The sequence below is a fragment of the Girardinichthys multiradiatus genome, chromosome 11 (genome assembly GCF_021462225.1).
Source record: "Girardinichthys multiradiatus isolate DD_20200921_A chromosome 11, DD_fGirMul_XY1, whole genome shotgun sequence".
Taxonomy (NCBI): domain Eukaryota; kingdom Metazoa; phylum Chordata; class Actinopteri; order Cyprinodontiformes; family Goodeidae; genus Girardinichthys; species Girardinichthys multiradiatus.
Window position 1 is genome coordinate 10,740,745 of NC_061804.1, and position 1,132,223 is coordinate 11,872,967.

The window sequence follows — 1,132,223 nt, forward strand, 5'->3', positions numbered from 1 at the left end:
AAACTGCCTTAAAATGCAATGCTTGGCTCAAAGGGTTTGAGTATCTTTCTACAAGCTTCTCACAATAGTTTGCTGGAATTCTGACTCATTCCTCAAGACAGAAGTGGTGCACCTAGGCTAGGTGTGTAGGCCACCCTGCTCACACACCCTTTTTCATCTCTGCTCACAAAGTTTCTATAGGCATGATATCAGTCACATAGTGTTCTCTCCACACCTGCTTGAGAAGTGCACCAGTCCCCCCTGCAGCCAAACCCTCCTAGGGCGATGTCATCCCGATTCTTCACAGATTGAACGATGTTTTTTGTCCTTTCAAGGCCTCCTTTTTATTCCAAATGTAATGATTGTTTGGTATAACCAAACACTTCAATTTTAGTTCCATCAGACTACAGAACATGTTTCCCAAGATAAAGATATTTGTTCCAGAGTGCATTCGCAAACTTCAATCGTTGCTTGTTATGTGGTTTTGAGTGGTCTTTCAGCCCAGTGGTATACACAACCTGTCTCCATATATATATATATATATATATATATAAATATATATATATATATATATATATATATATATATATATATATAAATATATATATATATATATAAATATATATATATATATATATATATATATATATATATATATATATATATATATGTATATGTCATAGTTTTTAAGGCCGACTTGACCCACATGCAGAGGACACTCAGACAGAGAAGAGTAAATTTGAAGTTTTTATTTCTGTTCAGTTTCAGGAACGAGGTGAGCAGAGTGATCAGGAGTCAGGCTGTAAAAGAAGAACAGAGGTGAGCGGAGGAACAGATTGGATAATTCAAGCAAAGATCTATGCTCACTTTTCGGGAGGCGATCAATCCGCCAGGGGGAAAGAGCCGGTTCAAGTCTGGGGTGTGAGCCTGCGCGGAAAACGGTTGGAGCGCTCTGATGTTCCAGGTAGCAAGGTGGGTGGACAGGTTGCGCTTTCAGCTGGAGGACTCGCAAGGGCAGCTACCAGATGCAGCAGATTCCAATCTTGACGGGAGGTGAGTTCAGGAGGGGGAAACCTAGCTTGGCGTGAACAGCCACGGTAGGCAAAACACTCAGGCGTAGAAAAGCCAGCGAACCACTCTCATATAGTCCTCCAGCTGATGAGACACACTTTGGGCCCCTTAGTACCAATTGAGCATCGTGTCAACGCCACAGCCTACCTGAGTATTGTTGCTGACCATATCCATCCCTTTATGACCACACTGTACCCATCTTCTAATGGTTACTTCCAGCAGGATAACGCACCATGTCATAAAGCATCTCAGACTGGTTTCTTGAACATGACAATGATTTCACTGGACTCAAATGGCCTCCACAGTCACCAGATCTCCATCTAATAGAGCACCTTTGGGATGTGGTGGAACGGGAGATTCGCATCATGGAAGCAGCCGACAAATCTGCAGCATCTGTGTGATGCTATCATTTCAATATGGACCAAACTCTCTGAGGAATGTTTCAGAATCAGAATCAGAATCAGAAAAGCTTTATTGCCAAGTACGTTTTTGGACATACAAGGAATTTGTTTTGGCGTAGTCAGTGCAATACAATACAAATTAAACAGTATAAACATATCTACAATATAATATAAATATATGTGCACAGTTTTAAGTGAGTGAGAGTAAATATAGAGCAGTATAAGATGCAAGAGCAATACAACAGTGCAGGTGATCATTGTGCAAGTATGGCAGGAGTCCATGCTGGGCGTTAATGTAACGCATAGAGTTACAGGTTACAGGTGTCCTGTCAGCAAAAAGGGGGGGGGGGAGGGAGAATGTCAAGATGGTTTCCGGGCTTTGTTAACCAGGCTGGTGGCAGATGGGAAAAAACTGTTCTTGTGGCGTGAGGTTTTGGTCCGGATGGACCGCAGCCTCCTGCCAGAGGGGAGAGTCTCAAAGAGTCTGTGACCGGGGTGGGAGGGATCAGCCAGAATCTTCCCTGCTCGCTTCAGGGTCCTGGAGGTGTACAGTTCCTGGAGCGACAGTAGACTGCAGCCAATCACCTTCTCAGCAGACCGAATGACACGCTGCAGCCTGCCCTTATCCTTGGCTGTAGCAGCGGCGTACCAGATGGTGATGGAGGAGGTGAGGATGGACTCAATGATGGCTGTGTAGAAGTGAACCATCATAGTCTTTGGCAGGTTGAATTTCTTCAGCTGCCACAGGAAGAACATCCTCTGCTGGGCTTTCTTGATGAGGGAGCTGATGTTTGGCTCCCCCTTGAGATCCTGGGAAATGATGGTTCCCAGGAAGCGGAAAGATTCCACAGTGTCAAATGTGGAGTCACAGAGGGTGATGGGGGCAGGTGGGGCTGGGTTCTGCCTGAAGTCCACAACCATCTCCACTGTCTTTAGAGCGTTGAGCTCAAGGTTGTTCTGGCTGCACCAGTCCAACAGATGGTCCACCTCCCATCTGTACGCAGACTCGTCACCATCAGAGATGAGTCCGATCAGGGTGGTGTCGTCCGCAAACTTCAGAAGCTTGACAGACTGGTGACTGGAGGTGCAGCTGTTGGTGTACAGGGAGAAGAGCAGAGGAGAGAGAACACAGCCTCGGGGGGAACTGGTGCTGATGGTCAGGGAGTCAGAGACGTGCTTCCCCAGCCTCACGCGCTGCTTCCTGTCAGACAGGAAGTCAGTGATCCACCTGCAGGTGGAGTCGGGCACACTCAGCTTGGAGAGCTTCTCCTGTAGCAGAACTGGGACGATGTTGTTGAAGGCAGAGCTGAAATCCACAAACAGGATCCTGGCGTAGGTTCCTGTGGAGTCCAGGTGCCGGAGGATGAAGTGAAGGGCTAGGTTGACTGCATCATCTACAGACCTGTTGGCTCTGTAGGCAAACTGCAGGGGGTCCAGGAGGGGGTCGGTGATGTCTTTTAGGTGTGAGAGCACAAGGCGCTCAAAGGACTTCATCACCACAGAGGTCAGGGCGACGGGTCTGGTGTCATTAAGCCCTGTGGTCTTTGGCTTCTTGGGAACAGGGACGATGGTGGAGGACTTGAAGCAGGCTGGCACATGACATGTCTCCAGTACCTTGTTGAATCTATGCCACCAAGGATTACGGCAGTTCTGAAGGCAAAAGGGGGTCCAACCAAGGTGTACCTCATAAAGTGGCTGGTGAGTGTATATATATATATATATATATATATATATATATATATATATATATATATATATATATATATATATATATATATATATATATATATATATATATATATATATATATATATGTATATACAGGGGTTGGACAATGAAACTGAAACACCTGTCATTTTAGTGTGGGAAGTTTCATGGAAAAATTGGAACAGCCTGGTGGCCAGTCTTCATTGATTGCACATTGCACCAGTAAGAGCAGAGTGTGAAGGTTCAATTAGCAGGGTAAGAGCACAGTTTTGCTCAAAATATTGAAATGCACACAACATTATGAGTGACACACCAGAGTTCAAAAGAGGACAAATTGTTGGTGCACATCTTGCTGGCGCATTTGTGACCAAGACAGCAAGTCTTTGTGATGTATCAAGAGCCACGGTATCCAGGGTAATGTCAGCATACCACCAAGAAGAACGAACCACATCCAACAGGATTAACTGTGGACGCAAGAGGAAGCTGCCTGAAAGGGATGTTAGTGTGCTAACCCGGATTGTATCCAAAAAACATAAAACCACGGCTGCCCAAATCACAGCAGAATTAAATGTGCCCCTCAACTCTCCTGTTTCCACCAGAACTGTCCGTCGGGAGCTCCACAGGGTCAACATACACGGCCGGGCTGCTATAGCCAAATGTTTGGTCACTCATGCCAATGCCAAACGTCGGTTTCAATGGTGCAAGGAGCGCAAATCTTGGGCTGTGGACAATGTGAAACATGTATTGTTCTCTGATGAGTCCACCTTTTCTGTTTTTCCCACATCCGGGAGAGTTACGGTGTGGAGAAGCCCCAAAAAAGCGTACCACCCAGACTGTTGCATGCCCAGAGTGAAGCATGGGGGTGGATCAGTGATAGTTTGGGCTGCCATATCATGGCATTCCCTTGGCCCAATACTTGTGCTAGATGGGCTCATCAATGCCAAGGACTACCGAACCATTGTTGAGGACCATGTGCATCCAACGGTTCAAACATTGTATCCTGAAGGCGGTGCCGTGTATCAGGATGACAATGCACCAATACACACAGCAAGACTGGTGAAAGATTGGTTTGATGAACATGAAGGTGAAGTTGAACATCTCCCATGGCCTGCACAGTCACCAGATCTAAATATTATTGAGCCACTTTGGGGTATTTTGGGGGAGCGAGTCAGGAAACGTTTTCCTCCACCAGTATCACGTAGTGGCCTGGCCACTATCCTGCAAGAAGAATGGCTTAAAAGCCCTCTGACCACTGTGCAGGACTTTCCCAAGATGAATTGACGCTGTATTGGCCGCAAAAGGAGGCCCTACACCATACTAATAAATTATTGTGGTCTAAAACCAGGTGTTTCAGTTTCATTGTCCAACCCCTGTATATATATATATATATATATAAATATATATACATAAATTGGACCACCCTGGTAGCCAGTCTTCATTGATTGCACATTGCACCAGTCAGAGCAGAGTGTGAAGGTTCAATTAGCAGGGTAAGAGCACAGTTTTGCTCAAAATATTGAAATGCACACAACATTATGGGTGACATACCAGAGTTCAAAAGAGGACAAATTGTTGGTGCACGTCTTGCTGGCGCATCTGTGACCAAGACAGCAAGTCTTTGTGATGTATCAAGAGCCACGGTATCCAGGGTAATGTCAGCATACCACCAAGAAGGACGTACCACATCCAACAGGATTAACTGTGGACGCAAGAGGAAGCTGTCTGAAAGGGATGTTCGGGTGCTAACCCGGATTGTATCCAAAAAACATAAAACCACGGCTGCCCAAATCACGGCAGAATTAAATGTGCACCTCAACTCTCCTTTTTCCACCAGTGAAGCATGGGGGTGGATCAGTGATGGTTTGGGCGGCCATATCATGGCATTCCCTTGGCCCAATACTTGTGCTAGATGGGCGCGTCACTGCCAAGGACTACCGAACCATTGTTGAGGACCATGTGCATCCAATGGTTCAAACATTGTATCCTGAAGGCGGTGTCGTGTATCAGGATGATAATGCACCAATACACACAGCAAGACTGGTGAAAGATTGGTTTGATGAACATGAAAGTGAAGTTGAACATCTCCCATGGCCTGCACAGTCACCAGATCTAAATATTATTGAGCCACTTTGGGGTGTTTTGGAGGAGCGAGTCAGGAAATGTTTTCCTCCACCAGTATCACGTAGTGACCTGACCACTATCCTGCAAGAAGAATGGCTTAAAATCCCTCTGACCACTGTACAGGACTTGTATATGTCATTCCCAAGACGAATTGATACTGTATTGGCCGCAAAAGGAGGCCCTACACCATACTAATAAATTATTGTGGTTTCAGTTTCATTGTCCAACCCCTGTATATAACTGTAACACATTACCCACTCCTGTAGTTATTATGCCTTCAGCTTGATCCTTTTCCACACACTGTCGGAAGTTTATCAGTTTATTTTTCTCTTAGTGAAGACATTTTAGGAAATCCTCTTCAGTTATGAGTGCATCCACTGATGCATTCTTCCTTAATAAATGCATTTCCTCTAAGCCTTTCTCTTCTTACCTGCTCTTCTTCTGGAGGTCTTCAATGGACAGACAGTAATATAAACCAGTTGTGACAACAATGAATACTTCCAGGGTGAGGTCCAAAACTATCTCCTGATTCATGGAGACAAGGAGGCCTGCAGGTCATGTGATGCTGCAGGTCAAAGTTTAATCGGATTGAGTGAGGAAAGAGGTAGAGAGATGAAGGAGATAAGAACTGGCTGCATCTGTTCCTAACCTAAAGTACGAACAATGTAGAGCCACCACACAAGAACATCAAGCCCAAGTTTATGTGGACTAGTTCAAACATACAAGCAGAAACCCTGAGATATGATTAGATCTTTATCTTTAGCAGTGTCATGATGTAGGGTTGTTTGGTGTTTGGTTTCGGGTTTCTTATGTTTTTCACAGTTGAGGTTTTGACTCATGCTTTTGTTTTGTCATCTTGTTCATATTTTGTCACGTTTGGTTTTCGGATCTGGTTATGCTTTTGCTTCATGTTTTTCTAGTTTGTGTTCAAGAGTCTCTGTTTTGCTTCAGTCACGTTTTGTTCTGTCAATTAAGTTTATTCGGTTCACCTGCACCATGTTAATCAGTTTTGTTGCTCCACCTGTACCATGCTCCATTTATACACACCTGTTCTGTTTAGTCTTCGCAGAAAAATTTTTCACTTTCATGCTCATGTCAAGTTTTGATGCTCAAGTCTTATTTTCGGATCATGCCATGCCGGTCTCGCCTGCCCGTCCGTTGTTTTGTTCCTGCCTCCTGTAGTGAGTGAGTTTTTTGTTATTAAATCTTTTACACTTACCGTCATGCTGCCTTCTGGTCTGTATTCTGGGGTCCTGTATCTGGCAAACCATAACAGAATGTTTCCGCCAACCACGGACCCCGCGGACGCGCAGAAGGCAGACACCTCGGATTGCTGGGTTCAGCGTCAAAAGGAGGAGGCTATGAGCAATCTGCCGACCAACCAGGAGGTTGTGCCCTCTCCACTTCTGCTGGAGGAGATGGACCTCGCACCTGCTGGTCCTGGGTCTGGCCGCGATGCGGTGGACCTCTTTACGTTCTGTGGGGCTGTCAGTGCCGCAGTCGGCTTATGATGTATCCAGGTTGGCGATTCCAGTTCCGGGGACAGGTCGCCTTTCTCCGCTTGCTCCCCTGGCTGCGCACTCTGGTCTGGCAGTGAAGCCCTCGTCCTCCTCTCGCCGCAAGAAACGCCGGCGTGGAGCACCTTCCTGTGGTTCGGCTAAGGAGGAAGTGGTTTCCCAGCCAGCCTACGTGAGCGCTGCGGCAAGTAAGCCCGCATCTTCGCCTGCCACAGCACTGTCTCCCAGGCTCGTTGCACCTCCACCCATGCCGTCTGCGCTCGCTCCAGCCCGGTGTTCTGAGGCAACACCTGACGAGCTGGAGCAGCGTTTGAGGTTCTACGCACGACAGATAAAGAGCTTCAGGAAGACCAGCCTCATGTATTCCTTTCCTGAGCTAATGGACAGAATCAGGAAGATGGAGAGGGATTATGAGGCTGCAGTCAGGCAGTTTTACTGCTGTCCACCTCCTTCCATGCCAGGACTCCAGGGAGCTGCTGCTGCTGCAGAGCAGCCCACTTCAGGTCTCCAGGAAGCTGCTGCAGAGCAGCCCACTTCAGGTCTCCAGGAAGCTGCTGCAGAGCAGCCCACTTCAGGTCTCCAGGAAGCTGCTGCAGAGCAGCCCACTTCAGGTCTCCAGGAAGCTGCTGCAGAGCAGCCCACTTCAGGTCTCCAGGAAGCTGCTGCAGAGCAGCCCACTTCAGGTCTCCAGGAAGCTGCTGCAGAGCAGCGCACTTCAGGTCTCCAGGAAGCTGCTGCAGAGCAGCCCACTTCAGGTCTCCAGGAAGCTGCTGCAGAGCAGCCCTCTTCAGGTCTCCAGGAAGCTGCTGCAGAGCAGCTCACGTCAGGTCTCCAGGGAGCTGTTGTTGCTGCTGCTGCTGCAGAGCAGCCCACGCCAAGACTCCAGGGAGCTGTTGCTGCGGATGCTGCTGCAGAGCAGCCCACGCCAGATCCACAGCCTGACACACCACAGCCTCAGCCTGACACACCACAGCCTGACTCCAGGCCAGACACACCACAGCCTGACTCCAGGCCAGACACACCACAGCCTGACTCCAGGCCAGACACACCACAGCCTGACTCCAGGCCAGACACACCACAGCCTGACTCCAGGCCAGACACACCACAGCCTGACTCCAGGCCAGACACACGTCGCAGAGGAAGTCGTAAAAGGGACACCCCGGCTCAAGTCATCGGGGGCCCCGGCGACGCCTCAGCTCACGTCACTGAGGGTGTCTGCGACGCCTCAGCTCCTGTTCCTAGCCTGCAGGGGTTCAGTGAGGTCCTTGTTCTGGCTTCAGAACCCTGCGACCAGGGGTTCGAGGAGGAAGCGCCGCTGGACCCTGTTCCGGAAGGGTTCAAGGAGCAACTAGTCATCATTCTGGCTTCTGAACCCTGCGACGAGGAGTTTGAGGAGGAAGCGCCGCTGGACCCTGTTCCTGAGGGACTTAAGGAACGTTTTGTCCTCGTTCTGGCCTTTGAACCCAGAGATGAGGGTTCGCCAGGCTCTGCTTCAGCCTCTGCTCACGTCACTGAGGGTCCGGGCGACGCCTCAGCTCCTGCTCACGGCACTGAGGGTCAGGCCGACGCCTCAGCTCCTGCTCACGGCACTGAGGGTCAGGCCGACGCCTCAGCACCTGCTCACGGCACTGAGGGTCAGGCCGACGCCTCAGCTCCTGCTCACGGCACAGCTCCTGCTCACGGCACTGAGGGTCAGGCCGACGCCTCAGCTCCTGCTCACGGCACTGAGGGTCAGGCCGACGCCTCAGCTCCTGCTCACGGCACTGAGGCTCAGGCCGACGCCTCAGCTCCTGCTCACGGCACTGAGGGTCAGGCCGACGCCTCAGCTCCTGCTCACGGCACTGAGGGTCAGGCCGACGCCTCAGCTCCTGCTCACGGCACTGAGGGTCAGGCCGACGCCTCAGCTCCTGCTCACGGCACTGAGGGTCAGGCCGACGCCTCAGCTCCTGCTCACGGCACTGAGGGTCCGGCCGACGCCTCAGCTCACGGCACTGAGGGTCCGGCCGGCGCCTCAGCTCACGCCACTGAGGGTCTCGGCGACGCCTCAGCCTCTGCTCACGCCACTGAGGGTTCGCCAGGCTCTGCTCACGCCTCTGAGTGTTCGCCAGGGTCCGGCTGACGCCTCAGCTTCTGCCTCTGAGGGTTCGCCAGGCTCTGCTCACGCCTCTGAGGGTTCGCCAGGCTCTGCTCACGCCTCTGAGGGTTCGCCAGGGTCCGGCTGACGCCTCAGCTTCTGCCTCTGAGGGTGCGCCAGGCTCCACGCCTCTGGAGTTCCACAGAGCGTCTGGGAGGTCCTCTACTCTGCTCAGTCGCCCGCCTGAACTCTGTGCCTGCTCGGGACGACCTCCTGGTCGCCCGCCTGAACTCTGTTTTTGTTTTTGCTTACTGTCATGCTGCCTTCTGGTTTGCATTCTGGGGTCCTGTATCTGGCAAACCATAACAAGCAGTTCTTATTTTCACAGTCAAACAGCCAATGTCAATCCAGCAATGTTTGGTGAAAACATTTGAACAACTTCTATTTACCTGTTGGAGAGGAGCAGGTCAGCTCTGAAATTACCAGTCTCTCAACGTTCCGACCCTCACCTATGGTCATGTATCATGGCTAAAATGACAAGATCCTGGATGTAAGTGGCTGAAATCAGATTCCTTAGCAGGGTTCATGTAGGGTGCATGTAAGCAATGTTGAGTGAATTGTGCAGCCACTGAATCACGAGGAAGGTTCCACCACTGGAATACAATCTTCTCAGCAACAGAGCTGCTGGCCATGCTTTACATCTTTAGTAAGAGTTAGACTGGTGTCAATGTTAGGAAGATGGACCATAGGGTCCTCTGATGGTTAAACTTTCATGAGTTCCTGAAGGGTCTTGATAATCTTCATTCAAAAGTCATGAATCCTGGACATTCCCTTGCAATATGCAGAAACAAGTATTTGATGTTTTGGGGGCAGATAAACCACAGCCAGAATCTATGTTCAACAGGAGGTAGTTGTCAGTGTTCATAGGAATGACCGTGGCTATGCTTTTGATGCCCGCCTTGTTATTTCTTCACTTCGAGTTGCGGGTTACCCTGATACAATTCTCAAACAGCCTGAGGCTCACAAGGTCGACACTTTTCAAACACAGGTCCCAAATGAATTGAATAATAAATTGGTTCTTCACATTTTATCTTTGATTCATGCATCAAATTTTTCATGCAGTTTATTTGGTACAGGCAGACAGTGTGTGCAAAGTATATCAGCCCCATTTAACAGTGTAGCATTTTTACCATGTCTCCAGATGTATTTATACTACATCCTCATCAATATTTTTGTTGTTGAACACAGTGGATACATCTGTTAGTGTGGGCTTTAGACTTTATGAGCAATAAATAAGAGAAACCCTGCTGTTATTCTCATATAGATGTAGATTTTCTTTTTTTTATATTCTTTGTTTCATTTTGTAATTGAATGTGAATACTTTGAATAACATCTGTGTCATATTTTGATGTGATTTGTTCAAAAATCACAATCATATCATCTTTAAGGTAGAATTTGAAAATTGTCCATCTGATTAAAGCGTTATAGAAATAAGTCCTTACTGGAAACTTTTCTTTGCTTCTATGAAACAAAGTTTTATGAACTGTGGGACGCACTGTCACAGAGAGGACCACTCTCATCAGGATATAAACACATCTCTGTACGAAGAGAGTGTCACTCAGAACAATAGTGTGGATTTGCTGTGACCCCTCACTGTCATTTAGATAAAAAGAAAAACAGGACAAGAGGTTAGCTATTTCCTCTCTTATTAATCAGCTCAGCTCTAAGGTGACGATGTCTGTCTGTCTGTCTGTCTGTCTGTCTGTCTGATTTAAACATGGACAATGGTTTTCCATCCCTCACAGTAATTTCACAATGTTCAGCATCCTTACTGGACCTTCTAATGCCCAAATTCCTTTTCTATGTGTAGTGTTAAATACACACTAATAAATAATGATTATATATTTGTTCAATGAAGATAAAACCTTAACAGTTCTCTGTACAATCTGCATCTTGGCATCATGTGACATGCTGAAGTTTCAGTCATTTTATATAAATTATTTGTTTAATATTTAATCTGTATTTATGGTTTATTTAATTAACTTCATACAACTTCAAATGTGACACCACTTGTTGTAATGATGAAGATGTAACACTAGGTGGTGCAGCAGTATAATATTTATGTTTTGTTGTTGCAGTTGGAGTAGATCAATCTCTCTGAAAGGATTAAACCATGTACAGGATGATTCATATTTTGATCTTAAAGGTTTTCCTGCTAATGAGCCACCCTTATGCAACAAAAATATATTCCCACATATATTTTGTGTCAATATATGAAACTGATATTGCTATTCTTAACTTAAAATAAAAAAAAACACAGAGTACAAATACACATTACCAATACAACATGAAGGCTACGAATCCAACTGGCATTCAGCTGAATAAATAAACTGCATTTGAGATGAACAAAAATAAGCCAAAGTAAACATATATCTTGCTGGCTGATTGTTGTGACAAGAGGTTTTTAAGATCACTCTGGTTCACAGTTCTTTAGCTTTACCTACTGTTCAATTTCACTTTTATAGCAACAAAGGAGAGCTGCATTTCTCTATGTTTACAGTTTGGACGATTTCTGCCACTTTTGCGGGATCTTGTGAGATTTATAATTCACGCGGGATTTCAGCACTAACTTCACATGATATTTTTGTAATAAGCAATTTAAGGTTTTTAAATAGTAGAACTTTAATAATTTCGTACCAAAATGAAATCTAAATACATGTTACTTTACGAAGTATGACATACCATCAATCCATTTTCTAAACGTAAAGGGTCTCAGGGGAAGCTGGTACCTATCTCCACCGGTCTGCGGGCGAAAGGCCAAGTACAACCTGGACAGGCCAGTCCATCGCAGGGCAACACATAGGACAAACAATGATGTACAAACCCATTCAAACCTAAGGGCAGTTTAGAGAGACCAATAAACCTAACACTCATGTTTTTGGACTGTTGGAAGAAGACTGAGTACCCGGAGAGAACCCACGCAGGAACAGGGAGAACTTTATGCAAAGTTTATGCAGAAAGACCCCCGGCTGGGTGAACAGTGCTACAAACCATGCCGTAGTATGACATACCAATATTTTTTGAACTTATTAAATTATAACACAATTAATTTACAGATATAATGAAGTGTACTGAATATAAAACTACAGGATATAACCAAACATATTGCCATATATTTTTTTTAAATATATGAGAAGTGGCTTTCCTTATATCTTGTTCAATATATTGTAATATATCAAAAATATTCATTATTCAAAACATATTTTTGAAGACAAGAATATCTGTTTCATATATTGACACAAAATATATATGGAAATACATTTTTGTTGCATAAGGAATTGCATAAATGTATATATTTTCCTCCTAGCATGTGGCTAAAATGGTTTTAACAAAGCAACTTCCTTTTTTGATAGATATTTTTATTTATGAGATGTGTAACTGCAAGAAATATAGTGAGATGACTGCTCATGTTAACTCGTGTAAGAACAGAGTGAATTATCATTTCAGTAAAACTACTGCATGTATAAATGTAGCACTGACACTGTCTCCATTACAATATATATTTTATTAATATATAGCCAAACCAGGTTCATGCATGTGCTGCATTATATAGAAAAACGTGAGCACTACTTTCCCTTATATGGAAATGTCTTACATAATATATTGCTTAATATTATAGAATATATTGCAATATATTTTAGTTTTGTAAAGGGCAGTGGATCAGTTTTGCATCATCAGCATTGTCTCTGGACAATGCAGAATGTGCAGCTGCATTTAGAAACAAGTGCTGAAGAGTTGAAATGTGATTGGGTGTCCCTCGATGTCTAATTAGCACAACCGTTTGGTCAGAAAGAACTCCAACTGTCCTTTTCCAGAGGTCAAAGGCACTAACGTGAGACTTAAGATGATGTTGCCAGGATCAAAGATCACTTTCATCAAAGCTACAGCACCATCCCTGTCGACATGGCAAAAATGGACGCCTGAGACACAGTCCAGCAGGCAAAATTTACACTCTACTATAGTGACATCATGTGCAAAGTCTAGTATAAAAGAAGTGGCTTGGAGCTCAGTCAAAAAATACCCTGGTGGAGTACCATTCTGGTACAGAGGAAAATGGTTGTTGCAGAAGTCTTTCAACAGGAGGAGGAGAGGAGGTGTGCTAAGTTTGTGAAGCATGCTAAATGTGGTCAAAGACAAAATGGATGAATGTGTAGAAGTGAAAGATTCGATGAAGGGTTATGTAGATGATGGAGAACAGTGGGAAACATTTTATCAATCAGCTCACCTACAATATTCTTCCTCTCCCCAACCAACCAATCACTTCCATTCTACCCCAGTGTTCCATTCCAGATACAATCATTCTCACTGGGAGGTTCAGCTCCTCTGCCAGTAAGGCATCACTATCAGCAGCAGTGAGGTTGTTCTTGCACTTGGTGAGCTGCTGGGTCCCTTGCAACACTTGCCTGCTGTTGTTGCTGTCCAGGTGGTCCTTGATCCTCCTGCTATAGTCTGACTTGGCCTCTCTTCGGTCTTGCTAGGGCTGTGCAGTAGAAACACTTACTGCCTGACCTGAAGGCGTTGTTTCCCTAGTTAAACATCTCCTGGACCTCCCTGGTCATCCAGGACTTCTTACTGAAGTGGAACCTGGTGCACTTTTCTGGTCTCATGCCGATAACCATACTTTCTGACCAGGCTGATACTCGGGTGCAGGTTGGCGTCTTCGGTCAGCGAAACGCTTGTTCTGGTCAGCAGTTCGATGAAGAGCTTTGGCAGCAGCGAATATGCTGATGAACTGATGAAACTGTGATCTCCTTCTCGTCGGCCGAAAACAGAGGTGGCTGATACCCAAGAGATCCTTCAAAAGGTGAGCATCATGTGAGAATTCAGAGCATACTCAACCCAAGGTAGGTATGAGCACCAATCTGCAGGGTTTGTGGATGTGAGGCAACATAGGGTGGATTCCAATTGTTAGTTCAATCTTTCCGTTTGACCGTTGGAGTGAGGATGACAACCTGAAGTCAGTGAAACCTTTGCTCCCAAACCTGTCCACCCTCAAGGATGTAGCCCAAAAATGTGACAGACGGCTGGTGAAATTCACACTTTTCGGCCTTAACAAACATTCATCTCCAATAGACGCTGGAGTACCTGGTGAACATGTTTGCGATGCTCCTCAATGTCCTTGGAGTAAATCAGAATGTCATCAAGATACACAAAAACAAACATATTCAAAAAATCTCTGCGAACGTCATTGGCTAAAGCCTGGAAAACTGCAGGAGCATTGCATAGTCCAAAAGGCATGACCAGGTACTCGAAATGGCCCAACGGTGTCTTGAAGGCCGTCTTCCACTTGTCCCCCTGGTGGATCCTGACAAGATGATAAGCATTTCTGAGGTCTAATTTGGAAAATATGGTTGCACCATGAAACGGTTCAAAGGAGGAGGTAATGAGAGGAAGTAGGCATTTATTTTTAACCGTGATTAAAAGCCTTATCTTTACTAAAAACCCTCTTTAAATCATGGTATTCAGTGGGTACATGAGACAAATCTATAACCTCATCCTGTCCATTAACCTGTTTGGGGAAACTCGGGGTGAATGCTGACCAAAGACAAAATAAATGACAACTAGTGGACCAGGACTCGATGCGACACTCAGACCAATCTAAGTGAGGCTTATGTTTCTGTAACCAAGGGAAGTCTAGAACTATAGAACCTTGAGATACCGGAAACATGAAAAAAGATATATCTTCCCTATGGATACCTGACAGTAGTAGTTCAAGCGGTTTTGTTCGCTGAGTTATCTGCTGCAATTCTATCTGCGTTATCTGCCTCTAGGGCTAGGACGGAACGAGGTGAAGTAAGTAGTTCCACCTCAATGCCAGCTCTGATGACTAACTCAGTATCTATTAAGTTTTGTTCACAGCCTGAATCCAACATGGCGGACAGAATCAAAGTGTGTTGATTGAATATAATTGTAGCTAGTAAGCTGAACCTGGGAGCTTTGTATTTCTGTGAATGGTCCACCAACCCCTTCATAGTTGGTGAACCCTGCCTTTTGGCTGCCCAGGACAAATAGGGCAAGATGCTACGAAATGGTCAGGTGAACCGCAGTAAAAACATTGCTTAGTTAATCTGCGTCTCTGTCTTTCTTCAAAAGTTAAATGTGTGCGACCCACCAGCATGGGCTCAGGGTTGGATACTGATCATTGAAGCGGAGTCTAATCTGTGTGGAGAGCTGGTTGTAAATTGTGGTTTATAATTAAACCTCTCAGCTCTGGACCTCTTTCTTTACCTTATCCTATTGTCCATTCTAATAGCTAGAGAAATAGCTTCGTCTAGTGTAGGGGGGGTCATCAATCAGGACCAACTCATCCTTTAAGGAGTCGTCTAAAGCATGAAAAACGGTTGACTTCAAAGCGTCATTATTCCAACCGGAAGCAGGGCCAAAGTACGAAACTCGATGGAAAACTCAGTAAGGGGTCTATTATGCTGCTTTAAAGCCCTCAACTGTCAACCAGTACTAGTTTTGTCAATAACAGGTGAGAATGTCTGCTTAAACTCTTTAACAAACTCTTCAAAAGTACAGCCAAAGTCTCTACAATCTGAGAACCAGGACTCTGCCCACTGTAAGGCCTTGCCTGTCAATAAACCTATCACATACGAGATTTTCACATCATCATGGGGAAAGGAATGTGGGGAACGGTTGAATACTAAAGCACATTGAAGCAAAAATCCCCTACAATTACCAACCTCTCCAGAAAATCTTTCCGGGTTAGGTGAGGTGACGTCACGGATATGAGGAAGCTGTTGAGAGGGTGGTGGTGCTGCAGCGCCATCTACATGTGCGGCGGACTGAGTATTCAAGGTTTGCTAAAGCATGGAGGTTATCTGTTCTAACTGTAGATTTGTTTGGCGCTGTTGCTCTGTAAGGGAACAAAGAGAGGAGTCATGAAAATGGATCTGGTTCAGATAGCGTTCTTTGGAGTGTTTCATCTAGGTCTTGTTGGCCAGAGTGTTCTGTCATTTTGTTCAAAATAGATTTGACCAACATACAGAGAACACTCAGAGGAAATAACTGAATAGTGAACGGTGACATGAACAGGAAAATTCGCCAACTGTATGAAGAGAGGGGAAGAAAACTGGTGAAACGGGGAACTGATATGTTGTGAAAAATAACAGGAAAATGGCTTACTAAACAGGGTCCGCTTCTGCCTTGGTTCTGGAGTCGGAGAATAACAGGAAGCTGCCAGCTTAATCCTTGGAAACAAAATCCAAACGAAATCCACCAAACATAGGTAAACCTGATCGTCCAGAAACCTCTGGAGCTGAAAACAGTGTTCAACGAAGATAATCAAAGGTTCAGGTTTCTGCCTGTGAAAGATCACACACACAAAGTCAGCATAGAGACAAGGAACGAAGCATAGCTTAGTAGTGGCTGAGTTTGTTACCACTGAAGGCAAACACTCTGGCATTGAAGTGCTGGCAGCCTCCTGCTTAAATACTCCTCAAAGCAATCATCAAATCAGTCGCACCTGTCACCCAGCACACCTGAGAAACTCTGGAACCATCTGGAAACTGCAAACAAAGTCACAAACAAAGCACAACACACACACACACTAAACCCAGAACCCTGACAAAGAGCAGTTTTCCTGAGGGAGGCATAAGCATGAATTAAAAACAGGGACAGGTAGTGTATTCAAAAATAAAGGATAAAGAGAATGGATGAGTGTAAACAGGTGTCTGTGACTAACAGAATGCAACTGCCTCTCATGATGTTGTTTGTGCCAACCTTTTGCCTCAGCTCATTCATCTTGTTGGCAAGAGATTTGCCGTTGGTGAGAAAATGGCTTGGAAGCGGTGCTTTGTGTAGCTTTTTCCTTAGCCTGGATAGCGCACTGGCTGCAGGGCACGCTGGCCCTGCTTCCGTTTCTCCTTGGTTTCCACGGGAGACCAAGGAGAAACAAGACAAGACAAGCAATGCATCCCCGAGGATCCAGGACTCCAAGCTATGTCTGCCGGGATTATGTGTGTGTGTTAAACTCAGCTCTAACATATTCTGTAGATGTTTATTGTTCCACAGAATCAAATAAGAACCAGAGCGCATATAAACAAACCAAAGCAATGAACGAAAAAGCCTACAGCCCGGCAACAGTGTGCGCCGCCATACTCCACCAACTACATTGAGGTTCTTTGTGTAAGTTTAATATTCTTGTGAGTCAACTGTTTTGACAGATCATGCAAACATAGATTTATGAAATAGGTCCATACTTTAAGTCTGTTTTTATGTTGCCAGTCTATCCTGCAAACATTTGCAAAGTAAGATTGTTTATCAAAGTATATGCTTTCAGACAGTATCTTTATTACAGTGTATAAAAATGAAAGTCCGGTCAGAGTTGACATACATTTACATCTATAAAGCTTTCAGTTTTTGTAAACCCTTTTGTCTCTTTCTAACTTTTTTGTTAAGTTGAATGGAATTCTTGTTAAATCTAATTAAAAGTGTTAATTAGACATGTCTTTATTTAGGTTGTTCACAAAAGAAATTGTGAAAAGTTTCTTGTGTCAATAAAACCAAAAGCCTCATGTTTTTCTGTATTCTAGCTCCCCTGTCACAGCGAGCTTTTTAAACCTGATTTTAGATGACACGAGACTGAACTGGCAGATTTTGCCCCTTTAAAGTGTTCTTCTGTTTTTACTTGTTTGTCAGAATTAAATATGTTTGATTATTAAGAAAATTTCAATATCAATGATAGAGAAAATACAGAGAAAAAGTAGTTTTCATATGATGATTTGATTTAATAATGTTGAAGTTATTGGGCAAATTGGCCCTGTGTGCTGCACAGAAATCCCTTTACCTCCTCTCTGAAGATTAAAGTATCGTTGATGTCAACAAAAGGCTAAAACTGACTGTAAATGTGCAGAAACCTCCAGCAGAACCCAATAGGTCATGGTGGCACACTGGTGCAACAAAATTGACATGGAAAAACTAATTTAAAAAAGTGATAGAATGGAGGTAAAACCAATAGAACAATTTGTACAGATGTGGTAAAAATGATTTTAAAAGGTTGTGAAATCTTATACAAATTGTGGAAAAATACAGAATAACACACTGAAATGAAACACAAAATCCTCTTGGGTTTGTCCACACTTTGAAAGTTTTCAAGACACAATGTTGTTGTTGTAGTATCCACCCCTCACCCTACCCCATTTAGATTCTAAAATGATTATGTTACATGCATACCAAAATAATTTTCAACTAACACACCAGCAGTGCAAATTTATATATTTTGCAATATTACAAGCCGAAAGAAGTATAGCTCTTAGCTGGAAAAAGAATGATCCACCTACTGTTGGAGCTTGGATTAAATCAATGGCACAATGGAATAAAAAAGCACATGTCATTAAAAACAAACTAGATTTATACAAGGAAATGTATAAGCCATTTATTAATTATATTAAAATGACTTACATTGGTACATTGGTTACTTATGTGGGAATGTAACTGGTTTGTGTATAACACATATTTGGTTTAAGGGATCTTGCAATGCTGTGGCAGTTTTTGAAATTTACTCTTGTAGAATTTCTGTGTGAATAAGAGAGCAACATTTTTGTTTTATTTTGTTTCATGTTGGGGTGGGAGATATTTTAATTTTATAACAACACCATTTATAAATTCTCTTGCAAAGCATGAAAATCAAATAAATACAATAAGGAAAAAAAAACAATTTATAATTGTTTCAATGCCCAAGCATAAGTTGAAGTCCGGTTTCAGCACTTTGTGAAACATCAGTAAAGATTTCAGTGGTTTGTTAAAAGTGATTTGATTATTAGACTTTGTAAGTACAGAAAATTGACGTCCTCATGTTACCTTTTAACATTTATTTTGCAAAACCAAATCCTTTTTTGGTAAACACATGAATTAGTTTGGCATCACACATCTCATTTCTTAGCCCATACATGTCTTTCACATTTAAACCAAACCACTGAATTTTCACCTTCCAGGCTGTCTGATCTGCGTTTAGGGGCTGAGGTTTTTGCCTGCTGCCCAGCCCCCTTGAGGTTAATTATGCTCACTTTACCAGCTGCGACTGACCTTCCCTGTGTCTGAAAAGCAAAGACAACTACATGATCTGGCATGGCGGCTGTTATCGCCAACAGCTTTTCCATCCAAGCAGCTAGTGTTGACACTTGATTTATTGCTGCCATGTGAGGGATTGCTAATTAAAGTGACTGACGGTGCACAACCTAGATGTTCAGCTGGAAATGGACCTTCTTTCAGTGTCCAGTTAGTTTGTAGGAAAGTTTCCACAGTCCACCAATCTCTTGCCCTTATCTGTCAAAGAGTGGGCAACTAGTTCATCCGTGTATTCTTTCCACTCTGTTTTTTTCCCCCTCATTCTGGTCAAATTAAACAGACCAAACACAGACAAGTGAAATTTAGCTTTCCTTTCCTTAGCTCTTTAACCTTCTATCAACAGTTGTGTTGTAGCCACAGCTCCAGCCATATGTTTGAATACTCATCACTAACTGGCATGGATGTCATAATAATTTTGTGCTTATAATGGCTTGTTTGAGCAGTTATTTTTTGCATATGCTTTTTCTAAAAACAAAAAAGAAAAACAAGAATTGGGTGCAAACCTTTAAATTCATTGTAAATTTGACCTGTTTCACAAAGGGTCCAAATAAAATACTTACATACAGTATACAAGAAACCACATGCAATATAAAAAAGTCACTTAATCTTTTTTTTCCCCTGTCTGTTATTATATTAAATTAAACTAAATGTTTCTAGTTTTAAGTCGGTAAGGATTGCAAAAATCATTGCTAAATGCTAGAATAATAAAAGCAAGTTTTTGGTAGAGCATTTTATGTTCCTTTCTTCAAACTCAGAAGTTTACATACAATAATTAATGATTGTTTTGCCTTTAAAATAAAATGAAATTCATCAAGATATAAGCAAGAGAATTTTAGACCTCCACAAGTCTGGTTATATTTCCAGATGACTGAAGCTTCAATGTCATTAGTAGCAGAAATGGGGTGTGTGTTTGCACCTCAACCATAACTGAGCCGGTTTAGGCTAAACCTGACTCCCCCTTACTCCATCCAACAGGGAGGGAGGAAGGCTCCCTCCCTGATAACCTAAGCCACTCTAACTATAAGCTTTATCAAAAAGGAAAGTTTTAAGCCTAGCCTTAAAAGTAGACAGGGTGTCTGCCTCACGGACTAAAACTGGGAGCTGGTTCCACAGGACAGGAGCCTGATAACTAAAGGATCTGCCTCCCATTCTACCTCTAGAGACTCTAGGAACCACCAGTAAACCTGCAGTCTGAGAACGAAGTGCCCTGTTAGGAACATATGGAACCATCAGATCTCTGATGTATGATGGAGCTAGATCATTAAGGGCTTTATATGTGAGGAGGAGAATTTTGAATTCTATTCTGGATTTAACAGGGACCCAATGAAGGGAAGCTAAAATAGGAGAAATATAATCTCTCTTTTTAATTTTCATCAGCTTATTATGACAATTTATGTATTGCTTTACATTTGAATAAATGTTTGCTTATCCAGTTTAAGAATTAGCTGTAATAGTTTTAATATAATTAAACTGGAGGCCAAGGCACCCTTAGCCAGCTCTGTTGTAACTAACACCATCAGTATGTTTTGCAACAATAAGGTTGTGAAGATCTTGATAGAGCTGTTTGCTTTTCCCAATAATGAGTTCATTGTTGTGTCATACCTTGATAATAAGAAACCTTTTCAAAAGGCATCAATTAATCCAGAAACAGCTGATAATTTTCACTAATAGGATTCACGATTGTTTTCTAGCTATTGACAGATTTCAGTTGGATTCTTGAAATAATGAAATATTTTACAGTATAATAATTTTCAACTTCAGTTGTTTGAATCAGTTGAAGGAATAAATCATTACCTTTTAAACTCTGCAGGGGAGCATAAAAATATCTACATAAACGTTATTCCTGCCTGACTAAAGTAGATGATGTTTCTTGAGTCTAGGAAGCGCCTCAATCTTATCAGGACCAGAAATATTTTCCTCTGTCTCTTTGATCCTTACTGCACATCCTGTGTTTGTGGATGAAGCAAGGAAAATCATTACATCAGAGGTGGTTCTCCCCGATGGTGCCCTGGGCAAGCCCCACGTTCTGCTGCTTCCAACCAATTAAATTGCAACAAATCATCTAAATTCTTCAGCGGAATAAATGCAGTGCAGTCCTGCACCATGCACATAAAATCATCTCCCTACTCTAAGCAGCAAGCAGGGGACGCCAACTCTTCACTGAGTGCACATGCATAAATAACATTTATACAACTTCGGTTTTTATCTGATGATTTAGCTCTCTTCTATCTAATGCTGCCCTGGGCAGCTGCCCAAATGGCCCACATAAAACATCATCACTGCTGAACTATTTGTGTCTTCTTATATTTAATCCAATCTGGATTTTGATTCTGGTGCAAAAATAAAGCAAATAGTGTTTGAAAAAGTGCAAGAAATGAATGAGATTGCTAAAGAGATTGATTCTACTTAGTGTACCTAAATATAAAGAGCAGAGACTTAAAAAAAGGTGGTTTAATTTTTTTTTTTTTTTTTTGAAACAGTGACCTCAGAATACCTAGGAGAACAAAATCAGTGGATCTCAGTCGTCAATATGGTACATTTTGGGTCAATAGGTCGCAAAAGTACTTGGAGACAAAATAATTTAAGGCTTTGAAGGTGGACAGTTTTATTTAAAAATCAATCTGAAATCTAACAATAGATATGTTAAAGAGGCAAGCATGTGGTAGATACGCTTGGGACTTTCTGTCCCAGTAATGAATCTTGCTGCCTGGCAAAGATCTATGTAGATTGTCCCATAATGGAAAAGTCTTTGCCTATGTGCACCAAAACCGAGGTGAAAACCAAATGTTATTTCTAGATTGTGGAGGTATTACTTCATAGGCTGCTAGACCTGGAACCCAGAAGAATAAAGTAATTTGAGTTATCAAAGAAAACTTGAATATGAATTTATTGTTAAACCTTATGGTTATTAACAATGGGAAAATGGCAAATAATTTTGTGGATGTGCATAAGAAAGTCTGGAAGTGGCATGTAAATGGTGAGAAACAGACCTAGGATTGTCTGTTGTGTTACAAGGTTCTTTACAAGATGTGCGTGGCAAAATTCACTTGATCAAAGTTGGTAAAAAGTTATCAGTCTAGGTTGAGGTGCACGGTATGGTAGTAGAGTGCTAGACCCATATACGGAGGCATTAGTTCTCAATGAAGCTGTCCTGGGTTTAAGTCCTAACTCCAGAGATCTGCATGCTGCATGTCTTTTCCCTCTCTCCACCCCACTTCCTTTCTGCCTATAAACAAATAACAAAAATAAAGGCCACTGGTGCTGCAAAAAAAGAATAACAAAAAAGTTATCAGTCTAAGAAAGCTCAACTGACTGCATGGAGCTATTGACTTTTCAGCAAGTCCTCAACGTGAGCAGCTTCTGGTCATGGTTGAGAGAAACCAGTAACTTTTCACAGAGAGACCGGCTTAAGGTACAGAGGACAGGAAGGGGACACACAAAAGAGAAAGACAGAAGCACTGTGCCAGGATTACTTTCCATAGGAATGGGAAACAAAGTACAAACAGTAAAAGGCAGCAATAGTTCTGTCAATTGCTTAATGCAGTAAAGAGCCACAGGTAAAAACAAAGTCAGGAGCCAGGAGTATTTTCTATTGAAAGAAACAAAAGATACTCAAGATTAAGGGCAGCAGTAACTGCCAATCGTCTCATTCAGGAAGGAGACACATCTAGAATCATCAATATTGTGGTACTTTCTGTAGAAAAAAATCCAAATAATTCAGGAATCTTTACAATGTAAGTGCTGTCTGTGCAATATTAGAGCTGGAAAGCTCAAAATTCCATTACTTTTTCTTGGTACCCCACTTTTCTTTAGTCTAGAGTATTAAAAAGGTTCACAAAATAGAGATAACAGTTATTGGTAGTAATATCAGTCAATGGCTAAGCTCAGAATCACCAAGCCAGGAGTATCTTCTCTGAAAAGAAAGAGCAATGAGAGGATAGCTCCGTCAACGTTATAGGCTATTAGGAGTCAAAGGAATTTTAGACTAACAGGAAACTATTTCTTAAATTGATAAAAGCATTGATCCATTATCTGTCGATCTGCTTATCCTTGCAGGGTCTTCTGAGGGTTGGTGCATTTCTCTAGCAGTCAGTTGGTGGGACATGGGTGCACCCTGGCCAGTTTGCCAGTCTGTAACAGGGCTGATACAAGTATGATGAACTAATAACGTAAGAGTCAGTTCTAACTTACAATGCCATCGACAACCAAGTTAAAAGCGTTAGGCTATAAGCTTAATCAATGTTCTCACTGCACAATGAAGAGCTCTTAAACAAGACTGGACGCTGTTACAACTTGACTGAACTTTCATCCATAGATGATGTCTTTCAGAGGTTTTATTTTTATTTAAAATACTATAAAGATAAGTCAGACATCTTCACCAGTGCGTGGATGAAATGTTTAAAGCAGAACCCAGTGAATGTGTTACATTTGAAAAGCTTCAATACCACGGAGCTTTTAAACTTCTAGCACAAGTAGTCTGCAGGGAAGAATAGCAAGAAGGAGGTGGTCATTGGGGAGACTCTTTGCTCTGCCTGTAAAAGGGATAATGTTAAAATTAGAAAAAAGATAGAATTAAGGGCTGGATTTGAGCATATTCAATTTACCCAATCTTGTAGAATTGTTTCTGTTTCTTAACATTAGATGTAAAAACCTATCTCAACCTACTTGCCTGCATGTTACATGGTACTGCAGGCATAGTGAAATGCATGTGGAAAATAATCTAAGGCTTTCAGGGGATATTCCTGTCATTTAAGGTGTTATCTTAAAAAGAAGGGCTTGAAAAAACATTTAGTTCTTTAGAGGCCTTTTTGGTAAATAATTCAAGAGAGAATAAAGTTTCTCAACATGAAAGTGGAAAGTTTAATTTCAGAACTACAATAAACAATACACGTTTATAGTCTGAACCAAGATCTGCTCATGGGAAACAGGCAGGCGAAATCAATCTACAAAACCTACTAGCTAGAATTAATAAATAACTGAAGGTAGTTAAGATGTTCAAGAAAAACTAAAATAACTGTCCATTAAATAAACTTTTTTAAGGAATGAGAATACAGGCAAATGGTAGCAAGGGAAAAAATTAAGGTAAGTTGAATTAAGTTTCCAAACGGAAGCAAAACTACAATTAAGATCAAAAGAAGGCCTAAATATAGAAACACAAGGACTCACACAACAAAGAGGAACACAGTTAATCATAAATGTAGTAAAATTAGTGAATGAAAGATAAGTAATCTCTGATAAAAAAAAAAAATACTAAAAACAAAGTTTCTAATGTTTGGTATTTCAGAAGCAAACCACAAGACAATGAAAATTGCTGTTAGCCCAAGGGTTAGGCTTAATATAGTTAAAGTAAAAAGAACACATGAGACATTTGACACTGGGCACCTTCTCTTAAAAATGTATTATTTCCTGCTGTAAAAACTATTGTAAGAGGTCTGAATTTTATTCATCTCAGTTCTCTTGATTCTATGGACCATTATGGGCCCTCAGATGTTGTATGCGTGGTATGCGGTTAACTTTTTAGGCTGAAGAAATATGCAGAGCACAGTTCAACAAAATGTGAGCAAACCAGGTGTAATATCAGAAAGAAAGTAGATTTGGGCTTCTGGAATGTTTGGAATTATCTAAGAAATATTTCCATAAAAGGAAATCCTGATTTGATGCTTCTGTATATACACTTTTCTTTTTCCAAGACAAACCCATTAATGGATATATTTCTGCTATTAACCCTGTGTAATCTTTGTTTCTCTTTACTATTAAAAAGGTACCCCTGGCTCAGTATGTCTGTGTTTAACTGTATCTATTTCCTACATAGTGCCACTGACTTAGGTCTTGCTGCCTTTAATTTTGTGTACTCGGTCAGTTTGTCTTTCCCATAGAAATCATCCCTGGCTCAGTGCTTCTGTTTCCCTGAACCAGGCATTCATTTGCTTTAAAGAGGTTGTTCAGTGCACAACGCAAACTAAACAATATGGAGTGGTAGTCTCAGTCAGGATGATTAGCACAGCTCATCAGGATCTGCAAAGCACCTGAAAAACAGCAATCAAACACAGGACATCACAGGGGAAAATAAATGCTGTTGCAACAATCCACACAATCAGTCCTTTGTGATTTGCTAAAGATTGTCCAATTTTGTAAATGACTCATTGTCAGTTATCACAACTGCTTGTGGACAGCAGAATTAAAGTTGTTAACTTTAGGTTGCAGTTTCTTTTTAACAAAGGGTCAGGTTGCTGTTATGTGTTGAGGTAGAACCCAAATGTAGACCATCGGGGAAAATGAAAAAAGATTTAAAAACAAACCGATTTAGAGCACGACCGGGTACAGGAACACAGCCAGGTGTCGGACATGGGCAGGAACATAGCAGGAGCATGCGGCCAAATGACATGGAGCCAGGCAGCAAACAGGGTAGTAACCAGGAGAAATCAGTGGAAAATAATGAAACCAGTGAGTATAAATACTGAGGCAGGGTGGAGATTGGACCAATGAACTTAAGGAATTAATCAGAAGGGAATGAGAAACAGCTGGTGAAAGAGGGATTGTAGGGAACTGAGGGAGAATGACTAATTAACGCAGATGAGCATAGAGTGTAGGGAGTTAATTGAAAACATCTACTGTAAGTGAACAGAAAAAAGTAAACAATGAAACCACCAAAAGAACATAAACAGGGAGAAAACAGATCTACAAGAAAACATAAACTAAAACATCTAGCATAGGAATCCTGGGAAGTAACATCCTATTAAGACACTGTCTTGCCCAAGTCTAAAATGGAATAGATTTTAAAAATTATCTAAAAGGAGGAAACCAAATGCAGACCATCTCATAAAAAAATCTCGTAAAAATAATGAAAACTCAGACTGAAAAGAAAAATAAAACAATTAAATGTGGCTTATTGAACATAAGATATCTCTCTTTGAAGACTTTGTTAGTTAATGACTTGATTTGTGACAATCAGATTTATTTTGCCTCAGAAACCTGGCTGCAGCAAGAGGACTATGTTACTATTAATGAGTCAGCTCCTTCTAATTATGTAAATTTCCACATACCTCAAAATACTGGGCGAGGAGGAGGAGTAGCAACCATCTTTCAGTCTGATTTATTGGTTGGTCCCAGACCAATCAATAGCTACAACTCTTTTGAATATTTAATCCTTAGTTTTCCTCATCCAAATTGCTAAGCACTAAAACCACTTCTGTTTGTTGTTTTGTACCATCCACCAGGCCCTTACTCTCAATTTTTAGATCAGTTCTCTTCTTATCTGATTTAGTTTTAAATACAGATAAAGTTATTATAGTGGGGGATTTTAACATTCATGTTGACACTGAAAGTGATAGCCTAAATATAGCCTTAATGCTATCTTAGACTCAATTGGTTTTGCTCAAAACATTAACAAACCTACCCACCTTTGTCTTCATTCACTGGACCTTGTGCTGACATATGGCATTGAGTGTAAAGAAAAAACAATATTTCCTCATAACCCTGTCCTGTCTGACCATTTCTTAATAACCTCTGAGTTTAATTTAACCGAGTACTCCACACCTGAAAGAAAATTTCATTAGAGTAGATAATTTTCAGACAATGCTGTAACAACCTTTAAATAATGTGTTCCATTTTTAATTTTGCCATTTTCAGAGAAAAACACAGATGAGGGCAATCATTTTGTTTCTTCACCTTCACAAATTGATTCTCTTTTTCATAGTGTTACTTCATCATTGCGTGGTGCATTAGACAATGTAGTACCCCTGAAAAAGAAGGTAAGTATTTGTAGGAGACTGGCTCCATGGTTTAATTCAGAACTACATACTTTAAAGCACAATGTTAGAAAATTGGAGAGAAAATGGCGCTCTACACACCTAGAGGATTCCTACTTAATCTGGAAAAATTGCCAACTGTAGTATAAAAAGACACTTCGTCAAACTAGAACAGCTTATTTCTCATCATTAATAGAAGAGAATAAAAATAATCCTAGGTTTCTCTTTAGTACAGTTACTAAACTTACACAGAGTCATAGCTCTGTTGAGCCATCCATTCCCTTAGCTCTTAGCAGCCATGACTTTATGGGATTCTTCTTAAATAAAATTGATTCTATTAAAAATAAAATCTTTGACATACTCCCGAAGATGATTACTTCATCCTCAGCAAGTGAGACAACATTGGAAATAACTGTAGAACCTGATTTGTGTTTGGACTGTTTTGATCCTGTGAAGCTTCCTGTGTTATCAGAAATATTAGCTTCATCTAAACCTTCAACTTGTATGTTTGACCCAATCCCAACCAAATTATTTAAAGAAGTGTTCCCTCTGATTACCAGCTCCATTTAGGTATGATTAATCTATCCTTAGTAAATGGATATGTACCACAGGCTTTTAAGGTAGCTGTAATTAAACATTTACTTAAGAAACCTTCGCTTGATCGAGATGACTTCATAAATTACAGACCTATATCCAATCTTCCATTCTTATCTAAAATTCTTGAGAAAATAGTTACTAATCAAATGTGTGAACATTTACACAGCAATGACCTGTTTGAAGAGTTTCAGTCAGGTTTCAGAGCTCATCATAGCACTGAAACAGCTCTGCTGAAAGTCACTAATGATATTCTTATGGCCTCAGATAATGGACTTGTGTCTGTACTGGTTCTGTTAGATCTCAGTGCTACATTTGATCCTGTGGAGCTTCTTGAGTTATCAGAAATATTAGCTTCATTTAAACCTTCAACTTGTATGTTAGACCCAATCCCAACTAAATTATTTGAGGAAGTGTTCCCTTTGATAATCAGCTCTATTTTAGATATGATTAATCTATCCTTAGTAAATTGGTTTGATCAAGATGATTTAATAAATTACAGACCTATATCCAATCTTCCTTTTGTATCTAAAATTCTTGAGAAAATAGTTGCTAATCAAATGTGTGAGCATTTACACAGCAATGACTTGTTTGAAGAGTTTCAGTCAGGCTTCAGAGCTCATTAGCACTGAAACAGCTCTTTAAATTACTTTAAATTTTCTGCTTTTGTCCAAAGACAGAAGTTGTTGTCTTTGGACCAGAATCTTTGAAAAAGAAACTGCTTAGTCAATCAAAAGATTTGGACAGCATTAAATTGACCTCTGGTAATAATGTTAAAAACTCCTTGGTGATACCTTTGACCAGGACATGTCATTTAAATCCCATATTAAACAGGTTTCTAAGATTTCCTTCTTTCACCTCCGGAATATTGCCAGAATTAGAAATATCCTATCCAGGAGTGACGCTGAAAAACTAGTCCATGCATTTGTTACTTCAAGGTTGGACTATTGTAATTCTTTACTATCAGGATGTCCACAAAATGCATCTAAAAGCCTTCAGCTGATTCAAAATGCTGCAGCAAGAGTTCTGATGAAAATTAAAAAGAGATAATATTTCTCCCATTTTAGCTTCCCTTCATCGGCTCCCTGTTAAATCCAGAATAGAATTTAAAATGCTCCTCCTCACATATAAAGCCCTTAATGATCTAGCTCCTTCATACATCATAGATCTGATTGTTCCATATGTTCCTAACAGGGCACTTCATTCTCAGACTGCAGATTTACTGGTGGTTCTTAGAGTCTCTAGAAGTATAATGGGAAGCAGATCCTTTAGTTATCAGGCTCCTCTCCTGTGAAACCAGCTACCAGTTTTAGTCTGTGAGGCAGACACCCTGTCTACTTTTAAGGCTAGGCTTAAAACTTTCCTATTTGATAAAGCTTATAGTTAGAGTGGCTTAGGTTATCCTGAGCTATCTCTGTAGTTATGCTGCCATAGGCTTAGGCTGCTAGAGGACATAATGTCTACTTTCACTCTCTGCTACATTCTCATTCTACTCTCCAACTTTATGTTTTCTCTCTTTTTTGTCTTCCTAGAAGCTACACCTTACTGGAGGGGGGGCATTGGCCAAGCTGCTGCTGCCAACAACTTAATGCTCACCTTATATAGATGATACACTTGGCCCTGTCTTTCAGTGTTTAACCCTGTCTCTCCTAGACATAGCTACTGACTGAGCTTCTGTGCCCTCTTTCATACTCTAAACTTGAAAATTAGCTCATCTTCTTAGCTGTCTTTCTCTCCTAGATGAAAGGAGCTACTATCATTAATGCGTCACTTTTATTTCCTATAGAAAGTACTACTAGATTATTGCTTTTGTGTTCCGTTTGTGTCTCTCCTCTCTTCTCTCAAATCCCCAGTCAGTCGTGGCAGATGGATGCTCACACACATAAATATAGTGCCAATTACACAGTTGGTAGCACTGTTGCCTTGCAGCAAGAAGGTCCTGGGTTTGACACCCGGCCGGGGGGTCTTTCTGCATGGGGTTTGCATGTTGAACCTGTACATGCATGGGTTCCCACTGGGTATTCCCGGTGAGAACCCACCGGGATCACTTCAGATCAAGGCCCAGGCAAAACAGGGGATCTGGCACTTTGGGAGTGAACTCTGTATTCAGTGGCTGATGAGCTGCAACTCATCTCAGCTGTGGTAAGGAACCTGAAACAGAGAAGGAGAGCTCTCTAATGAAGAGAGCCCTGAGAGGTCAATGACTGTAACACCCTGTCTCTCTCTCTTTCTCCACCCCATTTCCTGCTGGTTAACTAGCTTTTCATGTTCAAAGCCATCCACCACCTCACTCCCTCATTTCTCACTGACCTCCTTCCCATTCACTGACCAAGCCGGACTATCAGATCCTCACCATTTTCTTTGACTCTTACTTCTGTAATTTAAGTCTTGCTTTTGTGCTGTGACCTTGAGTTTCCTGAAAGGCACATTTGAATAAATTGTATTATTATTATTAGTATTATTAAATTAAATAATCATCTAAAAACTGATTTTTCTGTTTACTCAGGTTATATTTGTCTATTTAAGTTTATGTTTGATTTAAGTGTGACAAAAAAAAAACATAAATCTGTAATGAGGCAACAACTCTTTCTGAAGGACTGTAGCTGTGATCAGAGCAATAAATAAAGTTTTAAAGAACTGGAAATGTGACCAACAAGGTTGGACAAGGACAGAAGCTTATTTTGCCATGACACACAGTGGTGAGAATGGTGAAGGAGGATAAACAAATCTTCATAGCTCAGTGTTTGAGGACTGCAGCTATGAGTTGCTGTTCCATTCCAACCGTTTATTTGAACTTTAGCTCACATCTTTAGTAAAGTGGCCACTAATTGTGGAGCACACTGTATGTGTCATGGTCTTTGAGAGTTTTCTATAAAGACACCTTCAACACATGCAATTTTTATTACATTTATAAAATAAGTTTCTTTACCCTATGAAGGGTTTATGTTTTTTTTTTCCATTCAGGTTTCAAACATGAGTTGCAAGCAGGTTTTTCTTGTCTTTTACACAGCATCACCACTTTATTAGGAGCAAGGTTGTAACAAAGTCACATCTCTCATTCACCAAGTGTTTTTGAAGAAAATCTTTCATTTTATTCATATTTATATGTGATTTCTTTCCCCCTTTAAAGCTAAACACCATCCCGGTAAACAAACTGCATTCCCAGGTGTCTTGTAAGTACCATTATTATGACTTGTATTTATTTACTGAAAAAATTCATTAAGGTTTTGATTTTTGCCATACTCTACTGGGTGTCCTTGTGTCTCTGTATGCTAAGGCACAAATCATATCTAATTTATTGCATCAGTGCAGCTCATAACATTCACTGCATGTTACACCAACAAGTACCCATATTTCTCCCTCAATTCCACTGTGAGCAGGGAGAGTTTTATTGATCTTTATACTGTGAAAAAAGAGGGAAAATAAAACAAATACAGCTGCAGAAACATCTAACACCGTGCTACAGAGTTCATTCTTCCATCCTTCATTCTTCAAGGACAAAAGTAAAGTCTGAATATGAATTTGTTATGTAAACAAAACAAAACTTGTGAAATACTTGTACTTGTTTAATTGAACCTGGAAAGACTCACAAAGAGAAGAAGGGCTGCAATTCGAAAAGTTTATTAGTGAATGTTTATTTCTTTGGCGCTCGGACCCCAGTGGAAGATGTAAATGCTGAGAATGACATGTGCTTGAATGAACATCTTAGGGTTAGATTTAGAGATGTCTTCCCCCCTGGGATCCGATTCTGGTGGTGGAGTGGAGGCCTGAGGAGATTTGGAAGGAGTTTGAAAGCCAAATGGTGGAGATGGGGAGAAAGTTCAGCTGCAGAACAGAGGGTTCCATGGATGAAGATCTTTTAAAGCAGAGCCTTGAAGGATGATTGGCCGGGGAGAAATGCAGACTTGACGCTTATTAGTGGAGCAGCGCCGCATGGAGGAGTAATTAGATGAAGCTGGAGGTGATGGTAACTCTTCCATGTTGAATTTTTGTTTAAACTCCATTTGTTAATGTGTCTGTAATCGCAAGATTGTTCATTCATTCATTCATCTTGTATACAGCTTCTTCCATAGTGGGTCACGGGGCAGCTGGTGCCTATCTACAGCAGTCTACGGGTGAGAGGCAGGATGCACCCTGGACAGATCGCCAATCCATCATAGGACGATTATTATTTTGAGAAATTATAGCACCCTCCCTACTTATTGGCACCCCTGAAAAAAGCCTTTGATTAAATTAATCTTTTATTACAGTAGCATAATTTCAAACTCGAAAAAAAGAAAAATGCAACCTTTCATTTGAAAATAAAAAATCTAATGTAAACAAAATCAGAAGCGGCACATTTCTTGATCCCTCTGCTGTTAATGGTTTCTATGATCCCCTTTGTCTAGACTTTGCAGTCCATCTTTTAACTTTTCCTTTTTGCACAATCTCACTACATCATTCTTGGTTTTCTTCCTCACCCGGGTCCATGTCTGTGTTGATTTGGCCATGTGTTTTGGATCTTTTTCTGCGATCCATGATGACTCATTTAGAATTTCTTGCAAAGGCCATCAGAGTTTTATTTAAAATGTCCAGGTATTTCAAGCAGTGCATGCCATAAACTCTGACGAGGCTTCCAGGGTGTTTGGAAGAGAAACAGACCCACAGCAATATAGCTTCACCATTGCACTTAACAGTTGTCAATGCATAAGGTGCTCACCTCAAACCCACCTGGAGTGTTTAGATGTGTTTCCACTATGAAACAAGCTGTTTTCCCAGATTCCTCTCCACTGTGGATATAGTAGGTTAGGTGAGTAGTTATTTTCTGGTTTTAGAAAAATTCACACACACCTGCCTTACTCAGTTATGCTGCTGCACTGTTTGTTTTAGTGCCTTTTAAACATCTTTACCAGGGGTGCCAGTTAGTGTTAAGGTGCAGTAAATTTGAAGATGATTTGCTTAAACTTTTAGCCCACATTTACCTGTGCTGTCTTATGCAGCATCCCACAGTGATAAAAGAGGGTTAATTTTCCACAGATATTGATTTTATTTCACTCATCTTGTCTAACCTGTCATGAAGGAGAAGGCTCATGACGCTGTGCATTGTCTTAATTTTTCACAGTAGCATAGATTGAAAAGCCAAAAAATATCTGCAAAAGTTTAAAATGTTTCTGAAAAAGGCAAGCCAAGGCAAGGCAAGTTTATTTATATAGCACATTTCAGTAGGAAGACAATTCAAAGTCTTTTACATGAAAAACGAAAAAGAAACATAATAGGAAAAGTATATTACAGTGGCATAAAGGTAATAAAATAATTAAAGAGAATAAAAAATTACTAAAACAAAACAAAAAAATAATGATAAAATGATCGATAAGAAAATTAAAAGAAAATTGGACTGAAAACGTAACTAATAATGTTTAGATGGCAGTCAAAGGCCACTCTAAACAAAAAGGTTTTTAATCTTGATTTAAAGCAACTTAGGGTTTCAGCGCTTTTACAGTTTTCTGGGAGTTTACTCCAGATTAGTGGAGGATAAGAACTAAAAGCTGCTTCTCCATGTTTGGTTCTGGTTCTAGTTATGCAGAGTAGATTTGAGCCAGAAGACCTGAGAGGTCTGGGTGGTTGATATACTGACAACAAGTCTGTAATGTATTTTGGTGCTAATAAGTAAGCACTTATATTGAGTCCACAAAATGTGTATTTTATACAGTGGAATACTGCATGCAACATGGCCAAAATGAACTAAAAGGTGCCTATTTGAGTGCAATAACAATTTTTATCCAACTGTTTCTCAGAAGAAGTCAAAGAGGTCTAACATCCAACCCAGATTTTAGTGACTATTTTCCATTTTAAAACGGACCAATATTCAGGTCAAGAGATGATTTTGACTTCATTCATCAGGGGTCAAGGGGCTGCCAAAGAAGTTGGAACAATTTTCTGGAGACTGTGGAGGAAGACATATTAGTTAGGCTACTTTGAATGTGTGTGGGAGGCTAAATCATTATTTTTAACCCTGTAGAATTTTAAACTACTCAAACTAAAAGTTTTATCTGAGAGTGAAGCAAAAACAGCTGGACTGAATAAAGCATCAACTGCATACCCAAATAACAATAATAATTTTGTAGCGCTCATAAGAACGGAAAGGAATACAACTTTTGCAAAAACAATAAAAAACAACTCTTTGTTCAGGAGCATAAAAATGAGCCAGAAATAAAACTGCAGGTTCTTCCTGTGCTCAGGAGCACAGCAAGACAAGATAGGTAAAGTGTCTTGACAAGGACATGTCTGAGACAGATGGAGCAGGGGATTGTACCGGCAACCCACTGGTTACAAGACAAACCCCTACAATTGTCACCACCGTTGCCTAAATCCCAAGAACTTGAAGTTCTCCACCCCCTCCTAGCAGCACTAATCACAGACAATGCATACATGGAGCAGAAAATAGCAGTGAGAAATAGTGGTCAGTATGTCCTGCAGCAGTGTAAACCTGTATCAGCATACAGAGATAGCTCAGGATAACTAAGACAATATTACTATAAGCTTTATCAAATAAAAAAGTTTTAAGCCTAATCTTCAAAGTAACACTTGGAAATCATAAAAGGATTCATATTTTAAATACAGATGGACACCATGTTCTTACAGTATGAGGTTGTTCTGACTCTACCTTTGATCCATCAATCCATCCATTGTCTATACCTGGTTGTCCTTTCTGGGTCGGAGGGGTGGGGTTAGTAGTACCTGGTGTCTGATTTTATTGCATGTATAGTTGAAGAATCTCATGTTATTTGAATATGCAGCACTGCTTTGGGGCATGCATGGTTAAATGAAAACAGATGGGTTTTTTGCTTTACTCTTTATGTCAACGCAACCTTACACCTCTCTATACTAAATCTACTGTAGAGTTCAGTCAATAGCCAACTGGGATTATTTATTTGTTTAAGTCAATATCTAAAATGAGGAAATTCTGAACACACATTTATTATGATCTAATAAAACTAACACTGTTCATGAGACTGGAGAAAATATGAGCTAAGCCAGGTACATTTTAAATGCTTCCTTGATTGTAGGAATCTAATATAATTTCATGCCTTCAGCCATGAAGACTAAGCCTAGTGGGACTATAAATTACCAGCCCAAGTCTACTTGTATTTGCTACCGCCTTGCATCCAATAACAGCTCTTTCTGCCCGCTCACTAATAAATCCTTTTGGCTTGTTAACTGTTGCACAGGGAGCTGGTTTCGTGTACAAAGCACTTAACTGCTGCTGAGGGCGTTCTACTTGAGAGAGACTACCTGTTGAGTTTATCTGTGTGAGTGGTGCTTTTTCTACAAACTGATACACAAACCTCCGCTCGGATTTTGGTGCTACTCAGGATGAGCAGCTGATTTAAAACATACACTTTCTGCAAAAGGTCTTTATGTTGGCCAGAGTTCATGTGTTTATTTATGTACATACATATATAAATGTATATATACATTTATATTTATATACATCCCAGGACAGAGCAGACTGCTTTTGTCAAGGTGTTCAGTAACAGCAGAGTGCTGGTATTATTGTACCTCAGAGCAGCGGCTCAGTGGGAAGAGTAGTCATCTTGCACTCAGAAGGTTGTGGGTTCAATTTCAGGTCTTTCTGTTACAGCAATTGGTTGGTGTGAGTTTTATTTGAAGGACAGGGACTTTTTCGTGTTAATAGGAAACTTTATCAGAGTTGACAAAAATCACATGTTAGGTAAACTAACACAGAATCATAGCTCTGTTGAGCCATCCATTCCCTTAGCTCTCAGCAGTCATTACTTTATGGGATTCTTCCAAAATAAAATTGATTCTATTAAAAATAAAATCTTTGACATACTCCCGAAGATGATTACTTCATCCTCAGCAACTGAGACAACACTTGAAGTAACTGTAGAACCTGATCTGTGTTTGGACTGTTTTGATCCTGTGGATCTTCGTGAGTTATCAGAAATATTAGCTTCATCTAAACCTTCAACTTGTATGTTAGACCCAATCCCAACCAAATTATTTAAGGAAGTGTTCCCTCTGATTACCATCCCCATTTTAGATTTGATTCATTTATCCTTAGTAAATGGATATGTACCACAAGCTTTTAAGGTAGCTGTAAGTAAACCTTTGCTTAAGAAACCTTCGCTTGATCGAGATGACTTATTAAATTGCAGACCTATTTCCAATCTTCCATTCTTATCTAAAATTCTTGAGAAAATAGTTGCTAATCAAATGTGTGAGCATTTACACAGCAATTACCTGTTCGAAGAGTTTCAGTCAGGCTTCTATTCACAACACATGTTGTCTCAAGGCACTTCACAACATTCAGGTACATACATTCCAATTAATCCTAACCATTGAACAGTGCAGTCAGATTCAGTTATTTATTCAAATTGGATAAAAAGTTTTTCTATCTAAGGAAACCCAGCAGATTGCATCCAGTGAGTGACTTGCAGCATTCCCTCCTCCCGGATGAGCATGTAGAGACAGTGGACAATCACTGGCGTTGACTTTGCAGCAATTCCTCATACTGAGCATGCATGTAGCGACAGCGGAGTGGAAAAACTCCCTTTTAACAGGAAGAAACCTCCAGCAAAACCAGAACCAGGCTCAGTGGGAGCGGCCATCTGCCACGACCGACTGGGGGTTTGAGAGAACAGAGCAGAGACACAAAAAGAACACAGAAGCACTGATCCAGGAGTACTTTCTATGGGAAGGAAAAGTAAATGTTAATGGATGTAGCTCCTTTAGTCGTTTCACCTAGAAAGAAAGAACAGATAAACTCTGAGCCAGTTTTCAAGGTTAGAGTCTGAAAGAGAGCACATAGAGTTAGTCACAGTAAAAGCTCAGTCAATCGCTATGTCTAGGAGAGAGAAAGGGTTAAACACTAAAAGACAGGGCTCTGTGGATCATTGGTAGAGGGTGCGCATTAAGTTGTTGCCAGCAGAAGCTTGGACGATGCCCCTCTCCAGAAATGTGTCACAGGCAGACACAGAGTCAGGCCAGGTGTAGCTACTAGGAAGAGAATAGAGAGAACATAAAGTTAAAAACTGAAATAACAGCAAATAATGCAAAATTGGAGAGTAGTGTGAGAATGTAGCGAAGAGGGTGAAAGTGGTCGTTATGTCCTCCAGCAGACTCAGCCTATAGCAGCATAAGTACACAGATAGATTCAGTTCAGATTATGTAGTTAAACGGCGCTTATTTACAACAATGTCGTCTCAAGGAACCCCACAAAGGGTCCCACTGATGGTCATTGTTGTACTAAAAATCACAAGGACTGGGATACCTCTCTGTCAGACTGATTATAACCATTGGAAAAGAGAAGGGGTCACACAGGTAGCAGAAATGGAGGGTGTGTTTGCACCTCAACCATAACTGAGCCGGTTTAGGCTAAACCTGACTCCCCCTTATTCCAACCAACAGGGAGGGAGGAAGGCTCCCTGATAACCTAAGCCACTAACTATAAGCTTTATCAAAAGGAAAGTTTTAAGCCTAGCCTTAAAAGTAGACAGGGTGTCTGCCTCACAGACTAAAACTGGGAGCTGGTTCCACAGGAGAGGAGCCTGATTACTAAAAGATCTGCCTCCCATTCTACTTCTAGAGACTCTAGGAACCACCAGTAAACCTGCAGTCTGAGAACGAAGTGCCCTGTTAGGAACATATGGAACAATCAGATCCCTGATGTATGATGGAGCTAGATCATTAAGGGCTTTATATGTGAGGAGGAGAATTTTAAATTCTATTCTAAATTTAACAGGGAGCCAATGAAGGGAAGATAAAATAGGATAAATATGATCTCTCTTTTTAATTTTCATCAGAACTCTTGCTGCAGCATTCTGAATCAGCTGAAGGCTTTTAACTGCATTCTGTGGACACCCTGATAGTAAAGAATTACAATAGTCCAGCCTTGAAGTAACAAATGCATGGACTAGTTTGTCAGCATCACTCCTGGACAGGATATTTCTAATTTTGGCAATGTTCCAGAGGTGAAAGAAGGAAATCCTAGAAACCTGTTTAATATGGGATTTAAATGACATGTCCTGGTCAAAAATAACACCAAGGTTTTTTACTTTATTACCAGAGGTCAATTTAATCCCATCCAGGTTCAGTGCTTGACTAAGCAGTTTCTTTTTTAAAGACTCCGGTCCAAAGACGACAACTTCTGTCTTGTCTGAATTTAGAAGCAGAAAATTTAAAGTCATCCAAGTTTTTATATCTTCAAGACATGCTTGTAATCTATCTAACTGGTTGGGCTCATCAGGATTTATGGATAAGTAAAGCTGAGTATCATCAGCGTAACAGTGAAAATGTATCCTATGCTGCCTGATAATTTGACCTATTGGAAGCATATATATAGTAAAGAGAATTGGCCCAAGTACTGAACCCTGTGATACTCCACAATTAACCCTGGAGTTTAAAGATGATTTATCATTTACATGAACAAACTGAAATCTGTCAGCCAGATAAGATTTAAACCAGCCTAGCGCTGTTCCCCTGATCCCTACAACATATTCCAGCCTTTTTAAGATAATATTATGGTCGACTGTATCAAATGCAGCCCTGAGATCTAACAGAACCAGAACAGACACAAGTCCATTATCTGAGGCCATAAGAATATCATTAGTGACTTTCAGCAGAGCTGCTTCAGTGCTATGATGAGCTCTGAAACCTGACTGAAACTCTTCAAACAGGTCATTGCTGTGTAAATGCTCAGACATTTGATTAGCAACTATTTTCTCAAAAAGTTTAGATAAGAATGGAAGATTGGATATAGGTCTGTAATTTTTCAAGTTATCTCAATCTGAGCTCATCATAGCACTGAAACAGCTCTGCTGAAAGTCACTAATGATATTCCTATGGCCTCAGATAATGGACTTGGGTGTATACTTGTCCTGTTAGATCTCAGTGCTACATTTGATCCAGTCGATCATACTATTCTCTTAGAATATGCTGTAGGGATCCGGGGAACAGCGCTAGGCTGTTCCCCTGATCCCTTAGGTTATCTTGAGCTATCTTCCTTATTTTTTACCTCCGTCCTCTTCCCTCCTTGTTGGATGGAGTAAGGGGGAGTCAGGTTTAGCCTAAACCGGCTCAGTTATGGTTGAGGTGCAAACACACCTTCCATTTCTGCTACCTGTATGACCCCCTCTCTTTTCCAATGGTTATGGTCAATCTGACAGAGAGAGGTATCCCAATCGTTGTAGTTTTTAGTATAACAATAGCCATCAGTGGGGTCTAGATGGACAAACTGTCTACTTCTAAGGCTAGGCTTAAAACTTTCCTTTTTGATAAAGCTTATTGTTAGAGTGGCTTAGGTTATCCTGAGCTATCTCTGTAGTTATGCTGCTATAGGCTTAGGCTGCTGGAGGACATAATGACCACTTTCATCCTCTTCGTTACATTCTCACACTACTCTCCAAATTTGCATTATTCGCAGTTATTTCAGCTACTAACTTTGTTCTCTCTCTTTTCTCTTCCTAGAATCTACACCTGGCCTGGCTCTGTGTCTACCTGTGACACATTTCTGGAGAGGGGCATCGTCCAAGCTTCTGCTGGCAACAACTTAATGCTCACCCTCTACCAATGATCCACATGGCCCTGTCTTTCAGTGTTTAACCCTTTCTCTCTCCTAGACATGGCAATTGACTGAGCTTTTACTGTGACTAACTCTATGTGCTCTCTTTCAGACTCTATCCTTAAAAACTGGCTCAGAGTTTATCTGTTATTTCTTTCTAGGTGAAACGACTAAAGGAGCTACATCCATTAACATTTACTTTTCCTTCCCATAGAAAGGACTCTTGGATCAGTGGTTCTTTGGTCTCTTTGTGTTTCTGCTCTGTTCTCTCAAACCCCCAGTCGGTCGTGGCAGATGGCTGCTCACACTGAGCCTGGTTGTGCTGGAGGTTTCTTCCTGTTAAAAGGAGTTTTTCCTCTCCACTGTTGCTACATGCATGCTCAGTATGAGGGATTGCTGCAAAGTCAACGCCAGTGACTGTCCACTGTCTCTACATGCTCATCCAGGAGGAGGGAATGCTGCAAGTCACTGACTGGATGCAATCTGCTGGGTTTCCTTAGACAGAAAAACTTTATCCAATTTGAATAAATAACTGAATCTGACTGCATTGTTCAGTGATTAGGATTAATTGGAATGTATGTACCTGACTTTTGTGAAGTGCCTTGAGACGACATGTGTTGTAAATTGGCGCTATATAAATAAACTCAATTGAATTGAAACTGAATTGAGGTTACCAAAGGTTCCATCCTGGGACCCCTCCTATTCAATATCTACATGTTGACAAGAAAAGGTACCATAGATTAAACACAACTATACATGACAATGTCACCAGGTGACTATGAACCTATTCAAGCATTGGGTAGATGCATAGAACAAATCAATGCGTGGATGTGCCATAATTTTCTACAGTTGAATAAAAATAAATCTAAAGTAGTAATTTTCAAACCAAAGGAGGGGCAATCAAATGTCGGAACACAGCCTCAGTTACTACAACTGGAAACCACTGATCAGGCCTGAATGCTGTGATGGACTCAGACCTGAACCACCAGAACTACATAAAGAGAATCACAAAGTCGACTTTCTAGGTTTCCAGACTACTCAGGACTTCGGGTTCAAGTGTACTCTGTATGTTCAGAACCAGAACCAAACACAGAGAAGCAGCATTCAGTTCTTATTGTCCACTGATCTGTCATACCGAGCCAGTGACTGAGTTTGGGGTTTGTGTTTTAGTTTTGAGTCTTGTCTTGTTAATTGGTTTCACTACCTGTCTCCCAGTAGTGACACCCACACCTGTTCTGTGTATCCTTTGATTACCTGGTCTTGTTGTATATTGGTTCTCACTGCATTTCCTGTTTGTATTTAAGTTCCTTAGTTGCCTTAGTTCCCCGCTGGTTCTTTGTTGTGTCTTGTGTGTTGATACGCTGTCTAGCACACCATCATATCTAGTTTGGTTACCCGGTGTCCTGGTCTGGTTCTGGTCCTGCATACTCTTGATGTCCTGCCTGGTATTGTAAGTGAGGTTAATTAAATTCAACTTACCTTCATTTCGCTGGCCCCTGGCATCCTTCTCTGCACGTTGGTCCGACCTCCAAAACTGAAATATGACATAATCTGGAACAAACTCCCAGAAAACTGCAAGAATACTGAACCCCTGAGTACCTTAAAATCAAGGTTAAAAACCCATTTTTTTAGAGTTGCTTTTGACTGTTGTTGTAATTATATATTGTGTAATGAATATATTATTTAATATTTAATATTAATACATTAAAATATTTTATTAAATAATATTTCGGTCTGTTAAGGGTTGTCCTGTGAATACCTGCCCAGTAAGGTGATGGTATTAGGACAAAATAGAAAGGTGTGAGCCAAGCTCTGACATTATTGAACAGCAAAACTCTGCACACACATGGAATGAATTCACACAATTTCTTAAAATACAATAATTTATTAACAAAAATAAGTCAACTCAATGTCAAACATATTTCAATCAACAAACTCTTTACTATGCTAAAACAATCCAACTAAACTACCAAGCAGAATTAAAGAATAACAAAGACTAATGGACTATGTACAATATAAACAAGTTGATTAAAGATGGTTGAAAATCATGACCAAAAGAGTGATGCAACATTACCATGCAATGTTTATGTTTGAGAACCAAGGATTATCTTGAAAAATCTGCACTGAAGTTAAGTTATTCTTGGAACCAACTTAGGAAATAATCAGCAAACGTTTAGACAACCATTCACAATGCAAGATCAGGTAAAATATTATTTTAATAAAATTGTATTTTAAAGAATGATTTGCTGAATAAAACCAACCGTCTGGATGACCAATTCTCAATGGTGTCTCATTAGCTGCCTTTATTTATTAAAATAATATTTAAAGAAATATTATTAAGGGAATAGTAACATAATATTTAAGGAAATATTATTTTGAATAAGAACCAAATCTTTCTGGAGAAACTGGGCTTAATGGTGTTTACTTAGTTTTCAAGTTTAGTAAAACATTTAGGGAAATATTATCTAGATTGAAAACTAAACCTTTTTGGGTAAGTGATCTTTAGCAGGCAAGCACGTGTTCTTAGCTGTTAGCAGTTAAAGCTAACAAAAGAAACTTATAGCTTATCATTCCTTAATAAAAGGGTTAAAATGCATAAGCGTGGACGTGTTATGGCTGATCTTCTGTGTTTAAAACCACCCTTTAAATAAAGTTTGTCTTAACTAAAAAACACAAACACAGAACACACAAACTGAGCACATGTGCTGAGCAGATAATCTGCTAGTACTAAGATGGCTGAGTTTTCAACACAAACAAAACCAAATGTCATACAACGAAAACCTTTTTAAATGATTTCATTCTAAACTACTTCTCTCTCTGCCCAAACACAACCTCTTACGTGAACCGTTCTGAGGAAAAGTTGTCCGGGGCGACGAAGTTGAGGAAAGCTTCCACAGTGAACAAAAGGTTGACTGCAGCTAACCTCCGTAGCTGTGGGATGGGGCGGCTCGTTCTGTTGGCCGGTAAAGCTGCACATTACTGCTGTAACCACGGTGATGCGGTCCCGTTGTCCTTCCTTCAGACCGGGAAAACTGCTCCACTCGGCATCGTAGAGACAGGATCTCTGCTGGGAACTCTCTGGAGCACAGTTTGCTTCTGTAGACCTGAGAGAGAAAAGTCAAGCAACGCTTGTACCTTAATTACCCGTTCATGAATGAATACCAGATACACATACAGCAGTTCATTCCTACTTAACTTAGTGCATATGATCACATGATCGTATGACACTCTTGGATCCAGTTTAAAGAGTTATGTCTGTTTGCCTGCAAAGAGACATTAGCAACTGTGTCCATCCGTCCAGTTCCGCTGGGGACCTGCGAGGAAGAGGTCAGTTTGTTGCAAAAGTGGGGTTTTTATTCAGACAATGACATCATGGGAAGTCCGCTATTACCCCTTTTCCTGGCTGTGCTGGAAGTAGGTTAATGCGATTTATTTTGAAAGTTCCAGAAAAGTTTTTACTGGCCTTCATGTTGTAACCCATGGCTGGGGTCCCAACACTGTTAAACATCATTAATTTGAATCTGTAGTAAAACTTTTCCTTACTTTCATTAACTATGCCAATAATATACCTACCTACCTACCTACCTACATACATATATACATACATACATACATACATACATACATACATATAGTACATTTATTTTTTTTATTGTTAATATATTTTTTGTTTTATTTGCTGAAACTTACCATAACCTAACCATAAAATGAACAGTCCACAGCAAACGGACGGTCTCAAATATATCAACTACTGTTGATATATAGATCACAGGACAGCCTTTAAAAGACCGAATGATGAAAGATCAGAGACTAAGTTACAGATGGAGAGAAGGGGCACTGGGGAAATTAACTCCCAGCTTCCCAGCGGAGGTTGTTCTACTGGACTGACTTCTTGGATTAAATTTACATCATATTTTGGTCAATTCAGCAAGCAGAAATCTTAAACAGCTTTTTGTTCACTATCCTGCTGGAAGTAGAGTTTCTTCAAAGATATATCACGGTCTACTTAGTGTATTGGGGTCAACAGGCAAACTAAAGCAAACTGTCTAATCATTTGTATGACAGTTTAACATTCTAAAGGGGCATCTCTTTAAATTATATCATCATCAACAAAATATATTTCAAGTTAATTTAAAAAGCTAAACTCATATTCATTGCAGACAGAATGATGTATTTAAACCATTTATTTACTTTGATTTAAAAAAATTTAATATTACAGAAGCCCGATAAAATAATACAGAAATGATATGTTATGGTCATATTATGGCCTTCACAAATCATGGGGAAGACTGTTGTCAGGAAGACAATCACTGACATCCTCCACAAGGAAGGTGTATTTACAAAAGGCCAGCTTGCTGTTAAACTACAGGATCCCACAGTATACATTTGGAAAATTAAGTGAAAGGAAAAGGGTATGCTGTAAAGCAAAGTCCATTAAAGAGTTTGGGGGATGCTTTATAAGTGGCGGACTGCAGCGTCAGTGCTTTAAGAGCCAACACACGCAGATTTGTTTATGACTTGGACTACAGCTGCGATGTTCATTGTGCTGAACCAGCGACATCAGAAGCATCTTACCTGGGCAAAACAACCCAAACTGTTGCTCAGTGGTCCAAAGCCTTTTTTTCAGATGAAAGGAAGTTCTGCATTTCTTTTGAAATCATGGTTCCATTGTCTGAAGGAAGAATGGAGAGACACCAAATCCAAGCTGCTTGAGGACCAATGTGCAGTTTCCATTGTCAAGGATGACTTGGAAAGCTGTATCATCTGCTGGTGGGGGTCCACTGAGTTTAGTCAAGTCTGGTATCAGCACAGCCATCTAAGAGGACATTTTAGAGCCCTTCCTGTCTGCTGGCGAGCTTTATGGAGTCCTTATGGAGTTGGTACCTGCCCACAGAGAATCTATGGGTTGTTATCAAGAGGAAGATGAGAAACACCAGACCCAACAATGCAGACAAGTTGAAGGCTTCTATTAAAGCATTGTGGGATTCCTAAACACCTCAGGGGAGCAACAGACTGATTACTCACCTGCCATTCATTAGTAGACCTATATTTTTGCAACCATAAATCAGATAGTATAAATATATACGCACCCTCTTCTGTAGGTTTTGATAAAGTTAACAAGGTAAAGATGGAAAATGCTTCTTTAAATGTACCGTAGTAAGAAATTAACAAATTAGATAATTCTGTGAGTGAGAGTAAAATAAATGTTTAAGGGCAAAAACCAAAAATCCAAATTGAACATGAAAAAACAGGAAGCATCAAGGAAGCATAAACTGCAGGCTAGGCTGAAGATACCTTCAGGTAGACAAGAGTAGAATCTGACAAAGACTGAATGAACTGAAAGATAAATATATACAGGGAGGATGATTGATAAACAACAAACAGGTGAGTCTGATTAACTGAATGTGGAACAGCTGAGAAGCAGCATGAACAGAGAGAGTTGAGGCAGAGAAAAATACATAACTAAAGACAGTGTAACTATAAATTTAAAGCAAAAATAAATCCAAAACTAAGAAGAAATTACAAAGATGCAAAATGAAACAAACTCAAAACCAAAGTCCAAAAGATGGTGACAAACTCAGTCTTTTTCCCAACTAATCGACAAAGGTGAAAGTTGAGAAATGAAATAAGATGATCAAATAAACAAAATACAGAAACTGTTCAGAAGATATTTATGAACTGAACAAAAATGCAATTCTGATCATTGAATCTGTGCTTACACATCTGTTCTTGCAATGCTTGATTTCATATAACTTCAAATAAAACTAAACTGTATTTTGTGGTGCACAGAGCATCTCAACAAAAATATGGATTTTATTCTTTAAGTAGGTCAACACACACCTCAGTAGCAAAGTGGCTCAGAAACTTGGCTTGTTTTAAAATTAGACCTGTGTGAACTTTTTAAAGAGCTTGACTGAAATGCATGAGGCTAATTACTAGATATGGAGAAAGATAATGTCTATAATCAATAAAATGTTTGCCTATGCTTGTTCACTCTCTGAACCTTTGCGACAAACACTTCCTTTGAGTCTGAAAAGCACATTCTCAGGTCCTTTTGGATTGTCTATGTTCTGTGAAGAGATGCAGGTGCACAAATTGAGTTGTAGCAAACCATTTAAAAAGGGAAGTGTATGTCAAGGAGTAAAAAAGTCTTTGTTGCTTAACAGCTAGCACCAATTAAATCTTAAGGTGGAGGAGAAGCTGATGTTAAAGCCATTCATTGTTTCCTGTAATGCTAGTTGTTGTTCCTTCCTCTTCTAGGTACTGAAGGAATAAAGACCAGAACAGCTTCATACAGAAGGACTGAATAGGACCTTATAGAACCACTTACAGTTGCACTAGAGCTACATATACTAATCAGCAACTTTCCACAAAAATGAAAGAGACATCCAGGTTCTGGCTTCAAAACACACCAGGCAAATATCAATATCACTGGCAGAGAAAAAGCCTTTCGTTGAGTCAGATCTAACCATCTTTTTTCTGATTTATTTTGGTATAATTACCAAATAAACACATTGAGCACATACTTTGCTTACTACATGTGGAGTGAAAGGCTTAATTTGTGATAGATACATCTTCACACAGAAGTTTGCCCATGTGTTGAACTGAACTGAACAGGTATGTTCATTAAAATGATGATTTGCATGTAACTGAACCTTCTTTGGTTAAAAACGCAAATACTTATAACACTTATATTGCTCAGTGGGATATTATGCCTGATGTGTATTTGTCATTTGCAATAGCTCTAGTCTTGTTCTACAAACAACGACAACATTTAGCTGATTGCTCACAAAAATTTAATGTTTATGAGCAATCAGCTAAATGTTACTAAAATAAAATATAATAAAAACAATTATTATAAATATATAAATATTGTAAATTATTATAATAACATTTTTATTATAGCAGCACTGGCTACCAATTACTGATAATTGTTAGGATTTGAGGTTGTCTGGTTTTTGGTTGCGGGTTTTTCCTCTTATGTTTCTCACAGTCGAGGTTTTGAATCATGCTTCCGTTTATTATTTTCCTGGTCATGCTTTAGTTTTTGTCTTCTAGTTCATGTTTTGTAAAGTTAGGTTTTTGGATCATGTTTCTGGTGATGCTTTAATTTCATGGTTTACTAGTTGTGTTTCTGTTAGTTTGTATCCGAGAATCTTTGTTGTGCTCCAGCCACGTTTTGTTCTCTCTTGTCTGTTTTCATTCAACTTCATTCGGTTCACCTGCACTAAGCATTCAGCCTCCTCGTTTCACCTGGTTCTTGCTCCATATATACACATCTGTTCTGTTAATTCCCCGTGGAAACATTTCAGATCATGTCACCCTGTTTTCTGCCAGTTCTTGTTATTCATGCCAAGCCTGTCCATGCCTGTTTTTGCCATCACCTTCTGTAGTTAGTTTGTTTATTAAATCATATTTCTCACCAACGATGCTTCCTGTCCGTCTGCATTCCGGGGTCCTCCGCCAAACCAGCCTTGACAATAATATATTAAAACGGATCCAAGTCACCATTTCTCTTCAAAGTCTTTGAAAATATGCTTCAACTCAATTCTTTAAACAGGAAAAACAAGGTAATGCTTCATCTCTGCCGTGTTCTTATTTCTTTCCTCTCTGATTTCATAATAAATATGTTCTTTGTTGTTTCCTGCATAAACCTTTTGCAGTGGAGAACAACTGCACTGATGCGAAAAACGTTTTTGCCCTGTTATATATTTTTTCTGTTTGTGCTTTTTTGTTAACCTTACATATTTCCGATTAGTAAGTCTTTAAATGGTGATGTCATTTATTTCAGAAAATCTATCCAAACCTATCAAGCCTTATGTAAAGGATTTTACTCCCCCTTGTTAAATCATGAATTAGCAATAGCCACACTCAGGGCTGATTACTGCCAGATGGATAGACGCAAGAAATTACTTAAATACAACCTAGGACCAGAACCAATGCTGACCAAACAGAACACAAAGGCCCGTCTCACAATTAACAAAAAATATCTTGATGATCACCAAGACTTCTAGCAATGTATTTATTGGACTGTTGAGGCAAAGGTGGACCTCTATGGAAGGTGTACTTCCCGTTACATCTGGTTTTTAAACTAAGAATATCAGACTTAGAGTCAAACATGGTGTTGGTAGTGTGATGGATGGCGACTGTTTTGCTACTTCAGGACCTGGAGAACTTGTCAAAAGTTATACAATCATGAAGGAAAATGTCCAGCTGTAAATTTGTGACCTACCTCCAAACACACCAGCAAGTCCACTTCTGAATAATGCAAACAAAAAAATTAAGGTTTTGGAATGGCCTAGCCAAAGTTCAGACTTAAACCAACTTGAATGGCGTGGCATGACATTAAACAGTTTGTTCTTGTTGAAAACCCTCCAGTGTGACAAATTAAAACAGTTCGGCAAAGAACAGAGGGATTGAATTCCTCCACAGTGGTGTAAAAAAAATCACTGGCAGTTATCATGAATAAATTGCTGCCAAGGGTGGACAACCAGTAATTAGGTTAACGGAGCAATTATATTTTTATGCAGGTTGGGGTTGGTTTTACATCTTAACAAATGAAACCAACATTTTGCAACTACATTTTCTATTTACTTAGAATATCTTCGTCTGATATTGGAATCTGTTTGATGATCTGAAACATTTAAGTGTGATAAAAAAAGCAAAAAATAGGTGAAGTCTGTGTTCAGGCATATTCCAGAGCAATGTATATACATTAACTTTAAATAATCAGTGCTGTTTTTATGTGTCAGTGCGTGAGGTTGAGTGAGAAAGGAGATAAAAACCGAATGAAAGCAAAGTATTAGCAAACAGTAACCATTAGGAGCTCCATCAGGAAGGACAGAGCGGTGTACAGCTTTCTGAAATAAAAATGTCTAAGACACTTTGAGTGAAAGACTTTCTCATCATGTCACAACTTTAATCGTCCAGCAGCACACAGGGAAACGGTTTGAGTGGACACCAACATTTCAGCTTCCTTCATTGAAACTTGCGAGCATCAGTGGATTGTGGTGGGCATAATCAGCTTGGACTAATCCCAATAACCGGGGACAGCAAAAAATAATTAATTGTGCCTAATTTGCTGCTGTCTAAATAAATATTGGATTTTGTTTAATGCTAAACTGTTAAGCCAAGAAAATAAAACATTCCTGAGTTTTAACACTCCCTCTCTTTCCTTCTTGCTTTCCTTGAGTAAAATATGCCAATGGAAGCATTTTAGGTTTCATTCCCAGCACTGGGAGCAAATGGGAGATCTCCAAGATTGTTTGAAGTCATAAATGAGACTTCTTGATTCTTTCTTTAAAGCTCCATGCCCATTTCCGCATCCTTTGCCTTTGTGTTGGACGTCCAGGGCAGAGATGGGTAAGCTCGACTGGGACCAGAACCTTGCCCATTTTCCTTATTTCGTTTCACCCACAGTCATGCAAGACATCTGTGTAAAAAGCTATTTGTGTGTAGAGGAACTCTGATAGAAGTTGCGTCAATATATTCACGACCTTATCCTGAAACGTTGTGATGAATGTGTGGCAAATACAATCGATTGACTAAAACAGAATGATAGAGTAAGAAAGCTGATAAACACAGACAAGTGTAAAATAAGACACAAGTGAACCAAGTAGGTTTGACTCCTCCGTCAAAACAGCGACTTCCTTCTCACAAAGGAGAGAAAACCCTTGCACCACCCTTTTATTTACAACTCACATTCCTACAGGCAAAAAGCTGGAATTGGTTCAGCCAATTCTTACAGAGATTTCAACCTAAAAGAGTAGTCATTCCGATATATGGTATAAACTTGTCATGTCCAGGGAGTGATCCACTCCAGACCGAATTCCTTAACCTTCCACAAACCCTTTTTCACACCAAAAAACAATCAGAAGAATCATCTTAGCTAGAGTAGAACTTCAAACATAAACAGGATTTAAACTAAACAGTGATAACTTATATACATTTTTCCAACACAGAACATGGACTAAACTTGCTTGTGAAGTCTTTTGTACATTCACGACAGTAATTGTAACTATATTTCCTCTTTAGACATCATTTTGAAAGGGTAGTTGAACATATTTACAAAAACAGTTTGGTTTACTCACTACAAGCTGTGCATTAGTATTTTTCTCTCCAGAAAGAAAGAGAAGCGTGTGTGCTCTGCTCTATTTATTTTCCACAACTGTTCATTGTGGTTCAGTAAATGGCTTTATATCAGCTGGTTTCCCAGATGGCAGATCTCCTCAGCATCTCAAAGGCTCCAGTCCTTAAAAATGACTAAGTGCTACTTTTATCCCTCTGAATGATGTGTCTTTTCATAACAGTTACGTGGACTGGTTTGTATGAAAAAGAAGAGCCAAGAGACACACAAGGTACATAATTACACACTCTTGATAACTCATATAATTGCAGACAAAGCATAAGGAAGTAGCTGTATTTTACCTACTGAGATCTGCCTTTATTTACATCTACAGGTACATCTCATTGAACAAGGTTTGAAAGGTTTCAGTTCAAAAAATGTAACTTAATATTGTATAGATTGATTGTTTATAATACACAATGTAATGTCAAATGAGAGACAAAATATGAGCAAAAATTATCCTGTTTGACCTACAAATTGACTTCCTTCTGAGGATTCATTTTTTAATGTCACAAATTCATACCATCTGTATCATCCAGGCTTACTGTGACTGGCAAAAATAACAAAAAAGACACACTCTGGTGCAGTCTATTAGTTTTGTTGTGTAAAATCAATATTTATAATATAAATGAGCATAAAAGGATAATACCAAAACAACTGGGTAAACATCTGCTTTAACTGCAACTGAAGGGGGACTACGGCGTGAAGACCGGGCTGCAGGGCTGCAGGGCTGCGTGAGGTCTTTGCGATGCGGGAAGATCCAACGGAAATATCTGCTTTTGTCTGAGAGGAATCACCAAAATTATCCAGTAACACCAAAAAACTTGGCTACTAACTTTTTGGAGAGTCACAAGAGGGGTCTGAGTGCTTGCAAAATGTAACAATGAAGTTACTGATAGTAAGACAAATGTTCTATGATCAGAAATACCTTGTATCAGCAGTTCTCAACATCTGGGGCCCCTTGTACAAAAGAGTTTGCGACTTTAATTCTAAAGTTTGGTGGTAGGGAGAAATTCTGAAACTTGTAGTTTCGTTCAGATGAACAAAACCAGGCATAGTCATGTCACCACACACCTTTCCTTCATACATCCCACTTTGCGTGGAATAGGGCGCAGCTGCACATGCATCTTAGACCGCCTGGTCCCTGCCCCTAAATACACTGCTCAAAAAAATAAAGGGAACACTCAAATAACACATCCTAGATCTGAATGAATGAAATATTCTCATTGAATACTTTGTTCTGTACAAAGCTGAATGTGCTGACAACAAACTCACACAAAAATCATAAATGGAAATCAAATTTATTAACCAATGGAGGCCTGGAGTCACACACAAAATTAAAGTGGAAAAACACACTACAGGCTGATCCAACTTTGATGTAATGTCCTTAAAACAAGTCAAAATGAGGCTCAGTATTGTGTGTGGCCTCCACGTGCCTGTATGACCTCCCTACAACACCTGGGCATGCTCCTGATGAGACAGATGGTCTCCTGAGGGATCTCCTCCCAGACCTGGACTAAAGCATCTGCCAACTCCTGGACAGTCTGTGGTGCAACGTGACGTTGGTGGATGGAGCGAGACATGATGTCCCAGATGTGCTCATACGGATTCAGCTCTGGGGAACAGGCGGGCCAGTCCATAGTTTCATCTTGCAGGAACTGCTGACACACTCCAGCCACATGAGGTCTAGCATTGTCCTGCATTAGGAGGAACCCAGGGCCAACCGCACCAGCATATGGTCTCACAAGGGGTCTGAGGATCTCATCTCGGTACTTAATGGCTACCATGCCATGCGGCCCTCCAAAGAAATGCCATTACTGACCCACTGCCAAACCGATCATGCAGGTTGCTCTCCACGGCGTCTCCAGACTGTGTCAAGTTTGTCACATGTGCTCAGTATGAACTTGCTTTCATCTGGGAAGAGCACAGGGCACCAGTGGCAAATTTGCCAATCCTGGTGTTCTCTGGCAAATGCCAAGCGTCCTGCATAGTGTTGGGCTGTGAGCACAACCCCCATTTGTGGACGTCGGGCCCTCAAACCATCCTCATGGAGTCGGTTTCTAACCGTTTGTGCAGACACATGCACATTTGTCGCCTGCTGGAGATCGTTTTGCTGGGCTCTGGCAGTGCTCCTCCTGTTCCTCCTTGCACAAAGGTGGAGGTAGCGCTCCTGCTGCTGGGTTGTTGCCCTCCTACAGCCTCCTCCACGTTTCCTGGTGTACTGGCCTGTCTCCTGGTAGCGCCTCCAGGCTCTGCACACTACGCTGACAGACACAGCAAACCTTCTTGCCACAGCTCGCATTGATGTGCCATCCTGGATGAGCTGCACTACCTGAGCCACTTGTGTGGGTTGTAGAGTCCATCTCATGCTACCATGAGTGTGAAAGCACCACCAACATTCAAAAGTGACCAAAACATCAGCCAGAAAGCATCGGTACTGAGAAGTAGTCTTTGGTCCCCACCTGCAGAACCACTCCTTTATTGAGTGTGTCTTGCTAATCGCCAAAGATTTCCCCCTGTTGTCTATTCCATTTGCACAACAGCATGTGAAATTGATTCTCAATCAGTGTTGCTTCCTAAGTGGACAGTTTGATTTCACAGAAACTTGATTTACTTGGAGTTGTGTTGTTTAAGCGTTCCTTTTAGTTTTTTGAGCAGTGTACAGATGCAAATTAAAACCCCAGGGTAACGGTGCTGTGGTGGTCACAGACACTTTGTCTACACATTATGAGGGATATTTGTAGTGAATTACAGCAAACCAACAACTTCATGAATGACATCAGCATCTCAAACCTGAAAAAATGTTTGTCAGCTCATACCTGCTTTGTTCTACAATGTGTGCATCAAATCCAACGCTCACACCAACTTCTTCTATTGACAATGTCCTCCTGCTGTGCCAAAGCAGCCATTGTTTCTTTTTCTGTCCTGTCTGGCAGAGTAGCACTCAGAATTGTTGTCTGAGTGCCAAGAAGGAGCCCAACAGATTAACTTTCACAAGTGGATTATTACGGCTAATGCTATAATGCTCTGCTCAAAATGTATATATTTTTAAAAACTTTATTAGAAACAGCTTTGGGATCATTTCAATTAAAATGGAAATGGAAACGAAAAGGAAAAAAAAAAAGACGCAAGAGAGAGAGGTCAGGCAAAAGGGAGAGAAGGGGAAAATAATGGAGGAGAGAAAGAAGGATGAAAAGAATACAAGATACTAGAAGACTACTTCTACACCTGCAGAAACATATATAACAACAGCAATGTTACCAAAAAGTGCACGGTACTAATGAATGCAAGTTGTATTTGGTGGTGACTGCGGCTCAATATAGAACATCTGTGTATCTGTTAACACCTGAATCCAAACACCTGTGGCTGTAAGTGTGAGTGTGCTTGTGTATACAAGGTTCCTCCATAAAAATATGCAATAGCAAGTGTGAGGAGCCACAGACCTGCCCCCCTGGACCCCATACAGACATGGAGGAGATCTGAGTCACAGACATACAAGGGCCTCCAGAGCATGGAAACACCAGGTGGACCACCGCCGGGACTACCGCAGCCCTGAGAGAGCCAGGAGGCCCAGGTCCCAGCAAGCAGGCACCGGGAGTGAGCCAGCACACACCAAAGCACCAGGCCCCGGACACCAAGAACCACCAATACACCGGCGGGTGGAGAAACGAGTCACCGACCGAGAGTGTGGCAGGTAGGAAATAGGCCCCCAATTTGATGGGGGACCTAAGCTGATCCAGGAGAGGGAGAAGCCCAAGACCTAACCTGACACAAAAAGAGGCACACACAGTCACAATGATACATTCCCACCCTCATGCGTACACATAAAAACACACCCACACACCCAACGTAAAGACACACAACAATGGACGTTGTGCACTCACTCACACTCCTCATACATTCTTTATACTCCCCAGTCCAGGTACCGATATCCCAGAGGAGCAACCAGCACTCAGACCCAGGAGTTGGTCCCCTTCATTCCCGGGATGGAGACAGGCAGATCGCCCCAGCACCAGCCCAAACTAGTGCTGGCACCGCCCGAACCCAAACAACCCCGTCCCAGACCTCGACCCCGACCCCCTGCTCCGAACCCAGCCCCCAATTACCCCTGTCCCCATCCAGAGCATCGGCCACAAACAAAAGAGGGGTCTACCTGGTCCAAATGAGCCCGCCATCCAGAGCTGTCCCAGGACGAAACAGTCCCAACCCCCCATGAATAAAATCTGGGCTTTAAGCCTCAGAGTGTCATAATGTTGATGGCCGACTTGACCCACATGCAGAAAAACCCGATTAAACAGAGAAGCGTTTCAGAAGCTTTATTTGCGGGACCAGGTACTGGAAACAGAGGCTGCTGAGCGAGTCAGGTTGAGTTAGGTCCGACAGGGAGAGAGGTTGTGATCCTGGAGGGGCAGCGAGCAACACTGCACCGTCGGAGCAAGGTAGTCCTGAGAGGTACGGAGGAGGGTGGACAGGGTTCGCCTGAAGCTGTGAAGCAAACGTCTGATCCGGCTGCCAGCGGGGGAAAAAGCGAGAATCCATAGTCCTTAAACTGTTACAAAGTTCTCCTGAGATCTCTTAACGAACGAGGCTTGGGTAACCTGAGACAAAAAAAACAGACTATTAGTCAAGGGAAAAAACAGTCTTCTCAGAGAAGCAAACTTTTCAAAACCATAAAATTGGCCAGGTTGAATACCACGAAGAGACAAAACACTCAGGCATCGAAGTACTGGCTCGCCTCCTTCTTATAGTCCTCCATCTGATGACAACATGCGAAACACCTGACCACCCTGATCCTTCAGCTCCTAACGCCCCTACTGGTGAAAAATGGTTAGTAGCAGGCAAAATGACCAGGATCTGACACCACCTCCCCCTCAACGACCGCCACTGGGCGGTCCAGATGAACCGGCCTGGGACGACCAGAAGTCCCGAACCAGTCTAGAGTCCAGGATGAAGGACCGTAGAACCCAGAGGCGGTCCTCGGGACCGTAACCCTCCCAATCCACTAGGAACTGCCACACCCTACCCCGCCGGCGGGAGGCCACGATCCGATGGACCGAGTAGGCAGGGTGGCCTTGGAACTCCCGGGCGGGCGGAGGGGGCACAGCAGGAGGGCAGAGCATGCTGGACTGGACAGGCTTAATCTGAGATACGTGGAACACTGGATGGACCTGGAAACTAGGGGGCAAACGTAGACGTACAGACGAAGGATTAACCACAGAATCAATAACATATGGACCGATGAACCTGGGAGATAGCTTCCGAGAAAGAGACTTGAGCGGAACAGTCCGTGCTGACAGCCACACCTGCTGACCCGGGCGATAGGCAGGAGCGGGGATCCGTCGCCTGTCGGCGTAGCGCTTGTTGGCTGCAGCGGACCGCTGAAGGGCCTTTGTGGTAGACGCCAAGATCCGTCTGCAACACTCAGGCGTCGAAGTACTGGCTCGCCTCCCTCTTATTGTCCTCCAGCTGATGACAACATGCGAAACACCTGACCACCCTGATCCTTCAGCTCCTAACGCCCCTACTGGTGAAAAAGGGTCCGTAGCAGGCAAAATGACCAGGATCTGACACAGAGATAACAACTCTGTCTGAAAATCCCACAGACATGAGAGTTTATGTTAAATATTACTCAGCTAATAAAAATAATTAATGCTAGAAGAACATTTATACAGATTAGTTCCACAATGAAATGGCACAAATAAACACTGAAGAGCAAATCTGTTATTTTAGTAAAATAAATCATAAACAGGAAAACAAAAGCAACTAAGAATGCTTCAAAACTTTACTTTTAGTTCTTAAATTTTGTTCCATTTATTTATACATCATGCACATTAATGAGTGCTAAAAAGCATGAACTCAACAAGTGTTTCAAAATTCACTATATTTTAAGAAATGCTCATCGTGATACCACCAGTTGACAAGATTTAGAGTAGTTTTTTATCTAAAAAGAAAAAATGGCAATGAAAGTATTGAAGGATGAACAAAGAGAAAGAAAAACAATGATTTTATGAGGTCAAATGATTGGTAAAGATGGGAAAGGATTTTTAGGAACGTTTGATGATTTGGAGGATAAAACATGAAACAGTCTGTGTGAAGAAGTCAAAGGTGGCTCAGAAAACACCGCTGTGAGAAAATGAAGCTATGTTCCTTTGGGATTAGGCTGACAGATAGCAAAAGTAAAGACTACCTTCTTTTCCAATCCGTCTGTGATATCAGGTTTGATCAGCAGAATCCAAGTCAAAGAAAAAAACACACCAGAGTCAAATATCAACATGCCACTCAAGATTAAAAAAGATGTCTTACATAAAGTCTGTGAATAAAAAAATATTAAAAAAACGTCTAAACAGGAAAATCAGTCTATCTTAAATGGTATTAATGCAGCACCATCCACATTTATTGGCACCCTTGTAAAGACACACCTTAAAGTAATCTTTTGTTGAAGTAGCTTAACCTCACATTATTACATTTTATACTCTAATTACACATTTGTGTATCTGCAGATTGATACATCCCATAGGAGAATAACATTCCAGCATCATCTTACTACACATTAACTCTGTAGCATTCACAGACTAAGTTAAGCCAGGGTGATTGATTGGACATGCTAAAACATTCTACAGCATAGGTGCTGCAGACCTGACACATCATGGATCCACACAACCTACAGAACCAACTTAGGTCTGACTCCAATATTTCATAAATGATTCAATATTGGGATTACTTCATCTCACACTGTTACAATTTCTGCACTGAGGCAGATTCACTCACCTCGGCATGGAAGATGCTGGAAACTGACTTTAAATTGACAGCTTGTCCTGCTTTATGATTAATTGGACCACTTGGGAACAAAATGAAATTTCATTACCAGTCACAGTAATTTTGTGTCACACTCACTGTGGCTGTGTACAGGGTTTTGTGTGTGTGTTGTGTTTCTCTCCTCCTACAGGGTGTGACGGACAGGTGCAGCTGCACAGGGGCTTCTCACTTATCTGCTTGTTCCTTAGACCTGCTCCAACCGAGTTTCTTATCCTGCCTTGCAGATCTGATCATTGGTGATTGTGTTCTGGATTCCATAACCCTGCTCTCTGTGTCATGCTCAAGCGAGTTATTGGAACCACTCCCTGCCTCTCCAGCCGTCACTCTTTCTTCCACTCCTATCTCCAGCCCTGCATCTCACCTTGTGGAAACGCTATACCTAAGCCCACCTAGCTGTCCACCTTCCAACGCCGTGTGCTCGGCTGAAACACAACAACTCAGGGATCAGAAAGAGAGAGAACCATCCCCATTAACCACAGAGCCACTTCTCCTGCCAAACCCAGCCTCTGTGGGAAAGACTTACCTCCTCCAACGAACAATCATCCACCACCAACAGTAAGCTGACCACGTTCTTATCCTACATACTCCCCATAACCTCCACCCAACAAACAATAACATCTCTCCTCTCCTTTCCTCCTCAGTGCCAGTCCAGATCCATCCGGCCGATCCAGTCTGTATTCAACCTTGCTTTGTACATATTACAAAGAAACTGCTGTTCAGCTTCAGTAATTGTGTTCACACTCAGAGACGATAAAAAAGCCAACATTATGACATTTCATCCGTGGGTTTGAAAAAATAAAGAAATAAAATCAGACTGTGGCATTAAGAAAAAAAAGTAACATACCCAATCCTGATTCAGCAGAACACTGAATTCCACACCCTTGATCCCAATACTCTGTTGGACACAAAGTTTTATTTCCTCACATTTAGACTTGCCTAACGTGCATTTTTCAATACACCAGCATGTGAAATTATTTTATCTAAATTTCCTTTCCCAGTATTACCAATACACCTGTTGTTAATACTTTCCCATTTCTCAACACTGAAGGCAACAGAAGAAGGTTGAGTTTATATCGTTTGAACCATTTCTGTCTTGATTTATCTGCATCTTTTCAATCAGTCCTCATCTTGTTGAGAAACCTAATGATGACCCATTTTCAGAGTCTATGAGAATTTGATTTCCTGCTCTTTCAAATATTTATTGATGCCTTAGAAAATGAAATTGCCCAATGGCATCACAGATCCTCCCCTATACTCCACGAGCATGAAATGATTTTCCACAAACCCTTCCTCTGCAGACCCATCTGGAGTCTTCAAACCTCGATCTTCCTGGTTTCAGGTAAAGTCCCAGTAGGATTTAGCAAACTTTGCATGCTTAGATTTGTGTTAGTAGGACAAAAGAAAAACCAAGAAGTCACGCTTTGCTGTAGCTCTCTAACAGTGATTTTTTTAAATCCCTTACAATCCTCTTCACTGTTTGTGGAAGAAAAATAAACTTTGGTCCTTGTAGTTTCTATCACCATTTTAGTTGTTTTAAATGGTGCAATTATTGCTCTTATGGTTAAGATGGGTAAGTTCCATTTTTTCCTAACTTATGAGGATCAACACACATCTGGATTACATAAATGGCATCTTCTCTAGTAATTCCCATTTTGAAGAGTGGCTGAATTATGGATAATTAAATGGCCATTTCTCAACTAAAGTACACATTCAAAAACTAACCACACTTTTCATAGTTGACAATAACTGTCACTTGTGATTTTCTCTCCATGTGATAAACATAATAAAATAGAAATTTAGATTTCACTGCAATAAAATATGAATTTTTACACTTCTTTTACTAGAAGTGCCAATAGGTGAAACAGATGTTGATGAAGACAAGTTTTCAAAGGGTGAAGCCATATAGACTAAACACATTTTAACATAATGTTTTTTATCCAGCAGAGCAGGAGGGAGCTCCGGGAAAAGTGGAAATAGGAGTAATTAGAAGAGTTAGTCATGCAATTATTTTTAAAACTGAAAAAAGAATTAATATGTTATGGAGATCATGTGGATAAAGCCTGAACTATCTGATTTTTTTTTACTAAGTTTTGTATCATTTTGGATTTTAATTTAAGACAGGAAGGGGGAAATGTGACAGAATTTTGAGTTACAGTCAGAGTCCAGTTCATGCGTTTAAGCACTGGAGGCTTGGAAGTAAGTTGGATTCAAATAATTTAATGTAGCGTCCAAACGGTGGCAGTATTGTCACACTCAGGAGGCACCTTAACAAGCTTAGTGACCTGTGCTGATGAAGAGCAGAGCCTAATTTAGCAGCATCTGCACACTAAATACTCATACTCACAGTATGTCTTATCACCACGTAATACATAAAATGAACCCATATGGCCACTAAGCACCATGATATTGCTGAATGAGGCATGTGCAGATTGTACACATTGTGCTGTTGTCTAACTGATACCAAAGGATGAAGAAAGGAAACATGAGTTATTTTTTTATTCTTTGCTTCATAGTAAGTGCACATATGGTGCAAGCTGGTTGGAGAGGTGGTCTTAAATTTGGGAGTGACTGCTATGAGACTGTTGTGGAAGTTCTATGGAGAGAATATGACTTTCCCTGATCACCAGTGTCCATCCATGTCAGGGCTTTATCATTCACTGGTTTGGACTGTGTGACGGTCTAACTGTTTGAGGATAGCATGAATGTAGATATGTAAGGGGTTACTATGTTTCTGGTGTGTGTTCACTATTTTCATGATATGCATTCTCTAAGAGGAAGACCTTTCAGCTCGTCAAAAAGCAGAGCAAAAACAGCTACTTTACTGAAAAGAAGATGTGATGTTATGTGATCTAGAACAATAAAAACTCAAAGCTTTTAATCTAGAAACTGTTCAGTGACTGAGAGCAGTGATGCATATTCACATAAATACACAGCTGAATGAAAATGCTGCAAGTGTGTTACTGACAACTCATCACATTATAAACACTCATCGCTGTCTTTATACATTCAGAAAAGAACCTAGAAGACTGTTTTTTCCAAAGTGCTCTATACAACACAAGGGTGCTAGACTGGCATGCTTGAAATGTCAATGTAAAGATACAGTTGGAACAGTCCAGTTTTAGTTCAAACGGAGTAAACCTACAAAATACTAACAGCAGCCATGGTATTCTCACCTGGGCCTGAGAAATCTGGGCGCATATAATTCAGAAAAAGCAACAATCAATATAAATATCCACAGGTCACTTTGTTGCGTATAACTTGTTAGTAGGTTCTGAAATACTTAGTAACTTAAATCCCCTTTTATCCTTTTCTGATGCTTCAGCAACTTCAGCAAGTCGTCTTCACCAAATCTGTTTTTCTGATGTGATTTGTGATTAGTTTTTTGAGTTAATAAGCAGTAGAACAGGTGTGTATATAAGTAATACTACCGAGGAAGAAGAGATTAACTTTGAGATATTGTAGCTTCACACTGAAGGCATCAAAACTGTGAATTAACACATGTGGAATTATATACTGAACAAAAAAGTGTGAAACAACTGAAAATATGTCTTATATTCTAGGTTCTTCGAAGTATCCACCTTTTGCTTTGATTACTGCTCCGCACACTCTTGGCATTCTGTTGATGAGCTTCAAGAGGTAGTCACCTGAAATGGTTTTCCAACAGTCTTGAAGGAGTTCCCAGAGATGCTTAGCACTTGTTGGCCCTTTTGCCTTCACTCTGCGGTCCAGCTCACCCCAAACCATCTCGATTGGGTTCATGTCCGGTAACTGTGGAGGCCAGGTCATCTGGCGAAGCACCCCATCACTTTCCTTCTTGGTCAAATAGCCCTTACACAGCCTGGAGGTGTGTTTGGGGTCATTGTACTGTTGAAAAATAAATGATGGTCCAACTAAACGCAAACCGGATGGAATAGCATGCCGCTGCAAGATGCTGTGGTAGCCATGCTGGTTCAGTATGCCTTCAATTTTGAATACATCCCCAACAGTGTCACCAGCAAAGCACCCCCACACCATCACACCTCCTCCTCCATGCTTCATGGTGGGAACCAGGCATGTAGAGTCCATCCGTTCACCTCTTCTGTGCCGCACAAAGACACGGTGGTTGGAACCAAAGATATCAAACTTGGACTCTTTAGGAGCGGGCGGTCTTATTACTGAGCTAAGATAATGAAAACAGAACTCACAGACATCTCTCATCAAACATTTCTCATGGGAGGGAACTTTTATTCTTCAAAAAGTGCACAGAATCATCTTCATCAAAAATTCCAGAAGTCTCCCTGCCCTCAGTTCCTACAGGGTGGTTTTTATACAGATACTCAACATTGTTGTGTGCATCCTGACCAACTGGGGCGACTGTGGCTCAGTAGGAAGAGTAGTTGTCATGCAATCAGAAGGTTGTGGGTTTGATTCCAGCTTCCTCCTGCCATATGTTGATGTGCACCTGGGCAAGGCACTTAACCTCAAGTTGCCTACTGATCTGCGTATTGGCATATGAATGTGTGAGCGTTAGTGAGTGTGATTGGGTGAATGTGGCACTAGTGTGACTGGAAAAGCACTATATAAGTTCAGTCCATTTACATACTCATTTACGTAAACCTTCTTGGCACCTTCAACATTGCTTTTCTCTACTTTTTCTGGGAATACACATTTAGCCAAACATCTGGAAAACATCGAATTGGTGTACGTGACAGTTTTACAATAATGATTTCATCACTTATCTGGATGCAAACTCTCAGGTCAAACTGACCTGGCAGGGGCCAGCATATCACAAGATTTTCTGCAATAACAAGCCCATTAATCATTTCTCATGCCAAGAACTTTTCCCCAATTTAATTCTATTATCAGAAGGCTTGCATGTTGATAGGTATTATTTAATCAACTCAGAGGTAAGGAAAGACACCGAGTCAGTTTTACTTGCAAGGGTAGCTGTACACTACAGACTACGAAGTATTAGCCCCCTCTCTCTTTATTTATACATGCTTGGTCACACACAGTTCAAACATCATACAGACAGAGTGGGGTGTTTGTGTGTGTGTGTGGGTGTGTGTGTGTGTGGGGTCAGAAAGGTTAGGGTTCATGTGTCTTGATTTTAGAGAAAGGAGTGAGGATTGGTGCCAGTCCCTAGATGTTGCTGATAATAGCATAACTCACCCTTCTCTCTTATCTCTTTGTCTATGACATGTGGGGGAAGAAAGTATTTAGAGCAGACACAAGTGATAAACAATATAAAAAGTCATAAAAACACATGTTCTAACACATGTTTACTCAGAGTGAACAATTCTTAATAGAATTCATCTTATAATGGTAAAAACAATAATGACTTACTTTTTAGTCTAATCAAACAAAACTTTAAGCTTCCACAACTCATCAGACCAAAGCACAGATTTCCAGTGGTCTAATGTCCATTCCTTGTGTTCTTTAGCCCAAACAAGTCTCTTCTGCTTGTTGCCTGTCCTCCGCAGTGGTTTCCTAGCAGCTATTTTACCATGAAGGCCTGATTCACACAGTCTTCTCTTAACAGTTGTTCTAGAGATGTGTCTGCTGCTAGAACTCTGTGTGGCATTGACCTGTTCTCTAATCTGAGCTGCTGTTAACCTGCGATTTCTGAGGCTGGTGACTCGGATTAACTTATCATCCGCAGCAGAGGTGACTCTTGGTCTTCCTTTCCTGGGGCGGTCCTCATGTGAGCCAGTTTGTAGCGCTTGATGGTTTTTGTGACTGCACTTGCGGACATTTTCAAAGTTTTCCCGATTGTTCGGACTGACTGACCGTCATTTCTTAAAGTAATGATGGCCACTCATTTTTCTTTACTTACCTGGTTTTTTTCTTTCCATAATACAAATTCTAACAGTTTATTCAGTAGGACTATCAGCTGTGTACTGTATCCACCTCCTGCACAACACAACTGATGGTCACAACCCCATTTATAAAGGTGCATTCACACCGAACGTGGATTCTGCAAATATTTCGCCTCATTTGTGTGCTTTTGCCCACTTGACATTCCACGTGAACTCCGCGATGGCATTTGGCAACAAGCGGCAATGCTTCGCCGCGTCATCAAATAGGAGGAGCTTTCATCTGCTGCTTGCTGGTTTCAACTGAACATGGCGGACATGGATTACACGGTTTTTTACCTGTGGAGAGCCAAAAAACACCGCCGACGTCAACATCCCTGGGTTCACCAAATTCTTCAGGGACGGGAACAGTTCGGAGATTACCACCACCTACTCCAGGAGCTGCGTCTGGATGAGCGGTACTTCCATCTATCCAGGACCCAGTTTGAAGATCTGCTGTCCTGCGTTGGGAGACAAATCGGCCTCCGGGACACCAACTACCGGCACTATATACCCGCTGCTGAACGCCTGTCCATCTATCTTCGGTGAGTAAATAAATCTCAGCTCAGTAAAAAAAACAGCCGATTTTTAATGTCCACATCTCCAAAATATAAGATATTTTTGCCTAAACATAACCAGGCCAGGTCCTTTCTGTACTTGTCTTGGTAAAAGTAATTAGTTGAATCATACAACTCTGGCTTGCCGCACACCGCCACTATGATTTTGTCCTCCATCTTCACTGACAACCGCTTCTTCTCCGCTGCGGTCTTTCACCCTACGTCACAGCCACATCCAGTCCCTGATTGGTTGACACGATGTGAATTTAGGAAAAAGTTCAGATTTTTCAACTCATCCATCGCTCTCGCTCCGCTACCGCTTCACTCCCGCTTCGCTTGGCACGCCTTCCGCGCCGCCGTGTCCTTCGCACCGCGCCGCGCCGCTTCGCTCCTGAACACGCCTCTACATAGGGATAACATGTAAATCGGCCGCTCCTTTCGCAGAAACCGCATTCGGTGTGAACGCACCATAAGGCTTGAAATCCCACTTATTAAACCTGACAAGGCACACCTGTGAAGTGAAAACCATTTCAGGTGACTACCTCTTGAATCTCATCAACAGAATGCCAAGAGTGTATGTAGCAGTAATTAAAGCAAAAGGTGGCTACTTTGAAGAACCTAGAATATAAGACATATTTTCAGTTGTTTCACACTTTTTTGTTCAGTATATAATTCCACATGTGTTAATTTTGATGCCTTCAGTGTGAAGCTACAATATTCATAGTCATGAAAATAAAGAAAACTCTTTGAATGAAAACGTGTGTCCAAACGTTTGGTCTGTACTGTGTATATATATATATGTCATGCATTCATTATGCTGGAATTTATGCAAATGGTAGTTCAACAAAGCATTAGTTCATTAATGGTGGAGATATGTATGCAATCAGATTATTGTTGTTTTTTAATGTTTCTCCCTCAAACAGATTTGTTTGTTTTTAGTTGGACAGCACAGTACAGGATGGATGGATGGATGGATGGATGCATGGATGGATGCATGCATGCATGGATGGATGAATAGATGCAAGGATGGATGCATGAATGGATGGATGGATGCATAGATGGATGCACAGATGGATGGATGGATGGATGGATGGATGGATGGATGGATGGATGGATGGATGGATGGATGGAAAATGGACAGTTGTGTGGTGTTCCAAGTTTAATATCTGTCTTGTTTAAGTTCACCACAACCTTCTAAACACAGATTTTAGAAGGCTTAGACATTAAGTCCACATGTTGCCTTTGAATTTGCTGCAGCTGTTGCTGTTTTGTGAAATTGGATGGTGTTGAGTGTCCTACAGAGATTTTTAAATTACTCAAAATCAGCAAATTCTGCAATCAGATGATCCCAAGTTTCAGAATTAGTGGATGTTGTTTATGCTGCTACCCATCTCAGAAGAGTATTTAAAGACCCTGTTGAAGATGCAAGACTGTCTGTTTGACTCACTGTAGAGTTGGTAATGGTATGAGCTGTTGAAGATCACAATATGAAGGCAGTGTCTTGCAAAAATGTTAACCCTTAAATTTCATTTTGAACAACCACCAACTGTATATATTTTTTGACAAACACAAAATGGTGATTGATTTAAATGGTAAATGTACTGAACTTATATAGCGCTTTTTCCAGTGATACAGACCACTCAAAGCACTTTACACTAGAGCCACATTCACCCAATCACACTCACTAACGCTCACACATTCATACACCGATACACAGATTGGTAGGCAACTTGAGGTTAAGTGCCTTGCCCAGGGGCACATATGGCAGGAGGAAGCTGGAATCAAAACCACAACCTTCTGATTGCAAGACGACTACCCTTCCTACTGAGCCACAGTCGCCTATTTAACATAAAATGAAATCTAATAATTATAATAATAAATAAATTTAAAATATAAAAATATTTAATTTATTTATAAATATAAATAAATATAATAAATACTTAAAGCAGCATTTTTTTTTGCACGTTCAGATGTTGCATACTGTAAGGCCAAAGGAAAATCAGCTCTGGATATGAAGTCCTAACCTACAGCTGTGAGATGGCCTGGTAAAATGTTTGCTTTGATCAATGGAGACTAGGAATTTGACTCAAAAATGCATGGTGAAGAGCCTTGCTCTTAGGTCATCACATCCATTGCTGTGCATATAAATCATATTCCCTTTAATAGACTAAAGTTAGAACCTGTTCTTTAATTGTTTTGTGCTGCATTGATTCCAAAGAACAGAAATGAAGTGTTACAGTTACATGGTTGAGTGAGAGCATCAGATAGAAACTCTTGTTTGTAGAACCAAAGCGACGAAGATAATCTTTGATCGACTAGTGCAGTTCAATAGCAAAGCAAGTGAAGCTGCTCTTCAAACATGCTCTGCCTGACTGGAGGTTTTAAAATGTCTGTGTAGCAGTGATGTGGTCTGACAGATTACTGTGCAATTGATTTTCCTAAGTCTCTATATGGTCTTCATTTGCACTCCACTAGTGCTGAAAGCAGAACTACACAGTATTTCCAAGTTTAGAAACTGTGTTAATGATTGCTTCTATAAATATTTCAAACTTTCACTGTTCGGAGTACAGCAGCACGTCATATTGGAAAAAAAATTATAAGATGCAGATCGTCTGAAAAGGAATGTTAGTTTTGTCCTTTGGGCATTTATACAAACAGCTTATACGCACAACTTTACAGCGAGAGTGAGGTTGTGAATCCTTTGACAAAGCCCTTTCTTCACAAACAGACAACAGAGAATGAGACAGTGACATTGACAGGATGTTAAATTTAGAATCCCACTCACAGATGTAGCTGCAGCTTCATTTTATTTCTGGTGCGCGTCGCCCGCAGAGTCTCCGCACAGGTTCAGCGAATAACAGTGTAAACATCAGGCAGGTAGGAATCCACACGTCATAAGCGCAGTGGAATGTTCAATGATATTTTTGCAGATTTTGGTGTTTTGAGGGAGAATTGTGAGAAGACATGTGTAAAAAGATGGAAATAGCAACAAACTTAAATTAAACATAAAGTGCAAAAGACAGTGACAGCAATTATGAATGAATTTGACTTTAGATAAAAGGAAATCCAAGTATTTTTATGACGATTTACACAGAGTCTCCAGTCATGCCAGGAGACATTGGCACAAAGAGATTTACATGAATAGACTTCACATTTTGTACATCAGCAGTCCCACCTCCTTTCATTCTAAAGCACATCGTCAGAACCCCCCAGGTTTGTGTGATCATCCTCCTGCGGCTATGTGGTGCACAGAAGAACCAAAAAGCTGATAAATAAAGTCAGTTGTCGTGGAACATCACACTTTCTGTCACGATTTGTGGGGCAGACAGGAATTCTGGAGCAGTATTATGAAAATAAGGATTTAATACTGACAAGAACAAAAACGTACATCACAAAACAGGAGTATGAGAAGAAGACATGAAAACGGAATTGTGGGAGGATCCTGCAGATGACAATAAGAAGAAGAGAGCTTTTATGCTGAGGGTGATGTGGAAATGACATGAGACGCCGCTGCGCTAATCAGGACCTGTGGCTGAAGGTATACGGGAAGAGAGACTAATGGTAAATGGCCTGCACTTGTATAGCGCTTTATCAAGTCCCCAGAGACCCCAAAGCGCTTCACACTACAATCAGTCATCCATCCATTCATACACACATTCACACACTGCTAGTGGTGACCTACATTGTAGCCACAGCTGCACTGGGGCAGACTGACAGAAGTGAGGCTGCCATACAATCAGCGCCACCGAGCGAGTCAATGGAAAGTTGAACCAAAGTGATCAGATCAACGCTCTGAGGCAGCACGGTGAGTTGAAGAGCTTCCGTCCATCAGCCTCCAGGCTCTGCTAGCAGGCTCCAGCCATCAGCCTTCAGGCTCTGCTACCAGGCTCCAGCAATCAGCCTCCAGGCTCTCCTACCAGGCTCCATCCATCAGCCTCCAGGCTCTGCTACCAGGCTCCAGCCATCAGCCTCCAAGCCCTGCTACCAGGCTCCAACCATCAGCCTCCAGGCTCTGCTAACATGCTCCAGCCATCAGCCTTCAGGCTCTGTTACCAGGCTCCATCCATCAGCCTCCAGGCTCTGCTTCCAGGCTTCAGCCATCAGCCTTCAGGCTCTGCTACCAGGCTCAAACTGTAAGCCTTCAGGCCTAGCCATCAGGACTAGCTAACAGGCTTCACTGTTAGCCACCAGGTCAATCAATAAACTACCAGACCTGCAGTCAGGCTCGGACCATCATTATACACAATGTCACCAAAAAGAAATGTTGGTAATGAGGATGTACTGGAAGACATAAAGAAGTCGCTTAACTTCTTGTCTGAAGAAGTGACCAACATCTCAAAACAACAAAAAATGATTTTGGACTTAATAGGAGAGATAAAAGACCTAAAAAGGCAAAATGAGAAAATGGATAAAAGGATTACGGTTTTGGAAAGCCGAGTTTGTGATTGGGGATAGCGGATTGGACAGCAGATTGGAAACTAATCATTGATCTATTGCAAATGTTGCTGCTGCATATAACCGGGAACCTCTGGAACAAGTTCTGTCATTAGAACAACAGGTTATGGCCTTTTTTTTTTTAAACAAGGGTATTCATTTTGAGAGCAAAGGGATTGAGGCTTGTCACTTTCTCCCAAGAAAAAAAAAGAAAAACCTTTATCGCTTTATTAACAGAAAACAAAAGAAACAACTACTCAAACGGGACCGAAAGTTGAAAGGAACCAACATTTATGTAAATGAACATCTAATAAAGAAAAATTTAGATATTGTGAGACATGGAAGATTATGGAGAAAGCAGAAAAACTACAGTCAACATGGACATCTGACTGCAAAGTATATGTAAAACTCAGTGGAACTCCAGAGCAGGCCAGGTCTTGGTCATCTAATATATGAATGAACTGGAGAAGTACCAGTGAATTCTACTTTTTTAAAACTAGTACACGACTAATAACATGGTAAATATCAAAAGTATCACTGCAGTGAGGATTATTTTCTATTTCTTCTTTTTTTTTTGCGTGTTTGACAGTTTTGCATTATGTCTAACAAAACACACGTTAGATAATGATAATGATTTACATCCTGATCATAATTTTCTAAATAATATGGAGACAAACTGTTTCTATTATAATGAGTAACAGTTAAATGACACAATTAAAAATGACCATTTGGTGCAGTTTAGAAAACCATTTAATATTATTGCAATCTCTGAAACATTGGCTTACAGCTGATAAGGTGATGAATATTGAGTTGGACGGATACGAAGTAAAGTGTATGAATAGAAAGTCCAAAAAAGGGGGTGGTGTGGCTCTGTATGTTGAAAAGAGCCTCAAGTATAGGGTTGTGGATAGTATGACATTATCCATAGATGACATATTGGAGTACCTCACTATTGAAATATACATGGAAAGAATGAAAAATATAGCTGTTAGTTGTGTGTACAGACCAGGCTCAAACATTTAATCGTTTTGTATTAAAATGGAGGATCTGTTCTCAAAAACAACACAAAAGACCAATTTAATTTGTAGGGATTTTAATATAGACCTGCTGAATCCCAACAAACACAAAAGGAAGGATGACTTTATCGAGTGTATGTACAGTATGAGTCTTTTTCCAACAATCACAAACCCAAGTAGAATAACATCTTATAGTGCTACTCTAATTGATAATATATTTATAAATAATATAGACAGTAATGCGATCAGTGGATTGCTGATGAATGAGAATAGTGATCACCTACCTGTCTTTATAGTACTCGAATATACAGGGGTTGGACAATGAAACTGAAACACCTGTCATTTTAGTGTGGGACGTTTCATGGCTAAATTGGACCAGCCTGGTAGCCAGTCTTCGTTGATTGCACATTGCACCAGTAAGAGCAGAGTGTGAAGGTTCAATTAGCAGGGTAAGAGCCCAGTTTTGCTCAAAATATTGAAATGCACACAACATTATGGGTGACATACCAGAGTTCAAAAGAGGACAAATTGTTGGTGCACGTCTTGCTGGCGCATCTGTGACCAAGACAGCAAGTCTTTGTGATGTATCAAGAGCCACGGTATCCAGGGTAATGTCAGCATACCACCAAGAAGGACGCACCACATCCAACAGGATTAACTGTGGACGCAAGAGGAAGTTGTCTGAAAGGGATGTTTGGGTGCTAACCCGGATTGTATTCAAAAAACATAAAACCACGGCTGCCCAAATCACGGCAGAATTAAATGTGCACCTCAACTCCGGTTTCCACCAGAACTGTCCATCGGGAGCTCCACAGGGTCAATATACACGGCCAGGCTGCTATAGCCAAACCTTTGGTCACTCATGCCAATGCCAAACGTCGGTTTCAATGGTGCAAGGAGCGCAAATCTTGGACTGTGGACAATGTGAAACATGTATTGTTCTTTGATGAGTCCACCTTTACTGTTTTCCCCACATCCGGGAGAGTTACGGTGTGGAGAAGCCCCAAAGAAGTGTACCACCCAGACTGTTGCATGCCCAGAGTGAAGCATGGGGGTGGATCAGTGATAGTTTGGGCTGCCATATCATGGCATTCCCTTGGCCCAATACTTGTGCTAGATGAGCGCGTCACTGCCAAGGACTACTGAACCATTCTTGAGCACCATGTGTATCCAATGGTTCAAACATTGTATCCTGAAAGCGGTGCCGTGTATCAGGATGACAATGCACCAATACACACAGCAAGACTGGTGAAAGATTGCTTTGATGAACATGAAAGTGAAGTTGACGCTGTATTGGCTGCAAAAGGAGGCCCTACACCATACTAATAAATTATTTTGGTCTAAAACCAGGTGTTTCAGTTTCATTGTCCAACCCCTGTAACTATAGGAGAGAAACTGTGCAACAGGAGGTGCTGTATAGGAGGGTAAGAACAGAGGAGTCCATATCTTCTTTCAGAATGGATTTTACTAAATTATAATTGGAAGAGTGTATATGACAAAGGTGATGTAAACAAAGCATATTGTTGGGACCCGCAGCCATGGATTGAATTGAATTGAATTGAAAATTGAATTTTTAAACAGAACATTAATCATAACGCGCCGTCTGCGCTTATGCATTTTAAACCTTATATTAACCGAGGTATTTTTAAAGGTACGTGTTTTGTTTCTGGTGCTAAGCTATCCGCTTCTTTGTTAGCTCAACTGCTAACCGGTAAGAACACGTGCTTGCTACTAAAGAGTATTTATCAGAAAGGTTGTTAGTTTTCAAGCTAGTGAATAATAGTCCCTGAACATCATTTACTAGATTCGATAACTAAGTAAACACCATTAAGCCCATTTCTCCAGAAAGATTTGGCTCGTTTCCAAAATATCCCCTTAATAATATTTCTTCAAATATTATTTGAATAAATGAAGGCAGCTAAATGGACACCATTGAGAATTAGGTCTCCAGAAGGTTGGTTTTATTCACTGAATATAGTCCAATGTATTCTAAATTGTATGTGCATGCCTTACGTTATTAAAACTTGATTGCTGTTGATTTCTGAGGCCACCGAGTCTCGCAAGTTGTGTTTTTACTGTGTGAACACCTGAGCGCAGGTGTGCCGTAAAACTGAACTGCTATAATAATCTCATGGTTAAACTCGCCATTTTCTTTGTCTTCAACTTCGTGTTTTACTGGTTGCCGCCAAATGTTTTATCATCCTTTGTTCGCTAAGCTTCCAACCTTGTGGGAAGTTTTATGACTGCCTGTGTCCCACTGAGCTACACTTTTGGGGGGGGGGGGCACCCCCAAAGCTTCGTTCAACACCATATTCCTCTTGCATTTTTGCCATAACTGCTGGTTTGATTTCATACACACTCAATGCTGTTTTATTTTGTTTAGTTAGATATTTTACCATTTTGTGTGGAACTTTGCATGTTTGATTAGGTGAAGATTATTGAATCACAAGAGCGAGTTGTATCAGGGCTGTTGATTTAATAAATGTTCACGTAGATAAAGAGAAGGTGTTTGTGTTTATTTTGTGCAAGAGTGATTTGTCAATCAAAATAAGGTTAAAGTACCGCACGTTTTGGCTGAAACGGTTTATTAAACAGTGACATCTAAGAATAGTTATCAACTATTACTGAGAATTCAATAATTGTAATTATCAAGGTCTTTGAGCCACAATTACAACACCAGAGGACATCTCTGATTTTGATTCATAAATAAGAATTTTTGGTTAAGAAATGAATTTTCTCAAATTATGATTTTCAATTATAATTATTGATAAATATTAATTAATCAATAATCATAATCCTAACAACTGTCCACAATAAATCTTGGATTTTATATGCTTTCTTTAATTAGTAATGCTTTTGCAGGGGTCAGTAACAGCTTAAAAATCAGCAAAACCTAATAATTTGAATAATAGAAATAAATCAATCAACTTAACCTATCTTTCCGTAATGCTGAAACTGGTAAGGCTGAAGAGGCTTTGAAGACAGAGGCTCACCATGGATCCGAATGGAATGATTTCTTCAGTAGGCAACAAGTGATTTTTTTCTTGGCTGAAAGGCAAATCTTCAGTTTTCTTCCTCTAAGTGGACAGGTGCTGATGCTCGGGGTTTCGATGGTCAAGTTGGGAAAAAATAAAATAAATTTTTTTTTAATTTAAAAAACAGAAACTTTGTTGGCATATGTTTCAAAAGTCGGTAGCTTCCAGAGGCTGAATAGTTGAAGGAATACTTTGAGGTGTAATTGAGGTTGGTTCAGGACTTCCAGTAGCTGAAACTTAGAGCAATCAGTTGTTCACTGACCAGAACAACAGTTTACTCCAGGTCGACCTGCCTCCTTCATTACCTGAAACGTTACACTGAGCGTCTCAAACAGGGCTTGTTTCAGAGCAACCGTGGAGCCAACCAGAGAGTGGGAGCCTGGTGCATGTGTGTTCAGGAACAGGCAGAAGCAGAGCAGTAAAACCAAGGAGAAGATAGCGGTAAAACCTGAATTCTGACTCAGGATGGGCTAATTGTAAGTTACAGCTAATCACTGATTCACCCAGCAAGACATGAGGTGGAGGTTCACTCTAATGAGCATCTTCAGGGTCATGATGAGGGACTTTCACCTGAGCTACAGGTGAAGTTAAATGATCTGTCTGTGATAGAAAACAGTAGCAACCTTCTCTGTGAGCTTCTAGTCGGATTTGCATCATAATGTGAAAATATCTGGTCCTTTACTTCAGTTAGAATAAAAGCATTTAATCCTAACGTAGCTGAACACATTAAAAGGTCCTTCAGATCAACACATTGCATCTCATTGCTGCAGCCAGTCTTATAGTCTAGTTCTACATGTAGAAAGAAAAAAGTGTTGCTCAATAAACCAGGAAAATATCTCCTAGTGCCAGAAAGACATAGTAGAAAGAGCAAAAGTAAGTGTTCCTCTTCTCTTTCATATCTTCTGTGCTGATTCTAAACATACAGCTCAGGCTTTAAAGATGCAGTATAATTAAGAAATAAATCATAGCAATTAATCACAGGTGGACCATTGATTATTTAACTATTTTATTTTTCTGAATTATACATGTAATATTATATAAACTAAACTAATTAAACAAGGATACAGTTTTACTGAAGGTGAGACATACATAACATATGTATACAGTTATTAATAACTGTAATATTAGTACTGATAAGGTCCAGGATGAGGCTCTATGCTATATTTTAAATGACCCAACTTAACACCCTTTCCTCTCAAAGTGTTTAAAAGTAAGAACTGCACTAATGTCTCACAAGCCCAGTGCAGAACAAAAGACTGTAAAATGTTTCATTTATTATTTTTGGCAGGCCACATTTCTTCAGAAGTGGAATGAAGGGCTGAAAAGATGGAGATAAAAGAGAACAGGTTCATAAAAGAAGGAACAATTTTAATAAAATGTTTCGAAAGCTCCTGGCATAATAAAATAAATGTGTTTTAGGATTTTACCATTTGACTAAGATTTAGGAAAATCAACCTTATTCCACTTTCCTTTTTTGAAATAAAACAATAAAGACAATGGAGCCTTAGGAGTGGAACACTTTGATAAAAATGTAATGTTTAAAAAAGGTAATTTATGTAGATGACAAAAGAAGCACATTTATATAGCCCAAAGTAAACATCTCTAAGTTTAAGAAAATCTTTTGTCAGCAAAAATTCAGATTAAGTTCTTTTCGAAATACCTCAAAATGTGTCATTATTTGCTTCAGGAAAATGGTTTTTCATCAGGCCTAAACTCTGTTTCTCCTTGTCCTTCATTCAGCTTATAACAAAAATTAAAAGTAAAATTATTGCAAACCTTTTTTGTTTGATTCACAATAATTTACATTCAGTCTAAAACCAGCCATAGAACTGGTACAATATGTCCTATATTATTTTAATTACCTATAAACTGTCTTACTGAAATCTAAATATTTTGGATTTGGGCCCAAGCCCCCAATGTTTTGAGACCCTAAAAACGCCCCTGCTTGTAGTTTTCTACTTCTGGAAAAGATAAGACAGTCACAGTTAATGAGTGACTCCATACAGGCCTCTTCAGTCCTCAGTTCCAGAGTGCGAAGATATACTCATTTTACTGTTTCATGACATCTTATCCATGTAATATGATCATTACTTATTTGATACTCTAAAGATTAGGCTCTCATTTCATCATATGTGATTGTTGTTAAGCTCAATGATACACTTCTGCAAAAGAAAGAAGAATTAAAACATACATCAAATGGGCCCCCCAGACTTCATAGCTTTAAAATGTGAACATTTACTGCTGTATATCTCATTGATCTAATTATGAGTGTTTAATTAATTTCTGCATGGATACATGGAAGGATCTCACCTCATTTTGACTAAATAAATCAACCAAAACTAATTATCCAGATAATTTAACAGAAAATAATTTGCTTATTATAAATAGGAATGGGGTGGTTATAGATTTAATGGTTTCTTTGTCAACTTGGGTCCAAGACAGGCCAAGGAAATAAAAAATACACCATCTGAGCAGAATAGAGTAAGTGAGTTTTGTGGACTTAAAAATCCAAGTTCAATATTTCTGAAACCGGTAGAAGAAAGAGAGATTATTGAAACGGATAAAAATGTAAAAATAAACTTTCAACAGATTGCAATGATATTGATATGACTGTAGTAAAGAAGGTAATTGATGGAATTATGTTTCCTTTAACGTATCTATGTGATCTATCATTCCGAACAAGTACATTCCCTGTGAAAATGAAAATAGTTATTCCTTGATACAAAGCAAGTGATATCCATGATTTTACTAATTATAGGCCAGTTTCCTTACTTTCACAAATTCTCCAAGATAATGGAAAAACTGTTTGTGGCAAGTCTTGACAATTTCAATGAAAAAAGCAAAATTTTGGTGAAAAGTCCGTATGTTATGATTTGGGGTTGTTTGGTTTTTGGTTTCTGTTTTTTTCTTACGTTTTTCACAGTTAAGGTTTTGACTCGTTCTTTTGTTTATTATTATTCTTCTTCTTCTTAGATTTTGAATCATGCTTCTGTTTTTCCTGGTCATGCTTTAGCTTTGTCGTATTGTTCATGTTTTGTCAAATTTGGTTTTCGGATCTGGTTATGCTTTTGCTTCATGTTTTTTTTCTAGTTTCTGTTAGTTTGTGTTCAAAAGTCTCTGTTTTTGCCGCAGCCACGTTTTGTTCTGTCTGTCAATTAAGTTTATTAGGTTCACCTGTCCAAGTGAATCTGTCTCCTTGCTCCACCTGGTTTTCACTCCATATATACACACCTGTTCAGTTAGTCATCGCGGAAACATTTTACATGCTCATGTCAAGTTTTCACGCTCAAGTCTTGTTTTTTGATCACGCCATGCCTGTCTTGCCTGCCCGTTTGTTTTGTTTCTGTCTCCTGTAGTGAGTGAGTTTTTTGTTATTAAATCTTTTACACTTACCGTCATGCTGCCTTCTGGTCTGCATTCTGGGGTCCTGTATCTGGCAAACCATAACAGAATGTTTCCGCCAACCACGGACCCCGCGGACGCGCAGAAGGCAGACACCTCGGATTGCTGGGTTCAGCGTCAGAAGGAGGAGGCTATGAGCAATCTGCCGACCAACCTGGAGGTTGTGCCCTCTCCACTTCTGCTGGAGAAGATGGAACACGCATCTGCTGGTCCTGGGTCTGGCCGCAATGCGGTGGACCTCTTTACCTTCCTGTCTCGGGAGGCGGAGAAGTAACTGCGCCGGTCTGCAGGGCTGTCAGTGCCGCAGTCGGCTTATGGTGGATCCGGGTTGGCGATTCCATGTCCAGGGACAGGTCCTCGTCGTCGCCGTTCTCCGCCTGCTCCCCTGGCTGCACACTCTGGTATGGCAGTGAAGCCCTCGCATCCTCTCGCCGCAAGAGACGTCGGCGCAGAGCTCCTTCCTGTGGTTTGGCTGCCGAGGAGGTGGTTTCCCAGCCAGCCGACATGAAGTCTGCGGCAAGTAAGCCCGCATCTTTGTCTGCCACAGCACTGTCTCCCAGGCTTGCTGCACCTCCGCCCATGCCGTCTGCGCTCGCTCCAGCCTGGTGTTCTGAGGCAACACCTGACGAGCTGGAGCAGCGCTTGAGGTTCTACGCACGCCAGATAAAGAGCTTCAGGAAGACCAGCCTCATGTATTCCTCTCCTGAGTTGATGGACAGAATCAGGCAGATGGAGAGGGATTATGAGGCTGCAGTCAGGCAGTTTTACTGCCGTCCACCTCCTCCCACGCCAGGTCTCCAGGGAGCTGCTGCTGCTGCAGAGCAGCCCACTTCAGGTCTCCAGGAAGCTGCTGCAGAGCAGCCCACTTCAGGTCTCCAGGGAGCTGCTGCAGAGCAGCCCACGCCAGGACTCCAGGGAGCTGTTGCTGCTGCTACTGCTGCAGAGCAGCCCACGCCAGGACTCCAGAGAGCTGTTGCTGCTGATGCTGCTGCAGAGCAGCCTATGCCAGGTCCACAGCCTGACACACCACAGCCTCAGCCCGACACACCACAGCCTGACTCCAGGCCAGACACACCACAGCCTGACTCCAGGCCAGACACACGCCGCAGAGGAAGTCGGAAAAGGGACGCCCCGGCTCAAGTCATCAGGGGCCCCGGCGACGCCTCAGCTCACGTCACTGAGGGTGTCTGCAACGCCTCAGCTCCTGTTCCTAGCCTGCAGGGGTTCAGTGAGGAACTGGTCCTTGTTCTGGCTTCTGAAACCTGCGACGAGGGGTTTGAGGAGGAAGCGCCACTGGACCCTATTCCTGAGGGATTTGAGGAATGTTTTGTCCTCGTTCTGGCCTTTGAACCCAAGATGAGGGTTCGCCAGGCTCTGCTTCAGCCTCTGCTCATGTCACTGAAGGTCCGGGCGACGCCTCAGCTCCTGCTCACGTCACTGAGGGTCCGGGCGACGCCTCAGCTCCTGCTCACGTCACTGAGGGTCAGGCCGACGCCTCAGCTCCTGCTCACGTCACTAAGGGTCAGGCCGACGCCTCAGCTCCTGCTCACGTCACTGAGGGTCCGGGCGACGCCTCAGCTCCTGCTCACGTCACTGAGGGTCAGGCCGACGCCTCAGCTCCTGCTCACGTCACTAAGGGTCAGGCTGACGCCTCAGCTCCTGCTCACGTCACTGAGGGTCAGGCCGACGCCTCAGGTCTTGCTCATGTTACTGAGGGTCAGGCCGACGCCTCAGCTCCTGCTCACGTCACTGAGGGTCAGCCAGACGCCTCAGCTCCTGCTCACGCCACTGAGGGTCCGGCCGACGCCTCTGCTCATGCCACTGAGAGTCCGGCCGACGCCTCTGCTTCTGCTCATGCCACTGAGGGTCCGGCCGACGCCTCAGCTCACGCCACTGAGGGTCCGGCCGACGCCTCAGCCTCTGCTCACGCCACTGAGGGTCTCGGCAACGCCTCAGCCTCTGCTCACACCACTGAGGGTCTCGGCGATGCCTCAGCTCCTGCTCACGTCACTGAGGGTCAGGCCGACGCCTCAGCTCCTGCTCACGTCACTAAGGGTCAGGCTGACACCTCAGCTCCTGCTCACGTCACTGAGGGTCAGGCCGACGCCTCAGGTCTTGCTCATGTTACTGAGGGTCAGGCCGACGCCTCAGCTCCTGCTCACGTCACTGAGGGTCAGCCAGACGCCTCAGCTCCTGCTCACGCCACTGAGGGTCCGGCCGACGCCTCTGCTCATGCCACTGAGAGTCCGGCCTCAGCCTCTGCTTCTGCTCATGCCACTGAGGGTCCGGCCGACGCCTCAGCTCACGCCACTGAGGGTCCGGCCGACGCCTCAGCCTCTGCTCACGCCACTGAGGGTCTCGGCAACGCCTCAGCCTCTGCTCACACCACTGAGGGTCTCGGCGATGCCTCAGCCTCTGCTCACGCCACTGAGGGTCTCGGCGACGCCTCAGCCTCTGCTCACGCCACTGAGGGTCCCGGCGACGCCTCAGCCTCTGCTCACACCACTGAGGGTTCGCCAGGCTCTGCTCACGCCTCTGAGGGTTCACCAGGCTCTGCTCACGCCTCTGAGGGTTCGCCAGGCTCTGCCTCAGCCTCTGCTTACGCCACTGAGGGTCCGGCTGACGCCTCCGCTTCTGCCTCTGAGGGTGCGCCAGGCTCCACGCCTCTGGAGTTCCACAGAGCGTATGGGAGGTCCTCTACTCTGCTCAGTCGGCCTCCACGTCTTTGGTGCAGGCCTGGTCGCCCGCCTGAACTCTGTGCCTGCTCGGAACGACCTCCTGGTCGCCCGCCTGAACTCTGTGCCTGCTCGGGACAACCTCCTGGTCACCCGCCTGAACTCTGTGCCTGCTCGGGATGACCTCCTGGTCGCCCGCCTGAACTCTGCCTGCTCGGGACGACCTCCTGGTCGCCCGCCTGAACTCTGTGCCTGCTCGGGATGACCTCCTGGTCGCCCGCCTGAACTCTGCCTGCTCGGGACGACCTCCAGCATTCCCTCCTCCCGGATGAGCATGTAGAGACAGTGGACAGTCACTGGCGTTGACTTTGCAGCAATCCCTCATACTGAGCATGCATGTAGCGACAGTGGAGAGGAAAAACTCCCTTTTAACAGGAAGAAACCTCCAGCAGAACCAGAACCAGGCTCAGTGTGAGCGGCCATCTGCCACGACCGACTGGGGGTTTGAGAGAACAGAGCAGAGACACAAAAGAATACAGAAGCACTGATCCAGGAGTACTTTCTATGGGAAGGAAAAGTAAATGTTAATGGATGGATGTAGCTCCTTTAGTCGTTTCACCTAGAAAGAAAGAACAGATAAACTCTGAGTCAGTTTTCAAGGTTAGTCTGAAAGAGAGCACAACGTGTTTGTTACAGTTAAGCTCAGTCAATCGCCATGTCTAGGAGAGAGAAAGGGTTAAACACTAAAAGACAGGGCCATGTGGATCATCGGTAGAGGGTGAGCATTAAGTTGTTGCAACCAGAAGCTCGGACAATTCTCCTCTCAAGAAAGGTGTCACAGGTAGACACAGAGTCAGGCCAGGTGTAGCTTCTAGGAAGAGAATAGAGAGAACAAGGTTAAAAGCTGAAATAACAGCAAATAATGCAAAATTGGAGACTAGTGTGAGAATATAGCGAAGAGGGTGAAAGTGGTCATTATGTCCTCCAGCAGCCTAAGCCTATAGCAGCATAAGTACACAGATAGTTTCAGTTCAGATTATTTAGTTAAACGGCGCTTATTTACAACGTCGTCTCAAGGCACCCCACAAAGGGTCCAACTGATGCTCATTGTTATACTAAAAACCACAAGGATTGGAATACCTCTCTCTGTCTAGATTATAACCATTGGAAAAGAGAAGGGCCCCTCCTTGAACCGCCACCTTAACGTGGTGGAGGGGTTTGAGTGCTCGAATGATCCCAGAGGCTATGTTGTCTGGGGCTTAAATGCCCCTGGTAGGGTCTCCCATGGCAAACAGGCTCTAGGTGACGGGTCAGACAAAGAGCGGTTCGAGAATCCCTCATGATGAATACAGAATCGAGGCACGTGACGTCGCCCGGTACGGCGGAGCCGGGGTCCCACCCTGGAGCCAGGCCTGTGGTCGGGACTCGTCGGAGAGAGCCTGGTGGCCGGGTTGCTCCTCGCGGGACCCGGCCGGGCCAAGCCCGAACGAGAGACGCGAGACCATCCCCTAGTGGGCCCACCGTCTGCAGGGGGAACTGTGAGGGACTGGTGCAAAGAGGATTGGGCAGCGGACAAAGGTGGAGACCTCGACGGCCTGATCCCCGGATGCTTAGGCTGGCTCTAGGGATGTGGAATGTCACCTCGCTGGGGGGGAAGGAGCCTGAGGTGGTGCGGGAGGTCGAGAGATATCGACTAGAAATAGTCGGGCTCATCTCCTTGAGGGGGGCTGGACTCTCTTCTACTCTGGAGTGGCCCGCGGGTAGTGGCGGCGGGCTGGTGTGGGTCTCGTGTTGAGGTTTACCCCAGTGGATGAGAGGGTCGCATCTCTGCGCCTTCGGGTTGTGGAGAGGTCTCTGACTATCATTTTGGCCTACGGGCCGAGTGGTAGTGCAGAGTACCCGGCCTTCTTGGCGTCTCTGTCGGGGGTGCTGGATAGTGCCTCTCCTGGGTACTCCATTATTCTGCTGGAGGACTTCAACACCCATGTGGGAAACGACAGTGACACCTGGAGAGGCGTGATTGGGAGGAATGGCCTCCCCGATCTGAATCCAAGCGGTGTTTTGTTATTGGACTTCTGTGCTATTCATGGATTGTCCATAATGAACACCATGTTCAAACATAAGGTGTCCATCAGTGCACTTGGCACCAGGATACCCTAGGCAGGAGGTCAATGATCGACTTTGTTGTCGTATCATCAGACCTTCGGCCGCATGTTTTGGACACTCGGGTGAAGAGAGGAGCTGAGCTGTCCACTGATCACCACCTGGTGGTGAGTTGGATCCGCTGGAGGAGAAGAAAGCCGGACAGACTTGGCAGGCCCAAGCGCATAGTGAGGGTCTGCTGGGAACGTCTGGCAGAGCCCTCGGCCAGGGATGTATTCAACTCTCACCTCCGGGAGAGCTTTGACCAGATTCCGAGGGATGTTCTTCACATCTATTGTCGATGCTGCTGCCCATAGCTGCGGCCGTAAGGTCTGCGGTTCCTGTGGTGGACACCGGCAGTAAGGGACGCTGTCAAGCTGAAGAAGGAGTCCTATCGGCTGTGGTTGGCTTGTGGGACTCCTGAGGCGGCTGACGGGTACCGTGGGGCCAAGCGTGCCGCGGCCCGGGCAGTGGCAGAGGCAAAAACTCGGACCTGGGAGGAGTTCGGTGAGGCCATGGAGAAGGGCTATCGGTTGGCCTGAGTACCTCAAGTCTTTGGATGTTGTGGGGCTGTCATGGTTGACACGCCTCTTCAATATTGCGTGGCGGACGGGGACAGTGCCTTTGGATTGGCAGACTGGGGTGGCGGTCCCCCTTCATAAGAAGGTTGACCGGAGGGTGTGCTCCAACTACAGGGGGATCACACTCCTCAGCCTCCCTGGTAAGGCCTACACCAGGGTATTGGAGAGGAGAGTCCGGCTTCAAGGAGAGTCGAACCCTGGCTTCAAGAGGAGCAGTGTGGTTTTCGTCCCGGCGGTGGGACACTGGACCAGCTCTATACCCATGCACAGGGGCAGTTTGCAGCCGAGTGTGAAGCGGCTGGGATGAAGATCAGCTCCTCCAAGTCCGAGACCATGGTTCTCGACCGGAAAAGGATGGCTTGTCCTCTTCAGGTTGGAGGGGAGTTCCTGCCTCAAGTGGAGGAGTTTAAGTATCTCGGGGTCTTGTTCACGAGTGAGGGAAGAATGGAGCGGGAGATCGACAGACAGATCGGTGCGGCTGCCACAATAATGGGGGCGCTGTGCCGGTCCGTTGTGGTGAAGAGAGAGCTGAGCTGAAAAGCGAAGCTCTCGATTTACCGGTCGGTCTATGTTCCTACCCTCACCTATGGCCATGAACTTTGGGTCATGACCGAAAGAACGAGATCCCGGATACAAGCAGCTGAAATGAGCTTCCTCTGTAGGGTGGCCAGGCACTCCATTAGAGATAGGGTGAGGAGCTCGGCCATCCGGGAGGGTCTCGGAGTAGAGCCGCTGCTTCTCCACATCGAGAGGAGCCAGTTGAGGTGGCTCGGGCATCTATACCGGATGCCTCCTGGACGCCTTCCTCGGGAGGTGTTCCAGGCACGTCCCACCGGGAGGAGGCCCAGGGGACGGCCCAGGACACGCTGGAGGGACTATGTCTCTCCGCTGACCTGGGAACGCCTTGGGCTCCCCCCGGAGGAGCTGGAAGAGGTGTCTGGGGAGAGGGACGTCTGAGCGTCTCTGCTGAGTCTGCTATCCCCGCAACCCGGTCCCGGATAAAGCGGAAGACGACGAGTACGAGAAAAGAGAAGGGGTCATACAGGTAGCAGAAATGGAGGATGTGTTTGCACCTCAACCATAACTGAGCCGGTTTAGGCTAAACCTGACTCCCCCTTACTCCAACCAACAGGGAGGGAGGAAGGCTCCCTCCCTGATAACCTAAGACACTCTAAGTACAAGCTTTATCAAAAAGGAAAGTTTTAAGCCTAGCCTTAAAAGTAGACAGGGTGTCTGCCTCACGGACTAAAGCTGGGAGCTGGTTCCACAGGAGAGGAGCCTGATAACTAAAGGATGTGCCTCCCATTATAGTTCTAGAGACTCTAGGAACCACCAGTAAACCTGCAGTCTGAGAACGAAGTGCTCTGTTAGGAACATATGGAACAATCAGATCTCTGATGTATGATGGAGCTAGATCATTAAGGGCTTTATATGTGAGGAGGAGAATTTTAAATTATATTCTGGATTTAACAGGGAGCCAATGAAGGGAAGCTAAAATAGGAGAAATATGATCTCTCTTTTTAATTTTCATCAGAACTCTTGCTGCAGCATTTTGAATCAGCTGAAGGCTTTTAACTGCATTTTGTTGACATCCTGATAGTAAAGAATTACAATAGTCCAGCCTTGAAGTAACAAATGCATGGACTAGTTTTTCAGTGTCACTCCTGGATAGGATATTTCTAATTTTGGCAATGTTCCGGAGATGAAAGAAGGAAACCCTAGAAACCTGTTTAATATGGGATTTAAATGACATGTCCTGGTCAAAAATAACACCAAGGTTTTTTACTTTATTACCGGAGGTCAATTTAATGCCATCGAGGTTAAGTGATTGACTAAGCAGTTTCTTTTTTAAAGACTCCGGTCCAAAGACGACAACTTCTGTCTTGTCTGAATTTAGAAGCAAAAAATTTAAAGTCATCCAAGTTTTTATATCTTCAAGACATGCTTGTAGTCTATCTAACTGGTTGGGTTCATCAGGATTTATGGATAAGTAAAGCTGAGTATCATCAGCGTAACAGTGAAAATTTATCCCATGCTGCCTGATAATTTGATCTATTGGAAGCATATATATAGTAAAGAGAATTGGCCCAAGTACTGAACCCTGTGATACTCCACAATTAACCCTGGAGTTTAAAGATGATTTATCATTTACATGAACAAACTGGAATCTGTCAGCTAGATAAGATTTAAACCAGCCTAGCGCTGTTCCCCTGATCCCTACAGCATATTCCAGCCTTTTTAAGAGAATATTATGGTCGACTGTATCAAATGCAGCACTGAGATCTAACAGAACCAGAACAGACACAAGTCCATTATCTGAGGCCATAAGAATATCATTAGTGACTTTCAGCAGAGCTGCTTCAGTGCTATGATGAGCTCTGAAACCTGACTGAAACTCTTCAAACAGGTCATTGCTGTGTAAATGCTCACACATTTGATTAGGCGAGACACTGTCTTATTAGGGTCATGGCTGGGTAGCAGTACAGAAGCTGCAGAGAGGAGTGTTAAACTACAACCCGGCTTCCTGGTCTGAACCCGGGTTGTCAGAGTTTTGGAGAACTAATAAATTCGGCCAGATTCCTAGAAAGAAGAGCTGCTCCATCCAAAGTGGAATGGATGCCGTCTCCCCAGATCAGACCAGGTTCAGATCTGACCCAAAATCCTTATCCGACATTAAGAACCAGCCCTGAGGACCAAGCGGACAAAGTCACAGAGCTGAAGCTATGGGTAAAGCAGCAAGTGGAGACACTGAGGACTATGTACGGTGAGGAGGTGGAACTTTCCCCCTCATCTCTATTGCTGGAGGAGATGGAAGCGTGCTTCGGTGAGGCCGACTGGGCTGATGTGGATTTTGAGCCAGGTCGGAACCGCTGCTCACCAGCACGATCCTCCTCCAAGCGACGTCGTTCTCGCCGCAAGAGTTCCACGCCCGCAGCAGCGCCTGAGCTCATCACATCCGCAGCAGCAGCAGTAGCAGCGCCTGAGCTCGTCATGCCCTCTGCTGTTCTCCAGCCGCCGGTGCAGCCTCCAGCCCTGAGTTGGACTGAAGCCGGGCTGGAGGGTTTGAAGAGGAAACTTATGAAGAATCGTTGTTGTAAATTCGTGCTCCATCTAATGGATCACCTAGAGGATCTGGATCTAGTGCACTCTTTACTTCAGGCTAAGTTTCTTGCTGTGGGATGGCTAGACGCTCCAGCTCCACTCTCCGCTGGAGGTCCCTTCGACCCTCTTCTCGTGGCCGTTAAGGCAGCTGTTGAAGCACCCCCCCCCCCCCCCCCCCCCCCCCCCCCCCCGAGGGGTCTTCTTGCGTGTTTGTTTATTCACCATAAGCTGAAAGAATTCACACTTATTGAAATAACACACTCAGACACCGTTATATTGAATGTAAGTACCTGGCCCAGGGGAAGCTCTCTCATGTGGTAACACAACACACACCGAGACAACTTCAGAGCTTCTCCCTGGGGCCATTGCTTTTATTGAAACACAGTTTTTTTCACACATATGATTTCATACAGACTCTTCCGGCTTACCATATTTGGACAGCTATTGTCCTGCACCTGGATTCTGCTTTTCTGCTGATATGAGAAGGGAGTACTTGGCCAGTTAATCTTCTCGCATTCTTTTCCCACCATTACAGTTCTACAGTCTTTCTCTACTTCACCACACTCAAGGCCAAGTCGGTGCAACAAAATTTCTGCAGGCCACAATGTCTTACACAGGTTATACATTTTATTTCCCACACTGGTTATGAACATAATAATTAATGCACACACATAATATATCTCCACACAGCCAAGCCTCTGGACTCACAGTACTTAGCCAAGCCACTGGACTCACAGCATGCAGCCAAGCCGCCAGAGCCTCAGCCGGCCGCCGCCGGGTTTACAGAGCCTCAGCCGGCCGCCGCTGGTTCTACAGAACCTCGTCACGACAGGGAGGAGCCCGTGGGCGGGCTGCCTCCCCTTCCACACCATGCTTCGGAGGAGCCCGTGGTCAGGTTACCTTCATGACCTGGTCCAGAGCACCTGCTCAGTTTCCTCTGGGGGGTGTTACTGGAGATACGGACTGACTTTTTGTCTTTGCTTGACACACAGCCTGACTCTTTGCCTGACACACTGCAGCCTGACTCTTTGCCTAACACACTGCAGCCTGACACACTGCAGCCTGACGCACACCTTGACACACCAGAGCCTGACTATGTGATGACTGACTTTTTGACTGACCATGCACCTGACGACTCTAAGCCTGGGTCCACGCCGGACGCCAGGGCCAAGTCTTCTAGGTTCCAGCCTGGGTACATACTGGACGCCAGGGCCAAGTCTTCAGGGTTTCTGCCTGGGTCCAAGCCGGACGCCAGGTCCAAGTCTCTAAGGATCTCGCCACGTCGTAGATTGCCTGATGCCTCGCTTCATGGGTTTGCCTGGCATCTCCACTGCCAGACTGCAGGCAGCCTGCTTCCTCGCCGCAGGTCTCCGAGGCACCTGCTTCCTTGCCGCAGGTCTCCGAGGCGCCTGCTTCCTCGCCGCTGGCCTCCGAGGCGCCTGCCTCTTTGTTGGCTCCTCCGCTGCGGGCCTCCGGATCATCGGCCTCATCGCTGGCTATGTCGCTGCAGGCCTCCAGAACACCGGCTTCTTCGCCACTGGCTTCGACGCTGCTGGCCTCCTGACCGTCGGCCTTTTCATTGGCTACTTCACTGCCGGCCTCCAGACCATCGACCACTTTGCTGGCTACTTCGTCGTCGCAGGCCTCCGGATCATCGGCCTCTTTGATTTTGTTTTCGTCCGTGAGATTATGGACTTTGGTTTTGTTGTTTTTGTTTATTGGAAGTTACTTTTGCTTTGGACTTTGTCCCACCTCCCAAGGCCTCCCTCCGCCCACCCTGGGTGGGTTGTTTTGTGTTTCGGACTCTTGCCCTCCTTCCAAGGCCTCCCTGCCTTTAACTTTTGTTAGTTCCCAGAGGTTGCCTGGAATCCGACCTTGAGGGGGGGGGGGGGGGTGTTATGTCATGGAGTGACATTTTGGACTTTGTGATGGTGTATTTTGTAATTTGGATTTCTCCTTATGGACTCTTTGTTTATTTCTTAGGTTATTGTTTCTATGTTCCCCTCTAGTTTCTCTGTTTACTTTAGTTTATAGTTATTCTAGTTCTTTATTTCCTCCTCTGATTTATTCTCTTGCTTAGTTTGTGTTTTCTGTTGTTTGTTTAGTCCTTTCACCCATCCTCAGCCTTTGTATTTGTTTCACCTGTTCCTTGTCACACCTGTTCCCTGTTTCTTTGATTACCTGCCTTTTGTTCCCCTCTCTGTGCTCTGTGTATATTAGTTGTTCTGTTTGCTTAGTTCCTCGCTGGTTCCTTCTGTTATTCTGTTATTTGTGTTTGTCACTACCCCTTTCTGTACTATGACTATGCTTTGTTTCTGCTTCGCTTGGAGACTTATGCTACGTTTTTGCCATTAGTACCTGCAGTGTTTTGTTAAGTTTTTGCCTTTGGTGAATAAACTATGATGCGGCTACCGAGCTCTTGTCTGCACTTTTTGTCGACCCAAAATCCTTATCCGACAGAGTTAGCTTCTCAGTGGGTGTGTTGCTGAGCAGGGAAAATCTGTTAGAAACGCAGACGGGTTGGTGGTGACCTGTGGGCTGGAATCTAGGACTATGCTTTCTAAGTACCGTCACCCAGCCGGCCCGAGGCCCCGCCTGCGCGGGCTCTGCTGGAGGACTGCTACGGGGAGCTAACCTTGGTGGCTCCGCGCTGGCTAAGGGGCCTTGGCTGTCTGCTGGTTTTTCAACAGCGCGGAGCCGGGCCTCCAATTCCGACACCCTTGCCTCCAAAGCTACAAAAATGTTACATTTATTACACATACCATTATCTCTAAAGGAGGCAGAGGAGTAACTGAACATCTGACACAGAGAGCAGGAGAGAGGAGAGGACTCAGAGAGAGAAACAGCAGAACGGGTAGCCATGGTGGAGCTAAAGCTAAGCTAGCGATCCCTTAACACTACTAGAAAAACCGTGTAAAACACAGAGAGTCCCCACACGTTAAAAGTAGCAACAAAAAGTAAGTGTTTTAACGTGCTTATGTATTAGAACAAGTAAGAGATATCACAGTAGAGAGAAATCAGATCAAACGAGAGAGCCTTCGCACACCAAACAATTCACCAACAGCGAAAACAGGAAGTGACGTTACCCAGAGCAACAGAGCCTCCACGTCTCCACAAAGCCACATATTCTTTACTGTTTTATTTTGCTCAGGGTGTGAGGAACGTTTAATCAGTAATTGATGATTTGGCTCAAATATAATGTAAAAATATTCAAAAGGGGAAAGAAAATGGAACATGCCATCCAAGTGAACAATATGTGTTCAAATGTATGTCAGGAAATTGCTAAAAGAAATCAGTTTGTAGCCTAAACCTGCAAAGATCAACAGTTAGAGCTATAACTGAAAAGTTTGAAACATCAAATTGTGACAAACAAAGCTAGACTAAAACCAAAGTTTATCTTCTGCCCTGTTGTGTTAGCTTTTTCACGTGGTCAGTTTCTGTTTAATTATTATTTCCCTTTCGTATTTATCCATTCACACACCATAGCAACGTTCTTCCAGTTGCTTCCTGCCTCCAGCTGCTTCCACCCAGTAAATCACGCTCACCTATTGTTTGTTCCACTAATCAGCCTTCTCTGTGTTCATATTCCTGAGTTCAGTCAATCATTCTTTGATCCTTTGTCATTCAGATATTCGCTTGTTCTTGGGTCCTGTTCGGGTGTTTTCACTCCTGACGTGTTTAGTTTATTTAAAACCCACTCTGGTTTGTTTTACCTTTTGATGCTGTTCGTTTTTGAACACAGCAATCGTACTAACGTGCAGAGCAAAACAGATAACCATACCGAGACCGTTTGGATAAGGTGGTCTCAGTCCAAAAGAGCTCTAGAGCGGTTCGTTTATGTTGTGAATGTGATCGGACATCGATCTAACGCAGCTAACCAGGTGTTTCCTACAAGCTTGAGCAAAATGCCTGCCTGTAGCCAGGGATGCATTGCATTGTGGGTTGCGGTAGAGTAAACAAACTAATAATTAATGGCTGCACATCTTTTTATAAAGCATAAAGCCCTGTGCAACTTTCAAGTCTTCTTAAAATCATTTGGAGGCGGCAGGTGGTGTAGATGTAGACGGGCCACCCACATACGGAGGCTATTAGTCCTTGATGCTGCCCTCTGGGGTTTGATTCCCGACCTTGGGGGCTTTGCTGCATGTCTTCCCCCCCTTGTGTCTCTGCCCATTCCCTATCTGAAAACTGCGAATCAATAATAAAACGTTTCTCCACTACAGGACCTGGAAACCTTGTTGGAGAGCCCGTCATCATAAACTCTTTGAGACACTTGCCATGATCCTGAGATGTTTGAGTTTTGATTTTCTTTTGTGTGTGTATGATACCTTTTCCTTGCAGCTAAATATGTTATTTAGGTCCTGCTTTCTTCAGTTCATTTTTCTATGCATTTTGTTGTCAGGTGTTTTCCTTATTAGTTCATTTGGCTTCCTAGTTTGTTCTCGTGGTCTTTGTATATTTAGATTTAGCAGGATGATGACCTGAAACACTGGCAAAGAAGTAGCTCCGCAGATATAAAATTAACCTTCTTCCACCTCGTGAGGTGAGGAAAGAAGAGAGCATAAGAGAGGACCCAGGAGTCTGCATGATCTAGAGAAATTGTGGAAAAACAAATGGTCAAAGACTTCTCACGTTCAATGCTCCAAGCTTGTGAAATGTGCTAATGATTTCATTAATTTCTTTACATTTATACAATGAAAAGATGTAATTCAACATATGGTTGGATTTTGCTGCATTTTTAGTGTGAAATTATGCTGCTGCAGGGGTGCCAATAAGTGTGTAGGGTGCTGTATTTGAAAGGTAAACGATCATCGTTCTCCCCACATGGTGCAAGATAAAATCAGAGGCATATCTTGGAGATATATTAAGTTCTATCATGTGGTGCTCTTGCAGCGTTCTCATATCGAAGCAGAAGCTCACATATAGATTCCTGCAAAGCTACTCTGTTCAGTCTAAAAGCATTCACATCAAGAGATCTCATGAAGTCGTGAGGGCACAAAACCTGTGTGAAATCTCAGATAAAATTGAGATGTAAAACTTTTAAATTCATTCCACCATGAATCGTGCTTAAGTTTTCAGTCTAAAGCAGAAGAATTTACACAACACACCTACAGTGCCCTGCATAAGTATTCAAACCCGCTGAACTTTTTCAGATGGTTTCTCGTTCACAAACTTCAACATAACCTAATGGGATTTTGTGGTATAGACCAACACAAAATAGTTCATCCTTTTGAGCTTGAAGGAAAATTATGCATTGTTGACATTTTCATTAATAAATCTCAAGTTTTTTACATGCATTTGCTATAGCACCTTTCGCTCCTGTTACAGCATGCAGATAATTTGGGGTATGTCTCGAACAGCTGTGCACATCTAAAGACTGTCTTTTTTCTATTCTTCTTTACAAAATAGCTCAACCTCAGACTGGATCGAAAGCATCTGTGAACATCAGTTTTCAAGTATCCACAATCCACTGGTGTTTTGGTTTTGGGTTTCTCTTGTTTTTATGTTTTGATCCTTTCCTTGTTGTTATGTTCTTAAGGTCTTGCATTATTCAGTTAATTGCTGCATGCAAGATCTCACCTCATGGGGCATCAATGAACATGAGGAAGGTGAGGGATAAGCCCAGGACTACATGGCAGGACCTAGTCAATGATCTGAAGAGAGCTGGGACCACAGTTGCATAGAAGACCATCAGTAACTCACTACACTGCCATGGAATAAAATCCTGCAGTGCACGCAAGGTCCCCCTGCTGTTATGATTCTGGCACGTCTGCTCTACCCTGTCTCCCTGGCTGCAATCAGCAGATGAAATGCACCTGGTGGCTGCTGCTGTGCAGTGCAATCTGTGGCATGCCATACACCTGTGTCTTCCCTGATATATACTGACTCTGACAAGCAGACGGTGTCAGATTTTTGAAAGCCATTGTGTGAGTAGATATGCAGTGTTCCTTCCTGTCTGATCATTGTTCTTGACCTTGCCTTGCCTTTTGGATTTATGCCTCTGCCTGCTCCCTGTCGGACTATTTGGATTTTGGTTGTCGACCTTGTTTCCTGCATCTGGTTTATGCCTCTGCCTGCCCCTTGCCTGACGCCTCTTGTTCCGATCGTTGACCCTGTTTCTGTCCTTGGATTATTGAGCCAGCATAGCCCTCGGATTATTCAGCCTGGAGTCACTTCTTACCTGTGCTGTGGAGATCACTGCCTGCCGCCCACTGAGGTTTCCCCTCTGGGTTTCAAGTTCCACTCAAGACAAAAGCAGGTTAGTTGCTTTTCTGATCCCTGCAAAATCGGGAGAGACTACAAGTCACTAATCCCTCTTTCTGCCTCAGTGATTCCTGGAAGCTGTGAGGAGTGTTACCTGTGTGACATTTTCCTGTGGCTGAATAAACCTTTTAAACTTTCAGTACTGTGTCTGGCTGAATCTTGGGTCTGTCGTTTTCGGATTCATAGCACCTGCTCAAGCCAGCGCATGTCCAGGCCCTTCTGAAGTTTGTCAATGACCTGGACCAATGATCTGGATGATCCAGATGATCCAAAATAGAACTTCTTGTTCTAAACTCCACTCGCCGTGTTTGAAGGATGAGTACAACCCCAAGAACATCATCCCTACTGTGAAACATGGAAGTGGAAACATCATTCTTTGGGGATGCTTTTCTGCAAAGGGGACAGGACGACTGCACCGTACTGAGGGGAGGATGGATGGGGCCATGTATCGGGAGATCTTAGCCAACAACCTCCTTTCCTCCACCTCCACCCCAGCCTCAAGTCTTCTGTAGTCTCTAACATGTTTTCTTCTAAGATTGTCTTGGATTTAGCTCCATCCATCTTTCCATCAACTATGACCAGCTTCCCTGTACCCGTATTTGGAAAAACCTCTTATAGCATGATGCTCCCACTACTATTTTTCACTATGGGAATGGTGTAATAAAGATGATGTGCAGTGTTTTCTACCACATGGTGTTTTGCATGAAGGCAATGTGCTTTTTCTTGCCACGTAGGCAAGCCAAGGCAAGGCAATTTATTTATAGCACATTTCAGTACCAGCACAATTCAAAATTGCTGTACAAGGAAAAAAAAGACAAAGAGACATATTAGGAAAATAATATTGCAGTGGCATAGAGGTAATTAAATAATTAAAGAGAATAAAACATGAATAATTGCTAAGATGATAATATAAAAATAAATAAAATAAAAGATTTATGATAAAATGATTGATAAGAAAATGAAAGGACTGTTGGACAGAAAAATAATGTTTAGATGTGTTGGACCATTTTGTTTGCTGAATGTTGGACCATTTGCACGTTTCTGGCATCATTGGCCATTTTGTATCCCAGGACAGTCCGCTACTACAAATCCCAGCGGGCACCGCGGCTGATAGGACGGGGGTGTTGCAGCTCTGATGCCACAGTCAACTATATAACAGAGTATGAGTATTGCCTTTTCACCTTGGAACCGAGACGCGGTTACCACGCAACTGGAGCATCACTCTGGAGAAGAAAATCCCACGTGGACTTTCATTCATTCTCCCAGTTGGCCAACGAGAAGAAATTCATGAAAGAAGTTTCTGGGATAAGAAGACCAGAAATTACACTTTGGGAGTGGCCTCCCAGAGCTTCGTTCAACCATTTTCCTTTTGTATCTTGCCATAACTGCCATAACTGCTGGTTTGATCTCATACACACTTAATGCTGTTTTTTTGTTTTGTTTAGTTAGATATTTTACCCTTTTTAGTAGGACTTTGCATGCTTGATTAGGTGAAGATTATTGAATCGGAAGAGCAAGTTGTATCAGGGCTGTTGATTTAATAAATATTCACGTAGATAAAGAGAAAGCGTTTGTGTTTATTTTGTGCAGGAGTGATTTGTCAATCAAAATAAGGTTAAAGTTCCCCACGTTTTGGCAGAAACAGATGATTATACAGTGACATCTAAGAATAGTTATCAACTATAACTGAGAATTTAATAATTGTAATAATCAAGGGCTTTGGGCCACAATTACAACACCAGAGGACATATTTGGTTTCGATTAATAAATAAGGATTTTGGTTAAGAAATTAATTTTATCAAATTATGATTTTTAATTATAATTCTTGATAAATATTAATTAATCAATACTCATAATCCCAACAGATGGCACAGTCAAAGGCCACTCTAAACAAATAATATATTTATGTAATTAATCTTGATTTAAAGCAACTTAGGGTTTCAGCGCTTTTACATTTTTCTTTGAGTTTACTACAGATTAGTGGAGCATAGGAACGAAAAGCTGCTTCTCCATGTTTGGTTCTGGTTCTGGGTCGGCAGAGTAGATTTGAGCCAGAAGACCTGAGAGGTCTGGGTGGTTGATACACTGACAACAAGTCTGTAATGTATTTTGGTGCTAAGCCATTCAGTGATTTATAGACTAACATAAGTATTTTAAACTCTATTCTCTGAGCTACAGGGAGCCAGTGTAGGGACTTTAGAACCGGGCTGATGTGCTCCATTTTCTTAGTTCTAGTGAGGACGCAGGCAGCAGCGTTCTGGATCAACTGCAGCTGTCTGATCCACTTTTTAGGCAGACCTGTGAAGACACCGTTGCAGTAATCAATTCTACTAAAGATGAATAGTTATGCATAATTATGATAACTTATGTTGTTTATTAAAATCTGAGTTAGGGGGAGCATGTAGATATTGAATAGGAAGGGCCCTAAGATGGACTCCTTGGGGAACGCCACATGTGATTTTTGTGGACTCTGATGTAAAGTTACCTACTGACACAAAAAAGTACCTGTCCTTTGTGTAGGATTTAAACCAATCGAGTGCTGTACCAGAAAGGTTGACTCAGTTTTCCAGGCTGTTAGGTATTATTTAGTCAACTCAGAGGTAAGAATGATACAGTCAGAGTTACTTGCAGCAAGGGTAGCCCACTTTGCAGTGAAAGTTTTTGACACCCTATCTCTTTATTTATATGCACAGTTCAACAGACAGTTCAGACAGGGTGTGTGTGTGTGAGACAGAAAGGAGGCTGGTTCACACAGAGATAACAATGATCTCACACACACAGGGAGGAAGGCATAGTGCAGGTACCTTGCAACACAAAGTTTTTACATGAGTGATAACAAGTTTTTGCACCCATCCAACACAGGCGCTCTTATAAAATGGAGTGATCAACATAAAGATCAGCTTTGTGATTGGCTAATAGTTGTCCTGTGGACAGATTGTCCCACCTAAGCTGTTGATTTCACCAGCCCCTTTAAATTTACCCTGAGTTTCCTGGCTATTTCTGGCTTTGACTCTCTGCAGACAAAGATCAGGTTATGCATTTTTATGTAACTATTGTGTGTAAAAAGAGAACATATAACAATGCAATAATTTTGTTTTTAATGTACTGTTTATGATGTTACAAGATAATAAAAATCCATTCTCTTTGTTAGAATAGTCTAGTTCCCTTTCTAGGGGAAACATTTTGAATAACCAGCTCTAGTGTAAAAATATTGTTACTTTGTACTTGTGCTAAAGGTCTTTAATGACAGTAACATTGGCTGCTTCAGAGTTAAATATCTCTGAGTTTCAGTTGAATAATGAGGGGACCTTACAGGGCCTGTTTTTTTGTTTGAATGTAACATATTAGCAGGTGTCTGAGGAGGAAAAGGATTGATTGATTGAATCAGAGATAGTTGTGGCTTTTATGTTCCCCCGGAAACATGACTTGCACAATAAATCGTTTTTGATGCCACAAACGGATAATTATTTCTCTCACATTTGCAAATTTTACAAAAGGGGCTAAAACAGATCAAGTCGTTGATGTCTGATACTGTTTTTTCTTTCTTCCATACAAATCATCCAAAATATATTTAATATGTCCATTTTTCTATGAATTATGATCCTCTCGATAGGAGCAAATATTTTTCATAATGAATTAACTATTTTTTTTCTAAAACCACTCTAGATGTTTGCTTCTAATATTTTCCAGAAACGTTTGACATAATCTAACATTGCTGAAGATCAGTGGGGCCTCATTTACTTTGGGGCCGCAAACAAGGAACATAAACTAAAACAAAAGCTCTACACTTAAAATAATCAACCAATCCACGATGTATAGTTAGTTGGCGGAAAACCAAGTGTCATGGTTTTATAGATAGATTTAACCCACATGCAGAAAGCAATCAGGAGACCAAATGATGTTTACAAAGGTTTACTTTACAGGGAACAGGTATTGGGAGTGGAGCTGGAACCGGAAGACAACTGCAAAGGTAAGTAGACACGGTAAGGATATATAAAGTCAGGAAATGATGAATATAACAAAATAACACAATCTGTCTTACTAAGGGGTTGAGTTTGATCCGCCAGGAGGGGCGAGACAGCAATAGAAACTGCACACTGAGATGAATGAAGCTGGTAGGTACTTAGACTCACTTAAGGTAACTCAGAGGTTCGGCTGATGGTGTTATAATGTGGGAGGGTGGACGGGGTTCACTTGTGGTGGTTCGTAGTTGATCCAGTAAAAGCTCCGTCGGATTGGCCGCCAGCAGTCCCTTAGGAAGCAAAGTGTTGGTAAGCCGAATACAATCCTCGTGGCTAGGAAACCCTTTCTCCAGTAGCAAAACATCCAGGTAGATTAGGATTCTTCAAAGGTTAGGTCTGGTATAGTAATCCAGTCTGCCAGAGGCAAATACAAAATTACCAAAAGGTACAAAGACAAGCGTAGACAAACTATGGCTGGAGTCAATACCACTGAGGGCAACACTCTGGTGCTGAACTGCTGGCGTCAACCATCTTAAATACCCTCCAGGGATGATTAATGGCACATGGAACACCTGCCACCACTCCTGACGACCCCAGAGCCACCTAGAGGCCAAGCACAGAGCAACAACAACAACAAAAGCACACAGATCCTGACACCAACAAACAGGTTTTTTTAACCTTTGCCAAGGACGTTTCAGTGGAGGCCCCTTCAACCCAGTACAGGTGGTGGGAGACAGAAGGACTGTAGCAAGGATAACATCACTGTCGAACAATGTTTCCCAAGCAGTTGCAGAACTGGAGAGCTCCTTCAGTGACAGTTTTTTCCACTCCTATCGTGCTATTTCAAGCATACTATGGTGAGTTGTCACCTGGAGTTGCAACCGGCTCCAGACGGCCACTGGAGCCCCAGGCAGACTCCGCAGGGCAGAGGAAGGTCATCAGTGAAGTACAGGAGCAGCAGCCCCCAGGCCAAGGAGGCACAGGTTGAGAGGTAGGTCACCAAGCCCCCCTCAACCCAGCCACATCGCCATCTCCCTTGTTTTAAAGTGCATTTTAATTCATCTAACTAATTTCTTAAATTATCAGTTCTAGGTTATAATATCACATTTATTTATTTATTTATTATGAATGTTTTACTATTCAAAATGATGCCTCTTCAGGTAATTTGACACTTTTGTCCACATTATTAAAAGAGCTGCAAGAAATTTACTGTGTTTTTTGCATTCTTATGCCCCAAAACACCCCACCCAACCCTCCGTCCCAAGGCAGTGCCACCCTGGACAGAAAACCACATCGCCCATGTCAGAAACCACCACTGTACAGCAGCATTATGGTGCTAGTATATTTGTATGGTTAAAGAGACTCAGAAAAAACTGTTTTTTGAGTATAAAGAGGGTAAACCATTAGCAAATATCTGCTGGATTTCACTGAACTGAACTGGTTTGACTAGAATGTATTTAAGCATATCACAATTGACTATTAAACTGAATTGAAACTTAGCCTGTGTCACTTCCCAAACATTTAACAAATATAAAACAATCAAAAGCTAGAGTTGCATTTATTATCTTATGCTTTAGTTTGTGTTGTGTTACATAGTGCAAAACAACATGAAAGAATGAAACACGGCAATGCTCCTTTCATCCAGGGTGTTCCCTGAGGCTTTGGAGACCTTTCTACTGCTCTGCTTCAACTTCTTGAGGCCTTCAGGACATGCCACTGGGCCTCCATCACTCTGCTCTTCTCCTGTGGCTCGGCTCAACTCACACTGCTCTCAGAAAATCTGCAGTTAATACACATACAGAACAGACCAAACGTTTGGACACACCTTCTCATTCAAAGAGTTGTCTTCATTTTCATGACTATGAATATTGTAGCTTCACACTGAAGGCATCAAAACTACGAATGAATACATGTGGAATTATATACTGAACAAAAAAGTGTGAAACAACTGAAAATATGTCTTATATTCTAGGTTCTTCAAAGTAGCCACCTTTTGCTTTGATTATTGCTCCGCACACTCTTGGCATTCTGTTGATGAGCTTCAAGAGGTAGTCACCTGAAATGGTTTTCCAACAGTCTTGAAGGAGTTCCCAGAGATGCTTAGCACTTGTTGGCCCTTTTGCCTTCACTCTGCGGTCCAGCTCACCCCAAACCATCTCGATTGGGTTCAGGTCCGGTGACTGTGGAGGCCAGGTCATCTGGCGCAGCACCCCATCACTCTCCTTCTTGGTCAAATAGCCCTTACACAGCCTGGAGGTGTGTTTGTGGTCATTGTCCTGTTGAAAAATAAATGAAGGTCCAACTAAACGCAAACCGAATGGAATAACATGCCGCTGCACGATGCTGTGGTAGCCATGCTGGTTCAGTATGCCTTCAATTTTGAATAAATCCCCAACAGTGTCACCAGCAAAGCACCCCCACACCATCACACCTCCTCCTCCATGTTTCACGGTGGGAACCAGGCATGTAGAGTCCATCCGTTCACCTCTTCTGCGCCGCACAAAGACACGGTGGTTGGAACCAAAGATCTCAAACGTGGACTCATCAGACCAAAGCACAGATTTCCACTGGTCTAATGTCCATTCCTTGTGTTCTTTAGCCCAAACAAGTCTCTTCTGCTTGTTGCCTGTCCTCAGCAGTGGTTTCCTAGCAGCTATTTTACCATGAAGGCCTGATTCACACAGTCTCCTCTTAACAGTTGTTCTAGAGATGTGTCTGATGCTAGAACTCTGTGTGACATTGACCTGTTCTCTAATCTGAGCTGCTGTTAAGCTGTAATTTCTGAGGCTGGTGACTCGGATGAACTTATCATCCGCAGCAGAGGTGACTCTTGGTCTTCCTTTTCTGGGGCGGTCCTCATGTTTCTTTGTACCGCTTGATGGTTTTTGCAACTGCGCTTCAAAGTTTTCCCAATTGCTCGGACTGACTTACCTTCATTTCTTAAAGTAATGATGGCCACTCGTTTTTCTTTACTTAGCTGCTTTTTTCTTGCCATAATACAAATTCTAACAGTCTATTCAGTAGGACTATCAGCTGTGTACTGTATCCACCTCCTGCACAACACAACTGATGGTCCCAACCCCATTTATAAGGCTTGAAATCCCACTTATTAAACCTGATGGGCACACCTGTGAAGTGAAAACCATTTCAGGTCACTACCTCTTGAAGTTCATTAACAGAATGCCAAGAGCGTGCGGAGCAGTAATCAAAGCAAAAGGTGGCTACTTCGAAGAATATAATATATAAAATATAAGACATATTTTCAGTTGTTTCACACTTTTTAGTTCAGTATATAATTCCACATGTGTTAATTCATAGTTTTGATGCCTTCAGTGTGAAGCTACAATGAGAAGGTGTGTCCAAACTTTTGGTCTGTACTGTATAAGGTGTTTTCTGAAATATTTTTATTTTGCATACAAAGCAAAATGACCCATTATTGTCTAACTCTGTGCATGTTCCATTATCTCTGATTATCTATTTTCTAAACCAACATCACATCTGCCTGCTAAATCCAACTACAAGATTAACTGGAATTAGTTAAGAAATGACTCAAAGACACTGCACCAAATAAATGTAAATGCTCACTATGCTTGTCAAACAGTATGGGATATAATTGTAGAAGCCTGCTTTAATTAGGTGCATGAATTGCTCTCAGTGTGTGGGTGAGTGGTTGTCACTGCCCTGCTCTTGCAATCTGTCCTGCTGACATTATGCTACATCTGTTCATACTGGTTTGCTTCACGATGATAAGATGATTTCATAGACAGAAGTTACACAACAAAGAGTAACTGGTTTCACACACGGTGAAATGAAACGTGCAGCTAACAAAGAAGGTGGACTGAAACATGGTTGACTTCCTTGTTAAATTAACACCAGTAGCATGCTAAACTGTCTAAACATGATTTTAAAACAAATTGTATAATAAACCTGAAAAAAGCATAAAACGATACCAGAAGCCCTGTTCCATTACTGCACTTGTTCAGCCATTTGTTTAACTTTTTTCCATTTAAATGCATTTTTACTGGTCTGTTGTAAATTTGATGATCTGATGTTCAAACGTTCTGAGAAACTGAATTGTATTTTTTCATTAATTGTAACCTATGTTTATCAAAAAAGTAGCTAAAGGCTTGAAATATATCACTGTATGCAATAAATCTATACACAAGTTTAACTTTTTCAACTGATTTACGGAAATAAGTTGAATTTTAAAATGATGCTCTAATTTTATTAAGATGCACCTGTAGCTCAAATGGTACTTATGGATAAATATAGTTGAGCGTTTTCTTGAACAGACTCATTCAAAGATAAAAACCAAGCTCTGTTTTGGCAATTTATTTGAAGATTACTGTTGTTTTTTACAAGAATGTTATGCACGAATTTGAAGAATATATAAATGATGTCTTGTTTAAAATTGCCTGCCCTCTCTTTCTAAACATAACAGTTCACAAGTTGCTTGTATTTCTCTTTCTTACCCTGCATTACAATCACTCTAAGCTTTCAGCAAATGGCAAATATTTACTGCTAGTTGCTTGACTTTTTTTTCCCAGACTGCTTGACTATCATACTTCATGTAAATATGTGCAGCATGCGGCAGAGAGAAGGCACAAATCTCCCATTGCAATGGTTTTGTGAAGCACAAACTACGCTTTGCTCCCATTTTGTAGATGCCGATGGCATGGAATTCTTTAGTGAATCAGGCCCTGAATGGGTAAAATATTACCTCCAGGTGGAAATCGGTCATTGCCAAAGCACAACTCTGCACTGTGAGCAATCAGAATTATTTTCCAAATCAGAGAAGTATGTAACTGAGGGAGTACGTGCGGACTTTGCACACAAGCTAAATGAGTAAGCCAGATACGACTGTTGTTCATTACAACATTTCTTTGAATAAAGGAATATGCCTTGTATGTATATCAGAGTTATTGTAATCTTTGTTGTATAGAAACAGACACAGGTTCCTACATGCACATAAGTTTCTAATATTAAACTCATCCATCGTAGACCACACATATTTCTACCAAAGGATGATTCTTAAGAAAATTAGGAACTAATTATGCATGGCTGCAAAGTTACAAAGCAGCTTTCAGAAAACTGGAGATCTCTGATCTGTGTCATCTCTGCTGGTTCTGGTGGAACACTGGTTTCGTTTCTGTTAGTTTAACATCTAGGAATAAAACATGAAGGATTTAGAACCTGATTTCAGGCTATCTCATTTCTGTCATCTTTGCAACAAGAGCTAAATACAACCAGCTTCTACTGCTGTCTAGCTTACTTAGACGGATCTCATCTCAAATCATGTTAACTCATCATCTAATCTGTTCCTAACAGATCAAACCTTTAGACAAGGAAATACATTGAAATAATAAAGTGTCACTCTTGGTGCTTCAGTGTTGTAGCTTTATAAAATGCACCACCTTCTCCTGACAGAAGGACATTCACTGTGACTGCTGGCTGTTTGGAGGGAGTAAAGCTGCTACAAGAGGAATGAGAAATTTCTGACATTTTTGCATGCATCTATTATCTTCCTTGTGGGAAAGCAGCATGAGTCCTTTTGGGGAAATTGTTCCCTCAGTTCTAATCCTTGCAGAGACATCAGCAGAAGACTGATGTAGATCCCTGTGAAGTGGCAAATGGAGCTGTGCTGTCACCTCTGTGACAATACAGTACAACACAGAGAGCTGTAAGACAGTGAGGAGAGACTTCAGAGCCGCACTGAGAAATCACTTTGGCAGATGGCTAACGCTGTCAGGGAAACAGGTCTTTAAAGTGTCTTACCTGTAATTTTCTACCTACAAAGCAATCACTAAGTCTGCTATCTTCCTATATTTATTTTTAGATGCTGAAAACTATATTGGAGTAAAACTGCCATGGTTGAAGGGTTGGTATGTGACTTTCATCATTTAATTTAGATACTTTAAATTGTGTAGATTTTGTACAATAGGAACTTTGTATTGCTTTATCGTTCCTTCTTCTTGTTTTCATTGTTTATTAGATTTTTTTCTGACAAATAGTTTTTATAGGGACCATCTTTAGTTTTTCATATTCATCTTTTTCATCATTTTTTTGTATCTACTGAACATATAGTGGTGGGTTCTCAGATTCCATTTATCAGGTCTTCATCTTAGTGCATTTAAAAAGCCTGTGCATGTTTTGGTAATTGGAGATTGTCATGATAAACCAGCAGAGGTGAGCCTTCAGGGCCTTCATGTCATGATCCACAGGTGTTAGTTTTTTTGATGCTGGGTTGTTTATTATTGCCATTAACGTCTTTCCGTATCAGAGTTTCTTGGTCCTTTCTTGTATTCTTATTATTTATTATTGTGTGTTTTCTTTGTGTATTATTTTAGTCTTTTTTCTTTGGGTTAGGAGAACCTATTGTGTTGTTGTTCAGCTCCCTCTGTGTTCATTCTGTGTTTATTAGTCTCCTTTCCTTAGTTTCCCATATAAGCTTCTGCCCCAGCTGCACTACATCGCCCTGATTAGTCCCACCTGGTCCTCATCAACTCTCCCAGTAGTTTAAAGCCTCTTTGTTTCCTCCCCTCCCTGCCAGATTCTTCTGTTCACCAATGTTTGTTCACAGTGGCAGCTTCCTCCATCTTGGATTCCCTGCACTCCAGTTCCTTCGCTCTTCTCAGAAGTTATCTTCTTGTGTTTTCCAAGTCAGTTTCCTTCAATAAACGTAACCTTCACCAACATGAGGCTACTGCTGTGTTATCTGCACTAGGGTCCAATTTCACTAGATATGACACTTCAAGGTATTCAGAGAAGTCGCTAACAGGACCAAGAATTTAAAAGGTTTATAATAAAAAACTAAACAATACTTTTAAAAATCTGTCACTATTTATTTAAAAGAAAATGAACAGAGGAACGCACTATAGAAGGGGTCTCCAGCTTTTTTACTCAACAGGTGCTGTCCTCCAACTTCAAGAGGCATCCCTGTTGTGACACACCTGAATCCAATGAATGGCTCAATCATTGGATTCAGGTGCGTTAGAGCAGGGATTTATCCAACCGTTGCAGGGCTGCAGCTCTGAGACGATTGGAGTTGGAAACCTTTGCTCTGCAGTCTAAAATGAGCTTGATGGGAATTTTTCAGTCGATGTGCTGAACATACATTCTAGTAATTTTTGTATCAGGGAAACAAATAGAGTTTGTCTACTTGGTGGGCAGTCCTGTGCCAATATGGGTTGAAAGGCCATTCAGTGAGCATGAAGCCAAAACTTCAAAAGCAACAGAAAACAAGCTACTATAGTTTACAAATGCACTCAGTGATAAAGACCTTAATTTATGTTGGCATTTCCTGTGGTATGATGAAACCAAAACTGAAGATTTTTGTCATAATGGCCATCATTATGGGCGTGGCAACATCATTTTGTGGGGGTGTTATACTGCAGGAAGTATTGATGAACTGCTCGAAATAGATGGCATGAGGAAAGAACTTTGTGGAAATATGGAAGCAACATCTCACAACATCAGGCATGAGGCTAAAGCTTGGACACAAATAGGTCTTAAAAATGGACAACGACCCTATGGCAAATTAGTTACGAAGGGGATTTCGGACAACACACCAAATGTTTTGGAGCTGAAAAGGTGTGTGTGATCGAGTTGGCCTACAAACCTGACCCAGTTACACCAGTTCTGTCAGGAGAAATTAGCCAAAATCCCAGCAACCTTTTGTAAGAAAGCTTTTGGAAAAATACCTAGAACATTTGACCCAAGTCATACAGTTTTAAGGCCGTTTTAGTAATTATGAGGCAAACGTGTGGAAATGTCTCAGTTTGGCATTTAGCAAATAAAAAACATAGTTTTTAATCCTTACTGACCTAAAACATTTTGTCAGATTTGATGTGAGACATGAAAAAGATTTTGTGGCTTTTTTATACAGTGTATGTAAATATCTGATTCCAGCAGAAATAAATAAACAAAATAAATGTGACGAAAAGGGGCTTTATAAAATTCACACCCCGTTTTATATGTTTGTTGGGCTAAATATGACAAAATAGTGCTGTTAACTGTGTTTAACTTTACAAACAGTGCCCCATTCAATGCCAGCTATTAATCTTGTCTGGAAAACCTGTGAAATAAATTTCCAGTTGATCCTTTTGCTAACAAGAACAAAGTTGATAATCAGGTGAAATCTTAATTCAGGTTTTTTTTTTCCTAAAATGGAATATTTAACCTATTAACAGTGGCAATATTCTGTTTTTCATCTACTTGAGGATTAGTGTGCATCCTAAATTGTGCAATTATGTCTCACCTAACCAAATCGGTTAAAGCAACCCTGAAAACTTTTCTTTTATACTATTTTTCTCATTACGTTGATAAACTGGATGACAGAGCATATCCATAAAATCCAACCTTCACAGAGGTATTTGGTGGTGGTTTTTACTGCTGCTGGGAGTGCTTTGTAAAGAGACACATGGACATCTGCTGTGAAGATACTGTATTTTTAATTTCAGCCGTTCGACTGAGTGTCTATAAAATGAAATGAACAAGTCAGCGCTCTTTGTTATGAGCACGGCAGACTATAACATTGGTTTGAAATGCATTAGTTTGATAAAAAATAAGCATTTATATTTATGAATGCATCTTATTCAGCGGGCCCAGTGCCGTATATGAGGAAATGACTTCAAAGTGCCTCAGAACGTACAGCTCATGTCCATTTGATATGTTGGGAAGGAGCTTCTGATATAGTGGCGATGAAAAATGTTCATTTCAGCAATGCTATTTTCTGTCTGTGTTCATATTTTACAGCGTACGAGTAATAAATCACAAGGTCATCACGCTGTGTAGAGCAACAATGCTGTTGCTGGAAATAAGATTTCTTTAAAAAGATGGAAGCATCCTTCACACACTCTGGCCCCACCAGTGCGTCTGAAAGGCTTTAGCATAAATACATCTGTTACTGCAGCACCATCATCTCACACTGACTAAATTTATAAAAATTCAGCCTTTAATTTGAATATATTAATTTTGTGAATTAAAGATCACAAGTTCACAAAATGTGTTTTCACTAAAGCCCTGCTACACAAGTATTGGCATCCCTAACAATTTCTATGAAAATAATCTGACTGAAGATTAGATTTTTCCCTGATTAATATTTATTTAGTGTCAGGAATTTTAAGTCATAACTTCCTCTTCCCCTTTCCAAAACCGTTTCATTTGGCCATTCTTTAAAATGGGAAAGACAAGAGAATATGCCATTGGAGCACAGCAGGTTTTTCCTGATAAGTCTGGCAATGGCTACAAGGAAATAGCTGCATGCCAAAACTTGTCAATCAGGCTGGTTGAGCAGTCCTGTTAATCTTGTCACCACACAGCGAGCAGTATGGTCAGGGAGGTCAGGAAGTCCCCAAAGCTTACTGATAAAGAACTGGTGCAACGAGTGGCTTCATGGGGTCATATGAAACCATAAAAACTATTAGATGCTAGCTACATGCTAACTATTTGTTATTCGAAAGCAGCCTTTTTTCATCCTACTGTCACAAATGTAAATGTAAATGTGGAATTGACTTTAGGACTTGACCTGGATCCACGTGATTTGATCAAATAAGGCTAAAATTACAGTTTTCCAAGCAACAAACGCTCCAGGGCAGTAATTCATGTTTGTTAGTAACTGTACAGAATGATCTGTGTTGCTGTGGGCTTGTTTCCTTCCAAATGTTATTGAAACATTTAAAATTCCAGGACATTTTCAATAAAAAACTACTAGCCTCAGCCAGAAAACTAAAAGTCTTTTCATCGAATAATGACCCAAAACATAAGGCCGAATCAACACAGCAATGGTTCACTAGACTTAAAATCAAGCTTCCTCCATGGTCATCTCAGTCCGCAGACCTAAATCCTTTAGAAAACCTGTGGAGTCAGCTGAGGAGAACATCAGAGAGGACCCAGGACTCTGGATCATCTCGAGAGATTCTGCTGCTTGATCAAAGATCCCTCTTTCCATCTGTTTTAATCATGGGAAATGTTATAGTACACAAAGTGATCCAACTGTTGGCAAAAGGAGGCTGGACAAACTTTAACAACTGGAGTAAAGGTTCAGTTAAAAACAAGGATTTTGCAACAAGGATTTTTACCCGCACTAAATAAATGCATTTAAATTAAAGGTTGGATTTTTCTAAAATTGTTCAGTGTGCAGCTCTGCTGCTGCAACAAAACATGAATTTATGAGGTTGCACATCTTTACCTGGGGTGAACCTAGAAAGTTCCTGTAATTTGAATTTGTCAAAATCTTTTCTTTGAATATTAAAGATCAAAAATACAGAGGTACATTTTTGTTTAAAAAACATTTTATAGCACGGAGAAAATACAGAATTCCTTTATGGTATGTGCTGATCAAGCTGAAAACAAAGCAGCTGAGAGTTATGATCTAAGAAAGTTGTAATAACAGTTTCCTCCGCACACATCAACTTTGCATGGAGAGACAAACTCAGCAGGGGACCTCAAGCGTAAATGAGATTATTCACCCCCCCGCTGTGCCAAAATTAAGTCTGTGCTCCTCCCACTTTCAGTCAAAGATGATGATTCAATGTGATAATGTATAGCGCCAGATTTGCTGTGTAGTTTAATTAAACACAAAAATTAATTGAGAGCTGAATTAATAGATGGATGTGGCCTGTTTGATAATGCTGCTTTGTTTAGCTTATTAGACAGAGACTCATTATGACTTAGTTAGGTATCTGATAAATGCTTTAAGAGACATTTATTGTTTTTGAAGATCTGCTTAAGGGGTTGTGACTAATAAGTGAAATCTCTGAATCTGAAACTGTTCATGTCTCTCAGCTGTTTGCTGCTGGACAAAAAGGAGGATCTGGGTTCATCAAAGTCTTCAGTTTCTAACAGCTGTATCTTTAAATTGTGCTCATGAAAATGGTGCTAAGTGGTGTCTCCATGCTCTACCTTTTTCACATATGAGTGAGACAAGAACAATAAAAATGTTCTTTACTTATGATTTGTTTGAAAAACCCAACTGGACTTAAATTGCCAAACAAGAACAAAAAAGGAGTAAAACTACTTTAGTTTACTTCTTCCCCCTTTGATGCACATTTTTCTGAAATACAATCCACCATTTTCTTCAACAAGTTTTGATCACCAGCCCAAGGTTAGAAGTCGTGCACTTTTATGTGTTTTTTTTTTCTTTAAGAAAAGACTGTTAACATTCAGAATAATCTTTAAATGTTTGCAGCTTCATATAAAGCGATGTTGTTTGCAGAGATGTGTGAGAACAGCTTCAACACTTTCATGCAAAGTGTCACTGTCTAGTGCTGTCCAAAAGCTGTTTTCCTGTATGTAGGTAGGTGTTGACGGTATACTTCCACATAAGCTACTTCACTGGACTCCAGCAGGTTATCCCATACACCGCTACCTACTGGGTGACCACCCTTAGTACACAGAAAATGCTTTTCAAAGCCACATGGTCAGGCAGAAATGCTGAACACCTCAGAAATATGTTGCCAGTCCTTCTCGCCATTACAAAGAAAAAGATATTGGAAGCATCAACTAACAACTGAGGTCAAATGTGATTGTTAAAACTAATATTTGGTTCACTACTTTGAATTACTTTTGTGGACAGATTGTAGTTTCAGTGGAAATTGTAATTAGTCAATAAAGTGGACATCATGCGTTACTGGTTACAGTTTAGAGACATTTTCACTTACTGCCACTATACTGTTCAGCAGCAGTAACTGTAAAACATATTGATGTCTTTAGAGTCTGATGTATAGTTATTTGCTACCAAATACAATGTTTTTACAGAATAATCTATTTTTTTGAGTTTGAGTTAATATCTTTTTACCTAAAGTGCTGTAAAAATGTGTTTTTCCTCCTTACAGAAACCTTTTCTTAGCTTTGTTGTCACGCTTGGATGTTTCAGATCATTAAACAATTTGTATGACTAAAACATAACCTGAGTAAATACTAAATGCAGTTGTGAAATTATGATGATATGGAGCTGGTGACAAACACAGCATTCAACAGGCCCTGCTTGCAAAGAAATCTGTTTTAGTAAGTGCAAACTGAATAAAAAATATTGGTGCCGTTGGGAACAGGGATCATTTGCTTTGCTTTTCATTTTGGAACTTGCTTAGTTAAACGTTTTGTTGCAAAGTGTTTGTTTTAGACTGGTGCTCACTAAGCCAATAAAGTACCAATAGTCTTACTATAATTAATCTGGGAATAAATGTACCACTATGAATCTTTAATGTTAAAATTGCTTTTGCATAAAAACGTCTTTATTTGTACTAATGTATGTGTGTGTGTGTGTGTGTGTGTGTGTGTGTGTGTGTGTTCCTGTCTTGGCATCACAGTGAGAACCATTTTCCCGATTTCACCATCAAATTGAGGACCGTTTGTACCAAAGTGAGGACCTACCGGATTTTGCTGGTCCTCACGACCTATTTTGCTAACGGTTAGGTTTAGGACTAAGGTGTGAATTGACTTTAGGTTGAGGTTAGGGTTAGGTAAGCACTGGTAATAGTTAGGTTTAGGGTTATTGTCAGGGTTAGGGCATAGAAAGGGTTGAAAATGACTGAAAATCAATGGGAGTCAACACATGGTCCTCACTACATATAGCAAAACAAGAGTGTGTGTGTGTGTGTGTGTGTGTGTGTGTGTGTGTGTGTGTGTGTGTGTGTGTGTGTGTGTGTGTGAACAGTGTAAAGTTCTGTATTAATGTGCTAAAGTTGTGTTTCCTAAGAAACCAGAACTGAATTGTTGCCTGAGCATCAGCAAAAAATATTGTCGCCGTCGATCACAGAACACGCTGGAAGCCAGACAAAGGTGACCACATCATAAACTGCTGCTTCAGTTCTGATGCTAATTACACCCAAAATGGGAATGCAAATTCAATTAGCAGCACAGTGCAAGTCTGCCCAGTGCATTCACCTTTAAAGAAAGATAGAGGAAGAGATAGTGTCAACTCTGGGGTTTGACTTCCCCTCAGTCAGCTGAGGTGCAGAAACAAGAATTAAGTATGTCAAACTAAAAAGAAAGAAGCATATGGGCTTCATCCTTTAAACAGGTTGCCCTTTTGGCTACATCCCAATCCCAGCAGGTGTTTAATGATTGACAGCATGGAGCATGCATCCTTTGAACTTGCTTGCATTCATTAGTAGCTCAGTGTGTTTCCTCAAGACTTCCTCATAACACATTAATTCTTGATTTTGAGACTGAAAACTGTATTTTAAGCTTGAAAACATATTCGATCTTTTAAAATGTGTGGCTTAGACTTACACTTTTTATGATCCCTGGATTTATTTTTTCCTTAGGGCTGATGACAGTAGATGTTATCTTGGCTGCAGTTAAGGAATATGACCTTGCACAGCATGTCAAGCCCTCTTTATCACTGAAAATGTCATACCCAAGTTCAAACATGTCAGCTGTTAAGACTCATGTCCGGAGCAAAGACACCTGGGTATTCTGCGTACACTCGGCTAAAAAAGGACCTAGAATTGGAGCAGTGCATGGTCTGTGACAGATGATATTTCCCAAGTCCCCCTAGAATAAATACAGTCAGAACAACCAGCTGAAGGGTTGTCATCTCCTGCAACAATCGCAATAAATTTACTTGATCTTCATCTGCTGCTACTATATGTACTTTTGTATGAAACCAGTGATTTATCAGACAGGCTCGCTCAATTTTGTTAGAAAGTATAGGCAAAGGATGCAACAGTCAAATTCATTTTTTATAAGGAATACTGTTGAATATACGTGGAATAAGTCCTCAAGCCTAAAAAGACGTGAATCATATCCCCTTTCACATATAAGCTTTTATAAAAGTGTATCTAATAAACATTTTCACCTCTCAATGCAGAAAATGGGAGACTAACATGGCTGGCATGGCTGCAGCTCTCCTCTCTTGTGGCTGAAGGGCATAAAAGCATCACTCAACTGGGACTTAGACAGTGGTCATAATAAAACTGTTGCTAGTTAGGCGCTAAGGAGGTACTAAGGAGGACAGAAATACAAATAAGCAAGTTGAAAATAAATCTTCATCTATTGTTGTATGTTTACCCACAAGCTAGATTTAGCACTGCAGCACAACCAGCTGCTACAGGAAGTTAGAAAGATTGAAAGCCTTTGCTTTAAAAGTTGTGCTGTATTGTAACATCAGAAAGAAGGTGAGAAAAAAAAAAGCTGAAGATGAACAGACACTCTCAGTCCAATCTTATTGGAGCTTGATCTAATCTGCACTGAAGAACAGGCAAGTGTTGCAGTTAAGTCTGAATAAATAAAACATGTCCATTATTTTGCCTGAATGTTACTTCCTTAAAAGTGCAGCTAGTCATGTAGTCTGCAGCATCCATTCACTGACCACTTTACTAGGTTCACCAGTCTGACTATTCATCACACAAAAGTGAGTCAGTCAATCACATGGCAGCAACTCAAAGCATTTATTTGAAAATGACCAGCCGGATCATCCCAGTAGGAAATATGGAGGACTTTCACACAACCATCACTCAGATTTACATAGAATGGTCTTTAAAAGAGACCAAAAGTTGACAAAAATAAAAATATGGACCACAATCCATGAGGAATGCTTCTGACACCTTGTTGTATTTATGCCACAAATAATTAAGGTAGTTCGCAGAGCAAAAGCGGTTCCGACCTGGTACCACCAGGGTGTATCTGATGATGTGACCAATGAGAGGAAAATGTATTTTTACGCTTTTTGTAAATGACCAACCATGAGCCCAGTTGTGACTCACTGCAATAAAGCAAACTAGATATTATCATTCTGATTATTTCCAACAGAAGAAAAAAATGTACTTGTTAATTTCTTTGCTGTAAAATCTTTTAAGCAATTGTTTCAAAATACAATCTCAGTCTGGAAAAGTTCGCACTTTGTTAAATGATCCTTCTGTCAAGGATATTTTAAGGCAGAAATCCTGCACAGGCCACGAAATGTTGAATATTTGAATGTCAATCTGCTCTCCAGGTTTGAATGTTAACTTGGAAACTCCAAGCAGAAAAATCTAATGAGGTTTGACATCTAATGAACATTGACAACCCTTAAGCTGATATTTCATAATGATGAGATTCCCTGTGTGATCCAATGTGATTTACACTTATATGCTGCTGCATTGTCATTTTCTACACTTCCCACTTTAGCCACAGATTCTCACTTTAAATCTTACTGTTCTGAGTGGAGTAAAAAACCTTGTAGAACTGTGATTCCTTATCATTAATATTCATACATGTCTATTGATATTCAAAAACTGTACGCCGTCTCTACGAAGAGCCACAGAAATGAGGGACTCTGATATGACCGTGCAACAACACCTCCATTAACACACACAAATGACTCCAGTCATTTCAGTTCTGACTGCTTGTAACACGAATAGGTCATGTTTCTTTGTTGGGCGACTTTTAAATCAAAACTGCATTGACTGTACTTAATAAAGTCATCTTTAGATCATTTTGTAGAAATTAGAGGACCAGCAGTCACAGTTGGCCATTAGAAAGTGAGCAGATATGCTTAGTGGTTGTAAATTGACAGATATTATGTTATTATGTCAGTTCAGCAATTCAATAGATCTAATATCAAAACACTATTATTCTAATTTAATACCTTATTTGAATAGGACCTGAGGGATATCCCATGATTTTTAATAACTTTACAGATGGATGAGAGTGATGCAAATTCTCTTCAAATAAGCCAAATAAATGGAAATCCTTTTGTTCTAATGGGATAATCATAAAACTCAAATGTTAATAATCTCTAATTTTCAAGGTTTGATTTTGAGTCGGACCAAAATGCAGACCAGAGTTTGGGAAGCGCATGTTGTAAGAACTCTTCAGAATTTATTTTCAGAGGTATTTTACAAACACGTAGCAAATCACTGCAGGTACTTCAAGAGTCCAAAACAAAACTTACATAGGAGTTCTCTGCAGGAAAACGTAGCAAAAAAGAATCAGGGGTAGTAACGGAGAGGAACCAGCAACACACAATGACACAAAACCAACTAATATACTGAGGGATAACAAAGGGCAGGTAATCAAAGAAACTGGGAACAGGTGTGACAAGGAGGCAGGGAGGCAGAAGGAACAAGTGGAACTAATAAACAATAAAGAGAAACATAGACCTAAGCAAAACCATAGAGAGATATCCAAAAGCATGAGAAATCCAGAATAACCAAGAACTAAAGGAAACAGAAACTGGAGGGAACAGAAGAACAGCAACCTAAGGCCTAAACAAAATAGAAACCATAAGGGAACCCAGACTATAAAAGTAAACAAACCTACCTAAGTAACACTAAGGGAGCAAACTGAGAATAAAAAGGAGGAAACGAGGACTGGAATAAACGTAAACAATATCTAGAGCTTACCTAAAAAGGAAGGCTGAAATTATAGAAACAAAGCTGAGGACTAAACAGAGAGAGAGAGAGAGAGAGAATACCTAACAGAAATATTAAATGAGAACTAAACTAAAATAATCCAGGGAGAATAAAGAACCATAATAATAATAATAATGAAACCATACAAAGTAATAAGGAAACCATAAAGAAACTTAAGGGAGGAAAACAACAAAACACCAGGAGGCGGTGGAGGGAGCAAAACAAACTAATAAACATGATACAAAAACCAAAATAGAAACCTCAAGACAAAATAAACCATCACAAGAGACAATAAAACAAAGTCCAAAATGTCACACCGTGACACTAATATAACAGGGCAGAAGAAGAAACATGAAGAAACGATGTCAGTCCTCCCTGTACATAACATGAGATTCACACATATATGTAATTAAATTTTTACTGAGAAAAATTATACAAAATAAACTTCTTAGTTTTATTTATTTATTTATTTTTTTGCTAACAGTAAGGAAAGAAACAGCCAATCTCTCAGTTCCCCCAGTTTAAAGTCACCACAGATTCCCATGGAAACCACACAACCACAACGTCTGCCTCTGGACTAAACAAATCAAAGACCATTATTAATCTGAAGATATTTCTGATCCTCTCAGGTGGATCGCATCATTTGTCAAATCAAAGCGGTGGAGAAACAAAGCAGAAACGGACTTGTCCAAAGTTCTGTAGAAACTGACTTTCAGCAAGGATCTGTTGCCCCAGAGGTTACACAGAGAAACAATAGAGGTAAAAGATTAAAGCAATGGATAAACTAGAATGTGAGAAGACTTATTCAGAAACCTCCTGTTTCACATAATGGATTACCAGTTATAGCACAATAATATGTTTGTGTTTGGTTCCTTTTTGCCTAAATATTGAAGTGATAATAGGTAAAAATATCAGTGTTGTTCCAAAAGCTGACATCTGGAACTTTAAATTCTTATAAAATATTCGTGTTCATCTGTATTCATCTGGTCAGTATTCTTTTGTTTCACTTCATATAAATCCAACCTGATATATCTCTTACATGAGGACATTGATGTTGGGATTATGATCATTGATAAATTAATATTTATCAAGAATTATAATTAAAAATCATAATTTGAGAAAATTAATTTCTTAACCAAAATCCTCATTTATGAATTGAAACCAGAGATGTCCTCTGGTGTTGTAATTGTGGCCCAAAGCCCTTGATAATTACAATTATTGAATTCTCAGTAATAGTTGATAACTATTATTAGATGTCACTGTTTAATCAACTGTTTCTGCCGAAACATGGGGAACTTTAACCTTATTTTGACTGACAAATCACTCCTGCACAAAATAAACGCAAATGCCTTCTCTTTATCTATGTGAAATTTATTAAATCAACAGCCCTGATTCAACTTGCTCTTCGATTCAATAATCTTCACCTAATCAAACATGCAAAGTTCTACACGAAAGTGTAAAATATCTAACTAAATAAAATAAACAACAGCATTGAAATCAAACCAGCAGTTATGGCAAAAATACAAGAGGAATATGGTGTTGAAAAAAGCTTTGAAAGCGCCACTCCCAAAGTGGGGCTTGGTTACACTGTAAGTGATAAAAACATCCCCCACCGCTGTGGATGTCCGAGCACACAAAGGGTTGTAAAACCTTTGGCGGCAACTAATAAAACATGAAGTTGAAGACAAAGAAAATGGTTGATTTTCACCATAAGGTTATTATAGCAGTTCAGTTCCGCAGCGCACCTGCGCTCAGGTGTTTGCACAGTAAAAACACAACTTGCGAGACTCGGCGGCCTCAGAAATCAACAGCAATCAAGTTTCAATAAAATGTTGCATGCACATATAATTCAGAACACATTAGACTATAAGTGGCGATTCTAAATCGCACTAAAACCTACTCTATCCTGCCCAAGCTATTTCTAATAAAGAAATCAAAATAAAAGAACAGACTTTACTTGTTGAAGTCTTCTTTGGGCCAGAGAGGCAGAGAAAGGAGGGGGAAAGAGTTTCCAGGCATCCGTGGATAACTCAGAGTAGAATGGGCCGTTTCTCCTGGCTTCCTTGGCAGAAAAGCAGTATCACGGACAGTCAACTGGAACAAAAAACAAGGGTGGCGATTCCGTCTCCTTGAAACCTCTGCGTTTTTTTTGGTTACGTGTTAAATCCACGTCGTCGATCGGTAAAGTTGAAAACTTACAAGCCTTCTTATTCCTGTAAGCTTAATTTGCTTAGTTTTCTCGTTGGCCAACGTGGAGAATGAATGAAAGTCCACATGGGATTTCCTTCTCCAGAATGATGCGCTTCAGATACCGGTAACCACGTCTCGGTTCCAAGCTGAAAAGCAATGGTGGGCCGTCTCATACTCTGTTGTTGGGACCTACAGCCATGGATTTCAACATTAAACTCTGGTACATACTTTTCTGGAACTTTCAAAGCAGAGGACTTCCCATGATTCCACTGCCCCCCACCATAAGACCCCCACCTTTCCACAAGTCTTTCTCTTCCACACCGATGACCATCGGGATAGGAGGGAAACAAAGCGCGCTGATGTCTTTTGCTGGCAAAAAGACATAAATTCAACTGGATCCAAGGAAGCCATATGATCATCGATCATATGCAAAGTTAAGTAGAATGAAATACTGTCTGTGTATCCGGTATTTTCATTCATGAAAGGGGAAATTAAGGTGTAAGAGTTGCTTACCTTTTCTCTTCGAAGCCCCTGCAGAAGCTAAACTGTGTCGCAGAGAAATCCCAGTAGAGAAGCTGTTTCTACAAGCCGAGTCTGAAGGAAGGACAACGGCATGCATCACCATGTCTACGGTAATGGAACAGCTGGTTGATGGACAGAACGATCAGTCTTTCAAGCTACAGCTCTGGATGTCAGGTTAGCTGAAAGCTAACCCTTTTGTTCAGAGCAAACACACCTCCAACACCCCGCGGAGCTACCGAGCTAACCGCTTGTTGACTGTGGATACCTTCTTCAAACTTCGCCCTTGGACAACATTTCCTCATCATGGTCAGAGGTTAGGTTTGGGTAGATTAACAGATAGGTTTAGGATGAAATGATCTAAACGTTTTCATGTTATGAAGTTTGGTTTTGTGAAACTCGGCTATCTTGGTGCTGGCATGCTATCTGTAGCATGCTATCTGTAGCACAAGTGCCGGTCTGTGGTCTTTGTATGTTTTAAGGTTGGGATAAACTTTATTTAAAGGGTGGTTTTAAACAGAACATTGCTCATAGCGCGCCGTCCGCGCTTATGCATTTTAACCCTTTTATTAACCCTGGTATTTTAAAGGTATGTGTTGATTCTGGTGCTAAGCTATCACCTTCTTTGTTAGCTAAACGGCTAACCGGTAGAGAACATGTGCTACTAAAGAGTATTCAACAGAAAGGTTGTTGGTTTTCAAGCTAGTGAATAATAGTCCCTGAACATAATTTACTAGATTTGATAACTAGGTAGACACCATTAAGCCCATTTCTCCAGAAATATTTGGCACTTTTCCTAAATACTCCCTTAATAATATTTCTTCGAATTTCAATAACTAAAGGCAGCTACTTAGACACCGTTGAGAAATGGTCATCCAGAATGTTAGTTTTATTCAGCAGATCATTATTTAAAACATTATTTTATTAAAATAATATTTTATCTGATCTAGCATGGTGAAGGGTTGTCTAAACGTTTGCTGATTATTGTCTAAGTTGGTTCCAAGACTTTAACTTCATTTCCAGATTCTTCAAGATAATCCTTGGTTCTCAAACATAAATAACATTGCATGGTAATATTGCATCACTCTTTTTGGTCATGATTTCCAATCATCTTTAATCAACTTGTTTATATTATACATGGTCCATTAGTCTTCGTTATTCTTCAATTCTGCTTGGTAGTTTAGTTGGATTGTTTTAGCATAGTAAAGAGTTTGTTGATTGAAATATGTTTGACTTTGAGTTGACTTATTTTTGTTAATAAATTCTTGTATTTTAAGAAATTGTGTGAATTCATTCCATATATGTGCAGAGTTTATGCTGTTCAATAATGTCAGAGCTCGTCTCACACCTTTCTATTTTGTCCTAATACCATCGCCTTACCGGGCTGGTATTCACAGGACAACCCTTAACAGACCGAAATATTATTTGATAAAATATTAAAATATTAATATTAATTATTAAATAATATTCTCATGCCGCATTCTCATATTCATAATTACAACATAGTGGCGTCCCTGGGTGGGCATTATCATGAACAGCTTATACTGTACATAAATGTGAATGAATAAACCACAACTGCACATTCTTGATGTACCAAGTGATTAGCTTAAAACTAGCTGTCACTGGTCACAATAGGACTCAAAACATCAGAGTTCTAACATCAGATGTCACTGATTATATTTAAGAGAACAGTATAACTCGTGACATTCCAGGAGTTCACAAATTTAGACTTTCGTCAAAATTAATAACTCCAATATCTCCGTGCTAGTAACAATCAACTCTGCTAAATAAGCAAAATTTTAGATTTTCTGACTCAGTCTGGTTTCTTCTGTGTAAGCAATAACTTGAGACTTGGTTTAACTTCAGTTAACCTCACTGTCCAGACAGTTGCTGCACATCTGTATCCAGAGGCTGTGTTTTGTGTAAGACCACAATTTGAAACTAAATTAACTTTGCAGTTAGTTTAGTATCTGACCTAATTTTGATGCATGTATCCATTCAGGAACTTTATAGTTTGTTTTATGGTTTGAAAGAACAGGATTTTTGCCAGATTAAATCCCAAATTTAATCTAATCACCCTGCCTGCCATAAAGGGGGGTGAATCAAAAGTCAAATTGCATTTATTACACTTAGGAGGTGTAGCAATTTTCTTTTTCCTTTGCATTGTAAACAAAATTCCCTTAAAGGTTAAGAGTAGTGTCTAATCACTAGCTCCTCCCAAGAAGGGTGAAAAATTTACTCTAAAATCACAAATATCCTTAGAGAAAGGAGTAGCATTGTAACACTTGGAGCATAGTGTTGTCATAAGTCACAGGTTGAATGATCAACTGGTGCACCCATTTTACAATCAAATGTTTCCAATATATGTATAGTCAGATATACATATATAGCTGGTCATACATTTGTTAGATGTTGTTGCTTTTAGCAACATTCTCATAACTTTGTTGTTGTTTTGTTGTGTCTGCCAGAATAATGGAATCAAACTCCATTATGAATTCAGCAGATGTGGAGATGCAGAAAGTGGTGGTTGCTGATCTCATCCATTTGTCTCCAGATGAGCGGGATGCTTTAAATCAGTTTGACCTTGCTGCATGTGATGAGAGGATTCAGGAGTTGGTAAACTTCATTAAGTATCCAACTAGAGATGCTCTGATTTCAGATGTTCTTTGTCAGCTTACCTTGTTGTATCAGCAGAAATCACAACTGGAAGCTAAAAGATATTCTCAGTTACAGACTTACCATCAGATGTCTCTTCAAAGAGAGAATGCTGCAAAGCTTGAGCTCTCAAAAGCTGAGGAGAGGACCAAGAAAGCTGAAGCAAAATTAGTGGACCTGAAGGCAGATGAGCTCAAGAAAGCTTCATCCCAAAAGCAGGAACAGACCCCCACCGTTCAGGTCCCCAATTTGCATTTTCACTCACAGCAGCTGCAGCAGCCACAGCAGGGGGCAGACTGTTATATAGTTGACTGTGGCATCAGAGCTGCGATGCCCCCATCCTATAAGCCGCGGTGCCCGCTGGGATTTGTAGTAGCAGACCTTCCTGGGATATAAAATGGCCGATGATGCCAGAAGGCCTGGTGGCGTCCAGCAACGTGCAAATAGTCCAACATTCAGCAATTTTTTGCTTCTAAATTTAGACAAGACAGAAGTTGTCGTCTTTGGACCGGAGTCTTTAAAAAAGAAACTGCTTAGTCAATCACTTAACCTGGATGGCATTAAATTGACCTCTGATAATAAAGTAAAAAACCTTGGTGTTATTTTTGACCAGGACATGTAATTTAAATCCCGTAATAAACAGGTTTCTAGAATTTCCTTCTTTCATCTCCGGAACATTGCCAAAATTAGAAATATCCTATCTAGGAGTGACGCTAAAAAACTAGTCCATGCATTTGTTACTTCAAGGCTGGGCTATTGTAATTCGTTACTATCAGGATGTCCACAAAATGCAGTTAAAAGCCTTCAGCTGATTCAAAATGCTGCAGCAAGAGTTCTGATGAAAATTAAAAAGAGAGATCATATTTCTCCTATTTTAGCTTCCCTTCATTGGCTCCCTGTTAAGTTCAGAATATAATTTAAAATTATCCTCCTCACATATAAAGCCCTTAATGATCTAGCTCCATCATACATCAGAGATCTGATTGTTCCATATGTTCCTAACAGAGCACTTCGTTCTCAGACTGCAGGTTTACTGGTGGTTCCTAGAGTCTCTAGAAGTAGAATGGGAGGCAGATCCTTTAGTTATCAGGCTCCTCTCCTGTGGAACCAGCTCCCAGCTTTAGTCCGTGAGGAAGACACCCTGTCTACTTTTAAGGCTAGGCTTAAAACTTTCCTTTTTGATAAAGCTTATAGTTAGAGTGGCTTAGTTTATCCTGAGCTATCTTCCTTATTTTTACCTCTGTCTTCTTCCCTCCCTGCTGGTTGGAGTAAGGGGAGTCAGGTTTAGCCTAAACCGGCTTAGTTATGGTTGAGGTGCAAACACACCCTCCATTTCTGCTACGTATATGACCCCTTCTCTTTTCCAATGGTTATAATCAATATGACAGAGGGAGGTATCCCAATCATTGTGGTTTTTAGTATAACAATGACCACCAGTGGGACCCTTTGTGAGGTGCCTTGAGACGACATTGTTGTAAATAAGCGCCGTTTAACTAAATAATCTGAACTGAAACTATCTGTGTAGTTATGCTGCTATAGGCTTAGGTTGCTGGAGGACATAACGACCACTTTCACCCTCTTCGCTACATTCTCACACTACTCTCCAATTTTGCATTGTTTGCTGTTATTTCAGCTTTCAACCTTGTTCTCTCTATTCTCTTCCTAGAAGCTACACCTGGACTGGCTCTATGTCTGCCTGTGACACCTTTCTGGAGAGGGGAATCGTCCGAGCTTCTGCTGGCAACAACTAAATGCTCACCCTCTACCGATGATCCACATAGCCCTGTCTTTTAGTGTTTAACCCTTTCTCTCTCCTAGACATGGAAATTGACTGAGCTTTTACTGTAACTAATTATATGTGCTCTCTTTCAGACTCTAATCTTGAAAACTGGCTCAGAGTTTATCTGTTCTTTCTTTCTAGGTGAAACAACTAAAGGAGCTACATCCATTAACATTTACTTTTCCTTCCCACAGAAAGTACTTCTGGATCAGTGCTTCTGTGTTCTTTTTGTGTCTCTGCTCTGTTCTCTCAAACCCCCAGTCGGTCGTGGCAGATGGCCGCTCACACTGAGCCTGGTTCTGCTGGAGGTTTCTTCCTGTTAAAAGGGAGTTTTTCCTCTCCGCTGTCGCTACATGCATGCTCAGTATGAGGGATTGCTGCAAAGTCAACGCCAGTGACTGTCCACTGTCTCTACATGCTCATCCGGGAGGAGGGAATGCTGCAAGGCACTGACTGGATGCAATCTGCTGGGTTTCCTTAGATAGAAAAGCTTTTTATCCAATTTGAATAAAAAGCTAACTCCGACTGCACTGTTCAATTGTTAGGATTAATTGGAATGTATGTACCTGACTGTTGTGAAGTGCCTTGAGACAACATGTGTAGTGAATTGGCGCTATATAAATAAAACTGAATTGAATTGAATATGAATTTCAATAAGTTGCTTTGGAGTGAATAGTTTTCCTTTGTACTGTTCATCAGAAAAAGAATCCATAACCAGGAAACAATAATTATAAAGCACTTCAGAATTACTGGGAACTTGTTCGTTTCCAAGAGGAAATTATTCCTTAACCTTAAACTGCGAGGAAAAACCTGGAAAAGAAGATGTAGTCAAATCAGTAGTAGACAGTCACTGCAGTAGAACATATTTGAGCTCCCTACTTGAGGTCCAACTTGTTTCTTTTTCAGAACCAGCCTTGGTCTTTGTGGGCATGTCATTTCAGCATCAATCTCTCAGCTTTGCGGACAGTGAACCCTCTGCACAAAGATGGATGTCAGGACTTGAGCAACGTTGGCCGAACTCAGAAAGCAGATTAGCAGGCAGCATGACGGTACGTGAAAAAAGATTGAATAACAAAAAACTCACTCAAAGGTGGAGGCAGGAACCAAAACAATAAACAGACAGGCAAGACAGGCAAAAACAGACATGGGCAGGCTGACAAGACAGGCTTGGCGTGAACAACAGGACAAGAGCATGATCTGAAAAATGTTTCCGTGATGAATAACTGAACAGGTGTGTATTTATGGAGTGTAAACCAGGTGGAGCAAGGAGACAGATTAGCTTGGAGCAGGTGAACCAGATAAAGTTAATTGGCAGGACAAAACATGGCTTGAGCAGAACGAAAATCCAAGGATGCAAACTAATAGAAACATAACTAGAAAAACATGAAACTAAAGCATAACCAGATCCAAAAGACTAAAACATGACCAGAAAAATAAACAGAAACATGATTCAAAACTTCAACTATGAAATAAGACCAACAAAACCCCAAAACACCCACAAATCATAACAATGGAAGGTGGTGCTGTTTCCTTTTGGCCCAGTCGTTGAAGGTCTGGACATGTGCGCCCTTCTAAAACCTCAAAATATTGTTCCCCCTGTAAATAGTGTTAATTACTAAATGTCTTACCTTACAGCATATCTTGCTCTGTGTTTTTATAATGAATGAATGAAGGCTGCCCCATACTCCTGGTGCTAGCTCAGAGATTAGTCTACTAAGGGTGTTACATGAGACCTTGTTATACGTGTCCTGCTGTGTCCAACAATGTACATTTTAAACTTTGTAGGATGTAACTGTAAAAAACAGATTTCCCCTCTTCTATTTCCAACTATTTGGACTGGGAAACTTCAGTTGAAAAAGGAAGAAAAAATCCTGAAGGTCACACCAGAGGACAGAAGGTATTTACCTTTGCCCTAACTTGTGTTTCACCCCACTGTACCGAGCTTGTGGACCCAGAAATAAGTGACAACAAAAAGCATGTAGTGGTAGATTTTATACGAAGCGAGGAAAACTGACTGCTTTTTATTTTGTTGGCATCTCATGAGAAAACTGTGAGACACCACACAGGATAAAACAATCCATTGTCATGCCCTCCATTCACCTCTGGCTCCAGTTGCAGCGTTTCTCAGCTTGAGCTACTTTCTGGTTCTTTCAGTTACTGAGACAAAAAGATTAGTAAGTCCTATAACCGTGAAAAAATTAGGACAAGCTTTTAGGTGTTCAGTCCTTCCAAAAGAAAGGGTCACATATCGATGTCTTAACATGTTTTTATGTATCTTTAGAAAAAAGTGAATAAACTGATTAGCAGCAAAAATTAACCACTTTTTACTTTGCTAAAAAATGTCTTACTCTGAAAAAAAGTTAGTAACCCTACCCCCTAAGATCTAGCGTTACCTTTGGCCATCTACCATCTCTGACATCAGTCTGAGGAACATTTGCTCCGCTCCTCACTTTAGCTGTGAAATGTTTGAGCGGTTTCTTGCATGTTCAGCCCATTTCAAGTCACCTACCACCATCTCAATGGCCACGTTCACACTGCAGGTAAATGCTGCCCATGTCCGACTTTTCATAGCAGTCAGAACATGACCCATTGAATTTAACAGTCAGGAGCGTCAAACTACATGTCTGAGGTTTAAACAGGACAAACCTCCATAATGCTGAGTGATGATGTTCCCCTAATGGTCCTGAGGATATATTTGTGTGTAATTTCAGCCATTTAAGTAGGAATAAATGTCAGGGTGTTTTATTCCCCATCAGAAATCCATTTTGTTACATTTTACAAAAGATTTTAAAAGGTCTTTTCTTAGCTTCAGTTCTAGTATTGCTAAAATTAAAATTAAATATTCCTGTCCCCAAAATATGTTAGGAGAACTCACAACCTATAATGAAGTGTTCTGTTTTATATATTTTAGAGCATATTATGAGATGATGTGTTATTTAATGTACATTATTTCCATTTGAATTGAATTAATATATTAATGTAAATGCCTTAAACATATAAACAATGAGTCTCTCTTGGAACAGCTGCTCAGAAAGTTGGAACAAGGAAGAAAATCAGGAGATAACTTTTTGTTTTTTTAAAAGCAAAAATAAGTCTTCCTGAGTTGTGGCCTTAAAAAGTCCCGGTCCAGGCTTTACGGCATAATGACCTTACATTGGTTAGCCAGTGCAGTAAGCATGATGAAACCAGAGCAATGCCCTGCTTCCAGTCTATGATCAATGAGGAGAAAGTATCACTGTGTCAGCGAAGAACTGCACAGTATGCCAAAGGAGGACACGCACTCCCAGAGGACCTTGCACACAGGCCCGCGCAATTCAGTCGAGGCAGAGGAGGTTAACACGCTCCGTTCCACATAAGGAGACAACTTGTGGTGTCATTTGTCAAACCCATGTTCTCCTTCGTTCCTTGTGTTTTTAGACTCTTTAGTAATTTAACTTTCTAGATGTTGCTCTGTTGCTTTTCCAAAGTGGATAGGAGGGTGACTCGTGAATCACAGTTACTTAGCATCAAATAAAAACTATTCATTCCCTATTTAAACTTGTCTTTGCAATTAAACAGATTACATTCCACCTTTTCAAATTTTCAAAAGATGTTTTATATGGGTTGTACCAATGAAGCTAATTTGCTTATGGCTGGGCTTTCAAACTGATTACACAAATGAACAGAAATATAAAATTGTGATACAAAACAATCTAATAGTGAACCACTGTAATGCCAGGTCAAATTGTTTGTGTTCCTAATAGTCAGAAAGTATTCTTTGCTTTCCTTGAGAAAGGCATATTCTCTGATATTATTAATCCCTAGAACATCGGTTGCATAACACTGTTTCACTCACAGCTCTCTGAAGGAGAGGTGTGCTTTCTTTTAGTTGTCTTCTCAATGTTTCACCACATTTAGCATTCAGGCTACACTATCACCAAGATACTGGCTGGCTTTGCGCATACATCCTTAAAATTAATTAGAATGAGGTCATACCAAATAGGGAAGCAACTAACCCTTTTGCCAGTAATAAATCTGGAAGTTATTCTAGGGTAAACAGATTAGCTAATGAGCCATAATTCCAAGGACCTCTTTTCTAATAGCATCGCCAGCAGAGGCCGGAGCATTCCCAGCTAATTGTGTTCAAAGCTGCCCAATAAAGGCACTGCACGGTAACATATGCGTCTGTTAATAAGGTTTAGCATGTGAAATAATGGCAGTGGTGAACTCATGAGGGGGGCAATTATGACAAAGCTGTGCACATCCTAGATAACCGTTTGCCTGACTCAATCTGGCTAAAAAAACCCCCGGGGGAGGCAGCTTGCAGCAGCTGCAGGGGATGGAGAAGCTAACTCAAGGAGGAGGGTAGAGAGCCAAAAGATAGGACGAAATCCTCACAAACAAGCGTCTAACAAGCTCTGTGCACACTTACATTGAGCCTGTTTTATGGAAAGGTATCTGGATTACAGTGGAGATGCAAAATATAACAATGAGGAACTGCTGGTGCTCAGTGTCAGAACGTGCACTAGACAGGAATGGTTTGCAGAAATTTTAGAAATGGAAATTATTATGCACAGATCTGGCAAATAAATGGAAGTGGGTAATGCTTGTTGTAAATCCCTCATAAAACCCCCGAGGCCAAGATAGGATTATGTGATGACATCATTGTGGATGTTTTTAAATTTACAGCTACACTGGATATTAGCTTTACACAAGATAAGTAAGAAATATAACAGGAAGATGACATCTTTTCCTTTGTTTGCTTCAGTATCACTTGTTGGTTGCCTGGCCATCCAGAAACTAGTAAGATGGGTGTTGTTTCTTAAGATTGTGGTACATAATTCAGATAAATAGTTTCCTTAAACAGGGAAGAAAAAGAAACAAATACAAAATCAAACAAAGGATTTCTCTTGTCTAATATAAGATAGCTTCTTGCATATGCTAAATCAATTTACAGCCTATACAGACTATCTGCCTAACCCTAACCAAACTATGCCTGTTTTTCTGCTCTTTCTTTAAAGCATCATGCCTCGCACCAAAAACTGGTTTCTTCTCAGCACCAACTCCTTGTCATAAGTTGGAGATGTGTTCATAGAAGCCACCAACCAATCAGAATGTTGAGAGCTGCATGAGAACCATAATGCATCAGCAGTTTCTGAAATATTCAGGCCAGCACCAACAACCATGGCTCTTTAAAAGCTACTTCAATCCCCCTTCTTTCCCATTCTGATGCTCAGATTGAACTTCAACAAATCTTTTTCACCACATCAAGTTGCCTAATTAAAATGAGTTGCTTCCATTGGCTGATTTGCTATTTGTGTTAGTAAGCAGTTGAAAAGGTGTACCTTATAAACTGGCTAATGAGCATAAACATTTAAATTGTCCAATCTTTTCTTGCTCATGCTGTTATTTTACAGGTTTTCAACACGTCTTCTATTAAATCTACCTGTTTACATGCATCAGCTGTTAGTGTGTTTGATCCTCATTATTTAGAGTTCTGCCTTAGATTGAAGTTAGTTATATGTTTAAGCTTTTGGCCTCAGGTCTTTGAAAATTTCCTGGGATATCTGTGTACAAAGTGGCAGCTGTGTGACACATCATCACCCCCAGATATAAATGAAAAACACAGAAATGAGGTAATGTTCCAAACTGCCTCCATTTTATGCAGTCAACATTCAAAGACAAAATTCTGTCTTAATTTAGTACTGCTGCAGGCTTGCTGGCACCTTTATCTGTCCAACACAGCCAGAGACAAATGAAGACTTCTGACCACAGCCAGAGTTTTTCTTTGGGAGATTAGAAAAGATGTGGGCCCCTACTAAAATCTGGCACAGAGAAAATAAATTACCTACCTGGAGGTTTTAGTCAGTTTCAGTTTACACAGCACCTTCTGTTGAGCCACGTTAGAAGATTAATTACTGATTATTCTTATTTCTAACACTTAAACAAATTAGAAAATGCAGTCTTTTGACTTTGTCGGACCCAGAACAATTGCCCACTTTACATTAATGCTTTTCAAAGACAATGGAGGGTTATTGCCATTTTAATGAGGCTGGCCTTCCTTGGTTGACAACTTTAAACTACTTTAACTGTTTTACTGCAGGTCACTTTAAAATACCCTTTTAGAGCCTTAGTTTAGCTAAAACAGCTTTTCTATTTTACATGAGGTGGTTCACGGTCTCCAAATTATCAGAAGTAGAGATGGGTCCATCATTCTTGTCTCAGATGTTGGGCTGATGCATCCAGCTTATCTACCCATAAGATAGTTCCTTGACAGTGGACTCTGCTAGACAGAGTCTCCTTCTTCTAAAATATTTCAACATTTAAAATGAGAAAAAACAAGATAGATATTTATGCTTTTGTGCAAAGAGAGTACTGGAAGTCATCTCAAATTGTTCAGGTAATAACAACTGAGAAGAAAACTCTGGAGCTCAATAAAGAAGCAACCAGAGGCTTAAAAAGTGACAGGAAAGCTAACTACAAACAGAAAGTTGCTTGATTTTATTTTAACATTTAAATAGGTTTGCCCAGCGATAGATTGGCGAACTGTCCAGGGTGTACCCGCCTCTCGCTGCAGGAGGTAGGCACCAGCTCCCTCGTGGCCCACTATGGAATAAGCGGTATAGAAGATGAATGAATGAATTTAAGCAGGTATTAAGCATATTTTCCATTAAGCTCACTTTCTCTTTGTTTTATTGGTTTGATGCAATATTCTAATCTTGAATATCATGTTTCATTAGCTGTAAGCAGAAAAGCATAAGTACCAGAAATATAGGCTTGAAAACAGTCTGTGTGTAAGTAGTCTATATAATGTGTTTTACTTCAGGGTCTTTTTACTTCTAAAGCATCTTAAACTAGGTGAGCACTATATGAGTTTTCATGTAATCCACTGAATAAAACATTGAAATACTTATAGCAAATTGAATACCATTTGAAAATGTCCTTTTTGAAGGTATTTTACACTCCTTTGTTCATTTTATGAGCAGAGGTAAGAATATTTTGTATGAAAGAAGGAAAGCTGTCAGCATACCAAAGGAATCAAAGTCCTGCCAGCTTTACATCTTAATCTCCATCATTTCCTGTGCTGACTTTGAAGTACTACAAGTAATTTATGGACTGAACTATGGCCTTCATTTCTACTGGCACAATTAATTCATTTATTAATTTATCATTTCTATATTAAAGTCAGACAGTATGTGTGAAAACGTTTACCACAGCCTGCTCTGAAGATCCACCTTTTCTAAAAAGCTGGTACCCTCCACTGACATTAGACATGGCCAACAACAGGATGCTTTAGTAACTGTTGCTCCTAATAAACATTAATTCTACACATTAGGCTTCAACATTAAGGCAGAGCTTCTATTTATATTTGACAAATCTGTAATGTCAGTCGGTCATTTTCTATTGTTTCTTCCACAGTGGGTTGCGGAAAAGCTGGTGCCTATCTCCAGTGGTCTATGCTGGGAGGCAGGGTACACCCTGGACAGGTCGCCATTCCATCGCAGGGCAACACAGACACACAAAGGACAAACAACCATGCACACGTTCATTCACACCTAAGCACAATGTAGAAAGACCAATTAACCAGTCATGTTTTTGGACTGTGGGAGGAGCTCAGCTGACAAGCGAGAATGAACACAGCTGAAGGTCCTTTAAAAGCAAGGCGTCGGTAGGTGATTGGATGGAGAATCAGACGGACAGTGATGCTGTTTGGAAGGCCAGGAGATGCACAGAAGAGTCATTGGAAGGTGAAGACGGTGAAGGTGAGTCTTTCATTCTGAATTTTCATCTAAACTCCATTTGTGCCACAGTGCAGCCCCATCTGTAATGTTTTAATGTGTTTTTAGAGACAGACAGAAAAACATGACTGTTTGTTAAAGCTCTGCTGATTGGCTGTCTCTGTCTGGCTCGTTTCCACCCACCTGAAAACACCTGCAGGTCAGGCACCCAGCTGTTCCCCAAAACTGAACACATTTCCTTAAATGTTGAACCATTTTATAAATACCAATTAATTTTCGAGCAAAATTTATGTGATTTCCTAAAGTTGTAAATCATGCACTTTTCCAGGTGTGTATTTTTGTTCTAGGCATAAATCTGCATAATCTATTATTCAGAGAATGCACTTCTGCTCTCTAAACTGCCCCTCAGTTGCAGTTGTGGGTAAATAAGGATTGTTATTGTCAGTGTCTACCTTTCAGAGTGTTAGTAATGGGCTTTAAATTTTTAACCTTACATATTACAGCTCATAAGACAAACTGTAATATCAGAGAAAGTTGACCTGAGAAAATACAAAAAGCTGTTTTTTTAAATGATGATTTCATTAATTCGGGGAAAAAAAACTTCAATCCGCCCTGCTCTAGTGTTAAAACTGTGATTGGCCCCAATACCTTATAACTGGTTAAACCACCTGGCAGCAAATGCAATCAAACGTCTTACATTGCTGTGGAGGACTTCTGGCTCACTGTTCAATTCAGCACCTCTTTGATTCTGCTATACCAACACTGGTTCTCCACTGGTCAAGAGGCAAATGCGAGGAACACCTTGGACAGGTCACCACTTCATCACAGGGTAACGCAGAAACAAATCGGAAAAACAATCAAATATACACGCATTCAATCCCAGGACCCTTCTGCTGCAAGGTAACAGTGCTAACACCTGTTCCATTCCTAAACAAGCACTGGTTGATAGGACAGGAGAGAACACAGAAGCACAGGGTGTACTTTCTGTGTACTTGTGGTACACTCTGTGCGGTGTACTTGCGATGTACTTTCTATGGGAAATAAAACCAAGGAGAGAACACAACAGTAATGACAGCAAAAAAAGCAAAAAGCAGAGTGGGAATATTGTAAACGGTTAGTATAACAGCATAAGCATAAACATAAACACCACTCAGGATAAACTAAGCTTGAGTAAAATTTAAACTGTAGTCTTGAGAGTAGAGAGAAAAGTGGCCTGCTGGGAAATATGGAACAGGAGGCTCGACGACGCCGCTCCAAATTTTATAATGGAAATTTATTGCTCGCTTAGAAAAATATTACAATCCAAGCAAGAAAGAGATTATCATAAAAGTCTCTGATAATAACACCAATATCAAACAGGGTATTGCAATACAAAGAACATAACCTGAGCAAGAGGCTTTTTTTTTTTTGACTGATTCCTTTTTTTTATCTGAAGCATGATTTTAGAACAAAAGTTGCTTCTGGTCAAATAAAAAAAAAACTGCTGTCAGTTTTAGCTCATGTTCTATTATTAATATTATGCAGCTCTGTGCATCTTGTACAAAACGTGGAAATATAGAAGAAAAATCAATCAATACAAGGCAAAGCAAATTTAAGTTCTTGGCAAAGCAGGAAATAAGAAGCAAAGTTATCCGAGAAATGAAATCTATTTCACAGTGTTCTGCTTACAAGGACATGCTATATTCTGAAAATGCACTGTGATTGATTCTCCCACAGATACATGTATGCAAGCCCTCAGAGAGGGAGACGTAAAGATCACTTATCTGTGAACACTTTCACATAAAGGATCTTCAATAATATCACACAACAAATCTGAAATATATAAATACCTGCATACACACTGTGAAAACATGAATTAATCACAATAATCATACACATTTTATTTAGAATGAGTTCAGTCCTCCCGCAGTACACTGTTCTTCAGATAACAGTGGGCTGTTCTTTACAAAGCCAGTTTCAGATAACTCTATTTCTGTATTTGGTCCGCATATCATTTTCATTCTCAGTAAAATAAGAACTGAACATTGTAGAACATGTAGAGGAAAGAATACCAGTTCTCATATTCACTGAAGAAGATATATGTTGCTGTAGAGTTCGCTCCCGATCAAATAAGGCCTGTTTTGCGCTCATATCCAGAAACACCTGAGGCAAATCAATAAGAAGGCTGCAAGACTTCAGTCAGGAGCCCCGATGATGACTTTCCTGGATAGTGTGGTCGATCTAACAACCTGTAGGGGCCTTGCAGTTGATTACAGTTGGGATTTCAGAAAATTATATAGGTTTTAGGGTCAGATTATAAACTGCTTATTCTACCTGTTGGGGCTTGTTTTAATCTAGACAGAGCCAAGATTAAAGGTTCTGTCTTTAATCTAGGCTCATCTAGATTTGAGTCTCATTTATTTTGTGTCCATAGAGAATCAGAGGATCATGAGCCATGTAGGACACCATGGGATGTTTCTGAACATCCACAGATGTTTATCCTACAGGTTTACTGGGCTTTTGCTCAACTTGACTGATTCGATCCTTCAGTGAATCATTTAAATAATCTATAATGGGTGCTTATGCATATTTGATTTCCCTCTCATGAGTTTTGGACATTTTCAACAATAGCTAGATTTTACAACAAATGTTAATTACTATATAATAACTAACAGTTTACCTGTCTTAGGTTGAAGCACATGGTGGAACAACTTTTCCAAAGTCTGTGTTAGCAACTTACCACTGTGTTAGCTTTACAAAAAATAACCAACCCTGTTTTTATTATGATGACAATAATTCACCAATCCTAAAAACTACTCAACTCCACCACATGGTACCAAAGATATTTAATAAATCACTGAAAAATTAAAAAGGTTAAACTGCTGCTTTTCTAATTTCATGTAACAACTAATTGTGCTGCAATTCTAATGCTGGTGTGCAATTAAACAAAAGGAAACAGTTGATTATTTCAGCTGTATCATGTTTTTATTTTTCAGTGTTAGTACAACTCGAAAGCAATCACAAGGGTTTTAAGATGCTTTTTGAAAACTTTAAAACTTCAGCAAGCTGAGCAACAGTCCTACAAACCTGTACATAAACATAAATAGCAGGTTATTTCAGTTTTTCTTTTTTTCCTGGCAGTTTTTGTGGCTAAAAATAACAATTGGATGACTAGCAAAGCAAAAACACATGATGCTTTAAAGCCCCGCTGTGAAAACGTCTTGAAGGATTTAGCTGTGCTGCAGTCCTCTATATAAATAGATTGAGATTTGTTATTTTGTAATATAGCAGAAATCAATAAACAGAACAATCCCACAGTTTGTAAAGCAATGGTCATGGGAGTTCTCAGATGAATGCTTTTAAAATGCAAATTGCAGCAGCTAGCTGAGCTGCAATGCCAGAGCTAGCTTGTACATGACTTGGAGCAACAAGAGATATTTGGTTGCAACTGTGTTAAATTTGGATTTGTGTCCAGTGTAAAAAGCTAACAATATGTTGTTAAATTCTATCTAATCAATATAATGTTCATGTGTCCAAGGAGCAGAGAACATGTAAGACAAACAATATTCAAACTGAAACCCACATAATTGAATAACCCTGTAAAATGTGGTTTATACACATATAGAGGTTTAAATATACAAATAATTATTGGTTTGGAAATTCATATTCAATTCAATTCAGTTTTATTTATATAGCGCCCATTCACAACACATGTTGTCTCAAGGCACTTCACAACAGTCAGGTACAAACATTCCAATTAATCCTAACCATTGAACAGTGCAGTCAAAGTTAGTTATGTCATGGTGTTTCGAACAGATTTGACCCACATGCAGAAATTCAGGAGACAGAGTTTAACGGTAAGGAGTTTATTAACAGTATGTTGAAATGTGCAGGAGACTGGAACCGGAATACCAACTGTAAAATAAACAGAACCGTAAGTAAGGAGAAACTCTGGACCTATATCCTCAAATGATAATTCTGCCTTACTGATTTGAAGGAGAGATCTGCCAGAGGGGGGTGGAGAGACCAGGAGGTTGTTTACCAAGGAGATAGAGAAAAACCTGTCAGAAGTAGAGGGACAAGAAGAAACGAAGTCTGACATCAATGACGAGTCACAAATGAATGACCGGGGCACCCAAGAACGATCCTCCGGACCATACCCCACCCAGTCAATGAGATACTGCCATCCGCGACCACGTCGACGGGAGTCAATGATCCGTCGGACCGTCCAGACAGGGTGCCCCGACTGGTCCAGGGTGGGTGGTGTGGGTTCGACCGGAGGGCAAGAAGTACTGGAAACAAAAGGTTTGACCTGGGACACATGAAACACAGGATGGATGCGAAGGCTGGAAGGCAGGCGTAGACGAAGAGCAGATGACTGAGTCGATAGTGTAGGGACCATTGAAGCAAGGAGACAGTTTCTTGGACATAGCCTTCAATGGGATGTCCCGAGAGGACAACCAAACCTTTTGGCCAGGACTGTAGAGCGGAGCAAGCCGCCGTCTGCAGTCGGCGTACTTCTTATTTTGGTCTGCTGTGCGAAGGAGGGCTCTGGTAGCGTTACCCCAAATTCGTTTACATCTTTGTATATGGTGACGAACGGATGCTACGGCTATGTCCCTTTCATCAGCGGGAAACAGAGGAGGTTGGTAACCCATGGATACCTCAAAAGGTGAGAGACCAGTAGCAGATGAGACTTGAGAATTGATAGCGTATTCAATCCAGGGGAGATAAATACACCAGTCCAGAGGTTCAGTAGCGGTCATGCATCTGAGTATGGACTCCATCAGTTGGTTAATGCATTCGGTCTGACCATTAGATTGGGGTTGTAACCAGACGTCACAGAGACTTTGGCTCCAAGGGCCAAACAAAACTGTTTCCAAACGCGAGATATGAATTGGGGACTATGATCTGACAAAATGTCCTGAGGTATGCAGGTATGAGGAAAGCAACTGTACCGTTTGGAACCAAATGGAAGTTTCTTTAATGGGACGAGGTGGCAGGACTTAGAAAAACAATCAACTATCGTGAGAATGGTCGTATTTCCCTTTGATATGGGTAACCCGGTTACAAAATCTAAAGCAATGTGAGACCACGGGCGTTTGGAAGTGCTGAGAGGCTGGAGTAACCCATAAGAAGGCTGATTGCTCGATTTTTGCCTGGCACAGATTGAGCAAGCCTGCACATACTCCTTAACATTACTGTGAAGGGATGGCCACCAAAATTGCCTGGACATGAGTGAGATGGTTCTGCTAACCCCTGGGTGACCTGAGAATTTTGCTGTATGAAACCAACGGATTAACTTAAACCTAACAGATGTGGGAACATAAATCCTGTTGGTAGGGCCAGTGCCTGGGTCTGGTTCGTTACGTTGGTCTTGGTTTACCAGTTCCTCCACCTCCCAAACTATGGCTCCAAAAGTCCAGTGGGATGGTACGATGGGTTCTGCCTCTTTCTAGGTGGTGTCTGATGAGTAAAGCCGGGAAAGAGCGTCTGGTTTGAGGTTCTTTGAGCCAGGCCTGTAAGAGATGGTGAGATCAAAACGAGAGAAAAACAGTGACCAACGTGATTGGCGTGAGTTAAATCTTTTGGCTGATTGCAAGTAAGCCAGATTCTTATGATCGATCCATACTAAGATGGGGTGTTTAGCACCCTCTAGCCAATGTCTTCATTCTTTGAGAGCTAACTTGATTGCAAGTAGCTCTCTATCTCCCACATTGTAATTCTGTTCAGTGTTTGTTAGGCGACGAGAAAAGAAGGCACATGGGTGGAGTTTTTCATCAGAGGAAGAGTGCTGAGAAAGTACGGCTCCAACCCCTGTATCTGAGGCGTCAACCTCCAAAATAAACTGTCTGGAGGAGTCGGGGTGAACCAGTATGGGAGCCTGAGAAAACCTCTCTTTTAAGGTCCGAAAAGCCTTATCTGCCTCTTATTAAAAGGAATACTGTATAAGTTAATTTATTTCTCATTGCGTAATTGCACAGCAAAATGAAAATGAAAAATCAACTGTATCAATTAAGACCAACAAAACTATATAAACAGTAAAAATATATTTTTCTTCATCAAAGACAGTACAAAAATAAATGTCAAAAAAAATATTCAGATCATATAAATGTTTTTTTTTTTAAGGGCTGCATGGTGACAGTTGGTAGCACTGTTGCCTTGCAGCAAGAAGGTTCTGGGTTCAACTCCCAGCTGAGGCTTTTTCTGCATGCAGTTTGCATGTTCTCGCTGTACATGCGTGGGTTCTCACTGGGTACTCCAACTTCCTCCCACAGTCCAAAAACATGACTGTTAGGTTAATTAGTCTCTCTAAATTGACCTTAGATGTGAATGAGTGTGTTTGTCCTGTATGTCTCTGTTTTGCCCTGTGATGGACTGGTGACCTGTCCAGAGTGTACCCCACCTCTTGCCCGTAGACTGCTGGAGATAGACATCAGCTTCCCTGTGACCCACTATGGAAGAAGTGGTATAGAAGATGACTGTCTGAATGTTTTATCTCCCAACCTGTTGTTTTTATTTTCAGAGGGTACAACACTTTTTTTCAAGGTTGTAATTTAAACCATGTAATGGAAGGAACCAAGTATCTGTCATATTTAAACTGGAGTCTCAATATTGATACTGTCAGTGTGGGCAAAATATTTCAGCACTGAGGTAAACAATAATATTTCACAAGAATAAGGTCATGTACAGTGCTGTGAAAAGAATCTGCCCTTTTATAGATGTCATTTTTTTTCTTATTGTCTGTCAAAGAAAAACTGAGTAAATAAAAATGGCTTTTCAAGTTTTAAACAATTTGATTTTATTAAAAGGAACAAGGTAACCCAAACTAACCTAGGCTTGTGTGAAAATACAACTGTTAAATACAAATACAACTTGTTAAATCATGAATTACCTGTGATTAACTAAGTTAGTGGTTTGATTTCACCAGCCATGCTTAGAACTGACTGCTGCCAGACCTTTACATTCAAATATTCTATGAAATAGGATGTCTGGCACGTTACCATTGGCTAAACATTTCAAAAAGAAACACATCATGCCCCGATCCAAAGAAATTTAAGAACAGCTGAGAAACAGTCATTATCATTGTACGTCTTGAAAGGGTTATAAAGGTATTTCTAAGGATTTGAGACTCCAGATAACCACAGTGAGAACCTTAATCCACAAATGGAAAAAGCATGGAGCAGTGGTGAACCTCCTTGGTACTGGCTGGGCTACCAAACTGGGGAGTGGTGGCCTAGTGGTTAGAACAGGAGGTTTGTGTTCCAGAGAGGACACAAGGGGCCAGGATAGTATCTCACAGATTACCACTCTGGTAACTCCCTGGTAACTACCTGAGCAAGACACTTACCCACAGAATGCTCCCTGGGTGACGCACAATGGTAACCCACTGTAAGGGATGGGTTAAATGCAGAGGACAAATTTTGTTGAAATGTACATGTGCAACGACCAATAAAGATGATTATAAAAAAAAAAAAACCTACTCCAAGAGTGGAATGGTGGCTTATCCAGGAGGTCACAAAAGAGTCTCGAACACTTAAAGCTCTGCAAGTCTCACTTGCCTCAGTTACAGCCTTTCTTTACAAGAAGCCCTTTTTTAACAGGAATCTGTCAAATGGATGTGTGGGCATCTATTGATGACAGAAAAAGGATGAAGTGAGCCACCAAGATCATCTATGCAGGAAATGTGGTTTTCGCTTCGTGGAAGTAAACCAACCAAAAACATCTCACCATCTGAGGAATCTGAGATTAGCCTCGTCATATAGGGTTTTTAAATAGCTGGGTGGAGTGCTGGTTTCCTCAGTCTTCAAGCTACTGCCTTTTCTCCTCCTCACTGGATAACCAAATAATATAATCACTGTATCATCTCAAATTCATACTTGAGAATTTGATGTCACTACCTTTGTCTTGGGTTAGGCATTGTGTTATGTATTAATTCAGCCATCCAAAGATAATGCTACTTTCTGCTGCATTCTTAGCAGCCCTTTCTTTCAAGCTTTTGCATATTGTTAAATTTCAAGTCAATATAACTATATATAAAAATTGTATATAAGCATACAAGGTTAAAATGAACAACTGTAAATATGTTGATACTTATATGCCCTTTCATTTCTTATGCCTGCTTTTGTTTGTGCACACTTTGGGAAAATGAGGCAAAAACAAAAGATGAAGACCCACAGAAAAGGCTTTGAATAAATTAAAATTGTATTCATCTTATTAAGTATGTTTTGGTGAATTTTGTGACACTGGGGTGACAAACTAAAGAGGTTTTGTTTTTCCTTCTCAAACACCACCTCTGTGAATAAAATCAGCAGTGAAGCTAAAGACGAAACTTTTTGTGACACTACCAAGAAATTCAGCTCTGCCGAGGCAAACTTCAAACGTAGAGGTCATGTTGGAGATTTCGGTCCTCAAAATCAAAGAGCTCCAAAGTCTTTTGAGATTTAATATTGTGCACTAAGATATTATGGAAGTGGATTTTCCTTTTAAGTTGTTGCAGGTAGGTGTGTCAGCTCTGGAGGGTTACCATCCACTTTACTTCGAAAAGGCAAATATAATGGCAGATATTGGTTTCAGAACAGTTAAGCATCAATACCCTGCCACTAAGGTTTGTATAGAGTTACTGATTTCAGCAATATTTTAAGAAACTTCTTTGTCTCTTTAAATAGAAAAGAAAGACAGATGTATCCATGTACATTTAAAATATATTTACATACATTGTATAAAAGACATATTTTTTTCCTGACTGTCTGAGATTAAAACTGACTGTTTTAGATCATTTAGGATTACTAAAATATTGCTATTTGCTAAATGCCAGAATAGTCAGAGTATTGTTTAGAGAAGTTCCTGTCACTTCAAACTCAAAAGTCCATAGAAGCTTTTACAAATTTTGAGAAAAACCTGATGATGATGTCATGGCTTCATAAGCTCCTGGTTAATTCACAACTGTGTTATTTGGTGGCACAATTGTGGATGTATTTTAAGGCAGCACTTCAAACACACTGCTTGTTGTGTGGCATCATAGGAAATTCAAAAGAACTCATCCAGGATGCACGATGGCGCAGTTATGCAGCAAGAAGGTCCTGGGTTCGATTCCCGGCTGGGGGTCTTTCTGCAAGCGTGGGTTCTCACTGGGTACTCCAGCTTCCTCCCACAGTCCAAAGACCTGTTAGGTTAATTGGTCACTCTAAATTGCTCTTAGGTGTATGAATGAGTGTGTGCATGGTTGTTTGTGTGTTGCCCTGCGATGGACTGGCAACCTGTCCAGGGTGTACCCCGCCTCCTGCCCAAAGACTGCTGGATGTAGGCACCAGCTCCCACTATGGAATAAGTGGTAGAAAATGACTGACTGATGACTCATCCAGGATATCAGGAAAAGGATTATTGACCTCCAGAAGTCTAGTTTGTCCTTGGGTCAGAACTCCTGTCACCTTATGGTGCCTCATCCATCAGTTCAAACAATTATAGGCAAGTATAAACACAATGCAAATGTCTAGGCAGCATACTGTTCAGGAAGGATACGGGTTCTGTTCTCCTGAGATGAAAGTGTTACATATTAAGACTTCAGCCAGCAAGTTAAAGCTTGGACACGACTTGTTCTTTCAAGTGGACAATAAACCAAATTAGAAAATGGCTTAAGCACAACAAAGTCAGTGTTTTGCAGTGGCCATTATAAAGCCCTGATCTCAGCCCACTAGAAAATTTGTGGGTGGAGCTGAAAATAGCAAGTTGGCCTACAAACCTGACACCGTTCCACCAGTTGTCAGGAGGAATGGGCCAAAATTCCAGCAAACTATTATAGGAAGCTTGTAGAAAGAAATCCAAAACATTTCATCCAAAAAAAAAAGGAATGTGAACTTGTGTTAATGTCAGACAGCCCACTTGGTCATAATGTGGAAATGGAGCTAAAAGCAGACAGGAAACACCAAAATCTGAAGGGGAGGTGAGGAAACAGAGAGGCTTTGAACTACTGGGAGAGTTGATGAGCAGCATAAGAAACAGGTTGGACTAATCAGGGCGACGCGGTGCAGCTGTGCAAGAAGCAGGTCAGGGAAATTGAGGGAAGGAAACTAATAAACATAGCATGAACACAGACGGGAGGAAAACAACAACACAACAGGATCTACTAACCAAAAGGAAAAGTACTAACATTAGAGAGTCTTTAAAGAACCAAATATACAAAGAGCAGATAAATACAAAACTTAACACAAGCAATGAACATATATGGAAAGACCTTAATGGTAATAATAAAGAACCCAAAATAATGCAAATACAAAAAATAGTGAGAACCAAAAATCAGAAACACCTGCGGATCAAGGCACAGCAGTCTTCTGTTACAAGCTCTGCCCATACGTTCAAATGTTTGGAAATTCAACAAATCTAAAACAAAATACACATTGATATATTGCAACCATTTGTTTATGAACGATTTATAAGAAAACTATGTATATTTTTGTTAGGTCCAGCCATGGATTACAACATTTAGAGGCCAGTTTGATCTTTTTTGGAATTTTCAAAATAAATCACAGTAACCTACTTCCATCTCAGCCAGGAACATAAACGGGTTACAGAAGGTCTACAGAAGCAAACTGTGTTCCAGAGAGTTCCCAGCAGAGACCCTGTCTCTACAACGCCGAGTGGAGCAGTTTTCCCGGCCTGAAGGAAGGACAATGGGACCGCATCACCGTAGCTACAGCTGTAACGGGTAGTTTGGCCAGGCTGGCAGAACGAGTCGCTTTAAATATTCCTTAAATGTTATTTTACTAAATAAAGTCAGCTAACTAAACACCTTTAAGAATTAGTCATCCAGAAGGTTGGTTTTATTCAGAAAATTATTCTTTAAAATATTATTTTATTAAAATAATGTTTTATCTGATCTTGCATTGTGAATGGTTGTTTGAAGGTATACCGATTATTGCCTAAGTTGGTTCAAAGACTAACTTAACTTCATTTCCAGATTCTTCCTTCAAGATGATTCTTGGTCCTCAAACATAAATAACATGGAATGGTAATGTTGCATCACTCTTTCGGTCATGGTTTTTAACCCTCTGTGTTTCACTTGTTTATATTGTAATGATCTTCTTTATTCTTTCATTCTGCTTGGTAGTTTAGTTGGGTTGTTCTAGTATAGTAAATAGTTTGTTGATTGAAATATGTTTGACTTTGAGTTGACTTATATTTGTTAATAAAATTCTTGTATTTTAAGAAATTGTGTGAATTGATTATGCTGATCAAGATGGCGCAGACGATGTCAGCCTCAGAGCTTCGCTCTCTTTTTCTTTGCATATTCTGTACTGTGGTCTCGGGCCACAATTCTGTGGTCTCATTCAGCAGAGAGGAACTTCTCAACATCAGAGAGTCCTCTCTTGGGATTTTTTCACCATCTTTCATTGATCCGAGCTTCACTGAGCTTCTGCCGAGCGGAGCCGCGGCACTCTATGGGATACTGCGCCAAAAGCGTCGGAGGGGAAACTGTGCTGGCACACTGGTAAAGCTCCACCAAAGAGGACTTCGCACACCACTGCCTTCAATCCACCTGGCAAATGTCGGCTCTCTAAGCAACAAGATGGACAAGGTGCTTCTTCTCACCAGTAAAAACATGGACCTCCGCGGATCAGCGGTTCTCTGCTTCACCGAGACATGGCTGAGTGAAAACATCCCGGACGCGCGGAGCTATCGGGGAAGAGGCAAGGAGGTGGAATCTGCTTTTATATAAATGAAGGTTGGTGCAGAGACATAAAAGTCCTGGGGAAAACATGTAGTCCTGATCTGGAGTCATTTTCCATGAACTGTAAACCGTTTCATTCATCAGAGTTTTCCTCGCTTATAAGGATTTGGCTCATATTTTCCACCGCATGGCTGCACTTCTGCTGCAGAAAAACATCTTGCTGAGCTGATTACAGACCTGGAGAAAAAATACACGGGCTCTTTCATCATAATACTGGGAGATTTTAACAGAGCAAACCTCTCCAATGAACTCCCCAAATACAGACAGCATATTAAGTGTCCCACCAGAGACCAAAACACACTGGATCATTGTTACACAGCTTTAAAGGACTCATATCATGCTGTTACCAGGGCTGCTCTGGGTTTTTCTGATCATTTTCTAATCCACCTCATCCCAACCTACAGACAGAAACTAAGAGCTTCCAAACCCAAGGTTCACACTGTTAAGAAGTGGACTGAGGAATCAAAGCAGATGCTACAGGCCTGCTTTCAATGCACAGACTGGACTGTTTTTGAAACTTCAGCCACTGACTTAAACCAACTAACTGATGTGGTGACATCATACATCAGTTTCTGTGAGGACATGCGTGTGCAGACCAAGACCTTCTGCACCTTTGGGAATGAAAAAACATTGTTTACTCCACATCTCAGGAACCTGCGCAGGGATAAGGAAGAAGCTCACAGCAGTGGAGATTGGGCGCGGTACAGGCAGGCCAGGAACAGACTAACAAAAGAGATCAAAGCAGCCAAGAGAAGCTACAGTGAGAAGCTGAAGAACAGCCTTTCTACTGGTGATACTTCGGCTGTATGGACTGGTCTGAGAAACCTGACTGCCTATAGAAGCCCCCCTACCCATCCTGAACAAAGTCGTCTCCTGGCCAACCGTCTGAATGGCTTCTACTGCAGACATGACAGGAAGCCGTTCATACCCCAAACCAACTTCTCCACATCCCATTCAGGAACAAATTCGACCCATAAAACAACCAACCCCCTACCTTCAGATCCTCTGCCTGCACTAAAGATCTCCGAGGAAGACGTACATAGGCTCTTTCATCGCATGAAAACAAAGAAAGCTGGAGGACCTGATAACGTCTCCTCATCATGGCTGAAGTGCCTGTGCAAATCAACTCGCCCCGATCTTCACCCGGATCTTCAACAAGTCACAGGAGACGTGTGAGGTCCCCTCCTGCTTGAAACAATCCACCATCATCCCAGTGGCCAAGAAGCCCACCATCCTACAATTAAATGACTACAGGCCTGTGGTCCGGACGTCTGTGGTCATGAAATACTTTGAGCGGCTGGTGTTGAAGCACCTGAAAGACTTCACAGACCCCCTGCTGGACCCCCTGCAGTTTGCTTACCGAGCAAACAGGTCAGCAGATGATGCTGTTAACTTATGTCTACACTTCATCCTGCAACACCTCGACCATCCAGGGACGTACGCCAGGATCCTGTTTGTAGACTTCAGCTCGGCCTTCGACACCATCATACTAGACATCCTCCACCAGAAGCTTTTTTTTTTTCCTCTTGCTCTCGGTGGAAGACGCACGCATTTTCTCTCCCTCCCTCCCTGCTGATCCCTGCTTCTGCTTTTGTCTGTATTTTTCTCAGAGCCCCGCATTGCATATCCTCCAAACCTGTAAATTATGGATTTGGTCAGCTGGACTCCCAACGTAATTGGTCAATTTTTTTTTATTTTTTCCTACAGGAAGACAGGGTAAAGGAGACCCTCTTGTCCAGGTGGGACGTTCTTCTCTGGATACACAATGGATTCTTGGCAGCAGTGGAAGATTGTGTGCCTGACTACGAAGTCGGTCGCGGACATAGAAAATGTGTACATATTTGGACTTTGATAACAGGATTTCAGTTTTTTGGAGTTGGTGGTTACCTGGCTTATCGAGTGATTCGCAAAACGTGGGTGGCTGTTCAAAGCATTCCAAAGCAATGTTAGATGGAGTCTGTAGAGCGATCAACACTCTGACTGGAATGTTAAGAGAGCAGAATCGCAAGCTGGACACGATTCTTGAACAGAATCGCAGCCTGGCAGCGGTTGGACTCAGAGGTTAAAGGATATAATCTTGGAGAAGTTGTACCCTCGACATCTGCGGAAAGTACCAGAAATTTGGCTATTTGGATTGGCAATTGAGACATACCAGTAAAACTCTTAAGGTGGTTGGAAATTCACAACTGCCTGAACCACAACATTTATTGTTTCTCTAAATCTGGTGCCCCAATATGGCCTTGGCAACTTGTGCTAACTGGCTATCGACAAAATATCTCCTGGATGTTATATAAACACGACGCTCTTCCCCAGCACTCCCCTACCAGCTGTGTGCTGATAGGACTATGCGGCCGATTGATAAAACTTCCACCTCTCTTCTCAAGGACAATGGCGCTTCTATCAGTGTTGACAGTCTAATTCTTGCAAACACACTCAGACTTACATTCGCACCCTCAAGATTTCACCGTACCCTTGCTGAATCTTTACTTATGTGTGTGTTGCTTACCCCTGCTGAGGTTTTTTTTGTACTGTTTCAGACTGCATTCAGCTAAGAATAGAGTCTGAGATTTGATTTTTTTTCCCTCCTATCTTACTTTACCTAAATGTGTGATTTCATTACTTTTCATAGATTTTACCAGCGAAAACCAAACATTATTAGTAACTAGGACTTTAGCTGCTCTTACACCAATGACCCAGCTTTCTTAATTAGATAACTTAGTTCAACTCCAGCACCAGTAAAAGTAATATATATGAAAATGTGGATTAAAGCTGTTTTGTACCAGTGACTCAGTTTCACTACTTAGAATTCAGTGGAATGATGAGACTTCTTAGCACAAGATGCTTTCCCCTACATAGAGGACTTAATAATATAATTACTGTCAGGTTTAAACAACCTAAAATACTTATAGCATCACAAAAAGAAGAGAAAGACAAAGAATTAGTTATTTCACTCGCAGCGAGGAGAACGGACAGAGATGTGCTTCCAGTTACAAATATCCTACCGCTCTGAAAACCATCTGTCCGCAGCTCTCTTTTTATTATCTTTCAGGGGTCCCTAGTTACAAAGAACGTTGCTCTCTAAGGATGGGAAAACAGCTGCATCGTAAACAGGACATAAACACCATTATCTTTTAACAACACACTTCCACAGGCTCCCCCATCCTAAGATCAGTGTGTCTTCTGTTCAGCGCAATCAGCCTTCATCTTTATGACCTCCTCATCTGTGACTGCTTCCTTCTCAGCTCCACTTTTGATGGTTGCCTGCAGACAAACTCATCACATCCTTTACTCACACAAACATCATGAAAGGTTATAAAAATCAAATAGTCAAGTTAAAGAATAGGAGAATATATAAGATAAATCTATGTTCAATTATTCCAACATTTCCTCCCTGTTTATCGAAATATTTGCTCATATTCTCATATCACTTAACAGCCACTTCTTTTGGATTTTTTAACTGTAAGATTGTTTTCATGAGTACAAAGACAATTATACTCAGAGGTACTTACTGACATTTAAATCACAGATTCATATAGAGATGAATCTGGGTACAGGTCAGAAAAGTGGTTAGTCGCATCCTCATCATCTTCATCATCCTGATGCATAGGAGAAATAGCTGTGGTGATGAGACGGTTAAGAAGAAAACGAAGGCAGGAAATACAACAACATCCACACAAAATTGCAGCTAACACTGCAAAGGAAATTATTACTGATGATACTAAAATGTTATACTTCCCAAACACATCCAGCCAGGAGTCCCACATCAAGGTGTCTACTCCAGAATGCTCCTTCATTTTGCCATTTAGAGATCTCTTTAGAGACTTGGCAGGCCCAAGCGCATAGTGAGGGTTTGCTGGGAACGCCTGGCGGAGCCCTCGGCCAGGGATGTATTCAACTCCCACCTCCGGGAGAGCTTCGACCAGATCCCGGGGGATGTTGGAGACATAGAGTCCGAGTGGACCATGTTCTCCGCATCTATTGTCGATGCTGCTGCCCGTAGCTGCGGCCGTAAGGTCTGCGGTGCCTGTCGCGGTGGCAATCCCAGAACCCGGTGGTGGACACCGGCAGTAAGGGATGCTGTTAAGCTGAAGAAGGAGTCCTATCGGCTGTGGTTGGCTTGTGGGACTCCTGAGGTGGCTGACGGGTACCGTGAGGCCAAGCGTGCTGCGGCCCGGGCTGTGGCAGAGGCAAAAACCCGGGCCTTGGGAGGAGTTCGGTGAGGCCGTGGAGAAGGACTACCGGTTGGCCTCGAAGCGATTCTGGCAAACCGTCCGGCGCCTCAGGAGGGGGAAGTTTATAGTGGGGGTGGGAGACTGCTGACCTCGACTGAGGACATTATCGGGCGGTGGAAGGAGTACTTCGAGGATCTCCTCAATCCTGCCATCATGCATTCCGTGGTGGAAACAGAAGCTGGGGACTCGGGGTTGAACTCTTTCATCACCCAGGCTGAAGTCACCGAGGTGGTTAAAAAGCTCCACGGTGGCAAGGCTTCAGGGGTTGATGAGATCCGCCCTGAGTACCTCAAGTCTCTGGATGTTGTAGGGCTGTCATGGTTGACACGCCTCTTCAACATTGCGTGGCGGTCGGGGACAGTGCCTCTGGACTGGCAGACTGGGGTGGTGGTCCCCCTTCATAAGAAGAGTGACCAGAGGGTGTGTTCCAACTACAGGGGGATCACACTCCTCAGCCTCCCTGGTAAGGCCTACGCCAGGGTATTGGAGAGGAGAGTCCGGCCGATAGTCGAACCTCGGCTTCAGGAGGAGCAGTGTGGTTTTCGTCCCGGCCATGGAACACTGGACCAGCTCTATACCCTCTACAGGGTGCTTGAGGGTTCATGGGAGTTTGCCAAACCGGTTCACATGTGTTTTGTGGACCTGGAGAAGGCATTCGACTGTGTCCCTCATGATGCCCTGTGTGGGGTGTTCCAGGAGTATGGAATCGGGGGCCCTTTATTAGGGGCCATCCGGTCCCTGTACGAGCGGACCAGGAGTTTGGTTCGCATTGCCAGCACTAAGTCGGACCTGTTCCCAATGCATGTTGGACTCCGGCAGGGCTGCGTTTTGTCACCGGTCCTGTTCATAACTTTTATGGTCAGGATTTCTAGATGCAGCCAAGGGCCGAAGGGGGTCTGGTTTGGGGACCAGAGGATTTTGTCTCTTCTATTTGCAGATGACGTGGTCCTGCTGGCCCCCTCTAGCCAAGACCTACAGCATGCGCTGTGGTGGTTCGCAGCTGAGTGTGAAGCGGCTGGGATGAGAATCAGCTCCTCCAAGCCCGAGGCCATGGTACTCGACCGGAAAAGGGTGGCTTGTCCTCTTCAGGTTGGAGGGGAGTTTCTGCCTCAAGTGGAGGAGTTTAAGTATCTCGGGGTATGTTCACGAGTGAGGGAAGAATGGAGCGGGAGATCGACAAACGTATCGGTGCGGCTGCCACAGTAATGGGGGCACTGTGCCGGTCCATTGTGGTGAAGAGAGAGCTGAGCCGAAAAGCAAAGCTCTCAATTTACCGGTCGGTCTACGTTCCTACCCTCACCTATGGCCATGAACTTTGGGCCATATAGTTAAGTGTGGTTGTCACAGTAAGGTTGACATGCAGGTCAAGGTCAAAGGTCATATTTGTTTGCAGTAATAATGCTGAAACTGCATGGGGAACTCTTAAGGTTAAAGGGTGAAATAACACTATTGTAGCACTGACTTCAACTGCCATAGAGGCTGCAATTACAGCTCTCACACAATATGGTTGCGCACACGCAACACTGTCTAGTTTTGAAGAGAAATAGGCTATTGGTTTCATTTTATCTCCATGTTGTTGAACCAGAACTGAAGTCATAAAATGTCCCTTGCAATATACCATCTGAACAAACGGTTTACTATAATCTGGTAATGCTAAAACAGTACTGGCTACACTTCATTTCAGTTCAGACGTCATTTTCAGCTCTTCCTCATACATTAATTTGTTTAATGGAGCTACTATTTCTGCATAATTTGGCACCCAGTTTCTACAGAGGCAAAAACTCGGGCCTTGGGAGGAGTTCGGTGAGGCCATGGAGAAGGACTACCGGTTGGCCTCGAAGCGATTCTGGCAAACCGTCCGGCACCCAGTTTCTACAATAATTAGTTAGTCCAAGGAAGGACATCATTTGCTTTTTTGTTACTGGTTTTTGAGCTTGTAATATTGCAGTCTTTCTTTCTTCTACAATTGTGCGTCCCCCTGCGCTAAGATTGTGGCCTAGGTATTTAACCTCATTTTTACACAACTGAAGTCTCTTTTTACTGACTTTGTGTCCCTCTTCTGCTAAATGTTTTAATAATGTTATTGTGTCATTTTTACAGGTCTCCTCATCAGGAGAGGCTAATAGCACATCATCAACATATAGTAAAACCTGACTACCTCCTGGAGGGTCAAACGTGGCCATACTTGCACTCATTACCTGAGAGTATATAGTTGGACTTTCACAGTAGCCTTGAGGTAGTCTGGTATAAGTATATCTTTGTCCCTCAAAGGTGAATGCAAACCAGAACTGACTATTTTTATCTATAGGTACAGAGAAAAATGCATTGCTTACATCAACTACAGTAAATATTCTAGCATCTGGTCTTAGGGAATTTAATAATGTATAAGGATCAGGAACACACGGTGCTCTCTGAACAACTGCATTATTAACTGCCTGTAAGTCTTGTACCATGCGCCATCCTGTTGATGGAGCTTGTTTTTTAACTGGAAAAATGGGGGTGTTACATGGTGAGTCCTCACATTTTATTATCACCCCTGCAGTTATTAAATCCTTTATTGCTGGTTTTATTCCTTCACGTGCATCATGTTTCAAAGGGTATTGTTTTACACTGGGCCTGTATTCTGTTTTTGCCCTGATTTGGACAGGTACTGCTCCTTTTACTAAGCCCACATCAGTAGGGTCTTTTGACCATAACTTATCAGGGACTTCATTCAAGAACTGTTCCTCCTGTTCAGTAAGGAATATTTCTCATTGTTGCTTTGTATGCAAATGTATCCCTTACTGTACTGTCACTATCCAGAATAATAATGGCTTCCTAGTTAATCCTGTGGATGCACTAGTTTCTGTATTCATTGTTGTTGCAAACCAGTCTGTGGCATCTTTTCCCCTCTGCACTATTCTTCCCATGTCCTGCCACTTGAGTTCTTTATCCTTGAATAAAGATATGTGTGGAGGTGTCCACATTTTGCAGAGCTTCTTAGTGTCTTCCGCTAACACTACTTCAGCAACTGACGTACTGTTCCCATCTGTATAAACATAAGTTACCATGACTTTGGTAGGGGTTACTTTAGTTAATGCTTCTTCATAAGTTTTATCTGGTCAAGGAGTATTTTTATACCACATGGTAATATGTAGATCATCTGGTGTCTGTCATGGTATGACATCCTTGGACTTGGTTTGTGTTTTTGTATTAACTGTTCTTAGGTCTATGGTTTCCTTTATTGTTAATTAGTTCCACTTGTCCCTTATGTCTCCATGTCTCCTTGCCACACCTGTTCTTAGTTCCTGTGATCACCTGCCTTTGTTTTCTCCCTGTAAATTGGTTGGTCTGTGTTCTTTGTTCCCCGCTGGTTCCTCCGTCACTATTCCTCGTTCACTACCCTTGTTTATGCTCAGTTTTGCTACGTTACAGATGTAACACATGTAAGTTTTTGGCTCGACTCATGTTTGTACTTGTTGGATTATGTTACATTTTGGAGACCTTTAATTAAAGAAAAGACTTCCTCTCATCATACGGCTGCCAAGCTCTTATTTGCACTTTGATCCGATCCAAACCAAGAACGTGATATTAGGAACCAGCCATAAACAGGACCAAGCAAACAGAGCTAAAGAACTTAAGATGTGGATAAAGCAGCAAGAGGAGACGCTACAAGCTATGTATGGAGAGGGGGTTGAGATTTTACCCTCACCTTTGTTGCTGGAGGAGATGGAGTGTTTCGGTGTATCTGACCAGGTCCCCATGGATGTATTACTGGATCGGAATCATACCTCTCGAGCTTGTTCCTCCTCCAGGCGACGTCGCCATCGCCACAAGCGCTCCACCCCAGCTACAGCAGCTCCGGCCGAGTTCAACCTGCCCACAGCTGCTTTGCTGGAGCCATCCACGTCAGCAGCGGCTCCTGCGGAGCCATACTCGTCTGCAGCGGCACTTGCTGCGGCCGAATTCCCCGCTGGGTTTGGCTCCCGCCCTGGACAACATCGTCGCCGCGGAACAGTCGCCATTGGGGAGGTTCGGATGGGCACCTCCAACCCTTCTGCGGAGGATCCATCCACCATGGCCTCCTCACAGCTGCTTTCCCCGGAGTGGTCACCCACCGCCCTCTGCAGGTCACCAGTCGCCGGTGCAGCCCTCAGCCCTGAATTGGGTTCAAGCCAGGCTGGAGAAAATGAAAGAGGATTTCATGAAGGGACGTTGCTGTGATTTTGTGCTTCATCTAATGGATCATCCAGAGGATCTGAATCTGGTGCACTCTGTTCTACAGGCCGAATTCATTGCGGAGGGATGGCTTGACGCTCCAACTCCTCTTTCTGCTGGAGGTCCTTTCGACCCTCTTCTTGTGGCCATTAGAGCAGCACAGAGCTCCAAGGATTATGAGCCACAGCCTGCTGCCAGGCCTCCGGACTAACAGCCTGCTGCCAGGCCTCTGGACTCACAGCCTGCTGCCAAGCTACAGGACCCAGAGTCCAGAGAGGGGTTCAATGGAGAGCCGCCTCTCATCCTAGTTCCTGAGTTTCCTGAGGGGTCTGAGGACGGACCGCCACAGATCTTGGCTCCAGGACCCATTGACTGTGCTCCCGAGCTGACCTACTGTGCTCCTGGCCAGACTGACGCCAGGCCCAGGCCTCTGCAGGCCCTGCCTGGACCCAAGTCTTCACTGCGGTTCTGGCTTTGCTGCAGACCTCCGAGGCACCTGCTTCCACGTCGCAGACCGCCTGACTCCTCGCTTTGCGGGCCTCCTAGACGCCTGCATCTCTGTCACCGGATCGTCGGCCTCTTCGCTGGCTACATCGCCACAGACCTCCGTATCGTCGGCCTCTTCACTGGCTACATCGCCGCAGACCTGCGGATCGCTGGCCTCTTCGCTGGCTACATCGCCGCAGACTTCCGGATCGTCGGCCTCTTCGCTGGCTACATTGCCGCAGACCTCCGGATTGTCGGCCTCTTCGCTGGTTACTTCACCGCAGGTCTCCACGGCTACACCGCCGACCGCTCAGGACTCTGTGGTGCAGGTCCGGTCGCCCGCCTGAACTCTGTGCCTGCTGGGGACGACCTCCTGGTCACCCTCCTGAACTCTGTGCCTGCTGGGGACGACCTCCTGGTCGCCCGCCTGAACTCTGTGCCTGCTGGGGACGACCTCCTGGTCGCCCGTTTGAACTCTGTGCCTGCTGGGGACGACCTCCTGGTCGCCCGCTTGAATTCTGTGCCTGTTCATCATACATCGGAGATCTGATTGTTCCATATGTTCCTAACAGAGCACTTCGTTCTCAGACTGCAGGTTTACTGGTGGTTCCTAGAGTCTCTAAAAGTAGAATGGGAGGCAGATCCTTTAGTTATCAGGCTCCCCTCCTGTGGAACCAGCTCCCAGCTTTAGTCCGTGAGGCAGACACCCTGTCTACTTTTAAGGCTAAGCTTAAAACTTTCCTTTTTGATAAAGCTTATAGTTAGAGTGGCTTAGTTTATCCTGAGCTATCTTCCTTCTTTTTACCTCCGTCTTCTTCCCTCCCTGTTGGTTGGAGTAAGGGGGAGTCAGGTTTAGCCTAAACCGGCTCAGTTATGGTTGAGGTGCAAACACACCCTCCATTTCTGCTACATGTATGACCCCTTCTCTTTTCCAATGGTCATAATCAGTCTGACAGAGGGAGGTATCCCAATCATTGTGGTTTTTAGTATAACAATGACCATCAGTGGGACCCTTTGTGAGGTGCCATTGTTGTAAATAAGCGCCGTTCAACTAAATAATCTGAACTGAAACTATCTGTGTAGTTATGCTGCTATAGGCTTAGGCTGCTGGAGGACATAACGACCACTTTCACCCTCTTCGCTACATTCTCACACTACTCTCCAATTTTGCATTGTTTGCTGTTATTTCAGCTTTTAACCTTGTTCTCTCTTTTCTCATCCTAGAAGCTACACCTGGCCTGGCTCTGTGTCTGTCTGCCTGTGACACCTTTCTGGACAGGGGAATCGTCCGAGCTTCAGCTGGCAACAACTTAATGCTCACCATCTACCGATAATCCACATAGCCCTGTCTTTTAGTGTTTAACCCTTTCTCTCTCCTAGACATGGAAATTGACTGAGCTTTTACTGTAACTAATTATATGTGCTCTCTTTCAGACTCTAACCTTGAAAACTGGCTCAGAGTTTACCTGTTCTTTCTTTCTAGGTGAAACGACTAAAGGAGCTACATCCATTAACATTTACTTTTCCTTCCCATAGAAAGTACTTCTGGATCAGTGCTTCTGTGTTCTTTTTGTGTCTCTACTCTGTTCTCTCAAACCCCCAGTCAGTCGTGGCAGATGGCCGCTCACACTGAGCCTGGTTCTGCTGGAGGTTTCTTCCTGTTAAAAGGGAGTTTTTCCTCTCCGCTGTCGCTACATGCATGCTCAGTATGAGGGATTGCTGCAATGTCAACGCCAGTGACTGTCCACTGTCTCTACATGCTCATCTGGGAGGAGGGAATGCTGCAAGTCACTGACTGGATGCAATCTGCTGGGTTTCTTCAGATAGAAAAACTTTTTATCCAATTTGAATAAAAAGCTAACTCCGACTGCACTGTTCAATTGTTAGGATTAATTGGAATGTATGTACCTGACTGTTGTGAAGTGCCTTGAGACAACATGTGTTGTGAATTGGCGCTTGTTGTGGAATTTTCTTATCAAAGTGGGTAGAAGTTGACTCATAACAAGAGAAAATCCGGTCTTTGTCTTAATAAGTTTTATTCAAAGGCATTCAGCGTTTGAATGACTCTGTCACCAAGCAAGTCAGTTGAACAGAGCCCCGAACGCTATTTACACACAGTATTTATACCAGAACAAGACAGTGTTATCTCAACTGCAAAGAGTCTGTGTTTTACGACCCTAGACCCTTCTCGGGTTCAAAGGTGACAAGGTTACCTAGGAACAACCATCTACTCTTCCAAAGGCATCACCCTGAAAAATGGCCTTAACCATTAAACTTCTGATAATGACTTTTACAGCTTTCTCCAATAACACAGATGTTCACAGGAGTGAGGTAACCCAAAGGTCATACACTGTGGAATGCTTACTGCAAGAATTTCCATCACACGCTATATAAATAAAACTGAATTGAATTGAATTGAATTGTTGGGGACGACCTCCTGGTCGCCCAACTGAACTCGGGGTCGTCTGGGATCCGACCTTGAGGGGGGGGGGTTATGTCATAGTATGACATCCTTGGACTTGGTTTTTGTTTTTGTATTAACTGTTCTTAGGTCTATGGTTTCCTTTATTGTTAATTAGTTCCACCTGTCCCTTATGTCTCCATGTCTCCTTGCCACACCTCTTCTTAGTTCCTGTGATCACCTGCCTTTGTTTTCTCCCTGTATATTGGTTGGTCTGTGTTCTTTGTTCCCCGCTGGTTCCTCCATCACTATTCCTCGTTCACTACCCTTGTTTATGCTCAGTTTTGCTACGTTACAGAACTATGTACACATGTAAGTTTTTGGCTCGACTTCTGTTTGTACTTGTTGAGGCGACTGTGGCTCAGTAGGAAGAGTAGTTGTCTTGCAATCAGAAGGTTGTGGGTTCAATTCCAGCTTCCTCCTGCCATAGGTCAATGTGCCCCTGGGCAAGGCACTTAACCTCAAGTTGCCTACTGATCTGTGTATCAGTGTATGAATGTGTTAGTGAGTGCGATTGGGTGAATGTGGTTCTAGTATAAAGCGTTTTGAGTGGTCTGTATGACTGAAAAAGCGTTATATAAGTTCAGTCCATTTTACCATTTGTTGGATTATGTTACGTTTTGGAGATCTTTAATTAAAGAAAAGTCTTCCTCTCATCATATGGCTGCCAAGCTCTTATCTGCACTTTGGTCCGATCCAAACCAAGAACGTGATAGTGTCATCTGATCTTGTAGTCGAGTAATGACATTTCTTCCTTCTGTTAATAAAGCTGTCCCTATGTCTAGGGGTGGCTTTTTGGAGCATTCAGTGAATAGTGGTAATAAGGTGGTCCCACTCCTTTTAACACGAAATAATCTCCTTGGCTGAGTTCTGCTTTTCTCTTTACTACAATATGTCCTTCTGAGGTCGGAATTAATGCTAACCCCAGATGTAGTAATCCATATCGTCCCAATAGATTCACCGGACACTCAGGGAACATTAGAATAGATAGCTGGCATGACTGTCCATTGGGATCTCTTATCCAAACTGGTTCAGACTCACAGACTTGTGTCAATTTCCCACTAGCTGACCTTACTGTTATTTGCTGATCACTAAGTCTGGAATTTGGGATTGTTTCTCTACAGGTGGTCCTGCATGCTCTGGTATCACAAAGAAAAGTAATTGATTTTCCATTCAACAGTAAGGTAACTTCAGGTTTTATACTATCTAGGGAGAGAAGGTCCTAGAAATTTAGGAGGACATCCTGCCCCTGTGTTTCTGTTTTTTTGTTTTTATCAGTGTCTGTGGTACTAGGAACAATTTCACTTGTTTTCTGTCCTAGTCATGCTGAATCATTATTTCTCCTCTCAGGACAGTCTCTGGCCAGATGTCCTTCTCTCCCACAACACCAACACCCTGAGGTGTATTGTCTGTAATTTCTTCTGCTCACTCCTCCTCTCAGACACCTGCGGTTTTGTCCTCTGTCTCTAAACCCTCCTCTTCCTCTGTTGTTTTGATAATAAATCTGTTCTTCTTCTTCTTCTTGCTGAAAAAAGGTGTTGACTATCTTTTTTTGTTTTTTATCCTTCATTACTTTTTCTGCATGGAGGGCATGATTAACATAGTCTTCTAGATTTGCTGTGGGGAACCCTATAAAATGTCTCCTTACCCAGGTATTAATTGCATCCCTGGAACCAGCATGTAGTGCATTTTTTAACTGCTGTCGATAAGCTCCTTGCTCGTCTTCATCATCTTGTAGACCACTATGTATTTTAAATACTTTTGTCAGTCTAATCCTATATTCTTCAAAAGGTTCTTCCTCTTTTTGTTTCACTCTGGCTATTTCTGCATAGTCAGCTCTGCGTCTGTATCTAACTGTAAGCCTATTGATTAATCCCCTCACTCTGTTTGTTCTGCTGTTAAAAAGAGTAAAATCTTTTCTAAGGTTACACAGAAAAAAAAAACATGTCATGCCATGAACCTCTGTGACAAACTGTATCAACAGCCTTCAGCGTCTCAAAACAATAATAAAAAATAAACATAAATAAAACATACATGAGGTACAGCCATGGTGGGGATGGATTTATTCACCAAAGGGACTCATTTTGCCCATCCAATCCTGTCAAACCTCATCAGATCTTTGGTACAAAACAAAACTTTCCACCTACTCTTTTTACTCCCTTTCTTTTGTCCTTCTGTTCTACTTTGCAAGTCCATCAAAAATTATTTCTTAGCCCTCTGACCTTTTCTGCTTTCCACAAATATGTCCATTCTTATCTCCTGCATCACATGTCTCTCTTTTTAGTTACTTTTAACCAATAATCTACATCCTCATAACCTTCTTTTTCCATTTTTTTTGGGTCACGTTTTGTTCTTTTAATTATTGCATCCTGTAGATTGACAAATTTTTGAGAGTTTAATCGACCATCATAATTATATGTGGTTATCCATTTTTCTAAATATTTTTAATTTACTCGGATCTTGTGCTTCTATGAACTTCCAATCTTTGCATTGTAATTCGTTTTTTAGTTTAATTTTATTCGCCCCTTTTCCCATTTTTTTTTATTTAAATTTGGTCCAGCATATAAATACCTAGGGTATTCTAAATGCTGGATTATTCTGCTCAGTAGGGTGACAGGAAAATCTCCTTATCTAGTAATTCTCACTTCAACTCTTTCGAGTGGAGAATTCTTGCCTTTGCATCCACAAAAGTTAGTCACTTTCCATCCTACTGCTTTGGTATGAGGCAAAACCTAGTGGTTTAAATCCTCCATTCATTTCTCACAGGCACACATTTTAAATGCGGAATTTTCTTAGTATTTTTGTTTAAATACTTAAACGCGGACTCCGCCGTCCTGTAAACATGGAATTTTCAGTATTACTTCTTAATACTTAAACAGGACTCCGCCGTCCTACTTTTACCTGTTAGGGCCTAGGATTCACAGGGTTTTATTTCACGCAATGACCCCCAGTCATTCGTCACACTTTTTTAATCCAAATTCAACTCACCACTTTGTCCTCTCCTCTCTCTCTGTCACAGTTTACTTGATATTGGACCCCAGTATGCAGACAAGCAGGCAGCGTGATGGTAAGTGAAAAAAGGTTTAATTACAAAAACTTACACTCAGCAGGAGGCAGGAACAAAACAAACGGGCAGGCAAGACAGGCATGGCATGATCAAAAAACAAGACTTGAGCATGAAAACTAGACATGAGCATGAGAGAAATGTTTCCGCGACGACTAACTGAACAGGTGTGTATATATGGAGTGAAAACCAGGTGGAGCAAGGAGACAGATTAACTTGGACAGGTGAACCGAATAAACTTAATTGACAGACAGAACAAAACGTGGCTGCGGCAAAAACAGAGACTCTAATATACAAACAAAACCAAACTTGAACAAAACATGAACAAGACGACAAAACTAAAGCATGACCAGGAAAATAACAGAAGCATGATTCAAAATCTAAGAAGAATAATAACAAAAGAACGAGTCAAAACCTTAACTGTGAAAAACATAAGAAAAACCAGAAACCAAAAACCAAACAACCCCAAATCATAACACTCTCAGAGGTCCGTCAGCCGTCAGACCCCAGCGGGCGGGCCGAGATCCAGTCCCGGAAAGGGTCTGTGAGTCTGATGAAACCTGCCGTGCGCACGGTCTTACTGGAATCTACCAACCTGCTGGAAACCTCAGGTGTAATTGGAATCCGGCTCCAAAGGACCAAATTAATGTCAGGTTTAAACAACCTAAAATACTTATAACATCACAAAAAGAAGAGAAAGACAAATAATTAGTTATTTCACTCACAGCGAGGAGAACGGACAGAGATGTGCTTCAGTTACAAATCTCCTACCGCTCTGAAAACCATCTGTCCGTTCCTCTCTTTTTATTATCTTTCAGGGGTCCCTACTTATAAAGAACGTTACTCTCTAAGGATGGGAAAAACAGCTGCATCGTAAACAGGTCATAAACACCATTATCTTTTAAAAACACACTTCCACAGTCTCCCCCAATCCTAAGATCTGTGTGTCTTCTGTTCAGTGCAATCAGCCTTCATCTTTATGACCTCCTCATCTGTGACTGCTTCCTTCTCAGCTCCACTTTTGATGTTTGCCTGCAGACAAACTTATCACATCCTTTACTCACACAAACATCATGAAAGGTTATAAAATCAAATAGTCAAGTTAAAGAATAGGAGAATATATAAGATAAATCTATATTCAATTATTCCAACAATTACCTCTTTAGAAAGATTGGTTTAGAACCAGCTCTTACCAGTAAAACCCAAAGGATTATTAATGTTATCTGTATCATTGTAATATTGACCAGATATTTTTAGATTTCTCAGAAGGATTCATAGATTTTTAGATTTCTTAGCATTTGATTTGTTTTTCTGTGTTCTTTGTGATTGTATTGTAATTGTATATGCAGCGCTTTTAGTGTCTCGTTACTGAAAATCGCTATATAAATAAACTTTCCTTTCCTTTCCTTTCCTTTCCTTTCCTTTCCTTTCCTTTCCTTTCCTTTCCTTTCCTTTCCTTTCCTTTCCTTTCCTTTCCTTTCCTTTCCTTTCCTTTCCTTTCCTTTCCTTTCCTTTCCTTTCCTTTCCTTACCTTACCTTACCTTACCTTACCTTACCTTACCTTACCTTACCTTACCTTACCTTACCTTACCTTACCTTACCCAGCTCAACGTCCCAGCCTCCGCCTGTTAGTGGATCAACAGCTTCCTGACGGACCGACAGCAGCAGGTGAGACTGGGGAGCATCTTCTCCCACAGCAGATCAATACGTACTGGTGCCCCCCAGGGGTGTGTTCTATCCCCACTCCTCTTTTCCCTGTACACAAATGACTGCACCTCAGCGGACTCGTCCGTTATACTCCTTAAGTTTGCAGATGACACCACTGTCATTGGACTGATCTTGGACGGTGATGAGTCTGCATACAGACAGGAGGTGGATCGGCTGATACACTGTCAGAACTACCTGGAACTCAACCCACTCAATACTGTGGAAATGTTGCTGGACTTTCAGAGAACACCACCCCCATACAGCCCCCTTACCATCTTCAACAACACCGTAACAGCTGTGGACCACTTCAGGTTCCTAGGAACCACCATCTCTGAGGACCTGAGATGGTCTTCACACATAGACACTGTTCGAAAGAAGGCCCAGCAGAGACTGTACTTCATGAGGCAACTCAAGAAGTTCAACCTTCCACAGGAGCTGCTGGTCATCTTCTACACTGCCATCATTCAATCTGTCTGTCTTCATCCATCTCAGTGTGGTTTGGTTCATCCACAAAACAGGACAGGTGCAGACTGCAACGAATAACCAGGACTGCAGAGAGAATAATCAGGGCTGATCTTCCCTCCATCCAGGATTTATACAGGTCAAGGGTCAGGAAAAGAGCTGCTAAAATAACTGCAGACCCCACACACCCTGCACATAAACTGTTCAGAATTTTATCCTCAGGTCGTCGCTACAGAGCACTGTTCACTAAAACCAGCCGCCACAGAGACAGTTTCTTCCCCCAGGCTGTTTCTCTGTTGAACATTTAATAGAGTACAAAACAACTGCATACTGAAGTCGCATTTCCACCTTGTATATGTGTGTATTGTATATATGTACACTGCTCAAAAAAATACAGGGATCACTCAAATAACACATCCTAGATCTGAATGAATGAAATATTCTCATTGAATACTTTGTTCTGTACAAAGTTGAATGTGCTGACAAAAAAATCACACAACAATCATCAATGGAAATCAAATTTATTAACCAATGGAGGCCTGGATTTGAAGTCACACACAAAATTAAAGTGGAAAAAAACACTACAGGCTGATCCAACTTTGATGTAATGTCCTTAAAACAAGTCAAATTGAGGCTCAGTATTGTGAGTGTGGCCTCCACGTGCCTGTATGACCTCCCTACAACACCTGGGCATGCTCCTGATTAGACAGATGGTGTCCTGAGTGTTGGACCACTTGTTTCCTGAATATTGGTCCATTTGCACGTTGCTGGACGCCACTATGCCTTTCCAACGTCATCGGCCATTTTGTACCGCAGGATAGTCTGTCCTACAAAACCCAGCGGCCACTGCGGCTGATATGACGGGGCCGTCCCAGGTCTGACGTCACAGGAGGCAATATAGGAAGGCGAACATTTGAAAGAAGCTGCTTTTCATGCTGGAAACAGTAGCAGCAACTGAAGCGCATCAATTTCTGGAGAAGAGTCCCAAGTGGATTTCATTTATTCTCCTTCGTTTTCCAACGGAAAATTCATGAGAGAGGTTTCTGGAAAAGAAGGTCAGAAATTTCACTTTGCCGATTGAAGATGTGAGTTGACACGTAACCAAAAAACCACGGAGTTTCAAGGAGACACAATTTTCCCTTCTTGTTTTTGTACCGGTTGACTAGTGACGGTCCGTCATTATTTTTCTGCCTTCCCGCCACGGAGGCCACCAAGGAAGAAAACAGACTGTTTTGCTGATTTACCCATAGACGTGTGGATCTCTTCAAACCCCCCCCCCCCCCTCCCTTTTTTTTTTCTCTCTCACTCGCCGCCCTCCAAAGAAATGCCACCCCACACCATTACTGACCCACTGCCAAACCGGTCATGCTGAAGGATGTTGCAGGCAGCAGATCGCTCTCCACGGTGTCTCCAGACTCTGTCACGTTTGTCACATGTACTCAGTGTGAACCTGCTTTCATCTGTGAAGAACACAGGGCGCCAGTGGCGAATTTACCAATCCTGGTGTTCTCTGGCAAATGCCGAGCGTCCTGCACGGTGTTGGGCTGTGAGCACAACCCCCATTTGTGGACGTTGGGCCCTCATACCATCCTCGTGGAGTCGGTTTCTAACCGTTTGTGCAGACACATGCACATTTGTGGCCTGCTGGAGGTCATTTTGCAGGGCTCTGGCAGTGCTCCTCCTGTTCCTCCTTGCACAAAGGCGGAGGTAGCGGTCCTGCTGCTGGGTTGTTGCTCTCTGTCGAAGCCGTCTCTGCTTCCCCGGGTCCGTTGATTTGGGCACAGGTTTCAAAAGAGTGAAATGAACACAAAATACAATCAACTTAAGTTTGCCTCTGCGCACCCATCTGTGTACAGGTTTCGGGCGTCTGTTAGGGATGTACTTTGTGGATCTGGTCTGATATTTTCATTGAACTCCACTTTTTCTGCGCAGTCATGTGGTGTACCGGTAATTATTCTATCTGCCATGTTTATTCCTTCATGTGTGTATGTGATATTTGGGGCCTCCAGCACCTTACTCAGCCTCTATTGTCTCAATGGTGAGAGTGTGAAAGCCTGAGAGTTCACAAAGGCCATCACACCATGTGATGTCAATATATTAAGAGGATGTCCCATCACTACGTGAGCTGTTTTTTGGATTATTTTAGCCATCCCTGCTGCGTGTCGGGTGCACTCATGATGTCTTTGTTCCATGTTGTCCAGCATTACACTTATGTACATGAGGACTGTCCTAACCCCCCCTTTTTTCTGGAACAGCACACCATTTGCTATGTGTGCTGTTACAGAAACATCCAGCTGAAATGGCAACATGTAATCTGGGTGTGCCAAATGTGCAGCTTGTGAGAGGCTGGTTTTTAAGTTAATGAACGCTTCTTCAGCTTCTCTGGTCCATTCAAGCAGGGCAGTGAGGTTTCTCATGCCCTGTTTTTTGACAAGATCTCTAAGGGGTGCAGTGAGGTTGGTGTAGCCGGTCACAAAAGATCTGCTATACCCTGTGAGTCCTAGGAAAGACAACATGTCCTTAACCAGGAGTGGTTTTGGGTGGGACAAAACTACAGATTGGTGAGCTGGGGACATCCCCGTGCCAGGTTGGGAAACAGCTCTGCCCAGAAAGTCAACCTGGCATCTGCAGATTTGAAGTTTGGCTTTGCTAACCTTGTAGCCTTTTTTAGCCAAATGCGACAGGACAATTGCTGTTACCTCAAGGCATTCAGCCACAGTGGGTGTTGCGAGGAGAATGTCATCCACGTACTGAATCAGAGTAGTGTTTGGTGGTAATAGGCAAACTTGGAGAGAGTCTTTCAGAACCTGATTGAAGATTCCTGGAGAAAGTACGAATCCCTGCAGCAAACGAGTGTATCTATACCTATGGAATTTATAGGTAAATGCGAAAATGTCCCTGCATTCCTCAGCTATAGGAAGGCAAAATAATGCGTTGGCCAGGTCAATGCAGGTAAACCAGCAATGGTCAGGGTTAAGATTTGTCAGAGCAACATAGGGATTGGGCACAGGAACGGTAGGGGTGGCCAAAGCTGCATTTATGGCCCGTAAATCATGTGCCATGCGCCATTTACCCGTCCCTTTTTTCTCCACTGGCAGAATGGGTGTGTTCCATGAAGAGGAATGTGCATCCAGAGGCCTTCCACTGTATCTTTAATGCCTAGTTCTGCTGCTGGTTTGTGAGGGTATTGGGGCTTCCATATTGGTTGGTCGGTGGTCAACTGAAAGGTAATGGGGGAACATTGAATCAGGCTTACATCTGTGGGCCCCTCTGCCCAGAGGGTGGAAGGCATTTTTTCCACAATAGCAGCTGCCAGCGGATGGTCTGTTTTTTCCCTACCATGGTGTCTGTCTAACTGAATATGCTCCAGTGTGCCCACATCTGTGGAGTGGTTGAATATGCGATAAGTGTTCCCTGAAGGCGAGTAAAAAAGGTCGGGGGTTGCCAAAGGCTGCCAATCCTGTAGGTTCAGGGAGCGTTTTAACACACCTCCAAGTTCACGTGCTTCATGACCTGGGTGCAGAGCCAAAGAGACATGAGGCACGCCATCAGACCACATCCTAAACCACACTTCCTGTTCTTCAGCCAAGTGAACCTTGGCCACCACTCCTTCTGGTGCTACATAAATGTCTGTGGTGACAATGTCCCAGTGTGTACCCTCTAACTCGTCAGCAAAGCTTTCCTGGTAACATTCACAATTATTTCTATCATAAAACAAGGTAACATGCGGGGGGTCAGGAGGAGGTACATAGGGCGCCAGAGTAGAGACCCAGGATTTCCAACGATGGAAAGCTGAGAGAAATCCTCTGTGCGCGGTGGTTTCAGGTTGCAGCAAAACCCAGTATATGTCAGCCATTGAGTCCTGCAGTGGCTGGAGGAGGTATTGTCCATGTGAAAAAGAAGTGTTATACCACAAAATAACTGGGTGCCATTGGGCAGGTGAACTTGCAGTCCATCACTCCCGCATAAAATGGTTGCTCCCATCTTTATCAACATGTCTCTACCCAGTAAATTTACTGGTGTGTCAGTGGAAACTAGCTAATTGGGATTCAGTGTCTGTCCACCAATTTCAGTCACACAACACCACCACTATGTCTTGTAATTCTCTTAAAACAACATCCTATTCAGCAGTTTAAATCCTAGTCAACCTTTATGACATTCTTTTTCTTACGTTTTAGCAGACTCAGACTTACTAAGACATCGGACACAATGTTAATTTAGCCTATCGCAAATCCAAAAGCAGAGTTTGATAAAACAGGTTCTGCTTACCTTCTGTAGTTTTGGCTAGCCTGTGTCCGGTGTCTGTTGGTCCTTGTCAGTGATCCCAATTTTCACCTGTTCTCCCAAATCCCGGACGAGCCTCCAAGTTGTCGAAGCCGTCACTGCTTCCCCGGGTCCGTTGATTTGGGCACAGGTTTCAAAAGAGTGAAATAAACACAAAATACAATCAACTTAAGTTCGCCTCTGCGCAGAGAGAGAGATATGCCACAGCCAAACACCTGCGAGCCCAACTCTGGTTTCTCTCCGCTTCCAGCTCGTTTTTATTAAGTCTCCAGGGTGTGTTCACATTACATATATCATGTCACTCATGTATAGCATAACAGTTCCTTATGTCCAAATAAGGAGTGTTTCTTGTTATTTCTTCCAGCAAGCTCATCTTGTCTTGTCTCCGGCCCTCCCTGTCCTTCACTAATTTATGACCTTGCACTCTCTATCCTCTACTCCATGTCCTCTATCTGCACATTCCAGTTACACACATAGATAGTTTATATTCTACACCTCCTACGGCTCCCTCCACGTCTCCTGGTGTACTGGCCTGTCTCCTGGTAGTGCCTCCAGGCTCTGGAAACTACGCTGACAGACACAGCAAACCTTCTTGCCACAGCTCGCATTGATGTGCCATCCTGGATGAGCTGCACTACCTGAGCCACTTGTGTGGGTTATAGAGTCCGAGACATGAGACATGCTACCATGAGTGTGAAAGCACCACCAACATTCAAAAGTGACCAAAACATCACCCAGAAAGCATAGGTACTGAGAAGTGGTCTGTGGTCCCCACCTGCAGAACCACTCCTTTATTGAGTGTCTTGCTAATCGCCAAAGATTTCCCCCTGTTGTCTATTCCATTTGCACAACCGCTGTGAAATTGATTGTCAATCAGTGTTGCTTCCTAAGTGGACAGTTTGATTTCACAAAAGTTTGATTTACTTGGAGTTATATTGTGTTGTTTAAGTGTTCCCTTCAATTTTTGAGCAGTGTATTTAAGGACATAAAGATATATGCAGAATATATCTTATAACGCAAAACAAAACAAAAAAAAACAACCAAAAAAACCCAGAGATCAAAGTGTACCGGCGTCAAATTCCTTGATTGTTGTATGTGACACACTTGCTTGACGTGGACAGATATAGCGGGTTAAAATATTATTTTAGGGTTAAGCAATAAAGCTGATTCTGATTCTGAGTCATTTGTGTGTGTGCAGAGTTTTGCTATTCAGTAATGGCAGAGCTTGGCTAATTCCTTTCTGTTTTGTCCTAATACCACTGCCTTATTGGGCTGGTATTCACAGGACATCCCTTAACAGACTGAATTATTTATTAATAAAATATTAAAGTATTAAATTATATATTAATATTAATCATCACATTTTATTTAGGTGTCAATTTTTTGACTGACTGCTTCAATGTCAATTAGTAAAATCAGTCGAAATATGGTCTCCAGCAACACATGACCCTGTCATCTAGATCTGTGGTCTTAGAAAACCTTCCTGGATCTGACACCAATTCTTGATCAGTCCCAAGTCTTCATCTCTTGTGGGCATACATTTGTGTGGACATAGGAAGCGTTTTGATGGTGCAAGAGACCATCTCTAGAACATGAAAATATTGGTGAAAAGAAAAACAGCAACTGGATCATATTTGCCTTCACACTGAAAGAGTTGGTTTGCCTCCATCCAGCCATGTTCTAATAAGTTGTTTGGGTCATGAAAAGCAGCCAGGTCATCACCTGGCTGTCCTTATTTTGGATGCAAGCAGATTACTTTATTTTCGAGATTATAGCTGATGGCTATTTTTAACAGGACTGAGTAGAAATCTGTTACCCTAAAACATTATTATCCTAAAAACGGACAACAATTGTTTCGATAGTTATTCACATAGAAGATTGTCATTATTTACACTGAAGCCAACATATTTAAAAAATATATTTTTTTTAGCTATGTTGCAACTGAAATATTACAGATCATACTTGACAGTATTTTCCCCAGGCCCTGCAAACTGCAGTGATCAAACCCTTAACTTGATGTTTCAGTAACAAATTCGGGGCAGAAAACTTAACCAGCAGCTTAGCAATATATTTGTAGCATTTTATTAAAAAATCATTCTCTTTAGTGTAGTCCAGGCAGGTTTTTAACTACAACACAGCCTTAAGCCTGTACTGGTGAACGCTCTGAATGACATACATCTTAACAGTGATGCATCTGAAACTTCTCTTTTAGTATATCACAGTTGATCATTACATACTGATTGACAGACTGGAAAAAGGATTGGGAATGTCTTGTACTGTACCAGATTGGTTCAGACCTTATTAGCAGATTCAGTCTACTTTGTGTCATTTGGCAATTATACATTTGAGAGAACAGAGATCACATGTGGGGTTCAGCAGGACTCTGTTCTCGGAACACTTTTTCAGTATCTATAAACAGTATTTCCTCCAGCTCAGATTATGGAATACTACAACATCTCTTACAACTTTATATTTCTGAGCCACCACAAGACAAAAGTCCCTTACAATCTCGATAATAATAATAATAAATGGATGGGTCAGAATGTTCCCAACCTAATGAAGATGAGACAGAAGTCTTGGTTTGTGTCCATAAATAATTTAAGGTTAGAGGTTAGTATTAAAATAGAGTCAATGAGACAAAAACTAAGGAGCCAGTCAGAAACCTAGCTGTAAAATCCACCTAAAATCTTTTTCAAACTCAGCCTACCTTCACCTTTAGAACATTGCCAAAAAAAGGTTTTCTGTAAGAACAGGAAATAGTAAAATTCTGCATACATTAATTATTAGTAAGTTATATTATTATTATAATGGTGTCTTCACTAGTTTCTGTAAAAAAAAAAAAGTCTTGATCAACACCAGGAAAAAGGATCGTTTTACTCTAGTCATTAAATTGCTGCACTGGCTTCTTGCTTGTTTGGCTCCTGTTTTGAACATTTCTTGCTTATTCATGTGTTTGAAATGTCTATTTTAATATTTATTATTATTCGGTTACATTATTTTTTATTTATTTAATGTAATTCTTTTTCCCATTGAATCCACCAATCCATCCTTACCTGATTCTGCTTGCAGGGTCACTGGGGGGTCTGGTGCCTAACTCCAGCTGTCATCGGGTGGGGGCAAGGCACATCCTGGAAAAGTCTCCAGTCCATCATAGGTCACAGAGGTCACGAAGGGACAACTGTGGCTCACGTGGTAGGGGTTCATCCTGTAACTGGTGGGTTGTCAGTTCAAACCCCCCACTCTGTCTGTCTCAATCATTGTGTCCTTGGGCAAGATACACAGTCACAGTGTGTGACTGTGTGGATGACAGATTCTAGTGAAAATTCGCATGGTGGTCGTCAGACTAAATAAAATGCTATGCCAGTGCAAGACATTTACCATTGTACTTGAATGGTCCTATGCAAGTAAATCCGCCTGTCTTTAAAGGGGACATATCATGGTTTTAACTCCTTCCTTTTCCTATTTAAATCATTCAGATGTTCTGTGTATAAAGTGGAACTCGAATGCTTTGGTTTGAATTTGTTGGTATTGTAGCTCCTCAGGTGTTTTTTTAAGCTTCCTTTTTGACCGTCTCGTTTTGCTGTGGTCTCTTTAAATGCAAATGAGGCAGTTTACACCCCGCCCCCCTCCAGGCTGTGGAAACCCGGCACTCCACCCCGTAATTTGTAATCCCATTACTAACTGACAATATTTTTATACAAACTACATGTAAGATACCTTTTAAAATTTTAATGCTACCACAAATTGAATGAACACAACTTTTAAACAGACCCCAACATAGTTAAGGAGTCAGCTAACGCTAATATCAAGAACATCACTGAATGCATTTGGATCATGTGTTTCCCAAGGCAAAAAGGGCAACCAAAAGGATTGTAAAACAGTTTGCTTTATGTTTTTATTCAAAACACACAATAAGGTGATGTCCTTAACGAGCTAAAAGCGAGCGCACAGCGCTAACATTAGCAGGCGGCACGGGACCTATCAAAACAACACCCAGTAATTTATATCAACACCTCAACAATCGAGCTTGCTGTGATTTTACTGTTATCTGCAGCTAACCTCTTTGCTCTGTCCATCGCTTCCCCTCAGACAGACGGAGTCTTTCGGCTAATCCTCCTTCATATTGGCCGAGGTTGCTGAAACACTCCTCCCTGAAGTGCTTTGTGCAAACGAAGAGGACTTTCCCCACTGATGTCGGCACGTTTTCATGAAAAATAAAATTTAACCAGGCACTCCGAAGAGGCTCTGATCCTAGGGGACAGTGTAATAACTGGTGTGGGTTAATACACCCGACAACAGAACATTTAGATTTTTCCGCTTGCTGCTTCGGCATCCTTCAGTTTGAACTACAAGAATACTGCGAGAAACAAAATGGCGTATTTGCTGGATTGGTTAGCCGGAACTCCATGACCATCTTTAGAAGGAAACGTAATAGAGAATGGAAAAATCTGAACAGACTGACTAAATATGACCCAAAAAACATCTAAATACATCATTGCAGGATCTGGAGTGACTAAATTCAAATTTTCTAGATTTTCAGAGACTCCCAATACACAAAATTGTGTTTAAGAGCTACAAATGTTTTGCATGATATGTCCCTTTTAAGATCTCATAAATATTATTGTACTATAATACATTAGATTTTTACTCTGCTTTACTTTATCATCAGATAGTTACTCTATACAGATATATTTTATATGCTCTGTTTTGCAACACATTAAAGATGGAAGCTCATTGTTATGGACTGCAGACCAGGGACCTTCAGGGGCCATAAACCTCTAGTCATATGTCAATAACATCTCATGAAAAAGTATCTCATGTGTGAATGCATTTATAATAACAAACATAAAACTAAATAAAATTCCCAAATAATTGGTGTATTTTCTGTGTTCTTTATTTTTGCCAGAAATCATTAATACAAAATATCAAAAAGCTTTCAACTCTGTGTCATCCAGTAAATTCCAAGAGACACCATTGTTGGCTGTGACAACTAAGACAGGCTGAATTCCCAATTTTCCGATTTACCTTCTCCTCCGCAGCGCTTATTTTCTGCTGTTGGACTTCATGGTGAGGTTACATGTAGAAGTGCTTTTTCCTACAGCAGGAATCAATAACCCTCCACAGCTAAACCCATGCAGACAGAAAGGGCTGGGGTCAACAAAGTTTAATTAAAATCAATAAAGCAATAAAATAACTAAACTGACTTGCTTCTAACCAATAAAAAAGGATGAAAATACAACAGAAATTGTCAGAGACTCATTCTTGCCTTTTCAGCGTAGGTGGTGATGAATGCCATTAGTTTCATAGTATATTTTTTCCAGTGGCAGATCCAAAAATCCATACAGGAATGAGATGGATGTGATGAAGTGGGATATTCTATTTTATATTGGCTTGTGATATTATGCACTGTGTAGCTGATGATAAAGCAATCTATTTTTTGGATAACCATATTTATCCAAATAAACAGAAAGTTTAGATAACAAATATTTAGTCATGAGTTAAGGACTGAGTTGTTTTTTGTTGTTGCTGTCTGGTGTTTAGTTTTTTTTCTCTTTCATTTATGTGTTTCTATAGATCGAGCGTCTTGACCCCTTGATGAGGTCAAGGTACTGGTGAAGGCAGCTCAACCCTGACCCCTCAATGGCCATCAAACTGCCTTCACAAGTTCTGGTGTTCCCTCTCAGAGTCAAGAACAACCTGCCTCCAGTTGTTCATTTGCTCTTTAAAAGCGGTCCTAGATTACCCATATCTGTTTATGTGCTTCTTGAAGGGGTCAAGGATGAATTAGTTCCACATGTTCCTCACCTGTCTGACGGGGTTGATGACGCACTCTCTAAATGAAGTTTAAGACAATCTATCTGTAAAAGTTCCTGTGCTCTACCAAGGGAGTCGACAACAAACCTTCTCCACAAGTTCCTGTGTTTTTCAGCACTTACAAGACAACCCGCCTTGACAGTTTTCTGTGCTCTTTGAAGGGCGTTAATGAAGATTTCTGTGCTTTGTGATTGCAAGAATGACCTAGTTCCTCTGCCCTCTAAGAAGGTTAATGATGACCCATCTCAAGTTCTGGTGCTCTCAAAAGGGTTCACGGAGGACTCTCTCCAGTCCTTAAGAGGTTCTAGCCATGTGCTTGTCCACCAGCACCAGTTCTTAGGCCAACCCTGCGGAACTTTGTTGACTCTTGGAAGCCCTGTTGATCTTGTTCCCATGGTTTCTGGCCTCCTCTCTAGGGCCCTTTTCCTGGTCACTACAGCCTCCCAGCCACCAACCAGAACTTTCTACCTAGTTGGACCAGACTCTGCCCTGCCTCCTTTTATTATCATACCTGTTTGGTCCTTTATTCTGGCCCCCTCATCAGCATTGTTTTTGTTTTCATTTAGATTTTCTTGTGGTGTGTCTGGAAGCCCTTCCTTGGTGGTACTGTCAGGAATTGAGGACTTTGTCTTGATTTCATATTTTAGTTTTGTACTATAAATGTTTTATGGTTGTTTAGGTTTGGTGGTGTTTGTGTTTAAGTTGTAAAGGTTGGTTTGTTCAGCCATTCTCTCCATTTGGTTTTCCTGAGTTTCGTTGATCAAGCAACTCATTTGCTCTCATTCAGTAATTAGTTTCCTGAGTCAACAGACTCCTTGGTTTCATCCACTCTGTTAGATCCTTCTGTAAACATTTCTGTTTGCTGCCTCCATCATTGCCTGCATTGCTGTTAATTATTAAAAGTAAAATTTTCTACATTAAAATTCCCTGCCCAATCTTCTGCCTGCATTTTGGTTGTAAAACCACAACTAATGAAATTTTTGAAAGTTGTTTTCATGATATCTATAAGCCATTAAGATGTCTTAGTTAAGTTGAACTTGACTGACTAAAAAATGTATCTTTCTTATCCACATCTCATTCAAAATACTTGACTAAAAGACATGTCTTCTGATGCTTCTGGACATTTTAGGAGAGTTACCTCCTTTTCATCTTGGGTCCTTTATGTTGGGTAAATGCAGGAGCATCCAACAATGAGAAATCTAAATGAAAACGTGCATGTGAGGTTTAAATAAAGACATAATTGTCTTCCATATTTTGCTGATTTTTCTTAAAACTGTTAGAATATGTGTAACTGTAAATAAGAGAAGTATAAGAAAGCTATCTAGATAAATATTAAATATGATGAATCAGGTGGTTTAAAGAATGCAATCATGAGGAATTCTGGTAGGTATGTACATATCTTAATCTTCATCAAAATGAATAGTTTCACTGGCATTACACCACATAATGATGAAGGAGGAGAGTAGTCCTTTGAACACCATGAACCTCACACCACCCCTGGCTCTTTGCAAGGGGAGGTGACTATTGCTTGGCTTGTCAGCCTCCAATCCTGCCAGGCACTCGACAGACCAAAGGTATGGACGGTTCACAAACAGAATTTTTAAATCTGGCCAGCATCAAAGGGCTGAATAGGAAATTGCAATCAAACTGTGAGAGTGTCAATGAACTGCATAATCTGCAGCTACATGAAAAGGACAACAGTAGAAGGATGAAGAAAAAAGGCACGACAGATTCTGTTAGATTTATTTTCTCGCCAGAAAGGGGGACGTTTGTCATAACTGATTGTTTTAAAGATGTTCGATCATAATCATAATACTAATTTACAAAGCATCTTATGGCAACATCCACGTGTTTTAGGAAATTAGACAAGAAAAATATCTTTACTTTTATTAAATAAACATAACTGATTTACAAGTACTTCTTTTATTGTTCTGACCTGTTAAACTTACCCTTCTTTTAGAGCCCTAAAGGTATTGTTGAGATAAAGAAGCTCTGTAAATTCACATTATTCTGTCTAAAAATCAAATATTTAGTTTGTTAATGAATTAAAAATACAGATAATTAAAAACAAATACATAAAAAATTTAAACGATCTTAAGGGTGAGCACGTTTGAATAGGAACGTCTTGAGACTCTAAAGACAACGTAGAAACTGACGGAGCTCGTTCCACAGCCAAGGTGCAACAGTCTTGAAGGAGCTATTCTTTACACCTGCCACCTGATCTGAAGAGTAGAATTTGGCTTGAGGACCTGAGGGCTAGAGATGGAGTATGCACCTTTAACAATTCATTAATGTAGTGAATCAAATATGGACTATGTGTCAAAGTTAAAATGAAACAAACCCCGAACACTGCCTGCTGACAACATATCGAAGAATAACACTTTTAAGTTTAGTGAACGCTTGAATGTGGGATGACATAACTGCCTGAGAAAATACAGCCATAAAAATACATTTTAAATAGCAGAGGAGTAGAAGTACACCACCTCACTAAAGTATTAATACTACTTGATTTTTTCACATTTGTCAAACTACAACATTTTAATACATTTTATTTGAATTTGATGTGATATACTAAAACAATGTACTGAGAAGTGTGTTAATATTTTGCCCCCTTTCTCTGATACCCCTTATCAAAATCTAGTGCCACCAATTACCCTCACTACTCACCTAATTAATAAACAGAGATGTGTGCACCTGTGTGCAATTTTGTGAAGGTCTCAGAAGTTTGTTAGAGAAGATTGGAGAACAAACAGCATCAAGGAACACAGCAGATAGGTCAGGGAGAATGTTGTGGAGAACCTTAAAGCAGGGTTAGCTTCTACAACAACATCCCAAGCTTAGAACATCACTTTAGCTTGGGACAGGGAAGTTGGTCAGAGTTGATGGGGAAACTGATGGAGCTAAATCCAGGAAAATCCTGGAAGACATTCTTTTAGAGGTTGCAAGATACTGGGGCGGCTGTTGCTCAGATGTTAGAGGTTTGTCCCGTAACCACTGGGTTGCTGCTCTGTTGGTGGTCAGAGGGCTTGGTGGCGCCTGTGTATGGCAGCCTTACTTCTGTCAGTCTACCCCAGGGCAGCTGTGGCTACATTGTAGCTCACAACTGTCAGTGTGTGAATGTGTGTATGAATGGGTGGATGACTGAATGTAGTGTAAAGCGCTTTCGGGTCTCTGGGGACTTGATAAAGCGCTTTACAAGTTCAGACCATTTACTTCAGGCTGGGGTCAAGGTTTACCTTACAATAAAGTGATGCTGTCTCCACCATGTTTCACAGTGGAGAGTGAAAGTGGACTGTTTAAGGTGTTGGTTTTCTGATACACAAAGCGTTTCGAATGTAGGCCAAATAGGTTTGGGCTCATCCGACCAGAACACCTTTTCCACATGTTTGAGAAGAAATTTTTTGGCTTTCAGTTTGGAGTGCTCCCCCTTACATGCAGCCTTTAATGCTGTTGATAAGCTGATGAAAATACTGATGTGTCTCCTCCTCCAGTATGGCTAAATGTGATGGATGAATGTGATGGTGAAGGTGCAGAAACCTCTCATATATAGTGAGAAATACCTCAGATTGTGAGAAATCATCCTACTGCAGATATCTATGTCTTGATATTGTGGAATGATGGCCAAAAAGTAAGCAGGGAAAAATCTACGCAGAGTGCAAGCTTGCCTGGTGGCCTTGTTGCGGCGGGGTGTACTTGCGGTGGGAGTGTGGGTGGCGGGCTAGCTGGGGCACCCCCGGGGTTTGGGTGTGGGGTAGGCGGGTGCCTGGTCCTTGGCGTGCTGTGGTTGCCTTCCTCCACCGCTTCCTTCTGTGGCTCTGGCCCACGGCAGAGCGCCAGGCTGCAGTTGGCGGTCGGGTGGGTGAGGCGGTGGAGCATGTCTTGTGCCTGCACTGGGGTGGCTGACGGGTTATGCTTAACCTGGAGTGGTTGGCCTACCCGGCCCGGTTACCCGGCTGGTGCATGTTTCCCTCTCATGAACTGACGGGCTGGGGCTGCTGGCGCTGGCCAGATGGTTGGGTGGGCTTGACAGCATGCTGCTCTGCCGGCTGTCGTATCCGGGAGGAAGATTGGGGCGGCGGGCTAGATGGTGACATGGAGGGGCTGCAATGTGTGGGGTGGGGGGGTTGTGTCCTCTTCTTGGATGTGGGGTCACCGGCATTTGGATCGGCTGAGCGGTGATGGAAGAGCTGAGCTGGATAATGTTTCTCCCTGGGCTATTGTTGCAGTGGTGGTGATGTGGTGTGTTTGTGTGATTGGGGGGGGGGCGTGGTGGGGGATGCCGGCCCCAGGGGCTTGCTGCTGCCAGGGACCTCTTGCCGGGTGAATTTGTCCCGTCTTGGTGTGGGGTCGGGGGTGTCCGTTGTGGGTGCAGTGCTGGGTGGTGTCTGCCCTGTTGCGCCTGTAGACGGGGGCTGGGGTAGCGTTGCTGGGGGACCTTGCCTTGCCATTACGCCACGCTGTGTGGTGGGGGACAGGATGTGTATGTATGGGGAGTGTGAGTGAGAGAACGACGTCCATTGTTGTTTGTCTTGACATTGGGTGTGTGGATGTGAGTGTTTTTATGTGTATGCATGAGGGTGGGAATGTATGATTTAGACTGTGTGCCTGTATTTTTGTGTCAGGCTGGGTCTTGGGCTGCTCCCTATCCTGGATCAATTTAGGCCCCCCATCAAATGTGGGGCCTATTTTCTCCCCGCCACACTACCTGCCAGTAGTGGTTCATGGTGTCTGGGGCTGGTTGCTTTGGTGTGTGCCGGCTCACTCCCGGTGGCAGCTTGGCGGGGCCTGGTCCCCTGGACTCTGTTGGGCCTCCTCTTGGGGAGTCATACGTCCTGGGATCTCGGGTCTCTGGGTCCATGGCTGGATCTGCTCGGGCGTAGACGGCTGCCGGCAGGGCCTGTGGGTTCGTCGCTGCAGCTCCCTGGGGCTTCTGCACTGTGGATTCTGGGTGGTTCCCTTGGGACTCTCCCCTGCTCTTTTCTGGGGGGGTTGCGGTAGTCCCGGCGGTGGTTCTTCTGGCCTCTCGGGGTGCCTTTGGATATCTATGGCTCCGTATCTGTCCCAGGTCCAGGGGGGCACCTCACACTTGCAATTGCATATTTTTATGGAGAAAACTTGTATACACAAGCGCGCTCACACTCAAACCCACAGGTGTTTAGATTTAGGTGTTAACAGATACACAAATGTTCTATATTGAATTTGCCACTAAATACATCTTGCATTCATAAGTACCGCGCACCTTTTGGTAACATTGATGTTGTTATATATGTTTCTGCAGGTGTAGAAGCAAGCAGGGTGTTATCTTGTATTCTGTTTATCCTTCTTTCTTTCCTCCATACTTTTCTCCTTCTCTCCCCTTTTCCTTTCTGCCCCACCTCTCTCTCTTTCATGCTTCTTATTTTTTTCCTTTTTGTTTCTGTCTCCGTGTCTGTAACAATTGAAATAATCCCAAAGCAGTTTCTAATAAAGTTTCTTTTATCAAGCAGAGCTTTAAAGCGTTAGCTGTAATACTCCACTTGTGAAAGAAAATCTGTTGGGATTTTTCTTGGCACTCAGACAACAATTCTGAGCGCTGCTCTGCCGGACAGGACACGAACGCAAGCTTGCCTTTACTCTGACATGAAATTCTCCAGATTTGCCTCGATCCAGTCATGTTTGAACAGTCTTGGAGGTCCTGGACACTGTGTGATGAGCTCTAAAAAGGGTAACGATGAACATAAATCTGTGTTTTTTGTTACCATCCTGAGCATTCATGGTAATTTCCTCTGGACGGAGGGGCTTTGGAAGCTGAGCTCAAGCACAGCAGAGAGGGAGGTGGACAGACCTGTAGGTAGGTAGGTTCAATCTTTCAAACAATTTTTTTTGTTCTTCATAATTTGAAGAAAGCTGTCCTTTGATAGCAAACACTATGCATAATTCACACCAGTGTTAATTACTGTGTTTATGCTGTTACGGCTGTTGACCTGCATTACCATGATGCAGCTCAGTATGCAGTTTTGACTGTGGCAGCACACCGAGGAGATTGGCTGATTTGGACTCTGGGCCCGTCTCCTTACTGCAGATCTCCCCTTGAAACACTGTACCAAGCATGTCTGCCAATCCACCAACTGGACCATTATGAAGGTCTGAGAGAGACTCATTCAGTGGAGCAGCTGTGAACATTGGTTAGGTACTGTGTCAGGATCTGGATTTTTTGTCTGTTTGGTGCTGTTACTTTGCTTAGCCTCTAGATGGCGCGGAACCTGGAGGAGAGGCGACAGGTGTTCACCATTTCCTTGATCATGTGCTGAGGAGTATTTAAGGAGGAGGCTGTCAACAACTCGTTGTCAGAGTGTTGTCCATTAGTGGTACAGCTCAAGCCACATTACCTTGTCTTGTCCTTGCCTGGAATTTTTAGTAACCTGATCTTGTTACCTTGCAGGAATACCTGAACCTGAACCTGACCTTGCCTTGTGGTGAACACAGCTTGGATTTACCTTTTCCTGTGGAAGAGCCATACTACTTCATGTACCAAGAACCACACCTCTCGGACCTCGCTGGTTGGCAGCCTCCTGGATCCTCACTCCTCGCCAAGCCTACAAGAACCTCGTCCACCCTCCTCCTTTTTCCACCGCGCTGACTTCTGTATTCCTGGACCCATTAATCATCCTGGCACTCATTACCTTCAACCTAATCAGTCTCACGGGTAAACAACATCTTGGTCTCTCCACTTTCCTCCCTCTGGCGGATCACTCCATTAACCAAGTAAGATTAAAAATTTTAGTTATAGTTCAAGACCCTGAGTTATCCTGCTCATCAACCTGTTTGTTTTTACAGTTGGTTTCCCAGTTCCTGTTTCCCTGCCCAAGTCACTTCTCTGTAAATAAAACACATTACCATAAATCTTTGTCTCCTGAGTTGCTTTCCTGCATGTGGGTCAGATCCGTAAGAAGCAATATGACAGAACACTCTGGCCAAACAGACCCAGCAGAAGCACTCAGGAGAACTCTGTCTGAAAAACACCACCAAATCATAACCCATGACTCAAAAGCAGGCCAATCAACAGATTGAACAACTAGCCTCCTTGTTACAGCACACCCTGAGTAGTTTCTCCTCCCCGGCAGTAGAGGGTGCCTCAGCTACTCAGGTTTCCCAGCAACTTCCGCATTCACGTATCGTCACTTCCCCGAATCCTGAGAAGTTATCTGGGGAGAGAGGATTGTCGGGGTTTTCTTTTGCAATGCACCTTAGTCTTTAATCGTTCCCCACAGTCTTTCCCTCATGATTCAGTAAAGATCTCATTTATTCTTGGCCTACTTTCTGGAAAGGCTTTGAGATGGGCAGAGGCTCGCTTTTCTGTTCTGACTTCGGAAGCACTTTTTCTGAGTTTGAAGAGGAATTTCGACAGGCATTTTCTTGTGAGGAGGATTTAACTGCAAATGCTCGTAGCCTTTGGTCAATTAAACAGAGAGACCGGTCTGTGGCTGAGTTTTCTATTGATTTCCGCATCTTGGCGGCTGCTTCTGGATGGAATGATTGTGCTCTTAGAGCTGCCTTTTTTCAGGCTTTAAATGAATCATTGAAAGATGAGTTAGCGTTAGTCGACGAGCCATCGACACTAGATTGGCTAATCAAGTTAGCTGTCAGACTTGATAACAGAATGAGAGAAAGAAAGAGATCTCGACTTGAGCAAAGAGCAAGTAGGATTCATTTACCTAGTCCCTCACTTGAACCTATTTGCCCCATCTCAGCCCCGCAGAATTCTGGAATCGAACATATGCAGATTGGGCGTACTCAGCTTTCTGCAGAAGAAAGACTAAGACGTCGCAGATCCAATCAGTGTTTTTAGTGCGGCTCTGCTGACCATTTTCTTGCATGCTGTCCGATTCATCCTTTGGGACCAAAAGACCAGGTCTGTCAGTAAGTGAGGGGTTTCTGACGGACCGGCCTCTAACCCCCAGACTTGCCTGCCACATTAATCTCTTACCGACCTTTTCAGAAACTATCCGCTCTCATTGACTCCGGTAGCGATCAGAATCTCATTGACCAAAGACTTGTTAAAGAAGCTAAGATTGAAACAGAACCACTTCCCTTGCCACAGTCTGTCTCATCCTTAGATGGGAAGAGATTACACCAAATAACTCATAAAACCAAACCAGTGACTTTGATCCTCTCGGGAAATCATAGGGAGGAGATTTCTTTTTTTGTGTTTCCCATAGCTTTAAATTCCATAGTTTTGGGTGACCCTTGGTTAAAGAAACATAATCCTCACATCCACTGGACTGAAAACCGTATTGAGTCTTGGTCCACAAATTGTCTCTCTTCCTCTTTACAGTCAGCAGTAGCTTCACTCCCTGTTAAGTCAGATCCAGCAGAGCATAAGGAGATCGATCTCACAAACGTCCCACCAAAGTATCATGATCTTAAATTAGTTTTCAGCAAATCTAAGGCGCTGTCTTTACCCCCACATAGACCATATGACTGTGCAATAGACTTGCTTCCTGGTGCCCCCCTGCCTTCCAGTAGGCTTTATAACATCTCAGGACCAGAAAGAAAAGCAATGGAGGACTATATTAACGAGTCCCTGATCACAGGATTAATTCGCCCTTCTTCATCTCCACTCGGAGCTGGTTTTTTTCTTTGTTGGAAAGAAAGATGGCAAGCTACGCCCATGTATAGATTATAGAGGGTTAAACCAGATAACCGGAAAGAACAAATATCCCCTACCACTTATGTCCTCGGCCTTTGAACCTGTTCACAGTTCCACTATATTTTCCAAGTTAGATCTCCGTAACGCCTACCATCTAGTTAGGATCCGCCAGGGGGATGAGCGGAAGACCGTCTTCAAGATCCCGTTGGGCAATTTTGAGTATCTTGTCATGCCGTTTGGATTAAGCAATGCACCTGCAGTTTTCCAGTCCTTCATTAACGATGTACTGAGGGATATTTGAATGTTTTTGTTTTTGTATACCTGGATGACATCTTGATCTATTCAAAAGACATTAATGAACATACCCGTCATGTCCGTCTAGTTTTACAAAGACTTTTGGACAATAGACTGTTTGTGAAGGCCGAAAAATGTGAATTTCATCAAACCTCAGTTACTTTTTTGGGCTACATTCTGGAGGGTGGACAGGTTCGTTTGGATCCTGAGAAGGTTAAGGCAGCGCTGGAGTGGCCTGTTCCTGACTCTCGCAAGCAGTTACAACGGTTTCTGGGATTTGCAAACTTTTACCGACGATTTATAAAGAACTTTAGTTTGATCGCCGCACCACTCACTGCCCTGACTTCTACAAAGATTGTGTTTACCTGGACACCCGAAGCAGACAAAGCTTTTCAGACCTTGGAAGAAAGTTTTCTCAAGCACCATTCATTGTGGCTGAGTTTAACTCCACCCCCTGATAAACGATCATCCAGGATGGGAAAACAGAACTTTTTTGCCATTTTATGGAAAACCCCAGGACTGTCAGATGTGCGGCCAGCGCCTTTGTCTGCACCGCCGCTTCCTCTCTGGACCGAGCCAGCAAAAGCAGGTCGTCCAGATAAAAGAGGATTCTCATACCTGCCGAGCGCAGCAGCTGCAACGCCGTCTCCACACATTTGAAGAACGTGCGTGGAGCGAGAGAGTAACCGAACAGCTGGCGGTTGTACTGATATGAGATCCCCTGATAAGCGAAATGCAGATATTTGCGGTGTTTCGGGATGAAGGGATGTGAAAATAAGCGTCCTTTAGATCTATGGAAGTCAACCAGTCTTTCTGGCGAACGTTCTCCATCACCTGTCGAACTGTCAGCATGTGGAAACGTCTCTCCATGATCGTTTTGTTGAACAGGGACAGATCAAGAATTGGTCTCATTCCTCCTGTTTTCTTGGGGACGAGAAAATACCTGGAATAAAACCCAGTGTTTTCCTCTTCATGAGGAACCCTGGAAATTAAATTTTTTATCAGGAGTTCCTGCAGTGCTGACATTAGGGCAGAGCTCTGCTCTGGGGAGGACATCCCTCTGAACGGTGGGGGGTGTGACAGGAACTGCAACGTGTAACCTCTGCTGATCAGTCTGTCCATCCACCTGTTCACTCTGAGAGCAGGCGCACTTTTATCTGTCGTGCCGTGGTGCTCATGGATACGAGCCAGGCTAGAGCCCCCACCGCTGTTACACAATTCAGATTCTGATCAGAGGTAACCAATGGGGGGCTCTGATCGAAAGGGCTGTAAACCAGTCTCACCAGGGGGATATTCACCCAGGCTCGCAGCTTGGTGTTGAGCGGGGGCATCACTGATGCACCGCTTCGTAGTGAGCTGTTGTTGCCCATCCTCTGCGATCTCTCCCGCTGACAGCTGGGGAGGACAGGAGGGAGAAGGGAGCAAGTTGCCTAAAATTCCGTGTTTTATTTCAAAACAATCAGCATTTTTACACCCCCCACCAGTCTTAAACCTCCTCCTTGACTCCTACGGAGGGTTAGACCAGGTGCACGCCATCTGCCAACCTCTGCGATGCTGCTGCGGTTGAGTAGAAGGTGCGGTAAGCAGGGGGACTTTGGGAGCCGCGACAGCGGCTGTGGAATGCCTCTGCTGATGCCGCTGATCGCGGCGATCCCGCCAGAACTGTGCACACTCCTTTCTCCCTTGTGCCTTTGGTTTTTTCTTTGTAAAATTAGAGTTTTGCACTCTAGCTGTGTACCAGTTTGTACCTTGTGGTGAAATTGTTTTATGAAGTTTTATTTGTCCTTTGAAAACTTAGTATTCGCTTTTCCTTACATGGTGTTTACCTTGTTATTTTAGTTTGGGGTTGATGGTTTAATTTAGAGATTTTATTTTGGTTTTTGTCTAGTGCCATCTGGGGGCGTAACATAATTGGGGGCTCATCCGGGATAGATAACAGTAGGAAAATCCTGGTGTCTAAGAGTGGAGGGGTTTTTCTTGGTTTTAGTGTAAGGACGTCCACGTTTGATTCGGAGAGCTTTTGGCTGCTCCATCTGTTGAGCTTGTTAATAGTTACTGCAAGTGTGATTTGCTGCAAATTGTGGATCACTTTGGGTGGCAAGTCCCGAAACAGGTTCTTAAATGTGAGTTGAAGGTTCTGGTGGTGGACAAGTTGGTGAAGGCTGGGTTGGTGCAGGTGCGTGAGGGTCCTGCTGTACCATGCAAAACTTCCTCATTACAGGCTGACCTCTCTGAGGGTCCTGATGTACCGGCTGTGGTGGGTATTGAGGGAGATGGGCAGGGGAAGACCCTGTTCACTCTTCATCGTAATGACCTGCTCTCTTCTGCAAGCTTGGGGAGGCTGAGATGAAGCTCAGTTAAAGGTGAGCTTGGCATGTCTCCAAATGGAGGCTGAGGAGAAGGCCCAAGCCTGAAAAGTTCAGCTGGAGCTGGAAATCAGGAAACTGGAGATAGAGGCAGAGATGGCTGTAAAGTTGTGCTTTGTTGAGCTGGAGGCCCACAAACAAACACTGCCTGCTTCTGTTGATCCTGCAAGTTCCTCCCCCATGTCTACAACACCATTTGATATTAGCAACTGTATTCCTCTGGTGCCTGCATTTAGAGAAGCCAAGGTTGATTCATACTTTGCAGCATTTGAACGCATTGCAGGTGCTTTGTTGTGGCCTAGTGATATATGGCCTCATTTGTTGCAATCTAAATTAAGTGGTAAAGCTCAAGAGGTGGTGGCAGCGATCCCCTTAAAGGACAACCTAAATTATGACACTGTTAAAGCTGCAGTTTGGCAAGCTTACGAGTTGGTCCCTGAAGCTTACAGACAGATTTTTGGTAACAGAGAAAACCTGCTTGGCAAACTTATGTGGAATTTGCCAGAGAGAAAGGGATCATATTTCATAAATGGTGCTTTGCTTCAAAAGCAAATTGTCATAGTTTTGTAAACCGACTTGACCCACATGCAGGAAATGCTCAGGAGAAAACAGGAAAGTTTGTAATGAGTTTTGTTGAATACAGGAATACTGGGTGCTCTGGTACAAGGCGGGGGCTGTAAAGAAGAAGCGTACAGTGAGTAGGTGTAGTAACTAGGAACGAAATAATGAATAAGTAATTCTTTCTAGGCTGGGTGAGTTCTCCGCCAGGAGGAGAGGGATTCAGACTGACTGGAATGAGAGCACAGTGCGGTGAGTACGAAGGCACCAAACAAGGAGTGGGCAACAGCGTGTGGTAGTACGGTGCCAGAGCTGGGTTGCTTGAGAGCGATGGAGGGTGGACAGGTTCTGTGGGATCGGTGTGAGGCAGGAAGCACTTGACGGCAGACAGCAAGGTTAGTCCAGTAGAACAATAACAACGTGGCGTCTGAGAAGCTCAGGTACTTTAAAAGTCCGAGACAAAATGAGCTTAACGAAGCAGTACGACGGTCCAGCCTGGGTAACATCCACGTAGCCTGTTATGATTTGTGGGTGTTTTTGGGTTTTGTTGGTCTTATTTCACAGTTGAAGTTTTGAATCATGTTTCAGTTTATTTTTCTGGTCATGTTTTAGTCTTGTTCATGTTTTGTCAAGTTTGGTTTTTGGATCTGGTTATGCTTTAGTTTCATGTTTTTCTAGTTATGTTTCTATTAGTTTGCATCCTTGGATTTTCGTTCTGCTCAAGCCATGTTTTGTCCTGCCAATTAACTTTATCTGGTTCACCTGCTCAAAGCTAATCTGTGGAAACTTTTCTCAGATCATGCTCATGTTTTGTTGTTCGGATCATGCCGTGCCTGTCTCGCCAGCCCATTTATTGTTTTGTTCCTGGCTCTTCCTTTGAGTGAGTTTTTTGTTATTAAATATTTTTTCACCTACCGTCATGCTGCCTGCTAGTCTGCATTCTGGGTTCGTCCGTTGCCCAAATCCTGACATAGTCTCAATCTAGTGTACAAGAAGACAAAGGCAGGTTAGCAAAAGTCAAAACGAGGAATACTTAACAATACGTGAAATGGCTGGAGCTCTACCACTGAAGGCTAACACTCGAGCGGTGAGATGCTGGCTGCCTCCTGCTTAAATACAACAAAGCTCATCAGCAAAGATGGGGAACACCTGTCACCTCCACCAGAACTCCTGCACCTACTAAAAACAAAGCACATATACACACACACCAAGCCGTGTGCCCACCACGACACAAATGATTATAACACTTTACATGAATTACCATTGCCACAGTCAAAACTGCATACTGAAGCTGCATCATGGTAATGCAGGTCAAAGCCGTAATACTGCTTAGTTCTGTTTTCAATGCCTTTTCATATCCATCCATGTCAGCCATCTGAACACATCACTCAGACAGTCCAGTACCTTGACTTTGTGGCATAAATGGTATCTTCCATCCTCCATGATTTACATCAAGCTGTCATTAAATCGTCACATTAATCATAAATGTAATTCAGCTTTAATAATTTTTTTTTATATCTTTCCTTACTCAGTTTGCACACATCTTCCTATGCTTTTCATCCCATATCGTTCAACAACCACCTCTTCCATTCCGCTATTCACCTCCTTTGCCATGTCTCCTTAATATTGCAGAAACCAATAAAGCTCTAAAATCTTATTGAGAAGTGGACCCCACCCTGAGTTTCACTTTGCTATTTTTTTTCCTTCTCCAATCTCTTAGCCATGCCCATCATCAATCTCCATACAAATATCTGATCAACCCGTCATGCTTGACCTACATTTCCATCTCAGTCTGGCCAACCCTTATCCAGGTTTTCATTCCATTATTCACTATCCCCCACTTTAACTATCCTCACCTCACCCAATGATTGGCCAAGGTGCCCAAGCTTGAGAGGTGGAACTAGGCGATAATAAACATATTGCTTTTTATCTGACTGATGCTAGAAAAAGTATTGGTTGTCTCTCAAGCCTTCGATCTTAAGTTGGATGTTCAGGTTGATCTTCCGCTGTGGACTTTATTAAAGTGACATTAAAATGTCTATAAATTAGTCAGTCTTATAACTCCTTTCAAATTTAAATGATAAAGTGAATAATTCATTTTCAGAAAATGATTTCTATGTACTACTTAAAAAAACTGAAATAGCATATTTCTCAGGATATACAATGGATTTACAATCAGTCCAAACATTATAAACAGTAAAATTATAACACCAAAATTAAGAGTCAAATGTATTTTTTAGGAAACAATGTATTTTCACAACTGATTCACTGAACAAGCATAAAATGATTAACAATGAATTTAGGATAAATAAATGAATCATCAAAATAATATTATCTAACTTTATAAGAAACTAAGAGTCATCAGGAGCTTATACTGTTCTCAAACACCTAAAGGACAGGTTATATGGCCTAATTCTCATTCTAATCTCTAACTTTAAAATGGAAGGGGGACTTGAGAAAGAGGTTGTTTTCAGTGTTAAGGACTACCTCTAAGGATCATCTCAATGAGCAACAGACCTGATTTCAAAGTTCAACTCACTGAGACATGAGTCAATGACACATCTATTCATAGCTGTGGTTTAGACCTGTGTACCTTGTCTTGGTTTAAAGCAAGCTTAGACCTGACATCAAAAATTGGTAAGATCCACAAAAAATCTGCAATCAAAGAAAAAGTGCCAGAAAGCACAAACCAATACTCAAAGTCAGCTTCATTTGATTTCCTATTATAAACTAATTTCAGCCATTTTCAGTTGTGATATTGCTGTAATTATATCAATGTGTGGAAAATATTCTCAATGCGGTACCCTAAGCCAGCTAGGTCCACCATTCAACACATCAAGACTCAAACTTCTTCTCGGTTTAATGCAGCCAGGGTAGTGTATGCATCCCACAGATTCCTGTTGATGCACATTCCACAAATACCAAGGATTGAACTGGAAGCACTTTGCTGCCATCTAGCAGCCAGTGTTATGCCCAATTATGTCTAATTTAGATCATTTGCATATTATATATCTAAATGTATATTTACTGCCTGCGCTTAATTCAAATTAATAATCTCTACAACTGTCTTTAGTTTGACTGACAGTAAAGACAAATGTTTTATTTTTTATATAACTGTAACCTAAATGCAGGCTACAAGTAGTATAATGCTGGTTCGGACGGTCATCTTAATGGATTGCATAAGAAAATCGTTCTTACAAGTGATAATGGAGCACAATTCTTTCTCTAGTCTACGTTAACCCAATCAAGTTGTAGAGACTGACCAATCACATGCAAACTTGGGGCACATATGATCTCTAAAGTTCACAACATTAAATAACACAATTCTTTACATAAGCCATAATATAGTCATAGTTGATGTTGTCTTCATAGTAAGTATTGGACTGTTCTAATTAAGCTTTCTGAAAGGATACCTAAACTTGTGTAAACAATATTTAAGACCAGCACATTTCAATATATATTGTTAAGGTTATCATTTTTGTTGTGACGACATAATTGCAGTAATCAGTATATGAAATCCCGAGTTATTTCAAAGCTTTCCAGATTCCTAAATGAGCAAAATAAGGTATTTCACATAAGAAGAAATTTTACATGTAGTGACAGGTACTCTGGTGAAATATTTTGTGCACAATAACCAATAAGGTCATATCCACCTCATGTTTTTAAGAGTTCAGGACACCACCTGCATTGTCAGGAATACGCTTTGACTAGACCAGCAGCCCTTCGAGGCCGTATTGGATTGTCCTGTAGAAACAAGACTTAAAGTGGATTAAACTTCACATCTGAGGAAGGAGGCTGTATTCCATCACTGCACTTGGAGTGACTTTATCAGCACTTGATACAACACGTTTTAGCTACTTTCAATTAAAAAATAATTAATTAATAAATGATGGAGCTAGATAATTAAAAGTTCTCTTTTAAAGGTAGCATATTTGTTTTTGTGAGGTTTTAAAAGTGTTTCTGTTTATCAACTCTAATCGTTCATCATGGATTCTCTTTAAATCAGAGTACAGTGGCTGGTCAGGGAATCAGAAAAAAACTAAAATCAAGTCGCAGAAAAATTTCTCTCTCTGGAGTCACCCACCAAAGCTACCATTGTGATAAAGGAACCACTGACTGTGCAAAGCTTAAATTGAAACTCATAGCCTATCTATTCTCATTGTCATGTGACTGATATTAGCAGCATGCAGCTCTGCGCCCGGCTGCAGTCTTTGTTCCTTTCCCACCTGAGACAGCTGTGATACAGAAACAGGTCACTACTGTTGTGTTTGCAGCACTGCCGCACGCAGCTGACCTGCTATCTGGTTAAAAAGCATGCTTTTGGCTCACTGGGTTTCACTCTTTCAGCAGTTTGTGTGTGTGTGTGTGTGTGTGTGTGTGTGTGTGTGTGTAGTGTATGATGGTGGGGGGGTATGAAAATGTCTTTCTACTTTAGAGTGAATTAAGATAATATGCATATATTGTCTGGGATTTCTCATCCTGGTTAGCTATGTCAAGCATAATAAGGTTTTATTTTCTCCACTTCATTGCAGTCTAAGCTCCTCACTTCCTGCTCTGATTCTCCTTTGTTGAGGGGCACCAATAGGTGGCAATGTTGATCAGTCATATGGTCAAGTATTGACGTTGGTCTGTTTAGCCAGGGCTTTCCTTTACAGCACAAACCAGACAGCTAATTTTTTGCTTTCCATAATTTTCAGTAAATATTTTTCTATTTGTGTGAAGCTTTAAAATTAAAAATATGCCCACTTCTGAACAGAAGAATAACATACAGCTGTGTTCAGAATAACAGCAATCCAATTTCACCAACCGGATCAATCACTGCTGTTTGGTTGCATTTATATTTCTACTAGTAGGTGCAGCAGAGTAACAGAAAACCAGCAGAGCCAACCGTTATGACATGCATGCTGCTGATTCTGTGTAACTGTATCACAATAATACCATAGTGAACTTCAATTAGTGAGGTTGTTCATTCTGTCAAACAAGTGGCCCTTATTTAAGGACAAAGGCAGCAGATGTTGGACATGTTGGTTACAGTGGATTCCTCTCTGGAAAGCTGAGTAAAATGGGTCGGTTTATACATTGATCAGAGGAATAGCAAAACCTGACAGATGTGGAAGTAAACAGAAAATTATCATTGAATTTGATCCAAGAACAGCCACAACAGCAGACAAGGTCTACAGTTCCCTATGAGCAGTGTAAGTAGTAAAATGTGCCCCTACAACAGCCCATTACTGAACACCAATTTGCTGAAGAAGTTACAGTCCCCAAAAACACATTCACTGACCTAAATTGAGATTATGCAATATTTTAAGGACTGATAAAAGCAAGACTGATCTTTAGGCATCCAGGAGCTGCAGACAGTTTGCAGATAATCTTCAAACACTGAACTCGTGAAGAATGGTGGCCCAGGGATGCTTGTCATACCATGATGTTGGGTCTATTCGACACATTATAGGCATCATGGATCAGGCTGAATAGACCACTTGAAGAAGTTATGTTCCTTTATGCTGAAGAGGAAATCCTGTTGAACTTCGAGTTTCAACATGACAGTGAACCCAGACACACCAGTAAGGAGAAATCTCTTGGTTCCAGACCAACAACATGAACATGACAGAATGGTTTATACAGTAAATGGTTGAGTTTAGGAAGTACAAAGCTGATCCTGCTGTTCAAAGAACCATATTCCCTTTTTCTTCCTTTCTGTTTGATTTGGTAAATTTTTCTTAATGCTTTGATTTGAAATAGAAAGTCAATGTTCCCAGAACATTTTGGTATATGTTTAAAAAAGCAATTACCAGGATTTTGAGCTTCATTTTTTTAACACACTGCTGTTATTTTGAACACAAATGTGTGTTTCTGACACAAATATACCAGCAATAGGCTGATGGAACTAAACAGCAGTCAGTTCAGAGGAACATCTACCTATTTGCCCAAAAGCTCAGCACGTGCAGACAGCCAATTTCTTATCTGAGCACTATTGTTCTCAGTCCATCCATTTTGTGAATACTAGTCACTGAGAAATTAATATTGCAGATTTCCAGGATCCCCCTTGGTTATTCATTGCTGGCACAGACTACGGTTCCTTTTGTTATTCTGGTTGTAAATGTTTTTAAAAAAGCCAAGATTCACATCACCATCATCTGTGAAATCCCTATGCAAGGACAAATAAGGTGTCCATCTGTTAGCTGTGCCTGCTGTGTCTTAGTGAATGTCAGAAGGAAGCTTAAGTAAGTCCAATGTGCTTCATAAGAATAAAATAACAAGATTACCTTAATAAAAAGTCAATAATCCTCAGTATTAATAAATACAATTAATAAATGCATTAAATGTCAGTAGACTATGTAGTTTTGATCTCCTGAGAAAGGTATAAATGCAGAAATAAAATAAATAAAAACACGAAAAGAATGTAATAAGACTCAGTACGCCTCCACATGGGCAAGTATGTCTGTTGTTCTAACCCAAGTAAAGGTGGGGTATGACCTCTGCTAGGCTTCAATTAATTCAACACATTAATAACCTGCATCTTGTTGACATGCTGCTGCTGTGTTTCCTTAAAATGTACCTTTCTCTGCTTCTCCTCCACAGGGACTGCAGTGTTGGTCTGGTATCTCACCTTGTGGTGTAACATAATGTTTGCTCCCAGTTTGTAGTTCTGAATTTTATACCTCTCACTTATGCGTTCTGCACAGGGCCAGTGCATCTTGATCCGCGGGTTGAAAAGCGCTTTGATACTCTGTTGGAACTTTGTAAATATACAGGTCCTTCTCAAAATATTAGCATATTGTGATAAAGTTCATTATTTTCCATATTGTCATGATGAAAATTTAACATTCATATATTTTAGATTCATTGCACACTAACTGAAATATTTCAGGTCTTTTATTGTCTTAATACGGATGATTTTGGCATACAGGTCATGAAAACCCAAAATTCCTATCTCACAAAATTAGCATATCATTAAAAGGGTCTCTAAACGAGCTATGAACCTAATCATCTGAATCAACGAGTTAACTCTAATCACCTGCAAAAGATTCCTGAGGCCTTTAAAACTCCCAGCCTGGTTCATCACTCAAAACCCCAATCATGGGTAAGACTGCCGACCTGACTGCTGTCCAGAAGGCCACTATTGACACCCTCAAGCAAGAGGGTAAGACAGAGAAAAAAATGTCTGAACAAATAGGCTGTTCCCAGAGTGCTGTATCAAGGCACCTCAGTGGGAAGTCTGTGGGAAGGAAAAAGTGTGGCAGAAAACGCTGCACAACGAGAAGAGGTGACCGGACCCTGAGGAAGATTGTGGAGAAGGGCCGATTCCAGACCTTGGGGGACCTGCGGAAGCAGTGGACTGAGTCTGGAGTAAAAACATGCAGAGCCACCGTACACAGGCGTGTGCAGGAAATGGGCTACAGGTGCCGCATTCCCCAGGTCAAGCCACTTTTGAACCAGAAACAGCGGCAGAAGCGCCTGACCTGGGCTACAGAGAAGCAGCACTGGACTGTTGCTCAGTGGTCCAAAGTACTTTTTTTGGATGACAGCAAATTCTGCATGTCATTCGGAAATCAAGGTGCCAAAGTCTGGAGGAAGACTGGGGAGAAGGAAATGCCAAAATGCCAGAAGTCCAGTGTCAAGTACCCACAGTCAGTGATGGTCTGGGGTGCCGTGTCAGCCGCTGGTGTTGGTCCACTGTGTTTTATCAAGGGCAGGGTCAATGCAGCTAGCTATCAGGAGATTTTGGAGCACTTCATGCTTCCATCTGCTGAAAAGCTTTATGGAGATGAAGATTTCATTTTTCAGCACGACCTGGCACCTGCTCACAGTGCCAAAACCACTGGTAAATGGTTTACTGACCATGGTATCACTGTGCTCAATTGGCCTGCCAACTCTCCTGACCTGAACCCCATAGAGAATCTGTGGGATATTGTGAAGAGAACGTTGAGAGACTCAAGACCCAACACTCTGGATGAGCTAAAGGCCGCTATCAAAGCATCCTGGGCCTCCATAAGACCTCAGCAGTGCCACAGGCTGATTGCCTCCATGCCACGCCGCATTGAAGCAGTCATTTCTGCAAAAGGATTCCCGACCAAGTATTGAGTGCATAACTGTATATGATTATTTGAAGGTTGATGTTTTTTGTATTAAAAACAATTTTCTTTTATTGGTCGGATGAAATATGCTAATTTTGTGAAATAGGAATTTTGGGTTTTCATGAGCTGTATGCCAAAATCATCCGTATTAAGACAATAAAAGACCTGAAATATTTCAGTTAGTGTGCAATGAATCTAAAATATATGAATGTTAAATTTTCATCATGACATTATGGAAAATAATTAACTTTAGAAGGACCTGTATTTGATAATTGGTGTTTTGTTCAAAGTAATGGTAAGATGGAACAGCAGATGAATAGATGGATTCTGGTCTCATCTGCAGACACTGCTCCAGTCTGTTATGGTGAAGACAGATTGGAACAAAGAAGCAGAGCTCTTTATTTACCACCCTGTCTACCTTACAACCCTCAGCAACGGTCAAGAGATATGGAAAGGAGTAAAAGAAGAAGATCCCATATACAAGTGGCTGAAATGTGCTTCTTTCATACTGTTCAAACTGTTCTCAACCTTAGAAAAAGACCAAATATGTGTTTAAGACTAGAAATACTTAAAATCCTCATCTTTAAAAACTGTTGCATCCTTAAAAAAGTTATATTTCTTAAAGTTGACCTTCGAGGTGAGTCTCAAAATCCATCTTGTTTATCTCTACATTAAACACAATCTACCTAACAATTGCTGCTAAACTGTTTTTGTACAGTTTCTAGCAGTATGTGACAAATCTTAGGGAGACAGAGCAGATAATTTGCATTATTAGCAAACTAAACGGCTAATACTCTGTTAGAGTAGAGGTCCTTCTCAAAATATTAGCATATTGTAATAAAGTTAATTATTTTCCATATTGTCATGATGAAAATTTAACATTCATATATTTTAGATTCATTGCACAAATATTTCAGGTCTTTTATTGTCTTAATACGGATGATTTTGGAATACAACTCATGAAAACCCAAAATTCCTATCTCACAAAATTAGCATATTTCATCCGACCAATAAAAGAAAAGTGTTTTTAATACAAAAAACATCAACCTTCAAATAATCATGTACAGTTATGCACTCAATACTTGGTCGGGAATCCTTTTGCAGAAATGACTGCTTCAATGCGGCGTGGCATGGAGGCAATCCGCCTGTGGCACTGCTGAGGTCTTATGGAGGCCCAGGATGCTTCAATAGCGGCCTTTAGCTCATCCAGAGTGTTGGGTCTTGAGTCTCTCAACGTTCTCTTCACAATATCCCACAGATTCTCTATGGGGTTCAGGTCAGGAGAGTTGGCAGGCCAATTGAGCACAGTGATACCATGGTCAGTAAACCATTTACCAGTGGTTTTGGCACTGTGAGCAGGTGCCAGGTCGTGCTGAAAAATGAAATCTTCATCTCCATAAAGCTTTTCAGCAGATGGAAGCATGAAGTGCTCCAAAATCTCCTGATAGCTAGCTGCATTGACCCTGCCCTTGATAAAACACAGTGGACCAACACCAGCAGCTGACACGGCACCCCAGACCATCACTGACTGTGGGTACTTGACACTGGACTTCTGGCATTTTGGCATTTCCTTCTCCCCAGTCTTGATTTCCGAATGACATGCAGAATTTGCTGTCATCCAAAAAAAGTACTTTGGACCACTGAGCAACAGTCCAGTGCTGCTTCTCTGTAGCCCAGGTCAGGCGCTTCTGCCGCTGTTTCTGGTTCAAAAGTGGCTTGACCTGGGGAATGCGGCACCTGTAGCCCATTTCCTGCACACGCCTGTGTACGGTGGCTCTGCATGTTTTTACTCCAGACTCAGTCCACTGCTTCCGCAGGTCCCCCAAGGTCTGGAATCGGCCCTTCTCCACAATCTTCCTCAGGGTCCGGTCACCTCTTCTCGTTGTGCAGCGTTTTCTGCCACACTTTTTCCTTCCCACAGACTTCCCACTGAGGTGCCTTGATACAGCACTCTGGGAACAGCCTATTCGTTCAGAAATTTCTTTCTGTGTCTTACCCTCTTGCTTGAGGGTGTCAATAGTGGCCTTCTGGACAGCATTCAGGTCGGCAGTCTTACCCATGATTGGGGTTTTGAGTGATGAACCAGGCTGGGAGTTTTAAAGGCCTCAGGAATCTTTAGCAGGTGTTTAGAGTTAACTCGTTGATTCAGATGATTAGGTTCATAGCTTGTATAGAGACCCTTTTAATGATATGCTAATTTTGTGAGATAGGAATTTTGGGTTTTCATGAGCTGTATGCCACAATCATCCATATTAAGACAATAAAAGACCTGAAATATTTCAGTTAGTGTGCAATGAATCTAAAATATATGAATGTTAAATTTTCATCATGACATTATGGAAAATAATTAACTTTATCTCAACATGCTAATATTTTGAGAAGGACCTGTATGTCACAGATCCTAAGAGTGAAAAGGTTGCAGTTTCTCTTTTCTAAGTAAATGTATGAAGAAAACTGTAATGGAAAATCATAAAGTAATTACTGAAAATGTTCTAAACCAAAACACATCAACAGAGAAGCCCTCTCCAAAGATTATAAATGCATAATATGTTCTCTTTAAGGCAGAGCAACATCGTTTGCTAGACTTTAAAAAATACAGTGCTTGTCTAGCATGCACATATAAAGCTGGACTTTTAATAATTTTGCTGTGGATTCTTATAGGCTTAGTTTTCAAAGGGAACTCCTGAGGCAGCAGACACAGGAACATCCGAGATTTTGTAAGTACAACCAATTGTTTTCCACACTGATCAGGTTGAATGAAGAAACATGTCGCTAGATGCTGGCAAAGAGAAAGTGAACATCAGCTCATTACTCTGTCAGGGACACTTTATATGTACAGGGGGGAAAATATGCTGTGTTCAGTTGACTTGGAGAAGGCTAATGACCATGCCCTGGAGGTGTCTGCTTCACATAGTATGAGGTTTTAGGGTTGTGCTCTGCCAGGCAAATGCCTCATCAACTACTCTTTTTGTGATTTTCATGGAGTGAAGCTTTAGGATCAGAAGAGTCTCAAGTGTGGTGGCTTTTGAATTGCGCATGGCGTTTTTGCAGATGATGTGGCTTTGTTTTTCTAGGGGGGCAGTGGGCACTGAGCTGTAGAGTGAGTCACAGGTGTAGGTGCTGAAGGATCTCATGGCCTTGCTTTTAAAAGGGAGTGTGAGAATCAATAGAGCAGTGCTGCATTGCCCTTAAAGTGCACAATGGGCTATACTGTTTTGTGTTGAAACCTGGACTGAATCATGTCATTTACAATAGAAATACTGCTAAATCTCTACTATAAAAATAAGCAGGGAAAGAAAAACAGAGTGAATAATACATTTAATTACATAACAACTTTTGTTACAAAATAAATAATAAATCTGGTAGTGATTGAGAGTTTATATATACAATTATTTAAAAAAAATATGCATATGTATTCAGTACATGCAGGAGACAAATGCAAGACTGCGCATTATGATGTGTGCAAGATGAGTATCGGTTCCTTTTGTGTGTCAAATGATTGAACAAAGTTGGCAATGAAGCTAAAATAGGACAGCATGGAGTTCTGGGAGGAGGTAAGCAGAGCATTTATAAATACATACAACTGTGTAAACAATAACACAATCAAAATATAAAAAAACATAGTGTAAAGATAAAAAATCTACGTAATCATGAAATCGGCCAGCAATTTGCATTTTTAAAACAAATACCTGCAGAGGTCTAATGATGGGCACATCATTGCATAGCAGCTAATCTACAGAGATAGCCCAGGAAAACCTAGGTCCCTCCAACTAAAATGTGTATTGGCTATTTCTTCAAGTATGCAGGGTGTGTGCTTTATGGACATGAACTGGGAACTGGTTCTTCAGGAGAAGAGCCTGAAAACTTAAAAATCTGCCTCCCATTCAGCTTTAGGGATCTGCAGTCTCCATGGACAGCAGCCAATTGGGAAAATATAGAGCAATCAGATTTCCAATATAAGATGGAGGATGAACTGGAGTTGAGAGCAGATTGTAAGTATTTTATCTAGTTTCAGTTTGCTAGCTTGTGGTTTTTACATTGTCAAAATAAGGTGAGATCTTTCCATGTAATCCATGCAACATTTCGTAACTGCTCACAGTTAACTCCATAAAAGTTACAATAAATATCCTTATATCCTTTTGTGTAATCCATGCAATAATTATTAAAACACTCAGTTGAAGCAGTGAGGAGTGAAACAAGCATATTCTCATATTTTGGAGCTGAGAGACTGGAAAGGCCTGTGCGGATCCACATATTATCTGCCACATATTATCTGTCTTATCTTTTGCAGAAGTATAAACAACAAGTATCCAATGATGTATGATGATTTTACATTCTTTCACATGTATTAAATGAAATTAGTAACCTTTGATTAACAAGTTAAAAGATGTATGATTGAAATGTGGGTAAGAACTGAGAATAAGAGTAAAAAACATTAAGGTTTGAAATTCTCAGTCAGCTATATATGAAAGAGATATAACGTTAACCATTTGTGAAGCATGAATAAAAAGAATGAAGTGATGGTTTTGCAACTGTGTTTTAAAGTAAATGCTGAAAGCTGAAGAATGAAATGTGTAATACTGTGTAAAGTTTAAAACTGAGCAGATTAGGGAAAGAACTGTAGGATGACTAGGAGTGACGAGAGCCAGCTGCATGCTGACAGCAAACCTCTTGAAGGCTAACGGGAGGAAGGGAGGATGCAACTACAGACCAGCTGCATGGCTATTATCGGCATCTCCAAGACCGAGAAACAGAATCAGTAGGTCACAGTGACCATGACTAAAGTACTGAGCAATAACCAAGAGGCTGAGCTGAATAGGTTGCACAATAACTAAGAAGCCTAATAAGGGCCTGACCAGTGAAAGCATCAAGCGCTATAAAAACAATGATGAGAGCAGAAACGTTGTTGTTTCCTCGCAGAAGACCAGCGAACAAGATCGGACGGAGAAAATAAGCTTGGATGGAAAAGGAACAGAGACACAGCCCAGCTGATCGACTGCATTAAAAAGAGGATCAACCCGTGGGCCCAGTAAGGACCGTGCCTCAAAATTAAGAATCTGATTTCATCTAAAGCCTTTTTATCCAGACAACAGAAGTGAACTTGATCGGTGAACAGCTGATTGCTCTGAGTTTCAGGCTTCTGGAAGTCCTGAATCAACCTCATTTATGTCTCCGGGTTTCAACTCTTCAGCCTCTGGAAACTACTGTCTTCTGAGACATATAACAACAAAGATCCTGTTTAACCATCAAAGCCTGGAGCATCAGTTCCTGCCACTTAAAGGAAGAAAACTGAAGATTAAGTCGTATTCCCTTCAAGAAACCACTCGTTACCAGAAGAAACATCTCCATCAGGTGCATGGATGAGCCTCCGTCTTCAAAGCCTCTCCAAACTCACTAGTTTCAGCATCAGGGAAAGACAGGTTGAGTTGATTGATTCATTTATATTATTGAAATTATTTTGTGTTGCCGAATTTAAGCTGTTACTGACCCCTGCAAAAGCGTTACTAACTAAAGAAAGCATATAAAATTCTAGTTAAATCGTGGACCTTCAATTATTTGAGTCACTGTATTTTTTGGTTTTTCATTGGTGGTAAAAAGTCTTGTTGCCTGGTTCTAAGATATTTTAGGAGGTTTTTATAGGTTGCCTTAGCCAAGTTTGTTAAAACAGCTCCTTGGGGCTCATGCCGAGCCACTAAAATTAACCTAGCCCATATACCAAGAGCCAGTTGTAAATTAGGGAATGAGCAGCTGTGAACAAAAGTGACTGTTGAAAGTGTGGATGACTGCAATAGGCTACTCAGTCGTCCAGACCTCCAGTTGAAGAAGGGCGAGACTTTTGTATGAAGGCTGTCAGAGACTAGGCGAGTCATTTCCCGACACCAGTTTAAACAGAACTCTCAGTAAACCTGCTTAGTTAGATCTTTCAGGTTTAGGGAAGTCCGGACCCGTTGAATGGAGAGCTGGATTGAGCAATCCCTTTAGACATAGGGAAGTAGGAGGGAGGGGTTAGCTCATCGGACAACGAAAATATATATTTCTACATAACCTTCTAGTTTATTTGTTAGCCTGTAATTTCATTGTTGGCTAAAGGTTTCTAAGTTAGCTTGTTTCTTTTGTGACTTGACCTTTCTACATTGGCCTGTAGGTTCTCCGTTAGGTGTTAACTTCTACATTTGCCTGTAGTTTCTAGGTTAGCTTGTAATCAATATGATAAGCTTGCATTTTCAACATTATCTTTCTATTTCTATGTTGGATTGTAGCATCTCAGTTAGGTTTTACTTTACATGTCTTGAGGCTAATCTGTAATTTTCATGTTGAATACTTATTAGCTTGTAGTTTCTGAGTTAGGCCTGTAGGTTGTCCACTAGCATCAGCCTGGAGTTTCTACATTAGCCAGTGGTTTACATTAGCCTCTAGTTTCTACTTTAGCCTCTTATTTCTACATTTGCCTCTAATATCTAGTGATGTGTCCAGTGTGCCGATGCTTTGGAGCAGATGTCCAGTAATCCAGGCAAACTTTTTGTGAAACGCGTATCGAGGCTTGTATCGACAACATATGTAGTGACATTCGATGCCTCGAGAGTCGGCCGTACCACGTGTTTGATACAGGAACTGGTTCGCCGGTTTGCACATGGGACAGCACAATGCTGCTAATTTCCGGTAACATTTAGTTGTATTGGGATTGTCTTGTATTAGCAATCTGTTTGAGTGTCTTTTTTTCCGTTTGAATCAGTGAGAAAGATAAAAATTTTGGAACAAATTGAAATATATTTGTCACAACTTGTATAAAATTGCAGTTGGTTAAATCGCTCACCAGGATCATTCGTAATTGTTGGTTGGCTCTTGCACCTATGTTATCTGAGTTTGATCCCCAGTTAGGGAACATATTTTTATAAGTCTACTTTGGAAAAAAAATTTTATCTCAAGGAGACTTCACCTGGTTAAATAAAGACTGTTATTATAAGCATTATATGTATATGTAACATATGCTAATTCCCATCACAACCCTCTCCCATATTTGTTTCCACTTTTTCTTTTGATCTAGCCATTGTATCATGAAGACAGATTAAGATCATATTGACAACATATTCAGAATTTATTGGCATCACAAACACCATTCATTAATTTAGTCAATTTAAAGCTTTACACAAGAAATTTACGACATTATGATTCTGCCTATTTTACATTTTACTGTCCATTTGTAAATCACTAGTGTTGATTTACCTTCTTTCAAGAAAGTAAATCAACACTGTGTGTGGGTGTGTGGCAAAAAATGTTGGTTGTTCCCAGTTAGCTGGGTCCTAATTTTGGCTCGATTCTAGACAAAATGGAAAGGTTGTAAAATGGGAAGCTCCACTTTGACCAAGGAGGGCATGAGAACATCAAGACAGAAAACCCATAGCAATCTTCCTTGGCAAAAAACATAACAAAAGTAATGAAACACAGAAAGGAAACTGCATTCAGTGTTTTTGACTTCAAACAGACAAGTCTCTGACTCCATGCAATCTGCTGGGTTTCCTTAGATAGAAAAACTTCACCAATTTCAATAATGAACTGAATTTGACTGCACTGTTTGATAGTTAGGATTAATTATAATGTATGTACTTGACTTGAAATTTGTATATTTCTATTGAATTGACAGAGTTTAACACATGACATTTGTGTGAATTGGCACTGTATAAATAAAACTGAATTGAATTGAATAAAACAAATGACTGAAGAAAAGTTGATTTACACACAGAAAAGCCAAGCACCATTAAAACCTTAAAAGAAAGGCAAAAAGAACAACTGACTGTGAAGGACTTCACTAGCTCTGCAGAAAATTTACTTTCTGTCTCATTCTATCAATCCACAGTAGCTTTACAGATAATAAGGTAATTTTTCCAGATCAGTGTGAATCTGTCAATAGAACAACGACCTCTCAAGCTTTTCTTCAGGAAAGGCAGGTCAATTTAATAACATAACCACCAAACTATGTCCATCTAGGTTTAAATTTATGTTGGACCTCTAAAAATGTGCATGACAAGGTTCCATCCTGCAGAGCAGATCAATTAAATTCAATTCAGTTTTATTTATATAGCGGCAATTCACAACACGTCGTCTCAAGGCACTTCACAAAAGTCAGGTACATACATTCCAATTAATCCTAACCATTGAACAGTGCAGTCAGATTCAGTTATTTATTCAAATTGATTAAACGTTTTTCTGTCTAAGGAAACCCACCAGATTGCATCCAGTCAGTGACTTGCAGCATTCATTCCTCCTGGATGAGCATGTAGAGACAGTGGACAGTCACTGGCGTTGACTTTGCAGCAATCCCTCATACTGAGCATGCATGTAGCGACAGTGGAGAGGAAAAACTCCCTTTTAACAGGAAGAAACCTCCAGCAGTACCAGGCTCAGTGTGAGCGGCCATCTGCCACGACCGACTGGGGGTTTGAGAGAACAGAGCAGAGACACAAAGAGAACAAAGAAGCACTGATTCAGGAGTCCTTTCTATGGGAAGGAAATGTTAATGGATAGAGCTCCTTTAGTCGTTTCATCTAGAAAGAAAGAACAGATAAACTCTGAGCCAGTTTTCAAGATTAGAGTCTGAAAGAGAGCACATATAATTAGTTACAGTAAAGCTCAGTCAATCGCCATGTCGGACGATTCCCCTCTCCAGAAAGGTGTCACAGGTAGACACAGGGCCAGGTGTAGCTTCTAGGAAGAGAAAAGAGAGAACAAGGTTAAAAGCTGAAATAACAGCAAATAATGCAAAATTGGAGAGTAGTGTGAGAATGTAGCGAAGAGGGTGAAAGTGGTCATTATGTCCTCCAGGAGCCTAAGTCTATAGCAGCATAACTACAGAGATAGTTTCAGTTCAAATTATTTAGTTAAATGGCGCTTATTTACAACAATGTCGTCTCAAGGAACCCCACAAAGGGTCCCACTGATGGTCATTGTTATACTAAAAACCACAAGGATTGGGATACCTCTCTCTGTCAGACTGATTATAACCATTGGAAAAGAGAAGGGGTCATACAGGTAGCAGAAATGGAGGGTGTGTTTGCACCTCAACCATAACTGAGCCGGTTTAGGCTAAACCTGACTCCCCCTTACTCCAACCAACAGGGAGGGAGGAAGGCTCCCTCCCTGATAACCTAAGCCACTCTAACTATAAGCTTTATCAAAAAGGAAAGTTTTAAGCCTAGCCTTAAAAGTAGACAGGGTGTCTTCCTCACGGACCAAAACCGGGAGCTGGTTCCACAGGAGCCTCCCATTCTACTTCTAGAGACTCTAGGAACCACCATTAGAGAACGAAGTGCTCTGTTAGGAACATATAGAACAATCAGATCTCTGATGTATGATGGAGCTAGATCATTAAGGGCTTTATATGTGAGGAGGAGAATTTTAAATTCTATTCTGGATTTAACAGGGAGCCAATGAAGAGATGCTAAAATAGGAGAAATATGACCTCTCTTTTTAATTTTCATCAGAACTCTTGCTGCAGCATTTTGAATCAGCTGAAGGCTTTTAACTGCATTTTGTGGACATCCTGATAGTAACGAATTACAATAGTCCAGCCTTGAAGTAACAAATGCATGGACTAGTTTTTCAGCGTCACTCCTGGACAGAATATTTCTAATTTTGGCAATGTTCCGGAGGTGAAAGAAGGAAATCCTAGAAACCTGTTTAATATGGGATTTAAATGACATGTCCTGGTCAAAAATAACACCAAGGTTTTTTACTTTATTACCGGAGGTCAATTTCATGCCATCCAGGTTAAGTGATTGACTAAGCAGTTTCTTTTTTAAAGACTCCGGTCCAAAGACGACAACTTCTGTCTTGTCTGAATTTAGAAGCAGAAAATTTAAAGTCATCCAAGTTTTTATATCTTCAAGACATGCTTGTAGATTAGTTATCTGCTTTACGAGAAGGCTGGAAACTGACTGGTTTCATTGGTGAAACGTTTAAATAATTCATGCTGCCAAACCAGAGCAGGGACAGTAAAATACTAAATGTGATCTTTTTCAGTTTCTGACTACTGATTTCTTTTTTCTCCACATGATCTGACGAGCAGATGTTGCCATTAATTACAAAAATGGTATTTAATATTTTTGAAGTATGATTACAAAGCCAGGATGTTCATTTGATAAATACATTTGTTTTATGTAGTTAAATATTTAAATGGACAGACCAAACTTCCATAAAGAGAAGTGATTCCACATTTGTCTTTCATTAACATTTGACAGTTTTTACTCTTGTAACATAAAAATAAACTACATAGAGAAAAATACTGAAGCTGGAAAATCACCCTTTCCACACTTTGCAGTTTGGCCTTCAATTACATGTCACTTTACAATGGTTTAAAATGTTTCCTGACCTAATGGAAAACTGTACCTTCAGTCCTGCCCTGCTGCATTACGGACCAAGAACATCTGATAACTTTTTTCTAATCTGATTAGTGCAAACCAGACCAATCACAGAAGCACTTCATTTCTCACAGCACACTAACAGGAATCTCAAATGTTACACTTCTTTGCATCTGTCTTCAAAGTCAAAATTTAGGTATGGGAATGACATCTTGCCTAATTTAAAGTCATTTCCAAATCTAGTTTTTCTCCAAGTTCTTCTCTTTTTACAGGAAGAAGAAAGGACAAAATTATCTCATTTAGCTCCAGCATTAAACTGCTCCCAGCTTTTTAATTAGTCGCTGCCCACTTCCATCCCGGGATGAAAATCAGCTCTTTTCCATGCCCGGTGAATTATTCCTGCCAACATGCAGGTGCATCTCAATAAATAGGAATATCATCAAATACATCATTTATTTTAGAAATTTATTTCAATTAGCGAAACTTATATTTTATATAAAGTAGTCTTGTGAAAAGGTGTTGGGTCCCATTCTTCTGTTTTTACTTTTATGTTACATTTAAAGTTTCAGATCATCAAACAAATGTTAATATCTAACAAAGATAACCTGAGAAACTACAAAAAAATGTAAATCATTATTTCATTTATAGAATAAATAAACATATCCAAGCCAACCTGGCCCTGTGTTGAAAAGTAATCACCCCTAAACCTAACAGCTGCTTGTACCACCCCTCGTGACAACAGCTGCCAAGTGTTTCATGATCATTGGCAGTATGTGTTTTAGGTCTCTGTGGAGAAATTTTGACCCACTTTCCTTTGCAGAATTGATTTAATTCAGCCACACTGGAGGGTTTTCCAGCATGAATGACATTTTTACAGTCATACCAGAGAAACTCCTTTAATTCCATCAATTACAGCAGGTCGGCCAGGTCCTGAAGCAGAAAAGCAGCCCCAGGCATCACACTACAACCACCATGTTTGACTATCAGTGATGTGCTTTTTCTGAAATGCTGTGCTAGTTTTACCCCAGATGTAACACGTCACACATTTTCAAAAATATCCACCTTTTTTTTGTCAGTGCAAAGAATATTTCCCTAAACATTTTGGGATCATCAAGGTGGTTTTGTTGTTAAATGTGAGGAGGGCCTAGGTGTTCTTTTGGGTCAGCAGTGGTTCTTAAATGAAGCAAGTGAGTCCTGCAAAGCATTAAATGTTGCTCTGGGTTCTTCTGTGACCTCCTGGAGGAGCTGTTAATGCTTTCTTTGAGTAATTATGGTAGACCGGACACTTCTGGAAGGGTTCTCCACTGTTCCATGTTTGGATAATGGTTCTAACTGCTGTTCTCTGGAATCCCAAAGCTTTGGAAATGATTTTGTAACTATTTCCAGTCTGATAGATGGCAATGACTTTGTTTAACATCTGATCCTGAACTTCTTTAGATCCGGGCATGATGAGCTTCTTTTTAAGATATTTAGGCTATTTCAGCCTATTTCAAGTGATTTTTTTATTCTACAGGTGTGACAGTAAAAGCCTGGTTCTTCCTAGTAAAACTGAATTGAAAAATAACCACAGTTATCTCAGGATTTAACTGGCTCTATGTTATATTTAACATAGAGCCAGGTTGGCTTGAATAGCTTTTTCCTTTAATAAATGAAATCATTATTTGAAAGGTGCCTTTTGTGTCTGCTCGGGTTAGATTTGTCTGATATCAACTGTTTGGTGATCTGAGACATGTAAGTGTGCAAATGAGTTTCACATTTTGGATGAACGTTTCTATAATATCCTAATTTACTGAGGTGAACCTGCATGACAAAACGCCATGGTTTTCCATAATGATGGAATGCTAAGACTTACTCGACCTGCCGCAAAGCCTCAAATAAAAACATTTTTCCTCAGATTGGTTGCAAAACGTTATATAAGCGCGTCCGTGACAAGTAGCTCTGTGTATCCCTGCTGGGAATAAGTGGATGCGTGGAAGCTAGAACCTCCCTCCTTGTCTGCATCTCATTAAGCGAGTCCCGCTGTAGGTGAAGCTGCGTCTCTCTGCCATTCTGAAGCAGGTGTCCAACATGGCGAACGCTCGCAGCGGCTCTCTGGCGACTATTCTCTTTCTCTTCGTGTTTCCAGCGGCTCTTCACGAAGGTAGGACTTTTTCCGCTTATGTGTGAACGGAGGACGCCCTTTGTTCTCGCATTTCCGCGGATGTAGATGCGGAGGAGTGTCATTGAGCAGTTTATTTGTGAGCCGTTTCGCGGCGGAGCTGTTTGGATGCGGCTGAGATGTTGTTCACCAAGTAGGAAAACATCTCCGTAAAGTTAAAGCGCTGCGCAGAACAGTGCAGGTTTTGGTGTTTTTGGCGTTGTAGAGGCGCTGCCCGGCCGGTACATCACTTTGGACCGCTCAGCATTTGGCTGGAGGCTAAACCGCTTTTTTTTCTCCCACCGCCGTTGGCAGCTGCTTGAAGAAAATAGTGTTGGGAAACTAAAACACATTGTCTGTGTGAAATCGCGTTGAGAAGAAAAGGAGTCGCTTGTACGTCCTCCATGGTCGCATTGCTGCTGTTTGTGTCCCGGAGGCTACTTTGTTGCATGTTCAGGACGGACAGTCCTGTAAATCAGAGAGCAGCAGTGCGCGGAAAGTCCTCTCTATGCTGCAGCTTCGGCGGCTCAGATCAAACTCCATACATAACTTTGTTCATTTAACTTGTATTAACAGAGTCAGGAATTCTGGCAGGTCTTATGTTTGCACAGTCTGTCATAATCACAGTGCACATGTCTTGATTAATTCGGCGCAAAGACGTCGCACTAATCTGCGTGTGTTTAGTGATTAATCTAATCGTTTTTAGATGTAATATTCAGTTGGCGCCAGGTCAATTCCGCTATTCATTAAGTACCTGTGTATTTTAGATTTTATAAAGATATTTATAGTTTATAAAAATACAGGAATCACTCGCGTAGTTTAATTTAATTACATCTTTTCTAAAAAAGTTATACTCTATTGCTCCCTGGTTTTATGTATCTCTGGTTGATTCCAGTTTGGGTTAGTTGACCTCAAGAATGCAAAAAAAAAAAAACAACAATGAAAGACCACCTTCATGTAGATATTTACCGGAGTCCTACAACCAGATTTATTTGCAGAAACTATGAATAGATGATATAATCGGTGCTTTACAAAGCCAGTACGAAACACCCCCTGGCATTTCGTAAAAGAGAGAGATATGCACGAATACAAAGGTACGAAAACAAGACGGGGCGAATTTGGGTTTATTGTACTGACTGTGACTCGTCTATTGACTGTATTCTAAAAGGCATTTTCACAGACCCATTCCATATGTTGGACAGGCTTTCTAGGAGTTAATAAAATGAGTCCTTGCCGGGTTTGTTTTAGTTGTTTTCATTCTACCGGAGCTGGATTAGAGAAAACATCCAAGCTTCTCTCGGCTGTTGTAATCTGAGTTAGACGGTTTCAAGGAGCGGATTGGCTCCAGATAAAGATGCTCAGGGTGAAGGCATCATTTCATCCGCTTTTATTTGGCTGCTGGTGTTGTGAGCAGCGTGCGTGAGTGTGAGCTCTGCACGCCACCTTAGTTTAATTACTGAGGTGGTGTTACGCGCTGTAGTTTGACTAAGTGCTGAGTTTTCTTCCAGTTGATGATGTTCTGGATTTCAACAGTCAGTCAATGCAGGCAGTAAATCATCAGCAGCTGAATGTGCTCAGTGCTGGGGCTGTTCTTCATGAGAACACAGCTGCGATTCTTTGCTTGGGTTCCAGCCTCTCGTTGTGAGAATGACAGGGGAGGCAGATGTCGACGTTTGTCACATTGTGGATTATCCGCCAGACTTAATCCAGTTTTATCCACTGAAATGGGAAATGGACGCATGTTTCCCTTGTTCTCTTCTCCTTGCAGCACAGAGTAACCGAGCATCTGATCTTTGGACAACACGCACTGCTGCTTTACCTTCATGGTAATGGCTCCACTGATTTTACACAGAACTAAAGGCACACTGGCACAGAGCATATCAATTATTCACCTCCAGCTGCATACTCTAAGATCACACTGTGCAGATGCATTTATCGGCTGATTTTCTTTTTCCTTCACTACTACTAAGATGTTGAAGCTGGGTTAATAATTCCCACTTCCCACCAACATACAGGTCCTTCTCAAAAAATTAGCATACTGTGATAAAGTTCATTATTTTCTATAATGTCATGATGAAAATTTAATATTCATATATTTTAGATTCATTGCACATTAACTGAAATATTTCAGATCTTTTATTGTCGTAATACGGATGATTTTGGCATACAGCTCATGAAAACCCAAAATTCCTATCTCACAAAATTAGCATATTTCATCCGACCAATAAAAGAAAAGTGTTTTTAATACAAAAAACGTCAACCTTCAAATAATCATGTACAGTTATGCACTCAATACTTGGTCGGGAATCCTTTTGCAGAAATGACTGCTTCAATGCTGCGTGGCATGGAGGCAATCAGCCTGTGGCACTGCTGAGGTCTTATGGAGGCCCAGGATGCTTCGATAGCGGCCTTTAGCTCATCCAGAGTGTTGGGTCTTGAGTCTCTCAACGTTCTCTTCACAATATCCCACAGATTCTCTATGGGGTTCAGGTCAGGAGAGTTGGCAGGCCAATTGAGCACAGTGATACCATGGTCAGTAAACCATTTACCAGTGGTTTTGGCACTGTGAGCAGGTGCCAGGTCGTGCTGAAAAATGAAATCTTCATCTCCATAAAGCTTTTCAGCAGATGGAAGCATGAAGTGCTCCAAAATCTCCTGATAGCTAGCTGCATTGACCCTGCCCTTGATAAAACACAGTGGACCAACACCAGCAGCTGACACGGCACCCCAGACCATCACTGACTGTGGGTACTTGACACTGGACTTCTGGCATTTTGGCATTTCCTTCTCCCCAGTCTTCCTCCAGACTCTGGCACCTTGATTTCCGAATGACATGCAGAATTTGCTTTCATCCGAAAAAAGTACTTTGGACCACTGAGCAACAGTCCAGTGCTGCTTCTCTGTAGCCCAGGTCAGGCGCTTCTGCTGCTGTTTCTGGTTCAAAAGTGGCTTGACCTGGGGAATGCGGCACCTGTAGCCCATTTCCTGCACACGCCTGTGCACGGTGGCTCTGGATGTTTCTACTCCAGACTCAGTCCACTGCTTCCGCAGGTACCCCAAGGTCTGGAATCGGCCCTTCTCCACAATCTTCCTCAGGGTCCGGTCACCTCTTCTCGTTGTGCAGCGTTTTCTGCCACACTTTTTCCTTCCCACAGACTTCCCACTGAGGTGCCTTGATACAGCACTCTGGAAACAGCCTATTTGTTCAGAAATTTCTTTCTGTGTCTTACCCTCTTGCTTGAGGGTGTCAATAGTGGCCTTCTGGACAGCAGTCAGGTCGGCAGTCTTACCCATGATTGGGGTTTTGAGTGATGAACCAGGCTGGGAGTTTTAAAGGCCTCAGGAATCTTTTGCAGGTGTTTAGAGTTAACTCGTTGATTCAGATGATTAGGTTCATAGCTCGTTTAGAGACCCTTTTAATGATATGCTAATTTTGTGAGATAGGAATTTTGGGTTTTCATGACCTGTATGCCAAAATCATCCGTATTAAGACAATAAAAGACCTGAAATATTTCAGTTAGTGTGCAATGAATCTAAAATATATGAATGTAAAATTTTCATCATGACATTATGGAAAATAATGAACTTCATCACAATATGCTAATTTTTTGAGAAGGACCTGTATATCGGAATGTCATTCCTGTCCGTGCACCTAATTTGGAACTAGGTTGTGCACCCCTCCCACCATGCCACCCCAAAAAATACAATTTTAGTTGCAAACTAGAGGTCAGTGGGTGCGGCATAATGAGCCAGAAGATTTTTCATAAAAAGAGATGACTACAGTGGCTCTCAGAAGTGTGGACATCCCTGTTAAAATTTACTCCAAAACCTTTTTCCATTTTTAACGTGACACATCCTGAACACAGTGAAAAAGAAATGGTTATTAAAAGAATATATAAAAAAATACAAAGATGCAATAACCTGGTTGCATAACTGCACAGCCCTGAACTAAAGTTTTGATGAACCAAGTTTTGATTCAGTTTCATCTTTCAGTCATTTTAAGTTAACAACTGCCATCAGTTGTAGATGATTTGATTGCCTGTCGAAAATTCAGTCGGATATTTGCCTATTCGCTTCCTCTAGGTACAGCCATAGTTAACAGACCAGGGAGAAAAAAAAATCTCATTGTACAAATGTATCAGTCAGAAAAGGGTGCATGAAATTCCACCTTTAATGTAAATGAGACGTTTGGCACCAATAAAGCGCAACACATAACCAAAGGAACACCATTCTGATGGAGGTTCTTGTCAAGATGAATGAATTTCTTAATACCGGTCCGTTTCACCCAAACGCTATAGGGATTTATTTATTCAGTATGACTGTGAGCCCAAGCATGCATCCAAATCAATAAAATAATGACTTGATGAGGGGAAAATTGATGTACAGAACTAAATCGGACCGAAGATCTTTGGGTTCACCTGAAAATTGCTGTGGAGAAGAGATGTCCTCACAATCTAATAGATGTGGAGAACTTGAGTAGGGCAGGGTAGGCTAATATTGCACAGTTAAGATGTTGGATGCTGAGTCCAAAACGGGTGCACATTATTGCAGCCTTTTTTTTATGGACCTTTTGTTGTTTCATTCTTTATCCCACAAGCAGATTACTTTTCCTATTTAAATATGAAAGGTTAAATGTCACATTTTATGCAAAAATCTATTTTGAACTCATTTATTGCTTTTTTCCTGACAAAATCTTAAATTTTACACAGTCATTTGTTTGTGGTTGTTTTTATAGTGATTCTAGTTAAATTTTTATTAAATGGGGGTTAAAAATAAACATCAGATCAGGATTGTAGCATCTTAGGTGAGAAGACATGTTTTAGCTTTGTAGCCTCTTAACATTTTGTGAATTACTACACCTAATTTTAGCAAAATTGATTTAGCTAAAATAATGTATTTAATAAAGCCCTCATGAAGCGTTTCGGCAAAATCAAAGAGTACTTAATACACTTTTTATTGAAGAGTTTTGAACCTCTGTGTTTTTGGTGATGCAGATATACTTCACTACTGTATACTTTCTATGGGACAGGAAAGGCTTTGTCCTGAAGAGACTCAGTAGGCAACAGTAGGTCCATTTGTAACTCTGTCCAAAAAAGAGACATCAAGACAGAAACCTTGTCAGGATTTCTTTCAATGTAAAATAAGCTAATGACAACAATAGCTGTGTCAATGACCATGTAAGGAACGAGACTGCCAATCACAGCAGCACTGAGTCAGGAATACTCTGTGAGAAAGAAAAACCAAGAGGTTAAATGGCAGCAATAGCTTTTTCAATAATTCTGTCCAGGGAAGAGGAATGGATAAACAGTGGAGCACTCCACCAGGACTACTGCAGTGATTACACAAAGGTTCATCTCATATTCATCAAATTACACAATACAAATGAAAGGTATTGAGATAAAATGCTCACTCTTGAGCCTTACTTTGGGCACAGCCAATAAAAAGAACACACATACGGATTTTTCTGTTCTTGCATGTCTTGGGTTAAAAATACCCAAATTGCATTCACATTTAGCTTCCACATTGCATTAAACTTTAACTAGGCTTTCACTTTCTTCTCTAATTTCCCTATTCTCATGAATTATGAATTCATATATTCCTTTCAAGTGTTATCTGACTCTAAAACAAACCATGGAACAAATATAGATTCTAATCCAGCACCTTTTTTCGTTTTAAATGTGTATATATTGCTGGAAGTGAAAGGTAGGCAATTTAATCTTTCTGCAAAGCCATATATGAGTATTAAGTTCAGTTGTGCTGCAGATTATCGGCTTAGATGGTGCTTTACAGGTGCTGAGTAATGCTAACACAGCATACTCTGACCATTAGCTTATTCAGACTTGAAACACGAGTGGCAATCTACCAATTATCAGAACAAGCATAAACCGTGTCATGTTTTGTAGACTTTCAGGCATGTTATAGGTGTCTGTGGAGGAATATTATCTGCTGACCCGATGATGACCCTAATATCAGGTTTTACACACTGCTTTCTGTTTGATCTCAGATAGTTGTTAGGTTTGGATAAGAGCATTAGTTCTGCCTTGTGTGTAGATGCAATCTTTGTCAGATAATCCAACATGTCTTGTGTTAATGGATGCTGAGAGAATGCTTGTTTACAACTTGCATGTTGTCTGATGGTCCTCAGAACAACGGCTAACGATGGAAAACAGATCCCTCTGGAGCATTTCACGTTTGGTCTTAATCCGACTGTTTTAAGTCGGCATTGTTGTCACACCTTTTCTCTGACATACAACCCACTGTACATCTAAACAAATTGATTAATTTGGAGCGTAAAGCCTTGATTAATGCGTGGCTGACAGCTTGATTTATACTGAGTATGTTTCTGCTTTCTGGCCTGCTTTCTTATTTTTTATTTACCGCTACATTACCGCTGACATATAAACTGAGGCTGAATGATCTGTCAGCTTCACATTCCTTAATGTGGTGATTGATTGATTATCCTTAACTGGAAACACACGTCAGGAATGATATAATGGTCCTCTCAGTCAGAGAAAAGCTCGTGATCAAGTGTGCACTGTTGGGATCCTGGGAAGTTCAGCAGATGTTTGAGAGAAAGCTCCATTCATTGGTTTTCTTTGTGCTACCTGCCTCTCCAACCCTTTCTGGCTTTGTGCTTTTCCAGTTTAGGTCTTTCTTTACCTGACTTTTACAGGTATGAATGGGATCGTCCTATCACAGGATGTTTTGCATCAGGTGACATTTCATGCCTTCATTTACCAATTATTGAAATCCATTGTCTATACTCAACTCTTAGTCTACTGTAAGGGATGTAGTTATAAGACTCCAATAAATGAGATGTAGCAGCTGGAGGTGGCTGGTTGTTATTTTGGTTTGGTCAGTGGTCAGGTCCTCTTAGAAGTTATTGGACTGCACTACCGGACCTTTAGGGCTGTGCTACGTCAGGAAAACTTGGAATTGGGAAACTGTTGCTGGATATTGCAAATAAATGGACTGGTAAATGGACTGAACTTATATAGCGCTTTTCCAGTCATACAGACCGCTCAAAGCGCTTTACACTAGAGCCACATTCACCCAATTGCACTCACTAATGCTCACACATTCATACACCGATACGCAGATCGGTAGGCAACTTGAGGTTAAGTGCCTTGCCCAGGGGCACATTGACCTATGGCAGGAGGAAGCTGGAATCAAACCCACAACCTTCTGATTGCAAGACGACTACTCTTCCTACTGAGCCACAGTCGCCCACAGACTAGCCCAGCAGTCCTTTGTGATTGCCGCATTGCAAACATTAATATTGTAATGATGGTTGTAATTTGATACGCCTTTACATTTCTGAGTTGTCATTGATTGGCCAGACTAGTTTCGTTCAGCGGGTCATTTGTTGATACTCAGCAATATTCATAGTCTGTGTTCCTACATAGTCTGGAAAGCCAGTAATTTGCTTTCGTTTTCTTAGGTATTGAAATACGGAAATTAGGCACAGAAAATGTTAATTTGTCCAGTTTCTGAGTTTTATTCCTTTTGCTATTATCTAAAAAGAGTAACATTTATTATTTAAATAAAATCTTAAATTTTAAATTTCCTGCATCACATTTTAACTTGATTTTTGAGTTACTGGCTAAGAATTTTTATAGATAAATACAAACCATTCAAAAATTATTAAAAGACCAGGCCCAATTTAAACTGGGCCAGGTTTAGATGCTAATCCCAGTATTTCAGCTCCACTGATTTAAAGAATCTGTTTTTATTCTTGGATAATTAAATCCAGATTTCACTGACTGAGTTGTATAAATTAAACAGATTTAAGTGCTGAAAAAATGCCAGAAGAACCTCCCCTTTACAACAGTGTCCAATCAGAAGCGATTTTAGCGTTCTGTTGTCCCTGATTTACAAGTAAAAGAAAACGAATTAAAGCAGGCATGTTTTTTTACTTAATGTCTGGAATGTTAAACTGCTGAGGGATTTTGTTTTTTGTTTGTATCTGGGTCGGGACTAAGTATAGAAGTTAAAATAAATTGTATGAAACTTTGCAAAGAGAGAGAAAATTAAGAAAATAAAATTAGAAACATAAAGTTATATCATACTCCGAAGTTTATGATATGTTATGTCACTCGAAGCCAAGGTGATTTTACACACTACAAATATAAGGAGTTTAGGTATGTTTCCAGACCTTGGTAACTATGGAAAAAAAATTTAGTATTTCATCACTTGATTCTGTCAGTGGTTCCTTCATTCTCTCCAGTCTATGGCTTTTGCAGGTTCCATATTTAAAGTCTGACATTTGTGGAAAAATTTTGCCATAACTTCACAGCAAACTTCAGCATTCATGCTTTAGGAATTGGCTAAAAAGGATGGAGTACTCAGACGGATATTTAAATCTGGAAAAGACATAAAATGAAACCTGTTCAAACTACTTATTGGATTTGTCCTTTATGCTTCTCAAGCCTCTTTAAAGCGGTAATAAATGTATAATGTCTCTTTGGGTGAGCTGCTTTACTGCTACATTACCAAGTTCTGAGGAACTGAGGCTTGAGCCAATGTAGTGAGGTTCAGATCACAATCGGCACTCTCCTTATCTCCCTAACTGTTAGTAAAGATTGGTTTTTACTGTGGTGTTGGGCTCCACTGTGCAGATCAGGCTGCAGAGCTTTATTGGAGTTTTGTTGGAATCCAAAAACAGTTTCCCAGATTTTACTGCTTGGACAGAAACAATCAGCCCAATAGTTTTCTGTCTTTTCAATTACAAAAAAACCTTGACTTTGAAATTGTTTTTTGTATTATCACCACAATCTGGCAGAAAACAGTAAGCGCTTCTGAAAGAAGGTATCAGCATTGGATGAATCATCCAGCCTGGTTTTGGCTCAGAGACGAGCTGCCAGGACCCCCCACAATGATGGAAACAGGTGTGGAAATGGACGTGCTCTCCCTCTGAACCCCTGCAGCAGTGTCTCCTGCTGTAATGAAGAACAATGGCTCTATTCCTGAAGGGGTGACAGGTGGGGGTTGGACCCAAGTGACCCACGTCGTCCTCCTCCCGCTCTTGCCCCTGTCAGTCTGCGAGCGACTGTGCTGGCAGGCCAACAAATGACGGCTGGGTTGCATCTGGTCTCTCTGCACTTAGTGTAATCAAAGGGAGAAAAAAAGGTTTATGGCCGACTTGTTAGTGAGCCGCCAACTGATGGGATGTCAAGTAAGCACCCTTCAATTCTAAATCTCTTGAGGGATTGGAGGAGGAAGCAGGGCGTGGGCAGCAATCTGCCACACTGACAGCAACGTACAGGTCAAGGTGCTGCGTTGTACAATGAAACAACCTGACCATGAAGCCAGGAACATGACTCGAATTGGACTGATTATTCACTATTTATGCATGTATGCCCAAAAGGTGAACACAAATTCTATTCACTTCTAAAGAGTTGTTTTGTTGAGGCCTCCAGCGAGCATATAACAAGTGCAGATAAGTAATAAAGAAAACTGCAGGGCTGTGGTTTGTTCAGTCATAGATAAAAGGTAACACATAGAATATACACTGCATTTTTCCTTGTTATGTAATAACCATCTTTACTTGGTGCATATACATGAATTTCCTGACTGAGCTTCTGGGGCTGTTTATTTTCTGCTAAGAAGCTGCATTACAACTTGTAGATGTGGAATTAAAAACAGGCAGGTCTTTGGAGCTTAACCTACGTTGGAGACTAAACGTAAAGACAGGCCAGGCGCTAATTATGTGGGTTTTTTTAAATTGTTTTTTTCTGTCAACGTCTTTTAAATTCTAGCTTAGCTTTTTAGATTCAGTTTTTTCTTCTGGCTGAGGCTTCTCTTTGAAGAATTGGATGCCGTATTCAGTATATTGTGAGAGGTGATGGTTCCCCCTCCTGTAATGAGATTTGTATTAAAGAAGTCGACCTTCGTTGGTGTAATTAGAGAAATGTATTAATGTTTGACTTATTCGAAATACAGTGCTATGAAAAAAGGTTTTTCCCTCCAGAGGTTTCATCTGGCAATTAAACCTTTTAGCTCATTAACCAAAACTTAATATCCAACAAAGATGACCTGAGTAAAAACAAGAAGCGGTGTTAGATGGACTGGCGACCTGTCCATGGTGTACCCTGCCTCTCGCCCAGTGACCTCTGGAGAAGGGCACCATCTCATTGATGGACGGAATCCAACCCAGCCCTGTGTGAAAAAGCCCCCTAAACCTAATGGCAGGTTCCACCCACCTACACATCCTCTATAAGCTTAAGCATCTGGGCTGAAAATGTACATCATGGAGTCCTATGGCAGACTTGTGGGCGCGCACTTTGGAATTGAACTCACAACCTTTGGATTACGAGACATCAACTTCTCACACTTATCCACGGTCACTCAAATTTCTTCAGATCAGGACGTGATTTGTAGGGATGCATGATAGGTCGGCATTACCATCGGTATCGGTCCGATAAGTAGAAAATGGCCGATATTGATAACCAATGATTATTTCCATCTTGTTGCTGTTTGTGTTCCTGGAGGGGGAGGGGATGCGGTTGGCCATGTGGTGTTTGTTTGGTCATGTGACAGTGATGGTGATGCAGCACAGGACTGTGTAGTGCTTAAATGAAGCAGAGAAGCAATGTCATCCTTTGGTCTACTTCATGTTGTCAGTCAGGTTCTATTTTAATGATTTCTTGGTTCTACAGGTCTGGTAGTGATCGGCTCTGGGTGTGCATGGTCAAATTGAACTCAGCCGATTGTTGACAATTCCTGATTCAGTAAAAGGAGGAGTGACGTCTTCACGTTGGGCCAGGTTATTTTGGACAGCCTTTTACCCTTTAATAAATTAAATCAACAGAAGAAATCTGTAAGGGGGCAAATACTTTTCACTATCACTTTTCATGCTAATAACGTTTCTAGTTTTCCTGTAAACTCAAATCTAAACAAACTGTATAATTTCCTGGAAGGACGTCTCCTCCTATTAATAATTTCCTCTCCTTATCTCCGTTCTATCTGTTAGGGGGGAAAAAACGAGCCTTGCAATAATTTTGAAGCTATTTTGAAGATAAATAAATAAAATCAAAGCAGCTGTCATATTTGATCTGGTTGTCAGACATGCGGTGTCTCTGCACGTCATGCATGTAAATAAATGCATATTCTTTACATGGGAAAGACAGCAGAGTTCAGGTTGACACGCTCCAGCCATGTTGACGGGGAAATGTCTGTGGATTAAAAGCTCTGTTCCTCTGAACCTTTCCTGGTGTTGTCTGCTGGGGTGTGACTTTGTTGTCATGAAGGGCTTTTCTCCACCTCAGACACATGGCTATCTGGATTACATCATGCAGGTATATGACGCTGGTTACATTTGTGATTTAAAAAAAAAAAAAACCCTGAAGTGGCTAATTGTGGAAAATCATTACCTTAAAGTGGTCGAAGAATTTATTGCAAATATAATATTGTAAATATGAAAAAAATATGAAGAAAATATGAAAAAAGTCCAAATATCATTTAAAGACTGCTTTATGTGTGTGTCTCATGATATTTGTCCTAGATTACACACCCCAGATAGTCTTTGTTTCCCCCGTTTAACAGCAAATAAAAAAAAACTTTTCTGGCCAGTAGGGGGCAATGATGTCAAGATCTATTCAAGAATAAATTAAAAGAACAAAATTCCTAGCATGGTAACTTTTCACCATCAAACAGTTTTAGTTTGAATTTCAATTAAAATTTTTTTGCATAAATGCAATAGTTACAGGATCTGATAAAAGCTTTCCAGATTTACAAAAACAAGAGAAAGACAAAACCATGAGTTTATTCAAGAAGATGCTCACTGCTGTTATGTCCTAAAATACTACGGCTGAATAACAGAAGTTAAGTAGTTGAACATACAATTTGTTTACTTATTGTGATAAATTTGGTTAAACAAGCACATCATTGAATAAATCGACCCTGTTTTGCATCGTTAATCAGGTCTTTACTGTAAACATCAAGTTTTTATTTCTGTGCTTAATTAAAGACCTGCTAATGTTGGGCTCCTGTTGCATAAAGGCTGAGCACCAAGTCTTTTATTGGTTCTCTTTACAGTACCTAGAATCCAGTTCATTTCCTTCTTTCCAGTTTGAAAACAACACAAGTTATACTTTAGGAAAGTCTAAAACCTTTAATATAAACTCATTAAATGAGATCGATGTTATAATATTGGGAAGGTCTGGGTCATTTCAACTCAACTGTCACCCAGATCTTATCAGTGAGCTGTCAGCTGGAAGTGCACATCCAGGCATCTGAGATCCTCCTTAAAAGGAGCTTGATTTTTGTTTTTTGTTTCCCTAAAGAAGAAATGGTAAAATGCAGAAAAATGGAAACCAAAAAGGGGCCTTTCACTCTGATGTAGACACACAGGAGCCCTCTCAACATCAGACAGCCAGTGCAGGCAGGTGGTTTGGTCTTGTGCATCTGGCACGAGGAAGCGGTCCTTCTACGTGTCCCTCCACCTTCAGATCATAACATTTTATCTGAGTACAATATGTAATTTTAATAGTAAATAAGAGTTTATATGTACATGCCAATGTAATTGTGAGGATAGAAGATGGTTCTGAATAAATATAAATGTGTTGGAATCTGTATGCAGATTTCCTAGAAAGTCTCAAACAGTATGGAATTTGATTTAAGGATTTTCCTGGTCTGGGTAACTATTGGAAAATTACTCAGAATGGGAAAATATTCGTATTTCCAGAATTCATTTTGGTGGTTTAGATATTTTAAGCAGGTTCTTTGTTGAGGTTTACCATCTATCTCCAACTAGGAGGAGACCACAGGCTAGACCCAGAACTCAATGGAGGAACCATATTTCCCCTATATAAACTGTAGGATTAGTGTTTGTGAACGTAGAAAGAGCCACTTGCAAAACATCTTGAAGTTAAACAGCTGAAACCTGTTTTTTGTGATTTACATTTGTTATGAGCCTTTTTGAACATTTTATGCATAACATGTCGGGTTATATGAGCTGTTAAGATGTTCTAATTGCAAGTTTACATGGTTGAGAAAACTAATTCGACAGCCCAAGTCAACCATTGTCAGGTCACAGCATGGAATATTTTCCATGGCAGTTTTCAAAGGCCATAAGTGAGCTTTGATTGGCCTTTTCCTTCTAGTTTGAGGCCTTTATCATCTTGCTCGGCATCGCTTGCTGTAATTAAGTCCAATTTCCTTGCGTCCATTGATGCAATGCAGGATTCAACAGTAAATGAATAAAGGAATCAATGTGGATGATTTGAGCTTCCAACCAAATGAACAATACAGCTCCTGTTCGGCTGTAATCATTGGATGGGAAATGAATGCCCTTCTGAAAACAATGCAGGTATGCAGCAGCCTCTGCAGCTCTGTATGATCCCATCTTTTATTTTACATAACACTCCAACTTGTGTTACATTTGGGTGAATTTGCATCTGATGAGCCCTTTCAGGTTGTTTCACTGTCTCCTGTGGAACTGGATCATGTCTTCCCACTGTGCTCAGCCCCGTCCTTTGTCTCATCTATTGTAACCCTGTCCTGACTGATATATTCTGCCCTAACACCAGACAACCACGGCACAATAACAAACCATCTCATTTTCTTTGTGTCGCAGTTGGAGGATGCAGAGAAAAATCGTACTGACTGGAGAACAATGGGGTTCCTGCTTTGATCAGCAGCTGTAGATTGGAAGGATGTAAAGCACAGATTAATTTCATTTAGTGCCGTAATTTCATTTCCTTTTCTAAGAAAGGATCAGAGCTCCCCTGGGTTATTTTCTTTTAACTATGAGCCATTCAAACTAGACAGTGGTTTTTCATCAGAGGAAGCAATGACATCTTCTGACTCTGTGGAGCTGGGCAGTGTACATTCCAGAGTAATACTTGTTAGAGTAAAATTGGATAATTGTGTTAACCTTATGACTAACGGCGCTGTTTTAATATTAACAGTAAAGCCTTCCATTCAACCCTCATCTGTTCATGTGCTTTTTCCCATTTTACAGGACCTAAGAATACATTTTTTTCATGTGAGCCGTTTTGCATACATTAAACCTCTCTTGACTTGCACCCATGTTGTTCTTCAAGGCTGTGAAACAGTTAAAGCACGCCTGTACAGCTGAGAGGAACTGCAGTTATTTAAATGACATTAGTGTGTATTAAGTGAGGGGAATTTTTCAGCATAACCTAGACTAATTTGACTTCCCTTAGAGCTGGAACTTCGGCCGGTCGTGTTGCCAACTAATATAAAGAAACAGCTGAAAAAAATGGCAGGTTGGCACCAGGAACGGTGCCTGTTGCCCAGTTAGTGTGTTTGTCATTTAGAACTGTAAGAACTGGCAGTAGCTATTTCATCGATAATGAATAAAGAGAGGAATCCTTTATAACTCCTCCTAATTTTCCTGACTCATACCTGAAGGAATGCCCAGCATGATGGCAGTGCTTCTCTCTGCTAGCTATTTTTTGTCTGAGCATCCACTTCTTCTTGAATCTGGCCTTATGTGCTGGTCCATTTTAGGGCTGCAACTAATGATTATTTTGCTAATCGATGAATCTGTTGACAATTTTTTTGATTAATCGATTAATAATCAGATTGTAAAAGATGCTTAAAAGGAGATGTGTTGCAGAATTTGAACCAGGTGAAGCTAAAGCTATGCTACTTGAGGAGTTCTTGATAGAACATTTTTACAGACAGAAGGTTTTTCATCTTAAATGCAACATGTGTATATATTGTTTGTACAGTTTTGGCCTAATTATTGCTCTGAGTGGGTTGTTTCCTTCAGCAAATTGCATGTTTCAGAGTCTGTATACTGCAGTTAACGATTATTCGATTACTAAATGAGTTGACGATTATTTCAATAATCGATTAATCACAATTAATTGTTTCAGCCCTAGTCTGTTTATCTGCAAATTAGTAAATTCTACTTAATGCTGGTTATTTCACTCATTCAGTTCTGGCCTTTTTGTACCCAACTGTTTGAAACGGTTCTACCACAGAACAGACGGATCCATGCACCAGTTTTAGAACCAAAGCTTTAAAGTTATTTTGGTTTGATGAGGAATCATAATCTGTCTGAAGCTTTTTATGAGATTCTTCTGGCCCATATGGTGTTCAGAACCTAAAGAAATGGGAATAGACTGTAATACAATCATATTTGAAATATGAGTAAATCTGAGCATTTTGTGCCGATTTACGGCCATAATAAACCAACATGCTCTGGTACAATGAAAGAAACTGTCATACCATGGTTTAATACGTGGGTTTGACATGGTTGGTTTACAGGTACCAAATGGAAGTAGGACAGGACAGTAGTGTCACTGCATAGGTTGAATTTCACCCAGAGCTTATTTACTATGGTTTATATTTTAACCGTCCTTGAACCGCCACCTTAACGTGGTGGAGGGGTTTGAGTGCTCGAATAATCCTAGAGGCTATGTTGTCTGGGGCTTAAATGCCCCTGGTAGTGTCTCCCATGGCAAACAGGCTCTAGGTGACAGGTCAGACAAAGAGCGGTTCAACAACCCTTCATGACGACTACAAAATCGAGGCACGTGACGTCGCCCGGTACGGCGGAGCCGGGGTTTACCTGGAGCCAGGCCTGGGGTCGGGACTTGTCGGAGAGCGCCTGGTGGCTGGGTTGCTCCTCGCGGGACCGGCCGGGCCAAGCCCGAACGAGAGACGCAAGACCATCCCCCAGTGGGCCCACCACCTGCAGGGGGAACCGTGAGGGACCGGTGCAAAGAGGATTGGGCGGCAGACGAAGGTGGAGACTTCGGCGCCCCGAACCCTGGATGCTTAGGCTGGCTCTAGGGATGTGGAATGTCACCTCGCTGGGGGGCAAGGAGCCTGAGCTGGTGCGGGAGGTCGAGAGATATCGGCTAGAAATAGTCGGTCTCGCCTCCACGCACAGCGTGGGCTCTGGAACCCATCTCCTCGAGAGGGATTGGACTGGTGTGGGTTTTGCTTGTTGCCCCCCCCAGCTCAGCTGTCTCGTGTTGGTGTTTACCCCAGTGGATGAGAGGGTCGTATCCCTGCGCCTTCAGGTTGGGGAGAGGTCTCTGACTATCATTTCAGCCTACGGGCCAAGTGGTAGTGCGGAGTACCTGGCCTTCTTGGCGTCCCTGTCGGGGGTGCTGGATAGCGCCCCTCCTGGGGACGCCATTATTCTGCTGGGGGACTTCAACGCCCACGTGGGAAATGGCACTGACACCTGGAGAGGCGTGATCGGGAGGAATGGCCTCCCCGATCTGAATCCGAGCGGTGTTTTGTTATTGGACTTCTGTGCTAGTCACGGATTGTCCATAATGAACACCATGTTCAAACATAAGGGTGTCCATCAGTGCACTTGGCACCAGGATACCCTAGGCCGGAGGTCAATGATCGACTTTGTTGTCGCATCATCAGACCTTCGGCCGCATGTTTTGGACACTCGGGTGAAGAGGGGCTGAGCTGTCCACTGATCACCACCTGGTGGTGAGTTGGATCCGCTGTGGGAGGAGAAAGCCGGACAGACTTGGCAGGCCTAAGCGCATAGTGAGGGTATGCTGGGAACGTCTGGCGGACCCCTTGGCCAGGGATGTATTCAACTCTCACCTCCGGGAGAGCTTTGACCAGATGCCGAGGGATGTTGGAGACATAGAGTCCGAGTGGACCATGTTCGCATCTATTGTCGATGCTGCTGCCCATAGCTGCAGCCGTAAGGTCTGCGGTGCCTGTCGCGGCGGCAGTCCCCGAACCCGTTGGTGCACACAGGCAGTAAGGGACGCTGTCAAGCTGAAGAAGGAGTCCTTTTTGGCTGTGGTTGGCTTGTGGGACTCCTGAGGTGGCTGACAGATACCGTGAGGCCAAGCGTGCTGCGGCCCGGACGGTGGCAGAGGCAAAAACTCTGACCTGGGAGGAGTTCAGTGAGGCCATGGAGAAGGACTACCGCTTGGCCCTGAAGCGATTCTGGCAAACCGTCCTGCACCTCGGGAGGGGGAAGCAGTGCTTCGCCAACACTGTTTACAGTGGGGGTGGGGAGCTGCTGACCTCGACTGGGGACATTATCGGCCGGTGGAAGGAGTACTTCGAGGATCTCCTCAATCCTGCCATCACGCATTCCGTGGTGGAAACAGAGGCTGGGGACTCGGGGTTGGACTCTTTCATCACCCAGGCTGAAGTCACCAAGGTGGTTAAAAAGCTCCGCGGTGGCAGGGCTTCGGGGTTGGATGAGATCCGCCTGTCATGGTTGACACGCCTCTTCAACATTGTGTGGCGGATGGGGACGGTGCCTTTGGATTGGCAGACTGGGGTGGTGGTCCCCCTACATAAGAAGAGTGACCGGAGGGTGTGTTCCAACTACAGGGGGATCACACTCCTCAGCCTCCCTGGTAAGGCCTACGCCAGGGTATTGGAGAGGAGAGTCCGGCCGATAGTCGAACTCCGGCTTCAGGAGGAGCAGTGTGGTTTTTGTCCTGGCCATGGAACACTGGACCAGCTCTATACCCTCTACAGGGTACTCGAGGGTTCATGGGAGTTTGCCCAACCGGTCCTGGAGAAGGCATTCGACTGTGTCCCTCGTGATGCCCTGTGGGGGGTGCTCCAGGAGTATGGAATCGGGGGCCCTTTACTAGAGACCATCCGATCTCTGTACAAGCGGAGCAGGAGTTTGGTTCGCATTGCCGGCACTAAGTCGGACCTGTTCCCGGTGCATGTTGGACTCTGGCAGGGCTGCCCTTTGTCACCGGTCCTGTTCATAACTTTTATGGACAGGATTTCTAGGCACAGCCAAGGGTCGGAGGGGGTCTGGTTTGGGGACCAGAGGATTTCGTCTCTTCTTTTTGCAGATGACGTGGTCCTGCTGGCCCCCTCTAGCCAAGACCAACAGCATGCACTGGGGCGGTTCGCAGCGGAGTGTGAAGCGGCTGGGATGAAGATCAGCTCCTCCAAGTCCGAGGCCATGGTTCTCGACCGGAAAAGGGTGGTTTGTCCTCTTCAGGTTGGAGGGGAATTCCTGCCTCAAGGGGAGGAGTTTAAGTATCTCGGGGGTCTTGTTCACGAGTGAGGGAAGAATGGAACGGGAGATCGACAGACAGATCGGTGCGGCTGCCACAGTAATGGGGGCGCTGTGCCGGTCCGTTGTGGTGAAGAGAGAGCTGAGCCGAAAAGCAAAGCTCTCGATTTACCGGTCGGTCTACGTTCCTATCCTCACCTATGGCCATGAACTTTGGGTCATGACCGAAAGAACAAGATCCCGGATACAACCGGCGGAAATGAGCTTCTTCCGTAAGGTGGCCGGGCACTCCCTTAGAGATAGGGTGAGGAGCTCGGCCATCCGGGAGGGGCTCGGAGTAGAGCCGCTACTCCTCCACATCAAGAGGAGCCAGTTGAGGTGGCTCGGGCATCTATACCGGATGCCTCCCTGACGCCTTCCTCGGGAGATGTCCCACCGGGAGGAGGCCCAGGGGACGGCCCAGGACACGCTGGAGGGACTATGTCTCTCAGCTGGCCTGGGAACGCCTTGGACTCCCCCCGGAGGAGCTGGAGGAGGTGTCTGGGGAGAAGGACGTCTGGGCGTCTCTGCTGAGTCTGCTGCCCCCACGACCCGGTCCCGGATAAAGCGGAAGACGACGAGTACGAGTATATTTTAAATCACAACATTACCTTCTGTAAAGAAATCACTTGTGCTTTTTAGAATAGGATTTATTTAGTTGCTATATAAAATGTTTAACTACTTGGTTTCATTTGGATCACAGATCTAGTATGAGATGCTGATGGTATATATAAAATAAATTTTAAAAAATCCAGAAATTACACATAATTTTATAAAATAATCAGTTATTCCTAGTGCCGCTTAAATAATGTATTATTGCTCACATATTAATGTAATGTATATAGTTTACTAATATGTGAACTTTGGGGTAAAATGTAAATTTGGTCATTTTAACCTATACATGCCTAATATGCAGATTATTGTACATGTTTGCTATTCTGTTCTCTGTAGAGTAACACAAGTCTTAATTGTTGTCGGGTCACCTGGGTGTGGCCCCCTGCTTCCCAGACCTGCTCCTCATAGCTTGCCAAGTGTTGCTCTTAATAAGACGTTGCTTTATTAAGAGGGATGGGTGGTGCACCTTTAGTTCCTGCACTTTCACCACCTCTAGAAATCATTTCAGCCAGTTAAATTTGTTTTAACTTTTTTTCCAAGGGAAGGTGTGCTGTCCCTTTCTTTCAGCCATCTGACTGGCAGTGCACAGGCACAGGTGGGGGAGAGTGAGCCTGCAGCTGTCTCTCTTTGGCATCCTATTAAATTAGAAAAATATTACTTTTTAAAACCATGGTGTACTTTACAGTGGAAGCCAGCCCATGCCTGACTGGGACCAGTTAACCAGGCTGACAGATCTAACGTAAAAGACAGTAGATAGAAAAAGGCAAGAAGACAAACAGTTCATTCAGAGACTATAGATCTGTTGAATGAATGACACTATAAACAGAGTGAATTACAGCGTGACACTGCAGCGTAGTGATGCATTTTCCTTTAAGCTCTGTGTTCAAATAAAGTCATTTATGATTCTAGCAGCTCCATTTGGGCCTCCTCTATAGTGTTTGATTGAAGATGCTCGATTCAGCTGCTTTGGTTTAATTTGTTTAACAACTGAAATAAAAAGTAAACTTTATATACAAGATGGCCACCAAGTACAGACAAAGAAATAACTTCCTGTAGATCCTACAGGAATTAGTTTATCCGTCAGGAGGAGGGAGGTTCCATCAGACGCAGCTCTCAGGGACTCAGGGTTTCTCTTTGGGTCCGGACCACAAGACACACCTCTGACACGGTAAACTGGTCACTGTACAGTATTTTTTTTTTTTCTGGTGTAGGGATGGACTGTTAGGGAATCCCTGAACAAAAAACCCAGTTTCATGGTTCTGCTTCATTAAAACAAGCCTGTATTTCTAAAACATGGGTGGGTGGCGCCGTCCTGAAAGAGAACCTGGGAATATGTAGGGTTTTGCTACTGGATAATGTTGTTGCTGTTGTTTTAACACTTTTTGGTAATTGCTATTTATTTTTATGTCATTTACAGCTGACTGACAGCACAGAGCAACAACAACCAAAGAATGACCAATAAATGACCGATCCTATCATTTCATTTGAGTCACAGGAATTATTTTGGTGCTAGTTTTAATAGTTTTGAAACTGGTAACTTATTTTTTTTTATTTTTATTTTTTTTATTGGGGTATACGTTAAAATGGTGCTTTGTTCACGTGTTTTATTATGATTGTTTTGGTTGTAAACAGATGTTTTATTACTGCCACACATTGTTCTGTGTTATCAGGTTTAAAAATGACAATAAAATGTAGGATACCGATAAATGAACCTGAAATAAAAACAACGTTCAGATTGATGATATCTGCCAAAGAAAAATACAGCCATGTTGCACAGTTTAATTTATATTTACGGATGCTTGTGGGTCCAGAAATAATTAACCACGGTGAGTAAAGTATAGTTTTCTCCATAAATTAAATAAATTTAAAATGTGAAATATTTTTAGCTTCTCGTGGCTCTCAGATTCTCTACTCAGGAGAAAAGGAAAATAGGTGAAGGAGAAGGTAATCAGCAAAAGCACACATACTTTTTTTTTTCTTCTGCTTTGTAGGATGAGAGCTGTGAGTTGAGCAATCTATCTGCGTATTGATCGGTTGTCAACCACTGTGGAGTTAACCTGACAGACTGGCATCTATTCATTCTCTCTACATCGTTGATCAGTCAACAAAAACCTGTTTTGTGTTTCTGATGGTTCCAAGAGTTATTGCCATACAACCTCTGCTACATAGAAGTGAACATGGCAGAGGTTTGTTCTTTCTGCTTTACAGTGAAAACTACTAAAGACAATCAAAAATTTGCAAAGTGACATTACATGAATTAGTATTACAGTTGGGATTGTATATATGTATATTTAAGGACTTAAAGATACATGCATAAATATATCTTATAACGCATTACACAAAAAAAACCCCCAAAAAAACCCAGAGAGCAATTCCTTGTTTGTTTGTACGAACTTGGCAATAAAGCTGATTCTGATTGAAGTTGGAGCGGAATCTGATTGGATTGGAATTTTTCTGGGTTCTGGTATACCCTCCGTTATCTATACTAAACTCTTTAGTAATTTCCTCATGCATGCTGCACAGATAGCGATCCCTGGGAAAAGGAATTTCTTAGCAGATCCACAAGCTTTTATTTGTCTTTAATTGCCTTTTTAGTTTGTCTTGTTCTTTTGAATGTCCATGTTCACCACAGATCATACGCCTAAATTAACTGGCGGAGCTGGGGAAATGTTATTCTCCACTTGGCATTGTGTTAATCCTGTGTGAACGGGCCTTAAGGCTCCTTCAGCCTGAAGGGAAAAGGTGATAAATCTCTGGAGGCCCATCACTAAATCCAGGCTTCCCAGCTCTCTCACATTGTTTCCATATATAAAATTATGAGATGTGTTCTGTGTTTTAGAAGGACAAATGGGCTTAGAAAGGTTTTGTTTGGGATCTTTATGTAAATTCTGTTTGATTAGTGACATGGTGCCTTGAGATGAGAAAATAAATCCTCCAGGAATTTTAGAAGAACAGAGGAAGATTCATGCTGAACAGATGAGGTGGAATTAAGAGTTAGAAATATTCATGTAATACCTCTCAATGCATTTTTTTTAAATTTAGCAACCAAGACTGACCTCATGCAGATTGGATCCTGTCAGTTCATATAAAAACAGCTCTGTGGTTTATTGTCTACCGCTGCGTTTCGTGGCTAAACACGTGACTGTCGCCGTCTACATACCCACTTAGCGTCTCGGTCACTGTGGACACCCCTCTGGCTGCTCTGACCTGTCAAACACTGCGATGGAAGTTGGTGCCTTTCTCCATGTATTATTTTTCCTCCCACACCATAATTATTTAAATAATAATTATATTTTACAGTGCTGTCAGAATAGCATTGTACCTTTTTATGAAAAAAGTCAGCAATCAGTTTATTCAGGCTCATTAGATTTTTGCTTATTTATGTTCCCCAAAATACAGAGTTTCACATACTTTATAGATAAACCACAAGCTTTCTGAGTAAGGCTTTATTTTATCTGGTAACTCTAAGTAGAGTTGCTCAGGTTCTTGACGTTGCCAAGGTTCTGGTTTCTGTAAAGGTCGGAATTACCAGTTTTGGATGATAATAAACGGCACCAGAATACAGAACTCTTACTTTCTGTGTCTGCAGAAATCTACAAATAATATCCTCCAGTTATTTGTGTAGATGGTGGTTTTTGTACAAATAACCCATCTGAAAAAGGGGAATTAAGTACATTTAGTTTTTTGCACAAATCTAAAAATATGGCTATTAGTTCACTTGATATTTATTTATTTACAATATGTTGGTTAAAATGTCCAACACAGTTTTGTAGCAGAAAAAAATGTTAATATAGAGTTTAATCATTTTAGAACTTCATGCACTCTGGATTTTAGCTTTATGGCTCTTCCTGAATAAAGGAGCTGTTTAAGTGACAGCAGAGCAGCAGACCTACAGTAGCAGGAAATCCAGTTTTCGTAGATTTTTATTCCTGTTCTGCTTCCTCGGTCCTGACAGATTTAATACATTTATTGCTAACTTTAAGTATTATAATATCCCTCTCTAAGAAAAAACCTCCACACCATAGATGTGCTTAACATGTTAAAGGAATTCATACTTAATGTTATGTTGATGAATAGAAGTTTTTATTTTGAATGCCTAAGTTTAGGAAAATGCACATTTTAAATCTACAGAAATGTATCTGAGAAGCTGGAAACAGAAACTATCTAACCTTACTGGCTGCCAAATTTTATTAGATCGTTTTCCTTTGATACAAATGAATATTTCTGAAATCCATTCATTTCTTTTCAATTGTGTCTAGGAAATTCTGATGGTTTAACATTAAGCAAAAATACCAATATATAATTAATATGGTAATATCATCGGTCATAACTGTAATAACAATAGTTTTGACACAGAGAAAATCAGGTGTACTCTTTTCTGTGCTCCTGACTCTGGTTTTATATGAATTTTGACTACAAATATTCTGAAGATCAAGGTTGAAATTCTGACCCAGCCTTAAATAATGAAATCAAACTCCAGATTGGTGTCGGCTAAAAGTCCAAAGAACCAGCAGGCCGTATTAAAATATATGTTTAATCTTCCTATAAGGATGTACCTGAACAGAAATCTACGTTTAACACAAGTTAAATTTCTGCTGTAGTTATAAGGTCCGCCTGTTTTTTGAGCAGAACAGTATCTATTTTCTGCATTTCTGTTCTTTGTATGTTAACCGTGGAAGTCTGACCGGCTGCTGTTAGTTGGTTAATTAGCTGTGTTAGCTTTAACCTGTAGCTAGCTGACAGTTGGCTGTTTTATTTTACCTGGAGGCCAGTAAGGTTTGGAGCTAGCTGCTAACATAACTTTTAAAACAGCATAACCTTTAAAAGGAGATGACTATAATTTTTCAGGATTCCTATGAAGTCTTAATAGAAATAAAAATGACTGAATTTGGTCATTTTTCAAGTCTGGAAAAGTATTGAAGAAGAATAGTGAGCATGGAAAACTGCTTTAGTTTTAAGACTATCTATTTTTCCATTGTTTAAAGATAATATTGAAAGAAACAGGTTTTAAATGAGGATCTTTCCTGCTTATCTGTGCAGGGGTGGTATTGCAATTTTGTGGAATAATTACAATCAAAATAAAGACAATTAAAGAATCTGTATTTGTTTGATGTCCAACTCTGAGTGATTTTGAAATGCAGCTGATCTCTTATCGCCATCAGATTCCAAATGTCCATGATATAGCCCTTTTAACACACTGCCACTATAAAGGCTAATTTTTACATTGTGGTGTTTCACACTGATCAAAAAACTCAACTTCGTTAATGTTTGCGCTCAAATGCCCAGGATGTTAAAGAAATGCAAAAACATTTGTAGAATAAACATTTTATTTTGTAGTGCACTGGATTTTGAAATGGGAGATTTTTATAGGAATTCTGTGCTCGTTGATATAGGAAGCTAGCTTGGCTAGTAGCTGGTACTGTTGTCTTCTCCCCGCTAGCCCCATTTGTACCCCTGCATTACCATTTTGTTCCATCATAGTTCCATTTTATAAACAGAAACACTGTTTTTGTACCCATAATTATTGAGCGTAATTTTTTTTTTCTTTTTCGCTTATGGTCGTATCTGGGTAAATTGTAGCAATAAAAAAAAATACAGAAATTTCAAGTATAGTCGAATTATATTTCCTTTCCTGAAAAGATTGCCTACTCTCTATTTCTATTGACTATGGTTCTGATGCCTGATTGGGCCAGTCAACAAATGTGAAATATGCTACATCCTGCTGGTAGGTATTGGAGTAAGATGTCCTATTTCTCTTACAGTAGATGTTGCGTAAATTTTAGAAAACTTAAATCCTCTGTTTTCAAAGCCAATGCATGGTCGGGTGTAGTTGTCCTGCTACAAATGGCTACAGTTTGTTCCTGAAAACACTGATAACGTTACAAAAAGACCAAAACTGCAAAAATCTGAAATGTTGAAAGGCTGGCCAGCATTGTCTTTTACCACTGTTTACTCGGAATAGAACCCACCGTTGCCGGTCTATCACGGGAAATATTACATGAAGACCGTATATTTTAGTTTTTTTAGCTATACTGTCATTAGTTAGTAATGTTTACTGAAAATAAAGCAGTTGGATCAGCCAGTAAAAATCGATTAATAGCCTCCCTCTTCATGCTTAGATGTTGTCACTTCAGTCTCTTCTTTTTTTGATCAGGCTAATGTGCTGAAAGATGACAAGGGAGCGCCATTCGAGAACAAAAATAGCAAAGCCTTAGTGTAACGGCCATGTCAGTCTGCCTTGCACATTGTCACATTAATGTTGGGGGGGGGGGGGGGGGGGTGAAATGGCAACAGTGGGTCATTTCAGAGGAATAATAGCAAAGCTACCAGACTGTGACAGCAGGTCTGACAACACTGCTAAACTTTGCACATCTGATTTCCTATTATTCACTTCAGCACAAAGCAGAACGCCGAGCTTTGCATGTAGCGCTGTATTTCTCAGTCCTCATTTGAGGTCGCATGAATAATTAAAAAACTGTGAGCCCTCTCCCTCAGTCTGAAAACGTCACATATTATTTGGGCATTCATGCAACAAAAAGTGGATGAACATTCTGTAACGGGAACATGTAGTTCCCAAAAGGAGTGAAGGCAGGGTGTGTTGGGCTCTGAGAATTCACAAATACAGATATTTTAAGAGCCTCACAGCAAACCTATATGTTTCTGATTTAATTTGACTTTAAATAGCCAGAGGTAATCAGGAGAGAACAGGCACCTACGTCACCCCTCAGAATGTTAACAGACCAGAATATTAAAGAAGAAATTTGGGCAACCTGGCAGGGATGTTTCCTTGCCTCTAACCAGCTCCTGCTATAAGAACTTACCTCAGATTCACCTCAGTGTAGCTGGACCTGGTTTTACATGTCTCTCCTGAAATAACCACACCAGGGTTTTTACTATTTTGCTCCAAACAACAGTGTTTCTTCCTGCAGTATGTTGTATGATTTCATGTTGCTGTTGATCGCTTTAAATTCATTCACAGGAGAGCATGGACTTCAGTTACAGCAGGTGGACCAGGGTTCCCAGACTTGCATATCTAGAGTACTCAGTGCTTTTTATTTTAAATATTTTTTTTTTCTTTTGTTGCACCAGTGGCCTTTTGTTTTTGTTATTTTTTTCAAAGTAGACAGACAGTAAGTGGAGTAGAGCGAGAGGGAAGAACTGTAGCTTAGGTCTCTTGGGTCGGGACCCAAACAGCATCCTCCAATTTTCTTTCTGAAGTGACAGGTTCAAGGTTCCTGTGCTGTATTGAGCACTATGGAGCCTTTTAGTAGTTGGTACTGATTTCTGATTATAATTTCTGCCCTGCTGATTCAGTTTAGTTTAACAACTATTAGACAGAAGAGGAAAAAAATCTGCTACAGGTTCCTTGATAGAGATGTTTTATAGAAAGTTGAGGAATTAGGAAATAATCCCAGTTGATGCAGATGTTTTGACTTTATTAAAAAATCGATGCAGATTAATGAAGTGTGCTTTACTGCATAATTATACTTCTCCATATGAAGTTTGCTTTGTTTTTGCTTTCCTGCTAGAAATGGCCCCAAAACAAGCAAGCAAGGTTAACTGATATTAATTTTGAAGTGGTGGGGATCATAGCATGGACAGGTTTTTATCTGTCTGATAATCTAAACATTTAAATTTTCTCCTGTTTGTTTTTCCCAGTAAATTGTGTTGGTGCTGAAACCGATGCGATCCCTTTCCCAGTTTAACAGGACAACCAGCTCCTCATGGCATTTAGTTGTCAAACGCATCAGTCTTTACTGTCTGGATGCTGCTGCTCCCTTTTTCCAACATCTTAACTTAATTCCACACATTCTTCTTTCTCAGCAAGATCATTCAAATCAAATTCTTCTCTGGGCACCAGGGCTAAATTCTTCCTTTGGCCCATTTTTGTACACACTGCTTGGCCTCATATTTCTCCTTTAAATATAGGATGTGAGCAGCATAACACATTGATGAATGCTGATAAATTTACTTTGTCAACCCTCATAAAACTGCTGCCTCAAATACATTCTAGGAGTTGTTCAGAAAGCTGAATTATTCTGTCTGCTTCTGGCAGTTCTGTCGTTTAATTAAAGTGGGTCATCCTGACATGACTTTAAGAATCTGGGAGCTGATCGTAGAAAACATCTTCGCTGTTTCACTTTTGTTTTACGCAGATGAGCTGCTCAGACAAGAAGCTGTGCTTTTATTTTTACCAGTTAAATGTACGTTACGTCTCCCATTACAAATAGGAAATACACAGTTGGACTTTGTATAAGGCATGTTTGAGTCTAGCAGAAATTAGAATACCTTCTTTATTTCCCATAGTAGCTGGAGATGCACCAGTCAGTTGGTCAAAACTTGGAATCAGGTGTTGGGACCCACAGCCATGGTTTACAACATATGATACAGACTTTTCTGGAACTTTCAAAATAAATTGCATTACTTCCAGCAACTTAGGAAGGGGGGGGGGGGTGTAACTGCAGACTTCCCATGATGCCACTGCCCATATACAGGTCCTTCTCAAAATATTAGCATGTTGTGATAAAGTTCATTATTTTCCATAATGTCATGATGAAAATTTAACATTCATATATTTTAGATTCATTGCACACTAACTGAAATATTTCAGGTCTTTTATTGTTTTAATACGGATGATTTTGGCATACAGCTCATGAAAACCCAAAATTCCTATCTCACAAAATTAGCATATCATTAAAAGGGTCTCTAAACGAGCTATGAACCTAATCATCTGAATCAACGAGTTAACTCTAAACACCTGCAAAAGATTCCTGAGGCCTTTAAAACTCCCAGCCTGGTTCATCACTCAAAACCCCAATCATGGGTAAGACTGCCGACCTGACTGCTGTCCAGAAGGCCACTATTGACACCCTCAAGCAAGAGGGTAAGACACAGAAATAAATTTCTGAACGAATAGGCTGTTCCCAGAGTGCTGTATCAAGGCACCTCAGTGGGAAGTCTGTGGGAAGGGAAAAAAAGTGTGGCAGAAAACGCTGCACAACGAGAAGAGGTGACCGGACCCTGAGGAAGATTGTAGAGAAGGGCCGATTCCAGACCTTAGGGGACCTGCGGAAGCAGTGGACTGAGTCTGGAGTAGAAACATCCAGAGCCACCGTGCACAGGCGTGTGCAGGAAATGGGCTACAGGTGCCGCATTCCCCAGGTCAAGCCACTTTTGAACCAGAAGCAGTTGCAGAAGCGCCTGACCTGGGCTACAGAGAAGCAGCACTGGACTGTTGCTCAGTGGTCCAAAGTACTTTTTTCGGATGAAAGGAAATTCTGCATGTCATTCGGAAATCAAGGTGCCAGAGTCTGGAGGAAGACTGGGGAGAAGGAAATGCCAAAATGCCAGAAGTCCAGTGTCAAGTACCCACAGTCAGTGATGGTCTGGGGTGCCGTGTCAGCTGCTGGTGTTGGTCCACTGTGTTTTATCAAGGGCAGGGTCAATGCAGCTAGCTATCAGGAGATTTTGGAGCACTTCATGCTTCCATCTGCTGAAAAGCTTTATGGAGATGAAGATTTCATTTTTCAGCACAACCTGGTACCTGCTCACAGTGCCAAAACCACTGGTAAATGGTTTACTGACCATGGTATCACTGTGCTCAATTGGCCTGCCAACTCTCCTGACCTGAACCCCATAGAGAATCTGTGGGATATTGTGAAGAGAACGTTGAGAGACTCAAGACCCAACACTCTGGATGTGCTAAAGGCCGCTATCGAAGCATCCTGGGCCTCCATAAGACCTCAGCAGTGCCACAGGCTGATTGCCTCCATGCCACGCCGCATTGAAGCAGTCATTTCTACAAAAGGATTCCTGACCAAGTATTGAGTGCATAACTGTACATGATTATTTGAAGGTTGACGTTTTTTGTATTAAAAACACTTTTCTTTTATTGGTCGGATGAAATATGCTAATTTTTTGAGATAGGAATTTTGGGTTTTCATGAGCTGTATGCCAAAATCATCCGTATTAAGACAATAAAAGACCTGAAATATTTCAGTTAGTGTGCAATGAATCTAAAATATATGAATGTTAAATTTTCATCATGACATTATGGAAAATAATGAACTTTATCACAATATGCTAATATTTTGAGAAGGACCTGTAAAACCCCCACCTTCCCAAGAAACCGATCTCTTCCACCCGGACCCCGCTGCGGAGCTGGCAAGAGAGACAGCGTGCTAATGTGTCTTTGCTGGCAAACAGACATAAACTCTTCAACTGGATCCAAGAGTGTCATACGATCACCGATCATATGCACAAAGTTTAGTACGAATTAATCACTGTTTGTGTACCCGGTATTCATTCATAAAAAGGGGTAAATTAAGGTACAAGCATTGCTTGACTTTCTCTCTGAGATCTGCAGAAGCAAACTGTTTCCAGAGTTCCCAGCAAGCAGAGTGAAGCAATTTCTGAAAGGAGGACAACAGGGACCGCATCACCGTGGTTACGGAAGCTGTTAGCTTTAACTGCTAACAGCTGAGAACACGAGCTTGCTCCTAAAGAATATTTACCCAGAAAGGTTGTTAGTTTTCAATCCAGTAAATAATGTGTCCCTAAACATCATTTTTCTAAACTTTAAAACTAAGTAAACACCATTAAGCCCCATTTCTCCAGAAAGATTTGGCTCTTTTCTAAAATATTTCCTTAAATATTTTACCATTTCCTTTAATAATATTTCTTTAAATATTTTAATAAATGAAGGCAGCTAATGAGGCACTGTTGAGAAATAGTCACCAGAAGGTTGGTTTTATTCAGCAGATCATTCTTTAAAATATTTCATTGTGAATGGTTGTCTAAACGTTTGCTGATTATTGTCCAAGTTGGTTCCAAGTCTAACTTAACTTCATTTCCAGATTCCTTCAAGATAATCCTTGGTTCTCAAACATAAACATTGCATGGTAATGTTGCATCACTCTTCTGGTCATGGTTTTCAATCATCTTTAACCAACTTGTTTATATTGTACATAGCCCATTAATCTTCATTATTCTTTAATTCTGCTTGGTAGTTTAGTTGGATTGTTTTAATATAGTAAAGAGTTTGTTGATTGAAATATGTTTGACTTTGAGTTGACTTATTTTAGTTGATAAATTCTTGTATTTTAAGAAATTGTGTAAATTCATTCAATGTGTGCAGAGTTTTGCTGTTCAATACTGTCAGAGCTTGGCTCACTCTTTTCGATTTTTTCCTAATACCAGCGCCTTACTGGGCTGGTATTCACAGGACAACCCTTAACAGACCGAAATATAATTTAAGAAAATATTAAGGTATTAATATTAAATATTAAATAATATATTCAGATTGTCACAACACAGGGATGGGCTTAAAATTTTATCATGATAATTTGGGGCATTTATTGTGTTAACAATAAAAGTGAGAAAACGTTTTTTTATAATTCATTACAATACAATCTCACATCTCTGATCAGAACCCAAAAAATCATTGTCCCAATAAATCTGAATTCTTCTAAGGTTTTTTCCTGAGAACAAACTTTATGATGATTGCCCATCCCTATTGGGAATCTGTGTTTTAACTTTAACGGCTCTGACTGTTGGTAACATACAGAGATATGTGAAATATATAAAAATTCATAAATTCAAAACTAAAAACGTCAACCACTTTCAGGTTGTACACACATCAACCAATAGGATTCACTTTGATGCAATTTAATAAGTGGAAATCAGAAGCTAAAGTGGGTTTGTTTAATCATTTATAGATGTGCTTTTCAGGAGTAGGCATGAGGGGGATTACTGTGTCAAAGTTTAGAAAGCTTTGAAACATTACAGTTTTAAACCTGCTAAATGTTTCTCTGTTACTGTTCCTACAATTCAGTCATAATGCGAGGCAGGAGAAAGAACTGGACTGACCAAAGGTTCTTTTTCTTTATTTGTATGGAGCTTGAAGCACCACAATGATTCCCCCCTGCCCCCCACCACCACCACCACCACGTATTGCTGCAAATTGCTGGTCAGGTTGCTGAAAGGAGCCCTAAAGACCTGTGATCATTGTGTGTGGGTGAGAACACAGCTCTGTAGTTAAACTGGATTTCACTGTTATTTCAACAAAACAAAAACCAAACGATAACGGAGTTGAATGTTTAGTCTTTATGGGAGCTGCTCAGTATATCGGTGCAGTGTTCATGCTCAAAGTTAGGATTGCAAATGTCTGCTTGGAGGCAATATTTGGGAGGCTGGAATATTTCCAGTGCCGTGGACATCCAACATGATTCTGTTTCCTAAGAATGTTCAGCTTCCCCTGACTTTGACTTTAAACACCTCACTGATACTGAAATCTGCTAACTTTGAGTCTTCTTCAATCAGTAACCACTTCCACAATGAAGAGTTGTCGTTACCGCGACCTTGAGAGCTCTCTATGATATCTTGACTAATCAGGAAAAGGGATTTCTTGTTTCCAAGCAGCTGATTACCATTCGACATTCAGATGTAAATACTGCCAGTTCCGGCTACCAACCGATTCCTAGCTGCATCTTTATTAGCCTGCTAAGATCAGGTTGGTGGACTTGGTGGTGTCTCTATAGAGCAGACCGGCAAAAAGCAATAGCATTCTGGGCGATAACCGCTTGAAATCTACTGATTTCTAATCAGTCAATATTGCTTACATTCAGGTTGTAGGTAACATTCTTATAATTGTACTATGAAATATTTTTTTTGTTATTATGTTAACTAAAACCAATTAGATCATGTTTGTGTGCGAGAATGAGGAAAATGTGTCTTTTTGGCTTGTTCATAATGGTGCCCAGTGCTGTGTCCGCAAATATAATGAAATACCATCCTCTATTGTCAACACTAAATATTATAAAACTTTTTTACTACTCTATGTACGGCATTGATGTGATCTGATGCAACACAGCGTAGATCCTGCATGAAATCCAGTGGGGAGAACCTGAACGTGAGGAGACTTTTTCCTCTTCTTATATTTAGTTCAAATGTTTGGGATCCTGCACTCCAGCGTGCACAGTCTTCAAATGATAGATGTGGGAACTGCAGAGAGAAGGCAAATAAATTGCTCTGGGCCAATATCTAATTTGATTTCATGAAAGGAAAGAAAAAGAAGGTAATTATTCATCTCAGGTCACCTTAAAAATCTCTTTTCATCTCACACTTTAAATGGACAGCACAGATAATTTTATTATATAAAAGAGAACAATTTTGCTTCACTTTCATTCTGTGTCTTGCTGTATTTTATTGTAAGTTGCTCAAAGTTGGAGGTTCTAGTCCTTGGATGTGTCCTAATATACTCATCTGTATCCTAGCTTTAATAGAGCAGGGAGCACTGCCTGGTTTCCGCCCAACCTAGCAAAGTCCCCCATTGCAGGCTTCCTCTGAAGTTTTGTTTTATTAAACTTCCTCCATGTATGGCAGCACAATGAGAGCCCCTCAGAGATGAGGGGATTATCGTACACCCATGTGGGCTAGTCTTTGAGCGAAATCAGTCAGGCCTGTGGAGAGGCAGCCTGGTAATTTTCCTCTGCTCACACTGCCATCACTGAGGAATGATGGTGTTCTTGCATGGAATAAATAGTACAGTTAGATACAGCTCTTAATGCCGCTTTTATCACATTTCTGTGTGTGCATAAATTGTTGCTTTTAGCAAGAGTAGTCATGGTGACTCAGAAGTGTAAGTGTTGCCAGTTTTTATGATGGAGAAAAATTACCTGAGTGGTATGTTCACGTAACAGTCATCAAGACATTCTGCAAATAAGGAGTAAAGTGTAAAACACGCAGCACATCCGGCTTTATTAGGTATGGCTGGCATGAAAGGATGACGATTTCCTTAGGTTGAGGTAAATTATTACAGCTTTGTGGAATTAAAAAAATTAAATGCTCTTATGAAAATAGAAATGCATTTTCTATTAGCACTGCTGCTACAATGAGATCACCTGTGGCTACAGCACCCTCCACAACTGGCTCTGATAAAGATGTTCAAAAGCCATTAAAATCATCTTTTACTGCAGCAGCACACCGAACATTTCAGAAACAGGTCGTTCTTATTACGCTATTTTAAACACAAGGTTCTAATGACCCTTGGAAGAAAAACAGCCCCACATATCCTCCTTCATACTTAACAGTGGACATGAAGTCCATTTCCTTTTTTATATTATTTTTTTATTATAAACCTTTTTTTCGCGGCACTAGTGACTTTTATCTTTACGACAGAAAGCCGACAGGAAAAGGGGTGGAGAGAGGTGAGAGACATGCAGCATTGATCGCCTGGGCCCGGAGTTGAACCCACAGCGGCTGCGTCGAGGGCTGAAGCGTCTGAATATAGGTCACGTGTTTTTTACCCCTGTACCACCACCCCCATTTGTAAATATTAATCTTTATGTCAAACCCTCTTGAGGTATTTGGTGCTGAATGTGACCAAAGCACACAGCTTCACGTACGGTCCCAGTAGAGTTTAAAAAGCTGCACGTTAATGTTTGGAATGCTAGGACAGAGAGGCTTATTCTCTGGTGTGCCACCCAAGCAACCAGTTGGCATGTAGATATCCTTTACTGGTTGTTATGGAGACTTATGGACCCCAACATGGCACTTTTGGTCCCACTGGCATCAGTTCTTTTCTCAGATAAAAATAAAATGCAGCAGACTCAAATGAAGGCAATATGTACAAGGGTTGGACAATGAAACTGAAACACCTGGTTTTAGACCACAATAATGTATTAGTATGGTGTAGGGGCTCCTTTTGCGGCCAATACAGCATCAATTCGTCTTGGGAATGACATATACAAGTCCTGCACAGTGGTCAGAGGGATTTTAAGCCATTCTTCTTGCAGGATAGTGGCCAGGTCGCTACGTGATACTGGTGGAGGAAAACGTTTCCTGACTCGCTCCTCCAAAACACCCCAAAGTGGCTCAATAATATTTAAATCTGGTGACTGTGCAGGCCATGGGAGATGTTCAACTTCACTTTCATGTTCATCAAACCAATCTTTCACCAGTCTTGCTGTGTGTATTGGTGCATTGTCATCCTGATACACGGCACCGCCTTCAGGATACAATGTTTGAACCATTGGATGCACATGGTCCTCAAGAATGGTTCGGTAGTCCTTGGCAGTGACGCGCCCATCTAGCACAAGTATTGGGCCAAGGGAATGCCATGATATGGCAGCCCAAACCATCACTGATCCACCCCCATGCTTCACTCTGGGCATGCAACAGTCTGGGTGGTACACTTCTTTGGGGCTTCTCCACACCGTAACTCTCCCGGATGTGGGGAAAACAGTAAAGGTGGACTCATCAGAGAACAATAGATTTGCGCTCCTTGCACCATTGAAACCGACGTTGGGCATTGGCATGAGTGACCAAAGGTTTGGCTATAGCAGCCCGGCCATGTATATTGACCCTGTGGAGCTCCCGACAGACAGTTCTGGTGGAAACGGGAGAGTTGAGGTGAAAATTTAATTCTGCCGTGATTTGGGCAGCCGTGGTTTTATGTTTTTTGGATACAATCCGGGTTAGCACCTGAACATCCCTTTCAGACAGCTTCCTCTTGCGTCCACAGTTAATCCTGTAGGATGTGGTTCGTCCTTCTTGGTGGTATGCTGACATTACCCTGGATACCGTGGCTCTTGATACATCACAAAGACTTGCTGTCTTGGTCACAGATGCGCCAGCAAGACGTGCACTAACAATTTGTCGTCTTTTGAACTCTGGTATGTCACCCATAATGTTGTGTGCATTTCAATATTTCGAGCAAAACTGTGCTCTTACCCTGCTAATTGAACCTTCACGCTCTGCTCTTAATGGTGCAATGTGCAATTAATGAAGACTGGCTACCAGGCTGGTCCAATTTACCCATGAAACCTCCCACACTAAAATGACAGGTGTTTCAGTTTTATTGTCCAACCCCTGTATATGAGGTTAAGGTTGTCTATAACAGTTGGTAACCTTATTTCTGAATTCTGAATCACATATTTTAGCAAATTTTATTGAGAAATTATTTTAGACACATGCTGCCTATTGAACACGGTGTGCATTGAAGGAAAGTCTGATGTTGACTTGTTGCTTGTGTGGCCTATGTGGAACTGGTGCCTTCTCTTGGTGTTGCAATGAATGACAAGGAGCTCAAGTTGGCATCAGATATTTTTCTTTAATTCTCCATCTGCATTTCACACAATGGGCATCGAGATAAGGTCAGTCTCTGGCATAAACAAGCTCCTCGTCAATGATCCTCATGACTCTGAGGATTACCCATAATACCGTAACCACAATAAAGTCATTGAAAATTACAGTGATCGTATAGTGGATTTTGTTTACAGTAAAGGAACAACCAATGAGTGTCTTTTTCAAAGAAAGTAAGGTGATTAAAATGCTAACATTTTATTTACTGGATGCCATTTTTATATTTTAGTTTATATAAACTTGCATCTTGGAACAATGCAAAAACATAAAAAAAAACATATCTTTATATAAGACTGTTAATATAAAACTCAGCCTTATGTTAACCATCCGCTACAAGAGATTTTGTAAAACATACCTGCATTTCACACAATGGGCATCGAGATAAGGTCAGTCTCTGGCATAAACAAGCTCCTGCAAGGAGGAGCCATAGTGTTATCGCGTGGGAAATTCCCATCACACTTTCTCACAAACTAAACGATTCTAAAACACGACAAAACAATATAATAGCAGAACTGACGTGACCTGGATTAAACATATTTCAATAATATGCAAGAAAACGGAAACCATAAACATATTTTATAAAATGCATAAATAATATTTCTTTATCACAGCAGAGACACGTTACCTCGTCAATGATCCTCATGACTCTGAGGATTACCCATAATACCCCGCTCTTTCTAAGGTGAATACAATGCGACTTTTTACCAGCAGATGGTGCATTTTAGCAGGCTTTAACCTGAACCATTTTAACAATGTTACACTTGCAGTAACACATATAACTCCATATAGGCTGACTCTCCTGCACCCGTTGTTCAAATGAATCTATTATTCATATTTTCTCTACTGTTGCCTTCTGTCTCCATGTTGGGTTGTGACACAAATGCAATGCAGCAAAAATGACTGAATGTAAGTCCTAATATTTTATAGAAGACAAAGTGATGCTAGCTTTAGTTTTGCAGCTTTTCTTAATGTCTAACAATGTTAAAAGTTGCTTTATATTTAGCCAGGCTATATTACATGGGAAATGTGTAGCAAAGTGAAGATTACTTTTAATGGGATTGTTGAACGTGACGTTTTGGTACCGCAGGCACTACTGTGCTGCTTCAGCAACCCCCACTCTGCTGCAAAGACTGTCTTCAATATTTTGACTTGGCTGCAGGGAACTGCTCCCATTCAGTCACAGGAGCATTAAAAACGGCATGACTGATGTTGGATGATAAGGTCTGGTTTTCAGCATTGAACTTCAGACTGATGTAGGTGTATGTTCCTTCATTTTATCTGAAGATTTAAGGCATGCTTTAGTACAAGACGCAGACATACGTTTCAGGTCATATTAGAGGCACAGCTGAAAAAATAGAATATAATTAATTATTCAGTTTACAAGATGAAACTTAGAGATTTATTACAGAGTAATATATGTGTTTATTTCTGTTACTTAAGCAAATAATGTATTTAGATAATCTGGGCAAAGGTCAGTTTTTAGCAAATATGATATAAAACAAATAAAGGTTTTACACAGGAATGTGGGCCTGCTGAACAGTAGGTCAATGTACTGTACAATATCTACACTCAGTACTTGGTCAGGGCTCCTTTTGCATGAGTCACTGCATCAATGCAGCATGGCAGGAAATTAGCCTGGGGTTCTGCTGAGGTGTTCAGGAAGCGCAGGTTGCTGTAATAGAAGTGATGGGAAAAACTGCATTAAAATAAACGGCGTTACTTTTGTCAGTAACGAGTAATCAAACGAATTACTTTTTCCGTCATTACAACGCCATTACTGACAATGACATAGGGCGCATTATAAACTAAAGCTACTCATTAAAACTCTTGTAATCAGAATCAGAAAAGCTTTATTGCCAAGTACGTTTTTTTGACATACAAGGAATTTGTTTTGGCGTAGTCGGTGCAATACAGTACAAATTAAATCTGTCGTGACTCACAGCCACGGGAGCCAAGGGAGGAGCGAGAGGCAATTCAATCGCATAAGTGACGATGATTGGCTAAGGTAGAGTAAGCTTTCATTGTACGCCAATCGGAGACTGTGTTTAGTTTACAGACAAACCACAAATACACACAGCAGCCCTGCTCAGGCAAACTAGCAGATGTAGGCTGCAACAACAGCAGGTCTGGAGGGAAAGATTGCGTTTTACCTCAAGGACTTTATTGTCCTTGAGGTAAAAGGCAAGAATGTATATCTGAAGTAAACATTATACGTTTGGGGTAGGTAGGCTACTTGTCTATGCAATTCCACTTTATGCAACTCGCTGGTGAAACCTTAGAAAACAATCTTAATTTGTAGACATATTTAAACTTAAAAAAAGTTACTTTCCCTGTTAACTAGTTAGTTTTATATTGGAGTAAGTTAATTACTAACTCAGTTACTTTTTGGGAGAAGTAACTAGTAACTATAAATAATTACGTTTTTAAAGTAACATGTTCAACATTGTTTAATAGTAGACCTTGAACTCATCAGCACTTTTGGTTCTGGTGTCTCTCATCTTTCGATTGACATTACCCCCATAGATCCTCTTTAGCAGGATCTGAAACAGTTTTTCGGTGTGGCAGGGGTGTCCAAAGTGCGGTCCAGGGGCCATTTGCGGCCCTCTGAATAATGCAGACAGACACTTCTTTTATTTTCAGTGTGTATTCCCCTTTAATCAACCATTTTGTTTTGCTTTCATTGTAATTTTGTAGCAAATAATGTACCAGTCATCCCCCCATTGATCAAACGTGACTAAGAACAGCAAGCACTGACCCTCTGACCAATGTCCGTTCTTGTTGCTAAGCACAGATAAAAAAGCCAAATACGACCCTAAAGTTTTATTCCTGTCTTTTAACCAGGCAATTACAAAAAATACACTATTAAAACTAAACACAGATGTGGCCGGCGAGTTCTGTCAGCTGGAAGGTTTTGGCCCTCATGGCAACATGTTTGGACACCACTGCTCTATGGGATTTAGGACAGGTCATCTCTATCATGGTCAAAGCAGCTTTTAGTAATTTTGGGAGTGTGGGTAGGTGCCATTTCCTGCTAAAAAAAAAAAATGAAATCACAAGGATGGTAAAATAACCCAAATCATCAGTGACTGTGGAAATGTCACACTGGGAGCAGCGTGGATTCTGTGCATCTCCACTAGAGTTCCACAATTTAGCTAATTACAATCTTAATGGTAAATATATATGCAATATTGCAGTCCCAATTGGCTGCCTAAATGCAATTTTAGAGGGACAGTTATGACATGCATCAAAACTCTGCATGCAGACTATATATTTGAGGAGTTGGGGTTTTAGTGTCCTTGATGCCCAAACTGGATATAGAGCATTGTGCTTTGAATCCTAACTTAATCCTAACTTAAAGAAAGATGTGGAAATTATAATGTGGTGCCATTGTCATTGCAATGGTAAGTAAGAATATTGCAATTACATGTCATCCTTATGGCATGCAGCCCTTACTCTCCACGCTTCCTCCAGACCTCCAGATTTCCAAAATGAAATACAAAATTGACTTTCATCTAAAAAGAGGACTTTGAATCACTGACCAACACTTCAGTCATTTTTCTCCTCAGCCCAGGTAAGATGGTCCTGATGTTGTCTCTGGTTCAGGAGCTGGTTTTAACACAGTCAATGTGACGACTATAGTCCTTGTCCTGGAAACCTTTGTGTGTGGCTCATAAAACTCTGACATCAGCTGCAGTCCAGGCCTTGAAAATTTACCCCGAATTCTTAAATGGGCTTGACTTTACAATCCTCTCAAGCCTGTGAATGTCCCTGTAGCTTGTGCACCATTTTTCCTTTCACTAAACTTTCATTTAAAAGGTTTAAAAGGTTTAGATACAGGACTTGCTTTGTGTGGCTCACTATTGTCAGTGTGTGCTAGACAACTGTCAGCGGTTTATCCTGTTTATTAGTCTGACGTCATATTCAACTTTTGTGAAACTGACTTTTGGGTCTTCTTTAAAATTTAGAATTTCTGAAATAAATGTGTTTTTTAGTAATAATGAGATGCATGTGCAGACATATTTTTGTATTTATGGGCCATATTGCACAGCATTTGCACATGTCCTTATAAAACCTTGTGAGAAATTAGCCAAAGCCCGTTGTGCAGGCTTCAAGGAAAACATTTTAACAGAGATGTTTGAAGCGTGCATAAATAAATGAGGCGGGGGAAGAAAACCTCTGTGGTGACCTACACTGATGACAAACAAAGCTGACCTTTTCTCTCTGTCGCATACAATTGCTCACACTTTGCCAAGCAGCGAAGGCAAACCTTATGGCTCCCTCCCTGCTCTTAGCCTTCATCAAATATTAATCACTTCCAAGACAGTGTGGCTTTGTTCACACTTTGGTACACTGATGTCTGCTGACAGAAAGATGGGCTGAGCTGTGATGCTTAGCAACACATTAATTCAGTCATCTTGTTTAATTGAATTAAGGTCTCTATAGGATCAGTAGACAGGTGAACATGTGTGACTGATGATCAAATAGGTGAATAAATGGATGGAAAGTAGTGGCAACAATATGATATTCATCTTAACACATTGTTTTTTGGCATTTTATAATTCTTCATCATTTGGGTCAATCTAGTAAGAAAAAAATTTACAAAAAAAAAAGACTGCAAGAGAATCTCTGCATGTACAAAATGATTTCACAGGAGCTTCAAGCAGACTCCTAAATCCCTTCTGCAGGATGGGGTGTACTTGATATCGAACGCATTTCACATTACAGACTGTCAAAGTGACAGCGAATGGATCTCTCTGACACAGATGTATTTTTTTGTTCTGTGCGCCGAGCCACAGCTCAGGCAGGAGACCGGCTCCCAAGGAATGGTCGGAGTACCACACTGTTTCAAGAGATTAGAGGCTGGTCAGCATGGGGAACCGGATCGATAAGTCCTCTCAGGGAAAGGATTGACCATGCATTGATCTAGACCTAACGAGAGCTGAGAAGAGACGAGGGGTCTGATGATAAGAGCCTCGCCAGCTCAAAGTCAGATTTCTGAATAACAGAGAGAAAGGGCGGCTTTTATTTCGGTCATCATCGTTTGTTGAGGTGCTTTAAAAACGCTGCGTTGTGTAGAACAAAAAATAGTTTTCTGTAGTTTCATGTCTTCTCACTTTAGTTTAGCAAACATTTAAGCACTTTGAAAATAACTCGAAATAAAATACTAGTTACCAAAATACACTCTTCTTACTGAAACAGTGAGCAAGAAAATAAATAGCAGCTTGTGCAGGGAACATGAGGTGTCTTTTGTAGATCTTGGAAATGGTAGGACTGGTAGACGACGACATTAGAATCACATGGGCAGGAAAACATTGAACCCAAGGTCGCCTTCTGTAGGAAACCTGCAAGGTTCTCTCATGTTTGGCTGAGAAAACCTTGTAACGCTCCAACAGACTCATCTTATAGTGGATGTTTCCCAAATATCCATTTAGTTAAAGTGTCAGGTTTTTGTGATGTAAAAAATGAGACCACAACAAATCTTTTCAGAATAGTTTCCATTACAATCCACTATTTACAATAACCTACAATAAATAATAGAGAACCTGAAGAACCTGACCTGCAGTTCAGCTTTCTTGCAAGGATTGTTTGGGGAAATTTAGTATCCTTTAGCTAAAGCCTTAGTTTGCAGAAAGGTTAGAAAATATGAAAATGATCTGCTTGTACAAAGGTATCAGTCAGGAGAAGTGTCTAAAAAAATATCCAGAGCATCATACACATACCAAGGCACTATACCAGAAAAACAGACATTATAACACTGAAGGAGCTGCAGGAATTCCAGTTTAGTACTTGTGCTCTACGTGTAACAATCAGCTGTATTCTCCATGTGGAGGAAGTTGGGGCTTGTTGTAAAAGACGGAAGCCATTCCTAACCCCTGAAAAAGGGTAGAATCCCACATAACCCAGTGGAAGAAGGTGTATGGTATCGTGGTACCAAACCTTAAAATTTCAACCCACTTTCTAAATGTAGTGTTTGGTTTTAGAACTGTTCATGTTTTAGGGCCAGTTTGTTCTGGCTCAAAACCTCCAGGTGTCTTTTAGAGAGCTGAAGATAAAGAGGGGGTTTATTTTTAGCATCATATTGAGTCGAAGCATCAAAAGAATAACTACATGAGAAGAAGGTAAAAGTTATTGAATGGCTGAGCCAGAGACCAGAACTGAATCTGACCTCAGACTGTGAGGACATCTCCTGTCCACTGCCTGCTTTAGGTAACCCCACAGATCTAAAGAACCTTAGCAGGGTATTGTGGACAAATATAATCAAATTGAGATGGACTCCTACCAGAGAAGAGTGAATCTTAAGACTGAATCAAATGGTGCTTTAACAGTAACAAGTATTAGTTTAGGTTGTGCATACTTGCACCAGGTTGTTACAGCTTTTAATGTTTTAAATTTCATCCTCGAACAGATTTATTTGTTTTTGAGTGAAACCTACACCACTTTGTGTTCAGTGCATGCCTTGTTTCTGCAGCAGGTGTCTATCTTTTTTTATTGAAGACCTTTTTAAAATTTGACATGGTAGGGGGAAGGATAATGAAGAGGTTGTCCCTCATCAGACCCTGCAAACCACATCTGCAGGTGTCTCCAAGGAAACTACAACTGTTGTGTAACCGTTGCAACTACAGCAAGGTGCAATATAAGTAGTATTCTTAGTTTATAGTCTTTTTAAACTAGAACTATATGGTTGTATTCAGAATAAAAAAGCGAAACGCTTGATGTATAACTTTTATGGATAGAACTTAGATATATTAAGGTATATAAAAATAACTGTTTCAGGTGCTGACACAAAATGTAGACCAATATTCAATAACAGTATTTAACTGCTTTCATGTAAAATGGGAAAGCAACAGATATTCTGGATTCTGTTATATTTTGACACAATTATTAATGATCTCAGTCATACTGCTTGTTTTGGACTTGGCAAACATGATCAGTAAGTTAATATTTCAGATAATTCCTGTTCTCTTGTTTTAATCATGATAAATAATACTGTTATTGCCCTTCTCTGGTTCCTACTGCTGTTAAAATATCCCAACCTATTGATTACTACACGTCAAATAATAGTATCTTTCACATTTCATAAATATTTGTATATAATACACTGACTTCAGCCAGACTGTAGGAGGAAGTGGTGCTAAATTAAGTAGTAGTTCTTAAGTACTTATTCTGCAGGATATTATGGCTCTATCACAATGCAGACAAGCTGACCATAGTTAGTTGAGCTATCTGCTCTGGTAGAGCCGCAGTCAGCTGTCAAGCAGCCATGTCGTTAGCAGCTTGTAATTTGTGGTTGAAAACAGTCACTTTACTAAAAGTGATGCTTGACTCTTCCATGACTGTTTGCAGCCAGAAATTATTTCAATTAGCTGATTTTGTCTTTTATAAGTGAGCGAGAAATTATGTACGGTATTTCAGCCAGCTGACAGGTTTTCTGTGGCAGCATGTGGTTGAGGGGCATCTCTGTGTTACTCCATGCTCCCAACATCTTGAGAAAGCTCTAATCACTCAGACATGGTTTTTGGCATCTCATTGAAATGATTAAGAACTGTGGGAACAGTGTGAAAGAAAATATTAGTGATGTTGAAACACAACTTTTTAAAACCTCTTTAGACCCTGAGACCAGAACTCATCCCATTCCTGGTAGGTAGAAACTTATACTGCATACTGCATTCATGGCAGGGGTCTGATTTATTAAATAAATAATTCAATATATTACATTAAAAGCTACTGGTAGGCCATGGCCACTGTCTGTCTTTTGAGCAACTGAAAATTTTTATGACACAAATCTAAGTGTATTAAGGAAATAATGCAAAGAAAGTGGACAGTTGAATTTTGAAATGTTTACTAGGAGTTTATGGGAATTAACAGGAATTTGTGTGAACAAACCACAACTCTAAATAAGTCCTTTTTAATACAGAAAAGAAAGTGAGAAGGGTACCAAGCCCAGCCATGCGTTCCTGTACTTTAGGCATATTTTATTTAAATGTTGAAACATTTGAATCGTTTCAGTCATTATGGTAAAACTTTAGTAATGCTCTAAATCAAGTGTAGCCTTCATCCACACAGCACTGCCGGCATAATTTTAATCTCCTGTTGTACCTGTGGCAGGTACCGTAGTAAAGAATCAACTAGTATATCTGAGTAACTGGAACAGGAACAGCCATATTTAGTAAACGGAATCATAAGCAGAACACATATAAATTTCCAAGGAAACAAAAGAACCCAGCATTATAAAGAACTGTGCTTGTGTGCTTGAGATATTTATGAAATATTAAAATCTGACATACTGTATTTGCCGTTGAATTGAGACTATGGCAGCAAATTATGAACCAGCAGCTTGGATCATGGAGGTGAATCCGAAGGTTTGAGTTTTATCTAAACGGATAGAAGCTGCCTGATTTTGTTAATCTTGACGTGTTAGTCCTCTGTACAAAATAAATCATTTAATATACCCCAGTGTTGATTTTTATGTGAGGATTTATTTCATGACTATCAAGTAGTTGGTTGGACTGCGAGCATCTGGTGGTGTTGCAAAGGCCCAAATTAATCCTGCACAAGTGCTCTTAGGAGTTACTGTATGTCTCTGACATCGATTGGACGATTCAGCAGCTACATTCATGCTTTAGTATTGATCTGTGCATCATCCTATCTCAATGTTATTGTTTAGCCACTGGGATGGATTCCTGCTGCAGCTGTTGTGGCTGCTGCACTTAGAGCAGCTATAGCTTTAAGCGTATTAGATTGGTTCTTATCTTTTGTTTGCCTTCTGTGTTGTCAGCAGAGTCACCACATACTAATTAAAACGATATACTTTTACAGTAATCGATACTGTAGTTTAGTTGATTGATCTCCATGGTGTGCAGAGGTATGCAGATCAAATTGTTGTTGGCTACATAAAAAGCACTGCTTCAGGTCCTATCTGTGTATAAAGATGTGCTTTTTCATTCAAATGTATTCAACCACATATTTAGATGAACAACTCACCTGAAACCTTGAGTTGGAACACTTGGAAAAAATAAAGTGCACCCTGATTAAATTCAGTAGTTTTACACATTACTCATTTGTTTCTGCACAGCTCTCTGAAGGTCCCATTAAGGGCCGTTGCATCTTGATCCTTTTCGGCAGTTCTGTAGATGTGCTGCTTTGTTTGGCATCATTGTCCTCTTAATGACCCTGTTTGGACCAAGCTTCAGCTGTCAGACATATGGCCAAACATTTGACTCTAGAATATTTTGGAATTTTTGCCAACTGCAAGGTAACAAGTACCCTTTGGCTGCAAAACAAGCCTAAATTATCACCCTTCCACCACCGTGCTTGACAAGTGGTGCAAGGAGAATATGCTTATTTTTGTGTTTTTGTTTTCAAACAACAGGTCTACCTAGGTCTTCTCTGTTTAAAGGACATTGTCTCAGGAGTGTTGTGGTTCATTCAGATGCAGCTTTGCGAACCGAAATCATGTTGCCCTATTCTTCTTGGAGAGAAGAAGCTTCTTCCTGGCAACCCTTGCACACAAGCCATGCTAGTTCAGTTTCTACCTGATTGTCTTGTCATAAACTTTGTCATGCTGAGGCCTGCTGAGTCTTAGATGGAGCTCCTACATTTTTAGCAATTTCTCTGAGGATTTCACGCAGTGACCTTGGGGTGAATCCGACATCTACTGTTTGGAGGATTGGCAGCTGTCTGAATGTTTTCCAACTGGGAATTATTTTCTCTCTGTAGAATGATGGACTTCAGATAGTTTGGCAATGGTCTTATTAGCCATATTACCCCGTTTGTGTAGCCCCTTCATACATATGTAATAAAACAATGTTACCTTCGACCCACATCTCCATCTTTAGGGTCCATCTTTATGATGTCATCATTGTTTTGTCATCACTATGAAGAGTGATTTGTTTTTGCTTTACTTATGGCTGAAAGGCTCATCCGTCTTTAGAGGAAATCAGATAAACCGTCTTCCTTTAACAACTGGATTAAATGAATCCTTTCTATCTTAGTTGGGAAACCTGAGATACAGCAGAGCCAGCCTGCATGAATATGTCAAAGTTAAATGTGACATAGAAGTGTGTCTTCTAACTTTTCAGTCTGTTCATGTTTCTCTGCATTTATGTTTTACTGTGCTAATTACATGTCTGTTGCCACGGTATTATTATTTCTTTTACTGTCTCTGAACATTATCAGTCTTGGTAATAACAATAACATGATTTTATGTGTCCTGGTGAGTGTTATCTGTGTTCATGTGTACATCTGGCCAAAAGAAACTGGTACTTAATTTAAGAAAGTGTGAAACTTTGAATTTTTGGTATATTTTCTGTGAAGCTTTAACTTGTTGAGCCTGTTGAAATTACCTACCTTAAATAAATCAAGTATAACTCCACAGTTATAAGGCCAACTTTTGGTACCTGTGTAAAGGTAAGACATAAAAGAAAATTGATCCAGTGGAACCACTATTGTAACTGTTACTATGTCTGATTTATTTGTGATTAAAGAAAGAACAAATTTTACATTTTGAGCCTTGCCAAATGTTTTTTTCTAAATGAACATTGCAAAACACTATGGAAATCCATTGGAATTACTAGGAGAAACCCCTAGGTTGCCTTCACAATATAATCTTCACAAGAACTGCAGCAAATCTGGACTGAATAAGTTGAAGCATATATGTTCCACAAAAGTTTTTGAGGGCAATGTGCCCTGTGGAAATGGCAGTTAGGCAAAGGATGCCAAAACTTTCCCAAATGTGTTTTTCACCTCATAAAAAGGAAATAAAAGGGAATCTGGTCAAATAAAACTGCTGATTTTCATTGTAGGAGTCATTCTGCTTATGACATAGCCTTAGTTTTTGAAATTTATCCTGTGTATTATCAAAATATACAGTTGCAAACATAGCGGAAAGCTAACGAATTGGCGCGCAAGCTAGCAGCCGGTGGACAGCAACCAGCAGACTGTAATGTACAAGCAAATTACATCACCAGAGAAGGTGCTAGAAAGACAAGTTATGCCTTGATAGAAAGGTGAGTGTCTCTAGTTTTTTATGATATGAGACATGGGGGGGGGTGCTGCAAAGAGAAAGGTGCTTTTTGTACCATTTTGTTTAGAGTCACAATGTCTGAGGGACCTTAATGTGTTTAAGTTGCTGTAAAACTAAAAGGTATTTGTGCAAAACTCATTTGGGGAATTGTGTGAAGATTAAAACCTCCTCTTGCGATATATTTAAGAAAAAGAAAAATTGGTAGAATTTTACCTAGTTTTATAGACCGCCAAAGCGGGCCTGTGGGGCTTAAGGTGGGAGAGAAGCTTTCCTTTATGTCCATACTTCTATTCAGTTAATTAAATAAATTGTGTAAATTTTGGTCTTGTGGGTTTTGGAAAAGACCTGTTTTGGCTATAGCTTGTGCAGCATTTTTTCTTTATTTTCCACCATATTGTGTTTTTGTTCTCTGAGGCAATGAACCTGTTCTTATTTGGCTGTCTTTCTCAGGAGTGTATTCTCACCAAGGTTGAGTTGCATTTAATTGCTCTTCGCGTGCTCCTGTTATCTTCCATTGGAAGAAAGAATTAAAATGCCCGACAGACAAAATTAGGGTTCTGTAATGCGGAAATGTATCCTGTAGCGTAGCTGCTGGCCCAGTAATTAGCTCTGCCACTGACAGCTGTGAGCTTATTGCAGGAGAAGCCCAGAGGCCGGATCCTGGTGTTGGGTGGATTGGATTGTTTTCGCCTGACATTTCTCCTCCTTTCTGCCTGCATTGTTACTGCGACCCTGAACTCGGCCACTAGTTTAAAGACTGGAGATGGTAGTCCGCTGAACTCAGTAGCTCTTATATTGCCAGCCTCAGTGTGTTTAACAGAAGCAATTAAACTGGTAATTCTTAGTGCTGTTGTGATCTACTGATAATGACTGGAGAAGAATAGAAGGCATGTGTCTCATTTTTCAAACTGAATCGAGGAGTTGAAGGATTTTAGTTTTTTCCTGCTTTGAGGTGTTTCTCATTCAGCGAGGCAAATCGGGCTTGAGAGCATTGATTGGACCCTTTCTCATTCCCCTCAGCTTTGTCAGGACTAGTTCATTTCAGTCTATTCAGGTGGACCACATTGTGCACCGCCTCTCTGCTCATGCATGTCATTTGCCAGGCCTTTGTTTTGACTCCTGCTGGAGATGAACTGGAGGTACAGACTCGGATCCAGGGTGGGGATTAGCGCCACACTTTTCATGCTTTCCTGGAGGCGGGATAGCTTGCAAAATGTCAAGGAGTGTGAGGTAAAACAACTCTATTGTTGACCCCTACCGTGAAACTTGAGCAGAGGCATTTACCGCTGTATTTATAGAGGTAAACTACATTATTAACTTTCTCTTGAGTGTCTGAAAATCTTAAATATATATACTGCTTGGCCACAGCTTTAAGGTTGCTTTAACAATGCCACCTATATGTAACTATGTGACATCATACAGGTGCCTTTAAAGCAGGAAACAAAGACTCACAAAGCGCAGACCACTATGTTTATACAATTAAAAACTAATCGGTCTCATTAAATAAAATATGTAATTTTTGATATAAATTTGAATTCTTCCTCCTCATCGTTGATCCTTAATTCCATACGTTATAAAAATAAATTAGAAAAATATCCTCTATGTGAAGCTCAGATTCCAGTCAGGATACAGTTGTTTCTTCACATATCTGGTGCTGATGGCCACAAAGTTGGGCTTACTTCATTCACACTACATATCCCATAATGCACCGCGGCAGTTATTTGTGGCTATAGACGAGGGTGCTCAGCCAGCTCCCCTGTGTTCACAGGGGCACATTTTGCTGACAAACTGAGCATGCTGCACTATGACTGCACTTTTCTGACGTTGAGGCTGAAAAACAATATGGACCTGTTTTGAATCCTCCCTCGTTTGTTGTGGACAGCGCTCCTCTGCACATCATGATGGAGTTGAACTGTCCTCCCCAAGGATCCCGTTCAGTTTTCCCCCTTTGTTCCCAAACATTGCTTTGTCTCCAACTCCGCCTTCATCTCCACCTCCAAGCTGCTCCAGTGCACTGCATGTTTTTCTTGCTGGTGTACACCTCCCAAATATTCAGAGCTTCATATCTCAGAGCTTTAACATTAATGAACTTGTTGCCAAGAAATGATGCCAAGCATCCTCATCAGATGACATGGCAAACATTATGTTATTGTTTGAGGTTTTTTTTTTTTTTTGCATTTTTCCTGCCAGAACAAGAGTTTTAAAAGACTTTTTAAAAACCAATTTACATCTGTTACATGCACTATCAAAGGTTTGGACATTCCTTCTCATTCCGGGGTTTGTCTTTACTTTTATTCCTAGCAGGGATAGGCTCCCTGTTTGTAATATATTTGGTGATGTTTGTTGCAGCATAGAACGTTTCAATGCTAAAATAAGAGATTTAGCCAGAAGCAACTTTTTCAATGTATTAATTCTGAGAATCACAATATTGGTGCTTTATTTGAAGATTAAATAATTCTGTTTTGTCTTTCTTTCACTAACAGAAATGAGAAGTAACCTATAGGTAATCACACTCATGTATTCAATGATTAGTTCAAAAACACTAATTAAACTTCAACATAAACTAGCAACTACATAAATGGAAATACTGAAAAGGAGTATTCGTAACTTATTAAGACCTAACTTTATTAAAAGTACTATTATGTTTCTCTTTCTCTGATACTTAAAGGTTTTTGAGTATACTTGACTTGCCTTTAGAAGAAAGAGAGAACTCCTTACATCAGTCCGGAGTCAGACTGTGGTGTCATCTCTCTGGGTTAGCAATAAATTTGTGTCTCTACAGATTCTGTTCTCAAACTCCTGCGTCTGAGGATGCCGACAGGGAAACATCTCAACATATTCAGGCTGGCAGTCTGTCCTGTGGGACTAACCTCTGAAAATCTCTCTGGGTTCCTCACTTGGACTTTAAATCCGAATTGTACGGAGCTATTAAACAATACTTAGCTTGCAGAACTGCAGAACAATAGATTTCATCTCAATCCTATGTCACAATAAAGGCCAACACAACCAGTTTGTATTAAAGATTCCTTCCTATTGGTCAGCTGCTATATTGTAATTTTCTCAGAAACGGAAATTGGGCTTGTCAGTAACTGTAAGCCAGAAAATAAACACTTCTAATATATCACTATATATTACTAGGGGCCATCCGGTCCCTGTACGAGCGGAGCAGGAGTTTAGTCCGCATTGCCGGCACTAAGTCGGACCTGTTCCCAGTGCATGTTGGACTCCGGCAGGGCTGCCCTTTGTCGCCGGTCCTGTTCATAACTTTTATGGACAGGATTTCTAGATGCAGCCAAGGGCCGGAGGGGGTCTGGTTTGGGGACCAGTGGATTTCGTCTCTTCTTTTTGCGGATGACGTGGTCCTGCTGGCCCCCTCTAGCCAAGACCTACAGCATGCGCTGTGGCGGTTCGCAGCCGAGTGTGAAGCGGCTGGGATGAGGATCAGCTCCTCCAAGTCCGAGGCCATGGTACTCGACCGGAAAAGGGTGGCTTGTCCTCTTCAGGTTGGAGGGGAGTTTCTGCCTCAAGTGGAGGAGTTTAAGTATCTCGGGGTCTTGTTCACGAGTGAGGGAAGAATGGAGCGGGAGATCGACAGACGGATCGGTGCGGCTGCCACAGTAATGGGGGCGCTGTGCCGGTCCGTTGTGGTGAAGAGAGAGCTGAGCCGAAAAGCAAAGCTCTCAATTTACTGGTCGGTCTACGTTCCTACCCTCACCTATGGCCATGAACTTTGGGTCATGACCGAAAGAACGAGATCTCGGATACAAGCGGCTGAAATGAGCTTCCTCCGTAGGGTGGCCGGGCACTCCCTTAGAGATAGGGTGAGGAGCTCGGCCATCCGGGAGGGGCTCGGAGTAGAGCCGCGGCTCCTCCACATCGAGAGGAGCCAGTTGAGGTGGCTCGGGCATCTATACTGGACGCCTTCCTCGGGAGGTGTTCCAGGCACGTCCCACCGGGAGGAGGCCCAGGGGACAGCCCAGGACACGCTGGAGGGACTATGTCTCTCGGCTGGCCTGGGAACGCCTTGGGCTCCCCCTGGAGGAACTGGAGGAGGTGTCTGGAGAGAGGAACGTCTGGGCGTCTCTGTTGAGTCTGCTGCCCCCGCAACCCGGTCCCGGATAAGCGAAAGACGACGAGTACGAGTAATATATCACTGTGTGTAATGAGTCTGTATTCCTTTTTATTGACTTACTAAAAGACATGAACTTCAGTTACATTTTCATTTATGAAGGTCTAAATGTGTACTGCCTGGCCACAGGTTAAAGGTCACTTGGACATGTACACATCTATTTACCAGTACTCTTGACATGGATATGCTCGGATATCAACCTTCACACACCTCTGGGAGTCTTGAACCTGGCTGTGGACTTTCTCCCGTCCAGCCATATTAAGGTGTGTCACTGATGCAGTGAGATAAGATCAAGCTGGCAGCTTGTATTCTCCATCATCCCAAAAGGGTTTAAGTCCGTACACTGTGCCAAGCCAGATTACTTATGGACCTGACTTTGTGCATGGGGGAGCAGTCAGCTTGAAGGTTTGTAGTTTGAAATATCTATTGTATGTCAGATTTCAAAAAAGCTGAAGTGCTGCTTTTCTCTGTCCATTTATGGTCATATTCATCAAGCATGTTGCATCTGCATTAGCCTTTGTTTCCTTTTAATCTCATTCTCTCCACCAGGACAAAAATAAACCCAAACATAAGAAATAAAAGCGGAAAACTCTGATTTGCTAATCAAACTTGAGACAAGAGGTAATTAATTCTTTGGAATCAGCCAATTAATTTGCATAATAACAGGCACCATAATTATGACTTCTGCAACTCCAGCCCAAATTTGTAATTAGAGATTTACTCTGCATTACAGGAGAAAAGCCTGTGTTTTTGGAAGCTGGTTCAGGAAGGAGATTGAGCATCCGTAGCTTTGGGATGGAAACACTGGCAGAGCTGCATCGGAATAAAATCCTTTCCTACATGGTTCTCTCTTCAGCTCAGCCCCGAGGGGAAGTGCTGGTAGGACTGATCTGGAAAACTAATCTGTAAAAAACCGAGTCTTTAGCTTTCAGGGTCCGCCAGCCAGGCTCCTCATTTCTCATCTTTTCACATAAACGTGTACCTACAATTTCAAAGAAATCTCTTATTCCATTAGTTCTGAACAATATGGCTTGTTGGCAATGGGTTTTTGACTAGAATGTAAAAGTGAAAAATCAAACTCTCCCACAGCTGTTGTGCTTAAAACATGTTAACATTTGGGGAATATATGACACTAATTCTTACAAATCTTTGGTATCATGTTTTTATCAATTCAAATTAATCTGCTCTTTGCAGTTAATCAGTAGTAATTTCAGAAGTTTCTGGTATAAACATGGAGCTTTATTCTTTTAGAAGGAATAAAGATTGTAAAGCAGGAAATTAGACAAAGAAAACCTGAGATACCAAATGCATTTTGAAATGACTTTACTCATTGAGGGGAATGGTCATCCATGTGAAAGTCCAGTTGGGTCTAAACCTAAAAACGGTGGTTCCACCCTTGTTAGCTTCTGGATTCTGGTGGGCGGTAGAAGTCAGGGTTACATCAACTTCGGCAGTCGAGCAGTAAATCAGGCCCAGACCATCACACTACCACCACCCTGTTTGATGGTTGGTATGGTTTTTCTGGAATTCTGTGTTGGTTTTACTCCAGACTTAATGGGATGCACACCTTCCAAAAGGCTCCACATTTATCTCATCGGTCCACAGGATATGTCAGACGAACCTTTGTTTTTATAACCTTTCCAGACTGATGGATGTCAATGTTTTTGTTTCTCAGCTGTTTATGAATTTCTTTAGATGTGCTACTTTTGAAGATCTTTTAGCCTACTTCATGTTGTCAGACGGGTGCTATTTAGGTGATTTCTTGATTCTGTGGGTCAGTCGGTAATCACGTTTGGGTGTAGCTAGTGCAGTGTAGTTGTAGTAGATGTTTCAAGGGGCTAAAAACATGGAGAAACAGAACATAGCCTTGTTAAATACAAACAGGTGACAATATCGTGTTTTTTCAGCTACTGGTCATGTGCAATAAACAGATGTGTAGTTTTCAATTTATTTAATAGTGCAATACTTTTCTTTCAATATCTAACACTAGTATTGATGTGCAGTGTTTATATTCATCCTTTTTTTAATATCCCAATATGTCTCTGTTTATACTCTTGTCTGTCGGTACTTAATTTGTACATAGTGTTTTTTATCTTTTTTATTATCCTTGCACTGAGCGGAGTACTGTGCCCCAATTTGGTTGTGCTTGTGTACTCTGTTCGCCTGTTCATTGGCAATAAAGATTCATCTTCGAAAGAATCTTTTTCTGCCAGGTAAACAACAATAAAATGATGGCCTAATCGCAGTAAAGGTATGATTTAGTTGGTGTCTTTAGCTTTTCTCTATTCTCAAATCAAATCATCCATTTAAAAGAGCTTTTTGTATTTTCTCTGGTTATCTTTGATCAGAGTTGTTTAAGGATTTACAGCCACCAACATGCTACATTGGGAATGTGTTCAATGTTGGTGGATTTTTTTCCATCTTAGTTTCTAGGAAAACTTGTTGCTCACAGTCTGAAGGTCTCAACGAAACATCATGGTCACCACTCTGATCCTAACAGATACTTTGCATGTTTGGGTTGGCTGTATTAATAAAAATTAAGCTGTATTTTGTGTTGGTTTTATCTAGGCTCTCTCCCACGTTGTTAGGTTAATTGGATGCTGTCAATTGCCCTTGGGTAGGTTTGTCCTGTTTAGGTCGATTAGAATCCTGTGATGGACTGGTGACCCCTCCAGGGGGGACTGACTACCCCTGACTACCACATCATGTCTAAATAAGTGAAAATAAGGATTCCTTTTCTCCTGGTGTCACTGTATTGTTCAGTCATCTTCATTATTAGCTCTTCATTAAATCATAGATTCAGATGACCTTAACTAGATGCCTCCAGCTGAAGCTAAAATACTGGATTCTTTGGTTTTCCACTAAAAGGGAAGTGAACCAACATGGGCACACCATAAATGGGTCAAAGACCTTTCTTCCCATATAAGAATATCCACCAAACTGACATGGTGGTAAACTGACTGAAGGAGTTTGTAAGATGTGTTGACAGTAGCTGCAGGCCCCACCCCTCCCTGCTGAGCATGGCGCAGACTTCCTCTGATAGGACATGAACTGAACCGTAGAAACAGCTGGAGTTAAAGAACGGTTCCTCTGCATTTAGTCTGCTCAGAGGGAGAAAAGCTATGGGTGAGAGGTAATGCAGAGGTTCCATCATTTAAGGTCTGCGCTGAGCTATAGGACTAAATTTGTCCATAAAAAAATAGCAGCGTGCAGTTAGGAAATGCTCTGATACTGTGCCAATTTTTCTGTGTCAGTGGCCTCATTGAGTGTGTGTGGGTGTGTGCTTTGTTGTTCTGGTTGTGATTGCATGCGATGTTTTTCACTCCTGTTTTCCAGAGCAGATAAAACATGAAATCTCTCTAAAAATACCCCTTCAACCTCAGTTTGTATCTTTTTCCAATGTGGTAACTTCTCCAGACTCGGCATACAAACCAAACTCAGGTTAGGTTTCTAATAAATACTACGTCATTTCCATATTTATAGCTGCACCTTGTTTTTTGGCACTCCTTGTTAAAGGCTAAAAATAAATTCATCTTTTATTTTACAAGCTAGTATCAAGGTATACCAGGTTTTATACTTCAAACATCACCAAAAGTCTTTAGCATTTCTACGGTTTGACTAGTGTAGCACTGCCCCTCCCCTAGCTGTTGCTGTCAGTTGGCTGAAAGAATGTTGTGACAATTGTTTCTTCAACCTTAACCCACAAATATTTTTAGGAAAATAGGAAAAAATCTTTACTTTTTCTTGATCCGGTTGGAGAGTTTTGTAACTAGAGTAGAGATGCACCTAACAGGAAGAGCCTGATCTGTTCATCTCTAAACCAGATAAACTGAGCTTTACAGCTACCTTGTCTTTCTTTCAGCAGCTGTTTGAGTTTCTGTGAGGTTCAGATTAGTAGAAATTAGGCAGAAAGATTGAACCAGTTTCTACTGGTTTCAAGTCCAGCTCCACCATCTATGAGTAAATGTGAAATAAAGCATATTCCAGATTATTTAGGGGTTTTGAAAACTCAAGTCTATCCAGCAGCACAGCTGACAGTTACTTATACATTTAAATATCCATTTCATTGCCCCTGTCCATCAGCTTTGTTTGCTAGGATGAAACACATCCCACTGACTCTAAGGGTCAGAGTCTGTGGGCTGCTCAGGGCCTTGGTCGTCAAACAGCAGCTATGAATGCAGCTTAATGTGTTGGCAGAGCTCAGCAGCTGGATGGTAGCATGGAGAGAGTGGCATCAGCCACAAGGCTTATTGTACCCGCTACCTCACCAACATCAGCCGTTTCCCTGCAGTTTGATTCAGACTCCTATCAAAACAGCATTTAGTGGGGACAACAGGTCAACATGGAGCAAGGTGCAAAACCCAGCTGACAGAGCGCAGACAATGGCCTGTTACCCCTGGCAACCACCCATTTTCACTGCACCAACATTGTATTGTAATGAAATGGTTTTGCTATTGTGCAGACTATCTCCTGCTGCATTTAGACTCATATGGATGGGTTAAATGTCACCATCTTCTGTAAACTAAACAAAAAAGCTTTACTTAGATGTTATAGCTTTAAGGTCATTAAAGGAAAAAACATTTTGCTTTCCAGCACTGACCTGGAAGGAGAAGGGGAAAATTTGAACTGTAGGACAAATTTAAAATAAAATATGAAGACAGGTTATATGTGCAGAACAGCAGGTGTTCTGTAAACGAGCCAGCACCGGAGAGAAATGCACAGTTCAGGAAGGGAATAAAGCAAGCCGGATAACATCATGGTGGCTGTTAGCGTAGTTATGAAACTCGAGAACAACAGCATGACTCTGGATTAATGTCTCTGATGGCCGCCTCAAAAACAGGAACACATTAATTTGTCTGGTTGGAGTCTTATGCAACTCTCTCCAGTTTGGGCCCAGTGAGGTGGAATGAGAGGACGCCCCAGGGGGCTGTTGGTTTTTGAGGACTTTATATGCAACCAGATAGGAATGTTGAAAGGCTTTCTGCAGTTATCTAAGGTTGGAAACTTTGCTGCATTTAAATTTTCCACAAACAAATTTATACAACCAGAAATCCTTAACTGATGAGTGTGTCATTTTCTTTCAGGGGTCACTTTGGCTCATGGAAGAAAATCTGTCCGAGCCATTAAAAAAAAACAAGCCACTATTTTAATTTTTTCAAACAAAAATATTTTATTTGTCTTAGCTGTAAAAAAGTATCCGTTCTCATTGATAACATGTTCACAAACATAGTGGCTTTGAAAAGAATATTATTTTCATGAATGTTTATCTCCATAACTCACTGAAGTGGCCATCAAAGAGAAATGGATGTTCATGCTATGGTGAGTCCATGTAAAGTGTGGCAAACGTGTCGGGATGAAACGATCTGCACATGGGTATGAAATAGTTTGTTTACATTTACAAGACTGAAGAAGGAAGGGACAAAATGGCAAAATGTGGGAAATGGGGTAACTGATCCAGATCCTGAAGAAATCCTGGTTATTTAGTGGTTACTCTGTTAAAAGGAAAGGTTCTGTAAAAGAACTGTAATCATGTACCATGCAGGTGTACTGCATGAGCGTTCTGCCGATGGCTTCAGGTCCATTTAGCTCTTAGCTTATTCTGATTCTGTACCACCATGTTTTGTTTCATTCCAGTCCACCTTCATTTGGTACCTGTAAACAAACCAGTTTATACCCTTGTAACTAACAAATAAGGTTTGTTTCTCTTGGTAGTCAAGTGCTTTTGATGAATTATGGAGATACACACTCATCTCAGTTATGATTTGATGTGATTGTGTATTTTATGAGGACTTTAACTAACATTAGATTTCCATTTATTCTAGTTGTGCTGCTTTTTTCTGGCTGGTGAGTCTTATGACATAGGATTAAGACCACTGATCAAACCAAAACAACTCAAAGTAACTTTGTGCTTCGTACATATTATTTACTGGAATCACATTTACTTTCAGTTAACACGAGTAGGTTAGAGAAAATTACGTTAAATCATCGGTTTGCACAGAAAGAATTAGATGTACACACAAGTCTGGTACAAAAAGGCCAAGAATGCAAAAGTTCAGAAATCAATTTTTGCAAAACCATTGCCCTATTTTTCTCAGTAGCATGAAGCAGCCAATAGGATGCAAATGTTAAAGAAGGATGTGGTTTTAGAGGCGGGGCATTTCATTTCCTAATGTAAAAGACCCCTAAAGCAGCTCTGTATAACATTTTCCCAGCAAACCGTATGAATATCCTCCATTTTCTAACCGTATTGCAGAGCATATTTTCCTCATCGTCTTTCTACTATACAAGACACATCATTGTTTTCAGATCAGGTTTGGTCACATGCTGAAGAAAACTAAAGCCTGATCTAATAAAATCCTTTCATTTCCGTTATACATCATGATGAAATAAAATGTGAAAATATTTTCCACGTGTTAATGATTTCTAATTCGTGACCAGCTGCTGCAATTGTTGCAAAGGGCTTTAAAGTGGTCTGTCACTATGATGTAAATAGTTGTCACTTTGACTAATTTATGGGCTTTTGGAACTCAAGTGGTACTGAATCATAACTTCGTAAAAGTGGAACGGATCTCCTTGTGATATGATTTGTGTCAGAAAATATTTTTATGTAGAATAAAACTGAACTTGTTTGCATGCCTATAATTACAGCCTGGTGAGAAATGCTATGTGATGACAGCTGAAGCCTGAATCCATGGAAATGACTACTGCAGAGTGGTTTTCTGATACTAGATTAAACTCAGTAAAACATCTGAGAAGCTTGACTGTAAATACACCAAATAACCTGTTTGATTTTGGTTGACTGTTGTTTAATAGTAACAGAGCACTTACAAATGAGGTTTTAGCATATCTTGATGAGGTTGTGCTAGGCCTGTATTTTCTCTGTGACATAAAGAGTTGAGCTGATTTGGACCTAAATTGGTTCACATCCAGACCAGTGATGGATATAAGTTAATGTGGTAGAAGTTGGCATTCATGAGGGGACTTATTGACACATTAATCAGCATCCCCGGCATTTGGAGCTTATAGGTTTCTTTTTAAGTTTGCTTGAATCTGGTGGTCGTATGGCGCCAGTCCCTGGTATAAAAGGTATACAGAGGTCCAGCCAGAGTTTCCAAGAAGACACTAAGATGCTGTCATTTTGCACCATGTTTTACTTGAATATAAATATTTTAAAATGCATATTACAAACACGACATTCAATCCTTATTGCATTCTCAAAATTAATCAAGCACCTGAACTTAATTCTTTATTGACACATATTCAAAAGGGGTGTGGCTTACCTGATGCAATCAATAGAGAATTTTATTGGTTGCACCAGGTATGCTTGAGACAAATGTCTCCTAAAATAATTGGCCAGTTGACAGTAACTTTTAATTGGCTGTTGGAAATATGACTGGGATGCAATAATTGTCCAGCAAGTTCTCAGAAGAGAGAATTATCTTGCACAAACGAGGTGAAGAACACAAAAATATACCAAAGGCCCTGAATGCTCCCACAGATACAGCTGAAAGCTACCCCACCTAGTGGTAGACAGAGGAAGCTCCTAATGGCTTCCAGCAGATTGCAGGTGGAGTCTTTTTGCAGGTGTTTGTGGCAGCAGGCACTACTGATCCAGAAGTCTGCACAATGTCCACCAGAGCTTGGTTCCAGAAGACGTCCTAAAAGGTCCTAGAGGAGCCATCATAGTGATCCGACTTGAACTGTGTTGAATGTCCCTGTCTGGATTTGAAGAAGCTAGCTGCAGCACACAAACCCAGCAGCATTAATGAAGCAGAGGTCTTTGGCCATGAGGAGTGGGTGAAGATTCCAGAAGGAACTTCCAGAAGCTGGTGTTTGCAGCAGGTCATGACAGGTAGGATGTTCTTAAAAAAGGATTGCAATGAAGTAGTCAAATCATGTTTAGACTATAGTAGTCATAAAAACAAGCATTTCGTGTTTAACTTTGAGAAACTGAAATGTAATGAGTTGTTTTGATCGATTTATACTGTTTTTTGTTTTTTGTTTGCTTATTGCAAAAAGCTACAAATGTCTACATTTTACCAATAAATCTCATTTGCATTGGAGTTGAAAGACTTCAGGGGAACTATGTTTAAGAAAACTGGGTCAGCCACAAACTTGAAGCATGAAACAGACTGAAAAGACAGCAACATCTCAGTAATTATAGATTTACAGATGCAGCACTGGAGTTTTTGCTTAAAATTTTCTAGCAAACTGGCTGAAATTGTTGCAAAATTTAGTATTTTTCGCAGCAATAATGAAGCAAGAGTGTTCCGTTAAAATGATAATCTTTCAATGGTCTAAAGCTGTGTTCAGAGATATTTCAAAGATTTCCCATTTCATTTTAATTTTCAGAATCCTGTTAAAATTGTGTCTGTTTTGGAAACGCATTCAGTGACTCGCTGGAACTTCAGCAGCTTTTCTTCTACTTCACTGCTTCAGGTTTGTCAAACATTTGCCAGCTTTGGGTGGATCACTTGAAAAGAAAATGATCCTTTAATTATTCAGTCCTGTACTTTTGGTGCGTTGTGATTTCTTGCTGCTGCTTGGTTGTCAGCGAAGAGCCAATCTTACGCTTTGCCAGGGAGCATCTTGGCTGAAGAGCACCTTCTCTGGACCATGATTAGGCCAGAAAGTGAAGTTTTAATTCTTTGGTTTAAAAGGATCAGACTGAACTACTTACCAGATCTACCAACTTGAAATATTCTTCTAATTGCCAGAAGATTTTTTAAATATAAATTTACTTCAGAAAAGGGAAATTAGAATCTGGATATTTTGTCTTGACTATGATCACTTCTGTTTATTTTATTCTTTTGAAATCCCATTATGTGTAACCACATAATCTCTTCATCTATGCAAAGGTTCAGTGCACCTGTAAACACAATTAAGATGTATTTAGGGGAAACTGGATTATTCGTTTTGTTGTGATTAGAAGTCATAAATCATCCTGTATTATCCCTGTCAACATAAACTCATGGTCTGTAATTGGTGCTATTATGGCCCAGTGTAATGCTGCTGAAAGTGCAGAAGCAGATTAAATGTTAAAGTATGATTAGGCAACAGTAAGTTGTAATTAGGAGAATGTCATTATGCATTAGCATAAATTCCTGGAGTAAAAGCTAGTCAGACATAAAGTCTATATGGGTAAGGGAAGGAAAATGAGGCTGAGAAGGATGCTTGAGGAGTGGAAGTGGGCGGAGGAGCAGGGAAAGGTCGTCAGGGTCGGTTCTCGTACATTGTTTCTCAGCATGCTCCAGTTCCCACAGTCATCCCAGCTCTTTGTTAAAGTCTTAGCACAGAGCATGTCCAACTCTCAAGCATTATCTCCCAGAGGCTGGACACCCCAGGGTCAGCACATTTTCCAAACCATTGCTTTTTATTTGGATTGTAATCAGGAAAAAAATGCTCTACTGTACTCGCTCAACAGGTGCCGAGCTGGGTTTGGGCTGTCACGCTCAGGCATTGTTGATGGCCAACATGATGGATGGCTGAGCCATCAGGTTTCTACAGAGGAGCATTTCTCTGATGGATCATTGAAATATGTGCAGCTTTATTACAACTTAAATCTTCTGATGTCTTCTGTTCGTTTAGCATCCATTAATGTTTGATGATACCTTTTCTCACCAAATGTTTGACCAGCAGCTACTTTGCTGATATCTCACATCTTCAAATGGCAGCATGAAAGAAACATGCTGGAGGGGTGATTGGGTCAAATACTCTTAAAATATACGATGCTAACTGAATGAAGCACTAGCTTTTTAATGGGATGTTGTGAATAAGTCACCAAAGGAAGCTGTGGGTGTGGCGTACATGTCTGGCAGGTGCATAGGAGAACCTGAGGATGGTGTTTGGCTCCAAAACTATCTGTGGACGTTTACCAAATGCAAAAACATTGTTTGCTTTCCTGTGAAATAAAGATTATGTAACAAAATGCAATACCAGAAGGAAATAGCCTGAGTAAATAAAATAATCTGTGGTTAAATTATGGCTTCATCGAGAGACACGCTATCCAAACATACCTCAAGCTGTGTGCTTGTGTCACACTTGGTGTGAAATGTTTGTGATGAGTCTTACATCAGAATAGTTCAAATTCAGCCATGGTGGAAGATTTTCAGGAAGAATGGCCTATTTAAGATCCGACAGCAACATCTTGATCAGATGTAGGTATGGACTATAACCAGACCACTCAAGATCTTTTATTTTTGGAGTTTGGACATTCATCTTTATCTTACCAATCTCTTTTGCAAGGATGTCCTGGTCTTGACCAACAGCAACACAGAGTTACAGTAAAACATGTAAAAACAATAATTGTTTATAGTAGTTCAATAAAGTCATTGTTAAAAATAAAACACATCTATGATTGATCAACAGTGAATTAATCACAGAAAACACCTTCACTTGATAGTCAGAGCCCCAAAATTCTTTAAAATGCCCCTAAATACATTCAGTGAGACCAGCTCAGACCAGTTTGTGGTTGATTTCACAAAGAAGAAGCAGCAAAATATTCTGTCTGGACTTTTGGTACCAAATCATTTCTTGAGAGCAAAATGAGTTGCGAGAGTAGATATTTTCTGCTGGGGAACAAATTGGTTCCAACAGTTACAACAAAGCAGCGAAGCAGCCCCAGCCATCACACTACCACCACTGTGTTTGAATGTTGGTACCATTTTCTGAAAGGCTGTTAATTTAATACCAGATGTAACGGCTGTAACACACACTTTCTTAAAAGGTCACTCAACAGAATATTTTCCAAGATGTTTCTTGGTAAATGTGAGACGAACTTTTGTGTTCTTGTGTCGAACTGCTGAATTCTTTTTGTCTTGTAAAATGGTTTGCTTTTGTTAAATACTGAACCACTATAGCAACCATTACCTGGTAGAAACTGGACCACATTGGAATACTTCCATCTGAGCCTACATGTGATCCTTTTCTGTTACCATTTATGTTTTGCTACAGCTTCATATTTCATCTATATACCACGAGTCGTCCTGTAAGTTTCCCCCACATCATCAAATACTGATGTTAGCAACTTTGAAATGACTTGCCCAAGGCTGATCTGAGCATATGCTGTAAAGCAGAGCAGTCTTGCTGTGTAGCTTTCATTTAGCAGCGCACAAACAGGCATTTTTACGCACATATAAATATATTTCAGTGTTACATTAGGTAAATGAAAATATGTGAGTAAACTAACAGTTCATGTGGTTTTTCAGAAAAATGTATAGGGTTCCTGGAAAATGGGAAAAGTGTGGAACTGATTCAACTATTTTCCAGATGTCGCTAAATATGGAAAGAGAAAAGAGTTTCCATCCATCGATTCTGCTATACATGCATATGGCTGCATCTGTTCACGCAACACTTACTTACCATCCACCCATCCATCCAATCTTGTTTTTGTTTTTTTGCGGATCTCATGTTTTAAACCTGACCACTGTAAAATGTAGGAACCTTCGACATTGTAGGTCATTAATGGTTTTGGTTTAAGGTTATTCAGTAATGTTAATGGCTCAGTATTTTCAGTTTATTGATTGCCGTGCAGACATTATTATAGCTTGGAGAAAGTAAATTTGGGTCTTATTCAGAGAACAGATATTACCAGGTGTTTTTACAGTGACTGTAAGACAAGAATGGCTTTATGGGTTTGGCCCTCTGCTGTGAAAGCAGAGGTTATGTGAAGGCCGGACATGTCGGCTCTCGTCATCGTACTCTTGAACCACTCCACTGTGTGCCAGAAACATCCCCCAAGCTCCACGCAGACACTCAACCCCGTCTCAGTGCCTGCAGCAGCGCTTCACTCCACTATTAACATTCTAATCGCTGTCTTGTTTCATTTGCTTGGCCAAACACTTTATTTCCAAAAAGGACCCAGGCTCGGTGGCTGACCTTTCCATTTGCAGAAACAGAGCAATCATTCATAAATCACACTTCTGGGTGTGAGATATATCCAAACTGTTTGATATTGCAGGCCTAATGAAAGGGCTCACACTTCTTTACTGCAATTATAGGAAAAGGTCAGTGTCATAACCGATGTTAAGCTTTAGCGAGATTGTCCTACTTCACATTATCTAGTGCCGGGGCCATAAATTATCACTGCAGCCATAAGGTATGACATTTTATTTTTCTGAATAACAAAAGATTAATTTAATGTTGGCACTCAGTTTGGTTTAGAATTACATCTGCTAGATGTAAGTCATGTTAGAAAAACCTGATCCAACAGCAGTAAAACTATTCTCATCTGGATTTCTCTCTAAGTGCAGCCAAATGGAACCAAACAGGAGTTATATTGTGATAATAAATACAATTTTGCAACAGTGAGATTTCAGTGAGTTTTGTGCATGATGCTTGCTCATTACCCAGAATAATTCATGTTTGTACATTATTGGATTTTAATCAAATTTAATGCTTGTAACATTTTACATGCACATATCAAAAATGTTATTCATTTAAAATAGAACTCCTTAGTTTTATGTTTGCACTCAGACTTTGAGGTTTATAATATGGTCTGCATCTATTGAATATTTTAATAATTGAGTAGTCTGTCTGAATTATCGAAATAATCAAGTAACTTGTTGTAAAAGCTACGCCAGTCGTTCAGAAGCTTTATGCTCTAGTTAAATATGGTGCAACAGTGATGTTTATGAAAAGACAGAAAAATTGGATGGGAGAGGGGTTGCATGAGGCCTACCGCCACACTGAAGCAGCTGCAGGAGCATCTGCTGAGTACTGGCTGTGTAGTACACGAGATAGCGGTCTTCCATATTCTTCTAAATGTAGCAAAAAACATATTTCTAGTCTCCCAATGCTATTTAGAAAAATGCATTCTGGTCTGATGAAAACAAGGTTGAATTTTTGGTCATAATTCCAAATAATATCTAAATAACTCCATATCTGCAGTTATGCATGGTGGCGGGAGCATCATGGTCTGGAGCTGGTTTTCTTCAGCTGAAGCTCCAGGTGGACATTATAAATCAGTCCAAATACCAGTCACTGTTGGCGCAAACCTTCAGGCCTCTGCTAGAAAGAAGATTTAGAGCCCAGACTTGAAACGAAAAAAAATCTATGGGATGATCTGAAGATGGCTGTGTACAGAAGATGTACAAAATTTTTTCAGTTGAGTTGTAGAGGTCAGAGTCCACATTAAAGTTGAAAAAAAATTGTTTACATCACAAAGAGCTGGCGTTTTATCAGAGGCGTAGACACTTTAACATCCACTTTTAGAGGTCAGTAGGTTATCGTGTTTATTTCCCCTTCGGCTTCTAAACTTTGTTAGGCAGTTAAAGTTATAACGCAATGCTGTTTTATTTAAGCTGCAGCTCCTCCTAAAACAAAACTTTAAGTTCTTCAAACACAAGTGCAATCATGCTGGCCAGCAAATCATAAAGGCTAAAGGTTTTAGTTGTATCCTTCAGCTGTTTTCTTACAGCACAGGTGTTTGTCATATCTGATGCACTCAATAATATACAATACTTGGTCGTATACTTTATTTGTAAAGATACCTTTAACATAAGAAATAAATTGTTTTTTACAGAAAGATCATGGAGAGTAAAGAGCAAAAGTGCCAGCTTACTTCCTTCCTAACAGCCCAATGTTCTCTTTTATTGGGTGGTGTTAATTAACTAGAGCCTGTGTCCATTGTGATTAAAGTTTTGGTAAGGAGCGCTAATGTTGTGGAAGTCTGAACAGCTTCTAAGTAGGTTCTCAGTTGTTTAAACATTTAGCAGGCCGCAACTCCCGTGCCTGTAGCCCGGTTTAAGGAAAATTAAACCAACCGACCAACCAAGCATTGCCGTTGAGTGGCTGCTCATTCACTCGTAAGGTTCAGAGTTAAGGCTTTGGATTTTTATTTATGCAAAATCAAATCTCTGATGTTTTCACTTGTAAAATTGAATATTTAGTTCCAGTAATTAATACAACTGTTGTCATTAATGGCTGCGGCACTCACAGCTACAATTTTACATTATTTAGGAGGATATTTAGGAGAAAAACAGAGCAGACCTCAACTTTGTTATTTTGGTTTGTCTGACATTAAATTTTGAATAGATCACATATTGAGCTTTTAAATAAATCTCATTTGGTGCTTCTTGCTTAAAGTACAAGCATGTTTGGCGGATTATATTTAATTCACAAATAAACATGGTTGCTATACAATCTGTGACTCTGCAGCATCAAAAAAGCTGTTTTCCTAAAAAAACTAAAGTTATTTATTGAAGTTTACAGGAAGACGAGCTTTTATGAGGCCTCCAGAACTGCAGCTTTACATTAGTTTTGGTAGCCGACTCATTTGTCTTTATTTTAGTCATCAAATATTTAAATCCATCTCTGCTGTCTTCTGTTCATAGTTATCAGTTCATGCTTTAGTGCACCTTCTCAACTCTGGATATCTGTGAGTTTCACTCCGACGTCTCTAGATTATCAGTGAAATTCTCACAGCAGATTCATACAACTTGTGAAGCTTGAATTTGATTATCCTTTTCTTCTTCTTTGATCTGCTCTCACAAATTTACCTTAAATCTGAACGGAATCATTTCTGACTCATTAAACTGTGTTTAAAACATAGTTTTTATTTTATGGAGACTTGATCAATAAATAAATAAGAAAGAAAAAAATGTTTTAAATAATGGATTAAAATAGACACAAGTTAGTTGTCATAATCCAAATAGACTCTTATCGGTGACCAAGTCAGATATTGAAAAATCAGTTTGCATTTTTTATCTGGTATAACATGCATTAAACGAAGAACTTAGGATTCAACACCATTCAGTGCAAAAATACTTTAATCTTAAAGGCAAATGAAATGTTCTTGGAGCTCATATCATCCAAGTTTCTTCAAAGAGCCGTTGTAGATGCTGATGACTGTGGGCAGAAAGGTTCTCCTGTAGCTGTCTGTCTTACAGCAGATCTGAAGATGCCTCTGACTGAAGACACTCTGAAGAGACTTGTTTTATGTACGTTTTATACTATAGTTTTAAAGTTTAGTAAAAGTCAGACTAAGGGCAGTTACATTCTCTCAAGAACAAATCTTGTACCTTCATTTTCATTTGCATGATGCAAAAGTTTTACGTCTGTTAAGAAACCTTCATCACATTTTTGTTCCTTTTGTGTTATTGTCGTTAGGAGGAAAACGCTGATAAATGCATCTCTAACCTACCATGTTTCAGAAACCCCAAGCTGTGTTTTAATGAAATATCTGTGTAGTGTAGAATAATTCAGCCCAGAGATTTTGGTTTGTGAACTGTAACAGAACAATAGTAGTCCAGCCCTTTATTCCAAGGGCTGAATTGGATTCCAACTTCATCGCATACATTCTACAAAATGATAAATCCAGCAGTAAATAGTATAAATAATTCAAAGTTGTCCATTTAAAGAGTTGGTGAAGTCCCAAAGCACAGATCCTTTGATTTTCTTCTTAGGTATGTACAGAAATGACCACTTTGCAGCAGTGTTGTTACCACTGTTGCCCAGCAGACAGGTTCATCATCCTGGTGACAGCATATATCTGCATAATAGCCATACAGGGCATTCCCACAGCCAGCAGCTCTCTGTGATCTATCTGCTGCAGTTGGTGCGATCAACCAAAGCAGATTCCCAGCTTTTTCGATCCGCTGCCTGCAGTCACATGCGGCTGGTATCTAACTGGAAAGGTTTCTCCACAGTGCGAAGGGGTAATTATGATGAGATGATTGACGTTCACCTATGCAGAATTCAGGCTGATGGTGTATTCCGTTAACCCGTGTTCCTGTTCAATTGTCAGCTGGATAGAGGAACGCTGACATTTTGACAGTAATGGATGCTGTAAAGGCAGAGGGAGAGTGACGAATGTGGATGTATTATGAAGTAGTGGCTTATCATCTACCACCTGTAGGCTTTCTGAGAAGGTGTGTGTGTGTTGTTCATTCTACTACCTCTGAATGATAATCCTGTAGAAAACGGATGAAAATGTAACATTTGGAACGTGCATTTTACAAATGTAATTTTAAGCATTGCTCTGAAGATGAAAAAATAATTGCCTGCTTTTAATTTTGTTAAAACTACAAAGTAATGTAATTGAACCTCTTTGCCAGGGCTTTGATTATGACCTTTAAAACCCATCACGCCACATTAACATTACATCTAAAGTAGCTTTTCCCTAAGAAGACCATTTAAAAGGTTTAGATCCAACTATTTAATTGTGGCTCATTATGAACTGGAGCATCTGTGAATATGGAAATTAACGTAGCCTGTCTATTCAGTACTTGGACCCCTCCCCTCTTCAGCTATGGGAAAACCTGCTCTTTCTGCTGCTCAGACGAAGCGGATCGAACTCTTCTTAAAATTCAAGATGAGCTGAATTGAAACAGATGCCCAGAGATGGATCAGAACCCTTTTTGAGACCATAATGCATACACTTGATTTTCTCTAATCCACAGGTTCAAATATATACATATACCCCCACAAATACCTGGAGAAATGTCTCTGCAGGTTTCACCTTAACCACATTGTTTAGTGGCCATCTTCAAGCTTCTGGTGTCATCTTGTCTGGATGTTTGACCAATCATCTTGGTATAGTTAGTAGAGTTCTTATAAATCCATCTATCTACCAGTTTGGATGTTTGTTTGGTATCATTTTCCAGTTGGAAACCCAATTGAGTGCAATTATATAACTCCCTTAGCTGTTTTATTTGAGGTGAAGTTAAAGAATTTGGTAGTACTTTTCAGCATTCTATACATCTAGTACAGTGTACCAGTGCCACTGCCCCTCAACATAATGACCCCACCACCTTGCTTGACATTTGGTGCATTGTTTGAAACCAGTATACACTATACTAACTGTTTGGCTTCATTGTGGCCAGAAAGCTCCATCTTTGTCTCGTTTGACCATAAAACCTTCCTCCAGTCCTCTGGTTCATGTGGCCAGTTGCAATTTGAGTCATGCTTATAGAGGACTTCGTTGAAGTAGGTGCCTCTTTATTGGTCGACACCCTCTCAGTCCATGTTGATGTTAAACTGGCTTTACTGTTAAAGGTGTTACTGGCCTTTTAAGCAGTTCCCAAGTTCATTGCAAACTTGAGTCTTGGTGGTCCTAGGTTCTTCATCAACATCCTATATATATGGGTCTATGGAGAAAATGCTCAGCCTTAGACTGGCTTATCAAGGGTATTGTAGCATATAAAAGATCCCCTGTGGTTATGTTAACAAGGTTAAACATTAAATTTTCTCTGTAGGCTCTTTGTAAAAGAAAATAGATACTACTTTGACCCTTTTAATTAGCCTTTACTATGCCTACTTTAGGGATATCAAGACATCAGTTATAGTACCATAAGGCACATTAAATCCTATTAGATCCATTCTTTTTACTATTTTAAAAGCAAACGTACTGCTTTTGTTCTCTTAAACCAGGATACTTCCTCTTTAGGTGTCTCACAATGGAAATTTGTTGTGTATGCAGGCAAAACGTTAGTTATAAATGTAGATATTAAACTGAAGGAACAAAAAGACTTGATTCCTAGTGGTTGGAGCAGCTTGGGAATGGATTTCTGAAATAACTCCAAGGCAAAAAACACAGTTTATATTAATGATCTGTAAGCATGACCTTTTCCAAGACCAAGGTTGCTTTAGAGAGAAGTTCTCAGGCAGTGGGAGCTGTTCTTTGGGTCTTCACTCCCTGGGGAACCACGTTCCACTGTTGGTTCCTGTAGATGGTTGTGTTAATGGAGCATCATGCGGAGCAACTCCAACAAAAAGCTTCACATTTAAGGGAAACTGCCTCAAGCTTTTTACAGGGTTAATACCCGCTGAGGATTCAACACTCATCTGTGCGCTTAACCCAAAATATTTTCTCTAAAAGAACAAGAACGCCCCCTTTTGATATGGAAATGCTGACATGACTGAAGTGTTTTTCATCCATTAAATGAATGTCGGTTAGTCCATTTTTATTCAGCGGTTCATTTTAGTTATACAATTATTTGGGAGCAGGGCATTTGTGTCCCGGAGATGCCACAGGTACACTGGTTCGAATCCCACATCCTGCCACTCTGGGTCCCTGAGCAAGACCCTTAGCCCCTGAATGCTCCCCGGGCGCCGCACAATGGCAGCCCACTGCTCCCTAAGGGATGGGTTAAATGCAGAGGATAATTTATCCATTGTGAGATCAATAAGGTCTAAATTTGTATTATTATTATCAGACTTCTGTTGTTTTACATGAAAAACTGATTTCAAACAATACCGGATTTCTCTTCAATAACTGTTACAATAGGAACAGCACTGAAAATGTTGTTTATAGCTTTCCTGCCATGAGTGGCGATCAATTATTTATATTAAGGACACATGTAAGGACACTCTGAGTGTGCGAAAAATAGTTTTACTATTATTTTTAAACAAGATTTTTATGGATAGATTATAGCATCCTAAATTTGCTGTTATTATGATTAGCATGATTAGCACAGCTAGCATTACAAAAATATATTCTACAGCTGTGGTTTTCAACTCTGGTTCTCAGATCCCACTCTGCTTCACGTCTTAGATGTTTATCTGCTCCAGCACACCTTAATCAAAGGATTACATTACCTCCTCAGCAGGCCATGAAGTGCTGCATAAACCTGTTTTTCACCCATTTATTTTGGTCAGATGTGGGGAGTCAGAGAAGCACCTTAAACAGTCTCTAAGACCAGGATTGAAAACCACTGCCCTGCAGAATATAGATCATTACCTTCAACCTGAGTTTTCCTAAAGTTTTCCCAAGATTTCCAAATCCAGCATGTTCCATAACTGACTGAGACTAGAAGCTCAAAACGGTGAGAAACAGCACTTTTACTGTACTCCACTTAGCCTTTCTGTTATCTGCAGAAAGTCTTGCTCTCGCCATCTCCCAAAGCCTAAATTAACCATGTACAGTACAGATCAAGTTTGGACACACCTTCTCATTCAAAGAGTTGTCTTTATTTTCATGACTATGAATATTGTAGCTTCACACTGAAGGCATCAAAACTATGAATTAATACATGTGGAAATATATACTGAACAAAAAAGTGTGAAAAAACTGAAAATATGGGACCATCAGTTGTGTTGTGCAGGAGGTGGATACAGTACACAGCTGATAGTCCTACTGAATAGACTGTTATAATTTGTATTATGGAAAGAAAAAAGCAGCTAAGTAAAGAAAAACGAGTGGCCATCATTACTTTAAGAAATGAAGGTCAGTCAGTCCGAACAATTGGGAAAACTTTGAAAGTGTCCCCAAGTGCAGTCGCAAAAACCATCAAGCTCTACAAAGAAACTGGCTCTATGAGGACCGCCCCAGGAAAGGAAGACCAAGAGTCACCTCTGCTGCGGACGATAAGTTAATCCGAGTCACCAGCCTCAGAAATCGCAGGTTAACAGCAGCTCAGATTAGAGAACAGGTCAATGCCACACAGAGTTCTAGCAGCAGACACATCTCTAGAACAACTGTTAAGAGGAGACTGTGTGAATCAGGCCATCATGGTAAAATAGCTGCTAGGAAACCACTGCTGAGGACAGGCAACAAGCAGAAGAGACTTGTTTGGGCTAAAGAACACAAGGAATGGACATTAGACCAGTGGAAATCTGTGCTTTGGTCTGATGAGTCCAAGTTTGAGATCTTTGGTTCCAACCACCGTGTCTTTGTGCGGCGCAGGAGAGGTGAACGGATGGACTCTACATGCCTGATTCCCACCGTGAAGCATGGAGGAGGAGGTGGGATGGTGTGGGGGTACTTTGCTGGTGACACTGTTGGGGATTTATTCAAAATTGAAGGCATACTGAACCAGCATGGCTACCACAGCATCTTGCAGCAGCATGCTATTCCATCCAGTTTGCGTTTAGTTGGACCATCATTTATTTTTCAACAGGACAATGACCCCAAACACACCTCCAGGCTGTGTTAGGGCTATTTGATCAAGAAGGAGAGTGATGGGGTGCCACGCCAGATGACCTGGCCTCCACAGTCACCGGACCTGAACGCAATCGAGATGGTTTGGGGAAAGCTGGACCACAGAGTGAAGGCAAAAGGTCCAACAAGTGCTGAGCATCTCTGGAAACTCCTTCAAGACTGTTGGAAAACCATTTCAGGTGACTACCTCTTGAAGCTCATCAACAGAATGCCAAGAGTGTGTGGAGCAGTAATCAAAGCAAAAGGTGGCTACTTTGAAGAACCTAGAATATAAGACATATTTTCAGTTGTTTCACACTTTTTTGTTCAGTATATAATTCCGCATGTATTAATTCATAGTTTTGATGCCTTCAGTGTGAAGCTACAATATTCATAGTCATGAAAGTAAAGACAACTCTTTGAATGAGAAGGTGTGTCCAAACGTTTGGTCTGTACTGTACATGTCATAGAAACTATTTTCTATTTTATGTAAGGTGCATTTCCCAATTGAAAAAATGTCTACCTGACAGAGCCTATCTCTGGTTTGTTTCATTTTATTTTGAGAGGAAATTAGCTTTATTATCAAGATCTTTCTGTATTTAATTTATATATTAATTTCCAGATTAATGTATAAAATCTCCCATGTAAATGTGAACAGATGGCTACTAAAGTGTATTTGTTGTTGTAATTGAGATGTGTTTTTAGGATTTTAATGGATAACTACAAATTCCAGGAATTATACCACTAACAAATGATTGTTTGTAGTAAAACACTTGAGATTTAAAGATTATTGGTTTTCACATTGAGTTGTGTGTGCAACCTAAACGGTGTCCGTAGCTCCAAAAGGCTTAATTTCCTAAACTGTTGTGGCATTTTTGACAGCAATTATTTTCAAGCAGTGCAGCATAAAATTACAAATAAAATTCCCTCAAACAACATGAAAATTTTTCTGTTTGGTTATTTTTTTCCCTCTGAATGTCCTGGATTCCTGGGGTTTTACTTCATTTGCATAAATGCTGAAAGTCTTTCTCCCATTTCACAGAGAAGACAGCAGATGAACCTCACCACATCTTGACAAGCGAGAGCAGAACAGGCCAAACATCAAAAAACATAATTTTTTTACTTCACTTTAATAGTTTTTACCCACTTATTGTTGTTCTCACCGGTTAGAATAGCAGTTCCTGTCCAATTTCATGTGTTTTTGCGTTTTGTCTCAGGTAAATGTTTCAGTGTTTTATAAATGTTTTGGCACATTGTTGGAAATCTCAGTTCCGTTTCAGAATACCCACCCAGGCCCGATTCCTGTCAGACTGGTGGAATCAATAAGTTATTAAAATAAGACAAAAAGCAAAGACAAAACAAATCTGTAAGGGAGCAAAAGCTTTTCACATCGCTGTATCACATCAACAGAGCTGCTTTTTATGGGCTGAATTACCATTTTGTCAAAGGCACATTTTACTCCAAGTATGTATGGATTAGTGGAAACTTAGCAGACAAATATTATGCCACAGGGAGAAGGCAATTTATTGCATTGGGGATTAGTCCGCTGCCTGCTTCGGTTGCTCAGGATAAATATTACTCGTGTCTGGAGGACAGGCAGGCGGCTGGCAGCGGTGCTTCACTCTTTGCCATGCTCGAGGAGCCGCTCACTCTTTCACCAAGTCATTACCGTAACCCTACAAGAGGAGAAGTGACACACAGAGACGACTTCCTGAGCGGCCTCCCTTATTGGGGCTGGACAAAGCCACCAGTGTGAGGGTTATTTCAGGTTGCTGGCTTTGCCTGTTTAGCATGGAAATCGTTACTTGAGCTCACTTTAACAGACTTAATTGCCCTGACACCATCCAGTCCCCCTGAATTTATCATCTTCATCCAAGTCCAGGGAGTGCAACTAAAGCAATAACCTCACCCGGGCCCAACCAATAGCTTATTGATTGGCACCCTATATAGTAAGAGACACATCTCCCCTGTAATCAAATGGGACAGTAGAGTTTGTCAGAATGGGGGGAAAGCTACCCAATGCTTTCCTCTTCCTACCTTATAAATTTCTCAGCCTAAGTTAATGAGAGCCAAAGGTTCTCCTCCACACATTTCTAATTGTCCTCATGTCGGCATGTGAAATGGCCGAGAGCAGCAATTTATTGGGTAAATCAGTTTAAGAGGAATACTGGTCAAGGACTGCCAAGCCACCAAGGCCCACCACCTGCCAGCTTCATCATTAGCCCGTGACTTTTCCTGACCCGGTATCTAGAAGATTACAATGGGACTGTGGGGAAAAAACTGTGACGTGACCTGCTGTGATAGCAGAGTCCCCACGCAATCATTTTCTGCTGGGACAGCAGTTTCTTTATGTGTAAGGGACAGGTGTTTATGCGTGAATTTAGTTGTCAGAAGTTTGGTGTTTGTCTCAAACCAGTGGATGGTCGAAGTTTCTTATGGCTGCAGGGGTAATGCAGCGAAGTGTATTTAATATCAATATCCACAATTATTGAAAAAGGCCAGTTATTTGTTGAGGAATAATATTTAAAACAAGAAATTCACAAAAGTAAAAACAAACACAATTTAGATGTATTGTTGCTATGTTAATGTGGATATGCTCATTTGTGAAGGGAATACATTGTCAGACTTTTTATGTGACTTTGGCTAAACTGAATTATTTTCTAATTGAAATAGTGACAATTTACAACAAATGTTTTAATCTTATTTATTCCAATCCTGTCCAGCAGTCTTGTCAGATTAACATCCTATCACACCCGGTTCAGTTTGGTCCAAATTATAAAACCATACAGTCAGATTGAGGTAATGCCAATTATTCAAAAGGTTTCAAAGAAGTCCAGCTGAGTTTTTGTCACATCACAATCACAAACCTCAGTGGATTTTATGTGACCAACCCACATAAGGTACTACATGATTGTGAAGTGGAAGGCAAAGTATACATTGTGTTTAATTATTTTTACAAATAAAAATCTGAAGTGTGCATAAATATATTCACCCCCCTTTTAATCTGATGCCACTAAACATAATCCCAAACAACCAACTGCCTTCTGTGTGTAATTTAATCTGAGGAAAAATGCATCTGTTGTGTTTCTGGCCTCAAAGGTTTGTTAGAGAACATCAGAGAACAAAAAGCATCACGAAGACCAAAGAGCACATCAGACAGATCAGGGAGGAGGTTGGGGAGAAGTTTAAAGCAGGGTTAGGTTCTAAAACAATATCTCAAACTCTGAACATCTTCCATCCGTCTGTTCAACCCTTCATCTGAACATGGAGAGAGGTTGGACCAATTGCAGACCTATGAAGACATGGATGTCCACCTAAACTGACAGGGTGGGCAAGAATAGCATTGATCGGAGAAGCAGCAGAAGGTGCTGTATAATGATATCAGAATATCTGGGCCTAGTTGAAGGGAACACATTCAGTGTTCCTGATTTAAAAAAAAAAAAAATGTTGGTCCTGAAACAGGCTCCCTGTTTGGGACAAACCTGTCGGGCTCCAGATCATGATGAGAGCTAGCTCCTCAGTCCGGCCTCTCTTGTTCTCCCCTCTCCTCTGGTGCACCAGCTCAGCCCACAGCTGGAGTCAAGTTTCAGCAATACGCTGAACAGAACCGAATTAAAGATCGATTCTGAAAACAGGCTGGAGTATTTGCCACCGCTTATGTTAGTGTAGGCTAGTTACTGCCGAGTTTCCATAGTGCAGCTAAAAACCAATATAAAGCATGAATGTTTCAGTGATCCTGCTGATGTGGGGTCAGTTTTATTGACTGAAGTTATGACTTTGTTTTTGCTGCACAATTTGTTGAATTACTGGCTTCACACAAGATGGTCACATAATCTGAGGTCAGCCACATGGATGTCATATTTTATCTTCAATCGCTAAAATGTTTCTTCTGAATTAAACGGAATAAATCTTAAAGGTTTGCATATTCCTAGTTAATATTTTGATATTAAACATCTAGAAAAATGTCTTCGTGTTAAAATAAGTTTAACTGTCAACTCATGGTAAAAGGTGGTATGCCTACCTGGATTGTGGGATTTTACTGGTCAGCTACGTGGCCTCATAGAAAAAACTCTAACCTTCAAAGAACTCTATTATTTTTTTTACGTTTTTGTTTTTAAATGAGCTTCTTTTCTTCTGCTCATTTTTAAAAAAAGAACAATTTGTACCAGTACAGTAAAACCAGAAAAATACTAGCTTGTGCTGTTTTTGGTTGGGGGGTCAGTTTCTGATGTATTTCTATCTAGATAATAATTTACTCACAGGTGGAAGTTGAGTGAAGGTCATTATTGCCAGGAAATCACAAGAATCACATTAATCTTACTTTTATGATCAAAAGACCAGTTTTCTGTAGATGTGAGACAAATTACATTTTCAATGAAATTGGTGTTATCTGCGATTATAAAGAAGGTGGTCAGTAGTTACTGTCCAGTGTTTTACTTTAGTGCCTAACGTGTGTGTGTGTGTGTGTCTGTGTGTGTGTGTGTGTGTGTGTGTGTGTGTGACCTGCAGCCTCGCCCTCTTTAACCCAGCAGCTGATTAACAGACTGTTTAAATGAAATATTTTCCTTTTGTGTTGCTTACAGTAAGACCATGTTGACGATCCGAGGTTGGTTTAGTCTTTTATTTTTTGCTGACACTTTCATAATAATAGAAAAAAATACTATGAACATATTCCTGCCATGAATGTTTTTACTGCTGAAGACAGTGACAATGAACTAGTAGAATTTGTAGAGGGGCAAGTGAAAAAAGAGGGTTCAACATGGTGGCAGTAAAGCATGGTGGAAATAATAAAAGCTGTTTGACTTTTCCTGCTTTAAAGTAGAATCATGCATAGCAGAAAAAATGTCTGTTTTTGGTTTTATTTTGCTTAAATCAGTCTTCTGGTCATTATGCCATGCAGTTGGTGTGTTTGCCTAAATTCAATTATTGCAAACACATTTAGCACCTATGTACTTTAACCACTGCATGTTCATTTCTCAATACATTTTTCAATGTATTTAAGTATTTTGATGAATTATGAAGATTTAAGAGCATACAGATGCTGCCATCTTGTGTTTTATTTATCTTCATGTTATAATATTTGTATTAATACTAATTTGTTTTGGTCTGATCTCATCTGGGTTTAACTTTTAGAATCCTGGCAGATTTGACCCCTGATGTATATATTGGAGTCTATATTGCCTTACATTAGACTATGGGAATTTACTTCAAACTGTTGGTTATCAAAGCAGGTATGAAATGGACATGAAAACAATCTGGTAGGAAATAGCCAAAACTACAAAATGGAGGTGGGGCAAAATGACCAGCACCCCTCTGCACATTGATTTTGTTCTACAAACCAACAAAGACTTTATTAGATATATGTATTAAACGGATATCTCCATATTTATTTACCACCATGTTGAAGACTGAGAAGTAAGGAGTTATTTGAGATAGGATGGAGCATTGTTGTGTATGCATTGATAAGTAAGCAGAAACATCTTGCATTCAATCCAGAGCCAATGGAGTGAGTGAAGGATTTGGGTGATGTATTCATGTTTCCTTTGTTTCATCAGGATCTGGGCTGCACTGTTTTGTATGTACGGATGTTTTTGAATATATTTGATTGTTCCATTGAGAATACATTGCAGTAATGTAGTCTTGAAGAGATGAAAGCGTGGACCAGTTGTTCTGCGTTGTGTAAAGAAAGCTCTACCTTAACTACTTTATCTCTGAAATTTCCCAGAATGTTTCCAAATCCAGCATGTGCAATGTAAGAGGCTGAAAGTATGAAACCAAGCAACTATGTTCTAATACACTCAGCTTTACTTATATCGGTCTGTAACAGCTAGCATATCTCTGCAGGAAATGCAGTTTGCTCCTTAACAACCTCTGATAGGATTGTACCATATTAGGAAAACATGCAGTTGCAATTTTCCTGACACTCCTCTTGGTCACTGATTTTTTTCCACCATTTCCTGTGAGCTTTAGCATTTCAGCCTCTTGAAACGATATCAGGTGTGGTTATCAACAGCAGTGTAAGTCCATCCAACAGGCCCAATATAATGGCATGGAGAGTGTTAATGCATATCACTTTAAATGTAAGAGCCTGCCAAATATTGCGTACAAGCCCTGCTTTACAAGTGCAGTATTGCATTCATTGATATTGCAATGATTATTGTGATATGTCGTGCAGCTCTTACATCTCTGACTGCATGTTTAAAACTTACTGATACTGAAAAATCTGAGTCCTCTTCACTTAGTATCAACCTCCACACCGAAGATGGGTGTTGTTGTTACTTCAACCTGTTAGCACGTAGGTATGCTGCATCTGCTGACTGGAGGAAAATCAGAGAGCTTCTACCAATCTAGCTGAAACAATTTGCCAATTGCAACCAGTCGATTTGTCTGTATCTCAGACACAGTCAACATATTAACAGTTCTTGCTCGATGACGGTCCTACTTGGTAATCTTTTCTTCTTTTCCAAACAGGAGAGCTATTCTTGTTTCTCGAGGTATTTTGTAGTTATGACACTTTTAAATTACCTTGGCAAGCAGTTATCACAACCGTAGTATTTGTCCTTGCTGCTTTGTTGTGTTGGACTGCTGTGTTTTGTCTGCAGCCTTAGGTAAGAAAAAGACAGAATCTGTTGCAGAGTTGTGATGTTTTTGTGTTTAAAGCAACTTCTCATCAACGTTTGGTGATGAAGGCTTGGCGAGTTGGTTGCCTTCTGTGACTTCTCCAGCAGATGTTACTTAATGTCACATACTGTATATGATGCATCTTCCACTCATACCAACGATCGTATTGTAATTATGCACAGTTATACTTAATTTAGCTAATTTGCATATTATCTACCAGTTGCACAACAGCATGAACAAAAGCAGTTTTTGAATGGAATTGTAAATAAAGTCTGCCAGTAAGGGATAAAACAATGAAATGTCAGGCTGTACCTGATAGAGCAGTCACACTGGCTTTTGTCTCACTTTACATTCAACTTTTTTTCATCAACAATGAATGTGACCTAATAACTAATAAGACCAATAAAACAGCTTTTAAACTTCCAAAGCGATGGTTATAAAAATAATGGAGGAACCTGCTTTAAATATCTTCCTCAGTTTGGCCGGGACTTGGTGGGAAAGTTGCCCAGTTTGTGTCGAACAGAACTGAAGGATGAAAAAGATGAGTTTTAGCAGCACCTTGGCAAGTAGTCATGTAAATTTGTTTTGAGCATGAAAGAAAGGAGATTTGGACCACCTCCTGCATTTGTAGAGATGGTAGGAAGGCTGATCGAAACAGCCACTGATCTGTGACAGGCTGCGACAATGAGACGTATCCCTGTATCACAAGCCTGCCTGTAAATGGCAAGAGCTGTTATCCTTAAATTGCGAGGACCAAATATGCATAATGCGACGCATTGTCTGCCGGGCAGATTCATTTAGCGACACAGCACAGCAACAATAGATGAGCAAGTCAAATTCAGACATTAGCACATTGGCAAACAATGGGCTTGTCGAGAAAATGTAATGGAGCCAGCAGAATTGCACAAAGGATTGAGATAAAGGGACATTGCTGTAAAAATGTAGAAGCAGGAGAGCCTCCAGTCATGGAAAGGACACCCAGAAGCAAAAATTAGAAGGGAGATAGTGCAGATAGAAATGGTGTCCTGATTAATGTCTTGATCTGTGACATAAAACAAAGGCAATCTGTTCTGGTGGGAAAATAAAGAAAAATAATCCAGATATTATTTTACAGCAGTAGTGCAATCAATACAAGCAGTTATCATAGAATTTGGTCCAGCAATCTGTACTCCTTACTCTCGATATTCACCATAAAAGAGATGTCAAACAAAAGCTGGTCTCTGTTTGGTGTGGTCTGGCCGAGGCTGTCGTCTGGTGAAGACCCGGGATTTGCTGCTTTAAGGCTGGTCATTTAGAACAAAACAGGAGAACTCCTTCTGTAAATCTTGCCTACACAAACCTAGCTGGAACCCCGAAAAAGAACATGTTATGAGCTGAATCATCAACAAGCCATATCAAAACACAGAGATATCAAGCTAGTGTTAGCTCATCTAGGCTAACACTGGGGCCTTTGCTATGCTTTGCAACTGAAGTCTGGTAACTTAATTGCAAAAGCAATTGATTTGCATATTAGAACCAAACAAACAACATTGCCTGCGATTTTTTTACCTATTTATTTTACTTTATAACTTTTATCACTCATTGTCAGAAACCTTGATAGACCACACATAATAATCCTAGAATCTTATACATTCATAACTTTGCATCATTCCAGTCTTTTACCATCGGCATTATCGCTTATTATTGGAAACACAATTTGGGTGCGACTCTTCCACCTGTGAGCAGTGCCTCATCAGGACAGAGCCTGGAATTATTTATAAAATCAATAATAGAAAACAAAACATGGCTGCATGGTGGCGAAGTTGGTAGTACCTGTTGCCTTGCCGCAAGAAGGTCCTGGGTTGGACTCTTGGCCAGGGGTCTTTCTGCATGGAGTTTGCATGTTCTCTCCGCGCATGCGTGGGTTCTCTCCGGGTACTCTGGCTTCCTCCCACAGTCCAAAGACATGCCTGTTAGGTTAATTGGTCTCTCTAAATTGCCCTTAGGTGTGAATGAGTGTGTGTGTGGTTGTTTGTCCTGTGTGTGTGTCTGTGTTGTGCTGTGATGGGTTGGCGACCTGTCAGGGGTGTACCCCGCCTCTCGCCCGTAGACTGCTGGAGATACTCACCAGCTCTGCTGTGACCCACTATAAAATAAGAGGTATAGAAGATGAATGAATAAAAACATATTTCATTACTTCCGTCTGTGCTGTTTGAAATTAAAGAGAGAACTCCAATCTGACTCCAAATCAAGGGGGAAATTACATAGATCTGCAGCACTGATGGGCAGGATTGCTCCGGCATGCATTTAATGCAATCTGCTTTGTGAATTTAGTGCAGAAAATTAAGCAGATGATGACAGGAAAACAGATGCAAGAATGAAGCTCCAAGAATTCTCCCCAGATTTTGATCAGTGCACAGATGGTTGTGCAGAAAAACATTTCAGTGATGTAATACAAGCCAGATGAGGCACGGTTACTCTGTGGGTTAATCACTTTGACCTGTTTATGTTGAACATTATTTATCTATTTTGCACATATCGGTAAAGTTGCTGCCTACATCGCATGAAGAACTCCAACATACAAAGCCTGCTGTTGCAGATAACAGCAAAGCAAATTAAAGTGTTTGAACATAAACAAACTACTCAACCAGAGGTAAAGCACACTCATAGTCTGTGTGGTGTTATTTGTTGAGTGCTGTTATTCCTGAGGAAATTTCTCCTCCATCTCATCCCAAGTTTCACTGTTTCCTTAAAGGTAAAGCTCCTAACCGTCTCACAGGTGAATGCTTTGTTGGAAATAGATGTAATAAACGTGATGCAGATCAGGCATGCTATATTCCATTCAGTCCCCATAAAAAGGACCTTATTTTATTCATGGACATGAATGCAGTGAGAACTGGCTGGTCCGCCCGGTTTTTCACCTTACTTCCATTCTGTGGATTTTTTTTTACTCTGTTGAATTTGAGAAGGTTTTCTTTGCATTTAGCCCAATTTAGTCTACTCGTATTTACCCCGCTGACAACTGTAGCTTCCTGCAGCAGGCCTGAAGTGGGTTCTGCAAATGTGACAGAGCCTGACATGTTCACCCTGACTTCAAACTGCTTCATCTGAATAAGGGGAAAAATGTTCTGCTTATTGTCCAGTTCCAACAAGCAGACAGCTTTTGTTTATATGTTTAGGTGACAGGCAAAGATAAAGAAGTGAGTTCGGGCAACAGAAAACCTTGCATTTAATTTTTTAATAACAAAAATAAATGATGGATTAACACATTGGAACATGCTGAGTTAGATTATTTGTCAGTCTACTTCTGAGGGAACGCAGTGAAGAACGACCCTTGTGACAATAAAAAGTGAGTCTTGAAGCGAAATGGATTTGAGCCCTCGCTGCACGCTGATGCCAGGTGTTACTGACTCACTCTGCTGCGTTGACTTTCACCTTGGACCGTACTTGCTGCTGTCACTATAAGAAAATGTTGATGTGTGAGTCGAATGTGTCACAGAAACTGCTCATTAGTCACTTACTGGCAGGAGGAGTTGCCAGCTGGATCGTACAGCATGATTTAAAAAAGTTAACAATTAAAAGCTGGAAAAAAAGCAACATCTTGATCCAACACATGTTGCTCCTACCTGGCCCATGCAAGACGATGATGCCTGTGCCTGGTCGTGTGATCAGGTTCCCTTGCAGGTTGTCTAGCATGCTGACCATGCTGATGTAAACGGTTTCTAATGGTCTGAAGTGACTCTCACCTCTCTGAATTGTGCCTGGAGGTGAGTGGCATTCACCATCCAGTTCTGCAGGGCCCTGTTCACAATGAAACGGCCATCGTTGTGGGATGCGGCCAAAGGATGTCCACTTCTATGCCTTTTCAGTGACTCTTTCAGTCTCTCTGTATCTCTGGTAGAACCTAGAGATGACCCTCTCTGACCTTCTAGCCTCAGTGGCCACTTCCGTCTGAGAACATCCTGTTTGAAGCCCCTCAATGACAACGCAGTTGTTAACATCAGTTGTTAGGTGTCGCCCTGGTCTCAGGATGTCAAAATGTGGACAGCATTATTAGGACAAGACTGATGACTGAAGTTTGAGATGGCGAATTTGGGCGTAGGTGCACAACGAGTTCCTAAAGTGAAGATTTGCTTTGTGATTTACACAGTGAGGGGGTGAGCCTGTAGAAATGTTGTCTGATAGCAGTAGCTTGTAGACCTAAATAACCGGTACCCTATTCATGGATTTAAAATCACTCTTTGGCAAGCCCAGTCTAACTGCTTGTTATAAAAACTAATTTGAAAACTAATTCTGGAAGCATCCAGGCTATCTGTTGCAGCATTTATGAGATGTGAATGGGCACCAGCACCTGTGTCAGCAGAATATTTAATATTAGGAGACCAGCAGTGATTGTGCAAGGCTCACTTTTCTCCACATAACCGTCTGTGTAGTCGTGAGAACTGAACTACAATACATTAATGTTTCTGTTAAAACGTCATTGATGAGACGCCATCTGTCACAACACTCCATCTCTCTAAGTCTGTCAGCGGTTTACCCATAGCATGTTGTTCGGCCTGAAAAGCCAGTTGTAGGTAGGTAGTTATAGGTTCCAACTGAGTAAACTGGATGTTGGCTATAGTTGAAAGAATTAAGTTTATCTGCTTGTTTTGCTCTTTGTTTTCAGAAGATAAATGGTGAAAAACCCTTCATTTAGTGTGAGTTTAAATTGTTCAGTTGGGCTCTTTTAATCCAGATGTTTTCAGTCAGGCTGAAGAAATATTTATCTATGTACTCCTAGGAAGTTCCAATAAAAAACAGAAGCGGAATGAAAATATTGGAAATCAGAGGATTATTTGCAACTACTTGAAATGATTCTGAATCAGTTTGAGTTTTTTTTTAATGATTTTAGATGAAAGGATTCTGATATTGCATGTTTATACCTCTAAATGAATATTTAACTGTTTGTGCTAGCTCAGATCTACAGGTATTATCAGCACAGTGAACTGGGAATATTTTGGCTTCTCCTAATTAAACTGTTTCTGGTGGCTACTGTTCAGCAGCTATGAAATGAAACGTGTCGAGATGTTTTCTTTATGTGAAAGAAACACAGACACTTACTCCCGGAAGATGAGCTGGTTTGAAGGGCGGGGTGTTTTCATGCTTCATCTGATTTAACCCCAGCTCTCCCATTAGGCTTGTCAGGCCTCACGGGATGTGTTGCCTGCTCCACAATAACAACGGTGGTGCCTTTGATAAAATAATGAGGTGTTAAGGTTTTATTAGCAAACCCAACCGTGGATAGGAGATAGATTTGTGGAGAGACTGGTGTGAAAATTGTTTTAGAAGAATATCTTTATTAGAAAAAGTGTGGGAGGGGAAGTTTTATTAAGTCTATGGTTAGAATGACTATAAAAGATGTATTTTTAAAACATCTCCTTGCTCAGTGACAGACATCCTACTTTCTAGGCTGACCTTATTTTTTTTCAAAAAAGCTGATAAATTGAATAAACTAGAAAAGACACATGCAACTGTCTTTTATCAGGTTTTGCCAAATGTAATGTTTGGCATGGTTGTGGCAGCATCATGCTGTGGGGATTGTTTTCTAGGAGGGACAGGGAAGCTGGTCAGAGTTGTTGGAAAATGGATGGAGCAAAATTCAGGACAGTCCAGAAAAAACCTGCAAGGAACTGAGACTGGGGCGGGGGTTCAGCTTCCAGCAGGAAAAGGATAGCATACAGCCAGATATGCAATGGGAGGATCCAAGAGCAAACTATATTTGTGATAGAATGGTCTAGTTAAAGGCCAGCCCTATATCCAATTGAGAATCTGTGGCAGGATTTAAAACCTGGTGTTATGTCACCAGTAATGAGCAGACATTTCAGTGTGAAGATGTCAGAAATACCTGCCGCTGGGCCTGCAGTGGTTCTGTACTGACCCAGGGTGGCTGTATACCACAACATGCCCCAGTTTTTCTGATTTATTTATTTTTTTAAGATTTTGGAAACCATTATTGTTTTCCCTCCACTTTCCAATGATGCACTTGATTTTGTAAGATAGAATCCCAGTAACACACTGCTGCTGGAGGTTATGTGAAAAAGTTCAACAGGTATGAATACTTTTGAAAGGTTCTGTAAATAAGATCGACTGAGGACAAAATCATATTGATGAGCATTGATGAATGTTCAGGAACAGGAGACGTTTTCTCTGGAGCCTGACTGTTTTAAAAACGGATAGGAGATTTCTTCTACACATCAAAACCTGCCTTATTTTGTCGGTTTTTATTCCACTGTGTATGAAAAGCACTTTTGCTTCAAGAAAAGCATGTATTTTATTCCTTGAAAAATAAGTGATACTTCTGGTTCACAGCCTGAAGCATTGTCACTGTTCATGGATTACACCATTTCACAGCATATCTTCTCTTTTTGTATAGAGAGAGGAGAGAACGGGAGCTGGGGTATAAATACAAAGATGTTGGCTGCATTGCAAGGAATCTTGCTGATGCTGCCTTTTGTATGTTGCTCAGCAGCTTCTACATTTGCGGCGCGGGACTATTGGGAGTAACGAGGAGTGCGGACTCCCTCATGATCAATTACTTCACTTGTCAAACTTGCAGTATACCACCACACTTTTTGCCAAGTGACCTTTCAACCTGGAACATCAGTTCTCATCCACATTTTGCTTTGCCAGCACTGCTCTCCTGCAAGCTGCCATAGCAAACCCATTTTGACTCTTCAGTTTTCATGTGTCTTGGAAAAACATGTTTTAAATGTTCTAAATATAGGTCTGGTCAGAGGTTTACATACTCTTATCATGTGATTTTATTGATGCAGTTGAACTGAACAGTAATTATACACCAAGCAACTTCAATAATTTGTAATAAAAATAACTTTGATGGCAGGTTTAAATTCATTATGGATTTTTGTCTAAAGTTTCAGCCATTGGACCGAAACTGTCACCTTCAGATGAACACCAGTGTCACAGTGAAGCTAGTTTAAGTTCACCATACCCTGAAAGGGTGAAGTTCAAGCCAAATTCCTTCTGGAAAACAGAATTTCACCGTGGCAACCATCAAGCATGGTGGTGTTGGTATCATACTGTTGGTCTGTTTAGTTGCCAATGTTACTTATGCATTCCCCTAAGTGAATGGAATAACTACCGAAAAACTTTCATTTCACCAATATCAACTGTGGCAGGGCCAAAACTTGGGCAAAATAGGATGCTCGAACAGGAAATGATCCCAAACAAACATCCAGACTGGTTTTGGCATGGATAAAGAAGGCTAATGTTAAGCTTTTGGAATGATGCCAATCTTAACCCTGTTAAAAATGTATGGACTTTGCTCAAATATGGGTCCTGTCCTAGAAAAACAATCAGTTTAAATAAAATGTACCTATTTTGAAAAGAACACTGGTCAAATATTGACTACTACAAAACTCCTGATTATGGTGGAACGTTTAACATTTAACCAAATATTAGCAGAGGTGTATGTAAATATTTGAGAGCATATGTATAATTGTGAGCCTGTGTAGATTAGAGAAATTAAATCATAAATTTAAATTAATTTCATTCTAGTTGCATGTAGCATAAGCAGCGCACAGTGCAGCGACAGAACGGTTCAAACAAGTCATTAAAAACCTATGGATGGATGTTAAGTTTTCACATTAACTGTTTATTTTTCGTTGATGGTGAATAAATTGCTGTAAAGTCATATTCACAGCAATCAAAGTCTCACTAACCACAGTAGGTCACATGTACATATTAGCAGCTTTAATCAGATTAAAGTTTTACGTATGAAGAATAAGAACACCCAACCGTCCTGTTCTGTTTTAAAATAAGCACCAAGCCCAGTTTTTAAAGCCTGTTGTGATAATTGCAGCACCGGACTGTGTGGGACGAACCACATGTGGCGAGACTCAACAGAGATAGATGAGTCATCCATCAGGTTTTATGTTTCTGCGAACATTGTGTGGCCAAATGCCCAGCAGACCTCAGTCTCCAGGTCGGTTTAACCTTGAGCACAGAGGAGGGTGTAACTGTACGGTAAGCAGCTGTAACCCTGCCAAGAGGCGCAGGGACTCTCACTTTACTGCATCACAATGAGCCATCATTCTTCCTTATGTAATTGTTTTTAAATGGAAGTGCCCTTGGCTACAAAGCAATGGTGAAGCATTCAGTCTGTGAACCACTCTGCTTCACTGTGCATATTTTTTCTGTTAGACTGTTATGTACAGTTATGGCCAGAATCTATACCACAGTATTCCTCCTGTAAATATGGGACAAATGGTGTTATGTGAACCGGATCCTTCTGATGAGTGTTTGGATCAGCCACAGGGACACTCCACTTTGCTTTTGCTTCTTAGGTGCATCTTAGGTTCTGGGTACTTAAAGATGTGTGGCTCAGTTGAGGGTTTTGCCAAGTTGCTCTTTTTTCAAACAGCGTTGCTGTTGACAAGTAGCCTAAACAGGTTTCAGTAAGTTAGGAGTTAGAACCTTACAGCCCTGATAAGCATCAAAGTGGTTTCAGGAGGCCTTTGTCACTGATTTTAAATGTATATGGTTTGTTAAGTGGCTAAAATAGAGTTAGACATCTGAATTAGAGGGATCCATATTTATGTTTTCTGCATATTAGTTAATGCCTTCCATAGATATTTTATGATTTTTATGAACTGAGAGTGTAAATATTTTGATCTCTTAGCAAAAACACCTCAGCGCTGATCCTTTACACACATTTGGAGTTTAATCAGTTTTGCCAGGGGTCAAAGCCCCCTTCAGCTAGTCCACCCCAGCAAACACAGTCTCTCCCATCAGTTGACTTACTGGGTGGTTGCTTAGAAAAACCTTCCTGCTGCTGAAATCAGAAATGCACTGTAAAAAAAGTTAGCCTCTACTAGGGCCGCAGCTAACAATCAAGTATTCTATCAAATAAAAAGATTGGCACATTTTGCAGATGTTCCATTTAACTACTTTATATGTAATAAAAATTAATGAAAGAGAAAATGCAAGTAAACAAGGAATTAAATTCCTTTTTTTTTTTTTATAAATCAGCATTATGTTGTTTAAATGATATAACACAGCATGTCTTTAGTGTAGAAATAAACATCTGCAGCCATAAAAGAAGTTCTAACATCAACAGGTCAGAAGCACTGCCCTTTCCTGTTGACCTGACATCAATGCAGTGCTAGCTGCAGTGCTAGATAAAAGAGCACAATGTATCAGTTGCATGTTGCAATCTGGATTTATGAAGACATTTTTACTCAAAACAATTGTTAAAATTTCTAGCTGAAAGGACCCCCCAAGGACTTTGCAGAAGTGAGTTTCTACTCAAAAATGAACATACCAACTATGTCTGGTTGAAACAGAATTGTTTTATGCACCATCAAGAAAGACTTTCTGAAAAAGATGGTGCTAAGAACTAACGTAGATAATAAATATATATAATGCAACATGATGATATTCCAATGGATATAGGGCTCCACAATACATCACAAATGCATAATCATCACTATAGTATGTGCAGAATAAATATCACCATGACTTTTTGGAATATAATCAGTACTGATATAGTCCAAGTGTCAAGGTTTAAGCATTTATGTGACAAGTATATATGGAGCCTGTTGGATGGAGATTCCACACAGTTCAAATGGCAAAGGGGTGAAAAGACCAACATACAACACAAACTGGTGGAAAGTAAATAAGTAAAGACGTGCTTTAAAGTTTTGATGCTTTTTGTTTATGAGCGACGCGGTTTCTGAGGCCCAGTCTGTAGATGGTCAAATCATCCAACAATCTCCATAACAACCAGTTGCAGTGGAAAGGCCCTCCGGCTGATGCAGGATTGCAGCGATGTTTCATTTTCTCCTTGTTAGTTCCACACTTTACTCACTCCAGCGCCATTCAAAAATGCATAACTTTCTCCAAACATGTAGTGCAAAGGGAAAAACTGTGCATTTTAGTTGCAGTCAGCACTCCTGTGGGTCCACACGGATTTAATGAAGTGAGCACGGAAAGTTGTTGAACTCTCATCTTAACTGGAGATGCAGAGTTTTACACAAAGTGTCATTAAAAACAATACATTTTAAGTTCCAGCAAGTTTTTGGATGTTCATTATAATGAAATAAAAATATTTCTTTAACCTGTTATACAGTAACGGTCCATTTGAAAGGTTCTGCTGAGACAGAGAAATATACCTTTAGCAAGCTATTAATCATGATGCCAACGAAAGTACAGCGAGAAGAATAAATCAAGGCTGCTTTGGTTCCTGCCCCCAAAGTTTGGCACTAAAACAAGAACTAGTCATCACACAGTGCTGCAACTTATAGCCTGCAGGCACAGTCGTGACATTTCTCGGTTTTAAGATCCAGAGAGAAACATGCTAATGAAGGAGCTGGATGGAAAATGTCAGGTTTTTGTGGAGCCGCTGCAGCTACATGTGTTGTGGTTTGTGCTTATGTGTACTCACTTGTCATATTGTCGAGGCGGTAAAGTGACTACAGGCTGACTTTTGACTTTTCTTTCACTTTGAGCCTCCAGGGGCCGCAGCTGAATTGCAGAGCCACAACAATGGCTGAGCCTTATTTTGTGCCTAGAAAGAGGAGGAGGAGGTGGGATGGTGGTGAGGGGGGCAGGGGGTGCTAGAGGGGTTTATCTTAGTCATGGTAATTGCTTTGCTGGTGTGGAAGTGGGATCATTCGAGAAAACCTCAACCGGTCTGACTCCCTCTCATTTATCTGTCTGGAAGTGTGCAGGAAGAGAAGGTTGGAGAGGAGTGCTGCTGCTGCCGAGGCATTTTCATACAAAGGAGAGAGAAAGTGAGTGTGTCTGAAGGCTCAATCTGATGCCGACTTGAAATGAAGAATACCTTTTTTTTGCATCCTGCCAAATAGCTTTTACTCTTCATCCGCTGACATCCTCCCTGTGAAGCGTAATGTGCCTGCCTGCAAGCATGTGTAAGGGGTAAAGGTAAAGCATTAATGCAACAGGGCAGAAGTGCTGCCATCAAATCATTTCTGGGTTTCAGATTAGATTAATGAGGGCGGAAATTGTGCTGCCCTTTCTGGCCTGGTATTGTCTTAAAGCAAAACGACTTGCTCCCACAGGCTCTGTAATGCATATTCTCCTCTTATCAGGACAGGTTTTTATTAACAAGAGATCAGAGAGAGGGAGGGACTCCTGTGAGAACTCTGGGCCTTGTGTGGTGTTTAACATGCCTGTCCTATAGCGCTGTTGCTGAGGCAGCAGGGTCCAGCTGCACAGATATCTCACAGTACTCACCATCAGTGAGCTTTCAATAAATTGCTGTCTTTACAGTTTTGGGAAAGATTAGGGCCACTCTCTGATTCTATGGCTTGCAGAAGCACCTTTAGCAGCAGTAAGTTGGAAAAGTTGTTTTCTGCCTGACTTTATCAGACTTCACATCGCTCTGGAGGAATACTGGCCCACTCTTCTTTGCTGCATCACTGTGGTTTTTACACATTTATGTCTGCCGAGCTCTCTGAATGTCCTGCCGCTGACTTTCAGTAAATGGTAAATGGACTGAACTTATATAGCGCTTTTCCAGTCATACAGAATGCTCAAAGCGCTTTACACTAGAGCCACATTCACCCAATTGCACTCACTAACGCTCACACATTCATACACCGATACGCAGATCGGTAGGCAACTTGAGGTTAAGTGCCTTGCCCAGGGGCACATCAACCTATGGCAGGAAGAAGCTGGAATCAAACCCACAACCTTCTGATTGCAAGACAACTACTCTTCCTACTGAGCCACAGTCGCCTGTCAGGATGAGCTCTGGGGTTTGAGGCTTTGCATCATCTTCATTCTTTTCTGTCTCAGCCATTCTGTTGTAGATCTGCTGCTGGGTTTGGGATTATTGTTCTGCTTCAGCTTTCAGACAGGTGTCCTCACATTGGACTCTAGGTATACAAAGGAGTTGCATACTTGACGTTTCCCTGCTTTCACACCTCATACCCGTGTCCTTCACAGATGGTATGAGGTGTTTGTGCATGTATGTTGTGTTTTGTCCAAACATGGAGCCGTGCATTAGGACCAAACATCTCTTCTTTGGTCTTTTCTGTCAAACGTCTCTGTTCCAGCTGTCTTGTTTCAATTTTGCAAAGCAGCATCTGACTGGAGCACATGGCTCTCTGATTAAGCCTTCATGTTCTTCTACATTGAACATGCCAACTAAAGTCTGTAGGGCCTGAGATGGTCCACTTGGATTCCTTTTTTAGGAGATTAATATTGCTCACCGAGCCACAAAGCTGGCCAACTTGTTACTAAAAGGCAAATTTAAACTCGGTCCAGAATGATTATGGGCTTGTTTCTCTGATTGATTCAGTAGAATGGTTGGCAGAGGTCAGGTCTTGCTAATTTAAAATTTTATTTTAATATTTCTGACATGTTACTTAATTGAAAAATACCTTTATAAATAGACTAATTCCAGTTACTATTTTGCATTTTTTTTTAAACAGAAAGCCATTTTTGTTTTAAAAGGATATAGATTTTAACCCTCCTCCTGCTTTGGTTTGATCTTTGTTAATCATGCTTGGTGCCTTTAGAAGATCTTTCATACTATGATTGATATCTGGAAATAATCCTAACACCTGGACCTTGTACGTAGGTAATCGGGTATATTTATATGACCATCTCTTGTGTATATTTTGAACCGGCTGATATCACGACCTTTGAACTCAAGCGTACTGTGTTCTTTAGGCCTCGGCCTTTCCTCCTTAACTGGTTAGTTTCTTCTTTTCATTCTCTTTTTGTGTGTCTTGATTTTTCTGCTTTAAAACAGAGCAGGGAGATTCCACCCAGCTCTGCTGTGATTCCTGTTCGGATCACTGCACATAGATGAGTGATACTGAAGGGAAGGGGGATAGTCATTGCTGACTATTTGTCAGGGTAACAACTAGACTTATACAGCAATACCTACAATGTGGAACAGGACTGATGCCAGTACAGGTTCTGAAGCTGTAGCTTTGTGCTACTTCATGGCAACAGCTGCAGTGTTACCATTTTGGAAAGGAATTTAAGAAAACCTCCGATAAACCAAAAATTTGGAAAGGACAGACTCAGAGCAGAGTTAAAAAAGTTAAGAAGTACTGCTGCCTAAAGTCTGATATTTAAGATGGAATTTGAAAATGAAAAATTAATTTGAGTACTTACAAAGCGCCAAGCTGCATAACTTTGTAAAATACATCTGAAAAAAAAAAATGGTTAAGTGCTTATAAATAAAAGGCCTTTTTCATAACATACAGATTGTTAGAGAGGGAAAATGGGTTGGGTAGTCTTAGCAGACTGGGACGCTTTGTCTCATTTGGGAAATGGAAAACTAAGTAAATTAAGCGGCAATCCTCAAGTCTACATTCTTTGGTCCTTTTTAATTCAACATCTACACAATCCCCCGTAACTATGATTATGGAGTAGTATAAAATCTCTTATCTAATTACATACAGTGTTATATGTCTCCTGACATGACCACGTTCCATTATAGTCACTGGGTCATTCCGTTCATAAAATCAGTTTCCTCCAACTAGTTGCAGAAATAACAGAAGTCATTAGTTTTGGTCCCATAAATGCAAGGTTGGAAATCAATACTCATCTAAGACCTAAATTTTAACAAACATAAAGTCTATTACTAAATCAACATCACACCATTTTAAAAATGTTGGCATGGCAAGGGTTTCCTATCTAAACAGGATGCAAAACACATGAATGATTTTATTTTCAGCAGATTATTTTATTTTAATGTTGCCTTCACAGGTCTCTGTAAGAATCGGCACATTGAGTTGCCTCGGCTATGAATGGACCTGTACAAATAAACTTATCTTGCCTTCTAGATGGTTTAAATAGTTATGATCTAGCAATTGGGGACTTCCTTCAGATGTCATGTGTGCTGCGCTTCTTAACAATGGTAAAAATCTGAAGGATATGAACACTAGTTAACCATACTCACTTAAATCTTAACCTTTTTGTGCTTTAATAAGGTCAAAAATAACACGTGTTCATATTTCATTTTGGATTAGCATAAACTTGAACTTTTAATGTTAAAACGAGTTGATCAGTCATCCTAAAGAGATTTTTCTCTGCTCATGAATCTGCTTTAAACTCATGATCCAGCAGCACATCTGTTCACCAAAGCTCTACATTATGCATCACTGTGACGTATGCACGGCTGCTCGGCCCTATGGTTGCACAGATTCTGATGCATCAGCACCCCCGCCTTCTGCGTTTTCTCGCGTCCATCACACCTGCTATTCATAGAGCCCGTTAATGATTTATACAAAAACAAACTATCCTTTCTGTTGTAATGTCCGTGGTTGACATTATGCTAGTTGTTTTCATTTCCAACATCCGAGCCTTGGACTTTAGTTTGTTTTTAAGAATGAAACTTTGTTCATGGGAGTGGGAGGCGAGCTGACCTTCATCAACGTACTCGCTACCTTTGTACAGTGATACATACGAGCCACTTACCTACACTGGCATGCTATTAAGACTAGCTCTATGACTCTTACATGAATTGCCAAGATGCAGTTTGGAGCTCTGGACTTGTTTTCAGAAGAGAGACATGATATTTGAGAGAAAAGGAGGAATGAAGACTACTACGATAATGATAGCTGGCAGATTAAACCTTTTAATTTCTTGCATTCTTAGATTAATCCATAAAACCAGATGGCCTGTGAAACGGCCTTGTGTGTGCAGTGGGGTAAAGGAATGTCATTCATATTTTGTTTAATTGGTTTCCCAAGGGCACTGCATGATGTATGAAATACAAAGTCTAGTATATTACTCAGAGTAATGAACAGCTAATCAGAAGAGTTTGTTTTTCCTCTTTTTCCAGAAAAACATTCGGTTTCCAGTATATGTTGGGGCAAAGTTAAACTACCTCCATCCTAATAAGTGATTATTACCTTCTATTGGAGTCATCTTGTTAACCTAGAGATCTCCGTCTGAGATATTATTTTAGTGTAAATATGGGCTTTGAGCTTTTCTAGCTGTATCGTTCAGAATATTTAGCTCTTGTCTCCAAGTCCAAAAGGCTGGCTGCCTGTAGGTTTCAAAAGAGCTCAGATGCTTTTGGACTCTTGCTTTGTGAACTCCCCAGGTAATGGAACATGGTTTTGTGATTAATTAAAAAGCTCCACCAGACTGAAGGTAAGCTGTGCTTTGGAGCCTGACAAAGACCCCCAACTCCCACCTCGCTCAGCAGGCCTGTTCCTGGGAGTCTGGAAAGTGAACAGAAGGACCAAAAGCTTACATAAAAACCATCAAACTGTGTCACCAGGAATGAATAAGGAACTCTTATTAGTGCAATGTGATCTGAATCAATGCATCAGTTGTGGCAGGAACGTAGCTTTGAATATGTGCTCTACATAGAAACTTTGTTGCTACTGAGCAGTCGATACGTTTTAGGTAAAATGGCAGCTTCCCACTCCACTTGAGACAGACGTTTTCAGCATTTAATGTGTGGTGATATAATCAAATCTGGACCACTTCCATTCAACAGGGTTCAAACAGAGTCTGAAAATTAATTGTATTTCCAGACTTTAAACAGTCCATCTGTCCCTCAGTCCAGTTGACCAGTTTAAAGCCTGGCTTTGACAGGAGGGTCTCCTGTAAATTCTTAGTGAATTTAGGTATTTATATTGAACTGTGAACTCTGTTAATGTGAAAAGATGGAATTTAGACATGGAAGAAGGTTTAGGAAAACCGATTCAGGGACGTTTTTCTTACCTTTTGGTCTTTGTGTGCAGAACAAGAGTCCTATCACTGATGGTGGTAGACAAATTGCAGTCCCTGAGGTCTGCCCATTCTTAATTTCATCATCTAGAAACATTTTTATTTGCATTTCAGTTATTCACACGGATTCCCCTTATATGCATAAAGACATGCATTAAAACACTATCTTGCTGTGAGCTTTAAATAAACTTAAGTTGTTGCTTGTTTGCTTCAGAGAAAATCTTGAATTTACTTGCCAGTTTTGAACAATGCAGTCCTAAAATCCCATTCAAATCTCCTTAAATGCAGTAAAAACACCCAGAAACATGATTTTCTGGAATTGTTCCCCTCCATTCTCTTTTTGCATACTTACATTTAGAAGAGTGAGACTCTTTAAACACAACCTTCAAGACGATCAGAAATCATGATCTGAGTGTATTTTTCTGCCCAAACCTCCCTCTCGTTCCTGGAGTTTCCTGCTGGAATTACCTCCTTCTACCCTCCTAATTCATTCACACTGCTGACACACTTTATGCAGCAATCTGCACTAATGTCAGGCCAGATTAATTTGACAGTTGAATGCAAGTGGAGACATTAACATCTCTGATATAAAGCAGTTGTCTGAGGAAATTCAATTCTAAGCACTTTTGGCAGATTTGCAAAGCTTTTGTTTAAAGACAAACACCTGCTGCGTGTTGATTCTCCTTTTAACAAATACCTGAAAACTCCCTGCCGGGGTGGCTGAGATTTGGTGCATGTCTGTCTCTCTGGGAGGAAACTCAGGAGTCTAAGTGTTGTTAAACTTGGTAGAGAGTTGGAGGGAGCAAGTACCTATGCATTTTATTACTGTTATTAAACATGTTATTGATTTTTTTTTAAAGTTAACTATGCTTCAGTTATATTTAACAATAAAGCATGTAATATTGTCTTCCTTGGTTTCCCTAGTTTTATCTGCTTGTCTGATAGATTTGTTTTATTTCACTGTATTTTGCATCTAATTGGTAAAATCCACTCATTTTAGCTCTCTGGTCATTGTACACTATTACTTGGCAGCTGGATTGTTCAGCCATGGGCCTTTTAAGTTGAACTGTTTTCTAAATGGACACTTAAAGGTGGTTGGAGAAGATTAGCTACAGAGTTGCCTCCTGGCTGAACTCCATCAGCACCAAGATTGTCTGGCAAAGGTTCTGTTGACCTAATAATGATGTATCCTTCTAATCTCAGTACTCCTAGCTGGACACATTCATTGGTGATGAGAAAAAAAAAAATTCTGCAGCTCAGTATGCATTAAACTGTGATGTGTGGTTGTCATTGGGACTGGGACCTGAAGTCTTTACTGTAAAACATCTTCAACATCTTTTGTCTGTCGTTTGTTTGCCTGAATGCATTAAGGTACTCTAAATCTAATTAAAACCCCCAAAGGGTTGGTTGGCTCAGTAGTTGGATGGGTTAAAAGTTGGCTTGTTGGGAGCATGGTTGGTTGACCTGATGTTTGGTTTGCCTAAAAGCTAATGTTTGGCCCACACTAGGTCATTAACAGGATAATAAACCCAAATACAACAGCAAATCTAACATAAAATGGCTGGAAAAAAGAATCCAGTTATTGCAATGGATGAGTCAAAGTCTGGACCTCAACCTGATCCGCATGATGCAGTGAGACCTTCAAAGATCTGTGCAGAAGTGAATGTCTGCAAACTTAAATGAACTGAAGCGATGTTTAAAGAAGAGTTGGCCAAAATTTCTCCAGTCAATGTAGGAGACTAATAAAATCATAAAGAAAAGAACTACTTTAAAATATTGCTGCTAAATGGCTTCTGCAAACCGTTAACTAATTGGATCTACTAGAGATTAGATACCTAGATTATGTCCTAGAACCCAAAACCCTAGATTTAAAGGAGGCTGTATTGTCTGCACCATGACTGTGTATGGTCAACTTGTCTAAGCATCCTTTTTCAAAATATTTTGAGGTGAAGTTCTGAAAATCAGGTCATAGTTTTGTGTCTTTGAGAGATTCAGTTTCCATCATTGAGCCATGTGCAGGTTAAATAATTAGAGCAGTTAATTACATGATTAGGGGTTTCTAAACTATATCTTTAATGTCAGGTTCCCATATTTTGCTTATTTTATGAATGTGAGCAGAACAACTTAAACTGATTTAAACAAAAATGTTGACTTCACTGAGATGTCAAAGCAGATGCTCTTAACCAAAATCGCTCTGTGCAGATAATGATAACGTTAACATATACTGAACTGGAGCGTCATAATAAAATGATTCGAGAGTGTTTGCAGCGTGCTGTGTTTGTTTGCCAGTAAGTGTTTTGTTTCTGATTATGCTAATACCAGGCATATGGGAGCATTCAGGATATTTTTCCCCTTTTAGTTTGGCTGATGTTGGGAAGCAGGAGCAACATCGCTTCCATTCATGGCGGTAATGAAAGGGGTCCTTGCTTGACTAAGGCTGCAGAAAAGCATGGCATTTGAATTGCTTTGGTTACTTGAACTTTGAGAAGGATTTGGCATGCATGCTCATTCAATGAATAAAAATGATGTGAAGTGAGTGAGCGAGCCGAGCAGAAAGCACCACGTGTAGCTGTGTTGAGATGATCGGTGTCATTTGATCCTTGGCTTTGTGTCAAAGCGAATTTCCCCACAGCCTCTCTTATTCTGATGACGTGAGGTCATAATAAGGACGGATTTGGATATTGTCAGGTGTAATATTTGTATTAATTTTTTTCATAAGGTTTGGAGTAAAACCTTGAAGGAACTGGCTGCTGGTTAAAGCTTGAAAATCTCACCTCTCTTCTGTTGTCAAAATCCATTTCAGCCTTGCTCGTCATGACCTTTCAGAGCACAAACACAGGGATGGGAGATGCTTTTATTACTGGACTGATCGGAGGCTTTATGCAGCAAATCGCCTTCCATGATTGCTGGTTTTCAGTGCAACTGCCTGTGATTACTTGTGTATTCAGGAAGGATTGACCAGAATTACAAACCTTTGGCATGATAGGTTGCATTAGCTTCGTTTTCTTTTAAAATCCTTTTTCTTGTCTGATTGCAAGATAGCAGGACCCCGGTGGCTTCTTTGGATTGTTTTCTTGCAAATTGATGTCCAACAGGGTGTCGCTACTCTTACCCCCTCCTAATTCTGCGAAACCCCGCATACACACAGAGTCACATACAAAAAAAGAAAGAGTCCTCGGAGTAAGATCGAACCTCAGTGAGGCTGGTGCACATAGATCATCCCTCAGAGCTGCAAAAACACTGAGGCTTTCACTCTGAGCAAGCCGAGTGAATTCACACAGGACCTTAAAAGCCATGTAGCCTGTCAGGGTGTATTTATAGAAAGTCCTTCAGGCAGCCATGTCCTGATTGTTGGAAAACAAAATACAATATTTATACTGTGCCAACAGAACAATGTGGGATTGGGGTTTCCATGTGGACAGAGGTTCAGTAGGCGACTTGTTTGTAATTCAGCTGTTGATTTCTAAAGCTGGGACAAATCAATTAATTATTCTGTCTCAGTTTGATCTTAGAGTATAGATTTATCTCCTTGTCTCACAGGAAGACGCCATCCTAAAGTACAATTATCACTTTTGATAGTGTGCATCAAACCGCAAGCTGCTGCAGGGACAAAATAGTGGAAATAATAAGTGTCAAAATTGTAGCCCATAATATCCTGACTTTAATTACACCAATCTGTCTGATTTACCGGGTTCCTACGCAGTGTGCACCCAGACCTGGAGTTTAGGCTTTTCCAGGTCCAAATAAGTGTGAAAATAGAAAATAAAAGAATGGGAAAACATTGCTAGTTCCAATCTTTATTCCCATTGGCTAAATACTGTCCTTCCTTCTTTCCCTCCTTCCTTACATCTGTCTTTCGCTTGTTTCTTATGAGGGTGCTTTCTTCTTTCCTTCCCTCCTTTATCCTTCCTTCCTTGGGCCCTTACTCCCTTCTATCCTGTCTTTTGTTTCCTTCCTTGTTTCCTTCCTTTCATTCTTACCTCATATCCTTCATTCCTTTCTTTCCTCTTTTGTGCCTATTCTTGTTCCATCTATATTTTTCTTGTCCTTGCTTCTTTTTTTGATTACTTCTTTTTTGTCTTGTCTCCATTCCTTCCTTCCATTGTTGGCATAGGTCCTTCTTTGTGTCCTAGCTTTTCCTGGTTCTGTATTCTAAGCCTGCCCACTGTAGAAATATCCGCTATAGTGAAATTTAATATTTTATATTTTAAAATGAGCAAATAAAAGACTGGAAGCCTGGAGTAAATCGGAAGTGATTCTGGCATTGCAAAGCCTGAAATTCTGGTCTCTTATTTTTATGCGGAGGTCGTCAGGAATGTGTTTTTGTAATTTACCTCCACCAGCTGCTGTTACCAAACAGTCTGAAGCCCTGCAGGCTCTCCTTCAATGCAGCCTGTGTTTAGCATAATAGGCACTGTAGTGCACTGCCCTGGCGTTTTGCCTCCGTCAGCCTATTAATCAGAAGTCAAATCACTTCCATTAGATTTCTATGGTAAAAAGCATTCGGCTGGTGGGATTTGCTGAAGCAGGACAGGGAGGGAGGAAGAAGAAGAAGAAGAGGAAGAGGAGGGGGAAGATATAAAGAAGAGCGTGCGGTGGAGAGAGAGTGGCTGGTGCTGATAAGCTGCAGGCAAGGAATACGCAAACCACCGCAGTATATGAGAATGATGAATCAGGGATAATGGTCACCCTGCGGTGAATCTCGTCATCGTGGGACATTTTCTTCAGAGTCAACATTTACCTGTCACTGCATCTGCATTTAGAGCTGCTATTATGGGCTTTGTTCAGAGGCTTAAGTGTGCAGCTGTGGTAGTGTGGGGTTGGGGGGTGGAGATGTTTGAGCTGTTACTGAAAGAGTAGCTTTTTGAGGTGGTGGGGGGCCTGCAGATGAATTCACTCACACCGATTTGTGCAGATTGGGTTAAATGGGCCAGGTAATAAATGCTGGCTGAGCTAACAAAGTCACTCCCCTTCTGCATTCATTCCATGTTGTTTTGATTCCACTGGAGTTGTCATCCAATAAGACGAGCCTAAAACCACAGAAAGGCCACAGATTCAGTTAAAGGGCTTCCCTCCCTTGATCAACAGATTTGTCTTAAAGCTACAACATGGCCTTTTCTTTAAAGTTTAAAATAAGCAACCATAAAACATTCCATGCTCAGTTTTCTTTTGTTTAGCTTTATGGTTTAAATCGTCATCAATCAAGAAAAAACAATCCCTCCTGAAAGAAAAAGCTTAAAAACTTAATTCTAAATCAAAGTCCTCATTCACTGTTTCCTCATGTTTTGTACATCTGAACTGTATGTAAGCTGACTATAGAAACTTCTTCCATGTGTTTTTATTGTTAATAGAGTTTCCAGGAGGTCCAGAACAGACTAGAATGACCCGATTTCATTGTCAAAGCTCTTCAGCACCTGCAGTAGACCCTGTAGCAGCGGTACCAAGCTGTGTACTTCACTGCTGGACCTTAGCTACCTTAAACCCAACACAATGTGAATTGGAACAACCCTGTTAAGCAAAACAGAACACAGCTCCGTTGCATAAAGTGACTGAAACAAAAAATAATGTTTTACTCATATCATTTTTCAGTAGAAACCTAATCCATCTGTCCAACTTGAAAAAGGGAAATATAACAACCCATGGTGATTTTGCATCCTAATAGTCTCCTTTTCAGAGTCAGAACTGACCCAAATCGTAAAGAGGGTGAAGATATTTAGAGAAGGATGCTGTCCAAAAGATTCACTGCTTTGTTATTTTAGTTTATTTAAAAGATATTAATGCCTTTATTATATCATTCATTTTCTATGTTTGTATTTATTTCTGGATCCTTTTGGGGCATGCTCTGAATACCTCGAAGGCCCCGATGGCACACCACTGTCCAATACCATCATCATCATCATTTCAGCCAACACCAGAAGATAGAAGGGAGACTACAATCCCATAACCTTATGGTCAGAAAGAGACATTCGGCTAAGAAAAGGTGGCATGAGTTCAATAATGCAAAATTCCAGGAATATATAAGGTGATTTAGTTAGTGTATGAGTGGAAATATATCTGGATGTTCTTTAACAGCTTTTGATGCAAAAACCAGATGCATGTTTTTAGTAGCTGAGATGCTGAAGCTCAGAAATGATCAGTCATGATCAAAAAGAAAGAAGTGTCAGCAAAATGTGAGTTAATCATAATCTATATCGTCAATGTAATATTCACCGATAGTAACGTAATTCTGTTTTCCTAATATTATGCAGCCTTGACAGAACAGACCCTGAATAAAAAATTCAAAAAACTAAAAAACTGATTTATAATAATTCTGAAGCAGTTTCATCATGGTTTGGATCAGCTTCACCAGCAGTGGCAGAATCCATCTTTCATAATGTGTGGTTGTTGGATTACCAAACTGCAGATTAGATGGTGGTGGAGTGGAGCATAGTGGAATAAAAATAATACAAGGAAAACTGATATGGAACCAGGGTGAGGCAACGGAAGAAACCAGCGATGATCAATAGAAACCAAGGAGCTTCAGTACTGAGGAGATGTGATTAGTGACATGGAAACCTGGTGAGCATCATCAGGGAAATGCAGAGCAACTGGGAGAGAGTACAGGACATGAAAACTGAGGGAAAGAGACTAATAAACAGAGAGACTACAGAATGAGCTTAACTAAAACACAAAAGGTTAAACAAATCAAAAGATAAAAAGACTAACATTAGAAAATAAACCAAAATATGCAGAGAACAGAACACAAGAAATAATTAAGAAATTAAACACAATGGAATAAACTGATATGGCAAGACCTAAATAGTTACAAAAAGCGGGCGATACTTGTGGGTTAGGACCTAAATGCAGGCAAGAGGGAGACAGAGATGGAAGAAAAATAAAGATGTTTAGTAATATAAAAATCAACTTGGAAAGGAAAGTCCAAGGTCCAAAATCCAAAAACTTTAAACCAAATAAATCAATAAATCAAACCAGGAACATGGAGGGAAGACGACAGAGGGCTGAGTTACACAGGACAGACTGAAGCAGCATGGAGCAATGTCCTTCAGAGAACTTTGACAACTAGGGAGCTTATATACTGAGGGAAGAGTGGAGAATGACGTTGATGAATCAAGTTAATCAGACCCAAACACCCATAGATCATAAAATAAATAACCTGCCCAAACATGATCAGAACATAAACCCAAATGAAACCAAAACACAAACAGGTGGATCATGACTTCATCGTGGCTTTGTGGTTTTTGGGATCAAACCCTTGAGTCCATCATGTTAAGGCTGAGCCCTTTGTGTTGCAACTCCTATCAGAGAACTGGAGTCTGTGGCAAGTCGCTTGTCCATCAAAATGTTTGCTAACACCAGCTGATCAGTTCCATTTTTGTGCCTCTTGTGATGTCATGAGCCCGAATCCACACAGAACAGAATTTGCAGGGTTTATTTTGTAAAAACATCGTATTTTGTTAAAATCATGCAGTGTAAATGCATATCTCATTACCAAGCTGGATATTTCTTATAATTTTACGTCTGTTAGCAGAAGAGACAAATACACCAGTGGATAGTATCTTTATGGCTGTTTAGTACCACATCTCTATAAATGCTACATATTGTGGCAAATCTCTAAAAACTCAAGTATACTAGATCACTTTGAAGCACTTCCTTGGTATCTGTTGCCTGAGCCTGTCTGGACCTGAGCTTATGACTGGACTCTGAAACCCCTCGTGACTAATGGACAAATTAGACAGGAGCCAGCAACCCCTGTTGAGAGATTATTGGCCATACACAATGCCCGGACCCCTGCCTGCCTGCCTGCCCACGCGATCTTGTCTGCTCCGCCGCTGTAGCCCAGGCAGGCTTGGCCGGGCAGCGTGATTGACGTCGGAGCAATTGGTCATAGTGGTCCATCTGGGAGCGAGAGCTGGGAGCCAGAGCTATCTGACCTCCGACTGAGAGATTCCAAAGCCCCTGAGCTGGCATCGAATGTGAAGGGAGTTTAAGAACTTATTAGAGGGGGTATTACATCTAACACAGACAGGACGCTTATTAAGACAACACTATGTTGGGAACAAAGCAGGAGATTAAAGACACATCCCATTATACCGGGGTCACAAAGGGCCTCTTTTCACCCCTGTTATCTGGAAACAATCTCCCGCTGTTACTTCACAGCGAGTTGGAAAGCATCTTTTGGGATGTTGTCCTTGCTGTGGTTCTACTGATGGTTGAGGAACAAAAATGTAATGTAACAGTCAATTTTTCCCCCCTTTATGTTCCCATAAGAGTGCAGTGGAGCAGACCGTTCAGCCCAGGTTCAAATAGTGTAGAAACAAAGTTGTTCCACCTTGCTTTATAAGTCATTACCAAAGAGCGAGCCTAACAGATTTCCTTGGCAATACAATTTTGTATTGCATACCAGCCAACATATCACTTGCTGTTTTGATTTCTTGCCTTTCTGCCTCCCGACACAGCTGAAGGCCTGTCTTCCAGCGTGGGTAATAAGAGCTGAATGCATTAACCTTGTTTTCATTTACTCCCCGTGGATACGGCAAAGGGCCCGGCGACTGAGAAATTTCTCTTCCTTTTTGGCAGCGTAGTTTATCACTGCTGGCACTTCCTGTTAAATCCAGGGACCCTTTCATGACCTACCTTCTCTTGTGCTGGGAGAGTTCTGGCTGAGGTGACTCCAGCCTCTGCTTGTGGATTGAGAGCTTCTCAGCCCTCGATCCATGCCTGAGGCTGCCATGTTCACTGCTTGCAGGCCTTTCTGTCTGCAGCTGCCAATGAAAATCCAGAAGGTTTTAAAATTGGAATGGCATCACCTCAGATGCACTGGTTTATTGATGCCCGAGAGTTCATTTCCTCCGTTAAGGTAGGTTTTCAGTGATGAAAGACAGGTTGCCCTATTTAAATCCTCTTCAGCTCTTCTTCCCTAATGGTTTGAAATTAAACAGATAGCAGCCTGGATGAAGGCATGTCAGAAACTGAAACACAGATACAGCGCTTCACAAATTGAAGTATTTTAACAACAGTGCATCAGCCGTTAGATTCATTCTCTCCTGGTGTTGGGAATTTAGCCACAACTCCTTATACTCATTTTCGCAGATAACATTTTCTGCGTTATCATTGAGAAATAATGCTAAACTATGAAGAAATGTACACATTCTGGTGTCAATGTAATTCAAGATTTACATATAGAGCTCAGAGCCAGAATGTTGGCTTTTTCAATAATTAACTAAACAAGATTTATTGAAGGTCATTGCTTTCATTGCATAAATAACCTAACTTTCTTGCTGTAAGTGCTCCTTAGGTTTCATATCATTGGTTTCATAGATGAACAGATTTTTTTTTTCTGGAGTTCATTTGCCACTTTTTCATCATTCCTCTTAATACTGCATCCCTTGAGTCCTCTGTTCCATACTGCTACCACACCAAAATCACAGCTGGAACCGTTTAAACCTGATCAGGCCTGTACTGCAGGAAAGCTGTTGTCTAGCATGTTTACTCTAGGCTGTTGAGTTTGATGCTCTGGATAATTGTCTCCAATCAGATTTCATCACCCGTTCCATCCCATTGGCGAATCAGCAAGAATCAAATGTATGTGCGCTGGATGTATTCCATTTAAATATGCACTTATTCGACAGCAATGTTATTTCACAGCAAATAACGTTATTTCGGCTGGCTAATCGTCTGAATGGCTTCTACTGCAGACATGACAGGAAGCCGTTCACACCACAAACTATCTCCTCCACATCCCGTTCAGGAACAAATTCCTCTCATAAAGTAACGAACCCCCAACCTTCAGATCCTCTGCCTGCACTAAAGATCTCCGAGGAAGACGTAACTAGGGTCTTTCAGTGCATGAAAACAAAGAAAGCTGGAGGACCTGATAACGTCTCCCCATCATGTCTGAAAGCCTGTGCAAATCAACTCGTCCCAATCTTCACCCGGATCTTCAACAAGTCACTGTCTCCAGTGATTTCAACAAGTCACTGGACACGTGTGAGGTCCCTTCCTGCTTCAAACGATCCACCATCATCCCGGTGCCCAAGAAACCCACCATCCTAGGATTAAATGACTACAGGCCTGTAACACTGACGTTTGTGGTCATGAAATCCTTTGAGCGGCTGGTGTTGAAGCACCTGAAAGGCATCACATGCTCCCTGCTGGAACCCCTGCAGTTTGCTTACCGACCAAACAGGTCGGCAGACGATGCTGTCAACTTAGGCCTACACTTCATCCTGCAACACCTCGACCGTCCAGGGACGTACGCCAGAATCCTGTTTGTAGACTTCAGCTTGGCCTTCAACACCATCATACCAGACATCCTCCACCAGAAGCTCACCCAGCTCAACGTCCCAGCCTCCACCTGTCAGTGGATCAACAGCTTCCTGTCGGACCGACAGCAGCAGGTGAGACTGGGGAGCATCTTCTCCCGATCCAGTACTGGTGCCCCCCAGGGATGTGTTCTATCCCCAATCCTCTTCTCTCTGTACACAAATGACTGCACCTCAGCGGACTCATCCGTGAAACTCCTGAAGTTTGCAGATGACACCACAGTCATTGGACTGATCCAGGACGGTGATGAGTCTGCATACAGACAGCAGGTGGATCGGCTGGTACACTGGTGTTGTCAGAACTACCTGGAACTCAACCCACTCAAGACTGTGGAAATGGTGGTGGACTTTCCGAAAACACCACCCCCATACACCCCCCTCACCATCTTCAACAACACCGTAACAGCTGTGGACCACTTCAAGTTCTTAGGAACCACCATCTCTGAGGACCTGAGATGGTCTTCACACATAGACACTGTTCGAAAGAAGTCCCAGCAGAGACTGTACTTCCTGAGGCAACTCAAGAAGTTCAACCTTCCACAGGAGCTGCTGGTCATCTTCTACAGGTCCTTCTCAAAGAATTAGCATATTGTGATAAAGTTCATTATTTTCCATAATGTCATGATGAAAACGTAACATTCATATATTTTAGATTCATTGCACACTAACTGAAATATTTCAGGTCTTTTATTGTCTTAATACGGATGATTTTGGCGTACAGCTCATGAAAACCCAAAATTCTTATCTCACAAAATTAGCATATCATTAAAAGGGTCTCTAAACGAGCTATGAACCTAATAATCTGAATCAACGAGTTAACTCTAAACACCTGCAAAAGATTCCTGAGGCCTTTAAAACTCCCAGTCTGGTTCATCACTCAAAACCCAAATCATGGGTAAGACTGCCGACCTGACTGCTGTCCAGAAGGCCACTATTGACACCCTCAAGCAAGAGGGTAAGACACAGAAAGAAATTTCTGAACGAATAGGCTGTTCCCAGAGTGCTGTATCAAGGCACCTCAGTGGGAAGTCTGTGCGAAGGAAAAAGTGTGGCAGAAAACGCTGCACAACGAGAAGAGGTGACCGGACCCTGAGGAAGATTGTGGAGAAGGGCCGATTCCAGACCTTGGGGGACCTGCGGAAGCAGTGGACTGAGTCTGGAGTAGAAACATCCAGAGCCACCGTGCACAGGCGTGTGCAGGAAATGGGCTACAGGTGCCGCATTCCCCAGACCTGGGCTACAGAGAAGCAGCACTGGACTGTTGCTCAGTGGTCCAAAGTACTTTTTTCGGATGAAAGCAAATTCTGCATGTCATTCAGAAATCAAGGTGCCAGAGTCTGGAGGAAGACTGGGGAGAAGGAAATGCCAAAATGCCAGAAGTCCAGTGTCAAGTACCCACAGTCAATGATGGTCTGGGGTGCCGTGTCAGCTGCTGGTGTTGGTCCACTGTGTTTTATCAAGGGCAGGGTCAATGCAGCTAGCTATCAGGAGATTTTGGAGCACTTCATGCTTCCATCTGCTGAAAAGCTTTATGGAGATGAAGATTTCATTTTTCAGCACGACCTGGTACCTGCTCACAGTGCCAAAACCACTGGTAAATGGTTTACTGACCATGGTATCACTGTGCTCAATTGGCCTGCCAACTCTCCTGACCTGAACCCCATAGAGAATCTGTGGGATATTGTGAAGAGAACGTTGAGAGACTCAAGACCCAACACTCTGGATGAGCTAAAGGCCGCTATCGAAGCATCCTGGGCCTCCATAAGACCTCAGCAGTGCCACAGGCTGATTGCCTCCATGCCACGCCGCATTGAAGCAGTAATTTCTGCAAAAGGATTCCCGACCAAGTATTGAGTGCATAACTGTACATGATTATTTGAAGGTTGACGTTTTTTGTATTAAAAACACTTTTCTTTTATTGGTCGGATGAAATATGCTAATTTTGTGAGATAGGAATTTTGGGTTTTCATGAGCTGTATGCCAAAATCATCCGTATTAAGACAATAAAAGACCTGAAATATTTCAGTTAGTGTGCAATGAATCTAAAATATATGAATATTAAATTTTCATCATTACATTATAGAAAATAATAAACTTTATCACAATATGCTAATTTTTTGAGAAGAACCTGTACACTGCCATCATTCAGTCTGTCCTGTCTTCATCCATCTCAGTGTGGTTTGGCTCATCCACCAAACAGGACAGGTCCAGACTGCAACAAATAATCAGGACTGCAGAGAGAATAATTAGTGCTGACCTTCCCTCCATCCAGGAGTTATACAGGTCTAGGGTCAGGAAAAGAGGTGCTAAAATCTCTGCAGACCCCACACACCCTGCACATAAACTGTTCACAGCTTTACCTTCAGGCCGCCGCTACAGAGCACTGTTTACTAAAACCAGCCGCCGCAAAGACAGTTTCTTCCCCCAGGCTGTTTCTCTGTTGAATATTTAATAGCGTACCAAACAACCTCATACTGAAGTTGCAAATCCACCTTTGTATATGTGTATATTGTATATATGTATTTATGGACATAAAGATATATGCAGAATATATCTTACGACACAAAAAAACCAAAAAAGAAACCCTTTAGAACAAAGTGTACCTGAGTCAAATTCCTTGTTTGTTGTATGTTCGAACTTGGCAATAAAGCTGATTCTGATTCTGAAATAGAAGACTACCTGCATGCTCAGAAAGTGCACTGTGAAAAATATTAGATGGAGAACTCGGGCTTGTTTGGAATCCAACCTTTAAATTCTTCTGTAAGCTATTTCTGAGGCTACAAATCATCCTGATTACAAAAAACAATTGGTGTTCTTCTCTTTTCATTCTGTTGGGAATCTGGCCTGTTTTTAAACACTGTGTGTATATTAAAATAAGTGAGTTAATGTTTAAAGTAGCTAACCTAATTAGTAATGACTGAAGTGCTTAGCATTTCATGTTTTGCTTTCTTCCTAATAACTTAAAAGCTTTGTCTCTGCGTTGGAGGTATTAGACTTTTTACGGCTCTGTTTTTGACTAATGAACTTGAACCAAAATGCAAAATGAGAAAGGCGGTGAAACGTTGTTTGCATACCATGAAACAAGCTTTTCTGAAGCAATTGTTTCACAGATTAAACTGGATGTATGTGTGCAGATAACTGGAGAATAGTTGGTTAAAGTTGGTGGTGAACTTTTATATACAGGTTCTTCTCAAAAAATTAGCATATTGTGATAAAGTTTATTATTTTCTATAATGTAATGATGAAAATTTAATATTCATATATTTTAGATTCATTGCACACTAACTGAAATATTTCAGGTCTTTTATTGTCTTAATACGGATGATTTTGGCATACAGCTCATGAAAACCCAAAATTCCTATCTCACAAAATTAGCATATTTCATCCGACCAATAAAAGAAAAGTGTTTTTAATACAAAAAACATCAACCTTCAAATAATCATGTACAGTTATGCACTCAATACTTGGTCGGGAATCCTTTTGCAGAAATTACTGCTTCAATGCGGCGTGGCATGGAGGCAATCAGCCTGTGGCACTGCTGAGGTCTTATGGAGGCCCAGGATGCTTCGATAGCGGCCTTTAGCTCATCCAGAGTGTTGGGTCTTGAGTCTCTCAACGTTCTCTTCACAATATCCCACAGATTCTCTATGGGGTTCAGGTCAGGAGAGTTGGCAGGCCAATTGAGCACAGTGATACCATGGTCAGTAAACCATTTACCAGTGGTTTTGGCACTGTGAGCAGGTACCAGGTCGTGCTGAAAAATGAAATCTTCATCTCCATAAAGCTTTTCAGCAGATGGAAGCATGAAGTGCTCCAAAATCTCCTGATAGCTAGCTGCATTGACCCTGCCCTTGATAAAACACAGTGGACCAACACCAGCAGCTGACACGGCACCCCAGACCATCACTGACTGTGGGTACTTGACACTGGACTTCTGGCATTTTGGCATTTCCTTCTCCCCAGTCTTCCTCCAGACTCTGGCACCTTGATTTCTGAATGACATGCAGAATTTGCTTTCATCCGAAAAAAGTACTTTGGACCACTGAGCAACAGTCCAGTGCTGCTTCTCTGTAGCCCAGGTCTGGGGAATGCGGCACCTGTAGCCCATTTCCTGCACACGCCTGTGCACGGTGGCTCTGGATGTTTCTACTCCAGACTCAGTCCACTGCTTCCGCAGGTCCCCCAAGGTCTGGAATCGGCCCTTCTCCACAATCTTCCTCAGGGTCCGGTCACCTCTTCTCGTTGTGCAGCGTTTTCTGCCACACTTTTTCCTTCGCACAGACTTCCCACTGAGGTGCCTTGATACAGCACTCTGGGAACAGCCTATTCGTTCAGAAATTTCTTTCTGTGTCTTACCCTCTTGCTTGAGGGTGTCAATAGTGGCCTTCTGGACAGCAGTCAGGTCGGCAGTCTTACCCATGATTTGGGTTTTGAGTGATGAACCAGACTGGGAGTTTTAAAGGCCTCAGGAATCTTTTGCAGGTGTTTAGAGTTAACTCGTTGATTCAGATGATTAGGTTCATAGCTCGTTTAGAGACCCTTTTAATGATATGCTAATTTTGTGAGATAGGAATTTTGGGTTTTCATGAGCTGTACGCCAAAATCATCCGTATTAAGACAATAAAAGACCTGAAATATTTCAGTTAGTGTGCAATGAATCTAAAATATATGAATGTTACATTTTCATCATGACATTATGGAAAATAATGAACTTTATCACAATATGCTAATTCTTTGAGAAGGACCTGTATTATTTTACAATTCAGGAAAAATACTTTTTTTCAGGACTATGCTGTTGTAAATGATTATCCTTTAATAATAATAAAAAATGATTAATACATTCCTGGGCCATTTTTGTCAATGTCCTTGAGCCAGACCCTCCATATCTACGTTAGAGGTTGATCGCTGAGAACAGATAGAGCTGGCTCTAATCAGTTACACCTGATGGCGATTATTTAATGCTGAAGTGTAACATTAATCAGCTCAGGAACTGTCTTCCAACAAGTATAAGATCAAAAATCCCCTAACTTTGCTTGTAATGTTATTAAATTACATTAAATAGTTAAAATATACATGACTCTTGCTTCTATATCTTGATGTTCAACAGACATTTATATGAAGATAAAAATGTGTGTACAGTAATAAAGAATTATGTAGATCCTTGTTTAATCCTCTAAAACAAAACAACCAAAGCAGTCCTGGAAAAGCCAAACGGCTGAGCTCTGAATGTTTATATCTGAAGCTCTCCATCTTCCTATAACACTAAAAGAGTCAAATATTACTTTGTTCAGAAAAACCATCACCGCCCACATTAACATTATGTTGTGCCTGTTTAGCTGATCTGAATGAGCTTACACAGCATAGCAATCTGGAGACTGAATAATCCGTTCTACATGAGCAGTCCGGACTTCAGTATTCCATCCTGTGTCCATGCAGTCTAACCCTGTGTGACCCTTGTAGAGGACCACAGCGGGAGTCGGCAGACGGGCTCCCACATAGGGAGCTTCAGGAGGCTATAGGGCCATGGCTAAAATATTTGGCAAGATATCATCCCATCTGCTGAGAAATAAGCCAAGTCCAATGATTGGCCATCCAACTGACGGGGACAACATGGCCATGGGTAGGTGAAGATGGACCGAGAGCCCTCTGCCAACAGCTGCATCGCTTCAGGAGGCCTGTTCGGTCCGTCCGTCGCTTTATACGGTTTATTTAAGCCTCAGCACAGCAGACTATTTATTACATATTTGCATATATATGAGGGTTTCTATTTTGACAGCTTTTCAAGCAACGCACACTCTGTAGAGATTACATGAGACAGAAGACAAAGTGACGGGAGTTGTTCCGTCTCGAAATTGCAGGATGATGGTGGGGAATGCTGTAGATATTTCCAATTCAATACTCGCACGAGAAATGTAGAGTTCTGGAATTACAAAAATAAATACACGGTATTTGCACCTTTTTCAACACATTCAGTTGAGATTAAATTTATTTGGTTACCTTGGAAGATTTTTCAGAAATGTTTAATTAAATTTGTTATATATTTTTAGGAATAGGTAGTCTTAAAAATTATTAGCTTTGTATTACATGTTTTATTAAATAAAAAACATAAATTTCTGTCCATTTATTGGCTTATCTAATGCAAAGAAAAGATTCAATTTAAAATTCTACATTTTTGTTTTTGCAAATAGAAGAATACAAGAAGGTTCCACACATCTCAAGCTGTGTTTCAAAGCCCATTTCTCCATTGTTAAACTATGTAGTTCATGTTTAAGTCTCAGTGTTTCATATTGTGAAAAACAAAACATCAAATGGAAAAATGTGAAAACTTCGAAGGAGCTGTATAATTTAGGGCTGGTCAACAGAAACTGAGCCAACCGTAGCATCATTGCTACAAATATACAGTTTTCAGCAGCTGAACGGACTATGACAAAGGTGTTCTGTCGTTGAATATGATTGAAGATGTTGGCAGTTTTTTGGGAATCTCTCCGATCTGTGTACTCTGCTGGTGACTACTGTTTCTAGCGGGACATCATGATATCACCTCTGGTCCTAAAACAAGTAATTGTGCTCATGGTAAGATGGCTAGAAAAAAATCCTCCTCTTTATCTGTTTATGTTATAATCCTTGAAGCAAGAAATCGGCTAAAATCTGTATCGGCAGGTTAAAATGTTCTTATTCAGCTATTTCTGAACCGCTTATCTTTAGTAATAACAGCTTGCACTTACTTCTCCCTACTATGTGCAACTAGAGAATGATTCATAAGACGGACTTTACTTTGACAAGAATTTTAATGTCCCAAGATTATGTTAAACCTCCAGTTATTTCTGATCAAGTCAACAGTTGCTTCACTCAATAATCCAAAGGAAGAAAATCAAATATTGCTGTAATTTCCAGTTCTGAACAAATATCTGCACACAAACTATCCTGCACCATTTCAGAGTTTCTTGCAAATTTCACCTTATTGACAGGAAACCTGGGCTGAAAAAGCCTTATGTCTGTCAGATCAGCACAGAGACTGACAGATTTCCTTCCAAAAGGTTGTTCAACATGAAATGTGGCAACAGATTTCTATCAGGTAGCTGTCTGTAAATTTATAGCGTGCACAAGCAAAACATTATGGTTGTTGATAGAGGAAGATGTCAAAGTGTCAGAAATCATAACCAGGATGGTCTACCAAAGAGAAGGTGCCATTAACCTCCAAGGATTGGATGAAGCTTAAATTCAGTGATTTCCCTCGGATCTCCAGTGAACTAGACACGATGTTGGGATTATAACTTTGGTGCAGTTCCAGTGAAATACCCCAGTGTGACTGCCTGATGCATGTTTCCACAGTCATTAATTGTGATCTTCAACGTCAGGTAGAAAACCAGAGGAGATAATAAAATGCTACATTTTCCCATTACATCAGTTTGATGACGATGAAGTCATTTGTCCAAATGCTAATGCATCCAATGCCTGCACGGCAGAGGGTCGGAACAATAAAACTATCCCCCATGAAAAAAAAGATACCAACTCAATGAGGTGTCCCACAATCCGGAAGGATGAATGAATTTTATGGTGGAAAGAAAATGGTCCACGACAACCATTTTCTTTCATCTTCTAGACCCTGAAAAACAGACACCAAAAGTTTTTGTATCTTCTGCAGGATTTCTAGCTCAGCTTTAATGCTGATCAAGGTTTAACTTGTGTTGATATTGTCATATTTGAGCTAAATTTAAAATAAGAAAGAGGACATTGTGAAAAGAATGTAGTTGCTGGCATAGATGGACTCTGATGGTGGCAGATTGAATCTTGTCCACCTGTTGGGTGGCATTTTTGGATTTCTCCAGTGACAGAAAAAATACCATAATTTTCTGAAAGAAAGATGGAAAGGTAGATTATTGTGGCTTGCTACAACAATGCTGGTCTGGCTTTTACTGTAATACTGTAGTGAAGAGGGACATGAGCCCGGGAACCATCCCTGCCAATTTACCCATCAGCCTGTGCTCCAGCTCCATGCTTGTTTCAGAGCATGTTGGGAGGACTGAAAGAAGGAGACACAGCTTTCCAAGATAGTCTGGTTTTCAGTGAGACACAAGAAGCTGAGAGCTGGGTAGGTATTTGCGTGTTTAAAGCAGCTGATAAGGGTTTTTCTCAGAGAAGGTCCTTGGCTTTTTACTATTGTAGCTGAATTGTTTTATATTTTACCTTTTTAGGATATTTAGATTCTTGGATTGCATCTTTGTTTTTGTGTACGGTGTATTAAATGCCTAATATTTGTACTGTTTTTCCACAGTTAAATGATTGTATAACATACAGCTGGTATTTTATAAAAAAGAATTTACTACACATGGGGTCAAAGGTTAGGTTACATATGTTTAAGTAAAAATTTTAATAAGATAATATTGTAGAATGTTTGTCCTGTTGGAACACTGCATTTTGTCCAAGTTTTAATGATCTAAAGCAAACTCTTACCTACATATTTGAAGAAATGTATTTGGTTGAAAACACCACAGGAACTGCTGGAGCGCTGGTGTCACTGTTCATGATAAAAGTTCAACATCCTCACATACCTGGAGATGTTGTCCCAGAAAGATCTGGATCCAATATTGACATCTGCAAGCTTGTTTGAAATTTGGAGCTGCCCAGATGGACAAGCCAAAAGCCTTCTGGAGTAAAGTTTTATGGCCAGATGAAAATAAGATTGAGCTGTTGAGCTTCTTCAGTTTGAAAGCTTCACTTTGACTCCTCCGAACATAACTGTCAAGCATGGTGGTGGCAGTGTCATGTTGAAAACTTGTTTCACTGCCTGATGTACTGGTGCATTACACATAGTAGACAACATAATGGATGACAACATCAAAATTCCTCAACCTTAGCTACGATCAGCAGCTAAATGGTTGAAAATGGTTAGATGTTCCTATAGGATGATCTCAAACAAACATCCAAGCTGGTTTTGGGACAGAGAAAAAATCTGCTAAAATCTGGGTCCATCCCAAACCAACCAATTGAAAAGAACGTTTTGAAAAAGGAAGTGAAGCTTGTTGACAACTACAGAAATCGTAATTTCACATCAAGGTGCAGCTTGATGTGAGACATATAGTGAATACTTTATGGGGATGTTGCGGAAGAAAATCCAAAATGAATTGAAACTTTTACGTCCCATTGTTTTTTTCTTTTTTTTAAAGTTAGTTTTGTGGCCTTTAATCATTGTACCCTGATAAAAGAAACAATATGACAATTATTACCATGAAGAGGAAGTTTAAATTTCTGTTCACGTTTGGTACCAGCATTTACCAGTTTAACCCTCTAAGGCAGAAGAACCTGCCCATGGTATTTCCCCCCTAAATAACTTTGTAAAGATATCAGGATAAAAAAATATTTAGTAGTGTCCTTCGACTGGTCCTGGCAAATCCCAGCCTTCTCTCAGATTAAGTCTCTCTGCTGTCCCAAATCCAAGTCATGTGGCTGGCAGCACGATAGATGGTCACACAACCGATTAAGCATGTTTAACGCTTGCTTGAATTAGATGGATTGCATTTCTGTCAAAGCAAGCTGAAACATGAGGCTTAGGTTGTGGTTTTTCTTCACTGAAGGGTTATCTCTGTCATTTGTTTCTTAGTTCCAGTTCAGGACAAACACAGACTATTTAAATCAAGTTTCAAATCTTTACAACATAGAAACACTCAAATTCACAGTGAAGCTCCAGATTGGTGCATCTTTTTTCTAAGCTTTTAATATTTGGTTCCAATTGAAAGTACAATTGGTGCCTCCCCGACTAAATGGAATATCTTGTTTTTATTCCCTCCTGCTTTTAAGGGGAGTTTTGGGAGTTTTAAATATACAGTAACTAAAAGTAACTAAGTTAGCTGCTGGTGATGACAAAACATCTTTTCCCTTTAGATTTTATCTGTTTGCTCAAATGTTTTTGAATTATACTTCCGTGGTTTTGGTATTAAAACATGCCAACCAAAAAAGCAGCTCATTATTCCTGGAATGTTCTCTTCCAGTTTGATGTTATCAATGGACGTCTCATAATTTTTACAACCTTTTCAGCTGTTTGCTCAGGATTTTAGTTCCATGACAATAATCAAAAAATATATTGGTTACTCAAGACCAAATTAAGTAGTGAAAACAAAGTCTCCAAATTCTATTTGATTTCATATTGTGTGAAGTTGGATTGATTTATCTTACAAGGAGAAATGAGAGATGAAATGTCTGAGAGCAGTAGCTTGGAGATCCAATAAACTGGCACTTCGTGGCAGGATGTAAAAGTGCTCTGTGATGAGCCCAGTCTGTTTATGACCACAGTGGTGAATGACTGATAAATACCGTAATTAAAATGCTGGCGGCTTTCAGGTAAACAGCATCTCTGCTCCTGTTCTAACCAGCATTGTTACTCTGTTCTTCACCAGCATGCGTCTGCGTGTTCGACTGCCTACAACTATTCCAGCTGTTTACAGCCTGCTTTATAGCAGCTATTTTACCATGAAAACCTGATTCACACAGTCTCCTCTTAACAGTTGTTCTAGAGATGTGTCTGCTGCCAGAACTCTGTGTGGCATTGACCTGTTCTCTAATCTGATCTGTTTTTAACCTGCGATTTCTGAGGTTGGTGACTCGGATGAACTTATCGTCCGCAGCAGAGGTGACTCTTTGTCTTACTTTCCTGGGGCAGTCCTCATGTGAGCCAGTTTCTTTGTAGCGCTTGATGGTTTTTGTGACTGCACTTGGGGATACTTTCAAAGTTTTCCCAATTGTTCGGACTGACTGACCTTCATTTCTTAAAGTAATGATGGCCACTCATTTTTCTTTACTTAGCTACTTTTTTCTTGCCATAATACAAATTCTAACAGTCTATTCAGTAGGACTATCAGCTGTGTACTGTATCCACCACCTGTACAACACAACTGATGGTCCCAACTCAATTTTTAAGGCTTGAAATCCCACTTATTAAACCTGACAGGGCACACCTGTGAAGTGAAAACCATTTCAGGTGACTACCGCTTGAAGCTCATCAACAGAATGCCAAGAGTGTGTGTAGCAGTAATCAAAGCAAAAGGTGGCTACTTTGAAGAACCTACAATATAAGACATATTTTCAGTTGTTTCACACTTTTTTGTTCAGTATATAATTCCACATGTGTTAATTCATATTCTTGATGCCTTCAGTGTGAAGCTACAATATTCATAGTCATGAAAATAAAGGCAACTCTTTGAATGAGATGGTGTGTCCAAACGTTTGGTCTGTAATGTATATACATTATTTTAATTTTTATTTACGCACTTACACTAACCATGTTTAGAGAGTCAGAAATTTAAATATCATGAAACCTTAATTACTTTATTTTGAAAAACCAACATCGCTGGCTCCTTCCTGCCTGTGAAGCTACTACAGTTGTTCGTAGAGGGAGTAAAAGAATTCCACATCCTCCGTTCCTGCCCTGTTCCGTTCCGGCCGACGGAGCAACTCCATTGTGATGTTAATTAATGAGAAAGGTTCCACATTCTCCGTGAATACTTCGAACGTCACAGTCGATGGACCTGCTCTCTGTCATTCTCCATCAAATATAACTTTTACCTTAATGTGTAATGTTTCAGCACGATGTAACCCCCCCTCCTCCCTGGCAGGCCACCTCCACAATTTAAATCCCATCATGCCACTTAAATCCTGTTGGGTATGACCACTGTGACGCAGGTAGCTACCATCATGGCTGTTAGTGGCATAAAGCTTTCATGCCTCTGACACAAAGATTAACAAAATAGCTGTCACCAAAATTATTACCTCTTATACGGCTCTGTTTTAACCATTAGAGGACCGTGGGCCTTCATTTTGAAGGCAAGTTTTTCTGTTATACTTATTCCCATAAGACATGGCAAGGGAGAAGTTCAGTAGTAGATTTACACAACATGGCACATTGCCCATTCCCACTAAGTACATCTGCAGTTAGTTTAGCTCCATCAACATGTTGCATGGTGAATAGAAAATAAGTTAAATACAGCTGAAATCAGACTGGAGCTGCAGTCATTGTATCCTTCATTTTGCCCAGACACTGATGGAAAAACCAACTCTCTGCTGAAACTAATTGTTGGGGCTAAACATAGAGGAGGATCATTTGGAACCAGCTCAGCTGATTTTATGTTCTGAAGGATGAGACATAGAAAATAAAAACAGCTGGAAGAGAAAACATTTTCTCAGCTGCTAACTTTATGCTCACAAACAGCTGCATTCACTTCAGTGCTCTGGCTGCTTGCCTGTTTAGTTGCTATTTGTAGCAAAAGCAATCCTGTTTCTGTGACAGCAGTAAGTGTGTACCCATTAATTCTGGATGTTTCCGTTAAAAAGGTAACAGGCCACCAGTCACTGTAGGTCCAAATAACACTTCATCATCCATATATGGTAATAAATTCCTGTTTTCAAGTTAGGTCGGGCTATACAGGCTTTTGTCTTGTCAAAGTGTTTTAAAAATGCAGCTTCAATGTTACAGAATGACGGAAAGGCAAATTTTTAATTTGTTTAGTAATTCCAATATTTTTCAAGTTTTATGTATCTAAAATATGATGGTGTTTGCCTTTTAATATCACAGACAGTTTTCTGCACCTCCTGGCCTGAAATGGTTAAAACTGTTTTTTTTTTTTTTTTTATTTATCAGAATTCCCTAATTCTTGCTTTAAGATGGAACTAAAAAATATTAGGTTGAAGCATAAGTCTTGGTTATTGCTTGGTTATCCACCGGTAAGACAGATCACGTATTTCTCGTTCTGCGTTGATTCGCTGTGGCCTCCGAGTTTTTCCGAGCCCGGTAATCGTAGTTATGAATATAAGAACCTTCTGTGGTGTGGGCAGCCTTGTCAATGTGGCTGCTATGGAACAATTACCTGAGCACATTATTTAGTTGGCATTTTTATGTAAAACAGGTTCCCAGCTGACAGCGTTTAAACAACGGCAGTGCAGACGGAGTTCAGTAAATCCTGCCGTGACTGTCAGTGTTACACCTGAATCCCATCAGTGTTTTGGGTCAATGCGAAGCATATAAATCCATCAGCATTACCTCACACCATAAAACAGCTTTATTATAAACACCATGTTGACCTGTGAGTCCCGGTGCAGTTTGATGGTGGAGCAGAATGTGCTCATTCCTGCAGGTCTGTGTTTTCCACAGCATCACGTAAGAGTGATGATATAATCACAGCTCGGGCGCAGAATTGCAACGATGTGGATGAAAGGGTGCATATAGCTTTTGTTTGCTGTTGCTTTTCATCAGAGTTAAAGGTTAATGGCTTTCAGTTTAGATTGCTTTTTTGGCGCTGTGCTTTATATCCCACCAGAACACAGTAGCTTTATATAATTTGCTGCTACACATAGATACATTTCACATTAAACAGCTTTGTCTACCTTATTACTTTGATCACCATGAACACTGTTATGTTGTTTGGCTAACCATCAGCCACTTGTTTACCTAAAGAAGCTAAAGTACCTCTGCTTTATTGTAAGTAATCTTTAGTACCTCCATTTTCTCATTAACGGAAGCCTTCCAATCTCATTTATAGATGTATGTATGTAAATATGGTTATTGATGTGTTAATGGGGTTGACCAGATTGCCAAACTGTTTGTTTAGGCTACAAATTAGAACTTCTTACCTGTTTATTAAATGCATTAAAAATGATAACTCCCACTGTTGGCGGTCTGTAAACACATAAGCCAACAGGAAGTCTACAATACTTCCTTCGGCATGCTTCTGTAGTTTGTTCTTTTACCATAGTTTGATAATACTACTCAGCTTAACTGGTAGTTTAATTTCAACGCTGTGATACTAACAGGTCTTTACCATTGAAAACATCAACATCTGTAAGCATTTTATCTTTTTATATTCAGGTGTTGTGCTTCAAGCTTAAAATATCAGATCATGTTACAAAATCTTGTCATGAATTTTGCAGCAAAAATCAGAGCAATGCTGTGGCAACATTGTGATTGTGTACCAAATCAAGACGTTCCACCCAGTGACTTGGAATTATTGAGTGATTTGAAGCTAAAACCCATATAACCATCAGCAGATCCAACAACAAACAAATTAATCTGACTTGGAATGAAAGCTGCAGCCTAATCCTGGCAACTGGCAGCACACGTTGCCAGCTGTATATTTCATAACCTGTGTTTCTTCTTTATTTATCTCCTACATTTTCTGTACAGTTAGTAGTGCTGTTATTAATGACACTTAATCAGGACTGTATTCATGCTGGTAGACACATTGCTTTTCTTTGCATCTAGAAACAAAGGTCTAGCATGAGATCAACATCTGCTCCATACAGTTATTTTAATTAAGCAGCAACTTTGATTTCATGTTACTAACAGTGGGTTAGGTTTTTCTAAGCATGGAATTGAAATCCTTCTTTCTCATGTTGCAGTATTATATCCTAATTTATCAGTTAAGTGCCTGTTTTATTTAAGTTTTATACTTCCGAGTCTGTTTTAAGAGCAGATCTGCTCTTAAAACAGACTCATGGAGCAAATGGCTCATAGTGTTGCTGTTAAAACCCAGTCCTTCTTTATTTTCAGTGTACAAGATAAGTGATGGTTTAACTTGATGTGTATGCCTTTAATTTCACCTAACTTGGAATAGTGCACACATCTTGGTAGACATTTCTGAGCTGAAGTTGCTTTTATCTCTGTTTTCTCTCTCTAGGTAAGTGAGATTTCTTGTGCCTCCATCCTGAAACATGCACCTCTCACCCCGCCCGTCAGGGAATGCCCCCTGGAGATGCAGGGTTCCACAGTGATTCATCAGTAGACGAGCTGGTTAAAAATATTCCTCCTACTACTTCTCCTGCCTGTGCGCCATTTCCCTCTGATTGTCAAAAGCTGCTGCTCGCCCCTGAACAAGACCAGCAGAGCCTGTGAGCTTGTTTCATTTCAGCATCTTTCCACCTTTTATTCCAAGGTTGGATGGAGCTCTGTTATTGGTTTGACATACAGCAAAGAGGGCTAAATGTTAAGGTGACAGTGTGATTCTTTTGGCTTTATCACTAGCTTGTTGGTTTGTCCTTGCCTTGCATTGATGCACGAAACCCAATTAATCATTGTTCTTTATCGGTGCCTTTATTCATTTGGGTCGTTGACGAGTTTTTATCTTCGACCTTGCTGCTTTCCTGGTTGTTTTTGTCTCTCTTCGTCAATTTAAATGCAACCTTTTTTGTTCAGACACTCATTAAGCTCTGAGGACGATGTTCTGTTTGGGGCTCAGTGAAAGTTTCCGCAACTTTCACAGAACTCTGACCTTGACAGGGGACACTAAATAATTATCATCACATTGTCTCTGATACAGTTCTCGCTCCATGTGATCACCCCCACCCCACCCCCTGCCTCTTGTTCTTTCCTGCTGATGCTGGCCTGAAGTAGGTTTTATCACCTCCTTCCAGGCGGACCAGATTAATCCAGTGAAATGTGTTTTAGCTAACTCACTGCTCTGAATATGGAAGGAAAGGAAAAAGGAGAAGCGGCCTGTTTTGTGTTTCTTGAATGACAATTAGCTCTGCTTCTTTTTCAGAAACGGTGTTTGCGCCACAAAGATCAATCGCTTCATGGAGCATTGTTTGGGCTTTAACTTTTGAGGTCCTTTTTTCTGGCTTTGGGGATGACGAATTCTCCAGCAATGCTCTCACAGACCCAGCATCAAACTGATGCAATGAGGCTGCAATTGTCTTTACTTCAGAACAGAGGTTTCTCAGATCACCCCAGTTGCCTTGCTGCGTTCTTCTCAGCTCCAGAATGCAGCTTCATTGGGAGATTGTGTGTTGCCCGAGGCGTGCAAAGGGTAAACGCTGCTACCAGGGACTTTGTGTGTGAGTCAGGCCCCACCACAGCATTGGCTGTTTTCCTTGATTTCTCTTTTGTCCTGCCAGTAATGGCTATCCACATAACAGTCATTCTGTGAAACGTCCGATCTAACAGCATCACATTAAGCAAGAAGCACAGATTTTTCTCAGAAGTCTGTGATTCATCTTGAGATTTTGTAGTTTGAGGTGAATGACTCTTTGTCCTCCTATAAAAAAAAAAAAAAAAAAAAAGAATCAACCTCTTGGCTCAGTCTTCCCATTTGTCTTCTGTACACTGGTTCAATGGGTCGCTGTGTTCACTCTGACACAGTGACAGCACAGCTCCTGAAGGCCCAGAGAGACCTCCCAGATGATGGAGTGGATGAGACATCTGCCGTGGAAGTACAGGCGGTAGCCTTGGGACCACAGCACCCTGTTGAAGCTGAAAAATATGATTTCAACCTAAGTGAGCTATATTGACTAAAGATTCTCCAGCTGCAGACCCCAGGTTGTTGTTGCATGTAGTCAGCGCTGGATTGATTGCTGCACAGCGCTCACTATGAGCGTATAGTGATCTATATTTGTTCTATAAAGCAACAACATGCTACTTTAATGGAGATGCTGCAGCCAGATCAAGTCTGAACATGTACACCACAGCTGTTACCAACCTAACAGTGAGAGTAAAAAGTAACTGGTTCATCTTTAAACAGGTCAATATAGATAAGAACTAGATCATGTTTATACAATTTTTCCAGTCATTGTAATTATTTACATAAATGTAAAATGTAACTGTCAACTACCAATGAATGTTTGCAATAACTGTTTAAGGTCAGATTTAAGTTTGGACTTGGACTAGGCCACCATTTAGTCATTTTGTTTTTTTATTTGTTTTGAGCCATTCAGAGGTGGAGTTGCTGGTGAGCTTTGGATCACTGTCCTGGACCAAGGTGATCTTGAGCTTAAGGTCACAAACTGATGGCTGGATATTCTTCTTCACTATTTCCTGCTAGAGAGCAGAATTAATGGTTACGACAAGTCATCCAGCTGTCAGTGTAAAGTCCTTTTTCTAAAACGCTGTCTTAGTTTAATGCCAGATGTAATGGCATAAACATCTTTTAAAAAATACCCCTTCTGTGCATTGGTTTCTCCTGTGACCTCATGGATTAGTCACCAGTGAGCTCGTGGAGTCTGACTTTATTTAAAGAATCAGAAATATTTTGGTGTGGCAAAAAAGCAAGAGACACAAGAAATCTGGAAGATGGCAAATACTTCACACGTAATGATGCCTGTAGTAACATTTTGTTCAGAGCATCTTAATCTAGACTGGTGGGGGTGTGGCCACTAAACTCCAAAACGGATCATTAGTTTGGAAAACCCAGCTACTGCCAACTACGCTGTTACATCCAGCAGCTAGATCCCTCTGAAATAAGCTTTCCCATCTGAATAGTCAGTAATTATTCGTGAGCGGAGCGAAAACTGTGTGTAGTAACAGGAGCGAGTGATAGAGGTCGTCCAAAAACAGCTCAGTAAAACAGGAGTATCATAGTTTAGTCAAACGAAACAATGGGCCCAGTGATTAGCCCAGTTAGCACCGTCGGCATCGCTACACAGCTGCCTCTTGGTCATTTCTGGAATTTAGAGATTCCCACGCTGTGTTTTAGTCTTCCCAAAGGCTGCAGATACTTTTAAATCTTTAACTTTCGATAAAAGATGGTAAACAAAAATAAAGCTTCTTTCTGTGTTCCACTTAGATTTCCTATTACTGCTAAAGCTCCTTGTTTCTGTTACTGTAGAACACTTCCTGGCTCTGAATGTTTGCACAAAACACACAAACATCTTGTATTTTCTGGTTTTCAACACTAAATCATTTCTGCAGAACGTGATGCTGAGCAGCAGACGGGCCACTGACAGTGGGCTGCTGTAACAAGCTCCGCCCATCTGCTGAAACTAGAATTAATCTGTAAAATCTACAAAATACATCTATTCATATATTTGAAACATTTGTTTGAATAAAATGCCCTCTGTATAGTTTTTATTTAGGCGTTCATGAATGTTTTGGCTGACAGCCCTAACATCCAGTCAAACAAACCTGCAGTAACACACGACCATGTTGTTCAGATCAGTGGGTTCAGCCCGACACCTGGTCCAGAAATGATGGCAGTATAGGATTCAATACAGATATTAGACTAACTCAGCCCTATTGCTAATAAATATTAATCACTTAAATTTGCTGATTACATTTCAGACCTGCTTGAGGAATAGATACACACAGTGCTCCACTATAAACCTCTGATTTCAGAGAGCTTCCTTCAGCTCGTCAGGCTGTCCTCTGTTCTGCTCGTGCCTCATGTAGAAGGTGAGCATGTGCCAGGCCTTCAAACAGTCCTCGTCCATCCTTCCTTTGTGTCACGTCTGGCCCGTGTCCTCCCTCTACTGCTGCTTTGGGTTTGGAAGGGGCCAGCAGGGCCAGCATGGAGAAGGGAAGGAGGGCCGTCTGTGCCCAGCCTGGCCACCTGGCTGCCCAGAGGGGAAGGGGGCGTGGAGGGCGGTGGATGAGAAGAGGGTCAGAGCAAAAAAGAGATATTTCCTCTCCTCTTTTTCTTCATAGCTTTCTCTCATGCTTTCTGCTCTTTCATCCACTTCTTGGCTTTTACACTTTGTTCCTCCCACCTCCTTTTTCTATCTGAGTTTTTTTTTTATCTTTAAGAGTCTAGTTCATGTCATATCTATTAGAAACAGACTTCAAAGACCAAGATAACTTAATTACCATAAAGATTTTCTATAGAGCCAACTACGTTCCTCAGCGCACAGTTTCATCTGGAAATAAAGAGAAAGAGGCTCTGCACCACTAATTCTCTGATGGGCTCTATGAATGTGATGGCATGCAGTGCCCCCCACCTTTATTGGCACAAATGTGTGTAAAAACATTAAAATAAATGAATCTTTTATTAGAGCAGCATAATGTCATGCTGAAAATGTTATGAGTCAAACATTTAGCTTATTTATTTAATAAAGAAATTAATCTTATAAAACAGTTTTGTACTAAATCAATGTTGCCACTCTTATTGGTTCAATCTCTCTAGATGGTTTAGAGTCCTGGGTCCACCCTGATGATCTCCTCTCTGCAGGGTTTCTATAGGTAGCAGGTCTGGAGACTGAGATGGCCATGAAAGAAGGTTCATTTTGAGCCCCGTACACCATTTTTGTGTGGATGTGGCCTTATGTGTATGATTATTTTCCTGCTGAAATATGGAGTGATGGCCCATTTTCAGATTTTTGTCAGGGGCCACTGGATTTTAATTTGAAATTTTCTGGTGTTTTAAAGAGTCCATGAAGCTATGGTCCTGTTACAAGGTTGCCATTGCATCTGGAAGAGAAGCAGGCCCACAGCATCACAGATCCTCCACCATACTTATACAGGGCATAATGTGCTTTTCAGAGTTTGTTGCTTAAAATTTTATTCTAAATTTCATCTGACGAAGTTAAAGTTCCTGTAGAGTTTAGCAAAACCCACATGTTTACTTTTGTGATGGTAGGACAGACAATGCTTTTATAAAAGTACCTCCCCCACCATTCTCCCTACTCTACATGGTTACAACAAAAACCCGGTCCTCATCCATACATGATTGCCACACTTCCAGTGGTTTTGAAGTACTGCAGCACAACCAAGATGCATCTATAAAAGACACTATAGGACACCCAAACTGAGTCTTAAATGTATTGTCTGTTGATATATTCCCCATAATAAGAAAAGAAATATGGCCTTCTTTCTCAATAATTCATCCCCAGCTTGATGCTTTGGTGGTAGAATCCTGTAGTTGGAAGCTTGGGGAGGAGATAATAATTTTTTATACATTTCATGTTATACTGTAGCAAAAGCTGAAAACTTCAAGGAAAATGAAGATATGAGGAATGGCACCGGAGAATAGAAAGTTAAATCTATGCACACTATTAGGACTCTAACGTGGGTTCCAAGGTTTTTCCAAGGGAAACTCCCTCATGAACCATTAGAGGAGGAAAGCACATAAAATGTTCCCACTGTTCCAGTAGTGACTTGAAACTACAGTAAGATGCACACAGAATGTACAAAAGCAGAAATCACGAGACCAAAGAAAAGCAGGAAGGTTCATCTCGTGACCTTTGAACTGTTTAGTGCAATATGGTTGATGTAGGTTATATTAAACCTTTTCTTCTCTCATTTGGAAATTCCACTTGGCATGAATGTGTCCTTCTCAGGTTCTTTGTGGCTTCCTTTCCCTTCCACTTACCATGTGTGCTGTTACGTGAAACTGCTTCACATTTGCAATACTTTTTGCTCCTTAATTATTTTCAAGCTCTTCTGGAGGATCTGACACATAGTCCAGAGGTCAAACTGTGAGGCCAGGTGAAACTAAACTCACCATATTGCAGTCTCCTCTGCCTCTTCCTTCCACTGCCTTTTGCCTCAGCCTGATAATAGAGATTTGGGGCTCCCCTGCTGCTCGAGCCACCTGTGATATTATCTCTGAGTTCTAACAGGCAATGTGGGACTCTTAGCCCTCGCCACAGGGATGAAAAATTAGAATTAGCTTTACAGCTAAGTGGCTCTGGTTTTCAGATCTAAGGAATGGACAGAGTGTTTTAAATTTAAATTATTTGCTTCTTATGCGTGTTGAGATATTGCTAGTTCTTAATACCATCCAAACATGTCAAATCCTTACAGGCTGTAGGCAGGATAAACTAGAAGTAGAGATGCACCAATCAGGGTTTTTCTGGACGATACTGATTTCCAATGTTCTTTGAGCGGCCAGTTCCATTTTTGGCCGTTACATTTTTGTTTTTTTCTAAGGAATATAACAAATAAATAGGAAAATAAATGCTGCAGAATCTTAATCGTAGTCTTGGATCTAACACAAAATGAAGGAAGTTTAAAATGATTCCCTTTTTTACATCAAATCATGTTCCTAAACATTATATTTTTTTAATAAGCTTCAAAAATGGCATCAAAGTACAGGGTGTTGGTTAATGCCTTTGCAGACTGAAAATAGTGTATTCTTATTTAGCAATGCATTTTTCTTATTGTGTGTGTATTTGTTGGACTTGCCAATCACAGATTAGAGCACATCATGGAAAAAGCAGCCAATTCACAATTCTTGGCAAATAATTATAAATCTTTCTTTCACCTAATTAACTTAAAAAAAAAACAACCTTCATTACTGGAGATACTGCTTGGGACATATAAAGTGTTTAAATATGAATATAACAACCTGTTTTATCATTTGCAAGTCTTTTACCAATATATACTTTGCTTTGTTTAATAGTTGTTGGAAATGAACAACAGTGTTGTAATTATTAATATATTATTTAATATTTAATATTAATACTTTAATGAATTAATTCACACAATTCTTTAAAATACAAGAATTTATTAATTTAAAAAAAAGTCAACTCAAAGTCAAACATATTTCAATCAATAAACTCTTTACTATGCTAAAACAGTCAGTCAGCCATTTTCTACCGCTTATTCCATAGTGGGTCGAAGGTGGGCTGGTGCCTATCTCCAGCAGTCTATGGGCGAGAGGCGGGGTACATCGTGGACAGGCCGCCAATCCATCACAGGGCAACACACAAACAACCACACACACACTCATTCATACACCTAAGGGCAATTTAGAGAGACCATTTAACCTAACAGGCATGTCTTTGGACTGTGGGAGGAAGCCGGAGTACCCGGTGAGAACCCACGCATACACGGGAAGAACATGCAAACTCCATGCAGAAAGACCCCCGGCTGGGAATCGAACCCGGGACCTTCTTACTGCAAGGCAACAGGTATTACCAACTGCGCCACCTTGCAGCCACTAAATATTAAAGTATTAAATATTGCATGATATATTCATAATCACAGCAACGTTAAAATACAATTTGGCAAATTTTACATGCATAAGAAACCATGACTGAAGGAGTGATGCAACATTACCATGCAATATTTATGTTTGAGAACCAAGGATTATCTTGAGGAACCTGGAAATGAACTTAAGTTAGTCTTGGAACCAATTTAGGCAATAATTGGCATACCTTTAGACCACCATTCACAATGCAAGATCAGATAAAATAATATTTTAAAGAATGATTTGATTCAAGGGTGTCCTCTAAGGATGCTTATTTTTCTTTTTCTATGTGTTTTCTAAGTGTTTTAAATTTCTGACTGTATCCTATGTTGCATACTGAGCCGGATGTCTCAACAAATTTTAATTATGGTCTCATAATGAGGCGACGCCTCCGAACTACAATTTTATTTGTGAGAGCAGACAGCAAAGAAAAGGTGGAGGGGTGGCCACTTTGTTTAAAGATTTATTAGAGTGTAAAAAAGTTTTCCTGGGCATATTTGACTCTTTTGAATATTTGGCTCTCCAGGTAAAGAGCCCGGTCCGAACCATGTTCTTGAATATTTACAGGCCTCCTAAATCCAAAACAAACTTTTTCAGTGATTTTGATGAGCTTTTATCTGTGATATGTGTTGATTATGACTGTTTAATTATTGTGGGAGACTTCAACATTCACATGGACAATACTGAAGACAGAAGTGCAATAGATCTACACTCACCGGCCACTTTATGAGGTACACCTTGCTAGTACCGGGTTGGACCCCCTTTTGCCTTCAGAACTGCCTTAATCAGCAACAATACTCACGTAGGCTGTGGCATTTACACGATGCTCAGTTGGTACCAAGGGGCCCAAAGTGTGCCCACAACATATCCCCCACACCATTACACCACCACCACCAGCCTGAACCATTGATACAAGGCAGGATGGGTCCATGTTTCATGTTGTTGACGCCAAATTCTGACCCTATCATCCGGATGTCGCAGCACAAATCAGGCCAGGCGACATTTTTCCAATCTTCTATTGTCCAATTTTGGTGAGCCTGTGCGAATTGTAGCCTCAGTTTCCTGTTCTTAGCTGACAGCTGGCACCACTTTTTTGGACCATTCTCTGTAAACCCTGGAGATGGTAGTGCATGAAAATCCCAGTAGATCAGTAGTTTCTAAAATACTTATACCAGCCTGTCTGGCACCAACAACCATGCCACGTTCAAAGTCACTTAAATCATCTTTCTTCCCCATTCTGATGCTTGGTTTGAACTGCAGCAGATCGTCTTGACCATGTCTACACGCCTAAATGCATTGAGTTGCTGCCATGCGATTGGCTGATTAGACATTTGCGTTAACAAGCAGTTAGACAGTTGTACCTAATAAAGTGGCCAGTGAGTATATGTGACACTCTTAGACATGTTGCTTTGACTCAACATGTTAAACAGCAAACGCACAAACAGGGACATATTTTGGACTTGATCATTACTAAGGGTCTAAACATTTCCAAGGTGTCTGTAACTGATGTTGCCCTATCTGACTACTTTTCTGTTATTTTTGAAAGCATCATCTGCAATGACTCAGTTTGCCAAAGAGACATGATAAGAAAACACATCTTTAAGGACGGTGCTGCTGAAACCTTTAACCAGATTTACTCTTCTATCTCCACTTTGCCCTGTAACACTGTAGATGAGCTGGTAGATAACTTTCATTCTAAAATCTCGGACATCATTGATTCAACTACTCCAATTAAAGTGAAAGTCGTTTTTGGGAAGAAAATGTCTCCATGGAGAAGTTCTCCACCAGTCAGAAGTGAAAAAAAGGAGTGTCGAAAAGCTGAACACAGACTGGACTGGACTCCAGGTTCACTATATTATCTATAAAGAGAGACTATACAGATATAACCTACAACTGAAAAATGCAAGGGAATCTTTCTTTTCTGAGATCATCAGCAAAAACATTAACAATGCTCGTGCATTATTTGCCACGGTCGACAGGTTAACAAACCTTCCTGTAACTGTAGCATCTGAACTCAACTCTACCAGGGCCTGCAATGAATTTGCTAACTTCTTCTCTGAAAAAACCCAAAAGATCAGAGGGGCAGTCAGCACATCCACATCAACTCCAGTACCAATGTTGTCTCCAACTAGAACTGATTACGACAAAATTTCCCAATTTCACCAAATAAACTACAAAAACCTAGAAGAAATCGTACAGCAACTAAGCTCTTCTTCCTGCTGTCTCGACCTTTTACCCACAGCTTTCCTTGAGAAAGCTTCGCCTGTAATAACATCTGATTTAACACAAATAATAAACACGTCCCTTTTGTCAGGTGTTTTCCCCCAGGCCCTGAAAACAGCAATTATCAAACCTCTTTTGAAAAAGAGCAACTTGGACAAGCTGCTCCTACAGAACTACAGGCCTATATCAAACCTCCCCTTCATCAGTAAGATTATTGAAAAAGCTGTGTTTCAGCAGTTAAACAACTTCCTAACAATGACCAACCGCTTCGATGTCTTCCAGTCAGGCTTCCTGCTCACCACAATACAGAGACTGCTCTTGTCAAGAGCTGCTCTTGGAAGAACCACAGTGCTGGTATTATTGGACCTTAGTGCAGCATTCGACACTGTTGATCACTCCATTTTATTAGAGCGCCTGGAAAACTGTGTCGGCCTTTCTGGTACAGCACTCAATTGGTTTAAATCCTACTTGAAGGACAGGGACTTTTTTGTGTCAGTAGATAACTTTACCTCAGAGACCACAAAAATCACACGTGGTGTTCCCCAAGGGTCCATCTTAGGGCCCCTCCTATACAATATCTACATGCTCACCCTAACTCAAGTTTTAATAAACAACAACGTAAGTTATCATAACCATGCAGACGACACACAGCTATACGTTACGATGTCACCAGGTGACCATGAACCCATTCAAGTGCTGTGTAAATGCTTAAAAGAAATCAATGCATGGATGGGCCAAAATGTTCTTCAGCTGAATCAAAACAAAACTGAACTAATAATCTTTGGACCAGAGGAAGAGCGTTTGAAAGTTAGCACACAGTCGATCAGACAGCTGCAGTTGATCCAGAACGCTGCTGCCCGCGTCCTCACTATAGCTAAGAAAGTGGAACACATCAGCCCGGTTCTAAAGTCCCTACACTGGCCACTGGCTCCCTGTAGCTCAGAGAATAGAGTTTAAAATACTTCTGTTCGTCTATAAATCACTGAATGGCTTAGCACCAAAATACATTACAGACTTGTTGTCAGTGTATCAACCACCCAGACCTCTCAGGTCTTCTGGCTCAAATCTACTCTGCAGAAACAGAACCAAACATGGAGAAGCAGATTTTAGTTCTTATGCTCCACTAATCTGGAGTAAACTCCCAGAAAACTGTAAAAGCACTGAAACCCTAAGTTGCTTTAAATCAAGATTAAAAACCTATTTGTTTAGAGTGGCCTTTGACTGTAGTTACGTTTTTTGTCCAATTTTCCTTTCATTTTTTTTATCCATAATTCTATTCTCTTTATTTTATTTTTTCTATTTTTTTAAATTACCTCTGTTTGATTTTCTGGATCATTGTAATGTTTTTCCTTATGTACAGTGCCTTGTTGGTGAAAAGTGCTATATAAATAAACTTGACTTGACTTATTAGCAATCAGTTAGCTGTGGATATGTTAAATTAATTAGCCTGGGACAATTTCTAATTGTAGATGTCAAAATCTCAACACTAACAGTATGTCTCTGGGAGGAGGTTTTCTCTAAACTCTGGATGGTGATTATAATAACCGTTTTATTGACATTGTTGTTTGATACAGTTGAGGACAGCATTGAAGAGTTCATTTTGTGAGATGTCAGAGGAAGTGTGTCTCATACCACTCTTAACATCTGTAAGAATCTTGATTTCTTTTTGGATAAATATCACTGGTCAAAAAGTGTTCCAATCAACAACCAACTTTTCCTTTCCTTACCTTCTTATTTATTCCTTGTTTTCTTCAACGCTTTGAATCCACGTCACGTTCCCTGCTCTTCTTCTTCGCCTATAAGGCAGTGTCCTGTGCCGGCTGCGACCGGATATGAGGTGAAAATCTGGCCAATCAGATCAATCAGAAGAGTTTCTGCACCCAACTGACAAATACGCCCACTAAACAGAGCGAGAGAGCATCATTTTTCTGCAAGACTGAACAAATAGGTGCAGGGGGCATATTTTACTGCTTACCGTGCTGCGTTCAAAGGCTCTCGAATAAAGGTGTACGCCCGCGATGAGAGCTATGCACGCTCTCGATTAAAAGATGCGCTGCTGTGATTGCTTAAAACGTTCCTCTGATTTTTGGCAGGAATGTGACGCCATACTCAGGCTACAATTCGCACAGGCTCACCAAAATTGGACAATAGAAGATTGGAAAAACGTTGCCTGGTCTGATGAGTCTCGATTTCTGCTGCGACGTTCGGATGGTAGGGTCAGAATTTGGCATCAACAACATGAAACATGGACCCATCCTGCCTTGTATCAATGGTTCAGGCTGGTGGTGGTGGTGTAATGGTGTGGGGGATATTTTGTGGGCACACTTTGTGCCCCCTCCTTGAACCGTCACCTTAATGTGGTGGAGGGGTTTGAGTGCTCAAATGATCCTAGAGGCTATGTTGTCTGGGGCCTAAATGCCCCTGGTAGGGTCTCCCATGGCAAACAGGCTCTAGGTGATGGGTCAGACAAAGAATGGTTCAAGAACCCCTCATGAAGAACAAAATATCGAGGCACGTGACGTCGCCCGGTACGGCAGAGCCGGGGTCCCACCCTGGAGCCAGGCCTGGGGTCGGGACTCGTCGGAGAGCGCCTGGTGGCCGGGTTGCTCCTCGCGGGACCCGGCCGGGCCAAGCCCGAACGAGAGACGCGAGGCCATCCCCCAGTGGGCCCACCACCTGCAGGGGGAACCGTGAGGGACCGGTGCAAAGAGGATTGGGTGGCGGACGAAGGTGGAGACCTCAGCGGCCCGATCCCCGGATGCTTAGGCTGGCTCTAGGGACGTGGAATGTCACCTCGCTGGGGGGGAAGGAACTTGAGCTTGTGCGGGAGGTCGAGAGATATCGACTAGAAATAATCGGGCTCGCCTCCACGCACAGCGTGGCCTCTGGAACCCATCTCCTTGAGAGGGGTTGGACTCTCTTCTACTCTGGAGTGGCCCACGGGGAGAGGCGGCGGGCTGGTGTGGGTTTGCTTGTTGCCCCCCAGCTCAGCCGTCTCGTGTTGGGGTTTACCCCAGTGGATGAGAGGGTTGTATCCCTGCGCCTACGGGTTGGGGAGAGGTCTCTGACTATCATTTCAGCCTACGGGCCGAGTGGTAGTGCTGAGTACCCTGCCTTCTTGGCGTCCCTGTTGGGGGTGCTGGATAGTGCCCCTCCCGGGGACTCCATTATTCTGCTGGGGGACCTCAACGCCCACGTGGGGAACGACAGTGACACCTGGAGAGGCGTGATCGGGAGGAATGGCCTCCCCGATCTGAATCCGAGTGGTGTTTTGTTATTTGACTTCTGTGCTAGTCACGGATTGTCCATAACGAACACCATGTTCAAACATAAGGGTGTCCATCAGTGCACTTGGCACCAGGACACCCTAGGCAGGAGGTCGATGATCGACTTTGTTTTCGTATCATCAGACCTTCGGCCGCATGTTTTGGACACTCGGGTGAAGAGAGGGGCTGAGCTGTCCACTGATCATCACCTGGTGGTGAGTTGGATCCGCTGGAGGAGGAGAAAGCCAGACAGACTTGGCAGGCCCAAGCCCATAGTGAGGGTCTGCTGGGAACGCCTGGCGGAGCCCTCGGCCAGGGATGTATTCAACTCCCACCTCCGGGAGAGCTTCGACCAGATCCCGGGGGATGTTGGAGACATAGAGTCCGAGTGGACCATGTTCTCTCCATCTATTGTCGATGCTGCTGCCCATAGCTGCGGCCGTAAGGTCTGCGGTGCCCGTCGTGGCGGCAATCCCAGAACCCGGTGGTGGACACCGGCAGTAAGGGATGCTGTTAAGCTGAAGAAGGAGTCCTATCGGCTGTGGTTGGCTTGTGGGACTCCTGAGGTGGCTGACGGGTACCGTGAGGCCAAGCGTGCTGCGGCCCGGGCTGTGGTAGAGGCAAAAACTTGGGCCTGGGAAGAGTTTGGTGAGGCCATGGAGAAGGACTACCGGTTGGCCTCGAAGCGATTCTGGCAAACCGTCCGGCGCCTCAGGAGGGGGAAGCAGTGCTTTGCCAACACTGTTTATAGTGGGGGCAGGAGACTGCTGACCTCGACTGAGGACATTATCGGGCGGTGGAAGGAGTACTTCGAGGATCTCCTCAATCCTGCCATCACACATTCCGTGGTGGAAATAGAGGCTGGGGACTCGGGGTTGGACTCTTTCATCACCCAGGCTGAAGTCACCGAGGTGGTTAAAAAGCTCCGCGGTGGCAAGGCTTCGGGGGTGGATGAGATCTGCCCTGAGTACCTCAAGTGTCTGGATGTTGTAGGGCTGTCATGGTTGACACACCTCTTCAACATTGCGTGGCGGTCGGGGACAGTGCCTCTGGACTGGCAGACTGAGGTGGTGGTCCCCCTTTATAAGAAGGGGGACCGGAAGGTGTGTTCCAACTACAGGGGGATCACACTCCTCAGCCTCCCTGGTAAGGCCTACGCCAGGGTATTGGAGAGGAGAGTCCGACCGATAGTCGAACCTCGGCTTCAGGAGGAACAGTGTGGTTTTCGTCCCAGCCGTGGAACACTGGACCAGCTCTATACCCTCTACAGGGTGCTCGAGGGTTCATGGGAGTTTGCCCAACCGGTTCACATGTGTTTTGTGGACCTGGAGAAGGCATTCGACTGTGTCCCTCGTGATGCCCTGTGGGGGGTGCTCCAGGAGTATGGAATCGGGGGCCCTTTATTAGGGGCCATCCGGTCCCTGTACGAGCGGAGCAGGAGTTTGGTCCGCATTGCCGGCACTAAGTCGGACCTGTTCCCAGTGCATGTTGGACTCCGGCAGGGCTGCCCTTTGTCGCCGGTCCTGTTCATAACTTTTATGGACAGGATTTCTAGACGCAGCCAAGGGCCGGAGGGGGTCTGGTTTGGGGACCAGTGGATTTCGTCTCTTCTTTTTGCGGATGACGTGGTCCTGCTGGCCCCCTCTAGCCAAGACCTACAGCATGCACTGTGGCGGTTCGCAGCCGAGTGTGAAGCGGCTGGGATGAGGATCAGCTCCTCCAAGTCCGAGGCCATGGTACTCGACCGGAAAAGGGTGGCTTGTCCTCTTCAGGTTGGAGGGGAGTTCCTTCCTCAAGTGGAGGAGTTTAAGTATCTCGGGGTCTTGTTCACGAGTGAGGGAAGAATGGAGCGGGAGATCGACAGACGGATCAGTGCGGCTGCCACAGTAATGGGGGCGCTGTGCCGGTCCATTGTGGTGAAGAGAGAGCTGAGCCGAAAAGCAAAGCTCTCAATTTACTGGTCGGTCTACATTCCTACCCTCACCTATGGCCATGAACTTTGGGTCATGACCGAAAGAACGAGATCACGGATACAAGCGGCTGAAATGAGCTTCCTCCGTAGGGTGGCCGGGCACTCCCTTAGAGATAGGGTGAGGAGCTCGGCCATCCGGGAGGAGCTCGGAGTAGAGCCGCTGCTCCTCCACATCGAGAGGAGCCAGTTGAGGTGGCTCGGGCATCTATACCGGATGCCTCCTGGACGCCTTCCTCGGGAGGTGTTCCAGGCACGTCCCACCGGGAGGAGGCCCAGGGGACGGCCCAGGACACGCTGGAGGGACTATGTCTCTCGGCTGGCCTGGGAACGCCTTGGGCTCCCCCTGGAGGAGCTGGAGGAGGTGTCTGGAGAGAGGGACGTATGGGCGTCTCTGCTGAGTCTGCTGCCCCCGCGACCCGGTCCTGGATAAGCGGAAGACGACAAACGAACGAACTTTGTGCCCCTTGGTACCAACTGAGCATCGTGTAAACGCCACAGCCTACCTGAGTATTTTTGCTGACCATGTCCATCCCTTTATGACCACAGTGTACCCATCTTCTGATGGTTACTTCCAGCAGGATAACGCACCATGTCATAAAGCCCGAATCATCTCAGACTGGTTTCTTGAACATGACAATGAGTTCACTGTGTTCATATGGCCTCCACAGTCACCAGATCTCAATCCAATAGAGCACCTTTGGGATGTGGTGGAACGGGAGATTCTCATCATGGATGTTTTGCTGACAAATCTGCAGCATCTATGTGATGCTATCATGTCAATATGGACCAAACTCTGAGGAATGTTTCCAGTACCATGTTGAATCTATGCCACGAAGAATTAATGCAGTTCTGAAGGCAAAAGGGGGTCTAACCCGGTACTAGCAAGGTGTACCTAATAAAGTGTAGTCTCCCAGTTTTTGAAATTCTAATTTCTTGGTCAAAATTAATTTATAAAAATTAATAGATTCAGAAGCTAAATGTTTCGTGGATTTCTAACTCAAATGACCATTTTTCCAATGCTGTTTAAAGATTGGCTGGGACTGTAAAATTACATTTTATGAATTTCGGTGCATAAAAATATAAATAGCCACCTATATTCCTTAGCTCATGTTTCATTAGTAGTATGTCTTATAGGAGCTGGTAAGGTACAACATATGGCCAAAATATAACATATTTGCAAATGTTCTTCTGCTGAGATGAAGCTGGAAAGCCAAATTCACATCTGCAACATGAATGTTTTTTAAAACTGATGAAAAATGATTTATTTCAGTAATTATCTCTTATATAGACTTATTGAACAATAAATATTTTGTTTCTCAGAGACCTTAATTATTACATTAGACCAATAAGGAGGGTTTATAATCCAGAACTGTTTCCTACTGATTGTTAAGTCAATGTTCTGTACAGTCTCTGCACTCAGTACTTGGTCTGTTCTCCTTTTGCATGAATGACTACATCAGTGGAGCGTGGCATGGAGCAGATCAGCCTGTGGTTCTGCTGAGGTGTAATGGAAATCCAGGTTGCTTTCAGTTAGGTTATCTGCATTGTTGGGTCTGGTGTCTCTAACCTTCCTCTCACCCCATAGACACTCATTCTGCAGGTGCTGCTCTTCCTTCTCCTCGTTTGTGAGTTTACAGACACTCCAGTCAATAAAGCCCTGCCGTTTTTACTTCAGTATTTCCTCTCCTCACTGTTGCTGCACCACAATGTGCTGCTCCAAAGCAATTGGAAATCTATATGTTTTACGTGAGCATACAGCTTCGGTCTCAGCGGGATCCCTGTTACCTCTGGGTGGGATTGATTCAGGTAATTGATTGTGTCACTACGTAATATGTGGCTGGACGTTGTTAGAGCTTAAAGGATACCTCTGTCTTTTTTCATTACATTTTTACTCTGTCATTATTAACACTGTGGTCACCAACTTAAAAGCTATTATGTTTCACATGACAGAAACTCCAATAATCAAACTACAGGCTGGAGTCAAGCCATCATTATTTAATAAGAGAAACTGAGAACATCTTTCGTTTGAAGTCTTGCCAAAGTATTCCTACCTCTCATTTTGTTAAATTACCACCACACACTATAGTGCATATTTTCAAGGATTTATGTGACAGACCAGCACAAAGAGGTGCAAAACTGAATCGGAAAGAAAATGAGCCATGATTTTTAGCATGTTTTGCATTTATGTGTAGACTTGTGAATTCAGTAGAACCACCTTTCTCTGCAGATGTCATCTGCAGGTCTTTTTCGGATCGTCTCCATTGGCTTCGAAACAGAGATTTTTGTCTACTCCTCTTTGTAAAACAGCTTGAGCACAGTCAGATTAGATGGAAAGCATCAGTTTTCAAATCTTGCCACAGTTTCTCCGTTGGCCTTACATTTGGACTTTGACTAGGTCATTCTAACACATGAATGTGCTTTGATCCCATTGTAACTCTGGCTGCATGTTTAATTTCACTCCACCCATCTTCCTATCAACTCTGACTGAAGAGAAGCATCACCACAGCATGATGCTTCCACCACCATGCTGTTGCAAAGAATTCCACTGCTCTCAGCGGACCACAACACCTTCGTTGCTGTGTCCTGACGCGTCTTGTGGCAAACTTGCAACATGACTTCTTATGACTTTCTTTGTATATCATGACAGATTATGTATTAAATGCATACAGAGGACCAGGGGGCTCGGGAGAGCTGAAAAATTTGGTTAATCTCTTTTACACCTCATTCAAACATTTCTCTGTCTGGATGCTTCACAATGTTGCTAAATGATTTCTTTAGAAGTTCCCCTAAAGGATCAGGTAGCTTCATACTGATGTTTGTCTTAGAAGACCACCATGCCATATATATACACCTCAATCTTTTGCTTTCCAACATGAAGACCATTCTTAAGCACTTTGTTGCATGGGCCGCGAACAATGCTGTGAAAAAGGTATTTGCCACTTCCTGTTTTTGCTATTGTGGCACACTAAAATTTTTCAAATCAAACTTATTTAATAAAATCAGACAAAGGTAATCAGCGTAAATACAAACCGTTCTTGTATAACATTTAGTTGATTAGGGAAAAAAGGTTTCCAAACCAACCTGGTGCTAGTTAAAAATATAATTGTGCCCCATTTAAATCACGAATAAACTATTATTTCCCACTTTTCATTTAAAGCGTTTAGAGTTTTTACACTGGCCTGATTAATGTCTAATCTGAAGAATCAAGAAACAACTTAACAAAACCTGACAACACGGAGTACCCTACAATATTTCCAAAAGCAACAGATGGTGTGAGAAACACAGTTTTTGACATTACAAGGCCATTTCTAAGGCTTTAGGACTCCAGGGAACCACAGCGAGAACTATTATCCACAAATGGAGAAAATCGAGAACCCTCCCAGGAGTGGCTGGCCTACCAAAATTACTCCAATAGGTCATCAATAAGTCATCCAGGAGGAAAAATACAGAATAACATCTAAAGATCTGACTCCGTTAGGTTCAGAGATCATGATTTAACAATAAGAAAGAAATGAGGCAAAAGTGACCTCCATGGGAGAGTTTAACTTTTTGAAACGTCTGCTTTCCCTACACATCCCATGAAACTTACGTAGCTTTTTAAAGAAAGAACGTCATCCTGACAGACATGTGAGATGTGTGTGATGTTCTTGGGGTTCTTTGCTGCCCTAGAACATGGATAACTTGCCGTAATTGATGAAACCAGGAATTCTGCTCTTGGGATCGAGCCACCACATTGCGACTTTAAGCTTACATGGGCTTTGCAGCAGGACAATGATCCAAAGCACACCTTCAAGTCCACCTCTGAATGCCTCAAATAAATTAAAACAGGTTTTGTTTTGAGTAGCCTAATCAAAGTCCTGACTAAAACCTCATTGAGATGCTATGACATGACCCTAAAGAGGATGTTATTTTTTGAAAACCCTAACTTCCAATAAGAGTGGGTCAAAGTTCCTCCACGGTGATGTTAAAGACTCATTTGCAGTTATCACAAATACTTGATGGCAGCTGCTGGTAAGAAATCCATTTATTGCAAAAAAAAAAAAAAAAAAAAAGTTACGCCCCGTGAGCATCCTGTATTGGTGGCTGTAGGTCAGATTGGTGTGATGAGATGTCCTTTTCCATTTTTCATAGCTGTTTGTAGAAAAGGCAGAATGCACCTGATATCTTAAAGTCCTGACATGCAGTTAAAAACTGGCTTCTCTGCATTCTTCATACTGTCAACTTGCAGGTGACTAACATAACCAAATTTAAACTGCCACTTTTTATTGCTGCCAGACGGGATAATTTTTTATACACAAATTAAATTAAATGTAAACATATTGGAAAAGCCTTGTCTATTTCTACCTAACAGGTTTTAAGCTCTCTGTTATACCCAAGTCCACTTTCTAGGGGTCTAATTTCTTCTGAAAGGGCTTTATTGTTCTCGCAGATAAATAATTGCTGAACTTTTTTATTTTGCTCCTCTGACCTCATTTCTACCTTCCACATGGTGTTTCATCTAAAGCCTTTGGAGAATGCTATGTGGGAGTCTTCCTCCCACACTAAAAGATAGCTGGATAATTCACTGCCATCAGATTGTCCGTTTGTCTCGACATACTCTCATTTATAGAACACTTGTGGTAAATGTAGCAATCTGCACTGTGCATTGATAACTCCCCCTTGGCAGCATTATTCACACCAGGGGTCAGGGACAAACAGGGAAACAACTCAAACTTCCCCAAGATGGCGACTGACCATCCAACAAGTTGTTCTGTACAACATTTATGGGCGGGGCTTTTGTTTTTTTAATTATTACAGAGATCCTGTGTCACGTTCAGAGTTGTTCATTGGCTTTAATCTTTATACTGGGAATGTAGATTAAACACTGCAGTGTGTATTTACACACAAAGAGCCTGTTTGGGGAACCTGGACACCTGGGGAAGCTGGAAGTACACTGCTAATAAATACCATTCCACCATGCCTTCTGGTTGTTTGTCTTTAATCATCAGAAATTTTATTAAAAATGCTTATGAAAATCTCTGTGAGGTCTGGCCCCTCTTTGACCTCTCCTGTGGGACCTCAGATGAGGAGGGGCATTTCATTTTCCACCTTCTCACAAGCTCGGTTTCCTAACATCGGCTGCTGCTTGTTATTAACAACCCTAACGACTACTAAATTTGATATGAGCCCTCTTGCCAGGTCTGTCTGGTCAGTGGCTGTGTGGCTCTCTCCTGAGACTTTATGAATGCCTCCTGTTTCTTTGATTAAACTTTCATATGGCGGGGAACTGCAACATCCAGCTCGGAGTGAGTCACCATCTCCATGTCCTTGCTGTTGTTTACCCAAGTGGAGGAGTAGGGGATATCTGATGTGCACCAAATGAAAGTGCTGAAGGAAAAGCTGGAGTCTTTGCATTGCACACAGCTGTATAATGGTTTGTCTTGGATAAGCAGCTAAGTGTTTGCTCTCGTTTATAAAGTGGGTTTTGGGAGAAGATATAAGTGTGACATGGTGACAAGCTTTCTGTCCTACTAACAGCTGTTGGCCGTTGAGGTTAAGCTTTAACCGGACATCTCTTTATTTTACTGACATACAGTTGAAACAAGTAGACATGCAGGGTTTTAGGGTCAAATGTTTCACAAGCTTCTCACAGTAGTTTGCTGGAATTTTGGCCCATTCCTCCAGACAGAATTAGTAGAACTGGGTTAGGTTTGTGGGCCTCTTTGCTCACACACACATTCTCATCTCTGCTCACAAATCTTCTATGGGATTGAACTTTATAAGGTTATAATTCCAAAATCCTTCAACATGCAGTCATACATCAACAGTCCAACAGTGCTAAAGGAAGGTCTCCACCCCCCATGCACAAATAAACAAAAATCTCCCTATCGTGCCCTAAAAGACATATTTGGTTATTATAAATGGTATTTCCCATCTAAGCAAAATATAAACAAACCATAGCTGTAAATAAAGTTTCCACTTACTGGTCAAGGATAAAATCCTCTCTTTCTACGTCTTCCTTCATGAGTGGCCAAACAATGAGAGCCCAGTTTGGTTTGGTCCGGTCCCCCTCTAAAAGGTTTCTCTCCCTTCTGCAGACCAGCTCTACCCGCACAACAGGGGTTTACCTACTCTTAACAAAAACATTTTGCTGTGATTTGTTTGGAGCTCAGCTCAACATGGTAATGCCTATAGCATCAGAATCAGCGGCGGAGCTGATAGGCCAGCTCTAAATGCATCAGAGTAAGTGGGACTTGTATGAAATGATACGACACACGGTGGATGTGATTGGGTCTGGAAACACGATATGTCACACGAGTAATCATTTTGCTGATACTAACTGACCTAAAACAGGAAAGGTTTCATCTGTCAGAAAAAGAGAAGAAAAGGTTATGTGTCTTTTTATACAGTGTATGTAAACATCTGGTTTTAGATGCATGTTCATCATCTATAACATAGATATCCAAGTAGTGATCAGCCAACATTTAGAAAGCTCCAGTTTTCCCTTAATTAATCAGATAGATATTGGGCTGGTATGAGATTCTCACCAGCATAATTTTCTTGCAGTCTTAGACAAAAATAAACTGGTTTTAACAACTGGACACAAATCATCAGCAGCTCTAATGTATTACATATTTTTGTGGTTATAGTAAAACTATGAGCATCTGAATTCTGCTGGTTAATTAGTCAGGCTATCTGCTCGGGTAGAGACAGCAGTCTGCTGGTTAACAGACATAAGATATACGTTATAAAACATAATATTTCTGATACCTTAACTGTAGTTTTAACGCAGCGTTACCTTAATAAGAGTAATATAAGAGTAATATGTGATGTGTTCATGTCTGAAAAAACTTCTAAATGTGAGAAAAGCCATTTGTGGATTTTAAAACCTATTTATTCTACTCAATATTTCCCCATTTATTGTAAAATCTCTTCTCATGAGATGAATGTGACGTTTGATTGTTCATGAATTGCTGATATTTGCTGGTATTGGCCAAAAAATGCATGATCGGTGCAACTCCAGTCAAAAGCATGATTCAAGCCTAATTGATCTTTTGCCTCAGCAGTTTTAGAAAGTGTTGAACATGAATTGATTTGCTAGAAAAAGCAAAGCTTTCATCTCTGGAGTTTGTAGCTTTCTAAAAAGTCTGCAGCTTTTTAAAAAATATGTCTTGTTGCACTGATTGGCTGTCATGCCATTAGCAGAACATGGAACATGCAATGTGCTATTAATGGCTGAGGTGAAGTCTGTCTGTGCTGTAAATTTGTTCCCACTTAGTGCCCCTTCACCCGCTGCTGGGTTGGAGGCTCTAACAGTGGGAGATGATGTTTTTTCCTCAACCCCAGGATCTCAAGCAGCCTCTGAACCCAGCAGGTGAAAATTATTAGTTGAAGATCAACTCTGGGTTCAGGTTGATTCTTGTGCTGCAGTAAAATTAGAGCACCTAGGAGTTAAGGTCTGTCTTTCACCACCTCATCTAAGATTTGCAAGAAAAAGGTCAAGGTTGGCACCAATAATTTTGCTTGCATTGACGTGGGAAAATAATCTGGATGTGAAAAATTACACCACATATTTATTGTCATGTACAGAAATTTAAAACACATGGTTTTTACCATGAAGAGGAAGAACAGGGTGCCCTGAGAGAAGAGGCTTTGAGAACCTCTCTTTTCTAACTTTAGCCACTCTGACCTTTCTGATGCAGCCAGTTTAAACCTCCTACCCAGCCAAGTGCCAACAAAGAGAGCTCAGATTAAATCCCAGATGGTGAGCCATCACAGGGTTTATATACTGCCTTAAAAAGTATAGAATTAGCATTTTATGTTTGCCAAGTCTGGCTGAGAAAGCCTGATAAAATATGAATTATGATAAAGGGTTGGGAATCGTGCCTGCGACAGCTGCATCAAAGACTATATCCTCCATCTATGATGCACCTACTTCACCACTGAGCCACAGGGTGCCCCAGGGTGAATATTTTGATATTGATTTCTGGTTTAGTGACTGCAAACGTACCGTATTTTCCGCACTATAAGGCGCACTGGATTATAAGGCGCACCTTCAATAAATGGCCTATTTTAGAACTTTTTTCATATATAGGGCGCACCGGATTATAAGGCGCATAGAATAGAAGCTACTGCAGTCAAACGTTTGACTGGGGTTGCGTTATGCATCCACTAGATGGAGCTGTGCTAAAGAGAATGTCAACAAAACAGTCAGATAAGTCAGTCAGTCAAACTTTATTAATACACTACAAACCAGCATTCTGATAACTCCATTCACTCTCATGGTAAGGTCTCATCTACATAGAATTCTATTGAATAGAGCCAACCGCACGTTAGGAATGCATTGTAGTCTATGAAGTTGAAGTTGAAATCAAACGTTAGTTAAAACGTGAAAGGGAACTTTTCCCTGATTCAGTAAACACGTAAAAGAAACAGTTTGATGCACTAAATCAAACGTTAGTACTGTTAACCTTTCCTGTTTCTGTCCCCTGACCGTAGTCTGATGACACAGGGGAGACGCTTTCTCCAGGGCCGAAGTTACTAGTTTCCTCGGGGTTAACTTCCTCACTCATACGTTGCTGAGTTGAGCATGAAGAAACAGCATCAAAACACTGAGTTGTTGATGAGATTTGGGGTTCTTTTTAATGACTTTGCAGCACGTAAAAACACAGGGCTTACAGACTCATACACCGCTGCTCCGGTCGCCGTCTCTACCCACCCCACACACACAATAATACCGACGTCACTCCTTCACTCTTGATTCTCAGCTACGGCAGCACACAGCGCCACCTCTGTCCGGAGGAGTAATGTCAACATCTTCCATACATACACACGAAACATACACCCCACACACTGAGCTTCTAATCACATATAGTTCAGGCAATTCCTGCAACAGTACATTCAAACGTTATACACACACAAGTGGTGTTGGACTAGGAGTAAGCACAGTACAGGTGTTTACCGCTATTACTTCGGCGACACCCCTGACTACGGTAGCCGTAATGCTGCAAGCGGTGCGGCTTTGTAGTTTACCAGTCGTACTGAAACATTTTGACAGAGCGCCGTGTACAACCAGTATGGATCAACCAATTAACCAATTGATCCATATATAAGGCGCTCCGGATTACAAGGCGCACTGTCATTTTTTGAAAAAATTAAAGGTTCTTAAGTGCGCCTTATAGTGCGGAAAATACGGTACATAGAATCCCTGTTCTGCCAAACATTATACAAAATGTTAAATCTGGTCACTGCAAAACTGCCCTTGATAATCAGCTGAAAAATGTGGAAATTTGCATCTGGAAAAGTCTTTAATCTTAAATGAAAAATTCTTGGTCACCTTGCAATCTCAAGCAGCCATGCAAAAATATAAAACACACATAATTCACTCTTCTGAAGAGTTATATTCACAAATATATTTCCTAGTTCTAACCCTTTGGTAAAAGGAAATAAAATGCTGTAGATTGTTTTATTCCTGAAATGTTCCCTGGTCACATTTACACACTCTGGAATCTTTTTCCAAGTTTGAGATCTGCTGACTATAAGAGCACTATTTACTTATAGTGGACTGCTTCCTTATAGTGGCCGGACATCAAAACCCTGGAATGAAATACTCTAAGGAGGGGCTTCTCTCTAAATCCGCCAATCACAGATTGTTGTGTGAGGTTGCTGGGCAGAGTTTTTCTACCCCGTAGGTATTCTACATCACTGTTAGAAAACAAGTGAACTGAGATCAGGTCACCCCATCTTATTGTGCAGTCAGAGGCCATTTTCCTTACAGCTGCAGGGTTTTCCAGCTGATCAGGTCACCAGAAGTGACCCGGTCAAGCAGAACTTTGGGTAAAGCAGCTGCAGTAGGAACATTTTGCATCATAAGAAAACAAACCAAATGGTTTCCATGACAGATTGCATTATCCTGTTGAAAGGTGCCACTGCCATCATGCCTTCCTTTGCTGTGAAGGTGTCTACAGAGCTGGAAACAATGTTTTGGTGATATGTGTAAGAGTTTTCACGGCCCACTCAGTGTCCCAGCAAAACATCACCCTGAGCATCACATTGTCTCTGTCAGCTAAAACTCTTCTCACCTGTCACACCGCCATCTCTTCTTCTTGTGCATGATATCCACATCCCCATCCATTTGCATAATGTAAACAGACGTGAAACTCATTAGCCCAGGTCCATTTCACTGAATGTAGAAGTTGTCAGCGGTGGACAGAGGTCAACATGGCCGATGTGGCCCATATGGACCAAGGAGCTCTGAATTGCAGATGGCTGCAGTGTGGTGCTCTGACTCCTTGCTATTATTGTGATGCTGATGGATGGTAGCTCCAGGCCTCAGTGGGGCTTTACTTTCTGTGACCCTGTTGACAGCGGAGTTGGGATCATTCCTTGGAACGTGTTTGGGCCGAATCTTATTTGACCCCAGATTCTCAGCTGAGGGGTAGGTTATCCTAGCTCTTTCTGTGGATATAGGTGAGGGTATATTGGCTTAGTTGTTCATCTTAATAACTGTTCAAATATTTAATCACTGCAGCGATTAATGGGTGTACTGACCAATAACTATTTTTGTTTGATTTTTGGTTCTCAAATGTGAACAAAAAATTTAACATATAGCTGTTCATTTCACACTTACAGAAATATTAAGTCATAAATGTTGACATACAATGAATAAGCAAGAAGTTATGGTGGATCACCCTTATGGAGGATGGTCTCGTTTCTTGGTGGAATATTTTACCCACCTGGAATAATGTGCCAAAGGATGGAGATACAGGCAGGTGTAGGTGTAACCTGACCCCTGGGGGACTGGATTTGCAGATGTTTTAAACTACAATTGGGTATTTAGTTTCTGTAGATCCTCTTTCATCATGCCAGCTTTAAAAACTACCTTAATTTTCTGGCTCATAATCCCATCCCTTAATCAAAAACATTTATTTGCTATTTCTGTTTGTTAGTCTTACTGTTTTCACTCACTGGGGTCAGACAGAAATGGAAACTGCATCTGGCTCATTTTGGCTACTTGTTGTAAGCATGAAAATAAGACAGATGGAAGTTTTGGTCTCATCTTTACTGAAAAGTAAGAAAGATCTGAAAGATTTGGTTTTACTTGCAGGTTGTAAGATGAATGAAGAATTCTGCTTCTAATCCAATTAACAAAGTTCATTCTTTAGTTTTAATATCTAATAATCTTTTGTTAGAGTTTCATAAAAGCCCTTTCACAAATGCAGTATACAGGTCCTTCTCAAAATATTAGCATATTGTGATAAAGTTCATTATTTTCCATAATGTCATGATGAAAATTTAACATTCATATATTTTAGATTCATTGCACACTAACTGAAATATTTCAGGTCTTTTATTGTCTTAATACGGATGATTTTGGCATACAGCTCATGAAAACCCAAAATTCCTATCTCACAAAATTAGCATATCATTAAAAGGGTCTCTAAACGAGCTATGAACCTAATAATCTGAATCAACAAGTTAACTCTAAACACCTGCAAAAGATTCCTAGGGCCTATAAAACTCCCAGCCTGGTTCATCACTCAAAACCCCAATCATGGGTAAGACTGCCGACCTGACTGCTGTCCAGAAGGCTACTATTGACACCCTCAAGCAAGAGGGTAAGACACAGAAAGAAATTTCTGAACGAATAGGCTGTTCCCAGAGTGCTGTATCAAGGCACCTCAGTGGAAAGTCTGTGGGAAGGAAAAAGTGTGGCAGAAAACGCTGCACAACGAGAAGAGGTGGCCGGACCCTGAGGAAGATTGTGGAGAAGGGCCGATTCCAGACCTTGGGGGACCTGCGGAAGCAGTGGACTGAGTCTGGAGTAGAAACATCCAGAGCCACCGTGCACAGGTGTGTGCAGGAAATGGGCTACAGGTGCCGCATTCCCCAGACCTGGGCTACAGAGAAGCAGCACTGGACTGTTGCTCAGTGGTCCAAAGTACTTTTTTCGGATGAAAGCAAATTCTGCATGTCATTCGGAAATCAAGGTGCCACAGTCTGGAGGAAGACTGGGGAGAAGGAAATGCCAAAATGCCAGAAGTCCAGTGTCAAGTACCCACAGTCAGTGATGGTCTGGGGTGCCCTGTCAGCTGCTGGTGTTGGTCCACTGTGTTTTATCAAGGGCAGGGTCAATGCAGCTAGCTATCAGGAGATTTTGGAGCACTTCATGCTTTCATCTGCTGAAAAGCTTTATGGAGATGAAGATTTCATTTTTCAGCACGACCTGGCACCTGCTCACAGTGCCAAAACCACTGGTAAATGGTTTACTGACCATGGTATCACTGTGCTCAATTGGCCTGCCAACTCTCCTGACCTGAACCCCATAGAGAATCTGTGGGATATTGTGAAGAGAGCATTGAGAGACTCAAGACCCAACACTCTGGATGAGCTAAAGGCCGCTATCGAAGCATCCTGGGCCTCCATAAGACCTCAGCAGTGCCACAGGCTGATTGCCTCCATGCCACGCAGCATTGAAGCAGTCATTTCTGCAAAAGGATTCCCGACCAGATATTGAGTGCATAAGTGTGCATGATTATTTGAAGGTTGACGTTTTTTGTATTAAAAACACTTTTCTTTTATTGGTCGGATGAAATATGCTAATTTTGTGAGATAGGAATTTTGGGTTTTCATGAGCTGTATGCCAAAATCATCTGTATTAAGACAATAAAAGACCTGAAATATTTCAGTTAGTGTGCAATGAATCTAAAATATATGAATGTTAAATTTTCATCATGACATTATGGAATATAATGAACTTTATCACAATATGCTAATATTTTGAGAAGGACCTGTACATACCTTCCCACACTGGCTGTATCAGAATGGGTTCTAGATATTTTGAGTCACACAAACCAGATTCAAAGAACCTCTGATTTGTTTTGATTGGACAGATGTCCTAAAGACATATTTCTAGTTCTTAGCAAATAAAGTAACATAAAACTATATGGATAGACAGAAATATGAGACTGACCTGAAAGTTTGGATTATCTTGTATAATAAAAGCATTTTTAGATTTGAATATTTAGTGAAAAGTCTGCAAGATTGTGTCTTGAGTGAATTAACTTAGATTTATTTTTAATCTGGGTTAAATGGTTAATAAAACAGATGGGGATTTAAAAAGCAATGGACTTTTCTCCAGTGCCATCTGCATTCACAATGTAGATAGCACTGAATGCATGCACACAAACATGCCCAGCAGATGTGAACAAGTTGTACTTGTTGTTTCAGGTGGGAAAGTGATGAATGAAAACATAACTTTACTTTTTTACTTATCGCTTTTATTAACAGAGAACTCCAGGTCCTCCAAAAAGAATCCATTCCTTGAAACTTTAAGAACACCTGACTGTCAGGGAGGAATGTAATCAGGATGAAAATGTTAAACCAATGGGTGATGTGGATGGTCTTATTACATTGCTGCAGATTGATTCATCTCTTTACCCGCTTGACTCGAAAATCAAAGCATAGATTGAAGAATGTGTCCAATGTAAAATATTGCAATCTGCACTGTATGAATTTGTATTGTGATGTCAGATTATAAAATAAACCTTTGTACCTTCTAGACCATAACTACATTGGTTTAGGAAATGTCTGCTGGAATGTTCTACAGTTTTTGTTTGTGTTCTAAATGAAATGACAAACTACAATTTAAACAATTATGTTTGATTTATGAAATAATTAGCAAAAATATTTGGTCCGACCTCACTGAAAGTGAAGATCTTTGTTTATCCAACATCACCTTTTTCTTTTTTCCTTTTCCGGTAATAAAGTTTCCACCATCTTCCTGCAGCAACCTGCGTGATGGAAACAGCGCTGGTCTTTAAGAATCCAGTGCTATTTTCTCTGCTTGTAATTTGCGTTTAAATGTGAGAAAACTGCTAAGTCGGGGCATTTTAGATGCAGTTCTTTAGGACTAACAAACTTTGTTGCATGTCAGGAAGGTGGTAGAGACCAGTCAGAGTTTGTCATCTTTACCGAGTAATGATACATTTTGCCACTCTCTCACTAGAAAATGAGTTCATCCATCAGTCAGTCTATTAGGGCATCTCAGAGCTTCATAATGACTCATTGTTCAGAGACTGAAGGTCACTTATAGCCAGGGCTGATAGTTTCTGAACCCCATCTCGTCAGGGTGAACTGAAAATCTTTTGATTTACATCAAACCCATCACCGCCTCCACCTACATCCTGACACCAGTGACAAAAGAGCGATGCAGAGTCCGATTCCTCGCCAAAAGAGCCATTGATTTCATTCAACCTACATACCAGCAGCGGAGACATGACTGGTGCTGTTCAGGTCCACAGAGGTGCATTACAAAGAGACACTGCATAGAGTGAACCTGGTTACCAGGAGAGTACCTGTGTGCTTTTTCATGGATCCTTTTGATGACGGTTACCACACAGTGGCAGATCAGAAAGTAAAGGTGAACAATGTAGACATAAGACCTGAACAAAACGCATACAAATATCAGGCTGCTGTGGCATAAATGTTAATCCTCACACATGCAGAAATAAAGGACACAAGTTAGGTCCTTAGTCTCCACCAGTCACCACCATTTGCTCAATGTTTGTGTCCAGAATGGCTGGGTTTATCTAACTGGTTACCAGCTTGTCAGATTTATGGGACCACTTCCATTTAGTCTGCTTCTGCTTGGCAGAACTGCCAAATTGTTTAGAATGATCTATGGCTTGAAACTTTCCGATGATTGTTTGGTTTGATTGTATTTTATGGAAACCATCATTACAGCAGATCAACTGTGACACAGACCTTTCTTAAAAATTTCAAAATAAGAGCCTGAAACATGCATCTAGAAATTTTTTATTTTATATTTTAAATTCAGTTCAAATAGGTTTCAGGATCGTCTCTGCTTCTAGAAACACAACAGTTTCAGTGCAGGCTGGATCTAGTGTTCATGCTGCAGACTGTCATCGATCTCGAATTTGTTGAAGCTAGAAATGGCGGGCCATCATCTTTCATGGTGAAGTTCTGCTACGATCTTGAATCTATGCAAATTGTTCAAATCTGGAATTAATAAATTTTTGTATTATTCATTTGTTAATTTGACCTTTTCTATACAGACCATCTCATTAAGACACGCGGTGTCTTTCTCTACAGACCTATTTTAGATATAGAGCAGATAGAATGTGATAGAAAGGACACTCTGTGTTGGTCAGAGTTAATTTATCATCTTATGTTCTCTCCCCACTCCTCTTCTCTCTGTACATAATGCCTGCACCTCAGCAGACTTGTCTATGAAACTCCTGATCCAGCACAGTGACGAGTCTTCATACAGACAAGCGATAGATCGGCTGGTACACTGGTGTGGTCAGAGCCACTTTGAGTTTAACCCGCTTAAGACAGTGGGGATGATGGTGGACTTCTGGAGCACACCCTCCACACTGCCTCCCCTTACCATCTTCAACAACTGTCTGCTGTGGATCACTTCTGGTTTCTAGGAACCACCCTTTCTAGGGACCTGAGATGGTCCTCACACATAGACATGGGTCAGAAGAAGGCCTAGGAGAGACTTTACTTACTGTAGCAACTCAACAAGTCCAACCTTCCACAGGAGCTGCAGGTCATCTTCTGCACTGCCATCATCCAGTCTGTCCTGTCTTTGTCCATCTCAGTGTGGTTTGGCTCATCCACAAACCAGACGGTTCCAGACCGCAACGACCAATCGGGTCTGCAGAAAGAATCATCAGGGCTGACCCTCCCTCCATCCAGGACTTATACTGGTTTTTAGCCAGGTAAAGGGCAGCTAACATCTCTGCAGACCCCACACACCCTGCACACAAACTGTTTAGACTTTTACCTCCAGATCAGCGCTACAAAGCGCTAACCAGCCACCACTGAGATAGTTACTGCTCCCAGGCTGTCTCTCTGATGGACACTGAACAGTCAGAGAACCCTGATCGATGCTGTGCATATTTGCACTAATTCAACCTTGTCTCTCATAAAAACACTGTATACATACAAATTTACAAAAATAATTTTCCCTTTTTTCTCCAAAAAGATTTCCACATTGAGAGCAAAGTGGAACCGAAGCCAAGTGTTTTTTGTGCACAAACCTGGCAAAAAAAACCAGATTCTGAATCTGATGTTAAAGCCACATTCTTCAGTTTAATTGTTGGGATTTTATGTCATAGACCAACACAAAATAGTGCATGAATATGACTTGGAAGGATATGCATGTTGAGCCTACTTCATTATTGATGGGATGATGGTCCGAGCCCTGCTTCTCCTGCACTTACTTCAGGAGATGGTTCCCTTTTTTTGGGAAATGATTAAACGTAGCCATGGGTAGGTAGTGGAAAATGCCTCAGCCAGTCAATCTGTTCTTTTAGCATCACAAGTAAAGTGAAGAAGGTTGACTGGAGTCATGTTTCTGTCATGTCACGAGAACGAGCTGAGTTTTCTTCCCAATGTCAACTTGAAGTTGTTAAAATTAGCATCTGTGTTTTCACTTTCGGAAGTAAACGGTGCAATATGCAAACACTCTGCCTGCATTTCCCTTTGAAAACAAGAGGACAGGAAGCCGCAGTCAGCAAATGAGATATGCCCTGAGAGACTCAGCTGCAGCCCCATATGCTCAGCAGGAATCCTGAAAGGTCAAAGAGAGGGTAGAGGTCCGTTATCAAAGAACAAGTCCTGCAGCAAAAGTTGGAGTGAAACGTTTCATCAGCCAGCGCTTAAAGAACATTTGTACCGTTTTCAAGCTAAGAAAAATAAGATTTAAGCTGTTTAGAGCTGTTGAAATGATAAGGACTGAATAAATGAGTGCTTTGACATGTTTATGCTTATTCATCCTTTTTTCAGAGATGTTGGATTTACAGAGAGAACTGATGCTGTTTCCAGTCAGAAAATGTGTTCTTCTGGACTTAATTACTGGAAGGAACATGATTTCTTTCCCTTGAAAGGAAAGAACAGATGGCACACTGAGTCTTTTTTGTGTGTGAATAATCTTAGGAGGGTTGTGGGGAGTTGGAGGAGTTTGGCAGTGGTGTTGTTGATTGCCAGAATGTGAGCAGGTTGCATAATCGGGGAGATTTTTCTACTCCACACATCGGGCTTGCAAATTGTTATTTACATCCAAAAATATATTCTTGTTGTTTTACTATGGAAAATGAACAGTATAAAGAGGAGAAGAATAACTTGTCAAGGATTTAACTTGCATTGTACACCAATGTGAAAAACTAAGTACACCTTTTAGCAGCTCTTTGTTTAAGGTATGACATTCAGCCTCCTAGGGCTTGATCTGGTAAAGGGTTGCATGTATAAAAACAAGTGAAAACTTAGCGCATATAAAGCTAATCTACCAACCAGGTGCATCGAGGTTTGCGTCTGTCAAATGAGCAGATGAGCAGGCAATCCATTTAGCATGTTGGCCTATATGAATATTCAGAATATATGCTGATTATCAGAACTTGCAAAAATATTGAGAGGAGGATATGCAAATTTAACATGCGTAATGTGATGTTTATCAAACAGGAAAGGGATTGAGGTTGCTGTTTTTGTTTCTGTTTTTTGCACGTTTGGAAGACAGGTGCAAACTGACACAGCATTACGAGCAAATTTCACATGTGGCAAAAAGGAGGCTTAGGTACAATGACAGAGAACCTTCAGTGCGCATGTCAACATATTGGGACTGTCAGAAGTAAAAATAGTAGAGACATATCTATCCAGCAATGCAATTTTTGAGGGCTGATTTGAAACAAGTCGCAAATAGAAGTAATGTCATATCCCCTACGGAAAAACTCATTTAAATGCTTCATGTTCTTGGTCTGGATAATTCTAGTGCCACTCTCTGGATAGCAATGGAGGAGCACTTCTATATAGCCTAGAAAAGGTGACACAGCTTATAGTTTTCTGCTGCAACTATAAAGAACAAGATGTCTGAGTGGGACAGATTAATATCTTTAGATGCAGCATTGCATACCTAAGTCATGCTGCCATATTAATTTTAAGAAGAGGGTGAGTGGTTTTCTAAATGTCCTGTCATGACCTGCTAACTGAGGCCTGTAGAGCCTGAGATGGATCTCTTGGGTTTTTAGTCATTGCTCTGAGCTTAACGCTCCGACATTGAATCTGCTGGGTCGTCCACTCCTGGGAAGACTGGCAGCTGTCTGAGATGTTTTCCACTTGGGAATGTTCTTTCTCTCTGTAGAATGATGGACTTGAAATACTTTGTAATTGACCTTATAAACCTTCTCAGTGATGGGCAGCAACAGTTACTGCTCTGAGATCATTGCTGTTGTCTTCCCTATCTGGGATTGACTTAACACATGGTTCTGCAGTGGTTCACTGGTTCTACAGGGGGTTAGGGTTAGGGTTAGGGTTAGTTTTGTTTTCAGTTTGGTTTTCCTCTTTAGTATCAAGATGGGTATACTGTTGTTTAGCAATTCTTCATGTCCAGAGAAGAACAAGACCTCCTTGACTTAACGTCAACACGTTGACTGCAGCATTAGTTTGTAGAAATTAACCATTGATCCTTGAACAGAAATATACTCCACAGAATCTGTGTGGCCTCCTTCAGGCTATAATAAATTAATATTCCTCCTTTAGTCAGTCCATTGATGGTAGAACATGAGCTAGAAATGGGACTTTGGCAGAGTTGGCTGAATAGATGGAAGTGTGGGTGAGATCTAAGACCCGATGAGAGCGTATTGTTGGTTTCACTGTTCAAACGTACCACGCAGAGACTTTGAGTTATACTGCAGGGATTTTCATGCTTTCTGATAAATCACAGCCACTTTTATTTTTGTCAGCGCTTTTTCGCATTGAAAACCGTCCCACCCACACAACGTGATATGAATCATTCCAAATGTCTAAATGATAGGAAGCCATGAGGTGCTGTTGCAGTTTTTTATTTTCATTCAGGAAATCTGTGCATCTCCATACAGGCATGTTTTCTTATTTTCTCTGTTTGTGGCTTTTTTTTTTATCCCCACAGCTGCTTGCGCTCGGTTCAGACCCGGCCGTGAAATTCTGATGGGTCTAAAGCATGTAGAGCAGAAAAGGAAATCTGTTTCTGAAGGGGTGAAACAGCATATCAGCCAACTTCCCCCTTTTCCTTGTTAAAGCATAATACATTTCACTGTCATCTCTAAAGGCAGCTGCATGCTTATCTCTCACACTGTGAGAGGATTTAAAAGGAGAGCTTTGTTGGACATATTGAGCTTTCCATGTTTCAGAATGAAATATTGTCAGATTTTTTTTTCTCATTATGTTGCCTGGAGCACAGCACCTTCTCTTTTACTATAAAACCTGGCTGCCAGAGAGCTCTCTTAAGGCCGATGCATGTGTTCCTCCTCCTCATTTTATGAGGTGCACCCTTTAAATTCACCATATTCCTCCCTGTGTACAGTATTACCTATCTAGACATGTTCCATGTGCAGAAGTGTGAAGCAGTCAGCTGTCAGTCGATGAGACAGAATAGTGCGTTTCAGTCAGTTAATACAAACTTTATTTTATTTTTGTGACCATATTGGCCACAGAAATCTGCTTCATGTTTAACGTCTCTGGTCATATTTTGCTATTTATTAATTTTGTCTGATTCTCTGCAATGGATTAAAAACAAGTCATCATTCCAACAACTTATTCAACCAAGTTATTTAAAAAATAAATGTTTAGTATGAAAAATATGCATTTTCTCCCCAGTGGAGCTCAGCTAGCTGTAACACCAGTACCTGTGTAATTATAGAGCCTGTTTTAGTGAAGTTAAATAAACTTTTTACACCGCTGTGTTGGATGTTTGTGTGGAAGGTGGTACCACCAGTTGGAAGTAGTGTAGCTCACAGTTGGTAATTGTTCTTTGGAAAATCCAAATGGAGCCAACTTGGAGATAAATACCAGATATACTCAGAATCTACAATGATATCCAATAAATTAGATTATGGCATCTGATGAGGCTCACTTGTCAGATTAAAATAGCCTTTAAGCACATATTAAAACGTACATTTAATTAGAACCACATTTCTGTATTACAATGTTTTTTATTGGTCTGTTGCAATATTCTAATCCAAAATGTTGTTTTCAGTGGCTGGAAGCAGCAAATCTGAATTATCAGAAATAAAGGCTTGAAAACATCAGTCTCTGTGGAAATAATATATATAATGTGTTTCACTTAGTGATGGAGTTACTGAAGTAAATGAAATAAATGAACTGTTCAATAATATTCTCATATTTTGAATACGACCGTAGGTGGCAACATTAGAAGATTATACCTGGAAAAAAGTTTAGTTTTTGATGGGACAGACCCATTCATTAAGCCATCAAAGTGACCCAAACGAAAGCCCCCGGTTCTTACAGATGGAGGATGTGCAGGAGAAGGAACTTTGCACAAACATTAAACCAGCATAGCAAAGATTACGGGTCAAATAAGGACATGTTGCAAAACTTAGAAAGAAACTTTAAGTTTGACCTTATTGCTCTCTTTACAGGTGAACGGTTTACTGATTTAAGTGGTTTCTTTAGACCTCTGACCTTATGTAAAATCATATGAGGATAATTAATAAAAAATTTGCATGAGGCATTGATGCTTCTTGAAGGAACTCAACAGAAACGGCACAGGTTCTGCTCAGATATCCCTAAACAAGTCTCCTGCTAAGGAAATAAATGGTTTAAACTTATCAATCTTCTAACTTCATAACATTGTGGAATAAATTAACATTTTCTTCATTATAATCATTTTCAAGTGAATATATAAACAGAAACATTTGATCTTGAGCACAAAACACTCTTTGAAAGCTCATGTTGGGCTGCATAATTCTTCCTCTATCCAAACCGTTACATAAGCATAGTCGCAATGTGCAAATTGAATCTCCAACATGAATTTCAAAGCATTTCCATGCTGGGAGTTATTTGAGATCTAAGTGAAGCTCAACTTGTTGTAAATACTGATTTACCGCAGATCTCTGTGGAATGTGATTTAACTTCACTTTGGGTTTTTCATTTCATGTTTTGTTTGAAATGAGCTAATTAAAGCAAAGGGGGGGGAATCAAACTGTGAAAGATGGCAAGGGGTCTCTGATGGTGTGTTGGTGGTGCCAGTGCTTACTTTAGATTCACCAGTAACCAGTTTTTATAGCCGGATCTGTTGCTGCTCAACGCAACGCCGTGACATTTATACACAAGGCTGTGGCCATGCAGTCAGATGTTTTTTCTTCCTCTGAGTAACTTTGGATAAATTGGCCCAGCAGGTCAAGCAGATGGTGTTCACTTTGTTTGCAGCTCGGTTTCAATTAGCAGAACTTTTCACCACCGCCTACACACAAACAGAGCATGTAAAACTGCTGTGGGTGCAATTAATCTAGAACTGAAGTGAGAGAGTAGTAAACGTTTTACATTAAAGGTGCCCTCTCATTTTTTTTTAAAGGTGTCATGACCTTTGGATAAACCTTTTTTCTTATATTTCACAACTTATCAGTTGTAGTTTAGAAGTTCTCAAACTTTGTTAAAAGGTTTATAGAATATCAAAGGTCGAGAACACTTTTTTTTTTTTTTTTAAATCTGTTGCAATTGATAAGCAGAGGAAATGGTCCCATTTCCCAGCAGGTGGTGGGATTAACAGCACTCTATTAACACATAGGGTGTTTCTTTAAGTTGGATTGGCCCAATCTTTTGTCCTAGACACGTCTTTGTTGTGGTTCTGACTCGGTCTGCTGTGAATTTCCCCCAAACTTTTAGACTTTTCTTTATGATACTCTGAAACTGTAGTTATTTCTGTTGCTTGTGCACTTTTTTCTACTACACTTCCATTCAACGTTCTGGAACGACATGCTTCTAACCAGCACTCTATAAACCTAATCTAGCAACATCCTCTGGTGGATTACCCTCCATATTGGCACAGTGTTATATTCACTGACTGACTGAATTAACTGAGTTTTAGAAGCTGTAAACTGAAATTATTAAATTGACAGAAACACCACCAAGTGCAGTTTGTTAGGTCTAAGTCATCACTTCTTAATAGTCCAATAACAATTATAGCCGACTTGCACCTATTGCTTGAAGTGGTCCTTGAACTATACATTAACCATCCATCTTCAGTGTCATTTTCTCCGTAATAGATCTGACCCACATGCAGAAGAACACTCAGAGGAAACGACTGAATAAGTGAAAGGTGTTTATTTACAATCAGTGAGTCTGGGACATGAACGGGTAAATTTGCCAACTGTATGAAGAGAGGGGAAGGGAACTGGTGAAACAGGGAACTGATATGTTGCGAAAAATAACGTAAGGTAATTTCTGTAATCAGGAAAATGGCTTACTAAGCAAATGCCGTCAGGTCGCCAGGGGTAGAGGGAGTCGGGACCCAGGTGTGCGAAGCGGGGTAATCCAGATGGTTTTGCTTGAGCTGAAGAGTGAGTACTGGTGAGTTCAGGAATAGTTCTTTGTTCAGGTACTTGCATTGGAGGGTGGACAGGGTATGCTTCTGCCTTGGTTCTGGAGTCGGAGAATAACAGGAAGCTGCCAGCTTAATCCTTGGAAACGAAATCCAAACGAAATCCACCAAACGTAGGTAAACCTGATCGTCCAGAAACCTCTGGAGCTGTGTTCAACGAAGATAATCAAAGGTTCAGGTTTCTGCCTGCGAAAGATCACACACACAAAGTCAGCATAGAGACAAGGAACGAAGCATAGCTTAGTAGTGGCTGAGTTTGTTACCACTGAAGGCAAACACTCTGGCATCGAAGTGCTGGCAGCCTCCTGCTTAAATACTCCTCAAAGCAATCAGCAGATCAGTTGCACCTGTCACCCAGCACACCTGAGAAACTCTGTTTTCAGTTTCCAGATGGTTCCAAAGTCACAAACAAAGCACAACACACACACACACACACTGAACCCAGAACCCTGACAAATGGCTTCTTTGAACAACTGTGTTTTTAAATGTAATTTAGTAACTGTGTATTTCTAACTGTATGAACTTTCACTAAAGCACTTCCTCTTTGCAGATTGTTCACATCCTGGTGTCAATGAGGGTTAATACAATGAATCCATGGAGAACCTGCAGTTTCCCAGCAGGCTTTCTTCATAGCTCGAATGTTGGCATTACTCTTTGATGCCTGCATAGACTAACAGTGGACCAGCTAATTTAGAGATGCTGCCTAAAGACCAAGCAAAAGGGCAAGAATGCATGAAAGAAAGCTCTTTTCCATAAAGAAACAACTTTATTTTACATCTGTCCATCTAAAGAGGTTTGTTTACATTCTGGTTCTTTCCCTTAGTTTGAAGGATGTAAGAGAAGATTTGGTAGAATCCACTTTTATCATAAACGTTGTAGCACCTCTGATTGGCTTATCAGGCTCTTGTCACAACTTCTCCGTCCAGAAGCTGTCAGGTCCAAAGACGGCTAATTTCTGAGACTCCCAGAGAGAGAGAAACAGAACCAGGAAAGGGCTTGCCTATCCGGTCAGAACCAGGCCTGATCACCTTGAGTCATTCCAAAGTTCAACTAATTTGTTATAGAGTCCCTGCAATATTTCTGTTTTACTTTTTCTATATTTCACTCGATTTCGTATCTAAAATGAGGAACCACCCTGGAGATCCAACGAACTGCACTAGAACCAACAGCTTTCCAGTCTGTTCCAGCCATTCAAGCAGAACAACAACAGCCTAGTTTTCCCCACCAGCCAAACTGAAAACCAGGGTTGTGGGAACCACACAGACCAAAGTTAAAGTCTGTTCTGGAGGTAAGCCAACAGCCTGCTTCCAGACCACAATTTAGGCACTCTCTTCTCTGTTCTGTCATGGCAGTTCTTGTGTGGGAAGCTCACAGACCCAATGGTGGTTCCAAAACATTTAATTCCATCTTTATTTCACTTGCCAACACTGTCAAATTAAGGTTAGTTAATGAAACTCTGAATTCTGGGACGGAGGGCTTTCTTTAACTCTTAGGGGTCCATGGACGCGTGTCCGCATCTTTTTTACATATCTAATTTGGGATGACTTAGCAGCAAGACTCTGCTTCCGTGTTTCTCAGTTTCAATTCAGGTTTAAAAGCCTTTGCTCCGCTACAAGGTTTTTTAGCGATGCATGATTACAGAATAATTCAGCCAGCTGGAAATGATCCACAGATTTTTTTTTTTTTTTTTTCTTCATGCACTCAAACGTTTTAATTTGATCAGAGGGTTTCCGGATTAACAGCATGACACATTTAACCAGCCAGTTCAGATGGACTGGCTTGGCCACCTGTAGACAGTCTGCTAATCCAATCAGTAACCAGTCAGTGGGTACATGCAGCTATGACATTTTAATGGGCTGAGCTCAGCAATGACACATTTTTTCAGAGTCTCGACTTGATCCCAACCTCCAAATGTTAGTGAAACTAAAGTTTTCTTAGATGAAGTAAGTTTAAATTCAGGTTTTTATGTGTCTAGAAATCATGTAAAACTGGATTATTAAAGTACCTTCCAGTTGTTGTTACATCCAGCTGTCTTTTCTACGAGGAACACCTGGCCATATAAAATTTAGAAAAGCAAAAAATGAAAATGTGGGATGCTTTATAGAGTCAGCAGGACAGTATTCCATTGATGTTGCGTTTAAAAAATATGTCTTCTTTGTTTCTTTGATCAAGCATTCAAAAAAGCCAATCAGCTGCCAGGGACGTCACTTTCAGTATAACTAAACACTATTTTGTTTGATTTTGAAACCCGAGATTAAAGGAAACCTTTCCAGGGATGCAGTGATCATGAGCTTACAACACTAGAGGAGTGAAAATTAAAAATTATTGGAGGTCAGAACTGTAAAAATACTGCTCTCAGACTTCTGGTAACCATTTTTAGTAAAACATCTACAAATACCTCTACATAAAAAAAAATGTATAAAGAAAGCAAATTTGCGGTAGGCTCCATGTAGCACCTTCCAGACTTTTCGTCCCCTTCCTGGCAAAGATATTTTGAATGCTTCCAGTTTGATGCAGCAGCAGAATCTCAGACTGAAAACTATAAGAAACCAACCTGTAGTTACACTACATTTATTCAGTGGATTAAAATCCCACCATAAGAAGCATATACAGTATTTATATTACTGAATCACCAGTGCCAGAGCTTAGTGCACCCCTAAGTGTTTCTATGAAATGAGGTGACAGCAACACTTGATACATGTTTACTTTAAGTTGATCAGTGAAATTAAGCTTTTTGGCAACACACACTCAAAGTGGATGTCTTGTGAACAAAATGAAGTATGTGGGAAAAATGCCCTCTGTAAAGCGTGGTGGAGGTTTTGTGATGCTGTGGGTGTTTCTCTCTTTCAAAATCCAGAGGAACTTTTTCAGAGTGTGTAACTCTACACGATGAAACATCTTCAAAAATACAGTTAGAACCTTGCTGCTTATTTGTTGCTTGTTAAATATATTTCAGAAGGTTTGTTTAGCATCTTGAAAATAAAACGACTGGTCTTCGATTGTTAGTCTAACATTACTATGCTTGAGTTCTCTGCATTGCTTTAGAAGCATCGATCAAGCTGTCCTGTTGAACTGCTGGCATGCATGAAAGAGTCCTTCAACGTAACTTTGAGTAACACCAGGAAAAAAAATACTCACAGTCCCTGGTTTAAGGAAACTCAAAGTGCTTTATATTCCTCAGAGGACAAATTTAAAGATTTTTTTTTTTTCATGCTGAATGTTATATTCACAAAAATGAGGGACTAATACCATACTCTCTGGTTGGATTCATTAGCACAGTGATCATAACGGAAAAAGATAAGAAGGGAGAGATGAAAGGGACTAGACTTTACTTCCTGGCTCTATTTCCCACAAATGAGGCATCCTGAAGAACAATACATAATGTATATGTGCAATGTGTGTGTAACACAGATAATGACAAAGAAATGGGGCTGTTTCTCATTTCTGCTCGGAAAGAAGTAGAAATAAGTTAGAAAGCTGAGCTTTGGTTCAAGCGCTTGCTGTCTCCTTACATGTACATGGAGTTTGGATTTGGCATGACTCGGATGCCTTCTGTTACCCTGCTGAGAGCAAATAAAGCTTCTTTAAGACTCTCGCTGTGTTCCTTCCACTCACTAGAACATTCTGAAGAGTTGGAACTGGCTGTAGTCCATTCATCCTAACTGCACGTTGGAATAGGACTGCTCAAGACATCCAAGTCCATTTGGTTCGGCTCAGATTCTGCCTAAATGAGCAGAACTGTGAATGTGAAACAAGGAGTATTATTTGGTTTAAGAAGTGACTTTACCAATGTTCACAGTGCGTCGGCGTGACAATCTGTATTACATTGCAACATTTGATTTTCACATCCTTGATATAATTGATTATTCATGGCTTTTCTGTGGCTTATTGAGCTGTATGGCTTTGAGAAAGTACCGTCACTGCATCGTATGTGATAATCCTGCATGCTTACTGTAATCTCCAACACCACCATCAGGGTGCTGTGGATTTATGGATTATTACGGTGTATTGTTGCATTAATGCTAAATAATGTTACATTGCAGTGACCCAGCAGTAATCTTATGTCTGTGGTGGTTTGGTGTTATTCCATCTGAAAGCTCGAACTGGCTGACAGCAAGGAACTTGGCCCGTCTTCTGCTGCTTCTACTACCACCAGTGTTTCATGGCACTGGTTCTGGCTGTGTTTATTAGAACGATGGTGGGTTACATGCTGGGTCTGCTGGTGTAATGAACTTGGCTCTGCAGTAGCTCCTTTTGGATTTGGATTTTGTGTTTGGATGTCATGTTGTTGGTGCTTTTTTTTTGGTTCTACATCTGTAATAAATCACAGCAAAGAGTGGACCTCCCCTATATATCGACCTTTAGGTAATTGGAACCAATGTCACAGGTGAGAAGGATGAAATGTGCTGAAACTCCACAGTAACACAGCTTCTCCCATTTACCACATACATAATATACAGAGCTGAAAAGCATTTAAGGTAACGATGGAGAACCAGTCCTCGTTGCTGAATTTACTGACTAGAAATATACCAGTCAATTTTTTTTTTTACATCTGCAAAAGAAAAATGAATTGGAGTTAAAAACTATTGCAATGTCAAATCGGTATATTTGCACTACATGTCTACTTGAAAACATTAACTGATTTAATGTTGATTTAAAAAGTTGCTCATTTTCCCCAAAGATGATTCTGACCAAACCTAATTAAGGCTTGTCATGTCATTACCATAATAAAAACAATGAACCAATGATATTCTTGGTCTGTTAGCCATCATAGTAATGGTAATTCTCGAAACTGCAACACGGTGATGTAAAAAGATGCTTTTGAGAGGACGGCAATCATGCTTTGGAGCTCAGATGGCAGTAGCAGGCTTAATGATGGTAATAGCCATGTTCCTAAGTATCTATCTCACAAGGAGAAAGTCTATTGAACAACTGAGATTATTCTGGGGCACCCCAGGGCATTTCCAAGCCAGAAGCGACGTGGCATGTTCTGGGCCTACCCGGCAGTTTCAACCCAGTGCAGTGACATGCGGTGAGGTTCATGACTGGTGAGGCACAGACTCCTCTGGAGTCGGATGAACCAAAATACAGGCTTTTATTTCAAATTTGACCTTAATTGAAACATTAATTATTTTTAAAAGCTTTTAATTATGTTTTAATCAATTCCATCCTTTTCAACAATACAATAGCAAGAAAAACAAAATAATATTTTAGACAAGGTCAAATTTGATTATTTTCTTTCTCCTCTTTCTCCCACTTGTTTGAAGCAGATCTTTCAGCTCCGGAGTTGGTCTTCCTCTCTAAAACCTCCTGTTTGGAGTGAAAATCCAGTTTAGAAAAATCGTTTTCCAGTGTTGAGAAGTAACCTTCCGTTTAGTCGGACCAAACGAATACGGTTACAGGACTTGTCGGTAAAATCACCCCTCACGTCTGCATAGCTGAAGACTACGTAGCGACGTGCTGGTAGCTGTCTGTGCCAATATGGCTCAGCACTGCCCTCTATCAGTGCGGTGCGGTACGTTTTGCCTCACCCTGTCCATTTTCACTGCATATGGCCATACTTATGGCCGATTAGAAAGATTAAATTTGTTACACACATTTATCAGATATATTATACAGACTGTGGAACGTCAGCACGTTTAGTACATGTGTAATCCAGCATGTATATTGTCGACATATAAAGAGAGGCCGCAGTGGGCATGCAACAACTGCCTGCATCGGTTAGTGTGTTTAACACAGCGCCATTAGAGGTGAGACACAGGTATTCGCTGCCTTACCTTGCCATTATCCCATGTATTTGAATCAACAATGCACAATTCAGCAATTTTGACCATAACAATGTTGAAATCATACAGAAAAATATATACAACGGTCAAGTGGACAAATTGATTTTCTCTTTATATTGTTGGTATTTTACTTGTCATAATGACAGGATAGGCACTGCCTCATCTGCTTCCCCTGGCAGCACATCACTGACCCAGTGGGGCATGCCTGAAAGACCCCCTAATGGAGGCATGCAAGAAGTATCCTGAGCAGATGGCTGGAACACCTCAACTGTCTCCTTTTGGTCTGGGGGAGCAGATGTTCTGCTGCAAGCTCCCACCTGATGGAGTGGAGAAAAGTCATTTCAGCCACTTGTTCTTCTAGTCATGATCTCTAGGTGAGGGTTAACAAGTAGACATACAGGTAAATTAAGATCTTTGTTTTTGGCTCAGCTCTTTCTTCACCACAACAGACTAAATCGATGGCCACAATATTGCCCACAAGGCCTCAGTTCATCTTTCCATCTTCTTCTCCATCCTACTATCACTCAACAAGAAGACACCAAGATGCTCAGATGGACTCCTAAACTGGAGGAGGCAATCTTCTTTTCTCCACTTGAAAACCACATTTATAAGACGAAAACAATCCTGTACTGTTTTAGCATTTGCCTGACAGTAATGGCAAAATTATTAACAGTTGATTCATTTGATTTGGATTCAGATTTCAGTTTGTTTTATCCTAAAAGAATTATCATTTCTTGTCCCATCCGTCAGCCTCACTAAGAAACGAATTTAAGAATCTAAAGTTTTTCTAATGTTGGCAGGTTGTTGATGAAACATTTCCATCCTCTCGTGTCGTTAGAGCTGCTTGTGTGCTTCTCCAGAGCTTTTCTGTCACAAGCTGACATTGTTGCTCTGCTAAAAAACGAATGAGTTCACTCTCTGGTTTTAAAAGGTTAAAGTTGATTGGCTCACTATTCATGTTTTCTGGATTAGTGAACCGCACTTGACAGCTCGGACTGTTGGCGTGCCTTCTGGCCTTAGAGATGATGACTGAGCGTGTTGCCTTGGCCCTCACCAGCGGCGCTTCCTGTCAACACATGTCCATCACTCGCAGCCCTGTTGTCCTGTTTTCCAGCTTTTATTTTGGACGTGTTGCTGATTCGCTGGCGTTCTGACAGCTGGGACTTCTATAATCTCTGTGTCGACTTTTTCAAAAAACTCGCGACCTGTTTTCTGCCCTCACTGGCATGCCCGTTTAATGGTCGTACCAACAGAGCATTTGATTGGCTAATACATTGAGTGATACATTGTTTGGCTGTTCTGTACTCCATTTTCCCGTTAAGCTAAACACTTTTGAGGAATCATCAAATTAGCAGAAAACTGCCAAGCTCGTTAACTATGTCTTTAGATTGGTCTTTAAATTGTGATCATTATCAAAAACATCATGGTTTTAATTAAGACGCCTAACAGGGCTGTAGCAGCTGTATTAAATGGGGTATTTACTTGTATTCAGACCTGCTCCTGGTTACTGGATTGTGAACAGATAAAATGAGAACTGATGAATATTGCTCCGGTCAGGAAAACTACTTGTAGGTCTTTTACCAGCTGCTGTGATTCAGTAGAGCTTTGAATTTAGCAGCAAAATGCATCCTTCACAGCAAAACACAGTAAGCAGAAAGGAAGAACGGGTCATTTCAGTGGTTGAGATTCACACAGACATTGACTGAAGTGGAGTAGCAAATAATTAGAAATTGTCCTTTTGGAGCACAACTTAGAGATCTACTGTAGATGTCAGAAGAAGAAAAAGTCAAGGTTTTTATCTCAGATGCCGTCTTTTATTGAGTAGATAGTTTTGATTGGGACCGTTGAAGTCTTCTATTGGAAAACATAGTTTATTGCCAAGTCTAATCATCATCCGTCTATTCTAATTACATTTGCTATCCCACTGTGGTTTTAAACACTGTACAATGATAGTTTGTTGTGGATTTAGAGCCTCTGCTTTAATCCAGCTTTCAGCTTCTATGTAAACTACAGCCATGAACTAACAGTTGCTGAGCCACAGGTCATATCTGCAGAAATGTCTGGATGTGTTTGCACCGAGGAGAAAATAATGTTTAGATCAGTTGAGAGAATGCCTTAAAGGCAGTCTGCTGTCAGTTTCACTGATGTGGATCTATTCAAGCTAATCTGTCAATTAGGAAGAGGAAACACCAAAGCTAGCTATGATTACAGTAAGAAGAAAGGGATGTGAAGAAGATAAACTCATATTTGAAGAGCAAACGTCAAGTATTGTTAGCAGAGGCTGTAAGCAGGTGGAAGGTTGGTTGAAGTAGACATGAAAGCTGTTGAGGTCTCATGTGAAGTGGAGGAGATAGTTAAAGTTGGAGCTATCCAAGTGGTTTTATGTGTCTCCAAGCACAGACAGAAAGCTGTGACTTTCACATCACATGTCTGGGAACACGACAGCTATGCTCCAATCTGTTAATTTAACAGTTTACATGTGAACAGTGAGAGCATAGGAAAAGCAAGCGTTCATGCATTCTCTTGTTTTGTGGTTAAGGAGGTAAATAAGTACCTAGAAAAGGGAGGAGGACAACCCAATCAGCTTAGAAAAGGCATGTTGTTGGGTTTTTTGTGAAAGACATAAAATAATAATTGATTTGTAATTAACTAGATGGAGAATACTTAAGTATTAACTTATTGCTCTGTTTCATATCTTTGTCTAAATGACCATTTATCTGTAAGATTTTTGGAACAACAACAAGTCCTGGATCTGCTAGATGTTCTCCCCCCCCAGTCAAATTCTAAACAGATCTCCACATTTATGCAATGACATCACGCTTGACTGTCCCTTTAAGGACTGAATGATGAAATCTACTGGACTCGTATTAGACTTTAAGAAATGGTTTAGTGATATTTACCTTGAGTCAAACTCCGTCAGAAGTCTTTTTGATTACTTCAAACAACTCGTCTGAAACAGAAATTTCATTTGAGAAATATTTCTTAACTCAAAACGTTTTTGTCAGAACATAAATTGAAAATGATCATCCATGCTCTTATTTTTTCTTTTAAAGTACTGTAATGGGACTTTTTACCTATCTGAACAAAAGGGTATTGATGGTTTTCAGGTGGTGGAAAGCTCTGGAGTGAGATTCCAAACTGGAACCAAAGAAACACACATGATTCATGTATTGACACATGTAATAATGCCTCTATACAGTTTAGCAGTTATTTTTAGCTAGTTTTATTATTACGTTTTATACTATATTATTATATGATAGTTAAGTTTAACTTTGTGACAATTGAGCGAATGTTGGAGTAGATTTTGATTTGAATGACTTAAAAGTGAACGTCAACCTGCCTTAGCTTTGTCTTTGACAGATGCCTGAATGGTGAATACTTGGAACGCAGCTGAGCAGAACAAAATATTTCAAATCAAACTGTCCCTCAGAGAAGCCATCAGTGAGAGTTAGTGAAGCATGTACAGTACCTTAGCTTATGTTTATGCTGCCAGTACAGCATCTCAGCTCTGCATCTCTACTTCTATCACTCACTTTTAAATGTCGACACCACTGCTTTCTGCTCTTATCTGCTTATCAGGTGGCTCTTTTTTCTCTCAGTCACTCTGCCTCTTCTTATCTTTGCTGTGTGTCCCTTGAGTGTTCTCTATTTGCAGACTTTCTTCCTCCTACCTCTCTTTTGTTTGCAGTTTTCAAACTGACTTAACTGCACTTAACTTGATGATGTTTCAGGAGTTTTTTGGTTGGGTTGTGTATTTTCTAGGTCTTAGTAAATATGGAAAAAGAAAATAAAGTAGGAAAAACATGTATATTTTTGGACTAGACTGTAAGCTTTTTCTGTTTATATCTAAGACAATGAACAGGAAACCCGTGTGGGAATCTGATATTTTGAGCAGTATTCATGTGTTTCTGCTCCCATGTTGGACCCCAAACGTCACTTGACCTGTTAGCATGTGTTGGTGTTCTGTTACAAAGTGGTAGTCCTGCTTCGGGAAGAAAGAGCTTTAAGATGCTTCTCTTTTATTGACGGATTCTGAGAACGCTTCCCACCCTAAACTGAGGCCTTCCTAAAACTCCATTTCTCTTTTTATTAGAGGCCTCAATAAATAAAAGTAAACAACCATTTCTGTGAAATAATAAGCTCTAATGCGAAACCCTCTTTCTGCCTTAAACTGTCATTAAGGGACGCAAAAACATGAAATCACCTACTAAGATTTTGAAGTACATGTATTGATGAGAAGCGTTTCCTTCAAAGCAAGACTTTGAGCCTTGTTTTTATTGCAATTGGATTTCATCACTAGTGTGATGAAAGCTCAATTTAAATTGTCCTCCAGTGATGTTTCAGTGATCGTGCACCTGACGAGCTGTGGCTGAAGGGGCAAAGGAAAACACAAACTTTTTTTATCATCCTGCCTTTGATTTATTTCTGTGCTCCAAGGCTAGGCTGGGATGGAAGGGTCTCTATGCAGTCATGGTACAGGAACAACTCGGTGTGAAGCAGTAAGTTGCTTTTTCCTGAAAGACGTGGAAGCCGAACTGATGCAAGAAGCTCAGTTTGTCCCAAAAACAAGAAGTAAAGTGCAGTTCTGTTTCAAGACGTTACTTTTTTGGTAAATTGCTTAAAAATGGGAAAAAGATGCAGAGAGGAATTTAGTTTCCTTTTAGATGGAGGATGTAAACATTTCTTCCAAGAAAAAGCAGATGGCTAGTACATCATCTAAAACTGCCACATTAAATATAGCGTCTTAAACCATCTTTACGTCCATAGTTAATGTCTCAGTTTTAGCAACTGAATCAGATTTCTCTTGGTTGTCAGAGAATGCTAAATATTAGTTTCTTCCACCTCCATCTTGAAAAGAAAATAGGATTTGAAGTGGGAGTTATGTCCTTGCTTGAAGGTCTAAGTGAGAACATTGAAAACACTTCCCTTCATGCTAGAAAAATCAGTAATATTCCGTTTGTGTGTCCTGACCTCCTCTGACAACAAAGAGCCAAAGGTGGATTCAGCGGACATGGTTCAGCCTGGAATTGTTTCAAGACTTTCTCAAGTGGACAATTCCCTCATGTGACAATGGGGTCATCGCTGTCATTTGGATTAGAAAACCATTTTTCTCTATGTGCTTCCAGCTCCCTCTGTCCTTTATCTCGAAACCATTACCATCAACCTTAAAACCCCACTCGGGGAAATGGTACCATTTTTATCTTTCTTTCTTTATCTCTTCACCCATTTATTATGTCAAATACCACCGTAAGCTGATGGGGGTCCGGGCCTCGAGCCACCTGAGGGTGCCATTAGCTTAACTTTTGTCACTCTTGACCATCAAGTGCATAGTCAGGTAGCAGCAGTAGACACAAAGTTGAACTGTGGGGAAATAAGACAGAAAGGACAAAGACAAATATTGTACTATGGCAAAGATGTTCTGGTTTCCCTGAAGAGACAGAAATACAACCTGTGTAATCAAAGCCTTGTTGAAACGAAGAGAACCAAGAATCAGAGCAATCTGTGAAAGAAAAGAAGAGGCAGCAGCTTTTGGACATGCTTATGGTGTTACTCACATTTCTTCATTCTGCTGCAGGCGTATTAATGCCACTTCTTTCAAAATAAAACTAAGTATTTATGCATTTGTTTTGAGTAATAGATAACAAGCAGCTGATGTCCCAAACACACCTAGATTTGCATTAGTCAAGAAAATTGTGGTTCCCTCCCCTAAAATATGCTAGACTATAAGAAAGATAACAAGCAAATTACGAGACATTTAGCATTCTGATAAGTTCCTATTATCGGTGTCACTTTGACACATGGTGGTAATGAAAGTGTGGGCTTGATGGTGGCACAGAGACGTGTAATGAGAGGATTTTGGTGGTTTGTGTGGATATGTTTCCGGATAGCTTGCTAATTCTAATGTAAAGCTCAGTCCGATGTTAGAGTGCCTGGCTGCAGGGTGACTCCTGGTACAGGAGAACCCCTGCCCTGTCATGGATGTTTTCCTCATGTCTGCCTTCAGCTAGGGTCGTTAGGTTCAAGTGTGGCCGTTTTCATTGAAAATAGACGCTGTAATAAAAATAAATATGGACATGCATTTTGAATTGCAATAAATTATTTTTATACTTTTAATAATTTCACCACACAGAATTTGTGCATGCATGGTGCAAAATAAAGTAATGTCTCTTAGTTCCCTTTCCTCATACAAACATATTTATTATTAGATCAAAACCTAATCCATCAATTAAGGTTTGAGCATTTTGATGATTGACAAACAGCTTGGTGCTTTACTGCCACCTTGTGGTGTTTCCCGCACATTAATGCAAGATGGTGGTGGAAAGAAGACTGATTATGAAAACAAGAGCTTCAGACACTCTGAATCTTAAACCTTAAAATTATTGGCCATGCGTTGAAGGAAGCATTTTTGTAAGGCTGCAGAAAGTTAAGGTGCAAACTTATATTTTGCATGTTGTTAAATGTTATTAAATATTTGTCACGTTTTGCTTTAAAGTTTCTCGGTCTCTGGGTTTTTCTTGTCCAAATGAGGTGCTCAGTCATAACACATGCATGTAGTTTATAAATAAAAAATGACTTATTGATGTGTTTACATGTAGGTAAATGTCGTATGCTGTAAAATAAGTGCTTAAATTGTGCTATGCTATTGTGTTTACGCCATCTCTTAGAGGCCAGGGTTTAGGTGTTGTATTTTTCTGGGTTCCTGTAAATTTCTATTGAATTAGATGAACATTAATTTTCTTTAGTGGTAATGTCAATATGTTGTTTTTTTTTCTTTTTTCTATTTGTGTTAATGTGACATTCACTCATTGGCTTTGTGTGAAGTTGGCTCAAGGAACTTGACGTTGTGATATTTCAGACTGTCCCAAATACCAGAGAGAGTCTGTGGCTGATGTGAGTCCGTCACACAGCAAACTAAGCATCACATTATTATTTACTCTGCATACAAATAAAAATGCCTCTTTGCTTACTGATATTATCTCTGTATGTTTACTGTGTGTGATAGGGAAGACTAGGAGAATGTCATTGTCAGCAAATCAACTGCAACAGATATTTTAGTTATCAGTAGATTTAACTTGCCTTCTAAACAGCCACATTATCATAATCTCTGCATGACCTTACCAGTTTACATTTTATATTGGTTTAGATATTTTAAATTGTTTCAGTTCACTAAGTGGATATTGCCCTCAGCAAATATACACACAAGGTACAATGTCCCCATAGCGAAGCTCGACCCTGTAGCGTTAGTAATTTCTCCCTTCCGATATGCTCCATGCTGCCCTCCATGGATTCAAGCAAGTATTGCTGGCAAACGGAGAAAGCTGGTAAATTCACCTCTACATCGAAGTGGATACTGATTTAGTTTCTTTAACAATCTGATGGGGCATAATTTGTTCAACGTAAAAAGTCAGATTTGTCTTCTGTTCTTTTTGAGATCTCCAAATCCATATTTGTAATTGTTACATGCTTCAGGCTGTAAGTGATTGAAGTGATATTTTTACACTGCACTTGCCAATTACCCTAATTTTTCAAGTAGCATAAAACAAAATGAACAAAGTACTAAAGCATGAGTAGGTGGATGATTTGAGAATACCAAGCATGTTATATGTATTTATTGATGGACATATTATGAACCTGTTATTCTTAAATAATGCGAGATTTTATGTTAAATATTGTTTTTATTAGCAAAGCGTAGTTATCCTGTATATGTTGTGTTTGAAGCAAGGCTCCAGTTTTTTTGTGATTAGTTCTCTATTGTAGTTTTTGCTCACCTTAAATATGTCTATTTTTTAATGTAAAGTAATCAAACTTGAAGATTTTTTTAAACAGAAACGACATTGATTCCTCTGACAGCTCTAAGCTAGTTTGACAGTTTCAACCTTTATTTGTTTTGCACCATTCAATTGTCATTGCATTGTCTAATTTTCCTTTGATCAGCTTTCATTGGTGACTGGCAGAACACATAAGCAAAAGAAAATTAATTTCATTATTTTCTGCATCCGTCTGATCTAAGATCTCCCACTCATTTCAGTCCCTAAATGCATGAAAAAGCTATTTCTATTATTTACTGAATGGTTTTAAATTTAAAAAATGAGACAAGGCTTAAGGATGTATAAAAATGTGAGTTCTGTAATGCTTTGATTGTCTGTTGGATTTTAAAACTACCACATCCATCAAGGAACCTGCAGATCTTCGTTTGACATTTGAAATGGTTGCATTTAATTGGTGAGGTAAAACACGGCAAATTGCATCTTATAGAAAATTTGTATTGTAAGTTGGAATCAGCATTTTAGTCTTCAAAAAAAAACCTAATGTGTTAAACTGTCATTGGGTACATTACAGGACATATTTATCAGTTATTCTCAGTTGGAATCACATGAGAGGCACTGTACAATATGAGTTATAAGAAAAACTGTTTTCACAATGCTTACACTAATCTAGAGCTTAAAATAAATAAAATTTGTAAGTATGTTACTTGTTAAAAATATTAGGGTAGTATTTACATCAAATATGTTAGTCTATTTGGTACAGATTAGATTTTGTGTTATGATGTTTTAGCATCATAATTTAGTTTCCACAGATCATATAGAACAGCAGGAGAGTGAAAATTGATCATGAAGCTAAATATGTAATGCATCTCTGTTCTTTCTCTTTGGGACAAATTAATGTTAAATGTAACCACAGTAAACAGTTGTTTCAAACTTTAGCAGATGCTATTTTCTTAGTAATTCAGTCAAGGTTACTTAATTAAAATACTTTTTTTTTTCTTTCAATGTGTTTATACAATAAAGATAAAAACAAATATATTCTCTTCAGTTAAGTTGTCTTCATTCTAATAAGAGCACTCTCTACAGCTCCAAGTGGGCCACATTATAGGCAAAGAGTTTGCTTCATCCTTCAGGAGAACGCGTCTCCTTGTTTCTGTCCATTGCGAATAATTTTCTTGAGCCAATTCATGTTTTTCTTTGAAGGGGGAAGTCTAGGTGGTTGGTGGAAAGCTTTCAAGCCCCTTTGCTTTGAACATCAAACCGCTTGTCTTAAGATTTGCTCACAGTGAGAGAAGAGAGGAGTACAGAATGAACGAAGAGGGAGAGAAAGAGAGATAGTGACATGAGGAGTACCAGGCAAGGTGTCAGGTGAGTGATTTTAAAGTTCTCCTGAAGGGTTGCTCTGCAGGCGCAGATAAGGGCAAATTCAAAATGTCATGATGGCTTCCAAAGGAAATTAAATTTGACTCAGAAAAGGACATTTCTGACACACTGAATAAATGATTCATATTCTGCTTTAATGAGCCTTTCAGTTAACAACTCGTCCCTTAGAAATACAGTTTTTGGTGTTATCATTTAGTCGTGTTCCCTCTGTGCCTGCCCTTTGGCCGTCACCACTAGCAGGACTTGTCCTCAACTGAGTTGAAGGACGTAATTAACTTTGTACCCAAAAACACTGTTAGAAAAGGTATTTTTCTCCCTGCCGTGTTAGTGTTGTAATGTAATGTAATGCAGTGGAACATACTAGGAATTAACTAAAAGATCAAGATGAAAGGTTCAGCATATAGAGCTGATTAACAAATCTGGAGTCATGGATCAACAGACAAAAATAATCAGCCTTAGAAGATTGAGGTGTTCCATCTGATCCAAAAACTGCTTGTAGCCTGTTTATTGTGTTACGGTGAAACTGGGTTAAATAATTCATTATGTTGTATTTACATAGCAAAGCACAAGCACTGTATGCCCATTAGACAAAATTACACGTTCCTGTGTCTGTTTTTAAAATTCACTTAATTCCTTAAATGCATCAAAGACAAGAATCTCACCAACAATTTTGGTCTCTAAACACATCAGCCTACAGCTGTTTCTTTGATGCACTTCCTTAGTTTAGTAAAAATCTGATAAAGGTTAGGCATATGTGATTTGATGGATTGCATTGATGTTGGAAGAAATTCCTTAGCTGTTTTCAAAAGCACTTCCTTTCTGAACGGTCCTGCAGATCGTTCCTTTTTCTTATGTGTAAAACTGCTTAGAAAAAAAGCTGTTGTCTATTTGACGTTAAACGGTGAGACCCAAAAGAAAAGTTGGAATTAAAAAAGCAAAAGGTTCAAAAACTCAAAAATGCGCTGTGATGATTTAACAGAATGGCAAGAGTTAATTGTTCTTAAGGTCACTCTCAGAGTAGGCACTGGTGGGTTTCTGGTTTCACCATTCATGGTTTTAAACAGGTTTTGTTTTCAGTGAGAATCAGAATGATGAACGGAGCCGTGTTCCCCTTCTGTCACCTGTTGCTGTGAGCTGTCAGTCAGCTGTGTATTATCAGTGAGGGAATTTCTCCTCAACTCTTCACTTTGCTTATTAAAAGGCAACTTTGGAAACTTTTCCAGCAGCGATAAAACACAGACAGTCTTGGCATTAATAGCAGAGGAGCATTGCTGATCATAAGCTTTGTGAATTAAAGAGCTGATGTCAGCGCAAGGAGGCCTGCCGGTTTTGTTGGCAAAAACTGGTTGCTTTTTAGCCACAAAGCTAAAGTTTTGGGAGTTAATCTGGTGAACAGTCGCATCTATGCCTTCGCGTTGTATTGCAGGTTTTTGTTCAAACACATAAAAAGATGGTGTTTGTTTATTTAAGTTTCCTAAGGATCCTGAGCTACGTTCAAAGTGGGTTAAGCAGGTCAGACGTACTCGCGAGAAGTGGGAGCCCACCCGCCATCTGATCTGTGCTCTGAACATTTTGAGTTGGACTGTTTTGATATTGTTCTAGCTTTAAAAATGTCACTCGGTTGTTCAGTACAACACAAACGTGTGCTCCTGCCCTCGGCTGTACCTACAGTGTTCCCCAGGAGCGTGAGAGAGTGCATCAGTGGAAGTGCTGGACCCAGACCGAGCAGTAGTCAGGAGAGCAAGGGAGTGAGTGTTGAGGCCAGTCCTGCCAGCACTTCCACTTCTAGCTGCACATCCCAACCCGCCCCTACATCTTGTGTGGTCAAGCGAAAAAGGATACAGGTAAGGTCCAAAAAAGTAATCTCAACAACCTAAATATTATTAAAATGAGCCCTTGTTTGGGTGGTAAAGGAGGGGTGGGGACAGTATTCCTATCACAATTTCTAATGGATATTTCAGTTGTACTGTAAATACACTGCTATGAATTTATCTGAAAATCGGGTTTAGATAAATTTACATGAATTAAATTTATGAACAAATGATTTATTCTAGTATCTGAGAAGAAAGCATACCAATCTGTTCCCCTGCCGTGTGTTTTCCACTGCTGCTGCGGTGGCAGTCATGTGTGCCTCTCCCCCGTCACTCTCCACCTCCGTGTCTGATGCGCAGGCACTAAGTCCGCTCTGTATGGTTCAAACCTGTGAGGTGTGATGCCCCCACATTCGTCAGCATCGCTACACTATTCTAAACTGTAATTTCTTGATGGTTCCTCCACACAAACCAATTCCAGACTAGATGTGCTGGAACAATCATCAATGTTTTCAACTGCTAACCGAAAAGTGTCCTTTCGCTGACGTCACAGCGGGGGGTCATTGTAGCTACTGACTGCGGAGCAATTTAAAATGTCGGATATTCGCCTGAAAACAAGGCTGTTTGACTTATTACCGCACACAACAAGCTTGCTTGGTCGTGCCGTATTATTGTTTTGCAAAATTACATGAAATCCAATCGTGTCATCAGCTCTTTAAAGTTCCGGCACAAAATAATAATCTTCACAATGAGAGTCATGCATGCAGAGACTGAAACCCAAACAGATGCTGTACTCTGTTCATTTTCTGATGACATCAGGTTTAGACTACGTTGATAATTTAGGTTTTCTCCAGCCATCAATTCTTGATTAGATTTGCAATATCAGTGATTATTGAATATAAGTATGAATATTTGTCTGTTTCTTTAACTGTCAACTAACCTTTTGGCAGAAACAGTTTCAGTCAAGGTGGTTGTTTATATAATTGGTTCTGGTTTTGTTGTAATTGATGACAGACTAATTAGAAGAATGATTTAGGTTTCATTTTTATACATTGCATCATTCTGATTTTAGTTTTCAGTCAATTGTTCAAGGTGTTTTAGATGTAGTATTTCAGTGAAAGGCTTGTGAAATTATTTAAATTTGATTAAACACCTACATAAATTTAAACAGCTTTGAAAAAAAAATATTCTGAGAACTGTGTTAAATTCACTACTGTTGTTGCAAATTCACTTCAAAGCCAGCCACGGTTACGTGTGTACCACTAATGCCCACTGATCCGTAGTTTGCCAATATCCATCGGCCAGAATAATGCCCTAATATTGCTAAATTTGATCATTTGCATAATACATTTGTTTCTTTCTGTGCTAAATTTAAATTACCAATCCCAGAATCTAATTAAAAGCAAAAACGCAATTTATTTAGTTATTTATTTTCAAACAAATTCAGGCAGTAAGGAGTTGAGACAGCCCTTTAATCCTCAAAAAATCTGCATCATAAGTACCATAAATGGCTGACAGTGGTATGCAATAGCAGAACCTGACACTGGATAAGATCCTTTACCTTACCATCACTCTGTGTGGTGGAAAAATAAAGCCGTAGCCCTCACCTGATCATATATTTAAACAAATTTAGGCAAGTAGTTGTTTCCTTACGCAGGATTAAATGTCAAGTTAAAGGTTGGATTTTAATTTCTGTTTTCATAGTGTTAGTTTGCCAACATGATCTCATAGTAGCCCATACTTACTCACACCTGTAAAAACTAATGAATGACAGAAATGTGTAATTATTTGAGTGCCTTTCTTGTCCAGAACCCTCCAGCCATATTTCCATCATATTCATTTGTTTTTGGCATTGGTATGCATCTTTCCACACAAAGCTGTTACTGAGGTTTTATAGCTAGAACAATCATCTATTGCATTCACAGGGAAATGACCATGCCCTCTTGTGTGTCATATTGTCAGATTAAATATTAATTTGTGTTCTGGCTCCTGTTAGATGTTATTGCGAATGTTTACGCGGGTGTCGTTTCCAAGACCTCTCATTCCTCCTCACGATCCAAAGCGGAATTTTACTCTTCCGATGGTGGCCATCTGGTCGGACTCAGTATCGGGAATGTGCTTGGTGCAACAAATCTATGTTACAGTGCTAGACTCTCTGGAGGCACTGCTGTCACAACTTTGTGCTCCTCGTTGACTTCTTTTTTTCACACTGTTTTGTTGTCTGTGTTCTCCATTTAAGAGGAAAACATGAGTCATATGGCAGTTGCCTAGTTGCCTTTTGGCAGTGACAGTAATCCAAGGGGGCCTCAGTCTGTTTGGTAAAGAGGTGGAGCTGTTTCTATGGATGAATTCTCGAAAGTGGGTCACACAGTAGCACAAAAATGTATATTACATATTTCGTGTGTGACTAACAGGCTTGACCCCCATAGTTTGTTACAGGCAATGTCAGTTTTAAGCAATGTTTTTATTATACACTTTGTTGTCGGAGTGCCAAGAAAAAGCCCAACAGATTTACTTTCACAAGTGGAGCATTATGGCTAAAGCTATAATGCTCAAATTGATATGTATTAAATAAACTTTATTAGAAACTGATATTTTAATTGCAGTGGAAACAAAAAGGAAAAAAAGGAGCAAGTAAGAGAGGTGGGGCAAAAAAGAAAGAGGGAGAGAACGAGAAAAGAATAGAAAAGAGAAAGAAGGGTGAACAGAATACAAGATAATCCCCTAGAACACTGTTTCTACACCTACAGAAACATATATACAACAACAGCATTGTTACCGAAAAGTGCACAGTACTAATGAATGCAAGATGTATTTCGTGGTAACTGCGGCTCAATATATAACATCTGTGTATCTGTAAATAGCTGAATCAGGGGCTTGTTTGGGGCCGCCTACCCTGGGTGCATGTCGTCGGCCCCCACCATGCCCCCGCAACCAGACAAACACACCGCATCACTGCAACAACATCCCAGGGAGAAACACCAACCAGCTCAGCCCAACTATTACCACTCAGCCAATTCAATTGCCGGTGACCCCACATCCAAAAAGAGGACCCCCCTCCAACCCCACATGCTGCAACCCCTCCACGCCACCACCACCCCGACCCTGCCCTCCCCGGAGACGTCAGCCAGCGGAGCAGCACACCGGCAAGCCCGCCCAACCATTCCGCCAACGCCAGCAGCCCCAGCCCACAAGTCCATAAGAAAGAAACATCCGCCAGCCGGGTAATCAGGCCTGGCCGACCAACCGCCTGAGGCCAAGCAAAACCCACCAGCCACCCTAGTGCAGATACAATATGTACTCCACCCACCGGACTGCAACTGTTGGGGTCCACAGCCACAGAAGGAAGCATCGGAGGAAGACCACCACAGCACACTAAAGACCGAACACCCCACCAACCCCACACCTTAACCCTGGAGACACCCTAGTATGCCAGTTACACACACTACTGCACGGCATACCCCCCGCAACAAGCAGGCCGGCCTGCCCCTCCACTAGAGCAAGCCACATCCCAATCACCGCCGGACACTGCCCAGCCAAGACCCCCACTGGCTGAAGCTCGGTGGTCTGCCGTTAAAGCCCCCCAGTGAAAGTGCACCTCTGTGAAAAGAAGACCCATAGCATCCAAACCCAAGAACACATGCCCAACACCCATACACTAGGCAGAAGCTGCCCCGTGGGAAAAACCCACACCGAAGCCCAGAAGAGGCAGAGAATACCAAAACCCACTGAGAAGCTGAGAGCACTCTACGCCGAGAACAACTCCTGACAGCCCGCACCACCCAAACCATGCAGACCCCTCCTACAGAGAGAATCGGAACCGAGAACCATCAGGAACCGGAACCAAGACAAGGAACCAGAATCCAAACCGCAACCACCCAGATCCAAACAATGCTGATCCTCACCCAAGGCCAATCACCCACCCCCTCCCCAGAAGAAAACCTACACCACCCCAACATTCGAGCAACTCCAGGAACACAAGACATTAGACACCCAGGTTGACTTCGCCCCACCCCCTCCCACAGACCCTCTGCCCTGCCAGCCAAATGCACTCCTTGAAGGATAGAGCACCTGCAATGACATGCTACTTCCCCACCAGTTTAGAAGGCCCCTAAGCCCACCAATGAACCGGAGACATACCAGTCAGGACCCATTTATTATACACTTTAAAGGACATGCGATGTATGCATCTTAATGTGTTCTTACACAATTAAACTCACTAGTGCAGTTTTCTTGCATTTTTTTTTTTTTTTGTCACTAACATTTTAAAGATTAGCGTTTTGTAACACCTGCGTGTACTTGTCTTTGTTAACCAACATGAAGGCTTTTGTTGCCAGTATCAAAAATGCAAGCAGGCTCGTATCTTGTCAGAACATTTCACGCCAGTGTCACTTGTGTTGTAAAGCGTTATGGCACAGTTGGTGTGGATTCACTGGCTCTCGATGTGTGAAAGTGGCACCACTTTATGAGCTTGGTCCATGAAAGTGGCATTGCCTCACCAGTCAATGGCATGAATTATGTATGGCAGTAGAAGGTGAAAGCTGTGTTCTGCATCATCTGCAGGCTGTTGAGCAAATTAACATTTGGACAGCCATTTGCTGGATTTAGGAGGGGTTCGGGCCTTATTTACTGGCCTGCTTAAAGCTCAGAAATAAATCTCCTAGTCATTTTTCCTAACAGGTTTCTCCTCCTCGAAATCATCTTTGACTGACTGAAGCAGCCCCCACTCTCCAGGAGCAGACTGTAAGGCGTGGGCAGTAGAAAGGGCAGATAGATGTGATCTCTAATTGGCTAGCTTCCTGTCAGCTCTAATCAGAACCTGTGTTCTGTCATCTGCACCCTTTGCAGGTTGCTTCTCTGAAAGACAAGCCTTCAATCCGACATGCTCAATTTTCCCCAGACAGCTTTCCTTAAAGCCTGATTTTTTTTCTTTTACCCGTAGTCTCTGAGCTCAGCCTATCATATGGCTCACTTTGCAGGGTTATCTGCATTATTATTACTGTGGAAATGGATCATGTTGATCTTTTTAAATAAACAAATATGTCAACAGAGTTCTATTAATTTTAGTGGTACCTTGCCTATGAAACCTTTCCATGTGCTCTTCTTGGGAATGGATGTCCTGTTAATTTTGGGCTTTAAGTGGTTCTAGAATCCTTTACAAACAAGAATTGGAATACATGTTTTACTTTGCTCCCACTTTTCTCCCATCCATGCAAAGTCAAAATTAGAAAAATGTTTGTAGCCTTGTCATTTTGGAAGGATGTTTGACCGCTCTCACCAGACATAGTGGAGTTCATTTGAATTGGTTGGGTTTCTGGTACAAGCCTGACCCCTAAGAATAATTTAAAAGATATATAAATAGGGGTGAGATTTCAGGAGCTTAATATTAGCCGGCTTTATTGTCCTGTTGGAACGACCAACAAGGTACCTGCAATGATGTCACAGAGAGTACCCACCTGCCATCCTGGTAGAAATAATGACCGTAACCATGTTGGAAATATGTGGAAATATCAAAAAGTATTAACAACTGTTCAAAATATTTTTAAATTTAAGTGAACTAAAACCCATAGCAAATGTAGTCCTAATTATGAGTCCTAAGCTGCTAAATATTTCAAACATCAATATGGAGACCTACCTGGTGTTATCAGTGAATCACACTACCTGTTTACAGCAAGGTGGGTAAGAAATGCCTGTGGCTTGCAGCTACACTGCAGTATATATAAACTCTGCATGTTGTCATTTTAAGTTACACAAGGTTACACATCTGTAAAGGTATTATAAAAAGTCTCAGACCTGGATCTAGTTAAAACACCACTTTGGTGGTGTGTAACAAAACCAGAGACAACTTCATGAAATATAACAGTAACAGAGACTAAGCTGATATGAAATTATATGAGAAGAGAATTGAAGCAGGTAAATCCTCTTGTGCTATTTTATGAAAGTTTGTCTTGATAATTTCTCTAGTTATTCATACTAATTTGTGATGGTGACCGATAAATAAAATTTTTAATCTTAGCTAATTGTCTCTGGTTGCCACAGTTTACAACAGCTCACAAACTTTATTTTTGTGTCAAAATAATCTCAGTAGCATTGCTCCAGATGCAGTGTCTGGCTGTTGCTTTGTAGTTTCTGGTGTGGTGTGGCCCTGACCTCAACTCTGTTTAACACTGGTGGACTGGGCTTAAAATCAGGGTCTTTGCAAACCAGTTTGAATAAACTTTAGTAGTTCTATCAAAATGAGCAGTCCAGCTAGAACTATGCCAGCTGCTATTTGATGACTACAAAAAGCATGTTGTTCAGGTGAACTTGCTAAGATGCATTTAATCAATTCCTAGTGGCAGTGTGTGTGTATATAGCTTTGGACATACATGTATAAATTTGACTTTATGTGGGTAATTGGATGAATCATTTTAATGTATGCACCTGATTCTTGTGAAATCCATTGCAGTTGCTTGTTGGGGAAAAAATTCCCTTTAGAAAAACAAATGTATCCATAAAGGCCCAGAAATAATGTAAGGTTCATGCTTACAGTGAGGGTAAAGAAACTTTTCACTGGTACTGGAGGCAGGAAAAATAATCTGCCTGCATTGAGTTAAAATCACACAAAGTGAAAGATTTTAAGTGAAAAAGCAAACAATACAGCTGGATGTAAAGCCTTGGACTCAATGTGATTTTCACTCTGTATTTCTACTCATACTTTTTGGACTGTTGCTCACGGGCTCTCCTGTCTTACCACAGCCCATTGGTCCGATTTTCAATCAGAGAAACATTGTAAAAATTGTTAGTGTTCCTTTGTGGAGCTTGGAGTCTGTCCATGAAATTAGGTCATTTATTCAGATTTTCTTCCTTGTTTCTCATTGATTTTTGGAGAAAGATTTTACAATGAAATATAGATGAGAATGAAGCCTCTCTGCAGCTGTGACCCATGACTCATATTTAATGCTAGCTTGAGCTACATATTTGACCTTTTACATGGAGGGAAATAAAAATGCATTTGCGAACCGTTGGGTCAACGCAGTTACCCTCATGAATTCCTCCCTCAGAGTGGTCTTTAGTCTTGCTAGATTTTTCTTGCTGCCATCCCAAATGTTACATGATTTCCCCTCCATCTTCATTCAGGAGAAATGTCTGGAGCCTTTAGAATAAATGAAGCCTTGTAATAAAGGCACGCATCCACTGATTGACTAAAATATCTTAACTCCTAAAATATCTTAACTCCATTCCCATCGCTTTCTACATTAGTGACCCACTTTGGCAATTTGAGCTGCCTCTCTTTATTACTCCCATGTTAGTTGGAGTAACGTAATTTTCCAACAATACCTTTTGGAGCATACTTTCATAGTTTTTAACCACTAAACTGATTAAAACTGACTTAACCAATGTCTTTTTTTACTGTTTAGTAAATGGAAAGTGGAAAGTTCTGGGAGGTAGGTTTTCTTTTCTTTGCACAACTGTGCATAAAGATGCCATCCGAAAGGCTGAAATACAGTATGAAGAATGTTGGACCAATTTCAAAACAAATGCTTAGATGTGTAATTTTGAACTAACATTCTGAGCTATATTTAGAGCACATTAAAGATGGTTGCGTGAAATACCAGGAAAGACTTGCACCTGTGTCATCTTGCTGTTAATGGTGTAGAGTCACGGTAAAAAGAATGTGCACCCCATATCAAACCAGGGTTTTTTGTATCAGACCACAACAGAAAGCAGTATCTGGTCGTTAAGAAGTTTCTGAAGTTTTGGTCTGGAGCACTGACCTTAGAAGGCAATAGTTCCTGCTTATCAATAGAGGAAAAGGTCATTTCCAAATTATTTGAAGTTCATCATCCTGCAGAGAGTCAGATTGTTCACAAGTGGTAAAGATTTAAGATGGCTGCCAGTCTGCCCAGAAGTGAATGTCCCCTCAAACTCACCTCATAGTCAGACTGTGCAGTGCTCAGAGAAGTCACAATAAACTCAAGAGACTCTACAGACTTCAGTTGACTGGGCAATAAAAAAAAAAAGAGTGAACACTTCGTCTCGTTTGAAAGGGTAAAAGGACAAAGACTCCTTATGGCATAATGTCTGGTTTGCAAAACTAAATGACCCAAAAGATTTCTGGAACCATGCTTTTTGCATAGTACAAAGTAGATGTGTTTGGAGAAAACTAAACGGAGCATATCAGTACAAACATCATACCAACCAGGGCTGGACTGTCCTGCGGGCATAGCGGGCAATGCCCGGTGGGTCGGCGCACATTGTGGGCCGGCCAGACCTGGTATGTGTAAAAAAAAAGTTATAATAATAAAAACTGATGATGTTTCAGTGAACAGTTTAAATAGAACACTTGAAGGCAACTTTATTGGGTTTTTAACCTTGATTTAAAGAACTCTGAGATTCAGCACTTTTAGTCTTCTGGGAATTTCAATTCAGTTTATTTTTTATAGCGCCAAATCACAACATGTTGTTTCAAGGCACTTAACAAAGTCAATTCAATAGAATCAAGACAGACAGATATCAAGTCAAGTACATTCAATCCACTTCTTCTCCATTTTTGGTTCTGGTTCTGGGGATGCAGAGAAGACCTGAGCCAAGAGACCTGAGTAGTCTGGGAGGTTGATACACTGACAGCAAATCTGCAATTCAGTCATTTATAAACTATCAGGAGTCTATTCTCTGAGATGCAGAGTGCCAGTTTAAGGACCACTGATGTGCTCTACATTTCCATTTCTCTCGCAGATTTTCGGTTTGTTTTTTTCCTACTTTAATGTACCACCATGTTATTGAACATTGATCTTTTTAACATGGTTACTCTCCTCCATGTAGGCTACTGTGCTTTATTTTTTAACACTACACAGTGTGTGCATATATCCTGTGGTATGTCATGTGTCTCCACATATATTACTAATCATGACCTCTTCTCTTTCAGAGGTCTTATTTAAGTCTGGGAAACAGGGTTCCTAAGCAGTGTTAGTCTGGAAAAATCTCGAATTTGCTTTTATGATTTTCAGGTCTGGATGTGCATAGAGAGAGGAAAAATAAGTATGGAACAAGGTTTGATTTTCCGGCCTTTTTTGCTGAGGTTTTAGACTGATTTGTTAAAATATTGATGTGCTTTCTGATTTTGGTCCCTATTGAACTTTAAATTCAGGTTGAACTGATCTGGATGGTTCTTAACTGAGTGTAGATGTCAAACAAAGCAAAAAAAACGCAATTCTTAGGAATCATTAAAAATATCTTTTTCAGAGATCCCTGAAATGTCTCAAGTGTGTGTGTGTGTGTGTAAGTTCACTAATAATTAAAATATTAAATTGTAGCATTATGATTTGCATGTTCTTTTTGTTTTACAAAGTTATAGCCATAAAGGAAAAAATAATGAAAAGAAAATCTAAAATCTACTTTGTCATGATGCAGATCAAGATCAAGATGGATTCAGTTCATTGTGCTTTACAACAAGCACTAAAAAAGAAGTAGACTGCAACATTTAACTGTTTTATTGACAGAACAGCAGCTAATTTCTCTGTTGATAAAGATAATTTTATCACACTACTAAACACGAAGGTTCACTGTAGATTTTGGGCAAAAATATCTTCCTCCATTAGTGAGCTGCTGTTTAAACTTTGTCACAAAGGTGTTGCTTACATGGGGTGTAATATTTTACATCCCGTGTCTACAATGAGGCAGTTTAATAATTATTTTAATCTTTCTATAATTTTTTTTTCTTTTTGACTTTTTGCTTTCAGCTGTCAGACAGAAAAGACGAATGTTTGTGTTTTTCTCACCCTTCACTGTATCTTCAACCGCTAGCCGTGTCACTTCTTCTCGGTTCCGCGTTATCTGTTCTGGTCTCTCTGGGGCTTCACAAAATTTTTATGCAACCAGACACAGTGTTGCACAGAGCGCTGTTGCATACATTATAATTACTCAGAGGTGCTGCACCAGGATGCAGGCAACAGTTTTCTGTCGAGTAAATCATCACACGTCAGTGGAGTTATAGAACATAGAGGACAGACTTGTCTTGCTGCACAATGTCCTGTCAGCATCGAAAGAAAAGCAGACAGACCCTTATTTGAATTCTGTTTTCCTACTGGGACTTTATGCGTGTGTTCATGCATTTATAAAGTCATAAATGGTTTTAAGCTCATTAAATTAACTCGTGTTTGAAATATTTCAATTATATTTTTGTTTTGAGGCCCAGACTTATTTTTCTTCCATAATCAGGCATGTAGGTTTGTTGAGATGAGTGAGTTCTGAGGAGTAGTTTTCATTACAGAGAACGTGATGTGTTTGTTAGCTGGCTTAATGTGAAGGATGGGTTTATCTTACACAACATATACTTGAACTGTTGCACTTAAAAGCAAACACCAGCATCTGCAGAGTGGAACACACAGTAATGCTATTTGACTAACCCTGATTACCTCTGTCCTTCTCTCTTTCTGTTTTCTTCCAGGTAAGCACTTTCTCTGATCTCCACTGGGAATGATAATGGAGGTGGGGGGGAGGTTTCGGCCAAGCTTGCATCCTGTTGCCGTCGGCCTAAGGACGGTTTCTGCCACTGAAATGTGAGGCAGGAGCGATTACGGTGATGCATCGAGCCGATGTGTCCATAACAGGGATGCTCCCAGGTTTGGTTTTGGCAAAGTCAGCAGTACGAGCACAATGGAGTGAATTCCTCCCCATCACATTCTGGAAACACTATCCAGGGAGGTCATCAGCAGACAAAGAGGAGAGGTTTGAATGTGCTCACCCTGAGAAGTCTGTTGAGCTGTTTAGTTGGATCGCTGGAGCGATGTTTGCTTTGGAGTGTATAAAAGAGAGTGAATGAGTTCTGTTTTACAGATTGGTGGATAAGGAGTACTTTAAACAATTTTACTGAAGCTCTAGGAGCTACTCTGATAGATGTGTAGTCAAGAGAAACGAAAACATCAGCTGTTATAGAGTGCTTATAAGGCTCAACAGCAGGTTTTTCTCCAAATTTATAAAGATAGTTCAGCTTTTTGGTAGGAGGGTTTTGTGAAGTAGTTGGTGTTTTACTTGTGGTAGTTAACATTCTATTGTAGGTGGAAGGCTAATGTCCGATCAGACTGGACCAAGTCCATTTTAAATAAAAAAAAACTGAAAATCTGATGTTTGTTAATAGTTGGCCGCAGCCCTTTGTTGACTGACTGTAAGCCTCTGGTTTTCAGCGTTTTATCAGTTTAACATCATCTGTGTTGTTACACATGAGCCGAGGCCATTAGCTGTGAGTCCACCTGATCAGATGAACCTCTTCATTCGTCTCGTTTTATTTTAATATAACAATAAGAACAACTAAAACTAAAAGAGTAAACACCAGTAAGGTTTAGTTGTAGATTCAGGAAAACATGCTTATTGCACAGAATTGTATTTCTCTTGCCATTCTGGTGATCATGAGACTGAGAGAATGACCAGTAGCAGGTAAGCTACTGATTACTGAACTACTTCATCAAAGCCCAGTTAAAAAAACAAATTGTATACATAGCAAGCTTGTTATTTTTATTACATAACCTCCCTAGCTGTTATTGAATATGCAGAAAAGATTTCTATCCTAGTGTTTTACACAAATTCAGTATTTCCAGCGTGTGTTTCTGGGTTAAAGTTTGTTTTTCTTCTGCCAAGCAAAATATATAAAGTTTTAAAGTCATCGACCCAATGTAGGTTAGCCTTCCTGGTAGAAATGAGGGACTCAGGATGAGCATTGGAGTTCAAAATAGGTTAGGCTTATTTTCTTAGCATTTACTTTTCTGACTTCACCCTGGCACAGTCAAATCCTCTGCATGCATCTGAAATACCTAAACAGCACATGCTGAGCCAAAGGGGAAAAGGGAGCAAATAAATAAACTAGAAAAACAGTTGACTGACACAAACCTGCTACAATTTGCTCTGCTCCATGACAGATTCGGAGCATATTTCCGGTTCCATTATTACCTCAGTTTTTGCTGGCTGGACAGACAAATGCAGGAGCATTTTCAGGGCAAATAATAACCACACGGAACAGCTGCAAACACACGTCATTATGGGTTTAAGTGAAACCTCAGCAGCACTCTCTCCGAATGTCCATTACCAGCCGTTAACTCGTCTTTGTGAGAGCTGGACCCGGAGCCATCCGGACTGATGCCTCTCGATGTTTTAAAAAAAAAAGGTAAATTATGGCAAACAGCTCTGACAGATTCATTATGTTTAACCCAAGGTACACAGTGGAGAATTTGATGTGTTTTGACATTCTGCTCTGCCAAAATCTCTAATCTGCCGAGCTGACAAGTTGCCAAGATGCAAAGTAATGAGCCACTTGGAGAGTAATTCGCTCCGATTCCAGAGTCGACTGTAAATTGGGTAGTGTGTGTAAATATTTACCGTGAAGTTTAGTAAAGTACACAGACGAGTCCTGTGATATTCTCCAGTTTGAGCTTTTCTTCAACAGTTCCCACCAAAGTATTCGAACGATGGTTGTCATGGTTTCCCACTAAATCTTGGGTCTCTGTTTCATTTTCAATTAATTTGGTCATTTGAAAAACAGCTGGACACATTCCTGCAAACAGAATGGTGTGTGTGTGTGCATGTTTGTCTAAGTGTGTGTGAGGGTGGGTGTGTGTGTGTTAGATTCAGACTAAACTGGAGGGTTTGTGCTCATTTTGAACATGCAATAGTCCAGTTGCTCTCTGATGTGTTATTAATGGGTTTTTGGCAGCAATGCAGCTTATTTGTTGTCCAGGAGTTAATGATGCTAATGTCTCCCTGGAACCAAATGTTGAAAACACCAAACTATTGTTGACTGCATCCATGGAGTTGTTTTTTTTTATCCTTTAAAGCTTTAGATATACTTTATCATGGTCTGTTTTATCTCTGTTTTGTGGTATTTTGTTGTTCATTATTATTTTTCACACATTCATGCCCCTGATGACATTCCATAAGCTGTAACACAATGGATTAGACTTGTTTTGACAATGTCCAACAACACAGAGGCATTTTGTAAAGAGGAACAGGACAGCGTGGAATAATCGGAATAAAAATTATCTTCGTTATTCGTTTTAAGCTAACTTGTGATAAAAACCAGATGATCTGGTCAGTTTGTTCAAGATGATTTTTATGTCCCAGCGATGTTTTCTGCAGAACTTCTGTATCACCCACCATTTCTGCTGTAGATGAACACCACACAGACCGAACTAAAATTAGCGAAAGAATGCCAGTTAGCCCCACCATGCATGCACTTACAGTACAGCCTATACGCAGGGGTCTTCAATCAAATTTCTCTGCAGTGAGACTAAAAGCTCATGGCTCCTGGTATAGTATTGAAATTACTTTAGATTCTAGAAAAGCTGCTCACAGTAAAATGTACTGTAATAAATACAATAAAGCCCAGCATTGGAACCATTATTGGAACATGTCTCACTGCAAAATCATGACGGTAAATGTTGCCACTCCTTAAGAAAGAAGATGCTCAACTGCACATCCTATTGCTACAGAAGGATCATTTCGGACAGAGCCAACAGACATAGCAGTCCGACAATAAAAGGATAGCAAGTTACAGGTATTAATGTGCTCATTATTAGAGTCAGAGAGAGAGGAGGAGGAGGAAGGAAAGGACAGACAAACATTTTGTGGGAAAGAGAGAACAGGGATCAGACATCAGTCACAACAGGAATATTTCTGACTCTGCTTGATATTTGTCTGAGGTCATTTTTCATCCAATCGGAGCTAAATCAGCAGTCGGTGCATCTGTCACATGAAACAACCACAGACCACCGATTTAAGCTCACAACTGGAGATTTTCTTTCACTACAAACGATTTGGTCAAAGAAGGCCGACAATCTTACAGTGTGTGAACCTGGTCTAAAAACAGATGGTTAAAAATGTTTTTGGATCACAATTGGTCTAGTTCGAGATCTGAAAAGTGGTCCACCGTTTGGAGACCTCCAGTCTGTACATTCACCATCACTCCAGTCAAAACCAGAGGGAAGAAGCAAGCCTCCATTACTTGGTGTTCAGAAGGAGAGAAGTGGTTCATGCAGTCTGAGTTGGGACTACATACAGCCACAGTGTTGACAAATCATTGTGCAGAATATGAACAGAAACCAAACCAATTCATTGCAGTTAAGGTTCTAAACACTGATAGTCATCGTCACTGTTTTCCTCAGCTTTGCCATCCACACAGTGTCCATCATAGAATTGAGTTCCAAGCTCGAATCTCCTAAAGCTCAAATACACCTTGAATCTCACAGAATCTGTCAAAACTTCAAAATTGTAGAACTTGGTGTTGAGTGAAATTATGCAGTGGACATACATACTTATTTACCCAGCTTTGTTTTTATTATCTAAAATATCCCACGCTGGATCTGATCTTTAAGACCTTTCATGAAATGAGCAAAACAAACTGTTCTATACCTGCTGCTTTAATTATACATCAGAAGGTTTTTACTTGCATATTATGTTTGATTCGAAGTGCTTCATGTACTGTTATGATTTTTGTATTCATGGACTAGACTTTGAAAAGATCAGGAGATAAATGCACAGCATCTTTGTGCAGCAGACAGAACGTCTTTTCATTACAACCCTCATGCTTTCCACTCTTTTGTAACAGCTGGCAGCATTGTGTCAGTATATATAGCTCAAACTACAGTCTCAACATTTATGCTGCAGTAGAGCGCACTTCTTCAACCAGAAGGGAGTTCAGGCATTTTACAGGCATTGCTATTCTGAGCTGTAAGACATTAATGTGATTTCTGAACAATTCTTCAAATCAAAGTGCTGCTGTTCATTTAAAAGATGATAAACAATTTAGATCGTTAGGGAAATATGGGTAAGTCAAAAAAAGTAGCTTTTAGTAGTAACAGATCCACTCAGAGCTGGTTTAGAAGGTAGCAGGAACAAAAGGCAAACAGTGACATATCTGCTTCTTCCACATAAAATCCACTTCAACCTTTTGTTTCATCTTTCATCCTGTGCTAACCGGTTTGTTTTTTTCCCTTCCTTGACATCTTAAAAAAGTGACACAACATCTTCAGTTCAGATCAGCTTCTCTGTTTATTTTTCCACTTTGCTCACTGAAGTGTCCCAGATGACGAGTTCCCTTTTCTTCTAGGTCTGACTATCTGAACGGTTTAACAAACCATCAGTGTCAAATATTGAAGAATAATGTATCTTAAAATTTAGACAAAGATAAAACATTACACTCCAAATAGTATTAAAAGCAAACAAGACCAATTTTAATATTGCAATATATATATATATATATATATATATATATATATATATATATATATATATATATATATATATATAATCAAATTAGTCCTTCTGAGCAAGCATGTGGGGGTAGCAAGAAGAAACTTCCAGCAGAACCAGGCTAATGGCCATCTGGGCAGAAGGACTGAACCAGGTATACTTTCTGTGGGAAAGAAGAACTAAGAGCACACAGAGTTATTGGTCCATACAGCTCTATGAAAGACTCTGTCAAGTAAAGAGACACAATTAAATGCAAAGCAGTGAGCTAGGAGTACTTTGTGGAAAGAAAAGGAGTGCACAAAGTTAATGACAGCAATAGTTTAGTCTCCATCTGGGAAAGATGAACAGCTGGTGTTCAGAAGGACTGCACGAGGAGTACTTTCTGTGGGAAAGAAAAACAAGTCTTTTTTTTGTAAAAACACTGTACATATACATATATACAAAAATCTTTCTATTTTTTCCCCTTTTTATATATTTAAAATGTTTTCGTTGAGAGCAAAGTGGAACCAAACCAAATCCTTGTTTGTGTGCACAATCCTTTGAATAAAGCTGATTCAAAAGATTCAGCTTTTGAATCCGCTTTATTCAAAAGCTGCCCATAATTCTGGATGGTTCTGAAACCATCCAGAATTATGGGCAGCAATAGTTTAGTTTGTCGCTATATCTGGGAAAGAAATACAGCTGAACACAGGAGCAGTGAGCTGCAGTACCTTCTAGGTAAAGACCAACAGAGAGAATACACAAAGTTAATGACAGAAATCTGTCCAGGAAAGAGACCCAGCTGCACTTTTCACTAAATGTAACCAAAACCTTGCATAGAACACAAAAATGCTTTGTTTTCTTTTAAAACATGATGGAGAATGTTAAAAGGCCAGATAGCCAAACTGCTTGTGTCAAGAATCCCGAAGCCATATAAGCTCAGTTAAATACAGTTTCATTATTCTTTTATTTATTACAAAGAGATGAATGCTGTTAGGCTGTAAAATCTGTGCAAGTGTAGCACAGGGCATCATTTAATATTAATATCCTGCTCTTTATTTTATGCCAGTTGTAAACATGGTTAATGCTGCTTGTCAAAGTAGATTGACCTCTCTGGTGTTTTTAATGACAGCCACTGGGCACCGAGTAATTATCACATAGTTTAAAACTGAAGCAGCATATTTTATAAAAGACAGAAAATTACAAATCCCAACAAGGGTTATAATTTTGGTTTATTTTAAAGCTAAAAGCCTGGACATCATAAGACAGTTTTTTCTAATGGTGGTACAGCTACTGGTGTTTTACATTAAACATCTCTGGTTAAAGATGCCACCACCAATGTCATTCCACCATCTACAAGAATTTAGCTGATTATTGTCATCGTGTATTGGCATCTGCCTCATTTAATTAGCTCCAGTGTCCTTTGATGGTGTTAAAAGAAAGCTTAAGCAAAAAGACCAAATGTAGGGGAAAAGCTCTAAACATTTCCCTTCTGAGGAAGTTTAACAGCTTTTAAATAAAACCATTGCATTAAAGTTATTGTTACTAAAATAAGACATCCGTTTTATGGAAGCGTGAAAGTGTAAAGTTTAGTACATTTTTATCTATATAATGTCTTTTGAGAGTTTAAAAAGATGAATCTTCAGCTGTTTACCAAACAAGTCAGTTGAGTCCACAGACTCTAGAATAATTCTGACTCAACCATCTCAATGTTGAACCTGAAATTGAGACTCATCAGACCAGGCTACGTTTTTCAATCTTTTATTGTCCGGTTCTGGTGAGTGTGTGATTTGTAGCCTCAGTTTCCTGTTCTTAGCTGACAGGGTTGATGTCTGGTGTGGTCTTCTGCTTCTGTGGCCTATCTGCTTCAGGTTTCAACCTGTTGTGTGTTGGGAGATGGTATTCTGCCCCTCACTGGATATTTGTTTCCTTTTTGAACCATTCTCTGTAAACCTGGCAGATGGTTGTACGTTGAAATCCATATAGATCAGCATTTTCAAAAATTTCCAAAACAGCTTGTCTAACACCAATAGCCAGGCTGGTGAGTGTAGTATGTGCTCAAGAGTTAACACCAGAACACACAAAACTAAAGGTAAAAAACTGGGACTTTCCTTCTCAAGTACTTCTCTTTCCACTGACAGTTTTCCTTTGGCATCGGTAGCTGGAACTGATGTTTCCGACACAATGTCGTTGTATGTGGTCCAGTGTCTGGTCACACTTGCCTTACTGTGTTGCATATTGCCTCATATTCATGACCTTCCCTGAATTGCAACCATTTTTCCTGTCTAAGTTGGACCATGGCAGTTTGTGCCGCTCATGGCGGCAGATCTGATCCGAATGTTGATCATACAGTCAGATTATTGACTGCAAATGCATCTTCTTATCCGTACTTCCCCACAGTAGTCTCACCTCTGCATTTATAGACCCTGGCCTTATCATTGGACTAAGTCAACTCAATGTTAAAATTTTAGTGTTGATCCAAATTTGTCACTGAGGACAGTTGGACTCCTTGTCTTGTAATGTCTTGTAAATAAACCCAGTCCATTCCAATCATTGGAGCAGATGGTACAGTCAGGGGGAGTAGAAGATCACATCTCTGCATGCCTCTATCTATGTTTAACTAATTAGAAGCTGTCTGCTGATAAATAGACAGTTGGTTTTTACTGCTTCAGAATACATATAACCGATTTCACCCTATATGGTCAGGTTTTCTAGGAAAGAGTGTTGTCTCTCGGAGATAAAAATAAATCCTGACAAATGTCTGTGCTCCTCAAGAGTAAAACCAGAAACAAATTTCATCAAATCCTTAAAGAAAATTTATTTCTGCCATTTTAAGGAAGGACAGATCAGCTGCAACTCAAGTCAAAGGTTGTTAGTATAAATATGTCAGTAAAACTTGACAAGAATTAAGTCAGTTCAACATTCTAGTTTCAAACATCTTCAAAGTTGCTCTCTGAAGCTGCATTTGATGAAAGCATCGAGGTGCTTTTAGCTGCAGTCATGAGTTACACAAAGATTCCTGCGGAAAACATGAATGGTCCAGGTTTTAACAAACAAGGAGTTGGTTCTTGTCAGGATATTTCTATTGCTATGGCGGTAAATCATGAAGCACAGCAGGTCTGCTGTAAGTAGTAATGTAGATGAACATTGGATTCTTTCACTGTTTGATTTCATTTTTGTTTAGGCACCATTTCACAACGGACGTCATTCCAGCACAATTTAAAGGGCAGACAAAAGCTTTTAATCCAGCTTCTGATAATCTCTGACACAAAAAGATACTCTTGCTTTTCTCAATCAAGCATCTGGAGTCAAATTAATGTTATTCACAAACGTCCATTGCCTGTTTTGGGGTTTGAGTTATACAATAAGACAGTTAAACATATTCTCCAGCAGTATTGCTTCAAACATCATGAAAACTTTTGTCTGTCAGCTATATTTGTGAATAATCTGCTTCCTGTGACTCTTTTTCTGCTGCCATTCTTGCTGTGTTGCAGTGGTCTTTTTCCCCTAGTGACACCTACTGTTTAGGGGAGGGACTGCGGTGACCCTAGCTCTTTATTGAGCAACCTATGCCAACTTTGGAAAGTAAAAAAAAAACAAGAATATCAGTACATAAATGTAAAGATTTTAACTTGACAGATATATGTATTTATTAGATCATGCTTTCAAAATGCAATCTTGGGCAATGCCAAATGTTTACATCTGCTTTTTCATACTGATTTGATCCAGTTCTACACAAAGAAGTGCTACAAAAATTCAGATTCGTTTTTTTTCCTTTCAGTGGTCTAACCCACCTGGATCCCTGGTGGGTATGGGTACCTTTCACATTTGAACCAATACTGTACCGATGCCCAGTACCTGGGCAACGGTACCAGTTTTCAGTACTTTTGTGTGTTTATGTGGTAAGAAATGTTAATTCATCTTTAATTAAACAAAAGAAGATAAAAGGTAAATTAGAAATCATTAAAATGTCAAAAATGTATTTAGAAAATATCAAAAAGCCTCTCTAAGCAGAGGGTGAAATGTATCCCAAAATGGGAACAGCCCATAAAAAAAAGCTTCTATTCATCACCATCTTTGAACATTGCTGACAGTCATGTATAATATATATGAAATATAACAGAAACTATTTCAAACATTGTTTGAAAGCACCTGAACATTGGCTCCACCTGGTTTGTTGGCAAACACCTTGCAGAGCAAATGGATAATTAACATCTTATTACATGTTCATCACAGCTGTTTCTCCTCACAATCTGTTTGCTAAAGAGGAATTCAGTTTAACTGTGCTAACTGCACATGATGAAGGTAATCTTTTTGTCTTTAGTAAGACATCACATTATCGTCCTCCTGTATCTGTGTCTGAGCTCAGGACTCTAACCTCCACTTTTTGAAAAGCTTAACTGCAGCTCTGTAGACGACTTACCACATGACAGTTTCATGGACCCAAAACCTTCCTCTCTAATTTGCACATGAAGTTTGCCAGGCAGAGTCTGGGGGATGGTGTTGGTTGCCCACCATAATAAGTCTGTCAACCAACAGCTGGCCTCATCCATCTGTCCTACCCTGAACCGCAACAAGAGATACATGGGTCATTTGGATGACTGCACCAGTCAAGCTAACAGAAGAGCCATTAAGAGCTTCTGAGACCACAGCTCTTAGAAGCCCCTCTGGAAGGAACCATCTGGGAGTCCCCAGCCTCAGAGATGGAGCTTCTTCCCTGCCCCTGCTCGTCTGTCCATTCACCTATCCATCCAGGCATCTGTCTGCCCATCCATTTCTCTGTCTAACTTTCCTTTCCTAGAGTCTGTTTTTCCTAAAAAAGTCCTAAAAATATCTACAGCCTGATCACAGTGAAAGTATTTACAATTTATTTTGATCATTTTTATTCATACTGCTGCGATACAATATAAAAAAATATTTGGAAGCTTTAGATAATTGCTATTATTCACATTTTCATCAACAATAATTGACACAACAAAGAAACGTTTTTTAATTTCAATAAATTTTGCTTAATGACTGAATTAGTAAATAGACATATATAATCTGTATATTCTAGTTTAGTGGAAACTAGAATGTTGTGGCTTTCATGCAGGAGTTCATCTAAATTTAAAGATCCAGATTAGGGCTGAAACAATTGTCAGGATTAATGGTTGTTAGGTATTAATTAGTCAACTCAGAGGCAAGAACGATACTGAGTCAGATTTACTTGCAGCAAGGGTAGCTCACACTTTGCAGTGCAAATCTACAAAGTATTAGCACCCCTCTCTCTTTATTTATACATGCTGGTTCACACACAGTTCAACAAACATTCAGGGTGTGTGTGTGTGCGTGTGTGTTTGTGTGTGTGTGTGGTCAGAAAGGTTAGGGTTCATGTGTTGATTTTAAACAAAGAGGGAGTGAGGACTCGGTACCAGTCCCTAAATGTTGCTGATAAAAGCATAATTCACTCGTCTGACCTATATCACTTTCTGTGGCATGTAGGAGGGAAAAGCACTTAGAGCAGACATGAGTGATAAACAATACAAAAGTTTTCAAACCCTAACAGTCCCCCGTTTTTTATCACGTATAAAGTCATCAAGAAAACACTCTGTGTGAGCGATAAACCCATGGACGATAAGCAGATTATATTGTGGGAAAAATACTCTAATTTATTATATTATTATTGTACTCTAAGAAAACAAAATGTAGGAAAAGTAAAAGAATTAAAACAAGCCTTGTTCATGTCATCATTGTACTTTTTCTAATTCCACTTAAATAGCAACTTCTTTCGATTTTCTGCTATAAAGTCATTTTATGAAGTACAATTATGAATACACTCAGGCGTCAAAGATATTTTCATTTACAACATGTCATAATAGGAGTAGTGGTCTTTATTTTGTAGCTCGGTAAAATAAACCTTTTCTGTGTCATCATAGTCATCTGTCTTTGGGTTCAGTGTGGTGTCAACATTTACACACAGTATTTAAAGAGTACGTGGGTGTTATCTCAACTTAAAAGAGTTTGTGCTTTACAGCCCTAAACCATCCTCGGGTCAGAGGTAACAACCATCTGCTTTTCCTGAGACATCACCCAAAAGGAATGGGTTTTAACCATTAAACGTCTGATCCTGGTTTTTACAGCTTCCTCCTCTAACACAGATGTTCTGAAGAAAGAGAGGTAACCTAAAGGTCATACACTTTGGAACACCTTAGAGCACTTAATACAAGGATTTCCATTACAACTCCTTTCTTCTGATTACAAGGTAATCACAATTAAAAGAAAAAAGAAATTCTTCAAAACCATCACCCCTCTCAGCTAACAGATAATCCAAAACCATTCTACTTTGCAAACTCATCGTTCTAAGAGCTTGCTGCTCCTCGGTCAGAACAGTGAAACCTTCCTCTCTGATAATGGGCTGATTGAATTATAAGTTGTGACTGTAGGTAGTAAGTGAGCTAGATAACATATTCCAGACCAATTAGCAGGCAGATACAGATATGATCTATTTCCACACATCCAAACCATGTTCTTAGGACATGAGTACCCATCTCTACTAGGAAAAGTAACAAGAACCCTGGTTCATTTACATGCCTGGTCATACAACTTTACTTCCATGCGGTACGGCTGTAAGATTAAGAGTTAACACAAAGGGATCTGGGACCAAAGATCCTGAAATAGTATAAGCAGCAGTTCTGATAGGACATGACTCAAATTCATGTCTGTTGACAAACATTCAGGGGGTGTGTGTGTGTGTGGGGTCAGAAAGGTTAGGGTTCATGTGTCTTGATTTTAAACAAAGAGGGAGTGAGGACTCGGTACCAGTCCCTAGATGTTGCTGATAAAAGCATAACTCACTCGTCTGACCTATATCACTTTCTGTGGCATGTAGGAGGGAAAAGCACTTAGAGCAGACATGAGTGATAAACAATACAAAAGTTTTCAAACCCTAACAATGGTTATTGATTAATGAATATAACAAATATTATAATTAAAAATCATAATTCAGGAAAATAGTTTTCTTAACCACAAATCACTGCTTACAAATAGAAATCAGAGATGCCCTCTGGTGTTGTGAATATTGGCTCAAAGCTCTTAATAATTACAAGTGGTTCGGGGGTGATTGGGCATGTTGGTCATGTGCCCTCCTCTGCGTGGTGTATTCTCGTTGCGCTGGGCTGGCTGGTCTGCTCTTTTTTCTGTGGTGGGGCCGCACTCTTTGGTCGGCTATGGTTACGGGTGGGGCTGGGGGTGTTGGTCCTGGTTTTCGGTCACGTCTCGGGGCCTGGTACCTGTCCCTAGCCTTTTGCCCGATGGATGTGCCTATGCCTCCGTCATTTGTTGGAACTTGGCGAACGGGGGTGCCTATTGGGGTCAGCCGGGGAGCTGGCTCCCTGGGAGTGCATTTTGCCACCCAGTTCTTCCCTCCCCATGCCCCGACACCTCCCTCCGCCCAATCCATCACACCACCACTCATGTAGGGCCTTGGGGTGCAGGTGCGTCATTGGGGTGCCGCAAGGGATTTCCATCTTTGTGGTTCCATGGCAACCTCTGGTGCCTGCACTCACCTCTATGGGTTAAGTTGCACGTAGACATTTAGGGTTCTGGGTGGGGTGGGGTGGGGGGGGCATGGCAGACCCTCTTCCCCACCCATTTTTCTTGCACACTACAACAACACGCATCAACAACACATTTGAGCGGGTGGAAGTAGGCTTGGGGTCTTTTCCCACCCTCGTTTGCTATTTGCCGTGGGGGGTCGGAGGCCGGGAGAGGGAGCGGGGCTTCTGGTTGGGATCTGGGCTGGGGTTGAGGTTCGGGTCTTGGGGGTTGTCTGGTGCTGGCTCTTCAGCCCTCTCGGGATCGTTTGGATTGCCTTGGATCTCAGTCCCTGGCTTTGGTGCCTGGTCCGTCGGTTGGGGAGGCGTTGGGCTCTGGCGAGGGGGTCTTGGCCGGGCGGTGTGCAGTGTTGATTAAGATGTGGCTTCACTTTGATGGAGGGGCTGGCCGGCTTGCTTGGTGCCTTGGGGTGTTCCGTGCGGGAGGGTGGGTGTCTGGCTTCCTGGGGCTCCTCCGGGGTTTGGGTGTGTGGTTGGCGGGGTGCCCGGTCCTTGGCGTGCTATGGCGGCCTTCCTCCAATGCTTCCTTCTGTGGCTCTTGCCCCTGGCCGGGCACAGGGCTACAGTTGGCGGTCAGGTGGGTGGGGCGGCGGAGCATGTCTTGTACCCACACTGGGGAATTGATGAGATGTGCTTGATTTGGAGCGGTTTCCCTGCCCGGCCCGGGTACCCGGCTGGTGCATGTTTCCCTCTCACGGACTGATGGGCTGGGGCTGCTGACGGTGGCCGAATGGTTGGGTGGGCTTGGCGATGTGCTGCTCTGCTGACTGTTGTGTCTGGGGGGGAATCAGGGTGGCAGGCTAGGGGGTGGCATGGGGGACTGCAGCGTGTTGGGTGAGGGGATTGTGTCCTCTTCTTGGATGTGAGGTCACCGGCATCTGAATCGGCTGAGCGGCGATGGTAGAGCTGAGCTGGATAATGTTTCTACCTGGGCTAACGTTTCAGTGGCAGTGATGTGGTGTGTCCGTGTGGTTGCGAGGGCAAGTGGAGGACGCCGGCCTCGAGTGCTTGCTGCTGGCCGGGGACCTCTTGCCGGATGAGTTTGTCCCGTCTTGGTGTGGGGTCGGGGGCTCCGTTGTGAGCTCGGTGCTCGACGGCGTCTGCCCTGTTGCGCCTGTTGGCAGGGGCTGGGACAGCATTACGTGGGGCCCTTGCCCTGCTGTCGCGGCGCGCTGTGTGGTGGAGGTGGGACGCGGTGGGGATGCTTGCAGCGGGGTTGTGTGTGGAGGTTGCGCTGTGTAGGTGTTGCTTCGTTGGCCTTTCAGGGATGAAGCTCTCCTGTGGGAGTGTGCACATGTGCTGTGGGGGGTGATTCATGGCGTTTTGGTTCGGGGGCATGTGTTCGATATCTGTTGTGTTTGGGGTAACCCAGTGGGGAGATTCATGTCAAGTTCATTGGGGGTGGAGTGCTCATGGGGTTGGAATCGGAACTCATTGGGTGTTGGGACTATTTTATTCTGTGGCGGCGCTGGTTGGCGGGCTTGTTTGGACCATGTAGACTCTTCTTTTGTACATGGCCCCCTCCCCGGATGAGGATGGGGTTGGTTGGGGACTGGGGTTTAGGGCGGGGGGCCGGGGTCCGGGGCGAGCTCACTCAGGTTAAGGCACGAGCCCGGGGTAGCCCAGACCAGGTTCAGGTGCTGGGGTGGTCTGCCTTTCTCCACCCCCAGAGGGAAGGGGTTCACCTCCTGGTTCCGGAGGCTGGTTGTCCCTATGGGGTATCTGCACCTGGACCTGGGAGTATAGAGTATGTATGGGGAGTGTGTGAGGGTACGACGTCCATTTTTGTTTATCTTTACATTGGGTGCGTGTGTTTTTATGTGTACGCATGAGGGTGGGATTGTGTGTCCCTGCTTTTTGTGTCAGGCTGGGCCTGGGCAGCTCCCTCTCCTGGATCAGTTTAGGCTCCCATCGAATGTGGGGCCTATTCCCTCCCCGACACACTACCTGCCGGTGGTTGGTATCTCTGCCCGCCGCTGTACTTGTGGTTCTCGATATCCGGGACTGGGTGCTTTGGTGTGTGCTGGCTCAATCCTGGTGGCTGCTTGCTGGGGCCTGGACCCCTGGGCTCCGTCGGTTGACACCATATAACCCTGATATAATTATCATTCTGGTCCAAAAATCTTCACCTAACTAAATATGCACTATTCTACAGAAGGGAGTAAAACGACTATCTAAGAGTAATTTTACTAAGAAAATATATGCGCATTGAGTGTCTATGAAGATCAAACCAGCAGTTTTATGAACAAAATGTGCAGTTTGGGTTAACTTGGAAAGTGAAGCACAACCACTGTACAGGGCAGGCTTCTTGGTGCGCTGAATTGTCTTAATGGTGGCTACCAGCTGGTAGAATGGTGGGGCCGCGCCCCTTTAGCCACTAACAGCTGATTGCCCCAAATCTCGAACAAAGGATCATAAAACTCTGAGGCGGGAACTCGGTGGAAAAACTCCAGTAATAAAACTGGGACAAAGGAGTGGTCAGGCTACGAGGCTCAGACCGCAGCTGCTTTGAATCAAAAACTTTTAGAAGTCCAACTTCTAACTCCTGGCTAATGTGGTATCAACCAGACAAAAACATGAACACGCGCCTTGCTGATCGCAACCGCTCCGCGATTCAGCCGCACAGCAAATCAAACAGCTCAGCATAAACACTTCAATCATTATTGCATGCAACAGGTTAATACCTTGGATTAACTACTGGTGATTCTAAATCACCTTAACTATGCCTCATCCTACCCAAACCTCTAAATACACCTATCCAATTTAATATAAAAATAACTAAATATGAAGATGAGTAGGTCTGAAGAAAACAGGGGGACCAGAGTGTCATACGTCCGTGATCAACTCAAGAACGTTAAACTTCGCATCCGTCCAAAACGGGGAAAATATGAGGAACCGTTGCAGTCGACTGAAAAACAAGGAGGAAAACTCGTCTCCTTGGAAACAGCTCTGTTGGTTTTCATTTGGTGAAAGAACAATCCTCTCAGAGCAGTAATTAGGCAAAAATTGTACAAATAATATATACATTTTGCTTTTAAGATGAAAAACCTTCTTTGTCTATACACGTGCTCTATCCAGAACTCCTCAAGTAGCTTCACCTGGTCATTTAGCACATTTTGCTATTATATTATTAATTAATTAATCAGAAAAAATTACGACAGATTAATCGATTACCAAACTGCTCATTAGTTGCAGCCCTAATCCAGATACAATTAAATTCTTACTGTCTTGGGGCAAGCAAGACTCCTCCTCTGTGTCACTCTTTACAGTCACTGCGTTTTAGTGGTAGTGTGATTTTAAAATTCTCTACTTGTATTTTTCTTTGAGCTTCATCCACAGTCTTAATGCTGCCTAATTAACCAAAAGGCAATAAAGTAAAAACAGACCAACATGCTAGCATAGCAACATTAACTTACATTTTCTGTGTTTTTCCTCTCACCTCGTTAAATTTACCCTAATTTATAGATGAACAATAACAAAAAAATAACTAAAATCTGGAAATGTAAGTTTGGAAAAACTATAGAAATTTGACCCATGTAGTGAATAATGTAAATTATTTAGCAAAATAAAAATGAGTCCATTTTATCTCAAGTACAGTACAGGACGTGTTGCGTAAACTTCTGTGGTTCTGTATCACTGGTGTGTTTTCAGCTTTAGGTTCTCTCACCCACATGAATGTAATCCCTCGAGATACATGCTTTTTTATTCACTCGACTTGATTATGATTCAGCAGCTCTGCCTGCCTTATTTGCATATTTATAATTTGATGACTCCACTTTCATGAGCTGGCAGAGGCAGAAAATGTCTCTCAAAACAGACGTCTGAGTTCCATCTAGGAGGAGTTAAGTTTACAAATACTCTTTTAAAAGATTAAAACACATAACAGGCTATTAAGTACCTAACATATATCCTTCAACAACACTTATTTTAAATTCTGGTGGATTTGAATAAATTACACAATTTTTGAAAAGCTTAATAAATTCAGATATATGAGTTTCATATACTATATGCATTAATTTTTGACAGAGTAATGTATATTTTAGAGGGTGATGACTTAAATGATACTGGCTTTCTGTTTTTCAGAAAATTAGAATGTCAGGGTAACAAAATCCTGAACCAGAGAGATAATGTTATCAGCATTTTACCAGGGCTAAGCAGAAAAAAAAAAAGACTGGACTGTTGCATGATGGTCTAAATTGACGCTTTGGAAATAGAGGTCCCAGAGTCTGGAGAAGGATTGCAGATGCTCAGAATCCAAGCAGTCCAATGTGAGGTTCCCACTTCCTGATTAATCGATTACCAAACTGCTCATTAGTTGCAGCCCTAATCCAGATACAATTAAATTCTTACTGTCTTGGGGCAAGCAAGACTCCTCCTCTGTGTCACTCTTTACAGTCACTGCGTTTTAGTGGTAGTGTGATTTTAAAATTCTCTACTTGTATTTTTCTTTGAGCTTCATCCACAGTCTTAATGCTGCCTAATTAACCAAAAGGCAATAAAGTAAAAACAGACCAACATGCTAGCATAGCAACATTAACTTACATTTTCTGTGTTTTTCCTCTCACCTCGTTAAATTTACCCTAATTTATAGATGAACAATAACAAAAAAATAACTAAAATCTGGAAATGTAAGTTTGGAAAAACTATAGAAATTTGACCCATGTAGTGAATAATGTAAATTATTTAGCAAAATAAAAATGAGTCCATTTTATCTCAAGTACAGTACAGGACGTGTTGCGTAAACTTCTGTGGTTCTGTATCACTGGTGTGTTTTCAGCTTTAGGTTCTCTCACCCACATGAATGTAATCCCTCGAGATACATGCTTTTTTATTCACTCGACTTGATTATGATTCAGCAGCTCTGCCTGCCTTATTTGCATATTTATAATTTGATGACTCCACTTTCATGAGCTGGCAGAGGCAGAAAATGTCTCTCAAAACAGACGTCTGAGTTCCATCTAGGAGGAGTTAAGTTTACAAATACTCTTTTAAAAGATTAAAACACATAACAGGCTATTAAGTACCTAACATATATCCTTCAACAACACTTATTTTAAATTCTGGTGGATTTGAATAAATTACACAATTTTTGAAAAGCTTAATAAATTCAGATATATGAGTTTCATATACTATATGCATTAATTTTTGACAGAGTAATGTATATTTTAGAGGGTGATGACTTAAATGATACTGGCTTTCTGTTTTTCAGAAAATTAGAATGTCAGGGTAACAAAATCCTGAACCAGAGAGATAATGTTATCAGCATTTTACCAGGGCTAAGCAGAAAAAAAAAAAGACTGGACTGTTGCATGATGGTCTAAATTGACGCTTTGGAAATAGAGGTCCCAGAGTCTGGAGAAGGATTGCAGATGCTCAGAATCCAAGCAGTCCAATGTGAGGTTCCCACTTCCTTTGTCATCTGGTGGCATTGGTCCACTGTGTTTTACCAAGTCCAAAATCAATGCAGCCATCTACCAGGACATTTTCGAGTACTTCAAGTTTCCTCCTGATGGTCATTTTTCAGTAGGACCTGGTACAGACCCACACCAAAAGGTACCAGTACCTGCTTTCATCACCATAGTAACACCAGCAAACTGGCTTGACCTAAACCCTACAGAGAATCTGTGGACTGTTGTCAAGAGGAAGATGGGAGACACCAGAACCTGTCAAAGCAATATTGGCTTCCGGAACACCTCAGCAGAACCGCAGGCTGATCACCTTCATGCCACTGAGTGCAGCTACTGTACAGTACAGTGACATACCAAATATTACTAACACATACTTCTGTAGGAAAAATCCTTTTTTCTTGTTCTGATGTAATCTTTCATTTCAGGAGGAACTGACTTTTGAGTTTTCATCACCTGTAAGCCACAATTTAAAACATTAAAAGAAATAAATACTTTTAAAAATGTCAGTCTGGAATGAAATGATGAACAGGGTTCACTTTTTAAATTCAGTTACTGAAATAAAATAACATCTCGATGAAAATCTAATTTAAAGACATGTTTAATTACACGAAGACTCAGAGCTCTCCTAAATCAACCAAATTAGTGTTAATCCACAGTAATTAATTGAACTTATCTAACTACTAATGAATGAATGAATTCTAAAAAGATTTGGGTTCCTGTAGAATAAAAGTTTTTTTCCTTCATGTAGCAATTCTTTGAATTTAACTTTGGGAGCTTTTGCTGTTATTTGCAGATAGAAACTGGCTGTTCCAGAAATCAAGAATCAAAATGAGGAAAGCAACAGTAAGCCAGAGTTTCTGTCATCCAATCAGACCCCAAGCAGGGAAATTTGTTTGAGGATCTCAATTAGCATTCGGGCCTTAGCGTGTCTCCGCAGCTTTCAGGTTCCCCCTCTCTGTGGCGCCGCAGCCTGCGGTTGGATCCTCATTTAAAAGTCTGAGCAGGCATTTCTGGATCAGTCACATGGGGAGTCATGATTTTTCTTATTATTTTAAAAGTGTCAAAGAGTAAAAATTAGGAGCATTTAGCATTTTTTTGGAGGAAACTGAGCTACGCCGCTGTTGCTCCTGACTCCATTGAGGAAAGGGAAGTTGTTGCAGAATCCCTGATGAGTGCAGATGCTTTGCTGGTCTTAGAGGAAAATAAAACTCCATCAGAGATCCGTTATGTAGGAGTCTTAATTAAGTCAGTCTTCTCTGATTGGGAACTTTTAAAATCGGCTGCTTGTTGGGCGTGTGTCTCTTCAGTGCCTGCTGCCTTCTTTGCATGTGGGCGAGCCTCTTTGAAAAGCATGCACGACCACATCGCAGCCATTATATGTGTAAACAGGAGCTCAGTGGGGAAAAACTATTGGCATGTTTGTTCAGTCCCCTTTTCTCAGCTCTGGCTCATCTTCCTCATTCTTATTATATGAGCACTGCTTCACAACTTCACTGACTCGGATGACTCAGCTGTGTAGGTGGCGGCTCACTTCACCAACTTCACACACACCCAGTCCTTGTTAGGCAGATCAGCTGTGATGTGCTCCACTTTTTAATCGGCGAGTGTCTGAACGCAGTAAAGCACCAGTTTAAAGGTGCACCACAGCACTCCAGCCTTCACGCTCCTGCCGCTTCATCTCATCAAGGTGCAAAAAAAAAATTCAAGCACCTGCCTCAGCTGTGATGGGCCACCTAAACCTTAATCATCACCGCTGACCTCACTCATCAGCACCAGATTAAAAAACAATTGCTCCTTTGCCTCGATTCCCATTACGGGCCCTTGCTGGGTGTATGTATTGGCTCCCGTCTGTCTGGGTAAATTATTTTAATCAATCAAACAAGCTCATTTAGAAAATGACTGAGATTTAGATAAAGCCCAACCCTCCCACTGTTTAAGATGATACTAAACCAATAAGGAGGGTCATGCAGGCAGATGGAGAGCAACAGTGCAACTCCCCACGGAGTCTGTGTGCAGCTGATATTTTTATAAAGCCATCGCTTTTAAAAACTGAGTTCAGAACAAGTTGGTCCCAGGGTAAATTCATTAGATCGGCTCCAGTTTGTCTAATGAGAAAACCTACTGTACGATCGAAAATGCACAAAAAACAATAAATAGCTCTTTCATTTCGATGGCACACTGCATTATTTTTATTTGGCTCATATCTAACTAAGAATAGACAACAGAGCCTTCTAGTGCAGCTGAAAGTTTGTGGAAGAAAACTGTAAAAACAAAACAAAAAATGTTGCAGGATTTCCAGAGAAGCAGTTGCACAAGATGAATAATTAATGTTTGGCTTTGTTTCTGCTTTGGATCAGAAGTAAAGTTGTTTTCTCACTGATCTGTGCTAAAACTCAAAAGGATAGACATTCATAACCCAACTTAGCCAAACAACATTTATTCTTTTTTTGCATTAGTTAGTTTTTCCTCTGGTGTGTTAAAAGATGTCTAAAGTTTAAGTTCATCTCATGTTTGCTCACTTTGAGACTCCTTTCTGAGTTAAATATACAGCAGGTCTAAAAAGAATGCACACCCCTGTTAAACTTCCATAGAGAACTATGTTTTCCTATGTTTCCTATGTCCACCTTTTAATGTGAAATTTATCGTGGAAAACAAACAAATTGGTTGGAGGGGCAAACATAAAAAACTGAAAAAGCAGCAGAACTACCCACAACCTTGAACTGGTCTTCTTTGGTAGGAGCCTATGTTGCCCATAGACTGCCGGAGATAGGCACCAGCTTCCCCGCGACCCACTATGGAAGAAGTGGTAGAAAATGACTGACTGACTGGTTGGAGCCTATATGCATGCAAAACCTTAACTTGGTAATATTTCTCCCTTAAGAAGAGAATCTCTTGTCCCCAGCCATCTTCAGATGCTACCACAAATTTTCAATCAGACTCTGCTTACAAATTCATTCAACTTAACAAAACTCCAACCCGTCTGAAGACAAGTGACCACATATGATGCTGCCACCACCATTTTGTGGTGTTTTGTTTTTGAAATCATCATTGTAATCATGGTTTATCTGCTGCCTCAGCCCCAACTGAGATGAATGGGTTATTAACAGACCTCTGCAGCACTTAATTGCATGTTGAGGAATTCATGCAAACATTTGAATCAGCTGGCTGCAGCAGAGACACATCGAAAACATATCATGCTGAAGGACATGAAGCACAGTGAACCCAGAGGACCAGGGTTGAGAACCACTGGTGGATACTATGTCGTAGAATGTTTGTTTGCTCTTTTCCTGACTGACACTGATCATTTTGACCCTTTGTAACCACTGATCTATATTTCACTTTAATCCAATTTATTATAACTGATGGTAAATGTGAACTCAAGAATACTGATCGTGGAAATTAAACTAAAAGATGCTTCAGCAAAGTATTAGTTTAATGGTGTTCAAACTTATGCAACCAGGTTATTGCAGTTGTTTTTTTTATTTATTTCCATATAGTTTTAGCAACTTGGGTCTTTTTCAGTTAAATTGTACAGGATGTATGCCCCAGTAATGGTCATTTTAACATGAGTATTTATAGTTTTGACATCGTATTTGACAAGTGACTGACCTGTTTGAAGCAGAGCATCCAGTATGAAGGTATTTTAGCACCGAGACAACCACAGCTCTTATGAGTGCCCTGAAAGAGACAAAAAAGCCTGCAGTGTGGCCCCATCCTCATACATCCTGCTGCCTCTTTGATCTCTGCATGTATCATGTTTTGCATGCAAGTATAATCTCAGCCTGAATTACATAAGGGTGGCAGAAAAGAAAATGCTCTACTGAAAGCATTCAGGTGCTGCATTTCTCCATGCTGCGTTTTATAAAGTTTGTAATCTATAAAACTATCATACATGTTCATTTGCGATGTGTTTCACACTATTTCCCCACAGATTTGCAAACTGTTTGCAGGTCTATACAGTGTTTACATAATCTGACATAGTTATATAATCTCTTAGTGTCTCATTCTATGCTTAGTTCTGTATTAGGATGATTTAGTATGAAGATTTTAGAGAAAAAGTGCCCCAAAGCTGAAGTTCATCTCACTCCCTGACGTTAGTGTTGGTAAAGTGGGTGGGTATGTTATTGATCATGTGAAAAGGTTCTCTTTCTTGTGATGAAATAAATTAGGAGGCAGCAGGAAATAAGTCTATCTGCAGATTGTTATATTGCTCTGAGAAAAGTAATTGAAGTGTAAACCTGTCAAAGAAGCTGTGAAAGAAAATGGGTACAGGGAGCGGTAAAGGTTGGTAGAAGTTGGCAGTAGGAATTCAAGTATTTATGGATATATAAAGATGTGATGGACAATAAAGTGTTGACCTGTCGCATAGAGGTGAGCTGTGAAACGGTAAGAGGTCGGAGTGATTTCCTGAAGCCCAATGAGTCTGTTGGAGGAAGAGTTTCTCTGTAGTACATCATGGAGGGTACGTGATGGGATGTTCATGATGGGGAGCCATTAGTTCGATGACATCTGATCCTGCACTGACTTTTTTTCTCCTTGTGGATGGATTATTGCTCCTTCTGGCATCTCTGGCACTAATGTTGGTCTGTTTCCAAGATTTAGGCTTTCATTTCAGGTGAGCATGAGGAATTTGAAGAATTTAAAACCCAATTGTTGTACTGAAACATCTTTAAAAAATTGTTTTGGCCGTGATGGGTGTACCCGTACATCTCACCTGAAGTGTGTACAGTAGGGCCTGCTTGGTTAAGGTTTTGTTTGAGAGAATAAATTCAGATTCATTCCTTAGTTTCTAATTGAGGTACTGGTGAGATATGGTCTCCAGTTCTCCAGCTGCAGCCTGTTGAACCAGCTCAAGATTTTCCAGGTAATTCAAGGACAATAAGGAGTCAAGCCCAAAAGCAGCATATTCACGAACTAATTTTTCAGCCTTTTCCTGAGACTTGATGCCTTATACAGGTCCTTCTCAAAATATTAGCATATTGTGATAAAGTTCATTATTTTCCATAATGTCATGATGAAAATTTAACATTCATATATTTTAGATTCATTGCACACTAACGGAAATATTTCAGGTCTTTTATTGTCTTAATACGGATGATTTTGGCATGAAAACCCAAAATTCCTATCTCACAAAATTAGCATATTATTAAAAGGGTCTCTAAACGAGCTATGAACCTAATCATCTGAATCAACGAGTTAACTCTAAACACCTGCAAAAGATTCCTGAGGCCTTTAAAACTCCCAGCCTGGTTCATCACTCAAAACCCCAATCATGGGTAAGACTGCCGACCTGACTGCTGTCCAGAAGGCCACTATGACACCCTCAAGCAAGAGGGTAAGACACAGAAAGAAATTTCTGAACAAATAGGCTGTTCCCAGAGTGCTGTATCAAGGCACCTCAGTGGGAAGACTGTGGGAAGGAAAAAGTGTGGCAGAAAACGCTGCACAACGAGAAGAGGTGACCGGACCCTGAGGAAGATTGTGGAGAAGGGCCGATTCCAGACCTTGGGGGACCTGCGGAAGCAGTGGACTGAGTCTGGAGTAGAAACATCCAGAGCCACCGTGCACAGGCGTGTGCAGGAAATGGGCTACAGGTGCCGCATTCCCCAGGTCAGGCCACTTTTGAACGAGAAACAACGGCAGAAGCGCCTGACCTGGGCTACAGAGAAGCAGCACTGGACTGTTGCTCAGTGGTCCAAAGTACTTTTTTCGGATGAAAGCAAATTCTGCATGTCATTCGGAAATCAAGGTGCCAGAGTCTGGAGGAAGACTGGGGAGAAGGAAATGCCAAAATGCCAGAAGTCCAGTGTCAAGTACCCAGAAGCAGTCATTTCTGCAAAAGGATTCCCGACCAAGTATTGAGTGTATAACTGTACATGATTATTTGAAGGTTGACGTTTTTTGTATTAAAAACACTTTTCTTTTATTGGTCGGATGAAATATGCTAATTTTGTGAGATAGGAATTTTGGGTTTTCATGAGCTGTATGCCAAAATCATCCGTATTAAGACAATAAAAGACCTGAACTATTTCAGTTAGTGTGCAATGAATCTAAAATATATGAATGTTAAATTTTCATCATGACATTATGGAAAATAATGAACTTCATCACAATATGCTAATATTTTGAGAAGGACCTGTATGTGATACACCTTTGTGTGCACTGTGTCAACCAATGAGGGCTGATGTTGCAGGGAAATGGCAGATTAATTGGTTATAGAGAACAGTGAAACAGCAGGAGTAGGTCAGAAGGACCACAGTTTGTTGACAGTTACATATTTATTTCCAGCTTTGTAAGTTGACCAGAAGTAGAATTCATCTCCTAAAGAGTGTGTAAGGTAGCAAGAAGTGTTGCCGTTAAGCAACAAGCAGTGCTTTAACTTAACCACTGGAGACAATATGTCAGCCAAAACGCCTCGGGTTTCCGCCACAGGCTCTGACTCCACATTGGACTTGAAGTAGCTGCAGGCTAGAGGTTTTTGAATTACTGTTGCACGGTTTGAGAAAGGGAGATGAAGGTGAGAAAGACGCCTTTGTAAAGCCAATAGGATTTATCAGGTGTTCTTTGCTCATAACAGAGTGGATTTGGGAAATCCCTAGACAAATCTTTTTTCTTCTCTGTACCCACAGCTGTCATGCAGAATATCTTATCACATCGGTGGAGATGTGCGTGGGCTGGTCTGTCGCCGCGCTGCCTGAATTCTCGCCTGTAGGTGTGTGTGTTAACATGAGAAATGTGGCTTGTGGTTAAAAGGGCGGTGGGATAATCACTCTGGCACCTGCTCAGACTCCTGCGTGCCGTTTAACGTCCCGCTTCTCCCAAAGTCAAATATGAGACGAGCCTAATGGCTCCCGCAGCTCGTCTTTATAAATGGTGATGTTAACTACAACTCTCTTAACACTTAAGCACTTTGTAGATCAAATATAATGTGTATTCATGTGGTTTGTGGCTCCAATTAAATGTGTCAGGTTGAATCCAGCAGTGTTTAAGTAAGAAGGTCCCTGTTGACTTTCCATCTCTACTTGTCTCAAAAATAGATTTTTCACCTATTTTCCAGAACTTGGAAAGGTCCACTCCTTTATCAATGGCAGTGTGGGTTTTCCAGTTAAGCAAGTTGTACAAATTGACTATACCCTTTGTGTGGTGCTGTGAGAAAGTGTTTGTTCCCTTTTTTTGTTTTTGCTTTTTTGTCATTTAACACTAACCCCTCAATATCAGACAAAGAGAACATGAGTAAATACAGAGTGCAGTTTAAACCTTCACCTAATATCTAGTTGTCCCTTTCCTGGCTACAACGACTCCTATCAGGTGTTTATGATAACTGGTTATGAGTCTTTTTTTTAATCAGGTTGTAGATATTGTGACCCACTCTGCTTTGTAGAATTGTTTAATTCAGACACATTGGAGGAGTTTCAACCATGAACAGCCTGTTTAAGATCATGCCACAGCATCCCAATTAGATCTTTGCGTGGATTTTAACTAGGTCAGTCCAAAGGTTTTAATACCCATTTAGATGTGGTCTTGTTGGTGTGCCTTGGATCATAATCCTGCATTTAACCCAAGTTATCTTTAGACTAAGGTCATAAGCTGATGGACAGACATTCTTCCTCAGGATTTATGGCCAGAGAGCAGAATTAATTAACTGTGGATACTGGTCCTGAAGCAGCAAAGCAGGCCCAGACCATCACGCTACCACCACCATGTTTGACAGTAGGTTTGATGTTTTCTTCTTGAAATGCTGTTAGTTTTGCACCAAATGTAACAAGATGCACACTTATCTCTCCTAAGGTCCACAGAAGATTTTTCCAGAAGTCTAGGTCATCATCAACATGTTGCTTTGGTAAATGTGAAATGGGCCTATGTGTTCTTTTGGGTCAGCAGTGGTTTTGGCCATGGTACTCTCCCATGCAGACAATTTTCGTCTTTCTTATTGTTGAGGCATGAACTCTGACCTTAACTGAGGTAGTGAGACCCGTAGAGCTTTAGATGTTCTGGGTTCTTTTGTTACCTCCTGGCTCAGTTGTTGATGCTTTCTTGGAGTGATTTTGGTAGACTGGCCAATTGTCAAAAATCATGCTCAGTTCTTCAATTTATTTAGAACTGCGTATGACGTAATGTTTTCTAAGATTTTTTTGCCTACTTTGTCTTTTCACACACATTCTATTATAGTGATGTCTTGATTCTTCATATCTGAAAATCAACCTATGATTTAACAAAGGGTGCATTTCAAGTAGGACTGGTTTTATTTGGATAGCTGCAGTATCTTCCATTAATACATAAAATCTTCATTCCAGCCTGCGTTTAGCATTTACTCAGGTTATCTTTGATAGAAGACTTTGATCTGAAATATCTAGCAGAAAAGAAAAAGCAGAAGAAATACTTTTGTGAGAAAAATACGCTCTTACAGCACTGTATAAATCAGTGGGCAAGTGCTTAATTTACCAGTGATGTTTTATCCACTTTTAATCACCCTCTATTGTTATCTGACTATTTATTTTTTTCAAAGAAAAAAAAAACAATATCTAGGATGTTTAAAACTATTTTCTGAAGGATTGTGTTTAATTATTGAGAGCCTGGGGATTGTGTTGGGGTTTCTGCTCCCATTAGCTACGCTGCAATAGAATATGTTCATACCATGCTGCCACAGTTTCCCCTCAGGGCACTGTTAGCAAATTCATAGTGACACAAATGTCAATTTTCAATATATGAATAGAAAACAAGGAAGGCAGCCTCTTTTTTGTTGGGATTTTATACATGTAAGTTTATTTCAACCGCATCCTGGCCAAATATGAGCTCAGTCACTGTTCTGCTTCTGATGAATATTGAAGATAAAATATCAGATATATTGTTTCACTTATAGAATATCATTTATTATGAATACATTACTGACAAAACAACAGCTGAGTAACAGTGGAAAGCTTGTTGAGGTGCTTTGAAGTTTACTTTGGTCAATGGCTGTGTTTACACTACTCAGGCTCTACGAATTGCTCAAGGTGTTAATTAAAAGTACATTAGCTCATATATAATGTAATCTGCATATAATGATGTAGTTTGACGATTTGAAATTCTTTGGCTGTTTTTCACTCGGAGAAAATACATTTGGGTTGGTTTAAAATTTTTACACAGTACTAATTATTTAGTAGCGTTCATTAGACGCCTAGGTGACGTTAAAAGCCTGTGAATAATGTCCAAAATGGGTTTCCATACTTTGTTAATGTTGGGTTGAATGTAAACCGGAAAAACAAGTTGAGATTTAAACGCATTGTTATCCCACACGTTTGGAAGCGTTTTAATCAAAAATGTTTTTAAATCTTTTTTAGCAGCTAGCTTTGCTGCGTTGCTGACACTAGCTTAACTTATGTAGACATTCACTTCAACTAATGGTACTGAGTTTCTTTACTGCATGATTTAATATAATTTATTTTGAGTGCAAACAGGTAAATGCAATACTTTCCTGACATGCTGGTGACATTTCATCTTGAGCATACCTTGTAAACCATAATGGCTATGTAATATAATTTGACTACATTTCGATGTAAATGAACTGAGCTTATAGCTCTTTTCCAGTCATACCGACCCCTCAATACCATGCACACAAAGTCCACATTCACCCAATCGTGCTCACAAAAACATTCATACGCCTTTATGCAGATTGGTAGGCAATTTGAGGTGGTGTACCTTGCCCAGGGGCACAGCGACATGTGGCAGGATAAAGCTGGAATTGAACCCACAGCTTTTTTTCCATCGCATTCAGACAGGTCATTGTTTATTTCTCCTACTGTTCATCAGGTGGTCTGTTTCTCACACACTTTACTTTCTACAATCATGGTCTTAAAGCAAAGCGTTGCCTTGGATGATGACATTGAAGAATAGGCTGGACTGTGACTTTGTATCAGTTGCCACTGGCGATGTTTATTATAATAAGTAACAAACTGGTACTGTGCAAAAGTTTCAGGGAGGTGTGAAAAAATGCTGTAAACAAAGAATGCCTTCAGAAATTTAAATGATTGTTTGTTTTTATCATAATCGTCAAAATTAAAAGAAATATTTCAAATATATCAGTCTTTGTGTAATGAATTAATATAATACAACTTTTTTTTTTTATTACTTTTTGAATGGAATTACTGAAATAAATCAAATTTTTCATAATATTCTAATTTTATGACCAGCACCTGTATTTGTGGACATTAATTTGATTTGTTTTTCTTGTAAAGCCCTTGGAGATGATATTTAGCTGGTGCTGTTAAAAGAACTGGTGTGAAAATTTTAAGGTATGATAACTGATTAAAAATTCTACAATTTTATTGTATCATTCTAAGCAACGCCTGCTCCGCTCGTACATATGGCCCCTAATAAAGGGCCCCGACTCCATACTCCTGGAGCACCCCCCACAGGGCACCACGAGGGACACAGTCGAATGCCTTCTCCAGGTCCACAAAACACATGTGGACCAGTTGGGCAAACCCCCATGAACCCTCGAGTACCCCATAGAAGGTATAGAGCTGGTCCAGTGTTCCACGGCCGGGACGACAACCACACTGTTCCTCCAGAAGCCGAGGTTCGCCTATGGGGCGGACTCTCATCTCCAATACCCTGGCGTAGGCCTTACCAGGGAGGCTGAGGAGTGTGATCCCCCTGGAGTTGGAACACAGCCTCTGGTCACCCTTTTTATGAAGGGGGACCACCACCCCAGTCTGCCAGTCCAGAGGCGCTGTCTCTGACCACCACGCAATGTTGAAGAGGCGGAGCAGGAGTTTGGTCCGTATTGCCGGCACTAAGTCGGATCTGTTCCCGGTGCATGTTGGACTCCGGCAGCGCTGCCCTTTGTCACCGGTCCTGTTCATAACTTTTATGGACAGGATATCTAGGCACAGCCAAGGGCCAGAGGGGGTCTGGTTTGGGGACCAGTGGATTTCATCTCTTCGTTTTGCAGATGACGTGGTCCTGTTAGCCGCCTCTAGCCAAGACCTACAGCTGGTGCTGGGGCGGTTCGCAGCCGAGTGTGAAGCGGCTGGGATGAAGATCAGCTCCTCCAAGTCCGAGGCCATGGTACTCAACCGGAAAAGGGTGGCTTGTCCTCTTCAGGTTGGAGGGGAATTCCTGCCTCAAGTGGAGGAGTTTAAGTATCTCGGGGTCTTGTTCACAAGTGGGGGAAGAATGGAGCGGTAGATCGACAGGCGGATCGGTGCAGCTGCCGCGGTAAAAAAGCGAAGCTCTCCATTTACCGGTCGATCTACGTTCCTACCCTCACCTATGACCATGAACTTTGGGTCATGACCGAAAGAGATCCCGGATACAAGCGGCTAAAATAAGCTTCCTCCGTAGGGTGGCCGGGCACTCCCTTAGAGATAGGGTGAGGAGCTCGGCCATCCGGGAGGGGCTCGGAGTAGAGCCGCTGCTCCTCCATTTGGAGAGGAGCCAGTTGAGGTGGCTCGGGCATCTATACCAGATGCTTCCTGGACGCCTTCCTCGGGAGGTGTTCTACGCACGTCCCACCGGGAGGACACGCTGGAGGGACTATGTTTCTCGACTGGCCTGGGAACGCCTTGGGCTCCCCCCGGATGATCTGCTGGAGGTGTCTGGGGAGAGGGACGTCTGGGTGTCTCTGCTGAGTCTGCTGCCCCCGCGACCCGGTCCCGGATAAAGCGGAAGACGACGACAACATTTTAAACAACACTGGAAAGCATGGTCTGATTGATACTGCCTTTGTTCAGCCAACTGATGAGGAGTGCACAGGAACATGTGGGGGAGGGGTGTAGCCTCCATGCTCCTTATAGTTTGAAAAAAAACATCTTAGTTGTTTCCTGTTAGGTGCGTTTGTGGCATCTGGGAATTAATCTGAGTCGGCTCAGGATGTCAGAATCTGTCTGTTCAGATCAGATCTCATTTGCCAAATTTGCTGCTTTACTTTTAATAGTGAAGCTCGGAGCTGTACAGGGATTTCATTTATTAGGATTCAGCCCACTTCCTGACATGGTGTGTAGGCATAGATAAGAGTGCTGGGAATGTGGTCTGAATTAAATATATAAACAGATCATGCACCAAATAATTAACCTCTCAGGGTCTTTGACATGCTCTAAAAACATGAGCAGAGAACCTGCACGCTCACTGAGTCCCTTTCTTCAAAAGCTGCTCTGTATGTATCTCTGAGGTGGAATAGCTGTTAGAAAGTTTCTTTATGCTCTCTCTTTTCCACATGAATTCAGAGATGGGTTTCCTCAGTGTAATTGCTGAAATTATGTAAAAGCAACAAACATCCACAACGAAGCACGAACATGAAAATCAGCAGAATATTTTTTTTCTTATAGTTACAGTATCTCACAAAAGTGAGTACACCCATCAGATTTTTGTAAATATTTTATTTTATCTTTTTTATGGGACAACACTAAAGATATGACACTTTGATACAATGTAAAGTGTTCAGTGTTCAGCTTGTATAACCATGAAAATATTACGTCACCTTAAAATAACTTAACACACAGCCATTACTGTCTAAACCGCTGGCAACAAAAATGATTACACTGCTAAGTAAAAATGTCCAAATTATGTCAATATTTTGAGTGGCCACCATTATTTTCCAGCACTTCCCTAATCTTGGGCCTGGAGTTCACTAGAGCTTCACACTGGAATCCTCTTCTTCTCCTCCTTGTTAACATCACAGAGCTGTTGGATGTTTGAGACCTTGCCCTCCTCCACCTTCAGGATATCCCACAGATGCTCAGTATGCTCTAGGTCTGGAGACATGCTTGGCCAGTATACCACCTTTACACTAAGTTTCTTTAGCAAGGCACTGGTCATCTTGGAGGTGTGTCTGGAGTCGTCATCATGTTGGAATACTGCCCTGCAGCCCAGTTTCCTAAAGGAGGAGATCATGATCTGCTTGAGTATGTCACAGTACATGTTAGCATTCATAGTTCCATCAATGAACTGTAGCTCCCCACAATCAGCAGCACTTATGCAGCCCCAAACCATGACTGTCCCACCACCAAGCTTGACTGTAGGCAAGACACACTTGTCTGCATTCTCCTCACCTGGTTGCTACCACACACCATCAGAACCAAATACGTTTATCTTGCTCTCATCGAGCCACAGGACATGGTTCCAGTAATCCAGGCCTTTAGTCTGCTTGTCCTCCGCAAACTGTTTGTGGGATTTCTTGTGTATCACCTTTAGAATATGCTTTCTACTGGGATGACAGCTGTTGTGACCCACAGCCATGGATTTCAACATTAAACTTTGGTACGGACCTTTCTGGAACTTTCAACAATAAAGTGCATTAACCTTCTTCCGCCACAGCCAGGAAACTGGATAACTGCGGACTTCCTGTGACGCCACTACCCAAATAAAAGCACAACTATTGCTACGTCCGCTCTCTTTCCACACAGCCTTCGAGAGGGACCAGTCAGGGGAGGCCTAGCGCGTGCTAATGTCTCTTTTGCTGGTAAAAAGACATACACTCTTCTTTTCAACTAGATCCAAGGAAGCCATACGATCATCGATAATATGCAAAAATAAGTACAGATGAAATACTGTCTGTGTATCCGGTATTTTCATTCATGAACGGGGGTAATTAAGGTACAAGCATTGCTTGACTGTCTATCTGAGCCCCCGCAGACGCAAACGGTGTTCGAGAGAAGCCCCTGCAAAGACGTGGTCTCCCAGCGTGGAAGGAAGACAGCAGAGACAGCAGCGGACAGGACGGGCCGCCCAGCTACAGCTCCGGAGCTAACCCTTTTGTTCAGAAAGCGAACGCATCTTCCACCCCCGAGGTTAGCTGAAAGCTGAAAGCTAACCGCTTGTTGACTGTGGACGTTTCTTCAAGCTTTGCCCCTTGGACAACGTTTCCTCACCATGGTTCATGAGGTTAGGTGTTTTGGGCAGAGACAGATTTAGGATGAAATTATCTAAACGTTTTTCATTTTATGAAGTTTGTGTGAAACTCGGCTATCTTAGTGCTAGCAGGCTATCTGTAGCACACGTGCCGGTTTGTGTTCTTTGTATGTTTTAAGGTTAAGATAAACTTTATTTAAAGGGTGATTTTAAACAGAACATTGCTCATAACGCGCCGTCCGCGCTTATGCATTTTAACCCTTTTATTAACCCTGGTATTTTAAAGGTATGTGTTGATTCTGATGCTAAGCTATCCGCTTCTTTGTTAGCTTAACTGCTAACCAGTAAGAACACGTGCTTGTTGCTAAATATTTACCCAGAAAGGTTGTTAGTTTTCAATCCAGTAAATAATAGTCCCTAAACATTATTTTATTAAATTTGATAACTAAGTAAACACCATTAAGCCCCATTTCTCCAGAAAGATTTGGCTCTTTTCCAAAATATTCCCTTAATAATATTTCTTTAAATATAATTTTAATGAATAAAGGTAGCTAATGAGACACCGTTGAGAAATGGTCATCCAGAAGGTTGGTTTTATTCAGCAGATCATTCTTTAAAACATTATTTTATTAAAATAATATTTTATCTGATCTTGCATTGTGAATGGTTGTCTAAACGTTTGCTGATTATTGCCTAAGTTGGTTCCAAGACTAACTTAACTTCATTTCCATATTCTTCAAGATAATCCTTGGTTCTCAAACATAAACATTGCATGGTAATGTTGCATCACTCTTTTTGGTCATAATTTCCAATCATCTTTAATCAACTTGTTTATATTGTACATAGCCCATTAGTCTTCATTATTCTTTAATTCTGCTTGGTAGTTTAGTTGGATTGTTTTAACATAGTAAAGAGTTTGTTGATTGAAATATGTTTGACTTTGAGTTGACTTATTTTTGTTAATAAATTCTTGTATTTTAAGAGATTGTGTGAATTCATTCCATGTGTGCAGAGTTTATGCTGTTAAATAATGTCAGAGCTCGTCTCACACCTTTCTATTTTGTCCTAATACCATCACCTTACTGGGCTGGTATTCACAGGACAACCCTTAACAGACCCAAATATTATTTGATAAAATATTAATATTAAATGAAATTCTCAGATTCATAATTACAACACAGCCATGCAGGTCAGTTTGATGGAGTGTGCAGCGGATGGTCTGAGCACTGACAGGCTGACCCCCCACCCCCATACCCTTCAACTTCTGCAGCAATGCTGGCAGCACTCATATGTCTGCTTTCAAAAGACAACCTCAGGATATGACGCTGAGCATGTGTACTCAGTTTCTCCGGTCGACCATGGCGAGGCCTGTTCTGAGTGGAACCTGTCCTGTTACACCTCTGTATGGTCTTGGCCACCGTGCTGCTGCTCAGTTTTTGAGTGATGGCAACCTTCTTGTAGCCTCGGCCATCTTCATGTAGAGCAACAATTCTTCTTTTCAGATCCTCAGAGAGTTGAGGTGCTATGTTGAACTTCCAGTGACCAGGATGAGAGTGTGTGAGAACCCTAACAACAAATCTAGCACACCTGCTCTGCTCCCCATTAACACATCAAACGTTGTAACACCAGGGAGGGAAAATGACTAATTGGGCTCAGTTTGGATGTTATCACTTCAGGGTGTACTCACTTTTGTTGCCAGCAGTTTGGAAATTAATGGTTGTGTGTTGAGTTTTTTTGAGGGGACAGCAAATTTACACTGTTGTATAAGCTGAACAATGACTACTAAACATTGTATCAAAGTGTCATGAAATACATAAACTATTCACAAAAATGTGAGGGGTGAACTCACTGTTGTGAGGTACTGTAATTTACCCATTTGTGTGAATGTAACATTTAATTACACAATAAATAATAATACAGAAGGACACTGTGATCTAATTATATTAAATTTGAAACACTAAAACCTCCTGAGCTGTCTCTTGTTCTCAACTGAAAGCTAATCCATTAAAAGCATTTATTGTACTCATTTTCTTTCTGCTATGGTTGTATAGTCGTTAGTCCCCTGCATCCCTGCAAGGTTTAGACAATGGATGGGCAGATGAGTTTTTTTACCCTTCACTGAAGACAGAAGTTGGTTAAAATCACTTTAAGTAGATTGTTATTATTGATCAGTGAAAACAGGCAACCAACAGTTTCTCCAAAGAGAAAATCATTTTCTTAATCTACACTGAATTTTCCTCAGGAGGCCTCCTGGATACCTCCATTTGATTTTATCTAGGCACGTCCAACTGGGAGAAAACCTCAAGTCAGATTCACAACTGTCTGGAGGGACTGTTTATCCCTTTAAGCGTGGGGATGGATGGATGGATGGATGGATGGATGGATGGATCAGCATTTTTGTAAAACACATTAAAATCATCAAAGCTTGTCCCATCTCCCTTCATTCGTGGCTCTTATTCATATTTTACACTCCCATCATTTATTTAGGTAATTCAAAGCTGTCTAACTGAATGCTTTTTAAAACTCTAATAGGAATGAACGTTTAGTTACCCATCCAGTCCAAAACGAAAACCCATTTATCTTCTCTTAGTTGTTTCCAAAAGGAGAATAAACAGTGTAGAAACAGCAGTCTTTTTATTCTCCTCTGTGATAGCTATAATTCAGACTGAAAGAGCAGGATTACATGTAAAACATTTGTAAGGTAAATTAAGATAGAGTTTTCCAATTTGTTGGCTCTGGGGATAAAAAAAAACTAAAAGGTAAAACCTTTAATGCTTCCTGTGATGTCAGATGTCAGGATTGATTCATTTCATGGCTTTTACATACGGTAGTTACAGTTCTCACCGTTCTATCTTAAATAAATAAGAACATTTTGTTTTCTGCACCAAGTTAGTCACCACTGTAAGAAAAACGAAACTAGACATTCTAGAAGTACTACTGTAAATGCTACAACAGGAGATAAATATGAGTGATTAGAGGAAACATTGCTCTGTTTGAGTTTGGGCCTTCCTGCTGACGCTGTCCATGGTGCTGCATTTTAGCGCTCATAGCAACATGGGTTGCAGGAATGCAAAAGTGCATTTATTTTAAGGCATCATGCTCTATAATTAATTAACCGCCATCTGTGATAGAAATGACTACACAACTTCTATTTATGTCCCCACGGTTTCAGCAACATTACTGTACAGAAAATGTTTTATGCATCAGTTAAGCAGCTATTTTTTACAAGAGGTCACTTAACTGAGCAGTACCTTGTGTCATATTAATATATATCAAGAAATCATCACTTGAATATGAATGAACTTAAACTCAGAAGCTGGGACCCGATCCTGAAATGTTTACACTCCTTGAAGCTTAATCAATTGTTTGTGCTCCAGTTTCTGAACCCACTAGCTTTATAGCCCTCTTCAGACTTATAGATATCAACAAATTTTTGAACAGCTTTAAATCATAATGGAATGTTTAGCTTACTTCATGTTGTTAGGTAGGTTCTATGTAAGTGATTTCTTAAATCTTGTTACCTTCAGTTTTCTGGCAACTGATCCGGCTGTGCCCATATATACAATTTGGAGGAGTGAACGCCACTCGACAGGGACAGTAGGGCACATTCATTTTAATGTGCAGGGGTTGAGCGATAATTATTGGTGTACATGTTGAAGCACTGACAGAAATGTTATGTATACGTGTTGGAAGTATGATTATCGATTGATTAATCTTTATCAATAATTATAATTAAAAATCATAATTTGACAAAATTAATTTCTTAACCAAAATCCTCATTTATGAATCGAGACCAGAGATGTTTTCTGGTGTTGTAATTGTGGCTCAACGCCTTTGATAATTACAACCGTTAAATACTCAGTAATAATTAAAAACTATTACCAGAGATGTCACTGTTTAATCGACCGTTTCTGCCGAAACGTGGGAAACTTTTAACCTTATCTTGACTGACGAATCACTCTTACAAAAAATAACCCAGAAACGCCTTCTCTTTATCTATGTGAATATTTATTAAATTACAGCCTGATACAATCCGTTCTTCTGATTTAATAATCTTCACCTACTCAAACATGCAAAGTTCTACACAAAAGGGGTAAAATATCTAACTAAACAAAAATAAATCAAACCAGCAGTTATGGCAAAAATGATATGACAAAAAGGATATGGTTGTGAGTGGAAGGTGGGGCGCATCTCCAACTGTAACTCAGTGATACTCAGTCATAAAACCTCCCCCAACTCTTGAGCAGACAAAGGGTTATAAAACTTTTGGCGGCAAGCTAGCAAGCAGTAAGGTTGAAGACAAAGAAAACCATGAGGTTATTTTAACAGTCCAGTCTCACAGCGCACCTGCGCTTGCTCTCAGGTGTTCAACAACCCCGCAAAACACACACAAAGCTGGGTAGCGCAGCAGCCTCCAGACGTAAAACACAGCACATGAGTTTCAATAAAAAGGTTACATGCACATATCATTCAGAACACATTAGAATAAATAGCGAATCTCATCGCATTAAAACCTCCTGTACCCTGCCCAGGCTTCTAAGAAATAAATAAAAATAAAGGATGGGTTTTACTTGTTGAAGCCTTCTTTCTCAGCAGAGTTGAGAGCGAATGGAGGGGGGAGTTGGAAGTTACTGTGCGTCCACAGTTAACTTCAGGAAAAGAGGTCAATCTTCGTCCTCTGGCCTCCTTGGCGAAAGGGAAAATATGATCTGACCATCAAAGTTGACTAGAACAAAACAAGGTGGCTCCTTGAAACTCCGTGGTTTTTTAGTTACGTGTTAAACTCATGTCTTCGATCGGCAAAGTGAAATTTCTGGCCTTAGTCCAGAAACCTCTTTTATGAATTCTTTGTTGGCCAACGAGACAGAATAAATGAGATCCACTCGGGACTCTTCTCCAGGTGATGCTTCAGATGTTGGTAACCGGACACGGTCTCCAGCTGAAAAGCGTATGTTCAAACTGGGTGCCTTCATATATAACTGAGTTTTCTGTTTATAGAATATTAGAGTTTCCATATTGTAAAACTCAGACTATAAAGCAGCGCTGCCTCAGGTTACTCATCTTACTGAGTTAAGTCTGGAAATAAAGGACTCCAGGTTACTGCTCTGAGCTTTTCTTGTACAAATAAAATCCAATTTAAAATGAGCTCTAGGACATCCCACTTAATCTAACATGAGAGATTGTACAGGTTGGATCTACTGTAAAATTTACACGGTGAGGACGGTCTTTTCTTGCTCATCTCACAGCTGGCTAAATGTGCAGAGCTGCATTTGTTTGGTGTGCAGAATATAGCATGAAGTTGACCTTCCGGAAGCTGGGAAAATGTTTGTTTCAACAGCAGCACAGTTAGGAGTTAATTATCCTGGAATGTTGAATCTAAAGATTTCCTCTCAAGTAGATAATTATAATGATGATGGTCTGATAGCTGCGTCTTTTGGCTTTGTTTCACATACTTCTAAAACAAATAATTCTCTATTGAAAATACTATAAAACTAGCTTTAAATATTAAAAAAGTTTTTGACTCACAAATGAACTTGCATATATGACATGTATCTGACATGTGAAATCTTTTTAAATTTTTACAGCAGGTTAATCATATGCACGTTTCTGCTTCCAAAATCCCAATAGATAAAATAGTGATTAGTTCCCATAGTGACCCGCCTGCTTGTGGATGAAGTTTCCCTCATTTAAAAGGCTAACAGTAAATATAAAGAAGAGGCAAATACAAAAATATGGTTTGTTTTAGATGGATTTTGAGGATAAAAACTGGAAGGCAATAATAAATATGATTCAAAAATGATATTGGGTTGAAAGCAATCCATTTTTGCTCTCTACAGAAAGAGGAGAGAAATGCTGAGTTGTTCCAAAAACAGCAGTGTCAGCATTTTTCTTTCATAATCACAATCAGCTTTATTGCCAAGTTCGTACATACAAACAAGGTATTTGACTCCGGTACACTTTGCTCTTTGGTTTTGTTTTTGTATTACAGAATATACAAATTTACAATGTACAATATACACATATATACAATCCATTTACTGTATAAACTGAAAAATGCTTGATAATTGAGCTTCCTGTTAATCACTGAGCTAATATTTAGCTGTATAGCCACTGTTTCTGAGAGCTACGTCACATCTGTGTTAGATGGAGTTGACCATCAGGTATTCCAGCCCAGGATGGTTGGACTTTATTCCACAGTTCTTCTGCATTTCTTGGTTTACCTCAGAACAAGCAGATCACCAGACACATTTTCTACTGGACTGAAGTTCTTTCACTGGGCTAGATGCTCCATAACATTGACGTTGTTGATCTGTTTGGGGTTATCTGATATTATTTTGGATCCACCCCTTTTTATTCCCGATTCATATAAATGAAATCAGCAGCATGTATGCTATGACTGTTGACTCTGATACACCTCCTAGCAAGTTTTTGACCACACAGGAAACCTCTGATCGATTTAATTAGTGATGTTGGACTGCTGTTATTTTGAACACAACTGTATGCAAAACGTAGGATTATGTATCATTTTGACAATCAGGTAAGTACGACATCACGCTTCCACCAACACCTCCAGCTTCCACTGCTCACAGAGCAGAGGTTCATTGCGAAGAATCACAGACATAATTAAATCCCTGACCTAGATTCTCCGCTCCGATCGCACCTAATATTTGAATCTGCGCATGTGTGGACATTCAAATATTAATGAGTTCAATCAGTCAACATGAGCTGCTGTTTTAAAACGCCACCTTGGCATTAAGCCTTTCACTTGCATAAGGTAAACAAGTTAATAGAAAGCCTTCTGGATTTTACAGAGCTGTGCTGAGTCTTAATAATGTTTGTTTACCGCCGACTTGCTGCTTAGATTTGTTATTCTAACAATCCTGTGAATGCAGAAGTGATTAAACTTTAATGCGTGAATCTCTGTGTGTTTTCCTGCTTCATCTCTTAGGAACCTCTCAGCACATTGTCCTATATTGTCAGAATTAACACCATTTTCCTGCACCAATGTATTCTGTCAACATTTGCATCACCAACCTTGCTTTAATGTCTTGATTCGAGCAAAAACACACTAGGTTTACTGTATAAGCTCCTCAGTCAGGGTAGTTGTGAAATTCCTGGTATTTATCTGAGTCTTGTGTTTTGCTCCATGATTGGCTTCCACAGTGCAGCCCAGGGGAACAGCGCTGACGGCTCCATTTTCTCTCGGTTCCTCTGCCTGCTCATTCTTAAGCACTTTGATTAGCAAAGACAACGTCTGTGTGCTCTTGGGACCTTGAACCTTTGGAACAAGGGCATGATGGTTCCTCTGCATGCTTCCTTTGGTTCATTTGTGGATCAAAAAGCACCTCAAGGAGCTTGCATCGGAACACTAAACATTATCTTTATTTTTGATTTCAGAAAGTCAAAAAGGTGAAAGAAAATGGAATAAAATGTTGTCAGTGCTGAAGGGAAACCATTTAAAGTTCAACATCAGCAAACCTTATCTCCTCTTTCAAGTTGCCAATACTGATCTCTATCAAAAGCTTATCAACTTCATGCAGATCCATTTTGGCTGTGTTTGCTACAGGGCAGTAAGGACCTTGGTCAATTCCCCTTAAGGCTAAAGGTTTGGTCAGAGCCAGATGCTCAATGTGGTGAGAGATATGCAAATTACAGCCTGGCTGGGTAGTGCTCAGAATGAGTAGAGGTCAAATGGAGGCACAGAAACAGACACAGATGCTTCATGTTTAATTTTTCTTCTTCTGGTGCAATCACAACGAAATCATGACACAGCGTGAAGAAAACTAAGTCCACCTTTGCTGCTTTCATGGGTGTCAGGAGGAACGGTATCCACCAGATGCTGCTAAACAAATGTGCTTAATAAACAGATGATCATTGTGAACACCTCTATAAAAGCAGGAGTTTGGTCCGTTTGCTGGTCTGGAACAATGTCAGGGCAGGAAGATATCAGCATTGACCTTAGAGAAGCAAGTGCTGCTGCCTGTCAGACCGTCAGACTGCTTGTAAACAAGGAAATGACATCTGCTGTTGGAGCTATATATATATAGCTGTTGTGGTTCTGTTTTCTGAGTAGTGCCACCTGCTGTGTGAGAGGAGAACCGCTGTGGCATCATGTCAGGATATGGTTTATATTAGCTGGAGACCAGAATGCACAACCTCAATGGGAAATTCAGCACAAGACTTTCCAGATGTGTTTTTGGACTTTTGCCTTGGACCATTTTAAAAGCATGTGTTGCATCGTTTTCTCCCTGAAAAGGTTTTTGTTTGGAACTTTGGTTCATTGCATCCACACAAAGAAGCAAATTAAATAGGTTTTTCTTAATTTTGCTGACTGCTTGTTCAGTACTCTATTATTGATGCAGCAATTTAGAAATCTAAAGTTCACCTCAGGTTTTTCACTGCATCCCAGGTGACACCAGCTTGATCATCTATCAAAATTACTTTTTCGAACTCCCAGGCCCCACACATGATTTCCCACTGTCATGCCATATCCTGTACCTCCACCCTGACAAAGTGCAAATGGGAATGTACTGTAAGAGCTCGAGGCTCAACAGCTTTGTTACCAAGGAAACTTAACTGGAAGGTTTGCTCCCAGCTGTCCGCAGGGATGGGGAGCCTTACTGCATAATCCCAGCATTGACAGAGGGACAGGGAAATATATGGAAGCCAGCAGCAACGTTGTGTTAATGCTTGTATCCACTGGAAAACGCTTTTGATGGAGAGCGCGACAGCACCCGAGCAGCAGGGACGTAAACCGTTTACCCTTCTGACTCAGTTTTATCCAGCTATGTGTAATTTAATCATATGAGAATAAAGCAGTAATGTTCTAACTGTTCTGCACCAGCTCACCTCAGACTTCTGCAAAGAAATTTCCTGTTTAATAAGTCCCCAGTTTAACATTTATTTTGACAGTTATTAAATGAATCCTATCTCAACATCATGAATTAATTTTCTTGTTATTGGAGATATATGGAGATGCTATCTTATAAATCCTTAACGTCATCATCAAGGTTTTTTCTCATCCTGAGATAAGCATTTAATTATCGCGCTATCAGGAAGTATCAAGCCTTGTTTTGTGATCTTCGTGGCATTAATGCTCTGTTACCTTTGGGCATCTTTACTTGACTTTGAAGAGGAGATCACATGATATGAGTGTGACCACTGTCTTGCTATCTGTAATAATTGTGACCATGACATGACGTTTGAAAATAGATAACAGGCCTTTAGATTAAGAGCATTTTTACCAAGTTATTTTTTTAGGGTTTTATTGTTGGTGGGAGAGGAGAAATATGTTCAGAAATATGGAGCTGAATGTTCTGGATTGGACTTGTTCTGAACAAATACTTTTGTGCTGTTCAGTTTTAGATTTCCTGGGGGATCTGAGGCCTGTAGCCTACTGCTGTTTTAGGAGAAATGTGAAAGGATTTTATGTTTTCTGGTAAATATTTTTAATATAAGGGCAGCTTAGAAAAATAGAAGCAGCAAAATTGCCTCAAAGCAAATAAAGTCTTGGTTGAAATTCCAGACAAGAGATGAGGATGTTCCACAATATTCTCCAGGAGGAAAATATTATAAGTTAGGCAGACTTGTAGGATCAAATCCAAGATGGCAGGAATAGTGGACAGCAAACAGTAAAAGAAAAGAATTTGCTGAATGGATATTATGGAGATTATGTGATTCATGATGATTATGGAAACATAACAGCTTTTTCCTGCACTGGAAGCACATCTTTAGATTTGGTCTTCGACTGGGAAGCTTGCATGTTGCTACATCTCCTTTTCAGACCTGATGCAGGGAGACTAATATCTCCCAAAGACAACCTGTAAAGTGATGTGTTGGTTCTGTAACTTTAATGTAGTATTCTGAACTTTGTTTTCAAATGTTCATCTGTTCAGCTGTGGCTTCACTGTTACAGGAAAAATAACTCCTAATTGTTGCATCTTTAACAAGAAAGTAGTATTAAAAGTCAATTATTAAGCCATGAAGTGCTTGACATTACATCCAGATATTAGACATCAACACTATCTCAGGAGACTGTTATACCGCGTCCTCCTGTATTTTTACCTTAAACTCCACGTGTCCTCTGAAGGTGCAATGAAGTATCTAGAACCAGGACGTTAGCAGCAAACCTGTAGGAATTTATATGGGTCCTCCATGGATTGGACTTATTTGTCCTGCACATTTCAAAAATGCTTGGTTGGATTGGTAGCAGGGGAGCTTGGAGGCCTCCCGAAGAGACACTCGTTTATGTCCTCCTCAAACCATTTATGAACCATTCTTGCTTTCTAGGAGGGTTCATTATCCTCCTATGGTCACTTCACCTGGTCATAATGTTATGTCTGTTCTGTATGTTACGCTTTAGTTACCTCTACTGTAAGAATAGAACATTATATTAAAGAGACCTTGATGATGTTCACCAACCCCGATTCCAAAATCCAAGATGGCTGCCATGCATTTAACTTATAGAGATCACTGCAGTGTTGGGACCACAGCCATGGGTACAACGTGATGGGCCAGTAAGACCTTTTCTGGAACTTTCAAAATAAATCGCATTAACCTACTTCCAGCACAGCCAGGAAAAGGGGTAACAGCGGACTTCCCGTGACGTCACTGTCCGAATAAAAACACCGCTTTTGCAACAAGCTGACCTCTTCCATGCAGGTCCCCAGCGGACCTGGATGGAGAGACAGCGCGCTAATGTCTCTTTGCAGGCAAACAGACATAACTCTTCAAACTGGATCCAAGACTGTCATACGATCACCGATCATATGCACTAAGTTAAGTAGGAATGAACTGCTGTTTGTGTATCTGGTATTCATTCATGAATGGGTAATTAAGGTACAAGCGTGGCTTGACTTTCTACAGAAGCAAACTATGTTCCAGAGAGTTCCCAGCAGAGATCGTGTCTCTACAACGCCGAGTGGAGCAGCTTTCCCGGTCTGAAGGAAGGACAATGGGACCGCATCACCGTGGTTACAGCAGTAATGTGCAGCTTTACCGGCCGACAGAACGAGCCGCCCCACCCCACAGCTACGGAGGTTAGCTGCAGTTAACCCTTTGTTCACTGTGGAAGCTTTCCTCAACTTCGTCGCCCCAGACAACTTTTCCTCAGCACGGTTCACGTAAGAGGTTGTGTTTTGGGCACATAATCACAACAGCAGTTAAATCCGTTAAAACCTTTCCTGTTTTAGCTCAGTTAGGATTAACAACGTCATTCCCATTTCCAAACACCAAAACAGTGACAGAGACATGACTTTCCTCCGTATTTGGTAGAATTGCTTTTAAAAATATATGATATGACTCAAACATTTTGGGTTTCCTTCTACAAACGTCTCGTAATAGTTTGCTGAGATTTTGGCCCATTCCTCCTGACAGGACTTGTGCAACTATCTCAAAAACATGGACTTTGTTGCCCTCAAGCATATATGTAACTGATTAATGCTTAGTCCATTTGGAAGACACATTTTTGCTCAAACTGTACTCCTGGTTGATGTCTTGAGATGTTGCTTCACTTTCTCCATATGATGTTCTTTCCTCATGATACCATCTATTCTTTGAAGTGCACAAGTCCCCCCTGCTGAAAACCACCACAACATGACACAACCACCCCTGTACTTCAGAGTTGGGATGATGTTCTCAAGCTTACAAAGCTGGCCAAACACTTCAGGTTTTTTTTCATCAGACCACAGGACATGTCTTCAAAAATTAAGGTTTTTGTCACTGAGTGTATGTGTAAACTGTGAAATACGTTTTTTTGCTGCATTCAGAGTAGTGGCTTCTTCCTCCTTGAGCGGCCTCTCAGCCATGTTGGTACAGGACTTGTGTCATTGTGGATTATGTTTCTCTCTTAACAGCTTCAGCAGTTTATTCACAAAATCTTCTGCTTTTGTTCTGGAGTTTGTTAACACATTTTTCTCCAGAAATTCTCTCACTGACTTTTTTGGCATCTAAAAATCAATTGGTAATCCTAACTGAGCTAAAGCAGGAAAGGTTTATTCTGATTTAATGTCAGACAGTGAGATTAAATGGTTATGTGTTGTTTTATAGTATATATCTGGTTTTAGCTGTAGGTTGTAAAGTGAACAGTCTTTTTATATTTTTTCTTACTACCTCACTAACCATGTCTCCACCTGTGGCTCTGTGTCTGCCTGTGACACCTTTCTGGAGAGGGGCATCGTCCGAGCTTCTGCTGGCAACAACTTAATGCTCACCCTCTACCGATGATCCACATGGCCCTGTCTTTTAGTGTTTAACCCTTTCTCTCTCCTAGACATGGAAATTGACTGAGCTTTTACTGTAACTAATTATATGTGCTCTCTTTCAGACTCTAACCTTGAAAACTGGCTCAGAGTTTATCTGTTCTTTCTTTCTAGGTGAAACGACTAAAGGAGCTACATCCATTAACATTTACTTTTCCTTCCCATAGAAAGTACTCCTGGATCAGTGCTTCTTTGTTCTCTTTGTGTCTCTGCTCTGTTCTCTCAAACCTCCAGTCGGTCGTGGCAGATGGCCGCTCGCACTGAGCCTGGTTCTGCTGGAGGTTTCTTCCTGTTAAAAAGGAGTTTTTCCTCTCCGCTGTCGCTACATGCATGCTCAGTATGAGGGATTGCTGCAAAGTCAACGCCAGTGACTGTCCACTGTCTCTACATGCTCATCCAGGAGGAGGGAATGCTGCAAATCAATAACTGGATGCAATCTGCTGGGTTTCCTTAGATAGAAAAACTTTTTATCCAATTTGAATAAATAACTAACTCCGACTGCACTGTTCAATTGTTAGGATTAATTGGAATGTATGTACCTGACTGTTGTGAAGTGCCTTGAGACATGTGTTGTGAATTGGCGCTATATAAATAAAACTGAATTGAATTGAATTGAACCTCTAACCAGCCCACTAACTGCTGTCTTGCACCTCTGATTCTGACATGGTTTTTAATATCATTATGTGTGATGAAGCTGCCAGCCTGGCATGCAGTGGCAGCAACTCCTCTGCCTACATTCATTAGGAGTCCCAGGGGGAACACTCACATTAAGGTAGCCTTAAGAGGAGCTCGTTTTACCCACCCACATTATGTCGAGCTCTAACCTTTTCAGATGAAACAAAACAAAACATTGAGCTTAAGTACTACTGGGGGACATGCAGCTGCTGCTGTGTTCACAAGTGTTGCTTAGTGAGGAGCGTTAGGTTATGATCACTGGGAATGGACAACGGGGATGAAGTGGACATGACTGACGACAAGCACTTACTGCTAACTTTGTTATCTCCAGTGAGAGATGTTTCAGGCTGTCTCTACTGGCCAGAGATGGAGTGCTGGGTGGGGGGGAAGAACAGGAAGGATTTCTATTTCAGAATCAAGGTAAAAAGATAATTTTGCTCCTTTTATATACCAGGATTTTTCCAGCTTTTGTTGTTTGAGTCAGCCGAAGAAGTGAATCACCTGTTTTCAGGTGGCGGTGGATGAAGATGTGACAAAAGTTGCTTTTCTGTTGAAAATAACCAGTTACATGGTACACATCTTTTTAGGTAGTGTCCATGGTCCTCCAGACATTTGCAGATACCTGCAGGCGATCCAAAGTAAACGGGCCACCTATTGGTATAAGGTTCATCAAACATCGAAAACAAAATGTAGGTTCAAAGCTTAATCTAATATCTTCAGAAAATCTCAGAAAGTATGTGGAACTGATTTTTTGTGGCTTTACTTTCTGAAGATTTTCATGAGTGATGGCTGAAGTTTATAATGGTGCTTTTCTTGGAAAGGCCTGTTTTTACCCCATGCCTATAAAACTTTTTTCTTCATTTCTTTTTTCACACTGCTGTCAGTTGAGACTTCATGTAGACGCAGAAGTTTAACTGTAACTGGAGAGTTCAGGAGTCTGATGGTTAAGACATTTTCGGGTCAGCTGGACATATGTTATTTATTAAAAGGACATTTGATGCGTGAAACTACTGGTTTCCATCGTCTCTAAAAGACTTCTCTACTCAGTTTAGTTTATTCTATTGAGTCAGGCAGAACAAAGATGCATTAAATATATTAGATTTTTTTATACATACACATAAATCACACTTCTGTCTGAAGAAAATTCCACCAAACTCTTGATTGGTTTTAGAACGACAGAACGAAGCTGAAACAATTGGAGGGAAACCAGCTGGGGAATTCTTGCCCTGCCAGGTTAGAGGTGGTAAAAAACAGCAAAATATGCCTCTCTTCAGTGTTGAGTAATATTTTAAAGACGGTCTCCATTCCTTCCTTCGAGAATCTGATTGTGTCCATAAAAGATCTCTTTCTTTCAAATGTTCTCCTGGTACAGGGGCGGCAACCTGCAGCTCCAGAGCAACATGTTGGTTAAAGATGAAGAAGAACCAACTGATGTTTTTAAACATAGATATATTGTAATAGCAAATGGAGGTTACAGCAGTTTGTTCATGAAACAATTGTTTTTCTTATCAGGTTGGAAACTGCTTTTTTATTGTATCATTTTCCACGAATATCAACATCCCATTAAAGATAATGTATTTGTCCTTTCTTTTTGCAAAACAACAGTTTTTCTTTATTTTAAAACCTAACAATAGATATAAAATGGTGTTTCTTAATGACAGTAAATTTCATGTAGTAGATATTTATCAAATATTATAGGTTGTCTTTTTTATAAAGGTCAGGTAAGATTAGCAGCTCTAAGTTTGTTCCTGAGTTTTTTTCTTTAGCTAGACTGACGGCATATGTGTCTCTGTATTGTAAAGTTTGCAGAGTCCTAGCTTAGTACCCCATGGTGTCTGATGAAGCAGCTCCTCATCCTCACTTTTCTAGCCCGGTTTCAGTTTCACTCTGTAGACCACCCTTCTTCCACTTATGATCTCTATTTACAATTTAATGACAGTGATATTTTCCCACAATAATGGCACAAAGTAGACAATGAGCCGCAGATGTAAAGCCATAAAGAGGATCACTTTAAATCTAATCGTGTTCTAAGCTGCGCAGGCTTTTAAAAAAAAAAGAAAAAAACATTTAAAAAGCTAATCAAATCAAGGATTTGCACAGAAAAAAAGGCATCTGGAAAGGCAGCTTTGTTGCAGAGGTCTTTGCACAGCTGGTCTCTAATCTAAAAATGAAACTTTACGTTTGAGCAGTCTGTTATCGTCTCTTGCTGTTGTGCCCCAACGTTCTTATCTTTGTTGCAGATGAAACCGTTTTCTTCTGCCTTTAATATCAGTTATCTTGTGCATTCAGTCGCAAAGGAAATCAAAAACAAAAAGGGGAGACAAAAAGAGGCCGGGTTTGCTGAAAGCACATCCCCAGCAGATGCTCCAGTGAATAGACAAGGATGCTGTTTGACTGTTTGCAGGTCGTTGTTGCTGCGTTTTAAAAGAAGAGAGAACTGAGGTGAACTAAAACAACATTTACACACATGTTGGATCCCTAAATAAGTTCATCAGTTTCAAACTCAGTGAAAACAAACGAAAGTGAACAGAGGAAGCAAGTGGAGCGTTCCTAATGTTGGAAATTTGTTTTCTCTTACGTCTTTGACTTTATTCTTTGTTAAAGGTACAAGCTGTGTATTTAAAGTTTCTGTATACTGCATATTAAATTCTGTAATAAACAAAGTACAAAGAGTGTAAACCTTGGAAGTAACTGAAGTCATAAATTAATACAGTTTCCTTTCTATCTGTGTTTCATTGCCCTTCTGTGGAACTGTGGAAGTACCCTTTAAACAACTGAAAGCAAGAGTTTATCCTGATAAGATTACCTGCTGATGATTGCATGTCAGAAACATCCCAAACAAATCTTTCTTTGCATACCTAATAATACGTAACAATAGCATCTGATTGCAGCTGCTCCCATCAGCTCTAATACATCTGTTTTTGTCTCTTTCATCTGAACATTTTCTAACATGATCTCTTCTATAACTAGCAGCTGACGTCCTTAGCACTAATCTGACTGCTTATGACCGCATAAATAAACTTTGTTGTAATATTCATTATAGCTGGGCATGCTGTACATGTACAGTGATTTATAAAAAGTATTTACACATTACAGAAATTACACATTTCTTCTATTTCAGATCATCAAACAAATTGGAATATTAAAGTCAGCCTTCCTGAGCACAAGGTGCAGTTTTAAAATTCTGATTTCATTTGAGGGAAAACAATCAATTTAAACCAACCTGACCCTCTCTGGTTTAATCATGAATCATCTTTGACTTTTGGACCAGTTTCACTAGGCCCAGGCCTGGTTACTGCAAGACCTGTAGAATTAAAAACTCACTTAAAGCAGAACTTGTCTGACAACCCGAAGTAGGCCAAAAGCAACACATCATAGCACGAGCTAAAGAAATCTAAGAACAGATGAGAAATAAAGTATCTGACATCGATCAGTCTGACAGTGTTACAGAGCCATTTCTAATGATTTGGAGACCAGATTCTCAACTGGAGAAAACTCCTGAAGGAGATTAAAAGTCCAGAATCTGATTGCGATGTGGTTTCATCACCTTAAATGGGCCGTTCATGCTGGAAAACTCGAAATAAAACAATTCTACAAAGCAGAGTGGGTCAGAATTCTTCCACAGTGAAGTAAAAGACTCATTATCAGTCAACGTTCGATGACCGCTGCTACTGCCAGGGATAGCCCAACCAGTTGTCAGGTTTCCATGGAACCAGGTTGGCTTTTATCTCTGAATAAGTGAAATCATGATTTAAAAACATTTTTTTTACTTACTCAGGTTATCTTTGATAGTAAAATTTATTTTGATGAAACATGTACAGACAAAGTAGCAAAAACAGGAGACATCTATAGGGAGGGAAATACTTTTTCACAGCAGGGTAGTCTGTATGGAGGTATGAAAAATAAATACCTTTGGATCTTCATTGCTCTGACAGTGAGGACTTAGTTTTTAATGTATTCTATGCTATCGTCTTGTTACTGGTGTCTTTTTATCTGCAGCTGTTAATACAAACTGAAAGCTATGGCCTTGAGTTCATACTTCCAGCTGCAAACTGACAGTCCAGCGAAGCAAACAAGCTGACAGAGGAAATTAGTGATTGTTCCTCTTAGTTAACATATCAGTTAGCATATGTGCTTGTTTACTCATCTTTATTTATGAAAAACATTTCCCTGGGATGACTGATTATCAAACTATCCTCTCTGCAATGCCCCTAAACATAGCTGCTACAAAAGGTTTCTCAACCTCAGTCCAGTAGAGTTAATTCGACCTGCGGGGTCTGGAATGTGTTATGGTCCATAAGGTAGCTCAAAGGACATATATGGGAGTCCGAGTTGCGGAACAAATCAACAAAAGGGTGAAGAAACCTTGGACCATCCAGGCAGTTGACTGTCGGATCCGACCTTTTCAATCTGTGAGTGCTTGTAAGTTGTTCCTTCAGGCTTTTATTTCCTACTCAGCCAATCAGCTGTGAAAGGACAAATATAATTAAGGAGAGCAGATTTATAAGCAGAAACGTGGGGTGCATAACAGAGAACAATGCTGGTTATCTTTCCTACTGATGTGTCTTATCTATTTTTGGACATTTCAGTGTAAAAGACATGAAAAACTGACTTTTGATATTTCATGTAGGACTCAGTCAAACTCCTAACTTTGTCAGTCTGGAGATCTGTTAGGGAAACTCTTCCCTGGACTTTTTTTTTTTTTTGCTTAGTTATTTTTCTGATGTGTCTAAAAAATGTCTCCATAAGATTCTTGTCTGCAAGACTTTTCCATGTCTGTGTCGAACCTGACGGCGGCCTCAGGTTACAATACTTTTCATCCCGTTTCTCTTTCCACCGAAGTAATCCACTTCAGAAAGGTTTCAATCGTTGAATTTTCTTTCTTTTTTGCAGCCATTTAATACTAAAAACCTATTGAACAAACATTGGGTTGCAGCTGTACCCTTATAATAAAGCACTTTAAATTCCAACTAAGGTAGAACAGCTAAATACGTCCAATTCAAGTATTCTACTAAAATATATCAAATCCACAGATGGTCCTTTAGCAAAGCGTAGAACAACAGCCTTGCATTTCACACGGAATTACGAGGTTAATGAAAAGAAACAGTATCTGTTTGCATTAACCACTATGAGGCAGGATTGGTCATGCTGCCATCAGGCATGGGGGAAACACATACAGCTGCAAATTGCACATAGGCTTGTTAGATGATTGAAGGAAGTTAACAGAATTTTAGGCATCAGCTTAAATTGAATATGTAGGTGTACCTCTTTCAAGAGACATCCTCTCATCATATTTAGCAATGATGAGGAAAATATCTGAGCAGTGGCTAATAAGCTGTGTTTGAACATTTACCAAGATTTGTGCACAGAATGCTGCACCAGATTAAAATTATTGTCTAGGACGGGACACTCAGTGGTGCACAGCGGTCAGCACAAAAACCCACCTCACCTGCATCCCGTCCTGCTGTTGAAAATACCAGTGGTGTGTTCTCCTTCACAGGCAGCTTGAAGCTGCCGGTGGTGCTGAAACGTCCCATAGATACAGGGAACTTCCATGGGTTGCTCTGAAGGCAGGATGGGCTCCAGAGCAGCGGGGCGAAACCCATTTGGTGAACAGCAGTGTCACACTTGCTTTCACACTAAAATGTTTTTTTCACAAATTTGCTGTGATCCAGTGACAGTCCTGGGGCATGATGTTAATCAGTGTGAAGGATGACTCATTTAAACCAAATAGTTGGTGGTAACAATGTTTTTCTGCAGCTTCTTGGCCTGTATTTCTATCTTGACCTTGGGCTTCCATCGGTAGTTACATTGAGATGGACTGGATAAACCAGATGACTGAGAACAGATGTGGTTTTTATTAGCATGATGAAAGTGTTCCTTCTGATTAAACAAAGGATGAGCACTTTTCCACTGTAGTCGTTTGTTTGTTTGTTTCAAGCTCCGTAATCCTGCATCTGTTCTCTGCATTAATCCAATTTAAGACTGAAAATCCCTTTATGTCACTTGTTCTGTATCCTAGCATCCTCACCACTTTGCTACTGCTTTTTATAGCAGTTCAGGAAATAATTAATCAGAGTCTACAAAAGTGTGGTTTAGATGTTCAAAACTGAAGATGTTGAAGATTTGTATCGATAAAGAAGACTCTGCAGACCAACTTTACACTAATCAATATTTGTACTTGGTTGTTTTGAGCACTTAATATTTTACCTGAGGAGATAACTTCATGGATCTCAGACTGAAGAAGCTGATAGACACTCTGACTGCATAGACAAGTTTGCCTAAAAGAAAACCAATATATGTGACATTTTCTGTCTGCAGTGGTTGAGATTCCTCTTTTTCGTTAGTTTTTGGCACTCTGCATGAAGTCTGAAAATGGCTCTGATGGGAGATGGAGAAGGAAGGAACTAAGCTCATAATGCTCAACGTTCTTCAGCTGAGGCTTATTGGTGCTCCCGCCTGCCGCCAAATGATAATATTAGCACTGACCTTTTGGTTTAGTACATACATATTTAGCTGCTGGGCTCATGGAAAGTTTATTCACCCCAAATAACATTCACCCTTTGTTTTCAGAGGCTGATCTTAGAAAATAGCTGCAAAGTTGTCACTGGAAGGCTCATCTTTTAAAGGACATCTAATTTGATCTGTGATTGTCTTTGCTTTTTCCAACAAATAAACAAACGAATAAAAAAGACCATGATTTGGGTACTCGATGAGTGAATGAATTGCACCACTGGTATAGAATTTCCCTTCAGTACCTTCTAAGCTCTCGCTCACTCTCCACTCAGCAGAAATCAGGACTCCAAAGTAAAACTTTGGCTTATTGAGTTAAAGCACCATTGAGCTATTGGCCCATCTTTGTAATGAAGTAAACAAGGTGCTCCTGATTGAAATAGGTAGCCAGGTAGTGACAGCTTTAGCCAATCACGCAGTATCAACAATTTCCCCTTAGAGGAAAAGTGACAGTTGCCAAAGTGGCCATTATTCTTGAGAAATCAAGATGACTTGTAGGAGTGCTGATTCCAAGTAAAACTGGCCTCCTATTAGAGCCGTGTCTCTGCAGCTATATGGGACATGGACACAGTCATGCAGAGAAGACTTCATCTATCTTAACAGTGTGATTAAAGCACAGATGTGGGCCTGAGTTAATGTAGCATTTTATCAAATTTAATGGTGGCATGGTCTCAAAATACATCAAGAAAATGGCAGCCAACTAAAGTTATTTCTCTCTGCTTGTGGGTTGTTAGCGTAGGACTCTTATGGCTTAAAAGAAACATTGGATGGACTGACTAGGTGCTGCAGTATTAGCCCTGAGGCTATGCATTTTTTCCGCTGGCATTCTGGGTGTGCATCCTCAAACTGTCAAGCTGTCATGTTAAATGGGATGTATGCCAAGGGTCTATATTAGGCTTTTTAAATGAGGCTGTGGGTGATCTGGTGAATCCGCTGACTAAAATCAGACGAACATGACATTTACAAAACAGTTCATATCTTTTTTTTTTTTTTTTACCAAAGGCTGAAATAAAAACCAAAATAACATCTCATTAACGAACCAGAATAACCAGGATTTTTTACACAGATTGTTTAAATGCATGTTATTCTCACAGCTACAGTATGTCCACAGAAGATCCACCAGAACTTGCGCTTGGAGTTAGTGGACATTTTTAAGAGTTTAACATCTTTATGTTTTACTGGTGATGTACTGGGGTACTGGATCCATGCTGCTTTTGGCAGTTTGCTCACTTATAAAGAAATTAACTCTAAGTTTTGTGCTAGATTTTATTTTATGTAGGGAGGCAGAATTTCATCAGAAAAATCTAAAAAACATAAAATGTAAAAAACAATAGTTTTGCATGTCACTGAGTTTTTGTATCTCCTCATCAGGTTTGCAAACATCTCTTGGGGGATTTTGGTCCACTCTTCTTCACAGAAACTCTCTAAATCCTTTAGGTCTCATTGATCCGGTTTGGCACCTAAAAGCTTCAGCTACTCCACAGATGGCTAGGCCACTCACTGGCCTTAATGTGTTTCTTCTTTAATTACTGCTTTGGTGCCTTAGTGGTTTGGTTTGGGTCATTGTCCTTCTGGCAGATCCAGCTTCAGCGTTCTGACTCAGGGAAGAAGGTACTACTGTATGTCTTCATATGGTCTTCAATGCGATGAAGTTGTTGTGCACCTTTAGCTAAAGACAGCCCAAGGCATAATGTTTCCACCCCCTTGCTTGACTGTAGAGATGGAGTTCTTCATGTCATACTGAGCATTTATGTTCCTTCATGCCTAACACGTCTAAAATAATTCAGCTTCAGAACCATCTGTCCACACAACATTATTCCAGAAGTTCTGGTCTTTGTCTATGTTCTTTATGGCAAATGTCAGTCTGACCTTCATGTTCTTAGACAGTAAAGGTTTCCTCTTTGCACACCTACTATGAAAGTTAAACTTGTTCAGTCTCTTTCTGGTTGGACAGCCATGAACTTTCATAGCATGACAATGATGTACAGGGGTTGGACAATGAAACTGAAACACCTGGTTTTAGACCACAATCATTTATTAGTAAGGTGTAGGGCCTCCTTTTGCGGCCAATACAGTGTCAATTCGTCTTGGGAATGACATATGCAAGTCCTGCACAGTGGTCAGAGGGGTTTCAAACCATTCTTCTTGCAGGATAGTGGCCAGGTCACTACGTGATACTGGTGGAGGAAAATGTTTCCTGACTCGCTCCTCCAAAACACCCCAAAGTGGCTCAATAATATTTAGATCTGGTGACTGTGCAGGCCATGGGAGTTGTTCAACTTCACTTTCATGTTCATCAAACCAATATTTCACCAGTCTTGCTGTGTGTATTGGTGCATTGTCATCCTGATACACAGCACCGCCTTCAGGATACAATGTTTGATCCATTGGATGCACATGGTCCTCAAGAATGGTTCGGTAGTCCTTGGCAGTGATGCTCCCATCTAGCACAAGTATTGGGCCAAGGGAATGCCATGATATGGCGGCCCAAACCATCATTGATCCACCCCCATGCTACACTCTGGGCATGCAACAGTCTGGGTGGTACGCTTCTTTGGGGCTTCTTCACACCATAACTCTCCCGGATGTGGGGAAAACAGTAAAGGTGGACTCATCAGAGAACAATACATGTTTCACATTGTCCACAGCCCAAGATTTGCGCTCCTTGCACCATTGAAACCGATGTTTGGCATTGGCATGAGTGACCAAAGTTTGGCTATAGCAGCCCGGCTGTGTATATTGACCCTGTGGAGCTCCTGACGTACAGTTCTGGTGGAAACAGGAGAGTTGAGGTGCACATTTAATTCTGCTGTGATTTGGGCAGCCATGGTTTTATGTTTTTTGGATACAATCTGTGTTAGCACTCGAACATCCCTTTCAGACAGTACCTGTAAGTACTGTCAGGTGGAGTACCTGTAAGTAGTAGGCAGGGCAAGGGCTTGCAACCTGGGGCTCTGGGGCTCCTTGGACTCTCCACAATGGCTTTTAATAACTTGGACTAAAGAACTAACTAATGTTTTTACATACAGAGATAAAAACAAATGCAGGTTTTAAGTTTTTCAAGTTTTTCATTGAATTTCCAACACAGAATGACAAGAAGTACCAGTAATATATTTTAGAACTTTTTTTTGTCATAAGGTTGGAAACAGTGTTTTTTAACATCATTTTCCACAAATCAGTGTCTCACCGGAGAAAATGTATCCATCTTCTTTTTGCAAAAATTTTTTTCTCTTTATTTTAAAACCTTAAAATATAAATAAAATATATATTTTTTTAGTGACAGCAAATTTCCGTTAGTAGATATTTATCAAACAATAATTTTTTTTTTTTTTTTTTTTCAGAAAGCTTTATTTGGCTGGACTGAGGGTAAAAATGGCTCTTTGGATTGTATAGGTGGCAGACCCCTGCACACAGGGGACCCAGGTTAACAACAAGTTAGGGATTGTGAGTCAACTTTTCTGGAATTTCATTACATGTTGTTGTACCAAGAGATTCAACTTTGGAATGTTGGGATACGTCAGATTTTGGGAACATAAAGTTGTTTTTCAAACTAGACCTTAACTCTCATTGAGAATTTTTTTTGGTTTCTTGGAGTCCCTGTAAGAAGTCAGCGTCTTACCTGCATTAGACATTGGAGAACCAGGCTGCCAGCACCTACTTTTTGGAATAATCTTTGCCAAAATGAAGACTCCAAACAAATTACGTATAACTTTCAAGAAATGTATTGGAAATGTTCTTTACTGGAAAAATAATTTTAATTTTAAGTGTAAACTAAGATTTTATTTTTCACATTTGGCATTTTAAAGCTTTGCCCCCTGGATTTAAGAGATTTGATCACAGTTTAGACAAGGTGAAATATTTAGTACCAGGGTGTGGGATGTTAAAACTGCATTTCACATTTTAAAATGTATTCATTTATACCAGCAGAACTAAAAACCCATGGGATCCCCCCTATATTCATTATCTTCCTGACCCTGTTCTCCATACTATCAACAGCAACCTCCTTGCGCACTGACAGTGCTGGGTATTTTTGGTGGCCTTGACTGAATCGTAGATGCTCTCCATCTCCTGACGTGTCCCCAGGGAGGCAGTTACTCCGGTTTTCTCCGGCAGCTGCCATGCACCCTCCCACCAAGGAGGAAAACTAGCTGTGTGCGTAGGCAGCAGCAGGATGACAGCACTCCGGGGATGGACAGTGGGACCATGTGGCCCAGTGGCTCTGCTAGCCAATTAGCACAGAGTGATTGACCTATGAAACATGTTTGGAAGAGGGAGGATAAAAGTCCAGACTGGTCAATAAAGGACAGACGGTAACCTTCAGCAGCTGTTTGTCTTTTAGCAGTAAACATCTGGGTGGTTGTGTTTTTCTGTATGTTTTTTTAAGTTTTTTTTTCTGTGGCATTGTTTCTCTCTGGTAGTTCCTGCCTCATTTATCCTGGAATTGATTCTCATACTTCCTTTTCACCCCGATTTCTTCGCCTCTTGTTGCCACTTTGCCCATTTCATCTGTTGCCATTTACTGTAGTTATATAGCTCTGACACATCTCCTCCTACTTATAGATTTAATGTCTCCTGTGCACTCGCTCTTTTTCAGTCCAATATGCTTCCTTTAGTTCTTTCTCCCTTGGCTCGGCATAAGGGGGTCAGCATCAACCATGTGGGGCATCATTAGGTCTGCCTGGACAACTTTCGCTTTTGTAATGAGATTTGATTATTGGACAGAAGTGAGAGATCCCAGCAGCAACCATCTCCATTCTTTCTTCTGTGTTATTGAAACTGTGCTTCCCTCACTATCCACATTCCAGGTGTATATTCTGCAACTGCATTTTTACAGTGTTTGCCTTTCTACTGCATTCAGACTTGTAGCTCATGTTAGTAATTTTAACGTACTGATTGAAAATCAAGAAACCTGTGAAAAAGCAAAAGTGTCACCAGAACACTTGTATTATTTTTATGTATTTCTTGTTTTTATGTAATTTGTGTTACCTCTCCATTTATTTTTCTGTAAAACACATCAAATTATCATGTTTCTAAATGATTCTATTCCAAACATTCTTTCTTCATTTGGTTCAGAAACAAAGAAAACTATTTTGCCCAAACTAATTAGCTATAAAGGAAAGCATTTTCTTATCTGATAAACTTTATGGTCACAAACAACAGTCTCAGTCACCCTTTTGGTCTGGCTGTTGGCTCCCTGTTCAAGCTATCTGTAGGCATCTCTAGGCTGTTGCTTCTCTTAATGTCCAACTTTTGTCATAAAAGTCATCCTGGAGCAATATTTCTCTCAAATGCAGACTGTTTGGTGATCAACAACTAGTCCACCTTATCCGTGTTTACCTCTATGGAGCTCAACCATGTTTTCTGCACAGACGATGTACAGAGCAAAAGCGTTTTACATGTTTTTCTCTTTTGACAATAAGCAGCTACACATGAGCTACACTCCGCATATTCCCAGTAAAATATATATTCTATAGCAAGAAAACAATCTGCTTTGTGATTACTGTGGGGACATTTCCAGATGATGTCGTTTGGCTTCAGCCAAACACCTCTTGAATTTTAAAACTACTTATTTGCTTTGAACAACAGAAAGGCCAATTGTCATTTATTTATGCTTGTTTTCAAGTTGTTTTTAGGTTTTCTGGCTCTAATAAATGCTAATTCATGCTCTTTAAAGATTCCTTTAACATTTTCTTAAACTCAGATTTGTCTAACCTAAGCATTTCCACTCCCTTTCCTCAGTTGTTTTTGCAGAAATTTGTTCATTCATCATTCATCTCTTCCAATTACCATTGCATGTAGATGTGCATAAGCCAGCACGTCACCCTGAGGCATTTAGCTCGAGCAGTGCATTTGCTGAGGCTTGTCTTTTTCTTTGTGATGTTTAATGACGGTTAATCAATTAAACCATATTACTCTCTTAGCTTTTTTAAGACCTAGAGCACTGTGAGTGCAGAAAGTGGTTTTAAAGTTTTATTTTTTCCCACCACTCGTTCAATCGTACAGTCACTCAGATGGGGTGGAAAGCTCACTGGGTAGGACCACATATCATGAATCCGAAAACAACCTTTGGGTTGAGACATTGGAGATGCCGAACACTTGGACATTTCTCCTAACTCGTATTACTGGGACAGACATGGTGCATTGTAACCAGCTAATTAATACCTAATAAATTTATACTTTGGCTTAAGGAGACCTGCAGTTTTATAAAATCCCCTAACTGATGTTTCTGTTACAGTTCATCCACAAAACGCAAACCACCTGCACACACTCACTGGCCACTTTAAGTACTCCTTGGATGGTTTGTTTCCTGAATAATTCAGCTAAATGGTCAGTTGATCCTTCAAGACAGGAGACTGTGGCGTTACAGCAACAGTGATATATGAGATCCTGACGCAGCAGAATATTGTGAATTCCACAAACCTGATCCCTATAAGCATGCTGTATTCAGAACATGACATTATAAAAGGAAATGCAGATACTTCAAAGACAGGACAGATGTTCCAAAGGTGTTCCACAAAAACCCTTCAATACCTGATGTAGCACATGTGTTTTAATCCACCAGCGTCCATGGTAACAAAGGAAATGGCGTAACAACGAATTTAGTTTGGTTCTAAATATTTTTTTATATGCAGCCATCAAACTGGTCTGTACACATGCTACATGATCTCAGTATACATCTTTGGTAAGTTTGGTAAGTAATCATTTACAAGGTGAACTATCATCCCGAGGGACAATTATCTGGACCAGGCAGGTCAAATTGGATATTTGGATGACCGAACAAATAAATGTGTTTTCATTGGTAAAGACTGTTGGGTTTAGTCAGTTGCTCCTTCAGTCTCTGGATGCTCATGCCATTACTTTGGAGTCAGAGAGTTCTCTTGATTAATCGCTTTAGAAAACCTCCATCTTGCTGATAAACTAATTACATTGTGCATACTGACCATCCAGCCTTATACTGGCTCAAGGTATAAGTCAAATCAATGCACCCACTGTTAATTTATCTCCCTCTTGACAACTCAATAGGTTCTTCAGAGTGAGCCTGTTAATGAGGACTTCCTAAAGGTTAAATAAACATGCCTGATTTTTAATGTGGGGGGGTGTCACGATGGTGACTAATTTGTCTTCTTCAGCTGGCTGAGGGACCAATGAGATATCTGCGTGTGTGTGTGTGTGTTCTTGTACTGCAGAATGAGAACCATTTTTCGTATTTTTAACGCAAAGTGAGGACATTTTCATGGTCCTCACTTTTCCAAATTCCGTTCTTGGTACAGCGGTTAGGTTTAGGGTCAGGGTTAGGCCCTAGAAAGTAAGCAAAATGAATGGAAGTCAACGGAAGTAACTGAAAAGTCCTCGTAAAGATAGTAAAACGTGTGTGTGTGTAGAGTTTAGTAAACTACACACTTTGTCAACAGAACAGGGTGATTTTCCTGGTATCACTTTCAAAAACAGGTTGGGATGTTGATGGTCTGGTGGTTGCTATGGAGACTTGGTGACCCCAGGATGCCACTCTGAGCTGCATTCTCTAACAGTGGGTTTAGGAGATATTTAATCCCATTTATTATCCTTCTCATTGTTTATTTTGGAGCGATAAACTCAGAATCTGGTCCAGCATCTTTTGTCATAGTTTCCCTTATTGTTAAACTTGTAGGTTGTCACTCTGATGGTATATATGGGCAGTTTTAGGTGAGTAGCTGATTTCTTGTAGCCTTTTCTTGACTTATGAAGATCAACTCGCATATCTCTTATTTAAATGGAATGTTTTCTTGACTTTCCCATTTTGAAGTGTGGCTAAAAAAAGTGGACCTTTGTCTTACAATCCTGTTCTCTTAGGGAGTCATTTAACCCTAAAAAGAAAAGTAAAATACATTTAGTTTAGAGGAATTGTTTCAGTGGTGTTGGATATATTTTTTGGAAAGAAAATAGAAAACGTTGAGAAAATAAAAATGAAACTGAATTTATTCTAAACTGTATGAGGAGTAAATCATCTTGGCCAAGGGGATTCCTCCCACTCTGTCTCCATCTTTACTGTCGGCCCGACCGCCTGGAAAACCTGCATGTTTATGATGAACAATAGTATTTAGAGAGAACAATGTTACCACATTTCTGATTGGATCTTTCTCATTTCGTCTTCTGGGATTACTCCATCCTGATTGGTCCTCTTCAGCCTCATGACCACATGCTGACAGTGCAAGTTCGTTTCCTTGGTAACACTCCCCTGCTGTCTGCATGTTTTTCTCAACTTGAGGGGGCAGATCCTTCCTGTTCTGACCATTCTGAAAGGAAACAATGTTTGTTATTTAATGCTACATTCTCATTACTCTCCATTTTATTATTCCTCTTATCCTTCAGTGGCATCAGGGATTTTGTTAAACATTTTTTAAATGTGGGTTTTGTTTTTTTTTCCTAACAAATAGAAAGTACTTAAATGAATTGCTGGATGCCTGAGTTTCTGCGGCTTCAATAGGTGATTAATTTATTCCAGGGCATTTTTACACATCTTCATCAGCAGTCTCAATAAATGCAGAGGGTGATAACTGGATATACCTCTGGTTTCTTTTCAACTGTTAATAATAATTTGCTCAAACTATTGTTTAGTTGCAAGGCCAATATCTTTATTCTGTAGAGGAGAACATATGTTGGGTTGCCTTTCTGTAACTTTAACTTTAATTCATAATTGCTGCAGTGCACAGAAATAATCTGACTGCTCCTCATCCTGGAGGTAAATGGATACTTGAGTGTGTGATTAAAGAGAAAGGACCTAAAAAGAAAAAGCATGGCTGTATTCATCCTCTGCATTGAACACGTGCTCACCTCGGATTTATGTTGGATGGAGTTGTTCCTTACTTGACCTTGTCATGTGATTCTCAACCAATCGAAAGTATCTTCTCTGCTACCCTTGACATCCAAGTTTGAATGAAGTTGTTTAGAGGAATAAGAGAAAGATGTTTCAATCTGAATAGTAGCTTGGCGTGGATGAATGATATAAACAGCATTAGGTGGGGCACCCCGCTTGCTTTTTCATGAATAAATAACAAATAAGCGTGAATGGGCGTATGGAGACATCAGCTCTATTACCATTCGTTTGGCCGCCTCCAATATGTGGTGGCAGAAATGAGGAGCGAATAGCTGCATTATGCACCCAATTCTCTATAAAGCTCCTGGCCTTTTTCTAGAAGCTCAGTGACTGGATTTGATGGAAATTAAAAGTTTTCTCCCATCATAACGTAGAAGTCACAGTCATAGAAAAATAGTTTCTGGAGTTTATCAAAGCTTGTTTCAAGTCAGGTAAACATCCACACAGTCTGTATTTATTTAAGACATTGAAACATTCCTCTCAGCTCTTTGTGCTGTCACCTTTTGTTTGCTCAGGAAACCCCTGTAGAGTAAAAAAAACAATGTCACGGCCATGCTGACTTTTGTTTCCCCTCTTGCTGTTTCTTTCATTGTTTATTTAGTCATTCTCGGACAGTTTCCCTGCTAATCCCCCATCATGCCCAGCAGGGAATCCACCAGGGCAGCCTGTGGCTCCTCACACTCACTATTGCATATTTGTATGGAGAAACCTTGTATACACAAGCGCGCTCACACTCAGACCCACAGGTGTTTAGATTCAGGTGTTAACAGATACACAAAGGTTTTGTATTGAGCCGCAGTTACCACTAATTACATCTTGCATTCATAAGTACCGTGCACTTTTCGGTAAAAAAGCTGTTATTATGAATGTTTCTGTAGGTGTAGAAGCAAGCAGGGTGTTATCTTGTAAACCCTTCATCCTTCTTTCTCTCCATTATTTTCTCGTGCTCTCCCTTTTTCCTTTTTGCCCCACCTGTCTCTCTTTCGTGCTTCTTATTTTTTCCTTTTCGTTTCTGTCTCTGTGTCTATAACAACTGTAATAATCCCAAAGCAGTTGTAATGACCATCGTTGCATTAAGAGGAAAAAGAGAGATGTCTCAAGGCTTGAAGACTCCATCCTAATTGTAAAGTACGGGGTTGGCAGCATCATGTTGTGGGGGAGTTTTTCAGCAGTAGGGCCTGGTGCACTTCAAAAAACAGATCAATAGGAAAAGAATATAATAAGGAGATAGTGAAGATATCTTAAAAAATTAGACCAGAAATTAAAAGCTAAGCAAGTGGGTCTCCCAAATGGACAATGAGCCTAGATTCAAGATTTTTTATTGTCATTATGTCACCATAATGAAATTTAACTGAGACCCGGCTCAAAAGATACACATGTAGGTTATAGACACTTAAAAAATTTAAAAACGAGCCTAAGCATATGGCCAAATTAGTTACAAAGTGACTTAAAGAAAGTACAGACTATGTTTTGTAGTGGCTATCACAAATCCCCGATCTCAGTCCTTACACAATGGGACACCTCAGAAGGTGTGCATTTTCAAAGTGGCCTTCAAACCTTACCCAGTTACTCCGGTTCTGTCTGAAGGAATGGGCCTAGATTCCAGCAAACTACTGTGCTTAACTCCTGTAGAGAAACCCAAGATTTTTAACCCAAGTTGTACAGTTTAAAATGCAATGCTACCAAATACTGAGAAAACTGACGTAAACTTCTGAATTTGAAGAAAGTAATAGAAACTTCTCTCAGTATTCTGACACTTAATTTAATGTCAGATAGTGAGGAAAATATGTTGGTGTCTTTTTATAAAGTGTATGTAAACATCTGGTTCCAGCTGTAAATATGAAGGATTGCTGATTGGCAGCTGGATTTATTCATGCCAACATCTCACAGTAAGGGGCATGGCCTGGCCAGCGACCTAACTTCAGTTCTGGGTGAACTTGAAGTGACATTGTGTAACCAATGAAATCACAGTTGGCTGTGAAATGACCATAAAGAGGCCAGTTACAGGTTTTATTTTAACACATCAGTGTTTAAGGTGTGGTTAAGATGGGATAAAAAGTTTAATTTAAGTTATAAAACAATTCCCAGTAAGGCTGAAGCACGTCCTTCAACAGATATTTCATTACAGCCGGTTCTTCATCGTCCATTTTGGTTTCTGACCACGCCTTTCTCCTTTCATTTCTTGTTCAGTCTCAAATTAAGCTCTTAAATCCTTGAATATCAGAAACCCTATGCCAGAGGTGTCCAAAGCGTGGCCCTGGGGCCATTTGTGGCCCTTGGAATGAGTGGCCCCCAACCTTAATTCAAGCTTGATGCAAATTTGGCCCGCCAGCGCTGGCATTTTATGCGAATGAACACAATTTGTCATTTTTTAGGGGCAGATTTTTAGTGAATGGTTTAAACCTTTTTTAAACAGAAAATGCTAGGTACAACACAGAGATTTTCTCTTATCAGTCTTATTTTTTTCTCAGTAAGCCCACCATACACTGACTCTGTGTGCTCTGTGTGTGTGTGTGTGTGTGTGAGTGTGTGTGTTTGTGTAATGACATGATGGATGAAGGTATGCCTCATTCTGCTCCCACTGATTCCGTCCCATCTGCTCCTCCTTTCTTCTATCCACACCCTGCTTTTAGCCTTCGTGCCCCCGCCTAGCTCGACAAATAGTCGCTGTCACTTCCATCAGCTGTAACAAATACATGATAGTCAAACACAGACATTAATTAGGAGGCACTGCTTCCCCTGCAAGTATCTGAGTTGTTTCTTGCAGTCTGTCTCCAGCACATGGAACTTATGAGGAACATTCCTGACCGTTTTCTGACCCTGCTGCCAGCGGTCATAAAGTTCTGAAGCAGGTCTGGAACCACTTTCCCTATGGGGTCCAGACAATATCTGAAAAATATGTAATACTTGCGATACGTTTGCTGAAAAGTGTGATGATAATTTTGATTATGATTCACCATTACACAACTTCCTCACCACCTTCTGTGGACTTTAGGATCTCATCCACTAAAGGTAGACATCTGGTGTCGGCTGTCTGGGTAGTTAAGTCCATCCAACTGGTCAACAGTATGGTTGATAGGCAGAGCGTGAATACGTGACATTATACCAAATATTGTGTCAAATTCTACCAAATTGTCTTTTGCTATTGCACTATTGCACACACTGATACTGTTATAATAAATTCATCACAGTGAATTCATTTTTTCATCATCAGTGTAAAATGTATACCTATATGTTAAAATATAATGTTTTCATGCATGTCCAGATGTTGGTCTGTATGTGTCAGTCTGGACGGACAGATTTATGAAACTTTGAATTTAAGCTTTGTCACCAAGCATTTTACACAACAGATAGAAATAACACCAAAACAACAACGTTTATTATCTTGAAGCAACAGTTTTCTTTACTAAGCACCACTGTCCCCAATGGGTGGAACGGTACCGCCCTGGCAGTTTGGTACCACATGTCCAAAGCGAATACAGCCTTGTTTTATACATGAACACATAAATAATGTTTATGAACAGAGCAAAGTGAGCAATGCAACGTTCTGTAGAGCAACTTTACAATGTGACACCAGTGACGCTTATACTGTTTGTATAATTCATCTCCAGTCAGTTCTATACTTTTCACTTTTTCTAAGTTTTAGAACATAAAAAAACGTATTTCAGAAATTTAAAAGAAATATTCTTTGTTTACTGCTGGCTGACTGAAGTGTACCGAAAATGTACAGAAGTGTGACTTTAAAGGGGACCTATTATTCAAAACACACTTGTTGATCATTTTTATACTTCATTTGGGTCTCTAATGCTTTTAACAGTCCAAACACAAAAACAAAAAAGACATTCATCCGTTTTTTGGCTATAAGTGAATGTTTGATTTTTTCTAGAACATGCACATTTCAAAAGCTGTGAAATTGTGACGTCACAATTATGCTGGCACGTAGCAACGTTACCGGAGTCCCGCCCCTGTCTAGCAACTGAAGCGGAGCTCCACCTACTTGATTTTAAGTAGTGGATAACGTCTTGCCGGCTGGTTTTACCTTACAGATGCTTTACAATGGCTGCCCTCAAAGGCAGATGTTCTATTGTTGGCTGCAAACACCCATGTGTCAATGCACATTCTCTTGCTGTCAGATAACAGAGATTCATGGCTTCATTGCAATTTTCAGGGTAATGTTCCTGTCACATTGCCAAAGACAGTACTAGTTTGAGCGAATCACTTCACCATGGACTGCTTTGAGAACTCACATCAGAACATGTCAGCATTTGCAGAAAGATTTGAACTGAAGAAAAATTCAGTCCCTACCGTTCGTGGCAAATCTGCAGATGACAGAAGTACTTAATGTTGTCTCATAAATTTCGGTTTCATTTTCATATGTGCGAAGTGCTGGTTGGGGGCGTGGTCAGATACAGCTAAATTGCATAAAAGTGACAGAGCCTTAAAATAGCTCATTCTGAAAGAAAACTGAGTAGGTGAAATCTCATCATCTGAATGATTTTGTGCGAAAAATGTAATTAAGACGTTTTGTATAGCCCATAGACCTATCCCAAATGTTTAAAGGGAAGTATAGGTCACCCTTACAACCCAAACGGAACTGTAATTTTTGAGTCAATTCAATTCAGTTTATTTATATAGCGCCAATTCACAACACGTCGTCTCAAGGCACTTCACAAAAGTCAGGTACATACATTCCAATTAATTGTAACCATTGAACAGTGCAGTCAGATTCAGTTATTTATTCAAATTGGATAAAACGTTTTTCTGTCTAAGGAAACCCATCAGATTGCATCCAGTCAGTGACTTGCAGCATTCACTCCTCCTGGATGAGCAGGTAGAGACAGTGGACAGTCATTGGCGTTGACTTTGCAGCAATCCCTCATACTGAGCATGCATGTAGCGACAGTGGAGAGGAAAAACTCCCTTTTAACAGGAAGAAACCTCCAGCAGAACCAGAACCAGGCTCAGTGTGAGCAGCCATCTGCCACGACCGACTGGGGGTTTGAGAGAACAGAGCAGAGACACAAAGAGAACAAAGAAGCACTGATCCAGGAGTCCTTTCTATGGGAAAGAAAAGTAAATGTTAATGGATGTAGCTCCTTTAGTCGTTTCATCTAGAAAGAAAGAACAGATAAACATTGAGCCAGTGTTCAAGGTTAGAGTCTGAAAGAGAGCACATAGAGTTTGTTACAGTAAAAGCTCAGTCAATTGCTATATCTAGGAGAGAGAAAGGGTTAAATACTGAAAGACAGGGCCAAGTGGATCATCTGTAGAAGGTGAGCATTAACTTGTTGCCAGCAGAAGCTTGGACAATGCCCCTCTCCAGAAAGGTGTCAGGTAGACACAGTCAGGCCGGGTGTAGCTTCTAGGAAGAGAAAAGAGAAAGAACATAGAGTTAAAACTGAAATAACAGCAAATAATGCAGAATTGGAGAGTAGTGTGAGAATGTAGCGAAGAGGGTGAAAGTGGTCATTATGTCCTCCAGCAGCCTAAGCCTATAGCAGCATAACTACAGAGATAGTTTCAGTATATTTATTTATATAGCGCTTATTTACAACAATGTTGTCTCAAGGCACCCCACAAAGGGTCCGGAACGGCGCGGGGCCACCGGGGAGGCCAGATCAAACCACCAAGTGCCAGAGCCCGATCTCCTCAGAACGGCCCACGTGTAGGGGCACTAAGTAAAATAATAAACTGATAAAGTTTGTCCATCTAGAGCCAACTGATGGTCATTGTTATACTAAAAACCACAAGGATCAGGATACCTTTCTCTGTCAGACTGATTATAACCATTGGAAAAGAGAAGGGGTCATACAGGTAGCAGAAATGCAGGGTGTGTCACACCTCTACTGACTACAACTGCAGTCCTACTCAGAAGATACACAACAGTGATTGTCTCAACATAAAAAAGTCAGTGTGAGTGAGCATTGTAGGCTACAACAACAATCAACAGTCTGCTCTTGGAAGAAGATGACTGCCATGACAAAAAAGTGAATAAGTTGGAAGATGGCAGATGTGGGACATTTCACACTTAAAAAATTTACCTTAAATATAAATCATTGAAAAATCCAATTAGTAATATGAGAACCTGTTGAGTCGCAGTTTAGGATGTTTATCAGTCTTCTGATTTGTTGTTAACTTTGCACTAATGCTCTGCTAGGCCCAGTTGGTCTGAACCATGGTCCTTTATGTGCTCTTTAAAGAAGGAACCTGGTTGCTTCTTGTTCTTGAAGAGATGACCTCCCAGCTAACAAGTTTACTCGTAGCTGTAGTCATCTGGCTACCGAGAGAACCTGGCTTACGCTGTAGCTGCTCTGCTGTAGGTGGACCTTGGTCAGTGGGCAGGAGTTGGAGCATGCCCTTGGAGTTATTGGAACTGCTGAGAAGACATGGAGATGTGACCTGAAATGTAGACATGTTAAAGGTCCTCCGTATCCAGAGTCTGGTCTTGGTTGCTCCTCATGTGTTGCATCAGGGTTTTACCAATCAATAAAATGTGAAACATGAATAATTTTAAGGTTTTAAGGAAAACATCTTGGATGGAGACGAATAAAGTTTCATGTTTTTGGCTTCTGATTCTTTTTCTGCTGGAACACTGGTTGCTTTGAACAGTTCATCTCAGATCCCAGTTTGAATGCGTCTAACTTTAAACTTTCTTTTATTGTTTGTTGAATTGCGACTAGGCCAACGTGACTTTAAAGCCTTTAGGATTTTCTTTCTGAAAGCAGATCAAAAACAGAGCCGACTCGCCAACTTAATGATGACTTCTTCCCGCCTGCCTCCCACACAAAGACCCTCTGAGTACCCTTGGTGCTGTATATTTTATCATCTCCTGGAGATACAATGCAGCACCAGACTGACTTAACAGACTGTGAAGAAGATGGCTTTTCCTGCTGCTTTCAGACATCTGCCAAAACTAATCTAGTAAAGCATCTTGTTCTCTATATTTACAATATGCAACATTTTTATAAAGCAGATTCAGCAGCATGTGGCAACGATCAGGGATCCGGCAGATTGGGCAGATTTGTTGTTTAGGCATTTGTTGAGTAACTGAAGAACGTTGTAGATTCAGCAGACTGGTGTCATCCATCAGGGAATTTGAACCTGGAGTATTTTAGTCTCCAGAGAACATAATTTATTCACTGCACCTCCATCAGCTCAGGCAGCTTGTGGGAAAACTTGTCTATCAATGTCGCATTTAAGATAATATCATTTTCATATTTCTTTGTGTTGTAAAATATTTTCTTAGACAAATATTTTGAAACAATTAAATAAAACATGTTGCGATATATTAATTCTCTGTCAACATTTTTGACAGAATTTGTTGATTGTTAAAATGTAACAAAATAATAATAAATTTTTATTATAAATATGAGTCAGGTTTAGCTTGGTTTTAAGCTAGAAAAAGCAGTTATACTTGGTCTTTTCTATTTTTTTACAATTTAGATGAAAAGGGAAAAACATTTTAAAGTAAAGGTTTCTAAACTTTCTGTCATGCAGGACAAAATCTCCAAGTTGAAAGTACTACAAAGGTTTGAGTTTTTTTATTTAAAATATATCTACTCAGCAGTAAAATTAAACATGCAATATTTATTGAACTGACCAAAGTAACGTGAGGTTTAAAAAATCTGTAAATCTGTAAAGGGAGGGTGAACACAAATACAACCTCTACTTTAGATATGTTTGTAAAAAATGTTAAACACTGTGCATTATCTTTTCCTATTATGCTCTACTTTGTGTTGGTCTGTCACATAAAATCCCAATATTTGCGTTTGGGGTTGGTACATAATGTGGTAAAATTCCAGGAGTGTAAATAATTTTGCAAGGCTCTGTGTTCCAATCCATTAATTTAGTTTGGACTTAGAATCACAATTCTTCTGAAATGCTTGAAGAACCTGATGAGCAGCGCTACAGCAGTGAGAGTGGCTGTAACTGGTAAGAAGACCCAGCTGAGGCGGATAGGTTACAGCCACATGCCCTCATCAGCAGCTGCATGTTCCTCTATGCTTGGCTGAATCAGCCAAGAAAACCCGATTGCGATGGAAATCTCTGTCGCTGCAGAATGTCCATTTGCACCTCACCAAACTGGCTGTGCTTCCAATTCCCAGCTGGTCCCAAACCGACCGTCTATCCTTCCTGCTCCTGCTTTTTCTCTTTTCTTCTTCTAACAGGTCAGAAGCTTTTTTCCCCCCACATCACTGTTGACTGAACTACCCTTATTTACTGCCAGGTGGTGGGAGGAAAGGAGGTTGCCCACTCACCCATGTCAGGTTGTACTCCAACATATCTGAAACAACAGAAGCTCAGTGCAACTTGAGCAAAAGGCAGAGAGCAGTCAAAGTATGAGGTTTGCCAAGAAAATCTTTCAGAATCTCTGCAATCTTCCAGCTTGTTCTGGATGATCTAACACCAATGTTTTGTCAAGAAAAAAAAGTTGTTTTAATGGTAAAATTTTAGTTAATATTTTTTGTTATCTAAAGTTACAATTATTTGGGGCTTTTTTCTTTATTTTACCTGACTGTTTAAATGTGAGTCGCTGAGGCTAAAAAGATCATCGGTATGCTTTTACTGATGCAAAGCAACAAGATTTTTACTTAACAATCAGCAGCAGTCGTGTCTTTCTGTGGAGGTATTTAGAGTCCCAAAGCAGCACTAGATTCTTCCCATTTTTAAATCCACAAGTACATTTTATTAGCTGTTTTTTGTGTTTAAGGGTGTGCATAAATGTGTCTCGGTGGGCGTATAAAAGGCACCCGCAGACAAATGAGTTACACTGGCAGGAAAAAAAGAGAAGGAAGTAGTGCATTTGGGTGAAAAACAATTCTCCTCTCGCTGCTGAAGATGGGAATAATTCTTGGATGCCAGGCAGCGAAAACATATTCAACAAATGATTTTATAAAAGCAAGGCAAAAAACGGATGACGCAGATGTTCTACCCTGATTTTTCATCTGAGTGTGAGCATCTCGGGGACTCTATGCGCCCATTAGTTATTTAGCTCTGCTGCACGCCGGCAGACGGAATATGGGAAGAGGGGATCTGCTGCCAGCACTGTGGTTGTTCAACCCTGAGTCATTTTTGCTAAAAAGTTAAAGGATAACTGAATTCTGAATGAAAGTCCTGTGGGCACATGGAGAAATTATTTTTACAGAGACTGGAGAAGCGTATCAAAGACTAAAGACTTCAGAGAAATTCCTTTCTTCTGACCTGGAGGATCTCTGTGCTATTCTTCATACCTTTTCCAACTAATTCTGGCTCAGGTTACCAAATGTAGGATGATTGCTTTTGACTGAAATACTTAGCTGACATTATTTTCCTTGACCTTCTATGTAGCGACTAGAAAACTTAGATTTTTCAGTTCAGTCAATAGTAACCTTAGAAAAGCAGCTGTTGCTTCTCATCAGTCTGGAAATGGTAATAAATCCATCAGTCGACAGGGAAAGAGATTATTTTTAAGTAGAGAATATTTAACACAGCTGCAAATCCTCTGAGGACAACAGCTCAACACGTTTAACACCAAAGTCAGAGCATGCAATGCTCAGAGAAACTGTAGGAAAAAAAACAAGATTAGGTTAAAGGTTAAAATTCCTGACGGGAAAATATCACTAAACAAGTAGGGTGTACTTCTCAGAAGATCCCAGGAGAACAGCTCCCTTGCAAAGTTACATCTAAATGAAGTGCCAGACTTTTAGAAATAATGTTCTTCTTAGACTGAAGCTGAGATGTTTGGCCATAATGCACAATGCTCCATGTTTGGAGAACACAGAGAAACACCGCAAATGAACAAAAACACAAGATTTTAACTGTCAAACCTGATAGTGGATGGGTAATGGTCTGGGAACCTTGCTGGCATTGATTCAACCATGAACAACTCTGTCAACCAAAGTATTCTAGAGTCAAACTAGAGGTAATCTGTCTGACAGCTGAAGCTTGGTCCAAACAGGCTCTTCAACAGAACAATGAGCCTAAGAACAGCTGCAAATTTACAACCGAATGGCTGAAACATAATCAAGGTATTACAGTGGTCCAGTCAATGTCCAGAGTTCAACCACATTGAAATACTTTGATGGGGCGTTAGAAGACCAGTTTACAAGTAGCTGTCTCCAAGCCGGAATAAACTGAAGCAATGTTCTATAGAAAAGTGGGTCAATATGCTACACCTACGCTGATAGACACTAATAGACAGACAGAATACACCTACTTCATGGTGTTGCTAAGGGTGGTTCTACCCCAGTTTGTTTATGTGCTTGAGAGATGTTTCTGTTGTCTCTAAAGCCTGACCAACAAGTTCTCCTCTCGGTAATAATGTAAATTATCAAAAAGGTTAGTTTCTGGTGCAGTAGTTCCGTATTTGGCCTTCAGTGCCTTTCTGCAGCAAACTGTGGCAGAGTAATGAGGAGCACCCCGAGAAGCAGCTCTCTGGCGCTTCCACGTAAAAGACTTCTGCAGCTGTTCCACCATGTTACAGCTTACCACCACGCACTGTCCCCCATCACCCTCCACCTCTCCCCCGCTTGCTCATCCCTCTCTGTTTCGTGCAACATCACCTGGGGGTGTGATTAGCGGAGTCAATTAGCGCGCACTAATCAGGCTAGAACACAGACTGACAGATGTAGAATGACAAAAATCACTTTTTCATTGGCTACTAACTTTTTTCTTTCCCCAAGTGATTTCACTAAATTAGTCTTGCCACAATTTATCATCAGGGTAATTGTTAGTGTGTAAATGTATGTGTTTCGTGGTGTTATTATTAGTACATCCTTCACGTTTGTTTTTAAGGCAGAGGCAGATGGTCCATGAAAAATGATCTTTTAAAAATACTTCATTATAAAAATCTCAGCTTTTTCTGTAGATACTTGCTGTAATTCAAAGAAACAATATGGCAGCAGTCAACTTGCCCAACAAAGCGTTTGCTTAGAAGTATCCAGAAATCGACCAGCCGTCCTGGTTTTAGAGGACAAAACACTTTCCAAACCAACCTGGTTGTATGTGAAAAAGTAATTACCCCTTAACCCTAATAACTGATTGTTCCATCCTTGCCATCAAGTGTGTGTGATAACTGGTAATGAGTCTTCAACATCACTGCAGAGGAATATGGACCCACTCTGCTTTGCTGAATTGTTTTAAGTCAACCACATTAGAGGTCACAACACAGGATCTCAATAAGATTTAACGTTGGACTATGACTATGCCACTCCCAATCCTTCATTTTGCTTTTTTTGACCCACTCCAATGTGTCCATTCAGAGATTCTGGTCTGAGACAAGATTAATAAAGTTCTGGACATGTGAACATGGAGACTATTTATCCAGCTTGATGTTGAGAAAGTCTGAGTACTGACAAAATACAAAAATTTACCACAATGGAACTTTTTGAAAAGCTGGAAGTTTAATTTATTTTACATCTTATCCAAAACTAGTAAAAACCATGCGTTATATGGATCCCTCCTAACTCAAACCACTCTGATTCAAATGCAATGGGGCAAACAAAACTAGCGACAGTTAGCTGGAGACAGCAACATTGCTAAATAGTGCCCCAATAGTTGCCATTTATTTGTTTATTGCAGTGGGTGGATCAGTGTGTAGCAAAAGCTGCCGTACACATGGGCATGTTGGCATTTTTCCTCAGCTACCATCGAAGCCAAAACTGAAGATTTCTTTGCCTTGTAGCTGCAGTCCAAGCTGAGATCTTCACAGGGAAAGAAGGGTGCTCCTACCATGTGTTAAACACTCCCAGTTAACTTACATTTTGGCAGACAGACTGACTGGTTGGCAATTTGTTCTGACACTCTGTAACATTGAGGATTTTCTTTGGCCATAAGTGAAGTTGGCTGTGAGATGTTTTCCAGGCCAAAGGGAAGGCATTCTGGAAGAAGATCAAAACAAAAAATAAATACATCGAGGATAAAACAAGTAGCAATATGAAGTTTCTTTCTCACAGTAATTATCAAGGTCATTTTTTAAAATGCCATTATTTGCAAGAGTGAAACATTTTGGTTCATTTTATTTACAGTGTGCAAACGTATTTCAGTTCCTCCTTACAGATTTCCTCTGTTCTATTTACTAAATGTTTCAGATCATCAAACGATGATGTCATCTAATAATAGATTATAGCTTTCCAAAACCAACTGGTTCTATGTGAAAACAAACCTGATCCCTAAACCTAATAAGTGTTTGTGATAACTGGTAATGAATCTATTTCTTTACTGTGGACGACCTTTGACCCACTCTGCTTTCCAGAATTGTTTCATTCAGCCACAGTGGACAGTTTTTCAGCATAAACAGCCTGCTTAAGGTCACAACAAAGCATCTTAATCAGATTTGAGTCCAAACTTTGACTATATCACTCTAAAACCTTCTTTTTGTATTTCTTCTAGACATTGTGAGGTGGACTTGTCTTTAGATCATTGTTCTACTCCATAACCCAAGTGTGCTTGAGCCTAAGGTCATTCACGGATGACCAGACATTCTCCTTCAGGACTTTCTGGTAGAGAGCAGAGTTCATTATTCTATCAGTTAGCAGCTCATCCAGGTCCTGAAGAAGCAAAGCAGTTCAGTGGGATGAGTAGTCTGGCAATTATGAAGGTTATGGGTTTGATTCCAGCTTCCTCCTGCCACCTGTCGATGTGCCCCTGAGCAAGGCACTTAACCCCAAGTTATTGTCTGCATATTGGTGTATGAACATGTGCATGTTCATGAGTGCAACTTGGCAAATGTCGCTCTATTGTGAAGCGCTTTGAGTAGTCGGCATGACTAGAACAACATTAAGTAATTTAACTCTGTTTACAAACAGCAAAAACCGAGGAAATATCCAAGGAGATAAATATGGAGTACTGTATGTGCAAAGTCAAGATGTGCACAGAAGTCTCTGTGCAGATGCCAGTTTAATGTGAACAGTGTTCATGGCAGTGCATTAGTGCCTGGCGAGATTTGGTCATAAAGCTTAATGTACAGTTGGACCTTCTCACCCGCACCCGTACATGAAACATTTTCTTGATGGTGCATGTAGGAAATGCAAATATCCACATTAAAGGCACTGGACTGTTTGAGTTCACCCTGCCACATCCTCAGTATTAAGACAGGCTGAGCTGATCCATACACAGAAAAGGCTGAAAATGTGCTAAAGTTTTCACGCACATGTATTGCTTCCCTTTAATCTTCAGCACTGCAGATGCATCTCAAAATACACAGATACCAACATAAAAGGGGCGCTGTTATAGATTTGAATAAAGAATCTGGTATCATAAATCAGACGTAAACAAAGCACTGCGGTTTCCACAGCATCATGTTTAAGATTTATAGTTGTGTCTCCCAAGCTGTGAAACGTGAGTGAATAATAGCTCCAGTTGAAGTTCATGTGATGTTTTAGTCATATTCCATGTGATTTCTTCAACATTTGAAAAGGAAAATACACATTAAAACAATGTTAGATGTCACATATAAGAGGTTGTTTCCATTATGTAGCCAAATATTAGAAGATTTGACTCAAGATGACTTAAACACAGAAACGTCTCCCTAAATTATAACAGATTTACTTTTAAACACAGTAGCTTAGAACTTTGTTACTTCAAAGTTAAGGAGGCATGTGTTTAATTTGCTTGTGAGAGTTTAGTGCTTTGTGCAAAGCTAATGCTTAAATGTGTTCCTGCAAAGCCATGTAATCCTTTATGTGATCACGAGAGCATGAGGTTTTGAGGGTTGGAAATGATGTGGATTGGGTAATCCCCCAAGGTCTTCCTGCACTCACAAAATGAGAGGCATCCCCCGTGGTCTTCATGCATGTGGTTAGATAATGATGTCTCCCCTCCACACTGCGCTGCTGTTCTCATGAATTAATAAGTAGATGAAAAGTAGTTTTGATGTTGGGAAAAAAAAGCCAGCATCACCCAGAAATTTGAGACACAATTTAAGGAAGTGAAGGAGTTGGTTTGGGTAGAAGTTTGGATGATGGAGTGAGCTGCAGATGTTCTAACAGCAGAGAACTCCACATTGAGTGGGTGTTCAGTGTTTTACATTATGCATAACTTTGAGTTAACCATTAGAATGTTATTTTTTTCTTGTACAATGTAATGACCTATGTTAGGAGTATGTGTGCTGACAAGTTACAGTGCAGGAAATATATAAATTATGAGAATATTGTTACAGCTGTGGCCAAAGGATGTACATTTTGTGCTCAGGTTTACTGTGCCATGGAAAATATCCATGCCCCCTAAAACATCTTCACATTTTGTAACACTAAAACAACAAACCTTAACATATTTTTGGGGTCTTCATGAAACAGAAGGATCTGTGGCTGCAGGTCTAGCTCCAGGTTTCTACCAGCTCTGAACTACAGAATGAAGCTTTTCCATGTTCCTCTTGGTTAATTACCTCAGTCAGGTTAGATGGAGAGCATCTGTGAACATCAATTTTCAGAGCAGCTTCTTCTGCATGATTGCTACATGGTTTGTATGAATAGGCTTTCTTCATAATCCACTACTCTTCTGCAGTTTTTCCTTCCACTCAACGTTCCATTAATATGCATTCTGTTAACAGCCAGCTTCTTCAGCAATCACCCTCCATGTGAAGGGCGTCATTGTCTATATGCCGAACAACAGCTAAGTCAGCAGTCTTGCCCATGATTGTGTAGGCTGTAAAATAACCTTTCTGTATTAATCCGCGTTTTATTGTGCTGATGTGATATTCTAATGTTTGGAGAAACTGAATTTTGGGTTTCCATTAGCTGTGCGCCAGAATCATTCAAATTAACAGATCAAAACATTTAAAACTGTAACTCTGGCTGTAATAAAGCTAATAGTTTTATCTTTTGACATTTAGTTTTTGTGAGGCAGCTGTAATGTTGGGTGGATAGATTTGTGTCAGATTGTTTTTGTGGTAAAAACACATGCAACATTAAAGGAGGTTGAAGTGAATTTCGGAGTGGTGACCTGCATCAACGAGTCTGACTTGACTTGTTGCGGTGACTGTGTGGAACTTGTCATGATGGGCTTGCCAGTCAAATTGCACATCTCTCTGTTCTAATGGATAAAACAAGTCGTGTCTTGTCACCGTGTTGCACTCCACCAAAGCAATTTACCTTGGCTTCTGCTCCGTAGCCTTTGTCATTTTTTTTGAACACATGGGTGGGGAAGAACGGAGTCGCTGGCTGACAGCTGTGGACTTTCTAACAGTAGAGCTTCCCTTCAACGAGTTTCTTTTAAAGATGAAAGCCCTGCTGCCTTTATCCCACTTCCATATTTGATATCCAGGCAGGGGTTGCTGCTCTGTTCTTGTTTTAAAGTGATGTTGGTGTCATTTGATCTTGGCAGATGCAGAGACATCTGAGGCCTGATTGGGTTAGAAAAAATAAAAAGCTGTGACAAGCGCAGTTTGACACTGTGCTAAAATATGTGCCACTCTGCTTTGAAGAGACAATTAACATGGGAGCCAATTGCTGTTGCCTTTTTGTCTCCATCCTGTCACAACAGTGGCCCTGCATCTTTTTGTAGTGTAGGGCTCAATTAACTTTACTCCAACTTCAGAAATTGTTTAAAAGATCCACAATCAGCATTAGTCTGTCAGTGTTTGAGGGCTAAATCACTCTGTATGATGGAAATTCAAGGCAATATCTAACATTTTCCTCATTGAATTAACCTCATGACTCTGTTAACTTGTTCCTAATTTGGTCTAAAGCAGAACTCATTTGACTGAAAGTAGCCAGAGGTAGCTTCTGTGACATGAAGGGAAAGAAGTAGGGTAAAGTTTAGAACAATCAAACTGAAAAAAACCAGGACATCTCCTACTCTCCCAGCTAATTAGTTCATGCCCACATATCCACCTTCTCCTAAAAGTTTCTAAATCTGCGGATTGGCCTCATTAGGGGAGCAGGGCTCTGCAGTCGGGAATGTGTGATCAATAGCCCAAAGTGAGAGCAACCTCCATGCTGATCACATGCTAAATCCTGCTTCTGATAGCGGCTGTTGTTCAGCACCAGCAGAGCCAACTCAGTTGATTAAATATCCACCTCCTGATACCCTCCTTTTTCCTCCCATCTCTGCAGGCCTGAGCGATTGCCTGAGATGGGAAAGAGGAGGGGGAGGAGAAACGTTGTGGTGGGAGAAGAAAGAGACTGATGGAGGAATAAAGGCAGGGTAGAAAAGGGGAAAGATCAATTGTGGATTTAGCTGAGAGCAGAACTTGGCGAGTGCATGCAGCCCACAGCAGATAATATGATTATCCTGAGAGAAGAAACAAAACAAAGTGCCCCACCTCACTGCATTATGCAAAGCAAGATGTAAGAGGAGACTTGTCTTCCATTCAGGCCTTAATTCAACTATATTTACTGGATGCCATGGTCTTCCCTTTCATCTCTGCCACCAGCTTAAGAAATATTAATAAATAAATCAGAAAACTAATACCATGGTCTGGGGTGTATTATATGTAGGGATGACAGGAATGCAGTGGAACTGTGCATTATTTGTCAGTGGGAGTGAAAAATACGAGGAGCTGGCGCATCAATCAAAGATGCCGCTTTAACATGACAGCATTGAACACTGTGGATTAGCCACCCACTGTGGGGAATCAGCGAGGAACAAATACATGCAAGAGGCTTTCTTGTTTTCATCTCCTCTCCGTCTTTTGTCCATCCTGTCACTGCGAGCCTGGAAGTATTTATCAGCTGATGAATGGTGGATTGTATTTCCACTTCTCGACTTGTATTATCTCTGTTGTTCTAATGTTCTTTTGCTGACAAGGGAAATAATTGGAGGAAGATCTTGTTAGGAGCTCACAGACGAAGAGGCTGCATGTCAGTGTTGATTTGCAGAAAAATTCTGTGGGAGCAGAAAAAACAGCATTTAAATATTGATTAGGTGAATGAATTTACTTGAAACTTTTGTCACATGTTACTAATAAGCTATTCTTCTATCAGAGGCTTGGGCTGCAGTAAACCAACATGGCTATGACTCCTCAACCAGAACACTAATCAGGTTATTTTTATCTGTTATGTTTAGATTTTACAGTTTTATATCCTCACTTACATAGAATCCAATTTGGTCCAAATTCAATTCACATCAATCCAATTAATTCCAATCCAATCATATAGCGAGTCAGATCTAATTACCAGGGTTCCTTTTCAGCCTGGAAAAGTCTGGAATTGGATTTCTGTCTTTTCCAGGTTTGGATAAGCAGGGTTTCCTTTAGGATTTCTTTTTGGCGGTGGCCTGCCGGGGTGGAGGGGGGACGTCATGCCGTTCAAAACATATCTGAAACATTACGCATTAAGGTAAGTTATATTAATTAACTACATTACTGTCATTCAAATGCAACATATGTCCAAGTTCCTTGGAGCCTGAGGAAAGCATACGCAAGAGGTACACTGGTTTACCTGGCCGGAGCAAGACGGACCGCAATGGAAAAGAAAATTGGAGTTGTTCCGTAATTTAACAGAGAACGACGGAGAGCGGGTCTGTCGACGGTGACCTTCGGAGTAATCGCGGAGAATGTGGAACCATTCTCATTGATTAATATAACCACGGAGTTGCTACGTCGGTCAGAACGGAGTAGAGCAGGATATATCTTTAGAGATATATATATAGATATATCTCTATAAATATAGGTCTTTCTATATATATATACCCATTCATATATGTAGGTTTAGAAAAAAAAAACTTTATTCTGAAGGTATGGCGGCTTTTATTTTGCCGTGGTGGTGAGCCACGATTAATTACATGTAGCGGAAACCCTGGATAAGTATGGAAATAGACTATTGAAGAATATTTTTATTTCCAGACTTTATTGCCTATCCCATTATATAAATGAATTGACCATCCATTCTTCATTTTTTGTATCCTCCCTCCATCCCACCCTTATGTAGTTATGTAGATGGTCTCTTTATCCCTTGTTGCCTTCCTTACTTTCTTCCTTGTGTTTTCCTTTCTCTCTCATGCCCCCCCATCTTTCCTCCTTTCTTTTTTGTGCCCTTTTGTGTCTTCCCTTTCTTTCTGTCTGTCGGTCTATTCAATTCAATTCAATTCAAAAATACTTCATTGATCCCAAAGGGAAATTAAATGTTGTTATAGCTCATATTATGAAGGTTTCTTCAAAGAGTCGTTGTAGATGCTGATGGCTGTGCGCAGGAAGGATCTCCTGTAGCGCTCTGTCTTACAGCAGATCTGAAGAAGCCTCTGACTGAAGACACTGTTATTGTAGGACAGTCTGATGAAGACGATGATCAGGGTTCTCCATAATGTCCTTCATTTTATGAAGAATCCGTCTTTCCACAATGATCTCCAGAGGTTCCAGAGGAGTCTCCAGAACAGAGCCAGCCTTTTTTATCAGCTTGTTGAGCTTTTTTAAGTCCCTGGCTCTGATGCTGCTTCCCCAGCAGATGATGGCAGAAGAGATCACACTTTCCACAACAGACTTATAGAAGATATGCAGCATCTTGCTGCAAACACCAAAGGACCTAAGCTTCCTCAAGAAGTACAGTCTGCTCTGTCCCTTCTTGTAGATGGTTTCACAGTTGCATCTCCACTCTAGTCTGTTGTCCAGGTGAACACCGAGGTATTTATACTCCTCCACCACCTCCACTTCTTCTCCCATGATAGAAATAGTTTTTGACTTATTCCTGTTTCTCTTAAAATCTACAATCGTCTCCTTTGTTTTAGTCACGTTCAAAATGAGATGATTGTTTCCACACCATGCCACAAAGCGGTCCACCACCTTCCTGTACTCAGCTTCTTGTCCATCTCTGATCCACCCCACAACTGCAGAATCATCCGAGTATTTCTGCAGATGACAGGAGTCTGTCTGGTCCTAAATGTCTGAGGGGTACAGAGTGAAGAGGAATGGTGAGAGTACAGTCCCCTGTGGTACTCCTGTGCTGCTGACTACCTGGTTAGACTCATAACCCTTCAGTCTCACAAACTGTGGTCTGTTTGTCAGGTAGTCTTTGATCCAGGAGATTGTTGAGGCCTCCACTTGAGTCTTCTGGAGTTTCTGACAAAGCAAATCAGGTTGGATTGTATTAAAAGCACTGGAGAAATCAATGAACATGATCCTCACAGTGCTGCTGGCTTTGTCCAGATGACAGTGGGTTTGTTGAAGCAGGTGTATGATGGCATCTTCAACTCCAACTCCACAGCGATAAGCAAACTGAAGGGGGTCCTGATGGTTTACTGTTTGCTTACTCAGGTGGGCAAACAGGAGTCTTTCTAGGACCTTCATGATGTGAGATGTCAGGTCAACAGGTCTATAGTCACTGAGGACTGATGGGTGAGTTTTCTTTGGTACCGGAACAAGACAGGAGGTCTTCCACAACACCGGAACCTTCTTCTGGGACAGGCTAAGGTTGAAGAGGTGCTGCAGAATCCCACAGAGCTGCTCTGCACAGGCCTTCAGGACTCTAGGGCTGACATGATCTGGACCTGCAGCCTTATTCCGATTCAATCTCTCCAGTTGTCTCTTCACTTGACTTCTTGAGACACACAGGTGGAAGGGGGAAGCAAAGGAAGTATCAGCATCTTCTGATATGGTTGAAGGCAAACATGTAGAAGCAGAAGGGTCTAGGGCTGAGGTGGAAGATACAACATTTGAGGTGTTACTGGACAGCTGTGGGTCCTGTGGGTCAAAGGAAGATGGAATGTCTGTTTGGCTGTGAGCAGGAGAGGAGGATGCTGAGCTTGTTTCTGAACTGAACCTATTGAAGAATGTGTTCAGTTCATTGGCTCTGTCTGATCATCCTTCTGCTTGAAGCCTGTGATCTTCTTCATCCCTGTCCACACATCTCTGATATTGTTTTGCTGGAGCTTGCTCTCCAGCTTCTTCTTGTACACCTCCTTGCTTTCTCTTATCTTGACTTTAAATTGCTTCTGTATACTCCTCAATAATTCTCTGTCTCCCTCTCTGAAGGCTCTTTTTTTCTTGTTAAGCAGGTCCTTCAGGTCACTGGTGATCCAAGGTTTGTTATTGGGGAAGCATCTCAGTGTTCTGGTGGGGATGATGTTATCCACACAGAAGTTTATATAGTCGGTTACACACTCAGTCATGGCATTGATGTCCTCTCCATGTGGCTGGCACAGTGCGTCCCAGTCTGTAGCCTCAAGGCAACCTTACAGAGCTTCTTCAACTTCCTGTGACCATTTTCTCACAGTCCTCTTTATTACAAGTTGCCTCTGAACAAGGGGCTTATATTTCGAGCAGAGAAAAACAAGATTGTGATCTGATTTGCCTAGAGGAGGTCTTGCTGTAGAGATGTATGAGTCCTTGACATTTGCATAAAACAAATTCAATGTTTTGTTTTCTCTGGTAGAGCAGCTGACAAACTGTTGAAACGTTGGAAGTGTAGCAGAGAGTGAAGCATGGTTAAAATCACCAGAAATTGCCACAAAAGCATTGGGGTTTTGTGTCTGTAGCTTAGGAACAACTGAGCTGATGGCATCGCATGCAGTGTCGGCAACACCGGAAGGTGGAACGTAAACTGTTGCCAAAATAACACTGGTGAACTCTCTGGGTAAATAATATGGACGGAAACTTACTGCCAACAGTTCAATATCTGGACTGCAGAGATGACACTTCACAGTTACATGTCCTGGAGTACACCATCTGTTGTTCACAAGTACTGCCAGTCCACCTCCTTTACATTTGCCGCTACTCTTTAAATCTCTGTCTGCTCGTATGGTTAAAAAGCCTGGCAAAGAGACGCTGGAGTCTGGGATATGATCCTGCAGCTATGTATCAGTGAAACACATAATACTGCATGCCCGGTACTCTGGCTGGGTCCTTTGTAGGGCTTGGAGTTCATCCAACTTGTTTCCCAACGATCTCACATTGCCCATCAAAAACGACAGAAGAGACGGTTTGAACTTCCTCCTTCTCTCTCTTCTCTTAGCTCCTGCTCTACATCCACGGCATCTCCTTTTCAACTCATCAGGGATTTGGGGTTGTAGTTGAAGTATTATTTGAGCTTTTGAGATATTAATCAGCTGCTCCCGGTTGTAAAAAACAACCCCGTTGCCATGGCAATGCATCATAACAAATGTCGAAAAATAGAAAGTATTAGGAAAAATCCTCCAAGCTGAACAGCATCTGACACCGGAGAGGACAGTTGTCCAAAAAAAAAAAAAAATCAACTGTATCCACCACAAGCGGATGAGTTCCCAAAAAAGAATAAATCAGAATCAAAAGTAACAGAGCTACTCCAACCTGCTGCCACCTTGAGCGGCGCCATTCTAGAAGTGTCAATGCTTGTCTATGCTTGTGTCCTATCTTCTTTTTTTGTGTTCTTTCGTGTTCTTTCTTCCTTCCTTTCTTCCTACTTGCTTTTCTTTGGTCCTTTTCCCTTTTTTCCTTCCATTTGACTTTCCTTTCTTCTTTCTTTCCTTGTGTCCTTGTTATGATTTGGGGTTGTTTGGTATTTGGTTCTGGGTTTGTCTTATGTTTCTCATGTTTGAGGTTTTGAATCATGTTTCTGTTTATTATTTTCCTGGTCATGCTTTAGTTTTTATCTTCTAGTTCCTGTTTTGTTAAGTTAAGTTTTTGGATCTGGTTATGTTTTAGTTTTATGTTTTCCAGTTATGAGTCTTTTAGTTTGTATTCAAGAGTTTCTCTTCTGCTGTAGCCACATTTTGTTCTCTCCTGTCTGTTTTCAATCATCTTCATTCGGTTCACCTGCATCTAGCATTCAGTCTCCCCGTTTCACCTGGTTCTACATGTTTTGCCTAAGTTTGTTGCTTCCTGCTTGTCAGCATTCTGGGGTCCTCGGCCATACCAACCGTGACAGTCCTACATACACTCCTTCCTTGCTTCTTCTCATCTTGTTTCTGTTTTTGCAGCTTCCATATTTAAAGCCTGCCTACTGTAGAAATATCTGCAGTCGGAAATTTTTCCTTTAAAAATATGCCTGAATCATGAATTACAATCAGTCTAAGGAAATCCAGGTAGTATAAAATAGTAAACATTTGACTGCATTATCTAATATATAATGCAGTCAGAGACAATTGATCATATATTCAATTCAGCTTTATTTATATAGCAACATATCACAACACATGTCGTCTCAAGGCACTTTGCAAAATCAATTTAGGGGAATCAGACAGATTCCCAGTCAGGTTCATAGAACAGTGCAGTCAGATTCAGTTATTTATTCAAATTGGTTAAAAGTTTTTCTGTCTATGGAAACCCAGCAGATTGCATCCAGTCAGTGACTTGCAGCATTCACTCCTCCTGGATGAGCATGTAGAGACAGTGGACAGTCACTGGCGTTGACTTTGCAGCAATCCCTCATACTGAGCATGCATGTAGCGACAGTGGAGAGGAAAAACTCAATTTTAACAGGAAGTTGTTGGCAGCAGCAACTTGGCCGATGTCCCCCTCCAGGAAGGTGCCACAGCTAAACACAGAGCCAGGCCAGATGTACCTTCTAAAAAACATAGAGAAACATAAAATCATATAATGCCAATTGATAGAAAGTTATATGTCTGAAGCTGATTGCTTTGAGTCTTTGACTTTGCTCCAATTCTACATCCTGAGCAAGTATTGTGGTGACAGTAGAAGGAAAAAACTTCCTTTCAACAGAAAGATGACGTGGAGTCAGTATTAGTGGCCATCTGATGGAATCAGCTGAGGATTGACAGGACAGGAAGGAAACAGAAGTAAAGACAGAAGGGTTGAACTAGGAATAGTTTCTATGAGAAAGAGCAACAAGGAATACAAGGACTTGTTATCAGCAAAGCTTTGTCAGTGGTTTAGTACTTTCTAATGAAAAGATAAACAAAGAAAGAACACAAATTTAAAGGTATAATACATATCCCTTTATGAGTAAACGCAAAAACTCTGTGGTAGCAGTACTTTCTATGGGACAAAAACAAAGAGAGAATAGTTTATGGTATCCATAGCTCCATCTGTGACTTCTTCAGGAAAAAGAATCCAGCTAAATAGGTCAACACTGAGTCAGGAGTGCTTTCTATAGGAACAGACACAAAGTTAATGGTAGCAGTATACCCATTAACTAAACAAGGGAAGTGAGCTAGAGTACTCTCTACAGAAAGAAAAACAAAAGAGAGTTCACAAAGTTGATATTTCCTGGACAGAGTCACCAATAATTTAAATATCATTGCCCGAATTTGCATCCAGTGTCTTTTTACATAAGAAACAATGTTTGAATTCTTTGGAGATAATTTTCTGACATTTTTTAATTTATTAATTTCCTCCACATTTTCCAGAAATTTCAGATTTCTTGTGATCTAGACTTGTTTTACCCTTATAATGTGGAATCAATCTTTGATCAAAACAATGGATTGCAGATGGATCCACATCAGTAAAGTGAAAGTGGTTGTAAAAAGGATAACCTTCACTTGTACTGTAAGGCTATTTTATATAAAAGAGTTGTTTAGAGATTCTCTGGGCTGTGAGTTTAAAGGGCAACAAATCTGAAATCCAAGCAAATGGAGGGGGAGAAGTGTTTTTGTTGAGTTTGTATTAAACAAAAAAACACCTCTTTTCAAAACTGTCAATTGGTATCAAATGAGAAGAATTTCAGTTTTGAGGTAAATCATCCCGAAGAAAAATTTTTCAACACAAGAAATGGCTGCTGGAAACTGTTTGTTGATAATATTTTGAAGGTTCAGCCTTTATGTCCTTTCTTCAGTTTGCAGTCTCTATTCTTCTTCAGGCTTGAGTACAAAGACACAGGCATCTATTCCCAAGGTCCTCTATTGTGAAAATAATTTAGTTCAGTATTCCTAAATCTAAAAAATGAAAGAAAAAAATAACCTTTATGATTGAGGTTAACACTGAAAGGATGGTCGGATCCAACAGGAACCAAATCTTCTTTTCAGGTGAACATAACTGATAACAGAAAGCAGGAGTGGTTCATGCCGGACAACTGTCAGTGAAACTTTGACTTTATAAATGCTCTCACACTTTTACCTATTTTGTTTTGTGGGTCAGAATGGTTCCTGCCTTTCTGTTGCAAAGTCTGGAAAAGTACAGAGTTTTCCTTGACTGTTTTCCAGGTCTGGATAAAAATGACAAAAAAAAGAAATTAATGGTAAATTGGTAAAAATAATTGGTGAGTGTTGTTTGCTGTTGCATTGTGTGAAAGGTGGGTAACTTTAAAATGTGCTAAGTCAATTCAATCGAATCATATAGATTTCAAGTCAGGTTCATACATTCCAATTAATCGTAACCATTGAACAGTGCAGCCAGATTAAGTTATTTATTCAAATTGGATAAAAAGCTTTTCTATCTAAGGGACCCCAGCAGATTACATCCAGTCAGTGACTTGTAACATTCACTCCTCCTGGATGAGCATGTAGAGACAGTGGATAGTCACTGGTGTTGACTTTGCAGCAATCCCTCATACTGAGCATGCATGTAGCGACAGTGGAGAAGAAAAACTCCCTTTTAACAGGACGAAACCTCCAGCAGAACCAGAACCAGTGTGAGTGACCATCTGCCACGACTGACTGGGGGTTTGAGAGAACAGAGCAGAGACAGAAAAAGAACACAGAAGCAGGACACTGAAGCACTGATCCAGGAGTACTTTCTATGGGAAGGAAAAGTTGTTGATCTCAACTTGGGACGTGTGGGACGGTGGTCTTGAGCCGGAAAAAAGTAGAGTGCCTTCTCCGGGTCAGGGGGAAGGTCCTGCCTCAAGTGGAGTTCAAGTATCTTGGGGTCTTGTTCATGGATGAGGGAAAAATGGAGCGGGAGATCGATAGACGAATTGGTGCTGCGTCAGCAGTATGCAGGCAATGTGCCGGTATGTTGTTGTGAAGAGAGAGCTGAGTCAAAAAGCGAAGTTCTCAATTTACGTTCCTACCCTCATCTATGGACCGAAAGAACGAGATCACGGGTACAAGCAGTCGAAATGAGTTTCCTCCGCAGGGTGTCTGGGCTGTCCCTTAGAGATAGGGTGAGAAGCTCAGTCATCCGAGAGGGACTCAGAGTAGAGCCGCTGCTTCTCCACGTTGAGAGGAGTCAGTTGAGGTGGCTCGGGCATCTAGTTGGGATGCCTCCTGGACGCCTCCCTGGTGAGGTGTTCCGGGCACGTCCCACCGGGAGGAAGACCCAGGACACGCTGGAGGGACTATGTTTCTCGGCTGGCCTGGGAACGCCTTCGGAATCCCCCGGAGGAGCTGGCCCAAGTGGCTGAGAAGAGGGAAGCCTAGGTCTTTCTGCTTAGGCTGCTGCCCCCACGACCCGACCCCGGATAAGTGGAAGACAATGGATAGATTGATGGACCTTCAAGTTCTGGTTGAAATGGACCTGTGGTCCTAGGTTTGGTGTGAACAAAGCACTAAAACTGCTATGTTTTGGTTCCCAAGCTTCCCAAACTGTGCATTTTAGAATCTAAAATTATTGTAGGATTCTCCAGTCTTTATTTAAAAATTCCAAAGGTTACAGATTTTAAAATAAAGTTGGGATAGGTTGTAGTACTATGCAGCCTGGTGTAGCTGGAGATCAAACTGTTTAAAATGTGTAGGAAGGTGTAATTTTCCTATGGTGTTGATTCTTCCCACACCACTGAAACTAAACACTGATATGGAATGGTGTGCTGGAGGCTTGACCTTTTTATGACGAGCCTCAGTCTTTATGGATTTCTATCCAAACATGGACAAGGGAATACGGTTGTGTACGGCATGGGGCACTATGAGATTCTGATGGTGTGATAACTAAATAGCATTTACTCTACAATTTAAAATAAGATCATCTGTTAAATTGTATTTATTTATTTACACAGAAGCAATAATTATTCCTACTTCTAAACAATATATTTTATTACAGTTATATCTATATATAATGTATTCGTAGCTTTTTATGTTGATACATAAATTTAAGCAAAAATACAGAATATAATAATATATAACTAAATTGAACAGACATGTTTAAAAGCAGCGTTGTATTAGGGTGATGGCTACTGCTCCATTAGTTTCCAGCTCATAACTGTCCTTGTTTTCCCAAATATTTCCAGAAACTCAAATTTGTCTTTCTTGTAAGTGAGGCAAGTGTGCAGTAGCGCTCTTTCACCCTGGTGACTGGCAGTGTGCAGCAACACGCGGGGGAGGAGCAGCTCTAAACTACTCCATGCACCAATGGGCTGGGGAAAACTTTGGTCAATAAAGGATTTTCCCTGGAATCTCATCAAAAGGATATTGAACCTTAGGAGCAGCGGGAGTGAAAGTTTTTGATGTTTCTAAAACTTTGTACTCCTTGGTACCAGAATCCGGCCAATATGTTCTGAACATTTTGTTTATGTATCCCTGAAAAAAATAGGTAGATTAGGAGATGAAGCTAGAATAAAATACTATTCAATTCAATTCAGTTTATTTGTATAGTGCCAATTCACAACACATGTTGTCTCAAGGCACTTCACAACAGTCAGGTACAAACATTCCAATTAATCCTAACAATTGAACAGTGCAGTCGGAGTTGGCTTTTTATTCAAATTGGATGAAAAGTTTTTCTATCTAAGGATAGAGGCGACTGTGGCTCAGTAGGAAGAGTAGTCGTCTTGCAATCAGAAGGTTGAACGTTAGTGAGTGCAATTGGGTGAATGTGGCTCTAGTGTAAAGCGCTTTGAGCGGTCTGTATGACTGGAAAAGCGCTATATAAGTTCAGTCCATTTACCATTTAAAGAAATTCAAGAGGAGGAACATAGTAATTGACGACTATCAGTCTAGAAAGTGTTAAAAAGCTAGTGAACTACAGTGAGAACTACTATCCAGTGTGGCCAAACTAACAGCATTTTCAGAAAATTAAGATCATACCTAAACATGGTGGTGTTGGATTGATGGTCTGGGGTTCCTCCACAGTGACGTGAACGACTCATTACCAGTTATCAGAAACATGCAAGGGGGGTGTACCAGTTATTAGGTTTAGTGGGTGTTAACTCTCACATAGGGTCAGGTTGCTTTACATGTAGTATTATTAGTATTGGTGAGCCTGTGGCTGCACAAGAACTGTTCCCTCAATAACACTTTTTTATTTCATGTTGTGGGTTTCAATAATTCTGGCTCATAACATAAACAAACTTGTTTTTATTTAACCTTAAAAACAGAAAGTAGCAACAGTAAAACATTTTCTGCTGGTTTAAACTAGAGCCTTTAATATAAAGTTATTGTTCTGTTCCTCTGAGCGCGTTCTAAAAAGGTGAATGAATTTGTAAGGTTAAGTGTGTTTTTCTGGCACATTTTTATTCCATCATCGACTAATACCTTCTGAATCTCATCATGTTGTTTTCAGCTCAACTTATCTGTTTGTTTTCTTCTCACAATCACTGTTTTCATTTTATCATAAGTCCAGGTGCGTTTAGTCAACATTTGCCAGTAGCTGTTGAATAATCACACACACACACACACACACACACACACACACACACACACACACACACACACACACACACACACACACACACACACACACACACACAAACACACACACACACAGGAGCTAACATAATCTCCAACATTTGAACCCAAAACTTGATTAAAAAAAACATGATTTCAAAAGAAACATCCACGCTGTGTTGGAAGCTGCCTCCATCCAATTTCCCTTCTTTTGTTTGGTTGTTGGTTTTGCAAGCTTCATATCCACCTGGAGGCATGAATTGCTAATGTGTGTTAACCTGAGCCAGCAAGCACAGCAGAAGTATATTTCAATAAAAACAGACCAGGGTGATTAAAAAGTGACAATATAAGCCATAACAATAATCAATCTAAAGGATTTATTAAAAGCATCTGTAATATTAGCTCCAAATAAACCAAATAAAGACTCGTTTTAAGTCACCTCCTTCACACACAACTGGCATCCTATAACCCCCACCCTAGCTAAGAAAAGGAAATGCTTTTCAAATTTACATTACAGATATTCAATGAGTATTGATAGGAATGAAGGAGGACAATTTAAGGAATTAGCTTGCTGTTAAATAAACTTGAATGTCAGAAAATACACGGAGTTCTGGGATAGTGATGAAGGGGGGCCTATAGAGTGATGTGTGGGATAAAAAGCAGTCCTAAAGTGGAGTAATAAATTAAAAGTGGTACAGGAAGAAAACAGGAAGAGGAGGATGAGTGGGATGAAAGCGAGGTCATAGGGACAAAGTAGAAGAATTGATGAGATGAAAAGGGTTTGAAAAAGAGATGAGGAGGAAAAGTGGGCTGAAAACAGGCTACAGAAATTGGGTGAGAAGAAAAAGAGGATTAAAGGATAGGCAGGATGAACTGGATGAAGAATGGTTGTAAAGAGGGTTTTAAAATGTGTCTTAACGCCACAATAAAGTCACATAACACTGACCATAAAAGAGAACATGTGCTGCAGGTTCCCTTGGTAGAGATATTAGTTTTGAATCCCATAGAGAATGAAGAGAATACAAGATTATGCCAGTTTATGCATCAAAGGATAGGCCTCTAACCATTATCTGATTCTTATTAACTTAAAACAAAGTACATGAAAGACCATGTTGTTAAATAATGTGGTACCAAACAGAAAAATTTTGGGATTTTTTATTGCTAATCGCCAGTTAGAGCTGGTTGAGGGATGAGTGGAAGGTGAAAATCGCTGGATGATTGATTGTTGCATCACTAATATTCACGTCTGCTAAAGAAGCAAAAACTACTGCAACATCAAAGTCAATGGTCCCTTATTACAGATACAGCTTCTATTATTAGAGGGACTTTTGGTAAAAAGCACAAATTAGTTTCCATCTGTCCAAGACGCGTTTGCTTTTAACCCGAATGAACAACGTTAGCATGCTTTGAGGCTGCTTGTGGTGAGTCAGTCACTGTGTCAAAGTATTCCTGAATTATCCATGGCTAGATTTGTAGCCTTATATGTACACACCTAGAAGGCAACAGTCTGCCAGAGCAGTTTTCCATCATCTCACTGCAGGCCAACTTAAACTGGACCCGATCAAACACAATAACAACTGTCCTTGCACGTGAAACAACCAAACATGGCACACTGTGTGCATGATGCACCTGTCGCTTTGACTTAAGCCAGAGAACACATGGATGATGGCGTACTTCTCTGCAGGTGATCGGTCACATACACACACCGTTCCACGTTTTCCACGTCAACAGTTGTTTCCTTCCTCCCGCCTCAGGCAGCGGGTCTCCTTGGCTGACCCAAGTTGGACCGCCACAGCTAGTTTGCGTCAGCTGCTTAATGAAGCGGACCAGTTCCTGGCTCCAGTACAGCACAGGTAGTGGAGGGGAGATCCACTACAAACAACAGTAAAGGGCTGTGATACTTCTATACAGCAACGAAGCTACTACAAGGAGATGACCATGATGCGACATTTCGCTTCATGTTCAAGAATTTACAACTCGATGTAGAAATAGAAGTCAAAATCTAAAAGATGGAAAGCAGAGGAACTCTCAGGTCTGTGGGACAGGACCCATTTTCAGCTTCTGACTCCAGCTATTTATGTTAAGATGATCTCACCAGAACCGCTACTTGTCCCTTATTGTTGCAGACCCTTGGTAATTCTAGGTGCAGCAGTTCTCTATCAGTAAACACTGGAGATCATTTTAGATGGTTGATCATGTTGCTCACTGCCTGCGCAGGTATGAGAAACATTTCACCACAGTTCCAGCAACTCTGGGCCAGAACCTGCTCCTTGTAGCCATTTCCTAACTTCCTTGAATGGAATGTTCTCTTGTCTTTCCCATTTTGAATAATGGACAAGAGATATTAACCTCATTGTCACATGATATTTATTCCCCAGGGAAACAGAAGTTTATGGCATACTTATTAATAGTCCTGGAGACAAGTATGCATGATAAATTGTTAGAGGTGCTAATAATTGTGGCAAAGGTAACTTTATTTCTGACAGAATAACGTATTCAAATGAATGTTTTTCAGAGTGAAATCAGGCTTTTTCAGGAGTTCCAATATTTTTTCAGGAGTTCCAATATTTTTAGCTGGTGCTAAAGAACAAATGGTCATTATGATTTATCTTCAGAGACACACCCACCAGCATGCAGTCTGCAGGTAAACTAATGACTACACCAGTGCACCCTGAATGACAGTTTATATAAATGACTTAAACGTTTTATATTTTTTGTTCAAGTTTCTGATTGCTAGTATTTATGCAATGTTATAAGGGGGACAGTCAGTGCATTGTGCTGGCTCCTGAATAGTACTTCACTACTCAGTCATGGTTAGAAGAGAGCACACCCTCTGTCAATCCGAGGGTTTTAATGTTTAATCTGGTTTTTATCAGATTGTAAAATTGTTTAAATCTAACCTCGAATTATATCAATTAAACAAATACCACAGATTCTACAGCCTGAGCTGTATATAAATATATATATAAATATATATATATATACATAAATATATATATATATATATATATATATATATATATATATATATATATATATGTATTGTTTTAAAATATTTATCAGAATCCTTTTTAACTTTTTGATATATCAAATATTTCTTTCCCAAATATTTTGCTAAATAATGGGATCTAATTTTTAAGCCATTATGCTGAATGCAGATATGCAGTTTGGAGATCAATATTACACGTTGAATTTAACATTACACTGAACAGAAATCCCCACGGCTGCAGAAGATCACAGAATCAGGGTAAATTCCTGAAAACCAAGTTGTGCATAAAGTTTCTTCCTGTCGTAAGGGAGATGTTTCTTTCCACAGTCGCCACATGCTTGCTTAGGAGGAGAACTACTGCAAATTTGACATATCGATGCAGTTCAGCTAGGTTCCCTTAGGTAAAAAGAACGTTTTACCAATTGTATATATTACCTGTGTGTAATATATGTTCAGCACTGTGGTCAGTTCTGTTGTTTTAAGTGCTTTATAAATAAAGTTGGCTTGGCCGGCTGGATGTTGACACTATAAACAGAATGGGCCTACATTGTATTTTGACTGGTATTGAATGCTATGGAACCAAATTGGAATCTGATCACCCATATTTCAATATAAGAACTGGACCTCTTAGATATAGAAGAAAACTGGAGTAGCCTGAGAAAGCCCATGCATGCATAAATAGAACATCAAGAATGAGCTGTGCAGACACTAAATGAACCGGAAACTGTCCTGTTTTTAAGGGGACAGTGCAGACCTTCAGAGCTGTAGCTGGGTATGAGCAGTAAAACTGCTTTACTCTGATATTCTGACTCAAAGTTCGAGGTCATCTTTTCAGAATGATATCTCAGCATTTTACAGCCATAATATTTGCAGGACAGCTATCTGTGCATTTATTTTCTCTGGGCTCAGCCCGCATCCCATTGGAGTACAGAGTCTGCCACCTTCGCTTTGAGAGTTCTAGAATGTCTCTTCGCAACACAGACACAGTCTTTATGGATGTCTCCTGTCCTCACAAAACCCAGCACATCAGACCAGTTGAACCATAAGACTGTGTTTCATAACATCAGACCAAAAGCATCTGACCGACTAACAGCTTTTGTGTTTAGAATCAAGTATGAGACTGACGAGCATGTCTGCAGGGCTAACTACAAGATAGAGCTGTGCTGTCGAAACACACCGAGGACTAACGTCCAGCATCTCACGATGACCCAGGAAGGTGATTGGCTGCTGCATAGTAGATGTGCTGGTTAAATAAAATGGGCCTCATTTGTCAACCTGCACACAGTGGGGTTAATGGGCTACAAAGTCGATTGTGCAATAAATTCATTAGCACTTTGGAATACATCTACTATGCATGATGTATTCATCTTTTATTATCTAATTACATACTTGAATATGTGTTGGCCTTTATTAAATTTTTAGCTACCTAAATATGATTAATTTTTCATGTCCGGAGCATGATTTATTAAAAATTTTAAAGATTTACTTCAGTTCAGATTTCTAATATCATCCATAATTACAACTGTTCTCCAAAACTGAAAGCTGTTAGTATATATATATATATATATATATATATATATATATATATATATATATATATATATATATATATACACACACACACACACACACACACACACACACACAGAGAGAGAGTACTGTGCAAATGTTTTAGGCAGGTGTGACAAAATGCTGTAAACAAAGAATGCTTTCAGAATATAAATGATGATTGTTTATTTTTATCAATTTACAAAATGCTAAGTGAGCGAACCCAAACATACAGCCAAAGTCATTAAGTAGTAAGACTTACTGGAAGTGATGGTATGATCTGAGCCCTGATCTTAACATCATGGAGTGTGTCTGGGATTACATGAAGAGACAGAAGGATGTGAGGAAGCCTACATCCACAGAAGATCTGTGGTTAGTTCTCCAAGATGTTTGGAACAACCCACCAGCCAAGTTCCTTCAAAAACTGTGTGCAAGTCTACCTACAGGGGTTGGACAATGAAACTGAAACACCTGGTTTTAGACCACAATAATTTATTAGTATGGTGTAGGGCCTCCTTTTTTGGTCAATACAGCATCAATTCGTCTTGGGAATGACATATACAAGTCCTGTACAGTGGTCAGAGGGATTTTAAGCCATTCTTCTTGCAGGATAGTGGCCAGGTCACTACGTGATACTGGTGGAGGAAAACGTTTCCCGACACGCTCCTCCAAAACACCCCAAAGTGGCTCAATAATATTTAGATATGGTGACCGTGCATGCCATGGGAGATGTTCAACTTCACTTTCATGTTCATCAAAGCAATCTTTCACCAGTCTTGCTGTGTGTATTGGTGCATTGTCATCCTGATACACGGCACTGCCTTCAGGATACAATGTTTGAACCATTGGATGCATATGGTCCTCAAGAATGGTTCGGTAGTCCTTGGCAGTGATGCTCCCATCTAGCACAAGTATTGGGCCAAGGGAATGCCATGATATGGCAGCCCAAACCATTACTGATCCACCCCCATGCTTCACTCTGGGCATGCAACAGTCTGGGTGGTACGCTTCTTTGGGGCTTCTCCACACCGTAACTCTCCCGGATGTGGGGAAAACAGTAAAGGTGGACTCATCAGAGAACAATACATGTTTCACATTGTCCACAGCCCAAGATTTGCGCTCCTTGCACCATTGAAACCGACGTTTGGCATTGGCATGAGTGACCAAAGTTTTGGCTATAGCAGCCCGGCTGTGTATATTGACCGTGTGGAGCTCCCGACGGACAGTTCTGGTGGAAACAGGAGGGTTGAGGTGAACATTTAATTCTGCCATGATTTGGGCAGCCGTGGTTTTATGTTTTTTGGATACAATCCGGGTTAGCACCCGAACATCCCTTTCAGACAGCTTCCTCTTGCGTCCACAGTTAATCCTGTTGGATGTGGTTCGTCCTTCTTGGTGGTATGCTGACATTACCCTGGATACCGTGGCTCTTGATACATCACAAAGACCTGCTGTCTTGGTCACAGATGCGCCAGCAAGACGTGCACCAACAATTTGTCCTCTTTTGAACTCTGGTATGTCACCCATAATGTGTGCATTTCAATATTTTGAGCAAAACTGTGCTCTTACCCTGCTAATTGAACCTTCACACTCTGCTCTTACTGGTGCAATGTGCAATCAATGAAGACTGGCTACCGGGCTGGTCCAATTTAGCCATGAAACCTCCCACACTAAAATGAAAGGTGTTTCAGTTTCATTGTCCAACCCCTGTAGAAAAATATATGCTGTTTTAAAGGCAAATGTTGGTCAAACCAAATATTGATTTGATTTAGATTTCTCTTTAGTTCATTCACTGCAATTTGTTGATTGATGAAAATAAATGATTAACACTTTGACATTAACTTTTGCACGGTTCTTGATTTCCTTTAATTTTGATTATAGCTTAAAGTTAATGTAAGTCTATTTTTTTTTTCCTCAGCAAACAAGAATGTTACAGTATTACATTTGCCAGAGCCATTCAAAAATGGTTTAATGCAGAAATCTAACATTTCCATTTAACACCCTCCATGATAATGTTAAACCACTAAATACATTATGAGAAAGTTAAGTGGAAGGAAAGACAACCACATATACCTCCAGTGCTTTCCTTCTGCTGACAAGCTTTATGAAGATGCTGATTTCATTTTCCAGTACGAGTTGGTACCTGGTACCACTGTGCCACTGGCCAGCTAACCAACCTCAACTAAAGATGCAGGAAATAATGCAAGACGAGCCCTAAACATGGACTGATTACATTTACAATTTTCAATTTTTCAATGCACACAGAGCTGTGTGCGAATGCCAGTGGCCGGCAGGCTGACAACGGCTCTCCAGTCATCAGGTGCCCAAACCGGTGACCCGTTCCAGCTCGCACGTCTTCCATCCAATCTACCTGTCACTCCTGCCAATGACAAGACACGGAGAAATGGATACCGAAACACTGCTGCATATTGACAGTGACAGTTGCAATTCACAGGCAAGCAGCGGCTTATCTCTAGCGAGCAGCTTCCATTTCCTTTACGCGAGGGAAGGAGAGACAGCCCGAGATGGGGCTTGAGGCACATTTCAGACAGAAGTCTATATTCCATCCTCTCCTGCTCGCCCTCGGTGAGAGTGTAATATTTGGTCTAAATGTCTCCTGCAGTAGCAAGGGGTAAGAGCTCTTAAAGAAAAATGGGTGAGGGCAGACAAAGATTGCATCTAGCTTTGATTTTGGGTCAGTTTACAAGTGGACTCTCCAATGTTTTACTGAGCAGAGATGCTGGGAAAATGTGAGGATGCAGCAGGTTGTGAGTCTAACAGCGAAAGAAAAACCACTTGAGTCTGGAAGGCTTTCGTTTAGGTAAGGAAGAAAGCTTGACTATGTGAAGGGGTTGTATCAGGTTTTAAAGGCTACAAAATGTTCTTTAAACCACTTACTGTAAGTTAAGAGCAGGTCTTCTAACCCAGTGTTTCTTAACCTTGGTTCTCAGTGCCCACTGTCCCTCATGTTTCATATACTGCATCTCTCCCTGCTCCAGCATACTTGATTCAGATGATTGCATTACCTCCTCAGCACACCACCAGGTGCTATAGAAGCCTGTTAAGCACTGATTTATTTACATCAAGTGTGAGGCAGCAGGGAAACACCTAAAGCATGCAGGTCCTGAGGTGCCTTTAAAAACACCCATGAAGATGTTTCCTTCTCTGGACAACTACAACATCCTCTTTAGATCAGCATGTGTTGCCTATATGTTTTTGGTCCACTTCATGCGGTTAGAGAGGTTCTACTTCGATCATTTCTTGATTCTACAGGTCTCGCAGGTATCAGGGCTGGGTGTGGTCAGTCAAATTCAACAGTTTTACATGTGGCCAGGTGGTTTCGAAAGCTTTTTTTATAGCTCCAAGTATGATTAAAAAGCAAAATCAGACGAAGTCCACAAAAAACAAAGACCTTTTCCTGTCCAATATACGTAGCTGCCATGCATGACTTTTTGGAATACATAGAAATCTTTGATGTTGCTCCGGGGCTTAAATACATGGTTTTGAGGTGTTTCTGTGAGGAAATTCAGCTTAATATTCTCCCAATGTTGCAGATCTTAACTCAGAAATTTGTGTGCATGGAGCTCTCTTCAAGCACAGCCCACACCTGCTTCAGTACATCGGTAGTTAAGAGAGCTATTGATGTTCTTCTTCTGACATGTAGATCTTAAAATTCTGATGGGGAAGCACTGAGGCCAACTGTGATCTAAGCCACAGTGACATCAGGGATAAAATGAAAGAAATAATAGATGAGACCCCAGGCTATACTATATAGAGGAGAGATGCACTTTAATCCTAACTGGACTTGGAAAAATAACTCACACTCTTCATTTGCACTCAAGCATCTGGCATGCTGCGCGGCTGCACAGAGGTGTATGCATATAGGCTACTTTCTAATGCCTCTGGCAGACACATACATATGTGTGATCTCAAGATGTCTCATCAATATCTTCATCAGTATGCATACATGACAAGTTGCAGAAAATCATACAGGAATAGATGTTTCATTTGGCTTGTCCAGTCTTGTGGTTAAGGCTGTTGGTGCTGAAAGGATTTATGTTAGACTGGGTTGAGTTTGTATCATCTTCCTGTTCAATGTATGAAGATCTCATCTAACAGCAAAAGGAAGAGTAGGAGCAAAAATCCAACATCACAAAGGGATGGATCCTGGGATCATGGTGACTAGAGAACCAGATATGCTGTAATTGAGTGGGAGATAATATAATATTTTCCCCAATAAAGTTATTTGTATCTCTAAGATACTTAGTGGTGTTAGAACTATAAGACATCATTTGATTTCATGGTTTGGGTGACTCCCAGTTAAGAAACTCTTGACTCTTTCTGTAGACATCTGAGTACCAATACAGTGGAGAAATATTGTCCAGAAAAATATTTCTAATGATGACATGTAATTCAGACCAGATGTCGGTAACAACCTAAGTAATCCACACAAATGAAGAAATTAGGACAAATTAGTCCATAAATTACATACAATACAGGGAAATGACACAGAGAATAAGTACAGAACATCATGTCTTAAATGTCTTCCATATTAGGTGGACCAGCCTTTGTTGATAATGTAATCTTTAGGAAACCTCTTGTTTGCAGAAAGTAACACATGCATGACTCAGGATTGATTTTTTCCCCCATTCTTCCACACTATATTCAACTGTTCAACATCCTGCTTTTCACTTTGATTTTGAGTTTCTTCCATAGATTTTAACTGGACTTAAGTTGGATGATTGACTGGACCATTCTAAAAGCTTAATTTGCTCTCCTTGAAACCAACTAAGATTTATTTTTTTTGGCTGTGTTTGGGTTTATTGTCTCGCTGAATAATTAGTCCTCATTTCATAAAACAATAAACATAAATAAAAGTAGTAATAAAATAATAAAACTCGGTAAGACAAAGTCAACACCTCAGCTTTTGATGTTGACTTTGTCTTATTGTGTTTTATATTATTATTTTATTACTACTTTGATATACCACTTTGTTTATCATTTATGATTGATAATTTGTATTTTATGATTGTGTATAGCACTTTGGTCCTGTGGGTGTTTAAAAGGCTTTCTAAATAAAATTGGCATTTCATCTTTAGATTCTTATCAAGAAAGCCCTGTACATTTGCTCGTTCAGCTTTTCTTCAGTTATATGAAATCTGCCAGTACCGTATGCTAAAAAAAACCCACACCATGATGCACACACCTCCAGTCTTCAGTGGATTTTTAGTAGTTCTTATGTGCAGAGCCCCTTCAAACATGTGACGTTCAAAGGATGAACTCTGGATGAACTCTGCTCTAATCTAACAAGAATATCTCGTACTCGTACTCGTCGTCTTCCGCTTATCCGGGACCGGGTCGCAGGGGCAGCAGACTCAGCAGAGACGCCCAGACGTCCCTCTCTCCAGACACCTCCTCCAGTTCCTCCAGGGGGAGCCCAAGGCGTTCCCAGGCCAGCCGAGAGACATAGTCCCTCCAGCATGTCCTGGGCCGTCCCCTGGGCCTCCTCCCGGTGGGACGTACCTGGAACACCTCCCGAGGAAGGCGTCCAGGAGGCCTCCGGTATAGATGCCCGAACCACCTCAACTGGCTCCTCTCGATGTGGAGGAGCAGCGGCTCTACTCCGAGCCCCTCCCGGATGGCCGAGCTCCTCACCCTATCTCTAAGGGAGTGCCCGGCCACCCTACGGAGGAAGCTCATTTCAGCCGCTTGTATCCGGGATCTCCTTCTTTCGGTCATGACCCAAAGTTCATGGCCATAGGTGAGGGTAGGAACGTAGACCGACTGGTAAATTGAGAGCTTTGCTTTTCGGCTCAGCTCTCTCTTCACCACAACAGACCGGCACAGCGCCCCCATTACTGTGGCAGCCGCACCGATCCATCTGTCGATCTCCCGCTCCATTCTTCCCTCACTCGTGAACAAGACCCCAAGATACTTAAACTCCTCCACTTGAGGCAGGAACTCCCCTCCAACCTGAAGAGGACAAGCCACCCTTTTCCGGTCGAGGCCCATGGCCTCGGACTTGGAGGAGCTGATCCTCATCCCAGCCGCTTCACACTCGGCTGCGAACCGCCACAGCGCATGCTGTAGGTCTTGGCTAGAGGGGGCCAGCAGGACCACGTCATCCGCAAAAAGAAGAGACGAAATCCACTGGTCCCCAAACCAGACCCCCTCCGGCCCTTGGCTGCGTCTAGAAATCCTGTCCATAAAAGTTATGAACAGGACCGGTGACAAAGGGCAGCCCTGCCGAAGTCCAACATGCACCGGGAACAGGTCTGTCTTAGTGCCGGCAATGCGGACCAAACTCCTGCTCTGCTCGTACAGGGACCGGATGGCCCCTAATAAAGGGCCCACCGGTGTCCACCACCGGGTTCTGGGATTGCCGCCGCAACAGGCACCGCAGACCTTACGGCCGCAGCTACGGGCAGCAGCATCGACAATAGATGCGGAGAACATGGTCCACTCGGACTCTATGTCTCCAACATCCCCCGGGATCTGGTCGAAGCTCTCCCGGAGGTGGGAGTTGAATACATCCCTGGCCGATGGCTCCGCCAGGCGTTCCCAGCAGACCCTCACTATGCGCTTGGGCCTGCCAAGTCTGTCCGGCTTTCTCCTCCTCCAGCGGATCCAACTCACCACCAGGTGGTGATCAGTGGACAGTTCAGCCCCTCTCTTCACCCGAGTGTCCAAAACATGCGGCCGAAGGTCTGATGATACGACAACAAAGTCGATCATCGACCTCCTGCCTAGGGTGCCCTTGTGCCAAGTGCACTGATGGACACGCTTATGTTTGAACATGGTGTTCATTATGGACAATCCGGGACTAGCACAGAAGTCCAATAACTAAACACCACTCGGATTCAGATCGGGGAGGCCATTCCTCCCGATCACGCCTCTCCAGGTGTCACTGTCGTTCCCCACGTGGGCGTTGAAGTCCCCCAGCAGAATAATGGAGTCCCCGGGAGGGGCACTATCCAGCACCCCCGACAGGGACGCCAAGAAGGCCGGGTACTCTGCACTACCACTCGGCCCGTAGGCTGAAATGATAGTCAGAGACCTCTCCCCAACCCGAAGGCGCAGGGATACGAACCTTTCATCCACTGGGGTAAACCCCAACACGAGAGGGCTGAGCTGGGGGGCAACAAGCAAACCCACACCAGCCCGCCGCCTCTCCCCGTGGGCCACTCCCGTGTAGAAGAGAGTCCAACCCCTCTCAAGGAGACGGGTTCCAGAGCCCTCGCTGTGCGTGGAGGCGAGCCCGACTATTTCTAGTCGATATCTCTTGACCTCCCGCACAAGCTCAGGCTCCTTCCCCCCCCACGAGGTGACATTCCACGTCCCTAGAGCCAGCCTAAGCATCCGGGGATCGGGCAGCAGAAGTCTCCACCTTCGTCTGCCACCCAATCCTCTTTGTACCAGTCCCTCACGGTTCCCCCTGCAGGTGGTGGGCCCCCTGGGGGATGGCCTCGCGTCTCTCGTTCGGGCTTGGCCCGGCCGGGTCCCGCGAGGAGCAACCCGGCCACCAGGCGCTCTCCGACGAGTCCCGACCCCAGGCCTGGCTCCAGGGTGGGACCCCCGCTCCGCCATACCGAGCGACGTCACGTGCCTCGATATTTTGTTCTTCAACAAGAATATCATCTTCCATTATTTCATTGATTTATCCAGATGTTCTGCAGCAAACTTCAAAGAAGCTTCAGATTAATTGTTCTTCAGCAATAGAGTCATGCACAGGGACAGTTATTTCATAATCAGATAATGGACCAAATTGTCCTCCTTGAAACATTCACAAGTTTAGAAATACGTCTATAAGGAATGCTTTTTTAAAGGCCATCAATTAGGACTGTACCATCTGATATCAATTAACATCGTTAGGGGCAGATTTCACTGGGGCTTTTAGTCCCTTTTAAGCTTTTTTTCTTCAAGAGTTGAATAACTGGAGCACCTTTTTGCTTTTTTTTTAATAATTATTCACCAGTATAACAGATGAGAGAGAATTCTGTGGCCTTTTTGGATAATGGTTTGGGCACTCTGTTGAGGTTAGTTTTAGCTGAGACAAAATTCCGGCCAGCTACAGAGAACTTAATACAGGCCATAGCCTCATTGAATCCAGATTTACTTTAGATGCCAATTTGTGTCTCACTTGCCAGCTCAGTGGGTTTGCTCTTTGCTGGATGGGTCACCAGCATGCCTAGACTGTCAACCAATTGGATGGAACTGAAAAGTCAATAGATGTTTGCATGTTTGTCGCCAGACATTCTGCCTCTAAAGATGGAGTTATTGAAGCCTAAAAATGAAGCCTAAAAATCTTTATTGTAACAGACTGAAGAGCACAAACATGTAAGGATTATTTTATGTGTTGACAGGCCCTCTGGAAAATGGGATTTATAGACTCATCAAGGGTAAAAAAAAAAAAGGTGAAGTGAAACAAACTTATGCTTTCAAGTTTAATTTAATACCTTGTGTGTTTATATATATATATATATATATATATATATATATATATATATATATATATATGAGGACTGCAAAAACATGGTTTGTATCTCCTGCAAATATTGGTGAACAATTTTATGTTTGAATGTTATAAATACATATTTGCTAGCTTGCGTTTTGCAATCTAGATATTATCAGCAAACATAAATGTGTGGAGTTTGCTTGACCTCTAACTGGAACTTTGTCAAACTGAGGATGATCTCCTGGTGGGTTTGGCAAGAGGATGAATATGTGCAAAGCATTTTCACTGTTCAGCATGGGAAAGGATCTATGATGCTGTGTGCTTTCTTCTCTTCTCTGAAAGAAAGTCTCTGCCATTTGAATTAGTCCATTTTTACTGAGGGATAACAATACAGCGATAAAAGATCAGGGCTTTTAATAAATGCAAGGGGAATTGTATGTGCAAGGTACTGCAAGTTTCTTTATCAAATCTGATGCAAGTCAATTTAATACAGCTTTTTGCAGAGGTTTTAACCTGTTGTCTAAATCTAACAATACAAACCTGATCGGTTGACCTTAGAAACCTCAACAATGTTCATTTTAATAAGCTGTAGTAAAAGACCAACCTGTGACCACATTTTATTTAGATACCAGATGTTGCAGTTATCATACATGAGATGTAAGGAATTCACCAGTTAATTGTCAGATTTGAGCACCTTATAAAGCCTTAAAACCTTATAACCTTAAAGAATTGACTCAAAAAGTGTCATTACTGAACAAAATGAACCAGACAGAAGTGTAATTGTGTACCTTAAGAAAGAAGTCCATGGGAGTTGCTGAAAATGATCATAAATAATAAGAGACAACAGAAAAACGTCCTGTTGATTGGCACAATCTCTGGAGCTCCCGAGTGTAACAGGTTCTTATTTACAAAGAACCGTAGTTTTATTAGAACCTAATTTAATTCAATGCTTCCACAGCTTCAATAATCAGTCAGAATGTTTTTTTTCATTGTAGCTATTAGAAGGTTAAAAAAATATAATAACAATTAAAGTGAATCTGCTGCTTCACTAATCTTTGGATAGTAATTAAATCATACCTTTTCACATCAACTAGATTGTCTCTGCTCAGTTATACAAATTTTTTACAAACACAAATGTTAAAAAAGCTTCACTGAGTAGACATTTTCTGCAGCAATAAATGAGACTCCCTCCTCCTCCTTCTGCATAGTCTTTGCCGAAAGTTGTGCCAAGACACGGAGTAATCCTATTTTTGGCTTGTGCCTCTCTTTGAAAGCTCACATTCAGGAAGCGATCGCATACAGACACACGTGCGCTGTCAGCCGGAAGGTGTTCGTCAGGTTTTGCATCTTTCCCCTATCCTGTCACATAAGTCTCACAAGACAGAAATGTTCCTTCTGTCACGTCCCCACCCCCCCACCCCCACCCCCTTCTTACAATGAAGACACAACAGCAGCCTGGCAACTTGTAATGGTAATTCAACAGCCTGGCAGAGGAGATGAATCACCAGGGCTTTTCCAAGAATGCCTTGAGCTGTCACACAGTGGATGGAGTCAGGCTGCTGAGATCCCGTCTCTCATTGGGTTAAAGCAACTGGAACATATTAAAGTGTACAGTAACAAGCTGGATGGCATTTCTCACTTATGTGATCCTGCTTTTTGAGTGTGTTTCTCCTCAAGTTTTATTTGGCTCATATTAACTGTGTGTGTCTGGCACGTCTCATCTCACCTTCTGCTTGTACTTGGATGTTGGTAAATAAATGTCATAAAAATTTCAGTGGCTTTCTAACTTGGTAACTTACTTTCTCTCACAATACAGCACATTAACCCTTGGACTGCGGTACCCACATGATGTTTTCATTTCAAGCACTACTTGAAATCAGCAGAGCGTCATAATTATGTGCCAAGTATTCCCAGGTGAAGGATGGTATTCTTTATGAAGTCTTTATAACACTGACTGCTTTAACCATTTAATTATATTATATTATATCCACACTCACAAGCATGAACTGCAGCTGTAACTTCATCACAACCTTCAATAGAAATATATAAAACATTATATTACTATAAAAAGCTATTTAATAATTTATACCCAACAGCTACTTTTAGAGGTGTAGCAATAATTCAGAGGAAAGCACTTGATAAAAACATGGTTTGCTTTTACTGCTGTTACTTAAATTAGATCTTTGACATGTCTTAGCTTTGGGTTTAAATACAGTTCAGTTTAAATACAGTTTTAGTACCCAGTTTCACTAGTTAATACCATCACCTGAAATCACAGTAATAAAAGCCAATTCCATGCTTTGCAGGAACAGTGATAGTTTTTATTTTACTTGAAGCGGAGCAAAGCCCTTTCTGGTCAGGACATTTCATACTTAACAACAACTCAAGTACAGGATTCCAAGGAAAGTCCCTCCCACTGCACCACATCCACTTCATATTTCCATAAAAGAGACTCTAAGAACAGAATAATGTCGTTTTCATCTTGCATTTGTGGGAAACAGAACATTTCTGTTGGACTTTGTATTGGACTTTAGCTGAGGACCTTTGTGTTATTACCCTCAATTTAAATTCTAGGAGGTTTTCTTGGATCTTAAATGAAGAACCAAGAACCAAATTTTTTTTTTTTTTATCAGATGAGAATTGCTACATGCACAGCTGGCCAAGGTTTTTGGATGAATGGTCAGACATCAAAGAAACAGAAATGACCAAGCACTTTATTAGAATGCTAACTCTAATATTGGGTATGAGGCTAGCAATAGCTTATGAAATTATTTTCTGTTCAGTGACTTAGATTAGCTTCCTAAGGCTTTTGTTAATATCCTCAGCTAATTGCTCCTTTGTTCAAGCACTAATGATCACCATAAATGCTAATAGTAGTATGCTAATGGTATGTCAGAATCAGAATCAGAATCAGAAAAGCTTTATTGCCAAGTACGTTTTTGGACATACAAGGAATTTGTTTTGGCGTAGTCGGTGCAATACAGTACAAATTAAACAGTATAAACATATCTACAATATAATATAAATATATGTGCACAGTTTTAAGTGAGTGAGAGTAAAATGTTAAGTACTATATAACCTGTGATAAGTGATAAATTAGTATTAAATGCACAGTTGGCTAAATAAGGAACAGCAGAAAAACCTTTTTGGACATGATATGAAACATTTCAGAAAATAAAAAACATATTTTGCTGTTTAAGGACTCAGTTCGACTCCCAGCTGGTCTTTCTGTATGGAGTTAGCATGTTTTCCCCTTGCATACGTGGGTTCTCACCGGGTACTCCGGCTTCCCCCCACAGTCCAAAAACATGACTGTTAGGTTAATGGTTTCTCTTAATTGCCCTTAGGTAATGAATGATAGAAAAGCTTTTTATCCAATTTGAATAAAAAGCTAACTCCGACTGCACTGTTCAATTGTTAGGGTAATTTGGAATGTATGTACCTGACTGTTGTGAAGTGCCTTGAGACAACATGTGTTGTGAATTGGCGCTATATAAATAAAACTGAATTGAATTGAATTGAATTGAATGGATGTGTGTATGGTTGTTTGTTCAGTGTGTCTCTGTGTTGCCCTGCGATGGACTGGGGACTTGTCCAGGATGGACCCTGCCTCTCGCCTGTAGACTGCTGGAGATGGGCACCAGCTCGCCCACAACCCTGTAAGAAGCAAGTTTAGAAAATGGATGGATGGATGTTCAAGGACTCAGATTAGCTAATGATAGCATGCTAACTTAAGTGCTGGATAACCTTCGTGCTAAATCTAATGTTAGCGCTAACATGCGTTCGCACTGTGCTTTATGTACTTTACCTGTTTAACTTGAGGAAGGGATTGAGTGGAGTAAGTGGTGGATGAACATAAGAAATACACCTTTTAACACCTGAACAACATGAGTGACTCACAGTGTAGGTAGAGATCTATGCGAACAGATTCAGACTGTGGGCAGCTCTGGAGTTGCATGGAGTTTGGTTCACCATCAGCATAGCGTGTCGGATGAGAAAATAAATGGAGGCAGCTTGAAGCTTGACACACACCTGTTCCCAGCTGTAACCAGTCTTTAGCGTTTTTCGCCTGTCATCTGCAATGAATCACTGATCCCCCTCCACAGCAGTGTCGCTGTCCTGGAATTATGTGACTCCTCTTCCCAACCTTTGTATATTTTTCCTGAAAAAGATGTAAAAGGACACGTCTAATAGCCAAACTGAAAATGTTATTGCAAATGGCCTCTCCTCCTCCTGTTTAGCCTTGATATTGTCACTATTCTTTTTTCATTGTGTCTGCTCTGTTTTCGCCTCTCAGTGGGTTGCATCACATGGGGAAATTGACACATATGAAAGCACAGGGAGGAACCGGTCCTATCAAACAAACTGATGGGCTGAGAAGATTGTTCCTTTGTTTAAAAAGCCCTCCTCCACACTATTCACGTGTTCTTTTCTCCTCCATTTTTTTCAACCTCTAATAACAGTTAACCACCTGAATGAACACACTGCTGCAGCATGTGGTGCACTTCAGCTGTCTGCTCTATTCTGATCAACAGACTTACATTTCATGTACTTTGTCGATTTTATTTATTATTACCAGACTTAAGCTTGGCTGTGAAATAAATGTTTGGTTAAAGTTAATGTTTATTATCTGAATGGTTTTTTTTAGTTTAGTTTTAGACATTTGTTTTTAGCAAACAATATAATCTACTTTTTTTCAATATATTTTGTTTTAATAAGTTTAGCAAGTATCTTGCTATCTTATATTTAGTGAACATTTGTAGTTTATTTATGAATTAGGCGTTAACAATTTTAGAAAGCACTATGTTATCTATTTGATTGTAAAGTTATTTATCCTTTCGATTCAGTTTATTTATATAGCACCAATCCACATAAGTATTGTATCAAGGCAATTTACAAGAATAACTAAATAAAATTGAATCGCAGCTTGATCTTTGTATGTCTGATATTTATTTAATTTTAGAGGTTTTACAAATGTTTAAATTTTTTTTTGTCAATGTTTCCTCACTGCAGGGTGATGTTTCCTCCAAAATGTAATTTACTTAATTAACCTATTTATCTATAGCTTGTTTGTTTAATTAGTTTAATCATTTTTGGTCTTTTTTTTAAGTCTGTCTGTTTTTACGAAAAGGGTCTGACTGATTGATAAATCATAATGATCTTAACCTCAGTACAACACTTGAAGCAGCTACAGTGGCAAGCTTTACTTTGGCCTTATGGACTGGATACTAAATTTCATAAAGACCAGCATGTTTCAACAAGCTGATGAACCACAAGTCAAACAGAGTATTGACTCTTAGTGTGATAAATGTGCTTGTCCTGCATGATTTAAACATGCTATAAATATCTTCTTTCAAAGATGAGCAGCTCGTCTGATGTAGGTAATCCATCACACTCAGTATCTTGTTTTTCTTTTAGATGTTTAAGGCGGACATTGGAACATATCTCAGTGTTTTAAGCACTGCAGAAAACATTAAGAAAAAGTATAATGCCAACGATTTCCAACATCTAGAACACGATGTCTTTAAATAATGGTCTTTAAATACTACTACGAGTTAATTGTTATGGATACTTTTTATATACACTAAAGAAAACATTTAACCAGTATGTAAATGTTATTATCTTGGCAGGAGCAGTGAACAAAAAGCAGAACTGCAAGTATTAAAATAAAAGTAAATCTCCAGTTAATTAGTCACTTGATTATTGCGTAATAACTTAATTTCCTTAGGTAGTGACCTGGGCCATACATAGAGGTAACAGCTCATTATTTGACTCAGGTATCTGTAATAATATAATCTGTAATAACAAAGCCTGCTTCCATTAGGCCTGTTAAAGTCACTCATTACGCTCCATTATGCTGTTAATACCCCTTTAACAGTCACTGTAGCAGTCTAAACTGTGAAGCCATCAGGTGCCCTCTGCTCTTCTTCTCAGGTCTTTTATTTTGAAACATTAAAATATAGAGTATGTAGTCTCTTTTTATTGCTTGACTTTTTTTGTTTGAGTCAGCCATCTACTGTCTTTACTTGAAAAAATCCACTGTCAGAAAAGCAAAAAAAGTTTATGAATTAATTTGGTGGTTTTGGGAGTATAACTGACGGATGCTCCTCAGGCTCCAGATTTATGCATGTTAAGGTGCTGGTACAGCATACAGGACAACATACCTGTAGTCTGTCAGAATCTGGGTTCTGCATAGTAAGGTTGGCCAAAAAGCGGCGCACCTTCTCTGTGTGCTGCAGAAAGTCTTGACTCAAAAGGATTAGCTTGATTAGCATAGTCAGAAATATGTATTTTAATGGTGAATTAGTTAATTAGGAAGCCATTGCTAAAGCATTAGTAGTATTCTACATATTTGTTTTTTCCTACTCTTTCCTTTCTGACACAGTTTTTAGATTCACCATATCTCCAACAAGTGTTGGAAAAACACCTACAATTATCAGTGTGCTTTAATGTCTTGTAGTTATACATTGCAGTGTTTACAACATTTGCAAAACACGATTTCCCATATAAGAATTGCAGTGAAAGCAGTTAGAAAAATGGTGGAAACACCAGTCATTCAAAGTTAGATTCCTGGAAAACTGAACATTACCGGACTGAATTGGCCTTTTGGTACCCCTTACATTAGTCACTCAACATGTTAAACAGCAAACGCACAAACAGGAACATATTTTGGACTTGATCATCACTAAGGGTCTAAACATTTCCAAGGTGTCTGTAACTGATGTTGCCCTATCTGACCACTTTTCTGTTATTTTTGAAGCATCATCTGCAATGACTCAGTTTGCCAAAGAGACATGATAAGAAAACGCATCTTTAAGGACGGTGCTGCTGAAACCTTTAACCAGATTTACTCTTCTACCTCCACTTTGCCCTGTAACACTGTAGATGAGCTGGTAGATAACTTTCATTCTAAAATCTCGGACATCATTGATTCAATTGCTCCACTTAAAGTGAAAGTCGTTTCTGGGAAGAAAATGTCTCCGTGGAGAAGTGCTCCACCAGTCAGAAGTGAATAAAAGGAGTGTCGAAAAACTGAACACAGGTGGAGAAAGACTGGACTCCAGGTTCACTATATTATCTATAAAGAGAGACTATACAGATATAACCTACAACTGAAAAATGCAAGGGAATCTTTCTTCTCTGGGATCATCAGCAAAGACATAAACAATGCTGGTGCATTATTTGCCACGGTCGACAGGTTAACAAACCCTCCTGTAACTGTAGCATCTGAACTCCACTCTACCAGGGCCTGCAATGAATTTGCTAAATTCTTTACTGAAAAAACCCAAAAGATCAGAGGGGCAGTCAGCACATCCACATCAACTCCAGTACCAAAGTTGTCTCCAACTAGAACTGATTTTGACAAAATTTCCCAATATCACCAAATAAACTACAAAAACTTAGAAGAAATCATACAGCAACTAAGCTCTTCTTCCTGCTGTCTCGATCTTTTATCCACAGCTTTCCTTAAGAAAGCTTTGCCTGTAATAACATCTGATTTAACTCAAATAATAAACATGTCCCTTTTGTCAGGTGTTTTCCTCCAGGCCCTGAAAACAGCAATTATCGAACATCTATTGAAAAAGAGAAACTTGGACAAGCTGCTACTACAGAACTATAGGCCTATATCAAACCTCCCCTTCATCAGTAAGATTATTGAAAAAGCTGTGTTTCAGCAGTTAAACAACTTCCTAACAATAACCAACCGCTTCGATGTCTTCCAGTCAGGCTTCCTGCTCACCATAGTACAGAGACTGCTCTTGTCAAGGTGTTCAATGACATCTGTATAAATGCAGACCGTGGAAGAACCACAGTGCTGGTATTATTGGACCTTAGTGCAAAATTCGACACTGTTGATCATTTTATTAGGGCACCTGGAAAACTGGGTTGGCCTTTCTGGTACAGCACTCAACTGGTTTAAATCCTACTTGAAGGACAGGGACATTTTTGTGTCAGTAGATAACTTTACATCAGAGACCACAAAAATCACATGTGGCGTTCCCCAAGGGTCCATCTTAGGGCCCATCCTATTCAATATGTACATGCACCCCCTAACTCAGATTTTAATAAACAACAACGTAAGTTATAACTATGCAGACAACACACAATTATACGTTACGATGTCACCAGGTAAATATTGTTGGAATTATGATTATTGATTAATTCATATTTATCAATAATTATAATTAAAAATCATAATTTGACAAAATTTATTTCTTAACCAAAATCCTCATTTATGAATCGAGACCAGAGATGTCTTCTGGGGTTGTAATTGTGGCTCAACGCCTATGATAATTACAACTTCAGGAAAAGCGGTCAATCTTTGTCCTCTGGCCTCCTTGGCGAAAGGGAAAATATGATCTGACCATCACAGTCGACTAGGACAAAACAAGGTGGCTCCTTGAAATTCCGTGGTTTTTTAGTTACGTGTTAAACTCACGTCTTCAATCGGCAAAGTGAAATTTTTGGCCTTCTTATTCCATAAACCTCAGTTATGAATTCTTCGTTGGCCAACGAGAGAGAATAAATGAAATTCACTCGGGACTCTTCTCCGGGTGATGCTTCAGATGTTGTTAACCGTGTCACGGTCTCCAGCTGAAGGCAAAATGGTGGGTTGTCTCATCCTCTGTTATATAGTTGACGGTGGCCTCAGGGCTGCGACGCCCCTGTCTTATCAGCCACGGGGGCCGACGGGATCTGTAGGCCCGGACTGTCCTGGAAACAAAATGGCAGAAAACGCCAGGAGGCCTGGTGGCGTCCAGCAACGTGCAAATGGTCCAATATTCAGCAAACAAGTGGTCCAACAATATGAATCCATTCAAGCGCTGTGTAAATGCTTAGAAGAAATCAATGCATGTATGGGCCAAAATATTCTTTAGCTGAATCAAAACAAAACTGAAGTAATAATCTTTGGACCAGATGAAGAGCATTTAAAAGTTAGCACACAGCTTCAGTTAATATAGCTAGAAACCACCAGTTAGATACCTGGATGTAGTGATGGACTCAGACCTGAACCTTCAGGGTCACATAAAGACAGTAACAAGGTCGGCCTTCTATCACCTAAAGAACATCTCCGGGATTAAAGGACTAATGTCTCAGCAGGACCTTGACAAACTTATTCATGTGTTCATCTTTAGTAGAATTGATTACTGCAACGGTGTCTTCACAGGTCTGCCTAAAAAGTGGATCAGACAGCTGCAGTTGATCCAGAACGCTGCTGCCTGCGTCCTCACTAGAACTAAGAAAGTGGAGCACATTGGCCCGGTTCTAAAGTCCCTACACTGGCTCCCTGTAGCTCAGAGAATAGACTTTAAAATACTTCTGTTAGTCTATAAATCACTGAATGGCTTAGCACCAAAATACATTACAGACTTGTTGTCAGTGTATCAACCACCCAGACCTCTCAGGTCTTCTGGCTCAAATCTACTCTGCAGAACCAGAACCAAACATGGAGAAGCAGCTTTTAGTTCTTAAGCTCCACTAATCTGGAGTAAACTCACAGAAAACTGTAAAAGCGCCGAAACCCTAAGTTGCTTTAAATCAAGATTAAAAACTTATTTGTTTAGAGTGGCCTTTGACTGGGCCATCTAAACATTATTGATTACATTTTCAGCCCAATTTTCCTTTCTTTTTCTTATCCATCATTCTATTCTCTTTATTTTATTTAATTTTTTTATTACCTCTCTTGTTTGATTTTCTGTATCAGTGTAATGATTTTCCTTATGTACAGCGCCTTGAGTGCCTTGTTGCTGAAAAGCGCCAAATAAATAAACTTGACTTGACTCGACACAATCACTGTGTCCATGTTATGATTTAAAATTTTACTACAGAATGTTCTGCTAAGAGTGAAAATGTCACAAATTCTGTTTTCACCTTGTGAAATATTCAGAAACATTTAGATTTTAATGCATATAATTCTCTATCCACCTTAAAAAATCTAAATAAATCATTATTGTCAGCGTCATAGCTCAACTCTGAAGGCTTTTTTAGCAAAACGCGGACTAAGGCGTTTCTTTATTTAGCCATATCTCACACAAAACGCTGTAGACATAAAATGTGCCTGTGTTGCCTCCAGATGGTTTCTACCAATATGTTTCAAGAATAGTTTGAGTACTTCTAGTTTTTGCAGGATGCTGCTATGTTTAAGGTTTGTGTTTTTGTTTGCCTGTTTGATTAAAATAGTGGTGGGCTCCACCTCTGTGCACTTCCTGGAAAAAGGCAGGAATTGCAACAAATGACAAATTACAGTTTCCTAACGTGGACAACAGGAGAAACATCTCATGTAGTTTTAGGCAGTAGCTAAATTTTAATGACCAGAATTTCATTTTTTGTTTTTTATTGGTGCTCTCCCTAATGGTAATTAACTTCAATTATGTTTCTGCTTTGATTTTTTTTTTTCTTTTTAAAACTGGGACAGAAGTGTCTCTATAATCTGTTGCATTCCAACAGAAAACACTGTAGACACATAAAAATAGCATATGTGTTTAGGGCTTCACAATATATCACAAATATAACGTCATTGTAATGTCAGTGTTTACAAATTCATATTACAGAGGTCTGTTTAGAGTGCAATAATTGTTGGCCCAAAATGTTAAAAGTCTCAGTGTAAGAAGCAAAGATGAGAAAGAGAAAAAAGACGTATACCGTACATAATATCATCAAGGCCAACATTTTCTAATAACGTTCAGCCCTATTTCAAAGGTCCTGCTATTTACAGTTCAGGATTTTTCTACATGACTAATAGATTTTGGACATGTTTATTAGTGGTTTAAACTCTTGTTTCTGTCTTTTTGCCTGTTTGTTGAATAATTCAACGTCCCGCCTGCCTGCTTCCCAAAAAGGTGGGAATTATCATTGCAACAATGACAGCATTTTCTGTCAGGTTCCTCCCTTACTCAGCTGTGCTGTTCTTTCTTCAACTAATTCATCATTAAGTGTGTTACATAATTATAATTAGGGCTAACAGAAGGAGGGTGATGGATTTTCAGGCAGCTTCAAAATTAGTTCAAAACTTTTCTAGGTAACATTAAGGTCCTTTTGCTTTCAATGTCTTCGTTATTTAAAACTGTCTCTTTTAACTTGGGTTTCCAGAGATTTAATAAGAGAATAGAGCTACTGACTGCTTTGAATTGATATGATCACATTAAATTGTTAATATTCAGTTTAGTAGTTTCAAGGACATCTTTGAACGTCAGTTGTAGCTCAGTCGGCCCACTTTATACTTATTATTGCTGATCTCTTTCCTTTCTTGGTTTATGTAGCCACCACCGTTATTGATTACACTGTAAAAGTGTTCTTGCTAAGCTAAGTTCATTTAATGACGCTAAGGGGAGACAGTGACTGAGAGCCGGCTTTTAAAGCACGTTTAAATATAGTTTTCTAAACCAGAGGCAACTTTTTATAGTGCTATGCTTGAATACTAACTCAGCTTCATATCTTTAATTACACCCTCACCTGTCAGAACGTTGCCTTCTTTCCGTTCAATACGAGTCGAGCTGGCCGGCAGAGGGAATAAAGGAAGTCTGCCTTTTGTCACACATGAAGCGGCTCATCTGAGCTGTTTGGTGCAAACCTCTCAAGCATTCCCAGTAATTGCCTTCCCATGATTCTTGCTTTGTGATTCTTGTCCTGTCAATACTGCAGCTGAAATCCATAATTTAATATTTTCTCCTGCTCTTCTCTCCCTCTCTTTTTCTCTTTCAGGTGAGTGTCAGTCAACAATGTGGGGATGATTTCATTCAGCTGTGAGCTCCTGCTGTGTTCTTCTGCTCTGGCTTTTTTCTTGCTCGTCGTCCTATGATTCTGCTATCAGGTTGGAAAAGATTACCCCCTTTCCACTGTGATTGGCTGTGATTCGGATCAAACAGGAAAAAGGCAGCGTGTCCTAACAGTGGTGCCTCATGCAGTGGAGTTGCACGGTGGGCTCCTCCTTGGCTGGATTGGGCTTTCTGAAGATAAAAGTCCGCTAGATAAATGTCAGTGGCGCCTGATGGCTTTGGTCTTTGTTAGACATTCATGGTGTATCGGCTGGACTTGAGCTCTGTTGGCCTGCAAGAAGCCAAATGGCGACTAAATTCAGGAAAGCTTTATTTGGGGTACTTGTTATTCAGGGCTGTGCTCTCCAGCTTTTAGTGTTTTCTGCACGCTGGCTGATTACTGATTGCTGTTGACTAGAAATGGAAAGCAATCACTTGCTGAGTATTTTAAAGTCATGTGATTTTCATTTCATATTATAGTGTTCATGTTTTGGTGGTTTTACAGTTGTCCAAAATGTGTTTGCAGAAGAGTCTGTGGCCTTCATCAAACTATTTTAAGAACTGGCAGCTGACAATGCTTTTTCATGTTTTGATGTATTTCAGGTAAATTATTATTATTATGAATTAATCTGATGCTTTAGTTATTTTAATAAATTAAACCTCTTGTCTTCCTCACTCCCTACAGAAAGCAGTCATTTGTGTTGTTCTGTTACTGTCTCTGATTGATCCTTTTAGAGCAATTAGTTGATTGGAAATCGTTGCATATGTTAATTTCTGGCTCTCTGGACAGCTTTTGAAGCCTTGATCTAAAGGCTGGGTATTACCATTGATTTGTTTTGGGAATCAGCTCATTTCTGAAAGTCTCACTTCTGTCAGATTTCCAGATCTTTTTAACGATAATCAATGTTTGTAAAGAAAAGGATATGTCAGTTAGTTTAATGATTTTGCTTTGAAAAGAAACCAAGCATTAACCAGACTTTGGATTGGCCTTTGAGACAAATGGAGCGTTTGAGGAAAATTAAACTGCTCATCTCATCCCAAGATCTTTGGAACTGGAATTATTTTGGTAAATATCTTGTAAAGACGCCATCTTCACTTTTGGGTTACAAATCCTTTCATAAGTTCACACTAAATCTAACTGCATTTGGAGTTTGGTGATGATTTAATTTGAACATGGCTTTGACTTAAGATATAGGTGTAAATAAGGTTGGACAGCACCAATTGCATGACAGCTGGGCCTTGGTAAAATATTACTGTGGTACAGGGTGTTGATGTATTATTCAGTCTTTTTTATTTACACCTTGCTTGAAAAGCTTAATAATGTGCTACATAACTGTTCTTTTTTTCAAAAAGCTTAAACAAAAGGCTACAGCCATCACATAAAGGTTATGCCATCAACCCATCACCTCTATTTCTTATTTTTTGGTAGAGATCAGCCTGACAGCATATTAGTTTGGAGCAAACAGTGAACCTGCCAGCTGAAGACTCTCTAAAGTTGTGCTTATAGTGCAGTTAAATCATGTGTAAAATTTCTGTGATCTCTGTGAATCAAAGTATCTTCATATTATTCAGTGATGCGCATTCAGAGAAAAGCAGGCATGGTTACATATTATCTCCACAGACGCAGGCTCTCCCAATAATCTGGTTAGATTTCCGGTGAGCTTTGGTTCTGCTTCTTCTTTCCTCTTGTGTAACCTATTGCAGTAGCAAGAATCTTTATTTACACAAGAGGGCTACCTGTTCATTAAGCTTTGTTCCTTAAGCTTGTTTCAGTGGTTCTTTGCCACTTTGATCTTTAACCTTTGGATGTTAATGTTAATAGTAGCATGTTTGGTTGGCTGCACTTCATTATGGTCTGTTTTTGCCAGGTTGTGGGTGTTTGTAGCAGTACGTGAGCTAACTTCCTGTCCACTCTGGAGGACTTGGAAAACAGAGCAATAACCAGAGTTAGTTTTTTTAAGCAACATTAAGTTGCTTAGCTGTTGAAAATGGGGACAGTCAGAGAAAAACAGATGAAATGAAACATTTAATCATTTAACAGTCGCCTTAAAAAATCACGATTAGTAAACGGAGGAATTATTAAGACGAAGACTGTATGCTTATCATAAAATAGCACACAAGGATTAACGTGATTCAGCACTGCTCCATGTCTTCTGCTCATTTTTCATATGAATGAATGAAATCTTTATTTGCAACATGTAAACAACAAATGTTTACATTTTTCTTATTCAGTTTGAAAAGGAGCAGAAAGGAGCCAATGCTAAATCCATAAATCTTACCTCCATTTGACTCATCCTGTATTTATACATCATGTATTTCAGACTATAATATCAATAAAAGTACCTATACAATGAATGCATCGTTATACAGAATATGCAGAATCTATATCTATAACTTTAGAACAGAGGTCTGCAACATGCAAGGGGCTCTTTGGTCCTTCCACAATGGTTTTTAATAACTAGCTAAAAATAATAAAGAACCAATGTGTTCATGTTTTTTGAGAATGAACAGACTGGTGCTTGGGCTATATCTAAGCCTGAGACTTGCGATAATTATTTTACAGATGTGGGCTGGGCGTTTGTTTTCCCAACCTAAGCTGCTTGAGAATGATGTCTCAGCCAATGTACATTCATTTGTCAAGAAATCTAAAAAGTAGCTGTCAGTTTTATCGTTTTAGGCAGCCTGGGTAGATGCAGAGTTTAGGCTTAGGCATAATGGTTAAATACTTCATAAATTTAGGCTGCAGTGTAGCTTACAGATGAGTTGTAGGTTTTCAGTTTGAAAGCTCATAGCCGGTGGCACTTGCCAGTGGTTAAATTAAAAAAGGCAAAATCTTTACGTTGTCAGTAATATCAACTCTGTGTCCTTTGTGTAGGCCACTGACACATTTCTTACCTATCTAGCTTCAAACTGGCTGTCTGCTTAACTGACAAGACATACCTTCACCACTATTCTTCTTTTAATTTTGAATTTAATTGAATTTAAATCTGTCGCTATGGTTCCCTTATTTGTCGGCCAGTTGGTACTGTTTGTGATGTCATTCTTACCTTGCTACTGGTCCAACTCATCATTTAGCCAGGGTTGATTTGGATCATTTTTCAGATGCTCTGCAACCATGAATGTTGGGTTTAGTTTGCCAATTTTAGCCTGTTCACATGTTAACAATTGTAATGTTAAAATGTTTGATTGGCTCATGTTTGATTACATTTTTAGCTGGCCTTGTCACATAGATGACTTGTTTATGTTGGGTTTAGGATGCTAACTTACCAACTGCATGTTTTGTCAGTTCAGTTCATGATACATCATAGTGTGTTGGGTCTGGTGTAATGAAATGATTAAGGATGCTACTTTCATTGCACCACATAGTTGATCTATTTATTAGAACTTGGTTGTTTGTGGATAATCTTGCTACATGGATACCATGCTAATATGGACATTGAACTTAGCCAGTTAATACTAGCTTTAACATGCTCTGTGTGCTCAGGCTATTCTTTATCGTCTGTTTTGTCTGGTGTAGTACACTGTTTAAGAATGTTACCTTCATTGTATCTTGTGTTTTTCCTATTTATTTGGCCATGGTGGATTTTTTTTAATCACCTTGCTACAAGGATACTATGCTTACTCTGGATGTGGGCTTTAGGATGCTAACTTAGTATTAGTATGTTTAAACAGCTCAGCACACAGCGCACTACAGTCTATTTCATCTGGCGTACTGAATAGATTTAGTGCTCTACTTTTTTGCAAATTTCTTGTGTACTTTGAAGTTGGTGAAAAATAACAGTTCAAGTTGAACTAGAACTACAAAAGAACTGATGTTTATACGATGCACTATACAGTAGAACTGGATATTTTGAACACAGCTCCCTATTTTTAACAGAGTTCTCCAACTGTTTTTTTGTGTTCATATTCACTATGCATTGATTGGCCATTCAAGTCAACATAAACATTGTTGATCCTAATGACCCTTTGGTTTGATACTCTCCAATAGAAAATTGTAGCCCACATACCTTTTTTTAATTGCAGACTTGAAAATAACACAGCCAGTTAGAGAGAAAGTGTAACTGCTTAGACATGCCAGATATTTTGCCAGAAAATGTCATTCAGACACAGAGGCTTTCATTAAACCCTCTGGGAAATATTGATTGCAGGATATTTGGAGGCTGTTATTAAAGAATATAATGGGATGTATTGGCATTGTCTGTCTTTTTTAAACTGTCCAATTGGTTTCGCTCAGGCTTCCCATTGAAATGACACAACACACACGCATACACACTCCAGTGGTCATTAAAGGCTCATGTCACCAGGAGCGCATCCCTGCCAGAACCTGCCAGAGCCATTATCTACCACCCAGCCCTAGACGAAGGCTTTGGCATACATCTGAGCAATTAGGCCAGATTATTGGCAACCTTCCTTGGCCTTGCCCCATTATCAAGACCACTAATTACTAGCCGTGTTTAGCACTTCCTCTCCCTCTGTGTGGTGCAGGCGCTGCAGAGGAAAAATAAGGCAGAAAACACAGATGAATGAGAGAAGGGCTGAACTGAATGGAGGTAGGAACTGTTAAAGGTGGGGGGCTTTCAATAGAGACAGAGGAGAAATGGCAGCTCAGCAACACATTCGATATGAGACACCCACGTGTTAAGTGCATGAATGTGTGTGAGGTCCCCCCGTGGGAAATACTTGGTCAGAAGCAGCACTTTGAACATGTCATCGGCAGAGTGATTGAAGTCTCTTTGAGGCGTAATGGTGGATGATCGCCCGTGTTTGTGAGCTGCTGGCATCTGTGTTGCTTTCGATAGAACTCAAAACCATGCCTGCTGGGCAGTTGCAGCTTTAATCGAGAATGGCACATATGGGCATTTACGAGCACACTCTGACAAGCTCTTACACTGCCTTGAGCATACACAGAGACAAACATGCTTATGATATAAAATTATTCCTTCAGTCATTTTACTACGTAATTTGGTTAAATTCAAAATGTTTTGTAGAGTTTTCATTCCATCCCCTTTACTCTAAATCGTAGATCATACTTTGTAATGTCATAAAAATGGTATTTCATAAGCTCTAAGACATTACATTCTGATATATGGGGCCATACTGTGAACAAGACTGAGCAATACAGAGGATTGGTACTGAAATGTGTTCGATGTGTCATTGTAAATCTAGAGTAATTGGCAAACCAAAGCTGCTACTAGTTAGTGGCATCAGCAATGAATGACGGTGCCAGAAAAGCGTCTTCAAAGCTGGAATGCAGTTATATTTCACTGCATCTTGGCAAAAAAGATCTGTATGTTCACATCAGTCTACCAGTTACTATTAGCATGCTAACATTACTTTACAGTGTACCTGTCTGTCCAGGTCCAGATTAGACATTGGTTTTCCTTTGGTTTCTCCTTCTCATTGGGACATTCCTTGAAAACTCCAAAGAACCTTTTGGTTTGGACCAAAAAGCTCTAAACTGCCACCTTACTGTGGACCTGCCTCCTTAAAACTGATTCTTGGAATGTGATATAAAGGTTATTTATATCTGTAATATTGATGTGGAAAAATTTTACAACAATAAACAGGCCCCTTGTTTCAGTTCCCGTGTTTCTATGCCAGCTTTTGAGAAAGTTCAGCTTGCTTTTGTCAGCTCTTTACATCTCTTTGTTTTGTGACATCTCGCTTTTCTCTGAAAATGTAAGCTTATTCCCACCCATGTTAACCTAATGACTTTAAATGTTTATTTAATTTGCTGCTCTTCTCTGATTTTCTGTTTTGGGAATCAAAACATTGCCTTTCCAAAAATCACCATCTGTACGTGGTACGCTTAACAGCTGTGCTGGAAATGCAGATCATTTGGAGGGAAAGCAACAGGATGTCTCTCAGATCTGCATGCCCTCATTGGTCCATCTTATCCGTCAGTCACGGAAGGGGCATAATTCAGAACCATAAAATTAACAGGGTTCCTATGCAGTCTAGAAGGGGTATATATAAGGAATATATACCAATAATACGTGTTTAAAGATAGTAAGTAACAAAATTATTCATACAATTAACAATTTCTTTCAGAAACTAATATCTAACAATGATAGTATAAGTCTTAAATTTCTATTGGCCTCGAAGTCAATCTGTACTGATATACCTACAGTATAGATAAATGTACAACAGAATTGATTAAAGTAAGAAGAGTGGTTAAAATATTTTTTTACTGAACTTAATAAAAACTATTAACTAAAAACTGTTGAGTGTCTTAACGTGTGTGTTGTAGCGTGTGTGGGGCAGGTGTGAAACAACAAATAAATCCAAGGATTTTCCAAATGGCTACAGAACAAAGGAATGGTCCAAGATGGCGGATTTGCTGGACCACATGTTGAATGTAAGGCCATGTGCTTGGTACCCGAACAATGGATCCTGAGAAGAGTGGGATATCTGAATCTGCGTTGAAATCTAATCCCGGTTCATGAGAATGGAAATGTTTGTTTGTCTGATGTGCCAGATTAAACGAAGGAGGATTAGCTGGAATGAACGAACACACTTTAAAAATATTTAGAACAATAACCATCAAGATAAAACACACGATATTAAAATAAATCAAAACAAAGACAAGGTCATTCAGGTTCATGATATGTCTCAGTCTTATACCCATCTGCTCCTTACTACTACAGTACTATACTATAAGGACTGTTTCTCCTTTTGTGGTGGTAGCTTCACTTGGTCTTCACTTGGCTGGGGTGTATCAACACTCTCTTTGAAAGAGGAATCTGATCACTTCTTATCTTTTAAAAGTGAATCTCTATGGTAACTTGGTTCTGGTCAGTGTTGGTTTCCCAAGTCCACTTGTAGCTGGAGTCATCTTGTTACTGAAGGAATATTCTTCAGGGTTTGTATAAAACTGAAACAACGAGGTGATTCTGTTCTGAAGGTAAACCTCAATTAGCCGGAGCTTTTTAGGGAACCGAGGCTTGCAATGGTTTCTTGGAAAGCAGGCGTCCTCCTCACCCACATAAGTAGCTGGAGCAAGCCTTTGTCCCAAGCAGAGAAGTGGCGAAAGGGCTGACGCCAGTATTTGGAGCTGAGGAGCAGGGGAGAGGAGATGTTGTGTCCTTCACTCAGTGGAGCAAAAATGAAGAGTATGAAACAGCAGAGTCTAATTGTCTCCAGGAGGTGGGACTATGATGGAAGGAAGGGGTTTCATAATAAAGTAAAAGTTCTGTTTACCTTGCACAATGATAATAATACAATACACTCTTTGAATGGAAAATATTACAAACTGGACTGACAGAACCATATTTTTTTATGTAGTGGTCAGTACAGACATTTGTAAAACATATTGACCAGAAACTTCATATTTTTATTTCCTAGTTTTTGTTGCTGGATTATGGAATTTAACCATCTGGATAACATCATGAAGGCTTCTTCATCTCTTAAGTATTTATTCTTTCTTTTTGCCTTAAAACATCCTTCAAACAGCTCCACACACACACACACACACACACACACACACACACACACACACACACACTTATGGCTTACATTTACCACCTTCATGCACCTGAGGCTAGCTGATGAAAAGCTAAAGGTTAGTAAAGGTTTGGCAGATATTCCAAAGAGAAGATACCTGCACACTGAGTGTGGCTGGTGAGGTTTCTGCCTTAGACCTCATGTCTGGCTGACATTACCATCACCAAAGGTCAGTGGATGTCAGAAATAACTTTTCTCTGAGGCGCTGAGGGGCTAAACTGCAGCACAGCACATTCACCATGACACACATAGAAGCTGCATATTGAGTAGATTTGTGACAGCCTTTGCTGTTTTTTCCAGCAAACATCAGAAACTTTGGATGGGCGCTTTCCTTCCTGCTATCTCTTTGTCTCTTCTGCCATCAGCTCCTATCTCCTGACTCCTCCCATCCTTTCTCTGTGGAGTCTAGCTCTCCTTGCCAGCAGACCAACACAGCGTGAAGTCTGAAAAGTATGGGAATCCAGGCCTAATTTAATTCCCCCTGTGGCTGGATCGGTTCTGGTCATGTCGGAGGACTTTGGAGAGCTCAATGGATGAAAGTGAATGCCTGTCTATGGATTATTTCAGTGCAACATAGTTGAAGAGGTTTGCTTTCGTGAGCTCTGGAGGTTAAATAAAGGTTTAAGGCCAAAGTTTCAAAGACTTTGGGCCAATTTAAATCAAGGAAAACACATAATGTGACCATGGAGTAGTAAATTCTGCCAAATTTCTGTATTCATTTCACATATTCAGAAGAAAATAAATATAATTTCTCATGATTAAAGGCTTAAATTTACAATATTAAAACTAGATATCTGATATTGTAAAGTCTGGAATTTTAATGAAAAAAAGGAGACGAGTTTTTTGACAGAAATGTACTCCTTAGTGGTATAATGTTTTTCTTTGAGCTACAGTGGCTGTGATACTTTGTCATAGTTTGGACAAAAGAACGAAAGGAATCTGTTCAGTAGCTGGAAACAACTTCAACAAGAGAAAGGAATCCACAATGAAAACATGGGGCTTAAAACCCATTAAGATCAGACCTAATGCATTTTTTGTGTTGCACTGATGAGGATTGGGCAAGTAGTCTGCTTGTTCTATAGATAATCTCAGGAATATATGAGTAAAATATTACATAAATAGTTTTTTTTTTAGATGTGTTGTGTTACACCTTGTGATCAGAGCTGTGAGAAGGCAATATTATTTAGAGGGCTAACTGGAGTGTTTTGGATTGTCTTGTCTGATTTCATGCTCTACTCATGTGTTCCCTGTGCAGCTTGTCTCTTAAAAATAGACCAGGCAGATATTTTCCATACATCAGAAAAACGGTGTAGGAAATGTTTCTGAGATGCACTGCAGCCCATCGGGTTCCTGTCACAGCTCGGTCCTGATGAGTGGAGTCAAAATGAAGTGCAGTCCATTTGCATTGTTTGGTTTACAATGCTTATATATATATATATATATTTTTTATATATAAATAAATTGTATTGCCTTTGTTTATAATTGGATTGAGCAGCATTGCAAGTAACTGGAGTGGAACTGGACTTGTCTGCTTTTGTTGTAAAGAGCCATGAGAGGACTGTATGCTAAATAAACCGAATCAAACTAAATTTAATTCAAATGAATTGAAAATTAATTTGGTGGTACGAAGGGATGAGTGATTAATATATACTCAATGTTTTGACATGTTGTTCCATATATGATGTCCGAGGTGATGATGACACATCAAATGTAAAAATAAATGCTGAACAATTTGAGATTTACTAGTCTAGCTTTTCCCTCTGGGTTTTCCAACCAAACTGGTTCCAGTGCTCGACCAGAAGTAGAGCTGTTTTACAGCAATATTAATATTGGATATCAATATGGACCCAAATTTTCACACCAGTGCCTCCCTAATGGGAGGTAAACAATTCTTGAGTGCACACTGCAGCATAGATTAGCATCATTAAGTCTCTGTAGGAACTATTTAATGCTAAGTACTGTACATGGCAACTAGTTCATCAGGAGGTACCCCAGGAAAAGATCTTTTCTGTCCTATCATCAAACTATAATAGAGTTCCTTGGCGCGGCGCTGGCACAGCGGTAGAGCACATGACCCATGTATAGAGAGGCTTCGGCCCTCGATGCAGGTCGAGTCCCGGTTACGGCGAGCTGTGCTTGCCGTCTTCCCCCTCTCTTCAACTCATTTTCTGTCAGTCTACTTTCAAAGAAAAATTTGTGCCGCGAAACAAATCTTAAAACAATGGAGCTACTGGAGTTTTAATTGCAACTCTGTGCTTTGGTCAGGTGAGACCAAGAATGAGCCTTTCAGAGATAAATACTCCAGATTGGTAGGTTGAAAAAAAAGGATAATAATATGGAAAAATACCTCAAGCCGAGTGATACGTGTGTTGGAAGATCTGGGAAAGACCCAGTTCTCGAAAAGGAGCCGGAGTTCCCATCACTGTTGTGCTAAGAAGATGGTCAAAGAATCTAGACTCTGTATTCTCCAACCTTGTGAAACATTATAGAAGTCTAAGAACTGTCTTGTTGGTCATCTTCAGTGAAAAGCATTTGCCCCCCTACAGTGTTATTGAAAACTTTGTTCGTGGAAACCAATTTAAAAATGCCCATAGAAACCACTTGGTTTTCCACCACCACTGCTTTAAAAATGTCCCCATAGTGCAGCAACATACAGACATTTTAATGGACCTCAGATGAATTATCTATAACTATGACTGAATAAATCTTTAATCGCTGTAATGAACTTTAGAGTATGGATTCAAAAAGCCATTTAGCTGATAAATGACCCATGGAGGGGGCTGTTACTGGGATAAATCAAAAGGGGCCGGGGTCTTCACTTTCATTCCCACCAAAGACAAGCTCATTTAAATAACTTACTTCAGAGCAGAGCCGCTCAGAACATCTCTGATAATATGGAGGAACAGAAAGGCGTCTTGTTTCAACGAAATGCAAATATACTGTCTTGTTTCAGAGTAAGTGGCTCCAGCATCTCAGACATGGCATACATCTCTGCTTCCTGTTCCTGAAGGGGCCACTTTGTTTGGGTCCTTTGACATTTCCGTTTGCATGAACAGGAACAAAGAATGTGAGTTGGCAACGACTGTTGTCCTCTTGCAGTCTCACGTGCTGCTCATTCTGCTTAGCTTTCCAAAGTGACAGCAGGTCAAGCTTGTCATCCGTTTATTTTGTGGAGGATGTTGACCAAACTCTTGCCAGCGTGTGTCATGTTTAACAGCTCCAGCTATTAATTGCTCATATTAGTCACAATGCCCTTAGCATTAAAAAGGCATCCACAGTTCTTTTTATGTCATCTTTAAAAGCAGCTTTTACATTTCTCTTTAGTGGATGTCTTTTTTTTTTTTTTTTTACCTGTAAATCGTCTACAGATGCAGCACAATAAATTAGAAAATCATTAAAATCTTAAATTATTTCAGAAATTCAATTCAAAAAGTGAAACTTGTCAAATAAATAGCTTCATTACACACAGAGTGATGGATTTCAAGCAATCATTCTCTTTAATTTAGGGTGTATTCACGCTTGCCACTTTTGGTCCTTTAAATGGACCAGAGTTCGTTTCCCCCTTGGTCCGGACCTTTTGTGCAGGTGTGAATACACTCAAGCGAACCCTGATCCAGACCAAACAACCGGACCGAGACCCACTCTTTGAGGTGGTCTCGGTCCGCTTCCAAATGGACTCTGGTGCAGTTCGCACGAACCGGTCTGAATACGAACCGGCCCCGATCCGAACCAACTGCAGAAAACGTACGTCTCTTTGGACATAACAAGCCACCGTAGCCGATAGCTAAGGTGAACGTTATACTCAAATCATACCTGGCCAGCTGATTGTTGCAACACCAGGCATGTGGGACCGGGCAAGCAGAGCACACCGTCTTCTTCGGCGTTCAGCACCCATTCTCCAACGCTGTTCCAAACTTATAAATAGAACGTCGGGAGCAATGATCGTCACGATCATTGCGCATGGCTTTTTACAAGTAATAGTTCACTTGCAAAAAGTACAATGTGAAAGCAAACTGCACCAAACAAAAAAAAATAATGTCCGCTTTTGCTCCGGACCAAACAAGCGGACCAAAGGACTTTCCTGGTGTGAATACACCCTAAATGATTCTGCCTTGCAGCCATAAAAACCCCAAATTAGGTTTGATATAGAATATTACTTCAAAAACATTTTTTTAACCTGAAATGTGGTCCTACTGAGCAGTATCTCCATGTTCTGTACAGTATCTGCACTGAGTACATTGTCTGGGCTCATAATGCATTAATTTCTCCATCAGTGCAGCATGGCATGGAGGAGACCAGCCTGTGATTCTACTGAGGTAAAGTATTGATCTGAGAGCTGAAGTTGGAGTGAAGATCCACTTTTACATTTTCCACTTTTGACATTTTTGGTCCAGCACCCGGTTTATTCGTTTTTTGGATATTGCGTATATCCTTTCCTGTATCAGACATGTGCACCTTTTTTTCCACCAGACTTTTTTCCTTCCACTAAACTTTCCTTTGGCATGCTTGGATACTGCTCTCTGTGACAACTGTCAAATCAGTAGTCTTGTCCATGATTATGTAGACATAACGTCACATTTCTGTAATAAACTTCCCTTTTTATTGGTCTGACTTATTCAAATTTTCTATATTAACAGAAATAATAGCTTAAAATATTTATATCTTTGAATAAATGATTACAATTTATTTATTAATTAAATTACTAAAATAAACTTTTTAATGATCATCTTTATGACCAAACATCTTTTTTTTCCTACCTGTAAAACCTTTAATGGCATTTTAGATTTAGAGACCTTGAGTTGATAAAAACTTGTATCCTGCTGAAAAACTGGCTGCTCCCACTGCTTTTCCAGCTCAATCATTTGGTGATCTCAATTTTTGCAGTGCTGCAATATGCCAGCAAATGAGCCAAAAAATAAGAACACAGCTTCACAAGCCTCATCACCAATGGGGCCAATAGTGGCCGCCACACACCATTGGCTGCACTTGCCTTTGTTGTACATGTGTATTTCCAGAAGTGCAGAGCAGCACCAGATGTGTAATCCCATCCAGCGTCAGAGTGTCAGTCTCAGATCTATTTGTGTTGCCCTATTTACCTTAAATAGCCCTATTGTTCATTTAATAGATTCTGAATGTCTGTGAACATCTTTGGAGCTGTAAACAAACAACAAAGTATGAAATATGGAGGGGCCTTTAAGTGAGCCAACGCTGCTCAGAAACACTATACATCACTATCAATTACTCTTTTTATGAAGATGAATTGCTTTCATAGTTTCTCTGCACCAGCTCGTCTCTTATGTGGAGCTCTGATGCACAGGCGGTGCTCCCGACCTCATTTGAGCTCTGCTTCAACGAGCATTAGTTGAAGATGGGATCACAAGGCCCTGGAATAAAATGCTTTAACAGTTTTTGTTGGCTAACAAGAAATCCACTCAATGTTGTTGTCGTCTTTGTGTTTGCCTTTTTTAGAGCATGTGATAGATGGTGACGCTTGGATCACAATCTAAAATCATGACACAGATGGGTTTCAACTGTTCTCGCTCTTTTCAGATTTTCTCTCCACATTCGGACTCATCTAGACTTAATTCACTCAGCTATCAGCTGTGTTTCTGTCACATTGAGGAGGAGGGAATTAGGTATTCAAAGAACACCGCTGTTTACTGACGGGTGGCGCGACCCCTCTCTGCAGGTCCTGAAAGGTGCTCTGCTTTGACAATTACTCAGCTCAAAGTGACTGAAAACAACAACTGGAGAGATGAAGGAGAGGCAGCGCTATTCAGTGGGGACTCCTCTAAAACAGCAGCACCATTTCCCTTTACTAAGGAGCTGTCATTTTTGCCCAGTGATGCACGTCACTGGGTTTGGCTTTTCTTTCTCTGCCCTGCTGCTGCTTTACAGTTTATTCTGCTGTTAAAATCATGCTTATTACAGTCTTGGAGCTCTGGCAGGAATCGTTTTTTCCTGTTTTGTTGACATGGTTTTGACAGCGTGCAACACATTTGGGGAATTTTGTATGTTGTGTCAGAGTCATGAGAAGTTTATCTTAGCATAAATCTGTAGAAATCTGTTGTGCCAAAGGGTTCATTTGTGAAAATCCCGAAATGTATGAATTGAATTTGACTGAAGTTCAGGTCTTATTCAACAAACAATAAGTTGAGTTGGCTGTAGATTCAGGAATTACAAACATCAATTCTTCAGTTTGTGTAATAAAAATACACTTCAAGCTTTTCCGATATAGTGATTATAATATTATTGCAATAGAACAATAAGGTTTTCATTTTATAAAGTTTTTTTTTTGTTGGTTTTTTTGCCTGGGTGACAGCCCTACCTACTCATTCAAACTGTGAACTTATTATTTTGCCCTGAAATAGGTTTATAACCAAAACTAACTTAGAATTTCCTGTAAAATAAATTTTTTATGTAAAAACCAAACATGATAAATGTTTGGATTTTATATGACTTATTTTACTAGACATGAACAACAGTTGTGCTAAAAATAAACATGTATGAATCACCTCTGCAGCAACGGACTCTTTTTTCGCTACACTTTCTACAATGTTATTACTCTCCAGTATCTTTAGTAAATCTGGCTTTCGGCTGTGGAAAGAGTATAAAATTAATGTACTCAAGTAAAACTACAGTTACCAGTGTAAAATATTATTCAAGTAAAAGTAAAAAGTACCTCATTATAATTTTAACTTTAAGAAAAGTTACTTAGTTACATTTTTATGAGCAGAAGAAAGTCCCTCTCGTGCATTTCATAACGATAAAGAAGGGATATTGGTTTTGTTTCTAATTACAGTAGCACCTTTATAAATGAAAATGCAACAGAAAAATAAAACATGTCAACATATGACATTATGAATATTTGTGAGGTATGTGTAAACATAAATTTCTGAATTTCTTCTGTCAGCTGCTGTCTTTAGGGTTCTCTGCAGCTGATCATCTCCTCTATCTCAGCATCCTTCTCTGTCTCACCAAATCACCCGCATCCTTCACTACATCTATGAAGCTTCTCTGTGGTTCTCCTCTTCCTCAGACCCAGGTAGTTCTGATCTTCATCCCCTCCTTTGTCCAATATATCCACTAACCCTCACATCTTACCAAGTTTTAAATAACTGACCGCAAAATAAGCTTGCTGACTTATTAAATGTTGCTTATAGCGTGTGACTGACAGATAATGTTCCGCCATGACGAGCTAGAGCCACAGGACTCTCTCTGCGCATCTCTCTGTTGGATGCGAGAGACAAACATGAAGATTTCTGATTCCTGACTGTTCAGTTACAAGCGCCCCAGAGGCTTTCGTAGGCCGGGCTTTATGGGACACGTTTTTCTGATCTCTGCTGCTCACTGTCAGCCAGTCGGCCCAGTAGCGCTTGTTCATGTATTTATAGATCCACACCGCGGCCACGCCCTGAGCAGATCTTCCTGACTGCAGCAGAGAGAGTGAGACGCCGCTGAGGCACCATGGTACCACAAAAAAAGAGCGTGCTGTGCGACTACGGGCCGAGCATGATAGCACCTCCACGGGCTGAATCACCGACCCACTAACCCACTGGGGAAATCCCTGGTAGTCCCGTACGCCAGTCCGCCCCTGGTAGTATGTTTCCCCTGGTTAGATTGTGAAAACAGTCCGTCATTGAGTCGTGCTTTTATTTTGAAAGCAGGTCCGTAAACGTGAATGCTTCTTCCTACTTCGGCAAACTCTCAGAGTCAACAGGATACAGTAAACTATCCTGACTAACAGCACTTTCTACCGCCAAATCCACAATGCTGCTGACTTCTTTAGTAACAATATGACAGAAGTTAGCCGCTGCTAGCTACTTTTCAGAACCAGGCAGAGGCTCAGCAGCTACTTCCTAGAGGCTAGACCTCAACCAATAGGAGAGAAGCTGAGGCGGTGACGCTGGTCCAAAGACTGCCCCCTCTGTCTCAGACCTGCCCCTTTCGTATTTACATTTCCAGCTGCAAGACAATAGAGAGACAGAGTAATGTAGAAAAGAAAGAGGGAGATAAATGGGTTCAGGGAAATCTGTTGGGTAAAAAAATACAACAGGGATATATTAGATGGGAAAATACATCAGAAATAAAAAGACAGCAAAATAATTTGAAAAGTAATCTTTTTGAGGAAAAAAATGTTTTAAATATATTTGAGTGGTAATAAATATGAAAGAAATAAAAGGAGGGGAAAAAACAGCAAGAAATCCACTTGTATTAAATAAAGAAAAAATATCAAGTTCAAGAAAAAATATGATTTTAAAATTGGTGATTTAAACAAAAATAGTGGATTAAAATAGAACTATATATTTATATTTGATAAATTGATCAATTATTGAATAAATCACTTCTTTTTATTATTTTGTTGCATTTAATGGTGCACTCATTTATATTTTTAGCTACTTTTTGGCCCAGTAATTATTTTATTGAATCATTTATGTATTTATCTTGGCAGGATTGGTCCTCCATAAAATGTTTCTGTGCAGGTTAGCTGTAGAGCTACTGAATAGGTTTTAAGTTTGCACCCTCTACTCTCTGCCTTTGTTTCATTCTTGTAATTAAAATGCATTTAACTGTATTTCCCGCAGTTACTCAAATTCTGACCTTTCCAGTGCGTTGTTGCCGTAGCAGCGATGACCTCTGTCACTTGCGCTGTTTCTGTAGCCACTGGCCCGCCCTCTGCAGCTCAGTGCGGACACACAGATGCAACCAATCATGTTTCACTTAAAAAGGAAAAAATGGCTGCTCCAGCTCCCAGGCGGGAGCACTCCAAAGTGCTGGTTCTCAGAAAAAAATCTTCCCAATAACAGGAAAAGTGAATTTTCCTTGTGCCCAGATTAGCTTTCAGTTTCATATAAAAGACAGAAGAGGTTTTAAAAACAACTTCATTAATTGAAGGAGGAAATCAAATTTAGAGATCACTTGTAGATCAAATGAACATTTTCTCAATACTTAGAAAAGTTTTGGGTACCCCAAATGGTACTTGTGGTTGTTTGACCGATTTACTCATAAAGTCACAACTTATTATATTCTTCATAATGTAGCAGCATCAGCACAGTTTGCAGTCATGAGTCCCCTGAGCGGAGAGGTTTGCTGGTTTGAAGGCTGAGTGGAGGTGTGTTAACAAGGCCACTCTATTTTCCCATCCTCTTCCCGGTGCAGTGTCTCCTCTGCATGGATGCTCATTTATTATTTATAGGCCTGCTTTGGAGGTGTGACACGCAAGGCTGCCACACATTTATCCCATCAGTTTGTGAGGCAACAGGCCACATATATATGCACAAACACATACATGCACATGGAAATGGTGTGTAGGTGCACACTTTCACCACAGTGTTCATGTACTCCATATCCACTACTAAATTACTCCTCCTGTACAACACACACACAAACACACACATACCGATCTCATCATGTTCTACATGCTGCTGACACAGCTTTAGCCCAGATTAGCCGGGATCAGATTAGATCAGCTGCAGATGAATAAATAATTGAAAATAGATTCTGCTCAGAGCAATTATGAGCTTTACGACCGCTTAGTCATGATTTTAAAAACAGCAAGCAGCACCTCCAGTACCTAAACACTTAAAAAGCATTGACAGAGCCTGACAGGAGAATATTATATTGAAGACATAGATAAGATTTGTGGAATCACTTGTATTGTAAAGCAGCCTATCACTGAGGAAGAGAAAACATGACCTATAAAACTGTTCAAAATGTTGCCTTTTTGACTGATTAGAATTGATCACAATATCCACTTCTGCTCCACTCAGCCCCATGTGAAAACCAATCAGTCCAACTTTTTGCATGGAAGCTTTGGCTTCAGATTTGTAGACATAAACCTATTTGCAAACCAAGCACCAACACACTGATGCTGACAATGAATGCCGTCCTCATCAGAACAGTAGAAAGTCCCAAAAAGTGTTCCTAAACAAGCTTGAGCAGAGATGCACCACTTCCAGTGAACATATTATTTTTATATTTTAATTACTGTTATGGCTCCTTCGAAAAAAACTTCCTTCCACAGTGTTCCGAGCTGGATGGATTAAACATTATTTTCTCACAGTGACAGCTGTTAAATTAGCAAGGAGCTGAACAGTTTAAAATGGTCAACTTAGCCGGAGCATCCGACAGTAAGATAAGCCCCGGGGGCACAGGGAAGGCCATGTGGATGCATTAAACAGCAGGTGTGTAACCTGATCTTGCAGTATTAACATATGATGATAGTTCTCGTTTTGGAGAAGTCTGGCTTTGTCCCATAATGCTACTGCCAGTATTGAAGAAGTCCTCAGCAGCATTTTGTGTACCTGGCAGAAAAGCAACAAAAACAGAAAAATAAAGGCAACTAGTGCTGGAAAAAAAAAAAAAAATCCCCAAAAAATGTAAGACTAGTTAAACCTGAAATGAATAACTTTGTGTTGAACAGATGACATTTAAAATGTTTTAGAAGGTTTTCATGAAACCTGTAATCTAATTGTGAAAACACAGGAAAAAAAGTATTTTCAATGCTCTGTATGGGCAGCAATAGATGCATCCGACAATGGGTTTAAAGAAAAGGAAGAGGCATTAGAAGCACTGGGCCAGGGGTACTTTCAATGGAAAACGGTCTGTACTTGTGTAGCGCTTTGTCTAGTCCAAGGACCCTAAAGCGTTTTATGCTACAATCAGTCATGCACACATTCACCCTCTGACAGTGGTGAGGTGAGCTACATTGTAGCCACAGCTGCCCGGGGACAGACTGACAGAAGTGAGGCTGCAATACAATCGGCTCCACCGGGCTCTCTGAGCACCATCAGTAGGCAAGGTGGGTGAAGTGTCTTGCCCAATGACACAACTGAGACGGGCAGAGCGGGGGTTAGCTTTGTAGCTTTGAGAACCTTCTATAGTAAAGAAAAAGTACATTGGAGTGCCCAACCCTGCAGGTTTTAGATATCTTTGCTCCAACACAGTTGATTGAAATAGCTGAATTACCTCCTCAGCATGTCATCTGGTTCTGCAGAGGCCTGATAATGACGACAACCATTCCTTGAGGACGGACATTGGACACCACTGGAGTGGACAAAGTTAATGGCATTGATTAAGTAATCATAAAAAGGTAATGTTGAGATATGTTCCTTGGATTCAATTAATCCAACAAAATCACAATCAATGAATGACATGTAAGGAAATCAAAGGACTGTAGTTACACTCTTCCAGGATTAATTGCATCAACACTTTTGGTACAATCACACCGAACTGATCGAGTGTGGGTTTTCTGCAGGCAGCACACACGAACCGCACCTTGCATGCATTGTGTAAATTTACGGAGATCGAGGATGTTTGTTGGGTCGAGATGGAGAAGCTGTCATCGTTGGGGAGTCGCTGACAGCTGCTGTCTGTCACAGTTAACTCTCCCTGCACCCTTTACCACATGTTGTTTCCTAGCTCATGCACAACAACTGTACACCAGGACAACACACACACACACACACACACACACACAGACAAACACACATATAAACACACATCCACAAGCAATAAATAATCACAGTGTGGCGAAAGATTCTTCCATATGGAATAGACAGATAAATACAAACTTCTCACTCTGGACCTTCCATCCTCCTCGTTGTTCATACACATCACTACCTGCCTACAGATGTGTACACACACACACATGCACGCACGCACGCACGCATACACTCTCTCTCTCTTAGAGAGCCCAATTCCCCAGACTTGCTCAGTGGCCTGTGGTTGATGTGACACATCCCCAGCCCCTGCAGTGATGCTGAAAGATGAGGCACAATGGTGGAGGAGAGTCACAATGGTGGGAGTGACACACACGTACACACACACTTCACTTTCACATTAAACATGGATCTGGTGACCTATGCCTTGCAGACTTCAGCCATGCTCGCTAGCCCTTGGATGATGAGTGGCAGGGTGCTCCTCTGTTGTCCTTCCCATCCTCCTCTCTCTTTCTGCTTACAGACTTGCAGGAGTTTCAGTCTGTTTCCACCCAGCAGAACAGGGAAGGTGTAAAGATTCCTCTTAGTTTTCACCTTAAATGTAGCAGCTTTAATAGCCTTATATAAACTCCAGGCAAAATAATACCCACCTCTCTGCAGAAGCCTTAAAGGCCCTTAAACCTAATGTCTTGTTGCAATAAAACAACAAACTTTAATGTAATTTATTTAGGATTGTGAGTGATAAACTGGCAAATATTACTGTGAAGCATATTTATATGTGTAGAAAAATGATTAATGGCGTTCAGCGTTGTTCACAAATTCAAACCAGAAAAGTGTGACCTGCATTTGTATGCGAGCCTCAGTCAGAACTTTGTAGAACCACCTTTCTTTGCAGGTCCATCTTCAGGTCTTTTGGAGTTTGTCTTAACCAGCTTTGAACATCTACAGACTGAACATTTTTACCCATTTTTCTAAGCAAAGTAGTTAAAGCTCATTCTAACTGGATGGACAGCATCTTGCCATATATTCTTAGGTGACCTTTGGTCTGGACTTTGACTAGGCCATTCTAACACCTGAATATGCTTTAATCTAAACCATTTAGGGCTGCAGCAGATGATTCTTTTAGCAATCAAGTATTCTATTATTCTGATGATTATTTAATTAATTGGATAAAAAGTTGACACATTCTTTAGATTTTTTATTTAACATATTTAATTACTTACTAAGCTTATTTTATGAGTAACAGAGTAACATGAAAGGGAAATTTCAAGGAAACGAGTAATTCAGTATGTCTCTCGGCTGGCCTGGAAACGCCTTTGCCCGGTCCCGGATAGAGCAAAAGATGAAGGCGACAAATAATTCAATTCCCTTTTTAAAGAAAAATCAACATTTTATTGCTTGTCTTTATAGCATGTCTTTAGTGTACACTTGAACATTTGTAGGAAAGGATGCATCTTCAGCTAAAAAACATAAACATGTCAGAAGCTCAGCCCTTTCTGGTTGACTTATCAGTACAGTTCTAGCTGCCTCTGTAGTGGAAGTGCATAAAGTGTTGCCTGCATAATACTTTCTGGATTTTTAAAGATATCTTTTAACATGTGGATACCATTATGCTTTTTGATAAATTAGATGTCTTCTTGTTTTTTTGTTTGCAAAAGAAATAAAAAATAATTACATATTAGCTATCAATAAGGTGAACAGCAAATTTAAATTGACAGATACGAACCTCTGCCTTTGTTATGTCAAACCTCACCTTCAGTTTCCTCGATCATGCGTGTGGTCTCCTTCTGCAGACATCTGCTGTTTACGACATTCAATTCAGTCAGTCATTTTCTACCGCTTATTCCATAGTGGGTCGCGGGGGAGCTGGTGCCTATCTCCAGCAGTCTATGGACGAGAGGCAGGATACACCCTGGACAGGTCGCCTGTCTATCGCAGGGCAACACACATACAACCATGCACACATTCATTCATACACCTAAGGGCAATTAAGAGAAACCATTAACCCAACAGTCATGTCTTTGGACTGTGGGAGGAAGCCGGAGTACCCGGTGAGAACCCACGCATGCACGGGGAGAACATGCAAACTCCATGCAGCAAGACCCCAGGCCGGGAATCGAACCCAGGACCTTCTTGCTGCAAGGCAACAGTACCTTGCAGCCCGGTCAGATACAGTTAATTTGCATAAAAGGGACAGAGCCTTAAAATAGCTCATTCTGAAAGAAAACTGAGTAGGTGAAATCTCATCATCTGAACGATTTTGTGCGAAAAACGTAATTAAGACATTTTGTATAGCCCATAGACCTATCCCAAATGTTTAAAAGGAAGTATAGGTCACCCTTACAACCCAAACCAAACTGTAATTTTTGAGTCAATTCAATTCAGTTTATTTATATAGCGCCAATTCACAACACATGTTGTCTCAAGGCTCTTCACAAAAGTCAGGTACATACATTCCAATTAATCCTAATCATTGAACAGTGCAGTCAGATTCAGTTATTTATTCAAATTGGATAAAAAGTTTTTCTGTCTAAGGAAACCCAGCAGATTGCATTCAGTCAGTGACTTGTAGCATTCACTCCTCCTGGATGAGCATGTAGAGACAGTGGACAGTCACTGGTGTTGACTTTGCAGCAATCCCTCAGGCTGAGCATGCATGTAGCGACAGTGGAGAGGAAAAACTCCCTTTTAACAGGAAGAAACCTCCAGCAGAACCAGAACCAGGCTCAGTGTGAGCAGCCATCTGCCACGACCGACTGGGGGTTTGAGAGAACAGAGCAGAGACACAAAGAGAACAAAGCAGCACTGATCCAGGAGTCCTTTCTATGGGAAGGAAAAGGAAATGTTAATAGATGTAGCTCCTTTAGTCGTTTCACCTAGAAAGAAAGAACCGATAAACCCTGAGTCAGTTTTCAAGGTTAGAGTCTGAAAGAGAGCACATAGAGTTAGTCACATTAAAAGCTCAGTCAATTGCCATGTCTAGGAGAGAGAAAGGGTTAAACACTGAAAGACAGGGCCATGTGGATCATCTGTAGAAGGTGAGCATTAAATTGTTGCCAGCAGAAGCTCGGACGATGCCCCTCTCCAGAAAGGTGTCACAGGTAGACACAGAGTCAGGCCAGGTGTAGCTTCTAGGAAGAGAAAAGAGAGAGAACAAAGTTAAAAGCTGAAATAACAGCAAATAATGCAAAATTGGAGAGTAGTATTAGAATGTAGCGAAGAAGGTGAAAGTGGTCATTATGTCCTCCAGCAGCCTAAGCCTATAGCAGCATAACTACACAGATAATTTCAGTTCAGATTATTTAGTTAAACGGCGCTTATTTACAACAATGTTGTCTCAAGGCACCCCACAAAGGGTCCGGAATGTTGCGGGGCCGCCAGGGAGGCCAGACCAAACCACCGAGTGCCAGAGCCCTGCCAACCCAGAACGGGCCACGTGTAGGAGTACTAAGTAAAATAGTAAACTGATAAAGTTTGTTCATCTAGAGCCCACTGATGGCCATTGTTATACTAAAAACCACAAGGATCGGGATACCTCTTTCTGTCAGACTGATTATAACCATTGGAAACTTTTCTGTCAGCAAGATATGTCCGGTGTGTTTTGAAAGCGCGGCTTCATAATTAACCTGTGACTTGGTCGCAGGAGTCAGCGTATGTGGGTGTGGCGGGAAGGGGATCATTCGCCTCGATGATGTTAGTAATCGAGGTATTTGACTCATTTGAGGAATCATTTCAGTCCTAAAACCATCCCATTGTAAATCTGGCTGTATATTCATGGTGGTTGTCCATGCTTTCCTCTCCCAGCCGGACAGTTTAGGTAGACATCCATATCTAACCTCTGAGGTCTTCACAGAACAGCTGCAGTTATACTGAGGTTGAATTACTGGACTGTTTCTTGATGTGGCTGCACTGAATCTTATTTAAGGGTGTCAAAGTAGAGGGGGGTACACATCTTTCAGGGTTTTTTTTTTACAGTCATGCACCACTTTGTATTGGTCTCTCACATATAACCTGAAAGAAATACACAGGAGTTTCTGGTCATAAATTGACAAAACATTTAGATGGGACAACGCTGCTTATTTATAGTTTCTTATAGGTTATATCTACTGCTTTCCAATAAAAGTATTTTTTACTTTCTAAACTTTTCAAAGGCCAAGTTAGTTTCTAGGATGCAGCATACATTAGACTGTGTATTTCTGAATTTATTGATGCTCATCTCTATATAAATGGCTCTAAACAATTGCTCGACTGCTTCAGCTCTTGTGTTTTCTTATGGTGTTCAGTATCTCACAAATCTAATATCTCCCATTGAATCATTTTCTGATTGTTTTACAGCAGCTGGGTGAGTTCAGTTGATCTAGACCTGATGCAAATCTCCTGTGCTCCAAGTTCATCTTCTCATAGCGCCACTGTTGGCCAGTTCCCTCCCTTACTCCAAACACTTGCTCGTTAGGTTAATTGGTGTTTGTTTCTCTGTCCCAGTGATGGACTGGCGAGCTGCTCAGAGTGCATCCAGCTTCCGCCCAGTGGCTGCTGTGTTTGGCCCTAAGGACACATCAAGGCGGAGAGGTGTTTATTCAGGGCGAGGAAATGTCACGTGTCCTTGCAGGTTTAATTAGGGCTGATTAGTGCTGTTTGTGGGGGCTCGTCTTTGGAGTTAATTAGATTAAGTGGGTCAGTAAAAGAAGTCAGACTGTAGTGTTGGGGAGAGTCTTCAACAAAGATCTTCTAACATCTGGATCATCTGTCTGAACCAAATTCAGAACATGTGTTTCATGAAATTACCTGCATTAAACAGATGTTGAGTTTAGTTTTGTCTGAATTCTGTTCCTCTGTATTGCCTTCTTCTGTTTAGTTGCAGTTCCATTGATCCCTGTGTCGGTTATGATCAGTTATTTTCCCCTGTGATGATCTTGCTGTGTATTTTAGTCACACTCACTTATTATCCCAGTTAATTCTCACCCACAGCTGCATCACATTTCGTTAATACGTCTCACCTATTCCTTGTACCAGTTATCGCTCCCTACCTGTGTATAAAGCTCCCAGGGGTTTTAAATCGTTGTCAGGTCCTCCCAAACCTGTTGCAGTGATCCATAATCTATATCTCACCGGGTTGCTCCCTGTCATTTTCCATCATGCCTCATGCTGTACCTCCTTTTTCTCGAATAAATATCCTGCATTATGAGTGTGCCTGCCTCCTGTCTGCTTTTGGGTTCAGCTAAACAATACAGCATGACGGAAGCTTTCATTTGTTTAATAGTCTTATTATTATTCATTTCAATCATTGCTTTTGTTACTGTAGGGAGTAACATATCAAGAAAAACCTGGGCAGGTGAGCTTGTTCTGAGTTATTAGATGCATCAGTGCTCTAAAAAAATCTTATTACCTTAAAGATTAATTTAATCATTAAATTATTCTGTAGCTAGATCCTTCCTCCCTGAAGGCTTTACTATATGACTGATTTTACATCAGGGGAAATGTAAAGTAACAACAGGATGATCTCCAGGTGTGGGGCAGCTCAGAATAATTCTACTTTATTTGGTTTCAAGTAAAGACTTGCTTTAAGTAGTGAATTGTGTAATCTTTATGGCTCACTCTGCTGCACTGTAAACCATGCAGGCTTGTGGTTTGATTGCACAAAGCTTTGAATGTACTATAATCTCTGGAGCAGTTATTTCACCAGCACAACCTGCTGTTCTGATTCATCTCTTACAGAATAATGGAAAAAGTTTTTTCAAACCCACTTTAAACTCCACACAGAAGGTCAGGTTAGCTTTGTGCTGCAGGATGACAACCTCTTGTTTGAACGCCATCCTTGAATTTATTTTTTAAGAACAGTTTTCACTTCCTATAAAAGCTGCTTCCCCTTTTGGAAAACATGAACAGAAACATGTTATGAGAAGAAAAATCAAAAGAGGACTATTTAGAAGAGAAGTACGGTGCCACTGACTGAGAGGGTCCAGCTATCACCTTTATACAGCTAAATAGAGCTCTCCTTCTTCCAATTGCCTATTGAAAAGTGAGTTTATTATGAAGTCAGAGAACCAGAGCAGCTTCTGAAAAAAACTGACCTCTAGTTAATCAATATGTAGTTGTAAGATTCAGAAGGTTGAGAACTCTTCATAAACCGAAGCATCAGCCACTAAAATCTCTAAGTCATTAAAGAGCTAATGGGCTACAGTAGGACTAGCTGTTAGAGGGTAGGGTGTCCTAACTTTCTCCCCAGCTAGAAAATGCATTTTTGGTTTTACCTTTTGTTTAATAAATTTTGTTTAGCTGTAATTACATCATTTTCTTCTCCAGAGATGAATAGAATAAATAATATAAAATGTCAACATGTTTTATGAAAGAACTAAATACTTAATAGGGTGTCCGCACTTTTAAAATGACTATAAAAATCTAAACCATATATGGATGTGGACTCTAGTTTGTATTTACATGCTGCCATTATATCAACCAGTGATATTAACTATTAACTAACTAGCGCTTACATTTCAAATCACTTTCATCTGACCTCCCTGTGCTGTCTATGTCCCTCTGTCCCATATCTGTCTCTTTGTCCTCACTGTGTTCCCATTAAAGTTCCAATTTAGTGGATCTAAATTGGGCCTTAAGGGTGCTATCTTTATTTCAGGGTGCAATATTTTAAATTTTCATGTAAACTTGTTTAATTCTGTAATATTTGTCCCAAAACCCTCTTAGTGCTGCCATCTTTGGGTTGAACGGTGGTTACTGCAGTTGAATCTTCCTATTGGTTCAAACAGAACAGCCTGGTCCATGTCTATGTCACAGCCCTGCGTCGCTCATAAAACCATCTCACTCAGACACATGCTCCCGTAGCAAGTCAGGAGTTGGAAATGCGAGCATCGATCATAGTGTTTTATGCCTTATACCTTCAATCATATGCTTTACTTGAGATAATATAAATCTACATATAAATGTTAACTTTCTGAAAGTTTGTAGCCCATGTTATGTGAAATTAAGCTAGCTGTCGCTTTCCCTCGTCCTACTGACCACACCCTGGCTTAACCCCCTCCGCTCATTCCCACACATGGCCACACCCCTCAGTGTCTTTTGGCGCCACCCATTTTGGTGGCATTGTTCAAAATTTGTCTGGTTATGCTTTTCCATTGGGTTTAAGGTCCAAATTTAAGCTAAATTTAATGACTGGGGCGCCATGCTAAACTGAGTTAAAGAAAATACCTCCTGTAATAATCATTAGTCTACCATGCCCAGGATCTTCTTTTAAACATTGACATTGTTAATGATGTTATTGCCCCCCTACTGGCATTGTGTAGCTATTGCAGCTTTTTTTCCAGTTGTAATTTTAGAGAATAACATAATAAAATAAAATAAATATTTTGTAGCAGGATGTTACCCTGACGCAAACATAAATCCTTTTCCTTTAAACAGAACAAGAGTATTTTACATCCTCAGAAATAAGGAATTTTGGAGATATTTTTTATTTCTATGCTGTTGTTTATTCCCTGTGTCTGTTTGTGTACTCAACCCAAATCTGTCCCTGCTTGTTGAATTACCACAATGTGTACACTTTACACAAAACATCTGTAAATATGTGTTGAGAGAAAAGGTTTTGGCTGCAAACTATCGGCCACAAAGCTAAGCTGAAATGTAAACATGCCTGGCAAATAGGGGCAAAGAAAGTGATGGCAACAGAATCCTAAACGGAGGCCCCTGAAATATTATGGCGACATTACGTCACTATTTAGGACATTATGTTTACGCTTTCAAGAGCAACTATTTTTTAATGTATAAGAAGCTGTCAGAGCCTCCCTCCATCCCTCTGTGGCATTAATGTGTGCCTATTTGTATGTGTGATGGATTTTAGTTTTTATTTCTAACATAGATGTGAATGAGTAAGTGAACATACACATCTGCACACACAGGTCCAACTCTCCTGTGGCTCTCAGCTGCTGAAGCATCGAAGGTTTGTTGCTTCCTTCATTTGTCTCTATTTCTGCTCCATCTTTACAAACACAGAAAAACATCCCTGCTTCTAATTTCCTTAGCACCGGTTTAAAAACACGTCTTTTCAGGCATTTCTGATTTGTCTTTTTAAGCGCCTTGGTGCCAGCGTGAGGACAGGAGTGGGATGTTTCTGGGTCGTCAATCCCGACCCTTTCTCTCGGATGTGATATCTCAGAGAAAACCTGGGAGGAATTTTTTCAATTTTGGAAAAAACGTCCACTCGGACATGTTGGTGTACTCATTACAATTTGGTTCTGAAGGGTCAGGGCCGAGATGGAGGTGGTGAGGGTGCAGCCGTCCCAAAGGGCCTCTCGGATAAAGTCACTCCAAAATTTAGATTTATGAAGATGATGATTTATACCATCCGGTCAGGGAGGAAAAAATCAGGTTTCATTGGTTGCTGCAGACATGTCAGGTGTCTCAGCAGCTAATGTTGAGTGTTCATTTCCATTTTCCTTATGCCACATGTGGAGGTGCCCCTGGGCAAGGCATGTATTCCCTAGTGTATGGCTGTGTGTGCGTTTGTGAGTACGATTAGGCAAATGTGGCTCTAGTAAAGAGCTTTTAATGGTTGGTTCTACATGAATTCATCCATTTACCATCTAACATACGGTATATCAGTGGTTCTCAGCTGGACCGGGTTCAGGACACACTGTCACCCTTCGTAGCACTGACAAAACTGTCATCTGTAACACCCACTTTTACCAGATTCTGTTGCTGCGTTCATGCAAAATCCATGAAATACTAAAACCATTACTACAACTACTGAGAAGGGTAGCTTTAACTCTAACCAACACTGCACTATTGGGAAAAACCAAGATCTGTTGTTCCAGTTGAAGCTTTTATCCATAAACTGAAAGAAAGGAATAAGAAAGACTTAAAACATTTAGCATATCAACCTGACAACAAATGTTTAAAATGTAGATTTAGATCCTAAATGTTTCCCAGTATAATCAGTATAACGTGAAGGAGTGGACCATATGGATTAAAAAGAGAAAATAAAAATCACTTTGATTCATTCATGTCAACATTAAACAGATTTTAATAAAACACTATGGCCTATAACAGTTTATTTATGCTACATTCAATGTTGAAAGCTTTGTTAAATGAGTTACTGAAAGAAAATGAACTTTTTAACAATCTAATTTATTGAACAAGTCTGTATGTGTTGCAGCATTTGGCCAACATTTCATTAATCCCCTGAAATTAAACAGCTGTTGATCTGAGTGGAAGTGGAAGAGTTGATAGTCGTTCTCCTTCCTTATTCCTATCAATTTGTGCAGTTCACTAGTACCACTAGTAGTGGAGTAGCCCCGCAGCATGATACCTCCACCACCGTGCATGTGTTCAGTTTAAAAGCCTCACGTTGACTCATGTTTCTCTTCATTGTGGCCAAACAGTTCAATCTTTCTAGTTCATATCAGGCTTGAAGCTTGGTGGCTCCTAGGTTCTTCATGATTTGAAGGAGACAGTTTGGATCTTTATGCAAATTCTGGTAAGGTAGTGAATAACCTGGACTTCTGTAGTTTGGAATGATCATCTTGGACTCTGTAGTTTTTTACAGTTGGCTTCAAAACACTTTCCCAACTTTTAGCTTTGTAAATTCACAATCCTCCTTAGATCTTCACTGACCTCTTGGACTTTCTCATTGTGTTGGTCAGGCCAGTGAATGCTGTCGTACAGGTTCACTTATGCTGCCAGGAGAAACTACCACCAGTAATCACAGGTGAACATATAAATGTAATTCAATTCAATTCAGTTTATTTATATAGCGCCAGTTCACAACACATGTTGTCTCAAGGCACTTCACAACAGTCAGGTACATACATTCCAATTAATCCTAACCATTGAACAGTTCAGTCAGATTCAGTTATTTATTCAAATTGGATAAAAAGTTTTTCTATCTATTCAAACCCACCAGATTGCATCCAGTCAGTGACTTGCAGCATTCACTCCTCCTGGATGAGCATGTAGAGACAGTGGACAGTCACTGGCGTTGACTTTGCAGCAATCCCTCATAATGAGCATGCATGTAGCGACAGTGGAGAGGAAAAACTCCCTTTTAACAGGAAGAAGCCTCCAGCAGAACCAGAACCAGGCTCAGTGTGAGCGGCCATCTGCCACAACCGTCTGGAGGTTTGAGAGAACAGAGCAGAGACACAAAGAGAACAAAGAAGCACTGATCCAGGAGTCCTTTCTATGGGAAGGAAAAGTAAATGTTAATGGATGTAGCTCCTTTAGTCGTTTCATCTAGAAAGAAAGAACAGATCAACTCTGAGCCAGTTTTCAAGGTTAGAGTTTGAAAGAGAGCACATAGAGTTAGTCACAGTAAAAGCTCAGTCAATTTCCATGTCTAGGAGAGAGAAAGGGTTAAACACTAAAAGACAGGGCCATGTGGATCATTGGTAGAGGGTGCGCATTAAGTTGTTGCCAGCAGAAGCTCGGACGATGCCCCTCTCCAGAAAGGTGTCACAGGTAGACACAGAGTCAGGCCAGGTGTAGCTTCTAGGAAGAGAATAGAGAGAACCAGGTTAAAAGCTGAAATAACAGCAAATAATGCAAAATTGGAGAGTAGTGTGAGAATGTAGCGAAGAGGGTGAAAGTGGTCGTTATGTCCTCCAGCAGCCTAAGTCTATAGCAGCATAACTAGAGAGAAAGTTTCAGTTTATGTATTCATATAGCGCTTATTATCAACAATGTCGTCTCAAGGCACCCCACAAAGGGTCCAGAACGGAGCGGGGCCGCCGCGGAGGCCAGACCAAACCACAGAGTGCCAGAACGGGCCACGTGCAGGGGCACTAAGTAAAATAATAAACTGATAAAGTTTGTCCATCTAGAGCCCACTGATGGCCATTGTTATACTAAAAACCACAAGGATCGGCATACCTCTTTCTGTCAGACTGATTATAACCATTGGAAAAGAGAGGGGGTCATACAGGTAGCAGATATGGAGGGTGTGTTTGCACCTCAACCATAACTGAGCTGGAATTTGTCTATTAATGACTCAGTTTAGCAGATCATTTAAACGTTTACTAGTTAACCGTCTAAATCATGATTGGATGGGAAATCTGGATCAGCTGTTACCAGAAGTCCAGGAAGATAAAAATGACATATTTATTTGTTTTTATTCGGTAAAAGCTGGGATGCCAGCAGCCGGTCCATTCCCAGCGACAGCAGCACTCTTCATAGTCTGGATTATTTGAGACCCTTAGGACCAGATACCACTGGACCCAGTGACAGCAGATGTTCTGCACAACTGTTATGATCCTAAACCCACTTGGTTCTTTCCAAAGTGCAGCAAGGACAGAGAAAAGGAAAAACTGTCCAACTAGTCTTCACAGTGTCTATAAATAAATCATCTATTTATTCCTAAGTTTTCTTGGAAAGTTGATTGTTTTTTATAAGAACCTCCAGTGAGGCAAAGTAAACTTCAGTCACAATGATGTCAATTTTATTGTGCAACAAAAGCATCCCAATCTTGATCAAGCAGCTAATTTTATTTTTTTTATCATGCGGTTTGTTAGGAGCATAAAACAATTACTGCATATAAAATAAGGCAGGACTAGCTGCCATTTTATCCTGCCCCCAGGTACAGCGAGGTAGAAGATGAGCGAGGTAAAATATGCTCAGATGTTTACTGTTAAAGACCCGAAACCAGTTTATTCAGAATGAGATTATGTTGCTGCAATATAAAATGAATTTTACACATTTTCTCAGCTCAGTCCTGGTTAATATTCTAATAAAAGTTTAAGGCGGAGCTCAAATCGAACAAGCAGCAACAATACAACTACAGCTTCTAACAAACTACCAGCAGGCATGCAGCAAACCTCCTGTACACCCAGAGTAATAATAATTGTGGGTTTTACTGTAAATAGTTTTTTTTTTCTTTAGCTACATTAAATAAATAAAAAATCATATTTTTATTCTTAAATCTTTATGATCCTATTTGTCAGTTAAAGATGGACGAGCTTTGGAAAAACAACCAAGTGGATCTAGAGTCTGTCCGTTAATCTCTAGAAATTTTTATAAATTTATCAAATTAAAAAGTAAATACAATTATAAGAAAAAAGAAATATTTTGTGGATATTTTATAAATTTCTTAATTATTTACGAGCTCCGTCTCTGTTTAACCATGAAAAACTGTTTAATGTAACATCATATTTACATTTATCAGAATTGGAATCAGCTTTAGTTTTTGCACACCATCAATTAAATACTGTTACTTGCTCTCAGTGGAGACATTTTAATTATAAATATATGAGGAAAAAGGGTGAGAAATTGTGTATATATTTATGTGTAAATATGTGTGTGAATTAGTGCAGACATGCATGGTATTGATCTGAGTGACAACCTGGGGAAGAAACCAAAGAACCAAAGGGAAGTTCTAATATGAGGCTGCCAGAATGCAATCCTTCACCTTGATGCACAAGCAGCTCGTCTCACCAGGCCCAAATACTTCCCATTCTCCGACCACATGCCGGAAATGAGGGATGAGCCTCCAGTTTGGATCAGCGGGAGGCCCGGGATTGAACAGGGCTGCGTTTTGTCATGCTAACACCGGAGAGGACGTTGGAAACCGGATGACACCTCATGAATATCAAATGGCACCCCGCTCTCCTTCACACTCAACTCCGGATTTAATTATTGGTGGATAATGTGGCGGTGGTGTGTTGCCGACCAGCAGTCAGAGTTTTCAAGGTGCTCTGCAGAACTTTCTAATGCCAGTGAGGTTGAATGCGACAGTTGCTCATAATCAGCAGGAACGGACCTCTTAAAGGTACTTATTCATACTAAATATTCTTCTTATATGCATGCATTTGCTAACACAAAAACAAACTAATTAAGAGAAACACTTCATTAGCTGAAAAACAACCAAAATGTTGATATTCATCAGTCATTGCATGTCTATTAGACAGCTTCATTAATAAAGGTGTTGGAACAGCCTGGAGCATGGCTCGTTTATCACTGCACTGAGGAAGAGTGCGAGGGTGAAAGCCTGTAAAACCCGGTGAGTGAGTGTGTCTCTGCCTGCTTCAAAGGACACCTCTTGGACAAGATCAGTGTTGTGACCCTTTTCCAAGCCTATCAGCAGCCTGTAGGCTGGCAGGTTTCTGGAGGGGAGATGAGCCTTTAATCTTGGACAGGAGAGAGACGCAGTAAAAATCACACACGCAAACAGAGACATCAGGGAAACGGAAAAGGAGAATGACTGGGGTTGTGTGGAGAAAGGAGTGGAGTGAGTTAGATATCATGAGAAACCTCAGTCTGAGAAACCATCATCATCTCTACAGCCATGATCATTAACACAAAGACTATTCACACCAACATTATTTAATGGTAATTATTATTTACCTTTTGTAAGCAAACCATGTGATACCAGGATACATTCAGCCCAGACAAGACGATGCAAGAGCAGGTTCCCAAGAACGAGATGAGACCTGCAGGATTTCTGGAAAACCTAAGAATCCACATTTTCTTCATTCTCACAAATAAACTAAATGTGTCACAAATAACTAAGTTAAGTATAGAACAAGGGACTGAAAATCAACCACAGAAGGGTCCAAAGTTAGCAACATGGAGGACTTTCCAACCTCAAACAGGATTAATGTTGATTTATAACAGTTAAATAAACCCATTTACCTCAGGAATTAGAGCAGCAACAACAAATGCATTGTCTTGGATGGACGGACGGAAGGACTGACAGACGGAAGAAGCAAAACAAGCATTGAACAAAACTTGAACACAGACTGACTGAAGTCAAATTTTTATTTTATTTTAAAAAATATCATAAATGGAATTAAACAAAATAAAAACTATGTGTATATAATAGTTGTAAGTTAAACCTTAACCGGAATGACCACACTAACAACTAAAAATAAGCTGCTTCATTATAGAAGAATAAATACCAATACTGCAGTCAGTTGTTCAACATAATTACTCATTAAGTTTTGTTTAATGCTGTTTAATCTGCCTCACTTGACTGGCATGTTCTCTTCTTTCCCGTTTTTTGTAATGAATTAAAGAGAACAAGTGCAATGAAAAAAACACACATGCATAAAGAGAAATACAAAAACATTAAATAAAATACATATTAGCAACATATGCATAATAATTATAATTGATGATAGTAATAATAATAGGCTGCTACAGTAACACAATGATTTAAGGCTTGTTATACACACTTGCATCATAATATCTGCTTTTAACCCCTAATATTTATTTTTGTTTATTTGATGAAAGTAAAAAGTTTATTAAGTCACTTTTTCGGTGCTTTTCTCCTGTTTAGAATAAATTTGTATTTTTATTTCACCATGTAAAGATTTCTAATTTTATTTTGCTTTAATGTTTCTGTGTATTTTTAGTCATATTTGTAAAATTTTAACTAAGACATGAATAATCAGATTTTCTTTAGTTGAATGCTGTGCTAGTAGATTGAAAGTGGTCAGAGTTCTTGGTGCAGGTCCAATATTGAATTGAACCAATGGATTGGGGTCGATGGACTGGTGCATCTCTAATTAATATTATAAAAGATCTTAAGATAAGATAGACTTTATTGATCTTACAATGGAGAAATTAACTTGTTGCAGCAGCTCTTAGTAACACATATAGGATGCTCATAGTTATGAAAAAATGTGCAAACAACAAAGTAAATGTGCAAAAACAAGTACCAATAATAGAATAAAATAAAAATAAAATTACTTATGTATAGTAAAAAGTTATGTATGTATAGGGGTTGGACAATGAAACTGAAACACCTGTCATTTTAGTGTGGGAGGTTTCATGGCTAAAATTATTGGTGCACGTCTTGCTGACGCATCTGTGACCAAGACAGCAAGTCTTTTTGACAAATCAAGAGCCATGGTATCCAGGGTAATGTCAGCATACCACCAAGAAGGACGAACCACATCCAACAGGATTAACTGTGGACGCAAGAGGAAGCTGTCTGAAAGGGATGTTCGGATGCTAACCCGGATTGTATCCAAAAAACATAAAACCACGGCTGCCCAAATCACGGCAGAATTAAATGTGCACCTCAACTCTCCTGTTTCCACCAGAACTGTCCGTCGGGAGCTCCACAGGGTCAATAAAACACGGCTGGGCTGCTATAGCCAAACCTTTGGTCACTCATGCCAATGCCAAACGTCGGTTTCAATGGTGCAAGGAGCGCAAATCTTGGGCTGTGGACAATGTGAAACATGTATTGTTCTCTGATGAGTCCACCTTTACTGTTTTCCCCACATCTGGGAGAGTTACGGTGTGGAGAAGCCCCAAGTACCACCCAGACTATTGCATGCCCAGAGTGAAGCATGGGGGTGGATCAGTGATGGTTTGGGCTGCCATATCATGGCATTCCCTTGGCCCAATACTTGTGCTAGATGGGCGCGTCACTGCCAAGGACTACCGAACCATTCTTGAGGACCATGTGCATCCAATGGTTCAAACATTGTATCCTGAAGGCGGTGCCGTGTATCAGGATGACAATGCACCAATATACACAGCAAGACTGGTGAAAGATTGGTTTGATGAACATGAAAGTGAAGTTGAACATCTCCGATGGCCTGAACAGTCACCAGATCTACAGGGGTTGGACAATGAAACTGAAACACCTGTAATTTTAGTGTGGGAGGTTTCATGGCTAAATTGGACCAGCCTGGTAGCCAGTCTTCATTGATTGCACATTGCAATCCTACACCATACTAATAAATTATTGTGGTCTAAAACCAGGTGTTTCAGTTTCATTGTCCAACCCCTGTATTTGTGTACTTACAAAACTTTGAGCACAAATTTCATCATTTTGGAGAACTTCAAACATGGTGACGCTACGATGTATTTGTTAAACAATGTTTACTCTGATTAAAGATATTTAAAGGTAAAAAAAAAAAAAAAACAAAATTGGGAGGTAAAATGATGCATGAAATCTGTGAGCAGAACTTAAATCTGTGAAATAATGTTTTTTGATAAAAGAAGAAAAACAGAATAAATACCACTTCAGTTATATCCAAACATATTAATCAAAACCCGGATTTATTTCACACACTCCCATCTGAGCTGAAAATCTATAAAAGTCTAGTAATGAGAGCAGCACTTAATTTGCATAGAAATATGAAAAGTGATGATTCACATGAGCACAAAGCAATTTCTCACAGAGGGTTTGGTTTGCTAGATTTTCTTTGACATAAAGACACAGCTGCCATTTCTGTAAAGAACAAACTAAAGATAATTCACCATGTTGTACCATGATCAGACTGATTATATCTAGTTTTTGGATGGAAATGGCTGACTCAGCATGGAAACCCAGAGTCAGACTAAGCTCATTTTATCAGCCTTTACTCTGAAGGTTCTACGTTCTAACGGAACTCCCACATGTTTTCATGTAGCTTAAAATAAATCCATTTCAGCCGTGTTATTAAGACCTGGATTTTACTGTTAAATCATGACTAAAAAAACTATGTGCAGGAAGTGTGTAAGGATAGAAAATAACTCTCACGTATCATTAAATAAATAAATTCTTTCAGATCCAAAGTAAAAAATTAAGTTGTAAAAATAATCTAAAAACACATATTCATCTTTTTTTTTTGAAGACATGTCCTGTGGTCTGAAACTAAAGCTTATGTGTTTGGAGGAAAAAGGTGGGGAAGCTTAAAGGCCTGAGAACACCATCCCCACTGTGAAGTACGGTGGTGGCAGCATCATGTTGTGGGGGTGTTTTGCTGCAGGAAGGACTGGTGTACTTCCCAAAAGGTCCTCTCTAGAAAAGCTATCATAACCTTACAAAGCCATGGTATCACTAATCTGATTTCATGTCAGACGGTGAGAAAACACGGTTATGTGTCGTTTTTATGGAAATATCCGGTTTCAACAGGATGCAGAAATATCAAGGCGATCTGCACTATTAGATCCGAACTATTAGAACTTAACATATTTATTATTCCCACTGAATAAATCAGCTTCTTCCAAACTCTTCAGTCTGAGGTGATGCTGCTGGGCTTTTCGTCCATGTTCTCCATGCCTCCGTCCTCTCCATGCTGCTCCCAGGATTGAACAAAACCATAGACGTTTAAGTGTTTTGGAGAACCTGGGGAAAACCTTGTAATTAAAACAGTTTGAATCCCAGAACAAGAAGCAAAGCAACATGTCTGTTTGCTCATGCGCTCAGTTATAAATTTAGCCTCGACTGATTTTAAATGATGTCCAGCAGGAGTATTCCATTTTGTCTATTGCTGCACCTTAAATCAAACCTTTTACTTCACCGTTTCCTCTCCTCCTCCTCAGAAATCTGCAGAAGCTCCCTAGGAACTCTGTTCAGGAGTAAGACTAAAATCCCTCAAATTTACCAACGATAATGTTCTAAAATAGTTTGTTTGGTGTCTGATGTGAAGGCAGCAGAGGCAACAAATGAAGTATTGATGTACTGCTTTCCCTTGATCATTTGTGACAAATGAGAATGTAGAAAGGAAGATATTTGTTGAGTTTTTGGTAACATTTAGCTTTGTAATCGGGTCCCTTATTTTAAAAGCCCTACAGCCAAAAATAATTCAAAAAGATTGTTTTGTTTCATGTTTTTTGACTACAAGATATTTTTTTAGGAGGAAGAGACAAAAACAAAATGACCTCAAGACCAAACAAATACATCGCTGGCAGGAGATTTAATATTTCATGTTCATACCAGAAAAGAAAATTGTATTTCTGCAAGCAGTTGACTTAGTTCACATCTGTGTATTTACCTTTAATTAGGTGCAGACGTCCTGAAGAACAAAGACAAGCCATGTTTAACAGCTAAAAGACATTCCCTCCAATACTTTTTATTAACAATAATAAAGCTCAGAAATGGCCCAAACTGCACCAGAACAGCTCTCTGAATCACAGAACTTCAGAGTTCAGTGAACTTAGTAACAGAAAATAAAACAAATATATATATTTATTTTAACTAATGTGTATTTAGTTTGTTTGATGGAAAGTCTAAGTATTGTAGAAAACTAGAAAATACGAATATAAACCAGAAAACAGCCTTTCTTCTCAGAAAGTCCATGTCTGAACTTCTCTCTGTGTTTCTGTGAGTGAATGGAAGAAAGTATAAAGTACTTTATTCTGTATTCATATCTGTAACAGGTCCCTTGTATTAAATACCAGTTATACTAAACTCAGGTTGACAGCTTATTCCATTAAGTAACTCTGAGTTGCATTGACAATGAAAACCTGACTTGATGCTGCTTGACCTGTCCTTGCTTTGTATGTCAGTATTTGTGTGCCTAACAGGTAAAATGTAAATCGTGTTCGATGGGGTTTGTTTGTCCGCTGCTCCCCCCGCTGCAGCGAACAGGATCCTTCAGCCCTGAACCTGTAGATCTGTAGAGAAACTGCCTCAGCGGTCATCAAACGCACTGACAGTTCTCCCCGCACAGCTGACAATGTCACAGCTTTCTGAGCCTGCTGCTAAGGCCAAGCCACTGTAGTTGGCGGCACCATAAATGTCACAGTATCTTTGATGCTCCCTCCTGTGGATCGATGCCAATATCTAGCAGACCCCCCTCCAGCTACCGAACTTCCATCTATCCATCCTTCCTGTTAACCAGTCTTTCATTCAGCCATCTATCCATCCAGCTTCTCTGCCTCTTAACCACCCCCTGCTTTCCTTTTATCTTTGTCCATTTACATCCATCCAATTTCTTTTTCTACCAGGCAGCTGGTCGGTACCAGACAATCACCAGATATGAAGCCTGCTCCACATGTTGGGACAGACTAACAAAAAGTTTTACTTCAAACATCAGATCATTGTGGGGAAACAACAAAAATAATTTTATTAATAAAGCACCGTATAACAAAAATGGGTCCAATTACCGTCCAGTTAGATAAAACCTAATCACTTCAAATGCAATTTAAATTAATCCAGTTCATCCCAATAAACTTCAGGCTTGGAGTCCAGTTCAAGCTAAACGAAACCACAATAAAGTCTAATTCAGCTTATTATATAACACCAGATGGTAAAGTGTGATTTTTACTAAGATGCAGATTATATCAAATCATTGATTTTGCAGCAATCCCTCCTGAGCAAATATGAAGCGACAGTGGAGAGCAAGCTGTCCCTTTTAATAAGCAGAAACCTCCAACAGAACCAGGGTCAGTATGATAAGCTGGCTGGAGACTAAGATCACAGAAGGCACCAAGCCAGGGGGACTTTCTATGGGAAACAGAACCAGAACACTGAGTCTATGGCAGCAGTACAGTTGTCAGGCCGATACCGGTAAAAGGCACAGTGAAAAGCGTGGGCATTGAGCCAGGTGTACTTTCTACCTGAAATTGAAACCGAGAATACACAGCGTTGCTCCCATCAACGCTGTGTACTCCTGTCAGTACAGGAAAGAAACAGCTAATGTCATGCCTAGCCTGTGTCTGTGTTGTGTTTTTGTTATTTACGTGGTCTGGTCTTTTGTTTACCTCTGTGTACCACAGCCTAGCCCCACCTGTTCCTTGTTTCCCCTAATTCCGTATGGGCAAGAATTAAAACTATTTTACCTTCATTCACCGTGTCCTGGAGTTTTCCTCTGCACTTTGGTCCTACCTCAAACGCTCATCCTGACAGCTAAATAGAAGAGCACTGAGCCAGGAATACTTTCTTCGGGAAATTAAAACTGAGAGTACACAGCATTGATGGGAGCAATAGCTTTGTCAGTGGTTCCCTACAAGAAAGAAACAGCTAAATAGAGAAGCACTGAGCCAGTACTACCTTCAACTATGAAACACTGTCTAAAAATACTGAAAGACATTTTTTAAGTATCTCTTTGATTTAATTAGCCACTATTGGTTACCAGTTTTAAAATATTATATTTTTCATTTATTTTAGAATTATGAATCCAGATGATCATACTTGAAGTAATTATAGTACATTATATTAGCTGGAAATTTTTTAAAACCTTTTTTTCTAAAGCTGCAGTTCACCGTAAACAGTTTATTGTGCTTTTTTTCAAACCATATTCAGACCTGGTTCATTTATTCACATTATCAACCCAGACCAAGCCAGTTCCTTCCAGTTTAAATAAAGTCCAATTCAAGCCAAACACCACTCACTCTGGTTCTGTGGAATTCATTCCATTAAAGAGAATCTGCAGTTGTTAAGTCTAGTTTAAGTTTAGGTCTTCTAGAGCCGTTTTTTTATCTCTATTGTTACAATAAATTAGGGCTCATTAACAGTAAAACGAGAGCTGGATGTTCTTCCGTCGCCAGCATCAGCTCTGTCCTCACCACTGAGACGGAGTCTTGTAAAATCCAGGTTGACCAGCAGTGACCTCCCAACATGAATGCTGAGCGGCTGCGGTGCATATTTGGTTTTGTGCTGTCCAAAGCAGAAAAAAGGCTCCCGGAGAGGAGGTGGTGAGAGCGTACCAGAATAGGCCGAGCACTGGCACAAAATCAATGCAGGGCAACACTTTATTACAGGAGCTACTCCAACGCAGGTGCTAAGTAAGCACTCTGAATCTATGAGGCCTGCTTAATATGTGAGAAGTTGTTCCTGGTGTCTGAAAGGGACTCCAAATGACTGACAATTACAGCAGAACTTCTTGTAAAGAACTGTTTGTTAAGAAAAGACATTGCTAATGAAATAAAGCCCGGAATGAAGAAAATGAGGGGATTCACCTGCTTAGTTGGAGCTTCGGTCTCTGCATCATAGCTTTACTGAGTGCTAGGTTCGTTGTTTGCTCCCTTCCATGTAAAATCCTGCATGATTGAAGAGATTGTTCCTGTAAATCATGTAAGAATGCTAACCTAAAGGAAAATATTTTTACTTATTGCATCCTGTGACTTTAAGCGTTCTCCCTGCGAGCTCCAGTCCAGAGCTGGATGACCCGTTACAGCGCTGGGAGGCAGCTGTTTGTACTTCTCCCACTGAGGCTTTGCTTTTAAAGCTTTGGCTCTCAGGGTTGTTAGATGTGAAAATGCTTCTCTGCTCTTTCAGCGTTAGAAGCAACGGAGCTTGCAGCCAAATCCTCTACAGTTACAGCACTCTAAAAACTCTCCAGTTATTTGCTGTTAAATACTTGGATTAGGAAGTAATAGACTTTTGTTGCTTGGTTGGCTGTGATAAGACATGAAGCAGCTTCAGGTGAATCAATACCCTCAAAGACATCCTTAATCTTTCTGTTAGAATTTTGATCAATCGTAAAAAAAATCTTTATTTTTATTGCTTGGCCCAAATATTTTTTCTGCAATAATTCAGCTTTTCCTCGAATGTTTCTGCTTAGACTGTTTCATCTTTAGTTCAGCTCAGCGCAGGTATGTGGCAGAACGTCTCATATAGGAGAGAATAAAGTCAACACAGTCACTATAATTTATGGCATCATTCCCACAATACAAACATAAAGAGAATATTTGAGTATGAAAAGAAGTGTGGCCGTGTTGCCTCTGGTTACTGTAGAATGAGATATTTATCAGAAATCAAATCTGAGTCATAGATCCCCGGGTTCTAAGCCTTGTCTGAATTTTGTTTAACAAATAACTCTGGAGGGTTTTGCTGCACCAGTAATTAACAGAGCAGATGAGCCAAGTAGAACTCAGAACACGGCTCTGGTAAGGAGATGGACACCAAACAGATGCTAAAAGTTTATAATGGGAGGCACTAAACATTTCTTACTGGTTGAATATTCTCAGCCAGTTTGAACTTACACTCACCAGTCACTTCATTTGGTACACCTGTCCAACTGCTTGTTAACGTAAATTTCTAATCAGCCAATCACAGATCAGCAACTCAATGCATTTAGGCATGTCAAGACGATCTGCTGCGGTTTGAACCGAGCATCAGAATGGGGAAGACAGGTGATTTCAGTGACTTTGAACGTGGCATGGTTGTTGGTGCAAGACAGGCTGGTCTGAGTATTTCAGAAACTGCTGATCTACTGGGATTTTCATGCACTACCATCTCTAGGGTTTACAGAGAATGGTCCGAAAAAGATAAAATATCCAGTGAGCGGCAGTTCTGTGGGCGCAAATGCCTTGTTGATGCCAGAGGTGAGAGGAGAATGGCCAGACTGGTTTGAGCTGATAGAAAGGCAACAGTAACTCAAATAACCACTTGTTACAACAAAGGCATGCAGAAGAGCATCTCTGAACGCACAACATGTCGAACATTGAGGCGGATGGGCTACAACAGCAGAAGACCACACCGGTCTTAGCTAACTGAGGCTACAATTCGCACAGGCTTACCAAAATTGGACAATAGAAGATTGGAAAAACGTTGCCTGGTCTGATGAGTCTCGATTTCTGCTGCAACATTCGGATGGTAGGGTCAGAACTTGTCATCAGCAACATGAAAGCATGGATCCATCCAGCCTTGTATCAACGGTTCAGGCTGGTGGTGGTGGTGTAATGGTGTGGGGGATATTTTCTTGGCACACTTTGGGCCCCTTAGTACCAATTGAGCATCGTGTCAACGCCACAGCCTACCTGAGTATTGTTGCTGACCATGTCCATCCCTTTATGACTACAGTGTACCCATCTTATGATGGTTACTTCCAGCAGGATAACGCACCATGTCATAAAGCCCGAATCATCTCATACTGGTTTCTTGAACATGACAATGAGTTCACTGGACTCAAATGGTCTCCACAGTCACCAGATCTCAATCTAATAGAGCCCCTTTGGGATGTGGTGGAACGGGAGATTCACATCATGGATGCAGCCGACAAATCTGCAGCATCTGTGTGATGCTATCATGTCAATATGGACCAAACTCTCTGAGGAATGTTTCCAGTACCTTGTTGAATCTATGCCACCAAGGATTAAGGCAGTTCTGAAGGCAAAAGGGGCTCCAACCCGGTACTAGCAAGGTGTACCTAAGTGGCCGGTGATTGTATATACAATAGGGTCTAAACTACTACAGCACAATATATTGGAAATATATCGCAGTATCGCTATATGCAATATGCATCACAAGGCAGTGCGATAAATGTTAGCTAATATTTTAGGTTGTACCACATGGTCAAGTTGTTTAATGCAGGCTAAACTAAGAAAGTAAAGAGGTCATCAGAGCTTCCATCACTCTGTGACCTTCAGCAGTTTGACTTAAGATCTATGGACTTTGAGAGAGTTCAGTTAGACATGGTTTACATACAGTTTTAGAATGTCAACGCTGTAAAATGACCAGAACTTCCTGCTTCAGAGCGACAGCTTGTAATCCCAACTTCAGCTCTCCTTCCATTTTACATCAATTGTGGGGAAATTAAGGATTATTAGATTATGGATAAATTATACAACAATATAACACTGTAAAATAGTCAAGATTTGTTTTTTTTACAAATGTTTAATAAGATTGAGCTGATATTGGAGGATAAAAGATGTTTAAATTACTTTTGAGTAGTTTTTATATATAGACGATCCAGGGTTCGAGTTGTCCCTCAATGCACCTTAAAGGTCCAGCTGTTGGGATGTCTCCTCTCCTCAGAGGGAGTCCTACTGGTTCGTGCTACTACAGGCAGCAAGAGCTTTGGATCGGTCCTGCTCTCTTTCTCAATCATCACTGTGGCTGCATGAGAAACCTGAACTTTCCCTACACAGACTTCGGTGATATTTGGGAATCCATCCCATTCGTTTTGGTGTCGCTCTGTAAAGCAGGTCTGTGCATTAAGTTCAGCACATAAACAGTCTGCAAACATTCAGCTTTAGAACAACACTATCGGTTCAGTACACTGTGAGCCGAGCTGAAAGGGCTCCACTGAACATTTCTGGTACACATTCATGTACCGTTACACCTCTAATTAGTTTGTCATCTGCATGCTGAAATAAATCCCAATGCTCCTCATTTAAAAAAATTAAAAACTGCTTGGTTTAGTTTTACAGTTAGCAACAAAGCTGGTTTGACCTTCCAAAAACTGTAAATTTATGAGGTCTTGCTTGAAAAAAATCCTCTCAGTAAAACCATATCCTAAGGCGCAAATAAATAAATGTTAGAGAAAATAAATCCCCGCCTCCTCTTGTGTACTGCATCAAACAAGCAGAGGGAACTCATGAGATGAGCCGCCACTGTTGGATGATGACCAAAGGGGGAAACAATGCTATCTATCCTTTCTGAAGCAAAGGGTAGATATTCCTTATCTCAGAGCCATCGGATGATTTGTTGTCTCGCATATCTCTCAAAGCTCACAAAGGAAATGCCGATGACCTCTGGACCGCAGAGCGTACCACGGTGGTGGTGAAAGATAACTTCCAGGTTTCAGTGAACCTTTACAAAGAATTGACCCGTTTTAAAGGCCTGATTTCTGAGAGCTCACGCCCTCTCTGAGCTACGGTTTGTCCTGGGGAATTTTCTAGATAACATGCTCATTTCCTTGCACCTGTAGCCTCCATGGTAGCAGATGAATCCAGCAGATTTCTATCAGACCTTAATGATGGACGTCAGCATTGTTCTGTGCTACTACTGGAAACCTCAGGTCGTCACGGCTGTCAAAATCCGTTGTGCCTTCTGTTAAAAAAAAATGTCATAACGGCTCTGATGTTTAGCTGCTTTCCCATTCTGGAGCCAGCTTTCTGGGATTTAGAAAACATAACAGTCTGATAAATCAAATTAAAACTTTTCCTACTTTTAAGGAAAATGTAACAAATAAAACAGCTAAAATAACCTGATTGCGTAAGTTTTGAAACATGTTTTGATTTAATTTTAGTTTAATTTTAATTTTAGCTTTTAGTTTTGAGTTCGCGCCTAAAGCCATTTTTTGTGAATTCCAAAAGTCCTGGTGGGACTTTGCAGAGATTTAACCATTGGTTGCGTATTTCACAGCAGTATGTATGAAGCATGGAGCAATGAAATGAAAGTAGCAGAATATAAGGAACTACAGAGACATTAGAGACACTGGATGTTTCTCCATAACTGATAAAAAAAACAAAAAAACAAACAAGATACAGTAGAAACTGGGCAGGGAGGTTCCCAATAGGCCGACAGGATCTCTGAACGAACTGCAAGCATTTACAACAAGTACTGGTACAATACCAATGACACTGGTCTTTCAAAGGCAAAACATCCAACCTGGCTAAAATCTCCTTTGTTGGAGAATGTGAGATGATCTGAACCAAACTGAAAGAACATCATACCTACAGTAAAACATGGTGGTGGCAACATCATGATCTGGAGAAACTTTTCAACCAACTGAAACTGCATTTTGTCTTCAGGTGGATGAAACTAAGAAGAGTTTTAAAAACCAGTTTGGGGGCCCAAAACCTTCAGGGGTCTGCAAGGCTGAAGATAAGAGATTTTATTGTCAGAATCACTGTGAGTTCAAGCATTTCCCCAGAATCAACTAAAGAAAGACTTCAATTGAAGCAAATTAAAGTTGTACAGGTTCTGGACTCTAAATGGCCTGGCCAGGGTGCAGAATCTGCTGGAAAATCTGTGGGGTCACCCGAAGAAGGTTGTGGACAATAGATGTACTCAAAATGTAAGAAATTCAAAGAACTTCTGCAAGGTAAAGCGGGCAAATTTGCCAAGACAAGAAGTTCACTCTGAGAAGCTCCTACGAGAAAACACTAAACCCTGAAATTTAATCAAAAAGTGCTTCAACCATTGTCCATATAGTCTGGGCAGAAGGGTTCACATTAAACCCACTAAGAGTGGTTCTTTTCTCTGGTCCTAAAGCAGCCAGAGCTGGGTTAGCATCAGTTTTTAAGAGCCAGGGTTTGTAACAGTAGAAACACAAAGAACCGGTGTTAAGCAAGCATTAGAACCAGTGAAGCAGAGGGGCTATAGTGGATGTGATAAACCTGTAATAAAGCTCAGCTGTTTCCTTTAAATCAGGATAATCGCCTCAGAGTACTGTAATGTAAAAATGACCAAGCCTATCCATCAGCATTAACAGTTTTAGCTGTTATAAAAAGAGCAATTTATCTTTGCCAAGTCTTGTTTAAAGAGGAATCAGGGATACCCAAGTGGGAATGTGGGTGAGAACTAGTGGATCCAGCAGGATGACACAGAATAGGTCACCAAACATTATTGGTTTAAAATAAAGTGGCTGAGATGAAGCATGAGTGTTTCTTGGCTAGGCTCCCTCTGTATATTTTTCTTTTCTATTTCCATAGGTAGCTGGAATTGTACGTCAGCTCTTGACAAATCCGGTGAAAATAGATTGAAATAATGTTCTGTGCTGACCCCTCTGCTCAACCTGACTCGTGCGCTGATCTGGCGACAGAGTGCTTGATCTTTTTAAACCACAGTTATTCACCTAATTCAGTCTCTACCCCAAACCCCCTGCTTTCCAAACCGTTTTTCCTTCGTGCCGCTGAGAGGTTTTTGTTGTCCTCAAACTCCGAATACAGCTGCCTTGCCCGTCCCTTTGTCCAACAGTGTGGCATTCCACTTGCAGAACTGGCCATGCAAACCTCCGCTTTCAAACTGTTTCATTATCATTTCAGAAATGTTCCCACTTGTTCACAGCAGCCACCTGCAGGGCCAAGTATTCATGTGCACCCCCAGCTGCCTTTCTTCATTATCCTCCCGCTGCAATGAGTCACAAATGTCCTTCAGAAAAATGCCTTTAGTGTGTCTGGCCTTTGGCAGGTCCTGCAGGGCATTAAAGGATTACACACGACATTCAGGTCTGCTTTGATTTTTATTGATGCCTGTCTTATTTATGTTGATGGATTAGCATCAGCTTGCCTGCCGTTTTATTAGAAGACGTGTTTATTGAATGTCCCATGCTGGAAACGTCAAACTGAGCTGTCTGAACACAGACTGAAAGGAGAGTGGGTGAGTGGGTTGGCAGGGCTGCTTCCTGAGTGGATGGTCAGGTGTGTAGGTGTTGGAGTTCCATGCTGACTGCTGATTACGCAGATGGCATGCCGGTCATAGGTGGCTGTGTGTGTGTGATTGATGAATGCTGCTGACATCCCTTCAGATCTTCCATAACAATATGTCACTCCTCTGGATGCTGTGGAAGTTTCCTGTTTTTGTTAATGCACCCTGGAAGTTGCTCTGCTTGTTTCATGCACTTACAAAAACAAATGTTTTCCATGCAGCTGTTATACTGCCGACTCATCCCGCCTGCTGTCATCATTCAGGACTATCCTGGAAAATCATGAGTGATGATTCCTTTCATATTTCTGCAAAACACTGAACCTTGGAAAATATCTTCAGTCAAGACATCTCTTGATCATCTCTGTGTGCTTATTGGTAGATGAGATATTGAAAAGTTAGCTTTTTCCCCTCCTGTTTGATAAATGTTGTAACTTCTTTAGGATACAGCCAGAATATCTTGAAAAATACAGACAATCAAAGTCTAATTATTGAGGGTCTAGGATATGGCTGTCTGAAAAATTAAACCTCCAGCAGTGATACTCCTGATTAAATGCACTACAAGCTGCTGTGTGAATCCACTATTCTATAATATATAATTGATATGTATTCAGATAAAGCACATGTGACATTTTACAGTATCTAACATTCGTAATGCTCTGCTGTTCAGCATATACAGCTGTTTATGGTGTAATTTAGGGAAGACGCTGCCTCCACCAGGCTGTGAGTCTGGAATGTTCCAGATTAACAAGGAACGCCGGGCCTAATCAGGTGGCTGCTCCCTCACTCCCACTTACAACCAGTTACTCAGTCCTGAGGAGTGGGAGAGCTGACGAGTTAAACCACTTCTCTTCACATTACAGCTGGGAGGATGTGTTCGTATTTACACGCTGCATTAAAGCCTTCAGAGGGAAATCCCTCAGTGAGCAACGCATCATATATTAGCTCGTTATCGTGTTGTAAAAACATGCTGCGTTGAAGTTGCTGTCAGCGTCACAAGTCGTTGTAACATGCCTCATTTTTTCCTCACGGTTGGCTGCGTCGTCATATGAGGAGTGTTTATGTTAGCTGCATGCTGTGTGTCTGTGTGGTGTATGGATGCAGGTTTTATATTTTATCATCCGCCAATGCTGGGAGAAGAGGATTCACTCAGGCTGTAAACCAAGTGGTTATTGCAGAACACCACAACGATAAGACACTGTCTGAGAATCCTGAAGGTTAGTTAGTGACTGATAATAACCTGTTGCTCCATTTGAATTTTGATTTCATCAAGTTTCTTATTGACACTTGATGTCTTATCAAGAAATTATCTTCTGTCAAATTCAGGACAAATGTTTTAAATTCAGTTGTTGGCCTGAACCTTAAACCCATCTGGTACAGTTCACCTCAAACCCTTGGAAGGATCTGCATTAGATGCTGGTTCACAGTTTCTCTAGCTCTGGTCCTCGGGGTGGGGGGGGGGAGTGTCCCAAATGTTCCAAATGTTTCCGAAATGTTTCAGATGTTTCTGTTTCACTAGAGCTGAGTTAGAAGATGATTGGATATGAAGATTGATGCCAAACTGAGGATATCATTAACAGGATTACCAATGCAGTCTGGAAAAGGTTGGAATTGAACTTTTCCAGATCTGAAAAGGAAGGAAAAAAAAGAGAAATTATGGAAATATTTGTATTTCCAGACTTTATTTCATTGTATAAAAACCTCCATCCATCAGTCAATCCCTTTGACTGCCTGTTTGCCTGTGCTTCTTTCAATCCATTCATCCAATCCCATCGTCTGTCAACCTCCTTTAACTGTTTAATCCTTGGAGGGTTGCAAGGTGGTCGTTGTTGCCTGTTGCAGGCACTGATCTGGAGAAGGGGCTCCTGGCCCCTGTTTTCATAAATGTTTTAGAAGTTTTCCTGCTGCAGCTTTCCCTGTTTAAATGATTAGGCCATTAAAACCTTCTATAGAGCTTTGGTACATGCTGAGGAGGCACTTCAACCATTTGTACCAGGTGTGTTGGAAGAGGGACACGAGGACAGATGCTTCCTGTAGGCCATAAATTTGCTTCTGAAGGTTCTACATCTTCCTATCTGTTGGCTACTTTCCCCCAGGTGACACTTTCTATGTCAGTTCAACCTCTGAAGAGCTGTGTTGTTTCTAAAGTTGTTGGCAAAGCAGGGAATAAAAACCCAAATGAAGCGTTTCTCTTGGTTATAATGCAGAAAATAAACAATACATCTCTGTCTGAAATCTGCCACTTAGCGCTGTTTGTACACTTGATTTGCTTCAAGTTTAAGGATATACACTTTATACCTGATGCTGGTTAGCATCTTCCATTTCTCTGGCTTTAAAACTTAATAAACAGCAGGTTTGTGAGTTTCTCTTGAAAGCTAAAGGCAGTTTGATTACCATCATTGCTTTTGTTCATATTTATGCTTCTTTTTGGCTTTTTAGTCAGCTGAAACCATTTATTAGTATTCAGGTGCTGCTTTTTGCTGGTATGTCAGGACTGATATGAGCTAAGAGTCCGGCTTCAAAGCTTGCAGCCTGCATTTGCATTTTGATATCAATCTCAGGCATGGTTATGTTCGTTATTAGACAGTAAATCCTCTGATATTTTACTGGCCTTTTCTGTAATCTCCAGACTCACACGGTGTCACTGGGAGCTTTGGGAATGACAGGACAGAGACTCTCACATTCAGCCTTCCCTCTCCTTATATGTGACTACCTGAAAACCCCAAAGGAGGCACTTTACTCAAGAAGCATAACACTGAAACAAAATATCCACCTTCCATTTAATCAGTTATGGAAAACAAGAAAATCGCTGATGGCACATTCATCAACACTCTTGTTAATACAATCCTTGAGACAGCACTAAATCTTCTCCTATAACATATCTCCCAAGCTTGGAGCGTAGAGAGGGAAGGCTCTTCGGGTCCTCTTCTACCAAAATGGTTCCAGTTCTTAACTAGTGCCTACTTAGAACCAGTTGTTTGTGTCTCTACCAAGACATCCCCGGGCTGTGATCCTGAAAAAACTGGTGCTACTTCCCCAGGAGCAAGAGGTGGGATCACAGGGAACAGCAGCACAAGCTGGCTGTCTCTTATCTTCACCCGGTTGATTTGGAAATCACTCGTTACAAGTTTAAACGCCATTTCTGATCCAGTTTCCTTTTTTTGGACCACCGTCTGTTTTCTAATAGGTGGTTTTCCTAAATCCTAAATTATATAAATTAATTAAACAGAAAGCAAATAAAACGGGGTATCTTAAGCTCTTAATATATTCTGTGCCACTATATGTGTTAGAAGTTAGATAAAGTGTGTATGCCATGACAACTAGGAAGTGAGGAGGAGCACCACTCATGGGGTCACATCAAGTGTCAAGGATATAGCATGATCCAAGAGCAGTGACCAGATTCTTGAAAATGTGATTTGAGAGCCTTTGAGAGAATACCTAATTTTTTCCAATTTCATGAAAGAAAGGGCAACTTTTATCCAGTTAGAATGCATCAGTATAATACATCTAGCCAGTAGTGTGAGGAAGGCCACAAAGTCAGCATGATGGGGTGAAAGTAATTTGTTTCTGGGGAGGACCCCAAATAAAGCAGTGAGTGGAGAAGGCTGTATTGTGGTCGAGGTGATTACAGAAAATGAGTCAAAAACAGATTTCCAAAATTGGGATAGGAAGGGACAGGTCCACAACAATTGATTGAGAGTGGCTGGCCCCAAACCACACGTCACACAGCTTGAATCCATGTCCGGAAAGATTCGAGCCAGTTTACCTTTGGACCAGTGTACTCTATGGACTACTTTACACTGAATAATTCTGTGCCAGGCACAGATTGGTGAAGAGTGAATGCGTTTTAGAATAGTTTGCCACATTTCATCATCAATCTCCATGTTAAGATTGTCAGACCAGGTAGCGCGAAGATGACTAGACCCAGGAATCAAACATTAAAAGGTTATATATTTTTGATATCGTACCCTTTGGAGTGGGATTAATTTCTAGCAGTCTATCAGCCATAGTGGAAGCAGGAATTATTGGAAAACCAGGGACACGGTGATGAGTAAAGTCCATAACTTAGAGAAATCTAAAATAGTGGACACCCGGCAGGTTAATATCTGAGGATAATTGAGCAAATGAGGCAAAATTTCCATCTAAGTATAGGTCTTTCACAGAAAAAAGGCCATGGCTTTTCCACACTGAGAAAGTATTATCAATGAGTGAAGGTGGAAATAGAGGATTAGAGTTTAGTGGTGATAAAAGAGGTATTCTTTGGATCAATATGTTGCATAATCTGAGCCCATATTCTAAGGCATTTCTTAACAATTATATTGCTAGTGTAAGATACAGGAGATATATAGGAGATGTTGCTGGGGGAAGGCATAAAAGAGAGTACAAAGAAGCAGAGCCACATGAGGCACTGCATCAAAATAACATAATGTAAATATTAACAGACCAATAATAACATAAGAAAGTTGATGCACCAAACCGTCCCATTTCTTTACTTTTCTGTAGGATACTCTTTTGTATTCTAGGAGGTTTCTTGTTCCATTGGAACTGAGAATCTAAAGCATCAAGTGTCCTAAAAATGTTTTTGGATAAATACTGGTTTGCACAATTTTGGCAACACATACATCTTGATAAAGCTGATCCTGCCTCAAGTGGAGGAGTTTAAGCCTGCCTTAGTCATGTGGATTCCCAGGTACTTACATTCTTGCAGTGAGATCTTGAATGGTAAACTAGTAAGAGGGTAGGCTATAGCTGCACTATTAATTGGAAATATTTCACTTTTATTAAAGTTCAGTTTATAACCAGATATTTCTCCAAACTTTTCAAGCATGTCTAATACCGGAGGCATGGACGTCTCTGGGTATGAAAGAAAAAGCAACAGGTCGTCGGCATATAAGGAGACTCTATGGTCTAGACCACCTCTTGTGATGCTATGCGTGGGACTGGATCTAAGGGCTGCAGCTAAAGGCTCTATAGCAATAGCAAACAAAAGAGAGGAGAGTGGACAGCCCTGACGGGTTCCACAGCCTAGCTGAAAGTACTCTGAATGATCATTGTTTGTACGAACACTGGCTAATGGAGAAGTATAACAATTTGATCCAACAAATAAAGGATCAGCCAAAACCAAAACTTCTCAAAGTGTGAAACAAATATTTTCAGCATCCATCCAGATAAACACTTCCGGGGTGTCAACTGATGTAGGTGAATATATTATATTTAGCAACTGCCTAATATTATGAAAAGAGTGTCTGTTTTTAATAAAACCTGTTTGGTCTGGGTTGATGATTTTTGTTATGATTACCTCCAGGCGTTTTGTCAAAATCTTAACATCTGTACAAAGCAATGAAATCAGACAGCAATTATTGCAGACTTGTGGATCCTTATCCTTCTTTAAGATAAGGGAGATAGCAGCCTGTTTCATTGTGAGCGGGAGAACACCAAATTCATATGCCTCTTTAAACATGTTAAGCAGAAGGCAAGATTTCTGAAAAGACCTTATAAAATTCTGATGGAAAGCCATCCGGTCCAGGGCACTTTCCTCTCTGCATTGATAATATAGCACTCTTGACCTAAGGGAGCGTAAAGGGTTTAAGGCAGTTACTTTTTAAATCATTTGAAAATATGTTTTTGTATTTTCTCAGGTTGTCTAATTTGATGTATACCACAAGGTAAACAGTAAGATTTCTAATTAAAAACTTACCGACTGATCAACTAAAGCTAAAGTATACATTTAATAGATGATTTATTAACTTTAAATATCTAGCAATTATTTGGTGTATTAATAAGAATGAAAACTTGGATTTTAATGAAAATAATTATCAATTATTAATTAAACAAATGTAGTCAAAGGTTTTCTGAAATTTTCAGTGTGAGATTGTATTACTGCAAAGAAAGGTATTTTTTAACACATCCTTACCAGGGTTTGGGTGTTAATAAATGGAGCCAGCACTGTATTCCTGATGTTCCCAAACTGCTACATGTGCTACAGATCCTTCAAAAGTTATTATTCCATGAAAACCGTGTCTGTGTTGAAATTAAAGGCTTCTGTGAGATAATATCTGCAGCATCTGCAGGACAGGATGGGTTTGATCGTTTGGTTCTCAGACGATACAGTTTATTGCTTTCATATAGATCACTGTAGAATAACACCGGGAACTGGAGAAACAGCTGCAGGCAAATTTCAAATGCGAAACACATAAATGTTTTTTTGTTGTTTGTTACATAACCAAAGCATGATATGAAAATGGTGCTGGATGAGATTATCAATCTTGGATGGGGTAATTTTGTCCCGTTTGTGTGTGTGTGTGTGTGTGTGTGTGTGTATGGAGGAACGCCGGGATGTGGGCTAGAGAGAGATGTGGCACCACGTTGCCCTCCATCACCTGCGGGACGCGGCTGTTAGATTGGCGTGCCACCCAGGCTCTGCCGAGTGCTCCGTCATCAGCCATCTGCAAACAGCGCGGCAGCACCGCCTCTCTCGAACACTCAGCTTTTGATGGATAAACACAATGTCATCATGTAAACACATCCTTCTCCTCCTTTGCATTTCAAAGCCGGCAGCAATACATCTCCTCGGCGGTGCTGAAGTAAGAGGCGCCTCTCAGCTCACCTTTGATTTGTGACCGTGTTGTTGTCTTTGGCCCGACACCGGGAAGTTGCTGAAATGACTGATTGAACTTTGAAAGACTAATACTCCCGTCAGGCCGACCTGATCGGGGGGGCAGCAAAGAAAGCATTAAGGCTAACAGGGAAGTGAGCTTTGTGCTCACTGAGTTCTGATTGTGGAGAAAAATTTAAGGCAGGATGCCAATTTTCCTTCACACTGAGGAATGGTTTCCTTTCATGGAGACCAAGAATAAGCAGTGGAATAAATAGCACGCTTTGCTCACACTCATCTGCAACCTTTTCTGTGATTTAGACTCAAATTACCTGAAGCAGCTACTCTGAAATCCACCATTTCAGTTTTTTTCTCTTTAAGGAACATATCTGACTGAGCACCATGTCTGGCTATTGGAACAATCCAGTATTATCCAAGAGAACTTTATTATTTACCCATTTTTTCTGTCATTCATCAAGAAGCTCCATAGGTCTGTTTGGCTTCATGAGTCTGTTTATCTTTGCACTCGTGTGGTTTGTTCCCCCTCAGCAGTACTCCACAGCAGACGTGGAGAAGAATACCTTGGGGGTAGGAGCTTTAATTAGACCCCACTGCAGCAGACCTGTGGGAGATTGCCAGGCTGGAGTTCACCATTTTGATTGCATTTGATTGCACGTTATAAGCTCCCCCTGCCAGCTCTGAAAATCTGCAGACAAGAAGTATGAAATCTGAACCTCATCAAAATTGTATGGGGTTTACCATCAGATTTCATCATGAAGTGGGTTGTGTCACCTGCAAGAAGCTGGCTCAGACTAGAGACCCTCAACTGACCATTATTCAGAGAATCATTAGTTTAGTTCGGTGCAGTACACATTTGGTTTAATCATGCAGAGTTTTATTCATATTACAGTGGCCAGGCTGGCAACGTATCATCCAAAAGAGACCGGATTTATTCATCAAATAAATAAAACACAGTGGTGTAAACTACCCTTTACTTTGATCGCAACAAAACCAGTCAGTTCAGCTCATATGATGTTATATTCATTTCACCTTGGCACCGCTGCTAAGAAATGCACATGAATGCAACTCAAAGGTTGCCATGATTGTATTGCTGTTCATTTAGCAGCCAACTCGAGATCATCCATTGATCTCCACATTACTATCATTTATTATTTGGGAAGTATTTGATACACTGCCGATTTTGCAGGTTTTCCCACTATCAAAGCATGTAGAAGTGTTTAATTTTTATCATAGGAACTGTTCAACTGTGAGTGACGGAATGTAAAACAAAAATACCAAAAAACTGTGTGATTTTTAAATAAACAATCAGTATTTTATTGCATAACATCAGTATTTGATCACCTAACAACCAGTAAGAATCCCAGCTCACAGGCCTGTTGGTTCTTCTTTAAGAAGCTCTCCTGTTCTCCACTCATTACCTGTGTCAACTGCACCTGTTTGAACTTGTTATCTGTATAAAAGACACCTGTCCTCACAATCAAACAAACTCCAACCTCTCCACCATGACCAAGACCAGAGGGCTGTGTGAGGACATCAGGGATAAAATAGTAGATCTGCACTTGGCTGTGATGGACTACAGGAAAATAGCCAAGCAGCTTGGTGAGAAGACAACTGTTGGAGCAATTATAAGAAAATGGAAGAAGTTCAAGATGACGGTCAATCTCCCTCTGAGGCTCCATGCAAGATTTCACCTCGTGGGGTATCAATGATCATGAGGAAGGTGAGGGGTCAGCCCAGAACTACATGGCAGGACCTAGTCAATGACCTGAAGAGAGCTGGGACCACAGTCTCAAAGAAGACCATTAAGACCACACTATGCTGCCATAGATGACAACGATCCAAAGCACAGAGCCTGGACAACTAAAGAGTGGCTCCTTAAGCATCTCAAGGTCCTGGAGTGCCCTAGCCAGTCTCCAGACCTGAACCCAATTGAAAATCTTTGCAGGGAGCTGAAAGTCCATATTGCCCAGCGACAGCCCTGAAACCTGAATGATCAAGTTGTCTAATCAATGATGTCACACCAGAAGGGGTCAGCTGCACTGATAACAGATTTATTTTTACACCAGCAGAAATGGCTCCTAAAGTATAAATGATGCAGAGTGGAAGCTGTAAACATGTATCTCTTTTTCATTCTGATAAAACACTTGAGGAGCTGAATATCACACCTTCAAAGTGTTCCCCATCACTCCTGTCAGTGTTACAAAGCTGGTTAGAAGAGCATCTTCTGACACTTAGGGGTCACAGAGGGTCACTAAAATTGAAAACTTCAGCTATAATCGAACCGAATACTCGGAAGAAGGTAGGTGTTTCTTCGCTAAGTATGTGGAGAACGACTAATGCATGGAAACTGGTCTGAAAGTCTAATTGTCCTTGCATACTTCACCTACAGGGGTTGGACGATGAAACTGAAACTCCTGTCATTTTAGTGTGGGAGGTTTCATGGCTAAATTGGACCAGCCTGGTAGCCAGTCTTCATTGATTGCACATTGCACCAGTAAGAGCAGAGTGTGAAGGTTCAATTAGCAGGGTAAGAGCACAGTTTTGCTCAAAAGATTAAAATGCACACAACATTATGGGTGACATACCAGAGTTCAAAAGAGGACAAATTGTTGGTGCACATCTTGCTGGCGCATCTGTGACCAAGACAGCAAGTCTTTGTGATGTATCAAGAGCCACGGTATCCAGGGTAATGTCAGCATACCACCAAGAAGGACGAACCGCATCCAACAGGATTCACTGTGGACGCAAGAGGAAGCTGTCTGAAAGGGATGTTCGGGTGCTAACCCGGATTGTATCCAAAAAACATAAAACCACGGCTGCCCAAATCACGGCAGAATTAAATGTGCACCTCAACTCTCCTGTTTCCACCAGAACTGTCCGTCGGGAGCTCCATAGGGTCAATATACACGGCCGGGCTGCTATAGCCAAACCTTTGGTCCCTCATGCCAATGCCAAATGTCGGTTTCAGTGGTGCAAGGAGCGCAAATCTTGGGCTGTGGACAATGTGAAACACGTATTGTTCCCTGATGAGTCCACCTTTACCGTTTTCCCCACATCCGGGAGAGTTACGGTGTGGAGAAGCCCCAAAGAAACGTACCACCCAGACTATTGCATGCCCAGAGTGAAGCATGGGGGTGGATCAGTGATGGTTTGGGCTGCCATATCATGGCATTCCCTTGGCCCAATACTTGTGCTAGATGGGCGCATCACTGCCAAGGACTACCGAACCATTCTTGAGGACCATGTGCATCCAATGGTTCAAACATTGTATCCTGAAGGCGGTGCCGTGTATCAGGATGACAATGCACCAATACACACAGCAAGACTGGTGAAAGATTGGTTTGATGAACATGAAAGTGAAGTTGAACATCTCCCATGGCCTGCACAGTCACCAGATCTAAATATTATTGAGCCAGTTTGGGGTGTTTTGGAGGAGCGAGTCAGGAAATGTTTTCTGCCACCAGTATCACGTAGTGACCTGGCCACTATCCTGAAAGAAGAATGGCTTAAAATCCCTCTGACCACTGTGCAGGACTTGTATATGTCATTCCCAAGACGAATTGACGCTGTATTGGCCGCAAAAAGAGGCCCTACACCATAATAATAAATTATTGTGGTCTAAAATCAGGTGTTTCAGTTTTATTGTCCAACCCCTGTATTTACCTTAACTAGTCAGTTTGGGTTAGTGTAAAGAACGTTGTCTCACCATATAAATAACAGAGGTACATTCAAGTACAGGGTCCATTATTGCCATGTGTTTACTTTGTGTTACCAGTAAATTTGCTTCTCAGAACAGTTTCCTCCTCTCAGACATTTCTGTTTACCTTCAAACTACTGTAAAATTGCAGCTTTCTTTCTTTTTTTTTTTTTTTTAGTTCTTCCTTACGTCATGTTAAATTATGTGCAACTTGAAGAAAGGTCTAAAGCAGAAAGCTGTCCTACAAGCAACAAATTCCTCTCCCATCCTGCCACATTTTCCATTTCTGCCTTTTGCTGTAAAGGTCTTGAGGTCTAGTTGGAGGCACAGTTGCTTATTGTTTCTAACAATGAGAATGAACCAGCAGAAAACTGTTGGATAGCGAGGAGTCTGTTTATTATTGACTGAATCCTCGTTGGTTCAATGTAACAAACTCAACAGATCATCCAGAACGTAAAGGCGAGAGGTTCTGTTACAGTGGGAAAAAGATTCAGGAGTGCAGTATACTGTCATTTTGCCACCAGTGCAGAGCTTGCTCAATATTGGAAGCAGATGGGCATAAATTAATCAATTTGCATTCAGTGAGGTGGAGACTTCTGGACTGTTGATGGTACTCTCACTAGCCATAGCATAAAGTGTGTTATTTCAACATTTCTGGCATAGATTATCTATCACACTATATTTGTGGCCAATAAGTTGCCACACATCCAGTCAACATATCCCTGTTAGAAAGGTCTACTTTTGTCAAGAAAACAATAATTTCTTGTTTATAACAAACACAACTTCTTCATCTTTATGGTAACTTCCTGTTTTAAGTGCCTGACTCAAAAAGCTATTCTTGGTTAGAAAATGGAAATGCTAACTGTCATTTAACACAAGTATTTTAAATCTTCTGACTCTATACTGGTTATAAGATGATATATGCACCTTAAAGCAAAGCCTCCAGCCAAACATGCATTGCAATAAGTTTTTCTTTTCATTGTTAATGAGGAAAAACTGAAAAGTTCCATGTTTCTGTTCTGCTGTTTTTAAAATATCTATCGGTATGGTGGTACTTGGACAGGTTGTCTTTCCTAAGGTGGGACTCATCATAAAATCTTTGAGAACCAGCGTTACATAATGAAGTCATTGCTGCTGCAGCAACATTAATAATACATCCATGTTATGTCACTGTTCCCAGATTGCTGAGGGGCTGAGCATCAGCCTTGTAGTTTTGTTAGAAGGGGAAGAAAGTGACTTTTGATCTATAATCTAAAGGTAAATACATGTCCCAATTATTGCTGCTGAATTGATTTCCAGCAAAGATCCTGGGGAATCTTTTTGTTCTGGTGAGGACAGATTGGACAGTTTGTCCCCTTAACTCTGGGTCCTTAAAAAAAGCAAATGGGTCATCAGAATTAGCCACTTTGCTGCTATCTAGAACAATTATTTCTCCTTTGTGTTGTCTGAAGCACAAACAAGGTCATCATGGTTGAAGTAGATTACAGGTTCTAGGGAGAAAATAAATAAAACTGCTGCCACAATTCCCATTGCTCCAATCTAAGTGTCTCTGCTGCTGGCTTGCGTCGGCCTGTGAGACAGGGCATCGTTACTCCGCTTCAAGGACAGAGCTCCGTCTGGAGACATCTGACGATCGGAGGATGTTAGATCATTGGCAGGTAACTCTCCAAAGGGGAAGTGAGGGACGTGAGTCTCACCAGTAAGCCTCTTCAGTTTGTTGGAGTCAAGGACAAAGGGGCTGCTTAGAGCTCATGTTTGCATTTGTGCAAGTTGTCGACAAAGGCTGGTGGGTAAACAGATGGTGGAATAGAGGGACCCCGAGGAGGACAGTAGGACCCAGATATTTACATACACCAGGTTTAAATACACCTTTTCACTGTCTGACAATAAATTAGACTAAACCGACCTGTTTTAGGTCAGTTAGGATTAGCAAAGGTATTTCTGTTCACCAAAATCCACAATACTGAAAGATTTTTATAAAATTTCTGTTAAATTAGTACATACATTTTAAACTTGCATGACATGGTTAAGGCATTTTGGATCTTTTTCATAAGCTTCTCATTGAAATTTGCTGAAATTTTTGCCCTTTCCCTAAGAGCTTTGTGATGGCAGTCCTTAAGCCACATTGTAACTAATTTGACTTCATGGTTAGGGTCATCATCCTGTTGGAAAAGCCATTTCTGCCCAATGTCTTAAGACTTTTGCTTCAATATTAAGTGTACCAGTCTCTCCTACAGCAAATCACATCCACAACATGATGCTGCCACCCCCATTTTTGCTTATCTTGGGGACACAGAACCCGCCTCTTTCCTGAACAGTATAATGCCTTGACATCCCCATGTTGTTTATACTTGCATGATTGTTTGAACAGAAGAATGTGGCATATTCAGGCATCTGGACATTGTACCCAACGATAAACCAGACATGTGAAAGTCCACAATTATCTTCCTGATATCTTGGCCAATGTTTCTATTTTCCCATGATGTCACAAAAGGAAGCGGTGTGCTTAAGCTGTTGCATTAAAATAAACCCACAGGTAGGCCTCCATTTAATTCAAATGTTGAAAATGATCAGAAGCTTACAAAGTCATGACATCATCATTTGGGCTTTCCCAGTTTATTTCCAAACATGGTAATCCTAGTCTATGTAAACTTCTGAATTTAATAATTCAGGACTTTGCATATGGAAATATGTAAAATCTTGACTGATCAAAAATAGGAAAAGTGATTGGCCAATTCATCATTTCTTAAACAAAAACTGAACAGGTATACCTAATATAGTGGCATGTAAATGTGTATTTTTACCAAATAAGAATTTTAAACAGAAATACGTTTTACTGATATCTAAATCTGCAGTATTTGCTGTTGCATTCATGATTTTATTTCTTAAAATATCTGCTTCTAAAGATTCTCAGAAGGACCAAGGCATTTATTCCCTCCTTTACCAGCTGAATGTAGGAAAGTGTTCTGTGTGTTTGCACACCAAGCTCTCTGCATTTTAAAAATCAGCTAAAACAAATTGAAGTGAGGAAGTAGTAAATGTATCTATCAGGACATGCTGCAATTTTAGCCTCAAAACATGGCTGATTGATAGCTCTGATAGCTGCAGAAGAAGGATTGTGTTTTCTCCTTTACACAAACACTTTTCCTTCCCACCAAATGGAAGGACTGTGGAAAATAAAAGTGATTGAGGCAGGAATACTGTATATACATAGTGGGGAAAATGTGAAGTGACGATTGTTATACTAGCTTCATATCATCACACAACAGAGAGCAGGAGAAAAATGTGACGGTGCCAGACTGAGACTTGCAGAACCCCTTGAAACAGAAACAGTTTTGTTGGATTGTGTGCACAAACAGGGAATTTGGCTTGGGTTTCAAACGCACACAGCGTATAGACATTAAGTAGCAGCTAGGCCAACTGAGTAGATCACCCAAACTTCAGGATGATTCAAAACAAGGGACACAATCATGGAACGAGCTAGTCAGGGTACGGAGAGCCAGAGGATAAAAATGGCTGATTGCCAAGCCAAAGCAACTGCAGTTTACTTGTTTCAGAGCAACTCAGATTTTATATTGATAAATAAATAAACTTTATTGTGAGGGATTGGATGTGTAAAACAGTAATGGTTCTAGATTACTGCTGTCTATATATAATGACCAGGTTTAGATTGATGCAAATAGTTTATCAGTACAGAGAAATTCAGAATGCGATTGTGGTCATTTTCTTAGAGTATGGGCTCTACAACGCTGCATGTTGGACAGCGATCAATCAGAGGCATCGATTCTGGAGAGGGTCCAGTAGTAATGGTGGATTAATATGGATTAGTCACGCTGTGCATCTAAACACTGGAGTTATTGAAGTGGCTGCTTCAGAATGCTGACTTGGGAAGAAAAAGAAGCTTTAATGTACATCCTGGGCCTCCTACTCCAAAGTCCTCAAACAAATTTAATTTATTCATCCAGCGTTTCTGCTGGATATGTTTGTGCTCTCATATTGATCGAGTCCAAGTTCTCTTTGAATACAGTTTACTCTTAGATATAAATGACTAAGCAAGGGATTCATATTAAGAGGTGTTGCAAGGTTTTAATGAATACATTTTAATTTCATATGAATAATTTCATTTCAAATTCCTCAGTATTCATGGCTCTCATAGCCAGAAACAAATGGACGATATTTTCATGTTCTCATTGGAGTCTTACTTTCTGCTTAAATGAAAACAAGTGATGGTAGTCATGTTCCCCCTTCTCATTTCTTACCTCTGTAGTCCTGGGCAGGTAGCAAGTTGTTAATATTTAAACAGATAACATTAACTTGAACCGTCCGGCATGGTTAATTCACACTTGCCACTTTTGGTCCACTTAAAATGGACCAGGGTTCGTTTTCCCCCTTGGTCCGGAACTTTTGTGCAGGTGTGAATACTCTCAAGCGAACCCTGGTCCCAACCAAATAACCGGACGAAGACCCACTTTTTAAGGTGGCCTTGGTCCGCTTCCAAACAGATTGTGATGCGGTTTGCTTATGGTCTGAGTACGATCCGACCCAACTACATAAAACATACGCCTCTATGGACTTAACAAGCCACCACAGCCGGTAGCAAAGGTGAACGTTCTACTGAAATCATACCTGATCAGCTGTATGTTGCTTAGCAACACTGCTACCGCCATGTTGTGGGACAGGGCACGCAGAACACGTCGTCACCTATTGCAGCTGTTATACAGGTCCTTCTCAAAATATTAGCATATTGTGATAAAGTTCATTATTTTCCATAATGTAATGATGAAAATGTAACATTCATATATTTTAGATTCATTGCACACTAACTGAAATATTTCAGGTCTTTTATTGTCTTAATACGGATGATTTTGGCATACAGCTCATGAAAACCCAAAATTCCTATCTCACAAAATTAGCATATTTCATCCGACCAATAAAAGAAAAGTGTTTTTAATACAAAAAACGTCAACCTTCAAATAATCATGTACAGTTATGCACTCAATACTTGGTCGGGAATCCTTTTGCAGAAATGACTGCTTCAATGCGGCGTGGCATGGAGGCAATCAGCCTGTGGCACTGCTGAGGTCTTATGGAGGTCCAGGATGCTTCGATAGCGGCCTTTAGCTCATCCAGAGTGTTGGGTCTTGAGTCTCTCAACGTTCTCTTCACAATATCCCACAGATTCTCTATGGGGTTCAGGTCAGGAGAGTTGGCAGGCCAATTGAGCACAGTGATACCATGGTCAGTAAACCATTTACCAGTGGTTTTGGCACTGTGAACAGGTGCCAGGTCGTGCTGAAAAATGAAATCTTCATCTCCATAAAGCTTTTCAGCAGATGGAAGCATGAAGTGCTCCAAAATCTCCTGATAGCTAGCTGCATTGACCCTGCCCTTGATAAAACACGGTGGACCAACACCAGCAGCTGACACGGCACCTCAGACCATCACTGACTGTGGGTACTTGACACTGGACTTCTGGCATTTTGGCATTTCCTTCTCCCCAGTCTTCCTCCAGACTCTGGCACCTTGATTTCCGAATGACATGCAGAATTTGCTTTTATCCGAAAAAAGTACTTTGGACCACTGAGCAACAGTCCAGTGCTGCTTCTCTGTAGCCCAGGTCAGGCGCTTCTGCCGCTGTTTCTGGTTCAAAAGTAGCTTGACCTGGGGAATGCGGCACCTGTAGCCCATTTCCTGCACACGCCTGTGCACGGTGGCTCTGGATGTTTCTACTCCAGACCCCGTCCACTGCTTCCGCAGGTCCCCCAAGGTCTGGAATCGGCCCTTCTCCACAATCTTCCTCAGGGTCCGGTCACCTCTTCTCGTTGTGCAGCGTTTTCTGCCACACTTTTTCCTTCCCACAGACTTCCCACTGAGGTGCCTTGATACAGCACTCTGGGAACAGCCTATTCGTTCAGAAATTTCTTTCTGTGTCTTACTCTCTTGCTTGAGGGTGTCAATAGTGACCTTCTGGACAGCAGTCAGGTCGGCAGTCTTACCCATGATTGGGGTTTTGAGTGATGAACCAGGCTGGGAGTTTTAAAGGCCTCAGGAATCTTTTGCAGGTGTTTAGAGTTAACTCGTTGATTCAGATGATTAGGTTCATAGCTCGTTTAGAGACCCTTTTAATGATATGCTAATTTTGTGAGATAGGAATTTTGGGTTTTCATGAGCTGTATGCCAAAATCATCCGTATTAAGACAATAAAAGACCTGAAATATTTCAGTTAGTGTGCAATGAATCCAAAATATATGAATGTTAAATTTTCATCATGACATTATGGAAAATAATGAACTTTAACACAATATGCTAATATTTTGAGAAGGACCTGTAAATATGCAAAACAGAAGGGCTGCACGCAACAGTTGTTTCCCTCAATATTAGGGTCTGTGCTCTGTCCCGCCCCCGTCATTTCTGTCCAAAGGGAGCAATGATCGTCACCTGCGTGGCTTTGTACTTTTTGCAAGTGAAGTAGAACTAGAACAATGTGAAAGCAAACCACACCAAACGAAAAAAATTAAGTCTGCTTTTGTTCCGGACCAAACAAGCGGACTAAAGGACTTTCCTGGTCTGAATGCACCCTTATTTCCTCTCCAACATCAGTGTTTGTAGTCGTACTTGAGATTGAGCGCCTAGTAGCACAGCTTGTATAAGGTCTCATCCACCTACCTCTAAATAACGCTATTTCCTTCTCAATTTAAGAGGGTCACAAAGGCTCATCTCCGGTTAGTTACCATGTTAGGAGAGTTTTTAAATTCCAGCACTTGCTCACAGTTTTGATCATCAGCTATCATCATTGAGGTAAGCAGCTGCAAGGGAGGGAAGACACCAAGTGGTCTGTTTAATACAATAAAATTGACAACACCACTGTTTTGGAATGAGTAACAGTCACCTCTGTTCTGCTGGGATATTTAAATTGCTTTGTGCTTTGGGTTCAGTATAATTCCTTAGTTTTTAGTTTCTTGAAGATTTGTTTCAGTGTATCCCACTTTTACTCAGAAACTCCTGGAAACAGTAACCAACAGTGACTGGTTACAGAACTCTTCCTTGTGCTCGCCAGCAGATATAAATATTCAAAGACAATTCAGCCTTAGTGCAAAGGGTTTTAAACCAGTCAACTGCTAAAGTGTTGTTAGTAAACCTTTATTATTCGACCAGTGTGAGCATAAAACAGGCAATTCTCTTGTCTCCACCAGGGTTCTTATCACCCTGAGGCGTACTGTCACTTTCATATAATGTCAGATCTGCTGGTCATTTGAGTTTGATCTTGATGTTGAGCTATTATCAGATTCAGCTTGTCTGCCTTTCACATTGTTCTAATTTTATTTATTTTTTTACCGTGTCCTGTCTGGCAGAGAAGCACTCAGAATTGTTGTCTGAGTGCCAGGAAAAAGCTCAACAGATTTACTTTCACAAGTGGAGCATTAAAGCTGACACTTTAAACCTCTGCTAGATATTCATAAAAAGAAACTTTATTAGAAACTGCTTTGGGATTATTTCAATTTACGGACACGGAGACAGAAATAGAAAGGAAAATAAAGAAGCACGACAGAGAGAAAGGGGGGCAAAAAGGAAAAGGGGAGAGAAGGAGAATAGAATGTAGGAAAGAAAGAAGGATGAAGAGAATACAAGATAACACCCTGCTAGCTTCTACACCTGCAGAAATGTTCGTATTACCAGCCTTTTTACCGAAAGGTGCATGGTACTTATGAATGCTTGATGTATTTAGTGGGTTAATATAGAACATTTGTGTATCTGTTAACACCTGAATCTAAACACCTGTGGGTCTAACTGTGAACGTGCTTGTGCATACAAGGTTTCTCCATAAAAATGAGTGAGTGTGAGGAGCCACAGACCTGCCGCCTGGACCTGGGACAGATACAGGCCCCCCAAAGGCCCCCCAGAGCACAGGAACCCCAGGAGAACCACCGCCGGGACTACCGCTACCTTCCCAGAGAGGAGCAGGGGAGAATCCCAGGGGAACCACCCAGCAGCCAATACCCCATAGGGACAACCAGCCCCCGGACCCAGAAGGTGGTCCCCTTCCCTCCGGGGGTGGAGACAGGCAGACCACCCCCAGCACCTGAACCTGAGCGACCCCGGTCCGGACCCCAACCCCCCGCCCCGACCCCAGTCCCCAACCTCCCCCATCCTTATGGGGGCCATGTACAAAAGAGGGGCCTACATGGTCCAAACAAGCTCGCCAACCAGAGAACCACAGAATAAAGTAGTCCCAATCCCCAATGAGTTCCGATTCCAACCCCATGAGCCCTCCACCCCAATGAACCCGACATGAACCCCCAACCAGGACACAGATATTGAACACATGCCCCCAAACCCAAAGGCAATGAATCACCCCCCCACACACATGGGCACACTCCCACAGGAGAGCTTAATCCCCGAAAGGCCGACGAAGCAACACCCACACAGTGCAAGCGCAGCATTGTTCTGATTTTTAACTGCTGCACAGATGGGTAAGATCTAAACCTTCAGGACATTCCTGAGGCAAGAGTCCTGGACGTATTTGGATTAACTGACTGCAGTATTCCTAACAGAAGGCTCTATTCTCTCATCTTCATAAAAAATTACAGATGTTTCTCTGTAACCTTTAAGCTTAACATCTGATCCTCTCCTAGAACATGTTAATCCTATTTGAAAGGACCAAAAATGATCAAAACTTGGAAAAACACACACATTACATGTTAACATAGCAACTGAACTAAAATCTTAACTGCAGTATACAGTTAGAGAGGACTGTGTTAAACACAAACAGCTTCACCTGTGAGGTGGCATTAGTAATGCAGCACAGCTAGCAGCCACAGAAAGTTAGAAAAGTATCAGTTCATGAAATGTGTGAACCATTGCCTGCTTGCAAACAGGAACATAGGTGTAGCGCAATTACATAATCCTTTATGACTGTAATACACAGTAGTTAGTTCTCATATTATAGGATTATCATGCAGCCAAACTAAAGAGTTATGTTTTTATCCCCTGAAATAAAAACTGTAGAATATCTTGAATGTAGTTTTTTTTTCCAGGTTAAAAAGCCCCTCTGACTCCTCTCCTCCCCAACCACGATGCCAGTTTCCACCTCTGGATCCAGCGGACCTCTTCTTTTGAGTCTTTACTTTACAATGTGTCTTTTGCCTTTAGCAGTAAAGGACCCACTAAACTAATAAGGGCAATAACGAAAGTACATTGAAATAAATTAACTTCCTTCAAATCAACTGTTAGCTAATTCTGGTGACCTCAGAGACCCCACAATTGTTATGATTTGGGGTTGTTTGGTTTTTGGTTTCTGGTTTTTTCTTATGTTTTTCACAGTTAAGGTTTTGACTCGTTCTTTTGTTATTATTATTCTTAGATTTTGAATCATGCTTCTGTTATTTTCCTGGTCATGCTTTAGTTTTGTTGTCTTGTTCGTATTTTGTCAAGTTTGGTTTTGTTTGTATGTCAGAGTCTGTTTTTGCCGCAGCCACGTTTTCTTCTGTCTGTCAATTAAGTTTATTCTGTTCACCTGCTTCAAGTTAATTTGTCTCCTTGCTCCACCTGGTTTTCACTCCATATATACACACCTGTTCAGTTAGTCATTGCAGAAACATCTCTCATGTTCATGTCTAGTTTCTCATGCTCATGTCTTGTTCTCAGATCATGGCTTGTTTTTTGCTCATGCTTGCCCGTTTGTTGTTTTGTTCCTGCCTCCTGCTGTGAGTGAGTTTTTTTGTGTTATTAAATCTTTTGCACTTACCGTCACGCTGCCTGCTCGTCTGCATTCTGGGGTCCTGTATCTCACAAACCGTAACAACAATAGTTCTAATTACTTTAATGCATTCCTTCTTTCTTTTTTCCTCAAATAAAAGAGCACAAGAATCATATGGCTTTTATCGCTCCCTGCAATCTTAATGCCTTTATGAGAAGGGCTGTAAATGCAAATCTATTGGAAATTGACTCCCCGTCTTAAACTGCTTTCTAATTTAAACTTTTCCCACAATTTACCTGGAGTATACATGTTATCTTTTTCATTTTCTCTCAGCAACATTTACACAATCCTCACAACTTACAGTATTTACTAACACCCAATAGGATTTTATGGCGAAACTGCCTCTCAGCCGATAAAGGCGTGTGACAGGCTCTGAAATGGCTTTGAGTAGTAAATTGAATTACAGTAGGATGCAGAATACGCCAGAATGGCAGATGTACAGCGGTCTCAGTCAGTGTGAACAGACTCAACTGGCAGCATCTGTGATGACTTGTGTTGCTCATTTTGGCTGCCTCCCCACACCATAAACATCTCTGTGACTGAGCCTACGTGGTCAGCATGAATTACTGGGAAAAATCTGGAACAGAGGGGCCAGAAAACAGACTAAACCCATTCTCAGACATTAGACCTCTGGGTTTTACTTTAAAAAGTGTTTCATAAATTATCTTCATTTAGGTTTTTTTTTTTTCAGTTCATTTGTTGATACTGCAAAACCAATCCAGTTGTCAGTTTCTTGTTTCAAGGTCTAGCAGAGTTGGTAAAATTCCCATTTCTAAATCCATTAAAAAGTTGCATCACATCGCTCTTGGCATTTCAGCTTCTTTTTTCCGGTCAAATGGATATTAGAGATGGGGTTCCCTCCACCTACTGTAGCTACAAGCTGTCAGTCTCTCGTGAGTAAATTAGCATCTTAACATTAGCTACATGCATTCTGCCTAAAACCACAATTGTTGTATTTACCAAGTTTTTCATAAGTACAACCTACTCAACTCTCCTGCTCAACTCACAAATACATTTTCCTTACAAATGTTGCATCATTTAAAATAAAAAGGCTCTCCAGCATGAGAATAGTTGCCAAGAAGCATTGTTACAACAAAGAATTAATCAGGCTAATGCATATTTCTTGTCTTTTTGCAATAAATGTATTTTTATTAATCTTTTTCAGATGGTCAACATGTATAAAACTGACAGCTATGAGTTGTTTTTCGTTCGTTCGTCGTCTTCCGCTTATCCAGGACCGGGTCGCGGGGGCAGCAGACTCAGCAGAGACGCCCAGACGTCCCTCTCTCCAGACACCTCCTCCAGCTCCTCCAGGGGGAGCCCAAGGCGTTCCCAGGCCAGCCGAGAGACATAGTCCCTCCAGCGTGTCCTGGGCTGTCCCCTGGGCCTCCTCCCGGTGGGACGTGCCTGGAACACCTCCCGAGGAAGGCGTCCAGGAGGCATCCGGTATAGATGCCCGAGCCACCTCAACTGGCTCCTCTCAATGTGGAGGAGCAGCGGCTCTACTCCGAGCTCCTCCCGGATGGCCGAGCTCCTCACCCTATCTCTAAGGGAGTGCCCGGCCACCCTACGGAGGAAGCTCATTTCAGCCGCTTGTATCCGTGATCTTGTTCTTTCGGTCATGACCCAAAGTTCATGGCCATAGGTGAGGGTAGGAACGTAGACCGACCAGTAAATTGAGAGCTTTGCTTTTCGGCTCAGCTCTCTCTTCACCACAATGGACCGGCACAGCGCCCCCATTACTGTGGCAGCTGCACCGATGCGTCTGTCGATCTCCCGCTCCATTCTTCCCTCACTCGTGAACAAGACCCCGAGATACTTAAACTCCTCCACTTGAGGCAGGAACTCCCCTCCAACCTGAAGAGGACAAGCCACCATTTTCCGGTCGAGTACCATGGCCTCGGACTTGGAGGAGCTGATCCTCATCCCAGCCGCTTCACACTCAGCTGCGAACCGCCACAGCGCATGCTGTAGGTCTTGGCTAGAGGGGGCCAGCAGGACCACGTCATCCGCAAAAAGAAGAGACGAAATCCACTGGTCCCCAAACCAGACCCCCTCCGGCCCTTGGCTGCGTCTAGAAATCCTGTCCATAAAAGTTATGAACAGGACCGGCGACAAAGGGCAGCCCTGCCGGAGTCCAACATGCACTGGGAACAGGTCCGACTTAGTGCCGGCAATGCGGACCAAACTCCTGCTCCGCTCGTACAGGGACCGGATGGCCCCTAATAAAGGGCCCCCGATTCCATACTCCTGGAGCACCCCCCACAGGGCATCACGAGGGACACAGTCGAATGCCTTCTCCAGGTCCACAAAACACATGTGAACCGGTTGGGCAAACTCCCATGAACCCTCGAGCACCCTGTAGAGGGTATAGAGCTGGTCCAGTGTTCCACGGCTGGGACGAAAACCACACTGTTCCTCCTGAAGCCGAGGTTCGACTATCGGTCGGACTCTCCTCTCCAATACCCTGGCGTAGGCCTTACCAGGGAGGCTGAGTTGTTTTTAAAATCAATAAATTGTGAAATTTAATCCACACAAATTATAAATATGCAATGATGTCCAAAGCAAACTTGGTTAACACCAGTTATTGTTGCATTTCTCAATGAATCAAACAAGAAGTATTTCTATTTTGAAGAGGAAGAGAAAAAAATGTTGGAGACAAGCTAACAGTTTAGTTTGAGAAACATTCTTGTGGTAATTATTATGAATCTCTAATAAACATACAAAGATTGTTATGTACCCTTAAAGAGCCAACGGTCGTCAAATATCGGTTTAGAAACATTACAGCAAACCTATAAATTATGTTGCCATAACAAATCATCTGTAAACACTATAGTAACTCAATGGACAATATTGCACATTTACTCAAAGACACTTTGCTTACTTGATGATTTTCACTCCTCATCACATGAGACACAAAGTTCTTCAGGAGTCTTAAATCCCAGATGTTGAGTCTGAGTCAGGTCTAGTCTTCAGAGCACAAGGCTAGGTCAAGTCTGAAGACTGTTTTTAGGGCACAGTTCCCACCTCTGATGTCAACCGTAAAAAAAACAAAAAACGTAAAGAAAATATAGAACAGAAGAAGAAAAAAAATTGCCTCATTGCAAAACTTTCTAGAAGCAAAAACACAGATAGTCATTGTTTTGGCGTTTTTAACTGCCACTACCACAAAACAAATTATGAACACGCAAAAAGTTAGCATGACTGTCTTTAAAAATAAACATAATCAACAGACTTGCTGTCAGAGACTAGCTGGCTAAGTTCCATTATTTAGTTTTCACCAGAGTACAGCTGGAGCAACAGCTAGTAGGAAAGGTGAAACCCATTTGAAGCTGTCAAGGTCTTGCAGCCAGAATGGGGTGGTTGAGGATCAGCAGAGCAGAGTATAGGTAGGCTTAGCACTGCCTGGACACAAGCTTGGCCTGATCAACCCTGGCTGGCTCGCCTGGGTGATGGTGTCTTCTAAAGGACCAAAACACCCAAGAAGACATCACTGAAGATGTTTCCAGGTATATCTATGTACATTACAAGCAAGAGCATCAGATTTATTCGTACAATGACAAATTTGCGGACCTTTGTTGTCCAGGACCTTCAGACTATTACAGTTTTGGAGCATTTATGCTAAAAAAAATCACCAAAGTGTATATCAGTAAACATTGAATATTTAAGTTTCTATCATTTGAAAATTTGTGAGAGCATTGTGATGGAATACAAATCTCCTGTCAAAGGCTAAATCAACAGCAAAACTGTTGAGGAAAAGAATTAGTCCTTAAAAGAGTTCTTCCCCATTTTGACTAATTTAGGTCAAAAATCATGCACACTGGCTAAATAGAAATTTTAAAGAATCTTATTTATATAGTCACTTGTAATTTTCAGATACATTTCTGCTAGTGGACGACATAAGTTGGGTGAAAGTATACTGATCCTGCAAATGGCAACAAAAAAAAGTCAGAAATAGACTTGTTAACGGAAAGATTGCTGAACCCAAAAATGTGACAGTTAAGTATTTTCCTCTTTCCAGAAATTGTTTTCAGGATGGATCAAGAATACTGTCTAGTTCTGACTTCAGTTGAGCTAGGTTAAAATACAAGAATTAATGTTCATAGTTCATCCCCTAAACATGAACTGAGCTCACAGCTCCAACATGAACAAGCTCATGTTCATATATCAGCGACACTTACTTTTCAAACCGCTGACTATCTTTCTTTTAAAGCAGCAACATGCAGGGGAAGGGGCACACTTCTCAGTTCAGGAGAAATTTATGGTCTCTCTGACACCATCTTGGACATTACATGTAAAGGAATGTAAACTGTAGGAATAATATGACAGTTAGTGGTTTTTGAAACCAAGATATATCGACCTATCTTCGCAATAGTTATCATCTGGTTTACATTCGGAGGCAAAGCTTTCCTATTTTCTGAGTATTCTAAAACAGAGAAGCTGAGCAGCCAGTATGTCCACCAACTAGTTAGATGTTTAATGACTGCCAATCCTAATGTAACAGTGTTCATTCTGCGTTGTGTCTTTTGTTGAAATAAGCCAGACCGCAGCTGATGTGAAAACACCTTTATTGATTTCGCCACCTGCGCCAATACGACAAATAGAAAGCAGTCAGACAGGCTCCTCAGTGTTCTCCACAGCGCCTGTTCAGACACCAAGACTGCTTTCAAAACATGGCCGCAACACTTTGTAATACTAACCGACTAGCAAAATTTCCTGCAGCGCTAGAGCTGCTAAATATTAACAACCCCCAAACTACCACTCTTATATCGAACTTAATTCCCCCTATAACTGTTTATTTTACAACAAAAAAATCAGTAATTCAACTTTCACATACACACAGAAAATACAATTATTAACTGCACAAGCAAAACTTCATACCTTCTCCCACAAGCTCCACAAGAAAAGAGGCCGTCTAATCTCATGGGAGAGCGTTTACCCCGCTGCAATGGTATGGCCCGTTAGACTACCTGTTGAGCACTGAACTGAGACCCCACAAAGACAGTCTGTGAAATCAATGTGCTCAACAGTACTAACAATAATTCACCATTACTATTATAAAACATATTGAATACAAATAAAATTAACATTTCTACACCAGAAGTTATCCACAATTTTTCCGCAGTGGAGCTTTTGTCTTTTCAAAATAAAAGTTACCGCTGCCTGTATAACTTCCTACAAACTAACTAACTGTTCTACAATCTGGTGTAACAACATTACACTGCTACACTAAAAGCTCAAAATGTACTGCATTTTTTTACCACGGGAGTCTGGATGAGGGATGAAGCATATCAACTATCATACTCTCTCCTCGCTCCCTTGATCTGCTACAGCGCATTGGACCATTGTTCCCCAGCTAATTTATCACAGAGCATCTGATGACTGGTGTTGGTGTATCAATTTGGTCCAAGAATACCCTCAACATATGTTTGAAGTAGGCCGTATATATTTGATGAATTCTCTCAATCGGCTTACCACAGGCTTGTACCAGTTAAGTAACTCTGAGTAGAACAGACGCCGACATTATTTTATGCTACCCACTGTGTGGAAAACCACATCTGGCACTGCAATCATCTCAGCAGCAGTTGGCTTTGCAATATGGTGTTCAAAGAATAGTTTGGATTGTTATTTTCATCTAAATTATCTGGTTTCATTTTCTATAATTTTAGGCAGTGGTGTAGTGCCAGTCATGTTGCCAGAATAAAATATTGTTTTTATATCCATCTGAAAGTCCAAGTAGAAAGTGATCTGACTTCAAATACTGTTTTTGAGAGATCTATTCTTGGTGTTCTGAATACCCAGAGGTGCCACAGGGTTGAATGTCAAAGAGTCAATTAGTCTTACAGAAAGTTGTGATACATATATCATTCCGTTTCTAACAGCTCTGAGGGAACAACTTCACTGTTTAAGTAGTATTTATAGGTCTCTGTGATTATCAATATAGCATGCTCTAAGAACCGGAAATCAATTAAAAAATCTGCATGGATTGTCCGCTGATGTATGATATGATGTCTCCAAGGGGTTAAAGTTGAATCAGTCATGCCTAAACTTTGTATGGAGGGTAGAAGTGGTTTCCGGGTCATCCTTTACAATAAAAACCAAATACTTCTCCATTCTCAACAATAACTTCTTAGCTAAACATGTAGTTCTTGTGCACAACATCAAGCAACCTTTTATTTTCATGACTGCTGCTTTTCAGCTAAACATCAGGAATTTATAGTAGTATTTATATTATTTGGCATATATCACTTAGAGGAAAACATGGGAATTTATAATATCTAGGGTCAGTTTAAAGTTTCTTGGTTCAAAGTTCATTACTCCTGGAGCAGTTTAGTCCTTGGCTGCTTTTTATTAGGTAAACATTCAGTTGTGATATTGTATAATATTGCAATATTGGGCATAGTAAACCAACATCTTCTTTCCTCATTTTCTTTCTTTCATCACAATTTCCACACAACTCTTCATTAGCTTTAGCATCTGTGCTACTAACATCTGTTATGTCTGGTCAAATTTATAACTGTATTTAAAATATAACAACTTTCCCAATTTTAGATCCAAGCTGTCCTTTGCAATAGTGATATGGCATACATTTTGCAATGATCACTGTATTTAAACATTCTGCGCAGCTGCAGTTCTCATGAGTGCTAATTGGTCAAATCTACATAAAATTTAGAACTACGTGTATAACAATAGATCTAGCTCACAAGTTGAGACAATGCATTAGCTTTTAACATAGTAAAGGTTTCCCTTATTACAAACTATAGTTCAAAGAATCTGTAATTGGTGTAGTATATCCCAGTCCAGATTGGACTAATCCATATATTGCAATGGTTATGTTTGCCTAATTTTAAAGATAAGATATACTTTATTGATCTCACAATGGAGAAAAGGCACCAAAAAAATTCCCTTTGTATTTTTACAATCTTGAACCGAAGATTCTCTGTTTTGTGCAGAATTAACCAGCTTAGTTTTTGATTCAAGTAATTAGAAGTAATCATATGTAGTCCAGAATATGATGATTATTGTCTGCAGATTCATCACAGTTATCAGTATTATCACAATTAAGATTTTTTAACAATATGCAAAAACCATCATGGGTTGAATAACCCATCCAGTCCACACAAACAAAGAAATCACATTACCAAAAATGATGTGTAATAAAATGGAATAACACAGCCTAAATGTATTAAACACGCTAATTAAATGTATTCAATATTTTTTTCAAAAGCCTTTGTTGGTGATGACATCTTCAAGCTGCTACTGTGTTTAGAAACTAGTCAGATGCTTTGGTCTGGTGTAGTTTTGATCCATTCTTCCACACAAACTTTCTTCAAATCCTGAAGGTTCTATGGGTCCTTTCTATGAACTCTGGGCTTTTGTTTTGTCCATAGATCTTCTGTAGGATTCAGGTGAGGTGATTTGCTGGGCCACTCTAGTAGCTTTATTTTCTTTCACTGAAACCAACTGAGAGTTTTTCTTAGTGTGTGTTTGGGATCTTCCTGAAATTTCCACCCTTGTTTCATCCTTAACATCCAGGTAGAAGACAGCAGATTTCTTTCAAGTGTTTTGGAACATTCGTCCACTTACTATTTGTTCAGTTGGATGAAGTCTGCCATGGCTTTATGCTGAACATGAGCTACATACCATGATGTTCCTACCTCCAAACCTTTGGTATAGTGTTTTGGGGGTAATATGCAGTGGCTTTTGATCTCCAGACATGGTGTTTTTTCAGACATTCAAAGAGTTTAGCTTTGCTCTCATCTGACCGAACTACGGGGGTTGGACAATGAAACTGAAACACCTGGTTTTAGACCACAATAATTTATTAGTATGGTGTAGAGCCTCCTTTTGCGGCCAATACAGCGTCAGTTCGTCTTGGGAATGACATATACAAGTCCTGCACAGTGGTCAGAGGGATTTTAAGCCATTCTTCTTGCAGGATAGTGGCCAGGTCACTACATGATACTGGTGGAGGAAAACGTTTCCTGACTCGCTCCTCCAAAACACCCCAAAGTGGCTCAATAATATTTAGATCTGGTAACTGTGCAGGCCATGGGAGATGTTCAACTTCACTTTCATGTTCATCAAACCAATCTTTCACCAGTCTTGCTGTGTGTATTGTGGCATTGTCATCCTGATACACGGCACCGCCTTCAGGATACAATGTTTGAACCATTCGGTGCACATGGTTCTCAAGAATGGTTCGGTAGTCCGTGGCACATAGCAAGTATTGGGCCAAGGGAATGCCATGATATGGCAGCCCAAACCATCAGTGATCCACCCCCATGCTTCACTCTGGGCATGCAACAGTCTGGGTGCTATGCTTCTTTGGGGCTTCTCCACACCGTAACTCTCCCGGATGTGGGGAAAACAGTAAAGGTGGACTCATCAGAGAACAATACATGTTTCACATTGTCCACAGCCCAAGATTTGCACTCCTTGCACCATTGAAACCGATGTTTGGCATTGGCATGAGTGACCAAAGTTTTGGCTATAGCAGCGCGGCCATGTATATTGACCCTGTGGAGCTCCTGACGGACAGTTCTGGTGGAAACAGGAGAGTTGAGGTGCACATTTAATTCTGCCGTGATTTGAGCAGCTGTGGTTTTATGTTTTTTGGATACAATCCGGGTTAGCACCCGAACATCCCTTTCAGACAGCTTCCTCTTGCGTCCACAGTTAATCCTGTTGGATGTGGTTCGTCCTTCTTGGTGTTATGCTGACACGTGGCTCTTGATACATCACAAAGACTTGCTGTCTTGGTCACAGATGCGCCAGCAAGATGTGCACCAACAATTTGTCCTCCTCCACCGAGAGCAGAAAGAAAAAGCTCTCGGTGGAGGAGGACGCTTTTTCTCTGTCTCCCGCACCCCTCCCATATCTGCCCTGCTTCAGCTCTGTGTCTTGTCTTCTTTTTGGAGCCTCTTTTTGCATATCTTCCAAATTCTGAGTTATGGATTTGGTCAGCTGGTCTCTCAATGCAATTGATCAAATGTTCTCGACGAGAAGACAGGGTGAAGGAGAGCTCAACTTGTCCGGACGGGACGTTTTTCTCTGGATACACAATAGACTCCTAGCAGAAGTGGAGGATTGTGTGTCGATAATGTCAGTCGAGGATGTGGAAGATGTGTATATAATTGGATGTTTGATATCAGGATTTCTGCTTTTTGGAGTCAGCGGTTACCTGGCATATCGAGAAATTCAGAGAATGTCAGCAGCTGTTCTGGCCATTGTAAGGCTGCCTGGCATTCAGACTGAGATGTTACGTGAGCTGAATCGCAGACTGGATGTGATCCTTACACAGGATCGCAGGCAGGTTGCGGTTCCTGGACTTGGGTGAAATGGGATAAATCTTGGAGAAAGTTGTTCGCTCAGATCTGGCGAAAGACCAGGAATTTGGCTGTTTGGATTCGCCTTTGAGAAGCACCACCGAGAATCTCAAGGGTGACGGAAAATTAAGAGTCAGCCTAACCCAAATAATTATTGTTTTTCTGAATCTGGCTCCCCTGCACGGCCTTGATGGCTGGCTATCTTCAACTTCTCCTAGAAGTTATGTAAACATGACGCTCTGCTCCCACATCTGTGGACCTGCTCAGAACATTGTGGCTGGTTGATGAACTTTCCAACGTACCATCAAGGACAATGGCCTCTGTGACAGAGCTTCATGGACTTACTTTGCACACACTCACTTGCACACACACACATGCTCAAGATAAACATATGCACCCCCTCACACCACCTTCACCGTTCCCGGCATGATGTCGTTTTGTAAACTTGCTGCTTCTTTGTGCTGAGCTTTTTTGCAATCTCAAACTGTATCCTGCTACGGATAAAGTGTGAAATATGATTTTTTTTCCCCTCTACTTACCTAATGTGGCCTCTTTTCTCATCTAGCAAGGGCAGCGCCTGTGAGTGGGCAGCAAAGCCTTGGTGACCCGTCCCCCCCTTGTCTTGTGTCATGATGTATGTTTGGATGGGTTGTACTGGAATTCTAATTTCCCCTCGGGGATCAATAAAGTATCTTTGAATTTAATTGAATTTAATTCTGCCATTATTTGGGCAGACGTGGTTTTATGTTTTTTGGATACAATCCGGGTTAGCACCCGAACATCCCTTTTAGACAGTTTCCTCTTGCGTCCACAGTTAATCCTGTTGGATGTGATTTGTCCTTCTTGGTGGTATGCTGACATTACCCTGGATACCGTGGCTCTTGATACATCACAAAGACTTGCTGTCTTGGTCACAGATGCGCCAGCAAGATGTGCACCAACAATTTGTCCTCTTTTGAACTCTGGTATGTCACCCATTATGTTGTGTGCATTTCAATATTTTGAGCAAAACTGTGCTCTTAGCCTGCTAATTGAACCTTCACACTCTGCTCTTACTGGTGCAATGTGCAATCAATGAAGACTGGCTACCAGACTGGTCCAATTTAGCCATGAAACCTCCCACACTAAAATGACAGGTGTTTCAGTTTCATTGTCCAACCCCTGTATATTCCCCTAGTATTTCACAGGCTTGTCTAACACACTTTAAAAGCAGTTCAACATGCTTTTTTCTTCAGCAGTGGAGTCTTGCGTAGTGAGCATGCTTACTTGAGTGTATTACTTTCTTTCTTTGAAACAAATATACCTGTGAATTCCGGGTCTTTCTGAAGCTATTCTGAAGCTCTTCACGTCTTCTGATAACGCGTCGCTCCTCTGTCTGAAATCTTGCGGGAATCACTAGGTCATGGTCATTTTATGGTGCAATGATGTTCTTCCACTTCCAGATTGTGTCACCAACAGCGCTCACTGGAACTTTCCGTAGTTTGGAAAATCCTGCTGTAACCAAAGCCATCAGCATGTTTTGCAGCTATAAGGTTGATAAGGTCTTATGAGCTCATTGGTTTTGCCCATCATGAGAGGTTTTCTGTGTGAGATCTTGGTAATGAGACAACTTTCTGTAGGCCAACACTTGAAACTGAACCAGCTAATTTACAGTAAGTAGGACTGCTTTGTAATTACTGTGATTTCATCCGGTGTCATAACTTTCCAAGCCTTAATGAATGAATTGGTACAGACATCTAGTGAGAGGTCTGTGTCAGTTCCATCTTTTATCAGACATAAATTTACTAAGATAATTTTTCATGTGTTAAATAATTCTTTACCAGTTCTATTTGCACAAATTCATCCAGATTTCTACTGGGAAACTTTAAAATGAATCAGTTTATTCATGAGGCATTGGACATATAAAAATCTGTTAACATCTTGACACTTAAATAAACCACATGGGTGTGACTTAACCTTAAAATCATTTGCAATTCCTCTAATCTATATGATCTAAACACCACCAAAGTACACAAGTCATGGTTGTCCACTAATCACTACTGCTTGGTAATTTTACCTAAACTTCATCCACCAAAAAGAGGAAGTAAGATGATTTATAGTAGATGTCCTTTTAATTATAAAAGCCTGAAACTGTATTTGATGACAAACAACAAATTGAAAACACATTATCTGAATTTTATGGGAAGTCGACCATTTTGGATTGCAGTTCTCAACAAACCAGTGAATAAGAAGTTGGTGCAACTCCCAGAGGGAAAGTCAATTTGCATCCCACATTTGCCATTTCATAAGACAGCACCACTAAATACAATTGTCATTTTCATGATAACATATGACGCCACCTTCTGGTCATATGCATGAATGGTAAACCTGGGTGTGACTGTATTGAGGTAGTGGTACTCAAAGCCTTCTGTTTGGATAAAAAAAAAAACAGAGTTGCTCACAGACTTAATTGTAAATTGGATGTTTTAAACAGTTACATCAGGAGCCTTTGGTTTGACTACATAAAGAAAAAAGGGCCACATGAATTATTTAAACTAAAAACAGAACCAATTTCTCAAATCGTCGCTCAGTGAGCTGGTTTGTCCCTTGTGTGTTGCCAGCGTTGCCGTTTTCTGTTGGTAATGCAGCACAGACATTTCCTTATTCAGCAGTTTTTCTTCTCTTCATTGGCAAACTGTCCAGCTTAAGACAAATAGCAGAAATGTATTTAAATAAACCTTGCTTTTGTACTGGGAATGTTTGGATTTATTACTTTCATATGAAAAAAGGGAATATGATTTTGAAAAAGATTGCAGATTTAAAATTAAATTTGCTTTGGTCAAACGTAAGAAGTCCGAATATTGCTTCAGCCAAACCTCTTTAAGTGGGCCTGTGGTCCCGCTGCCTGCAGTCTGGGGAATCACTGCCACCTTCAAGTGCAACAAATCCTCGGACCTGAGAGCACTAAGCCCCGCGAGCCTCGCTGAGGCTGGAAATGAAGACAGGCTGACCCCATGAAGGATGATGCTTTTTTCAAGCGGCAGCTGTCCCATTTTTAAGCAGCAGACTCACACAGTGATGAGCTGTCTGTCTCTGCTTTCTCCCTACATCTTCACTGTCTTCTCCATCTGTGGAATGACTACGAAGGGCCTTCCAGATTGGGCCTAATAAGAGTCACAGAAACTGAGCAGAACCTTAAAGTCTGTGAAAAGATTATATGGAGACCTCCTCAAACATTTTCAAAGGCAAAAATTTTATTGATGCATGTTAAGTCCTCGGGGGTGGGGGGTTTCATTTAAAGGACATTCAGGCTCTTTCATCCCTGACATGAAGGTGGAGGGAACATTATTGAGACTTCACGACAGGGCAGAGGTTTCTCCTTTCAAAGGGTGGCTTGAAAGGGACGAGTCGTCTTTTTCCGCCCTTTGAGAGGGAAGTCTGATAATTGGCTCCATTGGCTGCTCCCTTTCTCTTGCCTGCTTTTAAAGTAATTGATATTTATAACATATTTATAGTCCATCTTTGCTGGTGTCAGCGCCGCATAAAGGAAAACATACATTTTTATGACAGAAGATTCGCTTTTTTTTTCCTTATTTTTCCTTTCCATGGAAGGGACCTTCTATTTTTTGCCCATTTTAACATATTCATAGATTCAGCACTCATGAACCATTGCACTACTATAACTGACCGAGTAACATAAGGGGCTGTTATTTTGAGCCACACTGCTTTGCAATCTATGAGAGTAATTTCAGGGATACGCAAAGTGTTTCTAGACAAATTAAACCAAATACAGTCTTGAAATGTATTTATACCAACTTTTTCCATATTCTGTGAAGTTGCAGACATAGACATAGAATAGTGCATAATTGTGAAGTGGAAGGAAAATTATGGTTTTCTTTTCTTTTTTTTTTAACAAAAGGAAACTTGGAAAGTGTAGTGTTGGTGGTCACACCTGCCATTTTGGTCAGGTAAACGACTCTACTCCTTAAGCCGGTGAAGAGAAGAAATCGACGTCAAAGTAATTTCGTTCTTTTTATATTAAATCATATAGGTTTATTTAGAGGTCTGGGCAGGGTGAGGCATAGTTAAGGTGAAAAAGGATCACCATTAGTTAATCCAAGGTATTAACTTGTTGCATGCAATATTGATTGAAGCGTTTTATGCTGAATGGTTTTGATTTACTGTTTGAATACTGTGGAAGCGCGACGAGTGGTTGCTCTCAAGTTGGATGAGTTCGTCCTGCTGATCGCCAATTAGCCAGTAGTTAAAGCTGATCTTTGGAAGTTTTTTTCATTTGAAACCCAACTGCAGTCTGGACCTCGTGGCCTGGCCATTCCATTGTTCATTCCCTCATTTTTTTAGTTGGGGTTTTTCCACTGAGCTCCCGCCTTAGAGTTTTATGAGCCTTTGTTCCAGATTTGGGGCCATTAGCTGCTAGTGGCTAAGGGACGCGGTCTTACCGTTCTACCAGCTGATAGCTGCTGTCGAGACACACTGAGAATGTTTTCACAGCGTACTGGTTTTTGATCATCTTTCCAAGTTAATCCAAATTCTGTTATTCTCATTTGTCCATAAATTGCTGGTTTGATCTCCATCTACCCTCCAACACACATCCTTATTTTTGATTATTAATGTACGCCTTTTTGTAGAATAGAACATGCTTAGGTAAGTGAACATTGTTGAACCGGAATAGTTTGATTGTAAGAGGGACTATTGGTTTAATACATTTTCACATAGATAAAGAGTTTGTGTTTATTTTGTGTAAGAGTGATTATCTGTCAAGAGAAGGTTAGAATCCCATCAACGGTTGATTACACATTGACATTTGGTGTGGTTCTGGTTAATAATTATTTTAAATTATTGATAATTACCTAATGGTAATTATTAAGTGCTGTGAGCCTAATAATCACACCACTAGAGTGGTGATCTTTTTTCGTAAGAAACTTATTTCTTCTAATTATGATTTTTAAGTATAATTTAGGATAAATATTTATAATCAATCATAAACCTTATAGTAACATTGGTTTTATTTCAACCCCATTTACTGATACCCCTTAAGAAAATCCAGAGCCAAATTGTATTTTATTGACTACATGCAATATTCTGTGTAGTGAAAAAGTACAGCTGCACAACACCCTGAACACATTATCCCTACAGTGAAATGTGGTGGTGGCAGCATGGTAGGGGGGGTCCATCCTGTAACCATTGGGTTGCCGGTTCGAACCCCACGCTCCGTCCGTCTCAGTCATTGTGTCCTTGGACAACACACTTCACCCTCCTAGCCTGCTGATGGTGGTCAGAGGGCTCGGTGGCTCTCATTGTATGGCAGAATCACTTATGTCAGTCTGCCCCCGGGCAGCTGTGGCTGCATTGTAGCTCACCACTGTCAGTGTGTGAATGGATGGATGACTGATAGTAGTGTAAAGCACTTTGGAGTCCTCAAACTGGATAAAGAGCTACCCCAGGTCAGGCTATTTACCATGAAGTTCTTAATAGTGGAAATTAGGTGTTTTTCCACATGTCCGTTGTCTAACACCTGTTGGACCACTTGTTTGCTGAGTATTGAATTATCTGCACGTTGTTGGACGTCACTGTGCCCCTCCAATGGCATCGGCCATTTTGTACCCAGGACAGTCCGCTCCTACATATCCCATCGAGCATTGCGACTGATATGACTGGGCGTCCCCAGTCTGACGTCACAGGATGCTATATAGGAGGCGCTCATGTTTGAAAAGAGGCCTTCCGCTGGAAACGATCTGGTGATTGAAGCGCACCACTTTAAGAGAAGAACTCTGTGAAGAGTTTCATTCATTCTCTCTCGTTGGACAACGAACCATTCATAACTGAAGTTTTTGGACTAAGAAGGCCAGAGGTTTCACTTTGCCGATCGAAGACGTGAGTTAACACGTAACTGAGAACACGGAGCTTCGGAGAGACGAACCGCTACCGTGTTTCATTTTCAAGTTGACTTTGATGGTCAGATAATATTTTTCCTTTTTGTCAAGAAGACCGAAGGACAAAGACTGACCGTTCCCCTGAAGTTAATTGTGGACGCACAATTAACTCAACCCCACGTTTCCTCGCTCGAATTCCCTCGCTCAGGAAGAAGACGACACACGTAAAACCCATTTCTTTTTTTTTTTTTCTTTATTAGAAGGCCTGGGCAGGGTCAGAGGTTGTAGAAGCGATCAGAATCGCTGGTTAGGATCTCATGTGTTCTGAATAATATGTGCATGTAACCTTGCTTGTTGAAACTTTGATGTGTTATGTGATATCGGGACCCGCCGTGTCCCCCAGAGCTGTTTGTGTTTACTATCTGAACGCGGGTGCGTTGCAAAACTGGACTGTTAAAACGACCTCATGGTAAACTTCTCCATTTTACCTTTGTCTTCAATCTTACTGTGCTAGCTTGCCGCCAAAAGTTATCAATCCTTTGTGTTCAGGAGTAAAGGGGGAAGTTTTATGATCAGAAGATCATAAAAGACACTCTAAGCTGCACTCCAACCCCCCACCAGTCATCACCACACCCCCCTTTCATATCCTCTCCCTTCATCTGTTGTGCCATAAACTGCTGGTTGACTCAATACATACCCACTACCGTTTGTTGATTTTGCTTATTTAGATGTGTTTACCCCTGTGTGTGTAGAATTTTGCATGTTGAGTAGGTGAAAATTAATAAATATTCACATAGATAAAGAGAGAACGTTTGGTGTTTCATTGTGTGCAAAAAGTGATGTGTCAGTCAAAATAAGGTTCAAGTTCCACACGTTTCGGCAGAAACGGTCGATTAAACAGTGACATCTCCGGCAATAGTTATTAACTATTACGGAGTATTCAACGGTTGTAATTGTCAGAGGCGTTGAGCCACAATTACAACACCAGAAATATCTCTGGTCTCGATTCGTAAATGAGGATTTATGGTTAAGAAATTGATTTTGTCAGATTATGATTTGTAATTATAATTATTGATCAAGATTATTCAATCAATAATCATACTCCCAACACACCAAACCATCCAGGAAGCTTAATTTTAGTCTGATCTGACCAAGACACACGTAATTTAACAAACTCCACATTTACATTTGATGACAGTTCAAGGAAGAGGCTTTCAACCTCGCATCACTCCAAACAACCATTTGGCATGTAGCTGGCGTCTAATTGTTGTTACTGAAACATTTGACCTCAGAGGCGTCCTTGATGCGATTCTCTAACGGTGAGCTCTGGCGATGTTTTAAATCTCTTACCATCGCGCCGAGTAGTTGCTAGATAGACATGGGTGATCATCCAGCCTGGTTTATCACAGTTCCTGTTGTGTTAAGCATTTTAATTATTGCTCTGACTGCAGATTTAGGCAAGTTTTGGCTTTTAGCCATTTTCCTGTTGCCATTTTCTTGTTGCACCTAACATGTTCCCCTGTCTTTGCCATTTTTAAAGAGTGATGAAATATACACAAAAGGTGGAATTTTTCAGTCTTAAATTAAAATAGTGTAATTTTAAAAGCTTTTTATGCATTTTTGCCAGGATGTTGTAACATCTTCTGTCTTTGCTTTATTTTTCTATTACTCAGTTTATCCTTCTGTGCAGCTTTATCCACTTTCTGAACCACCAGGCTAATTGTTACTGATCATGCGCTCTTTGCAGATTCAATTATACGCCACTCTGGACATTCAGGAAAACAAAGGGTCAGAAAGAGAGGAATGTTAGATGAAAAGTGCAGGAGAGTGAATAATGAAAGGGAAAAAAGCCCAAAACTGAGCTGCAGAAGGTCGTAGATAAGAGAGAGGAAACCTGAAAGCAAATGTGAGTGGATGGAAACGAAGGAGTTGAAACAAGAGGCGTGAGGAGGAGGGAGGGAATGGGAGCAGTCCCTGGAGTCGTATATTTATGTAAGGAGAAAATCAGCTCACTGAAGTGTACACTGTAATGGCACCCCTCTATTTAATGATTGGCGCTGACCTCCCAAATAAGAGGATTAGTTTGTGCCTGAGCTAGCCAGAAATAATGGACCTCACCTCAGCTTAGCTGTGGTTTGACACAGCAGAAAATAGGGAAATAAGAACACCTCAACAGCAGGAGGCTTCCCTGAGCCTCATTCATATGCTTCGCCATTGTGTCAAATTGGACATGCATTCCTGCCTATCTGCCAGCTTCACGCTGATGGCATCAACTCAAATAACTCAAATAACTCAAATAATGTAAAAAAGGCATCATGGAAATAGGGTAGCCCAGACTGCTATATGTTGCAGTAATTTATTTCCCCATTTAACAAGCAGTGCAATAACTTATTGTTTCTGTTATTTACAGGAAAATGAGCTCTTGTTATTGTGGCTTTCGGTCAGGCAGGGACAGGACAGGTCCTCTGCAAGGAGGAAGATTGTGGCGTGGCAGCATTGTGGCTAATGTCTGGCTGGGGGGCGTGCACTCTCAAGCAGCAGGATTAAAGCATCCATCTTGCTCTCCCTTGTCCCCTAATAGTATTAGGAAAAGGGTGGATGGGCTTCAGCATTTCGTTTAGGAATATCTGATACGAAGGACTAGCTGATTCAATTAGGTAAAAACCAAGGTAGGAGGGATGGAGTGGCGCTGGAGCACAGTGGACACAGAGCTGCATGTTTTAAAGCCAAGCATTTTAATTTGGAAATCTTCCCCCTGCACAGGAAACCTCATATATGGTCATAACCACGGGATCATAACAGGTCAGTGTGCAGTTTCTGCCTGAGTGAACATTTTGGGCCATCCAGTAAAACATGCAAATAGACAGAAAAAGCTGCAGCCTTTTTGATTTGGAACAAATACCAGACCTAAAAATATATTTAGTGGGATTTGATGTGATGCACTAACACAAAGTAATTTAAATATGAAATAAATGAAAAATATTTTAATGATTCAAAATTTAAAAGTTTGTGTCTATTCAACTCAAACTATAGTTCATCAGTGCAATAATTCAGTAATTAGAATCTGTGGCAAGATATAAACAGATGCTCTTCATTTCATCTCAAGACATCCCCTAAAAATCCTACAGCAGTAAGAGAAGCTGGTTCTACAAACTACTGACTGAATACAAATGCACAACACACTTTTAAAACGGAATGTTTTATTATATTGTGAACTGATGACATTTAACCTAATGGTCACTTTTCTTCCTAAACCCAGACATGTAACCACTTTCTGAGGGACTGGATGTTTTCCAACATCCAACTCTGGGCCATGAAATCTGATAAATCCGATAACTAAAGTTAACCCTTAAGGCTTTCCTAATGCTTCAGAAAAGAGTCCAGATCATTTTTGAGGTTTCATTTCTCTTCATACAGCTCAGAGGTCAGGTTATCACTGCCATTTGGTGTCTTCACACCACCAGGTCCCAAAGCTGTCTGGAGCCTTTGGTTTCCCATTACCACAAAACCATTGCACTCATTTAAAATTAATGGCCGCAGAACTTCAGTGACCCCTTGAGATACGCTTATACTATGCCCTCCCACCGACCAATTTAGCCAGAGTATGATAATACTTGGCTGTTCAACAAAAAAATTTTTCCTCCTCACAACTGGGATATTTTTCAGCAATTATAACATCCTGCTTCATAGCTAAATGTAAACCTTTTAAAATATAACCGCAACAAAAGACACACATCATATTGCAGTAGCGTAATCTCGTACTGAAAGACGTTTTCTCCTTGCTTACCCTCATCACTGCCTGAGGACAAGAGAAACTCCATCCTTATCCAGACTTGCTCATCTCACTTCAAGCCAGTTTCAGCTTGTTAATTATTCTCTTGTTGTTGATATAGACATGTCCAGGCAGGTAGCGAATTAGTTGCCACTGTATCCTGCCTTAGAAATAATAAATCCCTGCCTTGCCGGAATTTTTTTGTCTTTGCCATTTTTAAGAGGGTGGCTAAAAAATGGGCCAGTCACATACTTGTATACCAAAGAATCAGGGAGTAGATGAATAAGGGACATTAATATTATTTTGTTCTCTCTGGTAAAAATGCTGCCACATTTCTGCCATTTACATGCAAGCAACTGAGAATTAAGATGCTACATACATGTACTAGTTGCCATGATCTGGGACGCACGCGGACAATGTTTGGGCCTTCACCTGTTCTATAGCTGTTCCATGTGAACAGCTATAGACAGTGGATAAAGAGAAATCAACCCAGAGTTCTTGCGTTACTTTAAGACTTAAGGCGCCCTCTGAGGCCTTTGAGTTAGGACATGTTAGCATTCTTGCATGCGCTGTCTCTACACTGCTGGTTGGAGTCTTGTGAGCAGATGCACCGGTAATGAGCTGCTAATTCTGCTAAAGTCTATAAGAAGCATAAATAATAGGGTTCAAAACATTTCCTACCACCCCATAATTATTTATAGTAGGAGCTGAGGCAAAGTCACACTGTGTAAGAGGAAATGTCTTTAAATAGAGTTTCACTAATTTAAAGTAAGGAGTGGACAAACTATCTTTGGCATCTTAAATGAGTGATTAGCATGATTAGCATGTTAACACTGCAAACTGTAAACATTCTCTGCCTACCTCCTACAGAAGGTAGACCCTTACCTTAACTCTTAAATTTCCAGAAGGTGGCCAGGAGTTTCAAGAGCAAATCCAGCGTGTTCATGGCAGACAGAAAAGCGGCTTTACTGTAATATGTTACACCTCCCTGTTCTCTGGTGAAGTTGGCTCTGGTTCCTCTCGCCCCTTCATCAGTTTATATTTGTCTACCTTGTCCTGAAGCGTTTCTGAGAGCAACTCGTTTTGGTGCCGTCTCTTTAAATGCGATTGAGGTACTTCACACCCTGGCCCCCTGGAGGTCAAGGAGCGCTGCACTTTAACCTGTTCGGCCATTTTTGTAGTTTGATAACAATTATCTAGTGCCGCGGAAACAAGACAAAAATGGCAAAACAATGAAAAATGTCTATGTAATAATTTTAAACCGGCAGTATGGTTCTGTCCTCTGGGAGCTAAAAGCAGCACACAGCTCTAACATCAGCAGAAGGCACGATGGTACTGCTATCATACCAATGGCTAGGACATCAGATCAACACACATATTCATGTCTAAAATAAAATTTGATGTCATTTTAGCGTTATTTGCAGCTTACCGCTTTGATGTGTTTGTCATTTCCATAGACAGAAGGAACTGACCCCTGAATCAGATGAAGTTTTTCAGCAAATCTTTCATGATAGTGGAGGAGATTGCTGAAGAACTCGTCTTTGAAGTGGGAGAAATAGGAATTTCCCCACTGATGTGGGAACATTTCCATGACAAATAAAATCTAACCAGGTACTATGAAGAGGTTCTGATGCTGGGGGATGGTGTAATGAGTTGTGTGGGTTAATACAACCAACAACTGAACATTTAGACTTATCCTCTTGCAGCGTAGGCATGCTGGAGCTTAGACTACTAAATCACCGCGAGAAATAAAAATGTCAGATACACAAAATTGATCAGCCGTGAGTCCATGACATTGTTTAGCTGTTCCGCCGCAAATACTGTGTCGTAACAGTTGGAAAAACGTAACAGATGATAGAGAAAACTGAACGGATTGAAAAATATTACCCAAACAGAATAAAAAGATATCTGCGCAACACCTGGAGAGACTAAATTCAACATTTTTGCTCTCCTACAGACTCCAAGTGCACAACAAAATGTATTTAAAGGCTAAAAAAGTGGATTTTGCATGATATGTCCCCTTTAAATGCTTCAATGAAACTAAATTTAATACCTGAAAAATATAACCTGTAAAAAATGAAAATATTTGTGCCCGTCACATTGAATTTTCATGATAAATCCACTTACATTTATGGAAATTAAACATTGATTAAATACTTTAAAAAGTAAATTCATGTCACTGAAATGAATAAATTTCACTAAAAAGGCATTTCCAGATTAGTCCTTTGCGCTCTTTTATGATGTAGAAGGGGAACCCCGGCATGTAAACTGAATGCTGCTACAAAGGCAGCAACACAGACAGCAGCAAAGAATCTAATATTTCTTTAGATATATTTCAGTCACTATCAGAGAGACGCAGCAGAGTCAAAGAACAGAGTCAGCTTTCATCAGATGGCAGAGCACCAGTGCTGCAACGTGCAGACGGCCATCTAATTCACCAGAGTCTACTGCTGGATGCCGGAGCACAGCCAGAGTCAATCTGCATGAATCATACCGGACCACCAGGAAACAGAACCAGCACAACATCCGAATTTTCAAAATAATTCACTAAAGACGGACTAGATCTCGCTATATGAATAAATACACACATACATATACATTAGAGATGCAAATTATCGAGTAATGAATTAATCTAAAGTTGATTGATCTTATCGATCGTCTAACGATTGGCTGATAAGTGGCCATTTTCTTAAAACCCAGTTTTCTCTTGTATCAAGAGTATTTCCTTTCCACAAAAGGCATTTTATGATGCTGAATTTAAACAAAGAAGCACATCATATTTTAACAATTTATTGTGCCAGCTTTATTAAATACTGACCGAATACACAAAATTATGTTTTTCCCTCATATTATAAGCCAAAACAGGAAACTATTAGGTTACTGAATAAAAAAAAAAAGATAAATACAACAAAATGTAAAACACTTAATCCCATATGAACAGAGATGTAAAACTAACGTTTAAATTAAAGATTAGCTCAAAAACAAACCATAAAAATAACTTCAAATATCCCTGAGAGACGTGAGAATATAATTAAGAGAACTGGCAACTGAACACTATGCAAGAGCACTTCCAGGCTTCCTGAGCTGAAAACAAACATCCCTCCGTGTGCTTTGAATGAGGTCTTTGTAGAAATAAACCTAGACCCAAGGATTTCTGTTTAAAAAAAGCAGCATGTTAACATGTTCTGGTGTGAGTCGTGTGCGCAGCCTGTTTACAGTGAGACCAGCTGCAGAGAATACACGTTCAGATGAGAGTGATGTTCCTGGTATGCACAAGTATCGTTGTGCCCAGGCTGCCAGCCTTGGAGACCTTCTCTCATTGACCTTCCACCACTCTGTGGGACTGGAATCAAGAGGTGGCTGAGGATCTTTCAGACAGGAGTCTCCTTCTTTCTCTGCGTCATCATTGTGGGAAGTGGAATACTTTTCACCCAAGAGTAATACCATTGCAGAAGTGCATCCCTGAACTGCAGCCTCCTGAACAGTCATACCTCTGGCCTCCTCCTGTGGGGTTGTGATATCTTCTGACTTGGAGCTCACATGTTCTGCTAGATCCAGTTCAAGCAGGTTAGAATTAGCCAAAATCTTCCATGGAGGGGAAAGGAAGGCCAGGTGCTTGTGCCAAGGGTCTAGCATTGTTGCAGCATTGGTGGTGTTGATATGATTTCGACAGAAGCAATATGTTTAAACAAACAAAACAAATATGTATTATGATGACAATAAAGCTAGCATAAACATTTTATGTATTTAAGTTTCACACTGGAACTACACTCTAGTACATTTTTACTCTGACTGTAGAAATGTGTCTAAACATTGATTTTAATTGCAACTAACTCAACAATAATTATAAATAGCATTATGGGTAACAGATCAGCTAGCTTTTTTTAACTCAAATTTATGACATAAATTATTATAAAGCCTATCTTCAACCTTCCACCAAGTGAGGACTTCACTTTTAGATTTGAACTCTACCGCTTTGCTGCTGTCTCTGTCCACCTTGAGATGCGTGTTGATGAGGCTGAAGGTGATGGGAAATATGTTGGATGCAGATGGCTCACTCTCAGTAGACATGATGGTAGTTGCACACTTGAGTGCCTCCAGCACAGGTGTCACATCCTCCATCAGTGGCCAGTACTCGTCTCTCAACTCCAGCATCCTTGCATCTGAACGTTTTATCACAGAGGGTCCGATAGCACAGCAGACACGTCCCATCTCTGTTCCAGAAGTCTTTGAAACATGTCACAAACCAAGTTCCACCTGGTTTTACAGGACTGAAGTACACGATGACCTGGTAACTGCATTTGTTTTTGCTTCGCTTCCAGTGCTTTGGTAGCGGGAGTGCTGTGGTTGAAATGTTTTACCAGTCTGCCGGCAGCCACAATGACCCGGTTTACACCAGTAGCAGTGAATCCATGATTGACAGCCAAATGCAAAGTATGTGCAAAGCATGTAACTGAACTCCAACCTACTCTGGTGGGGTTGTTTGTGGAGACAATGTTTCGTGCATTGTCGTGGACGCAGGCTACAATGTGACCTCTGAGGCCCACGGCTCCACTGCTTGATTTAGCCTGTTTGCTTAATTATCAGCTGGATGTCGCTCCGACATACCGTCTGTGAGGAGGACCGCACACTTTACTTTCCAATCTGTGTCAATGAAGTGAACAGAGACTGTAATGTAGCTCTCTGTTGTCAGTGCAGTCCAACAGTCGGTGGTGAGACACTTTATGCTCTTAGCTGTACCTTCAATTCAGCTGGCTTCTTGTTGTAGCGCGCCTCTAAATGGGTGGTTATGGTTGCTCTCGAAGGAATGTTAAAGCTCGGCTCCATTATGTGCATTAAGTCACGAAAGCCCTTACCATCAACCAAGCTTAGTGGCATCAGGTCTTTCTCTATCATGTTACTGATTTTTTGCGTGATGTCCTCCGCTTTTCTGTCGTCGCATACTCGCCTTTGGAGCGCATCTGTAATTTGTCGTTGAGAAGTTGAAGCCCCTCCGCCATTTAGCATGGTTGAATGAGTGCTTTTAAGGTGGTAATTTAAGGAGCTTGTCGAGTGTTTATATTTCAAAACCGAACCGCACAAAATGCATTTTGCATCGTTGTCATTATTAACCAGAGTAAAATAATCCCACACTTGACTCCGTTTGGACCATTTCATTGCTGCTGTTCTATGATGCCTCCGCCATTAGAGAGCCTGCTATACAAATGTCAACTGGCTCAGCTTAAGGGGGACCGCCGCCCTCTTCTGGATGGCGACCACACTACAACACTGAGAGAATGTCTGTCCAAGCGGATGTTATCAGTTAATCGGATGGAACAAATTTAAATCTAATAAACCATTAATCGACAATTAATCGTAAAACAATTATTTGTTTGCATCCCTAAATATTAGCAGTTGATTACATTAGATCAATTAGATCCGTTACTGGGGTAACGAAGGTATTATAAACCGAGCAATTAAACATTAAATGCTCCAAATTAAGCAACAAATATAGCTTTTGAGAAGAGAACAAAACACATGAAAATATGTGTATTTCTCTTGCGACTTTGGAGGTTTCTTGTTCGAATCAGTTTTCCGAGAAGTCCTCCGATCACACCTGGCTGTTCTTGGTGGGACCAGCATCAGTTTTCCAGCTCTGATCCAGGCAGCTCTGATCCAGGCAGCTCTGATCCTCTTCACTCCAGGAAAGTAGTGCAATCTGCTGGGTTTCCTTAGACAGAAAAACGTTTTATCCAATTTGAATAAATAACTAACTCTGACTGCACTGTTCAATTGTTAGGATTAATTGGAATGTATGAACCTGACTGTTGTGAAGTGCCATGAGACGACGTGTGGTGAATTGGCGCTATATAAATAAAACTGAATTCAATTGAATTGAATGGAAAATAGTGCAGACTAACTACTGCTGTCATAGTGTTGCTGCACCAGCAATGCACCGTTCCACCATATTAACGCTGTTTTTAGCTTGGCTTCTACCTGAGCAGTTTATCATTGAAACTCACACAATGACTGACTTGAGACTTCTCCTTTGACATCATTTCCGGACGAATTTGGACTGCAAAATTTAACATCAAATTATTTTATGTCACAATTTTGTTTGATCATGTCTTTAATCTTAATATCATGTCAATTACTACCCAATTCCTTCAATATTAAAGATGTTTTCTTTCAATTTCTGCATTTATGGTAAAAGCGTGTCACAGACACAGACACAAATATTTATTGAGCAGAAAAAGCTCAAACTAAATCAACTAATTCTCAGGTTCTCTAAATATTAAAACTTGTTTAATAATCTGAAGCAAAACAATAGAGAGATCTATAAAGCAGTATACATTTTATTTGACTTTTCAAAAGGAATGTAGAGTTTTAGTAGATAATATATTTGTTACCCAGTTGGACTTCCTGCTGCTACCAGTAGCACCCTACAGAATAAAAACCTTATAATTCAGATTTGACAGAACCAAGTTCTATTTATGGGTCGGACCCTCCCGGTTTTAGCAGAAATTATATTTTTGTATCGTTTTAGTTTTTCCAAAGCAATTATCTGTGGAAGCAGGCTGTTCACGGCCAAGGTTAGGGTGTTTTTTCTTTTTAGCAGGAGATTCTATAAAATCAACTCAACTAACAGCATCTGTCCTTCACAGAATGATCTCCATCCTCCTTGTGTTTGCAGCTCTGAGCTTCATTGACTTCAGCTGAAACTATTTCAGAATGAAAACCAGATTTGGAGCATGCTTTGAGACTTGGTTTTATATAACTCACACAAGAACAATGGTTCAGAAACAATGGAGGGCTGCGCTTCTTCAGCTCTGCTCATGTTCCAAATCACTCTTTTTATGACTAACCTGGTGCTTTATCATTTTCCTTTTTATGGCAGCTAGATGGAAACCTAGACAATAGCAGCACTCATAAACTGAGGATTATCCTCATTTAGGCACTGCTTTTGTCCTACATTTTCAATACTAGTGCACAATCTGCCAGATGGTACTGTAAACACTCACTCCAGAATGTTAAATTTCTCTTCTAAAAAGAGCTCTCCATACATAAAGCTGCGCTTTTAAAACCCAGGCTTTTCCTCCTCTCTCTCCTCTTTTGTCCATCATGAAAATGCGGGTCTATTTGTTCAAATGAGGTGACACACAGAGGGTTTGCGATTTGGGGTGTTGGTGGACATTACCTTGGGCGTCTTTTTTCCCTGCTCCCTGTGGACAAGGCCTTTGGTGGTGGAGGAAGGGAAGCTTCTCAGTCTTATCAGCAGGACAGCACCCAGTGCTCTAATCACCAGGTCCCAGAGACAGCTGGAGGTAAAGGGACAGGGGATGGATGTGCAACACCCAAAGAGGGGCAGAATCAGAAAGGAAGCAAGAAAAGGAGAAGGGAAAAAGCTGAGTTTATACTTCTATGGTTGCATCAAATGACAGCTACTTTCCAGTCCATTGCATAGCCGAGTAGAAATCATTTCAGTGAAGAGACAAGTGCAGATCTTTGGTGATGTAATGGGGAGACTTGGCAGAGGCATCACAAGTCTTTCCTTACCAGGAGCAGTTGTTAAAGGGAATGCACTCATCATATGTAGCAGAGATGGATCTGCTGTGATTTTTCAATTCAATGTAATGATTCCAAAGGGAAACTAAATGTTGTTCCAACTCAAATTATTCAAGGTTCTTCAAGGAGTCTTGATAGATGTCATGTAATGGTCTGTTTTACAGCAGAGGCCTCTGACTCTGACATTCTGTTGTTCTGTTACAGTCTTGAGTGAGTCTTTGCCACACAAAAATTAATTTCAGTTTTAATTCTTGATCAAGATTAGCAGGCCATGATTCCTTTGCAGGTTTAGAAGCCACCTCAGAAGTCTAAACCACGCTGCTGTCTGGTTTAGACCAGTCCAAGCATCGTTTGCTTTCCTTCACGACTAGAACGAAGGAGTAAAAAGGCAGATGAGGATCTGACATAGGGAGATAAAAAGCGCCCAGCTCACAATCAGAACGACTGTCAATTTACCTGCTGATTGATATTTTGATACCACCATGTCAGCTATACCTTGCTAGTGCTGTGTTGGAATCCATTTTCCCTTCAGAATCCTCTTAATTCTTTGGTTCATTTATTCATCTGGGTGTCAGAAACATTCCTCAGAGTTTTTGGTCCAAATTGACATGATGGCATCACACTGTTGCTGCAGATCCGTTGACTGAACATCCATGAAGGAGTCTGGCACCAACAACCATGCCGCTCAAACTCACTTAAATCCCCGACTTCCCCACTGTGATGCTTAGTTTAAACTACAGCAAGACGTCTAGATGCATTGAGTTGCGGCCATGTGATTAGTGTTAAACAACTGTTGAACAGGTGGACCTAATGAAGCATACAGTGAATGTTCCAACCTTCGCCAATATCTACAACCTGTTGCTAGCAACCAGAACATTGACATTTAAAGAGTGCAGTGCCACAGTTGGACAATTTACTGATAAAATGGCTTTAGATGTCATTTGTTTACACTTGGTTTTATATATTTGGATCAGATTACAGATGCACGCAGCATTTTGCAGGTTTGTCTCTGTAAACAGCGCTAAACAGTATTTGGTCCACTTTATAAATACATACTACTTCTTCACAGAAAACTGCTCTCGAGAGGGGAGAGAAGTCATATTTTGACCTTATTTCTGTTCTATTTTAAACAAAACCTACTACAGAGATGACGTTAGGCCATCCCATATTAGTTTTCATCTTGTCCTAAATGACTGCATGTTTCTTTAATGATAAAGCTCCAGCCCCCACCCGCATGAATTGAGGGTACCATTTGATGCTGCACAGTTGCTGTAAAAGAAGTTTACTTATCTCTACAGCTCAGGAATGTAAGTTTCACTCATCACTTGTCAGGAGACAAAATAATAAGAGACATGTGCAGAAGAGACAACCCTTAATTACTTAAATCCCTGCTGGCAGCATTCCTGTCTCCTGATCCTGTGTTAGCTACATAATAGGAAAACGCTGTAGGCCATAAATAACAGATTAATATTTTATCTCAATGCTTTGAAGCCAAAGGAGATCCAGGTATGGTTGCAACCTTAGAGCTCACTGCAATACAGCCAACAGTGCTCCGGTTTCCACACTTGATGTGGCGCTGCTTAAAAAGAAAGGCAATAGGGTTGCTGCGATTGATAATTAGTTTTTAATGTGTCAAAGTCATCATGTCCAATTTCATGCCCTTTGGGCAGCTGATCACAGATTTAATCAACACATTACTGCTTGCTGTACTTAAACCGATTGCAGGGAGTCAGATGGGACGGTGTGTTTGTGAGATGGAGGAGCAGGAAAGAAAGGTTGTCAGCATGTGCATCCATCCCGACAACATCCCTCTTTGATGGACACTGACTGTGCGTTCCAACCCATTAACCAAGAGCAATGATTGAAGATGACGTGTTTGGAAGTGTTTGGAAGTGCGCCTTGTTGAAGGAAGTGTTTGTTATAGTGTTTCTATTGAAGGGAAGAGAGTCAATGCCTCACATAATGAATGCAAATGGCAGCAGGCCTGGTTTGTTTAGTAAGGCTGCTCTCTTCGTTCTGTGGACCATTTGGAGGCTCCCATTTAATAATCAGCAAATATATCGGTTTAGATTAATCTGTTAATTTTCCTTCTTTGCTTTTTGCACCATAATTACATTTAAAGCTGGAAAATAGCAACATTCTTAGTGTTTTTTTAATGAATGTTTGACTTTCTGTCCTGCAAGCAGTGAGATGAAATTTAAAAAAGATGTCCACATATAACATCAGTTTTAAAATGGTGGAAGAACTCAAACATTAATTAACTACATAAGCACTGCTCCGTATTGTGTAGAGTATTTGTAGTTTTTTTAATTAGCTATAGAAGCTGTAGTTGTAGTTAGCATTTAGCAGGCTAGTTTGTGTTGACTGGCTCCATCACTGAGCTTAAAGGCCTTCTGGACAAGCCTCAGGTTAGTTTGTTACTTAGCCAGGTTAGCTGCCATTGTACCGAGCCTTTATTGCTGTTTTCCAGACGAACTGATGCTAAATCTTGTAGCTTGTTGTGACAGTTTTTGTAAATTTCAATGAACTTTAAAATCACAGTCTGCAAAAAGTAGCATTAGGTGTTTGATAAGCTGATGTCAGCCTGTTAATTAGCCAAGTTTGTATTGTACCATCAGACATGCCAGGTTTGGTTGCTTGTTGTAAATGTTTTTTATCCAAACAGTGTTTTACAGTCATGGGTGGGACTCTTTTGGCATACCAGGCTTCACTTCCAAAACTGTCAATTTTACCTTTTTACTGTTATGTCATCCTACATTGCTGACTGACAGCTCACAGGAACACTTGTGGGAGGGTTATCATTACCATGTGTCTCATGGTATGCCATTAAGAACATCTGAATTGCAGCTAAGTTTACTTGTTATCAATCCATGACTGTTTAAAACTGCCCCAGGCCTAATAGAAACATGACTTTTCTCTATAACAATCCCACTTACAGGGTACAAACATCTTTTCTGGTCACAGTTTCTCCAATCACTTTTGATCTTTTCAGACCCTTGTTTTTGTCCTGATTACTTTTCCAAGTTGTTCTTTATAACTGCCCACAACATTTAGACTAAGTTGTGAGTCTGCAGAGTTGCGGGAGAGACAGACAATCAGCCAACTGGAGCCAGAAAGAAGTGGAAGTGTTTATCTTGAACTACTTACCTTCATGGCTGTGAGTCAAATGTGGAGAGAGACATTTGGAGGTAGTGGAGGCCTTTATTAAATGCAGCTCAGGCCCTGGTGAAGCCCTGGCTAATGTCCCTATCATCTCTGGAGTGGGCCAGCGCCTGGCTTTGTGTCCAAATGATTCATGTTTAATGCATCTCTGCAGTCCTTGTCATTTAACCTCACCTCTGGAGGTTGCAGTCGGGGTGGGTTAGCAGAAAGCTCACACAAGGCCCACGAGGGGCAGAGCGGCCATGCACTTATTCTTCACCTGCTCTCTATTTGCTTAACATGGGGAGAGCTCCTCCATGTTTTTCCTGTTGCCGTTCAATCTCCCCACAGCAAACCCTGCGCATCACACACCGTGAACTTGAACTCCAGGGTGGTCCGGGGTTGAATATGTGGCAGTCTCTGAAGCACTTTGTTACTCCACACTGTGTACTATGCTTGAATGCATAAGCAGGGGACCACTGCTGCGATGCAGAGAGACTTAGCAGTTTGCTCTTCTGGTGAGTGCTGGAGCTTTGGTAAAAGCTTTTATGGTGAAACCCAAGGCTGTCAAACACGATCAAGATTTTGTCAAACAGAATAAGCACTGCGTTGGAGCAAAATAGCTGCATCTTTATCACATTCAGCGCTCTGAAAAAGTATTCATCCCCATGAAGATTTCTGCTGTTGTGTCAAATTTTACCATCAGACGAAGCACCAAGAGTAAATACAGAACACAGTGAATCCAAATGATCATTTCCTCTGTTAAAGGAAGAATCCTATTTAAACCAACCTGGCTTTGTGTGAAAATATAATTCTGCTTGCAATAATTGGGAGTGAGTGTTTTATATCACTGTGGAGGTATTCTGGCCCACTCTTCTTCCCAGACACATTGCAGAATGTTTCAGCATGGACGTCCTGTTTATGATCATCTGTATCAGATTTGGACGAGGCCAATCCAAAAACCGCTGTTTTGTTTTTGTTTTCAGTCAGTCAGGGGTGGACATCCTGGTATGCTAATGCATAACTCAAGTGTGTTTGAGCTTTAGGTCACAAACTGACTGAAAGACATTCTCCTTCAGGAGTTCCTGGCAGAGAGATTACTCTAACTTCCGCTAATGCTAGCCTACGCTGCTGATACATCGAGGCCAAGTGGTGTTGTCAGCTATGGAGGTAAAATAACAGGAAGTGTCAAAAGTGTGGGACCTATTTAAATTTAAAAGAAAAGAAAGTACAGCGCAGTGCATGTATATAATAGCACATGATGCAACATCTGATCAGGAAACATCTGCTCCAGTGGCAGAGCTTCTGACATGTTGATGTTAGAACTTTGTTTTAGCTTCAGATGCATCATTTGCTACAAATGTTTGTGTACACTAAAGACATACTATATTGTTGCATTTAAGCATTAAAAAGTTGATTTTTGCTTAAAAAAAGAAATTTAATTATTTGTTTACCTGCATTTTCTCTTCCAAATATTTATATCACTCCTAAAATAGGCTCAAGTAGTTCAATGAAGAATCTGCAGAATGTGCCAATTTTTTATCCAATTACTTGATTAATTGTGAGGCCTAGGAGAGTTCCAAGACTTTAGATCTTATTCTTCTGTGACCTCCTGGAGGAGTCCTTGATGAGCTCTTGGAATAATTTTGGTAGGCCAGACACTCCTGGGAAGGTTCTCCACTGTTCCATGTTCTCACTATGGTACTCTGGAGTCCAAAAGCCTTAGAAATTGCTTTGTAACACTTTCTAGACTGATGGATGTCAGTGAATGTTCTAGAATTTCTATAGATTGGGGTACGATGTGTTGCTTTTTGGATAAATTGTAACATACTTTGTGCTCAGACATGTGTATTTATTTGCTTTCTAAATTCAGCAGATCATGCATTAATCAGACTTGCCTGTGGGTACTGAAACTGAATTCAGATTTTTTTTAAATAAGGTTCATCAGTTCATTTATGATTTGACAACGGTTCCACATATGCCCAGAATGGTCTGGATAACCATAATAATTTGAAAATTTTGTATTTTTGTTATTAAAATGTATGTACAGTACAGACCAAAAGTTTGGACACACCTTCGCATTCAAAGAGTTGTCTTTATTTTCATGACTATGAATATTGTAGCTTCACACTGAAGGCATCAAAACTATGAATGAACACTTGTGGAATTATATACTGAACAAAAAAGTGTGAAACAACTAAAAATATGTCTTATATTCTAGGTTCTTCAAAGTAGCCACCTTTTGCTTTGATTATTGCTCCGCACACTCTTGGCATTCTGTTGATGAGCTTCAAGAAGTCGTCACCTGAAATGGTTTTCCAACAGTCTTGAAGGAGTTCCCAGAGATGCTTAGCACTTGTTGGCCCTTTTGCCTTCACTCTGCGGTCCAGCTCACCCCTCCAGCAGAGGTGACTCTTGGTCTTCCTTTCCTGGGGCGGTCCTCATGTGAGCCAGTTTCTTTGTAGCGCTTGATGGTTTTTGCGACTGCACTTGGGGACACTTTCAAAGTTTTCCCAATTGTTCGGACTGACTGACCTTCATTTCTTAAAGTAAAGATGGCCACTCGATTTTCTTTACTTAGCTGCTTTTTTCTTGCCATAATACAAATTCTAACAGTCTATTCAGTAGGACTATCAGCTGTGTACTGTATCCACCTCCTGCACAACACAACTGATGGTCCCAACCCCATTTATAAGGCTTGAAATCCCACTTATTAAACCTGACAGGGCACACCTGTGAAGTGAAAACCATTTCAGGTGACTACCTCTTGAAGGTCATCAACAGAATGCCAAGAGTTTGCGGAGCAGTAATCAAAGCAAAATTCAATTCAATTCAATTCAAAGATACTTTATTGATCCCCGAGGGGAAATTAGAATTCCAGTACAACCCATCCGGGGACGGGTCACCGAGGCTTTGCTGCCCACTCACAGGCGCTGCCCTTAAAGGTGGCTACTTTGAAGAACCTAGAATATAAGACATATTTTCAGTTGTTTCACACTTTTTTGTTCAGTATATAATTCCACATGTGTTAATTCATAGTTTTGATGCCTTCAATGTGAAGCTACAATATTCATAGTCATGAAAAGAAAGACAACTCTTTGAATGAGGAGGTGTGTCCAAACTTTTGGTCTGTACTGTATATATCTGATACATTTGAATGTGACTGAGGAAATTGAGGATAAATTGTTACACATTGCTGTGAAAAAGTGTCTGCCCCCTTAGAAAATTCTTCAGATTTTTTTTTTACTTCTTTCTCATCCTGTTTTTTTTCTGCAAAGGCAGCCTTCCTCTCACTCCTCCTCTCCCTCACTCCCACTCAATCTCTGAATCTCGTTCTTGCTCTGGATAATGGTAATTAGAATATCACCATGATTGAAATTTGGCAAAACTTGAAGAGAAAATAGGTTTTCTAATCAAAAGCTGCCTCTTAGCTGGAATCCTGATGCTTCCTTGGCTGGAAAATGTTCTTCCATGATGAGGGCATAAATGACTGCCAGACTGTACTGAAGGCCAGCTCTCCTCTGTTTGCAGCTCAGGCTGATTTCACTGATGCTTCCTGTTTCTGTCATTTATTTATTCTCAGGTTTTTAGATGACCTGCTGTAAAGAATGTTATTTTCTTGCTTTTGAATGAAGATTTTAATTTCAATAATGGGTGAATGGGTGGTTGCTTTGCATGAAGTGGGAAATCTTTGCAGAAAACTGTAAACCAATTTAAAATCAATGCATTAAACTTGTTGCCAAACTGACTAAATTTGGTGGGCATTACCTTTAATAAGGCATCAGTAAATATTAAATGAGGACAAATTTAAATGTAAGAAATTTTACATTTGTTTCAAAAATAAACTATTTAGTTGTTTTTGTTTTTTATTGAATTTATTGTAATTATATATATATATATATATATATATATATATATATATATATAATCATGATTTTTGTCATAATAAAACCTCCATAGTGAAACACTGATAAATACTAGATGTTTGCCTGTTTTCAAATCACTAAATCAAAACATCCAAAAGCTGAGAAATGATCATGTTTGTCCAGGAAGTTGGCTTGGAGCGACAGCTTCCTGGAGAGTCGTAGTTCCCTTGCAGTTGAACGCTTAAACTCATAGTGGGACTTTGTGAAAATATGGCATTTCATTTTAATGTAGTAACATTCATGTTGAAGTAACAACTTAAATTAACCTCATCTCTCTGTAAAACCCTTGTTTCTTGGACGATGTTAAAATGTTGCAATAATTGTAGCTGGGGTTGGTCTTTTTGATATTTCTTTTTAACTTGCCATAAATGATGTCTCAGAATGATGCTGAAAGTTGATTTGTTGTCCTTTAAATCAGAAATCCAATAGTTGTTTTTCAAAAAACAACTATTGAATTTAATGTTTTCTCCAAGAGGAAAACGGCATGTTCTCTGCATTATTTTCATGTTTCCAGCATGCCACACTATGTTTGTGGAAATCAACCTAAAGCTGGTGTTTTAAGGCTAATCTCCCTTTGTTTTTTTGTTTTTTTTGCCCCACCCCACGCCTTTCCTGTTTTCACCTACCCAACCCGATCAACCCAGGAGTTGCACAGGAACCAGGTAGGCTCTTTCTACTTGTTTTCCTTTCCTCCTCACCACATCTTCCCACAACTTCCAGCTTTTATGCTTCATTCATTCATGTAGCCTTTTAGTATAGGAGACCAACATTTCCACAATCCAACAAATAGGTTTTCAGTTCAATGTTTAGATCTGTGATCACAGGCGTCTCAAGAGTGAAGCAAGTGGAGCAGCGGCTTACCCATGTGAAGACCCAGATATGTCTGATCGCTTCCTGCAGTCAAATAAATAATAAAATAAAAATTATTTTCATTTTAACCAGCAAGCAAAAAATAAATAGTAGAAATAGTTGCTAAATTTTATGCCAACCCTCCTTCCCCTCAGAGTTGGTTCGATCCAACTCGCCGCCAAAACGTGACCTCTTCAGTCCGGGAAGGTACAGGAAAGGTAAAATGAACTGGATCTCCTATCAGCTTATTTAGTGTTATAACAGTAATTCTCTAACTATGAATGAGATAATATGCGATCTCTGGAACAATAGGAGGGCTACACCACTGTCTCCATGCTCCCTGTGAGATGCCGGAGCGATCCTGGAAGTTCAGTTTTTCCCCTGACAATGATTCATTAGTGGTTTATATATGTTGTGATTTGACTGGGTCTTTTCCCCCCTGGGGGGCCACCATGTGGTGGCTGGCTGACATAACTGCTTCGACATTTCACAATATAATCAGGTACCCATATCTGTTATGGTTTAAACTGTAATAAATACATAATTAAGAGTCTGAATTAAAAATAAACCTTGTTTATTTTGTTTAATCATGAAACCATGAAGTATTTTGATATTTAACCCGTTATTTTATATTTCCTGCATCTTCCAATAGGACGAACATCTGATTGGTTAACCTGCACAGCAGTTTTAGAGCAAACCAATCACAGTCTACAGCAGTGTTTACACCATCCACTGTCTGTGATGGCTTAGGCTGACGGACAAAATGAATTCACTATGTGCTGCAACACAGAAAAAAATAAATAAATGCTAAAATAAATAAGTCAGATTTTTAATATTGTTTTTTCTTCTTGATTATTTATATTTTTTTCCAAATTCCTAAAAAATTATATAACTCAATGAATTTATTTAAATGTGGCACTGCTGGACCTACATAAACTGCTGCTTTTACGTTGTGGTTGACCTTTCTTCAGTCTCACTCTTCTTCTCTCACATGCTCATATTTAGGATCCTCTCTGACTTCTCCACAGAACATTTCCCATGAATCTAATGTTGAATTTATTGTTGCCGATGGTTTTCTGTCGATGCTTATGAATGCTGCCATTCATGTCAGACATACTGTGATGGTATACTCTGCACATACAGGTCCTTCTCAAAATATTAGCATATTGTGATAAAGTTCATTATTTTCCATAATGTCATGATGAAAATTTAACATTCATATATTTTAGATTCATTGCACACTTACTGAAATATTTCAGGTCTTTTATTGTGTTAATACGGATGATTTTGGCATACAGCTCATGAAAACCCAAAATTCCTATCTCACAAAATTAGCATATTTCATCCGACCAATAAAAGAAAAGTGTTTTTAATACAAAAAACATCAACCTTCAAATAATCATGTACAGTTATGCACTCAATACTTGGTCGGGAATCCTTTTGCAGAAATGACTGCTTCAATGCGGCGTGGCATGGAGGCATTCAGCCTGTGGCACTGCTGAGGTCTTATGGAGGCCCAGGATGCTTCGATAGCGGCCTTTAGCTCATCCAGAGTGTTGGGTCTTGAGTCTCTCAACGTTCTCTTCACAATATCCCACAGATTCTCTATGGGGTTCAGGTCAGGAGAGTTGGCAGGCCAATTGAGCACAGTGATACCATGGTCAGTAAACCATTTACCAGTGGTTTTGGCACTGTGAGCAGGTGCCAGGTCATGCTGAAAAATGAAATCTTCATTTCCATAAAGCTTTTCAGCAGATGGAAGCATGAAGTGCTCCAAAATCTCCTGATAGCTAGCTGCATTGACCCTGCCCTTGCTTTCATCCGAAAAAAGTACTTTGGACCACTGAGCAACAGTCCAGTGCTGCTTCTCTGTAGCCCAGGTCAGGCGCTTCTGCCGCTGTTTCTGTTTCAAAAGTGGCTTGACCTGGGGAATGCGGCACCTGTAGCCCATTTCCTGCACACGCCTGTGCATGGTGGCTCTCGATGTTTCTACTCCAAACTCAGTCCACTGCTTCCGCAGGTCCCCCAAGGTCTGGAATCGGCCCTTCTCCACAATCTTCCTCAGGGTCCGGTCACCTCTTCTCGTTGTGCAGCGTTTTCTGCCACACTTTTTCCTTCGTACAGACTTCCCACTGAGGTGCCTTGATACAGCACTCTGGGAACAACCTAGTCGTTCAGAAATGTCTTTCTGTGTCTTACCCTCTTGCTTGAGGGTGTCAATAGTGACCTTCTGGACAGCAGTCAGGTCGGCAGTCTTACCCATGATTGGGGTTTTGAGTGATGAACCAGGCTGGGAGTTTTAAAGGCCTTGGGAATCTTTTGCAGGTGTTTACAGTTAACTCGTTGATTCAGATGATTAGGTTCATAGCTCGTTTAGAGACCCTTTTAATGATATGCTAATTTTGTGAGATAGGAATTTTGGGTTTTCATGAGCTGTATGCCAAAATCATCCGTATTAAGACAATAAAAGACCTGAAATATTTCAGTTAGTGTGCAATGAATCTAAAATATATGAATGTTACATTTTCATCATGACATTATGGAAAATAATGAACTTTATCACAATATGCTAATATTTTGAGAAGGATCTGTATATAAAAACGGTTTCATCTCAGACTAACTGGATATATATTTCTTGTTCTTACATAGTGCCGATGCATCCATGTGTATCTGTTATCTTATTGTGGTGCAGACTGCGGTCTCCTGCAGGGAGGGACTCCATTTTCATTTCTAACAGCTATTTACTAAATCTCTTCCATTTAAAATCTAATGATTAGCCCAACATTACAAACGAGGGAAAAAAGTTCCCATTACTGGTAAAAACTAAGTACATCCTCACTGCCTCCATTGGGTGTAAGAGGGAAAATAGCAGCCAGGTGATACTGATCAAATGCATTGATCATTATCAGAGGAAGCACATCTATCAAAGAAGGCATTTTGGCAGTCTATAGCATACACGTGTGTGTTAAAACAATGCCAGGATGAAAGGATATCAGCAAGATTTCCCAACAATTGATTATGACCAGCCAGGAAACATTTCAGACAGTTGCCAATTTTCTCAGTTGTGGACGTTTCATGATATCCAGGCCAAGGTCTGAGCATGCAGCTCAGAGAAATGACCAAACAAAAATAACCTTACAGGCCTCAGTTATCAGGTCAAAGTTCATGACAGGAGAAAGACTAAACAAGCACAACTTGTATTATGAAATGGTTTTAAGAGAAAGCCTCCTCAATAAACAACTAAACTGACAGCACGGTTTGCAAAGCTGTCTCTAAACAAAACAAAGCCTCTGAAACAGGGTTGTTTGAATAACTTAAGCACGGTAGTGGAGGGGTCATAATTTGACACTTTTTAAAGTAATAATTTGTCATATCATTTAATTAATATGCACATTCCCTCTTATAAATAAAATTATTTGAAATCTGAAATGTAGAAGCAGTTGCAATAGCCCAGTCAAAGTCCAGACGTATTGACCCAATTGAAATGCTGTGGTGGGATTTTCACAGAGCTGTGCAGAAGCAAATATCTGAAAACCTCAATAAATTGAAACAAAGTTGGAAAGAAGAGTGGCCCAAAGTTCCTCAACAGTGATGTGGGAGACAGATCAAGTCAGATGGAGAATGACTACTGGATAGTAGCTAATGAAGCAGCTTTTCTAAGCACCTGAATCATAAAGTTCACTAAGTTTCTCCCACGACTGAACTGACAGTCAGAACTTTTCTTTAAATCTCTGTATGCATTTTACCTCTTAAAAACCCACCTTTCCAAGAAAGGTATGTGGATTCACCTCAAATCTTTTAATGCTGTCTTTGTTAATGCCTTCACCCCACCCCGTCTTTCTTTTTAATCCAATTAGCAGTGCTGGTGACAGTTATTTATAAGTGCATGAATTAGAAGTGAAAAGAACTCGTCCCTTGGGGCTGACTGGATGGAGCGCAGCCTTTGAAAAGCTTTTTTCTTGATCACAAACCTGCACTGCAGCTGATCTCCATCATGAGGCAACAACAGAAACCTCCAGGCCAAGGATGATTGCTGACCTTCTGTCCTCAACCTGAAAACCAAATCAGTGCCTGGTTTCTGTCCTCAGAATCGATGAACTCCTTTCATGTTTCAGAGATGGGTTTTAAAAGGACATTTTTGACACATTCTAATTTAATGACTTTAATAAGTGCTCAGGTTGATCACAGATTTTTGCTTTCTGTCGTGTGGATTGAACCATCGGTGGTGCCAAATGAGCATGGACACAGCCAAATCTGACTTGCTTACCCTTTTGAACTCTTTGCCAATGATTGCAGTATTTCAGAGAGAGTAGAGAAAGTAATGATGGTACTGCCAGCAATCTGCTTTGAAGGTTTTAGCAACCCGTTTTAAATATGTGATAAATTTTGGAAACTATGTTTATTAGCAATGCCATTTTAGTCGACTCAGAAAGTCATAAATGTTTATGGTTAGATATTTAGTCCACAAAATAACTTTAACATGTTGTGTGTAGTTAATTATGAGACAATTAGAGAAGACAATTGATGCTCCAGATGGCTTAGAATGATTTAGTGACTTAAAGAAAGGCTAACCCCAACTTTTAGTTGGTGTTGGTTAATACATGAAAAGTTTGTATTACTTAAATTAAATATGTGAAAAATGGGAAAGTCTATGAAATTTAATGTTTAAAAAAGTCCTAAGGGATTATATGGTGTAAAGGGACCCAACTTCCTAAATCTTAAAAATAGGCTTTAACACCAGAACAAAGAAGATTCTAAAACCTCCTAGAACTGCCACGGTGAATCATTGTGTTGCTTCTCTGCTTCAGTTACATGACCAAACAAATACCACATGACAAACAGTCTACAGAAACACTAACGGCAACTAGATGGAAATAAACATTGGTTATTAATATCAGTCCAGTTTTACTTATGGCACCGATATTAAAAATGACTAACATCAGCTGATACCGCTATTAATATCAATATATCATGCATCCCCACTACTTTTACTTGTTTTCAGCAGTTTTATCAATTCTATGTGAAACAATAATTGACCAGCGTAAGACAATTAAAATAAATGAAGCTTAGGGTGGCGTGTGGTGTTGCAGTGGAGCACGCCCCATGTACCCGACCTCCGGACCTTTGCAGTATGTCCATCTGCCGCTTTTCTACTATGAATAAAGGCCACTAGTGCAGCAAGAAATATCTAAAAAAAAAAAGAAAGAAAGGATTTCACTATAAAATTAGCTACTCCAGGATAATTGCATTTGAAGCTATATGCAAAAACATGGAGTTGCTAACAACATTCACAAAAATGAAAACATCTTTCCTTCTTTAAAAAATTTTTGGAGCATTTACATTAAATAAGCGATAATGTGATGCCTGAAGCCTGTGTAAACATTTGATTGAGCTGACTGAAAAACACCAGGTAAAACAGATAATTAGATCTGCCGTAATACAGAATGCTACAGGAGATTTGTCCTGCCCACATCCATCATTATCTGTTGAAGTTGCTGTCTTATTCCATGTTCCAAACTCTTGCTTATCGCATTGTGGAGCTGATTTTTGTTGCACTGGGGACAGTGTGTACTGTATTTTCCCGACTATAGAGTGCACCTCAATATAAGCTGCACCCACAAAGTAAAAAAAAAAAAAATTGAAATGTACATATTTAAGCCGCACCGGGCTAAAAGCCGCTGATATCGACTGAACTGATTACATAGTTTAACTGAACATAACTGAACTGATTAGTTTCAGAATGGTGCCTGTAGCATAAAAGTGAAAGTGCTGATCAAACAAATCAGAAAAGTTATTGATTGGTTTATTCATCGTCCTCCTGCACACTGAAACCACTGAAGTCATCTTCTTCATTGTCGGAGTTGAACAGCCTCAGAAGAGCTTCGTCACGTACCTTTTCTGTGTCGATGTCAGTGTTGCTCCCGTGTCGCTGTCATCCTGGGCTAAAGCTGGCTCTGAAGCTGTGGTGCCCTCTTCATGCAGCAGTCCAGCCTTTCGGAACCCATTGGTGATGGTAGATTCCTTCACACTGCCCCACGCTGTTAGGATCCACTGACGGACAATTATGCTCTTCGCATGCGGCCAGATTTTGTGAAGGATTTATCACTGCTAGTCATCCAAGCCTCCCATTCACCCGGAGTGCTGCTTTAAACGCTCAATTCACACTGATGTTCTGGGGTTGCAAAAACTTTGTTGTACCTCCAGGAATCACAGCATGAATTGAGTTGGTTCTCTTGATGACTGCTTTCACTGAATTGGTGATGGGCCCTCAAACTATCCAAAACAAGCAGCGCTTTTTTATGGTGAAAAAATCCTCTTGGGCGCTTTCTGTAGCACTCTGTTAACCAGTCCTTCATTAGACTTTCTAGCATCCATCCTTTCTTGTTGACTTTAACCATGATGTCCTTCAGGAGTTGGTCTTTTGGCATAGTTTTGCGCTTAAAGATTACTATTGGGGGAAGCTTCTTTCCAGAGGCGGTGCAGCCCAGGACACAGGTGAAATGTGTCCTCTTGTGTCTGGTGGTTTTCACCATAATGATGATGCACCTGTCTTGTTTACAGTCCCGGTCAGAGGCAGATCAAATGTCAATGGCACTTCATCCATATTTATAATGTTGTCTGGTCCTATGGCGTTCTCCGTGATCTTTGTTTCAACAAATTGTTGAAAATTTACCACTTTTTCCTGGTAATCCATGGGGAGTTGCTGACAGAGAGTTGTCCGCAAATGATTTGGCTTTCGACCAGATTTACACAGTGGATACACCTCGGCCACCTGCTTTCTGAGTGTTAACCCAGCCCTCAAGAACATTTTCAAGTTCAGGCCACCTGCTTTTATTTCCTCTGGAAGCCTTTCTAGTCTTTTTTTGGCATTGAATGAATTCTTCCTGCTGCCGTCTCCAGCGCCGAACCATGGATTCATTCATGCCTAGCTTTGGTGCGGCAGCTCTATTTCCTTCCTGTACTGCCAGATCGATTGCCTTCAACTTAAATGCAGCATCATATGAACTTCTTCGTGTGGTTTCCATGATGAGTGGGTACGGGTTTGAAAAAAAATCTCTGTCGTGCCTGCTGCTTGCAAGTGCTAAATGAAAATTAGTGCTGTCTTCTTCTTTTTTTCACTTTCTGCTAAAGCGCCCCCTGGTGGGTGAGGAAAAATCCACAGAAAAGCCGCACCTCATTATAAGCCGCATGGTTCAAAGCATGGGAAAAAAGTAGCGGCTTATAGTCTGGAAAATACGGTAATTATCCACAAAGCTCATGCCTAAAGTTATGTTGAGTTAAAAAAAGACATCAAGCTGCAGAGGACCCATGCATTTACTGCAACAACATTCAATACTGATTGGACCTTATCCAAAATGGGTTGTACTCTGTACAAGCTCATTGGCATAGCAATGTCCAAATGGTAACAGTATAGCAGAGCGAGTAGCATTTTATATCGATGGGTCAAACATGCAGATCTGAAAACAGTCAGGGGTCACATATTTATTTCTTTTCAGTTCTAGCAGTAAAAGATGGTTCACAATTTAGAAACCAAATTCAAGCAACTTGAGCCAGATTCAGGTTTCAAAACGAAGACTTGAAATGTAAACATAGTGTGAGTGTAACATAGTGTAACAACTGAAAACTGTAACCTAGAAATATGAATTAAGCAGATACGGAAGGATGGAGCTACGTGACTGAAGCAGGTTGACATCAGCAGGATCTGACATTGAGCTTAAGAAAGATGTCAGTATACATTTGGGGAGGATCATTTATGAATGAGGAGTGTTGTAATGGGGAGGAATGGGAAACTAAAAACTTTGAGGAAAATACGATACAGGGTAATGTTATGGAACGTTACGAAGGCGCAATAAAGAAAGCATACAGTGTTTACAGAGATTATTGACTCTCGAAAAATATCTTAATGCGCCTTTAAAAGATTTCCTGCTGTTCTCAATTAGAAAAATATCAGCAAACAAAACATACATGGCACTTATATAACCACTTCCTATATATTGCTATCCAAGCAGTTCCTTGTGATTTTGAGCATGCCAACAGCAACACGGTTTTGCATATTTTTGATCATTTGTGGAGTTCTAAATTAAACTAAAGAATACAAAAACAGAATAATTTTCAAAATGTAAAAACTAGCTTGTTAATGTCATGAAAAGTAAACTTTTCTTTTTTTCTTTGTTTTGTTTCCAGTACTGATCCTGTTAGTTAAGATTAGGCAATATTGATACAGAGTACAATAACATGTTGTATTTAATCAGGATTACACGTGCTACATTTGTACTGTAAATTAGTTCCACTTAACTCACCTATCCATGACTTTCAGGACAGCATAGTCTATCCTACCAGTGTTTATCGATAGTGCAAGTCTCTGCATGTTACTGTTAATTTGCTGCGCCAACATGGGTTAACCCGTTCAAGAAGTTACTGTTTAAAATGTGCATAGCTTTATCGTTCTCATTTTATTATGACTCGACATACAGCAACATCCGTTAGTAAACACCCATCTGGTTCCTATTACTGTTGTTTTCATACAGAACAGTTTTGCTAAAGTGCTAAGCTAACGCTAGCATGTTTCCTTTCCGCTGCCATGAGACTCAATCCAACTTGCTAAATATTACATGAAAAATGCAAGTTCATAACACTTGAAATATATTAGTGCTGGGTCCAGCTATTGGAGGAGACAAGGACTGAGCAACACAGAGAAAAAAGGAGACTGTTAAAAACTCTGAATCCCTGACTGCAGTTGCTGTTGAACAGCCCACGCCAGCTCTCCAGAGCTCTGCTGTTGCTGAGCAGCCCACATCAGGTCTTCAGAGCACTGCAGCAGCTCAGTCCATGTAATTTCTCCTGAGTGCTGCCATTATACAGCCCAAGTCTGTCTCAACCTCCTCCACACGCCGCAAAGGACGTCGTAAGAGGTGCCCCTCGGCTTAATTCATCGAGGGTCTCTGCGACGCCTCAGCTTCTGCTCACGACGCCACTGAGGGTCTCGGCGACGCCTCAGCTCCTGCTCAAGTCACTGAGGGTCCGGGCAATGCTTCATATCCAGAGCACGTCACTGAGGGTCCGGGCGATGCCTCAGCTCCAGCGCACGTCATTGAGGGTCTCGGCGACGCCTCAGCTGCTGCTCCTAGTCTGCAGGCCTTCCAGGGGTTCAGTGAGGAACTGGTCCTCGTTCTGGCTTCTGAACCCAGAGACGAGGGGTTCGAGGAGGAAGCGCCACCGGATCCTGTCTCTGATATGTCTGCTGTTATGAATTGGGGTTGTTGGGTTTCTGTTTTTTTCTTATATGTTTCTCACAGTTTTTGAATCATGTTTCTGTTTATTATTTTCCTGGTCATACTTTAGCTTTTTCTTGTTCATGTTTTATCAAGTAAAATTTTTGGATCTGGTTATGCTTTAGTTTCATGTTTTTCTAGTTATATTTCTATTAGTTTGTATCCTTGATGTTCGGTTTTGCTCCTGTCACGTTGTGTTCTGTCTGTCAATTTTATTTGGTTCACCTGCTCCAAGCTAATCTGTCTCCTTGCTCCACCTGGTTCACGCTTCATAAATGCACACCTGTTGTGCACACATGTCACTTGTGTCCTGTTGTTCACGCCAAGCCTGTCTTGCCAGCCTGCCCATGTCTGTTTTTGCCTGTCTTGCCTGCCCGTTTATTGTTTTGGTTCCTGCCTCCTCCTGTGAGTGAGTTTTTTGTTATTAAATCTTATTCACTTACCGTCATGCTGCCTGCTCATCTGTATTCCGGGTTGCTCAATTTTGCAAGTACTAACACAAACTAATAAGAACATGTATACAGGTTACTTTACCTCTTGGTAGATTTTTTTGGTCTTCTGTATTTGGGGAAATTAACTGGAAGCAAATTTGGTTAAATGGGGAGAAATTTTGCATAACTAATAAAGTTAAGGAGGTTACATATAAAATTATTAATATATATCTTGTTAAAAGAAACACTGGAAAGATTTAAACTTAATATTGACTACTCTTGTACATTCTGTGAACAATAAATGGAGACAATTTGTCATTTATTTTATCAATGTACTAATGCAATGACGTTCTGGGTAGAGGTACAACTTATAAGACTGAAAACTGGACAAACACTTCAACTTATACTATGTTTTGATGATAAGGACATAAATAAAGATTTGATCTACTTCACCCAACTTCTACTCCTCCTTGGAAAATTCCACATTCACAAGAAGAAATGGACACACTCCAAACCAAACATAGGCCATTTAAACAAGGAGCTCCATTCATACTACACCACAATTGAAGGACTTGACAACAATAAGGCAATGAAAACCATCTCGATTGTAGATAAACTTAATGTGAATTTCTGATCAGTTTGCTTTCTTTTCTGTGCATTATCATTTAATTCAGTACTCAGTTGTCATACCCCTGGTAGACAAATGTTTTGTATGTTATGGTTATGGAATTCAATAAAAAAAAAAAAAAACTTTCTTCCTCTTTGCTCGTAGCTCTCCAGGCTTCACTGGGGAGGACTGGTGTATGAACATCTTGATCTCACTGGCTGAGCAAATACAGTTACTGCATCTTTGAGGAGACCCTTGATCCAATGTAAAGAACGGTCTGATGTTTGCGTATCCTGTGACTTGTATCCCAGCCACAAGGCTAGCAAGGAATACACCTGACTTTCTATCACAGACAGTAGACCATCCAAAGGTATCAGTAGTAGAGTTTAGTCAGGGGCTCAAAAACCAATCATTTGAGATCAGGAGGCCGATCAGATCATTCAGATTGGCTAAACATCCAACATTGCAATTAAAGATGAGTAAACAGACAAGCTAGGTGACTGCAGCTGTTTGTGAACATAAGGTTTATCAGGTAAGAAGATTATTTTGCGGTTTTCACTTTTTATGTTTCCTCCGTAAAAGTATAACAAAGGCTATACTGTATATGTGACAGTTGTTGGGAGAAAAAAGGCTGACGCATGCCTGTGCACAGAGTGAAAATATTATTCAGAACAGGAGCAGAAATTACATCTATCTGAAATCTACATGGAATTTTGTGTTTAAAACAACAGGCGGACTGGGTTTGACCCCGAACCTTTAAATCTTTCTGTAGGGAGCAGATTTGTTAGGTCTCCAAGCTGTGGCTCTGACAACAATTTCCCAACATTCTTTCTTCTCACTGGGCTAGGGTTCTGAGTTCAGTCTTCTAATCATAACATCACTCTTTGGCAACTTTCAGAGGCGTTCTCAGCTGCCACGTGCTCTGACTTTTTATGGCAACCTAACCTAAAACTATCATAAGGAGCAATCCTAAACTGAAATGGCAAGGATAAATTTTAAACGTGATAATGTATGCCCTTTAAGTAACTACCAAGGGATAGTGATAGGAGTGGTGGGGAACAATAGAAAACTGGATTTGGCCCTATTACCCTGCAGCTATTAAAAGCTTGCTACAGTTAAATTCATTATCAAAAAAAGAAGTGATAGGAGTTGGAAACTATATTTTACTTCTGGAGAGCTAAATGGTCACATTTTTGGAAATACCTCAAGGCCAAATAAATATTTTGTGTTGTCAAAGGTCCCGTTGTCTTCTTTCTTCAACCCACTGCTACAGAAAAGGCTTCTTTGTTTCTGCACGGGCACCTCACGTGTTTGTTCAGTGTGCCAATCAATGAAAAAGAGGACGTGATGGGATGGAGGTGGGCTAAGCATTGCTGCGGTTAAACACAAGGAGCCTTATCCATGTGTGGACAGACGGGCTCTTTAAACACACACCAGCAATGCATGCATTCATGTGCATTCGGTCTCACACAAGCACATGCAGAGTGGAGCTCAGATAAGTGACTGAATCAATCACGTGCATACAGTGTTTGCTTGTCAGCCGGTATGCTTTTCTTTTATACCACTGGTTCAATTTCCCAAGCAACTGGAGCCCTATCAGCGTTTTTCCAGAATATATATTCAACAAGGTCATCTCTCACTACAACAAGAAATATCTCAGCAACATGGATGTGTCTCTGCTATTGAAATGTCAATATTCCCTATAGCCCATTGTATTATAATCTACATTTGTCAATTCACGGGCTGCTTAAAGCCGCTGAGAACATTGCTTCTTCTTTAAGAGGCTCGTATTGACTCCTGTTCACTGATTTATTCAGATAATACCAGCATGAGAGCTGAATCTTATTAAACTTCAGAGTAGCAGTAGACAGGATTCCATTATAATTTCAGATTTTATTTTAAATTTTGAGCATTCCTCATGAATCTAGTAAAAATTTTATATTTTAGCAAAGCCAGAGTTTTACGGCGATATGGCAGCTGGAAGTTGAAGAGCATAATTAATAAAGTGTAAGTCAAGTGTGTGCTATAAAAAAGTTATGATTGAAATTAAATTTAACAGGGAGCAGAGGGGTTTTACTCCTTGCTCATGTTCATTCAGAGGGTGCACACAGAACTCAGTACTGCTGCCTTCATCTCCCATACTCGGAATAAACTAATAACAAGGATTTTTAAGTTTTGCTCTGAAGAAGCATTTGACTCCATACAGATTTCTGCTGTTTTTGGTTTTGTATCACACTTAATATAGTTTCAATCACTAAACTTTAATTTATGACACCAAAATAACTTTAATAGATACAAAAAAAACATATTTTCAAATGATTATATTAAATAAAATAAAACTACCAAACAATCCTGGCCCTATTTGAAAAAGTAATGACACCACTAAACCTCATAACTGGTTGTTCCAATTCAATTCAGTGTATTTATATAGCGCCAATTCACAACACATGTCGTCTCAAGGCTCTTCACAAAGTCAGGTACATACATTCCAATTAATCCTAATCATTGAACAGTGCAGTCAGATTCAGTTATTTATTCAAATTGGTTAAAAGGTTTTCTGTCTAAGGAAACCCAGCAGATTGCATCCAGTCAGTGACTTGCAGCATTCACTCCTCCTGGATGAGCATGTAGAGACAGTGGACAGTCAATGGCGTTTACTTTGCAGCAATCCCTCATACTGAGCATGCATGTAGCAACTGTGGAGAGGAAAAACTCCCTTTTAACAGGAAGAAACCTCCAGCAGAACCAGAACCAGGCTCAGTGTGAGCGACCATCTGCCACGACCGACTGGAAGTTTGAGATAAAGAACAGAGCAGAAACACAAAGAGAACAAAGAAGCACTGATCCAGGAGTACTTTCTATGGGAAGGAAAAGTAAATGTTAATTGATGTAGATCCTTTAGTTGTTTCATCTAAAAAGAATGATCAGATAAACTCTGAGCCAGTTTTCAAGGTTAGAGTCTGAAAGAGAGCACATATAATTAGGCTGCGTTCACACTGCAGCTTGAGTGACCAAAATCAGATTTTTTTGCCCGTATGTGACCTGTATCCAAACTTTTCATGACAGTCTGAACAACACAGATTCAATTTTTTCAAATGCGACCCAGGCCACTTGGATATGTGGTCCCAAATCTGATACGTATCTGATCTTTTCAAATGCGACCTGTGCCTGTATGGTCAGGTCGTATTCGTCCGATACTTGACAAACGTCACTATTCTGCTACGCGGAAGCAGGAAGAAAAACAACCATGGCGGACATGGTTGTTAATGTGCTGGCTCCGGTTGGAAAACAACTTAAAACTCACAAGATACAGTCCAACATTTTTTTACTTCTGCAAACACTAAGCACGCTTGCTACATGTGACATCATTGCGTCGTCTGCTGTGCATGCAGGGAACTTGAGTTGTATGAATGCATTCACACAGGAGATCACTACAAGTCACATTTATTTGGAAATGTGAACGACCACGCAATAAAATCGGATTTCAACAAAAAATTGGAAATGAGCATTAAGACCTGCAGTGTGAACGTAGCCATAGTTACTGTAAAAGCTCAGTCAGTAGCCATGTCTAGCAGAGAGAAAGGGTTAAACATTAAAAGACAGGGCCATGTGGATCATCGGTAGAGGGTGAGCATTAAGTTGTTGCCAGCAGAAGCTTGAACGATGCCCCACTCCAGAAAGGTGTCACAGGTAGACACAGAGTCAGGCCAGGTGTAGCTTCTAGGAAGAGTAAAGAGAGAACAAAGTTAAAAGCTGAAATGACAGCAAATAATGCAAAATTGGAGAGTAGTGTGAGAATGTAGCGAAGACAGTGAAAGTGGTCATTATGTCCTCCAGCAGCCTAAGCCTATAGCAGCATAACTACCGAGATAGCTCAGGATGACCTAAGCCACTCTAACTATAAGCTTTATCAAAAAGGAAAGTTTTAAGCCTAGCCTTAAAAGTAGACAGGGTGTCTGCCTCACGGACCAAAACCGGGAGCTGGTTCCACAGTAGAGGAGCCTGATAACTAAAGGATCTGCCTCCCATTCTACGTCTAGAGACTCTAGGAACCACCAGTAAACCTGCAGTCTGAGAACGAAGTGCTCTGTTAGGAACATATGGAACAATCAGATCTCTGATGTATGATGGAGCTAGATCATTAAGGGCTTTATATAAGAATTTTAAATTCCATTCTGGACTTAACAGGGAACCAATGAAGGGAAGCTAAAATAGGAGAAATATGATCTCTCTTTTTAATTTTCATCAGGACTCTTGCTGCACCATTTTGAACACTTCAGTGTTTGTGATAACTGGTTATGAGTCTTTACCATCACAGTGGAGGAATTTTGGCCCACTCTGCTTTACAGAATAATTTTAATTCAAAACAAAACACATTGAATGACACCAAACTCTTATTCACAAGCAGAATATTTACGTTTAGCAAACAATACAATAAAAACCTCTATATTTAGTTGAACATAATTTATTTTTTACTTTTTATGAACTTATGGTATCACTCTAAAATTTGCATTTCTAAAACAAATACCTGCACAGGTTAAATTCTGCGGCTGCGAGAGCCACTGCAGACCTGTCAGCTGAAACAATGAAACCAATTCTGAAACTCCTTCGAGAAGATAAATCAATACAATAAGGTGGAAAAAGGTGTTGGGTTCTTTCCCAGTTAGCTGGGTGTAAAACGTATTGCATCTCAAAGAAACCAACTAAAAGAAGCCAAACTAGAACCTTTATTAGACCCAAACACAGAAGAAAATGTTCCATTAGGCTGAAGAGAAGCATTCAAGGGCTGCTGTGACTGAAATTATAAGTTGCACTTTGGCACCCAACTTCTATAACCAAGAATGAAAGAATATGACATACAGGGATTGGACAATGAAACTGAAACACCTGGTTTTAGACCACAATAATTTATTAGTATGGTGTAGGGCCTCCTTTTGCGGCCAATACAGTGTCAATTTGTCTTGGGAATGACATATACAAGTCCTGCACAGTGGTTAGAGGGATTTTAAGCCATTCTTCTTGCAGGATAGTGGCCAGGTCACTACGTGATACTAGTGGAGGAAAACGTTTTGTGACTCGCTCTTCCGAAACACCCCAAAGTGGCTCAATAATATTTAGATCTGGTGACTGTGCAGGCCATGGGAGATGTTCAACTTCACTTTCATGTTCATCAAACCAATATTTCACCAGTCTTGCTGTGTGTATTGGTGCATTGTCATCCAGTTCAAGGTAGTTCAAGGTAGTAGACTGCACCAGTGTACCAGCCGATCCACCTGCTGTCTGTATGCAGACTCATCACCGTCCTGGATCAGTCCAATGACAGTGGTGTCGTCTGCAAACTTAAGGAGTTTCACGGACGAGTCCGATGAGGTGCAGTCATTTGTGTACAGAGAGAAGAGGAGTGGGGATAGAACACATCCCTGGGGGGCACCAGTACTTATTGATCTGGATTGGGAGAAGATGTTCCCCAGTCTCACCTGCTGCTGTCGGTCTGTCAGGAAGCTGTTGATCCACTGACAGGTGGAGGCTGGGACGTTGAGCTGTGTGAGCTTCTGGTGGAGGATGTCTGGTATAGTGTTGAAGGCCGAGCTGAAGTCTACAAACAGGATCCTGGCGTACGTCCCTGGACGGTCGAGGTGTTGCAGGATGAAGTGTAGACCTAAGTTAACAACATCATCTGCCGACCTGTTTGCTCGGTAAGTAAATTGCAGAGGGTCCAGCAGGGGGCCTGTGGTGTCTTTCAGGTGCTTCAACACCAGCTGCTCAAAGGATTTCATGACCACAGACGTCAGGGCTACAGGCCTGTAGTCAATTAATCCTACAATGGTGGGTTTCTTGGGAACCGGGATGATGGTGGATCGTTTGAGGCAGGAGGGGACCTCACATTTCTCCAGTGACTTGTTGAGCACAGGCTTTCAGGCATGATGGGGAGACGTTATCAGGTCCTCCAGCTTTCTTTGTTTTCATGCGCTGAAAGAACCTGTTTACCTCTTCTTCGGAGATCTTTAGTGCAGGCAGAGGATCTGATGGTGGGGGGTTGGTTGCTTCATGGGAGGAATTTGTTCCTGAATGGGATGTAGAGGGGATGATTTGAGGTGTGAATGGCTTCTTGTCATGTCTGCAGTAGAAGCCATTCAGACGGTTGGCCAGGAGATGACTCTGTTCAGGATGGGTGGAGAGGCTCTTGTAGCTCTTGTGAGCTTCTTCCTTTTCCCTGCGCAGATTCCTGAGGTGTGGAGTAAACCATGGCTTATTGTTCCCAAAGGTGCAGAAGGTCTTGGTCTGCACACACATGTCCTCACAGAAACGGATGTATGATGTCACCACATTAGTTAGTTGGTTTAGGTCAGTGGCTGAAGTTTCATAAACAGTCCAGTCTGTGCATTCAAAGCAGGCCTGTAGCATCTGCTTTGATTCCTCAGTCCACTTCTTAACAGTGTGAACCTTGGGTTTGGAAGCTCTTAGTCTCTGTCTGTAGGTTGGGATGAGGTGGATTAGATAATGATCCGAAAAACCCAGAGCAGCCCTGGTAACAGCATGATATTAGTCATTTAAAGCTGTGTAACAATGGTCCAGTGTGTTTTTGTCTCTGGTGGGACACTTAATATGCTGTTTGTATTTGGGGAGTTCATTTGAGAGGTTTGCGCTGTTAAAATCTCCCAGTATTATAATGAAAGAGTCAGGGTATTTTTTCTCCAGGTCTGTAATCAGCTCAGCAAGATGTTTTTCCACGGCAGAAGTGCAGCCATGCGGTGGAAAATATGAGCCGATTATTATAAATGAGGAAAACTCTCTCGGTGAATAAAACGGTTTACAGTTTATGGAAAATAACTCCAGATCAGGACTACATGTTTTCCCAGCACTTTTACGTCTCTGCACCAACCTTCATTTATATAAAAGCAGATTCCGCCTCCTCGCCTCTTCCCCGATAGCTCCGCGCTGCGATCCGCTCTGAGCAGCTGGAAGTCCGGCATCAGCAGTGCGCGGTCTGGGATGTTTTCACTCAGCCATGTCTCGGTGAAGCAGAGAACCGCTGATCCGCGGAGGTCCGTGTTTTTACCGGTGAGAAGAAGCAGCTCATCCATCTTGTTTAGAGAGCGGACATTTGCCAGGTGGATTGAAGGCAGTGGTGTGCAAAGTCCTCTTTTGCGGAACTTTACCAGCGCGCCTTCCCCTTCGACGTTTTTGGCGCAGAATCCCATATAGAGCCGCAGCCCCACTCGCCAGGAGCTCAGTGAACCTCGGATCGATGAAAGATGGTGAAAAAATCCCAAGAGAGGACTCTCTGATGTTGAGACGTTCCTCTCTACTGAATGAGACCACAGAACTGTGGCTCGAAAAACATAAAAACACACAAAATACAAAAACAAAGAGAGATCAAAGCTCCGAGGCCGCCATCGTCGGCGCCATCTTGACTAAAGATGGTGGAATGCTGACATTACCCTGGATACCGTGGCTCTTGATACATCACAAAGACTTGCTGTCTTGGTCACAGATGCGCCAGCAAGACGTGCACCAACAATTTGTCCTCTTTTGAACTCTGGTATGTCACCCATGATGTTGTGTGCATTTCAATATTTTGAGCAAAACTGTGCTCTTACCCTGCTAATTGAACCTTCACACTCTGCTCTTACTGGTGCAATGTGCAATCAATGAAGACTGGCTACCAGGCTGGTCCAATTTAGCCATGAAACCTCCCACACTAAAATGACAGGTGTTTCAGTTTCATTGTTCAACCCCTGTATGTGCTTCCATTTTAGGGAATCATTTCCCCAGTTTTAGCCTTTTGGGCTCTAGGTCCACCTATTTCCTCTAACAGCGCTTTATTTCAGTGCTATCTGAGGATCCATTGTAAAATGTACATGTTTGAGCCTAGAGCAGATTTACGTCTTAATCTGTGGGAGTGTTTCAGCTTCTCTAATTAATCTGAAACAATGTTGTGTCTCTGCTTTTTAAATAAACTTGAATAATAATAATAAATAAATAAATAATAAATAAACTTTCTGATAGATATGTGTGGCTCCCTACCAGCAACACAAACTGTGAGTTACATTTAGCTGCTTCTGGAAATTAAAGTAAAAATGATAACCAGAGAATAAAATGTGCAAGGTGTAACACTCAACATAAAAACTGCCCATGCAAAGTGTTCAATGTTATTCAAATCTCTTAGCATAACTACATTCAGTGACGCCTCAGCTCTGATATTCAATGTGGTATTTGAATATCAGGCGAGGTGATTCATTTGAGGCTCACGGGGTTCAATTCTGTGATGGCCAGGCTTCAACTAGGGAGCCAGCAAAAATCACACACTATAAAGGAACAGAGAGAAACTGGATGCACCAAACTCTGCTTCTCTGGCTGCTTCAATCAATAATATTAGATATTAATAACTGATAAAAATGCATGCACCAACTACAGAAAGAATATTGACTTCATTTAACTTGTGTGTAAACTGAATGTGAAGGCCAGTTCATGTTCTCAGGATGTGCTGATTCATGCTCTAATTTTAGGCTAAGATGCCCTGTGTGCACATTCCACGGAATAAGTGGATGCATAACTTCAAGCTGTCAACACGCTAACTTAGGGTTGTCTCCACAATTACTTGGCAATTTCCTGCGATGAGGTTGATGCGATATTTGTGCTGTTGTAATTATTAATAATGAGGCAGCTCCCCCAACACAGGCCTTCCTACAGACAAACATCCATCTTCTTCCTGTGCTCATTAAGCTCCAACTTTTTAGCACCACTGGTAAAAATTGTTTACAGGAATTATCTAAGTGACTTAAATGTTTCATATCTTCAAACTAATTTTAATATTGACAAAGATAACCTGAACAAGCACAAAAAGCTGTTGTTCAGATGATTTCATTCATTAAGGGTTATAAGCTATTTAAAGTAGCCTAGCCCTGTGTGGAAAAAGTTAATCAGTTAATTTTGCTGATCGACTTGATTGGCTTAATGTCACAAAGAGCAGGCGAGTTATTTGCACCGATCTAAGATCAGTGTTTATTTCAGGCATAGGTCACTTGTTGGTGTGAAGGTACACTGAGATTTTGTCTTCAAAACTGATACTTATTTGATGTCCTTATGATAAGATGACAGAAAAAGTGCCAGAACCGCTATGTGAAACATCGAGTTAAACAGCACTGCCCCTCCTCCGACTGTGCACTGCCAGTCAGCTGGCTAGAAGAATGAAAGGGAAAGACTTTTCCACTCACCATCAAGAATGACAAACTTCGAAGTTTGCATGAAATCATCCAATTCACCTTTATAAAGTACTTTTAAATCAACACAGCAGGCCATTGTTACACACTGATGACACAAAGAAACAAACAAAACAGTAGCAGTAGATTAACATTTTAAACTGACATTAAAACCAATAATTATAATTATAATAATACCTTTTAAGAGATTGAGAAACATCAAGAGACTCAGACGTAGTGTGCCACTACGCTGGTAGTTGTCACTGTTACACTGAAATTAGGCCGATCTGCTCAATTTTATGAGTTTTGTTCTGTCGAATATGTAGATAAGCTTAAACAGGCGGCAGTCAGAGGAAACCATGGGCCCAGCCATTTATATATTCAGTGTGTGTGTTTATACACTGACCTGGTTAAGCACAAGATTTTTGTCAAGGCTAAAGAGACATTTTTCATCAGCCTCAGATCTATGGCTACAACTCCTGCATTCAGCACCATTAGCACGCCTGCATCCATTAACGACTCGTCTGAAGCAACATGGCTGGGTTTTAAATTGTGCATTACACTGCGTAGTCAGGGTTTTACTGTTGAAGAAATGTTTTAAACAACTGAGATGTTACAATACAAACAGCTGAATGTTGTTTTGATATATTCATTATATATTGAGAAATAAATGTTAAGTTGAAAATGTAAGAGATTTTATTATTAAACGAATGATCATTTATTACCACATAAACACACAAAAGTACCGAAAACTGGTACCGTTGAGTACCGGTATCGATTCCCAGGTACCAAGTATTGGTACCATATCGGTTTAAATGTGAAAGATAGCAATGCCTAATAATAATGCCCCTCTAAGGTGCAAGGTAACCCTTCTTCATTGTTAATAGCGTGAAAAAAATCATTTCTCATTAGCAACCCCCCCATCCCATTCATAAGAAAAGCTGGTGAAAACACTGAGACTGTCTAATGCATAAAGGTGATTCATTCTACAGTTTTGGGCCAGTGACTGAAAATCCCCTTTCAGCTTCTTTTTTGTCTTTGGGACGGTTAAAAACAGCTGATCCGCTGACCTGATACTGTGGGGCGTGGCCATGAAGACATTTATGAATAAATAAAAACTTTAAAATCTATTCTTGTTTGTATTGGTCAAAAGTCGAGCAGCAGCATTCAAAACCGACTGGAGTTGAGTGACTTCTGACCAACATAAAATGCATTGCAATAATTTAAATTAGTTGTGATAAAAATGTGGATTAAAATTTTGAAGGGAAGAAAAGAAAAAAACAGTTAACTTTGGCAAGTTAGTTCAAATAAAAAAAGCTGGATTTGACCTCAAGGCTTACCTGAGCATCAAATTTAAGACGACAATCCAAGCCTTACAATGAGATATGCTGCTGAGGGCAAGCCCAAATCAACATGAACCTTAGAGCCATTACTAGGCCCAAACAACATAACCTTAGTCTGTTTATCATTAAAATGTAAAAGCTTCAGAGACATCCATGCCTTAAATTCTGCAATGCAATCCAGTAGCTTGTTGGCAGTTTAAGCAATTCTCTGATTCAAATCAGGTTATCGTCTGCATAAAAACGCAAAGCAAAGCTCCTTTCTAAGAGCTGAACCCAGAGGAAGCGAGATCACGGCGGAGGTTGACAACTCACCTGCCTGTTTTGTAATAGCAGTTCCCAGAGTCCAGGTTTCTGGTGATTCAACAACAGTTGAGGAGGGGTGAGAATTTGGCAAAACCAATAATGCTATAGTTGTATAATAGTGGTTATGGCAAGCTGTTTTGCATTTATTATTTATACTATCAAGTGTCATTGCGGCCTGCTAGAGATGCGCCAACTTCGCAAACCGTAAAGTTTAATAAATGTCCTTAAAAGCACTAAATGTCATTAGAGCTGTAACATCCACCTAGTGTCCAAACAGTGTTAAAGCAGGTGAATGAATGCTTAAAATATTTTAACCTATTTATTTTGTATTTTCACTTTGTGAGATGTTATTCAGTTCTTCTATTTGTGAAAACTAATTTAAACAAACTAATTTTTCATTCTGTTCTATCATATCTTGAAAGATTGTTCATACTTTTAGTTTTTAGTTCAAACCAGATGATTCAGTTTTTTTATTTAACAGATAGTAGAAGACTCCTGCCTTGATGTACATATTCTTTTTGCTAAAGTACCGTATCCATACTGAATCTTGATCCAAAAAGAAGTAGATGTCTCACATTTACTGTTGCAGCGCTACTTTATACCCATATTAAATGGTCTAACCTCAAAAGAGAAACAGAAAATGACACAACATGCTGGGTGTAATATGAAGCTTAAATAGGAAAATTGTTCAAGTGCATTTCAACATCTTTATGCTTATAATATAAAAGAGATAAAGCAAAAGGTGAGTTTAAACTATTGTCGTTTGTCTGTTTGTTCTTGACATTTTAGATTTCAGTAAGCAGATTTTCTTTAGTTTTTCTTTTCGGCGTGTGATGGATACCTTGCAGAGCTAAATTATTTGTTACAGCTCTTTCTTCAGAAGAAAAGTTATCTGTCATGTTTGTCGCCTGTCGAGGCGTCTGAGGAGTAAATCTGCTTCACCCAGCAAGTGTCATATGTTGATGGTGAGATGCCCCCTTTCTGCTTCCTCACGGTGTTCTACAGCTGCCTGACTCAACACAATATCCACATGACTGGCCGCATATTTCAGACACAGTTGCTCCACAGTACAAGCTGTTTTCCACCATGCACACTGGTAATGTGAAGTTGGATTCTCTGCAGTTAAAAAATTCATTACCAACTTTCTGCAGCTTTGTTGATTTGAAAAGCTTTACATGACACGCCAAACGCTTTACCACTGAGAGACTTCCTAAATTCAGAATCCCATTAAAAACAGTTTAAAGAATAAGAGTCAAAGTTTGGATGCATTTAATTTCATTCAGTTTAACCTGCTATGACTGATCAGTGGATTATACGCGGATTATACGCGGTACTCTGGTTTTGTCAGGTACTGTTGATAAAACACTTTTTGATTAATACATTTAGATAAATACACTTCATTAGTACCACTAACAACCAGATAAACCATGGAAGGTAAAATCATCGCTGGAATAAGAGTTAAAGGACTACAATCAGCATGCATGGTTTTTATAAAGCAAGCAACACCAGAATGTTCTGGACACACTGGTTTTCAGTGAGCCTAAACTTGCTAAACCTTTTTATAATTACACCTTTAGCCTCATTGGTGCAAATGGAGCGGCCATTTTGTAAAGTAAGAATACAAACTAGTGTTTGTATTTGTCAACTTTCTGATTATTGGGGGAAAACATCACTTCCTGCAATCAGACAATATTATACAATATTAAAATTAATTTTCATTTTGTTTGTAATTTGTAAACAATCTGAACTAGGGCTGAAACAATTCATCGGATTTAACGTGATTTATCGATTATTGAAATAATCAACTAATTTAGTAATTGAATAATCATTAACTGGAGTATACAGACTAAATCATGCCATTTGCTGAAAGAACAACCCACCCACAGCAGTAATTGGGTCAAAACTGTACAAAAACTATATACATTTTGCATGTAGGTTGAATATAGGTTGAATATGCTCCATCCAGAACTTCTCAAGTGGCCTAGCTTTAGCTTCACCTGGTTCAAATTCTGTAAAAAAAAAATTGCACCTTTTGTGCACCGTCCATTTATTAAACCATTAATTGGAAACATAGTCAACAGATTAATAGATTAGCAAAATAATCGTTAGTGACAGCCCTAATTTGAACTGTAAACCCAGCCTGTTTGAGCGGGCGCAGGACCAGTCTGCATGCTCCAGTTTGATTCGGATAGAACACATTCACACGTTTTCTTGTGAAAGGATGCTTGAGTTTTTATCCAGTGATGTACACAGACTGTCATCTCCTCATGTTTGCTGCAGCTTCATAAAAATGACCATATGAATGTCTCTCCAAAGAAAAGGTTGTTGCTGCTGTTGCTAAACGGATCAAGGCTCAGCAGGTAAGAACACTTCCTGGTTGCAAAAGTACATTTAGATATCGGCAGTTATTGTTAATAATAAAAAATCCGAAATTATTTTTATTATTAATAATCCAAAATTCTTCTTATTATTATTAAAATAAGATAAATTACAGGTGCACATAATATATTTAAATAAATGTTTCGCTAAAGATTCTAATACAAAGTTAAAAAATGACACCAGGTAGTGTCTTCAGATCTTCAGTCATCCCTTGTGTCTGCTGCTGCTGTTCTATGCTGCTCACTGCGCCTCCGGTTGTTTCACTCAGTGCCGTATTAACCTGGATTTTCACTGCATCTGCTCCAGTCCAGTCCGGTCCGATGCGTACCCTGGAGTGATAAATGTGGTAGCAAGTCAAAAACAACTCATTCTGTGGAAGTTAAACTGCTTAATTTTTCATTTATGCATCCAGATATTTTCATGTGTTTTGTTCCCTGAGTTCATTTGTTAATTAATTTGGTGCATTTAATGTTTAATTGCTCACCTTATAATACCTTAGTTAACCCAGTAACTGAACTAAGTGTTCTAATGTAAACAACTGCTAAAATATAGACGTGCATGTATAAATATGAGTGTATTTATTAATATAGCGAGATTTAGTTCATTTTTTGTGAATTATTTTGAAAATCTGGATGTAGTGCTGGTTCTGTTTCCTGGTGGTCTGATTCATGTATATTGACTCTGGCCGTGCTTTGGCATCCGCCAAAAATAGATGCTGGTTGACGTCCGCAGATCTGCCATCTGATGAAAGCTGACTCTGTTCTTTGACTCTGCTGCGTCTCTCTGATAGTGACTGAAATATATCTAAAGAAATATTAGATTCTTTGCTGCTGTCTGTGTTGCTGCCTTTGTAGCAGCAGTCAGTTTAAATGCCGGGGTTCCCCTTCTACATCATAAAAGAGGGCGACAAAATCACAAAGGAGTGGTCTGGAAATGCCTTTTTTAGTGAAATTTATGACTATATATCTTAAGAACTGTTCATTTCAGTGGCATGAATTTACCTGTTAAAGTATTTCATCAATGTTTCCATAAATGTAATTGGATTTATCATGAAAATGTGATGTCACGGGCACTTTAAGATAGCTGCATCATTGCAAAAAGTACTTCCTGCTTATCAAAATAAAAGCACATCCTGTTCCATTCATTCAGAAATTTATTTACACCCTACTTTGCACTCGTTTTGCAAAAGCTTTAAAGAAGATTTGGAGAACGGTATTGATTGGAGACGTTTTTGATTTCATGTTCAATATATTCTACACATCTGCATTTCTGCTTTTATTAGACCTGATTCTAATGAACAGTTAGTGACAGTAGCGAAGGATGGATCTCTGAATTATATCTCTGTAGATGTTTGGAGCAGAAATATCTGCTGGATGGATTCAGTCAATAGAGATTCATATTATTGATAATTCCAAATGATTAAGGAAAATTGGGTAATTTGAATTGCTTCTGTGTCTCTGTTATCATGTTCAGGCTACTTCGATAATACTTGGAGCTCCAGGTTTAATTATGGTGTTAATAAGGTTTGGACTCATTTCAGATTTTATAATCTGCCAGAGAGGATGGAGGTTGGCAGGATTTGTACAAAATGCAGCTTTTTAGAGCGCTCAGCCAACGTGGCAGTCCAATATGAAACATTACTGGCAGTTATGCTCAGTGAACTTGTTAAATTTGCTGAGGAGTCCTTTCCAGAAAAAACTAACTGCTGAACTGTGCTGAATGAAGACACTAAAAGAAAATATCTTCTCATATGACATTAATTTTCCTATTGTTAAAACTGCTGAAGTTCCATGTTTTACAATCCTACTTTTAGTGATTTAAAACAACTTTTCTTTCAGATTTATTTCTGTTAACTTCCATTAACAACAGTCAGAGCTACAGCATCTCCCACACTAATCGACATCCCTGGTAAAGATGTATTAAAATTATTTAATCTTATTGCAGCAAAATAATCTCACGATGACAGTGTTATAAAAATCCATCCATGTATTCAGGAGGGGAAACAAACCCCACATCAAGCATAAATTGGCTTGAATAACATTGCTGGTGCCACAAGTATCGATATCCCTGATCAGAGGGTCAAGGAGATGCCCAGTTCTCCCAGGGATTTTTCAAAACAGGAAAAACAAGAGAACATACTTTTGGAATTTCTATTTCCCACATAACTTCTGTATCTCAGTGTGTATATTTCTACCAACGTTTTGAGAGTACTATCCTACAAATATTTGAGTTTATGCTGGACAATGTCCTTTCAGTTCGCATATTGAGGACACAAGTAAGAAACCTTCAGATTAGAATGGGCTTTCAACCCAACAGTCGGGTTTTTGGCCTGTAGGAGGAAGCTGGAGTAACTGGAGAGAACCTATGCATGCATGGGGAAAAAGGTCCGGGTTTGGAAAGTAGAACCGTCTTCCTGCACGGCAACAGTGGTACAAATAGCACCGCGGCCCATACCTGAACCCTTCTGAAAGCCTAAAGAGAAGAGTGCATCAGAGAGGACTCTGGATGACCCGTACTGCATGCCATTCTCAATGTGAACTCCAACCTTGGAAATCCATAATGCTGAACAGGTGCTGATGCTGGAACGTGACATAGAGGAATGATGATATGACAGAAGACAAGAGGAATGCTGCAGTGATTTTACTTTAACTGATTTTCCTTCTTCCACTGACCCCAGTAAAAGGCTTCCTGCATACTTTTGTTTATCTACCAGAAGATGTAGCAGCATCCCCCTCCTCTCTGTCTTTCTCCTGAAAGATATTTCCAGACGAGTGAGCCCGGACCTCAGCTGCCTCTCTGACGCATTAATCACTCGGCCGCCGCCCCCCTTCTCCTTCTCATACAGACACACAGGCTCTCGCTCTTGTATAACCTGCTTCAACTCACAAAAAATGAAGGCACGTTGTGCCACCGTGTACTACAAACACGCGTCGGCGCACGCGTCCCCCTGCATGTAGCTGGAGAACACAAACACAGCATCCGCCCACCACTTCAAGCGCTCTTGACTTTTTGTTCCATGCCAACTCTGTCTCCCTCCATCCAGCTCCCACATGACCCTCCATTTTCCTGATCATTAGCGACACCAGAGCCGCTTTCCATCCATCCCTGACTGCCACACAGCCTGGCTCCCTCACCACTCCTCTGTTTACTTCTCCATTTCTTTATTTGATTTTGGGGCATTGCCCTCCTCTGGCTGTTGCGAGCACAGAGGGGCTCCAAAGGCAGAAGAAAGAATGATGGAGATGAAAACATGAAGGGGGAGAGCCTTTTTACTTGCTAATTTGCTGAAAAACAAAGGGAATATAACAAATCAAGTTTGTGTCAAAAATAATATATTCTGATTAGGTTAATTAGCTCATGTTGCTTTTTACTGCAAAGCCATTTTTAGCTAAACTACCAGCTTTGACCAGTACATCCGAATGAACTAGAATATCATCAAAATTTCTTTTCAGTAATACAGTATAAACTGTTGCATTTAAATATTTTATTTGATTTTGATAAGTCTGGCTAACATTTAATGAAAACCTAAATTTCAGTTCCTCAGAAAATCAGAATACTACACCAGACCAATAAAAATAATTTTAAATGCAGAGATTACAACCTACTGAACAGTATTGTTCATGTACTGTATAGTATCTGCACACAGACTTGGTCGGAGCTCCTGTTGCATGAATTACAGGTATCAGTGCAGTGTGGCATGAAGGAGGAGTGGTTCTGTTGAGGTGTTCAGGAAGCCCAGGTTGCTTTAACAGCTTTTCTACATTGTTGGTTCTGGTGTCTCTCATCTTCCTCTTGACAATACTACAGATTCTCTATGGGGTTCGGGTCAGGCCAGTTTGCTGGACAGTCAAGCACATTACCACAGTGGCCATTGGACCAGCTTTTGGTACCTTTGGCAGTGTGGGCCGGTACCAGGTCCTGCTGGAAAATGAAATCAGCATCTTCATGAAGCTTGTCAGCAGGGGGAAGCATGAAGTACTCTAGAGCTTCGTGGTAGACGATTGCGTTTACTGTAGACAGAAACTATATACTGGACTTCAACCAACGTGGATTCTGGGACTCACCACATTTTGTCCGGATTCTGGGACTTTGATTTCCAAAAGAAATGCAAACTTTACGCTTATCTGAAAAGAGGACAATGGACCACTGAAGAACAGTCCAGTCAGTTTCTCCTTAGTCCAGGAGAGATGCCTCTGATGGCAGCTTCGGATTGCCCCCCCCCCCCCCCAGTCTGAAATGTGCCTGGTAACGTGTGTGTCCTGCATCCTGCCTGCTGTCGGCTGGTATTTAAACTGGTTCCACCTCCTGCTGATTGACTAAAGCTTAGAGTTTCTGAATGTTTCAACGCTTAACTTGATTAATAGTTTTGGTTTTCTGCGGTTCAGTTGTGTAGCAGATTGATTGGCTACTTTAAAGCACATTAATGTTTCGTCCATTAAAATCTGATCAAAAAGTTGAATCCTTAACTTATCCCAAGGATTATTCCACACATTTAAAGAAGTAAAGAAATTCTGGATATCAAAAAAATTACGCAAATGTTTATATTGAAATGGTGCAGAACAAATTCAGTTTGCTTATCAGGCGGGGAAAGGGGTTGAGAATTTAGCGGCTGGGTTTTTAAGTTATTCTAGATGAAAGGTGCCGTTTGGATTCCTGATAAAATCTTGTAAATGTTTTGATTTTTTTTATTTATTTTGGTTCTTGTCAGTGTTTATTGTTGTGTGCAGACTGTGTTGCAAATGAATTGTCCCTTGGGGATAATAAAGTATTTAAGTATACTTTATTGTAGAATAAAAGTATTTAATTTTAGTCCAATTTTAATCACACTAAGGCACGTTTCCTTTAAATCATGAACCCTGCTTACAGCTGTATCCATCAGAACATTTTGTGGTTTTCTATCATTTTCTTTGGTCGTGGAAGGACGTGATCTCTAAGCAACAGTCCAGGTATGCAAGGTGTTCTATCTCAAACCTCTAATATAACTAATGAAGCTTCTGATTGGCTGCAGTGGCTGTGCCTGAGAAAACACCTGATTGTTAATTGTGTGCTTATGATGAATTCTGATCTGGGAGTGGAAGATTTCAGAAGTCACTGAAACTGGGATTTCATGTTGAATTTGAATAAAATCCTTCTATTACTTTTAACTATTTAAATTGTTCTTGTGTCATTTAGCTAATAAATCTGTTTATTAGAAGGGGTTGATTACTTATAGGTACAGCTGTAACTGTGTAGAACTCTAGTGATGACTTTCATAAGAGTTTTAAAGGATGCAGTGTATACTTGGATTCTAGTATTTGTTTTCAGCCCTGTTTTAACGTACCTATTTATACCTTTTGGGTATTTAATAGTTTTATTATACACTATTAAGAGGTTAATGTGTGAAACAAGTTGTAATAAAAATGGTTCAAATTACTCATGACATTCAAATCTGTGGAGTTTTTTGCGAGTTTAAATCCAGTCAAATGAAACTGAAGCTTTGAGTGGCAATGGAAACAATTTAGCATCACAAAATTGTTTCATTTCAGATGTGAAGTTGCTTTGAATTTGTTGTAAAACCTCATTACCATTATTAAAAAGTAATAATTAAACACCAACCATAGCGAGTTTCCTTTGTGCTAACCACATTACAAACATGGTCTGGAAATGCAGCTGAATTAAAGTAACTCATAATCCATGCATGAAAGGGTTTACATTGAATAAAAACTTGATGTGCATGAAAAATTCAGCTGAAGGAGCTATCAGTGTGAAGGAATTATCACTGTGAAATCTCTAAAAAAAAATATAGCAAAGAATGAATACCATCAGTTTCCTTTTTGCTTCGGTTCTAAATTATAAGGTGGAAGCAATGATGAAGCCTGCTGCATCATCATCGTCACTTGTACCTTATAATTTAGAAGGGATTGATGACAGATGTACTGTAATTAAAATCAGCTCAGTGGAACAGCTAACATAAATCTTACCTCTCTGAATCAATAAGGGAGTGATAGTCTTTTAGTTTATTGAACATTTTACACCATGTCACAGCTACAGCACAGTTTGAAATGGATCTTCATGCCTTACATGGGAGAGGTTCCCACAAGTATTTATGAGGTGATCATGGAAACAATGTTAAAACCCGAGCAGCAGAGTTGGTGCTGGTTTACAGCTGCATCTCAGTCATTAGGAATGTCAACAAGTTGATTTGTTCCAGAGGTTCAAAGCCTACTTTTATAGCTTAGGTCAGGGCTATCCAAGGTGTGGCTCGGGGGCCATTTGTGGCCCCTGAACTGATTTTGTCTGTGGTTAAATTAAGCACTGAAGCAGGTTCTTTAGACTCATTTAAGAGCCACTGTTTTAATGTCAAATATTCACACAGTTTATCTAAATAAAATACATGAGGTGAGCTTGGAACAGATCATTACACTGTCTGTACAATCATTCAGAAAATGACTTTTGTGTCGTTTCCACAACTCTTTGACAAAATAGATGCAAATTGGTTTTCAATATTTTCCTGACATCAGAATAATTTAGTGAATTATCTTGTTTTTCTAAGCAACTCTGCAGCTGAGAAGAGATAGGGATGTTAGCCGAGATGTCAAGGTATTAGGTAGAAGCATTTTGTCTTCAGATTTTGCCTCATCACCTTGAAATGAAAAATAATAATAATAAAAAAGATTTTAAGGTAAGTTTATTTATATAGCATTTTCAGTAACGAGACACTCAAAGCGCTGTACATACAATTACAATACAATCACAAAGAGAATAAACACAGATACAGACACAGAAAAACAAATCAAATGATACTACAACCCTTCTAAGAAATCTAAAAATCTATTAATCTTTCTGAGAAATCTAATAGTCTCATCATTCCACTGAATTCTAACTAGGGAAGCTGAGTCACTGGTACAAAAGAGCTTTAATCCACATTTTCAGGTGCTAATGATATATTGCTTTTACTGGTACTGAAGTTGAACTAAGTAATAACAGTCCATTGTAGTCTGACGAAGAAAGCTGGGCCATTGGTGTAAGAGCAGCTAAAGTCCAAATTACTAATAATATTTGTTTTTTTTCTGGTAATCCTTCTGATAAAACTAAAAATCAATGAAAAAGTAATGAAATACTAATAATAATTGGCTTTTGCTGGTAATCCTTCTGAGATAATCTATAAAAAGTAATGAAATCATACATTTAGGTAAAGTAAGACAGGAGGACAAATAATCATATTTGATCAGACTCTATTCTGCTAAGAATAGAGTCTGAAATTGTTATGATTTGGGTTTTTTTGGTTTCAGGTTTTTTCCTTATATGTTTTTCACTGCTCAAGTTTTGAATCATGCTTTTGTTTATTATTTTTCTGGTCATGTTTTAGTCTTGTTCATGTTTTGTCAAGTTTTGTTTGTATATTAGAGTCTCTGTTTTTGCCGCAGCCACGTTTTGTTCTGTCTGTCAATTACGTTTATGCGGTTCACCTGCACCATGTTAATCAGTTTTGTTTTCCACCTGTACCATGCTCCATTTATACACACCTGTTCAGTTAGTCGTGGCGGAAACATTTCTCATGCTCATATCTTGTTCGCAAACCTAGTCTTGTCTTTTTGATCATGCCATGCCTGTCTTGCCTGCCCGTTTGTTTTGTTCCTGCCTCCTGCTGAGTGTGAATTTTTGTAATTAAACCTTTTTTCACTTACCATCACGCTGCCTGCTCGTCTGCATTCTGGGGTCCAATATCTCGTAAACCTTAACAGAAATGGAACAAAAAACCTCAGCAGGGGTAAGCAACACACACATAAGTAAAGTTTTAACAAGGGTACGGTGGAATCTTGAGGGTGTGAATGTATAAGTCTGAGTGTGTTTGCAAGAATTAGACTGTCAACACATTGTCCTTGAGAAGAGAGGTGGAAGTTTTATCAATCGGCCACATAGTCCTATCAGCACACAGCTGGTAGGGGAGTGCTGGGGAAGAGCGTCGTGTTTATATAACATCCAGGAGATATTTTGTCGATAGCCTGTTAGCAGAAGTTGCCAAGGCCACATTGGGGCGCCAGATTTAGAAAAACAATAAATGTTGTGGTTCAGGCAGTTGTTAATTTCCAACTACCTTAAGTGTTTTACTGGTATGTCTCAATTGCGAATCCAAATATACAAATTTCTGGTATTTTCCGCAGATCTGGAGCGTACAACTTCTCCAAGATTATACCCTTTAACCTCTGAGTCCAACCGCTGCCAGGCTGCGATTCTGTTCAAGAATCGCGTCCAGCTTGTGATTCTGCTCTCTTAACATTTCAGTCTGAGTGTTGATCGCTCTACAGACTCCATCCAACATCGCAGGAAGCTTTGGAACGCTTTGAACAGCCGCCCACGTTTTGCGAATCATTCGATAAGCCAGGTAACCACCAACTCCAAAAAGCAGAAATCCTGTTATCAAAGTCCAAATATGTACACATTTTCTACGTCCGCGACCGACATTGTGGTCAGGAACACAATCTTCCACTGCTGCCAAGAATCCATTGTGTTTCCAGAGAAGAACGTCCCGCCTGGACAAGAGGGTCTCCTTTACCGTGTCTTCCCGTAGGAAAAAATAAATAAATTTACCAATTACGTTGAGAGACCAGCTGACCAAATCCATAATTTACAAGTTTGGAGGAAATGCAATGCGAGGCTCTGAGAAAAATACAGACAAAAGCAGAAGCAGGGATCAGCAGGGAGGGAGGGAGAGAAAATGCGTGTGTCTTCCACCGAGAGCAAGAGAAAAAGGTTTAAGCAACATTGAAAACTTTTAAAGTAACAAAACAAAGACTTGGATGGAGTAAACAAACTGGAAGCAAAATACTGGGAAGGATGTTAGAAATTCAGCTCAAAAAAACAGAATATTGTGGAAAAAGTTATATTAAATAAATATTTTTTATCACTCATTTTAGAGTAAAACTCACAAATTTCTTACACATGGAGTGAAATATTTCCACCCTTTACTTCTTGTAAAATTGATGATTATGGCTTCCAGAGAATGAAAACATAACATTCTGGGTTTTAGAAAATGTTTATATTGTGAAAAAGCTGTGGCAACAGAAAGTTGGGTGGAAGGAAAAAGTAAGGTAGGAAAAGGTGCACCAGCAACACCGATAACCGCAGCAAATCCAACAATGTCCATTTGCTTTGAACCCAAAGAACCAAACACAGCATTAAGTGATGGACAAAAGGGCTTCGAGGCAGTTTTTCCAGAAAGCATTCAGTGATGGTGAAGAAGGAATTTCACCACAAGCTCAAACTGCTTGTATGTCAAAATGAGGAATACTTCCTTTAATTCTGGGCTTTTTGTTTCCCCGGCTAGAAAAGATGATTGTAACCATCATACCGTTGACTACTAAGCTTCTGCAGACTGTTCATATCTTCTAAACACTTGCTGAAACCCATTAATGTATTTAATTTTTCTTTCTATGTGGGAACGATAGTTAAATTAAGGAACTTCATTCATGACTGCTGCATTAAAGCGCTGAATGATAGCAGGAAGCGGCTTAGGAAAAGGTCAGGGTCCTTATTGGACATTACTGTATCGCACATGGAAATCCCTGAAGGGAACGTGTTCAGTTAATCTGTGTATAGGCTCAGGCGCTTGGAGGGAAGGTTAAACACGTGACCCACTGAACCCATGGAAGATGATCCAGTTGGTCAGTAAAACCAGAACTAATGTTTGATCATATGAGCTCTTTAAATGCTGCTGTAGTTCTCTGCATGTGTTACCGGCACCAGATCTACGGGAACCTGGGCCAGCAGCAAGCGCCACACAGGCTGAAGAAGACTGTGCAGCTAATACTCTGTGAATCGGAGAGGAGACAGCCATTAGCGTGTTGTCTGGGCCAGAGCTCGTTTATTCTGAGCTGCGCATTTTAAAGAAAAAAATACAATTCATACATAAATACAATATACAATGTACTTACAAAGAAATAAAAATATAATCAGCACAAATAAAAAAAGGGAACCAATCACCTTTTTTTCTCTTAAACAGAAAATAAAATATCATAATATACACAAAATTACTTACAAAACAGAATCGGATCTTAAATTAAAATAACAAAACGGACAAAAGCATTGCATCTAATCGCAACTGGTGATTATGAACGTTATGGCAGTTATGAACGTCATGGAGCTTGCCACACACACAAAAAATTACTGACAGATTAACATTTTAACCATGTTTAAATCCAGACACAACAGCGGTGACTGATTATGTTAATTAGATACATCCAAAAATCAGTTTGGGCTCTAACAGAAAACATGGCATCTTCCGAACACTGGCTAAAGCTAACTATAAAACTGGTGAAATTACACGTATCATCAGTCACTTAAAATACTGCAGTAATAATCTCAAAATATTTTTATTACATTGAAATTCATTTTTGGGCTTATGAAAGTTGCCTTTTATCGTACTTGTGAATCAGAGAGGAGACAGCGATTAGCGTGTTGTCTGGGCCAGAGCTCGTTTATTTTGAGCTGCGCATGCCCAGAACTGGAAACTTTATCCTCCCTGGCAGATCCACAGTGGCACGAGAGTGCCCTCTACTGGACTTATAAAATTTGCATGTACACAAAATAACCAAAAATAGGAGGGTATTATTTCAACAAAGTTTTTTTTTTTTTTTTTTTATGTAGCCATTTTTTTCAACTCTCTACACATGCAAAAATAAATTGGAACAAATAGTAATGATTATTATTTTAATAGAGTCCTATTGGATGGAAATTACACACCTTCAACATGAGTGTTACACATTTGCAGTTTCTGAAGCAAAGTAGAAAAATATGATCTGAATCAAAGGGATCATTATAGATGTATATTTTAATATGTATGTATTTTAACATGGTTGTTGGGTTTCATTAATGCAACATGAGATAGATTTACATTATTAGTTTTAATGTTTTATAACATCTTAGCATTAAATCTTCTACATACAGCATGTATATTATTTTAATCTTAACTTCATATGTACCTGTATATCATATTTACTGGTGCATCTTGAATGTGAGCTCGCGCATTTGTGGTGTTCATTCAGAAAAAAACAAAATTAGTCAAAATCTTTGTCTTTAACGAAGATGGGGCCTGTTGAATTTCTTTCCTCCATTTTTGTAGTTTCCTTTTTGTTTTTGTGCTTTCCAAGAATGCGCCTGTTCCAGAACTGGTTGCGTAGTAACGCCTGGACTTCTCGCGTAGTTACAAAATGGAGGCCGACAGCCAGCGGAGTTGTTTTATTTATTTTTTTATCAGTTTTGGGACATTTAATATAAATTCTGAATCGTAATAAATAATCGCAGTTATTATGCAAATTAACCCCTAGGAACACTGCAGACCGACCCAGATGGAGAATTTCCCCTCATCCTCCGTAGAGGGGAAAGTGGGTTTGTCATTGTGCCAGAGATCACTAAAAGTTATAAAAAGGGGTCAGGGGTGGAAGAGACTCACCCCGATATTCTAAATGTTCTGGACATCGTGGGGAAAGTCTTTTGGTCCGCTTGTTTGGTTCGGACCAAAAGCGGACTTTATTTTTTTCTTTTGGTGCGGTTTGCCTTCACATTGTACTTTTTGCAAGTGAACATTTACTTGTAAACAAAGCCACGCGGGTGACGATCATTGCTCCCATTGGACAGAAATGACAGGGGCGGGAAAACAACTGTTGCGTGTAGCCCCTCTGTTTTGCATATTTGTGCCGTTATTACAGTTCAATATCATTGTGTCAAGAGCAGCTCATTCAACACAGATTTTGCGATGTTCTATTTCTAATTTTGAAACGGTATCAGCGACTGCATGCTGCAAGCCGAAGGAGACGACGTGCTCTCATGTCCCACAACATGCCGGTAGCAGCGTTGCTAAGCAACATACAGCTGATCAGGTATAATTTCAGTATGTTTACCTATGCTACCAGCTACGGTGGCTTGTTAAGTCCGAAGAGACGTATGTTTTTTGAAGTTGGGTCGGTTCGGGGCCAGTTCGTATTCACACCATAAGCGAACGGCACCAGAGTCTGTTTGGAAGTGGACTGAGACCGCCTCAGAAAGGTGGGTCTTGGTCCAGATGTTTGGTTTGGACCATGGTTAGCTTGAGTGTATTCACACCTCCACATAAGGTCCAGACCAAGGGGGGAAACGAACTCGGACCAGAAGTGGCTGGTGTGAATGCATCCTTAAACAATGACTCAACAACCACTGGGTCAACACCTGGACAGTGGCAGGTTGGGGTGGTGAAGTCATGTTCAGCGCCATGTTTGTTTCTTTGTGTACCCTTACAACAGCAGGAGGATTATTATCATACATGTTTTTAAACATCTGAGCCTGCGAAAAACAAAAAAGCCGCCAACCAGACCTTTTAACATACTTCCAGCAGCTATCACACAATATTAAGGTTTATGGTTTTAACAGCACAAAATGCAAAATGTGAACATGAGCTGCTATTGCTGAGAGTAAACCTGTATTCATTTCTAAAATTTTTACTTTTATTGCAGATCCATATGAATAAATCTGTGTGCAGTGGGGATCTCCTTTGTTTTCCTCTCTATTCAGCTAATCTGGGATTTGTTTTATACTCCTACCTCTTTAGTTGAGTTGTTTATCTTGTTTATCTTGTTTAGTCATTTATTCTTTTTACTCCAGGTGAACACAGACCAGGGTGATTACTGAAATCTGACATGGCTCTCTCCTAAAACACTCCTGAGGTGTTTTTTCATACAAACTCACCACATTATCACGGCAAACAATTCAAAACCTTTAGAAATGGTCTGACCCGTGAGGTACCGCTTCACAGAAATCAACAGTTTCAGTCCAAACAGAGACATGCAGTCAGAAAACATGTAATCATGCATGACTTGTGTGCAACACCAAGACAAAAGCACACAGAGCTTTGTGCATGTGTGCAACGATTTGTCACATTATCAGCGGGACGACCGTCGAGAAAAAGGAGAAAATGATCGTGTTTGATTCACTGAGAAACACATATCCTCCGAAATGTCAAAGAGAAGTTAATAATCTCTGGGATGGTCACGAGGATCACACACTGACATGATGTAAATGTTAAATGCATGCATGTTAACATTATTATACTGTATATAATTACAGTATATTACATCGTGTTTCTAAAGGAGACAGAGCATTAATGAAAGAAGATCTAGTTAAAAAATGCACTACTGGTGCTTGCAGTAATAAAATCACCACAGGAAGGAACGGAGGATGAGTGGGAAAATAAGTACATGGACAGACCGATGCCCTAAATCATGTTTGATATTTTCAGTAACAGACCTACAGGTCATGTGTCAATGTAGTTCAGTGTGATTTGATTTGGTCATGGTGGTCTGGGTGACTGCTGGTTCTGGCCAACAAACCACTCCCCCTCCCCCCACACTTCTTTGGAGTTTTAGGCCCCAGGATTTCATTGTGCAGCACTCTGGAATATAAAAACACTTCATGACACAGATGGTCAAAAGGCTGAAATCTTGTCTGCATTGGAAAGAAAGACTTAAAAGATAAACCATTTTAACCTTTTCTCTTATTTTGTCACAGTAGAGCTGTCTTTAGGCCCTGAACAAGGTCCTTTAGGCAGTAATGTTCATTAAATTATAGCAAACTTCACACACCTTGGTAAAAATGTGCATAAAGCATTAATAATTTAATCTTTTATTTCAGTTGCATTAGCTCACACCATGTCCAAATAATTGTTTTTAGGTAAATCACTAGTCCTAGTTATTGGCAGTCTATTTATAGTATTTCCTGTTAGGCGGTAGGGGTTTAGGGTTGGCTTCTGTATTAGCTTCAGTTTAGGGCTTTGCAATATTAGAAACTCTTGCTGGTAATACTGGTAAATATTGTGATGACGATTTCAGGTGCAGTATTTTTTTTCTTCTGTTTTTACATCTATGCTCCCATCACTCTGTGAACTTTAGGCTTTTAAACAATGTCATCTGTGTCCCGTATGAGCATCCGCTGCTGTGAAACTCTTTCCGACTGGCTAAATATGACTGCAGCATGAAAAATGCACCTTCATAACAAGTGGCCAGTAATTATTGCGCTCAGAACGGTCCTTTGCGATTTGAATATTGTACGCACCATTATTGTGATGACAATATATAGCTCACAAAATGGTTCTCAATATACCTGAAGTGTCTAGAATCTTTTTATTAGTAATCCATGACTGTTAATTATGGGTTTAAAAATGTGACACTGAGTCCAGTTCTGTTACACCCTCTTCATAATGGGAAGTACAAGAGAACATTCCATTCAAGTAAGAGAGATTCTCTTTATAATTAAGGAAATAGCTACAACCAGAGGCTACTTACCTAAATTGACCAACAATGAACTTGTAAAACGTTTAAACAACTGAAAGAGCAAAGCTGGATGAAGACTATGCACAGCGGGAAGGAAAACCTGTGGAGTAACCAAGTCTCCATAACAACCATTAAACACCATCAACATGACCAACAGTTGTTTAGGGGGCATGCCTGTGCACTCCATTTAACAATTTAATTCCCCAGGATATTAATAGGGTTGTAGCACAATGGAGAGGGACCTGGGTACTTAAATTTATAGCTTACCTGCTACCTTTTACCATGAGCTACAACTTATTTTCCCTTTTTTAAACAAATATAGGCATTTATTTATGATGACTCAACTTAGTAAGAATTAATAAATTACTAAAACTTACCCTTAAAAGAGTTAAGTGTTATCTAAATTTAAACTTATGTCAAATCCAATTAAATATAAAACAAACACGAAAGCCTGTTACTTAAACTCTCAGCTCTTATTTAGTCATATAAGGCTCTTTTAAGCCTAAACTTGGAAACATATACGAGGCTAAATGAAAACCGTTGCACACCTTAAACAAACAGCATCGATGCTGTTTAGATTCATGTACTCACAAATCCTGCTGATACCCGACTGAATGAAAAATAATGTGCAGTTTGGAACGACGAGCAGGCAGGCAGAAGCTAAACCATGTTCAAGGTCACGTGATGCAGAAGGAACTGAAGAGGGAACCTCAGCTCTTCCAACAGTCCCACAGGTTAACTCCTGGTCCTCTAAACACAGTGAAAGTTCCCTCAGTCCCCAAAGATACATTTACAGAGTTCATACACTTTTCATAAAGTCTGTGACAGCCTCAATAGCAGACAAGTAAACCCACCTTACCCACAAGTAAACCCACGGCTTCTTCCACAGCGGGTGGCGGGGAAGCTGGTGCCTATCTCCAGCAGTCTATGGGCAGGAGGCGGGGTTCACCCTGGACAGGTCGCCAGTCCATTGCAGGGCAACACACAAACAACCATGCACACACTCATTCACACCCCTAAGGGCAATTTAGAAAGACCAATTAACCAAACAGGCATGTCTTTGGACTGCGAGAGGAAGCCGGAGTACCCGGTGAGAACCCACACATGCACGAGGAGAACATGCAAACTCCATGCAGAAAGACCCTTGGTCGGGAGTTGAACCCAGGACCTTCTTGCTGCAGGGCAAGAGTGCTACCAACTGCACCACTGCGCAGCCCGCACTAGAAAACATTTGGCCACTTTTATTTATTATAAACAATTTTTAACACTGAAATTATATTAAATTACCATATTTTAATATTAAATAACACATTTTAGATTGGGCTACACCAACAAACAGCCTTTTCTGTCCCACCATCACAAACATAAACATGGACATTGCTAAAGTCCTTTGTGACTTTAACTGTGTTTTGAGCATATGAGATTAAGACTGAGCTTTACAGCAACAAACAGTTAAGTCTGAATAGATGGAAATGCCCCTATTTCTCCAGATAAGTAAGGTGGAGGATCTGTGATGATGTGGGCCAGTTTCTTTTCCAAAGGCCCTGGAAATCGTATTAGATTGTATGGCATTATGACCTCTTTTAAATATCAGGATATATTAAATACAAAATCTGAAGGGCTGTGCCAGAAATCTTAAAATGGGTAATCATTGGGTCTTTTAGCAGGGTAATGATCCAAAACATATTGCCAAATCAATACACAAATGGTTAAGCAGACACATAATCAACCTTCCTCCATGGCCATCTCAGTTCTCAGACCTAACCAATAGAAAACCTGAGCTGAAGAAAAAAATTGCATCAGAGAAAACGTAGAACTCTGCCTGATCAAATGAGATTGCATAAAGAGGAAGAGTCAAAAATTCCTCTCTCTTTGTGCTCCAAACCCCTGGAAATGTTGTAACAGAACACTAAGACCAGTACTACTGGCAGAACTGGGTTGGACATAGTGTTAAAAGCAGGGCCGCCAATAAAAGATTCAATTCTTTTACAGGTTTTTACACAACTTTACCAGATATGCCAATAAGTGTAAAGGACAGTGCATGTTTTAACACAAGTTCTCACCTTGCAGGCGAAGAACCAGTCATTTTTAGTTCTTGTTTTGATTGATTTGCGATATATTATCAAAAATAGCCATCGTTTAACTGGACGTAATGAAAGGATCACCCTTTCATTACATCCTTATACCTTATGTTGAGATGTTTTGCAGCACACCCTTTTGTTTCCAGGTGTATAAAGACCTTCCTGTTGATGCTTGGTTTTATTGTCTTGTCTTAAACCTTTTTTTCTGAATCTATTGTATCTGTATTTCATATGCAGTGGCAAGGTGAGGTAAATTTATCAGAAAACCATAACTACAAATGCTACAATCCACAGAGGTGTTTCGGCAGATTACTTGAAAAAGCTCTTGAGGGTTTTGGCTGAACTGTAGCTGCCGAAAACTACATGATGAGGGAAATGGTCTGAAGCTGTATCAGTAAAGATAGATGATCTGATTATATACATTTATTCTCATTACTCATCAGTCACATGTGCCCCAGTATCCAGTCACCAGCTCAAACTGCTCTGCCTGGCTCTGGTGGCTGCAGATATGATTATAGCTCAGGACACAAATGTTCTGGTTCCTGTTTTTATAATGTATTATGGCTACCCAAGGAGTAGAGAAAGCAGTGAAACCTCCACCATAAATATCTATATTTGGTTGTTCCTAAGAGCTCTGCTACAACAATGTTTTCTCTGACAGCTGCAGCAGAGATGATGACCAGAGGCTTGTGTTAGTACCACATGTGTGAATATTAAGCACAGTAGTTTACAGAAGTTTTAAACAACTTCTTGTTTATATTTTGCTTCCAAGGAACCATATGTTTTTTTGTAAAATTTTGAAGTGGCCCTGATAAATATATCTCCAGGCTTTCTGAAGGTCATCGAGAGTTTCAGGGTTTGGCTGCTTTTCTACCAACTTTCTCTCCAGTCCTTGTACCGCACCGTAATAGCATATTCTGCAGAGTGGTTTTAAAGATCAAGGAATCGGACAAGAGGAGGGCAGAAAGATGTGTCAGGCCTAAAAACAAACAATCTCCAGCAGATGCACAAACTCTGAAAGTAATCTCTTAAAGAAATAATACCTGACACAGGACCTGAGAAATGCATCACCCGTTAGTCGATCATGTACTCTGTGGTGTTTTCAGAGAATAGCTTTTGAAGAGAATATTTGTTAGTGCTAAAAGCCAGTTTTCTGATTTAAAAAAAGTGTTCTTGAATATCAAAAAATTTTAATCTTTGGAAAGTGATTTTATTGGGGCAATGGTGGCGACAGTGGTAGGAGTTCGTCCTGGAATCGGTGGTTTGTTGTTTCAAACCCTTGCTCTGTCTGTCTCAGTTGTTGTGTCCTTGGGCATGACACTTCACCCATCTTGCCTGCTGACGGTGGTCAGAGGGCACATTAGCTCCGACAGCAGAGTGACAGAAGGGCAGCTGTGGCTACAATGTAGTCTAGCACTATCAGTGGGTGAATGGCTGATTCTAGTGGTCAAGTGCTTTAGGGTCTCTGGGGACTTGATAAAGGGCTATACAGTGCAGGCCATTTACCATTTTCAAAACAGGCAAACCTGCAGACCCTTCCAGAGTCTGGAGGAAGGGTAGAGAGATCCAGAATCCACTTTGCTTGAGGTCAATGGAAAGACTCTGGATTTTCTTGAGCGCGGTGTTGGCACTACTAGCCAACCAGAGTGACCGAGTCATGATGTAAGTCTTTGTGACTGTTCCATGAAGCACTTTGTATGGTGACATCAGGAGCTGGAACTCGATCCGGGCAGCCAAGAGTAACCAATGGAGCTCCACAAACAGAGGGTAACAAGTGCTCTTTTAGGCTGTTTGAAGACATCCACCTGCATTCTGGGGCATCTGCAGAGGTTTCAGAGCATAGGCTCCAATTAAGAGGGTGTTGCTGTAGTCAAGGCAGGAGATGACCATAGACTGCACCAGGAGCTGGGTGGTGTGTTGGGTCAGGTACAGCCTGATCTTTCTGATGTTTAATAATGCGAAATGGCATGATCCAGTGACAGAGGCCTTGTGGCCTCTAAAGGTCAGCTGGTCATTGATAATGACACCCGAATTTCTACCTTTTGATGAAATAAGAGATAGGGATGCAGTTTAGATGCAGGGGTTGTGGTATCAATATAATGCATTGCGGCTGAGGTTACTTCAGTTACTCCAGTTACTCCGGTGAAGTTGAGTGGTTTCTTCCACTCAAATGTACATTGTTATTGGTCTAATAATCTCAGGAACTGAATTTTGATTTTACATAGCTGGACTAGCCATCATCATTAGAACTAACAGAAATAAATACTTTCACTCTGTGTGGAATCTAACATATGTTTCACTTTCTGAACTAAATTGCTGTAATAAATAAACTTTTGAAATATATTCTAACTTCTTGAGATGAATCAGCATTCAGTGAAACAAATTAAAAATAACCTGTGTCAGTAAGATTGTAAAGTCCTGGAAATGCAAAGTTTAAAGAAGATATGATGGCATCTTTTAAATGTTATTTGATATTAATAACTGCTTTTATTATTTATTAAAGCACCTTAACCACCTGGTTAGGTTTAAGCATTAAGAGCTGCCTTTTAATCCCCCAAATGTAAAAATCTGAAAAAGTCCTCCTTTTTCTGCTTACTGTAAGGCCTGATTTTCTTTTTCTGAAGCTCCTCTGACAGCGTCCTGGGTGGCCAAAGCTCATGGTGTTGTCGGCCATTAATTAGCGAGGAGCTCCTTCACCTCCCCATATCGTCCTCCAACATGTCAGACGTGTTTATTTTGCACAACAGGAACAATTAAGCAGCTGACAAGGCAGCCTCATTTAAAGTCTTCCCCAGCATCTCCAGCAGCTTATCGCATAGCCCCCTGTTGCTGCCTTGTAACCTTCAGTGGGTGCCATGCAATGCATTTTGTTGTATGTAAACTATATTATCATAACCAGATGCCCACGCTGCCGCCCACCCCTGCACATCTTTGAAAAGTGAGGTTCGTTCTTGAATATCAAAGACATTGAGGTTCATTTAGTCGGGGCTCTGTTTGGGCCATTGAGGCATGCGGATCTGTATCTCATTTGTTAAGCTGTCTGTCCTTATCCGTCAGCATCAGACGAGGCAATTTCTCCTTTCCCAACTCATCTTCTCTGTCTTTTAATGGGCAGGACTGTTTATAGGTTCTTTACAACTGAGGTATGCCAATAAGAAATGTATCCTCCTCCACATGTTAATCTCTTTGCTTTAATTGTTCATTAAATTAATCCAAAAAAGTTCTATCAAAATTGAAATCTGCATTTCTTTTTAGATACTTTCAAATGTATTGATTGTCAAATTAACATCTGTCAGCATAATTAGATTGTGAGTAGAGCTCATATCTCATTAAAAATGGATTTGTCTGATCACAACATAATACCTGACAACCTTCAGCCTCTTCGGTAAGTTGTATCCTCACTCGGCTCCACCTGTTTGTTATAGATGTCATGTTTATTAGGTGAGATGCTGCTGCAGTGTGATCTCTTATTAAGTTAAATTAAAACTAATCAAAAGCAGTATTGGGCCGCAGAGACTGCATTGGCTTGCAATCCCATCTACTTAACATCAACGACCCAGGCTGTGTGTGTAATATTTGTCTCAGATTGTATAACATCAGGCTGAAGATTGAATGATCCTGCAGATGTGGCTCTGCAGGATTATTGGTTTATCTACTGCATCTACAGAGCTTTGCAAAATTATATATTCTCCTTAAACTCTTCACAATTTTTCACAGAAAAACTACAAACCTCAAGGAATTTTATTTAGATTGTATGAGACCGACCAGCACAAAGCAGTGCATAAGTGTGAAGTAGAGGGAAAAACTACATAGTTTGCAAATTTGTTCCAATAAAGCACCACCTTTGGCTGCACGTCTTTGGGGTTTGTCTCCAATGGCTTTGAACATCTACAGGCTGAAGTTCAGTCACATTGGATGGAGAGCATCTGTGAAAATAATTTTTTTTTGCCACAGATTCTTAATTCGATTTACAACTGGACTTTGACTAGGCCATTCTAACTAATCTAACTAATGAATCAGCTTTAAGCTTAACCATCCCATTGTATCACTGACTGCATGTTTAGGGCTTTGATGGATGGTGAACCTCCACCCCAGTCTCAGGTCTTCTGCAGTCTCTAACAGGTTTTCTTCCAGGATTGTCCTGGATTTAGCTCCATCCATCTTCTCATCAACTCTAACCAGCTTCGCTGTCCAGAGTGAGGAAATTCATCCCCACAGCATGATGCTGCCGCTGACATGTTTGATGGTGAGGTGTGTCCCAGATGAAAGTTTTAGTGTTTTCCAGTTAGGCCAAAAGGTTCTGTGTTGGAGTCATCTGAGCAGAGCAGCATCATGTTGTGGAGATATTTGGCTGCATTCATAAAATAGATGAGATCATGAGGAAAGAAAAAATCAGTGTGCAGAGCTGAAATGGAGGGTTTGAGCAAAGAGGCCTATAAACCTGAGAATTTCCTAAAAATGTCTCTCTCATTATCCTGGCTTTTAGCAGATAGAAATATTTTTTGGTAACTGATCTAAAACAGAAAAGGTTTCATTTTAATTAATGTAATTCAGTTATAAAAAGAGGTTCTGTGTATTTTATACAGTATAATTAAATATCTGTTTTCAACTGTACTTTTTTTAACCTCATGCTACCCATCCCTCAGAAACGGGGGAGGAAATGTCCTTTTTTTCTACGTTCATTGCTCTACATTCCCTTAGGTAAACATAAACATGTGTAGTATCTTCTAAAACAACAGACTCTTGGCTAAAAGCTGACATAAACCACTTCTACAAACACCAAACACAGTTAAAACTAAAAGCAGTTGAATCAGAAGGTAAAAAAACTCCACAAAATGCTGTCACCGCAAATCTCAGTCTCAACTTTGTATATGTAATATGGCCGCTCTTCACACTGAACCACAGTTGCCCCTGTGGTCCTCCTTTGTTGAGGTTGAAAATGTGTGTGTGTGTGTGTGTGTGTGTGTGTGTGTGTGTGTGTGTGTGTGTGTGTGTGTGTGTGTGTCAGAGCTGACAGTTTGGAGGCAGTTGATAAGAAACATCCATATTTCGTCACATGTAGAGGGACTCGGGAGGGTGGGTTGCAGCTCCGTTGCCAGTTTTTGTAACACTTGATAGCATCGAAGGCTTCACTGTAACTCTGTTGTAGAAATTTCTCCCAGATGTATGCTGGCATATCAGATGAGGGAGCGCACTGAGGCTCTGTGCAGATGACATGTTGGGTGAGCTCGCTGTAGGAGAAGGTAGGCTTGTCAGCAGAGCTGCTGAAGTGCAGGGGATCTGTGAGAATGCATTGTCATTTAGACACAGGTTATAGCTTTATTTTCATCTAAAGAAACTGCTGGGCTGCCTAGCCAGAATACTTTTGCTTCTATCGTGATTTGGTTTTAAATTTCAATCATGGTGTGGAATGGACTGGACGCCTTGCTGCATCCTCCGTGGAAATGAGTTGGTACTGAAATCCTCACTCATCTGAGATTTGTGCCTAATCCAATCTGGCTGAAGTGAAGTCAGTTCTTCTTACTCTGTAAGCAGCAGCACTGCAAGCCTGCAAGTTCTGTTTATAAATGATTAAACCTGTTCTTTATCCTGTCATGTTTTTGGGGACGCAGTTCTCCTGATGCTAATAGAAAATCTCATTTGTTTAATTATGGGATTTTTCCTGTGGAACATATTTGCTCTCACAAATCAGTATGTGTGTTTGTCAGTTTCAAGAGACAGGTCTGATCCAGATAATTTGGTGTGCTTTGGTTAGCTGCTGCACTGGTTTCTAATGCATAAGCTGGGTCATTTCAGGGTGTTTAATATTTAAAGCTGCTCAGAAAATTGGTGACACAAACACAGCGTGTATTTACCTTTCAGATTCTCCTCAACTATTTTCTTAATGAACAAATTTACCATTTTTTTTGATGTCCTGTTTGTTCTTTGTCTCCAGAATTGATTCCAGCCTGTGTCATTTCGTACATGCACATGTTCTTCTGTCAGTGGGGGCCGCCAGTGATGTCGGTCCCCACTGGCTGGCTGCCTAGTCCAGGGTTTGTAGTCATCATTTAAAATGAGCCAACGCCACCACAGGCTTACCGTCGGCTGCAACAATAGATGTTACCCCAAAGCAAAGTCTGAGAGGTTATTACTGCCGTTTTTCAAATCCTAACAACATACAGCTGAAAAAGCTCCATGCTTCATTCTGCAGGCAGAGATATTGTTTTTGCAACAAGGAAGTGCAGCGATCTAAGAGACGGGCGATGAGCGATGACAGGCGCCACTGATTTTTCTTGACTCAGTTTTGTTTTTTTGCTCACTCAGCCGTGTTTGCCAGGAACATGCAGAGGAACCATGAAGGAGGACGTGAAGGAGACATGATTGGTCGATGATGCAAACTGAATCATTTGGCTATAATTCTCACTAGATGTCCACTGAACATTTTCTCAGTGGATTTCAAACGGATGACTTGTGATGTATTCATATGAATATAAAATACAGATGTTAGAATTTCTTTATCATTCGCAGTGAGATGCCAATGCAGCATCCCAAATATTTTCATATGTTCCTTCATCGGAGGTAGACCTTCTGGGAATCTTTACAATTCCTCCTGATCAGAGATTCTTCAGGTTATCTGAAGGTCTCTTTAAAGATTTTATTTGGATGCAAAAATACGTTGTTTTTTTTCAAAATTAGATTTTTAGCATTTTTCACAGACTCAACAATAAACTATACATCCATTTTCTACCACTTCTTCCATAATGGGTCGCGGGGGAGCTGGTGCCTATCTCCAGCAGTCTACAGGCGAGAGGCAGGTTACACCCTGGACAGGTCGCCAATCCATCGCAGGGCAACACAGACATACAGGACAAACAACCATGCACACACTCATTCACACCTAAGGGCAATTTAGAGAGACCAATCAACCTGTCAAACAGTCATGTTTTTGGACTGTGGGAAAAGGCCGGAGTACCCAGAGATAACCCACACATGCACATGGAGAACATGCAAACTCCATGCAGAAAGACCCCTGGCTTAGAGTCGAACAATAAACTAAATATGTAATATGTTAGTAACACAAATGAAGTAAGATTATTTTCATGTGAAAGGGATCATTGTAGATTAAAAAACATAAATTTTGTTTTTGCGGAGGTTGACAGATTTTGATTTTCTTGGCCTAGAAACAAATTTTGTCTGTTCTCAGCAGAAACAACTGGATTTTTCAGTCATTCTTTAAAAAATTTTTGCTATATTTATCTAAGTTTAACGAATCAATTAAAAGCAGATTTGAGTGCACCTGGGTCTGTCTTTGAATAAAAGTCGTTTGGTTTCTGTGGTCCTATTTACTATGAAATTAAAAAGAAAGCAAAAACCATCATTGATAAAAGATAAATATTTTGTGTTGTTTCTACAATTTTCCAATTTGAAGATTTCAATATCGGCAAAGGTTTTGTTTTAATTAAAAAAACTATATTTTCCATCTGCATCAGCTGCTGGTGGGTCAAGTTTTTTCAATTCTTAATTTGCTGTCAGGGGCTACACATGATCAGACCAGGGGCTACAAATGGCCCTGGCACTTTGAACACCCATGGTTTAAGGTGTTTCTGTTCTGCTATGGATTTCCTGCTGAATTGTCCCTTCATTCTGGGTCGGCCATGCATCCCACATAGTTTACATGGACAAATCTGCAGTGGTTTTCCTCCCCTTCACCGGAGCCTCGGCGGTGATGTAAGCTCTCTTGTCTTTTTTCTGTCACACAGTGGTGAGTCAGAACCTGGTGACGGACGACGTGGCTGTGGTGGAGGGAGAGACGGCAATCATCAGCTGTCGAGTGAAGAACAATGATGACTCTGTTATCCAGCTTCTCAACCCCAACAGACAGACTATTTACTTCAGAGACATGAGACGTAAGTATTACAAAATGTTATTAAATATTCAGCTGCCATGCTTACCCTCATTTTCTATTCTCAGGTTGGTCTAGGTTGATGTGGTTTTTACTGTGAAGGGGAGAAGGGAATGCCTTGATTCCACAGACCTCCCTCTGATCACCTCCAGCAGACATTTTTGCAAAACTATTCACACCTCTTGAACCTTTTCACATTTTGTCACATTACAACCACAAACTTCATCATTAAATAGTATATTACTGTACTACTTAAGTGAAAAGTAGGTCAGAGGTCATCTACGTGGAGTAAGATGAGCCCTAAATATAAGTTTTTGGCCTATATGCAACATGTTGTTTGTGGTGGAATACTAAAACTTGAACACGCCATCCCTGCTGTAAGAAACGTGGCACGCTGCAGAAGACTTGAGACCGGGGTGGAGGTTCACCTTCCAGCAGGACAACCACCCATTAACATACAGCCAGAGATACAATGGGTTTGTTTAGATCAAAGCACATCCATTTTAGAGTGACCTAGTCAAAGTCCAGACCTAAATCCAACTGATAATTTGTAATGAGACTCAAAAACTGCTGTTCACAGATGATCTCTGTCTAATCCGATCACACTTGAGCTAGTTTAAAAAGACGTCCCGCAGCTGTAACTGCAGTGGAAAGTGGTTCTACAACCTATGAACTCAGGGGGGCTGAACATAACTCCACTCCACCTCTATAAGATATTTATATTTATTATATGTAAAAAAAATTTGAAACTAATGTATTTGTTGCCTTCAAATTTACTTTTATGCACCACGTTATTGTGGTTTGTCACATATATGCCCAATAAAATACATGACGGTCTGTGGTTGTATTGTGACATAATGTGGCAAAGATTGGGGGGTATTTTGCACTCTGCATGTCCCTGGTAACTAGGCTTGTTAAATTTATTTTTATAATATTTTAATTTATCAGCGACCCAAATAGCCTTAGTTTAGCTAAAATGATCAGGTTTGCCTCCCAGCAATTAGAAAGAAAGAACCAGAGTCCTGGAATCCTTGGACCAAATCAACCAATTTGCCTAAACTGAACGGACTGATATGTCTTGTGCATTGCCTTTTGCGCAGATTTACACAGACATGATCCATTATGGTGTTTTAGGTTTGTAACTTGTAGAACCTGGCCAAAACGTTTGGCTTTCAACATGGTTGCTGTACTCAAAGCAGCTCATGTCTGAACATTTAATGAACTGCTGTGCTCACCCATTGCTGACCACTTACCAGGGAGCTTTAGGTGGAAATGTGTTCCTCATTCTCTCGACACTTTAAGGTTTTTTTAATCATATTTTCATGTGTCTTTCCTGTGAATCACTGAACTCACATCTAGGTGTATAACCACTGTTTCTGAGAACTGCTTCATATCTGTGTTGCATGCAGTTGACAGAGTTCATTCACCTGAACAGGTATTTTGTCCCAGGATAACTGGATCACATTATACAGTTCATTGGCTTTTCTTGGTTTTGTTTCCGAAACTGCATTTTTGACATGTTTTCTCCTGGACTGAGGTCCATCCACTGGGCTGGATGCTCCAACACATTAATGTTGTTGATGTGGAATCCAGATGCTCTTCACAGGTCTGTTTGGGGTTGATTTCTTGACCTGAACTCACAGTTCAGGTAATTTCCTCTTCAACATGAGGACACATGGCCTCTTCAAGCATGTTGATGCTGATACAAGATCCCTGATATGTGATAAATAGGCCTGATACTACAGGATGAGAAACATTCCCATACAATAATACTTGCACCACCGTGCTTCACAGTCTATTGTGGCTTGAATTCAGTGTTTTGGGGCCATACAGTCTGAAAAAGAAAACTCCTCCATCCATTGGATCATAAATGTTGTTCTGTGATCATCCTGGAGCTGTTCAGTGGCTGAGTCTTCTTCCATCCTCTGAAATGAGTTTTCTGTTTTTATGATCTGAGATCATTTTAGCTGTTTAGATGTTTTCTCATCTCCATTTAACTACGCTGTTGTTCTAAACAATGTCTGACCCCACCCATTTTAATCAGAGAGGAGCTATATAACCTGCAGGTAGAACATCTGCTGCCTTCGTCCTTGAATAAAGGCACCTGTTTGACTCCTGCTGGACAGAAGGAAGGCCCTCACTTATTGAACTCCACACTGATGTTATTTTAAACACGCCCCTTTTAATTACACACAATCAGCAGCATGCATGTTATGACTGTTGGGTCTGTTGGTTTTCTATTCTGCTGCACCTACTGGTAAATTATTTATCATGCAGGAATATAATTTCTACTAAAAACAGGGATTAATCTGTTTGATGAGGTTGGAGTGCTGTTATTTTGAACACAGCTATATATAGCTGTAATGTTATGTTTCAAGATCAAAAAAAGAACCTAATGCTGTGACAAATACCTGCATATCTTCCTAGTATATTAGTTGCTTTAGTGCATGTATGCTTCCAGCATAGTTCATATGCAAGAGATTTGCATGAGCAACTTGAAAAACCAAAACAAGGCAGGAGTTCATATGGAATATATTTACAAAAATAATGTTATTTTGACTGTAATAAACTGGCTGTTTCAGCTTCTTGCAGCTAAAGGCGAAGCAGTCGGCTGTGTTCATAAAAAAAGCATCAGGAGTTATTAAAAATATTTATGTTACCCCAAACTCAGCTAAATATTTTCCCAGATCAAACCGTTCAACACATGAGATGGAGTATGTGAGGGTTTCAGTGGGTCCAGGCATCAACCCTGACAGGGGAACACGAGGCTGCTGCATTTTAATCACCGTTAGAAACTACGCAATCGATGCAAACACAGCAAGCGCTTGTTGTCTTAGCTGCTTAATCAAAGGAACAAGGTAAATGTGTCAGATGACTAGCGTGAACATTATTTCAGTCTAATTTACCTGAGCAGCACAAACAGTGACATGGAGCTGTTTGAGGTTGTGTTCACTGTTTTTTGCTTCTGTTCCTCCCCCTGCTGTGTGAGCCTATTTATCCAACCCCACTCCCACACGTTGGACAGGAATCAAAGATCCACTTTCTAACATTTGAAGGAAAACAGTGTTTGATCAGAGAAAGAAAAACTCTGTTGTTGTCAGGCTGTTTATGAAAAGGTTGTTTTGCTTCACTTTGATTATTGTTTTCTGTAATAAAAAAAACAGAAAAACTAAAGAAACAATTGTGTTTGAAATAATTTTTTACTATGTCAGGATAAAAACACCTGCCATAGTATAAAAATGCACATTATTTATTTTGATAATATAGCATGCTTAAGCTAAGAATAATCTTGCACCTCTAAGCCTTATTGTTGCTGTGATTACAGGAGACAAACCAAGTAATATGTAAGATTATAAGACACTGAAGATGATGCAAAAACTGCCCGTTATCTCATCTTAGACAATTTACAAACTGGTCATCATTATCAATTATTTGTGGGAATAAGAAGGAGAAATGGGCTAATGCCAGGCCTGTAGCTCCCTCCCTTGTAGTGGTGGATGTATAAGAAAGCAGCAGTAAGGAACGTCATTTCTTTATAGGCCAAGATGCTAACAAAAATGTTTAGTTTAGAACAGTTTTAAAGGACAAAGCACAAAACCAATCCCCACCTGTTGCTCCTCTTTAAATACAAGCTAGCGTCAGCCCTGCTGCACAGCTAGCCACCACAGGAAATTGGAAAAGAGCCCATGCCTCAAAAATTGAGATATACCTGTATATTGTTTTTGACAGCAATGACAAAAAAACTTCACAAATGTCCAGTACCGGTGTGTACCTGTGTACTTGTGTATACCTGTTTATACACAAGCTAGCATTCACACTGTAGCACAGCTAGCAGCTACAGGATGTTAGACAATTACTATTTCAAAACTGCCATCAGTCGTGTGTTTCGAAAATAAGGTAAATACTCGTCATTTCTATGAATTCATAGATTTTTGACTTTTATGTTGCTACTTTTCTAACTGCTGAATTAGAAGTGATAGCAGGTTAAAACTGAACAGTTTTTTGAAAAGCTGTTTGTAAAGAGTAACACTGAAGACCTGGAGAGGCAGAAACATGGCCTGGCTCAGGTGAGCTGAATAAGGCTGATCAGAGCAAAGAAACTCAGCAGAAGTGACTTGGTGACATGAAAGCATAACTAAAGCACAGGTATGGCAAAACAAAAAAACATGGATCATTACACTGTGAAATATTTCTCTTTTCATTTCTTGTTTTTGTCATGAAAAATGAGAGAATTAAAAACATTACAAAAAGGAATATCTAATTCTTGTTTGTATTTATGTACAAACTAGAATTAGCACTGCTCTGTGTATTGTTTAGTTGTTATTTATTATTTAGGACAAATAATAAATAATAATAATAGACTTTTTTCGTTCCTGCATTATATACTTGCTTTAGCACTGCACGATAGCCAGCGGCTACAGGAAGTTGGAAAATAGTAGTGTAACATTTGTGTTATAAATCGAGAGGGGAATAAAACAGCTAACAGTTTTACATACAATCAAACATTAGCTCTGTAGCACAGCTAGCATCTACAGGAAGTTACAATTTCAGCTGTTTAAAACTCTGTCACGTGTTTCATAAATTAGCCAAATTCTTGTAAATTCTACCCATTTGTTGATTTATTTTTATTAGAGGGAATGAATTGTTTTACTGTATGTCACTACTGGTTTTTGATAACCACTAAGGCAGAAGTTTCTTCCTGTTCTTTCACCCTTTTTTAAAAGATCAAGCATGGAAACATATAGAGCTGTTAAGCGGATATGCATGTGGGCAGTGGGAAAGACAAATAGATTAATGATATCTGATGCATGAACTGCATGAGTAGTATGATCGTGGCCATCTCTGGAAGAGCTTCCCACCCATAGGACTGTGCCTGGGTAGTGAAATATTTCTGCTGAACTTTTGCACTCTAACTCCAGATCTTCATGATGATTAGCTGAATCTCCCTTACACACAGAATCGGATGCTAGCAGTGCAGTCACCGTACATACCGTATACTTCTTCATGTTTTGGCCTTTTTGTTAAGTTGAAGATTCATTCGCGAACACAAAAACAAACCTGTCCGTGATCTTGTGAAGCACAGGCTTTGTAGACTCCTGTCAGTTGAAATGTCGATAATTCCTTCAAACTCTCTACTCTCTTCTTTATGTTTCGCCTTTCAAATGCACCTTCCACATACTGCACAAGGACAATGTTTGCAAAATGCCCTCACGTGTGCACCAAACAAAACTCTGCATTTATCTGCTGTGGGGCCAATGAAGAGCCGACTCCCACGGTGCCAGCTGTCAAGGGCAGCGTGTTCTTCTTTGACGGCGGCTCCTTGATCTCCTGTGATCCCTTCCAGGCATCTTCGCTGCAGCTGCACCGCTTCATTATGACATAACCTCCACTCGGCAGCTTCTAAACAACATCGTCCCCTTCAACATTTCACATCTGCCATATCTCAGACTAAATCCGCAGAGGTGGATTATGTCAGTGAGTTACAGATGGAAAGGAAGAGAGCTGATTGCTTTCAAACTGATTTCAGATACTGACTATTGGTCATCGTTTTGCTCAACTTTATGGACACCTGAAAGCTGATTTTTAGCTTTCTGTCAGGCATTATGGGGAGTTTAATCAATTTTAATCAAGTTGATACAGCCGGCTGGTTCAACCCACATATCTCCACATAGAAACACCGATGTGGTTAAGCTGAACAAAACAGAAGCAATGCTAACAATGATCTCTTATGAAACCATGGAGTGACATGAATATTTTTATTGTGAAATGTTTTAAATTGCTACAGTCAGCTAAAACAGATGCTATGAATCTGACTAGCTTGTTAGCTTCCACAACTTTAAGGACCTATTTACATTTCCTGCAGGCTCACTGTGATGGGACATCTTTCTGATGCGGGTAGGGGATCTTTTAGGGACAATAAATTTACAGAACCTCACTTTCTAAAATTCGGATTAAACCTTTAAACTACAATTACATATGAATGTGACAGTTTCTTACATACTTCTTATGCAAAGGTTATTAATGCTTGACCGTGTAGATCTGTGGTCCATTACAACAATGTTCAATATGATTGACTTATTTAATCATTTGTATTGATGTTTGCAATAATTAAATTTTCAATGGGAAAAACATGCATTCTTGGACTCTGAGGCTCTAGATTATTGCAAATTAAAATTCAGGCAACATAAAAAGTCCTAAATGATGATTTAAATACACTTTAGAATTTGCTACAGCAAGTTTGTTTGAGAGTCTGAGGAAAACTTATAAAATATTTTCCAAACTCCGGATAACTCTGGTTATTTAGAGTTGTATCTACTGCAGGTAAGACACTTTCTGCTCATGCCTCTGTACAGCATCACACTTGGAATTATCTCTTTAGCAATCCATCATCTGAGAGAGGATGAAGAGCGCTCCATGTGAAGAGTTAGTTGATCTGTGTAAAAATTTGTGAAAGCTCTGCTCTGTAAAAACACTAGTGTATGATGCTTTTCTTCATCGTTTTTTAACTATTGCTAGTGGACAGAGGCCAATCTTCCACTGCAACAATTACCTTTTTAATATGTGAGCGCTGCTGTGCTCCATCCACTCAGAACCTGTAAACACGCAGCTGGGAGGTTGTAGAGCAGCTTTAGGGAAGGTTTCTGCTAACAGATTATCAGAAGCTTCATTCCACAACCTTCTTCCTGCTGACAAAACAGGTCTAACTAAATCGGACTGAGATCAGAGCGTTGTTATATGACATGATTAAGGTCAGTGTCCATTTGGAAGACCTGTTTGTGTCCAAGCTTCCTTCCTTCCTTGCACACCAAAACCTGTTCATCACTGAAACACAGAACCTTTCTCCTTCTTTAACGCTATAACGGTTGGGCGTTCCCATGATGTTCATGCTTGCCTATAATTGTTTCAACAGATTAATGTGCGACCTTCAGGCCTCTGGAAATTAGATCCAAGGCTGAACCAGATTTGTGGAGGTCTGATTTCTTCTCATTTTCCCATGATGAGTTGTTGCCTTAAGATATCGTGTATCTGCTGGTGGCTCTCCAAATAATTCAAAGAAGTTTACAAAGTCATGACATCATCATCTGGACTTTCCCAAATTGATGTCCCCAAATGTAGAGTATTTAAGGATCCCTTTTGCTGAATTCTCTCTTCTTATTCTAAAAGTATAAAATTTGACATTGCTAGTTGGAAAGGTGAAGGTTCATACACTGCCATCTGTTATTACCCCAACCCCAACAGAGCCCCAACATTATTAGATCTCATTTTAATTCTGTCTGGTGTTTAATGTATAAATCATGCTTCCCCACCCAGCCCTCTGGTTTTTCTTTACAGTATTTAGTTAGTAAGATGAAGACGCAAAAGCATAGTTCTGCAGTGACTTTCTAACCCAATGCAGTATCTTTAATTTCTAATACATACACCCACATGGCTGCTTGTATCAAAGGACTGTGAAGAGGACTCACACACAAACAGTGTCCTTGTTCTCCTGTGGAGGAGGGGAGCATCTGGAGCTTCTCGAGCAGCAGGGAAGCTGTACACTGAAGAGCAGAAAGGTTGAGGGTTGAAGGATTCATGTGATGAAAAATAAAACAAGGCAGCTTGGAAAGAAAAGCATACAGAAAGACTGAATACATGTGTAGTATTGAACATACCCAATACGAATCCAGCTAAATAGTTAATGTTAGTTGTTGGATATTTTTTTCTTGTGGAAAATTGTTGTTTTGCAGTCTTGCGTGGTGGAACTTGTCAAATATCTAATCATGTACTTAAATTTCTGTTTGGTGTTTCTATTCTGGCTTTCTAGTTCATTGTGGCTTTGGGTAAATTCACCCTTTTACCGATTCATACCCGCATTTTGAACCCACACAGTATCATCATTTCATCCCTAATGACTCCTGTTTCATACACAATGAACCATTTTAAATCCATGTGACAAATAATTATAGAAATGTTAAATTCCAATATGTATATGATTTAATGAGGGTTTAATATTACAGCCTATTTACCTGATTCCCATTTGGGCCTGTTAACTGTGATTAAATATGACAGATTATGATACCTTGACATCAATTTTACCAACTCATGCCTCTGTTTCATGCCATTGTGATCCCATTTCATACCCAACTGCTACAATGCTGTATATTAAACAATCATTACATACCCAGGTACTTAAATCAATGCATATTGGTTCCTTTCTCTTCAAATTCAATTCAATTAAAAAAAAACTTAATTAATCCCAAAGGGAAATTAAATGTTGTTATAGCTCATATTATGATGGTTTCCTCAAAGAGCCGTTGTAGATTCTGATGGCTGTGGGCAGGAAGGATCTCCTGTAGCGCTCCGTCTTACTGAAGACACTCTGTTGTTGTAGGACAGTCTGATGAAGAGGATACTCAGGGTTCTCCATAATGTTCTTCATTTTATGAAGAATCCTTCTTTGCGCAATGATCTCCAGAGGTTACAGAAGAGTCCCAAGAACAGAGCCAGTCTTCTTTATCAGCTTTTTGAGCTTTTTTAAGTCCCTGGTTCTGATGCTGCTACCCTGCATGATGGAATCTACCATGATGGAAATAGTGTTTGACCTATTCCTGTTTCTCTTAAAATCTACAATCATCGTTTAATTTGTTTTATTCACATTCAAGATGAGATGAGGATAAGGTTGAGGAGGTGCTGCAGAATCCCACAGAGCTGCTCTGCACAGGCCTTCAGGACTCTAGGGCTGACATGATCTGGACCTGCAGTCTTATTACAGTTTAGTCTCTCCAGTTGTCTCTTCACCTGACTTATAGAGACACACAGATGGAAGGTGGAGGCAAAGGGAGCATTAGCATCTTCTGATTTGGTTGAAGACAAACATGTACCAGCAGAAGGGTCCATGGCTGAGGTGGAAGATAAAGTGTTTGTGGTGAGACAGAAAAGCTGTGGGTCAAAGGAGGGTGGGATGTCTGCTTGGCTGTGAGCAGCAGAGGAGGATTCTGAGCTTGTTTCTGAACTCAACCTATTGAAGAATGTGTTTAGTTCATTGGCTCTGTCCAGACATCAATCGGTCCGATCGTCCTTCTGCTACCTGCCTGTGATCTTCTTCATGCCTGACCATACATCTCTGATATTGTTTTACTGGAGCTTGCTCTCCATCTTCAAAACAAATAAAACAAAACAAATCCAACATTTTGTTTTCTCTGGTAGAGAAGCTGACAAAAGTTGAAATGTTGGAATTGTTGCAGACAGTGAAGCATGGTTTAAATCACCAGATATTGCCACAAAAGCATTGGGGTGTTGTGTCTGTAGCTTAGCAACAACCGAGCTGATGGCATCACATGCAGCGTCGGCAACAGCTAAGGGTGGAACATAACCTGTTGCCAAAATAACACCGGTGAACTCTCTGGGTAAATAATATGGAAGGAAAACAGTTCAATATCTGGGCTGCAGAGACAACACTTCACAGTAACATGTCCTGGATGACAGCATCTGTTGTACTGCTAGATCACCTTCTTTGCGTTTGCCGCTCCTCTTTAAATCTCTGTCTGCTCATATGGTCAGAAAAGCCTTGCAGAGAGATGCTGGAGTCAGGGAAATGATCCTGCAGCCATGTCTCAGTGAAACACATGATACTGTATTCCCAATACTCTCACTGGGTCCTTTGCAGGGCTTAGGGTTTATCCAACTTGTTTCCTAATAATCTCACTTTGCCCATAATAACCGATGGAAGAGATGGTTTGAACTTCCTCCTTATCCCTCTTTTCTTTGCTCCTGCTCTGCATTCACAATGTCTCCTTTTCAACTAATCAGGGATTTTGGGTTGTATTTGTACTATGTACTAAGTATTATTTGAGCTTTTGAGATATTAAACAGCTGCTCCCGGTTGTAAAAAAAAACACCTTGTTGCTATGGTGACGCATCATAACAAAGGTCCAAAAGTAAAAGAGTATCAGTAAAACTTCTTCCAGCTGCACAGCATCCGACACCAGAAAGGATAATGTCCAAAAAATACATTTTTATCCTTAGCATGTAACGTCTTTTTTAAATAACGAAAATAGTCATAAAACTGCTCAAATCTTATATGTAATTTATTTTGATTGTAGTTTTTTTTTCCTTTAAGCTTAGTATTGCAGGCTGTTTTATTTGTTTTAGTTTGTATCCCCTGTTTGGGACATTGAACTCAGTAGAAACATTACAGATTACGGGTCCCTGTTCAAACCTAAAATAACTAAGCAACCTCCTGTTGCTAGATATTATATGGAGTTACAATCTGGATCAGCTTTATTGGCCAAGTTTGTGCACACAATCAAGGACTTTGTCTCCAGTTCTGCTCTCAGTGTACAGATATTTTAAATGTAACTATAAAATTTGGTGGGAAAGAAAAATATGTATATACAGTGTTTTTACAAAAGAAGAAAACAAGGTTGAATTAGTGCAAACATGCGTGGTATCATCAGAGACACGGCCTGGGGGAAGAAACTGTCTGTGTGGCGCTGATTTTTGCCATTAGGGCTCTGTAGCGACACCTGAAGGTAAAATTCAAAACAGTTTGTGTCCAGGATGTGTGGGAGAAGACATACAGCAAAGGTAAATGGGTCTGGACTCAAACCCATGACGGCCTGCGTCGAGACCTCCGAACATGGGGCCCACATTTTGGTTGCGTGTTTTACCCCTGCACCGTCACCGCGCTCAAAGATTTCCAATCCCAAACCATAGAACCTTTATAAAAGAGACACTTTGACATACATTGACTTGCATTTAAACAAAACTCTTTTTTAATGTCAGTGTTGTCTCGATAAAACTGTGCATATGTTGAAGACTCTAAGGTTGTTTGTGTAATATCTATCAGTCCTGCAAGGACATTTTAAAGTGAGCTGAAGGAAAGAAGTCAAAGTCTGGAAAAGCTCATTTCAGAGGTGTTTGTGTGTTCTACATCTGATAAAAAAAAACAAAAAAAAACACAAGTTGCAAATCAGTGAAATGATAAATTAGCAAACTACTAATTTCAAAGCAAGACTAGTTATATAAGAGAGAAAATCTTAATTCTCTATAATTGAAGCGATGCCAACAATCACAAGATCTGGATTTAGGCAGTGACTAGTGCTATGGAACCTAGGCCTCACACAGAGTAGGGAGGAGGGTGGTGATAAGAGCATAATTGCACCCGCCCCACCCTGTCTCACCCACTCTGACACCCAATAATAAAACTTTGATGTGCTCCTCTCAAAAAGTAGCAGCAGCCACTAATCACAATTGATTGCAGCCACTTAGGAGAGGCACACTCATCATCTCAAGCTCTCTCTGGGTGGGAGTCGTTCTCTCCATAAACTGCTGGAGAACTAAAACTATTCAAATGAAATGCAGTACAAGAAGCAGAGATTAATCAGGAGATAGAAAATAAGAAAAAGAAGCTGGATGAGTAAAACACGAGGTGTCAGCAGAGGTGAAAAGGAGAAGAAAAAGCCATTAGCAGAAGAACACAGAGCAATCTTCTTACATTTTGTGTTAAAGTTTTCACCACAAGTGTTATCCATTATGAATCTGCATTCTGAGTCCTGCTGTTACAACAGATGAAACCTTAACAGGCTTTTTTTTCACACAGTTGGCTCATAATTTGTATCTTCAAAAAAAAAAAAAAGACTATCGTATATGTTTTAAGAACTCAAAAACTTTTTGAGAAGAACACTCAGAATTTAGCTGCAGAACATTACTTGATTGTAGTAACCACCTTTAGATTCATCACAAGCAGCCTCCTGACACAACTTCCTATTCAAACTACATTACTCGTCTTTTTCTCAAACAGATTAATATCTTCATTAACCTCACCAGCTTCAGAAATATTTTTGTTTGCCAGAGACTGGTTGTCTACACTAACAACTACACTAGAACACTAAGATCTCTCGTTTACAGATTAAAATGAATGCAAAGATCAATTTTCTAGTCATGATTTAATTTAATAAGGAAAAAAGGTATCCAACTCAACCTTGTCCAATGAGAAAAAGTAATTATCTCCTAAACCTAATGTAAGGGTTATGATTATTGATTAATTAATATTTATTTAAAATTATAATTAAAAATCATAATTAAGAAAAATCATTTCTTAACCAAAAATCATTACTTACGAATAAAAATCAGAGATCTCCTCTGGTGTTGTGATTATGGGCTCAAAGCCCTTATTAATTACAATTAGTAGATTCTCATTAATAATTAAAAAAACCAAAACCACTAAATGTCACAGTTTAATCAACCCCTTCACTGAAGGATGGGGAACTCTCTCTCTCTCTCTCTCTCTCTATATATATATATATATATATATATATATATATATATAGTACAGACCAAAAGTTTGGACACACCTTCTCATTCAAAGAGTTGTCTTTATTTTCATGACTATGAATATTGTAGCTTCACAGTGAAGGCATCAAAACTATGAATTAACTCATGTGGAATTATATACTGAACAAAAAAGTGTGAAACAACTGAAAATATGTCTTATATTCTAGGTTCTTCAAAGTAGCCACCTTTTGCTTTGATTACTGCTCCGCACACTCTTGTTATTCTGTTGATGAGCTTCAAGAGGTAGTCACCTGAAATTGTTTTCACTTCACAGGTGTGCCCTGTCAGGCTTAATAAGTGGGATTTCAAGCCTTATAAATGGGGTTGGGACCATCAGTTGTGTTGTGCAGGAGGTGGATACAGTACACAGCTGATAGTCCTACTGAATAGACTGTTTAGAATTTGTATTATGGCAAGAAAAAAGCAGCTAAGTAAAGAAAAACGAGTGGCCATCATTACTTTAAGAAATGAAGGTCAGTCAGTCCGAACAATTGGGAAAACTTTGAAAGTGTCCCCAAGTGCAGTCGCATGGAGGAGGAGGTGTGATGGTGTGGGGGTGCTTTGCTGGTGACACTGTTGGGGATTTATTCAAAATTGAAGGCATACTGAACCAGCATGGCTACCACAGCATCTTGCGGCGGCATGCTATTCCATCCGGTTTGCGTTTAGTTGGACCATCATTTATTTTTCAACAGGACAATGACCCCAAACACACCTCCAGGCTGTGTAAGGGCTATTTGACCAAGAAGGAGAGTGATGGGGTGCTGCGCCAGATGACCTGGCCTCCACAGTCACCGGACCTGAACCCAATCGAGATGGTTAGGGGTGAGCTGGACCACAGAGTGAAGGCAAAAGGGCCAACAAGTGCTAAGCATCTCTGGGAACCCCTTCAAGACTGTTGGAAAACCATTTCAGGTGACTACCTCTTGAAGCTCATCAACAGAATACCAAGAGTGTGCGGAGCATTAATCAAAGCAAAAGGTGGCTACTTTGAAGAACCTACAATATAAGACATATTTTCAGATGTTTCACACTTTTTTGTTCAGTATATAATTCCACATGAGTTAATTCATAGTTTTGATGCCTTCACTGTGAAGCTACAATATTCATAGTCATGAAAATAAAGACAACTCTTTGAATGAGAAGGTGTGTCCAAACTTTTGGTCTGTACTGTACATGTCATAGAAACTATTTTCTATTTTATGTACAGGTCCTTCTCAAAATAACAGCATATTGTGATAAAGTTAATTATTTTCCATAATGTGGTGTTAGAGTTCCCCCTATGGGACTTTCAGTGGTACTGTAGACCAGTTTCCATGCTGTATTCATGCGCAGTTGTAGTTCACGTACATGGTTATTAATATATTAAATTATTGTTTTTCTGTTCTATATAACCACACACACAATACACACATGCCTAGTCACAAGTCGCTGCATCTGTATTGGTATCCTTATCATTGCCCATGTACCTGCTGCTACTTCATCCTGAATAAATCTGTGTAACTGCATCCTTGGAGTTGACCTATTCCTTCTGACTGAGGAAAACTCAGTTGAGGAGTAATCTGCAATCAGTGCCTGCTAGCCGCACAGTCCTTTACAGTAGGATCAGCCAGACAAAAACATAAACACGCACCTTCCTGATCGGATCTGCACTCCGCGATTCAGCACACTTGCACAGCAAATCAGAACAGCTCAACATAAAACACTTCAATCAATATTGCATGCAACAAGTTGATACCCTGGATTAACTAGTGGTAATTCTAAATCACCTTAACTATGCCTCATCCTGCCCAGACCTCTAAATACACCTATCTGATTTAATATAAAAAGAACGAAACTACTTTGACATTGATTTCTTCTCTCCGGTTTGAGGATGGGTGGCAGGTCTGAGAAAAAAAACGGGGGGACCAGAGTGACACCCGTCCGTGATCAACTCAAAAACGGTAAACTTCTCATCCATCTAAAATGGTGAAAATATGTGGAACCATTGCAGTCGACTGAATCAACAAAGAGGAAAACACATCTCCTTGAAAATAAACCTCTGTGGGTTTTCACCTGCGCCGGAGTGTCAGCGGGGTCTTGATCAGTTTTATGAATCTTCTGACCTTTTTGTATCAGACAGAATTCCAGCTTTTAAGCCCCTCCGGGAATGGCCGTGTGGAGGTAAGGGTACTCGCCTGCGCGTTTCTGTCGCTCCAGATATGCACCTCCGTTGCGTCGTACCGTGAGAGACGCTGGAAATGGCAACGAAAGTTTATTTTCTGCAGGCTTTATAACCCCAGGTGACGTCAGAGCTGTGACGTCTGTTGAGCAGCGCAACCCAGCTGCTCTATACCCCCAAAATGGATGACCCCAACACTAATATTTGGTTGTACCGCCATTGGTTGTTTTTAAGCATAATACCTGCTGAAGGGTCTTTTCCTTCACTATGGAGGAATTTTGAGCATGCACTCTCAATTGCAGAATTACTTTAATTCAGCCACATCAGAGGGTTATTCAGCATGAAAGGTGTCTTTAAAGCCAGGCCACAGTATCTTCATTAGATTTTACCATGGGCTTTAACTAGGCCACTCCAAAAAAGAATTGTTGTCTGTGTGCCAAGAAGAAGCCCAACAGATTTACTTTCACAAGTGGAGCGTTACAGGTAACACGTTAAAGCTCTGCTTGATATTTATAAAAGAAACTTTATTAGAAACTGATCTGGGATTATTTTAATTGTTATGGACACGGAGATGGAAACAAAAAGGGGAAAATGAGAAGCAAGAGAGAGGTGGGGCAAAAATGAAAAAGGGAGAGAAAGAGAAAAGAATGAAGGAGAAAAAGAAGGATGAAGTGATTACAAGATAACACCCTAGAAGACTGCTTCTACGCCTACAGAAACATATATAACAACAGCATTGGTACTGAAAAATGCACGGTACTAATGAATTCAAGATGTATTTAGTGGTAACTGTGGCTTAATATATAATATCTTCTCAAATTTTATAAAGGTTAACTGGGCCAATTACCGATCAAAACCAGAATCTTTGGAAAATTCTTTAGACAATAACGTACACATTTGGCCATTATTTAATGGTGCTCTAAATTTTCCCTGTAATTTGTTTTCCACTATATAGTACACTACTGATTTTGCCATGTCAAACTGTTACAGTAGCTGAGAGAGATTACATTGTATTACACTGCTGAAAATAGACCAAAACGTAGTGAAGTTAACACTAATATAATATATATATATAAAAACAATGTGCTAATGCTAACCGTAGCATAATAATGCTAATAGCATACAAACACTAATGTTCACAGCTAATTTTGTTTTCTAGACTCTAAAAAAACTACTTGGTAATGCTAACGTTAGCAAGTGAACACCAACATTGACAGCTAATTATTTTGATTTTCAGACTTAAGAGAAGTACTTGCTAATGCTAAGTTTAGCTATGAACACTAATATTCACAGCTAATTATTTAGATTATAACACGCTTGAAAACGATACACACTGAAGCTAACTTCCGCATGTCAATGCAAACACTAATGTTCACTGTCAATGAATTTGATATTTAGAGATGTTATTACCTTGGGCATTATGTTGGGCATTACCTTGAGATGTTAATACCTTCTACCTTTGCTCAAACTGTATATGTATATGTCACCATGGTTAAATCTGAAAACATCAATATGCTGTAAATGTCAACATAAAACGTGTCCTTTAGTATTTCAACTATTTCTCGCTTCTGATTTATTTGCTTGCATGCTGCTGCCATTAGTTATGGTATAAGATATTAAGCAGAACCTATTTATAAGTGGAAAAGTTACAGTTACATCTGCAGTCCAGACTTAAATGAGTGAAACAGTAAATGCATATTTGTATCAGTGTTAATGTTATTGTTATAAAGACATGTCATGTGAATGACAGAATGTTTTCAGCAAATAGCAGGAATGGCTCATCACCTATGATTAATAGTGTTTATTCATGAAACACGTAAATATTCTGTTTGAAGTGCCACGACACTCAAATAGTATTAAACTACAAAATAACAGCAGCTGGTACTCCTTTCTTCCAGTTAGTTGACTATATAGTGACTGAGTGAACATTTCTAACGCCGTCAGATTCTCTGTACGTTTTTAATATACTGTCTTTTCACATTTAAATGTTCTGTACAATTATTAGCATTACCTGTATAAATCAATGCATCAGATAATTTATGACCTTTGAGTCTGGATGGATGTCTCTTATCAGAAGACCCCACTATTTTACCTTTGTCAGCCATCTTTAGCGTCCCACTCATGTTATCAGATATGACAGAGCACAAGAAGAAGAACAGGACAGAATGAAACTAAAGGTCACCTTTTCATAAAAGTGCACAAAACACAGGAAAAGATGTATACTGTGATGTAACAATGAAAAACTGTCTGCAGTGTTTCTTGGCTTGTCTTCACCTTGCAGTGACTTGTCCCCTTCCTAAAATACCACTGTTCTGTCCTGCTGTGTAACACAGGCCAATGTCTGCCTGTGCATCTCTTTGAGCCAGCATTATTATCCGTGTCCCAAACCTTGAGCGGGGGGTGCTGTGTCCTTGCCACTTTAGAGTTTGCTTTCAAAATGTATTTATTTATTCTGCTCACGCTTACACCACAATCCAATATTTAGAAATGACACATAAGGGGATTGTAGACAATTTTGGAAAATGTCTTGATGAAAACTGACTTGCAGAGGTTTTTCAAATTGTTGAAACAACAAATTTTCTTTTGGAGTAATAATAATTTTCTCTGTTAGAAGCTGAATGTTAGATTTTAATCACAGTCAGAAAGTAGTATGTTTAATTACAAATTTGGCAATGACAACAGAATTCCTCTTCAAAAGATAATACATTTTGGATTTATGGTATGGCAGGAAGAATCCCCAGCTGATTTTCTAAATGAACTCATTTACAAATAAAATAAGAGTCTAATATTTATGGTGGTTTTGTTTGGAGAGAGAGAATATGAACCAAAACATCTGATTTTATTGATTTGCACTGACTGAAATTTGTATTTGATAACCCAGCAAAAATTGTAAGCTTGAAAAAAATAATTCATAGCCTTTCATGCCAATGGGCAACTTAAGCTTCGCCTCATTCAACAAATTTTCTGTAGGACCAAATCCTGGACAATGGGAAGGTCACTATGTTTCCTTCATTTTAGTTGCTTCTTTGTTGGCTTGGCAGTGTTTCGTTACCATCTTCGAAGACCAACGCATGACCCATTTTTAGAGATCATGTTGAAAGGAAGAAGGTTCTCATCCAGAATTTTATGACTCATGGCACTGTATTTTGACCCCTCAATGCTATGAAGTAGCTTGTACCCTTAGCAGAAAAATTCACCCACATCCACACTTAACTGTGGAGGTTATGGTCTTCAGGACATGCTGAGCATTTTTCTTCAAAAAATGGTAGGTCAAGTTGATTCTTGATTTTGGTCTCAATTGACAACAGCACTGTCTTCCGAACCTTTTCTGAATTATTTAGAAGTGGAAAGTAAACTAAAGATGTTCCTTTACATGTAGTTCCAACAGGATGAAGCTGCAAGCTATCAAATAAATAGAGTGGCCAGTGATGCACTTGGTAACTGTGATCCAAACTGCCTTCAGATCATTAGCAATATTCTCCTGTGTAATCATTTCTGTTTTCTATACCAGACTGCAGGTAATTTATGGTCAATTTATATGTACTTAATTTCCGAATAGTCACATAAACAGTCCATCGTCTAAGACATCATCTAGAGTCATGAATTAGACACTGATCTCTGTGTGAGTGGGTTTTCTATAGGCTTCACTGGTGAGGCTGTGGTCGCATGTTATATCCATGTTATATCCATGTTATATCATGTTATATCCATGTTATATCCATGTTATATCCATGATGAGAATCTCCCATGTCACAACATCCAAATGTTCTCTGTTGGATTGAGATCTGGTGACTGGGGGAGCTCATTGGAAGTCGATGAACTCATTGTCACATTCAAGAAACCAGGATGAGATTATCTGAACTTTGTGACCTGGTGTGTTATCCTGTTGGAAGTAACCATTAGAAGATGGGTCCATAAAGGGATGAACATAGTCAGCAACAATACTCAGGTAGGCTGTGGGGTTTAAAGGATGCTCAGTTGGTACTAATGGGCCCAAAGTGTCCCAGGTAAATATACCCACACACCATTATACCACCACCACTAGCCTGAAGTATTGGTACAAGGCAGGTTGAATCCTGCTTATCGTAGGTTGAATGCTTTCATGTTACTTGCGCCAAATTGTGACCCGGCCATCTGTATGCTGCAGCTGAAATCAAGACTCATCGGATCTGGCAACGTTCTTCCATCTATTAACATCCAACTCTGAGTCTGTGGGAGTTCTAGCCTCAGTGTTCCTGTTCTTACCAGAATGGTGTGATGTTCTGCTGTTTGCTTTGCTTCAAATTTTGAATGTGTTCAGAGATTACTTAGAGATGATATTCTGCATACATTGGTAGTTAAGTGATTTTGTTTTAGCTACTGCTGTCTTTCTAAAACTTTAAACCTGTCTGCTCATTCTCCTCTGACCTCTGACATCAACAAGGTGTTTTTCTCCACACAGATTCTTCTCACTGGATATTTTCTCTTTTTCAAACCATTCTCTGCAAGTCTGAGAGATAGTTGTGTGTTAAAATCCCAGGTTCTGAAACAATCATGCCACGTTCAAAGTTACTTAAATCTCCTGTCTTTTTTATTCTTATGTTCAGTTTGAACTTTAACAAGTTTTCTTCATTACATATAGATGCCTATGTGCATTGAGTTGCTGCCAGGTGATTGGCTGATTTGCCTTTTATGTTAAAGTAATTAAACAGATGCACTTAGAAAGTGGCCACTGAGTGTAACTTGTATCTTTATAGTGTAGAAGTTAAGGTTCAGCACTTCCCCTTTTAATGTCCAAATACCAAAGAAGAACTTCACGTTTAGCATCTGTTGGCAGAAAACCTGTTTTTCCTTTCTGAACTGGCTTTTGATCCAGCAACACACAGACACCTGAACACACCACAGATTCCCTATTTGAATTTTTTGCCAATCTCTGAGAACACATTCAATAATTGTGCTATGAAATGCGATATCTTGTCATCTTCATATTTCTTAACTGATACAGTGAGGAATTTCCTTCCTGTGTTGTAATTATGAATATGAATATATGATTTAATATTTAATATTAATACTTTAATGTTTTATTAAATAATATTTCGGTCTGTTAAGGGTTGTCTTGTGAATACCAGCCCAATAAGGCAGTGGTATTATGACAAAATTGAAAGGGATGAGCCAAGCTTTTGCATTATTGAACAGCAAAACTCTGTACACACACAGGATGAATTCAGACAGTTTCTTAAAATACAAGAATTTATTAACAAAAATAAGTCAACTCAAAGTCAAACATATTTCAATCATTTCAATCAACAAACTCTTTACTATGCTAAAACAACCCAACTAAACTTCCAAGCAGAATTAAATAATAATGAACACTAATGGGCTGTGTACAATGTAAACAAGTTGATCAAAGATGGTTGAAAGCCATGACCGAACACTACCTCTTACGTGAACCGTGCTGAGGAGAAGTTGTCCTGAGTGTTGAGGAAAACATCCACATGTGGCTAAACAAAGGGTTACTTGCAGCTGTGGGGTGGGGCGGCTCGTTCTACTGGCCCGGCAGAACCGTATGACAAAGGCACATTCGGCTCCTTGAGTGGCTGCAATGCGGCGGGGTAACTCTCGCTACGATGCGGTCCCGGCCTTCTTTTCCAGGCCGTGGGGGAAATCTGCTTTGATTAGGGCTGCTTCTGAAGGCCTCAGAAGAAAAGCCGAGTCAAGTTTGTCTCAATACACCCTTTACATGAATGAATGCCAGATACTCGAACAGCAAATCATTACTTAACTTTGTTGCATGTGATCGTAGTCACTCTGGATCCAGTTTGAAGAGTTATGTCTGCTTGCCAGCAACAGACATTAGCTGTCTCTCCTTCCAGCTCCGCTGCGACCTGCATGGAAGAAATCTGTTTGTTGGAAAGCGGGGCTTTTATTCAAACAGTGACGTCACGGGAAGTCTGCTCTTACTCTCTTCTTCTTTCTGTTCCTGGCTGCGCTGGAAGTAGGTTACTGTGTTTTATTTAGAAAATTCCAGAAAAGATCAAACTGGCCTTTAAATGTTGTAATCCATGGCTGGACCCAACACCTTTTATTAACATTCAGTAATGTATTATTTTAAAAGTGCAAAAAGCATAGAACATCTCCTTGTGATAGCATTTACAGCCATCTAAAGGAAACATGCTTATAAATGTATCTAAATCAAGGGAGGAAGCAGTGCTGTACTTCATTTAGTAAAATAATCAGTTCAAAATGTTTTTTTCAGGCACTTTCCTACTTGCAGCTTGTCACAAAAACACAGTGTTCTCATTTCTTTAACTACATCTTTGAAAAGTAAAACAAGATTCTTTCTTGCAACAGCAATGGGACTCCCAGAGGAGCTTTGAGCTTAAAACTAAAAGAGTAGATGGATTTACTGAAAGAAACGGCATCATTCAGACAACTTGAACTTCTAAAGTTTGCTTTTTCACTGCTTCATCCTTTATCCTAAAATGTTGTGTTTCTTTCCACATTTCTAAGGATGCGATGCACTCAGAGTTGCAACAGTTTTACATGTAGTTTTTGGTTTGTATCTGTAAACAAACTTTTGCAAAAATACTTTTCTAACTTATGTAACTATTTTTACAAGTACCTGTCTTACACACACAAAATCTCAGGCATTTTGCTTTACAAGTTGACAACATGGTTTCACAACTTCACATTCTGATTTACAATTGCAAAATTTAATTGCATGGATTTTTTAAACACATACATTTCTACATACATAGAAGGCTGAATTTCTAAGCCTTTTTATTTTCCAAGGTTACAAAACTTAATTCACAACTATGCGGTGTGATTTATAAGCACAGCATATATATATATATATATATATATATATATATATATATATATATATATATATATATATATATATATATGACTGGAATTTATGGCCACAGTGAACCACTGTTACATGTTTTCTCCACGTGTGGAAAATTGTTCTCACTGTGGTTCCCTGGAGTTTAAAAGCCTTAGAAGCTTATGTTTCACTCTCCAGATTTGAGATCTATTTGAGGTCTTTTACTTTACTTCATGGTGTCAGTTTTGTCTGGGTGGTTTCTTTCCTCTAAAGTTCAGGCAGTAATCAGGCCTGGATATGGCTTGTGAAATTGAACTTTGCTTTTTAAAAACCATTGGTAATTGAAATTATTTTCAGGGAGGTGATTACTTTTATACATAGCTCCAGATTGTTTTTTTCCCTTAACTGAAATCATCATATAAAAACTGCATTAATGTTTATTTAGGTTGTCCCTCGAAAGTAACTTTAGTTTAATGATCTGAAAAAAGCAAAAACACAAACCCACCTTTTGGAGGACGTCAATGACTCTCTGCTGCACAACAAAGTCAGCAGTCCTCCCCATGATTGTGTTGTCATAACATTTAAATTTAAATTCATTTCAATTATTGAAATAAATTAGCTTTTTTGAGATATTGTCACTGATTGATACGCACCCGTATTTCAATTAAATTCAAGATTATCAGAATCAGAATCAGCTTTATTGCCAAGTTCGTACATACAAACAAGGAAATTGCCTCCAGTACACTTTGCTCTTTTGTTCTGTTTTTGCATTACAGAATATACAAATTTACAATTTACAATGTACAATATACAATGTACAATGCAATATTCTGCATTACAGAATATACAAATTTACAATGTACAATATACACATATCTAATAGAAAAGGTGCATTTGCAACATATGTATGCTGTTGTTTTGTACTCTATTAAATGTTCAACAGAGAAACAGCCTGGGGGAAGAAACTGTTTCTGTAGCGGCGGCCTGAAGGTAAAACTCTAAACAGTTTATGTGCAGGGTGTGTGGGGTCTGCAGAGATTTTAGCACAGTACAGTCTCTGCTGGGCCTTCTTTCGAACAGTGTCTATGTGTGAAGACCATCTCAGGTCCTCAGAGATGGTGGTTCCTAAGAACCTGAAGTGGTCCACGGCCGATACAGTGTTGTTGAGGATGGTGAGGGGGTTGTATGGGGGTGGTGTTCTCCGAAAGTCCACCACCATTTCCACAGTCTTGAGTGGGTTGAGTTCAAGCAGTGTTGTTGAGGATGGTGAGGGGGTGTATGCAGTATTATGTATGAAGTATTTCTTAATAACATGTAATTGTCCTGAAACAGTTGTTTTTTTACAATGAAACGTCAGTCAGTCAGTCAGTCATTTTCTACCGCTTATTCCATAGTGGGTCGCGGGGAAGCTGGTGCCTATCTCCAGCAGTCTATGGGTGAGAGGCAGGGTACACCCCGGACAGGTCGCCAGTCCATCACAGGGCAACACACAAACAGCCATGCACACACTCATTCATACACCTAAGGACAATTTAGAGTGACCAATCAACCTAACAGGCATGTCTTTGGACTGTGGGAGGAAGCCGGAGTACCCAGTGAGAACCCATGCATGCACGGGGAGAACATGCAAACTCCATGCAGAAAGCTCCTTGGCTGGGAATCGAAACCAGGACCTTCTTGCTGCAAGGCAACAGTGCTACCAACTGCGCCACCGTGCAGCCCCCACAATGAAACGTGTCGTCCTTTATAGGTTGGTTATCTCCATATGAATCTAGTGGACTAGGGAAGCTGCTTAGCAGAATCGGACACAGAACATAAAGCAATCTTGCTCGGGCAAAACATTTTGATTACATCTTAAGCACGGGTGAAAGATGACCTGCAGACTTGGTACCCTCCCCTGCTATGCTCTGTGTCTCTTTGGCTGATTAACTTTAATGAAGGCTGCCAAATACATTTAATTTTTCCCAGATTTGACCTTGAATCTCATTAATTTCATTAAACTTTTGCACGAGGAAGGAAAAGACTGAGCTAAAATAAAAACTGATTTCCGTTGATTTGCTTTTTCAGCAAAGCGAGAAAAAGAAGGAACATTCACTGTGCAGATGCAGAACGCTTTAATTGACCCTTAACTAAAATTGCAGATGCAGTGAGCTTCACACTGTTCAATCAACCTCCTTCTGTTCATTATTTGTGAAATTCTACTCTAGACATGCCCCAGTGGTCTCACCATCTTCTTACATCTGCTGAAAGGTGCTTTTTGTTAGAAGTTCCCACATTTAATGATTCAAACTTTTAGTGTTTAAAGCAGAACTGAATGATGATTATTTATATCTGAGAGGGTTCAGAGTGCAAAGAGCCTGGAGTCACTGTCAGTCAGAGCAGAATTTATCAGCACATTGATGGGAGATGGAGATGGGTAGGCTTTCATCCTAACCACATGTTGTCATCCAACATTACAGCTGATGGAATCGACTCAGGTAGGTGGGCAAACAAGGTCAGGCGAGAGGAAAGTGACGACAATTGAAAGGGAGGCACGATTTGTGAATTTGTCCTCAATGCTTGCACAGTCCAGCCAAAGAACAGCCAAGAACGAGGCTTCTGTTAATAGAAACAGTACCACAATGTGCAGCATACAGTATCTACAGTCACATTCAATAAATTATAATATTGTTTATAACAGTAACTCCATTACTAAGTAAGGCGCATTATACAGATTGTTTTCAGACTAATTTTTACAGCCTTTATTTCCGTCTAATTATGATGATTTTCTGCTTACAGCCAATGAAAATACAACATTTAAGATTAGAATATTAAATCAGACAAAAACAAACATTTTAATACAGAAAGGTGGGCTTAATTAAAAGTATGTTTACTACCTTCTGAAAGGTTGATGTTTTGAAAAGGTACTTTTAATCTGACAAACTATCCTCGTTGAACCACATAATCTCATTTATTGAATATATCTAGGAACAACAAGAAGAGATTCAGTTAGATTATTTTGAAGACAAAAACCGCTAAGCTGATTTAAAAATATCGCACAGTTCTGCAGCAATATCTCATGGAATAATAAGCTTTTTTTACTTTCTGTAGCAACGAGCTGCACTGCACTGCTAACACTACGCAAATATTATATGGAGAAACATTATATGGAGACTATTAGATGAAGATTTGTTTAATTTTTAGATATTGTTTACATCTCTATCCTCTTCTACAACAGAACTACAGCTATCAGCAACTTTGTTGTTTTTGTATTGAAGTCTGTTTGTGAGAACCAAGCAACTTCTTAAGAAACAACCTTAGCAAATAACTGAGACAAAAAAGTAGGGCTTCAAAATATAAGGAAAACATGTGATATGCAATAATGTTGGTGAATGTCACCATAATGACATAACTTGCAATAAATAATCAATAATTAACTGAACAGTGTTAATGTTTGTCTGCTTTGGGTTCATTGCAAACAGATAACAGATAATTTCTTAATGAGTTCAGTACCGTACTACCACATTACCTTTTAAAACATTTATAAGTTGCATTAAACAATAAGCTTCACCAAAAATGCTAGCATATACAGGTCCTTCTCAAAATATTAGCATATTGTGATAAAGTTCATTATTTTCCATAATGTCATGATGAAAATTTAACATTCATATATTTTAGATTCATTGCACACTAACTGAAATATTTCAGGTCTTTCATTGTCTTAATACAGATGATTTTGGCATACAGCTCATGAAAACCCAAAATTCCTATCTCACAAAATTAGCATATCATTAAAAGGGTCTCTAAACGAGCTATGAACCTAATCATCTGAATCAACGAGTTAACTCTAAACACCTGCAAAAGATTCCTGAGGCCTTTAAAACTCCCATCCAGGGTTCATCACTCAAAACCCCAATCATGGGTAAGACCGCCGACCTGACTGCTGTCCAGAAGGCCACTATTGACACCCTCAAGCAAGAGGGTAAGACACAGAAAGAAATTTCTGAACGAATAGGCTGTTCCCAGAGTGCTGTATCAAGGCACCTCAGTGGGAAGTCTGTGGGAAGGAAAAAGTGTGGCAGAAAACGCTGCACAATGAGAAGAGGTGACCGGACCCTGAGGAAGATTTTGGAGAAGGGCCGATTCCAGACCTTGGGGGACCTGCGGAAGCAGCGGACTGAGTCTGGAGTAGAAACATCCAGAGCCACCGTGCACAGGTGTGTGCAGGAAATGGGCTACAGGTGCCGCATTCACCAGACCTGGGCTACAGAGAAGCAGCACTGGACTGTTGCTCAGTGGTCCAAAGTACTTTTTTCGGATGAAAGCAAATTCTGCATGTCATTCGGAAATCAAGGTGCCAGAGTCTGGAGAAAGATTGGGGAGAAGGAAATGCCAAAATGCCAGAGGTCCAGTGTCAAGTACCCACAGTCAGTGATGGTCTGGGGTGCCATGTCAGCTGCTGGTGTTGGTCCACTGTGTTTTATCAAGGGCAGGGTCAATGCAGCTAGCTATCAGGAGATTTTGGAGCACTTCATGCTTCCATCTGCTGAAAAGCTTTATGGAGATGAAGATTTCATTTTTCAGCACGACCTGGCACCTGCTCACAGTGCCAAAACCACTGGTAAATGGTTTACTGACCATGGTATCACTGTGCTCAATTGGCCTGCCAACTCTCCTGACCTGAACCCCATAGAGAATCTGTGGGATATTGTGAAGAGAACGTTGAGAGACTCAAGACCCAACACTCTGGATGAGCTAAAGGCCGCTATCGAAGCATCCTGGGCCTCCATAAGACCTCAGCAGTGCCACAGGCTGATTGCCTCCATGCCACGCCGCATTGAAGCAGTCATTTCTGCAAAAGGATTCCCGACCAAGTATTGAGTGCATAACTGTACATGATTATTTGAAGGTTGACGTTTTTTGTATTAAAAACACTTTTCTTTTATTGGTCGGATGAAATATGCTAATTTTGTGAGATAGGAATTTTGGGTTTTCATGAGCTGTATGCCACAATCATCCGTATTAAGACAATAAAAGACCTAAAATATTTCAGTTAGTGTGCAATGAATCTAAAATATATGAATGTTAAATTTTCATCATGACATTATGGAAAATAATGAACTTTATCACAATATGCTAATATTTTGAGAAGGACCTGTACATCCTGAAGGCATGCTAAGATTTATTGCAATCCAAGCAGTCCTTTATGATACCGTTAATAGACTTTATTGATCTCACAATGGAGAAATTCACTTGTTACAGCTTCTCTTAGTAATGATACTAATATTGCATACAACGATATTGTGCTAACAATAAATTTGCGATATATATTGTGCAACCCTACTAGTAAATCACCTTGGGACTTTCTTTTTTTAAGATTTTCTTTGGCGCTTGTTGGTTTTATTGACTAAAAACAGAGACAGAGGAGGAAGGAGGAACTTGCAGCAAAGGGTCTACTGTTGGGAATTGAACTGCAAACACCTGCGTCGAGGATTAATAGCCACTGCCGCCGCTCCACACGCCCTCCCAATATTTACTGGTTCTAATTTTTAAATGTAAAGGTTCTTTTAATATGTTACATGTTTATGTTTTTTTCTTTATTTTGCAGATAAAATGTTGACTATTTGTGAGAAAACTAAAACGTTTTTGAATACAAAGCTGAGAATTGATGTTTGATGACAGATTTTCATTTTCTCCACTGTTGGACTGAATGTTTTCTGCTTACTGTGAAATTAAAATCCTTTAGAGTTTATAATATTTTTTATTTGTTTTTGGTGGATTTTTAAGAATGGGCTGAACTTTTTTTTACACTGAGCTGAGTTCATATCCATTCTTTGTATAACTGATTAGAAACCGCTAGGGGTGTAACGATACACGCAGTCATACCATAAATATCCAGTAGAGCCCTGCTGGTTGTTTTTACAGCGTGGTTTTATACCTGGACATATGCAGAATATCTGTGTGTGGAACTGAGTTAGAGTCCCTCTGACTGGAGAGGAGTTTCCAGCAGCTGCTATTTAAGTACATCATGTACACTGGATTGTCTAAATATCAAAATAACTCCAAAGTGGTTTAAACCTTAATCTCAAATGTCGTCAGTCTTATTACAAAAATCCCAAACAGCAACACTGAGAATTTTCAAGTGGTTCTAATCAACCTTGATTTACTTTTGAGTTTCTTTTAAAAAAGCTGCCTATTTTACTGCTTTTGTATTAATTTTACTGGTATTATTAGATCAAATGTTATACTGCCACCCTCAATCTGAATTATAAACCTTAATCTGTCACAAATGTTTAAGTTTTGGTTATTTTTTTTTCCCTTTCAGCTCTGAAAGACGCTCGCTTTCAGCTGGTGAACTTCTCAGACAACGAGCTGCGGGTGTCGCTGTCTAATGTCTCGCTCTCGGACGAGGGTCGATATGTTTGCCAGCTCTACACAGACCCCCCGCAGGAGGCCTACGCCGACATCACAGTGCTAAGTATAACATCAAAACACACTCGCACACACAAACACAGCAAAACCACAGGGTTTCAGTACACAAACGCTCAGAGTTATGGGTCTGCAGGAGGTGAAGCATCCAATCATGTTTCATCTGTGAAAGACGACATTCAGAACATTCACATGGAAAACAGAAAGCAACATGAATTGTTCATGCGCATGTACTAGTCTTATTGTTTGTTGTTTAAATTATTAAAAGGTATAATGATGAGGTTGTGTTCTCCTGGAGAGAAAGGGATGCAATGTCTTCTGCATAGTTTTTTTAGTTTGAGGTTAATTTGAAGCCCATCTTTTAAATACAAAATATTTTAATCAAACATTTAAGCCAATGAAGTAAATCTGATCTGTTATGTGTCATTAAAATAATTTGCAAATAAACATGGTGCAGAGAATATTTATCCTCCATGTTAAAAACATTTTGACATGCGGCACATTGGTTTTGTTGCAGAGCAAAGGGAGCATTTCCTTTCCCAGCTCTCTTTTTGTTGCAATGCGGCGTGAATCACCATGTGTACTGACACAGATAAGCTGTCCCTGCACGTAAACAGGACTTTTCCTGGTATTTTGTGAAGACGTGAGCCAGGTCATTTGCACAGCTGCTGTTCAGAGAGGGACTCAGAGTTATAGTCTCAAAGCTTCAGAAGGGATTCCTTCATACACACTTTCAGTCCCGTGGAAATGTTTTAAACCATTCTCCATTCCTAAATTCTGTCCCTCACTTGCCTATACCCTACAAATTAGCTGAGAGTTGGGTCCAGATTGGCTTACTATTAGGTTCTGATCACAGCCTGAACATGGAGAAGAGCTGTGTTCCTGTATGCTGTTTTAAATTAACAGATCATTTCCACTGAATTTATTGGTACTAGAATATGATTATTTCTGTCAAAACGTTCAAGCTTTTTACTTTTGTAGATCAGCTGAAGAAAATGAATAAATTGTGTCTTTGTAATAGGTTCGTAGTAATGAAGGGTCTAAAAAGTGTTATTATTATTAAAAATTGGTTCCATGCTTAGTTGGCTGATATTTGGAGAGTCATTTTATCAGCATTCTCACATTTTCCCATGGCAAAATTCAGTTTTCCCATTTATACACTGAAATTTTTAAGCTCATGCATGAATGGCTGAATGGACAGACAGACAGAAGGACAGATGGATGGGTTGTTATATTGATGGATGAACTAAGGGATAAATAAATGGATGGATGGACGGGCAGATGGACAGACGGACGAATGGATGAATGGACGGACGGACGGACGGATGGATGAATGGACGGACGGACGGACGGATGGATGGATAAATGGATGGATGGATGGATGGACAGATTTTCATGGATAGGATGGAAAACAAGTATAACAGGTCAGAGAAAACCTCTGAAAGACCTACATGAAGCCGAATCAAGGCCATGTTTAAAGAATACAAGAACAAGTCAGGCTGATTGAAAGCAAAAAATAAAGAAATAAGGGACGAATTAAGGCTCCTGCACAGTAGAAGAGCTCTAAGCAGAAACTTTTAATTGCAATTATTGCAATAAAAGATTAACTGCAGCCCAACATGTTGCTCTGCAACCCTCAACAGATGGCTTGTTCTTCACAAGTTGATGGAGAATATTTAAAACATTTTAACTAATGGGCATTCTTGCAGAGACCCGAATATATCCATATAGAGACTTAGAACACTAAAGTAGTTCATCACTAGAAACAATTAATGACTCCAGCAAAAATGTAAAATTTAGCCAAATGCACACACAATGATGATTTATGTTGCTTTTGTCGAGATGGTGTGAATTTTCACTCTTTAAACTGTAGCATGATTCCCTCCTAAACTAAACCTAAACTCTAACAGTGAATTGTTCAGTGTTATGAAGGACTGCTTTGTCCCTTAGAAGGTCCAGTGTGTTTAGTATGAGTGTCTTTGTGTGAGAGGGTTACATTTCACTGACATGTCCTGCAGCACTGCTGGGTTTAAAAAGTCAAACCTTTGTGTGAACTCTGAGCGTGTTGTCAGATGATGAAACCATTTTCCTCTTTGTGGCATTCTGAGTGACTCTAAAGGTCAGCTGTCATCAAGAGTTTCTGCCAACACGCTCGTTAAAGAGCAGCGTCACTCTGCTGTGTTTGCTGCACTAACTTATCCATAGCTTTGGAGTTAAAACATTGTAAACTGTGCCTTTCAGCTGATGGGTTTAATATTAGACATTTAGGCCAATTCCTACAAATTCAGGCATGATGTGAGCTTGTAGAAACATTTTCTGCTGCCTCTGTGTTCACAAAGTTCGCTTTGTGTGTCCTGCCCCAGTTCCTCCCGGTAACCCCATCATCGAGGCCAAAGATGAGGTCCTTAGCGAGGGCAACGAGACGGAGATGACCTGCACCGCCATGAGCAGTAAGCCTGCAGCCACCATCAGATGGATGAAGGGAGATAAGGAGCTCAAAGGTGGGCGGTGAAAACATACAGTCAATGAGATTACCTCTGCCCAGTTAATAATGATTCAGCATAACACATCAAGCTAATGTTCCTGCAGTTATCTGGCAGTGTGCTCTGTGAACAGGGGAATACTATGATTTGATAGCTTAGTTTGAAAAATCATGAAAGTAAATAATGAGAAAAGCTACTTTGCAAACAGAGAACAAGGTGTACTTTCAAATGCATTCTGGCAGAGGCAGGTCAGTACGGGGAGGAACAAGCTCATAGGGTCCACAAGCAGACCATGATGGGTATAGAAATGATTCAGTTTGCATTGAGCTGCCATATCTAGATCAGCCAGCAGAAGGCGAAAGAGGACGCATCAGGAGTGGATAATAATATTACAGGCAGTTTCCAGAGCATCTGACAGTGAGTCAGAACGGGGAGAGAAGAAAAACAGAGAAGGAAGATGAGTCATAGATGCGTTCCAGTATTATTAGAATTGATGGTCTGCCCAAACAGAAAACAAAACAAAGATTCTCTGCTAGTAGAACCAGTTCTTTCTCTTTCCACTAACACAAGCTCTGCCTTTGTCTCTGGTACATGTAAAGTTGTTCTAAGTTTCCTCTGAGCTAGGAAACCTCAGATGAAAAAGTTGAAACTTCACTTGATTTTATCTAAACAGAGCAGCCAATCAGTGGCATACCTTTGCCCCCTATGTCTTTATGGCTGTCACTAGGCGCCAGGATAAAGATTTACAATTTAGCTCTTAGATTAAATTAGAAAAAATAAATAAATTCAAATGTATCTCATAGATGTAGTTAATATATTTGCTATAATTGTCCCCGATGACTTCTATTTGACACTTTTTTATTGCAAATATGGTAGACGAGTTAAATAATTCATTAATATGGATATAAGGCCAAATGAGTTGGGTAACATTATGATTTATACACTACTAAAAATTCCTTTAATAAAGTTCAGTAAATGTGGGGCATGTAGGCTAAGTTGTATTTTCTATTTCTATGTGTGGAAAAAGGATAATGTGATTTGAGTATTTTAATATGTAAATAGCAGACACCTTGTGATCAGTTCTCAGGACTTGTAGTTAATCTCATTAATCCTAACTCTAAGATATTCATTTCTGTCATAAGTCCCACTGACATGCAGAAGTATAGATGATTCTTCTTATGACCATATTCTCTGCTGTTGGTTTCATTTTGACTATAAAGAGTTTCTAACTCTTTTTCTGGATGTAGTTGATTTACACTGTAGAATAGTCACTGGTTACTCAGATTTCTGAAGATAACTCATGTAGTGTGACCTAGCTGGTAAATTTGGCAGGGTAACCTGCTTTGCTACATGAGGTTATATGGTGCAGAAGATATTTGAACTGTGCCTGTAATAAATCTCATACTACAAAGGCAGCCGACAGCTCCGTGTGCTGCACAAGGTGCCCTCTTTCCACTTGGGCACCTGCCCTCCCAAAATGTCTGTGCATGCCACTGGCTGTTATGATATGTATCTGGATAAACTGTCAGTTACCCAATAGATACACAGATTTATTACATTTATTACATTTCATTTTACCGCTTGACCACGATTCAATCAGATTCAGTATACACCAAACAATGTAATAAAGCAGGATGAAGCAGGCCAGTGATGATTTGCCATTAAATTAAAATAAATACAAATTATATTAAAGTTAAATATTAAAGTTAGATATTTTAAAAGTAATAAAGTAGGCTTTTTGATAAAAAGTATAACTTTATAATTTAATTTTATTGAGATTTAAACGGAATATCGAAAAACTCCCATGTTTTAATTTTTCTTTGAATGTTTCAGCCATTTTGCTGATGGCCATGAATTACAAAGCAAAAGTTATATATGAAGGATTTTGATTATTTACACAAAGAGTTTGCCATAGCTTTCTCCAACAGCTGAATGTCTGTTAGATTCTCTTTTGAGTCGCTCTTTGTCTGGCACCTTGCTCATTGATGCCAATGATGACCACACCAGGATCTTTGTTTGGTGCAAACACGCCTCTCCACCATGACAATGTGGCGACTCTGCGGAAAGGAACATTTCACACACAACATATTGCAAAAGTCAATTAACCACAAAGGCACGCATTTGGTCTGGGTGGTGTTGAGAAGTTAAATCATTTACACTGTGTATGCATGTGTAGGCATAAATCTGAAATATATCATGTATTGTGTTTTTGGTCTGCTTGGTGAACCTGTGACCTCGGGGAGAGAGGGGACAGTAGGCCTCTACCTGTAATCAGTTAATGCCGGCTATTAGGCATGATATGGGCGATAAAGTACTCACATAGGTGGTAAAGATTCACAGTAGCGACACAGGAATGTAGAAAACTCCATTATGTGGCTTTGTTAATAATTCCTTGAGAAGAGGTTTCAACAGTCAAATTTGCAATTTGTCTAAATGTATAAAAAGCTTTAACACTGATAGTAAGACAGACCACTCAGTGAATCCAGCCATTAGCTTTGCTGACCCGAGTCTCTCCCTAAGCCGCCGTAGGTAATTTTTCTTCTTTGTATTATTCTTTTGTATCCAATTATGCATTGGAAATCATTGGACTTATGTATCAAATTAAAATTGTGTTAATCTTAATTTCCTGCTCTTCTCTGTTCTTTCCCACGACATCCGGACTGGTTGAGGTTGAGGCCGTGTGTTGTTAGTGGTAGAATTATTATACCTCAACAGTGGGGGGAAACCGGAGCACCCGGGGAAAACCCAAACAGCATGGGGAGATTTCTCACAGTCTTTCTGTGAGGCTACAGATAATTAATGCTCCACCATGCTGCCCTGTTTTTTTTATAAATTTGGGATGTTTTGCATTCAGAGAAAGTTATTGCCACTCTTTCACATGCAAAACCTACTACACACACCCTTACACACACCCTCGCACAGCTCAAATGGGTTTTTGCCTTTGAAAAAGGCTACAGACACTTTTCTCTGATGTGGACTTTTTCTTATTCAATTTTTCCGTTTTCCTCAAACTCAGAGAGTGGCACAACCTTTTCCAAAGGCTCTTCTTTTTTGTCTGTGGGACGTCCTTCTCAATGAGTGCAACAGCTTTCTCATCTCTGTCTTTCACCTCTGCAGAGAGCTGATCGTTTAGTGCAATCTGGATCTGAAGCCTGCTTTCCAAAGTCTCCAGCTCAGCTTTATACCTGATTTCATTGTTGGAGCATGTTTGTTTGAGGACTGCAGCCTCTTGCTGGAGCACATCCTTCTCAGCTGTTAGGTGGCTAACAAGCTGAAGATTCTCTGCTGATTTCTTTGAACGAGCTTCTTTCTCATTGTTGAGGTTCTGCTCTAATATTTCCAATTGTTCTTGCCGGCTAAGAATATCTGTTTTGTACACACTGCTGATTTCCTGGTAGGAAACTTTGAATTGTTCCAGCTCTTTCTGCAAAACGGTCTCCCTCTCTTTAGATGTTTGTTGCATGCATGTGATTTTCTGAGCCATTTCCTGACGGAGAGCTTCGTTCTCAGATTCCAGATTGTTAATGACCTGAAGGTTGGTCACTGACGTCTGTGAATGAGCTTCTCTTTCCTCACCCAGCTCTTGTTTTAATGTTTTTTGCCTCTTCTTTCAAAGTAAGAACCTCCTTTTGATACTTTCTGATGGCATTCTGCTGTGAAGCCCTAACTTGGTCTAGCGCCTCCTGGAAACAAGTTTCTGTTTCTTCAGGTGTTTGTTGAAGGGAGTCTAACATCTTCTCCATGTTTTGAACGATACTCTTATTCAGGACATTAAATTGCTTGATGGCTTTCTTGGAATCACTTTTTATGTTTGTATTTAGCTCCTGCTTTAAAGAGTCCACCTCTGCTTTCAACATGAAGATCTCGGTCTCGTATTTGGAGGTGATTTCTCGGTGGGAAAATTTGGCTTCCTGCAGCTCCACCTGAAGACGTGTCTCTGTCTCCTCATAGGTTTCTTGCAGGCTCGTGATTTTCTGAGCCATTTCTTGACGGAGAGCTTCGTTCTCAGCTTTCAGGTTCTTTAAAATCATCCACGTCTGTGAATGAAGCTGTTTCTCCTTACTCAGTTCTTGCTTTAAAGTTTCTGCCTGTCCTTCCAGAGCAGCTGCATCCTTTTCATACTTAGAAATCATTTCCCTGTGTGAAGCCCTTTCTTCTTCAAGCTCACTTTTAAAATGGACCTTTGAGTCTTCAAACATTAACTCAGGGGTTTCTATCTTCTCCAATTCATGAACCTTCTCATTAATGGTCTAATTCGTTGCTTTCTTGGAGTTGTTTTGTCTTTCCCTAGTTAGCTCCTTCTGTAATGTTTGAATTTCCTGTCTCAACATAGATATGTCCATCTCGTTCTTGGAGATGATTTCCTGACTAGAAATCTTAAGCTGCACCAGATCGATTTGCAGAGAAACAACCATCTGATGTTTTTGTTGACACAAAGCTTCTTTCTCAGCTCTCAAGGTGCCAAGGAGCTTTTGGCCCTGCTCGATTTTCTGATCGAAAGATTCCTGAGTCATAGTCAGCGTCTTAGCTGCAGTTACGTTCTTCTGCTCTTGCAGCTGGAGTTTTGTATCTTGCAATTCATTTGCCAAATCTTTCACTTTTCAATGCTCTTTCTTCAGTTTGGCTTGTTCCACATCCAAAAGATATTCAAGTCTGTTAATTTCCATCTCAAAATAATTACCAGACAGAAAACCTCTATCCTGAACCCAGGCCTCCTGGTTTTGCTGGTGCCTCCATCCACTCTCCTGGGAATGCAACCCCTTCCTGTGGGATCTTTTCATGTGGTTTGACATTTTTCTCAAAACTGTGTGGAAAAATCAATGCAAATCTGCAAGACAATAGTCTAAAAGCTCTGTGTACGTGCTCTGACCTCTGTAATTCCAGGAACTGTGACGAGAATTGCAACACGTGTCATGCATAGACTTGGACATCAAAGGAACTTTTCAGAATCAGAATCAGCTTTATTGCCAAGTTCGTACATACAAACAAGGAATTTGACTCCGGTACACTTTGCTCTTTGATTTTGTTTTTGTATTACAGAATATACATATTTACCATTTACAATATACACATATATAATAAAATGGTGCATTTGCAACATCTGTATACTGTTGTTCTGTACTCTATTGAATGTTCAACAGAGAAACAGCCTGGGGGAAGAAACTGTCTCTGTGGTGGCTAGTTTTAGTGAACAGTGCTCTGTAGCGCCACCTGAAGGTAAAGCTCTGAACAGTTTATGTGCAGGGTGTGTGGGGTCTGCAGAAATTTTGGCAGCTCTTTTCTTGACCCTAGACCTGTATAAGTCCTGGATGGAGGGAAGGTCAGCTCTGATGATTCTCTCTGCAGTCCTGATTATTCGTTACAGTCTGGGTGAGCTTCTGGTGGAGGATGTCTGGTATGATGGTGTTGAAGGCCGAGCTGAAGTCTACAAACAGGATCCTGGCGTACCTCCCTGGGTGGTCGAGGTGTTGCAGGACGAAGTGTAGACCTAAGTTAACAGCACCATGATGGTGGGGGGTTGGTTGCTTTATGGGAGGAACTTGTTCCTGAATGGGATGTGGAGGAGATGATTTGAGGTGTGAATGGCTTCTTGTCATGTCTGCAGTAGAAGCCATTCAGACGGTTGGCCAGGCGAGGATTCGGTTCAGGATGGGTGGAGGGGCTCTTGTAGGCAGTCAGGTTTCTCAGACCGGTCCATACAGCTGAAGTGTCACCAGTAGAAAGGCTGTTCTTCAGCTTCTCACTGTAGCTTCTCTTGGCTGCTTTGATCTCTTTTATTAGTCTGTTCCTGGCCTGCCTGTACCGCGCCCAATCTCCACTGCTGTGAGCTTCTTCCTTTTCCCTGTGCAGATTCCTGAGGTGTGGAGTAAACCATGGCTTGTTGTTCCCAAAGGTGCAGAAGGTCTTGGTCTGCACACACATGTCCTCACAGAAACTGATGTATGTCACCACATCAATTAGTTGGTTTAAGTCAGTGGCTGAGGTTTCAAAAACAGTCCAGTCATTCAAAGCAGGCCTGTAGCATCTGCTTTGATTCCTCAGTCCACTTCTTAACAGTGTGAACCTTGGGTTTGGAAGCTCTTAGTCTCTGTCTGTAGGTTGGGATGAGGTGGATTAGATAATGATCCGAAAAACCCAGAGCAGCCCTGGTAACAGCATGATATGAGTCCTTTAAAGCTGTGTGTTTTTGTCTGTGGTGGGACACTTAATATGTTGTCTGTATTTGGGGAGTTCATGGGAGAGGTTTGCTCTGTTAAAATCTCCCAGTATTATGATGAAAGAGTCCGTGTATTTTTTCTCCAGGTCTGTAATCAGCTCAGCAAGATGTTTTTCCGCGGCAGAAGTGCAGCCATGCGGTTGAAAATATGAGCCGATTATTATAAACGAGGAAAACTCTCTCGGTGAATAAAACGGTTTACAGTTTATGGAAAATGACTCCAGATCCGGACTACATGTTTTTCCAGCACTTTTATGTCTCTGCACCAACCTTCATTTATATAAAAGCAGATTCCGCCACCTCGCCTCTTCCCCGCTGCGATCCGCTCTGAACAGCTGGAAGTCCGGCATCAGCAGTGCGCGGTCCGGGATGTTTTCACTCAGCCATGTCTCGGTGAAGCAGAGAACTGCTGATCCGCGGAGGTCCGTGTTTTTACCGGTGTGGAGAAGCAGCTCGTCCATCTTGTTGTTGAGAGAGCGGACATTTGCCAGGTGGATTGAAGGCAGTGGTGTGCGAAGTCCTCTTTTGCGGAGCTTTACCAGCGTGCCAGCACGTTTTCCCCTCCGCCACTTTCGGCGCAGTATCCTGTAGAGTGCCGCAGCTCCGCTTGCCAGGAGCTCAGTGAAGCTCGGATCAATGAAAGATGGTGAAAAAATCCCAAGAGAGGACTCTCTGATGTTGAGAAGTTCCTCTCTGCTGAATGAGACCACAGAACTGTGGCCCGAAAAACATAAAAACACACAAAATACAAAAACAAAGAGAGAGCGAGGCTGCCATCGTCGGCGCCATCTTGGTTAACTGAGACATCATGTGGTGTTTGTCATGTCATAGAACCGTTCTTGTCATGTTGATGTTTAGCAGTGTTAAAGTATTCCACCACCTTCTTGTTTATGTTTAAAATCAGACTCTGATCTCTACCTCTCATTGTTTTTTGATTATTTAATAAAGCATTTGCTTCCATTTCTATTTGACAATAGTTACAGTGCAGTGTAGTAAAAGAGGATAAAAAAAGAAAACAGACAGACAGACCATCATGTATATGTAGTGTATTTATCCACATACAGAAAAGTCTAATATTTGTGACTTTATTACTATATGTGGTCATTTTTTTTGTATTTAGGTATGTTGGTGCAGAACAAAAATTTTTATTTTTTTAATAAAATGACAGCTGGAAAAAAATAGTGAAACAAAAAAGGTTTTAAAAAATAGCAAAAACGTTTTAAAAATAATTTTAAAATATCTAATTTCACTCCTTTTGTACAGTAAATCTGCCACTGACATGGAGTGGCAACCGGACCCACCATACTTTTTACAGTTTTGGTTGTTACCATAGCAACCTGGTGATACCATGGGTAACACTTTACTAGTAGCCTTAATCTCTTCTTTGCTGTTTTTATAGATAATTTATTGATATTTTTTATTTTGTGGCACTAGTTGCCTTTCTTTTGCAAGTTGACCTACAGGAAATGGGGTGGAGCAGGAGGGAAAGACATGCAGCAAAGGTCAACGGCCCGGACTCAAACCTGTGACGGGTGCATTGAGGACTGTAGCCTCCGCACACTTTACCCCAGCGCCAGCGCTGTGCCTCAGTTTATGAATTCATTTAACAGTTTTTTTCTGGGTTTGTTCAAATCACGTCCTGATTAATGAAAAGGAACCAAAGACACATGTAGGGATATGGGCCTGGGCAAACACAAGTAGGATGTTGGCTCTTATCTTTAACTCTTCCCAGCTTCCCTCTTCCTGATGAAGTAAAGAATGCCCACAGCTTGATGCAGCCACCACCATGTCTCAGTATGGGGATCCTGGGTTCATGGTAGTGTCCAGAGTTAGTTTTCCTTCATGACTTTTTGCATGTAGAGCTGAGTTTCAGTCTCATCTGACCAGAAGACCCTTGTCTACATGTTTGCTGTATCCCCTTTAGGGCTTCTTATGGCTTTCTTCAAGCTCAGGCTGTTTGCACTGACATACCCTCACACTGCCACAGATTTCAGTTGTTGAACTGCAACCCGAAAACAAACCAGATGGTGATTTTCCTTTTAGCAGATAATTCAGCTCCCATATGTTTGGCGCCCCAAAGTAAGAGCTTTCATTATTGGTGGTTATTTTGCTCAGTCTATTTTCGGTGGACTCAGTAGAAGCAGGGAACATAATGTTTTCAGAGTCTGTTTGCAGAATAGGATGTATTAGAAATTGGTGGATTTTGACAAACCTTTCCAAAGCTTTTAGACCCCTGAGACCCATTTACATGCTAGACTGACACAGCACTGCTTAAATTCTGTTCCATAACAAACACACGAGCACAAACAGATAAAAGCATTCAGAGCAATGTGCGGTTCAGCACTTTGTCTACATACACTTAATTTTACTTTCACATGTGTAAGTTTGCAGCCTCCATACCTTGCATTTGAATGAGCTATTAGCTTTCCATGTTTACTGGTAGCTGTTTATGAGCCGTGCTCTGACTTTCCATTAAAGTATTACTGATGTGTGGAGGTGGCCGGAGCTCGCTGGCTGGCTCCCTGACAGCTTGCATGGCTTCATCAAAAGCAGCGCAGCTTTAGAAGTCTACGCAGAGCACAGCGGTGGAACAGGCCTCCTGCCGGGCGACTCCACTTCAGCGCTCAGCCTCAAGCTTTGCAGAGACTTTCAAACAAAGGTCCCAATCAGAAGCTCAGCTGAAGCCATGGGAGCAGCTTCACCTCTGCAATGCAGGACATTAAACCTTCTCTGGTCAGCTCAAATCTGGGATGAATACAATGAGCTCAGAACCTCGGCAATCTAAATTATTTATTTTCTATATTATTGGATTCATCTGAAACTGGTACAGTGCTGTAAAATAAGTATTTACCCCTTACAGCTTTCTGTTTTTACTTTTTTGTAACACTCAAATGTTTCTGGTCATCAAACTATTTTCTATGCCAAAGTTAACCTGAGTACATACAAAAAGCAATTTTCAAATGTCTGTTTCATCCAAACCAACCTGGTCCATTATTGCCAGAAACTATAGAATAGAAGAATAGAGTAGAAATATCTCCTATTCAGGTGTACCAACAGCAACATTAAAGGAAAGCATCCAGATTCTCACAAAAAATATAAAACCCAAAAATAGGAATAAGTGACACTAAAGTAAGGGCAAATTTACAGCATAAGTAAAAATACTGTAGAGTTATTAAACATGGCATACTCACATTAAATGTCATGATGATTTTAAAATGTGCAACATGTGCATGTATATAAAACAACAGACATAAAGGATAAAAACCAACAGACTATTCAGAACAAGTGGAAAAACTGCAGATAACAGCAGGGTTGTAAACACTTATTGAGTTTGTTGGGAGCAGTGGTGGCTACGAGGGGTGAAGGTCTGAGAGGAAAAGCAGGCAGGTGTTGAAGATGAAGGGGGTTGCAGCAGTGGAGACTGGGCTGGGGGAGGGGTCAGTGTCTGATCCAACCTGCTGAAGAACTGGTTCAGATCATTCATCCACCCTAAATCTTCTAAAGCCTTTGGCTTGTGACCTGAAATTGTTTCAGGCCATTCCAAATCCCACAGATGTTCTGCTGCAGCTGGTTCTGTCCTCCATCTTCTTCCTGTAGATGTTTTTTCCATCCCTGATCTTCCTTCTCAGTTCCTTCTGCAAAGCTTTCAGCTCCTCCTTATTTCCTGATCTAAAGGATTTCTTCTTCTTTTCCCTGAGAGCCTTTATTTCAGGGTTGATCCAGAGCTTGTTATTGTAGGAACACTTTACCTTCATGAGGGTCATAGTGTTGTCCACACAGAAGTTAATGTAATCTGTCATGCAGTAACTACATTATTTTCTGTGTGGACAACACTGTTGTACCCATGAAGCAAGCAACGTGAAACAACTGTGGAGGAATTTTGGCCCACTCTTCTTTGCAGAATTGTTTGAATTCAGCCACACTAGCGTGTTTTCCAGCATGAATGGCCTGTCTGAGATCATCCCATAGCATCCCTATGTGTCCAGGCTTTGACTAGGACACTCTACATTGTGTTTTTTGAGTCATTCAGAGGTGGACTTGCTGGTGTGTTTCGGATCATTGTCCTGCTGCAAAACCCATGTGAGCTTGAGCTTAAGATCATATACGGATGGTCGGACATTCCCTGCTGGATTTTCTGCTAGAGAGCAGAATTCATGGTTCCATCTTTTATGGCAAGTGCTCCAGCAGCACAGCAGCCCCAGACCGTCACACTACCCCCACCATGTTGGAGTGTAGGCGTGATGGTCTCTTTCTGAAATATTGTGTTTTTATACCAGATATAACGGGATGTACACCTTCCAAAAAGATCCACTTTTGTCGAGTCATTCCACAAAATGTTTTCCCAACAGTCTTGGAGATCATGAAGATGTTTTTTTAGTAAATGTGGGATGGGCCTTTGTGTTACTATGGGCCAGCAGTGGTTCTGTGTTTGGATCTCTCCCATGAAGGTCATTTCTAGCCAGTCTCTCTTGTTGTTGAATCATTGTGACCTTAACTGAAGCAGTGAGTCCTGCAAAGCTTTAGATGTTGTTTTGGGTTCATCGCTGACCTCCTAGATGAGTTGTTGATGAGCTCTTGGAGTAATTTTTTAAGCCCAGCCACTCCTGGAGAGGTTCTCCGCAGTTCCAGGTCTTCTCCATGTATGATAATGATTCTCATTGTGGTTCTCTGGAGTCCCAAAGCCTTATAAATTTCTCTGTAACCATTTCCAGACTAAAGGATCTCTGTGACTTTGTTTCTCATAAAGTGTTTAGACCGGGGAATGATGTGTTGCTTTTAGAGATATTTTAGCATACTTCATGTTGTCAGACAGGTTCTATTTAGGTGATCTCATGAATGCACAGGTCTGGCAGTAATCAGACATGGGTGTGGCTGGAGAAACTTAATCACAAAACCTTGTTCATCACAGTCAATACATGACTTGATTAGGGTGGCAATCACTTGTTCACATACGGTTGGATAGGATAATTTATTTCACAAAACACATTAAATCATCATTAGAAAACTTCTTTTTGCTTTTTGCTTTTATTCAGGTTATCTTTGTTAAATTATTAAAATATTTGATAATTTGAAACATGTAAAAAAAAAAAGCAAAACACAAAATACAGCTGTAGGTCCTGTCAGTGTCTTGATGCATCATGTAAAATTCACCTAGCTCTACCAGCTATGATAAAATGGAAAAATGCGCTCTGAAAATCTAGAGACAGGGTGACACATAGGGGCTTTTGCTAAAATTGAAATTCAGAATATCTGAGAGATTTACTGCACATTGGCTATCATACCTCTGCTTTTATCCTCATTTCAAAACTATTTTAAAAAGGCCTTTTTATTGCCTGCAGCACTGAATCAAACTCTGCTGCGGCTGCTTACTATCAGTCCCATAAGGGTTTATTGAAAAAGAAAAAAAACTGATACATTGGAGCCGATGCATCTGACTGAATCTGTTGCACTGTAACTGCATAACCAACACAGACAAGGATGAAACATCCTGTCGCCTCTGTGAGTCATTATTTTATCAGCAGACAGACCTGAAATCACAGCAGAGACATTATCATTCACTTATGTCTCAAAAAATCTTATCAGACACCATCAAGGTTATGAAATCAGGCATTTCTGAGGTGCAGATGTGCAGCTGTGAAAGTTTAGTGGAGGGAGAAATTGGTAGAAAATCAATGGGAATACTTGTTATAATGGGGTGTTGTGCAGGACCAATAAGCAGACAAGGGCATGGGAGCTGCATGGTGAGTGGAAGTATTTAACAAAACAGAATAACTCACAGAGGTGACAAAAGGACATGCAACATAGGCAAAGAGACGGGCAAACAGCAGGATTCCAGTGGCGAGCAATGCAAACCAGAGAGTTTAAATGCAGAGACTGGGTGGAGAAATGACCAATGAACTAGAAGAGCTAATCAGATGAAAGGTGGAGTAGCTGGTGGCAGGGAGAATGCAGAGCAACTGGAGGAGGGACACTAATGAACACAGATGGGCAGGAACACAGAAACACTGGAAGGAATCTTACAAAAATCTGAATTTACAGAAATACAAGAAATAAGTAAACTATGAGGTGAACTGAAATGACAAAAACTAAAGAACATCAACAGGGAAGAGCAGGGAAACAGACCAGAAGGAAACTCAGGCGAATCATGACAGTAATGAATATATAAGATCTACTGAAATGAATCATTTTTGATTATGTTTTAATTTGAGGTGCGGCTCTAAAGTCTGGGAAATTAGTATTTGATCCCCCTCAGAATCATATAAATCAATGTTAAACGTTTAGATTTTCTGTTCTTTCTAGATTTTAAAATTATTTTTTTTAAATTCATCAAGGGATTAAATATTAAATTGGGAATCCAGCATCAAGAATGAAATATATGATCAATAACCAAACCTACTAAATACCAATTTACTGAAACAAAACCACACTTTTCAAACCACTTCTTAAAGAAAAAACTAACGACCAGATAATGAGCAAAAAACTATAATGAGTTACCTGAAGCTTATCTCTTTCTCAGAAACCAAAATTAAAGGATTTTATGGCCTAATTTTGAGATCCAGTACTTTACTCTGATCCAACAGGAAAATGTTGGAAAGGAAGGTAAAATCAAAATGTTGGGACAATCTTAATCTTATGGTTTAGTCTCATCCCAAAAAGCTGTTTGATCAATCTGAGGGCACTCTTTCTGCTCTTTCTGGCAGGGATCACGATGGTGCTGGTTAATAATATGACAGCAACCTAAAATAACATACTGAGGTAAGATGAGCACAAAGCTGCACAAAGCACAGAGAAGTCATATTCCTAAAGCAAGAGAAAAAGCCTCACCATAGTTTGCAAATACACTCAAAGACAAGAAGACATGTCCTGTTTTCTGGTTAAACTAATACTGAGATGTTTGAGCATAATGATCATTGTTTCATTTGGAGGAAGAAGGGGGACGCTTGCAAGCCTGAGAAGCTGTTAAGTATGGGGGGGGCAGCATCATGCTGTGGGGATGTTTTCCTGCAGGAGGAACTGGTGCATTTCAGTAGATTGTATCATGAGGAAACAACATTATGTGGAAATATTGAAGCAACACCTTAAGACATCGGCCTGGAAGTTAAAGCTGGGACACAAATGTGTTTTCTGAATGGACACTGACCTTAATCATACTAGTTACAAAGTGGTTTAAGGACACTGTCAACGTTCTGGAGTGGCCATCACAAAGCCCTGATCTCAGTCCAATAGAAAAGGTGTTTGTGAGCGACGCGGCTTACACACCCGACCCAATTAAACCGGTTTTGTCAGGAGGAATGGGCCAAAATCCCAGCAAACAATTGTGAGAAGCTTGTGGAAGGAAAGTCAAAACATTTGACTCAAGTCAGACAGTTTGAAGACAATTTTACCAAATACAGAGAAAATGGTTGGAAACGTCTGCACTGGAAGAAGGTTTCAAGAATTTCTCTCTGATCAATCTGGTCTTTAGCAGCTAATATTATTTATTTGAATCCTAACTGAGCTAAAACAGGAAAGGTTTAGTCAGATCTATTGTCACACAGTGAGAAATAAAATATGTGTTTTGAATAAATAAATATCTGGTTTCCTGACACCTGTCAGGCTAAATGTTTCCAAAGATGCAGCTCCTTTTGGTCTTACTTTCCAATTAAACATCCAAAGAATTCAGCTTAATTCCTTATGTGAAAATCAGACTCATTTATATTTTAGTGAAGATTGCTATTATGTGCTCTGGATAATGACCTGGCCCAGTCATCCCTTTCTATATTCACAGATCCATTATCTCATTTATCTCCTTCAACCTTTCTGTTATCCTGTTCGTTTCAAAGATTTATATCCGAACACTGATATTTCCACTCTTCACACTAACAATACAGCAAAAGCCACATAAAAAAGCTGTCCTTGCTGTGCGGGTCACTTCTTTCTGCTCTTTCAAGGCCGACAAAAATAAGCCAGTTGGTGGGGCACTTTATTGACTGACAGGGAGCAGAGGAGCCATTAGACTCAAGTGCTAAGAGACAACCACGGGGTGATTTCAATTACCCTGCTCTGCCCCGGCAGGAAGTCTGGACAAATGGATAAAACAACTGCTGGGGTAAAGTATATGGTGGCGTTCAACAAATATAATGTAGATTTTACCGCGATGTTTCTCTTTTGTTCCAATAAAACAACACTGAACAATGAGTGTAAATGGAGATGACTGTGGAGGCACAAAAAAAGATGGTCGTTGAAGTGTTGGTACTTAAATAGACCCAAAATACACTTGCAGACCGTCTGCCGCCCTAAGTGACATTCATCTGATGGGAAAGCTCCACAGTGACACAGAGGGATGTTTGCTAACAGAGAGCTGCCATCAATTCAACATCAAGCTTTTTCTGAAGAGTATTGCGCATTTATATTTATTTAAGTTTTGAGCAACCACCCTAGCAAGCTCACAAAGAGATAGGCTACCTGTTAATGGCTGTAAAGGTCAGTGTGAAGGGCTTACTGGTTTACTGCGGATGTATACCAGCAGGTCGTTGCCCAAAATAAGACACACAGAAGTCTAACTATGGTGAAGAAAAGTCAGGCTGGTATATGACTGATTAGACGTTTTTGCTCCAATACTTGGAGAAAAGATGAAGTAGCTACTGTTGTGAAACTTCTGCACCTCAGCCTACTTCCTATTTTTTCTTCCTTGGAGGACATTGAGCTCACAGATTTTAGTCAAACACTGTCCGCTTCACTCTGGAGCTACATTGTCTCTGCTTAAACAGATAAATATTTGATGCTGCATAGTTTGACAACTCTACCGTTCGTCTTTTAAAATGAGTTTGTCCTGCTTGCCTGTCCCAGAGGTCCATGTACCAGTCAGGTTCGACTCCACACCGTGCATAGGAGGGTTCCTTTATTTTATCTTCACGAAGCACAAATGGATGTTAAGGTAGCATCTGCATGGAGATGATGAATTAATCAGTGTGGGAGAGGAATGGAGTGACAGGCGTTCAACTGCCAAAAACCTTCCGACTGAGTACAAGTTCTGATTGGTGTATGATTCTGCCTGCAGGATTGGGTTTGAGTGCAGCACGGGAAGAAGATGGCATCCTTCAGCTGTGAAGTTTTTTTTAGCTCATGGCAGATGGGAAAAGGAAGGATAGGCAGGAAATAAGATGGCAGCTCATTAATCAGCCCAATAATTTCTTATACCTTCTTCTTTGACACCTTCTACAGGTTTGTACCCAGCTTTAGTGCAGGAGACATTTTTATTTAAAAGCAGAACATTTTAACACTCTAACCATGAAATGATTATGTGACAATGTTGCTCATTGATTTGAGCTGCACCTTGATGTTGCAGGTATCTGAAGCCTCTTCTCGTCCTTTAAAGATATACACAAATCAATTTTCCCAAGTCCGAGTCTGATGTCTCTAATGCCTAAAATGAACATGTTCTCATCTAATGTATGTCGTCTGTTCTAGCTGTAACACTGCAATGATGGAGGTCAGTATTATAAATCCTGTCCTGTTTTATCCTTAGGCCTAATTTACCATTCATTTCAACATGCAAAAAACAGTAATAAACGGCTTTGAATTAATTTGAAAACAATTAAGCGTATTTACCCCATACAATATAAATATTGATTAACAGTTGTGTTTCAAATAACAGCAGTCCTACTTCACCAACCAGATCAGTGACAAGTTTTAGAAAATAATATATGCCTGCATGTTAAATAGTTTACTAGTAGTAGAGTAATAGAAAACCAATAGTGGCAGCAGATATTATACATGCATGCTGCTGATTCCGTGCAATCGAATAATTTTTTTACTTCAGTCAGTGATGTCTTTCCTTCTGTACAACAGGTACCTTTATTTAGGGAGGAAGGCAGCAGATGTTCTACCTGCAGGATATAGAGAGCTCCTCTCTGAGTAAAATGGGTCGGTCCAGATGTTCAGAAGATATTCAGAGCGCATTTGATGAAAAAGTTGACAGGAGAGGAGAAAACATGTAAAGAAGAGCAGAAGGTGAGGATGTTCAGCTGAAATGATCTCAGATGCTTTGAAAGGGAGACCGGAACCAGAAAAATCAGAAGGAAACCGGAAAGTAGAAAGTAGGACGAAGGGATAAAAATAATCAATCCAGCTTTGTGACCCGAATGTTCAGCTCATATTGTCACTGCAGAGAAGCTGCTCTGCAAGTCTTTAATCTGCCTATGCTGAGCAAAATGTGAGCAGTTAGGTGTCATAAAGTCTGAAAACAAGAGCTGCACAGTCATTCCAGGCAGCGAGGACAGTCCTTCCTTCTGACAGCAGTGAGAACGAAGCTTTCATCTTTTTATTCTAGGCAGTAAAACTTTGTAGGCTGACCCTTTAACAGAACATGGTCATGAAATTGCAGATGAACCCATTTCCAGTTTTTTTGCTTGTTTGTTTTAGGTATGACTGGCTGATTCCAGTTTTTACAGATTGATTATTTTCTTCTAAGGCAGGGATAAATTCAGCTGGGCTTTTAGAAAGACATTCTGGTTCTTGTCGCTGGGAAAAGACTAAAAACATTTTTTAGATCAACAAAATAAAAAAAACATTCAACCCAAGAAGTTAGGAACCTGTTCTTTCTTGTATTAGGGCAAGTAACTGAGACTCAATCTTGGACCTACAATAATTTGTTTCATTAAAATGTTGCATGTTTAATTTACTGCAGAGCAGGAAAAAAGGAAAGAATTACCTTTAACTTGGTGATTTGGCCCACGGTGCAAAATAGTCTGACATCAATGTCCTAATGAATTTAATACATGAAGGAGAAAAAATGTGCTACAAGTTCTTTGGTAAAGGTGGATGTTTTAAGCCCAACAGAAAATTAAGGAATTAGAAGATTATCCAATTAAATGTGTCAAAACACGAGTGGTTAAACTTACAGGTTTTAAGAAATGTAGGTTCTTAGATTAGGGCCTTCAGCCCAGATAACAAACTGTGCTATTGGCAGTAGCAGGAGGGTGTAACTTCCTTCATTGTGTCAACAGATTCCAAACATTTCTACAAATTTCCTATTAAATAAAAGTTAAGGGATCAAAATGGTTTCTTTCTGTTAGCCTTCCTGTTACAGCTGAAGTAACACCTCTCACTGGTCTATGGATCCATCGGGGTGATCTTCAAAGTTTCAAATAAGGAGAGCTAAATTGCTTGTGCAAAAAATAAATTGCATGTGCAATAAATGGGCGTGTTGCATTGCGTGTGCAATCGATAGCAGGTGCGAAAGCAGTTTGGTTTGGCCAGTTTAAATGAGGAAATGACGCGTGATGCCGGCTGTTACCATGGAGAGTGTGGGAGAGCAGAGCGGCCATAAAAGAAAGATGAAGTTCGCCATGGAGTTGGAGGTAATAATAATACATATAATAATGATAATAATGGTAAATTGTATTTATAAGTAATATAAGTGCTACAAAACAACATTAAAAATATTTGGAAACACAAAAATACTAAAAGCTACAGTTAAACCATGAAATATCAATTCTAAAATCTAGAAAAACTGACAGCCACTGTCAGACTTACATGGAAATACAGATCTAAACAGCGTTATTTACATCCCCCACTTCTTCGGCTCCCCCCCCCCCCCCACATTCTGAGAGCTTTCAGCTTTCTCTCTGTGAACTGGTTTGAACAGAGGGATATGACTTGCCTGACCCAAATATTGCAAACGGAGGTAGGACCATAATAATTTATTTCAACTTGAATGTGCTTCGCAGAGAACCGTAAAGGAACATTGACTGAGAAAAAAGTATTAAATAATCAGTTTTGCGCACAAGGAGCTCACAGGACAGTTTTTTTTTTTTATTATTTGTTTTTCCTTCAATGTCCCTTTGGCTCCGTGATGATTTTCTGCTCTCTGGTGGCTGTTAATGGTCAGGTTTGTTTGTTAAATAACATAGAGCAACATGTTTGCGTCTCACTTTGCACCTGCCTTTCAAAGGTGCTAAATATAGATGCAAAAACAGCACCGCAATCTGTTTTGGGTTTGATAAATTGTGTTGCAGGTGGAAAGGAATTACATTTGCATATCCTCCTCCCAAAAATGTGACATTATCTTATGTTTTCTACATTCATAAAGGCAAAGACGCTAAACAGTTTGCACTCGCTGTTCCGCAGATTTTGCACACACAATTCAGTTCGCACTTGGTTTGTTGATCAGCTTTCTGTACGCATCCAAGTTTTCACGTGTTTTATACACGCAAAGCTTTTGAAGATCAGGATCTAAATGTTTACCCAAATCACCTAAAAATAGACGTCATGTGTTTCCTCCTTCTCAACACAGCAGCAGACGGCTCTCTCTTCAGAAGACCATCTGTCCACTAGCAGCGTGATGAGCTCCATCCATATGTCCAATTAAAAACTAAGGTCCCCTAATTGGGGACTTTAGAAAGTACCACACCTTTTCAAGGAGCAAAAAATAACATAATGTTGAACATGTAATGAGACTGCAGAACCTGAACTACAAGGCTATATAAACCTTTCAACATGTGCCAAACACAATTAAAATACCTATTAAATAATTATTACTCCATTAAGCACCGCTGTGTTCTCACCAGATATCGGCCTCTAGCGCCACCAAGCAGCACAACAGTGCCTCAGGTGAAAGCTGTGAATCTTCTGATTTAAAAATACTTCTCAAATCACTCTAGATCAGAGCATCAGAGAGGGTAGAAAGAAACCTTCTCTTACCTTTGCTGTTTTTTGTCTTATGTTTCTCTGAAATTGTGTCTAAATGACTCTAAAGCCCTGAAGAAGCCTGCAGGCATCCTCTTTCCTAAGGCTGAAGGCGAACCCAGGTGTGTAAACTTTAATATCTAAAGTAAAACGTTTAGAATAAAATGAGCCAAACTTTGACCTCCAGCAGCACTGACTCTGGATCAGAGGCCTCAGCCCAATATTTAAACCCAAGAGTGAATGTCATCAGTATTGGGTCCAATACCGATACCGGATCAGATTGGATCAGGCCTTTAGTTTTAACTTAAAAGTCTTGTTGTTTTGCTTTTTTTCTGTAGGCAAGCCCAAAGTGAAGCTGACCTATGACAGGATGTACACAGTAATCAGTCGGGTGGCGTTCACTGTCAGCAAGGAGGATGATGGCCTCCCTATAACCTGCATCGTGGACCATCCTGCAGTCAAGGACTTCCGAGCGCGCAAATACCTGGAGGTGCAATGTAAGTACTGCAGCTTCTCTTTTCACATACTGGAACTGCACTGGTTTAAAGTCAATACGTTCTCATTTACATTAACATTTCATGGTATTTACCACATGCTTGAGATTTGACAGTCTGTACATCTGTTCTTGTAATGGTGATATTTCCTTGCTCTGTGTGCTTGTGGATGGGTACATTTTAATGCTTCATCTTTATTTTCTTAAAGTATTATAAATGCTGAAACATATTTGTTTTCACTCCATGAATTACCAGCGCGTTTTTCCTCCACATTTTTAAAGGGGAGGTCTGTGAGCATTAATGCTGCAGCTTCTGACAGTGGGGAGAGCTGTAGATCATGCAGCTTTGAACACTGAGCCACAGTTTGCAATAATGCAACCTGTCAAGATTCACCTCTAAATGTTGCTTCGTCCAACTATCCAGCTCTGCAATCCGGCTCCGGCTTTCTTTCACTTTAACCCAGATTTCTCACCGGAGGTGAAACATTTAGATAAACAGACCAAACATTGCAAATATCATCTTATTTTAGAGCCAAAAACATAAATATGAGGCATCAATGGATCACAGCCAACCTTTCTGTTGGTTTTCTAAGCAGAAAGCAATTTAAAAATTCTGTTTTCTTAGGTGAAAAAACTTTAAGCCGGATATAAACTTTCATACATATCTGCTGTGGTTTGCACTCCATGTGGAAATGTGATCAACAGCAACTGATGGCATAGAAAAATCAGATTGATCCAGAAGAACCAGCTGTTGTTTTGGAGCACTAAAAGTTTTCCAACAACCTCTTTAACCCATCATGTAGCGTACAGAGTGGCATAACCACTACTTTCAGTTAAAACATCTTGGAAAAGTATTCAACCCCTTGACCTTAATTACATTTTACAGCCACAGTCTTCATTGTTTATATTTAAAGGTCACTTTATGTTTTACACCAACGCCAATGTAGCACATGATGTGAGGTGAAAGGAAAAGGATATATGGTGTTTAACCAATAAAAGTGTGGCATGCATTTATATTCAGCCCCCTTAACTCTGATGCCCCTAAATAAAACCCAGTGCAGCTGTTCTGTTTATGGCTTCAGAAGTTTGTCTGAGAACATTACGGAACTTACAGCATCACGAAGACCATGGAACACAGCAGACAGGACAGAGGGAAAGCTGTGGAGATGTCGACAGGAAAACATACACAAGACAACACCCTGAACACATCATCCCCACTGTGAAACATGGTGGTGGTAGCATCATGCTGTGGGGGTACTTTTTCTTCAGCTGGGACAGGGAAGCTGGTCTGAGTTGATGGGAAGGTGGATGGAGCTAAATACTAGACAATCCTGGAAGAACCTCAGTGGAACACTCCGTCTCCAGTTATATTTATGTCTGTGAAGTATCAAACCCAAGTATTCTGGAAGTATAAACTGAACTTTTTTATTTTTAGCTGATTAGCAGAAATCTATTTAACTTGGGCAGAATATGGATTTTACTTTAAACGTTTGATCAAAGTTGTTCTGGCTGCATGTAAAACATGCCTAAAAACTAATCACCCTTCATCCATCAGGGATGAAAAGCAACATTCGGACTTTTGACACATTGTGAGTAAAAGAGGAACACAACCCAGCGAGCTCGTCAAAATTTAAAAAGCCTCCATGTCCAAAAGGACAACACGTAAACAAAAAAGACGTCAAGCAAGGAAGGAACAGGCTGCAGGAGGTAGGCAGGCGTTCCATAAAAGAGAAAACTTGATGAAGGCAAACACAAAAGATTCACCACAACGCTCCAAAAGCCTGAGAGACCAGAAGATACATCACTTCAGAAATAACTTTAACCTTTACTGGGATCACTGTAAAGCATCTGGGAGAGGTTTATACTCCAGACCAGGGTGATGAAATGGCCATGCATGATGCTAATGACACTGGGTCACTTCTTTTCATTAATGATATGACAAACAGGGTTTCCCTATCTGTGTTTCCACTTGATGGGAACCTTCAATAATTAGTGTTTTGTGTGTTTGTTCATGTAAGATTTGACCCTTTATTGTGTTCATGCTGCTGTGACCTTACGTCTTTAACCCTCTGGTGTGCCCTGTCCTGTTAAAAATAGAATGTCCTCAATTGCTCTCTGGACTTTTTCCTGTGAATGCAGGAGGAACAGGTTGCTGCATCTGCAGCGACATAATGGCCTCTGATAACAGGAAGCTCACATGCACCGCCGGCGCAGAGCCCCGCGCTGCTTCAAGCAGGAGCTCCTGCTGCCGTGCTCTGTGGGTGCTGCAACGTGACCTGCTCTGCTTTCACTCTGAACCACAGCAACACAGCCTGAGATCTGTTGAAGCAGCGTTTTAGTTGCTTTAAAATGATCTTAGTGATGTTCAGCAAGCTGAGAACAAGGCAGCTTGATTACAAACGTGAAAATAGAACAAAGAAAACTGTTTGGTTATCTAGAAGATCTACAGTTCTAAAATAATAAGGACAGCCCATGAGAACCTGTTTGTTTTTCTAATATATTTTGGATTTATGGATATTTTATATGAATTTTAACAATGCTGAAAATGTCGACTAATAAAAATAAACAAAAACAATATCAGTTTCTGGTAAGAAATAACTGGTGGCTAAAATCACACAGAGGTGAATCACATCAGCTGCACATGGTGAGAACATCCTCACTCAGCAGTTTGAAGGAGATTGTCCTGTTAAACTTCAGATGTTCAGTTTAGGGCTCCTGACTTTGAAAATGAACACCATGGTGAGCTCCAAAGAGCTGTCTGAGGTCTTCATGGAGAAGATTGTAGCAGCTGATGAGTCTGGCGAGGGATTTAAAGAAGTCTCAGAAGAATTTGAAATCAGTCTGAAGAAGTCTAACTCTAATGGTAGGTGTGCAAGGAGAAACCCTTTGCCTGCTAAGAAGAACATGAAGGTCAGCCTAAAGTTTGCTACAGAGAATGTAAATAAAGACCAGGACTTCTGAGAATAATGTTCTTTGGACTGATGGGCCTAAAGCTGAATCATTTAGACACCAGAACCGAGGAGATGATTGGGATAAACCAAACACAGCATTCCAGGAAAAGATCATCATACAAGCTGTGAAGCATGGAGGTGGAGGTGTCATGGTTTGTCTTTTAATGTTTCAGTTTTTTTCTGTTTTTATGCAGCTTTAGGAATATAATTCCTTTTAAAGCATTAAAAAACCCTACATAAAATGAATATTTGATACAAATATTTCAAGCAGAAGACTGACTTGCTAAAAGTGGGAAATAAAACAAGTTATCAAACGTTTTTCATTAAGGGAGAAATGCATTAGAGTTGTAATGAATCTCCAATAGGCTGCACGGTGGCTCAGTTGGTAGCACTCCTGGCCGGGGGTCTTTCTGCATGGAGTTTGCATGTTCTCCCGTGCATGCGCGTGTTTCTCCAGGTACTTCGGCTTCTTCCCACAGTCCAAAAACATGACTGTTAGGTTAATTGGTTGTTTGTCCTGTGTGTGTGTGTGTCTGTTTTGCCCTGTGATGGACTGGCATCCTGTCCAGGGTGAACCCCGCCTCCCGCCCATAGACTGCTGGAGATAGGCACCAGCTTCCCCGCGACCCACTATGGAAGAAGCTGTAGAAAATGACTGACTGAATCTCTTCTCTAAAAGAGTAAAAATAGGTTCTAAAGCAAACAGAACTAACAGTAAGGTCCACTTCAGAACGAGCTCTTATTCCTATTTTCTTTTAAAAGTCGACTACCTCCAACTGTAAGAGACAGCAGCAGCCTTCATGCTTTTAAGGGAGAGTTGAAGGTGTGGCTCTCTCCTCAGGAGGACATGAGTTCTTTAATCATGTTTAATATGTGCAACAGGTTTTCTGACATACCTTCATCAGTTGTTTAAATAATCATTTTTTTGGTTGGAGCACTTTTGCATGGATTCCTGTTGCATGTCTGGTGTCTTTATGTCATGTCATGTTATGTTATATCAAATGTTAAATTATCAGCAGATGGAAACTGGCTTTGGGCTGCAATCTGGTGTCTTTACAAATCCGTTGTATCTATTCATAAATATGCGCTGTCCCTGTTTTAAATGAATAAGTCTGTATTTGAAAAGTAAAACCATTCTTAAAATGTAAAGTCCCTTTAGTGAGGCTCCAGGGAGCGTTTAGAGGGATTGGGCTTTTCTCCTTTGTTATGGAGCAGAATTGAACAACAACATGTTGGTTAACTTAGATGGCTGAGATGGTGCAAACCTGCGTTGGTAGTGACTGATTATTTAAGCTACCATTGCCTTTGTCTCATCTCCAACCAGTCTACTCTTTCTCTTCTGACCTCTGACATCAACCAGGTATCTTCATCCACACAGCTGCTGCTCGCTGGAGAGCTTCCCTTCTTCTGACTTTTTCTGTAAACCTTAGAGATGGTTTTGCGTGATAATCCCAGCAGGTTCTGAAATACTCAGGCCACCTTGTCTGGCACCATCAACCGTGCTGTGTTCAAAGTCATTCGGTCTCCTCTATCTCCCATTCTGATGCTCATTTTGAACAGAAAGTCATCTAGATGCCTAAATGCATTGAGCTGCTGTCATGTGATTGGCTGATTCCCCATGTAGGTTCCCAAGCAGTTGAACAGGTGTGCCTAATGAAGTGGCTGGTTAGCGTTTATCTAAAAGCAAAGTTGCTGGTTTCCTGCTGGGTTGTTTCCACTTTAAGGACTGCTGTCTGCAGGGAGACAGATAGCGCCGTGTTGAGCGCTTATGAGGTTAGGCTCACAATAAAGCAAATACTCTGGTTAGCATAATGAGAATGGCCTTCCTGCATACAGTAGACAGTATTTCACTGAAACTGCGTTGTGCAGATCTGGCACTGAGGCGTGTTCTTTATCATGCAGAGACAAGAAAGGTTTGCTGTAACTACGTAGAGCTATCAAAAGATGCCTGGCGTCCTTCATGTTTATAGCTCGGAGATGACAAGGTCAGATGACTGTGAGCAGGAAAAAGTTGCAGGATGCCTTGTAGAGTCTGAAGTGGAAATAAAGCCAAAGGGCTGCTGTCTGAATCCATGTGTGCCCACTGAGCTGGCTGTTTGCCCATCTGCTGTCCATCAGCCAGCCTCTCACAGAGCAGGATGCAGACAGATGGACAACCAGACATTTGTTGTTTATAACTGAGAAGGTCGGCCGGCTGTGTAGAACTTTACTGCTGGCTCTGAAACCGTAACTCAGGCCTGATCTCTCGATCTGCAACCTGATTAAAAATGCAAGGACCAAGTGGAACATTTAGGCCACAGAAACTCAAAAAAAAAGAACAATTTATGCAAGTGGGGAATTATATTTTCACTTCTTGGCAGAGATTCAGATCAACTTCAGAGATGTTTTATGCTCTGTGAAGAGACAGACTGAATCTAAAATTTATTCCACTATGTGTTCATAAGAAAATACATCACCGTACAGCACTGTACATAAGAAGATGCATACAAAAGGTACACAGCTTTTCAAAAGTATTTACACCCCTGTCCAAACCACAGACCTCAGTGGATTTTATGTGACAGATCAACACAAAGTATTGCATAAATGTGAGGTTGACCTCTGCAGCTCCTCCAGAGTTACCACGGGCCCCCTGGGGCCCTGCTTCTCTGATTGATGCTCTCTGTACTCAGCTTTTCAGTTTAGGTGGGCGTCCATGTCTTGGTAGGTCTGCAAGTGGTCCATCTTCTCTTTATGTTTAGATGATGGATTGAACAGAGCTCTGTGGGATGTTGAAAGCTTGGGATGTTGTTTTAGAACCAGAACCTTCTTCCGAAATCTGTTCTGACATAAAGCAAACATCTAAACAGTGACTGTGGGTCGACTCAGCATCTCCACGAAACTAATAGCTTAAAGAAACATTTATTGCAAATTTCCAATGGATTTAACCACAGCAAAGGTTAACTAAAAGTGTGCTCTTCAAATAGCAAGTAAACATTAAAATGTGCCAATAAAAGTGGTTTATGCAAAATAAAGATAAAGCTTCCAGATTATCATTAACCATGCGTAAATGTGGATTTTATAAAACTAAATCCATGGAGCAATAAATAATTCAATAATTTAGCATTCAGAGCTTTAATGTGTGGCTGCAGGGGCAACACCCAGCTACTAGTCTTGGTCACATGGGTGGTTGCCTATGGCGCCACTTGGTGTAGAGGGGGGCTGCTGGAAGATAAATAAATAAAACGTATCGATCAATCGATAATGACCCACTTGGCCATGTTGGCAGCTGGTCTGAATGTCCTCCACTTCAAGACTTTTTTCCACACAATGTAATGGATGATTTAAAATTCTTCTGGGACCTCTTTACATCCTGTACTAGATATGGAATTAGCTCATAAGCTGCTACTATGTGTAGGTCTTTAGCCAATCCACATTGGTATCATACAAGAAGACCATTGTGAGGCCAGACTCACATTGTACCTATCCAGCCTAAACTAAACCATATGGGGCCCACTTAAACCTGTTGCCTGGGAACAAAAAGGAGTTTGAAGGACCTCTAAAACTTGTACCTGTAAAGACCAGTGAAGCAGATTTCCTGCATGTGATGGAACTGTATGTGTTTGATATAAATGGAGGTTTAAAATAATTTTTGGAGCAATTATACTTTCTGTACAGGTCTGTTTTTCTCCTGCTGAGGCTTACTTTCTTTTCTCATTTTCCCCCTCATCATTCCAGACAAACCGGAGGTGAAGATCGTGGTAGAATTTCCTCAGGGTTTGACGAGAGAAGGAGAGAACCTGGAGTTGACATGTCAAGCCAAAGGCAAACCCCAGTAAGACGTATTCAGACACATTTTTCAACCAATTAAACACAACCACAGGGAGTGGAAACAAACCGCACCTGTTCACAGATGGAAACGTACATGTTTATTCAAATCCCACGACTACATTCCTTTAACTCGAGGAAGTGTTTCTGCTGGCTTTTTAAACAAACATGAACTGAAAAGTTTATGATTAGTTTACGCTTTAAAGTTTAAACCAAATACAACAAACAGAAGGTGGCGTTGAAATGATATATAGAGCAAACAAGGATCTCATCCATCCATCCATCACCTCGGTTCAGCTGTATATAAGTGGAAATACCTGTTGAGAATCCCAGATGTAGTTTAGCACCTTGTAAAATAAGAATCATATTGATGATATTATAGTGTTTAAACAACTCTCAGCCAAGTCGTATTATCCTGCATGACTCTTTCAAGTTTAAAGTTATTTATTAGGCTATATTTTCCTCTTTCTTGTTAAATTCAGAGGCAGCACATTTTTCTCTTCATCTGAGTAACCTCAAGGCAGCCGCCATTTAAGTAAAAATGACACCATAAAACACAGATTTTTTCAGAGAAGAATTGTAAAAAGTTTTGTCTGTTTTACCTTGAGTCATTTATCTGATATACTTCTCTGTGCCATTGCTAAATCATTCCCTTGTTCTGGGTGTAAATGATTTTTTCCATTCTTTATGGGAAGCTGGTAATATTAAATTCCTCACCAAGCAGCTGTTCAGTATGTACAGTATCTGTAGCAACTGATAAAATATTTCCACTATTCCTGTGAGTCTGCTGAGTGAGAATCTATCATAACACAGTGTCATTTCTTAGTATTTTTATCCATCCTTCCACTTAAATTACCTGCTTCGTCCAGTGAAGGGTTCAGCTTTCCTGACATTTATTGACGAAAACTCCAACAGCCTCTGAAGCCTTCAGGAGCTTCGGTTTTGTTTTAAATCCCTGTGCAGAATAAGATCAATGAATTTATCTAGAAATTTAGATTAATAAAAAACAAATCATGTGAAGCAGCTTAATGTGATGAGTTTTCAGTATTTGATGAAAAACTGAGCATACCTGTCAGTCTCAGTTCATACAATCTGATTTCTTGGTAGCCAAATTCACAAAAACTATTCAAAAGATAGAGTTTGCATGTCCATTCAATTCTCCTAAAACAGCGCAATGAAGCAAAAGCTTGCCCACGTTTGAATGAGGTGTTATGTATGCATTTATGCAAAAGTCCACACACATTTATATAATTTTACATAATAGTTGTTTTAATGGCTATTCACATGTTTGCAGTTTAGTTCCTTTTCTCCTCTTTGATGATCACACATGTACTATGGGGTAAATTTACTGTGAAAATCAAGAGCACATATTTTCAATTTGAGAGCAGGATTTTATTCTGCTTTCACTCAAAACTTCAGCTTTCTTTCAAATATACTCTGTTCTCTCTCTAATCTTTGTTTCTGCACTCAGATCTGATGCTTCTTGCATAGATAAATTTCTCCTCCTGCTTGCTTCATCCTCCATGTGCGCAAACTTGCTCTCTGCTCGGATCAAAACTGCGCTCTCAAGTTTCTTCCCTGCTCACAAATTATTTTTCCTTTCTCTCAGATTAAAGTCATATCATCTCCTAGCAACCATATCAGCGTGCCTCTGTTGCTACTTCCCTGACACAGGTCATCCGGATTCAAAATCTGGAAGTAAGTGTTTCTATGCATCCGGTGTGCGTCGCAATTTCATGAAATAGGTCAATCTACTTCGATGGATAGCTCAACTCAGCAAAGACAATGACAATGGATAATACAAACTATCCTGAAGTAAGTGATTTTAAACATTCAGTAGTTTAATATGTACGTCTGTTTCTATCAATATAAACAACATTCAAATAAAATATGACAATCACACACATCTTTTCAGTGGAAGACATGTTTAAGAATTGCATTGTAAATTTGCTGATTTATCTAGTATATCAAAGATACAGATAAGGATTTACAATATTGCTGTTATGTTTTCTGCAAAATGGTGACAAAGCTAACCTTACATTTTAAGGTTTGGTCCTTGTTGGGTTAAATTAAACACTTTCTTTTTTGGAATAGCTATTTATAATATCTGAATCATATATATTATAAATAAATGCTTATTCTTCATTTTCTATAATTTAAGTGCTTCACAATAAAATAACTATAATGTTATACTTTCTACCATTGTTACAGACTCTGTTGAGGCGTCAAATTCTGGAGCAATTGCTGAGCCAAATGCAATATGTTCTCAGTCATCAATTGTAGCAACACTGGCCCAGTCAGTAGAAGGAAACAAGCGCACCCCAACTTAGCCTGTCACCTAGCAGTTGCACACTGTTCTATTGGCTGAAATGGTTGCGAGGAGATGATACGACTTTAATCTGAGAGGGAGCAAAAAGAATTTGTGAGCAGCGAAGAAATTTGAGAGTGCAGTTTTTATCCGAGCAGAGAGCAAGTTTGTGCGGATGGAGGATGAAGCAAGCAGGTGGAGAAATTATCTATGCAAGAAGCATCAGATCAGAGCGCAGAAACAAAGATTAGAGAGAAGCAGAAGTTTTGAGTGCAAGCAGAATGAAATCCTGCTCGCAAATTGAAAATATGTGCTCTTGATTTTTGGCATTAAATTTCCCCCATGTACTGACATATTCCTGTAAAGCGCTGGTATTTTCAGTCTAATTCAGATTAAGTATGTCACTGTATTTACAGCAGTTCCTCATATCTGAAAACAGATATGATTTCAGGTTTATGAAATAATGGGTCGCATAGTTATGTCTCTTCATGAATATACAGGGGTTGGACAATGATACTGAAACACCTGTCATTTTAGTGTGGGAGGTTTCATGGCTAAACTGGACCAGCCTGGTAGCCAGTCTTCATTGATTGCACATTGCACCAGTAAGAGCAGAGTATGAAGGTTCAATTAGCAGGTTAAGAGCACAGTTTTGCTCAAAATATTGAAATGCATACAACATTATGGGTGACATACCAGAGTTCAAAAGAGGACAAATTGTTGGTGCACGTTTTGCTGGCGCATCTGTGACCAAGACACCAAGTCTTTGTGATGTATAAAGAGCCACGGTATCCAGGGTAATGTCAGCATACCACCAAGAAGGACGTACCACATCCAACAGGATTAACTGTGGACGCAAGAGGAAGCTGTCTGAAAGGGATGTTCGGGTGCTAACCTGCAGAATCTACGATCACTTGTCCAAATACGCCTTTTTTAGAGTGCTTTGAACATTTTACTGATCTATTCTTTGCTCTGTTTAGAAATCGTGTCTCAGAATGGTCGATAGATTAAGTTCTGAGAAGCTCGATTTTGGTTTTAACAAAGTCCAGTATTCTCACAGAGTTTGACTCTGAAATGAAGCTGAGTTTTTTTGACTTCAGGATCTGAATGTATTAATTAGGTCTGTTTTCCTAAATGCAGATAAATGATCAGTTGTAGTAGACACAGCTAAGTATATAAATGTCTTCAAGTCATTTCCCCTCCACGCTGAAAACTTACAGAGGCTTTTATTTGTGCTAATTAAATTCCTGCAAATGTTGGCCTGTATCACCTGAAAGCTCCTGCCCGTCTCTCATTAGGCTGGCATTTCAGATGTATCACTTGCGAACACAGGTGTTGGTTTGCTCGAATGACAGGTCTCTGTGATATGAGATGTAATGGAGTGCAAATGAAGTCATTAGCGTGAACAGGGAAGAGTAAAAGACCGAGAGCCTCAGGCAGAAGTCCCGTTGGACGATTCAAACATCAATATAGCTGGCAGCGTTTGTATCAGTCATGTTAATTTGTTGACAAGGCAGTTCAGATTTGAACAGAAGAACGAAATCATCGGATGATGGTGGCGTTGAGAATATTACATTAATGTGAACAACTGTGAGGTGTTCTGGAAGAAAGTACAGCAGAAAGAAAAGCACAAGACATTCTTTGCTTCAGTTAAAACCTTTTTTGAAAGGTTTCACTAGACAACAGTTAAAAAGCTTGGATCCACAACAATCATCCATAGCTTCTGGCTTCAAGGTATGTCAAAAAGGTTTCAAAGCCACCAGCATTTTCTTTTATAGTGTTTCTGTCATTTAATCTGTTTTTAATATTAGACTTCAGGTCAATAGGTAAACTTCAGACACTCCACATCTCGCCTTCATCAAACTACGTAAATAAGTGGAATCAGAAGCATGAAAAGAAATCAGAAGAAAGATGCAAGACTGAAATATCATGAAAAGAGCTCTACCCCCTAAAGTTAGTAAAGGAGATCTCAAGCTAACACTGAAAGCTTCAGAAAACAGCAAACGACCAACCAGAAGCAATAATAGAGCTCAACTCTGGACTCAGAAGGGACAAAATGAGAAGGACTCTGGCTTCCTGTGTACAGGAAGGAGCAACAAACTAAACACAGGAAATACAGGAGCTGAAGGAGCGACTGGGGTCTGCGGGAGATGGAGATCCATGTTGGACAGTGAGAGGACGTGGTCCTGATAAAAAAGGAGGAACACACAAAACATTCAAGTTACAGATGGTGAAGAACGAAATCTGCTGGTATGCTTTGTCCTAAACCTCCTCAAACATATACCGTCACTAGCCTTGGACCTGGACCTTAAGGTACAGGGGCTCTCTGCTCACTACTCAGCTGAGGAGAAGCTCCACAGGAGCTGGTGCCTCCAGTGGTCACTGGATGAGAGGCAGGGTACACCCTGGACAGGTCGCCAGTCCATCACAAGGACACACAGAGACACACAGGACAGACAACCATGCACACACACGCACACACACTCATGCCTAAGGAAAATTTAAAGAGGCCAGTTGAACTAACAGTCATGATTTTAGACTATGGGAGGAAGTCAGAGTACCTGGAGAGAACCCACGCATGCACAAGGAGAACATGCAAACTCTATGCAGAAAGAGCCCAGGCCGGGATTCAAAACCAGGACCTTCTTGCTACAAGGCAACAATGTTACCAACTGCATCACCATGCATCCCCCAAAAGACACCAAATCCAAAATCTGACATTCTCTGATAAAATCAAAATAGACCTTTTTGCATTAACTACCTCCATCATTTATTGAGCACATCCCTGCTGTGGCAGCATTATGCTGTGGGGGTGTTTTCTGTGGCAGGAACTGGGTACAGACACAGAAGTGACAGCTGATACATATTGGAAAGGAAATCCTTTAAGAAACATTTGCTACAGAGCGCCCTGGGCCTAAGGCGACAATTTCTTTTCAACACAACAATGCCCTGAAGCAAACAGCTAAGGTAACAAAGGAGGACCTTCAGGAGCATTCGGTGGTAGAACATACCCCAAAACACAAAAAACTGTGACAGGTGCCAAAGGTGCTTCAACAAAATTCATGGATGTGAAAATGTATTCACCAATAAATTGAAATGTTTTAACCTTTTATTAATTCACAAAATGCTCTCCATTTGGGAATGTGTATATTTGTAATAAAAAGTGGATTCTGTAAAATTTATTTGAAAGTTGCCCCGAAACAACATCTTAATCTGGAGCTGTTCTTTGCAGGACACGTTTTTATTCTATGATCTGTTAAAGGCAGGACATAACAGGAACACACAGACACAAAACACACAGATCAAAACACTGTGTATCCCCCCACCACCACCACCAGACCCCCACAGTTTTCAAGCTTGGCATCAAGACAAGCTCACTCCCTGTATTCATTTTATAAAGATGAAAACACAATCAATACAGTGAGGCGGGAATTGGAAGTCATTTTCATTAGAGCTGCTGAGAGTTGTGTAGTCATTACCAGCCGGTAGCAGAGCGGGGCCCCGGCTGCAGGCAGACATTTGTATTCTAGACACCTGCCCTTCCTCTCTCCTTGCATCCCCATCTTACCTTGTTGGTCTATTGCTGTCTATCACCCTCCTCTGAATTTATTTTACCTTCTCTCACAACATCCAGTCCACCTATAGAATTTCATTGGTTATGTCTTCCTCTCCAGTAGTTATATTTTTATTTCTTGTTTACTTTTCACTTCTCCAGTCGGCCACGGCCATTAAACACACCTGGGCTTTGCTTGTTTTGCTCTCTAACTTCTGCAGATTTGTTCAGTTTTCTTTTGTTGGGGTTTTTTTTCACTTAATTTTTTTTCTTCCACATCTTCGATTTGTTTTCTTGATCCCCACCAAATTTCCTCTCAAAGGGAGGGCAGCAACCTAAAACTCAGCAACAAAATGCAACAAGAGAGGCCAACAGCGCACGCTCAGGGGAAATAATGGTAGCTGGCAGTGGTCATTGGAAGCTGCCGCTGCCAAATGGAGGTGTTTTGTCGTCCCCCCCAACCCTCTGTGACTCTGGGCTTATTGTCATAAAAATGGCTATTCAAGAAATGAGAACAGTGGCTGATGCTTAGTAGCTGTCCACCTACACAAGTAAAAGTACAAAACTGCACCCAACCTGCAATTGCAACACAAAGCTGCAGCAATTAGTATGATTCCTTTAATACAAAAACGGCAACAGATTTTTTAGGATGTGAAACCTATTAGTCTCCTTAATAACTAAACTTGCAGAAACTCTTTTAAACTACTTTTAAATCTGTAGTAGTCTAAAGTATCTGGTGGACAAATGTGCTATGTTACAGTTGAATGCATAGGAAGCTTTTCTGCAGTGGTTCACTACAGGTCCTTCTCAAAAAATTAGCATATTGTGATAAAGTTCATTATTTTCTATAATGTCATGATGAAAATTTAACATTCATATATTTTAGATTCATTGCACACTAACTGAAATATTTCAGGTCTTTTATTGTCTTAATACGGATGATTTTGGCATCATCAGCTCATGAAAACCCAAAATTCCTATCTCACAAAATTAGCATATTTCATCCGACCAATAAAAGAAAAGTGTTTTTAATACAAAAAACGTCAACCTTCAAATAATCATGTACAGTTATGCACTCAATACTTGGTCGGGAATCCTTTTGCAGAAATGACTGCTTCAATGCGGCGTGGCATGGAGGCAATCAGCCTGTGGCACTGCTGAGGTCTTATGGAGGCCCAGGATGCTTCGATAGCGGCCTTTAGCTCATCCAGAGTGTTGGGTCTTGAGTCTCTCAACGTTCTCTTCACAATATCCCACAGATTCTCTATGGGGTTCAGGTCAGGAGAGTTGGCAGGCCAATTGAGCACAGTGATACCATGGTCAGTAAACCATTTACCAGTGGTTTTGGCACTGTGAGCAGGTGCCAGGTCGTGCTGAAAAATGAAATCTTCATCTCCATAAAGCTTTTCAGCAGATGGAAGCATGAAGTGCTCCAAAATCTCCTGATAGCTAGCTGCATTGACCCTGCCCTTGATAAAACACAGTGGACCAACACCAGCAGCTGACACGGCACCCCAGACCATCACTGACTGTGGGTACTTGACACTGGACTTCTGGCATTTTGGCATTTCCTTCTCCCCAGTCTTCCTCCAGACTCTGGCACCTTGATTTCCGAATGACATGCAGAATTTGCTTTCATCCGAAAAAAGTACTTTGGACCACTGAGCAACAGTCCAGTGCTGCTTCTCTGTAGCCCAGGTCAGGCGCTTCTGCCGCTGTTTCTGGTTCAAAAGTGGCTTGACCTGGGGAATGCGGCACCTGTAGCCCATTTCCTGCACACGCCTGTGCACGGTGGCTCTGGATGTTTCTACTCCAGACTCAGTCCACTGCTTCCGCAGGTCCCCCAAGGTCTGGAATCGGCCCTTCTCCACAATCTTCCTCAGGGTCCGGTCACCTCTTCTCGTTGTGCAGCGTTTTCTGCCACACTTTTTCCTTCCCACAGACTTCCCACTGAGGTGCCTTGATACAGCACTCTGGGAACAGCCTATTCGTTCAGAAATTTCTTTCTGTGTCTTACCCTCTTGTTTGAGGGTGTCAATAGTGGCCTTCTGGACAGCAGTCAGGTCGGCAGTCTTACCCATGATTGGGGTTTTGAGTGATGAACCAGGCTGGGAGTTTTAAAGGCCTCAGGAATCTTTTGCAGGTGTTTAGAGTTAACTCGTTGATTCAGATGATTAGGTTCATAGCTCGTTTAGAGACCCTTTTAATGATATGCTAATTTTGTGAGATAGGAATTTTGGGTTTTCATGAGCTGTATGCCAAAATCATCCGTATTAAGACAATAAAAGACCTGAAATATTTCAGTTAGTGTGCAATGAATCTAAAATATATGAATGTTAAATTTTCATCATGACATTATGGAAAATAAGGAACTTTATCACAATATGCTAATATTTTGAGAAGGACCTGTATAGTGTGAAGGACGGAAAGAACTTCCTCTACAGCTCTTCTTCAGCTACACTTTGTTAAATAGAGGCCATTCCTTCTTGTATAGTTCCAACTGGTGCTTAATGTGAATTGCACTAAGAGGCGAGGGTCTGAAGCAGCAGCATAAAAGACACCTTCATTCATCTTGTCATGAGAAATGACTCTTCTCTGGAGAATAATCACAGTTCAGGAATCGGATGAAATTCCCTTCTTGAAGATGTTCCACTCTTCATTGAACAACCTTCCTGGGTTTAGCTGGCTGATGGGGAGTTTCAGGCGTGTAAAATTTACAACTTAATTACCTTCAATCATCAGGTTGAGAACCTATAGCAGCACTCTGTCCTCACTGGTCTTCTGATGTTCTGATTCCAGGCCACAGCAGGTGAACTGGCTGAAGGTGGATGATGATGTACCGTCTCATGTGGTTATCACCGGTGGGGATCTCTACATCGAGAATCTGAACAAGTCCTACAATGGGACCTACAGGTGTGTGGCGTTCAACCCGCTGGGGGAGTCTTTCGACGACTACGTCCTCTATGTCTACGGTAAGCCATGATCTCTGCTAAAGCTTTATTATCTTGGCCTATCTGACTTCTGTACCTGTATACAGTCTCCAGCCTTTCACTCATCCACTCAAGCAACACAATTAATTTCTGAAGTTCCTTTGATTCATGCAGATTTTGTCTGGGATATTCCACTCTTTAAAAATCTTGAATACTTTGCTCAGTTTGAAGAGGCTGAACATGAACAGCAGCATAATTAAATGTAAAATACTGAGTAATTTATGAGGCTGCTAAGCTGTTAACACAGGTGCTCATTTGTCACACTTGGAGCATATTAAACACTCTGCTGGCATAATTCAAGAAATGCAACTTGACTTTAAAACAAGGGATCTGTGTTGTTCTTGATGTGGTTTTACTAACACTTTATTGCTGAACTCTGCTTTATTAACCAGACTGCATGATCCTCTGCACTTTTATTTAGAGCTGCGTAACACCGCAGATAATAATGCACGAGTCCTCTTCCTGTCTTTAGGAAGAAGTTCAGATATTTTACCTCAAAGGTTCCTCTTAAAAACATTCACAGATTTCTTTTAACGAGATGAAAACATCACCATTTAAACACTATTAAGGGAAATTCAACCTCTGCATATTAACACACATTTAAAAAGCATGTCTTGAAACTGGAGTACTTTTAGAAAATGAAACATTTTGCTGAGTTTCTCTCCAGAGAAACCTCTTTCTTTGTGGATTGAGGAGATTGTGGAGTTACTTGAAAATATGCATTAAAGAATGTTAACAATAAAATATCACCTCTGATAAACACTAGGACCTAAAAGTTTGCAAACCTTAAAAAATAACAGGTCGTTTATGAATGAATGAATTTCCAGCCTAACTTAGTTGTTCAGTTCTGTTATTAAACATTTCCTTAAAAGAAGCCCAACATACTCAAAATTTGGGGAAGTCTTCTCACATGAACTTCTGACTTCTAATGTTTCTGTAATATTTGAATTAAATGTTTAAAAATTTAAAATTAACTGTTGACTCTTGAAATCCCCCTTTTTTTAATGTTCCTAGAATGCTCTTTAGATTTTCTGTTACTGATGGCACCTGAAAAAACGGAACTTGTTGGGGGAAAAAGGCCTTAACCACAACATTTTACACAACACATGATAGTTTTTAGTTAAAACGCCTCGTTTTTGTTTCTTCAAAATAAATCAATTTGATTTTAACTTATATTTAACGCTAAATCCCAAATTACATGTTGATAAAGGTTCACCTTAAAGTCATCTCAGCTCCAATTTACCTTTAAATTAGTTTAGATTCAAAACATTTTGGGCACAATTCAGACTTTACAGCTTCATTGTTGTTCCACTGTCTGTATGATTGCATTGAATTGGCCTTTTATTGTAAACTGGTAAATGTCCTGCACTTTATCAAGTCCCCAGAGACCCCAAAGCACTTTACACCACAATCAGTCATTCACACACTGACAATGGTGAGCTACATTGTAGCCACAGCTGCCCTGGGGCAGACTGACAGAAGTGCGGCTGCCATACAATTGGTGCCACCGGGCCCTTTGACCACCATCAGCAGGTGTAAAGTGCCTTGAGACGCCATTTGTTATAAACTGGTTCTATAGACGTCAATAAACTGAAACTGTTTTAAAAACAGGAGATCATAGGAAGATGGAGCATTTGATTTATTCTGTTGCTTTTTTGTCACACATGTTTAAATATCAGACAGAGATAAAAAGTAAAAATAAAGTAGTTTACAATAAATGCTTCATTAAGGGAAAATAAAGCTATACAAACCAACCTGACTGTATGTGAAAAGTATCCCCTGAACTTAATAACTGGTTCTTATCAATAATTGACAACATGTGTTTTTCATCGCTGTGGGGCAGCTTTGGCCCACTCTGCTTAATTCAGCCACATTTTAAGGTTTGTGAACATGAACAGCTTGTTTAAATTTATACACAGCATCATCAGATCCAGACTTGGACTAGGACACTCCAAAGCTTTTTTTTGTTCGTTTGTGAGAAATTCAGCGGTGAACTTGCTGGTCTCATCTGGATCATTGGCCTGCTGCATAACTCACCTGTGTTTGGGCCTAAGGTCAGGAACTGATGGTAAAGAACAGAATTCATGGTTTCATCAGGTATAACAAGTTGTCCAGGTCCTGAAGCAGCAAATCAACCCCAGACCATTACACTACCACCACCATGTTTGACTGTGTAGGTGTAGGCATGATGTTGGTTTTCTGAAATGCTGTGATGATTCTACACCATATGTACCAGGATGCGCACCTTCCAGAAAGGACCACTTTTGTCAGTCCACAGAATATTTCCCCAAAAGTCTTGAGGATCAACAAGATGTTTTTTTTTTTTTTGGCAATTGTGAGAAAGACCTGTGATCTTTTGGGTCAGCAGTGGTCCTGGTCTTAGAACTCTCCCGTGGAGGCCATTTTTGCCCAATCTCTCTTATTTTTGAATCATGACCTCTGATCTTAATCTAGACAGGTCTGCAGAGCTTTAGATGTTGTTCTGGGTTCCTCTGTGACCTCCTGGATGAGTTGTTGATGATCTCTTGGAGTCATTTTGGTAGCAAAGCCTCTTCTGGGAAGGTTCTCCACTGTTCCATGTTTTCTCCATTTGGGGATATGTGCAAATACCTAATCTAGTATATGAATGCTTCACCCATGTCCCTGACACATCATTCATCCAATCAGCACCAACCAGGGGGTTGGACCACGCTGAGCGATGCATTCAGGCAGTCCTTCAGGCTGAAGGCCTGGAAGGTCCAAAGTTAGGTTAGATGGGACATGCTACTTCACTAGGGCATGACACCATTCATCTGTAGGCCTTTAAATGGGTTTTTACTCACCTTTCATGTCCTAAGCCCACATGATATAACAAAATGGGAATCAATCCAGAACTTATTCTCCTCTAATAACTATGACTAAGAAATTCTCCTAGAACAGGTTCACTGACACAAGTTAACCCACATTTTACATTCTAATAACCAGTTCACCACAAGTCAAAACTCCTTACCTCATAAATGTTTCTTTTTCTTCCAGCATCCTCACGCTTTGTCTAAAGCCACAATTAAAATGCCTCCTTTCCAGGACTCGGCTATTTCTTGTGCATTTAGAAGTTCTTGTATTTGCTCTTTCCGATTCCCATACATAACATCAGAGTCCAAACCCTTACACTTTGGTACCCAGAGGGCACCCGTATATATAGGCATCATCTTCATGTCTTAACCCCAGGTGCTGAACACTGCTCTCAAACATACAGGTCCTTCTCAAAAAATTAGCATATTGTGATAAAGTTCATTATTTTCTATAATGTAATGATGAAAATTTAACATTCATATATTTTAGATTCATTGCACACTAACTGAAATATTTCAGGTCTTTTATTGTCTTAATATGGATGATTTTGGCATACAACTCATGAAAACCCGAAATTCCTATCTCACAAAATTAGCATATTTCATCCGACCAATAAAAGAAAAGTGTTTTTAATACAAAAAACGTCAACCTTCAAATAATCATGTACAGTTATGCACTCAATACTTGGTCGGGAATCCTTTTGCAGAAATGACGGCTTCAATGCGGCGTGGCATGGAGGCAATCAGCCTGTGGCACTGCTGAGGTCTTATGGAGGCCCAGGATGCTTCGATAGCGGCCTTTAGCTCATCCAGAGTGTTGGGTCTTGAGTCTCTCAACGTTCTCTTCACAATATCCCACAGATTCTCTATGGGGTTCAGGTCAGGAGAGTTGGCAGGCCAATTGAGCACAGTGATACCATGGTCAGTAAACCATTTACCAGTGGTTTTGGCACTGTGAGCAGGTGCCAGGTCGTGCTGAAAAATGAAATCTTCATCTCCATAAAGCTTTTCAGCAGATGGAAGCATGAAGTGCTCCAAAATCTCCTGATAGCTAGCTGCATTGACCCTGCCCTTGATAAAACACAGTGGACCAACACCAGCAGCTGACACGGCACCCCAGACCATCACTGACTGTGGGTACTTGACACTGGACTTCTGGCATTTTGGCATTTCCTTCTCCCCAGTCTTCCTCCAGACTCTGGCACCTTGATTTCCGAATGACATGCAGAATTTGCTTTCATCCGAAAAAAGTACTTTGGACCACTGAGCAACAGTCCAGTGCTGCTTCTCTGTAGCCCAGGTCAGGCGCTTCTGCCGCTGTTTCTGGTTCAAAAGTGGCTTGACCTGGGAAATGCGGCACCTGTAGCCCATTTCCTGCACACGCCTGTGCACGGTGGCTCTGGATGTTTCTACTCCAGACTCAGTCCACTGCTTCCGCAGGTCCCCCAAGGTCTGGAATCGGCCCTTCTGCACAATCTTCCTCAGGGTCCGGTCACCTCTTCTCGTTGTGCAGCGTTTTCTGCCACACTTTTTCCTTCCCACAGACTTCCCACTGAGGTGCCTTGATACAGCACTCTGGGAACAGCCTATTCGTTCAGAAATTTATTTCTGTGTCTTACCCTCTTGCTTGAGGGTGTCAATAGTGGCCTTCTGGACAGCAGTCAGGTCGGCAGTCTTACCCATGATTGGGGTTTTGAGTGATGAACCAGGCTGGGAGTTTTAAAGGCCTCAGGAATCTTTTGCAGGTGTTTAGAGTTAACTCGTTGATTCAGATGATTAGGTTCATAGCTCGTTTAGAGACCCTTTTAATGATATGCTAATTTTGTGAGATAGGAATTTTGAGTTTTCATGAGTTGTATGCCAAAATCATCCGTATTGAGACAATAAAATACCTGAAATATTTCAGTTAGTGTGCAATGAATCTAAAATATATGAATGTTAAATTTTCATCATGACATTATGGAAAATAATGAACTTTATCACAATATGCTAATATTTTGAGAAGGACCTGTATATCCTCCCTTGCATCACGGCCTGATACTGGCAGAGGTTTCACCGCATGTTAATGCTGTCATTAACATGCATTGCTTTCCACTAGTTGCAGTTTTCGCTGCTAGGATGTGCGCCACGTCACGTCAGTCAGCTCTTCTCTGTGTGAGCCACTTCACCTTGTGACAATGCAGGCAGTTCTCTCTTCTTGGCTTGCTTTCTGGGTCCCCCTCTCATCCTGCTGCAGTCGGTGTCCTACACGTTTTAGCTGTTCAGCCAGCGTCCCAGACCTGTCTGTTTGGCCTCTAATAGGTCACCCCAGGGCACATCCACACCTCAACAGTGGACTGTCCTTAACCAAACTGTTCATGTGGAACACAAGAACAATTTCACGCTAAAGCACTAAAAGCATGCAATGAAGATATCAAAATCATGCAGCAAAAAATAAAATCTGAACTGGACATAAAAACTCACAATAAAATAAAATTGATCCACTGGTTCTCTGGGGCCCCCAAGCCTTAGAAATGGCTTGTAGCCCTTTCCCAACTAATGTCTTTAGATCAGGGCATGGTGTGTTAGATTTTGGGATCTTTTAGCCTACTTCATGCTGCCAGACATGTTCACTTTAAATGATATATTGGTGCTACATGTCTGGAAGTGATCAGGCATAAGTGAGGCAGGTGAAATTGAACTCAGCTTCCAAAAAACATGATTAGTCACAAAGAAATTTCTTTAGTTGAAACCCTTTCACAGCATTTAATGTAACTGAATAGGATCTGTTCAAGTCTTCTGCACCTGGGTCTGGTTGTAAATAAGTGAGAAGGGTAACAGTGGTAAGCACTTCCCGCAGTTTCAAGTCCTTGCAAGGGCTTTCTAGATTATAAATATTATAATTAGCTTTCTTTTTCTGTCTTTCTCTCTCTCATTCTTTATGTCATGACACCCTTTAGTCCTGTTCTCCCATCTCGTCATTGTTAGCACATGCAGTAGAGCCAGAAAGCCCCGTAAACCGCTTTGACAGTAATATCCTAAAATCCACTTTCACAACCCCCAAAGCCCTACCAGGTTGAGGCAAAGTGTGGATGTTTCAGAGAGTTAAAGTAAGTGGCAGGGACTATGAGTAAATAATACCTGATAGTAAAATGTTGTTTTCTCTGGTGCTAAAGCCTGACTTCATAAGGTTCAGTCAGTCATTGGATTTCATGGTAAATATATCAGATCAGGGGGCATAGTGTTTCTTTTCATTACATCTTAATGTAGGTCAGGTTAGATTTATTTATAAACTCAAAAATGCCATATCTCTGTGATGTTTCATAGACTCTGCAGCACAAAGTCCTGTTTTCTCACAGGTAAGAAAACAGGACTTTTAAAGACTGTTTTTACTCTACTTGAATCCCAACTTTGATCGATACAAGAGTGATGCATGTGAACTTTGGAGACCTGTGGCTTGCTTTCATAAACCAGCAGAAATCTTGTAACCTGCCTCCGCCTACTTCTGCAGGATTTTGTCCTTATTCTGCCTTCCACATTGATCTTTTATCCTCCTTTCTTTCTCCGCCTTAACGCATTATCTCAACATGCCTCTCTGCTGTTGATACCAATAACATTTACTCCCCTAGCTGAGCATTACAGTCTAATGTGCTCATTTTCCCTGACCAAAATTACTTCCCAATTACTTTTGGTAGAGCCTGAGCCTGCAGAGAAATTGTTCGGCTGCTATTGTCAGAGGGAATTAGCAGAGTGAAAAGGCTGGGTTTTATTTGAGGGGTAGAGAAGTTCAGCGCCTGATGGACGAAGGCTAAATGAATGTTTCTTACAGTGGGCTGTTCTGCTGTGCTAATTACGTCTGCAGTAAAACAACAAGGTACCCCCACAAATCAGGAAACGCCTCACAGCAAGCTGCTATAATCTAGCTGTTAGTCTATCTAGCAATAGGGAAACAACCAGAGAGAAAACCTTACTTACGTCAAAATTAAACATATTTCCAGAAAAGCACAGATTGAATCTGGTTTAATTTAATGCTCGATCTCTTCCTAAACCTCCATAAACCTCCCGGTCAGCATTATGAGCTGACAGAAATGTTCCTCTGAGATAGTTTGCAGGTTCACAGCCACTGAGATGTTGCAGCAGTAGAAATGCATGCATGCACTGCATTTGAACTTGTATAATTTATTCATGCCAGGGTCAAACAGAGGTCTTCCTTAAGCATCGTGCCACAACAAATCCACTCTGACATCTTCTCCCCATAGATGTTTTAAAATATTACTGCAAAAGAGTCCACTTTACCATTCAGTTACTCAGGAAAAACGCATCTGACTGAGGATTCCTCAGCATGCTGGAAACCCTCCACAACATTTTTAAGCCAAGCTGAACTTTCAACCCTTAGATGCTTTTATTTCTGAGCAACTGGTAAATCTGATGCTTTTGTATTTTTATTTGTCAGCATTTAATGAAACAAATGTTTAACAGAATAAGGCCACTCTCAGCAGAAAGGATGAACAGTAACAGTTTTAGCAAAACATTAAATTATTTTACTCTTTTGTTTGCTTAAAAATGTATAAATTAAAAACTGTTCTCAGAATCAGGCAAAATTCATCCAGGCATAAGCAGGTGTAGAAGAGTCTGAGGGTTTTATGTTGTTGAAATGTTATAGTTATGTTTCCAAAGTCTGGAGAAAAATGGAAAAAAGCTTCAGCTTCCAGACTTTATTTCTTGTTCCACTTCCTATTGAATTCACCGTATATTATTTCTATGGAGCTAGTTCTCAAAACTCGTCTCAACACACTTTTACACGTCAAACAGGTCAGTTTTATGTAAAGAAATATATATATAATTAAATCAGTCCAATCATACAGATAGATTAGAATTTATTTACGTTCATTTACTGAATATTTTGTCTTTTCTGCTTTTTGTTTCTTCTATTAGACTAAAATCTTTAGATGATAACCTTTATCTTTGGTTTACTTGTGACAACTTCAGTCTCACTCATTTATCCTTTTTGAGTTACTAACAAACACTCATTAAAACAATAATATTTTTACTGCTTTTAAACTGGACCCAAAGTATTTGAACTGGGTTTGGTTTAGATGCCCATTAAAGCATTTGAATCCCCTGTTTACTTCTTTTATTTGATGACTAAATTGTTGCTGATAAATCACAAACTGTAATTATAGGATCTGTATTTGATCTACATGAACAGTCTAGATTTCTTTGCATGGTGGATAGTTGGTAGCTTTGTGACCTTGCAGCAAGAAGGTCCTTGGTTCAAATCCCTGCCTGGGGGAGTTTGCATGTTATCATCGTGCATGCATTGATTCTCTCCAAACATGTGATCGTTAGGTTGAATTGGTCTCACAAAATTGCTACTAGATGTGAGTATACCATGTTGTTTTGTCCTGTGTGTGTCTGTATTTCCCTCGGATGGATGGATGGATGGATGGATGGAGGGATGGATAGATGGAAAACAAAAAATTCAAATAAGTATTATATAGAGTTGTATACACATACATGTACATTATACACATGGATACATACACACACAAGTATACAGGAGTTGGACAATGAAACTGAAACACCTGTCATTTTAGTGTGGGAGGTTTCATGGCTAAATTGGACCAGCCCGGTAGCCAGTCTTCATTGATTGCACATTGCACCAGTAAGAGCAGAGTGTGAAGGTTCAATTAGCAGGGTAAGAGCACAGTTTTGCTCAAAATATTGAAATGCACACAACATTATGGGTGACATACCAGAGTTCAAAAGAGGACAAATTGTTGGTGCACGTCTTGCTGGCGCATCTGTGACCAAGACAGCAAGTCTTTGTGATGTATCAAGAGCCACGGTATCCATGGTAATGTCAGCATACCACCAAGAAGGATGAACCACATCCAACAGGATTAACTGTGGACGCAAGAGGAAGCTGTCTGAAAGGGATGTTTGGGTGCTAACCCGGATTGTATCCAAAAAACAAAAAACCACGGCTGCCCAAATCACGGCAGAATTAAATGTGCACCTCAACTCTCCTGTTTCCACCAGAACTGTCCGTCAGGAGCTCCACAGGGTCAATACACACGGCTGGGCTGCTATAGCCAAACCCTTGGTCACTCATGCCAATGCCAAACATCGGTTTCAATGGTGCAAGGAGCGCAAATCTTGGGCTGTGGACAATGTGAAACATGTATTGTTCTCTGATGAGTCCACCTTTACTGTTTTCCCCACATCTGGGAGAGTTACGGTGTGGAGAAGCCCCAAAGAAGCGTAGCACCCAGACTGTTGCATGCCCAGAGTGAAGCATGGGGGTGGATCAGTGATGGTTTGGGCTGCCATATCATGGCATTCCCTTGGCCCAATACTTGTGCTAGATGGGCGCGTCACTGCCAAGGACTACCGAACCATTCTTGAGGACCATGTGCAACCAATGGTTTAAACATTGTATCCTGAAGGCGGTGCCATGTATCAGGATGACAATGCACCAATACACACAGCAAGACTGGTGAAAGATTGGTTTGATGAACATGAAAGTGAAGTTGAACATCTCCCATGGCCTGCACAGTCACCAGATCTAAATATTATTGAGCCACTTTGGGGTGTTTTGGAGGAGTGAGTCAGGAAACGTTTCCCTCCACCAGTATCACGTAGTGATCTGGCCACTATCCTGCAAGAAGAATGGCTTAAAATCCCTCTGACCACTGTGCAGGACTTGTATATGTCATTCCCAAGATGAATTGACGCTGTATTGGCCGCAAAAGGAGGCCCTACACCATAATAATAAATTATTGTGGTCTAAAACCAGGTGTTTCAGTTTCACTGTCCAACCCCTGTATATATAAAGTACAGACCAAAAGTTTGGACACACCTTCTCATTCAAAGAGTTGTCTTTATTTTCACGACTATTAATATTGTAGCTTCACACTGAAGGCATCAAAACTATGAATGAACACATGTGGAATTATATACTGAACAAAAAAGTGTGAAACAACTGAAAATATGTCTTATATTCTAGGTTCTTCAAAGTAGCCACCTTTTGCTTTGATTACTACTCCGCACACTCTTGGCATTCTGTTGATGAACTTCAAGAGGTAGTCACCTGAAATGGTTTTCCAACAGTCTTGGGGTCATTGTCCTGTTGAAAAATAAATGATGGTCCAACTAAACGCAAACCGGATGGAATAGCATGCCGCCGCAAGATGCTGTGGTAGCCATGCTGGTTCAGTATGCCTTCAATTTTGAATAAATCCCCAACAGTGTCACTAGCAAAGCACCCCCACACCATCACACCTCCTCCTCCATGCTTCACGGTGGGAACCAGGCATGTAGACGCCATCCGTTCACCTCTTCTGCGCTGCAGAAAGACAGGGTGGTTGGAACCAAAGATCTCAAACGTGGACTCATCAGACCAAAGCACAGATTTCCACTGGTCTAATGTCCATTCCTTGTGTTCTTTAGCCCAAACAAGTCTCTTCTGTTTGTTGCCTGTCCTCAGCAGTGTTTTCCTAGCAGCTATTTTACCATGAAGGCCTGATTCACGCAGTCTCCTCTTAACAGTTGTTCTAGAGATGTGTCTGCTGCTAGAACTCTGTGTGGCATTGACCTGTTCTCTAATCTGAGCTGCTGTTAACCTGTGATTTCTGAGGCTGGTGACTCGGATGAACTTATCGTCCGCAGCAGAGGTGACTCTTGGTCTTCCTTTCCTGGGGCGGTCCTCATGTGAGCCGGTTTCTTTGTAGTGCTTGATGGTTTTTGCGACTGCATTCGGGGACACTTTCAAAGTTTTCACAATTGTTCGGACTGACTGACCTTCATTTCTTCAAGTAATGATGGCCATTCGTTTTTCTTTACTTAGCTGCTTTTTTCTTGCCATAATACAAATTCTTACAGTCTATTCAGTAGGTCTATCAGCTGTGTACTGTATCCACCTCCTGCACAACACAACTGATAGTCCCAACCCCATTTATAAGGCTTGAAATCCCACTTATTAAACCTGATGGGCACACCTGTGAAGTGAACACCATTTCAGGGGACTACCTCTTGAAGCTCTTCAACAGAATGCCAAGAGTGTGTGGAGCAGTAATCAAAGCAAAAGGTGGCTACATTGAAGAACCTAGAATATAAGACATATTTTCAGTTGTTTCACACTTTTTTGTTCAGTATATAATTCCACATGTGTTAATTCATAGTTTTGATGCCTTCAGTGTGAAGCTACAATATTCATAGTCATGAAAATAAAGACAACTCTTTGAATGAGAAGGTGTGTCCAAACTTTAGAGACAATATAATAGAATATTACACTTGTATGTATTGATATTGCACCAAGAAAATGAAAATGATAATTGTTTAGGTTTTGAAGCGTTCAGGGCTGCAAAACAACGTTTGGGTAGAAGATGTTTTTCAGTGTATTTGTTCTTGTCTTCATTGCCCTGAAATTCTTCCCTGAAGGTAAGAGGTGGTGACCAGGGTGTGAGAGGTCCCTGATGATGCTGTGGGACCTCCGGAGGCAGCGGGTATTGCAGATCCCCTCCAGAGATTGAAGAGGGCAGCTAATCACTCTCTGGGCAGTGTTTATGACCCTCTGGAGCTGCTTCCTCTCTGCGACAGTGCAGCTGGTGAACCACAGCGAAATGCCGTGGCTCAACACCTTCTTCAGGATTGAGGTGTAGTTTTCAGTCTAGGTCAGGTCTTCACTAATGTAAGTGCCCAGGAACCTGAAGTCTGGCACCATCTGCACCCTGTGCCTGTTTGTGGTGATGGGCTGAATGTCCTGTTTACATCTCCTAAGGTCGATAATCAGTTCCTTTGACTTGGAGGTGTTCAAGATGAGGTTGTTGGTGCTTTAGGCAAACTGGTGGGAATCATGTGTAGGTGGCAGGCATGAAGGTATGTGACTCTGAACCAGTTTCTCGGAGCACTTTATAATGATGAAGGTTAGTGCCACTGGCCAGTAGTCCCTGAGATTGCTAATATTCTTTTTTTTTGGCAAAGGGATGATGGTAGAGGACTTTAGGCAGAGTGGAAACCCAACCAGCTGACTGTTTTTTACTGAAATATTTATGATGTCATTTAAAACCAATGGAAAAAATCTAGAAACAATTAAATAAAATAAAAGCAAGGAGAAAAGAGGACTCGCCAACATGGATGTGAAGCAAACTTCAAAGTGGAAAATGTTCAGGTTCAACTAACTGCAATTATGAATAATATTTTCTACTCTGAGCTCCTAATTACAGAGTCAGTTTTCACCACAAGGGATTATGTTCTAGTGTTCTTCATACACCAGCAGAACATTGAGTCTTCCGAGTTCACCATTAGCCTGGCTTTGCTGCAACACAACAGAATGAGGTACTTCAATCCAAAACGGCTCTCGTTAATTCCTTTAAGAGCCGCTCACCCAGCACATGGGCCAAAACAAGCATCTACTGTTCTGTTTGGTTTTTTATCTTCATGTCTCTGTGGAATGATGTCTTTGAAAACATTTCTCCTCCCGTTTACAGATGTACTGAGTCTACATGATTCAACCCGTGGTGACAGAGAGAAAATGCCTGGTCCTGTCAACTGCTTCAGAGCTCTGTCACAAAAAAGAGTAAAAATCTTCTGGGGATCAGGGATGCATCTTCTTTTTTAGTTAAGAGGCTGTTGTCCTCTGGGAAAAAAATAGGGATCCTATAGCTGTGGGCATTGGAATTTCAATCATGTGAAATATCAGTTATAAGCCAAAAGACACCAGTTTGTGTGTGCAACTGTGTTGTAGCCAATTACAGCTCACATAACAGCATTAAACATAGAAAAGCAATCTTCCTCCTTACTTTGCATGGAGATTGAATCTCTCTTCTTGCGAACATCACCCCACGGTGAGGGCTGCCAGTTACCTCTCTCATCCACCCACATGTCCCCGTTGGTGGGAGAAACACAAACACTGTAATGTAACATGTGGGCAACTTAAAAGCATCACGCACACACACACACACAGAGGAGAACAGCCACCATTAAAACCAGTGAAGACCTCCATCCCTTCACAACCGGTCTTTTGATGACTTTGATGAGTCCTCAGGCCAACACCGCTAACGTCTACAGTAATTCAGCAGCAAATCATGCCGAACGTTCGCTTTGCTAATGTGAAAAAAATAGATGTTATGGCCGAGCTGTCGGTTGCTGATTATCACATCATGCTGCAGACCTCCCTCCTACCACACATACACACCAACTGCTGCATCCACACCATCACCGCCATGAGACCCTGCTGTGAGCTGTTTATGTAATCAGAATGTGTGAGGAGGGCATGTATGTATGAAGATCAACCATGCATTTTAATGGTTCAGTCAGTGGAATACTTGTAGTAACAATAAAAACTGATGATTAACTAAATAAACCAGAACTCACCTAATTTCTTCACTCTATTAACCATAAACTTAAACCTTTAATTATTCCAGCCACACCAACCATTCACAACACTTGCATCTAAACTGCATCCCCATCTCTTGCTCCATGAAAGGTAGAAACATGGGTGTCATGATGGATGACCTGCTGACCTTTAAAGATCACGTTGCAGCCATCGCTCAATTGTGACACTTTGCATTGTTAAACATTCCAGTCCCGGGTCTTCTGCAGCCTCTAACAGGTTTTCTTCCAGGTTTGTCCTGCAGTTAGCTCCATCCATCTTCTCATCAACGCCGACCAGATTCCATGTCCCTAAAGCATCCCCACACCATGATGCTGCCAACACCGTGTTCTACCATGATGATGGTGTGTTCAGGGTGATGAACAGTGGTATTTTCCCATCACGCGTATTGTTTTGCATGTGGGCCGAAAAGGTCTTGGTCTCGTCTGATGAGAGCATCTTCTTCCCGTGTCTCCATAAGGGCAGCTTTTAAACGGGCCTTCCAGCATTCTTTTAACCATGGCTGAAAACAAATACACGCCAAGATTTTTAGATTTTTCTTAATTTTAATTTAAAAAAGTGGTATCCATTTTTTTCCTGAGTTCAAGGGGTGTGGATACTTTCACAACTAATTGCATTTAGTAAAATTATTTTTATTTGAAGACTGAACAACTGATTAATGAGAAAATATATTAATATGCAAAATGTCAGCCTGTAAACACAACAAAGCAACATACCCAAGTTTAGTAAAAAACTATCCAAACATTTCATACTTTAATCTCAGAACTTGATGTGTTTTCAATTATAGTCCAGCACTTTAACACAGGCTGCAAAGCTGCACATTTGTCTTCAGTGAACTTCCGCCACTGTTCTTTCTTAGCTCTACCACTATTAGAGCCAAAAGAAAGCAGCCAGAGCCAGCATCTCCCTCTAATGCATTTGATTCCGGACCATTGTGACCCTTAGTGATGGAGAGCACCATGAGTCTGGCTGACACTAACAACGTTAACAGGAAAGAGAGTTCAGTCTGTGCAGCTCCAGCTCCCATTGCATCCTTTACTGCACAGCCGGAAAAAAAAAACACAATCGTCCCAGTTTTTGTTTTAAACTTGTGTGAGAATCATCCTGAGGGGTCTGAAGACGTTTAAAGGCTGCCGTTACCTATCCAATAACTGAGTTCTCTTCCTCCCTGCTCCTCCACTAGCTCTGGATTTTATTGCCCAACATCATGATGTTTTTTTTCTCAGTCACCTCCCTACTGACTACTTCTCTAAGGCCTTTTACTGTCAAAATAACACCTGGTCACTCCCACCACAACCTTTTATTGTAGACAGCTTAAATAAAAGCAGACAGAACTAAAATTCAAATGTCACGAGATGGAAAAAACAAAACAAACCTCCGTAATGCGTCTGTCGAAGATTATCCGGGTGATCTTGGGTCTCCTTCTATCATTTTCTATCTATCAAAGAGGCCAAAATAACTATGAAGACATTCTGTGATTTTTATTGGTCTACACTCACCGGCCACCAGCTCAGTTTCCCAACAGTAATAGCAAATCAACCAATCAAATGGCAGCAACTTAAAGCATCTAGACCTGGTGATGATGACCTACTGAGAAAGAGAGGGGATTTGAGTAAGTTTGTTGCTTGTTGGTCTGAGTGTTTCAGAACCCCTCTGATCTACTTGGATTTTTCTACATAATCATCAAACAACCACTGGTTCCAACCAAGGTCTGCAGAGCACCATCTGTGAAGGGTCAACACATGGAACCTTGAAGCAGATGGGCTAGAGCAGGAGAAGACCACATCATGTGCTAGTCCTGTCAGTTGAGAACAAGAAACTGAGGCAACCATTCACACAGACTCACCTGAACTGGACCAGAACAGGTTGGAAAAGAGTTGCCCGATCCGATGAGTCAACATTCAGATGGTCGGGTCAGAATTTGGTGGAAACAGGCAGGTGTGATGGTGGTGTAATGGTGTGGGAAATATTTTCTAACCAAACCTTGGCACAAATTGAACCCCTCAGCCTGCCTGAGTATTGTTGCTCACATCTCCATCCCTTTATGACCACAGTGGACCTATCTTCTAGTAGAATAATGCACCATGTCACAAATCTCAGATCATCTCCAACTGGTTTCTTCAACACGTTCAGTGACCTCCATCGACCTTCACAGTCACCAGATCTCAGTTTAAAGAACCTTTGGGATGTGGTGGAGCAGGAGCTTCTCATCAGGGGAAAACGGGGGTCCAACCTGGTACTAGCTAGGTGTATCTAATAAAGTGGCCGGTGACTGTATAGTTTTATAAACTGTATTTTCTGAGGAGTCTCTTTAACACCAGATCAAGACTCCACCAAGAAGTTAATGGCCAGTCTTTGGTGGGGCTTATCAATATTTGCAGCAAGTTCCCTGTTTCTGGGGGTTGTTTAACATGATGAAAGCGTATCTGAGTCCTAAAGGGAGATGTAGTGGATCATGGTGGTAACACTGGCAAATACCTGCCCTTCTTGGTCACCAGGGAAATAAACACTACAGTTCCCTATATCATGAGGTTTTCCCTGGACAAAAACCTCATGATGCCCACACTTAGGTGCCTTCAACCAAAATGATCACACTAAGCAGCGGAAATAAAATAGCAGAAACAGAATTTTAATCACTGTTTTAACAGTTTACTTCTATGTTACTGAAGTGTTGCATTGTCAAACATTATTTAGTTGAAGAGAGGAAAACTTTACCTGCAGCAGGTTGCTTTCAGGAGATCACCTCTCCAAGTCATAAACAGCGCTGGATTTGAGAATCAGATGCTTATTTAGCCTTACATTCATTTGTATAAACAGCCGTAAATGTTTTTTTAACCCTAAATGCTTCCTAATACGTTCTTTTAAATAGTATAGAACTGTGTTAGTGCAGGGAAGATGTTTACTTTGGGGCATATTTTAAAGACCAAATGGTCTTTGACAAGGGCGTTGTGAATTGGAATAGAGGTGCAGTCCTTTATTAAATCACCCTGACAGTCTTTTAAAACACAGTCAGTCAGTCAGTCATTTTCTACCGCTTTTTCCATAGTGGGTCACGGGGAAGCTGGTGCCTATCTCCAGCAGTCTGCGGGCGAGAGGCGGGGTACACCCTGGACAGGTCGTCAATCCATTGCAGGGGAACACACAAACAACCATGCACACAGAGAGATCAGTTAACCTAACAGGCATGTCTTTGGACTGTGGGAGGAAGCCGGAGTACCCGGTGAGAACACACTCATGCACAGGGAGAACATGCAAACTCCATGCAGAAAGACCCCCCAGCCAGGAATTGGCCCCAGGACCTTCTTGCTGCAAGGCAACAGTGCTACCAACTGTGCCACCGTGCAGGCCATTTTAAAACACAGGTGTCTAAAAATGTAATTTCTACTTCATTCAGAGAATAACAGTAACCCCTGAAAACTGCTTCAAAGAAATGCAGAACAAGAAAAAGACCCTAAAAGGATTTTAGGACACAGTAAAAAAATCAATGATGTAGATTTCCAGTAAAATGTGGGCAGAAAAAACACACAAAAGCAAAAACAATCCATGGTCCTGAGATCACAACTAGCATCCATCAGAGGTACAACACTTAACATCCATCAGCAGAACAAAAACATCATGTTCATGATGGCTTCTCAGAAACACTTACCAAAACAGTTTCACCCACATCACACTAAGAGCATTGAATCCTAATTTATATGAGACAATCAATACAAAGCTTGTGAAAACATCCCTGTTAAAATTCAGAGTTTTGTGATGTAAAAAATGAAGCCATGATGAATAATTTCTAAACTTTAATTTAAAATGTATCAAAACAAAACTGATGCACCAACCTGGTGGTATGAGTGAGCACACCTTAAACTAACTTCAAACATGTGTGGGTTCAGTTTTCTATAAGCTTCTCATATCTTGAACTGGTAATATTTCCACACCCAGCATGGAAACCGTCCCACACATTTATACAACCATATGTAACTTGATAGGCAACTTAGTGCCTTGCCCAGGGGCACATGGACATGTAACAAGTGAAAGCTGGAATCAAACCCACAACCTTCCGATTGCAAGAAATCTACCCTCCTCACCGAGCCCCTGTGGCACCCCAACATTAAATATTAGTAAAAAGACTTAGTTTAAAAACAAAGCAAGTGCAGATTTTGTGCAGCTGGAAGAGTTTCGGATCAGAATCAAATTGATGCAGACTAGGTTTTCACAGTTTTCACTTGGAATGCCTTTAACTGAAACCATTTTGGATCTAAATGACTGTTTTCTGTAGGTTCTTCCTCACGTGTCATAAATTACACACCTGCGCCGGAGCGTGCTTCTTTTTATCGCCTTGGTTTGGCTTGATTGCAGACTCATGCTCGGTGTTCCTTGCATCTCGTGCTCACGTGGAGTTGTGCAGCTCTCCATCCGTAGCGGGAACAGTTCCTGTCAGGTTGAATCTCGGAGCTTCCCACGGTCCTGCATCGCTTGTTTCTGGCAGAAACACTGACTCATAAGCCTCATCTGTAAACAAGGCCTGATGACTCAGCAGGAGGAAAAACACATTCCTCCTGTCACATTTGAAAGTCAATGAGCTGCCTTCATACATTGCACCAGCCAGTGCCCAGTAAGTGGAACTGTACCATGTATGCAGGACCAGCTCGCTAGCCATGTTTTAAGATATCGTTTGTAACATTTAGTTTTTAATGAGTTGTTGACACTGATGATTCAGAACATCTGCCGGACCCTGGATGTTCCTGATGGGATCAAAAAAATTAGACGGCACCATCCCTGAGCTGCTTTGTTGTTTTCTGGCTTCATCTTCCAGCTGACTTCCTAACTGGTCAATTCCATAATTTCTTTGTCTGCGAATTGGTCTGAGCAGCCATCTGCATCGTCAGCGTTGATGCTTTAAAAACATGCTATACTGGAGCAGAGCTGGAATACTGATCCATTATACCTGGAGGCAATTCTGCAGTTTTAAATTTTGCTTCAGGCAGAGTTCTAAGGGGCTACATTTTCCTCTCGGCCTCCTATTTGAATTTCCTAATTTACTTTATAAAAGAGCAAAAACTATAATATTATAAAACTAACAAGTATAAATTTGTCATTAACTGTGAGCATAATTTCCCTGAAGGAAGACTGCTTTTAAATCATGTACTGCTTCTGTACCCCCATTAAAATATTAACAACAACAGCAATGCTTTCATTATCATCGTAATAAAACTTTGATGGAAATTTGTTTTTGTGTTTATTTCATAGAGAACAAACTGTTTTTAAACCAGGTAGAGGTGATCATTTAAAAGAAGCATACAGTTCTAATCTGGATGTAAACCAGTTTAATCGTTTTAAAACCAAACCTGTCAAGATTTAGATTAATTAATCATTTTTGAAGTACAAATGTTTAATAATGCTTATAAATGCAGTGCTTTTCACGTTTATTTATGTTACATTTGATGCTTTTCCTAGGATTTACCACATCTCTCCTAGATTTATCCAATGTTGCTCTGGTTTCTGACTTAAGTTTTACCACCTGTTTGGTCTCTATACACTTAATTCAGGTTTGCAGCTGTGGTTCTTAACCTGGGTCTAAAATGTCAAACTAACCACTGAAACTGATATTTATGCTACAATAGCAGTAAATTTGTCCTGCATCATGCTCTATTTTAGGCCAGTTTTAGCATTGTTGTTTCATTATTTGTTACACCTACAGATATTAAGAACTAATTAATGTTCCAGCAGCTTTAAGGTTTAGGGACACTGTTAATATTGTCAATAAATTATTTAAAAGTGCAACAAAACAGGATCTATTCATTGTTTCGGGAATTTGTTTCATTTATTGATCTAAAATAGGACCAAACATTTACATGCAGGAATGTTTGTTTGATTTAAAAGAAAAAACATCCACATCCAGGGGCTTTTTCAGCTTTATCTTAAAATACAAAAAGCATAAAAAGTGGCTCCATTACAATTTCACTTGGTAATAAAAATAAACTTTAACGCGGAACAGAAACAAAAAATCTTTTTTTCTCTCAGAACCTTGCAGAAGTTGTCCATTCATTCATTTTCTGCAACCCTAACCCTAAGCAACCCAACATCCAACTGAAGGCCGATATTTACCTACACCGACTAAAGAGACACATTCCTTCTTAGTTCTTTCTGTCTGACATTAAACATTTTCTGTTTTAGGTCTGTTTTATTTCTGTTTGCTAAAAGTCAAAATTAAGGAAAGACATAATTTATGATATCTTCTCCAGATGCATGTCCTCAGTATTTGGTGGAACCACCTTCAAACTATTTGACTTGGGTAAAAGGTTTTGGGTTTCTTTCACAGGCTTCTCACAATAGTTTGCTGGCATTTAGGCCCATTTCTCCTGGCAGAACTGGTAGAACTGGGTCAGATTTGTTGGATGCCTTGCTCACACACACCTTTTCAGCTTTGCCCACAAATCTTCTGTTAAATTTTCTATTTTCTATCTCCACATGATGTCATCCTTTAAGTGCACCAGTCCTTCCTTCAGCAAAACATTCCCACAACATGATACTGCCACCCCCATACTTTACAGTTGGGATTGTGTTTTCAGGCTTTAAAGTTTCCTCCTTTTTCCTCCAAATTAAATATTGGTCATTTTGGCTATAGGATAAAATCAGCTTTCCTCCTTATTTTTATCCACTGTATGTTTAGGACTATGGGAGAAAACCAAAACTCCCAGAACAAACAGGCAAACAAGGGCAGAGCATGCAAGTTCTAACCAGAACGAGACCTGGGGTTTGAACCAGCAGCTGTATAGGTGTGAGATCTACGCAATGCTGTTAGCCCATTTCAATAGCAACAATTCAAAACAACGCAAGGCAAATCAATTTATCCAGTTTAATAGAAAATTATATAGAAAGGTTCAAATTAATTTACATTGTAGTGACCCCAACTCTCAGAAATCTGCCTTTTTGCAGACATGTCACTATTCTGACTGAGACCTTTGATTTTAGCAGGACTTTAAACTGGGCAGCGATAATCTTTTATCCCACAGACAATGTTCCTGAGATCAGGAAACTGTTGCTTTAAATGCCTGTGAATACATGTGAAATTATTCCTTAAACTGAATTATCTTATTTTTCTACTTTAGAACTTGGTAAACGTTTGAACGGAAAACATTGTTGGGTTTTTCTACTCAGACTCTTACAGAACACATCTCGACCTTACAGGATTAAGCAGAAAAGCCAGAAAAATACTGGGTTTTATTTTTATTTTGGAAAATCATAAATGATAGGGTTTGAGAAAAAATGTAGAACCAGTTTGTTGTTAGCAACTTGGCTTGGCCTTTTTCTAAATTCCTGTCCTGTTGGAGTGATCGGCACCTGATGATGTCACAAAAGGCATCTTTTTCAAGCTGTCTAATATTGGCTTAGAAGAATCTGGACAGGCTAAGAAACAGTCAGAACCGAGATAAAAACCCAGTTGAAATTGGAAGACAAACCTGATTATCTTGTCTAAAGATTTGGTAGCTTTATGTTACCTTCACACACCTGAAGTAGAGAAGAAACTGGTCTGGTTGTTTAGTGAGGAACCCACTGAGAAATTCAGAGGTTAGTTCCTGGGGTGAACCATCAGGCAGTCTAAAGGTGACCTCAAACAACAGCTATGTGTTGGTTTGTTCTCCATCAGCAGAAAACGTCTTCATCCCCCTTTAGATGATAAAACAGAAAGACACTTTTTAGAAACACAGCCTAAAAACACACAAACCAAGAGGTTCATGTCCTGGTCTCCAAGACAGTTGATTCTTCATCTTCTGTCTTCCTTTTAGACTAGTCCACCTTTAGTAGAACCAACCAAACCATTTCTGATCAAGATCCTCCTAAAACAGCCGTGATGCACCAAGTCAAGGACTCACCTAGACCTTAATGTTAGGAAAATGGGCCCCGTTTGCCTTAAAAAAAAGAGCTTTTCATAGTGTGGGTTTTCCACATGTTAGTAACATTCATTTCGTAGCCAAGTGGGTTGATGACCCACCCACCTTCTGCAAATAACACAAAATGTCATGCAGGCGTGGAAAATTGCTCATGCTAGCCTGGATTGCTTTTAAAAGTCATGCTTGATGTCATGAAAAGCATGCACAATTTATTTCTGTTCCACAAAAAGATTATTGTGGCTATGAAACATGTTGGGGATGAGAGCTGGCTTAATTATCAGTAGTGTGTTGGTGTGAATTAACCTTTAGACTGTTGTCTGCGGCCATGCATGCAGAAAAAAAAACAACGCTCCGAACTTCTCTCTCTTGTTAGGTATCCAAAACGAGTTTTTAATTTTAATAAACTGTCTGCAACTTTTACAATTACTAAAAGAGGAATAAATTAAGCATTTTTATACAATTTTTCAGAGGCAGTTTGTCTTGTTAAAAATTTGAGAATTGGATTAATTGTGACTCAAACAGTAAAAGCTTGTCTGGAAGATTATACTACTGGAAATTTGTAAAACATGTCCCAGATTGCAGAAAGTACAAAATTCATTGAAATACCCATGCTAGCCCAGTAGGTGGCCCAGGTGTCCTAAAACTACTTTAGCAAATTTTTTTTTTTGCTGATATTCTTATTTTTACCCGCAAATATTTAGGCTTTTCAACATGAGGTCAAGGTTAATGGCATCATTGTAAGAAATAATCTCTAGAAACCATCCATCTGTCCGTCTATCCGTCCGTCCATCCATCCATCTTCCCACAGACACTTCCCAAATGTTTCAGGACAGAAATGATGTTTAGTGCATCCAGCAAGTTTTGGATCAGCTTCTGGGTAATTTCCTCAACTCTCTCAATAGAGGCATCCAGGAGGCATCTTGATCAAACTCCGTAATCTCACCTTGATGCTGATTTAAAGTGGCCCGTGAATGGAGCCTTGAGGAGTCCCATAAGTGGTTGTTGTTTGCTTAGATTTATAATTACACATTATACTCGGGGCTTGCCAGATTAAAGGTTAACCAGTAAAGCCCAGTACTGGACAGTCAGGTGGAAAGAAGATGAGAGGAGTAGAGGGACTGAAGGTGGATGGATTTAAGTTTGTGGGGTTGACCATCCTCATCAACTGGCAGTGAATAAGAGAGGTTAGGAAGTGGAGTGGAAAAGGTGGAGTGGATGAAGGCACATGTCTGGGATGATTTGTGACAGAGGGATAAAGGCAGCAGTGAAAGAGAAGGTGTGACGTATCAGTTGGAGATGGTGGCTGCAACAAATAGACAGGAGGAGAATCTGGAGGAAGCAAAGATAAACATGTTAAGATGTTCATTGAGACTAAAATGGATGGTTCAGGTTATTCATGTTTGGAGAAAAAGAGAAGCAGGACTGAAATGTTCACAATGTCTGCAACAGTGACAGAGCTTGTTCTCACGATAATTTACCATGTCTACAGTACAAAAAGCCTCCCCAACCGTATCAATGCACAATTTTCAGAGTTAATACGATTTAAACTTAATAATATAAAACACCCCCTGCATTTGTTTGACACTGCTGCTTTAGCTTCATTTTTCAGCCTCTAACTGCTAAACCCAACAGTTTTTCCATCTCATTGACTTTCCTCTCCTCCTGTCTGTGTCTGTACACATTTCCTCTCCTCACCTTTATAAAACACCTTGTTTCATTAAAGTGTGGACTAGCTTCCATCCTTATCAACTGCCACAAATTACTTTATTTTTTTTTCCTCAGTCCATTCCCAGGTAATCAGAGCAGCATGGGAGGTCTCTAAGCAAGCAGCACCGCCGGCTGCTTCATATCAATGCAGCCCGGCCACTTCGGCGGGGAAAATGTCACTTTGATACCTCCCACTGGTCACTGACACGGTGGGGAGCCTAACCTGGCTAATGAAGTAAAAAGAAAAAAGCTGTGAGGGGAAAATGGTCTCCAGTCAGAATGTTTTGTTCATCAACTGTGCCTAATGTGGCTCATTTTATTTTTTTCTGTTTTAGTTTCCACCTCATGTTTTCCTGCAGTGTCATTTGATTATGTTTGCATTTATACATGTTTGCTTCCCCGATCTCCTTGAAAAGAGAAACAGACCAAAGGTACATTTATTTAGAGATAGATCACTTCATAGTTCAACATACAGTGGACCTAAAAGGTGAACGCATCCATTTTAAAACAGCAAGATTTTGTGACAAATGAGAACAAAATGAATCATTTTTAAACTTATTCCACCTTAAACATGACAAACTGTATGCACTGTGCCATTAAACTGGAAAAAACACACAAATCGGTAAACAGCAAAACATAAAATGGCTGCAATAAGTGTGTGCAGAATTTAACCAATACTTTGTTGAAACGCTTTTTAATTGAATTTCAGCATTCAGACCATGATAATATGTCCACTCTACCTGCAAAAGTTCTCCAAACCTCTTGAATTGTGAGGACCTCTATTGTCCACAGTCTTCTGGACTCTGGCTCGGTTCTTCATAAACTGAAGCCCAATCTTCTGTTGAGTTTGATGTATGCTTGGACAGAAATGTAAAATCTATCTTCATCTTCAGTTTTTTTTAGCCAAAGCATAAAAGCTTCAGGCAGAAACTGACTGGTGTTTACCAGATCCATCTGAGCAAAAGTAATCACACAGCATGATGCTGCCACTGCCATGCTTCACTGCTCAGTCTCATGTTTATGTCAAACCTACCTTTTGGATCAGTGACCAAAAGTCTTTTATGAGATTTAGCCATGCCTGCCTGTTTTCCTTGGTGGAAAATGATTCTGTGTTTAAGCCCAGCTTCTCAGCCTAAACAAACTGGGAATAAAGGAGGTATTTTCTCTAGAACTCAACCAGGAGCTTCTTCAGCATTACTCTCGTCTCCTCGCAGCCTTCCTGACTAGTTCCTAAATTGTCTTTTCCATAACTCTGGAGAAACGTCCAGTTTTAGTAATGTCCCTCTATATTTTCTTCCCTTCTTGATGATAGTCTGTGCCATGCCCTGACATGTATTTGATTCAGTGGAAATGTGTTTGGACCCTTCTCCTGACTGATCCCTGTGAGATCCTTCTGATCCACTGTGACCTCACTGCAAACTATGGCTTTAGCTATCAAAGGTAAGTGAAATACTGCGAGGAAACTCCTGCAAGGACAGCTGAACTTTATTTTAGGTTAATCAGATTCAGTATAACTGAAGCCTGATTTGTATCTGAGAAGACTGAATCCTGAAATCAAATCAAAAGTTGCTTCAACAAAGTTTTAGTTACAGGGTATTCATACTTCTGCAACACCTTGAAAATTAATTGTGGTTTCACATTTCCCCCTCCTAACAAACGTTTGTTTTTCTGTTGAACTGCACAGGATAAAAGTCCCATTAAAGACAAAAACTTGGGGTGCTAACAGATATTTGTACACATCACAGATCCACTGTATGTATAACTGTTCAGACATTACACAGAACCATGCAGCCATTCAACGGTAGAAGATCTGAGATAGTCTCTGAGTTCCTGTCAGATGAGATGATGTGCTGCAGTATGTCACACAGCTCCATCAGGGTGGTTCTTCATGAACTCTGCAGCAGTCCTGTAATTCTCAAACACACAGAGCTGGTGGTCATACATCAGCCGCAGATAACATCACTTCACAGAGACTTTATCTTTATGGCTGTTATGCTCATTTGTTTCCTCCTCCCGTCCCACCCTGTGTTTGACATGTATTTGTCCTCTCATCCAGATGCTCCCACCACCACCCCTAAACCCACCACAGCTATCATCACTACCACTTCCACCACCATCACAACCTCCACCCCGAACCCTGAAGCTAGCCAAGGTACAGTACCATCCTGGGTTTTTATGTTTCCCTGCTCTTGCTTTACCATGTACGTCTGTATATTTGTGTCCTTCATTGAACTGTGGGACTTAGTTAACCACATAAGACCAGCTATCACATCCCAGTTAGAAATGGGCCTGTTCCTGGGACCAAGAGTTTAAAAAATTACTGTTTCTAAAGTTTCCATCAGACCATTTCTGTGGTTTAAAGCCAGAGAGACATCAGAGAAGGATCGGGAGGGACCAAAATAATGTTTTTTCTGGCTGTATGACAAAGTAACGCAGCATTGCCTCTCCACCTGCTGTTGCTATGCACTGCCAGTCAGCTGGCTGAAAGAAGATTTTTTTCTCACATAACAGAAAGACAAACTCAGCAATTTGGAAACATTTCTCTCTATAAAAGAACAGATGAAGTCATTGCGTAGCATTTAAAGGAGGGTCTGCCATCCCCCTTATTAACGTAACACTGTTTTAAAAGTACAACTGGGAGCCAAGAGTTACATCGGATGAAGTAAAAAATTTACCGAATGTTCAGTCTTCAGTGTCTTCAGTCAGAGGCTTCTTCAGATCTGCTGTAAGACAGACGCTACAGGAGATCCTTCCTGCCCACAACCACTAGCATTTATAACGGCTCTTTGAAGAAACCTGCAGAATATGATTTACAACAACATTTAATTTCTCTCTGGGATTAATAAAGTATTTGTGAATTGAATTTGAATTACAGCAGTTTATGTAGGATGTAGGCATGGGTCAAGTATACCAGGAATTTAAAATGTTAGTTTCAAAACTGCCAAAAGTTTCCGTTCTATGGTTTAAATTCCCATAAATAACTCATAAGAAAATAAAATAACGTTTTTAATTGACTTGCTCCTTTCAGCTGGCTGACAGATGGCTACTCCACATTTAACTCTCTTACTACACAGACATGGCTGTTTCGAAATAAAGGAGGTTGTTCCTCTGCAAATAAATCCGAAGACTTTGTGAAATAGCCCTTTAATTTCTTGCCACATCCATTCATCAGAAACCACATTCAGCATCAGCGGCAGTGCTTACAATTTGCTCAACACTTGGGGGCGCCATCTCTGATCTAGACATTTAAACCCGACTAATACAACAAATACAACAGGATACGGCCCAGGACACACTGGAGGCACTATGTTTCTCGGCTGGCCTGGGAACGCCTTGGGCTTCCCCCGGAGGAGCTGGAGGAGGTGTCTGGGGAGAGGGACATCTGGGCGTCTCTGCTGAGTCTGCTGCCCCCGCGACCCGGTCCCGGATGAAGCGGAAGATGCCGAGTACGAGTAATACAACAAATTCAGGCCAAAACAAACAGATTTTATTATTTTAGTTGTGTGCTGATGTCAGCCCTCTAGGCCATGCCACCCTGGGTGGTAAGTCATTTAAACCACATCAAAAACAATCAATATTCAGAAATATTTTTGTTAACAAATAACGCAAACAGTGTGGGAGGAGCACCACCAGTAACCATTGTTATGGTGTTTTGAAACTACCCGACAGCTGGTTGTAACGGTAAGAGAAACATGTCTGTTAGGCGGCTGACTGCAGGCTCCACCGGAGCAGATAGCCTGACTTATTACTCAGCGTGCTGCACTTGTGTTCTCTACTCTGTTCTAACAGCACAATAAGGGCATTAAGTGCATAAAAATCTAAATAGCAACAAAAGCCTGTTGAGAATTACAATATAACTGTAATATTCAAATGTTTTCACAGCAGGAAGACTAATTGTGATTTTTAAAAAGAAATTAAATTGTTTTACATTTTTTGTGTATATACTTTGGTACGGTGGTATTTTAATTAAGGATATTATACCAGTTAATCTCTAATGCTGGTCATACTTAAAGGCAAACTTTTTAAAGTTTCTATCACTTTTTCCAAGCTTTAACTGAAAATCTAAATTAGCCTCACATTATTTAACAGAAAGGCAGAAAGCTCAGGAAAAGCAATTAGAGAATGAGAATGATACCATGGCTAAGATCAGTTTTCATTAGTCAGAATAGCTCAGTAATTTAAAGAACATTTAAACACTTTCTTCAGACAAAATAAGAGGAATGAAAATGATTAACTTGCATATATTTTTCAGCTTTAGATAGTTTATTGCACTCTGCTCAACAGGAAATATCTGCATCAAATCAAGTGCAAATGTAGGAACAATATTATCCTGAAGCTCTTTTAGCAGATACATCCACCCACCCATAGACTATGGTCAGGTCAGCAGTATAATTGATGCCTAATGTGTATCTGAGAAGACCGAACCCTGAAATCCAATCAAACGTTTTAGCTTTATGGTGCACATCCTTATACAGCACCTTCACCGTCTGTCTGTCTGTCTGTCTGTCTGTCTGTCTGTGTAAAAAGCCCACCACATGCTGATAATAGAAGCAACTTTCTTTTCTCAGAAACTCTTATACCCCACCTGTCTAAATCTATGATGGTAATGTACCCACCCTAAATTTAGGCCTATCATACATGGCATTGTTGTCATATAACACTTAAACATGTTCCATAATGTGTACAAGCTATAAAACTGGTATTTCCCATTAATACATGGAAGAGAAGAACAGACTTTGCTGGAATCTGGACGTCATTCACCCCAGTCATTTATGATGAATAATTACAGCACTGCGAGGTTCAGAGTGATGTCTGCCCCCGTGTGTTTTTTAGATGTTCGAAATGAATCTGTGCAAAGATGTGGATGAGCATGGTCAAATGGGAGGCCATGTTTCTCATTGTGTAAGAACAAACTGGTGCTTCTAGGAAATGTCGTACATGTTTCACAGTGGTGAAACAATGCAGAAATATGTTGTTTTTTCCTCAGGCCACCAACTCCATCAAGAATACCTTATGAAGAAGGTTAATTGCTTCAAATTCTCATTAAGATGTACTTCATACAGGAAGCCGGAATTAATTCTAATTAATTTTAAGAGTTTAATAATTATTTAGTAGCATCTACTCACTGCTGTATTTCCCAATAACTTGTATGTCAGATTAATTTAATTTATTATTAATTTTTTGATTTTAATGGGGTAAACTGTTATTTGAATGATTACATTATCGCTAGAAATTATGAGTTAGAATTTACTGTGGGCTTTCTACTATCTCTTGCCCTGTGGCAGGAAACCAACCAGTTCTGAGGTAAAAAGTGGTTAGAAATTGAGCCAGAATTATGCAAGAAGCTCATAAAGTCTGTGGTTTCATCAGGTATGCAGAACTCTGGATCAGAAAACGAAAAACACAAACTGAAGCTTTGAAAAATAACACTTCAAATAAATCATTAAAAGCCCAGATTAATGCGTCATTAGTGCCCATGGTGAGAACATGTAACCTTCTCACTGGAACCAGATGTGTCATTCTTGAAGATCATCATGCTTGATGTGGGACTTGAAAAATTGGGGAGCAGTGAGAGCAAACAACAAACACGAGCATTTAAAATATTAGGCCTCTTTTGAAAAAACACATTTTTATCTGACTCTTTCAGCAGCAGAACCCGGGGACATTGTGGGTATAAATCTCCAAAGGGTGCAGATAGAAAACATCACTTTATGCTTCGACACAGAAATCAGCCTGAGCTCCAAATGCAATCAAAGCCTCTCTGACAGACCGCTCAATTGGAACAAATCTCAGAAGGCTGGCAGAAATCACAGGCATTGTGTTTGATTATGCCATCTGATTGGATTAAAGGGGATACCTATCTATGCAGGTTGATATGCAGCTCCTTTGCCTCAGATCAAGAAGTCTGGAGTGTGGACTGGTTTACTCTGATTAGAAATATTTTATTGATTAAAACAGAGATCCCTGTAGGGCTGCACCTTTTTATTTGGTCTTGCTAACCTTAATGCTATTTTTTAAGACATGATATAAATACATTTATTTTGTGAACCTCACATTCAAAAATTAACTGAATGAGATTAGATAGCATTTAATAGTTTATATAAAACACCAGTCCAGAAGAAATGCACAAATCTTTGTTCAGTTGAAATAACTCGACTGACTAGAAGTTACTCAAACTTCCTCTGAGAATCTTTTGGGAATTTAATATAATTTTCTGCTTGAATCTACAAGATCAGTATGATTAATTTTTATTAAAGCTGTACATAAGTTCACCCATTCGTCCATCCATCCGTCCGTCCGTCCATCCATCCGTCCGTCCGTCCATTCATCTGTCCATCCGTCAGTCCATCCATCTGTCCATCCGTCCGTCCGTCCATCCATCCGTCCATCCATCCATCCGTCCATCCATCCATCCGTCTATCCATTTGTCCGTCATTAGTACAGACATTAGAGAGCAACCTTTATAGTTGTTGCCACACATTTTAAAGATGAGCAAATAGCCTTAAAATAAATCAATATTTTAATGCAGTGGCATAATTCTACAAATGGTTTATATAAATGTTCATGTTAGAAATTTCCCAGCCTGATTTATTATCTGACAGCTCATGTTTATTGTTTCTGGACATCAAATTACTTTTAGTTTTTTAGCAAATCTTCTCAAATATGACTCTACATTATACCTCAGAAGAATCTCACTTTACTGACGAATGAAGCGTCTCTCTCGACACGTCATCTGAATATGAATTATTGGTCGCATATTTCTCTGTTCTGAGCAGTTTTCCGATTGAACTCTCTGAATCACATCCTCTATATTTCCTGATTGCGAGACACACTGAGCTAACTTCAGAAGTAAAACCACTGCCTTTTATTGATAATCCCTCCTGTTGCTGAAAATCACGGTACAGTATGCTGGCAGGTTATTTCAGCCTGCCTGTATGCTGGACTTATGTTGCGATGTGTGGGCTTCTCCTGATAAAGCCAACCTCAAATCTGCAGTGCCAATATTTTCAGGTTGAAACAGCCCACTGAAGGTTTCTGCCAGATGTCTTCTCATTGCTTCCAACTATCAGGGGCATTGCATTAGTGCTGTATATATAGATTGAAGGCAGAAGACTCATATGGGCAAAAAAACCTCAGATTTCTTGCAGGTGCAGCGTGCCGTAAAATAAATCTTTTCTCGTTCTTTTTCCTATTACACATAGAGAATTTTCTATATCTGTTAACCCCAAAGTCATTACACTTCAGTGCTTTGCAGGTTTAGAACAAATTACTGTAATTGCCACTAAATAAGATGTTGTTCAGCTTCTGCAACTATGGTACTTTCCATTAATTTACTTTTATGTTCTCCTGTGACTCTTTTCATCTTTTGTACTTGTCAAAACACCTTCAGGAGTAGCATTTCTTCTGGCTGTGTGTCCTTAGTTTTTTCACATAGTTTTTGCTATCTAAGTGTCTTTTTCTGGCAGTGTAAAGTAAAGGCTTTCCTTGAAATGCTTGCTTATTGTTCCACTCACTCTCAGGGGCAGCAGCCAATTATGTTAGCAAAACTCAGGGCCAAAGAGGTCTTCTAGGAACCCAAACTGACTCTGAAAGGGGTGAAAAAGGAGAACTCTACTGTCTGAAATTACTACCCACACTCCCACTCCCAGCACAACAATATGACTAATAATTCCCTACGTCAGCACAGTGCAATGAACAATTGTGCTTAATCCATGAATGGCCAAAACAAAAGAATTATAAATGTGTGCACAGTGAAAAGACAACAATTAGGCAGCAGGCTAGCTTTAATTGCTAAAAGTCCATAAACGGTGTTGACAACCAATTAATTTAACCCACCGTATAAACAGGACAATAATGCAGTCAAGAGAAGGGAAGAGAAACAATAATTAATTATGTCTGTCAGCATCTTAAATTACACAAACACAATCTGGTGAACTGATTTCGGACTTTTATGAATTTAGATTTGCTCCACCTTACATTACCCAATGCCATCTACAATGGTTGGACAATGAAATTGAAACATCTGTCATTTTAGTGTGGGAGATTTCATGGCTAAATTGGACCAGCCTGGTAGCCAGTCTTCATTGATTGCACATTGCACCAGTAAGAGCAGAGTGTGAAGGTTCAATTAGCAGGGTAAGAGCACAGTTTTGCTCAAAATATTTAAATGCACACAACATTATGGGTGACATACCAGAGTTCAAAAGAGGACAAATTGTTGGTGCAGGTCTTGCTGGCGCATCTGTGACCAAGACAGCAAGTCTTTGTGATGTATCAAGAGCCACGGTATCCAGGGTAATGTCAGCATACCACCAAGAAGGACGAACCACATCCAACAGGATTAACTGTGGACGCAAGAGGAAGCTGTCTGAAAGGGATGTTCGGGTGCTAACCTGGATTGTATCCAAAAAACATAAAACCACGGCTGCCCAAATCACGGCAGAATTAAATGTTCACCTCAACTCTCCTGTTTCCACCAGAACTGTCCGTCGGGAGCTCCACAGGGTCAATATACACGGCCGGGCTGCTATACCCAAACCTTTGGTCACTCATGCCAATGCCAAACGTCGGTTTCAATGGTGCAAGGAGCGCAAATCTTGGGCTGTGGACAATGTGAAACGTATTGTTCTCTGATTAGTCCACCTTTACTGTTTTCCCCACATCTGGGAGAGTTACGGTGTGGAGAAGCCCCAAAGAAACGTACTACCCAGACTGTTGCATGCCCAGTGGGAAGCATGGGGGTGGATCAGTGATGGTTTGGGCCGCCATATCATGGCATTCCCTTGGCCCAATACTTGTGCTAGATGAACGCGTCACTGCCAAGGACTACCGAACCATTCTTGAGGACCATGTGCATCCAATGGTTCAAACATTGTATCCTGAAGGCGGTGCCGTGTATCAGGATGACAATGCACCATTACACACAGCAAGACTGGTGAAAGATTGGTTTGATGAACATGAAAGTGAAGTTGAACATCTCCCATGGCCTGCACAGTCACCAGATCTAAATATTATTGAGCCACTTTGGGGTGTTTTGGAGGAGCGAGTCAGGAAACGTTTTCCTCCACCAGCATCTTGTAGTGATCTGGCCACTATCCTGCAAGAAGAATGGCTTAAAATCCCTCTGACCACTGTGCAGGACTTGTATATGTCATTCCCAAGATTAATTGACGCTGTATTGGCCGCAAAAGGAGGCCCTACACCATACTAATAAATTATTGTGGTCTAAAACCAGGTGTTTCAGTTTCATTGTCCAACCCCTGTAGCTGGGATATTGTCCTCATATGTAGTCCTCTCTTTTAAAAAGGCAACTATAATTTCATTGCGATCAATAGTAACACAATAATTACCGTCATGTGACACACAGCTCTTAGAGAGCATCAATTAAATTATAATGCTTGAAACCACTTAGTCTGGGGTCCAGCGAGTCTTCTTAATGTAGAGATGGAGATGGAGGACTGAGTCTGGGGGACAGAAACTCCCAGAATACAAAATTAATCTACAAATCGTGCTACACATCATTTGCCTCTGACTCAGGAGTATGATATCTGGGTGACATCACACCTGACTTCACCGTGTTCCATTTTCAAGTACTAAATCCAGTTTGCTTCATGTGACCCGGCACTGCAGCAACACGTTCACAGGCGGAAGTTCTGCTATGAAGTGTGAGTGGTTCAATGAGGTCCAGCATGACAGGAGAACAGAGGTGGAAAGATCAAATTTAAACAAGGAACAAGCATGGTCCCAAAACATGTTTTAATGTGGAAAATAAATGCCCAAACAAACATGAATCATAGCAAGAAATGGAAAGCCTGCAGTGTGAATGCATCCAGGTATTTTGGTTTAAGCAGGGGTTCTAACAGGGCCCAAACAGGGATCAGACAGGGATCAGAACCAAAGTAACAGAAAATACAGTTTAATACAACATTTACCGGCTGCATGGTGGCGCAGTTGGTAGCACTGTTGCCTTGCAGCAAGAAGGTCCTGGGTTCCCGGCTGGGGATCTTTCTGCATTTCTGCATGTTCTCCCCGTGCATGCGTGGGTTCTCACCGGGTACTCTGGCTTTCTCCCTCAGTCCAAAAACATGACTGTTAGACTGTTGGTCTCTCTCAATTGCCCTTAGGTGTATGAATGAGTGTGTTGTTGTGATTATAAATCTGAGAATATTATTTAATATTTAATATTTATATTTTAATATTTTATTAAATAATATTTGGGTCTGTTAAGGGTTGTCCTGTGAATACCAGCCCAGTAAGGTGATGGTATTAGGACAAAATAGAAAGGTGTGAGACGAGCTCTGACATTATTGAACAGCAAAACTGTGCACATATATGGAATGAATTCACACAATTTCTTAAAATACAAGAATTTATTAACAAAAATAAGTCAACTCAAAGTCAAACATATTTCAATCAATAAACTCTTTACTATGCTAAAACAATCCAACTAAACTACCAGGCAGAATTAAAGAATAACGAAGACTAATGGGCTATGTACAATATAAACAAGTTGATTAAAGATGATTGAAAATTATGACCAAAAGAGTGATGCAACATTACCATGCAATGTTTATGTTTGAGAACCAAGGATTATCTTGAAGAATCTGGAAGTGAAGTGAAGTTAGTCTTGGAACTAACTTAGACAATAATCAGCAAACCTTTAGACAACCATTCACAGTTCAAGATCAAATAAAATATTATTTTAATAAAATAAAGTTTTAAATAATGATCTGCTGAATAAAACCAACCTTCTGGATGACTAATTCGCAATGGTGTCTAATTAGCTCCCTTCATTTATAAAAATATTTAAAGAAATATTATTAAGGAAAATGGTAAAATATTTAAGGAGGTATTTTGGAAACGAGCCAAATCTTTCTGGAGAAATGGGGCTTAATGGTGTTTACTTAGTTATCAAATCTAGTAAATGATGTTTAGGGACTTTTATTTACTGGATTGAAGACTAAACCTTTCTGGGTAAATATTATTTAGCACCAGAATCAAACACACACCTTTAAAAATACCGTTAATAAAAGGGTTAAAATGCATAAGCGCGGACGGAGCGTTATGAGCAATCTTCTGTGTTTAATATCACCCTTTAAATAAAGTTTGACTTAACTTAAAAACACACAAAGAACACAAACAGGGCACATGTGCTGCAAATATTCTGCTAACACTAAGATAGCCGAGTTTCACAAAAACAAAACTAAACTTCATAGAATGAAAACGTTCAGATCATTTCATCCTAACTGTTAATCTGCCCAAACCTAAACTCTGACCTGTGGTGAGGAAATGTTGTCCAGTTTGAAGAAACGCCTACAGTCAACAAGCGGTTAGCTCGGTAGCTTCGTGGGGGGGTTGAAGGTGCGTTCGCTCTGTGAACAAAAGGGTTAGCTCCGGAGCTGTAGCTGGGCGACCCGTCCTGTCCGCTGCGGTCTCTGCTGTCTTCCTTCCAGACTGGGAGACCGTGTCTTTGCAGGGGTTTCTCTTGAACACCGTTTGCTTCTGCAGGGCTCGGAGAGAAAGTCAGCAATGCTTATACCTTAATTTCCCCTCTTTATGAATGAAATCACCAGATACACAAACAGTGCTTCACTCATACTTATCTTGTGCATATGATCGATGATCTTATGACACTCTTGGATCCAGTTTGAAGAGTTTGTGTCTTTTTGCCAGCAAAAGACATCAGCGCGCTTTGTCCCCCTCCTATCCCGATGAACACCGGTGTGGAAGAGGTCGGCTTGTTGGAGAGGGGATGCTATTTTTCAGACAGAGGCATCATGGGAAGTCTGCTGCTACCCCCCTTTCCTCAGTTGCTGGAAGTCAGTTAAATGCAATTTATTTTGAAAGTTCCAGAAAAGTCCGTACCAGAGTTTAATGTTGAAATCCATGGCTAGGTCCCAACAGCGTGCATGGTTGTTTGTGTGTTGCCCTGCGATGGACTGGCGACCTGTCCAGGGTGTACCCTGCCTCTCGCCCCTAGAGATAGGCACCAGCTCCCCCACGACCCACTATGGAATAAGCGGTAGAAAATGACTGACTGATGATTGACTGACAATGTTTACCTGTAATATACAGCTGCATTACTAATTATTCCATATGGGAAAATGAACTGATCAAACGTGTTCAGTTTTGTGTCGAAGTTGGACCTTAGCATTTGAAGTTTTTCTTTTTCAACTATTAACTTTGAACCTGGAACATCTGAAGACAAATGTAATGAGACTTAGCTAGAAGCCATAGAGCAGAAGGAGAAACGTTTCTGATCTGTCTACATAAAGTAAATGCTTTACAGAATGAAGATAAGAAAAGCTATGATTAACCTTTCACAGATTTTTAACCATTTTAGCCATTGCTAACCCGGTTAGCAGCTAGTCTGTTGTCTGTCGCTAACTTTACCTGTAAAGCTGAAACTCAGGGTCTGTTTTCTTTTCAACTTTAAGCTTTAATATTCAGACATCTTTATAATTTTTAACGGTTTTAGCAGTTACTGTTGGCAACGCTCTAGCAGCTAGCTTCCTCGGAAGTCTGAATCAGTTCTGGAAATGAAGTCTTACCAAACTGAACAATGCTAGAGTGGATCAGACCGTGTGTAACTGGTTTTATTATTGATTGGGGTTTTTTTGTATTTCTGTTGCTGTCTCTGCGTTCTAGCCATGTTTTTAGCCCTGCGCTGTATAAAACAGGTCAGTATATATGTTTTGTGATTTGTAGGTTTCACCTAATTTTCTTCACACCTAGTCATGCCTTAACATTGAAATAAGACTTTACTGAAAAGTTTCTAAGTTAAGATAATTTTTCCTATTTATCATAAATAAAAACCTACCTCCTTCTGTTTATCTTTTCTTCTTCTCTTTTCCTTTTGCAGCGTGTTTCATTTTCTCCTCTTCTTCTTTGTTTTACTTTCGTTCTTCAGAAGGAGCCATAAGTGCTTTGATGGTTTGTAGAGATAACGTATACAGTGTAAGATAAAAGCACTAAATTACAGTTTTAGGGTTTGTTTTCTTTTAGTTGAGAAGAACAATATAAATGGTGTGAAATAAAAACACAAACCCTTTGAGCCATAACTAATTGGCAAAAATCATGCCTGGTTATGCTTTTAGTGTGTAATCATCTGAAACAAGAAAAAAGACTAACAAAATACAGCAAAACACTTGGCAGTAGGTGAAAACCCTTATGAAAAACCACTGGTGGGTGTATTTCTTTCTTCTTGTCTCTTTTTCACCTACTACTACTATATATATATATATATATATATACCAAATATGAAAATCAACCTGCACGTACATGTAATGAACTCTTTCAATGCAGATGGTTAAAATTATCTTTACAAAGACTATTTCAAATTATTGTAATATAATATCACATTTCACCAGGCAGGAATTCATAAAACAATAACTAACACAGAAACTGACTAAATGGTGTCTCAGTCTGGGTCAGTAGGCTAGATAATCATGAGGGAGACTGCTGACTGGACAGATGTCCAGAAGACAGTCTTTGACACCCTCCACAAGGAGGGAAGGCCACAAACGGGCATAGCTAAAGAAGCTGGTTCTTCACAGAGTGCTGTATCCATGCATATTCATAGAAAGTTTGGCGGAAGGAAAGATGGAAAAATGTGGCAGGAAAAGATGCACCAACAACAGGGATAACGGCATCTTTGAGTGAATTGTCATGCAAAAACCATTTAAGAATTTGGCGGATCTTCACAAAGAGTGAACTGAGGCTGGAGTCAGCACATCAGGAGCCAACACTCACAGATTAATCTTACACATGGGCTCCAAATGTTGTATTCCATGTGTCAAGCCACTAATGAACCAGAAACAAACCCAAGATCACATTACCTGGGCTAAGGAGGAAAAGAACTGGACTTTTCTCAGTGGTCCAAAGTCATCTTTTCAGATGAAAGTAAAGTTTGCATTTCAAGTCTGGAGGAAGAGTGGAGAAGAACATAATCCACATTGTTGAGGTCCAGTGTGATGTTTCCACAGTCAGTGATAGTTTGGGTTGCCATGTCATCTGCTGGTGTTGGTCCACTGGGTTTTCTGAAGTCCACAGTCAACACAGACATCTACCAGGACATTTAGGAGCACATCATGCGTCCTTCTGCTGACAAGGTTTGTGGAGATGCTGATTTTCTTTTCCAACAGGACCTGGTTCTGACCCGCACTGTCAAAGGTACCAAAAGCTGGTCCAATGACCATTGTGTTACTGTGCTTGATTGGCCAGCAAACTGGTCTGACCAGAACCCCATAGAGGATCCATGAAGTATTGTCAAGAAGATGATGAGAGACACCAGAACCAACAATGCAGATGACCTGAGGGCCACTCTCAAAGCAACCTGAGCCTCCATTACACCTCAGCAGAACCATAGGCTGATGTCCGCCATGCAGCATTGATGCAGTAATTCATGAAAAAGGAGGCCCAACCAAGTACCAAGTGCATAGAAATGAACAAACGTTTAAGAAGCCTAACATTTTTGTTTAAGATATATACTTTTTATTGAGCTGATGTAATAATTTCTAATTTTCTGAGACAATGAATTTTGGGTTTTAATTCTATGTAATTCTATGTAATCAAAACTACAAGAAATAAGGGCTTAAAATGTCTAAATAATGTACACCAGTTTCACTTTCTGAACTTTCTGAAAAGAATCTTAAACTTTTTAATGATATTCCAATTTTATGAGACGTAACTTTACAGATTAAAATCACAAAACTCACACATGGATGTCATTCACACTGACCACTAGATGGCAGCTACATGCTTCCATTATGATTCTTGTGTGAAATGTGCGTGAACTGGTACCTTGACTGCATTGCAAGTCAAAGTGGATTGAGGCCAATTCGAGGTAACTGTCTTTTATCACAGGGGGGACAATTCTCTAAAACCCAGAAAGTGTCCAACTATGACATCTTCACCACAAAAGGGTTCAATCTGATGCATCCTGTCCAAAAGTGGACGTACAGTTGCATCGTCATGTTGAGCTGGCTTGAATGTCTCTTTGGTATCACAGCGTACGGCCAACATGTATGTGGGAAGCATGTCAACCTGTCACGAAGCTGTGGCCCCATCATGTCTGCAGACGTCTTCGAGGATCCTGCTGATGCCTCAGCTGACCACAAGGTGGAGGCAGCTGAAGAGCAGGGAGTGGATAAATCCGGGCAGTGGCTCTGCAGACAAACTGAAAGCTCCCAGATGGCTGGCACATTCATGAGGGTCAGCAGGTCATACTGCCTTTCTGTTCTCTGTGAATGGAAGCACAAACGATGCCAACATAAACAGGAATTTTATCATGCGGAGACAGAAACGAAACAAAAAAGGTTATTTTCTTTCTCTGAGATAAGCTTCATAACTAGATTACAGAGAATTTTTGCTGATCTGTCTGAATGAAAAAAGTTAAATCCCATAAACATAGACCAGCTCCTAATACCAATTTTTTGGTTGTTTAATGTAGCTATTTAAAAAAGCCAAGTCAAAAGAAGGTTTCTGCTGCTATAATACTTGACATAGCTGCAGCCCTTTATACTCATATTTACATATGTGCTCAGATGTAAAAGCTATAAGTATGAACTGTGGACATAAAAAGTGTTAAACACCAGGGCCCATATTCCTGAAGAATCCTAAGACAGTAACTCCTTGTGACGCCATTCTAAGAAAAATCTTTCTATAAGGTTTTTCTTATAAGTTCCCCTCAGTAAGATAAAAGTTATTCATGAATCATCTGAGGCCTCCAGAGAGCTCCTAACATGAGGAGATGTTAGAGTAGTGAGGAGGACTTTTAGTGAGAGTGTCTGAAGCAGAAAAGATGGAGGAAAGACACAGAGAAAGGAGAGATATTCTCCTCCAATGAACAACAGTGAATGAATAAAACGCTACCGGCTCCATGGTGCAGGGATCCACCCCCTAAACAGTCGAGTTAATGAGAACATAAACTTCTAGAACAATCATATAATTATTAATATAGAGATAAGATTCACTTTATCCTCCCCCTAGGGGGAAATTAAATAGTTTCAGCAGCAGGAGAGGTTAAAGGTCAACTTCTAGTAAGGTAATATTAGGAAGGATCAATAAATAATAGAAATAATAATCAATAACCATGAATAAAAAGTGAACAAAATTACAAACAATATATGTAATACACAATTATTTAAATTATTACTGACTTTAATATTAATATTAAATTAAATATTTGAAACAGATTCAGTATGAAAACGACCAGCTTGGAGAGTAAACATAATACTAAGCAAATCAAAATAATGATGATCATGTAATTAAGCAATGCTTAAACATGTTGATGCTGTGGGAAAAGTCATCATGATTTAAACATTTCTAAATCCAGTCTAAATTCTATCATCAATTAATTTCTCTATTGATTTCTAGGAGGACATTTTTTTTGTTTGTTTTTTTAACAACCAATCACAGCTCTTAGAAGACAGCATCACACCTAGCAACGAGGTCAACCACATCTCCTCACTAAGATGAGAATCTCTGTCATCTCCTCACTCCGAGTCGCTCTCAGCAGAGCACTGAATCACTCTGAAGCTCGGAGTCCTTGGCAGGAATTTTAAGGCTAGGTTAGGAGCTCTCTGAGAGATGCTGAGGATCTTTGTGAATATGGGCGAAGGTTTCCTGCAATGTAAAAACCATGATAAATTATTTCCAAACTTCTTCCTTCTTAATGAAAATCTCTCAGTAAAAACTACAAAAAGATCCAGTATTAAGTAAAACTTTGTTGACTCACTTTTTGATTCAGTTTCAGTCTGCTTTGGTAGGAGTCAATTAGCATTTAGACCATGTTGTGGTAATATTTGTCCACTCTACGTTGCAAAGGTTCTCCAGATCTTTCAGACAGTGAGGACATCTCTTGCCCTCTTGAGGAGATTCAGATTTAATTCTGGACGCTGGCTCGGTCGTTCCAAAACTCACTCTTTGTCTTGTTGATTTTGATGTAGGCGTGGGCCCAGAGTGATGCTGAGAAAAAGTCCCTCTTCATTTTCAGCTTCGGGAGCGATGCAGTCATCTGCTGATGGACATTTCCCTGCGTTAATCCTTAGCCGTAGGAAAACAGAGCCGTAGCTTCGCACTGGTGAAACAATTTGATGGGGAAATCGGACCAACTTATAATGGACATATCATTAAGTTTCTACTATTTAAACAGCTAAACGTTAGCTTGTTCCATTTGGCGCCTTTAAAGAATTAATTTTTTAGTATTAATTTTATTAATTTATAGATTGTTTTGAGCTCATTGGTGGTAACAGTGTTATTTGTGGTGATGTGTTGAGTGGTGTCTGTGCCAAACATACCATTTAAAGTTGCTGCCCTAAGGTTTAGATTCTGCCATGATCTAGACATATGGAGAACCCAACCTTATGCAGCCAGGTTTTATTTGCACATTACTATTGATTATAGTTCTTCCTCCAACAGATTAGTTTGTCCATTTTTACTGAAAGAATACATATCACAATAAAGGGGGAAAAGGTTTTGAAATGATCAAAATTCGAACATGCCATTATCATGGTCTCATTTATAACACCCCAAAAACCTGGAATGTTAACGTGTTTTATGTTAAGCTCAGATGCACGGTAGGATGGCAGTTGTTGTGGTTTAATATAATTACAGACAACAGTGAGAATAACAGGTGTACAGTGTTTGTTTAAGTGTGATCAACAAACCACAACGGCAGAATCTCTAAATAGAAAATTCCTCTTTGCCTTTCAAGGCTGTAGCTAACGAGCTCATCTGAGGTAAATACTCGTCAAGCATCCTGCTCTGTAGCAGAGAATGTCAACATAATTAATGTGAAAGTGTTGATATCACAAGTGTAAATATCACACAGCTATTTATGATGCACGGTAACAGGAAAACCTGCTTCCCGCCTGTCTTCATAAAACCAGCAGGGATGTTTAAGTAGGCTGCAAACATTTCTGCATCTCTGTGTTGGCTCAGAATCTGAACTGGCCTTGGGCATAATTTAGCCCTGACACTCATCCCAGCCATTCCAGGATCTTGCTGTCAGATGGATCCTAAGAGGCCTTGGTAATTCAGTGCGTTCTCACTTTCTTAAATCCCTGCTAACATCCTGAGCTCCTGAGCTGCATCGATCAGGTGCTGCATGGTTCTAATCTTCCCAATGACGTTACCACTGAGCACAAATCTCCAAAACACACAAACATCCATCTGTGTCTTGATGAATTATGGGCACTTGTATGTGTCTCTGCTAAGCCAATACCATGCGTGTTGTTTTCTTTAAGGTCTTGTTGGCCCACATATTTACAGGAGATGTGTTTGCATTTTAATCTACTGGTGCATCTCAGGAAGTTGAACTGAATTTATTTTTGTGATTCAGTTAATAACATACAACAAATTTGTAGAATTGTAGAATATTAAACTTGTAGAATATTGTTGCAAATTCATCTCAAACTGCTTCCTTTCTTCATGCAGCCAAAGAGGTGTACTCTATGTATCCCACTAATGCCTGTAGATGCATATTCTGCACATACCAATGATCGTATTGGAAGCATTTTGCTGCCATGTAGTGGTTAAAGTAATGCCCAATTATGATTATTTTTTGTTCAACTTATGTTTTTCAGTAAGTTCAGACTGATCATACAGGGGTTAGACAATGAAACTGAAACACCTGGTTTTAGACCACAATAATTTATTAGTATGGTGTAGGGCCTCCTTTTGCGGCCAATACAGTGTCAATTTGTCTTGGGAATGACATATACAAGTCCTGCACAATGGTCAGAGGGATTTTAAGCCATTCTTCTTGCAGGATAGTGGCCAGGTCACTACGTGATACTGGTGGAGGAAAACGTTTCCTGACTCGCTCCTCCAAAACACCCCAAAGTGGCTCAATAATATTTAGATCTGGTGACTGTGCAGGCCATGGGAGATGTTCAACTTCACTTTCATGTTCATCAAACCAATCTTTAACAGTCTTGCTGTGTGAATTGGTGCACCGCCTTCAGGATACAATGTTTGAACCATTGGATGCACATGGTCCTCAAGAATGGTTCGGTAGTCCTTGGCAGTGACGCGTCCATCTAGCACAAGTATTGGGCCAAGGGAATGCCATGATATGGCAGCCCAAACCATCACTGATCCACCCCCATGCTTCACTCTGGGCATGCAACAGTCTGGGTGGTACGCTTCTTTGGGGCTTCTTCACACCGTAACTCTCCCGGATGTGGGGAAAAAAAGTAAAGGTAGACTCATCAGAGAACAATACATGTTTCACATTGTCCACAGCCCAGGATTTGCGCTCCTTGCACCATTGAAACTGACGTTTGGCATTGGCATGAGTGACCAAAGGTTTGGCTATAGCAGCCCGGCCATGTATATTGACCCTGTGGAGCTCCCGATGGACAGTTCTGGTGGAAACAGGAGACTTGAGGTGCACATTTAATTCTGCTGTGATTTGGGCAGCCGTGGTTTTATGTTTTTTGGATACAATCCGGGTTAGCACCCGAACATCCCTTTCAGACAGCTTCCTCTTGCGTCCACAGTTAATCCTGTTGGATGTGGTTCGTCCTTCTTGGTGGTATGCTGACATTACCCTGGATACCGTGGCTCTAAAGACATCACAAAGACTTGCTGTCTTGGTCACAGATGCGCCAGCAAGACGTGCACCAACAATTTGTCCTCTTTTGAACTCTGGTATGTCACCCATAATGTTGTGTGCATTTCAATATTTTGAGCAAAACTGTGCTCTTACCCTGCTAATTGAGCCTTCACACTCTGCTCTTACTGGTGCAATGTGCAATCAATGAAGACTGGATACCAGGCTGGTCCAATTTAGCCATGAAACCTCCCACACTAAAATGACAGGTGTTTCAGTTTCATTGTCCAAACCCTGTATGTATTAAACACACGGTGAAACATTTCAAGCGTTCATTTCTGTTCATTTTAATGTTATGTTTCACAGCTAATAAAAAAACCAAATTCTGCTTCCCAGAAAATTTGACAAATAAAATAGGAAAGGTAAGGAAAAAGTGTGGTAGAAAAAAGGTGCACAGGGATAACCACAGACTTGAGATATTCAGTATAGTACCCCCATGTTGAGTCAGGATTGCTGCATGAATGCAGCTTGACATGGAGGAGATCAGCCTGTGGTCTTGCCAAAATGTTTAGGAAGCCCAGATTTCTTTGGTAGTAGACTTTAGGTCATCTGCACTGTTGTCTCTGGTGTCTCTCATCTTCTTCTTAACAACATCAAATAGATTCTCTGTAGGTTTAGGTCAGGCCAGTTTGCCCGCCAATCAATACCAGTGTAATCTTGGTCATTAAATCAGTTATTGGTACTTTGGTAGTGTAGGTAGGTGCTGGAAAGTGACATCAGCGTCTCCATTAAGCTTTTCTATACAATCCTCTCAAGACTGTGTTTATCTCTTGTTGCTTGTATACCTTTTTCCAATCACAGTTTTTCCCTCAACTCAATTTTCCATTACTACGTTTGACTTTTTGTGGCTTACTCTCCTTGTCTAAGGTGTCACTGTCTAGGCTGCTGGACAACTGTCAAGTCAACAGTCTTCTCCATTTTTAGTCATGTTTTTGGACTATGTGAAAAAGCCGGGGCACCTGGAGAAAACCCTTTATACCAAGAAAAAAATGAACCTTTCCAAAGTTTGTTTTATTTGTTGAGATACACCAGTTTGCTCTAAAAATAAAAAGCCTTATGTTTACGTTTGGTTTGTTAACAGCCTGGGGAACATGCCTGGAAAACACTCGGAACACCAGGTTTTCTCAGGAACGGCCAGAAAATTCTGTAATTCCTGTTTCTGGCTTGGTAGATTCTTTCTTTCTTGGTGAAACGACTAAAAGAGCTACATCCATTAACATTTACTTTTCCTTCCCATAGAAAGTACTCCTGGATCAGTGCTTCTTTGTTCTCTTTGTGTCTCTGCTCTGTTCTCTCAAACCCCCAGTCGGGCGTGGCAGATGGCCGCTCACACTGAGCCTGGTTCTGGTTCTGCTGGAGGTTTCTTCCTGTTAAAAGGGAGTTTTTCCTCTCCACTGTCGCTACATGCATGCTCAGTATGAGGGATTGCTGCAAAGTCAATGCCAGTGACTGTCCACTGTCTCTACATGCTCATCCAGGAGGAGTGAATGCTGCAAGTCACTGACTGGATGCAATCTGCTGGGTTTCCTTGGACAGAAAAACCTTTTATCCAATTTGAATAAATAATTTAATCTGACTGCACTGTTCAATGGTTAGGATTAATTGGAATGTATGTACCTGACTGTTGTGAAGTGCCTTGAGACAACATGTGTTGTGAATTGGCGCTATATAAATAAAACTGAATTGAATTGAATTGTATTGGTGTTGATCGTCCAGCAGCACTAAACAGAAAACTCAGCATCACCTCCAGTAACATCTGACATTATTCCCTATGTAAATGTTAATAAATTCAGGGAGAGTAAAGGTGAACTATGCCTTTGCTGCAGCAGAAGTGATTGGGATTTTTCTCAGTTTTACTGTCAGGATCTTGCTCAAAGGCAACCAAGTCAATGCAACTGGTTTCATGTTGCAACCAGATCTCAGTGGTTTGTTGCAACACCTTAGGAATTTGTGACTAAGCTTTACTCTTTTGGAGATCGGGAACACTTTGAAAATAACAAGCGAAGCGCAGAGAACCTCAAAGAACATAAATGATCTACTTTTAACAACTTTGGGTAATAAGTAGGGCTGCACGGTATTAGGAAAACAAGCGATATGCAATTATAAAGCACTTCTATTGAAAGCGTCACTTTTGTCAGTTCTGTTTTTATGAGGATGTTTTATTCTTGTTTTATTGAGTATGATCTTACCTTTTCTTTTATCTACTGACATGGGTCACTTTCAGTTAAAAACAAGAGTTGTCTGCAGGGTATTGTAAAGGTATGCAGTAAAACTGCCTGACCGCAACCGTCCTTTACAGGAAGGATTTTCATCTGCAAATATGTTTTTTCAGTTCAAATCTAAATCCAAACCCAACACCAAACAATATAAAATAACATTTTTGAAGTCAAACCTTTTTCTTTACTTTCCTTTCAAAGTGTCAGGGTAGAGAGGCATAAAAGCCCCTGACACAACCTGTTGACCTAACCCTAACCCTGACTGACTGATTTATTGGGATTCATCCTACACAACACCTGGCTGAAGAAAAAATCAAGTCATTCTGTTTTATTTCCTTCAGAACCCAAAAAAACAAACAATATGAAGATTATGTTGACAGAAACACCAGAGGTATGATTTGGTGGATCAGATTGGGCCTGGGTAGTTCTTGCATAAATAGAGATGAAAAGAAATGGGTTGAACAGTTCTGAATTGTGTCTGCTTTGATCAGGAACCAGTGAGGGATTCTGATAGATTCTGAAAACTTCTAGCAACACAAACACTGTTTCATGTCTTGATGGTACTGAAACATAAAACTGTAACACACATTGTGACAACAAAAAAATCAACAAAACCCAAATTTCCATATTTTTTGGTTTCAAATTATTACTCATTAGGGACATAATTTATGGTTAGTTTTCAGGAGCCTTCGAGGTTTGTGGGTTTAATATAAGTTTTTAAAAGCAGTCTAAAGCAGGGTTCTGCGACCTACCAAGTGGCTCTACTGACCTTCCACAATGGCTCTTAACAACTCTGTCTAAAAATGATAAAGAACCAACAAATGTTTTTAAATATATATATAATAACAAATGCAGTTTTTAGCAGTTTTTCTGTTTTTTTTGTAAAATAATTGCATTGAATTTCCACAACAGAATGACACTGAAAGTTACTGAAAGTAAATGTTTTTTAAATCTATTATTCCTGTCATTCGGTTGGACACTATGTCCTTTTACACATAATGTTCCAAAATTATCAACATTCTATAGATGGTAATGGATCCATCCACTTTTTGCTAAAATTTTATTTTTCTCTTTATCTTAAGACCTACAAATGGAAATAAAATGGTTGCCTTGAAAAACTGACAATACATTTCATACAGTACATGTAACATTAGCAGCTCTAAACATGTTTTATTTAGCTGGACTGAGGACAAAAATGGCTCTTTAGATTGTAAAGGTTGTAAAACCCTGGTTTAAAGGGTTTCATTGCTTTTCCAAGGCCCTGTTAAATGGCTCCTAACCTTTATATGCTTTACATCAAACTATCTTTTCATTTGGGTTTGACTCTTTTTTTACCATCAGGCTTAAAATAAATGCTCATCCTTTCATTTAACACCCTCTACTAAACTAGATTATTTTCTAGTGGGAATTATTCCAACTTTTTCACTCTGTAAAACATGTCTCCATCATTGGAGTGAACTGGATTTATATGTTAAAGCAGTGGTTTATAAAAAGCATCAGTGAACCGTGTTGGTCAGTATCTCATGTATGCAGTTGCTTCAACCCTTTGTTTGAACTTGTCACGTTGCCATTCAGTGATAAATACACGTTAGTAGTAGTTAAATGTTTTCATCTGCTGCATTCGGACAGCTGCTCTATCATTCCCTGCTGACCATTTGTCTATGTGCACATCAAGGCAGGCAGCAGCACATGATAACAGTCAGCTGCATATCTCCTGAAGCAGCTCCGCTTCACTGTCTGCAGTGGAAAGTACGTGTTTATCTGTGCACTGCCGTTGGTTCCCTTTGATTTCCCTTAAGTCTTATGTCTTTTGTCATGTTCTGGTCTTCTGAATGCTTGCTTATGGGTGTTGTTTGTTTTCTCCTCCCCCGTTTCTTCTTTATTTGCATGTTGTTCCTCCTGTTCCTCCACACCTCCCTCCTCAACCTGCCCTGTCCTCCCACTGTGTGCTCAGACACTGCGCCCAGCACTGAACCTGCAGCTCATGGTTGGTACCTCTACTTTCCTCTTTATGTCTCGTTTTCTGTACGTTTATATTTGTCCCTGCAGCTTGCCCGCCTTCACTGTTGCACGGTGGATGTTATTGTGCCTGCTTGCTTGACTTGGAAATGTCAACTGCCTGCTGTCAGTTATTTATTGATTGCACTGATCAGTCTTTTGGGGCACCAGTTTCAGCTACCAAGTGAACTCTGTTTTATTTTTGTTGAGTTTATTCTGTCAGAGTAAGTTATTGCAGCTGCAAAAAGCCAGTTATGGCGTAACAACATCTAATCTTTCTTGCTGGAACCGCGCTTGGAGAATGATTTCACCAACTAACCAATTAGTGTTTCCCTGAAGGTGCCACAGAGTAATAAAACCCACTCTGAGGACAGGAATGATTATATCAGCCACAGCAGATAGTTTTGTGTGGAGGCAAAAATAGACCTCATTCACTTGTTTTCATGCGTTTGACTGAACTGATACGCATCATTTTCTAATTTCGTCTAATTTGCATCGCTTTTCCATTATTATTATTTTTTGGCTGGCGTTTCATAATTTGTGTGAGCGAATTTACAGTCACGAGCTTTCTGTTAATCAATGTGCTCATTTTGCTCCATTGGAAATTTAAAACTTACTTCACTCACTTGGTTTAATGACCAAATTAGTGAGCTGCAGAGCAAAAATGAGCCATGGGCCCCTAAATAAGCTCCTGTTTGTTGCAATTTAGCTGCATGATTTCATTTAGGTCTACAAGTTATTTGAAGCTTTGCGCAGGTCAACAAGCCAAACATGCTAATGAAATTACCGCACACCAAGAGGCATGCAAAGACACCTGATTTACCCAGGTAGTAATCCAGACTTCCAGCAAGTTCTGCACACATGTACATAAAATCATTATGATGGATACTGTCAGAATACCCGATAAGGGTTCAAGGGTTCAAAGTAGATGATGTTTGCAGGCTGGCCTTCCTTTCACAGTTGTTGTCTGGCTGGAGCATGCCACCAGGCTGTGATGGTTCAGCCCTTTGGTAGCTGCATTTTGTTGTGGCATGGGGTAGCATGGTTGCTGTAGTGGCTCATGAACCCAGATCTGGATTGGTTATCAAAGTATTTGATCAGGCCTGATGTCTAAGCTACAACCTCATCAATCCCAACAAGGAGATGGCAGTGCTCTGAAGAAGTTATTCTCGCAGTTTTTGGACTCTTGGCACTAAACCTGCTACACATATTGCATCCAACGCTGCTATGGCTCTAGCCTAAAGAATCTAAGCAGGCAACTGCAACAAACAAGACTTTGCCACACCACCAAATTGCACACAGACTATGCTGTGCTTGTTTCTGGGAGACTGAAGGAGTTTTTCAGGCTGCAGTTTAAATGCTAAACACACTTGTCAAAGAGAACCCCTGGCATTATATTAAGTGTTGAGGAAAGCATAAGCATTGATACATTGCCTTATGATTTAGATTTTGTGCACAGTTCCTTCTGTTTTAATTCAAGGTCGAGTAGGAAGGACTTCAGCAAAGATCCTAGAGACGCAACCACTGCTGTCCATCAATCTGTGAAAGGTTATTTGGTCATTTCCTTATAACTATTTGAGGTCCCTTCTTCCATAGACCAATTATTCACAACTTATGAAACAACTGCTCATTTTCCCAGGAGTGGATTTCCTGGAAAATTCACCCCAGGGTCAGAGAGCAATGCTTAGAGAAATGACAAAAAACCAAGGGGCTTCATCTCAGACTCTACAGACCTCAGTTAACAGGTTAAAGGTCATGACAGGACAATTAGAAAAACACAGCTGCTTGGAAGGATAGATGGAGAAAGCTTCTTCACATTTAGGTTTGCAGAACTGCATCCAAATGGGGAAAAAAGACTGCTGGAACAATGCAGACCACGTAGAGATGTTTGACAATAATGCTGAGACCGTGTTTGGAAGAAACCAGACAGAATATCAGCACAAGCACATCAAACCAGCTGTCAATCAAGGTCATGGAGGGTTGATGATTTTAACTTGTTTTGCAGCCACAGGACCTGGGCCCTTTGCAGTCATTGAATCAACATTGAACCTCTCTGCTAAAGTATTCCAGAGTCAAATGTGAGGCTGTCAGATAACGTTTGGCTAGAACTGGGTCATCAACAGGACAACAAACCCAAAGACAGCAGCAAATCTGCTACAGACAATCTGAAAAGAAATTGATCAATGTGTTGCAATGGCCCAGTCAAAGTCAAGACCTCAACCTGGGAAATACTGTGGTGAAACCTTCAGAGAGCTCTGCAGAAACAAACTGCTGGAGACTAATAAAGTCAGACCACTGAGAGTCCCTGCTGGTTGGTGCTCCCACCAACTACTAGATCACTGAATGTATGTTGCCATTTAATAACTTTATGTTTATTTTCTCCACCTTCCCATGCAGCTCAGTCAGAACCACTGTCCATGAAACCAGTGCTGCACCTCCACATCTCAGCTATGGATTTAATTATTCAATCAGGGGACAATTTGTTTAGAGTTTGCAACACAGGGATGCATAAATGTGCACATTAAACAAGGAATATTCTAAATGATTTGCTTCTGTTATAGTTCAAGGTAGAACACTAATCTCAGACTTTCACCATAGTCGAATTTATCCCTAAATTGACTGAATTAATTACATCCATCAATATCAGCCATTGTGTGCCTCCTGACACCATGTTGGCTCCTCCGTCAGCAGGCCTGAAGTATCCTTCCTGTAACCGATGGTAGAAGCTCGTCTTGATGAGAAAGCAGATGTTTTGTTCAGCTTTTTTGTAGGATGTGTTCTCAGCATTGATGAGTTTTTGAATTGTTGCCCCAGATGTTCTATCTCAGCCCATAATCATTTTTTAAATGGTAGTAATTAGCCGCAGTGATGCATCTTAAGTATAAAATTTGAATTTCCTTTTCTTGATATTTTTGTCCCAAATTTGGCAAACAGTGGTTTGATAATGAGATGGATTGAATAATTATTTTAAGAAACATTTAATCTTAATATTCATTATTCATCTGCTTCACTTTGGTTCCTGTGCAAATGTTTTAAATCACTTTTCATTTATTTTCATGCCGCAGGCTTTTTTGTGATATTTTGTGGTTTAGATCAATGGGGAAATACAAATAAATGACTGAACACTGTATATGTTTTGGCACAATGCTGTATGATGAAAAGAAGACCTTAAATATTCTATGTAGGCAAAGGATTTGGAGTGCTTATGTAATAGCTGAATGTGACATTGTAGGTTTAATGAGGAAAGCAACTGCTTGTTCCTTCATCCTTATTCCTGCTCACAGTGCTGAAAATGTGCAGTAGCTCCTGTTTTTTATGGTTCTACATGAGCTGGCTTTGGTTCAGGCACGCAGTCTTGCAAAAGTATTTATACCCCTTGAACCTTTTCACATTTTTCATGTTGCAGCCTAAAAACGTAATGTGTGTAAATGTTTAGAGGAAGGACAATGGTTCATGGTTCTCAACATTTTTACTAATAAAATCTCATAGAAGTGGCCAGTAGTTGTATTTATCTAACTTTATTTTGTTTTTCCTAAAAAAGTTCCAGTTTCGTTCAGAAGTCACCTCATCAGTAAACAGAGCCCAACTGTATTCAGTTTAGCTTCTGTATAAATGCAGCTGTCCTGTTTCTGGCCTCAGAGGTTCTTTAGAAAACAATAGAGAACAAACAGCATCACAAAGATAAAGGAACCCAGCAGACAAGTCAGGGAAAACGTTGTGGAGAGGTTTAAATAAGGGTCAGGTTCTAGAACAATACCCCAAGTTATGAACATCTCCCAGAGCTCTGTTCAATCCATCATCTGAACATGGAGAGAGGATGGATCAACTGCAATGTTCTTTGTTGAAAGAACGCCAGAAGGAGTCCTGTTTGCAGAGAGCCACAAGCCATGTAGGGACACAGCAAACATGTGGAAGAATGGTCTGATCAGATAAGAGCAAAATAAAACTCTTTGTCTACACCCAAAATGCTACAACATGGTGGTGACAGCATCATGTTGTGGGGATGCTTTTCTTCAGCAGGGACAGGGAAGCTGGCTCAGAGTTGATGGGAAGAAACTGGCTAAATCTAGAACAGTCCTGGAAGAAAACATGTTAAAGGCAGCAGAAGACCTGAGACTGGGGTGGACGTTCACCTTCTAGCAGGAGAACCACCCTAAACATACAGTCAGAAAAACTGAGAAAAGATTTTACTGGTTAAAAAAATAAAACCAATATTAATTTTCTTTGATTGCACAGCTATTGTCTACTTCGTGTTGGTCTATTGCATAAAATCCCAATGAAATAGATTTAAATGTTTGTAAAGTGATGAAATGTAAAAAGCTTTAAGAGGAATGAATACTTTTGCATGGTTCTGTATATCTCCACACCCCCTCATCCTACTGCGATGGAGTTGCATTGATATGTACCATGAATGTCAAGATTTAATGCAGGTGGAGGAAGCGGTGCACTGTTTCTGCAGCGTTGTTTATCTGAATGTGATCTGGGCTTCAGCTGATGGAAACCGGAAAGTTTTAAGTAGCTCAGAATGGACCCGTTTTCTCTTCTAGTTCTGTATCTAAAAGCTAGAACAGTTCTTTGTGTCAGACATAATATGTATTTCTATAATGTTATGTTTCTTAACTGCTAATGTAAATAACCTGACAATGTTTTCTGTCTTGATAAACAGATGCAGAATCAGACGTAAAACCAGCTCTACTGCAAAAATACCCTAAAAACAGAGTAGAGGTGGCATTGTACTGACAATAAATAGGTGTTAAAAGTTTGAAATAAAATTTAAATGTATACATTTATGAAAATGTCAGTATTTCTGTAGAGCTAGCAGAAACAAAATGTAAAGAAATTCCATTATTTTTGACTGTTAACTCTGTCGAGCTCTGGTTATCAGCATCACTCTAGTATTTTGACATAATTTGCTCACAATTATAAGATAAAGTTTGACATAAAGCATCTAGGAAAACAAGGACATTCCAAGTGCAAAGTTAGGATTAAAGCTACTGGACAGAGAAATGCAGAGAAATGTTAAATATATTATCCAGATGCGTGTTTCTTTTCTCTAACAGCTGTACAATCATGATAAAAACACGGAATAGATGCTGTCATGTATGGTGAAGCTGTAGTAAACATTGGTCAGGACAACAATCATCTCCAAGACTTAAATGGTGCTAATCTATAGGTCATCTCTGTAAGTTAAAGTATCATTGAAAAAATTATGTACTTCAGTCATGCAATTCAAAGACTGTCTTTATCTTAATTTTAATGACTATTACTTAAAGCTAAAGCAAACAAAAATACAGCTTCTCAGAACATTTCAATATGGATACCCATGCATAGCAATGGAAAGTTGAGTGGATGGAAAACTTGTGGTAGAAAAAGATCCACAAACAGGGATAACCACAGCCTTGAGAGCTAAATCCATTCAACAATTTACAACCTTCTTCACCTCCTGATGAATACTTCACAGTCTAAGTGTCCAGATTGATACCATGCATGGCTGCACTAATTTTAAAAACTGTATATATACATATTTATAGATAAAAAAACACTTTTTTATTTCTCACCAAAGTTTACGTTTTTAATATTTGAAATGTCTGTACATCATGATTAAAGTGAAACCAAAATCTAATTCCTTGTTTTGGTCGGTAAACTTCACCATTCAAGCTGATTCTGACTCTTAATGAAAATAGTTTCGCTGTTGCTGATTGGCCTGCAACCTGGTCCAACCTAAACCAGAGAAACTATGAGATGTTGTCAAAAGGAACTAGAGAGACCCCAGAACCAAAAGTGGAGATGAGCTGAAGGCCACCTTTAAAGCTTCCTGGGCTTTCATGAAGACATCAGCAGAACCACATGTTGATCACCTCCATGCCATGCTGCAGTTCATGCAAAACTGGCCCCGACCCAGTACTGGGATCAGATACTGTACAGTATATGGACACACAGTGCTTAAGGCTCACCTTACAGTCCAAAATTAACCTTTTTGAATGTTATTGCACACATCATGTTTAGAGGTTTAGAGGAGGAATTGTTCTGCAAATAACCCCAAAAACACCATCAAGGTGTGGGCTGTTTTGCAGCAAATGACACCGGTAGAGTCCATATAACTGAAAGGGTCAACAGAGAACTGTAGCAGAACATTCTTCATACAAATCAGAAGATGCAACGAGGGCAGATTTTCCAGCAAGGCAATGATCCTAAGCTAATAACCCAGGAAACTGTCAGCCTGGGATCAGAGAAAGAAAAGCTGCTGGATTGGCCGGTCCATCAGAATCCGACTGAAAATCTCTGGTTCAGAATGTTTCATGCAGGAGATGTCTTGAAGCTGTAATAATACATAGTTGTTGTTTTTTTTAACAAAAATTACATTTCATTAGGCATGTTCAGTGGTTACTCAATAATGATTTCTTGTTGTGTTTGCTGCTGACTTCAGGAGTCGATTGATAAAGTCTGCATTTTCTGTTTGGAGTAAAAATTAAAGGTACTGTTATTTAATATGTCCTGTTTTTACCAGCTGACAGTCTGAAATACTACGTGATGCCAAGAAGAACAATAGTAGTGTTTTCTATTTTTAAAACAATGTGAAGAGAGCAGAAGATCGTGGGCTGAGCCCTGATGAACTAATCTGCTCAGACAGTGATAGAGACAAGACCGCATTAAAATAGAAACACACTGGCGGAAAGTTGGTGGTCGGTTCAGGTGTTGGATCCAGTATTTACATATAATTAATTTATGCCATTTCTTATTATCTGGAGCTGATGTGCAAGCAAGCTTTTAGTGAAAGAATCTGGCGGCTGCTTATTTGCAGCAGTTGACAAAGCGTGAACTGTGAAACGCCTGTTGTTGTTTCCTAATGCAGCGATCAGCCGTAGAACAAAAGCAGTAAACACAGAGCCTCTCTTTCATTTATGCATCTCCCTGTTTGTTTTTCACTGGGTTTTACACTGCACCGAAACGGCTTACCTGTTAAACCTCACATTATTTACTCACTTCTTAGAAACACTATGCAAAACTAAATAACCTTCAGTGGAGGTTAAAACAGACCAAGACCATAATCCTACATAAAAATATCCATCACTGCAGGTTAGATGTTTAGTTTCTCTTCTGTCCCAAAAGGTAAAAATAAAAACTTATTTAAAGAGAAACTTACTTAGCCTTATTTTAGTTTCACAAGCAGAATTTAAGGCCGTAGTGCAAAACGTGCCTCAAAACCAAAAAGATAAAAGATATTAAAATAACCTTAATATAAAAGAAGTTAACTAAATAAAAATATCTTCTTTGTATTTTGGTGTAAAATCATTCCATATTTATATTGTTAAATAAGAACATAATTCATTAAAATTAACTGATCACATATTAAAAGCTTACGTGATTATTTTGGCATTAAAATAATAATTTATAAAAATTAATTTAATAGTAATTTAAACTGTCAGTGGCTTGTCCTGCATAATAATCTGATTGGTTCACCTGCACATTTAATTTGGACCAATCACCTTTAAATATAGCTGTTAGCCCCACCCTCTGACTTTAATGTTTAAGGCCGTAAGATTAAATAAAAACATGATGTGCTGCTGCACATGAGTATAGAATCTAATTATTTAAACTGTTGAATAAATAAAAATTAATTATAAATAATGAAATTGATTTATCCTAGAGCTGTTCTATCAGGTTGAGGTCAGAACTCTGCGCAGGTCAGTCTAGCTCATCTACACCAAACTCTCTCATCTATGTCTTTATGAACCTTGCTTTATGCGCTGGTGGGCAGTCATGTCGGAAGAGGAAGGGGCCATCTCCAAATTGTTCACAACGCTGGGAGAGAGGAATGGTCCAAAATGTCTTGGTCTGCTGAGTTCCTTATACTGGAGCCAAGGTGCCAAGCCCAGCTACTGGAAAACAACCCCACTGCATAATCCCTCCTCCACCAAACTTTACACTTGGCACAATGTAGTCAGACAAGTACCGTTGTCCTGGCAACCACCTGTTGTACCATGTTTTGCTTAATATTGGACCATTTGTAAGTTGCTGGACACCAGTATGCCTACCGGCATCATCGGTCATTTTGTATCCCTGGAAGGTCCGCTACTACAAATCCCAGCGGGCACCACGGCTGATAGGACGGGGGATGTTTTTATCACTTACAGTGTAACCAAGCCCCACTTTGGGAGTGGCGCTTCCAAAGCTTCTTTCAACACCATATTCCTCTTGTATTTTTGCCATAACTGCCATAACTGCTGGTTTGATTTCATACACACGCAATGCTGTTATTTATTTTGTTTAGTTAGATATTTTACACTTTTGTGTAGAACTTTGCATATTTGATTAGGTGAAGATTATTGAATCGAAGAGCAAATTGTATCAGGGCTGTTGATTTAATAAATATTCACGTAGATAAAGAGAAGGCGTTTGTGTTTATTTTGTGCAGGAGTGATTTGTCAGTCAAAATAAGGTTAAAGTTCCCCATGTTTCGGCAGAAACGGTTGATTAAACAGTGACATCTAAAAATAGTTATCAACTATTACTGAGAATTCAATAATTGTAATTATCAAGGGCTTTGGGCCACAATTACAACACCAGAGGACATCTCTGGTTTCGATTCATAAATAAGGGTTTGGGTGGCGGACGAAGGTGGAGACCTCAGTGGCCCAATCCCCGGATGCTTAGGCTGGCTCTAGAGATGTGGAATGTCACCTCGCTGGGGGGGAAGGAGCCTGAGCTTGTGCGGGAGGTCGAGAGATATCGACTAGAAATAGTCGGGCTCGCCTCCACGCACAGCGTGTGCTCCAGAACCCTTCTCCTTGAGAGGGGTTGGACTCTCTTCTACTCTGGAGTGGCCCACGGGGAGAGGCGGCAGGCTGGTGTGGGTTTGCTTGTTGCCCCCCAGCTCAGCCGTCTCGTGTTGGGGTTTACCCCAGTGGATGAGAGGGTCGTATCCCTGCGCCTTCGGGTTGGGGATAGGTCTCTGACTATCATTTCAGCCTACGGGCCGAGTGGTAGTACAGAGTACCCGGCCTTCTTGGCGTCCCTGTCGGGGGTGCTGGATAGTGCCCCTCCCGGAGACTCCATTATTCTGCTGGGGGACTTCAACGCCCTCGTGGGAAATGACAGTGACACCAGGAGAGGCGTGATCGGGAGGAGTGGCCTCCCCGATCTGAATCCGAGTGGTGTTTTGTTATTGGACTTCTGTGCTAGTCACGGATTGTCCATAATGAACACCATGTTCAAACATAAGGGTGTCCATGAGTGCACTTGGCACCAGGACACCCTAGGCAGGAGGTCAATGATCGACTTTGTTGTCGTATCATCAGACCTTCAGCAGCATGTTATGGACACTCGGGTGAAGAGAGGGGCTGAGCTGTCCACTGATCACCACCTGGTGGTGAGTTGGATCCGCTGGAGGAGGAGAAAGCCGGACAGACTTGGCAGGCCCAAGCGCATAGTGAGGGTCTGCTGGGAACGCCTGGCGGAGCCCTCGGCCAGGGATGTATTCAACTTCCACCTCCGGGAGAGCTTTGACCAGATCCCGGGGGATGTTGGAGACACGGAATCCGAGTGGACCATGTTCTCCGCATCTATTGTCGATGTTGCTGCCCGTAGCTGCGGCCATAAGGTCTGTGGTGCCTGAACCCGGTGGTGGACACCGGCAGTAAGGGATGCTGTCAAGCTGAAGAAGGAGTCCTATCGGCTGTGGTTGGCTTGTGCGACTCCTGAGGTGGCTGACGGGTATCGTGAGGCCAAGCGTGCCACGGCCCGGCTGTGGCAGAGGCAAAAACTCGGGCATGGGAGGAGTTCGGTGAGGTCATGGAGAAGGACTACCAGTTGGCCTCGAAGCGATTCTGGCAAACCGTCCGGCGCCTCAGGAGGGGGAAGCAGTGCTTCGCCAACACTGTTTATAGTGGGGGTGGGAGGCTGCTGATCTCGACTGAGGACATTATCGGGCGGTGGAACTTCGAGGATCTCCTCAATCCTGCCATCACGTATTCCGTGGTGGAAACAGAGGATGGGGACCCGGGGTTGGACTCTTTCATCACCCAGGCTGAAGTCACCGAGGTGGTTAAAAAGCTCCGCGGTGGCAAGGCTTCAGGGGGGGATGAGATCCGCCCTGTGTACCTCAAATCTCTGGATATTGTTGGGCTGTCATGGTTGACACGCCTCTTCAACATTGCGTGGCGGTCGGGGACAGTGCCTCTGGACTGGCAGACTGGGGTGGTGGTCCCCCTTCATAAGAAGGGTGACCGGAGGGTGTGTTCCAACTACAGGGGGATCACACTCCTCAGCCTCCCTGGTAAGGTCTACGCTAGGGTATTGGAGAGTCCGGCTGATAGTTGAACCTCGGCTTCAGGAGGAGCAGTGGGGTTTTCGTCCCGGCCGTGGAACACTGGACCAGCTCTATACCCTCTACAGGGTGCTCGAGGGTTCATGGGAGTTTGCCCAACCGGTTCACATGTGTTTTGTGGACCTGGAGAAGGCATTTGACTGTGTCCCTCGTGATGCCCTGTTGGGGGTGCTCCAGGAGTATGGAATCGGGGGCCCTTTATTAGGGGCCATCCGGTCCCTGTACGAGCGGAGCAGGAGTTTGGTCCGCATTGCCGGCACTAAGTCAGACCTGTTCCCGGTGCATGTTGGACTCCGGCAGGGCTGCCCTTTGTCACCGGTCCTGTTCATAACTTTTATGGACAGGATTTCTAGATGCAGCCAAGGGTCGGAGGGGGTCTGGTTTGGGGACCAGTGGATTCTGTCTCTTCTTTCTGCAGATGACGTGGTCCTGCTGGCCCTCTCTAGCCAAGACCTACAGCATGCGCTGTGGCGGTTCGCAGCCAAGTGTGAAGTGGTTGGGATGAAGATCAGCTCCTCCAAGTCCAAAGCCATGGTACTCGACCGGAAAAGGGTGGCCTGTCCTCTTCAGGTTGGAGGGGAGTTCCTGCCTCAAGTGGAGGAGTTTAAGTATCTCGGGGTCTTGTTCACGAGTGGGGGAAAAATGGAGCGGGAGATCGACAGATGGATCGGTGCGGCTGCCACAGTAATGGGGGTGCTGTGCCGGTCCGTTTTGGTGAAGAGAGAGCTGAGCCAAAAAGCAAAGCTCTCAGTTTACCGGTCGTTCCTACCCTCACCTATGAACTTTGGGTCAAGAACGAGATCCCGGATACAAGCGGCTGAAATGAGCTTCCTCCGTAGGGTGGCCGGGCACTCCCTTAGAGATAGGGTGAGGAGCTCGGCCATCCAGGAGGGGCTCGGAGTAGAGCCGCTGCTCCTCCACATCGAGAGGAACCAGTTGAGGTGGCTCGGGCATCTATACCGGATGCCCTCTGGATGCCTTCCTCGGGAGGTGTTCCAGGCACGTCCCACGTCCCAGGAGGCCCAGGGGACGGACCAGGACACGCTGGAGGGACTATGTCTCTCGGCTGGCCTGGGAACGCCTTGGGCTCCACCTGGAGGAGCTGGAGGAGGTGTCTGGAGAGAGGGACGTCTGGGCGTCTCTGCTGAGTCTGCTGCCCCCGCGACCCGGTCCCGGATAAGCGAAGACGACGAGTACGAAATAATTTTCTCAAATTATGATTTTTAATTATAATTCTTGATAAATATTAATTCATCAATAATCATAGTCCCAACACACCCAGACTTTTCCATCAGATTGTCAGATGGAGAAGCATGATTCGTCACTCCAGAAAACAAGGCCTCCACTGCTCTAGAGTCCAGTGGTGGTGTGCTTTACACCACTGCAGCTGGCACTTTGCATTGCACTTGATGATATATGGCTTAGATGCGGCTGCTCAGCCATGGAAACGAGCCATTAAGCTCTCTACACACTGTTCTTGAGCTAAACTGAAGGCCACATGAAGTTTGGAGGTCTGTATGGAGGCCCTAGTACCTGAAGAGTACCCACGCATGCACGGGTAGAACATGTAAACTGGGTTCTGCTGCAGGACACTGATCCAAAGCACATCCGCACTAGCTAATCCACCTCTGAATGACTCAAACTAAATAAAGGTTTTGGAGTGGCCTTGTGAAAGTCTGTAACATAGCTAAAACAAGTCATTCATGCCTGAAACCACCCCATGGAAAACTGGACCATGTTGATTTGCCTTTTTGTCTGAATAGAAGAATCATTGTTTGAAAACTGAGAGGAGTCATACTTTTTTACAGCTCTGTATGGTAACTTTGTAAATAAGGCCTGTCTTCAGTCAGACTGGTGATAGTGTGTTGTATGCACTGGGAGTGTGCAGCTTTGGAGGTTCTCTCAGGTCACCTGCTTTCAGCACTGCAGCACACAAACTAAATGATGATGCAACCATGGCTGGGTCGTCGGTAACGCCACACATTGATCTCTGTTTCTTCTTTACTCTTTGATATCATTCACCCATGCAGACACATATTGAGTCAGTTATTCTTAATGTATTTCTTCTTCAGTCTTACTGAGCATCCTTAATTCCTCATCAATAAATACATTAAAAGCAAAGTTAGCATCCATACAAAACATTCTTCATGTTTCTTAATGATGCAGGTACAGGCTTCCTGGTTCGAATGTGGATGTATAAATGGGCAGAAAATTATGTAGAAGTCCAGTGGTCATTTGCCAGAATAGCAAATAATTAATGTGTGCTGTAGCAGTAGCCAGGTCAACACCTGTTTTTAATATGTTTACATGCAAAGGAAATAAGGTTACTGGGAGAAAGGCAGGAAATTAAAGAATGAACAGACCCTGCAGCTGGTCATTATTCAAGTAAAAACAGCTTAACTCTGCACCACAGACCCTTGTTTTGTCATTCCAATCCCGTTAAATGCACTTTGATTAAACATACAATTAGTCTGGGTTACAGTGCTCATGCCTGAACATATGCATTAGCAATAAAGGTGCAATTTGTCAGGTTGTCAAGCATCATGTGCATTATAAGCAGTCCCCTGCACATGGATTTACTTTACAGTTGTTTAGCCAGAGCAGCTTTGTCTAAGAAAACATAGTACTTAACAAAACTTAGACCCTGCAGCTTTTCATTAGGTTGCACATCCAAGTTTGTTAGATGTTGATTTCTATGGAAATGTTTGTGTTTATAAATCGTATTTGGGAATGTTCCTCTTTTGATATTCTGTTTGTGGTTTTATCTTTATTTCTGAGAGAAGTATGTTTAACGTGTAAAAGATCTTGTAAAGATTTTGGCCAGAGCTTGTAACAGAGTCATTAGCCCCTTTTCCATTGCCTGTAGAAAGCCCCAGGTTTTGTAAAGCCCAGGTCATGTTTCGATATAAATTTACCCAGCTAATTTCACTTAACGGCACTTTACTTTCACGGGTAAATGGTCCTGGTCTGGAGTAGGTCTTTTCAGCGGTCCCTGGGCTTTGTGAAAGGGGCAGAGCTGTTTGCAGCAAGACTTGGCACCAGCAGCTTCAGTAATGACAGAGGTTACTTTATAAACTACCATTAATTTGTCATAACAAAAGTAGTTTTAAGATGTTTTTAAGCAAGAAAGTAGACCTTAAAACTTAATCTCTGCAGCCAGTTTATCAAGAATGAGCCTATATTTATATGTTTTTTGTAAGTTTTTCGGAGCAGCGGAGCTCCGCTTTTAGGCTGGTCTGGCTGCTAAGCTAAACTAACTTTAAGCTATAGGATTTAAGCTTTTCCTGCTTTTGGATCCAGGGCATCATAAGGAATAATGGAAGGAATTAATCAACTGTATAACTCCAACGCTGCTCATCATCTATTATTTATTAGTTGACACAAGAAAAAATATTCATTAGCTTTTAAACTGAGTAAAGGAGTATTGCCATTTGCTGGACTGAAGGTGTATTCCAGTTTTCTTCACAACCTACCCAGACGTCATTAGGCTGATTTAAATAAATGATCCATCTATGCAATGGAAAAAGAAACAACAAGATTCCCTGGGATTCCTATTACCCAGGTAAAACAAACCCTGGCTGTCTATGGAAAAGGGAAAGGAGTCCTGTACCTACATGGACTAAAAGGCCACTCAGCAAGGGAGAAGGTATTCCTCCAGAAGCATCATAAAAAGCCTAGAATACAGTTTGAATATGCACTCAGGGATATACCATCACTAGCTTGCCACAAAAAGTACTGCAAAAAATGGCTGCTGGTGCTTTGCATTCATCAGAGCTTTGAATCACCATTTAAATATGACATCACTCTGGTGCTCTCCAGTCACCTGTTAGTGTGAAGAAGAAATATTAATTTGGGTGTGTATCCCCACTGCTTATAGTGTGACACCAAGTCAGAGTCTGTTAGAAACCATCAGCACTGACCGCCTGCCTCTCTATATCCTCCCAAATGTTGTTGTCATGGTGATGGCCTGCTTTTTGAGGCCAAAAGAGAGAGAAAGCAGAGACACCATTGAGCTTGAAGGCTCCTCTCAAGATTGTCCACTTCCCTCTAAAATAGGCTGGGTTCAGGCGAAAAGGCTTGGGGGGGGGCGACAAATTAAAGCTGCAGCAGAGAGAGGAAGAGGATCTGGGATGAGCTGCCAGCTGGCTGGAGGAGTGGGTGTTTAAACGGTTTCTTCTTTCAGATTGAACTTTAAATGAGAAACAGACAGTCAGGAAGCATACTAATATATTTAATATGTATGTAGATAAATTCAAGTGTGCTTCTTGATTGGAGACTGGAAAAGTAATTTAAGTTAAAGGTGCACATATGAAATTAAACTCTAAGGAGTTACATTGTTGTTTTATCCCAACAGTTCAAGAAAGTAACATTTGCTTCGGTACACAGCCTTTATTCATTATTGGGAGCTCATTATACCCCAAATAAATTACCTAAAAGAAGCACTGCACCAATCAGAACCTGTAGAGGATTTTCTTCGGGTCTTCTAAACCACATGTAGTAAGTTGACACCCATCAAGTAGCTTGCTTCTAAAATCTGGTTCACATTTGAGAGGCAGGGTTTCGATGTTGGAGGTTCAATCAGCATTTGGTCCTCTCATCTCTCCTCTATCCCTCACCCTTAATGAAAGGGCATCTTGAGGGAAAATGTCAGTTGTTTTAGCTGATGGTTTGGTGCTCTGACTAATTTCCCATCCGGAGAGGTGAGCACGTCTGGAAAAGGATATGCCTGCCAACGCAGCTGTCAGCAAACTTGTGAAAGTCGTGGGATAATTGAGCCGCACTTGGAGATCTAATAGTGGAGGAGGAATGCAGAGGCATAATGACCACTTTGCTCACAGTGGAATTGTAGTGAAGGACAGCACTTTACTCTTTAATCCAAGGGCCGAGCAATTACATTTGGATGACATTACAAAGAAAAAGCATTCACTGAATGATACAAAAAGGGATGTGTTGAAGGACTGCAGCTAGTAGTGACTGTTTTCTGGGTTTGGGTGCAGGTGTGTCAACACCTTTACTTAAGTTGTTTTTATTTGATCTGGTTCTAGAAATATAGCTGAGAGGGTGAATGACTGTTGGAGCTGTAGATTTAGCAAAAAAACAACAGTGAGAGGTCCAAAAAGATCACAGTAGATATTGTCCTTGCCAATCTGATTTAGCAGCACAGAGATGAGATTTAGGGTCGCCACAGTGTGGAATCCATCTGTTAGTCCATTCCTCCTTTCCTCTGTGTATCCATCCATCCATCCATCCATCCATCCATCCATCCATCCATCCATTCGTCCATCCATTCGTCCTACCTCTGTAGAAATATGTCCTGTAAATTTATAGTGAACATTTTCATTTCTAATCCTAAACCAACACAAAGGAAACATGAAACATGATCTCCATCATAGCCACACCACTCTCTGGTAAAAAACAATTAACCCAAAGTTTTAACTCTTATTGCACATACATCATGTTTTGTTGAAGTACTACTCGTACAAGTTGTTTAACTCAAAAATCTGTTTGTTCTCGCACCAACTGTTGTGACAAGATTGGAAACCATGCTGTTCATCCCAAAACGTAGCGGCCCAGATCTAATGAGATTCTCTCATTAAGGCAGAGCAGTCATTAATGGCCCAGTAGGACCTCTTTATTTAAGATCCATCCGTGCTCGTTGGGCGTGTGCACGCAGGTGAATGTTTTTGCATTCTAACCTGGCAATCAACGGCTTCAACCTGCCTTTGGGGCTCTCTTCAAATGAGGCACATATGCTGCATTAATTAGTTTCAGACTCAGAACTGAGTGTGGCAGGTGACAAACAGACCACCGCCACCCCAAACCTTTCTCCTGCCATTGTAGCTCACCTCCTGCTGAAAGTCAAGTGAACCTCTAAGGTTCCGTCTGGCTTTTCATGATGAAATAAACTGAGGAGTAATGAAATAGATGCATCAACAGCTTTTATCAAGCAGCAGCTGCAGGGATTGAAAACTTCTCAGCAGAAGAAATGTCCCTACCATGAAGTTTTAATTAGTGGTTTTGGTAATAGTTAAATCAGAAGAAATTAATTATTCGGTATGAGTTATACATTTCTTTTGACCTCTGAGGATATCGGGTAACTTTTATCTTTACCTCTTCCTTCGCAGACCTTCTTATGGATAAGATGTGTTTAAAACCTTCAATGGGAGAATTTAGAGGTTTCATCTACATGCACCCAAGCTTTGACATTTTATCCCTTCCTACCTCCATTTTTTACTCTAAACAAACCATTGCATACTTAGTGTACTCAACCATTGCATATAAGTATATGTATTTGGTATTTATATGAATTCTGGAGATAAATAATCACCAAAATGCTCAAATATCACTTGATTATGTATTATTTTCTGTAGATCTAATATTACTGTACTCGTTTTCCCTTATCTGTTGTGCTAATCCCAGTCTGGGTCAGTTGACACTGAAATATGAGTATTAGCTCTGATCAAACCAAAATAACTATGAGTGACCTCCTGCTGGTTACATTTTTTTAATTTGAGTCACATGACTGCAATAAATGTCAAACAAGTCCTGTTGGTTGCTGGAAAATGAGCTGCTTAAAAGTGATGATGGATGATCTTAAAGATGTTTCCTGCAGATGAAGCTAAAAGTGCAGCTATCATCTTAAATCAGAAGAGACCTGACAGAGTGATCAACTGTGGATGGACGGACGGACAGACTTATTTTATAGAGATTCATTCCGCATAGAGTGAAATATTTCCAGTTTTTATTCCTTATAATTTTGATGATTATGGCTTACAGGTAAAGACAACCCTAAATTCTGTGTCTTGGAAAATGAGAAAATCACATTAGACCAATTAAAAAAAAGGTGTTTAAAGCACAAATGTACGCCCATTTCAATGCACTCAATACTAGGTTGGGCCGAGGCATAGCGGAGATGAGCCTGTGGTTCTGTGTGGGTGTAATGGAAGCCCAGGTTGCTTTGATAGGTGCCTTCAGGCCATCTGCCTTGTTGTGTCTTGTGTCTTTCATCTTCCTGTTGACAACAGCCCATAGATGTTCTATGTTCGTTCAGGTCAGGGGAGTTTGCTGGCCAATCAAGAACAGAAACACTATGGTCATTGCTCCAGACTCTGGGACCAAATGAAATGCAGAATTTACTTTAATCTCAAAACAGGACTTTGAACCATTGAGCAACAGTCCGGTTCCTTTTCTCCTTAGCACAGGTAAGACGCTTAAGATGTTGTCTCTGGTTCAGGACACAGGGAATGCAACATTTGTAGCCCATATCTAGTATTCATCTGTGTGTGGTGGTTCTTGATGCACCGGCTCCAGCCTCAGTCCACTCCTTGTGAAGCTCCCCCATATTTTTGAATTGGTTTCGCTTGACAATCCTCTCAAGGCTTTGGTTCTCCCTGTTGCTGGTGCACCTTTTCCTACCACACTTCTTCCTTCCACTCAATTTTCTGTTAATATGCTTGGATACAGAACTCTGTGAACAAAAAGCTTCTTCAGCAATGACTTTTTGTGCCTTACCCTCTTTGTGAAGGGTGTCCATGACTGTTTTCTGTCCTGTCAGCAGTCTTCCCTATGATTGTTTAGCCTATGACCCAGAGTGAGAAACCGTTTAAAGGCTCAGGAAACCTTTGCAGGTGTTTGGAATCAATTAGCTGATTAGGGTGTGACAACATGAGGTTCCAATAATAACGTTTCTCACAGTATTCTAATTTTCTGAGACACTGAATTTTCTTTACCTGGAAGCCATAATCATCAAAATTACAAGAAACAAAGGCTTGTAATATATCACTCTATATGAAGTTCACTTTCTGAGATGACTGACAAAACATTTTGCACTTTTACGCAGTATTCTAATTTTTAAGGATGTACAAGTATTTCTTGGAAGCAGGGGCTGATCTAGGAATGTATGGAACAAACTTCATTAGCAGACCAAGGCGTCTTCTAATGAAGTTTGTTCCAAGTACTTCAAGTGTTGCGGAAGTTTTCACCTTACCAGTTCTTGACCCTCTTCATGCACCTTGGAAGTTGGTAAAGCTGTGCCAGAAACCTTTGGATCTCTTAAACGATATTCAGGCAGCTTTTAGGACATAAAATATAAAAGAAATAGATAAATGAATCTAGAAGCAAACAGCAGGTCTGGTTTAACACATCAGCTGCATTAACCCCTTTAACGTGGATTTGTTGCAACATCTGGAGAACATTTGTCTAACTGGATGAGGTAAAAACTCATTCAACCAATTTGCTCCACCTTCATGTACCAAAAGAACACCATGGAAACCAGAGGTTCTCCAGCTTCTGCAGCATCAAAGGTCCTGAATGCTACCTGAAAACATCTGGATCCAAATTCATAATCAGGCAGATGGTTTTACAACTATGCATAGTTAGTAAACATCCTCACCAGACAATGTCTTCAAAATTATTGTCGTTTTTATTTTTCAGATAAACATTTGGAAATATAATAGAACAAAGTGTTTCATTATGTGCTTTAATTGTGATGGCCTTTAACAAAGAGAGTCTCATTAGGCTGCCAGATGCAGCGAACACGTTAATGTGAGCTGTCAGTCACCCCATCTGTCCCACAGCTCTGCTGGGTGTAATAGCACCTTCACCATAATGGCCTCTTCACACCAACTGGTCTCACATCTTCTCCTTTCAAGCTGTTTTTCAATCTTCTGCCAGAACAATTTAACATGTCACCAACATACATTTTACACAAGCTGGAAATACCGGTATTACTGTGAAATATATTATCTCCATGTCATGTTATAGGCATGTTCCTATAATCTTAAAATGAATTGTTCATTGTTGTTTTTATTACTTTGACTGTTAATGTGCAGCTTGGTGGGTAGTAGTAAATAAACCAATCATATACCAACCTGGAGGTAGACATATACTTTAACAATGTCATTTCTCATAGAGATATTGAAAAAGGGGAAACTCCAATTTCACTGAGATTATCAGCAAAGTCTCACTTCATGAGGACGGCTCTATTGGGCTTAAATAAGAAAACAACCACCTAAGTTTTATTTTACCACAGTGAGGTTTAACTGTTTCTAATCTCACGTTTAACGGATGTTCAAGTTGGCTTGGATTTGCTCATTTGTGTAAAAATTAAAGTTTAGCTGCTGAGAAGAACATTTTCACCTTGACGTCTTTCTCCTCTCTACCAGCAGAGCAGGTGCTGCTTGCAAGGTGTTTTAAGTCTCCTTGTACGAATATTTTTAGCTGTGTTTAGTGAAGTCAAGCCTCGAGATGTGCCATCTGCTTTCACCATTGATTCTGTAACAGCCATGGGACTTTATTCCTCCGTGCTCAGTTTGGAAATAAAGAACAGAAAGCATTTAAATAAGTAGGATCATCAGCTCCAGCAGTAAATGCTAAGGTAGTGCTCTCCAGCTCCAGTGTTTGAGAGCTGCGGTCCAGCAATGTTCAGATGCATGCCGGTTCCAACACACCTGAATCAAATGGCTGAATTACCTCTCAGGATGCCATCATGAGCATGTAGAGACAGTGGAGAGAAAAACTCCCTTTTAACAGGAAGAAACCTCCAGCAGAACCAGAACTAGGCTCAGTGTGAGCGACCATCTGCCATGACCAGGGCTTGACATTAACCTTTCTGTTCACCAGCCACTGTGGCTGGTGGTTTTCCAGATTTACTAGCCACTCAGCATTTTCACCAGCCACAATTTTGTTGTTGAGAATTTGTTTGAACTAGATTTACAACATTTTAAATATAAATGACCCTTTAACACAATCATATCAAGACAACATAAAATGTTTACCACTTTGGGTCATTATCAAGCATTCAGCTCCGACAAGGTTCTGTGTAAAGCTCCTTGAAAATGTGATCATTGTTGCCAGGTCTCATGAGAGAAACAAGCAACCAGCTCTATCAAAACAAGCCCAAAAAAAAGCCCAACTGGCCAAACACCACTGTGTAAATGTGTACATTTATTATGGCATTATAAAAAGCAACAGCAAAATTGTTATTAACACTTTTACCATAAACATTTTTTGGAATTTGAAATAACAACCGATCAAAGGAAAGTGCATTTTGAATACTTAACAGCAAAATGACAATAAACATAAAAAAAACTTTCTTTAAAGTGTGTTTAAAAGGAAAGGCATGGTGAGCACATATTTCACACTGCAGAATCAGAAGGGAGACATCTCCCATCTCAGGTCAGATCCAGTCTTTCAATGCGTTCTCTTTCTCCCACTCTGTATTAAAATCTTTCCATATTTTCCCCACCTACTGCATCACATTCTCACGCCGTCTCATCACTCGTTTCCCTGTCACTCTGGTTTCTGGCGTGAATGTGTTCGGGGTCTGTCTAGTCAACTCTGGTGGGTGCTAAAACCAGGAAACAGCGGTGTGGAAAAGACAAACTATCTACCACTCGGGTTTTGCTTTATTGTGGGAGCTGGGAGATAATTAAGGGGTTTCACTCGGAAAGAAAGCCAAGTCCAAACCTTTTTGCTTGTGACTTCAGAGAAAAACCAGCCCAAAGTCGCCTGTAATAAACGGACTTGGCAACACTGGCAGTGTACAAAGTAGAAACATTTGCTCCACATTACCGCCCCCACCGCTTCACAACTGTGTTCTCCACAGGGACCGCCTGTCTAAAGCGACGTTGGTCATGAACGGACCAGAGAGCAAACACTCTACGCAGGCAGTGCTCATGGGAGTTGTAGTGTCACAATTCAACTTGTTTATTATTTCAGATGCCATTTGAGAAAACTACAATTAAAAACTGTATATATAATTTAACCTGCTAAAGTGGCTAGTCGGAGTGGTTGTGTTACTCGCCACTGCTAAAATTCACCGGCATTTGTCGGGTTGGTGGGTGTTAATGTCAAGCCCTGACCATGACCTACTGGAGGTTTGAGGGAACAGAGAAGAGCCAGAAAAAGAACACAGAAGCACTGATCCAGGAGTACCGTCTATAGGAAGGAAAAGTAAATGTTAATGGATGTAGCTCCTTTAGTGGTTTCATCTAGGAAGAAAAAACAGATAAACTCTGAGTGAGAAAGAGCACATAGTTAGTCACAGTAGAAGCTCAGTCAGTAGCCATGTCTAGGAGAAAAATAGGGTTAAACACTGAAAGACAGTGGATCATTGGTAGAAGGTGAGCATTAAGGAAGGTTAGGTGGGGGAGTTTTATGTTTGCTGTAATGTTTGTTTCGGTTATTTCTGGAGTAGACAGTACCTCGCTCTGGTAATTTTATTGTGAAATGTTCCACAATAATCACGTAAGAACAATCAGAGCTCTGCAGCCGTGTTCGCTTTCTATCTGTCTGCACCTGTATGCTATTTGTGTCATATGGGGGTGTAAGAACCAGGCCAGTTGGGTTTTTAGGGGTCAAATTTAGTATCATTGTGCTGACACTAGGTACTGTGAGCGGATATTGTTTGTGTAGCTTTATTTCTCCAATACACCGCCTGTTAACCATATTCCTGTTCTGTCTATTCTGAAAATTCTTCTTTTACTAGACTGCATAGCTGTGGGCTGCTGCACTAAGTTTGACTATATATATAATATATATATATATGTATTACGAGTTTCCTGGTTTTGCTGTAAAAGCAACAGTCTTACATTTTTTCATCTTTAACAGTTAGTTTTTGTCCCTTTGGTTTGGTGAACACAGAAGTTTCTATAATCCTCCATGGACTCGCCCCTGTTCTGCTCCTTTGGCCTGAAATGTGGGTCACATCCTAAAGTATTTATATTTTACTATTCAGCAAGGTACAAATTAGATCTAAGAGGAAATTGAAATTGATTATTAATAGCTGGAGTAAAGCACCTTCTTTTATTCTTTCCTGTTGTAATTTAATCTCACTTTCCATCTGCTGAGATCTTTTAAAAGCTTCAGACATTCTCTTATAGCTCACTGTGAAGCTGTTGGCAAACAAAGCTGAGGTAAACGTTTCCACATTTATTTCTAAAATATACCAAGTAGGGATTTATCAGTGAAAAGAACATTAATGTCTTTTCTTTTAGTTTATATTCTGAATAATTGTGGGAATGTGAGTGTCCGAGCATGGGCGATGAGATGGACATTAACCGGGCAGGCAAACAGGATAATCCAGTAATGAGGCATGACAACCAGACAGCATAAATACACTGTGAAAAGTGGAGAAAGGTGGGGCAAAATCAGGCAGGTGTAATCAGGAGGAGATTACCAATGAAGGGAGAGAGTGCTGAGGCAGGAGAGAAAACGGGCAGGAGACAGAGAGGAACACAGAAAGGAAATCTAACAGAGAATATCTAAATGTACTAATGAACTAAGAAACGAGGTGACATTGGGATAATCTAAAATAGTAACAGTGAGAATATAAACACGAAAAGAAACAGACATCTACAGAAATCCAAAACTCAAACACCTAAGGATGATGTTGTGAGTGTAGCCTCCTTGTGGTTGATCACAGTAATGAATGACAGCTTGAGACCAAAACATTAAACATTAAAGCTCTGGCAGCATTCAGGGAGACTCTGGATTTTCTCCTCCAGTTCTGACCGGCATTGTTACTCTGATGCCCACAGACATCAGATTTCTGCAAATAACTGTCTCCAGAATACTTTCTATGATTAGCCATGCAGGGGATGCACAAGTTTCACTTATTTTCACATAATCAGTTAGTGTTCTGATCGTTTACTGCTGTACAGTAATGTAGGTCTCCAAACATTCTGATAACATCTCCCACAGCACTCAAACTCTATATAGCCTCTCTGGAGTTAATTATCTCACAACAACATCTTGTTTGGCCCCAAAAACCTAATTCAAGCTAATGCTACACATGTGGTGGATTAAAGGGACTTTCAAATACTGATGCATAATCAGGTTGTAGCTGCAGCTAAACACTCCATCCTTCATTTGGCTCAGACACATAGAAGAGAATTAGTCACAGCTGAAGCTAATTATTAAAGGAAAAGATGCAGGAGGAACGTCTGGAGAGAGCAGGTATTTATTTAACATGATATGGATATCAGCAGACGCTGTGTACAAACAGAGGATATGTGTAATGTACAAATGCTGTAAATGAAAGATGTTTCTTACCTGACAAACTTTATGTGCATAAACACCTATGGTAGTCTGGCTGTTGACTTCCTGCTTGAGCTACAGTATCTGTCCCAGCTATGGCATAAACTCCATATTATTCTCTGCCCTCAGGTTTCGTTCACTTCAATCCAAGATTTCAGTTGTTTCAAAATCCTGTGACAGAAAGTGTTTCTGCAAGAAATATGTTTTTTGGTGGGTGAAGAGAAATCTTGTTCAAGTTAAATTTAAAGTTCTCCAAAACGTTGCTGCCACTCATTAACGTGCTCATTTGAATGCAGTTGTGCACAACACTGACACTGACTGAAAAAAATGTTTAGATAAATTTCATCAGACTTTAAGTGGAGTTCTGATTCTAACCTTGAACTACTGAGGAAAACAGAACAATGCTAACATTTTATTGTGACACAGAAGGTGGAGTTAGTGTTTTAAGATGTGAGAAGTTCATGTACGACCTTGACCAGCGAGAGCGCTGCTGTCTGTTTACTGTTTTATGGTAATGTGACCATTGTCTTGGCTTCTTCTCATGGATTAGCCCCTCATTTCTTTGGCACAGCTCCTTCACTCAGGACTGCGTCTGCTGTTTTCACAGATCTACACAAAGCCCCCGATGTCATTTCCCTGATAGCATTCTGTCGCACAACACCAGGCTGCACCAAGTCTCTGTTGTTATTATCAATGAGGCAGGAGAAGAGGCGGCACAGCACTCCACTTTGGGAGTCCATTTGTTCCAGTGTTTTCTCTTCAGATCACGTTTCTGCAGCTCATTTAGGTTCTGGCCTTTTCTTTATGATTAACACATTGCTAATAATTGTTCTGACCTTATTTGTTAGTCAGGTGGTTGTTTATTTAGGGGAATGCACCTGCACCAACCAGGACACTATCTCTACTCGTGGAGTGCAGCCGTTGTTGAGGTGACTGGAGGCAGCTCGGTGACAGCAGCAGGTTGGGAGGAGAGAGTTGGAGGAAGTGGTGGTGGTGGGTAGGTAGATAATCACGCATGAGAGAGGAAAGAATGGTCTAGAGGATGGCGAGAAGCTCCACTGGGCTGCTTTCTTTTTCTTTTTTTGCCAAACAGTGTCCCCATTAACAGGACTGATGTGCATCTCTGCAACAAGCTGCAAACTCATTTGGCCCTGGGAGCCATAGAGAGTCCTCGGTGTGTTAGGATAAGCTGCTCCAGAGACCACTAAAAGCCATTATTAGAAGATGTTTATTGAGCTAGCCGTGGCCCAGATACAGCTTAATATCCTGAGAACAGTTATAGCCCATAATTATATTACATTTTGGATGAGGACTTGCCATGATTAGATAAATGATGAATGGCCCCGTCAGATAAAAAAAGGTGCAAGGTTTCAAAGGAGGTAATGTACTGTTGGCTCCACTTCGGCTTTCGAGCTGGAACGCTTTCTCTTCACTATAGTGTTTGACACCAAAACTGGAATTCATTACATACACTAGGCTGATGTTACATGTGAGGGAAATATGAGAAGGATTTATTTTACCCATGCACCTCTCCACCAGCTGTAAATTAGATATTAAATCCTATAACCAAATTAAGATTTTCAACAGTTTGAGCTTTCTGTTGTAAAAGCTGGTAGAGGTGTTGGTGCTAGAAAATGGATTTTTTAACTGAAAACCCGGTGATGCTTAACTTTCAGTACACACTGTTTTATTTAAACACGTAATTTCAGCCAACATGCTCCACTGAAAAGTAAACTGAAGAATGAAAAAGATATGAAATGATAATGAGATGCAGATTGTGCTTTGGGCTTGTCTTTAATTAAAACAAAATGATTATGGTAACTGATTCCTGGTCTGGTGGCTTCAGGTTGCTAATTTTTGCTGATTGTTGATTCAGAGGTAGAGTAGGCAAAACTTTGTACAAAGCTCCACCCCTTAGGGCTCTTTGGTCAGTGTGTTAATGTAGATTCAAATAGTTTTTGTCTGTATTTCTGTGCATGTTGGCTGTTTGATGATGACCCTAAGGTCATGATAACCCCACCATGACTTTGATGGAAATCATCCAGAGCATCTCTGCAGAGACTTGGAGAGGTCTTCTGGATTGCACAGAGAGCACAGTTTGCTTACAATAACAGGTGGATCTCAGCAGATTAGAAAATCATCAAAAAGTTCATTTATTTTAGTAATCCAATTCCAAAAGTTACACTCAAATGGATTTATTACATTCAAAATGTTATATTTGAAGCTTTTATTACTGTTTGTTTTTATGATTGTTCCACAAGGACAGTAAGCCACTAAAGGTCAAAGAAGCATGTTCACAGTGTGATGTATTCATCATATTATTGGAAAGTTGAGTGGAAGGAAAAAGTGTGGTAGAAAAAGGTGGATAACTAGACCCTCGAGAGGATTGTAAAGTGCATTCAGAAGGTGTGGACTGCAGCTGCAGTGATTTAAGAGCCACTGAAAGTAATTTCTTATAGCGCTTTTAGTTGTCCAGATTGAGCCTTGTCCCTACTATGGCTGCAACCAAGAGGGTCTCACCAAGCAGCTCAAGTGAAGAATTGCCATAAATACAGCAACACCATCCAGTTTGTTGTACGTGACATGCACTGGGCTCATAGTGGAATAGGGCTACCAGTTGGGGAGAAGCACACATGGTTCCAAAGGTTGTCGAAAGATAGCCTTAGCATGGTTTTTATCAATGAGGAGGAAAACATGTGTGATCATGGGCCTTATAATACAGTTCGGAACAGGGTGACAGTCCTTAAGAAAGTGACTGAAGGACCGTGAACACTGCCAAGGCATATAAGAAAAACTAAACTAACATCTTTGCAGGAACTTCACTCAAAAATGAGTAAAGCTCACAACCTGACAAATTGATTGGTCCATTGGATACTGTCAGATAAAGCCTTATTTGGACTTTGGTTCTGTTTGTGTTTGAATCTGAATCTCTGAGACCCAGCACAGATTTGGAAAGTGAAAGCTTCCTGTTAAGAAGTCACCACAAGGACTGGTCGGCCAGTAGGAGACTGAGTTTGGGAAATATGTAAACCATGTGATACTGGACAGCTGAAGAGAAGAAAGGATTTCACTGTAAAACTTTGTTTAGGCTCAGTGGAAACCAAAAATGTTGCCATGCTATCAATGGAGATAAAACACTACCTTATGACTGAAGAGCCTTTCACAATAAAGGTTTAAAACATTAAAACATATTTTTTAGAATGAGATGTCAGGTTTACATTAAATGTTTACAGATTAACCTTTTCAAGTTAACTCACCATTTATTACCCATAAGGCTTCTTAAATGTCTAATTACTTGTTGATGTCATAAAAACACTCATGTTTTGATTCAGCACACTGTCTGCTTGGGATGAGAGGTTGTTGTGGCTAAATCTACAACTCCATCAGTGACCTTTAGAAAGGAAGAACAGTACTTCTTGTACTGTTGCACTGTGGGTAAAAGGTCAAATCGGATGTACTCTGTCAAGTACATCCTTTATATTGAAGAGCTTTTCCAGATTTCCAGAGATCCAACTGCATTACAACAGTCCGGGTGGTCCTGACGACCATTGGGGCGATCCGAATCTGGCTTGAGTTTGGCCGAATGAAAGTTACAAACTGAAACATGGTGGTGGAATATTAAAGTTGTTCTCTTTAGGGTGTTGCTGCTGTCGTGACCTAGCTGAACCGTGCTGGCTGGTTAAGTTTCTTGCTTGCAACAAATTTCCTTTAATAACATTTATCACAGACACAGCCAGGATAGCATACAGCCACAGTTGTTTATGTTATACTGCAAACTGTACCTTTTATTTGTAGTGTCAGCTCTGTACCTTTTGTTCTGTTTGGGGCTTCTCACCTGCAGTACCGTGTAGTCTCGTTGGGTTTAACACACACACTTTTGATGCAGTGTTGCATCATTTGTTCGCAGCACATATAGCCATGTGAACTGATAGAATAGGTAGTGACACCAGCAGCATTGTACCAGAATATAAATAAATGATGGCTTTTCTCAAATCTTGCTGCTGCACTCTTCCTGGTGTGACAAGTTTCACACCCCCAGTGACCTTGAATACTGGAGGAACAAAAGGTAAGACTTTTTTACATCAGATCTCATGGTGACCCGGGTCAACCATTGTTCATTCTCTTCACCAATTCACTGGAGCTACTTTTTCCTGGTCTTCTGTAATATTTATGGACTTTGCTTATGTGGCTCCTTCATCAGGTTCTCCATAACCTGTTAAAAACTGGTAAAATTGATAAAAATATTCAAGAATTACAAATACTTTAGATCAGAACCGTGTTCCTGCAGTCTGGAAAACACTAGAGTTTGATTTAAGTGTTTTCCAGGTCTGGATTAATAAATCATTAGAATTTTCTGACTCTATTCTTTACCCAACTGAATAAACATTTTCCATGCTCCCTTCTTTCCTTCCTTCCTTTCTCCCTTGCATATTTCTCTGTGTCCTTCCCTCCTAAGTTTCTATTCCGTGCCTTTATTTGATTTTTTGTTTCCTTCCTAGTTTCCATCCTTCTTTCATTGGAACCTTCCATTATTGTGCCCTTTTTCTTTCTTTCTTTCTTTTTCTTTCTTTCTTTCTTTCTTTCTTTCTTTCTTTCTTTCTTTCTTTCTTTCTTTCTTTCTTTCTTTCTCCCTGTCTTTCTTTCTTTCTTTCTCCCTGTCTTTCTTTCTTTCTTTCTCCCTGTCTTTCTTTCTTTCTTTCTCCCTGTCTTTCTTTCTTTCTTTCTCCCTTTCTTCCTTCCTTCTGCTCTTCATTCCTCCCATGTTTCTGGAAAAGTCTAGAACTGTCTTAATGTAAAGATGTGACATATAATAATAATCTGAATAATCTGAATCTGAACCAAAATTACATTTGCAGGGCTTGGTTGTATCAAATCTCGTTTTGCAGCACAAAAGTGATATTCAAGGCTTCTGTGCAGTGCGGAAAAGTTTGGGAATAGTTGCACTTTTCCGAACCTTTACAGTACCACCAACATGTTGGACTGCTGTGTTAGTTCATCATCAGGATATTTTTAGTAAATACAGAGCATTTAGTAAATACTTTGTGTTCTTTTGGGTCAACAGTGGTTCTGGCCATGGAGACCATTTTGCCGAGTCTCTTTCTTATTGTTGAATCATGAAATTTGACCTTAATTAAGGCAGTGAGGTCTGCTGAGCTTTAGATGTTGTTTTGGGTTCTTCTGTGACCTCCCGGATGAGTTGCTGATGCTCTTTTAAAGTAATTTTGTGGCCCGGCCACTCCTGGGAAGGTTCCTTGCTGTTCCATGATTTCTCCATCTGTGGATAATGGTTTTGGTTCTCTGGAGTCCCAACGCCTCAGACATGGCTTTGTAACCCTACTCAGACTAATAGATCTCAGTGACTTTGTTTTTTATCTGTTCTTGAATCTCTTTGGATCAGGGCACGCAGAAGAAATCTGAAAAGGGGCACATACTTTTTTACAGCACTGTATGTTATTAAATTTAAATCTTATGATTTGACCAAAAAGACATTTAGAGCAGCAACATGTCCTTCCAATCAAACTGCTGCTGATTGAAATTAGGGACGATGCTGCAACAACACATCTGAGCTCGTCTAATAATGAACTGATGATTGTGCCCTGATCTTAACTGTCACCATATTTTACCAAGAAGAAATCATTTATTTAGCATTACACATACAGTATGTGCTGCATAAATCCTAATTTTAGATGTTGGCTTGCTGCAAGACCCAAACAGACAGGATATTTCTGTTTCTGTTTCTGCTGCTCTGTTTTATTTTTTAGCACACGTCTCCATGCTGGAATATTATTTGAACATCACAATATATCTTATTTAGCTCCTGAGCAGTGTTTTTTGCTTTTTCCAGTTACTGCAACATGTGTCAAAATAATGAATAATGAACAATCCTCAGGATCTGAGAGCTGGCTGATCTTGAATCAGTGCTGAAGGAAGAAAGAATAATTTGACAGTGTTTTTAATTATTTAATTTTGAACTTTCTTCCTCCTTTTTTTTACACAGTGTTTTAATGGTGCTGCGGTGCTTCAGAACAGAAACAAAGAACCCTTTTTTGACACTTTCAGAAAGGCTTAATAAACCGTCGGCAGAATCCTTCTGTATGTAAGCAGTGTAGCCCGCTACCCGAGAGCCAAAAGATTTCACTGACATTTTTAAATAGGTTCAATGAATAGGTTCATTGGTACTTTAATTACATTCAGTCTTTAACCAGCAGTGTTGCTGGCATTGGAAGTGGATCTTGACAAGGCACCCTGCTCTTATGACACCCACCCACACTGGGCTTCTGGATTCCTTATTGCCCCGCTATCTACAGGCTGCATAGGCACACCGGCCAAATCACTAATGCTTAATTAGCAGATTAGAAGATCCAATTAGGAGATCTCTTCTGCCTCAAATCAAGTTTCTGTCAACATGTTCCATGAAAAGGAGATACTAAACGGTTCCTCGTAGGTTCCTCTCCCTGTTGAAACGGCCGCTCCTGATTGACAGTTGCATCCTTTGTTTAGCCCCGTAGACACCATCGCTCTAGGCTCATCTTTTGTATTTCAAGCACGCCTCATAGTAAGACTGAGCTCCAGCTTGAATAGAAATTAAACCACAGAAAACGTTTAGGAGATTTTCTCCTGCACTAAATATGTAGTCCATTGTTTAAAAACGTCAGTTTGAGCAGGAGGTAGAGCAACTATATGACCCTGGCATTGAAATGACTGTACAGTAACCGAGACCCATTAAACATGAGTATAACTATCTCTTACACAGTTTGTTTTTTCTCCTGATGTTCTACATCTTCAGTTCACAACTTCCGTTCTGAGGTTAATGTTGTTTTTTCGCTGCTACATTAAGTCCTTTAATAACCCATTTGGTCCCATCAACACAATACATCTTCACAGTGCTTTCACAAAGATTCTGCTAGTTTTCTGCTAATTACATCCGAGGCAAGATTTGTTATCTCCAGACATGTGACATCAGACTCAAACTATTTATTACAGCTCATCTGCATGAATGTTATATTTAGGACTATTATTTATTCATTTGAAAAGTTGTAATTTCATGGTGGAATAATTAAAACAACGTACAGCTGCATACACACATCTCCGAGGTTTACAGAGAATAGTGTGAAAAGGGAACATATCTATCATAACTACTCAGTGCAACGAAGGTCTGCAGAACACCATCTCTGAAAGCACAAGATGTAGAACCTTAAAGCCGATAGGCTGCAGCACCAGAGGATCACACCAGCCCCCCTCTTTTCAGCTGAGAACAGGAAACTGAGGCTACAATTCACACAGACCCACCAGAACAGGTTGGAAAACATTGGCTGGTACGTTGAGTTTGGATTTCAGATGGTCGGGTCAGAAACAACATGAAAGCTTAGATTTATCGTTCCTTGTATCAACATCCCAGGTTGATGGTGGTGGTTTCATGGTGTGGTGGATATTTCTGTGGCACAATTTGGGCTTCTAAGAACCGATTGAGTAGGCCATCCTACCTGAGTGTTGTTGCTGACCATGTCCATTCATTTATGACCACAGTGGACCCATCTTCTGATGCCTACTTCCAGCAGGATGATGCACAGTGACACAAAGCTCAGATCATCTCAAACTGGTTTTGGAACAGGAGATTCTCATCATATCAATATGGACCAACATTTCTAAGGGACTGTTTCTGGCTCGGACTGAATCTGTGCCAGAATTAAGGCAAATGGGGAGCAAACCAGTACTGGCAAGGTGTTCCTAAGAAAGTGGCTGGTGACTATACAGTCATATTCAATAAATTAGAATATGCGTTTCAATGAGGCTCGATTGTCAGTTTAAAAGTACCTTTCTAAAATAACAACCTTTAAGCAGGTATGAAACAGTTCATTAAGCCCACATTTCTGCAAAAACGTTTTTTTTATTGGTCTGATATAATATTTGAATCTTAAATGTCTTGTTTTCATTAGCTGTAAGTACAAAGTAATTATAATTAATGGAAATACATGCTTTAAACTATGTGTAAATAGTCTACATACTGTGTTTTACTTAACAAATTGAGTTACTGAAATAAATTTACTTTCTAATAATATTATAATTTATTGAATATGACACTATACAGACCTACTATTATTTGATAGAATGTCCCTTAGCAGGTTGCAGCTCAATCACAAGCTCCTGACATCTTTCTGACTCATCTGAGAAAAGACTGGTAGAGTTCGTTTCAAATGGTTGGCATGTCAGTTTTGTATTATTAATCTCCAGGCAAGGTTAGAGTTTGAGACTCATAGAGGGTATAGATATACTGTAGATATTTATAGATCTATATTTATAGATGACATTTATAGATGACAAATTCTTTCCATGGTGAGTCGACCCAAATGGTTTTGCTTCTGTTACTTAACTGCAGTGTTATAGTTTGTCTCACTGACCTGGTTTTTCCCACTTGTTTCCTACATGCGGTGCTCTGAAGAAGTATTTGCCCTTTTATAGACTTATTTTGTTCTTTCTCTTATTCAAACGTAAATACTTAAAGATCGTCATTTTTTCTTTAATATCAAAGACTACCTGAGTGAAGATCAGCTCCTCCAAGTCCGAGGCCATGGTTCTCAAACGGAATAGGGTGGCTTGTCCTCTTCAGGTTGGAAGGGAGTTCCTGCTGCCAGTGGAGGAATTCAAGTATCTCGGGGTCTTGTCCATGAGTGAGGGAAGAATGGAGCGGGAGATCGCCAGACGGATCGGTGCGGCTGCCACAGTAATGGGGGCGCTGTGCCGGTCCATTGTGGTGAAGACAGAGCTGAGCCGAAAAGCGAACGAGATCCCGGATACAAGCGGCTGAAATGAGCTTCCTCCGTAGGGTGGCCGGGCACTCCCTTAGAGATAGGGTGAGGAGCTCGGCCATCCGGGAGGGGCTCGGAGTAGAGCCGCTGCTCCTCCACATCGAGAGGAGCCAGTTGAGGTGGTTCGGGCATCTATACCGGAGGCCTCCTGGACGCCTTCCTCGGGAGGTGTTCCAGGCACGTCCCACGAGGAGGAGGCCCAGGACACGGCCCAGGACACGGTGGAGGGACTATGTCTCTTGGCTGGCCTGGGAACGCCTTGGGCTCCACCCGGAGGAGCTGGAAGAGGTGTCTGGGGAGAGGGACGTCTGGCCGTCTCTGCTGAGTCTGCTGCCCCTGCGACACGGTCCAGGATAAGCGGAAGACGACGAGTACGAGTACGAGGAGAGTGATGGGGTGCTGCGCCAGATTACCTGGCCATCATTTAAAAACTGTTTTTTATATTTATTCAATTTACCCATGTCTGATGTTAAGATTTGTAACAAAAAAGGTGACAGATATGATAAGTGGGTCAAGTATTTGTATTCAGACCACCTGAGTCATAGGTTTGTCGAACCACTTTAGGCTGTAGTTTCAGCTGCAGGTCTTTGAGGGTATGGCTCTACAAGCTTTGTACATCTACAGATTTATGTTCTTTGATTTTAATGCATTGAGATGCACCTGTAGGAGCTGATGTAGTTCACTGAAAGTACTGAAAGTAGTCCAGCTCCACGCTGAGGAGCTGGAAGACAAAGCCTGCATCAAGAGCTCCCCCCGCCCTGCGCCGTACATTACTCAGCCTGCAGGGCAGCGTAGCTCTACCTGTCAAACTCAACAAAACATTAACTGATAGATCTAATAGGTTATTTTGACTTTGGATTTTGTTTTTTAGCGCCGGGCAGATTCAATTAAACTGAGCAGGAATCCTTCTGACATCCAATACACTTCTTGTCAGGCTGCAGGAGTTGTGCTTTAACATGCTTTCCTATTACGATGTTAATGTGGACTTTGGCTAGAGGAGGAGGTGGGGGGAGCATTGGGTGGTCAGGGTGGTGAGATGTGGACGGATTGCAGAGGATTGTTGCTGATTGTCTGCATCAAAAGTTTCTGGTTTAAATTAATTTCAGGGGGAAATGAGTGAGAGGAATTTAACATCAGCACAGCAAATAAAGGCTTCCGCTGTTTTAGGTTGCTTCATTTAATATTAAGGTTTGTCCTGTTGGTGGCAGCAGAGAGACCTTTATGTCAACCAGAACAAAGCAGTAATTAATTCATAAAAACAGTGCTTTGTAGCTTCCTCTCTGCTCTACAAATAGCAACATGAAAAATAATTTCAAAGTCCCCAGTACATCATCAATCTGCACTGGGGTCAGTTTTAAATGAGGCAGAGATATGGGAATTCTGTCAGTTCTGGGAAACATCCTGTTCATGTCAAACCAGAGAAGCAATTTATAACGAGGCTTCAGAAACTATCACTTACGTACAATTACTTTCATTAAAGGAAACACAGCCTCTGTGGTTTTATTATCTCACATAGGAGGCAGATTCTAAACTGCATGTTTTCAGAATCAAAGAAAAGAAAATTTGAAACTATTTTTAGGTCCTAACTTTTTCTAAAAATCATAGCAGAATTTAACGTTCCATCAGTTCCACTAGCTCCAGGTCCTGAAGCAGCAAAGCATTCTCAGACCATCACACTACCACCACCATGTTTGGCTGATGTATGATGTTCTTATTGTGAAATGCTATATTAGCTTCACATTAGATGTAATGGGTTACACACATGCCAAAAATGTCCATTTTTGTCTTGTAAGTCCACAGAATATTTTTCCAGAAGTCTTTGGGATCATCAAGATGTTCTTTTGGTACATATAAAGATGGGCCTTTGTGTTTTTTTGGGTCAGCAGTGGTTCTGGCCTCGGAACTCTCCCATGGAAGGCAGTTTTGCCTCGTCTCTCTTGCTTATTGTTGAATCATGACCTCTGACCTCTAAGGCAACGAGACCTGTAGAACTTTAGATTTTTCTTGGTTCTGTGACCTCCTGGATGAGTCGTTGATGAGCTTTTAGGGTAAGTTTGGTTCCCCAGCCTGTATTGGGAAACTTCTCCACTGTTCCATGTTTTCTCTATTTAATGGATAATGGTTTTCACTGGGGTTATCTGGGGTCCAAAGCCTTAAAAGGGCCTCTGTATTTAATATATTTGCAGGGAAATATTGTGTAAATGTTATTTTATTGTCATTCTTTATTATCAGGAAAGTCAAATAAAACTGTACAAAGAGTTGGTGTTCTTCCGTGTAATTTTTCATCCTTTACAGAAGAAATAAAACACTGTTTTCTGTGTTTACATCTTTTTTACCCCTAAAATCATTCAGAAAATACAATACAAAATACTCTAATTAGTTTATTTTGGAGGACAGTAGTAATACATATATATCAGCTAAAAAGCAACGCTGTATATACCAGGATCTGAGTTAGGCCCCCGGCACCAAGGAACCCACACAACCATGTCTCTGCGTTGTTAACGCAGAAGATTTAAGGGACTGCAAGCTTCCTGCATTAAGTTTAATCTACATCTCTTTCAAATTTCGCTGTTCGACATCCCCACAGGGGATGGTGGTTGATCGCTTTCCCACTGGGTCGCAGGCGGTTTCACCGCTTATGTTTCTCACATTGTTTTCTTTGTTTTCCGTTCAGACTCTCGGGCTGGAGAAGGAGCACCCAGGACGGTGGACCACGCAGTCATCGGAGGAGTGGTGGCTGTGGTCGTCTTCGCCATGCTCTGCTTGCTCATCGTCTTGGGACGCTACTTTGCAAGACACAAAGGTAGTAGACCAGAAAATAAAGCTCCACAGCCAGGGACAATGTTTGCGCTCTGGAGCTCACTTCGTTTTCTTTCTTCTGGTAGAGAAGTCCTACATCACTGTGCAAAAGTAGTAAACTATCCCTAGTTTATTTTGACTCTGCTTCCAACTAGTCAGACTTGTAATCTTTTAACTTGGCCTCAATCATGTCTTTTGCAGATTTCCTTGGAACCTTTGCAGCTCTTCTATAAATTATTAGTCCTTGTACTCGACAAAGACGATAGTGCCAAAGATAGCGACTCAAGCTTCTAACTTGACTTGGACTCAGACTTTAAACACAGAAAATACATTTGATGCTCAAGGGTGGGTAAGCTGGTGTAGCTCCTTGGTGATCCAGGACGTTACAGTCCTTAGTGCTTAAATAGAAGGCATCTGGACTTCTTCTCTTATTTCTTGAAGACATTTTGCCTCTCATCTAAAAGGCTTCTTCAGTTCTGAAAAACTTTGGAAAATCTTGGGACATGTGACCAAAACAACTCACCTGGCATTAGGGACATGTTTGGTTCATTGGGTAATAATGACCCAAACATTGAGCTAAATAGAGGGTACACTCACGTGTCCTAATTACCCCATTAGTGACCTTAACGGCCCTATTAGTTTCATTGTTCTGACTACAATTTAAAATCTTGTTACTTCTAACCACATTCAGAACAGACTAAGCCTTTTAGATGAGAGGTGAGATGCCTTCAGGAAACAGGAGAAGATGTCCCGATGCCTTCTACTGAAGTCCTCTTACAATACCTCTACTCACAGGTATTGTAAGTGTGTGTAAGCACAGAAGGTCAAAGCCAATCCAATAAACCGACCCTACTGGCCCTACATTTCCAGCAGTCAGCCAGTGGTATCTTCGGTATTTTTCAAAGAATCACCTAAATAAATGGAATCAACTTCTCTTTTTTTAACAGGCTGCTGGTAATAAAGAGCCTAAAGATCCAGTGTAATACGGGTTCTCTACTGATGGCACTGACCCATCTCTCAAGTATGAAAGCCTTTTATGCCTTAAATAAATAAATAGATACCTGAAGGGTTTAAATGTCAAACATTCCTCTGAAAAGGATCAGAAACAAGGTTTGTAAATATGTGATAAAGCAGTCAAAGTCCCAAGAAAACATGACAGGAATGTCTAGCTGTTGGGAAACAACATATAAATCCATGATGGATGAATTATGAACATTATGAACAGTGCTTTCAAAATATTCAGTATATTTTTTTAAGCTAGAACATTTCTTAAAAACTCATCATTGTTCTTTGAAGCGATATCTGAATCGTCATGTTCTGAAGTGTTTGTTCCTCTAAGAGCTTATTATTACATCACTGTTAGGAAGTTTGCCGAATGATGGAAGAGCAGCTATTAGGGCTACGGGTTACTGATGATGAGTAAAATTGCATTTTTCTACCAGTACTGATGAATGACAGGACGAGTCTTGTACGACGCCCTCATAACGGCAGGATAATTACAATCTATAAGGAATTTCACACTTTAATGTGTCTTATGCAGGAGGAAATATGATTGCCTATATTAAACACTTCAGAGGGGAAATGGTACAAATGAAGCAATTAGAGATGCAGAAAAAATGTTCTCTTATTTCATGATTCTGCTCAAGTCAGAGTCTCCACTAAAATTTTAGGTTCAGGTTAAGCTCACTGGTAATGGGTTAGCACATTATCAGTGTGGCGGTTCTTCTCCTTTATGCATCAGAAGGACATGCTTCAGAAACTTTGGCCAACCCGCCAAATATTCCAACAGGTCACAACTTTTCCAGTGATATTAAAAAGTAAGCTAGACTTCTGTGTTGAGCTGCTTTCAAATATATTCGGTTTCATGGTTTGTTTAATTAAACATTCCAAGAGTTCGACAGTTAATGACAGGCTTCTCTCTTTTAAATACAGCCCAGCATACGTTTCCACAGCACTTCACCAGCAGGTTAGTTTTTGTTGCAGCACCACTGAGCACCTTGTTTCTGTTTGATCAAACAGTAATTTTTCCCATTTGGCATTTTTCTCCATCACTCAGCCTCGATATATTGTCATCATTGCCAAACTCTGCGGCTGCGACAGGGTGTGAATAAATCTTGCAAATGAGGTCTGAAGTGGCCTTTTCTTTTGCTGAACTTGACAAGGTTAATTCGAACGTGCGATCCTCACTCCTCTGCACACTCAAGATCATTTCAAGGCCCTGATTTTCATGTGCCAATCCTGCAGCAAGAAAACCAGGGAAAAATGTAGAATCTGAATGTGACAGTTTGCTGCCGTTGAGTGCGCGTGTGGAAGATTAGCATAATTAGGTGCTGTGAATGGAGGGTCACATTTTAATCTGTGGTATCATCTAAAGCAGCAGGCTGTTACGCGCTCCGTGACTTTGTGCTCCGCTCTCTCCTCCTCAGGTACCTACTTCACGCACGAAGCCAAAGGAGCGGACGATGCGGCGGATGCAGATACAGCCATCATCAACGCAGAGGGTGGCCACACCAACTCGGATGAAAAAAAGGAGTATTACATCTAACCCTGAACGGGGGCCCCCCTCCCACCATCGCTCGGGTGTCCTCGCTGGCACGCGGAGCCGTTTTCCCAGGGTTGGGGCAGGGTTTGACGGATTCGCATTGCTTTTAGTGAAGAGTAGAGGAGGGATTTTAAAAGAAAGGCCTGGGTTTGCGCCGTTGTTTAGTCTAGTCTGCAGATGTAGATGGAATGTTATTTGTGTTTAAGATAAAAAAATAAAATTAAAAAAAACTTCTTGGAGTAAAGCGAGTTGGGGTCTTGGGGTGGGGGTGGGAGGGAGCGGCAGACGTTGCCAGAAATCACTGTAGAGAGCTTCACCGTTTAACTTTTCCCTAACTGCTGGTACGAAGTTTATCTTTTAGTTCCACCATTTGCAGAAAATTCTGTGCCTTGTTCTGAATTTGTTTGTTCTCTCCACACTCTACATCCGTGTTGATCATCATTTGCATAACCTCGTTGCTCTTTTTTCCCTTTTTCATCTTTTTTCCCACCACTTGTTATTATCAGCGTGCTGTCAGCTTTTGTATGAGGGTAAAATTACACAGCCACTTTATTCATTTCTCTAAATGTGTCTGCACACATGCTCAACTCCTCTCCTGCATAACAAACACTCTTTCCAGTATACTGTGATTTGTCTCAAGCCATTTCCGCTCTCTTTTTCCTCTGAGTTTCTAAAGAAGTAATGCATGGGGTTACTTTATGTGTCATTGTACAAAAAGCCTAAACCAGAACCAGGTTTGTTTTATTGGACTCCCCACCACCATCACTTTCAGAAAACACAAACAAAATGAAGGTTGCAAAGGGCCTAGGATCAGTTTGCCCCTTCACCCCTCTGTTTCCTTATTCTGTGCCAACATTTAGCAGTTTCATCGCTTTCTATGTCTATTTTATACCTGGAAACAAGCAGATTCATGTGCATGATCGGAAAATGCTCAAATCTCATGCACACTTTAATTTATTCCTATGTTTCTGTGTATGAGACCCTAATTTTATTTATTTTTATTCTGATCCCTGTATTGAACGATTGATTCTGACCCTTGATCAAATTAAAATAACACTAAGAAACCTCCAGTTGGTAGATATTATTTATTGCAGACACAGAGCCATGTTTCCTTACAGTATTCCTTGTAGTGACCACAATTACCTCAAATGTGACCTTTCACACACATTTGACTGTCTCTTCCAAGTACTTCTGCTGGACAAATGCCTCTGCTGAATTTTCTGTGCTCAATCAAAACTCTTAAATACATGTCAAAGTATCTGATATGTTAATGATCTTGCTAACTGAGAAATTCAAATGTGCTTTTTAAAATAATCTATTATCAGTGGACTTTAAATTGTGATTAATATGTTAAACTCAGAAATGAAAGTCCTTCTATTCAAATGTTTGAAACCTTGAAGGTGCAAGCAGCTCTAACAGGAGTTTTATTCATATTTTATCACCAATGATGGTTTTCATTCTTCTCTCTGTAGACAATGTGGTAGAAGAGTAGAATCTAATTATCAGTTTAATTAGCATGTTACGCGACCTAACCACGTGTTACGCGACCTAACCACATGTCGCAATTTGGCCACTTCTCCCAAAGACCGGGTCTGCTCGAATTGTTTGGGAGAAATGTTTTTGTTTGCAATTTGGTTCTTGAGTGATATAAACCATCCGATCATTGCGATATAATCAGCTACTGCCTCTCTGCCACTGGGCAAGCTTCAGGTCTGAACAACAGATATTGTGCTGAGATTTTATTGTCGCCTGAGCTAGGAAACAGGGCACTGAGAACCACAGGTCAAGAGACCCAGTCTGTCTAAAAGGTGATACAACCAAATCCAGACCACAGCAAGGCATTCTGCTGCTTCTGGTTAGGTAGGTCTGATCTGAGAAACTGATCTGACTAGGTGTCTACAAAACCCTGAATCCCTCTGATTTATTTTCTTCTTCCAAATTATTTCATATCAAATTACTGTTACATATCAAAATCCCATGTAAGGCCGTAAATACCCTTTCTTTAAACTCCAGAGAGAGACCAATAAAACATAGGTTCAAATTAAACTTTAATCAGCCATGTTAATATTTTTAACATAAATGTTTCACTTAGAAATAGACTGCGTAGACTGCAGAGAAAGATCAAACATAATGCAAAACCAGCAAAAACAAGCGCATTGAAGTGCAGACCAAACCTGATCAACTTGCCATTTTTGGGCAGCAGTAAATATTTTGCCTCCATAGAACACAACTGTGTGGTTCACTGAGAGGTGATGCAACAAGATCCGGACCACAGTAAGGCATTCTGCTTCATTTGCTAAGATGCTCTTACTGTTTTTTTTATTTTTCCTTTGTCAAAATTATAAATTTATTGTTAAGATCTTTGTTTTATTTTGTTTCCACTTTTTACTTCAGTAAATCTGAAGGAAATGGACATTAGTGAAATAAACAAAAATCTGGATTGCATGCAAATAATTTAGTTGGTGAAACGAAATGTTAATTTTGACGACTATCTATAACCTCATCTCTTTTTTAAATGCGTGATGAAGCCATCTGATTGGAATAGGTAAAGAATTCATCCTTGAGGACTGGCACTCGGGTACAAAATGATGCATAATCAGTGTGAAAAGACCCATTGCAGAGGGCTCCTTTTAATGTCAGAAAAGATTTGGGTGCGAAACGACCAAAACTCACAGGTATGAAACGGTGAAGGGGCAAAATGACCAGAACCCTTGCAAAGACAAACACTAAAAGAATTTTTCCAATATTATCATGCTTTTTAAATTACATTAGATAAGTGCATTATTGTCCTTGATTTACTGACATTTCATTTAAGGAAAATGTCCCCTCGTTCAGAATTATTAAAATGCTTCTACCTACCAGCTTTTACTGAATTACAACGATCAGTTTGACTTTGTTTGCATTTTCTCACAATCTAAAATATACTTTTTCAGCTAAATGGGGAAAGTAAGAAAATGCTAATTTCCTTAGTTGGTAAAAATAAATGTCCTGTGGAAGGGGGAGATATCTGGTTTTAATGTTGGAGTACAGGATGTTGGTGTTGTGTATATTAGTTGAAGTAGTAGAAAGGACAGCCTTAACCAGTTTTAAACTGAAACACCTGTAAGTTTGACTTTCACTGGAGCTTCAAAATCTAGAGGGCGTCCATCTATCTGTTCATATATTCTCATAAACACAAAATGTAAATGAAGCCAGTGAAATCACAGCTGTAATGTACACTAATCCTTACTCAGAAATATTTTTTAAAACTTACTAGAATAACAACTGAACACCTTTGTTGGTTCTATTGTATCAGTTATTGTACGTTTTGTCAAACGGAGGGAGAACTGACCGGCTCTGAGAGACACATTTCTTGCCCCATCCTCCTCAACATCCACGGTTTAGCTTTGTCCCGGCGGCTTTTGAATGCTTAAATATTTCACACGTTTTGCATATCTGTATCTTTGCTTGGATCTGTTCAGTTCAGCTTCAGCCTCAGCATCACCTGCCAAAACTGAACCAGAGTCAGTTTTGTCGTGCCAGCTAAGGCGCTCTGTATAATGCCAAAAGTCATTGTTTGCTTATAATAAAACTTCCTACACATGTTGTTCCATGCTGTTAACCCATTGTTTGCATCGGCACCCTGGCTTGTTAACAATGCAGAGGGCCTGTTGTGATTACTGTGTACACACAGCAAGCAACACGTTTAATGAGTCCTGGACTGATGTGGGTGGATTAAGGTGGAGGTGGGTGAGGGTATCTTCCAGTGGGAATTTTTGACAGTTTTCACTCCTGTATATGCTCCATATTGGTCGGGTCAGGTGTTGAAATATCATCTGTATGAATGTCATATTAATTCTGAGCTTTTATTCTTTTATTTAAATTATTATTTTTCCAGAGGGAAATTATTTAACGTCGACCAAAATCAGTGACTTTAAGGAAAAAAAAATTAGCTGCACAAGTTTGAGTTTGTGGATTTTATTTAATCCAGACACCATAAAAACTATACATATAGGCTCAACTACTTAAATCATGTGAAAAAATGAATGACTCCCAAGAAATATTCAGATTTTCTTAGCTAATATTAATATAGTGATATCTACTCTTTTTTTCTCTGGAAAAGAAAGAGATTTAATTACAGATAAACACCGAGAATGAACCTTGTTCATCTTGTTAAACAAAGATATGAACAAAAATGTTTTTACCAGCTGAGAAAAAATGTTAGGACACCCTGTCCCATGATAGCTAGTGCTACCCCTTACAGTGATACACTTTGTTTAGCCATCTACCATTCTCATATTTCCCTCCAACACCCTCTGATACTCAGTGGTATTCATGGTGGATTATATGATGGTGGGCCAGACAGGTCCTGCTGCAGCAAATCCTTCCTAGACCCAGACACACTTCCACCTCCATGCTTGACAGTTGGTATGAGGCTATTTTCTTGAAATGCTCAATTTGGGTTATGCCAAACATGTCCTCTGTTCTGTGTCCAGATAATTTGGTTTTGGTCTCGTCAAAAGAACATTATTCCAGAAGTCCTGGCTGTGGTCTATGTTCTCTCTTACAAACCTCAGTCTGACCTTCATGTTTTTCTTAGAGAGCAAAGTTTGTATCCTTCCCTGGAAAGTTAAACTTGTTTAGTCTATTTCTGATTGGACAGGCATGAACTTTCACCTCAACAGTAGTAATAAGTCCTGTGACATTTTAGTGTTTTTGAAGACTTCTTTTAGCATCTAGCGGTCTGCTTTCAGGGTATTGTTATAACTGATATTAAATACCAATATGTCTAAAAATGTTAGAAAAACACACTTTAATACTTTAATAGGGTGTCCTAATTTTTCACATGGCTGTACGCATTAAACATTCTCATTGCCTTATTATCAAACCTTCTAACCTCTCTCAGCTCAACAGACATTATAGTGATGTGGGGCAAAGGTAATGCCAATAAATGATAGGAAACAACATGTGTTTAAGATTAAACACATCATTAAACAACAAAACCTTTAGTTTGACAGCAGACGTTGGTCTAACTTTGAAGTTCAAATAAATGATGAAACACTTGGCCCATGTGCACATGCAGTACTGTACAGCAACCAGCTTCAGTATTTTGCAGAGAGTCCTTTAGCATTTAGGATAGCAAACATTTTTGCCAAGTGTCGACACGCTCCTAATGCTTCTCAGTCAGTCTTTGCCCAGTCATTCTTCATGTGCAAAAGCCTACAGTCCATTGTTCCTTGATAGCCTCTTTAAATGAACCAAGAACCTTCAATTTAATTTTAATCTTTTAACTGAGAAGGCCCCAACAGGACATTCCAGGATCCTTTCCTCAACCAAGCTTTGGTTGACCTGGAGACTTGCTTGGGATCACTGTCTACCAGGAAAGTCGGATGATGACCAAGGTTTAATTTGTCAGCAGAGGACACAATGCAGATGGTCAGTTCCTGTTGCTGATAAATGATGTAATCAGTGACTCACCTCAATGCTTAACCATGGAGATGGTGTTCTTCTGGTCAGAGGCCTGGTCTTTAACATGTCAGACAGGTCCAGTGTGGTTTCATCAGTCCATCAAACTGTCTCCAAAGATTCCCAAGCCTTATCCAAACTCCTTCTAGCATGTTCTAGTTGAATTATCCAGCTCCTCATAGTCAGGTCATCTTATAAATGCCACTGAAGCACTTGTTCCATCATTCATCAGGTCGTCCTGCAGGAGTTTTGAGGTCACATGAAGGAATTCTCCTAGTTCTGCTAAATATGTTGCTAAGGGATCCTGATGGGAGGAGTGAATGCTGCAAGTCACTGACTGGATGCAATCTGCTGGGTTTCCTTAGATAGAAAAACTTTTTATCCAATTTGAATAAATAACTAACTCTGACTGCACTGTTCAATGGTTAGGATTAATTGGAATGTATGTACCTGACTGTTGTGAAGTGCCTTGAGACAACATGTGTTCTGAATTTGCGCTATATAAATAAAACTGAATTGAACTGAATTGAACTGATGAAAATCTGGGTGTTGTTCAACAGTCACGTCACGCATGTTTTCAGATGTTGCTCAAGTTTTAAACTTCCCTTTAATACTACTAATGGCATCTCTTGAAATGTTTAAGTTTTGGAAATATTTTTTATAGCCAGGGCCCTTTAGGTGGGATGAAATGCCACCTCAATGTTTTGGGTTTCCCATGATTGCAGCTCAGTTTGGGTGGAGTTTATGTATGCATCACAGCTGAAGCACATTAAGGATCACAATAGGGTTCCTAAACACTTAGTAATGTTTCATCATCTTCAGGCCATAAAAACAATATCGTATAGGAGAATAATTGTGTCATGGCTATCTTAATATATATTATTACATACAAACACTATACCATTCAGTTAAATCAGAATATTGCTCTTTGAAAAGCTTAAATCCTTAAATATTTGGGGACTGAATTTTTTTAAATTGCAACACAAGTGTTGCTTATGGTAAACGGATATGAAGGCAACTATTGCCATCATTGTGTCTGAGATCATCTCTCCATTTATGGCTCATTTTTAAAATTTATTTGCACTGTAAATATAACTACTGATTTGTTATTATTGTTATATTTTACAGTATCTGTTTATCATCAGTACACACTGTGTATACATATCAGTCGAATCCACTGAAAAACCTAGAATGAATACTACTGTTAGTGTCCTGTTCGGGAAACTGAAACATTTCTTGTGTTGCTTGCCGTGTGTCCTCATATCTGCCACTTGTTTTAACATTTAAGCATTTCATTGTATTTTGTAAATGTGAATCATATTAGCTGTGTGATAGCTTTAATATATCATCGTCATGCTTGAAGACAGCGTTCAGGCTTTCTATTTGGAGGATTTGAAGCTGAGGTTTGTCTCGCAGGAACGAATGAGGGCTTTTAGAAATGCATCCTTTCTTTAAACATGCCCCGTCTGTGCTTAAGGAATGTGGTCTGCAGCCCTAGAAAAGAACAGTCAGGTTAGCTGAAGCTGGGAGTTTAATTTTGAGCTTTTTCACTGGACGTGTACAAATTAGTTACACACAGGTTTCATGCGTTAGATTTAATAAGTCACGTATAAATCACCACCATGTTCACACTGTATGCTGACGACACTGTTTTGTGTTTGTGTACACTGGATGGGTGGGGGTAGGGTAAAGGGTACTGATAAAGTTAGATGTTTCACGGTGTCTGAATAAAATATGACAATTATCTGACTGGTTATTGTTGCTTTATGGATCACAGAGCAGATTTCACTCCATCGGTTAGGCTGCAACTTTGTGATTTGTATTCTACAGTGAGCACTGTTTTGCTTCCTTGACCAATGGCAGCTTCCATTTCGATACTTGTCAAAACAGGAGCAGAAGGGGATCTTGTATTCTCCCTTAAGGCCGATACGCTGATTATGACTTTTTCGTTCTCCCAAAACTCCAAAAACATGGAAAAATAACATTTGCGTGTGTTGAAATTGTTTTAGATTGGAGTACATGACGCAATAGGTTACTGTATACATTTATTTTTCTGGATATTACCTGTAAATTAAATAAATGCACCATGCACATACATTAACTGAGGTAGTTTCCTGCACATTCAGTTCCTTTGATAATGTCCTGTCTCAGGTTCAGGTGTTGCTGACCGATGTGACTGCATCTCAGGTAGAGTGCAACGTTTAGGCCCCACCTGTCGACAACATAGAAGCATGTACAAATGCATTCATCAAGTCCAGAAGTGCAAACTCATTCTTTTTACGTACAGATTTGGTGAGATGTTTTACATATACAGTATGTTGTACATGTTTTATGTCTTTTTTTCTTAATATTTGGTGCACTGTAAAAATTTGTTAAATATTGTTTTTTTTCATATCATACGTTTATTGGAATGAAGCAGGATCAGAAATGTGTTGTGGCTGTACTACTGTCACTGAACGCTCCACCGCCTTTTCAAACTCCTATGATTCCCAAAAAAAGGTTTGATTGTTCAACCCAGTTCTTGTTTTCAGATTGTTCTTTTTGTCTCTCTGCTGTACTTGAGAAAAATGTAATGTGTATTAATGGAGAACAGGAGTTCCACATTCCCATACACATTTTGTATTGGTTCATAAATAGACATTTTTACAAAACAATGAAGAGTTCTTGTCTTAATAAAAGAGAAAAGATATTAATGTCCAAAATAATATGTGTTGGCTGTTTTATTTTGACTTGTCGGTTATGAGGGTGTAAAGCAAAACAAAACAAAAAAATTTGATAACGGAAAGATATGATGGGAGAAATCATTCCTAATCTTTCCTTGTCTGCCTTTAATCAGCAGAATTCAGCTAAGCAAAAAATACTCTGTTAAATCCAAGGAGTGTTTTCTAAAAAGGAGCAATAACCGAGGTGGAAAGAGGTGCATACTTGAATTATTACCCGGTTGATTGAATTTTACCAATCAAGCATTTTGGATACAGGTCCATCCACATGCCGCATCTTGAACTTGACAATATTTTCCCACTTTTTGCAGAAGCGCTCCAAACATGTACAGTGTACATTGGAGTACAGAAGGCTTTAAAAAGAGCTATTTTTGTAGAGGGTGAGCACATATCAAATTTTCTGACCAGCATATTAGTTTGTGCATACATCATACAATACTGCCTGTAAATGTCACGATCATCAGACAGGTCATCATTTATGTGGTGCCCCAAATATTTAACCTCTTTACTTGTTTAGAGCAGCACGAGACAAGGAGAAGTCAGGGGTTATCACATGCTACTAACAATCATAATGTTGCTCTTCTTGGCATTATACTTTATATCAAAGTCATAACCATATTGAGAGCATACCCTTAATAATCTTTGAAGGCCAGCACTGTGGTGTGATTATGAATCCGAAAATATTATTTAATTTTAATATTTTATCAAATAATATTTGGGTCTGTTAAGGGTTGTCCTGTGAATACCAGCCCAGTAAGGCGATGGTATTAGGACAAAATAGAAAGGTGTGAGACGAGCTCTGACATTATTGAACAGCACAAACTCTGCACATATATGGAATGAATTCACACAATTTCTTAAAATACAAGAATTTATTAACAAAAATAAGTCAACTCAAAGTCAAACATATTTCCATCAAAAAACTCTTTACTATGCTAAAACAATCCAACTAAACTACCAAGCAGAATTAAAGAATAAGGAAGATTAATGGGCTATGTACAATATAAACAAGTTGATTAAAGATGATTGGAAACCATGACCAAAAGAGTGATGCAACATTACCATGCAATGTTTATGTTTGAGAACCAAGGATTATCTTGAAGAATCTGGAAATGAAGTTAAGTTAGTCTTGGAACCAACTTAGGAAATAATCAGCAAATATTTAGACAACCCTTCACAATGCAAGATCAGATAAAATATTATTTTAATAAAATAATGTTTTAAATAATGATCTGCTGAATAAAACCAACCTTCTGGATGACTAAGTCTCAACGCTGTCTCAATAGCTGCCTTTATTTATTTAAATAATATTTTAAGAAATATTATTAAGGGAATATTTTGGAAAAGAGCCAAATATTTCTGGAGAAATGGGGCTTAATGGTGTTTAATTAGTTATCAGACTTAGTAAAATGATGTCAGGCACACATTATTTACTGGATTGAAAACTAAACCTTTCTGGGTAAATATTATTTAGCAGCAAGCATGTGTTCTCAGCTGTTAGCAGTTAAGCTAACAAAAGAGGCTAATAGCTTAGCACCAAAGTCAAACACCCACCTTTAAAAATACCATTAATAAAAGGGTTAAAATGCATAAGCACAGATGGCGCGTTATGATCAATCTTCTGTTTAAAATCAACCTTTAATAAAGTTTGTCTTAACTTTAAAAACACACAAAGAACACAACCTGAGCACGTATGCTGCAGATAGCCAGCTAGCCCCAAGATAGCTGAGTTCAACACAAACAAAACCAAACTTTATAAAATGAAAAACGTTTAGATCATTTCAATCTAAATCACTTCTATGTTATTCTGCCCAAACACCTAACCTCATGAACTGCGGTGAGGAATGTTGTCCAAGGCGGAGAAGTTTGAAGAAACGTCCACAGACTTTAAACGGTTAGCTACAGCTAACCTCCTTAGCTGTGGGGAGTAGCGGCTGTTCTGTCGGCCGGTCTGTGAACAAACGGTTAGCTTCTAGCTATCCTCCGTGGCTGTGGATGAAAGACGGCCCGTTCTATCCGCCAACCACACTGCATGTTACTGTAACCACGGTGATGGGGTCTCTGCTGTCTTCCTTCCAGACTGGGAGACCGCTCCGCTCGGCTTCATAGAGACCGCGTCTCTGTAGGAAACTTCTCTGGGACAGTTTGCTTCTGCAGGCCTCGGAGAGAAAGTAAGCAATTCTTACACCTTAATTTCCCCGTTCATGAATGAAAATACCGGATACACAGACAGTATTTCATTCGTACTTAAATTTGCATATGATCGATGATGGAATGACATCTTTGGATCCAGTTGAAGAGTTTATGTCTGTTTGCCAGCAAAGAGACATCAGCGCGCTTGTCTCCCCTATCCGGTCCCTCTCGAAGGCTGTGTGGAAGAGGGCGGATGTAGCAACAGCTGTGCTTTTATTTAGGCAGTGGCGTCACAGGAAGTCCGCAGTTATCCCATTTCCTGGCTCTGCCGGAAGAAGGTTAATGCACTTTATTTTGAAAAGTTCCAGAAGAGTTTGTACCGGAGTTTAATGTTGAAATCCATTGCTGGGTCCCAACAACTGTACGGACATAGGACAACAAATCATCTGCATACATCAGGTGGTTGATTATGACTCCAACATTAAATGCATCGGACACAGTATTACCCCATCTCACATACATTAACTGATGCCCATACCAATAAACAAGGACTCTAATTAGATATTTTGGTACTCCTCTGTTATGTAACTTGTGAAACAGCTTTTGATGATTCACACAGTCAAATGCTTTAGAGGAATCAATAAAACACATAAATATTGTGGTGTTGTGCCTGTTATACAAGTCTAGGATCACCTTTAATGCAAGGATGCACATGTCTGTGCCGTGTTTAGGTTTAAAACCAAATTGATTGTCAGAGGTCAGGACAAATTCCTCCAACCTGTTTAACAAAATCCTTTCTAGGACATTTTACAGACTACTAGCTAAGGCTATGGGTCGGTAATTCTCCAGAGAGCTAATCTTGCCAGCTTTATCCTTAATAATCCGTACTAGTATAATAGATAGCATTGAATTTGGTAACAAACCATGGACTAAAAGGCCAGTGAAACACATAGAAAGTAATGGAAAGAGCTTCCTACTTGCATTTTTCAAATGCTTAGTAGAAATGTTATCCATACCACATGCCTTGTTGTCTTTCAATGTCATGATTGCATTATGTATTTCTTGAGGGAAAACTATCACATTCTCATTACTAAGTATGTCACCTGCTACAAAGGTGTTACTTTTGACACAGTTAAACAGCTCACTGTAGTGCTCCTGCCACAATTTAGACATTTCTTTTATGTCACTGACACCATTAATAGTAGTCAGAAGTGATGTTTTGCAATTATTTATTTTCTTAATTTTTTCTAAAAGTCCTTGACAATATTACTTTTTAACTTTCTTGCAAGAGAGTCAGACCTCATAGTGTTTTCTTTTCTCTTTTTAATCTTAAAGTATATTTGAAATTTGCATTAGCCTGTTTTTTATACTCAAACATTGAGCCATGTCTTTGTTTACCCGAAGCAACCCATGCTTTAAGAGCCCTTCTGGCCTCTGCATATCATCTGAACACATTTTTAAATTAGAAAGAGAAAACCTGAGGAAATACAGAAAGCAGTTTTCAAGTGAAGATGTCATTCATTGGTGGAAAAAAAGCTATACAATTCAATCTGGCTCGGTATGGAAAAAGTAAATGTCCCCTCATTAAATCATCAGTTAACTTTGATTGACCATTTTGTTTGGCTCATTTTCACTAGTCACACTTGGGCCTGATTACTGTCAGACCTATAGAATCAAGAAATCGATAAAAGAGATCCTGTCAGACAACATGAAGCAGGCTAAACAATCTCAAAAAGCAACACGTCAGACCCTGATCTGTAAAAATTCAGCAGCAGATAAGAAACAAAGTCATGACTTCTATCAGTCTGGAAAAGTTTACAAACCATTTCTAAGGGTTTGGGACTCCAGAGGACCACAGAGAGAACTGTCATCCACAAATGGAGTGGCTAGCCTACCAAAATTACTCCAAGATCTCCCCCATTAATTATCCAAGAGTTCACAGAAGAACCCAGAACAACTTCTAAAGCTTTGCAGGCCTGCCTGCCTCAGTTAAGGTCAAAGTTCATGACTTAACAATTAGTAAGAGAGACTGGGCAAGAATTACCTGTGCATCCTGTTACATCTGGTGTGAAACTAACAAAATTTTATGAAACAGAGCATCATACTTACAATTAAACTTAGAGGTGGTAGTGTGATGGTCTGGGGCTGCTTTGCTGCTTCAGGACGTTGACAACTTGCTGTAACTGATGAAACCATGAATTCTGGGCAGGGGGTTCAAAAGCACACCCACAAGTCTACTTCTGAATGGCTCAAAAAACAAAATGAAGGTTTTGGAGTGGCATAGACAAACTCTAAATTAAAATCCTGAAATTCATTAAAAATTGTATTTAAAATATTAAAATCAATTTTAAAACTCAAGTGTTATGTAGATTTATTACACATAGAGGGAAATAAGTCTTTATTTCTTGTAATTGTGGCTATCAGCCTGTGGTTCTGCTGAGGTGTTCAGGAAGCCCAGGTTGGTTTGATAGTGGTCTTCAGGTCATCTGCCTTGTTGGTTCTGGGGTCTCTCATCTTCCTCTTAACAATACTCCATAGATTATCTGTGGGGTTTGGGTCACACCAGACTCTGGGACCTTGATTTCCAAATGAAATGCAAACTTTACTTTCATCTGAAAGATGATTTTGGACCACTGAGCAACAATCCAGTTAGTGGCTTGCACTAATGAACCAGTATTCATAGCCCATGTGCTGGATTTATCTGTGTGTGTGGTGGCTCTTGTTGTGCTGACTCCAACCTCAGTTCACTCCTTGTGAAACTACCCCAAATTCCTGAATGGATTTTGCTTGACAATCCTCTCAAGGCTTTGGTTATGCCTTTTGCTGGTGCACCTTTTCGTACCACACTTTTTCCTTTCACTCAACCTTCTATGAATATGCTTGGATCCACAATCTGTAAACAACCAGCTACCAATGACCTTTTGTGGCTTACCCTTCTTGTGGAAGGTTTCAGTGACTGTCTTCTGGACATCTGTCCAGCCAGCCTATGATTGTGTTATTTATGACATTATTACAAGAAATAAAGGCTTCAAATATTTCACTCTATGTGTAATTAATATACTAAATATGAGTTTTACTTTCTGAACTAAGTGACAAAAAATATTTAACATTTTCTACAATATCCAATATTTTTAGATGTACCTGTATTTGTTATGTTTGGTGAAGAACAAAGTTAGAATTGCATTTATGAAAACCAAAGGAAAAACGTCTACAGCCGTCTTAAAAACAGTAAAAATATTGTGTTGAGGATCTTCAAATGCTTCCTCTCAAGTTAAATTTGCCAACTTTTAAAAATTTTGTTTTTGCAGAAGGTTCCTAAAGTTTTATTTTAAAGTTTATAAAGGTTTCCTGCTCTTTAACCTTCCTTTAATCTGCCAACTTTAATGATGAAAGGTGATACGGAAGTCTTCCACTCAGCATTCAGGCTTTGACTTCTATGCTCCCCACCAAGAAACCCCAGGCTCTGCACAGCATGGACCAGGCAGGGATGACGACAGCTTCCACGCCTGAAGGGAATGCCAACTCTGCTTATGAAACGCTGTCACACATTTGGAGTGTCATCATTTCGTGGTGTTATTCCACGGTAATCTCCTTTTTTCTACAGCAAGACCTCCTCTAGGCAAATCAGATCACAATCTTGTTTTTCTCTGCTCGAAATATAAGCCCCTTGTTGTGAGTGTGTAACCGACTATATAAACTTCTGTGTGGATAACATCATCCCCACCAGAACCGTGAGATGCTTCCCCAATAACAAACCTTGGATCACCAGTGACCTGAAGGACCTGCTTAACAAGAAAAAAAAGATCCTTCAGAGAGGGAGACAGAGAATTATTGAGGAGTTTACAGAAGCAACTTAAAGTCAAGATAAGAGACAGCAAGGAGGTGTACAAGAACAAGCTGGAGAGCAAGCTCCAGCAAAACAACATCTAAGATGTGTGGTCAGGGATGAAGAAGATCACAGGCTTCAAGCAGAAGGATGAGGTCTGGACAGAACCAATGAACTGAACACATTCTTCAATAGGTTCAATTCAGAAACAAGCTTCGCATCCTCCTCTCCTGCTCACAGCCAAACAGACATTCCATCTTCCTTTGACCCACAGGACCCACAGCTGTCCAGTAACACCTCACATTTTTTATCTTCCACCTCAGCCCTAGACCCTTCTGCTTCTACATGTTTGCCTTCAACCATATCAGAAGATGCTGATACTTCCTTTGCTTCCCCCTTCCACCTGTGTGTCTCAAGAAGATGCAACTGGAGAGACTGAATTGGAATAAGGCTGCAGGTCCAGATCATGTCAGCCTAGAGTCCTGAAGGCCTGTGCAGAGCAGCTCTGTGGGATTCTACAGCACCTTTTCAACCTTAGCCTGTCCCAGAAGAAGGTTCCGGTGTTGTGGAAGACCTCCTGTCTTGTTCCGATACCAAAGAAAACTCACCCATCAGTCCTCAATGACTATAGACCTGTTGCCCTGACATCTCACATCATGCAGGTCCTAGAGAGACTCCTGTTGGCCCACCTGAGTAAGCAAACAGTAAACCATCAGGAACACCTTCAGTTTGCTTATCGCTGTGGAGTTGGAGTTGAAGATGCCATCATACACCTGCTTCAACAAACCCACTGTCATCTGGACAAAGCCAGCAGCACTGTGAGGATCATGTTTGATTTGTTCAGAACATTTAATACAATCCAACCTGATTTGCTTTGTCAGAAACTCCAGAAGACTCAGGTGGAGGCCTCAACAATCTCCTGGATCAAAGACTACCTGACAAACAGACCACAGTTTGTGAGACTGAAGGGTTGTGAGTCTAACCAGGTAGTCAACAGCACAGGAGCACCACAGGGGACTGTACTCTCACCATTCCTTTTCACTCTGTACACCTCAGACTTCCAGGAACAGACAGACTCCTGTCATCTGCAGAAATACTCGGATGATTCTGCAGTTGTTGGGTGGATCAGAGATGGACAAGAAGCTGAGTACAGGAAGGTGGTGGACCACTTTGTGGCATGGTGTGGAAACAATCATCTCATCTTGAACGTGACTAAAACAAAGGAGATGATTGTAGATTTGAAGAGAAACAGGAATAAGTCAAAAACTATTTCCATCATGGGAGAAGAAGTGGAGGTGGTGGAGGAGTATAAATACCTCGGTGTTCACCTGGACAACAGACTAGAGTGGAGATGCAACTGTGAAGCCATCTACAAGAAGGGACAGAGCAGACTGTACTTGTTGAGGAAGCTTAGGTCCTTTGGTGTTTGCAGCAAGATGCTGCATATCTTCTATAAGTCTGTTGTGGAAAGTGTGATCTCTTCTGCCATCATCTGCTGGGGAAGCAGCATCAGAGCCAGGGACTTAAAAAAGCTCAACAAGCTGATAAAAAGGCTGGCTCTGTTCTGGAGACTCCTCTGGAACCTCTGGAGATCATTGTGCAAAGACGGATTCTTCATAAAATGAAGAACATTATGGAGAACCCTGAGCATCCTCTTCATGAGACTGTCCTACAACAACAGTGTCTTCAGTCAGAGGCTTCTTCAGATCTGCTGTAAGACAGAGCGCTACAGGAGATCCTTCCTGCGCACAGCCATCAGCATCTACAACGACTCTTTGAAGAAACCTTCATAATATGAGCTATAGCAACATTTAATTTCCCTTTGGGATTAATAAAGTATTTTTGAATTGAATTGAATTGAAAAGGCCTGTGCAGTTGATGCACGGTTGTAGTTCAGCTTTGTATCTAAGCCCCCTGTGTGGTGTTCAGACGCAGAGAACAAGACCGCTTCATGCATGTCCTTTCCAACTTTTGCGATGTCAAGAGTTGCTTCTTGGGCTTCAGCAAATGCAGATGTTATGAAATCTTAATCAAATGTGCGGTGTTAACAAAGAGCATAAAACAAGGGGTCCTAATTTAGGCAAACAAAGACTAATACCTCGTGGAGCATCATGAAAGCTTGAATAAATTCTACTTTGGATATCAATTCCTGCTCTGCGGCTTGAAGCATGCAACCACCATTTGAAACTAATGTTAGGAATAAATGGAGGCTGTTTAATCGATTGGTCTGACATGAAATGAGCTGTCCATCATGGAGAAAATGTAACTCTTGTCCTCATATTTAATGTACATCAGCCAGTCTTTGAAATCCTCAAACCATTCAGTATTCAGACGATGACTTGAGTAAAAGACAATGTTATCTTTTGAATTACATTTGCACCTCAGGCTCTCATTATAGCTGAAGTGCTGTACATAATGAGGCAACGTCTTAAATAAGTTAAGGTGATACAGCTATTGATTAGAAAAAGAAGACCCGAGGCAGGCCATCAATCATAGAAAATGTACTTCTGAGTTCATGTTTAATGCTCCTGCTGGCCGCTCTCTTATGGACTCATTACTCAACATCTTCCAATCATTTAGATAGAAAGCAGTCCAATTCATTTCAAGGTAACTAACTCTGAGCACAATGGCTTTTTTTGTTACAGCCAGACTACAATCATTGTGCTTTATTTCATGTTTTCTTTAGAGCAGTAATGAAATCAGGCGATAAATGGACTTGTTTGTCCATGTTTGTTTTAACCTGGCAGGTCAAAGAGGTTATAATGCACATCCTGTGTTGAATGATATGGGGAGAACATTTTCACAAATTTAAAAGATGGTAGTGTCAAAGGTTGGGTTTGTTTCTGACCAAAGCGCAGAGATGGGAGAGAAGACTTCATGACTAGGCAAACACAGATTTATTAATATCCAGACTTGGACATAAACTCACAGCAGGAAGGCAGGGTAGCAGCAGCACATCAAAAACTCCAGGTCAAAAACAAAACACTAAACTAAAGACTTGAACAAAACTAGGTTCATTAAGTGGGGACAAGATGAAGCATGGTACATAGAGATGAAGCATGAAGACAATTTTACAAACCAGCATCGAACACAGAAACCAGACTAACTAATATACCGAGGGATAACAAAGGGCAGGTAATCAAAGAAACAGGGAACATGTGTGACATGGAAGCAAGGAGGCAGAGAGAGCAGGTGAACCTAATAAAACTAAAGCATGAGAAAAGGGACTTTTCGTTGTCCGATGAGCTACCCCCTCCCTCCCACTTCCCCATGTCTAAAGGGATTGCTCAATCCAGCTCTCCATCTAATGGGTCCGGACTTCCCTAAACCTGAAAGATCTTACTAAGCAGGTTTACTGAAAGTTCTGTTTAAGCTGGTGTCAGGAAATGACTCGCCTAGCCTCTGACATCCTTCATACAAAAGTCTCGCCCTTCAACTGGAGGTCTGGACGACTGAGTAGCCTATCGCAGTCATCCACACTTTCAACAGTCACTTTTGTTCACGGCTGCTCATTCCCTAATTTCACAACTGGCTCTTAGTATATGGGCTACGTTAATTTTAGTGGCTCAGCACGAGCCCCAGGGGCGCTGTTTTATCAAACTTGGCTAAGGCAACCTATAAAAACCTCCTAAAATATCTTGGAACCAGGCAACAAGACTTTTTACCACCAATAAAAAACCAAAAATTGATAGGACTTGCGATATAGGACCCCAGAATGCAGAGGAGCAGGCAGCGTGATGGTAAGTGAAAAAAGATTTAATCAACTAAAATTCACTCACAGATGAGGCAGGAAAAAAAAATAGAAACAATAAACAGGCAGGCAAGACAGGCAAAACCAGACATGGACAGAGTGGCAAGATAGGCTTGGCATGAAACACAAGACAAGACATGGTTTGAAAAATGTTTCCACGCTGAATAACTGAACAGGAGTGTATATATGGAGAGTAAACCAGGTGGAGCAAGGAGACAGATTAGCTTGGAGCAGGTGAACCAGATAAAGATAATTAACAGATAGAACACAACATGACTGGGGCAAAACAGAACTTCAAGGATACAAACAAACAGAAATCTAACTAGAAAAACATGAAACCAAAGCATAACCAGAAGCTCAATCCAAATACATAACTAAGCAAAACATGAATACAAAAACTAAAGTATGACCAGGAAAACAAACAGAAGAACAATTCAAAACCTTAACTGTGAATAAAACCAACAAAAACACCCACAAATCATAACAAAAATACGATGAGTCAAATAATTGAAGGTCCACAATTTAACTAGAATTTTATATGCTTTCTTTATTTAGTAACGCTTTTGCAGGGGTCAGTAACAGCTTAAATTCGGCAACACAAAATAATTACAATAATAGAAATGAATCAATCAACTCAACCTGTCTTTCCCTGATGCTGTAACTAGTGAATTTGAAGAGGCTTTGAAGACGGAGGCTCATCCATGCACCTGATGGAGATGAATTCTTCTGGTAACAACGTGGTTTCTTGTAGGAAATACGACTTAATCTTCAGTTTTCTTCCTCTAAGTGGCAGGAACTGATGCTCCAGGCTTTGATGGTTAAACAGAATCTTTGTTGTTATATGTCTCAGAAGACAGTAGTTTCCAGAGGTTGAAGAATCGAAGGAAACCTCTGAGACATAATTGAGGTTGATTCAGGACTTCCAGAAGCCTGAAACTTGGAGCAATCAGCTGTTCACTTCTGTTGTCTGGATAAAACGGCTTTAGATGAAATCAGATTCTTAATCTTGAGGCACAGTCCTTTCTGGGCAAACGGGTTGATCCTCTTTTTAATGCAGTCGATCAGCTGGGCTGTGTCTTTGGTCCTTTTTCATCTCAGCGTCTTTTCTCCATCCGATCTTGTTCGCTGGTCTTCTGCGAGGAAACAACTGCAGTTCCTTTTTTTAGCATTGCTTTTATAGTGCAGATGCTCTCACTGGTCAGCCCTTTGGGTGAGAGTGACACATTTTTTTGGACTTTGTTTGTGACTTTGTTGTTTACTCTTTGCTTAGTTTTTTCACTTAGAATAGTTTCTTTATGTCTCTCATTATTATAGTTCTATATCTTCCTTGGATTCTCTGTGTTTATTTATGTTAGGCATTTTGTTCTCTCTCCTAGTTTAGTCCCTTAGGTTTAGTTCTAGTTATTGTTTACATCTTTGTTTGTACTCGTTTCATCTGCTTTATTCTCAGGTTGTTCTATCAGTGTTGCATTAGGTTTGTTTACTTTTGTAGTCTGGGTTTCTTTATGGTTTCTTTGTTTAGGTCTTAGGTGGTGGTTACCTCTAGCTTCTCTTTTTCCTTTTAGTTCATGTTTATTCTTGATTCTATGTTTTATTTATCTTGGTCTATAGTTTTCGTCCAGGTCTGTTTCACTGTTTTGTTAATCAGTCCTTTTCCTCATGTCTCAGTTTTATTAGGTTCACCTGTTCCCTCTGCCTTCCTGCCTCTTTGTCTCACCTGTTCTTAGTTCCTTTGATTACTTGCATTGGTCTCTCTCTGTACATTAGTTGGTTTTGTTTCTTTATGCTTTGTTGGTTCCTCGCGTTCACTACTCTGTGCACTACCCGCATCCTTGCCTTGAGTACCTGCAGTACTTATGTAAGTTTGGATCTGACTCTGGTTTATATCTGCATTGTTTTTGTTACGTTTTTTTATATAGTTTGAATAAAGCTGAAGACTGCTTTGAAATGCTGCTTCCAAGCTCTTGTCTGCGCTTTGGTCCAACCCCAAACCACACCGTGACACTTTGTCAGTCTTCTCAGTTATTGCGCAACATACTTTTGGCCAGTACGTTATTGCTCAATACTTAGTCATGGTCATCGTGACTTTCTGGTTCTGTTTCTCAGCCTTGGAGATGCTGGTAATAGCCACGCAGCTGGCTGTAGTCGCATCCTCCCTTCCTCCCGTTTAGACTTCAAAAGGTTCGCTGTCAGCATGCAGCTGGCTCTCGTCACTCCTAGTCATCCTACAGTTCTCTCCCTAATCTGCTCAGTTTTAAACTTTACACAGTATTACATATTCCATTCTTCAGCTTTCAGTATTTACTTTAAAACATGTTACAAAACCATCACTTCATTCTTTTTATTCATACATCACAACTGATCAACATTATATCTCTTTCATATATAGCTGACTGAGAATTTCAAACCTTAATGTTTTTTTTTACTTTAATTATCAGTTCTTATATTTCAATCATACATCTTTTAACTTGATAATCAGAGATCACTAATTTCATTTAATACTTGTAAAAGAATGGAAAATCATCATACATAATTTATTTGGATACACTTGTTTATATTTTTGCAGAAGATAAGACAGTTAATATGCAACTCCACACAGGCCTCTCCAATCCTTCAGTCTCGGAACATGAGAACATGCTTGTTTCACTCTCTACTGCCTCAATTGTGTGTTTTAATAATTATTGCTTGGATTACACAAAAGGATATTTATTGTAATTTTTATGGATTTAACTGTGAGCAGTTAATAAATGTGGCATGTATTACATGGAAAGATCTCACCTTATTTTGACAGACTAAATGACAAGACAGTGTGCAGACCTAAATGAAACTATACACCAAGATATATTAAAGCATAAGAATCAAGAATAAACATGAACTGAAGGAAACTGAGAAACTGGAGGTAACACAACAACCTAAGAACTTAGCAAAGCAGAAACCATAAGGAAACCCTGACTACAAAAGTAAACAAACCTACACCAACACCGATAGAACAAACTGAGGATGAAGCAGAGGAAACGAGGACTCGAATAAAAGTAAACAATAACTAAAGCTAACCTATAAAGGAGGGACTGGAGAACAAAGATGAACTAGAGGAACAAAGCTAAGAGGAACTGGAGAATATAGGGAACTTAAACTGAGTAACTAAAAGAGGACAACAAATGACGAGAGGAGTAACGGAAAAGAAACTAATAAATAAGAGAGTGCAAGGGAACCAGAGAACTATAATAAGTAATAATAATAATAATAATAATAATAATAATAGTAAGGAAACCATTCTAAGAAAATGAACAGGAAAGCAACGCCAAGGGAACTAGGAGCGAGAGGAGAACACACTGGGGGCAGAAGAAAACCAAAACTGTCCGAAACCCACAAATAACATGAATACAAAACACAAACAAGAAACATCTAGCTAAAAGTAAACAAAACACAAAAACAAAGTCCAAAATGTCCAAACTCTGACAGGTAATTTATCAATAATCTGTTCAATTCCATCTCCAGTCTTTGTTAACTACACTAAAAAGAAGAATAATTGTAGTTGTTTTTAGGATTAATATTTATTGAAAGGTTTAACGTGGAAAATTAACAGCTTATGTAAAATAATTACCTCTAAAACTGATAAACTAATGGCTACTCCTTACTGAGCAAAGACATTTATTTTACAATTTATTGGGGAAAAGTTCAATAAAAGTATATCTAAAAAAAGGCCTAAAAGTTATTAAGCATCTCTTTTGCATCAGATGTCAAGAGGAAGGTCATTTTGATGGCCTGATTGGGACTTTTATTATTATTAGAGGGGAAGTTGGAGAAGATCTGTCTCTTTTGTTTAATTTTGTTTCATATTGTTTTAAAATTTAAAATTCCAATAGAAATTACATAAATTCTATTTTATTCAATTCTTTTGACTTTACTTATACAGCTTCAGTGACAAAAAATGTCATCTTAAGGCATTTTACAGGACTATCAGGTCCAGTTCCTTTCCAGTCAGACAGAAATATACTGCTGAAGCCAGATATGTACATACACTGTATAAAAAGACACATAACTTACTGTCTGACATTAAATCAGACTGAACTGTTCCTGTTTTAGGTCAGATAGGATAACATTTTTTGCTGAACATCAGAATAATAAGAGACAGAAACTTTTATTACCCTCTCCTTCTATGGCCCTTAGCCAATGAGTTAAATGGGTCTCAACGTTAGGCAATTGCCAAATATGGACTTCCTTTACTGCATCTGAGAGACAAAGCCTGTACATCTGCAAAGTATTTTAGTCACAATTATGGTGATATTTATATTAAAAAAACTGGACAGCAACAGTTGAGAAGGTCGGAAAAACATTATTTTTAGGAACGCCGCTTTAATTTGGCCGGACCACAAAAATCCAGCTAGAAAGCTTAAGTTGGGTCGAGAACAAGGAGTCCTTCTAACTGAAAGGTGAACATCCAGATGTTGGTTCAGGCTACATATATTGTTTACTAAATAAAACAAGCACTATTACAGCAGTTCGTTACTTAGTCTGTCACATTTGGGACTGCCTATAGCAGGAGGCCATTAGAATGGTGGGGCAGTGAAGAGGTTTTGCAAAATAAACCTTTACATCCGACACTGGAATCAGGAGCGATCATGAGTGATTCACTGGTTGTGTGACGGTCTGGGGCAGGAATGAGCAGAGCAATGAACTCTTGTGGTAACCCTTAAGGGCTCTCAGGAAAGGGTAAAAATTAAATGTCTTGTCTTTGCTGATCTTTTGCAGATCTCCATTTAGGCTGAGAATACTTCATCAGTTTTGGTTGTAATCAAGAAACATCAAGTAACTTAATGGAGTTCTCTTTGGCCAATTATTTATTTCTGCTCAAGGAATCACCGCTTGATGCTACCACACTAAAATGAGGGGTTTTGCATGAGTGCTGACAAAGTGGACTGTTCTTCCATCATATCTCAGGCATCACTGCAAAAGCCTTCTAACCATTAATCAAGTTATTATGCACATTAGGAACACAAGTATTTTATAGCATCTCATTTATTCTGAGTTCAGTCTAATGTGCATTGTATTTAATTGTCCACTATGACTCATTCCCACTGGGAAAAGGAAAGCTGTCCACAATTTCAGCTTATAATTTCCCTTAACGCGTTTGATAAATCAGGATGACAAAACAAAGCAATATTTTTTGGAGTGGGGAGTGAACTATGATAAAGACATAGAACATTATTTTCACTTTACAGTTGTTATAGTTACTCTCATTTATCTCTAGCATTTGGTGATATATTACTCCAAATGTGCTTCACAGAGGAGCCCAATACGTGCTGGACAGAGTGGAAAGTGAATGAAGAAACAGGGACAAGCAGCAGAAGAAGCAAACAAAAATACACTGCTGAAAAAAATAAAGGGAACACTTAAACAACACAATATAACTCCAAGTAAATCAAACTTATGTGAAATCAAACTGTCCACTTAGGAAGCAACACTGATTGACAATCAATTTCACAGCTGTTGTGCAAATGGAATAGACAACAGGGGGAAATCTTTGGCGATTAGCAAGACACTCAATAAAGGAGTGGTTCTGCAGGTGGGGACCACAGACCACTTCTCAGTACCTTTGCTTTCTGGCTGATGTTTTGGTCACTTTTGAATGTTGGTGGTGCTTTCACACTCGTGGTAGCATGAGACGGACTCTACAACCCACACAAGTGGCTCAGGTAGTTCAGCTCATCCAGGATGGCACATCAATGCGAGCTGTGGCAAGAAGATTTGCTGTGTCTGTCAGCGTAGTGTCCAGAGCCTGGAGGCGCTACCAGGAGACAGGCCAGTACACCAGGAGATGTGGAGGAGGCCGTAGGAGGGCAACAACCCAGCAGCAGGACCACTACCTCCGCCTTTGTGCGAGGAGGAACAGGAGGAACACTGCCAGAGCCCTGCCAAATGACCTCCGGCAGGCCACAAATGTGCATGTGTCTGCACAAACGGTTAGAAACCAACTCCATGAGGATGGTATGAGGGCCCGACGTCCACAAATGGGGGTTGTGCTCACAGCCCAACACCGTGCAGGACGCTTGGCATTTGCCAGAGAACACTAGGATTGGCAAATTCGCCACTGGTGCCCTGTGCTCTTCACAGGTGAAAGCAGGTTCACACTGAGCACATGTGACAGACGTGACAGAGTCTGGAGACACTGTGGAGAGCGATCTGCTGCCTGCAACATCCTTCAGCATGACCGGTTTGGTAGCGGGTCAGTAATGGTGTGGGGTGGCATTTCTTTGGAGGGCCGCACAGCCCTCCATTGCTCGCCAGAGGTAGCCTGACTGCCATTAGGTACCGAGATGAGATCCTCAGACCCCTTGTGAGACCATATGCTGGTGCGGTTGGCCCTGGGTTCCTCCTAATGCAGGACAATGCTAGACCTCTTGTGGCTGGAGTGTGTCAGCAGTTCCTGCAAGATGAAGACATTGAAGCTATGGACTGGCCCGCCCGTTCCCCAGACCTGAATCCGATTGAGCACATCTGGGACATCATGTCTCGCTCCATCCACCAACGTCATGTTGCACCACAGACTGTCCAGGAGTTGGTGGATGCTTTAGTCCAGGTCTGGGAGGAGATCCCTCAGGAGACCATCCGTTGTCTTATCAGGAGCATGCCCAGGCGTTGTAGGGAGGTCATACAGACACGTGGAGGCAATAGACACAATACTGAGCCTCATTTTGACTTGTTTTAAGGACATTAAATAAAAGTTGGACCAGCCTGTAGTGTGTTTTTCCACTTTAATTTTGTCTGTGACTCCAAATCCAGGCCTCCATTGGTTAATAAATTTGATTTCCATTGATGATTGTTGTGTGATTTTTTTGTCAGCACATTCAACTTTGTACAGAACAAAGTATTAAATGAGAATATGTCATTCATTCAGATCTAGGATGTGATATTTGAGTGTTCCCTTTATTTTTTTGAGCAGGATATACTTCTTCATTAGCGGAGTCACTATCAAAAAATTTTACCTGTAGCACTTATAGAAGAGAACAGAAACACAAAACATGGCTGAAATGGCATCTTAAATCACTGTTTCTGTTTACACAGTTTGATACTATTACCACTGCAGCTAACTGACACAGTGAAGTAGAGAAGTAAGAGTTTAAATCTGGCAGACAAAGGTTAGGAGATATGTTGAGACCTTTACCTGTTATTTGTTACAAAACACAATAGAAACAAATAAGACTTGCTGAAACTGAATCTTTCTTGTTTTGCTTTTAGTTACCGTAAAGCTAGGATTAGCACTGCGACACATCTAAAAGTTACAGGAAGTTAGCAAAGTAGCAATTTAAAGCACCACTCCGATGTTTGCTTCAAATGTTGTGAGATACTGGGAGTCATTTATTGTTTTTCTATTGTTAAGAAATGGCAGAAAAAAATACAACCTGCTGAAAGCAAATCTCTACTTAATGTTTCTTTTCATATACAAATTCAGCTTGATACATTAGAATATCATTGAAGAGAGAGTTTGAAACTCATATATAGAATATTACACACAAAGTAATATATTTCAAGTTTTTTTTTCTAATTTGACAATTCTGAAAATATTGTTTGAAAATGTTATTATTAGGAAATAACGTGAATATTAGATAAGATCAATTGAAATAGTTTTACTCTTTCGACTGATTTGCTAAAACAAGCTTTTCAATGATATTGTAATTAATTTTTATTATAGTGTTTGCACTGCAGCAAGATTAGTTGCGACTATAGGTTTGAAAGGCATATATTTAATACTCCACTTAACTGTTTGCTTCACAGGTTAGGAGATATTTTATTAGTCTCTTATTAAGCACAGGAATAAAAATAACCTGCTGAAAGTGGAATTCTCAGTATTTCTGTTCATAAATGCCTTCGTTAGCATCGCAGTACAGTTAGCTGCAACAGGAAATTATAAAATTAGAGGTGCAAAGAGGATCGGCCAGCGGACGATGTGGTGACCTCGACGACCCGATTTCCAGATGCTTAGGCTGGCTCTAGGGATGTGGAATGTCACCTCACTGGGGGGGAAGGACCCTGAGCTTGAGCAAGAGATCGAGAGATATCGACTAGAAATAGTCAGGCTCGTCTCCACAAACAGCGTAGGCTCTGGAACCCAGCTCCTCGAGAGAGGTTGGACTCTCTTCTACTCTGGAGTGGCCTGCGGGGAGAGGAGGCGAGCTGGGGTGGGTTTGCTTGTTGCCCCCTAGTGTAGCTGTCTTGTGGTGGAGTTTACCCCGGTGGATAAGAGGGTCGCATCCCTGTGCCTTTGGGTCGGGGACAGATCTCTGACTGTCATTCCAGCCTACGGGCCGAGTGGTAGTGCGGAGTACCTGACCTTCTTGGCGTCCCTGTCGGGGGCGCTGCATAGTGCCCCTCCTGGGGACTGTGTTACTCTGCTGGGGGACTTCAATGCCCACGTGGAAAACAACAGTGACACTTGCAGAGGCGTTATTGGGAGAAATGGTCTCCCCGATTTAAATCCGAGTGGTGTTTCATTATTGGACTTCTGTGCTAGTCACGGATTGTCCATAATGAACACCATGTTCAAGCATAAGGGTGCATGTTTTGGACACTCTGGTGAAGAGAGGGGCTGAGCTGTCCACTGATCACCACCTGGTGGTGAGTTGGATCCGCTAGAAGAGGAGATTGCTGATCAGACTTGGCAGGCCCAAGCATATAGTGAGGGACTGCTGGGAATGTCTGGCCAAGCCCTTGAATTCCCATTTCCGGGAGAGCTTTGACCAGATTCCGGGGGGAGGTTGGAGACATAGAGTCCAAGTGGACCTATTGCCGATGCTGCTGCTGTCCGTAGCTGTGGATGTAAGGTCTGCAGTGCCTGTTGTGATAGCAATCCCCAAACCCAGTGGTGGACACTGGCAGTAAGGGATGCTCTCAAGCTGAAGAAGGGGTCCTATTGGCTGCGGTTGGCCTATTGGACTCCTGAGGTGGCTGACGGATACTGTGAGGCCAAGCGTACCGTGGCTTGGGCTGTGGCATAGGCAAAAGGGTTCGAGGGTTCATGGGAGTTTGCCCAACCGGTCCACATGTGTTTTGTGGACCTGGAGAAAGCATTCGACTGTGTCCCTCGGGGTGCCCTGTTGGGGCTGCTCCAGGAGTATGGAATCGGGGGCCCTTTATTAAGGGCCATCCAGTCCCTGTACGAGCGGAGCAGGAGTTTGGTCCGCATTGCCGGCACTAAGTCGGACCTGTTCCCGGTGCATGTTGGACTGCAGGGCTGCCCTTTGTCACCGGTCCTGTTCTTAACTTTTATGGACAGGATTTCTAGGTGCAGCCAAGGGCCGGAAGGGGTCTGGTTTGGGGACCAGTGGATTTTGTATCTTCTTTTTTCAGATGACGTGGTCCTGCTGGCCCCCTCTAGCCAAGACCTACAGCATGCACTGGGGCGGTTCGCAGCTGAGTGTGAAGCGGTTGGGATGAGGATCAGCTCCTCCAAGTCCGAGGCCATGGTTCTCGACCGGAAAAGGGTGGCTTGTCCTCTTCAGGTTGGAGGGGAGTTCCTGCCTCAAGTGGAGGAGTTTAAGTATCTCGGGGTCTTGTTCACGAGTGAGAGGGAGAATGGAGTGGGAGTTCGACAGATGGATCGGGGAGGCTGCCGCAGTAATGGGGACGCTGTGCCGGTCCATTGTGGTGAGGAGAGAGCTGAGCCAAAAAGCGAAGCTCTTAATTTACCGGTCAGTCTACGTTCCTACCTTTGCCTATGGCCATGAACTTTGGGTCATGACCGAAAGAACTCGATCCAAGCGGCTGAAATGAGCTTCCTCCATAGGGTGGCTGGGCACTCTCTAGAGACAGGGTGAAGGAGCCCGGCCATCCAGGAGGGGCCGCTGCTCCTCCACATCGAGAGGAGCAAGTTGAGGTGGATTGGGCATCTATACTGGATGCCTCTTGGATGCCTCCCTCGGACGGCCCAGGACACGCTGGAGCGACTATGTCTCTTGGCTGATCTTGGGCTCCCCCCAGAGGAGCTGGAGGAGGTGTCTGGGGAGAGGAACGTCTGGGTGTCTCTACTGAGTCTGCTGCCCCCGCGACCCGAAGCAAAAGTGTCATATTTGGAGTTAATTTTCTGACCCACATGCAGAACCACTCAGACAGGGAGACAAAGAAAGTTGTAAACAAAGTTTTATTTTTCTTCAGACTAGGGTTCAGGATGCTGGAAACTAGGAACTGGGACAGGTCTGCGAAGAGGAGACTCAGTTAGTTAAGTGTTTCTCAAGAAGGTTAATCAGAGAGGCAGTTAATGAGGATGGATCTTACTTTCCTGGTTGCGGGTAAAAGCTCAGAGGTGGGTTTAAGGTTGCAGGGTTCACCTGGTGGTGGTTGATTTATGAGATCCGTGGGTAATTCTGCTGATCTGCCGTAAAGCGAGCTGGCAGGAGCTTAGAGCGACTTGGTTCGGAAGATGAAGACTTAAGGTGGTTTTCCAGAAGCAAGCGATCTTCAATGAGCTGCAGTCATACCAGGAAAGAGGACTGGATCGAGAACCTGGGAGTAACAGCAACAAGAGCAAGTTTAGGGCAGGGTAATTTCAGGCTTAGCAGACTAGATTCTTCTAACATGAAAATAGGAGCTCCGAGGGCTAGAGGTTACCAACTATGTGGCTTGTCCAGCAGCTCCTTTTAAACCCTGCAGCTGATTATTGCTTGCAGGTGCACAGCAATCAGCTGTGTGCCACGCCCACCAGCAGCACACCTTTTGACAGGCACACAGTCTTACACCACTCAGGATCACACAAACACACAACCATAATAGGAAGGCGACGAGTACGAGTACTGAAACGGAATCTTTATTTATTTTTTCAGTTTAAGCACAAGCTAGCAATAGCATTGCAGAACAGTGAGCTGCTACACAAAGTTAGCAAAGTAACAGTTAATACCTAATACTTATTTCCGGCGCTGAACAACCAGCCAGGCTTTTTCAGCTGCTCCCACTTAGTCTTGAGTTTTTCTTGTTAAATTTTTTTGTTTAATTCTATTTTTAAATATGTGTGTTTCTGTTTTTTCCGCCTTGCTTTACACACTATGCAGCTGACCGTTTTGTGGTTAATTTATTTTCGTTTTTCTCCGTATTTGTGTTCAGAGACCCTGTGAGAACCTATGCTCCTATTGTTCACACCGGGGACCGGCTGCTAGCTTTCTGTAGCCCCACTGTGCCACAGAGACCTGGCATTGGGTACCGCAAGAGGAGAAGGTACAGCCCTGTCAGATTTCACAATTCTGATGCTCTTTACAGTACCTTTCAGAGCAGACTCTACCGGCTAAGGAAGCTGAGCTCTCTTGGTTTAGTCCAGGTGGTGCTCCTGCAGACCTTTTCTGACTCTATAGTGGCCTTAGCCATCTTCTATAGTGTAGTATTTTGGAGCTTATCTACAGCTGAAAGGGAAACGTTAGATTAGCTCATTTGGAAGGCCAGCTGTATCCTAGAATGCCCCCTCGACCCAGTGCGGGTGCTGGGAGACAAAGGACTGTAGAAAAATATAGTCACTATTGGACAATGTCTCCCACCCCATGCATGAAGCTGATGCAGAACTGGAGAGCTCCTTCAGTGACAGACTTTTGTATCCTGGGTGCACACAGCAGCATTATCACTGATCCTTCCTCCCAGCAGTTGTTAGACTTTATAACCATCACTGCTCCTAACAAACTCAATAAGTGTTCACATCCCTGCTAATATTAGTTTTTTTTCCCATTTCTTGTAAATAGTCTGTTGCATTTTATGCATAATTATGCATGTGCATTATGTAAATGTTTTTAAATCACCCTACTCACTTTTGCATTTCTTGTAGTCTGAAAATGCTATTTTTAATAGCTGTAGAGTTTTCTTTTAATTTTATGTCTTGTGTTGTAAATTGACCCTTACCCTGTATTTATTTATTTTTTTGTTTTTACAGTTTTTTACCTGTGTGGATTTGCATTCTTCCATTTAGCTTTCACCTGGTTCGTCTGAATATCTGGGACAATAAAGGATATTGGATAGTGTAGAGCGGTGATCCTCAGGGCCCACTGTGCTGCTTGTTTTAGATGTACCCCTGTTCCAGCAGTCCTAATTCAAATTATAGCATTACCTCCTCAGCCTGCCGTCAGGTTCTGCAGAAGCCTGTTAAGGACCCCTTCATCCCAGTCAGGTATGTGTGTGTGTGTGTGTGTGTGTGTGTGTGTGTGTGTGTGTGTGTGTGTGTGTGTGTGTGCGTGTGTGTGTGTGTATGTGTGTGGTGACCACAGCTGGAAACCACTGGTGCAAAACATTCACTATAAATTTCCCCACAAATTCACTCAAGATCAAAAGTGCGACATTTTTGTTTCTACACTTAATCCATCAGTGAACCAAGAACCATGCCATGTTTCCTGCTTTACTAATATAACATTTTATCTGTTTTATAAAGTCAATACAGGCATTAGAATGGTCAATAATCCACTGCTAAATTCAGACATATTTGATACGAGTAGCAATATACAAACCAAGTACATTCTTTGTGCTTTAGTCCCCACAGTCTGAGAAGATACAACACAATTAATGTGTAATTGTTTTAGTGAGAGATATTCTTGAAAAGAGAATGTTATTTTATTTTTTCATGGCTGATTAGTTCTTCATAAAGCCTTCAGCAAAAGACAAAGATAACAGAAAGAGAGCCCGTTTTCTCCTTTGTGGTCTGTACACTGTTAGATGAAAGCTGTATTAGTTTAATTAAAGACATGGGTTATTCAACAAATGCAGCCCACTTATATTTCCCCTCCTATTTCTCTCAGTTGTGCTGTGGAACTCTCTCAGGCCAGCCTTTCCTTTACTCGCTCTGTTTACCACATACATTGTCAATAATTATATATAATCTGCATTATAGCTTTATGCTCACTTTTTACTTAAATAATATGAGGCTCCATCAGCAGACCCTGGTCACAAGACCACAGGTACCTGCCAGAGACATATGGGTGCAGATGCTCTCTGGTATACCCTGGTGACCTGCCCATGAAGAGCTTTCCAAGTTATTAAAAGAATCTTAAATTGCAATCCAATATAAACTGGAAGTCAGTATTGTTGCATCATGATTGGAGTCACATGTGAAAATTTGACGGATTCTGTCAGAAACCTGGCAACAGCATTTTGAACAACTTGCAAACATCCCAGGGAAAGAGAATAGAATGATGGACAACAAAATGAAAGGAAAATTGGGCTGAAAACGTAACTAATAATGTTTAGATGGCCCAGTCAAAGGCCACTCTAAACAAATAGGTGCTTTTACAGTTTTCTGGGAGTTTATTCCAGATTAGTGAAGCATAAGAACTAAAAGCTGCTTCTCCATGTTTGGTTCTGGTTCTGGTTCTGGTTCTGCAGAGTAGATTTGAGCCAAAAGATCTAAGAGGTCTGGGTGGTTGATACACTGACAACAAGTCTGTAGTGTATTTTGGTGCTAAGCCATTCAATGATTTATAGACTAACAGAAGTATTTTAAAGTCTGTTCTCTGAGCTACAGGGAGCCAGTGTAGGGACTTTAGAACCGGGCTGATGTGCTCCACTTTCTTAGTTCTAGTGAGGACGCAGGCAGCAGCGTTCTGGATCACCTGCAGCTGTCTGATTAACTTTTTAGGCAGACCTGTGAAGACACCGTGGCAGTAATCAATTCTACTAAAGTTGAATGCATGAATTAGTTTGTCAAGGTCCTGCTGAGACATTAGTCCTTTAATCCTGGAGATGTTCTTTCGGTGATAGAAGGCCGACCTTGTTACTGTCTTTATGTGCCTCTGAAGGTTCAGGTCTGAGTCCATCACTACAACCAGGTTTCTAGCCTGACTGGTGGTTTCTAGCTGTATTAACTGAAGCTGTGTGCTAACTTTTAAACGTTCTTCCTTTGGTCCAAAGATTATTACTACAGTTTTGTTTTGATTCAGCTGAAGAAAATTTAGGCCCATCCATGCATTGATTTCTTCTAAGCAAACAAACAATACCTCAAAGCTGGCTGGCCCATTAGGCAGTAGAGGCAAATGCTAAGGTTGTCATGGTGTCCAGGGGGCGCCACAAAGCTGAGAGAAAAATTCACCTTCAATATAATAATACTAAAACTAGTTATTACTAGTAACTGTTAAATAAAAAAGCCAGCATAGATTCAAATGTAAAGTAATACCTGGTAAATATTCCTAAAAAAATCTAGGAACATCTGTCTGCAGCAGAAGAGGTAAAGGTTAGTAGATAGTGGCATAGTTTATCACACTAGTGGATGTAGTAATAAAACACACCACTAAAGGTCTGTAAAATGCCGCTTTCTACATAGTTTTGTATAGAGCTGATGTACGTATTTTCTATAAACTTTGTGTAGTTATTTTATGTAGTTTTGGTGTATAGTTCTTGCATAGTGAAAATGTAGCCTATGTATAGATTATTGTGTGTATGTAATTGTGTGTACAGTAACTTATGACTGTGGAGGCCAGGTCATCTGGCGCACCACCCCATCACTCTCCTCGTACTCGTACTCGTCGTCTTCTGCTTATCCGGGACCGGGTCGCGGGGGCAACAGACTCAGCAGAGACGCCCAGACGTCCCTCTCCCCAGACACCTCCTCCAGTTCCTCCAGGGGGAGCCCAAGGCGTTCCAAGGCCAGCCGAGAGACATAGTCCCTCCAGCGTGTCCTGGGCCGTCCCCTGGGCCTCCTCCCGGTGGGACGTGCCTGGAACACCTCCCGAGGAAGGCGTCCAGGAGGCATCCGGTATAGATGCCCGAGCCACCTCAACTGGCTCCTCTCGATGTGGAGGAGCAGCGGCTCTACTCCGAGCCCCTCCCGCATAGCCAAGCTCCTCACCCTATCTCTAAGGGAGTGCCCGGCCACCCTACGGAGAAAGCTCATTTCAGCCGCTTATATCCGGGATCTCGTTCTTTCGGTCATGACCCAAAGTTCATGGCCATAGGTGAGGGTAGGAACGTAGACCGACCGGTAAATTGAGAGCTTTGCTTTTCGGCTCAGCTCTCTCTTCACCACAACGGACCGGCACAGCGCCCCCCTTACTATGGCAGCCGCACCAATCCGTCTGTCGATCTCCCGCTCCATTCTTCCCTCACTCATGAACAAGACGCCGAGATACTTAAACTCCTCCACTTGAGGCAGGAACTCCCCTCCAACCTGAAGAGGATAAGCCACCCTTTTCCGGTCGAGTACCATGGCCTCGTACTTGGAGGAGCTGATCCTCATCCCAACCGCTTCACACTCGGCTGCGAACCGCCACAGCGCATGCTGTAGGTCTTGGCTAGAGGGGGCCAGCAGGACCACGTCATCCACAAAAAGAAAAAATCCACTGGTCTCCAAACCAGACCCCCTCCGGCCCTTGGCTGCGTATAGAAATCCTGTCCATAAAAGTTATGAACAGGACCGGTGACAAAGGGCAGCCCTGCGGGAGTCCAACATGCACCGGGAACAGGTCTGACTTAGTGCCGGCAATGCGGACCAAACTCCTGCTCCGCTCGTACAGGGACCGGATGGCCCCTAATAAAGGGCCCCCGATTCCATACTCCTGGAGCACCCCCAACAGGGCATCACGAGGGACACAGTCAAATGCCTTCTCCAGGTCCACAAAACACATGTGAACCGGTTGGGCAAACTCCCATGAACCCTCGAGCACCCTTTAGAGGGTATAGAGCTGGTCCAGTGTTCCACGGCCGGGACGAAAACCCCACTGCTCCTCCTGAAGCCGAGGTTCAACTATCGGCCGGACTCTCCAATACCCTAGCGTAGGCCTTACCAGGGAGGCTGAGGAGTGTGATCCCCCTGTAGTTGGAACACACCCTCCGGTCACCCTTCTTATGAAGGGGGACCACCACCCCAGTCTGCCAGTCCAGAGGCACTGTCCCCGATCGCCACGCAATGTTGAAGAGGCGTGTCAACCATGACAGCCCTACAACATCCACAGACTTGAGGTACTCAGGGCGGATCTCATCCGCCCCCGAAGCCTTGCCACCGCAGAGCTTTTTAACCACCTCGGTGACTTCAGCCTGGGTGATGAAAGAGTCCCACCCCGAGTCCCCAGCCTCTGTTTCCACCACGGAATGCGTGATGGCGGGATTGAGGAGATCCTCAAAGTACTCCTTCCACCGCCCGATAATGTCCTCAGTCGAGGTCAGCAGTCTCCCGCCCCCACTATAAACAGTGTTGGCGAGGCACTGCTTCCCCCTCCTGAGGCGCCGGACGGTTTGCCAGAATCGCTTCGAGGCCAACCGGTAGTCCTTCTCCATGGCCTCACCGAACTCCTCCCAGGCCCGAGTTTTTGCCTCTGCCACAGCCCGGGCCGTGGCACGCTTGGCCTCACGGTACCCGTCAGCCGGCTCAGGAGTCCCACAAGCCAACCACAGCCGATAGGACTGCTTCTTCAGCTTAACAGCATCCCTTACTACCGGTGTCCACCACCGGGTTCTGGGATTGCCGCCGCGACAGGCACCGCAGACCTTACAGCCGCAGCTACGGGCAGCAGCATCGACAATAGATGCGGAGAACATGGTCCACTCGGACTCTATGTCTCCAACATCCCCCGGGATCTGGTCAAAGCTCTCCCGGAGGTGGGAGTTGAATACATCCCTGGCCGAGGGCCCGACCCCAGGCCTGGCTCCAGGGTGGGACCCCGGCTCTGCCGTACTGGGCGACGTAACGTGCCTCGATATTTTGTTCTTCATGAGGGATTCTTGAACCACTCTTTGTCTGACCCATCACCTAGAGCCTGTTTGCCATGGGAGACCCTACCACGGGCATTTAGTCCCCAGACAACATAGCCTCTAGGATCATTTGAGCACTCAAACCCCGTTAAGGTGGCGGTTCAAGGAGGGGCCCATCACTCTCCTTCTTGGTCAAATAGCCCTTACAAAGCCTGGAGGTGTGTTTGGGGTCATTGACCTGTTGAAAAATAAATGATAGTCCAACTAAACGCAAACCGGATGGAATAGCATGCCGCTGCAAGATGCTGTGGTAACCATGCTGGTTCAGTATGCCTTACTTATTACAATTATAATTCTTTATTCTCTCATTTACAGGGTTTTTATTTTGTGGTAAGGGTGTTTATATAGTTTATATTTGTAATTTGTTAAGCATGTAAATTGGGCGACACGTATCTTATAAATGAAAGGCAGTGGTAAAGACAATGCCATTTGATTTATTTTGTAGTTGTAAGTAAATCGCAGATGAAGGTTGGCACCATATAAAATTTGGCCAAGGGGGGGAGGGGCATATCAGGTAGGACTGGCTCTGCAATAACTGACAGACTGAGAGCTGACTGGCTATCAATTCCTGATAATCAGGTGGTTCCTTCACTTTGTGATTTCAATTTAAATTAACAATTTTATTAATATAGACCTTTGGTACATAATAATAGTTAATTGCCAAACCAACCTATTGGCACAACATTAGTAAGCTCTTGCCATTTTTGCATTTAGGGTTTTGTCATATTAGCTCAGTCCTTCCTGTTTCCTTTCTTACTTATTTCTTGTGTTCTTTCCTCTGTCTGTTTTGGTTTATTCTGTTATGTAAATGTCAGGCTTTTGCCTTTTTGATTTGTGAATCTTTAGTGTCTAAGTTCTGCTCCCGCTGTGTTCTCTGTGTTTTTTAGAGCCGGTTCACACGGCAGGATTTTCAAATTGAGAGGCCTCACGCATGACAAAACAAAATCGTAGGTATAACAGGTTTGGTCCGACAGTGGTGTCTGGCTACATGGCGAGCACAACACGCCACACACCAACAGATTTCACTCTCGAACATTCAAATGTCAGATGGGAAATCCCACAAACCCCCCCCCCCCCCCCCCCGAGATCAAACGTGAGTTTAGAGTGTTTCTTTCACCTCGCTTTTTGATTGGCTACACGTTACATTCAACAGGCTGCGTGCTCGTTTGTCCTCGGGGAACACCCCACATGGTAGGATATCGGGCCAAGGCAATCCAACATGTTGAGGTCAGAATGGTCCCAACGTCCTTCCGAGCAGACTAGATTACTCTTAACACACCACACATGGCAGGAATATCTCATAAGATTATCTTAAGAGCCATCACAATAATATCGGAAGAGGAAAATCAGAGCAAAAAATGGCATACAAATCCTGCCGTGTGAACCAGGCATTGGTCTCCGTCCTTCAGTTCCCAGGTCAGCACCCTTCCTCAGCTGCTCAGCATTCCCCTGATTAAACCCACCTGTTTCATATCTCCTCTGTATTTAAGTTTTTTGGTTCCCATTGTTCAGTGCTGGATTCTTTTGTTATGTTTCCTGATCTGATGTCTTGTTCTCCCTTTGCCATTTTTGCAAGTTTGTCTTGTTTTTCATGATCTAATTTTGTCACAGTTCCTCTCTGCCTCCAGCCTACTTGCACATATAGTCTAAGTCACTAGCTGTTCTTCCTGGGTCATGACAGGGTACATGGACATAATAGTCTTGTTAATATACTGTATGTGATCAAAACACCTGTTATAGTGCTCAGTTATAGTGACCAAAATATATTGACATCACACCCTGTTGGCTGAGAAAGTTCCAGAACAGTTGCAGCTAGATAGCTTAACATGTAATGCACTGACTATAGGATGGTTTATGGTTAAGTTTAATACAGTAAAACAAAGAAAGTGATCAATCAACTGTTTGCACCTCTGAAAATATTCTACCAAGGTACAAAAACTAGACTGAGTATTTTGATCCATAAATAATGTTAATCTTCATCGTGCACTGTGTGTGTGCACACTTGTTTAGCAATCTGCTGACCGTGTTTGATGTGTACAGTCACCATGGTAACAAGTGGTCTCATTTATCTCGAGAAAAGCAGGCAAAGTAATTTCCCTTAGATACTAGGCTTGAATAGCTTATGTTTAAATTATATGAAAGCAACTTTTTGCAAATAAAGGGCTTCAAGCTTCATGGCAAATGATTTGGTTTACTGAAACCTTGGGCTTTTCTGACTCTATCTATTCATCTGTCTCTAGCTTGAAAATGTTCCGCTGTTATCATCATTGCTGGAAAATCCATGGCAGTCACTTTTTGTTTTTCAGTACAATGGGCTTTTGTCACATACAACACATGCTTTTTCATTGTTAACAACCTTTCAGTCACCAGTCCCCACTGTTTAAATAGTTTCCATTGTTGTCTTTGTGAGCCATAACCACTTACCAGTTAAAACATCACCTTTATTTACTTGACACGAGCAGAAAATTGCTTTGCGCCACTCAACATTTGTTGGGATTGTTTTGTTTTCTGCAGCAATTTGCTTAGACAGGATGATCTGGGAGTGTTGATTCCTTTATGTCTCTCAAACGTCCCATGCTGAGGATCATGTCTGGTTTTTTTGTGCGTTAGTATATAAAATGTTCTGAATTAGTGTGATTGTAAATGAGTGAAATCTTTCACCTTATTCTTTTTAGGTTGGTTTGCTGACTTTGCATTTTAAGGGTGTGAGGATTTGGGATTTATTTACACTATTTGGAAAATCATTGAGAAGCCAAAAAAGAGGAAAACATACAGGGGTTGGACAATGAAACTGAAACACCTGATTTTAGACCACAATAATGTATTAGTATGGTGTAGGGCCTCCTTTTGCAGCCAATACAGCGTCAATTCGTCTTGGGAATGACATATACAAGTCCTGCACAGTGGTCAGAGGGATTTTAAGCCATTCTTCTCGCAGGATAGTGGCCAGGTCACTACGTGATACTGGTGGAGGAAAACGTTTCCTGACTCGCTCCTCCAAAACACCCCAAAGTGGCTCAATAATATTTAGATCTGGTGACTGTGCAGGCCATGGGAGATGTTCAACTTCACTTTCATGTTCATCAAACCAATCTTTCACCAGTCTTGCTGTGTGTATTGGTGCATTGTCATCCTGATACACAGCACCACCTTCAGGATACAATGTTTGAACTATTGGATGCACATGGTCCTCAAGAATGGTTCGGTAGTCCTTGGCAGTGACGCCCATCTAGCACAAGTATTGGGCCAAGGGAATGCCATGATATGGCAGCCCAAACCATCACTGATCCACCCCCATGCTTCACTCTGGGCATGCAACAGTCTGGGTGGTATGCTTCTTTGGGGCTTCTCCACACCGTAACTCTCCCGGATGTGGGGAAAACAGTAAAGGTGGACTCATCAGAGAACAATACATGTTTCACATTGTCCACAGCCCAAGATTTGCGCTCCTTGCACCATTGAAACCGACGTTTGGCATTGGCATGAGTGACCAAAGGTTTGGCTATAGCAGCCCGGCCGTGTATATTGACCCTGTGGAGCTCCCGACGGACAGTTCTGGTGGAAACAAGAGAGTTGAGGTGCACATTTAATTCTGCCGTACTTTGGGCAGCCGGGGTTTTATGTTTTTTGAATACAATCCGGGTTAGCACCCGAACATCCCTTTCAGACAGCTTCCTCTTGCGTCCACAGTTAATCCTGTTGGATGTGGTTCGTCCTTCTTGGTGGTATGCTGACATTACCCTGGATACCGTGGCTCTTGATACATCACAAAAACTTGCTGTCTTGGTCACAGATGCGCCAGCAAGACGTGCACCAACAATTTGTCCTCTTTTGAACTCTGGTATGTCACCCATAATGTTGTGTGCATTTCAATATTTTGAGCAAAACTGTGCTCTTACCCTGCTAATTGAACCTTCACACTCTGCTCTTACTGGTGCAATGTGCAATCAATGAAGACTGGCTACCAGGCTGGTCCAATTTAGCCATGAAACCTCCCACACTAAAATGACAGGTGTTTCAGTTTCATTGTCCAACCCCTGTATGTATACTGATTCAGTACCTGAATATGAAAGGGGAAATTATGCAAAATAAAAAAATCGGTTTATGTAAACTTGGCTGAAAAGGTGAGGAAATTTCTGTTTGTTCGATAATTTCTTAGTTGTAAGAATGAGTCTTTGACAACAAATTGTGTACAAATGAAAAGGCTGTTTATTTCCCTTTAAACGGTTCCACATTTATAAAGAAAATGCATTGTTTAGGTACGGAGAGCTCAGTATGTGGGTTGCACTCATGAAAAACTTGCCCAATCCACGGACACTTTCCGGCTCCTTAGAAGATCCCAAAGAGTTCCTAGGCCAGATGGGATATCTAGCTCCGGCAACAGGTTTTGGATTGGCTCCGGGTCCCTGGAAAACCTCCTAGAAGTGGTGCTTAGTAGGCATCCTGATCAGATGCCCCAATCCCCTCAGCTGACTGCTCTAAGTGAGTAGGAACGACATCTTCATGCTCTGTCGGGAGAGTTATTTCCAAAGCAACCAAATATTAAAAGTTGAGGTTGCCAATAATTTTGTCCAGCTCTTTTTTTGAGTTTTGTAATGTCAAATGTGCCTGTTTTTTCTCTACTTTTGACCATATAACTAAATCTATATGGGCCCCATATAATGTTACCCAGTTCTAGCCCATCCCTATTGAACCCCTATAGACTCCATTTAGGTCCTGTATGGGCTGCCCATGTGGGCTCCCCATGTGGGGACCATATAACTAAATCTATATGGGCCCCATATAATGTTACCCAGTTCTAGCCCATCCCTATTGAACCCCTATAGGCTCCTTGTTGGTCCTGTATGGGCTGCCCATGTGGGCTCCCCATGTGGGGACCATATAACTAAATCTATATGGGCCCCATATAATGATACCCAGTTCTGGCCCATGCCTATTGAACCCCCATAGGCTCCATGTAAGTCCTGTATGGACTGCCCATGTGGGCTCCCCATGTGGGGACCATATAACTAAATCTATATGGGCCCCATATAATGTTACCCAGTTCTAGCCCACCCCTATTGAACCCCTATAGGCTCCATGTGGGTCCTGTATAGGCTGCTCATGTGGGCTCCCCATGTGGGTACCATATAACTAAAGCTATATGGGCCCCATATAATGTTACCCAGTTCTAGCCCATCCCTATTGAACCCCTATAGGCTCCATGTAGGTCCTGTATGGACTGCCCATGTGGGCTCCCCATGTGGGGACCATATAACTAAATCTATATGGGCCCCATATAATGTTACCCAGTTCTAGCCCATCCCTATTGAACCCCTATAGGCTCCATGTAGGTCCTGTATGGACTGCCCATGTGGGCTCCCCATGTGGGGACCATATAACTAAATCTATATGGGCCCCATATAATGATACCCAGTTCTGGCCCATGCCTATTGAACCCCCATAGGCTCCATGTAGGTCCTGTATGGGCTGCTCATGTGGGCTCCCCATGTGGGACTCATATAACCAAACATATACGAGTCCTATGTCATTCTGCCCAGTTGTAACCTGTGCCAATACAACCTAAATGGGCTCCATATGGGTCCCACATGGACAGCCCTCATGGGCTTCCCACATTGGCCCTGTATTAAAAATTTTATGTGGGGCCCACACTGTTTGCCCAGTTGAAGCCCATGCCCACCCCTTACCCATGTAGCCCATCTGTAACCCACATGGGGCCCACCACAACATGCTGGCTGGGAACTGACCTCTGCACCCTATGTCTAAGACAGAATCCAGCCACGTTTTGGAAAGCTAGGAGCAATCCACCCATTTCTGGGCTGACCTACTATCACTGTAATGCTTTCACACAGCTTTCATCTTCTTAGCTACTTATCAGAATCCACCCAGCACAGCTAACTGTATCTCAGTGAGAAAAATATTCACCATTTGTTGCCTCTTTGAGTAGCTATTGCTCCTTCAAAGTCTGAACTGAGGAGAGCTTTTATTCATTGCTGAATTACACTGAAGAGCGCAGCTGATGTCTCAATTTTTAAGACAAGAAAAGTGACAAAACATAGGTAGATCTTACAGCTGGGAGCAATTACATGGTGTGTAAGAGCGAACGCTGAAAGCCTCAATAAAGCGGAAGAGTCTTAGTCGCAGGTGCAGCAAGAACAATGCTCGGCTGCTGCTTTCAGGTGGTTTTGTGCTGCCTTTAGTTCAGTTTAAGTCCTCAAGTTGTGTAATCTATGAATTCATTTTGTTGGAAGGTTAATGTTTCTATGTGGCTTTCTGCTTGGAGTCAGTTTCTGCATCATAAGCAGTTTTTACAGGTATGAGCAAGCCGAGCAGCCACGGTGAAAGGTCAGTTTGCCACTGTAGGGCGCTGACAGGGACGCACGCCTCAGGCAGTGTTGGGGGTAAAACTTGGCATCACAACCTCAAGTCAAATTTAATCTAGGCTCAATGAACAAGTCACTTGTCAGCAGCGGCAGCTGGTGGTTGGAAGACTGTGAAGCATAAAATTATGAACCCAATAGTCTCTCGGGCAGTAGAAGAGAACTGAACCTTTAGACGGTGACTGCTGAATAAGAACCGACAGAAACAAACTGCGTTTTCATTGCTGTGTATTATGTTACTCCACTCGGCTTAAATGGAAATGTTTCAACATTTAGCAGCTTTTATTCGCCCTGAGCCTGAGAACAATGTATTTGGATGACTCTCTTTTAGTCCATTACAAGTACGTCCCAACGGTGAAAGGGTAAAAAAAATACCAGTTTAGAGGGCCAGGTGGGAGGGGGGTTGTGGAAAGACTTATTTTCCATGGTATCTCTACTAATTAAAATATAACTGAAAATATCATTTATTTTAGTAATTAAACTAATGCATGAGTTTAATATTGCTTTATTCCACAGATTGCTGTTTTTATTTTTTTTTTTGTTTTCCTTAATTTTGATTATTATGACTCACAGCCCATAAAAACCTAAGAATAGGAGCAATAAAAATTATTTTTTCATACAGAAATGGGTCTACCAAACAGCATCAGTCCTTGTACTGTTCAGTAGTGGGCTTGTTACACATCAATTACTGCATCAATGCGGCTTGGCATGGAGGAGATCAGCCTGTGGTTCTGCTAAGGGGTTCAGGAAGCCCAGGTTGCTTTAATGGTGACCTTCAGGTCATCTTCATTGTTGGTTCTGCTGTCTCTCATCTTCCTCTTGACAACGGTTCATAGATTCTCTATGGGGTTCAGGTCACATCAGTGTTACTATGGTGATTAAATCAGGTATTGCTACCTTTGGCATTGTGGGCCAGTACCAAGTCTTGCTGGAAAATGAAATCATCATCTCAATAAAGCTTGTCAGCAGAAGGAAGCAGGAAGTGCTGTAAAGTGTACTTGTAGATGACTGCTCTTACTTTGGACTTCAGAAAAACAAGTGGACCAACACCAGCAGATGACATGGCTCCTCAAACCATCACTGACTGTGAAAGCTGGACCTTGAGCAGCTTGGGTCCTGTACCTCTCCACTTTCCACCTAAAAGTATCTTGCCTCTGTGTTTGATTGTCAGTTAAGGTTTGATGACAGAAAAGGACAAAAATAGCCAATTGAGAATGTTTCCTCCAAGATTATTGGACTCCAGCAGAGAGACTTCAGCACGCTGTGAAGAAAAGAAATGATCAGCCAGCCAGACCACATCCTTTTAGCAAAATGTCTACTATTGCCTTCAGGCCACAGTTATATTGGACCCAGGTCCAGAACTAATTACTGTTCCCTTTGCAATTAGGCTGTTGAATATGGACAGTACCTAAAGGTTTTATGTTTTTGTTGTACTGGGTTGTTGTTCAACTGATTAATGATTTTGGTTAGTGGATGCATGTTAGGGCTGGATGTATGGACTGGTAGGCTGCAAGTAATTGTCCATTGGATTAATAAAGTTAACTGAATCTAAAAGGTTTACATATATTTATATATATTTCCAATTTCCCCTCGGGGATCAATAAAGTATCTTTGAATTGAATATAGAAAGATTTCAGTGATTTTTAAGCGTATTTGGGCCGGTCGGACTCTTTAAACTCCCGAGCTGGACATGAGTGCTACTCCGGCCCGTGCCCTCAGTACAGAATATTTCTGTATTAAAACCCATTTTTATTGCTCTAAAGGAATATTCTCAATCTATGAGAACCTGGATTTTGTGTTTTTGATAGATGTGAGCCATAATCATCATAATTAACAGAAAAAAATATTTGCTCCTGTAGAGCTCTTGTCCTGCAGCTTTTAGATGCATCCCTTCTCCAGCACATGTGAATCAGATGAATGGTGTGCTATCAGGCCTCTGCAGAGCTGGATGACTGAATGCTGATGAGGAAATTCAGCCATTCAGGTGTTGGAGAAATTATGCATCTACAAGCTGCAGGACAGTAGCTCTTCAGGACTGGACCTAGGCACCACTGATGTAAAGAATCTATATATACAAATTTTACGGTTTGAACTGAATAATTGAAGTGAATTACCTTTTCAGAATCAGAATCAGAATCGGCTTTATTGCCAAGTTCGTACATACAAACAAGGAATTTGCCTCCGGTACACTTTGCTCTTTTCTTCTGTTTTAGCATTACAGAATATACAAATTTACAATTTACAATGTACAATATACACATATCTAATAAAAAAGGTGCATTTGCAACATCTGTATGCTGTTGTTCTGTACTCTATTGAATGTTCAACAGAAAAACCTGGGGGAAGAAACTGTCTCTGTGGCAGCTGGTTTTAGTAAACAGTTCTCTGTAGCGGCAGCCTGAAGGTAAAACTCTAAACAGTTTATGTGCAGGGTGTGTGGGGTCTGCAGAGATTTTGGCAGCTCTTTTCTTGACCCTAGACCTGTATAAGTCCTGGATAGAGGGAAGGTCAGCTCTGATTATTCTCTCTGCAGTCCTGATTATTCATTGCTGTCTGGACCTGTCCTGTTTTGTGGATGAGCCAAACCACACTGAGATGGATGAAGACAGGACAGATTGAATGATGGCAGTGTAGAAGATGACCAACAGCTCCTGTGGAAGGTTGAACTTCTTGAGTTGCCTCAGGAAGTACAGTGTCTGCTGGGCCTTCTTTCAAACAGTGTCTATGTGTGAAGACCATCTCAGGTCCTCAGAGATGGTGGTTCCTAAGAACCTGAAGTGGTCAACGGCCGATACAGTGTTGTTGAGGATGAAGTCTACAAACAGGATCCTGGCGTACGTCCCTGGACGGTCGAGGTGTTGCAGGATGAAATGTAGACCTAAGTTAACAGCATCATCTGCCGACCTGTTTGCTCGGTAAACAAATTGCAGGGGGTCCAGCAGGGGGCCTGTGATGTCTTTCAGGTGCTTCAACACCACCTGCTCAAAGGACTTCATGATCACAGACATCAGGGCTACAGGCCTGTAGTCATTTAATTCTAGGATGGTGGGTTTCTTGGGCACCGGGATGATGGTGGATCGTTTGAGGCAGGAGGGGACCTCACATTTCTCCAGTGACTTGTTGAAGATCCTTGTGAAGATCGGAGCGAGTTGATGTGCACAGGCTTTCAGGCATGATGGGGAGACGTTATCATGCGCTGAAAGAGCCTGTTTACATCTTCCTCGGAGATCTTTAGTGCAGGCAGAGGATCTGATGGTGGGGGTTTTCAAATATTTTGTGATGAAAAATGTTCTTTTCATTGGTGGGATTTGACACCAGAGCACAGACAAGTGATCTGCAGAACCATTAGTTATCACTCAGACTGTGCGTACACATAGCAACATTAAGATGATTATGATGAAGGGCTGCACTACATCAGTAAATTGTGTAATTGCAGTACTAATGCTGAATATTGTATTAATAATACCACGAATAACTTTTTCCTGAATCTGCTTTTTCCTGAATCTCTCCTTTGTGTTCCCACCACTTCATATGAGCTTTTCCATGTTGGTAAATAGAATACACGGCGGGTTAGGGCATCAATGGCAGTAAAGGTCCATTCATTCGGCCAAATATTTTACTAACATGCAGAACTTGAATGCATCACAGTAGAAATATGCAGGCCTATCAAATGTTGCATCCAAGCAGTTGTTTGTGATTGCGATTTTCGCACACATATTGTGATTGTATAGTAGTCAATTTTTCCTCATATTTATTGTTCACTTTGATGAAGATTCTCAAAAAAATTTTGTGCTGTTTTCTGTCATTTGGACATTTTGCCTTTCTGTGCTCCACAGTGATTATTTGTATTCTACCTCTTTTTACCTAGTTTGTAGCAGGGGGATTTTATTTACTGAAGTACATGTTTAGGTGACAGTTGTCTTTTAACCGCTGTGTTAAACAACTTCCTGTGGAAAAATGGCCATTTTATTGTAAAGCCTGATTGAGATCAAATGCTGGGGCTTTACTGAGAGATACCACATTGGTACCTTAACTGTGTCCGATGCTGCTGTGTTCTAGGTTTGTTGCACATGCAAGCTGTTTTCTCTCGTGTTTTTATATTGTTTATATTGAGGGACTGTGTGGTATAATAAGCTCCTTCTGCATTGTTTTAAAATGTTTAAAAGGAGTGCTTGTATTTCTACTTCTTTTTCTTTCAGCTTTTCCCTTTCAGGGGTCGCCACCGCAGGTCTCTCTCCATCTAACCCTATCTAGTTCTCTTACACCCATTACCTTCATGTCCTCTTTCAATCAATCCATAAATCATGGCTGCCATGATCTCATGGAGATCATGTTGTTGATTTGCATATCCACTTGTAGATTTGACAAAAGTTTTATGCCGGATGCCCTTCCTGATGCAACCTTCTGCTTGGGACCACAAACAGGAAACAGGACACTCCTCCCCTTCTCTTAGGCTGCATTAAATAGAGTGTTTGTTTTACTGTTTGTTAATTGGTGGGTTCAACTACTAAATTTGTAAATAGTTTTCCATCTTTTTATATTGTTCAGTTGTTCTAATTTTAATAATTGATTAAACTGTAATTTGTGTTAATTTTGGTTCAATTTCAGCAGCTGATCCCAGTCCTATCACTCTCAGACCTGCATAATTAAGAAATAATTTAAATAGAACCCGTTTGAGTGCACAATGTAGGCTAAGAACTAATTAGAAACAAAGTCACTGGCATCTATCAGTCTGTGAAAGGTTACAAAGCCATTTTTAGTGCTTTGAGAGTCCAGAGCATGACAGTGATTATCCACAAATGGAGAAATCATTATCCACAAATGGAGAAAACCTTTAACAGTGAACCTTCCCAGGAGTGGCCGATCTACCAGAATTACTCCAGTTATTTCACTACTGACCACAAAAAGGCTCATCTCACATTTACCAAAAAACACCCTGATGATCTCCAAGGTTCTGGGGCAATATTCTATAAACTCACGGGACAAAAGTGGACCTGGTGTAAAACAAACAGATGATGAAAATCCAGGAGAATCCTGAATGTCAATGCCATCAATTTGTGACCTTAAGCTCAAGCACACCATGTAGCAGGACAATGATACAAAACTCGCCAGCCAGTTGACCTCTGAAACACTCAAAAGACAAAATGAAGGTTTTAGAGTGGCCTAGTTAAAGTCTGAACATAAATCTAAAGGAGTTGGTGGCGTGACAATAAACAAGCCATTCAACGCTCTAATGTGTTTTAATAAATATTATTCAGCAGAGCAGAGTGGGCCAAACTTCCTCCACAGAGATGTTAAAGACTCATTACCAACACTTGATGGAACAATCATTAAGTAGGTGGTTATTACTTTTTCACATAGAACCTGGTTGGTTTGGAAAGATATTTGTCCTAAATAAATGAAAGAATCAATTTAAAACAACCTTTTTTTGGATTTACTCAGGTTATCTTTGTCTGATTTTAAATCTAAAGCCATTGGTAAAGCCATTTGCAGGAATCTGGAAATATAAAGCTCTTGTAATTGAAAGGTCAAATCTGAGGTGTTTGTGTGCGCAACACTGAAAATGTTTTCTCTGAGGAACCTGACATGCTCCTATCTGTGCCTGCACTCAACATGACGGGATGTCCCATTGCATAAATAGTGCTTTATCCAAGAAAAATAACTCTAAGTAGTAGAGAGGGAAGTGTGAGCTGGCTGCACTACACAGAGGCCTGGTCACTTTTTCTTCTACTTACTCCAGGGCCCGTATTCCCAAAGAATCTTGAGACTAAAAGTAGCTCCTAGTGACATCATTCTAAGAAAAATCTTTCTCGAATTCTAAGATTTTTCGTAGAATTTCCCCTGAGGTAAAAGTTATTCATGAAGCACCTTTGGCCTTCAGAGAGCTTCTAACGTGAGGAGATGTTAAGAGTAGTGAGGAGAACTTTTAGTGAGCCTAAGAGTATTACGACCAGAGACAGAGGACCCAAATTCAGCCAAACACAAATTGAAAAGTTAAAAGGTTTATGTAGCAAAACAGGATCAGGAAACAGGAGACCAGCATTCAGCTTCCATGAATCACTTCTCAGTCTGGGAAAGAGGTGCGGAACCCAGAAGAGGATGTGAACCAGATCCTCAAGGGAATCAGCTGAAGCTGTGGCAAGAACACAGAGAGCTGTGATTGTCCTCTTGACATTTATTCCAGGCAGGTTTGAGAGCCAGTCAAGCTCAGGCTGAATAAAGCAGTGGCTTGGCTGGGGCGTAAATTTGTGGACAGAAACAGGGTCGAGTTCCAGGGTTAGAGGCGTCAGACAAGGGGCAGGCTGAGGCATGAACCAGATGTAGAAAACAGACTCATTATCCACGATCCAAACAGTCCGACAAGGGGCAGGCCAGAAGGCAAAATCCGTGAGGCTAGGCAAGGTCATAGAACGAGATCAGGCAGGAAAGAGCGCTGGATAACTACTAACAAAATGCTTTCGAAAATCTGGCACCGTCTGCTTGTCAGCGGGCTCTATATAACTGCATTGAAACTGGTGTGTGGCATGACCGTGATTGCAATGCAGCGCAGCAGCAGACAGGTGAAGCAGTTGAGTTGATTGCATGCAAGAGAGCAGGGAAGAGCAGAGCAGACCAGGCAGATGGGCCAGAATCATAACAAAGAGTGTCTGAAGCAGAGAAGATGGGGGAAAGACAGAGAGAAAGGAGAGATATTCTCCTACAATGAACAAAAGTGAATGAATAAAACGCTACCAGCTCGATGGTGCAGGGATCCACCCCCTAAACAGTCAAGTGAATGAGAACATAAACTTCCAGAACAATCATACATTAATCATAATTAATCATTAATATAGAGATAAAATTTTAAAAACTTGGGAAAAATTTGCATATACAGTACAGACCAATGGTTTGGACACATCTTCTCATTCAAAGTTTTCTTTATTTTCATGACTATGAATATTGTAGCTTCACACTGAAGGCATCAAAACTATGAATTAACATGTGGAATTATATACTGAACAAAAAAGTGTGAAACAACTGAAAATATGTCTTATATTCTAGGTTCTTCAAAGTAGCCACCCTTTTATTTGATTACTGCTCCGCACACTCTTGGCATTCTGTTGATGAGCTTCAAGAGGTAGTCACCTGAAATGGTTTTCCAACAGTCTTGAAGGAGTTCCCAGAGATGCTTAGCACTTGTTGGCCCTTTTGCCTTCACTCTGCGGTCCAGCTCACCACAAACCATCTCGATCGGGTTCAGGTCCAATGACTGTGGAGGCCAGGTCATCTGGCGCAGCACCCCATCACTCTCCTTCTTGGTCAAATAGCCCTTACACAGCCTGGAGGTGTGTTTGGGGTCATTGTCCTGTTGAAAAATAAATGATGGTCCAACTAAACACAAACCGGATGGAATAGCATGCCGCTGCAAGATGCTGTGGTAGCCATGCTGGTTCAGTAGGCCTTCAATTTTGAATAAATCCCCAACAGTGTCACCAGCAAAGCACCCCCACACCATCACACCTCCTCCTCCATGCTTCACGGTGGGAACCAGGCATGTAGAGTCCATCCGTTCACCTCTTCTGCGCCGCACAAAGTCATGGTGGCTGGAACCAAAGATCTCAAACTTGGACTCATCAGACCAAAGCACAGATTTCCACTGGTCTAATGTCGATTCCTTGTGTTCTTTAGCTCAAACAAGTCTCTTCTGCTTGTTGCCTGTCCTCAGCAGTGGTTTCCTAGCAGCTATTTTATCATGATGGCCTGATTCACACAGTCTCCTCTTAACAGTTGTTCTAGAGATGTGTCTGCTGCTAGAACTCTGTGTGGCATTGACCTGTTCTCTAATCTGAGCTGCTGTTAACCTACGATTTCTGAGGCTGGTGACTCGGATGAACTTATTGTCCGCAGCAGAGGTCACTCTTGGTCTTCCTTTCCTGGGGCGGTCCTCATGGGAGCCAGTTTCTTTGTAGCGCTTGATAGTTTTTGCGACTGCACTTGGGGACACTTTCAAAGTTTTCCCAATTGTTCGGACTGACTGACCTTCATTTCTTAAAGTAATGATGGCCACTCGTTTTTCTTTACTTAGCTGCATTTTTCTTGTCATAATACAAATTCTAACAGTCTATTCAGTAGGACTATCAGCTGTGTACTGTATCCACCTCCTGCACAACACAACTGATGGTCCCAACTCCATTTATAAGGCTTGAAATCCCACTTATTAAACCTGACACCCTGTGAAGTGAAAACCATTTCAGGTGACTACCTCTTGAAGCTCATCAACAGAATGCCAAGAGTGTGTGGAGCAGTAATCAAAGCAAAAGGTGGCTACTTTGAAGAACCTACAATATAAGACATATTTTCAGTTGTTTCACACTTTTTTGTTCAGTATATAATTCCACATGTGTTAATTCATACTTTTGATGCCTTCAGTGTGAAGCTACAATATTCATAGTCATGAAAATAAAGACAACTCTTTGAATGAGAAGGTGTGTCCAAACTTTTGGTCTGTACTGTGTGTGTATATATATATATATATATATATATATATATATATATATTTATATATATATATATATATATATATATATATATATATATATATTTATATATATATATATATATATATATATATATATATATGTATATATATATATATATATATGTATATATATATATATATATATATATGTATATATATATATATATATATGTATGTATGTATATATACACTGCTCAAATAAATAAAGGGAACACTCAAATAACACATCCTAGATCTGAATGAAATATTCTCATTGAATACTTTGTTCTGTACAAAGTTGAATGTGCTGACAAACAAATCACACAAAAATCATCAATGGAAGTCAAATTTATGAACCAATGGAGGCCTGGATTTGGAGTCACACAAAATTAAAGTGGAAAAACACACTAGAGGCTGATCCAACTTTGATGTGTCTGTAAAACAAGTCAAAATTAGGCCCAGTATTGTGTGTGGCCTCCACGTGCCTGTATGACCTCCCTACAACGCCTGGTCATGCTCCTGATGAGACGGCAGATGGTCTCCTTAGGGATCTCCTCCCAAACCTGGACCAAAACATCCGCCAACTCCTGGACAGTCTGTGGTACAACGTGACGTTGGTGGATGGAGCAAGACATGATGTCCCAGATGTGCTCAATCAGATTCAGGTCTGGGGAACCTCCAGGCTCTGGACACTACGCTGACAGACTGAGCAAACCTTCTTACCACAGCTCGCAATGTTGTGCCATCCTGGATGAGCTGCACTACCTGTGCCACTTGTGTGGGTTGTAGAGTCCGTCTCGTGCTACCACGAGTGTGAAAGCACCACCAACATACACAAACATGGGTGTGTGTTTCGTGCTACTGAACTGTTTGATTCCATTCTGTGCTGAATAAACACGCCATCAGTTAGGCTGACCTGGAACTCGTGAGCCGTCTTCATTACACAACGCAGAGCTTTATTGGTGGTTTGAGTGGTGTGACGGGGTGGCTGGTTACATGTCCGGCAGAGCAGCGCTCAAAATTGTTGTCTGAGTGCCAAAAAAAGCCCAACAGATTTACTTTCACAAGTGGAGCATTACAGCTAACACTTTAAAGCTCTGCTTGATATTCATAAAAAGAAACTTTATTAGAAACTGTTTTGGGATTCTTTCAAATGTTAGCGACACAAAGACAGAAACGAAAAGGAAAAAAAATAAGAAGCATGCCAGAGAGAGGTGTGGCAAAAAGAAAAAATGGGGAGAGAAAGAGAAAATAATGAAGGTGAGAAAGAAGGATAAAGAGAATACAAGATAACACCCTGCTTACTTCTACACCAGCAGAAACATTCGTATTACCAGCCTTTTTACCAAAAGGTGCACGGTACTTATCAATGCAAGATGTATTTTGTGGTAAATGTGGCTCAATATAGAACATTTGTGTATCTGAGAACACCTGAATCTAAACACCTGTGGGTCTGGGTGCGAGCACAATATGCAATAATGAGTGTCAGGAGCCACAGACCTGCCCCCCTGGGCATGGGACAGATACGGAGGAGATCCGAGCCACAGACATCCAAAGGCCCCCCACAGCACGGGAACCCCAGGAGAACCATTGCCAGGACTACCGCAACCTGCCCAGAGAAGAGCAGGGTCCCAGAGGAACCACCCAGCAGCCACATTGCAGAAGCCCCAGGGAGCTGCAGGGATGAGCCCACAGGCCCCGTCGGCAGCCTTCTACGCCCGAGCAAATCCAGCCATGGACCCAGAGACCCAAGACCCCGGGACATATCACTCCCCAAGCAGAGGCCCGACAGAGCCCCGGGGTCCAGGCCCCGACAAGCAGCCGCCAGGAGTGAGCCGGCACACACCAAAGCACCCAGTCCCGGACACCGAGAACCACTAGTACAACAGTGGGCAGAGACACAAACGACCGGCAGGTAGTGTGGCAGGGAGGAAAAAGGCCACACATTTGATGGGGGGCCTAAACTGATCCAGGAGGGGGAGTAGTCCAAGACCCAACCTGACATAGAAAACAGGCACACACAGTCTCAATCACACATTACCACCCTCATGTGTACACGTAAAAACACTCACACCCACGCACCCAACATAAAGAAAAACAACAATGAACATTGTACACTCACTCACACTCCCCATACATACTCTATACTCCCAGGTCCAGGTGCCGATACCCCATATGGGCAACCAGCCCCTAGACCCAGGACGTGGTCCCCTTCCCTCTGGGGGTTGAGACAGGCAGGCCGCCCCAGCACCTGAACCTGGGCTAGCCTGGGCTGGTGTCTGAACCTGAGCGACCCCGGCCCAGACCCCAACACCTCTGCCCCAACCCCAGTCCCTAACGACCCCCATCCTCATCCGGAGAGGGAGCCATGTACAAAAGAGGGGTCTACATGGTCCAAACTAGCCCACCAACCAGAGCCGCCACAAGATGAAACAGTCCCAATGAATTATGATCCTAACCCCATGAGCCCCCCACTCCCAATGAACCCCAACTGGAATTTCACCACAGGGCCACCCCCAACCAGGACACAGATATCGAACACATGCCCCCGAACCCAAACCCCATGAATCCCCTCCCCAGAGAACATGGGCACACCCCCACAGATGAGTTCCATCCCCGAAAAGCCGATGAAGCCACACCCACACAGCGCAAGCTCCACACACAGCCCCTCTCCAAGCACCCCCGCTGCATCCAGACCCCCACCACACAACACAAAGCAAGAGCCCTGTGCAACGCTACCCCACCCCCCGCCCACAGGTGCAAACACCTGAGAACTGCGCCCAAAACGGAACTCGCGACCCCACACCAAGATGGCACAAACTCACCCGGCAAGAGGTGCCCAGCCAGCGGCAAGCACCAGGGGCCAGCATCCCCCACAATGCCCCCAGCAACCACACAAGCATACCACATGACCACCACTGCAACGATAACCCAGGGAGAAACATTATCCTGCTCAGTTCTATCCAAATGCCGGTGACCCCCCATCCAAGAAGAGGACACAAACCCCCCATCTCACACGCTGCAGGCCCTCAAAGCCACCCTCTAGCCTGCCACCCTGATCCTCCCTGGTTATCGGACACGATAACCAGCAGAGCAGCACACCGCCAAGCTTGTTCAACCATACACCCAGCGCTAGCAGCCCCAGCCCATCAATTCATGAGAGGGAAACATGCACCAGCCGGGTAACCGGGCTGGGCAGGCCAACCACTCCAGGACAAGCACAACCCGGCAGCCATCCCAGTGCAGGCACAAGACATGCTACACCACCCACCCAACAGCCAACCGCAGCACGGTGCTCTGCTATGGGCCAGAGCCACAGAAGGAAGCACTGGAGGAAGAGTTCCACAGCACACCAAGGACTGGGCACCCCGTTAACCCCACACCCAAACCCCAGAAGTGCCCCAGCATGCCAGCCACCCACACTACCGCACGGGACACCCTGCCACACCAAACACGCTGGCCGCCCAGCCCCTCCGCCAAAGCAAAGCCACATCCCAATCAACATCGCACACTGCCCGGCCAAGACCCCCTCGCCGGAGCCCAGCGCCCCCCAACTGATGGACCGGGCACCAAAGCCAGGGACCGAGTTCCAAGGAAATCCAAGCAACCCCGAGAGAGCCGAAACAGCAGCCCCAGCAACAAACAACCCCCAAGATCCGAACCCCAGCCCCAGCCCAGATCCCGACCAGAAGGCCTGCTCCCTCTCCCGTCCTCCGACCCCAGATGGCAAACAATGAACAGGGGTGTGAAAAGACCCCAAGCCTACCTCCAAATGTGGTCTTGATGCGTGTTGTTGTAGTGTGCATTTAAAAAGAAAAACAGGTGGGGAAGAAGGTCTGCCACCACAACCAGGCAAGCGGGGCAACAAAACACCAACACCGAGCCCGCCAATAAGCCACACCCGGCGCGAAATGGCAGGCCCACCCAAATGCAAGCTCCGGGCCTGCATAGGCACATGCACCCCCCCTTAGACAAACAAACCGAAACCCCCCGGGCCAGCAAGGCAGTCAAGCAGACGCTGCGATGCACCACCCCCCCACCACCATGTCCAAGAGAACGACGCCGGCCCAGCAAGCCAAAGGGCACCACAGAAAGGCCACAGCATGCGCAGAAAAGAGGCTGCACTCCCACCGAGATGCAGAACCACCAACATCCAGGCCAGCCAAGCAAAAACGACAGAGCCAAGCCAAGTCGCAGTTCCCCCCGAGCCAACGCTACAGCAATACCACACATCCTTCTGTACATCGGTAGGGGCATGGTGAAGACCACCAACCCCAAGTACACACCACCCATCAGAAACCACCCAGCAGACAAGCAAACCCCACCTCAGTATAAGGCTGAGAAGCCCGATGCAACCGCCGAGCCCTGTGACACCCACCCTGCAGCACCCACACTCGAACGCCAGAGTGCCGTGCACAGGACCACTGCCCCAACACCACAGCACACCATACAGCGGAGGACAAAATGCAACAAAGAGCACCCAAAGCAAAAGCCGTACATAAAGCCCCTTTAAAAATAAAGCCCCCCACAAAAGCGCACCCCCCGCAAACAGAAGACCCACAGCATCCAGGTCCAAGAACATGCCCGATACCCATACCCCTACCAGAAGTAGCCCCACAAGAAAACCCACACCGAAGCCCACAAGAGGCATAAAGCCCACAAAGCCAAAACCAAAACCTACCGAGAAGCCGAGACCAGTGCACCCTGAGATCAACCCCGGCCAGCCCGCCTGCCCAAACCATGCAGAACCGGGACCGGCATCAGGAACCGGAACCCAGACAAGGAACCAGAATCCAAACCAGAACCACCCAGGTCCAAATGATGCCTATTCCCTCCCAAGGTCCCACTGCCAGAACACATAAGACATTGGACACCCAAGTTGACTCTGCCCCATCCCCTCCCATAGACCCTGCGAAAAGAAATAAGAGCCAAAAAATAAGATCCAAAAAGTAAACTGGAAATAAGAATAACTAGAACCCAAACAAAAACCTAAACACACTCAAATCATGACACTTCATTAATTACTAGGAGCGCATTTGATTTTATTTTTATTTTTTGCACCAGCCAGTCACAGGTCTTAGAAGACAGTGTCACACATAGATACAGGGTCAACCACACCTCCTCACTAAGATAGGAATTGCTGTTGTCTCCTCGCTGAGAGTCGCTCTCAGCAGTGAACTGAATCTCTCTTGCCAGGAGTGTTTAGGCTACGTTCGGAGCTCTCTGAGAGGATTCTGAGAATCTCTGTGAATACGGGCCCAGGTTTCTATCAGGAAAACATGATAACAGAAGGCTCTGAATCAGGTTCTGTGTTTTTGCCTGAATGCAAAGTGATGTTCATTCTCTCTTCATTTATTTTATGTCATGAAGTTGGAAGAAAAATATCTGAGGCCTAGATTTAACCTATTAGGTCCTTTGTTCTTTTCAAAGCACCTCTCCAGTTTTCCAACATCACATCAGCTTCAAGACAGGCATTAGAGTGCCTTCCTGTGGACAAATGTGGAAGTGCAAAATAATTTAGCCTCTCCGTGGTACAGATTTTAAACAGAAATCTGTAGCTTGTAGCATACAGCTATGAAAAGCAGTACAATTCTGATGGAATAACATAAGATTCCCAGCAGAAAGTTGAGCTGCTCATCATTTAATCAAGCACCATATGTTCCTTTTGTTTACTCATTATGTGATTGATAGCTTTTACCTGCACTGTTCAAAAAGCTCCATCTCAATTAGATAATTACCCACTCTGCAAAAGATTGTAATTTGAGCTGAACATTGCTAATTGGTGTCACTAAATGTAAAGTTTTAATTACCCTCGGCGTAATTAAGCATTTTGAATGATCCAGGCCTTTTCTCTCGTATTGACATCCAGCAGAAAACATGAGAACTCTGAATATCATGGTAGTGGATCTTATTAAGCATGTCCTCTAGACCAAGGTGAATTAATCAAAGCAGACTTGATTTATACACCCCGCCCATTCCTTTTCTTCCTCCATTCCTCTTTCCCTTCTCCCCATGTGTTTCTTGGTCTCTCTCAAACCGAGCAGGCTGGGGATTCATTTGTCTTGCTGATTAATGATGAGAACCATATCCTCCACAACACCAGTAAATTAAAAGAGATTGGGGACAGAGAGAAAGAACATCAAGGTCCATTCATCCCAATCAAATTTCACAGTAGCTCCAATTCATCCATGGCTTTATTTGTATTGTCTGCTGTATACGTTGGAAGAGGAGACGGGTCCCGCCATTCACTTTCTCCCTTCAGATGGCAGTCTGGGATTTCTTTAGGTTATAATCAGACTCGGCGCCTTGCAGCAGAGAAAGCCTAATGTCTGTTTCAGATACGAGCTGAAGCTGTCAGCACCGACGTCTGCTTCACCGTCCTCCTGCAACTATCAGAGGAAATATGTGAAGTCCCAGAGGGTCTCGGGAGGCTCCGGATCATTGATAAGCTACTGATGTACAGCATCTGATGCACTGTAGCTATATGGAGTCAGTCATGTATTTTTCCAACAAGAGAAGGTCTGTACATTCATAAAGGCCAGGTCAGGCAGAAACCCAGAGTACAATCCCTTTATGGTTTGCTTTATGACGCTAACCAGGAAACAACTGAAGTTTTGGGATTTAATTGCTATATAGCCAGCATTACACCATTATGGTGCAAAAGTGAGAGGAATAGACATATCTTTCATGAACGTGTAACATGTGAAAATATGTAAAATACATTTGGCTTTTATCCAAAGGGACTTAAAAATCAGGATTAATATCAATCCTACTTAGAAGGATGACCACTACTCAGGTTTGGTGTAGAAATGGAGTGCAGGCATTGAGGGATGTCCAGTGTAGGGGTTGTTCTCTGGGTCTTTAAGAGTTTCCAGCAGATTGACAGGGCCCAGATGTTCTGGTAGTGCTTGGTAGCTCATTCCATCATTATGGAATGGCATGTGGAATGAGTCTGGATTGTCTTGAGCGTGGTGTGGAAACCGGTAGATGACCAGAGCGACCAAGTCGTGACATAACCCTTTACAAGAACGGTCAAGTAGACAGGAGCCGTTCCACAAAACACTTTGCAGGCTAACATCAGGACCTTGAATTTGATGTTGGTAGCTGAGGGTAGCCAATGGAGCTCAATGAACAGAGGGGCGATGTGTGCTGTTTTAGGCTGACTGAAGACCATAGATGGCGTCATGTTCTGGACCCCTGTGGTCAAGAACATGGCTCACAGTAAAGGCTTGGAGACTAGTTAGGAGGGCTTGGCAGTAGTTAAGACAGAAGTTGACCATAGACTGCAGCAGGAGCTCGGTGGCATTGTGGGCCCAGTACGGCCGGATCTTTCTGATGTTTAAAAATACAAAGGGGCACACAGAGATGGTTACCATTCACATTTGAACCAATATGGTACCAATGCCGGTACTTGGGAATCAGTATCGGTACTCAACGGTACCAATTTTTGGTACTTTTGTGTGTGTTAATGTGGTAATACATTTTATTTCGTTTAATAAGAAAATCTCAGCGTTTTTCAATGTAACATATTTATTTCTCAATATACAAACTTCAATGAATATATTAAAACAACATCCAGCTGTTTGTTTTGTAACATCTCAGTTGTTTCAAACATTTCTTCTCCCCTAACGAATGCAAGCGTGCTAATGGTGCTGAATACAGGAGTTGTAGCCATAGATCTAAGGCTGACGAGAAAAATCTTGTGCTTAACCAGGTGCTTCCTCCAATTAGAAGTATTCCCGCTGCTGGCCTTGCAGTTCGCGTCACAAATATTGCAGTGAGCATAATCTGCACCGCGTTTTGAAAAGTGGAGCCATACTTTCGAGCGCATTCTGTCAGCCACGCTATGTTGACGGAACCAGTGACTACTGATGTCATTACGGTCATGTGCGTGCCATTGTGTGTTCATGTCCGGCATGGAAAATCGCCCACTCTTCCACTCCCTCAGTGTCACAATGATGCATTTAGATACCGAAACATAGTACCGTTGGATTTTAGGTGAATAGGTACCCGGTATTATCGGTGGAATTCCGTCGGAATCTATAAAAGTCCCAAATTCGGTACCCATCCCTAGCGGCACAAACGAGCTATGGAGGCAACATTGATAAACTATCTCTTTAGATGAGTTTCTTGTCTGAATGTTGCTTGTAGGTAAGAAACAAACCATAGAAATGAATGACACAGTTATTCTTTATATGTTTTTTATCTTTACATAGATACATTTGATTACAACACAGAAACAAACAACCATGCACACCTAAGGGCAATTTAGAGAGACCAATTAGATTTTTGGACTGTGGGAGGAAGCTGGAGTACCCAGAGAGAACCCATGCATGCACAGGGAAAACATGCAAACTTCATGCAGAAAGACTCCTCGCCAGTAGTCAAACCAAGGACCTTCTTGCTGCAAGGCAACATTGCTACCAACTGTGCCATCGAGCAGCCTAACATTAAACATGCCTCTATACATTTTTGGGCCTGGAGTGAAAATGAGTCAAAAAGCAGCCAAAGAACGTCTGATCAACACCACATTAAAACATTACAAGCAAGGTCTTTTTGGAGCCCACATATAGAGTAACGAGGGATGATTCTGGACTTCAGCATCTCCCTTCAAATCCAACAGAGATCACCAAAGACTGAGATGAGTCATTAAAAAGTGGTGAAACACGATTCATGTAAAATAAATGAGGCATTCCTCTGTTCTTCAGAAGCTACATCACTCTGATTTATGGATGCTCGTCTCAAAGGCAACATTAAAGTAACCCGGCCTATATATCTCACCATCCCTGACCTGGATGTCTCATTTGTTCATAACGCTGATCTCAAACAGTCAAACACTATTAACTGCATCCTTCAAGCATACAAATCTCTGAAAACTCGGCGAAAATAAATATTTCAGCATTTTTGTTTTACAAATATTTACTCACACTGACACATTTTGGTCAGGCAGTTGTCAAGAAGCAGTGCACCAAGTCCAAACACAGATTACTACATCATACTTGTTGCTGGTGCAAAACCCACAACAGTAGGTGTGTGAAAATGAAAGTGTGCCACTGTTTTTATTCTACTGGGTTTTAGCTTCTGAGTTTTTCTTTTTCCTGAGTTTTCCTGTTTTGACTTCTGAGCATTTTCCTGCAAGCATTCCGAAACAAGTTATTCTTCTCCAGTCTATCTGGTACGTTTCTAGAGTCCCGTGTCCAGAAATGTGCTTTGCTGTGTCAATTTTCACAGGACAAGTCTTGTACCGGAGTGTAATTTAGTTTTAGCCATGAATTAATCAGCTACAGTCACTTTACATAGATTTTAGTCAACAAATTGACAGAACGTTCGTGACAGAAGTCATAAAGGAATACATTTTTAGGCCCTCCTACATCTTTAGCAAAGTACATTTCTTTACATCTGCTAAACTGGGATGGACTTGGATTACAGACACATCTAAAGAAATTTGAATATTATTGAAGAGTCACTAATGTCAATAACTCAATTCACTAAGTGAAACACATTATATAGATTTATTACACACAGACTGATGTTTTCAGCCTTTACTTTTTAAATTATGATGGTTTTCTGCTTCCAGCCGATGAAAACCAGACATTAAAGATGAAAATATATACAGAAATGTGGGAATAATGAGAAGTATGTTTAATAGCTGCATAATGGTTGTTATTTTAAAAGGTACATTTAATATGACAAACAAGTCTCATCGGAGACAGAACTGCTTCTGTGTCCTTTAAATGAAAACATCTTGCAGTTTGGAAAAATCAGCTAATAAGATTGTTTTTCCAGTTTCATTCATTTTTCTTCGTATTGAATTAGTTCTGATTGGATTTCCTCTCCAATGTTTTTATTTGTTGATCAAAATTTCAATCCGTTTTCTTGCAGTTCAAGTCTTTCTAAATTAGTTTTTATTTCGTTTTTGGCCGGAAAAAAGGTTGTTGTGGAAAACCATGATGACCTTATCCAAGACTGCTGGATTGTCTCACTTCAAAGAATAAACTCAGCTTTAGCCGTTGTTAGACTGTAAAAATAAATCTGATTATAAGTCAGAAAACTATCAGTGTGATTATGTTTAACAGCTAAATGTTGTGAAGATGATTCATATTTGAATAAAGCAGAAGTGTGATAGACTGAATGCTGAGACGCTGTCTCTCAGCATCAGTGCTGGTTCTGCAGATCAGATTTCCTAACCTCACTCGGTGAATCCAACTGATAAGAAAAATCAACAGCAGAATCAAACTGTTTTTCTGCTTGCTCTTACTCCTTTCACTTTAATCCGATGGTGGGGGTGATAGTGGCTCGGAAACATCGTCTGCACCTTCATCTCTTGTCCAGCTCCTCTTCACCGTACACAAGATTAAACTCAGCTCCTGTGCTTGAATCAATCCCTTGGATTTATCTGTAAACTAGTTCATTGTTTCAAAACCAAATACCTCAGAGTAATGGTAATGTGCATAATAATTCATTTTCATTGGTGATTTAATGTCTTGATGAGTTATATAAGTTAAAGGTTTTGTTTGAATTTATAGGCTGCCGTTGTGTTATTGTACCAGCATCTTGTTGTTTGAAAGCTCGAAAGTGGCAGCTCTCGTGTTTATTTCCTTCCCTGCTGAATCTTATTACTGCAGCTGTTGCAACAAACCATTTCCCAACATTAGGAATCAATGAGCTCTCATCTAATCGCTTTTTGCTGGATGTTCTGGCTGCTTGAGACTCAGCGAGACTACACACTGTGGGGACAGTAAATCCAGGTTGTTCGGGAACTCAAACAGGCCCTAAATTTTTCAATTATCCCCCACAGCGTCTGGCGGCTTCCCAAAAAGCATCTCAAGCAGCTGGCTTCCAGAGAATATGGAGTGAGGGTGGGAGAAGCCTTTGGGTTGCATCTCCTGAATTACTGCTGTTTGTTTGTGCTGTTTGAGAATCAGCTCTTGTTCTGTCCGGTTCTCTAGGATGTGTTCATTTCTTTCTTTGCTTAACCTCCCTACCTGGTTTTCTACTGACTGGTGGTTCTAAACTGGATCTGACTTTAGATGCTTTTCATGTTTATTTCCAATTTCTGAGTTAAAAAAGTCAGAGAAGCTCAGATAGTAGGTTTCATCTCCATATGAACCACCCATTTTCTATACCCACTTCTTCCATGCAGGGTCACAGGGGAGCTCCAGTGGTCTATGGATGAGAGGCGGGGTCCAGCCTGGACAGGTCACCAGTCCATCCTTAGGCACCACAGAGACACACCTAAGAGCCATTTAGAGAGACCAGTTAACCTAACAGTCATGTTTTTTGGTTGTGGGAGGAAGCCAGAACCCATGCATGGAGAGAACATGCAAACTGCATGCAGAAAGAGTTGAACCCAGGACCTTCTTGCTACAAGGCAACAGTGCTACCAACTGCACCACCGTGCAGCTCCCATATAAACCAATGCATTGGAAACACTGATCATTCTATTCCAAATCCTAAACAGGAAAGAAAATTCATCAAATATTAGAAAGTTAAAATAAACATTAGAGTCAGCATTAGTTCCTTTAAACTCCAACATTTATGGTATAAACAGAAAGATGCATAAAGACTGAGCTTCCTGTAAATATATTTAGCTGTATGGGTGCGGCGCTGATGGTGTAGGGGTTAAGCGCGCGACCATGTACAGACGCTACAGTCCTCAAAGTGGCTGTCCTGGGTTCGAGTCCCAGACCCAGTGACATTTGCTGAATGTCTCTCCCTCTCTCTACCCCTCTTTCCTGTCTGCCTACTGTCCAAAAATACATAAAAAAAATATAGGACACTTGTGCCAAAAAAATATCTTTAAAAAAATATATATTTAGCTGTATAGCCAGTGTTTCTGAGAGCTGCGTCACATCTGTTAGATGGGGTCGACCATATTTAGGTATTGCAGCCCAGGATGGTTGGACTTTATTCCCTAGTTCTTCTGTTTTTCAGCATGTTTGATGTCGCCAGACATGTTTTTACTGGGCTGGATTCAATTCAATTCAATTCAAAGATATTTTATTGATCCCCGAGGGGAAATTAGAATTCCAGTACAACCCATCCAAACATACATCATGACACAAGACAATGGGGGGACGGGTCACCGAGGCTTTGAGGCCCACTCACAGGCGCTGCCCTTGCTAGATGAGAAAAGAGGCCACATTAGGAAAGTAGAGGAAAAAAAATCATATTTCACACTTTATCCTTAGCAGGATACAGTTTGAGATTGCAAAAAACCTCAGCACAAAGAAGCAACAAGTTGACAAAACAACATCATGCCGGGAACGGTGAAGGTGGTGTGAGGGGGTGCATATGTTTATTTTGAGCATGTGTGTATGTGCAAGTGAGTGTGTGGAAGTAAGTCCATGAAGCACTGTCACAGAGGCCATTGTCCTTGATGGTATGTTGGAATGTTCATCAACAGGCCACAAAGTTCTGAGCTGGTCCACAGATGTCCTCATGGAAGGGAGGGGGCAGAGGGAGCAGAGCGTCATGTTTACATAACTTCCAGGAGAAGTTGAAAATAGTCGTCAAGGCCGTGCAGGGGAGCCAGATTCAGAAAAACAATAATTATTTGGATTAGGCTGACTCTTAATTTTCCGTCAGCCTTGAGAGTCTCGCTGGTGCTTCACAAAGGTGAATCCAAACAGCCAAATTCCTGGTCTTTCTGCCAGATCCGAGCGAACAACTTTCTCCAAGATTTATCCCATTTCACCCCTGAGTCCAGGAACCGCAACCTGCCTGTGATCCTGTGTAAGGATCACATCCAGTCTGCGATTCAGCTCACGTAACATCTCAGTCTGAGTGTTGATCGCTCTGAAGATCCCATCACACATGCCAGGCAGCCTTAAAATGGCCAGAACAGCTGCTGACATTCTCCGAATTTCTCGATATGCCAGGTAACCGCTGACTCCAAAAAGCAGAAATCCTGATATCACACATCCAATTATATACACATCTTCCACATCCTCGACTGACATTATCAACAAACACACTTCTGCCAGGAGTCCATCGTGTATCCGGAGAAAAATGTCCTGTCTGGGCAAGTGGGCTCTCCCGACCCCTGTCTTCTCGTTGAGAAAATTTGATCAATTGCATTAAGAGACCAGCTGACCAAATCCATATTTTGGAAGAATTTGGAAGATGCGCAAAAAGAGGCTCCAAAAAAGACAAGACACAGAGCTGAAGCAGGGCAGATATGGGAGGGGTGCGGGAGACAGAGAAAAAGCGTCCTCCTCCACCGAGAGCAGGAAAAGAGGATGCTCCATAACATTAATGTTGTTGATCTCTACAACATCATGAAGAACAAGGACCACAGCAGACAGGTCAGGGAGAAAGATGTGAAAAGGTTTAAAGCAGGTTTAGGTTCTACAGCAATATCCCAAGCTTTGAATATCTCCCAGAGCTCTGTTCAATCCATCATCTGGACATGAAACGATTAACCAACTGCAGGCCTACCAAGACATGGACGTTCACCCAAACCGACAGGCTGTGCAAGAAGAGCATTAATCAGAGGAGCCGCCAAGAGGCCCAGTGTAACTTTGGAGGAGTTGGAGATCCACAGCTTAGGTGATAGAATCTGTCCATAGGACAGTTATTAGTCAGCTCCAGAAATCTGATCCTTATGGAGAAGTGGCAAGAAGAAAGTAAGACGTCCTGTTTGCAGTTTGTTAGAAGCCATGTAGGAGAGACAGCAGACATGTGAAAGAGGTGCTCTAATCTGAGACCAAAACTGTCTTTTTGTTCTACATGCAAAATACTGTATGAGGTGAAAACCTAATATCTGTAACACTGTGACACATGGTAGTGGTAGCATCATGCTGTGTGGTTCGACTCAGGGAGGCCGAATATAAATGCTACGCCCGTTTTTAATTATTTTTATGGTGATTTGTGGTTGAAATGTGATAAAATATCGCAAGTTCAGACTATAAATGCTTTTGCACGGCGCCATATTCTCACATAAATCTAGTGTTTCAGCCAGTTTTGACTAAATTAGCCAAAGTAAAAAGGAAAAATAACATTTAAACATATAATTAAGCTTACAGCCCTTATTGATCATGAAAAACAGCAGGGCTGTAGGGAATCCAGTAGAATAGTGTTTACTCTCTTTTGCACTTTATCATGTTTCATGTTTCTGATTCCAGCTGCTTTCTACGTCCCTCATTAACAACTCATGCTTCCCCCAAGAGCATTTTTGGACATGATGGATGTCTCCATAAAAATATACCATCAAGTCCACGCAGGAACAGAGACGGAGTGTATTCATGTGTTTTCATTTGGTTTCCAGTTCAAGCCCAGCATCTCAGCCAAAAATGCTGTTACCACAGCTGATTGTGCTGCGCTCAGAGCTCAGCAATACTGGCTTCCTTCTAGAAGCAGAACACACACGCTGAGACACACACCACCACCGCCGCGGCCACTGCCTCCACCATGTGCTATTTTGCCAACCGCAACCCCTGGCAAGATAATAGGATAGCTCGCAGACATTTTGTCAATATTTCTGTCTTGGCTCGGGGTATGTCTGCCTGGCCCTCTGCTTTCTGAGAGATGCAATGCTGATTTTTTATTTTTTTTCCTCTGTTTGGGTTTGCCAGGCAGAAAGAGTGAAAGAAGAGGCAACAGGGAGGAAAAGAGGAGTTTGCAAATGCAAAGCAGTTCATTAAAATCAAGCACAAAGCATCTATCAGTGGGGAGGGATGCAGCTAATCAGTGCTTGTGGTCCGTCCAGCATTATAAAAAAGAAAGGAGGAGATGGTGCACTGCTCAGCTGTGATCTTGTCTTGGGAGCATCAGAGTTGGTTGATGCTGCAAGATGATTGGTTTTCCACAAGGATGCTTTGAGACACTGCTCTTCAGCCTCTGTCTGATTAACATTTGCAGCATTATTCATGTCATGAATATACAAGGAGGCAGGGAGCAAATAAATACTGACATGCATCCAAGAGCTGATGAATAGTAAATGGAGCGCACATGGGTTTGTATGTCACCGTTTTACAGTTTGATCATTCATGCTGTGGAGCCCTCAGCCAAGTGAGGACACCAAGAAACAACTGCTTTATTACTCTGTTGATTTACTTATGATGGAAACTGTTAATAATAAAATAATAATAAAAAACTGTTAATAAAAAGTATGAACATAAGGTATCAAGGTTGACTTTGGCTATTTACATCTACTGTGGTGTTAAAAGGTATTTGCCCCTTTAAGGTTTCTTCTGATTTTAAGGTTTTTTTCATGATTCATTGTCTCAGATAAACAAAAATGTTTTAAAATCAGACTGAAAATAACCTTAATAAATACTAAATGCAGTTTTCAAATGATGAATTCATTTCTCAAAGGAAAAATTATCCAAACCAGCCGGATCCTTTGGGAAAAGATATAATAGTCATTTAGTAGGTCAGAAATTAACTGTGATTACTCCTATTTTTTAGAACGCATCAACAACATCATGAACAATAGAAAAACAAAGTCATTGACATCTATCAGCCTGGAAAGGGTTACAAAGTCATTTCTAAGGCTTTGTGACTCAGAGAACCACAGTGAGAACATTTTCCACACATGGAGAGATCCTGGAACAGTGGAGAACCTTCTCAGGAAGTCTTTAGCTTCAACAGAAATGAGACTGTTATCCCCAAGTTTATCCGAAATAGGTTTGAAATAATAATGCACAATTGTATTAGTTCCCTGGTTCCAGTTCTTTAGTTTTATATATGGTTCTGAAGCACCACCTATTGGTAACAAGAATAAAGAGTTTAAGCAAAGTGGTTAATGGTGTTTATGAATCAAAACAATTTAGAAATGTGCGTTCCTCGCCAATTACCCAATTGTTTTCTGTGGAAATAAAAGAGTTCTGGTAAAGGATGTTTGGCGTTAATTACATTACTAATTGCATAAAGCTTGTAAGCTAGCTTGTTATTTCAGATATATTTCTTTGTTCATTTGTTGTTTATTAGCAGAAGGGCAGCTTAACTATTAATACCATGTTAAATGGATCTAGTTTATTCTAAACATTCGCTCAGTTAACTGACTGTATAATTTCTGGGTCACTGGTAGTTAAAGGTCTCTAAATTAGCCCAACTAATTCATATTGGTTGGTCTGTGTGCTCTTTAAGCTGTACTTTATTTGAAAATTGTAACTAGTTAAGATTCTTCATGCTTATTGGTGGGTTAATGACTTTAGGAAAGAGTTTACATTGTTATTACCTTGTTTTGTATTTAAGGACCACATTCAGAACCCACAAAAACCCACATAAAGAGATATACAAGCCAACCTGAATGGAATCATGGTTGTCCTCTGAATTACTCTTAAATAATGAAACAATTATAAGCTTCAGTTTTGTGCCCTGACCAACCTTCAGTGGCGAGTGTCAAACTGTCCACCATTACGGTATTTTTTAGTTCCTCCAACTCACCAGGTATGATGTTCTGTTCAGAAACAGAACATCATACCAACAGTCAAGCATGGTGGTGGTAGTGTAATGGTCTGGAGCTCGTTTGCTGCTTCAGAAAATGGACGACTTGTTATAACTGATGGAACCACAAATTCTGCTCTCTATTAGAAAATCCTGCCGGAGAATGTCCTACCATCAGTTTGTGATCTGAAGCTCTCTTAGGTTCTGCAACAGATGATGATCCAAAGCACACCAACAAGCACCCCTCTAAATGGCTCAGATATCTAAAATGAAGTTCTTTTGAATGACTTAATCAACATCTGAACTTAAATCCAAATAAAATGCAGTAGCATGGCATTCATCAGACAGTTCCTTCTTGAAAACCCTCCAATATGTCTGTATTAAAATATTCTGCAAAGCAGAGTGGGTCCAAATTCCTCCACGGTGACAAGGAAGACTTTACCAGTTATCATGAACACTTGAAGGGGGGGAAACAAGCAGTTATTAGGTTTAGGGGGTAATTACTTTTTTCACATAGGGCCAAGCTGGACTTGATACCTTTTTTCTTTTATAAATGAAATTATTTGGAAACTGCTTTTAATATTTACTGAGGTTATTTATGTCCAAAACATTCCAGCAAGACAACAGAGCAATAACAAATACTTGTTCAAAGCGCTGTAATTTGCTTCTGTCAGTCACTTGAACATAAATGGTCGTTATGTCTGCTAATTTAAACCTTTCTGCATTAACATGTTTGATTCTCATAGCTCATTAACAATCATTTACAGCATCTTATACAACAAACCTCATCCTTCACGTCAGCAGGTAATGACCTTGGACCTTGATGCAACCCTTTCATTAACAAACTCGAGTAATTTTACAATACGAGACTTATTTGCAAAACACACATTGAGTCTTTTTTCTCCCAGGGGTTTGGTATGCTCTCTGGCCTTTGCTCCTTCTGGAACCTTGCTCACCTTGCTGCTTCGTTGTTAGGATGTTGGTACGACCTTTTTCTTGGCTTCTCTGCTTTTTAAATAAAATAATGAACAAGATGTTCAGGGTGAGGGGTGGAACATTTCATTTCAGCAGCTGTGAATACACCGACCCTTTCATTTGTGGCTTTAGAAGGTTTTCAATGAGAAAAGTTTGGTGTGAAGGCCAGCCTTTCTGCACACTGGGGGCTATGTCAGGGTCATTGTAGGAGAAAAACACATCACTCCTCTTCACAGTTTGCTGTTTTATTGAGTGCATTTAATATGCAGTGCCACAGATAAGCAATGCTCTCTTTTTCATTCTATAGATACAGTGCCTGAAGAAGTAGCCATCTCCTTGAAATTTTAAAAATTGTGTCACATTTCCACAAAAAAAACTCAGTTTTACTGTGATTTTATGTGAGAGAACAACAGAAGTAGTGCAGAAGTGTGAAGTGGAAGGATGCATGTTTTTCGCATTGTTTTTATAAATAAAAATCAGAAGTGGGATTTCCCTCTTTCAGTCCCTCTTTCTCTGAACCCCAAAGTCCAGTCCAACCAGTTTCCTTAGAGATTTAGTTGGTAGTAAGTAGAGCTTTGAACATCTCCCAGAGCTCTGTTCAATCCATCCTCTGATCACAGAGAGAGGGTGGACCAACAGCAGACCTACCAGGACAAGGAGGCCACCCATTTTGGCAGGTTGGACAAGGAGAGCATTAATGAGAGAAGCAGCCAAGAGACCCATGTTATCAGACCATTCCTGCTTGAATCAGTTGACAGGACAACTATTAGTTGTGCACTACACAAATCTGGCCTTTAGAAAAGTGGGAATTTCTCAATATGCCAGGTAACCGCTGACTCCAAAAAGCAGAAATGCTGATATCAAACATCCAATTATATATGAATCTGTGATTTAAATGTCAGTAAGTGCCTCTGAGTATAATTGTCTTTGTACTCATGAAGATAATCTTACAGTTAAAAAATCCGAAAGAAGTGGCTGTTAAGTGATATGAGAATATGAGCAAATATTTCGATAAACCGGGAGGAAATGTTGGAATAATTGAAAATAGATTTATCTTATATATTTCTCCTATTCTTTAACTTGACTATTTGATTTTATAACCTTTCATGATGTTTGTGTGAGTAAAGGATGTGATGAGTTTGTCTGCAGGCAACCATCAAAAGTGGAGCTGAGAAGGAAGCAGTCACAGATGAGGAGGTCATAAAGATGAAGGCTGATTGCGCTGAACAGACGACACACTGATCTTAGGATGGGGGAGCCTGTGGAAGTGTGTTGTTAAAAGATAATGGTGTTTATGACCTGTTTACGATGCAGCTGTTTTTCCCATCCTTAGAGAGTAACGTTCTTTGTAATTAGGGACCCTCGAAAGATAATAAAAAGAGAGGTGCGGACAGATGGTTTTCAGAGCGGTAGGAGATTTGTAACTGAAGCACATCTCTGTCCGTTCTCCTCGCTGTGAGTGAAATAACTAATTCTTTGTCTTTCTCTTCTTTTTGTGATGTTGTAAGTATTTTAGGTTGTTTAAACCTGACAGTTCTCCAGAAGTCCACCGTCAAGTTCCAAATGGTTCTGACCACACCAGTGTACAAGCCGCTCCACCTCCTTAATGTATTCAGGCTAATCACTGTCCTGGATCAGTCAAATAACAGTGTTGTCATCTTCATCCTTCAGGAGTTTCACAGACTGGTCCACTGAGGTTCAGTCATTTGTGTAGAGGGAGAACAGAAGTGGGAAGAGAACAAACCCCTGGGGGGTGCCGGTGCTGATGGCTCTCGAGTGGGAGAAGCTCCACATCCCCCAGCCTCACCTGCTGCTTCTGGTCAGTCAGGAAGCTGGTGATCAGCTCAGTTGGAATATGTGTACTTGACTTGGAATCTGTTTCATTTGGTTGAATTGAGTTTGTAAAGTGCCTTGAGACGATATCTGCTGTGAGTTGGCGCTATATAAATGTACTGAATTGAACTGAATTGGTGATCTACTGACAGGTAGAGGCCAGCACTTGAGCTGAGTGAGCTTCTGTTGGAGGATGTCTGCCTTGATGGTGTTGAAGGCCGAGCTGAAGTCTACAAACAGAATCCTGGCATATGTCCCTGGATGGTTGAGGTGGTGCAGGATGTAGTGTAGTCCCAAGTTGACTGCATCATCTCCTGACCTGTTAGCCCACTAAGCGAACTGCAGGGGGCCCAGCAGAGGGCCTAGCTGGGGTCCTGTGTCCTTCAAATGCTTTAACACCAGATGCTCAAAGGATTTTATGACCACAGATGTCAGGGTGACAGGTCTGTAGTCATTCAACCATGGACTTACCATTGTTCATTATAAGTCAGGAAATAAACCTGCTTCAGATTTATGTGACGTTTGGATGGAACCACAGCTAACATCAGCCAAAAAGCTGGGTGCTTTAACTACCAAATCTCTTAATGTGAGTGTGATTCTGAAGAATAAGGTATGAAAACATATCCCCAGTAGGACAAACTTCCTCTGCAGTACATAGCCCAGAAACGTTGCCCCCAAACTCCACAGAGAGAAGCAGAATCTCTGCACTTACCTCGGCATATTGTGCATGCATCTCAGAGGTTATTAGCCCAAAGTCTGCAGCTTTTACCCTTGGAATCATTAAGTAAGGGGGTGAGTGTTTGAAGCTCCTTGATATAATGATCCTTGGCAACTCCGAAAGTTCAAAGTAAATTGGCAAAGGTAAAAAAGACTCTTCTGCCACAGAACAAAATAGAGAAATCAGCCAGCTATGTTTAATAGAATTTTCATCAGTGCTCAACCAGTCTCTCGAATGGGTTATCTAAGATAATGGCTGCACAGGTTCATTACCTCGTTGTCAAATTAAATTTCTTTTTCTCCTTCAGGCAGATTGGATAGTGATTACAGATCCAACCAAAAGAAGGCTCCAACTTTCTCTCTCTGAAACTGCGAGGCAGAAGCAGTGACAGTAAAATTTGTCTATTTCATCTCAACACCTTTCTGCGCTGACCTTTTCACATCAGAGGGAAAACTCAAGGGACTACTCCAAGATGCTGCGGCACTGAGGGGGGCTTTGCTCTCTTTCTTCCAACCGAAGTTTCTGCTTTCCTCTTCTATTAACAAACCATAAAAAAGCAATAAAACACAACAATAAAGAAGTGAATGACAAAGAAAATATTTCGTACCAAAAATAAAAATAAAAAACAAGAAAGTTTCCAAGACCAATCTGTATCCATATATATGGCCAACGTCATGTCTTATGCTTCATTAAACAAATTCTCTATACATTTATACAGTTAAGTCCAAAATGATTCATACCCGTGGCAGATTTTGGTTAGGAATTATTTTCATCCATCTAAGAAGTTTGTTTCAGGTAGAAAATGAGACAAGCATCTCTCAAAAGATAATAAAATAAATTAACAAGAGGATCAATTACAAACATTATAGGTGTTTACATTTTATTACATGTACATTTTATTAAAAGTAGCTGTTCTAAATGTAGTCTAAGGAATGTGGAAGAAAAAAAAATATTACAATCCATCTTTCCTTAGTCATGTAATTTGACATAGTCTGCATGTTATCCTACAGTACTTTTCTGATTGGCTGATCGACCCTCGTGATTGCTCCTTCCCCACAAACTCTGTCTGTTATCAATAATCTAAAATTAGTCTTGAATAATTGAGTAAAGGTTTGACTTGTTTTTATATCTATACTTTCATTCTAATATAATATATATACCTTAAACTATATACCATAATTTGTAGGAGGTCCTACTGCCAAAAAAGTTATACAGTTTTTTGTGTTTTTTCTACCATTATCTTTTAAAGTATCTTCAGTGTAAAAATATTCAGTTTAAGTTTGACAAGTCTAGATGTTTTAGATCTTGAACTAGAGGATCTCATGGAGTCAGTAGCTACACAAAAGTTCACGATCGGATCGAAAGGTATTGGGACTAAAAATGAATCTGATTGCATCGTTTAAATGGGCACACAATCAATCAATCCGATCATGATGTGCGTTTATGTGCACATGGCTTTATTCACAATAGAACCACGGACATGCGCAGAGTTATCAAATGTCCCCCCCAAAACACAGAAGAAGTACTTCCGTCTTTGCTGAACAACAAAAGTAGCAAAGAAAGCAGTCGTGCACCAGTTCGCTTGTCTTCTGAGCACCCAGGATGGAATCACATCCTGTTTTAATCACAGTTGAGACATTACTGAACTCCCTAATTAAGCTTCGGGCTGAGCAACACATGCTATTGGTCTATCTGCGTTACGGGATGACAGAGCAGAACAAAATCAAAGATGTGTGATGCCTCAAACTTTAGCGCTGCTGGCTCTCCGTCCCTCCTTCCCTCCACCAAAGACTGGAAACCAGTGGATGACGCGACTGGAAACCAGTGGATGACGCGGGGTGCACATGCGTACTCAGGTCAGTTTGCTTCATTCAGAATAACTGAATGATCCTGTTAAGTGTTGACATGCATATCGATCAGATTGTCAATCGGCGTAAACCACCCCTCTCAGTCGGATTACAATTTCCTTCCGATCCTGCCGAATCCGATCAGAATATTCCGACTGACAGGTTTACATGACCCATTTTCAGTCCGATCGGCCGTTTATTCCGACTAAAGTCCATGTAAACGTAGCTACTGAGATATGCCTTTACTTTAGGGAGGGAGTTCTTGCAGGATTTCTTTGGGCTGAAGTTCTACATATCCTCTGAGACGGTTCTTTAAAACATCAGAGACAGATCCAGGTAAATGTTTTTCAAAAAAGTCATGATTTAAAATTCTCTTATGTGCAAGTGTAAACATTTAGAGCTGCAGAAAACGATTCCAAATGTATCTTTCTGGTTAAGTTAAAGAAGGATTCATGTGAGCGAAGAGTGCCAGAAAAATGCCAGGAACTGGACCCAAAGGTGTTGTGAGGACACTGGTGGCAAAGGTGTATCTATCCAGAGCCGTGGAAGTGTTCTGCAGATTTCTTTTTGCTTTTTTTTTTGTTTTTTGTCACATTTAAATGTTTTAGATTATCAAACTCATTTTAATATCCAACAAAGATAATCTGAGTAAATAAATACACAACGCAGTAGTTAAAAGATTATATTTTAGAAGTTAAAATGAATACTATTCAAACCAACCTGGTACTATGTAAAAAAGTAATTGGACCGGCTTTTATTTCATGAATCTGCTGGATTGGACTGGCGAGTGGATTGGATTTATTTGAAGTTTGAAGTTAAAGAACTGATTAACATTGGAGGATCATTATTTTTGGGTGTAAATATTTTTGGGACTAGTGAAAGAAACAGTTTTTTTGGGGGGGTTATTTCATTAATGTTTAGGGTGTTAAGCACTGTTATATGTGTACATCCTTTGTGAGGTTTATGTGTTTCAAGGGAAAAACACTTTTTCATAATAATCTAATATGTCATGAGAGACCTGCCTGGCACCCCAGACCTTGTATATATGTAACCGTCACACAACCAGTTATTAGATCAAGGGGGTAATTACTTTTTCACAGAGGTTCAAGTTGATTTGAATAGTTCTTTTTAACCTTAATAAAATCTAATTTTAAAGCTGCTTTTTGTGTTTACTCAGGTGATCAAAAGCAAAACAGAGGAAATCTGTGAGGAGCAAATACCTTCTTAGGTAGAAGATGCTATGATTTGTGGAGAGATGAAGCATCATGGTAAAGATTAGATGGATTTAGATAAGAGGGGAGTTAGAAGAATGCGATTTCTAAACCAGAAATCATCCATGTCTGGTTTGGAAAATCAGCAACAGGAGAAGGTGGATGTTCTGCAGTAGTGCCTCCTACTGGGAGCATCTAAAAGAGGCAAAAATAACTGGATGACACTGGCAGGTTTTTCTTGGTTATGATCAGACTGACAGCTGAAGAAGACGGTGAGCAACAGGTTCTCCAGAGCTCTCCGGTGCTTCTCTGCAGATCTCCTGATTGTTTCATGTTTGTCAGCACATGGGGGAGACGCCTACACAGACTATGTAACTCCTCCTTTATTCAAAACACAGACTGAGCTCTGATGCATTGATAGTTTCAGGCAACAGAACAACATTTCTGAACGTACAGACATTCTTTAACAAGAGGTGCCCTCAGTCAAAATGTTGTTCCCCTTTACTGATATTAATGAGGCTTTTTCTATTTGTTTAAGATTTTGATAATAATGATAACTAGATTACTGCAAACATGACATAATCTCCTGGAGCATTCATGCACCTTCAACTTTTCCACATTTTGTCACCTTAATTTACGTAAATGGAATTTAACGTGACAGAGCAACACAAAGTTGGCTGCATTGGTATTCAACCCCCTTCACTATGATGCCCTAAAAACATCCAATTATCGAGTCCAGCTGTGTAGTCTAACTGTAGATCTTCTGTTTCTGGCCTCAGAGGTTCTTCAGAGAACATTAAAGAACAACCAGCATCATTAAGACCAAAAAACAAAGCAGACAGGTCAGGGAGAAGGTTCTGGTTCAGTTTAAAGCAGGGTTAGGTTCTACAACATCATTTCAAGCTTTGAACATCTTCCAGAGCTCTGTTCAATCCACCATCTGAACATATGGACCAACTGCAGACCTACCAAGACATGGAAGTCCACCTAAACTGACAGGCTGGACAAGGAAAGCATTAATCAGAGAAGCAGCCAAGAGATTCATGGTAACTCTGGAGGAGCTGCTGAGATTCACATCCCAGGTGGGAGAATCTGTCCACGGGATAGCCATTAATCGTGCACTCCACAAATCTGACCTTTATGGAAGAGTGGCAAAAAGAAAGCTAGACGTCTCTCTAGTTTGTCAAGAGGCATGTAGGAGACATAACAAACATGTGGAAGAAGGTTCTCTAATCACATGAGACCAAATTTGATCTCTGTGTGATGGCTGCATCATGCTGTGGGGATGCTTCTTCAGGGGGGCAGGGAAGCTGGTCAGAGGTGATGAAGAAAACCTGTTTGAGGCTGCAGAAGACCTGAGACTGGGGTGGAGGTTCACCTTCCAGCAGGACAACCACCCCAAACATGCAGCTAACTGAGAATCTGTGGCAAGACTTGAAAACTCATGTTAACAGATGATCTCTGTCCAGTCTGACTGACCTTGAGCTGTTTTACTAATAAGAATGGGCAAAAGTTTCAGTCTCTAGATGTTTAAAGCTGGTAGAGACAAACCCTGAAAGACCTGCAGCTGCATCTGCAGAGAAAGGTGGTTCTGCAGGGTACGAACTCAGGAGGCTGAATAAAAATGAGTTAAAAACTCTGAAATTTGAACTCTTTCAAAGAATTAACATTTCTTTCAGCTTCACACTGTGCACTAGTTTGCTGTTGGTCTACAAAACCAAATCTCTATAATACAGTGACATTTTATGGCTGTAATTAAATAACAAAAAAAAAAATCAAGGGGAATGAAGAATCCTGCATGGCGCTGTAAGAATTGCATCTATTACTGAAGAAAATCTCACAAAGTATTTACAAAGAGGTTAATTATAAGGCAATGGTTTATGACTATAAGAAAGGAATGCATGGATAATAAGAAATGGAATAAAAAAAAATGAACTCATAAAAAAATTAAATTAAATGAGTTTCTGTTAGTGAGTCCATGAATAAATGCATAGTCTAAAAGCAAAAATGCAAATACATTTCTAATACAGAAGAAAACTGAAATATGAAACACAAATAACAAAAATAATAAAGCTGTGGGTCCTCCTTCTTCTAACTGTCTCTACCTGACAGTTTTTTATACTTTTATTAGTATAAGGTCAATGGTGTATATATACACTACTCAAAGGTTTTAGATACACTTTCTTACTTAATAGGTCTCTTTACTTTCATGACTATTTATATTGTAGATTCTCACTAAAAGCAACATAACTATGAATGAACACACATGTGAAATAACTCTAAACATTTTGATATTTTAGATTCTTCACAATAGCCACCATTTGCTCTGATCACTGCTTTGCTCTCTTGGCGTTCTCTCCATGATCTTCATGAGGTGGTCGCCTGAAATGGTTTTCCAGAGAGTCTTGAAATAACTTCCCAGAGGTTCACTGAGAGACGGTCAAAGGTTAATTTTGCAGTCATCAAAGCAAAGGGCGGCTACTATCTATAATAAAAAACATATTTAAAGTTATTTTACAGTTGTTTGTTTGCTACATAATTGCATATGTGTTCATTCACTGTTTTGATGCCTTCAGTGAGAATCTACGGACAATGTAAATAGTCATAAACATAAAGAAAATCATTAAATGAGTGTCTAAAACATTTGACCGGTAGTATATAGATATAAACTCGTTTCTGTTTAGAAAATCCTTTCCTGTTGTCTCACTGCTGAAAGAGGTCAGTCCAGAGCAATGCTGACATCTAGTGGCTAGATAAGATATCAGCCCCATGGGAAACTTCTGTTTGTGGAGGTTCGTAAATGATTCTGTTGTAGAGGAAACCCAAAAGGTCCAGCTTTATAGCTCATTAACAATAATTCACGATGAATGGATCCCCAAAGCTACAGCTCTGGTGGAGAGTCACAGTCTGCTAGAAGGTACTGTGGTAGCCATAGGCGACCAAGGTTCACTGGTGCTCACCCTATGCTCCAGTCCAACAGATGTTCTATTGTTGTTTAAACTGCTGAAGAAGGTTCTGATAGAAAGGTTCTGATAGAAAGGTGTAAGAATATGCAGTTCGTTGATAATTAAAGACCCAAGCCAGTGCGTTATTGATTGCGATGAAGAATACTGTCTAATAAAGGAAATCTCCTTTTCCTTCCTAACCAATGCATGGCGGTCGTCTGTATGTGCTGCAAATTATTTTATCCTCATGTGATTCATTGATGCTTCCAATAATTTAGTCTTTCATCGAGAAAACCTTTCATTAAATTACGTTTGAAGTTGGTTTCTTGTATGTTTTAATATTTGTAATCATGTTTTTAGATATTGTTTAGATTTTATTCATATTGTTTTACTGTGTTTTAATATGTTTTATTGAAATTTAGATTTTATTCATGATGATTTAATTTTTTATCTTTTCAGATTTTTTGTATTTTATGATTTAACACTTTTGCTTGTATAAATGTCTCTTAATTTTAATTGCTTTTAGATATTATGTATGTTATACTTTTATATTTGTGTTGTAATTTTATTCATATTACATTTAGATTTTCCTGTTGTTTTTGTTTGTGTATTTATGAATGGGAGCCTGCTATATAGGTTGATTGAGTTATAATTAATATTTCTGTTGCATTTTTAAATAAATACACAAATGTTGTGGTTATTAAACTGCTGTCAATCCGGAAACATTTTTGTCGCTTCGCCAAAAACAAATGTAGGAAAAAATAAAAATTATATTAAAGGAAAAGTTTTCAGGGTCTAGTCATCCAGCTGTCGCTCTGTGTGTAACGCCATGAGCAGATCCTCCGCGTTAGCCAATCAGAAACAACAATAAGCTTTCCACGATGGGTAGCTCATCGCCGATTGGGCTATGTTTAGATGACGCAATGTGTAGCTGGATTGTAATTGGTCCGTCTCCTTGCTTTAGTTGGTTGCCTACGCCCCTTACCTTTGATCCGGGAGACAAGCAACACAGCGGCAGGAGGTACGTAGTTCCGATAAAAAACTACTTTTAAAACATAAAGTTAACTTAATAAAACTACAGCTAATGTGTTTAATGTAATATTAAACTTCCAGGAAGTGTTTGGTGTCGTTACCGATAATGTTGAGTTTTTCTGGTTCCGTTTTAAATCTTAACGGTTTAGCAAACAGTTCTTTATAAAACATAAATTATGTCGCCATGTTTAATAGACATATTTGATGTTACTGAAGTTTTCTGTTTAATGATGAGCGTAAGTGAATGCATTTGATAAAACGTTTTAATTAAATTAATTTTACGCTGTTTAAGGAAAATAAAAACTGACCCACTTTTAAGACGAATGATAAATGTTTCAAAAAACTCCACCGAGTAAATAAACTAAATGCGTAACAACGAACTGCAGGAGTGCATTAGTTAATTCGGCTTATGGCATTTAAGGCTTTTATAGTCCCCAAAAACGTTCATATTTTACATTAGGCCAATAAAAATGTTTTTTGTTTGTACAGAACTGTTCTGATTTATAAAATCACAGGGAAGACTGCTGGCTGAGCAGTTGTCCAGCAGAGTCGCTAAGCACAGAAGCTCTTTACTAAGGAAGCTCACAGCTTATGATAAGAGAAAATTTAGTGGAAGGAAAAGTGTGTTGGAGAAATGTGCATAAGCAACAGGGGAGCTGCATCCTTGAGAGATTATTAGGAAAAACCCATTGAATAGTTTGAGGGAGATCCACAAGGTATAGACTGCAGCTGAAGTCAGAGCTTCAAGACCCAGGCGTGTTCTGGACATGGGTTCATCCCCTTTGATTAGTGTCTCCTAAACCAGAGACAGCAAAAGCATCTTACCAGGGCCAAGGAGAAAAAGGACTAGACTGTTGCTCAGTGGTCCACAGTCATCTCTTCAAGTTAAAGTAAAATTTGCTTTTTGTTTGAAAGTCAAGGTCCCAGAGTCTGGAGGAATGGAAAGGGTCATAATTCAAGCTACTGGAGGTTCAGTGTGAAGTTCCTACAGTCAGTGATGATTTATTGTGCCATGTCAACTGCTGGTGTTGGTCCACTGTTGTCAGTCTTTGTTATCTTACTTTACTCTAAGGTTTTTATTGTATGAAGCGTTTTATATTGCGTGGTGTTTTCATGCACAAAGTTTCTTAACGCTGTTTCCAACCCTTTATTAACAGAATCAACCATGGACCTCGTGCTGAAGGTCGCTGACTACCACGTCCTCACTCCGTACGTATACCCAGAATCGTGGCCCGAGGATGGGGCCCTGCGGCAGATCATCAGCCTCTTGGTGGTGACCAACCTCGGCGCTGCTGTCTTGTACCTTGGCCTGGGGGCATTGAGTTATTATTTCATCTTTGACCATGATCTGAAGAAACACCCACATTTCCTAGAGGTATGGAGCTCATATGTCGTCGAATGGTTGCTGTAGAAACAGACTTAGTGCCACCCCCACTGAACCCTGCAGATCAGTGAACTTTGATCCTTCAGTGTTTTGAGAGAATTAAACGAGCAGCTATGAGTTATTGCTTTCAAGGCTGGATTCGATTTTTAGTTTTTATTCAAGCTTTGATATAGTTCATATGTGTTTGGGTTACTTGATGTCTAACCTCTGTATCGCCTCTTTGTGAGAGACACACTGTAAGTATGAAATATTACAGAAATTATTTTGTGTTTTGCAAGAATCTTCCTATTCTCAGCAACAGTTGGGAGATTTTTGGATTTTTTCTCGCCAAAGTCTGGATCTTAGCACCTAGGAGCAAATGAACAAACTTCCTGTCTTAAATTCACGTTTGTAGTTTTGGACTTGATCTTGAACCCAATAATAATCACTCAGACATTTAAAAGAGCTTTCAAGCCCCTTCATTCTTACCTAGAATGTTTAAATTGTATCTAAATATTTAGTTGCACCCTAATATTTTGCCTTCATAAAAGTTTAGTACATTCTTGAAAGGTACAGATCATTTCGTGTTTTGAAAAGAATAAAAAAGAATAATGCAACAATGCAAAACAAATAAAGGTCCTTCTCAAAATATTAGCATATTGTGATAAAGTTCATTATTTTCCATAATGTCATGATGAAAATTTAACATTCATATATTTTAGATTCATTGCACACTAACTGAAATATTTCAGGTGTTTTATTGTCTTAATACGGATGATTTTGGCATACAGCTCATGAAAACCCAAAATTCCTATCTCACAAAATTAGCATATTTCATCCGACCAATAAAAGAAAAGTGTTTTTAATACAAAAAACGTCAACCTTCAAATAATCATGTACAGTTATGCACTCAATACTTGGTCGGGAATCCTTTGGCAGAAATGACTGTTTCAATGCGGCGTGGCATGGAGGCTATCAGCCTGTGGCACTGCTGAGGTCTTATGGAGGCCCAGGATGCTTCGATAGCGGCCTTTAGCTCATCCAGAGTGTTGGGTCTTGAGTCTCTCAACGTTCTCTTCACAATATCCCACAGATTCTCTATGGGGTTCAGGTCAGGAGAGTTGGCAGGCCAATTGAGCACAGTGATACCATGGTCAGTAAACCATTTACCAGTGGTTTTGGCACTGTGAGCAGGTGCCAGGTCGTGCTGAAAAATGAAATCTTCATCTCCATAAAGCTTTTCAGCAGATGGAAGCATGAAGTGCTCCAAAATCTCCTGATAGCTAGCGGCATTGACCCTGCCCTTGATAAAACACAGTGGACCAACACCAGCAGCTGACACGGCACCCCAGACCATCACTGACTGTGGGTACTTGACACTGGACTTCTGGCATTTTGGCATTTCCTTCTCCCCAGTCTTCCTCCAGACTCTGGCACCTTGATTTCCGAATGACATGCAGAATTTGCTTTCATCCGAAAAAAGTACTTTGGACCACTGAGCAACAGTCCAGTGCTGCTTCTCTGTAGCCCAGGTCAGGCGCTTCTGCCGCTGTTTCTGGTTCAAAAGTGGCTTGACCTGGGGAATGCGGCACCTGTAGCCCATTTCCTGCACACGCCTGTGCACGGTGGCTCTGGATGTTTCTACTCCAGACTCAGTCCACTGCTTCCGCAGGTCCCCCAAGGTCAACTCTTCTCGTGCAGCGTTTTCTGCCACACTTTTTCCTTCCCACAGACTTCCCACTGAGGTGCCTTGATACAGCACTCTGGGAACAGCCTATTCGTTCAGAAATTTCTTTCTGTGTCTTACCCTCTTGCTTGAGGGTGTCAATAGTGGCCTTCTGGACAGCAGTCAGGTCGGCAGTCTTACCCATGATTGGGGTTTTGAGTGATGAACCAGGCTGGGAGTTTTAAAGGCCTCAGGAATCTTTTGCAGGTGTTTAGAGTTAACTCGTTGATTCAGATGATTAGGTTCATAGCTCGTTTAGAGACCCTTTTAATGATATGCTAATTTTGTGAGATAGGAATTTTGGGTTTTCATGAGCTGTATGCCAAAATTATCCGTATTAAGACAATAAAAGACCTGAAATATTTCAGTTAGTGTGCAATGAATCTAAAATATATGAATGTTAAATTTTCATCATGACATTATGGAAAATAATGAAATTCATCACAATATGCTAATATTTTGAGAAGGACCTGTATGGTCTCAAGGCAATAAGGCACTTAAGTCAATTCAGTCCAATCTGACAAATTCCAAGTCAACTCTGTACATTCTAATGGATCTCAGATATCAAACAGCTCAGTCGAATTCAGTTTATTGTTCAAATTGGTTAAAAAGCTTCTATCTAAACAGTGGACACTCACTTGCATTGACTTTGCTGCCATCTCTCATAGCAAGCATGCATGTGGTGACAGTAGGAAGGAAAACTCCCTTCAACAGGAAGAATTTGGGGCAGGGCTCTGTGTTCCATGGCCATTGAGTGAAATCAGAAGGAATCATGCACAACATATCCAAAATGTGGGTCTTTTTCTCTGATTACTCCAAAAAATAAGCCAAAATGCACAATTTGGAGGTGTGCATGCTTCTCCCCTGCTGGTGTTTGTGGTCCGCTGGGAAAGGAGCAAACAGCGATCTGATTGTGCAGAGAGCCACAGCATTTAGCCAGTCTTTTGTTTTTTACTTTTAGAGATTTTGGAAACGATAGCAGGTTTGCGTGCTCACAGCAGTTCTGCAGTAAATTACTTGAAGTGCTGCCAGGCCCAGTTTGGGTGTGATCATTCAACATCAAAGAGTAGTTGCCCCATTAGCGTGCCTGCAAGAAAGTGCAGAACAGTTCTACCCCGAGGGTTTTAGGCTAGGCTCTGTTGTGATACTGGGAGACATTTGCAGCGCAGTTCTATTGTGTCGTCTAGTAAATGGATGCATTAAAATATTAAGTTATGTCAGATATACTTATTTAAAAAGTTGGTTACAATTATTCATACCCCTGGATTTAGATTTGAAGGGATCTCAGTTCAACAAATAAGTTTGTTTCTAACCGGAAACTAGATGGGCATCTCTCAAAAGATTTCATGTTAGAAATGATTTATACTCTAAATCTTTATTGGTATCACAGTTATCCAACCCTTCCTCTAATGTTTCCATGTTTCCCTGGTGTTTGTGATGATTTATCTTTGCTGATGAGCTTCAAGTCTTTGAGGTCGGAAGGTGTCCTTACCATAGCCCTAATCTTTACCTTCCTCTACTTTCTCTATCAGATAGAAGTCCAGACTCTGGCTGAGCCGCTCTGAAATGTTAATATTGCTTCCAAGCATGTTGGTTAAATTAGGAGATCATTTTATAAAAAAATAAATCTGGCTGGGGTATGAATAACTGTGGGCCTAACCATATTATTTATGAACATGTTGGCAGAGGACGGTCCTCTCGGAACCACCTTCATTCCTCATAAACTGAACACTTGTGATGTATTTAATGTTGTGCTCCGTTAAACTAGCAAACACCTTCTCCAGGACCCAGAGATGCTCCCGCCTCCATAATGGACCACCTTGATTTCAGTGTGCTGAACAACGTCCTAATTAATTTCCTTTGGCACTTATTAATAGTTGTTCACAGCCAAACCAAACCTATTGTTGCACAACACTTCCTTTCCCAGAATCAAGTTTGGAGAGAAATTAAATATGCGATGAGCTCCCTACCCTGGATCAGCATCCCCACAGTGGCCTTGTTTTTCGCTGAAGTCCGAGGATACAGCAAACTGTACGACAACGTCAGCGACTCGCCACTGGGTGAGTTATGGAGCCAACATGTTTTCATCCCTGTTGTCTTCTGTTTGTCAGACTGTATTGCAACCCTAATGTTCTCCTCTGTGCCAACAGGTTGGTCAGGCCTCTTCCTGAGTATGATTTCCTTCCTGTTTTTCACGGACATGTGCATCTACTGGATTCACCGCTTCCTGCACCACAAACTAATTTACAAGGTGTGTATACCTCTGTGTTTGTTTGGCTTCCTTTAGTGTCTGCATAGGTTTCAGCACCACTCTTCAAATGAATGTCCATTCAGGAAGTTGGTCCAGCAGAACACGGATCCATCATTGTTCTGCTGTTTTTGTTTTAAATAAAATCTAAAAGGAAACTTATTGGGTCACTGAGCTCTTAGATAGAATAACTAGTGGCAGTTTCTGATATGACTGAAATTGTTTGCTGCCTATGGGGCTCTTCCATCACAGGGTGAGACCACCAGTCTGTGTTCACAGTGTAAGAAGGTGTGACTTGATTTCAGCTGCAACTTTCAGATGACCGGGTCAGAATTTAATGGAAACAGCATGAAAGCTTGGATCCATCCTGCCAGGCTGCTTGTGGAGGTACAATGGTGTGGGGAATATTTTCTTGGCACACTTTGGGCCCCTCAGTACCAACAGAGCATCATTTAAACCCCACAGCCTACCTAAGTGTTGTTGCTGACCATCTCCATCCCCTATGACCACAGTGGACCCATCTTCTGATGCCTACTTCCAGCAGAATGATGCTCCATGTCACAAAGCTCAGATCATGTCCAACTGCTTTCTTGAACATAACATGGGAGCTCCCTGACCTCCAGTGATCTCCACAGTCACCAGATCTGCTGTTGTCTTTTGGAGATGGTGGAACAGGAGGCTCCCATGTCGTTGTGCACCAAAGTCTTTCAGGATTCTTTCCCAGACATCTTGTCTGTGCCACAAAGAATTAAGGCAGTTCTGAAGACAGAAGTGGGCCCAACCTGGTACTGTAGTTCTCATTAAGTTTATGATGTCTGGACATTCCTATGATGAACAGATGAATGTGATTCCTCCAGGCATCTGGAACTCGGACCCAAAGATGAACCAAACTTGCCGATATCCATAATTCTCTTCCTGACATCTGAGCTTATTCCCTTTGTTTTTCCTATAATGTCACATGATGAAGCAGTGTGTTTGAGGTGTTGCCTTAAATTACTTTAAAAAAAAGTTATGGACAAATAAAAAAATAAATGCAGATTTCTTTTTATGTTGTTAATCCTAACTGACCTAGAACAGGAAAGGTTCAGTCCAGTTAATGTCAGACAGTGAGAAAATGACTGGATCTGTGATTCCTGAGAGCCTTTCATCTCTGTGTTTGGTAATGATTATGGGGTAAATCTCATTGTTCTCTCATTTCAAACAGATGTTTCACAAACCACACCACATCTGGAAGATCCCCACCCCTTTTGCCAGCCACGCCTTTCATCCAGTTGACGGCTTCCTGCAGGGCCTCCCGTACCACATCTACCCCTTCCTTTTCCCCCTTCACAAGGTCCTTTACTTGGCTCTCTATGTGTTCGTCAACATCTGGACCATCTCCATCCATGACGGCGACTATCGCATTCCCAGTGGCCTGATTAGTGTCATCAACGGCTCGGCCCACCACACCGACCACCACCTCTTCTTCGACTACAACTACGGCCAGTACTTCACCCTGTGGGACCGCCTGGGCGGCTCCTACAGGCACCCGTCGGCCCTGATGGGGAAGGGCCCCATGGATCTGATTCGGAAACTTCAAGTAGAGGGAAAGTTAGGAAAAGAGCAAGTGAATGGACATGATCAGAGAAGAGCCACGTGCAAAGAAGAGTAACAGAGTTCAGGTTAATCACTGGAACTCATCGATGCCTTTAAAGACATGATGTGTTAATCAGCTGCAAAACTGAGGGGAAATATTTTCAGTTCATTTTTGCCAAATCAGTCAATTCTGAGGGGGGAACACAGAGCTCTTTCTTCAGCAGTGGAGATGTGTGCGGTGAATGTTTTTAGACGCCACTGATTTAAAGGCATTACTTGTTGTTTTCATGGGCAGAATACTTGCTATCTCCTGGTCTTTTTTAAACTTTCTGTGAGTGGTCCTTAGCTTCTGGACAGCTTATCTCTACGTTTTTTGGACTCTTGTGAGGAGCGCCTGGTGATGGTTGCTTTATAGACTAATTACTTTCTTTCCTCTCAGATTTTGGCTCCACAGATCCTCACTGGAACTTTCAGGGGTTTAGAAACGCATCTGTAACCAATGTCATTAATTTGTTTGCACCAATAAGGTTCTGATGGTGTTGAGAGCCTTTTGCTGTAACAAACAATGTGGTTCGTCTTGTCTGACACCTTGGTAATGGGAAACCTTTTTGTAGACCATCAGTTAAAACTAAATTAGACTATATTACTTTGCACTGACAGGAGGCAGGATTGTTTTCTAAGTGCTGATGGATTTAAGCTGCATTCTTGGCTTTCCGCCGTTTTGGAGCCACTCCTTGTGTATTCAGAACATGTTTCTGGTGTCATTCCACTTTATTAAACTAAATTAAATAATTATAATAATTTATGGACAAACTTGGCTCACTTTCTTTGTATGTGTGGTTTACTCTGATTGTTAGCATGATCTGGTTTGAATTTCCTGCCTCTTTATTGAATATATTTATAAGGAAATGTTCGCTATATTTGCTGCTGTGTAGAGTTCTGTTTCCTCTGAGTTTCAGGGTCAGAACACGCAGGTTTCCATACCCAAACTTGAATGAAATATGCTGAGCAAACTATTTTTTTCTTTTGATACCAACTTGGCAACAAAAAGAGGAGAGTCCACAGATGAAGCTTAGTTTGCCCAATTAGTTTATTTAACAAAGAAACAGTTAAATGTGAGCTGAGTAATGGTGCGCATCAGTGGTGGATCCCCTGCATGGAGGATTGTTAATGTATGCACCAGTTTGTTGTAAAAAGATGCATGAAATGAAACATTTTCCATGCTGTCAAGCAGCCTCCCAGAGATGGAGAGAGAGACCCAGCAGGAGGTGGCTTTACATCATCTTCTCCATCCCACCTCTCAGGTGCTTCTAGATCTTTAACCCCAATCTGAGGGGAAAAGCAAAGGAGCCTGAAGCAGTGATAACAGGCCGTCACACTCCCTCCTTTACAAACAGCTTAGCTGGCCATCCACAGAGCTGCTTTATACTTTTGTTCTTCCTCCATCTCAGCCATCTTGGTACCTAAAGAAGCATAATAGGAGCAGGAAGAAGAGAAAATATTTACTTTTTGCCAACAATTCAAAAGTGAATTACTGCTTGATAATATCTCCTGAGCATGGCAGACAGTGGCACATGTCAGTAACTTTATTCATATATCACATTTACTGAGAAATGTTGCAGAGCCTATCCTGTCTGCACAGTTGTCCACACGTAACAAAAATGAATCCGTCTTTGTGACCTCAGTCAACAATAGGGAGGACTTTGTGTCTGGTGTATCCTATCCCTGTTTATGAGTACCACATTTTGGGAAGGAGAAACATTTTTACACACTTCATTGCTAAATCACAGTCTTAGATATGTTCATGCAAAGTAGAAATACTGTTGGGGTTGATTTGGGATAGAAGCAGCTGCGGTATGCTTCATCTGGTGGGTGGCTGGACTCAACACAAGAGACAGAGTCAGGAAAAATGCTGCGGCTAGAGTTCTTACAAGAACAAGAAGAGCCCAGCATATCAGTCCAGTTCTTAGGTCTTTACACTGACTACCTAGAGCTCAGAGAAGAGTTTAAAATCTGGTTTACAAAGCATTCACTTTTCTGAGCCCTCATTACATTTCTGATCTTCAGTGCTTCAAACTATCAAGATCTTTAAGGTCATCGGAATCAAACCTACTCACCATTCCTCGACTCAGAACAAATCACGGTGAAGCAAGCTTCAGTTTTTATGCCCCAAAAGTCTGGAATAAGCTTCCTAGACACCGCAGATCTGCTCCCAAGCTGAGCTCCTTTAAAACAAGGGGAAAATCCTTTTTGTCATTTGCTTGTTCTTAACTGCTTTTATTTTAACTGCTTTTATCTTTTGTTTTTATGTGTTATCTCTTGGTATTTGTATATACTCTTATGTATAAGCACTTTGAGTTACCCTTTGGCCAAAATGTGCTTTATAAATAAAGTTGCCATCATCTGAGCTCCATCAGCTGAGGGGAGCTCAAAGTAGATGCTGGGACCCACAGCCATGAGTTACAACAGGAAATGCGGTACGGACTTTTCTGGAACTTTCAAAATAAATTGCACTAACCTACTTCCGGCACAACTTAGGAATTGAGGGTAACAGGGAACTTCCCATGATGCCACTGCACATAAAACCCCCACTTCCCCAACAAAGTCTTTCTCTTCCACTGTTCCTCCGGGATCAGAGAGACAGCACGCTGATGTCTCTTTGCTGGCAAACAGACATAAACTCTTCAACTGGATCCGAGGGCCTCATATGATCATCGATCATATACACCAAGATAAGTAAAAATGAAACACTGTCTGTGTATCCGGTAGATAAATTTATGAACGGAAATTAAGGTACAAGCCTGGCTTGACTTTCTCTCTGAGGCCTGCAGAAGCAAACTGTGTTCCAGAGAAGTTCTCAGTAGAGACCCTGTCCCTACGAAGAGTGGAGCGGTTTTCCCCGGTCTGAAGGACAACAGGAGCCTCATCCTGTGGTAAGGTGCAGTTGGTCAGTGGACAGAACGGGCCTCCAGCCACAGCTCCGGAGGTTAGCTGGAAGTAGGGTTGCCAACTCCTTGATAAATAAATAAGGGACACCTCCTGGTAGGGCCGTCCAACTCCTTGCTACTGCAAGGAGTTGTTTGCTTTTCAGGACTACCGAGTAAAACTCTGAGCAGGACATTTCATTAATTAGACTGACAATTAGCTCACTTCTCATTAATTCTGTAGAACATTTGTTCCTCACATCAGTCCACTTATTTTTCATGATGGAGAAAATATTTTCCACAAACCCACTAGAAGAAGGGATGCTGAGGACAAAGGGTACAATAACCTGGATGTTGGGGATGTCAGCTGCTGAAGAACTTGCATCCACCTCTCTGCTGTTCCTCTCTATCTATCTATCTATCTATCTATCTATCTATCTATCTATCTATCTATCTATCTATCTATCTATCTATCTATCTATCTATCTATCTATCTATCTATCTATCTATCTATCTATCTATCTATCTATCTATCCTTAGCAACGGTACCTGCTGGCCAATGAGATGAGCCGAAATATTCTGTCAGCTCATTGGTCACAGAGCAGGATGTGGCTGGTAATGAATTTACCGTAATATTACATGTAAAGCACCCCATCATTTATTGATTCTATTGACACTTTAGTGAAGATTTTTGATCCACCTAATAATACGGGACGCGTACTTTTTATTCTAAATACGGGACGATTCCGTTTTTCAAGTGACGGTTGGCAACTCTAGCTGGAAGCTAACCCTTTGTTCACAGAGCTTTCTTCAAACTTCGTCGCCTGGACAATGTTTCCTCAGCATGGTTCAGAGGTTAGGGTTTTGGCAGAGTAATAGAGAGATATTTATATTGAAATGATCTAAACGTTTTTCATTTTATGAAGTTTTGTTTGTGTTGAACTCAGCTATCTTGGGGCTAGCAGGCTATCTGCAGCACATGTGCTCAGGTTGTGTTTTTTGTATGTTTTTAAAGTTAAGACTAACTTTATTTAAAGGTGATTTTAAACAGAAGATTGATCATAACGCGCCGTCCGCGTTTATGCATTTTAACCCTTTTATTAACCCTGGTATTTTAAAGGTATGTGTTTGATTCTGGTGCTAAGCTAGCAGCTTCTTTTGTTAGCTCAACTGCTAACAGCTGAGAACACGTGCTTGTTGCTAAATATTTACCCAGAAAGGTTTAGTTTTCAATCCAGTAAATAATGTGTCCCTAACAATATTTTATTATATTTGATAACTAAGTAAACACCATTAAGCCACATTTCTCCAGAAAGGTTTGGCTCTTTTCCATAATATTCCCTTAATTATATTTCTTCAAATATAATTTTAATAAATAAGGCAGCTAATGAGACACTGTTGAGAATTAGTCATCCAGAAGGTTAGTTTTATTCAGCAGATCATTCTTTAAAACATTATTTTATTAAAATAATATTTTATTTGATCTTGCATTGTGAATGGTTGTCTAAATGTTTGCTGATTATTGTCCAAGTTGGTTCCAAGATTAACTTAACTTCATTTCCAGATTCTTCAAGATAATCCTTGGTTCTCAAACATAAACATTGCATGGTAATGTTGCATCACTCTTTTGGTCATCATCTTTAATCAACTTGTTTATATTGTACATAGCCCATTAGTCTTCATTATTCTTTAATTCTGCTTGGTAGTTTAGTTGGATTGTTTTAGCATAGTAAAGAGTTTGTTGATTGAAATATGTTTGACTTTGAGTTGACTTATTTTTGTTAATAAATTCTTGTATTTTAAGAAATTGTGTGAATTTATTCCATATATGTGCATGCTGTTCAATAATGTCAGAGCTCATCTCACACCTTTCTATTTTGTCCTAATACCATCGCCTTACTGGGCTGGTATTCACAAGACAATCCTTAACAGACCCAAATATTATTTGATAAAATATTAATATTAAATAATATTCTCAGATTCATAATCACAACATAGAGCTGCTGCTCCTCCTTATTGAAAGTAATCAGTTGAGGTGGTTTGGGTATCTGATCAGGATGCCCCCAGGTTGCCTCCCTTTGGAGGTTTTCCAGACACGTCCCACAGGGAGAAGACCACGTAGAAGACCCGGAACTCACTGGAGGGACTGTATATCCCATCTAGCCTGGGAACGCCTTGGAATCCCTCAGAATCAGCTGGTGGACTACGCTGGGGTGAGGGATGCCTGGGGTGCCCTTCTGGAGCTGTTGCCCCAGCGACCCCATCTCGGATATGGATCGATGGATTGTTTTTTCATATACACTCACTGTTAAAAGAGAGTACACCCACCTTCAGTCAAAGCCCAAACCATCATTCCTCCATGTCTGTACTTGACGGTTGGTATCTGCTGGATGTGATATTTGCTGATCTGTTGTGTTCGGTCTCCTACAAACATGGTTCTGTCCATTATGACAGCCATAGTGGTTCACTGTTTTTCTAATTGTTAAAGGTTGACCTTTAACCTGCTGTAGAGTCTGAAATGGAAATCTTGGGTTTTTGGTAATTTCTCTGAGCTTCACGCTCTGACCTTGGGCTGAATCTGCTGGGACGTCCTCTCCTGGGAAGACTGGCAGCTGTCTGAGATGTTTTCCACTTGGGAATAATTTCTCTCTGTAGGATGATGGACTTCAGATAATTTTGGAGAAGACCCGAAAGTCTTTCCCAGATAGATGAAAAGCAAAAGTTGTAGCTCTAAGGTTGTTGCTGATGCCTTTCCACCCTGACACTGATAACACTACTGCTCCTTTATGCAAATCTTGCTGTTATAGCAGTGGTCATGTTAGATGATCAGTTAATGAAATCTATTTTAACAGCAGCTCAAGGTTGCTTCTTCAGTCTAATATTCTATGGAAGCAGCAACGCTTTACTCCCAGCTTTTTCATTTTTGGTGTAATGTTTCTAATGATGAATCTGTTTTGTACATATGAGAGTAAATTAAAAAAGTTCAAGAACCTGGTAGAGACTAAAGTACAATTTTTACCATGATAATGTGTTTTTATTTCATGGAGATTTATTAGCTGACAGTTAATTCAAAGAGGTGTTTGGTCATAAGGTTAAAAAAAACAATCAGAGGTCCATTTTTATTCTTTTTTGCATTGTCCCAACCCTGCCAGCCACTTTATCCACAGAACGAACCTCAAAGCGAACTGAAACACCTAAAAAGTCACCCTCCCATTGAGCTGATACCTCCACTCATAACATCCGTTACATAAAGCAAAACAATTTGGGAGCAAAGTAGCATTTGTTTTAATTGTGCAATTTATTTTCTAATACAGAACAATACAATAATTAACTATTGTGTTTTTAAGCTTGCAAAATATGAAACAACAGATAAAAGACTGTTAAATACAAAACTGGCTTGTTGTTTTAGAAACGTCCTTTGGGTAGTTGTAATGTCCTGAATAAACAAGCAGCCTGAGCAGGTTCAGATTCCAAACTGCATCTGAGAAGAAAAGCAGACCAAACAATGATAAAGAAGCTTTTCTACACATTTTCATCAGGAGTCCTCCTGGGGCAGAGACGCAGAATAGGTGCAGTGTGGTGGCTTCAGGGACATCTCAGCAGAAGAAGAAGGGCATCCAGAGGAAGGATCGCATGGCTGCCCCGGCTGCCATTCCCGCCAGTAATCCCAGTGCAATGCTCTCTGTGACTCCATCAAACGGATCTCTCTGGACAACCACCTGGTGGGTTCCTTAAACAAAACAAGACATGCAGCTGTATTTATAGCTTGTGTCCTCACCGTCATGTTTGTTGTATTACGTAATAATAAGTACATACTTTATCTATGCAGGGCTTAGTTAATATCATCAATGCTAAATATAGTAAAGATGTCTTTTGTTTTCTTCTCACTATGTGCTGGTTAGGTTTTGAGATGCTGGCTTCAAAAACATACATTTTAAGAGTTTCTACACCAATAAAAATAATTGTTTTTCTGGTGACAGGTGAAGGTTTAAATATATGAAGTTGTTCCATCTTTTAATTAATTAAAACACTGATCATTCTATAAACACTCCCTTGTTAAAATTCAAGGTTTTTGTAAAGTTAAGAAGTCGGACCAACATAAATCATTGTCAGAACCTTTTGTCCCTTTAATATGACCTGCATCTGGAAGAGGTATAAATATGAAAGATAAAAACCTGCAATAATCTGTCTGCACACCTTTAAGCACTTTGTTTAACGTCTGGCTCTTTTTCATCATGCAGCCCTGTTTTATTTCATATCTGCCATGAATAGTGAATGTGACTCACTATAATCTGACTGTAATAAACTTTTAGCAAAGCCACAGTTTACAGAGAGGTTAGAAAGGATCACAAGGATCTCACCTTACAAACGTACCAGTCGGGGGAAGAGTGCAAAAAGGGACTATGAAGTATATACAGGTCCTTTTCAAAATATTAGCATATTGTGATAAAGTTCATTATTTTCCATAATGTCATGATGAAAATTTAACATTCATATATTTTAGATTCATTGCACACTAACTGAAATATTTTAGGTCTTTTATTGTCTTAATACGGATGATTTTGGCATACAGCTCATAAAAACCCAAAATTCCTATCTCACAAAATTAGCATATTTCATCCGACCAATAAAAGAAAAGTGTTTTTAATACAAAAAACGTCAACCTTCAAATAATCATGTACAGTTATGCACTCAATACTTGGTCGGGAATCCTTTTGCAGAAATGACTGCTTCAATGCGGCGTGGCATGGAGGCAATCAGCCTGTGGCACTGCTGAGGTCTTATGGAGGCCAAGGATGCTTCGATAGTGACCTTTAGCTCATCCAGAGTGTTGGGTCTTGAGTCTCTCAACGTTCTCTTCACAATATCCCACAGATTCTCTATGGGGTTCAGGTCAGGAGAGTTGGCAGGCCAATTGAGCACAGTGATACCATGGTCAGTAAACCATTTACCAGTGGTTTTGGCACTGTGAGCAGGTGCCAGGTCGTGCTGAAAAATGAAATCTTCATCTCCATAAAGCTTTTCAGCAGATGGAAGCATGAAGTGCTCCAAAATCTCCTGATAGCTAGCTGCATTGACCCTGCCCTTGATAAAACACAGTGGACCAACACCAGCAGCTGACACGGCACCCCAGACCATCACTGACTGTGGGTACTTGACACTGGACTTCTGGTATTTTGGCATTTCCTTCTCCCCAGTCTTCCTCCAGACTCTGGCACCTTGATTTCTGAATGACTTGCAGAATTTGCTTTCATCCGAAAAAAGTACTTTGGACCACTGAGCAACAGTCCAGTGCTGCTTCTCTGTAGCCCAGGTCTGGGGAATGCGGCACCTGTAGCCCATTTCCTGCACATGCCTGTGCACGGTGGCTCTGGATGTTTCTACTCCAGACTCAGTCCACTGCTTCCGCAGGTCCCCCAGGGTCTGGAATCGGCCCTTCTCCACAATCTTCCTCAGGGTCCGGTCACCTCTTCTCGTTGTGCAGCGTTTTCTGCCACACTTTTTCCTTCCCACAGACTTCCCACTGAGGTGCCTTGATACAGCACTCTGGGAGCAGCTTATTCGTACAGAAATTTCTTTCTGTGTCTTACCCTCTTGCTTGAGGGTGTCAATAGTGGCCTTCTGGACAGCAGTCAGGTCGGCAGTCTTACCCATGATTGGGGTTTTGAGTGATGAACCAGGCTGGGAGTTTTAAAGGCCTCAGGAATCTTTTGCAGGTGTTTAGAGTTAACTCGTTGATTCAGATGATTAGGTTCATAGCTCGTTTAGAGACCCTTTTAATGATATGCTAATTTTGTGAGATAGGAATTTTGGGTTTTCATGAGCTGTATGCCAAAATCATCCGTATTAAGACAAAAAAAGACCTGAAATATTTCAGTTAGTGTGCAATAAATCTAAAATATATGAATGTTAAATTTTCATCATGACATTATGGAAAATAATGAACTTTATCACAATATGCTAATATTTTGAGAAGGACCTGTACAGGGACAACAGTGACATGACAAAAACTTGACGAGTTGAACCAATTTCCAACAAGAACTGGTTGTGTTCTATGTAACAATCTCCAAACTTGGGTTGAAAGACCGCAGCCTTTTCTTCCAAAATATCCCCAAACCATGTGAATGAATATGTGATGGTTCAATGAAACCACTGTGAACTTTTCTGCCACAAAATAATACACACTCATAGTGGTGGCAGCATCATGCTGTGGTAATACTTTTTGTTGAAATGGATGGAAGGAGAATTACTTTGAGTCCTACCTTACATCCAAATCTACAAAGGTGCTTCAAAGTATTCAATTCAGTTTTATTTATACAGCGCCAATATACAACACATGTCGTCTCAAGGCACTTTACAAAGTCATGTAAGGATGTCCACACTGAAATAACCAGACTGCTGTAGCTTTTTGATTTTGTCTGTTTACCCAGGAATTATTTTTATGTTTTTTCAGTTCAAATGCTCAGGATATAAGTCTTATTTAAGGGTGTAAAAAAAGTGGAAACTTTTTATTAAGGTCTCATTTTTTTAACATCACAAAAATCTGCCATTTTAGAACTTTTTGGCTCCTCTGCATTTGAATGTGACAGAAGTTCAGAGAAGCTCTGAGCTCTTTTGTGTCTGACCACAATAAGGCGACAAGTTGTTTCATTTCATATCAAAGTCAATTTCTGCTATTGACTTCACCTGCAGATCAGCTGTACGAACCTAAAACAGCTGCTGTACAAAATTTGCATCTCAATGGCTTCTTTGTGGGAATACTGTTCCACTTGGATAAAAAATGTCTGCTTTTGTCTTGTTTTTTCACTCCTGATTTAAATAGTGAGGGAGCTGTGGCCCAAATCGAGTGGTCTGCGTCTGAATTAAACCACACAGGCAGCAGGTGTTTGGAGGGAAACTGAGGACGAAGAGCTGTGTTTGCAGGAAATATCAGGGTTCACATCCACAGAGAAACACTGATTGTTTTTGTGTTTGCTGTCAGCATTCACGTCCGTCTGGATCATGAAAGCTCGGTTGAGTTTGTGTTCTTACCCGGGCATGGGGCTTTGAAGCTGTACTGGAATAAGGTCATTCAGCATACCTGGTCCTGCTCCAGGTGTGATATAGACAGTGTGGTAGCCGTTCAGGGGGATGGCCTGGTAGGAGTCATCATAGGGGTCATATGTGAACACCTACACAGGAGAAAAAACCCTTTTATCAAAGGGGTGGAAAGAATTGATGGATAAAGCTTCAGAACTGACAGGGAACATGCAGAACTTACCGGGCTTCTCCGGGTTTCAAGCAGAGTTAGTTTCCATGCTCTGATCGAGAAAAAGGAAAAAACTGAAATGAGAAGCTGATAAATGTTTTTAAATCAAAGTCTGACCCAACAGAAGTAATGTACCTACAGAGATTCGTCTTCGCTATTTGCACACAAGTTGAGCGTTGAGCCACCTCTGAGATGAACCGTGATAAGGTTCTCCCTGGGATTACTCTCTGGTGGGCTCACACCTACAGATACAGAGCACATACTTTTACTTCCCTCTGTCCAGGTTCCAAGAATGTTCCTCTAGCATTTATTCTTGGCACAAAATGTAAGGAGGTTTGTGTTTGGTCAGTTACATTGGTTCAATAAATCTTGTTGGCAATAAATCTAAAAGCATGTTTGTGTCTCTTTAAATGGTCCCACATTTGTAAGGATAATGTGTTTGTGGGTTGAGCAACAGAGCTGAGTCTGTGGGTTGCTCCAATGAAAAACTTTCCAAATCTTCTCTGCCAAACTGTTTATTCTGCTATTGACTCTTGTTTTGTTTCACTAGTTCAATCAAATGATTGACATACTGGCAGTTTAACTATTTATTTATTTAACAAACGGGTCTTAGAAGTACGTCCTCCTCATACTGGTCACACACTGCCGTGGGATGGCATTCCATTCCTCAACCAGACTTTGCTGCAAGTCAGCATGTGGTTGTGTCGTTCAATCTGGCATGAACAGATCCCAACCTGATCCCACAGATATTCCTGGAGGTAGAGGTCTGGTCTGCATGCAGGTCATACCATTCCCTCTACTCTACAGCTAGTCTCTCTCAGATAAGCCATGCTCTCTGGGGTCAAGCATTGACATCTTGGAGGACAGGGTTTGGTTCCTATGAGTGGAGAGATGAGATCGCCACATGTTGCAGAATCTCATCTCAACATCTCTCTGATTGGTTCCAATAAAGATGACAAGTCTTGTTTCTCCATTAAAGGAGATGCCGCCCCACACCATCACACTCCCTCCACCCAAAGCTGTTATGCATTGGCAGAGAGGATTTGACCCAACCTACAGACTGAACTCTGCTGCTGAACACAGAAAAGCATTTTCCTTTCAAATGTGGAAATAAATAGACTTTCTAGAGAATTAGATTTACTGCCAAGAAGCATCTTTACGGCAGATAAAATAAAAACGAGTTTTAGAGTAAACAGAAAACACACCGTCTTCCAATTCTAGTTTTATCTATCAGGACACAATAAAACGAGCTGATCTTTACTGGCTTCTAATGTGAATTAAGCTTCATAACAAGTTTACCAAATCACACAGCAGATTTTATGCTGTCATTATTAATTAAATGAAAAGCAAAAGCTGAGTTTGAATAAACTAATTACAGCCTAATTTCCACCAGATGGTAGAACCATTTTTAGCGGCAATAGATGGCCTGAGATGGAGCTCTTGAGGTTTGGTCATTTTTCTGAGCTTCATGCTCTGACCTTGGGCTGAATTTACTGGGACGTCTACTCCTGCGAATGATGGACTTCGGATAGTTTGGAAATTTCCTTTGAGGTAAAAGTGGACAAGGAGCTTAGATTTGATGCTCGGATAAGGACAGCCATCAGATCAAGCTTTTATCATTTGAGGCAGTTTTCAAAAATAAAACTAATTCTTTCTCAGAATCACTTTGAGATTTTAATTCATGCCTTTGTCACCACCTTGATTACTGTAAGCACTTTATGTAGGGGTTCGGAGTTCTTCTGTAGCCCAGCTCCAGAGGGTACAAAACACAGCAGCTCGTCTTTTAACTAATGCAAGTAAATATCAGCATATTACCTTAATTTTAGTTTCTCTCCACTGTCTAATTTAAAAATCCTTTTATTTGTTTTCAAATCCACAATGGGCTTGCCCTATCCTACCTGCTCAGCCGCTCCTCAGTACTCCAAAACCAAGTGTAAGCTCAGGGGGACGAGGGACAGGCCTCTTCTCTCTGTTTTCAAATCACTCCTTAAATCTCATCTCTTTGCTCTCGACCTTGACACCTCTTGAGATGCTGATTTTTACTGTATTTTGTTTGTTGTGTTGTTTTATCTGTTTGTGTCGTATGTTTGCTCTTACCGCTGTTTTATGTATGCCCTGTTTAATTTTGAACTTTTCCCTGCTCCTGTATTGTGTTTTAAAGTTCCTTACGAATAAAGTCGGATTGGATTGAATTATGGAAATTATCATTAATGACATAATACATTAATTGAGCTATAGAAAAAAAATATTAATACACCTGCATGCTCCAGTAAAAGTGCATTTCATTAGCGACACCTGGCATCAAGGGTGTACAAAGATTTTGTAGGTTTATCCTTTTTTCAATAAAAAATGAAAGTGCCAGCTGTGCTTTGTTTTTTTTTTGTACACTTGAGGTTAGACATAAATAATTTTAGACACTGGTAAAAAACGTTTTTATAATGTCCTGATATGAACTGAAACAGGGTGTACTTTCTTTTTAGGATGACTGGCTGTAAAAGTATTCCTGCGATGTACCTCCACATTCCAGGCCAGAGTGAACATCGATGCATGTTATCTTGAGGCCAACACGTTGATCTAATTCTCGCCTGTTGTCAGTCTTGTAGAAACACAGACTCCCGTCTATCCAAAGGTCGCACCAGTTTAGCTTCCAGCGCTTTAGGATGGCGGCTGGAGAGCAAACACATGAAATGTTAGTGCTTGTCTTTAAAGAAATTTGATGTAGGATCTGGGATCTCATTGTTCATTCTCATAATTCCTCCTTAATGATCCAGCTAAGTTGTGGTGTGCCCCTAGGAACAGTCCTTGCACCTCTTTTATTCTAGAGTCTGTGACTGAATTAATTATTTATTATTTAAATATTTTGGTACAATTCTGTATTCTTCAAGGGTTCTTGTGATCTTACTTATAAAGTAAATTTGCAAATAGGTTTCTGAGATGTACAGCCCCCTTTTCAAATACCTGTGAAAAAGTCTGGTTATCATGAAAAACAATTAATAATAAATAAGTGAAAAGTACCCTGCCTCTCGCCCATAGACTGCTGGAGATAGGCACCAGCTCCCCTGCGACCCACTATGGAATAAGCGGTAGAAAATGACTGACTGACTGACTAAGTGAAAAGTCACCAACAAACTGGCTGCATGAGTGTAGACATCCTTAAACTAATACTCTGTTGAAACACAGTTGATTTCATTTAAACAGTCTTCATTGTCATCCTACATTTAGACGTGGCCCACTCTGCCTCAAAGTTCCCTGAATCTCTCAGACTGTGATGACATCTGTTGGCCACAGCTGCTCTTCAGGTGACCCAGTAGATTTAGTTCTGGACTCTAGCTCAAATTTTATTTTAGCAGAAACAATCTTTTTTGATTGGAGCAATGTTTTGTCGGGATCATGTTAGGTTTTGGTTCTGATTTGTGTTCTCATCATCTGCCTTTTGTTTCTTATGTTCTATAAGGTCTTGATGTATCCTGTTCATTTATCTGTGTTCATTAGTGTTAGTTCTTGCCCTATTAGTTAATTTCTTTATTTTTAGTTTTCTAGTTAATTTCCTCCTTTCTGCCTCAGCTGCTCCATGTTTTACCCTGATCACTCACACCTGCATTCTGTGCCATTCTCCACACTTCCCTCAGTAAAAATGAAATCCATCTTTATCTTTAGCTTTCTGGCAGACATTAAAGGTTTTAAGTCAAACTGATTAACCCCAAAGCATAATCACTCTAGGCACTTTTGGTGATGCTCAGTGTCTTTTTTGAATCAAATATGTTGTGCCTTTTGGACTTCCATCAGGCAGGTCCGGTGGTTACGTTTTGGTTTCATTAGATCATTACAGGTTCTGGGATATTTTTGCCAGGTTCATTGGAAGAAATGGTCTCTTTCCTTCAACCCTACGTCTTATTCAAGACACGTGGAGAATATAGAAGACCGTTATCCAATTTAAGTCACAACTAGTACTTGTAGGAAAGTCCTGCAGCTCCTTCAGAGTCACTACCAGGCTCTTGGCAGCTCTCCTGACCAGTCTCCATCTTTTCATTAGTTTTATGGACTTCTTTCCAGTTCTAGTGTTGTTCCTGGTTCCCATATCTTCTCCAGTTACGGATGGCTGTCTTCACTGTTCTATGGTAATGCCGTGGTACTATTGTACAACTAAACCCCCTCTCTCTCTCTACAAACTATGGCTTCAACTGCAGGAAATGAATGAGCAAATGTCAGGAAAATGTAACTATGACAGCTGAACCTTCTTTCAGGTTCATCTGATTCTCTTCATTTGATGGCAGGTGTTTTTCTGTCGAGTTGTACACAATATACAGTGGGGAGAACAGGTATTTGATACACTGCTGATTTTGCAGGTTTTCCCACCCCCAAAGCATGTAGAAGTCTTTAATTTTTATCATAGTTACTCTTCAACTGTGAGTGACGGAATCTAAAACAAAAATCCAGAAAATCACAGTGTGATTTTTAAGTAATTCATTTGCATTTTATTGCACGACATCAGTATTTAATACATCAGGAAAACTTAATATTTGGTACAGAAACCTTTGTTTGCAATTCCAGATATCAGACGTTTCCTGTATTTTTTGACGAGGTTTGCACTCACTGCAACAGGGATTGTGGACCACTCCTCCATACAGATCTTGTCCAGATCCTTCAGGTTTTGGGGCTGTTGCTGGGCAATAGGGACTTTCATCTCCCTCCAAGGGTGTAGGAATAAGTTAAACATCGGGGAGGGGGACACATATTGGAAACCTTACAGATACGTAAATGGTTTAACATGTTTTATTGGTCAAAAATGCCTCAAACTCTTGATGTCCCTGCATGGCATTACGACATTACATATGGTAATATACAGTATCAGGATCTGACTTACGTAAGATTAAAAAAAGCAACACCTGTTGAGGATAGATACCAGATAGACACCACAATGGTGACACATAGTCTACTGATAAACACTGAGGGAGGGAACATCCATTTCATTGGAGTGCCAGATATAAAACTACATGTGACCTTCTTTCGGGGCTCTTCGTCATCCTCTAACAGACGCGACGGTCGGAGACGGGAGCCTTGGCGCTGATCTCTGTAATCATTCCTCTGCCTAATTTAGATTAAATGTGCTAAAAGTTAGAGACTGTTTGAGAGTCATTCCTTTAAGAGTCAATGTTATATAGAGTGTGATTGCTTCTGGGGACCAAGGACTGGACAGACTCCAAGGTGTCTGACCGCCCGCAGGGTGCGATATCTTGGACAATAACCTCATCCTGACATTAAAAGTGTTCACTGATTTATTTTAAGACCTCACCTCCAGGCCTGTACCATCCTCTTTTTCTGTTGGCGCTGCTGCATCGCTGCTACTAAACATACAAAATAGCTTCAGAGATGCATGTCTAAGGTACCACCTCTGAGCATAAAGGTGGCACATTTTTAAAATAAATTGGGGAAAAAATCCACCTCTCGGTTACCATGGAGTAGCATCTCACCCTATAAATGTGCAGAACACTTGTTCTAGTGCAGCTGATGATCTCCTATTCTGACCCAAACCTTTATAGTACTGTGGAAACAATGAATAAAAAATTATCTTAAATAATAATATTTTTATTACTTATCATTTAATGCCTCAGCTTCCTCCGTCTCTCCACCTTTTATTGCTTCAACTGCTTCACTACTTCTGTACTATCATCCTCCTGATGAGACATTATTACACATAATATCTAATATAATGTCAGACATGTTAACTAGATGAGTATGATGAGGACATCTTGGTGTGTTAACGTTACCAACACTGACGATACTCTTTAAAAAGCAAAGTTAGTCCTTCTGTTGTTTAAGCCTTTTCTTTTGTGGTTGCATTTTGCTGAAATAAGATGACAAAACATTGTTTAAATGATGTTGACGTTACTTGGGAAGCCTAACAAAGTTAGCAGTTCAAAATGGATGGGTGCCCATCCCAGGATTAAGATGACTTAACTTAAAAGTTGTGGTTTCTAAATATCAATGTAAATTAACAACAAGATGTTATAAACCAGCCATATTCATGAGGAGCCGCTCCTTAGTAGCCCTGGCTGTGTGCTTCGGGTCGTTGTCATGCTGGAAGACCCAGCCACAACCCATCTTCAATGCCCTACTGAGGGAAGGAGGTTGTTGGCTAAGATCTCCTGATACATGGCCCCATTCATCCTCCCCTCAATACGGTGCAGTCGTACTGTCCCCTTTGCTGAAAAGCATCTCCAAAGAATGATGTTTCCACCTCCATGCTTCACGGTAGGGATGGTGTTCTTGGGGTTGTACTCATCCTTCTTCCTCCAAACACGGTGAGCGGAGTTTAGACCAAAAAGCTCTATTTTTGTCTCATCAGACCTCATGACCTTCTCCCATTCCTACTCTGGATCATCCAGATGGTCACTGGAAACTTCAGACGGGCCTGGACATGCGCTGGCTTGAGCAGGGAGACTGTGCGCTGCAGGATTTTAATCTATGGCAGCGTAGTGTGTTACTAAAGGTCTTCTTTGAGACTGTGGTCCCAGCTCTCTTCAGGCTATTGACTAGGTCCTGCCATGTAGTTCTGGGCTGATCCCTCACCTTCCTCATGATCATTGATACCCCACGAGGTGATATCTTGCATGGAGCCTCAGACCGAGGGAGATTGACCTTCATCTTGAGCTTCTTCCATTTTCTTATAATTGCTCCAACAATTGTTGCCTTCTCACCAAGCTGCTTGGCTATTTTCCTGTAGCCCTGGAGCAGGTCTACCATTTTATCCCAGATGTCCTCACACAGCTCTCTGGTCTTGGTCATGGTGGAGAGGTTGGAGTTTGTTTAATTGAGTGTGTGGAGTGAGTCGGTCTTTTATACAGATAACGAGTTCAAACAGGTGCAGTTAATCCAGGTAATGAGTGGAGAACAGGAGGTCTTCTTAAAGAGGAACCAACAGGCCTTTGAGAGCCGGGATTCTTACAGGTTGTTGGGTGATCAAATACTGATGTCATGCAATAAAATACTAATTGTTTATTTAAAAATCACACAATGTGATTTTCTGGATTTTTGTTTTAGATTCGGTCACTCACAGTTGACGAGAACCTATGATAAAAATTAAACACTTCTACATGCTTGGATAGTGGGAAAACCTGCAAAATCGGCAGTGTATCAAATACTTGTTCTAAAAGGGTACTTGTTTTAAAATAATTTCCCACCATCTTATATTTACACCACAAAAACCTGGTATTTTAACAGGGTTGTGCGTCCTCTCTAACTGGTTTTAGGTGGATTCCGCCCCCCAGCAGTGACACGTCCACCCATGATCTGAGCCACTTAAAGACATCACCAAGGACAATTAATAGGATTAGTATCTACAATGGCTGGAGTTTCATTAGAGGTACAGTTCGGGGTTGTCGTATAGAGGGTTTCGGGAGCAAGCAGGACCAACCAGATGTAAAAATAAAAGGGTTTCATGAATAAATAAACAAACTGGCAGACTAAACATGAGGTTGACCATACGGTTACAAACACGAACATGAACACATAGACGAGCACATAAGGATGCAGCATTGAGTGAACAAAACAGGAGAGCATATGTAGGGCATGAAACAGGAGAACTGGAATGAAACTAATCGGCATGGTGCAGGTGGACCAGATGAAGCTGATTATGGACTGAGACACAAAGAATAGCTGGGCTAAACAGAGAAGAAATAACATAATCTACCGAAAGGAAGTTCTTACAGAACATAAACTAAAATACATGAAGAACAAAATACAGGACTAAATAAGAAATAAAAGTGACAGCTAGAAAGCACACATATTTAATTAGAATAAGAAAAAAAACTCAAGGCAAATACACCAAGGCACCACATGGAAAATAATAATGGACCAGGTACAAAACAAAACCTAAACATCCTCGGATCCTGACGGGTTTCTAGAATATTCTCGCTGTATTCTCCACAAGCATGGCTCAGATTATTCTCAGTAATAATACTTGTACAGAAAGAAGAGCAAATGAATCAGTAGGGCTATAGTAGCTGATGTTGGTCAGTTAAAGATCAACACATTTAACCTTTAACACAGCAGAAAAAACAATATCACAGTAGTTTTCTTATTTTAAACTGAATGTAACTTACTCTGTCTCCACAGCCAGCCTGACTTCAGGAGAGCCATGTTTCTCAGCAGCAGTCCGTTTTGTTGTTTTGTTTAATAATCTTCCAACTGAAGTAAAAATAGGAAATAGGAATTTATCTGATATGATGATCTGATTCTGAATCTGGCCTGGAGCTCATGGTCTGTGTCTGTTTATATTCCCTGTGCCTGGCAGATTATTCTGAGGCTGATTGACAGGATCCTTCTGGATTAGGGTGCCACGCCCTCTCGTCAAGTTTTGCCTCGCTCCTTCTGGGCTGATGTTTCCCGCTGACACTCACATCATGTCCATGTCTTTATTAGACTCTTTAACTCTCAGAAACAGAAGCTCTGTGCCTCATGTGCCTCTGATTTCTGGTCTAAATTACAGCAAGTTTTACATGTTAATCCCTGCTGTGAGATAACATGAGGATTAGCCCAATAGTCCCCAGGTCATTTATGAGAGTCTGTCCCTGCTGGCTTTCCAGGTAGAAAGCTGTGACATCATTTCCTTCAATGGCCCTGAGGACGTGTTGGTCTCCTTGTGACATGTTTGTGACACATTTTCTTCCTTTAAGATGAATATTTTCTAGAATGTTTTTAGATTTATGCTCACTGTCTCCATGGAAATAATGATTTAAAGGTCTGAGGTAATGTCATTCAAACGTTTTAAAATTACAGTTTCAGAAACAATAATTCCTTAATTCTTTAAGATATTTAACATGACAGCATTAAAAAAATGCTTCTATGCTCAAATAAAATGTTGCATAAATATAAATTACGCTGCACATCACCACGAACAGACCATCTCTGCAATAAAGCATGGTGGTGGCAGCATCATGGTGCTGGTGATGGTTTTCTTCAGCAGGGACAGGGAAGCTGGTCAGAGTTGATGGGAAGATGGATGGAGTTACAATCCTGGAAGAAAACCTGTTAGGCTAAAGAAGACTGGAGACTGGGGTGGAGGTTCACCTTCCAGCTGGACAACCACCCTAAACCTACAGCCAGAGATACAATGGATGGTTTATATCTAAGCACATTCAGGTGTTGTTTAAATTACCTAGTCAAAGTCCAGATCTAAATCCAATTGAGAATCTTTGGCAAGACTTGAAAACCAATTCACAGATGTTTTCTATCCGATTTGACTGAGCTGGAGCTGTTTTATGAAGAAGAATGGGGAAAATATCAGTCTGTAGCTGTTCAAAGACAGTAGTGCCCTAAAAAACCTGCAGCTGGACCTGCAAAGATAGGTGGTTCTGCAGAGAATAAATCAGGGGGCTGATTACAATTGCACACCACTTCTAGGAGTCGTTCTCTTAGGCATGCTACAGCGCCGACAGCTCCAAGAAGAAAACTTGACCAGACGATCTGAAAGACTGAAATGTGAAACAGCACTTGTATGGAGAGTCTGAACCATTTTGTTGGGACCCACAGCCATGGATTGCAACATGAAAGGCCAGTACAAACTTACCTGGAACTTTCAAAATAAATTGCATTAACCTATGTACGGCACAGCCAGGAAACGGGGTAACTGCGGACTTCCTGTGACGTCACTGTCCAGATAAAAGCACCTCTTGCTACATCCTGTCTCTTCCACAGGTCCTCTGCAGGACCAGGATAGGGGAGAGAGCACGCTAATGTCTCTTTGCTGGCAAAAAGACATAAACTCTTCAAACTGGATCCAAGGGTGTCATAAGATCATATGCACAAGTTAAGTACTGATGAATTACTGTTGAAAGGATCTGGTATTCATTCATAAAAAGGGATAATTAAGGTACAAGCCTGGCTTGACTTTCTCTCTGAGGCCTGCAGAAGCAAACTGTGTTCCAGAGAAGTTCCCAGTAGAGACCCTGTCTCTACGAAGAGTGGCGCGGTTTTCCCCGGTCTGAAGGACAACAGGAGCCTCATCCTGTGGTAAGGTGCAGTTAGTCAGCGGACAGAACGGGCCTCAAGCCACAGCTCCGGAGGTTAGCTGGAAGCTAACCCTTTGTTCACAGAGCTTTCTTCAAACTTCGTCGCCTGGACAATGTTTCCTCAGCATGGTTCAGAGGTTAGGGTTTGGGCAGCGTAATAGAGAGATATTTATATTGAAATGATCTAAACGTTTTTCATTTTATGAAGTTTTGTTTGTGTTGAACTCAGCTATCTTGGGGCTAGCAGGCTATCTGCAGCACATGTGCTCAGGTTGTGTTATTTGTATGTTTTTAAAGTTAAGACTAACTTTATTTAAAGGGTGATTTTAAACAGAAGATTGATCATAACCGCCGTCTGCGTTTATGCATTTTAACCCTTTTATTAACCCTGGTATTTTAAAGATGTGGGTTTGATTCTGGTGCTAAGCTATTAGCTTCTTTTGTTTGCTCAACTGCTAACAGCTGAGAACACGTGCTTGCTGCTAAAGACTATTTACCCAGAAAGGTTTAGTTTTCAATCCAGTAAATAATGTGTCCCTAAACATCATTTACTAGATTTGATAACTAAGTAAACACCATTAAGCCCCATTTCTCCAGAAAGATTTGGCTCTTATTCAAAATAATATTTCTTTGAATATTATTTTAATAAATAAAGGCAGCTAATGAGACACCGTTGAGAATTAGTCATCCAGAAGGTTGGTTTTATTCAGCAGATCATTATTTAAAACATTATTTTATTCAAATAATATTTTATCTGACCTTGCATTGTGAATGGTTGTCTAAACGTTTGCTGATTATTGCCTAAGTTGGTTCCAAGATTAACTTAACTTCATTTCCAGATTCTTCAAGATAATCCTTGGTCCTCAAACATAAACATTGCATGGTAATGTTGCATCATTCTTTTTGTCATGGTTTTCAATCATCTTTAATCAACTTGTTTATATTGTACATAGTCCATTAGTCTTCATTATTCTTTAATTCTGCTTGGTAGTTTAGTTGGATTGTTTTAGCATAGTAAAGAGTTTGTTGATTGAAATATGTTGACTTATTTTTGTTAATAAATTCTTGTATTTTAAGAAATTGTGTGAATTTATTCCATATATGTGCAGAGTTTATGCTGTTCAATAATGTCAGAGCTCGTCTCACACCTTTCTATTTTGTCCTAATTCCATCGCCTTACTGGGCTGGTATTCACAGGACAACCCTTAACAGATTCAAATATTATTTGATAAAATATTAATATTAAATAATATTTTCAGTCACAATCGCAACATTTTTCACATCTGGGTCTCCCAACAGGCAGCTCTAGAATGTATTTTCTCCTACAGAAATGTAGGTCTTGTGAGCAAGCTGGTTGACAACAGCTCCTCCACTGTTGTTCCTTTTGATGACAGTCTGCAGGGTTTTCAGTGGTGGATACATAAAACCATTGTTGTAGGTTTGTGTAATACGTACCCTCTGACCTGACAGAGCTTTATATTATGCCTATTAGTAATAATTATTAAAAATGTTAACATGATAAACTAAAGTTGTCATTATGAAAAAGCATACATGTGCCCCACTGCTTTAAACTTGAAAGACAGCCAATCAAAAATGGGAAATCTGTTGCTATGGCACTGTGTGGTAGCGCCATGGCAACACACAGTAGAAAGAAAACTATGTATTTAATCTTTATTTATACAAGTTGTCTCACTGAGATCCAAGATCTCATCTATAAGAGACAACGATTATAAGAAACAAACAACAAAGTTATCTAAAGTTACAAACACAGTACCAATACGAAAAGTTCAAACATTCAACTCAAATTAGAAAAGCTAGTAAAATATGACCTAAAAACAAGAGTAGGAAGATGTATCTACTTATATTCAATTCAAAAATACTTTATTAATCCCAAAGGGAAATTAAATGTTGTTGTAGCTCATATTCTGCAGGTTTCTTCAAAGAAGAAAAGAGCCGTTGTAGATGCTGACGGCTGGGGAAGAAAGGATCTCCTGTAGCGTATAAATCACCCTCTCAAAGGAATCAACATCCTGCTGTAGAGCAGTCCAAGTAGAAGGAGCAGAGTAAAACAATGCTTTTTTTCCAGGTTCTAATCGTGCCATCGGACCACTGAAGGAGATAAAGTCCTGAGAGGAAGTCTGTGTGTGGACTATCAAAGTGACATGGAGGAGGATAAATAAGGTGGGAACAGTCCAAGGATAGCAGATGAAAATGAACCATTGCATGAGTCTATGGCTTGATAGTGATGGCCAGTTTACTCAACAATATGAAGTAGAGTGATGAGTGAGAGATTTTTCCCATGTTATAAACCGTAATGCTCCATGATGGACAGCATGACAGTAATCCAGCCGAGGTAGGAAGGTCATTAAGACAAGATGCCTCCTGGTTCTGAAAGAAGGCAATAGCTAAAGAAAATCCATAGTTCAAACCTCAACTTCTTTACATATTCAATAAGTTTCCTAAATGGAAGGTTATTGTTAATTCCTAAGCCAAGGTACTTTAAGTTTCAACAAACTATTGGTGTACCGGTTTTTATGGTTTTTGTGCTTCCGTTTTGTTAGCAAACAACATAACTTTGTTTTATCGGCATTTAGTTTCAGACTATCTAAAAGCACAGCTTTCGTTGTTTTTTGTTTTTCTCATCTCCTTACGTCTGATGTAAAAAAATAAACATTTAAACAACGTAACTTCCGGTAGAGTGGGCGTGTCTTAACCTGTCAAACTAACCGAAGAAAAACAAAAACAAACCGAAGGCTGAGGTTCCGGTGGACGGTGAGTGGGCTCATCTCTAACCTTACCGTTTCAGAACCAAAATAGACTGTAATGTTCCGTCTATATGTCCCCAAACACCAGCAGCCATCGACACGTTCTCCCTTTTACCGGACTGGATGGAAGATAAACCAAAGTACTGCGTGTTCTGATCCGCTTTGTCGTGGTTACAGTTTAAATGGTCTGTTTCCAGCTGGAACCCCTTAAAACACCCGAATTTGCTGGTTTGTTCTGTGTTTTTATGTCTTTAGCTTGAGCTGCATTGTCCGAGCAGGCTTTGTTTGCATGCAGCCCCAACCAGCCGCTTCCTCGCTGACTTTGAGGGTGATTCGCCAAACTCTGTTGAAAAAAACCGATAATTTAATTCCAGATTGCTTTAAACAAGAATCTGAACATGCAGGGATAAAACATTGACCTTACTTTAGGCCAAATATACCCAATGTATTTTCCGGGGCAAATTTTCAGTCGATGCTTTCTGTGGTTTAGTGAAAAAAGAGAAAAACAATTGAAATGTGAAATGTCAGTGCCGTACAGTAGAGGGCAGCAGAGAGCGGCGTTTAAAGTTGAAAATTTTAATTATAAAAAGTAAATTCCTAAATTTTTCTTTGTGACGAATTTAACAAAAACACAATTGGTCCTTTTCCTTTTTTAAATGACTCCAGGTGCCTCCCAGTACATTAGAATATCAGTGAAAAGCTCATTTATGCCAGATTTTTAATTTAGAATGTTAAACTATTGATTTATTCCACAAAGTGTGATATATTTTAAATGTTTATTTCTGTTGATTTTGATGATTACGGCTTACAACCCATTAAAACACAAATAGATTTTTAAAAATGAAAGAATATTAATATATTATCAGACCAGTATTTTAATACAGAAATGTGGACATCAATGCAGCATGGCATTTGTGTGTGTGTTTTTCAAGGAAGCTCAAGATGCTTCCAAGGCCTTCAGACCTTCATCTCATCTGCGTTGTTGCCATTTCTCATCATTCTATTGACAACAGCTCATACAGTTAATAACACCCTCCTTGAGGAGGGTGTTATTAACTGTTTGCTGGACAACTGTCACGTTAGCAGTCTTTCCCATCATTGTCCATACAATAACAACATTTCTGCGTTAAAATTCCTTGTTTTGGCCTAATTTCTGAAATTGAACTTTGAGTTTTCATTTGCTTGACAAAATTATCCAAATGAACAGATAGATATAAATGGTTGAAATATACCCCTCTGTTTAGAATGAAACTGTGAGTTTCACTGTTTTTATCTGAATTACTGGAATAAAAGTTTTGATGATTTTCTAATTTATTGAGACACGCAGTCTACCTCTCAGGCTTTAAGAAGGTTATGTTTGTATGACATGCGTGACCTTTACTAGGAAACAGCATTACATTAATTTGTGAATGAATGTCAGAGAAAAAGGCAGAGCTTTGATTAGTTGCAGTATTTATATATTTGTTTTCACTATTTTTATTAAATCTCCTTTCCTCTTTCATAGTGACCCTTTTTCTGTCTGTCACTCACCCTGGGCTCCGCCCTGAAATTATTGCAGAACCACATGTTTAGGTCAAAAATTCATTGGTTTTGTTAGGGCTAAAATAGCATTTGCTAACAATTCAATTAACTGATTTTTTGTTTGTAGACACTTTAAAGCATGAAGTTTAAAGAAAGTTGTTTAAAGAAATCTTTGTTTTCTATATTGTATCTAAATTTCAAGTTTCTCCATATATGGAAACATATCTCAATAAAACGTCAGAAATTCTGCAATGGTTTTTGATTTTGCTGGGCCACCAAGATCATGAGTGTCACCCCATACAAATGTCCTGGATGCGCCCCTGCTTTTTAAAGGGGATCTGGCTGTTTTATTCTCCAGACTTTAGTTTTTTTTGGCCATACCAACAGCACAAATGTCACTTTAACTTTCTGTTGTCATTTAATACAGGCTCCAATTAATCTTTGTGTTTTCTTTGTTCTTATCATATTAGATTAGACCATTTCCTTTTGCATCCTTAAAGAGAAACGTTTATCTGATCTTGTTGCCTCTTTTTGTTTCTCTCAGCAGGGATGGGGACGTGGGGTTTGATGTGCTGTTGAAAACATTCTTTCCTCTGGTCTCTGCTACATCTGAGGTAGGAGCAAGGGATCTGTGTAATGAGAAACTGTCTATGACAGAAACATCAGGCCGAGTCCGTACTCGAACCTCAGGCATTTGGCAAGCACACCACGTCAGACGGGCAGAACATCAGATAATTGGACCATTGTTAATCAGACACTGATAGGCCTGATCAGGGCCAATAAAAGGCACCTGAGGGAAGTGTTTGGACAGACACAATCAGGGTTGAGTATTGAGATAAGGCTCACGTTGAAGGAGATTTTTATGACATAACCTTGAGTAAAAACAATATGATTGCATCATATTTACAGAAAATGTTAAAAGAAACTGTAGCCCACTTTGGTTCTGCAACACAACAATGATCTGAATAATGCTGGCAAGTCCACCTCTGAATGTTAAAAAGCACATAATGAAGGCCTAGTCAAAGTCTAGCCTAAAATTCCATTGATATGCTGTAGCATGAACCTAATCAGACTGTTCATGCTCCAATGTGTCTGAATTAAAACAGTTCTGCAAAGCAGAGTGGGTCTAAATTCCTCCAGAGTGTTGTTAAACACCCATTAGCAGTTATCACTGTTGATGGCAGCAGCTGCTGCTTAGTGGGGAACAAGCCGTTATTAGGTTTAGGGGGTAAATACTTTTTTCACATTGGGACAGCAGAACTGTGGTACCAATGATTTCATGTAAAAATATGTCATTTTTCAGAGAATAAATGTATTTAAATTACAGTTCCTCTAAATGTTTTAGTGTGAGATTATTCTGCTTTGATCAACAAATTAAAGCTTGTTAAACAAATTTACCAGGGGGGCGTTAAGTGGTTAAGCTTTTTAACCCTTTTTTTTAAACAAAGTTCAGATGGAACAGCTTCCCTCAACGTCCCGAGTGCTGCTGAATGTGATGTAAATGAGCTCCAACAGTCACAGATCTGTCTGCCGGCTCTGGGGAACAATACTGATTTAACTATGAACTTTATTTAAGCTGCTGCACAACAAGATGTCTCAGATGTTTTACAGTTTAATAAATAATTCCAGCAGTTAGATGCAATGTTTTTATTAAAAGGTTTTAATTCTCCAAAAAACCCGCATATGTAAACAAAGCTTCTCAATTATCTTTGTTATATCTGTACCCACACCAGTTCAGCTGGTTCTGGTGTCATTGTCTGACTGTTTGTATTTTGGGATTTTTAAACAACAGATTTTCTTCATCCGTTTTCAGTCAGCATTTTGTATTTTTATTGTATTTTTACTGTTGAGACCCAGCTGTGAAATATAAAACTAAGGAACTTTATAAAATGAAAAACTGAACATTTTGGCCACGTTTACAGATTGATTTTGATCAGTTTAGGGTTGAGGTCTGCAGATCAGGACCAGAGAAGTTCTTAGTTGACCTGCATGTATCTACAGTTGCACTGCTTAATTATCTCTAAGGAGAAATTCTATTTTCTCTTCTCTGGAAACCTGTGAAGCTGTGGAGCCATGGATTCCTCTGATGAAGAGGAGGAGCGCACCTTCATCCGGGTACTCAGTGAGAAGTACAACCCAGAGAATTTCCCGTATGGACAAGGTGTGGTGGTTCTGCCCAGTCCTCCAGGATCCCCTGTTAAAGGTAAGAGAAAGGCTACAACACTTTATGCCTGATTGAAAGTCCCAAATGAATCAACCGTAGTTTTCCTCCGCTGCAGACCGCCTGTTCTTGCCCAACATTCTGGTTCTGAATGACTGTGGGATCAGTAAAGCTGGTGACAGGTCCGACATTGAAGCTTTCTGTGCCCATGTGCTGGAGCTGGACCTGGCCTACAATCAGCTCAACGACTGGGGAGAGGTGGGTCTGCTTCAACAAATCCAAAACCTTTACATACACTTTGGCAAACCCACCATAAACTTTCCAGAATGTAACCGGTTACGTACCCCAAACTTACCAATACTTTCTTTGAGCTGGGCACACGACTTTCAGAGTCTTCAGAGGTTGAAGTTCACGCTAACGGACACGTTTCAGCAGATTTCTGATTCACGACTGAAAGACCGATCAAACACTTAAAGCTGCACCTGCTGAGGTTTCAGAGACTGCAGGATTTATCAAACCACCAAAACCAACCGAGTGCATCAAACTTCAGAGGCATTTTATGGGTTAAACAAACCCACCAGTAGGAGGCGGTAATACAAGATATTCTCCGTATTCTGAATGTATTTCCGTTCCACTGACCCATAAAATGAGAGAGATTTGAAAGACTTTCAGTTGATCTCACAGATTATGATGTGGACAGTGCTGACTGTGTTGGTTTTATGCTCATGTTGAGAATTTGGAACATTTATTGTTATTATGAACTTAAAAAGACAACAATGTAATGTTTGGACTGGATTGTGTAGACAAAAACTTTTAATTTGTGATAAATAACTCGATTCTAATTGGAAAATATTTTATTATCAACTCTTTAATTTATTTTAGAAATAACTGACATTTGTTATTTTAAGAGCCTGAATGTTTAACGGCATGTTTAATAATCAAAATATTTGCTCCAATACTTACTGTATTTTATTCTCTGTCTTGAGCTACAACAACATTTAATTTCCCTTTGGGATTAATAAAGTATTTTTGTTTATAATGTTGAGAAGTTACACACAAAGTTTAAAGAGAAATCACAGCCGATGCCGTTCCCCAGCTTATCTTCTGATTGGCTGCCGGCAACATGTGCGGCTGGGTCGGTGATCCATTCAAGCTACCTGACTGCGTCTAGATCCATCTAAAAAAAATTACCATGTTTGTTTGACTGCAGCTAAAGTCGGGTCAGTTCCCCTCACACGCTTGCAGACTCCAGTCTTCACCTCCTCTCACACTGTACCAACACGCGCAGACTTTCCCTGGGAATCGGTGGGAAAATCAGGAAAATTGATCGTGTAGCGTGTCCCCAACTTAGAATATAAAAGTCAGATTCCCAGAACTGAGCCCTATATGGTTCTGTAACTTGCTGGGCCTTTCCCAGAACTTGCTGGGAAAGTTCCTGGAACTTCCCCGCTCCTTTCCTGAAATTACATCTTAATTGACTGGAACTCACCGGGAACTTTCCCAGAACATAACTGTTTACATTCCTCTGTCTTCTTGAGAACTTTCTTACAACTCACTGGGAACTTTCTGGATTTTCCTGAGTTTTCCCAGTTTTTTTCTCAATAAATGTTCGCGGACCTTAATGGTTATTTTCCTTGATCTTACAAACAACTGTCCTGTAACTTACTGGGAACTTTCCTGAAGTTTACCCATTACAATCTCTAAACCTAACGGTAAATCATCCATAAGTACTTTAAGCTCTCGCAAAATAAACCCAAAAATCTGCCAAAATCTCCTGAAGTTAGGGCGCTTGAAATCATGAATAGGTAGATAATAACCATGGCAAAAGACCATAAAAATATATTTTTTTATTTTTTTATTACATGTCCATTCAATACCAGCATATTTATCTTGTAAACACAATGAAAGAAGTATATGGCTCTGTTTAGGCAAAGGCAAAAAGCATCTACTCAAGGCCCCAAAATGACGAGTTAAAAGCAAAGTAGGATTCTCTCTTTAAATATTAACAGATGTTTAAAAGCATTTTTAAAGATAAATAAAGTTTGATGCATTGTATAAATTTGTTCATTTTGGTTCGTGGTTTGTCAGATCAGCACCATCGTTTCCAGCATCCCTCACCTGGACTTCCTCAATCTCAGCATGAACCCCCTGAGCGGTGTGCAGCTGCAGCCCAGCTTGGCCGACGTCTTCTCCAAGGTCCGACGACTTGTCCTCATCAACACACAAGTCAGCTGGGACACCGTGCACACACTCACGCAGCACACACCAGAGTAAGTTGGGTCTGGTGATGTTCCCTGTGGTTGTGCTGAAAGATATTTAAATTTCTCAGACCATGCTCTCCTCTGCACCTCACCGTGTCCAGGCTGAAGGAGCTCTTTCTCTGCCTGAATGGCTACGACACCGTGTCAGAATCCCAGGCGTCCTGCCCGTCACTGAGCCTGCTGCAGATCACAGGCAACCAGCTGCAGGACTGGGCCGAAGTCAGGAAGTTTGGGCTGCTGTACCCCAGCCTGAGCACGCTGGTGCTGGCCAACAACAGCGTCAGCTCTGTGGGAGACAACAAGGAAACACTGGAGTGTCTGTTCCCCAACCTGCGCAGCATCAACCTCAACAACTCCGGTTTGTTTTGTCCGGTTGTGGTTCAGGGTGTGGTTCAAAGAAACAATCAGAGTGGGAAATAAACAGTTTTCCCTTTTAAATTCAGGTCTCAGTCAGTGGGAGGACATCGAAAAGTTGAACTTCTTCCCTAAACTGGAGGACGTCAAAGCTCAGGGGATGCCCTTATTACAGTCGTACAGCACCCAGGAGAGACGCAGCCTCCTCCTAGCACAGTTAGTTAAACATTCCTTCTTTATGCATTGTGGCATCATGATGCAGGCATCATGTTTTTAATTATTCACTTCATGATATAAATATTGAATGACCCCTGAACCCCTCCCCAGGCTGCCATCTGTGATGGTTTTAAATGGGAGTGCTATTTCTGAGGGGGAGAGAGAAGATGCAGAGAGGTTCTTCATCAGATACTACCAGGACTTTCCGGAGCAGGAGCTTCCACGGAGGTACATTCTACACCGTGCTTAAATTTAACTTTGCAGGAATGAGGTTGGAGATGTCTCTTTGGATTGTAAAGGTTCTTGGCCTGTGTCAGGTAACTTTCCTTTATGCCCCAAACCATTAAAAACTTGTGATTTTACTTATGGTTATTTATTTGGGACACCATAGATATCCAATAATCATCTCCACTCTCTGTCGACTGCATTCCACTTAACCTGAGCAGAATGTGGGGGAGGCCTTTCTGAAGCAAGGTGTAGTCCCCAGCTAAAGGCAACTAAGCTTTGGGAGACAATGCCGCCACTCTATGGCTGCTCAATGAACTCTTTGTGTTGGGAATTCTCTGATTGGGAATCTGATACAGCAGCTAGCTGCTAGATGTTTCTTTTAACTACACACCAACACTGTCAGCCTCAAACGTTAAACTTGGTGCTTTTACATTTTCAGTGGCGTAACGTCTCCTCTGACGCTGCAGATGATGAGCAGTAGATTAGATATCTTCCTGGCTGAAGTTTTAACCTCCTGTCGTCTCTTCGCTTATCTTCATCTCTCCGCTTGATGTTTCCTTTCATTTGTTTAACCGGTGCTGCTGGTGGACCTGGTTTGGTGGCCGGTTCTCAGTGTATGTCAGAGGGTCAGTGGGTGTCGGGCATGCTCAGCTAGCAGTGAGCACACAGGTACCCCCTTTCCTCTCAGGTAAGCTGGATCTCAGGTGAACACGCTCTGAGAAAGGAAATTAGTGCATCAAGAATTAGTCAAATTAAAGGAGTTATTTAGATGTTTTCATCTTTGAAACCCCCACCTTGGTTGTACCCAGACTGATGGGAAGTTCTGGCTCTGTGCACGTTATTATTGGCTGTACCAGTATGGGCTGGTTACTGGAACCACAGTACCACCATAATGTTCCATCACAACGTTCCTGAAGTTTAACGTCTTCTTAATGAAAGGTCAAAGAAAGGACTGGAGAGACCAGGGTGACCTAGACCATTACCGTGTTTCGTCCTCCCCACCCGTGGCTCTGCACTAAAGGTCAGCTGGCTGAAAGATGGCACCAACCGTTTTTTCCTTGCTTACAAGAAAGACGAACAAATGCATGTCATAGATAACCTTATTAAATCTGTAATAATCAATATGTTATCTAATTGTAGCAGCTGTAGAGTCACTTGTTCCTTTACTGTTTTAATACAATACAGAACAAGCACAGAAAATTAAGCAATATTAGGATGCGTACTTAGAAGTACATTATTATGAAGTAAAATATCTTCGAAATAGGCCGCATAGATTATTTCACAGCAGGAAGACAGATCTATGGTTTAGGAGTCAGCATTGCAGTTTATGTGTCTTCAGAGTTCTGATGGCCCAGTTAAAGAAGTTGTGTGACCCTGGCTCTGCGGTTTGTAACTGACCCATTTCACCTGCCAAAGGGAAGCAGGTCGAACAGGTAGTGGGCCTGGTGGGTGGGGTCGGACAGGACAGCTAAATGCTCATCTGAAGGAGAGAGTATGGCTATTTCTAAACAAGGGATGCCTTTTTATGCTAAATCTTTGCATAAAGGAACGACACCGTGGTATTTTTACAGAAAGTTATCAAACTGTGGGAATTTTATACCAACCAATGCCTAGCATGGTATGAGGCAACTGAACACGTGACTTATTTTCTAAGTAAATGTATTTTCTAATGTCTGATTGATATGATACCAACACCAACATGTTGGTCACATTTAAAAACTGCCTTTTGCAATTTACTCTGTTTATCTTTGATAATAAAATAAGAAATCTGGAAGGGAGCAAATACTTTTCCACAGCATCGTTTAAATAAATGCGTTGCTGGCCTGGAAGGTTTACTGCGTGAAAATGGTTGCAAAAAAACCGAGAAAGAAGTAGACAGAGTCGGAGTTTCAGGTTGGATGTTGGACCGGTCCAAGAGTAGAGAAACCTGAGAGCTCAGCACCAATCTGAGCTGGACAGCTTCTCCAAGACCAGCTCTTTCTGCTCACGATTTCCTTCTCATTATAGTCAGAAGGCTAAAACGACTATTAGAAGCCTGACATGTTATTACCTGCAGCATTTTTTCACCATGCCTCCTGCCTTAAATAAAGTGTCTTGTTGTCGTTAAATGAGTTCTGTTAGAAAGGCACTTTGTGTGCTGCAGCCTCAGAGGAGAGTTCCCACAGTGGACCGTGTGTTGCGGCCAGAAATCTCAGGTCAGGGGGATTGGCTTTGTGCGCAAGTTTTGAGTGAGGACATGAAATTGGCTTGATTGGACCAGCTCTTACAGTCTCTTTGAAAGCACGGCCCTTTTCTCCTGGATTTTATTTAATCGTTCCCGGGTCTTTATCTCAAGCTTTGATTCCCCTGAGACGGCTGAGTGCTTTCTCACGGAAAGCGAGAGGCCGACGGTTCGGTTTTCTCTTCTCCTCCATCTACGGTAAAAGTACATTTCTTTCTACCAGCAACCGGAAAACAACCTGAGTGGAAATTAAACTAATGAGAATTAGGGCTTAAATACTGAATTAGATTTTCTTTAGCATTTAAAGAAAAGCGTTGTCAGAAATTGAATGTTGAAGGCCTGCGTATAAAACAGAGAACTCATTTAAGTTTACTGATACACATCTGAAGAGATGCATAAGCAGTTTTATCTTTACCTTGTAAGGTGGCAGTACGATTTTAAACGTAGAGTACAGGTTTTTTATATTCACAACTAATTGCTTATTTATACAGAAAACCATTTCTTCTGGCCATATTTCTAAAATGACAGTAGACTGATTATTGTCTTTTCCTGAGGGTTCCCAGGTTTTTTGCCTCCTCTGTGGTCTTTATTAGCCTCATTGAGTCTAGTAGCTATACAGCAGGGCGTCTGGTATGTTAATGTGACACATTAACAGTTATTCAGCTACACAGTCGAGGGAAGAACATTCCTGGACGGCTGAATCGGCTAAACTAACATAACAAGCCAGCGAGTCCAACAAGCAAGTTCACCAATCTTCCGATCTCACTTCAAATCACAGAATCCATTGAATTGTTCATCCTTGGTGTCATTTCTGAACAACTCTATGGACTCCAGAGGAAGATGAAGGATCCAGGAAAGGGGGAAAGGTCACCAAATTTCCATGGCAACCATTTGACACTATCATCACACCACGTAGTGTTTTGAGACTGATAGGAGAAAAAAAGGCCTTTTTGGTCCTACCATCACAATCATAAACGCGGAGTTTGTGAGCTCTACTGGAACTTTGACTGGACATGTGTGCTTTGGTCAGATGAGACTGAGAATCATCTGACCAAAGCACACGTAGGATTCTGTAGGACAAATCTTCCCTGCTTAAATCAGAAACTTGATGTTTTTCTTTCAAGCATTTACCAAAGAAAGGCCAATATGTGTTCTGTTCTGTTCCAGGTACCACGTCCTTGTGTCAAAATATGGCCACTTGGCTCCGCTGGCTGAGGTGGACTTGAGCCCCCGCTGCACCGTGGTGGATGTGCGCTGTGGAGACAGGGTGGAGCCAGTCACACTGCGCCTGGAGCAGACGGTGGGCGACCTGAAGAAGCAGCTTAAGGCTCTGCTGCAGCTGCCTACCAATGGGATCAGGCTCTTTCACGTCGACAAAGAGATGAGTTCAATGTTTGGACCCGAGGAGCTGAAGTGCAGCTTCCGGGCCCTTCACTCTTACAGCATCCAAGACGGGGACGAGATTCTAGTGGTGCCCAAAGTGAAAAACCGCTGCAGCTCCTCAGATTTCTGAGGAAGGAGGCTTTAAAAACTAGCAGAGACGAAGCTTTAATCTGATAAGATAAATGTTTCCCAGTGACGAATGTAAGGAGGTTTCCTGAGCATAATGGAAAATAATGCAACATTAGATTTGCACAGTGAAGCTCTTCTATTGACCCTAAATAGCTTTAAAATAATTTTCTTCAACTTTTAATTTTGCTGTCTTTTTTTCTGGTGTAAGGTGAGTCTACACACCAGATACATCTGCAGGTGTTCCAGCGATGGGGGAATTAACAGTCATTTACTTTTACTTTAAGCAAACTTTTCATCTGCTTTCCTCTGGATCATTCAGGGTTTAAAATGTTCAGTTTTGGGCCAAAAAATTCAAAAATCATTTTGCTTTTGAGGAAAGAGATGAGTTTGAGCATCTACTTTCTGGATGGCCATATGAAGGTGCCAAAGGTAAACCAGGGATCTACAGGTGCATCTCAGTCAACTAGAAAATCATTAAGACATTAATATTTTTCAGTAGTTCAGATCAGGGAGATTATATGAATTATTTACATCCAGTTATATATTAAAAGTGTTAATTTCTATTAATTTTGATGATTCTGGCTTACAGCCAATGGAAACACAAAATTCAGCTTCTCAGAAAATTAAAATATTACCTCAGACCAATAAAAATTATAATTAATATAGAAATGTGGTGGTCTACTCAACCATGGTTAGATTTCACCGTTATCCGGCAGATAGTCACTGACCCCTCCTCAAGGAGGGTAGGTCATAAGAGATCATGCTAAAGAAGCTCTTCTGATTGCTGTATCCAAGCATATTATTAGAAAATTGAGTGGAAGAAAAAAGTTAGGTAGAGCAGTTTGCACTGCAGTTCTTTAGGCGCCACCACACAGGGACATATCTAGAAGGTGGGCTAGAAGTGCCCTTTAACTGCTCCAGAACCAGAGACAATGTCAGAGACACCTCAGCAGAGCTGCAGGCTGACGCATTACACTGATGCAGTAATTCATGCAGACGAAGCTCCAACCAAGGAGTGTACTGTAAAGTACATGGACATACATTTCAGCTGCCCCACATTTCTGTATCAGAATCAATATTCAAATTTTCTAAGAATTTTTTTTTTTTTTTTTTGCTGTCAGTCAAATTCATAAATGAACAGAAATAAACACTTTGAAAAGTGTCAACGGTGGTGAATAATAAACTCACTTTTTAATGATGTTCTAACTTATTGAGATGCACCTTTATAGACCCAGTAACAATCTGTACACAATCAAGGCACTGATGGTTTCATAGGTGGAAAACAAAGATCCTATAAATATGTCACCCTTTTCAAATGTTCAATGGGATTTTGATTTTACCTCTAAGGTTAAGAAGACCCAGAATGTCTTTCCCATCTCCAAATGTCATGAAATATCTGTTTGCCTGCTCCCTGCAGCAGTCATTACAGATATATGGAAGGGGGCAAGACCACAACCCTGCGGAGCACCACTGGAGGGCATAGATAAAATGAATATAACCTCCTATAAAGGGTACAATTTAGCAAAAATGAAAAAATTGATTCTTCAGAATAAATAAACAGAATTTATCATTTCCTTTTTACTTTGACCATTTTCTCCTAGAGCCAAATTTATTCTTTAAAATTGTAAAAAAAAAAAAAATCCCCCACAGATTTTAATCAGGTAGATCCATCTCACATCAGAAAAATAAATAAATATATGAACTTCAGGTTGGGAAGAGTGAGGTGATCCTATGTCGCGTGGTTTAAACCAGGGCTGCAGCTCATTTCGCATTAAGGAAAAAAAGGAGGTCTAATCTTCATAAATGAATAGCTGACAGATAATATATGGTAGAGATCTAAAGATAATATTTGCTATTAAAAATATACATCAAGTAGTTGTAACACTCAGTGTTTCATTTTTAAATCAGCAGCTTTAAAATTCCTGATAATTTTTATGATAGTAAATTATTTTAGCAACAAAAACAAGCTGAAAGTTTGCTTCTTAAAGCCAACAATGAACCTTATCCTGCAGCTGGGACTGCTGTCAGTCCAAATGGAGCTAAAATAAGGAGTTTCATACAACCTTTCCAGGTTTAGTTGTTGGTATGCACAGAAAAACCCCTTAATAATTCATGAATCACATTTCTTTGCCATTTGAGAAGTGTGCCACTCTCCAGAACGCTGTGGCTAAGTTCAGCTGAGCAGATTTAGATTTGAAACTGCTCCTTTGTTGAATTTAGGGCGGGAGAACAGGTTGTTCAGTTTTCCTGGTTACCCAGATCAGATTGAACTGGGTATCCTGGGATAACCCCCGGGCGGATGCAGAAATGCCGTTTGTTTGGGATAACACAGAGCGCACGGTTCCTGTTCCGTGGAGCTGCCTCAGAGGAAAGACGAGACGGCTCTGAGGGTAGCCGGGTCTGGGCCGGACGCTCGGGTTACCGCAGGCCTTCAGGCTGTCGAGCTCATGAATGGAGCGGCTCTCCCTGACTCACGCAGGCAGCTGAGAAGCGCCGAGAGACTTTTCTGTATGGTAACCACACACCAGCTGCTGTGTCACAGAGACTTCCGCTCCATTTGGGTTAGACCGGGTTCTACCAACAGAATTTCTCACTGACTTCATCCCAGACTCTCTGTTACATCCGTCTCATGGAGCTGACACTCTACCTTTAAGGTGTTTTGAGACTCTGGTTCAGTGTTTTTCCTTCCAGCTCCCTTCCTTCCACAGGCAGCTGTAGCACCAAGCATAATGTGTCATAAGCTCCCGTGTGTGATGTTCATACGCTCACCAGGTTAACGCATCACCCACGGATTCAGAGGAAAGAATATATTTCCTGCCAAGTCTAAAATACATTATCAGGGTTGTAATCCTATAGAAGAATGGAAGAAGCAGGTTTTTACACTGACATATTCTGCATATTTCCTTCCTTTCCGTACGTCTTGAGTACTTTTTGAATCTTTGATGTTCCCATAAATCTATCGGACTCTTTAAAATCACCTTTTCTGTGGTTTCACTGAATCATTTTGGAAATCCTAATCTTTGGGATTGGGGGAGTCATTTGTGCTGCTTGTTGGAGTAAATCTGTTCACTGTTGCTTGACTGTTAGACTTTAAGCGACCCTAACTTTAGGAAAGTCAGTGAAGCTCTATTGGCTCCTTCACAGGAAGGAGAAAACGTGTCGGCGGCGTTCCAGAAGCAAAGTAAAAGTAAAGATGAGAACAGAGGATGTTTTGGTCCCCTCCTACGTCCATTTAACACCCGTAAACAAACCATTTCATATGCTTGTACTGAAGCCCTTACATATTAATTTATTTATCAGTAAAGTTAAGTGTTTTTGTAAATTATGAACAGAAATTGTTACAAAAATATCACCTGTAATGTAGTGTGTATTATTTTCCTGAAACTTGGTTTTATTCTATTTCTATCTTTTTTGGGGGGTTCTGATCCCTGTTTGGACCCACTGACTCTAATGAAAGGAGGTCCCGGGTTTGAATCATGGCCAGGGAACGTTCTGTTTGGAGTTCTCCCTGTGTATGCGTGGGTTCTCTCCAGGTACTCCCGGACCCCTCCCACAGTCCAAATACACGACTAATAGATTAACTGGGTTTTCTAAATGAGTGTGTGTGCATGGTTGTCTGTCCCGTGTGTCTCTTTGTTGCCCTCTGATGGGCTGGTGACCCTCCCCAGGATGGACCCCGCCTCTTGCCCAATGACAGCAAAGCATGGCCACCATTCAGGTGTAGGAAATGGAAAATGGACCCCATATAAAACCTAAAATAACTAGCCAACCTCACACTGGTACATATTGTTTATTGGAGTCTTATAACCACATTTCCATGTAGTAAACTATGAGTGGAATATTGCAAAGTACTTTAAAGTGTTAGTTAAATCATAGTTGGGGAATTGATGAACGTTCGATTAAAAAAACCGTCTCGTGACGCATGGCTCCACTTCTTACCAGAGAGGGCTGCACGAAACAAAACTGCAAAGGTTGGAAAGGGCGACCTGACCGAGACCAAGAGTTCACCAAACTGCATGCTGGTGAGAATAGAGGGTGTCTTCTCTGATACTTAAAGAGGTATTTGGGATTTCTGTGAGGAAGGTGTCTCTACCTTACCTGTAGTAGATGGCTGAAAGTGACAAAGGTTTGGAACATGCAGCAGCGCTAAAGACGTGTTAGAGCTGGGTGGCAACTGAAGTGGACTTCTGTCAAGCTAAAACAACCCCAGTCTAGGAATTGGTCGGGTATAAGTATTAAACACGGTAACATTTGTCTTAGTAAATATATTTAGAATGGGGTTAGCTGACATGAAATTGTCACCAGATGTTTGTAACAACCCAAGTAAACCCACACATACAAAGAGACTCACAAATTGGTCCATAATTTAAGTCTTTGATAAAAAGATTACACATTTTGAATATTGAAACCATTTAATTAAACATGTTTATAACTTAGTGGAAAAACCTCAGTTGGTAATGAGTGCCTAAATACGTCTCATGTACCGAAGAACTGGCTGCATACATTGCTCAGATGTAATTTCAACCCAATCTTCTACCCAAGCTGTCCTCAGATCTTTAAGGTTCTCTGGGCCTCTTCTAAGCACTCTGATCTTCTTTCACAACCAATTTGGAAGCTTAATTTTCTTTCTGCTGTTTTTTTCAGATTATGGCTCCATCACTTCTCACTGGAACATTCAGAGGTTTAGTCTGAAACCAATTCTGTCTGCATGTTTAGCAGCAATAACATTGTTAAGGTCTTGGGAGAGTTGCTTGTGTCCATGAGATGCTTCTTATGAGATACCGTGGTATAAGGAACCTCTTTATAGGTCATCATTAAACCAGCCAATATTATATGGGTTGCTTTCTAAATACTGACACATTTCAGCTGTTTTCTTGGCTTTAAAAACCTTTTGCCGCTTCTTCTTCATGTCTTCAATACTTCATTACCCATTTTATTTTTACGCAACTTAATTTATAGACTAATTAATTTTGTACCATTGTATGTGTGAACTACTTGGGTTGTTACTGAGATCTGGTGTGAACTTCATCTCATTAGCCCCAATAGAAAAATATTCCTGAGAAAAACATTAACGTTTCAAAATTGCTAAAATCTTCAGTCATGCTGTTCTTGCAGTTTAAAGTCCTTTTATTAAGATACCTGAGAAAATCCCAGAGTGATCATTGTTTTCTCTGGCAGGATCGAGCATAACGCAGAACTGTTTGTGATAAAAAGACGGTTGCCTGCTCTTACTATTACATATGTGCCTTTGCACAGAATCAGAAATGATCCCAAACATTAAAAAATCAGCCCGGATGTGGATGGTCTTTGCAGGATCTTCTTATAGGGTCTTTGCTCAGTCTTGGCAAGGTATTCTGGAGCATATTAAGAACCCAACTGGCTTTTTTATTACACAGTGTGTAGGTTTCCCCAAGATTTTTTAGTATGCACAGATTTTCCATGGCAAGGTTCTGGTGGTTCCTTGTCGTGGCTGGGAATCGGAGTCCTGGGCTGAGTGTGTCCATGAGTTGGGGACTGTGTGCACTGATGTGATTGTCAATAATTATGAACTTCTGGCATGTAGCTGCACTTTTAGAGGGTTCTGGCCGCCTGAGGGTGGTGTGATTTGTGTGGCATCACGATTGGAACATCGTGCTGACTTAAAGTGCAGCGACGGTGCAGGAGAGCTTCCTGGGAGGTGGTGATTGTTACGGGCTTAGCAGCGTCCTCGTTTCCTTCACACTGGAGGTTTTACAAATTCGCCACAATCCAGCTACTTCCCAGCAAATTATGTTGGTCCAGAACTTTACTGGGAAGGGAGTGTAGGTGTGCTGTGTTTGAAAATGATATTCTAGTGTTTACTTCATGAACGTGTGGTTTGCAGCTAGATGTGCACTGATGGCCTGTGCACGTTTTGGTAATTGGATTTTCTGTTAAGGAACCAATAATAAAAAAACTAAAAGTTTGATCTGTTAGTTTTCATTTTAAAATATGAAACTGAAATCCAACCATTTTCCTTTTTTTGGTGAAACAGATATTAGCAAAAATAAAAACAAATAAAATCACCAGCAACAACAAACAAAAACCTGTCCCGTTTGCTCATATTCTGACATTTTCTTAAACCTTATTAATTAAATCAGATTTAGATTTCTGTTCATCCATATTTGACCCCCCAAAAAAAACTGTTCGTATTTAAGATTTTGTATTTTAAATAGCAAATAAAAATGTGGTGGATAAGAAAATCCAATTACCAGCAAATGCACAACTGATGCTCCTAGTTCTGTTTTTTGGGTTAATTTCAAGGTAAAAAATCTGATTTTAAATGATCACAGAAATTAGGCTGAGAGTTTAATTCCGGAGGTGCAGTAGTGTAAATCTATGCTCACATTTACTTTGGTTCTGCCCCGACACAAGTGAGAAAATGCTTTGATTTGTAACCGTCTGGATTGACCTTGTGTAGTAAGTGACTGGAGCTGTGTTCTGTGTTACTGGTTTAACGACATAATGCTGAGTTTGTCTGGTTTGCATGGTGGGTTAGAGTTAAAATGTCTTATTTCTGAGAAACAAGATTCTTAGTGGGCATTTGTCATTTTTGTGTAAACATGTTGTCATCCTCGATTCTTCACCTTCATTAACACCAAATAAGATTATACTGACAAATTATTAAAAAACGTTAAAAAGCTGACTCATAATTCAGTTCACCTTGAGTGTTTTTAACTTATTTCCTGAGTGCTTTCAATTTCTTTTGTGGATCTCGACACTTTAATTCAGGTTTGTTTCCTTGAGATAACAAGACTGTTTCTTTATCTGTACTGTGTAATTATGCTTTTACTTCTCCTGAATAAAGACATCATTCTGATCACTGGTTTCACTGTCAGCATTTTAAAGCTCAAACTTTATTCATTATTTTTATTCATTTCCATTGCTACCATCTATTTCTTATCACAGTTATATGGTTCAGATTATCAAACTATTTTTAATGTCAGAAAAAATGTATAAAAGAACCTTCCCAGGAGTGGCTGACCTACCAAAATTACTCCAACAGCTCATCAACGACTCACCCAGGAGGTCCCAGAAGAACATCTAAAGCTCTGCAGGCCTCACTGCCTCAGCTAAGGTCAGAGGTCATGATTTAACAATAAGAAAGAGAGACTGGGCAAAGATGGTCTCCATGAGAGAGGTCCACGGCCAGAACCACTGCAGACCTAAAAGAACACAAGTTTTTGTTACTTCACTTAAAGGTTGGATTTTTCTCAATTTTTAGAGGTGACATTATCCTGCTACGTTGAAGATGAATTTATTTTAAGGCATTGTTGTGCCTTAACCAGGCGTGGCAACAGATTTTTCAACTTTGTGCATAAAAAGAAACATTTCGTTCATGGCTTATGATTTTTCTTCCTTTTGTTTGAGAACCGGGCATCTATCTCCAAGTAAACTTTAGTTGTGGAATAAAAAATGGGGAAACGGTATGTTTGTACAGTGTTTTTTTTTTTCTTGGTTGTTTTATTTATTTAAATAACAAAAACTTGGAGGAGAAAACTAAGTGTGTTCAGATGATAAAATGTATCCATTAAACAAAATAGTAACTTGCCTTTCAGAGCTAATGTACAGCAGCCAGGAGCTGCTGAGATTGGCATCTAGGTGTCAGAGTGTTTGCTTCCATGTTAAATGGACCCTTCCAACATGTCGACTGAAAGACGAAGCCCAGAGCAGGACATCGCTCGTGTTACGGGCACATCGTACAAGTGATCAACACGCAGCGCTCTGTTTCTCAGGCTCAATGCTTGGCCGTGGAGGAGGTGTAATGCTGTTCACCTTCTCTTGTTTTGATGGGGGGTTCATTCCATATGTGTCGGGCGTGTTGTGTTTCTGGGGAATTCCCTCTTCCCTCCCCTGCTTCTGTTCCAACTGCTCTAATCCTCTGTGAGATACCTGTGCCACCCACTTTCACCCACTCCCTTTAAAGTGTGAAAGATGACTTCTAAAGGATAGGGGTGTCGGGAGGATTTTGGTCTATTTTTATTGATCAGGGGCCCTAAATATAAGTTGCAGATACCAGCGATTTATTCATGGGCCTTGATCACTGGGCATTCTTTAATTTACAGCTACAGTTATTCCCAAATTCCCAAGCATCTAGCGCCACCATGGGGATCGCTCTAAATGTCATGACATTTATTCAGTGGACTGCCCTGACACTGGATACACACGCCCTTTGTGTGGGAAAGGTAAAACCCTTCAAAATTAACTCTTAGTTGTTGTTAAGCCTCAAAGAAGAACAAAAAATTTGACTATAACCTGACAATTAAGTTTCGTTTCAGGTGAACCGTTCAAACATCCATAGTGACTGTGGTTCCCCATCCATTTTACACACTTTCTCCTCGCCTGGAAGGACGACGTATCTTAATGACTTTTCTTTTTCAGCTGGTGGGTACGTAATGTTGTCATGATGACATCTTGGTGAAGCTGTTCCCCTGGAGAACACAAATCTATTTTAGCAAGATGTAAACATGTAGCTTCAGACGTGTTATTTCACTTTGATGTTCTAGTATATGTCCTAATCAGACAGATTTGTGCCACCTGTGTGAACACAATGTTTAACACAAAATGAACAGCAGACTACTAAAGCAGACCCCTTTCTCATGTTATATAAAACAAAATGTGGCAAATAAAAAAATAGGCATGATGCTCAATAGACCTCCATTTCCTTCCTTATAAATCAGGGTATTTCCCTGTTTACATACAAGCTAGTGTTACCACTACAGCACAGCTAGCTGCCAGAGGAAGTGAGAAAAGTTGCACTTTAATGTTTAAAGCTGTGGGATATTGGTTTATTATTTTTGTCTTAAAAAATAAAACAAAAGAAAGTAACTGAAAAATGTATTTGCACTTGTTGGTAGTATTTACCAACAGTCTAGCTAGCTAGCAGTTTAACACTGCCATGAGCGCTTGCTTCAAAGGTTGAGTGATTTTATAAAAATATTTTATTATTATTATTTGCCTATAAAGGACAGACAGAAAAAAAAATCAGCACAGGTGGAACCAAGTCACTACATATTCCTGTTTAAATGCAGTCATTTAAGTTAGCTGAGGAAACAAATCCCCACAGTATGATGTTTCCACCACCATGTGTCATAGTGGGGAGGTGTGAGGGCAATGTGCAGTGTCAGTGTTGTCCCACACGTAGCATTTTGCATTCAGACCAGAGTGTCCTAATTTTGGTCACAACTGACCTTGCTTTGCCCTCTGCATGGCTTGTGGCAAACTGTAAACGCAACTTTTTCTGACTTCCTTCGAATAGTAGTAAAGCGATTCTCCCACCTGAGCAGTCCGCAGTGGATGTCTGCAGCTCCTCCAGAGTTATTTCAATTTAGTCTGTTTATGTAGCGCCAATTTACATGTCGTCTCAAGGCACTTTACCCATTGGAAGCAAATATTTTGTGAAGAGAATTGGCCCAAGCATTGAACCCTGTGGTACTCCACAATTAATCCTGGAGTTTGAAGACGATTTATCATTTACAGTGCCTTGCGAACGTACTCGGCCCCCTTGAACTTTTCAACCTCTTGCCACATTTCAGGCTTCAAACATAAAGATAGAAAAATCTAATTTTTTCTGAAGAATCTACAACAAGTGGGACACAATCGTGAAGTGGAATGAAATTTATTGGATGTGTCAAACTTTTTTAACAAATAAAAAACTGAAAAGTGGGGCGTGCAATATTGTTCGCCCCCCTTGCGTTAATACTTTGTAGCTCCACCCTTTGCTGCAATTACAGCTGCAAGTCGCTTGGGGTTTGTCTCTATCAGTTTTGCACATCGAGAGACTGAAATTCTTGCCCATTCTTCCTTGCAAAACATCTGGAGCTCAGGGAGGTTGGATGGAGAGCGTTTGTGAACAGCAGTCTTCAGCTCTTTCCACAGATTCTCGATTGGATTCAGGTCTGGACTTTGACTTGGCCATTCCAACACCTGGATACGTTTATTTGTGAACCATTCCATTGTAGATTTGGCTTTATGTTTTGGATCATTGTCTTGTTGGAAGATAAATCTCCGTCCCAGTCTCAGGTCTCTTGCAGACTCCAACAGGTTTTCTTCCAGAATAGTCCTGTATTTGGCTCCATCCGTCTTCCCATCAATTGTGACCATCTTCCCTGTCCCTGCTGATGAAAAGCAGGCCCAAACCATGATGCTGCCACCACCATGTTTGACAGTGGGGATGGTGTGTTCAGGGTGATGAGCCGTGTTGCTTTTACGCCAAACATATCGTTTTGCATTGTGGCCAAACAGTTTGATTTTGGTTTCATCTGACCAGAGCACCTTCTTCCACATGTTTGGTGTGTCTCCCAGGTGGCTTGTGGCAAACTTTAAACGAGACTGGATATCTTTGAGAAATGGCTTTCTTCTTGCCACTCTTCCATTAAGGCCAGATTTGTGCAGTGTACGACTGATTGTTGTCCTATGGACAGACTCTCCCACCTCAGCTGTAGATCTCTGCAGTTCATCCAGAGTGATCATGGACCTCTTGGCTGCATCTCTGATCAGTCTTCTCCTTGTTCGAGATGAGAGTTTAGAGGGACGGCCGGGTCTTGGTAGATTTGCAGTGGTCTGATACTCCTTCCATTTCAATATGATTGCTTGCACAGTGCTCCTTGGGATGTTTAAAACTTGGGAAATCTTTTTGTATCCAAATCCAGCTTTAAACTTCTCCACAACCGTATCTTGGACCTGCCTGGTGTGTTCCTTGGTCTTCATGATGCTCTCTGCGCTTTGAACAGAACCCTGAGACTATCACAGAGCAGGTGCATTTATACGGAGACTTGATTACACACAGGTGGATTCTATTTATCATCATCAGTCATTTGGGACAACATTGGATCATTCAGAGATCCTCACTGAACTTCTGGAGCGAGTTTGCTGCACTGAAAGTAAAGGGGCCGAATAATATTGCACGGCCCACTTTTCAGTTTTTTATTTGTTAAAAAAGTTTGACACATCCAATCAATTCCATTCCACTTTATGACTGTGTCCCAAATTTTATATCTTTATGTTTGAAGCCTGAAATGTGGCAAAAGGTTGAAAAGTTCAAGGGGGCCAAATACTTTTGCAAGGCACTGTACATGAACAAACTGGAATCTGTCAGACAGATAAGATTTAAACCAGCCCAGTGCTGTTCCCCTGATCCCTACAGCATATTTCTATTCTCCCTACCAGCCTTTCTAAGAGAATATTTCTAAGAGAAAATGGTTGACTGGATCAAATGCAGCCCTGAGATCCAATAGAACCAGTCCAGACACAAGTCCATTATCTGAGGCTAGGAGAATATCATTAGTGACTTCAGTGCTATGATGAGCTCTGAAACCTGACTGAAACTCTTCAAGCAGATCATTACTGTCTAAATGCTCACACATTTGATTAGCAACTATTTCCCCAAGAATTTTAGATAAAAAAGGAAGTTGCCATGGACCTGTCAAGTGCTCCAATCAATGCTCTTCTTTCTAAGCCAGTCAGTTCAGGTGGACCTCAATGTCTTGGTAGGTCTGCAGTTGGCCATCCTCTCCATGTTCTGATGATGGACAGATTGAACAGAGCTCTGTGAGATGATTAGAGCTTGGGATGTTGTAGAACCTCACCCTGCTTTAGGTGTTTGCTGTGTTACTTGGACTTCGTGTTGCTGGGGATTTCTGCTCAGGACTTCATTAAGGGGCATCAGAGTAAAGCAGGTTAAATACAAATGCTCACCAAGCTTTTCAGGTTTTTTTGTTGGGATTTTTGAAAGGTATGTTTTCCTTATTTATGCCTCTTTATTTATGCCTCTCTTTGTGTCGGTCCAACACATAAAATCCCAAAGTACAGAAGATCTGTTAAATTTCTGTTCTGTCAATACTTGGAGTAACAGGTCTGTTTCAATGAGATCACAGATGTATAAAATTAACACTGATTCGTTCTACACCATTCAGGACTTTTGTTTGATGATTGTTGTTTTTCTTGTTCCATGACTTTCTAACTGCATGTTAGTTTTCATATGTTAGCATGCTAAAGTTTCCTTTTATGATTTGATATAAACATTATAAACAGAACATTGTGCATTAACTAAACATCTCCTGGCCACCTGAGCATCATGGAGCATCTGTCAGATGACACTTTGGTTCCTGTGTGAGATACCAATGAATTTACAAAAAAAAAAATGTCTTCCTAGAACGTCAATGTGAACTTCTTTGCGTCTGATGTTGACTTTTGTTAATGCATGTTGGAATAAAGATGCAGTTGCATTTTATTGATACGTAACTCCTGGCATCTTGTTGTCTGAGTGGACCTTGTTGTGCAGATAGTACTTGGATCTTCATTGCTTAATGAAGTGAGACTAGGGGCAACAGGGGGCTGAACAGGTCTTATTGTCCGCCTGAGGTGAAGGAGTCAGTTGGGTAGAGGTTTGGGTTACTGGAAGGAGGTCCACCGTTGTGAATGGAAAAGAAGTGAAGGGCAAGGCAGAGCCAAAGGCAGGGCACAGCGAGCCCAATTAGAACAGCCCACTCCACAGATTGGGTGACTGCCGAACAGAGCTCAGTAGATATCCTGTCTGGGACCTTTTTTGTGAAGGTCAAGCTTGATGAATTCTGCAAGACGTTTGATGCTGGATACTCAGATCCAGTTCTCACGCGGTTCTCTCCAACTGTATGAAAAGCTTTCATGTAGAGTAAGACACTTTGGTGCAGCCAGTCATTTTTGTCTGTTGGCTTGGGATGTATCCAACAAAAGAAGCGTAATGTTAAGAATTTTATATTTAATTCAAACCTTTTCCTGCCACCTTCTATTCAGGACAAAAGACAAATTAGCCTTATACAAAAAAGACAGAATTAGTAGAAAAATGTTAAAGTCAATACAGTCTACTGGGACATGGAGCCTTTTTTATTCATGAACACACTTTGGTAGAATTATTTGGACATTTGCTGAGGCTGCAACAATAGATGAGGATGAGATGTTTTCAATGTTAATGCTGTAGACCATGTGAAGGTTAGTAAATCCTAACTGATGTATAAAAATTAGCACACCTTACCACACAGTGTTCTAATCGAAGTAAAATACAAGGAAAAAATATAATGTTCTGTTTTCTGTCCATAACAAAGAGAGGAAACAGATGAAAGTGAATCAGCTTAGCTTGACCTCCACGCCTTCATTCATCTCCATTCATTTCCACACCCTAACATCAGAAAGCTCTCCCAGCCCACTAGGTCATCCTTAATGTCATGACTTGTCCCTCTTTACAGAAAATTTGCTTTCACAAGTTGACTGGAAGAGGGTGAACATTTACACAACAAGAAAGCTTCCTCTGCAGAGAGTCTTATTGCTGCTTAATGTGACCAGGGTTCAGCCCTGAGTACTGGAGCTTTTCACACGTCTTGCTCCTGGCCTCTCCAGTTACTTCCACTGTCCTCCTGGAACAAGGAGCCAACTGACTGCCCTTTCCTTCCCAGACCCCATCAGCGCAGATCCACCAGAGATTTCCCTGTGCTATCATTCCAGTATCTATGGAAATTAAGTGTCTTGTAAATTCAATTCAATTCAAAGATACTTTATTGATCCCCGAGGGGAAATTAGAATTCCAGTACAACCCATCCAGGCCGTTCCTAATTAAGAAAGGGCTACTCAGTGTCCAAAGTGGCTCATGTTAATGTTGTAACTCTACCTGTCGTAGCGCTTAGAAAGGATGGTTTCAGACTGTGAGTGTACCTGGGGTTTGTCCCGTAGGGCCTTTGAAGAAAGACACGGTGGTACTTTGGTGCCTGGAGGCTTTAAACTTAAGCAAAGAGAGCACTCCAATCCACACCTGTTCAACTTAATGCCCTTTTTCACAAAAAACATGTAACAATAGGCTGCATTCATTTAACACCATTCCATTATTTCAGAAACAGCTTTATTGGCCAAGATTGTTTGTGTGCACAAACAGGGATGAACACAGGACAGAGTGAAGCATAGAGAGACTAGGAACCACCCGTTCTCAACCTAGCTGGCGTAGCTAACATTTTCTTCAAATATTTTGTCAAATAAAAATCTAAAAAGTGTGGTCTGCATGTAGCACACTTCACTCTGATGCTCCTAAATGGTAAATGGACTGAACATTTATAGCGCCTTTCCAGTCATACGGACCCCTCAAAGCGCTTTACAGTAGAGCCACATTCACCCGGACGCACTCTCTAACGAACACACATTCATTCATCAGTTTGAGGTTAAATGCCTTGCCCACGGGCACATCGACATGTGGCAGGAGGAAGCTGCCACAAGTCAAACACACAACCCTCAGATTGCAAGAAATAAAATCCAATTAAAATCAAATGTAGCCATTTTGTTTCTGGCCTCAGAGGTTTGTTAGAGAACATTAGAGAACAACCAGCATCATGAAGTCCAAGGAACACAGCAGACAGATCAGAGAGAACGTTGTAGAGAAGTTTAAAGCCGGGTTAGGTTCTACAACAGTATTTCAAACTTCAAACATCTCATGGAATTCTGTTCAATCCATCATCTGAACATGGAGAGAGGATGGACCAACTGCAGACCTAGCAAGACATGGACGTCCACCTAGAATGACAGGCTGGGCAACAAGAGCATTAATCAGAGAAGCAGCCATATGGTAACTCTGGGGGAGCTTCAGAGATCCACAACTCAGATGAGAGACTGTTCACAGGTCAACTGATGGTGGTGGACTCCACAAATCTGACCTTTATGGAAGAGTGGCAAAAAGACACTGTTGAAATAAATCCAAAAGACATCCTCTGTGCAGTTTGTCACAAATCATGTAGGAGAGACAGCAGACATGTGGAAGAAGGTGATCTGATCAAAGGAGACAAACGCTGAACTTTTAAGCCCACACGAAAAACAATGTGTGGGGGAAAAGTAGCTCATCATCCCCACAATGAAACACAATGGTGGCAGCACTATGCTGTGAGGATGCTTTCCTTTAGCAGAGACAGAGAAGTTGGTCAGAGTTGATGGGAAGATGGATGGAGCTAAATTCAGGATAGTTCTGGAAGAAAACCTGTTAGAGGTAGCAGAGGACTGAGACTGGGGTGGAGATTCACCTTCCAGCAGAACAACTGAACTGAACATCCAGCCAGAGATTCAATGGGATGGTTAGGATCAAAGCATATTCATGTGTTAGAATGGCCTAGTCAAAGTCCAGATCTCAATCCAAATGAGAATCTGGGTGAAAACTTGAAACTAATCTTCACAGATGTTCTCCATCCCATCTGACTGAGCTGGAGCTGTTTTACAAAGAAGAACAAATGTCCATCTGTAGATTATCAAAGCTGGTAGAGACAAACCCCAAAAGATCTGCAGCTGGACCTGCAGCCAGAGGTGGTTCTAATGGGTTCTGACTGAGGGGGCTAAATGGAAAATCTTCAAACATTTCAGATCTGTGATTAAATCCATGTACGAGTTTCCTTTCACAGTTATGAACTACTTTCTGTTGGGCCGTCACATAAAATTCAAATAAAATACAGGCTGTGGTTGAAACGTGACCAAATAAGAACGGGTTCAAGGGGTGTGAATACTTTTTCAAGGTACTGCATTTCCTATTTGAGATGGTGAGTGATTTTTTTTAAAAGCTCTGTTCGAATGTCATCATTCAGAAAGTGATAAAAGCCTCAGTGTTTCCTACCAAATTCTCCACCAGAGACATATTTTATCATCATTTGGGCACTTGACAGATCCTGACGAGAAGGATTGCATTCATTCCATATGAGAAGAGCCTCTTTGTACAAAAACATTCCTCTTCCCGCTCATTTAAAACATTTCTGCAGACTGTCATTCCCTTTTATTTCTCCATTCCAAGAATCCTGACCTCCCCTCTCCTCTTCTCACACCTTGCTGTTTCCACTCCCCCTGCTCCTCAGACTCCCTCCTTCTAACTCTCCCTTCCCCCCCACCCCCCCTAATCCTGCGCCCATTTCCACCAAAACACAAACCCTGCTCAGGTTTGCACCTGTTTCTTCTAGCTCCATTCACAGTTTCTACAGGAACCCCTCGAATTTCTCCATTTAACTCCTGAAATCTAAACTTAACACAAACTGCTGGATTGTTTTTGGGGTTTGCTGTTAATCCTGTGGAGACAGGAGTGTTCAGAGGGCTGTCTATCAGCTCCATCAGGACATCCAGCTGCTCTGCATACCTCCCATCACCTCCGCTGCTTCCATCACAGCCATCACTCTGGTTCCCAGCTGGATGGGACGCTGCTGCTGCTGCTGTGGAAGTTAGAAGGTTAGACTTGCGAGGTGCTAGATGTCCATGCTCTGAAAGCAGGTGAGATCACATCTTTATCCTCTGGTGTTTCAGAAAGTTTAAATTTGTATTTGTCTGGTTTGCAACCAGGAACCAAAGTAAACAGCTTTTTTTACTTTAACATTTGGAGTTGTATGCTAATATTGTCATTGTTTACTATGACTCATTGTATGTCTTTATAATTATTATCTCAGCTGTGTTCAAATTAAGATCTGATTTAAGAAACATCTGATAAGGAGTTAATTAAGTTTTGAAGAGGCATCTGCTAATTTGATGCAAAACAAGTCATGCAAATCCAAGCGCAACCTTGCAGATAAATACTGTGTTTTATTTTAAATATCCTGCCTTAAACATGCATGAATGTCCAGCGTGAGCCAAGTCAAGTCAAAGCGATTGTGGTAACCTGTGATGAGAGGCTGATGACATAACGGCAGATCTCTATCAGCGGTGCCCATTAACTCTGGCACACCTGAGCACAATTTAACAATCTGTCTGAGGAAAATTCACACATTATACAGAAATGACAGATCTGACAAAGGTATTCATCTGAGCTCACACTGTCAGTTTTATCAGTCACATGGATCAGTATAATCAGCATAATAACATTAAACAGACGGATTTATGCTTAGAGTCCAAAATAACTCCAAGAATTACATTTCTAAATTACAAAACAAGACAACAATATTCAGACTTTATATCTCTCTCCCTGTCAGACACTCAGACGGGACAGGACTCTTAGTATCCCTGGTTAAAATGTAAAAAAAAAAAGATACTTTTTAAAAAATGTTTTTTGTTTCTTTTTTCTAAATTTATGCTTTTTCTTTTCTTATTTCTGTCAAAAATGAAAAAACTTTTTATTGCATTAAAGAAAAATCGAGAAAAAAAAACCCAACCTTTGATTTTAATTAGTACTGAAAATAAATCCGACTTTAACAATTTTAACAATGTTACTGGTGAAACAATTATTAGCATCTCCAACAAGTACTTTGGGGGAAAAAATTCCACCAATTTGTTTTTTTGTTTTTTTTAAATAATCAGCACTTTAGAAATTGTTCTCATTAGGTATATATACGATTTGACACAGAGGCCTATTTCACTTTGTCACTCTTCAATATGGGAAAGACAAGAGAACATCCTGACAAATAGCTACCGTTCTCAACTCGCCCATATCTGCACTCAGAGCAAAAATGAAAAACTTTAGGGGGCTGCAAAGTTGCAGTTGGTAGCACTGTTGCCTTGTAGCAAGAAGGTCCTGGGTTCGACTACTGGCCGGCAGTCTTTCTGCATGTAGTTTGCATGTTCTCCCTGTGCATGCGTGGGTTCTCTCCAGGTACTCTGGCTTCCTCCTACTGTTCAAAAACATGACTAGTTAATTGGTCTCCCTACATTGCCCTTAGATGTGAATGAGTGGTTGTTTGTCCTGTATTTCTCTGTGTTGCCCTGCAACGGACTGGCGACCTGTCCAGGTTGTACCCTGCCTCTCGCCCATAGATTGCCGTGACCCACTATAGAATAAGCGATATAGAAGATGAATGAACATCTTTAGGTTTGGCTTTTTAGCTATTCAGATACAAAATGTCCACCTTTACCCTAATTTCCAAAAGTCTTTGATTCAACATAATATTTTTTTTTTCATTAATTATCTTGTATGGTTTGTTTTTTTATTTATGTTTTACATAAGATGAAACTCTGCATTTAACTATAGGATAAGTACTCAAAAATAAAATCAAACTAAACTTAAGAACAGGAGATCAGCAAGGTCTGAGCTTGTTTCAAATAGATTTCTCACTGTTAATGTGTAGAAAATATAAGTTTTTCACCAGCCTGACTGAGCTAAAACAATCTGCTACTGTGCTGCTTAGAGACATAAAGAACAAGACAGACAAGAGAGGTTCCATTAGCAACGTGGCAAGCTCTCTAGATCACATGATGGATGTGTGGGTGTTTGTTAACTCTAGTACCGTTGCCGTCTTTGAAACTGGTTTCTGCAAAAGCTAATATCTAACCCTAGCATTTTATAAAATTGCATATTAGCTGTTCCCAGAGGCTAGAGCTAACTGCTAGTCAGTGCACTGCCAGGACCAGAGTAAACTTCTACTATGTTAAAACAGCAACATGCCACAGTGGTTCAGGTGAAACATGACAGTCCCCCCAACGGTTGGGGACCAGCTGGAATTTGTAGCAATGAGTTCCTTATGTTTAACTTGTACTGCAAAGCCAAATCTCTTTGGTGTTTCCTACCCAAAATCAAGGGATGAACAGGCATATAAAACGTGACTCTAAAATCAAGAAAATTAAAATTGATATACAAACTGTAATTTAATTTCAGATTGGGACCACCATCTGCCACCGTTCAACCTGGTGCCCAGCAATCTCACTTGAGACTGTTCAAGCATAAACACTCATGTCTTTGTTCTAATGATCTGTGTTATTTCAGCACAGCACAGTGTGTCCTATGTGTGATAGATGGCAGTGACATAGCACTACACGCACTGCTGCAGCAGTACTTGGTTTTTTAGCCTAACTGTTTGTTACTAAGGTAATGCAATGGAAAAAATAAAAATCTTCTATTGGGTAAAGTGCCTACTATGTTATTGATATGCATAATGCTGTACTTTTCAATCAGGTAGTTTCTCGGGATGTAGATGTCTCAGATGTCTGTTTTGCAGTATTTTTTCAACATGTTTTAAAAAGTGTGGAGCAATCTTGTCTTCTGTTCACAGACTTCTATGGGTTTGCATGAACATCTATGTATTTGTTGAGATTGGAATTGTAATATGGTGGCAGCAGGACTCCACATTAGTTTGTTCAGACTTGCCATAGCCTTTATTTTCAGTGACATATTATCTATTATACTAACTATTTAAAATGAGAATGCCAAAGAGTGAAACACACTGGCATAACACATGTAAAACAATGACTTCATTAATTTTGGCGATCATGATGAACACCTGACGGGTGTTAATTGTCAAGTTTTCCTTCTGCTGGATGAACTACCCTCAGGTCATTTTTAAAGACCTTGGACTGACCTGGTCTTCTGTTTAAGTAACCACAGACTTTCATTTTAATGACCAAGACAAAACTGATGGTAGTGTAAAGTTTTCTCATAGGGTTCGCATCAACTGCTATGACATTTTATTGATTATAGTTCTTATTAGATGGCAAAAATCTCTTTTGCCTTGGTTTTGCTTTTCTTGGACTAGCCATTAGCTTTACTTTCAGAGACTTGCTACCCTATAAAAATTAAAAGCAGACATAAAAAATGTGCTAAAGGCCAAATCTTAGTCTCTATTTTTTGTAGTCTATTTATTTTTGCATTATGCAAGCTAAGGTAGGATACTCGTTGTTTTCAACCGTCCAACCTCCAGGCCAGACAGGAGGATTTTATAATGAATTTCTGTCAGTAATAAATATTTCAGTTTTGTTGTATAATCGTAAAAAGAGCAGGAGAAAGACGTTCCCATAGACTCCCTCCCCACAGGCAAGGATTAGGAAAGATGGTTCTGTATAGTCTTAGAGAGATGCTCCTCAGCCTTCTCCAGAGAGCACTTCTATGAGATAACATGTACGCCCCACTGTGGAAGGTTCAATTTCCATTGTTAACATGTCTGGGAGAGAATTACAACAGGTTTCACCTTGTCTCCCTCCCCAGTGAGTCGGAGTCTCATGAGAATCACCTTGAAAGCTGCTGAAGCTGCTATAAGGAGAACTTTTGCTTTGTCTAGTCAGAATGATTTAGCAGCAATCCTGAATCTAAGGCTGTAAAATTATTATCTCTTGCAAAATTTCAATAAATCTGATTCTGAATGACAATCATCAGTCTCGGTCTTGATAAAAACAATTTTTTCCACAACAGGACATATACATCAAAATATAAATCCAGGAGCTTGCACCTTGAAGCACGATTTTCGGCGTGTTGGAGATGCAAGACTCTAGATTCACATTTTTTGTTTCAGCTTAGCAAAGCTGCCCAAAAATCATCCCAATGTCACCGGACTACTGAAAGTACCCAGCCTTCCAGTTGCTACTAACTACTTTCCACAGCTTTTTTTTTTCACATAAATCCTGTTTTGTTTACTAATGTTTACACCTCTGCCAATAGTGTGTGACATCAGAATGTTTTAATCCATTCAACAGACAAGCTGCATAGCAATTTTAAAGACTGCGGACCAACCAGATCTCCTATCTATGCGTTACATTAACGCTCAGCATGGACTCCTGCTTTACTTGCACTGCCATACTTGCACAATGATCACCTGCACTGTTGTATTGCTCTTGCATCTTATACTGCTCTATATTTACTCTCACTCACTTAAAACTGTGCACATATATTTATATTATATTGTAGATATATTTATACTGTTTAATTTGTACTGTATTGCACCGACTACGCCAAAACAAATTCCTTGTACAGGTCCTTCTCAAAAAATTAGCATATTGTGATAAAGTTAATTATTTTCTATAATGTAATGATGAAAATTTAATATTCATATATTTTAGATTCATTGCACACTAACTGAAATATTTCAGGTCCTTTATTGTCTTAATACGGATGATTTTGGCATACAGCTCATGAAAACCCAAAATTCCTATCTCACAAAATTAGCATATTTAATCCGACCAATAAAAGAAAAGTGTTTTTAATACAAAAAACGTCAACCTTCAAATAATCATGTACAGTTATGCACTCAATACTTGGTCGGGAATCCTTTTGCAGAAATGACTGCTTCAATGCGGCGTGGCATGGAGGCAATCAGCCTGTGGCACTGCTGAGGTCTTATGGAGGCCCAGGATGCTTCGATAGCGGCCTTTAGCTCATCCAGAGTGTTGGGTCTTGAGTCTCTCAACGTTCTCTTCACAATATCCCACAGATTCTCTATGGGGTTCAGGTCAGGAGAGTTGGCAGGCCAATTGAGCACAGTGATACCATGGTCAGTAAACCATTTACCAGTGGTTTTGGCACTGTGAGCAGGCGCCAGGCCGTGCTGAAAAATGAAATCTTCATCTCCATAAAGCTTTTCAGCAGATGGAAGCATGAAGTGCTCCAAAATCTCCTGATAGCTAGCTGCATTGACCCTGCCCTTGATAAAACACAGTGGACCAACACCAGCAGCTGACACGGCACCCCAGACCATCACTGACTGTGGGTACTTGACACTGGACTTCTGGCATTTTGGCATTTCCTTCTCCCCAGTCTTCCTCCAGACTCTGGCACCTTGATTTCTGAATGACATGCAGAATTTGCTTTCATCTGAAAAAAGTACTTTGGACCACTGAGCAACAGTCCAGTGCTGCTTCTCTGTAGCCCAGGTCTGGGGAATGCGGCACCTGTAGCCCATTTCCTGCACACGCCTGTGCACGGTGGCTCTGGATGTTTCTACTCCAGACTCAGTCCACTGCTTCCGCAGGTCCCCCAAGGTCTGGAATCGGCCCTTTTCCACAATCTTTCTCAGGGTCCGGTCACCTCTTCTTGTTGTGCAGCGTTTTCTGCCACACGTTTTCCTTCCCACAGACTTCCCACTGAGGTGCCTTGATACAGCACTCTGGGAACAGCCTATTCGTTCAGAAATGTCTTTCTGTGTCTTACCCTCTTGCTTGAGGGTGTCAATAGTGGCCTTCTGGACTGCAGTCAGGTCGGCAGTCTTACCCATGATCGGGGTTTTGAGTGATGAACCAGGCTGGGAGTTATAAAGGCCTCAGGAATCTTTTGCAGGTGTTTAGAGTTAACTCGTTGATTCAGATGATTAGGTTCATAGCTCGTTTAGAGACCCTTTTAATGATATGCTAATTTTGTGAGATAGGAATTTTGGGTTTTCATGAGCTGTATGCCAAAATCATCCGTATTAAGACAATAAAAGACCTGAAATATTTCAGTTAGTGTGCAATGAATCTAAAATATATGAATGTTAAATTTTCATCATGACATTATGGAAAATAATGAACTTTATCACAATATGCTAATTTTTTGAGAAGGACCTGTATGTCCAAAAACGTACTTGGCAATAAAGCTTTTCTGATTCTGATTCTGATTCTATTTAAGTAATAATAGTCTTAAGTAAATACCCACCTAATGTAATAGTGACGGTGTTTAAGGATTTCTCGTGAAGTTCACATACGCAGCTTTGACATTTTTGAGATTTAAGTTCTTTTACGTGGCAGAAATTTACTCTGGTTTGCTCAGATTAGCCATTAACATGTGCTTTCAAAGAAAAGCTAGCAAGTAATTATACAAAATGAAGATGTTAAAGGCCAAACACATTATTGACGTACAGTGCATGTCAAAAAATATGCTTCTGTTACTTTCACTACCACAACAGTGGCATCTGGCCCCTGACCACTGTTTTACTGTCAATAGACCCTGCTTCTGAATGACCAAAGTCCAGTGATCTGTGTTGCCTCAGCACATTTTAGTAAGATGTATCTATGCATGCATTCAAGAAGATATAACTTGCCAAACAGCAGCATTTTCATTGTTTCCTCGCCTTAAGATATGTTTATACTCAACAATCCCTGGATAACTGATTAGAATGAGTATAAACCAACTAATAACATCATCTATAGGTGGGAAAGACATGTTGACTAAGTAACTCAAGAAAGAAGGGGAAGGTTCAGGCTTTGTATTAAAACGGATGTTAGTAAGATAGGATTTTAAAGTACAAGAAAGTCCTTTTTCAGAATTGGTAGAAATGTGGAAGGCTTTAAAAATTTTATTTTAGTCCTGAATCATCCATTTGCTAGAACCATTAAAGGGGTTATATCAGTTTGGGGTTGTAGCAGATTTGAAATCAGTTTCCCATTAAGGCAGAAAGACTTAATGTTCGCTGTGATGTACTGGTCCATCACTGACTGTACATCCAGGACCTTAAGGAGTTTGATTACAGTTCATTAAATAATAAAGTTTAAAGGTTTGTATATGGTGACAGCAAAATCTGCCAACTTGGCTGTGTATTCAGCTTTACCAATGGGAAACTTGCCAAGCCTGACACTGAACAGCCCCAATGGACCACTGCAAGGTCCTTGGCAGCTGAAACCTTCTCACCTAAAGCCATTAGTGCCCTTGTGTTTACACTCCTGTTCCTTTAGCCAACAATCATGGATGGGTCCCAAACAGAGGTAGTAATGAGGTCCTGAGCTGCTTCACAGCTTCAGGCACCGAGACGAAGGAGGAGAGAGGGCCAGTCTCAGCAGCTGCTGGGGACACAGTACACAGAGGACCCATGTCTACCGCCGTTAGCTCACATGAGACCGTAGGCAAATGTGATCCTTGGACATTGTTCTGAGATGCATAATGGGGCCTTTTCAGAAATACTCATGGGAGACCTGGGAGCCTGATCTTAAAGAAGTAACGTGGTGCTGCTTGGATGGTTTCCCCTCCTCTCTGCTTTGTTAAATGGTCTTGTTTATGAGAAGATGTCCGAAGACTCACATCTCCCTGCATCTCCATTAGCTTTGAGGGAAAGGCAACACAGATTAAGTAACAAGACTTCAATTTAATCTCTCTCCTCATCCCCTTCTGTTTTTTCTTTCCCATTTTTAGAATGATCAGACGTTGCTGTCCAGTCATTCTGCTCCAACTGTTAAGCATTTTTGCACAGACAAGAGGTACTAACATGACCCAAATCCTGCTGCTTCCTACAGAAATGTTCTTATCTTGATTGGAAAAGTTAATTTAGGTTATTTTTATTTATCCTGTTTCCAGCTATTACTCAGGATATTTTGTATCCATATGGACTGGGTCATAGGGATCTTGAAACTCCGAAGATGGATGATGGGAGTTCAGCTGAAATTCCTTTGCTCATCCCCTTCATTTTCTTCAATGTGCCCTACCGTTCCATCTATGTAAGCCTTCCATCTGAAATCCACCTACACTAGCAAGTTTTACCGTATAAGATGCTGAGTTGCAATAATTGTCTGTTCTCTTTGCAGGTCAACAACAACGGTGTGATCTCCTTCAGCGTGCAGGTTAGCCAGTTCACACCTGAGGCTTTCCCTCTGAGTGACAGCAGATCTTTCATTGCTCCACTTTGGGCAGATGTGCACAACGGCATCCGTGGAGATGTCTACTACAGAGAGACAACTGATCTTGAACTCCTGGAAAGAGCAACACAAGATGTCCGAAAGCACTTCAAAAACATGCCCAGCTTTACAGCCACGTGGGTCTTTTTGGCAACATGGCACCAGGTTACCTTCTACGGAGGGAGCCAAACAACCCCGGTAGATTCAAATACTATTTGGTCATTTTAACGTATTAAAGTTATATAAAATATATATTGAAGAGAACTGGACCATTTTTCCATATATTTATCCCATTAGGACCTACAAAAAGGCAATGTACCATAATGAAATTGTGTTCTTGGATCTTAACTGGTAATCAAAGCTATTTGGGATAGTTTGATTGAAAATTAATCAATTATTTTCATAACAATACAGCAACTTTGCCACACTTGCTGTTACTTTCAATATAAGATCACCTCTAGTAACATTCAGGTTCATTAAATTCGAATCAAGTGTTATTTCAAGCCACTTTTCGAAAGGTCCATTTTATATCTGAGGTCAAAATTGGTCCAATTTATACAGTACAGTCAGAGCATACTACAGCCCAATACAATCATAATTGTACCACAATAAAGGCAATTTCTGTACAAAGCTATCTACCTAGGGCAGCTAGATCATTGACGATGACCTCTTTGACTTTGAAGCAGTCCCTCATTATGAGCAAGCATGCGGCGACACTGGAGAGAAATCCCTTTCTCTGAGCAGGGCGAAATTTACAGGAAAACAAGGTTTTGAATTAGTGGTCAATGCTCTCCTAATCAGGTGTTGGTTTAGAGGAAAGAAATGAAAACAATGAGTCATAAAAGTAGACTCCGTTCAGGAAACAAATACAGCTAAAGGACTAGAAGTATCTTCTGTGACATTGGTAGATGATTATTTGTTTCCAAAAGGCCACATAAGTAACCATGACTGTTGTTGAGCGAATGTATAGTCTGATATTTTAAATTTAAGTCAAAATAACTAAGAACAAGTCTAAATTCTGTTTTCTGGGCAAACCACTTTACATCCTGCTAGTAAACACTTACAGGGGTTGGACAATGAAACTGAAACATCTGTCATTTTAGTGTGGGAGGTTTCATGGCTAAATTGGACCAGCCTGGTATCCAGTCTTCATTGATTGCACATTGCACCAGTAAGAGCAGAGTGTGAAGGTTCAATTAGCAGGGTAAGAGCACAGTTTTGCTCAAAATATTGAAATGCACACATTATGGGTGACATACCAGATTTCAAAAGAGGACAAATTGTTGGTGCACGTCTTGCTGGCGCATCTGTGACCAAGACAGCAAGTCTTTGTGATGTATTTAGAGCCACGGTATCCAGGGTAATGTCAGCATACCACCAAGAAGGATGAACCACATCCAACAGGATTAACTGTGGACGTAAGAGGAAGCTGTCTGAAAGGGATGTTCGGGTGCTAACCCGGATTGTATCCAAAAAACATAAAACCACGGCTGCCCAAATCACGGCAGAATTAAATGTGCACCTCAACTCTCCTGTTTCCACCAGAACTGTCCGTCGGGAGCTCCACAGGGTCAATATACACGGCCGGGCTGCTATAGCCAAACCTTTGGTCACTCATGCCAATGCCAAACATCGGTTTCAATGGTGCAAGGAGCGCAAATCTTGGGCTGTGGACAATGTGAAACATGTATTGTTTTCTGATGAGTCCACCTTTACTGTTTTCCCCACATCCAAGAGAGTTATGGTGTGGAGAAGCCCCAAAGAAGCGTACCACCCAGACTGTTGCATGACCAGAGGGAAGCATGGGGGTGGATCAGTGATGGTTTGGGCTGCCATATCATGGCATTCCCTTGGCCCAATACTTGTGCTAGATGGGCGTGTGACTGCCAAGGACTACCGAACCATTCTTGAGGACCATGTGCATCCAATGGTTCAAACATTGTATCCTGAAGGCACGGTGCCGTGTATCAGGATGACAATGCACCAATACACACAGCAAGACTGGTGAAAGATTGGTTTGATGAACATGAAAGTGAAGTTGAACATCTCCCATGGCCTGCACAGTCACCAGATCTAAATATTATTGAGCCACTTTGGGGTGTTTTGGAGGAGCGAGTCAGGAAACGTTTTCCTCCACCAGTATCACGTAGTGACCTGACCACTATCCTGCAAGAAGAATGGCTTAAAATCCCTCTGACCACTGTGCAGGAGTTGTATATGTCATTCCCAAGACGAATTGACGCTGTATTGGCCGCAAAAGGAGGCCCTACACCATACTAATAAATTATTGTGGTCTACAACCAGGTGTTTCAGTTTCATTGTCCAACTCCTGTATATCCATGCTTCACTAAAAACTATATATGCCCTACTGTCTTTCATTTGTTGTTAGTTTCTTAGAGTAAATCACGCCTCTCTTCGTTTAGCAGAGCCCACATGCTTACTGCTGAAGGACAGTAGTTGGTGCCTACATAGGTGAGCCAGACTAGGACAGACCAGAGATTTTGGGTCTGGGTCATTTTCTATGTAACATTTTCTATGTAAGAGAAAAACAAAAAAAATACAAAAAGATAATGCCAGTAGTAGCTCTGACCATGAAACATATACAGCTTGACACAGAAGTATTGAGCCAGGAGTACTTTCTAGATTTGAGCTAGTCGAGCTACAAGAAAGGGTTGCAGACAGCCTCAAATAACTTTTCTGTTGAATATATCCAGTATGTTGAAAAAAGTCACTATTGTAATTGAGTGTTCATTGTCTTCGAAATTAAACATTTTAGCTGTTAAGACCATGAAGTAAACGGTCTCCTAAAACAGGGCAATTTATTTAATATTCAAAGCTTTTTAGATAAAGAAAGTGTCTTATGACGATGATGCCGTCTCATCAACATCATGCTATTTTTCTTGCAATTTCCACTTGTTTTTAATCTGAAATCTAAACAGAACATTTATGGTACATACAGTCTTTTTCTTTTTTGGTAAGTTTCATTATTTGCTTTCAGTTTTTTCATTGTTAAACATTTTCTCATTGGATTGATAGGTGAACACTTTCCAGACTGTACTCATCTCAGATGGAGTGGCATTCTTCAGTATGTTCAACTATGGAGAAATTACATGGAGCACAGGAACAGCCAGTGGAGGAGATCCCTTGACGGGACTCGGGGGAACAACTGCTCAGGTATTCTACAACCATCACTTCTAATACACCAGTTACATCAACAACAAGGCTTACACCTCTCCAAAATTTTAGGCAGGTTTTAATGGCGGAGATATTGGTCACTTCTTCAACCTGCCGGGATCCCGGTCAAATGATGTGGTAAATATTGAACAGACAACCAACGTAAACATTCCTGGACGCTGGTTTTTCCGGGTTGACACCGAGCTGATAGATCCTGCCAACGGCTGCAGCTACAATGGCAAGTCTAAAAAACTAAAATCTGTTTGCTGTTCCTTTAGTGCAGACATCAGTACATCACTTAAAGCACCCTAAGACCTCTTTATTTTGTGCTTCACCTTCTTTAGGACGGTATTACAGACGAGGGGAGATCTTCTGGATATCTGACCAGTGCTCCCAGCGGTGCCGATGTCTTGATATAAATAACGAGGTCCAATGCCTAGAGGCTCCATGTGGGCAGTTTGAGAACTGCGAGCAGCAGGAGGGGGCCTTTTATTGCCAGCCCACGCGCACCAGCACCTGCGTGGTATTTGGCGACCCACACTATCACACCTTTGATGGCTTCCTATATCACTTCCAAGGCACCTGCTCCTACCTGCTTGCTCGGCCCTGCTGGGAGATGGTAGGACTGCCCTTCTTCAGCGTAGAGGCCAAAAATGAGAACCGCGGGGTTGCCACAGTGTCCTGGTTAAGAGATGTGACAGTGGAGGTCTACGGTCATAGAGTCATGATACCTAAAGGCAGTTTGGGAAGTGTCCAGGTAAGAATACAGTGCAGTATAAAACAGTTCTTCTGTTTTTCTTTGTAATTAAGTGTTTCAGAGTAAGACAACCCGAGTAAATACAAAAAGCAGTTGTCAGATGAAGATTTAATTAATTAATTGTGAGTCTTTTACATCACTGTAGAGGTTTTTTTTGGCCCACCCTGCTTCAGCAGGATTTTTCAGTTCAGCCACATTGGTGAGTTTTCAAACCTGTTTATGGTCATATCTCAGCATCTAAAGTGAAATTAAATCAAGACTTTGATTAGGCCGCTCCAAAACCATTGTATTGTTGAGTTTTCTGAGGTGAACTTGCTGATGTGCTTTGGATCATTGTCCTGAACCACAGTGAGCTTAAGATTACAAGCTGAAGTCCAGTCATTCTCCTTCAGGATTATCTACGACTTGAATTAGCAAGTTAGGCCCCAGTCAACATACTACCACCACTATGTTTGACTGTAGGTATGATTGTTTTATGTCAGATGTAATAAGGTGCACACCTTCCAAAAAGGTCCACTTTTGTCCCATCAGTACAGAATATTTTCCCAGAGGTCTAGAGGATCATCAAGATGTTTATGTAGTAAATGTGAGACAGGTCTTTGTGTTCTTTTGGGTCAGCAGTGGCTCTGGCCTTGGAAATCTACCATGGAGGCGTTTTTTGCCCAGTCTTCTTTTCTTATTGTTGAATCATGACCTCTGACCTCAACCTAGGAAGCAAGGTCTGCAGAGCTTTAGATGTTGTTCTGGGTTCTTCTGTTACCTCCTGGATGAGTTGTTAATGAGATCACGGAGTAATGTTGGTAGCTTGGCCACTCCTGGGAAAGTTTTTCACTGTTCTCCGGTTGTGGATAATGGAACCTGGAAATGTTCCTGTAGCCCTTTCCAGACTGATAGATGTCAGTGACTGATATTCTAGCGTACTTCATGTTCCCAGACAGGTTCTGTTAGGAGATTTCTTAATTTTTCAAGTCTAGCAGTTATCAGGCCTGAGTGTGGAACTTAAATCAGCCTTCAATAAATGTGGTTAATTCATGATTTCACTATGGGGTTGATTACTTTTTCGTATAGCTTTGGCTGTTTTGTCTCTTTCCCTTATAAATAAAATTCCCAACCGAAAACTGCTATTTGTATTTACTCAGGTTCTCTTTGTCTGACATTAAAATGTTAATGATCTGAAACATTTAAGTGTGACAAAAAGCAAAATCAGGAGAAATCAGTTTTAGGGTAAATAATTTTTTCACACTACTGTATGTTTGTCTTTAGAGGTATTAAACGTTTACCAAGGCACTGCTAGATAAATCTTTGGAGTTTCAGTCATTTCCATCTTCTCAAAACTAAATGGTGTTTCCCTCTTTAGGTGGACGGCTTGATGAAGACATTACCAGTCCAACTCGAGCTTGGTGCAGTCAAGGTGTACCAGTCTGGAGTTGCTGTAGCTTTAGAAACAGACTTTGGACTCCTGGTAACCTATGATGGCCAGCACTACGCCTCCATCTCATTACCAAGCTCGTACTTCAACAACACCTGCGGTCTTTGTGGAAACTATAATGATGACCCTGCAGATGATCCCGTGCTTCCTGATGGCTCTCTTGCAGAGAGCGTGGTGGAGTTGGGAGGCAGCTGGCGAGCAGAAGACACAGACTGGAGATGCACTGATGGTTGTGCTCAGAACTGCAGCATTTGTGATACTGTGACAGAAGCCATGTACTTTCGCTCAGACTACTGTGGGCTAATAAACAAAACTGATGGACCTTTTCGAGACTGCAGAGCTGTAGTGGACCCTACAGCCTTTGTATATAGTTGTGTGTACGATATGTGCAGCAACAAGGAGAACATCACCACACTGTGCTATGCCATTCAGGCCTATGCTTTAGCCTGTCAGGCCCTTGGTGTCACAATACGACCCTGGAGAACTCGCACCTTCTGTGGTGAGATATAGCATTCATTTGTTTTTCATCAGTCTACTCCCATTATTATTGTTATGGCTCCTCTTACGTGTTTTTTTTTCCATTTGCTTTCAGCAATGCAATGTGCGGAGTTCAGCCATTACGAAGTGTGCACAAGCGCCTGTCCAGCATCCTGCTCGGACCTCACTGCTCCCCTGTACTGTGCTCATCCTTGCACTGAGGGCTGCCAGTGCGAACCTGGCTACGTCCTGAGTGGCAGTCATTGTGTGCAACAAGAAGACTGTGGCTGTGAGCACAACAACCTCTATTACCCCCTCAATCACACGTTCTGGGCTGGCCCCAGCGGGGAGGAAGGCGACTGTACCCTCCGCTGCACATGCGGGTTTGCGGGGGAAGTCTCCTGTTTCAATGAGTCCTGTAAGGAGGGCGAAGTGTGTGTGGCCGAGCTGGGCTTGATGGGCTGTTACCCTCAGAGGGAGGGAGTGTGCTCGGTCACCCAGAACTCAGTGACATCTACCTTTGATAGCACCTTCCTCCTGTTTCCGGATGACAGCTCCTACTACCTGCTGAAGTTGTGTGGTCCGGTACCGGCTAATGGGTCAGTGGTGGAGGTGAAGATTGGCAGGCGGCTCATAAACAAAGGTCCCACTTGGAAGAGACCTGTGATTGTAACTGTAGCTAACCTTGAGGCACAGATGGGAGGTACAGATTTTGATACAGTGAAGGTTGGTATTTTCTTTAGTTTTTTTTTATTATTTCTTCTTCTGTTGGTAAAAGTCTAGCTTCTGCAACATTTGTGTTTTTTCTCACCCAGGTGAATGGTGAACCAATTGTTCTCCCATTTGTCCATCCAATGGAGACAATGATGATCTACAAGGCACCAGGAAATGCGACCGTGGTGGAGTCCAGAGGTCTGCTCCGCGTCCATTACACCCGCCAGGGATTCCTTAACATCTCTCTCTCCACCATCTTCTACAACGTTACATGTGGCTTATGTGGCGTCTTCAACAGCAACGCCACGGATGACCTGCGCCTGCCCAACGGTCGCCTTGCAGAAAATACTGAACAGTTCACAGAAGGCTGGAAATCGATTGCAGATGACCTTACCTGCAATGGGGACTGCGACGACCTGTATCGTATGTGCACAGACCTGCGTCTTTACCAGAGTCCTTGGATGTGTGGAAACATCAATGACCCAGGAAATAGCTCCTTTCTGGCGTGCCACTCTGTTGTCAATCCTTCACCGTTCTTCAGGAACTGCTTGTACAACATGTGCGTAAGGGAAGGAAACCGCTCAGCCCTTTGCTCCTCTCTCCAGGCTTATGCCTCAGCCTGTCAGGATGCCCAAGTGGGCCTTGCTTCCTGGAGGAGTGCGACCAACTGTCGTGAGTTGATATTGTTTTACATGAAAGAGATCATTCTTCATGGGGATTTCTCTCTCCCATAAAGCATTATGCAGCTTTTTGTGTGTTAAATGTCACAGGGTATTCATTGCTTCTTTTCTATGCTGTTCGTTATTCTTCCTAACTATATCCGTTAAATAATTTGCTGTCAAGATATTCGCTCTCTCCATATTGGAGGTAAAAAGCAATAATAGAGCTCACGGTTACAGGAGGATCCTCGCAAATTGGCTTAAAATGATCCAAACTGTGAAGGTAGAAGTGACTAAAGCCAAATCTCACCTGAAAATGTTTTGTACATCCATTTGTCCATATCTACAAAACATAGTTGTTTCGCAGCCTCTAGTTAGAAAATATGAAATGATGTCGATGGTCTGTTGCTTTGTGTAAACCAGCGTCATTTTGACATGATGAAAGCTACCACCCACAACTATGTTGCCACATATATTTGTCCAACTAAAACATCTAAATCATTAATTTTAATTAAACAGTATTTTAACAAACCTAATTCTTCAACAGGTAAATAAGTTGAGCATTTAGAGCCAAATCCTGTGTGGCCAAAACTTGGTTTCCAGATAAAAACCAACAGAATGGCTAGACAGTACTGGACAAAAATGTTTCCCAGTGAGTGACTGTAAGAGATAAGTCAAATATGGACATGCTGAAAGAAGCTGTCTGTAAACTGGCAAAATATTTAATGTCTGCTTATGGGTAAAATATACTATATTAAGATAACTTTTTTGTTGGGGTGCTGGGGGGCTCAGTTGGTAGAGCAGCCACACCATGTGAAGAAGCTATGGTCCTTGATGCAGCTGTCCTGGTTTCGATTCCTGGTCTTGTTACAATTGCTGCTAGCTACCCCTTCTCTCTAAACCCTCTTTCCTGTCAAATTACTGTTCAACAAATCCCACTTTGGCAGAACAAATGGTACAATAGTTTGGGTCTGCCAGCCCAACTATTGATTCTGAAAAACTAAAGTTGAAAGAGTTTTTTTGTATAAAATTGTCAGATTTAAATGTCCAAGTTGTCCAATCTATAGTTTTCCTTTAGGCACCTTAAGATCAACTAATAAACCTTGTTTTAATTTATTTTAATATTAATTGATCACAGCTTTATTGATTTGTGTCAAAATGTTGATTGTTGACATAATTAAAGTGGCCAGATGGAGACAGTAACATCATGAGGAAGACAGTTAAACACGACATCATGCAATAAAACTTGAGCTGAATTTCTGTTTAAAGTAAATAAAAGGTTTAATAATATGTTCAGCTCACAGGATAACTTCAGATTTTATCAATAATTTAAAAAAGAAACAAGAATCCCCATTTTTAAATAATCTGTGATCAGTGTAAAACGGTTCAGTCCAGGTTTGATCAGTCCATATTTTCTGGTTCCTAATACTTAAAAAAAATTATTTTTTGTGTTTTCACAAATAGAATAAAGAGGTTATTCATTTCAGACTGTATTTTATATTATCTGTAAAATCACCCACTTCAAATTTGATCAAAGTATTTTAGATTTTGAACTGCAGAGGATCAAATTCATTGCAGACATATTAAAAATCTCATCGAAAGGTTACTAACCTTATGTTAACTTATTCTTGTCTTTTTGTTTTGGATAATTTTTAACAAATGCTGCCATAAACATAATTAAAAGTTGCTAATTTAAGCAAATAACGTCTAGTTAACTACACCACAATCACAGCGATAGCCAGGAGCCATTTACCCAAACCGTAAACCCTGACCCCAGCCTTTCCTGTGGCGGTGAGTGGAGATGCCACGTTCTGGTGGAACTTTTTCTACCAACGGTCACATTTAGAGATTCACAGACCAGAATATAGTCACTGATTTTCAGTCTTGACCTAACGATATAAATTTTAGCCAATTACAATTTTTTCCTTGAGAGCTAGAATATAAGAAGCAGAGCTGCACACTAAAATAAGATTTTAGTGTGTGAAATGTCTCGATCGAAAAGAATTGTTTGGATTCAATATTTGGTAGGCTAGAGTATTTCATGTGCAATGCATTCAAAGTCTGAAAGTTGGATGGACTGTCAGTCCCTTCTATGCCCACATCTAATCTAGATCTTAGTGACCAAGATGCTAAAGCTCGAAGAGAATGGTGTCAACATTTTGATGGAAAGGAAAGGAAAATGTGGGCTAATTGTAATCGATATCGACGACAATAATTTTCCTGTTTCGCATTTTCTTGACATAACGTAGTCCTGATGACAAGATATCGAACAGCATTCAGTATAGGTTTTATAGTGATTAGCCCTGTTAGCATGGTTAGCTTTGTTTATATGAAACTTAACCTGTACACTGAGATTTCTGAAAGGCTTCCACCATTTCCAAATCTAGCATGTTCCATGACAAAAGTTCAGCACTGAAAAGGATAAAATAGAGTAACGTTAATGTAATACGTCAGCCATCCTGTTGTCTACTCATAGTTTCACTCTCTCTCACTCTCCTGCAGCCTCAATGAACTGCAAACATGTCCTGACATGTTATGGAAAATATAGCTTCTTATATCGCTGTGCTTACTCAGACTTTCTTTTAAACACATTATTAATGCTAAAACAAGCTAGCACTGAGTCTTTTTCCCACAGCAACAGCTTCTACTTCGAAGAGTGTTGTTGTCAGCTTGACCTGGTACCACTTACTATAGTGCCTTCATTGATCAGAAAAATATTTGCTTTTCACCGGTCAGAGTCAGTTCAGGCAGAAATTGGCTATATCCAAACTTTAAGTCATTTCTCTGCGCACGTTGTCCCATTTTAATATCAGCAGATATTAAGATCTTGTTCTGGCCCTTTAAATCAGTTACAACATTAATGTTGCACATTTGTTAGCCTGAATACAATTGTAGTTCCCATATATTCAGTTGTAACATGAACTTGTTTATTGCCCACCTCCTGGCTCTAAGTGTTTATTGTCCACAATGGATCCATATAACTTGCAATAAACCCATTAAAAGTTGTAGTCATCATTTAGGTCACTGTCAGACTAACTGTTGTACTATATTTAACAATCTTATGGGATAGCAGTTAAAACAGGAATTCCATGCTACTCCTACTCTCATTGTGCACTGTAAGTAAGTAAAGTTTATTTTTAAGGTGGTTTTGTCAAAATAAAAACATCTTTAGCTGCTTTTTAAAAGATTAGCAAAGTCAAGATAACAGAAAGATGGAGGGAAGGTCTTCCACAGCCCGAGGGCCACAGCTTTGAAAGATCTGAGCCTCAGATAACCTCTGACCACAGGATCTCAGATCACACGAGTGAGAACTAAACTTTTTAGAGTCCACCAGTACAAAGAGACTGAAATGGGCATGATATGTTTTCTCTGTCAGAAGTCTTGCAACTGCATCGTGGACTGACTGGAGAAGGGCAACTGTTTCGCTAGTTCTGGTGTGAAGAGGTAAAGCTGTGAAAGATCATCTCAAGCTCAGTTTTTGAGACAAGACTTTGTTCCTCAGTTGGAAGGAGCAGTGATTTGTTACCTGTTAAAATTGACACTCGTAAATCCTTTGAGTAAAAAATCACACCAAGGTTTGTAAGGCTGGACTGATTGATTGTAGATTGAGAACCTTTCAGTCTCTTATGAATTCAGCTGTAGGTAATTGTTACGTCACCACTGTTTGATGTTGAACCAGCTTTTCAGCAATCATGACAGCCTATGGTATTCAGTCAACTTGAATGAAAAATAACTGAACATCATCGGCATTAGGATGGTAAGAAATTTCAGGTATTTTTAAAACTAGAGTAAAAATTTAAAACACGAAAAAGATAGGTCCTATAACTGAACCCTGTGGTACTCCACATATCAAACTTCTAGATATAGACATGATCTTGTTGGCAGAAACACTGTAGAGTCCGGCCAGATTTGCTGACTATATCGTAGAGCCCATTAATCTAAATACTGTGACCAGGAGTGCAAAACGCAGATGTTAGATTGAGCAAACACAGAACCCAATTCCTGATTCTCTGCTTCAGCTGATTAAAAGCTCTGCTTTAAATTGGTTTTTTCTCCTTCTTTACCTTTATCCTGACTCCCCATCAGCTCTCCCTTGTCCAGAGAACAGTCATTTCGACGAATGCACGACCGCCTGCCCTTTGACCTGCTCCAACCTAGACGAGGGCCCCGAGGACCCGTGCCCTCTGCCGTGTCAGGAGGGCTGCCAATGTGAAGACGGCTTTGCACTGCAGGATGGCCTGTGCGTGGCGCGGAGCGATTGTGGCTGCATGTACCACGGTCACCAGGTGGCCACCAACCAGACTTTCTGGACAGACTGGGAATGCCAGGAGCGCTGTTACTGCAACGGCTCTGACAACAGTGTATACTGTCAGCTCACCCCCTGTCATCCTGAGGAGTACTGCCAGGAGAACGATAGCCTGTACTTCTGCCAGCAACGCACCGAAGCCTTGTGTGTGGCTGCCGGTTACGGCCATTTTCTGTCATTTACGGGCACGCCGTTTGAGCTTCAGAGCTCCTGTACTCTTAAGATGGCCACCACCATTTGTAGGCGCAGAGAGCCAGCAGGGACAAGTGGAGTTTTCCCTCGGTTTAAACTGGCAGTTCGTAATGAGGAACGAGACACTGGGCAGGCAATCTGGGCGAGGGGCTTTGTGCTGGAGGTTTACGAGTATGAAATAGAAGTTTCTCGAAGCTACAAAAACACTGTAACTGTAAGTATATGAAAAACTGTAAAGTACTACACAACTTTTAGCTGTTTTTCACATTGCTCCAAGAGAAACTTGTGTAATCCTCTATAGTGGTCTTAATCAATATTTTCTGTTCTACTGAAGTTTTTTAGTTTGTCTTTGGAATTTGGCGGCTTTGTCACTCTTTTACTGTTAAGTCCTAAAAATCAGCAGTTTTGGAGAACAAAAAGGTGTGAATAATATTCTCATTGTCGACCTTTACAGATGCAATTGATCCTTTTCAGGCTGGAACGGTAATACAACAGATTTTAATGACTTTTAAATACAAGAATTCGGTGCACAAAATTAAATTTATTGGGTTTGTTTTACTCTGATCCACAGGGTCAAAATTGTACAGTTACATTCAAAACATTCTGTGGACTTAAATGAACAATAAAGCTGGATACTAACAGCTTTATTGTTCAGTAAACAATGCAGAGAAATACAAGTAATCTAAATAAAACAACATGCCCACTTAAACACTTAGGAATGATTCTAAACACACATCCATATTGGTTTTGAAATGAACAAAGGTTCTGAAATGACCTTCCCAAAGCCCCAACCTTAAATCTGTTAAACATTTGTGGACTGGAAACCAACCCGTTTAAGTGAACTCCACCAATTCTGTTGTCGAATATACAGCTTGAATGATGCCAGAACCTTGATGATGGTTACAGTTCAATTCAATTCAATTCAGTTTATTTATATGCCGCCAATTCACAACACATGTTGTCTCAAGGCACTTCACAACAGTCAGGTTCATACATTCCAATTAATCGTAACCATTGAACAGTGCAGTCAGATTCAGTTATTTATTCAAATTGGATAAAATGTTTTTCTGTCCAAGGAAACCCAGCAGATTGCATCCAGTCAGTGACTTGCAGCATTCACTCCTCCTGGATGAGCATGTAGAGACAGTGGACAGTCACTGGCATTGACTTTGCAGCAATCCCTCATACTGAGCATGCATGTAGCAACTGTGGAGAGGAAAAACTCCCTTTTAACAGGAAGAAACCTCCAGCAGAACCAGAACCAGGCTCAGTGTGAGCAGCCATCTGCCACGACCCACTGGAGGTTTGAGAGAACAGAGCAGAGACACACAAAGCCTGTGGTATACGTTCAACTCTCTGAAGGACATTTGACCAAATATTGGTGGGGGCGTATGTATATATTTGAGCCTGCATGTAATTGACCCTGTATGATTTAGAAAAAGGTGCACAATAAATTAAAACTTGTGCTTCCTATTCTTGTTTTTAAAAACCATGTGTGTTGCATAATCATTCCACACCAACATTAACAACATTCACACAGATCTACAGCAAATTAAGAGTATCTGACAGTTAAATACAGCAATGATCTGACACAGGACCCGATTCTCTACGACATGGCAGGTTTTCTGCTTGCAGCTTTTAGAAATTATTTTTTTGGAGCTGAAATTCAGTTTTTTCAGGATTCAACTAAATAAATTTGATAGAACGCCTTAGTGACAGGCTGCTGACTTCTTCAGATCTCATTTGAAACAGTTTCTTTGCTAAGTTCTCAAGACTTTTTGAGTTCATCTGAGAACACCTGTCACATGCAAGGAGATCATTAACATTGACCTATTTTAACACTTTTTTTCTGCCCTCTGAAGGTCACAGTTGTTGCATTTTGAGAGGACGTGTTATTTCTAATCAAGCCGATAGAATAACCAGGCAGTGGGGGTGAATTCCTCTTTGATTGGCTTAAGGAGGATCTAATTTCAATGGGCATCTTTTATCAGGCTGGATTTGGCTCAGACGAAACCCAGACCCTGAGCGACACTTGGACCAGGTTCACAAACCGACCAAAAGATCTGAGGACGCACCTCCACACATTTAACTGCTGTTCACACACACCCACACTGGTCTTTCTTATTTCTCCCCACGTCACTCTTGTCCTTACAGGTTCTTGTGTAAGTCAGTCCTTACAGCATCCATTCATCCCCTGGGTTTCCCCACATAGCTGTTAAAACATGAATGTCAGCAGGATTACAAACTAACTTGATGCTGGAAATCACTCAGGTGGGAATGTTTAAAACCACACTCAGTTATACTGTCGTCACTCAGGTCAATAAGGAGCGTCTGTACCTTCCCCTGAAGCTGGGTCCAGGAAAGGTCAACATGTCCTCCTTGGGGATGCTGCTTATTCTGGAGACGGACTTCGGCCTGAAAGTGTCGTATGACTGGAACACGCTCCTTCTGCTGACGCTACCCCGAGACCTTTACAACACTTCCTGTGGCCTCTGCCAGGGCATGCCCTTATCCCCACCCACCCTAACCACCACAGACTGGGGCATGACCTGGGCAGAGAGGGACACTTTCTGCCAGGTGGGCTGTGGTGACTCCTGTCCACGCTGTGGGCTCGGAGACAAGAGCATGCTGAACACTGCTCCACTCATTGTGGCCGACTCCAGCATGGACAATGACAACGAAGAGGAGCCAAATGGAGTCGCCACTGGCATACGCTTCCACGTTGGAGACGGACTCTACGTCTTTGTGGAGCCCGAGGCCGTGAGGCTGTGTGGGCTGATTGTTGACCGTGGGGGTGTGTTTGCACGCTGTCACAGCAAGGTGGTGCCAGCGTTCTTTTATCAGAGCTGCTTGCAGGACACTTGTTTGGATCAAGGAGCTCAGGATACGATCTGTAACTGGCTACAGGTCTATGCCAGCACCTGTCAGACCCAGGGAGTGCCTGTAACCGGCTGGAGGAGTGACACGCCGTGTGGTGAGTCTTCCCATCTGTTTTTCAGCCCAAACGTAGAATGTACAGTGCTGTGAAAAAGTATGTGCTCCCTTACAGATTTCTTCTGTTTTTGCTATGTTGTCACACTAAAATGTTTCAAATCATCAAATAATTTTGTATGTCCGACAAAGATAACCTGAGAAAATACAAAAAGCAGTTGACATTTTTCAGTTATTAAGGGGAAACAAATCTATCCAAAACAACCTGGTTCTATGTGTAAACGTAATTATCGCCTAACACTAAAAACTGGTTGTTCTACTCTTTGCAGCAAGAACAGCCATTCGGAGTTTATAATAACTGGTAATAAGTTTTTCATCACCGTGGAGGAATTGTGGCCCACTCTGCTCTGCAGAATTGTTTGAATTCAGCGATGTTTGAAGATTTTTTAGCACGAGTGGCCAGAGAATGTTTTCCAAGAAGTTCTGGACATCATCAAGATGTTCTTTGGTAAATGTGTGACGGGCCTTTGTGTTATTTGAGGTCAGTAGTGGTTCTGGTCTTAGAATTCTTTCATGGAGGCCCTTTCTTCCCAATCTTTCTTTCTGATTATTGAATCATGACCTCTGACCTTAACTAAGGCAGCGAGGCCTCCTGAGCTTTAGATGTTGTTCTGGGTCCTTCTGTGACCTCCTGGATGAGCCCTTTTTGGTCGACCAGCCACTTCTGGGAAGGTTCTCCACTGTTCCATGTTTCTCCATGTGTGGGTAGTGGTTCTGTTCTCTCTGTAGTTCTCTGCAGTTCAAAGCTTTAGACGTGGCTTTGTAATCATTTTGAGACAAAAAAATGCCAGTGACTTTGTTTCTCATATGTTCTTGAATTTTTTAGATGGGGCCTTGATATGTTGCTTTTTGTGATGTTTATGTCTACTTCACGTTGTCAGACAGGTTCTACAGTATATGAGTGATTTCTTGATTCTACAGGTCAGACAATAATCAAGCCTGGGTGTGAATGTTGAAATTAAACTGGTGAAAGAGGGGCAATGTCCTTTTCACACAGAGCCATATTGGTCTGAACATTTGTTTTTGTTCCTGAATAAAGTCAATTTGTCATCTACTCTTGTTATTATAGTTTTTGGATGACCTGAAACATTGACAGAAAAACAAAAAATCTGTAAGTAGGTGTACAAATAATTTTGTGCCCATGGTTAGATATTCATACAAACTTTTTAAAACACTGATGCTGTTGGGCTGGTGTCCTGATGGTGCCAACACACCTGACCTAGTGGGTTAAAGCAGACACCTGCAGAACTTGATCACATGCTGGGGAGGGGGTTTAACCATTTGAATCTTTCTAAAACACGTGGAGCACTGAAGCCTGAGGATCAAAATGCAATACCACCTCAAAAACCGATGTTTACAGAAGTGATGCTCATATATGTATATAAGTCTTTGCTGCTTTGATTTGTAAAGTTAACAATAAAAGTGAGCTACTGAAGTCTGTAGATTGGTCCAAAAGGGCCACAGCTCACTAATTACATGAAAAATGATTACATGTGTCAGTCATTTTCTATACCACTTCTTAGTGGGTCACAGAGGAGCTGGTGCTTATCTCCAGCAGTCTATGGGCGGGTGGCGGGGTTCACCCTGGACAAGGCGCCAGTCCATCGCAGGGCAACACAAAACCAACCATGCACACACTCATTCACACACCTAACGGCAGTTTAGAGAGAGCAATTAACCTAACAGGCACGTCTTTGCACTATGGGAGGAAACCAGAGTACCCAGAGAGAATCCATGCATGCACAAGGAGAACATGCAAACTCAATGCAGAAAGACCCCTCGGCTGGGAGTCGAACCCAGGTCCTTCTTGCTGCAAGGCAACAGTGCTACCAACTGCGCCACCGTACCTAAATGTGTTGTTAATTTAATAAAATAGAGAACAAATATGTAGATCAAATGTATTTTCACATATATACATGCACACTACCGGTCAAAAGTTTTAGAACTTTCTCATTCACTGGTTCTTTTTATGTTCGTGAATATTTCCACTGTACATAGATTCTCACTGAAGGCATCAAAACCGTAAATGAACACATCTGGAATTATGTAGCAAGTAAAAAAATTGTAAAAGAACTTTAACTATGTTTTATATTTTAGATTCCTTAAAGTAGCCGCCTTCGCTGTGATGACTGAAATATTAACCTTTGACCTTCTCTTGATGAACCTCTGGGAAGTTCTTTCAAGACTCTCTGGAAAACCATTTCAGGTGACCACCTCATGAAGGTCATGGAGAGAACGCCAAGAGAGCAAAGCAGTGATCAGAGCAAATGGTGGCTGTTTTGTAATAATCTAAAATATAAAAATGTTTAGTTATTTCACACTTTTTGTTTACTACATAATTCCATTTGTGCTCACTCATAGTTTTGTTGCCTTTGGTGAGAATCTACAATTTAAATAAATAAAGTGACCCATTAAGTGAGAAATGTATCTAAAACTTTTGACAGGTAGTGTACACGTGTGTATATATACTGTAAATATAAATATACTGAATTATTTTCTCAATAAACATATTAATTTTATTTACAAAAATGCTTGATTTTATTGTTTATTGAATCATCTCATGATTGTGAAGTTCAGCAGATCATGAAGTTATTTTACCTGTCAATGGTAGTGGGTGGGACTAATAGTGCTACAGTCGGTTTAATTGGTCTAAAGGGACTTTCTGCGCAGGTTTAACCAATCAGATGTTAGGATCTACTTCTTCAGCTACAGTGATTATTTAAAAAGTTCTTACCAAAAAAAAAATATATATATATTTGTATATAATAGTAACAATTCTTAATTAAGAAATTTCACATATATTTATTTAACTATGCATTTTGTAAAATAATAAAAATAGATACATTTATTTATTTGTGCTTATTTATTTTAGTGATTTAATTTGACCCTAATTATAACATATGTAAATTATTATTTCATGAATTATTTATTAAATTGTAGTTTTTTTGACACCCGATATTTCTTTTGCTCATTTTTGTGTTGTTAAAAACAAATATTCATAATTTAGAGTTCTGCTGCTACTGCACATTAATGTTTTACCATTTTGCTTTTGTATGCATGAAGCAAATTAGATGTAATATGCAGATTAGTGATATTAATAACTTACAATACAAATATGACTATTGATGCTGTTGCATGTTGCAGAGATTAGGTTCTATATACCCTACATTCAGAAAAAAGGACAAAACAAAATATTTCCCATAAATTCAAAAGGTTTCCATGGTTTTACTAAACTGTACTGAGTTTGCAGAATAATCTGTTCACTTCTGCCAACCTTTCTGTTCCCAGTCCAGAGCTGTCCTCCAAACAGCCATTACTCCAGCTGCATGACGGTGTGCCCGCCCCAGTGCGCCCCGGCCCGCGGTCAGAGGGACTGCAACCAGGACTGCGTGGAGGGCTGCCAGTGTGACCTGGGCTATGTGCTCAATGGCAAGAGCTGCATCCTGTCCCAAAATTGTGGCTGCTACACTGATGGAAAATACTACGAGGTCAGCGATCACTCGAAAACTGTGGGAGAGCTCTAAACATGTCTTGCTTTCTTCATGTTTTCCTTCCAAGAAGATGTTTTAAAGTGGTTCTAATCAACAGTTGTCTGGACTTTCTGAATGTCTATAAAGTTTTTCTTTGGACTTTGGCTGCTTGTCCTTCAACTTTCAGCCCAGTCTTTGAACCTGAAAATGGCAGCATAGTGTGCAGTTTGTGTTTAAACATATGAAAACTGAGAAAGTGGAGGAGACCTGAAAAACGATTTCCAGCAGATATACACTATGTGTACATCAGGTCTTTAATTAAAAAAAAAAGAAAAAATCCAGCCTGACCCAGAACCTGAACCTGAACCAAAACCTGAGAGGTTCATTCATTCGGTCGATTTCTAACTTCAAGCCCAGCCAATAACTCACAGGCAATCACCTTGTTGGTCTCTGTCTGTCAAACTGGGTCATCCCTGGTACAGAAAGCTAACTTGTTCTGCTGTTTAGTTTAGTAAAACTTAAAAGCATTAATTAAAAACTCATTATTTAAGAAGGGTGTAATTACTTTTTCACATGGTACCAGGCAGGTTAAAACTATTGTTTTCCCTGTAATAAATTAAATCATTTGAAAACTGTTTTTAGTTTATACTCAGGTTAGTTTTGTCTAATAGTCAAACTACAAAATAGTTAATGATTCAAATGTGACAAAAAGCAGAACAAATTTGTTATCAGGCTAAATACTTTTTTCAGCATGGTATGCAATTTTGTTAACAAAAATATTTTAAATAAAAATTCAAAAAATTTGGATATGATACAAAACAATTTTAAAGACTAGAAATAAAATATGGCATCAAAAACTACTCTAAGAAATGTTTGATATAAAGATTGTTTTGACGATCTGAAAAGTTTAAGTTTAACAAAAAGCAAAACCACAGGAAATCTGTAAAGAGGCTACATACCTTTTCATTGCACTGCATAAAGAAATGTCTCAATATTGTTCCTTGGTAATGAAGCTCATTATCTATTATAATTCCTTTTAACATCTGAACTGTTTCCCCTTCAGCCCAAGCAGCTGTTCTGGAACAGTGACTGCACCAAACGCTGCCAGTGCATCGGACGAAACCTGATCCAGTGCGACCCGAGGCGCTGTAAGGCGGAGGAAGAGTGCACTCTGCGATTCGGGGTCCGAGGCTGCTTTGCACGCCGCTCTCAGCACTGCGTGGCATCAGGTGGGGGAGTCTTCAGGACGTTTGACGGGGCATCACTGCGTCTCCCGGCCTCCTGCTCCTTCGTTCTGTCCACAAACTGCCGCAAGCTGCCTGACCTCTCCTTCCAGCTCATCGCTAACTTTGACAAATGGAGCACGCCCAACCTCACCACCATATCTCATGTCTACCTTTACATAAACGAGGAGAATATACTCATCTCTGGCAGCACTGTCAAGGTAAAAACACATTATCCAGGCTCTCCAATGCCTCACAGTTCCACATTTGTTCCAAATAGATGCTGAAAAAAGAGCTGGTACTGAGTATCAGTACCTGTTGGAAAGCCCTAAAAACCAAGCCGAGCTGAAACTAGTGGAAAAAGTTATGGACTCAACTTTCAAAGCTTTAATTTCCCTCTCATGATATCAGTCTTTTGCTGATTTCTAAGGCAAATATATCATTTGAAAAAATGGGCCAAACGTTCTAGCTTGATTTCATCAGAACTTTATACATTTTGGTCCTTCAGTGTTGCTCTGGGCCTTCTGCCAACATCCTGGGCCAGTTTTGTGTTTAATCAGTTTTTGTAATGTCCCTTTTGTCCCATCGTTTCTCCAGTTACTATGGTGACTAACTTGACTGTGGCATGGTTTATAGGCAACGCTTGGGATTTTGTTTTGTCTCCTTCTGTCTCCTTTTTGCAGTGAAATCCTCCTTTAACCTCCAAAAACTGCACAGTCTGAGTATTCAAGACAAGGAAACCTTAATATGACCCATTCTACGTACAGGACTGTCCAAACATTTGTTGTTAACTCTCCTTTTATAATACTTCGCTTTCCAACAGCCAGACTTTACTTTATTCTTTTAAAGTGGGTTTAATCAGTAGTTCTCCAGGCTTTCTGCAGGTCTTTTTAAGAGCTATTCAGGGTGTAACCCCTCATCTTACACCCTTTAACCATGAATAGGATCGCAGAAGCACACTATCACTAAGACAACAAAGGGCTGTTAGCTGAAAACTCAGTCGATGACCACTTGAAGAAGGATGCATCTCTCAGGATCTCACGGTGTCACAGTTTCCTTTGATTCCTAAAGTCATGACTTTCAGATACCAGTCTGCTAGAGACAGCTTCTTGATTGGACACAGTTTCTTTTGTCCTCTGTGTTCTTTATCTGTCCAGAACATTTTCCTCATTTACTGAAGAACATGCTGGTCTGGTACCAGATGTGGGTAAACATTAATGAGTAAATAAAACTCAATAACCTTCAGATAACCAGCAGAACTACTAATGAAGACCACTTTAACATGTTACAAGAAAGGCCGCTGCTGAGGACTTGAGCAAAGTGCTGTTTTTAAATACTGGTTAAACCCAAAATACACAGAACCATCAACCTGAACCTTATGGGCTCTAAAAGTTTCATAGAATAATAGAACAATGTTGATTCTATTTTTATTCGTTTTGAGAAAGATGGGTGCAGTCACAGCATTTTCTAGTCACTTTTAGTTTTTTATGTTTCTGCTTTGTGTTGGTTCTGTTCCGTCTACTCTCTGAGAAACCCTTTAACACACTGAAGCAGATCCAAGACTAATCTCCATTTCCTTTGTTGTTGTCCAATTTACCGATTACCTCTCCGTGAACGGCCTGTTAGAGGTCCTGATTTCTGTCCATGCCATTCATCTCTAAGTGCTCTCACAGAGGTAGATAGAGAGTGTCTGGTAGCTTTAAATCCCAGTGTGCTTTAGTCCTGCTTGATCTAGGTGAGCCATTAACCACAACAGTGGCCTGAGAACGGTGTTGGCATTATCTGAAATGTGGTGAGATTATATTTACTAGGAGTCATCACAGCATCATCTCAGATTGTCATAATTCAATCAGTGACAAGTTTTATATTAATTAAGTACATATAGACACCACCAAACCATTGATCCTCATCAGAGGTGACGAAGGTATTAAATACAAACTCAAACGGAGGTGGATTGTACTGATTGGACTGTAATAGAAAATCATTAATGAGAAAGATGAAAAACTCTGATACTCATGAGAACATCTTCAAATAACAGCTCTCAGGTAGAAACAGTGAGGTCTGAGGACATTATTTACATCCCAGGATCTTTGCCACTGTGCAGATTTAAAGCAATGCTGTCAACCTACTGAATGGATTCACTACAGTAACAAGAGCACTGTGGAAAAACTATTTGGCCAGTTACAAAACACTCTTAATTAAAAGATGCACTATTGTGAATCAACCCCAGTTTTTGGAAAACTGAGTTCAATTTCAACAGCCAGGCTTTACTGTCACACCAGTAGGATCAAGACATCATGTAAATAGAACCTGTCTTACAACATGAAGTAGGCCAGAGCATCTGGTTGGCCATCACTTCTGATAAAAAAAAACAATAAATAGATCATGAATTAAAATGGTAAATGGTCTGCACTTGCATAGTGCTTTATCAAGTCCAAGGACCCCAAAAAGCTTTACACTACAATCAGTCAGCCACACATTCACACACTGACAGTGGTGAGCCACACTGTAGCTACAGCTACCCTGGGGCAGACTGACAGAAGTGAGGCTGCCATACAATCAGGAGGCGGATCGAGGATTTGAACCGGCAACCCACCGGTTACAGGTAATCCCTACCACTGACACCACCGTTGTCCCCTTAATTAACAGTAAATGTACCTCACATTCTTGCTAACATAAATTAAATATCTCGAAGGGTAATTGTAAATACAAATAAGAAAACATTACATAATACTTTATTTATGTGAAACTTTAAGTTTTCATCCACACTGGGTTGAAGCCCAAGGAGTAAAAATAGGTTTTCAATGGAGATTTAAAATCTGCCATTGAAGGAGGCTGCCGGATCTGGAGTTGTGTTCCAAAGGTTTAGAACCTGGAGCAGCAAAGGCTCTATCACCATGTCCAAGAACAACTGGTCCGCTGATCTAAGGGATCTAAGATGGTCTGACAGGTAAGATGGGGCACAACCATAAGGAAAAACATAGAAAATGACTTTAAAATGAACTAGAAGTCAGTCAAGAGAGACTAAAACAGGGTTATGTGTGCTCACCTGTTTGTGCCAGTTAAAAATTGAGCCGCTGCATTCTGAACCAGTTTTACTCGTTCAATAGATTTGAAACAAGTGTTCATTACAATAATCCAGCCGAGAGGTAATGAAAGCATGAGTAACTGTTTTAAGATTTAATTTAGATAGAAAGGATTTGAATTTGATAGTTGTTTGTACTAAATTAAACTAGAAAGTACTACAGCATTAAACCTGACTCAACTTTAGCATGGGATCCATTTTTACGGCTGAGTTTGTAATGGTGTTTTATTTTCATAGGGTGCCAGTGCTGGGAGATCAGTACATGGGGTCCGGCTGCAATTGGGTCTAAAAAAACATGTATACATTTGTTAAGTGCCATCGAACTCCTACGAAAAAAGGCAAGGACACAAAACCAAACAAAAGTTATGGTGTTTTCATTTACCTGGAAGTCTAAATTCACATCTGTGAATGACGTCTCCACCAGCCTAACCCTGTTACCATCAGGATTTGTTTATTGTTCTGTCAAGTTGCTCACAATCTCTCTTCTCATAATCCACAAACTGAAAATCCTATGTTGTCACCATACACCTACAGGCAGCAATGGCTGCAGTCATAAACTGTTTCTTTGAGGGGCTAAGATTAATAATAGCTTTAAAAGTCTTTAAAGGCAACTTAAAATCAAATCTGAAACATACAAGTAGAACTGAACCTCAAAATCTTACTGAATATAAACTCTGGTTTAGTAGTAGATTTAGTAGTTTTATTCCTTTTAGGAACACCAGAAAACAGAGTTTTGCAGGAATCTATTCTGTATGTTATAAAAGCATCCATTAAAGTCCCTGCATTGGACCAAGAAACGGTCGAACTCTGGAAATTTTCATCAGACAACGTTCTTGTGCCTTTAACTGAAAGTTCAAATTTCTTCTTAGGTCAATGGTACACCCGTGTCAGTCCCATTTCTAACTGGCCTGATGACGCGTCTTTCCACATCTGAAGGCTTCATTGTCATCGACACACCGCAGGACATTCAGGTGCGGTACAACCGCTTCAACACTCTCAGCATCACAATGGGCCAGAGACTTCAGAACAAGGTGTGTGGCCTGTGTGGAAACTTCAACGGAGACCCCAATGATGACTACATCACCTCCAGGGGTAAACCAGCTGTCAATGCCCTGGAGTTGGCCCAGAGCTGGAAGACCAACGGCATGCAGAACAGGTAAGTAAGAGTCACAGATACGCCTACGAATGTTTCTGAAACACTTTAATAGATTGTCCCAACAGTCTGTGAAGCCTCCTGCAAATACCTTCTCTCCAACCCCAGTTTAGTGGTACAAGGGACTTTAATCACCATCAGATATGTTTTTGTGTATCAGTTGTGACGAGACACAGTACGTGGCTTTAGCCCAGTCCTGCGACAACACCGCTGTCCTGGCACTGCAGGGCGAAAATGCCTGTCAGAAACTGACCCAGCTAAAGGGCTTCTTCCAGCCGTGCCACGGCCTGCTGGATCCTCAACCCTTCTACCAGTCCTGCTACCTGGACGGCTGCTACAACCACCGCAAGGCTCAGGTCTGTGGTTCACTGGCAGCCTACGCCGAGGCATGCCGCTCCTTAGGTACCCTCACCACCAAGTGGATCACCCAGGAGAACTGCTGTAAGAGCACCGTCAGACAGCTCCTTCTGTCAAAGTGGCAGTTTTTAAGCTTATAGTTGACATTTTATCTGGTTTCACCACGTCTTCGGGTCACAACCTCAAACTTCTTTGTGTCCTATTATGATTTTATGTAACAGGCCAACACAGAGTAGTACACCAGTGTGAAGTGGAAGGAAAATAATGCATGATTTACAAGGAAGAGCATTAATCAGAGAAGCAGCCAAGAAGTCCATGGTAACTGGGGCGGAGCTGCAGAAATCCCCAGCTCAGGTGGGAGAATGTGTCGGCAGGACAACTATTAGTGGTGCACTCCACAAGTCTGTCCTTTATGTGAGAAGAAGAAAGCCATCATTGAAAGACAGACACAAGAAGTCCTGCTTGCAATTCGACGCAAACCATGTAGGAGACATAGCAAGCATGTGGAAAAAGATGGTCTGATCAGAGGAGACCAAAAATGCACTACATGTGTTTGGAAACGAACACTGACGGTCAAAGTCCAGACCTAAATCCAACTTGGAATCTGTGGCAAGACTTCTAAACTGATGTTCATTGATGTTCTCCATCCAGTCTGGCTGAACGTCACCTGCTTTGCAAAGAATACAGAAACATTTCAGTCTGTAGATGTTCAAAGCTAGTAGAGACAAACCCCAAAAGACCAGCAGCTGGACCTGGAGCCAGAGGTGCTTCTACAAAGTACTGACTCAGGGGTCTGCAAACAAATGCACACCCCACTGTTCAGATTTTTATTTGTAAAATGTTGAAAACGATGTTTTATTTTTCTTCCACTTCACAGGTATGCTCTGCTCTGTGCTGGTCTCTGACATAAAATCCCAATAAAATATATTCAAGTTATTGGAACGGGGCCAAATGTGAAAAAGGTTGAGGAGTGTGAATACTTTTAGAGAGCACTGTAGATTGATTTCTTATGTTTCTGTTAATCAGTGTGTTGTGAAGCTTTGTGAGTGTGACAGCTAACATTGTGTGTGGACCTATCTTTAGCAGAATGGATTTATGACCCCTGCGCAGGAGAGATCTGCACAAACTTCACATGTGAGCTGGAAAACGGAGGCGACCTGTGCGGCTGTCCTGAGTTACCCACCAATCCTGCAGGTGAAGCTTTCACTGTTTTAGGTCTTTAAATCTCAGCCTTACTTACAAAAATATGTGTTCATTATTTAAATGTGTCTGTGCCCAGCAGGTGATGATGACATCATCCAAGCAGAAGTGAACTGTAAGCATGCTCAGATGGAGGTTTCCATCTCCAAGTGCAAGCTCTTCCAGCTCGGCTTCGAACGTGAAGACGTGAGGATCAACGACGAGCGCTGCGCCGGCATCGAGGGAGAAGATTTTATCTCCTTCCACATCAACAACACTAAAGGACACTGCGGCTCCATCGTACAGGTCCATTTATACGCATTAAACTGCTCTGTTCATCAGGAGTCTGTGCTCAGGGCCCGAAAACTGTCAACTGTGCAAAATTAAAAACTAAACGTGTTTATTTTTACCCTGCAGTCTAACGGCACACACATCATGTATAAGAACACCGTTTGGATAGAGAGCGTGAACAACACCGGCAATGTCATCACCAGAGACAAGACCATCAACGTGGAGTTTTCCTGCGCTTACGAGCTGGACCTGAAGATCTCTCTGGAGACCGTCCTAAAGCCCATGCTCAGGTATGACCCAGGGATCAGCTGTAGGACTTCCATACAAACATACAATAATAAACTCCCATGGTAAAAAAACATCCTTAGACATCCTTAAAATGAATTCATCTTTTTTTACAGCTGCATAATCTCGGTCTGAAAATGCAGACAATTCCAGCTGTTAATTTAAGAACATTTATTAAGTGGGAAATACATTCGACAATAAGGAATAGTTTTCTGCAAAAACACCAGAGTCACATTCATTGTCACTAGAGTTTTCCAGATTATCGATATTTTGACATACAGGGGTTGGACAATGAAACTGAAACACCTGGTTTTAGACTACAATAATTTATTAGTATGGTGTAGGGCCTCCTTTTGTGGCCAATACAGCGTCAATCCGTCTTGGGAATGACATATACAAGTCCTGCACAGTGGTCAGAGGGATTTTAAGCCATTCTTCTTGCAGGATAGTGACCAGGTCACTACGTGATACTGGTGGAGGAAAACGTTTCCTGACTCGCTCCTCCAAAACACCCCAAAGTGGCTCAATAATATTTAGATCTGGTGACTGTGCAGACCATGGGAGATGTTCAACTTCACTTTCATGTTCATCAAACCAATCTTTCACCAGTCTTGCTGTGTGTATTGTTGCATTGTCATCCTGATACATGGCACCGCCTTCAGGATACAATGTTTGAACCACTGGATGCACATGATCCTCTAGAATGGTTCGGTAGTCCTTGGCAGTGATGCTCCCATCTAGCACAAGTATTGGGCCAAGGGAATGCCATGATATGGCAGCCCAAACCATCACTGATCCACCCCCATGCTTCACTCCGGGCATGCAACAGTCTGGGTGGTACGCTTCTTTGGGGCTTCTCCACACCACAACTCACCCGGATGTGGGGAAAACGTTTGTTGGATATGTTTTTTGGATACAATCCAGGTTAGCACCCGAACATCCCTTTCAGACAGCTTCCTCTTGCGTCCACAGTTAATCCTGTTGGATGTGGTTTGTCCTTCTTGGTGGTATGCTGACATTACCCTGGATACCGTGGCTCTTGATACATCACAAAGACTTGCTGTCTTGGTCACAGATGTGCCAGCAAGACGTGCACCAACAATTTGTCCTCTTTTGAACTCTGGTATGTCACCCATAATGTTGTGTGCATTTCAATATTTTGAGCAAAACTGTGCTCTTACCCTGCTAATTAAACCTTCACACTCTGCTCTTACTGGTACAATGTGCAATCAATGAAGACTGGCTACCAGGCTGGTCCAATTTAGCCTTGAAACCTCCCACACTAAAATGACAGGTGTTTCAGTTTCATTGTCCAACCCCTGTAAGTGATACAAAAAAGTTAACTAATGGAAGCCTGATGCTAGCTATGCTAACACTACAAGCTAGCACTATGACACTGATGTTTGAGAGCAACTTAAAAAGGACAATGAAGCTCCTGTATCTGCAACGGTGAAGTAATGAACCTCCCGGACCACATAAGCTGACTCTATCTGTTTAAATGTTAGCTTCACGGACAGCCCAATGACAGGATTCTGTTGGTTTGATCTCACCAGTCGAGATGCGCTTCCCAGTTGCGAAGATCAGGACCAACTCTCCGTTCTAATCAAACAATGCACCTTTCTAATCGTGCAATGATTACTCCGTCCTTCTGCGGTACGTATCAAATTAGGTAAATGTTGATCAGCTGATGGCTCAGTCGCCCCCCATCCCCGCTCCTCCCTCCATTACTCCTAGTCTATTTGTAAAGCCATTGGAGCCTAATGTGGCTTATAACAACCCAGGTTATGGTGGAGCCTGACTGAAGCTGACAATTACAGCAGAATAAAGTAGGAACCTGGAGCAACCTATCCTGCTGCTGTAGTTGCTCACTCAAAATATTCACCAGAATTACCAGGAAGACAGAAATTGTACACGGCTGCTGGTGAATATATTCGCATGGACCGGAACCTCGTTTACACTGTACAAGATATGCTTGTATGCGCCAGATCCATGTTTGCTTTGAAACTATTTATTTTGGTATAGAAGGATCCTTTATTTGTCCCTCAGTAGTAACATTTCATTGTCTCAACAGCAAATTGACAGGCAAATGGAAGCACACAGTGGCACAATATGGATAAGTTTTTATAATAAAATAAAATAATGGCACAACTGAATCAAAGGTTCACACTTCCATAAAGGTTATTAACACATGATGAGTATAGAAGTGATTATCTTGTCTGTTAAGTGACACCTAAACTATATATTTTTCTAAAAGAGGACTAAACTGTCCCCTTCTTATTAGTCTTACCCCAGTTAAGGAAGTTAAAATATTATTTTGTAACTTATTATATATTAGTGTATCAACTTTTAAGTTGTGTTACAGCACGATAAAGGAGCAGAGGTCAAGAAAATTACAGTAACAACAAGAAAAACGTTAAAACACTAATGGCAAAATTTAAGCATCTCATTAAAAAATTGCAAATTTAAACAAATTAAAACGTAAGACATTATAAAAATGATCCAACAAAGGATCTTTGGCTTTTATGGGAAAGTGAGTCATGTTTTCAGTCCTGATTAAAAGAAGCCAACACTTTCTGCACATCTCAGGTTTTCAGGAAGTTTGTTCCAGAGCTGAGGAGCATAGAAACAACATGGTGCCTCCCCTTGTTTAGGTGACTCTCTGATGACCTGAGGGGTCTGGTGCCGCATACCTGTCTAGCAGTTCTGAAATTTATTTAGACAGTGAAGTAAATTAAGAACTGGTTGTGTTATGATTCGTTTTCCTGGCGACCAATAAAGACACCAATGCAACAATCTACTAAACATAAAAGCATGGAGCAGTTTTTCTATGTTTTGATAGAAAACTCCTTTATTCTGGCAGTGTTGTAAAACGTTTTAGTAGGCTAATTTGGTAATAGACTTTATGACTTTATGTTATTGTTAAAATAACATAAAGATCTGAGTCCATAATGACACCTGTGTTTCTTCCAGCTCTATGGTTTTTAGCCTCATTGGGTCTAGTTGAGTTCTGATTTCTATGATTTCTAATATAGCTCCTTCTGACCTGTTTTTGAGGGACCAAAAAAAAAAAAACTTATGTCTTTTCTGCATGGAGTTGGAGGAATTTACGATTTACCCACTTACAGATATTATACACTCTTACTGAATGTAAAGGACTGTGCTCATGTAGTGGCACAAAAATATAAAACTGTTTGTCATCAGCATACGTATATGCTGTAATGTTCGTGGAGGCTCAGGTGACATAACCAAGATAGATTGTCAGAGGTGGAACCGTTTACACTTTGTCTGACTCTGAAGTTTTTTATTGAAGAAATCTACTAAGTCCTTGTAGGACTTGTTTGATAAGAGTGCAAGAGTCCAGGTGAAGGGTTCAGAAGGTAGTCAACTCGTCCATATCTTCAGTCAGAGCAAAGTTTTCACATCTGGAATTGTGAGAAAAAAGGCTGGATGTGGGACAAAATTGGTCTTTCACCACACACAGTGAGGAGGATGGTAAAGAAGGTAAAAACATCTCCATGGCAACCATTTATTTCAAGGCTTTTGTTCACATCTTTATTTCTGTTCTTTTCTCCAGTGTGATCAACCTCACCCTTCCGACTCAGGAGGGAAACTTCATCACCAAGATGGCTCTGTACAAGAACTCCTCGTACCGCCACCCGTACAGGGAGGGGGAGGTGGTGCTCAGCACTCGGGACATCCTGTTTGTGGGCGTCTTTGTGGAGGGGGCGGATGTAAACCAGCTCATACTCATCGTGAACATGTGCTGGGCCACACCGTCACGCTACAGTAGCGACAGACTCCGTTATATCATCATAGAGAGGGGGTATGCCTTTCAAGTGCTGGAACCCACACATACTCTGATTTCTGGTTATTAATAAAAGTTGGCGTTAAATATGTGATCAGTTCAGTTGAAGTTGCTTCTCTTGACAGATTAGAGGACAAAACAGGTTCAACCATAATTTTGTTTTATGGTCATTATTGATGCGTTATGTTTAGTTATGTTTAGTCCTTAAAATCTTGTCTAAACAATGTCTCAATCAAAATACACCTGAATGCTTGAAAAGGATATTAGGATTTAAATCTTTTTAATATTTAAAATTGTTTTTTGTGTAAATATTGTGTAAAAAGTATTTGCCCCCTTACAGATTTTTTCTATATTTACTTTTTGTCATATTAAAATATTTAAGTTTTAATATTAGACAAAGATAATCTGAGTAAATAAAAAAACTGTTTTCAAATGATAATTTCCTTTAGTAGGGAAAAAAAATCTATCCAAACTAACCTTGTCCTGTGTGAAAAATAATTACCCCCTAAACCTAACAAACAACCAGCAGAAGGTGTTTGTGATTACTGGTAATACGTCTTTTCATCGCTGTGGAGGAATTCTGACCCACTCTGCTTTGCATAATTGTTTTAATTGAGTCACATTGGAGGGTTTCCCAGCATGAACTGCCTGTTAAAGGTCATACCACAGCATCTTAATCAGATTTAAGACTTTGTCTTGGCCACTCAAAGCCTTCATTTCTTGAGCCGTTCAGATGTCCAACTCCTGAAGCAGCAAAGGAGCCTCAGACTGTCACACAACCACCGTGTGATGTCCTTATTCTGAAATCCTGTGTTAGTTGATGGGCCTTTGTTTTCTTCTTGGTCAGCAATGGTTCTGGTCTTGGAACTCTTCAGTGGAGGCCATTTTTGCCTGGTCTCCCTTTCTTATTGTTGAATCATGACCTTAACTGAGGCAGTGAGGCCTGCGGAGCTTTCGATGTTCTGGATTCTACTGTGATTTCTTGGATGAGTCGTTGATGAGCTCTTGGAGTAATTTTTGTAGGTCGGCCGCTCCTGGGAAGGTTCTCCACTGTTCCATGTTTTCTCCATGTGAGGGTAATGGTTCTCGCTGTGGTTCTCTGGAGCTTAGCAGTGGTTGGTAACCCTTTCCAGACTGATAGATGTCAGTGAGTTTGTTTCTCATCTATTCTTGAATTTCTTTAAATCGGGACATGATGGTTTGAGATCCTTTAGCTTACTTTATGTTGTCAGACAAGTTCTATTTAACTGATTTCTTGTTTCAACAGGTCTGGCATCAGTCTAGTGTGGCTAGATAAACTGAACTAGCTTTTGTGGTAAATCAGTTAATTTGTAATTTGAGAAGGGGACAGTTACTTTTCCATATAGAGCCAGGTGTGTTTTCTTTTTGTGAAGTGTTCCGTGTCGTCCCCACCAAGATGACGCAAATATTACATAGTACTATTTCCAAAAGCAAAGAAACTATAGATTTTGCACCTAAAAATGGAAAAATAGCTAATGCTAGGCTGTACCATCCACCCATAGGTGCCCAAACACAAAGGACAACACCATAGGGATGGCGGAGAATGGTGTGTCCCTCACCTGCCGCTTCCACGTCACCGTCTTCAAGTTCATTGGGGACTACGATGAGGTCCACCTGCACTGTGATGTTTCGCTGTGTGATTCAGACACAAACGCCTGCAAAGTGGTGAGACACTCGAGAAACTGTTTAGCTGACCTGAAAAGTGATAAAACGTTTTCCAGCTTGAAGTTAAAGTCTGTGTCCTTCGTGTCCAGAACTGTCCACACAAGAGGAGAATGTACTCAGAAGACAGTGACCATAAGGAGCACATACTGACAGTGGGACCCATCAGAAGGAGAGGTTAGAAAGCAATCTTCAGATTTATACCATCATCAGTCATTTTAATCAGAATTACTTTCACAAACCCGTGATCAAAACTGTGGAGGAAAAAAAAAAGACAGAACAAAACATGGGCTTTTCCTTCACGCTACCTAAAGAGTCAGCACAGTATTCCCAACATTGGAATTTGGGATTTTATTGGATATATAGAGAGCAGGGATGTACCGGAAATATTCAGTACAGCCCTTTAGGGTCGGTTCACGAGCACCAAACAGATACAGCGTTGTTTTAAAGCTGAACACATGCAGAATGTACAGTTACATTTCGTTGAGCAACTTTAAAGAGCAGCTCTAAAACGAACGGGATGGATTCCCAGTTATCACTGAAGTCTGTTTAAGGAAAGTTCAAGTTTCTCATGTAGCTACAGTGATGATGTAGAAAGAGAGAAGGACCGAACCAATATACTATGATCAGTCATTTTAATGATTGATCATGATGTACAGTACAGACCAAAGGTTTGGACACACCTTCTCATTCAAAGAGTTTTCTTTATTTTCATGACTATGAATATTGTAACAAGTGCTAAGCATCTCTGGGAACTCCTTCAAGACTGTTGGAAAACCATTTCAGGTGACTACCTCTTGAAGATCATCAACAGAATAACAAGAGTGTGCGTAGCAGTAATCAAAGCAAAAGGTGGCTACTTTGAAGAACCTAGAATATGAGACATATTTTCAGTTGTTTCACACTTTTTTGTTCAGTATATAATTCCACGTGTTAATTCATAGTTTTAATGCCTTCAGTGTGAAGCTACAATATTCATAGTTATGAAAATAAAGAAAACTCTTTGAATGAGAAGGTGTGTCCAAACCTTTGGTCTGCGCTGTATGTATATATATTATGGTCGATATTGTCAGAGAATAAGAGGGAGAAATACACTGAACATTAGGGATTGGCTCCTGAAAAAAGAGAAACTCTTCCAAATGTCTCAAATTACCAATAAACTGCAAGTTTCAGGGAATACAGCAACAAAAGGGCTATTAAAACAAAATACCAAAATAAAATCCTGGGAAAACATAACACTGTTGCACAAATGACTGTTTCGAAATGTACTGAACAGAAACACTCGGCTCATAACTACAACTTCTTCTTCTTCAGAGTCAGACTGGTGCGAGGAAGACAACGGCAGCTGTGAGCAAATCTGCACCAGTAAGAGCACTGGGCCCATCTGCAGCTGTGTGACCGGGATGCTTCAACCTGATGGGAAGAGCTGCCGCAGTAAGAACCGCAGCAGGACACACATTTTCACACACTGTATACACAAAAGGTTCAATATTCCAGCGCTGAGTGAAAATCCGCTTCAAATCTTTCAATCTTGGAAAGTGAGCTTCTATGAAGTAGTTGTCAGTAGTCGGTACCTTACCTACAATAGACAAAAGTTTAATTGAAAAAGAAAGACATTCTTATAAACACATGAAACAACTCAAACTAGTGAAAATTATAACTGTCAACATGTTTTCTCCTGAGTTTCTGGCTCTTTCACATGTCCTCTTGTGTCCTGTAGAAAAATGCAGTTCATCTTTAATGTTGTGATGACTCAGTTTTACTGTTTAATGGTTGATTTGAAATAACTTTGGCACAGAAAGTGCAAAACTGTAGAGCTTTACAATCTGCTGTTACAGCGCTTGGCTCAGACCGGTATGAAAGTTTCGAGTTTGAGTTGGTTTAAGTTACTGAGATCAGCTCCTCCTAAGGCTCCAGTTTAACTCAGTTCGATAAAACCGTAGTCCGCTGCAGGTAATGTCATACTACTGATGACCCACTTGAACATCTGAACTGTTCCTTTTAAACAAATCCCTCACAGATATCAGTGTTTCTGGACAGGTTGTTGTCAGTGTTGTAATCAACACCTGTGAGTCGGTGAGCAGGGCACAGAGTTCCCACGGTCAGGGAGCAGGTTTCCAGCAGCTGCAGTGTGAATGAAGAGCACATCATGCAGGAAATCTTCCCATCAACACATATCAAGATTTGCTGCACATTTAAACATTCAATTCAGTTCAATTAGGTTTTATTTATTTAGCGTCAATTTTCAACACATGTCGTCTCAAGGCTCTTCACAAAGTCAATTCAATCGAATCATCCAGATTCCCAGTCAGGTTCATACATTCCAATTAATCCTAACTTTCAAACAGTCAGATTCAGTTATTTATTCAAATTGGATAAAAAGTTGTTCTATCTAAGGAAACCCAGCAGATTGCATCTAGTCAGTGACTTGCAGCATTCACTCCTCCCGGATGAGCATGTAGAGACAGTGGACAGTCACTGGTGTTGACTTTGCAGCAATCCCTCATACTGAGCATGCATGTAGCGACAGTGGAGATGAAAAACTCCCTTTTAACAGGAGGTTTCTCCAGCAGAACCAGACCCAGGCCCAGTGTGAGCGGCCATCTGCCACGACCCACTGGGGGTTTGAGACTTTATAATCAGCTCTACAAACACAAATTTATATGGATGTGAATGCAGTAAATGTAGCAAATAAGGCAAAAAAACAAACAAACAACATAGTGTTGTCTGAATACATGCCATAACCTTTTTGTGACATACAGCAGGATCTGAAATTATGAATACATTATAAATAATTATTTTAAAAAAGTTAAATCATTTCACTAATTAAAATAGTAAAACTCTGATAAAATGTAGATTCAGTATTTACAAGGGGATATATTTGAATTCTTTTTCCTGTTCATTTTGATTTTTCTGGCTTACAGCTAATGTAAAGCCAAAAACTGTTCCTCAGAACATTTAAACACTATTTTCTGAGCAATAAAAAATTATTTAAATACACAAATGTGATTTTATGCCTTCTTATAACCTGCACATTATTAGGAATGAGTGCTGACTGAACAGTTGTCCAGCACACAGTCACTTTTTCCTTCCACTCAACTTTCCATGAATATCTTCATATGCAGTACTCCGGACAGCATGCTTCTTTCGAAATGGCCTCGTGTGGCTTACCGTCCTTGAGGTTGTTAGCTACTGTCAGCTGTTCAGTCAGCAGTCTTCTGGCTCTAAGCTGTAATCATCGGTGTTAACAGACGTAAACACTTGAAATATATTACTCTGTGTGGACTAAATCGACATAACATACACTTTTTGAATTGAATCGCTGAAATAAATGAACTTTTCAATTGTACTCTAATTTATTGAGATGTACACTTATCGTACTTGTTTTTGATGTGGTTATGCAACAACTGTTCAGCAGTTGCTTAAAATACTTTTTTGAATTTGCATTTTAGGATTGGTATTTAAGGGTTTTTATCTCCGGATAATAAATATTGGCCTGTTTCACTCATAGAACAGAGATAAATAGATAGAAGCGGCAATACTTAAAAGTTAAGCTATGGTGGAGGTCTGCATATGTGTTAAAAACATTTAAATATGTAGATTCTTATTGCATAATATGGCCAAAATAAAAAAAATATAAAGAATAAGGAATATGTTTGCATATTTGACCGGTTTTGTTGCACATTTTGTTTTTGCAGCCCTGAGCTCATCTTGTAAGGTCACCCCTGCTCCTCCTCTGCTGAGCGCCAGCGCGGTCATCTCCATCATCCTGACCCACTTTAACTCGTTAATCTTCTCCTAAACGAAGCAACCAAATAACAAACATCAAACACAGAAAAGACTTGAAAACTAGACGGAAATTTGAAAACGTATAAATGTTTGAATGCACATGTGAATTTAGTTCTTGAATGTCTTTGTAGAAAACTGTGTTGAGCTTCGTTTTTAGCCCTTCTGTTATTTAGATACATCGGGATCTCTAATTTAAAGCTACTGCGTAGAGTTTTTTATGTTTTTATAAAGTTTTCAATTGTGTCTGATTGTTTTCTTTTTTTATGGAAATATTATTGTTAATAATAAGGACCACCAGATGGCGCCAAAGAAACTCGAAAATGAAAAGTTTGAGGTGGATTGAACGTAGACGTTAGGGAGAGATTGTGATTAAACTATTACAAAGTACATTTCTTGGTGAACTTAGACATGATTGGAGAGTTTCATAGTCAGAACTGAAACATTCAATCACACATGAGGCTGGAACTGGTCCAATGAATGTTACTTCTGGCACATCATTCAAGGAGCTAAAACAATATTCATTAAACTGAGTCACAGAAGAGTAAATTGATGTTTTCTTGTAAAATGTTTTTCAGTTTATAATTTTTTACATTGTTTCTCATTCCATCAGCTAATTTGTGATAATCTTCTAGCAGTATCTCCAACCTGAGGTTCTGCTGAATGATGGGACACATCATGGTGATCTCATCACCACAATGTTCATTAAAATCTGTTCTCTCAATGTAAGAAACCATAGGTAGCCATCTGTTGCTTAAGGGTAATTAATTTGTGCACACATATTCATACCCAGAAGTCATCTGTTTAAGAACAAGCTACAGGTTGTTGTTTGGATGCAAGTTATTCCAACCTATCATTAAACCACAAAGATCACCTCCCAGCAGCACCAGAAACTGAAGTTATTTGCTGTTTAAGTGTTAGAGCCGTCTGATGCTCCTATAACTCCTCTGGTGTTGTGTTTACTTCTGTCTCCCATGTTACTCTAACCCCAGAAAATAAATAATCTTAATTCGTGCTACGGGGCCCAAACGTCCCAAGAACATATAACCCTCACCATGACTCCACCACCACCAGCCTGAACCTTTGCTATTAGGTAGGATAGATCCAAAGTTTCATGTTAATTACTGCAAATTCTGACCTGACCAACTGAGTGCTGCAGCTGAAAATGAGACTCACCGGGCCAGGCAGCGTTTCTTCAACCTGTTCTGGTCCAGTTCTGGTGAGTCTGTGTGATTTGTAGCCTCAGTTTCCTGTTCTTGGCTGACAGGGCCAGGTGTGGTCTTCTGCTGCTGTAGCCCATCTGCTTCAATCTTGCAGGAGTTCAGAGATCATTCAGAGATGGTGTTCTGCATATGTTGGTTATAAAGAGTAGCTAACTGAGCTACTGCTGCTATGCTATCACCTCGAACCAGAGTTCCCATTCTCCTCTGACATCAACCAGGCTGCTTCATCCACACAGCTGCAACTCCAGAGGTTTTCTCTCTTTTCTCTGTAAATCTGACAGATGCATATGGGTGAAAATCCCAGGTTCTGAAATACTTGTTCAGAGTAACTTAAATCTCCTTTCTTCCTCATTTCGATGTTCAGTTTAAACTTCAACAAGTCATTTTCAACATGTCTGGAAGTCTAAATGCTTCAGTTGCTGCCATCTGATTGGCTCATTTGCTCAACAAAGTGACCAGTGAATGTACATTAATGTTTTTAACTGAGAGAACAATATTGTTTGGTTGTTCATGTAATTTTAATTTCTAAAACAACAAAACTACTTAAACCAGAGCCTAGTTGAGTTGAGTTACGTTGTTCAGTCCTCTGAAACCTGTAGAACCTGTAGAATGATGAACATGGCCAACATGAGCAACACGTTAGTCTGTCACCTCATTTACTGAGGCTTAGATTTAATATTTTCACTTTCTGAAACAGGAAATTAGGAAGCAGTGCATTTGACTTAAAACTATTTAGCAATACTCAAAATTACAAGTTAGTCCAACTCCAGCCTAAACTAGCAATGACCAGTTTCAAATCATGCTGTGATTATAAAAAACACTTACATTTTCAGTTTCATGGTTTAAACTGATTTTCCCAGAGACCCTGTGGGTTTTCTCTCATTGCATACATTCATTATATTTTCATTTAAAAACATATGTTGGTTCTTTATCATCTTTAAACAAAGTTAATATGAGCCATCATGACAGGTCCAAAGAGCCACTTGTGGCGCCAGAGCCGCAGGTTGCAGACCCCTGGCGTGTGGTTGATTGTACCGGAGGAAAACATTCAGTGAAAATCTTTCATAATGGATAAACAGTGAGTTAATACAGAGTGAATCAGACGTGGAGTTTATGAGTGAAATATTTATGTGTGAGAAAAGCAGCTTGTGGAAAAAATATTCTCGTAATTTTAGCAGACATGTAATAGAACCCAGAATATCTTTAGGATGTAAGAAACATCTTTAGTTGTGCTTTTATTCTACTTCATTATGATGATTTTTAGCCTCTCTCCACAGGAATGGTGTAGTTTCCCATGAAGGATTGTCATTTGATACTGTGGCTTTGTGACAAAGGGAAGGTCTCACAATCATTCGCTTTCTGTTTGTCTCCTGCTCACCTTACAAACCTCCAATGATCTCACTGAGCAGTGATGAAAGTTTAATTCAGTCGCATCCGAAGTTGACCAGGTGAGCCATTCTGTTGCCTTGTGTGTACAAATGTACAGTCCTCCTCAATTTGTTCAAATCTTATTTTAAATGTTTGAAAAATGACCAACAGAAACATCTTTCCTTAAATAAATGTTCTGAAAATCAGTACGAGTGACATTTATTTGATGCATCCAGGCATGTCTGCCCCCCACGCCCGTCGCAGGGTCATACACCAGCTGAGGAAGCACATGAGAAACAGTCATCAGTAATTAAAGGCTTAATTATCAGTGTCCGCTGCCATGATGTTGTTTCAAACATGCAAAACAGGCCTAGTGTCTGCCATGCGCTAATGTTTTGGTAACTTGTCTCCAGGATACTGTTACCAGGCAATAAATCAATAAAAAGTAAATAGTGCCAGTACCTTCACACCTTCTGAACTCCCTCTGTTACTTTATCAAAGCAAAATTAGGCAGAGTTTCAACACAATCTGGCAGACAGTGAAGAATATGAGGAGTTGAGTTTCCTGCTGTCTTTCAGCGATCAGTGACATCTCAGAGGAGCTGGATGGGAAGGAAAGTGATGATTAAAGAAACATAAGACAGCGAGATAAACTGAGACGCTCATCAATGAAAACTTGGAGAAGAATGAAGAGAGGCACTAACAAATAAACTAACAGTTATATCAGACGTTTCTGACCATCTGAGAACATTTGCTGCAACTTTACGCTGACAGACTGACACAAACCCCTGATAACAGATCAGAACCTGTGGAGGCTCTGACCTCCACCAGGTCTTGTCACAGAGCAAATAATGGCTTTTACTACCTTACATAAGCTCTCTGACCCAAAGACTACGCTGTTTACAGTGAACAGAAACCTGTATTCCCAACGTTCCCACCAACACCACCAGGGCTGACACACAAGACCTTGTTTTAAATCCAGCCACGTTGGCGCGGCAGAAACAGTCTGTTTAAGGTGAGGTAAAACCAGCCTTACAATTGGATTTCCAGACTTTGACTAGGCCACTGCAACAATGTATTGTTCTTATCCATTCAGAAGTGGATCGCCTGGTGGCTTTGGATCATTGTGCTGCTGCATAACCCGGGTGTTCTTGAACACAACGTTATTGGTCGGATTTTCTCCTGCAGGATTTAGTACTTTAGAGCAGAATTCATGGTTTCAGCGGTTAGCCGTCCAGGTCCGGAAGGTTTTTGAATTTCTTTAGATCGGAGCAGGATGTGTTTCTTATTGAGATCTTTCAGCCTACTTCATCTTGTCAGGCAGGTTCTGTTTATGGGATTTCTTGTTTCTGCAGGCTAAATGAAAACATCATTTTAAAATAGCTTTTTGCACATACTCAGATAATAACATTTGTTTAATGATTTGAAACATTTAAGGTGCATAAACAAATCGATAAAAGAAGAAAGGCATAACGGGGTAAATACTTTCCCACAGATATCAGGTTAACCTGAATCTCCAACTTGTTGCTTAAACTCAATAGTTTAAGCAACAATAGTTTTATCTTTTCTTGTTTATTATGCCAATTAAAGGATGCTGTTAGACAGAGAAAAGCTAGAGTAATAGCAGCCTGCTAGAGATACATGCATAGAAGAGCATGTATGGGAGAAATTATTGTGTACGTCAGTAACTCAGTGACCATAATATTAAAGCTTACCTGCGTTTAACAGAGTTCTGTTCGGAACTGCTGCATTATAGCTTAAAACACATATATGGAAATTACAGCCGCCTTTAAGGTTTAGTGGCTTTCTTCCAGAAGCTTGTAGGAGGGTTACATTGTTCTGCAGGAATGACAGAAATGTGCAACTTTAAGATGAGCTCATTGTCTAAAAATGTGCCGGTTGTTTCCATCTGGAGAAGTCCTCTCTTAGGCGTGAATTTAAAGAACACAAGCAGTGTGACATAAGAGTCTAAGTTTGGCGGAAGGTGTACTTCAGGGGAAATCATGTAACTCGTGCATCACTAATGTTGTTTTTTAGAAAGACAGCGTTTCTCTAAAACATCCTCACAGTTGGTGAAATAATGGAGGTTTATCTGACTTCAGGTGAAGAACAATCATCCCTCTTCCTTGCATGATGAAACCCTGCAGAAAGCCCAGATTTATCAGGAAGGCCTGAGAGAGAAGGTGAAGATCTCTGAATGAAAGCTTGGTTAATCAAGTTTTAAACGGATGTTTAAAATTTAGAAGAGCATCTGAAACTGTGTCACTATATTATGTTTTCACACCCAGATCATTATGGTCATCCATTAAATAAACGTCATGTTGGTGATGAAATGCAAGTCAGTGGACTCCTTTCCCTCCCATATTGAGCCTGCTGTGTTTCTATGGTTACACTGGTGTGTGTGTTATTATGGATGTGTGTAGGTTCCTGGATACCTTTTCCTGCTCCTCCTAAATAAAAGATGTAGTTTGTCTGCTTTTTTGCTTCTTTCAGGCTCTGAAAGGTAAATGTTATCTTAACTAAATGGGGTTTTGATATTTTCATTGATAATTCAACTAAACTGTTTTTGCATTCAGCATTTCTCTCTGCAAACAGTCCATACCTTGTTAACAGAAGCAAGAAAAGAAGAAGTTTCTACATTTTCTTACTTTTCCATAATACACAACCTTTCTACCATCCACAGGTCATACTTTGGGTGGCAGAAAAATGAGGAAAATCCGTGAAAAAGCAGTTAAAGTCCAAAGAAAACCCAATAAAGGGTTGATAGAAAGCCCAGAGAATTACTGATCAAGACCGCTTCAGTTACAGGAAATATTGGGTGGTTTAAAACTATTGCACGATACTGTAAAGTACATTGGTGAGTCTGTGCTCTTTGTAAAAGCCGCTGAGTTATTATAAAGTTTAAGGAGAAGGATGCCATGAGGATACAGGAAGGAATTCCCCGGGTCAGGCTCACTCGGAGCTGCAGGATCACTTTAAATCTGGGTGTGCTTGAATCCTCTGGGAGGCAGCTCTCAGTCCAGCCTTGTATGATGATGAACACGCAGCTGCACCCTTTAAGCTGTGTGATAATTACTTTTTATGATGATAATTACACTCTGACTTCTTACGTAAGGTGACATGAGGAGCTGATTATTAATAGCAGTTCACTCACAGTGTGCAGGAGTCTGCATGCAGCTCATTGGGTTTATTCATCGTTCTGTGATCAGTTTACTGTCGATTAACACATTTATCACCTGAAATTTCTTTTATTTAGCAAAGCTGTTCAGAACAAGTAATTTAAGCATTTTTCTACCTAAAATATTAAGCTAAAAAAGTAAAGAAACTGTTAGAAACTCTGAGTAAAAAATATGTTGCCTTTAAATTGAAATAAAAGCATTAAAGACCAGAGCCGACTACTTCGTTCCACCTTTGAACACTGAATCCCAGCACAAAGGTCAAGGTGTTCAAACCCTGACTGGTTCTGCTGGTACAGTAGAAACGGCAATAAAACTGCTAATTGCTCATTCATACTCCTCTTCCTGCCTGTGAGCATTACAGAGGAGAAGCATCGTTTAATAACTCATAGCATTCTTTCGCAGTGCTACTTAGTTTTCATGACTCTTACAGAGCAAAATCAGGATTAAAACTCTGATAAAATGCAAAAACTCTGAACATTCAAACTGTTACTTTCAGCATAAAATGTCTGTTTTTCCTTCATCAGCACCAAGGAAACTGAATTAAAAACCTCGTAGAGGCTTTAGGTCTGTTAGACGATAAACAGAGGTGGTGCAGGAAATAAAGGAAGAGCTGAAAAACCTTAGAAATGAATGGCCACTACCCTCAAAAGCAGAAAAACAGCTCTACCCAAATAAGCTCTTCCTTGTCCTGGTAGTTGAAAGAAAAACCAACCTAAATTAAGCTAAACCTTCCACAACAGCAGCAAAAAGCTGAATCTAAACTAAATTATGTCTGTTGATGTACAAGATAGTTAGCACTGTAGCACAGCTTCTCGCTGCATTAGGTTAGAACAATAGCAGCTATTTTACTATCTCTTTATAGGCCGTTCTGAATTCAAAAGAGGTTCTAACTGGATGGTCGCAAGGCATACCTAATAAAGTGGCCATATAGTGTGTTTACTTTAACGATAATCTTCAGCACATCACAGAGGTCGGGCTAAATTCATTCTCTGTGACCTGATAATCCTGCAATTAGGCGTCTCTAAAAAGAAATCAGTTGTGTTGCAACAGCATAGACTCAGGAATGTTGCAAAGATACCAAGTTTCATTCCTCTAAGCTTTCTGCTGCTCACTCAGAGCTCCTGTTGGGCTCGCTGGCAAATATGAGGTGAGCGCTGCTCCCTGCACTGACAAGGTTTTTCCATGGAGAAGTAGTTAGATGCCAGAATGATGGCAAGTTTCAGTGTTTCAAAAAATCCTCGGAAAACTATCGCTTGACATGCATCTTTCTATCATTGTAAATAAAACTATTTTTCTTCTTTGATGCTGCTTGTGCAGTGACTCAATTTATATTTTTGTTTCAACAAGATGCAGTCTGACCTCCCCTGCAGGCTGAGCCACAAATGCTATCAGCAGTTTTATTTTCACCCTCACTTATGTAACTGAGGACTCTTTGACTTTGTCTCCAGTTTCAAAGTTATCTTACACCTGCCAACAAGATTAAAAGTGCCTGGAGTAGGTTGAAGGGCATTTAAACAGCTTCAGGCTTGATATCTAGTGTCTTATCAGAGTCAGAACAGGGTCAAATCAGAGCCAAGGTCTGCTGCTGATAGTTTGGGTATCGATCGCTCAGAACAATCAGCTTTATTTAGTTTCAGTTGCAGCACAAACAGCAAGCATTGGATGTAATAAGTCTGCAGAAATACCTTCAGTTCTGTCTGCTTTTTGCTCAAAGCATTGCAGCAGTCTCCCTCACATGGTTCCTCAGTTCAGCTGCTCCTCATGCTGCTTCAGTTCTAACCTTCAGATTTCACTGAATTCATATTTATTTAAGTGGAATACTAAAATAATTATACTTTAGTTAAGGATTACAAAAAAAACAAAAAAACAACCATAACTGATAATCAGGGTTAACTAATTTATTAATCCCAAACCTGTATGAATAATTCTGACCCTGTTTGGATTAAAGTGAATCCACAATAATCTCAAACATGTGAAATAAATCCTTATTTCCTAAAATCATTGCTTTTGTTTTATAACCATTTTGCATTGTGGGGACATATATTTATTTCAATAAATCATTAAAAACTCCAAATTAAGAAGTTATTCTTGACCAAACCGATTGTGTCAGAACTTCTGATCACAGATGCAATAAAAAAATGTTGGAACTTCTTTTATATCTAATGAAAACAGTGTATTTCAGGTTAATGGTCCTTCTGATCTGCTACACGTGAACTTCTCAGCAGTATTTTTCCATCATACCTTTAATGGAAACAGCAGAAAGCAGCCCAGTATTGCGGTATTTTTTAGCTTTTTTTAAATGGCCAGAATATCTAAAACTAAAGCCTAAACCTTCACGAAATATCCCACAAACGCACTATTTCCGAGAACACATGAAGGCATCACCGCTGGTTTTTGTGAGTGGGAGGGGGCGTTCACGTGCGTCGGTAAAAACTGAAACGCGTCTGTCACACTTCACCACCTGAGGACTGAGCGACACATACCGGACATACCGGAGCGACTAATACCGGACCGAAGACCCATCATCGATTATTTCAGACCCGACAGAACCATGCCGTCTATGCGACACTCCTACACGGTGACGGTCCCGGTACCGGGACATCCCGCCGCTCTTCCGCTGGACGAGCCGGAGCTGCGGCGGAAGCAGCTGTCCCGGTCCATGCTGGTGTCAACGTTCATGGGTCTGATCATCAACCCGGCCAAGGTGAGTCCAGCCCCGGGTCACCTTTCCCGACAAATCCACCGGGGAGACTTTTTAAAGCTTTAAACGTCTTTTTCCTGGAGATTCGTTTCCTTTTGGATCATTCAAGTTGTTCTGTTCTGTAAATGATATCAGAAATTATTCCGTTTTATTGATTTATTTTTATTTAAAACAGTTTTTCCATAAGAATTAATTTTATTTAGCATTTAATTCATTTTTTATGTATTTTTTCTCTTTATTTGTGTGAATTTTTGCTGAAATTTGTAAACAATGGAAAACATGATCAGGTTTGAATATTTCTGCACAGATAAAACTAGAAGCAATCAAATGCAGCAATCAGGCATAACATTATGACCACCATGGGCTACAAACTGCGGTGTTTATTCTGACACCTTTGTGTCAGAACCAGCATTAACTTCTTCAGTAGTTTTAGCAGCAGGTCATCTGTAGGATCGGACAACATGGGCCAGCCATTTAAAAGCATCTTTGAAGGATATGGACCACTGCAGACCAGGATCACCTGACCAAACCTGCTGTGGTGTTTGGTCTTCACAATTTGGCCTTTTGCTAAACTCACTCAAAATCTTCACGCTTGAATAATCAGTGTTATTCACATCACCTGTGGTCATAATGTTAAGCCTGACTGGTGTATACTTTATAACACCAGAGGAAAGACAGTAAACCATCACTGCCAGTTTGAGACCATGCAAATCTGGTTTATGAATGGCTGCACAATAAATTCAATGGTTATAATATTTCAAGTGCCATATGTTCATGCTCTGCATCGAGGGAAAACAGCCTTCTAAACCAACCTGGACTAATGTCAGAATGTAATTTTGGGACTTTAATGCTCTGGGACTCCACAGAACCACAGTAAGAACCATTATCCATAAATTCAGGAATCCTGGAACAGTGGAGAACCTCCCCAGAAGTGGCCGACAGAGCAAAATTACTCCAAGAGAGCATCAATGACTCATCCAGGAAGTCACAGAAGAACCCAGAACAACATTTAAAGCTCTGCAGGCCTCACTGCCTCAGTGAAGGTCAGAGTTCATGACTCAAAAAAAAAAAAAAAATGGCCTCCATGGCTGCAAGTTAAAAGCATTTCAGAAAAGCAACATCCTACCTACAGTCAAACATGGTGGTGGTAGTATGATGGTCTGGGGCTGCTTTGCTGCTTCAGGACTCAGATGAATTGCAGTAATAAACAGAACCATGAAAGCTTTTATTCCCTCAGTAAATGAAATCAGTAGAAATCATGTTATCCTCTTCGATTTAGTCAGATTATCTTTGATACTAAAACTTTTTTAATAATCTGAAACATTTAAATTTGATAAAACAGAAAGACAGAGGAAATTTGTAAAACCTTTTTAACAACACGTGAGGATAGTATGATTAACGAGGACAATGTTGGTTTGTAAGAGCTCGTATCACAATATTTAACAATAAAATCTTAATTTCATATCCTCCTATTGTGGTGCAGGACCAATTTGTTGGGAGAAACAACCATATGGGGAATAAAATGTAAACCTGAATGCCACATCCTGCAGTGGAGAAGTACTGTGTTGTTCTCATGCAAGCCTGAGGCCAGAGCAGAGGGGGTGTTAGAAAAACAGCAGATACCTGCATCATGTGGTTGTTGCGTAATGGGAAGGAGAACTGCTGATAAGGAGCATGTCCCAGGAAGAATACCTTATCGTGCATGCGGCGGGACAGTTGCTGGCACCAGGTTCTGCCCACAGTCAGCACATATTTGTGTACATGTGGGTTTGAGATGTTGGACTTGGGTCAACGGCCTCCACGCTGCGGGGCGTCTGTTATTACTAAGAAGCTTTTTACGTAACCAGAAACTCAGCCTTGACTGAAGAATCAGCAGCCAACATATTTGATAACAACTGAAATATCTGCAGAGGAATAACTCCATGATCCGTTCAGGGCTGCAGTCGGACTAAGGAGAAGTTAATAATCATCATATTATGCTTCAAAAACGAGTTGCAACAAATCTGCATTAAATGTGTGAAACAAAGAGTTGCATTTCTGTTTTCATCTCTAAACTTTACTTTATTCTTACAAATAAATAGTTAAACTATAAAACATCATAATTTTATATCAAACATGTTCATATTTTAACTTTACCACCAACCTTTCTAACCAATATGATTATTATATTAAATTACAGAAAAAAAAATCTCAATGAAAAGAGCAAAAGACCTAAAAACAACGAACGTCCTGATTAGAAATAAATGCAGGTTTGCTTTAAAAATATTGGAGAAAATGTCAATATTTTTATGAAGCAAGAAGTTGCATCTGTTAGTTTTCCATAGTTTTCTGGGCTTTGCATAGTTTTACTGAAGCAGATTCCCAGAGAGTATTTCCCATTTATGAAATGAATATGAAAATCCATCATGGAAATCTGGAAACATTATTTTTCCAGATCAGAAAATTCCTTAAATTCCTTCGTTTTCCAGGCTGCGTAGGAACTGTGTTTCTCTGTGTTGACTAATGTAAACAATTAAATTACAAAAAATGATGGTTCTGTCAGCTTCAGCGGTGATAGAGGTGTAGAAAATGTCCTCAAACATTGGACTGAGTCCTGATTCCAGAACCGTCTGTGCAGGTTCGCCGAGCCCCTGCGTCACATGATGCACGGCTGCGGGGCATCATGCTTTCGCACATTATGTTCTCAGGCTCTTTGAAGTCCTGCCAACCAATGCACCTGAACGCATCACTTCCTCTGTTTTTGGACGGGCCTTTACAATCAGAACGCTCCTGCTGGGTGAGCCGAGCCCTGCTGATTTGGACCCACACCATATGTCTGCTTTCAAATGCTGCAGAGCAACAGTATCAGCAGTACTTAGGCTAAGAAGTGTTTAAAAGCAGCAGTATGCCATTAATAAGGCCTCTTAAAGGTCATCTAGTAAAAATCTGAGCAAAGAGTAAGAAGTATTGAGTAAAATAGGTGATTAATACAGGTCCTTCTCAAAATATTAGCATATTGTGATAAAGTTCATTATTTTCCATAATGTCATGATGAAAATTTAACATTCATATATTTTAGATTCATTGCACACTAACTGAAATATTCCAGGTCTTTTATTGTCTTAATACGGATAATTTAGGCATACAGCTCATGAAAACCCAAAATTCCTATCTCACAAAATTAGCATATTTCATCCGACCAATAAAAGAAAAGTGTTTTTAATACAAAAAACGTCAACCTTCAAATAATCATGTACAGTTATGCACTCAATACTTGGTCGGGAATCCTTTTGCAGAAATGACTGCTTCAATGCGGCGTGGCATGGAGGCAATCAGCCTGTGGCACTGCTGAGGTCTTATGGAGGCCCAGGATGCTTCGATAGCGGCCTTTAGCTCATTCAGAGTGTTGGGTCTTGAGTCTCTCAACGTTCTCTTCACAATATCCCACAGATTCTCTATGGCGTTCAGGTCAGGAGAGTTGGCAGGCCAATTGAGCACAGTGATACCATGGTCAGTAAACCATTTACCAGTGGTTTTGGCACTGTGAGCAGGTGCCAGGTCGTGCTGAAAAATGAAATCTTCATCTCCATAAAGCTTTTCAGCAGATGGAAGCATGAAGTGCTCCACAATCTCCTGATAGCTAGCTGCATTGACCCTGCCCTTGATAAAACACAGTGGACCAACACCAGCAGCTGACTGTGGGTACTTGACACTGGACTTCTGGCATTTCCTTCTCCCCAGTCTTCCTCCAGACTCTGGCACCTTGATTTCCGAATGACATGCAGAATTTGCTTTCATCTGAAAAAAGTACTTTGGACCACTGAGCAACAGTCCAGTGCTGCTTCTCTGTAGCCCAGGTCAGGCGCTTCTGCTGCTGTTTCTGGTTCAAAAGTGGCTTGACCTGGGGAATGCGGCACCTGTAGCCCATTTCCTGCACACGCCTGTGCACGGTGGCTCTGGATGTTTCTACTCCAGACTCAGTCCACTGCTACCGCAGGTCCCCCAAGGTCTGGAATCGGCCCTTCTCCACAATCTTCCTCAGGGTCCGGTCACCTCTTCTCGTTGTGCAGCGTTTTCTGCCACACTTTTTCCTTCCCACAGATTTCCCACTGGGGTGCCTTGATACAGCACTCTGGGAACAGCCTATTCGTTCAGAAATTTCTTTCTGTGTCTTACCTTCTTGCTTGAGGGTGTCAATAGTGGCCTTCTGGACAGCAGTCAGGTCGGCAGTCTTACCCATGATTGGGGTTTTTGAGTGATGAACCAGGCTGGGAGTTTTAAAGGCCTCAGGAATCTTTTGCAGGTGTTTAGAGTTAACTCGTTGATTCAGATGATTAGGTTCATAGCTCATTTAGAGACCCTTTTAATGATATGCTAATTTTGTGAGATAGGAATTTTGGGTTTTCATGAGCTGTATGCCAAAATCATCCGTATTAAGACAATAAAAGACCTGAAATATTTCAGTTAGTGTGCAATGAATCTAAAATATATGAATGTTAAATTTTCATCATGACATTATGGAAAATAATGAACTTTATCACAATATGCTAATATTTTGAGAAGGACCTGTAGTAATAATGGGCTGTTTAACCACAGTTTATATGCGAACACATTTATGGATCAGTTCTTCACTGTGTTACTGTCTTGATGCTGTTATGTCCAGCTGTCAGCAGAGGTGTTGATCCGTTTCAGTGCTCAGTCAGCATATTATTCATTTACTATGTAAAATATCTGATGACTGAGTCACATGTCATGGTCCTGGTAACGCCCACAGAAACCTTCATGCCTGGGTCTGCGGTGTCAGGATGAAGACATTAAGGTGATGTCGTATGACCTCAGAGCTGCCCTGATCCAGAACCCGTCCCCTCCCACAGTGACACCGTCAGTCCAGTGAGGCTTGTTCACACATGAAGAATGCAGCAGTGCTGCTATCATACTCTAATTTCATCACTCCCTCCACAGATTTCCTATTGTTACACATAGATGTTTCCTGTCATCAAACAGAATTTAACATCAGATAAAAATAAAGAGTGTATGTAAGACATTTTTTACATGATTGTTTCATTTATTCATCCAAACTTGGCTGGCTGAGTTCAGGTCCGCTTTATTCCCAAGGCCTGACTACGTCCAGACCTGTAAAATCAGGATATCACTTAAACAGAACTTGTCTGACAGCATGAAGTAGGCCCTGATTTAAAGAAATTCAGGAAAACAGGAGAAATCATTTAGCTAGTCTGATGTGACTAGGCTACTAAAATTACTACAGGAGCGCATCACTGATCCATCCAGGAGGTCACAGAAGAACCCCAAAAAGGTCTGAAGTCTCAAAAGGAACTCAACCTGCAGAAACTATGTTTTAGTTTAGTTTGTAAGAACGTCTTTGTTTGCAGTTCAGTTTGACTCCAACATAAACTGGAACGTTTCTCTTGAACTGCTGGATGCTCCTAATAGTTCCTCAGCCTTTTAGTTCCAGTTGAATTAAATTGTCCTCTTTAATGTTTTTGTTTCTGAACAGAGCAAAAGTCCTCAGGGCCTGGTGGGTTTACGGAACCTGGGCAACACGGTAAGCATCACCAGGTTAAACCACCAGTCCAGTCTGGATCCTTTGTAATCTTTAGGTGTTTTGCTCTCGTCGTTTCCAGTGTTTCATGAACTCCATCCTGCAGTGTCTGAGCAACACCTCAGAGTTGAGAGATTACTGCCTGAGGAACATCCACCACATAGAGCTGAACAAGAGGACCAACTTGGCTCTCATGGAAGGTGGGACCAGCCTCTGACCTACATCTCAGCTGGCTGATGACAAACATTAGCCACCTGTAAAGTTCTTTATCACTCTTGAGACAGTTTATAGGTCAGCTGTAGGTAGTATACTGTAATGGTGCGTTCACACCAAACGCGATTTCTGCGAATTTTTCGCCTCATTTGTGTGCTTTTGCCCGCTTCACATTCCGCGTGAACTCCGCGTTGGCATTTGGCAACAAGCGGCAACGCTTCGCCGCGTCATCAAATAGGAGGAGCTTCCATCTGGTGCTTGCTGGTTTCAACTGAACATGGCGGACATGGATTTCACGGATAATTACGGTGTTTTACCTGTGGAGAGTCGACAAACGCCGCCAACATCAACGTCCCTGGGTTCACCAGATTCTTCAGGGACGGGCACAGTTCGGAGAGTACCACCACCTACTCCAGGAGCTGCGTCTGGATGATGGTCGATTTCAGCGGTACTTCCGTCTATCCAGGACCTAGTTCGAAGATCTGCTGCCCTGCGTTGGGAGACGAATCAGCCTCCGGGACGCCAACTACCGGCGACCGCAGTGAAGCCAGCCCGAAGCCGGACAACGGACACTCAAGCTCCGCGGAGCCAGCGGCATCCAGCCCACGGCCGATCCGAGTCAGGCACCCAGATTTCGGCTAGCTGCTCTCTGTTGCTCCCTCTTCTGACGCGCGGTGGTTCACTAAGGACCGTCAATAAGTTTCCGTACCAAACAATCTTGGAAAATCTGAGTGCCTGAATCGGATCAACCGTGAGCTAGATGCCGCTAACTCCGCGGAGCTTGAACATCCAACTTCAAACTAACTTCACTGCGGTTTACCGGCGCTGTATCCCCGGTGCTGAACGCCTGTCCATCTGTCTTCGGTGAATAAATAAATCTCAGCTCAGTAAAAAAAACCAGCCGATTTTTAATGTCCACATATTTGTGCCTAAACATAACCAGGCCAGGTCCTTTCTGTACTTGTCTCGGTAAAAGTAATTAGTTGAGTCATACAACTCTGGCTTGATGCACACCGCCACTATGATCTGGTCCTCCATCACTGACAACCGCTTCTTCTCCGCTTTGGTCCTTCACCCTACGTCACAGCCACATCCAGTCCCTGATTGGTTGACGCGACGCGAATTTAGGAAAAAGTTCCGATTTTTCAACTCGTCCATCGCGCCGCTCCCGCTTCGCTTGCCGCGCCGCGCCCTCCGCGTCCTTCGCTCCGCTCCGCTCCTGAACGCGCCTCTAGATAGGGATAACATGTAAATTGGCCGCTCCTTTCGCAGAAATCGCGTTTGGTGTGAACGCACCTTAAGGTTTATGTTTTTACACTCCTTCGTCTTTGTTCAGTTGTAAAATCTAAACTCTTCCAACTTTAGTCTATGAAACCGACCCAGATAATTTACCAAGAAACAGCGTCTCACAGGTCAGTGTGTGCAAGAACAGTTTCTATTAAACTGCACCAGAAACTTAAGAGGTTTTAGTTTTTATTGCATCATTTTTACGATGTGATCTGACCTCAGTGGACATTTATCACCTTCCTGGTGTGCTATGGAGCTGACTCCGGTGGCCTCACACGGCCTGGATTTGGGATGGGAATAATTGACCATCACACAACATCAGAGCTGGCCTGCACCACGAGAAGTCCCAGTGATGTGAAAAACATTTCCCGCCTGCCAGATTTCTTGTTTTTGCTCTTCTGTCTGCACCCTGAGGGTGTGGGATGCTCCGGTAACTGCCTGGAATGCTGTAGCTTTTATAGCCTCTGGTTCCAGATACGTCAGCTTCATGCAGTCTTCCTGCATGTTTGCCAAATTACGTCCAGATCGGACCCTCCGTTAGGACCCCTCAACCCTTTTTCAGTGATCGTTTAAGGATATTAGCTGTTTCTATAAAAAATTATTCCCAGAAGATGTCCTGGAAAACATTAAGAAACATAAATGATCAAAAAATACATTTGCTGCTTTGATTTATGAACTTATTACTTGGACTCCAGCTTTTTCAAATGTGTCGGATGTTCAATCTAAATTTATTCTGGTATTCATGATAAATACATAAATGACCTTTCTCTAGTATTAATAGTTAGTTTTGAGAGGTCATGGCTTTAAAACCGTCACTGTGCTGCAAAAAGCGCTGGACCTTTGTGGTTGTTGAAATGTTGGATCCTGTGGGTCTTTGCATGGCTCCCTCGTTTATTCTGGGTTCTTCCTAAATATTCCCAGGATGAAGGGATCTGGAAAGCTCGAAGGAAAGATTTCAAAGGTTTCATCTAAGCAGTTTTTGCATTGTAGCAGAGGATAGGATTGTGTTGGAATGGCTCTTGTGGTTGAACTTACTGGTGTTTTTCTGTTCTGATGGTCTTAACATTTTTCTCACTTTCTGCCATTTTCATTTCGGCTTTAGAGTTTGCAAAGCTCACTCAGTGTCTGTGGATGTCTGCAAACAACGAGGCCGTCAGTCCTTCTGAATTCAGAAAGCAGATCCAGAGATTTGCCCCAAAATTTGTTGGCTGCAAGTAAGTTTCTTTCTTTTTGATTCAAAGCCTTTAATTCCTGTTGAAAAGTTACCAGAGAGAATAAAATCGTCTCCATCTGCAGTCAGCAGGATGCCCAGGAATTCCTACGATTCCTATTGGACGGCCTCCACAACGAGGTGAACAGGGCAACGATCTGGCGAAAGGTGTCCGTCGAGGACATTGATCACCTCGCGTAAGTCAGCTCATCTTTTAAATAAATAATTTAGCTTCATTAAAAATAATGCTCTTCTGCTAAATCTTATCAAGCAACAGTGTTAAAAATGCATGTGACTGATTAGAATAATTTGATTTGCAGAGATGATGAGAAAGCCAGGCGGATGTGGAACATGTACTTGGAGAGAGAGGACAGTAAGGTTGTGGGTAAGTCTTTTAAACCACAGTACAGCAACAGAACTGCCTAACAGTAAATGTAAATGCAACTTTACAGTTAATACATGCCTGCTTCCAGACCTGTTTGTGGGGCAGCTGAAAAGCTCTCTGACCTGCACAGTTTGTGGCTTCCGCTCCACCGTGTTTGAGCCATTTTGGGATCTCTCCATACCTATTCCACAGGTGAGAAGAAAAACAACCAGTTTACCTGAAATGAACCCAATTACTATGTAAAAGGCTACTATTATGGAAAATACATTATGGAAAAAAGCCCTCCCTGTGGGTGCAGTTAAGCTCTCAGAAAGCAAAACAATTGAATAAAAAAATAATAAATTCTGGTTTTTATTCCAAGATTGGAATAAATTTGTTTTTCTGAGTGGATGTTATCTGTTGCTCTATAGAAGAACGCTGGTGGAGTGACTCTGAAAGACTGCTTGAAGCTCTTCACAAGAGAAGATGTGCTTGAAGGAGAAGAAAGACCGGTAATAGACCTCAAATAACTGCAAGCACCTTTGAAATGTCTCTCTTCAAACATTTCCTGCTTGGATTAGAGTCTAAAGACAGAATCTCACTGCATGCACTGTGTTTGTTTCTTTCTCAGACATGCAACAAATGCAAAGCCAGAAGAAAATGCACAAAGAGGTTCATCATCCAGAGGTTCCCTCAGGTTCTTGTTCTTCGTATCCTTTTCTGCAGTCACTGTTGCAGCATGTTGATGCATTTGAGTTATGCTAATCCTAAAGGCACACACCAATACCAGGTAATGCAAAATTTAAACAGCACAGAAAGCAATAGAGCCTCGGTAAAATTGGCCTTTTTCTGTTTCTAGAAATCTGTGTATTAAAAGTTTGCCTAAACACTTAAAATTATGTTTAAAAAAAACCATCAAGCTTTTTTAAAGTGTTCAAATTGAATCACCCAAACCTGTTTGCATGTGCACAGGAGGTGCAAACACAGCAGAAAATGTCCCAATTTGCTAATACAAATTGTAGATAGCTGTTGTGGAAAACAGTCATCATATCTGATGGGATTTAACTAAAAGAAACGATCATTCAGTTCACAGATCCAAACTGAGACAATTTGCTGGCAGCTGCTGGATCCTTGCTTCGGGCAGTCATTTAAAAATGTGATTCATGGTTATATCATGACACGAAACAGACAATTTGGCCAGAAAACCAGGTGTTTTTTAGCAGTTAAACTGTGGTTTGTTTGGAAGTAAAACTGTCCAGAAGCCCAAGCCCCGCAGTGGGCCCTACAACATTTAGATGTGCCTCTATACAACTTCATAGGAAGCCCACATAGACCCATGTGAGGACCTCTGTATTAAAGTAAAATGCAGAGCTGCACCAGTCAATCAGACAGTTTTCCCTGAATCATCGATTGGCAGGTCCTATGCAGAATAAAATCTAATGCATCAAAACTAAAATGTCCCACCATTTTATGGCTTGTAAACGCATCAACCAGCAGCTTGTTTTTGTGCTTAATAAAAAATCAGAAGAAAATTAAAGACAGATGCTTTGATGCTTACATGAAGATAACCTTAGACTTCCATCGCTTTCTGTTGGTCTCAGAACTTCCACCTCTATCAGATAACTTGAATCACAAATTTTTCTTCAGTACGTTATGGTTTTAATGGTCAGGCCTCAAAGAAAACTGAAATTCGGCCAGAAAAAGCCAGGTTGGTGCATCTCCAGGAAAATGCCAAACGTAAAATAAGACCCCTGTAACTGTTGATTGTAGGCAGCAGTCTAATAAATGTGGAGTATATGAGGTATATATCTGTCCTTTTGAGGCGGTTTTTGGGCCTTGACCTTGCCCCTCAGACCTGAAGCGTTTCTCAGACACGAAAATCCGTGCGAGCAAACTTTCCACCTATGTCGACTTTCCTCTCAAAGATCTGGACCTGCGAGAGTTTTCTGCGGTGAGCGGCGGTGAGTATCTGCAGAAGAAATTAAGACGATTAGGGTTTAGAGAAAATGATCGATGGTGGACTGAGCACTGTGTTGTCTCTTCCTGCAGAGCGTCCCGTGTACAACCTGTACGCCGTGTCCAACCACACTGGAAACACCCTGGGAGGCCATTACACAGCGTACTGTAGGAACCCGGTGCTGGGGGAGTGGTACACCTACAATGACTCCAGGTATCAAATCTCACGTCATCAGGTTACTTTCACATATCACCTTATCAGAAGGATGTGCAGCCTGATCACGCAGTCTGCGCCTGCTGTTGGATGACATTGTTGCTGTAAAACTCTGCAGCAGCTTAAGTTTTACGACCGAATAAAGGTCATCTGTGTGTTTGCAGCCCTGTGGATTTGTCTGTGTGTTTAACAACCTAACGTGCTCAGGTTAACAAGAGTCCTGCGTGTTGTCTGTAGGGTGAGTCCCATGTCCTCCAGCCAGGTGCGCAGCAGCAATGCCTACGTCCTCTTCTACGAGCTGGCCAACTCCTCACATAGCAAGTACCAGACGTGTCGGCTGTAGACGCCAAAATGGAGAAATGAGCTGGACTCAACTGAGCCTAAACACATGGATGCTGCCTACAGAGAGAGAGAGAGAGAGCTCCCTCTAGTGGAGGAGAATCTGCCATTACAAACTGTGAAGATGGAACCCAGAGCCCCACCGATATCTTGGATGGAGCTCCAAGAACAGCAGGAAAAAACAAATCCAGCTTCTGGAAAAGCTTCTTAAAAGGGTCAAAACTGTAGAAAAAGTTGTTTTACAGCCATTTTTGTACCCCCTCCTGTCACTTCCTCTTTCAATATTTATAAATTATTTTAAAGGACATCATTAACAAGACATAATTTATTCTATTTAATTTATTTTATTAGAAGTTCTTGTTTGTATCACTTAAAACTGACTCGAGTGATGATGGGGTGTTTTTAAATGGAAACAATAATATTTTTGTACAGTATTTATGGAAAGCAGAGTTAATTTAATGCAGCTGTAGAAGAAGCATCATCCTTCCTGCAGCTATGATGTTGCTGACTTTACATACAGTCTGTAAATTAATAAAACTCTGTACTAAGTGACTCAGTGTGATGTGTGAAATATTAATTATGATCAGATTTCACGTGTGAAGGATTTATTAACTGGCTTTAGGTGGTGATGCAAATCAATGACATAAATGTTACAACTTGCTTCAATTCAGTTAATTTTATTCACACAGTATAGCACAGATTTACAAAAAATGTCATCTAAAGGTCCTTCACAAGACAAATATTTCCAGTTACACAAATCAGGTCAGAAAATGTTATCCTGATTCTGCTGCATTGTTATTAGCTCAAACTGGATCATTTGTGTTTTTGAGTCACCAGCCGCTAACTTGAAATGAAGTCGTCCCACTGTCCAGCTGTCTAAAAGCTGGACAGTTTTTGACTGAGAAATAACCTGGTATGTTACTGGGCATCTACATCCGGGCACTGTGGACAAATCAGACCACATCATGCAGTGTTTACATATAAAAAAAAAGCAGCACACATGTCCTCTCCTGCTGCCCTGTTCTCTGTCTCACTCAGTGGACCACCAAAGGAGGATCCTGTTTTTGCATCTGTGTGAAAAACAGCAACAAATGATGGTTAAATAATTAAGTGAATATTAATTAAATAAAGGAGAAGAACCTGGTTTGGAGCTGTGACTCAGTTCCCATTGTTCAGGCCAGTCAGTAGATTTGCTTCATTCATGAACAGCATAGCTCTATAGAGCTGGACCAACTGAACTCAAAGGCAGCAGAGTTTGTGTCCACCTTTCAGATGGAAATTAGGATGAGCTGAAAACCAACAGGAGCCCATTTTATTTATGGCTGGGATCATGCATAAAGTCAGTCCAGCTGATTAGCATTAATTCTGTAGTCTACAATTAGTTTATGGTGAATATAAATATTGTTTCTCTCTCAGTTTCCAAGCAGTTTCTTGTAGTGGTGTGGAAGCTCAGAAATCTGACCTTTGGAGATGTTTCACAGTCTGACCAAGACTGCAGAAGGTTTCCACCATGTCATTAGAGCGAGGTTGAATTATATTTGATTCCACAGATTGTGGATAGACTGAAGCGGTGAGAACATATTTGTGATTCAGAAGCGGTTCTGATGAACTGTTAGATACCTGTGAAAACATCTCAAAGCATTCCTTTATCTGGATGATGTTTCTCTGTCAGTTTAGAACCAGTAAGCTTTTGAAATAAACGCATTCTTTCTTTTTGTCCTTTGTAACAGCAACCTCTGACTGGACTGCAGCTAAGCTACTGATATCCTATCTAGTTTGTATTTTGATCTGTTCTGAGTTCTCAATGCAGAGACACAGGACCAGAGCCAAGAACAGAGCTTGATCGATTGGTCTGGCTGGTTAACATTAGGTTTAATCATTAAACTTCCTGCAAGCTTCATTATGTTTAGTCAACACACACATGTGGTTGAGACAGAACCCAGAGGACATATACCTATAATAGGGTAGGCAGGTTGTGGTTGTGGTGGTCTGTTTGGGTTGGTGGGATATGTCAGCGTTATGGCGTGTTGGATACATATATGTTTAGCTGATTGCTTCCTGCTCCTAGCTTGAATGGCCTCAAGTTATTATTATTATTATTATTATTATTATTATTATTAGGGTTCAAAAACCACGGGAGCAAACAAAGGCCACTGCATTGTTCCCTGCTCCTCTGGGAAATCACAGCTTATATACAGAATTGTGCCCCCTAGGGGTGGAGAAAAGTTTGTTAAATCTGACCACTAGGTGGTGCTATTATGACAAACATGCTGCTGTTCACATTTAAATCTCTATGGTGTAGAGGAGTAAACGTGAGTCTTTGATTTGGTTGACCCTAGTTTGAATCCCGGGGATCGATGGCAGAAAAACTAACTTTCTGCACCCGACACTAACTTATTTTACTTTATAGAAGCATTAGGTTTTAAAAATTGTTAAATTGTTTTATTTGTCAATCAGACAAATTCTGGTAAAACACAGGCCGAACCTCAGTGTGGCTGTGGTGAGCTGGACAACAGACTTCATACTGTAAAAATCTCCAATGTGGCTGAATTAAAACATTTCTGCAAAGCAGAGTAGGTCGAAATTTCCTTTCCCTTCCTTTCCAATTGATATTTTAAAATAAACATAAAGAATCGAAAGCAAAGGTAATGAGTCTGGAAAAGTCTGGAATTCTTACATGAAAAACGCATCTTGTAGTTTATTTATGAGTCAAAAAATGCAGCTTCATTTTCAAAATGAAAAAGAATTTTATTAAAACATTTCATTTGAATACTGGGACACATTTGCATCCACATTGGATAGCTTTTTTCTCTTAATGAATGAAGTATTTGAAAACTGTTTTTTGTATTTGAGTCTTTACCCAACATAAAATTTTGTTGGATAATCTGTAACATTGAAGTATGACAAAAAAGCAAAAACAGAAGATATTTGTAAGGGGACAAATACTTTTTCACAGCAATGTATAAATGACAAAATGGCGACTAGTATTGAATGATTCAATTACATTACTGTTATAATCATATTCATCTTTTGTTTTTTAGCCCTTAGGTGAGTTCAATTTTGTCATACTATCCAAGCTTGCTGACAGTAATTAATCAGAAGGCTCTTTAAATAAATAATAACAGATAAGTTATAAAATGCTCTTCAAACATATTTCCATGTTTTTCAGTTTTTTGTTATCTTTCATTGAAACAACTGGAAGCAGCTCCAATGTCTGGCATCTTCTCTTTTTGGCATCTTTATTCATACTGGTCTGGACCGTGGAGCAGAGCTGTCTCCTCCGACTCAAGATAACATCTATACTGACGTACGCTTCGAGGCTACAGGCGGCATCTTGTGTCTCCAAAGGAGAGGCGTGAAACTGGGTCTTTGTTTTCTCTGCATTAGAGAGCTCCGTTGCTTATCTTCATTGATCTGATGAGACCCACGGTAGGGTCATCAGCGAACATGGTGAATAGGCCAGAGCTGTGCGGTGGAGTTGTCATGGGTCAGCAGAGTGAAGAGGAAGGAGCTCAGCGCACATCCATGAGGGGTCCCCAAGTTTAGTTTGATGGTGATGTATGTGTTATTGCCGACCCGTACTGGTCCTAGTCAGGAAATCTAGGAGCTTGAACTGGAAGTCTGACGTGTACAGAGTGAAAAGGAATGGTGACAGTAAACTCCTCTGTGGTGCTCCTTTGCTGGAGACCACCTGATAAGACACAAGAACCTTCAGTCTCAGAAACTGCGGTCTGTTTGTCAGGTAGTCTTGAGTCTTCTGGAGGTTCTGACACGTTAATCAGCCTGAATTGTTACATTTTCTGGAGAAATCAAATATCATGATCCTCACAGTGCTGCTGGCAGTGTGGGTTTGTTGAAGCAAGTGTTTGATGGCATCTTCAACTCCATCTCCACGGTGATTAACAAACTGCAGGGGTTCTTGATTTGTGTTTGTTTGTTCATATAACTTCCACTGAACATGTGTCCTTCATGTCCGGTATCAGTGCTTACCAGATTAAAATATTCATACCCCGTAATGTTTTCCACATGTGATGCTGTACAGCCATATATTTCTGTTTAATAAGCAACACAAATTGCACAAAAAACACTAATTTGATGTATTTAGTGCAGCTTTACGTGATGACCAAACAGAATTGTCTATAATGGTAAAATACATCAACAAAAACACTTTGTTTTCAGGTATCAAAAAATTTGAAAATTGTGGCCTTTTTTTGTGTTTACTCCCTACAAATCAACACATATTAAACTATTGTGAGCTGTACAACTGCAGGTGTTTTCTGAGTGTATCTCATCCAGCTTTGAGGATGTAATAATTGTCAAGTCTTGTAGTGCTCAAACAAATTGCATGGACTGTTCACAAAAAAGGCTTGTCCTTTCTAAAACATGAATATGCTTTGATATAAACTCTTTATTTGTAGTTCTGGCTGTTAAGCTTCAGCAGCCTCATGAACGGTGGACTGGTCGACGTGCAGGAGAGGCTGGCGAAAGTGTGCAGGGAGGGACGGGGCCAGGGACAGACTAGCTAGTTCGGGTTTGGAACCTTTTGATAACTGCTTCCAGTTCTAGTTATTATCATTATTCATAATACACAACCATGCAGAAATTACTCAGCAACACAAATTGAATGCATCACTACGGACTATCCAGCAGAATTTCCAATATTCCTATGTTTGTTAACATTTCCATTTCTGTTCGACCCGCACTTTAATCTGCCCACTTTATGCAGGTTATGAACACAGAACCAGTAGCCTCCCAGTGAACCTATCTGGGCAGACAGAACATCTTTAGGAACCTGGAGCAGAAACCCAGGTTGGTTCTGAGGAACCGAACAGCCATCTGACCCAACAGCAGGTACTCTCCCATTCTGTGATATGTGTGAGGTTGGAAACCGGTAGGACTTAATGGTTCCTCACATTTGATTTCTACTTTTTCTTTTGTCTCTCCAAACTTTCCCTCAAATGAAGCTAAAAATCCTGTTAATTCCCAGAATCCATTATGTCGAAATATTTCAGTGAAAGATTGTTCCCAAGCTGGAATAATCTTGCCGTCTGAGATGTTTTCCATCTTCCTGAAATGATAAAGTTGGGCCTTTGACCTTATAACTAAACACTGAACGTTCATTCTGGCCTCCCCTCAGATTTTCTCTCTAATCCATTAAAGTTCCGGTTGTTTATGTTATATTTTGTTTCTTTACTTAAATATTAAGATATGCAGGTGATCATCTAAGTGTTATTCATTGATTCTATAAATGACTCCTACAGTTTATCTAAATAACACATAAATCTTATTCCTGCCTGTAAAGTAAGAAATTAAATGGCTCCCTGAGATAGTAAAAATAGTTCCTGTGTAGATGGATCAACAATTCAGTCATTTCTGTACCGCTTCCTCCATAGTGGGTCGCTGGGAAGCTGGTACCTATCTCCAGCAGTGTATGGGTGAGAGGCCAGGGATCAACAATTGATTCAAAGATTTTTCATACATAAATCTAATTTAACAGCCTTATCAATTGTGACATGAGCAGTAATGTTTCTTTACATTCCATATATTCCTCACCACTAGAGGGAGCTGTTTCACTGGCACCTCCTTATTGTGGCTTGGAGGAAGAACCTGAGTTGTAAGTAGAGTCTGACATTTTTTCGGGAGTCCGACGGGTCGGACGGGAAACAGCGTCAGTAAAGATCACGTGATTGGGACGGTACAGAATAAAACATGAACTGGAGCAGACGGGAGCGGGAGCTAACCAATAGGAGGGAGAATAAACTAGGATCAATTGTCTTTAGAAATGTAAAACTGAGACTTTGTTATAAACTTTAAGGAAAAAAAACTTGGATCGACGCCGCCATTGTGTAGTTTTTTTCCAAGAAGCCTATACTATAATGCGAGTCAAACGAACTACACGACCCACAAGCCAACAGTGCTTCTGCTCGATGTTCTCCGCCTGCGTTCAGAATGGAGGGAGCAAACGCAGGTGGAGAACTGGACGTGGTAAAATTGGATTTGCAACGTAAAGTCAGAAATAAGGACTTATCTATTAAACTCATAGAGCTGACAGGAAAGTCACAAGTCTGCTGCTTGTAAAACGTGTTTAGTCGTAATCAAGTTCACCAGTGATTAAGGAACACTTGTAAAACAGATTGTGGATTAAATCAGCCCTGCATCTCTTCATTCATCAAACCAAAAGTACCAACATGTGTCAAGTCTCATCTGACCAACAAAACTGCTGCATGTGCGATAAAGATTTAAGAGTCTTTGCCACAGTAGAGAGGAAAGGTGTGGGTGCACGAGTGATGCAGGAGAAGGAGCCGGAAGACGCCTTGGAAGGAAAACGGTTTTGTTGCGGCGCGGGGAAAACAAAACATAGAAATATATCGGATTTGGAAAAGGTGGATTTGGGCATAAACTAGTATGTAGGAAATGGGGACAGAAAATGAGGAAGACATGGATTTTGAAGGGTGGACGCCAGCGGGGAGAGGAAGAGGGAAAGGACGTGGAAGAAATAAAATAGATGAAGGAAAGGGAATTGGTGATATTCAAGGTAGTAAACAGAATTGGAAGGAAGCAGTTCAGAAGAAGAAAGGATAGTTAGGAGGGAGGAATTTAAAATAATATTAAAACTTAAGAACGAGGAAGAACAGGATAACATCAGCCCCATTGTGGTGTCAAGAGAGATAAAAAAGAAAATTGGAGATGTTGAAATGGTAAAGATTCTGAGAGATGGAAACTTATTGGTAGTCTGTAAAAATGAAGAACAAAAGAATAAGGCTTTAAAGGTGGATAATATCTGCAAGAAAACGGTGTTGGAGAAAAAAATCATGGGAGAAAATAAAAAACTTAGAGGAGTTATTTATGGGATCCCTCTAGATGAAGATCTTGATAAAATTAAGAGAAGTATTATAGGTGCAAAAATGAATAACTTGAAGAGATTATCAAAAACAATAAATGGAGAAAAAGTAGGAAGTATGTCAATCCTCATTGAATTTGAAGAAAAAGAGTTGCCACAAAACATTAAAATAGGTTATCTCAACTTTCAGGTTAGACCTTATATCCCTCCGCCACTTTGTTGTTTCAAATGTCAAAGGTCACATAGCAATGGACACATAACAGCAGTTTGTAAAGATGCAGAGATGTCCAAAATGTGGTGAAGATCACAAGTTTGAAGAATGTAAAGAAGAAGTACAAGAAAAATGCTGTAACTGTGGAGGGCAACAGAGTTACGTATGGAGGATGTGAAGTAAGGAAGAAGGCAAAAGAAATCATACAGATTAAAATGACTAAAAACATAAGCTATGCAGAAGCAGTTAAAAATGTGAAGGAACAGAAAACAAGAAAGATTGAACAAATAGCAAATCAAATTCACAGCAAAGCAAAGAAAATGTTAGAATATCAGTAGAAAAACTAATATTATTCATAGCATATGTTATCAACTGTACTGACCAAGCCAAGCATAAAACTGAGAAGATTAAAATAATAGTGAGAGGAGCTGAAAAGTTTTTGGGGTTTAAGGAGGGATCATGGGAGAACATAAATAGAAAGTTGTACTAATGTGTAAGTATATATATATATATATATATATATATATATATATATATATATATGAATATATGAATATATATATGAATATATGAATATATATATGAATATATGAATATATATATATGAATATATATGAATATATATATATATATATATATGAATATATATATATGAATATATATATATATATATGAATATATGAATATATATATATATATATATATGAATATATGAATATATATATATATGAATATATGAATATATATTCATATATATATATATATGAATATATATATATATATTCATATATATATATATATATTCATATATATATATTCATATATATATATATATATATATATATTCATATATATTCATATATATATATTCATATATTCATATATATATATATATATATATATATGAACCACACTCCATACCAGTAAGTGGCTGTAATGCTACTAAAACTTTGTTGCCAACCGCCAATAAAACCAACAAGAAGAAGAAGAGGGGAAAGGTACGGAGCCCGTGAGGGGACATGGAGGATTTTTTTATTTTTTTTTTTGCGTCTCCACGCAATACTTTTGCGTTCGGCATTTTGGAGCAGCAGCACAGATGACAAACTGCTCATAAAACAAACAGCACTGATGTCATTGATATGGTTTATTTGTCATATGCAGGTTAACATGCAGTAAACAATGCGATTAAATGCTTAGGATAAGAAGAACCGTTCAAATCACGATAAAAACAAAAACACGGCGTACAAAAAAATAAGTACACATCATGCAGCAGTAATAAGCAAACAAAGTGTCACAGATGTGGTTTCGTGCAGCATTATTGTCTAGAGTTCAGTAGTTTGACAGCTTGTGGATAAAAACTGTCTTTTAGTCTGATTTGAAGATAATTTTATTTAAGGCTGATTTCAAAATAAAACTCAATAAATCTCAAAACGGGTGTAGTGTTTGTTTCATTTTTGCAGTTATCTGGTTTGGAAAATATCCCACAAAGTATTGCGAAATAACGCAAAGACTATTGTGTGGGGACACAAAAGAGAAAGAAATCCCCCCTTGTCCCCTCGCGGGCTCCTTAGAAAGGCTTCATCAAGGGAAGATATTAAATAAATATGTTGTGAAATAGAAAAAAATTGAATGTACCATTAAATGTACAATTTATTTAATACATCATTAAATATTAAGTGTACCACTAATTACGTCATGTCATCTTTAAAATTATACTTAATTATTCAGTGGCATATTTAATTGCATAATAGTCCATTTCATGATATAATGGTACATTTATTGTTTCTAATGATGTATTAAATAAATAAATGGTACCTTTAATTTAATGGCACATTTAATGTTACATTTCTTTCATGTTACATTTACTTCACTCATTGGACATTCACAACATTTATTTATTTAATGATGATTTTATTCTATTAATTTTGTCCAGTTTGACCCTCCATTCTTGATGCCTGTATAGGAGGTCATGTCAGAATATGAATCAGATGTTCTGGAGCAGACACACATCTAAAACCTGCAGGGAAGGGGTCCCTGAGGACCAGGGCTGTGAACCATTGAGGTACAGTTTCTAAATTATGAAGGTTTTGCCTTTTTGCTCTTTTGTTCACCAAGTACAGTTCTCTTACTAGGTGCATTTTTCTTTCATTTCAGCAACTTGAAACATAAAAGTAATGTCATTGTTCAAAGGAAACGATCATTTAATAAATGAGTAAAATACAACTTTGTACATTTTGTTTATTCAGCTAAGATAGGCATGGTCTGTTTCCTTGTTTGATATTTTATTATTTCTTCATTATTATTTTTTTTACTTTAACTGGCCTTTACTACAGCTAAAAACAGGGACTTAACTGGTCCTTCAAAGAAATTACCAAAAGACTAAATGAAGAAAACAAAAATGGGAGAGTCACAGGAGTGGGAGTCAATTCACCAGGAGTGGGATGGGACAGGAGAGAAAATCCACTCCTGTGTCACCCTCTAGTTGTAAGCAAATTTTATGTCTGCCCTCTGCTGGCCTAGTGGAATATTACAGATATTCAAATTGGAGGATTTGAAAGATTTAAGTTTAAATCTGTTTGGATGTAAAAACTCTTTCACAGCTCTGTATTATGACTGTTTTACCTCCGTTGTTTTATTTTACAGTTCCTTGTTTGACTTTATTTTTAGACTTTTTATTTTCTTTATTGGCACTGTTTCTTGAGGGAACCAAGAATTCGTTCACTTTTGTGAGCCTTCTAAAATGACATCTTTGGTTCACAAACAAACCACTGTAAGCATTAAGGAAATTTTAGTTTGTAGGTTGGAGCGAATTTAGTAAAATAGATTCTGTTGTTCCGGACCTTTTGATATTATGTAGAAATCTGATTTGGACCATTCCATAATGAAGTTTGGGACAGGGAGCAGGAATGTTTGTGCTTAATGGGTTTAACCACGAGCCACGAGAAGGTGGGATGCAACAAAAACAGACATCTTCACTGGCTTCAGTTGGATGTTTATTACGCTCTTTATTCCACAGTGAAGTAATAAATCCTAAATTAATCTATAGCATAGACACCAAAATCTGTAATTTATGCAAAACGGAGGCACAAATGTTCTGCTTCAGCTCAAACAGTAATCTAAACAGCTCTAACTAAACATCATCTAAACTGGAGAGCAGAAAATAATTTAAAAGCTTTTGTGTACAACTAAAGGTTTTGAAAAGTATCAAGATATGGATATATTCATTTAAAACTACTCAAACAAATAATTTATATATTTGAAGTAAACTGTCAGTGGTAAAAAACGGAGAGAATGGCAGGTCAGAGTAAAACTTTTTAACAATGTTTAAACTTGCAAAAAAAAAAAAAGCCACCATTAAACTCATTGGAAACTCTTTGGTTTCACCTACAAATATATTCTGATGTAAACTGTTAGATAATGCCAACATGGCGGCACCTGCAGGGCCAGGTTGACTGAGTCAAACATCCAGGTTTCCTGAAAGGAAGACCATGATGAAAGAAAATGCATTAAAATCATTGCTTGTTAAAGTGGGAGAGAAGTGTTCACCTGGTGGGTTACTATGAAATGTTTCCCCCTCATCCTTCCTTTTACACCTGAGGAGGCTGGATGTGAACCAACCAAGATCACAAAGGTTGTGATGCAGTGAAATCTCCAGCACCCCTTTATTTGTGTCCTTTATGGTGCACCACTTGTAAATCACCAGCTTCCATTCGTTATAGATAACAAGAGTATAACAAAACACCTGAAATTCTCTGATGGCTTTTGGTTTTGTTGTTCTACCCCAACATTACCAGTGGCCACTCTGGAAACTTTCTGGATGTGTCCCCAAGCTTACACCAAAAACTCAGGAGCGTAAATTAAGCAATGATTCAACAACAATGTTAAATTAAAGCAAAATGAACATATTTAAATAAAAGACATTTAGTAAATGTATTTTAGGGAACATGTTCTAACTAAATGAGCTCTGATTCGCTTTGTTAAGACATCAATAACAAAACAAAACATCAGAAATCCTTTTATTCAGTCCAAAACTTAAAGTAAGAATAGTAGCTTTAACACAAACATTCTTAGTTGGATATGAAGTACAACAAAACTGTTCTGGAAAAGGAAATGTGCAATAATAACAGAGAAGGGAGGGATGTCGCCCCTCCTTATAGTGGCTACAGGGTACAATTAGTTTACTGTTTTATATAAAGTCACAGTTTGGAAAACTATTTCATCTATAGCAAAAAATAAAACCAAAATGCGAGCTGTTATAGAGGATAGATACCTTTTTTAAAAGGAATCCTCGCTTTCAGTTTATGTTTAAGCCAAATTTAATAGTTTAGCACAGCTGGCTGCTAGAGGAAATTAGAAAAGTTGCAGTTTAGACTTCTGATTAGCTGTTCCTTTAAAGGTTGTGGAATGGTTTATGATTTGTTTGTTTTACAGATAAGAAAAAAATAAAAACATCACAGCTGAAACTGAGTCACCTCTTGTTTGTTCTATGTACAGGCTAGTGTTAGCGATGCACCTACAACGGGATGTTGGAGAAATACTTTGTGTGACGCTGATGAGCTGCTGCTTAATCAGGTCTTAGATTGTTTTCTGTTGTAGAGAAGAACTGAAATAAAACTATCAGATAAAATTGAGTCTCCAACTGCTGATCCTACTTACGTACAATCTAGGATTAGCAGAGCTAGCTGAAACAGGAAATAAGAAGAGCAGTTTGTTTAAAACCTTTGGGTTTTTGCCTCACAGGTTGAGGGATTGTTTTATGGATTGTTTATGGGTATATGGCAGATTATAGTAGTGATGTGTTCAGTACTTTATAACATTTAACTGTGTAAGATGTGTCTTTAATATTGGCAGTTAGCAGCTATCATGATAAAAGTTCCTTCAGCAAGGAGTCTCTACCGCTACTTTATCGGGTGTCAAGGCTGTGAAGAGCTCAGGTAAAGGAAAAATCTGCATCAGTTGCACAAAACGCTTGTTCAACAGGAGAAGTTAAAATCCCCGAATGGCCTGACTGCTTGTTTGACTGTTTGGGAATATCCTAAAACAGAGCCCACATCTTTGTGAAATTATAAACTGTAAGGTGTTTCTTTTTTTGGATCCAGTCTTTTTTTCTAATATCTATCTTGTTTTCAATTGTTTTGTTTCTTTTCTTTGTTCAAAGGCAGTTAGAAAAATGACCCCAAGCTACGGTGCTAACATGACAGAAATACGAGGAGGAGTTGAGATTACAGAGTTGTTTCGGTCTTTCAGAAAAAATTATCATGGTAGGTTCAAAGTGTCATTAAACAAAATGTCATTAAACAAAATCCCCATTTGTTGAGAAATCAAATTTGACAATTTAACCAATCAAATCTATTCTAAATAGATCATTTGATTTTAAAAATAACTTATTTTACAAAAGCTTCCTCCTGGCCTATGATGTGATCACGTAGGTACCGTTTCTTTTTGCATCTTGGCCTTTCAGACAAACCGACTTCGGGGTCAGGGTTCAGGGTAAGGTTGGGGTTGCAAATGGTTAATCTTACACTGTGTGTCCAAATGAATCATCCTTTGGATGGTGTTAGCCTTAGATTATGTTGGTGTACTTCAGCAGACCGTAGACACCACCACCTGAAAAATACATTAAATAGTTTTTATTATTGATGAGTTTGATAAAGTCTAAAGTCCAGTTCATGTCAGAAGAAATAACTTAATTTTCCAATGCTTCATGTTACCTTTTTTGGGATGAATGTGATGACAGACGACATTTAAATACCAGCAGCTAACCTGAATATATTATACATCTTGGTGTATTATAAGGAAGAAGCTACTTTAGAAGGAAACTGAAGTTTAGGTGAGGGATTCTTGATTCCAGTAGGGTTAGCTTGTCGCTCAGTGACCAGGCTAGCTGTTCTGAGCAAACAAGCTCATAATTCACAGTAGCTTTTTGCATTCAACAACAGCAGCAACATATTTCCTTCTAGAACTTGGCCCGTATTTTTGAAACTGATTTCATAGATTCAGACAGACAAATATGCAGTATAAATACTTGATTTCTTCAGCCGTCTTCAGTTTTTATGCATGAGGCAGACATTGGGTTTTTAAGACCAGGGAACTATGATTTTTGTCAGTTGTGATTCAGTTTTTTTTTTCTGCACCCCAACTACTTATTTTCTTTCCTGAAGTTCTGAGAGACCTGTTTCATCCAGTTTTATTTTGTAAAGCAAACCAAGAGGCTTCGTGTTTTGTAAATGTAGCTTTTCTCTGGCTACAGTTGCTTTGCATCAGCTTCTGTAGTTTTAAATGTGAGTGTTGCTTTTATTGACTCAGCATTGCCCTGTGATACACTGGTGACCTGTCCAGGCTGTATCTCGCCTCATTCCTATTGACCACAGGAGATAGACACCAGCATCCCCGCCATCTTGCAAAGATAGAGTGCATTTAGAAGATGGATGGACAGATGAATGGATGGTTGGTCTTGCTCTGATTTCACCCTTGTTGCATCACCAACATCAAGTGGCCAGTATATTTTGTGTTAACAGATAACAGGTGACCCTAAGGCCGGGAAAACGGAGATTCTGTTATAGTTGGATTTCTTTTGTTATACTCACCCAATAAGCCAACCCCAGCAATCGTGCCTATGGTAACGCCTGCTATTGCTCCTCCTGAAAGCCCTCCTGATGGAGGTTCCACAGTAGGTTTCTCAGTTTTTGCTGTAGTGGGTGTACCAGTTGAGGCTGTAGAGGATTCACCAGTTGAGGCTGTAGAGGATTCACCAGTTGAGGCTGTAGAGGATTCACCAGTTGAGGCTGTAGAGGATTCACCAGTTGAGGCTGTAGAGGATTCACCAGTTGAGGCTGTAGAGGATTCACCAGTTGAGGCTGTAGAGGATTCACCAGTTGAGGCTGTAGAGGATTCACCAGTTGAGGCTGTAGAGGATTCACCAGTTGAGGTTGTAGAGGATTCACCAGTTGAGGCTGTAGAGGATTCACCAGTTGAGGCTGTAGAGGATTCACCAGTTGAGGCTGTAGAGGATTCACCAGTTGAGGTTGTAGTGGGTGTACTAGTTTGTGTTCCAGGAGCTGGTGTAGACCCAGTTATAGTTTCTGGCGTCCCACTGGACTGAGCTCGGCACAGGATTACTGTATCAGAGAAACAGATTAAAGCAGAGTGATGAAAATGGTCTCAAAGAGACATTCATTATTACATTTATGAAGTGATATAAAGGATAAAATAAATATACGACTTTTTTGCAGCAGTTCATGGACTAAATGGAATGTCTCCAGTGTTCATGTTAGTTGTAGATTTACGTTTAAAGTGAGCAGAAAATAAAAAACACATCTTTTGTCTAATTTTAACTCTTATTCCCTCACCATCAGAAACTAAAGAATCGTTGGGTTTACAAGGATCTTTTAGGATTTATTGAAGCTAAAAGTTAAACAGCTTTCTGGGTCACTGCAGACTGTAAACATTTGAACACCTCTGGGCCACAATTAATTTTATTGACTGCCTAGTCCTTTAAATGCATCCTGTTCCTCTCCCATCAGTTTAAAATAATGATTAACCAAGTCACATGAGGGAATCACGGGGATGGCTAATAAAAGGAAGTATAGCTGTTTTTTTAATCTGAAGGTTTTGAAACATTTTGACTTTTTAATAACTGAAACATTATATTGAAATGTTTTTGTTACTGTTATTTTTTCCTTTCAGGATCCGCCTGTTTCAGGCAGTTACCTTTTTGGTTCAACCGAAAAGTAAAAAATTTTAGACAATTCGAAGTTCTAATTTGACATTTATTTATAAAGATTGTTAAATATTTTCAGTGTCCATTTTTACCTGCACCCAGGAGGGAAAATGCTGCTATACATAGGTTAGCTCTCATTGTCCTGGAGAAGTCTGGGTTTAGTCCTAAAAGCGGATCTTCTGTCCTGTTGGAAACACTAAAGCATTAGGAACCAGTCCATTACAAACAACATTTTATCACCTATGACTGATTGGGAATGCTTCAGCTTCTATGACAAATCTGAATCATTTTTCAATAGTAAGAAAAGGTAAATTCTCATCCAATAGAATTTAATCAGCTCTTAAAATTTGGAATAATAATTATTATGAGGAGAAAAGCCTGAAACATGCAGAAACTAATGAGAGGAATAGTTTTGAATTTAGAGAGGAGAGTTACTCACCTGAGGTAAGATGAAGAGAGGATGTTAATGTCTTTATTTCTAGGTTTAAAATCTGCTTATATGATGATTTTTTTATCACCCTCCCATAAAGGCGTGAGCATTTCTGTTGTAAAATGTCATCACAGTTTAGGCTGATGAAAGCACTGATCTTATTTCTAGGAAATGAGATCCCAATGTAACATTTTCTTTTACGTTTTTTTGCAGCACAAGTGGCCTTTATTTTTCTTAGTTTTTATGACAGTAAGCAGACAGGAAAGCGGTGGAGAGAGGTGCAAGACATACCAGCCTGGCCTGGGAGTTGAACCCCTGACTGATGTGTCAAAAACTGGAGTCTCTACGTCTGGGTCGTGTATCCAACCCCTGCACCACTGCCACACCCCCAATGTTACTTTTTAACTTAATGTTCATGATGTTTATCGACCAAAAGTTATGAATCACATACCATCTTTGACACCAGCTGGTATATCAATTTCATGTTCAGAGAACTTCTCCGTTGTTCAGTGTCTTGAGCAGGTATAGATAGATCTGTTGAATAAGAATCACTGTCGGTTAATAAAAATCTTTGTCCCATGAGGTAAGTGTGGGGGCAGTCCTATTTATAATTTTCTTTTATTTCTGAGTTCACCTCTACGAGATCTGCGTTTATCCACTTTTTGGTTGACCTCTACCTTTTAAGGTTGAACAAATGCTGGGCCGCTCTTCTAGCATTTTTGCAAAAATCAAAAATGTTTGCTGTGACCAACCCATGTTAAGGTCTAAAGTCTAACAACAAAAATCTTAGATTCAGTTTAGGGCGGTCATTTTTCCCAATCACACCCCTCCAGGAAACTCACCATATACCCACATGGGCATTAAAGTCCCCAGGAAGATGATAAACCTCCAGGATGTCGCCTCTTCCAGGCTACCATCACAAACCTTGAAGAAGCAATCCACACCTTATGAATCTCCCCAAACTCTTGAATTGGCTTTGCTTGAAAGCCAATTCCAAGCAGTTATCCATATTGCTTGTGCACCTTTTTGTACTAAGCTTTTTTCTTCCACAGAAGTTTACATCAATATAGAACAATCGGGGGGCAAGATGCAACGAAGGTGCTTGGAGAGGAGGCTGTGTGCGGGGTTCGTGGTCTGTGGATGTGTCTCCAACGTTTTTTCTGTGGTGGAACTCTCCGGTGGGTTGTGCCCCCATCGGGATGGGATTCTTTGCAATTGTATTCGGGGACATGTGTTCAATATCTGTGTCCTGGTTGGAGGTGGCCCTGTGGGAAAATTCATGTGCGGCTTCATGGGGGTTGGGAGGTTCATGAGGTTGAAGTTGGAGTTAATTAGGGGGGTGGGACTGTTTCGTTCTGGGGCGGCTCTGGTTAGTTGTGTCGGAGTCTGGGATTTTTTCATGTTGTGTTTGTTGCCTGCTGCTTACACTTACTCACCACTAGATGCCGCCAGGATCCTCTGGTGTGGAGGGTAGCAGGTGTTTCCCATCTTCACTCATCTGGAGGAGTATAAGAAGGTGGAGCTGTCAGCACTCCAGTGCCTGAGTGTTTCCCTTTTTGGTAACTTCATCTGGCCAAGCTCTATGTATTGTGTTGTTGTTAAAGGTCATACCTCTTCGTGTGCTTCAGCCCTGGCTCACAGTCTCTGCTTTGAATCCTGCCCTAGTCAAAGATTCCAAGCTTCGAAGAAACCTACCTGGATCAAGCACTAGCTTATAGCTCAAAGCCTTCGTCCTCCAACAAGCGAACCCTGCTCACCCGCCAACTATTAATAACCAAGATGGCGCCGACAATGGCCGCCTCGGAGCTTCGCTCTCTTTTTGTTTTTGTATTTTGTGTGTTTTTATGTTTTTTGAGCCACAATCCTGTGGTCTCATTCAGTAGAGAGGAACTTCTCAACATCAGAGAGTCCTCTCTTGGGATTTTTTCACCATCTTTCATTGATCCGAGCTTCACTGAGCTCCTGGCAAGCGGAGCTGCGGCGCTATACGGGATTCTGCACCGAAAGCGTCGGAGGGGAAAACGTGCTGGCACGCTGGTAAAGCTCCGCCAAAGAGGACTTTGCACACCGCTGCCTGCAATTCATCTGGCAAATGTCGGCTCTCTAAGCAACAAGACGGACGAGCTGCTTCTTCTCACCGGTAAAAACACGGACCTCTGCGGATCAGCGGTTCTCTGCTTCACCGAGACATGACTGAGTGAAAACATCCCGGACCGCGCACTGCTGATGCCGGACTTCCAGCTGTTCAGAGCGGATCGCAGCGCGGAGCTATTGGGGAAGAGGCGAGGAGGCGGAATCTGCTTTTATATAAATGTAGGTTGGTGCAGAGACGTAAAAGTGCTGGAAAAACATGTAGTCCGGATCTGGAGTCATTTTCCATAATCTGTAAGCCATTTTATTCACAGAGAGAGTTTTCCTCATTTATAATAATCGGCTCATATTTTCCACCGCATGGCTGCACTTCTGCCGCAGAAAAACATCTTGCTGAGCTGATTACAGACCTGGAGAAAAAATACCCTGACTCTTTCATCATAATACTGGGAGATTTTAACAGAGCAAACCTCTCCCATGAACTCCCCAAATACAGACAACATATTAAGTGTCCCACCAGAGACAAAAACACACTGGACCATTGTTACACAGCTTTAAAGGACTCATATCATGCTGTTACCAGGGCTGCTCTGGGTTTTTCGGATCATTATCTAATCCACCTCATCCCAACCTACAGACAGAGACTAAGAGCTTCCAAACCCAAGGTTCACACTGTTAAGAAGTGGACTGAGGAATCAAAGCAGATGCTACGCTTTGAATGCACAGACTGGACTGTTTTTGAAACTTCAGCCACTGACCTAAACCAACTAACTGATGTGGTGACATCATACATCAGTTTCTGTGAGGACATGTATGTGCAGACCAAGACCTTCTGCACCTTTGGGAACAACAAGCCATGGTTTACTCCACACCTCAGGAATCTGCGCAGGGAAAAGGAAGAAGCTCACAGCAGTGGAGATTGGGCGTGGTACAGGCAGGCCAGGAACAAACTAACAAAGGAGATCAAAGCAGCCAAGAGAAGCTATAGTGAGAAGCTGAAGAACAGCCTTTCTACTGGTGACACTTCATCTGTATGAACCGGTCTGAGAAACCTGACTGCCTACAAGAGCCCCCCCACCCATCGTGAACCAAATCCTCGCCTGGCCAACCGTCTGAATGGCTTCTACTGCAGACATGACAAGAAGCCATTCACACCTCAAATCATCCCCTCCACATCCCATTCAGGAACAAATTCGACCCATAAAACTACCAATCCCCTACCTTCAGATCCTCTGCCTGCACTAAAGATCTCCGAGGAAGATGTAAACAGGCTCTTTCAGCGCATGAAAACAAAGAAAGCTGGAGGACCTGATAATGTCTCCCCATCATGCCTGAAAGCCTGCGCACATCAACTCGCTCCAATCTTCACCTGGATCTTCAAATCACTGGAGAAGTGTGAGGTCCCCTCCTGCCTCAAACGATCCACCATCATCCCGGTTCCCAAGAAACCCACTATTGTAGGATTAAATGACTACAGGCCTGTAGCCCTGATGTCTGTGGTCATGAAATCCTTTGAGCGGCTGGTGTTGAAGTACCTGAAAGACATCACAGGCCCCCTGCTGGACCTCCTGCAGTTTGCTAAACGAGCAAACAGGTCGGCAGATGATGCTGTTAACTTAGGTCTACACTTCATCCTGCAACACCTCGACCACCCAGGGACATACGCCAGGATCCTGTTTGTAGACTTCAGCTCGGCCTTCAACACCATCATACCAGACATCCTCCACCAGAAGCTCACCCAGCTCAACGTCCCAGCCTCCACCTGTCAGTGGATCAACAGCTTCCTGACGGACCGACAGCAGCAGGTGAGACTGGGGAGCATCTTCTCCCGCAGCAGATCAATAAGTACTGGTGCCCCCCAGGGGTGTGTTCTATCCCCACTCCTCTTCTCTTTACACATAGACACTGTTCAGAAGAAGGCCCAGCAGGGACTGTACTTCCTGAGGCAACTCAAGAAGTTCAACCTTCCACAGGAGCTGTTGGTCATCTTCTACACTGCCATCATACAGTATGTTCTGTCTTCATCCATCTCAGTGTGGTTTGGCTCATCCACAAAACAAGACAGGTCCAAACTGCAACTAATAATCAGGACTGCAGAAATAATAATCAGGGCTTGTCATATCCACGGCACTAGGAAAAGTCCACGGTGGTTGTGTGCAGTCTGTGTTTTTTTTTTTTTTTGTGCTGTGTTTCTCTCCTTCCACTCAGGGTGTGACTGGCAGGTGCTTCTGTGCAGCTGTTGCTCATCAGGGAGCAATCTCTAAGCCTCTTTTTCCTCTCAGTGAAAACCCCAATCCTCTCGCTGATCCAGTCCTGGTTCCAGATCACATTTGCTCATGTAAAACCTAATAAACTGTTAAAATGTTGCCTTGGTTCACTTGTGGTTATGTCGTTCAGAGCCTGGTTAAAAACCCATTATGACAGGGCTGACCTTCCCTCCATCCAGGACGTATACAGGTCAAGGGTCAGGAAAAGAGCTGCTAAAATCTCTGCAGACCCCACACACCCTGCACATAAACTGTTTAGAGTTTTACCTTCAGGCTGTCGCTACAGAGCACTGCTTACTAAAACCAGCCGCCACAGAGACAGTTTCTTCCCCCAGGCTGTTTCTCTGAACATTTAATAGAGTACCAAACAACTGCATACTGAAGTCGCAAATCCACCTTTGTATATGTGTAAAATGTATCTATTTAAGGACATAAAGATTCAATTCAGTTTTATTTATATAGCGCCAATTCACAACACATGTTGTCTCAAGGCACTTCGCAACAGTCAGGTACATACATTCCAATTAATCTGTAACTTAAACTTAAAACGTTAAAAAACACACACAAAAACGAAAAACCCAGTACCAGGGTCAAATTGTTTCTTTGTATGTACGAACTTGGCAATAAAGCTGATTCTGATTGATTCCACATCTAGCTTCCAGAAACCTCACCAGGTAAACAAATAAATGAAAATCAAACTGTCAAGAAATCACCTGAACTTTCTCCTGAGAGCTCACAACCACCTTGGACTGACTTACAAACTCAGCAGCAGCAATCAACCTTTCTCCCAGGCTCCACATCATTCTCCCTCGTTCAAACTCATCTTCATCTCATGTAAGCAAGAACTCAAGTAATTTTCTATTGCTTCCCATCCATACTTCAAAGTTACTTACCCCCTTTCATCTCTCCCGTACAGTCTGGTGTTTCCAGTCCCGGTTCCAGTTCCATAACTCACTTCTGTAAATACAAACTTGTTGAACTTTTCTCCTGCTTCCTGAGTGTCAGTCTGAATGTGGATCAAAACTATTAGGAAAACGATGACATGTTGGCTTGTTTTAACCAGGTAGACCCCTCCTTTATTTGTTTCATTTTTTTTGTTTGTGGCCCATCTCTCGCTGTGGATGAGAGTCGTTGGGTGCCGGGCGGGGTGTCATGGTCTGGGTTGGTTGTTTGTATGTGTATGCATGAGGGTGGGAAAGTATGATTATGACTATGTGCACCTGTTTTTCAGTCAGGTTGGGTCTTGGGCTGCTCCCTCTCCTGGATCTGTGGGGCCTATTTCCTCCTCTCACACTCCCTGCTGGTGGCTGGTGTCTCTGCCCAACGGTGGGTTGATCGTTCTCGGTGTCCAGGACTGGCTGCTTGGGTGTTTGCCGGCTCACTCCTGGTGGCCATTTGGGTGTCTGGGTCCATGGTTGGATCTACTCCAGCGTAGCCGACTGCCGGTGGGGCCAGTGGGCGTGTCACTGCAGCTCCCTGGGGCTTCTGCACTGTGTCTGCTGGGTGGCTCTCCCCGGGTCTGATCCCGGTGTTGTTCTTCCCGGGGCTCCCTGGCTCTGGAGATCTTTGGATGTCTGTGGCTCTGATCTCTGTGCTCACCTCGGCTTATGGGGGCAGTTATGTGGCTCCTCACGTCAGTTATTGAATAAAGAAATCTTACATACACAAGTGAGATCACACATACACCCACAGGTGTTTGGGTTCATGTGTTTACAGATACATAGATATGTGTTGTCTCTCTCTCTCTCGGTTTGCGGGGGTAGATGCGGACTTCTCTTTATCCTTTCTCTCCATTCATAGCAAAGGTTTTTATATATATCAAGCATTGCATTATAGCTAAAGCTGTAAAATGCCACTTGTGAAACTAGATCTGTTGGGCTTCCTCTTGGAGCACAATAATTATGAGTGCTACTCTTCCGGACAAGACACGTTAAAAAGAACTGAACTTTTACCCTCAAATGTCACTGACCCAATACTTGGTTGTGTATTTTCCATACCGGTGCTACATGAGTACCATACAGCATCATAAAACTCATAAAGTATTTACAAAACTACACATACAGTGCAGTATTTTACATTATATCCATCTGAACTTCAACCTGAGAGTATTATCTGTTGTAAGATTATAACTATATAAGAACTTGAGAGTTGATGATCCAAAAAGAATGGGATTGAATATTTATTAAATATACTGTATGTACTTTAACACTTTCAATTAAAGCACAACCTCTTTCTATTTAGAGTACATACTAGGTGGTAATCTAAAGTGGTTTAAATCTCACCTCATGTGTTCAAAAACACAAAAACAAAGATGAAGAAAGCATGTAAAGATTCATAAAAACACAGAACACTGCATTATTCAAATGCTTTTACAGCCACCCTTTAGCGGCAGTAACTTTCAGTATTGACTTTCTATATGACTTTATCAGTCTCTTCCATCATTGTGGAGAAATTTTGGTCAAATCTTCTTTCCAACATTGGTTGCAGTGACATGTTTTGGGCCAAGCTTCAGCTGTTCAACACTCACTTTTGATTCTAGAATAGTTGGTGAGGTGTCTATGCAGTTTGCTGTGTTTTCTCTGCTTTGCAATAAGTGCAAAAATCTCAGCTATGGTCTGTGCTTCTTTTGGATTCAAATTCACAAGTGAAAGAAAGATGTGTATGAGAACCCAGAGTACGATATTTAATGAAAAAAAAAATGTATTCAAAAACAGCTGGAAGCACAGTGGGAGTATCAAGAAGATACAGGAACAGTGCCAGTGGAGTCCAACAATCAAAGAAAACACAGCAGCAGAATAAATGCTGAGGAGAGTAAGTAGGAGTGGAACAATGAACAGGTGGGTCTGATTAACTGAATGAGGAACAGCTGGAGGGGAAGCATAATGCAGGTATTGAGGGCAGATGTAATTATGCTGCTATATGTCTAGGCTGATTGAGGAAATAATCACTTTTCTCCATTCTGCGTTCCATTCTGCGTCTCCATTCTATGTTTATAACGCAGGTACTGCTGCCAAATACATGAGTTTGTTGTCTGACAGGGGCAACAGACTACACCCGCCCAGGAGTTTCTGTGTTTAGCTGTTTCTCTTTCTCTCTGTTCTTTTTCCACTGAGGACACAACTGCCCACAAACATGGGGCAGTTGTGTCTAACCTAACCCTAACCCTAAACTCCCCCTAACCCTAAACCTAACCATGGACATAGCCATTTAAAGACCTACTGATGTGACTGCTCTCCCTTTTATTCCATAAATCTACTGTCATGATTTTGCGTTGGTGAGGACTCAAATGAGGACACGAGAAACATGGTGAATTAAGGATTCGCAACAGAGGACTTGACAATGGAGAACCAATGAATATTAATATTATGAAGTTTGACACAGGTGAGTTAATGAGCAGATGAGAAACATCTCTCTGCAGGAAACTAAGGCACTAGGAAAAGTCCACGGTAAAGCAGGGAAGACAGAAAATATACATCAGACAGTAACAGTCGAATAATCACAAGGCAAACAAAGGGAATCACTAAACCACAAACCACAACCAGACCAAATGACTAAGATCAAAGTCCTACAGATTATGACATTTATTGGCCCAGAGATTCTTCAAACAATTTTTCTTCCTAGGGATGCCTGCTACTACTGCTGCCTTTAATGCGATGTACTCAGATTTTCTTTGCCAGATAAATTGCTCCTGCGCTGTTTTTCTTGTTTGCTTTTGCTCTTCTCAACCCCCAGACGGTTGCTACAGATTGCTGCAGTCCTGTTGAAAGTCTCCTGAAAGGAGTCCTGGAGGAGGAATTGCTGCCAGTATTACTATAAACTGAATTAGACTGGCTCGCATTATGTTTAGGATCAGATTCGAGTCTTGTCTCATTGACTCTATTCTGTCTGTATGTATGAATTGTGTTTGTATGAATTTGTAGTTATATAGTGAATGACTGGAAATAAATTGGATCTGTGGGTCATTTAAAATAGTTAAAATTGCATATTTTAAGAATTGTTACAATATAAAAAACTAATCTGATTTCATTTAATCAAAGAATTTCAGAAAAACTGAACATGGGTAAAAAATATGTAATATGCTGAAAAACTAAAATAGAAATTTAAAAACTGAACACCAATGAAACACTGCAATAGCAAAAACTTCAACTGAACAGATGAAAACCAAAATGTACAAAATGTCAGAACTTTAAACAGAAGTGCCAACAGTTCTGTCAATCGGGACATTCATGTGCTTTTGCGATTTTTCTGAGCTTCACGCTCTGACCTTGGGAATCTGCTGGGGCGTCCACTGCTGGGAAGATTGGCTGCAGTCTGAGATGTTTTCCACTTGGGAATAATCTTTCTCTCTGTAGGATGATGGACCTCAAACAGCTTGGAGATTACCTCTTCTTTCAAAGGTGGCTTCTTTAATATCACTACTGCTGTCTTTCCATCTTGGCATTGGGCTAACACACTTATACTGGCTCCAGAACAGCTAAAAGTCCTACTTTTATGGAGGTGGTCACCCTTGCTGATTGATCTATGAAGCTATAATTGTATTATTTGTTCGAAGAGATAACATATGCAAAACCTTCTTACTGTCATATTGAAAGGCCGAAACCAAAATGGAGACACAGGAAAGTGATTGTCTGATTTATTTAATATAGGAAAATTAAACCAACTTTATGTTCTGAAATGTTAAACATCAACAATGTGACGCCCTGCCTGGATGGTTGTAAATGTTTGTAACATTTTTAGTTATCAATGCAAAAAGAAAGTAAAACTCTTTTAAGGATAGAGGGTGGGAGGGTTCCGCATAAGCTGGCTTTCATTCCCTGGACCACTTCCTCTAGTAAGGCATTAAAGAAGTCAACATGTCTGTCCTTCACACTAAATATCAAGAATTATTCATCATTGTGATTACATTTTAGTTACATATTTTCATAAATGTCAAAAGCTTCAGGACAGCATTTATCCCTCTCATTAAAGACAAACAGAATCCATTAAATAATAAAGTACAATTGGTTTTCAATAAATCATTCAAATTACCTTCTGACAAGGTAATACAATCAACAAATTATGATTGATTTTTGCATGTCTCCTGGGCTGTGATGCCTTCATCGATGATAATGGTTTTATTCAAATCCAGACCTTTTAGGCCATTCCGCCGCCTCACCGTCCACATAGTTGAATCAGGATAACATCAGACCTCATGAGAAAAGTTGCAGCTTACGATGTTTGACAATTCAAGTCCTTATTGAGTGAGAGTTCTCAGATTTTCTTGGTGTACTTCAACAGGCCAAAGACCCCGCCACCTAAAAAAAAAAAAGTTTTTAATTTTCAGGAGGGACTAGTCAAGTCACTGACATCTATCAGTCTAGAAAGGGTCATGAAGCCATTTATAAACCTCTGGGACTCCAGAGAACTTCAGTGAGGAACCATTGGAATTCCTCACTTCTGGAAAGGTTCCCCCCAGGAGTTGGGAACTTTCCCAGAAGTGGCTGACCTAGCAAGATTACTTCAAAAGCAAATTTGCAGCTCATCCAGATGGTCACAGAAGAACCCATACCAACACTGATTAATTATGCTTGCTGGTGAAAAAAAAGTTAATCAACAGATATTAAGTTTCTAGTATCTGCTGCATAGTCCCATTGAAAAAAACAGTTCACTGAAGCACAGTAGTGCAGGTATCATGGTATGGGAATGTTTCTCATACTGTGGTGTCGGGCCTATTTATCACATCAGGGATCCTGAATCAGCATCAACAAGCTTGAAGAGGCCATGTTGCCTCATGCTGAAGAGGAAATGAACTGAACTCAACAAGAGAACGACCCTAACACAGCAGTGAGGAGCATCTGGGTTCAGCAACATGTTGGACCACTTGTTTGCTGAGTATTGGATTATCTGCCCGTTGTTGGACGTCACTGTGCCCCTCCAATGGCATCGGCCATTTTGTACCCAGGACAGCCCGCTCCTACATATCCCATCAAGCATTGCGACTGATATGACTGGGCGTCCCCAGTCTGACGTCACAAGATGCTATATAGGAGGCGCTCATGTTTGAAAAGCTGCCTTCTGCTGGAAATCACATCCAGGGATCGAAGAGCGCCACTTTAAGAGAAGAACTCTGTGAAGAGTTTCATTCATTCTCTCTCGTTGGACAACGAACTATTCATAACTGAAGTCTGTGGACTAAGAAGGCCAGAGATTTCACTTTTGCCGATCAAAGACGTGAGTTAACACGTAACTGGAGACACGGAGCTTCGGAGAGACGAACCGCTACCGTGTTTCATTTTCAAGTCGACTTTGATGGTCAGATCATATTTTTCCTTTTTGTCAAGAAGACCGAAGGACAAAGACTGACCGTTCCCCTGAAGTTAATTGTGGACGCACAATTAACTCAACCCCACGTTTCCTCGCTCAAATTCCCTCGCTCAGGAAGAAGACGACACAATTAAAACCCATTTCTTTTTTTATTTCTTTATCAGAAGGCCTGGGCAGGGTCAGAGGTTGTAGAAGCGATCAGAATCGCTGGTTAGGATCTCATGTGTTCTGAATAATATGTGCATGTAACCTTGCTTGTTGAAACTTTGATGTGTTATGTAATATCGGGATCCGCCGTGTTCCCCAGAGCTGTCTGTGTTTACTATCTGAACGCAGGTGCGTTGCAAAACTGGACTGTTAAAACGACCTCATGGTAAAATTCTCCATTTTACCTTTGTCTTCAATCTTACTGTGCTAGCTTGCCGCCAAAAGTTATCAATCCTTTGTTTCAGGAGTAAAGGGGGGAAGTTTTATGATCAGAAGATCATAAAAGACACTCTAAGCTGCGCTCCAACCCCCCACCAGTCATCACCACACCCCCCTTTTCATATCCTCTTCTTTCCTCTGTTGTGCCATAAACTGCTGGTTGACTCAATACATACCCACTACCGTTTGTTGATTTTGCTTATTTAGATGTGTTTACCCCTGTGTATGTAGAATTTTGCATGTTGAGTAGGTGAAAATTAATAAATATTCACATAGATAAAAAGAGAGCGTTTGGTGTTTCATTGTGTGCAAAAAGTGATGTGTCAGTCAAAATAAGGTTCAAGTTCCACACGTTTCGGCAGAAACGGTCGATTAAACAGTGACATCTCCGGCAATAGTTATTAACTATTACGGAGTATTTAACGGTTGTAATTGTCAGAGGCGTTGAGCCACAATTACAACACCAGAAACCTCTCTGGTCTCGATTCGTAAATGAGGATTTATGGTTAAGAAATTGATTTTGTCAGATTATGATTTGTAATTATAATTATTGATCAAGATTATTCAATCAATAATCATACTCCCAACAAACATTAATGTTATGGAGCATCCAGCCCAGTGAAAGGACTTCAGTCCAGCAGAAAATGTGTCAGGTGATTTTAGACATGCTGGTTCTGAGGTTGAACCAAGAAACACAGAAGAACTGTGGAATAAAGTCCAACTATCCTTGGTTGGACTACCTGAAGATGGTCGGCTCCATCTAACACAAATGTGACGCAGCTCTCAGAAAAAGTGGCTATACAGCTAAATATATTTACAGCAAGCTCAGTCTTCAAGCATCTTTCTGTCCATACAGTAGATGTTGGAGTTTAAAGGAATAAATGCTGACATTGATCTATAAACATTTTCCTCAATTTCTACAAACTTAGAACAATTCAATGTTTTTCTTAATGTTTTGATTTGGAATAGAATGTGAAGCATTGAAAATTCATTAGAGTTGAATATAAGATATGAGAGTTTTACTTTAAGATGAGGTGTCAGCTTTGTGACTTGCATGAACCTGGGAAAGGCCTGGAAGTTGCCAGGCCAGAGAACGTCTGGCTGATTGGACTTGCAGAAGGACCCATATTTGCAACCATTTCAAAGAACCAGAAAATCAAGACGGCCATTTGGTTGTGTGCTAAAACAAGTGTAATTATTAACATAACTGTAACAAGTTCTCTTTAAACAGAGCTACCCACAGTAAGTGAATGAATCGATTTGCATACTGAAAAGTTGTGCATGTAGACATTATCGCCACCTACTGGCCTAGCATGGGTATTTCAGCTTTGGAAATTCTGTGCTATCATCTGGATGAAAAACGAGAGGAAAAATATCAGATTAATGTACTTGGGATGTCAAAAACAAAGTTTAATAAGTCAGTCATTTTCTACCGCTTATTCCATAGTGGGTCGCGGGGGAGCTGGTGCCTATCTCCAGCAGTCTATGGGCGAGAGGCGGGGTACACCATGGACAGGAAGTTTAATAAGTAACTTGAATTAAAATTCTGACTTAAAGAAATAGTTTTTCTCTTAATCTTGACTTAGTATTAATAATGACTTTCTGATATCTAATTTCTGGTCAAGATTAAGATATTTGTTTTACTTTTCGTCCAGATAGAGATTGGTTTCTTTCAGTCTGAATTAGCTTGTCTAGGATATTATTTGAATAGAAAAATTCAAATTTTTTTCAGTGGCTGGAGTCCAAAAAAGAGGTGAGGATAAATAACAGAAAATGAATCCTCTTCATCATTGAAAGTAGAGTTGGTTAATGGATAACAGGAGACTGAGGTGGTGGAAAGTGTAATGTTGCGTAACAGTTGTGTATTTGTCCATTATACTCACCCAGTAAACCCACTCCGGCGATTGTACCGATGGTAATGCCTGCTATTGCTCCTCCTGAAAGCCCTCCTGATGAAGCTTCGGGTGCCTCCGTTGTTGGTCCGCTGGTATCTGGTTCCTTAGTCTGTGCTGTATCTGGTCCACCAGTTTGAACTGTGGTTGGTCCCCCGGTGTGCGCTGTGGTTGGTGCACCAGTTTGAACTGTGGTTGGTCCCCCAGTGTGCGCTGTGGTTGGTGCACCAGTTTGAACTGTGGTTGGTCCCCCAGTGTGCGCTGTGGTTGGTCCACCAGTTTGCACTATGGTTGGTCCACCAGTTTGAAGTTTAGTGGTGCCATCTGAACTAACCTCTGTGATGACTTGCGTTGTTATGGGCACAGATGGTATGGTGGTTGCTCCACATAGATTTACTGGATCAGAAATAAAAGGTTTAAAGTCAAATCATGAAAATGCTCAATGTTACATGTCTAAGCATATTTAAGAAATATTTTAGTTAATGCTCTAAATAGTATTTAAATGGTTTAATGTTTAATCTTATAGGAGTAAATTATACTGATCTCAATAATAATTGACAGACGTAAGCAACTGAATCTTTGATCAAATAGTTCATGACAATGACTGAGACCATCCCTTTTCTCAACAATTTCAACACATTTTATGACCTTCATCAACCATCACCTTTGGCCACTCCTCCAAAATGCTCCATCATGGTCTCAATTGCCTTCCTACCAAGTTGTAAATTAAAACACAAGGGTTATGGCTTTCCTAAATCATTGATGTTGGTTGTTTCTCAGCTTGAACATCAGATATTTCCCCATTTTCTTCTCAGTTTATTGCATATATTGTACTCATACCTTTAGCAAAATATGACAACGAATGCTGCTGACCTTCTCTTCTAAACCAATATTTTGGCACTGTCTAAAAAATATGATGATAAAAGCCTTTTGGCCACTGCACATCAAAGTAGTTTTTTTACCTGTGCCGAAGAAGCAAAGAGCCACTATGAGAAGATTAGTTTTCATTGTTCCAGAGTATTGGCGTTGAAAAAGCAAAGTTTGTTGCAGAATGATTTTCTATGCTGCTGGAAAAACAGAATTACATACATAAAGGAATGATTAATATCCATAAAGATCATTTATGATCCATCTATGAAAGAAAACATAAAAATATAGGGCAAATTCAAAGTAGACGAATAAAGGTAAAAAAAAAAACAGTAAAACTACAGTAAATACTTTACCAAATGTGAAATATCAGCAATATCCACCTGGAACCAAATCTGAAATCTAAAATCTTTTTAAAGTTCTGTAAAAACACCAAGCAGAGGTCAGCTACTCACCAGAGAGTCTGTCTATGATGACTCTCTTCCTTTCCACTAAGACCAGAGGATATTTATCTTTTATTACCTTGTTATCACATCCACGTGTCATTTTTAGCCCTCCCATTTGTGTTTCCATTTCTTTCTTCGCCAGTTCATCTCACCACACACATTTATTCATAATCTTTATCTGGTTTTATTTAGTTATTACTGTTAAATAAAAGTAATGAACATATGCAGGGAAATGCAGGATAGGTCTGGGTTGTGATTGAGTCAATAAATAATGTATCCACCAACAACATTGTGGGGACAATTTTCTTGATTTAAACAGCACGCTGTTCTATTCTGTTAAAAAAAACAATAATGTCTCTTTCCTGCTGCATGGGGAGCTGGTTTTCCATATCTGAAAGAAGTAACATATATGTATATTTTTACTAATCTGTACTTACCACCTTGATTCTTCAGCTCGGGTCTGCAGCACTTGTTTGAACTGGCAGCTAGAAACTGTGAAAACTAAGGCAACAAGCTGATAAAGCCAGGTTACTTCACTCTGTTTGCTCAGCTTGGTGAGCTGTCCAGCAGACTGTGGCACTTGGTCACCATAGCACTGCAGCATCATTTACATGATCAGGTATAAAAAAGTCTCAGTAGTTGCCAGTTTTTCTTCTCTCTGGTTACCACCAGAAACAGTTCCCTGCCAGTTCCCAGAACCTTTCCTCTACCAACTCATTGTTGTCTGGAAATAAACATTACACAGCCAAAATAAGAAGGCTGTAAAAGTAATTCTCAGAAGAAATACGTTGAAAAATAGCCAAACTATTGCCATCAACTGCAGCTAAGGAAATACTATGGCCGAGTTTTACTTGTCAGTAAAAATAAATATTCCCATCCTTTTTTGGCACGAAGTGTATTGACTAAGGAATGATGCTTCTGATTTTTTACCACTGTACTCTTAACTGCCAGAGTGTGTAATTAGCCATTTTGAATTTTAAATCTAAACATTGTTGGTATAATAATTGATTTACAGACCCTGTTCTATTAGTACCTGGAAGTCAGAAAGATCTGCCTGAACACAACTAGAAAATCTTTCTGTTTATAGAACCATGTAAAAGAAAATTCCATTTATGGTACAACATATTTAAAGTTTTAGCCAGAAAGGTTTTTGGATTTTATGTTAACTAAAATTAGCCAAGTTAATCTTGCCTTTTGGCTTTGACGTACGCTAATGTTGTGTAAACCAGTTTGAGGAAAAATAGCATTTAGCCAAGTTAGCTTTGAGCTTTTGATTTTCTTGACTTTAGCAGTTAGCTAAGTTAGCTTCAGCAAAGTTAGCAGCCCCTTACCTTTAATTGGCTACATCTGGCCTGGCTCTGTGTCTACCTGTGACACCTTTCTGGAGAGGGGAATCGTCCGAGCTTCTGCGGGCAACAACTTAATGCTCACCTTCTACAGATGATCCACATAGCCCTGTCTTTTAGTGTTTAACCCTTTCTCTCTCCTAGACATGGCGATTGACTGAGCTTAACTGTAACAAACTATGTGCTCTCTTTCAGACTCTAACCTTGAAAACTGGCTCAGAGTTTATCTGTTCTTTCTTTCTAGGTGAACGACTAAAGGAGCTACATCCATTAACATTTACTTTTCCTTCCCATAGAAAGTAGTCCTGGATCAGTGCTTCTTTGTTCTCTTTGTGTCTCTGCTCTGTTCTCTCAAACCCCCAGTCGGTCGTGGAAGATGGCCACTCACACTGAGCCTGGTTCTGGTTCTGCTGGAGGTTTCTTCCTGTTAAAAGGGAGTTTTTCCTCTCCACTGTCACTACATGCATGCTCAGTATGAAGGATTGCTGCAAAGTCAGCAATGGTGACTGTCCACTGTCTCTACATGCTCATCCGGGAGGAGTGAATGCTGCAAGTCACTGACTGGATGCAATCTGCTGGGTTTCCTTAGATAGAAAAACTTTTTATCCAATTTGAATAAATAACTGAATCTGAGTGAACTGTTCAATGGTTAGGATTAATTGGAATGTATGTACCTGACTTTTGTGAAGTGCCTTGAGACAACATGTTGTGAATTGGTGCTATATACATAAAACTGAATTGAATTGAATTGAATTAAAGTCAGCAGTTTCCTAAATTGGCAGTGCGCTAGTTAGCTTCAGTCAAAGGTGGCTGTTAACCAGGTTAGCATTAAAGTTAGTCAGATGGCTGCTTCCAGTGGGGTAAATCACCTTGTCATGAAGCTCAGATCATCAACAACTGGTTTCTTGAACATGACAATGAGTTCATTGTACTCCAGTGGCCTTCACATTCTCCAGATCTCAATCCATTAGAGCAATGGTCCCCAACAATGCTGACCCACAGATAATTTGAATTAATTGGTACGATACTTGAACTCCTCCACTTGAGGCAGGAACTCCCCTCCAACCTGAAGAGGACAAGCCACCCTTTTCCGGTCGAGAACGATGGCCTCGGACTTGGAGGAGCTGATCCTCATCCCAGCCGCTTTACTCTCGGCTGCGAACAGCCCCAGCGTATGCTGTAGGTCTTGGCTAGAGGGGGCCAGCAGGACCACGTCATCTGCAAAAAGAAGAGACGAAATCCTCTGGTCCCCAAACCAGACCCCCTCCGGCCCTTGGCTGTGTCTAGAAATCCTGTCCATAAAAGTTATGAACAGGACCGGTGACAAAGGGCAGCCCTACCGGAGTCCAACATGCACCAAGAACAGGTCCGACTTAGTGCCGGGAATACGGACCAAACTCCTGCTCCGCTCGTACAGGGACCGGATGGCCCCTAATAAAGGGCCCCCGATTCCATACTCCTGGAGCCCACAGGACATCACGAGGGACACAGTCGAATGCCTCCTCCAGGTTCACAAAACACATGTGAACCGGTTGGGCAAACTCCCATGAACCCTCGAGCACCCTGTAGAGGGTATAGAGCTGGTCCACTGTTCCACGGCCGGGACGAAAACCACACTGCTCCTACACCCTCTATTCTTAGCAGAATAGAGGGTGTTTTACAAAACAACATCATGCTGGGAACGGTGAAGGTGGTGTGAGGGGTGCATATGTTTATCTTGAGCATGTGTGTGCAAATGAGTGTGTGCAAGTAAGTCCATGAAGCACTGTCACAGAGGCCATTGTCCTTGATGGTTCGTTGGAATGTTCATCAACCGGCCACAAAGTTCTGAGCAGGTCCACAGATGTCCTCAGGGAAGGGAGGGGGGCAGAGGGAGCAGAGCATCATGTTTACATAACTTCCAGGAGAAGTTGAAGATAACCAGCCATCAAGGCCGCGCAAGGGAGCCAGATTCAGAAAACCAATAATTATTTGGGTTAGGCTGACTCTTAATTTTCCGTCAGCCTTGAGAGTCTTGCTGGTGCTTCACAAAGGCGAATCCAAACAGCCAAATTCCTGGTCTTTCTGCCAGATCCAAGCGAACAACTTTCTCCAAGATTTATACCATTTCACCCCTGAGTCCAGGAACCGCAACCTGCCTGCGATCCTGTATAAGGATCACATCCAGTCTGCAATTCAGCTCACGTAACATCTCAGTCTGAGTGTTGATCGCTCTGAAGATCCCATCATACATGCCAGGCAGCCTTACAATGGCCAGAACAGCTGCTGACATTCTCCGAATTTCTCGATATGCCAGGTAACCGCTGACTCCAAAAAGCAGAAATCCTGATATCAAACTTCCAATTATATACACATCTTCCACATCCTCGACTGACATTATCAACAAACACACAATCCTCCACTTCTGCCAGGAGTCCATCGTGTATCCGGAGAAAAATGTCCCGTCCGGGCAAGCGGGCTCTCCCGACCCCTGTCTTCTCGTCGAGAAAATTTGATCAATTGCATTGAGAGACCAGCTGACCAAATCCATATTTTGGAAGAATTTGGAAGATGTGCAAAAAGAGGCTCCAAAAAGACAAGACACAGAGCTGAAGCAGGGCAGATATGGGAGCGGTGCGGGAGACAGAGGAAAAGCGTCACCCTCCACCGAGAGCAGGAAAGGCAGGATTGAGGAGATCATCGAAGTTCCACCGCCCGATAATGTCCTCAGTCGAGGTCAGCAGCCTCCCACCCCCACTAAACACAGTGTTGGCGAAGCACTGCTTCCCCCTCCTGAAGCGCCGGACGGTTTGCCAGAATCGCTTCGAGGCCAACCGATAGTCCTTCTCCAAGGCTTCACCGAACTCCTCCCAGGCCCGGGTTTTTGCCTCTGCCACAGACCGGGCCGTGGCACGCTTGGCCTCACGATACCCGTCAGCCGCCTCAGGAGTCCCATAAGCCAACCACAGCCGATAGGACTCCTTCTTCAGCTTGACAGCATCCCTTACTGCCGGTGTCCACCACCGGGTTCTGGGATTGCCGCCGCGACAGGCACCGCAGACCTTACGGCCGCAGCTACGGGCAGCAGCATCGACAATAGATGCGGAGAACATGGTCCACTCGGACTCTATGTCTCCAACATCCCCCGGAATCTGGTCAAAGCTTTCCCGGAGGTGGGAGTTGAATACATCCCTGGCCGAGGGCTCCGCCAGGCGTTCCCAGCAGACCCTCACTATGCGCTTGGGCCTGCCAAATCTGTCCGGCTTTCTCCTCCTCCAGCGGATCCAACTCACCACCAGGTGGTGATCAGTGGACAGCTCAGCCCCTCTCTTCACCCGAGTGTCCAAAACATGCGGCCGAAGGTCTGATGATACGACAACAAAGTTGATCATTGACCTGCCTAGGGTGTCCTGGTGCCAAGTGCACTGATGGACACCCTTATGTTTGAACATGGTGTTCATTATGGACAATCCATGACTAGCACAGAAGTCCAATAACAAAACACCACTCGGATTCAGATCGGGGAGGCCATTCCTCCCGATCACACCTCTCCAGGTGTCACTGTCATTTCCCATGCATTAAACAACCACCAATACGATTCTGTCTGACTCCTACCTGTGTTTGGGTCCTTATGTTGAGACCTAATTCCTGCATGCCCACTATCACCTTCTGTTACTCTCTCTTTGCTATGTTGTATATTTTACAGTTTAAGTTGTTTTGGAAAAAATTAGAGCAGCCTGTCACAGGATGTTTTTGTAGTAACCATGTCTCAATTCATACCTGCAATGGGGACATTTTATACCCACTTCAACAACCAATAAAAGTAGGATAATCATCCATTCTTAAACTCCATTAAATCTTCTAAAGAAACAGAAGGTCATTCACCAATATTTTGCTTTGATCCCCCAGAATGGGATCAGAGTCAAAACGAACAAACACTGCTGAAGAGGTCATTGAAGTTTGTTTTTTTAGGTCAGATGTGTTTGGTGGACCTGGAAAATGCTTACAGCCATGTTCCTCAAGGTAATTTGAGGGGGATTCTGTGGGAGTAGGTGGTGCTAGCGATGAAGCTAGGAGCTGTCCATAGCAAGAACTGTGTCCCCATTCAAAGCAGAAAGTCGAGCTTCCTCCCAGTGTGGGTTGGACTCCACCCTTGTGGACTGCCCCTTGTCCATGATCCTGTTTGTGAGGGGATCTTAAATTGTAGCTGTGGGGAAGAGGGTGTCTGGTTTGGGAACCTGAGGGTCTCATGTTTTATTTCTGCAGATGATTTGGTTCTGTTGGTAGCTCCAAGCTATGACCTTCAGCATGTCCTGAGAGGGTTAGTAACTACGTGTGAAGTGGCTGGGATTAGAGTGATCTCCTATTAGTCTTAAGCAATGGGCACTGGGGTCTGTGATTACTCTGTGCCTCACAGAGGAGTTCTAGGATCTCTGGACCACTGTGTTCTACAATGAGCTGAGCAAATAAGTACAACTCGATTCACTGATCTGTCTTTCTACTGAACCTCATCTTTGATCATGAGACATGGATTATGACCAAAGAACAGGTCTTGAATACAGGCAGCTGAAGTGAGCTGGTCGGATTCATCGTTGGATAAGATCCAGGGAGTTTGAAGTAGAGGTGCTACTCTTCCACATTGAAAAGAGTCGGTCAAGGTGATTCGCTTGGTCAGGATACTTCCTGGACTCCTCTCTTTGGAGGTTTAATAGGCAACTCCCAGGGGTAGAGAGGCCCCTGAGCAGACCCAGGACCCACTGCAGGGACTGTAGAAAACCTTAGGATCCCTCAAAATAGCCTGGGGATTTTTACTGGGAACATGGAGTTCTGGTTTTCTCTTCAGATGGTGGTTGACAGACAATTTTTAATTCTTCAGTATATATTTGAAGTTCAATGGAAACTGACATGGAAAAATGGCTCCGCTGTTGTTTCTTATATATGGAGTGACAGTGGGCATGTGCGAGGAGGGCGTCCACATCACTGGTTAGGTACAGATTGAAAATACATTTGAAGTCAAATGTTCACATGCAAACTATGTTTGATTGTGGACACAAAGTGCAAACTTGGCAGAAAATCCACGCCTTAAAAAATATTGGTGCTGGTGTGAGCAGTGAAAGATCGGCAGGAGGCCTTAGATTCTTTTTGAATAACAGCTTTCCTTTTTATTGCCGGATGATTTGTGTCACTTATGCAGAAGAGCGAAAGCTGATGTGTTCACCACAAGAATCACTCAGATGTTTGATCAATGAATTTCCTATCTTCACAGTTCAAACTGCAGCTTTCATACAGGACAGCGTAACATTGATCTGCTGATTTTTTGCATGTTAAAGGAATATCCTTCTACTAGTGACCATGTACTGTATGATGTAAGCAGCGATAAGACAAAATGTCCTCAGTATCTTTTCTGAGGAAGCAAAACTGACATGTTGGTGTCGATGGCAATAATGAAACTTAAGGAAGTATTAAGTATCAGGTTTCAGTTTGTTATCCTCCCAGGTTTATTGCTCTTATCTTGAGCTGTTCCTTATAGTTATTACTACTGGATGGTAATAAAAAGGCCACACCTTTTAGATATGTTATGGAAAATATAGACAATGACTGAGGTCGATACACAGTGCCTTGCGAAAGTACTCGTCCCCCTTGAACTGGTCAACCTTTTGCCACATTTCAGGCTTCAAACATAAAGAAATAAAATTCTAATTTTTTGTGAAGAATCAACAACAAGTGGGACACAATCGTGAAGTGGAATGAAATTTATTGGATGTGTCAAACGTTTTTAACAAATAAAAAACTGAAAATATTATTCGGGCCGTTTACTTTCAGTGCAGCAAATTCACTCCAGAAGTTCAGTGAGGATCTCTGAATGATCCAATGTTGTCCCAAATGACTGATGATGATAAATAGAATCCACCTGTGTGTAATCAAGTCTCCGTATAAATGCACCTGCTCTGTGATAGTCTCAGGGTTCTGTTCAAAGTGCAGAGAGCATCATGAAGACCAAGGAACACACCAGGCAGGTCCAAGATACGGTTGTGGAGAAGTTTAAAGCTGGATTTGGATACAAAAAGATTTCCCAAGTTTTAAACATCCCAAGGAGCACTGTGCAAGCAATCATATTGAAATGGAAGGAGTATCAGACCACTGCAAATCTACCAAGACCCGGCCGTCCCTCTAAACTTTCATCTCGAACAAGGAGAAGACTGATCAGAGATGCAGCCAAGAGGTCCATGATCACTCTGGATGAACTGCAGAGATCTACAGCTGAGGTGGGAGAGTCTGTCCATAGGACAACAATCAGTCGTACACTGCACAAATCTGGCCTTTATGGAAGAGTGGCAAGAAGAAAGCCATTTCTCAAAGATATCCATAAAAAGTCTCGTTTAAAGTTTGCCACAAGCCACCTGGGAGACACACCAAACATGTGGAAGAAGGTGCTCTGGTCAGATGAAACCAAAATCAAACTGTTTGGCCACAATGCAAAACGATATGTTTGGTGTAAAAGCAACACAGCTCATCATCCTGAACACACCATCCCCACTGTTAAACATGGTGGTGGCAGCATCATGGATTGGGCCTGCTTTTCGTCAGCAGGGAGAGAGAAGATGGTAAAAATTGATGGGAAGATGGATGGGGCCAAATACAGGACCATTCTGGAAGAAAACCTGTTGGAGTCTGCAAGAGACCTGAGACTGGGACGGAGATTTATCTTCCAACAAGACAATGATCCAAAACATAAAGCCAAATCTACAATGGAATGATTCACAAATAAACGTATCCAGGTGTTGGAATGGCCAAGTCAAAGTCCAGACCTGAATCCAATCGAGAATCTGTGGAAAGAGCTGAGGACTGATGTTCATGAACGCTCTCCATCCAACCTCACTGAGCTCCAGCTGTTTTGCAAGGAAGAATGGGCAAGAATTTCAGTCCCTCGATGTGCAAAACTGATAGAGACAAACTCCAAGTGACTTGCAGCTGTAATTGCAGCAAAGGGTGGCGCTACAAAGTATTAACGCAAAGGGGCTGAATAATATTGCACGACCCACTTTTCAGTTTTTTATTTGTTAAACAAGTTTGACACATCCAATAAATTTCATTCCACTTCACGATTGTGTCCCACTTGTTGATTCTTCACAAAAATTAGAATTTCATATCTTTATGTTTGAAGCCTGAAATGTTGCAAGAGGTTGAAAAGTTCAAGGGGGCCGAATACTTTCGCAAGGCACTTTATAGGCCTGTTTCCTATTCCTTTCACTGCTTGCTCATTATTCATTATAACACTTAAATGGGGAAGATGAGGCTCTTTATTTAAAAATGCTGTAATGACCCTTTAAAGGGTAGAAAATTACCAATTAAAGACTTATTCCTTTCCTTTTGAATCCCATCTGCAGAGACACGTGTGTTGCTTAACCCAATTTAATGCCTACTTTGATGAGGCAAGAACTAGAAGAATGTCCATTTTTGGCAGCTCCAGCTTCTGATGGAAAATGTTTCTTAACATTTTCATACCACAGTTTTTACACTAGATCTTAAGTGTAAAATTCCAGGTCTTGAAAAAGCAGAGACCATGATAAATGTCTTTTTCCACCTTTAATGTAACAGAAATCATGAATCAATCAACTGAAAAAAACGAATCTACAATTTAGAAAAATATTCAAAATAAAATAATCTTTTCAAAACTACAAAAGCGGCAATAACCAGGTTACATAAATGTGCACAGAGGAAAAACTTATTCTTTTTTCAACCAAAGTTTGTTTTTATTCCATTGCTGACTTAGTCACTGCTAAGTTTACACCTGACATCAAAATATATGTAAAGTAAAATAAAGTCAGCTGTCCCGGAGGGATTGTCTTGACATTTCCTCATTGCATCCTTTAACTGAAGCCACAGTTATGAGGTTATAATTATGTTGTAAAACGTTATCAGTCAGGACAAGAGGATATAGAACAATTTTTTACAGCATTATAAGCTTATACATTCAGCTGGTGAAATACATATTGAACGCCTCAATGTTTTTCTTACTTAAAATATTTCTAATGGGGCCACTGACTCACACCAGATTTCAGCAATAGCCCAAATTATCCACACGTACCAAGAAATTAAAGCAAATTAGTCCACAAAGTTATGGGGACAATTTTAATTAAACAGGGAATAATGATTAAATTAACTTACAGAAATGTATGAAATATTTTGTGGGAAAGTCTTTGTTGGTAATAACTTCAAGATGTCTCCTGTATGGAGAAACTAGTTGAATGCTTTTCTCAGGTGTGATTTTGACTCATTCTTGACACACTCTTTCTTTCATAAATGTTTTACAAGTCTTGGAGGATATGTGGGTCATTTCTATGCACTCTGATCTTCAGTTGTTTCCTTAGATTTTCAGCTGGATACAAGACAGTTGATTGACTGGACCATTTTAGCAGTTGTATTTCTTTCTTTGAAACCAACTGAGAGTTTCCATGGTGAGTTTGGGACTATTGTCCCGCTGGGGAATCCAGACTCATTTTATCTTCAGAGTCTTATAGAGAATGTCCTGGTACATTTCGTCTTTCATCCCTCCTTTAGTCATGAACTCTGCCAGTACCAAATGTTGTAAAACAGCCCACACAATGATGTTACCACCTTCAAACTTCACTTTGGCATAATGTTTTTGGTCTGATGTGCAGAATCATTCTTCTTCCAAGTAGGGTGTTTAAAATGAGTTCCGCTTTGGCCTCATCTGACCAGACTATATCCTCCCAGTAATTAACTGGTGGGTCCAAATCTTCTGCACCAAACCTTAAACAATTTTCAACATTACTTTTCTTCACCAGTGGAGTCTTGTGCAGTGAGTGCCTTTGCAGAGGAGTGCATAACTTGTTTTCTAGGAAAAACCTGGACCTGCAATTTCCAGGTCTTTCTGAAGCCTTCTGTGAGAGCTCCATGGTTCTTGGCTCTGGAGTCCAGAACTAAATCAACCAGGTTCTTTTGATTTTTCTAGTTCTAAACAGATTCATTTGTATTTCAGTTGAACTGTACAAAATAAATATTACAGCAAAGGTGGAAAAGTGATTTATCAGTGACACTATTGTCACTGTTAAAGTCTGAAAACCTGGAAAAAAACCTGGAATTGTAACAGTTTGGACTTTAATAAGTCACTATATGACAGGATTCTCATTGTCTCTGAATTATGGGCTGGTACAAAATGAGCTTCAACCACTTTGGACTTTAGACAGTGATTCATAATTTTATGACGTTTCATAGCTAAATAACTAAGATTGATCGGAGAAGGACAGTTAACAATGGTAACCTTTCATTGAAACTATTAATGTGAAAAGCAAATGTCCACTCCTGTAATGAAGGTCAATATAGTGAATGTCAATTATTTTTTGTCAAACTACTACAGAACAGAATAACATTTTGTTCAACAGCAGGCTGTTTTAAAAAGGGAAATACAGCACGAGAAGTTCAGTTTTAGTTGTGCAATTATGGATCGTGTTTTGGGATTCTGAGCAATTTAACGATAAGAGCTCCAGTTTCCTAATAAGATTTTCTTTCATTGCAGCCATTCCATTCAAGCCTTTATTTTTCTTAAGTATGATGATTTTCTGCTTACAGCTAATGAAAACATTACGCTTAAAACTAAAACATTAGAAAAGACCAATAAAACATTTTAATACAGAAATGTGGGCATAATAAAAAGTAAGTTCAATACCTGCTCAAAGATTGTTATAATCAACAGATATTTTTGATCTGACAAAGAAGCCTCATCGGAATGTATATTTTAATTTATTAAATATGATGGGTACATGTGTGAAATAGTTGAAATAGTTAAAATTTTCTCCACCAAGTTTAAAATTCTGTTCATTTTTAATTTTTTAGAAACACTGCCTAACAAACATTATAGATTTAAGCAAAGAAATAAACAAAACATCAGTGTAGAAATAAGCAGCTAAAAATAAACGTCAAGGATTTAACGAGCTGCTATCAGTCACCAGACACTGCCCAACAAGCCATTAAGGTCAGTTCAACCACCGACTTAAAGGAAGCCTTCGCTCTACAGCTGATAGCAGCACAGATAGGCTCCGTTTAACAGGCTCAGGCTTCACTGTGTCTGAGGGCTCCTTTCATTCTCATACTTGTTTTAACTTTTATTGTTATCTGTTTTCACCTTTAATTTTGTTTTGGTGCATTAGTAGATCTTGAGTTTCAGGTGGCGTTGAGCAGAAAGCAGCTGTTAACATATTGATGTTCATCATGGTTTACTTAACATCAGCAAGGAGTTTCTGCAAATTACACCACAAAGTTTAAAAGGATTGCATGGCCTGCATCGTTTCTTTTCACGTCTCTTTCATCACTAATAGTAACAGTGGATGTAAATAAAGTGGGACAGGGTTTGAATAAAATAAGGATAATTACAATATCAGAGAGGCTCAATTATTTGTTTTAAAGAACAAACTATAATCAATATTTGCAATCCAGTTTTTTCTTTTGGTCATTAACATCCTTCTGTCGTGGCATCCACCCCATCCCCTTTATTCCTGCTGAGATGAACAGTCAAAGAGCAGGTCTTCATTATGACCTTACACATCTAACACTGCTCCCATGTGGTCAAAAAGAGAATCAACATGTGTTTGAAAAATCAAGACCAATTGTGTTGAGATTTATCTTAGTTAGCGACAAATATTAAATAGTGTCATCTAGATACATTATTGTGAATGAATATCTCTAGAAGTAGAATGGGATGCAGATCCTTTAGTTATCAGGCTCCTCTCCTGTGGAACCAGCTCCCAGTTTTAGTCCGTGAGGCAGACACCCTGTCTACTTTTAAGGCTAGGCTTAAAACTTTCCTCTTTGATAAAGCTTATAGTTAGAGTGGCTTAGGCTATCTTCCTTATTTTTTACCTCCGCCTTCTTCCCTCTCTGTTGGTTGGAGTAAGGGGGAGTCAGGTTTAGCCTAAACCGGCTCAGTTATGGTTGAGGTGCAAACACACCCTCCATTTCTGCTACCTGTGCGACCCCTTCTCTTTTCCAATAGTTGTAATCAGTCTGACAGAAAGAGGTATCCCGATCCTTGTGGTTTTTAGTATAACAATGACCATCAATGGGCTCTAGATGGACAAACTTTATCAGTTTATTATTTTACTTAGTGCCCCTACACGTGGCCCGTTCTGGGGTGGCCGGGCTCTGGCTCGGTGGTTTGGTCTGGCCTCCCCGGCAGCCCCGCGCCGTTCCGGACCCTTTGTGGGGTGCCCTGAGACGACATTGTTGTAAATAAGCGCTATATAAATAAATATACTGAAACTGAAACTATCTGTGTAGTTATGCTGCTATAGGCTTAGGCTGCTGGAGGACATAATGACCACTTTCACCCTCTTCGCTACATTCTCACACTACTCTCCAATTATGCATTATTTGCTGTTATTTCAGTTTTTAACTTTATGTTCTCTCTCTTTTCTCTTCCTAGAAGCTACACCTGGCCTGACTCTGTGTCTACCTGTGACACCTTTCTGGAGAGGGGAGTCGTCCGAGCTTCTGCTGGCAACAACTTAATGCTCACCCTCTACCGATGATCTACATAGCCCTGTCTTTTAGTGTTTAACCCTTTCTCTCTCCTAGATATAGAAATTGACTGAGCTTTTACTGTAACTAATTATATGTGCTCTCTTTCAGACTCTAACCATGAAAACTGGCTCAGAGTTTATCTGTTCTTTCTTTCTAGATGAAACGACTAAAGGAGCTACATCCATTAACATTTACTTTTCCTTCCCATAGAAAGGACTCCTGGATCAGTGCTTCTTTGTTCTCTTTGTATCTCTGCTCTGTTCTCTTAAACCCCCAGTCGGTCGTGGCAGATGGCCGCTCACACTGAGCCTGGTTCTGGTTCTGCTGGAGGTTTCTTCCTGTTAAAAGGGAGTTTTTCCTCTCCACTGTCGCTACATGCATGCTCAGTATGAGGGATTGCTGCAAAGTCAATGTCAGTGACTGTCCACTGTCTCTACTTGCTCATCCAGGAGTAGTGAATGCTGCAAGTCACTGACTGGATGCAATCTGGTGGGTTTCCTTAGATAGAAAAACATTTTATCCAATTTGAATAAATAACTGAATCTGACTGCACTGTTCAATGGTTAGGATTAATTGGAATGTATGAACCTGACTGTTGTGAAGAGCCTTGAGAAAACATGTGTTGTGAATTTGCGCTATATAAATAAACTGAATTGAACTGAATTGAATTATACATAACCTTGAAAGAGCATTCAGACCGCTTTAACCTTTTCACATTTGTCACAATACCACCATAAACTTAGTTATTAGGATTTTATGTGACAGAACAACTCGATGTAGAGTCTCAGAGTGAAGCGGGTGGCAAAGGATTCATGGTTTGCAAATGCTTTTACAAATAAAAATCTGAAATTGTTCCCTGCATTTGTATTCAGCCCTGTTGAGTGAATACTGTGCAGAACCACTTTTTGATGTTGTTACTGCTTTAATTCTTGTGGTGTCTGTCAGTTCAAGCTTGTGGTCATTCGCCTGTGAAAAATATCACATCCACAGTTGGACTAGATGGAGAACATCAGTTTTTTAAGTCTCTCGACTTTGACTGGGATATTCTAACACATGAATATGCTTTAATATAAACCAGGAGTGTCCAAAGTGCAGCCCAGGGGGTCATTTGCAACCCCTGGGCTGATTTCATGCATCGCCGGCTCACCTGCAGAGGTGGTTGATACAGATGGAGATCTTTCTTAATCAGAGCAAATTTTCTACTGACAAATTGAAATCTTCCAGAAGAGAAAGTGCTCTGTACAACACAAAATGTTACTCTTGTAATAATGATGCTTCTTGCTTTCTTTTGAATTTCGGCAATAGAACCGCAAATATGCAGCGACTTTTACTTAAAGCAGACCTTGGTGCACCCAAATATTGTTCTAGTTGCTGAGAATTCACAGTTTCTTGTCAGGGCAGAGAAAGTAAACATCAATCAAATCTTTTGCAGTTTCTATTATTGTTATTATTACCATTGTTATTATTATTATTTTTATATACTTTATATATCAGGGACAATGCGGTTAAATATAGTGGACATAGTCTGATGTTCTGTACAACAAGCATATAATAATTTGCTCGTTTCAACCCTACTCCGAGTCTGGGTGTTAATAAAAATAACCACATACAGCATAACAATAATAAGAGAATTTCAACAATGAAAGATCTGCATCACATTCTTTTACAAGTAATACGCTGTGGAAATGTACAACAGAGCATTCACTCAACCCAGAATAGTCAGACTCTATTTAAAGAGGTGTAATCATTAAAATGGGTCCAATCTTGTTTTAATTTAGAACAGTTTTTAACTTTAGAGGTAAAAGGTTTCAGGATTTGTCATCAGTTTCTTTTCATTGGACATGAGGCTTAGTTTGATGGACAATGGAGGACCTCAGGAGTCTGCTCTGGTGACTTAGCAGCAGCATCACCTGCATAAAGTTGACAGGTTACAACTGAACAGTTTAATGGAAGGTCATTAATAAAAAGGCCGAAGAGCTAAGGACCAAGAATAGATTCTTGGGGAAGACCCACATTATTTTTAAATAACGGATTTTCTTCCAGGATTGTCCTGTATTTAGCTCCTTGTATTTTCCGATACTCTAAACATCTTCTGTGCCCCTTCTGAAAAAAGGATTGCCACACCATGATGCTGCCACCACCATGCCTCACCATAAGAACAGTGTATTCAGGGCAATATGCGCTGTTCTCTCCAAGCATAGCTTTTGCATGTAGGCCAAAAAGTCCTAAATTTGGTCTCATCTGATCAGAGGACCTTCTTCCACATGTCTGCTGTGTCTCCTAAATGACTTTTGGCAAACGTATGGCTATCATTCAACAGTGGCTTTCTTCTTGCCACTCCTCCATGAAGGTCAGATTTGTGGAGTGCATGACTAATGACTGTCCTGTTAACAGATTCTCCCACCTGAACTGTAAATCTCTGATTAATGCTCTCCATGCCTGGCCTTTCAGTTTGGGTAAACAGTCCTGTCTTGGTAAACACACATGAAGAGAGTTGGTCCATCCTCTTTCATTGTTCAGATGACAGATTGAACCAAGCTCCTTGAGACGTTTAAAGCTTGGGATATTGTTGTAGAACCTAACCCTGCCTTAAACTTCTCTGCAACTTTCTCCCTAACCTTTCTGTCATGTTCCTTGGTCTTCATCCTGCTGGTTGTTCTCAAATGTTCTCTAACGAACCTCTGAGGCCAAAAACAGAACAGCTGGATCTATACTAAGACTAAATTAGAACATGATATATTATTTGTAATATTTATTTTTCATTTAATCTGAAACGATCCTCAGTTTGACAATAATAAAGCAGCTAATTGTCAAGTTGTAAATGTCATGTTTACAGAACTGGCATTCAAAGTAAAAGCTTCCGTGCAGGCTCTTATTGTGGTAGTCTCCCCGCAGGAAGTTCGGTGTCGGCGTTAGATAAGGAGCTCAGCATCGACACTGGTGCTGCTGCTGCGCGTCTCTTCACTGTGACCCTGCGGAGATGTTAGCCCGTTCCCGGTGAAAAAACACACCGCTGCTCTGCTCCGTGAACATGCCTCACCACAGGCTGTAGCTGAGCGGGATTCACGGACAGAAGAGCGGGGCAGAGAAGGCCAGATCTCCGGGACAGGTTTGGAGGATAACACCGGCAGGATGTGGCAAGTTTTAGCATGTGGGGTTGTAGTTTTCCCCGGTCTTTTCTTCGCCTTCAGGAAGATTCTGCCCACTGTGTTCAAACACTGGACCGATGCCGACGTGGTTCTGGTCAGCGAGAGGTAATATGACTCGGTTCCGTTCGGCTGTTTTCGGAACGTCTTGGCTGTGCTGTGTGATTATCGTCATTTTAAGCTAGTAACGGCCGCTCTCATTCAGTTAGCTAGTTGTGCTGCTACACTATTCTTTTAGCGAGTCAGCAGAACGAATGTCCAGAAAACAGCCAGAAATATTTTATCCTCGGCGTTTTTCTGCTCTACGTGTGTTTACTTGTATTTTGCACACTGGACGCATTATTACATAAATGTCACCGCGCATCCAAACTATGGGTCCCTGCAGGGAAAAGGCAAACGTTGAGAAACGTCTTATTTCTGGATTCTGTTTGCATGGGAACGTTGATGGTCCATGAAGGCTTTAGGGTACATGTAAACTGCTCCTACAGTCTGGAAGTAGATTTCATTGTTTTCCAGGTCTGGATAAGTATGCAAATAGATTTGTATTTCCAGACTTTATATCCTATGACCTAAATGTTCCGTCTTTCTTTGGGTTCTTCCTTCGTTCCTTCCCTGTTTGTTCATTTTTCCTCCTGTCCTTGTGTTGTTACTCCTTCCTTCCTCCCTCCTTCTCTCTCTCCCAAGAGGCCTACTTTCCTTTCCTGTGTGCTACCTTCCTCCTTTCTTGTGTCCTCCTTCCCTTGCTTTTTGCACCCTCCTCCCTTGTTTTCTTTAACTTCTTCTTTGTGTCCTACCTCCAATTCCTTCTCGAATCCTTCCTTCACTCTGTCCTGTCACTTTTTCCTTGTGTTTTACCTCCTGTCTTTCCTTATAGCGATCATTTTATTTTATTTTCTCGCTTATGTCCCACCTCTCCTGCTTTCTTGTATCCTTTCCTCTTTCCTTTCTTGTCTTTCCTTTATCGTGACCTACCTCCTTCCATGTGTCCTTCCGTGTGTCCCTCAGTGCTTAATTTTCTTCCTGGTGTTACCTCCCTTCCTTATTGCTTTTCTTCCCCTCTTTTCCACTTAGTGCCCCGCTGTCTTCTTCCCTGTTTTGTTACCTACCTCAGTTTGTTCTTTGTTTCACTTTTTCATTCCATCCTTCACGTGGTGTTTCAATGAATTTATTTCTCGATTTGCATCTCAGAAATTCCATCTTCTAATTGGAAATGGATTGCATCACCAGTTGGTGCCAGTAAAGAACATCAGTGAAAACTAAAGTGACTGCAACAGTCCAGGAGAAGTAAATATCAGGTTCCTAAGCTGTCTTGAAGGTATCGCATAGTACAGAAAAGGTTTTTATTTTGTTACATCCCTATCGATCAGTCAAACTTTATTTCTAGAGCACTGACATTAGACAGTCAGGTGTAACACAAAATACTTTGGAGGTTTAGAACAGAAGGACAGACATAAAATCACTAGATATGCATATTTGGATCATTTTGTGTCGACTCCATGATGGTGCTTGACCACCTCAGAATCTGGTGAAACATTGTAGGAATTATCTATTGATATCTGTCAATCATGTAGCCTAAATTCCAGCATTATCATACATTTTTTTTCTCTGATGGACATTTTCAATAAATCACTGAAGTTGGAATTGAATGAGATTCTATTTTCAGATGTTTGTATTTCTTGAAATACGTTGTTTAGTCTTCAGATTTCAAGGAGATGTTCAGATGGTTCTGTTGAAGGGAAGAAATGCATCAGATGATGGTAACAAGTCTCAGTTTGAGATCTCTCAAATTCAGGATTTTGATAAAACTATTGAAAAATATATAACATATGTATCAATAAATAAGGTTTGGTTGAAAACACATGAAGTGTTTAATCAATTTTTATTGTGGAACTAATACCTGAATGGCATACATGATGATTAAAAAGCTTTCATTTGACAGTATAAATGGGAATTATGGCCTTTCAAAGTTGACACAGATAAAAGACTACGTTTGATTGGCCAGACAGACTTCTTGAACCATGGATAACTGATAAAATGTAGGATAGTAAGAATTAGGAAAATGTTGGAATTTCAGGACAAAATATTGTCAGATGTCAGTTTGAGATACCAAAGATCATTCCTACAAACTCTGTTTAACAGATCTGAGGTGGTCAAGTGTTTGACCCCTGACCTCACTGAGTTGACACAGAATGACCCATAGACTGTGTGTGCATGTAAGGATTATAAACATATATTATAAACGGGCTACGCTTTAGCATGTGCTACAAAGGTGCAGAGTATTAACCTTGTGTGTACAGTACAGACCAAAAGTTTGGACACACCTTCTCATTCAAAGAGTTGTCTTTATTTTCATGACTGAATATTGTAGCTTCACACTGAAGGCATCAAAACTATGAATTAATACATGTGGAAGTGTTTGTTTCATTTTTGCAGTTATCTGTTTTGGAAACTATCCCACAAAGTATTGCGAAATAACGCAAAGACTATTGCGTGGGGACACAAAAGAGAAAAAATTCCCCATGTCCCATCGCGGACCTCGTGGAAAGGCTTCATCAAGGGAAGATATTAAATAAATATGTTGTGAAATGTATTAAATAAATTGTACATTTAATGGTACATAAATTTTTTTTTCTATTTCACAACATATTTATTTAATATCTTCCCTTGATGAAGCCTTTCTACAAGGTCCGCGATGGGACATGGGGAATGTTTTCTCTTTTATCATTAAATATTAAGTGTACCACTAATCACGTCATGTCGTCTTTAAAATTATACTTAATTATTCAGTGGCATATTTAATTGCATAATAGTCCATTTCATGATATAATGGTACATTTATTGTTTCTAATGATGTATTAAATAAATAAATGGTACCTTTAATTTAATGGCACATTTAATGTTACATTTCTTTCATGTTACATTTACTTCACTTATGGGACATTCACAACATTTATTTATTTAATGATGATTTTATTGTATTAATTTTGTCCAGTTTGACCCTCCATTCTTGATGCCTGTATAGGAGGTCATGTCAGAATTTGAATCAGGTGTGCTGGAGCAGACACACATCTAAAACTTGCAGAGAAGGGGTCCCTGAGGACCAGGGCTGTGAACCATTGAGGTACAGTTTCTAAATTATGAAGATAATGCCTTTTTGGCCTTTTGTTCAACAAGTACAGTTCTCTTGCTAGGTGCATTTTTCTTTCATTTCAGCAACTTGAAACATAAAAGTAATGTCATTGTTCAAAGGAAACAATCACTTAATAAATAAATAAAATACAACTATGTACATTTTGTTTATTCAACTAAGATAGGCATGGTCTGTTTCCTTGTTTAATATTTTATTATTTCTTCATTATTATTCTTTTTACTTTAACTGGCCTTTACTACAGCTAAAAACAGGGACTTAACTGGTCCTTCAAAGAAATTACCAAAAGACTAAATGAAGAAAACAAAAATGGGAGAGTCACAGGAGTGGGAGTCGTTCTGAATGGGAGCGGGATGGGAGTGGGAGTCAATTTACCAGGAGTGGGACGGGACAGGATTTTTTTTGTTATGCTGGCCTGGGATTGGGATGGGACAAGACATTTTTCTGTGGGAGCGAGATGGGACAGGAGAGAAAATCCACTCCCGTGTAACCCTCTACTTTGTAGTTTACCAGTCGTACTGGAACATTTTGACAGAGCGTCGTGTACAACCAGTATGGATCAACCAATTAACCAATTGATCCATTTATAAGGCGCTCCGGATTACAAGGCGCACTGTCATTTTTTGAGAAAATTAAAGGTTTTTAAGTGCGCCTTATAGTGCGGAAAATACGGTATTCAAAATTGAAGGCATACTGAACCAGCATGGCTACCACAGCATCTTGCGGCGGCATGCTATTCCATCCGGTTTGCGTTTAGTTGGACCATCATTTATTTTTCAACAGGACAATGAACCCAAACACACCTCCAGGCTGTGTAAGGGCTATTTGACCAAGAAAGAGAGTGATGGGGTGCTGCGCCAGATGACCTGGCCTCCACAGTCACCGGACCTGAACCCAATCGAGATGGTTTGGGGTGAGCTGGACCGCAGAGTGAAGGCAAAAGGGCCAACAAGTGCTAAGCATCTCTGGGAACTCCTTCAAGACTGTTGGAAAACCATTTCAGGTGACTACCTCTTGAAGCTCATCAACAGAATGCCAAGAGTGTGCGGAGCAGTAATCAAAGCAAAAGGTGGCTACTTTGAAGAACCTTGAATATAAGACATATTTTCAGTTGTTTCACACTTTTTTGATCAGTATATAATTCCACATGTTTTAATTCATAGTTTTGATGCCTTCAGTGTGAAGCTACAATATTCATAGTCATAAAAATAAAGACAACTCTTTGAATGAGAAGATGTGTCCAAACTTTTGGTCTGTACTGTACATCTACTAAACTTTGTCACAAGCCTGCCAGCAGTATGAGCTTTCAGAGATGTTTCTGTTTCTATCTAAACTGGAACGTGGGTAGATCAGATGATCATGTTGCATAGCATACCTGAAGCCTTTAACATCATTACATTGGACCCTGAATACATCTTCAGGTAAAGTAGTTTGTTTCTGGTGAACCCTTGCTGTGAATATGTTGTACTTAAACATTAAAAATGGCAAAGAGAAACATCTCAGAAATCTGGAAAAGTATGGAAAATGTTTGGGTTCCCTGAGTAATAATTATTATTTTCAGTGTTAGATGGGTCAGTGGGACTTGCTCATACGTGCCCAGCTCAGCTCAGTGCTCATTTATACGCTGTCACCCTGGTTAATACTTCTCTGAGCTGCAGTCGGAGCCCACTGCTGAGTTGGCTATGAGCTGGAATACTTTGAACCCTGTTTGTGAACAATGCTTCAGCTAATTTACTAATGCTCAGGTAACTGAACGCGTTGTCCTCAGAAGCATTCAGGCCTGAGTAGACGACCCACTGTTCATTCTCCTCCACTAACCTTCCACAACTCGCTTACGGATGTTTTCTGAATTTAGTAAATACATTTTTAATCTGTCTAGTTTCTTTTGTCTTAAGTCAGTGTTTCAGATCATCAAATTAATGTTAATGTTAATCAGACAAAGTAAACCTGAGTTAATACAAAAAGCACTTTTTAAATGATTTAACTTTATGGGAGTAAAAGCCATACTAGCCAACATGATCCTCTGTGAAAAAGTAATCACCCCCTTATTAAATCATGAATTAATTGTGAATAACCTCATTCTTTGGAGAGCATAGTTCAGTTTCATTATCTACGCCATGGCTTGTAGAATCAAGAAAACACTTAACTAGAACCTGACAGCATGACGTAGGCTTAAAAGAATCTCATAAAGTAACACAGCTGGTCCTGAGCTAAAGAAAGTCAGAGAAGAACAAGTGAGAAAGTAAGTCACTGACATCTATCGGTCTGGAAAGTTTCGCGAAGCCATTTCCAAGGCTTTGGGACTTTAGAGAACCACACTGAGAAACATTATCCTTACATGGAGAGAACATGGAACAGTGGAACACCTTCCCAAGAGTGGCTGACCTACCAAAATTACTCAAAGAGCTCCTCAACCACTAATCCAGGAGGTCACAGAAGAACCTTGTAAACTCCATTTATAGCTAGGTTCAAACTATGAATTTATCAGCCTTCTTGGCCATAATCTTTCATCTTTAAAGAAAATCTGTAATTCTGAGCTCAAACTGATGGTGTTTGGTTGTTCAGTGTCGCAGACCCGCCGACTGCTGATTGAAGCTCTCCTCTGATCAAAGTCGACCTATAGCAGATATCAACCAGTGTTGGAATCCTGGGGAACATTGATCAGTGAGACTGATGCCTGCTTTTACTCCTCTTTTTGCCCAACCTCCTTTCTGTTTTCAGGGTCTGACACTTATAAGAGCATCAACGGCTTTAACTGCTGTCCTTTTCTTAATGATTTTTGCAGCATTTGAAGCAAGAACACTTTTCTGTTCTTGCAGAGTAAATTCAAGCCTTTAGAAACAGGCTGGGGAAAATGGCATCCAGACAGTTCATCTTGATGATCCCCAAGACTAAAGAAAATGGTCTGCATATTGAAGAGACAAACGTGGATCTTTTTGGAAGGTGTTTTCTGTTGCATCTGCTGTAATACAAAATCAGCATTTCAGAAAAGAACCTACAGTCAGACACGGTGGTGGTAGCTGCTTTGCTGCTTCGGGACCTGGAAGACTGGCTGTAATTGATGGAACCAAGAATTCACTAGTAGAAACTCCTGAAGGAGAAGGTCCAACCATCAGTTTGTGACATTGAGCCCATTTCTGTTATGCCTGACAGTGATCCATAGCACACCAGTAAGTTTGCCTGTGATTGTTTTTTTTAAGTGACCTAGTCAAAGTTTGAACTTAAATCCATTCAACCCTCAGATGTGGCTGAATTTAAACAATTCAGCAAAGCTGAGCGGGTCCAAATTCCTCCACAGTGATAAAGACTCATTATCTTTTTCTGATATCAAGACTTGTTTGATCAAATATATTGAACTGCGATCATTGTGGTGGTAAAAACCTATTCACCTCACTGTATGCTGATTGTAATCACTTTTATTTTAGCACGTTTTAAAGATTGCAGCTTCATGTTTGTGTTTCTGGTCGGCATCAGAAACGCGGAGAACATGGTGTGTCAGAAAGGAAGCTTTTCTTTCCCACATGTTGCTCACAGATTCACTCCTGTCACTGCAGCCTGCATCTGCCAGCTCATGTTTCCAGTTGGTTCAGTGAAGCTTTAAGAAGATAAAGTTCCCAGTGAAAAGCACCCAATGTCTGGCGCTGACTACTTTTGTTTGATGTGTAAACACAAAGTGATTAGTTTGTTTGAGTAATGCAGAAGAAATTCCTATTTAGAGCAGTTTTTCAGCCAGCATCACATTACCAGCATTATGCAACTGATCCACATGACGGCTGGAGCTGCTGCTGCTTCTACAAACACTTTCTGCAGCTGTGATGTGGGTATTTCTGCTGACATACTACTAATGTCAGCACTACTTTGTACTTCCCATTTTATATTTCTTGTGTGAGTCGTAAAGTAACCTGTAGCTAAAGTATCACCTAGTACTACTAGGTAGTCTCTCCCTAACACTTTACCGCATTCAACAAGAAATTGTTGATTTATTCTTTAAATTGATTAATAAATAGTTTAATACTGTAATTGTCTGAGAGGCTTGGGGAACCCTGCACAGGTATACCAGCTCATCACAGGGCCAACCCAAAGACATACGATAAAACACATTCAATACCTTTTGTCACATATACCGTATTTTCCGCACTATAAGGCGCACCGGATTATAAGGCGCACCTTCAATGAATGGCCTATTTTAGAACTGTTTTCATATATAGGGCGCACCAGATTATAAGGCGCATAGAATAGAAGCTACTGCAGTCAAACGTTTGACTGGGGTTGCGTTATGCATCCACTAGATGGAGCTGTGCTAAAGAGAATGTCAACAAAACAGTCAGATAAGTCAGTCAGTCAAACTTTATTAATACACTACAAACCAGCGTTCTGATAACTCCATTCACTCTCATGGTAAGGTCTCCTCTACATAGAATTCTATTGAATAGAGCCAACCGCACGTTAGGAATGCATTGGAGTCTATGAAGTTGAAGTTGAAATTAAACGTTAATTAAAACGTGAAAGGGAACTTTTCCCTGATTCAGTAAACACGTAAAAGAAACAGTTTGATGCACTAAATCAAACGTTAGTACATTCACAATATAGTAGCGTTAACTGTTGAATTCTCTCGCTGCTGCTCTATTCCCATGTTCGACTGCGTAGCTGACAGCCCTGAGTTTGAACTCAGCATCGTAAGCGTGTCTCTTGAAAGGTGCAATTTTGGGGTCGTTATACACACACAAGTGGTGTTGGACTAGGAGTAAGCACAGTACAGGTGTTTACCGCTATTACTTCGGCGACACCCCTGACTACGGTAGCCGTAATACTGCAAGCGGTGCGGCTTTGTAGTTTACCAGTCGTACTGAAACATTTTGACAGAGCGTCGTGTACAACCAGTATGGATCAACCAATTAACCAATTGATCCATATATAAGGCGCTCCGGATTACAAGGTGCACTGTCATTTTTTGAGACAATTAATGGTTTTTAAGTGCGCCTTATAGTGCGGAAAATACGGTACTCGTTAAAACCACAAACTTCAGCAGATTTTAGTAGGATTTTATGTGACACAAAGCAGTGAATAATTGTTAAGTGGAAGGAAAAGGATTCAGGGTTTGCAAAATTCCTTCTAAATACAGTCCAGACAGGTCAGAGAGAAGGTTGTGCAGACGTTTGGGCGTAGCGGTGGCTCAGGGTGCGAGCGACCCATGTACAAGGCTACAGTCCTCGAGGCAACCATCAGAGGTTCAAGTCCCAACCCGTTGACCTTTGCTACCTGTCTTCCTCTCTCTCTCTTCACCTCATTTCCTGTCAGTCAACTTGCAAAATAAAGGTCCCTTGTGCCAGGAAATTAAAACGATAACAGGCTTTGGAGAAGTTTAAAGCAGGGTTGGGTTCTACAACAATATTATCTCCCAGAACTCTGTTCAGTCCATCATCTGAACATGGAGAGAGGACATGGCAAATATGGAAGAAAGTGCTCTGGTCATATATGCTTTTGGCCTACAGGCAAAACACTATGTAAGCAGGGAAACTAGCACATTACCTTGAACACATTTTCCCTATAATGAAACATGGTAGTGGCAGCATCATGCTGTTGAGACCCTTTGCTATAGTGAGGACAGGGAAGCTGGTCAGATATGATGGCAAGATGGATGGAGCTAAATCCAGTCCTAGAAGAAAACCTGCTAGAGGCTGCAGAAGACCTGAGACTGGGGCGGAGGTTCACCTACCAGCAGGAGAACCACCCTGAACATCCAGCCAGAGATACCATGGATGGTTTAGATCAATGCATGTTCATGTGTTTATGATGGCCTAGTCAAAGTCTAGATATAAATCTATCTGAGAATCTTTGGCACAACTTAAAAACTGATGTTCACAGATGTTATCTATCCAATTTGAGCTGGAGCTGTTTTATAAAGCAGAATGGACATAAATGTTCAGTCTGTAGATGTTTTCCTTGTACTTCACAATGATGCATTAATTTGTCATGATCCATCACATAAAATCCAAATAAAATACAGTGGCTTGTAAAAGTATACAAACCCCTTGAACTTTTCCACATATAGTTACATTACAACCATAAACATAAATATATTTTATTGGAATTTTATGTGAAAAACCAACACGAAGTGGCATACAATTGTGAAGTAGAATGAAAAATATATATTTTTTCTTCTTTTACAAATAAAAAACTGAAAAGGGCATTGTGTAAAAGTATTCAGGCCCCCTGAGTCAATACTTTGTGGAACCACCTTCTGCTGCAGTTACAGCTGCAAGTCTTTTAGGGTACGTCTCCACCAGCTTTACACATCCAGTGACTGAAATTTTTGCCCATTCTTCTCTGCAAAACAGCTCAAGATCAATCAGATGTAGAGTGCTGGTAAACAGCAGTTTTCAGATCTTGCCACAGATTCTCGATTGGGTTTAGGTCTGGATTTTGACTGGGCCATTCTAACACATGAATATTTTTCGTTTTAAACCATTCCATTGTAGCTCTGGCTTCATGTTTAGGGTGGTTGTCCTGCTGGAAGGTGAACCTCCGCCCCAGTCTCAAGTCTTTTGCTGACTCCAACAGGTTTTCTTCCTAGATTGCCCAGTATTTGGCTCCATACATCTTCCCATCAACTCTGACCACCTTCCCTGTCCCTGCTGAAGAGAAGCAGCCCCAGAGCATGATGCTGCCACCACCATATGTAACAGCGGGGATGGTGTGTTCACACATAAGCATTCTGCATTTTGGCCAAGAAGTTCAATTTTGGTTTCGTTTGACCAAAGCACCTTCTTATGGTTTTCTTTTAACAATGACTTTCTTCTTGCCACTCTTCCAAAGACCACATTTATTCAGTGCACGACTAATAGTTGTCCTGTGGACAGATTCCTCCACCTGAGCCGTGGATCTCTGCAGTTTATCCAGAGTCACCATGGGCCTCTTGGCTGGATCTCTGATCAGCGCTCTCCTTGTTGGGCCTGTAAGTTTAGGTGGACGGCCTTGTCTTGGTAGGTTTCCAGTTGTACCAAACTCTTTCCATTTCCAGATCACTCAGGAACCTTAATTACTAAAGTCGTCAGACAACCTTAGTATCAAACTTGGACACGTTTTCTCTCCCCAGCCCTGCTGCCTTCTGTGAGTGTGTGTCTGCAGGTAGTGTCACAAGACCCAGATTTCACACTGGCTGTTCATTCATTCCCCGTGTCCTCCAGTAAACCCCACCCCCCAGCTGACAAAACGCTGAGGTCGATGGGGTGAGGAGAATGAGGAGGGGGAAAGAGGAGAAATGCTTTGCTGCTTCCTTCCAAAATGTGGACTTCATGTTTCTGCTCTATCAGGCCAGACAACAACCTCCGTCTTCTCTTCCTGCTACTCTTCCTAGGGACTGCTAGGGTTTTTTTCACGGTCTGCTCACCCCGTCTTATAGTCGGGACCAGAGCTTTTTTGCTCCTCCAGTGAACAGGCTGTGTAATCTGGGGGCCACGGGCGCTGCAGCAGAGCAAAGAAAGTGACAGCAAAGCAAACCGCATTTCATGAGAACAAGGAAGTCTTTCTCTTTGCATTATAACCAGACGTTCGGACACATGGGGGCTGAACACCACTGAGTGCTTTGTACTCAGACACTTTGGTAGATGTAGTAGTTAATCAGCTTGAAAACAGGAAATTATGATTATGATCTTGTCAATGTTGAAGTACTTCTTGATCGATGGTTGTGGACTAAATGACAACATCTCATGGTGTAGCACAGGTTTGACCTCTAAGAAACCGGTTTACTTCACACATTCAGTTAATTAGGATCTGAACATGTCCATTTTGTGTGAAGTTCTTTAAAAAAAATTATTGCCATTATTCATCTAGCGTTAGTTGGAGCTGGGTATGGACAGACAACCACAAACTTCCTCCCAAAGAGGATAAAACATGAAAAACAGAACCAACATGCTCTGCTGAATCAGCACTTTAATCATGATCTAAAAACACACAGGGTCAACACTACCAAGAAAGCCCTGGACCCCAGAGTAAAGCTGCAGCTATGACTTACTTTGGTAATTATCTACTATGGGAAATAATTCACCAGTAAGTCAAGTAATCAGATCCACAGAGCTAGTATTTCCTTCATTAAAGTAGGAAGTGATCCAAACCAACCTGACCCTACGTGAAGTAACTGCTGCCCTTCTTACATCATGACATAAATGTGAATAAACACAAACAAAAAAGACTTAGACAGGTTCAATAAACATTTGTTAATTATAAACTCTTTTCAAAAGCATTTGTTTAATCTAAAGAAAAAAGAGTCATAAGTAAAAAGGGAGTAAAAATCCTCTTCCTAAGCAGGTTGCAAATCACACCCATAGGTTTGCATTTTTCTAACTTTGGACTCTAGATCTTGGATCATGATAGATGATGCTGTATTTACTAGTTTGTCTCATTGTAAACACTGTCTGTAATGCAGTGAGCACTGAGAGGGCGCTGCTGGAGAAGATCCCTGAAAGCATCGTGGCAAAGAACGTTTCTCAGCCTCAACCAGCACCGTTTTAATACGTTCCTGCCGCAAACATTAGTGTATTTCTATGGGGTTTATGTCATGGAAAAAGAAAAAGAACACATAATTTCAAGGAGGAAGGACAATGACATGAAATCTACAATAATCCATTAAAGCTGCAGGTCATCAGGCTGACATTTATGCCTGTTCTTCTTTGTAAAACAGCTTCAGATCAGATAGAGAACATCTGTAAACATCAGGTTTCAAGTCTTGCCACACATTTAGGTCTGGACTTTGACTAGGCCATTCTAACACATGAACCTACTTTGGTCTAAACCCTCCATTGTAGCCCTGGCTGGATGTTTAGGATGGTTGTCCTGCTGGAAGTCTTAGCCTCCGTTAGGTCTTCTTTCAGGATGGTGATGCAATTAGCTGCATCCTTCTCCATTAACTCTGATCATCTGATCAGCTTCCTTGTCACTGCTGAAGAAAAGCATCCTCATAGCATGATGCTGCCACCACCATGTTTCACTGTGGAGATGGTGTATTCAGGGTGATGTGCAGTGTTAATTTTCCACCCAGCTAGCCAAATCATCTTTAGTCTAATCTGATCAAAGGACCTTCCTCCACATGTCTGCTGCATCTCCTACATGGGTTGTAGCAAATTGCAACATGACTGTGGGGTTTTCTCCTAAGAATGGCTTCCTTCTTCTCACTCTTCCATAAACACCAGATGTGTGAAGTGCATCACAAATAGTTGTTCTGTGGACTTATTCCCCTACCTGAGCGGTGGTTCGCTGCAACTCCTCCAGAGTTACCATGGTCCTCTTGGCTGTTTCTCTGATAAATGCTGCCCTGTCAGCTTAAGTGGACCTCCATGTCTTGGTAGGTCTGCAGTTGGTCCATTTGCTTTCCATGTCCAGATGGTGGATTGAACAGAGCTCTGGAAGATGTTCAAAGCTTGGCATATTGTTGTAGAACTCAACTCTGCTTTAAACTTCTCCACAACCTTCTCCTTGACCTGTCTGCTATGTTCCTGGGTCTGCATGATGCTGGTTGTTCTCTAAAGAACCTCCTAAGAGCAGAAACAGAACAGCTGCATTTATACTCAGGTTCAACAGCCAGACTCGGTTTATTAATTGGGTTTCTTCTGAATGCGATTTTTTTATTTGCATTGCATTTTATTTTGGGGTCTCAGAGTAAAGGGGGCTGACTACAGATGTGTGCAACACTTCAGATTTTCAAACGATGAATTCTTTCCTTGTCATCATCTGTGTCGGTTTGTCACATAAAACCTGATAAAGTACATGATAGTCTTTGGCTGTAATGTGAGATGCTATGAACAGGGGTGCTTTAATTTCTCACTCAGACTGTTTATACACGTGTCTCTTAGAAAATAAAATATTGCATGAATTCATGTGTTTCATTACTGTTAGTAAGATGAATGGATTCAGTTTGGTCTTCAGAACCCAATAATTCAGCTCATTAAACACGGATTATCTCTACAGGCCTCACAATCCCAGGAATTACACAGTTTTCCTAATCAGGACTTTAGGAAGCAGACGTGTGTTTTTTTTCCTCACAGTGATGGTGATGCACGACCATAAGAGAAAATCATTATTTAACAAAGTGTTGTGTAAACGGAGCTATTACAGCACCCGAGAGAGCAGGGATTTTAAATGAAATGTTTTCTGATTTTAAAGAAGCTTACTGTTGGTGCTGCCAAGCTGGAGAGCAGCCAGGAGGAGAGCTTGTCCAAGCTAAAGCACTCATTCATAGTTTGGACATACTGGTGACATAACCAGAAGTCCTGCATGAACTAGAACACAAAAAGCCACATTTCAAACTGAGCATTTGTCTTTTTCTGTTTATTCAGATGATCTTCAGATCTTTACGTTACACTGCTAGAAGCCACACACTTTCGTGCAGTTTAAAGCTGGCCTGCAAGGCCTCCACACAACCCTTCAAATAGAGATGTCCCAACTTCTCCTGTGTCACAGCTCTGTTTATAGTTGGAGAAAGACGAGGCCAGGCGTTACTAATCCCGTGATGGTTGCTGAGCTGTAGCTGTGACTGCTAGAGAAGATATCCTGAAAGAAGACTTGTTCAGAACATGACCTGCAGTTGTTAGTGCTGGTCCTCTTCATAAAGCTTCAGTTACATGGGCAGGGCAACAAACCAAGCAGAAGGTTTTAGGTTAGGTCAATATGACAGGTCTAACAAGGATACGTCAGATTAAAAATAGTTATTACTGGATAATCCTTTTTAATTTTCATGGTTTATATGCTGGATGTGAAATGTTGCCTCAGAGGCGACATTAAGCACGGCTGGTACAAGAATCTGTTAACCTAAAAACACCACAGCTTCACAGTATTTACACAACAGTGATCACATGCTCTAGTTGCTTTTATTTAATCAGAAAAGAGTAACAACTATTTGGGTTTAATATACACACTGGAATAAAACTGTAAACGAATTACCCGCTACATTTAGTAACACGTAGTCCTCTCAGGTGCTTAATAAACATAAAACTTGCACCCAAAACCACATTCTCCTAATAGGAGACGCTCTATTAGTTTCCACACCATGGCTCTGGTTTTTAATGATCAGAAATATTTCCAGGTACATTTGTTTTTTACTTATAAGAAAACCGTGGAGCAGCCTCCTTTCAGCTAGCTGTCCAGCAGTGTGCAGCAACGCGTGGGGGGGTATCGTGGTGATTTATGCCCCATACAGTTGGAAAAGCTCTAGTCGTGCAGGACTTTCTGTGACATTATACTATCTTTGGCATCTCATATTTGCATTTTGCAGGATGAGAGTAACGTTGCTCACTGTACGCAGAATAGAGCGAAAAACCAGGAGAGTTCCAGTGGCCATTTTAAGCTCATTCACTTTTTTGGATGCAGGTGTTTTTTTTCTATTTTGTTTTTATGATATTCTATGTTTTTAAGAAGTAACTGTATTTACAAATGAAAAAACATGCATCTCATTGGGCTCTCAGGATGTTCTTTCATAAAGGATAAATCAGTGAGCTGTTACTGCTCAGGTATGTTGCTCAGTGCTGGTCAAGTGTAAAAATCAACGCCTTCAGGCCACCAGCTTATATTTAAGTGTATCTCCAGCCTAAAAAGTCATAAAATATTTTCATTTTCATTTTAGGGCCTAAAATGTTTAAATATCCTCAGAGTTGTAACATTGGCTGTTTTTAATTCTAACTTTAAAATCTGCATTCTTGCTCATTGCTTCATTCATTTTTGAAGTTAAATACGTGTTCGCTAAGTTAGAGGGTTTTTCATAACTTACGTTTAAACCAGAATCGTCTTCAAAGGTTTCGAAAGGCTTCAGTGTAACTGACTGAAATGTGCAGAAAACAGTGATCTCTGAACATCTGCCTGAGATTGGTGTGATTCATACACATGCAGAAAGTTCTGAAACATACAGCTGATCCACCCCAGCTGACTACGTTCAGACTGACCCAGTCCATTTCTCTGTCTAATGACCCGGATACAAACTGCTGTTTATTTATGTGGTTGATGGTTTAACAGCTGAACTGCTTCTTCACAGTTTGGAATTAAAAGGGAGAGAAAGGCTTTCTGTGGGAGTTTTCTGAGATTTAGTTCTGGTTCTGATCCAGTTTTTTTTCTTCAGAAAGAACTGATCTAATAGTGAGAACTTGTAGAAATCCTTATTGAGTTGGTTCCTCTGTGCTGTTAAAGACTAGAAGTCAGGCAGTTGATTCTTTATTAACATCTCAGTTTTGTAACACAGGTATTCTTATGATCCATGACTTCTTCTAGAGAAGACGATACTGTGGTTCTCATCTGATCTAAGATGTGAGGATGGATGTAAAGATGATGTTTAACTCGTGTATTTTCCTCCTTTTTGCAGACTGGTGTCATCCATCCACGCCCTCATGGCAACAACAGCAGGAGTCATCGTGGTGTTATCATGCAGAGGCAACATCATTTATGACAGGTGAGATTTTATTGACTAATCTTTGTAATTCAACGGGCAACTTCTTATCAAAGTGGGAGAGAAATGAACTCATTAAAAGACGAAGACCGGACTTTGTCTTTATAAGTTTTATTCAAAGGCATTGCAGCGTTTGAAGACCCTGTCACTGAGGTTAGTCAGTGAAGCAGATCCCCGATCGACATTTACACACAGTATTTATACCAGAACATGACGGTGTTACCTCAACTTAAAAGAGTTTGTGCTTTATGGCCCTAGACCCTCCTCGGGTTCAGAAGTAACAAAGTTATTTACGAGCTGACCCATCTGCTCTTCCTGAGACATCACCCTTCACTTCTGATAATGGCTTTACAGCTTCGTCCTCTAAACACAGATGTCAGAGGAGAGAGTCAACCTGAAGTTCATTCACTTTGGAACACTTAATAAAATAATTTCCATCACAAACCTTCTTGTAGTCCATTTTGGTGTTTGCTGCTCTAACAAGGCATAGCTCCAGCCTCCTGGGATAAACTCATCTGTTTTTACCTAAACCAAAGTTAAAGATCTTTCTATTCATGGTAAGATATTGAATGCTCATAAACTCTGCACACACGTTTTAAACTGATTGGCAGCCATTGTGCCATTTTCAGAGAAAATATGAGCCGTTGCCATGTAAACGAACAGAAAAACTCAACTAATCTTTTCCGTAGTCGTGTAAACAGGCCCTGATTCCCATTTTCACAACTCAGAGTTTCCAGCTGTTTGAATTGTAGACAGTTGTCTCAGATAAATATCTTCCAGCAGGAGGTCGCTCAGATTTGTTCAGGTTGGAAGCTCATCACAAAATCAATGTGTGTAATATTCATATCTCAAAGGACTGTTTGGGGTGCAGTAGTTGTTGGCTAAAATATTCCAGGTATTATTAACTTGTGTTTTTCATGCTAATGTAATATTTAAACAGCTGGACAGAGTCTCACTGCAGCTGATGCTCATACCGGACACACAAGGGTAAAGGTCACACAGTGATGGAAGCTCGCATGAGAAACAGAGGAAAGAAGAAAATAGGCAGATATTGCATCAGATGTCATCAGTGCAATATTTACCAATATTTTCACCATCATAAGTCTTACTAATATCATGCAGCCCTGATCATGGGCCAATGTTTGTAATATAAAATATTTAGAAAATTATGTACAGTTAAATTATACATGATATTTGAGTGTATTTAAAATTATTTATCCTGATAAGTCATTAAATAAATGTAACTGCCAAGAGAAATAAACGAAAAAGTAATTAAGCACAGATTTAGGTATAAATACACACTTTTCTACATGCAGTCTCCACACACTATGGCCGCTGCTGGCCTCTGAGTCGGCCTGTTGCAGTGTGCACGTCTAGGGACTGTTTTCTCCTCATGTAGCTGCTGCTACATGAGGAGTCTTGTTGTCATGTTCTCCTTGGTAGACCTTTAGATGATCCTTGTTTCATGGCATGGCTACAGTGCCTCCATGCTTTATCCTAGGCAGCTCTTCACTTGGTATCCTTCCTCAAACAGCCACTTTAATCCGACCCGACCCTCCAGATTGTCCACCTACCAGCAGGTGTGTGTGTTAGCAGTAGGCTTCTTTGTGCAGTTAAAGTGTGACACTAGGCTAATGCTAACCATTTAATCGCACTGAGTCAGTAGCCGGACCCAGGCGCTCCCAGTTTCAGGCTGCTAATCCCAGTCCCCCCTCCTCCTTTAGCCACAGAGCTTAATTCCTCCACAGAGCTGCTCAGTTCTGCTGACGTGCGCCCAGCCTGAAGCTTATCAAACACATGCTCCACATGAACGCCCCGGAGCTGCGTCTGATTCTGTCGTTTCGTTTGGACGCCTCATCTCATCTGCTGCAACTAGTGAAAGGGTTGATGATGACAGATCCACATTAAATCTGACATGTTTTATTTTACCGAAACGCATCTTTGTGCTTCCTGAAACATTAACAATGTCTGAGCTAGGAAACATTCTGTGGTTTAAACGAACTGCTGTTATCCTTGAGGATCTGCAAACTGTGGTTATAAAACAGCAGAGAGGTCATTCCAGAAGTGTTATTAACCCATAACCCCCCGGCCCCCGATGCCGTGGCGGCAAAGCCCATACCCCTAAACCCCCTACGCCTCTGATGCATTTAATTATTGGAGACCAAATCAATTCCAATTTCTCTGTTGGTTTTTCTTACAAGCAGCCAGTCTCTTCATCTAAATCTGATAACACATTTTTAAAATGAATTATATTTAAACTTAATTCATGTAAGGTTGTCTTCATCCCCAAGAAGACAAAGTAAGGGACAGGCTGGGACTGTGTATCTAGGAACCCTGTCATGATGTTCTCACTGCACCCTAAAAACACGCCGAAGGTCTTTTTCCTGTTCCTGTATGAGCAGGATGTTTTTCGGGTGACGGAACCAGTCTTGTTTGGGTTTTTCTATAGTTCTGTCAGAAATGGACTGAACAGAACCAACACATACAACCTGTGTTCCACCCTGAGCCTTTTTTTGGGCCTCTCTGCTTCTAAGCTCAGTCCTTTAACTCTTAAACCTGGAGGATGAAGTGAAAGGTGAGAGGTCGTCAACTCGAAGCTGTGTCACGCCTTAGTTCAATTCTGCCCACATAATTAACCCCCAAATAGTTTATGCTGCCTTCCAGGCTGCTTGGTGTACACTGCTTACAGATGCCTGCCTGAAGGCTCTGCTGGTTTCAGATCTACTGAAGCTCAGTTGGTTTCATCCACTGCAGCAGATTGGACCTTAATGGTTCTCCCTCTGCTCTGCACATCATGAGGTTCTCCTGAATGCCCTAGATGATAAGAAACCTGGCTGGAAGTTTTAGGTTAGAATGAGCTTCTTTGTGTTTTGAAGTCAGAAGCTCAGAAAATTATAGTCCATGTTGTCGTCCTGTTTTATTCACAGTGTTCCTAAGTAGTCTGGAAAACTAAGGAAAAATATGGAATTTGATTAGCCTGTGTATTTCCAGATGTCCCTGACCCTTGGTCATCCATCCACCCATCTATCCATCCAAACTAATTAATTAAATGTTTGTATTTATACTTTTATACTTGACTGTAGGAGCAATGTGTAACACCGACACAATATGCTTGTATGGGTTACGTTTTGTTTTGGTATGGACCAGTTATCGCAAAGATATTAACAAAACTGACAACAGAAAATTAAGTTCGTCATAGGAGCCTGGGATGGAACAAGACAACCAGAGGAAGAAAAAAATAAATGCTCATCTGATTCAGAAATATATATTTAACTTAAATTACAACAAACAAATAATTAGACAGACACCAGATAAGTGTGTCAAGACAAGATTACATTAGACAAGTATCCAGTCATTCAATCAAAATGGTTCAGTTTGTGTTTATCCAAACTAAATATGAAAGTTCAGTTATTGTCCATGTTCTTTTAGTTAAGTTCCTTTTGGGGGAAAAAAAACAGGACTCTCACAGTGTCCAAGGTCCCGAATCAAAGGGGAAAAATAAATAATCCTACCAGCTCGCCACTCTAGAAGAGGTTCAGGGAGTCCAAAAAAAACCTGACCTATAAACAAGGTCAAAATACATGCAATTAGCATCTGGAAAAAATACATTAGGTTACCGGTAACATCTCTAAATTGCATTCTGTACATACAGAAATTACAATAATAATTCAGAATTTCAAATGATTCAAAATTAATTCATTGATCATTGTATTCAAAATAAGCTGCGCAGCTAGATTCAATTAATTCAACAAAATACAGGCAGTAGCATAAAGCTAAAAGAAACCATGCATGCCGTAAGCGTTTCACTGACATTGCTACTAACATTAGCAGCATTAATATTTAAACAGTGTCAAAACATTTGCATGATTCCATAGAAATGCAGCCAAATTGTTAAACATTTGCCACAAACAAATATACGGTCATAATTTATGACCGTAACTAACTTTATGAACATAAATGTCTAAAAATAACTGCGTTCTGGACTTCTGTTCGCGAATGCGGATGTGAAGCCATAACACAACCGGCATTAAAAATGAACTTCAGCAGAAAAGTTGATGACTTTACCCAACCGGTCTGAACAATCATATTGTAAAGTAACTTACCAATGAGTATGGGAAGATTTACATAAGGTGTTAATCAGATTTGGTGTTGAATCAGTCATTTGTTTATTCCAGCCATGCACAGCCAACAGCAAGGAGGACGTGACATCAGAACGGGGCGTACTCTGAGAGCGTTTCCCTTTTATAACGGCGCCCCTGATGGCTGAACGGGCACTCAATTTAAGTAACATAGGTTACAAATGCATTCATTGGCGGAGGAGGGTCGACACTTTTAATTGATGATTTCTGTCTTTTAAGAATTATTGAGGTGGTTTATTCAAGCAGGAGAGAAAAGCCTTCTTCAGTTGTTTTAAAAACGATTAATTAATTAATTGAACAACACAGCTGTCTTCCGAAGCCAAACTGACACACTGCTGCTGTGGGGTCTGATCATTTCACCGCAGGAGTTTAAACTTGAGACGTTCCAGACTCCAAACTGTCACAATGTGTTACAGATAATTGCCAAGATGTTAAAACACACATTAAACTGACACATTCAGTGTCTGTCCAGTTAATGGAGAGCAGAGGGCTGCTGAAACACAGCCCCCGACACAAGAGTCGCAGCCACTGCAGTGTTTCATGGTTCTCCACTCTGACTGCATCTTGAAGGGCAAATTAATCCAAGTACATGATTTAATATCTGCAAAGCTTTGCAATTACTCTTACTGGTCTACAGAAGATCACTGTAGTAAAACGTAGGAGTCCTCACAGCTCATCTGAATCTGAAACTTCATGTATTCACCCTCCTCTTCATCTTCAAATATCTTATTTCTCCTCTTCAGGCACTGGCTGGCTACCTACTTCGTCATCTGGTACGGCGTCCCCTACATGACATACGACATCTTCGCCATGTACCTCAGCCACTACTACCGCTACCACGTCAAGGGCCACGAGGACTACAAGCAGCACTCGCTGAGGACCGTAAACTCCTTCGTCCGGAAAGAGTTTCTGCTGGTGCTGCACCACATCGCGCTGCTCACCATCCTGCTGCCTATCACACTGGTATGGAGGGGGAGGGATGCTGGGGCCCTGAGATAGCAGTGATGAGGCCAGTAGTTCAGCTGGAAGCAGGCAGCACAATTGGTGATAAATCTCCAGCTTGACCATTCATTAGATGGTTCCTTCCTTTATTGTTCGTTGACACAGAAATTGGTCAAAAGCTTCACTGTGAAGCTCACAGCCAATGTGCTTTATTGGTTTTTAATGTGACAGACCCACACAAAGGAGGAAAATAATTTATGGTTTTCAGTTGGGTCCACACAGCGCCATCGTGTTTCTAATTTAGTCTCAGTATAACTGCAGCTGTTCTGTTTCTGGCCTCAAATGTTAGAGAACATTAGAGAACAAATAACATCATGGAGACCAAGGAACACATCAGACAGATCAAGGAGAACGGTCTGGAGAAGTTTAAAGCAGGGTTAAGTTCTACAGGTCCTTCTCAAAATATTAGCATATTGTGATAAAGTTCATTATTTTCCATAATGTCATGATGAAAATTTAACATTCATATATTTTAGATTCTTTGCACACTAACTGAAATATTTCAGGTCTTTTATTGTCTTAATACGGATGATTTTGTCATACAACTCATGAAAACCCAAAATTCCTATCTCACAAAATTAGCATATCATTAAAAGGGTCTCTAAACGAGCTATGAACCTAATCATCTGAATCAACGAGTTAACTCTAAACACCTGCAAAAGATTCCTGAGGCCTTTAAAACTCCCAGCCTGGTTCATCACTCAAAACCCCAATCATGGGTAAGACTGCCGACCTGACTGCTGTCCAGAAGGCCACTATTGACACCCTCAAGCAAGAGAGTAAGACACAGAAAGAAATTTCTGTACGAATAGGCTGTTCCCAGAGTGCTGTATCAAGGCACCTCAGTGGGACGTCTGTGGGAAGGAAAAAGTGTGGCAGAAAACGCTGCACAACGAGAAGAGGTGACCGGACCCTGAGGAAGATTGTGGAGAAGGGCCAATTCCAGACCTTGGGGGACCTGCGGAAGCAGTGGACTGAGTCTGGAGTAGAAACATCCAGAGCCACCGTGCACAGGCGTGTGCAGGAAATGGGCTACAGGTGCCGCATTCCCCAGGTCAAGCCACTTTTGAACCAGAAACAGCGGCAGAAGCGCCTGACCTGGGCTACAGAGAAGCAGCACTGGACTGTTGCTCAGTGGTCCAAAGTACTTTTTTCGGATGAAAGCAAATTCTGCATGTCATTCGGAAATCAAGGTGCCAGAGTCTGGAGGAAGACTGGGGAGAAGGAAATGCCAAAATGCCAGAAGTCCAGTGTCAAGTACCCACAGTCAGTGATGGTCTGGGGTGCCGTGTCAGCTGCTGGTGTTGGTCCACTGTGTTTTATCAAGGGCAGGGTCAATGCAGCTAGCTATCAGGAGATTTTGGACCACTTCATGCTTCCATCTGCTGAAAAGCTTTATGGAGATGAAGATTTAATTTTTCAGCACGACCTGGCACCTGCTCACAGTGCCAAAACCACTGGTAAATAGTTTACTGACCATGGTATCACTGTGCTCAATTGGCCTGCCAACTCTCCTGACCTGAACCCCATAGAGAATCTGTGGGATATTGTGAAGAGAACGTTGAGAGACTCAAGACCCAACACTCTGGATGAGCTAAAGGCCGCTATCGAAGCATCCTGGGCCTCCATAAGACCTCAGCAGTGCCACAGGCTGATTGCCTCCATGCCACGCCGCATTGAAGCAGTCATTTCTGCAAAAGGATTCCCGACCAAGTATTGAGTGCATAACTGTACATGATTATTTGAAGGTTGACGTTTTTTGTATTAAAAACACTTTTCTTTTATTGGTCGGATGAAATATGCTAATTTTGTGAGATAGGAATTTTGGGTTTTCATGAGCTGTATGCCACAATCATCCGTATTAAGACAATAAAAGACCTGAAATATTTCAGTTAGTGTGCAATGAATCTAAAATATATGAATGTTAAATTTTCATCATGACATTATGGAAAATAATGAACTTTATCACAATATGCTAATATTTTGAGAAGGACCTGTACAGCATTATCCCAAGCTTTGAACATCTCCCAGAGTTCTGTTAAATCCATCTGAACATACAGAGAGGATGGACCACTTGCAGACCTACCAAGACATGAACGTCCACCTAAACCTGACAGGCTGGACAAGTAGAGCATTAATCAGAGAAGCAGCCAAGAGGGTCATGGTAACTCTGGAGGAGCTATCAAGGAGAATTTGTATGCAGGACAACCATCAGTCCTGAACCTTTCTATAAGAGTGACAAGATTAAAGCCATAAGAAGTCCAGTTTGCCTCTAGCCATGTAGACATCAGACATGTGAAGCAAGATGCTCTGGTCACATGAGAACATAATAAAAATTTTTGGCCTGCAAGGAAAGCTTAAAATCAAAGGAAAAGAAACGCTCTAAATCACCCTGTGAAACATGGTAGAGGCAGCATCATGCTGTGGGGATGATTTTCCCCAGGAGTGACAGGGAAGCTTGTCAGAGTTGATGGGAAGATGGATGGAGCTAAATCCAGGAGAGTCTTGGAAGAAAACCTGTTGGTGGCTGCAGAAAACTGGAGACCGGGTTGGAGGTTCACCTTCCAGCAGCATCCACCCTGAACATACTGCCAGAGATACAATGGGATGATTTAGACCAAAGCTGAGTCAGGGGCCTAGTCAAAGTATGCAGCAAGACTTAAAAACTGATGTTCACAGATCATCTCCATCCAATCTGACTGAGCTGCTGCCGTCTGTAGATGTTCAAAGCTTGTAGAGACAAACCCTAAAAGACCTGCTCCAAAGGTGGTCCTACAACGTTCTGACTCAGAGGAGCTGAATGGAAATACACACCACACTTTTCAGATTTAGATTGGTAAAATATTGAAAACCATGAATCATTTTCTTCTCCCTCCCAGTTATGTACTACTGTGTGTTTTTGGTTGTGACCAAATGATAGGAAGGTTTAAGGTGTATGGATATTTTTAGCAAAAAGCTGCTAAAAATATCCATAGCAGCTCCTTGCTATGAAGGGGTGCAGCAGCAGCATTTTAGACCATGTTCAGCTCAGGTTTGTCCACTACAGTAAAGATGGATGCTTTAAAAAGCCTCCAAATGAAGCAACGGAGCCACTAGCTGCTGAGATTTTCCTGTTCAGGACCATTGAGTTATTTAATGTTTGCTTGTAGGAAAGAACGTTGTTGGTAAGATGGGTTAGAACTTGTTCCCATTTTAAATAGCAGAACCCTCAACAATCTTGAGGTTGATAATTACTTATAATGAGTAAAAAGTCATGTGATCTTTTAGGACAACGGCCTGCCAGTAACCCATTATTGCTGGGCGCTCTGATGTACTGCAGTGGTTTCAAATCAATCCACACATAAAGCCGCATTACCTCATAATGACTGCTTAAGTGGCAGCAGAAAATAGACCCAGAACTCAATGTTATGGATTACAGATGAAGTACTGTTCAGACTAAAGGTGCTGTCAGCCTGTGTTGGAATAAGTCGGATGGTACCTGGAATGGATTCTTCATGGCGAGGCATCTAAAAATAGCAGAAACAGACTGATGTTAGACCCGATGGGATGACTTGATTTCCCTTATTACTGCTCCTTCATCCTAATCTGGAGCTTCTTCTGTTCTTGTCCACAAAATATGCAGCTGTGTTCCAAAGGAACGCAGTGGATTTGAATTAGTGAGGAAAGCTCTAAAATACATACGTTGGGAGCATCTCACGTTCTGCTAGTAATCCAAACATCAGATATGTTCTCACTCCACAGACGGTGTGGATCAGAGAGTATGAGGCTGATTTAAGAAATATCAGAATCAGCATTTATTCCTTTAAACTCCAGCATTTCCTGCATGAACAGAAAGATGCTTGAAGACTGAGCTTCCTGTAAATATATTTAGCTGTATAGCCACTGTTTCTGAGAGCTGCGTCACATCTGTGTTAGATGGAGTCGACCATCTTCAGGTAGTCCAGCCCAGGATGGTTGGACTTTATTCCACAGTTCTTCTGTATTTCTAGGTTCAACCTCAGAACCAGCAGAAGATCAACCTTCCTTCAGCAGTCCAGAAAATGTTGCTGTATTTCTCTGTAGGTCAACTTTAACCTCTTCAGCTCATGTTGTTGTTCACCATGTCATCATGGGACCTTCTTGCTGACAGCTTGGCTTCACATGGTTACCATCCTCTCAGGTTACTGTAGACCTTCTCTGATGACCATCCTGGAGCTGATCAGTGGCTGAGGTTTCTTCTTCCATCCTCTGGAATGATAGTTTCCGGTTTTCTTCAGATCTTTCTGGTTCTGGTTTCCATTTCTAAGCATCTGAGATCATTTCAGCTGAACAGCCTCACTTTCTGCTCTTCTTTACATGTTTTCTCCTCTCCTGTCAACTTTTTCATCAAATACGCTGTTCTTCTGAACATCTGGACCGACCCATTTTACTGAGAGAGGAGCACTCTATAACCTGCAGGTAGAACATCTGCTGCCTTCCTCCCTAAATAAAGGCACAGGTTGGACAGAAAGAAAGACCTCACTGATGAATCACTGGAATCAGTTAATGATTCAGTTTCACAGAATCAGCAGCATGGATGTTCTGACTGTTGGTTTTCTGTTACTCTACGACACCGACTGGTAAATTATTTACATGCCGGAAAATCCTTTCTACTAAAACCAGCGACTGATCTGGTTGGTGATGCTGGATTGACATGATTTTGAGCATTTAGTCTAGTAACTTCAGATAACGCTTGCTTTATTACAGACTGTAGGCAGTTAACAGATCAAATTCCATCTTTACTCCTAACAGTATCCCTGGTTAGTGATCCAGGTGCAGTGGAAACCCAGGCCTTTGTTTGCAGTTACAGTCCGCGGCTTTATGAGATCAAATTACCCTACATTATTCAGCTGCAGCTGCAGTCATCCTCTCTGTTTTTAAACGCACCTCTGCTTTCTTTGTTTCTACCCTTGCTCCCTAAATCCTCAGCTTCATGCCAGTTTGGCTTGCCCATGTTGTCACGCTGTGGAAGGACAGAAACATGTTGGCGTGAATGGAAAAACCTCTGGTATTGTTACCACTTGGATTTGACTGAGCACCTTACGCTAAAATCACAGGAAGAAACCAGGCTGCACAGAAAGATTGGAGCAGTCATAAAAGATCATATGTTTGAATTTAATCTTAATATTTTTAAAGTGTTTCTGCAAATAATAAACAGCTAAAACCATGGATTCAATAGAGGAGAGATTAACTACTTCATAGTATAGAATAGAATAACCAACAAAGAGCAGAACACAGATTGAGGTTGGTTGTGGAGAATGGATTGATCTAGACCAAAGAGTCATCAGTTTTTACAGCTGAAGGAGTTTCTGCTCCTCCACTGATTTGTTCTTCTTGTCACATTTAAATGTTTCAGGTCTCCAAACTAATTTTATCTGAAACTGAAGAAATGCTGTTTTCAAATAAAGAGTTCCTTTTATTAAGGGGAAAAGCTGTCCAAGCATCCTGGTCATGTGTGAAAACTAATCACCCCCCTGTTAAACCATAGAACATCTAATTAAATAAACAGAACCTGTCTGACAACATGAAGTAGGCTCAAAGATGTCAAACAGCATCACATCATATCCGGATCTAAAGAGATTCTGGAACAGATGAGAAACAAACTCACTGTCAGTCTAGAAAGGGTTATAAAGCCATGTCTAAGGCGTTGGGACTCCAGAGAACCACAGTGAGAACCAATATCCACAACTGGAGAAAACATGGAACCATGGAGAACTTTCCCAGGAGTGGCCCATCCACCAGAATTACTCCCAAGAGCAGATTTAGGAGGTCACAGAAGAACCAGAACAACTTCTAAAAACTCTGCAGGCCTCACTGCCTCAGTTAAGGTCAGAGGTCATGATTCAACAAAAGGAAAGAGAGACTGGGCAAAAATGGCCTCCATGGGGGAGCTCCAAGGCCAGAACCGCTGCTGACCCAAAAGAACACAAAGGCCGTCCCATATTTACTAAAAACCATCTTGGTAATTCCAAAACTGGACAAGAACATCATGCTTGCAGTCATACAAGGTGGAGGTGGTGTGATGCTATGGGGCTGCTTTGCTTCAGAACCAGGAGGACTTAACTGATGAACCATGAATTCTGCTCTCTAGCAGAAAATCCTGCCCAACAATATGCTGGTCAAACCAGCCATCAGTTTGACCTTAAGCTAAAGCTCACTTGGGTTCAGGCCAGTGATTTGTACATGGAGGTTAAAGGTGATTCTTTACATCATATAAATATAGAACATGGATCCAGCTTGTAGGAGGTTCCACTTTATCCTCCTGTTCAAACATTGTTGTCAGAACTGCATCAGAAGGAACCATCTCACTTTATTAATTGTTAAAATGAAATTAGGGGAAATGGATCAGGACTTAGTTTTATTTTTGTCTAAATCAGAAATATTTGATTTGGGATTATGTCCCAAGTTGTTTCTTAGGTTCCCCAGCCAATGCTGCCATTTGTTGCTGAAATCTAGAGTAGAGGCCTGCTTTCCAAATACACTCTGGACAAGAATTTTGAACAAAACAACTCGCACTTGATTGGATGCAAATCCAAACCGACCTGGGGTTCTGCAGGAGGGGCAGGAAGCCTAATTAGGCTCCTAATCCTTATGCTGCGTTCACATGGGTTCTTAATGGAAGTCCAAGGCTCTGCAGATGGTCATGGAGGCAGTTTTATGCTCATGTCAGCCCTTTACCTTGTGGCTGCACACAGCTCTCATGTTGTTACTAAATTTATTTTGCACACAGACTCATTTGTGTAGCAGAAAATGTGAATGATTCACCGAGCAGATAGCAAGCAGCTGATCCCAGGAACCACAGATGAACCCATTGTTGCCACTGGCTGGAGGCTGGTTCTGTGGCAGAAAACTGGGCTTGTAGCCAGTTGGAGATTTTATGGTACTGCTCTAAAATGTTTTGCCATAGATCTTAGTCTTCATTTTTAAATGAATCCGATCAGGTACAGTGGTGTGAAAAAGTATTTACCCCCTTAAACTTCTTCTGTTTTTGTTGCATTAGAATGTTTCAGATCATCCAACAAATGTTCATATCAAAGAGAACTTGATCTAATTAAAAAGCAGTTTTTAAATATGGATTTTGTTAATTAAGTAAAAAGGTTTCCAAACCTACCTGACCTTGTGGGAAAAGTAAATGTCCCCTACACCTAATCACTGGTTGTGCCCCTTGGTGCCAACAACTGTGGGTTACATCCCTGGAGGAACTTCGGCCCTCTCTTCTTTGCATATAGGAGGGTTTTCCAGTATGAACAACCTGTTTAGCATCATGTCAAAGCATCTTAATTAAATTTAATGTCTGGACTTTGACTAGGCCACCATGTTTGACTGTAGGTATGATGACCTGTTCCTGAAATGCTGTTAGTTTTACAACAGATGTTACCAGACCCACACCTTCCAGAAAGGTCCACTTTTGTCTCATCAGTCCACAGAATATCTTCCTAAAAGTCTTGGAGATCATCAAGATGTTTTTTAGTAAATGTGAGATGGGTCTTTGTGATTATTCTGGGTCAGCAGTGGTTCTGGCCTTGTGATGTATTACAGTTATTTACTCAAATAACAAGAGGCGGCTTACTTTTTCCCATCAGACCAATGTTGTTTTGAGAAGCTTTCTTTCCCATTAATAAGTGAAATGATTTGAAAAGTGATTTTTATTCAGGTTCTGTTTGTGACTAAGTCACCTTAGTCTGGGTGGCAGGTAGAAGTTTAGGTGTATTGTACCCGTTCCCTCATTGGTCCCTGTGATTCGGTCAGTAGCAGATGGCAAAGCCGCGCCTGGAGCAGCTCATGGTTTATTGATCACACTATACAAGGCAAGCTACCGGACAGGGCTTGTCTTTTGTTTTCAGTCTCTTTATCCGTCTAGCCTGACTCACCTGTTCTGGGGGCGGCATCACTCGGCGCTCAGCGCTGTGCCGCCGGTCAATATTTGAAAGCTTCATTCATTACTTATGCACAGGACACCACTCAGTCCCAAGCCTCCAGCTGGCTCTGCCTCGGCTTTTTGTTTCGTTTTTTGTAAAATTCAAGAGGTCTAAAACTTGAGCTCTTCTTTTTTTCAGGATTGAAATAAAACCAAATAAATATTAAAAACATATTTTTTAGCTTATTTTGTTATTTATTTACTTCAAGAATTATTTGTGTTTCATAATGCTGTTTTATTTTGTAAAGCTACTTAACATATTTCAGGGTCTTTTTATTTCAAGGTCTTATATTCAAATGAGGGGCTGGAGCTTTCTCTGTGGGGCGGGTTGGGTCAGAGTGCAGCGACCCGAGAGACTGTGGGCTGCAGCGCAATAAAACGGGAACTAGCTGCAAAATATCAACGGAGGAGCAGGACGGAGCAGGCAGTCGCCTTCGTCTGGAAAACCCAAACCAAGTCCTCACCCCTCATCTGCTGTCTCCGCATGCTTTACAAAATAAAACATAATTATGAAAAAAACAAACAATAAGCTAAAATATTTCTTTTGTTTTATTTCCTGGGGACCTACATATAGTTCAAGGAATATTTATCACATTTATTTAATTTTGAATGAAATGGCTTGCCATACTGAACCAAGGATGTTGCCAGTAACCTGCAGTTCACCTGTTCTTCACCTGATGGTAGCATTTTTATTGCTGTATAAAATGAAATGAGAAGAAATGGGTGTGGCTTGTTGTTTTTGGCCCATTGACTTATTTCAAAGCAGAATAAAAAGCTAAACAGTTTATATGCTTTTATCAGTTTTTCCAGTTACAGCAGATGAACATTTGTGAGTTAAATTTAACAGAACGGTCACCATTAATCATCTAATTACAGCATCCAACTAAATCTAATCTAAAGGAATCTGAATCAAAGATAAAACTGTTTGCTGATCTGTAACTGTTCTGCCATAAAGGAACGTGACGGCATCTCTCTGTGAAGGGTAAGATACTGACGTTACCTTTTTAAGGTTATTGGTAAAGGATTGCAGGGAACAGGTTGTACTCTTCATGGATTTTAAAATCTTTTTCAAATAACCTTGAGTTTGTTTTTCTGGAAATTCTCTGAACGTGTTTGGACTGAGTAAATTGTCCCTGGATGTCAGCTGGTAATTCCCACGCCTCTGTTTGTCTGTCGTTCAGTTCTTCAGGAAGGACCAGGGGGATTTCTTCATCGGCTGCTTGTTTCTAACAGAGCTCAGCACTCCCTTCGTCTCCCTGGGCAAGATACTCATTCAGGTAAGACGGCACGTACGCAGAAGCATCCACCTGAGACTAACCGGGGCGTCCTCTGAACCTGTCCTGTTTACTGGGTTTGGACCCGTTTTCTGGTGGAAATATAAGATGATGTTGTGAGACCACACAGGCCAGACGGGGAATCATTTGCTAAACATTTAGCCAGAGCAGCAGTTAGAAACTGGAACCAGGGAGACCAGGCCTCATGCAATCTTAAATGTGAGCTGCTCATTTTCATGGTTGCTGTTTAAAAGCAACGAAATCAACAGTCTAGAAGATTAAAGTAGTCAGAAATAAAGTTTATATTGGTTTGTTGGTTGGTTGGCATATTACCCATCCACACTGCGTCTGGGATTTTATTAGTTGACTTATTTTGTTCTATGTTTCAGTAATTTTGAACCACATTTAATTAGTTTTAGATGTTTTAGTAGAAAAAGACCTTCTGCAGCTTCAGCAGGAAAACCCAGTTCTGTTTGTTCTTTGTGATTCCTGCTCCGGTGATCTGTAGAACCTTACATGATCAAAAAACCCGAGTATCTCCATTTCATTCAGAAGGTAGTTTGTTGCTGTTCCATCAATAATTAAAAATCAAAGACAGTCAGCAGTGCAGCTTCCTTTCATTTCGTCTAAAGACATCTGCAGCAGTCTCTGCTGTGAGAAGTTCCTCTTCATTCTGATGAACCCAGGCCAGGTAGAGGTTCTGATTCTTACAGATCTCATAATGTTAGCCTTATCCGGTCCCTCTGAAACCACTGGAGCGTCGGCCTTCAGATCGTTGCTGACATCTGGTGTCAGCAAAGAAAAACAGCAGATCAGCACTAACCGAGCTGCAGGCAGACATCTTTACCTCCTCAGCAGCAGGTTCCTCAGGTTCTTTCATATTGATGATTGTTCTTGTTGTTCAGCTTGATAAATGTTCTAAAGGAAGAGTCTGAAAACATTGAAGTGAGGGAAACCTTTTAGATTGGTTTACAGTTTTAGGATCATCCATCTGCTTTTAGTCTCTGTCAGAAATAACCTTTTTTTCCATTCAAGCACATGTATACTTGTATGTATTTCCAGTACCTTGAAAAGTATCAACACACTTTAAAACTTTCCACATTTCATCACATTACATCCACAAACTTCAACAGGGTTCCTACAAGGTCTGCAATTTTAATGAACATTTTTCAGATCTGGTTGAACATGAAAGGAAAAGGAGACTATGTGAGACTTAAATGTTGTCCTGCTAACCTTGTGTTCCTTTCCTTTCCTTTACTTTCCTTTACTTCCCTTTACTTCCCTTTCCTTTACTTCCCTTTACTTTACTTTACTTTCCTTTCCTTCCCTTTACTTCCCTTTCCTTTACTTCCCTTTCCTTTACTTTCCTTTCCTTCCCTTCCCTTTCCTTCCCTTTACTTTCCTTTCCTTCCCTTTCTGATATTTTAAAATGAACATAAAGAATCAAAATCGTAGGTAATGAGTCTGGAAAAGTCTGGTATTCTTACATTAAAAATGTGGAGGAACCCTGAATGTATTTCATTGGAATTTATGTTATAGACCAATGTTATAAATGGGAAGGAGAATTATCTTTAGTTTATTTAATTTTTTATAAAAATCTGTAGGAAGAAAGTTCTGTTTAAAGCAGGTTAGGTTCTACAACAACATCCCAAGCTGTGAACATCTCCAGAGTTCTGTTCAATCTGTCATCTGAACATGGAGAGAAGATGGACCATCTGCAGACCTACCAAGACATGGAGGTCCACCTAAACTGACAGGCTGGACAAAGAGAGCATTAATCAGAGAAGCAGCCAAAAGGACCATGGTAACTGTAGAGGAGCTGCAGAGATCCACAGCTCAGGTGGGAGAATCTGTCCACGGGAAAACTGTTAGTCATGAAATCCACAAATCTGGCCTTTGTGGAAGAAAGTCATGTTTGAACTTTATTCTCAGTAATCATGTAAGACCTGGGCACAGAGGGAGAACTACAGTTTGCAAAACTGGGATGGAAAAATATTAATAAGATGGAGGGATATGATTTTCTTTTACAAACAACGTTGCATAAAAAATAAATATGGATCAGAATCAGTGTTGCTTTTGCACAAAAAGAAGAATTTATTCAGTAAACTGGAAATAAAACGAAGAGCCTGAAAATAAATATTTCTCCTGAATAGTGAGAACAGAATTTAACAATGATATTAACTCAAAAATGGTAAAAACATGTTGATACATAAAATTTCTACAAAAGAAATATTGAAGAAACCCCCAAGGGTTTAAAATCATCAGCCATAAGAGCACGCGTAGCTGAAGAACTGAGCGGTCTCTGTCCCGGACCGACCCGGCGCTGATTCACGGCGTTGAAGCGGCTGCAAAATAAAAACTCTTGACGAGGGTTAGGGTTAGCCAACAGCTCATTACGCATCACAGTGACAGACAGACGTTCCTATTGTTGGTGCTCATTATCTAGATTATGTTCTACAGCACTGATGGGCTCTGTATGGACCAGCATCTTCAATCCCTCACAGAACAACAGAGCTACAAACTTGTTTCTGTAAAAAGGAAAACGTCCCGTCTGTTCTGTGGGACGTCAGATGTCAGAACTCAGGTACCGTGATCTTTTCAGACACAAACGCACAAACTGGCTGAGCAAAGCTTCTTTTACTCTAGTTTTGTTTTGCATGAAGAGAATAACTCCTGCATCTTCTAAAGCAGCTCAGATTCTTCTGCTTGACTTCCCATTAATATGTTTGGATACACAGGGTTCCTACAGAGTCGGGAAATGTCTGGAATTAGATTTCAGTGTTTCTCAAATCTGGGTAATTATGGAAAAATACAATTGAAAATATTTGTATTTCCCTACCCTATTGTCTAAATGTTGTCCTTCCTTCCTGGTTGAGAAATGAAATAAGCAGATTTTATAAATGTGTGTGATGTGGCCTTGTTAAGGCTCCTGTATGCCCTTAACTTTTAAAGAACATGCTGTGTGTTGTGTTTTCAGCCATGTTTTTGTCTGATGGTTGAATAATGCCTTTAACAGGTTTATTCGTGTTGTCTTTTCCTCCTCCCACTGTCTCATCCACCAGCTCAGCCTCCAGGACTGCTGGCTGCACAAGGCCAATGGCGGCATGGTGCTCGTCACCTTCTTCATGTGCCGCATCGCGCTCTTCCCCTTCATGTACTGGATGTACGGCCGCCACTACGGCATCCCCCTCTACAGCGTGCCCTTCCACCTGCCGCTCTCCACCAACCTGGGCAACTCATGCATCCTGGCGCCACAGGTCTACTGGTTCGTGCTGCTTTGCAGAAAGGGCTACCGGCTTTACCAGCGAAGCCGTGGGCCGCCATCTCCCCCGGCCGCCAACACCTCGAAGGAGGATTGATGTCCGGTTTGCTCCCGCTCCATCAGGCTGCACACTCAGCTTCTAACTCAACCCCATTATGGTACTGTAGTACACCAGGACTGCCTGCTCTCTTTCCACTACTCCTGGGCATTTTCCCACACACTCTAATTCCTCTGTAACAAAGCTGTTGCCTAAACGGACCTCTCACTCTGTTTGATTGTTTTTTTTTTTTTACTTTGAAGTGCTGCACTTTTCCACACCCGGAGACCTGAAGAAGGGTCACTTTCACCTCACTGGGAGTGAAAAGTGGAGCAAACGGGTCGAGCTCCTGAGGAGAGACTTTATCCTGTCTTTCACTCCTGCTGTTTTAACAGCTGCTGCTGATCGGAAAGATTTGTTACAGCGAGAGTCTGTTATCACAGGTTTTATTTAACTGTATGGTTTTATTACAGCTCAGATGTCACATGGTTGTGAGCTGTGATCGATGGGCTCTGTCAGCGAAATGCACCACCTCAACCACATTTAGGAGCTGCAAACAGCTACAAATCATTACAAATCTGCGTTATTATTCCAATTCTACAGGTTTTTATTTCAGAGTTGCAGAAGTTTCAAGGGCTTCTTTTTAGGATCTGATTTCATGGCTTAAATCACCTCGAGGAAACTGATTGGAGTTGTCAAAGTTCTCTTTTTGATTTACTGCTGTGCAATTTTTCTAATGTGAATTCACTTTTTCATTGCATATTTTCAGTGGAGGTTACACTGGAGCATCCTGGGTGAAAGTGAGAGCCGGCGTAGGGCAGCCTGGAAGAGTTAGGGATGTGATGATAATAGCTCAGGTTCTGGTCCAATAAGGGGTAAATCTAGTTTGTCACCTAGACAGACTTTATTAACAGAGAAGGTGTGCAGTCTTCATCAGGGTCATCGCAAAACATTTAACAGCTACTTTTATTTTTAATTAATACAACCTTTTTATTTTCAAACTGCTGCATTTAACTAGAAGGATGAAAAACAGAAACAATAAAAACAACTAATCACCTAACAGATAGCCAGGCTGACCAATGAGCAGTTTGGGGGGTGGGGTTTGAGGTCAACTAGGCTCTTCGTTGAATGATGACCCAGATGAAGGCCACAGGTCCAGACGTGATGGTTTGCTTATAGAGCAGAGCTTTACAGTCTACTGGTGAGACTCCTCACCTCATCAGATTTGTGTCCCTCTCCGTGCGACGCTGAAGCTGTGCCAGAAACAGACGGCAATTTTCCAAACATAGTCAGAAACGTGGTGAAAACCAACCGAATCAGGAGGTGTGATTACAGCTTACAGCATAGTGAGTCCATCAGTTTATGGGAGCTTCTGTATCAGGGGCTGCCTGAAGCAATTAACAAGAATGACTGTATATGAAGATCTTTTTAAAGATTTAAATCATGCTTTAATTTAGTTTAAAATTAGTTATGTGGCTTAAATTAAACCTGCTGTACATCTTAATCAGAGAGGACCATTCCCAGATACTGGTAGATATTTATCTGAAAGGCTTTTGTGAAAGATAATAAATACTTCTTGCTTAGTTTTACTTCTTTGTCTATATCAATAAAATGTGTATAGAAAAATATTATATTTAGTTTCAAGTGGAAGCTCTTAGTCAGGATCAGAGGTGTTTTTATCGTTTCCTGTCCTTCATGCTATGCAGCTGAACACATTGCATGCACAGAGTGCAGCACCAGTCAGGGTAGAACCCAGTGATCCATTCATCACATGACATTTAACCCATCATGTTATATTTCAGACGATTGGTTCAGACTTCCCCGTCTTTGTGTCCATTCGGTCAGTTCTAACTGCTGTGGTCCATAACTGTTGGGGTAAATGTTGTGCGCTGGGAACTGGTTCCGACTGAAGGCTGACCTCATCAGGTTAAATCTTTAAAATCATTTAGAAACCATTTAGGTGTCCTAATTATTGTCAGCAGCATGAAACAATGTGAATAATCTGCAAAGATGGTGGGAATGTTGTTATTGCGGTCTCTGATTTAAGGTCAGCTCCTCGAGTTCTGAACCAGACAAGGTTGGACTGCTCCCTCCAGATTGGGGGAGGTATCGGTCCGGAGAGATTGCAGGATGGAGCGGGACATAGATAAATGGACTGGGGCCTCGCCCTCTCTGGTGGGCGAGAAATGGCTACCCAGAAAGCAAAGCTTTGGATTTACCAGTCCATCTATGTTCCGTTTCTCCTCTATGGTCATGAGATATGGACCATGACCGAACGGCTGGGTACAGTCGACTGGAATGAGCTTCCTCTGTAGAGTGGCTGGACTCAGCCTTGGAGATGGGGAGAGGAGTTAAAGCTGCTGAACGGGATCCTTCCTGGCCACCTCCCAGTTGGAGGTGTTCCCACTGGGAGGAGAGTCCAGGGAGGAACTGGATCTCACTGGACGGTTTATATGTCCCTCTTAGCTTGGGAACAGCTGGAGATCTCCCAGAATTAGACGGAGCGGGTCTCTGGGTTTCCCTCCTGCTCCTGTTACCTCTGTGACCTGACTTTAGATCAGCAGAACGCAATACTTGAACTGATGGATGCCAGCCTGGATCCTGAGTTCATCCCTCTGGTGGTTCTGGCCTGTTGCCTCCTCCTTTATTCTCTTCTCAGCAGAGCTGTGAACCAAGCCTAATTACTGCTGAACATCTAGCATTTGTAACACTAGCATTGATGACTAAATAAACTAGCAGACCAAGCAAAGTTGTAGCAGAAAAGTGAATTAAGCTGAATTCTACTTATTCTTCTGAGGACACTGTTGTCAGGATTACTGATGGGATTAAAGTGACAGAAGTTCTGTTTATATTTTGTTTCTTTCTGAATGGACAAACATTCTTAGTTTTATTTAAAATGAAAGGATACCTTGCTCTGGATTAGGACCCACTACTCCTACAAGCTGTTAGAACATGGGTGGACTGCGTTGAATCTACCCAGTCATAGGCAGTCCTCTTCGCTGCTACATTCTTGACACTCACTACTCTATTTCCTGCAACACAAAGTAAAAATCCTTTGCCACCTGTTGTCACCCTGTTGACCTATAGTCAGTTTGTGGGCTGCACATGAGGCCAGCATGATAAGCTCTGCACACATCATTACCATCTCCTCCATGCTCCAGCCAGGACCTTCATGTACTGCCACCACTATAGTAAATGACAACAACCTCGATAAAGACAAACCCCTCAGAGATCCTCACACTACAGTCCCATTAAATCCATTTGCTACACTCACAGATTTGTGCTGCTTTCGCTTTTTTGTGTCACTTAAATATTTCAGATTATCAATCAAATGTTATATCAAAGATGGTAAATGGCCTGAACTTGTATAGTGCTTTATCAAGTCCCCAGAGACCCCAAAGCATTTCTCACTACATTCACTCTACATTTAGTCATTCACTCTGACCGTGGTGACTTACATTGTCCTGGGACAGACAGACGGAAGTGAGGCTGCTATACAATCAGTGCCACTGAGCCCTGTGACCACCACCAGCAGGCAGGGAGGGTGAAATGTCTTGCCCAAGAACCCAACAACTAAGACGAACAGAGCGGGGGTTCAAACTGGCAACCCACCGGTTACAGGATGAGCCCCTACCACTGCAGCCACCGTCGTCCCAAAGATACCTGCACAGATATCCTGAGTAAATACAAAATTTGGTTTTTAAATGGTTCTTTCTTTTATTATAGGGAGCAGCTAACCAAACTATCCACAGCCAGGTCTGATTTCTGCCAGACACGTAGAATCAAATCCGTTAAATAGAACCGGTCTGGCAACATGAAGTAGAGTAAAAGATCTCAAAAAGCACCACATCATACCCTGAACTAAAACAATCCAAGAACAGATGAGAAACGGAGTCACTGACATTTATTAGTCTGGAAAGGATTACAAAGTCATGTCTAACTCTTTGGACTCCAGAGAACCACAGTGAGAACCATTACACAAGGAGAAAACATGGAACAGTGGAGAACCTTTCAAGGAGTGGATGACCTACCAAAATGACTCCCAAAAACTCATCAGCAACTCATTCAGGAGGTCAGAGAAGAACCCAGAACATCATCTAAAGCTCCACAGGCCTCACTGCCTTAGTTAAGGTCAGAGGTCATGATTCAACAAGAGGAAAGACAAAAATGGTCTGTATGGAGTTCCAGAACGAGCGCTGACCCAAAAGACCACAAAGGCCAGTCTGGCATTTACTGAAAAACATCTTGATACTCAAGACTTATGGTAAAATATTCTGTGGAATGAGGAGACAAAGTGGACCTTTCTGGAAGGTGTGGGCACCGTTACATCTGGTGTAAAACTAACACAGCCTTTCAGAAACAGAGCATCATACCTGCAGTCAAACATGGTGGTGGTAGTATGATGGTCTAGGGCTGCAATGCTGCTGAAGGCCCGGAACGACTTGCTGTAATAGAGGAAATCATGAATTGTGTTCTGCAGCAGTAAATCCTGAAGAAGGTCTGAAAATCAGTTCCTGACTTCAGACTAAAGATCAGTTTGGTTCAGATCAATGATCCAAAACCCACCAGCAAGTCCTCCTCTAAGAGTAGCATAGTTAAAGTCCAGACTTCAATACTTAAATTTAATTAAAATGCTGTGGCATTACCTTAAACAGGCTGTTCATGCTGGAAAACCCTCCAATGTGTCTGAATCAAAACAGTTCTGCAAAGCGGAGTGGGTCAGAATTCCTCCACAGTGACGTTAAAGACTCATTACCAGTTATCATGAAGACTTGATGGCAGCTGCTGCTGCCAAGGGTAGAACAATCAGTTATTAGGTTTATGGGGTAACTTTTTCCATGTTGGTTAATAAGTGAAACCATTTGAAAAGATTTATTTTTTTGTTCTGGTTATTTTTTGCCTGATATCAAGACCTGTTTGATGATCAGAAATATTAAAGTATCTCTCCCTTCTAGCTGAATCTTCTGTGTATTGTGAGGTCTTCTACCATGAAGGCACCTTTTCATTTGAAGTTCTTGCATGCGTAAAGACCTGCATGCTGTTAGAGCTCAGAGTCTGTCGGTCTGTTTACCGCTGAGCGGCGGATAATTTGGGGTGAGAAGAGCCCAACAGCTCCATGGCTGCTTGTTTGTCTGCAGACCTGTTCTTGTTTGCTGCTGATGAAGCCACAGTTACTGGAAGCATTCCATCTGCGTCGTTTTCCTATTTCTGTCGCTGTCTTCCTGTTTACTGCCCCCATTTTTTCTGCATGGCCATTAGTGAAAAGCATCGGATTTTTATTCAGCTCATTCCCTTGTTATGGTCAGTGTTTCTCACCTCACAGTTTATCTGCTTTCTCATCCATATGATCCACTGCCAGTCCGGTTAATGGGCTGTGAAGGTGTAGAAGTTTGCAGAGCAGAGAGAGTCCTTCTGCTGCCTTCTCCTCTCTGGACTGTTGGCTACTCATCCTTTCCATTTCCAGCTGGTCCAGCTGTCTCTGGCCTTAATACTCGTTTTCCACCATCTAGATTTCAGCTTCCATAAAATGCACCGAGGAACAGGAGCATTTGCTTCTTATTATGTTTTTTGAGGTTTTAAATATAATTCTCCAAATACCTCAAAAATTTATTTATAATTGTTTTGCTTGTAGTCAAAAATTAAAGTTTTTTTAAGCTTGCAGAAAGCTCCAGCTTTCTCTGCTCAGGGTGATGACACCTATAGTGAGAACAGTTACAGAAACCAGAACAGGTCTTAAGGTAATTTAACTGAACTGATATAAATTTAGGCTTTGTTTTTAAATATCATAAATGTAGCATTTCTATTTAAAAAACACATTACCCATTTTGTTATCACATTTAATTTCCCTCCTAATTTTAATGTATTTAATGAACAGTTTCTAAAGAAGCGCATCATTTCATCTGGCCAGAAACTAGGGAGGTGCAACCGAACTGCTGGTGTTTTCCCTACATTAATATTGGACAACTGGCACCATCTGCAAGCTGTGTTGCACATTAACAGCTGATCCAGTTTATCAAACAGAACTTCTTTAAGGTCCACGTGTTCTTAACAGAGGACATTTAAATTCAGGATATAAAATCTGCAGAAACTGTCTTTATCTGTGTACATGCTGGTGGAGAGTAACATCTGTATCAGCAGAGCCCCCTGGTCCATCTTCACCTTATGTTCTGATACCAAAGACTCCCATTTAGTTCAGTCACTGACTGTGAGAAAATGAAAACTAAATGATTTATTTTTCAAATCTTAACGGACCTCCAGTCTTTTCTTGTTAACTTCATTATTAGCATCTAGTCCTAAAAATACAGACTTGCATGAACGTCTTGTATTACAGAATATACTGATGGTATTTTTGAAAACCGCAGGTCAGGCTGTCCATTGCTAACACTATCAACAACCATAGCATAGTGCAAAAATGAATCAGGATCATCTTAAAAATTAGATTTAGACAAAGTTTACCTAATAAAGGTGCCGGTGAGTGTATGCCGAAATAAGACTTTTACACTGACGTTCAGTCCTTACATTCATACCTGGTGTGTGCACTGTTGACCATTAATACGTCTCTGCTAACATTTGGAGGAAGTGTTAGCATTGCATGCTAGCGTTATCATAAAGGGGAATTGGCCTGTTTTACAACATATTCATGTTGGATCTGAACTTTAAAGATAATGTGTATCAACTTCAACCCTCTAACCGATGTGGGAATCTTACCATGGTCTTCAACTAGAATGTTAGCATGCTAATCTTTTAGCGCTGTTTGGCCCAACTACACTTTGACCTCTGCTAAGTCCCGAGTCACATCAGGGCCCAGGCAAAACTTGGATGTTATTTGGGAATTGGTTAAACAGCAGGCATATAGTGAATTTAAATGAAATGCATTCCTTTTAACCTTTTGAGTTAATATAATTAGCAGAAGCTCATTTTCTAGAAATAAGCTAGCTTTCGGTTAGCTAGGGGAGACTTCCTTGCTAACAGTTTAACATCTTTTCTGTTTCTGACATAAAGTAACAATAAAGGTGATTTATTAACTCCAGTTAGTCTGAATTATACAGAGTTTGCTCTAGAGCTGACTAAGCAAGACTTAAACACATTTATTCATAACTAGTGTTGTGTTTTCTAACAATTATCTTTAACAGTTGCTCCACACTACACAGTAACTTCACCCATACCAATAAATTATAAATCCAATTAATAGCGAGGCTGAACAATTTATAAATCACCAGTAAGCACCTTTGAGGCAGAACTGCTGGTTGATTAAAACTGGACTAGGACTAATTCCTCCCCCATTTTAACTAATGCTCTAAAACTGGTTACCGGTTTATAAAGTCATTACAGCTTGATTAATAAAATGTACCTTTTATTAGACATTAATAGTGGTAGTTGTAAAGTGATGCCATAGCTGATTTCTTCAGACCCTCTCCAGACACACAGACTGGGTTTAATGAAGTCGTGCATAATTTAAGGAGAGGTTAGCTCAATGCTTGCATGTTTTTGGATCATCATAGTTTCAGTAGATCCCATGTTTCACTGTTTAGTTGAGCTATAAGTTAGAATAGTCTTGTCTTTGAATTGGTTTTGCATCTTCACAGTAAAAACGTCTGTTGGCTGCGACTGGTCTGGTTTAATTTGTCTGAAATTTATTACCAAACACAGGCTTCCTATGCTGTCTGGAAAAATGTTCAAGATTCCAGACATTATACCCTTCTCCATTTTCTTAAAGATAAAAATTAGAAGACAGAGAAACCACAGATATGCTGTTTTGGCCAGTAGACATTTCCGCATGAGTTTCCTAAACTGGGTCCTGTTTAGATGCCAAACAAACTAGATTTGTTTGTGTGTTTCTTTACTAATGAAAATAAAAGTATCAAAGATCACAAACTGATTCCAAGAATCTGCATATCATGAAGAATATTCCAGTTCAGATTTGCTGTCTCTTTTTTAAAGTAGAGCTGGTCGAAGTTCTTCCAGATACCAACTCCAGACCAACCAGTGAAATGGTCCTTCTCCACACTGCGCAACCAGAAACTGTTGAGGAAAATGCAGATAACAAAACCCAACTATAGGAAGCTGTTTTATGCTCAGATGTCCAGAATAATATAAAAACTGAAATCTTCCTCAGTTTTGTCCTGGAAAAGTTTAGAATTTTAACAATAATTGTTTTAACCCAGTATATATAATCATCTTTATTGGTCATTGCAACAAAATGTGTCCTCTGCATTTAACCCATCCCTTATAGGGAGCAGTGGGCTGCCATTGTGCAGGAAACCTTCTGGGGCTAAGGGTCTTGCTCAGGGACCCAGAGTGGGAATCTGTGGGATACGAACCTGGCCCCTTGTGTCCCCTCTGGAACACAAACCTCCTGTTCTAACCACTAGGTCACCACTCCCCATATGGCAATGTATAAAGTCGGTCATGTTTATCACAGGGTGCAGTAAATGTAGCGTAAAGAAGCTGGACACCACATTGGTCAGACGTGCAGAACGTTGCAACCCAAAGCTAGCAGTTATACAGCAAAGAGAACCTGCAGCTCATTCTTCAGATTAATTTACGCACTGAGGATCCCTGAGGGACGCGGCTCATTCGGTTTTTCATCCACCAACGAGCCGGTCCTTTATTTGTTACGGTTTTTTTGTTTTATATGATTCCTTAATAAGCTTCCTTTACTTCAGCTCGGATCCATCTCTAAAGTCAAGACATTCTTCCTAGAATTTTGTTTTTAGTGAAAATGGATTTGTTGACCGGAGCCGGCCCAAGGTTGGAAGGGGCCTTTCACAGTTTGGATGTTGGGGCCCATCATCCAACAAGTCACCACTAGAGGGCAGCACTGACACTCTTGTTAATATAGCCCATTCTTGCTGCAGAGTTGAGTTTTGCTATAATTTCTCATTCATGGACTAAAATCTTACAGAAACGGTGGAGGCGAGGTTTCTTCCATTCATTTATCCTGGAAGTTGTCTCTGATGTTTAGCTTTTCCAAACTATTTCACCAAAATTAAACTCGGTAAATTGGCCGTTAATGATTTGAGATATATTTGCAGTTACAGTTTGCATGAAGAGATCGAACTCAGAGCTTTCAGTTATAATTTTCAAGCTACAGATATGTTTCTCATTAGGTATTATTACTAGAGATAGCATATATATCAGTAAGTAAATCTGAAACCAGTCAAAATATCGGGGGGGCTCATGGTTTGGGGGTCCTACACTTCAGCTCAGTTTACTTATACCTCAGGCCGGCTCTGATGCACACTCACATCCATATTAATTGGTTTCATCATCCTGTGTGGACAGAATACCTGATCGTCCTGTGGGAACCGTTAAATAGAAATGAGCAACAATAAAAACCCAAGCATATAAAATCCAGATGTTTCTGTCAAACTGGATGACTGAAGAAGAACCTGGAGAACCTTCAGCATCAGGCAGATCCAGCAACATCCTGCATGTGGCTGAATAAAAACAAAATAAATAACTTACGGGGACTGAATTTGATCTGACAGTGAACCAAACTTGGTCTCTGGTGCCTTGTAAAACATCTATTTGTGATATATCTACAAAACTGAGTTTAAAGAGCTAAGTTGGCAGGTGGTGTTTACAGGTTGTGGCTGTTTCTAGAATTCATGATTTTCATTCATTCATTGTTTCAGAGACGAGGCATTTTAGTGTTCAGACATGTCGGCTCATAAACCAGAAACGTTTCGTTTTTAACTCCTAGAATCTAAATTAATAGATTTATGAGGTGAAATATCTTTTCATATTTTCTAGATTCGTGGCATTTTATTCGTCATTCAGACGGTTTCTTTACATTGTTTGAACATTTATTTAATTCAGGCTTGAACGTGTTTGCTGTGTCTCTGTTGCTTCAGTGCCAAGGTGTCCAAAGTGTGGCCGGCGGGCCATTTGTGGCCCTCAGAATAATTTTGTTCTGTCTGCGACTGCAATTCAGAAATGCGAGACTTTAACTGAAGGAGGTACAACACAAAAATTCATCTTTTACTAACCACACTTTTGCTTTTCTTTCAAATTCATAGTAAATAGGAGCTCAAATGGGCCCAGTGGTGGTGCAGGAGTTAAGCACGCGACCCATATACAGAGGCTACAGTCCTTGACGCAGCCAGCGCAGCTCCGAGTCCCGGCCTGTCAACCTTTGCTGCAAGTCTTCCCCTCTCTCTCCACCCCATTTCCTGTTGGTTAAATTACAAAAACAAAGGCCACTAAAGCCACAAAATTAAAATAAATAAAATAACAAATAAGACCTCAAACATCCAGCAGATTTGACGACAAAGCAGATTTTTATTCTACAGCTTGTTACACTGACCCAAATCCTTTGGCAGAGCAATCATTTAAGACCCTTGTTATGATTGAAATCAGGCTACTTTGGGTGTTTCATTAAAATATTGTGTGTAGTTCATTTCTGAACAGGAAAAATGTTTAGCATTTTTAATTTTCGGAAATTGGTTCTAGAGTTCCTCTAGCTTTGCGGTAATTTTGTCCCGCATGGCGAACAGTTTGGACATCGTCGCTTTAGTGAATGAGTTTGTTTTTGACGTTTGACTCGGCTCCATATCACTCCGTGTCCCTGACTGATTTAAACGCAGCATCTTCACAACCTTCAACACTTCCTGCCCCACTTATTTTTGATAACACTCTAATTTTTCATACATATATAAAATATCTCAGATTTAATGCATCTGTCCTTTTTTTGTAGCGTGACTTTTTTGAGGAAATGTTTCCTATCTGAAATGTGACTAAACTGTTTTATGAAATGAAGAGGAGTTATGTACTGTAGCTTGTGAAATCAGAGTACCCCTTTAAAACTCAATAAATATGATTTGATTGACTGTTGGCTTTGTCTCTGCAGTGTTTCAGTGCTTCTTCATCCTTTCTCAGTGTACAAGTTTTTATATAAAAGGCTGAAGAGGCTAATCATCTGTTTCTATAGAGCTACAATGTCTAGACAAGGTTCCTGTAACAGAAAAACAAACTTCAATATGTAGAAAATGTATTTAAAATAACTTCTCAGATAAACCAACAACTGTTCCTATGAACACATTTTAACTACAGCATTTCTTAATTCATTTATAGTTTTTAAGTTTATCCGAGTGTTTAGAGACTTTCCATGATTTTTTATTTATCTGGGGTTAAAATATTCCGTGACACAAAGGCCCATTTCTCTCAGCCGCTCTTCAAAATGGGAAAGACAAGAGAGCACACCACTCAAGTAAGGCAGACGTGCATTTATCTTCATGAAATGAGCAGCTGGTGTTGAAGCACCTGAAAGACACCACAGGCCCCCTGCTGGACCCCCTGCAGTTTGCTTACTGAGCAAACAGGTCGGCAGACGATGCTGTTAACTTAGGTCTACACTTCATCCTGCAACACCTCGACCACCCAGGGACGTACGCCAGGATCCTGTTTGTAGACTTCAACTCGGCCTTCAACACCATCATACCAGACATCCTCCACCAGAAGCTCACCCAGCTCAACGTCCCAGCCTCCACCTGTCAGTGGATCAACAGCTTCCTGACGGACCGACAGCAGCAGGTGAGACTGGGGAGCATCTTCTCCCGATCCAGATCAATAAGTACTGGTGCCCCCCAGGGATGTGTTCTATCCCCACTCCTCTTCTCTCTGTACACAAATGACTGCACCTCATCGGACTCGTCCGTGAAACTCCTTAAGTTTGCAGACGACACCACTGTCATTGGACTGATCCAGGACGGTGATGAGTCTGCATACAGACAGCAGGTGGATCGGCTGGTCCACTGGTGTGGTCAGAACTGCCTTGAACTGAACCCACTCAAGACTGTGGAAATGGTGGTGAACCTTCGGAGAACACCACCCCCATACACCCCCCTCACCATCCTCAACAACACTGTATCGGCCGTGGACCACTTCCGGTTCTTAGGAACCACCATCTCTGAGGACCCGAGATGGTCTTCAAACATAGACACTGTTCGAAAGAAGGTCCGTCAGAGACTGTACTTCCTGAGGCAACTCAAGAAGTTCAACCTTCCACAGGAGCTGCTGGTCATCTTCTACGCTGCCATCAATTAATCTGTCCTGTCTTCATCCATCTCAGTGTGGTTTGGATCATCCAAAGAATAGGACAGGTCCAGACTGCAACGAATAATCAGGACTGCATAGAGAATAATCAGAGCTGACCTTCCCTCCATCCAGGACTTATACAGGTCTAGTGTCAAGAAAAGAGCTGCTAAAATCTCTGCAGACCCCACGCACCCTGCACATAAACTGTTTAGAGTTTAACCTTCAGGTGGCGCTACAGAGCACTGTTCACTAAAACCAGCCGCCACAGAGACAGTTTCTTCCCCCAGGCTGTTTCTCTGTTGAACATTTAATAGAGTACAAAACAACAGCATACAGATGTTGCAAATGCACCTTTTCTATTAGATATGTGTATATTGTACATTGTAAATATGTTTATTCTGTAATACAAAAACAGAACAAAAGAGCAAAGTGTACTGGAGGCAAATTCCTTGTTTGTGTGTACGAACTTGGCAATAAAGCTGATTCTGATTCTGAAATGAAGAAATAACTAGAAGGTTGCTCCTCACCTGAACTCGCGCAGAGAAATAATCAGCTTGAAGTGTGAGAAACAAGTTGGAGCAGAACCCAGGTTTATACAGCCACCTCACACCGAGGAAGATGTAAGGGCGGGGGCTAAAGTCTAACTTCTTGGAGTTACCAGGTCTCCATGACAACCAATAGACGTAGTAATATAAGGGGCGGAACAATCAACTGTCTTCCAGTCACAACCGTTGACGTGTGTTAAGTACAGTAGAGGATCTGTCATGATGTGGGTTTGTTTTTTTGTTGGAGCACATGACAGCACAAACAGAGATATCTGGGGGCTTCTGCCAGAAAACTGAAAATGGGTCGTCCACCGGGCCTGAAGGAGGAATCAGGGAGGACTGTCTGGACCAGCTACAGACTTCCCAGAGTTCCCAGTCTTTTGCAGTAAGGAAGGAAGGAATAAAAACATGCAGGGCAACAGGATGAAAGAACAGAAGGAAACAAAGACACGAGGTGGGAAGGAAGTAAGGGCACCATGAAGAAAGGACTGAAAAAAGGAAGAATGGAAGGAAACAACAGATTCACAAGAAAGAAAGCATGTAAGGGGGGAAATGAGGAAAGAAGAAAGGAAACAACACAAGGAAGCAAACAAAAAGAAAAAGTGGAAAAGAAGTAAGAGCAGAAGGAATAAAGCAAGAGAAGATGAAAGGAGGACAGAAAGAAAATAGGAAGGGCTTCAGAGGAAGAAAGGAAAGAAAGCAGGCCAGAAAGAATAGGATAGCGAACAAGGTCTGACAATATGCATTTTCAAAACTCGTTTCTTTTTCCAAATTTATCCAGACCTGTAAAATCTTTCCTGACTGCACATGAAACCTGGAGATTGTCCAAAGAGAAATGATCAAAGATCCATGTCTCTGTTGGTTCCAGCCTCCTGAAATGTTAGAGGAGACTGATGTCCTGCTGACAGGTGGAGGTTAGACAAAGTTCCCAGTTATTGTGGTAAAAATTGGTTTCTTAACATGGATTTTTCATCACAGAATAATTAATAACAGGAGTGTAAATCAATAAAAAACAGCACTAAAACTTTCACTTTAAACTAAATCTGTTGGCACTTTCAGGTACCTTCAATAATCTCTGCATCTTTTTGGTTGTGTAGAAATAATCTCTGCTTTGAAGGCCCAGAATGAAACCGATCCCTGACTGATGGATTTCTCCCCGCCTGCAGCTCAAATAGCAGCTGAGGGACACGCAAACATCTGAATTATCCTGGCCCCTCCTTCCTGCTTTATCTCTTCCCACCCCTTTATGTCCCAAAATACAGAAGTGAACTTGCTGCACACCAGCTCAGCAGCCATACATAGCTCAGACATCAGACCGGGCCGCAGGTGAGCGTCCTGCAGCAGCAGCAGGTGGGAGAAAATGACTCTGGAAAGGTTGGTTTGATTGCTCTCACATGCATTTAGAAACTGATCTGTTTTCCAACGCGTCATTCTCGGACACTTTCCATGACTTAAAAATAACAAGCGCTCTCACTTCTCTTCAGATTAGCAGGAAGGGAATGCCCTTGCTGATAGACGTTCTCCATGGAGCTCAGTGGGACTTCCAGCAACAGCAATAATCCTCTGAAAGCATCTGTCAACTTTACGGAAAAAATCAGCAGATAGCTTTCCTTAATTTGTTAGAATTGGTGGAGAACTTTATTTTAAAGGATCTGAGGAGAACATAAGTGAGGGAGGTGTTTATTCAAAGAGGCCCTAAAGGTCCCCACAGAAGCCATGGATGAAGCTGAAGTTGGAGCCCAGGAGGCCTTGGTGAGCCAGGCTCTTGTTGAGTTCAAGGCCACACTGGAAGCTGCTGTGAGGGAAGTTTACGTGGATGTGAGTGCCTTCAAGCACCGCATAGAGCAGCGGATGGACGAGCTGTGGGTTTCCAACCAGCCCCTGACTGAGGCAGTGTCCCGGCTGCAGGAGGAGAACCTCCAGCTCAGGGCCAAGCTGGACGCCCTGAGCCGCCTGGTAGGGGGTCTCGGCAAGGTGAAGAGGAGGAACGAGGAGGAAAGCAGGGATAATGGCCATGAGGAGACTGGGCTTCTTAACTGTGTTGGATCAGAGACCAGTTGGTGTGTTTCTGCACATTCTGGAGCATCAGGGTCTGCTGCTGCTGCAGGCAGCATCCCTGCTCCTCCTCCATGGAGACTGAAGAGACATTCAGAACCTAATGTGAGTATTCTTTCTGCTGCATGCACAGCTAAAGTCTGCCTGTTGATTGCAGAAACATGTAAAGTAGCTGCACCCTTTTTATAAAGGTCCAACTCACAGTTACTAACGTAAATTCTTCCTGCTATAAGATTAAAGATAATCTACAGAGCCGAGCGGTAATGAGGTCTTCATTAGTAGTTCCCCAGCCTTCATGAAACCATGTTCAAGTCTTTCCTTGGACTTTGGCTGCTTTGAACTCATTTACGGTCCGGTTCTTGTACTTGATTATAACAGCAGGTTGTGTAAAATGAGGTTTCCAGCCCAAAGACGTATCTACAGTAGATGAGCATTATATAAAAGGCCAAATGTCTTGTCAGGTTACCCACACACCTTCCCCTCCACCTACTAACACCTGTTACCCATCCTCTCGCTGCGTTCCTGTGCATGAACCATATGGGCCCATATGGGTCATACAGATGGTGAGCAATCCTGCAGCGGACCACAGCTGGAACCAGATATTTACGTACACCACATGTAAAAACACATATAACCTTTTATACTCTCACTGTCTGACATTAAATCAGACTAATTGATCATAGATAGATCAGTATAGACTCTGCAGAAGTTCATAATATTTCTGAGACTTCCTCTCAGACTGTGATGGACTGGCGACCTTCTACAAGGTCTGATCAGTTAATTCAGGTTTTGTTTTAAATCATAAAGACAATAAAAGGATTACAGGATCATCCCCATTTCTGCGTCAAAGAAGAATCCATCACCAAAGCTTTTTAAAATCATATATCTGCAGCAGTACATGTTGGTGATCAATACTTTGATATGTCAGAAATACTGGGAGTTCTTTGTTTTTATGCATTTTATATATTTTAAAAATATATTTGGCCAGCCATGCACCAACCACAACCGATCAAGGGAAAACTGGCCTAGTCCAATCCCTGGCCAATTGAATAGTGTCTTTCTACTTTTAAATGGAAAACTAAAACTCTGGTCCTTTAAAGGTTTTTGCTTGTTGAGGCGAACTAGCAGCGATATTAAGTAATATAGTTTTTAAATGGAGAAATATGATGTTTTACTTTTTTTTGTGTATTAATTATTCAAAACATGATATATCAGAACCAGACATTAAAGCGGTCTTCGTACCATTAGCAACAGAACCATTCCTGATGGATGGACGGACCACTGAATGGTAAATTTCCAGCTTGTAGCTGTTTGGGAATGACCGTGTTAGAGCTAAAATCCTACTTCCTGTCAGCCAGGCTTGGTCTCTTTGGGAACTTTGGTTCTGGCTAAATGGTCCACTGGACACAAGTTTGTGGGTCTTCTTATGGGTGAATTATTTACAGGTCAGAGTCAAGTTTAGAGTTTCCACTCGTACAGAGTTGTCAGGTACCAGACTGAAAACAAGTGGAAAAGCAGCAAAAACCAGGAAAGACCTTCAGAAAGCCTGGGGAACTAATGATCAGAACCACTATGGACATCCCGTCCATGATTTTTAAATCAATGATGGTAAATGGACTGAACCGTTCTAATCTTGATAAGCACTTAAATCACTTTACACTAGAGTCTGATTGGTTCGGCTGCACTCAAAAACACACACATTCATACCTGGATTCACAGATCAGTGCAGCCTTATGGGAGCAGATGTGATTAAATCATTATTGTTGATTTAAATGGTACCCCTCCAATGTAAAGGTTTTTAATTGTAACCACAAATATCCCTTTAAAACTACAAATGAAATAAAAATAAAACGCCCCCTTCCTTAGCTCTCTGCTGCTCATAAGCCACTTTTATTTAAACCAGCAGGTCCTCCAAAGGGCACGAGTATTTTTGGGTTTGTGATTTGGGAAGGGGCTGCAGCAGCTCTGAAGCTTCCTCCCTTATCTGAGACACACGTTGTTCTGCAGACCGGAGTGGAGGCAGAAACAGGGGCTTCGTCTATTAATGATAAACCACAACCAGGAAAGCTGTGGATTATATGTTTAAAACAATAAACTCCAAGATCCCGCTAACGTCATTGCATCTACTGTGTGGCGCTGCAATACGTCACTCACATGTATAAATAAACCCACCCCCTAATCACTCCGCAATTTAGCCTTCTTGCCAATCCCAGTCTCAAGTCTCCTGATGGAAAGTTGAAATGCGTCTACGTCGCTGTCAATTCAAACCGTGAGCACACATACTTCAGAGAGACAAGCAGCTGTCCTCTGGAAACACACACCCTGCCAACATTCCTCTCTGCTGAAGTCACCTGGTCTTTAATCAACCCCCACCGGGCCACCCATCCCAGACTCAGACATCTGACCGATTAAACCTTCATCCAGAGGGAGCCATCCCATGGCCCGTCATTTAGCAGGTAAAACCTCCACCATTTTAATCTGTTTTCAACAAACAGGAATGACTCAGTCAATCGTTTCAAGAAGAACCGTCCCCAAGTGGTGCTTAATCTTTTCTAACTCTCAACATCCTAAGGGTGTATATGCCGGAAGAGTGACCTTCTCTAAATCTGAGTCTAAGATCCTCAACCAGAAAATGGTGAAATGCCCCCTCCAGGTTGGGTATGAACTTCTGCCTGAAGTAGAGAGAATATGGTGGGGGTTTTCTGTATACAGGTCCTTCTCAAAATATTAGCATATTGTGATAAAGTTCATTATTTTCCATAATGTAATGATGAAAATTTAACATTCATATATTTTAGATTCATGGCACACTAACTGAAATATTTCAGGTCTTTTATTGTCTTAATACGGATGATTTTGGCATACAACTCATGAAAACCCAAAATTCCTATCTCACAAAATTAGCATATCATTAAACGAGCTATGAACCTAATCATCTGAATCAACGAGTTAACTCTAAACACCTGCAAAAGATTCCTGAGGCCTTTAAAACTCCCAGTCTGGTTCATCACTCAAAACCCCAATCATGGGTAAGACTGCCGACCTGACTGCTGTCCAGAAGGCCACTATTGACACCCTCAAGCAAGAGGGTAAGACACAGAAAGAAATTTCTGAGCAAATAGGCTGTTCCCAGAGTGCTGTATCAAGGCACCTCAGTGGGAAGTCTGTGGGAAGGAAAAAGTGTGGCAGAAAACGCTGCACAACGAGAAGAGGTGACCGGACCCTGAGGAAGATTGTGGAGAAGGGCCGATTCCAGACCTTGGGGGACCTGCGGAAGCAGTGGACTGAGTCTGGAGTAGAAACATCCAGAGCCACCGTGCACAGGTGTGTGCAGGAAATGGGCTACAGGTGCCGCATTCCCCAGGTCAAGCCACTTTTGAACCAGAAACAGCGGCAGAAGCGCCTGACCTGGGCTACAGAGAAGCAGCACTGGACTGTTGCTCAGTGGTCCAAAGTACTTTTTTCGGATGAAAGCAAATTCTGCATGTCATTCAGAAATCAAGGTGCCAGAGTCTGGAGGAAGACTGGGGAGAAGGAAATGCCAAAATGCCAGAAGTCCAGTGTCAAGTACCCACAGTCAGTGATGGTCTGGGGTGCCGTGTCAGCTGCTGGTGTTGGTCCACTGTGTTTTATCAAGGGCAGGGTCAATGCAGCTAGCTATCAGGAGATTTTGGAGCACTTCATGCATAACTGTACATGATTATTTGAAGGTTGACGTTTTTTGTATTAAAAACACTTTTCTTTTATTGGTCGGATGAAATATGCTAATTTTGTGAGATAGGAATTTTAGGTTTTCATGAGCTGTATGCCAAAATCATCCGTATTAAGACAATAAAAGACCTGAAATATTTCAGTTAGTGTGCAATGAATCTAAAATATATGAATGTTAAATTTTCATCATGACATTATGGAAAATAATTAACTTTATCACAATATGCTAATATTTTGAGAAGGACCTGTAGCTTGATGAAGCAAGACATGGATAGAAGGATGAGGGCTTCATCTGCAGTAATGGGTCGCTGGACCCTATGGTTCCAGTTGGTTGTACTGAATGAGCTAATATCCAAGATTAATCTCTTAGTTGACAATTTTCCTGATGTTCCAGTCTTCACCTCTGATCATGAGAATAGTCCCCCAGGGTTCTCTTCTTGGTCCACTTCTTTTTTCTCTGCACTTGCGCCTGCTCCCAGTCTTTCTGCGTGGAGTTGCCATGTTCTTCTGTAGCATGTGTAGGCTCTCTCACAGTATTCTTACTTTCTTCCACAATGCAAAATATGCCCGTTTGGTTAATTGAGCAGTCCACGTTGTTCTTAGGGTTTTAATGGGCATGGTTGTTTGTCCTGTTCCTCTCGGTTTGGTCCTGTGATGGAGTGGTGACCTGGACCCCGTCTCTCACCCATTGATTGCTGGAGAAAGGCACTAGTCCCAACCCCGTCTCGGCCCTGCAAGGACCTGACTTGTAAAGAAAATGGATGGACGCACATGTTCCTTTCCATCCTTCTTATCACATTTTAGTCCACAATGCAGATGAGTCACAAATTCATCTTAAAATAAGGCAACCCCTTCAATGCTTGCTTGACTTTCTAGGAACTAAACTTCTCTTTTTTTTTGTTATTTTCTTGAAAGTAGGCAGACAGGAAACGGGGCAGAGAGAGGGGGAAGACATGCAGCACCGGTCTCTGGGGTCAAGACCTGGACCAGGGACAGCTGTGTCGAGGACCGAAGCCTCCACACATGGGTCCCGTGCCACGTCACCACACCACCCACCGTGTCTAGGAACTAATCTTACTTAACGGAAATGACCAAAAAACAACTGAAAGCATCGGACCTTCTAAATGTCACTCATCCCACCGTAAAGATCTTGGATGAAGCCAGATGAGATGAACCCAGAGTGACGTGGAGGTCAGGCTTTAGTTGAAGCGTCAGACTGTGATTTCCTCCAGCAGCGCTTTGAGATCAGCAGAGCAATAATCTCCCACCCATGACGGACTGATGCAGTAGCTGGATCGCAAAGTGGACTGACGATTGCATGCCTCGAGGAAGCAGGAGGCATCATAGGAAGTTTATACCCACAGAGGAGCGCTCAGCGTGTCTCCCTGATTTCCAAAGCATCCATTTGGGTCTATATTGGGACGTAAGAAGAGTCCAGCGGAAACTCTTACAAATCTAAAATAGCTCTCAGTGGGATCCTGGGTTTGTTGGCCACAGCTGTCATAAAAGGAGAAGCTGTTAACAGCTGACCATCCCACAAGCAGAGAGGTGTGCTTAAACTCACAGAGAAACAGATTTACTACTAAAATTAAAGGTCTAAAAGTAGCTTGAGCTAAACACCAGCATGCAGCTCCCAGAGCAACAAAAGTGCCATCCCTCTTATCTGTGAGCCATAAGGGAGGAGCGCTGCATCTGTTCCTGGGATTTCTGTTTAAATCTCTTCCTGTCAAACTATTTCTGACTGGAACAAATAATATGTTTGTTACAAAATTAAAAGGCTCAATTTCTAACATCCAAAGAACATTTTGACAGCTTCTACACTAAACAACAAGTCACTGAAAAGCCTCCACAGGTTGGCATTCACCTTTAATAACGGATCCATCCTAAAGGTTCCCTGTCTGGAAAACTGGAACTACAACCATTTTCTAGATGTCGGGTAATATGGATACATGTTTGTTTTTACCAGATTCAGTAACTCACTGTCTACACGTTTCATCCATCCATCCATCCATCCATCAATCTATCCATCCAGCCATCTGTCCGTCCATCAAATGGAACCTTTGAAATATCATCAGAAAATAATTTTAAACTTTTTTATTTATTAAAGAAAATTACCAAAATTAAATAAAGACACAATGAAATTTGAGTGAAATATGGAAAACAGAAACATGAAGGAACCCTGTCCATCATATACAATTTGATAGTCAGACCGTCACTTTGAAAACAGTTCAAAGTCATCGAATGAAATATTGCTGTAATATTGATGTGCAGAATGAGTGTGAAATGTGTCAATACAGAGCCGGGTTTATTCTCTCTGTACATTAGTGACCTGGTTTCATCCGATGATTCTTGTTAGGTTATCTTGAAGACAGGACTGACTATGAAACGGTGCAACTTTCAGAGTTTTATTCCTCTGAAAACTCCGATTCATTCCCAGTTTGTTTTTATTGTTCAGGGCACCAATGCAAAAGAAGGCAAAAATAACTCTGATGAAGCCAGAGCAGCCCAGGAGAGCCACAAACAGCAAGGTAGGCAGCTGCTCCATACAAAGCCTTTACCATCCTCACTAACTCTACCAGGCTGAAGTTGGCATCTGATTCACATTCTGCGCAGGAATAAAGAGCTATTCTGCTGCATTTACCAATGCTAGACGACCTTTGATCCATTCTAGTTAAAACCTAACACACATAGAATGCTCAAACTTGAACTGGATTGTTTTACATTGATTATACATTCTACTCTATTACACAGAGTTTAGTTTAGTTTCATAGTTTGGTTTAAGTTTGAAGGTTCTAAATGTGTAGAAAGGATCGAAGGTTGTTTAGAGTTGGTAAATGTAGCAGAATAACCTTTAAATCCAACACCGTAACTGATGCTAAACTCTCCTTGTTGTGTGTTTGGATCACATCGGAACACTGTGAAGAAGCCACCCCCCAGTCCCACACCTCACCTGGTCAGTTCATGTCCACCTCACCTGTCTCCAGACCATAATAAGTCGTTTTTTAATGCAGGAAACTGCTGGAATTTAAAATTCTTTATGAAGCCACCATTCAGTATGAAACATGTTACTTTTCAACTTGCAAGTAGCTTTTTGAGTAGGGTTGTAACGAAACACGTATTCATACCGAAACCTTTCGGTACAGCCCGGTTCAGTACGCTTCCAGCATTGTTTTAAATTGGTGCACATGTGGAGCGACTGCCGTCCCGCTGGCCGATGTTAGCTCTTTGTTTGATTTGCTTCCTGTATACATGGTTCATTACGGTAAAACGGCAGTATGGGTCCCACTGCAGGTGAAAAAATTAAGGAATGATGAGAAAAGAACTAAAAAGCACATTTATACTCCGCCTTGCAACAAAAGCGGACCCAGACAGACCTGCCAGCTATCACCAGGGTCTGCTATTAGGAAACATCATGGTTTAATGTTCAGCTTCAGGGATGATGGAGAAAGAAAGGTGGACTGAACCAAAGCTTCATGTCAGAATTTTTCAACAGTGATAAGGGAGGTAGCTTCTAATTAGGCATCTCCAACAATAACAAGCAGAATTTAAACTTCACTGGTACTGAGGCTAAAATCCAAAACCTGAATGCAACAAGCATTCAACCAGCCCCAAACGGACCACAAGTCCACCCAACCACAAGGGTTTTCAAAGGTGCATTTAGGTACATCTGTGAACCTAATCTCCAGTCAGTTCTGTACCGGCTGCTTTTTGAATTCTAGAACATGCTGATCAAATCAAATTACTGCCAGAGTATTTTACCTTTCTTTGTTTCTTTCTATGATTGGTACAGAAACGTGACTTTAAGACCGAGCTAGGTACCAAACCGTCAGTTTTGAGTACCTTTCCACCCCTATTATTGAGTCATCCTTGCATCTGGACTGGGAATTAAACCTGGGAAAATCAGGAATATTAAATGCTGAACCCTGATAGGATGCGGTTAACTCTGTGTTTGTTACTCCAGACCAGGAAGAATCCGGTCCGTTGATCAAACCCCATTTTCCTCTAACTGCAATGACTAAAACCAACTTGGATACTGTGAGCACTCCGTCTCCCACTTCTGTGGCCAAAACCAGCATGGAATCCCAATCTAAACCAGTAGAGTTGACTGTTATAGGTGGTGAGTGGAAACATGGCTTCTGCTTATTAAAATCAGTATGAACTTGTTTTACTGAAAGGAAAATCTGCTCCGATTCTTCCTCTTTTAGATGCTGATGACCCACAGCCCCATCTGCCTGTCACTGCCATGACCACAAAACCCAGTCTGGAGGGCTTCCTCGCTGCCAAACCAGTTTATTCTCCAGCATCAGGGCGGAAAGCTGCAGGAGATCATTTATTTATTGGAGATCTGCAGCAGGGAGGTTTGTTTCAGTGTTCCTGTTTTCATCAAACCAAAACTGATTAATTTACGTCAGTTAACCTCAACTTCTTGGAAGTTTGTCGTAGAAATCAACACTTAATATACAGCCACAGTAAAAAGAAAGTACACCCTGTTTGAAAACCGCTTTTTTGGGTTTGCTCCGGTTATCTTTGATGTTGTGAAACATTTAGGTGAGACGTGTGTTTCTGTAGGAACACCTGGAGCAAAGGATCCAAGCTCCCAGAATCCGCAGGATCAGTCGGACTCTCGGGCTTTGTCCTGTTTTCCTATCACTGCTGCAACCAAAAGCAGCTCAGATGTTTCTGCAGCATCTAAATCTGATCTGACTGCTGCTTCACACCTGAATCATTCAGTCCAAGAATCACCAACAACAAAACAAACCGATCATCCAATCAGACGCGGTGAGGACAGTCAGATCCAGTTTCTACTTTAAGGCTTCGTGCATGAAGTTTGTTTTAAATCCGTTTAAATCTTCCTTCCTTTAGAAATTAATGAACCCAAACCCCACCTGCCTCTGTCGGTCGTGACCAAGCCAAATGCAGAGTTGGCTGTTTCAGCCCAGTCTCAGTCTCTTTCAGCATCACTGGATCTCACAGTAAAACCAGGGGAATATCCCTTTAAGCGCGGTGAGTTTCAGCGAAGACCTTAAAAATATTTGCTTCTCTGTTGTCTTCGCCATGATTGTTGGTTCTGTTGCATTTAATCACTTCAGCACCAGTTCTGAAGATACCCAGTCCGAGTTTAAAGAGGAGTGTGAGTTTTCCTCAACCTGCAGGTACGACTAGGTTTCATTTTATGGACATTCTTCTCTTTGCTCTTGTTCGCCATCCTGAGCATTTTAATCATTTCTTTACAGAAAAACTCCTTCCCTCCAAATCCTTCATAAAATCTGGACTCTCACCCAAACTGGACAAGTATGTTGTGATAAATCAAGTCGTTCTCTTAGTTAACATAAACCGACATTTTAGGACAATACTTCAACTATGTTTGTAAATCCTTCAGCAGATTTAACAAGTCTGGGTTGGTTGAGTTTAAGCAAGAAGCAATGAAATCCCAAACACTTCCACGCTCCAATGGGGCCCAAGCCAAACGGGCCCTGTTTGAGAGGATGAACTCAGAACCCATAAAGTAAGTCAATCCAGATCAGCTTCTTTGTGCCACAATATGGATCTTGTCGTAAAATCTGTTGAAATTTTCACTCAAACAGGCTGAAGGATTCCAAGCCCAAACTGAAGCGCTCCCAGAGTTTTGGAGTGTCCAGCGCCAGTGGGATAAAGCAGATCCTTCTGGAGTGGTGTCGCTCTAAAACCATCGGCTATAAGGTCCAACTTCATGTAGCTACATCTCACAGTTTTTAAACAGCCTGGAGAAAAGAAAGCCAATGTGCACGGATAAATGTTTTCCTCAGCCATTTCTTGTCATTTTTCTTGTAGAACATAGACATCCAGAACTTCTCCTCCAGCTGGAGCGACGGGATGGCCTTCTGCGCTCTGGTCCACTCTTTCTTCCCACTGGAGTTTGAGTACAACGCTCTGAATCCTACAAACCGCAAACAGAATCTGGAGCTGGCCTTCACTAAAGCAGAGTAAGTAAAGTAAGCTTGACCAGTATCTTAAATCCAGCTAGAACTGCAAGGGAACTGGTCTCTCTATAATATCATTGGGTATGAGTGTGTGTGCATGGTTGTCCTGTGGTGACCTGTCTGCAGGGACAGATGATGGATGGATGGATGGATGGATGGATGGATAAAAATGCAAGGGGTCCAAGCCCTCCTTAGTAAGACCCTCCCTGCTCACCTCCCTCCCCCAGGTCCACTTATTGGGTCATTAGCCAAAATAAAAACCCACCAGCTGCTTTAACAAAATCACTGATGTTATTAAAGCAGGTCATCCTACCTATACAGTAAGCTTTATAGACTCAGCGACACAAATGATGATTGTAGTAGAGGAAACGAAATGGGTTTTTTCTGGTTGCATGTTAGATCCTTAGATGTTTCATATTGCCTTGAAAAGCCGGTTCTAAGACCTGTTCTCTGCTTGCATTAAGTTGCAACCAGCACTAAGCCTGCACTGAGCTTTTTAAACAGTTTTCCATTAACCTCCTAATGATAAATGTACTATCATTAGGAGCTGATAGGACTGTCTACCAATACCCATGGCGATCTGTATTGGCAGCACTGACTTATTCGTTTCTAAAGATTCACTTAAAACACAGAAATTGTTGTAAAGTTCCTTAAATATTCTTAGATAGCCGAGTGAGTGTCTGGTATGTTCTTGATTATTTTTTTTTTAAAGAACAATTGTAAATCATCATTACGACCTTGCACCAGTATGTAACATAGTACTGTACATTTACCAGTTTTTATAAGTTATACTGAGGAAGCGAGCATTGTTGCTGTAGTCCAAAGAAATCTGGAAATGCACGTGTCAGTTTAAAGTATGAAAGTCTGAAAACGTCACGAACTTCAAAACAGACCAAAAGTTGTGATTTGTATGCTATTCATTATTCAAAGTTTATTCGTCTAATTTATACTTTCTTTTATAAACTATGCCAAGTTCAGAGCTTTAACACTTTATCCAAGATGAGTGCTTACCTCATTATTTAGAATATACAGCATGTACAACGTTTTGTTCATATTCATTCGGTTGTCAGTAAACCTCTCCACATTGTAGCGCCCCCTAGAGTTTGATGTTTATGAAACTTGATTTGCTACCTTGGTATCATGTTTTCGGTTTGGGATAAGAATTTCCTACAGATATCTGCTTTTATGTCGGAGATTTGTGCAATTACCACTTTTGGCTAGCTAGCAATGAAAACTGGATTACAAGTAACTATAAACCTACAACTTTACTCCATTAGGCTTCGTCTCTTCATCAGATATCCAACTTATTAGGCAGTTCAGGCTTGAATACTTGGCTGAGATTTGGTTAGATGGTTTTACCTCATTTTGTGATGTAGAAAAACAAATGTTATAGGCAGAAGTTCCATGTTCTCATCCTTCTGCTTCCATCGGATTAAGAGTTAGAGGAGTTATTTAATTAAATGTGGTTGATTAACTGCTCATCCACCAGTGGGAGCTCCTCTATGAAGGCAGAGGTTTTGGCAGTTTGGTGTTAAGGATCATACAGGTGTGCGTTGACACAACAGCAGGGCAGAAAGACAGTTGCTGCTCATCATTCTGGGAAGGGTTCAAAGGTCATTTTCAAATCATCTGAAGTCCATCATCCTACAGAGAGAAACATTATTCCCAAGAGGAAAACATCTTAGAGAGCTGCCAATCTTCCCAGGAGTGAACATCCCAGCAGATTCAGTCCAAGGTCAGTGCGTGAAGCTCAGAGAAATGACCAAAAACCCAAGAGCTCCATCTCAGGCTCTACAGGCCTCAGCTGGCAGGGTTGAAGGAGAAAAACTCATCTCTCTAAAACTACATGGCAGCAGGATTTAAGTTATAAAACTGAATTGGAATTTACTGCCAAAAATCAAGAGGACATATTTTCAATTTGAGAGCAGGATTTTATTCTGCTTTCACTCAAAACTTCAGCTTTCTTTCAAATATACTCTGTTCTCTCTCAGATCTTTGTTTCTGCACTCAGATCTGATGCTTCTTGCATAGATAAATTTCTCCTCCTGCTTGCTTCATCCTCCATGTGTGCAAACTTGCTCTCTGCTCGGATCAAAACTGCGCTCTCAAGTTTCTTCCCTGCTCACAAATTATTTTTCCTCTGTCTCAGATTAAAGTCATATCATGTCCTAGCAATCATATCAGCCAATAGAATGACAGTGTGCAACTGCTAGGTCACAGGCTAAGTTGTGGTGCGCTTGTTTCCTTCTACTGAGCGTGCCTCTGTTGCTACTTCCCTGACACAGGTCATCCGGAGCAAAATCTGGAAGTAAGTGTTTCTATGCATCCGGTGTGCGTCGCAATTTCATGAAATAGGTCAATCTACTTCGATGGATAGCTCAACTCAGCAAAGACAATGACAATGGATAATACAAACTATCCTGAAGTAAGTGATTTTAAACATTCAGTAGTTTAATATGTACGTCTGTTTCTATCAATATAAGCAACATTCAAATAAAATATGACAATCACACACATCTTTTCAGTGGAAGACATGTTTAAGAATTGCATTGTAAATTTGCTGATTTATCTAGTATATCAAAGATACAGATAAGGATTTACAATATTGCTGTTATGTTTTCTGCAAAATGGTGACAAAGCTAACCTTACATTTTAAGGTTTGGTCCTTGTTGGGTTAAATTAAACACTTTCTTTTTTGGAATAGCTATTTATAATATCTGAATCATATATTTTATAAATAAATGCTTATTCTTCATTTTCTATAATTGAAGTGCTTCACAATAAAATAACTATAATGTTATACTTTCTACCATTGTTACAGACTCTGTTGAGGCGTCAAATTCTGGAGCAATTGCTGAGCCAAATGCAATATGTTCTCAGTCATCAATTGTAGCAACACTGGCCCAGTCAGTAGAAGGAAACAAGCGCACCCCAACTTAGCCTGTCACCTAGCAGTTGCACACTGTTCTATTGGCTGAAATGGTTGCTAGGAGATGATACGACTTTAATCTGAGAGGGAGCAAAAAGAATTTGTGAGCAGCGAAGAAACTTGAGAGCAAGTTTGTGCGGATGGAGGATGAAGCAAGCAGGTGGAGAAATTATCTATGCAAGAAGCATCAGATCAGAGCGCAGAAACAAAGATCTGAGAGAGAACAGAGTATATTTGAAAGAAAGCAGAGGTTTTGAGTGCAAGCAGAATGAAATCCTGCTCGCAAATTGAAAATATGTGCTCTTGATTTTTGGCAGTAAATTTCCCCCATACAAGATTTCTGGGACAATGTCCTCTGGACAGATGACACAAAACTAGGGACGTTTGACAATAATGGACAGCTCCATGTTTGGAGGAAACCAAACACAGCAGATCAGCACAAACTCATCATACCAACTGTTAAGCACAATGGTGGATTAATGATGATTTGTGCTTGTTTTGCACCCGCAGGACATGGATGTTGTGCAGTCATTTGCATAAACCACAAACCCCTCTGTTTACCACAATATTTTAGGGTCAAATGTGAGTCATAGCCCAAACTGGGTCATCAACAAGACAATGAACCTAGCAGCATATCTATAACAGAAGGGCAGAAAAAGAAAACAATCAGATGTTGCGACGGTCCAGTCAAAGTTCAGATCTTAACCTAATTGAAATGCTTTGGTGGGACCTTCAGGGAGCTGTGCAGAAACAACTGTCTGCAAACCTTAATGAACTGAAGCAATGCTGAAAAGAAGAGTGGACCAAAATTTCTTGTCAGTGAGACAGACTGATAAAGTCAGAGAGTAAATCCCTGCTGAGTTAATTTTGCTAAAAGTGCTACAAGCTACCGAACCATGGGGTGTTCCTAATTTTTCCTTTAAAGTAAAGAGTAGTAGTCCAAGTATAGAACCTTGTAGAACTCCATAAGTAACTGTAGTGCTTAAAGAAGATGTATCATTCTCACAAACACAACAACATTAAGCTAGCTGTTTAGCAGTTATAGATTTAATTTGTCCTTTAGGTCATAGCTGTGGTGTATTCATTATTTTCAGTGTATGTCAGTATTTTTTACTCACGTCTCTATGTTTCAGGGAGCAGGCCGACTGTCTGCGACTGATTGAGGTGGACGACATGCTGGAGATGGGTGACAAACCAGACCCCATGTGTGTGTTCACCTATGTCCAGTCCCTCTACAACCACCTGAAGAAGTTTGAATAGCTCTGCATCAGAGTAGCTTACATGTCGGGTTCATACAGAGTGAGTTTGTTCACCAGTTTCACCAGCTGATTGAGTGGTTTTAGGTGTGTGGTTTTATAGGCACAGAATATTGAGAAATGTTGATCTGTCAGTGTCCGGGCACATGAGAGACCATCAGGAGCTTGATTGGATCAAGATAAAGTTCATTAGCAGTTTCATTGTGTTGCATGACACCCACCTGAACTACACAAGATACCTGGTTGGGTTTCATTTCTGTCAGAGCACGCCTTCAGAAAGCACCCAGATTGGTTCTGGATCTATATATGGAAGGGGGTTCGCATGGTCCAAAAATGGAGAATGAACTGGATGAGAGAATGGGTGTTGCCATCTGCTGGTAGAACATAGGTAGAGTGAACGTTGCTCACTTGAAGTATTGTTAAAATTATTTAACCCATTTAACAAGCTGATTGGAGGTGGTTTACTGAGTCGTTAAAAGTTAGACTGGTTACAATGGTTCCTACCCGGGCCGGAAAAGTGCTGATTTTGGTATTTTCCAGGTCTGGATAAATAAATAAGAGTTTATTCCCTGTCCCACTGTCTAAATGTTGTCTTTCCATATCCCCCTTCCTTCCTTCTCTCTTGTGTCCTTCCTTGGTTCCTCCCCTTTGTCCTCCATTACTTCCTTCGTAACCTTGTTTTCTTCTAGTCTTCAACCTAGTCCTTGCTTGTGCCTTCCCTTCCTGACTTTTTTCCATCTCCTTTCCTTCCTTGTGTCTTTCCTTCTAGTCTCTGCTCTTTCTAGCATCCAAATATAAACCCTGCCTTCTCTAAAAATTTCTGCCAAAAATTCAGTGAAGTTGATTATTTAATATTTTTGAATGAACGTAAAGGACTGAGACCTCTGCAGCGTTGACTCTTGAAAAGTCTGGAACTTTTACATGATAATGTGTAGGAACCCTGGGTTACCAACTACATATTAGAATTTTAATCACATGTACTTTGCAATGAAATAAAATAAAGAAATACATGAAATCATACTTGTTTTGTCTTTATTTTACATTAAATTGTTGGGTTAATTTTTGTATTGATTTTATTTATCTACCCTAGAAACAAACCACAAATAAACAGAACGATCTTCAATCTTGAATAATTTTTTTGTTCTGCTCTTCATCCCCTGTAAATATTCCCCAAAGTTTGCAATTTGCGACTTTAACAATTTTAGATGCATAAATGTTTCAGGGATTCTGAATGACTATAGAAAACAATTTATTGGTTTAAAAGTCATTATTTGGCAAATTCACCAAATCTTTCCTTCTTCTAGTTACCAATATAAAGGTACGCCTCATTGTTTAAATACAGGTAAAATTTTTACTGTCATACTGCTCCTACAGTTTGTTAAAGAGAAGTGGTGACTCCATACGCACCTCCACATATTGCAGTGCACTGCCTTTCAGCTGGCTGGAAGAAGCATTCTACACCTTTCTGGCTACCTGATCAGATAGCCAGACTAATTAACCAGTTAATATTAACTGAATGCAGTTAAGATGCCACATCAGTTTGGGCCAATTTGTCTTTGCTCAACCCTGTTTGGGTCCAGATATTTCAGTGAATGTCTCCCAGTACTCGGGGTGTGAAAACAACCTGCCTGAATGTTCAGGTGGTCCAGTTTTTATCCATGGAGCCTCTACTGCCATCCAGTTGATCAATGGGAAATGCTGACCCCTCAGTCAGATCGGACTCATTTATCCTCCTGTTCAGAACCATGTGGAACCATAAGTTCCATCTTAGTGTAAGCATGATTACCACAACACTGTTCAAGGGGCTGAATAACAGCAAAATCTCTCCATGGTTCAATCCAAGCATGAACTAGAACTTAATCGGCTCCTCAACCATTTATCTGCGCCATCATCAACTTTATTATGTTATAAGCTTAACATCTATTATGTTCCTACAATAAAATGTTCCATGAATGGGCGATTCTAAACAGGGGTCAACAGGGGCCAGTGTCCCTGTAGAACTGGTCCTGGCCCCTGTTATGGCCCCTGTACTGAAGACATAATACTAAATCGATATATATGCTGGCACAGAACCGTAACTGATTGGTCCCTTGGACCAATTTTATTTTTTACCTTTACAGTTTCACTTTAACAGTGAATAAAAAATTAAGGTGTTGCACCTTAGCTTCAGCCATATTGAGATAGGATTACAGTTGTCGTCTGCTTGATCAGGGGTCTGCAACCTGCAGCTCCAGATTGATCGAGATAGATAGATAGATAGATAGATAGATAGATAGATAGATAGATAGATAGATAGATAGATAGATAGGAACAGCAGAGAGGTGGATGCAAGTTCTTCAGCAGCTGACATCCCCAACATCCAGGTTATTGTACCCTTTGTCCTCAGCATCCCTTCTTCTAGTGGGTTTGTGGAAAATATTTTCTCCATCATGAAAAATAAGTGGACTGATGTGAGGAACAAATGTTCTACAGAATTAATGAGAAGTGAGCTAATTGTCAGTCTAATTAATGAAATGTCCTGCTCAGAGTTTTACTCGGTAGTCCTGAAAAGCAAACAACTCCTTGCAGCAGCAAGAGCTCAAATGAAATATAAATGGAAAAAATAAGTTGTTTCTAAATAATTCAGTACTGCATTTTTTAGTTCACTAGTTCAATATTTTTTCCACTACACCTGTACAGTCATGGCCTTTAAGGCACAAGTGTTTATGTTTACAACTTTTCTACAGACTTTTTGTTTGCACTAAATGCACTATTACGAAAATGTTTTGCATTATACTGTTATGCTTTTTTATATTGTTTTAAGTTAAGCAGGACGGAGGTCTTTTCAATAGTGGTTTATTTATTTTAGAAGGATATTTGTTTTTGTCTAGTAATTTTATTTTGCAAAAAGAATAAATTATTTTATAAATTGCTGAATAATTGTTTTTCCATGGATATTTGTATCAGTCAAAAACATGCATCGAATTAAATTTGGGTTTGAGTCCAATGTTTCCAAAGTCATTTCACACAAAGAAAAAGGGTGACAAAAATCACCAGGCCGGTAGAGGTGCAGACAGTGGAGTTGGACGGCCCTACCAGGAGGTGTCCCTTATTTATTTATCAAGGAGTTGGGAACCCTATCTGTGTCCCACAACGAAATATTGCCTTGTGTTTTTTTTTTTTCATTCTTTTGTTCTGTGCCCCCATGTGAAAAAAAACTGGCCCCCCTGGTAAATTTGGTCTAGAACCGCCACTGGTTCCATGTTTTCACAAGACATCTTTATTGTTCCAACAATATTATTTTCATGTTTGAACAATATATCATCATGTTAGTAGTATATAAATATGCATATTATAGTAAGATGATATAATATTGCACTAATATGATATTATACTGTCCAAACATGTAAAGGATATTTTTTAAACTATAAAGTTTTCACGTAGTAACTGTCGCTCTTTTTTAGCAGCTCTACGCTTCCTTAGATTTCTGTAACAGATTCTTGTTTTTTATGAATCAGAGCCGTTGTTTGGTTTCTTATCATCCTAGCCTGGAAATGAATGTGAAAATAAAGCATCAATCGGTCCAGTCGGTTTTAATATTTAAGCTGAGTGGATGTGAAGTTCGGAGCAGAACTGCAGATGGATGATCTTGCAGTATTCCCATGTTTTTCAGGGTGCGTGAACGCACCGCTTCCCATTGACCGGGTATCCCTTTCCGGTAGACGAGGACGACTTTTTTCCTCGCTCCGCCATTTCAGTCCCGGAGGCGCTTGTGTCTCGTTAGTTTTGAACAGTTTTGTGTTTCTGGGGTAGAAGGAATCGGTGGTTCTGTTTGGTTCCGCAGCGTTGGAAGTTCTAAAGTCGTGGCTTTGTTGCGTTTGGTTCCCTGAGGCAGTGTCGGGAAACAGAAGTTCTTGTATGAGTTTCGGGAGAAGGGGGGCCTGGCCTGAAGCCTCGGACCGGACTCCGCTGCCATGGCCGGTAATTTCGACGCCGAGGACCGAGCTAGCTGGTACTGGGGCCGCCTGAGCCGCCCGGAAGCGGTCTCTCTGCTACAGGGTCAGAGGCACGGAGTCTTCCTGGTCCGGGACTCGAGCACCATCCCCGGAGACTATGTCCTCTCCGTCTCCGAGAACTCCAAAGTGTCCCACTACATTATCAACAACATGAGCAACAACAGACAGTCTGGCTCAGGTAAGACTCGATTAATTCTCATCCAGGTGGGTTTTTTACAGCAGGGATTTAGTTTTAAGGTGAGGAAACCAGCAGGGAGGAGTCCATTAGAAATGTGTAGATTCTGATGTCACAACTGGGACATGACTGGACAGATTGGTGTTTCAGGAATGTCTCTGATCCATCCCCTTCATGGCTGTTTTAGTCCTGGCTTGGATCTTTTAAATCTCAGACCCGCAGTTTCCAAAATCCGCTCCTTCAGGTTTTGCGGAGGTGCAACTTTCTATAGCAACAGTATATAAAGACCCATTTAATAAATGAGAATATCACTGAAACGTTTATTTAAGTAAAACACATTCGTTAGATTAATTCCACACAGTCTGATGTTTTCAAGCCGTTATTTCTGTTAATTATGATGATTTTCTGCTTCCAGCCAGTAAAAACACCACACTTAAGATTACAATATTACATCAAACCAATAAAAAGCATTTTAATATGACAAATGGGCCTCATTGGACCACAGATTCTAATTTATTAAATATGACTGTATAACAATTTATTTATGTAATAAGGCACATGTACAAAAAACTTTATAGCAGAGGCACATCAAGGGATTGCTGTAAGGTTGGGATTTGAACGTCCAACAGACACAAAGACTTGGCAACGTGAGGCGCCTGCTCCACCACTACGCTACGGGCCGCCTTATATCTGCTTTAATCAAATGGTTGGGGAACGTTCCTTAAAGTCTTCAGCTGACTTCTTAGCCAACTTTAGCCACTGGTTGGTAAAGTTCACTAGAGGTTAACTTTCCGGCAAACTTTAGCAGGTTCCAGTAAGTTGAAGTTCAGGGAACATCATCTGAAGGTCCTAGCTAACCTACCAACAACCTCTAACCAAAGGTTGGGGAATGCTGACTGAAGGTCGGAGCTAACCTTTCCATCAACCAGTTACAGGAGTCCAGGGAACTATTGCTAGGTTTCAACCAACATGAACAACTGAGGCTCCGTGGACAAAGTAGTCATCTTGCAACCAGAAAGTTGAGGGTTCGATTCCTGCTTCTTCCTGCCACACGTTGGCCTGCTGCCGTTCTAAGGGAGGGCAGCATGCCCGATGTTTCCTCCCGATCTATGTATGAATGTGTGACTGGGGGAATGTGGCTCTAAAAGTTTAGTCAATTAACCAAATCTGCTTTGGTTGCAACTCTGGGATCAACCCAGTAGGCATGAGCGTTTATAGTTATCGAGAAAAATTTCGTATCATGATGAGAACTTAGATATACCGTAATGACTTAAATTCAAACTAATGATGTCTGAAAAAAACTGGCTGTATTGTCTGGATTGTTATTTTTTCTCCACTGCTCCATGAGAGCTTCAATAAATAGCATTAAATTCAAAACCATGTTTAATTGCAGCTACTGTGTGCAATTTAGTGATGAGAATCACACTGAAGTCCTGAGAAACCCGTTTCAGAACGGGTGTTTTTTAAGAGCAGTGACTGAAGTCACGGCCATACAGTTACCAGAAACCACTGAAAAGATTTAAGATTTAAATACCTTTTCTTAACTTTTATTGTTCACAATGCATATTATTCCTGGTTTATATTAATGTTTTTGCAGAAGATCCAGATTATACATTGATGGAAGGTGTCCCTTTTCTGTCTCTCAGGTTTGGCGGCTCCTCGGTTTCAGATCGGGGATCAGGAGTTTGAGGCATTGCCAGCTTTGTTAGAGTTCTACAAGATCCACTATCTGGACACCACCACGCTCATCGAGCCCGTTGGTAAGGCCAGGAACACCGGGTCCGTTGGCTCCCCCTCTCCTGGCGCCCCCCAACAGCCGAAGGAGGCAGAGTTTGTCCGGGCGCTCTTTGACTTCCCTGGGAATGATGAGGAAGACCTGCCCTTTCGAGCAGGAGACCTCCTACGTGTGCTAGAGAAGCCTGAGGAGCAATGGTGGAGCGCAGCCAACCAGGAGGGCCGAATTGGGATGATCCCAGTTCCCTATGTGGAAAAGTACCGGCCCGCCTCACCCACCGCAGCCAATTCAAGTCCCCCTGTCGTTGGAGGGGTAGGGGCCATCCCAGATGGGACAGGGACCACACAGGGTAACCCTCCAGGGGACCCCGGTCAGTACGCTCAACCTGTGGTAAACACTCAGCTCCCCAACCTGCAGCATGGGCCGGTGTACGCACGAGCCATTCAGAAGAGGGTGCCCAACGCCTATGACAAGACGGCGCTGGCGCTGGAGGTAGGAACTCTCCTCCTGGCCTGATGTTCTCTGAGAGCTGCCTCAACTTTCCTTGTTCAAGGCAGCGTAGATTGTCCTGATGGGTCTAATGTCCTTCACTCATGCATGACAGCAGACACAGTCTCTCTTTACCAGCTTTGCACACAAGTCCATTCACAGAGACGGTTCTGTACAGAGGTTCCCTCAGAGCCTTTACAATGCTCTGACATTATGAGCACACTGTAGGCCATTGGTTCATGTGTCAGTGGTAGATTGTTTATTACTGAATGGGTTTAGTGAAACAGAGGCGACTGTTGCCCTGAAATAAAACCCAGACCAACTTAAATGTGGCAGTTATCTCCATAACCGCACCATATAGACGTCACTAAGGTTACCTCCATAGAGTTTAAGGTTTAATATTAATCCTTGTTTGTACGATAGCTGTATAATATAAAAACACTGAGAGAGTCCAGAAAAGGTCATTTACGATGAGTCCTGCTTGATCTAAAGAGCACAAATAATAAAGTCATTACAGTTATTCCACAGTTTCACAGATCTGAGTTTCTGTTTCCATCTCTGATTTATTTCTGTGCTGTGATCTGCTGATCCAGATTTTAGCTGATTCTGGTTGGCATGCAGAATATTTTTTTGAGTGAACTGAAAGTACACAGATTTCCAGTTAAATAAAACTAACTGGTAAAACTAAATAAAACTACAATTTTTATTCAAATCAGCCTAAAGCTACAGATTCCTCTGCATCAGTGGAAATCTGCTGGACACAGTAAAATCCTCCAGGTTATGGAGCAGAGGTGTCTCTAAATTAAACCCTTATAAATCCGCGTATATCCTTTATATAACAATTATAGCTCCTGTTTTAATTTCCTACCTTTAAAAAGCTAAACTTTATAACGAGATATTTCATTTGTTTCTGCAAGGAACAGCCATGTGCGACCTCATGTTAAAGATCTAGCTCGTTCCCCTCAAACACACAGCCCACGATGGCTGAGTCGCCAGAAAGCTTCTGGAGATGACAGCTGTCCTTGTTGTAGGTGAAGTCCACGATGTAAAGGGTGAAAAGAAATGGTGACAGGACAGTGCCCTGCAGGGCCACAGTGCTGCAGACTACCGCCTCTGACTCACAGCTGCCAGCCTCACGTACTGTGGCAGGTCAGTGAGGTAATCAATGGTCCAGGCAGCACGGTATCCATCAACGTCCTCCAGCTTTCCCAGAAGCAGCGCCAATCTGATGGTGTTGAAAGCGGTCTCTAGGTGGGTGAGCGCCAGCTGCAGCACGTAGATGACAGCGTCCTCTACTCTGATGTTTGGCCTGTAGGCAAACCGCAGCGGGTCCAAGGTGGGGCTCACCACAGTGCAGAGGTGGGTGAGGGTGAGCATCTCCAGGATCTTCATCAGGTGGGAGGTCAATGCTACTGGTCTGTAGTGGGCCGGTTCTTTGGCATGCATTGTTTTAGGAACCAGAACCATACAGGAGGTCTTCCACAGGACAGGGACCTTCTCCAGACTGAGGCTCAGGTTGTACATGTGGCTGAGGACCTCACAGAGCTGGTCTGCACAGGTCTTCAGCAGCCTGGGACTGATGCCGTCTGGTCCTGCAGCTTTCCTCTGCTTCAGCCGCCTCCGCTCTTTCCTGACCTGGTCTGATGTGAGGGAGAGGGGGCAGTGCGGGGGAACGGGGGGATTCAGGTTTAACTGGGCCTCTGGTTCCCAAACTTAATACCATGATCAGAATCTCATGGAAATAAAAAAAAACCAAACTAGGCTGATAAGATGGAAACCAGTTGAGCCCCAAATTATTTACTTATTGGAGACTATTTATGTTTTTGCTCTACATTCATTTTACACACCACCTTTCCATAAAAAGCTGGAAGTCTGTTGATTATCTCAAATTATTATTTTCTTTACAACTTTGTTGCAGTAGGACGAGCCTTCCTGTTATCTGCTGTTTTCCACATGCCTCAGTTGAAAATATAGACACGACTCCTATTGGACGGCTTCCCACACGTCTCTGCTTCTCTTCTGACACTGAAAACAAACTGGAATAAAATTTGAATTTAAGACTTAATGATTGATAACAGCAGCAACACTTTCTGCTACATAAAAGCAGTTGTTTTGCATATTGTCTGTAAAACTGTGTTGTGTTGCAGGCTCGGTCTGATCTCTGCAGGTCGCATAGAGACAGAGTCACACGTGGACGTTGTATCTATGGTTTCTGCTTGTGTCTCCCTGCCACTGCAGAGGCCAGTATTCCCACAGTCTGACACACATGCTTGGCTTTTGTCACCAACAGGTGGGGGACATGGTAAAAGTGACCAAGATCAACGTGAACGGCCAGTGGGAGGGCGAGTGCAAGGGGAAACAAGGCCACTTCCCCTTCACTCACGTCCGACTGCTGGAGCAGCAGCATCCTGATGACGAGAGCTGAGGAGAACCGAGCCGGCGCCTCCAGTCTTTCCCAACCGTTCTGTCACGCTCAGGAGGAAAGGAGGAAGCTCGCCGAATCCGAGCCCACACGCTGATCTGGATCTGGATCTGCTGGGTCTGCCAGCATGAGACGTGTTGGATGGACCTCCTGTTGTCATTTTAATGGACAGAGTTTACACTGAGGTCAGGCTGGTGTTGGTGGGTCAGTTTTAGCCTCATTCCCATTTAACCAGTTATAGCTGCTGGTGTGTTGAAAACCAGTTTCAGACAAATGAAAAGAAATCTTTGTTTTATTGGATTGATGGTGGGTTTAATATTTATTACCATGATGCAAATAATTCCCAGTTTTCCTGATCGCTTACTGAACAGAACATCGTCCTGTCGCTTCAAAGTAGTTCATATAATCTTTTTTTAAGGGCAGTATTTGTAAAGCACAAAAATGATTAATATTATCTGTGGTGTTTTTGTAATCTGATTTTTCTGCACAGAAGCTTCCAGAAGTCAGGTTTCAGAAACTGGTTGAATTTTAAACCCATTTAAACCAGTGCCACACACAGGAGGAGGTGTGGTCTTCAGTCTTCTATGGCTGCCATGTTGGAACGTTCCTTTACTGTAAGAAATGTTTTAGTCTTGTTTTGCAAAATTGTTTCAGTTTTCTGACCATGGACAGAAGGGGGAAAAAAGTCTTAAATGTTTTGACCGAATTAATTTGCATTTAATAAAAAGGGTTAAAGCTCAGGGCATTAGGTTGTATAACCTGGAGCAGTTAACAAGTTAGTTCTGGAGTCATTTCCAGGACTTCATAAAAAAATGAATTAACCTTCATCAACAAAAGGGCTGGATTGTCCTCGGAGACCAAGACCCGAGTTTGCATTGTTTAATGTTCACGTCCAGATCCGTATCCTTCATTTCTGCATATTTTCCTTCCAAGCAGCCAGAAGTTCTTGCAACCTTCTAAGTTGGTCCTGATCCACAGTTCCCCTGGCTTTCTGAAGGTTGTTTGGCTGCTTTTCCTCTACCCATCATTGATGTCATTTCCTGCACTGTATGTGAACAAGTTAGAGAGGATGAGCTGAGGACGACAACAACCAGTTCCAGGTACAAACATTTTTAAAAGAAAGGCGTTAACTGGATCACATCCTCTCTGACCTTCAGAAAGCCTAGAGAACCTTGGATCAAGACCACTTTAAAAGATTTTAAGAAAACAAGGACATAACTCAAAACTTTAGAGTTGATGTTTGCAGTTTGTATTTTTGTGCTTTTACTATGCCACCTGGGACATATTTCCCAAAGAACCTTCTGTCCAGCCTGGCCATCAGTTCTGTTGGTTTTCCCTGTGGGGTTCCAAACCAGGCCATCTATGTAAATCACGTCAGTAGACACTGAGCGACTCCTTGTTCCTCTGCAGAGTGAGGAAAAGAGAGGTTCAGGTCTTGAAAATAAAAGCTGTGACTGATTATTTTGTCACAGCGATCACACTCTATTACTGCTGTGGAGTCACTCTGAACCTTTTGGAAAGTTCTAGCTACCACAGACTTGAAATGACTTCTGTCTGTTCTCATTTTGGAGTGATAGGAAAAGAGAAAGCGCCCCTGTCAGGATCAGCTGGTGTTCTGCAGCCTTAATCTGTGATTATTCTACAGCGGTTACACTTTAAAATTAACTTAAAAACACTTCTAAGTCTGTTTCTTACTTAAATTATTGTTAATTGTGAAAGCATTTACTGTCTGCGAGTAGAGAGCATGGCTGCCATGTTGGAACGTTCCTTTAGTGTAAGAAATATTTTCGTCTATGTCTTGTTTTCAACATTTTTCTGTTCTTTTTGACGATGGAAAGATGGAAAAAGGTTTAAGGTTGACTAAATGAAATCACATTTAACACAAGGGGTTGAAGGTCAGGCATTAGGGTTTCTACTCCGGTACTGGTTCCTGTAGTGGAAACACACCTTCAGAGCGAGTTAAAACTGATCCATGACCCCTGGTATGTAATAAATAGGCCCAACACCACAGTAAGAGAAAAATCTCAATATCATGATGCTCGTGCCACCATGCCTTAGTGTGCTGTGGCTTGAATTCAGTGTTTGGAGGTCATCCAGATCCAGCTTGGTTTGGACCTTCTTGCTGACAGCTTGGCTTCACATGGTTACCATCCTCTCACGTTACTGTAGACCTTCTCTGATGACCATCCTGGAGCTGATCAGTGGCTGAGTTTTCTTCCATCCTCTTGAATGATAGTTTTTGGTTTTCTTCAGATCTTTCTGGTTCTGGTCTCCCTTTCAAAGCATCTGAGATCATTTCAGCTGAACAGCCTCACTTTCTGCTCTTCTTTACAAGTTTTCTCCTCTTCAATCAACTTTTTCATCAAAGTACGCTGTTCCTCTGAATGTCTGGACCGACCCATTTTACTCAGAGAGGAGCTCTCTATAACCTGCAGGTAGAACATCTGCTGACTTCCTCCCTAAATAAAGGCACCTGTTGTACAGAAGGAAAGACCTCACTGACTGAACTTCATATTAATGTAATTTTAAACACTTCCCCAATTAATGATTCAGTTACACATAATTAGCTGCACAGATGTTATGACTGTTGGTTCTGTTGGTTTTCTATTTCTCTACTACACCGACTGGTGAATTATTTAACATGCAGGAAAAATATGTTTACTAAAACCAGTGACTGATCTTGTTGGTGGTAGTTGGACCGCTGTCATTCTGAACACAGCTGTAATCAGGAAGACGTTTCTGTGTGTCTTGGTTCCGCTGGTCCCTCTGCAGCCTCAGACTGAGCTCAGCTCAGAAAGGATGGGACCTCCTCCATGTTCAGTTGGTAGATGAGGGTAGAAACTGACTGAAGTGGCGCTCATAGTTATGAACTGAATCAAAATTGTTGGATTGTTTTAGGAAGCGCTAGTTTATAACAGTGGGTTTTTGAGCCGTATTGAAGTCCAAACTGCACAAACACAGCACTGCTGGTCCTGCAGTACTGACGTAGCCCCACCCATGACTCCTTACCCACAGGAGGGGAGTAATCTATCACGCTCAGGAGACAAAACCGCTTCTCCTGCAGGATGGGGATGAGCTCACAGTGAGATTTTCCTATTCTCTGAAAGAGATTTATGGTAAAAACAATTTTTGTTTGATTTTCTTTAACTTTTGGGTCCCAATAACTTTTGGGCTTTCTATAAAATACAGAAAGAAATGCAGAAAACACTTAACATGCTGCTGCTGTTGAAACGGTCCCTGTTGACATCAAGATTTTCTTTACACGAATAAAACATTCACCACAAACTAACATTTGTCTTCAAACTATTACAAAACTTGAACTAACTGATTTTTCTTTATGTAGATTTGTCCTATTGATGTTAAATAATATAATTATATTAGTAAACCCTAATAATCAATACAAACTGCTCCTTTTAAAGTTGGAATTTGGATCTTTTCTTTGGGTTAAAATCATATGACGAACGTTTCTTTCTTGAACCAGGAGAACAAATAATTGTATGACTTGAAAAGCTTTTGTAACTAAACTCCACGTTTTACTGGGGAAAAGACAGAGATCTCTTGTGTTTGTAGTACTTGTTAGTTGTACTTCTTGCTCTCCCGCCTCAGAAACACTCGCCTGGTTGCTGTGACGCCAGATTAACTGGATTCATCTGTGCTGCAAATGCAACCAGAAACATTCTTTGGGATTCTTTGTCTGCTTTAAAAATATCCCCAGAAGACTTTTCTGACCTCTCAGCTTTAAATGAACAACTTAAACCCGTTTTTATTGCATTTTAGGAAAAAATAAAACATTTTAACACTATGGATGAATTTCCTTCCCCCTGTCTGAGTTTACATGTTTGTTTCTTTTGTTATTAAGTCTGTTAAGAGAAAAATGTAAGGAAGCTATTTTTCTACACTACAACAATGCCATGTTTTATTACAATGAAATGCTCATTAAGGACTTTGAGCCACAGGCAGTCTGTACAACACTGCATATACTGAATTAATGAATAAATATATGCATTATTTCTGACTCCCCATGGTCCAATCATCTGTCTGTTCTTCTGTTGAGCTCATATGGTTCTATACAGTGTTCCTACACAGTCTGGAATGGGAGTCTGGAATTTAGGTTTAGTATTTTTTACGTCCAGATCAGGAAAAAGAAAATAACTCTTTCCTTCTGTTTGCTCTCTATTTGTCTTTCCTTTCTCGTGTCCTTCCATCTTTTCATGTGCACTTTCCTTTATTGTGCTCTACCTTTCTTCCTTGTGTCCTTTCCTGTATACTTGTATCCTACCTCCCATCTCTGTCATGTCTACCTGTCTTCCTGCCTCCATTCCTCTCTTCTGTCCTTTTGTCGTGCTTTCCATGTGTCCTTCCATCTGTTACTTCCTCACATTCTTTCCTTCGTCTTTTTCTTTGCTTGACAACCTTAATCAAACACAAGAAGAAGATAATTTTAATAGTTTAAATACATTTAGGAAAATATCCCTGTTTTTTTTTTCTCTGGGTTTGATGCATAAAACTCAATTCAGAAATACTTTATTAATCCCAAAGAAAAATTAAATGTTGTAATTCATATTATCCACGTTTCGTGAAAGGTTTCTTGTAGATACTGATGGATGTGGGCAGGAAGGATCTGGAGAAGCTTCTGATTGAAGACACTTTGTTGTTGAATCACAGTCTGATGCAGATGATCAGGGTTGTCTGTAATGTTTGTCATTTTATGAATAATCCTTCTTTTCAGAAACATTTCCAGGGATTCTAGAGGAGTCCCTAACAGAACAGAACCAGCTTTCTTTATCAGCTTAGTTTGTTGAGCTTCTTTAAGTTCCTGGCTCTGATGCTGCTACCCCAATAGATGATGGCAGAAGAGATTGCTCTTGCCACAACAGACTTGTAGAACATCTGCAGCATCTTGCTGCTAACGCTGAAGGACCAGGCTTCCCTTCTTGTAGACAGCTTCCCTGTTACATCTCCAGTCCAGGTGAACACTGAGGTATCTATACTCATCTACCACCTCCACATCTTCTCCCATGATGAAAATAGTGTTTGAACTATTCTTGTTTCTACTGAAATCTACAATCTCCTTTGTTCACATTCAAGATTAGATTATTGTTTTCACACCATGCCACAAAGCGGTCCACCAGCTCCCTGTCCTCAGCCTCTTGTCCATCTCTGTTCCACACGATGACTGCAGAATCAGCCGTGTATTTCTGCAGATGACAGAACTTTGTCTTGTGCTGAAGGTCTGACTTTTAGAGACAGATGGAATGGGGAAACAAGGGAGGCATCAGCATCTCCTGACTGGATTGAAGACAAACAAAAGCAGAAGGATCCATGGCCAAGGTAGAAAATAAAACTTTTGTGGTCTGACAGGAGAGCCAAAGAAGAGTGGGATGTCTGTTTGGCTGGGGGTAGGAGAGGAGGATGCTGGACTTGTTCCTGAACTGAACCAATTGAAGAATGTGTTCATGTTGACTGTCTCTCTCCAGACCTGTATTAGTCTGATCCTCCCCTGCTTGAAGCCTGCTTGACCACACATCCCTGATATTGTGTTGCTGAAGGTTGCTTTCCAGCTTGTACACCTCCTTGCTGTCTTTTATCTTGACTTTAAGTTGCTTAAATATACTCAATAATTCCCTGTCTCCCTCTCTGAACGCTCTTTTTTCTTTTTTTTTCTTGTTAAGCAGGTCCTTCAGGTCACTGGTGATCCATGGTTTGTTATTGGGGAGCCACCTCACCGTTCTGGTGGGGATGGTGTTATCCACAAAGAAGTTTATATAGTTGGTTACACACTCAGTCATGGCATTGATGTCCTCTCCTTGTGGTTGGCACAATGTATTCCAGTCTGTAGCCTCAAAGCAGCTGACAAACTGAATCATTTGAAGTGTAGCAGAGAGTAGGGCGTGATTAAAATCTCCTGATATCGCCACAAACGCATTGGGGTGTTGTCTGTCCTTTAGCAACAACATGGCTGATAGCATCACATTCAGTGCCAGCAAGAGCTGATGGTGGAATATATGTGGTTGCCAAAAAATACTGGTGAACTCTCTAAATAATATGGATGACAACTTGCTGCTAAAGGTTCAATATCTGGACTGCAAAGACAATATTTCACAATATGTCCCGAATTACACCATCTATTTTTCACAAGCACTGTTAATCTACCTCCTTTGCTTTAGCTGCTCCTCTTTAAATCTCTGTCTGCTTCTATGGTCAGAAAGCTGGGGAGAGAGACTGGAGTCAGGGATATGATCCTGCAGCAATGCCTCAGTGAAACACATAATACTGCATTTCTGTTGCTCAAGTTGGGTCCTTGTTGTGTGAAAGCTGTAAAGCATTCACACAATAGTGTTCCTGTTTCTCTTTATTATTATTATTCCATATTTCTAACACTTTTTTTTGGCACCTATTGCCTCCTTCATACTTTGTGCCATTCAACTTTTAAAATGTTCAGCTCATTTAGGACATTCTGGCAATTACTTTTTTTAGTAATATTTTTTATACTTTTTAAAATATTCAGGTTTTTGTGTCAATTTTTAGCCCTTTGAAATGAATGGAAAATCTCAAAAATTCTGCAAAATTCAGCAAAACGTTTGCGCTCTTTCACAAGTCAAGTCAAGTTTATTTATATAGCGCTTTTCAGCAACAAGGCACTCAAGGCACTGTACATAAGGAAAAACATTACAATGATACAGAAAATCAAACAGAGGTAATTAAAAAATAAAGAAAATAGAATGATGGATAAGAAAACGAAAGGAAAATTGTACTGAAAACTTAACTAATAATGTTTAGGTAACACATTCAAAGGCCACTCTAAACAAATATGTTTTTAATCAGTTTTCTGGGAGTTTATTCCAGACTAGTGGAGCATAAGAACTAAAAGCTGCCCCTCCATGTTTGATTCTGGTTCTGCAGAGTACAGGTCCTTCTCAAAAAATTAGCATATTGTGATAAAGTTCATTATTTTCTATAATGTAATGATGAAAATTTAACATTCATATATTTTAGATTCATTGCACACTAACTGAAATATTTCAAGTCTTTTATTGTCTTAATATGGATGATTTTGGCATACAGCTCATGAAAACCCAAAATTCCTATCTCAAAAAATTAGCATATTTCATCCGACCAATAAAAGAAAAGTGTTTTTAATACAAAAAACGTCAACCTTCAAATAATCATGTACAGTTATGCACTCAATACTTGGTCGGGAATCCTTTGCAGAAATTACTGCTTCAATGCGGCGTGGCATGGAGGCAATCAGCCTGTGGCACTGCTGAGGTCTTATGGAGGCCCAGGATGCTTCGATAGCGGCCTTTAGCTCATCCAGAGTGTTGGGTCTTGAGTCTCTCAACGTTCTCTTCACAATATCCCACAGATTCTCTATGGGGTTCAGGTCAGGAGAGTTGGCAGGCCAATTGAGCACAGTGATACCATGGTCAGTAAACCATTTACCAGTGGTTTTGGCACTGTGAGCAGGTGCCAGGTCGTGCTGAAAAATGAAATCTTCATCTCCATAAAGCTTTTCAGCAGATGGAAGCAAGAAGTGCTCCAAAATCTCCTGATAGCTAGCTGCATTGACCCTGCCCTTGATAAAATACAGTGGACCAACACTAGCAGCTGACACAGCACCCCAGACCATCACTGACTGTGGGTACTTGACACTGGACTTCTGGCATTTTGGCATTTCCTTCTCTCCAGTCTTCCTCCAGACTCTGGCACCTTGATTTCTGAATGACATGCAGAATTTGCTTTCATCCGAAAAAAGTACTTTGGACCACTGAGCAACAGTCCAGTGCTGCTTCTCTGTAGCCCAGGACTGGGGAATGTGGCACCTGTAGCCCATTTCCTGCACACGCCTGTGCACGGTGGCTCTGGATGTTTCTACTCCAGACACCGTCCACTGGTTCCGCAGGTCCCCCAAGGTCTGGAATCGGCCCTTCTCCACAATCTTCCTCAGGGTCCGGTCAACTCTTCTCGTTGTGCAGCGTTTTCTGCCACACTTTTTCCTTCCCACAGACTTCCCACTGAGGTGCCTTGATACAGCACTCTGGGAACAGCCTATTCGTTCAGAAATGTCTTTCTGTGTCTTACCCTCTTGCTTGAGGGTGTCAATAGTGGCCTTCTGGACAGCAGTCAGGTCGGCAGTCTTACCCATGATTGGGGTTTTGAGTGATGAACCAACCTGGGAGTTTTAAAGGCCTCAGGAATCTTTTGCAGGTGTTTAGAGTTAACTCGTTGATTCAGATGATTAGGTTAATAGCTCGTTTAGAGACCCTTTTAATGATATGCTAATTTTGTGAGATAGGAATTTTGGGTTTTCATGAGTTGTTTGCCAAAATCATCCGTATTAAGACAATAAAAGACCTGAAATATTTCAGTTAGTGTGCAATGAATCTAAAATATATGAATGTTAAATTTTCATCATGACATTATGGAAAATAATGAACTTTATCACAATATGCTAATTTTTTGAGAAGGACCTGTAGATTTGAGCCAGAAGGCCTGAGAGGTCTGGGTGGTTGATACACTGACAACACAGCTAACTACTTTCACATACTTTCAGCTAGAAGCTCCATTCAAAGTTTAAACGGGTCACAAGACATTAAGCTATCTTAAAATTATTCAGCTTTTTGATATCTCTTACATATTCTCTAAAATTGCTAAAGTTCTATGCAACTTTTCACAAGATTTAAATTTTACAATGTAATCCATTGACAGAATTCTCCAACTGTCACAGTGCACAGTCTAGCCTTTCTCAGTTTTTAAACTTGACTGAATTTTCACAAACAAATTACTATTGTTCTTACAGATTTCACTCTACAGAAGTAATTTATGCATCAAAACGTAGTTCTGTCTTTCTGCTTTCAGGAAATATAAGTGTCATTGCCGTAGGTTTTATGGTTTTCTTTAAAACCCTCCCTCAGCGCAGGCATGTCACCTCCTGACTCATTGGGATCAATACAAAATCTAAGAAAAGGGAGGACTGCGAATTTCAGTGAAAAGGGTCGTTTTCAAATTGCCCTATCTCCTAAATGGCGGTATGTAGAGACATGAGCCTTGGCAGTTTTTTGCTTCAATGGGTCCTCTCACTCACAGTAAAGGAATAATTTTTATACCTTTTACCGTTTTCCCGTGAGATAGGTTTGTTTCAGAGTAAAAAATCTGCCTTCACTTAGGTTAAAATGTTCAAAATGATCCACTTTTTTACAGGGTCACACCTCCTACTCAGATTTTTGTAGAAACTTGAAAAGCTTCATGGTTGTTCTGCAAAGCGTGCAGATTCATACAGTACATGAATCAAATCGAAAGCCCTTATAGTTTCCGAGTTATTCAAAGTTGTTCAAGAGCATGTTTAGGCATTTTTGTCTTTTTCTCCATTTTTCCCTTTCTTTTCACCTATTGTCGTGCCTTTAATAATATTTTGTCAACAAAAAAAGAGTGACATTATCGTTCCCCTGTCCATTCTGATTAAAACGGTCAAAGGATGACATTGATAGCTCTTACGGTTTCCGAGATATTAGGAGTAGCTCGGGAGCATGCTACTCCATGATAAAAAGGCAACACCTGAACAAGAGTGAATACTTTTAAAGGGCAATTTCATAGACTTTTTAATATAGGTTGTAGTAAGCATTAGCATTTTAGCAAATTTTAGCTTATACATTGCTTTTTGCATGGTAGATGGGGTGAATTAATATCAGCCTTCATGCTAGTGATAGCCAATATGCTAATGTTAGCATTTTAGCTTCTCTTTCTCCTCTCTTCTCTCTTAGCTGATGAACACATTGCCTTTTTTAGGACATTACCTGTTTGTTTTTGTGTTTCTTCAGGTATTTGTTGTTAGTTCACTCTTTTTCTGAATTTTCTGCAATTCTTTATATATTTTAGCACTGACTTCAACTTAGGCTATATTTTTGCTTCAGTCTGTGTTTTTTCAGCTCATCTCTTTCCTGCTTTTTTTTAAAAGGTTTTATCAGTTCTTGCATTTCAACAACTGTTTCAACAAGTAGTTTTGAGGTAACTTCACCTTTTACAGTTTTATAGCTAATAGTCTTCCTGCTAAAACAGATTAGAAGAGTTTTTCTTTGCTAATGTTTCTGCTATTTCTACTAATTTATCAGATTTCAGCTAATTTTCTGCTGTCAACCTTAGCCACTTTCTGCCAGCTTTCAACATGAGTTTAGCATTTCTGTTTTCTTGTAATTCGTTACATTTCAGCAGATTTTCTGCAGTCAATTTCAGCTTGTTTCTGCCAGCTTTCAGCTAAAAAAATCAGCTTACAGCATTCACACTGTATTTTCGCAGGAAATGCTAATTTTTCTAGTTAGCGTTTGAAGTTCATACAATTCGTTTGTCAAAGATCTCACATGCTTATTATAATCAATAGAAGAGATTATTTCAACTTCCTCCATCTCTTTTCTGGGAATTGGAGTCATAGTTCAGGCCATGTTGAGCTTTTGAGATGTTATCCAGCTGCTCTTGGTTTTAAACAAAAACCTGTTGCTATAGTTACGCATTATAACAGCTGTCCAAAAGTTTAAAAAAAAGCAAAAATCCTTCCAGCTGGACCGCATCCAAAACCAGAGGAAATTATTCTAAAAAAACAATGTTTCAACCAGAAAAAGGATTACCTTTATCAAAAGATAAAATCAAAATGAACATAACTTAGCAACTCCCAACATGCACTGTTGCGCAATTTTAGAATAAAGTTAAACCGTTTAAATATTTTTTGGGGAATAATCTTGTTTTGTGCATTTTAAAGTGTAATTTGGGTCTGATCTTGGTGCATTTGGAGCTTTGCGGGAGGCGTGAATGATACTGCTGCGTGGATTTCCCGGATGGAGCAGCGACGCCATCTTTACGCCTTTGCTCACCGGTGGGTCTTCGGCTCAGCGGAGCGACAGAGCGGTTGCTGATCCACCACCAGATCTCTCCGAACAGCCCGAAAATCCTCCCCTGTTTCTCCCCGGGACGCTGAAACAAGCCCACCGGCTACCCGAGCACCATGGCGGACAGAGACAACCTAGTGTACCAGGCGAAACTCGCCGAGCAGGCGGAGAGATACGACGGTAAGGCTGGGGACACACACAGACAGCAACGGTCATTGCGGAGTGCTCCGGCCCCCGCTCCGCCGCCTGCCTGTCTCCCTGTGCAGCGCAGGGGGCTTGGAGCCGCAGGTACAACGTTCACATGGATGTCTTGGCTAAGAAGGCACAAAATGGCGGAGGGTTTACCTGATAAAGCCAAGTCTTCAGTTCATAGTAATCGGTCTCAGTCTCGACAGAAAGCAGGGTCTGTTTGCTGAAAGCGTTGCCCAGTTTGTGCGACAATAACCGGCGAACATTTATGTTAATGCCGCGGAGCTAAGCTAGCCCCTTGTTCGCTAGTGGGCTAGCTATCAGAGCAGCTAAATAGCTGGTTAGCCTTTTTTCAGTCCAGACACTCCATCTTCAGTACACCTTCCACCAACCATGACTCACATAAAAACGTTGAATGTCCAAATACTGTAACGGTTTATTGTAATACAATAAGCAGCAGCAAATTCTTCTTAAACCGGCCCAGTTAAAGCCCAGAAACACCAAAATGAATAAAAAACATGACCAGCCCTTTAATGAAAGTGTTCATGTTCTCTTTACAGCAGGTGGAAACTGGGACTAGGTATGTTAGCAAACAGTACCCTCCCAAATCAAACTATTTCATCTGAAGGTTGATGAAACACTTTTTAAATGATTCCCAGATTGTGTGTGTAGAGTGAATAACAGGTACAGTGCTTTAAAAGCTGACATTCTGGTCTGATTTATGTCCATCAGTTTGTATTAATACCTGCGAAAAGTTGTGCTCCAAAATCACCAACAATGCTTCATTTAATTTTGTTTTAGACATTGCCATGTCTCACATCTTAATTTTTAGGGGTAAGAATAAATGTCACTTAAATGACCTTAAACAGCCTCTTCTGTTCTTTACTGCAGACAGGAAGTCTTGTCATTCATTTGGCTTTTATGTTTTTGTCGATTTTGGATTGTTTTCTAGACACAAGAAGTATGAAAAAGACAAGAGTATTGGAAAAACATTTATACTGTTTATATCTGTCCCATTTTTCTAAACCAACCATCCATCCATCCTCAGAGGTAACAGGTTCAGGAGGGGAGTCCCAGGCATCCCTGTTTCCAGCACCATTCTCCAGCTCATTCTGTTTGGTCTCAAGGAGTTCCCAGAATTAATGGATGCAGAATCCTACAAGCGAGTTGTGAGATGTATCTCTGGGTCTCCCCCCAGTAGAATGTGACAAGAACAATCCCAAAGGGAAGAGTCCTGGAGAGGAAGAGCAACTCTATTCCAAACCTCCCCACCTTACATGACAGCTCTACCAATCTAATCATCTATGCATGATAGGTTACATAAGCAGGGTTCATACATATTGTTAAAGGCTCTGGAGTTTGGATTTCAGTTTTTTCCAGGCATGAATAAGAATGGGAAAATTGGTATTTTCAGGCTTAAGTCTCCATCCAAGTTCATGGTGAACTTGGTGAAACCTGGAAGGTTGAGCCTGATAAACCCTGGAGGTTTTACACGAAGATTGAGCAGGAACCATACATGATGTTCTGTTGGTCGCCGTTTCAGACCTTTCAGACGTTTGGTGCTGATGGTTTGAAGTATTTGTTTTTTAACTCATGAATTGCTGGAAGGAAATGTTCTGACTCTTAATTCAATTCAAATTCAAAAATACTTCATTGATCCCAAAGGGAAATTAAATGTTGTTATAGCTCATATTATGAAGGTTTCCTCAGAGACGTTGTAGATGCTGATGGCTGTGGGCAGGAAGGATCTCCTGTAGCGCTCCGTCTTACAGCAGATCTGAAGAAGCCTCTGACTGAAGACACTCTGTTGTTGTAGGACAGTCTCATGAAGAGGATGATCAGGGTTCTCCATAATGTTCTTCATTTTATGAAGAATCCGTCTTTCCACAATGATCTCCAGAGGTTCTAGAGGAGTACCCAGAACAGAGCCAGACTTCTTTATCAGCTTGTTGAGCTTTTTTAAGTCCCTGGCTCTGATGCTGCTTCCCCAGCAGATGATGGTAGAAGAGATCACACTCTCCACAACAGACTTAAAGAAGATATGCAGCATCTTGCTGCAAACACCAAAGGACCTAAGCTTCCTCAAGAAGTACAGTCTGCTCTGTCCCTTCTTGTAGATGGCTTCACAGTTGCATCTCCACTCTAGTCTGTTGTCCAGGTGAACACTGAGGTATTTATACTCCTCCACCACCTCCACTTCTTCTCCCATGATGGAAATAGTTTTTGACTTATTCCTGTTTCTCTTAAAATCTACAATCATCTCCTTTGTTTTAGTCACGTTCAAAATGAGATGATTGTTTCCACACCATGCCACAAAGCGGTCCACCACCTTCCTGTACTCATCTTCTTGTCCATCTCTGATCCACCCCACGACTGCAGAATCATCTGAGTTTTTCTGCAGATGACAGGAGTCTGTCTTGTACTGGAAGTCTGAGGTGTACAGAGTGAAAAGGAATGGTGAGAGTACAGTCCCCTGTGGTTCTCCTGTGCTGCTGACTACCTGGTTAGACTCACAACCCTTCAGTCTCACAAACTGTGGTCTGTTTGTCAGGTAGTCTTTGATCCAGGAGATTGTTGAGGCCTCCACCTGAGTCTTCTGGAGTTTCTGACAAAGAAAATCAGGTTGGATTGTATTAAATGCACTGGAGAAATCAAAGAACATGATCCTCAGTGCTGCTGGCTTTGTCCAGATGACATTGGGTTTGTTGAAGCAGGTGTATGATGGCATCTTCAACTCCAACTCCACAGCGATAAGCAAACTGAAGGGGGTCCTGATGGTTTACTGTTTGCTTACTCAGGTGAGCCAACAGGAGTCTCTCTAGGACCTGCATGATGTGAGATGTCAGGGCAACAGGTCTATAGTCATTGAGGACTGATGGGTGAATTTTCTTTGGTACCGGAACAAGACAGGAGGTCTTCCACAACACCGGAACCTTCTTCTGGGACAGGCTAAGGTTGAAGAGGTGCTGCAGAATCCCACAGAGCTGCTCTGCACAGGCCTTCAGGACTCTAGAGCTGACATGATCTGGACCTGCAGCCTTATTCCTATTCAATCTCTCCAGTTGTCTCTTCACTTGACTTCTTGAGACACACAGGTGGAAGGGGGAAGCAAAGGAAGTATCAGCATCTTCTGATATGGTTGAAGGCAAACATGTAGAAGCAGAAGGGTCTAGGGCTGAGGTGGAAGATAAAAAATGTGAGGTGTTACCTGACAGCTGTGGGTCCTGTGGGTCAAAGGAGGATGGAATGTCTGTTTGGCTGTGAGCAGGAGAAGAGGATGCAAAGCTTGTTTCTGAACTGAACCTATTGAAGAATGTGTTAAGTTCATTGGTTCTGTCCAGACCTCCATTGGTCTGATAATCCTTCTGCTTGAAGCCTGTGATCTTCTTCATCCCTGACCACACATCTTTGATGTTGTTTTGCTGGAGCTTTCTCTCCAGCTTCTTCTTGTACACCTCCTTGCTGTCTCTTATCTTGACTTTAAGTTGCTTCTGTAAACTCCTCAATAATCTGTCTCCCTCTTGTTAAGCAGGTCCTTCAGGTCACTGGTGATCCAAGGTTTGTTATTGGGGAAGCATCTCACGGTTCTGGTGGGGATGATGTTATCCACACAGAAGTTTATATAGTCGGTTACACACTCAGTCATGGCATTGATGTCCTTTCCATGTGGCTGGCACAGTGCGTGCCAGTCTGTAGCCTCAAGGCAACCTTGCAGAGCTTCTCCAGCTTCCTGTGACCATTTTCTCACAGTCCTCTTTATTACAGGTTGCCTCTGAACAAGGGGCTTATATTTCGAGCAGAGAAAAACAAGATTGTGATGTGATTTGCCTAGAGGAGGTCTTGCTGTAGAGATGTATGAGTCCTTGACATTTACATAAAACAAATCCAATGTTTTGTTTTCTCTGGTAGAGCAGCTGACAAACTGTTGAAACGTTGGAAGTGTAGCAGAGAGTGAAGCATGGTTAAAATCACCAGATATTGCCACAAAAGCATTGGGGTTTTGTGTCTGTAGCTTAGCAACAACTGAGCTGATGGCATCGCATGCAGTGTCGGCAACAGCGGAAGGTGGAACATAAACTGCCGCTCCTCTTTAAATCTCTGTCTGCTTGTATGGTTAAAAAGCCCGGCAGAGAGTCGGGGATATGATCCTGCAGCCATGTCTCAGTAAAACACATGATACTGCATGCCCGGTACTCTGGCTGGGTCCTTTGTAGGGCTTGGAGTTCATCCAACTTGTTTCCCAACGATCTCACATTGCCCATCATTACCGACGGAAGAGATGGTTTGAACTTCCTCCTTCTCTCTTTTCTCTTAGCTCCTGGTCCGCATCCACGGCGTCTCCTTTTCAACTCATCGGGGATTTGGGGATGTAGTTGAAGTATTATTTGAGCTTTTGAGATATTAATCAGCTGCTCCCGTTTTTAAGAAACAACCCTATTGCCATGGCAATGCATCATAACAAATGTCCAAAAATAGAAAGTATTAGGAAAAATCCTCCAAGCTGCACAGCACCGACACCGGAGAGGACAGTCATCCAAAAAAAAATCAACTGTATCCACCACAAGAGGAATAGTTCCCAAAAAAGAATAAATCAGAATCAAAAGTAACAGATCTACTCCAACCTGCTGCCACCTTGAGCGGCGCAATTCTAGAATGAATTATTAAAATCAATAATTAAATCAATCTGCAGGAGCTTGCTCAGGTAATTTGGTTTGTCATATTAAATATGATTCGGCTGGTCCAAAGAGGGATCAGAACCATAACAGATTTAGTTTTAGGATAAGAACTTTAATTTATTGTAAATAAACATGTGATTTTTATTAGTTTATCTCCTGAACACTTAACTACAATAAAACAATAAACTGATTTGCCATTGTTTAATGAAATGGGCACATAAACAGTTATTAATTACACAGAATTTACAGTTAACTGACTGATTAGTCACTTTAATTTTTTTTAAACTATAATCTCAATATTAACCTAGCAATAACAATAATGAGTTTACCTTTTAAAATCAAATGACCGTTAGATAATTATTAATGATGAAAAAAATCTCAGTAACAAGAAGGCGGTATGTTTTACATCGAGGGAAAGAGTCGAGGAGTTGTCCCTCAGCATGAGGTGTTTTAGATGACCTCAGAGGTCAGCAGGATATGCTCACTGCTGCACTGACTCAGCTGCTGATTTTCCGATATTTCCCAGCTAAGCTGAATGAAAAATGGCCGCTCAAAGTCCTGAGTGAAGCCTGCAGCCGGGAGATGGTCAGACCATTTCAGGCTCCTGATTGATTTCCTCCTTTTGCTGTTGGCCTCCTGTTCATGCAGCTATTAAAAACACCAGCGGTAATAATCTGTCTACCCCTCAGACTACAGTGAAGTCCTCACAGGCCAAAGAATGCATAAAATGACCTGTTCCCACAACAAGAAGCCGGCAGGTTTGCATTTTCCACATTTTTCAGTGTAACTGCAGCTGCTTATTGGAGGCTTTCCTGTTAGCGGGTCTGATGCAGCTTTTTCTCAGGAAAAGGTGGTGTTAAAGTGTGTATGAAAGCAAATTTCTATATAGAATGAAGATAAACTGTAGGCAACGAGATCAGTAATTAAATTAAATTAATTAAATTAATTTATTTTTGCCTATAGGTGAATGTGTTCTGGGCCAGAATCCATGTTCTTTGACATAACTCTAACCTCCCTGGTTCTGATCATAAATTATTGTCCCCATATGGTCTTTTAGGACAGCAATCTTCTGAAGTGGAATTGTGTTTTGTCCCAACCTTCATTGAGGCCGTCTCACACTTCTTCTGTGTTGTCAGAACAGGAACGATGTAGTCTTGTTTCCAGGGATTTATCTCATCAGCATTGATCTGGAGATGAGAAGAACGGAGAAGAATCTGGCTGCAGGATGTTCCTGTTCAGTCTGGAAACCTGTGGTATTTGCTGTTGGCACTTTCCATTTTTACAAAACCAGCTTTTAACCGAGTAGTCCTCTTTCATTCGGAAAGTTGTGGGTTCGGTTCCAGCTTCCTCCTGTCACACGTCTGTGCTTTTGGGCAAGGCACCTAAGCTCAGGTTGCATACCAATCTCCGTATTGGTGTATGACTGCTGTGCGTTAGTGAGATTGCTGCTTTGAGTGGTCGGTATGACTGGAAACATTTAAATGACTAAATCATTGATCAATAATTTGCTGCATCACTAGGAACCCACAGAGAAATGCACACTCATTCAAAAATTAAAAAAGGACCTTTGGTGGGGCTCTAAACAAATGGACTTGTTCTGACCTGGGTTTAAAGGTCAAAGATAAAGAATCTGTAGTCAGTCCTGAGTTGATTAGTCAAACGGTTAAAAAATTATAAAAAGGATCTGATCCAAGTTTAAAAGTAGAGATGCACCAATATGAACATTTGGGCCAATATGTCCAATGTTAATATTACTGTTATGGACGATAACCGATATTTAATTATCGGACCATACCTATACGTTAAAACATTAGCCCATATCGATTAATGCAGATATATGAAAAACCCCTTTAACAGGGTTCTGAATCCGAAGCCAACTGAGCCTGTTGCTGTTTTTTTGTTTTGTGGAAAATTTATAATAATTTAATGTTTATTCATCCGGTGTTTTCCACTTGTCCAATCGGGCTCAATTCAATTCAGTTTTATTTATATAGCGCCAATTCACAACACATGTTGTCTCAAGGCTCTTCACAACAGTCAGGTACATACATTCCAATTAATCCTAACCATTGAACAGTTCAGTCAGATTCAGTTATTTATTCAAATTGGATAAAAAGTTTTTCTGTCTAAGGAAACCCAGCAGATTGCATCCAGTCAGTGACTTGCAGCATTCACTCCTCCTGGATGAGCATGTAGAGACAGTGGACAGTCACTGGCGTTGACTTTGCAGCAATCCCTCATACTGAGCATGCATGTAGCGACAGTGGAGAGGAAAAACTCCCTTTTAACAGGAAGAAACCTCCAGCAGAACCAGGCTCAGTGTGAGCGGCCATCTGCCACGACCGACTGGAGGTTTGAGAGAACAGAACAGAGACACAAAAAGAACACAGAAGCACTGATCCAGGAGTACTTTCTATGGGAAGGAAAAGTAAATGTTAATGGATGTAGCTCCTTTAGTCGTTTCCTCTAGAAAGAAAGAACAGATAAACTCTGAGCCAGTTTTCAAGGTTAGAGTCTGAAAGAGAGCACATAGATTTAGTTACAGTTAAGCTCAGTCAGTAGCCATGTCTAGGAGAGAGAAAGGGTTAAACACTAAAAGACAGGACCATGTGGATCATTGGTAGAGGGTGAGTATTAAGTTGTTGCCAGCAGAAGCTCGGACGATTCCCCTCTCCAGAAAGGTGTCACAGGTAGACACAGAGCCAGGCCAGGTGTAGCTTCTAGGAAGAGAAAAGAGAGAACAAAGTTAAAAGCTGAAATAACAGCAAACAATGCAAAATTGGAGAGTAGTGTGAGAATGTAGCGAAGAGGATGAAAGTGGTCATTATGTCCCCCAGCAGCCTAAGCCTATAGCAGCATAACTACACAGATAGTTTCAGTTCAGATTATTTAGTTAAGCGGCGCTTATTTACAGGTATAACAGGTCCACAAGGGAAACCCAGACATTCTTCTCAGCTCTACTCTCTAGCTTATTCTGGGAGATCCCAGGACATTCCAAAACTTAATCAAAACAGCAACAGGTATTGGGTCAGAACAGGGGTCTCCTCCCTGTGAAAAACCCTGAGGAGGGAGGAACCTAGGAGTCATTCTGATCAGATGCCCAAACTACCTTCTGGTGTGAAGGAGCAGCGGCTCTACTCCACCCCCTCCAGAGCTGCATATCTGACCACAGGTGAGAGTTGGAACGTAAATCCAGAGCTTTGCTATTTGGCTCAGCACAACCACAGCATGAAGCTACCATACGGCCATCTTTTTCCAGCGTAGAACCATCAACCAGCTCCTCTGAGGCTGAGGACTGCTTCTAAACGCTGTTATTGTTGGACGATACTGATTATAATTTCTTTCCCACCGCCAAAGTGTCTCAACACTCTCCCCATTGCTTTCTGATGTTGACTAAGATCTGTACCAGGTGGGGTCGTAAAGGTCAGAGGAAGTCCATCCAAGTGGTCAATTATGTTCTTGACAAGCAGAGTTTTATCGTGTCGTACCTGAACTTCTTCCAGGCAGACCTTTCCAGCTGTGATTTTACATGCAGTGGTATTGTAATGATGGTTGTGGTTTGATCTTTCATGCAGCCAACTCAAAGGTAGAAGTTTTTGAATGGAAAATGAACAGGAACCCTGTGGTAGATGCTGAGAAGATTATTTTCATATCATATTTAGTGGCTCAAAATCTGCTTTTAAAGATGTTTAGCAAGAGCTCCATCACCAGGGACTAGAGGTGCCAAAAGCATGGTGGTTCCTTCATAACATGTCTCATATCATTCAGACATGGGTCATCAGAGGAGATGTTCTTCATGAGATTATTTAGATGTTGCCACAATAACAGACAAGGAGACATTAGTCCATATTAGATATTTTCATATAAAAAGCCTAAAGTCTTCATGTAGTGAGTTTTATCACAACAATAGGTGATGTTGGACCTATATTTGCCTTGCAGATGTAGTAGAAGAACCAGTGAAGAGCTTCAGTAGAATGTTTAGAGTTTAAAGCAAAATTTAAGAATATAATTAAACTAGAAAACTGCAGGATCAGAATCCTGCAGAGTCCTGTATGTACCAGATATTAAATGGTTCCTGCTGTTCTTTCTGTTGTCTCTCAGAAATGGTCGAGTCGATGAAGAAGGTGGCCAGCATGGATGTGGAGCTGACCGTGGAGGAGAGGAACCTGCTCTCCGTAGCGTATAAGAACGTGATTGGAGCCAGGAGAGCCTCATGGAGGATAATCAGCAGCCTCGAACAGAAAGAGGAAAATAAAGGAGGCGAGGATAAACTAAAGATGATCCGGGAATACAGGAAAACGGTTAGTCCTGGTCCTCAGCTGCGTTTTCTTTCTTCTGTAAAGAGAACTTCAGAGATACTCCCAGGTCCAGAGGGTCTGATAATCTTTACCACAGCAGTAGAACCAAATAAGCTTTATAAATGAACCTTATTGCGGTTAGGTGGTTAAGTTCCTGGTGCCTTCATTGGGAGCTGGACCTGATGTGAGATGGGGCCAGTCCAGTATCAGGGTTGTCATTCTTGGACCGGAAACCAAAATTAGGCGTCAGATTTATCCACAGAACAATGACAGCATTGTGTGTTTTTCAAATTATTCTGCTGGAAATTCAAGCTGCAAATTGTTGTTTTCTTTGTCCAGACCAAAGAAACATCCGTGTATCCACCCAGAAACATCTCCAATAAACCAGAACATTTGGATTTGAGGTCTTTAAAAATACCTCAAATGTCTCAAATATAGCTTTTCCATCATGAATCCTGTGTTGCAGTTCTGGCTGAAGTAGTTATTGTTGTTGCTAGGAATGGGCTATCACTGTTGCGGTTAGCTTTATCTTGAATTGTTTTTCTGTCAGAATTTCAATTTATCGGGACAGTCATAAACTCTACAGTACGATGTTTGCTGGCATTGATACTAGGGGTGCACGACATATCTGCATTAACATCGGTATTGGTCCGATAAGTGAAACAAGGCCGATATTAACGACTGATGATTATTTCTATCTTGGGGCTGGAGGGGAGGGGATCGGCCATCTGGCATCTGTTTGGTCATGTGATGGTGATGCAGCGCAGGATTGTGGGATCTTTAACTGAAGCAGAGAGGCAATGTGGGTGTTTTTTTTTTTCAGTGTCTAAATGTTTGGGAAATACATACAGTATAATATCAGTAAATATCAGTTATTGGTCATAACAGCAATATTAATATCGGATATTGATACCAGCCCAGATGTTCAGATCGGTGCATCCCTAATTGTTACTTTTATTGTTTTTTTTCTCACTGTTGGTTTTCTCTGAAAATAATATCTTTTAAAAGACAAATTAATTGCAGAATATTAGGTGCTGTTTAGTGACTTAAATGTATTAATGAATATATCTGGTGTTTGTCTTATGTGAGCAGTATTTGTGTTTGTGGGTCTGGGAGGCCAGACAATCTATCGCCAAACAATACTTTTATCATTTTTGCCATAAATACCACAAAGTATAGCGATGAACGTCTAGGTCCACATCACTCATCCCTACAAAAAGGTTTTTAAAAGGTCATAAAAAGGCTGAAAGCTATGCTACTGCAACCTACAGTAAAACAACTGAGAACTCTAGTTGAAGTCGAGGGTTCAGAGGTGAGTCACTGGTTGTGGTAAGGCGGCGTTCCATGACTCCTACCTGACTGACTGTAGAGAGGCCTGACATTAGCTGTTGTGCCTGAAGATTTAAAAAGAGCCAATCTAAAGAACAAGCTTCATTGGAGCATTCGGTCATAGCGAAGTCAGATTGGTGCTAAGGTTTCTTCAGTGGCTGTAGCAGCTTCCTGCAGTGGTTTTGTGTGTTTTTATCTGCAGGTTGAGAAAGAACTGAAATCAATCTGCAACGACATTCTGGATGTTCTGGACAAACATCTCATCTTAGCTGCAACCACCGGCGAATCAAAGGTTTTCTACTACAAAATGTATGTATCCAGGAAACACACACACTCACACACACACACACACACAGATCTGTACATGTTTATTTGTGGCAGGATAGCTTCCCTCTCCAGTCATCATGAACATCACCAGCTCTCCCTGGTGATGCTGAAGACTGGAGTGTTTAAGGCTTTGCTTCGTTAAACATCCTAAATAACAGAAATCTGTAGATGTGAGCGGAGAAAAGTTTGGAAAATAAATCTGGACCCTGATAATCTGCAGTAAAGAGAGACTGTTTAAAATAGTAAAAGCTAGTTTACTGAAGGGACTCATTCATGGAGGTTTTATCTGGAAGACAATAAAGCTCCTTGTAGGGATGGACGTTCATCGTATCGCTTATTTGCTGCTGTGTGCAGTTCAGTGATGAGAATCACAGTTTTTCTCTGGATTTCCGTTTCAGAACGAGCATTTTCTAATAGTGGTGACTGCAGTCACTTCCATACAGTTACTTAGAAACAAGTAAATACTAAATACTTAAATGTAACTTTTGTCATTATCACAATAAATGGCACAAAATATCGTGATGAAACTTAGTCTATATCCTCCATCCCTACCTCCTGGTGTCTCGGTATTGGAGTACTGGATCTGATGTTGACTCTGTGGACATGTTGAAGAGCTTTTACAATATGAGCATTAATGATGATTTTCATATAAACTGAACTTTATTCCATGTCGAATCATATTCAGTCTCCTGTTGTTTTTCAGAGTGACTTTACCTCCTGGGCCGGCACGTGTTGATCCTTGCTGTTTGTTTCCTGCTCAGGAAGGGAGATTACCACAGGTACCTGGCAGAGTTCGCCACTGGCAACGACAGGAAGGAGGCGGCAGAGAACAGTTTGGTAGCTTACAAAGCTGCGAGCGACATCGCCATGATCGAACTCCCTCCAACGCACCCGATTCGTCTGGGACTGGCCCTTAACTTTTCAGTTTTCTATTATGAAATCCTCAACTCGCCGGACCGTGCGTGCAGGTACAGCATGGGAGCGGTTAGATAAAGTTAACCTTCGCAGAATTTAGATTAACCTCACCAAGAAAAACTATCTTTAGCCTAAACACCTTTTATCAGCCACTCATCTTTTCTATTCTAGAAACTTCTTCATCCAATAATGTCAAACTATTTCCAGGCCTGTAGTTGAGTGTTTTCAGCAGTTTCCTTCATGTCACCTTAACTCTGGCAGGTTGGCGAAGGAAGCCTTTGACAACGCTATTGCAGAACTGGACACTCTGAGCGAAGAAAGCTATAAAGACTCAACACTTATCATGCAGTTGCTACGTGACAACTTGACGTTATGGACCTCAGATGTTCAGGGAGATGGTGAGTAAAGCTCAGTGATAGTAAAACGTTCTGTTGTGTTAAATCATGAAGAAAACTGAGTTTTTTCCTTCTAAAATCTCCTGAGTTCTCCTTCCTTCTCCTAATCTCCCCCTCATTCCTCTTCAGATTGTTAAGGACTCTTCTCTTCCTTCCCTCTTCTCCGTTATAAAAGTGTATTTTGTAAGTCATTCCTCCTGCCTTTGGGCTGCTCCACCTCTGTCACTGCTGTCTAACCACCCTAATACCTCCATCACCACCTTCCACACAGCAGCTAGACCTGCATCTACACGACTCTAAAACCTCCTTTCTCCTTCTGAACATCCAGGCTTCCTACCCAGTATGGAAGTTTCAGTATTTTCCAGGTCTGGATAAGTTTGGAAAAATAATTATATTTCCAAACTTTACTTTTTATTCCATCCATCCATCCATCCGTGATATTCTGTATTCTGGTTCCGTTTCATTCCTGGCTGACGTCTCCTCGCGTTTCACGCTGGTCAAGATTTAATGGAAACAAAGGCACGAATGTAGCCTACCTGGGCGGCGCTACTATTAATAGCACCTGGGAGGCTACGTTTGGTCTCTTGGGATCCAAGTGACCAGTGTGACTGGCGGTGATCCAGGGATTCACAGAACAACAATTAACAGCTTAACTTCGGTTCTGTTTCATTCCTTCCTGACTGCCAGTGGCAGTAAACAAAGTGGATGACTTACGCCAGCAGTGTCACGAGGAACAGGGTACCCACCTATCGCTCAAGAGGTAGAAGCCAGCGTTTATTGAATGAAGCCAGCGTTTATTCATGGCCCATGTCAAGGCGATAAAAATGTACATGGAGTTGCCCAGGATGGTGCCACCCAGATGTTCCCCAGCAGCACACCTCTCATCGTCACCCAAGATGTAGTCATGCTCCTGGCATACGACACCTGAGGGAGCGGCATCACCCACAGATCTATACACCAGCGCAATGGCTTCAACCACCCAAAAACACAGAGTCGGCAGTGATGAGATCAAACACACCGAAAGTACAGGTCACGACCTTGTTTCCATCAAGTCTCCACCTGCGAGGAGAAACATCCACTTGGTTTACTGCCACTGGCAGTCATGGAGGAATGAAACAGAACTTCATCTTTTCAAGCTGCAGACTTCAGGATCTTTACCTGCTTTTCTCTTTTTGTCGGTCTGAGCTGTTCTTTAGATTCAGACTCATTAGGTGTTTTCAAACTGTTGACATCTGAGTGAGTTCTGACAGCTGGGGTCAGTTTGGTTCTGACCCTGATAACTAAATTATTTTTCAACTTTCATTTATTTCTGGATTAAAAACCATTTTTATTAGTTCAATGGTAATATTCCATCTTCAGAGAAATGTAAGTTTTAGTTGTATTACCTGGAAGTCAATATAATCAGAAACCAGCTCATTGTGTTTAGATTCATACAGAAAGATGTCTGCTGCTCCTCAGTCTGAGGTACTAACCGGCACCTTTAACGGTTTCTATTGAAGCCTTTGGTTATTGGAGCCCCTATCAAAGTCCTCATTACTCAGGTGGCTGTGCTGCCTCCATGGTAACCTTTCTAAGCAACCACTTGCTCTGTTTCATGCATTTTACTTCCTTACAAGATCTAACCAGCAACCCCCCCCCCCCCCCCCCCCCCCTCCCTCCCCACTGGCCTGCATGACGTCACTGGGAGGAGGAGGAGGAGGAGGAGGGGGGGGGGTCTACTTGCATCGGTCAGGCTTTTAAAAAATAAGCAGAAACTAATTAAGGAAGTCATGCTGTGTTTCTTATGGCCTCCTCCACTGTAGTGCATGTAGATCTGATACACCTGCAGGACTCTTTGCACTTTAACATGTTGCTCTATATTGACCATGAAGGTTTCTGTGATAACTGCGGTGGGTGCTTTTATTTTATTTTGTGATATGAAGTATTTCACTTCCAACACTACTAAATGATGTTTGAGATGCGCATAGCGACCTCAGATTCACCGTCTACTTGACACTCCAGGGAACAATGAGGGCTCGTGTTTTCTTAAAGGGATAGTTCAGAGTTTTTGAGGTGCAGCTCTGTTGAGACCTTATGGAGAATTTGTTCTTCTGCAGTTGATAACTGAGCATCTTCAGTTTGAAGAAACGAATTAGTTTTAGAGGTGGTGGCTTGTTATGAAGGGTTAAAGTAACCAAAATTAACTTGAAATGAATTGAAGGTGTGAAATACTGAACATGGTAAAACTGAGTGCCATAAAAACCAACATATGATTAATTTCGCCTCTGTCAAAATTAGGATCCATGAATTTGGAGGTCATTAAAATGAAAACAGGGTAAATATTAATCTTATAAATATTAAGGTTATAACATTTAACGTTGCCCGTTTTCATTCACTGCTTTGATTTTAGCACCTCCAAAAAAGTAGTGTGTGGACAATGCAATGGAAGTGTGACTGTCACATGCAAAAACTGTATATAGATTTCCGTTTCTCATCTTAATTTTTTCATGTTGTACATAGTTTTTAATAGTTCTTTCTTTTCCGCTATTCTCTCATTATTATTATTATTATTAATATTATTATTATAGACCTGTTTATAGTTCTTGTTATTGTACAGTTTCAAATGAGTGATTGAAACATATTTATTAAATTTACTGTAATGTAATTTATTTACTCTGTGATATTTTAATACTATTTATAAATAATAATAAAACATAATATGTTTTTGATCAAATACTATTATAAATCCTTGTCAAAACCATAATTTTATAGCGTGCAAGAAGACCTTTAGTATTCTGGCCAATGTAATGCGATGACGTCATCACCGCCCACGCGTCCAGAAAGCCCGCCGTCAAATTGACGGGCCTGGGAGTTCTACTGTTAACTGTTGAGTTTTATCAGTTTTTTTGGAATGATTTAAGAAAACTTATTTTATGCCCTTCTAGAACGTATTTCTAATAACAATCTCTCACCTACCATGAAATGAGGTCTCATCACTTTGATCCCCAAGGTCAACAAAGACCTCTTGTCCTTAGAAAAATGGAGACCCATCACTTTATTATGCACAGACTATAAAATACTAATTCTTGTTTACGCCAATCGCTTAAATAGTGGGTTAGCGACTGTTATAAATGAATGTCAGTCTGCGTTCATAAAGGGAAGGAATATTCATCATCATACAAGACTTATTCTTGACATGCTGGATTATCGACACTTTATTAACGGCGACAGTTTCATCTTATTCCTAGACTTCTACAAGGCGTTTGACTCACTTGAGCATCACTTTATTATGTAAACCTTAAAATGTTTTGGCTTTGGGGGAAAATTTTGCAATGTAATAACACTGCTTTATACTGAAATAAGTAGTTCAGTTTCCCTTGGCACAAATTTGACCCCCAGCTTTACTATGTCAAGAGGCATTTGGCAAGGATGTCCAATTTCCCCTAAACGTTTCATACTGTCAACCCAAATGCTTACCTTATTAATAACTCAAAACCCAATCTTGGATGGAATTACAATTTTTGACAACAAATTTACAATAAGTCAATTTGCTGAGGATACAACCATTTTTCTAAAGGACAAAACTGTGATTGATATTGCACTAAAATCCATTTTAACCTTTTCTGAAGCATCTGGCCTGCCTCTAAATATTGATAAGTGTGAACTTCTTTCGATCCAGTCCAGCTCTGAAAAGTCTGTTTCCTCCATTAAAGTTAAATCTGATGTTAAATATCTGGGAATAACAATTTCCAAAGATCGTATTAAATGAGAGGAGGAGAATATTGGTAAATGTATAGATAACATGAAAAAATCCTTAAACCACTGGTTAGTTCGAGATCTCACAGTTTTTGGGCGAGTTCTTTTATCAAAGGCTGAGGGTGCGTCCAAATTGTTTTACCCATGTCAATCTGTGTTCATCTCAATTTGGAAGGAGGAACAAAACTTATTATTTAAAAAGGTCTCAACTTATTACAGCATATGATGCAGGTGGTATTAAAGCCGTAGACCTTGAAGCCTTAATAGGTACATTTAGAATAAACTGGCTAAAAGCCTATTTTTCACTCCCCAACTCTGTGTGGTTTCATATCCCTAGAGGCCTATTTGATAAACTTGGTGGCCTGGATTTTTTTGCTTAGATGTGACTTTAATTTAACCAAGATTCCTGTCCAACTGTCTAACTTTCACAAACAAATTTAGCTTTTTTGGAAAATGATATTCAGTCACATTTTTGTCTCACACAGCTCTTTATTGTGGAATAATGGGACAATAGTTGTCAACAGGAAGTCAGTTTTCAATTCTATTCAGTTTATTTATATAGCGCCACTTGGATGTACAAACGTCAGGTACATACATTCCAATTAATCCCAACCATTGAACAGTGCAGTCAGATTCAGTTATTTATTCAAATTGGATAAAATGTTTTTCTGTCTAAGGAAACCCAGCAGATTGCATCCAGTCAGTGACTTGCAGCATTCACTCCTCCCGGATGAGCATGTAGAGACAGTGGACAGTCACTGACGTTGACTTTGCAGCAATCCCTCATACTGAGCATGCATGTAGTGACAGTGGAGAGGAAAAACTCCCTTTTAACAGGAAGAAACCTCCAGCAGAACCAGAACCAGGCTCAGTGTGAGCGGCCATCTGCCACGACCGACTGGAGGTTTGAGAGAACAGAGCAGACACAAAAAGAACACAGAAGCACTGATCCAGGAGTCCTTTCTATGGGAAGGAAAAGTAAATGTTAATGGATGTAGCTCCTTTAGTCGTTTCATCTAGAAAGAAAGAACAGATAAACTCTGAGCCAGTTAGTCAAGGTTAGAGTCTGAAAGAGAGCACATAGAGTTAGTTACAGTTAAGCTCAGTCAGTAGCCATGTCTAGGAGAGAGAAAGGGTTAAACACTGAAAGATAGGGCCATGTGGATCATCTGTAGAAGGTGAGCATTAAGTTGTTGCCAGCAGAAGCTCGGACGATGCCCCTCTCCAGAAAGGTGTCACAGGTAGACACAGAGCCAGGCCAGGTGTAGCTTCTAGGAAAAGAAAAGAGAGAACAAACTTAAAAGCTGAAATAACAGCAAATAATGCAAAATTGGAGAGTAGTGTGAGAATGTAGCGAAGAGGATGAAAGTGGTCGTTATGCCCTCCAGCAGCCTAAGCCTATAGCAGCATAACTACAGAGATAGCTCAGGATGACCTAAGACACTCTAACTACAGGGGTTGGACAATGAAACTGAAACACCTGGTTTTAGACCAGGTTTTAGTTCAGATTATTTAGTTGAACGGCGCTTATTTACAACAATGTCGTCTCAAGGAACCCCACAAAGGGTCTGGAACGGCGCAGGGCCGCCGGGGAGGCCGGACCAAACCACCGAGCCAGAACCCGGCCACCCCAGAACGGGCCACGTGTAGTGGCACTAAGTAAAATAATAAACTGATAAAGTTTATCCATCTAGAGGCCATTGATGGTCATTGTTATACTAAAAACCACAATGATTGGGATACCTCTCTCCATCAGACTGATTATAACCAATGGAAAAGAGAAGGGGTCATACAGGTAGCAGAAATGGAGGGTGTGTTTCCACCTCAACCATAACTGAGCCGGTTTAGGCTAAACCTGACTCCCCCTTACTCCAACCAACAGGGAGGGAAGAAGGCTCCCTCCCTGATAAACTAAGCCACTCTAACTATAAGCTTAATCAAAAAGGAAAGTTTTAAGCCTAGCCTTAAAAGTAGACAGGGTGTCTGCCTCACGGACCAAAACTGGGAACTGGTTCCACAGGAGAGGAGCCTGATAACTAAAGGATCTGCCTCCCATTCTACTTCTAGAGACTCTAGGAACCACCAGTAAACCTGCAGTCTGAGAACGAAGTGCTCTGTTAGGAACATATGGACCAATCAGATCTCTGATGTATGATGGAGCTAGATCATTAAGGGCTTTATATGTGAGGAGGAGAATTTTAAATTCTATTCTGGATTTAACAGGGAGCCAATGAAGGGAAGCTAAAATAGGAGAAATATGAGATCTCTCTTTTTAATTTTCATCAGAACTCTTGCTGCAGCATTTTGAATCAGCTGAAGGCTAACGTTTTTAAGTCTGATTGGTATAGAAAAGGGATTTTGTTTGTAACTGACTTAATGGATGGTAATGGAGTTTTGTTAGACCACGATGAATTTGTTAACAAGTTTAATCTGAACTGTACCAGTTATGAATATCTGAAAGTTTGTAAAGCTATTCCGGTCGGCCTTTTTCATCTTGTACTAAAAACTTTAAGGTATTTTAGAGTCACTCCAACTCTACCCAAACTGGTTGTAAACGACATCGATTTAACTGATGGCAAACTCAGTAATGTTGTACTCAAGTCTGCATTTAAATCAAAACGATTCAATGATTACAACAGAAGAACATCTGTGGATTTGAATATAGCTGAAAAAGCTTTATCCAGATACATTAAATGGCCATTTCCACCTAAGGTGAAAGAGACTCACTTTAAAATTTGTCATAAAATATACCTAGTTGCTTTTTTTTAAACAAACGCTTTAAATTTGATCTAGTTGGATGTAACTTCTGCAATTGTCCTGTTGAAACCCTTGAACACCTCTTTTTTTCTTGCTTTATCTCAAGTAAATGGTTGTCACTGAAAATACCGAATATCCCCAAGTTTTCCTTTGACCATATTATGCATTGTTTCGACAGTCCAGATAGCCAAACATCTGACGTTGTAAATATTGTTTTGTTGCTGGCTAAGTACCACATTCACTGCTGTAAGTGTAGAGGCTCTGCCCCTTGCTTTGCCTTTTTTTTAAACAACTTTAAAATGGATCACTCCTCATTGAGACTTCTCAAATTTGTATTTTCTCAAAAAATGTCTGCAAACATATCTAGACATCTTTTATTTTAAGTAATTATTCCATTACATTTATGTGCTTTACTGTTGTTCTTTTCACTATAATCCCAGGTTCTTGTATTTTCTTTTTTTTAACTTGTTGCAATGTTACTTAACCCTCTACAAGATATTGTATTTTAATCCTTGTCAAAAAGACAAACTACTGGATGGAAGAGTGGGATCCACATTTGTCATTGTCTTTTTCCTTGTTTCCATGGAAATAAACCTTTGAAAAGATATACTTTTGTTTGTATATTGGACTTTTTTGAATAACAGGCTACTGCCTAAACCACAAACCCATGCTGCTGTATTCAGATCTACTGGAAGGACCAAATATTACGTTGTGAACGCGATGAATGATAAAACTGAAGTGGTAAAAATGGAGGTGATAAAATCAAGGCAATGAATTAAAACAGGCAATGTTAAACTTGATAACTTTAATATTTATAACATTAATATTTACCATTTGACCTCCAAATTCTAGGATCCTAATTTTCACGATATTAATCACATGTTGGTTTTTATGGCAATCAATATTACCATGTTAAGTATTTCAGACCTTCAATTCATTTCAAGTTAATTTTTGTTACTTTGACCCTTCATAACTTGTCTGATTGGAACACAGATAAAAATAAAAACTTTTATTCTGAAGTTTATTCAAAACCTTTAACCTTCCATAGTATTTATTTATTTAGAAGTCTACATTTATTTACTAGAATCATTGGTTGGTTCTGGTCCATAACTTCTTTGAAACACCTTCTTATGTAGAAAGGATAATGCAGTTAAAAATATCAATAGCTTTCAGTCTTAATGAATATGAACATATGCTATGTTCTGTTAGCATATGCCATTTAATGTTTGCATATGGCGTCCCATGTCGGCATACTCTGCTTTATTATGGCTGTAAATGCTATGCTATGGTATGCTAGCATATGGCATGTCTATCAGCGTTATGCTGATCTATATTATGACCATAAATGCTTTGCTATGTTAGCATATGTTTTGTTATGTTGTCAGCATGTTATGCTGTTGGCATAATGCTGTGATGTTCTATTAGCATATCTAATGTTACGCTAGCAGATGCTATGCTAGGGTAACGCCATGTTAATGTTTCCAATGAAATGTCAGTTCAGCTACAGACCAGACCTCCATGTTTATTGTAGCATTGCAGACGTCTTCTCTTGTCTTGGTCCTGCACTGACTGTTAGCTCTAGAACTGTAGTGAAGAGGTTCTGAGACTTTTCTATTGAAGAGGAAAACATTCAGTGGTTTTAACAGAACTTCACAAAGATCCAAGTATTTTGACTGAGAGAACAAGCTGAGCTTCAACTGGCAACAAACCAGTTTCGGGAATGTTTTTTTTAAACTCTGTAAGTCCACTCCAGCAGTTTGAAGCTTTTACATGTACGGACTTGATCCTGATTCTAAAGATCGCTCACCCAGAAACAAATCTGGTTGTGTAGAGATTGCAGCAGCCTCAGTAATCGCTCCGATTTCCTCTTCATTTCAGGTGAAGAACAGAACAAAGAAGCGCAGCAAGATGCGGAGGAAGAAGTCCAGTGAGACTGAACAACACAAGACAAACCCTCCTCTCCTCTCTCCTGTTCTTGTCCCAGCACTAGCTCCTGTCCCATGCCACAGTTTCCAGCAGTGTTCAGCCCACCATCTTCTTCAAGCTTTCTCCTAACTTCTACCTGCCTTTCTTACCTCTTATCCTTACACGCATGCCACCTATCTGTTCCCTGAGGGCCCGCTCGGGCCCGTGTTTCCAGTCCACCGGGGTTTTACCTTTTCTCTCTCGTTCTGCAAGCCCCAAACCCTTTAAAATCCACATCCTCTGTGACTGTTTTATTTTCGCTTTACTTTGCTGCATCATCTGTTGCCAAGTCTGCTTGCCTGTGTTTGTAACACACATATGCAAGGGTTAATTTAAAGATGAAACTCAGTTTGTTTTCCTGTGTATGTATGTTTGAGATGTACATCGTTTCCATGCTGTCAGTTTGACTTCAGTCATCAGGATTAGAGTATACAGCTGTGGTGGAAGGTGGAAAGAGCTTTTAGTTTAAACAAAGTGCCCTCTAAACTTGTTCCTTTTACACATCTGTATTTGTTTTAAAGACAAACATCAGAATATCCCCATGTGAGAATCTCTGTCCTCTTCTCTTGTCCCTCGGAGCAGTGCTGTGCTGTGAGGCTGTAGTGCTTTTTGCTAAAGTTACATATTTAGGTAATGGCTTTTTAACATAGAAATGTGTGTGAGAGTGAGAGAGGAGCGCTCAGCACCGTTTGATTGCAATTTACTGCAGTTTGCAGAAGAAATAGAGGCATGCTGCATCTTTCCTTCCCCCCTTTGAGTCCGTCAGGTTTCCTCACCTCATCCTTTCCTCTCATTTCTCCTCCTCTTGTTGGGTATGTGTAACATGAATCTGATTTGTACTACTGGATATTCTCACCGGAGCCACAAGTACCATCTCTCTGAAACACAGCATGGAATAACATTAAACTTTAAAATGAAAACTTCAAGCTGTGAGATGATGGTTTCCTTTCCTTCCACTTTGTTTTGGTTTCACTTTGACATTCAACCACTAGAGGGCAGTGATGTCCTGACAAAGACCGAAGACTTAAGCCAGGTGTTTCAATGCATTGAATGACGTTTATTTCATTGCTTTAATAAAATCTAGATTACTGAATTAATCTAGATTATACACACTGAAATATTTCAAGGCTTTATTTCTGTAAATTCTGATTATGGCTCACAGTTAATGATAATAAAAAACGTTTAAACATTTTGCTGGCATGGAGGCCACCATCCTCTGGTTCTGCTGAGGTATTCAGGTTGTTCTGAGCCTTGATCTACGTTGTTGGTTCTGGTCTCTCACCTTCCTCTTGACAACACCCCATAGATTCTCTGGGGGTCAGATCAGCTCAGTTTGCTGGTGTTACTATGGTGATTAAAGCAGGTTTGGTACCTTTGGCTGAGTGAGCCGGTACCAAGTTATGCTGGAAATTGAAATCAGCATCTCCATAAAGCTTGTCAGCAAAAGGAAGCATGAAGTGCTCTAAAATGTCCTAGCAGATGGTTGTGTTGAATGTAGACTTCAGAAAACGCAGTGGACCAGAACCAGCAGTTGACATGACTCCTCACACCTTCCCTGACTGGAAACTTCACACTGGACCTCAGGCAGCTTGGATTCTGGTCCTCTCCACTCTTCCTCCTGACTCTGGGATCTTGATTTTCAACTGAAATGCAAACTTTGCCTTCATCTGAAAAGAGAACTGAGCAACAGTCCAGTCCTTTTCCTCCTCGGGTTCGGTAATAAGGAGATAAATCTGTGTGGTGGAAGCTCTTGAAGCTCTGACTCCAGCTGCAGTCCACTCCTTGTTAATCTCCCTCAAACTCTTGAATGCATTTTATTTTAAATCGTCTCAAGGTTGCGGTTCTCCCTCTTGCTGGTGAACCTTTTTCTTTTTTATTGGTCTGATGTAATAGTCTAAGATCAGTATGTGTAAAGAATTTCAAAAACATGTAAAGAAGAGCAGAAAGTGAGGCTGTTCAGCTGAAATGATCTCAGATGCTTTGAAATGGAAACCAGAACCAGAAAGATCTGAAGAAAACCGGAAACTATTATTCCAGAGGATGGAAGAAGAAACCTCAGCCACTGATCAGCTCCAGGATGGTCATCAGAGAAGGTCTACAGTAACCTGAGAGGATGGTAACCATGTGAAGCCAAGCTGTCAGCAAGAAGGTCCCATGATGACATGGTGAACAACAACATGAGCTGAAGAGGTTAAAGTTGACCTACAGAGAAATACAGCAACATTTTCTGGACTGCTGAAGGAAGGTTGATCTTCTGCTGGTTCTGAGGTTGAACCTAGAAATACAGAAGAACTGTGGAATAAAGTCCAACCATCCTGGGCTGGACTACCTGAAGATGGTCGACTCCATCTAACACAGATGTGACGCAGCTCTCAGAAACAGTGGCTATACAGCTAAATATATTTACAGGAAGCTCAGTCTTTAAGCATCTTTCTGTTCATGCAGGAAATGCTGGAGTTTAAAGGAATAAATGCTGATTCTGCCTAATAATTGTTTCAACAAATTTAATAATTATTAATGTTTTGATCTGGAATAAAATGTACAGCGTTAAATCTGCGCTGGGGCTGCTGCCGTATTTCGATCTACTGGAAGTAACAAAAATTACAAAGTGAACGCGATGAATGATGAAACTGAAGTGGTAAAAATGGAGGCGCTAAAATCAAAGCAGTGAATTAAAACAGGCAACGTTAAATTTCATGACCTTTTTAACATTTTAATGACCTCCAAATTCACAGACTGTAATTTTCACAGAGACAAAATTAATCACATGTTGGTTTTTATGGCAGTCAATGTCATCATGTTCAGTATTTCACACCTTCAATTCATTTCAAGTTAATGTTTGTAACTTTGACCTCTCATACCAAAGTCTCCAGTGACAGAAAAGGTCGCTGATGTGTCGCTTCTTGAAGAAAGTCACTAGAGGGCAGGGCTGCTTCTAGGCATGCACAGAAATGTGAAGGGGGCATCATCTTGCGTACACATTATGCTCCGACATGTTTGTTGTTGATTAGTGTTTTCTTTATGGGATTGGGGTAAACGGTGGAGTGCTGTGCAATTTGCCAGACTGCACTGGTTTTCCCCCAATTGGGCTTCTTTTGAACACGTTGGGCTGGAAAAATAGCTTTGGGCGGGTTGTGAAAATGTGCGCTGCTTTCACAACATTTGGAGGGTTTTTAGAAATTATTCATGAGAAAAGTCGCTCAAAATAGTTGTCAATGTGTGGCAGAAAAATAAAAACCTGCACATCTCAAAATCTAAAGATGGTGTGTCTTTTTCCTCATATAAGTAGTTCATTTATTTTAGAAAAGACAATCTGTTGAACTTGACCTCATCAATCAGTGATGGTCATTGATTAATCAACTGTCACTGTGAAATTAAATTGGTCAAATGTTAAAATCCCAAAAGGTTCATCTAATAGACACTGAGGCCTTTACTTTGTCAAGCTTTGACTTGATGTTGAGAGACAGCATCAGGCTGAAGAGGAAAATTCAAAAGGTATCCAGAAAGCTCAAACCAGACCAGCACCACATCCCAATTGGATCTGGTACTGGTCTGAACATGCACAGACATTTTTGGAGGCAGGTGCTCAAGCTAAAAAAGGGCATCCATTGCCAAATTTATTTATAATATTAAACTAAAAAAGCAGGACACGTTTATGCTTTAAAGCCTTGCTTTTCTTGGGGTTATGCAGAAATATTAGTAAATGAAATAAATCAATGTTCTGCTCTGCATCTTAATAGGGACTGAATCAGGTGAGAAAAACAGTAAACATTATTTGACTGTTTTCTGCCAGTTGAAATATTACACTAATAATAAACCAATATATCAATATTAATATAACTCACCACACTTTCATGGAGCTCAGCTTAAGAT

At 40.8% G+C, this 1,132,223-nt stretch overlaps 12 protein-coding genes and 6 long non-coding RNA genes across 33 annotated transcripts; 10 read left to right on the forward strand and 8 right to left on the reverse strand.

The window, feature by feature from the left end:
• Positions 1-23,832: 23,832 nt before the first annotated feature.
• On the reverse strand, positions 23,833-25,415 carry LOC124876861. Its single transcript, XR_007040388.1, has 2 exons — positions 25,301-25,415; positions 23,833-25,027 (listed from the first exon to the last, which is right to left on the reverse strand). It is a non-coding gene; the product is annotated as an uncharacterized LOC124876861 (long non-coding RNA).
• A 169,325-nt stretch (positions 25,416-194,740) lies between these two features.
• On the forward strand, positions 194,741-793,380 carry cadm1a (cell adhesion molecule 1a). Its single transcript, XM_047378234.1, has 10 exons — positions 194,741-194,888; positions 587,939-587,956; positions 635,784-635,930; positions 663,515-663,667; positions 665,982-666,119; positions 685,326-685,484; positions 692,146-692,242; positions 700,896-701,068; positions 782,564-782,692; positions 785,115-793,380. The coding sequence occupies exons 1-10, from the start codon at positions 194,816-194,818 to the stop codon at positions 785,231-785,233; spliced, it is 1,206 nt and encodes a 401-aa protein (XP_047234190.1). The 5' UTR covers positions 194,741-194,815; the 3' UTR covers positions 785,234-793,380.
• Positions 348,500-349,058, reverse strand: LOC124875840. Its single transcript, XR_007040149.1, has 2 exons — positions 348,658-349,058; positions 348,500-348,560 (listed from the first exon to the last, which is right to left on the reverse strand). It is a non-coding gene; the product is annotated as an uncharacterized LOC124875840 (long non-coding RNA).
• A 62,812-nt stretch (positions 793,381-856,192) lies between the features above and the next one.
• sc5d (sterol-C5-desaturase) lies at positions 856,193-869,361 on the forward strand. 2 transcript variants are annotated; one of them, XM_047379981.1, is made up of 5 exons: positions 856,193-856,457; positions 862,794-863,011; positions 866,653-866,785; positions 866,876-866,976; positions 868,178-869,361. In XM_047379981.1, exons 1-5 carry the CDS (start codon positions 856,331-856,333, stop codon positions 868,622-868,624), a joined length of 1,026 nt encoding a protein of 341 aa, XP_047235937.1. In that variant the 5' UTR covers positions 856,193-856,330; the 3' UTR covers positions 868,625-869,361. The 2 variants fall into 2 exon arrangements, with proteins under 2 accessions (XP_047235937.1, XP_047235936.1); XM_047379980.1 differs by lacking the exon at positions 856,193-856,457 and adding an exon at positions 861,569-861,625.
• LOC124876924 lies at positions 856,530-858,526 on the forward strand. Its single transcript, XR_007040407.1, has 3 exons — positions 856,530-856,784; positions 856,887-856,946; positions 857,626-858,526. It is a non-coding gene; the product is annotated as an uncharacterized LOC124876924 (long non-coding RNA).
• On the reverse strand, positions 868,733-871,874 carry LOC124876925. Its single transcript, XR_007040408.1, has 3 exons — positions 871,820-871,874; positions 870,666-870,773; positions 868,733-870,011 (listed from the first exon to the last, which is right to left on the reverse strand). It is a non-coding gene; the product is annotated as an uncharacterized LOC124876925 (long non-coding RNA).
• Positions 871,875-874,741: 2,867 nt separating this feature from the next.
• plekhb1 (pleckstrin homology domain containing B1) lies at positions 874,742-887,137 on the reverse strand. Its single transcript, XM_047379574.1, has 6 exons — positions 886,824-887,137; positions 881,236-881,388; positions 878,861-878,963; positions 878,734-878,773; positions 878,554-878,644; positions 874,742-875,202 (listed from the first exon to the last, which is right to left on the reverse strand). The coding sequence occupies exons 1-6, from the start codon at positions 886,858-886,860 to the stop codon at positions 875,069-875,071; spliced, it is 558 nt and encodes a 185-aa protein (XP_047235530.1). The 5' UTR covers positions 886,861-887,137; the 3' UTR covers positions 874,742-875,068.
• Positions 887,138-891,487: 4,350 nt separating this feature from the next.
• Positions 891,488-908,808, forward strand: LOC124876103 (tubulin-specific chaperone cofactor E-like protein). Of its 4 annotated transcripts, none has more exons than XM_047378615.1 (9): positions 891,488-891,503; positions 893,565-893,631; positions 895,081-895,220; positions 895,297-895,436; positions 897,267-897,448; positions 897,541-897,797; positions 897,883-898,009; positions 898,121-898,237; positions 901,626-908,808. In XM_047378615.1, the coding sequence occupies exons 3-9, from the start codon at positions 895,091-895,093 to the stop codon at positions 901,969-901,971; spliced, it is 1,299 nt and encodes a 432-aa protein (XP_047234571.1). In that variant the 5' UTR covers positions 891,488-891,503; positions 893,565-893,631; positions 895,081-895,090; the 3' UTR covers positions 901,972-908,808. The 4 variants fall into 4 exon arrangements, with proteins under 4 accessions (XP_047234571.1, XP_047234568.1, XP_047234570.1 ...); XM_047378612.1 differs by lacking the exon at positions 891,488-891,503 and adding an exon at positions 891,585-891,724; XM_047378614.1 differs by lacking the exon at positions 891,488-891,503 and adding an exon at positions 891,585-891,681.
• Positions 908,809-917,923: 9,115 nt separating this feature from the next.
• On the forward strand, positions 917,924-964,050 carry tecta (tectorin alpha). The gene is made up of 24 exons (XM_047378616.1): positions 917,924-918,242; positions 925,759-925,823; positions 925,921-926,060; positions 926,148-926,435; positions 929,274-929,411; positions 929,484-929,649; positions 929,756-930,168; positions 931,526-932,096; positions 932,190-932,800; positions 932,890-933,460; positions 937,534-938,159; positions 940,262-940,919; positions 944,225-944,424; positions 945,470-945,850; positions 949,584-949,870; positions 950,028-950,308; positions 951,308-951,418; positions 951,507-951,709; positions 951,821-951,984; positions 955,554-955,802; positions 957,308-957,470; positions 957,560-957,644; positions 958,782-958,901; positions 961,166-964,050. The coding sequence occupies exons 2-24, from the start codon at positions 925,760-925,762 to the stop codon at positions 961,267-961,269; spliced, it is 6,594 nt and encodes a 2,197-aa protein (XP_047234572.1). The 5' UTR covers positions 917,924-918,242; position 925,759; the 3' UTR covers positions 961,270-964,050.
• A 5,422-nt stretch (positions 964,051-969,472) lies between these two features.
• Positions 969,473-981,397, forward strand: LOC124875869 (ubiquitin carboxyl-terminal hydrolase 2-like). The gene is made up of 12 exons (XM_047378274.1): positions 969,473-969,726; positions 975,218-975,265; positions 975,345-975,462; positions 977,865-977,976; positions 978,059-978,169; positions 978,293-978,357; positions 978,446-978,549; positions 978,768-978,848; positions 978,968-979,046; positions 980,190-980,297; positions 980,386-980,506; positions 980,744-981,397. Exons 1-12 carry the CDS (start codon positions 969,574-969,576, stop codon positions 980,847-980,849), a joined length of 1,206 nt encoding a protein of 401 aa, XP_047234230.1. The 5' UTR covers positions 969,473-969,573; the 3' UTR covers positions 980,850-981,397.
• Positions 981,398-990,877: 9,480 nt separating this feature from the next.
• Positions 990,878-996,107, reverse strand: LOC124876624 (cell wall integrity and stress response component 2-like). Its single transcript, XM_047379550.1, has 4 exons — positions 996,057-996,107; positions 995,710-995,801; positions 994,485-995,015; positions 990,878-993,504 (listed from the first exon to the last, which is right to left on the reverse strand). Exons 2-4 carry the CDS (start codon positions 995,753-995,755, stop codon positions 993,461-993,463), a joined length of 621 nt encoding a protein of 206 aa, XP_047235506.1. The 5' UTR covers positions 995,756-995,801; positions 996,057-996,107; the 3' UTR covers positions 990,878-993,460.
• An 8,919-nt stretch (positions 996,108-1,005,026) lies between these two features.
• On the reverse strand, positions 1,005,027-1,010,903 carry LOC124876604 (mucin-5AC-like). 6 transcript variants are annotated; one of them, XM_047379521.1, is made up of 4 exons: positions 1,010,777-1,010,903; positions 1,009,989-1,010,093; positions 1,009,018-1,009,422; positions 1,005,027-1,005,699 (listed from the first exon to the last, which is right to left on the reverse strand). In XM_047379521.1, the coding sequence occupies exons 2-4, from the start codon at positions 1,010,032-1,010,034 to the stop codon at positions 1,005,656-1,005,658; spliced, it is 495 nt and encodes a 164-aa protein (XP_047235477.1). In that variant the 5' UTR covers positions 1,010,035-1,010,093; positions 1,010,777-1,010,903; the 3' UTR covers positions 1,005,027-1,005,655. The 6 variants fall into 6 exon arrangements, with proteins under 6 accessions (XP_047235477.1, XP_047235480.1, XP_047235482.1 ...); XM_047379524.1 differs by having other exon boundaries at positions 1,009,989-1,010,090; positions 1,010,777-1,010,867; XM_047379526.1 differs by lacking the exon at positions 1,010,777-1,010,903 and adding an exon at positions 1,010,349-1,010,367 and having other exon boundaries at positions 1,009,989-1,010,090.
• Positions 1,010,904-1,026,065: 15,162 nt separating this feature from the next.
• Positions 1,026,066-1,070,408, forward strand: tlcd3a (TLC domain containing 3A). Of its 4 annotated transcripts, XM_047380096.1 has the most exons (6): positions 1,026,068-1,026,314; positions 1,026,397-1,026,459; positions 1,041,843-1,041,929; positions 1,046,809-1,047,028; positions 1,056,185-1,056,280; positions 1,059,340-1,070,408. In XM_047380096.1, the coding sequence occupies exons 3-6, from the start codon at positions 1,041,868-1,041,870 to the stop codon at positions 1,059,634-1,059,636; spliced, it is 675 nt and encodes a 224-aa protein (XP_047236052.1). In that variant the 5' UTR covers positions 1,026,068-1,026,314; positions 1,026,397-1,026,459; positions 1,041,843-1,041,867; the 3' UTR covers positions 1,059,637-1,070,408. The 4 variants fall into 4 exon arrangements, with proteins under 4 accessions (XP_047236053.1, XP_047236054.1, XP_047236052.1 ...); XM_047380097.1 differs by lacking the exon at positions 1,026,397-1,026,459 and having other exon boundaries at positions 1,026,066-1,026,342; XM_047380098.1 differs by lacking the exon at positions 1,026,397-1,026,459 and having other exon boundaries at positions 1,026,066-1,026,314.
• Positions 1,045,178-1,046,788, reverse strand: LOC124877003. Its single transcript, XR_007040426.1, has 2 exons — positions 1,046,030-1,046,788; positions 1,045,178-1,045,486 (listed from the first exon to the last, which is right to left on the reverse strand). It is a non-coding gene; the product is annotated as an uncharacterized LOC124877003 (long non-coding RNA).
• A 2,985-nt stretch (positions 1,070,409-1,073,393) lies between the features above and the next one.
• Positions 1,073,394-1,089,091, forward strand: LOC124875859 (smoothelin-like protein 2). Of its 3 annotated transcripts, XR_007040154.1 has the most exons (14): positions 1,073,394-1,073,534; positions 1,073,645-1,074,320; positions 1,080,382-1,080,454; positions 1,081,888-1,082,043; positions 1,082,132-1,082,284; positions 1,082,496-1,082,705; positions 1,082,790-1,082,930; positions 1,083,017-1,083,079; positions 1,083,161-1,083,218; positions 1,083,307-1,083,432; positions 1,083,512-1,083,626; positions 1,083,738-1,083,889; positions 1,086,172-1,086,311; positions 1,087,949-1,088,085. XR_007040154.1 is itself a non-coding variant. In XM_047378257.1 (13 exons), exons 2-13 carry the CDS (start codon positions 1,073,877-1,073,879, stop codon positions 1,088,073-1,088,075), a joined length of 1,818 nt encoding a protein of 605 aa, XP_047234213.1. In that variant the 5' UTR covers positions 1,073,394-1,073,534; positions 1,073,645-1,073,876; the 3' UTR covers positions 1,088,076-1,089,091. The 3 variants fall into 3 exon arrangements, 2 of the variants coding, with proteins under 2 accessions (XP_047234213.1, XP_047234214.1); XM_047378257.1 differs by lacking the exon at positions 1,086,172-1,086,311 and having other exon boundaries at positions 1,087,949-1,089,091; XM_047378258.1 differs by lacking the exon at positions 1,086,172-1,086,311 and having other exon boundaries at positions 1,083,310-1,083,432; positions 1,087,949-1,089,091.
• A 1,908-nt stretch (positions 1,089,092-1,090,999) lies between these two features.
• LOC124876940 (adapter molecule crk-like) lies at positions 1,091,000-1,099,373 on the forward strand. The gene is made up of 3 exons (XM_047380002.1): positions 1,091,000-1,092,244; positions 1,093,888-1,094,468; positions 1,096,756-1,099,373. Exons 1-3 carry the CDS (start codon positions 1,092,025-1,092,027, stop codon positions 1,096,888-1,096,890), a joined length of 936 nt encoding a protein of 311 aa, XP_047235958.1. The 5' UTR covers positions 1,091,000-1,092,024; the 3' UTR covers positions 1,096,891-1,099,373.
• Positions 1,094,477-1,108,591, reverse strand: LOC124876942. The gene is made up of 3 exons (XR_007040410.1): positions 1,108,110-1,108,591; positions 1,101,189-1,101,300; positions 1,094,477-1,096,501 (listed from the first exon to the last, which is right to left on the reverse strand). It is a non-coding gene; the product is annotated as an uncharacterized LOC124876942 (long non-coding RNA).
• LOC124876941 (14-3-3 protein epsilon) lies at positions 1,107,631-1,129,276 on the forward strand. Of its 2 annotated transcripts, XM_047380005.1 has the most exons (7): positions 1,107,631-1,107,944; positions 1,116,731-1,116,930; positions 1,118,459-1,118,565; positions 1,119,345-1,119,551; positions 1,119,760-1,119,896; positions 1,120,023-1,120,076; positions 1,128,264-1,129,276. In XM_047380005.1, exons 1-6 carry the CDS (start codon positions 1,107,881-1,107,883, stop codon positions 1,120,028-1,120,030), a joined length of 723 nt encoding a protein of 240 aa, XP_047235961.1. In that variant the 5' UTR covers positions 1,107,631-1,107,880; the 3' UTR covers positions 1,120,031-1,120,076; positions 1,128,264-1,129,276. The 2 variants fall into 2 exon arrangements, with proteins under 2 accessions (XP_047235961.1, XP_047235960.1); XM_047380004.1 differs by lacking the exon at positions 1,120,023-1,120,076 and having other exon boundaries at positions 1,107,651-1,107,944.
• The last annotated feature ends 2,947 nt before the right edge of the window (positions 1,129,277-1,132,223 follow it).

Excerpts from the sequence above, each read along its gene's own strand:
- cadm1a (XM_047378234.1), top strand. The coding sequence starts at position 194,816 with ATGGCGAACGCTCGCAGCGGCTCTCTGGCGACTATTCTCTTTCTCTTC. Across the intron at positions 635,931-663,514 it reads TTACTTCAGAGACATGAGAC|CTCTGAAAGACGCTCGCTTT; the intron begins GTAAGTATTACA and ends TTTCCCTTTCAG. Across the intron at positions 666,120-685,325 it reads GGGAGATAAGGAGCTCAAAG|GCAAGCCCAAAGTGAAGCTG; the intron begins GTGGGCGGTGAA and ends TTTTTTCTGTAG.
- sc5d (XM_047379981.1), top strand. The coding sequence starts at position 856,331 with ATGTGTGATGCCTCAAACTTTAGCGCTGCTGGCTCTCCGTCCCTCCTT. Across the intron at positions 863,012-866,652 it reads AACACCCACATTTCCTAGAG|AATCAAGTTTGGAGAGAAAT; the intron begins GTATGGAGCTCA and ends TTCCTTTCCCAG. Across the intron at positions 866,977-868,177 it reads ACCACAAACTAATTTACAAG|ATGTTTCACAAACCACACCA; the intron begins GTGTGTATACCT and ends CATTTCAAACAG.
- plekhb1 (XM_047379574.1), bottom strand. The coding sequence starts at position 886,860 with ATGGCTCTCCTGAAGTCAGGCTGGCTGTGGAGACAGA. Across the intron at positions 878,964-881,235 it reads CTCTGGCCTGGAATGTGGAG|GTGTGAGCCCACCAGAGAGT; the intron begins GTACATCGCAGG and ends CTGTATCTGTAG. Across the intron at positions 878,774-878,860 it reads AATAGCGAAGACGAATCTCT|AGCATGGAAACTAACTCTGC; the intron begins GTAGGTACATTA and ends TTTCTCGATCAG.
- LOC124876103 (XM_047378615.1), top strand. The coding sequence starts at position 895,091 with ATGGATTCCTCTGATGAAGAGGAGGAGCGCACCTTCATCCGGGTACTC. Across the intron at positions 897,449-897,540 it reads CTCACGCAGCACACACCAGA|GCTGAAGGAGCTCTTTCTCT; the intron begins GTAAGTTGGGTC and ends CACCGTGTCCAG. Across the intron at positions 898,238-901,625 it reads GAGCAGGAGCTTCCACGGAG|GTACCACGTCCTTGTGTCAA; the intron begins GTACATTCTACA and ends GTTCTGTTCCAG.
- tecta (XM_047378616.1), top strand. The coding sequence starts at position 925,760 with ATGATCAGACGTTGCTGTCCAGTCATTCTGCTCCAACTGTTAAGCATT. Across the intron at positions 930,169-931,525 it reads GCAGTTTGGGAAGTGTCCAG|GTGGACGGCTTGATGAAGAC; the intron begins GTAAGAATACAG and ends TTCCCTCTTTAG. Across the intron at positions 951,985-955,553 it reads GTCCTAAAGCCCATGCTCAG|TGTGATCAACCTCACCCTTC; the intron begins GTATGACCCAGG and ends TCTTTTCTCCAG.
- LOC124875869 (XM_047378274.1), top strand. The coding sequence starts at position 969,574 with ATGCCGTCTATGCGACACTCCTACACGGTGACGGTCCCGGTACCGGGA. Across the intron at positions 975,266-975,344 it reads TACGGAACCTGGGCAACACG|TGTTTCATGAACTCCATCCT; the intron begins GTAAGCATCACC and ends CGTCGTTTCCAG. Across the intron at positions 975,463-977,864 it reads CAACTTGGCTCTCATGGAAG|AGTTTGCAAAGCTCACTCAG; the intron begins GTGGGACCAGCC and ends TTTCGGCTTTAG.
- LOC124876624 (XM_047379550.1), bottom strand. The coding sequence starts at position 995,755 with ATGAGAGCTAACCTATGTATAGCAGCATTTTCCCTCCTGGGTGCAG. Across the intron at positions 995,016-995,709 it reads ATTTTCCCTCCTGGGTGCAG|TAATCCTGTGCCGAGCTCAG; the intron begins GTAAAAATGGAC and ends TCTCTGATACAG. Across the intron at positions 993,505-994,484 it reads TGCTGGGGTTGGCTTATTGG|GTGGTGGTGTCTACGGTCTG; the intron begins GTGAGTATAACA and ends TGTATTTTTCAG.
- LOC124876604 (XM_047379521.1), bottom strand. The coding sequence starts at position 1,010,034 with ATGAAAACTAATCTTCTCATAGTGGCTCTTTGCTTCTTCGGCACAG. Across the intron at positions 1,009,423-1,009,988 it reads TCTTTGCTTCTTCGGCACAG|TAAATCTATGTGGAGCAACC; the intron begins GTAAAAAAACTA and ends TTTCTGATCCAG. Across the intron at positions 1,005,700-1,009,017 it reads CGCCGGAGTGGGTTTACTGG|GTGGCGGGGTCTTTGGCCTG; the intron begins GTGAGTATAATG and ends TTTTTTTTTTAG.
- tlcd3a (XM_047380095.1), top strand. The coding sequence starts at position 1,026,338 with ATGTGGCAAGTTTTAGCATGTGGGGTTGTAGTTTTCCCCGGTCTTTTC. Across the intron at positions 1,026,460-1,041,842 it reads GTGGTTCTGGTCAGCGAGAG|ACTGGTGTCATCCATCCACG; the intron begins GTAATATGACTC and ends TCCTTTTTGCAG. Across the intron at positions 1,041,930-1,046,808 it reads GGCAACATCATTTATGACAG|GCACTGGCTGGCTACCTACT; the intron begins GTGAGATTTTAT and ends TCTCCTCTTCAG.
- LOC124875859 (XM_047378257.1), top strand. The coding sequence starts at position 1,073,877 with ATGGATGAAGCTGAAGTTGGAGCCCAGGAGGCCTTGGTGAGCCAGGCT. Across the intron at positions 1,083,219-1,083,306 it reads CTCTCACCCAAACTGGACAA|CAGATTTAACAAGTCTGGGT; the intron begins GTATGTTGTGAT and ends TAAATCCTTCAG. Across the intron at positions 1,083,433-1,083,511 it reads ATGAACTCAGAACCCATAAA|GCTGAAGGATTCCAAGCCCA; the intron begins GTAAGTCAATCC and ends TCACTCAAACAG.
- LOC124876940 (XM_047380002.1), top strand. The coding sequence starts at position 1,092,025 with ATGGCCGGTAATTTCGACGCCGAGGACCGAGCTAGCTGGTACTGGGGC. Across the intron at positions 1,092,245-1,093,887 it reads CAACAGACAGTCTGGCTCAG|GTTTGGCGGCTCCTCGGTTT; the intron begins GTAAGACTCGAT and ends TCTGTCTCTCAG. Across the intron at positions 1,094,469-1,096,755 it reads AGACGGCGCTGGCGCTGGAG|GTGGGGGACATGGTAAAAGT; the intron begins GTAGGAACTCTC and ends TGTCACCAACAG.
- LOC124876941 (XM_047380004.1), top strand. The coding sequence starts at position 1,107,881 with ATGGCGGACAGAGACAACCTAGTGTACCAGGCGAAACTCGCCGAGCAG. Across the intron at positions 1,116,931-1,118,458 it reads TCCGGGAATACAGGAAAACG|GTTGAGAAAGAACTGAAATC; the intron begins GTTAGTCCTGGT and ends TTTTATCTGCAG. Across the intron at positions 1,118,566-1,119,344 it reads AAGGTTTTCTACTACAAAAT|GAAGGGAGATTACCACAGGT; the intron begins GTATGTATCCAG and ends TTTCCTGCTCAG.